The following is a 1153433-nucleotide window of genomic DNA, read 5'->3' on the forward strand; positions in this document are numbered from 1 at the left end:
TTTGTCTGCAGCATGTAATAACAATCAATATGAGCAATCACATAAAAAAAAACAGTGGAATGGCCTAAAACAACCCAAAAAATTACATGCTGCAGAAAATGCTGCGCAATGTGTCAGCGCAGTTTTGTCTGCAGCATGTAATAACAATCAATATGAGCAATCACATAAAAAAAAACAGTGGAATGGCCTCAAACAACCCAAAAAATTACATGCTGCAGAAAATGGTGCGCAATGTGTCAGCGCAGTTTTGTCTGCAGCATGTAATAACAATCAATATGAGCAATCACATAAAAAAAAACAGTGGGATGGCCTCAAACAACCCAAAAAATTACATGCTGCAGAAAATAGTGTGCAATGTGTCAGCGCAGTTTTGTCTGCAGCATGTAATAACAATCAATATGAGCAATCACATAAAAAAAACCCAGTGGAATGGCCTCAAACAACCCAAAAAATTACATGCTGCAGAAAATGCTGCGCAATGTGTCAGCGCAGTATTGTCTGCAGCATGTAATACCATTCAAAATGAGCAATGACATAAAAAAAAACAGTGGAATGGCCTCAAACAATAAAAAAAATTACATGCTGCAGAAAATGGTGCGCAATGTGTCAGCGCAGTATTGTCTGCAGCATGTAATGACATTCAATATGAGCAATGACATAAAAAAAAACCAGTGGAATGGCCTCAAACAACCCAAAAAATTACATGCTGCAGAAAATGGTGCGCAATGTGTCAGCGCAGTTTTGTCTGCAGCATGTAATAACAATCAATATGAGCAATCACATAAAAAAAACCCAGTGGAATGGCCTCAAACAACCCAAAAAATTACATGCTGCAGAAAATGCTGCGCAATGTGTCAGCGCAGTATTGTCTGCAGCATGTAATACCATTCAAAATGAGCAATGACATAAAAAAAACAGTGGAATGGCCTCAAACAACCCAAAAAATTACATGCTGCAGACAATGGTGCGCAATGTGTCAGCGCAGTTTTGTCTGCAGCATGTAATAACAATCAATATGAGCAATCACATAAAAAAAAACCAGTGGAATGGCCTCAAGCAACCCAAAAAATTACATGCTGCAGAAAATGCTGCGTAATGTGTCAGCGCAGTTTTGTCTGCAGCATGTAATAACAATCAATATGAGCAATCACATAAAAAAAAACCAGTGGAATGGCCTCAAACAACCCAAAAAATTACATGCTGCAGAAAATGCTGCGCAATGTGTCAGCGCAGTATTTTCTGCAGCATGTAATAACATTCAATATGAGCAATGACATAAAAAAAAACAGTGGAATGGCCTCAAACAATAAAAAAAATTACATGCTGCAGAAAATGGTGCGCAATGTGTCAGCGCAGTATTGTCTGCAGCATGTAATAACATTCAATATGAGCAATGACATAAAAAAAAAACCAGTGGAATGGCCTCAAACAAAAAAAAATTACATGCTGCAGAAAATGGTGCGCAATGTGTCAGCGCAGTATTGTCTGCAGCATGTAATAACATTCAATATGAGCAATGACATAAAAAAAAAACCAGTGGAATGGCCTCAAACAAAAAAAATTACATGCTGCAGAAAATGGTGCGCAATGTGTCAGCGCAGTTTTGTCTGCAGCATGTAATAACAATCAATATGAGCAATCACATAAAAAAAAAACAGTGGGATGGCCTCAAACAACCCAAAAAATTACATGCTGCAGAAAATAGTGTGCAATGTGTCAGCGCAGTTTTGTCTGCAGCATGTAATAACAATCAATATGAGCAATCACATAAAAAAAACCCAGTGGAATGGCCTCAAACAACCCAAAAAATTACATGCTGCAGAAAATGCTGCGCAATGTGTCAGCGCAGTATTGTCTGCAGCATGTAATACCATTCAAAATGAGCAATGACATAAAAAAAAACAGTGGAATGGCCTCAAACAACCCAAAAAATTACATGCTGCAGAAAATGGTGCGCAATGTGTCAGCGCAGTTTTGTCTGCAGCATGTAATAACAATCAATATGAGCAATCACATAAAAAAACAGTGGAATGGCCTCAAACAACTCAAAAAATTACATGCTGCAGAAAATGGTGCGCAATGTGTCAGCGCAGTTTTGTCTGCAGCATGTAATAACAATCAATATGAGCAATCACATAAAAAAAAACCAGTGGAATGGCCTCAAGCAACCCAAAAAATTACATGCCGCAGAAAATGCTGCGTAATGTGTCAGCGCAGTTTTGTCTGCAGCATGTAATAACAATCAATATGAGCAATCACATAAAAAAAAAACCAGTGGAATGGCCTCAAACAACCCAAAAAATTACATGCTGCAGAAAATGCTGCGCAATGTGTCAGCGTAGTTTTGTCTGCAGCATGTAATAACAATCAATATGAGCAATCACATGAAAAAAAACAGTGGAATGGCCTCAAACAACCCAAAAAATTACATGCTGCAGAAAATGCTGCGTAATGTGTCAGCGCAGTTTTGTCTGCAGCATGTAATAACAATCAATATGAGCAATCACATAAAAAAAAAACCAGTGGAATGGCCTCAAACAACCCAAAAAATTACATGCTGCAGAAAATGCTGCGCAATGTGTCAGCGCAGTATTGTCTGCAGCATGTAATAACATTCAATATGAGCAATGACATAAAAAAAAACAGTGGAATGGCCTCAAACAATAAAAAAAATTACATGCTGCAGAAAATGGTGCGCAATGTGTCAGCGCAGTATTGTCTGCAGCATGTAATAACATTCAATATGAGCAATGACATAAAAAAAAAACCAGTGGAATGGCCTCAAACAAAAAAAAATTACATGCTGCAGAAAATGGTGCGCAATGTGTCAGCGCAGTATTGTCTGCAGCATGTAATAACATTCAATATGAGCAATGACATAAAAAAAAAAACCAGTGGAATGGCCTCAAACAAAAAAAATTACATGCTGCAGAAAATGGTGCGCAATGTGTCAGCGCAGTATTGTCTGCAGCATGTAATAACATTCAATATGAGCAATCACATAAAAAAAAAACTAGTGGAATGGCCTCAAACAAAAAAAATTACATGCTGCAGAAAATGCTGCGCAATGTGTCAGCGCAGTATTGTCTGCAGCATGTAATAACATTCAATATGAGCAATGACATAAAAAAAAGATGCTTACCACAGTGTCACCAGGAGCCGCTCCGCCGGTGTGATGGCAAGCCTCATCCTTGTGTCCTGCCTTTGGATGACATCCCCTAGTTTTCCAACCAAATAATCAAAATGTTCCATCCTCATCCGTACATAATTAAAGAATTTCTGAGGGTTGCACCACAACTCCAGATATTGTGGACTGGACACCCCTGGTCATCCGCAGTTCATTGATCGGATGTATCCAGAATCGTCTCACTCTCCGTTGCATCCTCCGTCTTTCTGCTGTCCCCTCCTTCTCCTGCACTATAATATCCAGGCGATTCGTCTCAAATATAACGTCAGTAACCAAACTCGCAATCCTACCAAGTACACCATCCATCCTTGCCACTAAACTAAAACCCTCAAAGATGGGCTGTAAATACAGTCAGTATATAGATTTCCTTATTTTCCAGTAGCCAATCAAATTTGGGTGCCTCCCATTTTAAAAACGGATCCGTCGTAAAAACGGATGCAACGGATGGTAAAAACGGATGCAACGGATGCAACGCATCCAGCATTTCAACGAAACCGTTTAGCGGATTTGCGACGGATCCGTCGAAATGCTGTATGCGTTGCATACGTTTTCCACTTTTTTGACGCATCCGATTTTTAGGAAAAAAGACGTTTTTGTGACGGTTTGCAGTTAACGCTAGTGTGAAAGTAGCCTTATTCCATCTTTACATCAGAATATAGCATTGTCTAAAATCTCTACAAAGAGAGAGGTGTACTAGCACAAAAAAATCAGTCACATTCCACAGCAATTCACTTTCTACAAGTATGAATTCAGTTCTATCCAAACGTGGGAAGAAGAAGTTGGTCTACGAGAATCATTTTCCAAACGAATGGCTGATGATGTCCATTCCATCTGGGTGTGTGAAAAACGGTCAACTTGCAAGAGACATGTTTGGACCAATGAAGCATCTGGTGAAGTGGTGAAAGGAACCAATCCCCACAACCACATAGCACAAGCAGCAAGACCTGAAGCAATCTGACTTGTCAATGAGGCGGTCACCAGGGCAAAGACAACACAGGAGACACCACAACACATTCTCACAGAAGTCATTTCAGAAGCCCATTCTAATGTTGTAGCACTTCTCCCAAAGAAGGCATCACTGAAGAGAACAATACGATTATCAAGGCAACTTGGCAATATTCCAAGGTTGCCCCAAACCCTTGATCAACTTGATATTCCCCAGGAGTTACAGGGGATCAATATTGATGGCATCCAGCAGAAGTTCCTTCTGCATGACTCTGGTAAGCATTTAACATTTCCATTATGCAGAATTATTGCAAAATGTATGTTGCACAAATGTGAAAAATTATATATTACAAAGTGCTGATATAGAATACTATGTGATTTTTTTTGCCTTAAAGGGAAACTTTGAGGATAGTATAATGTAGGATGAGGCCCACTGATTCCATCTATGCCTTACTTGATTAGTTGCAGTCTAATTGCATTTTTTTTAACATCACACGGGACATAACAGGGTAGCTGAAATATTTGAAGACATTACAGACGCAATAATGACCCAGCGGCCTACCACGCCTCCACCATCTGTTGCGACCATGCACCCTCGCACCCCTGTGAAGTGTGATATAAATTTTATGTTTCAGTATATTGTTAGCTTTGATCTGCAGCACTCTACATGTGTTTTTAAAGATTGCGTTTGTTAACTTTATGTGTAGAGAGACAGCGGCGGCAACAGGTACCTGCCATTGCCAGCAGCACCACAGCATCCACCACCAGCGGGAGCCCACAGTCCATGACGTCACGTAAGTTAACAATCATAGATTACAGTTTTTCAACTGCATACGGGACATAAGAGAGTAGCGGAAATATTTGAATACATTACAGACGCAGTAATGACCCAGCGGCCTACCACGCCACCACCAGACAGCAGACGGCCTCGCACCCCTACACCACCCTCAACACCTCCCTTCCGACACTCCTCTTCCTCCCCCGGGTCGGCGGCATTCTCCCCAGAACATAACATACGTAAGTGACCAAAACAGCGAGCGCTTCCCAATGGCGTGTTCCATAGTTAACCAGATCTGTTATTATTTCCTTTAAGGTGCTGCAGCAGTGGCCAGATCGCTGGGGTGGGAAATTAGCAGCTCTGGTTCTGGCAATGAGGAACCGGCGTCCCTTCTCCGTAAGTATCAAGATAATACGAGTGGTTTTCTGCTGGATGTCACAATAGACAACTAAAACTGTAAAATTTAATAAAATTTACATCGCCCTGTGGTGCCAGACCAAATAGAAATTTACAACACACAAAATTTGGTCCTGCCCCAGAGGTCGAGATGTATTTTCAGCGGAATCAACGTTGGTTCTCCAACCTCTTCTATCCACAGAACCGCCCACCGTAAGAGAGCTCCTGGCGAGACAATTGCGCCTGGAGCGGACAGCAGCGCTCCTGCAGCAGACAGCAGCGCTCCTCCAGACTCAAGTAGAGCAGCAGGGCGTGACGCTGCGACACCTCTTGGGCCGTGGAAGGAGATAATTTGTTTTTTGGGGGTTTATGTTATATTTTGTTGTTTAATAATTTAAAACCAAGAAATTGTTACAAAAAAAACCAAAAATCTTCGCATTCTTTCTTTAATGTTTACCAAGCTATAAGGGTTAACAGCACCATTTTATAGGCATCACATTTAAAGTTATTTAGAGAGGTTTATATGACAGCAAAGCAAAAAAAAATATTTTTTTATACGGCGCGATCCTGCCAGGGTACAGCTCCAGAACCATTAAAGTACTGACAGTATTTTTCGCGACAGTCCCTTGCATCGTCTGCCTGTCTGCCAGATCCAAGTGCTTGAAGAGCTGTAAAATTATCAGGTTGTGTACGCCATTCCCCGGGCACAATATCTCCGGTTCTTGCGTCCACTGCATCAATAAACGAAGGAGGAGAATAGGAGCTCGTATCATGACGTCTCAGGAAATTATGGAGCACACAGCATGCCAAAACCACAAAGTCTATAGACGGCAGCTTCAAGTTGATAGCTGTGTGGAACACTCTAAACCAATTTGCCATAATCCCAAAGGCATTTTCAACCACACGACGGGCCCTCGACAACCGGTAATTAAAGATTCTGCGCTCCGGTGTGAGTGTTCTCTGTGCAAATGGCTTCAGCAAATGTGGATGAAGAGGGAAAGCTTCATCAGCGATGAAGACAAAATTTAGGTTTGCTTTTGTGTCTTCATTTAGTGGCAACAGCAGTTCATTGTTCCTCAAGCTTTCCCCAAATGAAGTGTGTTCAAAAACACCACCGTCGGAGACTCGACCATTCATGCCAACATCCACATCGACAAACTCATAGTTCGCATTGACAAGGGCCATGAGGATCACACTGAAATATCCTTTGTAGTTGAAAAAAAAGGATCCAGAGTTGGCTGGTTGCGTGATGCGCACATGCTTTCCATCTAATGCACCACCGCAGTTTGGAAACTGCCACAGCTCATCAAAATCGGAAGCAATCCTCTTCCAGTCATCCGCCGTCTTGGGAAACTGCAAGATGAGAAGGAAACATGTACAAATTAGGTCAAATATATTATGCACATACACTCTCATGTGGACATCCTACAGTGATTGAGGCGCAGTATGGATTAGTATAACAAAGTCAACAACCCTGAGTATGCAGGCAGCCATTTTTTCAGATGGCTTCGGTGACTCAGAGGGGGTGCTAAACAATATATCTAAATTATATAATCAATAAAATTACGTTGGGAGCAGCAAATAAAAGAAGGGTGGCGCAGGGTTGGAGCAGCACATATCAGAATGGAGACGCAAAATGGTAGCAGCACATGTCAGACTGGAGGCGCAGGATCACAGCAGCACATGTCTGAATGGGGGCGCAGGATGGGAGCAGCACATGATAGGATGTAGAACATATACCAATAGAAATGCTCGCCATCAGGGCGTAGAACGGGTTCAATAGCTAGTATAATATATCGACATAACACAGCAGCCAAAAAAAAATATAGTAGTACCTCCATATAATGCCTTAAGCTCTGCACAATGGCCTCGCATGTCTCCGGAATCACAACGCTCAGGAAAGGTCTGGAAACAGCGGCAGAAAACTTCAAATCCTGAAGAGACCTTCCTGTTGCCAGGAACCGCAGTGTCACCGCCAACCTTTCCTCCACGGGCACGGCTGCACGCATCGGCGTATCACGCCTTTGTATGAGTGGCGTAACAGCAGACAGTATTATTTTGAAGGATTCCTCGGACATCCGAAGGTAGTTTCGGAAATCATGAGGGTTATTGTCACGTAACTCTCTTATGAGACCCATGTGTGACAATGTGGATCTTTTCTGCAGCCAGCTCCGGGTCCACATGCGACGTTTTCGTTTAGGACGTCTCTCCTCTTGGAGACGTGCTGCCTCAAACACCAGGGCAGCAGCAACAACAGAACTCTCATCGGAAGTGAGCATAGTTCCTAAAAAGAAAACAAACGTACAATAAATACACGTGCTTACAAAACAATGTTCTGACCATTGATCTAATAACTATATATGTTACTACTGGTATTAAATGGGGCAGTCAACCATCTCGATCTGTAAAAGGATTAATTAATTGGGCCACGCTACAGCTGTGTACCTGAGGTTCTCAGGCCTACCCTACTCAAAGGAACAATCGACCACACTCCAACGTTTATCCCCGTTGAAGCGCAACATATGCTACGCTGTAACGTTATACATACCTTTTGCGGTAAAAGTCTAGTAGTTAAAAGTCCAGGGAATCCAGCGAATTTAGGAGTTCTGTTTACAGCACGTGCTACAGAGAGAAATGAATAGCGCGCTCGAGAGCTCCGGTTTTATCCGCTGGGAACAATAGTCCTTTGTCGAATGAGCGCACAGTATTGTACCGCCCAATCAACACACGGGAGGTGGAGAATTCAGCGCTCCTACGTAGCCAGCTCCTCCGCCCTTTACATCGTATACAATATCGTGCACACCTTTGTTACACCATGCGATCATGCCGCCACAGCGGGACACTGAACGACGAAAGAAAGTTTCAAACGATGTGCTACGACGTACGATTCACAGCGGGGTCCCTGATCGCAGGAGCGTGTCACACACTGCGATATCGTACCTATATCGCTCGAACGTCACAAATCGTGCCGTCGTAGCGATCAAAATTGCACTGTGTGACGGTACCCTAATTCTCTTCTCAGTTTCAAAGTAGAAGTCCTGCCTTTAAGATACAGTGGTCTGCCATGTTCATAAGCAAAGTGGTAACCTTGTCCACCAACCATGATTTGTAGGTATCCAGCCATTGTCAATCACAGCCAGAGGTTGTCGCATCAAACCCGCATCACTAGATGTCAATTTTAGTGTAGAATTTTCTGCTATAAATTAGCTGCAGAATGCTGCAACTACTTAGTGCATGTGAATAGACCTTAAGGATTCTACTCCTCTTTGGTCAGACCTCATCTGGAATACTGTGTCCAGTTTTGGGCACCACATTTAAAAAAAGACATCAACAAACTGGAGTAAGTTCAGAGAAGAACAACCAGAATGGTGACCGGTCTGCAAACCATGTTCTATCAGGAACGGTTACAGGATTTGGGAATGTTTAGCTTTCAAAAAAGAAGACTGAGAGGAGTCTTAATAGCTGTCAAGGGATGTCACATTGTAGAAGGATCATCTTTATTCTCATTTGCCCAAGGAAAGACTAGAAACTGAATGGATGAGACTCAGATTAGATATTAGAAAAAACTTTTTGACAGTGAAGGTGATCAATGAGTGGAACAGGCTGCCACAAGAGGTGGTGAGTTCTCCTTCAATTGAAATCTTCAAACAAAGGCTGGACAGACACCTGTCTGGGATGATTTAGTGAATCTTGCTTTGAGCAGGGGGTTGGACCAGATGACCCAGGAGGTCCCTTCCAACTCTAACATTCTATGATTCTATGATTCATTAACATGTCTCCTAACCTCTGTGGATTGTCCCCAACTGTCGATCTACAGATAATTCTACACCAAAATCTCTATTTAGCTCTATGGATTTAGGTGCAGGTTTTAGTGCAGGATTTTAGCCCCCTGTGAATGGCTGGAATCTTCTTTGCATAATGGCAGCATACATTCACATGCAGGGACAAAAGTAGCTTGGCCCTGTCCCCATAGCAAAGTTTTGAAGGGGCCTTGGCCCCCATCCTCCGTGATGCCCTGGCCCTTTAGCCACGAACCCTGCCAACAGCCTGAAATGAAGTTCCAATGCTGAAGTAGTGCTGGGAAGAGGGCACTCCATGCTCCGGTAGGTGCCTGTCATTATCACAGCAGTTTAAAACCACGGCGGTAATTGGCTAAAATCACAGGAAAACTGCAGCAGAAAGCTGCACGGTTTTCCATTTTAAAACATGTTCTATCTTCCTGGCGATTACCGCCACGGTTTTAAACTGCCATGGTAATCGCCAGGAAAACAGCACGTCTGAAAGAGGCATCAACGTACTCCCTATGATGTATACAGGGCTGCTGGTTCACAGCACCCTGCAAAGCTCCCCAACTCCCCTTGTGCTCAGTCCTTTACTGGCTTTACACAGAGGGAAGCCCTACTCTTGTCCAGGATGAAGCACATGAGGGGAGGGGGAAGGGGAACTTTCCAGAGGGATGTGATCGAACAGCCCTGAATGTATCACCGGAAGCCTGAATCCGTCCACAATTTCTGCTATCAAGGGGGCCCAACCTCCTTAGTAACCACTGAAATCCGGCAGCACATAGAGCCTGCTGCTGTAACTTTGATGGGACTTTTCACACAAAACTAAATAAAATTTAGAAAATATTATAAAAAGCTGCTGGAAGGGGTTCTCCATTGGAAAAGATCAGTGCCACAGGTACTATAACATATCAACAGTTTTTTTGCTTTTTTTAGAGTTACGCTTTAAATATATTGTTCTGCAATTTTGGTTGGTTTGACCAATTGTTAATATTTTTCTGTCTGTTTATAAAGTTACTTATCTAGAAAACTCAAAGTTTTGGAATAAAAAAAACTGTAACTTGATCACATTTAACACATCTTAGACCCAAAATATGATTAGTGAGCAGTAAACCTGACAAAAGTTCAGTTCGGGCAGTTCCATCCCAAACACACGGGTTGGGATTCAGCACCCCCAAACTATCATCTGCATTGAACTCAATGGGTATGGTGACTCAGAGGAGTGGAGCATCTGTCCACCACATCTTTATCACTGACCAGACAGTAAAAAGAAAATATATATATTGCTACTTACCCCTTTGCTAAGGTACCGGCAAATGCGGAGGGTCCTCTTCAGTCCTCTTCCATGCACTTCCACATTGTGTGAATATGTCATCGTACCTGAGGGAATCCCTTTCAGGATTCCTAGCTAGGGATTCCCTTGGTCAAGAAGACTCTCCACACAGGTCGGGACTATGGTTGAGCGAAACGGATTGGACAATTAAAAAAATCGCCGACTTTTGGCAAAGTCGGGTTTCGTGAAACCCGACCCGATCCCACTGTGGGATCGGCCATGAGGTCGGCCATCTGCGCGCCAAAGTCGCGTTTCGTATGACGCTTTAAGCGCTATTTCTCAGCCAATGAAGGAGCACGCAGAGTGTGGGCATCGTGATAACATAGGTCTCGGTCCCCACCATCTTAGAGAAGGGCATGGCAGTGATTGGCTTGCTTTCTGCGGCGTCACAGGGGCTATAAAGGGGCGTGCACGCCGACCGCCATCTTACTTCTGCCGATCTTAGCATAGGGAGAGGTTGCTGCAGCTTCATGAGAAGAAGGGGTATAGTTAGGGAGGGAAGATTAACCCCGAAACTGCTTGTGCTGTAGCGATTTCCACTGTCCAACACCACCTTTTCTTGTCAAGGACAGTGGAGTTTTTTTTTTGGTGCATCAGCTCTGTAGCTTATTAGGCTGCCCTATTAGGCTCCCTGATAGTTGCATTGCTGTTTGTACGCCGCTGTGCAAACCAACTGCTTTTTTTAAAGCAAAAATCCTGTTGCTCCTTTCTGCACAGTTCTCTTGTTTCTGTGTCCACACTCTTTTGTGCGCAGCAGTCCTTTTGATTGCTGCCATACTTGTCCTTTGATCATTGTAGGGAGATTGAAATTGTACTACAGCCCTTGTATTTTTTTTATATATATCTTCCAGCCACATTCTGCAACTGACATTGTGTAGTGTAATATACAGGGCCTGTTTTTTGCTGCATTCTCCCCCCTTTCCCCCAAAAAGCGAGTTTTAAATTGACAACAAGTTTCTATACGTCAGTTCTGTTGGTCGTATATCTGCCAGCCACGTTCCGACACTTACATTGTGTAGTGTAATGCACAGGGCCTGTTTTTTGCTGCATTCTTCCCCCCAAAAAAGGAGTTTTAAATTGCCAAAATGTTTCTATATGTCATTTCTGTTGGTCGTATATCTGCCAGCCACGTTCTGACACTTACATTGTGTAGTGTAATACACTGGGCCTGTTTTTTTCTGCAGTCTCCTCCCAAAAAAAGGGAGATTTAAAATACCAACAAGTTTCAATACGTCAGTTCTGTTGGTCGTACATCTGGCAGCCACGTTCTGCCACTTACATTGTGTAGTGTAATACACTGGGCTTGTTTTTGCTGCATTCTCCCCCCCCCCCAAAAAAAAGGGAGATTTAAATTGCCCACAAGTTTCTATACGTCAGTTCTGTTTGTTGTATATCTGCCAGCCACGTTCTGCCACTGACATTGTGTAGTGTAATACACTGGGCCTGTTTTTTGCTGCATTCTCCCCCCCCCCACCAAAAAAAAAAGGGAGATTTAAATTGCCAACAAGTTTCTATACGTCTGTTCTGTTTGTCGTATATCTGGCAGCCATGTTCTGCCACTGACATTGTGTAGTGTAATACACTGGGCCTGTTTTTTGCTGCATTCCCTTACCCCCCCCCCCCAAAAAAAAGGGGAGATTTAAATTGCCAACAAGTTTCTATACGTCTGTTCTGTTTGTCGTATATCTGGCAGCCACATTCTGCCACTGACATTGTGTAGTGTAATACACAGGGCCTGTTTTTTGCTACATTCTCCCCCCTAAAAAAGGGAGATTTAAATTGGCAACAAGTTTCTATACTTCAGTTCTGTTTGTGGTATATCTGCCAGCCATGTTCTGCCACTTACATTGTGTAGCGTAATACACTGGGCCTGTTTTTTGCTGCATTCTCCCCCCCAAAAAAGGGAGATTTAAATTGCCAACAAGTTTCTATACGTCAGTTCTGTTGGTCGTATATCTGGCAGCCACTTTCTGCCACTGACATTGTGTAGTGTAATACACAGGGCCTTTTTTTTTGCTGCAGTCTTCCCGCCAAAAAAAGAAGATATAAATTCTCTAAAAGTTAATATACACCTTCTACCTTGTTTAACAGTACCATATAACGGTTGTTATTTTGGTAACATTTCCCCAAAAATGAGGAAGTCTGGTGGAAGAGGCCGTGGGCGGTCGTTGCCAGCTGGTACTGGTGGTGGTAGTGGAGCATCTGGTGGTACTGGGAAAAGCAAGATAGCACCAAAGGCTCGAGGTGTTAAGCCAGCGTCATGGTCTGGCTACACAAGGCCTCTCAGGCTCCCTTCTCTTGGAGTTGGAAAACAGCTTTTAAAGCCGGATCAACAGGAACAAGTTTTTTCTTTCCTTGGTGACTCAGCCTCTAGCTCTTTCGCCTCCTCTTCAGAAGGTTCGAAATCTAAAAGCAGCGAGTCGTCAGTGGCTGCTTCTGGTCCAGAAAAAGTAGCTTCCTTGTATCCTTCACCCAAAACAAAAGTGAAGGATGCAGCAGGCAACACTACACTTTACTCCATGGAGCTCTTTACACATACCGTGCCTGGGTTAGAGAGGGAAATTGTTAAAAGCCCATTACAAGATGAATCGGACATGGAGTGCACAGATGCACAGCCACAGCTAGATTATTATGCTGTTTCATTGACTCAGATCACTACATTGCCCTCGCAGTGTACTGAGTCCGAATCTGACCCTGATGAGACTATGGTGCCCAGTCCCAAACGCTATAGCACCTTACACGGTGACACAGAGGACGGTGCACATGACATTGAAGAGGAGGTGATAGATGACCCAGTTGTTGACCCAGATTGGCAGCCATTGGGGGAAGAGGGTGCTTCTGCCAGTAGCTCAGAAGCGGAGGAGGATGATCTGCAGCAGCCATCTACATCGCATAAGCTGTCATCTGGCAGGCCCGTATCAGGCCAAAAACGTGTGTCAAAAACAACAACAAGTGTAGGACAGCGTGGCCATCCGGTGACATAGTAGGATGAGTGCAGTGTGGCAATTTTTTAACTAAGATCCGAATGATCAGTCCAAAGTTATATGTAAAAAATGATCCAAGACCTTTAGCAGAGGGAAGAATGTTCAAAATTTAAATACAACGTGCATGCGTAGACATTTATGCAGCAGGCACTTGGAAGCATGGACTAACTACCAAACGTCCCGTACTGTTGGTGCACCTGCTCATATTGAAGTTAGCCAGCAACGCAACATTGCTTCCCTCACTGGAAGCCCACCGGTTATGACACCACCAGTAGCAAATGTGGAGGTATTGTCGCAAGGCCAAAGCAGTCAGGGAATCACAAGATTCTTGGATGGAAGCATTGTAGGTAGGCCCACATCAAGAATACCATCACCAAGCCTCTCTCAATCTGCCATGTCCACCACCACCCCCACTAGTTCCACCATATGCAGCTCTCCTGTCCAGCTCAGCCTATGAGAGACTCTCAATAGGAAAAGAAAGTACTCTTCCTCTCATCTGCGTACACAGGGTTTGAAGGGCTATATTGCTCGACTAATCTCGTTAGAGATGATGCCCTACCGGTTGGTTGAAAGCGAAGCTTTCAAAGCCCTAATGGCCTAGGCAGTACCACGCTATGACCTACCCAATCAACACTTCTTTGCGAGAAAAGCCATCCCAGCACTCCACCAACATGTCAAAGAACACATTGTCCATGCACTGAGGCAATCGGTCAGTAGAAAGGCGCACCTCACAACAGATGCATGGACCAGTAGGCATGGCCAGGGATGTTACGTGTCCATCATGGCACACTGGGTTAATGTGGTGGATGCAGGGTCCACAGGGGACAGCCATAGTGGCATAGTTCTGCCTAGCCCACGGTCTAGGAAACAGTTGGCTGTAGGCGATTGCCCCCCCTCCTCCTCCTCCAGAAGCGAAAGCTCGTCCACAGAGCGCAGTCGCACGACCACTCCATCCGCTGCTGCCAGTGTTGCACCCAAGGTGTCCCATTATCAAACAGCTTGTGGTAAGCGTCAGCAGGCTGTGCTGCAAATGAAGTGTTTGGGCGACAACAGACACACCGCGGAAGTACTGGCCGAGTACTTGCAGCAAGAAACTGAGTCATGGCTGGGCAGTGTACATCTTGAGGCAGGCAAGGTAGTCAGTGATAACGGAAGGAATTTTATGGCTGCTATAGCCCTTTCAGAACTGAAACACATACCTTGCCTGGCTCACACCTTGAACCTGGTGGTGCAGTGCTTCCTCAAAAATTACCCTGATTTACCAACCCTGCTCCTGAAGGTGCGCAGACTTTGCTCGCACATACGCCGGTCGCCCGTACACTCCAGCCGTATGCTTAACCATCAGCGATCGCTGAATCTTCCCCAGCACCGCCTAATAATAGACATTGCAACAAGGTGGAACTCTACACTGCACATGTTTCAGAGGCTGTGCGAACAGAGGCGTGCTGTCATGTATTTGTGGGAGGATACACATACACGGGCAGGCAGTTGGATGGCAGACATGGAGTTGTCTGGTGTGCAGTGGTCGAATCTCCAAGACCTCTGTCAAGTCCTTCAGTGTTTTGAGGAATGCACACGGCTGGTCAGTGCGGACGACGCCATCATAAGCATGAGCATCCCACTAATGCGTCTGCTGATGCAAACTTTGACGCACATCAAGGAGCAGGCGTCTGCGGCCGAGGAGGAGGGAAGCCTTGATGACAGTCAGCCATTGTCTGGTCAGAGAAGTCTCTGGGACGAGGTGGCGGATGAAGAGGAGGAGGAGGAGGATGATGATGGGGCTGAATATTTATGGGAGGAGGATGCTTCTCAGGGGGCAATAGAAACTGGTGGCATTGTAAGGTCAGATACATTGTTTTGCGGGCCACAAGTGATGTAGATTTTCAAGAAAGTTCTCCTCAACCCAGCACAAGCAGTGAATTGACACCTGGAACTTTGGCCCACATGGCAGAGTATGCCTTGCGTGTCCTAAAACGGGACCCCCACATTATCAAAATGATGACCGATGACGATTACTGGTTGGCCTGCCTCCTGGATCCACGATACAAAGGCAAATTAAAAAATATCATGCCACATGAGAACCTTGAGCAAATATTGGCTACCAAACAAGCAACTCTTGTAGACCGTTTGGTTCAGCACACAGCGGCGGTGATGGTTCTCACACGAGCTGTAGGGGGCAACATGGCAGAGGTGTTAGAGGTGCACAAAGCTGAAGTGGCATTGGACAGAGGGGATTTATGATCAGGTTGTGGAGTGATTTCGCAATGACCGCAGACACGACAGGTACTGCTGCATCGATTCAAAGTGATAGGAGACAGCATTTGTCCAGTATGGTTACCAACTATTTTTCCCATTATGGATGTTCTCCCTCACAGGTCATTCCCCCTTGATTACTGGGCATCTAAACTAGACACCTGGCCCAAATTGGCAGAATATGCATTACAGGAGCTCGCTTGCGCAGCTGCTAATGTGCTCTCAGAAAGAGTCTTCAGTGCTGCTGGTTCAATACTGACCGAAAAATGGACACGTCTGGCTTCCAGAAATGTTGATGATCTAACCTTCATTAAAATGAACCAATCATGGATTTTGAATTATTTTGCCCCACCTTCTCCTGCTGACACGTAGCTTGCCAGAAAAATTTCTTGTTTTTGGCCTCCTCTTACTGACTGCTCCAATTCCGCCATTTGCAGGTGCCAAATGTCCACCATAGGCCATCTGTATACCTCCCTAAATGGGCTGACTCCCCCCACAGGGCCATGGTCACAACTTGGCGCAAGCACCCGTGCGAGTTCCGTGTGCCTGGACAGGTGTGTGTGCCCACTCTTGGGCGACAGCACTGGCACAGGGTCCCACATAGTACAATGAAGTGTCTCTGATAGTGGTGGTGCACAACCACCGTCAGACACACCGTCGTAATATGAGGGGCCCTGTGCCAGTACCGCCGCCCACGAGAGAGTGTTCCCCCCCAGCTCGAACAGTGCTCTACCACTTGCAATACTTACCTCTCCCTGCTCCACCACTGTGTAGTCTGTGCTGTTAAATCCTTAAATGGCACTGCCATTACAAATTTGTTGCAATGATAGAGGATAGTAAAAATATACAGGGGCCCTGGCCTCCATTTAGACCCCTTAATACATTGTACCAAATACCACTGTCTGCAACTCTGCAGAGGAGCCCACCCCTGTACCTCGCTATGCCATCAGTTTATTTATGAACAATTCCTTGGCAGACATTTAGCCCAATTTAGTATTTTGGCCTACTAACTGCGTCAGCCACTTATAACAGTTGTCCTCCGCTGAACAAAGCTATGCCACCTGTGTACTCCTGTTACCAATTGTGAACTGCATGTAGACTACTTACTTATTTGTGCCTTGTAACTGTGTCAGCCTCTCATAACAGTTGTCCTCCCACGCAGAACCAAGCTAGTCCGCCTGGTTAGTCCTGCTAGCAGCTTTGAACTGCATGAAACCACCTTTTTTATTTTAGACCTCTGTCTGTCTGTATGTCTGTCTGTCTGTGCCACACATTACAACTGTCCCCCCCTGAAACAAGCTATGCCGCCTGGTTAGTCCTGCTAGCAGTTGTGAACTGCATTTTGCCACCTTTTTTTAGGTTTGGCCTCTGTCTGTTTGTCTGTCTGCGCCACACATTACAACTGTCCCCCCCCCCCCCCTGAAACAAGCTAGGCCGCCTGGTTAGTCCTGCTAGCAGTTTTGAACTGCATGAAGCCACCTTTTTTATTTTAGGCCTCCGTCTGTCTGTCTGTCTGTCAGTGCCACACATTACAACTGTCCCCCCCTGAAACAAGCTAGGCCGCCTGGTTAGTCCTGCTAGCAGTTTTGAACTGCATGAAGCAACCTTTTTTTTATTTTAGGCTTCTGTCTGTCTGTCTGTCTGCGCCACACATTACAACTGTCCTCCGCTGAACAAAGCTATGCCGCCTGTGTACTCCTGTTACCAATTTGGAACTGCATTCAGCCAACTGTTTTATTTTAGGACTACTCAGTCTGTCTGAGCCACTTATTACAGTTGTCCTCCTCCGCTGAACCAAGCTATACCGCCTGTGTACTCTTCTTACCAATTTAGAACAGCATTTAGCCTACTTACTTATTTGGGCCTAGTAACTGTGTCAGACTCTCACAACAGTTGTCCTCCACCGCTGAACCCAGCAATGCCGCCTCTGTAGTCCTCTTACCAATTGTGAACTGAATATAGCCTTCTTTTTTATTTTAGGCCTACTCAGTGTGTCAGAGCCACTAATTACACTTGTCCTCCTCCGCTGAACCACGCTATGCCGCCTGTGTACTCCTCTTACCAATTTTGAATTGCAATTAGCCACCTTTTTAAATTGTGGGCCTACTCTGTCTGTCTGTGCCACTTATTAAAGTTGTCCTCCACTGAACAAAGCTATGCCGCCTGTGTACTCCCCATACGAATTTTGAACTGCAATTAGCCACCTTTTTTAATTGTGGGCCTACTCTGTCTGTCTGAGCCACTTATTACAGTTGTCCTCCGCTGAACAAAGCTATGCCGCCTGTGCACTCCACTTACCAATTTTTAACTGCATTTTGCCTACTTACTTATTTAGGCCTACTCACTGTGTCTGCCTCCCTTTACAGTTGTCCTCCACTGAACAAACCTGAGCCTCAATTTTCATCCGGTGTCAGATAGTAAACTGCATTTGGCCTACTTCTTTGGTTGGGCCTATAAATGGTGTGTGCCGTTGCTTGGTGTTCTCCACTGAATAAAGCTGAGCTTACATTTTCAGGCTTTCAGCCTATATCAAATATTAAACTGCATTTGGCCTACTTGTTTGGTTGGGCCTACTAACGGTGTCTGCCGCTGCTTGGTGTTCTCCTCCACTTTACAAAGCTGAGCTTCAATCTTCAGGCTTTGGGCCTATATCAGATATTAAACTGCATTTGGGCTACTGGTTATGTTGGGCATACTAATGGTGTCTGCGGCTGCTTGCTTTTATCAACTGAACAAAGCTGAGCTTCAATCTTCAGGCTTTCGGCCTATATCAGATATTAAACTGCATTTGGGCTACTGGTTTGGTTGGGCCTACTAATGGTGTCTGCGCTGCTTGGTGTTCTCCTCCACTTTACAAAGCTGAGCTTCAATCTTCAGGCTTTCGGTCTATATCAGATATTAAACTGCATTTGGGCTACTGGTTTGGTTGGGCCTACTAACGGTGTCTGCGACTGCTTGGTGTTCTCCTCCACTTTACAAAGCTGAGCTTCAATCTTCAGGCTTTCGGCCTATATCAGATATTAAACTGCATTTGGGCTACTGGTTTGGTTGGGCGTACTAATGGTGTCTGCAGCTGCTTGCTTTTCTCAACTGAACAAAGCTGAGCTTCAATCTTCAGGCTTTCGGCCTATATCAGATATTAAACTGCATTTGGCCTACTGGTTTGGTTGGGCGTACTAACGGTGTCTGCGGCTGCTTGCTTTTCTCCACTTTACAAAGCTGAGCTTCAATCTTCAGGCTTTCGGCCTATATCAGATAATACACTGCATTTGGGCTACTGGTTTGGTTGGGCATACTAAAGGTGTCTGCCGCTGCTTAGTGTTCTCCTCCACTTTACAAAGCTGAGCTTCAATCTTCGGGCTTTCGGCCTATATCAGATATTACACTGCATTTGGGCTACTGGTTTGGTTGGGCGTACTAACGGTGTCTGCCGCTGCTTGGTGTTCTCCTCCACTTTACAAAGCTGAGCTTCAATCTTCATGCTTTCGGCCTATATCAGATATTTAACTGCATTTGGGCTACTGGTTTGGTTGGGCGTACTAGCGGTGTCTGCGGCTGCTTGGTGTCCTCCTCCACTTTACAAAGCAGAGCTTCAATCTTCAGGCTTTCGGCCTATATCAAATATTAAACTGCATTTGGGCTACTGGTTTGGTTGGGTGTACTAATGGTGTCTGCGGCTGCTTGCTTTTCTCAACTGAACAAAGCTGAGCTTCAATCTTCAGGCTTTCGGCCTATATCAGATATTAAACTGCATTTGGCCTATTGGTTTGGTTGGGCGTATTAACGGTGTCTGCGGTTGCTTGCTTTTCTCCACTTTACAAAGCTGAGCTTCAATCTTCAGGCTTTCAGCCTATATCAGATATTAAACTGCATTTGGGCTACTGGTTTGGTTGGGCGTACTAACAGTGTCTGCCGCTGCTTGGTGTTCTCCTCCACTTTACAAAGCTGAGCTTCAATCTTCAGGCTTTCTGCCTATATCAAATATTAAACTGCATTTGGGCTACTGGTTTGGTTGGGTGTACTAATGGTGTCTGCGGCTGCTTGCTTTTCTCAACTGAACAAAGCTGAGCTTCAATCTTCAGGCTTTCGGCCTATATGAGATATTAAACTGCATTTGGCCTACTGGTTTGGTTGGGCGTATTAACGGTGTCTGCGGCTGCTTGGTGTTCTCCTCCACTTTACAAAACTGAGCTTCAATCTTCAGGCTTTCGGCCTATATCAGATATTAAACTGCATTTGGGCTACTGGTTTGGTTGGGCGTACTAACAGTGTCTGCGGCTGCTTGGTGTTCTCCTCCACTTTACAAAGCTGAGCTTCAATCTTCAGGCTTTCGGCCTATATCAAATATTAAATTGCATTTGGGCTACTGGTTTGGTTGGGTGTACTAATGGTGTCTGCGGCTGCTTGCTTTTCTCCTCCACTGAACAAAGCAGTGCCGCCTGTTTACTCCTGTTACCAAGTTTGAACTTCATTTTGCCCACTTTATTACTTGGGCCTGCTAGCTGTGTCTGCCACTCATTACAGTTTTTCTCCACTGAACAAAGCTATGCCACCTGTTTAGTCCTGTTACCAATTTTGAACTGCATTTAGCCTACTTTATTCTTTGGGACTATATCTGTGTTTCCTCCTCATCCTGCCCATTGGCCAGCCACTGCTACATGAGTCTGCTGGTACATTGACCCAGACCACTACATTCCCCTTGCACTCTACACAGCCAGAATCTGACCCTGCTGAAAGTCAGGTTCCCCTTCCCGCATACTATACCACCTTACACGGAGACAAAAAGGAAGGTGCAGATGAAAGTGCAGGTTCCTTCATCAGGTGAGGGGGCATACTCATTGGCGACGTCACTGGAACAGGGCCCCTCATAGTATGCAAAAGTGTCTCTGCCTGTGGGAGGCGCCCCCGCCGTCAAACACACTGCCGTACTTTGAGGGGCCCTGTGCCAGTGCCAATGCGAACAAGTGGGCCCCCCCTGCTTGCTCGGGATCACAGCACTTGCAAAGTTTTAATTTTTACCTCTACCTGCTCCACCGCCGTGACGTAGTCCGCGTTTCCTGGGCCCATGAAAAACTTTAGCCAGCCCCCCCCCCCCCCCACAACTTTAGCCAAATGACCCCCAATTTTCAATGCCTTAACTTATAAGGTAAATTAAGATTCACAAGCTTAAGTGACAAGAATTGATGTTTTTGACATTAAAATGGGCACTGTAGGTGCTTTCCTGTCCTCCACTCACTGCTGACTTTGATTCCCCATTGGCTTACATTGGTTTTCGTGTTTCGGTCGATCCCCGACTTTTTGCGATAATCGGCCGATTTCACCCGAACCGAGTTTTGACAAAGTCGGTTTTCGCGAAACCCGACTCGATCCTAAAAAAGTAAAAGTCTCTCAACCCTACCCAAAACTAATAGGAATGAAAAAATAACTTTTAACCATGCCAAAGGAGTTGAAAAGAAAAGTCTTGAGTGAGGAAAAGAAGGGCATCATAATGCCTCCATCCTGAAAATTTCTAAGATGGCAGTCCATTACAACAAGGTCAAGCAGCAGACATTGGGGACAACAATGCTACTGACCGGCAGAGGGCAAAAACGACTCTCCACTGATCGGAATGACCATCACTCAGCAACCGCAGGATGACATCAAGTGACCTACAAAGGGAATGGCAGGTGAGGTGAAGTGCACGGCAAGAACAGTTCATAACAGGCTCCTAGAGGCAGGACTCAAGTCATGTAAAACTAGAAAAAAGCCTTTCATCAATGAGAAGCAAAGGAGAGCCAGTCTGAAGTTTGCCAAAGACCAGGGCCATATTTAGAGTTTCTGCTGCCCTAGTCACTTTTAGTGCTGCTTCCTCCATTGGTGAGTATGACACCATCGGCAGTGACGTTGGCAAAAATCGCTGATGTGAAAGTAGCCTTTTGCAGCAGATCCGGCAGTTTTTCCGCATTTGTCGCTTAACGGATCACTTACGGCAACACTGCGTTCGGCCTCATTCATACCCTATAGGATTTGCGGACATTTACGGCACTTGCTGTGATCTGGCAAATGCGGTACCATACCTCCCAACTTGTGAAGGGAAAGAGGGATAAAGTTTGCGGGCCGCATAGCGCGCAGCTGCAAATTTTAGGCCATGCCTCTGACCACACCCATTTCACAACTAGTCACACCCATATCCATGCCCCGACCACACCCATTTAGTACTGCTGATCACACTGTTTCATAAATTATAAACAAAAAAAATATGGCCACACAGTGCTCCATACTGTATAACAACCCCACATGGTGCTCAATACTGTATAATGGCCCTACATGATGCTCAATACTGTATAATGGCCACACAGTGCTCCATACTGTATAACGGCCACACATGATGCTGCATACTGTATAATGGCCCCACATGATGGTCAATACGGTAAAATGGCCAGACATAATGCTCCATACTGTATAATGGCCACATATGATGCTCCATAGTGTATAATGGCCACACATGATGCTCCATACTGTATAATGACCCCCTCCCATCTTGAATGCATGGTTCATCTCCCCCTCCCATCTTGTATGCATGGCTTATCTCCCCCCCATCCTGTAGGCATGGCTCATCTCACCCCTCCTGTATGCATGGCTCATCTCCCCCTGTATGCATGGCTCATCTCCCCCCTCCCTGTATGCATGGCTCATCTCCCCTCTCTTGTATGCATGGCTCATCTCCCCCCCTCCCTGTATGCATGGCTCATCTCCCCCCTCCTGTATGCATGGCTCATCTCCCCCCTCCTGTATGCATGGCTCATCTCCCCCCTCCCTGTATGCATGGCTCATCTCCCCCCTCCTGTATGTATGGCTCATCTCCCCCCCTCCTGTATGCATGGCTCACTCCCCCATTCCTGTATGTATGGCTTATCGGCTCCCCGCTCCCATCTTGCATGGCTCGGCTTCCCGTCCTCCTTCATCCTCCCCCCCCGTCCTCCCTGGCTGTCAAACTCACCTTTCCCACACCGCGCCAAACATCCCTCGATCTCTGTCCCGGCGCAACACTTTCTTCCTGCATGAGCGGTCACGTGGTACCGCTCATTAAGGTCATGAATATGCTCACACAGGACTAGCTGCTGGCGCTGAGACCAGGCATTGCTGGAGTAGGGTGAGTATGACATCTTCAAGGAGGTGGGCGGCCGGGTGGGGGGTGATGGGGTGGGCAGTTGGGAGGTGACCCCGGACTTTAATTAAAAAAAAACACAGAAAAAAACTTGCTCAGGTGCCGCCCCCTCATCGTCCTGCCCTAGGCACGTGCCCTCAAGTGCCTAGTGGAAAATACAGCCCTGCCAAAGACCATAAAGAATGGACTATAGAGGACTGGTGTAAGGTATCTTTTCTGATGAGTCTAATTTTCAGCTTTGCCCAACACCTGGTCGTCTAATGATTTGACAGAGACCTGGAGAGGCGTACAAGCCATGTTATTTTTGCATTATTTGAGGTATGCAAGTGCAGCGCCCCAGAGTCCTGGTCGTTGCAGTAATGTCGCTCTGCCACTAATGGGAGTGATGTTATGTCTGATTGCACTAAAGGAGTTCACCTGACAAGGTATCACAGTCACACACTACACTTCACACTCCGGCCACCAGGGGGAGCAGAGGGCTCTATGTATTAGGCCACTCCTCACACTTGGGTAAAACTGGGGGTTGGATAGGAAGTTAGTCAGAAAGCAGCCTGGGAGAGATCCAGGGAGGACCTGTCAGGGGTGGGTTCCTGGCAGGGACCTAGCAGAAAGGACAGATAGTTACGGAGCCCCGCCTGCACTACCTTGCGGCGGTGTCTTAAGGAAGGACACGAAGCAAAGAGTATTGTAAAGAAGTGAGAAATGAGATCACAGCACAAAGGCAATAGAACCAGTAGGAGTCGTGCCCCGAGATCGGCAACATCCTACTGAGGCTCGTAGCCGGTGGCCGGAACGCCGAGGAAGTAACAGACTTCAAGCATTACTTCAAACAGCGGCAGGACAGTTGAATATAGGTTGGCTGTCTAACTTAAATCACCTAAGCAGACATAGGAGGCCTACCTGTCATACGGGTGCGTCCTAGCCATATTATCTGGGGGACGGAGAGAGAAAGAACAGATACGACAGTTGTGAGAACTATCCCGTGGTGCTCAGCAGGGAAGGACACACAGGCGCTAGTAGGTAGGCACTGATTTCCACCTGCAAAGGGAACTCTGGATGTGCCTTCGGACCGGCCGGTCTCAGCCAGCCCTGTTAGCAGTGCCCTGGATTGTGGATCCCGAAGTCTTCAGTAAAAAGGTAAAGAGACTGCAACCCTGTGTCCTCGTTCTAAATCGCACCTCACATCATCACCACCTACACTACTGGGAAGCCCTGGGGACGCACTTCACCTGTGGGAAGGTATACCATCTAGCTGCCATAACATCACCCCGGTGGACACCCAGGCAGCATCGGTCACCCTGACCGAATACCACAGGTGGCGTCACGAACACTTGACAAACTTTCATCACCTTTCATTGGACGCCCCTTAGCAGGGTCACGGACCAGGTCCAGCCACCGTGACAACCCCAGGACCGAGACAGAGAGGACCGGTACCGAGTACCCCGCGGCCCTGCATCTGGGGGCGCTCCACAAGCAATGCATTTTTTAGTTATTTTGACCATTTCTCATTTTCAGAAAATAAATACAAAACTTATTGCTTGGAACTTCAGAGACATGTTGTCAGTAGTTTATAGAATAAAAGAACAATTTACATTTTACTCAAAAATATACCTATAAAGAGAAAAATCAAACAAACTGAACATTTTGCAGTGGTCTCTTAATTTTTGCCAGAGCTGTATTATAATTTTTCCACATTTTTGGATGTTATTGTAGCACCTCTGGCACTAGGCACTTTAGTTGGTAATAGTACTTACCCCATTAGCAATTTTTTACAATATGTACGTTAGAATTATACTTAGCTAATTTTGTTTAAAAATACAAATAATCAAAGTGTGATAGCAGCTTTATTGATATGTTGCTGTAGAAAGTAATTTATGAGGATTTATATCTGCCTCCATTTTCTCAGTACCATTATGTTCCTGTATTTTTAAAGTTTTTTTTGGATGAATTAATAAACTTCAGTATTTTACAACATTTTTCTTGTCACTTCAATTAATTTTTGTTCCTTAAAAGGTGTAACAGGACATACAAAAATAATAGTATATAATGGTAATTTAAGTGAAGAAATTACGTCATTAGTTCCCAGACAATTTTACCCGGGATGCCAATTGTCTGGGGGCAGTTTGATGGGTTAGTTATTTGGCTGTCCCTTAGAAATTAGAAAGGTGGATATGCACCCTGATGCGCTCTTGCACATTTTGTATAATTTTACACCGTATTTGCCTCACTTGGAGGGTATAAATTGACGGAGTAAAAGACGGCCCTTGAAACTTATAATGGACTTGTCAATTGCAACATTTTGCTCAGGGGTATATGAATTTAGAAATGAATCTTGAAGGAGGGAACTTAGGGATCTAAATTTGTTAAGGTGAACATAATTGGGGTCATTTCTTGGAGGGGCTTGGGAACTGTCATTAAAATGAAGGAATCTCATTAGGGTTTCATAGTGGGCTCAGGTTATGACTGCTACAAATGCAGGGGCGCTGTGGACAAAGTTTGTTGTCCAGTAAGAGCATAGAGTGTGTTTTTTTTTACTAAACCCCTGTTGAGGGTAAGGTCCAAAAATGTTTTTATTTCAAGGACATTTGTGAGGATCCATGAACATGAATGAAATACAGTGGGTTTTTTTGGTAAATATATGGTCGGGCATGTAAGTTGGTGGGCAATTAATTCTTGGACTTCTGCGTTTACGAAAATTAGGAAAAATTCAAAGGGGGTAAAAAAGGTGACATCAAGTTTTATTCCAGGGGCAGCTGAAAAAGCGGGAAAGTGAGGGGAAAATACATTGTTGGAAAAGCACAAAGGAGGGGGACTTCAGAACTTGGTCTTGCCTCTGACGATTCAGCAGAGCTGACTGATTCCACAACCATGAGGCTGTGGGATCCCGTAGAGCAGTGTTCCCCAAGTTCGGTCATCAAGAGCCACCAACAGGTCATGTTTTTAGTATTTCCTTGGTATTGCACAGGTGATAATTGCATCACCTGCACAGGCACTAATTCCATCACCTGTGCAATACTAAGGAAATCCTAAAAACATGACGTGTTGGTGGCTCTTGAGGACCAGAGTTGGGAAACACTGCCATAGAGGAAGAGGAGTCATCACTGTCCGAAAACTGTTCTGCTTCAGAAGCAGATTTGGTTTCTCACCCTGAACTACAGCAAAGCAAGGTGTATGCCTGTTCTGCCGTAAACATTTTGTGGGACATTATTTTATTTTATACGAATGCCTAAGAAAAAAAAAACTAACTTAATCTAATACTTGTAAGAATAACCTAATTTAACACTAGTAATATTTATATATATATATATATTTTTTTTTTGTTTACTTTTGAAGAAGCCCTAACACCTTACCCTAACCTTAGCTAAAGATAAAGAAATACAAATTATAAAAAAAAACAGCAACTTTTTTTATCTGACTAGGGTGAGATTGGGGAAGGATTTTTTGAAACTGAGCTAGAAATTTTATCTGACAGGGCAGCACTTTGGGCATAGTGTGTGTCCCTTCTCTCCCAGAAGAATTATAAGGAGAGAAGAAAGAAGCACAGCCCAAGTGCTGTTCTATTTACCAATTACTGGGCTTTTGATCACTGTTATAGGGTCTATCACAGTAATCACAAGTCAGAGAATTAAAAAATCCCTGTGGCTGCCAGGTGCAAGCAGGCAGACCTTGGCGGGGCGCAGTAAGCATGCATTCACCATTTTGGTTTGATAGAAGAAGGAGGGGGGCCAAGGGATGGCGGATCCGGTACCTATGGTGTTGTGGGGGGCCTGGGGACATAATTTCTCTCTCCTCTGACATGTTAGATTATGTCAGATGAGAGAGAAATTATTTTTAAATGGGATTTTAATTTAACATGATCAATGTTTTTCGTTGACTAAAAGCGATATCGTGATCGAGGACCGGAAAAAAACGGCCTTGATCATGTTTCTAGGTTGTCAGCTACCCCTGGTGGTAGCCGAAACCCTGGATATTTTCTGACACTAGAGGTGCTGTTGATTTATTTCTCAGCAACGTTTCGGGTATGTGCACACATTGCGGATTCCATTGTGGCTTTTTCGGTGTGGATTCTGAAGAATCCGCAGGTTAATGACCTGTGGATTCCCTGCGGGTTTTCTGTGGAATTTGTACAGATTTTGTGTGGATTTTGCCTGCATTTTTACACCTGCGGATTCCTATAATGGAATAAATGTAAAACGCTATGGATTCCGCTCAAAGAATTGACATGCCGCGTAAAATAAACCGCTGCATTTCTGCTCAGAATTTTCCACAGCATGGGCACAGCGAATTTGGTTTTCCATAGGTTTTCATGGTACTGTACACCGCATGGAAAACTGGTGCGGATCCGCAGAGCCAAATAGGCTGCGGATCCGCAGCCAAATCCGCAACATGTGCACATACCCTAAAAAGCAGCACTGAAGAATAAGACCCCTTATCTGCCGCCGTTAAAAGACGTATTGGCGGTCGTTAAGGGGTTAAAGTACAACAATAGAAAAGACATGTATAAGAGATATACTGTAGGTTTAAACCTTAAATTAAACATTAGCTTCTTTTGCTGCTGTCCTGCTAATAGGTAAACATAGACTTTACCCTGAGTTATGTCAGCAGTTTTGCAATTCTTTTACCTGTGATCACAGAATACTTGACTTGCTAGTAGTGCAGTTTGCAGCTCAAAGCAAAATCTTTTACTCGATATCATGGAAAATTGTACAAGTCAGAAGACAATTTCTATTGTCGGCGGTGGATTGGTAAGTAAACAATCAAAAAGAAAAATGAATTAGGTCTTCTTTATTGGATTTTGTCTGTAGGAGACTGTGCACACATCTGGATACAAGTGTGACAAATTATGAGTTATAAAAGAGCATTTTACATACACACTGGAGTATGCGCTCTTATACAAAAAAGGACCAAAAATCCCAGAAAGAACATAGGATTAAATGATAAAGGGCTCGCTGACATGAGTGTATGCATTGCACCAGGGCTATCCAATGTTTTATCAGATAGCACTCAGACCAATGTTATTCTATGGGGCAGTGCTGGTCAGTGTTTTTTCTCTTACTGATGTGACAGTCCAATTTCCACAGACTCACAGAATAGAGAAGATGGAGATATTTTGTTCTCCGTCTTCTCCTGAGAGTGTGCTCTGATTCTCTCATCTGAAAGAATCGGTTCTCACAAAGCTGACAGTCTGATCAAACTCAGATCAGAGTTTGATTGGCGTGTCATTAACATAATTGATCCAATTCTCTCTTGTGAGCTAACCCTAAAAGAAAACTATGTATTAATATACTCAGCTCCCCCTTCTCTATAACATGACATCTGCAGATTGGAATGCATTTTCATGGTGAAATGTTCCCTTTAAACAAAATAATATATAAGTATATTAACATACAGCACATTGTATGTATTTAACCAAAATAATTATTAGCTAATATTCCAAATTAGCCTCATCTTTTATGGATTTTAAATTGCTAAATATTCTGACCATAAATATGTTTTATAGTACTTTATTTTTTTATATTAAAATGTATTTTCATGTAATTTAATTATAATTGTATAGCAATTATTTTTATGTTAAAGATCCATTCAAACATATCAGAAAAAAGGCATCGTTTACAGCGATCACTAATGTAACAGAGTTAGCAAGGCCGAAAAAAGATATTTGTCCAGCCTATATCCCGTCAGAATAAATCTCCCGAACTATATCCTTATAAAGAACCTAATATTGTTACGCTCCAGCAAGACATCCAAGCCTCTCTTGAAACCCTCAACTGAGTTCGCCATCACCGCCTCCTCAGGCAAGGAATTCCAGATTCTCACTGCCCTAACAGTAAAGAATCCTCTTCTATGTTGGTGGAAAAACTTTCTCTCCTCCAGACGCAGAGAATGCCCCTTTGTGACTGTCACCTTCCTTGGTATAAACAGATCCTTGGAGAGATATTTGTATTGTCCCCTTATATACTTATACATGGTTATTAGATCGCCCCTCAGTTGTCTTTTTTCTAGACTAAATAATCTTAATTTTGATAATCTCTCTGGGTATTGAAGTTCCCCACCCCCTTTATTAATTTTGATGCCCTCCTTTGTACTCGCTCTAGTTTCACTATATCCTTCCTGAGCACCGGTGCTCAAAATTGAACGCAGTACTCCATGTGCGGTCTAACCAGAGATTTGTGCAGAGGCAGTATAATGCTCTCATCATGTATATCTAGACCTCTTTTAATGCACCCCATGATCCTGTTTTCCTTAGCAGCTGCTGCCTGGCACTGGCTGCTCCAGGTAAGTTTATCTTTAACTAAGATCCCCAAGTCCTTCTCCATATCAGATTTACCCAGTGGTTTCCCGTTCAGTGTGTAATGGTTATATTGATTCCTTCTTCCCATGTGTATAACCTTCCATTTATCATTGTTAAACCACGTCTGCCACCTTTTGGGCCAAGTTTCCAACTTACCCAGATCCATCTGTAGCAGAATACTATCTTCTCTTGTATTGACTAGTGATGAGTGAGCATGCTCGGTAATGCTCAGTGCTCGCCCGAGCATCACAGTGCTCGCGATGCTCGATAACCTGAGAGAATTTCCAGGGTTGTTCGGCAGGAGTTCGGGACACCGCCCTGCATGTTTGGCACTCTTTAGACCGCCAATCAACATTCAGGGATTGTCTGCCACACACTGTAATGCCACAGCCATGTTGGTTGTGGCATTACAGTGATTGGCTGGCCGCACAGCGTCATCATGTCTATATCAGACCTGAGGCTGCCCTGCTCGCCACACAGCTCTGGAATTAGCCAGTGTAGGGACAGTTGCTGCTGAGATAGGGAGAGAATTATAATTGTATTAGTTAGTGTGGGTATACCATTATTGAAATCCAGCTTAACCAACAGTCCTTTTAAGGACTAATTACAGGGTATATAGAAATCAGTGCTAGGTAAGCAAGCAATGTACGTTGCATACTTCATTGCATAAAGCAAGAGGGTACATTACATTACTGTCTGCTGCTGCCTATTTCAGATATTGACGGTATATACAGTGGGGCAAAAAAGTATTTAGTCAGTCAGCAATAGTGCAAGTTCCACCACTTAAAAAGATGAGAGGCGTCTGTAATTTACATCATAGGTAGACCTCAACTATGGGAGACAAACTGAGAAAAAAAAATCCAGAAAATCACATTGTCTGTTTTTTTTAACATTTTATTTGCATATTATGGTGGAAAATAAGTATTTGGTCAGAAACAAAATTTCATCTCAATACTTTGTAATATATCCTTTGTTGGCAATGACAGAGGTCAAACGTTTTCTGTAAGTCTTCACAAGGTTGCCACACACTGTTGTTGGTATGTTGGCCCATTCCTCCATCCAGATCTCCTCTAGAGCAGTGATGTTTTTGGCTTTTCGCTTGGCAACACGGACTTTCAACTCCCTCCAAAGGTTTTCTATAGGGTTGAGATCTGGAGACTGGCTAGGCCACTCCAGGACCTTGAAATGCTTCTTATGAAGCCACACCTTCGTTGCCCTGGCGGTGTGCTTTGGATCATTGTCATGTTGAAAGACCCAGCCACGTTTCATCTTCAATGCCCTTGCTGATGGAAGGAGGTTTGCACTCAAAATCTCACGATACATGGCCCCATTCATTCTTTCATGTACCCGGATCAGTCGTCCTGGCCCCTTTGCAGAGAAACAGCCCCAAAGCATGATGTTTCCACCACCATTCTTTACAGTAGGTATGGTGTTTGATGGATGCAACTCAGTATTCTTTTTCCTCCAAACACGACAAGTTGTGTTTCTACCAAACAGTTCCAGTTTGGTTTCATCAGACCATAGGACATTCTCCCAAAACTCCTCTGGATCATCCAAATGCTCTCTAGCAAACTTCAGACGGGCCCGGACATGTACTGGCTTAAGCAGTGGGACACGTCTGGCACTGCAGGATCTGAGTCCATGGTGGCGTAGTGTGTTACTTATGGTAGGCCTTGTTACATTGGTCCCAGCTCTCTGCAGTTCATTAACTAGGTCCCCCCGCGTGGTTCTGGGATTTTTGCTCACCGTTCTTGTGATCATTCTGACCCCACGGGGTGGGATTTTGCGTGGAGCCCCAGATCGAGGGAGATTATCAGTGGTCTTGTATGTCTTCCATTTTCTAATTATTGCTCCCACTGTTGATTTCTTCACTCCAAGCTGGTTGGTTATTGCAGATTCAGTCTTCCCAGCCTGGTGCAAGGCTACAATTTTTGTTTCTGGTGTCCTTTGACAGCTCTTTGGTCTTCACCATAGTGGAGTTTGGAGTCAGACTGTTTGAGGGTGTGCACAGGTGTCTTTTTGTACTGATAACAAGTTTAAACAGGTGCCATTACTACAGGTAATGAGTGGAGGAAAGAGGAGACTCTTAAAGAAGAAGTTACAGGTCTGTGAGAGCCAGAAATCTTGATTGTTTGTTTCTGACCAAATACTTATTTTCCACCATAATATGCAAAAAAAATGATAAAAAAAACAGACAATGTGATTTTCTGGATTTTTTTTTCTCAGTTTGTCTCCCATAGTTGAGGTCTACCTATGATGAAAATTACAGACGCCTCTCATCTTTTTAAGTGGTGGAACTTGCACTATTGCTGACTAACTAAATACTTTTTTGCCCCACTGTACATAGCCCCAGGTCTAATACCAGGCCAGGAATAATTTTTTTTGCATCTTAATCCTGATTATTTTATTCAAATGCAATCCAGAACACACAGTTTTTTTTCTCCATCTGCTTGTTGGCACTGCAGAATACAGCCAGATCCTTTCTATAGTACAGCCTGAAAATCCAGCTATTTTAAACAGGGGTTTGGCCATCACAGCGATCACATCTGAGTACGCAGAACATTCTGCCCTTTTTGTGGTAGTGTAAAATTTTGTTGGCGAGTTTTATAAAAGTTCTTCACACCAGTTTGCTGCAAAAAATTATTTACCTACAGGATAACACACCACACGGATTGCATATCATTGCGCTCTAAATTGTGCCATTTCAGGCCTCCGTTGAATTTTTTTTGTTGTGTCTTAGCCTATTTACTAACACCATTTTGCTGCCAAAAAAAAGAATACAGGACAGATATTTTAAAGTGGGGTATCTGTGTCACTGGCGTCACATATCATTGCGCTCCAAATAGTGCCATTTGAGCCCACCGTTGAATTTTTTTTTTGCTGTGTCTTAGCCTAGTTGTTCACACCAATTTGCTACCAAAAAAAAATACAGGCCAGATATTTTAAAGTATGGTATCTCTATCACACCCCTCACCTATCAGTAAGGTAAAAATTGTGGCATTTGAGTCATCCATTGAACTGATTTTGCTGTGTCTTAGCCTAGTTATTGACACTATTTTGCGGTTTAAAAAAAAAATACAGGCCAGATATTTAAAAGTGGGGTATCTCCATCACACGCCTCACCTATCAGTGGGCTAAAATTTGTGGCATTGAGGCCTCAATTGAACTGATTTTGCTGTGTCTTAGCCTAGTTGTTCACACTATTTTGCTGTTTAAAAAAAATACAGGCCAGTTATTTTAAAGTATGGTATCTCTGTCACACGCCTCACCTATCAGTGGGCTAAAAATTGTGGCATTTGTGGGCTCCATTGAATTGTTTTTGCTGTGTCTTAGCCTAGTTATTGACACTATTTTGCTGTGAAAAAAAATACAGGCCAGATATTTTAAAGTGGTGTTTATCCATCACACGCCTCACCCATCAGTGGGCAGGATACTGCCATATCCTTTCCATTGTACAGAGTGAAAATCCAGCTATTTTAAACATGGGTTTAGCTGTCAGAGCGATCACATCTGAGTGCACAGAAAATTCTGCCATTTTTGTGGTACTGTAAAATTTTCTTGGAGTGTCATATACAAGTTCTTGACACCCGTTTGCTGCAAAAAAAAAATATTTACCTACTGGGTTTTGTCCGCCACACGGATCGTATATCATTGCGCTCAAAATTGTACCATTTCAGGCCTCCTTTGAATTTTTTTTCTTGTGTCTTAGCCTATTTATTGACACCATTTTGCTGTAAAAAAAAAAAAGAATACTGGCCAGATATTTTAAAGTGGGGTATCTGCGTCACTGGCATCACATATCATTGAGCTCAAAATAGTGCCATTTGAGCCCTCCGTTAAATTATTTGTATCTCCATCAAATGCCTCATCTATCAGTGGGCTAAAAATTGTGGCATTTTAGGCCTCCTTTGAACTGTTTTTGCTGGGTCTTAGTCTAGTTATTGACAACTGTTTGCTGAAAAAAAATTGTTACCTCCAGACCAGATATTTTAAACTGTGGGTTTCCCTCAGACGGATTACATATAAGTTTGCTCCAAATTCAGGCATTTGTAGTTAACGTGGAAAATATTGTAGTCCATTTAAAATGGACAAGGCACGTGGCAAGGAATGGGGAAGAGAACGTGATGAAGATGGTGCATGCCGAGGCCGTGGGCAAGCTGAAATTGTGCCACAACAAACACCCACATCTGCTCACCAGACCTTCCTGTCCCAGTTACTAGGGGACCGCAGCATCACCCCACTATTTAACCCAGAGAAATGTCAAAAGTTTGTTTGTTGGATAGTGGATAATGCTTCCAGTCACTTTGCCACCACCACCACCCTGTGTTCCACAAGGTCAAGTCTGAGTAGCCGTGAGTGTGGACTGCATATTCCTCACCCTGATCCTTCTTACTCCCACAATGCCGAGTGCCCGGAGACAACTGATCCCACACTTGGACACTCCGAAGAGCTGTTCTCTTTTCCATTTATAGATTTGGGACTCTCTCCCAGTCCACTTGAAGCATGGCAAGAGGAGAAAGCATGTAGCGATGCCTAAATATTTGAGCAGCCACGGTCACACGAAGGCGACGGTGGGAATGTGTCACAAGAGATGGACGATAATGAGATGCAATTGTCAGAAAGTGAGGAAGAGGACCAGGGTGCGGAAGTGGAATAGGAGGTGGTGGATGATATAGTAACTGACCCAACCTGACAGGAGGACACGCAGGGCGAGGACAGCAGCACACAGGGGGAGGAAGGGGTAGCACCCCAACAGGCAGGATGAAGCAGTGTGGTGGCCGCAGACAGAAGGCGGCCAACCGTTCCATGCAACACCACCATGACGGTAGTTGCCAGTCAAACTGTAAGGTCTTCCCAAGTCTGGTTGTTTTTCAAAGACTCTGACGATAACCCCAAACAGGGCATTTGCACCACCCACCATGCCCACATCAGCAAGGGTAGCAAAACTACCAGCCTGACCACCACCAGCATGATTAGGCACATGGCAGCAAAGCACCTGACTTTTTGGGCCAAACCCCAGGGTCCAGGAACAGTGTCTGCGGTTGACATCACAGCTTCTCCCCCTGATAGTGCGTGCAAGCCAATCCCCTGTCCATGGTGCATGTGAAGATGCCTCGTGTCCTGCACCTGTCCTTACACACGCAACTAGCACCATCATCAAGCACATACATGTCCTTGTCCCAGCGCAGCGTTCAGTTGTCCATACCCCAGTCCTTAGAACGCAAACGGAAATAAGCTGCCAACGCCCCACAGTCCACACTACTAAATTCACACATTTCTCATATACTTGCACTCAAAAAGTTGCCTTTTAGGCTCGTGGAGATGGAAGCTTTCCACAACCTGATGGCAGCGGTGGTCCCAAGGTACTCTTTCACCAGCCGCCACCATTTCTCCCATTGTGCCATCTCCGCATTACACAAGCACATGTCCCACAACATTAGCCGTGCTCTCAACAATGCTGTTACTGGGAAAATCCACCTAACCACGGACACGTGGACAAGTGCTTGTGGGCAGGGACGGTACATCTCGCTGACGGCACACTGGGTTAACCCAGTGGAGACTGGGACCCAGTTGGAATGGAACACATCCTGCGGGCCCTACATCAATCAGGGTTGCCCCCACGATATACAGCTCCTTCATTTCCTCCTTTTCCTCATCAGCCTCCATCTCTGAAATGAGAACATCCGTCACAAACTGGAAGCACTGCAGCACTGCCTGAGCCAAGTGGTAACAGACTGTGCTGAAACGTATATGCTTAGGTCACAAACCGCACAATCCTGAAGAGTTGTGGACAGCTCTGAAAGAGCAGGCAGATCTGTAGCTGAATGGCCTGAACCTGGTGGCGGCTGTCAGGTGGGGCGAGCTCACACACGTACCATGCCTGGCCCATGTGCTTAACCTTGTTGTTCAATGATTTCTCAAAAGCTACCTGGAGCTGCTGGATCTGCTTGTCAAAGTATGCTGCCTGTGTGCCCATTTTAGAACGTCAGCTACAGCTTCCACCGCCCTTGCCGTGCTTCAGCAGCGTTTGCAGCTTCCGGCTCACCGACTGTTGTGTGATTCCTCATGCAATGGAACTCTACACTGCAGATGTTTGAAAGGATTTGTGAGCAGAAGAGGGCAGTTGTTGACTACCAGCATCAACAAGGCCATCGATATTCAGTTCAGACTCCACACATAATACCTCAGGAGTGGACATGGGTGTCAGACAAAACTTTGAGGACTCCATCAAGATTGTGAGTGGCGATGATGCCATAATTAGCGTCACCATCCCACTTCTCTGTGTTTGAAACGCTCTCTGCTCACAATCAAAGAGGATGCATTGCAGCTGGTGCAAGATAAGACGGAGCAAGGAACCATACAGGGTGATTACACAAAGCCCAGCCTCACCTCATTCCAATATGGATTGGGTGACCATGAGGAAGATGAGGAGGAGGAAGAACAGGAGCTACTTTCATGAGCTATATACGATACTACAAGCACAACTGTCATACCGTCTGTTCAGTGTGGATGGCCTGAGGACATGGAGGAAGAGGAGGAGGAGGAGGAGAACATGGTCAGTCGTCCTCTTGGTGAGGACACAGAAGTCTTGCCTGTTAGCAGTCTGGCACTTATGGCTAAGTTTATGCTACGCTGCCTTTCCCGTGACCCTGGCATTCTCAAAATTTTGGGTGACAGACATTATTGGTTGGTGACACTTCTACACCCACGCTACAAGGAGAACTTTCTATCTCTTATTCCAGAGGCAGACAGGTGTACTAAAATGGTGCAGTACTAGAGGGCCTTGTTGCCGAATTATTTAAAAAACTCCCATCTGAAAATGCTGGTGGCAGAGGTCACAGTTCATTGGACAACCAAGGAGTACAGGTGAGAGAGACACAACTCCAGTCCAGCAGAGGCAGGGGAACACTGGCAAAGTTCTGGGAGACTTTTCTCAGACCCTGTCCCTGAGGCATGGGGTACTCTCACAAGGAGTGCAAAGTTTTGAAAGATGCTGAGGGAGTACCTTGCTGACCGTACCAACGTCCTCCGTGATTCCTCTGTGCCTTCTAATTATTGGATATCGAAGCTGGACAGGTGGCATGAACTGGCTCTCTACACCTTGGAGGTCCTGGCCTGCCCTGTCACTAGCATTTTGTCAGAGCAGGTATTTATTGCCGCTCGTGGAATTATGACTGATAAGCGCATCCGCCTGTCAACTGAAAATGCTAACAGGCTGATTCATAAAAATGAACAAGGGTTGGATTGGGCCAGAATTCTCTGCACCACCGAATGATAGCAGCAACACATAAACTCAAGTCCGGAGTCTTTTTTTTGGGAACTCTATTCCCATGCACCTCTTCACACCCACACATGGGTATACCTTTCCTGATTTGGCTTATTTGCTGTTTTAGTCCTCCTCCTTCTCCTCATCCTCATCATCCACCACCAGTAGATCACCATGGTCACCGTGGTCCCACGTTATTGTTATTGTTATTGTTTTTAAGGGTGTTTATGATGCCCGTAAACCAAATTTTTTGACAGTATGCTGCTGTATACTCCCCGGTGTAAATGTTTTTCAGCCCATACACTTACTGCATGGGCATTACAAGTATAGGAGACCCACTCCTTTGTAATGGGAAGAGATTTTTAGGAGCCCATCTCCACATCTCTTCCTCCACCACTAGATCATTGGGTAAACGTGGTCCATAATGCAACACCCACGTTATTGTTTATAAGGGTGTTTAAGATGCCCATAACCCAAATTTTTGACAGTACATTACTGTATACCCCCCAGGGGGAAATGTTTGTCAGCCCATACACTTACTGCATGGGTATTACAAGTTTAGAAGCCCCGCTCCTTTGTAATGGGAAGAGATTTTTAGTAGGCCCTCCTCCACATCTCTTCCAAGGGGTATTGGGGTGTATCCAAATTTGCTGCAAGGCATTGCATTCACTGCATAGTCAAACAGTATAGGAGACCCACTTCCTAATAATGTCAACTTTGTTGGTTGGTCAGCTTCGACAATGCAATTCTCCACTGCCAGTTCTTCCTCCTCAACACTGCAATTCTCCACTGCAGTTTCGTCCACTGCAGGTTCTTCAGGCTCAACACTGAAATTCTCCACTGCTGATTCTTCAGGCTCAACACTTAAATGCTCCACTGCCCGGGTGTTCAGCCTCAACACTGCAAATCTCCACTGCTGATTCTTTGGCCTCAGCACTGCAATTGTCCACTGCAGGTTCTTCAGGCCCACCACTGCAATTCACCAATACAGGTTCTTCAGCCTCAACACTGCATTTCTCCACTGTAGTTTCTTTTGAGTCAACACTGAAATTCTCCCCTGCAGGTTTTCCAGCCTCAACACTGACATTCTCCACTGCCGGGTCTTCATCCTTAACACTGCAATTCTCCAATGCATGTACTTCATGCTCAACACTGAAAGAAATACTACACTGCTGGGTGTTTAGCCTCAAGACTGCAATGCTCCAATGCCGGTGTATAACAGGCCAAACTAACCCCCCCGCCCAGAATATAAATAATATAATAATAATCTTTATTTTTATATAGCGCTAACATATTCCGCAGCGCTTTACAGTTTGCACACATTATCATCACTGTCCCCGATTGGGCTCACAATCTAGAATTCCTATCAGTATGTCTTTGGCATGTGGGAGGAAACCGGAGTGCCCGGAGGAAACCCACGCAAACACGGAGAGAACATACAAACTCTTTGCAGATGTTGTCCTGGGTGGGATTAGAACCCAGGACCCCAGCGCTGCAAGGCTGTAGTGCTAACCACTGCGCCACCGTGCATATACCCGGGGTTAAAGTGGCCCAGGCCAGATTATACCCGGGTATATTCTGGCCTAGCCCAAACTCTACCACAGGGTATAAATTGGACTAGTCCAGTTTATACACCTCTGGGCCAGAATATACCCCAGCTGCTGTAGATCAGGCAGCGTACAGGGCCCCAGGCAGAGTACAGGGCCCCAGGCAGCACACAGGGGCCCCAGGTAGCGCATAGGGCCCCAGGCAGTGCACGGGGCCCCAGGCAGCGCACAGGGCCCCAGGCAGCACACAGGGGCCCCAGGCAGCGCACAGGGCCCCAGGCAGCCCACAGGGGCCCCAGACAGCGCACAGGGGCCCCAGGAAGCGTACAGGGGCGCCAGGCAGCGCACGGGGCCCCAGGCAGCGCACAGGGCCCCAGGCAGCACACAGGGGCCCCAGGCAGCGCACAGGGCCCCAGGCAGCGCACAGGGGCCCCAGGCAGTGCACAGGGGCCCCAGGCAGTGCACAGGGCCCCAGGCAGTCCACAGGGCCCCAGGCAGCCCACAGGGGCCCCAGGCAGCGCACAGGGTCCCCAGGCAGCACACAGGGCCCCAGGCAGCGCACGGGGCCCCAAGCAGCGCACAGGGTCCTAGGCAGCACACAGGGGCCCCAAGCAGCACACAGGACCCCAGGCAGCACACGGGGCCCAAGTCAGAGCACGGGGCCCAAGCCAGCACAAGGGGCCCCAGGCAGCCCACAGGACCCCAGGCAGTGCACATGGCCCCAGGCAGCGCAGGGGGCCCCAGGCAGCGCACGGGGCCCCAGGCAGAGCACGGGGCCCAAGGCAGCACACGGGGCCCCAGGCAGCACAAAGGGCCTCAGGCAGCCCACAGGGCCCCAGGCAGCGCATATGGCCCCAGGCAGCACACAGGGGCCCCAAGCAGAACACAGGACCCCAGGCAGCACACGGGGCCCAAGGCAGCGCAAATGGCCCCAGGCAGCTTAGGGTGTCCCAGGCAGCTCACGGGGCCCCAGGCAGAGCACGGGGCCCAAGGCAGCACATGGGGCCCCAGGCAGCACAAAGGGCCCTAGGCAGCCCACAGGGCCCCAGGCAGCGCACATGGCCCCAGGCAGTGCACATGGCCCCAGGCAGCGCGGGGGGCTCCAGGCAGCACACGGGGTCCCAGGCAGTGCACCGGGGCCCCAGGTAGAGCATGGGGCCCAAGGCAGCACATGGGGAACCAGGCAGAGCACAGGGGCCCCAGGCAGAGCACGGGGCCCCAGGCAGCGCACGGGGCCCCAGACAGCGCACAGGGGCCCCAGGCAGTGCACGGGGCCCCAGGCAGAGCACGGGGGCCCCAGGCAGAGCACAGGGGCCCAAGGCAGAGCACAGGGACCCCAAGCAGCGCATGGGGCCCAAGGCAGCACACAGGGCCCCAGGCAGCACACGAGGCTCCAGGCAGCGCACAGGGACCCCAGGCAGCACACGGGGCCCCAGGCAGCACACAGGGGGCAGACACAGTGCACAAGGGAGGGGGAAGAGACAGCATGCAAGGGGGAAGAGACAGTGAACGGGGATCCAGGCAGCACACAGGGCCCCAGGCAGCGCACAGGAGGGCAGAGACAGTGCACAAGGGAGGGGGAAGTGACAGTGTGCAAGGGGGAAGAGACAGTGAATGGGGATCCAGGCAGCACACAGGGCCCCAGGCAGCGCACAGGGGGGCAGAGACAGTGCACAAGGCAGGGGGAAGTGACAGTGTGCAAGGGGGGAAGAGACAGCGTGCAGGGCCCCTGTGCGCTGTTTCTGCCTCCAGTGCACTGTCTGGGATCCCATGTGCGCTGTTTGGGACCCCCTGTGTGATGTCTGTGGCCCCGTTCTTGAGTATATTAAAGAATAAAGCATATTAAAGATCTGATTTTTCATGCTTATGAGAACCATTGAGTGATGTACTCAAGAACGGGGCCCCAGACATTGCACAGGGGCCCCAGACATCACACATCGCACAGGGGCCCTAGACATCTTAGGCTAGTTTCACATTTGCACACAACTGTGTACGCTCTCAGTGAAGCCCCGCCCATTGTCACAGCCACCAATTAAGCTCCGCCCAGGTGCGCATGCGGCCGCATGCGGCCTGCACACCCTATCTTTATCATTGGGTACGCAGGCCCTGTGGATGTTTGCGCTTGCGTCCACATGCGTTGTTTTGACGATTCGGTGAACACAAGAAAATCCAGCTCGTTGCCTTCGCCGCGGGTTGCAGCACTGTCAAAAGAACGTCGGCGAAGCTTAACCGGCGGGGCGCAGCAGTGGTCAAGGCTTCACTGAGAGCATACGCATGCGCACGGCTGTACGCAAATGTGAAATAAGGATTGAGTGATATACTCAAGAGCAGGGACCCAGACATCGCACAGGGGGGCCCAGACAGCGCACAGGGGACATGCGCTCTGTCTATTTCCTCCCTTGTGTGCTATCTCTTACCCACATGCTCACTGTCTCTGCCCCCCTGTGCGCATTCTGGGACCCCCGTGGGCTGCCTTGGGTCCTGTGGGCTGCCTGGGGCCCCTGTGGGCTGCCTGGGGCACTGTTTGCTGTTTGGGGCTCCATGCGCTGCCTGGGGTCCCTGTGTACTGCCTGGGACCCCTGTGTGCTGCCCCGGGCCCTTGTGTGCTGCCTGGGACCCCTGTGTGCTGCCCCGGGCCCTTGTGTGCTGCCTGGGGTCCTTGTGTGCTGCCTGGGGCCCCTGTGTGCTGCCTGGGGCCCCTGTGCTCTGCCTGGGTTCCCTGTGTGCTGTCTAGGGCCCTGTGTGCTGCCTGGGGCCCCTGTGGGCTGCCTGGGGCCCTGTGTTCTGCCAGGGGCCCCTGAGGGCTGCCTGGGGTCCTGTGCACTGCCTGGGGCACCGTGCGCTGTTTGGGGCTCCGTGTGCTGCCTGGGGCCCCTGTGCGATGCCTGGGGCCTTGTGAACTGCCTGGGGCTCTGTGAGCTGCCTGGGGCCCCTGTGGGCTGCCTGGGGTCCTGTGCACTGCCTGGAGCACCGTGCACTGTTTGGGGCTCCTTGCGCTGCCTGGGGCCCCTGTGCACTGCATGAGGCCCCTGTGGGCTGCCTGGGGCCCCTGTGGGCTGCCTGGGGTCCTGTGCACTGCCTGGGGCTCCGTGCGCTGCCTGGGGCCCCTGTGTGCTGCCTAAGGCCCCTGTAGGCTGCCTGGGGTCCTGTGCGCTGCCTGGGGCCCCTGTGTGCTGCCTGGGGCCCCTGTGCGCTGCCTGGGGCCCTGTGGGCTGCCTGGGATCCTGTGCACTGCCTGGGGCTCCGTGCACTGCCTGGGGCCCCTGTGCGCTGCCTGGGGCCCTGGGTGCTGCCTGGGGCTCCTGTGCGCTGCCTGGGGCCCCTGTGGGCTGCCTGGGGTCCTGTGGGCTGCCTGGGGTCCTCTGCACTGCCTGGGGCCCCTGTGTGCTGCCTGGAGCCCTGTGGGCTGCCCGGGGAAGCTGTGTGCTGCCTGGGGCCCTGTGCGCTGCCTGGGGCCCCTGTGTGCTGCCTGGGGCCCTGTGTGCTGCCTGGGGCCCCTGTGAGCTGCCCAGGGCCCCTGTGTGCTGCCTAGGGCCCCTGTGTGCTGCCTGGGGCACTGTGCGTTGCCTGGGGCCCCTGTGGGCTGCCTGGGGTCCTGTGCACTGCCTGGGGCACCGTGCGCTGTTTGGGGCTCTGTGCTCTGCCTGGGACCCCTGTGTGCTGCCTGGGGCCCCTGTGGGCTGCCTGGGGCCCCTGTGTGCTGCCTGGGGCCCTGTGCGCTGCCTGGGGCCCCTGTGCGCTGCCTGTTAGGGGCCCTGTGCGCTGCTTGGGGCCCCTGTGGGCTGCCTGGGGCACCGTGCGCTCCCTGGGGCCCCTGTGCACTACTTGGGGCCCTGTGTGCTGCCTGGGGCCCTGTGTGCTGCCTGGGGCTCTGTGAGCTGCCTGGGGCTCCTGTGTGCTGCCTGGGGCCCTGTGCGCTGCCTGATCTACAGCAGCTGGGGTATATTCTGACCTGGAGGGGTATAACCTGGACTAGTCCAATTTATACCCTGGGGTATGGTTTGGGCTAGGCCAGAATATACCCGGGGTATAATCTGGCCCAGAGGGGTATAAACTGGATTTGTCCAATTTATACCCCGGGGTATAGTTTGGGCTAGGCCAGAATATACCCGGGGTATAATCTGGCCTATGCCACTTTAACCCCGGGTATATTCTGGGCGGGAGGTTAAACTGGCCTGTTACACCGGGACAATGTAAAAAGCCCCATAACACCGTTGAACCAGGAGAGTAAAATGCGGGAGTACCAAGACACTGGTGCATTCTATCATCTTCTCCAGTCCAACTGAGAGCAGTGCTGCTAGTGCTTTACAAAGCAGCTCAGTGCGTCGAGGCAGTGGAGGAAGCTCAGCAGAATCAGGGAGCAGAAGCAGTGCCTCAGCACAAGGCAAGACCAGTATGGCCCAACTGTGGAAAAGTTTTGTGTGCCCGCCACAAATGTCTACACCATCACAGACGGCTCCCGTCAGCAGGAGGCAACGTTTCCGTCAGATGGTGACAGACTATATGTCTTGCCCTCTCAGTGTACTCCCAGACGGCTCTTCCCCCTTCAAGTTTTGGGTCTCTAAGCTGGATACGTGGCCAGAGCTTAGCCAGTATGCATTGGAGGTGCTGGCTTGCCCTGCTGCAAGTGCATTATCGGAACGCCTCTTTAGTGCCGCAGGTGGTGTACTAACAGACCGTCGCATGCGACTATCCTTCGATAACGTTGACCGGCTTACTTTTCTGAAAATTAACAAGGCCTGGACCTCGCAGGAATTTGCCACTTCTCTTCCAGATTAACCCCTTTACCCCCAAGGGTGGTTTGCACGTTAATGACCGGGCCAATTTTTACAATTCTGACCACTGTCCCTTTATGAGGTTATAACTCTGGAACGCTTCAACGGATCCCAGTGATTCTGACAATGTTTTCTCGTGACATATTGTACTTCATGATAGTGGTAAAAATTCTTTGATATTACCTGCGTTTATTTGTGAAAAAAATGGAAATGTGGCGAAAATTATGAAAATTTCGCAATTTTCCAACTTTGAATTTTTATGCAATTAAATCACAGAGATATGTCACACAAAATACTTAATAAGTAACACTTCTCAAATGTCTACTTTACATCAGCACAATTTTGGAACCAAATTTTTTTTTTAGGGAGTTATAAGGGTTAAAATTTGACCAGCAATTTCTCATTTTTACAACACCATTTTTTTTTAGAGACCACATCTCATTTGAAGTCATTTTGAAGGGTCTATATGATAGAAAATACCCAAGTATGACACCATTCTAAAAACTGCACCCCACATGGTGCTCAAAACCATATTCAAGAAGTTTATTAACCCTTCTGGTGCTTCACAGGAATTTTTGGAATGTTTAAAGAAAAATGAACATTTAACTTTTTTTCACAAAAAATTTACTTCAGCTCCACTTTGTTTTATTTTACCAAGGATAACAGGAGAAAATGGACCCCAAAAGTTGTTGTACAATTTGTCCTGAGTACACCGATACCCCATATGTGGGGGTAAACCACTGTTTGGGCGCATGGGAGAGCTTGGAAGGGAAGGAGCGCCGTTTGACTTTTCAATGCAAAATTGGCAGGAATTGAGATGGGACGCCATGTTGCGTTTGGAGAGCCACTGATGTGCCTAAACATTGAAACCCCCCACAAGTGACACCATTTTGGAAAGTAGACCCCCTAAGGAACTTATCTAGAGGTGTGGTGAGCACTTTTACCCACCAAGTGCTTCACAGAAGTTTATAATGCAGAACCGTAAAAATAAAAAAATCATATTTTTTCTCAAAAATTATCTTTTTGCCCCAAAATTTTTATTTTCCCAAGGGTAAGAGAAGAAATTGGACCCAAAAAGTTGTTGTACAATTTGTCCTGAGAACGCTGATACCCCATATGTGGGGGTAAACCACTGTTTGGGCGCATGGGAGAGCTCTCGAAGGGAAGGAGCGCCGTTTGACTTTTCAATGCAAAATTGACAGGAATTGAAATGGGACGCCATGTTGCGTTTAGAGAGCCACTGATGTGCCTAAACATTGAACCCCCCCATAAGTGACACCATTTTGGAAAGTAGACCCCCTAAGGAACGTATCTAGATGTGGTTTGAGTGCTTTGAGCCACCAAGGGCTTCACAGAAGTTTATAATGCAGAGCCGTGAAAATAAAACAAAAATTTTTTCCCACAAAAATTATTTTTTTAGCCCCTAGTTTTGTATTTTCCCGAGGGTTTGGGCGCATGGGAGGGCTCGGAAGGGAAGGAGCGCCATTTGGAATGCAGACTTAGATGGAATGGTCTGCAGGTGTCACATTGCATTTGCAGAGCCCCTAATGTACCTAAACAGTAGAAACCCCCCACAATTGACACCATTTTGGAAACTAGACCCCCTACGGAACTTATCTAGATGTGTGGTGAGCGCTTTGACCCACCAAGGGCTTCACAGAAGTTTATAATGCAGAGCCGTAAAAATAAAACAAAAATTTTTTCCCACAAAATTATTTTTTAGCCCCCAGTTTTGTATTGTTCCGAGGGTAACTGGAGAAATTGGACCCCAAAATTTGTTGTCCAATTTGTCCTGAGTGCGCTGATACCCCATAAGTGGGGGGGAACCACTGTTTGGGCGCATGGGAGGGCTCGGAAGGGAAGGAGCTCCATTTGGAATGCAGACTTAGATGGAATGGTCTGAAGGTGTCACATTGCGTTTGCAGAGCCCCTAATGTACCTAAACAGTAGAAACCCCCCACAAGTGACCCCATATTGGAAACTAGACCCAGTTGTGAGAACTTTGAACCCCCAAGTGTTTCACTACAGTTTATAACGCAGAGCCGTGAAAATAAAAAAATCATTTTTTTTCCCACAAAAATTATTTTTAGCCCCCAGTTTTATATTTTCCCAAGGATAACAGGAGAAATTGGACCCCAAAAGTTGTTGTACCATTTGTCCTGAGTACACTGATACCCCATATGTTGGGGTAAACCCCTGTTTGGGCACACGGGAGAGCTCGGAAGGGAAGTAGCACTGTTTTACTTTTTCAACGCAGAATTGGCTGGAATTGAGATCGGACGCTATGTCGTGTTTGGAGAGCCCCTGATGTGCCTAAACAGTGGAAACCCCCCACTTATAACTGAAACCCTAATCCAAACAAACCCCTAACCCTAATTTCAACGGTAACCCTAACCACACCTCTAACCCTGACACAACCCTAACCCTAATCCCAACCCTATTCCCAACTGTAAATGTAATCTAAACCCTAACCCTAACTTTAGCCCCAACCCAAACTGTAGCCCCAACTCTAACCCTAGCCCTAACCCTAGCCCTAACCCTAACCCTAGCCCTAACCCTAACCCTAACCCTAGCCCTAACCCTAACCCTAGCCCTAACCCTAGCCCTAACCCTAGCCCTAATCCTAGCCCTAATGGGAAAATGGAAATAAATACATTTTTTTAATTTTTCCCTAACTAAGGGGGTGATGAAGGGGGGTTTGATTTACTTTTATAGCGAGTTTTTTAGCGGATTTTTATGATTAGCAGCCGTCACACACTGAAAGACGCTTTTTATTGCAAAAAATATTTTTTGCATTACCACATTTTGAGAGCTATAATTTTTCCATATTTTGGTCCACAGAGTCATGTGAGGTCTTGTTTTCTGCGGGACGAGTTGACGTTTTTATTGGTAACATTTTCGGGCACGTGACATTTTTTGATCGCTTTTTATTCCGATTTTTGTGAGGCAGAATGACCAAAAACCAGCTATTCATGAATTTCTTTTGGGGGAGGCGTTTTTACCGTTCCGCGTTTGGTAAAATTGATAAAGCAATTTTATTCTTCGGGTCAGTACGATTACAGCGACACCTCATTTATATCATTATTTTATGTTTTGGCGCTTTTATACGATAAAAACTATTGTACAGAAAAAATAATTATTTTTGCATTGCTTTATTCTCAGGACTATAACTTTTTTATTCTTTTGCTGATGATGCTGTATGGCAGCTCGTTTTTTGCGGGACAAGATGTCGTTTTCAGCGGTATCATTGTTATTTATATCTGTCTTTTTGATCGCGTGTTATTCCACTTTTTGTTCAGCGGTATGATAATAAAGCATTGTTTTTTGCCTCGTTTTTTTTTTTTCTTACGGTGTTTACTGAAGGGGTTAACTAGTGGGCCAGTTTTATAGATCGGGTCGTTACGGACGCGGCGATACTAAATATGTGTACTTTTATTGTTTTTTTTTATTTAGATAAAGAAATGTATTTATGGGAATAATATTTTTTTTTTCATTATTTAGGAATATTTTTTTTTATTTATTTTTTACACATTTGGAAATTTTTTTTTTTATTTTTTATTTTGTCCCAGGGGGGACATCACAGATCGGTGATCTGACAGTTTGCACAGCACTCTGTCAGATCACCGATCTGTCTCAGAGCGCTGCAGGGTTACCAAGTGCCTGCTCTGAGCAGGCACTTGGTAAGCCACCTCCCTCCCTGCAGGACCCGGATCTGAAGCCATCTTGGATCCGGGCCTGGAGCAGGCAGGGAAGTAGGGAGACCCTCGCAGCAACGCGATCACATCGCGTTGCTGCGGGGCGCTCAGGGAAGCCTGCAGGGAGCCCCCTCCCTGCGCGATGCTTTCCTGTACCGCCGGCACATCGCGATCATCTTTGATCGTGGTGTGCCGGGGGTTAATGTGCCGGGGGCGGTCCATGATCGCTCCTGGCACATAGTGCCGGATGTCAGCTGCGATAGGCAGCTGACACCCGGCCGCGATCGGCGGCGCTCCCCCCGTGAGCGCTGCCGATCGCATATGATGTACTATCCCATCGGGGGTCATAGGGGCCCACCCCACCTCGACGGCATAGTACGTCTAATGTCAGAAAGGGGTTAAATACTTGGTTGGCAACAGTATCCAGGTTTCCTGTTGTGTTCATGTTTCTACCACCTGACCTGTAATCCCTGGGCTCCAACACCGCCAGTTGCTGCTCAGAAGTGCCGTCTGCACAGTCAACACATGACCTAGTGTTCTTGGGTTTCAGTAACGTCAGCTGATCCCCTGCTGTGTATCCGGCAATTGCTCCTGCTACCTCCACACTCACAATACTACAGAAATTAAAGGTATCCTGGCCCCCCCCAGGCATTCAAAACTGAAAGATCCACCTTGTGAAGCACAAATGCTGCACCAGGGAAAGGTGGCTGATACCGGCCTGATACCGTGAAACCATCCTGGAGGTGGGACTTTCCTTCGTAATGAGATGCAGCACAGCCGGCATTCATACCCCCTTGGCGCCGGGTGCCACCTCCTCAGCGTTGTTTGAATCTGTCACGGAGCCCGCGCTGTTATGTTAAACCTTGGCCATTGTCAGTTAGCGCTGCCTGTCTTCTGACATCATTTGATGTCAGGCTGACTGCGCCTGTGCGGCTGCTCTGCCCAAGATCCCGCCCTGCATTGTCTACCGATTTATTCACCCTGCGGGGCTGTGATTCATGGGCATGCGCAGTGCATATCTTCGCCTCTCACTCATCTCCCTGTGCCTTCTTCCGACTGTGCGGCGTCAGCTGATCCCTAATCACATGCCATGGCCGTGAGGCCACACAGTCTGAAAAGGCGGATGGAGATGAGTGAGAGGTGAAGATATGCACTGCACATGCCCATGAATCCCTGTCCTGCAGTGGGAATACATCAGAAGACACTGCGAGGCGGGATCTCTGGCAGGGCGGCCCACAGGCGCAGTCAGCCTTACACGAAATGATGTCACAAGCCAGGCAGCGCTAACTGACAATCGCAAATGTTTCACATAACAGCGCGGGCTCCGTGACAGATTCAAACAACGCTGAGGAGGCGGCACTCGGTGCCAAGAGGGTATGAATGCCGGCTGTGCTGCGTCTCATTACGAAGGAAAGTCCCACCTCCGGGACGGTTTCACGGTATCAGGGGACACATATTTTATAAGTGTTTAGTTCAGCATGTGCAAGGAGCATAACTAAAAGAGCCACCTTTTCCTTGTGCAGCATTAGTGCTGCACAAGTTGGCTCTTTAAATTACAAATGCCTGGGGGGATTAAAGGTTCCCTTTCAACTCACTCAAATTGGGCTTCATCCTACACTCTGCTTCTCCTTTATTCCCTGGGCTCCAACAATGCCAGTTGCTGCTCGGAAGTGCCATCTGCACAGCACAGTCAACGCTTGCTGCCGTGTTATTGGGTTTCAGTAACATCAGCTGATCCCCAACTGTGAATCCAGCAATGTGTCCTGCTACCGCCACGCTGACACAACAACAGATATTAAACTGCCTCGAGTCCAGGCTTCGACCTACACTCTGCTCCTCCTGCATTCCCTGGGCTCCAACACCGCCAGTTGCTGCTCGGAAGTGCTGTCTGCACAGTCAACACTTGCTGCCATGTTATTGGGTATCAGTAATGTCAGCTGATCCCGCGCTGTGTATCCGGCAATGTGTCCTGCGACCGCCACGCTGACACAACAACAGATATTAAACTGCCTCGAGTGCAGGCTTCGGCCTACACTCTGCTCCTCCTGCATTCCCTGGGCTCCAACACCGCCAGTTGCTGCTCGGAAGTGCTGTCTACACAGTCAACACTTGCTGCCATCTTATTGGGTTTCAGTAACATCAGCTGATCCCCAGCTGGGTATCCGGCAATGTGTCCTGCGACTGCCATGCTGACACAACAACAGATATTAAACTACCTCGAGTGCAGGCTTCGGCCTACACTCTGCTCCTCCTGCTGTCCCTGGGCTCTAACACCGCCAGTTGCTGCCTGGAAGTGCTGTCCGCACAGTCAACAGTTGCTCCTCTGTTATTGGGGTTCAGCAACGCCAGCTGATCCCATGCTGTGTGTGCGGCAAGAACTTAATTCTGCCCCTCCTGCATTCCCTGGGCTCCAACACCGCCAGTTGCTGCTCGGAAGTGCTGTCTACACAGTCAACACTTGCTGCCATCTTATTGGGTTTCAGTAACGTCAGCTGATCCCCAGCTGGGTATCCGGCCATGTGTCCTGCGACCGCCATGCTGACACAACAACAGATATTAAACTACCTCGAGTGCAGGCTTCGGCCTGCACTCTGCTCCTCCTGCTGTCCCTGGGCTCCAACACCGCCAGATGCTGCCCGGAAGTGCTGTCCGCACAGTCAACAGTTGCTCCTCTGTTATTGGGGTTCAGCAACGCCAGCTGCTCCCCTGCTGTGTGTGCGGCAAGAACTTAATTCTGCCCCTCCTGCATTCCCTGGGCTCCAACACTGCCAGTTGCTGCTCGGAAGTGCCGTCTGCACAGTCAACACTTGCTGCCATGTTATTGGGTTTCAGTAACGTCAGCTGATCCCCAGCTGTGTATCCGGCAATGTGTCCTGTGACCACCACGCTGACGCAACAACAGATATTAAGCTGCCTCGAGAGCAGGCTTCGGCTTACACTCTGCTCCTCCTGCTGTCCCTGGGCACCAACACCGCCAGTTGCTGCACGGAAGTGCTGTCCACACAGAGAGAAACACTCGTTCCTGTGTTAGTGGGGTTCAGTAACGCCAGCTGTTCCCCTGCTGTGTGTGCGGCAATAACTCAAGTCTGCTCCTCCTGCTGTCCCTGGGCTACAACACAGCCAGTTGCTGCCTGGAAGTGCTGTCTGCACAGAGAAAAACACTCGCTCCTGTGTTAGTGGGGTTCAGTAACACCAGCTGCTCCCCTGCTGTGTGTACGGCAACAACTCAAGTGTGCTCCTCTTGCTGTTTCTTGGCTCTAACACCGCCAGTTGCTGCCAGGAAGTGCTGTCCACACAGAGAAAAACACTCGCTCCTGTGTTAGTGGGGTTCAGTAACGCCAGCTGTTCCCCTGCTGTGTGTGCGGCAAGTTCTCCTGCTCCCTCCACACTATGACAACATCAGATATTAAACTAGCTCCAATTAGGTCTCGGCCTACACTCTGCTTTTAGCATTGACCCTGGGCTCCAACACCGCTAGTTGCTGCTTGGAAGTGCTGTTCACACAGAGAAAAACCCTCCTGTGTTAGTGGGGTTCAGTAACGCCAGCTGTTGCCCTGCTGTGTGTGTGGCAATAACTCAAGTGTGCTCCTCCTGCTGTCCCTGGGCTCCAACATCGCCAGTTGTTGCCCGGAAGTGCTGTCCACACAGAGAAAAATACTCGCTCCTGTGTTAGTGGGGTTCAGTAACGCCATCTGTTCCTCTGCTGTGTGTGCGGCAAGTTGTCCTGCTCCCTCCACACTAAGACTACATCAGATATTAAACTTGCTCCAATTAGGCCTCGGCCTACATTATGCTTTGAGCATTTACCCTGGGCTCCAACACCACCAGTTGCTGCTCGGAAGTGCTGTCCGCAAAGAGGAAAACACTAGCTCCTGTGTTAGTGGGGTTCAGTAATGTCAGCTGATCCCCTGCTGTGCATATGGCAATTTGTCCTGCTACCTGCACACTGACACTATTACAGAAATTAAAGGGAACCTGTCGCCCCGAGGCTGAGGCTTTGGCTTAGGTTCCTCCTTCTGGGTATCCGAGTTCCACCAATGTCAGGCGGTCCTTGGTAGTGCTTTCTGGCACGGGTACCTCCTGCTTAGTAACCGGGTTCCAGTACCGTCAGCTGGTCCTCGGTTGTTCCATTGGATCTTGTACCTTCGGCAACGCATTCGGGTTCCAGCACCATCAGCTGGTTCTCGGCAGTGTCTTTGGCATGGGTACTCCCTCCTGCCCAGCCTGGTTCCAGCACGCCAGCTGTTTCCGGGTAGTGTCAAGGTCCCTTTGCCTCCAATGCGTTGTCCTGTCGTGTTGCGGTCGGGTTAGCCGACTCTATGGTGCCTGCAGTTTAGGTGCTTCCTATGTGGGCTGTGAGAAGTGGTAATCAAGGTTGGTTCAGTAGTGCCAATAGGACAAGCTGCCCCTGTAGGACTGTGGGTTTTCGGTAAATACGGCCTAGCTATTTTTTTGGTTTCCTGTGGACCTTCTGCTGCCTATCTGTGTTCTAGCACCATTAGCTGGTTCTTTGGAAGACAATCTTGAATAGGTCCCCCTGGTTCGAGTACCATCAGCTGGTTCCGGGCAGAGCCTTTGGCTTAGGTGCCTCCTTCTGGGTATCCGAGTTCCACCAACATCAGGCGGTCCTTGGTAGTGCTTTCTGGTACGAGTACCTCCTGCTTAGTAACCGGGTTCCAGTACCGTCAGCTGGTCCTCAGTAGTTCCATTGGCTCATGTACCTTCGGGTAGCCATCCAGGTTCCAGTACCGTCAGCTGATTCTCGGCAGTTCCTCAGCCTTCTTGTACCTTCTGCTACATTTCCAAGTTCAAGACCCTAAAGATGTCGACCCTGAAGACCGAGAAGCAGAAGAACAAGAAGCTGCAGAACAAAAAGCAGAAGAACATTAAGCATAAGACTAAAAATCAGAGCAAAAGATATTATCTAAATTATAAGCAGAAGAAGACTAAGCAGTGTATGGGGGTGAGTCCGTTCCTCCTCATGGTGCCCCTGGAAAAAACCTGCTGCTGCAGGCCAAACTGAACGCGGACAAATCCTGTTGTAAAACTTTTATAGATAACAACTACAGGAATGCCTGTCACAAATAAGAATATGATGAAGAAGAAGAATATGAAGAAGATGAAGAAGTAGAATATGAAGGAGAATAATAGTTGAATAAGAAGAATATGAAGAATGTAAAAGAAAAGAATAATAGGAAGAAGGTGAAGAAGAAGATGAATAAGGTGAAGAAGTTGATGAAAAAGATGCTGCTGCTGAGGATGATGAAGAAGAAAGTGTGGGAGAAGTAAAAAAGAAGGTGAAGAGCATGGAAGTAGTGAAACATAAATATATGACAAAATATAACAAATCTTAACATAGTCAATATCTTTGTAACTCCGAACGTCTTAAAAAAAAAATTAATTACTGCTATTCTGTTTGATTGGGGATTGGGCTAAACCTCTATACCTTTAATGTCTCCTCCACCTCCCATATACATCCTACATTATTCTTAGTTGTTTTCCTTCATGTAGAATTAACCTACAAGGAAAGAAAGGGTTTATTTTAATTCCCCGATATTTTTGTCCCATTGACTTGCATTGGTATCGGGTATCGGTATCGCTTGGACAGGACCTTTTCTATTGCCTCAGGACTGCCATAGCTTCTTTCTAGCCTCTTCCATGCAGCGGTGAGACCCGCGATAGGATTACTGATGTGGACGAATTTAAGTCTCTTGTCCCAATCCGTGGATTGTGGCCCAAGCCACCTGAGTAGCAGGTCTAGCTCTTCAGTGGCGGTGATGCCAAGGTCACTGATTGTGGTTTTAAAGGTACACTTCCAACCCCTGTAGTTTATCATCAAACTTTGTAAGACCAGTCTTAGTTAGATCACCCCGAATCATGTACCTTGTAAAGCCAGTCATATCAGCATTCTCCGATTTTGAAAGGACCATTACTGACTTGGTAGCATTGTTCATACAGTCTGTGCTTTGACCTGGGAATTCAGCAACATATGAGGCAATGTATGCGTTCAGTCCATTAACTGGCTTAATGAGCTTAGTTTCTGCCACACATGGGACTGGAATTGTGTGACTGACCGGAGTGTGGTGACTTGCCTGCATATTGGCCTGCACATATGTTTCTGTGTATAAAGTTTTGTGCTGTGCAGGTTTCCGGTACATTTCAGTGCACAGAGGAGGATCAGGATGCAGGGTTGGCAGCGTATTGTACTGACCTTGGGTGCAGGATGCGGGTAAACACTCTGTGTCCTGTTGTCTCATGGGAGCATCTGTGCGGTCAGGAAGGATTGCAGGAGCAGGGGGAGCGCTGTATTGGCTTTGTACATAGTCTCTAGTACGCTTAAGAGGGTCTTCAGTATCAAAATCACTGACACTGTCTCTTTGGCTCCCACTGATGGCTTGTTCCAGGACCCTTAACCTTGCCATGGCTGTGGCGTGTTCACATTCCTTCTCTAGGGCCTCTATTTCTGCCTTTTTTTTTCTTCTCTAGGGTCTCTGTTTCTGCCTTTCTTTTCATCTCTAGGGCCTGTGTTTCGGCTGCCTCTATTTCCATCTCAGTTTTCTTTTGAGCGAATATAAACATAAGGATGAATGACCTCGGGGAGATCAAAACATCCAACACCGCGGAGACACCATCTGCGTTTCTCAACGCAGAAACTGCGTTTCTCAACGCAGTGATCCAGAACACTGCCCCCATCCCTTATGGGAAATATGCAAATGCTTGTAGAAAAACCACAGAGACACCATCACGTGTTTCTCAACGCAAGCAATAAATAGCCAGGCCTTTCACCGGGAAGGAACAACCACGGGAAGGGCAGCATCCAAAAGGAAAACCACCTATGCCAAAACATGGTATCCATCCACAGACAGCTGTTTCGGGGTATTTGCCCCTCATCAGTGTGGAGTAGGAAACTGGCTATTAGGGGTAATATTTGTGGGGCTGATGTCACCTTTGTATTGTAAGGTGACATCAAGCCAGCTTAGTAATGGGGAGGTGTCAATAAGACACCTATCCATTACTAATCCTATAAACACACAGCCAGAAATAAAGTATTTGAATAAAATCAAACACTACACAGTTTTCCCACATTTATTGTTCTGCCAATCCATGCGATGCCCTCGATCTCCTGCAAAAAAAATTTAAATAATAAACCAAAACAAATACCCCCTGGTCCGATGTAGTCCATTTAATAATGAGTGTCCCACGACGATCTCCCCTATAGAGCTGTCATATCAGGAGATGTGACTGCAATATAGGCCTCCAGTGACAAAAAGAATTGACATGCTGTGGAAAATAAAATGCTGCAAATCCACGCGTTTTGTTCCGCAGCATGGGCACAACAATTCTCAATTTCCCATTAACTAACATTGCTTGTTCACTACACTGCGGATTTGATGCAATTCCACACGTCCAAAAAAGCTGCGGAAATGCATCAAAATCCACAACATGTGCACATAGCCTAAGGGACCTTTTTAAATGCTTAGGAAGCCTTTGCAGGTGTTTTTGTTAATTATTCTAAGTTACTGAGATAATGACTTTTGGATAGTGTTGAGCATTCCGATACCGCAAGTATCGGGTATCGGCCGATATTTGCTGTATCGGAATTCCGATACCGAGTTCCGATATTTTTGTGATATCGGGAATCGGTATCGGGATTAAGATTTATGTGTAAAATAAAGAATAAAAATAAAAAATATTGATATACTTACCCTCTGACGCGCCCTGGTTGTCACCGCTGCAACCGCCATGCTTTCCTTCCTGAGAATGAGCACGTTAAGGACCTTCGATGATGTGGCGGCTTGTGATTGGTCGAGTGAGCGGTCACATGACGCTACTGCGACCAATCACAAGCCGCGACGTCATCGAAGGTTATTAACGCGCTCATTTTTAAAAATGAGAGCGTTAAGGACCTTCGATGACGTAGCGGCTTGTGATTGGTCGCGTGAGCGGTCACATGACGCTACCGCGACCAATCACAAGCCACGACGTCATCGAAGGTCATCAACGCGCTCATTCTCAGGAAGGAAAGCATGGCGGTTGCAGCGGTGGCAACCAGGGCGCGTCAGAGGGTAAGTATATCAATATTTTTTATTTTTATTCTTTATTTTACACATGAATATGGATCCCAGGGCCTGAAGGAGAGTTTCCTCTCCTTCAGACCATGAGATCCATTACAGGATACCTTCCGATATTTGTGTCCCATTGACTTGTATTGGTATCGGATATCGGTATCGGCGATATCCAATATTTTTCGGATATTGGCAGATACCATCCGATACCGATACTTTCAAATATCGGACGGTATCGCTCAACACTACTTTTGGATTTTCATTGACTGTAAGCCATAATCATCAACATTAACAGAAATAAACACTTGAAATAGATCACTCTGTTTATAATGACTCTCTATAATATGAGTTTCACTTTTTGTATTGAACAACTGAAATAAATTAACTTTTTGATGATATTCTAATTTTGTGAGATTCACCTGTATACGTATATGATCCATGTAGCGGATCACTTAAACTAAGTGGTTATATTATATTATAGGTAATCATTACTTTTATGTCTACTCCTTATGCATTTTAATGCCCTATTCTATGTGTAATATCTACATTTTCATTCATTTATACTCTATGTATATATTTTTCTGCTGCTATACATTCCCCATATGATATACACTCATGGAGACTTATGTTTCCGATTTGGATCTATACTGGGATAGTATAAATTGTATAAACAATACTTACTGTTCCTATTTGTTGCTATTTTGTATATTTACAAACAATAAAGAAGCACACTGTGATGCGAGTCTCTTCTCACGGTCAAGATCTATGTCAGGGTAGTCAAGTAGTCAAGGAGTCCAAGGTCAGAAGCTAGGAGGTTATGTCATAAACAGAAGAAAGAGACAAAAGCATAGTCAGGTAACGTTCTATGTTCAGAATACCAGGAGGATAGCGGATCAGAGCAGAAGGGGTTAAACTGACGGATGGTCAGAACAACGAAAGATCCAAGGTCAGGCAATGAAAGAACACAACAGGCAACATACAGAACACAAGTCACAGAGAGAACAAACCACATTTGGCTGAATGTACATCTGGCAGAGGTCTGGGAGAAACAGCTCAGTGAAGTAGTGTTAGGGCTGGTGGAACGCACCGAGTAAATATTGAGATAATATAGGTGCGTTTGCAGCCCGGGGTCCGCTGTGCAGGAGTGGAACCTGCTGCTAGTATATGGCGGCACTATATGGCGGTACAACCCCTGAATAGACACAGGTTTCGTCACCCAGTCTGTATAGGAGCAAACTCTGTTGCTTCACAGAGTAGCCGAGATTAGGATAGCGCTGTGCCCTGTTAACTTCAGGATCACAGCTAACTAACAGAGCAGGTAGCATACAATGGTCATACAGTCAGCATCAGCACACAAACAACTCCTCTCCGGAGGTGCCGGAATTCTAGTGGCTATACAGCCGACCTTGAGCACATGCAGACACAGACCTCAAGGTAAATAAACATAAACATAAGTTGATACTAGCGCATGGCCATGCGGCCATGCAAACCTTTTATAGAGAAAGCTCTCCAGGACCTTCTTAGTGGTCCAATAGGAACTGCTTCAGGACCTGAGGATGTGACCCCCGACCTCCAATGAGAGGTCGTCCCTTGGGCATGCTCAGTAGTGGAAAAGCAGGACTTAGTCCCAGGAGCATCTGCTCGCCACAGGACAGTGCTGGTTACAATGGTTGAGCCTGGAAGATCAGCAGTAACCGAGCGCACAGTATCTGCCTGAGCCAGACGCTGGGACCAACGTCTTTGCTGAGCAGGCTCCACTGCAGCTTAAGAAGAATGGGAGACCACAGCGGCTGTGGCTCGAGATTCCCCCTGTGCAGCGGTGGGAATTTGACACTTAACAAGTAGCCTGCCAATCACCTGGGATTATTAACACCTGGTGACAGCCAGAGACATCCAGTCTCAGACCTGTTAACACCATATATAAGGCAAGATATCCCACTTATTAAACCTGACAGGGCACACCTGTGAAGTGAAAACCATTCCCGGTGACTACCTCTTGAAGTTCATCAAGAGAATGCCAAGAGTGTGCAAAGCAGTCATCAAAGCAAAAGGTGGCTACTTTGAAGAACCTAGAACATAAGACATAATTTCAGTTGTTTCATACTTTTCTGTTAGTATATAATTCCACATGTGTTATTTCATAGTTTTGATGCCTTCAGTGTGAATGTACAATTTTTATAGTCATGAAAATACAGAAAAATCTTTAAATGAGACCAAACTTTTGGTCTCTACTGCATGTACGACCTGGACCACTCCCTTGGGCATGTGATTGGTACAACGTGATGGGAATATGTATCATCATCCTTTATTCCCCCCCAAACACATGGGTAATTCATGTTACTAATTTAATTATCAAGATCTGGCTTACTTCACCTAGTTCATATCAAATTTTTCTTCAGTAAAAAGAAGTTTAATTTTCAATTGTGGTCTCCTTTCATAAACTGGTTAACATCTGGTCCTGGCAAACCAGGGTCATCGGTTACATGCGGCCCGTATGGGTGTACCTCCCCTAGGACACAAGTTCACACACTCAGCCAGGACCCCCACATTCATGTAACATGCCGGGATGCAAGAGACTAGTACCTCTCCCGTTACTACCATACCGCGCCCACGTTACACATGTGTTATACTGTCTGAGGGAGCCCTAAAGCTTTGTGCACGTAAGAGGGAGACTTCAAATGATATATATTACTTTTGTGTGTTACAGGTTGGAAGTTTAAATGCTTGCTTTTTTGCTAAGAAAGGATTCCTAGTTGAACTTTATGAAGCAAGAGAAGGTAAGTATTTTTCTTTACAATAAATATAAAGCTACGGTATATTTGCCAAACAATTCACCATGCCTAATGTTATTATGTAATTACTACAATACCATTTAGCAGTGCCTTATTACTTTGGGATCTTGGGGTACATTCACACATTGATTTAGAGAAAAAATTTTTTTACAACTCTCATTCATATCAATAAGGCTTTCAGAAATGGACATTCTTGCTGCAAAAGCAACCCTTATTCAAATGAATAGATGGAATTTTTAATCACAGAAATGTTTTCAACATTACTATCATACTCTTCGAGTACAATATGTGACAGCGATAGAAAAAAAATGATAATGATAAATGTTCTGCTAGTGTATTTCAGCTTAATTTTAGCAGTATTTTCTTCCTATGCACAAACAAAACAGTTTGCTTATTCCTGTTAATAGCATCTTTAGGCCTCATTCAGACTTATTTTTCACGTACATGTTGTATCTGTTTTCCATAGATAGAACATGTCCTCATTATAGTTTATTGGGCTGTTCACATGTCAATGATATGTCCACAAAATCATCACATACTGTAGATTTTACTTTTTGGAGCCATAAAAATTACACAGATTCCATGCATGTGCAATCCGTGTGCTGTCCATTTTTAACATTTTGGTAGATTGGAGAAGTTTAGTAATTTTTTTTAGCATGTAAGAAAATCATTGTCGTTAAAGGGTATTTGTCAGGTCATTTTTGTGTACACTACTAATGGTATGCTCGGGCAGCCCTTTTCGGATATTTTGGATTTATTTTTGCATGTAACCCCCGTTGAGTTCCTGTAAGCCCAAGAAAATGTTTTGTTGAGCACAAGTCAAGCATACAGTGGGTACAGAAAGTATTCATACCCCTTTAAATTTTTCACTATTTGTTTTATTGCAGCCATTTGGTAAATTCAAAAAAATTCTTTTTTTTCTCATTAATGTACACTCTGCACCCAATCTTGATTGAAAAAAACAGAAATGTAATAATTTTTGCAAATTTATTAAAAAAGAAAGACTGAAATATCACATGGTCATAAGTATTCAGACCCTTTGCTCAGTATTGAGTAGAAGCACCCTTTTGAGCTAGTACAACTATGAGTCTTCTTGGGAATGATGCAACAAGTTTTTCACACCTAGATTTGAGGATCCTATGCCATTCTTCCTTGCAGATGCTCTCCATTTCCGTCAGGTTGGATGGTGAACGCTGGTGGACAGCCATTTTCAGGTCTCTCCAGAGATACTCAATTGGGTTTAGTTCAGGGCTCTGGCTGGGCAAGTAAAGAATGGTCACAGAGTTGTTCTGAAGCTACTCCTTTGTTATTTTAGCTCTGTACTTAAGTTCATCGTGTTGTTGGAAGGTGAAACATTGGCCAAGTCTTAGGTCCAGAGCACTCTGGAAGAAATTTTCATCCAGGATATCTCTGTACTTGGCCGCATTCATGTTTCCTTCAAAGACAACCAGTCGTCCTGTCTCTGTATCTGAAAAACACCTCCATAGCATGATGCTGCCACCACCATGTTTCACTGTTGGGATTGTATTTGGGCAGGTGATGAGCAGTGCCTGGTTTTCTCCACACATACCACTTAGAATTAGCACCAAAAATGTCTATCTTCGTCTCATCAGACCAGAGTATCTTATTTCTAATAGTCTGGGAGTCCTTCATGTGTTTTTTTTAGCAAACTCTAGGCGGGCTTCCATGTGTCTTGCACTGAGGAGCGGCTTCTGTCGGGCCACTCTGCCATAAAGGTCCAACTGGTGGAGGGCTGCAGTGATAGTTGACTTTGTGGAACCTTCTCCCATCTCCCTACTGCATCTCTGGAGCTCAGCAACAGTAATCTTGGGGTTCTTCTTTACCTCTCTCACCAAGGCTCTTCTCCAACAATTGCTCAGTTTGGCTGGACGGCCAGGTCTAGGAAGATTTCTGGTGGTCACAAACTTCTTCCATTTAAGGATTATGGAGGCCACTGTGCTCTTTGGAACCTTGTGTACTTGTGCCTTGCCACAATTCTGTCTCTGAGCTCCTTGGCCAGTTCCTATGACCTCATGATTCTCATTTGGTCTGACATGCACTGTGAGCTGTTAGGTCTTATATAGACAGGTATGTGCCTTTCCAACTCAAGTCCTATCAGTTTAATTAAACACAGCTGGACTCCAATGAAGGATTAGAACCATCTCAAGGAGGATCACAAGGAAATCACAGCATGTGATTTAAATATGAGTGTCTGAGCAAAGGGTCTGAATAATTATGACCATGTGATATTTCAGTTTTCCTTTTTTAATAAATTTACAAAAATTACTACATTTCAGTCAAAATGGGGTGCAGAGTGTATATTAAAGAAAAAAAAAATGAACATTTTTGAATTTACCAAATGGCTTCAGTGAAACAAAGAGTGAAAAATTTAAAGGGGTCTGAATACTTTCTGTACCCACTGTATGTAAATGCTTAATGAATATGTACCCCTTCCCTTACCCATAATCCCACCCATCCCTCTGACGGTGTCAGTGATTTAGTCAGACTGTCATATCCCGAGGATCGCATCGCAATCCTCGGATTGGCTGTCTGCTCTCCTGACTTGTACATGACAGCTGCATAGAAATACATGCTGTCACACTCGGGTCAGGAGAGCAGATGACCAGTTCGAGGATTGTGATGCGATCCTCGGGCAAGTAATATGGCATTCTGACGAAATCACTGGTGCAACAGCAGAGGAGTGGGCGGGATTATGGACGGGGTGAATATTCATTTCATATTTACATGCCCGCTGGCTTTTCATGAAAACTTAAGCATGATCATTGTATTATGAAGAGATTTGTGGCTGATACAGAGCACAGATGGGTTTGTGCAGATAAAGACATGATGAGGAAGATTTCATATATATATATACTGTATATTTATATATATATATATATATATATATATATATATATATACACACAATTATATATATATATAATGTACGGCTCTGGCAAAAATTAAGAGACCACCACAAAAGCATGTCATGGCCAGCCCAGCAGTCCATTCCGGGCCCGGATGGGATACACCCCCGAGTACTGCAGGAATTAAGTGCAGTCATTAATAGTCCATTATTTTTAATCTTTAAAGAGTCCATAATAAAAGGGTCTGTACCACAAGACTGGCGAATAGCAAATGTGGTGCCAATATTCAAAAAGGGGACAAAAACTGAACTCAGAAATTATAGGCCAGTAAGCTTAACCTCTACTGTGGGTAAAATCCTGGAGGGCATTCTCAGGGATGCTATGATGGAGTATCTGAAGAGGAATAACCTCATGACCCAATACCAACAGGGGTTTACTAGGGACCGTTCCTGTCAGACTAATTTGATCAATTTCTTTGAAGAGGTAAGTTCCGGACTGGACCAAGGGAACGAAGTGGACGTAATGTATATGGACTTTTCAAAAGCTTTTGATATGGTGCTACACAAAAGATTGATACAGAAAATGAGAGCAATGGGGATAGGGGAAAATATGTGTTAAGTGGGTTAAGAGCTGGCTCAGGGATAGGAAACAAAGGGTGGTTATTAATGGAGCACACTCGGACAGGGTCGCAGTTAGCAGTGGGGTACTACAGGGGTCAGTATTGGGCCCTCTTCTTTTTAACATATTTATTACTGATCTTGTAGGGGGCATACAGAGTGGAATTTCAAAAAATTGCAGATGACACTAAACTCTGCAGGGTAATCAATACAGAGGAGGACAATTTTATAGTACAGGATGATTTATGTAAACTAGAAGCTTGGGCTGATAAATGGCAAATGAGTTTTAATGGGGATAAATGTAAGGTCATGCACTTGGGTAGAAGTAATAAGATGTATAACTATGTGCTTAATTCTAAAACTCTGGGCAAAACCGTCAATGAAAAGACCTGGGAGTATGGGTGGATGACAAACTCATATTCAGTGGCCAGTGTCAGGCAGCTGCTACTAAGGCAAATAAAATAATGGAATGCATTTAAAGAGGCATAGATGCTCATGAGGAGAACATAATTGTACCTCTATACAAGTCACTAGTTCGACCACACTTAGAATACTGTGTACAGTTCTGGTCTCCGGTGTATAAGAAAGACATAGCTGAACTGGAGCGGGTGCAGAGAAGAGTGACCAAGGTTATTAGAGGACTGGGGGGTTTACAATACCAAGATAGGTTATTACACTTGGGGCTATTTAGTTTGGAAAAACAATGGCTAAGGGGTGCTCTTATGTTAATGTATAAATATATGAGGGGACAGTACAAAGACCCTTCTGATGATCTTTTTAATCAGAGACCTGAGACAGGGACAAGGGGGCATCCTCTACGTCTGGAGGAAAGAAGGTTTAAGCATAATAACAGACGTGGGTTCTTTACTGTAAGGGCAGTGAGACTATGGAACTCTCTGCCGTATGATGTTGTAATGAGTGATTCATTACTAAAATTTAAGAGGGGACTGGATGCCTTTCTTGAAAAGTATAATGTTATAGGTAGGGTTGAGCGAAACGGGTCGAACATTTTCAAAAGTCGCCGACTTTTGGCGAAGTCGAGTTTCATGAAACCCGATCCGACCCCTGTGCGTGGTCGGCCATGCGGTACGCGACTTTCGCGCCAAAGTCGCGTTTCAATGACGCGAAAAGCGCCATTTCTCAGCCAATGAAGGTAAACGCAGAGTGTGGGCACCGTGATGACATAGGTCCTGGTCCCCACCATCTTAGAGAAGGGCATTGCAGTGATTGGCTTGCTGTCTGCGGCGTCACAGGGGCTATAAAGGGGAGTTCCCGCCGACCGCCATGTTACTGCTGCTGATCTGAGCTTAGGGAGAGGTTGCTGCCGCTTCGTCAGAAGCAGGGATAGCATTAGGCAGGGTCCATTAACCACAAAACCGCTTGTGCTGTAGCGATTTCCACTGCCCAACACCACCTTCGGTGTGCAGGGACAGTGGAAGCTCCTTTTTTTTTTTTTTTTTCCTCAGCGCTGTAGCTCATTGGGCTGCCCTAGAAGGCTCCCTGATAGCTGCATTGCTGTGTGTACGCCGCTGTGCAAAGCAACTGCTTTTTTCAAAGCACAAATCCTCTTGTTCCTTCCTTTCTGCACAGCTATCTTGTTTGTTTGTCCACACTTTTTATTTAATTTGTGCATCAGTCCACTCCTTATTGCTGCCTGCCATACCTGGCTGAAATTACTGCAGGGAGATAGTAATTGAAGGACAGTTCCTTTTTTTTTTTTTTTTTTTTTTTGTGGGAGATTAAGATTGACATTTCTGCTAGAGTGCCATCTCTGTCTGTGTCATCTCTCACTCAGTGGGCCATAGAAAGCCTATTTATTTTTTTGCTTGATTTGGGTTCCAAAATCTACCAGAAAAAATCACAACATCAATCAGTGGGAGAAAAATATTGGCCTCAGGGCTTGTGTGCCACTCCTTACTCCTGTGTGTGCCATCTCTCACTCAGTGGGCCATAGAAAGCCTATTCATTTTTTTGCTTGATTTGGGTTCTAAATTCTACCTGAAAAAATCAATAAATCAATCAGTGGGAGATTAATATTGGCCTTTGGGCTTGTGTGCCAGTCCTAAGCGTGCCATCTCTCTCTCTCTCAGATAGTGGGCCATAGAAAGCCTATTTTTTTATTATTTTATTGGGTTTATAAATTTTCCCTGGAAAAAAAAAAAAAGTGGGAGATTAATATTGGCCTCTGGGCTTGTGTGCCAGTCCTGAGCGTGCCATCTCTCTCACAAATAGTGGGCCATAGAAAGCCTATTTATTTTTTTGGTTGATTTGGGTTCATAATTCTACCTGAAAAAATCAATCAATCAATCAGTGGGAGATTAATATTGGCCTTTGGGCTTGTGTGCCAGTCCTAAGCGTGCCATCTCTCTCTCTCAGATAGTGGGCCATAGAAAGCCTATTTATTATTATTTTTTTTATTGGGTTTATAAATTTTCCCTGGAAAAAAAAAAAAGTGGGAGATTAATATTGGCCTCTGGGCTTGTGTGCCAGTCCTGAGCGTGCCATCTCTCTCACAAATAGTGGGCCATAGAAAGCCTATTTATTTTTTGGGTTGATTTGGGTTCCTAATTCTACCTGAAAAAATCAATCAATCAATCAGTGGGAGAAAAATATTGGCCTCAGGGCTTGTGTGCCACTCCTTACTCCTGTGTGTGCCATCTCTCACTCAGTGGGCCATAGAAAGCCTATTAATTTTTTTGCTTGATTTGGGTTCCAAAATCTACCTGAAAAAAATCACTAAATCAATCAGTGGGAGATTAATATTGGCCTCTGGGCTTGTGTGCCACTCCTGACTCCTGTGTGCGTCATCTGTCACTCAGTGGGCCCTAGAAAGCCTATTTTTTGTTTTATTTGTTTTCTAAATTCTCCCTGAAACAATCATTTTATTTTCTTTGGTTTCTAAATTATTCCTGAAAAAAATCATTTTTTTTGTATTTTTTTTTCTCTCAAGTCTCCCTGAAAAAAAAAAAAAATCTGTGGGAGATTCATATTGCCCCTTCTGCTTGTGTGCCAGTCTTGACTCCTGGGTGTGCCATCTCTCTCTCTCTCCCCAATTGTGGGCCATAGAAAGCCTATGAATTTTTTTGCTTGATTTGGGTTCCAAAATCTACCGAAAAAAAATCACTAAATCAATCAGTGGGAGATTAATATTGGCCTCTGGGCTTGTGTGCCACTCCTGACTCCTGTGTGCGTCATCTGTCACTCAGTGGGCCCTAGAAAGCCTATTTTTTGTTTTATTTGTTTTCTAAATTCTCCCTGAAACAATCATTTTATTTTCTTTGGTTTCTAAATTATTCCTGAAAAAAATCATTTTTTTGGTATTTTTTTTTCTCTCAAGTCTCCCTGAAAAAAAAAAAAAAAAAATCTGTGGGAGATTCATATTGCCCCTTCTGCTTGTGTGCCAGTCTTGACTCCTGGGTGTGCCATCTCTCTCTCTCTCCCCAATTGTGGGCCACAGAAAGCCTATGAATTTTTTTGCTTGATTTGGGTTCCAAAATCTACCAAAAAAAATCACTAAATCAATCAGTGGGAGATTAATATTGGCCTCTGGGCTTGTGTGCCACTCCTGACTCCTGTGTGCGTCATCTGTCACTCAGTGGGCCCTAGAAAGCCTATTTTTTGTTTTATTTGTTTTCTAAATTCTCCCTGAAACAATCATTTTATTTTCTTTGGTTTCTAAATTATTCCTGAAAAAAATCATTTTTTTTGTATTTTTTTTTCTCTCAAGTCTCCCTGAAAAAAAAAAAAAAAATCTGTGGGAGATTCATATTGCCCCTTCTGCTTGTGTGCCAGTCTTGACTCCTGGGTGTGCCATCTCTCTCTCTCTCCCCAATTGTGGGCCATAGAAAGCCTATTAATTTTTTTGCTTGATTTGGGTTCCAAAATCTACCAAAAAAAATAACTAAATCAATCGGTGGGAGATTAATATTGGCCTCTGGGCTTGTGTGCCACTCCTGACTCCTGTGTGCGTCATCTGTCACTCAGTGGGCCCTAGAAAGCCTATTTTTTGTTTTATTTGTTTTCTAAATTCTCCCTGAAACAATCATTTTATTTTCTTTGGTTTCTAAATTATTCCTGAAAAAAATCATTATTTTGGTTTTTTTTTTTCTCTCAAGTCTCCCTGAAAAAAAAAAAAAAAAAAAATCTGTGGGAGATTCATATTGCCCCTTCTGCTTGTGTGCCAGTCTTGACTCCTGGGTGTGCCATCTCTCTCTCTCTCCCCAATTGTGGGCCATAGAAAGCCTATTAATTTTTTTGCTTGATTTGGGTTCCAAAATCTACCAAAAAAAATAACTAAATCAATCGGTGGGAGATTAATATTGGCCTCTGGGCTTGTGTGCCACTCCTGACTCCTGTGTGCGTCCTCTCTCACTCAGTGGGCCCTACAAAGCCTTTTTTTTTTTTTTTTTCCTAAATTCTCCCTGAAACAATCATTTCATTTTATTTGTTTTATAAATTCTTCTGTAAAAAAAATAATTTTTTTTTAATTTTTTTTTTTTCTGAAGTCTCCCTTTTAAAAAAAACAAACACAAATCAGTGGGAGATAAATATTTACATTTGCACTTCAGTGACAGTCCTGCGTGTGTGCCATCTCATTTGTTGCCAACAACAACAGAGTGTGTAACATTGTGGATGATTTTCGTTGTGGTCTCACCCACCTGTAAAGGGGTAGCTAAATCATACTGAAGTTATAGCTCACCGTGTAAGTTGTGTGACAGCAACAAATACCGTTAGTTTGTTAACGTTTTTAAAACAATGAGGAAGTCTGGTGGAAGAGGTCGTGGCCGGGGGCGTTCATTGTCAGCTGGTAATGAGGGTAGTGGTAGTGGTGGAGCATCAGCTGGTCGTGGGAAAAAAAATATTGCACCTAAGTCTGGAGCTGTGGAGCCAGGTTCGTCGTCTGGCTACACAAGGCCTCGAACGCTCCCTTTTCTGGGAGTAGGAAAACCGCTTTTAAAGCCGGAGCAGCAAGAGCAAGTTTTGGCTTATCTTGCTGACTCAGCCTGTAGCTCTTTTGCCTCCTCTCGTGAAACTGGTAAATGTCAAAGCAGCGCGTCGTTAGTGGATGTTCACGGTCAGGGACAAGTCGCTTCCTTGTCCTCTTCAGCAAAAACAACAACAGAGAAGAATGCAGCAGGCGACACAACGGGTTACTCCATGGAGCTCTTTACACATACCGTCCCTGGCTTAGAAAGTGAAGCAGTTAACAGTCCATGCCCATTACAAGTTGAATCTGACATGGAGTGCACTGATGCACAGCCACAGCCAGACTACTATCCTGGTCCTTTGACTCAGACCACAACATTGCCATCGCAGGGTGCTGATCAAGAATCAGACCCTGATGAGACTATGTTGCCCCATCACGAACGCTATACCACCGACCGCCACGGTGACACAGACGAAGTTGCACACGAGCTACAAGAAGAGGTAATAGATGACCCAGTTCTTGACCCCGATTGGCAGCCATTGGGGGAACAGGGTGCAGGCGGCAGCAGTTCTGAAGCGGAGGAGGAGGGGCCGCAGCAGGCATCAACATCGCAACAGGTTCCATCTGCCGGGCCCGTATCTTGCCCAAAACGCGTGGCAAAGCTAAAACCTGTTGGAGGACAGCGTGGCCATCCGGTTAAAGCTCAGTCTGCAATGCCTGAAAAGGTATCCGATGCTAGAAAGAGTGCAGTCTGGCATTTTTTTAAACAACATCCAATTGATCAGCGCAAAGTCATCTGTCAAAAATGTTCAACTACCTTAAGCAGAGGACAGAAAAGTCTCAATACAAGTTGCATGCATAGACATTTAACCACCATGCATTTGCAAGCCTGGACTAACTACCAAACGTCCCTTCAGGTTGTAGCACCCTCGGCCAATGAAGCTAGTCAGCAACGCAACATCCCTTCCGGAAGTGTAGGGCCACCATTTTCCGCACCACCTGCAGTATCTGTGCAGGTTTCTTTGCCAGGCCAAAGCCGTCAGGGTCAGGGAATCACCAGTTTCGTAGTAGGAAACACTGCATCTAGGGCACCGGTGGCAACAATACCATCTCCCACCGTCTCTCAGTCTGCCATGTCCACCGGCACCCCCGCTAGTTCCACGATCTCCAGCTCTCCAGTCCAGCTCACCCTACATGAGACTATGGTTAGAAAAAGGAAGTACTTAGCCTCGCATCCGCGTACACAGGGTTTGAACGCACACATAGCTAGACTAATCTCGTTAGAGATGATGCCCTACCGGTTAGTTGAAAGCGAAGCTTTCAAAGCCCTGATGGACTACGCTGTACCACGCTACGAGCTACCCAGTCGACACTTTTTTTCCAGAAAAGCCATCCCAGCCCTCCACCAGCATGTTAAAGAGCGCATCGTCCATGCACTCAGGCAATCTGTGAGCACAAAGGTGCACCTGACAACAGATGCATGGACCAGTAGGCATGGCCAGGGACGTTACGTGTCCATCACGGCACACTGGTTAAATGTGGTGGATGCAGGGTCCACAGGGGACAGCAAGTTTGGGACAGTTCTGCCTAGCCCACGGTCTAGGAAACAATTGGCTGTAGCCGTTCGCACCCCCTCCTCCTCCTCTTCGTCCTCCTGCAGAAGCGAGAGCTCGTCCACAGACCGCAGTCGCACAACCACTCCATCCGCAGCTGCCACTGTTGCACACCAGGTCTCCCATTATGGGGCAGCTACTGGCAAACGTCAGCAGGCTGTATTGGCTATGAAGTGTTTGGGCGACAACAGACACACCGCGGAAGTTCTGTCCGAGTTCTTGCAGAAAGAAACGCAGTCGTGGCTGGGCACTGTAGATCTTGAGGCAGGCAAGGTAGTGAGTGATAACGGAAGGAATTTCATGGCTGCCATCTCCCTTTCCCAACTGAAACACATTCCTTGCCTGGCTCACACCTTAAACCTGGTGGTGCAGTGCTTCCTGAAAAGTTATCCGGGGTTATCCGACCTGCTCCTCAAAGTGCGTGGACTTTGCTCACATATCCGCCGTTCGCCCGTACACTCCAGCCGTATGCAGACCTATCAGCGTTCTTTGAACCTTCCCCAGCATCGCCTAATCATAGACATTGCAACAAGGTGGAACTCAACACTGCACATGCTTCAGAGACTGTGTGAACAGAGGCGGGCTGTTATGTTTTTGTGGGAGGATACACATACACGGGCAGGCAGTAGGATGGCAGACATGGAGTTGTCAGGTGTGCAGTGGTCGAAGATTCAAAACATGTGTCAAGTCCTTCAGTGTTTTGAGGAATGCACACGGCTGGTTAGTGCAGACAACGCCATAATAAGCATGAGCATCCCCCTAATGCGTCTGCTGATGCAAAGTTTGACGCACATAAAGGATCAGGCGTCTGCAGCTGAGGAAGAGGAAAGCCTTGATGACAGTCAGCCATTGTCTGGCCAGGGCAGTGTACAGGACGAGGTAGCGGGCGAAGAGGAGGAGGAGGACGAGGAGGATGATGGGGATGATTATATTTTTAATGAGGAAGCTTTTCCGGGGCCACTGGAAATTGGTGGCGCGGCAAGGCCGGGTTCTGGTTTTTTGAGGGACACAAGTGACGTGGATTTGCCTGAAACTGCCCCTCAACCAAGCACAACCGCAGATTTGAGAACTGGAACTTTGGCCCACATGGCGGATTATGCCTTACGTATCCTCAAAAGGGACACACGCATAACTAAAATGATGAATGATGACGATTACTGGTTGGCCTGCCTCCTTGATCCTCGCTATAAAGGCAAATTGCAAAATATAATGCCACATGAGAACTTGGAACTAATATTAGCAACCAAACAATCAACTCTTGTTGACCGTTTGCTTCTGGCATTCCCTGCACACAGCGCCCGTGATCGTTCTCACACGAGCTGCAGGGGCCAGCAGACCAGAGGAGTTAGAGGGGCAGAAATCAGAAGTGGCGTTGGCCAGAGGGGTTTTCTGACCAGGTTGTGGAGTGATTTTGCTATGACCGCAGACAGGACAGGTACTGCAGCATCAATTCAAAGTGACAGGAGACAACATTTGTCCAGTATGGTTACAAACTATTTTTCATCCCTTATCGATGTTCTCCCTCAACCGTCATTCCCATTTGATTACTGGTCATCCAAATTAGACACCTGGCCAGAATTGGCAGAATATGCATTGCAGGAGCTTGCTTGCCCGGCAGCTAGTGTCCTATCAGAAAGAGTATTCAGTGCTGCAGGTTCAATACTAACAGAAAAAAGGACTCGTCTGGCTACCCAAAATGTAGATGATCTAACCTTCATTAAAATGAACCACAACTGGATTTCGAAATCTTTTGCCCCACCTTGCCCGGCTGACACCTAGCTTTCCTATGAAAAGGTCTTGCCTGTGGACTATTCTGAATGCCTTTTCCAATCTCGTAATTTTCAGCACCTGATTGTCCAGCATAGGACATGTTTACACCTCACTAAATGGCCAAACTCCCCACACGGGGCCGTAGTATCGACACTTGGCGACAGCACCCGTGAGAGTGCAGTTTGTCTGAAGAGGTGGGTGAGCCCGCTTTTGGTCGACGGCACTGCCACTGGGTCCCTCCTAGTACAATAAAGTGTCTCTGGCGGTGGTGGTGCGCACCCAACGTCAGACACACCGTTGTAATATGAGGGGCCCTGGGCCTGTACCGCCGGCCACAAGACAGTTTCCCCCCACCCCAGCTCAAACAGTGCTCTACCACTTGCAAAATTATCTCACAGCTCCACCAATGTTTAGTCTATGCGCTGACATCCTTCAATGCCTGCCACTGACAATACCATTGTATTGACATTTTTGTTATGTTAGGCCTTCGATGCCTGTCTGTGGTCACTCCTTCCACTAGGCCTCCACTGACCACACCACTGCTGCCCGTGTACCCCTGGAACCAATTTAAAATTGCCTACAGCCATGTGTTATTATTTTAGGCCTTCGATGCCTGTCTGCGGTCCATTCTTTCAACTACTACTACACTGACCAGGGCACTGCTGCCCGTGTACCCCTGGAACCAATTTAAAATAGCCTACAGCCATGTGTTATTATTTTAGGCCTTCGATGCCTATCTGCGGTCACTCCTTCCACTAGGCCTCCACTGACCACACCACTGCTGCCCGTGTACCCCTGGAACCAATTTAAAATTGCCTACAGCCAGCCCAATTTTTTTATTTTAGGCCTTCGATGCCTGTCTGTGGTCCATTCTTTCAACTACTACTACACTGACCAGGTCACTGCTGCCCGTGTACCCCTGGAACCAATTTAAAATTGCCTACAGCCATGTGTTATTATTTTAGGCCTTCGATGCCTGTCTGCGGTCACTCCTTCCACTAGGCCTCCACTGACCACACCACTGCTGCCCGTGTACCCCTGGAACCAATTTAAAATTGCCTACAGCCATGTGTTATTATTTTAGGCCTTCGATGCCTGTCTGCGGTCACTCCTTCCACTAGGCCTCCACTGACCACACCACTGCTGCCCGTGTACCCCTGGAACCAATTTAAAATTGCCTACAGCCAGCCCAATTTTTTTTATTTTAGGCCTTCGATGCCTGTCTGCGGTCCATTCTTTCAACTACTACTACACTGACCAGGTCACTGCTGCCCGTGTACCCCTGGAACCAATTTAAAATTGCCTACAGCCATGTGTTATTATTTTAGGGCTTCGATGCCTGTCTGCGGTCACTCCTTCCACTAGGCCTCCACTGACCACACCACTGCTGCCAGTGTACCCCTGGAACCAATTTAAAATTGCCTACAGCCAGCCCAATTTTTTTATTTTAGGCCTTCGATGCCTGTCTGCGGTCCATTCTTTCAACTACTACTACACTGACCAGGTCACTGCTGCCCGTGTACCCCTGGAACCAATTTAAAATTGCCTACAGCCATGTGTTATTATTTTAGGCCTTCGATGCCTGTCTGCGGTCACTCCTTCCACTAGGCCTCCACTGACCACACCACTGCTGTCCGTGTACCCCTGGAACCAATTTAAAATTGCCTACAGCCATGAGTTATTATTTTAGGCCTTCGATGCCTGTCTGCGGTCACTCCTTCCACTAGGCCTCCACTGACCACACCACTGCTGCCCGTGTACCCCTGGAACCAATTTAAAATTGCCTACAGCCAGCCCAATTTTTTTATTTTAGGCCTTCGATGCCTGTCTGCGGTCCATTCTTTCAACTACTACTACAGTGACCAGGTCACTGCTGCCCGTGTACCCCTGGAACCAATTTAAAATTGCCTACAGCCATGTGTTATTATTTTAGGCCTTCGATGCCTGTCTGCGGTCACTCCTTCCACTAGGCCTCCACTGACCACACCACTGCTGCCCGTGTACCCCTGGAACCAATTTAAAATTGCCTACAGCCAGCCCAATTTTTTTATTTTAGGCCTTCGATGCCTGTCTGCGGTCCATTCTTTCAACTACTACTACACTGACCAGGGCACTGCTGTCCGTGTACCCCTGGAACCAACATCAGAAAATATAAAAATAAGTATTTTGCTTACAAAAAAGAAAATACTGGAGAGATATCAAATGCAGACATTTTAACATTAAAAACAAACACACAACTAAAATCTGGTATAGTACTAAAAATGGCCACCAGCTACAATTACTTTCTCCTGCAAGTAGTTAACTGAAAGGTTTTTTAAATTGAAAACACACATATGGCATCCACCGAGTGTTGTCCTGTCGCGTCTTCTTTATATTATTGCCGAGAAGATGCAAAACAATGAAAATAATAAAATCATTAATTACCAAAATAATAGAGAAAGTCAACACCACATTGCAAATAAACATTCATTCCAAATAAAGAAGCAGGGCGCGTCCGAGGGTGAGTATATACCTAATAAGAATATAATCACCTTCGGACGCGCAATGCTTATTTCCAACAGCCTTCCTTCCTAAGAATCAGCCCTTCCGTGGTGTAGAGAGACGTTGTGTTACACTCCAAGGTGTTCCCCAGGTTGCCTTTCCTGAGCTTCGATCTTCCGGCTCTCGTTTAGTAGTTGTTGGAAACTACGCTGCATTAGCCCTTCAAATTGGGTATGGGGTGTAGAGAGAGGGTGTGTTACACTCCAAGGTGTTCCCCAGGTTGCCTTTCCTGAGCTTCGATCTTCCGGCTCTCGTTTAGTAGTTCTTGGAAACTACACTGCATTAGGCCTTCAAATTGGGTATGGGGTGTAGAGAGAGGGTGTGTTACACTCCAAGGTGTTCCCCAGGTTGCCTTTCCTGAGCTTCGATATTCCGGCTCTCGTTTAGTAGTTGTTGGAAACTACACTGCATTAGGCCTACAAATTTGGTATGGGGGAAACATTGGCGCATCTGCGGTCCCTCCTTCCTCTAGGCCTCCACTGACCTGTCTACTGCTGCCCGTGTTCCCCTGGAACCAATTTTAAATTGCCTTCAGGCAGCCCAATTTATTATGTTAGGGCTTCGAAGCCTGTCTGCGGTCCCTCCTTCCACTAGGCCTCCACTGACCTGTCTACTGCTGCCCGTGTACCCCTTGAACCAACAGCATAAAATAAAAAAAAAAGTATTTTGCTTATAAAAAAGAAAATACTGGTGAGATATCAAATGCAGACATTTTAACATTAAAAACAAACACACAACTAAAATCTGGTACAGTACTAAAAATGGCCACCAGCTACAATTACTTTCTCCTGCAAGTAGTTAACTGAAAGGTTTTTTAAATTGAAAACACACATATGGCATCCACCGAGTGTTGTCCTGTCGCGTCTTCTTTATATTATTGCCGAGAAGATGCAAAACAATGAAAATAATAAAATCATTAATTACCAAAATAATAGAGAAAGTCAACACCACATTGCAAATAAACATTCATTCCAAATAAAGAAGCAGGGCGCGTCCGAGGGTGAGTATATACCTAATAAGAATATAATCACCCTCGGACGCGCAATGCTTATTTCCAACAGCCTTCCTTCCTAAGAATCAGCCCTTCCGTGGTGTAGAGATCCGTTGTGTTACACTCCAAGGTGTTCCCCAGGTTGCCTTTCCTGAGCTTCGATCTTCCGGCTCTCGTTTAGTAGTTGTTGGAAACTACGCTGCATTAGGCCTTCAAATTGGGTATGGGGTGTAGAGAGATGGTGTGTTCCACTCCAAGGTGTTCCCCAGGTTGCCTTTCCTGAGCTTCGATCTTCCGGCTCTCGTTTAGTAGTTCTTGGAAACTACACTGCATTAGGCCTTCAAATTGGGTATGGGGTGTAGAGAGAGGGTGTGTTACACTCCAAGGTGTTCCCCAGGTTGCCTTTCCTGAGCTTCGATCTTCATGCTCTCGTTTAGTAGTTGTCGGAAACTACGCTGCATTAGGCCTACAAATTGGGTATGGGGTGTAGAGAGAGGGTTTGTTACACTCCAAGGTGTTCCCCAGGTTGCCTTTCCTGAGCTTCGATCTTCCGGCTCTCGTTTAGTAGTTGTTGGAAACTACGCTGCATTAGGCCTTCAAATTGGGTATGGGGTGTAGAGAGAGGGTGTGTTACACTCCAAGGTGTTCCCCAGGTTGCCTTTCCTGAGCTTCGATCTTCCGGCTCTCGTTTAGTAGTTCTTGGAAACTACACTGCATTAGGCCTACAAATTGGGTATGGGGTGGAGAGAGATGGTGTGTTACACTCCAAGGTGTTCCCCAGGTTTCCTTGCCATTGCTTCAGTCTTCCGACTCTCGTTTAGTAGTTGTAGAAAAGTACACTGCATTAGGCCTACAAAATGGGTATGGGGTGGAGAGAGAGGGTGTGTTACACTCCAAGGTGTTCCCCAGGTTGCCTTTCCTGAGCTTCGATCTTCCGGCTCTCGTTTAGTAGTTATTGGAAACTACACTGCATTAGGCCTTCAAATTGGGTATGGGGTGTAGAGAGAGGGTGTGTTACACTCCAAGGTGTTCCCCAGGTTGCCTTTCCTGAGCTTCGATCTTCCGGCTCTCGTTTAGTAGTTCTTGGAAACTACACTGCATTAGGCCTACAAATTGGGTATGGGGTGGAGAGAGATGGTGTGTTACACTCCAAGGTGTTCCCCAGGTTTCCTTGCCATTGCTTTGGTCTTCCGACTCTCGTTTAGTAGTTGTAGAAAAGTACACTGCATTAGGCCTACAAAATGGGTATGGGGTGGAGAGAGATGGTGTGTTACACTCCAAGGTGTTCCCCAGGTTGCCTTTCCTGAGCTTCTATCTTCAGGCTCTCATTAAATTGTGGTTAAATGGAACAACTGCATTTGGCGTACTAGTTGGTTTGGGGCCTACTATCGGTGTCTGCCACTCCTTGCTGTTCTCCTGGTTTCCTGTCCTGAAATTCCATTTTCAGGCTCTCGTTAAGTAGTTGTTAATGTTAGACTGCATTTGGCCTACTAGTTGGGTTGGGGCCTACTATCGGTGTCTGCCACTCCTTGCTGTTCTCCTCCACTGAACAAAGCTGTGCCGCCTGTTTACTACGGTTGCCAATTTTGAACTGCATTTCGACTACTTACTGATTTGGCCCTACTCTCTGTGTCAGCCTCTCATTCCAGTTGTCCTCCACTGCAATGCCCCCTGGTTATTCCTGTGTTACCAATTTTGAACTGCATTTAGCCCACTTTATTCTTTGGGCCTATATCTGTGTTTCCACTTCATCGTGCCCATTGCCCAGCCAGTGATAGATGAGTCTGCTGGTACATTGACCCATAACGCAACATTCCCCATGCATGCTACACAACAACATTGTGACCCTGCTGAAAGTCAGGTTGCTCTTCCCGCATACCATACCACCTTACACGGGGACAAAGAGGAAGGTGCAGATGAAAGTGCAGGTTCCTTCATCAGGTGGGGGGAGGAATACTAGTTGGCGACGTCACTGGCACAGGGCCTCTCATAGTACGCAAAAGTGTTGCTGCCGGTGGGAGGCGCCCCCGCCGTGCAAACACACCGCTGTACTTTGAGGGGCCCTGTGCCAGTGCCAATGCCAACAAGTGGGCCCTCCCTGCTTGCTCAGGATCACAGCACTTGCAAAGTTGAAATACTTACCTCTCCCTGCTCCACTGCCGTGACGTGGTCCAGATTTCCTGGGCCCACTAATTACTTGAACCAGCCCTACCCCACACAACTTTAGCCAAATGACCCCCAATTTCAAATGCCTTCCAATTATTATAAGCTAAATTACGCTTGACAAGCTTCATTAAGAAGAATGGATGGTTTTGACATTAAAATGGGCACTCTAGGTGTTTTCCTGGCCCCCACTCACTGCCGACTATGCTGCCCCATTGACTTGCATTGGGTTTCGTGTTTCGGTCGATCCCGACTTTACGTCATAATCGGCCGATTTCACTCGACCCGACTTTTGAGATAGTCGGGTTTCGCGAAACCCGGCTCGACTCTAAAAAGGTCAAGGTCGCTCAACTCTAGTTATAGGGTATATATTCTAGATTCATTGTTAGGGTGTTGATTCAGATAACTACACAGAATAGTAGTCCAGCCGCACCCTAAACATGTGCTATCTTTATGGATAATATGGTGCACGTCCTTACCAGGGGATCCATCCCGGTATCCAAATCCAAGTCCAAATGTAAAAAAGAGGGACAGCACCACAGCAGTTGTGGTGCTTGACAAAGGTCTTAAGGACCGAAACGTTGCAAGAGGTGGAATAAACAAGTGGTTCTTTTTTCACAACTGCTGTGGTGCTGTCCCTCTTTTTTACATTTTACATTTGGACTTGGATTCAGATAACTAGTCTGATTGCCGTATGTGGAGTCAAGAAGGAATTTTTTCCCCAATGTGGAGCTTACTCTTTGCCACATGGGTTTCTTTTTTGCCTTCCTCTGGATCAACATGTTAGGGCATGTTAGGTTAGGCTATGGGTTGAACTAGATGGACTTAAAGTCTTCCTTTAACCTTAATAACTAGGTTACTATTCTCCAGACCTGAACCCCATTGAAAACCTCTGGAATGTAATCAACAGGATAATGGATAGTCACAAGCCATCCAGCAAAGAAGAACTGCTTAATTTTTTGCGCCATAAGCAGTGTCAAAGACTGGTAGCAAGCATACCAAGAAAGCTGTAATTAAAAATCATGGTTATTCCACAAAATATTGATTTCTGAATTCTTCCTGAGTTAAATCATTAGTATTGCTGTTTCTAAATGATTATTAACTTTTCTTTGCATTATTTGACGTCTGACTTTTTTTATTTTGTCCATTTTTCTTTGTCAGAAAAAAAACAAAATTTATTGCTTGGAAATTGGTGACATGTTGTCAGAAATTTATAGTCTAAAAGGACAATTTACATTTTACTCAATAATATACCTATACAGAGAAAAATCAGACAAACTGAACATTTTGCTGTGGTCTCTTTACCTTTGCCAGAGCTGTATGTATATATATATATATATATATATATAAATATATATATATATATATATATATATATATATATATATATATATATCAAACAAACAGGGAAAAAGAAATCCAAGCTTACAAGGCACTGTGTGAAAAAGTGATTGCCCCTAAACATAATAACTGGTTGAGCCACCCTTAGCAGCAACAACTGTAATCAAGCATTTGGTTTAACTGGAAATGAGTCTTATACAAAGCTCTGGAGGAATTTTGGCCCACTCATATTTGCATAATTGTTGTAATTCAGGCATATTGGAGGGTTTCCACGCATGAAGCACCTTTTTAAGGTCATGCCACAGCATCTCAATTGGATAAAGGTCAGAAATTTGACTAGGCTGCTCCAAAGTCTTACAGCTAATCGGGGGAATTTCACTGCGGTGAATTTGAACTGCGTTATACAGGTTAAGAAAAAGCCATTCAAAAATTTTGGGGAGATTCACAAGGAGTCATTGCTTCAAGGCCCAACATACACAGACGAATCCAGGACATGGGCTACAAGTGTCGCATTCCTTGTGTCAAGCCACTCATGACCAATAGACAGCACCAGAAGCATCTTACCTGGACCAAGGAGAAAAAGAACTGGACTGTTGCTTAGTGGTCAAAGGTATTGTTTTCAGATGAAATAAATTTTGCATTTCATTTGGAAATCAAGGTCCCAGAGTCTGGAGGAAGAGTGAAGAGGTACACAATCCAAGCTGCTTGTGGTCTCGTGTGAAGTTTCCACAATCAGGGATGGTTTGTGGAGCCATGTCATCTGCTGGTGTAGGTCCACTATGTTTTATCAAGACCAAAGTCAGCGCAGCCATCTATCAGGAAATTATAGAAGACTTCATGCTTCCCTCTGCCGACAAACTTTTTGGAGGTGAAAATTTCATTCTTTAGCAGGACTTGGCATATGTCCACACTACCAAAAGTACCAATACCTGGTTTAAAAACAACAGTATCACTGTGCTTGATTAGTCTGCACTCACCTGACCTTAACCCCATAGAGAATCTATGAGGTATTGTCAAGAGGAAGATGAGAGACACCAGAACCAACAATGCAGACAAGCTGAAAGCTTGAAAGCTGCTATCAAAGTAATCTGGGCTTCCATAACACCTCAGCAGTGCCACAAGCTGATCGCCTCTTTGCCATGCCACACTGATGCAGTAATTGATGCAAAAAGAGCCCTGACCAAGTATTGAGTGCATTTACTAACATGCATTTCAGTAGGCCTACATTTTGGACTTTAAAATAATTTTTAAAGCTGGTGTTATAAAGTATTTTAATTTACTGATATAATGACTTTTGGGTTTTCGTTGGCTGTAAGTCATAATCATCAATATTATCAGAAATAAACACTTGAAATAGATCCCTCTGTTTATAATGACTGTATAAAATATATGAGTTTCACATTTTGTATTGAAGCACTGAAATTAATTAAGTTTTTGAAGATATTCTAATTTTGTGAGAATTATCTGTAACTATGTTACAGGTTATGTTATAGGCTGAACTGGATGGACAAATGTCTTTTTTCGGCCTTACTAACTATGTTACTATGTATGTTACTATGTTTGTTATTTTTAAATGTAAAAGTGTGTTTTGTTTTTATTTCAAATAAAAGACTTTATACTTGCTTTGTCTTTATTTACAATATAACTATAGGATTAGTAATAAATAGGTGTCTTATAGATGCCTCTTCATTACTAATCCACAGGCTTGATGTTACCGGACAATACAAAGGTGACATCAAACCCACAAATATGAGCTCCCCTTGCCACCGCTACAGTGCAAGTGGGAAGAGCTGGGCAAAGCACCAGAATTGGCGCATGCGATAAATACGCCTCTTCTGGGCGGCTGCGTGTAGCTATTTTAAGGCTGGGAGGGCCAATATCCATGGCCCTTTACCAGTGTGAGAATACCAAGCTATTTCCTTTAGCGAGGCTGTTTTTTTTTAAATTATTTATTCAATTTAAAAAATCAGAGTGAGGACCCCTCTATTGTTGCTAACCAGCCTTGCTAATGCTGACAGCAGAGGATTACAGCCCCCAGCTGTGAGTTGTGCTTGGCTGGCTATCAAAAATATAGGGGAACCCACACTTTTTTTTAATATTCTTTATTTACAACGCGGAGCCGGCTGATGAATACTCTCCATTAGTCGCTCCTGCTCTCGCTGTTATTAGCGACAGCAGGCATTGGCTGATGGGAGCAGTTTGTCCCATCAACCAACTCCGGTGACCGGTGATCACAGCTGCGGGCTAACGCTGTCATTTGACAGCATGGGAACTGCGGCTGTCTGACCTGTCGTGATGATTTTACCGCCGATCAGAAGCAGTGTTTGCCGCACTGTGATGTGCATGACAGTGCAACAAACACCCGGTGTTCGCAGGACTGAACCCAAACAGTAACTTGAACTTCCTGAAGGAGTCTGTGTCCGTGCCAGAACAGTAGGTGTCAGTTTTTCTTGCTCAACATGGACAAAATGCATGTCACACACATAGATACTGATGACGCATGGATGAGTTTCATGTGTCATCAGCGTGGCACATAGCGGCATCAGGGAAAAAGTAGTACAGTTTGTGCTGAAGCCAGGCGCTGGCTGCTGAAGACGGCTCCCATGATTGCCACCTGGTTGCGCTGAAGTTAGATCGACCAGGAGACAATGATGAGGGTTATATGCAGAACCTGCTGTGTACATCCTATGTAAAATGAAGAAAAAAAGATGGCGTGGGCTCCCATCAATTATTCATAACCAGCAGAGGGAAAGTCGCCCACTGGGGGCTGATACTACTAATCAGGGAAAAGGGCCTTTAGCCAAAATCTCCACGTCGGACAGGTGAAGGACATAGTAAAGATTGTCTGAGAGTCAAATATCCAACATGTCAAGATAATATAGTGTCCAGCTGAGAATATCAGAATGGTCAATAGCAAAAAAAGAAGGAAAAACCAAGGTATCAACCAGGATGTCGAAGACAGCGTGACCAGACACATTCAGTGCTAATATGAACATCCCTAGCCTCCAGTATCCTTTGTGTGTTCTTTCTCCCATACAGAACCCCCATTATTTTATTCTGATGGCTCTATATGTGACACAATACACTAGTTAACTTTATGTACATTTTTGTTTAATATGATCATAATATATATTGGGTCACTTCACTGTTCTTTTGATCCCTATGGACATTTGATATAGTATTGTTTGCACAGTTGGGCCCATAGGTGGCGCTGATATTCGCGTTATTCTGCAGCACCCCACTAGGTGGCACACTACATATAAAGATTGTTGGGCATAAGGTGCGATGCTGGGGACCGCCTGGCCTGCACTATGCCTGCTGTTATGCTTTAGCACTTCCCTATTATGGACAGGAATGTACACGACTACCATTATGTCACTTCAGGTCACATGATTCTCTTAGTGGTGCGCTCCACTGTGAAACACACAATCGCGTCACTTCTGGCTCGATGACCCTTCCTGGTATACATCACTTCCAGCGGTGTGCTCCATTGTGAGTTTTTCATCAGCACCATCTCCTGCGGCAGCATCGCTCCCTCTGGCTCCTCTGGCGCTGTGAGCATTGGTGGTATTGTCTGAGGCTGTGTGGTCATCATCCTCCTGATCAGGGACTCCTTCCAGGTGGCCACCGCTGTCATCTGAGTCCACAGGAATCGTCGGGCCATCTCTGTGCTGAGGAGCTCCAGGATCCAATGTAGTCTTCAGGTCTGGGGTTTCCTGTTGCTGTGGAACGGGGACATCTCCTCTGGTGTCGGCAGGTCTCGGTGGCTCTCCACTGCTGTTTGCCATTGCTTCTCCTGGGTAGCATGTAGCCATGCTTTGGCCATGCTTTCCCGCGTTCTCCTCACTTCGTGGGCGGTGTCTCCCCCACTCTCCTGCTGGCCATCTCCAGGGGCGGTTCCATCCTGGTGACAGACATATTTTGGTGGCATTCAAGTCTCTGTAGGGAGTGGATCCAGCTTTTGCGCCGGTTCTTGAACTCCACCCATGGCCACACATCTCCTCCTTTCTTTATCCGCCTCATGGTGCAATAATGGTGCTAATCAAACAATTTTACACAGTCCATTACAGTCCATGGTGCACAGGACCCATTTCAATTGGTTGGTCCATCCTGTTCGTGATGCTAAAATGAATCGCCCGCCATGGCAGTGGGGATACTCGGTGCTGGGTCCAGTATTTAAAGGGGATTTCACGGTGGCTGCTACCCGGGCCGTGGCCCTAGGCGCCCAAATAAAGGGGAAAAGTCTCCAAACGGATTTATAATAAAGTTTGTGTTCGTGACGCCACCTGTGGTTCTCGGTCAGAGGGGACCGACACTGCTTAAAGGGTCCTCTGGGGTGATGTTATTGTAGCAAGGTGGTGACGCTTCCCACAGGTGAAGCGGGGTCCCCAGGGCTCCCGGTGTGCTGGCAAAGATGGTGTATGCCGGCAAATAAATGGAGGATACAGAGTTGTAACAACCTGGTTTACTGGTGGTAGCAGTCCGTCGGTGGTATGGCCCAGCCGGCCTGGAGGCAAAGGTGGATCCCTCTCCCAGTTGAGGTCCGTAAGCCTTCCTACTTGCACTAGTTTGTGAGGTTCCTGCTGTCTGTAGCTTGCTGGCAAAGTCCTCTCTCTTCTGACCTGGGACAGTTACCCATATGGTGGGCAGCTTGAGCCGTTTTATAGGGTCTCTATCATGACTTGGGCTCTTCAGGTGCTGCTTCACCTGTGGTGCGGGCAAATCACATATAGTTCTATGCCATCCAGTTCTGTCGTGTGTCCTGAAGTACACCACAGCCTCGGACTCCCGGTGACCGGTTCCTGCTCTATGGCTCTGAGTGTGCCCGGTCACAGTTCCCCTCTGAGCCCCTTTCCTTCTCCACTGTGACCTTTCATCAGTAGCTCCACCACTTTCAACCCCTCGGGTTCACTTCCTTTCCTGGAGCTGCAGCTCAGTCTTGGCTGCACGGCTCCGCTGTCTGCTCTCCTCTCCTCTCCCTTCACTGTCTGCTCCAGACTAAACTAACTCTTCCTCTAGACCAGAATACTTAAAGCCGGCGAAACTCCCCCTGAATCCGGGTTCAGAGCTCCCCCTTCTGGCTTGGATTTGGAATGTGTTGTATGTGGGTGCGTTACCTGGTAAAGAGAATCCTCCTTGCCTCCAAGCATGATATCACTCTCCCCTAAAGGAAGGCAACATCACTGTAACAACCGGTTACCTGGGGTGTTACAGGAGCATTAAGGTCTTGTTACTATACAGATCATAGACCGACAGACACCATTAATTTATTGCTGGGTGCAGTACTTATAAGTGCTAACAAGAGATATAGATCAACTTTGATCTGCAGTCAGTTGCTTTTTGTTTGCGGTATTGATAGATTAATGGACTGCTTAGGGATTGAAGAGCCTGCCGCCATGGAGCGGGGGGCACCACATCACAATTTAGGGTGCCAAACTCCGCTGATAGGAAGGCTATCAGATCCAAGGGTCTACTAGGGACAGTAAAGAGCGAGCCGTCCCCACCCCCACAGATGGCGTACGTGCAGGCCGTCATGACAGGGGTTTGGGAGCAGAAGGGCAGAAGAGGTAGGGGTTAATTATGAGAGGAGGGTCGTATGCATGAGGAGGGGGTTTATAGGGTACGTAACTGGTGCTTACCAGTTCCCGCTCTGGAAGCATCAAGAAGACATCGGCACATGTCGGGCATTGACGGCGTGCTGCAGCAGCTGCGGGCGGCAGCGGAGCATCAGCCTCCTGGCTGGCTAGAAGCACAGGTGGCTGGAATCCTGGGGAGCGGCATCGGAGATGTGCAGGCGGCGTCCAGCGGTGAGCGGTGCTCCCGGCGCGTATGGCCTCCAGAGTGGCTGTCCCCTGATTCCCTTCAACCCCAGCGTGGGCGCAGGAGCCCCTCCAGGGACCCTCCAGGGACCCTCCGGACCGAGCGCCCGCCCACAAGCGTCCTAGCAGGGCCCGGTCCGGGAGGAATCCGCCTGCCGCGCTGGGGCCTGTGGCGGTGGAGAGGCCTGCACTTTGGGGAGTGGGGCCTCCACGCGCCGGAGCTTCTTCTGCCAGTGACGTCACGGCGGGTCACCATGGTGCATCTCCTGCCGGGCGACCTGCTCCTGCCACAGCACAGCGACAGCAAGGGAGAGCCACTAATGCAGCGGGCGTCAGCGCCGCCGATTCACCCGGGCTGCCTGGCCCATTCAGCGAGCCGGAATCGTCGCCAGGGTCGTCAGCCGGATCCGGAAGGAGCCGTGGTCAGGGGTCCGAAGAGCCTGCATCCCACGGTAGGCCTGCGCCGGGTGTCCTTTCCCACCGGGCCGCATCGGGATCGTCGGTAGCGGGCCTGGACGGGGCCGGATCTTCACGTCCCTCATCACGCGGTGAGATGCAGCCTCGCGGGGTTCCACGGAGCGGATGACGGCTGGACGAGCGGGACGTCTGCGGCTGGGGGGACCCCGGCTCCCCTGCAGCCTGGTGAGCAAGACTCTATGTCTGTTTTGTTACCGGTGCTATCTTTTTCCCCGGTGGTTTGGGTTAGTCAGGCGAGTGGGGCGGCGGTTTTGGGGGAGCAAGGGGTGATGTGGTCAGCTTCGGGGAACGAAGGGGTGGGCAAGTTGTTGTCTAGTGTCCGTGAGTTGCTCGGACGATTGGGAGGCGTTAGGTCAGTGCTGTCCCCTTTGGCCGCGTGGGTTGGTCCTACGGATTTGGGTTTGGGGGTGTCGGGAGGGGGTGCATTGGCGCCCAGTAGCTCATCTGAGCCCCTGTCGGTGTCTGTGCAGACCGAAAAGGAGAAGGAAGGCGGGATTTGCTTGGATGATAAAGCGCGGGGTGAGGTTTATGTCTGTTTTGAGGGGCCGCTTGGGGCTCATTTGAAAAAGGAAGTGAGGGAGAAGATCTGGAAAAACGAATACGTGGAAATTTTTTCGCTTCTTCCGTTAGAAAAATTTAATTTGGACAAGAGCAAAAAGGAGGACAGTAAGAAAGAAGATGAGGAAAAGCGGAGGTGGCGTCTTATCCCGCAGACTTTTGTGAACTGGTTGCAAGTGTTCGCGATTCTGGCAAGCGTAGTTGGCGAAAAGGCGCTTGAGAATTGTTCAGCACTATTCTGTGACATGGATTCGATAGGCGAGGCGCACAGGGCGTATGGGGGTCAGGCTTGGCTCTGGTACGACGAACAGTTTAGGCAGCGGAAGGCGGTTCGTCCGGCGATCCGGTGGGATCAAAAGGACATTGGCTTGTGGTTGCGGGTAATGGTGCCAATGAAATTTGGTCATTCCTTTCAGGGCGGGGCCAGAAATGCTGGCCAAACCGCGGCACAAGTTCTTCTGGATCAGGAAGTCAGTCTTGGCAATCGGGGGGCCAGAAGCATGGTTTGTGTTGGCAGTTTAACGATGGCCAGTGCAAATTCTGGGCCACTTGTAAGTTTAAGCGCGCGTGCTCGCATTGCAGCGGATCCCCCCCTGGGGCCGCTAAGTGCTTCAAGAAAAAGGGAAAGCCCGATGGTAATTCAAAAGGGGGTGACACCGGTGAGGCTGGACGCAATGGTCCCCTATCTAAATAGGTTCCCGGATAGGCTGAAAGTGGAGTTGTTTTTAGGTTTTTGTGATGGTTTTCGGATACCCGACCCTCCTTTTGGTATTCCTCAAGTTTTGAGGAATTTGAGATCCGCAGTTTTGCATGTGGCGGTTGTGTCTGAAAAGTTGAACAAGGAAGTGGTGTTGGGTAGGATGTCCGGTCCCTTTCCCCGTTCCTCCCCTCGAAGATTTAGTTGTTTCACCGTTGGGTGTAGTCCCGAAGAAGGAGCCTAACAAGTTTAGGCTAATTCAGCATTTGTCATACTCCAGGGTTGTGGTCTGTGAATGACGGGATAGACCCGGAGCTTTGCTCCGTCGTTTATACGTCTTTTGACGAGGCGACACGCTTTGTTCGTAGCTGCGGCAGGGGCGCGTTGTTGGCTAAAACCGATATCGAGGTGGCTTTTCGGTTACTTCCCGTTCATCCGGATAGCGTGAGACTGTTGGGTTGTTATTGGGACCGGGGGTTCTATGTTGATAGATGTTTGCCGATGGGTTGTTCGTTGTCCTGCGCATATTTTGAGGCTTTTAGTTTCTTTCTTGAGTGGGTTGTTCGGGATGTTTCGGGCTTTAACTTGGTGATACATTATTTGGATGACTTTTTGTGCATCGGGCCTGCTCAGTCCAGTTGTTATGATGTAGTATTGCAGACAGTGTTTTGGGTGGCAGAACGGTTCAACGTTCCTTTGGCGCCTGAAAAAACTGAGGGGCTCAGTACGTGTATTTCTTTTTTGGGCATCGTCATTGATTCCGTTGAATGGGAGTTTCGGTTACCTGAAGAAAAAGTGGTCGATTTAAGAAGCGAGGTGGCTCGTGCGCGTTGCTTAAAAAAGTTGCCTTTGCGGGAGGTTCAGTCCCTTCTCGGCAAATTGAATTTTGCGTGAAGAATCATCCCTATGGGGATGGTGCTTTCTCACAGGCTGGCGGGTGCTACGGCGGGGTTTAATTTTGTCCGCTTGTCTAGCAAGCACAAAGCTGATCTGGAAGTGCAGGACAGTTTCTTGGCGCGGTACAATCGCTGCTGATGGAGGAAGTGGTGGCCAACTCGGATTTGGAGCTGTTCACAGACGCCTCGGGTGGTGTTGGTTTTGGTGCCTTTTTTGGTGGTCGGTGGTGTGCCTCCAGGTGGCCAGATGACTGGTTCGGTTCCGGGCTGGTAAAAAACGTGACTTTGTTGGAGATTTTTCCTATCTTGGTTGCCGTTTATTTGTGGAAAGAGGATTTGCGCAATCGCAGGGTTCAGTTCAATTGTGATAACATGGCAGTTGTTTGCGTTATCAACAGCTTAACGGCATCTTCTCTGCCAGTCATCAGGGTTTTGCATCAGTTGGTGTTGTCTTGCATGTCGATCAATGCGTATGTTACGGCATCTCCATTGCTGACTCTTTGTCTCGATTCCAGTGGGAACCTTTCCGTGCTTTGGCCCCAGATGTGGAAGAGGCGGAGTTGGAATGCCCTCAGGAACTCTGGAGCGTGGTATCCGGTCTTTGGCACCCAGCACATGGGCAGCGTACCGGTCGGTATGGGGTGAATGGGAGTCCTGGTTGGTGTCTTGCGGGGCAGCTAACGCGGGTGACGATCAGGTGGGGGCCTTGTTGTTGTGGTTGAGACGTGGTGCCGATGAAGGGTGTTCGGTGTCGAAGGTGGAGAGAGTTAGGTCGGCTTTGGCTTTTGGCTTCCAGCTTAGGGGTTTACGGGATTTGACAAAGTTGTTTCTGGTTAGGCAGGCAGTAAAAGGTTTTAGAAGGAATGCGGGACAGGGGGATCGGAGGCGTCCGATTTCTTTTAGCCTGCTGGAAAGAGTTGGTGCGAAGCTGGACGAGATTTGTATATCTAACTTTGAGGTGGCTCTTTTCCGTTTAGCGTTTTCCCTGGCATTTTTCGGTGCTTTGCGGGTTGGGGAGATCGTGTCTCCTAACACGTACAAGCAAGGGGGGCTTTTGGCGAGTGACGTGGTGCTTACCGACGGCGGTTTACAATTTTGGTTGCGTAGGTCAAAGACAGATCAGGATGGTAGAGGGAAGCGGGTAATTTTGGATGCTGTTGTGGGTTCGCTCATGTGTCCCGTCAGTTGTTGGCAAATTTTTAATAGTTTTTAGCCTTCTAGGGCTGGACCTTTGTGGCAGTTTCAGTTTGTGGCAGTTCTTAGGCGGGCATTGTCGGGGATGGGGCTGGATGCTTCCCGTTTTGCGGCTCACTCTTTCCGTATTGGGGCCGCGACAGAGGCGGCTCTGGGAGGTTTGGCTCCTGGGGTTGTACAGAGGATCGGGAGATGGGAGTCGGGGCGTTACAGGAGCTATGTTAGACCCTGAAAGTCTGGGGGGTCCACGTTGTTTTTGTATTTGTGGTAAATTTTGTGGAATCTAAGTTGTTTGTGTTTTCCAGGTCCCCATCCCCTGTTGGTTTGGGTCGTCGGCCACTCATACGTGTATTGGGGCGCGAGACGTGCGGACATTCGGCGGGACGGATGCCAACTCGGTTTTTCCAAGGATGTGGCCATGGTCAGGTGGTTGGGTTTTCGGGGATTGTGTTGGAACGGGGTTTTGCATGAAGTGCATAATGGCGCTCGTCTGGACAGGCCTCCTGACATTTTGGAGCTGATCTGGGATATTAAACACGACCTTCTCAGGTTATGGGTGTCCTTTCGGTATTTACTTGTGGTGTTGTCGGATATCGTCCCGAGGAGATGTTGGCGGCACGCCAGATCCATGGATAAGGTCAATAGGGCCAGAATTAAGGTTAATCGGGCGGTTTCTAAGCTTGTGGTCAGGAACGGAGGTTTGTTTGTCCGTCACTTTGAACTTGAAAAGGGCGGGGATGATTTTCTCCTTGGTGATGGTTTTCATCTGAATGCGGTGGGCATCGATTTGTGGGCCCTGGGTTTGCAGAACGGTATCAAAAGGGCCATAGCGGTCAAGTGTGGGGGGGGTCACGGGTATTTGAGCTGTGCAAATACCCTCGTTGTGGCGGTGGGAGGGGTCCATGGAGTTGGTGCTAAATTGGCCTGGGGATCCGTTGGGGTACAGATTCTTCAGTTGGTGTAAACTTTGGTTTCAGGTCTGGTGGTCCTGGGGGGGGGGATCTTGGCAACGGTGGGCCGGATTCCCAGGTTTAAGTGGACATGCTTAACCCTTCGGGGTATTTTGGTGCTCCCGAGCCTGGGTGGTAGCAGCTGGGAGTAAATTCATGGTATGTTTTGTCTACTCTCTATTATGGCTGACGACCAGTTTGGAGCTTCAAGGACTCCTCTCTATGTTATTTTACTGTTATTGTATGTTTATAATAAAGGCCACTGTGGCCAATTATTATCCAAGTTCAGAGTCTGTCGTTATTTGGAGTGGGTCATTCGGCGTCAAATGTGTGGGATGTTAAGGTAAAAGAAGGGGATAATTCCTTCTGGGTATCAACCAATAGCAATGTCAAGGCATATCATTGTATTTACCCCTCATGGGCTGCTGTCCAGATTCCTGGGCTGATATTCCCCCTGTTTTGGGATGTTTTTCATAAAGTTTTTGTAATTTTTTCTTTGGTATTATCCATTTTTTGATAAATTCGTAAAGAGTATTGTGATGGGGGTAGTTTCTTTTTACTGGTGTGCATTGGTGACTTTAGTCAGGGCAGTTTCAGTGGATTGGTGCGGTTTGAAGCCAGATTGTAAGCAGTCAAAAAGGGAGCAAGAGGAGAGGTGGGAGGACAGTTTAAAATGGAAGTGTTGTTCCAGTAAATTGGAGGCATTAGGGAGAAATAATATGGGGTGATAGCTAGATGCAGAGGATGGGTAAAAGGTGGACTTTTTGAGGATGGATATGATCGAGGTATGTTTCAGTGACAGGTTGAGGAGGTGGATTAGGCTTGGGATGAAGACTGTGGTAAGATTTGGAATGAGGTGGGATGATAATGTGTCAAATTCACAGGTGGTAAGGCAAAGTCTTCAGCTGAGCTGAGAGGAGAGGAAGCTGGTGGACAGAGGAGAGAATTACTGAATAGCTGTTTAGAGTTGTGAGAAAGGTATGATATGAGGGATGAGAAGTCAGGTTGGTTTGCTGCTGTGAGCAATTGTGCAGAATGTTTACAACTTCTATTACTGGATGGGCTGCTCCACTTCCTTTCATTGGCAGCCATACAGCGGTAAGCTTTGTAGATGAAGGCCAGAAAGAACATGTGCTCCAGTAGATGGAAAGCGCTGCATCAAGTGACCTCTGCTCCTCTTCCTCCACCTTAACATCACACACAGTACAGTCCTCAATGGTAGCTGTCATACTGCTGCAGTGCAGTATATCGCAACCTCCACCAGAAGGAGCTTGGGAGCGAAGTGAGACTGTGTACACAGAGAAGCACCGCAGATCAGCAGCACAGGCACCACCAAGTGGCGAGAGAGTGGTCAGACAAGCCCGATCAAAATACAATCGGAAGCAGAAGTACGTACAAGAAGAGATAAGCAGTAAACATGGTCAGACAAGCCAGGAGGTTCAGCAGCAGTCAGAAGCAGATAAGACAAAGTCAGAAAACAGAAGCGAGTCCGAAATGCGAGCCAAGACAGGTACCAGAGAATCAAACAGACAGACAAACAGAGAAATGCTGGGAAAAGGGCAGACAGAGGGAGGTAACAGACATGGGACAAGTCAGGGTTCACAGCAGGCAAATCAAGAGCTACCAGAGTCCGGTTCACACGCCAAAGGCAGAACTGTAGCTGACACTGCCAGCAAGATTCATGGGAGCTAAATAGCAAATCTGAACCCAGAATGAAGCAGAGCGAAGTTAACCCTTGACATGATCCGCCCGGAAAAAGGCAGACAGGAATAAACCCTGGAATGGATCATGACAGTGGCACCCCAATTAACCTTTTTTTCCTACAAAGTCAAAACTCTCCCCGGGGTGCACTGTGCAGGAGAGAAGCCTGCTGCTAGAGAAATGGCGGCCCTATATGGCGGTAAAATGTCAGATTAGATGTGAGTTCCATCACTCGGTCAGTAGGAACGCTGTTACTTTACAGAGTCGTGAAATAGTCAGTGGGACTAAAACCCTAACTAGGGTTGTGCTTGCTCCGGAACTCTTCTGTGCTAACCGCACACATGAAGGAACCAGATGGTAAGCCAAGCGACTAATTGCCCCCACTGACGCTAGCTGCCTGCCTATGTAATTTCCCATGGCTAACGGACACTCTCTACATGTAGCCTGAGTGAATACAAAACTCCCAGATACATATTGTGAGCGCACGAGGTCTGGCAGTAAATACGCCAAAAGACCCCGACCTCACCAAATCAGCTCAAAACAAACCATGCCAAAAGGAGAGCAATTCAGAGCAATGATTTATAAAACAAACTTTAATTGCCATAAATAATACAAAAACATATATCAAAATATTACATTATCTAATGACTAGAGCACAGGATGAATGTCCCAGGAATGCTGGAAAAGCGCCCATCCCCCCACTCCCCCAGATGTAAATACCCTTGTAATGGTATGCATAAGAAAAAGCACCTACACTATCCAACCAAGGTCACCCCAAAGCAGTGGGATTCTATAGTAATGCCATTAAGTATGGTGGTGGAAAAAGGGTGCTAGCACTTACCACTACACAGAGGTAGGGGGGGGGAGGTCGGGCGATGGTCCCCAACGCACGTTTCGTGGCCACCAGTGCACTTCTCAGTCTGAACAGGTTTCAATGTCTGAGTCCGGCAATAAGAGGATGACTACCAGGCAACACACCAGGAATAAGGGAGCTGGGGGAGCTACAGCCCGGGGTGGTCGCCAGGGTGGACTCCAGGTATTGAACTTATCATCACATGCACTTACTGAGTCTCAGTTGGATGTTCTGAGTAGGGGTCTGACTTTCTCTCCAACGAATTCATTTGACTATTTTACAGCCCTAAAGGACCTGCATCTCTTTTCCCGCAAATTGATTTTGAGAAAACTGCATGGAAGGGATCCTACATCAGAGTCCATGAGTGCAGTTGAAGCACAAGCACTTCGTGATTTGGAGGACTTATTGGAGGAACAGGAGTGTCCTAATGTAAGTAGTTTTCCATCTTCTATCCTGCCCAGATCCACAAGGTTCCCCCCTTGTCCTTAAGCCCGGCAATCGAAGTATTCACTAGATTGGTTAGTGAGGATTTCAAAAAATTGTCTACTAGGCGTACTTATGATAATTTAACCGCTAAACAACGTCAGGCTATCGGGCAGCTTCAATCATTGCGGGATGTTGTATTCAAGCCTGCGGACAAGGAGGGGAACATTGTGGTCTGGCCAAGTGATAAATATGAGCGAGAGGCATTTCGCCAGCTCCGGAACTCTGACACCTACATTAGGTTGTCCTCCAATCCGATGGTGATATACCTGCGGGAGTTAGAGCAGATTCTATTTGGAGCTTTTGAGGGGGGTATTATCCCCAAAAAGGTCTTCGATGGTTTGATGGTCAGATCCCCCAAAACTCCTACCTTTTATTTGTTGCCCAAAGTCCACAAGGATGCCCTCAACCCCCCGGGACGTCCGATTGTGTCTGGGATTGGGGGTTTATGTGACCGTGTGTGTCAATTTATTGATTTCTATCTGAAGCCCCTAGTCCAGACATTACCTTCTTATATTCGTGACACCACGGATGTCCTAGCGCGGGTTGACGGCATCCTTGTGGACAAAGCAACCCTTCTCGTCACTGCTGACGTTGAAGGGTTGTATACTTGTATAGAACACTCTTGTGGGTTGGAGGCGGTTCGCTTCTTCCTCGGGACTTCCGATCTGGGCGGCCCTCTACGTGGATTGGTACTTGAGCTGCTGGACTTTGTTCTCACACATAATTTTTTCGTCTTTAAAGACGTTTTTTATTTACAGAAGCGCGGCACAGCCATGGGCGCGGCCTGTGCGCCTTCGTATACTAATCTCTTCCTTGGTTATTGGGAGAGATTCCTTTTTGGCGACGAGGGCCCACCGGCCGCCTCCCATGTGCTGCGCTGGTATCGCTTCATTGATGATATTCTTTTTTTGTGGGATGGGACTGTCCAGCAGCTCCAGGACTTTATGGGTGCTGTGAATAACAACACTATATTAAACTTACGCATGTTTACAGTGAGGTCGCGGTCGACTTTCTGGACGTCCGTCTTGAGATCGACAACTATCGTCGTATCCAGGCGGATGTCTTCAGGAAGTCGACCTCTGTTAACGCACTGTTGCATGCCTCATCGGCACATGATCCGTCCACGGTTAGGGCTGTCCCGATTGGACAATTCCTGAGGATGCGGCGAATCTGTTCCTCTGAGTCAAAATTTGAGGCACAGGCCTCTGATCTCAGGGACCGATTTTTGGCTCGGGGGTATAGCCGGCGATCCATAAAACATGGTTATGATCGCGCCAGAAAGACCCCACGTGAGACTCTACTGCATCCATGTGACCGGCAGATTGGCAGGGATGGGGCTGGCACCATTCGCTTTATTTCTACGTACAATCATGAGTGGAATGGGATGCGCTCCATCCTTGCCAAGCACTGGTCAGTTCTTGGGGCTGAGCCCTCTCTGGCGGCCTCCCTTGGCCCATACCCTCAGATGACCTCTAGGAAATGCAAAAATTTGAATGACCTGCTGGTGCGTAGCCACTATGTCCCCAGTCCGAGTAACCCATTTGGTTCGAGGGGCCCCACTTTGGGGTGTTTCCCCTGCGGGCACTGTCTTGCCTGCACCAATGTCCTGCGATGCTCCAGTTTCACTTCTACTGATGGAACGAGAGAATTTGACATCAGGGAACGGATCTCATGCGGCACAACCAATATAATCTACTATGCGACATGCCCGTGTCCCATGATTTACATAGGTCTTACCACACGGGAGCTGAGAGTCCGTGTCCGTCAGCATGTCCGGGACATTGGTGCTGCCAAGACAGTAACCGACACGTCAGACCTGAAACCCATTCCACGACATTTTTTGCGGCACCATAAGTGTAATGCAAATCTATTAAAGGTGAGGGGTATTGATGCCTTGCACTTGGGTATTCGGGGTGGGGACAATAAAAAACTTCTAGCACAAAAGGAAACTAGGTGGATAGTTAGACTTGGTACTATGTCACCAGCGGGTCTGAATGAGGCTCTGAGCTTTGCTCCCTACTTATGAGTACTTAACGGCCACACTAAGCAGAATGTGCCTGCCCTCGTCAGAATGCTAAGCAGCTTCAGGCTAGGCAGGGACCAGCATGGGAGACTGGCTGGGAATCCCTGGTACCGTTTGTACTCATTATTTATTCCTTATTTGTGTGTGCCAAGGTGTCATCCTCTGCCTCCTTTTGTATTTAAATATATGACCCTTCCAGCCCTGGGCGTCCTTAACCCCTGTATGGTTCGGGATCTTTTGGTTTTAGCATTTGTTTTTATGTTTGTGTCATCCCCCTGAGGAAGTGGCACTGGTGGCCACGAAACGTGCGTTGGGGACCATCGCCCGACCGCGCCCCCCCTACCTCTGTGTAGTGGTAAGTGCTAGCACCCTTTTTCCACCACCATACTTAATGGCATTACTATAGAATCCCACTGTTTTGGGGTGACCTTGGTTGGATAGTGTAGGTGCTTTTTCTTATGCATACCATTACAAGGGTATTTACATCTGGGGGAGTGGGGGGATGGGCGCTTTTCCAGCATTCCTGGGACATTCATCCTGTGCTCTAGTCATTAGATAATGTAATATTTTGATATATGTTTTTGTATTATTTATGGCTATTAAAGTTTGTTTTATAAATCATTGCTCTGAATTGCTCTCCTTTTGGCATGTAGCCTGGGTGGCAGAATATTACTGACGACAAGCACAAAACTCAAATGATACTAGCGCATGGCTGTGCGGCAATGCAAACCTTTTATAGCTGCAGCAACTTTAGTACCTTTCTAGAGGACCAATGGGAGCTGCTACAGGACCTGAGAGTGTGTCCCCCATCCCCCAATGAGAGGTTCTCCCTTGGGAATGCTCAGAAGGGGAAAAGCAGGATTTATTCCCAGAGACATCTGCTCACCGCTGACCAGTACTGGCTACAATGGCCAAGCCTAGAAGAGCAGCAGTAACCAAGCACAGAGTATCTGCCCTAGCCAGACGCTGAGACCGACGTCTCTCCTGAGCAGACTCGACAGCGGCTGGAGAGGAATGGGGGACCGCAGTGGAGGTGGTTCGAGATTCACCCTGTGCAGCGGCGGGAACTCGACACCTAACATTACCTCCCCTCCTAGGGCCCCCCTCCTTGGACCTCGCTACGCTCAAAGGCAGCAGTGAGCTGCGGAGCTTGAGTGTGCTCAGCAGGCTCCCAGGACCTGTCCTCTGGGCCATAACTAGTGTTGAGCGATACCGTCCGATACTTGAAAGTATCGGTATCAGATAGTATCGGCCGATACCCGAAAAATATCGGATATCGCCGATACCGATATCCGATACCAATACAAGTCAATGGGACATCAAGTATCGGAAGGTATTCTCATGGTTCCCAGGGTCTGAAGGAGAGGAAACTCTCCTTCAGGCCCTGGGATCCATAGGGATGTGTAAAATAAAGAATTAAAATAAAAAATATTGATATATTTACCTCTCCGGCGGCCCCTGAACTCAGCGCGGGTAACCGGCAGGCTTCTTTGTTCAAAATCAGCGCTTTTAGGACCTGAGAATCACGTCCCGGCTTCTGATTGGTCGCGGGCCGCCCATGTGACCGCCACGCGACCAATCACAAGCCGTGACGTCATTCGCAGGTCCTTAACGCGCTCATTTTTAAAAAATGAGCGCGGTAATGACTTTCAAAGACGTAGCGGCTTGTGATTGGTCGCGGCCACGCGACCAATCACAAGCCGCGACGTCACCGCAAGCTATTAACGCGCTCATTTTTAAAAAATGCGACCAATCACAAGCCGCTACGTCTTTGAAAGCCATTAACGTGCTCATTTTTAAAAAATGAGCGCGTTGAGGACCTGCGAATGACGTCGCGGCTTGTGATTGGTCGCGTGGCGGTCACATGGGCGGCCCGCAACCAATCAGAAGCCGGGACATGATTCTCAGGTTCTAAAAGCGCTGATTTTGAACAACGAAGCCTGCCGGTTACCCGCGCTGAGTCCAGGGGCCGCCGGAGAGGTAAATATATCAATATTTTTTATTTTAATTCTTTATTTTACACATCTCTATGTATCCGATACCGATACCCGATACCACAAAAGTATCGGATCTCGGTATCGGAATTCCGATACCGCAAGTATCGGCCGATACCCGATACTTGCGGTATCGGAATGCTCAACACTAGCCATAACCCTTCCAGTCCACCAAATAAAAATTTTTGCCACATACCACCTTGCACCCTAAGATAGCGTTCACCTCGTAATCATCCGTAGACGAACCCAATGTCCCAGTAGATGACTCGGAAAACCGGGACATGTGTACTGGCTGAAAGGTGTCGTGATACCTAGGCGTGGAGGAAGGGCCAGACGGTAGACCACAGGGTTAACCTGTTCGAGGACCTTGAATGGACCCAAGTAGCGAGGTGCAAACTTTGTGGACTCAACTCGCAGCCTGATATTACAGGTGGAGAGCCACACTAAATCGCCAGGAGCAGGGCACCGGTGTGCATCGGCGGAAGACCTCATTCTCTCCTTGAAGGCCCGGATGGCATCCTTAGTGCGGTCCCAAATGTCCCGTGCCTCCACAGCCCAGTCTGCCACCCTGGAGTCGGTGGAAGACATGGGCATAGGCACAGGAACCCGCGGATGCTGACCGTAATTAAGGGGGAAAGGGGTCTGCTCAGTGGAGTCGGCTATGGCGTTGATTAGCGCAAACTCCGCCCATGGAAGCAAAGATGCTAGCGCAAACTCCGCCCATGGTAGCAAAGATGCCCAGTCATCCTGCCTGGCTGAAACAAAATGTCGCAGATATGTGACCAAGGTCTGGTTGGCCCTCTCTACCAACCCATTCGCCTCGGGATGGTATGCTGAAGAGAGATTCAACTCGATACTGAGTAGACGACAAAGCTCTCTCCAGAACCAAGACACAAACTGGGGACCCCGGTCACTGACAATTTTGTCCAGCATATGGTGTAGGCGGAATATGTGTTTTATAAACAATGCTGCCAAGACCCGTGCAGAAGGTAGCCATGGAAGAGGCACCAAGTGCACCATTTTAGAGATATGGTCGGTGATTACCCAAATGATGGTACAGCCACGGAACTTGGGTAAGCCCACGACAAAGTCCATTCTGACCATCTCCCAGGGCCTGTCTGCCACCGGCAGGGAATAAAGTAACCCAGCTGGCGGTTGTCTAGGAGACTTATTCTTGGCGCAGGAGACACATGCCCGAATTTAGTCCCCAATGTAACGGGCCATATGCGGCCACCAGTATGTCCTCGCCAGCAGCTCAGATGTCCTCTTGGTCCCAAAATGTCCACCCACCCTGGAGGAATGAGCCCAAGAGAGAACCTCTGGTCGCAAATGTGATGGTACAAAAGTCTTGCCTGGGGGCACAGACTCTAGCGAGACCGGAGCCATGGTTCTCAGGCTCTCAGAAGGGACAATAAGCCGAGGCTCTTCTTCCTCCTCCTCATTTATCAAAATACACACACACACTCTGCACCTCTGCAAAATACACACACACACAGACCCTTTGCAAAATACACACAAACACTGCCCTTCTGCAAAATACACACACACTGCCCCTTTGCAAAATACACACACACAGCCCCTCTGCAAAATACACACACTCTGCTTCTCTTGCAAAATACACACACACAGCCCCTCTGCAAAATACACACACATACTTCCCCTCTGCAAAATACACAAACACATACTGCCCCTCTGAATAATACACATACGCATATTGCCCCTCTTCAAAAATAAAATTATATACAGTATATACACACACAATGTCCATTTGCACAATATATACACACTGCCCCTCTGCACATTATACAGTATACACACACACACACACACACACTGTCCCCCAGAACAACTTCTCTAAAAGATGCAAATACATTTGAACATTGGAAGGGAGCAGTGTGCTTGCCCACAGAGAGGGCTCATATTTTCTCATGGCGCTCGCATTGACGTCAGAAAGGTGAAGGGAGTTAATTGGCTGTGAATTTGTAGGACCTGTCTTACTGTACTGCGAGCAGGAGAACTTTCTCACACTCGTGGTGCACTCAGACAGCGATTAGGAGTTCACATGGAGACACTCAGCACACAGTGCTGTGTCTCTACTGGATGGCAGGCTATATGGTCACATCACGCAACCATGAAGCCTGCCATCTAGATGTAGCAGAGCTAGACCCGTCAAGGGACAATTGGATTAGCAGCATCTCTGTGGAAAGGTGAGACATATTGTTGTTTTCTATTTTTAACTCTTTTGCAGATGATAAGGGTGTCAGAATGGTCGAGGTCGTAAGTAAGGTTTAATTAATATTTATTAAAAAAGTCTGTGTCATTCTTTCAATTAAAGGACTTTATTCTGTGTGTGTGTTTTTATACAATGTGACTATGGGGTTAATAATGGGGGCGCCTTATTGACGCCTCTCCATTACTAACCTCAGGGCTTGATGTCACCTGACAATGCAAAGGTGACATCAACCCCTTAACTATCAAGCCAATTGCCACCGCTGCAGGGCAAGTGGGAAGAAGAAGGTTAACGGCCAAAATTGTCACATCTTAGTGGTGTGTCTTTTCTGGGGCCTTTGAGAGCTGATGTTTTTGAGCTAATGGAGGGCCAGACTAAAAACAATGACGTAAGGTCAGAGGTAGTGGGAAGGCTCTCTCTTTTTCTCCCTGCCTGGGTGAATATCTCCCCCAGAGGTTGGGTTCTGAAAGTCATCAGAGACAGCTTAAGAATAGATTTCATCCATCCACCTCGACAGAACTTTGTGTTAACACCTCCCAGGAAGTCTCAGGAGGAAAAACTAGCTCTGGAGACAGAGGTCTTTGGACTTGAACAGAAACAGGTTCTATGGGAAGTCCCGAGGCATGAGGAAGGAAGGGGATTTCATTCCCCCCTCTTTTTGATACAAAAGCCTGACGGTTCTTGGAGAACCATTGTCAATCTGAGGAAGCTCAACCAGTGGGTAGATAATTACTCCTTCAAGATGGAGTGAATAAACAAAACTGTAAAGATGTTATTCCAGCACTGCTTCATGGCAGTGATAGACTTAAAAGATGCCTATTACCATGTCCCAATCCATCAGGATAATCAAAAGTACCTGAGGGTAGCTCTGTGTATCCAGCGGCAGATCAAGCACTACCAATATGTCTTACCTTCGTTCTCGGGACATAGTTATCATCTCGTACCTGGACGACTTCTTCATAGTAGTAGGGAGGTCAGAAGGTTACTGTATAGATCAGGTGAAGGAAGTGACTTTAACTCTAATGGAGCTAGGATGGGTGGTGAACACCCTCAAGTCGAAGTTAGTACCAAAAAAGGTACAATCCTTCCTCGGTTAGGTACTGGACTCCGAACACCGACTTTGCCTCCTGCCAGAGAGCAAAATTGTCAAGATAAGGGGTTTGGTTCTGTCAGCAATACAACAGCCCATAATGACACTGAGAAGGGCGATGTCTCTGCTAGGCTCTCTAACATCTTCTATACAGGCAGTAGGACGGGCAGTTTGACCTAAGGCAGTTACAGTGGGAGGTCCTGTCAGTGCAGAGATCATTGAAAGGATATTTGGAAATAAAAATACATCTTTCCTTGATTGTGAGAGATTCCCTAACCTGGTGGACCGTAAGAGTGCATATGGCATCGGCGGTACAGTGGCTAGGACCAGTGGAAGATGTGATAATGACCGATGCAAGTGATACGGGATGGAGAGCACATCTAAGGTCCCACGCAGTGCAGGGAACATGGTCTTCTCTAGAAAGAGATCAGGGTTCAAATACGAAGGAACTGTGGGCTGTGGAAAAGGCCTTGAGACATTTTCTCCCCTTGCTTCGAGGCCGCCATACCCAGTCATGTCGGACAATCGAGCGGTGTGGTGGCTTATATCAGCTGCCAGGGGGTAACAAGATCCCATACTCTTATGGAGGTAGCCAGCATCCTGTTTCAGTTAGCAGAACAACACCTACTATCTCTTAAGGAACTTCACATGAGGAGCATCGAAAGTACAAAGACAGACTTCCTGAGTCGCAGGGAATTGAAACAGGGAGAATGGTCCCTAAATCCACGAGTGTTCCAGCAGATAGTACAGGCCTGGAGCAGGCCAGTGATAGACCTATTTTCCACCATACATGACAGGAAAGTCAGAAATTTCTGCTCACTACATCCGTCAGAAAATCCGTTTGCGGTAGATGCCATGCACATACCCTGGAAATTTACTCTGGCCTACGTGTTTCCCCCGATAGCAATGATTCTGACTGTACTGAGGAAGATCAGAGAGGATCAGGTGAGGGTGATCCTCATTTCCTCATTGCTCCATTTTGGCCGAGGAGACCGCGGTCCTCCCTTCTAAGGGGGATGTCAGTTTCAGATCCATGGATTTTACCAGAGATTCTGGACCTACTTACCCAGGGACCAGTATGCCACTCTCAGGTGAAGGACTTCCATCTGACAGCATGGAATTTGAGAGGGTGTTACTGAGTCGCTGGGGTTTTCCCCAGGGCTAGTCTCCACCCTGTTGAAGAGTAGGAAGCTGATTACATCTAGAATCTATGGTAGAACATGGAGAAAATTTTTAGAGTTCCTGAGTCAACCTTTGGGGGAGGAAGCGCCAGTGGGGCCTATTCTAGAATTTCTACAGACAGGAATACAACTTGGGTTAGCAACTAGTACACTCAAGGTTCAGTTATCGGCCTTGGGGGCTCTGTATAATTGCAACCTGGCATCCAATAGGTGGGTGTCCCATTTCATAAGGTCCTGTAGTAGATCTAGACCGGTTATAGTATCAAAAATTCCTCCCAGGGATCTGAATCTAGTCTTAGAGGCTTTAACCAGAGACCCATTTGAGCCCTTACAGAAGTTCTCACCAAAATTCCTCATGCTTAAAATGGTGTTGCTAGTGCCCTAACATCTGCCCATAGGGTAAACGACTTACAGGTCATATCTATAGGCCATGTATACACTCAGGTTTTCGAGGACAGGGTAGTTCTAAGACCAGATCCAGCATATCTCCCCAAGTTAGTTCTTAAGTTCCAAAGGAGCCAGGAGATCACCTTGCCATCATTTTGTAATAACCATAGGAATCCAGGGGAGGAGAAGTTCCATACTTTAGACGTGAGAAGGTCCATGTTGTGTTACCCGTCTATGACTAGTCAGTGGAGGAAAGATGAATCCCTATTTGTAGCCTTCTAGCGTAGCAGAAAGGGGTACGGTGTATCTAAATGTACCATAGCCAGATGGATCAGGGAGGCCATTAGTTTATCTAATTCTGTAACGCTCCAGTTCCTGAAGGCATCAAAGCTCACTTCACAAGAGCCGTGGCTACCTCCTGGGCAGAGAAGGCAGAGGTATCGATTGATCAGCTATGTAAGGCTGCTACCTGGTCCTCACCATTCACCTTCTTTAGACACTACCAACTAGATCTATCCTCCTTTGCTGTCCTAACTTTTGGTAGAAGGGTGCTGCAAGTGGTGGTCCCTCCCTAAGGTTTTTCATTCTCCAAAAGTCTCTCAGGTGTGCTATCATGGGGGAAGGAAAACACCAAGGTTACTTACTGGTAGCCGGTTTTTCCAGAACCTATGACAGCACCCGTATATTCCACTCCCCTTTTCACTCCTTTGGTGTGCACTATAGTTCGGGATTTTTTTTGTTAATATAATGTGGTGATAGTTTGCCATGTGAACTAACCAGGGGGCCACTCATGCTCTGTCAACCAACTGAAGCGAGGGAGAGGTACCTCCCTTTTATTTTCAGTAGAGTTCCTGTCCTGACTGGGTGGATCCCCTCTCTCAAGTGTGCTGTCTTGGGTTCCGGAAAAAAACGGCTACAGATAAGTAACCTTGGTGTTTTTCACAGGCGTATTCGATAAGCGTGTAAAATCGCAGCATGCTGCGTTTGTAAGCACAAATCGTCAGAGACTCGCCAATGCAAGCCTATGGGTGCGAGAAAAACTCGACACCTCACTGACCATTCATCTAGCTTGCGAGAAATACACCAACATTTTCCTCATTTCAGCCTATTGAGCCATTAAATTCAATGGGGAAAATCGGTGAGAAATGTAAAGCCATACGGATGTCATACATAGGTGAGAGAAAATCGCATCATCATATTGCAAACGCATTACACACGGATGACCATACAGAGAACACTTGTGCGACTCTCGGCAGGGAGACCGATTTTCCATACGTTTAGTGTGACACTAGACTAACACATTCTCCTGCTAGATTACAGCCAGTGAAATTACTATGCTTGCTGCTCAGCTACTTTGCCAGGGAATAGTAGAACTGCTGCATACTTCAGATCTCATGCACTTGAGTAAATACAATGATTCAGTTTATACGTAATACACCATGCACACATTTACATTTCTAGTTTTGCAATTAAATGATATTTAGAGGTTTTTTTTAAATGAGACAGTTTACCTTTCTTTTAAATTGGTTCAGATCTACACATTGTTTTGAGGTAAAAGTGTTTATTACTCATGTATGATTATTTGATTATTTTCTTTGATGCTGTTTTAATTAAAATAATGTTACACAAAAATAACAATACAGTTTTCATTTTATTATAATAGATATAAGAACTGCCAAAAGTGTAAGTGGAAGAAGTATAAATTTGGCTTTGTCATACAGAGGTCGTCAAGCTCTCCAAGCTGTTGGCTTAGAAGACAAGGTAAATACCTTAAAAATCTGTCTTGTTTCAAAACCAAATTCTGTAGAATAATTGTAATTGTTGAGATTCATTTACATTGAGGTAATAACTCTGGAACGCTTCAACCAATCCCACTGATTTTGTTTTCTTGTGACATACTATACTTCATAATAGTGGTAACATTTATGTTTTGACTTGTGTCTATTTTTGAAAAAAATTATTTGGCAAAAATTTTGAAAATTTTCAAACTTTGAATTTTTGTGCCCTCAAATCACAGAGTCATGTCACATAAAACAGTTATTAACATTTACCACATGTCTAGTTTACATCAGCACAATTTTGGAAACATCTTTTTTGTTAGGAAGTTGGAAGGGTTAAAAGTTGACCAGCGATTTCTAATTTTTCCACCTAAATTTACAAAACTATTTATTTTAGGGACCACATCACATTTGAAGTGACTTTCAGGGGCCTATATGACAGAAAATACCCAAACGTGATACCATTCTAAAATCTGAACCCTCAAAGTACTCAAAAAACCACATTCAAGAAGTTTATTAGCCCTTCAGTTGCTTCATGAGAACTGAAGCAATGTGGAAGGAAAAAATGAACAGAACCATTTGACTTTTTGAACATAAAAATGTCCCGACTCTAACCCTAGCCTTGGCTTTAACCCCAGCCTCATTTGTTGAAAAATGGCGATCACATGACAGGTGACTGTAAAAACCAGTCCTGATCATGTTATTATTATTATTATTCATTTATATAGCACCATTAATTCCATGGTGCTGTACAGGAGAAAGGGGTTATGTACAGAGTTTTAGATATCGTTTACAGTAAACAAATTTACAATGACAGACTGGTACAGAGGGGAAAGGACCCTGTCCTTGCGGACTTACATTCTACAGGATAATGGGGAAGAGACAGAAGGTTGGGGGTGCGGCATCTCTGGTGGTGGTGAGGCGGCAGCTCTGGTGGTGGTGAGGCGGCAGCTCGGGTGGTGGTGAGGCGACAGCCCTGGTGGTGCTGTTCTCCAGGGTCTCCGTTAAAAAGTTGCGCTGATGAATAAGTACCCTTAACTGCCGCCGTTAAAAGGTGTATCGGCAGTCGCCAAGGGGTTAAAGACATCACATATGCTGATAAACTTTTTGTTTTGCTATATAGAAAAGTGTTATCAACAATATTCCATTCAAAGTCAACTAGTAAAATGTATACTGTGTGTATTTTTCACATACACACATGCTCAAAATCATTGGTACCCCTCGTTTAATGACTCACAATGGTCACAGAAATAACTTGAATCTAACAAAAGTAATAATAAATTAGAAATCTATGAAAATGAACAAATGAAAGTCAGACATTGCTTTTAAACCACGCTTCCACAGATTAAAAAAAAAAAAAAAATTAAACTCATGAAATAGGCCTGGACAGAAATCATGGTACCCTTAGCTTAATGTTTTGTTGCACAACCTTTTGAGGCAATCACTGCAATCAAAAATTCCTGTAACTGTCAATGAGACTTCTGCACCTTCTGCACCTTTCAACATATATTTTGGCCCACTCCTCAAGAGCAAACTGCTCGAGTTATCTTGTGTTTGAAGGTTGCCTTTTCCAGACTGTATGTTTCAGCTCTTTCCAAAGATGCTTAATAGGATATAGGTCATTGCTCATAGAAGGGCACTTCAGAATAGTCCAATGTTTAGCCATTCCTGGGTGTTTTTAGCTGTATGTTTGGGGTCGTTATCCTGTTGCAAGATCCATGACCTTCGACTGAGACCAAGCTTTCTGACACTGGGCAGCACATTTCTCTCTAGAATCCCTTGATAGTCTTGAGATTTCATTGTACCCTGCACAGTTTCTAGCCACCCTGTGCCAGATGCAGCAAAGCAGCCCCCGGAACATAACAGAGCCTCCTCCATGTTTCACAGTAAGGACAGTGTTTGTTTCCTGTTATACTTCATTTTTCCGTCTGAACATAGAGCTGATGTGCCTTGCCAAAAAGTGCCATTTTTGCCTCATCTGTCCAGAGGACATTCTCCCAGAAGCTTTGTGGCTTGTCAACATGAAGATTGTCAAATTCCCGTCTGGCTTTTTTGTGATTTTTTTTCAACAATGGTGTCCTCCTTGGTCATCTCCCATGAAGTCCACTTTGGCTCAGACAACGACGGATGGTGCGATCTGACACTGTTATTCCTTGAGCTTGAAGTTCACCTTTAATCTGTTCAGAAGTTTTTCTGGGTTCTTTTGTTACCATTCTTATTATCCTTTTCTTTGATTTGTCATAAATTTTCCTCCTGCGGCAACGTCTAGGGAGGTTGGCTACAGTCCCATGGATCTTAAATTTCTGAATAATATGTGCAACTGTAGTCACAGGAACATCAAGCTGCTGGGAGATGGTCTTATACCTTTTACTATTAACATGTTTGTCTATAATGTCTATTCTCCTGAGACAACTCTTTCCTTCGCTTCCTCTGGTCCATGTTGAGTGTGATTCACACTATGTAGCCAAACAGCACAGTGAGTATCTGCAGCCCTATATATAGACCCACTGATTCGATGATTGTAGATATCTGTGATGCTAGTTAGTGGACACACTGTGATTTAACATGTCCCTTTTGTCACATTATTTTCAGGGGTACCATCATTTCCGTCCAGGCCTATTTCATGAGTTTTATTTATTTTTTTAATTCTGTGGAAGCATGGTTGAAAAGCAATGTCTGACTTTCATTTGTTCATTTTCATAGATTTTTAATCTATTATTATTTTGTCATATTCATGTTATTTCTGTGACCATTGTTGGTCTTTCTGTCATTAAATGAGGGGTACCAACAATTTTGACCACGTGTGTACAGTATGAGCCTATAGGTGATATATGCTACTGTTCGTGACATATTTTGCCAGCACCAATGCTGGGAAATCTCTTAAATATATACTTTTTGCTGTACACTGCAAACACCATGTAGATGCACCATGAGAGTCTGCTAATGCTTCTATTATTACATGGGCTATAGCAATTGTAATTTTGAATGTGTAACAAATTAACAAATTTCTTTGATTTATCAACAACTTAGGTGTAGCCTATTGATTTTTTTTTCATAAAGGGCTCAAGCCCCTAGAACATCCACATATACTGTCAGATTACATCTATCACTCTCTGGGAACCTTGGTTTGAGATAAATTGTTCCCATAAGATAATGTATGAGATGTATATTTCTACCGCTGTAGATTTGGGTATTACAGCAGTGGTACCAGGGCCGGACTGAGACTAAAATTCAAACCTAGCATTTGAAGGTACACCGGCCTACTTGTCGCATGGTGTTTGTGTAATATCTTTGTGCACCTGCGTGTTACAAGAAGTGAGGTGAGTGTAGCAAGACTATAAAACATATAGTCACACATGGTCCAGTATAACAGCTCAGTCCTATTTATTGCTCTAAGGCCGGCGTCACATGAAAGTATAACACAGCTGAGTGCTATCCAATATTTTGTAGCACTTGGTCCAGTGTTATTCTCTGGGGCAGCTCAGATATGCAATTTTTTTTCTTAGGCCGGAGTCACACTTGCGAGTGCAAAGAGAGAAACTCTTGCATCAATACCCGGCACTGCCGTCTGCACTCGGTATCGGAGCATTCAGCTGCATAGAAATACATGCAGCGCACACACCACTCCAGTCCCGAGTGCCGGCGGCAGTGCTGGGTATTGATGCGAGAGACTCGCGTGAGTTTCTCGCATTGCACTCGTAAGTGTGACCCCGGTCTTATGCTGATTCGACATGAGAGAAGAATAGCAACATGTGACTGGCAGTGAGACTCAGCTCACACACACCCGAACAAGTTTATGGGTGTGTGTGAAACAATGGACTGCACTCGGACGTCATCCTAGTTCAGTCCAATATACTTCCAGACAGCCAATGGAAGAGATGGAGAAATTACTTTCCCCGACGCCTCAGCAGCTGTGCTGCGATCCTTTCGTGCGAGAGGATCGGAGCACAATACACTGACACACAGCAGAGCTGGAGTCCAATGTCGTTAGGATATCGCATCTGATGCTCTCACATAGGATGTTATATGCTCTTGTAATTCCAGCCTTAGTTGCAATACTAAGAAAAGTTGCTACTTTACATACAGAGTTGGGTCTCGTAAATAATGAAAAGGATGCTGCATTCTCAATTGTGCTGCATCCTCTTTATATAGCTGATGGGTAGAGAGGCAAAGAGGCAGATACTCACTGAACTAATATTGATAACATATCTATTACAATATACATGTACTGCAGTGCATTAGAGCTGTCAGTGTGTCAGTGTTAGGCTACATTCCCACGTGGAGCTTTCGATGAGTCTTTGACATTGCAGTATATCTGCACCTATTAGTTAAATTATGTTGTGGTTATTCATTGCGTTTGTGTGCATTATTAACATGTGTTTTAATTGTGTACTTGACGCTTCATTTTTTGCCTTGTTGGGGTGTCATGCTTTAAAGAAAGCCACTTTGTTTTTGATACTTTTTGGAATTTGGCTCTGATGAAGCATTACTGTCTTACTTAGGTGCAGATTACATTCATTTTTGTTGCGTTTTTAATGCATTTCCACAGTGGAAACGCAAGTGCATTTTTTATCTGTGAATTTTCTGCGTCTAATTCAAGTCTATTGGAAATATATGCACAGAAAACTGAGAACATTCGCAAGAAAAATTTATATGTTGGCGATTTGAAGTACACCAAAGGTCAGTTTACACTGTATAAAAAAGCACACTGGTCAGGAGATTTTTATAAATCCCATCCACATTCCTAGAACTGTAAGACGCTGCCTTTTTGACGCAACAAAAATATGTAGCGTCAAAAACTTACCAAAATCTCACCTTGGACGCACAGCTTAAGGTCAGTCTCAAGTCGAGATAATTCCGGTACCGGAAAAATCGGTACTGGAATTATCTGTGTCCGTGCGTTTATGTGGCACATCAGTGTGGCACACGTGCGGCAGCCGTGTGCCGCCCCTGTGCTGACTGGGTACCACACGCACCGTGCAGGAGACAGTGCTAGAGTTAAGCGCTGTCCCCTGCATCTGGTGCTGAAGCCGCCATTCATTTCTTCTCTCCAGCATGGTTCGCTGGAGAGAAGATATGAAAAATCTTTTTTTTTTGGGGGGGTGTTTTAATAAAAGATCCCTGTCCCCAACCCCCTCCCTCCCTGTGTGCCCGCCCGCTGTTAATAAAATACTTACCTGGCTCCCTCGCTGGCGCTGCTTCCTGTCCTCGCCGCAGCTTCTCCTGTATGAGCGGTCACGTGGTGCCGCCTATTACAGTGATGAATATGCAGCTCCACCTTCCAAAAAAAAAAAAGATTTTTCATATCTTCTCTCCAGCGAACCATGCTGCAGACAAGAAATTAATGGTGCTTCAGCACCACACACGGGGGGGGACAGCGCTTACTGTAGCGCTGTCTCCTGCAAGGCACACGGACTGCACACGAATAGCATCCATGTGCGGTACGTGTTTTACACGGACCCATTGACTTTAATGGGTCCGTGTAATACGTGCGCTCCCACGAACACTGACATGTCTCCGTGTTTTCCAAACAGACACACAGTCCGTGAAAATACGCTGACATGTGCAGAGACACATTGATTTTAATGTGTCTAAGTGAGTCAGTGTCTCCGATATGTGAGGAAACTGTCACCTCACATACCGGAGCCACTGACGTGTGAAACCGGCCTAAGGCTGCAGTCATACTGGTGTATCACATTAGATGCAATATGCTTGTGAGCAGGTTTCGGGATGCAGTAGCGGATAGGAGGCAGAGCAAGGGTTAAACTTAAATTTACTATAACAGGGGTATACTCCACGCTGGGAGGAAAGGAGGTAGAGGCAGGGAGTATTAACACTTTCACTATCCGGACAGAGGGGACCAGGGCAATGGGCATAAACAATGTTCAATAATGGTAAAACTTATCAGTTAGTGGCATGGGAGCTAAGTGGACACAGCTTTTTTTTCTTAAGAGGCAAGTATTAGTCTAATTAACAGATTCTTTCTTCCTAGGTACAACTACGGTGCTTGCTTTCTGTGCTTCTACTCTGTGCACTCATATTAAGGCTATCAGCTGCTTGTAAAGCCTTTCTGACCCTGCCACCATGCTAGACAGAAGGAAATGGGCGATCTGATGTCCTGATTAGAGATGAGTGAACCCAAACAGTAATGTTCGGCGTCCGTACCAAACACACACTGTGCGGGCATGGACACCGAACATGGACTTCACCTGGAAGTTCATGTTACTGTTTGGGTTTGGCCGTTCGAACACCGGGTATTTGTCATGCTGTCATGTGAATGACAGCACAGCAAACACTGCTTCTGTTCGGCGGTGAAATCATCTCTGCTGGTCAGACAGCCACGGATCAGATCCCATGCTGTCAAATGACAGCATGAGCCTGCAGCTGTGATCAGAGGTAAAACGTCTACCTCCTGTCACTGGTGTCAGTTGATGGGACTAATGCCTACAGCCTACGCCTGTTGCCACTAATAACAGCGAGAGCAGGAGTGGCTCATTGAAGTATTCATTAGCCAATGCCTGTGCTCTAAATAAATCATTTAATAAAATGGTGTGGGTTCCCCTATATTTTAGATAACCAGCCAGGCAAAACTCACAGCTGGGAGTGGCAACCCTCAGCTGTCAGTGTTATCAAGGTTGGTTATCAAGAATAGAGGGGTTCCCATGCAGTTTTTTTTAAATTATATAAATGTATTATTTTTTCTGGCTAAAGCAGATAACTAGGGGCTGGTATTTTCAGGCTGGTAAGAGGCCACGGATATTGGCCCCCCAGCCTAAAAATAGCAGCCCACAGCCGGCCAGAAAAGGCGAATCTATTAGATGGGCCAATTCTAGCGCTTTGTCTGGCTCTTCACACTTGCCCTGTAGCTGTGGCAAGAGGAATTCATATTTGTGGGGTTGATGTCACCTTTGCATTGCCCAGCGACGACAAGCCAATGGGTTAGTAATGGCGATACATCTATAAGACATCTATCCATTACTTATCCTATAGTTATATAGTAAATAAACACACAGCTAGAATTTAATTGAAAGAATGACACAGACTCCTTTAATGATCCTAAATTAAACCATACTCGCATCATTGCCACATTCCACTGAAGCACTCATCTCCTGTAATAAAACAAAAATAAAAAACAACCATTTCCATCACCATGTTCTGTCCAGTGCCATAAACCATATTCCATCTGGACTGTGCCAAGATGCGACCGCCCAGGCTGAGAACCACAGATCAGTGAACAGTGGTAATGTAATCAAGGTTACCACAGGTCACTGAGCCTTCATTCCCAGCTAGTAGGCCCCTGAACTGCAGGGACCTCAGTGAGATCACCGATCGCACTGCGAGAGAAAGTCTCACAGTGCAGCGGTGAGTTCGCCAAAGTTCACCAGGAGAAATTTCTCACAGTGAACAGCAGAGAACTCTCTGAGCTCAGCGCTGCACCATGAGAATTTTTCACTGTGCTAGTGGGGATCTCACCTAGATTCCTACAGGTCAGGCACCCTGCTAGAAACGCAGCCTCAGTGACCAGCAGTAACCTTGATAACGTCAATGCTAGTCGCTGATGCTGTGCTCTCTGCAGCTTATTCTCCCAGTGGCACCATTCAGGTTAAAAATTGTTTATTCCCAGACATGGATTATTGTGTGGGACAAAACGATGGACAGGTGAGGAATATGGCTGTTTTTTATTTTTGTTTTATTACGGGAGATGATGGCTTCTAAGTAATTTGCAATGACGTGAGCATGGTTTAAAGGGAAACAGTCACCAGGTTCAGCCGATATGAGATGTGGCCTCCACCTTTCAGGGTGGTGCGTACAGTCTGCTCGGCATCTTGCTCCTGCACAGGCGTACTTATATGACCTGTTGAGGGCAAAGCAAAGTCCTGCAGTGCGCAGGTGCTGGGCCTCTCTGACCTTTCCCAGCGCCTGCGCACTGCAGTACTTTGCTCTGCCCACAACTGTGCTGTAGCGTGATGACAAGAAACTGTGTGGATGATGCAGGGACACGTTGCCCACATGAAGCAAGCAGGAGGACAGCATCACAAGAAGATGGGAGGCACCAGACCAAGAGGAACAACGCCCCTTGGATCGGACCGCCCCGCAGGTGAATATAACAAAAATTATTTTTCTTCTCTTACAGGTCTGATTGGGGCAGATATACAGCATTATAAAATGCTGTATATCAGCCCTGAAAGGAAGTCGCCAGAACTCATATCGGCCGCCACCTGCTCTTGCTGTTATTAGCAGCAGCAGGAATAGGCTGATGGGAGCAGTAGTCGCAACCGATGAAACCAGTGACCGGAGGTAAACTTTTTACCTCTGATCATAGCTGTGAGCTTAAGCTATCATTTGATGGCATGGGAACCATGGCTGTCTAACTGTCAGTAATGATTTTACCGTCGATCAGAAGCAGTGTTTGCCGCATTGTCATTCACATGACAGTGTGGCAAACACTGGATGTTTGAGCCCCCCATTCAAGTGAATGGGGGTCTCAAAGTCTGGGTTCAGGTCCGAGTACTGTTCTGGTACTAGAACCCAATCTTTTTTTTTAACTGTTCGGCTGAACCCGTCGGACTCAAATATCCAATGGGTCCGTCCATCTCTAGTCCTGATAAGGAGCTGCAGTAAGTGTCATTTTTGTAGCAAATTGCTTTGGTTGTATTATTTTTTCTCACTATTCTGTGATTGGTTGTTCAAGCTGCTGGTTTTCATTAGAGATTTAACAGCTTTTGTATCTTTCAATTTAAAAATTTCAATAATTTCTTGTATCTTGTGCAGAATAAATGTTCTGCCCTCGCTACATGTTACCCTGAGGTGTGAGCGTAGTTTGACAAGCAGCTAAACCTATCTAAAGTAATCCAATAAGTAGGATTGTGGAGTTGGTAAGCCAAACCTCTGACCCTGACTCCTCAATTTCCCTGACTCCCGACTCCAACTCCACAGCACTGCCTCATTACTGAGCATGTGCATAAAGTGCTGCACAGATTCATCTCAACTAAAAGTCTAGATCCTTAGATCAGGAACAGAACAGACATTTATAGGACATTTTATAACTGTCCCAAATTTTTATGAAAAAAATGTACAGCACATCCTGCAGTGAACTACTGCACCCAATATTTTATATATTTTAGGAGACCGGGTAGGTTCATTTCATACCGACTCAGACTTCACCAAAATAGACACCGACTCCACGACTTCGCAGCCCTGACAAAGACTGTATCTTGAAGTTTGTGCAGTTTATTGAACAATAGTAAATGCATTCTGTGAAACTAGGAGCAATGAAATAACAAGGTATCGGTACGTGTATACAGGTAAGACTGGAGTCACACTTACCATATAAAAAAATCGGTCCGATTTTTGATGGCTGAGAATTGCACAAATGTTCCCTTAACAGTGATCTGTATGTAATCCTTTTGCAATGTGAGGATACGATTTCCTCGCATCTAGTAACAGTGTGACATCCGTATGGCATCCATATGCAATGCATTTTAACATGTCACTGACACACATATATATACATACTAGATGGTAGCCCGATTCTAACACATCGGGTATTTTAGAATATGTATGTAGTTTATTTATGAAGATTTTAGAATACATTGAATACACAGGATTCGGCCGGCAGAGACCAATTAGCGAAGCGTGGTTCAAATCCTGCGCCAATTCGCGGCCGGACTGTGCCTGTCGCTGATTGTTCGCGGTCGGCCATGTAGTATATAGCACAGCCACGTAGTATATAACAGCCCACATAGTAAATAGCAGAGCCACGTAGTATATTGCACAGCCATGTAGTATATAGCACAGCCATGTAGTATATAGCACAGCCCACGGAGTTTATAGCACAGCCCACGGAGTATATTGCACAGCCCATGCAGTACCACGCACACAGTATATAACACAGGCCACATAGTGTATAACACAGGCCACGTAGTATATAACACAGGCCACGTAGTACATTGCACAGCCCACGTAGTACATTGCACAGCCCACGTAGTATATTGCCCAGCCCACGTAGTATATTGCACAGCCCACGTAATATATTGCAAAGCCCACGCAGTATATAGCAATGTGGGCACCATATCCCTGTTAAAAAAAAAGAATTAAAAAAAAAAATAGAAGCCTGACAAACAAGATGGAAGAACTAGAAGCAGAAATATCTACAAGTAACTTTGACATAGTGGGAATAACAGAGACATGGTTAGATGAAAGCTATGACTGGGCAGTTAACTTACAGGGTTACAGTCTGTTTAGAAAGGATCGTAAAAATCGGAGAGGAGGAGGGGTTTGTCTCTATGTACAGTCTTGTCTAAAGTCCACTTTAAAGGAGGATATTAGCGAAGGGAAAGAGGATGTCGAGTCCATATGGGTCGAAACTCATGGAGGGAAAAATGGTAACAAAATTATCATTGGGGTCTGTTACAAACCCCCAAATATAACAGAAATCATGGAAAGTCTACTTCTAAAGCAGATAGATGAAGCTGCAACCCATAATGAGGTCCTGGTTATAGGGGACTTTAACTACCCGGATATTAACTGGGAAACAGAAACCTGTGAAACCCATAAAGGCAACAGGTTTCTGGTAATAACCAAGAAAAATTATCTTTCACAATTGGTGCAGAATCCAAGCAGAGGAGCAGCACTTTTAGACCTAATACTATCTAATAGACCTGACAGAATAACAAATCTGCAGGTGGTCGGGCATCTAGGAAATAGCGACCACAATATTGTACAGTTTCACCTGTCTTTCACTAGGGGGACTTGTCAGGGAGTCACAAAAACACTGAACTTTAGGAAGGCAAAGTTTGACCAGCTTAGAGATGCCCTTAATCTGGTAGACTGGGACAATATCCTCAGAAATAAGAATACAGATAATAAATGGAAAATGTTTAAGAACATCCTAAATAGGCACTGTAAGCGGTTTATACCTTGTGGGAATAAAAGGACTAGAAATAGGAAAAACCCAATGTGGCTAAACAAAGAAGTAAGACAGGCAATTAACAGTAAAAAGAAAGCATTTGCACTACTAAAGCAGGATGGCACCATTGAATCTCTAAAAAACTATAGGGAGAAAAATACTTTATCTAAAAAACTAATTAAAGCTGCCAAAAAGGAAACAGAGAAGCACATTGCTAAGGAGAGTAAAACTAATCCCAAACTGTTCTTCAACTATATCAATAGTAAAAGAATAAAAACTGAAAATGTAGGCCCCTTAAAAAATAGTGAGGAAAGAATGGTTGTAGATGACGAGGAAAAAGCTAACATATTAAACACCTTCTTCTCCACGGTATTCACGGTGGAAAATGAAATGCTAGGTGAAATCCCAAGAAACAATGAAAACCCTATATTAAGGGTCACCAATCTAACCCAAGGAGAGGTGCGAAACCGGCTAAATAAGATTAAAATAGATAAATCTCCGGGTCCGGATGGCATACACCCACGAGTACTAAGAGAACTAAGTAATGTAATAGATAAACCATTATTTCTTATTTTTAGGGACTCTATAGCGACGGGGTCTGTTCCGCAGGACTGGCGCATAGCAAATGTGGTGCCAATATTCAAAAAGGGCTCTAAAAGTGAACCTGGAAATTATAGGCCAGTAAGTCTAACCTCTATTGTTGGTAAAATATTTGAAGGGTTTCTGAAGGATGTTATTCTGGATTATCTCAATGAGAATAACTGTTTAACTCTATATCAGCATGGGTTTATGAGAAATTGCTCCTGTCAAACCAATCTAATCAGTTTTTATGAAGAGGTAAGCTATAGGCTGGACCACGGTGAGTCATTGGACGTGGTATATCTCGATTTTTCCAAAGCGTTTGATACCGTGCCGCACAAGAGGTTGGTACACAAAATGAGAATGCTTGGTCTGGGGGAAAATGTGTGTAAATGGGTTAGTAACTGGCTTAGTGATAGAAAGCAGAGGGTGGTTATAAATGGTATTGTCTCTAACTGGGTCGCTGTGACCAGTGGGGTACCGCAGGGGTCGGTATTGGGACCTGTTCTCTTCAACATATTCATTAATGATCTGGTAGAAGGTTTACACAGTAAAATATCGATATTTGCAGATGATACAAAACTATGTAAAACAGTTAATACAAGAGAAGATAGTATTCTGCTACAGATGGATCTGGATAAGTTGGAAACTTGGGCTGAAAGGTGGCAGATGAGGTTTAACAATGATAAATGTAAGGTTATACACATGGGAAGAAGGAATCAATATCACCATTTCACACTGAACGGGAAACCACTGGGTAAATCTGACAGGGAGAAGGACTTGGGGATCCTAGTTAATGATAAACTTACCTGGAGCAGCCAGTGCCAGGCAGCAGCTGCCAAGGCAAACAGGATCATGGGGTGCATTAACCCCTTTACCCCCAAGGGTGGTTTGCACGTTAATGACCAGGCCAATTTTTACAATTCTGACCACTGTCCCTTTATGAGGTTATAACTCCGAAACGCTTCAACGGATCCTGGTGATTCTGACATTGTTTTCTCGTGACATATTGTACTTCATGATAGTGGTAAAATTTCTTTGATAGTACCTGCGTTTATTTGTGAAAAAAACGGAAATTTGGCGAAAATTTTGAAAATTTCGCAATTTTCAAACTTTGAATATTTATGCAATTAAATCACAGAGATATGTCACACAAAATACTTAATAAGTAACATTTCCCACATGTCTCCTTTACATCAGCATAATTTTGGAACCAATTTTTTTTTTTGTTAGGGAGTTATAAGGGTTAAAAGTTGACCAGCAATTTCTCATTTTTACAACACCATTTTTTTTTAGGGACCACGTCTCATTTGAAGTCATTTTGAGGGGTCTATATGATAGAAAATGCCCAAGTGTGACACCATTCTAAAAACTGCACCCCTCAAGGTGCTCAAAACCACATTCAAGAAGTTTATTAACCCTTCAGGTGTTTAATAGGAATTTTTGGAATGTTTAAATAAAAATGAACATTTAACTTTTTTACACAAAAAATTTACTTCAGCTCCAATTTGTTTTATTTTACCAAGGGTAACAGGAGAAATTGGACCCAAAAAGTTGTTGTCCAATTTGTCCTGAGTACGCTGATACCCCATATGTGGCAGTAAACCACTGTTTGGGCGCATGGGAGAGCTCGGAAGGGAAGGAGCGCTATTTGACTTTTCAATGCAAAATTGACAGGAATTGAGATGGGACGCCATGTTGCGTTTGGAGAGCCACTGATGTGCCTAAACATTGAAACCCCCCACAAGTGACACCATTTTGGAAAGTAGACCCCCTAAGGAACTTATCTGGATGTGTGGTGAGCACTTTGACCCACCAAGTGCTTCACAGAAGTTTATAATGCAGAACCGTAAAAATAAAAAATCATATTTTTTCACAAAAATTATATTTTTGCCCCCAATTTTTTATTTTTCCAAGGGTAAGAGAAGAAATTGGACCTCAAAAGTTGTTGTCCAATTTGTCCTGAGTACGCTGATACCCCATATGTGGCAGTAAACCACTGTTTGGGCGCATGGGAGAGCTCGGAAGGGAAGGAGCGCAGTTTGACTTTTCAATGCAAAATTGACAGAAATTGAGATGGGACGCCATGTTGCGTTTGGAGAGCCACTGATGTGCCTAAACATTGAAACCCCCCACAAGTGACACCATTTTGGAAAGTAGACCCCCTAAGGAACTTATCTAGAGGTGTGGTGAGCACTTTGACCCACCAAGTGCTTCACAGAAGTTTATAATGCAGAACCGTAAAAATAAAAAATCATATTTTTTCACAAAAATTATATTTTTGCCCCCAATTTTTTATTTTTCCAAGGGTAAGAGAAGAAATTGGACCTCAAAAGTTGTTGTCCAATTTGTCCCGAGTACGCTGATACCCCATATGTGGCAGTAAACCACTGTTTGGGCGCATGGGAGAGCTCGGAAGGGAAGGAGCGCCGTTTGACTTTTCAATGCAAAATTGACAGGAATTGAGATGGGACGCCATGTTGCGTTTGGAGAGCCACTGATGTGCCTAAACATTGAAACCCCCCACAAGTGACACCATTTTGGAAAGTAGACCCCCTAAGGAACTTATCTGGATGTGTGGTGAGCACTTTGACCCACCAAGGGCTTCACAGAAGTTTATAATGCAGAGCCATAAAAATAAAACAAAATTTTTTTCCCACAAAAATTATTTTTTAGCCCCCAGTTTTGTATTTTCCCTAGGGTAACAGGAGAAATTGGACCCCAAAAGTTGTTGTCCAATTTGTCCTGAGTACGCTGATACCCCATATGTGGGGGGGAACCACCGTTTGGGCGCATGGGAGGGTTCGGAAGGGAAGGAGCGCCATTTGGAATGCAGACTTAGATGGAATGGTCTGCAGGCGTCACATTGCGTTTGCAGAGCCCCTAATGTACCTAAACAGTAGAAACCCCCCACAAGTGACACCATTTTGGAAAGTAGACCCCCTAAGGAACTCATCTTGATGTGTTGTGAGAGCTTTGAACCCCCAAGTATTTCACTACAGTTTATAACGCAGAGCCATGCAAATAAAAAATATTTTTTTTTCCACAAAAATTATATTTTAGCCCCCAGTTTTGTATTTTTCCAAGGTTAGCAGGAGAAATTGGACGCTAAATGTTGTTGTCCAATTTGTCCTGAGTACGCTGATACCCGATATGTGGGGGGGAACCACCGTTTGGGCGCATGGGAGGGCTCGGAAGGGAAGGAGCATCATTTGGAATGCAGACTTAGATGGATTGGTCTGCAGGCGTCACATTGCGTTTGCAGAGCCCCTAATGTACCTAAACAGTAGAAACCCCCCACAAGTGACCCCATATTGGAAACTAGACCCCTCAATGAACTTATCTAGATGTGTTGTGAGAACTTTGAACCCCCAAGTGTTTCACTACAGTTTATAACGCAGAGCCGTGAAAATAAAAAATCTTTTTGTTTTCCCACAAAAATTATTTTTTAGCCCCCAGTTTTGTATTTTCCCAAGGGTAACAGGAGAAATTGGTCCACAAAAGTTGTTGTCCAATTTGTCCTGAGTACGCTGATACCCCATATGTTGGGGTAAACCCCTGTTTGGGCACACAGGAGAGCTCGGAAGGGAAGGAGCACTGTTTTACTTTTTCAACGCAGAATTGGCTGGAATTGAGATCAGACGCCATGTCGTGTTTGGAGAGCCCCTGATGTGCCGAAACAGTGGAAACCCCCCAATTATAACTGAAACCCTAATCTAAACACACCCCTAACCCTAATTCCAACGGTAACCCTAACCACACCTCTAACCCTGACACACCCCTAACCCTAATCCCAACCCTATTCCCAACTGTAAATGTAATCTAAACCCTAACCCTAACTTTAGCCCCAACCCTAACTGTAGCCCCAACCCTAACCCTAACCCTAGCCCTAACCCTAGCCCTAACCCTAGCCCTAACCCTAACCCTAGCCCTAACCCTAGCCCTAACCCTAGCCCTAGCCCTAACCCTAGCCCTAACCCTAGCCCTAGCCCTAACCCTAGCCCTAACCCTAGCCCTAACCCTAGTCCTAACCCTAGCCCTAACCCTAGCCCTAATGGGAAAATGGAAATAAATACATTTTTTTTTATTTTTCCCTAACTAAGGGGGTGATGAAGGGGGGTTTGATTTACTTTTATAGCGAGTTTTTTAGCGGATTTTTATGATTGGCAGCCGTCACACACTGAAAGACCCTTTTTATTGCAAAAAATATTTTTTGCAATACCACATTTTGAGAGCTATAATTTTTCCATATTTTGGTCCACAGAGTCATGTGAGGTCTTGTTTTTTGCGGGACGAGTTGACGTTTTTATTGAAAACATTTTTGGGCACGTGACATTTTTTTATCGCTTTTTATTCTGATTTTTGTGAGGAAGAATGACCAAAAGCCAGCTATTCATGAATTTCTATTGGGGGAGGCGTTTATACCGTTCCGAGTTTGGTAAAATTGATAAATCAGTTTTATTCTTCGGGTCAGTACGATTACAGCGATATCTCATTTATATCATTTTTTTATGGTTTGGCGCTTTTATACGATAAAAACTATTTTACAGAAAAAATAATTATTTTTGCATCGCTTTATTCTCAGGACTATAACTTTTTTATTTTTTTGCTGATGATGCTGTATGGCGGCTCTTTTTTTGCGGGACAATATGACGCTTTCAGCGGTACCATGGTTATTTATATCTGTCCTTTTGATCGCGTGTTATTCCACTTTTTGTTCGGCGGTATGATAATAAAGCGTTGTTTTTTGCCTCGTTTTTTTTTTTTTTTTCTTACGGTGTTTACTGAAGGGGTTAACTAGTGTAACAGTTTTATAGGTCGGGTCGTTACGGACGCGGCGATACTAAATATGTGTACTTTTATTGGTTTTTTTTTTTTATTTAGATGAAGAAATGTATTTATGGGAATAATATTTTTTTTTTTTTTTCATTATTTTGGAATATTTTTTTTTATTTTTTTTACACATTTGGAAAATTTTTTTTTTACTTTTTTACTTTGTCCCAGGGGGGGACATCACAGATCAGTGATCTGACAGTTTGCACAGCACTCTGTCAGATCACTGATCTGACATGCAGCGCTGCAGCCTTCACAGTGCCTGCTCTGAGCAGGCTCTGTGAAGCCACCTCCCTCCCTGCAGGACCCGGATCCGCGGCCATCTTGGATCCGGGGCTCGAGCAGGGAGGGAGGTGAGGAGACCCTCGCAGCAACGCGATCACATCGCGTTGCTGCGGGGGGCTCAGGGAAGCCCGCAGGGAGCCCCCTCCCTGCGCGGTGCTTCCCTGCACCGCCGGCACATCGCGATCATCTTTGATCGCGGTGTGCCAGGGGTTAATGTGCCGGGGGCGGTCCGTGACCGCTCCTGGCACATAGTGCCGGATGTCAGCTGCGATAAGCAGCTGACACCCGGCCGCGATCGGCCGCGCTCCCCCCGTGAGCGCGGCCGATCGGCTATGACGTACTATCCCGTCCAGGGTCAGATAAGCCCAGGGCACCTCGACGGGATAGTACGTCTAAGGTCACAGAGGGGTTAAAAGAGGTCTGGATACACATGATGAGAGCATTATACTGCCTCTGTACAAATCCCTAGTTAGACCGCACATGGAGTACTGTGTCCAGTTTTGGGCACCGGTGCTCAGGAAGGATATAATGGAACTAGAGAGAGTACAAAGGAGGGCAACAAAATTAATAAAGGGGATGGGAGAACTACAATACCCAGATAGATTAGCGAAATTAGGATTATTTAGTCTAGAAAAAAGACGACTGAGGGGCGATCTAATAACCATGTATAAGTATATAAGGGGACAATACAAATATCTCGCTGAGGATCTGTTTATACCAAGGAAGGTGACGGGCACAAGAGGGTATTCTTTGCGTCTGGAGGAGAGAAGGTTTTTCCACCAACATAGAAGAGGATTCTTTACTGTTAGGGTGGTAAGAATCTGGAATTGCTTGCCTGAGGAGGTGGTGATGGCGAACTCAGTCGAGGGGTTCAAGAGAGGCCTGGATGTCTTCCTGGAGCAGAACAATATTGTATCATACAATTATTAGGTTCTGTAGAAGGACGTAGATCTGGGGATTTATTATGATGGAACATAGGCTGAACTGGATGGACAAATGTCTTTTTTCGGCCTTACTAACTATGTTACTATGTTACTATGTTACTATATACTCACGATACGTTGGCCCCCGGGTCTAAGCAGTTACCGATGCTCCTCGCACGCTCCGGTCTCAAGAGTGCATTGCAGTCTTGCAAGATGATGATGTAGCGGTCTCGCGAGACCAGTACGTCATCATCTCGCAAGACCACAATGCATGGAGCGGTCAGAGGGGCGTCACGAGGAGCGGGAAAGGCCTGTTCCTGTTCCGGGGGGGCGACGGATGGTGAGTATATAACAATTTTTTATTTTTTTAAATTATTTTTAACATTAGATCTTTTTACTATTGATGCTGCATAGGCAGCATCAATAGTTAAAAAGTTGGTCACACAGGGTTAATAGCAGCGTTAACCGAGTGCGTTACACTGCGGTCCGTTAACGCTGCCATTAACCCTGTGTGAGCGCTGACTGGAGGGGATTATGGAGCAGGCACTGACTGTAGGGAGTAAGGAGCGGGCATTTTGCCTCCGTACTGTGCCCGTCGCTGATTGGTCGTGGCTGTTTTGCCACGACCAATCAGCGACTTGGATTTCCATGACAGACAGAGGCCACGACCAATGAATATCTGTGACAGACAGACAGACAGAAGGAAGTACTCCTTAGACAATTATATAGTAGATCTTTATATTTCATAGAGAGATAGATAGCAGAATAGCCGATAATTCATTTGCCGGCTTCTGTAAAATCACTGCAGAATCCGACAGGATAGGAGACATGGTTTACATACAGTAAATCCATGCAGAATAGTTAGATACATAGTGGCAGTGCCAGGTATTGATGTGTGAGTTTCTCGCATTGCACACACAAGTGTGACCCCAGCCTATGAGGTAATAACTCTGTAATGCTTTAATCAATCCCACTGATTCTCAGATTCAGAATTTTTTTGTGACATACTGTACATCATATTAGTGGTAACTAGGGTTGAGCGACCTTGACCTTTTTAGAGTCGAGTCGTGTTTCGCGAAACCCGACTATCTTAGAAGTCGAGTCGAGTGGAATCGGCCGATTATCACGAAAAGTCGGGTATCGCCCGAAACACGAAACCCAATGCAAGTCAATGGGGGAGCATAGTCGGCAGTGAGTGGAGGCCAGGAAAACACCTACACTGCCCATTTTAATGGCAAAAACATCCATTCTTGTTACAGAAGCTTGTCAATCGTAATTTAGCTTATAATAATTGGAAGGCATTTGAAATTGGGGGTCATTTGGCTAAAGTTGTGGGGGGTAGGGCTGGTTCAAGTAATTAGTGGGCCCAGTAAATCTGGACCACGTCACGGCAGTGGAGCAGGGAGAGGTAAGTATTTCAACTTTGCAAGTGCTGTGATCCTGAGCAAGCAGGGGGGGCCCACTCGTTGGCATTGGCACTGGCACAGGGCCCCTCAAAGTACAGCGGTGTGTTTGCACGGCGGGGGCGCCTCCCACCGGCAGCAACACTTTTGCGTACTATGAGAGGCCCTGTGCCAGTGACGTCGCCAACTAGTATTCCTCCCCCCACCTGATGAAGGAACCTGCACTTTCATCTGCACCTTCCTCTTTGTCCCCTTGTAAGGTGGTATGGTATGCGGGAAGAGGAACCTGATTTTCAGCAGGGTCACAATCTTGCTGTGTAGCGTGCACGGGGAATTTTGCGTTATGGGTCAATGTACCAGCAGACTCATCTATCACTGGCTGGGCAATGGGCAGGATGAGGAGGAAACACAGATATAGGCCCAAAGAATAAAGTTGGCTAAATGCAGTTCAAAATTGGTAACACAGGACTAACCAGGGGGCATTGCAGTGGAGGACAACTGGAATGAGAGGCTGACACAGAGAGTAGGCCCAAATCAGTAAGTAGTCGAAATGCAGTTCAAAATTGGCAACCGTAGTAAACAGGCGGCACAGCTTTGTTCAGTGGAGGAGAACAGCAAGGAGTGGCAGACACCGATAGTAGGCCCCAACCCAACTAGTAGGCCAAATACAGTCTAACATTAACAACTACTTAACGAGAGCCTGAAAATGGAATTTCAGGACAGGAAACCAGGAGAACAGCAAGGAGTGGCAGACACCGATTGTAGGCCCCAAACCAACTAGTACGCCAAATGCAGTTGTTCCATTTAACCACAATTTAATGAGAGCCTGAAGATAGAAGCTCAGGAAAGGCAACCTGGAGAACACCTTGGAGTGTAACACACCATATCTCTACACCCCATACCCAATTTGTAGGCCTAATGCAGTGTAGTTTCCAACAACTACTAAATTAGAGCATTAAGATCGAAGCAATGGCGAGGAAACCTGGGGAACACCTTGGAGTGTAACACACCGTCTCTCTACACCCCATACCCAATTTGTAGGCCTAATGCAGTGTAGTTTCCAACAACTACTAAACGAGAGCATTATGATCGCAGCAATGGCGAGGAAACCTGGGGAACACCTTGGAGTGGAACACACCATCTCTCTACACCCCATACCCAATTTGTAGGCCTAATGCAGTGTAGTTTCCAACAACTACTAAATGAGAGCATTAAGATCGCAGCAATGGCGAGGAAACCTGGGGAACACCTTGGAGTGGAACACACCATCTCTACACCCCAGACCCAACTTGTAGGCCGAATGCAGTGTTGTTTTCAACAACTACTTGAGAAGAGCCTGAAGATCAAAGCTCAGAAAAGGCAACCCGGGGAACACCTTGGAGCGGCAGACACTGGTAGTAGGCTGTAAACCCCAAATTTTGGTCAATGGAGTTTATGAAATGTTCCAGGGGTACACAGGCAGCATTGGTGTGGTAAGCGGAGGACAATTTATATTTGGGACTGCAGACAGACTTTGTAGGCTGTCCCCTGTGGACCATGCATCCACAACATTAACCCAGTGCGCCGTAATGGACATCTAACCTTTCGTGGACATGCCTACTGGTCCATGCATCTGTTGTCAGGTGCACCTTTCTACTATTAGATAGCCAGAGAGCATGGACAATGCGGATTTTTACATGATGCTGGAGTGCTGGGATGGCTTTTCTCGCAAAAGAAGTGACGACTGGGTAGCTCTTACCGTGGTACAGCGTAGTCCATCTGGGCTTTATAATTGTAAAATAGAGAAAAAAAATTGGCTGTATGCACTTTAAAATAGGTTACAGGGGTACACGGGCGGCAGTGGTCTGGTCAGTGTAGTAGTAGTAGAAAGAAGGGACCGCAGACAGGCTTCGAAGGCCTAACATAAAAAATTGGACAGGCTGTAGGCACTTTTACATTGGTTCCAGGGGTACACGGGCAGCAGTAGACAGGTCAGTGGAGGCCTAGTGGAAGGAGGGACCGCAGACAGGCTTCGAAGGCCTAACATAAAAAAATAGGGCTGTTGGCAATTTAAAATTGGTTCCAGGGGTACAAGGGCAGCAGTACAATGGTCAGTGGAGGCCTAGTGGAAGGAGGGACCGCAGACAGGCTTCGAAGGCCTAACTTAAAAAAATTGGGCTGTTGTCAATTTAAAATTGGTTCCAGGGGTACACGGGCAGCAGTACAATGGTCAGTGGAGGCCTAGTGGAAGGAGGGACCGCAGACAGGCTTCGAAGGCCTAACATAACAAAATAGGGCTGTTGGCAATTTAAAATTGGTTCCAGGGGTACAAGGGCAGCAGTACAGTGGTCAGTGGAGGCCTAGTGGAAGGAGGGACCGCAGACAGGCTTCGAAGGCCTAACATAACAAAATAGGGCTGTTGGCAATTTAAAATTGGTTCCAGGGGTACACGGGCAGCAGTACAATGGTCAGTGGAGGCGTAGTGGAAGGAGGGACCGCAGACAGGCTTCGAAGGCCTAACATAAAAAAATAGGGCTGTTGGCAATTTAAAATTGGTTCCAGGGGTACACGGGCAGCCGTACAATGGTCAGTGGAGGCCTAGTGGAAGGAGGGACCGCAGACAGGCTTCGAAGGCCTAACATAAAAAAATAGGGCTGTTGGCAATTTAAAATTGGTTCCAGGGGTACAAGGGCAGCAGTACAATGGTCAGTGGAGGCCTAGTGGAAGGAGGGACCGCAGACAGGCTTCGAAGGCCTAACATAACAAAATAGGGCTGTTGGCAATTTAAAATTGGTTCCAGGGGTACACGGGCAGCAGTACAGTGGTCAGTGGAGGCCTAGTGGAAGGAGGGACCGCAGACAGGCTTCGAAGGCCTAACATAACAAAATAGGGCTGTTGGCAATTTAAAATTGGTTCCAGGGGTACAAGGGCAGCAGTACAATGGTCAGTGGAGGCCTAGTGGAAGGAGGGACCGCAGACAGGCTTCGAAGGCCTAACATAAAAAAATAGGGCTGTTGTCAATTTAAAATTGGTTCCAGGGGTACACGGGCAGCAGTACAATGGTCAGTGGAGGCCTAGTGGAAGGAGGGACCGCAGACAGGCTTTGAAGGCCTAACATAAAAAAATAGGGCTGTTGGCAATTTAAAATTGGTTCCAGGGGTACACGGGCAGCAGTACAATGGTCAGTGGAGGCCTAGTGGAAGGAGGGACCGCAGACAGGCTTCGAAGGCCTAACATAACAAAAATGTCAATACAATGGTATTGTCAGTGCCAGGCATTGAAGGATGTCAGCGCATAGACTAAACATTGGTGGAGCTGTGAGAGATAATTTTGCAAGTGGTAGGGCACTGTTTGAGCTGGGGGGGGGCAAACTGTCTTGTGGCCGGCGGTACAGGCCCAAGGCCCCTCATATTACAACGGTGTGTCTGACGTTGGGTGCGCACCACCACCGCCAGAGACACTTTATTATACTATGAGGGACCCAGTGGTAGTGCCGTCGACCAAAAGCGGGCACACCCACCTCTTCAGACAAACAGCACTCTCACGGGTGCTGGCGCCAAGTGGCGATACCACGGCCCCGTGTGGGGAGTTTGGCCATTTAGGGAGGTGTAAACATGTCGTATGCTGGACAATCAGGTGCAGAAAATTACGAGATTGGAAAAGTCATTCAGAATAGTTTTCGAAATCCAGTTGTGGTTCATTTTAATGAAGGTTATATCATCTACATTTTGGGTAGCCAGACGAGTCCTTTTTTCTGTTAGTATTGAACCTGCAGCACTGAATACTCTTTCTGTTAGGACACTAGCTGCCGGGCAAGCAAGCTCCTGCAATGCATATTCTGCCAATTCTGGCCAGGTGTCTAATTTGGATGCCCAGTAATCAAATGGGAATGACGGTTGAGGGAGAACGTCGATAAGGGATGAAAAATAGTTTGTAACCATACTGGACAAATGTTGTCTCCTGTCACTTTGAATTGATGCTGCAGTACCTGTCCTGTCTGCGTTCATAGCAAAATCACTCCACAACCTGTTTAGAAAACCCCTCTGGCCAACGCCACTTCTGATTTCTGCCCCTCTAACTCCTCTGTTCTGCTGGCCCCTGCAGCTCGTGTGAGAACGATCACGGGCGCTGTGTGCAGGGAATGCCAGAAGCAAACGGTCAACAAGAGTTGATTGTTTGGTTGCTAATATTAGTTCCAAGTTCTCATGTGGCATTATATTTTGCAATTTGCCTTTATAGCGAGGATCAAGGAGGCAGGCCAACCAGTAATCGTCATCGTTCATCATTTTAGTAATGCGTGTGTCCCTTTTGAGGATACGTAAGGCATAATCCGCCATGTGGGCCAAAGTTCCAGTTCTCAAATCTGCGGTTGTGCTTGGTTGAGGGGCAGTTTCAGGCAAATGTTCACTTGTGTCCCTCAAAAAACCAGAACCCGGCCTTGCCGCGTCACCAATTTCCAGTGGCCCCGGAAAAGCTTCCTCATTAAAAATATAATCAACCCCATCATCCTCCTCGTCCTCCTCCTCCTCTTCGCCCGCTACCTCGTCCTGTACACTGCCCTGGCCAGACAATGGCTGACTGTCATCAAGGCTTTCCTCTTCCTCAGCTGCAGACGCCTGATCCTTTATGTGCGTCAAACTTTGCATCAGCAGACGCATTAGGGGGATGCTCATGCTTATTATGGCATTGTCTGCACTAACCAGCCGTGTGCATTCCTCAAAACACTGAAGGACTTGACACGTCTTGAATCTTCGACCACTGCACACCTGACAACTCCATGTCTGCCATCCTACTGCCTGCCCGTGTATGTGTATCCTCCCACAAAAACATAACAGCCCGCCTCTGTTCGCACAGTCTCTGAAGCATGTGCAGTGTTGAGTTCCACCTTGTTGCAACGTCTATGATTAGACGATGCTGGGGAAGGTTCAAAGAACGCTGATAGGTCTGCATACGGCTGGAGTGTACGGGCGAACGGCGGATATGTGAGCAAAGTCCACGCACTTTGAGGAGCAGGTCGGATAACCCCGGATAACTTTTCAGGAAGCACTGCACCACCAGGTTTAAGGTGTGAGCCAGGCAAGGAATGTGTTTCAGTTGGGAAAGGGAGATGGCAGCCATGAAATTCCTTCCGTTATCACTCACTACCTTGCCTGCCTCAAGATCTACAGTGCCCAGCCACGACTGCGTTTCTTTCTGCAAGAACTCGGACAGAACTTCCGCGGTGTGTCTGTTGTCACCCAAACACTTCATAGCCAATACAGCCTGCTGACGTTTGCCAGTAGCTGCCCCATGGGGTAGCCGAGACCCCAAAGAGCATGATCGGGGTCGGTTTTACTGACCCCTGTTTTGCGATCGCCGGTAATTAACTGTTTACCGGCGACCGCAAAAAAAAGTAAAGTGTAATTCTCTGTCCTCTGATGTGATCGCACATCAGAGGACAGAGAAATAGGGGGATTCGGGGACCCTACAATACTCACCTGTGTCCCTGGTTCCTCTTGCTGCTCCTCCTGGCCGCCGGCAGAAGAAAATGGCGGGCGCATGCGCAGTGCGCCTGCCATCTGTCTCCATCTGCCGGCCGGCAGGAGAACAGCAGTTGGGGCTAAAATTAGGGTTAGGGTTAGGGGTAGGGTTAGGGGTAGGGTTAGGGTTAGGGTTAGGGGTAGGGTTAGGGGTAGGGTTAGGGGAAGGGTTAGGCGTAGGGTTATGGTTAGGGGTAGGGTTAGGGGTAGGGTTAGGGGTAGGGGTAGGGTTAGGGGTAGGGTTAGGGTTAGGGCTAGGGTTAGGGCTAGGATTAGGGCTAGGGTTAGGGCTAGGGTTAGGGTTAGGGCTAGGGTTGGGGCTAAATTTAGGGTTAGGGTTGGGGCTAAATTTAGGGTTAGGGTTGGGGCTAAATTTAGGGTTAGGCTTCTTTCACACTTACGTCGGTACGGGGCCGTCGCAATGCGTCGGCCCGACATACCGACGCACGTTGTGAAAATTGTGCACAACGTGGGCAGCAGCTGTAGTTTTTCAACGCATCCGCTGCCCAATCTATGTCCTGGGGAGGAGGGGGCGGAGTTACGGCCACGCATGCGCGGTCAGAAATGGCGGATGCGATGTACAAAAAAATGTTTCATTGAACTTTTTTTGTGCCGACGGTCTGCCAAAACACAACTGATCCAGTGCACGATGGACGCGACGTGTGGCTATCCGTCACGATCCGTCGGCAATACAAGTCTATGGGCAAAAAACGCATCCTGCGGGCACATTTGCAGGATCTGTTTCTTGTCCAAAACGACGGATTGCGACGGAATGCCAAACGACGCAAGTGTGAAAGTAGCCTTAGGGCTAGGGTTAGGGTTGGGGCTAAAGTTAGGGTTAGAGCTGGGGTTAGGGTTTGGATTAGGGTTGGTATTAGGGTTAGGGTTGGCATTAGGGTTACGCTTGGGATTAGGGTTAGGTTTGGGATTAGGGTTAAGGTTAGGGTTGTGATTAGGGGTGTATTGGGATTAGGGTTAGGTTTGAGGTTAGGGTTGAGATTAGGATTAGGGGTGTGTTGGATTTAGGGTTTTGATTAGGGTTATGGTTAGGGTTGACATTAGGGTTGTTTTGGGGTAAGGGTTGTGATTATGGTTAGGGTTAGTGATTAGGATTATGGATCAGGTTGGGATTAGGGTTAGGGGTGAGTTGGGGTTAGGGTTGGGAACTAGAATTGGGGGGTTTCCACTGTTTAGGTACATCAGGGGGTCTCCAAACACGACAGCCAATTTTGCGCTCAAAAAGTCAAATGGTGCTCCCTCCCTTCTGAGCTCTGCCGTGCGCCCAAACAGTGGGTTACCCCCACATATGGGGCATCAGCGTACTCGGGATAAATTGGACAACAACTTCCGGGGTCAAACTTCTCTTGTTACCCTTGTGAAAATAAAAACTTGGGGGCTACAATATCTTTTTTGTGAAAAAAAAATATTTTTTATTTTCACGACTCTGCATTCTAAACTTCTGTGAAGCACTTGGGCATTCAAAGTTCTCACCACACATCTAGATAAGTTCCTTGGGGGGTCTAGTTTCCAAAATGGGGTCACTTGTGGGGGGATACTACAGTTTAGGTACATCAGGGGCTCTGCAATCGCAACATAATGCCCACAGACCATTCTATCAAAGTCTGCATTCCAAAACGGCGCTCCTTCCTTCCGAGCTCTGCCGTGCGCCCAAACAGTGGTTTACCCCCACATATTGGGTATCAGCGTACTCAGGAGAAATCACACAACAACTTTTGTGGTCTAATTTCTCCTGTTACCCTTGTGAAAATAAGAATTTGTGGGCGAAAAGATCATTTTTGTGTAAACAAAAGCGATTTTTTATTTTCACAGCTCTATGTTATAAACTTCTGTGAAGCACATGGGGGTTCAAAGTGCTCACCACACATCTAGATATGTTCCTTAAGGGGTCTAGTTTCCAAAATGGTGTCACTTGTGGGGAGTTTCCACTGTTTAGGCACATCAGGGGCTCTGTAAACGTGACATGGCGTCCGATCTCAATTCCAGCCAATTCTGCATTGAAAAAGTCAAACGGCGCTCCTTCACTTCTAATTTCTGCGGTGCGCCCAAAAAGTGGTTTATCCCCACATATGGGGTATTGGCGTATTCAGGAGAAATTGCATAACAAAATTTATGGTTACATTTCTGTTTTTACACTTGTGAAAATAAAAAAAATGGTTCTGAATTAAGATGTTTGCAAAAAAAAGTTAAATGTTCATTTTTTCCTTCCACATTGTTTCAGTTCCTGTGAAGCACGTAAAGGGTTAATAAACTTCTTGAATGTGGTTTTGAGAACCTTGAGGGGTGTAGTTTTTAGAATGGTGTCACACTTCATTATTTTCTATCATATAGACCCCTCAAAATGACTTCAAATGTGATGTGGTCCCTAAAAAAAAATGGTGTTGTAAAAATGAGAAATTGCTGGTCAACTTTTAACCCTTATAACTCCCTAACAAAAAAAATTTTGTTTCCAAAATTGTGCTGATGTAAAGTAGATATGTGGGAAATGTTATTTATTAACTATTTTTTGTGACATATCTCTCTGATGTAAGGGCATAAAAATACAAAGTTTGAAAATTGCAAAATTTTAAAAATTTTCGCCATATTTCCGTTTTTTTCAGAAATAATCGCAAGTAATATCGAAGAAATGTTACCACTAACATGAATTACAATATGTCACAAAAAAACAATCTCAGAATCAGCGGGATCCGTTGAAGCGTTCCAGAGTTATAACCTCATAAAGTGACAGTGGTCAGAATTGCAAAAATTGGCCTGGTCATTAAGTACCAAATTGGCTCTGTCACTAAGGGGTTTAACATAATTTTTTTTGTTAGGAAGCTGGGGTTAAAATTTGACCAGCAATTTCTCATTTTTCCAACAAAATTAGCAATTTACAATTTTTTTAGCGACCACAACACATTTGAAGTGACTTTGAGGTGCCTATATGACAAAAGTGACAGCATTCTAAAAACTGCACCCTTCAAGGTGCTAAAAAAACATTCTTGAAGTGTATTAACCCTCCAGGTGCTTCACAAGAATTTTTGGAATGTGGAAGGAAAACATGAACATTTAACTTTTGCTAACATTTTTTACGTTAGACACAATTTTTTGTGTACTCCATATGTGGGGGAAAACTAGTGTTTGGGTGCACAGCATGGCTTGGAATGTAAGGAGCGCCATTTGATTTTTTGAATGCAAAATTTGCTGGAATAATTAGCAGATGTCATGTCACATTGGGAGAGACCCTGATGTGCCTAAACAATGAAAAAAACACAAGTGACACTATTTTGGAAATTAGACCCCTCAAGGAATGTATCTAGATGTGTGGTGAGCACCATGAAACCCCAGCTACTTCACAGAACTTTACAATGTAGAGTTGTGAAATTAAAAAAACAAACACATTTTTTCCCACAAAAATGTTATTTTAGCCACATATTTTTTTCTCAAGAATAGCAGGAGAAAATGGACCCCAAAATTTGTTGTGCAATTCCTCCTGAGTACATTAATACCCCATATGTGGTCAAAAACTACTTTTGAGGCACAGTGCAAAGCTCAGAAGGGAAAATGCGCCATATTGGCATTCACATTTTGATGGACTGTTTTGAGCGTGCCATGTCAGATTGGCAGAGGCCCTGAGGTGCCAGAACAGCAGATCCCCCATTAGAGACCACATTTTACAAACTACACTTGTCAGTGAATTCACATAAGGTTGCAGTGATCATACTGACACCACAGGCGGGTCAAAGAATTCTATACCATTGGGCAATGAAGAAAAAAAAATTACATTTTTGCACCAAAGTTTTGTTTTATCCCTAGATTTTACATTTTCACACAGGGAAATATCCCAATTCCCAATATCAACATGGGTTTACTAGGGACCGTTCCTGTCAGACAAATCTGATCAATTTCTATGAAGAGGTAAGTTCCGGACAGGACCAAGGGAACGCAGTGAACGTAGTGTATATGAACTTTTCAAAAGCTTTTGATACAGTGCCACACAAAAGGTTGATATGTAAAATGAGAATAATGGGGATAGGGGAAAATATGTGTAAGTGGGTTGAGAGCTGGCTCAGGGATAGGAAACAAAGGGTGGTTATTAATGGAGCACACTCGGACTGGGTCGCGGTTAGAAGTGGGGTACCACAGGGGTCAGTATTGGGCCCTCTTCTTTTTAACTTATTTATTAATGACCTTGTAGGGGGCATTCAGAGTAGAATTTCAATATTTGCAGATGACACTAAACTCTGCAGGGTAATCAATACAGAGGAGGACAATTTTATATTACAGGATGATTTATGTAAACTAGAAGCTTGGGCTGACAAATGGCAAATGAGATTAATGGGGATAAATGTAAGGTCAAGCACTTGGGTAGAAGTAATAAGATGTATAACTATGTGCTTAATTCTAAAACTCGGGGCAAAACCATCAATGAAAAAGACCTTGGTGTATGGGTGAATGACAAACTGATATTCAGTGGCCAGTGTCAGGCAGCTGGTACAAGGGCAAATAAAATAATGTGATGTATTAAAAGAGGCATAGATGCTCATGAGGAGAACATAATTTTACCTCTATACAAGTCACTAGTTCGACCACACTTAGAACACTGTGTTCAGTTCTGGTCTCCGGTGTATAAGAGAGACATAGCTGAACTAGAGCGGGTGCAGAGAAGAGCGAACAAGGTTATTAGAGGACTGGGGGGTCTGCAATACCAAGATAGGTTATTATACTTGGGGCTATTTAGTTTGGAAAAACGAAGGCTAAGGGGTGATCTCATTTTAATGTATAAATATATGAGGGGACAGTACAAAGAGCTTTCTAATTATCTTTTTAATCATGGACCATGACACAGGGTCAAGGGGGCATCCTCTACATCTGGAGGAAAGAAGGTTTAAGCATAATAACAGACGTGGATTCTTTACTGTAAGAGCAGTGAGACTATGGAACTCTCTTCTGTATGATGCCCCCCTGGGGCAATGTTATAGTGTAAAAAAAAAAATATTCCAATGTGTAAAAAAAAAATTAAAAAAATTCCCAAAAAAAAATCCCCCCCCCAAAAAAATATTGTTCCTATAAATACATTTCTTTATCTAAATAAAAAAAACAATAAAAGTACACATATTTAGTATTGCTGCTTCCATAACGACCCCACCTATAAAACTATATCACTAGTTAACCCCTTCAGTGAACACCGTAAAAAAAAAAAATGAGGCCAAAAACAACGCTTTATTCTCATATCGCCAAACAAAAAATGGAATAACACGCGATCAAAAAGACAGATATAAATAACCATGATACCGCTGAAAACGTCATCTTGTCCCGCAAAAAATGAGCTGCCATACAGCATCATCAGCAAAAGAATAAAAAAGTTATAGTCCTGAGAATAAAGCAATGCAAAAATAATAATTTTTTCTATAAAATAGTTTTTATCGTATAAAAGCGCCAAAACATAAAAAAATGATATAAATGAGGTATCACTGTAATCGTACTGACCGGAGGAATAAAACTGCTTTATCAATTTTACCAAACGCGGAACGGTATAAACGCCTCCCCCAAAAGAATTAATGAATAGCTGGTTTTTGGTCATTCTGCCTCACAAAAATCGGAATAAAAAGCGATCAAAAAATGTCACGTGCCCGAAAATGTTACCAATAAAAACGTCAACTCGTGCCACAAAAAACAAGACCTCACATGACTCTGTGGACTCAAATATGGAAAAATTATAGCTCTCAAAATGTGGTAAAGCTAAAAAATATTTTTTGCAATAAAAAGCGTCTTTCAGTGTGTGATGGCTTCCAATCATAAAAATCCGCTAAATAACCCACTATAAAAGTAAATCAAACCCCCCTTCATCACCCCCTTAGTTAGGGAAAAATAAAAAAATGTATTTATTTCCATTTTCCCATTAGGGTTAGGGCTAGGGCTAGGGTTTGGGCTAGGGTTAGGGTTAGGGCTAGGGTTAGGGTTAGGGCTAGGGTTAGGGCTAGGGTTAGGGCTAGGGTTAGGGCTAGGGTTAAGGCTAGGGTTAGGGCTAGGGCTAGGGTTAAGGCTACAGTTAGGGTTGGGGCTAAAGTTAGGGTTAGGGTTGGGGCTAAAGTTAGGGTTAGGGTTTGGTTTACATTTACGGTTGGGAATAGGGTTGGGATTAGGGTTAGGGGTGTGTCTGGGTTAGAGGTGTGGTTAGGGTTACCATTGGGATTAGGGTTAGGGGTGTGTTTGCATTAGGGTTTCAGTTATAATTGGGGGGTTTCCACTGTTTAGGCATATCAGGGGCTCTCTAAACATGACATGGCGTCCGATCTCAATTCCAGCCAATACTGCGTTCAAAAAGTAAAACAGTGCTCCTTCCCTTCCGAGCTCTCCCGTGTGCCCAAACAGGGGTTTAACCCAACATATGGGGTATCAACGTACTCAGAACAAATTGGACAACAACTTTTGGGGTCCAATTTCTCCTGTTACCCTTGGGAAAATACAAAACTGGGGGCTAAAAAATAATTTTTGTGGGAAAAAAAAGATTTTTTATTTTCACTGCTCTGCGTTATAAACTGTAGTGAAACACTTGGGGGTTCAAAGTTCTCACAACACATCTAGATAAGTTCCTTGAGGGGTCTAGTTTCCAATATGGGGTCACTATTGGGGGGTTTCTACTGTTTAGGTACATTAGGGGCTCTGCAAATACAATGTGACGCCTGCAGACCAATCCATCCAAGTCTGCATTCCAAATGATGCTCCTTCTCTTCCGAGCTCTGCCATGCGCTCAAACAGTGGTTTCCCCACATATTGGGTATCAGCGTACTCAAGACAAATTGGACAACAAAATTTAGGGTCCTATTTCTCCTGTTACCCTTGGAAAAACACAAAACTGGGGGCTAAAAAATAATTTTTGTGGAAAAAAAAATATTTTTTATTTGCACGGCTCTGTGTTATAAACTGTAGTGAAACACTTGGGGGATCAAAGCTCTCACAACACATCTAGATGAGTTCCTTAGGGGGTTTACTTTCCAAAATGGTATCACTTGTGGGGGGTTTCTACTGTTTAGGTACATTAGGGGCTCTGCAAACGCAATGTAATGCCTGCAGACCATTCCATCTAAGTCTGCATTCCAAATGGAGCTCCTTCCCTTCCGAGCCCTCCCATGCGCCCAAACGGTGGTTCCCCCCCACATATGGGGTATCAGCGTACTCAGGACAAATTGGACAACAACTTTTGGGGTCCAATTTCTCCTGTTACCCTCGGGAAAATACAAAACTGGGGTCTAAAATATAATTTTTGTGGGAAAAAATGTTTGTTTTATTTTTGCGACTCTGCATTATAAACTTCTGTGAAGCCCTTGGTGGGTCAAAGTGCTCACCACACATCCAGATATGTTCCTTAGGGGGTCTAGTTTCCAAAAGTTTGTCACTTGTGGGGGGTTTCAATGTTTAGGCACATCAGTGGCACTCCAAACGCAACATGGCGTCCCATCTCAATTCCTGTCAATTTTGCATTGATAAGTCAAACGACGCTCTTTCCCTTCCGAGCTCTCCCATGCGCCCAAACAGTGAATTACCCCCACATATGGGGTATCATCGTACTCCGGACAAATTGTACAACAACTTTTGGGGTCCAATTTCTTCTCTTGCCCTTGGGAAAATAAAAAATTGGGGGCAAAAAGATGATTATTGTGAAAAAATATGATTTTTTATTTTTACGGTTCTGCATTATAAACTTCTGTGAAGCACTTGGTGGGTCAAAGTGCTCACCATACCTCTAGATAAGTTCCGTAGGGGGTCTACTTTCCAAAATGGGGTCACTTGTGGGGGGTTTCAATGTTTAGGCACATCAGTGGCTCTCCAAACGCAACATGGCGTCCCATCTAAATTCCTGTCAATTTTGCATTGAAAAGTCAAATTGCCCTCCTTCACTTCCGAGCTCTGTCATGCGCCCAAACAGTGGTTTACCCCCACATATGGGGTATCGGCGTACTCAAGACAAATTGTACAACAACTTTTGGGGTCCATTTTCTCCTGTTACCCTTGGTAAAATAAAACAAATTGGAGCTGAAGTAAATTTTTTGTTAAAAAGAGTCAAATGTTGATTTTTATTTAAACATTCCAAAAATTCCTGTGAAACACCTGAAGGGTTAATAAACTTCTTGAATGTGGTTTTGAGCACCTTGAGGGGTGCAGTTTTTAAAATGGTGTCACACTTGGGTATTTTCTATCATATGGACCCCTCAAAATGACTTCAAATGAGATGTGGGCCCCTAAAAAAAATGGTGTTGTAAAAATTAGAAATTGCTGGTCAACTTTTAACCCTTATAACTCCCTAACAAAAAAAAATTTGGTTCCAAAATTGTGCTGATGTAAAGTAGACATGTGGGAAATGTTATTTATTAAGTATTTTGTGTGACATATCTCTGTGATTTAATTGCATAAAAATTCAAAGTTGGAAAATTGCAAAATTTTTGAAATTTTCGCCAAATTTCCATTTTTTTCACAAATAAACGCAGGTAATATCAAAGAAATTTTATGACTATCATGAAGTACAATATGTCACGAGAAAACTAGGTCAGAATCACCAGGATCCGTTGAAGCGTTTTGAAGTTATAACCTCATAAAGGGACAGTGGTCAGAATTGTAAAAATTGACCTGGTCATTGACGTGCAAACCACCCTTGGGGGTAAAGGGGTTAATAAAACCACATGGGGACCCCTCTATTCTTGATAACCAACCTTGCAGAAGCTGGCAGTTGAGGGTTGCAGCCCCCAGCTGTGAATTTTGTCTGGCTGGTTCAATAAAATAGGGGGGTTTCATTCATTTATTTCCAAACAATCGCAGCCGGCGGCTGTGGACTACCCCGATCATTCACACCTACTGTCACTGTTATTAGCAGTAGCAGGTGTGGGATGATGGGGGTAACAGTCCCAAAAGCCCCCACTTGCTGTCAAACTTTAATAAAACGCTCATCAATCTCCTCTGCTCGCCGGCAGAGCAGGGAAGAATGATGAGAGCCAGCTTCAGCACCTGCCGCTGGGGAACAGCGCTTACATTAGCTCTTCTTCTCCGGCGGCCGTCTGTGTCACACAGAGGATATCAATGTGTGTTCTCCATGTGCACGTGTGCGGGACATTTTGTCATCCATGCTGACGGCAAAAAACAGACACGTCCACGTGTTTTTCCCACAGACACACAGTCCGTGGAAACACATTGACATGTGCACAGACCCATTCATTTGAATGGGTTTATGTGTGTACGTGTCTCCGGTACGTGTGAAACCAGTCACCATACGTACCGGAGACACGGACATGTGAAAGGGGCCTAACACAGTATGAAACCTCCACAGTGCATTCGTACATAGTAAGTAATTCCCACATGCACAAGATGACCACACAATGACCCCCAAAGTATGATGCCCCAACAGTGCACGTAATACAGTATGATGTATTCACAGCCCTCCATTCAGCATGATCAGCCAACAGTATGATGGACACTAAGCCTCAAAGGATATGATGTCCCCCAGCCACTGTACTGAGTGATAAAATAAAAAATAAAAGATATTCACCTAGCTCCATTTAGTAGGCATGATCTATAGATGTCATCATTCCTGATGTGCTGAGACTCAGACATACAGTCTTAATGGTGAAATCGGGAGCCATCTACTGTTAATATTGTGATGCGGATTGGGAGGGGGTGGTGCCTGGTTTAGCTCCAGGCCAAAACATGGGCTATTGTAGTCATGTGGTCTGCCTCTATAAGTGGTACAACATTGATTATAAGCCTCTTCTCCTTCTGCTTTCTGAACTCATTCAGTAAAAGCTAAAAATTATCTTGTTCAAATCAACACTTCATGTCTTGCAATATGGCTCAGTACTGCTGTCACAGAAGAAAAATAATCACTTATGTCTGTGGGATTATTATTTATGGGAGATATCATTGCAGCTAGTTTACATCCACTTACTAGGACAACAGAAAATTAGAGATATAGTCTGCACAGGGGAACACTACTAAAAATATAGTGTACAAGTCTAATGATGGACAGAAAGTATTATTCCTCATGTGTACATACATTACTGCTTATTCTGAAAAGTTATCAGAAACTACTGGTACACCGTAAATAAGCATTGTCCAATGGCTGTCTCTAGATCTTCAACAAGATGTCATTATATTATTGTTTCTTTCAATTCCTAGGTTGTGAATAAAGGCATTCCCATGTATGCACGGATGATTCACCCAGTTAATGGCGCTAAGTATTCTATACCCTATGGCAAACCTGACCAGGTATTACTTTATTTTCTAATTAGTTTTTTTTGTTTAGATTCATCAATTGTAATCAAAATTATATTATGCCTATGGAATCTATTATGGATTGTGTATTAAACAACAAGCACATGCAGATTTTTGATAAACAAATGTATTCTACATAAGATTATAGAATGCTGGAAAAATGCACTATCCCCTTCCAGATGAGTTATATTACATAATCACAATAGTGATTAGTTTTTGATATATAAAGAAATTTAAATGGGTTTTCCAGGAATGTTTTCTGTAGTGTAAAATAACAAACTCAGATAATAATTACCCTTGCTGGGTTTATGCACTAGTTCTCTGCCACATCTCTGGTCGCAGTATTGTAGCTGTAGCGGTGATGTCACGTCTACAGCTCTATGTTATGTACCAATGCAGCCTGCAGACAATGTATATGACAAGCTTCTGAGCTCAGTAATTTGATGCAGCAGTGATGTGTGGTGTCAATGTGCCATCACTGCTGAAGACAGAACCACTAAGGCTATGTGGGCACGTTGCGGATTTGCTTGTGTAAAATTCTGCTTGGTTTCTGTCGCAACAAATCCGCAAAGTGTGCATATAGCCTAAGGCTGAAGCAGCGGCTGAGAGTCGGCGCTAGACTCAAGTAGGTGAGTACTATCTTGTTATTTTGCATTAAAAATAAATGCTAGAGGTCCACGTTTTTAAAAGTGGAAAATGCTTTAACCCCTTCACAGCATATGATATACATTGTAACACCACTACTGGAGTCCTCACATGGCTCTCCTTCCCCCTCTATGCAGAGCCTCTGGCATACTCACCTCCCTGGCCGTGCCATGTGTCCCTTGGCATTCTCCCTGCTTTCTGTTTCTGGCAGCTCACTTAGTGCATGCTCTGTTGCACTGCCTTGTTATTAAAGAGCCAGATTTCACACCTGCAAGATGGCTTCTAGCCAATAGATAGGAGGAATCTTGTTTTAACCCCTTTAGACAAAGCTTGTTTTCACCTTAATTTAACCAGGCCAATTTTTACAATTATGACCGCTGTCACTTGATGGAATAATTAGCCAATGCCATGTCGAGTTTAAAAAGCCCCTGATGTACCTAAACAGTGGAAACCCGCAGCAAATGACACCATTTTGGAAACTAGACCCCTTATGGAACTTATGTAGATGTGATTTAAGCACCTTAAACCCACATTAAACCCACAGATGATTCACAGAGATTTATAAACTAGAGCTGTGGAAATAGAAAAATCACATTTTTCCCAAATAAATCTTTATTAGCTCCATATTTTGCATTTTCACAAAAGTAACAGGAGAAATTGCTGCATACAATTTCTTGTGCAATTTCTCCTGAGTAGGCCGATGCCCCATATGTGGGGATAACCACTGTTTGGGCGCATGGTAGGGCTTGGAAGGGAAGGAGCGACATTTGACTATTTGAATTTAAAACTTGATGGAATAATTAGCGGACACCATGTCCTGTTTGAAGAGCCCCTGATGTGCCTAAACAGTGGAAACCCCCCACAAGTCACACCATTTTGGAAACTAGACCCCTTAAGGAACTTATCTAGATGTGTACTGAGCACCTTGAACCCACAGGTGCTTCATAGAAGTTTATAATGTTAAGCCATGAAAATTAAAAATATCACATTTTTCCCACAAAAATCTTTTTTAGCTACAAATTTTGTATTTTCACAAGGGCAAAAGGAGAAAATGGACCCCAAAGTTTGTTGTGCAATGTCTCCTAAGTTCATCGATACAACATATGTGGTGAAAAACTACTTTTGAGGCACAGTGCAAAGCTCAGAAAGGAAGTAGCGCCATATTACAGTGCAGATGTACCCCCCATAAGTGACCCATTTTTGGAAATATAACCCTTTGGAAATATATCTACAGATGTAGTGACGATTTTGACTCCATGGGTGTTTTCCAGAAACAGGCAGTATTGGATGTTGCTGAGTGAAAATTGCAAACTGCCATTGTAGTGACCAGTATGCTGTAGTGACGAGTACATTATGCCCAGCTCGTGCTTCTGGATACACGCATCTGTAAATTTGGCGGGCTCTCATCCCTACAGAAATGCCAAACATGTTGGCTCTAAATGTTGCTTAGGCACACTGGGGCTCAGAACAAAGGGGGGCATTTGGATTTGTGAGCGGAGATTTGTCTGAATTTCCTTTGTCGGGTGAGGAGCCATTTCACTTTTCCAGAGTCTTTGTGCTACCAGTGACATGGAAGCCCCCTATATTTTCACTAAAAGATGACAGATCTGAGTGGGGACTTGCTTTTTTTGTGGATTGAGTGTAAGCTTTTATTGGTAACATTTTACATAATGTTTGGAATCACAGTTATCGGGCTCTCTATGCTGACCGCTTACTTACCATCTAAATCTCTGAGTGGCGTGATTCAGATGAAACCCTCGATAGATCCATTCACTATAGTGAGGCAGCAAAGTTACTCTGGACTCCGTCTAGCCTCTGTTCTGCCGTTTCCTTTTTTTCATAAGTGCACCAAACTGTGGCTGATGGCACTTTTATGCAATCCCAAAAAGATGGACACCGCCAGATCACAGGTCCTATGGTGCCCACAGTGCCTCCATCTGCTTCATTATAGGGAATCTTCTGCCAGAGGTTCTGTCTGAATCACTTATTTCAGAGATTTACACAGAAACACCAGTGTAAGCGCTCAGCGCATGAACGCAGGAGAAATGTGCGCCGAACCTTACTGAAATCTTTGGGAGCCAGAAAGAAAAAATCAACAGCTTGTGAAGAATTGGTTTTATTTATTTTTTATGCTGTTCCTCGTGCACTGTAAGTGATTAGGCAACTTTATTCTTTTGGTCAGTGTGATTACAGAGATTCCAGATTTATATTGGGTTTTTATGTTTGGCTGCTGTCACACACTAAAAGACGCTTTTTATTGCGAAAACTAGTTTTTGCATCACTATATTTTGAGAGCTATAACTTTTTCATATTTCAGTCGACAGAGTCATGTGAGGGCTTGATTTTTGCGGGACAAGCTGACGTTTTTATTGATATCACTTTTGGGCACATGACTTTTTTGATTGCTCTCTATTCTCATTTTTGGGAGGTCTTGGTTGATTTGCAGTGGTATGATACTCCTTCCATTTCAATATGATCGCTTGCACAGTGCTTCTTGGGATGTTTAAAGTTTTGGCATCATGGAGACTATCAGTACAATGCGATCGCATTGCGTTGTTTTGAGGGAAGCGTGCAGGGAGCCCCCTCCCTGCGCAATCCTTCTCTATGCCGCTGTCACTACTGACTGCAGCATCAGAGGGGTTAAATGCCCACGATCGCGCATGCTGGTGTCACATACAGCTGCCACCCACATGCGATCGCCATGGCGCTCAGTGTGAGGCCGCAGCAATCGCGGCGCTGTACTAGTACTGCTCTGGGCACAAATGCACCTCCCGTAGAGCAGTACTAGTACGGCGCATGTCACGAAGGGGTTAAAGGCACCCTTCCTAATTAATTGAGAGGTGCTGAAGCAACGTGTTTCAATAGAATGTTAGTGGCACTACAAAGTGAGTTGTTGGGTCCCCTGGTCCTGATTTGGCCAAAGTCCTGAACCCTAACCCCTGGTCCTTGTTTGGCCAGTGTCCTGAACCTGAGTCCCTGGTCCTTGCATGGCCAGTCCTGTACCTATATTCCCTGGTCCTTGTGTGGCCAGTCCTGAATCCAATGTTGCTGGTCCTTGTGCAGCCAGTCCTGAACCCTGAAGTCCCACCGGTAGTACTGTAACCAGTGTCTGAGACCAGTGTGCCTATTAGAATATCCCGTGTATCCAGACTGTCCTATCAGTCTCTGAATCAGCCCTGTCTGAGGTTGTGTCAGTAACCGTTCTACCTGTGGATCCAGAACTTAGTAGTGTAATAAGAGCCCGAGTAGGTGTCAATGACTGCATACCTGACCCCGGGGCTCAGCAGCTGCAGTACCAGGGACTGCCTAGGAGTGGTACCTGGCAGCTATGTAACAAGGTGGCTTGGGTGGTTGTCATGACCGAGTGCATTTAAAGCAACAGTCCACGAACACCCCGGTCTCTTGTACATAATAATAATAATCTTTATTTATATAGCTCCAACATATTCCGCAGTGCTTTACAGTTTAACAGTTTCAAACACAACAGTCAAAGGTAACAACATTAACAATACAATAAAGCAAAATAAGACGACCCTGCTCGTGAGAGCTTACAATCTACAATGAGGAAGGGGGGGGGAGATACAAAGTACAAGTGTGTATTTACAATGATGTATTTACAATGATGGTCCAGCCATCTTCAGGGGGTGGGGGGTAGAAGGAGATAGTGAATGTGCTACACACACTAACATGAAATGACTTTGATTAGTTAACATGGTAGGCCACTTTGAACAAATGTGTTTTGAACGAGCGCCTAAAACTATGCAAGATGTGGATGGTCCTAATATCTTGGGGTAGAGCATTCCAGAGGATTGGCGCAGCGTGGGGGAAGTCTTGGAGTCGGGAGTGGGAGGTACGGATTAGTGCAGAGGTTAACCGAAAGTCATTTGCAGAGTGCAGCAGTCGGCTAGGCCGATAGACCGAAATGAGGGAGGAGATGTATGGGGGTGCCGCACTGTGGAGAGCTTTGTGGGTGAGAACAAGTACTTTGAATTGTATCCTGTAATGAATGGGCAGCCAGTGTAATGATGGAGAGTGGATGCATCTGAGTAACGATTAGCCAGATGGCCAACCCTGGCTGCCGCATTAAGGATGGACTGGAGAGGAGAAAGTCGGGTGAGGGGAGGCCAATTAATAGAGCGTTGCAGTAGTCCAGGTGGGAGTGGATCAGGGCGAGAGTGAGAGTTTTTGTTGTCTCCATGGTGAGAAAAGGGCGGATTCTAGAGATGTTCTTTAGGTGTAAGTGGCACGAGCGGGCAACAGATTGCATGTGGGAGGTGAAGGAGAAATCGGAGTCAAACATAACACCCAGACAGCGTGCCTGCTGCCAGGGTGTTATTATGGTGCCATCCACGGAGAGGGAAATGTCAGATTTAGGGAGGTTAGGAGAAGGCGGGAGCAGAAGAAGTTCAGTTTTGGAGAGGTTGAGTTTCAGATAGAGAGCGGACATGATGTTGGAGACTGCAGACAGACAGTCAGTGGTGTTCTGTAGTACAGCGGGGGTAAGGTCAGGGGATGGTGTGTATAGTTGTGTGTCATCAGCATAAAGATGGTACTGAAAGCCAAATCTGCTGATGGTCTGTCCAATTGGGGCTTTCTAGAGGGAGAAGAGAAGGGGGCCAAGGACTGAGCCCTGAGGTACCCCAACAGTGAGAGGAAGAGGAGATGAAGTGGAGCCAGAGAACAGAACACTGAAGGAGCGGTCAGAAAGGTAGGCATTAAGGACACTGCTCTCTCCTGGTTCTCCTCCTAACGACTGGAGCCTAGAGAGTAGGAGAGGGTGGTCAACAGTGTCGAAAGCTGCAGAAAGGTCGAGGAGAATGAGCAGAGAGTGGTCACCGTTACATTTTGCTGTCAGAAGGTCATTGGTCACCTTGATGAGTGCAGTTTCTGTTGAATGTAGGGGGCAGAAACCGGACCGTGAAGGGTCTAGTAGGGAACGAGAGGAGAGGTAACGGGTAAGGCGGGAGTATATCAGGCGCTCCAAGAGTTTAGAGGTGAAGGGGAGATTGGAGACCGGTTTGTAGTTGTTTGTGCAGGATGGGTCGAGGGTAGGTTTTTTGAGTAATGGAGTAATGATAGAGTGTTTGAAGGAGGAGGGGAAAATGCCAGAGGAGAGGGAGAGATTAAAAATTGTAGTTAGGTGAGTTGTGACGATTGGAGAGAGAGACTGGAGGAGGTTTGAGGGAATGGAGTCGGTGGTGCATAGTTGGATGAGAAGAGGAGAGGAGTTTGGAGACTTCTTCTGTGATGGGATCGAATGTGGAGAGTGAGCCAGGGGAGATGCCGGGAGGGATGGGAGTCATTGCACTTGGTGTCTGGGAGCGGATTTCCTGATGGATATTGTCTATTTTCTCTATAAAGTGGGAAGCCAGGTCATCAGCACAAATGTCTGTGATAGGGTCTTGTACTTTTGGCCTGAGGAGGGAGTGAAAGGTGTTAAAAAGTTTCTTTGGGTTGTTGGATAGTGAGGAGATCAGGGTGGTGTAGTAGGTTTGTTTGGCGAGGTGAAGGGCAGAGTTATAGGTCCTTAACATAAATTTGAAGTGTATGAAGTCTTCTGGTGTGTGAGTTTTCCTCCATAAGCGTTCATCACTCCTAGAGTATCGCAGGAGAAATTGGGTTTGCGATGTATACACTATTTCAGCCTCTTCTAGGATATAATGGAGTACCTACATTGCCTACCCTAAACACAGACTTTCACCTGGTCAGTACATTATGTGTGTATTCTCTGCCTTTTATGTCATTATTAGTGTTGAGCATTCCGATACCGCAAGTATCGGGTATCGGCCGATATTTGCGGTATCGGAATTCCGATACCGAATTCCGATACTTCCCGCGTATCGGATACCGGAATCGGAAGTTCCCAGAATTCAAACTGAACGCAGCAGCCAATGAGGAATGAATGGAAGTGTGGGCACATCCTGTTTAGCATGGTGGGCATGTAAGTACTGGCAAGGCTGTGATTGGCTGCTGAAATGATGTCACTCTGCACTATAAAAAACACTGCCGCCATTTTGCGCTCACTCTGCTGTGATTTCAGTTAGGGACAGGATGCTGTGTTCTAACTGAGGGCCAGTTGAGATAGCTAATTGCTTTATTTTCCTTTCCCAAGGCTAATTTAGCAAAACGCTGTGTGTTCTTCACTGTTCACCTTGCTCTTGCCTTGCAGCGCTGTTTTAACAGCGTTCTGCAAGGTCTCTGTGTGTGTGTGTGTGCAGCTCACTCTGTAGTCTGTGTGCAGCCATATACCCGGTTGTATTCAGCTCAGGGGGGGGTTCACACTGCCTCACACAGTTGTCCTTTTTTGCTCATAGTGCAGCCTGCTGCACATTTTTTCTCAAATTTCCTATTAGTGTCTTTCCACCCGTCTCCAGCTAAATTGTGGAAAAACACTACATAGGATAACCTAGAGGTTTTTTTTTTGGGCCTTGCAGCGCCGTTTACGGCTGTCTGCACGGTCTCTGTGTGAGCGCAGCTCGCCCTGTAGTCTGTGTGCAGCCATAGCCGATTGGATTCAGCTCAGGGTGCGTTACTGCCTCATACCTTGAAAAAAAATTTCCTTTTTTTCAAATAGTGCAGCCTGTTTAAAATTAAAAAAAAAAAAAATTCCTATTAGTGTCTTTCCACCCGTCTCCAGCTAAATAGTGGAAAAACACTACATAGGATAACCTAGAGGAGGGTTTTTGGGCCTTGCAGCGCTGTTTACGGCTGTCTGCACGGTCCCCGTGTGAGTTAAACTTGCTCTGTAGTCCGATCTGCAGAAAAAAAAAAAAGGAAAGTTCACCAAACACAACTTAACACGTGTGTAGGCCACATTTGAAAAATAATAAAGTTTAGTCCACACTTTACAACATTAGTGTTTCTTACACCTGTTAGGAGGAGCATTTCAGGAATAAGCACACTAAGGCCTTAGTACTTTTCTGCTTATCTTTATCTGTCAACCAAGATGAAGAGGGCAGGGAGTAAGGCACGTGGGCGTGGGCGCGGAGCAGGGAGAGGAGCAGGGAGAGGACGTGGTGATTCTGTGCCTGCTGCGGGCACCGGTGACTCGTCGTCACTCAGTTTCAGCAGGGAACAGTCCTTCATGCGCAGCTTTGTCGGAGAGCGCCATGCACCGCTGCTGCGTGAAGACCAAATTGAAGCCGTTGTCGGGTGGATGGCAGCTAACGCCTCGGCATCGACTTCAGTTAGTGCCACATCCTCTCAGGCACAGAGCACTGGAGAGCAGCCATCTGTCTCTTCACCACCTGCCAAATTGGCCAGGCAGTCAGAGAGCCCAGGACAGGAGCCGTCTCTACTTCTGTTCTCTGCATCTCTTGGCTTGGAAACAGGGGGCCAGCCAAGCAGCATTGGAGAAATGGAAGAAGAGGCAGTGTGCAGTGATGCCCAACAGCTTTGTCTCTCTGACTCTGAAGAGGCGGGTGGGCCAGTGCCTCCGGTGACCACAGCGCAGTACGCATCTGATGATGAAACTCAGGTGACGCTTTCTGGTGCGTACTGTGCTGCCGAGACTACCCAGGAGGAGCAGTTGGTGGCAGAGGGTAGTGGAGATGAGGTCGTTGACCCATCGTGGCGTGAGGAACAGGAAGGTGGTGGGAGCAGCTCTGAGGAAGAGATTCCCCTTACGGGCCAAAGAGGGAGAGGGAGGGGGAAGACTGCGGAGCCTGTAGCCTCCACTTTGGCACCCGTTAGGAGCCTGTCTCTTTCCAAAGCCAAAAAGGGCGCTCCCAAGACTTGCAGTGCCTGGTCCTTTTTTGACACAGTTGCAGATGACATTTGTTTTGTCAAATGCAAGCTGTGTCATCAGAAAGTAAAAAGAGGGAAAAATGTCAGCAACCTCAATACCACAAATATGTGGAAACATGTGCGGACCAGGCACGCGGTGGAGTTACAGAAACACACTGAAGATGTAGGCCAACCAACAGCGGCAGCTACCACCTCTTCAGCTCGTGTTGCCTCTTCCTCCAGCTCACGCACAGCTGGTTTGGCTTCCTCCCAGGATCGCCATGGAAGAACCTCTGGCACTGTTGTCCAGAGACCTTGTGTAATTCCACCCACAGCACCACCTTCCCAGTCATCCTCACACTCCCAGTCTACTCTACAGCCATCGGTAGTACAGGCATGGGAGAAAAGGCGGGCATTCTCGGCCAACCACCCCCGAGCACAGGCTCTGAATGCAGGCATTGCCAAACTGTTGTCCCTGGAAATGCTCTCATTCAGGCTGGTGGAGACTGACAGCTTCCGTGACTTGATGGCATTGGCAGTCCCACAGTACAAGGTGCCTAGCCGCTTTTACTTCAGCAGGCAAGCTGTCCCTGCCCTGCACAGGCATGTTGAGGGAAACATAAAACATGCGCTACTGAACGCCGTCAGTAGCAAGGTCCACCTCACCACCGATGCGTGGACCAGTCAGCATGGACAGGGGCGATACGTTTCCCTCACTGCCCATTGGGTTAATGTTGTTGAGCCAGGTACAGATCGTGCGAGTGGCGCAGGACGTGTCCTGCCCACTCCAAGGATTGCAGGAATCCAGTCTGTACGCATTGACTCCTCCTCTTACACAAGTTCCTCAGAATCATCTCTGCAGGATCCGTCACAGTCCACCTCCACATGGACCCGTGAACGTTTACCTATGACCGACATGAGCACAGCCGTGGCCAAACGTCAGCAGGCCGTCTTGAAACTAGTTTCATTGGGGAATCGAAGCCACACAGCGCAGGAGCTCTGGAATGCCATCAAGCAGGAGAGCGATGTGTGGTTACTGCCAGCGAATCTCCAGCCAGGCATGGTAGTGTGTGACAATGGCCGAAATCTGGTGGCAGCTTTGGCCCTTGGCAACCTCACTCACATCCCATGTCTGGCACATGTGCTCAATTTGGTTGTGCAGAGTTTTCTGAGGGACTATCCGGATCTTGATGCCCTGCTGCACAAGGTCCGCCTAGAGTGTGCTCACTTGCGGCGTTCCAGCTTGGCAAGATCCCGCATTGCTGCTCTGCAGCGCCGATTCCGCCTTCCGGAACACCGCATCATATGTGACCTACCTACCCGGTGGAATTCCACGTTAAATATGTTGGAGCGGTTGTGTGAGCAGCAGCAAGCAGTTATGGAGTACCAGCTGCATCAGGCGCAAAGAAGTCGCAGTCAGCGCCGATCAGACTTCACAACCACAGAGTGGGCCACGATGAAGCACGTCTGCCAGGTTTTGCGTCCTTTTGATTATTCCACGCGGATGGCAAGTGCAGATGATGCACTAGTCAGCATGACTGTCCCCCTTATCTGCCTGCTTCAGCAAACTTTGCAAGGGTTAAGGGATGATGTTGTGGAAGAGGTGGAGGATGAGGAGTCACCTTTTCCATCAGCTTCTGGAGAGTCAGCGCCACGTGGTTCCTCACAAAGGGGTACGCAGGGGCCACTTTGTGAGGAGGATGAGGAGGAGTCAATGGAGGAGGAAGAGCTCCGTCCAGAGGAGGGAGCGACACAATTGTCCAGTGGTCAGTGTGTACCGCGAGGGTGGGGTGATGACGAGCGGGCAGAGATCATGTCTCAAGCAGGGGACAGCGTTTCTGGACCAGTTGGCAGTCTGCAGCACATGGTGGATTTCATGCTGCAGTGCCTGAGAAACGACCGCCGCATCGACCACATTCTCAACATGCCTGATTATTGGGTGTTCACCCTCCTCGATCCTCGCTACTGGGACAACGTCCAAAACTTCATCCCAGCGTTGACCCGGGAGCATAAATTGCGGGAGTACCACGACACACTGGTGAATTCCATCATCTTCTCCAGTCCAACTGAGAGGAGTGCTGCTAGTGCTTTACAAAGCAGCTCAGTGCGTCGAGGCAGTGGGGGAGGCTCTGCCCAAAGAGGGAGCAGAAGCAGTGCCTCTGCCCAAGGCAAGCCCAGTATGGCACAACTCTGGCACACTTTTGTGTGCCCGCCCCAAATGTCTACACCATCACCGGCGGCTCCAGTCAGCAGGAGGCAACGGTTCCGTCAGATGGTGACAGACTACATGGCTTGCCCTCTTACTGTACTCCCAGATGGCTCTTCCCCGTTCAAGTTTTGGGTCTCTAAGCTGGATACATGGCCAGAGCTAAGCCAGTATGCATTGGAGGTGCTGGCTTGCCCTGCGGCTAGTGTCTTATCGGAACGTGTCTTTAGTGCCACAGGTGGTGTACTAACAGACCGTCGCATGTGACTATCCTCCGATAACGTTGACCGGCTTACTTTCCTGAAAATGAACCAGGCCTGGATCTCGCAGGAATTTGCCACTCCTCTGCCTGATTAAGTAATTGGGTGTCATCCAGGTCTCCTGATGTGTTCATCTTTCTACCACCTGAACTGCTATTCCTGGGCTCCAACACCGCCAGTTGCGGCTCAGAAGTGCAGGCTGCACAGTAAAAACATACGACCCAGTGTTATTGGGTTTCAGTAACGTCTGCTGATCCCCAGCTGTGTAGCCGGCAATGTGTCCTGCGACCGCCACGCTGGCACAACAACCTAAATGTAAGGGAACCTGTCCCCCCACCCCCCCGGCGTTTGTTACTGAAAGAGCCATCTTGTGCAGCAGTAATGCTGCACAAGGAAAAGGTAGCTCTTTTATTTTAGCTCCTTGCACACGCAGAACTTAACACTTATAAAATGTGTTCACTGATACCGTTATACCGTCCCGGAGCTGGGACTTTCCTTCGTAATGTGAGGCAGCACAGCCGTCATTCCTACCCCCTTGGTGCCATGCGCTGCCTCCTCAACGTTATTTTAAGCTGTCACGGAGCCTGCGCTGTTCTGTTATCCCTTGGCCATGCCCTATTTGCGCTGCCTGTCTTCTGACATAATTTGGTGTCAGGCTGGCTGCGCCTGTGCGGCCGCGCTGCCCGAGATCCCGCCTCGCAGTGTCTTCTGATTGAATCACATTGCGGGCCTTGGATCCATGGGCATGCGCAGTGCATATCTTCCCCTCGGGCTCTCGCTCATCTCCCTCCGCCTTCTTTAGACTGTGCGTCGTCAGCTGATCCCTAATAGCATGCCACGGCCGTGACACCGCACAGTCTGAAGAAGAGGGAAGGAGGGGAGTGAGAGTCGAGGATATGCACTGTGCATGCCCATGGATCCAAGGCCCGCAGTGGGATTACGTTAGACGACACTGCGAGGTGGGATCTGGAGCAGCGTGGACGCACAGGCACTGACAGCCTGACAACAAATTATGTCAGAAGACAGGCAGCGCTAATTGGGCCTGGCCAAGGGATAACAGAACAGCGCAGGCTCCATGACAGCTTAAAACAACGCTGAGGAGGCAGCGCACGGCACCAAGGGGATAGGAATGACAGCTGTGCTGTGTCCCATTATGAAGGAAATTCGCACCTCCGTGATGGTTTTACGGTATAAGGGGACACATTTTTAGTGTTTACTTCTGTGTTTGCAAGGAGCATAATTAAAAGAGCAACTATTCCTTTTGCATCCTTAGTGCTGCACAAGATGGCTCTTTCAGCTACAAACGTCTTGGGGGGGGTTAAAGGTTCCCTTTCAACTTGCTCCAATCAGGCTTCGGCCTACACTCTGTTCCTCCTGCTGTACCTGGGCTCTAACACCGCCAGTTGGTGCCTGGAAGTGCTAGCTGCACAGTCAACAGTCGCTCCTCTGTTATTGGGGTTCAGTAACGTCAGCTGATCCCCAGCTGTGTGTGCGGCAATACCTCCAATCTGCTCCTCCTGCTGTCCCTGGGCTCTAACACCGCCAGTTGGTGCCTGGAAGTGCTGTCTGCACAGTCAACAGTCGCTCCTCTGTTATTGGGGTTCAGTAACGTCAGCTGATACCCAGCTGTGTATCCGGCAACGTGTCATGCGACCGCCACTCTGGCACAACTAAAATGTAAGGGGACCTGTCCCCCCCCCCCTAGGCGTTTGTTACTGAAAGAGCCACCTTGTGCAGCACTAATACTGCACAAGGAAAAGGTCGCTCTTGAAATTATGCTCCTTGCAAACGCTGAACTACACACTCATGTAATGTGTCCCCTCACACCGTCAAACTGTCCCTGAGGTGGGACTTTCCTTTGTAATGTGACGCAGCACAGCCGTCATTGCTACCCCCTTGGCACCGTGCGCTGCCTCCTTAGCGTTGTTTGATTCCGTCCTGGACCCTGCGCTGTTATGTTATCCCTTGGCCATGCACAGTTTGCGCTGCCCGTCCTCTGACATCATTTGTTGTCGTCCTGGCTGCGCCTGTGCGTCCACGCTGCCCGAAATCCCACCTCGCAGTGTCGTCTAATGTGATCCCACAGTGGGCCTGGTATCCATGGCCATGCGCAGTGCATATACTAGCCTCTCACTCCCCTTCTTCACGCTTCTTCAGACTAGGCGGCGTCAGCTGATCCCTAATAGCATGCCACGGCCGTGACGCCGCACAGTCTGAAGAAGCAGGAAGGAGGTGAGTGAGAGGCGATGATATGCACTGCGCATGCCCATGGATCCCTGGCCCGCAGTGGGATTACATTAGATGACACTGCGAGGTTGGATCTCGGGCAGCTTGGACGCACAGGCACTGCCAGCCTGATACCTAAATGATGTCAGAAGACAGGCACCGCTAACTGTGCATGGCCAAGGGATAACATTACAGCGCGGGCTCCGTGACAGAACCAAACAACGTTGAGGAGGTGGCGCACGGCACCAAGGGGGTTGGAATGACGGCTGTGCTGTGTCACATTACAAAGGAAAGTCCCACTTCCGGGACGGTTTGACGGTGTGAGGGGACACATTATATGAGTGTGTACTTCAGTGTTTGCAAGGAGCATAATTTTCGGAGCCACCATTTTCCATGTGCAGTATTACTGCTGTACAAGATGGCTCTTTCAGCAACAAATGCCTGGGGGGGGGGGGGTTAAAGGTTCCCTTTCAACTTGCTCCACTGCAGGCTTCGGCCTACACTCTGCTCCTCTTTGATTCCCTGGGTTTCAACACTGTCAGTTGCCACCTGGAAGTGTTGTCTACACAGAAAAAACACTAGCTGATGTGTCAGTGGGGTTCAGCACCGCCAGCTGTTCCCCTGCTGTGTAGTCGGCAACGTGTCCAGCACAAGCCACGCTGAAACAACAGAACAAAAGCTGCCACCAGTGCAGGCTTCGGCCAACACTCTGCTCCTCTCCTCCTCCTGCTGCCCCTGGGCTCAAACACCGCTAGTTTTTGCCCGGAAGTGCTAGCTGCACAGAGAAAAACACCAGCCAATGTGTTAGTGGGGTTCAGCACCGCCAGCTGTTCCCCTGCTGTGTAGCCGGCAACGTGACCTGCAAACGCCACGCAGGCACATGAACTGAAATTAAAGGGACCCTGCCACCCACCCCAAGGTGTTTCTATGTATAACAGCTACCTTGTACAGCAGTAATGCTGTATTTGTACAAGGTGGCTGACTTTCTCATTGCCAACGTGGAACTCAACACGTACAAAATGTGTCTCATTGAGACCATTCCACTGTCCCTGAGGTGTGACTTTCCTTTCTAATGGTACGCAGCACCACCCTTGGTAGCGCTGCCCGTCTTCTGACATCATTGGTTGGCTGCCTGTGCCTGTGCGTCCGCCCTGCCCGACACAACCCCCCTCGTTGTCTAATATATTTTGGCTGCGAGGGTGTGATTGATGGGCATGTGCAGAGCATATGTTCGCCTGTCTTAACTCATCTCCTTCCGCCTTCTTCAGACTGTGCGGCCTCATGGCCGTGGTAGGCGATAAGGGATCAGCTGAGGCCGCCCAGTCTGAAGCAGGTGTAAGGACATGTGTGAGTGGCAAACATATTTACTGCACAAGGGCACGAATCCCAGCCACGCAGTGTGGTTTTTTGAAAACACACTGCGGGTCTGGGATTCATGGCCATTGCTAACCGCACCGGCCAACATGAAATGAGGTGAGAAGACAGGCAGCGCTCACAGCGCATGGCCAAGGGATCACAATAGCGCAGACTCCTGTACAGCAAATAACAACGCTCAGGAGGCTGCGCCCAGCACCAAGGCGTTATTTATGTGCACCTGTGCTGCGTCTCCTTAAAAAGACAAGTCACGCCTCCAATACAGTTCTACTGTTCAATGGGCTAAATTGTGTACGTCTTTCATTCTGCGTGTGCAATGAGCAAAACTTAAAGAGCAACCTTTAACTTGTGTAGTTTTACTGCTGCACAAGGTGTGGCTCTTCAACATTGTAACACCTGAGGGTGGGTTAAAGGTTACCTTTGAAATTGGTTCAATTAGGCTTCGGCCTACACTCTGCTCCTCCTGCAGACCCTGGGCTCTAACTACGCCTGTTGGGGCCTGGAAGTGCTGGCTGCACAGAGAAAAACACCCACCATTGTGTCAGTGGGGTTCAGCACCGCCAGCTGTTCCCCTGCTGTGTAGCCGGCATCGTGTCCAGCACAAGCCATGCTGGCACAACAGACCAAAAGCTGCCACCAGTGCAGGCTTCGGCCTACACTCTGCTCCTCTCCTCCTCCTGCTGACCCTGGGCTATAACACCGCCAGTTGTAGCCTGGAAGTGCTAGCTGCACAGAGAAAAACACCCGCCAATGTGTTAGTGGGGTTCAGCACCGCCAGCTGTTCCCCTGCTGTGTAGCCGGCATCGTGTCCAGCACAAGCCACGCTGGCACAACCGACCAAAAGCTGCCACCAGTGGAGGCTTCGGCCAACACTCTGCTCCTCTCCTCCTCCTGCTGACCCTGGGCTCAAACAACGCTAGTTTTTGCCCGGAAGTGCTAGCTGCACAGAGAAAAACACCAGCCAATGTGTTAGTGGGGTTCAGCACCGCCAGCTGTTCCCCTGCTGTGTAGCCGGCAACGTGACCTGCAAACGCCACGCAGGCACATGAACTGAAATTGAATGAAGCCTGCCCCCCACCCCCCCAGGTGTTTCTATGTATAACAGCCACCTAGTACAGCAGTACTGCTGCATTTGTACAAGGTGGCTGATTTTTTCTCCTTGCCCACGTTGAATTAAACACGTAAAATATGTGTCTCATTACAGACCATTACAATGTCCCTGAGGTGTGACTTTCCTTTTTAATGACACGCACCACCCCCCTTGGTAGCGCTGCCCGTCTTCTGACATCATTGGTTGGCTGCCTGTGCCTGTGCGTCCGCCCTGCCCGACACAACCCCCCTCGTTGTCTCATATATTTTGGCTGCGAGGGTGTGATTGTTGGGCATGTGCAGTGCATATGTTCGCCTGTCTTCACTCCCCTCCTTCTGCCTTCTTCAGACTGTGCGGCCTCATGGCCGTGGTAGGCGATAAGGGATCAGCTGAGGCCGCCCAGTCTGAAGCAGGTGTAAGGATATGTGTGAGCGGCAAACATATTTACTGCACAAGGCCACGAATCCCAGCCACGCAGTGTGATTTTTTGAAAACACACTGCGGGCCTGGGATTCATATCCATTGCTAACCGCACCGGCCAACATGAAATGAGGTGAAAAGACAGGCAGCGCTCACAGCGCATGGCCAAGGGATCACAATAGCGCAGACTCCTGTACAGCAAATAACAACGCTCAGGAATCTGCGCCCAGCACCTAGTTGTTATTTTGACACCTGTGCTGCGTCTCCTTAAAAAGACAAGTCACGCCTCCACTACTGTTTGACAGTATAATGGGATAAATAGTGTACGTGTTTTATTCAGCGTGTGCAATGAGCAAAATTAAGAGAGCAACCTTTGACTTGTGCAGCATTAATGCTGTTCAAGGTGTGGCTCTTGTACCTTGCAACACCTGAGGGGGGGTTAAAGGTTACCTTTGAAATTGGTTCAACTAGGCTTCGGCCTACACTCTGCTCCTCTCCTCCTCCTGCTGACCCTGGGCTCTAACACCGCTAGTTTTTGCCCGGAAATGCGAGCTGCACAGAGAAAAACACCAGCCAATGTGTTAGTGGGGTTCAGCACCGCCAGCTGTTCCCCTGCTGTGTAGCCGGCATCGTGTCCAGCACAAGCCACGCTGGCACAACCGACCAAAAGCTGCCACCAGTGCAGGCTTCGGCCTACACTCTGCTCCTCTCCTCCTCCTGCTGCCCCTGGGCTCAAACACCGCTAGTTTTTGCCCGGAAGTGCTAGCTGCACAGAGAAAAACAACAGCCAATGTGTTAGTGGGGTTCAGCACCGCCAGCTGTTTCCCTGCTGTGTAGCCGGCATCGTGTCCAGCACAAGCCACGCTGGCACAACAGACCAAAAGCTGCCACCAGTGCAGGCTTCGGCCTACACTTTGCTCCTCTCCTCCTCCTGCTGACCCTGGGCTCTAACACCGCCAGTTTTTGCCCGGACATGCTAGCTGCACAGAGAAAAACACCAGTCAATGTGTCAGTGGGGTTCAGCACCGCCAGCTGTTCCCCTACTGTGTAGCTGGCAACGTGTCCTGCAAACGCCATGCAGGCACCTGAACTGAAATTAAAGGGAACCAGCCCCCACCCCCCAGGTGTTTCTATGTATAGCAGCCACCTTGTGCAGCAGTACTGCAGCATTTATACAAGGTGGCTGACTTTTCCTCCTTGCCCACGTTTAAATAAACACGTACTAAATGTGTCTCATTGAGACCATTCCACTGTCCCTGAGGTGTGACTTTCCTTTCTAATGATACGCAGCACCACCCTTGGTAGCGCTGCCCGTCTTTTGACATCATTGGTTAGCTGGCTGCGCCTGTGCGTCTGCCCTGTTCGAAACAACGCCCCTCGGTGTCTTATTTTTTAGGACAGCGAGGGTGTGATTGATGGGCATGTTCAGTGCATATGTTTGCCTGTGTTCACTCATCTCCTTCCGCCTTCTTCAGACTGGGTGGCCTCATGGCCGCGGCATGCGATAAGGGATCAGATGAGGCCGCCCAGTCTGAAGCAGGTGGAAGGACATGTGTGAGCGGCAAACATATTTACTGCACAAGGCCACGAATCCCAGCCACGCAGTGTGATTTTTTGAAAACACACTGTGGGTCTGGGATTCATGTCCATCGCTAACCGCAACGGCCGACATGAAATGAGGTCAGAAGACAGGAAGCGCTCACAGCGCATGGCCAAGGGATAACAAGAGCGCAGACTCCTGTACAGCAATTAACAACGCTCAGGAAGCTGCGCCCAGCACCTAGGTGTAAATTTTGACACCTGTGCTGCGTCTCCTTAAAAAGACAAGTCACGCCTCCACTACTGTTTTACAGTATAATGGGCTAAATAGTGTACGTGTTTTATTCAGCGTGTGCAAGGAGCAAAAGTAATAGAGCAACCTTTTACTTGTGCAGCATATATGCTGCACAAGGTGTGGCTCTTGTACCTTGCAACACCTGAGGGGGGGTTAAAGGTTACCTTTGAAATTGGTTCAACTAGGCTTCGGCCTACACTCTGCTCCTCTCCTCCTCCTGCTGACCCTGGGCTCAAACACCGCTAGTTTTTGCCCGGAAATGCGCGCTGCACAGAGAAAAACACCCGCCAATGTGTTAGTGGGGTTCAGCACCGCCAGCTGTTCCCCTGCTGTGTAGCCGGCATCGTGTCCAGCACAAGCCACGCTGGCACAACCGACCAAAAGCTGCCACCAGTGCAGGCTTTGGCCTACACTTTGCTCCTCTCCTCCTCCTGCTGACCCTGGGCTCAAACACCGCTAGTTTTTGCCCGGAAGTGCTAGCTGCACAGAGAAAAACACCAGAAAAAGTGTTAGTGGGGTTCAGTACCGCCAGCTGTTCCCCTGCTGTGTAGCCGGCAACGTGTCCTGCAAACGCCACGCAGGCACATGAACTGAAATTGAAGGGAGCCTGCCCCCCACCCCCAGGTGTTTCTATGTATAACAGCCACCTTGTACAGCAGTACTGCTGCATTTGTACAAGGTGGCTGACTTTTTCTCCTTGCCTACATGGAACTCAACACGTACAAAATGTGTCTCATTAGAGACCATTACAATGTCCCTGAGGTGTGACTTTCCTTTTTAATGACATGCAGCCCCCCCATTGTTAGCGCTGCCCGTCTTCTGACACCATTGGTTGGCTGGCTGTGCCTGTGCGTCCGCCCTGCCCGACACAACGCCCCTCGTTGTCTCATATATTTTGACTGCGAGGGTGTGATTGATGGGCATGAGCAGTGCATATGTTCCCCTGTCTTCACTCCCCTCCTTCCGCCTTCTTCAGACTGTGCGGCCTCATGGCCGTGGCAGGCGATAAGGGATCAGCTGAGGCCGCCCAGTCTGAAGCAGGTGTAAGGACATGTGTGAGCGGCGAACATATTTACTGCACAAGGCCACGAATCCCAGCACCGCAGTGTGACTTTATGAAAAGGCACTGTGGGTCTGGGATTTATGGCCATCGTTAACCGCACCGGCCAACATGAAATGAGGTCATAAGACGGCCTGCACTAACAGGGTATTGCCAAGGGATAACACAAGAGCGCAGTCTTCTGTACTGCAAATAACAGCGGTAAGGAATCTGCGCCCAGCACCTAGGTGTAAATTTTGACACCTGTGCTGCGTCTTCTTCAAAAGAAAAGTCACGCCTCCACTACTGTTTGACAGTATAATGGGCTAAATAGTGTACGTGTTTTATTCAGCGTGTGCAAGGAGCAAAATTAAGAGAGCAACCTTTGACTTGTGCAGCATTAATGCTGTTCAAGGTGTGGCTCTTGTACCTTGCAACACCTGAGGGGGGGTTAAAGGTTACCTTTGAAATTGGTTCAACTAGGCTTCGGCCTACACTCTGCTCCTCTCCTCCTCCTGCTGACCCTGGGCTCTAACACCGCTAGTTTTTGCCCTGAAGTGCTAGATGCACAGAGAAAAACACCAGCCAATGTGTTAGTGGGGTTCAACAATGCCAGCTGTTCCCCTGCTGTGTAGCCGGCATCGTGTCCAGCACAAGCCACGCTGGCACAACCGACCAAAAGCTGCCACCAGTGCAGGCTTCGGCCTACACTCTGCTCCTCTCTTCCTGCTGCTGCCCCTGGGCTCAAACACCGCTAGTTTTGGCCCAGAAGTGCTAGCTGCACAGAGAAAAACACCAGCCAATGTGTTAGTGGGGTTCAGCAATGCCAGCTGTTCCCCTGCTGTGTAGCCGGCAACGTGACCTGCAAACGCCACGCAGGCACATGAACTGAAATTGAAGGAAGCCTGCCCCCCACCCCCAGGTGTTTCTATGTATAACAGCCACCTTGTACAGCAGTACTGCAGCATTTGTACAAGGTGGCTGACTTTTTCTCCTTGCCCACGTGGAACTCAACACGTACAAAATGTGTCTCATTGAGACCATTCCACTGTCCCTGAGGTGTGACTTTCCTTTCTAATGATACGTAGCACCACCCTTGCTAGCGCTTCCCGTCTTTTGACATCATTGGTTAGCTGGCTGCGCCTGTGCGTCCGCCCTGCTCCAAACAACGCCCCTCGGTTTCTTATTTATTTTGTCAGCGAGGGTGTGGTTTATGGGCACGAGCAGTGCATATGTTCGCCTGTCGTCACTCATCTCCTTCCGCCTTCTTCAGACTGTGCAGCCTCATGGCCGCGGCATGCGAGAAGGGATCAGCAGAGGCCGCCCAGTCTGAAGCAGGTGTAAGGACGTGTGTGAGCGGCCAAAATATTTACTGCTCAAGGCCACGAATCCCAGCACCGCAGTGTGACTTTATGAAAAGGCACTGTGGGTCTGGGATTTATGGCCATCGTTAACCGCATCGGCCAACATGAAATGAGGTCATAAGACGGGCAGCGCTAACAGGGCAGTGCCAAGGGATAACACAAGAGTGCAGACTCCTGTACAGCAAATAACAACGCTCAGGAAGCTGCGCCAAGCACCAAGGCGTTATTTGGGACACCTGTGCTGCGTCTCCTTAAAAAGCCAAGTTACGCATCCACTACAGTTTGACTGTAGAATGGGCTAAATTGTGTACGTCTTTCATTCAGCGTGTGCAAGTAGACAATTTAATAGAGCAACCTTTCACTTGTGCAGCATTAATACTGCACAAGGTGTGTCTCTTGTACTTTGTAACACCTGAGGGGGGGTTAAAGGTTTCCTTTGAAATTGGTTCAACTAGGCTTCGGCCTACACTCTGCTCCTCTCCTCCTCCTCCTGCTTCACCACGGGCTCTAACATCGCTAGTTTTTGCCTGCAAGTGCTAGCTGCACAGAGAAAAACACCCGCCATTGTGTTAGTGGGGTTCAGCAACGCCAGCTGTTCCCCCACTGTGTAGCCGGCAAAGTGTCCTGCAAACGCAATGCAGACACAAAGCTGCCTCCAGTGCAGGCTTCGGCCTACACTCTGCTCCCCCTGCTTACCCTTTGCTCCAGCACCGCTAGTTGGGGCTCTAGGAAGACAATCTTTAATAGGCAACGCATCTGGGTTCCAGCACCGCCAGCTGGTTCTCGGCAGTGTTTTTGTCACGGGTACTCCCTCGTGCCCAGCCTGGTTCCAGCACCGTCAGCTGTTTCCGGGTTGTGTCAAGTTCACTGAGACGCCTATGCTTGCCCCGTCGTGTTGCGGTCGGGTTAGCCAACTCCAGGGTGCCTCCAGTTTAGGAGCTTCCTATGTGGGCTGCATGAATTGGTAGTCAAGGCTGGTTCTGTAGTGCCAGTAGGCCCAGCTCCCCCTGTAGGACTGTTGGGGTTCGGTAACTGCGGCTGCCTCGCGGCCTAGCTGTTCTCTCCTCTCCTGTGGGCCTTCGGGTCCACCACCTGGTTCCAGCACCGTCAGCTGGTTCCGGGCCGAGCCTTTGGCTTAGGTGCCTCCTCCTGGGTATCCGAGTTCCGCCAACGCCTGGCGGTCCTTGGTAGTGCTTTTAAGCGCGGGCACCTACAGCTTAGTAACCGGGTTCCAGCACCGTCAGCTGGTCCTCGGTCGTGCCATTGGCTCTTGCACACTGGGGCAACGCATCCGGGTTCCAGCACCGCCAGCTGGTTCTCGGCAGTGTTTTTGTCACAGGTACTCCCTCGTGCCAAACCTGGTTTCAGCACCGTCAGCTGTTTCCGGGTTGTGTCAAACTCGCTGAGACGCCTATGCTTGGCCCGTCGTGTTGCGGTCGGGTTAGCCAACTCCAGGGTGCCTCCAGTTTAGGAGCTTCCTATGTGGGCTGCATGAATTGGTAGTCAAGGCTGGTTCTGTAGTGCCAGTAGGCCCAGCTCCCCCTGTAGGACTGTTGGGGTTTGGTAACTGCGGCTGCCTCGCGGCCTAGCTGTTCTCTCCTCTCCTGTGGGCCTTCGGGTCCACCACCTGGTTCCAATGTGCAGATCAGGTTTTTTGAAATGCACCACCTGGTTCCAGCACCGTCAGCTGGTTCTCGGCAGTGTCTTTTGCTCTTGTACCTTCTGCTCCCCATCCTGGTTCCAGTACCGTCAGCTGGTTCCGGGCAGAGCCTTTGGCTTAGGTGCCTCCTGCTGGGTATCCAAGTTCCACCAACGTCAGGTGGTCCTTGGTAGTGCTTTCAGGCACGGGTACCTCCTGCTGAGTAACCGGGTTCCAGTAACGTCAGCTGGTCCTCGGTAGTTCAATTGGCTCTTGGACCTTCGGCTACCCATACGGGTTCCAGTACCGTCAGCTGGTTCTCGGCAGTGTCTTTTGCTCTTGTACCTTCTGCTCCCCATCCTGGTTCCAGTACCGTCAGCTGGTTCCGGGCAGAGCCTTTGGCTTAGGTGCCTCCTTCTGGGTATCCGAGTTCCGCCAACGTCAGGCGGTCCTTGGTAGTGCTTTTTAGCACGGGTACCTCCTGCTTAGTAACCGGGTTCCAGTAACGTCAGCTGGTCCTCGGTAGTTCCATAGGCTCTTGAACCTTCGGGTAGCCATCCGAGTTCCAGTTCCATCAGCTGGTTCTTGGCATTTTCTCAGCCTTCTTGTACCTTCTGCTACATTTCCAAGTTGAAGACCCTAACGTCGACGACCAGAAAGACCACCCCGATGACGACGACGATGGTGGAGACGACGACATGGAAGACCGAGAAGCAGAAGAACAAGAGGCTGCAGAACAAAGAGCAGAAGAACATTAAGCATAACACTTAATATCAGAGCAAAATATATTATCTAAATTATATGCAGAAGAAGACTAAGCAGTGTATGGGGGTGAGTCCGTTCCTCCTCGTGGTGCCCCTGGATAAAGCCTGATGCTGCAGGCCAAACTGAACGCGGACAAATGTAACTTTTGTGACTGGCAGAACGGAAGGTGTAATCTTCCAACTTTTATAGATAACAACTACGGGAATGCCTGTCACAAATGAGAATATGATAAAGAAGTAGAATAGGAAGAATAATAACAGTTGAATAAAATGAATATGTAGAATAGATAGAATAATAATAGTTGAATAAAATGAATATGAAGAATTTAATCAAAAAAAAAAAAGGTAAAGGATGAAGAAGAAGATGAATAAGGTGTAGAAGAAGTTGATGTCAAAGATGCTGATGATGAAGATGAAAGTGTGGGAAAAGTAAAAAAAAAAAGAAGGGGAAGGGCGTGGAATAGTGAAACATCAATATCTGACAAAATAAAATAAAAATTTACATAGTCAATATCTTTGTCACTCCGAACGTCTTTAAAAAAAAAAAAAAAAAACATGCTATTCTATTTGATTGGGCTAAACCTCTATGACTTTAATGTCTCCGCCACCTCCCCAAATACATCCTGCATTATTCATAGTTGTTTTCCTTCAAGTAGAATGAACCTACAAGGAAAGAAAGGGTTTATTTTAATTCCGATATTTTGGTTCCATTGACTTGCATTGGGATCGGGTATCGGTATCGGCGATATCCGATATTTTTTGAATATCGGCCGATCCTATTCGATACCGATACTTTCCGATATCGGAAGGTATCGCTCAACACTAGTCATTATATATGACACAGTGAGCACACATAACTGTTGCTCCTCCTCTTGTGATACAGAGACATCTTACTCCTCTCAACATAAGAGAAGTCGGGTATGCATTTCATTTTTCCTTCCCCTTTTCTCCTTCCCTCGCTTCCTTCACTACGCAACCATGTGGATTAGTAGTGTGTTTTTTTATTCAATTTACTCTTTTGGATTTTTCTTGTAAATATATTTTTCCTTGTAATATTCTTTGTATTTTTCAACGGTCTTGTACTTCGATTATTATATGTATTTTTTTGTATTGATTTGTCTAAATGCAGTTTACTGAAGAAGGTCATATTGAGACCGAAACGTTTAATTTCCTGGACTGCAATAAAATTTCTCTTTCAAAAGCATCTTATATATACTAGTTGAGTGCCAAGTAATTATATTGCTTGTACTCTGGTTTGAGGAACATATTTTGTGCACCAACACAGCTGTGCCACGGTTTACTTCACTAAGTTGTGGTTCAGTCTCCCCCCAAAAAAGGGGAGATTCAAATTCTCACAAAGTGGATATACTTCTGTCCTGTTTGTGTGTCGTATACCAGCCAGCCACTTTCAGACACTTACATTGTGTTGTTTTTTGCACAGGGCCTGATTTTTTGTTCAGTCCCCCCCAAAAAAAGGGGAGATTTAAAATCTCAGCACGTTTATACAGTATACACCTTCTACCTTGTTTTACAGTACCATATAACAGTTGTTATTTTGGTTAGATTTTCCAAAAAATGAGGAAGTCAGGTGGAAGAGGCCGTGGGCAGTGGTTGCCAGCTGGTGCTGATGGTGGTGGTGCATCTGGTGGTAGTGGCAAAAGCACAATAGCACCTAAGGCTGGGTTAACACTGCGTTACACCGTGAAATGGCTTTCTTCTTGCCACTCTTCCATAAAGGCCAGATTTGTGCAGTGTACGAGTGATTGTTATCCTATGGACAAACTGTCCCACCTCACCTGTAGATCTCTGCAGTTCATCCAGAGTGATCATGGGCCTCTTGGCTGCATCTCTGATCAGTCTTCTCCTTGTTTGAGATGAAAGTTTAGAGGGACGGCCGGGTCTTGGTAGATTTGCAGTGGTATGATACTCCTTCCATTTCAATATAATCGCTTGCACAGTGCTCCTTGGGATGTTTAAGGTTTTGGAAATCATTTTATATCTAAATCCGGCTTTAAACTTCTCCACAACAGTATCACAGACCTGCCTGTTGTGTTCCTTGGTCTTCATGATGCTCTCTGTGCTTCAAAAAGAACCCTGAGACTATCAAAGAGCAGGTGCATTTATACAGAGACTTGATTACACACAGGTGGATTATATTTATCATCATTAGGCATTTAGGACAACATTGAATTAGGGTTGAGCGAAACGGATCGTTCATTTTTAAAAGTCGCCGACTTTTGGCAAAGTCGGGTTTCATGAAACCCGAACCCTGTGTGGGGTCGGCCATGCGGTACGCGACTTTCGCGCCAAAGTCGCGTTTCAATGACGCGAAAAGCGCCATTTCTCAGCCAATGAAGGTGAACGCAGAGTGTGGGCAGCGTGATGACATAGGTCCTGGTCCCCACCATCTTAGAGAAGGGCATTGCAGTGATTGGCTTGCTGTCTGCGGCGTCACAGGGGCTATAAGGGGCGTTCCCGCCGACCGCCATCTTACTGCTGCTGATCTGAGCCTAGGGAGAGGTTGCTGCCGCTTCGTCAGAAGCAGGGATAGCGTTAGGCAGGGTCCATTAACCACCAAACCGCTTGTGCTGTAGCGATTTCCACTGTCCAACACCACCTTTTGTTTGCAGGGACAGTGGAAGCTAAATTTTTTTTCCCTCAGCGCTGTAGCTCATTGGGCTGCCCTAGAAGGCTCCCTGATAGCTGCATTGCTGTGTGTACGCCGCTGTGCAAACCAACTGCTTTTTTCAAAGCACAAATCCTGCTGTTCCTTCCTTTCTGCACAGCTATCTTGTTTGTTTGTCCACACTTTTTATTTAATTTGTGCATCAGTCCACTCCTTATTGCTGCCTGCGATACCTGGCTGAGATTACTGCAGGGAGATAGTAATTGTAGGACAGTCCCTGTTTTGTTTTTTTTTGTTTTTTTTAATTCTCCCTAAAAAAATAAGTTGTGGGAGATTAAGATTGGCATTTCTGCTAGAGTGCCATCCCTGTGTGTGCCATCTCTCTCACATAGTGGGCCATAGAAAGCCTTTTCATTTTTCTGTTTTTTTTTTTGTGGGGTTTATAAATTCTCCCTGATAAAAAAAAACAGTGGGAGATTAATATTGGCCTTTGGGCTTCTGTGCTAGTCCTGAGTGTGCCATCTCTCTCTCTCAAATAGTGGGCCATAGAAAGCCTATTAATTTTTTTTTTTATTCGGTTTCTAAATTCTCCCTGAAAAAATTTAAAAAAATCAGTGGGAGATTAATATTGCCCTTTCTGTTAGGAGTCGAGTTTCCTCTGCTGCACAGGGGGAATCTCGATCCGTGTCTGCTGCGGTCTCCCATTCGGTATCGGCCGCAGTGGGCTCAGCGGAGACGTCGCTCCCAGCGTCTCGCTGGGGCTGATTCGGTGTATAGGGTCACTACTGCCTTTTCTGGCTTCCCTATGGTACCCTGCACTGATCTGCGGCGAGCGAGCCTCTCTGGGACTAAGTCCTTGTTTACTCACACTGAGCATGCCCAGGGCAGGGTCTCCCATTGGAGGTCGAGGGCCACATGTTCGGTCACATGCTCAGGTGCTGCAGTACACTCCATTGGTCCTTCTGGAAGGTCCTGAAAGGGCAAAACATGCTCAGGTACTGCAGCACTTTCCATTGGTCCTTCTGGAAGGTCCTGAAAGGGCAAAAACTTCAGTAGCAGCTTCCTGTGTTGCAACTATATAAACTGCGCATGACCGCACGGCCATGCGCTAGTATTGTCTTATATTATGTGCTTTGCGCCAGTGTGGTCACATGTATGTGTGTTCAGGGACCCGGCTGAAATAAGCCCCTAGAATGCTGGCTCCTCCGGCGAGGAGATTGAGTCTGAGTGTATTCAGGGACCCGGCTGAAATAAGCCCCTAGAATGCTGGCTCCTCCGGCGAGGAGTTTTGTGTGTTTGTGTGACCACTGACTGCTCTCTGTTTGGGCAGTTAGCCTGTGCCTCTGTGGAGTCTAACAGGGCATAGTGCTTTCCTTTCACGGCTACTCAGTGAATTAACTGAGTTAGTCTATACCGCCATATAGCTCCGCCGTTTGCTAGCAGCAGGTACTCCTGCACGGTGGACCCCGGGCTGCGAACGCACCAATATCAATAAACATCTCTATTTACTCGGTGCGTTCCGCTAGCCCTAACAGAATACTAGCGCCAGGGTCTGGCTAGTAAATGGCGGACATTCAGCAATGTTTGCGGTATATCCAGCAGCTGGAGGATAGGTTGGCGGCTCTCGAGAGCTCAACCTCAGCTGTGGATGTTACCGCAGTTGCTGTACAGGCTTCTAGCGTGGCTGCAGCAACCTTGTCCACTGCCACCCCTGTTCCGACGTTATCTCGCCTCCCGCTGCCAGAAAATTTTTCTGGAAATAGCAAAACTTGTAGGGGATTCGTGAGTCAGTGCTCTATTCACCTCGAGCTCCTGGCTGCACGTTTTCCTACAGAGCGGGCTAAGGTGGGATTTATTGTGTCTCTTTTGTCGGACATTGCGTTGGAGTGGGCTACGCCGCTGTGGGAGCGTGGTGATCATGTGGTGCAGAGTGCTCCATTGTTCCTGAGCACTCTGAAAAAGGTCTTTTTAGGACCTCAAGTCACCCATGACACAGCGCTCCAACTACTGGCATTAACTCAGGGTGAGTCCTTGGTCAGCCAATTTTCCGTCCGCTTCCGTACTTTAGCTTCCGAGCTGGAGTGGTCGGATAAAGCCCTTATCCCCATATTTTGGAGGGGCCTGGCTGACCACATTAAGGACGCTCTGGCCACTAGGGAGATTCCTGCCACACTGGAGGAGTTAATAACTGTCTCTACTCGTATCGACCTCCGTTTTAACGAGCGGAGGTTGGAGCGAGCCCAGTGTAGGCAGAGGTTTCGGCTGGCTCCCACCTTCGCCAAACCTTTGGAATCTCCAGTCCAGGCATCCGAGTCACATGAGGCCTTAGAGGTGACACGAGCGGGATCCAAGTCTCAGTCTGCCCGTGCACATAAGGTCCGTCATGTTTGCCAGCAGTCAGGACACCTTGCCTCCAAGGGTCCTCAGCGGTCGGGGAAACGTCAGCGTCTAGTGGCAGTTGGAGGAGGTACACTAGACACGGCGACGTTTGCCTCAAAGTTGTCCTTCAATGGGACAATTAACATAGGCCCATCCACTCTTATGGTCGAGCTATGCGTGGATTCTGGGGCAGAGGGTAACTTTATGTCTTCCGCTTTTGCCCAGCGTCACGCAATACCCTTGGTGATGCTCGCCAAGCCGGTAACCGTTCGAGTGGTAAATGGGTCAACACTACCTTCACAGATTACCCACCAAACCATTCCTTTCACGCTATCTGTGTCTCCATCACATCCGGAGATAATCTCCCTATTAGTCATTCCTGAGGGAATTGATGAGGTCCTGTTGGGGATACCATGGCTTCGCTACCATTCTCCTCATATTGAGTGGTCCTCTGGGAGAATTTTGGGATGGAGTAAATCTTGCGAGGGTAGATGTCTGAGGGAGTGCGTTCAGGTTGCTACTACACAGGTACCCACAGATCTTTCCTCTCTCCCCAAGCACTATTGGCCCTATGCAGACGTGTTCTCCAAAAGAGCTGCGGAGACCCTTCCGCCTCACCGCCCCTATGACTGTCCTATTGACCTCTTGCCTGGTGCTGAGCCTCCCCGGGGTCGAGTCTATCTGTTATCTCTCCCGGAGACGGAGGCAATGTCCCAGTACATCCGGGAGAATCTGGCAAGAGGATTCATTAGGAAGTCAGTTTCACCAGCAGGGGCAGGGTTCTTCTTCGTACAGAAGAAGACTGGAGACTTGCGTCCATGCATAGACTACAGGGGTCTTAACGCCGTCACCGTTAAGAACAAGTACCCACTACCCCTGATATCTGAGCTGTTTGATAGGCTACGGGGAGCGAGGGTATTTACAAAGTTAGATCTGCGGGGTGCTTACAACCTGATTCGCATCCGTAAGGGGGATGAATGGAGGACGGCTTTTAACACCAGGGATGGGCACTATGAATATCTGGTGATGCCCTTCGGGCTCTGTAATGCCCCAGCCGTTTTCCAAGACTTTGTGAACGACATCTTCCGGGATATGCTCACCACCTCGGTCGTAGTCTATCTGGATGATATTCTCATCTTCTCTCCAGATATTGACTCCCATCGGAGAGATGTTCGCCTAAGTCTTCGACCTCTTACGGGCAAACTCCCTCTACGCCAAGTTGGAGAAGTGTGTGTTTGAGCAGGAGTCCTTGCCTTTCCTTGGTTATATCATCTCTGCCCAGGGTTTGGCTATGGATCCTGCCAAGCTACAGGCTGTAATGGACAGGCAGGAACCCCATTCTCTTAAAGCGGTACAGCGCTTTATGGGGTTCATTAATTACTATCGCCAGTTCATTCCACACTTCTCAACTTTGGTAGCTCCCTTGGTTGCCCTCACCAAGAAGGGTGCAAATCCCAAGTTGTGGTCAGAGGAGGTCTCCAAAGCCTTTCTCTCGATCAAGTCACACTTCGCTAGCGCTCCCATCCTACATCGCCCCGATGTTGATAAGCCATTTATCTTGGAGGTGGATGCCTCATCCGTTGGTGCTGGAGCAGTCCTTTTCCAAAAGGATGCTCAAGGTCGGAAGCATCCTTGCTTCTTCTTCTCCAAGACCTTCACACCAGCGGAGAGGAATTATTCCATCGGGGACAGGGAGTTGCTGGCCATGAAGTTGGCTTTTTCAGAGTGGAGACATCTCTTGGAGGGAGCTCGCTTTCCCTTCCAAGTCTTCACTGACCACAAGAACTTGGTGTATCTGCAAACGGCCCAGCGGCTGAATTCTCGCCAGGCTAGATGGTCCCTGTTCTTCTCCCGGTTCCATTTTACTTTCCATTTCCTCTCCGGGGAGAAGAACGTTCGTGCTGACGCTCTCTCCCGCTCCGTGGTGTCATCGGAGGAGGAGGAGCCTCGGCTTATTGTCCCTTCTGAGAGCCTGAGAACTGTAGCTCCGGTTTCGCTAGAGTCTGTGCCCCCAGGCAAGACTTTCGTACCAGCTAACTTGCGACCGGAGGTTCTCTCTTGGGCTCACTCCTCCAGAGTGGGTGGGCATTTTGGGACCAAGAGGACATCTGAGCTTCTGGCGAGAACATACTGGTGGCCGCATATGGCCCGAGATGTCAAGGACTATATTCAGGCGTGCGTTTCTTGCGCCCAGAATCGGTCTTCTCGGCAACGGCCTGCTGGATTGCTTTACCCTCTACCGGTGGCAGACAGGCCCTGGGAGATGGTCGGGATGGACTTTGTGGTGGGTCTACCCAAGTCGCGTGGCTGCTCCATTATTTGGGTTGTCACCGACCATTTCTCCAAGATGGTGCATTTGGTGCCGCTTCCTCGGTTACCCTCAGCACGGGCCTTGGCGGTGTTGTTCATTAAACACGTTTTCCGTTTGCATGGTATGCCTGATAAGATTGTCAGCGATCGGGGTCCCCAGTTCGCATCTCGGTTTTGGAGAGAGCTCTGCCGTTTACTCAGCATAGAGTTAAACCTCTCCTCTGCATACCATCCCGAGACGAATGGGTTGGTGGAGAGAACCAACCAGACTCTGGTGACATATTTGCGACATTTCGTCTCTGCTAGGCAGGATGACTGGGCATCTTTGCTACCTTGGGCGGAATTTGCCCTGAACAACGCCGTAGCTGATTCCACTGGTCAAACTCCTTTTCTCCTTAATTACGGCCAGCATCCGCGTGTCCCTGTGCCCATGCCCGTGTCATCCACCGATTCTAGGGTGGCAGACTGGGCGGTGGAGGCACGTGACATCTGGGACCGCACACAGGATGCCATCCGGGCCTCCAAGGAGAGAATGAGGGTTTCGGCTGATACACACCGGCGCCCCGCTCCGGTCTTTGCTCCTGGCGACTTAGTGTGGCTCTTCGCCCGTAACATCAGGCTGCGAGTTGAGTCCACTATGTTTGCTCCTGGCTACATTGGCCCGTTTAAGGCTCTGGAACAGGTCAACCCTGTGGTCTACCGTTTGGCTATTCCTCCACGCCTTGGTATCACCGATACTTTCCACGTTTCCCTCTTAAAGCCCGTTCATTTGTCCCGGTTTTCCGAGTCATCTGCTGGGACATCGGGTTCATCCATGGATGAGTTTGAGGTGAATGCTATTGTGGGGTGCAAGGTGGTAAGTGGCAAGAAATTTTATCTGGTGGACTGGAAGGGTCACGGCCCAGAGGATAGAACCTGGGAGCCTGTGGAGCACATTCGGGCTCCGCTGCTTATCGCAGCTTTTGAGCGTAGTGAGGCTCAAGGAGGGGGGGGCCCTAGGAGGGGGGGTAATGTTAGGAGTCGAGTTTCCTCTGCTGCACAGGGGGAATCTCGATCCGTGTCTGCTGCGGTCTCCCATTCGGTATCGGCCGCAGTGGGCTCTGCTCAGCGGAGACGTCGCTCCCAGCGTCTCGCTGGGGCTGATTCGGTGTATAGGGTCACTACTGCCTTTTCTGGCTTTCCTATGGTACCCTGCACTGATCTGCGGCGAGCGAGCCTCTCTGGGACTAAGTCCTTGTTTACTCACACTGAGCATGCCCAGGGCAGGGTCTCCCATTGGAGGTCGAGGGCCACATGTTCGGTCACATGCTCAGGTGCTGCAGTACACTCCATTGGTCCTTCTGGAAGGTCCTGAAAGGGCAAAACATGCTCAGGTACTGCAGCACTTTCCATTGGTCCTTCTGGAAGGTCCTGAAAGGGCAAAAACTTCAGTAGCAGCTTCCTGTGTTGCAACTATATAAACTGCGCATGACCGCACGGCCATGCGCTAGTATTGTCTTATGTTATGTGCTTTGCGCCAGTGTGGTCACATGTATGTGTGTTCAGGGACCCGGCTGAAATAAGCCCCTAGAATGCTGGCTCCTCCGGCGAGGAGATTGAGTCTGAGTGTATTCAGGGACCCGGCTGAAATAAGCCCCTAGAATGCTGGCTCCTCCGGCGAGGAGTTTTGTGTGTTTGTGTGACCACTGACTGCTCTCTGTTTGGGCAGTTAGCCTGTGCCTCTGTGGAGTCTAACAGGGCACAGTGCTTTCCTTTCACGGCTACTCAGTGAATTAACTGAGTTAGTCTATACCGCCATATAGCTCCGCCGTTTGCTAGCAGCAGGTACTCCTGCACGGTGGACCCCGGGCTGCGAACGCACCAATATCAATAAACATCTCTATTTACTCGGTGCGTTCCGCTAGCCCTAACACTTTCTGCTTGTGTTCCACTCCTGACTCCTGGGTGTGTCATCTCTCTCTCTCAAATAGTGGGCCATAGAAAGCCTATTTTTTTTTATTGGGCTTCTAAATTCTCCCTGAAAAAATCAAAAAGAAATCAGTGGGAGATTAATATTGCCCTTTCTGCTTGTGTGCCACTCCTGACTCCTGGGTGTGCCATCTCTCTCTCTCAAATAGTGGGCCATAGAAAGCCTTTTTTTTATTATTTGGTTTCCAAATTCTCCCTGAAAAAATCATTTTATTTTATTTGGTTTCTAAATTCTTCCTGAAAAAATCATTTTATTTTATTTTGTTTCTAAAGTCTCCCTGAGAAAAAAAAAAAAAAAACAGTGGGAGATTAATATTGCCCTTTCTGCTTGTGTGCCAGTCTTGACTCCTGGGTGTGCCATCTCTCTCTCTCAAATTGTGGGCCATAGAAAGCCTATTTTTTTTTATTTGGTTTCTAAAGTGGGAGATCAATATTGACATTTCTGCTTGAGTGACAGTCCTGCGTGTGTGGCATCTCTCTCATTTGGTGCCACCGAAAACAGAGTGTGTAACATTGTGCCTGATTTTCCTTGTGGTCTCACCCGCCTGTAAAGGGATATCTAAATCATACTGAAGTTATAGCTCACCGTGTAAGTTGTTTGACAGCAACAAATACCGTTACTTTGGTTACGTTTTTAAAACAATGAGGAAGTCTGGTGGAAGAGGTCGTGGCCGTGGGCGTTCATTGTCAGCTGGTAATGATGGTAGTGGTAGTGGAGCACCAGGTGGTCGTGGGAAAAAAAATATTGCACCTAAGTCTGGAGCTGTGGAGCCAGGTTCGTCGTCTGGCTACAGAAGGCCTCGAACACTCCCTTTTCTGGGAGTAGGAAAACCGCTTTTAAAGCCGGAGCAGCAAGAGCAAGTTTTGGCTTACCTTGCTGACTCAGCCTCTAGCTCTTTTGCCTCCTCTTTTGAAACTGGTAAATGTAATAGCAGCGCGTCGTTAGTGGATGTTCACGGTCAGGGACAAGTCGCTTCCTTGTCCTCTTCAGCAAAAACAACAACAGAGAAGGATGCAGCAGGCGACACAACGGGTTACTCCATGGAGCTCTTTACACATACCGTCCCTGGCTTAGAAAGTGAAGCAGTTAACAGGCCATGCCCATTACAAGTTGAATCTGACATGGAGTGCACTGATGCACAGCCACAGCCAGACTACTATGCTGGTCCTTTGACTCAGACCACAACATTGCCCTCGCAGAGTACTGATCCAGAATCAGACCCTGATGAGACTATGTTGCCCCGTCACGAACGCTCTACCACCGACTTACACGGTGACACAGACGAAGTTGCGCACGAGCTAGAAGAGGAGGTTATAGATGACCCAGTTGTTGACCCCGATTGGCAGCCATTGGGGGAACAGGGTGCAGGCGGCAGTAGTTCTGAAGCGGAGGAGGAGGGGCCGCAGCAGGCATCAACATCGCAACAGGTTCCATCTGCCGGGCCCGTAGATGGGACAAAACGCGTGGCAAAGCCAAAAACTGTTGGAGGACAGCGTGTCCATCCGGTTTAAGCTCAGTCTGCAATGCCTGAAAAGGGATCTGAGGCTCGAAAGAGTGCAGTCTGGCATTTTTTTAAACAACATCCAATTGATCCGCACAAAGTCATCTGTCAAAAATGTTCAACTACCTTAAGCAGAGGTCAGAATCTGAAAAGTCTGAATACAAGTTGCATGCATAGACATTTAACCACCATGCATTTGCAAGCCTGGACTAACTACCAAACGTCCCTTAAGGTTGTAGCACCCTCGGCCAATGAAGCTACTCACCAACGCTACATCCCTGCCGTCACTGTAAGGCCACCATTTTCCGCACCACCTGCAGTATCTGTGCAGGTTTCTTTGCCAGGCCAAAGCAGTCAGGGTCAGGGAATCACCAGTTTCGTAGTAGGAAACACTGCATCTAGGGCACCAGCGGAAACAATACCGTCTCCAACCGTCTCTCAGTCTGCCATGTCCACCGGCACACCCGCTAGTTCCACGATCTCCAGCTCTCCAGTCCAGCTCACCCTACATGAGACTCTGGTTAGAAAAAGGAAGTACTTATCCTCGCATCCGCGTACACAGGGTTTTAACGCCCACATAGCTAGACTAATCTCGTTAGAGATGATGCCCTACCGGTTAGTTGAAAGTGAAGCTTTCAAAGCCCTGATGGACTACGCTGTACCACGCTACGAGCTACCCAGTCGACACTTCTTTTCGAGAAAAGCCATCCCAGCCCTCCACCAGCATGTTAAAGAGCGCATCGGACATGCACTCAGGCAATCTGTGAGTACAAAGGTGCACCTGACAACAGATGCATGGACCAGTAGGCATGGCCAGGGACGTTACGTGTCCATCATGGCACACTGGGTGAATGTGGTGGATGCAGGGTCCACACGGGACAGCAATTTCGGGACAGTTCTGCCTAGCCCACGGTCTAGGAAACAGTTGGCTGTAGGCGTTCGCACCCCCTCCTCCTCCTCCTCGTCCTCCTGCAGAAGTGAGAGCTCGTCCACAGATCGCAGTCGCCCAACCACTCCATGCACAGCTGCCACTGTTGCACACCAGTTGTCCCATTATGGGGCAGCTACTGGCAAGCGTCAGCAGGCTGTATTGGCTATGAAGTGTTTGGGCGACAACAGACACACCGCAGAAGTTCTGTCCGAGTTCTTGCAGAAAGAAACGCAGTCGTGGCTGGGCACAGTAGATCTTGAGGCAGGCAAGGTAGTGAGTGATAACGGAAGGAATTTCATGGCTGCCATCTCCCTTTCCCAACTGAAACACATTCCTTGCCTGGCTCACACCTTAAACCTGGTGGTGCAGTGCTTCCTGAAAACTTATCCGGGGTTGTTCGACCTGCTCCTCAAAGTGCGCGGACTTTGCTCACATATCCGCCGTTCGCCCGTACACTCCAGCCGTATGCAGACCTATCAGCAGTCTTTGAACCTTCCCCAGCATCGCCTAATCATAGACGTTGCAACAAGGTGGAACTCAACACTGCACATGCTTCAGAGACTGTGCGAACAGAGGCGGGCTGTTATGTTTTTGTGGGAGGATACGCATACACGGGCAGGCAGTAGGATGGCAGACATGGAGTTGTCAGGTGTGCAGTGGTCGAAGATACAAGACATGTGTCAAGTCCTTCAGTGTTTTGAGGAATGCAGACGGCTGGTTAGTGCAGACAACGCCATAATAAGCATGAGCATCCCCTTAATGCGTCTGCTGATGCAAAGTTTGACGCACATAAAAAATCAGGCGTCTGCAGCAGAGGAAGAGGAAAGCCTTAATGACAGTCAGCCATTGTCTGGTCAGGGCAGTGTACAGGACGAGGTAGCGGGTGAAGAGGAGGAGGACGAGGAGGATGATGGGGATGAGTATATTTTTAATGAGGAAGCTTTTCCGGCGCCACTGGAAATTGGGGGCGTGGCAAGGCCGGGTTCTGGTTTTTTGAGGGACACAAGTGATGTAGATTTGCCTGAAACTGCCCCTCAACCAAGCACAACCGCAGATTTGACAACTGGAAGTTTGGCCCACATGGCGGATTATGCCTTACGTATCCTCAAAAGGGACACACGCATTACTAAAATGATGAACGATGACGATTACTGGTTGGCCTGCCTCCTTGATCCTCGCTATAAAGGCAAATTGCAAAATATAATGCCACATGAGAACTTGGAACTAATATTAGCAACCAAACAATCAACTCTTGTTGACCGTTTGCTTCAGGCATTCCCAGCACACAGCACCCGTGATCGTTCTCACACGAGCAGCAGGGGGCAGCAGAACAGAAGTGTTAGAGGTGCAGAAATCCGAAGTGGCGTTAGACAGAGGGGTTTTCTGACCAGGTTGTGGAGTGATTTTGCTATGACCGCAGACAGGACAGGTACTGCTGCATCAATTCAAAATGACAGGAGACAACATTTGTCCAGTATGGTTACTAACTATTTTTCATCACTTATCGATGTTCTACCTCAACCGTAATTCCCATTTGATTACTGGGCATCCAAATTAGACACCTGGCCAAAATTGGCACAATATGCATTGCAGGAGCTTGCTTGCCCGGCAGCTAGTGTCCTATCAGAAAGAGTATTCAGTGCTGCAGGTTCAATATTAACCGAAAAAAGGACTCGTCTGGCCACCCAAAATGTTGATGATCTAACCTTCATTAAAATTAACCACAACTGGATTTCGAATTCTTTTGCCCCACCTTGCCCGGCCGACACCTAGCTTTCCTATGAAAAGGTATTGCCTGTGGACTACTCTGAATGACTTTACCAATCTCGTAATTTGCAGCAGCTTATTGTCCAGCATACGACATGTTTACACCTCCCTAAATGGCCAAACTCCCCACACGGGGCCGTGGTATCGCCACTTGGCACAAGCACCCGTGAGAGTGCTGTTTGTCTGAAGAGGTGGGTGTGCCCGCTTTTGGTCTACGGCACTGCCACTGGGTCCCTCATAGTACAATAAAGTGTCTCTGGCGGTGGTGGTGCGCACCCAACGTCAGACACACTGTTGTAACATGAGGGGCCCTGGGCATGTACCGCCGGCCACAAGAGAGTTCCCCCACCCCCAGCTCAAACATTGCTCTACCACTTGCACAATTATCTCTCACAGTTCCACCTATGTTTAGTCTATGCGCTGACATCCGTAAATTCCTGCCACTGACAATACCATTGTGTTGACATGTATGATGGTACTTAACATAGTCAGGGGCAGTGTTCTATATTTACCCAAGTAAATACTTTGTGCCAAATTACTAGGTCTGAAACTACGCAGAGGAGCCCACCCCTGTACCTAATGATTGCACCCTTTTGGTTTTCCTTTTTGTTGTAATGCAAGACATTAACATGTATTTATTTTTTGGGACTACTAACTGGCAGACACTCATTACAATCGGCCGCCGCTGACAACACCAATGGTGCCCACTGCCTGTGTACCCCTGCAAGAGAATTAAAAGTGCCTACAGCCCAATTTTATTATGTTAGGCCTTCGAAGCCTGTCTGCGGTCCATCCTTCCACTAGGCCTCCACTGACCTGTCTACTGCTGCCCGTGTTCCCCTGGAATCAATTTTAAAGTGCCTACAGCCAAATTTTATTATGTTAGGCCTTCGAAGCCTGTCTGTGGTCCCTCCTTCCACTAGGCCTCCACTGACCTGTCTACTGTTGCCCGTGTACCCCTGGAACCAATGTTAAAATGCCTACAGCCCTAATTTATTATGTTAGGCTTTCGAAGCCTGTCTGCGGTCCCTCCTTCCACTAGGCCTCCACTGACCTGTCTACTGCTGCCCGTGTTCCCCTGGAACCAATTTTAAAGTGCCTACAGCCCTAATTTATTATGTTAGGCCTTTGAAGCCTGTCTGCGGTCCCTCCTTCCACTAGGCCTCCACTGACCAGTCTACTACTGCCCGTGTATCCCTGGAACCAATGTTAAAGTGCCCACAGCCCTAATTTATTATGTTAGGCCTTTGAAGCCTGTCTGCGGTCCCTCCTTCCACTAGGCCTCCACTGACCAGTCTACTGCTGCCCGTGTACCCCTGGAACCAATGTTAAAATGCCTACAGCCCTAATTTATTATGTTAGGCCTTCGAAGCCTGTCTGCGGTCCCTCCTTCCACTAGGCCTCCACTGACCTGTCTACTGCTGCCCGTGTACCCCTGGAACCAATGTTAAAATGCCTACAGCCCTAATTTATTATGTTAGGCCTTCGAAGCCTGTCTGCGGTCCCTCCTTCCACTAGGCCTCCACTGACCTGTCTACTGCTGCCCGTGTTCCCCTGGAACCAATTTTAAAGTGCCTACAGCCAAATTTTATTATGTTAGGCCTTCGAAGCCTGTCTGCGGTCCCTCCTTCCACTAGGCCTCCACTGACCTGTCTATTGCTGCCCGTGTATCCCTGGAACCAATGTTAAAGTGCCCACAGCCCTAATTTATTATGTTAGGCCTTCTAAGCCTGTCTGCGGTCCCTCCTTCCACTAGGCCTCCACTGACCAGTCTACTGCTGCCCGTGTATCCCTGGAACCAATGTTAAAGTGCCTTCAGCCCTAATTTATTATGTTAGGCCTTCGAAGCCTGTCTGCGGTCCCTCCTTCCAATAGTTCTCCACTGACCAGACCAATGCTGGCCGTGTACCCCTGGAACCCAGCTGAAAGTGCATGGAGCCTCCTTTTTTTCTTTGTTTTATATTTAGAAAGCCCAGATGAACTACGATGTACCACGGTTCAAGCTACCCAGTCGACATTTCTTTTGCGAGAAAAGCCATCCCAGCCCTCCACCGGCATGAAAAAGTCTGCATTGTCATAGCACTCAGGCAATCAAACAGTAGAAAGGTGCACCTGACAAGAGACGCATGGACCAGTAGGCATGTCCACAAAAAGTTACGTGTCCATTACGGCGCACTGGGTTAATGTGTTGGATGCATGGTCCACAGGGGACAGCCTACAAAGTCTGTCTGCAGTCCTTAATTCAAATTGTCCTCTGCTGACCACACCACTGCTGCACGTGTACCCCTGGAACCAATTTTAAAGTGCCTACAACCTAATTTTGTTATGTTAGGCCTACTATGCCTGTCTGCGGTCCCTCCTTCCAATACTCGTCCACTGACCACACCACTGCTGCCCGTGGACCCCTGGAACCTATTTTTAATTGCATAGAGCATCCTTTTTTTAATAGTAGGCGTACAAAGTCTGTCTGCGGTCCACTATTGAAATTGTCCTCCACTGACCAGAGCAATGCTGCCTGTGTACCCCTGTAACCTTTTTTAAACTGCAGTGAGCCACATTTTTGGTTTAAGGCCTACTATCTGTGTCTGTCTGCGCCACTCAATACAGCTGTCCTCCTTTGAAAAAAGCAGAGCGTCAATAGACTTGTTTTCAGCCTCTAGGAATTTTAAAACTGCATTGGGGCTACTACTTTGGTAGGGCCTACTAACGGTGTCTGCCGCCCCAAGGTGTGCCCCAGGTTTCCTCTCCATTGCTTCGATCTTCCGACTCTCGTTTAGTAGTTGTAGAAAACTACACTGCATTAGGCCTACAAATTGGGTATGGGGTGTAGAGAGACGGTGTGTTACACTCCAAGGTGTTCCCCAGGTTTCCTCTCCATTGCTTGGGTCTTCCGACTCTCGTTTAGTAGTTGTTGAAAACTACACTGCATTAGGCCTACAAATTGGGTATGGGGTGTAGAGAGACGGTGTGTTACACTCCAAGGTGTTCCACAGGTTTCGTCCACATTGCTTCAATCTTCCTACTTTCGTTTAGTAGTTGTTGAAAACTACACTGCATTAGGCCTACAAATTGGGTATGGGGTGTAGAGAGACGGTGTGTTACACTCCAAGGTGTTCCCCAGGTTTCGTCCACATTGCTTCGATCTTCCTACTCTCGTTTAGTAGTTGTTGAAAACTACACTGCATTAGGCCTACAAATTGGGTATGGGGTGTAGAGAGACGGTGTGTTACACTCCAAGGTGTTCCCCAGGTTTCGTCCACATTGCTTCGATCTTCCTACTTTCGTTTAGTAGTTGTTGAAAACTACACTGCATTAGGCCTACAACTTGGGTATGGGGTGTAGAGAGAGACGGTGTGTTACACTCCAAGGTGTTCCCCAGGTTTCGTCCACATTGCTTCGATCTTCCTACTCTCGTTTAGTAATTGTTGAAAACTACACTGCATTAGGCCTAAAAATTGGGTATGGGGTGTAGAGAGACGGTCTGTTACACTCCAAGGTGTTCCCCAGGTTTCCTCTCCATTGCTTGGGTCTTCCGACTCTCGTTTAGTAGTTGTTGAAAACTACACTGCATTAGGCCTACAAATTGGGTATGGGGTGTAGAGAGACGGTCTGTTACACTCCAAGGTGTTCCCCAGGTTTCCTCTCCATTGCTTCGATCTTCCGACTCTCGTTTAGTAGTTGTAGAAAACTACACTGCATTAGGCCTACAAATTGGGTATGGGGTGTAGAGAGACGGTGTGTTACACTCCAAGGTGTTCCCCAGGTTTCCTCTCCATTGCTTGGGTCTTCCGACTCTCGTTTAGTAGTTGTTGAAAACTACACTGCATTAGGCCTACAAATTGGGTATGGGGTGTAGAGAGACGGTGTGTTACACTCCAAGGTGTTCCACAGGTTTTGTCCACATTGCTTCGATTTTCCTACTTTCGTTTAGTAGTTGTTGAAAACTACACTGCATTAGGCCTACAAATTGGGTATGGGGTGTAGAGAGACGGTGTGTTACACTCCAAGGTGTTCCCCAGGTTTCGTCCACATTGCTTCGATCTTCCTACTCTCGTTTAGTAGTTGTTGAAAACTACACTGCATTAGGCCTACAAATTGGGTATGGGGTGTAGAGAGACGGTGTGTTACACTCCAAGGTGTTCCCCAGGTTTCGTCCACATTGCTTCGATCTTCCTACTCTTGTTTAGTAGTTGTTGAAAACTACACTGCATTAGGACTACAAATTGGGTATGGGGTGTAGAGAGACGGTGTGTTACACTCCAAGGTGTTCCCCAGGTTTCGTCCACATTGCTTCGATCTTCCTACTCTCGTTTAGTAGTTGTTGAAAACTACACTGCATTAGGCCTACAAATTGGGTATGGGGTGTAGAGAGACGGTGTGTTACACTCCAAGGTGTTCCCCAGGTTTCGTCCACATTGCTTCGATCTTACTACTCTCGTTTAGTAGTTGTTGAAAACTACACTGCATTAGGCCTACAAATTGGGTATGGGGTGTAGAGAGACGGTGTGTTACACTCCAAGGTGTTCCCCAGGTTTCGTCCACATTGCTTCGATCTTCCTACTCTCGTTTAGTAGTTGTTGAAAACTACACTGCATTAGGCCTACAAATTGGGTATGGGGTGTAGAGAGACGGTGTGTTACACTCCAAGGTGTTCCCCAGGTTTCGTCCACATTGCTTCGACCTTCCTACTTTCGTTTATTAGTTGTTGAAAACTACACTGCATTAGGCCTACAAATTGGGTATGGGGTGTAGAGAGACGGTGTGTTACACTCAAAGGTGTTCCCCAGGTTTCGTCCACATTGCTTCGATCTTCCTACTCTCGTTTAGTAGTTGTTGAAAACTACACTGCATTAGGCCTACAAATTGGCTATGGGGTGTAGAGAGACGGTGTGTTACACTCCAAGGTGTTCCCCAGGTTTCGTCCACATTGCTTCGATCTTCCTACTTTCGTTTAGTAGTTGTTGAAAACTACACTGCATTAGGCCTACAAATTGGGTATGGGGTGTAGAGAGACGGTGTGTTACACTCCAAGGTGTTCCCCAGGTTTCGTCCACATTGCTTCAATCTTCCTACTTTCGTTTAGTAGTTGTTGAAAACTACACTGCATTAGGCCTACAAATTGGGTATGGGGTGTAGAGAGACGGTGTGTTACACTCCAAGGTGTTCCCCAGGTTTCGTCCACATTGCTTCGATCTTCCTACTCTCGTTTAGTAGTTGTTGAAAACTACACTGCATTAGGCCTACAAATTGGGTATGGGGTGTAGAGAGACGGTGTGTTACACTCCAAGGTGTTCCCCAGGTTTCGTCCACATTGCTTCGATCTTCCTACTTTCGTTTAGTAGTTGTTGAAAACTACACTGCATTAGGCCTACAACTTGGGTATGGGGTGTAGAGAGAGACGGTGTGTTACACTCCAAGGTGTTCCCCAGCTTTCGTCCACATTGCTTCGATCTTCCTACTCTCGTTTAGTAATTGTTGAAAACTACACTGCATTAGGCCTACAAATTGGGTATGGGGTGTAGAGAGACGGTCTGTTACACTCCAAGGTGTTCCCCAGGTTTCCTCTCCATTGCTTGGGTCTTCCGACTCTCGTTTAGTAGTTGTTGAAAGCTACACTTTATTAGGCCTACAAATTGGGTATGGGGTGTAGAGAGACGGTGTGTTACACTCCAAGGTGTTCCCCAGGTTTCGTCCACATTGCTTCGATCTTCCTACTCTCGTTTAGTAGTTGTTGAAAACTACACTGCATTAGGCCTACAAATTGGGTATGGGGTGTAGAGAGACGGTGTGTTACACTCCAAGGTGGTCCCCAGGTTTCGTCCACATTGCTTCGATCTTCCTACTCTCGTTTAGTAATTGTTGAAAACTACACTGCATTAGGCCTACAAATTGGGTATGGGGTGTAGAGAGACGGTCTGTTACACTCCAAGGTGTTCCCCAGGTTTCCTCTCCATTGCTTCGATCTTCCGACTCTCGTTTAGTAGTTGTAGAAAACTACACTGCATTAGGCCTACAAATTGGGTATGGGGTGTAGAGAGACGGTGTGTTACACTCCAAGGTGTTCCCCAGGTTTCCTCTCCATTGCTTGGGTCTTCCGACTCTCGTTTAGTAGTTGTTGAAAACTACACTGCATTAGGCCTACAAATTGGGTATGGGGTGTAGAGAGACGGTGTGTTACACTCCAAGGTGTTCCCCAGGTTTCGTCCACATTGCTTCGATCTTCCTACTCTCGTTTAGTAGTTGTTGAAAACTACACTGCATTAGGCCTACAAATTGGGTATGGGGTGTAGAGAGACGGTGTGTTACACTCCAAGGTGTTCCCCAGGTTTCGTCCACATTGCTTCGATCTTCCTACTTTCGTTTAGTAGTTGTTGAAAACTACACTGCATTAGGCCTACAACTTGGGTATGGGGTGTAGAGAGAGACGGTGTGTTACACTCCAAGGTGTTCCCCAGGTTTCGTCCACATTGCTTCGATCTTCCTACTCTCGTTTAGTAATTGTTGAAAACTACACTGCATTAGGCCTACAAATTGGGTATGGGGTGTAGAGAGACGGTCTGTTACACTCCAAGGTGTTCCCCAGGTTTCCTCTCCATTGCTTGGGTCTTCCGACTCTCGTTTAGTAGTTGTTGAAAACTACACTGCATTAGGCCTACAAATTGGGTATGGGGTGTAGAGAGACGGTCTGTTACACTCCAAGGTGTTCCCCAGGTTTCCTCTCCATTGCTTCGATCTTCCGACTCTCGTTTAGTAGTTGTAGAAAACTACACTGCATTAGGCCTACAAATTGGGTATGGGGTGTAGAGAGACGGTGTGTTACACTCCAAGGTGTTCCCCAGGTTTCCTCTCCATTGCTTGGGTCTTCCGACTCTCGTTTAGTAGTTGTTGAAAACTACACTGCATTAGGCCTACAAATTGGGTATGGGGTGTAGAGAGACGGTGTGTTACACTCCAAGGTGTTCCCCAGGTTTCGTCCACATTGCTTCGATCTTCCTACTCTCGTTTAGTAGTTGTTGAAAACTACACTGCATTAGGCCTACAAATTGGGTATGGGGTGTAGAGAGACGGTGTGTTACACTCCAAGGTGTTCCCCAGGTTTCGTCCACATTGCTTCGATCTTCCAACTTTCGTTTAGTAGTTGTTGAAAACTACACTGCATTAGGCCTACAACTTGGGTATGGGGTGTAGAGAGACGGTGTGTTACACTCCAAGGTGTTCCCCAGGTTTCGTCCACATTGCTTCGATCTTCCTACTCTCGTTTAGTAGTTGTTGAAAACTACACTGCATTAGGCCTACAAATTGGGTATGGGGTGTAGAGAGACGGTGTGTTACACTCCAAGGTGTTCCCCAGGTTTCGTCCACATTGCTTCGATCTTCCTACTCTCGTTTAGTAGTTGTTGAAAACTACACTGCATTAGGCCTACAAATTGGGTATGGGGTGTAGAGAGACGGTGTGTTACACTCCAAGGTGTTCCCCAGGTTTCGTCCACATTGCTTCGATCTTCCTACTCTCGTTTAGTAGTTGTTGAAAACTACACTGCATTAGGCCTACAAATTGGGTATGGGGTGTAGAGAGACGGTGTGTTACACTCCAAGGTGTTCCCCAGGTTTCGTCCACATTGCTTCGATCTTCCTACTTTCGTTTAGTAGTTGTTAAAAACTACACTGCATTAGGCCTACAACTTAGGTATGGGGTGTAGAGAGACGGTGTGTTACACTCCAAGGTGTTCCCCAGGTTTCGTCCACATTGCTTCGATCTTCCTACTCTCGTTTAGTAATTGTTGAAAACTACACTGCATTAGGCCTACAAATTGGGTATGGGGTGTAGAGAGACGGTCTGTTACACTCCAAGGTGTTCCCCAGGTTTCGTCCACATTGCTTCGATCTTCCTACTCTCGTTTAGTAGTTGTTGAAAACTACACTGCATTAGGCCTACAAATTGGGTATGGGGTGTAGAGAGACGGTATGTTACACTCCAAGGTGTTCCCCAGGTTTCCTCTCCATTGCTTGGGTCTTCCGACTCTCGTTTAGTAGTTGTTGAAAACTACACTGCATTAGGCCTACAAATTGGGTATGGGGGGTAGAGAGACGGTCTGTTACACTCCAAGGTGTTCCCCAGGTTTCCTCTCCATTGCTTCGATCTTCCGACTCTCGTTTAGTAGTTGTAGAAAACTACACTGCATTAGGCCTACAAATTGGGTATGGGGTGTAGAGAGATGGTGGGTTACACTCCAAGGTGTTCCCCAGGTTTCCTCTCCATTGCTTGGGTCTTCCGACTCTCGTTTAGTAGTTGTTGAAAACTACACTGCATTAGGCCTACAAATTGCGTATGGGGTGTAGAGAGACGGTGTGTTACACTCCAAGGTGTTCCCCAGGTTTCGTCCACATTGCTTCGATCTTCCTACTCTCGTTTAGTAGTTGTTGAAAACTACACTGCATTAGGCCTACAAATTGGGTATGGGGTGTAGAGAGACGGTGTGTTACACTCCAAGGTGTTCCCCAGGTTTCGTCCACATTGCTTCGATCTTCCTATTTTCATTTAGTAGTTGTTGAAAACTACACTGCATTAGCCCTACAACTTGGGTATGGGGTGTAGAGAGACGGTGTGTTACACTCCAAGGTGTTCCCCAGGTTTCGTCCACATTGCTTCGATCTTCCTACTCTCGTTTAGTAATTGTAGAAAACTACGCTGCATTAGGCCTACAAATTGGGTATGGGGTGTAGAGAGACGGTCTGTTACACTCCAAGGTGTTCCCCAGGTTTCGTCCACATTGTTTCGATCTTCCTACTCTCGTTTAGTAGTTGTTGAAAACTACACTGCATTAGGCCTACAAATTGGGTATGGGGTGTAGAGAGACGGTGTGTTACACTCCAAGGTGTTCCCCAGGTTTCGTCCACATTGCTTCGATCTTCCTACTCTCGTTTAGTAGTTGTTGAAAACTACACTGCATTAGGCCTTCAAATTGGGTATGGGGTGTAGAGAGACGGTGTGTTACACTCCAAGGTGTTCCCCAGGTTTCGTCCACATTGCTTCGATCTTCCTACTCTCGTTTAGTAGTTGTTGAAAACTACACTGCATTAGGCCTACAAATTGGGTATGGGGTGTAGAGAAACGGTGTGTTACACTCCAAGGTGTTCCCCAGGTTTCGTCCACATTGCTTCGATCTTCCTACTCTCGTTTAGTAGTTGTTGAAAACTACACTGCATTAGGCCTACAAATTGGCTATGGGGTGTAGAGAGACGGTGTGTTACACTCCAAGGTGTTCCCCAGGTTTCGTCCACATTGCTTCGATCTTCCTACTCTCGTTTAGTAGTTGTTGAAAACTACACTGCATTAGGCCTACAAATTGGGTATGGGGTGTAGAGAGACGGTGTGTTACACTCCAAGGTGTTCCCCAGGTTTCGTCCACATTGCTTCGATCTTACTACTCTCGTTTAGTAGTTGTTGAAAACTACACTGCATTAGGCCTACAAATTGGGTATGGGGTGTAGAGAGACGGTGTGTTACACTCCAAGGTGTTCCCCAGGTTTCGTCCACATTGCTTCGATCTTCCTACTCTCGTTTAGTAGTTGTTGAAAACTACACTGCATTAGGCCTACAAATTGGGTATGGGGTATAGAGAGACGGTGTGTTACACTCCAAGGTGTTCCCCAGGTTTCGTCCACATTGCTTCGATCTTCCTACTCTCGTTTAGTAGTTATTGAAAACTACACTGCATTAGGCCTACAAATTGGGTATGGGGTGTAGAGAGACGGTGTGTTACACTCCAAGGTGTTCCCCAGGTTTCGTCCACATTGCTTCGATCTTCCTACTCTCGTTTAGTAGTTGTTGAAAACTACACTGCATTAGGCCTACAAATTGGGTATGGGGTGTAGAGAGACGGTGTGTTACACTCCAAGGTGTTCCCCAGGTTTCGTCCACATTGCTTCGATCTTCCTACTCTCGTTTAGAAGTTGTTGAAAACTACACTGCATTAAGCCTACAAATTGGGTATGGGGTGTAGAGAGACGGTGTGTTACACTCCAAGGTGTTCCCCAGGTTTCCTCTCCATTGCTTGGGTTTTCCGACTCTCGTTTAGTAGTTGTTGAAAACTACACTGCATTAGGCCTACAAATTGGGTATGGGGTGTAGAGAGACGGTGTGTTACACTCCAAGGTGTTCCCCAGGTTTCGTCCACATTGCTTCGATCTTCCTACTTTCGTTTAGTAGTTGTTGAAAACTACACTGCATTAGGCCTACAACTTGGGTATGGGGTGTAGAGAGAGACGGTGTGTTACACTCCAAGGTGTTCCCCAGGTTTCGTCCACATTGCTTCGATCTTCCTACTCTCGTTTAGTAATTGTTGAAAACTACACTGCATTAGGCCTACAAATTGGGTATGGGGTGTAGAGAGACGGTCTGTTACACTCCAAGGTGTTCCCCAGGTTTCCTCTCCATTGCTTGGGTCTTCCGACTCTCGTTTAGTAGTTGTTGAAAACTACACTGCATTAGGCCTACAAATTGGGTATGGGGTGTAGAGAAACGGTGTGTTACACTCCAAGGTGTTCCCCAGGTTTCGTCCACATTGCTTCGATCTTCCTACTCTCGTTTAGTAGTTGTTGAAAACTACACTGCATTAGGCCTACAAATTGGCTATGGGGTGTAGAGAGACGGTGTGTTACACTCCAAGGTGTTCCCCAGGTTTCGTCCACATTGCTTCGATCTTCCTACTCTCGTTTAGTAGTTGTTGAAAACTACACTGCATTAGGCCTACAAATTGGGTATGGGGTGTAGAGAGACGGTGTGTTACACTCCAAGGTGTTCCCCAGGTTTCGTCCACATTGCTTCGATCTTACTACTCTCGTTTAGTAGTTGTTGAAAACTACACTGCATTAGGCCTACAAATTGGGTATGGGGTGTAGAGAGACGGTGTGTTACACTCCAAGGTGTTCCCCAGGTTTCGTCCACATTGCTTCGATCTTCCTACTCTCGTTTAGTAGTTGTTGAAAACTACACTGCATTAGGCCTACAAATTGGGTATGGGGTATAGAGAGACGGTGTGTTACACTCCAAGGTGTTCCCCAGATTTCGTCCACATTGCTTCGATCTTCCTACTCTCGTTTAGTAGTTATTGAAAACTACACTGCATTAGGCCTACAAATTGGGTATGGGGTGTAGAGAGACGGTGTGTTACACTCCAAGGTGTTCCCCAGGTTTCGTCCACATTGCTTCGATCTTCCTACTCTCGTTTAGTAGTTGTTGAAAACTACACTGCATTAGGCCTACAAATTGGGTATGGGGTGTAGAGAGACGGTGTGTTACACTCCAAGGTGTTCCCCAGGTTTCGTCCACATTGCTTCGATCTTCCTACTCTCGTTTAGAAGTTGTTGAAAACTACACTGCATTAAGCCTACAAATTGGGTATGGGGTGTAGAGAGACGGTGTGTTACACTCCAAGGTGTTCCCCAGGTTTCCTCTCCATTGCTTGGGTTTTCCGACTCTCGTTTAGTAGTTGTTGAAAACTACACTGCATTAGGCCTACAAATTGGGTATGGGGTGTAGAGAGACGGTGTGTTACACTCCAAGGTGTTCCCCAGGTTTCGTCCACATTGCTTCGATCTTCCTACTTTCGTTTAGTAGTTGTTGAAAACTACACTGCATTAGGCCTACAATTTGGGTATGGGGTGTAGAGAGAGACGGTGTGTTACACTCCAAGGTGTTCCCCAGGTTTCGTCCACATTGCTTCGATCTTCCTACTCTCGTTTAGTAATTGTTGAAAACTACACTGCATTAGGCCTACAAATTGGGTATGGGGTGTAGAGAGACGGTCTGTTACACTCCAAGGTGTTCCCCAGGTTTCCTCTCCATTGCTTGGGTCTTCCGACTCTCGTTTAGTAGTTGTTGAAAACTACACTGCATTAGGCCTACAAATTGGGTATGGGGTGTAGAGAGACGGTGTGTTACACTCCAAGGTGTTCCCCAGGTTTCGTCCACATTGCTTCGATCTTCCTACTCTCGTTTAGTAGTTGTTGAAAACTACACTGCATTAGGCCTACAAATTGGGTATGGGGTGTAGAGAGACGGTGTGTTACACTCCAAGGTGGTCCCCAGGTTTCGTCCACATTGCTTCGATCTTCCTACTCTCGTTTAGTAATTGTTGAAAACTACACTGCATTAGGCCTACAAATTGGGTATGGGGTGTAGAGAGACGGTCTGTTACACTCCAAGGTGTTCCCCAGGTTTCCTCTCCATTGCTTCGATCTTCCGACTCTCGTTTAGTAGTTGTAGAAAACTACACTGCATTAGGCCTACAAATTGGGTATGGGGTGTAGAGAGACGGTGTGTTACACTCCAAGGTGTTCCCCAGGTTTCCTCTCCATTGCTTGGGTCTTCCGACTCTCGTTTAGTAGTTGTTGAAAACTACACTGCATTAGGCCTACAAATTGGGTATGGGGTGTAGAGAGACGGTGTGTTACACTCCAAGGTGTTCCCCAGGTTTCGTCCACATTGCTTCGATCTTCCTACTCTCGTTTAGTAGTTGTTGAAAACTACACTGCATTAGGCCTACAAATTGGGTATGGGGTGTAGAGAGACGGTGTGTTACACTCCAAGGTGTTCCCCAGGTTTCGTCCACATTGCTTCGATCTTCCTACTTTCGTTTAGTAGTTGTTGAAAACTACACTGCATTAGGCCTACAACTTGGGTATGGGGTGTAGAGAGAGACGGTGTGTTACACTCCAAGGTGTTCCCCAGGTTTCGTCCACATTGCTTCGATCTTCCTACTCTCGTTTAGTAATTGTTGAAAACTACACTGCATTAGGCCTACAAATTGGGTATGGGGTGTAGAGAGACGGTCTGTTACACTCCAAGGTGTTCCCCAGGTTTCCTCTCCATTGCTTGGGTCTTCCGACTCTCGTTTAGTAGTTGTTGAAAACTACACTGCATTAGGCCTACAAATTGGGTATGGGGTGTAGAGAGACGGTCTGTTACACTCCAAGGTGTTCCCCAGGTTTCCTCTCCATTGCTTCGATCTTCCGACTCTCGTTTAGTAGTTGTAGAAAACTACACTGCATTAGGCCTACAAATTGGGTATGGGGTGTAGAGAGACAGTGTGTTACACTCCAAGGTGTTCCCCAGGTTTCCTCTCCATTGCTTGGGTCTTCCGACTCTCGTTTAGTAGTTGTTGAAAACTACACTGCATTAGGCCTACAAATTGGGTATGGGGTGTAGAGAGACGGTGTGTTACACTCCAAGGTGTTCCCCAGGTTTCGTCCACATTGCTTCGATCTTCCTACTCTCGTTTAGTAGTTGTTGAAAACTACACTGCATTAGGCCTACAAATTGGGTATGGGGTGTAGAGAGACGGTGTGTTACACTCCAAGGTGTTCCCCAGGTTTCGTCCACATTGCTTCGATCTTCCTACTCTCGTTTAGTAGTTGTTGAAAACTACACTGCATTAGGCCTACAAATTGGGTATGGGGTGTAGAGAGACGGTGTGTTACACTCCAAGGTGTTCCCCAGGTTTCGTCCACATTGCTTCGATCTTCCTACTCTCGTTTAGTAGTTGTTGAAAACTACACTGCATTAGGCCTACAAATTGGGTATGGGGTGTAGAGAGACGGTGTGTTACACTCCAAGGTGTTCCCCAGGTTTCGTCCACATTGCTTCGATCTTCCTACTCTCGTTTAGTAGTTGTTGAAAACTACACTGCATTAGGCCTACAAATTGGGTATGGGGTGTAGAGAGACGGTGTGTTACACTCCAAGGTGTTCCCCAGGTTTCGTCCACATTGCTTCGATCTTCCTACTTTCGTTTAGTAGTTGTTAAAAACTACACTGCATTAGGCCTACAACTTAGGTATGGGGTGTAGAGAGACGGTGTGTTACACTCCAAGGTGTTCCCCAGGTTTCGTCCACATTGCTTCGATCTTCCTACTCTCGTTTAGTAATTGTTGAAAACTACACTGCATTAGGCCTACAAATTGGGTATGGGGTGTAGAGAGACGGTCTGTTACACTCCAAGGTGTTCCCCAGGTTTCGTCCACATTGCTTCGATCTTCCTACTCTCGTTTAGTAGTTGTTGAAAACTACACTGCATTAGGCCTACAAATTGGGTATGGGGTGTAGAGAGACGGTATGTTACACTCCAAGGTGTTCCCCAGGTTTCCTCTCCATTGCTTGGGTCTTCCGACTCTCGTTTAGTAGTTGTTGAAAACTACACTGCATTAGGCCTACAAATTGGGTATGGGGTGTAGAGAGACGGTCTGTTACACTCCAAGGTGTTCCCCAGGTTTCCTCTCCATTGCTTCGATCTTCCGACTCTCGTTTAGTAGTTGTAGAAAACTACACTGCATTAGGCCTACAAATTGGGTATGGGGTGTAGAGAGATGGTGGGTTACACTCCAAGGTGTTCCCCAGGTTTCCTCTCCATTGCTTGGGTCTTCCGACTCTCGTTTAGTAGTTGTTGAAAACTACACTGCATTAGGCCTACAAATTGCGTATGGGGTGTAGAGAGACGGTGTGTTACACTCCAAGGTGTTCCCCAGGTTTCGTCCACATTGCTTCGATCTTCCTACTCTCGTTTAGTAGTTGTTGAAAACTACACTGCATTAGGCCTACAAATTGGGTATGGGGTGTAGAGAGACGGTGTGTTACACTCCAAGGTGTTCCCCAGGTTTCGTCCACATTGCTTCGATCTTCCTATTTTCATTTAGTAGTTGTTGAAAACTACACTGCATTAGCCCTACAACTTGGGTATGGGGTGTAGAGAGACGGTGTGTTACACTCCAAGGTGTTCCCCAGGTTTCGTCCACATTGCTTCGATCTTCCTACTCTCGTTTAGTAATTGTATAAAACTACGCTGCATTAGGCCTACAAATTGGGTATGGGGTGTAGAGAGACGGTCTGTTGCACTCCAAGGTGTTCCCCAGGTTTCGTCCACATTGTTTCGATCTTCCTACTCTCGTTTAGTAGTTGTTGAAAACTACACTGCATTAGGCCTACAAATTGGGTATGGGGTGTAGAGAGACGGTGTGTTACACTCCAAGGTGTTCCCCAGGTTTCGTCCACATTGCTTCGATCTTCCTACTCTCGTTTAGTAGTTGTTGAAAACTACACTGCATTAGGCCTACAAATTGGGTATGGGGTGTAGAGAGACGGTGTGTTACACTCCAAGGTGTTCCCCAGGTTTCGTCCACATTGCTTCGACCTTCCTACTCTCGTTTAGTAGTTGTTGAAAACTACATTGCATTAGGCCTACAAATTGGGTATGGGGTGTAGAGAAACGGTGTGTTACACTCCAAGGTGTTCCCCAGGTTTCGTCCACATTGCTTCGATCTTCCTACTCTCGTTTAGTAGTTGTTGAAAACTACACTGCATTAGGCCTACAAATTGGCTATGGGGTGTAGAGAGACGGTGTGTTACACTCCAAGGTGTTCCCCAGGTTTCGTCCACATTGCTTCGATCTTCCTACTCTCGTTTAGTAGTTGTTGAAAACTACACTGCATTAGGCCTACAAATTGGGTATGGGGTGTAGAGAGACGGTGTGTTACACTCCAAGGTGTTCCCCAGGTTTCGTCCACATTGCTTCGATCTTACTACTCTCGTTTAGTAGTTGTTGAAAACTACACTGCATTAGGCCTACAAATTGGGTATGGGGTGTAGAGAGACGGTGTGTTACACTCCAAGGTGTTCCCCAGGTTTCGTCCACATTGCTTCGATCTTCCTACTCTCGTTTAGTAGTTGTTGAAAACTACACTGCATTAGGCCTACAAATTGGGTATGGGGTATAGAGAGACGGTGTGTTACACTCCAAGGTGTTCCCCAGGTTTCGTCCACATTGCTTCGATCTTCCTACTCTCGTTTAGTAGTTATTGAAAACTACACTGCATTAGGCCTACAAATTGGGTATGGGGTGTAGAGAGACGGTGTGTTACACTCCAAGGTGTTCCCCAGGTTTCGTCCACATTGCTTCGATCTTCCTACTCTCGTTTAGTAGTTGTTGAAAACTACACTGCATTAGGCCTACAAATTGGGTATGGGGTGTAGAGAGACGGTGTGTTACACTCCAAGGTGTTCCCCAGGTTTCGTCCACATTGCTTCGATCTTCCTACTCTCGTTTAGTAGTTGTTGAAAACTACACTGCATTAGGCCTACAAATTGGGTATGGGGTGTAGAGAGACGGTGTGTTACACTCCAAGGTGTTCCCCAGGTTTCCTCTCCATTGCTTGGGTTTTCCGACTCTCGTTTAGTAGTTGTTGAAAACTACACTGCATTAGGCCTACAAATTGGGTATGGGGTGTAGAGAGACGGTGTGTTACACTCCAAGGTGTTCCCCTGGTTTCGTCCACATTGCTTCGATCTTCCTACTCTCGTTTAGTAGTTGTTGAAAACTACACTGCATTAGGCCTACAAATTGGGTATGGGGTGTAGAGAGACGGTCTGTTACACTCCAGGGTGTTCCCCAGGTTTCCTCTCCATTGCTTGGGTCTTCCGACTCTCGTTTAGTAGTTGTTGAAAACTACACTGCATTAGGCCTACAAATTGGGTATGGGGTGTAGAGAGACGGTGTGTTACACTCCAAGGTGTTCCCCAGGTTTCGTCCACATTGCTTCGATCTTCCTACTCTCGTTTAGTAGTTGTTGAAAACTACACTGCATTAGGCCTACAAATTGGGTATGGGGTGTAGAGAGACGGTGTGTTACACTCCAAGGTGTTCCCCAGGTTTCGTCCACATTGCTTCGATCTTCCTACTCTCGTTTAGTAATTGTTGAAAACTACACTGCATTAGGCCTACAAATTGGGTATGGGGTGTAGAGAGACGGTCTGTTACACTCCAAGGTGTTCCCCAGGTTTCCTCTCCATTGCTTCTATCTTCCGACTCTCGTTTAGTAGTTGTAGAAAACTACACTGCATTAGGCCTACAAATTGGGTATGGGGTGTAGAGAGACGGTGTGTTACACTCCAAGGTGTTCCCCAGGTTTCCTCTCCATTGCTTGGGTCTTCCGACTCTCGTTTAGTAGTTGTTGAAAACTACACTGCATTAGGCCTACAAATTGGGTATGGGGTGTAGAGAGACGGTGTGTTACACTCCAAGGTGTTCCCCAGGTTTCGTCCACATTGCTTCGATCTTCCTACTCTCGTTTAGTAGTTGTTGAAAACTACACTGCATTAGGCCTACAAATTGGGTATGGGGTGTAGAGAGACGGTGTGTTACGCTCCAGGGTGTTCCCCAGGTTTCGTCCACATTGCTTCGATCTTCCTACTTTCGTTTAGTAGTTGTTGAAAACTACACTGCATTAGGCCTACAACTTGGGTATGGGGTGTAGAGAGAGACGGTGTGTTACACTCCAAGGTGTTCCCCAGGTTTCGTCCACATTGCTTCGATCTTCCTACTCTCGTTTAGTAATTGTTGAAAACTACACTGCATTAGGCCTACAAATTGGGTATGGGGTGTAGAGAGACGGTCTGTTACACTCCAAGGTGTTCCCAGGTTTCCTCTCCATTGCTTGGGTCTTCCGACTCTCGTTTAGTAGTTAATAATAAATAATAATTTTATTTATATAGCGCCAACATATTCCGCAGCGCTTTACAAATTATAGAGGGGACTTGTACAGACAATAGACATTACAGCATAACAGAAATACAGTTCAAAACAGATACCAGGAGGAGTGAGGGCCCTGCTCGCAAGCTTACAAACTATGGGGAAAAGGGGAGACACGAGAGGTGGATGGTAACAATTGCTTTAGTTATTCGGACCAGCTATAGTGTAAGGCTCAGGTGTTCATGTAAAGCTGCATGAACCAGTTACCTGCCTAAGTATGTAGCAGTACAGACACAGAGGGCTAATACTGCATAAAGTGTATGAGAACATGATGCGAGGAACCTTTTTTTTTTTTTTTTTTTTTATTATAAATAGGCCACACAGGGATCGTTAAGTTAATGCATTGAGGCGGTAGGCCAGTCTGAACAAATGAGTTTTTAGGGCACGCTTAAAACTGTGGGGATTGGGGATTAATCGTATTAACCTAGGTAGTGCATTCCAAAGAATCGGCGCAGCACGTGTAAAGTCTTGGAGACGGGAGTGGGAGGTTCTGATTATTGAGGATGCTAACCTGAGGTCATTAGCGGAGCGGAGGGCACGGGTAGGGTGGTAGACTGATACCAGGGAGGAGATGTAGGGTGGTGCTGAGCCATGGAGTGCTTTGTGGATGAGGGTAGTAGTTTTGTACTGGATTCTGGAGTGGATGGGTAGCCAGTGTAATGACTGGCACAGGGTAGAGGCATCGGTGTAACAGTTGGTGAGGAATATGATCCTGGCTGCAGCATTCAGGACAGATTGGAGCGGGGAGAGTTTTGCAAGAGGGAGACCGATTAGTAGAGAGTTACAATAGTCCAGACGAGAATGAATAAGTGAAACAGTCAGAGTTTTTGCAGAGTCGAAAGTAAGAAAAGGGCGAATTCTAGAAATGTTTTTGAGATGCAGGTAAGAAGAGCGAGCCAGTGATCGGATGTAGGGGGTGAATGAAAGGTCAGAATCAAGGATGACCCCAGTAGTTGTTGAAAACTACACTGCATTAGGCCTACAAATTGGGTATGGGGTGTAGAGAGACGGTCTGTTACACTCCAAGGTGTTCCCCAGGTTTCCTCTCCATTGCTTCGATCTTCCGACTCTCGTTTAGTAGTTGTAGAAAACTACACTGCATTAGGCCTACAAATTGGGTATGGGGTGTAGAGAGACGGTGTGTTACACTCCAAGGTGTTCCCCAGGTTTCCTCTCCATTGCTTGGGTCTTCCGACTCTCGTTTAGTAGTTGTTGAAAACTACACTGCATTAGGCCTACAAATTGGGTATGGGGTGTAGAGAGACGGTGTGTTACACTCCAAGGTGTTCCCCAGGTTTCGTCCACATTGCTTCGATCTTCCTACTCTCGTTTAGTAGTTGTTGAAAACTACACTGCATTAGGCCTACAAATTGGGTATGGGGTGTAGAGAGACGGTGTGTTACACTCCAAGGTGTTCCCCAGGTTTCGTCCACATTGCTTCGATCTTCCAACTTTCGTTTAGTAGTTGTTGAAAACTACACTGCATTAGGCCTACAACTTGGGTATGGGGTGTAGAGAGACGGTGTGTTACACTCCAAGGTGTTCCCCAGGTTTCGTCCACATTGCTTCGATCTTCCTACTCTCGTTTAGTAGTTGTTGAAAACTACACTGCATTAGGCCTACAAATTGGGTATGGGGTGTAGAGAGACGGTGTGTTACACTCCAAGGTGTTCCCCAGGTTTCGTCCACATTGCTTCGATCTTCCTACTCTCGTTTAGTAGTTGTTGAAAACTACACTGCATTAGGCCTACAAATTGGGTATGGGGTGTAGAGAGACGGTGTGTTACACTCCAAGGTGTTCCCCAGGTTTCGTCCACATTGCTTCGATCTTCCTACTCTCGTTTAGTAGTTGTTGAAAACTACACTGCATTAGGCCTACAAATTGGGTATGGGGTGTAGAGAGACGGTGTGTTACACTCCAAGGTGTTCCCCAGGTTTCGTCCACATTGCTTCGATCTTCCTACTTTCGTTTAGTAGTTGTTAAAAACTACACTGCATTAGGCCTACAACTTAGGTATGGGGTGTAGAGAGACGGTGTGTTACACTCCAAGGTGTTCCCCAGGTTTCGTCCACATTGCTTCGATCTTCCTACTCTCGTTTAGTAATTGTTGAAAACTACACTGCATTAGGCCTACAAATTGGGTATGGGGTGTAGAGAGACGGTCTGTTACACTCCAAGGTGTTCCCCAGGTTTCGTCCACATTGCTTCGATCTTCCTACTCTCGTTTAGTAGTTGTTGAAAACTACACTGCATTAGGCCTACAAATTGGGTATGGGGTGTAGAGAGACGGTGTGTTACACTCCAAGGTGTTCCCCAGGTTTCCTCTCCATTGCTTGGGTCTTCCGACTCTCGTTTAGTAGTTGTTGAAAACTACACTGCATTAGGCCTACAAATTGGGTATGGGGTGTAGAGAGACGGTCTGTTACACTCCAAGGTGTTCCCCAGGTTTCCTCTCCATTGCTTCGATCTTCCGACTCTCGTTTAGTAGTTGTAGAAAACTACACTGCATTAGGCCTACAAATTGGGTATGGGGTGTAGAGAGATGGTGTGTTACACTCCAAGGTGTTCCCCAGGTTTCCTCTCCATTGCTTGGGTCTTCCGACTCTCGTTTAGTAGTTGTTGAAAACTACACTGCATTAGGCCTACAAATTGCGTATGGGGTGTAGAGAGACGGTGTGTTACACTCCAAGGTGTTCCCCAGGTTTCGTCCACATTGCTTCGATCTTCCAACTTTCGTTTAGTAGTTGTTGAAAACTACACTGCATTAGGCCTACAACTTGGGTATGGGGTGTAGAGAGACGGTGTGTTACACTCCAAGGTGTTCCCCAGGTTTCGTCCACATTGCTTCGATCTTCCTACTCTCGTTTAGTAGTTGTTGAAAACTACACTGCATTAGGCCTACAAATTGGGTATGGGGTGTAGAGAGACGGTGTGTTACACTCCAAGGTGTTCCCCAGGTTTCGTCCACATTGCTTCGATCTTCCTACTCTCGTTTAGTAGTTGTTGAAAACTACACTGCATTAGGCCTACAAATTGGGTATGGGGTGTAGAGAGACGGTGTGTTACACTCCAAGGTGTTCCCCAGGTTTCGTCCACATTGCTTCGATCTTCCTACTCTCGTTTAGTAGTTGTTGAAAACTACACTGCATTAGGCCTACAAATTGGGTATGGGGTGTAGAGAGACGGTGTGTTACACTCCAAGGTGTTCCCCAGGTTTCGTCCACATTGCTTCGATCTTCCTACTTTCGTTTAGTAGTTGTTAAAAACTACACTGCATTAGGCCTACAACTTAGGTATGGGGTGTAGAGAGACGGTGTGTTACACTCCAAGGTGTTCCCCAGGTTTCGTCCACATTGCTTCGATCTTCCTACTCTCGTTTAGTAATTGTTGAAAACTACACTGCATTAGGCCTACAAATTGGGTATGGGGTGTAGAGAGACGGTCTGTTACACTCCAAGGTGTTCCCCAGGTTTCGTCCACATTGCTTCGATCTTCCTACTCTCGTTTAGTAGTTGTTGAAAACTACACTGCATTAGGCCTACAAATTGGGTATGGGGTGTAGAGAGACGGTGTGTTACACTCCAAGGTGTTCCCCAGGTTTCCTCTCCATTGCTTGGGTCTTCCGACTCTCGTTTAGTAGTTGTTGAAAACTACACTGCATTAGGCCTACAAATTGGGTATGGGGTGTAGAGAGACGGTCTGTTACACTCCAAGGTGTTCCCCAGGTTTCCTCTCCATTGCTTCGATCTTCCGACTCTCGTTTAGTAGTTGTAGAAAACTACACTGCATTAGGCCTACAAATTGGGTATGGGGTGTAGAGAGATGGTGTGTTACACTCCAAGGTGTTCCCCAGGTTTCCTCTCCATTGCTTGGGTCTTCCGACTCTCGTTTAGTAGTTGTTGAAAACTACACTGCATTAGGCCTACAAATTGCGTATGGGGTGTAGAGAGACGGTGTGTTACACTCCAAGGTGTTCCCCAGGTTTCGTCCACATTGCTTCGATCTTCCTACTCTCGTTTAGTAATTGTAGAAAACTACGCTGCATTAGGCCTACAAATTGAGTATGGGGTGTAGAGAGACGGTCTGTTACACTCCAAGGTGTTCCCCAGGTTTCGTCCACATTGCTTCGATCTTCCTACTCTCGTTTAGTAGTTGTTGAAAACTACACTGCATTAGGCCTACAAATTGGGTATGGGGTGTAGAGAGACGGTGTGTTACACTCCAAGGTGTTCCCCAGGTTTCGTCCACATTGCTTCGATCTTCCTACTCTCGTTTAGTAGTTGTTGAAAACTACACTGCATTAGGCCTACAAATTGGGTATGGGGTGTAGAGAGACGGTGTGTTACACTCCGAGGTGTTCCCCAGGTTTCGTCCACATTGCTTCGACCTTCCTACTCTCGTTTAGTAGTTGTTGAAAACTACACTGCATTAGGCCTACAAATTGGGTATGGGGTGTAGAGAGACGGTGTGTTACACTCCAAGGTGTTCCCCAGGTTTCGTCCACATTGCTTCGATCTTCCTACTCTCGTTTAGTAGTTGTTGAAAACTACACTGCATTAGGCCTACAAATTGGCTATGGGGTGTAGAGAGACGGTGTGTTACACTCCAAGGTGTTCCCCAGGTTTCGTCCACATTGCCTTGATCTTCCTACTCTCGTTTAGTAGTTGTTGAAAACTACACTGCATTAGGCCTACAAATTGGGTATGGGGTGTAGAGAGACGGTGTGTTACACTCCAAGGTGTTCCCCAGGTTTCGTCCACATTGCTTCGATCTTACTACTCTCGTTTAGTAGTTGTTGAAAACTACACTGCATTAGGCCTACAAATTGGGTATGGGGTGTAGAGAGACGGTGTGTTACACTCCAAGGTGTTCCCCAGGTTTCGTCCACATTGCTTCGATCTTCCTACTCTCGTTTAGTAGTTGTTGAAAACTACACTGCATTAGGCCTACAAATTGGGTATGGGGTATAGAGAGACGGTGTGTTACACTCCAAGGTGTTCCCCAGGTTTCGTCCACATTGCTTCGATCTTCCTACTCTCGTTTAGTAGTTATTGAAAACTACACTGCATTAGGCCTACAAATTGGGTATGGGGTGTAGAGAGACGGTGTGTTACACTCCAAGGTGTTCCCCAGGTTTCGTCCACATTGCTTCGATCTTCCTACTCTCGTTTAGTAGTTGTTGAAAACTACACTGCATTAGGCCTACAAATTGGGTATGGGGTGTAGAGAGACGGTGTTTTACACTCCAAGGTGTTCCCCAGGTTTCGTCCACATTGCTTCGATCTTCCTACTCTCGTTTAGTAGTTGTTGAAAACTACACTGCATTAGGCCTACAAATTGGGTATGGGGTGTAGAGAGACGGTGTGTTACACTCCAAGGTGTTCCCCAGGTTTCCTCTCCATTGCTTGGGTTTTCCGACTCTCGTTTAGTAGTTGTTGAAAACTACACTGCATTAGGCCTACAAATTGGGTATGGGGTGTAGAGAGACGGTGTGTTACACTCCAAGGTGTTCCCCAGGTTTCGTCCACATTGCTTCGATCTTCCTACTCTCGTTTAGTAGTTGTTGAAAACTACACTGCATTAGGCCTACAAATTGGGTATGGGGTGTAGAGAGACGGTGTGTTACACTCCAAGGTGTTCCCCAGGTTTCGTCCACATTGCTTCGATCTTCCTACTCTTGTTTAGTAGTTGTTGAAAACTACACTGCATTAGGCCTACAAATTGGGTATGGGGTATAGAGAGACGGTGTGTTACACTCCAAGGTGTTCCCCAGGTTTCGTCCACATTGCTTCGATCTTCCTACTCTCGTTTAGTAGTTATTGAAAACTACACTGCATTAGGCCTACAAATTGGGTATGGGGTGTAGAGAGACGGTGTGTTACACTCCAAGGTGTTCCCCAGGTTTCGTCCACATTGCTTCGATCTTCCTACTCTCGTTTAGTAGTTGTTGAAAACTACACTGCATTAGGCCTACAAATTGGGTATGGGGTGTAGAGAGACGGTGTGTTACACTCCAAGGTGTTCCCCAGGTTTCCTCTCCATTGCTTGGGTTTTCCGACTCTCGTTTAGTAGTTGTTGAAAACTACACTGCATTAGGCCTAAAAATTGGGTATGGGGTGTAGAGAGACGGTGTGTTACACTCCAAGGTGTTCCCCAGGTTTCGTCCACATTGCTTCGATCTTCCTACTCTCGTTTAGTAGTTGTTGAAAACTACACTGCATTGGGCCTACAAATTGGGTATGGGGTGTAGAGAGACGGTGTGTTACACTCCAAGGTGTTCCCCAGGTTTCGTCCACATTGCTTCGATCTTCCTACTCTCGTTTAGTAGTTGTTGAAAACTACACTGCATTAGGCCTACAAATTGGGTATGGGGTGTAGAGAGACGGTGTGTTACACTCCAAGGTGTTCCCCAGGTTTCGTCCACATTGCTTCGATCTTACTACTCTCGTTTAGTAGTTGTTGAAAACTACACTGCATTAGGCCTACAAATTGGGTATAGGGTGTAGAGAGACGGTGTGTTACACTCCAAGGTGTTCCCCAGGTTTCGTCCACATTGCTTCGATCTTCCTACTCTCGTTTAGTAGTTGTTGAAAACTACACTGCATTAGGCCTACAAATTGGGTATGGGGTATAGAGAGACGGTGTGTTACACTCCAAGGTGTTCCCCAGGTTTCGTCCACATTGCTTCGACCTTCCTACTTTCGTTTAGTAGTTGTTGAAAACTACACTGCATTAGGCCTACAAATTTGCTATGGGGTGTAGAGAGACGGTGTGTTACACTCCAAGGTGTTCCCCAGGTTTCGTCCACATTGCTTCGATCTTCCTACTCTCGTTTAGTAGTTGTTGAAAACTACACTGCATTAGGCCTACAAATTGGGTATGGGGTGTAGAGAGACGGTGTGTTACACTCCAAGGTGTTCCCCAGGTTTCGTCCACATTGCTTCAATCTTCCTACTTTCGTTTAGTAGTTGTTGAAAACTACACTGCATTAGGCCTACAAATTGGGTATGGGGTGTAGAGAGACGGTGTGTTACACTCCAAGGTGTTCCCCAGGTTTCGTCCACATTGCTTCGATCTTCCTACTCTCGTTTAGTAGTTGTTGAAAACTACACTGCATTAGGCCTACAAATTGGGTATGGGGTGTAGAGAGACGGTGTGTTACACTCCAAGGTGTTCCCCAGGTTTCGTCCACATTGCTTCGATCTTCCTACTTTCGTTTAGTAGTTGTTGAAAACTACACTGCATTAGGCCTACAACTTGGGTATGGGGTGTAGAGAGAGACGGTGTGTTACACTCCAAGGTGTTCCCCAGGTTTCGTCCACATTGCTTCGATCTTCCTACTCTCGTTTAGTAATTGTTGAAAACTACACTGCATTAGGCCTACAAATTGGGTATGGGGTGTAGAGAGACGGTCTGTTACACTCCAAGGTGTTCCCCAGGTTTCCTCTCCATTGCTTGGGTCTTCCGACTCTCGTTTAGTAGTTGTTGAAAACTACACTGCATTAGGCCTACAAATTGGGTATGGGGTGTAGAGAGACGGTCTGTTACACTCCAAGGTGTTCCCCAGGTTTCCTCTCCATTGCTTCGATCTTCCGACTCTCGTTTAGTAGTTGTAGAAAACTACACTGCATTAGGCCTACAAATTGGGTATGGGGTGTAGAGAGACGGTGTGTTACACTCCAAGGTGTTCCCCAGGTTTCCTCTCCATTGCTTCGGTCTTCCGACTCTCGTTTAGTAGTTGTTGAAAACTACACTGCATTAGGCCTACAAATAGGGTATGGGGTGTAGAGAGACGGTGTGTTACACTCCAAGGTGTTCCCCAGGTTTCGTCCACATTGCTTCGATCTTCCTACTCTCGTTTAGTAGTTGTTGAAAACTACACTGCATTAGGCCTACAAATTGGGTATGGGGTGTAGAGAGACGGTGTGTTACACTCCAAGGTGTTCCCCAGGTTTCGTCCACATTGCTTCGATCTTCCTACTCTCGTTTAGTAATTGTTGAAAACTACACTGCATTAGGCCTACAAATTGGGTATGGGGTGTAGAGAGACGGTCTGTTACACTCCAAGGTGTTCCCCAGGTTTCCTCTCCATTGCTTCGATCTTCCGACTCTCGTTTAGTAGTTGTAGAAAACTACACTGCATTAGGCCTACAAATTGGGTATGGGGTGTAGAGAGACGGTGTGTTACACTCCAAGGTGTTCCCCAGGTTTCCTCTCCATTGCTTGGGTCTTCCGACTCTCGTTTAGTAGTTGTTGAAACTACACTGCATTAGGCCTACAAATTGGGTATGGGGTGTAGAGAGACGGTGTGTTACACTCCAAGGTGTTCCCCAGGTTTCGTCCACATTGCTTCGATCTTCCTACTCTCGTTTAGTAGTTGTTGAAAACTACACTGCATTAGGCCTACAAATTGGGTATAGGGTGTAGAGAGACGGTGTGTTACACTCCAAGGTGTTCCCCAGGTTTCGTCCACATTGCTTCGATCTTCCTACTTTCGTTTAGTAGTTGTTGAAAACTACACTGCATTAGGCCTACAAATTGGGTATGGGGTGTAGAGAGACGGTGTGTTACACTCCAAGGTGTTCCCCAGGTTTCCTCTCCATTGCTTCGGTCTTCCGACTCTCGTTTAGTAGTTGTTGAAAACTACACTGCATTAGGCCTACAAATTGGGTATGGGGTGTAGAGAGACGGTGTGTTACACTCCAAGGTGTTCCCCAGGTTTCGTCCACATTGCTTCGATCTTCCTACTCTCGTTTAGTAGTTGTTGAAAACTACACTGCATTAGGCCTACAAATTGGGTATGGGGTGTAGAGAGACGGTGTGTTACACTCCAAGGTGTTCCCCAGGTTTCGTCCACATTGCTTCGATCTTCCTACTCTCGTTTAGTAATTGTTGAAAACTACACTGCATTAGGCCTACAAATTGGGTATGGGGTGTAGAGAGACGGTCTGTTACACTCCAAGGTGTTCCCCAGGTTTCCTCTCCATTGCTTCGATCTTCCGACTCTCGTTTAGTAGTTGTAGAAAACTACACTGCATTAGGCCTACAAATTGGGTATGGGGTGTAGAGAGACGGTGTGTTACACTCCAAGGTGTTCCCCAGGTTTCCTCTCCATTGCTTGGGTCTTCCGACTCTCGTTTAGTAGTTGTTGAAACTACACTGCATTAGGCCTACAAATTGGGTATGGGGTGTAGAGAGACGGTGTGTTACACTCCAAGGTGTTCCCCAGGTTTCGTCCACATTGCTTCGATCTTCCTACTCTCGTTTAGTAGTTGTTGAAAACTACACTGCATTAGGCCTACAAATTGGGTATAGGGTGTAGAGAGACGGTGTGTTACACTCCAAGGTGTTCCCCAGGTTTCGTCCACATTGCTTCGATCTTCCTACTTTCGTTTAGTAGTTGTTGAAAACTACACTGCATTAGGCCTACAACTTGGGTATGGGGTGTAGAGAGAGACGGTGTGTTACACTCCAAGGTGTTCCCCAGGTTTCGTCCACATTGCTTCGATCTTCCTACTCTCGTTTAGTAATTGTTGAAAACTACACTGCATTAGGCCTACAAATTGGGTATGGGGTGTAGAGAGACGGTCTGTTACACTCCAAGGTGTTCCCCAGGTTTCCTCTCCAGTGCTTGGGTCTTCTGACTCTCGTTTAATAGTTGTTGAAAACTACACTGCATTAGGCCTACAAATTGGGTATGGGGTGTAGAGAGACGGTCTGTTACACTCCAAGGTGTTCCCCAGGTTTCCTCTCCATTGCTTCGATCTTCCGACTCTCGTTTAGTAGTTGTAGAAAACTACACTGCATTAGGCCTACAAATTGGGTATGGGGTGTAGAGAGACGGTGTGTTACACTCCAAGGTGTTCCCCAGGTTTCCTCTCCATTGCTTGGGTCTTCCGACTCTCGTTTAGTAGTTGTTGAAAACTACACTGCATTAGGCCTACAAATTGGGTATGGGGTGTAGAGAGACGGTGTGTTACACTCCAAGGTGTTCCCCAGGTTTCGTCCACATTGCTTCGATCTTCCTACTCTCGTTTAGTAGTTGTTGAAAACTACACTGCATTAGGCCTACAAATTGGGTATGGGGTGTAGAGAGACGGTGTGTTACACTCCAAGGTGTTCCCCAGGTTTCGTCCACATTGCTTCGATATTCCTACTTTCGTTTAGTAGTTGTTGAAAACTACACTGCATTAGGCCTACAACTTGGGTATGGGGTGTAGAGAGAGACGGTGTGTTACACTCCAAGGTGTTCCCCAGGTTTCGTCCACATTGCTTCGATCTTCCTACTCTCGTTTAGTAATTGTTGAAAACTACACTGCATTAGGCCTACAAATTGGGTATGGGGTGTAGAGAGACGGTCTGTTACACTCCAAGGTGTTCCCCAGGTTTCCTCTCCATTGCTTGGGTCTTCCGACTCTCGTGTAGTAGTTGTTGAAAACTACACTGCATTAGGCCTACAAATTGGGTATGGGGTGTAGAGAGACGGTCTGTTACACTCCAAGGTGTTCCCCAGGTTTCCTCTCCATTGCTTCGATCTTCCGACTCTCGTTTAGTAGTTGTAGAAAACTACACTGCATTAGGCCTACAAATTGGGTATGGGGTGTAGAGAGACGGTGTGTTACACTCTAAGGTGTTCCCCAATTTTCCTCTCCATTGCTTGGGTCTTCCGACTCTCGTTTAGTAGTTGTTGAAAACTACACTGCATTAGGCCTACAAATTGGGTATGGGGTGTAGAGAGACGGTGTGTTACACTCCAAGGTGTTCCCCAGGTTTCGTCCACATTGCTTCGATCTTCCAACTTTCGTTTAGTAGTTGTTGAAAACTACACTGCATTAGGCCTACAACTTGGGTATGGGGTGTAGAGAGACGGTGTGTTACACTCCAAGGTGTTCCCCAGGTTTCGTCCACATTGCTTCGATCTTCCTACTCTCGTTTAGTAGTTGTTGAAAACTACACTGCATTAGGCCTACAAATTGGGTATGGGGTGTAGAGAGACGGTGTGTTACACTCCAAGGTGTTCCCCAGGTTTCGTCCACATTGCTTCGATCTTCCTACTCTCGTTTAGTAGTTGTTGAAAACTACACTGCATTAGGCCTACAAATTGGGTATGGGGTGTAGAGAGACGGTGTGTTACACTCCAAGGTGTTCCCCAGGTTTCGTCCACATTGCTTCGATCTTCCTACTCTCGTTTAGTAGTTGTTGAAAACTACACTGCATTAGGCCTACAAATTGGGTATGGGGTGTAGAGAGACGGTGTGTTACACTCCAAGATGTTCCCCAGGTTTCGTCCACATTGCTTCGATCTTCCTACTTTCGTTTAGTAGTTGTTAAAAACTACACTGCATTAGGCCTACAACTTAGGTATGGGGTGTAGAGAGACGGTGTGTTACACTCCAAGGTGTTCCCCAGGTTTCGTCCACATTGCTTCGATCTTCCTACTCTCGTTTAGTAATTGTTGAAAACTACACTGCATTAGGCCTACAAATTGGGTATGGGGTGTAGAGAGACGGTCTGTTACACTCCAAGGTGTTCCCCAGGTTTCCTCTCCATTGCTTGGGTCTTCCGACTCTCGTTTAGTAGTTGTTGAAAACTACACTGCATTAGGCCTACAAATTGGGTATGGGGTGTAGAGAGACGGTCTGTTACACTCCAAGGTGTTCCCCAGGTTTCCTCTCCATTGCTTCGATCTTCCGACACTCGTTTAGTAGTTGTAGAAAACTACACTGCATTAGGCCTACAAATTGGGTATGGGGTGTAGAGAGACGGTGTGTTACACTCCAAGGTGTTCCCCAGGTTTCCTCTCTATTGCTTGGGTCTTCCGACTCTCGTTTAGTAGTCGTTGAAAACTACACTGCATTAGGCCTACAAATTGGGTATGGGGTGTAGAGAGACGGTGTGTTACACTCCAAGGTGTTCCCCAGGTTTCGTCCACATTGCTTCGATCTTCCAACTTTCGTTTAGTAGTTGTTGAAAACTACACTGCATTAGGCCTACAACTTGGGTATGGGGTGTAGAGAGACGGTGTGTTACACTCCAAGGTGTTCCCCAGGTTTCGTCCACATTGCTTCGATCTTCCTACTCTCGTTTAGTAGTTGTTGAAAACTACACTGCATTAGGCCTACAAATTGGGTATGGGGTGTAGAGAGACGGTGTGTTACACTCCAAGGTGTTCCCCAGGTTTCGTCCACATTGCTTCGATCTTCCTACTCTCGTTTAGTAGTTGTTGAAAACTACACTGCATTAGGCCTACAAATTGGGTATGGGGTGTAGAGACGGTGTGTTACACTCCAAGGTGTTCCCCAGGTTTCGTCCACATTGCTTCGATCTTCCTACTCTCGTTTAGTAGTTGTTGAAAACTACACTGCATTAGGCCTACAAATTGGGTATGGGGTGTAGAGAGACGGTGTGTTACACTCCAAGGTGTTCCCCAGGTTTCGTCCACATTGCTTCGATCTTCCTACTTTCGTTTAGTAGTTGTTAAAAACTACACTGCATTAGGCCTACAACTTAGGTATGGGGTGTAGAGAGACGGTGTGTTACACTCCAAGGTGTTCCCCAGGTTTCGTCCACATTGCTTCGATCTTCCTACTCTCGTTTAGTAATTGTTGAAAACTACACTGCATTAGGCCTACAAATTGGGTATGGGGTGTAGAGAGACGGTCTGTTACACTCCAAGGTGTTCCCCAGGTTTCGTCCACATTGCTTCGATCTTCCTACTCTCGTTTAGTAGTTGTTGAAAACTACACTGCATTAGGCCTACAAATTGGGTATGGGGTGTAGAGAGACGGTGTGTTACACTCCAAGGTGTTCCCCAGGTTTCCTCTCCATTGCTTGGGTCTTCCGACTCTCGTTTAGTAGTTGTTGAAAACTACACTGCATTAGGCCTACAAATTGGGTATGGGGTGTAGAGAGACGGTCTGTTACACTCCAAGGTGTTCCCCAGGTTTCCTCTCCATTGCTTCGATCTTCCTACTCTCGTTTAGTAGTTGTAGAAAACTACACTGCATTAGGCCTACAAATTGGGTATGGGGTGTAGAGAGATGGTGTGTTACACTCCAAGGTGTTCCCCAGGTTTCCTCTCCATTGCTTGGGTCTTCCGACTCTCGTTTAGTAGTTGTTGAAAACTACACTGCATTAGGCCTACAAATTGCGTATGGGGTGTAGAGAGACGGTGTGTTACACTCCAAGGTGTTCCCCAGGTTTCGTCCACATTGCTTCGATCTTCCTACTCTCGTTTAGTAGTTGTTGAAAACTACACTGCATTAGGCCTACAAATTGGGTATGGGGTGTAGAGAGACGGTGTGTTACACTCCAAGGTGTTCCCCAGGTTTCGTCCACATTGCTTCGATCTTCCTATTTTCGTTTAGTAGTTGTTGAAAACTACACTGCATTAGCCCTACAACTTGGGTATGGGGTGTAGAGAGACGGTGTGTTACACTCCAAGGTGTTCCCCAGGTTTCGTCCACATTGCTTCGATCTTCCTACTCTCGTTTAGTAATTGTAGAAAACTACGCTGCATTAGGCCTACAAATTGGGTATGGGGTGTAGAGAGACGGTCTGTTACACTCCAAGGTGTTCCCCAGGTTTCGTCCACATTGCTTCGATCTTCCTACTCTCGTTTAGTAGTTGTTGAAAACTACACTGCATTAGGCCTACAAATTGGGTATGGGGTGTAGAGAGACGGTGTGTTACACTCCAAGGTGTTCCCCAGGTTTCGTCCACATTGCTTCGATCTTCCTACTCTCGTTTAGTAGTTGTTGAAAACTACACTGCATTAGGCCTACAAATTGGGTATGGGGTGTAGAGAGACGGTGTGTTACACTCCAAGGTGTTCCCCAGGTTTCGTCCACATTGCTTCGACCTTCCTACTCTCGTTTAGTAGTTGTTGAAAACTACACTGCATTAGGCCTACAAATTGGGTATGGGGTGTAGAGAGACGGTGTGTTACACTCCAAGGTGTTCCCCAGGTTTCGTCCACATTGCTTCGATCTTCCTACTCTCGTTTAGTAGTTGTTGAAAACTACACTGCATTAGGCCTACAAATTGGCTATGGGGTGTAGAGAGACGGTGTGTTACACTCCAAGGTGTTCCCCAGGTTTCGTCCACATTGCTTCGATCTTCCTACTCTCGTTTAGTAGTTGTTGAAAACTACACTGCATTAGGCCTACAAATTGGGTATGGGGTGTAGAGAGACGGTGTGTTACACTCCAAGGTGTTCCCCAGGTTTCGTCCACATTGCTTCGATCTTACTACTCTCGTTTAGTGGTTGTTGAAAACTACACTGCATTAGGCCTACAAATTGGGTATGGGGTGTAGAGAGACGGTGTGTTACACTCCAAGGTGTTCCCCAGGTTTCGTCCACATTGCTTCGATCTTCCTACTCTCGTTTAGTAGTTGTTGAAAACTACACTGCATTAGGCCTACAAATTGGGTATGGGGTATAGAGAGACGGTGTGTTACACTCCAAGGTGTTCCCCAGGTTTCGTCCACATTGCTTCGATCTTCCTACTCTCGTTTAGTAGTTATTGAAAACTACACTGCATTGGGCCTACAAATTGGGTATGGGGTGTAGAGAGACGGTGTGTTACACTCCAAGGTGTTCCCCAGGTTTCGTCCACATTGCTTCGATCTTCCTACTCTTGTTTATTAGTTGTTGAAAACTACACTGCATTAGGCCTACAAATTGGGTATCGGGTGTAGAGAGACGGTGTGTTACACTCCAAGGTGTTCCCCAGGTTTCGTCCACATTGCTTCGATCTTCCTACTCTCGTTTAGTAGTTGTTGAAAACTACACTGCATTAGGCCTACAAATTGGGTATGGGGTGTAGAGAGACGGTGTGTTACACTCCAAGGTGTTCCCCAGGTTTCCTCTCCATTGCTTGGGTTTTCCGACTCTCGTTTAGTAGTTGTTGAAAACTACACTGCATTAGGCCTACAACTTGGGTATGGGGTGTAGAGAGACGGTGTGTTACACTCCAAGGTGTTCCCCAGGTTTCGTCCACATTGCTTCGATCTTCCTACTCTCGTTTAGTAGTTGTTGAAAACTACACTGCATTAGGCCTACAAATTGGGTATGGGGTGTAGAGAGACGGTCTGTTACACTCCAAGGTGTTCCCCAGGTTTCGTCCACATTGCTTCGATCTTCCTACTCTCGTTTAGTAGTTGTTGAAAACTACACTGCATTAGGCCTACAAATTGGGTATGGGGTGTAGAGAGACGGTGTGTTACACTCCAAGGTGTTCCCCAGGTTTCGTCCACATTGCTTCGATCTTACTACTCTCGTTTAGTGGTTGTTGAAAACTACACTGCATTAGGCCTACAAATTGGGTATGGGGTGTAGAGAGACGGTGTGTTACACTCCAAGGTGTTCCCCAGGTTTCGTCCACATTGCTTCGATCTTCCTACTCTCGTTTAGTAGTTGTTGAAAACTACACTGCATTAGGCCTACAAATTGGGTATGGGGTATAGAGAGACGGTGTGTTACACTCCAAGGTGTTCCCCAGGTTTCGTCCACATTGCTTCGATCTTCCTACTCTCGTTTAGTAGTTATTGAAAACTACACTGCATTAGGCCTACAAATTGGGTATGGGGTGTAGAGAGACGGTGTGTTACACTCCAAGGTGTTCCCCAGGTTTCGTCCACATTGCTTCGATCTTCCTACTCTTGTTTAGTAGTTGTTGAAAACTACACTGCATTAGGCCTACAAATTGGGTATGGGGTGTAGAGAGACGGTGTGTTACACTCCAAGGTGTTCCCCAGGTTTCGTCCACATTGCTTCGATCTTCCTACTCTCGTTTAGTAGTTGTTGAAAACTACACTGCATTAGGCCTACAAATTGGGTATGGGGTGTAGAGAGACGGTGTGTTACACTCCAAGGTGTTCCCCAGGTTTCCTCTCCATTGCTTGGGTTTTCCGACTCTCGTTTAGTAGTTGTTGAAAACTACACTGCATTAGGCCTACAAGTTGGGTATGGGGTGTAGAGAGACGGTGTGTTACACTCCAAGGTGTTCCCCAGGTTTCGTCCACATTGCTTCGATCTTCCTACTCTCGTTTAGTAGTTGTTGAAAACTACACTGCATTAGGCCTACAAATTGGGTATGGGGTGTAGAGAGACGGTCTGTTACACTCCAAGGTGTTCCCCAGGTTTCGTCCACATTGCTTCGATCTTCCTACTCTCGTTTAGTAGTTGTTGAAAACTACACTGCATTAGGCCTACAAATTGGGTATGGGGTGTAGAGAGACGGTGTGTTACACTCCAAGGTGTTCCCCAGGTTTCGTCCACATTGCTTCGATCTTCCTACTCTCGTTTAGTAGTTGTTGAAAACTACACTGCATTAGGCCTACAAATTGGGTATGGGGTGTAGAGAGACGGTGTGTTACACTCCAAGGTGTTCCCCAGGTTTCGTCCACATTGCTTCGATCTTCCTACTCTCGTTTAGTAGTTGTTGAAAACTACACTGCATTAGGCCTACAAATTGGGTATGGGGTGTAGAGAGACGGTGTGTTACACTCCAAGGTGTTCCCCAGGTTTCGTCCACATTGCTTCGATCTTACTACTCTCGTTTAGTAGTTGTTGAAAACTACACTGCATTAGGCCTACAAATTGGGTATGGGGTGTAGAGAGACGGTGTGTTACACTCCAAGGTGTTCCCCAGGTTTCGTCCACATTGCTTCGATCTTCCTACTCTCGTTTAGTAGTTGTTGAAAACTACACTGCATTAGGCCTACAAATTGGGTATGGGGTATAGAGAGACGGTGTGTTACACTCCAAGGTGTTCCCCAGGTTTCGTCCACATTGCTTCGATCTTCCTACTCTCGTTTAGTAGTTATTGAAAACTACACTGCATTAGGCCTACAAATTGGGTATGGGGTGTAGAGAGACGGTGTGTTACACTCCAAGGTGTTCCCCAGGTTTCGTCCACATTGCTTCGATCTTCCTACTCTCGTTTAGTAGTTGTTGGAAACTACACTGCATTAGGCCTACAAATTGGGTATGGGGTGTAGAGAGACGGTGTGTTACACTCCAAGGTGTTCCCCAGGTTTCGTCCACATTGCTTCGATCTTCCTACTCTCGTTTAGTAGTTGTTGAAAACTACACTGCATTAGGCCTACAAATTGGGTATGGGGTGTAGAGAGACGGTGTGTTACACTCCAAGGTGTTCCCCAGGTTTCCTCTCCATTGCTTGGGTTTTCCGACTCTCGTTTAGTAGTTGTTGAAAACTACACTGCATTAGGCCTACAAATTGGGTATGGGGTGTAGAGAGACGGTGTGTTACACTCCAAGGTGTTCCCCAGGTTTCGTCCACATTGCTTCGATCTTCCTACTCTCGTTTAGTAGTTGTTGAAAACTACACTGCATTAGGCCTACAAATTGGGTATGGGGTGTAGAGAGACGGTCTGTTACACTCCAAGGTGTTCCCCAGGTTTCGTCCACATTGCTTCGATCTTCCTACTCTCGTTTAGTAGTTGTTGAAAACTACACTGCATTAGGCCTACAAATTGGGTATGGGGTGTAGAGAGACGGTGTGTTACACTCCAAGGTGTTCCCCAGGTTTCGTCCACATTGCTTCGATCTTCCTACTCTCGTTTAGTAGTTGTTGAAAACTACACTGCATTAGGCCTACAAATTGGGTATGGGGTGTAGAGAGACGGTGTGTTACACTCCAAGGTGTTCCCCAGGTTTCGTCCACATTGCTTCAATCTTCCTACTTTCGTTTAGTAGTTGTTGAAAACTACACTGCATTAGGCCTACAACTTGGGTATGGGGTGTAGAGAGAGACGGTGTGTTACACTCCAAGGTGTTCCCCAGGTTTCGTCCACATTGCTTCGATCTTCCTACTCTCGTTTAGTAATTGTTGAAAACTACACTGCATTAGGCCTACAAATTGGGTATGGGGTGTAGAGAGACGGTCTTTTACACTCCAAGGTGTTCCCCAGGTTTCCTCTCCATTGCTTGGGTCTTCCGACTCTCGTTTAGTAGTTGTTGAAAACTACACTGCATTAGGCCTACAAATTGGGTATGGGGTGTAGAGAGACGGTCTGTTACACTCCAAGGTGTTCCCCAGGTTTCCTCTCCATTGCTTCGATCTTCCGACTCTCGTTTAGTAGTTGTAGAAAACTACACTGCATTAGGCCTACAAATTGGGTATGGGGTGTAGAGAGACGGTGTGTTACACTCCAAAGTGTTCCCCAGGTTTCCTCTCCATTGCTTCGATCTTCCGACTCTCGTTTAGTAGTTGTAGAAAACTACACTGCATTAGGCCTACAAATTGGGTATGGGGTGTAGAGAGACGGTGTGTTACACTCCAAGGTGTTCCCCAGGTTTCCTCTCCATTGCTTGGGTCTTCCGACTCTCGTTTAGTAGTTGTTGAAAACTACACTGCATTAGGCCTACAAATTGGGTATGGGGTGTAGAGAGACGGTGTGTTACACTCCAAGGTGTTCCCCAGGTTTCGTCCACATTGCTTCGATCTTCCTACTCACGTTTAGTAGTTGTTGAAAACTACACTGCATTAGGCCTACAAATTGGGTATGGGGTGTAGAGAGACGGTGTGTTACACTCCAAGGTGTTCCCCAGGTTTCGTCCACATTGCTTCGATCTTCCTACTTTCGTTTAGTAGTTGTTGAAAACTACACTGCATTAGGCCTACAACTTGGGTATGGGGTGTAGAGAGAGACGGTGTGTTACACTCCAAGGTGTTCCCCAGGTTTCGTCCACATTGCTTCGATCTTCCTACTCTCGTTTAGTAATTGTTGAAAACTACACTGCATTAGGCCTACAAATTGGGTATGGGGTGTAGAGAGACGGTCTGTTACACTCCAAGGTGTTCCCCAGGTTTCCTCTCCATTGCTTGGGTCTTCCGACTCTCGTTTAGTAGTTGTTGAAAACTACACTGCATTAGGCCTACAAATTGGGTATGGGGTGTAGAGAGACGGTCTGTTACACTCCAAGGTGTTCCCCAGGTTTCCTCTCCATTGCTTCGATCTTCCGACTCTCGTTTAGTAGTTGTAGAAAACTACACTGCATTAGGCCTACAAATTGGGTATGGGGTGTAGAGAGACGGTGTGTTACACTCCAAGGTGTTCCCCAGGTTTCCTCTCCATTGCTTGGGTCTTCCGACTCTCGTTTAGTAGTTGTTGAAAACTACACTGCATTAGGCCTACAAATTGGGTATGGGGTGTAGAGAGACGGTGTGTTACACTCCAAGGTGTTCCCCAGGTTTCGTCCACATTGCTTCGATCTTCCTACTCTCGTTTAGTAGTTGTTGAAAACTACACTGCATTAGGCCTACAAATTGGGTATGGGGTGTAGAGAGACGGTGTGTTACACTCCAAGGTGTTCCCCAGGTTTCGTCCACATTGCTTCGATCTTCCAACTTTCGTTTAGTAGTTGTTGAAAACTACACTGCATTAGGCCTACAACTTGGGTATGGGGTGTAGAGAGACGGTGTGTTACACTCCAAGGTGTTCCCCAGGTTTCGTCCACATTGCTTCGATCTTCCTACTCTCGTTTAGTAGTTGTTGAAAACTACACTGCATTAGGCCTACAAATTGGGTATGGGGTGTAGAGAGACGGTGTGTTACACTCCAAGGTGTTCCCCAGGTTTCGTCCACATTGCTTCGATCTTCCTACTCTCGTTTAGTAGTTGTTGAAAACTACACTGCATTAGGCCTACAAATTGGGTATGGGGTGTAGAGAGACGGTGTGTTACACTCCAAGGTGTTCCCCAGGTTTCGTCCACATTGCTTCGATCTTCCTACTCTCGTTTAGTAGTTGTTGAAAACTACACTGCATTAGGCCTACAAATTGGGTATGGGGTGTAGAGAGACGGTGTGTTACACTCCAAGGTGTTCCCCAGGTTTCGTCCACATTGCTTCGATCTTCCTACTCTCGTTTAGTAGTTGTTGAAAACTACACTGCATTAGGCCTACAAATTGGGTATGGGGTGTAGAGAGACGGTGTGTTACACTCCAAGGTGTTCCCCAGGTTTCGTCCACATTGCTTCGATCTTCCTACTTTCGTTTAGTAGTTGTTAAAAACTACACTGCATTAGGCCTACAAATTGGGTATGGGGTGTAGAGAGACGGTGTGTTACACTCCAAGGTGTTCCCCAGGTTTCCTCTCCATTGCTTGGGTCTTCCGACTCTCGTTTAGTAGTTGTTGAAAACTACACTGCATTAGGCCTACAAATTGGGTATGGGGTGTAGAGAGACGGTCTGTTACACTCCAAGGTGTTCCCCAGGTTTCCTCTCCATTGCTTCGATCTTCCGACTCTCGTTTAGTAGTTGTAGAAAACTACACTGCATTAGGCCTACAAATTGGGTATGGGGTGTAGAGAGATGGTGTGTTAGACTCCAAGGTGTTCCCCAGGTTTCCTCTCCATTGCTTGGGTCTTCCTACTCTCGTTTAGTAGTTGTTGAAAACTACACTGCATTAGGCCTACAAATTGGGTATGGGGTGTAGAGAGACGGTGTGTTACACTCCAAGGTGTTCCCCAGGTTTCGTCCACATTGCTTCGATCTTCCTATTTTCGTTTAGTAGTTGTTGAAAACTACACTGCATTAGCCCTACAACTTGGGTATGGGGTGTAGAGAGACGGTGTGTTACACTCCAAGGTGTTCCCCAGGTTTCGTCCACATTGCTTCGATCTTCCTACTCTCGTTTAGTAATTGTAGAAAACTACGCTGCATTAGGCCTACAAATTGGGTATGGGGTGTAGAGAGACGGTCTGTTACACTCCAAGGTGTTCCCCAGGTTTCGTCCACATTGCTTCGATCTTCCTACTCTCGTTTAGTAGTTGTTGAAAACTACACTGCATTAGGCCTACAAATTGGGTACGGGGTGTAGAGAGACGGTGTGTTACACTCCAAGGTGTTCCCCAGGTTTCGTCCACATTGCTTCGATCTTCCTACTCTCGTTTAGTAGTTGTTGAAAACTACACTGCATTAGGCCTACAAATTGGGTATGGGGTGTAGAGAGACGGTGTGTTACACTCCAAGGTGTTCCCCAGGTTTCGTCCACATTGCTTCGACCTTCCTACTCTCGTTTAGTAGTTGTTGAAAACTACACTGCATTAGGCCTACAAATTGGGTATGGGTTGTAGAGAGACGGTGTGTTACACTCCAAGGTGTTCCCCAGGTTTCGTCCACATTGCCTTGATCTTCCTACTCTCGTTTAGTAGTTGTTGAAAACTACACTGCATTAGGCCTACAAATTGGGTATGGGGTGTAGAGAGACGGTGTGTTACACTCCAAGGTGTTCCCCAGGTTTCGTCCACATTGCTTCGATCTTCCTACTCTCGTTTAGTAGTTGTTGAAAACTACACTGCATTAGGCCTACAAATTGGGTATGGGGTGTAGAGAGACGGTGTGTTACACTCCAAGGTGTTCCCCAGGTTTCGTCCACATTGCTTCGATCTTCCTACTTTCGTTTAGTAGTTGTTAAAAACTACACTGCATTAGGCCTACAACTTAGGTATGGGGTGTAGAGAGACGGTGTGTTACACTCCAAGGTGTTCCCCAGGTTTCGTCCACATTGCTTCGATCTTCCTACTCTCGTTTAGTAATTGTTGAAAACTACACTGCATTAGGCCTACAAATTGGGTATGGGGTGTAGAGAGACGGTCTGTTACACTCCAAGGTGTTCCCCAGGTTTCGTCCACATTGCTTCGATCTTCCTACTCTCGTTTAGTAGTTGTTGAAAACTACACTGCATTAGGCCTACAAATTGGGTATGGGGTGTAGAGAGACGGTGTGTTACACTCCAAGGTGTTCCCCAGGTTTCCTCTCCATTGCTTGGGTCTTCCGACTCTCGTTTAGTAGTTGTTGAAAACTACACTGCATTAGGCCTACAAATTGGGTATGGGGTGTAGAGAGACGGTCTGTTACACTCCAAGGTGTTCCCCAGGTTTCCTCTCCATTGCTTCGATCTTCCGACTCTCGTTTAGTAGTTGTAGAAAACTACACTGCATTAGGCCTACAAATTGGGTATGGGGTGTAGAGAGATGGTGTGTTACACTCCAAGGTGTTCCCCAGGTTTCCTCTCCATTGCTTGGGTCTTCCGACTCTCGTTTAGTAGTTGTTGAAAACTACACTGCATTAGGCCTACAAATTGGGTATGGGGTGTAGAGAGACGGTGTGTTACACTCCAAGGTGTTCCCCAGGTTTCGTCCACATTGCTTCGACCTTCCTACTCTCGTTTAGTAGTTGTTGAAAACTACACTGCATTAGGCCTACAAATTGGGTATGGGGTGTAGAGAGACGGTGTGTTACACTCCAAGGTGTTCCCCAGGTTTCGTCCACATTGCTTCGATCTTCCTACTCTCGTTTAGTAGTTGTTGAAAACTACACTGCATTAGGCCTACAAATTGGCTATGGGGTGTAGAGATACGGTGTGTTACACTCCAAGGTGTTCCCCAGGTTTCGTCCACATTGCTTCGATCTTCCTACTCTCGTTTAGTAGTTGTTGAAAACTACACTGCATTAGGCCTACAAATTGGGTATGGGGTGTAGAGAGACGGTGTGTTACACTCCAAGGTGTTCCCCAGGTTTCGTCCACATTGCTTCGATCTTACTACTCTCGTTTAGTGGTTGTTGAAAACTACACTGCATTAGGCCTACAAATTGGATATGGGGTGTAGAGAGACGGTGTGTTACACTCCAAGGTGTTCCCCAGGTTTCGTCCACATTGCTTCGATCTTCCTACTCTCGTTTAGTAGTTGTTGAAAACTACACTGCATTAGGCCTACAAATTGGGTATGGGGTATAGAGAGACGGTGTGTTACACTCCAAGGTGTTCCCCAGGTTTCGTCCACATTGCTTCGATCTTCCTACTCTCGTTTAGTAGTTATTGAAAACTACACTGCATTAGGCCTACAAATTGGGTATGGGGTGTAGAGAGACGGTGTGTTACACTCCAAGGTGTTCCCCAGGTTTCGTCCACATTGCTTCGATCTTCCTACTCTCGTTTAGTAGTTGTTGAAAACTACACTGCATTAGGCCTACAAATTGGGTATGGGGTGTAGAGAGACGGTGTGTTACACTCCAAGGTGTTCCCCAGGTTTCGTCCACATTGCTTCGATCTTCCTACTCTCGTTTAGTAGTTGTTGAAAACTACACTGCATTAGGCCTACAAATTGGGTATGGGGTGTAGAGAGACGGTGTGTTACACTCCAAGGTGTTCCCCAGGTTTCCTCTCCATTGCTTGGGTTTTCCGACTCTCGTTTAGTAGTTGTTGAAAACTACACTGCATTAGGCCTACAAATTGGGTATGGGGTGTAGAGAGACGGTGTGTTACACTCCAAGGTGTTCCCCAGGTTTCGTCCACATTGCTTCGATCTTCCTACTCTCGTTTAGTAGTTGTTGAAAACTACACTGCATTAGGCCTACAAATTGGGTATGGGGTGTAGAGAGACGGTCTGTTACACTCCAAGGTGTTCCCCAGGTTTCGTCCACATTGCTTCGATCTTCCTACTCTCGTTTAGTAGTTGTTGAAAACTACACTGCATTAGGCCTACAAATTGGGTATGGGGTGTAGAGAGACGGTGTGTTACACTCCAAGGTGTTCCCCAGGTTTCGTCCACATTGCTTCGATCTTACTACTCTCGTTTAGTAGTTGTTGAAAACTACACTGCATTAGGCCTACAAATTGGGTATGGGGTGTAGAGAGACGGTGTGTTACACTCCAAGGTGTTCCCCAGGTTTCGTCCACATTGCTTCGATCTTCCTACTCTCGTTTAGTAGTTGTTGAAAACTACACTGCATTAGGCCTACAAATTGGGTATGGGGTGTAGAGAGACGGTGTGTTACACTCCAAGGTGTTCCCCAGGTTTCGTCCACATTGCTTCGATCTTACTACTCTCGTTTAGTAGTTGTTGAAAACTACACTGCATTAGGCCTACAAATTGGGTATGGGGTGTAGAGAGACGGTGTGTTACACTCCAAGGTGTTCCCCAGGTTTCGTCCACATTGCTTCGATCTTCCTACTCTCTTTTAGTAGTTGTTGAAAACTACACTGCATTAGGCCTACAAATTGGGTATGGGGTATAGAGAGACGGTGTGTTACACTCCAAGGTGTTCCCCAGGTTTCGTCCACATTGCTTCGATCTTCCTACTCTCGTTTAGTAGTTATTGAAAACTACACTGCATTAGGCCTACAAATTGGGTATGGGGTGTAGAGAGACGGTGTGTTACACTCCAAGGTGTTCCCCAGGTTTCGTCCACATTGCTTCGATCTTCCTACTCTCGTTTAGTAGTTGTTGGAAACTACACTGCATTAGGCCTACAAATTGGGTATGGGGTGTAGAGAGACGGTGTGTTACACTCCAAGGTGTTCCCCAGGTTTCGTCCACATTGCTTCGATCTTCCTACTCTCGTTTAGTAGTTGTTGAAAACTACACTGCATTAGGCCTACAAATTGGGTATGGGGTGTAGAGAGACGGTGTGTTACACTCCAAGGTGTTCCCCAGGTTTCCTCTCCATTGCTTGGGTTTTCCGACTCTCGTTTAGTAGTTGTTGAAAACTACACTGCATTAGGCCTACAAATTGGGTATGGGGTGTAGAGAGACGGTGTGTTACACTCCAAGGTGTTCCCCAGGTTTCGTCCACATTGCTTCGATCTTCCTACTCTCGTTTAGTAGTTGTTGAAAACTACACTGCATTAGGCCTACAAATTGGGTATGGGGTGTAGAGAGACGGTCTGTTACACTCCAAGGTGTTCCCCAGGTTTCGTCCACATTGCTTCGATCTTCCTACTCTCGTTTAGTAGTTGTTGAAAACTACACTGCATTAGGCCTACAAATTGGGTATGGGGTGTAGAGAGACGGTGTGTTACACTCCAAGGTGTTCCCCAGGTTTCGTCCACATTGCTTCGATCTTCCTACTTTCGTTTAGTAGTTGTTGAAAACTACACTGCATTAGGCCTACAACTTGGGTATGGGGTGTAGAGAGAGACGGTGTGTTACACTCCAAGGTGTTCCCCAGGTTTCGTCCACATTGCTTCGATCTTCCTACTCTCGTTTAGTAATTGTTGAAAACTACACTGCATTAGGCCTACAAATTGGGTATGGGGTGTAGAGAGACGGTCTTTTACACTCCAAGGTGTTCCCCAGGTTTCCTCTCCATTGCTTGGGTCTTCCGACTCTCGTTTAGTAGTTGTTGAAAACTACACTGCATTAGGCCTACAAATTGGGTATGGGGTGTAGAGAGACGGTCTGTTACACTCCAAGGTGTTCCCCAGGTTTCCTCTCCATTGCTTCGATCTTCCGACTCTCGTTTAGTAGTTGTAGAAAACTACACTGCATTAGGCCTACAAATTGGGTATGGGGTGTAGAGAGACGGTGTGTTACACTCCAAAGTGTTCCCCAGGTTTCCTCTCCATTGCTTGGGTCTTCCGACTCTCGTTTAGTAGTTGTTGAAAACTACACTGCATTAGGCCTACAAATTGGGTATGGGGTGTAGAGAGACGGTGTGTTACACTCCAAGGTGTTCCCCAGGTTTCGTCCACATTGCTTCGATCTTACTACTCTCGTTTAGTAGTTGTTGAAAACTACACTGCATTAGGCCTACAAATTGGGTATGGGGTGTAGAGAGACGGTGTGTTACACTCCAAGGTGTTCCCCAGGTTTCGTCCACATTGCTTCGATCTTCCAACTTTCGTTTAGTAGTTGTTGAAAACTACACTGCATTAGGCCTACAACTTGGGTATGGGGTGTAGAGAGACGGTGTGTTACACTCCAAGGTGTTCCCCAGGTTTCCTCTCCATTGCTTGGGTCTTCCGACTCTCGTTTAGTAGTTGTTGAAAACTACACTGCATTAGGCCTACAAATTGGGTATGGGGTGTAGAGAGACGGTCTGTTACACTCCAAGGTGTTCCCCAGGTTTCCTCTCCATTGCTTCGATCTTCCGACTCTCGTTTAGTAGTTGTAGAAAACTACACTGCATTAGGCCTACAAATTGGGTATGGGGTGTAGAGAGACGGTGTGTTACACTCCAAGGTGTTCCCCAGGTTTCCTCTCCATTGCTTGGGTCTTCCGACTCTCGTTTAGTAGTTGTTGAAAACTACACTGCATTAGGCCTACAAATTGGGTATGGGGTGTAGAGAGACGGTGTGTTACACTCCAAGGTGTTCCCCAGGTTTCGTCCACATTGCTTCGATCTTACTACTCTCGTTTAGTAGTTGTTGAAAACTACACTGCATTAGGCCTACAAATTGGGTATGGGGTGTAGAGAGACGGTGTGTTACACTCCAAGGTGTTCCCCAGGTTTCGTCCACATTGCTTCGATCTTCCAACTTTCGTTTAGTAGTTGTTGAAAACTACACTGCATTAGGCCTACAACTTGGGTATGGGGTGTAGAGAGACGGTGTGTTACACTCCAAGGTGTTCCCCAGGTTTCGTCCACATTGCTTCGATCTTCCTACTCTCGTTTAGTAGTTGTTGAAAACTACACTGCATTAGGCCTACAAATTGGGTATGGGGTGTAGAGAGACGGTGTGTTACACTCCAAGGTGTTCCCCAGGTTTCGTCCACATTGCTTCGATCTTCCTACTCTCGTTTAGTAGTTGTTGAAAACTACACTGCATTAGGCCTACAAATTGGGTATGGGGTGTAGAGAGACTGTGTTACACTCCAAGGTGTTCCCCAGGTTTCGTCCACATTGCTTCGATCTTCCTACTCTCGTTTAGTAGTTGTTGAAAATTACACTGCATTAGGCCTACAAATTGGGTATGGGGTGTAGAGAGACGGTGTGTTACACTCCAAGGTGTTCCCCAGGTTTCGTCCACATTGCTTCGATCTTCCTACTCTCGTTTAGTAGTTGTTGAAAACTACACTGCATTAGGCCTACAAATTGGGTATGGGGTGTAGAGAGACGGTCTGTTACACTCCAAGGTGTTCCCCAGGTTTCCTCTCCATTGCTTCGATCTTCCGACTCTCGTTTAGTAGTTGTAGAAAACTACACTGCATTAGGCCTACAAATTGGGTATGGGGTGTAGAGAGACGGTGTGTTACACTCCAAGGTGTTCCCCAGGTTTCCTCTCCATTGCTTGGGTCTTCCGACTCTCGTTTAGTAGTTGTTGAAAACTACACTGCATTAGGCCTACAAATTGGGTATGGGGTGTAGAGAGACGGTGTGTTACACTCCAAGGTGTTCCCCAGGTTTCGTCCACATTGCTTCGATCTTCCTACTCTCGTTTAGTAGTTGTTGAAAACTACACTGCATTAGGCCTACAAATTGGGTATGGGGTGTAGAGAGACGGTGTGTTACACTCCAAGGTGTTCCCCAGGTTTCGTCCACATTGCTTCGATCTTCCTACTCTCGTTTAGTAATTGTTGAAAACTACACTGCATTAGGCCTACAAATTGGGTATGGGGTGTAGAGAGACGGTCTGTTACACTCCAAGGTGTTCCCCAGGTTTCCTCTCCATTGCTTCGATCTTCCGACTCTCGTTTAGTAGTTGTAGAAAACTACACTGCATTAGGCCTACAAATTTGGTATGGGGTGTAGAGAGACGGTGTGTTACACTCCAAGGTGTTCCCCAGGTTTCCTCTCCATTGCTTGGGTCTTCCGACTCTCGTTTAGTAGTTGTTGAAAACTACACTGCATTAGGCCTACAAATTGGGTATGGGGTGTAGAGAGACGGTGTGTTACACTCCAAGGTGTTCCCCAGGTTTCGTCCACATTGCTTCGATCTTCCTACTCTCGTTTAGTAGTTGTTGAAAACTACACTGCATTAGGCCTACAAATTGTGTATGGGGTGTAGAGAGACGGTGTGTTACACTCCAAGGTGTTCCCCAGGTTTCCTCCACATTGCTTCGATCTTCCTACTTTCGTTTAGTAGTTGTTGAAAACTACACTGCATTAGGCCTACAACTTGGGTATGGGGTGTAGAGAGAGACGGTGTGTTACACTCCAAGGTGTTCCCCAGGTTTCGTCCACATTGCTTCGATCTTCCTACTCTCGTTTAGTAATTGTTGAAAACTACACTGCATTAGGCCTACAAATTGGGTATGGGGTGTAGAGAGACGGTGTGTTACACTCCAAGGTGTTCCCCAGGTTTCCTCTCCATTGCTTGTGTCTTCCGACTCTCGTTTAGTAGTTGTTGAAAACTACACTGCATTAGGCCTACAAATTGGGTATGGGGTGTAGAGAGACGGTCTGTTACACTCCAAGGTGTTCCCCAGGTTTCCTCTCCATTGCTTCGATCTTCCGACTCTCGTTTAGTAGTTGTAGAAAACTACACTGCATTAGGCCTACAAATTGGGTATGGGGTGTAGAGAGACGGTGTGTTACACTCCAAGGTGTTCCCCAGGTTTCCTCTCCATTGCTTGGGTCTTCCGACTCTCGTTTAGTAGTTGTTGAAAACTACACTGCATTAGGCCTACAAATTGGGTATGGGGTGTAGAGAGACGGTGTGTTACACTCCAAGGTGTTCCCCAGGTTTCGTCCACATTGCTTCGATCTTACTACTCTCGTTTAGTAGTTGTTGAAAACTACACTGCATTAGGCCTACAAATTGGGTATGGGGTGTAGAGAGACGGTGTGTTACACTCCAAGGTGTTCCCCAGGTTTCGTCCACATTGCTTCGATCTTCCAACTTTCGTTTAGTAGTTGTTGAAAACTACACTGCATTAGGCCTACAACTTGGGTATGGGGTGTAGAGAGACGGTGTGTTACACTCCAAGGTGTTCCCCAGGTTTCGTCCACATTGCTTCGATCTTCCTACTCTCGTTTAGTAGTTGTTGAAAACTACACTGCATTAGGCCTACAAATTGGGTATGGGGTGTAGAGAGACGGTGTGTTACACTCCAAGGTGTTCCCCAGGTTTCGTCCACATTGCTTCGATCTTCCTACTCTCGTTTAGTAGTTGTTGAAAACTACACTGCATTAGGCCTACAAATTGGGTATGGGGTGTAGAGAGACTGTGTTACACTCCAAGGTGTTCCCCAGGTTTCGTCCACATTGCTTCGATCTTCCTACTCTCGTTTAGCAGTTGTTGAAAACTACACTGCATTAGGCCTACAAATTGGGTATGGGGTGTAGAGAGACGGTGTGTTACACTCCAAGGTGTTCCCCAGGTTTCGTCCACATTGCTTCGATCTTCCTACTCTCGTTTAGTAGTTGTTGAAAACTACACTGCATTAGGCCTACAAATTGGGTATGGGGTGTAGAGAGACGGTGTGTTACACTCCAAGGTGTTCCCCAGGTTTCGTCCACATTGCTTCGATCTTCCTACTCTCGTTTAGTAGTTGTTGAAAACTACACTGCATTAGGCCTACAAATTGGGTATGGGGTGTAGAGAGACGGTGTGTTACACTCCAAGGTGTTCCCCAGGTTTCGTCCACATTGCTTCGATCTTCCTACTTTCGTTTAGTAGTTGTTAAAAACTACACTGCATTAGGCCTACAACTTAGGTATGGGGTGTAGAGAGACGGTGTGTTACACTCCAAGGTGTTCCCCAGGTTTCGTCCACATTGCTTCGATCTTCCTACTCTCGTTTAGTAATTGTTGAAAACTACACTGCATTAGGCCTACAAATTGGGTATGGGGTGTAGAGAGACGGTCTGTTACACTCCAAGGTGTTCCCCAGGTTTCGTCCACATTGCTTCGATCTTCCTACTCTCGTTTAGTAGTTGTTGAAAACTACACTGCATTAGGCCTACAAATTGGGTATGGGGTGTAGAGAGACGGTGTGTTACACTCCAAGGTGTTCCCCAGGTTTCCTCTCCATTGCTTGGGTCTTCCGACTCTCGTTTAGTAGTTGTTGAAAACTACACTGCATTAGGCCTACAAATTGGGTATGGGGTGTAGAGAGACGGTCTGTTACACTCCAAGGTGTTCCCCAGGTTTCCTCTCCATTGCTTCGATCTTCCGACTCTCGTTTAGTAGTTGTAGAAAACTACACTGCATTAGGCCTACAAATTGGGTATGGGGTGTAGAGAGATGGTGTGTTACACTCCAAGGTGTTCCCCAGGTTTCCTCTCCATTGCTTGGGTCTTCCGACTCTCGTTTAGTAGTTGTTGAAAACTACACTGCATTAGGCCTACAAATTGCGTATGGGGTGTAGAGAGACGGTGTGTTACACTCCAAGGTGTTCCCCAGGTTTCGTCCACATTGCTTCGATCTTCCTACTCTTGTTTAGTAGTTGTTGAAAACTACACTGCATTAGGCCTACAAATTGGGTATGGGGTGTAGAGAGACGGTGTGTTACACTCCAAGGTGTTCCCCAGGTTTCGTCCACATTGCTTCGATCTTCCTATTTTCGTTTAGTAGTTGTTGAAAACTACACTGCATTAGCCCTACAACTTGGGTATGGGGTGTAGAGAGACGGTGTGTTACACTCCAAGGTGTTCCCCAGGTTTCGTCCACATTGCTTCGATCTTCCTACTCTCGTTTAGTAATTGTAGAAAACTACGCTGCATTAGGCCTACAAATTGGGTATGGGGTGTAGAGAGACGGTCTGTTACACTCCAAGGTGTTCCCCAGGTTTCGTCCACATTGCTTCGATCTTCCTACTCTCGTTTAGTAGTTGTTGAAAACTACACTGCATTAGGCCTACAAATTGGGTACGGGGTGTAGAGAGACGGTGTTTTACACTCCAAGGTGTTCCCCAGGTTTCGTCCACATTGCTTCGATCTTCCTACTCTCGTTTAGTAGTTGTTGAAAACTACACTGCATTAGGCCTACAAATTGGGTATGGGGTGTAGAGAGACGGTGTGTTACACTCCAAGGTGTTCCCCAGGTTTCGTCCACATTGCTTCGACCTTCCTACTCTCGTTTAGTAGTTGTTGAAAACTACACTGCATTAGGCCTACAAATTGGGTATGGGTTGTAGAGAGACGGTGTGTTACACTCCAAGGTGTTCCCCAGGTTTCGTCCACATTGCTTCGATCTTCCTACTCTCGTTTAGTAGTTGTTGAAAACTACACTGCATTAGGCCTACAAATTGGCTATGGGGTGTAGAGAGACGGTGTGTTACACTCCAAGGTGTTCCCCAGGTTTCGTCCACATTGCCTTGATCTTCCTACTCTCGTTTAGTAGTTGTTGAAAACTACACTGCATTAGGCCTACAAATTGGGTATGGGGTGTAGAGAGACGGTGTGTTACACTCCAAGGTGTTCCCCAGGTTTCGTCCACATTGCTTCGATCTTACTACTCTCGTTTAGTAGTTATTGAAAACTACACTGCATTAGGCCTACAAATTGGGTATGGGGTGTAGAGAGACGGTGTGTTACACTCCAAGGTGTTCCCCAGGTTTCGTCCACATTGCTTCGATCTTCCTACTCTCGTTTAGTAGTTGTTGAAAACTACACTGCATTAGGCCTACAAATTGGGTATGGGGTGTAGAGAGACGGTGTGTTACACTCCAAGGTGTTCCCCAGGTTTCGTCCACATTGCTTCGATCTTCCTACTCTCGTTTAGTAGTTGTTGAAAACTACACTGCATTAGGCCTACAAATTGGGTATGGGGTGTAGAGAGACGGTGTGTTACACTCCAAGGTGTTCCCCAGGTTTCGTCCACATTGCTTCGATCTTCCTACTCTCGTTTAGTAGTTGTTGAAAACTACACTGCATTAGGCCTACAAATTGGGTATGGGGTGTAGAGAGACGGTGTGTTACACTCCAAGGTGTTCCCCAGGTTTCGTCCACATTGCTTCGATCTTCCTACTTTCGTTTAGTAGTTGTTAAAAACTACACTGCATTAGGCCTACAACTTAGGTATGGGGTGTAGAGAGACGGTGTGTTACACTCCAAGGTGTTCCCCAGGTTTCGTCCACATTGCTTCGATCTTCCTACTCTCGTTTAGTAGTTGTTGAAAACTACACTGCATTAGGCCTACAAATTGGGTATGGGGTGTAGAGAGACGGTCTGTTACACTCCAAGGTGTTCCCCAGGTTTCGTCCACATTGCTTCGATCTTCCTACTCTCGTTTAGTAGTTGTTGAAAACTACACTGCATTAGGCCTACAAATTGGGTATGGGGTGTAGAGAGACGGTGTGTTACACTCCAAGGTGTTCCCCAGGTTTCCTCTCCATTGCTTGGGTCTTCCGACTCTCGTTTAGTAGTTGTTGAAAACTACACTGCATTAGGCCTACAAATTGGGTATGGGGTGTAGAGAGACGGTCTGTTACACTCCAAGGTGTTCCCCAGGTTTCCTCTCCATTGCTTCGATCTTCCGACTCTCGTTTAGTAGTTGTAGAAAACTACACTGCATTAGGCCTACAAATTGGGTATGGGGTGTAGAGAGATGGTGTGTTACACTCCAAGGTGTTCCGCAGGTTTCCTCTCCATTGCTTGGGTCTTCCGACTCTCGTTTAGTAGTTGTTGAAAACTACACTGCATTAGGCCTACAAATTGCGTATGGGGTGTAGAGAGACGGTGTGTTACACTCCAAGGTGTTCCCCAGGTTTCGTCCACATTGCTTCGATCTTCCTACTCTCGTTTAGTAGTTGTTGAAAACTACACTGCATTAGGCCTACAAATTGGGTATGGGGTGTAGAGAGACGGTGTGTTACACTCCAAGGTGTTCCCCAGGTTTCGTCCACATTGCTTCGATCTTCCTATTTTCGTTTAGTAGTTGTTGAAAACTACACTGCATTAGCCCTACAACTTGGGTATGGGGTGTAGAGAGACGGTGTGTTACACTCCAAGGTGTTCCCCAGGTTTCGTCCACATTGCTTCGATCTTCCTACTCTCGTTTAGTAATTGTAGAAAACTACGCTGCATTAGGCCTACAAATTGGGTATGGGGTGTAGAGAGACGGTCTGTTACACTCCAAGGTGTTCCCCAGGTTTCGTCCACATTGCTTCGATCTTCCTACTCTCGTTTAGTAGTTGTTGAAAACTACACTGCATTAGGCCTACAAATTGGGTATGGGGTGTAGAGAGACGGGGTGTTACACTCCAAGGTGTTCCCCAGGTTTCGTCCACATTGCTTCGATCTTCCTACTCTCGTTTAGTAGTTGTTGAAAACTACACTGCATTAGGCCTACAAATTGGGTATGGGGTGTAGAGAGACGGTGTGTTACACTCCAAGGTGTTCCCCAGGTTTCGTCCACATTGCTTCGATCTTCCTACTCTCGTTTAGTAGTTGTTGAAAACTACACTGCATTAGGCCTACAAATTGGGTATGGGGTGTAGAGAGACGGTGTGTTACACTCCAAGGTGTTCCCCAGGTTTCGTCCACATTGCTTCGATCTTCCTACTCTCGTTTAGTAGTTGTTGAAAACTACACTGCATTAGGCCTACAAATTGGGTATGGGGTGTAGAGAGACGGTGTGTTACACTCCAAGGTGTTCCCCAGGTTTCGTCCACATTGCTTCGATCTTCCTATTTTCGTTTAGTAGTTGTTGAAAACTACACTGCATTAGCCCTACAACTTGGGTATGGGGTGTAGAGAGACGGTGTGTTACACTCCAAGGTGTTCCCCAGGTTTCGTCCACATTGCTTCGATCTTCCTACTCTCGTTTAGTAATTGTAGAAAACTACGCTGCATTAGGCCTACAAATTGGGTATGGGGTGTAGAGAGACGGTCTGTTACACTCCAAGGTGTTCCCCAGGTTTCGTCCACATTGCTTCGATCTTCCTACTCTCGTTTAGTAGTTGTTGAAAACTACACTGCATTAGGCCTACAAATTGGGTATGGGGTGTAGAGAGACGGGGTGTTACACTCCAAGGTGTTCCCCAGGTTTCGTCCACATTGCTTCGATCTTCCTACTCTCGTTTAGTAGTTGTTGAAAACTACACTGCATTAGGCCTACAAATTGGGTATGGGGTGTAGAGAGACGGTGTGTTACACTCCAAGGTGTTCCCCAGGTTTCGTCCACATTGCTTCGACCTTCCTACTCTCGTTTAGTAGTTGTTGAAAACTACACTGCATTAGGCCTACAAATTGGGTATGGGGTGTAGAGAGACGGTGTGTTACACTCCAAGATGTTCCCCAGGTTTCGTCCACATTGCTTCGATCTTCCTACTCTCGTTTAGTAGTTGTTGAAAACTACACTGCATTAGGCCTACAAATTGGCTATGGGGTGTAGAGAGACGGTGTGTTACACTCCAAGGTGTTCCCCAGGTTTCGTCCACATTGCCTTGATCTTCCTACTCTCGTTTAGTAGTTGTTGAAAACTACACTGCATTAGGCCTACAAATTGGGTATGGGGTGTAGAGAGACGGTGTGTTACACTCCAAGGTGTTCCCCAGGTTTCGTCCACATTGCTTCGATCTTACTACTCTCGTTTAGTAGTTGTTGAAAACTACACTGCATTAGGCCTACAAGTTGGGTATGGGGTGTAGAGAGACGGTGTGTTACACTCCAAGGTGTTCCCCAGGTTTCGTCCACATTGCTTCGATCTTCCTACTCTCGTTTAGTAGTTGTTGAAAACTACACTGCATTAGGCCTACAAATTGGGTATGGGGTATAGAGAGACGGTGTGTTACACTCCAAGGTGTTCCCCAGGTTTCGTCCACATTGCTTCGATCTTCCTACTCTCGTTTAGTAGTTATTGAAAACTACACTGCATTAGGCCTACAAATTGGGTATGGGGTGTAGAGAGACGGTGTGTTACACTCCAAGGTGTTCCCCAGGTTTCGTCCACATTGCTTCGATCTTCCTACTCTCGTTTAGTAGTTGTTGAAAACTACACTGCATTAGGCCTACAAATTGGGTATGGGGTGTAGAGAGACGGTGTGTTACACTCCAAGGTGTTCCCCAGGTTTCCTCTCCATTGCTTCGATCTTCCGACTCTCGTTTAGTAGTTATAGAAAACTACACTGCATTAGGCCTACAAATTGGGTATGGGGTGTAGAGAGATGGTGTGTTACACTCCAAGGTGTTCCCCAGGTTTCCTCTCCATTGCTTGGGTCTTCCGACTCTCGTTTAGTAGTTGTTGAAAACTACACTGCATTAGGCCTACAAATTGCGTATGGGGTGTAGAGAGACGGTGTGTTACACTCCAAGGTGTTCCCCAGGTTTCGTCCACATTGCTTCGATCTTCCTACTCTCGTTTAGTAGTTGTTGAAAACTACACTGCATTAGGCCTACAAATTGGGTATGGGGTGTAGAGAGACGGTGTGTTACACTCCAAGGTGTTCCCCAGGTTTCGTCCACATTGCTTCAATCTTCCTATTTTCGTTTAGTAGTTGTTGAAAACTACACTGCATTAGCCCTACAACTTGGGTATGGGGTGTAGAGAGACGGTGTGTTACACTCCAAGGTGTTCCCCAGGTTTCGTCCACATTGCTTCGATCTTCCTACTCTCGTTTAGTAATTGTAGAAAACTACGCTGCATTAGGCCTACAAATTGGGTATGGGGTGTAGAGAGACGGTCTGTTACACTCCAAGGTGTTCCCCAGGTTTCGTCCACATTGCTTCGATCTTCCTACTCTCGTTTAGTAGTTGTTGAAAACTACACTGCATTAGGCCTACAAATTGGGTATGGGGTGTAGAGAGACGGTGTGTTACACTCCAAGGTGTTCCCCAGGTTTCGTCCACATTGCTTCGATCTTCCTATTTTCGTTTAGTAGTTGTTGAAAACTACACTGCATTAGCCCTACAACTTGGGTATGGGGTGTAGAGAGACGGTGTGTTACACTCCAAGGTGTTCCCCAGGTTTCGTCCACATTGCTTCGATCTTCCTACTCTCGTTTAGTAATTGTAGAAAACTACGCTGCATTAGGCCTACAAATTGGGTATGGGGTGTAGAGAGACGGTGTGTTACACTCCAAGGTGTTCCCCAGGTTTCGTCCACATTGCTTCGATCTTCCTATTTTCGTTTAGTAGTTGTTGAAAACTACACTGCATTAGCCCTACAACTTGGGTATGGGGTGTAGAGAGACGGTGTGTTACACTCCAAGGTGTTCCCCAGGTTTCGTCCACATTGCTTCGATCTTCCTACTCTCGTTTAGTAATTGTAGAAAACTACGCTGCATTAGGCCTACAAATTGGGTATGGGGTGTAGAGAGACGGTCTGTTACACTCCAAGGTGTTCCCCAGGTTTCGTCCACATTGCTTCGATCTTCCTACTCTCGTTTAGTAGTTGTTGAAAACTACACTGCATTAGGCCTACAAATTGGGTACGGGGTGTAGAGAGACGGTGTTTTACACTCCAAGGTGTTCCCCAGGTTTCGTCCACATTGCTTCGATCTTCCTACTCTCGTTTAGTAGTTGTTGAAAACTACACTGCATTAGGCCTACAAATTGGGTATGGGGTGTAGAGAGACGGTGTGTTACACTCCAAGGTGTTCCCCAGGTTTCGTCCACATTGCTTCGACCTTCCTACTCTCGTTTAGTAGTTGTTGAAAACTACACTGCATTAGGCCTACAAATTGGGTATGGGTTGTAGAGAGACGGTGTGTTACACTCCAAGGTGTTCCCCAGGTTTCGTCCACATTGCTTCGATCTTCCTACTCTCGTTTAGTAGTTGTTGAAAACTACACTGCATTAGGCCTACAAATTGGCTATGGGGTGTAGAGAGACGGTGTGTTACACTCCAAGGTGTTCCCCAGGTTTCGTCCACATTGCCTTGATCTTCCTACTCTCGTTTAGTAGTTGTTGAAAACTACACTGCATTAGGCCTACAAATTGGGTATGGGGTGTAGAGAGACGGTGTGTTACACTCCAAGGTGTTCCCCAGGTTTCGTCCACATTGCTTCGATCTTACTACTCTCGTTTAGTAGTTATTGAAAACTACACTGCATTAGGCCTACAAATTGGGTATGGGGTGTAGAGAGACGGTGTGTTACACTCCAAGGTGTTCCCCAGGTTTCGTCCACATTGCTTCGATCTTCCTACTCTCGTTTAGTAGTTGTTGAAAACTACACTGCATTAGGCCTACAAATTGGGTATGGGGTGTAGAGAGACGGTGTGTTACACTCCAAGGTGTTCCCCAGGTTTCGTCCACATTGCTTCGATCTTCCTACTCTCGTTTAGTAGTTGTTGAAAACTACACTGCATTAGGCCTACAAATTGGGTATGGGGTGTAGAGAGACGGTGTGTTACACTCCAAGGTGTTCCCCAGGTTTCGTCCACATTGCTTCGATCTTCCTACTCTCGTTTAGTAGTTGTTGAAAACTACACTGCATTAGGCCTACAAATTGGGTATGGGGTGTAGAGAGACGGTGTGTTACACTCCAAGGTGTTCCCCAGGTTTCGTCCACATTGCTTCGATCTTCCTACTTTCGTTTAGTAGTTGTTAAAAACTACACTGCATTAGGCCTACAACTTAGGTATGGGGTGTAGAGAGACGGTGTGTTACACTCCAAGGTGTTCCCCAGGTTTCGTCCACATTGCTTCGATCTTCCTACTCTCGTTTAGTAGTTGTTGAAAACTACACTGCATTAGGCCTACAAATTGGGTATGGGGTGTAGAGAGACGGTCTGTTACACTCCAAGGTGTTCCCCAGGTTTCGTCCACATTGCTTCGATCTTCCTACTCTCGTTTAGTAGTTGTTGAAAACTACACTGCATTAGGCCTACAAATTGGGTATGGGGTGTAGAGAGACGGTGTGTTACACTCCAAGGTGTTCCCCAGGTTTCCTCTCCATTGCTTGGGTCTTCCGACTCTCGTTTAGTAGTTGTTGAAAACTACACTGCATTAGGCCTACAAATTGGGTATGGGGTGTAGAGAGACGGTCTGTTACACTCCAAGGTGTTCCCCAGGTTTCCTCTCCATTGCTTCGATCTTCCGACTCTCGTTTAGTAGTTGTAGAAAACTACACTGCATTAGGCCTACAAATTGGGTATGGGGTGTAGAGAGATGGTGTGTTACACTCCAAGGTGTTCCGCAGGTTTCCTCTCCATTGCTTGGGTCTTCCGACTCTCGTTTAGTAGTTGTTGAAAACTACACTGCATTAGGCCTACAAATTGCGTATGGGGTGTAGAGAGACGGTGTGTTACACTCCAAGGTGTTCCCCAGGTTTCGTCCACATTGCTTCGATCTTCCTACTCTCGTTTAGTAGTTGTTGAAAACTACACTGCATTAGGCCTACAAATTGGGTATGGGGTGTAGAGAGACGGTGTGTTACACTCCAAGGTGTTCCCCAGGTTTCGTCCACATTGCTTCGATCTTCCTATTTTCGTTTAGTAGTTGTTGAAAACTACACTGCATTAGCCCTACAACTTGGGTATGGGGTGTAGAGAGACGGTGTGTTACACTCCAAGGTGTTCCCCAGGTTTCGTCCACATTGCTTCGATCTTCCTACTCTCGTTTAGTAATTGTAGAAAACTACGCTGCATTAGGCCTACAAATTGGGTATGGGGTGTAGAGAGACGGTCTGTTACACTCCAAGGTGTTCCCCAGGTTTCGTCCACATTGCTTCGATCTTCCTACTCTCGTTTAGTAGTTGTTGAAAACTACACTGCATTAGGCCTACAAATTGGGTATGGGGTGTAGAGAGACGGGGTGTTACACTCCAAGGTGTTCCCCAGGTTTCGTCCACATTGCTTCGATCTTCCTACTCTCGTTTAGTAGTTGTTGAAAACTACACTGCATTAGGCCTACAAATTGGGTATGGGGTGTAGAGAGACGGTGTGTTACACTCCAAGGTGTTCCCCAGGTTTCGTCCACATTGCTTCGATCTTCCTACTCTCGTTTAGTAGTTGTTGAAAACTACACTGCATTAGGCCTACAAATTGGGTATGGGGTGTAGAGAGACGGTGTGTTACACTCCAAGGTGTTCCCCAGGTTTCGTCCACATTGCTTCGATCTTCCTACTCTCGTTTAGTAGTTGTTGAAAACTACACTGCATTAGGCCTACAAATTGGGTATGGGGTGTAGAGAGACGGTGTGTTACACTCCAAGGTGTTCCCCAGGTTTCGTCCACATTGCTTCGATCTTCCTATTTTCGTTTAGTAGTTGTTGAAAACTACACTGCATTAGCCCTACAACTTGGGTATGGGGTGTAGAGAGACGGTGTGTTACACTCCAAGGTGTTCCCCAGGTTTCGTCCACATTGCTTCGATCTTCCTACTCTCGTTTAGTAATTGTAGAAAACTACGCTGCATTAGGCCTACAAATTGGGTATGGGGTGTAGAGAGACGGTCTGTTACACTCCAAGGTGTTCCCCAGGTTTCGTCCACATTGCTTCGATCTTCCTACTCTCGTTTAGTAGTTGTTGAAAACTACACTGCATTAGGCCTACAAATTGGGTATGGGGTGTAGAGAGACGGGGTGTTACACTCCAAGGTGTTCCCCAGGTTTCGTCCACATTGCTTCGATCTTCCTACTCTCGTTTAGTAGTTGTTGAAAACTACACTGCATTAGGCCTACAAATTGGGTATGGGGTGTAGAGAGACGGTGTGTTACACTCCAAGGTGTTCCCCAGGTTTCGTCCACATTGCTTCGACCTTCCTACTCTCGTTTAGTAGTTGTTGAAAACTACACTGCATTAGGCCTACAAATTGGGTATGGGGTGTAGAGAGACGGTGTGTTACACTCCAAGGTGTTCCCCAGGTTTCGTCCACATTGCTTCGATCTTCCTACTCTCGTTTAGTAGTTGTTGAAAACTACACTGCATTAGGCCTACAAATTGGCTATGGGGTGTAGAGAGACGGTGTGTTACACTCCAAGGTGTTCCCCAGGTTTCGTCCACATTGCCTTGATCTTCCTACTCTCGTTTAGTAGTTGTTGAAAACTACACTGCATTAGGCCTACAAATTGGGTATGGGGTGTAGAGAGACGGTGTGTTACACTCCAAGGTGTTCCCCAGGTTTCGTCCACATTGCTTCGATCTTACTACTCTCGTTTAGTAGTTGTTGAAAACTACACTGCATTAGGCCTACAAGTTGGGTATGGGGTGTAGAGAGACGGTGTGTTACACTCCAAGGTGTTCCCCAGGTTTCGTCCACATTGCTTCGATCTTCCTACTCTCGTTTAGTAGTTGTTGAAAACTACACTGCATTAGGCCTACAAATTGGGTATGGGGTATAGAGAGACGGTGTGTTACACTCCAAGGTGTTCCCCAGGTTTCGTCCACATTGCTTCGATCTTCCTACTCTCGTTTAGTAGTTATTGAAAACTACACTGCATTAGGCCTACAAATTGGGTATGGGGTGTAGAGAGACGGTGTGTTACACTCCAAGGTGTTCCCCAGGTTTCGTCCACATTGCTTCGATCTTCCTACTCTCGTTTAGTAGTTGTTGAAAACTACACTGCATTAGGCCTACAAATTGGGTATGGGGTGTAGAGAGACGGTGTGTTACACTCCAAGGTGTTCCCCAGGTTTCCTCTCCATTGCTTCGATCTTCCGACTCTCGTTTAGTAGTTATAGAAAACTACACTGCATTAGGCCTACAAATTGGGTATGGGGTGTAGAGAGATGGTGTGTTACACTCCAAGGTGTTCCCCAGGTTTCCTCTCCATTGCTTGGGTCTTCCGACTCTCGTTTAGTAGTTGTTGAAAACTACACTGCATTAGGCCTACAAATTGCGTATGGGGTGTAGAGAGACGGTGTGTTACACTCCAAGGTGTTCCCCAGGTTTCGTCCACATTGCTTCGATCTTCCTACTCTCGTTTAGTAGTTGTTGAAAACTACACTGCATTAGGCCTACAAATTGGGTATGGGGTGTAGAGAGACGGTGTGTTACACTCCAAGGTGTTCCCCAGGTTTCGTCCACATTGCTTCGATCTTCCTATTTTCGTTTAGTAGTTGTTGAAAACTACACTGCATTAGCCCTACAACTTGGGTATGGGGTGTAGAGAGACGGTGTGTTACACTCCAAGGTGTTCCCCAGGTTTCGTCCACATTGCTTCGATCTTCCTACTCTCGTTTAGTAATTGTAGAAAACTACGCTGCATTAGGCCTACAAATTGGGTATGGGGTGTAGAGAGACGGTCTGTTACACTCCAAGGTGTTCCCCAGGTTTCGTCCACATTGCTTCGATCTTCCTACTCTCGTTTAGTAGTTGTTGAAAACTACACTGCATTAGGCCTACAAATTGGGTATGGGGTGTAGAGAGACGGTGTGTTACACTCCAAGGTGTTCCCCAGGTTTCGTCCACATTGCTTCGATCTTCCTATTTTCGTTTAGTAGTTGTTGAAAACTACACTGCATTAGCCCTACAACTTGGGTATGGGGTGTAGAGAGACGGTGTGTTACACTCCAAGGTGTTCCCCAGGTTTCGTCCACATTGCTTCGATCTTCCTACTCTCGTTTAGTAATTGTAGAAAACTACGCTGCATTAGGCCTACAAATTGGGTATGGGGTGTAGAGAGACGGTGTGTTACACTCCAAGGTGTTCCCCAGGTTTCGTCCACATTGCTTCGATCTTCCTATTTTCGTTTAGTAGTTGTTGAAAACTACACTGCATTAGCCCTACAACTTGGGTATGGGGTGTAGAGAGACGGTGTGTTACACTCCAAGGTGTTCCCCAGGTTTCGTCCACATTGCTTCGATCTTCCTACTCTCGTTTAGTAATTGTAGAAAACTACGCTGCATTAGGCCTACAAATTGGGTATGGGGTGTAGAGAGACGGTCTGTTACACTCCAAGGTGTTCCCCAGGTTTCGTCCACATTGCTTCGATCTTCCTACTCTCGTTTAGTAGTTGTTGAAAACTACACTGCATTAGGCCTACAAATTGGGTATGGGGTGTAGAGAGACGGTGTGTTACACTCCAAGGTGTTCCCCAGGTTTCGTCCACATTGCTTCGATCTTCCTATTTTCGTTTAGTAGTTGTTGAAAACTACACTGCATTAGCCCTACAACTTGGGTATGGGGTGTAGAGAGACGGTGTGTTACACTCCAAGGTGTTCCCCAGGTTTCGTCCACATTGCTTCGATCTTCCTACTCTCGTTTAGTAATTGTAGAAAACTACGCTGCATTAGGCCTACAAATTGGGTATGGGGTGTAGAGAGACGGTCTGTTACACTCCAAGGTGTTCCCCAGGTTTCGTCCACATTGCTTCGATCTTCCTACTCTCGTTTAGTAGTTGTTGAAAACTACACTGCATTAGGCCTACAAATTGGGTATGGGGTGTAGAGAGACGGTGTGTTACACTCCAAGGTGTTCCCCAGGTTTCGTCCACATTGCTTCGACCTTCCTACTCTCGTTTAGTAGTTGTTGAAAACTACACTGCATTAGGCCTACAAATTGGGTATGGGGTGTAGAGAGACGGTGTGTTACACTCCAAGGTGTTCCCCAGGTTTCGTCCACATTGCTTCGATCTTCCTACTCTCGTTTAGTAGTTGTTGAAAACTACACTGCATTAGGCCTACAAATTGGCTATGGGGTGTAGAGAGACGGTGTGTTACACTCCAAGGTGTTCCCCAGGTTTCGTCCACATTGCCTTGATCTTCCTACTCTCGTTTAGTAGTTGTTGAAAACTACACTGCATTAGGCCTACAATTTGGGTATGGGGTGTAGAGAGACGGTGTGTTACACTCCAAGGTGTTCCCCAGGTTTCGTCCACATTGCTTCGATCTTACTACTCTCGTTTAGTAGTTGTTGAAAACTACACTGCATTAGGCCTACAAATTGGGTATGGGGTGTAGAGAGACGGTGTGTTACACTCCAAGGTGTTCCCCAGGTTTCGTCCACATTGCTTCGATCTTCCTACTCTCGTTTAGTAGTTGTTGAAAACTACACTGCATTAGGCCTACAAATTGGGTATGGGGTATAGAGAGACGGTGTGTTACACTCCAAGGTGTTCCCCAGGTTTCGTCCACATTGCTTCGATCTTCCTACTCTCGTTTAGTAGTTATTGAAAACTACACTGCATTAGGCCTACAAATTGGGTATCGGGTGTAGAGAGACGGTGTGTTACACTCCAAGGTGTTCCCCAGGTTTCGTCCACATTGCTTCGATCTTCCTACTCTCGTTTAGTAGTTGTTGAAAACTACACTGCATTAGGCCTACAAATTGGGTATGGGGTGTAGAGAGACGGTGTGTTACACTCCAAGGTGTTCCCCAGGTTTCGTCCACATTGCTTCGATCTTCCTACTCTCGTTTAGTAGTTGTTGAAAACTACACTGCATTAGGCCTACAAATTGGGTATGGGGTGTAGAGAGACGGTGTGTTACACTCCAAGGTGTTCCCCAGGTTTCCTCTCCATTGCTTGGGTTTTCCGACTCTCGTTTAGTAGTTGTTGAAAACTACACTGCATTAGGCCTACAAATTGGGTATGGGGTGTAGAGAGACGGTGTGTTACACTCCAAGGTGTTCCCCAGGTTTCGTCCACATTGCTTCGATCTTCCTACTCTCGTTTAGTAGTTGTTGAAAACTACACTGCATTAGGCCTACAAATTGGGTATGGGGTGTAGAGAGACGGTGTGTTACACTCCAAGGTGTTCCCCAGGTTTCGTCCACATTGCTTCGATCTTCCTACTCTTGTTTAGTAGTTGTTGAAAACTACACTGCATTAGGCCTACAAATTGGGTATGGGGTATAGAGAGACGGTGTGTTACACTCCAAGGTGTTCCTCAGGTTTCGTCCACATTGCTTCGATCTTCCTACTCTCGTTTAGTAGTTATTGAAAACTACACTGCATTAGGCCTACAAATTGGGTATGGGGTGTAGAGAGACGGTGTGTTACACTCCAAGGTGTTCCCCAGGTTTCGTCCACATTGCTTCGATCTTCCTACTCTCGTTTAGTAGTTGTTGAAAACTACACTGCATTAGGCCTACAAATTGGGTATGGGGTGTAGAGAGACGGTGTGTTACACTCCAAGGTGTTCCCCAGGTTTCGTCCACATTGCTTCGATCTTCCTACTCTCGTTTAGTAGTTGTTGAAAACTACACTGCATTAGGCCTACAAATTGGGTATGGGGTGTAGAGAGACGGTGTGTTACACTCCAAGGTGTTCCCCAGGTTTCCTCTCCATTGCTTGGGTTTTCCGACTCTCGTTTAGTAGTTGTTGAAAACTACACTGCATTAGGCCTAAAAATTGGGTATGGGGTGTAGAGAGACGGTGTGTTACACTCCAAGGTGTTCCCCAGGTTTCGTCCACATTGCTTCAATCTTCCTACTCTCGTTTAGTAGTTGTTGAAAACTACACTGCATTAGGCCTACAAATTGGGTATGGGGTGTAGAGAGACGGTGTGTTACACTCCAAGGTGTTCCCCAGGTTTCGTCCACATTGCTTCGATCTTCCTACTCTTGTTTAGTAGTTGTTGAAAACTACACTGCATTAGGCCTACAAATTGGGTATGGGGTGTAGAGAGACGGTGTGTTACACTCCAAGGTGTTCCCCAGGTTTCGTCCACATTGCTTCGATCTTCCTACTCTCGTTTAGTATTTGTTGAAAACTACACTGCATTAGGCCTACAAATTGGGTATGGGGTGTAGAGAGACGGTGTGTTACACTCCAAGGTTTTCCCCAGGTTTCGTCCACATTGCTTCGATCTTCCTACTCTCGTTTAGTAGTTGTTGAAAACTACACTGCATTAGGCCTACAAATTGGGTATGGGGTGTAGAGAGACGGTGTGTTACACTCCAAGGTGTTCCCCAGGTTTCGTCCACATTGCTTCGATCTTCCTACTCTCGTTTAGTAGTTGTTGAAAACTACACTGCATTAGGCCTAAAAATTGGGTATGGGGTGTAGAGAGACGGTGTGTTACACTCCAAGGTGTTCCCCAGGTTTCGTCCACATTGCTTTGATCTTCCTACTCTCGTTTAGTAGTTGTTGAAAACTACACTGCATTAGGCCTACAAATTGGGTATGGGGTGTAGAGAGACGGTGTGTTACACTCCAAGGTGTTCCCCAGGTTTCGTCCACATTGCTTCGATCTTACTACTCTCGTTTAGTAGTTGTTGAAAACTACACTGCATTAGGCCTACAAATTGGGTATGGGGTGTAGAGAGACGGTGTGTTACACCCCAAGGTGTTCCCCAGTTTTCCTCTCCATTGCTTGGGTCTTCCGACTCTCGTTTAGTAGTTGTTGAAAACTACACTGCATTAGGCCTACAAATTGGGTATGGGGTGTAGAGAGACGGTGTGTTACACTCCAAGGTGTTCCCCAGGTTTCGTCCACATTGCTTCGATCTTCCTACTCTCGTTTAGTAGTTGTTGAAAACTACACTGCATTAGGCCTACAAATTGGGTATGGGGTGTAGAGAGACGATGTGTTACACTCCAAGGTGTTCCCCAGGTTTCGTCCACATTGCTTCGATTTTCCTACTCTCGTTTAGTAGTTGTTGAAAACTACACTGCATTAGTCCTACAAATTGGGTATGGGGTGTAGAGAGACGGTGTGTTACACTCCAAGGTGTTCCCCAGGTTTCGTCCACATTGCTTCGATCTTCCTACTCTCGTTTAGTAGTTGTTGAAAACTACACTGCATTAGGCCTACAAATTGGGTATGGGGTGTAGAGAGATGGTGTGTTACACTCCAAGGTGTTCCCCAGGTTTCGACCACATTGCTTCGATCTTCCTACTCTCGTTTAGTAGTTGTTGAAAACTACACTGCATTAGGCCTACAAATTGGGTATGGGGTGTAGAGAGACGGTGTGTTACACTCCAAGGTGTTCCCCAGGTTTCGTCCACATTGCTTCGATCTTCCTACTCTCGTTTAGTAGTTGTTGAAAACTACACTGCATTAGGCCTACAAATTGGGTATGGGGTGTAGAGAGATGGTGTGTTACACTCCAAGGTGTTCCCCAGGTTTCCTCTCCATTGCTTCAATCTTCCGACTCTCGTTTAGTAGTTGTTGAAAACTACACTGCATTAGGCCTACAAATTGGGTATGGGGTGTAGAAAGACGGTGTGTTACACTCCAAGGTGTTCCCCAGGTTTCCTCTCTATTGCTTGGGTCTTCCGACTCTCGTTTAGTAGTTGTTGAAAACTACACTGCATTAGGCCTACAAATTGGGTATGGGGTGTAGAGACGGTGTGTTCCACTCCAAGGTGTTCCCCAGGTTTCCTCTCCATTGCTTCAATCTTCCGACTCTCGTTTAGTAGTTGTTGAAAACTTCATTGCATTAGGCCTACAAATTGGGTATGGGGTGTAGAGACGGTGTCTTCCGCTCCAAGGTGTTCTCCAGGTTTCCTCTCCATTGCTTCAATCTTAAAGCTCTTGTTTATTAGTTGTTGAAAACAACACTACATTAGGCCTACAAGTTGGGTCTGGGTCGTAGAGACGGTGTCTGCCGCTCCAAGGTGTTCTCCAGGTTGCCACATAATCGAAGCTGCATAGAGCCTATTTTGTAATTTTATGCCTACAAAGTCTTTCTGCGGTCCCTCCTTCCAATTGTCCTCCACTGAGCACAACAATGCAGAACGTGTACCCATGTAACCTTTTTAAAACCAGCGTCGAGCCAACTTTGTGGTTTAAGGCCTACTTGTAGTGTCTGGCTGCGCCACTCAATACAGCTGTCCTCTTTACAAAAAATGATCTACAATTATCTGGTTTTCAGCCTATCGGAATTTTAAAACTGCAGTGGGCCTGCTAGTTGGGTTGGGGCCTTCTATCTGTGTCTGCCGCTCCTTGCTGTTCTCCTACAGTGAACAAAGCTGTGCCGCCTGTTTACTACTCTTGCCAATTTTGAACTGCATTTAGACAGATTTGGGCCTACTCTCTGTGTCAGCCTCTCATTCCAGTTGTCCTCCACTGAACAAAACAATGCCCCCTGGTTAGTCCTGTTACCAATTTTGAACTGCATTTAGCCCACTTTATTCTTTGGGCCTATATCTGTGTTTCCTCCTCATCCTGCCCATTGCCCAGCCAGTAATATATAAGTCTGCTGGTACATTGACCCATAACGCAACATTCCCCGTGCACGCTACACTGCAAGATTGTGACCCTGCTGAAAGTCAGGTTCCCCTTCCCGCATACCATACCACCTTACACGGGAACAAAGAGGAAGGTGCAGATTCCTTCATCAGGTGGGGGGAGGAATACTCGTTGGCGACGTCACTGGCACAGGGCCTCTCATAGTACGCAAAAGTGTTGCTGCCGGTGGGAGGCGCCCCCGCAGTGCAAACACACTGCTGTACTTTGAGGGGCCCTGTGCCAGTGCCAATGCCAACGAGTGGGCCCCCCCTGCTTGCTCAGGATCACAGCACTTGCAAAGTTGAAATACTTACCTCTCCCTGCTCCACTGCCGTGACGTGGTCCAGATTTACTGGGCCCACTAATTACTTGAACCAGCCCTACCCCCCACAACTTTAGCCAAATTACCCCCAATTTCAAGTGCCTTCCAATTATTATAAGCTAAATTACGATTGACAAGCTTCTGTAACAAGAATGGATGTTTTTGCCATTAAAATGGGCAGTGTAGGTGTTTTCCTGACCTCCACTCACTGCCGACTATGCTCCCCCATTGACTTGCATTGGGTTTCGTGTTTCGGTCGATACCCGACTTTTCGCGATAATCGGCCGATTCCACTCGACTCGACTTTTAAGATAGTCGGGTTTCGCGAAACACGGCTCCACTCTAAAAAGGTCAAGGTCGCTCAACCCTACATTGGATCATTCAGAGATCCACAATGAACTTCTGGAGTGAGTTTGCTGCACTGAAAGTAAAGGGGCCGAATAATATTGCACACCCCACCTTTCAGTTTTTTTGATTTCCACAAAAATTTTAAATAACCAATGAATTTCATTCAACTTCACAATTGTGTTTCAGTTGTTGTTGATTCTTCATCAAAAATTTACATTTGGTGTCTTTATGTTTGAAGCATGATATGTGGGACAAGGTTGAAAAGTTCCAGGGGGCAAATACTTTCGCCAGGCACTGTATATCAATATATATATATATTTATATATATATATAAAAGAAAAATTGGAGGCAGCACACTGTTTGTAGTGAAAAACAGCTATTTATTCAGCCCAGAAAGCGACGTTTCGGTCCCAACAGGAACCTTTCTCAAGCAGTGAACATGTGAAAGTGCCAGGTATATAAAGAGTATACATAATTATAATCGTTTGCATTAATCATCATTGTAAGAGCATGTATTTACTTTATAATTGACATCTATCTGACAACCAAAAAAAACACTAAACCCTAAAAATTACCTTTAATGAATAATCTTAAAATCTTAATAGATGATTAAATACATAATAACTACCAACATCAAAAACCAAAAAAGCTTAGGTCCGAGCGGGGTAGAAAGAGCAGCCAAAATATCACAGGAACTTTTTTAATAAGAATATTCCCAAGAAAGTCCCTATTGGTTACCCTAATAAAGCTAACACCTTCCTAACAGCGGAGGTTGGCACCCTAAAATTCGATGTGGCGCCCCCGCTCAACGTAGGCTGTCCCTTCTTGCCCTAAAGGGCCCTAACACCTACCCACGCCCAAACCTACACACCATACACACATGGACCTAGGTCACACTAAGAATGTGAATAACTACAAACAAGGCAGCAGGATAATACTGCACCAGCTAATACACCTACAAAAATATAGCATATTAGTATGTACCCTATGAACTCCACTTGTATATCTAGAGACCAAGCTGATCTACACTCAATACACTTTATCAGGAATAAATGATTGCCTCTCCAATCAGCAAAATGCAAAATATAAAGGGGATCTGCCTATAGTTTTAACCTACTGTCTTCACTAAGATACAAGATCAGTTAGCTATGGCCTAGTGATAACCATGGCAGAGAATACAGATTCAAAATAAACAGGGGAAATTCAAAGTTATCAATGACCAAAGGGTACAGAGGAGCACAAGTCTCCTATGCTCAATGATTAGAGATCATCATAATACAGAGACCTCTTGTGTATATAGCAACATACCACTACCTTCATTAGCATATATAGTACATTTGCTATGACCTAGACATAATCAAAGCAGACATGAGTAAATAGAGGGCTTCAGATAGATAGAGAATATTTTTGGTTATTCGTGACCATTATATTGCACATAAATAAATTTCCATCAACATCTATCAGATAGATAATACAGTGTGTCTCATATCTGTAAAAAATATAACCAACATATATAGAAGCCCATAAGGATCAAGCCATATCATTAGTCTCTCATGGTTCTAGTGCTACACATTTAAGTACCTATAATATTGCTGTAGAAAAAGTACTATACACAGTCTGCTATGATCAAAAATAGACTTATCAAGCCATTGCTCCTAGATCCCAAATGATCCCCTGAGGAGCCCCTAGACTGGGAAGGGGCGAAACGCGTAGGGATAGTGATATGGGACTCATTACGTCACATGTATTCAGATAAGTCTAAGTCAGATAGGTCAATGACCTATATTTACCTTCATTTGCGGTGAGGCGCCCTCTGCTGGCTGTTCCTGGAGCGTGGGAACTTTCCTAGAAAGCTCCCAGGCTCGAGTTCATATAAGGACAACCAGCAGAGGGCACCTCACCGCAAATGAAGGTAAATACCTTCATTCTCCGGGGTTTTGCAGCAAGGAGCAGCTGCATTAGCAGAGCTCCTGGCTGCAAATTTTTTTAACCCCTTCAGATGGATTTACATCGTGGGACCTTACAGATCTTCGGAAGGTATGTATATTGTTGGTTTATTATTTTTACTTTGTTACAGAGCGAGGGTCTTCAGAAGGATTGAGCGAAGAATAAATTATTACAACAACCTTTGCTTTTATTTCATTAAAATAATTTTTATTAATGTGCGTGTGTCTTTTTTAACCCTTTACTAGTATTGGATAAATAATGGATAGGTGTCATAATTGACGCCTCTCCATTATTAATCTGGCTTAATGTCACCTCACAATAGCAAGGTGACATTAACCCTTCATTACCCCATATCCCACTGCTACACGGGAATGGGAAGAGAGTGGCCAAGTGCCAGAATAGGTGCATCCTCCAGATGTGCCTTTTCTGGGGTGGCTGGGGGCAGATGTTTTTAGCCCGGGGGGGGGCAATAACTATGGACCCTCTCCAGGCTATTAATATCTGCCCTCAGTCACTGGCTTTACCACTCTGGCGGAGAAAATTGCGAGGGAGCCCACGCCAATTTTTTCCGCCATTTATCCCTTTAATTTAATAGCTAGAACGGCCAAATTTTGCATATACACACTACTAACATTAGTAGTGAGGAATATGCAAAAAAAATGGTGATATGAGATGGTTTACTGTATGTAAAACATGTCTCATATCATGTCGGGTTTAGGAAGGAGATAGCAAAAGCCGGCAATTGAATTACCGGCTTTAAAGCTATCTAGCGCTGGATGAAATAATAATATATATACATATATGTGTCTACTGACATATATATATACCTATTCTATGTGTACACATTTATTCTATCTATTCTATTGTAAGCTGTCAGTGTGATTTTACTGTACACCGCACTGCATTACCGGCTTTTCTCTCTAACACCGCTGCGCATTTCTCGCAAGTCACACTGCTAGTCCGTGTGTAATCCGTATTTTTGGGGCTTCCATAGACTTTCATTGGCGTTTTTTTTGCGCAATACGGTGACAAACGCAGCATGCTGCGATTTTCTACGGCCATAGAAAGCCGTATAATACTGATCAGTAAAATACGGCAGATAGGAGCAGGGGCATAGAGAATAATTGGGACGTTTGTTAGGCGAGTTTTACGGACGTATTTTATGCGCTCATACGTCCGTAATACTCGCTAGTGTGACTCCAGCCTTAGTGTGACCTAGGTCCATGTGTGTATGGTGTGTAGGTTTGGGCGTGGGTAGGTGTTAGGGCCCTTTACATACAGTAAACCATCTCATATCCCTTCTTTTATTACATATTCCTCTTTAGTAATGTAAGAAGTGTCTTGTTGTAAAATTTGGGGTCTCTAGCTATTAAATTAAAGGGTTAAATCGTGGAAAAAATTGGCATGGGCTCCCGCGCAATTTTCTCTGCCAGAGTGGGAAAGCCAGTGACTGAGGGCAGATATTAATAGCCTGGAGAGGGTCCATGGTTATTGCCCCCCTTCCCCTGGCTAAAAACATCTGCCTATTCTGGCACTTAGCCTCTCTCTTCCCACTCCCGTGTAGGGGTGGGATATGGGGTAATGAAGGGTTAATGTCACCTTGCTATTATTATGACACCTATCCACCTATCCTAATTATGACACCTATCCATTATTAATCCAATAGTACGAAATGGTTAATAAAACGCACACACATTATTACAAAGTATTTTAATGAAATAAAGACACAGGTTGTTTTAGTATTTTATTATACTCTTAATCCACCTGAAGCCCCTTGTCACCTGAAACAAAGTTAAACAAAACAAACAACAATATTCCATACCTTCTGTCGGTCAGTCTTGTCCCACGCTGTAAATCCATCTGAATGGGTTAAATCATTTTACACCCAGGAGCTCTGCTAATGCAGCTGTGCTCCTGACTGTAAAACTTGGTGAATGAATGGAAAGTAGGGGAATGTACTGTAGTTACCACGAGTCGCGGTGATGCGCCCTCTGTTGGATGAACTCATTTGAACTCGAGCGTGGGAAAATATTCTGAAAAGTTCCCAGGCTCGAGTTCATATGAATTCATCCAGCAGAGGACGTATCACCGCAACTCGAGGTAACTACAGTACATTCCCCTGCATTCCATTTATTCAACAAGTTTTACAGTCAGGAGCACAGCTGCATTAGCAGAGCTCCTGGGTGTAAAATGATTTAACCCCTTCAGATGGATTTACTGCGTGGGACAAGACTGTAACGACGGAAGGTATGGAATATTGTTGTTTGTTTTGTTTAACTTTGTTTCAGGTGACAAGGGTCTTCAGGTGGATTAAGAGTATAAAAAAATATTAAAACACCATGTGTCTTTATTTCATTAAAATACTTTTTAATAATGTGTGTGTGTTTTATTAACCATTTCGTACTATTGGATTAATAATGGATAGGTGTCATAATTGACGCCTCTCCATTATTAACCTGGCTACATGTCACCTTACAATAGCAAGGTGACATTAACCCTTTATTACCCATATCCCACTGCTATAGGGGAGTGCGAAGAGAGAGGCTAAGTGCCAGAATAGGCGCATCTTCCAGATGTGGCTTTTCTGGGGTGGCTGGGGGCAGATGTTTTGTGCCAGGGGGGCAATATCCATGGTCCCTCACTGGGCTATGTGTCCAGCATTCTGCCCCCAGAGCTCCAGCATTCTGCCCCAGTGTGTCCAGCATTCTGCCCCCAGTGCTCCAGCATTCTGCCCCAGTGTGTCCAGCATTCTGTCCCCAGTGCTCCAGCATTCTGCCCCAGTGTGTCCAGCATTCTGCCCCCAGTGCTCCAGCATTCTGCCCCCAGTGTCTCCAGCATTCTGCCCCCAGTGCTCCAGCATTCTGCCCCCAGTGTGTCCAGCAATCTGCCCCCAGTGTCTCCAGCATTCTGCCCCAGTGTGTCCAGCATTCTGCCCCCAGTGCTCCAGCATTCTGCTCCAGTGTGTCCAGCATTCTGGCTCCAGTGCTCCAGCATTCTGCCCCCAGTGTCTCCAGCATTCTGCCCCCAGTGCTCCAGCATTCTGCCCCAGTGTGTCCAGCATTCTGCTCCCAGTGCTCCAGCATTCTGCCCCAGTGTGTCCAGCATTCTGCCCCCAGTGCTCCAGCATTCTGCCCCAGTGTCTCCAGCATTCTGCCCCCAGTGTCTCCAGCATTCTGCCCCCAGTGTGTCCAGCATTCTGCCCCAGTGCTCCAGCATTCAGCCCCATTATGTTCAGCATTCTGCCCCCAGTGCTCCAGCATTCTGCCCCCAGTGTCTCCAGCATTCTGCCCCCAGTGCTCCAGCGTTCTGCCCCCAGTGTGTCCAGCAATCTGCCCCCAGTGTCTCCAGCATTCTGCCCCCAGTGTCTCCAACATTCTGCCCCCAGTGTGTCCAGCATTCTGCCCCCAGTGTGTCCAGCATTCTGCCCCAGTGTGTCCAGCATTCTGCCCCCAGTGTCTCCAGCATTCTGCCTCCAGTGTGTCCAGCATTCTGCCCCCAGTGTGTCCAGCATTCTGCCCCCAGTGTGTCCAGCATTCTGCCCCCAGTGTGTCCAGCATTCTGCCCCCATGTGTCCAGCATTCTGCCCAAGTGTCTCCAGCATTCTGCCCCCAGTGCTCCAGCATTCTGCCCAAAGTGCTCCAGCATTATGCCCCCAGTGTGTCCAGCATTCTGCCCCCCGCCCCGTGTCTCAAGCATTCTGCCCTGGCCCCCCCGGATCGCCGCTCTCAATAATACAAATAAAAAAGTTCTTCATATCTGCCCACGCTCCTGCGGCGAAGGTAAAGCTCCCTCCACTCAGCTGAAGCGCGCACTTGCCGGCAACTGACACTGACGTCAGACACTGTCAACGTGCGCGCTGCGGCTAATGTCAGCTGCCAGCCTCCGATTGGCTGGCAGCTGTTAACTATTGACGTGCGGGCCCGCACCCGCACGTCAATAGTGTTGCAGCAGCGCCACTAAGGGCCCGATTTAGCCTGCCAGTAGGGGCCCGGTGAGCAGATGAGACGGGGCCCGTTGCGGGCCCCCACTGCCTACCGGGCCCCATACGCCAGTCAGGGTAGTAATGCCCTGATGGCGGCCCTGCATATATATATATAATCTAGAGACATATGTAGAGTGAGGTCTCTCTATATTATATATGTATACTAAAATAAATATGCTATGAAATATAGCAGAAAGAGGAAAAGATAAAAGCTTAATTCCTATGGTTGTGCAATGCTGGTGCTTGTGACACTGATGCCATCTCTGTCTCATCAGTAGTCCGTGCATGTTCTGCATCTCAATAAGATAACGTTCACATTTGCGTTGTTGGGCGCAGCGTCGTCGACGCAACCAACAACGCAATACACAACGCTGCGGTTTTTGACGCATGCGTTGACATAAACTAGCAATATTCCTGAAATTTGGTGCAGGGAAAACGCTACAAGTAGCGTTCTCCGCGCCCTGTCTGGTGCGTCAAACTGACGCATGTGTCGTAAACCGCAATACAACGCATACCGGTGCATGTCCATGCGCCCCCATGTTAAAGATAGGGGCGCATGACGCATGCGTCGGTATGCGTCGACGACGCTGTGCCCAACAACGCAAATGTGAACGTAGCCTTAGATGTAGCAGCTTAAAGCTGGAGGAAGGATAGCAGTGAGGGGTTTGGGTGGGTTTTTGAGTGTGTGTAGGAGGTGCTGGCTTACAGGCCTCTGTAGTAGATGGAACTTGTAGTAATAGAACACAGGAAGCCAGGACAAAGGAAGTTGTCGATTAACCACATCAGAGCTGCAACCAGCCACGAAAACGTGCTGCTAGAACATTATAAAAGGTACTGTAATATTGCTAAATTAACATAATGGATGTAAAGTGAGGCACTTAGTAGCAAGACTTATGAAAAAAATAGTTATGGTACTGGTCAAACTCATTGATTTACATTACAAAAAGGATTAGCTTGCTACAATATATAGTCATTTAGGATTAAAATCAAAACTAGTTTTGGACCACTTATTGAAGTACATACGTGGTCAAAATTGTTGGTACCCCTCGTTTAATGACAGAAAAACCCACAATGGTCACAGAAATAACTTGAATCTGACAAACATAATAATAAATAATAAATCTATGACAATGAACAAATAATAATAATAATCTTAATTTTTATATATAGCGCTAACATATTCCGCAGCGCTTTACAGTTTGCACACATTGTCACCACTGTTCCCGATAGGGCTCACAATCTAAATTCCCTATCAGTATGTCTTTGGAATGTGGGAGGAAACCGGAGTGCCCGGAGGAAACCCACGCAAACACGGGGAGAACATACAAACTCCTTGCAGATGGTGTCCAAGGTGGGATTAGAACCCAGGACTCCAGCGCTGCAAGGCTGCAGTGCTATCCACTGAAATGAAACTCAGACATTGCTTTTCAACCATGCTTCCACAGAATAAAAAAAAAATAAAACTCATGAAATAGGCCTGGACAGAAATGATGGTACCCTTAAAGGGACTCTGTCACCTGAATTTGGCGGGACTGGTTTTGGCTCATATGGGCGGAGTTTTCGGGTGTTTGATTCACCCTTTCCTTACCCGCTGGCTGCATGCTGGCTGCAATATTGGATTGAAGTTCATTCTCTGTCCTCCATAGTACACGCCTGCGCAAAGCAATCTTGCCTTGTGCAGGCGTGTACTATGGAGGACAGAGAATGAACTTCAATCCAATATTGCAGCCAGCATGCAGCCAGCGGGTAAGGAAAGGGTGAATCAAACACCCAAAAACTCCGCCCATATGAGCCAAAACCAGTCCCGCCAAATTCAGGTGACAGAGTCCCTTTAAGGGTACCATCATTTCTGTCCAGGCCTATTTCATGAGTTTTATTTTTTTTAAATTCTGTGGAAGCAGCCTTGCAGCGCTGGAGTCCTGGGAAAACTCCGCCCATATGACCCAAAACCAGTCCCGCCAAATTAAGGTGACAGGTTCCCTTTAACATATTTTGTTGCACAACCTTTTGAGACAATCACTGCAATCAAGCGATTCCTGTAACTGTCAATGAGACTTTTGCACCTCTCGACAGGTATTTTGTCCCACTCATCAAGAGCAAACTGCTCCAGTTGTCTCGTGTTTGAAGGCTGCCTTTTCCAGACGGCATGTTTCAGCTCATTCCAAAGATGCTCAATAGGATTTAGGTCAGGGCTCATAGAAGGGCACTTCAGAATAGTCCAATGTTTTCCTCTTAGCCATTCTTGGATGTTTTTAGCTGTGTGTTTTGGGTAATTATCCTGTTATAAGACCCATGACCTTTGACTGGACCAAGCTTTCTGACACTGGGCAGCACAATTCTCTCTAGAATCCCTTGATAGTCTTGAGATTTCATTGTACCTTACACAGATTCTAGACACCCTGTGTCAGATGCAGTAAAGCAGCCACAAAACATAAGAGCCTCCTCCATCATTTTCTTGATATGCTTCATTTTTCCATCTGTGAACATAGAGCTGATGTGCCTTGCCAAAATGTTTAATTTTTGTCTCATCTGTCTATAGGACATTCTCCCAGAAGCTTTGTGGCTTGTCAACATGTAGTAGTCTGCCTTTTTTTCTGATTTTTCTTTCAACAATGGTGTCCTTCTTGGTCGTCTCCCATGAAGTCCACTTTGGCTCATACAACGACGGATGGTGCCCTCTGACACTGATGTTCCTTGAGCTTGAAGTTCACCTTTAATCTGTTTAGAAGTTTTTCTGGGCTCTTTTATTACCATTTGTATTTTCTGTCTTTTTGATTTGTTATCAATTTTCCTCTTGCCGCTACGTCCAGGGAGTTTGGCTACAGTCACATGGATCCTAAATTTCTGAATAATATGTGCATCTGTAGTCACAATAACATCAAGCTGCTTGGAGATGGTCTTATAAATATTACCTTTAACATGTTTGTCAATAATTTCCTTTCTAATCTCCTGAGACAACTCTTTCCTTCGCTTCCTATGGTCTCTGTTGAGGTAGATACACACCATGTCACCAAACAGCACAATGAGTATCTGTAGCCCTATAAACAGGCCCACTCACTGATTCCAAGATTGTAGACACCTGTGATGCTAATTAGTGGACACACCGTGATTTAACATGTCCCTTTTGTCATTTTATTTTCGGGGTTACCATCATTTCTGTCCAGGCCTATTTCATGAATTTTATTTATTTTTTTTAAATTCTGTGGAAGCATGAATGAAAAGCAATGTCTGACTTTCATTTTTTCATTTTCATAAATCTTTTATTTATTATTACTTTAGTCAGAGTCAAGTTATTTCTGTGACCATTGTGGGTTTTTCTGTCATTAAACAAGGGTACCAACAATTTTTACCACGTGTGTATTAGACAACCAATTTACACCAGAAAGGAAATATGTGGAACTTCAGCTGTAAAATATGTAGTGAATCAAAATCAGTATAACATAGTAATGAAAGCAAAAATATTGTTTGAATATAATTTTTGTTAACTATATAAATGCATTTTAATGTAATCATGAGTTTTAGGCTACAAATTTGTAATGTAAGCAGTTTCACAACATCATAGTTTTAATAAGATCCACAGTTTTGACGGATTTCCTCATTATTATTTCCTTTACAGTGTATCCTGTCAGTCGAGAGAGCAAATCTAAATAAAGAACTGCTAAATGGTATGTATTGTCTTTTTTCAATCATTAAAATAATTTTTATTAATATCATTTCAGTAAAGGGACTCTGTCACCTGAATTTGGAGGGAACAATCTTCAGCCATAGAGGCGGGGTTTTCGGGTGTTTGATTCACCCTTTCCCTACCCGCCGGCTGCATGCTGGCTGCAATATTGGATTGAAGTTCATTCTCTGTCCTCCATAGTACACGCCTGCGCAAGGCAAGATTGCACAGAATCGCACAGTGTAAATGGTCCCTCAAATGAGAGCAAAGAGCTCCTTCAAGCCAACCAGATATTACATTGTGTGCCAAACATACTGGAATATTTTATCTTTCAGAGCGCCTGCAAATGAGCATATGAAAAATCGTCCGAGTTTCATTCAGAAAACGCGGACGATTCTTTTCTAATTTTAATCAGATATTCATTAGTGATGAGTAGTGTTGAGCGATACCTTCCGATATTTGAAAGTATCGGTATCGGATTGTATCGGCCGATATCTGAAAAATATCAGATATCGCCGATACCGATATCCGATACCAATACAAGTCAATGGGACACAAATATCGGAATGTATCCTGTAATGGATCCCAGGGTCTGAAGGAGAGGAAACTCTCCTTCAGGCCCTGGGATCCATATTCATGTGTAAAATAAAGAATAAAAATAAAAAATATTGATATACTCACCCTCGGACGCGCCCTGGTTGTAACTGCTGCAACCGCCATGATTCCCTTCCTAAGAATGAGCGCGTGAAGGACCTTCGGTGACGTCGCGGCTTGTGATTGGTCGCGTGACCGCTCATGTGACCGCTCACGCGACCAATCACAACTGCAACATCATCGCAGGTCCTTCACGCGCTCATTCTTAGGAAGGGAAGCATGGCGGTTGCAGCGGTTACAACCAGGGCACGCCCGAGGGTGAGTATATCAATATTTTTTATTTTAATTCTTTATTTTACACATCAATCTTCATCCCGATACCGATTCCCGATATCGCAAAAATATCGGAACTCGGTATCGGAATTCCGATACCGCAAATATCGGCCGATACCCGATAGTTGCGGTATCGGAATGCTCAACACTAGTGATGAGCGAGCCCTAAAATGCTCGGGTGCTCGTTGCTCAGCTCGAGCAGATTGGAATACTCAGGTACTCGGCCAGAACAACAAGCCCAATATACGTCTATGGGAGACCCGAGTATTTTAACCGCGATTCCCCCGTGGGTCCTTTTAAGGTCTAAAAATGTCTGAAAATGATAGAAACACTGCTCAAATGACACAGGAACATCATGGGGATCGCCCCTGAAAGCATTCCTGACTCCTAGTTCACAGCTTTAAACTATTTTTTCCAAGATTCATGCCATTTTTTCCGGAGCCACCAAAAACACACTAAAACAAAACCAAAACGGATTTTGCTGGGAAATATGTTAAGGTATATCTTTTGCAGGTTACTGAATTGCCAGTAAGGCCAAATTAATAACCCCAGAACGAAAATTTCATCCCCCACTTAGGCTTAGTTCAGACGCAGCATTTTTGAAGCGTTTTTCAACTGTAACATTGTTTTCAACCACTACAAATGCGTTCACTGGGAAATGTCATTGTAACATTTAATTATCCTATCTAGCCATGTGGTGTGTGCCCAATTCACAATTCATGCCCAATTCCCCAATGTGGGTTCCTTTTTTACAAAGTAAAATAGTCCATCACAGTCCCCTTGCCCAAAATGCACCGTGCAGAGCACGTTCACCCTGGAGATCTAGTGGCAGTTAAAGGACACATTCCAGGAGACAGAATTAAGAAATAGACCCAATGTAATGTCATGCCCAATTCCCCAATGTGGGGTCCTTTTTTAACAAATTAAAATAGTGCCATCACAGCCCCCTTGCCCAAAATGCACCGTACAGAGCACACTCACCCTGGTGATCTAGTGGCAGCTAAAGGAGACAGAATGAAGAAGTAGGCCCAGTGTAATGTCATGCCCAATTCCCCAATGTGTCGTCACCAACAGACTTCCGTGTCCTCACCAACAGGACGACTGACCATGCTGTCCTCCTTCTCTTCATCCTCATCCTCCTTCACCCTGTCCTCAGGCCATCCCCACTGAACAGACAGTATGACAGCTGTGTTTGTAGTACCATCTATAGCGCATGAAAGTAGCTCCTGTTCTTCCTCCTCCTCATTGACTACCAATCCACATTGAGAAGACATGAAGCTGGGTTGAGTGTAAACCCCCTGTACCTTGTATGGTTCCTTGCTCCATGTCCTCGTGCTCTGCCTGCAATGCATCCTCTTTAATTGTGAGCGGAGAGGTTTCAGAATGCTGAGAAGAGGGATGGTGACCCTAATTATGGCGTCATCGCCGTTCACCATCTTGGTGCGGTCCTCAAAGTTTTGAAGGATGTTACATATGTCGGACATCCATGTCCACTCCTGAGGTCTTATGTGTGGAGTCTGAACTGAATATCGACAGCCATGTTGGTAGTCAACAACTGCCCTCTTCTGCTCACAAATCCTTTCCAACATATGCAGTGTAGAGTTCCAGTGCGTGAGGATATCACACACCAGCTGGTGAGTTGGAAGCTGTAAACGCTGCTGAAGCACAGCAAGAGTAGCTGAAGCTGTAGCTGACTTTCTAAAATGGGCAGACAGACAGCGTACTTTCACTAGCAGATCCGGCAGCTCTGGGTAGCTTTTCAGAAAACATTGAAACATGAGGTTAAGCACATGGGCCAAGCAAGGTACGTGTGTGAGCTCACCTTGCCTCAGAGCCGCCACCAGGTCACGGCCATTGTCACACATGACCATGCCTGGCTATAGGTTCAGTGGTGTCATCCAAACATCTGACTGCTCTTTCAGCGCTGTCCACAACTCTTCTGCATTGTGCAGTTTGTCACCTATGCAGATTAGCTTCACCACAGCCTGTTGCTGCTTGGCTGAGGCAGTGCTGCAGTGCTTCCAGCTTCTGACTGATGTGTTGATTTCAGAGATGGAGGATGAAGAGGAGGTGGTAAAGGAGCTGTAGACTGTGGGGGCAACCCTGATTGATGTAGGGCCAGCAATCCTTTGCGTGGGGAGGATGTGTTCCATCCCAAGGTCGGACTGGGTCCCGGCTTCCACTATGTTAACCCAGTGTGCCGTCAGTGAGATGTACCGTCCCTGCCCACAAGCACTTGTCCATGTGTCCATGGTTAGGTGGACTTTTACTATAACAGCTTTGTTGAGGGCACGGGTAATATTGTGGGACACATGCTGGTGTAATGCCGGTATGGCACACCGGGAGAAATATTGGCGACAGGGGACCGAGTACCTTGGGAAGGCCATCGCCTTCAGGTTGCAGAAAGCTTTTGTCTCAATGAGCCTGAAAGGCAGCATTTCTAGCTCAAGCAGAAGAGAAATATTAGAATTTAGGACTGTGACCTGTGGGGTGTTGGCTGGGTATTTCCGCTTGCGTTCTAAAGACTGGGTTATAGACAACTGAAAGCTATGCTGGGACAAGGACGTGGACAGGTTTGATGATGGTGCTGCTTGACTGTGGACCACAACAGGTGCAGGACTAGAGCCATCTTCACATGCACGTGTACTGGGGATTGACTTCTACAAAAAACAGTGGAAGAAGCAGTTGGGTGACCTGCAGGCAGTGGTCCTGGAGCCCACAAAGTCAGGTGCTTTGCTGCCATGTGCCTGATTATCCTGGTGGTGGTCAGGCTGGTTGTTTTGCTACCCCTTCTGATGCGGGCATGGCAGGTGTTGCAAATGGCCTGTTTGCGGTTATCGGCAGAGTCTTTAAAAAAATAACCAGACTCTGGAAGATCTAATAGTTGGAATGGCAACTTCCCTCAAGTTGGTGTTACTGGGAATGGATGCACGCCATCTGTCTGTGGCCACCACACTTCTTCTTCCTGCCTGTTGGGGTGATATGCCTCCTTCCTCATGTATGTGTGCTGCTGCCCTCGCTCTGCATGTCCTCCTGCTACGTTGGATCAGTCACATAGTCATCCACCACCTCGTCATCCACATCCGCACCCTGATCCTCCTCCTGACTTTGTGGCAATTGTGTCTCATCATCGTCCACCTCTTCTGACACTTTTCCAACATCACCTTCACGTAACTGGGGCTAGTCAAAGCTTTGGGCATCTCTACATGAGATCTCATCTGTCCCCACTTCAAGTTGATAGTTCTGAATCTTGAAATGAAAAACTGAACAACTCTTCAGAGTGTTCAAGTGTGGGATCAGTTGTCTCAGGGCACTCGGCATGGTGGGAGGAAGGAGGATCAGGGTGAGGAATATCCAGACCACACTCATGGCTACTCAGACTTAACCGTGTGGAAGACATGGTGGTTTTGGTGGTGGCTAAGTGACTGGAAGGATTATCCACTATCCAACCAACAACCATTTCACACTGCTCTGGCTTCAATAGTGGTGTGCTGCGGTCCCCTAGAAACCAGGACAGGAAGGTCTAGCGAGAAGATGTGGGTCTTTGTTGTTGCCCACTTTTACCTTGGCCACGGCCTCGTCCTCTGCATGCACCATCATCGTCACATCCACTTCCCCATCCCTTGCCCCTTGCCTTGCCCATTTTAAATGGACTACTGCACTATTTCAAATGCTCAACACAAATATATTTATTAGTAGCAAAATAATATCTGATCAGTATGCCTGCAAATCTACGATTTTTCAAATTCAAACACCAGGTAGGCCTCAGCCTGACATAACAGACTGTATTCAATTTTTGGGGGCTTTTTTGTGAAGTTAATTTATGCAAAATAGTGCTGTATATAAGTAGAGTAACAGACAGCAAAAAAAGGGGTACACCGGCCTACAATGCCCAAACCTGGAGCACGCAGATATTATGAGGGCTGTCACAGAAATACCACACTGGCAAATATGTGGCCTTTTTAAAAAAAAACAAAAACAAATAGTGCTGTATATAATTAGAGTAACAGACAGCAAAGAAAGTGGCAAAATGGCCTACAATGCCCAAACTTGGAGCACGCAGATATATGAGGGCTCTCACGGAAATACCATACTGGCAAAAAGGTGCCCTTTTTATACTTTTTTATGCTAAATAGTGCTGTATATAATTTCAGTAACAGACAGCAAAAAAGTGGTCCTCCGGCCTACAATGACCAAACTTGGAGCACGCAGACATATGAGGGCTGTCACAGAAATACCACACTGGCAAATATGTGGCCTTTTATTTTTTTATGCTAAATAATGCTGTATATAATTAGAGTAACAGACAGCAAGAAAAGTGGTACTCTGGCCTACAATGACCAAACTTGGAGCACGCAGATATATGAGGGCTGTCACGGAAATACCACACTGACAAATATGTGGCCTGTTTTTCTTAGAAATGCCAAATAGTGCTGAATATAGATAGAGTAACAGACAGTAAAAACAGTGGCAAAACAGCCTACAATGACCAAACTTGGAGCACGCAGATATTTGAGGGCTGACACGAAAATACTACACTGGCAAATATGTGGCCTGTTTTTCTAAAAAAATAAAAAATAGTGATGTATATAATTAGAGTAGGAAAAAACAAAAGATATTCAGCTCATCCGTAAATGTCCAAAGACTGTGGTAGTAGCGTCCAAACAGGGAAAGAGACATCTCCGCTATAACGTGAATGAATCACCAAAAAAAAAAAAAAGACATGGATTCCCAGCTCCAGGACGTGAATATAAAAGTAGTAATTCTTTATTCCATGACTAAAATAGCAAAGGCTGACAAATAACCAGAGAAAGCATTCCACAATAGTCCCAACTTAACGCTTTTCTAACACTAAAGGTACAGTCACATTTAGCGACGCTGCAGTGATATAGACAACGATGCCGATCGCTACAGTGTCGCTGTGTGGTCGCTGGAGAGCTGTCACACAGACAGCTCTCCAGCGACCAACGATGCCGAGGTCCCCGGGTAACCAGGGTAAACATCGGGTTACTAAGCACAGGGCCGCGCTTAGTAACCCGATGTTTACCCTGGTTACCATTGTAAAAGTTAAAAAAAAAACACTACATACTTACATTCTGGTGTCTGTCACGTCCCACGGCGTCAGCTTCCCTGCACTGTGTCAGCGCCGGCCGGCCGTAAAGCAGATCACTACGGTGACGTCACCGCTGTGCTCTGCTTTATGGCCGGCCGGCGCTGACAGTCAGTGCGGGAAGCTGACACCGGGGGACATGACAGACATCGGAATGTGAGTATGTACTGTTTGTTTTTTTAACTTTTACAATGGTAACCAGGGTAAACATCGGGTTACTAAGCGCGGCCCTGCGCTTAGTAACCCGATATTTACCCTGGTTACCAGTGAACACATCGCTGGATCGGCCGGTCCAGCGATGACAGCGGGAGATCAGCGACCAAAATAAAGTCCAGATCATTTCCCAGCGACCAACGATCTCCCAGCAGGGGCCTGATCATTGGTCGCTGTCACGTATAACGATTTAGTTAACGATATCGTTGCTACGTCACAAAAAGCAACGATATCGTTAACAAAATCGTTATGTGTGAAGGTACCTTAAGTTCTTATATCACCTTTTTTTGGTGATACAATTAGAGTAACAGACAGCAAAAACAGTGGCAAAACAACCTACAATGCCCAAACTTGGAGCACGCAGATATATCAGGCTTCTCACGGAAATACCACACTGGCCTTTTTATATTTTTTTATGCTAAATAGTGCTGTATAACACAGCAAAAAAAGTGGTACTCCGGCCTACAATGACCAAACTTGGAGCATACAAATATATGAGGGCTGTCACGAAAATATCACACTGGCAAATATGTGGCCTTTTAATATTTTGTTAGGCTAAATAGTGCTGTATATAATTAGAGTAACATACAGCAAAAACAGTGTCAAAACGGCCTAAAATGCAAAAACTTGGAGCACGCAGATATATGAGGCCTCTTTTGGTGAATTTAAAACACCAAAAAAAAAAAAAGTGGCACAAGGCTAGCTCACACAACTATGCTACGTATGCCTGACAAACTATGATTTTTAAACAGGCCTCAGTCTGACAGTCTGACAGAACACACTGTATATTTTTTCTAGGGGTGATTAATTTTTGGGAAAAAAAAATGCAACTATGTATATAGTAAAGAAGCTACAGCAGCAGTCAGTTATGGAGCTTTGGGAGCAATGCAATGCAGTGGGAGCAATGGACGCAAATACAGTGCCTGCAGGCCTTGCACTGATGTGGATATGGTGTGCCCTGCCTACCTAGCGCTGCAATATCGGGACCCACGAATTAGCCCTAAAAAGGACTGTTGGTTTCTCAGGAGTTGTGGATTTAAGAGTTGCAGACCTACACTAACTCTAAAAACCACGATTCTGACCCTTTCTCGGCAGCCGCTCTCCCTACTCTCACTGAATCCGGAGCAGAATTTGGTGAGCCTGGCAGTGCCAGGTCTCTTATACTCAGGATGATGCTGTGAGGCCAAGCCAATCACTGCACAACCACAACAAAGATGGCTGCGGCGTTTCATGGCCTGGCAGACAATCCCTGCATCGTGATTGGGTCTCTAAAGTCCGCCAAAAATGCTGGGTGGAGACACCAGTTACCGCCGAATAATCCCAGAAATGCTCGGTACTCACCGAGTATAGTGATACTCGGGCGAGTAACGAGTAGTGGCGAGTAGGGTTGAGCGAAACGGGTCGTTCATTTTCAAAAGTCGCCGACTTTTGGCAAAGTCGGGTTTCATGAAACCCGATCCGACCCCTGTGCGGGGTCGGCCATGCGGTACGCGACTTTCGTGCCAAAGTCGCGTTTCAATGACGCGAAAAGCGCCATTTCTCAGCCAATGAAGGTGAACGCAGAGTGTGGGCAGCGTGATGACATAGGTCCTGGTCCCCACCATCTTAGAGAAGGGCATTGCAGTGATTGGCTTGCTGTCTGCGGCGTCACAGGGGCTATAAAGGGGCGTTCCCGCCGACCGCCATCTTACTGCTGCTGATCTGAGCTTAGGGAGAGGTTGCTGCCGCTTCGTCAGAAGCAGGGATAGCGTTAGGCAGGGTCCATTAACCACCAAACCGCTTGTGCTGTAGCGATTTCCACTGTCCAACATTACCTTCGGTGTGCAGGGACAGTGGAAGCTACATTTTTTTTTTTTTTCTCAGCGCTGTAGCTCATTGGGCTGCCCTAGAAGGCTCCCTGATAGCTGCATTGCTATGTGTATGCCGCTGTGCAAACCAACTGCTTTTTTCAAAGCACAAATCCTCTTGTTCCTTCCTTTCTGCACAGCTATCTTTTTTGTTTGTCCACACTTTTTATTTAATTTGTGCATCAGTCCACTCCTTATTGCTGCCTGCCATACCTGGCTGAGATTACTGCAGGGAGATAGTAATTGTAGGACAGTCCCTGTTTTTTTTTATTTTTTTTTTGTGGGAGATTAAGATTGGCATTTCTGCTAGAGTGCCATCCCTGTGTGTGCCATCTCTCACTCAGTGGGCCATAGAAAGGCTATTTATTTTTTTGCTTGATTTGGGTTCTAAAATCTACCTAAAAAAATCACTACATCAATTAGTGGGAGAAAAATATTGGCCTCTGGGCTTGTGTGCCACTCCTGACTCCTGTGTGTGCCATCTCTCACTCAGTGGGCCATAGAAAGCCTATTTATTTTTTTGCTTGATTTGGGTTCTAAAATCTACCTGAAAAAATCACTACATCAATCAGTGGGAGAAAAATATTGGCCTCTGGGCTTGTGTGCCACTCCTGACTCCTGTGTGTGCCATCTCTCACTCAGTGGGCCATAGAAAGCCTATTTATTTTTTTTCTTGATTTGGGTTCTAAAATCTACCTGAAAAAATCACTATATCAATCAGTGGGAGAAAAATATTGGCCTCTGGGCTTGTGTGCCACTCCTGACTCCTGTGTGTGTCATCTCTCACTCAGTGGGTCATAGAAAGCCTATTTATTTTTTTGCTTGATTTGGGTTCTAAAATCTACCTGAAAAAATCACTACATCAATCAGTGGGAGAAAAATATTGGCCTCTGGGCTTGTGTGCCACTCCTGACTCCTGTGTGTGCCATCTCTCACTCAGTGGGCCATAGAAAGCCTATTTATTTTTTTGCTTGATTTGGGTTCTATAATCTACCTGAAAAAATCACTACATCAATCAGTGGGAGAAAAATATTGGCCTCAGGGCTTGTGTGCCACTCCTGACTCCTGTGTGTGCCATCTCTCACTCAGTGAGCCATAGAAAGCCTATTTATTTTTTTGCTTGATTTGGGTTAGAAATCCTACCTGAAAAAATCAATAAATCAATCAGTGGGAGAAAAATATTGGCCTCAGGGCTTGTGTGCCACTTCTGACTCCTGTGTGTGCCATCTCTCACTCAGTGGGCCATAGAAAGCCTATTTATTTTTTTGCTTGATTTGGGTTCTAAAATCTACCTGAAAAAATCAGTACATCAATCAGTGGGAGAAAAATATTGGCCTCAGGGCTTGTGTGCCACTCCTGACTCCTGTGTGTGCCATCTCTCACTCAGTGGGCCATAGAAAGCCTATTTATTTTTTTGCTTGATTTGGGTTCTAAAATCTACCTGAAAAAATCACTACATCAATCAGTGGGAGAAAAATACTGGCCTCTGGGCTTGTGTGCCACTCCTGACTCCTGTGTGTGCCATCTCTCACTCAGTGGGCCATAGAAAGCCTATTTATTTTTTTTCTTGATTTGGGTTCTAAAATCTATCTGAAAAAATCACTATATCAATCAGTGGGAGAAAAATATTGGCCTCTGGGCTTGTGTGCCACTCCTGACTCCTGTGTGTGTCATATCTCACTCAGTGGGTCATAGAAAGCTTATTTATTTTTTTGCTTGATTTTGGTTCTAAAATCTACCTGAAAAAATCACTACATCAATCAGTGGGAGAAAAAAATTGGCCTCTGGGCTTGTGTGCCACTCCTGACTCCTGTGTGTACCATCTCTCACTCAGTGGGCCATAGAAAGCCTATTTATTTTTTTGCTTGATTTGGGTTCTAAAATCTACCTGAAAAAATCACTACATCAATCAGTGGGAGAAAAATATTGGCCTCAGGGCTTGTGTGCCACTCCTGACTCCTGTGTGTGCCACCTCTCACTCAGTGGGCCATAGAAAGCCTATTTATTTTTTTGCTTGATTTGGGTTAGAAATCCTACCTGAAAAAATCAATAAATCAATCAGTGGGAGAAAAATATTGGCCTCAGGGCTTGTGTGCCACTCCTGACTCCTGTGTGTGCCATCTCTCACTCAGTGGGCCATAGAAAGCCTATTTATTTTTTTGCTTGATTTGGGTTCTAAAATCTACCTGAAAAAATCACTACATCAATCAGTGGGAGAAAAATATTGGCCTCAGGGCTTGTGTGCCACTCCTGACTCCTGTGTGTGCCATCTCTCACTCAGTGGGCCATAGAAAGCCTATTTATTTTTTTGCTTGATTTGGGTTCTAAAATCTACCTGAAAAAATCACTACATCAATCAGTGGGAGAAAAATATTGGCCTCTGGGCTTGTGTGCCACTCCTGACTCCTGTGTGTGCCATCTCTCACTCAGTGGGCCATAGAAAGCCTATTTATTTTTTTGCTTGATTTGGGTTCTAAAATCTACCTGAAAAAATCACTACATCAATCAGTGGGAGAAAAATATTGGCCTCAGGGCTTGTGTGCCACTCCTGACTCCTGTGTGTGCCATCTCTCACTCAGTGGGCCATAGAAAGCCTATTTATTTTTTTGCTTGATTTGGGTTAGAAATCCTACCTGAAAAAATCAATAAATCAATCAGTGGGAGAAAAATATTGGCCTCAGGGCTTGTGTGCCACTCCTGACTCCTGTGTGTGCCATCTCTCACTCAGTGGGCCATAGAAAGCCTATTTATTTTTTTGCTTGATTTGGGTTAGAAATCCTACCTGAAAAAATCAATAAATCAATCAGTGGGAGAAAAATATTGGCCTCTGGGCTTGTGTGCCACTCCTGACTCCTGTGTGTGCCATCTCTCACTCAGTGGGCCATAGAAAGCCCATATATTTTTTTGCTTGATTTGGGTTCTAAAATCTACCTGAAAAAATCACTACATCAATCAGCGGGAGAAAAATATTGGCCTCTGGGCTTGTGTGCCACTCCTGACTCCTGTGTGTGCCATCTCTCACTCAGTGGGCCATAGAAAGCCTATTTATTTTTTTGCTTGATTTGGGTTCTAAAATCTACCTGAAAAAATCACTACATCAATCAGTGGGAGAAAAATATTGGCCTCTGGGCTTGTGTGCCACTCCTGACTCCTGTGTGTGCCATCTCTCACTCAGTGGGCCATAGAAAGCCTATTTTTTTTTTTTCTTGATTTGGGTTCTAAAATCTATCTGAAAAAATCACTATATCAATCAGTGGGAGAAAAATATTGGCCTCTGGGCTTGTGTGCCACTCCTGACTCCTGTGTGTGTCATATCTCACTCAGTGGGTCATAGAAAGCTTATTTATTTTTTTGCTTGATTTGGGTTCTAAAATCTACCTGAAAAAATCACTACATCAATCAGTGGGAGAAAAAAATTGGCCTCTGGGCTTGTGTGCCACTCCTGACTCCTGTGTGTACCATCTCTCACTCAGTGGGCCATAGAAAGCCTATTTATTTTTTTTCTTGATTTGGGTTCTAAAATCTACCTGAAAAAATCACTACATCAATCAGTGGGAGAAATATATTGGCCTCAGGGCTTGTGTGCCACTCCTGACTCCTGTGTGTGCCATCTCTCACTCAGTGGGCCATAGAAAGCCTATTTATTTTTTTGCTTGATTTGGGTTAGAAATCCTACCTGAAAAAATCAATAAATCAATCAGTGGGAGAAAAATATTGGCCTCAGGGCTTGTGTGCCACTCCTGACTCCTGTGTGTGCCATCTCTCACTCAGTGGGCCATAGAAAGCCTATTTATTTTTTTGCTTGATTTGGGTTCTAAAATCTACCTGAAAAAATCACTATATCAATCAGTGGGAGAAAAATATTGGCCTCTGGGCTTGTGTGCCACTCCTGACTCCTGTGTGTGTCATATCTCACTCAGTGGGACATAGAAAGCCTATTTATTTTTTTGCTTGATTTGGGTTCTAAAATCTACCTGAAAAAATCACTACATCAATCAGTGGGAGAAAAATATTGGCCTCTGGGCTTGTGTGCCACTCCTGACTCCTGTGTGTACCATCTCTCACTCAGTGGGCCATAGAAAGCCTATTTATTTTTTTGCTTGATTTGGGTTCTAAAATCTACCTGAAAAAATCACTACATCAATCAGTGGGAGAAAAATATTGGCCTCAGGGCTTGTGTGCCACTCCTGACTCCTGTGTGTGCCATCTCTCACTCAGTGGGCCATAGAAAGCCTATTTATTTTTTTGCTTGATTTGGGTTAGAAATCCTACCTGAAAAAATCAATAAATCAATCAGTGGGAGAAAAATATTGGCCTCAGGGCTTGTGTGCCACTCCTGACTCCTGTGTGTGCCATCTCTCACTCAGTGGGCCATAGAAAGCCTATTTATTTTTTTGCTTGATTTGGGTTCTAAAATCTACCTGAAAAAATCACTATATCAATCAGTGGGAGAAAAATATTGGCCTCTGGGCTTGTGTGCCACTCCTGACTCCTGTGTGTGTCATATCTCACTCAGTGGGTCATAGAAAGCCTATTTATTTTTTTGCTTGATTTGGGTTCTAAAATCTACCTGAAAAAATCACTACATCAATCAGTGGGAGAAAAATATTGGCCTCAGGGCTTGTGTGCCACTCCTGACTCCTGTGTGTGCCATCTCTCACTCAGTGGGCCATAGAAAGCCTATTTATTTTTTTGCTTGATTTGGGTTAGAAATCCTACCTGAAAAAATCAATAAATCAATCAGTGGGAGAAAAATATTGGCCTCAGGGCTTGTGTGCCACTCCTGACTCCTGTGTGTGCCATCTCTCACTCAGTGGGCCATAGAAAGCCTATTTATTTTTTTGCTTGATTTGGGTTAGAAATCCTACCTGAAAAAAATCAATAAATCAATCAGTGGGAGAAAAATATTGGCCTCTGGGCTTGTGTGCCACTCCTGACTCCTGTGTGTGCCATCTCTCACTCAGTGGGCCATAGAAAGCCCATATATTTTTTTGCTTGATTTGGGTTCTAAAATCTACCTGAAAAAATCACTACATCAATCAGTGGGAGAAAAATATTGGCCTCTGGGCTTGTGTGCCACTCCTGACTCCTGTGTGTGCCATCTCTCACTCAGTGGGCCATAGAAAGCCTATTTATTTTTTTGCTTGATTTGGGTTCTAAAATCTACCTGAAAAAATCACTACATCAATCAGTGGGAGAAAAATATTGGCCTCTGGGCTTGTGTGCCACTCCTGACTCCTGTGTGTGCCATCTCTCACTCAGTGGGCCATAGAAAGCCTATTTTTTTTTTCTTGATTTGAGTTCTAAAATCTACCTGAAAAAAATCACTATATCAATCAGTGGGAGAAAAATATTGGCCTCAGGGCTTGTGTGCCACTCCTGACTCCTGTGTGTGTCATCTCTCACTCAGTGGGTCATAGAAAGCCTATTTATTTTTTTGCTTGATTTGGGTTCAAAAATCTACCTGAAAAAATCACTACATCAATCAGTGGGAGAAAAAAATTGGCCTCTGGGCTTGTGTGCCACTCCTGACTCCTGTGTGTGCCATCTCTCACTCAGTGGGCCATAGAAAGCCTATTTATTTTTTTTCTTGATTTGGGTTCTAAAATCTACCTGAAAAAAATCACTATATCAATCAGTGGGAGAAAAATATTGGCCTCTGGGCTTGTGTGCCACTCCTGACTCCTGTGTGTGTCATCTCTCACTCAGTGGGTCATAGAAAGCCTATTTATTTTTTTGCTTGATTTGGGTTCTAAAATCTACCTGAAAAAATCACTACATCAATCAGTGGGAGAAAAATATTGGCCTCTGGGCTTGTGTGCCACTCCTGACTCCTGTGTGTGCCATCTCTCACTCAGTGGGCCATAGAAAGCCTATTTATTTTTTTTCTTGATTTGGGTTCTAAATCCTACCTGAAAAAATCAATAAATCAATCAGTGGGAGAAAAATATTGGCCTCAGGGCTTGTGTGCCACTCCTGACTCCTGTGTGTGCCATCTCTCACTCAGTGGGCCATAGAAAGCTTTTTTTTTTTTTTTTTTATTTGGTTTCTAAATTGTCCTTGAAAAAATCATTTTATTTTATTTGGTTTCTAAATTCTTCCTGAAAAAATCATTTTATTTTATTTTGTTTATAAAGTTTCCCTGAAAAAAAAAAAATAGGTGGGAGATTAATATTGCCCTTTCTGCTTGTGTGCCAGTCTTGACTCCTGGGTGTGCCATCTCTCTCTCTCTCTCTCTCTCTCTCTCTCTCTCTCTCAAATTGTGGGCCATAGAAAGCCTATTAATTTTTTTGCTTGATTTGGGTTCCAAAATCTACCTGAAAAAATCACTACATCAATCAGTGGGAGAAAAATATTGGCCTCTGGGCTTGTGTGCCACTCCTGACTCCTGTGTGTGCCATTTCTCACTCAGTGGGCCATAGAAAGCCTTTTTTTATTTTTTTTTATTTGGTTTCTAAGTTGTCATTGAAAAAATCATTTTATTTTATTTGGTTTCTAAATTCTTTCTGAAATAATCATTTTATTTTATTTTGTTTCTATAGTCTCCCTGAAAAAAAATAAATAAAAATAAAACAGTGGGAGATTAATATTGCCCTTTCTGCTTGTGTGCCAGTCTTGACTCCTGGGTGTGCCATCTCTCTCTCTCTCTCTCAAATTGTGGGCCATAGAAAGCCTATTAATTTTTTTGCTTGATTTGGGTTCCAAAATCTATCTGAAAAAATCACTACATCAATCAGTGGGAGAAAAATATTGGCCTCTGGGCTTGTGTGCCACTCCTGACTCCTGTGTGTGCCATCTCTCACTCAGTGGGCCATAGAAAGCCTATTTATTTTTTTGCTTGATTTGGGTTCCAAAATCTATCTGAAAAAATCACTACATCAATCAGTGGGAGAAAAATATTGGCCTCAGGGCTTGTGTGCCACTCCTGACTCCTGTGTGTGCCATCTCTCACTCAGTGGGGCATAGAAAGCCTTTTTCTATTTTTTTTTATTTGGTTTCTAAATTGTCCCTGAAAAAATCTTTTTATTTTATTTGGTTTCTAAATTATTCCTGAAAAAATCATTTTATTTTATTTTGTTTCTAAAGTCTCCCTGAAAAAAAAAAAAAATAGGTGGGAGATTAATATTGATATTTGTGCTTGAGTGACAGTCCTGCGTGTGTGGCATCTCTGTGATTTGGTGCCACAGAAAACAGAGTGTGTAACATTGTGCCTGATTTTCCTTGTGGTCTCACCAACCTGTAAAGGGATATTGAAATCATGCTGAAGTTATAGGTCACCGTGTAAGTTGTTTGACAGCAACAAATACCGTTACTTTGGTTAAGTTTTTAAAACAATGAGGACGTCTGGTGCAAGAGGTCGTGGCCGTGGGCGTTCATTGTCAGCTGGTAATGATGGTAGTGGTAGTGGAGCATCAGGTGGTCGTGGGAAAAAAAATATTCCACCTAAGTCTGGAGCTGTGGAGCCAGGTTCGTCGTCTGGCTACACAAGGCCTCGAACGCTCTCTTTTCTGGGAGTAGGAAAACCGCTTTTAAAGCCAGAGCAGCAACAGCAAGTTTTGGCTTACCTTGCAGACTCAGCCTCTAGCTCTTTTGCCTCCTCTTCTGAAACTGGTAAATATAAAAGCAGCGCGTCGCTTGTGGATGTTCACGGTCAGGGACAAGTCGCTTCCTTGTCCTCTTCAGCAAAAACAACAACAAGAGAGACGGATGCAGCAGGCGACACAACGGGTTACTCCATGGAGCTCTTTACACATACCGTCCCTGGCTTAGAAAGTGAAACACTTAACAGGCCATGCCCATTACAAGTAGATTCTGACATGGAGTGCACTGATGCACAGCCACAGCCAGACTACTATGCTGGTCCTTTGACTCAGACCACAACATTGCCCTCTCAGGGTACTGATCCACAATCAGACCCTGATGAGACTATGTTGCCCCGTCACGAACGCTATACCACCGACCGACACGGTGACACAGACGAAGTTGCACACGAGCTAGAAGAGGAGGTAATAGATGACCCAGTTGTTGACCACGATTGGCAGCCATTGGGGGAACAGGGTGCAGGCGGCAGTAGTTCAGAAGCGGAGGTGGAGGAGGGGCCGCAGCAGGCATCAACATCGCAACAGGTTCCATCTGCCGGGCCCGTATCTGGCCCAAAACACGTGTCAAAGCCAAAACCTGTTGGAGGACAGCGTGGCCATCCGGTTAAAGCTCAGTCTGCAATCCCTGAAAAGGGATCCGATGCTAGGAAGAGTGCAGTCTGGCATTTTTTTAAACATCCAATTGATCAGCGCAAAGTTATCTGTCAAAAATGTTCAACTAGCTTAAGCAGAGGTCAGAATCTGAAAAGTCTCAATACAAGTTGCATGCATAGACATTTAACCACCATGCATTTTCAAGCCTGGACTAACTACCAAACGTCCCTTAAGGTTGTAGCACCCTCGGCCAATGAAGCTAGTCAGCAACGCAACATCCCTTCCGTCACTGTAAGGCCACCATTTTCCGCACCACCGGCAGTATCTGTGCACGTTTCTTTGCCAGCCAAAAGCAGTCAGGGTCAGGGAATCACCAGTTTTGTAGGAGGAAATATTGCATCTAGGGCACCGGCGGAAACAATACCGTCTCCAACCGTCTCTCAGTCTGCCATGTCCACCGGCACACCCGCAAGTTCCACGATCTCCAGCTCTCCAGTCCAGCTCACCCTACATGAGACTCTGGTTAGAAAAAGGAAGTACTTATCCTCGCATCCGCATACACAGGGTTTTAACGCCCACATAGCTAGACTAATCTCGTTAGAGATGATGCCCTACCGGTTAGTTGAAAGCGAAGCTTTCAAAGCCCTGATGGACTACGCTGAACCACGCTACGAGCTACCCAGTCGACACTTTTTTTCCAGAAAAGCCATCCCAGCCCTGCACCAGCATGTTAAACAGCGCATCGTCCATGCACTCACGCAATCTGTGAGTACAAAGGTGCACCTGACTACAGATGCATGGACCAGTAGGCATGGCCAGGGACGTTACGTGTCCATCACGGCACACTGGGTGAATGTGGTGGATGCAGGGTCCACAGGGGACAGCAATTTCGGGACAGTTCTGCCTAGCCCACGGTCTAGGAAACAGTTGGCTGTAGGCGTTCGCACCCCCTCCTCCTCCTGCAGAAGCGACAGCTCTTCCACAGACCGCAGTCGGCCAACCACTCCATCGGCAGCTGACACTGTTGCACACCAGTTGTCCCATTATGGGGCAGCTACTGGCAAGCGTCAGCAGGCTGTATTGGCTATGAAGTGTTTGGGCGACAACAGACACACCACGGAAGTTCTGTCCGAGTTCTTGCAACAAGAAACGCAGTCGTGGCTGGGCACAGTAGATCTTGAGGCAGGCAAGGTAGTGAGTGATAACGGAAGGAATTTCATGGCTGCCATCTCCCTTTCCCAACTGAAACACATTCCTTGCCTGGCTCACACCTTAAACCTGGTGGTGCAGTGCTTATTGAAAACTTATCCTGGGTTCTCCGACCTGCTCCTCAAAGTGCGTGGACTTTGCTCACATATCCGACGTTTGCTTGTACACTCCAGCCGTATGCAGACCTATCAGCGGTCTTTGAACCTTCCCCAGCATCGCCTAATCATAGACGTTGCAACAAGGTGGAACTCAACACTGCACATGCTTCAGAGACTGTGCCAACAGAGGCGGGTTGTTATGTTTTTGTGGGAGGATACACATACACGGGCAGGCAGTAGGATGGCAGATATGGAGTTGTCAGGTGTGCAGTGGTCGAAGATACAAGACAAGATTTTTAATGAGGAAGCTTTCCCGGGGGCACTGGAAATTGGTTGCGTGGCAAGGCCGGGTTCTGGTTTTTTGAGGGACACACGTGACGTAGATTTGCCTGAAACTGCCCCTCAACCAATCACAACCGCAGATTTGACAACTGGAACTTTGGCCCACATGGCGGATTATGCCTTACGTATCCTCAAAAGGGACAGACGCATAACTAAAATGATGAACGATGACGATTACTGGTTGGCCTGCCTCCTAGATCCACGCTATAAAGGCAAATTGCAAAATATTATGCCACATGAGAACTTGGAACTAATATTAGCAACCAAACAATCAACTCTTGTTGACCGTTTGCTTCAGGCATTCCCAGCACACAGCGCACGTGATCGTTCTCACACGAGCTCCAGGGGGCAGCAGACCAGGAGTGTTAGGGGTGCACACATCAGAAGTGGTGTTGGACAGAGGGGTTTTCTGACCAGGTTGTGGAGTGATTTTGCTATGACCGCAGACAGGACAGGTATTGCTGCATCAATTGAAAGTGACAGGAGACAACATTTGTCCAGTATGGTTACTAACTATTTTTCATCCCTTATCGATGTTCTCCCTCAACCGTCATTCCCATTTGATTACTGGGCATCAAAATTAGACACCTGGCCAGAATTGGCAGAATATGCATTGCAGGAGCTTGCTTGCCCGGCAGCTAGTGTCCTATCAGAAAGAGTATTCAGTGCTGCAGGTTCAATATTAACCGAAAAAAGGACTCGTCTGGCTACCCAAAATGTTGATGATCTAACATTCATTAAAATGAACCACAACTGGATTTCGAATTCTTTTGCCCCACCTTGCCCGGCAGACACCTAGCTTTCCTATGAAAAGCTCTTGCCTGTGGACTACTGTGAATTACTTTTCTAATGTCTAATTTGCTGCAGCTGATTGTCCAGCATACGACATGTTTACACCTCCCTAAATGGCCAAACTCCCCACACGGGGCCGTGGTATCGCGACTTGGCGCAAGCACCCGTGAGAGTGCTGTTTGTCTGAAGAAGTGGGTGTGCCCGCTCTTGGTCGACGGCACTGCCACTGGGTCCCTCATAGTACAATAAAGTGTCTCTGGCGGTGGTGGTGCGCACCCAACGTCAGACACACTGTTGTAACATGAGGGGCCCTGGGCCTGTACCGCCGGCCACTAGAGAGTTCACCCACCCCCAGGTCAAACATTGCTCTACCACTTCCACAGTTATCTCTCACACTTCCACCAATGTTTAGTCTATGCGCTGACATCCTTCCATTCCTGCCACTGACAATAACATTGTGTTGACATGTATGATGGTACTTAACATAGTCAGGGGCAGTGTCCTCTATTTACCACAGTAAATACTTTGCGCTAAATTAGTAGGTCTGAAACTACGCAGAGGATCCCATCCCTGAACCTAATGATTGCACCCTTTAGTGTTTTCGTTTTGTTTTAATGCGAGACATTCACATTTATTTATTGTTTTGGACTACTAACTGGCAGACACTCATTACAATCGGCCTCCGCTGACCAGACCACTGCTGCCCGTCTACCCCTGGAACCAATTTTAAATTGCCTACAGCCAGCCCATTTTATTATGTTAGGCCTTCGAAGCCTGTCTGCGGCCCGTTCTTTCTACTACTACTACACTGACCAGTCTACTGCTGCCTGTGTACCCCTGGAACCTATTTAAAAGTGCCTACAACCCAATATTTTTTTATGTTAGGCCTTCGAAGCCTGTCTGCGGCCCGTTTTTTCTACTACAACTACACTGACCAGTCTACTGCTGCCCGTGTACCCCTGGAACCAATGTTACAGTGCCTACAGTCCAATATTTTTTTATGTTAGGCCTTCGAAGCCTGTCTGCGGTCCCTCCTTCCACTAGGCCTCCACTGACCTGTCTACTGCTGCCCGTGTACCCCTGGAACCAATTTTAAATTGCCTACAGCCAGCCCATTTTATTATGTTAGGCCTTCGAAGCCTGTCTGCGGCCCGTTCTTTCAACTACTACTACACTGACCTGTCTCCTGCTGCCCGTGTACTCCTGGAACCAATTATAAAGTGCCTACAGCCTGTCCAATTTTATTATGTTAGGCCTTTGAAGCCTGTCTGTGGTCCCTCATTCCACTAGGCCTCCACTGACCTGTCTACTGCTGCCCGTGTACCCCTGGAACCAATTTTAAATTGCCTACAGCCAGCCCATTTTATTATGTTAGGCCTTCGAAGACTGTGTGCGGTCCCTCCTTCCACTAGGCCTCCACTGACCTGTCTACTGCTGCCCGTGTACCCCTGGAACCAATTATAAAGTGCCGACAGCCTGTCCAATTTTATTATGTTAGGCCTTTGAAGCCTGTCTGCGGTCCCTCCTTCCACTAGGCCTCCACTGACCTGTCTCCTGCTGCCCGTGTACCCCTGGAACCAATTATCAAGTGCCTACAGCCTGTCCACTTTTATTATGTTAGGCCTTCGAAGCCTGTGTGCGGCCCGTTCTTTCAACTACTACTACACTGACCTGTCTCCTGCTGCCCGTGTACTCCTGGAACCAATTATAGAGTGCCTACAGCCTGTCCAATTTTATTATGTTAGGCCTTCGAAGCCTGTCTGTGGTCCCTCCTTCCACTAGGCCTCCACTGACCTGTCTCCCTCCTGCTGCCCGTGTACCCCTGGAACCAATTATAAAGTGCCTACAGCCTGTCAAATTTTATTATGTTAGGCCTTCGAAGCCTGTCTGTGGTCCCTCCTTCCACTAGGCCTCCACTGACCTGTCTCCTGCTGCCCGTGTACCCCTGGAACCAATTATAAAGTGCCTACAGCCTGTCCAATTTTATTATGTTAGGCCTTCGAAGCCTGTGTGCGGTCCCTCCTTCCACTAGGCCTCCACTGACCTGTCTCCTGCTGCCCGTGTACCCCTGGAACCAATTATCAAGTGCCTACAGCCTGTCCACTTTTATTATGTTAGGCCTTCGAAGCCTGTGTGCGGTCCCTCCTTCCACTAGGCCTCCACTGACCTGTCTACTGCTGCCCGTGTACCCCTGGAACCAATTATAAAGTGCCTACAGCCTGTCCAATTTTATTATGTTAGGCCTTCGAAGCCTGTCTGCGGTCCCTCCTTCCATTAGGCCTCCACTGACCTGTCTACTGCTGCCCGTGTACCCCTGGAACCAATTTTAAATTGCCTACAGCCAGCCCATTTTATTATGTTAGGCCTTCGAAGCCTGTCTGCGGCCCGTTCTTTCAACTACTACTACACTGACCTGTCTACTGCTGCCCGTGTACCCCTGGAACCAATTTTAAATTGCCTACAGCCAGCCCATTTTATTATGTTAGGCCTTCGAAGCCTGTCTGCGGCCCGTTCTTTCAACTACTACTACACTGACCTGTCTACTGCTGCCCGTGTACTCCTGGAACCAATTATAAAGTGCCTACAGCCTGTCCAATTTTATTATGTTAGGCCTTCGAAGCCTGTGTGCGATCCCTCCTTCCACTAGGCCTCCACTGACCTGTCTACTGCTGCCCGTGTACCCCTGGAACCAATTATAAAGTGCCTACAGCCTGTCCAATTTTATTATGTTAGGCCTTCGAAGCCTGTCTGCGGTCCATCCTTCCACTAGGCCTCCAATGACCTGTCTACTGCTGCCCGTGTACCCCTGGAACCAATTTTAAATTGCCTACAGCCAGCCCATTTTATTATGTTAGGCCTTCGAAGCCTGTCTGCGGACCGTTCTTTCTACTACTACTACACTGACCAGTCTACTGCTGCCCGTGTACCCCTGGAACCAATGTTAAAGTGCCTACAGTCCAATATTTTTTTATGTTAGGCCTTCGAAGCCTGTCTGCGGCCCGTTCTTTCTACTACTCCTACACTGACCAGACCACTGCTGCCCGTGTACCCGTGGAACCTATTTTTTATTGCATAGAGCATCCTTTTTTTTAATAGTAGGCATACAAAGTCTGTCTGCGGTCCACTATTGAAATTGTCCTCCACTGCCCAGAGCAATGCTGCCTGTGTACCCCTGTAACCTTTTTTAAGCTGCAGTGAGCCACATTTTTGGTTTAAGGCCTACTACCTGTGTCTGTCTGCGCCACTCAATTCAGCTGTGTTCCTTTGAAAAAAGCTGAGCGTCAATAGTCTTGTTTTCAGCCTCTAGGAATTTTAAAACTGCATTGGGGGTACAACTTTGGTAGGGCCTACTAACGGTGTCTGCCGCCCCAAGGTGTGCCCCAGGTTTCGTCCACATTGCTTCGGTCTTCCGACTCTCGTTTAGTAGTTGTAGAAAACTACACTGCATTAGGCCTACAAATTGGGTATGGGGTGTAGAGAGATGGTGTGTTCCACTCCAAGGTGTTCCCCAGGTTTCCTCGCCATTGCTTCGATCTTAATGCTCTCGTTTAGTAGTTGTTGGAAACTACACTGCATTAGGCCTACAAATTGGGTATGGGGTGTAGAGACAGTGTGTTCCACTCCAAGGTGTTCTCCAGGTTGCCTTTCCTGAGCTTCTATCTTCAGGCTCTCGTTTAGTAGTTGTTGGAAACTACGCTGCATTAGGCCTACAAATTGGGTATGGGGTGTAGAGAGATGGTGTGTTGCACTCCAAGGTGTTCCCCAGGTTTCCTCTCCATTGCTTCGATCTTAATGCTCTCGTTTAGTAGTTGTTGGAAACTACACTGCATTAGGCCTACAAAATGGGTATGGGGTGTAGAGACGGTGTGTTCCACTCCAAGGTGTTCTCCAGGTTGCCTTTCCTGAGCTTCTATCTTCAGGCTCTCGTTTAGTAGTTGTTGGAAACTACACTGCATTAGGCCTACAAAATGGGTATGGGGTGTAGAGAGATGGTGTGTTCCACTCCAAGGTGTTCCCCAGGTTTCCTCGCCATTGCTTCGATCTTAATGCTCTCGTTTAGTAGTTGTTGGAAACTACGCTGCATTAGGCCTACAAATTGGGTAATGGGTGTAGAGAGATGGTGTGTTGCACTCCAAGGTGTTCCCCAGGTTTCCACTCCATTGCTTCGATCTTCTGGCTCTCGTTTGATAGTTGTTGGAAACTACACTGCATTAGGCCTACAAATTGGGTATGGGGTGTAGAGAGATGGTGTGTTCCACTCCAAGGTGTTCCCCAGGTTTCCTCGCCATTGCTTCGATCTTAATGCTCTCGTTTAGTAGTTGTTGGAAACTACACTGCATTAGCCCTACAAATTGGGTATGGGGTGTAGAGAGATGGTGTGTTCCACTCCAAGGTGTGCCCCAGGTTTCCTCGCCATTGCTTCAATCTTAATGCTCTCGTATAGTAGTTGTTGGAAACTACACTGCATTAGGCCTACAAATTGGGTATGGGGTGTAGAGACGGTGTGTTCCACTCCAAGGTGTTCTCCAGGTTGCCTTTCCTGAGCTTCTATCTTCAGGCTCTCGTTTAGTAGTTGTTGGAAACTACACTGCATTAGGCCTACAAAATGGGTATGGGGTGTAGAGAGATGGTGTGTTCCACTCCAAGGTGTTCCCCAGGTTTCCTCGCCATTGCTTCGATCTTAATGCTCTCGTTTAGTAGTTGTTGGAAACTACGCTGCATTAGGCCTACAAATTGGGTATGGGGTGTAGAGAGATGGTGTGTTGCACTCCAAGGTGTTTCCCAGGTTTCCTCTCCATTGCTTCGATCTTCTTGCTCTCGTTTAGTAGTTGTTGGAAACGACACTGCATTAGGCCTACAAATTGGGTATGGGCTGTAGAGAGATGGTGTGTTACACTCCAAGGTGTTCCCCAGGTTTCGTCCACATTGCTTCGGTCTTCCGACTCTCGTTTAGTAGTTGTAGAAAACTACACTGCATTAGGCCTACAAATTGGGTATGGGGTGTAGAGATATGGTGTGTTCCACTCCAAGGTGTTCCCCAGGTGTCCTCGCCATTGCTTCGATCTTAATGCTCTCGTTTAGTAGTTGTTGGAAACTACGCTGCATTAGGCCTACAAATTGGGTATGGGGTGTAGAGAGATGGTATGTTGCACTCCAAGGTGTTCCCCAGGTTTCCACTCCATTGCTTCGATCTTCTGGCTCTCGTTTAGTAGTTGTTGGAAACTACACTGCATTAGGCCTACAAATTGGGTATGGGGTGTAGAGAGATGGTGTGTTCCACTCCAAGGTGTTCCCCAGGTTTCCTCGCCATTGCTTCGATCTTAATGCTCTCGTTTAGTAGTTGTTGGAAACTACGCTGCATTAGGCCTACAAATTGGGTATGGGGTGTAGAGAGATGTTGTGTTGCACTCCAAGGTGTTCCCCAGGTTTCCTCTCCATTGCTTCGATCTTCTTGCTCTCGTTTAGTAGTTGTTGGAAACTACACTGCATTAGGCCTACAAATTGGGTATGGGGTGTAGAGAGATGGTGTGTTCCACTCCAAGGTGTTCCCCAGGTTTCCTCGCCATTGCTTCAATCTTAATGCTCTCGTTTAGTAGTTGTTGGAAACTACACTGCATTAGGCCTACACATTGGGTATGGGGTGTAGAGACAGTGTGTTCCACTCCAAGGTGTTCTCCAGGTTGCCTTTCCTGAGCTTCCATCTTCAGGCTCTCGTTTAGTAGTTGTTGGAAACTACACTGCATTAGGCCTACAAAATGGGTATGGGGTGTATAGAGATGGTGTGTTCCACTCCAAGGTGTTCCCCAGGTTTCCTCGCCATTGCTTCGATCTTAATGCTCTCGTTTAGTAGTTGTTGGAAACTACGCTGCATTAGGCCTACAAATTGGGTATGGGGTGTAGAGAGATGCTGTGTTGCACTCCAAGGTGTTCCCCAGGTTTCCTCTCCATTGCTTCGATCTTCTGGCTCTCGTTTAGTAGTTGTTGGAAACTACACTGCATTAGGCCTACAAATTGGGTATGGGGTGTAGAGACAATGTGTTCCACTCCAAGGTGTTCTCCAGGTTGCCTTTCCTGAGCTTCTATCTTCAGGCTCTCGTTTAGTAGTTGTTGGAAACTACACTGCATTAGGCCTACAAAATGGGTATGGGGTGTAGAGACAGTGGGTTCCACTGTTGGTCAGTTAACTCTCGTTTTTCGTCACCGTTGATGATTTGTACACTTACTGTATATCTCAAGTAAACTCTGGTTTCTACCACAAATGTCCGATTGCTATAACTTCTGCTTGAGTCAAACAAATCTGAATCAGGTTATGGACCCAGGCATAGAAGACAGCAGGACTGCAAGGAATTTTTCAGAAAGATTCATCTCTAAAAAAACAAACACGTAAGGTACATAAGAGAAAATGGACGTTAGTTCAGGGTTGCAATTTACAGTGGCCAAACTGAATAACAAGAACTACCAGCTATGGAAATTTAAAATTGAAATGTTACTGTAATGCCTGCTGCAGCGCAGTAGCACATAACCTCCACCAGGGGTTGCGGGTGAAGGAAAACAGGTACACTCACAGTAAAATCACAGAGCAGCAGGTAGGAGCCACTAGGTGGCGAAAGAGTAGTCAGACAAAGCCGGGTCATCAGCGGAGAGGGAATGAAGTACCAGAGGTCACAGCAATACACGTGGTCAAAGCTAGAGACACAAGACAGTCAAACAGGTCAGAGGACAAGCTGAATCAAATACTAAGGGGTCAAAACACGGAGAGCGAGTACTACAACGAGCAAAGTCACAGGGGGACAGAGGAACAAGATCTAGGTAAACGGGCAGAGAATAAATCAGGGTATAATGGGGTCAGCTACTCAAGCCAGAGACAGGAACTATAACTGACACTCCTTGCAGGTAACAGGAGACTGAAATAGCCAGACATATCCCAAAATGAGGCAAGAAAGATTATCCCCCCGCATGAACTTCCCGGGGAGAGAATTATAAGAAACAAACCCCGGACTGGATCATGACATTTAGTATCCAAAGATGACTAGTGGGAGGTGATTACTACAGACAGACCAAAGAGTAAAGATCAAGAATGGGAGAAGAAAAATAGATAGACATGGGCTACTATCAGCTTACTAATGGAGGATGACCAGTTAATTCTCATAAAACATGAAAGCACAGCGAAAGAATGGTGGGAGGTGCTGAAAAGGATGCATTAAAGATCCAGCTTAAGCCACAAGTTATTTCTGCTTAGGACATTGTATAAAATGAGACTTGGCAAAGATACGGACATGCAAGAGCATATAAATGCAATGCTGGAAGTGATTGCAAAGGTGAGGTCAGTCAGTTAAGATCTTAAAGACAGCCATATAACAGATTCATGTACTGCCCTAATGAATGCAATGAAGATAGGACCTGTGGTAGACCTGACACTAGATGAAATGAAAAGAGGTGGCACTTACCAGAATAAAGTCCAAACTTTATTGGCCTAAAAAATGTTAAACCCATAACTTGCCAAATTTAAATTTTTACAAGTACGGATTTTTCAGAAAAAGGCGTCCCAATATTCAATTAAAAATGACAATGACATGATTTTGGAGCGCCCCCAGACGCGGGGCCGCGGGGTACTCGGTCCGGGGTTGTCACGGTGGCTAGACCCGGTCCGTGACCCTGCTAAGGGGCGTCCAATAAAAGGTGACAGTGCGTAGAGCAGAACGCGAGGAATAACAAGGACACAGGGTTGCAGTTTCTTTACCTTTTTACTGAAGGTTTCGGGATCCGCAATCCAGAGCACTGTTAGGGCTGGCTGAGACCGGCCGGTCCGAAGGCACATCCAGAGTTCCCTTTGCAGGTGGAAATCAGTGTCTACCTTCTAGCGCCTGTGTGTTGTAGTCCTTCCCTGCTGAGCACCACGGGATAGTCCTCACAACTGTCGTGTCTATTTCTGATGTTCTTTCTCTTGTCCCCCAGATGATATGGCTAGGACGCACCCGTATGACGGGTAGGCCTGGAGTTCTTCCGGGACCCTAGAGTCGCCCCTCTCCCACAATTGCCTCCTTTGTCTGCTTAGGTGATTTAGGTGAGACAGCCAACCTATAGTTAACTGTTCTGCCGTGTTCAAAGTAATGCGTAGAGTCTCTTACTTTCTCGGTGCTCCGGCCACCTAAGTCTTCAGTAAAGAGGTGAAGAGACTGCAACCTTGTGTCCTCGTTATTCATTGCGCCTTGCACCACACCCCCAACTTTAACTGGACGCCCCTTAGCAGGGTCACGGACCGGGTCTAGCCACCGTGACATCCTTAGAGCAGAAGAAACAGAGGCCCGGTACCGAGTAACCCCCGGCCCTGCATCTGGGGGCGCTCCACATGCATAGTTCATGACTCTCAGTTCAGTAGGTGCAAACTTGAAGTAGCAGGGACCCCGGGTAAACAAAGGGGGCCCTGTGAAGGTTTTGGAGCGATTCACTGTCCATCACACCATTGTCCATTCTTAAACCATAACAAAGATATTTACACAAACATTTTCAACCAAATAGCAACTATCGTTAATATCTCCAAGCTTTATAGCGAAGTGGAGTCTGATTCTTAGTGCTGTGTTGTGAATTCCGCTCTTGGGCTCCCTCTGGTGGTTGTAAGTGGCACTTTTGTGAGTTCTGCTCTTGGGCTCCCTCCGGTGGTTTTAAGTGGAATGGCTGCTCCTTGGATTTAGTAGTCTGCAGCTGTTTCCACTAATTGTCTTTCTGCTCGGCTTTTATTCCTGGCTCTTCCCTTCAGCCAGTGCCACTTGTCAATGTTTCCTGGCTGGATTCACATCTCTGCTTGGATTTCCCTGATTTCATGACCAGTTCAGCAAAGATAAGTCCTGGCTTTGCTCATTTCAGTCCACATGTTGTGGACTTATTGTTCTGTGCATTCTATATTTTGTCCAGCTTGTCAATATGGATTATTTCTGTTAGCTGGAAACTCTGGGAAGCAGATTTACCCTCCACACCTTTAGTCAGGTGTGGAGATTTTTGTAAACTCTGTGTGGATTTTTTTGTAGTTTTTATACTGACCGCACAGTATCCTTTCCTGTCCTATCTATCTAGCTAGTATGGCCTCCTATGCTAAAATCTGATTTCATTTCTGCGTATGTTATTTTCCCCTCCTCTCACCGTCAATATTTGTGGGGGGCTATCTTTCCTTTGGGGATTTTCTCTGAGGCAAGATAGGTTTCCTGTTTCCATCTTTAGGGGAAGTTGGATCTTAGGCTGTGCCGAGGGGTCTAGGGAGTGTCAGGTACCCCCCACGGCTATTTCTAGTTGAGCTGCTAGGTTCAGGGTTTGTGGTCAGTACAGATACCACCTCCTTCAGAGCTTGTCTCATGTTGTTCCTAAACCACCAGATCGTAACAGTACAAGTGGTCAAAAATGAATTAAACGCATCTCAAAAGAAGGAAAAGAAAGTTCTGAACCATTTTTTTTTCTGTGCTCTGTTTTGTCTCTTTTTTCCTCTTGACTTCTGGGTGGTTAAGGATTTATGCTCTGGCATGGATGTTCAGGGTTTGTTTTCTCGTGTGGATCAACTTGCTGCAAGAGTACAGAGTATCCAAGATTATGTTGTCCAGACTCCGGCTTTAGAGCCTAGAATTCCTACTCCTGATTTGTTTTTTGGGGACAGATCCAAGTTTTTGAACTTTAAAAATAACTGCAAATTGTTTTTTGCTTTGAAACCCCGTTCTTCTGGTGATCCCATTCAGCAAGTAAAAATCATCATATCCTTGCTGCGTGGTGACCCTCAAGACTGGGCTTTTTCTCTTGAACCAGGGGATCTGGCATTATTGAATGTAGACGCATTTTTTCAAGCGCTCGGATTATTGTATGACGAACCTAATTCTGTGGATCATGCAGAAAAAACCCTGTTGGCCTTGTGTCAAGGTCAGGAAGCGGCAGAATTATACTGCCAGAAATTTAGAAAATGGTCTGTGCTCACTAAATGGAATGAGGAGGCTCTGGCTGCCATTTTCAGAAAAGGTCTTTCTGAAACCCTTAAAGATGTTATGGTGGGCTTCCCTACGCCTTCCGGTTTGAGCGAATCTATGTCTCTGGCCATTCAGATTGATCGGCGTCTGCGCGAGCGCAAAGCTGTGCACCATATGGCAGTGTCCTCTGAGCAGAGTCCTGAGCCTATGCAATGTGATAGGATTTTGACTAGAACAGAACGGCAGGAATTCAGACGTCAGAATAGGCTGTGTTTTTACTGTGGTGATTCTGCTCATGTTATCTCTGATTGCCCTAAGCGTACTAAGAGAGTCGCTAGGTCTGTTACCATTAGTACTATACAGCCTAAATTTCTCTTATCTGTGACCCTGATTTGCTCATTGTCGTCCTTTTCTGTCATGGCATTTGTGGATTCAGGCGCTGCCCTGAACTTAATGGACTTAGAATTCGCCAGGCGCTGTGGTTTTTCCTTGCAGCCTTTGCAGAGCCCTATTCCTTTGAGGGGTATTGATGCTACACCATTGGCCAAGGATAAACCTCAGTACTGGACGCAGATGACTAAGTACATGGCTCCAGCACATCAGGAAGATTGCCGTTTTCTGGTGTTGCATAACCTGCATGATGTTGTTGTACTGGGTTTTCCATGGTTACAGGAACATAATCCGGTGCTGGATTGGAAAACTATGTCTGTGACTAGTTGGGGTTGTCAAGGGGTACATAGTGACGTTCCTTTGATGTCAATTTTCTCTTCCCCCTCTTCTGGGGTCCCTGAGTTTTTGTCCGATTTCCAGGATGTATTTGATGAGCCCAAGTCCAGTTCCCTTCCACCGCACAGGGACTGTGATTGTGCTATTAACTTGATTCCTGGCTGCAAGTTCCCTAAGGGCCGACTTTTCAATCTGTCTGTGCCAGAGCATGCCGCCATGCGGAGTTATGTTAAGGAGTCTTTGGAGAAGGGGCATATTCGGCCCTCTTTGTCACCATTGGGAGCGGGTTTCTTTTTTGTTGCTAAGAAGGATGCCTCCTTGAGACCCTGTATAGATTATTGTCTTCTTAATAAGATCACGGTCAAATTCCAATACCCCTTGCCTTTGCTTTCTGATTTGTTTGCTCGTTGGGGGCTAGTTGGTTTACTAAGATTGACCTTCGTGGGGCATATAATCTTGTTCGTATTAAACAGGGTGACGAATGGAAAACTGCATTTAATACGCCCGAAGGCCATTTTGAATACCTTGTGATGCCATTCGGGCTCTCTAATGCTCCATCTGTGTTCCAATCTTTCATGCATGATATTTTCCGCAATTATCTTGATAAATTCATGGTTGTAAATTTGGATGATATTTTGATTTTTTCCGAGGATTGGGAGTCTCATGTGAAGCAGGTCAGGATGGTATTCCAGATCCTTCGTGATAATGCTTTATTTGTGAAGGGGTCTAAGTGCCTATTCGGAGTTCAGAAGGTCTCTTTTTTGGGTTTTATTTTTTCTCCCTCGTCTATGGAAATGGATCCTGTGAAGGTCCAAGCCATTCATGACTGGATTCAACCCACATCTGTGAAGAGCCTTCAGAAATTTTTGGGCTTTGCTAATTTCTATCGCCGTTTCATTGCCAACTTTTCCAGTGTGGTTAATCCCCTTACTGATTTGACGAAAAAAGGCGCTGATGTGACGAATTGGTCCTCTGCGGCTGTTGAGGCCTTTCGGGAGCTTAAACACCGATTTACTTGTGCCCCTGTGTTGCGTCAGCCTTATGTTTCAATTCCTTTTCAGGTTGAGGTTGACGCTTCTGAGATTGGGGCAGGGGCCGTTTTGTCTCAGAGGAATTCTGATGGTTCTTTGATGAAACCGTGTGCTTTTTTTTCCAGAAAGTTTTCGCCTGCGAAGCGCAATTATGACTTCGGCAATCGTGAGTTGTTGGCTATGAAGTGGGCATTTGAGGAATGGCGACATTGGCTTGAGGGAGCCAAACACCGCATCGTGGTCTTGACTGATCATAAGAATCTGATTTTCCTCGGGTCGGCCAAGCGGCTGAACCCTAGACAGGCTCGATGGTCCCTGTTTTTTTCCCGTTTTGATTTTGTGGTCTCGTATCTTCCGGGCTCTAAGAATGTAAAGGCTGATGCCCTCTCTAGGAGTTTTTTGCCTGATTCTCCTGGAGTCCTTGATCCGGTTGGCATTCTTAAGGAGGGGGTGATTCTTTCTGCCATCTCCCCTGATTTGCGGCGGGTGCTTCAGGAATTTCAGGCTGATAAACCTGATCGCTGTCCTGTGGGGAAGCTGTTTGTTCCTGATAGATGGACAAGTAGGGTAATTTCTGAGGTTCATTGTTCAGTGTTGGCTGGTCATCCTGGGATTTTTGATACCAGAGATTTGGTTGCTAGGTCCTTTTGGTGGCCTTCCTTGTCGCGGGATGTGCGTGCTTTTGTGCAGTCCTGTGGGACTTTCGCCCGGGCCAAGCCTTGCTGCTCCCGCGCTAGTGGGTTGCTTTTGCCTTTGCCGATCCCTGAGAGGCCCTGGACACATATTTCCATGGATTTTATTTTGTATCTTCCTGTTTCCCAGAAGATGCCTGTTATCTGGGTGGTTTGTGACCGGTTCTCTAAAATGGTCCATTTGGTACCTTTGCCTAAGTTGCCTTCCTCCTCTGATTTGGTTCCATTGTTTTTTCAGCATGTGGTTCGTTTGCATGGCATTCCTGAGAATATTGTGTCTGACAGAGGTTCTCAGTTTGTCTCTAGGTTTTGGCGGGCCTTTTGTGCTAGGATGGGCATTGCTTTGTCTTTTTCTTCGGCGTTTCATCCTCAGACTAATGGCCAAACTGAGCGAACTAATCAGACCTTGGAAACCTATTTGAGATGCTTTGTGTCTGCTGATCAGGATGATTGGGTGGCTTTCTTGCCATTGGCCGAGTTTGCCCTTAATAATAGGGCTAGTTCGGCTACTTTGGTTTCACCTTTCTTTTGTAATTTTGGTTTTCATCCTCGTTTTTCTTCAGGGCAGGTTGAGCCTTCTGATTGTCCTGGTGTGGATTCTGTGGTGGACAGGCTGCAGCAGATTTGGACTCATGTGGTGGACAATTTGACTTTGTCTCAGGAAAAGGCTCAACGTTTTGCTAACCGCTGTCGGTGTGTTGGTCCCCGGCTTCGTGTGGGGGATTTGGTTTGGTTGTCTTCTCGTCATGTTCCTATGAAGGTTTCTTCCCCTAAGTTTAAGCCTCGGTTTATTGGTCCTTATAAGATTTCTGAAATTATCAATCCGGTGTCTTTTCGTTTGGCTCTTCCAGCCTCTTTTGCCATTCATAATGTTTTCCATAGATCTTTGAGATATGTGGTGCCCGTTGTTCCCTCGGTTGATCCTCCTGCCCCGGTGTTGGTTGAGGGAGAGTTGGAATATGAGGTTGAGAAAATTTTGGATTCTCGTTTTTCGAGGCAGAGGCTTCAGTATCTTGTCAAGTGGAAGGGTTATGGCCAGGAGGATAATTCTTGGGTTGTTGCCTCCGATGTCCATGCCGACGATTTGGTTCGTGCTTTTCATTTGGCTCGTCCTGGTCGGCCTGGGGGCTCTGGTGAGGGTTCGGTGACCCCTCCTCAAGGGTGGGGTACTGTTGTGAATTCTGCTCTTGGGCTCCCTCCGGTGGTTGTAAGTGGCACTTTTGTGAGTTCTGCTCTTGGGCTCCCTCCGGTGGTTTTAAGTGGAATGGCTGCTCCTTGGATTTAGTAGTCTGCAGCTGTTTCCACTAATTGTCTTTCTGCTCGGCTTTTATTCCTGGCTCTTCCCTTCAGCCAGTGCCACTTGTCAATGTTTCCTGGCTGGATTCACATCTCTGCTTGGATTTCCCTGATTTCATGACCAGTTCAGCAAAGATAAGTCCTGGCTTTGCTCATTTCAGTCCACATGTTGTGGACTTATTGTTCTGTGCATTCTATATTTTGTCCAGCTTGTCAGTATGGATTATTTCTGTTAGCTGGAAGCTCTGGGAAGCAGATTTACCCTCCACACCTTTAGTCAGGTGTGGAGATTTTTGTAAACTCTGTGTGGATTTTTTTGTAGTTTTTATACTGACCGCACAGTATCCTTTCCTGTCCTATCTATCTAGCTAGTATGGCCTCCTATGCTAAAATCTGATTTCATCTCTGCGTATGTTATTTTCCCCTCCTCTCACCGTCAATATTTGTGGGGGGCTATCTTTCCTTTGGGGATTTTCTCTGAGGCAAGATAGGTTTCCTGTTTCCATCTTTAGGGGAAGTTAGATCTTAGTCTGTGCCGAGGGGTCTAGGGAGTGTCAGGTGCCCCCCACGGCTATTTCTAGTTGAGCTGCTAGGTTCAGGGTTTGCGGTCAGTACAGATACCACCTCCTTCAGAGCTTGTCTCATGTTGTTCCTAAACCACCAGATCATAACAGTGCTGCACGTGGACCTCCGCAGCGCAGGAGTTGCTAATGGCCTAACAGGGCCCGTTACTCTTGCTACAGCTAGTGTAGTGCACTGTCTTCTAGCTACACTTCTAGTGATTCTGGGCAGCACTGGTATGCTGGAGTCCTCAGAGCTGTCACTACTAATAGTGGGCATGGCAGATTCACCGATAGCAGAATGAGGGCTTGCTGGTTCGACTGGTGGCATCGCATCTTCTGGTGTTGTCGGCTGTGCTTGCGGGTCCGGATGCCCTGGCACCATGTCTAGCTCTGGCGGTTTCAGTTGATGAAATGTTAAGACTGGTACCACAATGGCCTGATTTATTTGAGTCCATGACTGGGGAAAATCACCAAGGACAGTATGTATCATCTTCTCCTCTTCCACGGGCGGAGAAGTCTCGGGATCTGTTTCCCCGTCTCTCAGCTTATCAGGGCATATTTTGAGGTGGTCTCTGGATATGGCCGTTGAGGTTTCCCCACCGTCTTTACTGATGAGACATACCTTCATATTGTCGAAATCGGAGGGCAGAATGGTATATGGCGATATATCTTCGGGGGTCAGGACCCCCATGTCCAGATCGACGGGCAACTTGCTAGACCTTCCTCGCATCAGGTACGCTGGGGTGCAGTTGGTGGAATTCACCGGGATGTAATTGTACATGTCTACCAAGTCTGGTAACTTTGTGGGCCACAAGTTCCGCTCCTCCACCGGTAAGGTCTTCAGTACCTTCAGTCGATCACCACTTGATTCATCTTTTCACACATCCCGTTGGTTTGTGGATGGTACGGCGTGGTTCTGATCTTCTTACACCTGTACAAATTGCAGAACTCCTGGAACACCTCCGCTTCAAATGCTGGTCCCTGATCGGTTAGCACCTTCTCCGGGTACCCATGGGGTCTACAGAAGTACTGTTGGAAGGTTTTGGCAGCCGTCCTAGCCGTTAAATCTTTAACCGGTACGACTACCAAGAATCTGGAATAGTGGTCCACAATGGTGAGAGCGTAGAGATAACCTGACCGGCTAGGTGTTAGCTTCACGTGATCCAGCGCAACCAATTCGAGCGGCTGTTTGGTGATGATGGGCCGCAAGGGAGCCCGTTGGATGCCACGATCTTTCCGGCGTAGGCTACAGGGGCCACACTCTCGACACCACTTCTCGATGGCTTTCTTCATGCCAATCCAGTAGAACCTCCCACGGAGTAGCCTCTCCAGTTTTCTCCACCCGAAGTGTCCTGCCCCATCGTGGTACGCTCCCAGGACCATTGACACATCTTGTCTTGGGACTACGATCTGCCATACCAATTCATGAGTACGTGGATCGATGCTCCTCCGGCACAGCTTGCCATCGTAGATAAACAGTTTGCCCCTCTCCCTCCACAACTGTAATGCCTCTGGTGGATCATCCGGGCTGGGATGCAAACCTGCCTGCGTCAGGAGTTCTTTCACTCGACGGACTGCAGGGTCACCATCCTGGTTCTCTGTCCACCCATGATGGGGCAGGGGATCCAACGGGGCGCCTTGTTGATTCCTGCGCCTGTTCTTCACCTGATGGGAACACTGGGTTGCCTTGGGGCGATGGAAAGCGGGCAGCTCTACCTCTTCAAATGCTTCTGGATCCTCCCCCGTTTCAGGCAAGTGAGGCATCCAGGACAACGCATCGGCATTCGCATTCTTGTGCCCCGCCTGGTACTTGATGGTGAAATCGTAATTGGATAACCGGGCCATCCACAGCTGCTCCAAGGCACCGAGTTTTGCTGTGTCCAAGTGCGTTAGTGGATTATTATCCGTGAAGACGGTGAATTTTGCTGAGGCCAGATAGTGCTTGAACCTCTCCGTCATGGCCCAAACGACAGCGAGGAACTCCAGTTTAAAGGAACTGTAGTTGTCGCAGTTTCTTTCAGTGGGGCGAAGTTCCTGCTGGCGTAGGCGATCACTCTTTCCTTGCCCTTCTGGACCTGGGACAGCACAGTTAGGGTAGGCTAGTACCTCTTCTCCTGTCAGCACCGGCTTTAAGCAGGCAAACGATTCTTCCAGTCCGTCGTTCCAATCAAACGGGGTGTTCTTGCCCTTGGGCTTCTTGGGTTGGCCCACCAACAGGTCTTGCAACGGTGCGGCCTTCTTGGTGAAATCTTTGATAAACATCCGGTAGTAACCTACCAACCCAAGGAACTGTCGGACTTCGTGGAGGTTACCGGGCTGCGGCCAGTCCCTTATCACCGTGACCTTGTCGGGGTCTGGGGCCACTCCTTCGGCACTCACCACATGCCCCAGGTACTGCACTTTGGGTTTCAGCAGATGGCATTTGGACGGTTTCACCTTTAAGCCAAAGTTGGACAGGGCTTCAAACACCTCGGCCAGGTGCTTCAATTGGTCTTCATAGGTCTTGGAGAAGACAATGACATCATCCAGATATAGCAACACGGTCTCAAAGTTCTTGTGTCCCAGGCAGCACTCCATCATCCTCTGGAACGTCCCCGATGCGTTACACAATCCGAAGGGCATGTAGTTGAACTCGCAGAGACCCATTGGCGTTGTGAAGGCCATCTTTTCCTTGTCAGTACCCACTGGTGAGATCTAAGGTAGAGAAGTAGTTAGCAGACTTTAAGGCAGCCAAGGACTCCTCTATCCTAGGCAGGGGGTATGCATCCTTATGTGTAATGCGGTTTAGTTGCCTATAATCCACACACATCCTCATGGTGCCATCTTTCTTCCTAACGAGAACTAATGGAGCTGCCCAGGGGCTACAGCTGTCTCTCAATACCCCAGCCTCCTTCATCTCTCGTAACATGTCCTTGGCACACTGATAATGAGCTGGGGGTACATGACGGTATCTCTCCTTTATGGGTGGGTGATCTCCTGTGGGAATATGGTGTTGAATCTCTTTTACCCGCCCGAAATCTAGGGGGTGCTTGCTGAATACCCGCTCATACTCGTGAACCACCCTGTAGGCTCCCTGTATCTGGTGAGGTGGAGTAGAATCAGTGCCCACCTGTAATTCTCGACACCAATCTTTCGATTGCCCTGCAGAGCCGTTGTTCTCCACCGGATTGGACGGAACCAAGGGCCCGGGTGCCTGTATCACGCTGTTATTAACAGTAAATAGCTTGGCAAGCGTGACTTATTTGGTTAGGTGGACTTCTTTCTCCCCACAGTTAAGGACACGTACTGGCACCCTCCCCTTGCGGACTTCAACCACCCCTCTGGCTGTCAGGAGGGTAGGCCTATTATCTGAATACACAGGTTCTACTAGGGCCTGATAGTCTTTGCCCCTGAGACCTATGGCTGCCCGACACCATATTAGCATTTCACTCCTGGGGGGTATTGCAATGGGGTTCGAATCACTCACTGTGACCTGGCCAATTTCACCACCAGTCAGTTCCACCTGCTGTCTCTGCATTAGGGCTCTGATTTCTTTTTGCAAGGCACGTTGTTCACTGTAACCAGCTGTCTCTGCTACCTGCTGCAACAAGACAATAGCTTCTGAAAGACAATTTTCTATGACATTAATACCAATGGTCATCATGGGGTTACATTCACGTCGATCAATATCAACAATGACAATTCCCTGGGCCTTCAATTCTACCCGCCCCACCTTAATGGTGACCTCTTTATACCCCACTTGCGGCAGTGGCTGACCATTGCTAGCTATTATAGTAAAATCATCATCGGGGCCACAGGTAATGACGGCGTCCTCTCAATAACGTCTATAAAGAATGTAGGGCATAGTCGTCACCTGGGAACCGGTGTCCAGCAACGTGTTCATGGGGATACCGTCGATCACGATGGGGAGAACTGGTCGCCCTCCGATGTATTTGGCTCTCCAATTCTGCGGGCCTGACCGTTCTACTCCTGGGGGTTGGCACTCTGCCCCAGGGGTTGCTCGTTTAAATGACAGTACCTTGCAAGATGGCCCACCTGGTGACAACGGCGGCAGATGGGTCGTCCATCCCGATGAAAGCGATCGTCGTCTCTGCCTCTGATCAATGGGAGTCTCCATTGTCACTAACAGGGGACATCTTCCGGTCTGGAAGCCAACTGAATCTTCTCCTTGGGGGCCTCCTGTAGGGATTGGACGGTCCGGGCTAAGACAGCAACGCTCCTGGTCAGCTCCTGTATCTGGAGGCGCAGTCCTGCAGGGGAGTCGTCTTCCAGGGTCTGGGCATCGGCCTCAGCAGAAACGGGTGCGTCCTGCACCACCTCCTGGTCGTACGTGAGGACTTGAAGCCTGGGAAGTGTGGCACGGCTGGGCTGGCGCTCTGGTAGTGCCTGGATGGCTTTATCTTTGAATTGCGCAAAAGTCAGGTCTGGACTCTGCATGGCCAGCAAGTGTAACTGGGCCCTTTGGTTACTGCACAGGAGCCCCTCGATGAACCGCTCCTTCAGGAGTTTATCTTCACCTTGCATGCTGTTTGGGTCACTTTGCTTGATGGCCCTCAGTGCCTCCTGGAGATTAAGGGCATAGATCCGTAAGCTATCCTGCGGCTTCTGCTTGCACCCATAGAACATCAGTTTAATTTCCGTAGCGGTGCGGGTGTCAAAGGTGCTTTTAAGCTTTGCAAATACCTGTTGCGCAGTTTTCTTATCCATCACGGGCCAGGACTTCACTTCCCTCAAAGCTGCTCCAAAGAGTTGACCGATTATCATATGAACTTTCTGGGGCTCTGTCAAGGGATAAAACTTGAGCAGGCTACAAATCCCCTATTTAAAGTCAGTTAACGTATGGGCTTCTCCAGAGTATCGCGGGAGCCAGGCGGTTCCTGGTAGGTACGGCATTGAGAAGGGCATTATGGCTGTCGTAGCTGCGGCAGTGTTTGGCTGGCTGATGGGCGCCGCAAGCCCCGCGGCATCTAGCGGTAATACCGGGTTGGTGGCTGCATCCGCCACGGAATCTGGAAGTGCCCCTGAGTCTGCAGCGGTGGCCGCCACATCCACTCCCCTGGGATCTGACATGGCCGTTCCTCCCTCTTGCTAACCTGCCGGGGTCGGGATTCTTCTTCCAGGATCGGCGCCGGGGTCAGGGTTCTTCTTCCGGGATCAGCACCTCACCACGTCTTCCCGCTCCGCGCTCTTTTCCAGCCGGCTCCACCCACGAAGCTATGGCTCCTCCCCTCACGCTCCACACGGCATGGCAATGGCGGATTTTTGGAGGCAAATAGTGATACACAGTCTTTGCAATAAGTCACAGTTCAATCACAGTTCCAAGGCACACATGACCCGATTCTTCAGGCTTAAGTAGATCCTGTTCGTGAGGCCAAGTTGGAGCACCCCCAGACGCAGGGCCGCGGGGTACTCGGTCCAGGGTTGACACGGTGGCTAGACCCGGTCCGTGACCCTGCTAAGGGGCGTCCAATAAAAGGTGATGGTGCGTAGTGCAGAACGCGAGGAATAACAATGACACAGAGTTTCAGTTTCTTTACCTTTTTACTGAAGGTTTCGGGATCCGCAATCCAGAGCACTGTAAACAGGGCTGGCTGAGACCGGCTGGTCCGAAGGCACATCCCTTTGCAGGTGGAAATCAGTGTCTACCTTCTAGCGCCTGTGTGTTGTAGTCCTTCCCTGCTGAGCACCACGGGATAGTCCTCACAACTTCTGTTCTTGTTCTTTCTAGTTCTTTCTCTCCGTCCCCAAGTGTGTTATGGCTAGGACGCACCCGTATGACAGGTAGGCCTGGAGTTATTCTGGAACCCTAGCGATGCCCCTCTCCCACGATTGCCTCCTATGTCCGATCAGGTGATTTAAGTTAGACAGCCAACCTGTAATTAAACTGTCCTGCCACTGTTTGAAGTAATGCGTAGAGTCTGTTACTTCCTCGGTGCTCAGGCCACCGGCTACGTGCCTTAGTAGGATGTTGCCATTCTCGGGGCACGACTCCTACTGGCTCTATCTCCTTTGTACTCTGATCCCGTTTCTCACTGTCCACAATGTCCTTCTCTTCGTGTCCTTTCTAAGATGCCGCCGCAAGGTAGTGCAGGCGCAGCTCTGTAACAATCAGTCCTTTCTCCTAGGCCCCTGTCAGGAACCCACCTCTGACAGGTCCTCCCTGGAGCTCTCCCAGGCTACTTTCTGACTAACTTCCTATCCATCCCCTAGTTTTACCAGTGTGAGGAGTGGCCTAATAAATAAAACCTTTTTCTCCCCTTAGTGGCCGGAGTGTGAAGGGTAATGTGTGCTTGTGATACCTGGTCAGATGAACTCCTTTAGTGCAATCAGACATAACATCACCCTCCTTAGCGGCAGAGTGACATTATTGCAACGACCAGGACTCTGGGGCACTGCACTTTCCTATTTTGAAAAAATTAATTTTACAAACACAACACAAAAAATTGGACCTAATTATAAAAATTATAAAATCTTAGTTGCTAGAAGCTAAAGATTAGGCGTCCCAAAGAAAGGACATTGGTAGATAATGGGTTAAAACATCTCAGGCAGGTGGGGGGCTAGAGAGTGCAAAGATGACAGCCGTTTTGCGCTGTGTTGCGCTTCTACAGGTCTCTGAAGTAAAGGTAGAGGAGGGAGATTAAATACCCAGGGGAGGGTATAACCCACCCACCGAGCCTCACTTAAAATACAGCAAAATACAAGAAACACTTAGTAGATGAAATCAAAAATAATAAGCACCAGAAAAAAATGACACATATCAATGCGATCATTAAAACCTTTGGGACCTGGCGCTTGGGAGCACATTATCCAATTAGCCTCCCTCTGCAGGAGAAGTCTGTGAAGATCACCCCCTTGTGGGGGTAACACCACCTTTTCCAAACCTGCAAAAGTAATGACAGGCGGAATACCATCATGTGCTTCCCTAACATGTTTTGTCAACCTTGGTACACCTTTGCCCGTGAATATAGAATTACAATGCTCCCTGAATCTTACAAATAATGGGCGTATTGTTTTGCCAATGCAAAAAAAGCTACAGGGGCAAAATAAAGAATATACAACATACCGTATATACTCGAGTATAAGCCGAGATTTTCAGCCCAAATTTTTGGGCTGAAAGTGCCCCTCTCGGCTTATACTCGATTCACGGTAGCGGTGGGGTCGGCGGGTGAGGGGGAGAGGGCGCTGAGGCATACTTACCTAGTCCCAGCGATCCTGACGCTCCCCTGCCGTCCCACGGTCTTCTGTGCTGCAGCTTCTTCCCCTCTTCAGCGGTCACGTGGGACCGTTCATTAGAGAAATGAATAGGCAGCTCCACCTCCCATAGGGGTGGAGCTGCCTATTCATTTCTCTAATCAGCGGTGCCGGTGACCGCTGATAGAGGATGAGGCTGCAGCACAGAAGACCGTGGGATGGCAGGGGAGCGTCAGGATCGCTGGGACTAGTTAAGTATGTCATAGTTACCTGTCCCCGTTCCATCCGCCGGGCGCCGCTCCATCTTCCCGGCGTCTATCTGCGCTCTGACTGTTCAGGTCAGACGGCGCGATGACGCATATAGTGTGCGCGGCGCCCTCAGTCAGTGCGCAGAGATGCCGGGACCGGACGCTGGAACGAGACGCTGGGAGCTGCAATCAAGAGAGGTGAGTATGGCTTTTTTTTTTTTTATTGCAGCAGCGGCACAGATTTATGTGGAGCATCTATGGGGCAATATGAATGGTGCAGAGCACTGTATGGGGCACAGCTATGGGACAAAAATGAACGGTGCAGAGCACTATATGGGGCACAGATATGGGACAAAAATGAACGGTGCAGACCATATATGGGGCACAGATATGGGGCAGTATGAACGGTGCAGAGCACTATATGGGGCACAGATATGGGGCAATATGAACGGTGCAGAGCACTATATGGGGCACAGATATGGGGAAATATGAACAGTGCAGAGCACTATATGGCAGAGCTATGGGGAAATATGAACGGTGCAGAGCGCTATATGGCACAGCTATGGGGAAATAATGATCTATTTTTATTTTTGAAATTGACCGGTAAATGCTGCATTTCCACCCTAGGCTTATACTCGGGTCAATAAGTTTTCCCAGTTTTTTGTGGCAAAATTAGGGGGGTCGGCTTATACTCGGGTCGGCTTATACTCGAGTATATACGGTAATTGGTTTTGCAAGATATAAAATCACGCATATGATGACTAGTGTTGAGTGATACCTTCCGATATTCGAAAGTATATTTATCAGAATGGATCGGCCTATATCGGCAAAATATCGGATCTCGCCGATACCCGGTACCAATGCAAGTCAATGGGACCAAAATATCGGAATTAAAATAAACCCTTTCTTTCCTTGTAGCCTAATTCCACATGAAGGAAAACAACTAAGAATAACGTAGAATGTATCGGAGGAAGTGGAGGGGACATTAAAGGCATAGAGGTTTAGCCCATTCAAATGGAATAGCAGGAACTATAAATTTTTTAAGACGTTCGGAGTCCCAAAGATTTTGACTATGTTTAGGTTTTTTAGATTTTGTCAGATATTTATGTTTCTCTACTTCCATGCTCTGCACCTTTTTTTTTACTTCTACCACACTTTCTTCTTCATCATCCTCACCAGCAGCCTCTTATTCATCAACTTCTTCTTCACCTTATTCATCTTCTTCTTCACCTTCTTCCTATTATCCTTTTTTTAAAATCCTCATATTCTTCTCTTTCTCTTCTTCTTCTTCTTCTTCTTCTTCTTCTTCTTCTTCTTCTTCATATTCAACTTCATTATCTCCTTCATATTCCTCTTCTTCATCAAAATCTTATGTGTGACAATCAGGCATTACTGTAGTTGTTATCTGTCAAAGTTTGAAGATTACACCTTCCGTTCTGCCTGTCACAAAAGATTTAAAACAGGATTTGTCCGTGTTCAGTTTGGCCTGCAGCAGCAGGTTTTTTCCAGGGGCACCACGAGGAGGAACGGACTCACCCCCATACACTGCTTAGTCTTCTTCTGCTTATAATTTAGATAATATATTTTGCTCTAATTTTTAGTCTTATGCTTAATGTTCTTCTGCTTTTTCTTCTGCAGCTACTTGTTCTTTTGCTTCTCGGTCTTCAGGGTCGTCATGCTTAGGCTCTTGAACTTGGAACTGTAGCAGGAGGTACAAGAAGGCCGAGGAACTGCCGAGAGCCAGCTGACGGTACTGGAACCCAGATGGCTACCCAAAGGTAGAAGAGCCAATGGCACGACCGAGGACCAGCTGACGGTGCTGGAACCCGGTTACTTAGCAGGAGGTACCCGTGCCACAAAGTACTACCAAAGACCACCTGATGTTGGTGGAACTTGGATACCCATATGGAGGCACCTAAGCCAAAGGCTCTGCCCGGAACCAACTGACGGTGCTGGAACCAGGATGGAGAGCACAAGGTAAAAGAGCAAAAGACACTGCCGAGAACCAGCTGATGGTACTAGAACCCGGATGGCTACCCGAAGGTAGAAGAGCCAATGGCACAACCGTGGACCAGCTGACGGTGCTGGAACCCGGTTACTAAGCAGGAGGTACTTGTGCCACAAAGCACTACCAAGGACCACCTGATGTTGGTGGAACTCGGATACCCAGAAGGAGGCACCTAAACCAAAGGCTCTGCCCGGAACCAGCTGATGGTGCTGGAACCAGGGGGACCTAGATACGATTGTGTTGCCAGGAACCAGCTAATGGTGCTGGAACTCAGGCGGGAGAAGGTCCAGAGTGAAAGAAAAAATTGGTAGGCCGCGATCCAGCCGCAGTTACCGAAAACCAACAGTCCTACAGGGGGAGCTTGTCCTATTGGCACTACAGAACCAGCCTTGATTGCCACTTCCCGCAGCCCACATAGGAAGCCCCTAAACTGCATGCACCATGGAGTCAGCTAACCTGACCGCAACACGACAGGACAACGTTTTGGAGTCTAAGTGACCTTGACACTACCCGGAACCAGCTGACGGTGCTGGAACCAGGCTGGGCAGGAGGGAGTACCCGTGCCAAAGACACTGCCAAGAACCAGCTGACGGTACTGGAACCCAGATGCATTGCCCAAGGTGCAAGAGCCAATGGCACGACCGAGGACCAGCTGACGGTGCTGGAACCCGGTTACTAAGCAGGAGGAACCTGTGCCACAAAGCACTACCAAGGACCACCTGACGTTGGTGGAACTCGGATACCCAGAAGGAGGCACCTAAGCGAAAGGCTGTGCCTGGAACAAGCTGACAGTGCTGGAACCAGGATGGGGAGCAGAAGGTAAAAGAGCAAAAGACACTGCCGAGAACCAGCTGACGGTACTGGAACCCGGATGGCTAAACGAAGGTAGAAGAGCCAATGGCACGACCGAGGACCAGCTGACGGTGCTGAAACCCGGTTACTAAGCAGGAGGTACCAGTGCCACAAAGCACTACCAAGGACCACCTGAGGGTGGAACTCGGATACCCAGAAGGAGGCACCTAAACCAAAGGCTCTGCCCGGAACCAGCTGACGGTGCTGGAACCAGGGGGACCTAGATACGATTGTGTTGCCAGGAACCAGCTGGAACTCAGGCGGGAGAAGGTCCACAGTAAAAGAAAAAATAGGTAGGCCGCGATCCAGCCGCAGTTACCGAAAACCAACAGTCCTACAGGGGGAACTTGTCCTATTGGCACTACAGAACCAGCCTTGATTGCCACTTCCTGCAGCCCACATAGGAAGCCCCTAAACTGCAGGCACCATGGAGTCAGCTAACCCGACCGCAACACGACAGGACAAAGTTTTGGAGTCTAAGTGACCTTGACACTACCCGGAAACAGCTGGCGTGCTGGAACCAGGCTGGGCAGGTGGGAGTACCAGTGCCAAAGACACTTCTGAGCAGCAACTGGCAGTGTTGGAGCCCAGGGATTACATGACAGAGTGTAGGCTGAGGCCTAATTGGAGCAAGTTGAAAGGGAACCTTTTACCCCCCCAGTCGTTAGCAACTTAAAAAGCCACCTTGTACAGCACTAACACTGCATAAGGAAAAGTTGGCTCTTTTAGTTATGTTCCTTGCACACGCAGAACTAAACACTTATAAAAGGTGTCCCCTTATACCAAGAAACCATCTCGGAGGTGGGACTTTCCTTCGTAAAGAGACGCAACACAGCCGGCATTCAGGCCCCCTTGGCGCCGGGCACCGCCTCGTCAGCGTTGTTTGAATCTGTCAAGGAGCCTGTTATGACCTGGTGGTCAGGACAATAATGGACCTGGTGGTTAAGAGCACATGGAATGACCTGATAGTTACTGATAATAAGGATGAGCTCTGGGACGTGGGAACTCTGCTAACCGCAATCCCTAATCCTATCAAACACACTAGAAATAGCCGTGGATTGCGCCTAACGCTCCCTATGCAACTCGGCACAGCCTAAGGAACTAGCTAGCCCTGAAGATAGAAAAATAAAGCCTACCTTGCCTCAGAGAAATTCCCCAAAGGAAAAGGCAGCCCCCCACATATAATGACTGTGAGTAAAGATGAAAATACAAACACAGAGATTAAATAGATTTAGCAAAGTGAGGCCCGACTAACTGAACAGACCGAGGATAGGAAAGGTTACTTTGCGGTCAGCACAAAAACCTACAAAAAGACCACACAGAGGGCGCAAAAAGACCCTCCGCACCGACTCATGGTGCGGAGGCGCTCCCTCTGCGTCCCAGAGCTTCCAGCAAGCAAGACAACAATAAAAATAGCAAGCTGGACAGAAAAATAGCAAACCAAAGAAATACAAGCTGGAACTTAGCTTCTGCTGGGAAGACAGGTCACAAGAACGATCCAGGAGAGAACTAGACCAATACTGGAACATTGACAGGTGGCATGGAGCAAAGATCTAAGTGGAGTTAAATAGAGCAGCCAGCTAACGAATTAACCTCGTCACCTGTGGAAGGAAACCCAGAAACACCCACCAGAGGAAGTCCATGGACAGAACCAGCCGAAGTACCATTCATGACCACAGGAGGGAGCCCGACAACAGAATTCACAACAGGAGCCCGCGCTGTTATGTTAAACATACTAAAAATAGTACCGCCAAATGGTGCACAGCTTTACGCTCACGCAAGCGTTGATCGATCTGAATGGCCAAGGACATAGACTCATTCAGACCAGCAGGCAAGGGAAATCCCACCATGACATCCTTAAAGGCTTCAGAGAGACCCTTTCTGAAGATTGCTGCCAGGGCCTTTCTGAATCAGCAATCCCTAATCCTATCAAACACACTAGAAATAGCCGTGGATTGCGCCTAACGCTCCCTATGCAACTCGGCACAGCCTAAGGAACTAGCTAGCCCTGAAGATAGAAAAATAAAGCCTACCTTGCCTCAGAGAAATTCCCCAAAGGAAAAGGCAGCCCCCCACATATAATGACTGTGAGTAAAGATGAAAATACAAACACAGAGATTAAATAGATTTAGCAAAGTGAGGCCCGACTAACTGAACAGACCGAGGATAGGAAAGGTTACTTTGCGGTCAGCACAAAAACCTACAAAAAGAACACGCAGAGGGCGCAAAAAGACCCTCCGCACCGACTCATGGTGCGGAGGCGCTCCCTCTGCGTCCCAGAGCTTCCAGCAAGCAAGACAACAATAAAAATAGCAAGCTGGACAGAAAAATAGCAAACCAAAGAAATACAAGCTGGAACTTAGCTTTTGCTGGGAAGACAGGTCACAAGAACGATCCAGGAGAGAACTAGACCAATACTTGAACATTGACAGGTGGCATGGAGCAAAGATCTAAGTGGAGTTAAATAGAGCAGCCAGCTAACGAATTAACCTCGTCACCTGTGGAAGGAAACCCAGAAACACCCACCAGAGGAAGTCCATGGACAGAACCAGCCGAAGTACCATTCATGACCACAGGAGGGAGCCCGACAACAGAATTCACAACAGGAGCCCGCGCTGTTATGTTAAACATACTAAAAATAGTACCGCCAAATGGTGCACAGCTTTACGCTCACGCAAGCGTCAATCGATCTGAATGGCCAAGGACATAGACTCATTCAGACCAGCAGGCAAGGGAAATCCCACCATGACATCCTTAAGGGCTTCAGAGAGACCCTTTCTGAAGATTGCTGCCAGGGCACATTCATTCCACTGAGTGAGCACAGACTACTTTCTAAACTTCTGACAATATATCTCCGCTTCATCCTGACCCTGACACAGAGCCAGCAAGATTTTCTCTGCCTGATCCACTGAATTAGGTTCGTCATAAAGCAATCCAAGCGCCAGGAAAAACGCATCAACATCACGCAATGCCGGATCTCCTGGCGCAACATAACATAACAACATAACAGCGCAGGCTCCGGGACAGATTCAAACAACGCTGAGGATGCGGCGCTCGGTGCCATGGAGGCATGAATGCTGGCCGTGCTGCGTCTCAATGCGAAGGAAAGACCCACCTCCAGGACGGAGCGTCTGCAAGGAACATAACTAAAAGAGCCACCTGTTCCTTGTGCAGCATTAGTGCTGCACAAGATGGCTCTTTCAGTTACAAACGCTTGGGGGGTCCCTTTAATTGCTGTTATTGTGCCAGCATGGCTTTGTTGGACACGTTGCCGACTACACAGCAGGGAAACAGCTGGCGTTGCTGAACCCCACTGACACTTGAGCTACTGTTTTTTTCTGTGCAGCCAGCACTTCCGGGCAACAACTGACAGTGTTGAAACCCAGGGAATCTAGGAGGAGCAGAGTGTAGGCCGAAGCCTGCACTGAAGGCAGGTAAATGTCTGTTATTGTGCCAGCGTGGCTTCTGCTGGACACTTTGCCGGCTACACAGCAGGGGAACAACTGGCATTGCTGAACCCCACTGACACATGAGCTAGTGTTTTTGTGTGCAGCCAGCACTTCTGGGCAACAACTGACATTATTGAAGCCCAGGGACAGCAGGAGGAGCAGAATGTAGGCCGAAGCCTGCACTGGAGGCAGGTAAATGCCTGTTATTGTGCCAGCATGGCTTTTGCTGGACATGTTACCGACTACACAGCAGGGGAACAGCTGGCATTGCTGAACCCCACTGACATGTGAGCGAGTGTTTTTTTCTGTGCAGCCAGCACCTCCAGGCAACAACTGACAGTGCTGAAGCCCAGGGAATCTAGGAGGAGCAGAGTGTAGGCCGAAGCCTGCACTGGAGGCAGGTAAATGTCTGTTATTGTGCCAGCGTGGCTTTTGCTGGACACGTTGCCGACTACACAGCAGGGGAACAGCTGGCGTTGCTGAACCCCACTGACCCGTGAGCGAGTGTTTTTTTCTGTGCAGCCAGCACTTCCGGGAGACTACTGACAGTGTTGAAACCCAGGGAATCCAGGAGGAGCAGAGTGTAGGCCGAAGCCTGCACTGGAGGCAGGTAAATGTCTGTTATTGTGCCAGTGTGGCTTTTGCTGGACACGTTGCCGGCTACACAGCAGGGGAACAGCTGGCGTTGCTGAAACCCACTGACACATGAGCTAGTATTTTTTTCTGTGCAGCCAGCATTTCCGGGCGACAAACTGACAGTGTTGGAGCCCAGGGACAGCAAGAGGAGCAGAGAGTAGGCCGAAGCCTGCACTGGAGGCAGGTAAATGTCTGTTATTGTGCCCGCAGGCTTTTGCTGAACACATTGCTGACTACACAGCAGGGGAACAGCTGGCATTGCTGAACCCCACTGACACGTGAGCAAGCGTTTTTTTCCATGCAGCCAGCACTTTCAGGCAACAACTGACAGTGTTGAAGCCCAGGGACAGCAGGAGGAGCAGATATGAGGTATTGCCACACACACAGCTGAGGAACAGCTGACATTACTGAACCACAATAACAGAGGAGCGACTGTTGACAGTGCGGACAGCACTTCCAGGCACCAACTGGCGGTGTTAGAGCCCAGGGACAGCAGGAGGAGCAGATATGAGGTTTTGCCAGATACACAGCTGGGAATCAGCTGACGTTACTGAAACCCAATAACACGGCAGCAAGTGTTTACTGTGCAGCCAGCACTTCCAGGCACCATCTGGCGGTGTTAGAGCCCAGGGACAGCAGGAGGAGCAGAGTGTAGGCCGAGGCCTAATTGGATCAAGTTGAAAGTGAACCTTTAACCCCCCCCCATGCGTTAGCAACTGCAAGAGCCAACTTGTGCAGCACTAATGGTGCACAAGGACAAGGTGGTTCTTTTAATTATGCTCCTTGCACACGGTGAACAACACTTATGAAATGTGTCCCCTGATACCGTGATACCGTCCCACAGGTGGTACTTTCCATCATGATGAGACCAAGCACAGCCAGCATTCATACCCCCATGCCGCCGGGTGCCGCCTCATCAGCGTTGCTTGAATCTGTCACGGAGCCCGCGCTGTTATGTTAAACCTTGGCCATGCGCAGTTAGCGCTGCCCATCTTCTAACATCATTTGGTGTCATGCTAACTGTGCCTGTGCAGCCGCACCGCCCGAGAAACCGCCTCGCAGTGTCTTCTGATTTAGTCACATTCCGGGGCTGGGATTCCTGGGCATGCGCAGTGCATATCTTTGCCTCTCACTACTCTCCATCCGCCTTCAGAGTGTGTGGTGTCATGGCCATGGCATGTGAATTGGGATCTGCTGACGCCACACTGTATGTAGAAGGCGGAGGGAGAAGAGTGAGAGGCAAAGATATACACTGTGCATGCCCAGGAATCCCAGCCCCACAGTGTGACTAAATCAGAAGACACTGCGTGGCATGATCTCTGGCAGCGCGGCCGCACAGGCACAGCCAGCATGACATCAAATTATGTCAGAAGATGGGCAGCGCTAAATGTGCATGCCCAACGTTAAACATAACAGCGCAGGCTCCGGGACAGATGCAAACAACGCTGAGGAGGCGGCGCTCGACACCATGGGGGTATGAATGCCGGCTGTGCTACGTCTCATTGCAAAGGGAAGTCCCACCTACGGGATGGTTTCACGGTATGAGGGGACACATATTTTATAAGTGTTAAGTGCAGCGTGTGCAAGAAGCAGAACTAAAAGAGCTACCTGTTCCTTGTGCAGCATTAGTGCTACACAAGGGGGCTCTTTCAGTTACAAATGCCTGGGGGGACAGGTTCCCTTTAATTGCTGTTGTAGTGCCAGCGTGGCGGTTGCTGGACACGTTGCCGGATACACAGCAGGGGATCAGCGGACGTTACTGAAACCCAATAACACTGGGTCATGTATTGTCTGTGCAGCCGGCACTTCTGGGCAACTGGCGGTGTTTGAGCCCAGGGATTAAAGTTCAGGTGGTTGAAACATGAATACAGCTGGAGACCTGGATACTGTTGGCAACCAATTATTTAATCGGTAAGAGGAGTGGCAAATTCCTGTGAGATCCAGGCCTTGTTCATTTTCAAGAAAGTAAGCCAGTCAACGTTATCAGAGGATAGTCACATGCGACGGTCTGTTAGTACACCTCCTGCAGCACTAAAGACACGTTCCGATAATACACTGGCAGTAGGGCAAGCCAGCACCTCCAATGCATACTGGCTAAGCTCTGGCCATGTATCCAGCTTAGAGACCCAAAACTTGAAGGGGGAAGAGCAGTCTGGGAGTACGCTGAGAGTGCAAGACATGTAGTCTGTCACCATCTGACGGAAACGTGGCCTCCTGCTGACTGGATCCGTCAGTGATGGTGTAGACATTTGTGGCGGGCACACAAAACTTTGCCACTGTTGGAACAGACTGGTCTTGACTTGTGCTGAGCCACTGCTTCTGCTCCCTCTTTGTGCAGAGATTGCTCCACTGCCTCCATGCACAGAGCTGCTTTGTAAAGCACTAGCAGTAGCAGGCGCAGCACTTCTCTCGATTGGACTGGAGAAGATGATGGAATGCACCAGTGTGTCTTAACATAGTAACATAGTTAGTAAGGCCGAAAAAAGACATTTGTAGATCCAGTTCAGCCTATATTCCATCATAATAAATCCCCAGATCTACGTCCTTCTACAGAACCTAATAATTGTGTGATACAATATTGTTCTGCTCCAGGAAGACATCCAGGCCTCTCTTGAACCCCTCGACTGAGTTCGCCATCACCACCTCCTCAGGCAAGCAATTCCAGATTCTCACTGCCCTAACAGTAAAGAATCCTCTTCTATGTTGGTGGAAAAACCTTCTCTCCTCCAGACGCAAAGAATGCCCTCTTGTGCCCGTCACCTTCCTTGGTATAAACAGATCCTCAGCGAGATATTTGTATTGTCCCCTTATATACTTATACATGGTTATTAGATCGCCCCTCAGTCGTCTTTTTTCTAGACTAAATAATCCTAATTTCGCTAATCTATCTGGGTACTGTAGTTCTCCCATCCCCTTTATTAATTTTGTTGCCCTCCTTTGTACTCTCTCTAGTTCCATTATATCCTTCCTGAGCACCGGTGCCCAAAACTGGACACAGTACTCCATGTGCGGTCTAACTAGGGATTTGTACAGAGGCAGTATAATGCTCTCATCATGTGTATCCAGACCTCTCTTAATGCACCCCATGATCCTGTTTGCCTTGGCAGCTGCTGCCTGGCACTGGCTGCTCCAGGTAAGTTTATCATTAACTAGGATCCCCAAGTCCTTCTCCCTGTCAGATTTATCCAGTGGTTTCCCATTCAGTGTGTAATGGTGATATTGATTCCTTCTTCCCATGTGTATAACCTTACATTTATCATTGTTAAACCTCATCTGCCACCTTTCAGCCCAAGTTTCCAACTTATCCAGATCCATCTGTAGCAGAATACTATCTTCTCTTGTATTAACTGCTTTACATAGTTTTGTATCATCTGCAAATATCGATGTTTCACTGTGTAAACCTTCTACCAGATCATTAATGAATATGTTGAAGAGAACAGGTCCCAATACCGACCCCTGCGGTACCCCACTGGTCACAGCGACCCAGTTAGAGACTATACCATTTATAACCACCCTCTGCTTTCTATCACTAAGCCAGTTACTAACCCATTTACACACATTTTCCCCCAGACCAAGCATTCTCATTTTGTGTACCAACCTCTTGTGCGGCACGGTATCAAACGCTTTGGAAAAATCGAGATATACCACGTCCAATGACTCACCGTGGTCCAGCCTATAGCTTACCTCTTCATAAAAACTGATTAGATTGGTTTGACAGGAGCGATTTCTCATAAACACATGCTGATATGGAGTTAAACAGTTATTCTCATTGAGATAATCCAGAATAACATCCTTCAGAAACCCTTCAAATATTTTACCAACAATAGAGGTTAGACTTACTGGCCTATAATTTCCAGGTTCACTTTTAGAGCCCTTTTTGAATATTGGCACCACATTTGCTATGCGCCAGTCCTGAGGAACAGACCCCGTCGCTATAGAGTCCCTAAAAATAAGAAATAATGGTTTATCTATTACATTACTTATTTCTCTTAGTACTCGTGGGTGTATGCCATCCGGACACGGAGATTTATCTATTTTAATCTTATTTAGCTGGTTTCGCACCTCTTCTTGGGTTAGATTTGTGACCCTTAATACAGGGTTTTCATTGTTTCTTGGGATTTCACCTAGCATTTCATTTTCCACCGTGAATACCGTGGAGAAGAAGGTGTTTAATATGTTAGCTTTTTCCTCGTCATCTACAACCATTCTTTCCTCACTATTTTTTAAGGGGCCTACATTTTCAGTTTTTATTCTTTTACTATTGATATAGTTGAAGAACAGTTTGGGATTAGTTTTACTCTCCTTAGCAATGTGCTTCTCTGTTTCCTTTTTGGCAGCTTTAATTAGTTTTTTAGATAAAGTATTTTTCTCCCTATAGTTTTTTAGAGCTTCAATGGTGCCATCCTGCTTTAGTAGTGCAAATGCTTTCTTTTTACTGTTAATTGCCTGTCTTACTTCTTTGTTTAGCCACATTGGGTTTTTCCTATTTCTAGTCCTTTTATTCCCACAAGGTATAAACCGCTTACAGTGCCTATTTAGGATGTTCTTAAACATTTCCCATTTATTATCTGTATTCTTATTTCTGAGGATATTGTCCCAGTCTACCAGATTAATGGCATCTCTAAGCTGGTCAAACTTTGCCTTCCTAAAGTTCAGTGTTTTTGTGACTCCCTGACAAGTCCCCCTAGTGAAAGACAGGTGAAACTGTACAATATTGTGGTCGCTATTTCCTAGATGCCCGACCACCTGCAGATTTGTTATTCTGTCAGGTCTATTAGATAGTACTAGGTCTAAAAGTGCTACTCCTCTGGTTGGATTCTGCACCAATTGTGAAAGATAATTTTTCTTGGTTATTAGCAGAAACCTGTTGCCTTTATGGGTTTCACAGGTTTCTGTTTCCCAGTTAATATCCGGGTAGTTAAAGTCCCCTATAACCAGGACCTCATTATGGGTTGCAGCTTCATCTATCTGCTTTAGAAGTAGACTTTCCATGGTTTCTGTTATATTTGGGGGTTTGTAACAGACCCCAATGAGAAGTTTGTTACCATTTTTCCCTCCATGAATTTCGACCCATATGGACTCGACATCCTCATTCCCTTCGCTAATATCCTCCCTTAAAGTGGACTTTAGACAAGACTTTACATAGAGACAAACCCCTCCTCCTCTCCGATTTTTACGATCCTTTCTAAACAGACTGTAATCCTGTAAGTTAACTGCCCAGTCATAGCTTTCATCTAACCATGTCTCGGTTATTCCCACTATGTCAAAGTTACCTGTAGATATTTCTGCTTCTAGTTCTTCCATCTTGTTTGTCAGGCTTCTGGCGTTTGCGAGCATGCAGTTTAGAGGATTTTGTTTTGTTCCAATCTCCTTGCTGTGGATTGTTTTAGAAATGTTCTTACCTCCCTTCTGAGTATGTTTTCCTGGTTCTTTGTTCGAGTCTAATGTTTTTCTTCCCGTCCCCTCCCGTCTTGGTACAGCCGCATTTGACGCTCCCGCTGCAACGGTGGTATGAGGGTTTGCAAATTGTCCCTGTAGTGCGGATCGAGCAGAGAGTGCACCCAATAATCAGCCGTGGTAAGAATGTGAGCGATGCGGCGGTCGTTTCTCAGGCACTGCAGCATGAAATCAATCATGTGCTGCAGACTGCCAACTGGCCAAGAAACGCTGCCCCCTGTTTGAGGCGTGATGCTTGCCTGCTTTGCATCACCTCACCCTCGCTCTACATACTGACTACTGGAGATTTGTGTAACTCCCTCCTCTGGAAAGATGTCTTCCTCCTCCATTGACTCCTCCTCATCCTTCTCACAAAAGGTCCCCTGCCTAGTCCTTTGTGAGGAACCACGTCGCGCAGACGATGGCATTTCTGACTCCTCATCCTCAACCTCTTCCACCACCTCATCCCTTAGCGCTTGCAGGGTTCTTTCAAGCAGGCAGATAAGGGGGACAGTCATGCTGACTTGTGCATCATCTGCACTCGCCATCCTCGTGGATTCATTGAAGGCCTGCAAAACCTGGCAGATGTCCTTCATAGTGGCCCACTCAGTGGTTGTGAAGTCTGAACGGCGCGCACTGCGACTTTTTTTGTGCCTGATGCAGCTGGTACTCCATTACTGCTGGCTGCTGCTCACACAACCGCTCCAACATATGTAACGTGGAATTCCACCTGGTGGGGAGGTCACATATGATGCGATGTTCCGAAAGATGGAATCGGCGCTGCAGAGTTGCAATGCACGATCTGGCCATGCTGGAACGCCGCAAGTGAGCACACTCAAGGCAGACCTTGTGCAGCAGTGCATCAAGATCCGGATAGTCCCTCAGAAAACTCTGCACAACCAAATTGAGCACATGTGCCAGACATGGGATGTGAGTGAGGTTGCCAAGGCCCAGAGCTGCCACCAGATTTCGGCCATTGTCACACACTTCCATGCCTGGCTGGAGATTCGCTGGCGCAAACCACACGTCGCTCTCAGAATTGATGGCATTCCAGAGCTCCTGCGCTGTGTGGCTTCGATTCCCCAAATAAATTGATTTAAGTACGGCCTGTTGACGTTTGGCCACAGCTGTGCTCATATCGTTTGTAACAGGTAAGCGTTCACGGGTCAAGGTGGCGGTAGACCATAATGGCTCCTGCAGCGATGATTCTGAGGAACTGGAGTATGAGGAGGAGTCAATGTGCACAGACTGGATTCCTGCAATCCTTGGCGTTGGTAGTACACGTACAGCGCCACTCGCCATGTCTGTACCCGGCTCCACAACATTGACCCAATGGGCAGTGATGGAAAGGTATCGTCCCTGTCCATGGTGACTGGTCCACGCATCGGTGGTGAGGTGGACCTTGCTACTAACGGCGTTTAGTAGCGCATATTTGATGTTTCCCTCCACATGCTTTTGCAGGGCAGGGACGGCTTGCCTGCTGAAATAAAAGCAGCTGGGCACATTGTATTGTGGAACTGCCAATGCCATCAAGTTACAGAAGTTGTCAGTCTCCACCAGTCTGAATGAGAGCATTTCAAGTGACAGAAGTTTTGCAATGCCTGCATTCAGAGCCTGTGCTCGTGGGTTATTTGCCAAGAATGGCCGCCTTTTCTCCCATACCTGTGCTACTGATGGCTGAAGACTGGGCAGGGAGTGTGAGGATGACTGGGAACATGGTGCTGTGGGTGGAATTACACTGGGTCTCTGGACAACAGTGCCAGAGGTTCTTCCATGGCGATCCTGTGAGGAAGCCGAACCAGCAGTGTGTGAGCTGGAGGAAGAGGCAACAACACGAGCTGAAGAGGTGGTAGGTGCCACTGTAGGTTGGCCTAGGTCTTCAGTGTGTTTTTGTAACTCCACCGCATGCTTGGTCCGCACATGTTTCCACATGTTTGAGGTATTGAGGTTGCTGACATTTCTACCTCGTTTGATTTTCTGACGACACAGCTTGCATTTGACAAAGCAAATGTCATCTGCAACTGTGTCAAAAAAGGACCAGGCACTGCAAGTCTTGGGAGCGCCCACTTTGGCTTTTGGAAGAGGCATGCTCCTAATGGGTGTCGAAGTGGAGGCTACAGGCACCGCAGTCTTTCCCCTCTCTCTCCCAGCCGTTCGGGGAATCTCTTCCTCAGAGCTGCTCCCACCACCTTCCTGTTCCTCACGCCATGATGGGTCGAGGACCTCATCATCTACGCTACCCTCTTCCACCAACTGCTTCTCCTGGGTAGTCTCGGCAGCACAGTACGCACCAGAAACTGGCACCTGAGTCTCATCATCTGATGCGTACTGAGAAGTTTTAACCGGAGGCACTGTCCCACCCGCCTCTTCTGATTCAGAGAGACAAAGCTGTTGGGCATCACTGCATACAGCCTCTTCTTCTGATTCTCTAATGCTGCTTGGCTGGCCCCCTCTTTCCAAGCAAAGAGATTCAGAGAACAGAAGAAGAGATGACTCCTGTCCTGGGCTATCTGACTGACTGGACAATTTGGCAGGTGGTGAAGAAGCAGATGGTTGCTCTTCAGTGCTCTGTGCCTGAGAGGATGTGGCACTAATTGAAGTCGATGCATTAGCTGCCATCCATCTGACAACGGCTTCAATTTGTTCGTCCCGCAGCAGCGGGGTATGGCGAGCTCCGACAAAGCTGCGCATGAAGGTCTGCTCCCTGCTGAAACTGGGGGATGATGAGTCACCGGTGCCCGCAGCTGGCGCAGAATCCCCATGTCCTCTCCCTGCTCCATGCCCACGCCCATGTGCCTTACTCCCCACCTTCTTCATCGTGATATACTGATAAAGATAGGCAGAAAAGTACTAACGGCTTAGTGTGCTTATTCCTGAACAGCTGCCAACAGGTATAAGAAACACTTATTTTATGGAGTGTGGACTAGACTTTATTATGAGCTTATGTGGCCTACACAACAGTAAAGTGGAGTGTTTGGTGAACTTTGGTTTTGTTTCGCAGAACAGACACTACAGAGTGAGCGCAGTACTCACACAAGAAAAGCTCCTCTATCTAATCCTATATAATGTTTTTCCACAATCTAGCGGGATACGGATGGAAAGACACTAATAGGATATTTTTGGAAAAATGTGCAGCTGGCTACAGCACTAAGTGCTATTTAGAACAATGGATTCAGCTGTATGAGGCAGTGACGCACCCTGATGTTGTGAATTCAGCTTTTGGGCTCCCTCCGGTGGTTGTAGAGGGTAATGCAGTTGTGCCTGGACTGCAGGATTGGACAGGTGTATCAGTACCTTGTCAAATAGAAGGGTTATGGCCAGGAGGATAATTCTTGGGTTTCTGCCTCTGATGTCCATGCCGCTGATTTGGTTCGTACCTTTCATCGGGCTCATCCTGATCGGCCTGGGGGCTCTGGTGAGGGTTCAGTGACCCCTCCTCAAGGGGGGGTGCTGTTGTGAATTCAGCTTTTGGGCTCCCTCCGGTGGTTGTAGAGGGTAATGCAGTTGTGCCTGGACTGCAGGATTGGACAGGTGTATCTACTAATTGCAAAACTGACTGGGGTATATAGCCTTGCAGGACTCTTTAGTCCCTGCCAGTTGTCCATTGTTTTTGGAGGATTCACTTCCCTGCTAGTCTCTCCAGTTTGCTGTGCTTTTCTACAAAGATAAGTCCTGGCTTTGTTTTTGCTGTCCACCTGCTGTGGACCTTATAGTTCTGTGCATATTCATGTTTTTGTCTTGTCCAGCTTGTCTGTGAAGGATTTTTTGCAGCCAAGCTGTGTCTCTGGAGATGCAGATGTACCCCCCATGTGTTTAGTCAGATGTGGGAATTCGTATTTTCTGTGGTGGATATTTTCTAGTGTTTTCATACTGACCGCATAGTACTCTGTTCTATTCTTTCTTTTTAGCTAGTATGGCCTCCTATGCTAAAATCTGATTTCATATCTGCGTATGTTATTTCCCTCTCCTCTCACAGTCATTATTTGTGGGGGGCTATCTATCCTTTGGGGATTTTCTCTGAGGCAAGATAGGTTTCCTGTTTCTGTCTTTAGGGGAAGTTAGATCTTAGGCTGTGCCGAGGGGTCTAGGGAGAGTTAGGTACCCCCCACGGCTACTTTTAGTTGAGCTGCTAGGTTCAGGGTTTGCGGTCAGTACAGGGAGCACCTTCTCCAGAGTCCGTCTCATGCTGCTCCTAGGCCACCAGATCATAACACCCTGAGCTGACCACAACCAGCTGTGGCTACGGACAGACTACAAAGCGAGCTGCACTCACACACAGACCGTGCAGACAGCCGCGAACGGCGCTGCAAGGCCAAGAAAAGCTCCTCTATCTAATCCTATATAGTGTTTTTCCACAATCTAGCGGGATACGGATGGAAAGACACTAATAGGATATTATTGAAAAAATGTGCAGCTGGCTGCACTAATTGCAATTTAAATATCTGTCACAGTACACCCACAATTATTCAAAGATCCACTATATCATAAACCAATATAAAAACAATAGTAAAAAATAGACCACCAGGGTGCGCTGTGCAAACCAGCAGTGAAGATCACTGCAGAGGAAAGACTAAACCAAAGCAATACACCACACAGACTAAACCAGGAACCATATAAGCATGGGAATAATTTAAAATATGCCTTTATTCATGGAAGTGGCAATGATTACATAATATTAAAATTAAAATGTATTACTACATAAATTGCGCAAATGCAGGAAAAATGTATAATATATAATTCCCAGCAGAACCCCCACCAATACAAAATACCAGGATTTTTTGTTTATGCTGTGCATATCAATATGTGCATAACATTATAAAAAATTGTGCAAAATTATAATGGCAAAAAAATGACTAAGTGCAATACACCTATACACAATATAGTGTAGGTGTATAAGAATAATTAAATAGGAGCTAAATGCCATAAAGTGCCAGAGTGCAAAAAAAAACCTATCAGCAGGTTCAAACAGTGTGTGAGTACATGTTGAAAATATATGTATATAGAGTGTAAGACAGCACAGCAATATGCATTTCATATACCTGGGGGGTAAGCTGAATCCCGTGCCTGCGCACACCCGACGCGCGTTTCGGAAGCAATTGTCCTTCATCAGGGGGGTGGCAATTATGGGTTCTGGGGGGTTTATATAGTGTGCTACTTCTGAACGCTGCAGCCCGGGTGTAACCGGCGCATGCGCAGTCAGCAGGTCCGGAAGTTCCGATCTCCGCGTCACATGATCGGCCGCATAGGAACGGAGTACTCAGAGTTACCTAGATTTTCTCCTTTGGGGATTCCTGCAGGGTCTGCACGGTTTTAGCTAGTGCAGCTACTTCAGTTTCTGGACCTGGAGGCGTAATTCTGTGGAGGGATCATCATCCAGGATCTGTGCATCGGCGCAATTCTGTAGAGGGATCATCATCCAGGATCTGTGCGTCGGCCTCAACGGGGACCTAATGACAGGGTGCCTCCTCCTGGTGGCAAGTAATAGCTGGATGCCTAAGGGTCACTGTGCGGCTGGGCGATGGTTCATACAGCACTCGGATGACCCTGTCTTTAAATTGTGCAAAGTCCAGGTCAGGGTTTTGCAAGGCCAGGATGCGCAGCTGCGTCCTGTGGGTGCTGGACAGGAGTCCCTCAATGAACTGCTCCTTTAACTTGTCCCCATTCTGTACGCTGTTAGGGTCAACCTGTTTAATGGCCCATAGTGCCTCCTGAAGATTAAGGGCATTGTCCCGTATGCTATCCTGTGCTCTTTGTTTGCACCCGAAAAACCTCATTTTGATTTCTGCAGTGGTGCTAGTGTCAAAAGTGCTTAACGGTTCTTTTTTCAATATCCGGCCAGGATTTCACTTCTCTTTGTGCTGCGCCAATTAACTCACCAGTTAGAATGTTGACCTTTTGATGTTCTGTCAAGGGATATACTTCAAATAGGCTGCAGAGCCTTTCCTTAAAGTCACTCAACGTATGGGACTCCCCTGAATATTGTGGCAGCCAGGCTGCTTCTGGTATAGGGCATGGATAGCGGCATTATCGGAGCTGTTACTGCGGCGGGGTCCGGACGGTTTGCAGGAGTTGTGGGCACTGCGGGGCATCATGGGACCTGCGGCTGCATCCACCGCGGGGCCTGGGGGCATCATGGGGTCTGCGGCTGCGTCCACCGCAGGGCCTGGGGCATCATGGGGCCTTCAATTGCGACTACTGTGGGGTCTGGGGGCATCATGGGGCCTGCAGCTGCGACCTCCACCAGTTCTCCTCCCGGGTCGGACATGTCCCTTGCAGAGGCCTGGCATCTCTACTCCGGAGTCTGCAGTGGTTCTTCCTGTGCACGGTCAGGTGCTTCTCCCGGTCCTCCTTCCAGGGCTCACGGCATCCTCACTTGCGGCTCTCCTGCACGGCGTCCTCACTTGCGGTTCTCCCACACAGCGTCCTCACTTGTGGCTCTCCTGCAAAGCGTCCTCACTTGCGGCTCTCCTGTCAGGACAGCCCCTGTTTCCTTTTCGAGCTCTTTTGCAAGCTCCGCCCACAAAGGTACAACCCTTTCTTCTCGTGCTCCACGTGGTACGGCAATGGCGGCTTACCGGCAAATTGTCAGTTTCTGGCACACAGTACCTTGCGATGCCAAGGCACGAAATCCTGTTCGTGACACCAGTCGCCCATCAGGGCTTAGGGTACTCGGTACTGGGTCTGGTCACAATTAAAAGGTTGGTCACGGTGGCAGCAACTGGACCGTGGCCCTGGACACTCAAGTAAAATGAGAAAGGTCTTTAAAGGGTATAATAAAGTTTGTATTCGTGACGCCACCTGTGGTTCTCGGCTCAGTGTGGACCGACGCTGCTTAAAGGGTTCCTCTGGGGCGATTATACTGCAGCAAAGATGGTGACGCTTCGGACAGGTGAAGCGGGTTTCCCAGGGCTCCCAGCGTGCTTGGCAGGGTTGGTGAATGCTGGCAAATAAATGGAGGACACAGGGTTGCAGTCTTTACCTGGTTTACTGAAGTTGTAGTCAGCTTCAGTCCAGGGTACCGACAACAGGAGTCAATGGAGCACAGGCAGCCCGAAAACAAGTGGAAATCCCAATGACAGGTCAGTTTAGGAGCCTTCCACTATGCGCTGGATTCTGGTCCCTTGCTTCCTGTGGTTGTCTGACAAGGTACCCTTTCTTGCCTGTCCTGGGACAGTAACTGCATGGTAGACAACTTGAGCCGTTCCCTTGGTGTCTCTGTATACGGTGACTCCGGGCTCTAACTGCTGCTGTACTTCAGGTGTTGTGTGAGCAAGTCACTGTTAGCTTCTTGCCCTCCAGTTCTGCCGTGGAACCTGTAATTCCCCACGACCTCGAGCTCCCGGTGCCCGGTTTCTACACTCTGGCTTAGAAGAGGCCCAATCGCAGCCCTCCTCTAGCTCCTGATCACTCCTCTTCTTCTTCCCTGTCTCTTGTCTGCACCAGACTGTCTAACTCCTCCTCCAGATCAGGATGTATCTAGGGAAGTTTCCCTTAAACCGGGTTTAGAGATCCCCCTTCTGGCCTGGAGTCAGAATGTGTTGAATGTAATGCCAAAGAGATCCCTCCTGTCTGCAGGCATGGCATTACCCTCCCCGAGAGGAAGGCAACACCATTGTGGTACCCGAACTCCTGGGGTGCCACACATGTCAAGACACATGAAAGCTGTGATTAAAAATCATGGTTATTCCACAAAATATTGATTTCTGAACTCTTTCTGAGTTAAAAGATTAGTATTGTTGCTTCTAAATGATTAGGAACTTGTTTCCTTTGCATTATTTAAGGTCTGAAACCACTGTTTTTTTTTTTAAATTTTGACCATTTCTCATTTTCAGAAAAAAAATACAAAATTTATTGCTTGGAAATTCGGAGACATGTCAGAAGTTTATAGACTAATTAAACAATTTACATTTTACTCAAAAATATACCTATAAAGAGAAAAATCAGACAAACTGAACACTTGCAATGGTCTCTTCATTTTTGCCAGAGCTCTCTGCTTCTGTCTCTGGTGCACTGACTCTCCACAGTGATGAAATTACATCATCGCGTCAGCTTTCTCACATGCTGATTGGTGGAACAGGGTATATATATATTCACCACTGTCTGCTTCCTCACAGAAAGTGGCGAAAGTGCGAGGTGGATGCACAGTGGGCAGGGGAGGGTGGCAGCATGGTGCAGTCTGTCTGCCACGCTTTCACCCCTTCGACAGTCTCAGTCCACAGGCCGGACAGGAACAGCCAGAGGGCAGATGTTGCCCACAGGCCACACTTTGAACAAGGTCTGATCTATGGCATTTTTAGCCTATAATATGACGTTACCCAGGTTAAGTGTATAGAAATCTTACTAGTAGTGTCAGCAGATATAGAAAGGAAAAGGGAATTTCCAGCACGTCCATCCAGTGTAAGTAAAATATCCAAAATTTATTAGAACATTTTAAAAAACAATATTAAAAAAGAGAGAGAAAGACCCTCTCTGCCTGACGCGTTTCTGGCGCACCACGGCGCCCTTAGTCATAGGAACTAATACCATATAGATGAACAGGTTTATATATAGCAAGGAACCAATCACAGACATAGCAATCAATCACATTGAAAAAAGCTGCAGCTAAACACACATAACAAAACTTTTTTTTCCTATTTCAAATACATTGAAATTGCATAAATATATACTTTAAATTGCCGCAAAATCTATCTGTCAGTTAAATATATGTAAAAAAGATCATTCCTGTAATTCATACCGTGTGGATGTTTAGTGTCTAAAGCTAGAATCCAAAAGGCTTCCCACAGTGCTAATTGTTTCTTCCAATCTCCACCTCTAGGTGACTGACTAACCCTTTCTATGCCAAAAAATGAAAAATCTGATAGGTCTCCTTTATGTACAGAAATAAAATGTTTCATAGCCCCAGAATAACCTAAATTATTGTTATTTATATTCGCTATGTGTTCTGAAATTCTTTTTTTTTTTTCCTTGTTGTGTAACCTATATAGCAAATGTTGCAAGCCTTACATTTTATGCAGTATATAACGTGGTCAGAATCACAATTAATAAATGATTTTATATTATAAGTAACATTGTGATTCGAGGAAAAGGTAGTTCTTTTGATGTCTGCAAATTGGCAGACATTACATCTGTTACCAGAACATTTGAAAAAACCTTTTATTGATAGCCAAGATGTGGGAGTTTCTGAAGAATTGCGCATAAAGATTTGTCCTAATTGACTACAGGGAGATACTTAAGAATGATCTGTTTGATTTTATTGTACTGACTGCTATATGATCTTTTTTACATATATTGAACTGACAGATAGATTTTGCGGCAATTTAAAGTATATATTTATGCAATTTCAATGTATTTGAAATAGGAAAAAAAAGTTTTGTTATGTGTTTAGCTGCAGCTTTTTTCAATGTGATTGCTATGTCTGTGATTGGTTCCTTGCTATATATAAACCTGTTCATCTATATGGTATTAGTTCCTATGACTAAGGGCGCCGTGGTGCGCCAGAAATGAGTCAGGAAGAGAGGGTCTTTCTCTCTCTTTTTTAAAGGGAACCTGTCACCCCGAAAATCGCGGGTGAGGTAAGCCCACCGGCATCAGGGGCTTATCTACAGCATTCTGTAATGCTGTAGATAAGCCCCCGATGTTACCTGAAAGAGGAGAAAGAGAGGTTAGATTATACTCACCCAGGGGCGGTCCCGCTGCTGGTCAGGTCAAACGGGCGTCTCTGGTCCGCTGCGGCGCCTCCCATCTTCATTCCAAGACGTCCTCTTCTGATCTTCAGCCACGGCTCCGGCGCAGGCGTACTTTGCTCTGCCCTGTTGAGGGCAGACAAAGTACTGCAGTGCGCAGGCGCCGGGCCTCTGACCTTTCCGGCGCCTGCGCACTGCAGTACTATCCTCTGCCACTGAAGCTGTGTACTGTTATACATTGGGCCTGATTTTCCCTGCAGTCTCACCCACCTATAAATGGATATATAAATCCAACAGAAGTTAGAGTTCACCTTGTAACTGGTTTTACAGTAAGCAATACCGTTAGTTTGGTTACGTTTTTCAAACAATGAGGAAGTATGGTGGAAGAGGTCGTGGCCGTGGGCGGTCATTACCAGCTGTTAATGATGGTAGTGGTGGTGGAGCATCAGGTGGTCATGGGAAAAGCAATATAGCACCTAAGTCTCGAGTTGTTGAGCCAGCTTTGTCGTCTGGCTACACAAGGCCTCGAACGCTCCCTTTTCTGGGAGTAGGAAAACCGCTTTTAAAGCCGGAGCAGCAAGAACAGGTTTTGGCTTTCCTTGCTGACTCTGCCTCTAGCTCTTTGGCCTCCTCTTCTGAAACTGCTAAATGTAAAAGCAGCACGTCATTAGTGGATGTTTACGGTCAGGGACAAGTCGCTTCCTTGTCTTCTTCACCAAGAGCAACAGAGAAGGATGCGTCAGGCGACACAACGGGTTACTCCATGGAGCTCTTTACACATACCGTTCCTGGGTTAGAAAGTGAAATAGTTAACAGGCCATGCCCATTACAAGTTGAATCGGACATGGAGTGCACAGATGCACAGCCACAACCAGATTACTATGCTGTTCCTTTGACTCAGACCAGAAAATTGCCCTCGCAGTGTACTGATCCAGAATCTGACCCTGATGAGACTATGGTGCCCCGTCACGAACGCTATACCACCGGCTTACACGGTGACACTGACGAAGTTGCACATGAGATAGAATAGGAGGTCATAGATGACCCAGTTGTTGACCCCAATTGGCAGCCATTGGGGGAACAGGGTGCAGGCGGCAGTAGCTCTGAAGCTGAGGAGGAGGAGCCACAGCAGGCATCAACATCGCAACAGGTTCCATCTGCCAGGCCCGTATCTGGCCAAAAAAGCGTGGCAAAGCCAAAACCAGTTGTAGGACAGCGTGGCCATCCGGTTAAAGAAGCTCAGTCTGCAATGCCTGAAAAGGTATCCAATAGTAGAAAGAGTGCAGTCTGGCATTTTTTTAAACAACATCCAAATGATCAGCGCAAAGTCATCTGTCAAAAATGTTCAACTACCTTAAGGAGAGGTCAGAATCTTAAAAGTCTAAATATAAGTTGCATGCGTAGACATTTAAGCAACATGCATTTGCAAGCCTGGACTAACTACCAAACGTCCCTTAAGGTTGTAGCACCCTCGGCCAATGAAGCTAGTCAGCAACGCTACATCCCTTCCCTCACTGTAAGCCCACCATTTCCCGCACCACCTGCAGTATATGTGCAGGTTTCGTCGCCAGGCCAAAGCAGTCAGGGAATCACCAGGTTCGTGGTAGGAAACACTGCATGTAAGGCACCAGCAAGAATACCATCTCCAACCCTCTCTCAGTCTGCCATGTCCACCGGCACCCCCGCTAGTTCCACGATCTGCAGCTCTCCAATCCAGCTCACCCTACATGAGACTCTCGTTAGGAAAAGGAAGTACTCATCCTCGCATCCGTGTACACAGGGTTTGAACGCCCACATTGCTATATTAATCTCGTTAGAGATGATGCCCTACCAGTTAGTTGAAAGCGAAGCTTTCAAAGCCCTGATGGACTACGCTGTACCACACTACGAGCTACGCAGTCGACACTTCTTTTTGAGAAAAGCCATCCCAGCCCTCCACCAGCCCTCCACCAGCATGCACTCAGGCAAGCTGTGAGTAGAAAGGTGCATCTGACAACAGATGCATGGACCAGTTGGCATGGCCAGGGATGTTACGTGTCCATCACGGCACACTGGGTTAATGTGGTGGATGCAGGGTCCACAGGAGACAGCAATATTGGGACAGTTCTGCCTAGCCCACGGTCTAGGAAACAGTTGGCTGTAGGCGTTCACCCCCCCTCCTCCTCCTCCTCGTCCTCCTGCAGAAGCGAGAGCTCGTCCACAGACCGCAGTCGCACGAGCACTCCATCCGCAGCTGCCATTGTTGCACACGAGGTGTCCCATTATGGGACAGCTAGTGGCAAGCGTCAGAAGGCTATATTGGCAATGAAGTGTTTGGGCGACAACAGACACACCACGGAAGTTCTGTCCGAGTTCTTGCAGAAAGAAACTCAATCATGGCTGGGCACTGTACATCTTGAGGCAGGCAAGGTAGTGAGTGATAACGGAAGGAATTTTATGGCTGCCATAGCCCTTTCACAACTGAAACACATTCCTTGCCTGGCTCACACCTTAAACCTGGTGGTGCAGTGCTTCCTGAAAAGTTATCCGGGGTTACCCGACCTGCTCCTCAAAGTGCGCAGACTTTGCTCGCATATCCGCCGTTCGCCCGTGCACTCCAGCCGTATGCAAAACCATCTGCGGTCTTTGAACCTTCCACAGCATCGCCTTATCATCGACGTTGCAACAAGGTGGAACTCCACACTGCACATGCTTCAGAGACTGTGCGAACAGAGGCGTGCTGTTATGTATTTGTGGGAGGATAAACGGGCAGGCAGTTGGATGGCAGACATGGAGTTGTCAGGTGTGCAGTGGTCGAAGGTACAAGACCTGTGTCAAGTCCTTCAGTGTTTTGAGGAATGCACACGGCTGGTTAGTGCAGACAACACCATAATAAGCATGAGCATCCCCCTCATGCGTCTGCTGATGCAAAGTTTGGCACACATAAAGGAGCAGGCGTCTGCAGCTGAGGAAGAGGGAAGCCTTGATGACAGTCAGCCATTGTCTGGTCAAGGCAGTCTACAGGATGAGGTAGCAGGCGAAGAGGAGGAGGATGATGGGGATGAGTATTTTTTGAATGAGGAAGCTTCTCCGGGGCCAATAGAAACTGGTGGCATTGCAAGGCCGGGTTCAGGCTTTTTGGGGAGACAAGTGACGTAGATTTGCCAGAAACTGCCCCTCAACCCAGCATATGCATACAATTGACAACTGGAACTTTGGCCCACATGGCGGATTATGCCTTACGGATCCTCAAAAGGGACCCACGCATTATTAAAATGATGACCGATGATGATTACTGGTTGGCCTGCCTCCTGGATCCTCGCTATAAAGGCAAATTGCAAAATATCATGCCACATGAGAACCTCGAACAAATATTAGCAACCAAACAAGCAACTCTTGTAGACCGTTTGATTCAGGCATTCCCAGCACTCAGCGCCGGTGATGGTTCTCACACGAGCTGCAGGGGGCAACAGGGCAGAGGTGTTAGAGGTGCATAAATAAGAAGTGGCGTTGGACAGAGGGGTTTTCTGACCAGGTTGTGGAGTGATTTCGCAATGACCGCAGACAGGACAGGTAATGCAGCATCAATTCAAAGTGACAGGAGACAACATTTGTCCAGTATGGTTACTAACTATTTTTCATCGATGTTCTCCCTCAACTGTCATTCCCATTTGATTACTGGGCATCCAAAATAGACACCTGGCCTGAATTGGCAGAATATACTTTGCAGGAGCTTGCTTGCCCAGCAGCTAGTGTGCTATCAGAAAGAGTATTCAGTGCTGTGGGTTCAATATTGACCGAAAAAAGGACTCGTCTGGCTACCCAAAATGTTGATGATATAACCTTCATTAAAATGAACCACTCATGGATTTTGAATTATTTTGCCCCACCTTTCCCGGCTGACACCTAGCTTTCCTATAAAAAGGTCTTGCTTGTGGACTGGTCTTACTGACTGTTCCAATCTCTTAATTTGCAGCAGCTGTTTGTCCAGCATACAACATGTTTACACCTCCCTAAATGGGCTAACTCCCCCCACGGGGCCGTGATCTCGCCACTTGGCGCAAGCACCCGTGAGAGTGCCGTTTGTCTGAAGAGGTGGGTGTGCCCGCTTTTGGTCAACGGCACTGCAACTGGGTCCCTCATAGTACAATAAAGTGTCTCTGGCGGTGGTGGTGCGCACCCAACGTCAGACACACCTTTGTAACATGAGGGGCCCTGGGCCTCTATCGCCGGCCACAAGAGAGTCCCCGACCCAAGCTCAAACAGTGCTCTACCACTTGCAAAATTATCTCTCACAGCTCCACCAATGTTTAGTCTATGCGCTGACATCCTTCAATGCCTGGCACTGACAATACCAATTTGTTGACACGTATGATGCTACTTAAAATAGTCAGGTTCAGTGTCCTATATTGACACCAGTAAATACTTAGCGCCAAATTACTATGTCTGAAACTCAGCAGAGGAGCCCACCCCTGAACCTAAGTATGCCACCTTTTTTTTGTGTTTTGTTGTTTTGCGAGACATTAACATATATTTCTTTTTTGGGAGTACTAACTGTGTCAGACACTCCTTCCAATCGTCCTCCGCTGACCACACCAATGCTGCCTGTGTACCCCTGCCACATAATCGAAGGTGCTTTGAGCCTATTTTTTTAATTTTAGGCCTACTAAGTCTGTCTGCGGTCCATCCTTCCAATTGTCCTCCGCTGACCACACCAATGCTGCCTGTGTACCCCCTGAACTTTTTTAAAAGTGCATAGAGCCACCCTTTTTATGTTAGGCCTACTAAGTCTGTCTGCGGTCCCTCCTTCAAATTGCCCTCCGCTGACCACACCAATGCTGCCTGTGTACCCCTGGAACCTATTTAAAAGTGCATAGAGCCACCTTTTTTATGTTAGGCCTACTAAGTCTGTCTCTGGTCCCTCCTTCAAATTGCCCTCCGCTGACCACACCAATGCTGCCTGTGTACCCCTGGAACCTATTTAAAAGTGCATAGAGCCACCTTTTTATAATGTTAGGCCTACTAAGTCTGTCTGCGGTCCCTCCTTCAAATTGGCCTCCGCTGACCACACCAATGCTGCCTGTGTACCCCTGGAACCTATTTAAAAGTGCATAGAGCCACCTTTTTTTATGTTAGGCCTACTAAGTCTGTCTGCGGTCCCTCCTTCAAATTGCCCTCCGCTGACCACACCAATGCTGCCTGTGTACCCCTGGAACCTATTTAAAAGTGCAAAGAGCCACCTTTTTTATGTTAGGCCTACTAAGTCTGTCTGCGGTCCCTCCTTCAAATTGCCCTCCGCTGACCACACCAATGCTGCCTGTGTACCCCTGGAACCTTTTTTAAACCTGCGTCGATCCAACTTTGTGTTGTAAGGCCTACTAGCAGTGTCTGTCTACGCCACTCAATACAGCTGTCCTCCTTATCTTTAAAAAAAAAATGAGCTGCAATTGTCTGGTTTTCAGCCTGTCGGAATTTTAAAACTGCATTGGGGCCACAAGTTTCGTTGGGGTCTACAATCTGTGTCTGCCGCTCCAAGGTGTTCTCCAGGTTGCCTCTCCCAAGCTTCTATCTTCAAGCTCTCATTAAGTAGTTGTTGAAACAACACTGCATTAAGCCTACAGGTTGGGTCTGGGTTGTAGAGACGGTGTCTCCCGCTCCAAGGTGTTCTCCAGGCTGCCTCTCCATAGCTTCTATCTTCCTGCTCTTGTTAAGTAGTTGTTGAAACAACACTGCATTAGGCCTACAAGTTGGGTCTGGGTTGAAGAGACGGTGTCTGCCGCTCCAAGGTGTTCTCCAGGTTGCCTCTCCATAGCTTCTATCTTCAAGCTCTCGTTAAGTAGTTGTTGAAACAACACTGCATTAGGCCTACAAGTTGGGTCTGGGTTTTAGATACGGTGTCTGCCGCTCCAAGGTGTTCTCCAGGTTGCCTCTCCATAGCTTCTATCTTCATGCTCTTGTTAAGCAGTTGTTGCAACAACACTGCATTATGCCTACAAGTTGGGTCTGGGTTGTAGAGACGGTGTCTGCCACTCCAAGGTGTTTTCCAGGTTGCCTCTCCATAGCTTCTATCTTCATGCTCTTGTTAAGTAGTTGTTGCAACAACACTGCATTAGGCCTACAAGTTGGGTCTGGGTTGTAGAGATGGTGTCTGCGCTCCAAGGTGTTCTCCAGGTTGCCTCTCCATAGCTTCTATCTTCATGCTCTTGTTAAGTAGTTGTTGAAACAACACTGCATTAGGCCTTCAAGTTGGGTCTGGGTTGTAGAGACGGTGTCTGCCACTCCAAGGTGTTCTCCAGGTTGCCTCTCCCTAGCTTCTATCTTCATGCTCTTGTTAAGTAGTTGTTGAAACAACACTGCATTAGGCCTACAAGTTGGGTCTGGGTTGTAGAGACGGTGTCTGCCGCTCCAAGGTGTTCTCCAGGTTGCCTCTCCATAGCTTCTATCTTCATGCTCTTGTTAAGTAGTTGTTGAAACAACACTGCATTAGGCCTACAAGTTGGGTCTGGGTTGCAGAGACGGTGTCTGCCGCTCCAAGGTATTCTCCAGGTTGCCACATAATCGAAGCTGCATAGAGCCTATTTTGTTATTTTAGGCCTACTAAGTCTTTCTGTGGTCCCTCCATCCAATTGTCCTCCACTGAGCACACCAATGCAGACCGTGTACCCATGTAACCTTTTTTAAACCTGCGTTGATCCAACTTTGTGGTGTAAGGCCTACTACTAGTGTCTGGCTGCGCCACTCAATACAGCTGTCCTCTTTAAAAAAATGACCTGCAATTATCAGGTTTTCAGCCTATCGGAATTTTACAACTGCAGTGGGGCTACTAGTTTGTTTGGGGCCTACTAACAGTGTCTGCCGCTCCAAGGTGTTCTCCTGGTTTCCTGTCCTGAACTTACATTTTCAGGCTCTCGTTAAGTAGTTGTTAATGTTACACTGCATTTGGCCTACTAGTTGGGTTGGGGCCTACTAACAGTGTCTGCCGCTCCTTGCTGTTCTCCTGGTTTCCTGTCCTGAACTTCCATTTTCAGGCTCTCGTTAAGTAGTTGTTAATGTTACACTGCATTTGGCCTACTAGTTGGGTTGGGGCCTACTAACAGTGTCTGCCGCTCTTTGCTGTTCTCCTGGTTTCCCGTCCTGAACTTCCATTTTCAGGTTCTCATTAAGTAGTTGTTAATATTACACTGCATTTGGCCTACTAGTTGGGTTGGGGTCTACTAACGGTGTCTGCCACTCCTTGCTGTTCTCCTCCACTGAACAAAGCTATGCCGCCTGTTTACTACTGTTGCCAATTTTGAACTGCATTTAGACTACTTACTGATTTGGGCCTACTCTCTGTGTCAGCCTCTCATTACAGTTGTCCTCCACTGAAAAAAGCAATGCTGCCTGTTTAGTCCTGTTACCAATTTTGAACTGCTTTTAGCCTACTTTTGTATTTGGGACTATATCTGTGTTTCATCCTCATCCTGCCCATTGCCCAGCCAGTGCTAGATGACACTGCTGGTACATTGACCCAGACCGCTACATTCCCCTTGCACGCTACACAGCCAAATTCTGACCCTGCTGAAAGTGAGGTTCCCCTTCCCGCATACTATACCACCTTACACGGGGACAAAGAGGAAGGTGCAGATGAAAGTGCAGGTTCCTTCATCAGGTGGGGGGGGGGCACTCGTTCGCATTGCCACTGGCACAGGGCCCCTCATAGTACGCAAAAGTGTCGCTGCCGGTGGGAGGCGCCCCCGCCGTGCAAACACACCGCCGTACTTTGAGGGGCCCTGTGCCAGTGGCAATGCGAACGAGTGGCCCCCCTCCCCCATGCTTGCTCTGGATCACAGCACTTGCAAAGTTGAAATACTTACCTCTCCCTGCTCCACTGCCGTGACGTGGTCCACGTTTCCTGGGCCCACTAAATACTTGACCCAGCCATACCCCCCACAAATTTTGCTAAATTACCCCCAATGTCCAATGCCTAACTATTATTATAAGGTAAATTAAGATTGACAAGCTTCAGTACCCACAAAGGATGTTTTTGCCATTAAAATGGGCACTGTAGGTGGTTTCCTGGCCTCCACTCACTGCCGACTATGCTTCTCTATTGACTTGCATTGGGTTTCGTGTTTCGGTCGATCCCGACCCCGACTTTACGCGATAATTGGCCGATTTCACTCGACTCGACTTTTGAGATAGTTGGGTTTCGCGAAATCCGACTCGACCCTAAAAAACTAAAAGTCGCTCAACCCTAATAATTATTATTCAACACCAACTAGAGCCCGAATGTCTCAGTGACACAGTTGCCAATGTAATTTACTATTTTTTCCAGACAACTCATCCTATCATGGACAGACAGTTTTTACAGACACACTGGAAAATAAATTAAGATTTTCAGCTTTTATGTCTGCAGCCTACATACAGCCTGTACCAGTAGCGTAGCTACTGGGGGGGGGGGCAGAGGGGGCTACCACCTGATACGTACCACCTGGGTCTTTTATGAGTATTAGTATAAGGAGCCCGCATACAGTAACCAAGAGCCCGCATACAGTAACCAAGAGCTGCATTACAGCACCACTCCAGCATTATTTTTTATTTCACTGCTGGAGCGGTGCTGAAAATCCACGTCCCCTGCCCCCAGTCTGATGCTCACCTTCTGGCGTTTTCATCTGTTTTTGTCTCTGATCGGCTCCGTCGCCTGCAGTTTGTGACCTGTCCGCGGCTCCAATGTTTTATGGAGCAGTGCAGAGGTCACTAATCAATGTGAGTCTATGGGAGCCTCGTTCTGGCCTTTTTCTCACTCTCAGGCAATGTGCACACGTTGTAGATTAGCCGCTGCGGATTCACAGCACTTTTCCATCTGGTTTACAGTACCATGTAATCCTATGGAAAACCAAATCCGCAGTGCACACGGTGCGGAAAATATCGCGCGGAAATGCTGTGTTGTATTTTCTGCAGCATGTCAATTCTTTTTGCGGATTCTGCAGCGTTTTACACCTGCTCCTGTATAGGAATCCGCAGGTGTAAAAATGCATGTGAAATCTGCACAAAAAACACAGGAAATCCACAGTAATTCTGCACACGATTCCGCAACAAGTGCACATAGCCTCATAGTCTTACACTGAGCGCTTGTGACATAACTTATAACTTCTGGCCTGTCAGAAGCTGCGCTCATAAGTTTGAGCAGCGGCACTGCAGCAGTGCCACAAAATAGTGAATACGCCAGAGGATGAGTAAATGACCGGGGCATCCAAATCATGACGGCAAGCTGTGAATCCATCATACTGTGTATATGGGAGCTGTGGGCCCATCATACTGTGTATAAGGAAGCTGCGAGTCCATCACACTGTGTATAAGGGAGCTGTGAGTCCATCATACTGTATATATGGAAGCTGTGGGCCCATCATACTGTGTATAAGGGAGCTGTGCGCTCATCATACTCTGTATAAGGGAGCTGTGGGCCCATCATACTGTGTATAAGGGAGCTGTGGGCCCATCATACTGTGTATAAGGGAGCTGTGGGCCCATCATACTGTGTATAAGGGAGCTGTGAGTCCATCATCCTGTGTATAAGGGAGCTGTGAGTCCATCATCCTGTGTATAAGGGAGCTGTGCACACATCATACTGTGTATAAGGGAGCTGCGGGCCCATCATACTGTGTATAAGGGACCTGCGGGCCCATCATACTGTGCATAAGGGAGCTGTGGGCCCATCATACTGTGTATGAGGGAGCTGCGGGCCCATCATACTGTGTATAAGGGAGCTGCGGGCCCATCATACTGTGTATAAGGGAGCTACGGGCCCATCATACTGTGTATAAGGAAGCTGCGGGTCCATCACACTGTGTAAAAGTGAGCTGTGAGTACATTATACTGTGTATAAGGGAGCTCTGAGTACATCATACTGTGTATAAGGGAGCTGTGAGTCCATCATACTGTGTATAAGGGAGCTGTGCACACATCATACTGTGTATAAGGGAGCTGTGAGTCCATTATACTGTGTATAAGGGAGCTGTGGGCCCATCATACTGTGTATAAGGGAGCTGTGGGCCCATCATACTGTGTATTTGGGAGCTGCGGGCCCATCATAATATGTATAGGGAACTGTGAAGGCATATTGTGCATATGGGAGCTGTTGGCCCATTACACTGTATATAGGGGAGCTCTGGGGGACATTATACTTTCTATAGTGGAGTTCTGTCAGCATTATACTGTGTATAGATTTATATACATATACATATACTGTGTATATAGATTTATTTTCAATAACAGCGCGGTCATATTCTGAGGTTCTACTATAGTCATAATTAGAGTGCGCAACCGTAACTGTAATCAGGGTTAGCTGGTTAGGGGCCCACTCAGATGTTTCGCCCCCCCCAAATTGAAACCCTAGCTACGCCTCTGGCCTGTACATATTAACAGCATGTACCGTGAACTGTAAAATGATGAAAATTGCAGTCATCATATGCTGTACCATTTTTCACAGCTTTTATTAAAAATATGATGTGGCTATAATTTCTTTTTTTGGGGGGGGGGCAGGGTGAAAAAGTGCCTTTTTTATGTACTGTCCACTAATTTTTTGCACAATTGGCAACCCTGCTCAATGGGGTTGGACTAGCTATGTAACAAGGATGTAGCAAGTTGATTTGTATATTTTTTTAAAATCCCAATCTAATGATTGTTATATTGACCACTCTCTTGATTTTTCAACAGCTGCAGAAAAGTATTCGAATGTGAAGTTACATTTCGAGCTCAAATTGACTGACTGCAATGTCGACTCTGGTACATTGGTTTTTCAGGGGTAAGCAGTACAAGGTTTCTTATTATTAACATTTCTACTAGGATAATTCAGAGCACCTGTCACCTTTCTGTTTTTTCTTTTTTTTTAAATTAAGAAATGTCATGCTTTTAAAATAGTATTCTAGATCACTGCCTTTTAAACTGGGACACGTTTATTTCTAGGGTTCTAATATCTGAAGACCAATTTGCCTGCAGTGGTTTGTATGTGTATCCCTAGGAACCAGTCTGTCTATGGTAGACTATGAAAAGAAAAACTGACATCATCAGCCTTCCACACAGGCCAGTCAGTTAAAGGGGCCATATGTGATCCAATGAGTAAATATTAAAGGGAATCTGTCAGCACTTATTTTCTATGCAATTTGATAGCAGAATAACGTAGAGACAGAGAGTTCAATTCGAACAATGTATCACTTCATAACTGCTTGATTTGTAGTTTTGATAGAATCACTGTTTTGCCTGAGGTAGATGTAACAGTGCTAAGATTTCTGAGCTGTATATAAACCCAACCACACTACAGCCTGGCACCTTCCTGTGTACATTGTCAATTGCCAGAAAGCTGCTAATCAGTGGACGAGGTGGAGCAACAGATATATCTGACTAAAGGTACCATCACACTGGACGATATCGCTAGCGATCCGTGACGTTGCAGCGTCCTGGCTAGCGATATCGTCCAGTGTGACACGCAGCAGCGATCAGGCCCCTGCTGTGATATCGTTGGTCGGGGCAGAAAGGCCAGAGCTTTATTTCGTCGCTAGACGTCCCACTGACATCGCTGAATCGGCGTGTGTGATGCCGATTCAGCGATGTCTTCGCTGGTAACCAGGGTAAACATCGGGTTACTAAGCGCAGGGCCGCGCTTAGTAACCCGATGTTTACCCTGGTTACCATCGTTAAAGTAAAAAAAAAAACACTTCATACTTACCTACCGCTGTCTGTCCCCGGCACTGTGCTACTCTGCTCTGGCTGTGAGCGCCGGCCAGCTGGAAAGCAGATCGGTGACGTCACCGCTCTGCTTTCCGGCCGCTGTGCTCACAGCCAGAGCAGAGAAGCCCAGCGCCGGGGATAGACAGCGGTAGGTAAGTATGTAGTGCTTGTTTTTTTTACTTTAACGATGGTAACCAGGGTAAACATCGGGTTACTAAGCGCGGCCCTGCGCTTAGTAACCCGATGTTTACCCTGGTTACCGGCATAGTTGGTCGCTGGAGAGCTGTCTGTGTGACAGCTCTCCAGCGACCAAACAGTGACGCTGCAGCGATCCGGATCGTTGTCGGTATCGCTGCAGCGTCGCTTAGTGTGACGGTACCTTTAAGGTACCGTCACACTAAAACGACGCTGCAGCGATACGTCCCCTGGTAACCAGGGTAAACATCGGGTTACTAAGCGCAGGGCCGTGCTTAGTAACCCGATGTTTACCCTGGTTACCAGTGAAGACATTGCTGAATCGGCGTCACACACGCCGATTCAGCGATGTCAGCGGGAGATCCAGCGACGAAATAAAGTTTCAAACGATCTGCTACGACTAGTGTTGAGCGATACCGTCCGATACTTGAAAGTATCGGTATCGGATAGTATCGGCCGATACCCGAAAAATATCGGATATCGCCGATACCGATATCCGATACCAATACAAGTCAATGGGACATCAAGTATCGGAAGGTATTCTCATGGTTCCCAGGGTCTGAAGGAGAGGAAACTCTCCTTCAGGCCCTGGGATCCATAGGGATGTGTAAAATAAAGAATTAAAATAAAAAATATTGATATATTTACCTCTCCGGCGGCTCCTGAACTCAGCGCGGGTAACCGGCAGGCTTCTTTGTTCAAAATCAGCGCTTTTAGGACCTGAGAATCACGTCCCGGCTTCTGATTGGTCGCGGGCCGCCCATGTGACCGCCACGCGACCAATCACAAGCCGTGACGTCATTCGCAGGTCCTTAACGCGCTCATTTTTTAAAAATGAGCGCGGTAATGACTTTCAAAGACGTAGCGGCTTGTGATTGGTCGCGGCCACGCGACCAATCACAAGCCGCGACGTCACCGCAAGCTATTAACGCGCTCATTTTTAAAAATGAGCGCGTTAATGACTTTCAAAGACGTAGCGGCTTGTGCGTGGCCGCGACCAATCACAAGCCGCTACGTCTTTGAAAGCCATTAACGCGCTCATTTTTAAAAATGAGCGCGTTAATAGCTTGCGGTGACGTCGCGGCTTGTGATTGGTCGCGTGGCCGCGACCAATCACAAGCCGCTACGTCTTTGAAAGTCATTAACGCGCTCATTTTTAAAAATGAGCGTGTTAATAGCTTGCGGTGACGTCGCGGCTTGTGATTGGTCGCGGCCACGCGACCAATCACAAGCCGCTACGTCTTTGAAAGCCATTAACGTGCTCATTTTTAAAAAATGAGCGCGTTAAGGACCTGCGAATGACGTCGCGGCTTGTGATTGGTCGCGTGGCGGTCACATGGGCGGCCCGCGACCAATCAGAAGCCGGGACGTGATTCTCAGGTCCTAAAAGCGCTGATTTTGAACAACGAAGCCTGCCGGTTACCCGCGCTGAGTCCAGGGGCCGCCGGAGAGGTAAATATATCAATATTTTTTATTTTAATTCTTTATTTTACACATCTCTATGTATCCGATACCGATACCCGATACCACAAAAGTATCGGATCTCGGTATCGGAATTCCGATACCGCAAGTATTGGCCGATACCCGATACTTGCGGTATCGGAATGCTCAACACTAGCTACGACGTACAATTCTCAGCGGGGTCCCTGATCGCAGTAGCGTGTCAGACACAGCGAGATCGTAATTATATCGCTGGAACGTCACGGATCGTGCCGTCCTAGCGACCAAAGTGCCACTGCGTGACGGTACCCTTACCTGCATGTGAGACCTAGTCCTCCAGTGAAAATCTCCTCCTGATAAAATACTGATTATATAGAAAATAAGACACACAGCCTAGTAAGTGACATATCTCTGTAATCAGGCTCCCAGCTTATACATTGTTCTTTTTTAGCACTAACAGCACTTTATTCATATATCTATTGTTTATGGTGACCACAAAATTGCCCACACGGAAAATTGCCCACACGGAACATTGCCCACACAGAAAATTGCCAATTGCAGCATCACAAAGTTTCAAATCCATGATACTGTATTTGAGGTGCAAGGTGAAGAATGCCCACAGAAAATTGCCTACAGGCTGAATTATGGCTGTGTGCACACGATGCAGATTTAGTGCACATCTGCAGCGTTTTTTTTCACGCAGAAACACTGCAGATCCGCACTGTGATTTACAGTACAATGTAAATCAATGTGAAAAAAAAAAGCTGTGCACATGGTGCAGAAAAATCCGCGCAGAAATGCTGCGGATTTCAAAGAAGTGCATGTCACTTCTTTTGTGCAGTTCTGCAGTGTTTCTGCACCCCTCCATGAAAAAAATCCGCAGTGGAAAAAACCACAAAAACTGCACAAAATCCGCAATAAAAACTGCAGAAAATCTGCACCTGCGGATTCTGCCAGGAGATGCAGATTTAGTGCAGAAAATTCTGCACCACATTTCCTACGTGTGCATAAATATAGGTTAAATGCTCTGTAGGACAGGGGGATAGTATATGCATGTATACATAAGATGCTCTGCAGGGCAGAAGAATAATATATAATTATAGGTGAGATGCTCTGAAGGACAGAGAATAGCAAATATCAATAGGTTAAATTCTCTGTAGGACAGGGGGATAGTATATGCATGTATACATAAGATGCTCTGCAGGGCAGAAGAATAATATAGAATTATAGGTGAGAAGCTCTGCAGGACAGAGAATAGCAAAGAGATATAGGTTAAATGCTCTGCAGGACAGGGGGATAGTATGCAGTTATACATTAGATGCTCTGCAGGGCAGAAGAATAATATAGAATTATAGGTGAGATGCTCTGCAGGGCAGAAGAATAAAATAGAATTATAGGTGAGAAGCTCTGCAGGACTGAGAATAGCGAAGAGATATAGGTTAAATGCTCTGCAGGACAGGGGGATATTATGCAGGTATATGTGAGATGCTCTGCAGGGCAGAAGAATAATATAGAATTATAGGTGAGATGCTCTGCAGGACAGAGAATAGCAAAGACCTATAGGTTAAATGCTCTGCAGGACAGGGGGATATTATGCAGGTATACGTGAGATGCTCTGCAGGGCATAAGAATAATATAGAATTACTAGCTGTTTCCAGCCAGCTAATGCTCGGCACTCTCATTGCTATCTAAATAACGCTGCTGGTGATTAAACTAAAGTAAATAATGACAACATTCAATAGCGCTTACGCAGATGGTAAATTAACTTAAAATAAAATTTTTTGCCTCGTTCGTATCTTCAGTTAACCATGCCTAAAACTGCTGAGGATATTCATTTACTTCACGTAAGTGTATAGTACCACTTCTGCAGCACGACGCAAACTTTGCACTGTGTAATTTTTCTTTCCAAAAGTGAGATGCACCGCAATCACTACACGCAAAGTCTTGCTTTTCCACGTGGTATTCACTGGGTAAATTCTCTGGATTTCTTGCTGCATACCTCGAAGGTGGTGGCAGTTTACGTCTATGGGCATTGTTGTTTTCAACTTCCGCAGGTGTCAAATTCCTTCTTCATTGACGCTGGTTATATATATCAGCTTCCCTTCTTTCTGTCACTCGGTTGATATAAACCTTGTGATATCTCTCTCTGTCCTTATCAATCTGCCCAGGTGTTCATTGTTGATAACCATTCCTACGATTTTGTCGATATTGTTGTTGTCGATCAGCTACTGCATCGTTGTCCGGATTTTCCTGCGGCCTGTGAGATGGACCGGGCGACTCTTCTTGGCTCATTTTGTTTGGGAGAATGTGGATGCAATTAAATGTACGTTTACCTTGGCTGAAGTGGTTGAATTACATAGAAAGGAAGTGCTGCGTGTGGTAATTTGTGGGGACGGAGCCTCGAGTGGTAATGTGTGGGGACGGAGTCTCGTGTGGTAATGTGTGGGGACAGAGCCTCATGTGGTAATGTGTGGGGACGGAGCCTCGTGTGGTAATGTGTGGGGACGGAGCCTCGTGTGGTAATGTGGTGGGGGGTGGGATTATGTGTGGTGATGAGGTGGGGGCGGGAGTATGTGTGGTGATATGGTGGGTGGGCAAGATTATGTGAGGTGATGTGGTGGGGCAGGATTATGTGTGGTGATGAGGTGGATGCGGGATTATGTGTGGTGATGTGGTGGGTGGGCAAGATTATGTGAGGTGATGTGGGGGGGTGAGATTATATGTGGTGGGGGAGCGGGATTATGTGTGGTGGTGGGGGGCGGGATTATGTGTGGTGATGTGGTTGGGGATGGGATTATGTGTGGTGATGTGATGGGGCAGGATTATGTGTGGTGGTGTGGGGGCAGGATTATATGTGGTGGGGGAGCGGGATTATGTGTGGTGGTGGGGGGCGGGATTATGTGTGGTGATGTGGGTGGGTGAGATTATATGTGGTGGGGGAGCGGGATTACGTGTGGTGGTGGGGGGCGGAATTATGTGAGGTGATGTGGGGGGGTGAGATTATATGTGGTGGGGGAGCGGGATTATGTGTGGTGGGGGGGCGGGATTATGTGTGGTGATGCGGTTGGGGGGCGGGATTATATGTGGTGATGAGGTGGGGGCGGGATTATGTGTGGTGATGTGATGGGGGCGGGATTATGTGTGGTGATGTGATGGGGGCAGGATTATGTGAGGTGATGTGGGGGGGCTGGATTATGTGTGGTGATGTGGTGGGGGGGCAGGATTATGTGTGATGATGTTGTGGGTGGGCGAGATTATGTGTGGTGATGTGGGGGGGCGGGATTATGTGTGGTGGTGGGGGGCGGGATTATGTGTGGTAATGTGGTGGGGGGCGGGATTATGTGTGGTGATGAGGTGGGGGCGGGATTATGTGTGGTGGTGGGTGGGCAAGATTATGTGAGGTGATGTGGGGTGGCTGGATTATGTGTGGTGATGTGGTGGGGGGGCAGGATTATGTGTGGTTATGTGGGGGGGCCGGATTGTGTGGTGATGTGGTGGGGGCGGGATTATGTGTGGTAATGTGGTGGGGGGCGGGATTATGTGTGGTGATGAGGTGGGGTGGGATTATGTGTGTGGTGGGTGGGCAAGATTATGTGAGGTAATGTGGCGGGGGTGGGATTATGTGTGGTGATGGGTGGGATTATGTGTGAGGGGGCGGGATTATGTGTGGTGGGGGGGGCGGGGTTATGTGTGGTGATGTGTTGGGGGGGCGGGATTATGTGTGGGGATGTGGTGGGGGGCAGGATTATGAGTGGTAATGTGGTGGGGGGCGGGATTGTGTGTGGTAATGTGATGGGGGGCGGGATTGTATGTGGTAATGTGGTGGGGGGCGGGATTGTGTGTGGTAATGTGGTGGAGGGGGCGAGATTATGTGTGGTGATTTGTTGGGGCAGGATTATGTGTGTTAATGGGGTGTTGGGGTGGGATTATGTGTGGTGATGTGCTGGGGGCGGGATTATGTGTGGTGATTTCAATATGTGTGGTAATGTGGTGGGGGGCGGGATTGTGTGTGGTAATGGGGTGGGGGTGGGATTGTGTGTGGTAATGGGGTTGGGGGGCGGGATTATGTGTGGTGATGTGGTGGGGCAGAGCTACTGTGCAGGGGGCGGGATTAGCGAGTAATCACGATGCCTCTTATATATAGTTAGGTGAGTTGCTCTGCAGGATGGACAATAGCAAAGATCTCTAGGTTAAATGCTCTGCAGGACAGGGGGATAGTATGCAGGTATACGTTAGATGCTCTGCAGAACAGAGAATAGTATAGAATTATAGGTGAGATGCTCTGAAGCACAGAAGAATGTTGGCAAAAATTGCCCACATAAAAAACTACCGACAAGTTTATTAAGAACAGTTTATTAAGGAGTTCTAATAACAACAATAACTTACGTTTATTAAACAATCTTTGCACATCTGCAAATAATTAGCTGGCGGGTGACTGTCCTTGACTTCCATGGGCTCCATTGAAATACAACAGGCAGCAAAGAAAATGCAGAATGGATTTCAACAAAGGACTCTGGGCCCAGTTTACTTCTCCAGGTTCTACAGGTTCGGTTCATCATCCCTGATCCCAGAGTACGGATTCTGTTCTTAGGAGTTGTCATTCCACTGTGCTAACAATAATTCTACTCTCATTGTGGTGCGTGTGGGCCTAGAGACCCTTATTCCACTCTTATTGTGGTGTGTCTCTGCCTAGAGACCCTTATTCCACTCTCATTGTGGTGTGTCTGGGCCTAGAGACCGTTATTCCACTGTCATTGTGGTGTGTCTGGGCCTAGAGACCCTTATTCTACTCTCATTGTGGTGTGTTTGGGCCTAGAGACCCTTATTCCACTCTCATTGTCGTGTGTCTGGGCCTAGAGACCCTTATTCTACTCTCATTGTGGTATCTGGGCCTAGAGACCCTTATTCCACTCTCATTGTGGTGTGTCTGGTCCTAGAGACCCTTATTCCACTCTCATTGTGGTGTGTGTGTGGGCCTAGAGACCCTTATTCTACTCTCATTGTGGTGTGTCTGGGCCTAGAGACCATTATTCCACTCTCATTGTGGTGTGTGTGGGCCTAGAGACCCTTATTCCACTCTCATTGTGGTGTGTGTGGGCCTAGAGACCCTCATTCCATGCTCATTGTGGTGTGTCTGGGCCTAGAGACCCTTAGGCTATGTTCACACTTTGCGGATTTTGCTGCGGATCCGCAGCGGATTTGACCGCTGCGGATCTGCAGCAGTTTCCCATGAGTTTACAGTACACTGTAAACCTATGGGAAACAAAAAACGCTGTGCACATGCTGCGGAAAAAAACACTGTGGAAACGCAGTGGATTACATTCCGCAGCATGTCACTTCTTTTCTGCAAATTTTCACCTGCTCCAATAGGAAACTGCAGATGAAAATCCGCAGAAGAAGTCGCAGTAAAAACCGCGATAAATCCGCAGTAAAAACCGCGACGGGTTTTCACTGCGGATTTTGGAATTCTGCTGCGGAAAAATCCGCAGTGGAATCTGCAAATTGTAAACTTAGCCTTATCTCACTCTCAGTGTGGTGGGTGTGGGCCTAGAGACCCTTATTCCACTCTCCTAGTGGTGTGTCTGGGCCTAGAGACACTTAGGCCGGCGTCACACTTGCGAGTTTTACGGACGTAAGAGCGCAGAATCTACGTCCGTAAAACTCGCAAAAAATACGGCACAATTATTCTCTATGCCTCTGCTCCTATTTGCCGTATTTTACTGATCAGTATTATACGGCTTTCTACGGCCGTACAAAATCGCAGCATGCTGCGTTTGTCACCGTACTGCACAAGAAATACGCCAATGAAAGTCTATGGAAGCGTGAAAAATACGGATTACACACGGACAAGCAGTGTGACTTGCGAGAAATACGCAGCGCTGTTAGAGAGAAAAGCCGGTAATTCAGTGCGGTGTACAGTAAAATCACACTGACAGCTTACAGTCCAATAGGTAGAATAAATGTGTACACATAGAATAGGTATATATATATATATATATGTCAGTGAGACACATATATGTATATATATTAATATTTATTCCAGCGCTATACAGCTTGAAAGCCGGTAATTCCAATACCGGCTTTTTCTTTCTCCTTCCTAAAACCCGACATGATTTGAGACATGGTTTACATACAGTAAACCATGTCTTCTCTCCATTTTTTTTGCAGATTCCACACTACTAATGTCAGTAGTGTGTATCTGCAAAATTTGGCCGTTCTAGCTCTTAAAATAAAGGGTTAAATGGCGGAAAAAATTGGCGTGGGCTCCCGCGCAATTTTCTCCGCCAGAGTAGTAAAGCCAGTGACTGAGGGCAGATATTAATAGCCTGGAGAGGGTCCACGGTTATTGGCCCCCCCTGGCTAAAAATACCTAGCCAGGGAGCTTTCTAGGTAATTTCCCACGATCTATGAACAGCCAGCAGAGGGCGCCTCACCGCAAATAAAGCTAAATATAGATCATTGATCTATTTTTAGCCTCATTCCCTGGCGTTTTGCAGCGAGGAGCAGCCTGCATTAGCACAGCTCCTTGCTGCAAAATGTTTTAACCCCTTCAGAAGGATTTACATCGTTGGACGTTACAGATCTGCGGAGGGTAAGTATATTGTTGGTTTATTATGTTTTTTTACTCACAGAACGAGGGTCTTCAGTGACTGGATTGGGCGTTGAATAAAATACTGCAACAACCATTGTTTTTATTTCATTAAAATAATTTTAAATAATGTGTTTGTGTTTTATTTAACCCTTCACTACAATTGGATTAATAATGGATAGGTGTCATAATTGACGCCTCTCCATTATTAATTAGGCTTAATGTCACCTTACAATAGCAAGGTGGCATTAACCCTTCATTACCCCATATCCCACCGCTACACGGGAATGGGAAGAGAGTGGCCAAGTGCCAGAATAGGCGCATCTTCCAGATGTGCCTTTTCTGGGGTGGCTGGGGGCAGATATTTTTAGCCAGGGGGGGGGCCAATAACCGTGGACCCTCTCCAGGCTATTAATATCTGCCCTCAGTCACTGGCTTTACTACTCTGGCGGAGAAAATTGCGCGGGAGCCCACGCCAATTTTTTCCGCCATTTAACCCTTTATTTTAAGAGCTAGAACGGCCAAATTTTGCAGATACACACTACTGACATTAGTAGTGTGGAATCTGCAAAAAAAATGGAGAGAAGACATGGTTTACTGTATGTAAACCATGTCTCAAATCATGTCGGGTTTTAGGAAGGAGAAAGAAAAAGCCGGTAATTGAATTACCGGCTTTCAAGCTGTATAGCGCTGGAATAAATATTAATATATATACATATATGTGTCTCACTGACATATATATATATATATACCTATTCTACGTGTACACATTTATTCTACCTATTCTACTGTAAGCTGTCAGTGTGATTTTACTGTACACCGCACTGAATTACCGGCTTTTCTCTCTAATATATGTGTCTACTGACATATATATATATATATATATATATATATATATAGACAGTATATATATATTTTCTTTTCTTTTTGGGACACATGGATCACTTCTATAGCGGTATGTTGGTTTTGCTAGCCTGCGAGAAAACCACGCAGTACGGATGCCATACGGATTACATACGGAGGATGCCATGCGCAAAAAACGCTGACACACCCTGCCTACGGAGGAGCTACGGACCACTTTTTTCGGGACTTTTCAGCGTATTACGGCCGTAACATACGGACCGTATTGTTTTACGCTGTGTGTGACGCCGGCCTTATTCAAATCCACTTTGCATTTCCTTCCATCCTGTGCCTGCTTGCACCTGCAGTATATGTGTATGATACATAACTAGGTAGGGTCTGTTCACTCTTACTCTTGGTAGTCGTAAGTGGACAGGGAAGGAAGTGCAGGCCCCAGATTCACTGCCACTGAAGTCAATGGGAGAGCGGAGCTGCTATGGCACTTCCGCTCCTCTGACAGAATCTCACCTTTCTGCGGTACCTTCTGGGCTTCCAGGACCATCTATCTCAGCCAGCAGCACCCTGCTTTTGGTGGGCATCCACTGAGATGATAATGTATTAGATCTGACCTGCAGTCCCATGTAACTCCACAGATAATGCAGTGATTCTTTTGTGGGTACTGATAGCAGTGCTGGCTCCTCTGGATCATACTGCTGCTGTTTCTGCATGTGCTGCTGTTCTGGGCTGGTGGGTGGGGTTATGCAGAATCAGTGAGAGATGAGAGCAGACTATATCTATTGCTGATAATGACAGACTGCTACAAACCACAGATCTTCAGCATGTTTGCAGTTTTGCACTAGGTTAGCTGTAAATCACAAGTTGATCACACATCATGTGAACATCCTCACCTTTCACCTCAAATATCATAGATCTGAAACTTTGTGATGCTGCAACTGGCAATTTTCCACATGGGCAATTTTCCATGTGGGCAATTTTGCGTGTGGGCAATTTTCCTGTGGGCAATTTTCCTTTGAGCAATTTTCCTGTGGGCATTTTTCAGGGAACCCACTTTTTTGCTGTCTGTTACTCTACTTATATACAGCACTATTTTGCATTCAGAAAATACAGGCCACATATTTCGGTGTGGTATTTCTGTGACAGCCCTCATATATATGCGTACTCCAAGTTTGGGCATTGTAGGCCGGTGTACCACTTTTTTTGCTGTCTGTTACTCTAATTATATACAGCACTGGTGTTCAGCATAAAAAATATAAAAAGGCCACATATTTGCCAGTGTGGTATTTTCGTGACAGTCCTTATATACCTGTGTAGTCGAAGTTTGGGCACTGTAGACCGGTTTTCCACTGTTTTTGCTGTCTGTTACTCTAATTATATACAGCACTATTTTGCATAAAAAAATATTAAAATGCCACATATTTGCCAGTGTGGTATTTCCGTGACAGCCCTCATATATCTGCGTGCTCCAAGTTTGGGCATTGTAGGCCCATGAACCCCTTTTATTGCTGTCTGTTACTCTACTTATATACAGCACTACTTTGCATAAAATAACTTCACAAAAAAGCCCCCAAAAATTGAATGCAGTCTGTTATGTCAGGCTGAGGCCTGCCTGGTGTTAGGGTTTGAAAAATCGTAGATTTGCAGGCATACTGATCAGGTATTATTTCACTACTAATAAATATATTTGTGCTGAGCATTTGAAATAGTGGAGTAGTCCATTTAAAATGGGCAAAGCAATGGGCAAGGGAAGTGGACGTGATGATGGTGCATGCAGAGGACATGGCCGAGGGCAAGGTTAAAGTGGGCAACAACAAAGATCCACATCTTCTATCTTGACCTTCCTGTTCCAGTTTCTAGGGGACCGCAGCACACCACTATTGAAGCAAGAGTAGTGTGAAACGGTTGTTAGTTGGATAGCGGATAATGCTTCCAGTCACTTAGCCACCACCACCACCATGTCTTCCACACGGTCAAGTCTGAGTAGCCATGAGTGTGGCCTGGATATTCCTCATCCTGATCCTCCTTCCTTCCACCATGCCGAGTGCCCTGAGACAACTGATCCCACACCTGGACACTTTGAAGAGCTGTTCAGTTTTCTATTTCAAGATTCAGAACTTTTGGACGGTCAACTTCAAGTGGGGATAGATGACATCGCATGTAGAGATGCCCAAAGCTTTGACCATCCCCGGTCACGCGAAGGCGATGGTGGGAAAGTGTCAGAAGAGGTGGACAATGATGAGACACAATTGCCAGAAAGTCAGGAGGAGGAGTAGGGTGCAGATGTGGAAGAAGAGGTGGTGGATGACTATGTGACTGACGCAACTTGGCAGGAGAACATGCAGAGCGAATGCAGCAGCACACATGGGGAAGGAGGCATATCACCCCAACAGGCAGGAAGAAGCAGTGTGGTGGCCACAGACAGAAGGCGTGCACCCCTTCCCAGTAACACCAACATGAGGGAAGTTGCCATTGCAACTGTTAGATCATCCCGAGTCTGGTTATTTTTTAAAGACTCTGTCGATAACCCCAAACAGGCCATTTGCAGCACCTGCCATGCTCACATCAGCAGGAGGTAGCAAAAGAACCAGCCTGACCACCACCAGCATGATCAAGCACATGGCAGCAAAGCGCCCGACTTTGTGGGATGAACCCTCGGCTCCAGGACCACTGCCTGCAGGTCACACCACTGCTTCTTCCACTGTTTTGCGTAGAAGCCAATCCCCAGTACACTGTGCATGTGAAGATGCCTCTAGCCCTGCACCTGTTGTGGCATAGTCAAGCAGCACCATCATCATGCCCGTCCATGTCCTTGTCCCAGCACAGCCTTCAGTTGTCTATAGCCCAGTCTTTGGAATGCAAGAGGAAATACTCAGCCAACGTCCCACAGGCCACAGTCCTAAATTCTAATATTTCTCTTCTGTTTGCGCTACAAATGCTGCCTTTTAGGCTCGTTGAGACGAAAGCTTTCTGCAACCTGGTGGCGGCAGCCGTCCCAAAGTACTCGGTCCCCGGTCGCGACTATTTCTCCCGGTATGCCGTACCGGCATTACACCAGCATGTGTCTCACAACATTACCCATGCCCTCAACAACGCTGTTACAGGGAAAGTCCACCTGACCATGGATACATGGACAATTGCTTGTGGGCAGGGACGGTACATCTCACTGACAGCACACTGGGTTATCATAGTGGAAGCAAAGACCCAGTCGGACCTTGGGATGGAACACATCCTCCCCACACCGAGGATTGCAAGCCCTACATTAATCAGGGTTGCCCCCACAGTCTACAGCTCCTGCACCTCCTCCTCCTCTTCATCCTCCATGTCTTAAATCAACACATCAGTCAGAAGCTGAAAGCACTGCCTCAGCCAAGCGACAACAGGCTGTGCTGAAGCTAATCTGCATAGGTGACAAACCACACAATGCAGAAGAGTTGTGGACAGCACTGAAAGAGCAGTCAGATGTTTGGATAACACCGCTGAACCTACAGCCAGACATGGTCGTGTGTGACAATGGCCGTAAGCTGGTGGAGGCTCTGAAGCAAGGTGAGCTCACACACGTACCTTCCTTGGCCCATGTGCTTAACCTCATGGTTCAATGTTTTCTGAAAAGCTACCCGGAGCTGCCAGATCTGCTAGTGAAAGTATGCCGCCTGTCTACACATTTTAGAAAGTCAGCAACAACTTCAGCCGCCCTTGCCGTGCTTCAGCAGGGCTTGCAGCTTCCAGCTCACCGACTGGTGTGTGATGTTCCCACGCACTACCAACATCAACAAGGCCATCGATATTCAGTTCAGACTCCACACATAAGACCTCAGGAGTGAACATGAATGTCCGACATATGTACAATCCTCCAAAACTCCAAGATGGTGAGCGGTGATGACGCCATTATTAGGGTCACCATCCCTCTTCTCAGCATTCTGAAACCTCTCTGCTCACAATTAAAGGGGATGCATTGCAGCAGAGCACGAGGACATGGAGCAAGGAACCATACAGGGGGTTTACACTCAACCCAGCCTCATGTCTTCTCAATGTGGATTGGTAGTCAATGAGGAGGAGGAGGAAGAACAGGAGCTACTTTCATGCGCTATAGATGGTACTACAAACACAGCTGTCATACTGTCTGTTCAGCGGGGATGGCCTGAGGACAGGGTGAAGGAGGATGAGGATGAAGAGAAGGAGGACAGCATGGTCAGTCGTCCTGTTGGTGAGGACACGGAAGTCTGTTGGTCAGGACACATTGGGGAATTGGGCATGACATTACACTGGGCCTACTTCTTCATTCTGTCTCCTTTAGCTGCCACTAGATCACCAGGGTGAGCGTGCTCTGTACGGTGCATTTTGGGCAAGGGGGCTATGATTGCACTATTTTAATTTGTTAAAAAAGGACCCCACATTGGGGAATTGGGCATGACATTACATTGGGTCTACTTCTTAATTCTGTCTCCTGGAATGTGTCCTTTAACTGCCACTAGATCACCAGGGTGAACGTGCTCTGCACGGTGCATTTTGTGCAAGAGTACTGTGATGGACTATTTTACTTTGTAATAAAAGGAACCCACATTGGGGAATTGTGCATGAATGGGGAATTGGGCACACACCACATGACCAGCTAAGGTTGTTAAATGTTACAATGACATTTCCTAGTGAACGCATTTGTAGTGGTTGAAAGCAATGTTAAAGGGACATTGTCACCTGAATTTGGAGGGAACAATCTTCAGCCATGGAGGCGGGGTTTGGGGGTTTTTGATTCACCCTTTCCTTACCCGCTGGCTGCATGCTGGCTGCAATATTGGATTGAAGTTCATTCTCTGTCCTCCATAGTACACGCCTGCGCAAGGCAAGATTACCTTGTGCAGGCATGTACTACGGAGGACAGAGAATGAACTTCAATCCAATGTTGCAGCCAGCATGCAGCCAGCGGGTAAGGAAAGGGTGAATCAAAAACCCCAAAACCCGGCCTCCATGGGTGAAGATTGTTCCCTCCAAATTCAGGTGACAGTGTCCCTTTAAAGTTGAAAAAAGCTTCAAAAACGCTGCAACTGAACTAAGCCCAGGTGGGGGAGGAAATTTTCGTCCTGGGGTTAAATATTTGGCTTTACAGGCAAGTCATTAACCTGCAAAGGATGTACTTTAACATAAGTCCCAGCAAAATCTGTTTTGGTTTCGTTTTAGTGTGTTTTTGGTGGCACTGGGAAAAATGGCATGAATCTCGGAAAATTTTTTTTTACAGCTGTGAACTAGAAGTCAGGAATGCTTCCAGGGGTGATCCCTATGATGCCTCTGTGTCGTTTGAGCAGTGTTTCCATCATTTTTAGACTTTTTTTAGACCTCAAAAGGACCCCTGGGGGGATCGTGGTAAAATACTCGGGTCTCCCATAGACTTACATTGGGCTCGTTGTTCTGGCCAAGTACCCGAGCATTCCAATCTGCTCGACCCGAACAACGAGCACCCGAGCATTTTATTGCTCGCTCATCACTAGTAATCACTATATGTATTTAATCCTTATATGTAGGGTTGAGCGAAACGGGTCGAACATTTTCAAAAGTCGCCGACTTTTGGCTAAGTCGGGGTTTCATGAAACCCGATCCGACCCCTGTGCGGGGTCGGCCATGCGGTACGCGACTTTCGCGCCAAAGTCGCGTTTCAATGACGCGAAAAGCGCCATTTCTCAGCCAATGAAGGTAAACGCAGAGTGTGGGCAGCGTGATGACATAGGTCCTGGTCCCCACCATCTTAGAGAAGGGCATTGCAGTGATTGGCTTGCTGTCTGCGACGTCACAGGGGCTATAAAGAGGCGTTCCCGCCGACCGCCATCTTACTGCTGCTGATCTGAGCTTAGGGAGAGGTTGCTGCCGCTTTGTCAGAAGCAGGGATAGCGTTAGGCAGGGTCCATTAACCACAAAACCGCTTGTGCTGCAGCGATTTGCACTGTCCAACACCACCCTCGGTGTGCAGGGACAGTGGAAGTTTTTTTTTTTTTTTTTTTCCCCTCAGCGCTGTAGCTCATTGGGCTGCCCTAGAAGGCTCCCTGATAGCTGCATTGCTGTGTGTACGCCGCTGTGCAAACCAACTGCTTTTTTCAAAGCACAAATCCTCTTGTTCCTTCCTTTCTGCACAGCTATCTTTTTTGTTTGTCCACACTTTTTATTTCATTTGTGCATCAGTCCACTCCTTATTGCTGCCTGCCATACCTGGCTGAGATTACTGCAGGCAGGGAGATAGTAGCTGCCTGCCATACCTGGCTGAGATTACTGCAGGCAGGGAGATAGTAATTGTAGGACATTCCCTGTTTTTTTTTTTTTTTTTTTTTTGGTGGGAGATTAAGATTGGCAATTTGGCATTTCTGCTAGAGTGCCATCCCTGTGTGTGCCATCTCTCTCACATAGTGGGCCATAGAAAGCCTTTTCATTTTTCTGTATTTTTTTTTGTGGGGTGTATAAATTCTCCCTGATAAAAATACAGTGGGAGATTAATATTGGCCTTTGGGCTTGTGTGCCAGTCCTGAGTGTGCCATCTCTCTCACAAATAGTGGGCCATAGAAAGCCTATTTTATTTTTTTTGGGGTTTTATAAATTCTCCCTGAAAAAAAGGGAGATTAATATTGGCCTCTGGGCTTGTGTGCCAGTCCTGAGCGTGCCATCTGTGCCAGCCCTGAGCGTGCCATCTCTCTCACAAATAGTGGGCCATAGAAAGCCTATTTATTTTTTTTTTTGGTTTTATAAATTCTCCCTGAAAAAAAGGGAGATTAATATTGGCCTCTGGGCTTGTGTGCCAGTCCTGAGCGTGCCATCTGTGCCAGCCCTGAGCGTGCCATCTCTCTCACAAATAGTGGGCCATAGAAAGCCTATTTAATTTTTTTTTTTGTTTTATAAATTTTCCCTGAAAAAAGGGAGATTAATATTGGCCTCTGGGCTTGTGTGCCAGTTGTGAGCGTGCCATCTGTGCCAGTCCTGAGCGTGCCATCTCTCTCACAAATAGTGGGCCATAGAAAGCCTATTTAAATTTTTTTTTGGTTTTATAAATTCTCCCAGAAAAAAAGGGAGATTAATATTGGCCTCTGGGCTTCTGTGCCAGTCCTGAGCGTGCCATCTGTGCCAGTCCTGAGCGTCCCATCTCTCTCACAAATAGTGGGCCATAGAAAGCCTATTTTATTTTTTTGGGGGGTTTTATAAATTCTCCCTGAAAAAAAGGGAGATTAATATTGGCCTCTGGGCTTGTGTGCCAGTCCTGAGCGTGCCATCTGTGCCAGCCCTGAGCGTGCCATCTCTCTCACAAATAGTGGGCCATAGAAAGCCTATTTATTTATTTTTTTTGTTTTATAAATTTTCCCTGAAAAAAGGGAGATTAATATTGGCCTCTGGGCTTGTGTGCCAGTTGTGAGCGTGCCATCTGTGCCAGTCCTGAGCGTGCCATCTCTCTCACAAATAGTGGGCCATAGAAAGCCTATTTAAATTTTTTTTTGGTTTTATAAATTCTCCCAGAAAAAAAGGGAGATTAATATTGGCCTCTGGGCTTCTGTGCCAGTCCTGAGCGTGCCATCTGTGCCAGTCCTGAGCGTCCCATCTCTCTCACAAATAGTGGGCCATAGAAAGCCTATTTTTTTTTTTTTTGGGTTTTAGAAATTCTCCCTGGAAAAAAAAAGGGAGATTAATATTGCCCTTTGGGCTTGTGTGCCAGTACTAAGCGTTCCATCTCTCTCTCTCTCTCTCTCAGTCAGTGGGCCATAGAACGCCTATTTTTGGTTTTATTTGTTTTCTAAATTCTCCCTGAAAAAATCATTTTATTTTATTTGGTTTCTAAATTCTTCCTGATAAAATCACATTTTTTTTATTATTTTTTTTTCTAAAGTCTCCCTGAAAAAAAAAAAAAAAAACAGTGGGAGATTAATATTGGCCTTTCTGCTTGTGTGCCAGTCTTGACTCCTGGGTGCGTCATCTCTCAGTCAGTGGGCCATAGAACGCCTATTTTTGGTTTTATTTGTTTTATAAATTCTCCCAGAAAAAATCATTTTATTTTATTTGGTTTCTAAATTCTTCCTGATAAAATCACATTTTTTTTATTATTTTTTTTTCTAAAGTCTCCCTGAAAAAAAAAAAAAAAAAACAGTGGGAGATTAATATTGGCCTTTCTGCTTGTGTGCCAGTCTTGACTCCTGGGTGCGTCATCTCTCAGTCAGTGGGCCATAGAACGCCTATTTTTGGTTTTATTTGTTTTATAAATTCTCCCAGAAAAAATCATTTTATTTTATTTGGTTTCTAAATTCTTCCTGATAAAATCATATTTTTTTTATTATTTTTTTTTCTAAAGTCTCCCTGAAAAAAAAAAAAAAAAAACAACCAAAAAAAACAGTGGGAGATTAATATTGGCCTTTCTGCTTGTGTGCCAGTCTTGACTCCTGGGTGTGCCATCTCTCTCTCTCTCTCTCTCTCTCTCTCTCTCTCTCTCTCTCTCCAATTGTGGTCCATAGAAAGCCTATATTTTTTTTCCTTGATTTGGGTTCTAAAATCTACCAGAGAAAATAACTACATCAATCATTGGTAGAAAAATATTGGCCTCTGGGTTTGTGTGCCACTCCTGACTCCTGTGTGCGTCATCTCTCAGTCAGTGGGCCATAGAACGCCTATTTTTGTTTTTATTTGTTTTATAAATTCTCCCTGAAAAAATCATTTTATTTTATTTGGTTTCTAAATTCTTCCTGATAAAATCATATTTTTTTTATTATTTTTTTTTCTAAAGTCTCCCTGAAAAAAAAAAAAAAAAAAAAAACAGTGGGAGATTAATATTGGCCTTTCTGCTTGTGTGCCAGTCTTGACTCCTGGGTGTGCCATCTCTCTCTCTCTCTCTCTCTCTCTCTCCAATTGTGGTCCATAGAAAGCCTACATTTTTTTTCCTTGATTTGGGTTCCAAAATCTACCAGAGAAAATAACTCCATCAATCATTGGTAGAAAAATATTGGCCTCTGGGCTTGTGTGCCACTCCTGATTCCTGTGTGCGTCATCTCTCACTCAGTGGCCCATAGAAAGCATATAGTTTGTTACATTTGTTTTCTAAATTCTCCCTGCAAAAATCTTTTTTTTTTTTTTTGGGGGGTTTCTAAAGTGTTCCTGAAAAAAATAAAAATAAAAAAAAAATAATAGTGTGACATTAATATTAACATTTGTGCTTCAGTGACAGTCCTGCGTGTGGGGCATCTCTCTAATTTGCAGCCACCAAAAAAAGAGTGTGTAACATTGGGCCTGATTTTCGCTGTGGTCTCACCAACCTGTAAAGGGGTAGCTAAATCATACTGAAGTTATAGCTCACCGTGTAAGTTGTGTGACTGCAACAAATAACGTTAGTTTGGTTACGTTTTTAAAACAATGAGGAAGTCTAGTGGAAGAGGTCGTGGCCGGGGGCGTTCATTGTCAGCTGGTAATGAGGGTAGTGGTAGTGGTGGAGCATCAGGTGGTCGTGGGGGAAAAAATATTGCACCTAAGTCTGGAGCTGTGGAGCCAGGTTCGTCGTCCGGCTACACAAGGCCTCGAACGCTCCCTTTTCTGGGATTAGGAAAACCGCTTTTAAAGCCGGAGCAGCAAGAGCAAGTTTTGGCTTATCTTGCTGACTCAGCCTCTAGCTCTTTTGCCTCATCTCGTGAAACTGGTAAAAGTAAAAGCAGCGCGTCGTTAGTGGATGTTCACGGTCAGGGACAAGTCACTTCCTTGTCCTCTTCAGCAAAAACAACAACAGAGAAGAATGCAGCAGGCGACACAATGGGTTACTCCATGGAGCTCTTTACACATACCGTCCCTGGCTTAGAAAGTGAAGCAGTTAACAGTCCATGCCCATTACAAATTGAATCTGACATGGAGTGCACTGACGCACAGCCACAGCCAGACTACTATGCTGGTCCTTTGACTCAGACCACAACATTGCCCTCGCAGGGTGCTGATCAAGAATCAGACCCTGATGAGACTATGTTGCCCCATCACGAACGCTATACCACCGAACGACACGGTGACACAGACGAAGTTGCGCAGGAGGTACAAGAAGAGTTATTAGATGACCCAGTTCTTGACCCCGATTGGCAGCCATTGGGGGAACAGGGTGCAGGCGGCAGCAGTTCTGAAGCAGAGGAGGAGGAGGGGCCGCAGCAGGCATCAACATCGCCACAGGTTCCATCTGCCGGGCCCGTATCTTGCCCAAAACGCGTGGCAAAGCCAAAACCTGGTGGAGGACAGCGTGGCCATCCGGTTAAAGCTCAGTCTGCAATGCCTGAAAAGGTATCCGATGCTAGAAAGAGTGCAGTCTGGCATTTTTTTAAACAACATCCAATTGATCAGCGCAAAGTCATCTGTCAAAAATGTTCTACTTCCTTAAGCAGAGGTCAGAATCTGAAAAGTCTCAATACTAGTTGCATGCATAGACATTTAACCACCATGCATTTGAAAGCTTGGACTAACTACCAAACGTCCCTTAAGGTTGTTGCACCCTCGGCCAATGAAGCTAGTCATCAACGCAACATCCCTTCCGGCAGTGTAGGACCACCATTTAGCGCACCACCTGCTGTATCTGTGCAGGTATCTTTGCCAGGCCAAAGCAGTCAGGGTCAGGGAATCACCAGTTTCGTAGTAGGAAACACTGCATCTAGGGCACCGGCGGCAACAATACCATCTCCCACCGTCTCTCAGTCTGCCATGTCCACCGGCACCCCCGCTAGTTCCACGATCTCCAGCTCTCCAGTCCAGCTCACCCTACATGAGACTATAGGTACCGTCACACTTAGCGACGCTGCAGCGATACCGACAACGATCCGGATCGCTGCAGCGTCGCTGTTTGGTCGCTGGAGAGCTGTCACACAGACAGCTCTCCAGCGACCAACGATCCCGAGGTCCCCGGTAACCAGGGTAAACATCGGGTAACTAAGCGCAGGGCCGCGCTTAGTAACCCGATGTTTACCCTGGTTACCAGCGTAAAAAAACAAACAGTACATACTTACATTCAGCTTTCTGTCCCTTGCCGTCTGGTTCCTGCAGTGACTGCTGGCCGTAAAGTGAAAGTGAAAGCACAGCACAGCGGTGAGTCACACAGCGGTGACTCACCGCTGTGGCTGTGCTCTGCTTTCACTTTACGGCCAGCAGTCACTGCAGGAACCAGACGGCAAGGGACAGACAGCTGAATGTAAGTATGTACTGTTTGTTTTTTTACGCTGGTAACCAGGGTAAACATCGGGTTACTAAGCGCGGCCCTGCGCTTAGTTACCCGATGTTTACCCTGGTTACCAGTGAAGACATCGCTGAATCGGTGTCACACACGCCGATTCAGCGATGTCTGCGGGGAGTCCAGCGACGAAATAAAGTTCTGGACTTTCTTCCCCGACCAGCGATCTCCCAGCAGGGGCCTGATCGCTGCTGCCTGTCACACTGGACGATATCGCTAGCGAGGACGCTGCAACGTCACGGATCGCTAGCGATATCGTCTAGTGTGACAGTACCTTATGGTTAGAAAAAGGAAATACTTAGCCTCGCATCCGCGTACACAGGGTTTGAACGCCCACATAGCTAGACTAATCTCGTTAGAGATGATGCCCTACCGGTTAGTTGAAAGCGAAGCTTTCAAAGACCTGATGGACTACGCTGTACCACGCTACGAGCTACCCAGTCGACACTTTTTTTCCAGAAAAGCCATCCCAGCCCTCCACCAGCATGTTAAAGAGCGCATCGTCCATGCACTCAGGCAATCTGTGAGCACAAAGGTGCACCTGACAACAGATGCATGGACCAGTAGGCATGGCCAGGGACGTTACGTGTCCATCACGGCACACTGGGTAAATGTGGTGGATTCAGGGTCCACAGGGGACAGCAAGTTTGGGACAGTTCTGCCTAGCCCACGGTCTAGTAAACAGTTGTCTGTAGCCGTTCGCACCCCCTCCTCCTCCTCCTCCTCGTCCTCCTGCAGAAGCAAGAGCTCGTCCACAGACCGCAGTCGCACAAACACTCCATCCGCACCTGCCACTGTTGCACACCAGGTCTCCCATTATGGGGCAGCTACTGGCATACGTCAGCAGGCTGTATTGGCTATGAAGTGTTTGGGCGACAATAGACACACCGCGGAAGTTCTGTCCGAGTTCTTGCAGCAAGAAACGCAGTCGTGGCTGGGCACTGTAGATCTTGAGGCAGGCAAGGTAGTGAGTGATAACGGAAGGAATTTCATGGCTGCCATCTCCCTTTCCCAACTGAAACACATTCCTTGCCTGGCTCACACCTTAAACCTGGTGGTGCAGTGCTTCCTGAAAAGTTATCCGGGGTTATCCGACCTGCTCCTCAAAGTGCGTGGACTTTGCGCACATATCCGCCGTTCGCCTGTACACTCCAGCCGTATGCAGACCTATCAGCGTTCTTTGAACCTTCCCCAGCATCGCCTAATCATAGACGTTGCAACAAGGTGGAACTCAACACTGCACATGCTTCAGAGACTGTGCGAACAGAGGCGGGCTGTTATGTTTTTGTGGGAGGATACACATACACGGGCAGGCAGTAGGATGGCAGACATGGAGTTGTCAGGTGTGCAGTGGTCGAAGATTCAAGACATGTGTCAAGTCCTTCAGTGTTTTGAGGAATGCACACGGCTGGTTAGTGCAGACAACGCCATAATAAGCATGAGCATCCCCCTAATGCGTCTGCTGATGCAAAGTTTGACGCACATAAAGGATCAGGCGTCTGCACCAGAGGAAGAGGAAAGCCTTGATGACAGTCAGCGATTGTCTGGTCAGGGCAGTGTACATGACGAGGTACCGGGCGAAGAGGAGGTGGAGGATGAGGAGGATGATGGGGATGAGTATATTTTTAATGAGGAAGCTTTCCCGGGGGCACGGGAAATTGGTGGCGTGGCAAGGCCGGGTTCTGGTTTTTTGAGGGACACAAGTGACGTAGATTTGCCTGCAACTGCCCCTCAACCAAGCACAACCGCAGATTTGACAACGGGAACTTTGGCCCACATGGCGGATTATGCCTTGCGTATCCTCAAAAGGGACACACGCATTACAAAAATGATGAACGATGACGATTACTGGTTGGCCTGCCTCCTTGATCCTCGCTATAAAGGCAAATTGCAAAATATTATGCCACATGAGAACTTGGAACTAATATTAGCAACAAAACAATCAACTCTTGTTGACCGTTTGCTTCTGGCATTCCCTGCACACAGCGCCCGTGATCGTTCTCACATGAGCTCCAGGGGCCAGCAGACCAGAGGTGTTAGAGGGGCAGAAATCAGAAGTGGCGTTGGCCAGAGGGGTTTTCTGACCAGGTTGTGGAGTGATTTTTCTATGACCGCAGACAGGACAGGTACTGCAGCATCAATTCAAAGTGACAGGAGACAACATTTGTCCAGTATGGTTACAAACTATTTTTCATCCCTTATCGACGTTCTCCCTCAACCGTCATTCCCATTTGATTACTGGGCATCCAAATTAGACACCTGGCCAGAATTGGCAGAATATGCATTGCAGGAGCTTGCTTGCCCGGCAGCTAGTGTCCTATCAGAAAGAGTATTCAGTGCTGCAGGTTCAATACTAACAGAAAAAAGGACTCGTCTGGCTACCCAAAATGTAGATGATCTAACCTTCATTAAAATGAACCACAACTGGATTTCAAAATCTTTTGCCCCACCCTGCCCGGCTGACACCTAGCTTTCCTATGAAAAGGTCTTGCCTGTGGACTATTCTGAATGACTTTTCCAATCTCGTAATTTTCTTCACCTGATTGTCCAGCATACGACATGTTTCCACCTCACGAAATGGCCAAACTCCCCACACGGGGCCGTGCTATCGCCACTTTGCGCTTGGACCCTTGAGAGTGCTGTTTGTCTGAAGAGGTGGGTGTGGCCGCTTTTGGTCGACGGCACTGCCACTGGGTCCCTCATAGTACAATAAAGTGTCTCTGGCGGTGGTGGTGCGCACCCAACGTCAGACACACCGTTGTAATATGAGGGGCCCTGTGCCTGTAACGCCGGCCACAAGACAGTTCCCCCCCCCAGCTCAAACAGTGCTCTACCACTAGCAAAATTATCTCTCACAGCTTCACCAATGTGTAGTCTAGGCGCTGACATCCTTCAATGCCTGGCACTGACAATACCATTGTTTTGACATTTTTGTTATGTTAGGCCTTCGAAGCCTGTCTGCGGTCCCTTCTTTCTACAACTACTACACTGACCAGGCCACTGCTGGCCGTGTTACCCTGGAACCAATTTAAAAGTGCCTACAGTCAGCCCAATTTTGTTATGTTAGGCCTTCGAAGACTGTCTGCCGTCACTCCTTCCACTAGACTTCCACTGACCATACACTGCTGCCCATGTACCCCTGGAACCAATTTAAAGTGCCTACAGCCAGCCCAATTTTGTTATGTTAGGCCTTGGAAGCCTGTCTGCGGTCACTCCTTCCACTAGACTTCCACTGACCAGACCACTGCTGCCCGTGTACCCCTGGAACCAATTTAAAAGTGCCTACAGCCAGCCCAATTTTTTTATTTTAGGCCTTCGATGCCTGTCTGCGGTCCATTCTTTCAACTACTACTACACTGACCAGGTCACTGCTGCCCGTGTACCCCTGGAACCAATTTAAAATTGCCTACAGCCATGTGTTATTATTTTAGGCCTTCGATGCCTGTCTGCGGTCACTCCTTCCACTAGGCCTCCACTGACCACACCACTGCTGCCCGTGTACCCCTGGAACCAATTTAAAATTGCCTACAGCCAGCCCAATTTTTTTATTTTAGGCCTTCGATGCCTGTCTGCGGTCCATTCTTTCAACTACTACTACACTGACCAGGTCACTGCTGCCCGTGTACCCCTGGAACCAATTTAAAATTGCCTACAGCCATGTGTTATTATTTTAGGCCTTCGATGCCTGTCTGCGGTCACTCCTTCCACTAGGCCTCCACTGACCACACCACTGCTGTCCGTGTACCCCTGGAACCAATTTAAAATTGCCTACAGCCATGTGTTTTTATTTTAGGCCTTCGATGCCTGTCTGCGGTCCATTCTTTCAACTACTACTACACTGACCAGGGCACTGCTGGCCGTGTACCCCTGGAACCAACATCAGAAAATATAAAAATAAGTATTTTGCTTATAAAAAAGAAAATACTGGTGAGATATCAAATGCAGACATTTTAACATTAAAAACAAACACACAACTAAAATCTGGTACAGTACTAAAAATGGCCACCAGCTACAATTACTTTCTCCTGCAAGTAGTTAACTGAAAGTTTTTTTAAATTGAAAACACACATATGGCATCCACCGAGTGTTGTCCTGTCGCGTCTTCTTTATATTATTGCCGAGAAGATGCAAAATAATGAAAATAATAAAATCATTAATTACCAAAATAATAGAGAAAGTCAACACCACATTGCAAATAAACATTCATTCCAAATAAAGAAGCAGGGCGCGTCCGAGGGTGAGTATATACCTAATAAGAATCTAATCACCCTCGGACGCGCAATGCTTATTTCCAACAGCCTTCCTTCCTAAGAATCAGCCCTTCCGTCGTGTAGAGAGACGTTGTGTTACACTCCAAGGTGTTCCCCAGGTTGCCTTTCCTGAGCTTCGATCTTCCGGCTCTCGTTTAGTAGTTCTTGGAAACTACACTGCATTAGGCCTTCAAATTGGGTATGGGGTGTAGAGAGAGGGTGTGTTACACTCCAAGGTGTTCCCCAGGTTGCCTTTCCTGAGCTTCGATATTCCGGCTCTTGTTTAGTAGTTGTTGGAAACTACACTGCATTAGGCCTTCAAATTGGGTATGGGGTGTAGAGAGAGGGTGTGTTACACTCCAAGGTGTTCCCCAGGTTGCCTTTCCTGAGCTTCGAAATTCCGGCTCTCGTTTAGTAGTTGTTGGAAACTACACTGCATTAGGCCTACAAATTTGGTATGGGGGAAACATTGGCGCATCTGCGGTCCCTCCTTCCTCTAGGCCTCCACTGACCTGTCTACTGCTGCCCGTGTTCCCCTGGAACCAATTTTAAATTGCCTACAGGCAGCCCAATTTATTATGTTAGGGCTTCGAAGCCTGTCTGCGGTCCCTCCTTCCACTAGGCCTCCACTGACCTGTCTACTGCTGCCCGTGTACCCCTTGAACCAACATCATAAAATAAAAAAAAAAGGATTTTGCTTATAAAAAAGAAAATACTGGTGAGATATCAAATGCAGACATTTTGACATTAAAAACAAACAAACAGCTAAAATCTGGTACAGTACTAAAAATGGCCACCAGCTACAATTACTTTCTCCTGCAAGTAGTTAACTGAAAGGTTTTTTAAATTGAAAACACACATATGGCATCCACCGAGTGTTGTCCTGTCGCGTCTTCTTTATATTATTGCCGAGAAGATGCAAAATAATGAAAATAATAAAATCATTAATTACCAAAATAATAGAGAAAGTCAACACCACATTGCAAATAAACATTCATTCCAAATAAAGAAGCAGGGCGCGTCCGAGGGTGAGTATATACCTAATAAGAATCTAATCACCCTCGGACGCGCAATGCTTATTTCCAACAGCCTTCCTTCCTAAGAATCATCCCTTCCGTGGTGTAGAGAGACGTTGTGTTACACTCCAAGGTGTTCCCCAGGTTGCCTTTCCTGAGCTTCGATCTACCGGCTCTCGTTTAGTAGTTGTTGGAAACTACGCTGCATTAGGCCTTCAAATTGGGTATGGGGTGTAGAGAGATGGTGTGTTCCACTCCAAGGTGTTCCCCAGGTTGCCTTTCCTGAGCTTCGATCTTCCGGCTCTCGTTTAGTAGTTCTTGGAAACTACACTGCATTAGGCCTTCAAATTGGGTATGGGGTGTAGAGAGAGGGTGTGTTACACTCCAAGGTGTTCCCCAGGTTGCCTTTCCTGAGCTTCGATATTCCGGCTCTCGTTTAGTAGTTGTCGGAAACTACGCTGCATTAGGCCTACAAATTGGGTATGGGGTGTAGAGAGAGGGTGTGTTACACTCCAAGGTGTTCCCCAGGTTGCCTTTCCTGAGCTTCGATATTCCGGCTCTCGTTTAGTAGTTGTCGGAAACTACGCTGCATTAGGCCTACAAATTGGGTATGGGGTGTAGAGAGAGGGTTTGTTACACTCCAAGGTGTTCCCCAGGTTGCCTTTCCTGAGCTTCGATCTTCCGGCTCTCGTTTAGTAGTTGTTGGAAACTACGCTGCATTAGGCCTTCAAATTGGGTATGGGGTGTAGCGAGAGGGTGTGTTACACTCCAAGGTGTTCCCCAGGTTGCCTTTCCTGAGCTTCGATCTTCCGGCTCTCGTTTAGTAGTTCTTGGAAACTACACTGCATTAGACCTTCAAATTGGGTATGGGGTGTAGAGAGAGGGTGTGTTACACTCTAAGGTGTTCCCCAGGTTTCCTTGCCATTGCTTCGGTCTTCCGACTCTCGTTTAGTAGTTGTAGAAAAGTACACTGCATTAGGCCATACAAAATGGGTATGGGGTGGAGAGAGATGGTGTGTTACACTCCAAGGTGTTCCCCAGGTTGCCTTTCCTGAGCTTCTATCTTCAGGCTCTCATTAAATTGTGGTTAAATGGAACAACTGCATTTGGCGTACTAGTTGGTTTGGGGCCTACTATCGGTGTCTGCCACTCCTTGCTGTTCTCCTCCACTGAACAAAGCTGTGCCGCCTGTTTACTACGGTTGCCAATTTTGAACTGCATTTCGACTACTTACTGATTTGGCCCTACTCTCTGTGTCAGCCTCTCATTCCAGTTGTCCTCCACTGCAATGCCCCCTGGTTATTCCTGTGTTACCAATTTTGAACTGCATTTAGCCCACTTTCTTCTTTGGGCCTATATCTGTGTTTCCACTTCATCGTGCCCATTGCCCAGCCAGTGATAGATGAGTCTGCTGGTACATTGACCCATAACGCAACATTCCCCGTGCACGCTACACAACAACATTGTGACCCTGCTGAAAGTCAGGTTGCTCTTCCCGCATACCATACCACCTTACACGGGGACAAAGAGGAAGGTGCAGATGAAAGTGCAGGTTCCTTCATCAGGTGGGGGGAGGAATACTAGTTGGCGACGTCACTGGCACAGGGCCTCTCATAGTACGCAAAAGTGTTGCTGCCGGTGGGAGGCGCCCCCGCCGTGCAAACACACCGCTGTACTTTGAGGGGCCCTGTGCCAGTGCCAATGCCAACGAGTGGGCCCCCCCTGCTTGCTCAGGTTCACAGCACTTGCAAAGTTGAAATACTTACCTCTCCCTGCTCCACTGCCGTGACGTGGTCCAGATTTCCTGGGCCCACTAATTACTTGAACCAGCCCTACCCCCCACAACTTTAGCCAAATGACCCCCAATTTCAAATGCCTTCCAATTATTATAAGGTAAATTACGCTTGACAAGCTTCATTAAGAAGAATGGATGGTTTTGACATTAAAATGGGCACTCTAGGTGTTTTCCTGGCCCCCACTCACTGCCGACTATGCTGCCCCATTGACTTGCATTGGGTTTCGTGTTTCGGTCGATCCCGACTTTACGTCATAATCGGCCGATTTCACTCGACCCGACTTTGGACATAGTCGGGTTTCGCAAAACCCGGCTCGACTCTAAAAAGGTCAAGGTCGCTCAACTCTACTTATATGTACTTATTAACCTTTGTATGTTAACATATACACAATTGTACGCACTCACACTATTCAATCATACTATTCCTGGAATTTTGTTATTTGCAATACAATTGCGATGTATTGCAAGTATTAGCCTTATTTAACCCCTTAATGACAGCCAATACGTCTTTTAACTGACCTGACATATAAGAGAATAGCCTCCCCATACAGGTAACAATCCCGTAGCTGTCGGCTGTCCACTATAGCTGACAACTTGCTGCATCAACCACGATCAGTGTTTGCACCATCCAACTCTGTTTAACCCCTTAGATGCTGCTGTCAATAGTGACTACATCATTATAAATGGTTAACAGAGTGTGGGGGCTTCCTATTTAACCAAATTGGTGCCCTCAGATCTTGCTTTTGTGGTCCTGATGTTTGCCATGGCAATTCATGACCAAATAGTGGCCTTAAAGTCTGATAGCTGTAGTAATCTGTTCAGAAGTTAGAGACATTTAGGTGGTAAAAATGCACATTTTCACTTCTGTCATACCACTTTGCATTAATTCCTGTAAACCACCTGAAGGGTTAATAAACTACCTGACAGCAGTTTTCAATATGTCAGGGGGTGCTGTTTTTAAAATGATATCACTATTGGGGGTTTCCCAATATATGAGACCCTTAAAGTCACTTCAAACCTGGATAGGTCCCTAAAAAAATAAATTTTGTAAATTTTCTTGAAAAAATGAAAAATTGCTGCTACATTTTTAATCCTCCTAAAATGCTAACAAAATAAAATAACATTTTACAAATGGTGCTGATGTAAAGCCAACATGTGGGAAATGTTATTTATTAATGGTTTGCTGTGGTATGGCCATCTAGACTAAAAGGATAATCATTCAAAGTTTGAAAATTGCTAATTTTTTAACATTTTTCTCAAATTTTTTATATTTTTTATAAATAAACACAAAACATATTGACCTAAATTTACCATTATCATAAAGTATAATGAGTCACGAAAAAACAGTCTCAAAATCACTGGGATTTGTTGAAACGTTGCAGAGTTATTACCACATAAAGTGACACTGGTCAGATTTAAAAAATTTGGCTCCGTCACTAAGCTGTATCTGAAACTTAGTGTTAAAAACATGGCAAATAAAATTGCCAAATTCTCCTGTAAATGATTCGGCAAAGAAGGAACCATTATACCATTAAAAAATGCGAGTGGATTTTCATGGGCCCATCCAATATGTGGGTTCCAAGGCGTAATGGGGTGCATATGACTATGCAGCAGGGCTGGCCTTGCTGCCAATGTGTAAAACAAAGGAGTACATAGTACAAAATGCATATTGTGAAGTGGATTTTCAAGGGCCCATCCAGTATGTTGGTTCCAAGGCCTAATGGGGTGCATATGACTGATTATGCAGCAGGGCAGGCCTTTCTGCCAATGTGTAAAACAAAGGAGTACTGAGTACAAAATGCGTATTTTGAAGTGGATTTTCAGGGGCTCATCCAGTAGGTGGGTTTAAAGGCTTATTGGGGGTGCATATGAATTGATAGCAGGGCAGGCCTTAAATTCAATGCAACACTTTTTCAGGAGTCCCCACTGAACGGACATCTTATGAAAGGGATATTGTGGTGCGTCATAATTCTTGGCAGCCCATCCACTCACAGCATAGGCTACAACCGTTTAGTAGACTGACTGTTTAATAATGGCCTTTTAAGAAGATTACTGCCGCCTGATGCACCAGTAAAAATAGACTCTGTGACTTTGAGTCACTCCTTCGTAAATAAAACAAGATGGGTCTGCTTATGTGTCACACACCACATGGCCAGCTAGGGTTGTTACATGTTACAATGACATTTCCCAGTGAATGCATTTGTAGTGTTTGAAAGCAATTTTAGAGTTGAAAAACGCTTCAAAAATGCTGCTTCTGAACTAAGCCTAAGTGGGGAGGAAATTTTCAGTCTGGGGTTAATTATTTGGGGGGATCGCGGTAAAAATACTTCGGTCTTCCATAGACTTACAGTGGGCTCATTATTCTGGCCGAATACCCGAGTATTCCAATATGCTCGACCCGAGCAACGAGCACCCGAGACAGAACTGGAATGGACTCTCTTGCGATATCCACTGCAGTCTGCCACATACACTTCCTGCCTGCCTAGCACTGATATCTATGCAGCTAGATTAGTCCTCAGAAGTTAGTTGAGATGGATATGTGTATAATATATTGTGGTATACCCACACTAACTAACAAACAAGCAAATCTCCCCCTAGCTCAGCAGCATCTCTCCCTACACAGCCTAATTCCAGAGTAGACTGTGGTGAGCATGGCAGTGATTGGTTTGATATAGACCTGATGACGCTGTGCGGCCAGCCAATCACTGTAATACCACAATCAGCAGGCTGCGGGATTACAGTGTATGGCAGACAATCCCTGCATGTTCATTAGCTCTTTAAAGAACGCCAAACATGCAGGGAGGGGACCCGCCGAGCTCCTGCCAAGCAACCCCAGAAATACTCAGCGAGCTCCGAGTATCTGGAGTAGTGACATGCTCGGGTGAGTACCGAGTAGTGGCGAGCATGCTCGCTAATCACTACATATAGAACATACATAATAGAAGAAAAAAAATGAAAACAAGCCTCACCGTGTAATTATAGAGTTTTTGCTCCTGACTGACGTAGCCGAGATCCAAGTCCGGTCACCACCAGAAAAAATTCCGAAAAAAAAGAAGGCAAAAGCAAATTTACATTAGAATGATTTATTCCTTTTAACCTGTCTGGACAATTTGTTCTCCTTTCAATTATGTGCAATAAAAAAACTATTCATTTTTCTTTTACCAGAATCTAGTTCATGGATCCCCTTTTTCCCCTTTTTTTCTGAACACATATACATTAAATTTATATAATTCTTTATTATACTTTAATTTTTTTATTATCATTAATTTTTATTTCTTTAATTTTTTATTTTAATTTTTGTATCGTTTCTATCAATCTTTGCACTTATTCTTTATTTCTAATTCAACAGTTGTAGCATTTTTTATTTAAAATACACATGTGCACTTGTACAGATACATGAGTAGCCCTTTGCGCATATACAGGTCCTTCTCACAAAATTAGAATATCATCAAAAAGTTAATTTATTTCAGTTCTTCAATACAAAAAGTTCAACTCATATGTTATATAGAGTCATTACAAACAGAGTGATCTCTTACAAGTGTTTATTTCTGTTAATGTTGATGATTATGGCTTACAGCCAATGAAAACCCAAAAGTCATTATCTCAGTAAATTAGGATATTTAACAAAAAAACACCTGCAAAAGGTTTCTAAGCATTTAAATAGTCCCTCAGTCTATTTCAGTAGGCTCTGAAATCATGGGGAAGACTGCTAACTTGACAGATGTCCAAAAGGCAGTCACTAACATACTCCACAAGTAGGGTAAGTCACAAAAGGTCATTGCTAAAGGAAGCTGGCTGTTCACATAATGCTGTATCCAAGCATAATAATTTAAAAGTTGCGTGGAAAGAAAGAAGTGTGGTAGAAAAAGGTGCACAAGCAACCGGGTTAACCGCAGCCTTGGAAGAATTGTTAAGAAGAGGCCATTCAAAAATTTGGGGGAGATTCACAAGGAGTGGACTGCTGCTGGAGTCATTGCTTCAAGAGCCACCACACAGAGACCTATCCAGGACATGGGCTACAAGTGTCGCATTCCTTGTGTCAAGTCACTCATGACCAATAGACTACGCCAGCGTCTTACCTGGCCAAGGAGAAAAAGAACTGGACTGTTGCACAGTGTTCCGAGGTGTTGTTTTCAGATGAAAGTAAATTTTGAATTTCATTTGGAAATCAAGGTCCCAGAGTCTGGAGGAAGAGTGGAGAGGTACACAAACAAAGATGCTTGAGGTCTAGTGTGACGTTTCCACAATCCGTGATGGTTTGGGGAGCCATGTCATCTGCTGGTGTAGGTCCAATGTGTTTTATCAAGACCAAAGTAAGCGCAGCCATCTGCCAGGAAATTTTAGAGCACTTCATGCTTCCCTCTGCCGACAAGTTTTTTGGAGATGGAAATTTCATTCTCCAGCAGGCCTTGGCACCTGTCCACCCTGCCAAAAATACCAATACCAATACCTAGTTTAAAAACAACAGTATCACTGTGCTTGATTGGCCAGCAAACTCGCCTGACCTTAGCCTCATAGAGAATCTATGGGGTATTGTCAACAGGAAGATGAGACACCAGACCCAACATTGCAGATAAGATGAAGGCTGCTATCAAAGCAACCTGGGCTTCCATAACACCTCAGCAGTGACACAGACTGATCGCCTCCATGCCATACCGTATTGATGCAGTCATTGATGCAAAAGGAGCCTCGACCAAATATTGAGTGCATTTACTGAACATACATTTCAGTACGCCAACATTTTGGATTTTAAAATCATTTTTCAAGCTGGTGTTATAAAGGATTCTAATTTACTGAGATAACCAGAAGTTTTTATTCACTATATAAAAAGACACATGTGCATGTTTTTCCTAATATCTGACCTGAAATCAGACCTGTTTTAGGTCAATTAGGATTACCATAATTATCAATATCTGCCAAATGCCAGAATAAAAAGAGAGATAATGTTTTAAGGCATTTATATTACTTACTGCAAAGTCAAAAATTTACAGACATTAAGATGACTATGCCTTTAAACCCTTATCGACATAGTTGTTAATAATATATCCACGTGTCCTGTATTTATTGATGGGGATGGATTACTACATCCAGATGATCATGTGCTAACACGGGCAGTGTGCACAAGATTGCCGCTGGGTGCCAGCTGATTATGACAGCTTACACTCACACTAAGTGCCAGGAGCAGTCCCACATAGCTCCCAGCATTTTAACCCCCTAAATGCTGCGATCAAACTCGATCGCAGCATTCTGGGAGTCAACAGAGGGTTGACAGCCCCTCTGCCCTTGGATCGTTGACATAGTGACCCGATATCATCATGACAACTACCAGGTCACCACAGTGTAAGGCCAGTTTCACACGTCAGTGGCTCCGGTACGTGAGGTGACAGTTTCCTCACGTACCGGAGCTACTGACACATGTAGACACATAAAAATCAATGCATCTTTTCAGATGTCATTGATTTTTTGCGGATCGTGTCTATATGTCAGTGAGACACATATATGTATACTGTATAATTATATACATATGTATATTATATACATATGTATTATTATTATTATGTATATTATTTCATACAGCACTAGATAGCTTTAAAGCCAGTAATTCAATTGCCGGCTTTTGCTATCTTCTTCCTAAACCCGACATGATTTGAGACATGGTTTACATACAGTAAACCATCTCATATCACCATTTTTTTTGCATATTCCACACTACTAATGTTAGTAGTGTGTATATGCAAAATTTGGCCGTTCTAGCTATTAAATTAAAGGGTTAAATGGCGGAAAAAATTGGCGTGGGCTCCCGCACAATTTTCTCCGCCAGAGTAGTAAAGCCAGTGACTGAGGGCAGATATTAATAGCCTGGCGAGGGTCCATGGTTATTGGTTATCTAGCAATTAGGGGCTCTGTATATGGAGTCCACAAAGTGTTGTAGGAAAATCTGCACTCCAGGAGGCAAATAGGGCTCTCTCTCTCCCGAGCCTGGCTGTATGGCTAAGCAGTACTGTACAGCCACATATGGGGTATTGCCACTTTCAGTAGAAATTGTGCGACAAATTTTGGTGCCATTTTTACCCACTTATTGTGTGAAATGTAAAATCTAGGGCTAAAACAAAATTTTGGTGGTAAAAATGTAGCTGTTTTTTCTTCACTGCCCAGTGGTATAAAATTCTGTGATACACCTGTAGTGTCAATATGCTCACTACACCCCTATATGAATTCATTGAGAGGTGTGGTTTGTAAAATGGGGTCACATATGGGGGATCTCCACTGTTTAGGCACATCAGGAGCTCTCCAATTGGGATATGACATCCGCTAATGATTCTAGGAAATTTTACATTAAAAAATTATGCTCCTTCTCTTCCAAGCCCTGTCGTGCACCCAAGCAGCAGTTTTCTCCCTCATTTGGGGCATCAGCATACTCAGGAGAAATTGCAATATAAATTGTATTGTGCAATTTCTCCTGTTACCCTCATGAAAATGCAAAATTTGTGGCTAAAATAATATTTTTGTGGGGAAAATGTGACTACTATTTTCACGCCTCAACGTTATAAACTTCTACCTGAGGGTTCATTGTGCTAACTACACATGCAGATCAGTTCCCTGAGAGGTCTAGTCTCCAAAGTGGTGTCACTTGTGGGGCATTATCACTGTTTAGACACATCAGAAGCTCTCCAAACATGACATGGCGTCCGCTAATTGTTCCAGCAAATTTTGCATTAAAAAAATGAAATGGCGGCCCTTCCCATCCGTGCTCTGTCATGCACCCAACAGTGGTTTCTTCCCTCATATGGGGTATCAGCATGCTCAGAAGAAATTGAACAACTAATTTTGGGGTCAATTTTATCCTGTTACCCTTGTCAAAATTACAATTTTGGGATCTGAAATAATTTTTTTGTGAAACAAAGTTAAATGTTCATTTTTTTTTTCCACATTCCAAAAATTCCTGTGAAGCACTTGAAGGGTTAATAGACTTATTGAATGTGATTTTCAAAACCTTAAGAATTTTTAGAATGATGTCACTTTTTGGTATTTTCTATCATATAGACCTCTCAAAGTGACTTCAAAGGTGATGTGGTCCCTAAAAAAAAAATTGTTATGTAAATTTTGTTGGTTTCCTTAACTTCCTAACAAAAAAAAATTTTGGTTCCAAAAGTGTGCTGATGTAAAGTAGAGTAGACATGTGGCAAATGGTATTTATTATCTATTTTGTATGACATATCTCTGTGATGTAAGGGCTTGAAAATTCAAAGTTTGAAAATTGCAAATGCAAGTTATTATGAAGAAATTTTACCACAATCATGAAATACAATATGTCACAAGAAAACAATCTGAGAATCACCAGGATCCGTTGATGCGTTCGAGAGTTATTACCTCAAAACTAACAGTTTAAACTGACTAAACTGATGCCTGAACTTGCCTCGTTCATCTGTGCAAACAATTATAAGCAGGTACGAACAAGATGGGAATGTCCAGCCATCATAGCGCTCACGAAGGAGATGGGTTCTGTGTTCCAGAAATTAATGTGCTTTGGTCCGATATGTGCATATTAACCCAAGGACAAAAGCAAAAAACCTTGTGAAGATGATGGTGGATGTTGGTAAGGTAGTGTCAATATCCACAGTGAAACAAGTACTGTATCAATATGGGCTGAAAGGCCACTCTGCCAGGAAAAAGCCATTACTCCAAAAGAAACATAAAAAAGCCAGACTAATGCATGCACACAGGAACAAAGACCTTAATTTTTGGAGGCATATCCTGTGGTCTGACAAAACTAAAACTTAACTTTTTTGCGCATAAGGACCATCATTACGGTTGGAGGAAAAAGGGAGAAGCTTTGAAAACCTAAGAACACCATCCCAACTGTGAAACACGGGGTGTCCGCATTATGTTGTGGGATTGTTTTGCTGCAGAAGGGACTGGTGCACTTCCCAAAATAGATGGCATCATGAGAAAAGAAGATTATGCGGCAATACTGAATCAAATCTCAAGACATCAGCCAGGAAGTTAAAGCTTCGGCTGAAATGGGTCTACCAAATGGACAATGACCCAAAGTATACTGCCAAAACGGTAACAAAGTGGCTTAAAGGGAACTTGTCACCCCCCTGGCCTTTTTAAGTAAAAGAGCCACCTTGTGCAGCACTAAGGCTGCATTCTGTCAAGTTGGCTCTTTTGTGCTCCCATCTAATGCTGCAATATTAATTTTTATAATTTTCGCTCCATACCTTTAGTCTCCCAGCCATCAGTCAGCCCCTCTGTGTGCAGGGCGCCGCCTCCTCTGTCTTCACACTGTGGGGCGGCATCTTGGGCCTCGGCTACACGCAGGCGCGAGATGAATACATCAGGTGATGTGAGTTGAAGGGCAGCGCAAACAGCGAATGCCCGAGAAAGGAAAGCACAGCGCAGGCAACGGGTATGTGAATGAAGACAGAGGAGGTGGCGCCCAGCACACGGAAGGGCTGACTGATGGCTGAGGGGCGGTTGTGTCAAGGGGAAAAGACGTGTCCCCCGGACAGACTAAATGTATGGCCCAAAAATTATAAACATTAATACTTAAAAACGCCAGGGGGGGTGACAGGTTCCATTTAAGTATAACAAAGTCAATGTGTCATGTTCCATGTTTGGATCTGTGGCAGATCTGGTTTCCCTCTGATTTAAACCTTATTTCCTTTCTGGTCATTGGGGGTTAATGCAGTTTCCCCCCTCGGTGGCCGCTTGTGTTATTGCATTGCATTGCTGCTGGGTCAGCTGATGGTGGTGGCCACTTCCACCATCCTTCATAGGGTCACCTGATGCATCAGCTGACTGTTGGTTATACAGGTCCTTTTGGATACCAACCTTGCTGGAAGAGGAGCTTGCTGGGTGCAGTTGTTCTTTAGCTGAATTCTCATAACTGAGGCATTACTCTGCTGTACGGTGCATTGCAGCAGAGAAAGCTAAGTGTGGTGTTATTGTTTCTTTGTCCCATTGTTGTGTAACTTTCCCTGTGTAGTATTAGTGCAGCCGTGGGACAAGTGCTCTCACCTGCCAATTCCCTGCCCAGGGATAGGTGCAGGGCGAGTGAGGGCTAAGGTGTCCAGCTCGGCGACAGGTTGAAAGACCCTGTATAGGGACGTCGGGAAGGTTAGGGCACATCCTTAGGAGAGTGCAGGAGGTGTCCATTTTCCTGTTCCCTTTCGCAGGGCCCACCATTGTTAAAGTGTCCCCGGTGTACCCTTGTGTGTGTTCTGCTGTTCTGTGACCGACTACTCGTCGGGTCGTGTCACGCTAGGACAGTCACTTCGTGACACAATACCAAAACCCAAAAAGTGAAACCCTAGATCTCTATGGTAACAATGTCTAACCATGATATCGCACCATATCTAATCAGTGTATATTCTAGGGACCTCAAAAACGAAAAGGGGATTTGCTAGTGAAAAAATACAAATTTATTATACATATAAAGCACATATAATGGACAAAAATACAAATATGGCATATAATAGTCAGAAGCAGCTAAAAAACTACTGGCATCATGAAGAGTAGTGAAATTTGATACCAGGGGTGAGAAATTTAAAGCATATCTCAATGGGCATCACAACACATTATGTATATGGGATAATGGATAATAATAATTAGATCCGATTGCCACCCAGCTGTGATGAGTACTTTGATTCACGTGTGAAAAGAGCCTCTATATGTAATTATAATTCATGCTGCCCGGCTCCCAATCTTTCCCTATCGTGACTCAATCATAGCTCAACTAGGTCTATCCAAAGTTCCAGGGTAAACAGACATTAAAATGTATAGTACTTTACCTTGGGATATAGTGCTCTCTGTGTGTTGTAGTGCCCGTGAAATGTGCTAAGCCTCGACGCACATTTCACCGCCCACGGCTTCATCAGGAGGCATGACTAAAAGATATGGGTCAGGAGTATTTATATGTAAGAGTGAGGGTCAGTCAACGAATCGGCGTGCAATCGCGTGTGATGTCCCGCCCCACGGAGAGGGAGCCCAGCGCGCGACATAAACGATGGGAGGGAGGACATGCGCCATCACCTCGCATCGCCATGGCAACGCGTCCGGGCTCACCCCGCCGCGGGAGGAGTACAGCGCACACGTGAAGCACTTCTGCGCATTGATCCATGCTACCATGTCAGGGTAAATTGGTAAGTGCTTTAGTATATACAACAAGTAGTGCATCTCTCAAGGTGTCATCATGATAAGCTAATTACTAGGGTTGAGCGAAACGGATCGGTCATTTTCATAAGTCGCCGACTTTTGGCAATGTCGGGTTTCATGAAACCTGATCCGATCCCTGTGTGGGGTCGGCCATGCGGTACGCTACCTTCGCGCCAAAGTCACGTTTCATATGACGCGTTCAGCGCCATTTCTCAGCCAATGAAGGAGGACGCAGAGTGTGGGCAGCTGATCTGAACATAGGGAGAGGTTGCTGCCGCTTGGTCAGAAGCAGGGATAGCGTTAGGCAGGGAATATAAACCCCCAAACTGCTTGTGCTGTAGCGATTTCCACTGTCCAAAACCACCTTTTCTCGGTCTCCCATGACAGCACTACGGAGAGAGGGGATCCGCCCTTCAGGGACAGGAAACCTACAGATAAAAGGGCGGTACCTCTCCCTCGCATCAGTTGGTTTCCTGTCCCTGAACAGGGAACCTCTTTAGGTGGTACCTGTGAGGAAGACCGATGGACCGGGCAGTCAGGTTCCGGCAGCGAGGAGGCTCCTGCCGCGGCTTGTCCGGCTCGCGAAGCCGCCACCCCTGGAACCGAGGGGTTCTTCAGGGTGAGCGGAGGGAGAACGCTGCCATTTCTGATACGAATAAGGGGCGCTGGATCACCCGGAGCTCTTGTGCTGATAAGCGCACTCTCCGGGTGTACAAAGATGGCCGCCGCTCCGGAAATGCGACAGGACTTCCGGGTCATCGCCGCGCACATGCGCGGTAGCTCTTTTCTCCCTGGAGGATGTGATGTAGGAACCGGAAGTGCGGTGAACGCCGGGGGTGGCGCCAAATACAAATAGGGAGATAGTGAGACAACTATGTGTGTACCATCTCCCTGTAACAATGGAGGACAGCGATCCACAGCAGGAGCTGCAGCCAAGGCAGCAGCACCACAGGAAGACAGACCCAAAGAATACCAGGAGTGGGTCTAGCAGCCGTTCCACACAGCGCAGCAGATCTGCTGCAAAGACTAATACGCCTCCCCAGGAACCTTCTCTACCAGACCCAGGCCCCCCTCCAGAACCGGTACCTGCCATCCACATCCGAATGGTGAGTGATCTCCGTGAATGTACATATTTTATAATGGGGCTCCCTCTTCTCCCTTAATAGGGAAAGAAGAGGTTGGAGAAAAAGAAAAATAAATCCTGCCCCATCTGTGACTAAGCTTTACCGGTAACCTGGGGCAAAAAGCTTTGCAAATCATGCATCCAGCATTTGTTATGTGAGGAGACTCCCGACTTCGCATCTGAACTTAAAAACATAATCAGGTCCAAGGTTCAAAATGCCGTTTTATCTTCCAAAAAAGGGAAAGATAAAATAAAGGAGACAGTACATTCCCACTCTGTCCGATCCTCATCTGAAGACACAGATTTGGACGATTCTAATTCCTCCCTATCCTCCTCCGAGGAAGATTCGGGCCAGCATTGCTTCCCACTTGAAGAAGTGGATACTTTAGTGAGAGCCGTTAGGGCTACTATGGGGGTTGAGGCAGAGGCGTAGATAGAGCTTTTGCCACCCGGGGCTGTTCCCGAGCTTGGCGCCCCTCCCCCCCCCAGCAGGAATAAGACCTCAGATGTAGAACTTTAATTGTTTCGCCGGTGAATGTTACCATCACATGATCGGGCCTGCAAAAAAAAAAAACAAGTTCTGCTTACCTGACCGCGCTCCTGCTCTCTCCACGCAGCTGAAACGTGCACTCGCCGGCGACTGACAATGATGTCAGACGCCGGCGACATGCACACTGAGACTGACGTCAGCTGCCAGCCTCAGATTGGCTGGCGGCTGTTAACTATTGATGTGCGGGCGCGGGCCCGCACGTCAATAGCGTTAAACAGCTGCAGCGCCGGCCGCGGCCCGGTGACCCACCCCCAGGGCTGGCTCCAGGTTTTTGAGGGCCCCGGGCAAAAGAGTCTCAGTGGCCCCCCCTTTAACACATACCACGATTCATGATGCCCAGATACGGCAGAGAAATCTAGGTATAGTACAATGCCAGATTTCACTTCTAACATGAGTGACAGCTATTGCAAATTCTACAGTGTATATATACAGGATAGGAGGAGAGTACTGTGCAGTGTATATATACAGGATAGGAGGAGTGGTACTGTGCAGTGTATATATACAGGATAGGAGGAGTGGTACTGTGCAGTGTATATATACAGGACAGGAGGAGTGGTACTGTGCAGTGTATATATACAGGACAGGAGGAGTGGTACTGTGCAGTGTATATATACAGGGGAGTGATGGTAGTATGCTGTGTATATATACAGGATAGGAGAGGTACTGTGCAGTGTATATATACAGGGGAGTGATGGTAGTGTGCAGTGTATATATACAGGATAGGAGAGGTACTGTGCAGTGTATATATACAGGATAGGAGGAGAGGTACTGTGCAGTGTATATATACAGGGGAGTGATGGTAGTGTGCAGTGTATATATACAGGGCAGTGGTACTGTGCAGTGTGTATATACAGGGGAGAGGTACTGTGCAGTGTATATATACAGGGGAGTGATGGTACTGTGCAGTGTATATATACAGGGCAGTGGTACAGTGCAGTGTATATATACAGGGCAGTGGTACTGTGCAGTGTGTATATACAGGGCAGTGGTACTGTGCAGTGTATATATACAGGATAGGAGAGGTACTGTGCAGTGTATATATACAGGGGAGAGGTACTGTGCAGTGTATATATACAGGGGAGTGATGGTACTGTGCAGTGTATATATACAGGGCAGTGGTACAGTGCAGTGGATATATACAGGGCAGTGGTCCTGTGCAGTGTATATATACAGGGCAGTGGTACTGTGCAGTGTATATATACAGGGGAGTGATGGTACTGTGCAGTGTATATATTTCAGCAGCCGCCCAGGCCCCCAGCACCTGTCCTGTATATATATTATATATACTGTCATGCAGGCTGTATAGATACAGTATATATACAGGACAGGTGCTGGGGGCCTGGGCGGCTGCTGAAGTACAAAATATACAGTATACTCCATGTGAGCTGACAGTACATGGCCACATATAGAGGCGCTCTCCATGTGATCTGATAGTACACGGCCACATATAGGGGCTCTCTCCATGTGATCTGACAGTACACGGCCACATATAGGGGCGCTCTCCATGTGATCTGATAGTACACGGCCACATATAGGGGCTCTCTCCATGTGAGCTGACAGTACACGGCCACATATAGGGGCGCTCTCCATGTGATCTGACAGTACACGGCCACATATAGGGGCGCTCTCCATGTGATCTGACAGTACACGGCCACATATAGGGGTGCTCTCCATGTGATCTGACAGTACACCGCCACATATAGGGGCGCTCTCCATGTGATCTGACAGTCCCGGCCACATATAGGGGCGCTCTCCATGTGATCTGACAGTACACGGCCACATATAGGGGCGCTCTCCATGTGATCTGACAGTCCCGGCCACATATAGGGGCGCTCTCCATGTGATCTGACAGTACACGGCCACATATAGGGGCGCTCTCCATGTGATCTTACAGTACACGGCCACATATAGGGGCGCTCTCCATGTGATCTGACAGTACACGGCCACATATAGGGGCGCTCTCCATGTGATCTGACAGTACACGGCCACATATAGGGGCGCTCTCCATGTGAGCTGACAGTACACGGCCACATATAGGGGCGCTCTCCATGTGAGCTGACAGTACACGGCCACATATAGGGGCGCTCTCCATGTGATCTGATAGTACACGGCCACATATAGGGGCGCTCTCCATGTGATCTGATAGTACACGGCCACATATAGGGGCTCTCTCCATGTGAGCTGACAGTACACAGCCACATATAGGGGTGCTCTCCATGTGATCTGACAGTACACAGCCACATATAGGGGCGCTCTCCATGTGATCTGACAGTCCCGGCCACATATAGGGGCGCTCTCCATGTGATCTGACAGTACACGGCCACATATAGGGGCGCTCTCCATGTGATCTGACAGTCCTGGCCACATATAGGGGCTCTCTCCATGTGATCTGACAGTCCCGGCCACATATAGGGGCGCTCTCCATGTGATCTGACAGTACACGGCCACATATAGGGGCGCTCTCCATGTGATCTGACAGTACACGGCCACATATAGGGGCGCTCTCCATGTGATCTGACAGTACACGGCCACATATAGGGGCGCTCTCCATGTGATCTGACAGTACACGGCCACATATAGGGGCGCTCTCCATGTGATCTGACAGTACACGGCCACATATAGGGGCGCTCTCCATTTGATCTGACAGTCCCGGCCACATATAGGGGCGCTCTCCATGTGATCTGACAGTACACGGCCACATATAGGGGCGCTCTCCATGTGATCTGACAGTCCTGGCCACATATAGGGGCTCTCTCCATGTGATCTGACAGTCCCGGCCACATATAGGGGCGCTCTCCATGTGATCTGACAGTACACGGCCACATATAGGGGCGCTCTCCATGTGATCTGACAGTACACGGCCACATATAGGGGCGCTCACCATGTGATCTGACAGTTCACGGCCACATATAGGGGCGCTCTCCATGTGATCTGACAGTACACGGCCACATATAGGGGCGCTCTCCATGTGATCTGACAGTACACAGCCACATATAGGGGCGCTCTCCATGTGATCTGACAGTCCCGGCCACATATAGGGGCGCTCTCCATGTGATCTGACAGTCCCGGCCACATATAGGGGCGCTCTCCATGTGATCTGACAGTACACGGCCACATATAGGGGCTCTCTCCATGTGATCTGACAGTCCCGGCCACATATAGGGGCGCTCTCCATGTGATCTGACAGTACACGGCCACATATAGGGGCGCTCTCCATGTGATCTGACAGTACACGGCCACATATAGGGCCGCTCTCCATGTGATCTGACAGTCCCGGCCACATATACGGGCTCTCTCCATGTGATCTGACAGTCCCGGCCATATATAGGGGCGCTCTCCATGTGATCTGACAGTACATGGCCACATATAGGGGCGCTCTCCATGTGATCTGACAGTCCCGGCCACATATAGGGGCTCTCTCCATGTGATCTGACAGTCCCGGCCACATATAGGGGCGCTCTCCATGTGATCTGACAGTACACGGCCACATATAGGGGTGCTCTCCATGTGATCTGACAGTACACGGCCACATATAGGGGCGCTCTCCATGTGATCTGACAGTCCCGGCCACATATAGGGGCGCTCTCCATGTGATCTGACAGTACACGGCCACATATAGGGGCGCTCTCCATGTAATCTGACAGTCCCGGCCACATATAGGGGTGCTCTCCATGTGATCTGACAGTACACGGCCACATATAGGGGCGCTCTCCATGTGATCTGACAGTCCCGGCCACATATAGGGGCGCTCTCCATGTGATCTGACAGTACACGGCCACATATAGGGGTGCTCTCCATGTAATCTGACAGTCCCGGCCACATATAGGGGCGCTCTCCATGTGATCTGACAGTACACGGCCACATATAGGGGCGCTCTCCATGTAATCTGACAGTCCCGGCCACATATAGGGGTGCTCTCCATGTGATCTGACAGTACACGACCACATATAGGGGCTCTCTCCATGTGATCTGACAGTCCCGGACACATATAGGGGCGCTCTCCATCAGCTGTGGCCGCCCCAGGTCACCCAGACTGTCAGAATACAAAGATACATCGTACTCACTCTCAGGGCGGCAAGGCTTGCCAAGGAGCTCCTCCAGAATCTGCATCTGTCTTGATAAGTTCAGCAGCCAGCGAGGGGCGGGCGGGAGAGCAGAGCAGGAGAACTCTCCGCCCACAAACAATGTCATGCTTGCTGCGTTCTTAACCCCGATGTGCCTGCACTGCCTGGCCCTGCACTCACTGAAAAGATGCTTGTGCCAGCAGGGCTAGATGCCCGCCCCCCGCATTGTGCCGCCCGGGGCGGCCCGCCCCCCCCCCGCACCCTCCTTCCTACGCCACTGGGTTGAGGAACCTAGACCCGACAAAACGGCCCAAGATGTAATGTTCGGAGGTCTGGGACAAAAAAAGCGGAGAACATTTCCTCTAAATCCCAATGTCCAAACACTAATCAAAAAAGAGTGGGAGAAACCAGATAGGAGAAACTCCTCGGTGCCCTCGCTTAAAAGAAAGTATCCCTTCGAAGATGAGGCATCTACTTCCTGGGATAAGGCACCAAAACTGGATGTAGCAGCGGCAAATGCCACGAAAAAATTTGCGCTCCCGTTCGAGGATATGGGTACCCTCAGAGACCCTTTAGATAAGAAAGCGGATACATTTCTTAAAGGGGCATGGGAATCGGCTGGGGGTAGCTTAAGACCTGTTGTTTCAGCGACCTGCACCTCCAGATCTCTAATGGTGTGGATGGACCAATTAGAAAGTCAAATTAGAGACGGGCTACCCAGAAATAAGTTGCTGGATTCAATCCCTGTAATTAGAGCAGCAGCAGCATTCCTGGCGGACTCCTCAGCAGACTCCGTGCGCTTAACTTCTAAGGCCGCTGCTCTCTCTAACACAGCCAGAAGAACCTTATGGCTCAAGAGCTGGCCTGGAGACCTCCAGACAAAGTTAAAGCTATGTTCTATCCCATGTGAAGGGAATTTTTTGTTTGGAGAGACCCTGGATGACATCCTCCAGAAAGCGGGAGACAAAAAGAAGGGGTTTCCAAATCTAGGTCCAGCCCCATTCAGGCAGTCCTTTCGGAACCGGAGATTTTTCCGCCGCAGACCCACCAGAGAGCAGAATAAATGGGAAGAAGGCAGGAGAAGGGATAGAGGTTACCTCTTTGGCAATACCTCTCGTGACAAAAAGCCCTCCAAATGACATTTTTCCTACGGTGGGGGGAAGACTCACATCATTCCTTCCCGCCTGGAAGAAAATATCCAACAACATCTGGATTTTAAAAACATCATACAGTCCGGTCTAAAAATAGATTTTGTTTCTTCCCCCCCTCCGGAATTACATAGACACAAAAACAAGGTCCTCGGCAGCAGAACAAGCAGCTTTAGAGAAAGAAATTATTTCCCTACTTCAAAAATCTGTAATTCAGGGGAAATCTCCCCTCAGGAAATAGGGGAAGGTTTTTTCTCCCCTCTATTTTTAGTACCAAAACCCGACGGGTCCTTTCGGATCATTATAAATCTAAAGAACTTAAACAGATACGTAAAAAATCACAAGTTCAAAATGGAAACAATAAAGTCTACCATAAAAATCCTTTTTCCGAATTGCTACATGGTCGTGATAGACCTAACCGACGCATATTACCATGTGCTCATCCACGATCAATCTCAAAAATTTCTCAGGATGGCAGTTCCCATAGAAGGGCAATTAAGGTATTTCCAGTACAGGGCTCTCCCGTTCGGAATCTCTATAGCTCCTCGAATATTCACGAAGATAGTAGTGGAAATGATGGCCCACATAAGGGAACAAAATATATTAATAGTCCCTTACCTGGACAACTTTCTCATTGCAAGCAACTCGGCTCAAAGTTGCAGAGAACAGAGAGACCGAGTAATGACTATTTTGACGGACTTGGGGTGGCTCATAAACATAAAAAAATCAAAGTTGGAACCCTGTCAAGTACAGGAGTTCCTAGGACTGACGTTAGACTCCCGGGTCCAAGAATGTCGACTTCCAGATCCCAAAAAAGACAACATATTAGCCATGATAGCACGAGCATTACACCATCCTTCCATGACTCTAAGGAGAGCAATGTCGCTACTAGGCTCTCTATCCTCATGCCTACCAGCGATACCCTTCGCACAATTCCACACAAGGGAGCTTCAGTGGCACATACTAGAATGGCAGTTATTACTAAAAAACAAATTGGAAAGTCGGATTACCCTAAATTCCTCAGTTATTCATTCCCTTCTTTGGTGGGGAAAAAGCGAAAACCTGTCAAAGGGAGTTCCTTTGGTGCCAAAAATATCTCGGGTAATAACAACCGATGCGAGTCCCAGAGGATGGGGGGCTCACATGGGGGACAGAGTGGCTCAGGGAATCTGGTCAGTTCAGGAACTATCAGCATCCTCAAACCAGAAAGAATTTTGGGCAGTGCTTCAGGCTCTTCTTTCTTTTCTGACCTACATTCAGGGACATCATGTCCGAATTTTTTCGGACAACAAAGTGACTGTAGCATATATAAACCACCAGGGAGGAACAAGGTCTCGGGCACTGATGAGTTCCTCCGCCAAAATTATCAAGCTTGCGGAAGAAAATCTTCTATCCCTCTCTGCATTACATATTCAGGGTTCAAACAACGAGAGAACAGATTACTTGAGTCGAACTCAGTTAAAACAAGGCGAGTGGTCCCTAAACCAATCTATCTACAACTAGATCACAGAAATGTGGGGAACACCAACAATAGACATATTCGCCAATTTCAAAAACAAGAAGGTGAACAAATTATGCTCACTGAACCCGGAAGGGAATCCACAGGCTCTAGATGCCTTTCTGATTCCATGGACTCAAAAATTGACTTATGCCTTTCCTCCAACCATTCTGATCCCGACAGTCATTCGGAAAGTCAGAGAGGACAAAACAAAAATGATCCTTATAGCCCCGTTCTGGCCACTGGCACCCCCGCTAGTACCACTATATGCAGCTCTCCAGTCCAGCTCACCCTACAAGAGACTCTCGTTAGGAAAAGGAAGTACTCATCCTCTCATCCGCGTACACAGGGTTTGAACGCCCACATTGCTAGACTAATCTCGTTAGAAATGATGCCCTACCGGTTAGTTGAAAGCGAAGCTTTCAAAGCCCTGATGGACTACGCTGTACCACGCTACGAGCTACCCAGTCAACACTTCTTTTTCAGAAAAGCCATACCAGCCCTCCACCAGCATGTAAAAGACCGCATTGTCCATGCATTCAGGCAATCTGAGTAGAAAGGTGCACCTGACAACAGATGCATGGACCAGTAGGCATGGCCAGGGGCGTTACGTGTCCATCACGGCACACTGGGTTAATGTGGTGGATGCAGGGTCCACAGGGGACAGCAATATTGGGACAGTTCTGCCTAGCCCACGGTCTAGGAAAGAGTTGGCTGTAGGCGTTCACCACCCCTCCTCCTCCTCCTCCTCGTCCTCCAGCAGAAGCGACAGCTCGTCCACAGACCGCAGTCGCACGACCACTCCATCCGCAGCTGCCACTGTTGCACACGAGGTGTCCCATTATGGAACAGCTAGTGGCAAGCATCAGCAGGCTGTATTGGCAATGAAGTGTTTGGGCGACAACAGACACACCGCGGAAGTTCTGTCCGAGTTCTTGCAGCAAGAAACTCAGTCATGGCTGGGCAGTGTACATCTTGAGGCAGGCAAGGTAGTGAGTGATAACGGAAGGAATTTTATGGCTGCCATAGCCCTTTCACAACTGAAACACATTCCTTGCCTGGCTCACACCTTAAACCTGGTGGTGCAGTGCTTCCTGAAAAGTTATCCGGGGTTACCCGACCTGCTCCTGAAGGTGCGCAGACTTTGCTCGCACATCCGCCATTCACCCGTACACTCCAGCCGTATGCAGAACCATCAGCGTTATTTGAACCTTCCCCAGCATCGCCTAATCATCGACGTTGCAACAAGGTGGAACTCCACACTGCACATGCTTCAGAGACTGTGCGAACAGAGGAGTGCTGTTATGTATTTGTGGGAAGATACACATACACGGGCAGGCAGTTGGATGGCAGACATGGAGTTGTCAGGTGTGCAGTGGTCGAAGCTACAAGACCTCTGTCAAGTCCTTCAGTGTTTTGAGGAATGCACACGGCTGGTTAGTGCAGACAACGCCATAATAAGCATGAGCATCACCCTAATGCATCTGCTGATGCAAAGTTTGACGCACATAAAGGAGCAGGCGTCTGCAGCCGAGGACGAGGGAAGCCATGATGACAGTCAGCCATTGTCTGGTCAGGGAAGTCTACTGGACGAGGTGGCGGGTGAAGAGGAGGAGGAAGATGATGGGGATGAGTATTTTTTGGATGAGGAAGCTTCTCAGGGGGCAATAGAAACTGGTGGCGTTGCAAGGCCAGGTACAGGGTTTTTGAGGGAGGCAAGTGACGTTGATTAAGTGCTCCTCAACCCAGCACAAGCAGTGAATTGACAACTGGAACATTGGCCCACATGGCGGATTATGCCTTGCGTATCCTAAAAAGGGACCCCCGCATTATAAAAATGATGACCGATGACGATTACTGGTTGGCCTGCCTCCTGGATCCACGCTATAAGGGGAAACTGCAAAACATCATGCCACATGAGAACCGTGAACAAATATTGGCAACCAAACAAGCAACTCTTGATGACCATTTGATTCAGGCATTCCCAGCAAACAGCGCCGGTGATGGTTTTCACACGAGCTGCAGGGGGCAACAGGGCAGAGTTGTTAGAGGTGCACAAATCAGAAGTGGCGTTGGACAGAGGGGTTTTCTGACCAGGTTGTGGAGTGATTTTGCAATTACTGCAGACAGGACAGGTACTGCAGCATCAATTCAAAGTGACAGGAGACAACATTTGTCCAGTATGGTTACTAACTATTTTTCCTCCCCTATCGATGTTCTCCCTCACCCGTCATTCCCATTTGATTACTGGGCATCCAAAATAGACACCTGGCCTGAATTGTCCGAATATGCATTGCAGGAGCTCGCTTGCCCAACAGCTAGTGTGCTATCAGAAAGAGTATTCAGTGCTGGTTCAATACTGACCAAAAAAAGGACTCGTCTGGCTACCCAAAATGTTGATGATCTAACCTTCATTAAAATGAACTACTCATTGATTTCTATTTATTTTGCCCCACCTTTCCCGGCTGACACCTAGCTTTCCTTTAAAAAGGTTTTGCTTTTGGACTGGTCTTACTGAGTGTTCCAATTTATCCATTTGCAGCTGCTGTATGTCCAGCATACGACATGTTTACACCTCCCTAAATGGGCTGACTCCCCCCATGTGGCCGTGGTCTCGCCACTTGGTGCAAGCACCCGTAAGAGTGCCGTTTGTCTGAGGAGGTGGGTGTGCCCACTTTTGGTCAACGGCACTGGCACCGGGTCCCTCATAGTACAATGAAGTGTCTCTGGCGGTGGTGGCGCGCACCCAACGTCAGACACACCGTTGTAATATCAGGGGCCTTGGGCCAGTACCTCCGGGCACGAGAGAGTGCCCCCCACCCCCCCAGCTCAAACTGTGCTCTAGCACTTGCAAAATTATCTGTCACTGCTCCACCGCTGTTTAGTCTATGCGGTGAAATCCTTCAATGCCTGGCACTGACAATACCAATTTGTTGACATGTATGATGCTACTTAAAATATTCAGTGGCCCTGTCCTACATTTACACCAGTAAATACTTTGCGCCGAAGAAAAATGTCTGAAAGTCAGCAAAGGAGCCCACCCCTGTACCTAAGTATGCCACCCTTTTTTTGTTTGTTTTTGTTTTTTTGCGAGACATTAACATCTATGTATTATTTTGTATTACTAACTGTGTCACACTCCTTCCAATTGTCCTCCGCTGACCACACCAATGCTGCCTGTGTACCCCTGGATCCTATTTAAAAGTGCATAGAGCCACCTTTTTTTAATGTTAGGCCTACTAAGTCTGTCTGTGGTCCCTCCTGCCAATAGTCCTCCACTGACCACACCAATGCTGCCTGTGTACCCATGTAACCTTTTTTAAACCTGCATCGAGCCAACTTTGTGGTGTAAGGCCTACTAGCAGTGTCTGTCTGTGCCACTCAATACAGCTGTCCTCTTAAAAAAAATGACCTGCAATTGTCAGGTTTTCAGCCTATCAGAATTTTAAAACTGCAGTGGGGCTACTAGTTTGGTTGGGGCCTACTAACAGTGTCTGCCGCTCCAAGGTGTTCTCCTGGTTGCCTTTCCTGAGCTTCTATCTTCAGGCTCTTGTTAAATAGTTGTTAAATGGAACAAATGCAGTGGGGCTACAAGTTTGGTTGGGGCCTACTAACGGTGTCTGCCGCTCCTTGCTGTTCTCCTCAACTGAACAAAGCAGTGCCGCCTGTTTACTACTGTTACCAATTTTGAACTGCATTTAGACTACTTACTGATTTGGGCCTACTCACTGTGTCAGCCTCTCATTACAGTTGTCCTCCACTGAATAAAGCAATGCCGCCTGTTTAGTCCTGTTACCAATTTTGATCTGCTTTTAGCCTACTTTTGTATTTGGGACTATATCTGTGTTTCCTCCTCATCCTGCCCATTGCCCAGCCAGTGCTAGATGACTCTGATGGTACATTGACCCAGACCGCTACATTCCCCTTGCACCCTACACATGGGGACAAAGAGGAAGGTGCAGATGAAAGTGCAGGTTCCTTCTTCAGGTGGGGGGGATACTCATTGGCGACGTCACTGGCACAGGGCCCCTCATAGTACGCAAAAGTGTCGCTGCCGGTGGGAGGCGCCCCTTCCCGCATACTGTACCACCTTACACGGGGACAAAGAGGAATGTGCAGATGAAAGTGCAGGTTCCTTCATCAGGTGGGAGGGGGCACTCGTTCGCATTGCCACTGGCACAGGGCCACTCATAGTACACAAAAGTGTCGCTGCCGGTGGGAGGCGCCCCCGCCGTGCAAACACACCGCCGTACTTTGAGGGGCCCTGTGCCAGTGGCAATGCGAACGAGTGCCCCCCCCATGCTTGCTCTGGATCACAGCACTTGCAAAGTTGAAATACTTACCTCTCCCTGCTCCACTGCCGTGACGTGGTCCACGTTTCCTGGGCCCACTAAATACTTGACCCAGCCATACCCCCCACAACTTTAGCCAAATGACCCCCAATGTCCAATGCCTAACTACTATTTTAAGGTAAATTAAGATTGACAAGCTTCAGTACCCAGAATGATGTTTTTGCCATTAAAATGGGCACTGTAGGTGTTTTCCTGGCCTCCACTCACTGCCGACTATGCTCCCCCATTGACTTGCATTGGGTTTCGTGTTTCGGTCGATCCCCGACTTTTCCCGATAATCGGCCGATTTCACTCGACTTTTGAGATAGTCGGGTTTCGCAAAACCCGACTTGACCCTAAAAAAGTAAGTCGTTCAACCCTACTAATTACCAATATGTCAATGCGGATTAGATAATTCTATGGGAAGGTGTTTGGGGTTGTTTATAATAAAAGGCTATATCTCAGAATGCAGATACCTAGAATTTCACTTTGACAATCGGTATATGAGTAGGAATAAATCGCTAGTTTCTAATGATAAACAACCAGGCAGTACATAAAGACTGTCGCAAAAAGGTTTCAGATGGCTATAAATGTGATCATACCGCAGCGAAGTAAATTAAAGGACATAAAATAAAATCTATAATATTGCTATGACAAATCAAAATATCTAATATTGTCCTACAGTACTAATGTCCTAGTGCTGTCCTCCCCCCATCGTTCATGTCGCGCACTGGGCTCCCTCTCTGTGGGGTGGGACATCACACGCGATAGCACGCCAATTCGCTGACTGACCCTCACTCTTACATATAAATACTCCTGACTAATATCTTTTAGTCACGCCTCCTGATGAAGCCGTGGGCGGTGAAACGCGCGTTGAGGCTTAGCGCGTCTCACGGGCACTACAACACACAGAGCACTATATTCCAAGGTAACATAGTAACATAGTTAGTAAGGCCGAAAAAAGACATTTGTCCATCCAGTTCAGCCTATATTCCATCATAATAAATCCCCAGATCTACGTCCTTCTACAGAACCTAATAATTGTATGATACAATATTGTTCTGCTCCAGGAAGACATCCAGGCCTCTCTTGAACCCCTCGACTGAGTTCGCCATCACCACCTCCTCAGGCAAGCAATTCCAGATTCTCACTGCCCTAACAGTAAAGAATCCTCTTCTATGTTGGTGGAAAAACCTTCTCTCCTCCAGACGCAAAGAATGCCCCCTTGTGCCCGTCACCTTCCTTGGTATAAACAGATCCTCAGCGAGATATTTGTATTGTCCCCTTATATACTTATACATGGTTATTAGATCGCCCCTCAGTCGTCTTTTTTCTAGACTAAATAATCCTAATTTCGCTAATCTATCTGGGTATTGTAGTTCTCCCATCCCCTTTATTAATTTTGTTGCCCTCCTTTGTACTCTCTCTAGTTCCATTATATCCTTCATGAGCACCGGTGCCCAAAACTGGACACAGTACTCCATGTGCGGTCTAACTAGGGATTTGTACAGAGGCAGTATAATGCTCTCATCATGTGTATCCAGACCTCTTTTAATGCACCCCATGATCCTGTTTGCCTTGGCAGCTGCTGCCTGGCACTGGCTGCTCCAGGTAAGTTTATCATTAACTAGGATCCCCAAGATCCTAGTTAAAGTACTATACATTTTAATGTCTGTTTACCCTGGAACTTTGGATAGACCTAGTTGAGCTATGATTGAGTCTCGATAGGGAAAGACTGGGAGCCGGGCAGCATGAATTATAATTACATACAGACGATCCAAGAGTAAAGCAAAGCTGCACAGCCGCTGTATGCACCAGCTACGATAACCTCGTGGTGGAATAGGAGAGCCTGATCCTCACAGCAGCGGTGCTCGCATGAAGACAAGTAAAAGTCCATACCATATAGAAGAGAGAATGCGGCAGCACTCACCGAAGATGCGTGGTCCAAATCCTTTATTGAGAACACTTACAGTGCAGATAGCATGCTGATGGCACGGGGGAGCAGGAAAGACGAGGAGGTGAGCAGGGAAAGACAACGGCCGTTTCGCGCCGACTGTAGCGCTTCAACGGGTCTCAGGTGTCGGGGAATGACGTGGGCAAGATAATGGGTGAGTAAACACACCCTCTCCTCACGCCTCCAATCACAGACAACTGACAAATACAATAGCTGCAATAGTGACGAGTGCAACACATATAAACACAAGACACACAAGGCGATAAGCCAATTAAATGTTAAAACCGAATTTTTGCTGAGGAATCTATGCAAATATAATCAAAGAGGTACATGGTCATTACTTAAATACAGGAAGGAGATATACCGCAACATGATAATAATAATAATACAACAATATTTACTAGCAATATATCATGTACTGACTATGATAGGTAAGGCGGCCGAAGGACCTCTAATCTCTAATAGGCGTAGTACACGCATTAGGGATGTTTTGGTACGGAATTACATGCCAAGTCCACAGATTAGATGGCTGGAACAATCTGCCCCGAGGGGTAATTTTCGATGTGGCCACTGTAACTTTTGTGCACATCATATTACAGGGCGGAACATACAGGTGGGTCCCGTTAAATGTAAGAGGGTGAACTGTAGTCCCACTGAGAGGGCACTAGGACCCTGTGGTTTTTGCCTGTTGCAGCAGAGGACAGACCTCCCAGAGACAATGTGTGCTGCGGGGTGGGGTCTAGTGTCTCGAGTGTAAAGTGAAAGTGAGAAGTGAGAGCTGAGAGAGAAAAGGCGGGAAGAAAAGGAGAAGCTGCTGTGAGATCTTAAAAAGAGACTGTGTGGATTTACTGCAAGTGTTTTTGGAGGAAAAGAAGCTTTTGAGAGACTTTTTGTTGCTAACGTTCCCCTGGAGAAGAGCTAACCTTTTGTTTAACTCTGTGAGAGACTTGTGTTGCTAACGTTTCCTGGAGAGGAGTTAACCCTTTATTTAACAAAAGACGGAGACTTTACTAAGAACCCAGTACGAATTTGGAAGTCTGTGGATTCCCTGTGCATTGAGTGGAGGAACAAGTCTGGACAGACTGCTGATACAGAGACGGACGGATTGTCGTGGAAGCATTCCTAGGAGCTACAGAAGCAGAGACTACATCGTGAGACCACTAACTAAGTCCCCGGCGTTTGGGCTCGGCATCGGCCGACAAGACAAGAGGAGCTTGCTGTAACTTATTGGCGCTGAAGATAAGGATTGGCTGCAGCCTCTGCGGATTCCTGCCTGAGAGGAAATCCATCTCAGGATACGGTACCATAGTTATAGATACCCGGGTATCTCTGCTCAGAGTGTTAAGTTGTTACTTTAGAGGTGTATCTTATATTAGAGTTGTGTAAGTTATACTCAATGTGCCATTCCAGGGGCTCCCTTAATAACACTACATTCAATTTACACTTGTTCCTGTTTTTAGTTGCCTGTTAGGTAAATTTCTTACTAGTCTGTTGTAGTACACAGTTCTCAGGAGACCTTGGAGTGGCACAGTGATTTCAGCCGCTGCTGAATTAGTGTATCTTTGGGGTGCATCTGCCTTAATATTCTCCATATTACCTTGATTAATTTGCCTTTGAGTAAATACCGTTGGAGATTTCTGCCTTGGTCTTGGTTTGTGACTCACTGGATCTTATTCGGACCTCTGGTCATTACATTTTTGGCGTAGCCGGCAGGATCCAGTGTTTGTCATGGACGGAGGCGAGGGTGGAAATGACCCCGCTGTATCCGCATCCTCCTCGGGGGTTGGGGTTCCCCTGGCAGCCGCTGCGACTTCGGGAGGGTATGTGCCTGTAGGAGCTTTACTTCAGCACATGCCGAAATACGATGGGCGCAATATGGCGTTGCAAGATTGGGCTGAGAGAATCCGGAGTATTCTGCGCATGTGTAATTTGACCCCCGCGTTACGCGCTGAGCTGGCATTAAATGCACTGGAGGGTGATATTAGGCGTATGGTGATGGTGCGCCCAGAATCAGAGAGGGATACATTAGAAAAGATTTTGGAACTGTTAGAGGGGAGTTTGGGGGGCCGAGCGCGTGTGGCCCAGCTTCGGTCCCTATTCTTTAATCGTCCCCAGAGAGAGTGTGAGTCCCTGATGCAGTACTCTAATATTTTACAAGAGATGTTGAATGAGATGCAGCGACTAGACCCGGGGGCCATGGGGGCGTTCCGGGAGGTAGACCGCTTGCTCCGGGACCAATTCATCACCGGTTTAGCCCATAGACTTCTCCGGGACAAGCTGTTGGAAATGGCCCGGGTTGCACCAGAGTTATCTTTCTGGCAGATTTACCGAGCTGCAGTGGAAAGGGAAGAGAAATCAGCCTATGTTCCCGAGGGGTCAGTGAACAGTGCCCAGCTGGAGGAAGGTGTGTCATCAGGGTCGGGGGGAGAGGGGCTGGTAAGCGTGGTACAAGCTTTGCGTGCTGAGGTGAAGGAGTTGAAGCTGAAATTGTCTCAACTGACAGTTGATCCCGCCTCTACCCCCTCACGGGAACCTCCTGCCCCACCCCCTGGAACGGTGACCCCGCAAATGGCCAGGTCGTCCTATCAGAATGAGTCAAGCCCTCGCCCACGAGGAACAATCACCTGCTGGAAGTGTGGCCGCCAGGGACACATCTCGCGTTACTGCCGGGTGCTTACAGCCCCAGAAACCCCGTCGCCGGCTTTAAACTTCCGGCCGCTGCCATGAGAGGGCAAGCAGCAGCGGCCCCACCCACACAAAGCCCTCGACGGAATGAACAAGATTTGTTTGCATGTAGTCCAGTGATAGAAGCAGAGTTTGAAGGGCGGAAGATGAGGTGCTTAGTTGACACGGGATCCGAATGTACTATAATGCCTCTAGAAGTATATGAGAGATACTTCAGTCGACTAGTGATTCCAGAGGATGGCCGAGTGATACGACTGACCGCCGCAAATAATGGTCAATTGTCAGTCAAAGGGATCGTGTGGATGCAACTAAAAATGTTTGGTCAAGAGCTGGGGCAGAAAGGGGTAGTACTGGTGGATCACCCCCCTAGAAGAGGGATGGAAGTGACGCTCGGAATGAACGTGCTGCGAGATTTGAATCACCAGATGTATGCCAGTGAAGGACCCCGATACTGGGCCCGTGCGACAAGACACCGACCCACACAGAGAATTCTACACCGTCTAGTGCTGAGTTGCGACTTGCTGAAAAGTGCGGTCCCAGGTGGCCGGGTGGGCCGGGTCCGAGTGACTTCGAGGGCCCCGATCCTGCTGGGACCCAGACAAGAGGAACTCTTAATGCTGCCTGTGGGAGCTGCACAGAGATTGAATGGGCTTGAAGTGCTACTTGAGCCCGCCCGAGAGGGTTCCTCATTTGCCAAGGTACATGTGGCCCGGTCTTTGGCGATTGTGAAGAATGGACGAGTGCCGGTCCGATGCATCAATGTTTTAGATGAAGCTGTTGCAATTCCCGCTGGGACCATACTGGCTGAACTGTTCGTGCCGGCAGAGAAGGTGCCGGAAAATGCAGGGTTCGAATTGCGACCAGACCAACAGTCATCCTGGACATTCGCGGTCGAGGTAGGCCGGACTGAACCTCCTACGGAGGAATGGAATGTTCATGTGATCATGGAGCAGATGGGAGTGGATCGGGAGAAGCTGACCCCCGTGCAGTTGGAGCGGTTGGAGAGAGTTTTGTGGGAACATCAAGAGACATTTTCCCGACATGGAGAGGACTTTGGGTGTACCCAGACGATTGAGCATGAGATTCCAACGGGGGATACTCCACCCATTAGAGAAAGATATCGTCAAATTCCTCCGGCGCTCTATCAAGAGGTGAAGAGCATGGTGGCCAGTATGCTGGACAACCAAGTGATCCGAGAGAGCCGGAGTCCCTGGGCGGCCCCTGTAGTCTTGGTCCGCAAGAAGGATGGGACACTCCGATTTTGTGTGGACTATCGGAAATTGAATGCCCACACCGTACGGGACGCATATCCTTTACCCCGTATTGAAGAATCCCTGTCGGCCCTGGGTCGGGCCAAGTATTTCTCAACGTTGGATTTGGCAAGCGGGTACTGGCAGGTCCCAATGGCTGAAAAAGATCGGGCCAAGACGGCGTTTGTCTTGCCAATGGGGCTCTTTGAGTTCAATCGGATGCCCTTTGGCCTCGCTACCGCCCCAGGAACCTTCCAACGCCTGATGGAACATTGCTTGGGCGATCTAAATTTTGAATCAGTCCTGATATATCTAGACGACATTGTGGTGTTCGGAACCTCATTTGAAGATCATCTGGAGAAGCTGCGTCAAGTTCTCCGGCGGCTCAAGAGCTACGGCCTGAAAATAAAGCCAAAAAAATGTCAACTGTTACGAAACCAGATTGAATATTTGGGGCATCTGGTGACCCCGGACGGGGTACTACCTTTAGCCAGTAAGATTAAGGCAGTACAAGAGTGGCCACCTCCTTGTGACCTGCGAGAAGTGCGGGCCTTCCTGGGCCTAGCAGGATACTATCGGCGGTTTGTGCCTAAATTCTCACAAGTGGTGAGTCCCTTGAATGAACTTTTGAGAGGGACAGCGCTGGGTCCTCGAAATCGCCCCATTCCATGGGGGCCCCTACAGAAAAAGGCATTTGATGGAGTGAAAACCGCCCTAACGAGTGCCCCATTGCTGGCCTACGCCCGGTTTGACACCCCTTTTTTGTTGTATACCGATGGTAGTCTTCATGGGTTGGGGGCAGTACTAGCACAGGTGCAGGACGGCCGAGAACGAGTGATTTCTTATGGCAGCAGATCTTTAAGAGACTCCGAGCGAAATCCGGCTAACTACAGCTCATTCCGGCTGGAATTGCTGGCCCTGGTGTGGGCAATGACAGAACGCTTCGCCGAGTATCTAACAGGAGCTGAGGTGCTAGTCATGACAGATAACAACCCGCTAGCTCACTTAGAGAATGCAAAACTGGGGGCGTTGGAGCAGCGGTGGGTCGCCAGACTGGCCAAGTTCAATTACCGCATTAAATTTCGCTCTGGTCGAGAGAACGGCAATGCAGATGCATTGTCAAGGGTGCCCCTTGGGTCATCCGGGGAAGATGTTGACGAACAACTTGAGGACACTGAAACTCCAGCTTTGGGGCAGATACCTATCTTCCAAAGTGTGGTACACTCAAGTGGGGTGGCCACCGGGATGCCCTGTGTACTGGGTAAAACACCCTCAGATTGGACAAGAGTCCAGGATGAGTGTCCGGACATTGCACTTGTGCGCCGTTGGGTACAAAACAAGGCCTGGCCCAGTGCAGAGGACAAGGCTCAGTTGTCCATGGAAGGAATGAAACTCCTTCGACAATGGGATAAATTGTGTGTGGAGCAAGGTCTTTTGTATCGTAAGGTGTACCTGCCATCGGAGCTGCAGCATCGGTACCAACTGATAATTCCTGTGGGGATGGGGCCGGTGGTCGCTCGTGAGGCGCATGAGAAGGGGGCCCATTTTGGAAGTGAAAAGACACTTCAGTGGTTGCAGCGAGTCCTCTACTGCCCTGAGTTGGGAGGGATGGTGGCCGACGCATGTCGGCAGTGCCGAATTTGTGGGCTCAACAAAAGCCCTGAGCAGCGGGCTCCCACACAGTCTATTAAGACTTCAGCTCCACTGGAGCTACTCATGATTGACTACGTGTTGATAGGGTACTCTACGTCAGGGTACTCCTATTGCCTGGTGATGACAGATCACTTTACCAAGTATGCTGTAGCGGTGCCGACAAGAGATCAGGCGGCTGAGGCAGTGTGCCGACATTTCTTCCAAGTGTTCGGGTGTCCGCAGAGAATACATTCAGATCAAGGGGCCTGCTTTCAGGGGACGCTGATGAAAGAGTTGCACCAGCTCTATGGTATCGAGCAGTCGAGAACAACGCCTTACCACCCTCAGGGTAACGGGGCGTGTGAGCGTTTTAATCGGACCCTGTTGCAAATGTTGAGGTCCTTAGAGAGTCAGCAACAGACATGCTGGCCTGAGTATCTCCCCGAATTGATGTGGGCTTACAATAACAGGGTGCACAGTACTACTGGTTACTCACCACACATGTTGATGTTTGGTAGACCTGGCCGAGACATTGAGGATTTGAACATGCCAGATCCCTCCTCCGCCCCCCTTCGGACTGCATCCGAGTGGGTACGAGAGCATCGGCGGCGGTTGAGGGTGGTGCATCAGGTGGTGGGCGACCGCCTTCGACAGGTGGTCCATAAGGACACGCGACCTGTACAAACAGAGCTGTTCTCTCCGGGGGACAGAGTGTTGGTGAGGACAAAACGACGGTCAGGAAAGCTGAGTGACCGATGGGAGGCGATACCGTATCTGATAAAAAAACAGGTGAACCCTGAGATTCCAGTGTACGAGGTCAAACCGGTGGAGACAGGGGGGCCAACCCGTAATTTGCATCGTAACATGTTACAACGGTGCTGGTTTGAAGATTCGGCGCCTACTCCCCTAGAGCCAGAGGCCATGTTCCAAGGGGCGGAAGCTCTGAATGATCTTGAGTTTGATGGTGTGTTTACTCCTGCGCCTGCTTATTTGCCCCCTGTGACCGATCTGGCCTCGGGTGATGAGAATGTTGGGGATATGGAGGATGTTGTTGAGGAGAGTGCATCAGGTCAACTGCTTGGTCCTGACGCTGTATCACAGGACATCGAGCCGCAGGAGGAGACAACTCCACTTACGCCCACTAACACGACCACGGAAGAGACTCTAGCTCCCTCTAAGGTCGCACCTGTTGATGTAGGACTCAGGAGAACTACACGATCTACGGCAGGAATACCGCCTCAGCGATATGCTCAAGATGAATTTGAGTGGGAAGGTATGTCGAGGACGCCAACCTCTAGTGGGGTGGCATGTAAGAGGGTGAACTGTAGTCCCACTGAGAGGGCACTAGGACCCTGTGGTTTTTGCCTGTTGCAGCAGAGGACAGACCTCCCAGAGACAATGTGTGCTGCGGGGTGGGGTCTAGTGTCTCGAGTGTAAAGTGAAAGTGAGAAGTGAGAGCTGAGAGAGAAAAGGCGGGAAGAAAAGGAGAAGCTGCTGTGAGATCTTAAAAAGAGACTGTGTGGATTTACTGCAAGTGTTTTTGGAGGAAAAGAAGCTTTTGAGAGACTTTTTGTTGCTAACGTTCCCCTGGAGAAGAGCTAACCTTTTGTTTAACTCTGTGAGAGACTTGTGTTGCTAACGTTTCCTGGAGAGGAGTTAACCCTTTATTTAACAAAAGACGGAGACTTTACTAAGAACCCAGTACGAATTTGGAAGTCTGTGGATTCCCTGTGCATTGAGTGGAGGAACAAGTCTGGACAGACTGCTGATACAGAGACGGACGGATTGTCGTGGAAGCATTCCTAGGAGCTACAGAAGCAGAGACTACATCGTGAGACCACTAACTAAGTCCCCGGCGTTTGGGCTCGGCATCGGCCGACAAGACAAGAGGAGCTTGCTGTAACTTATTGGCGCTGAAGATAAGGATTGGCTGCAGCCTCTGCGGATTCCTGCCTGAGAGGAAATCCATCTCAGGATACGGTACCATAGTTATAGATACCCGGGTATCTCTGCTCAGAGTGTTAAGTTGTTACTTTAGAGGTGTATCTTATATTAGAGTTGTGTAAGTTATACTCAATGTGCCATTCCAGGGGCTCCCTTAATAACACTACATTCAATTTACACTTGTTCCTGTTTTTAGTTGCCTGTTAGGTAAATTTCTTACTAGTCTGTTGTAGTACACAGTTCTCAGGAGACCTTGGAGTGGCACAGTGATTTCAGCCGCTGCTGAATTAGTGTATCTTTGGGGTGCATCTGCCTTAATATTCTCCATATTACCTTGATTAATTTGCCTTTGAGTAAATACCGTTGGAGATTTCTGCCTTGGTCTTGGTTTGTGACTCACTGGATCTTATTCGGACCTCTGGTCATTACATAAACACACTATCCAGCATTTTATAACTTGCAAAACAGATCATGTGGTCTACGTAGTTTTCTGTCCCTGCAAACGATTTTATGTGGGGAAGACCATTCGTCAATTGTTTGTACGTTTTAGGGAACATGTCAGGTCGGTTCGAACAGGTAAGGGGGTGCCTAGACTAATTAATCATATAAGAGAGGTACATGCGGGAAATCCATTAGTCCTCTACTTTGCTGGTTTCGAAAGGGTTAATTTACCTGCGAGAGGGGGAGATCTACATAGACTACTGTTGAGACAGGAAGCTAGGTGGATCATACGCACCCAGGCAACAGGATCTGCAGGGTTAAATGACAGGGTCGATATGGCCGTGTTTTTGTGATCTCTGCACTATTTCACTGTTATATGCCGATGTATTTGGTGCTTTCCCTTTGGTCCCCTTTACCGTGTGACGATACCTTAATTCGCCTTTGGATTGAAGAATCGTAGTAAAAATAGATTATATGAATATATAAATTCGCTTCAAAAAAATCGCGTCATAGTCAGTACATGATATATTGCTAGTAAATATTGTTGTATTATTATTATCATGTTGCGGTATATCTCCTTCCTGTATTTAAGTAATGACCGTGTACCTCTTTGATTATATTTGCATAGATTCCTCAGCAAAAATTCGGTTTTAACATTTAATTGGCTTATCGCCTTGTGTGTATTGTGTTTATATGTGTTGCACTGGTCACTATTGCAGCTATTGCATTTGTCAGTTGTCTGTGATTGGAGGCATGAGGAGAGGGTGTGTTTACTCACCCATTATCTTGCCCATGACATTCCCCGACACCTAAGACCCGTTGAAGCGCTACAGTCGGTGCGAAACGGCCGTCGTCTTTCCCTGCTCACCTCCTCGTCTTTCCTGCTCCCCCGTGCCGTCAGCATGCTATCTGCACTGTAAGTGTTCTCAATAAAGGATAATTACATATAGAGGCTCTTTTCACACGTGAATCAAAGTACTCATCACAGCTGGCAATCGGATCTAATTATTATTATCCGTTATCCCATATACATAATGTGTTGTGATGCCCATTGAGATACACTTTAAATTTCTCACCCCTGGTATCAAATTTCACTACTCTTCATGATGCCAGTAGTTTTTTAGCTGCTTCTGACTAGTATATGCCATATTTGTATTTTTGTCCGTTATATGTGCTTTATATGTATAATAAATTTGTATTTTTTCACTAGCAAATCCCCTTTTCTTATTTTTTGAGGTCTCTAGAATATACACTGATTAGATAGGGTCTGATATTGTTGTTAGACATTGTTACCATAGAGATCTAGGGTTTCCCTTTTTGGGTTTTGGTATTATGTATTTGGTCTAAGGGGTTGTATTCCGTTTTGGCCACAGAATTTTCTTTGTAGGTTGTATACTTCGTGACACAATGTTTTGGAGTGGCCTTCACAAAACCCTGATTTCAGTTATATTGAAAATTTATGGACAAAACTGAAAAGGCAGATGCGAGCAAGGTGACCTACAAACCCGGATCAGTTACACGAGTTTTGTCAGGAGGAATGGGCTCAAATTCCAACTAACTATTGTGAGAAGCTTGTGGAAGGATATCCCAAATGTTTGACCCAAATCATTCAGTTTAAGGGCAATGGTACCAAATATTTATGAAATGTATGTAAATTTTGGACTTTGTAGTTACTAAAAATGCCTTAAAACATCCTTTCTCTCTCACTATTCAGGCATTTGGCAAATATTAATAAATATGGTAATCCTAATTGACCTAAAACGGGAAAGGGTTATAATGATTTCATTTCAGATATGGAGGAAAACATATAAAGTGTGTTTTTTTATGTAGTGTATATAAATTTCTGGTTTCAACTGTATGTGTCTTATTTTTGCACAAATAAAAAAGATCTTTTTTCACTAGTTACACTATTTTATATTTGTTTTTGTTTATTCTTGTTTCCCCCATTATTCTACCAGTGTAGTGGTCTTTTCCTGCTCTCAAGTCCTTTTTTGGATGATATTTCTAAAAACTGACATGGAATATAGGCTCCCCTACGGTGTTTTCCTGTATCTTATGTCTGACTCAGAAGCTGTCCTATTGCTTTTAGCACTTATGCTATTTCAACTAAACATACACTGGCAGCTGTGCGCTTTTGGCAGGAGGTTAACATCGCGGTCTCTTTGGCAACATGTCACCATGGTTTCTTGCGGTCTCCATCCCTCCATAATGCAATCCCGGGCATGTTTGTTCCACCTCATTGTATGTGGGGGATGTCGCACGCTGCCTAGACGCCTCACTCGGAGGACACGTGACGCCTTCCCACAAGAGCACAACCACTCAGCTGATCAATAGTAGGAGCACAGCTGATAGGTGTATCAGCATATAATAATACTGCATTCATCTACTCACCACACACCCTTTTTGAAGAAGTATTAAGCAAAATGTGCATCAGGGGGTTCACTCTAGTAAACTGTGAAGTGCTTTTTTGTCTGTTAAATGCCTTTTTACATCTCTCATGTTATCTGTCGATCCTTGGATGGCTGCATGTCGTGACTTATCATCTTCATGTTGTAGGACAGCTTGATATGTAAAAGTGGTGCGCCCCCATGGGGCCGTGGGGTACTCAGTACCGGGTCCTGCGGTTCACAGGGGGATGTCACGGTGGTTGACCCGGTCCGTGGCTCTGGGACGCCCGTGTAAAAGGTGAAAGGTCTTTAAAGGGATAAAGTTTGTTCATGACGCCACCTGTGGTATTCGGTCAGGGTGACCGACGCTGCTTTAAGGGGTCCGCTGGGGTGATGTTATGGCAGCTAGATAGTATACCTTCCCACAGGTGAAGTGTATTCCCAGGGCTTCCCGGTGTGTAGATGGTGGTATGGTGAGAGGCGCAGAGAAGAACGACACAAGGTTGCAGTCTCTTTACCTTTACTGAAGACTTCAGCATCCACAGTCCAGGGCACCAGATCATGGGGCAGGTAGAGTCCGGCCGGTTTGGAGGCAAGTCCAGAGTCCCCTTGTCCACGTGGAAATCAGTAGCCTTCCCTTGCACTGCAGTGTTGTAGTTCCTTACTGCCTAAGGCTTCACATAAGGTCCTCACAGATGTAATATCTCTCTCTCTCTCTCTGTCTCCCACATAGGATAGGACAAACCCGTATGACTGGTGGCTAGAGGGTGTTTATATGGACTCTAGCATTCCCCGGCCTCCAAAGGTTGCCACTGTGCCTCCTGGGTGTAGGGAAGACAGGTAACTTGCAAATAGCTGTCCTGCCGGTCTCTGGACCAAAGCATAAAGGTCCTTACTCCCTCGGTACTCCAGCTAACGGGCTTCTGTGCCTCAGAAGGAGGCAGCCGGTGTAGGGCTGGTCCCCTTCTGGTATCTCACAGTCTACAGTATAAATGCTTAGGGTAGCTTAGACTCGACTCACAGAAAAATCCCCAAAAAGCAATTTTCAAAATAACCATAAAATGTAACCTTTATTTAATATATTAAAAACATATGTGTGCACTTGACAAAAACCATCACCAATCAATACAAGCGTACTATAGGAAAGACCGGAACAGTGCCAAGCTCTACGTTCTCTAAATGCCCCCTACCTGCCTGCGGAGGTTGGCACCCTATTTACCTACGCCGTGGCGCCCCCGCTCCTTGCCGGCTATCCCTGCTATCGCTACAACGCCCTAATAGGACAGGGAAAGAAATATATCACACATACAATGTGTAAATGTGGATAACTTGAAAGGACATGAATATGTCAGTATAACTATCTAGCTAGATCTAGGGTTCTCAACTGACTTGGTGATCTGTGTCCCTTTACTCCCTTCATATATCATTTCTAGCCAGAGTAAACAATACAACGGCAGATAGGAACTGAAACATAGGACTAAACACATATGTAATTCTGGTCTGCTTCCACATGTAATAGGGTTGTCATACAGATAGGGAAGGTTATCTGTTGTAGTGTCAAACATACCCCATGCCACCTTCTGATATTTCATTACCACGCTGCAGCATTAGATTTACAATAAATGCCTAAACAGCCATAATTTACCCCATTCATTAGTGAGATCGTTATTTTTTGCAAATCCAGTAGAGACCAAAAATTCTAAACCTCATAATATCTTTATGCAGAAATTATATCCCTTTAAACTCAACGCGTTTCTCCCCTTCTAATTTAAAGAGGTTCATCAGGAGTATATTCAAATAATAAAGGGTTACTTAGCTCATGTACAAATTCAGCATGTCAACAATGTAGATAGCTGCACCACCGGGCCGATCCCCTATCCTTGTAGCGCTTACAGACAAGTGCTAAATCCTGTACATTATATGGGCTCTAAATCATCACTGCGCTCATCTCACCTGGACACTTAGGACGCCATATTCACTTCCGGCGCTTCTGAATACATGTCCCTGTGATGTCACATGTTAAGGACGCCCTGGCGTCATCTTGATGTGCTGCCGCCCACACGGGCCGGTAATACTGCACAAGCGCCGACTTCTTCTCAGCCGCGCATGCGCCCAATGGTTCGGTGGTACTGCGCAGGTGCCGATTACTTCTCGACCGCGCTTGCGCTTAATGACGTAAATGCACCAATGTGCATCAGATGTTAAAGACGCATTAACGTTCTCATAATGTGCTGCCGCCCACTGGGGACACTGCGCAGGCGCCGAATCTTTCTCATCAGCGAGCGTGCGCAATGATACAAAGGCATCGGTGTTAACCAGTACCCTGATGTCCGGACTATTTGCGCAATGTACGTAGGCGCCAAGGCCGCATACTATATGGGGACACCGATGCTCCAATATAATGCGCACACGTGTCAGACAGACCACAGTTACGCCTGTGCCACAGTGTCCAGGCTGTCAAATATAGCCAAATGGTATATATGTCTATATAGTTGCAGCAGAAAGTAGTGATGCATAGACTCACAGTCTGGCCATCGAATGTGGCCGACACAGGCAGAGCTACAAGCCCAGAGAGGAAAGACTGTGCCAACACTGTGACCAGGAGGCCATAGAGGATGAAACCCACTTCCTGCTACACTGCTCCAAATACTCAGCAGTGAGGGAGACGCACTACAGGAGACTCTCACATCTCTTCCCAGACTTCATCACCATGAAAGAGGAAGAGAAAACATATATCTTGCTGGGAGAAGAAGAGAGAGCAGTGGAGATAGCAGCGCGGTATGTGAGCGAATGTCATAGACTGCGAGAAAGAGAACTATGATGCCATGGACTATAGCCCCCACAATGGATCTGCCCCCATCCACCTCCCCTATGCCATGGACTATAGCCCCCACAATGGATCTGCCCCCATCCTCCTCCCCTATGCCATGGACTATAGCCCCCACAATGGATCTGCCCCATCCACCTCCCCTATGCCATGGACTATAACCCCCACAATGGATCTGCCCCCATCCACCTTCCCTATGCCATGGACTATAGCCCCCACAATGGATATGCCCCCATCCACCTTCCCTACAGCTCCTACCCAACATCCCCACAGTCCCTATCCCTATTGCCGTTATACACTTGCTTTGGCAAAACTGATGTGTATTTGGTCCTGCCAATAAAGCTTCTTTGAATCTTGAATCTTGACTCAGATCCTATAATCGGTATGCGTGTAATTACGGAATTTTAATGCCCTGTAATTATAAAGGCAACACATCTCTAAACAAATTTTAAAATAGAGTTAGCTAATAGATATAGCCTTTAAAAATATTATATATATATATAAATAAAAATATTAGATATTATTTATTATTTATTAAACCAAGCATAGATGTGCTATATACACAAACCTGCAGCCCATTGGCATATTCTAGTGAATGGACTAATCCACTCCCCTTCACCCGATATTTGTCTGAGGCCCATTGGAACATACAACTTTGCTCATAATGCACTAATTACAAAAAATAGAATAACAACCATCATAATATGATAGGTATCAACAAAATTATTTGTCCATGGTATGGACCAATAGTTTTTACATCTGACCCATTAGGGTCGATACGACAGGTTTTCCCTCACCACTTATCTCTCAACCTATATGTATAAAGAGTCATAGGTAGCAGCCAAAATTCATTTGTTTGTTTAATCCCGCTGGAGATACCGTGTCCAATCTATGGATCCATTTAAGTTCTTTTTGTAGAATTCTACGATCCCAGTCACCTCCTCGAATAGAGGGAGTTACCACCTCCACGGCACAGAATGAAAAGGATTTTAAATCACCCTGATGTACAGACCGTATATGTCGAGAAATTGGGGTATCCCTCGCATGTTTGATGTCACCCAAATGGTCACCTATTCTCCTGCGGAGCTCCCTTCTCGTTTTCCCAACGTAATTTACTGGGCAAGTGCAGCTAAACAGATAAATCACTCCGCTAGTTTTGCAATTTGCAAAGTGTCTGCTTTCGAAAATCTGTCCTGTGCTAGCACTTGAGAAGTAGTTACCAGTAGCCAAATAGCCACAGAAAGAGCACCCGCCACAGCGGAATGTACCTAGTTGTCTCCTTTCAAGCCATGTACCTTTATTCAGGGGGGGAGTAAAAGTGCTATGCACTAGTTTGTCCTTTAGGGATCTCCCTCTCCTATATGTGATCATAGGTGTCTCAGATAGGTACTCCCTAATATCAGTGTCTGCACGTAATACACCCCAGTGTCTACTGATGATATTTCTAACCTCCTGAGAGCAGTCATCAAAACTCCCAATGAGCCTAACGAGGGCCTCTGAATCGTCTTTGTTCCTTGATCGGAGCAGACTAGATCTAGGAATCGCCTCTACCTCTTTGAATGTACTCTGAAGAATGTTCTTTGGGTATCCTTTATTCAGGAATCTATCCCTTAGTTCACGTGATTAGGCATAAAAGGACGCGTCCGAGGAGCAATTTCTCCTCACCCTCATATATTGTCCTTTTGGGATCCCTTTTTTAAGCCCATAGGGGTGATGACTGCTCCAGTTCAATAGATTATTAGTGGTGTTGAGCGATACCTTCCGATATCGGAAAGTATCGGTATCGGATAGGATCGGCCGATATTCAAAAAATATCGGATATCGCCGATACCGATACCCGATCCCAATGCAAGTCAATGGGACCAAAATGTCGGAATTAAAATAAACCCTTTCTTGCCTTGTAGGTTCATTCTACATGAAGGAAAACAACTAAGAATAATGCCGGATGTATTTGGGGAGGTGGCGGAGACATTAAAGTCATAGAGGTTTATCCCAATCAAATAGAATAGCATGTTTTTTGTTTTTTTTTAAGACGTTCGGAGTGACAAAGATATTGACTATGATGCACAACATGAGATACTCTCAAATCAAAAAGAGAAGTCTCAGACCTAGATACTAAGATAAAACAAAAAGCTTTATTGATACAATAGAAACACAATACAAAAAAAGATGCTGGAATATACCACAAAAGAGGGACCCAAAGTCATAGGAATCCACAAACTAATCCCGATTGTACCATAACCCTATGCCAGAATATTAACAACAATACAGGGAGACAATGTCCCAATCAGCTGTACTGCTGGGTTCAATAAACCAGTGTGCTGGATGTCTGCTGCTATACGCAATACATACATACTAGTGTGCACATAAAATTACCCGATAAGTGTAACATAGAAGTAAACTGGCAGGTACATACCACTATGTGGATCAGCGTGGAGTCCCGGACGTCCCTCTGCCCCTACGCGCGTTTCGCACTGCTTCAACAGGAGGCGTGTCAGGGCAGGGGAGAGACCGGTTTATATATCATGCTAAGGAGCCCCAATAGGTGAAGGATTAATAACAACAGGTGATTCCCTGGAGTGCCGGAATTCAATTAGTATATCGCCTCCCTAAAGGATGACGTAACCGCGCCTGCGCATTAAAGATGATCCCTTTTAACACAAGGAATGGACCACGCATGCGCATACAATAAAAAGCGCAGCTACGTCCCCAAAGAGGATGACGTAACTGCGCCTGCGCACTTGGGATGATCCCTTTAGACAAAAGCAATGGACCACGCATGCGTATACCAAAAGGAGCGCAGCCACGTCCCCCAAAGGCAAGCTAATAGCAGAAATCAGGTGGCATAACTCATACAATAACCAAGATAGCGGACATGCACACATAATCATATGTACTAAAGTGCAGGTATAAACCCACATCGATGACCATGTATTGGTAAAAAATGGAGCTGAATAATGACGCATGCCCATAGCGGCCGAGCCCAAGAATAAAAATTGAGGGATCGCAAGCGGTCATGCGCGCCAGTCGATCAGAGCAATTATGTCCCAATCGACCAGCACCACAAACGACCATTCTTAATCCCTCATTGGGCTCGCAGCTCAAGCATGCGTACACAACTCCATATAATCACCAATATTATACTCCAAAGCTTATTCTATCATAGGGTATAGATGGAAAATCCACCCATCCAATAAAATATCCAACATGATTACATTATAATACAAAAAACTAATAACAAAAAAGTGAAATAGTGCCTACGAAAATACAACATATAAATATATATAATATATTATAAATAAATGTCTAAAAGGCTCACATAATAACATATATAAGCATAAAATACCCTCCGAAATGTCTAATTAACAGTTTTATATACGATCAATATTGAATATTATAAGTGTCTATAAAGCCAGTAATACAGCCCCAGATATATACAAAATGAAACATCCTAATAAATAACCTACACAAAACACCCCACGAATATATGGAACAGTTTGTATACAATGTCCAATATAAATACACCAAAATACATTATATAAAATGTGGGAAAACATGTCCTCCATATAGGCTCCGCTCCAGATAATCCATTTCTGCTGTGTATCATCCCCCTTCACATATTGGAACTTCGCATATCCTAATGTCCAATTCTGAATAGAAGCCCCATATAGGAATCAAGTAGATTAGTATGCTAAAATATAAAAACACATGCATTAGTACACAACCAAAAATAAAACTAATACATAACAATAAAACCAACCTCCCCTCCCACCCCAATAAAACTACTACTGCATATTAACAACCTAATCTATTAGAGAAATGCATTAAACCCAAAACTTTCATTGAGGCCCTGCGGAGAGAGTGAACCCAATCTGAAAATCCATTGACTTTCCTTTTTTGCCAACCTTTTACTCACATCACCTCCCCTGGGTCCCAGATCCACAATATCAATGCCCTTGACCCTGAGCAACCGTGAGTTACACTGGTGATGACTTCTAAAATGCCTAGGAAGTGTTTTAAGGGTAGTGATGTCTGAAACTTTTTGAGCTTTGTCGATGTCTAGACAATGTTCTCGCACCCTCACCTTTAACTCACGGCTGGTCATACCGACATATATTTTTCTACAGGGACATTCTGCTAAATATATAACTCCCTTAGTAGAGCAAGTGATATGGGGCCGAATATCAAACTTTCTAGTATCATCAAAGTTTGAAAAATCATGAGCCTTTTTCATATTACCACATCCCTTGCACATCCCACAGGGAAAAAAGCCTTTAGTTCTCACGTTTTTCCTCTCTTTGGACACCCTTTTAGGATCATATGAGCTGTGGGTTAACATATCGCGTAAATTGGGTGCTCTCCTAGCTACAAATGATGGATTAGGAGGTAAAATTTTTTGAAGGATAGGATCGGTAAATAAAATACGCCAGTGCCTTTTAATGATGTTTTTGAGGCTAAACCATTTATTGCTATAGCTTGAAATGAATCTTACCTGATTATCCTCTTCACTATCCGCCAATACTGGTACATTTTTATGAAGCAAACGTTCTCTTGGAGTATCTCTGGCTCTTATATAGCCCTTTGGACTATTCTGTGATTATATCCACGATCCAGAAATCGTTGTTTTAATATCTCAGATTGCTCTTCAAATTGATGGTCCTCGGAGCAAATTCTTCTGATGCGCAAGAATTGGCCAATGGGTATCCCCTGTATAGTAGTTTTAAGATGGGCCGATGATGCATGCAGTAATGCATTAGTTGAAGTGGGCTTCCGGTAAACCATTGTATAAATACAGCCGTTTTTAAGGGCTGAAATGGACAAATCCAGAAATTCAATCTTATGGCCAAATTTGAAAGACAGCTTAATGTTTTGTGTGTTCCTATTAAGCTCCTCCATGAAAGATAACAACTCCTCCTCTGAACCTTCCCATATAAACATAATATCGTCAATAAATCGGATCCAATTATGGACTTTATCCACATTTTGGACTCCTTCCTCTTGAAATACCGACCACTCCCAAGCACCCATGAAGAGGTTAGCATAAGATGGGGCGCAGGCTGCCCCCATCGCTGTACCTCGCAATTGTAAAAACACTTTCCCATCAAAGGTAAAGGCATTGTGGGTTAAAACGAATTCAAGCAATGTCATAATGAATTCTGCCATATCATTTCCTATACCACTATGTCTCAAATATCTTCCCACAGCTTTCAGGCCATCAACATGTTTAATGGATGAATACAGGGCCTCTACATCCGCTGTTACAAGAAACATGTTTTCTGTGAGATGCATATTTTCCAAGTGCCCTAATGCCGCCATGGTGTCTTTGATGTAAGATGGTAATTGTGTGACAATCGGTTTCAAAAAATAATCTATGATGTTACAGATGATCTCACAAAGGCCCTCATTTGCTGCCACAATGGGTCTACCTGGGGGATCAAGCTCATTTTTATGTATCTTAGGAATGAGGTAGAAGGTTGCCAACCTAGGACTCATTTTAAGATGCAAATCCAACAATTTCTTAGGGATGATGTTGTTCTCAAGAGCGGCGGTCAGGATGTCTATTAATTCCATTTTGAAAGTATTCATAGGATTAAACGTAAGCGTTCTATACTCCTGAGAATTATTGAGCAATTTATATGCTTGATTTTCGTACATCTCATTGGGCCAGATGACGATGTTACCACCCTTATCAGCCATCTTGAAAACAACATCATCCCATTCCCTCAACTCTCCTAAGGGTACCGTCACACAGTGCAATTTTCATCGCTACAACGGTACGATCCGTGACGCTCCAGCATCGTAACAATATCGCTCCAGCGTCGTAGACTGCTGTCACACTTTGCAATCTACGACGCTGGAGCGATAATTTCATGACGTATGTGCGATGTAGAAGCCGTTGGTTACTACGCGCACATCGTATACGATATATGTTACACCATGCGATCATGCCGCCACAGCGGGACACTAGACGACGAAAGAAAGTTTCAAACGATCTGCTACGACGTACGATTCTCAGCGGGGTCCCTGATCGCAGGAGCGTGTCAGACACAGCGATATCGTAACTATATCGCTCGAACGTCACGAATCGTGCCGTCGTAGCGATCAAAATTGCACTGTGTGACGGTACCCTAATGCTCTCCTCTCTGATGGTGTAAGATTATGGTGATTAAATTGTTTCATGTCCCTCAGTCTCTCAACGTCAAGAGCCACCATTTTGGTAAATGTATCCACAGCAGGCACCGTGGTGAGAGGAGGGAATCTAGTAGACTTATTAATTAACCGCATGGGGAATCTACTTACACCAGACATGCTCTCTTCCGCCAAGGATTCAAGAATTTCCAAAGTGTCCTGTTCATTACTACCAGCCAAATATTCCCCCATGTCTCCTTTATGGTGTAGTTTTTTTAAAACCAATTTCCTGGAGAAAAGATGTAGATCCTTTATAGTGGTAAACGTGTCTAGATAGGATGTAGGAGAAAAAGTAAGTCCTTTTTGTAAAACGCTTTTTTGCTCATTGGTTAAAACATGAGTAGATAGGTTAGTTACCTTCATGGAATCCCCTTTTTTATAATTCTTATATGGTGGGCCTTTCTTAGAGCTTTGCCTTGTAATGGGACCAAATCTATTTTCATACGATGGACCTCCTACATCACTAGCCGATGAGCCAGATGTTATGGATGAACTCCTGGATTGATCTCTCCGAGTTGCCGTCTTTCTAATTTGCCATCTGAAAATTTTGTTGGATGCAAAGTCTGCCAAATCACGTTCGTATTTTTTCTGCTTATTCAAACTGATAGTACCTTCCCATTTCTCCACATTTTTATCCATCTCCATGATCATTCCCTGAAAAGCTTCAGAGCTCAAATCTTGTTGGAGAGATTTTTGTAGTCCATCAATTTCTGCTTCAATGGTTTTTAATGACAACACATTTTTCTCTATGATAATATTAATAAACTCCAACGCACATGTGTTCGCTGCTGCAATCCATCTCTTGAGCAGATTTTCATCCTCTAACTCAAATGTGGGGAATATATTAATCCGTAATCCCCTAGGGATGATTTTTTGCATCACATAATGTTCAAGCGTAACTTTTGTCCACCAAATTTTAATTTTTTTATGTAATGCATTCCTATATTTCCTAATATTATCTTGCTGATTGGCAGTAGTAGGATTAGGTACAGTCCCAGCACCCTTAAAAATGTTAGTAGCTTTCGCTTGCCAAGAACTCTCTTTGGCTCTGAAATCCATAATGTTGGGCTCTGTTAAACAACAGCAAATAATAATGAAATCACAAAAAATAGCCCCAGAAATAACGAAGTCCATCAATATATGGACAAAGTATCTGCAAATATATGATGCACAACATGAGATACTCTCAAATCAAAAAGAGAAGTCTCAGACCTAGATACTAAGATAAAACAAAAAGCTTTATTGATACAAAAAAACACAATACAAAAAAAGATGCTGGAATATACCACAAAAGAGGGACCCAAAGTCATAGGAATCCACAAACTAATCCCGATTGTACCATAACCCTATGCCAGAATATTAACAACAATACAGGGAGACAATGTCCCAATCAGCTGTACTGCTGGGTTCAATAAACCAGTGTGCTGGATGTCTGCTGCTATACGCAATACATACATACTAGTGTGCACATAAAATTACCCGATAAGTGTAACATAGAAGTTAACTGGCAGGTACATACCACTATGTGGATCAGCGTGGAGTCCCGGACGTCCCTCTGCCCCTACGCGCGTTTCGCACTGCTTCAACGGGAGGCGTGTCAGGGCAGGGGAGAGACCGGTTTATATATCATGCTAAGGAGCCCCAATAGGTGAAGGATTAATAACAACAGGTGATTCCCTGGAGTGCCGGAATTCAATTAGTATATCGCCTCCCTAAAGGATGACGTAACCGCGCCTGCGCATTAAAGATGATCCCTTTTAACACAAGGAATGGACCACGCATGCGCATACAATAAAAAGCGCAGCTACGTCCCCAAAGAGGATGACGTAACTGCGCCTGCGCACTTGGGATGATCCCTTTAGACAAAAGCAATGGACCACGCATGCGTGTACCAAAAGGAGCGCAGCCACGTCCCCAAAGGCAAGCTAATAGCAGAAATCAGGTGGCATAACTCATACAATAACCAAGATAGCGGACATGCACACATAATCATATGTACTAAAGTGCAGGTATAAACCCACATCGATGACCATGTATTGGTAAAAAATGGAGCTGAATAATGACGCATGCCCATAGCGGCCGAGCCCAAGAATAAAAATTGAGGGATCGCAAGCGGTCATGCGCGCCAGTCGATCAGGGCAATTATGTCCCAATCGACCAGCACCACAAACGACCATTCTTAATCCCTCATTGGGCTCGCAGCTCAAGCATGCGTACACAACTCCAAATAATCACCAATATTATACTCCAAAGCGTGGTCCATTCCTTGTGTTAAAAGGGATCATCTTTAATGCGCAGGCGCGGTTACGTCATCCTTTAGGGAGGCGATATACTAATTGAATTCCGGCACTCCAGGGAATCACCTGTTGTTATTAATCCTTCACCTATTGGGGCTCCTTAGCATGATATATAAACCGGTCTCTCCCCTGCCCTGACACGCCTCCCGTTGAAGCAGTGCGAAACGCGCGTAGGGGCAGAGGGACGTCCGGGACTCCACGCTGATCCACATAGTGGTATGTACCTGCCAGTTTACTTCTATGTTACACTTATCGGGTAATTTTATGTGCACACTAGTATGTATGTATTGCGTATAGCAGCAGACATCCAGCACACTGGTTTATTGAACCCAGCAGTACAGCTGATTGGGACATTGTCTCCCTGTATTGTTGTTAATATTCTGGCATAGGGTTATGGTACAATCGGGATTAGTTTGTGGATTCCTATGACTTTGGGTCCCTCTTTTGTGGTATATTCCAGCATCTTTTTTTGTATTGTGTTTTTATTGTATCAATAAAGCTTTTTGTTTTATCTTAGTATCTAGGTCTGAGACTTCTCTTTTTGATTTGAGAGTATCTCATGTTGTGCATCATATATTTGCAGATACTTTGTCCATATATTGATGGACTTCGTTATTTCTGGGGCTATTTTTTGTGATTTCATTATTATTTGCTGTTGTTTAACAGAGCCCAACATTATGGATTTCAGAGCCAAAGAGAGTTCTTGGCAAGCGAAAGCTACTAACATTTTTAAGGGTGCTGGGACTGTACCTAATCCTACTACTGCCAATCAGCAAGATAATATTAGGAAATATAGGAATGCATTACATAAAAAAATTAAAATTTGGTGGACAAACGTTACGCTTGAACATTATGTGACGCAAAAAATCATCCCTAGGGGATTACGGATTAATATATTCCCCACATTTGAGTTAGAGGATGAAAATCTGCTCAAGAGATGGATTGCAGCAGCGAACACATGTGCGTTGGAGTTTATTAATATTATCATAGAGAAAAATGTGTTGTCATTAAAAACCATTGAAGCAGAAATTGATGGACTACAAAAATCTCTCCAACAAGATTTGAGCTCTGAAGCTTTTCAGGGAATGATCATGGAGATGGATAAAAATGTGGAGAAATGGGAAGGTACTATCAGTTTGAATAAGCAGAAAAAATACGAACGTGATTTGTCAGACTTTGCATCCAACAAAATTTTCAGATGGCAAATTAGAAAGACGGCAACTCGGAGAGATCAATCCAGGAGTTCATCCATAACATCTGGCTCATCGGCTAGTGATGTAGGAGGTCCATCGTATGAAAATAGATTTGGTCCCATTACAAGGCAAAGCTCTAAGAAAGGCCCACCATATAAGAATTATAAAAAAGGGGATTCCATGAAGGTAACTAACCTATCTACTCATGTTTTAACCAATGAGCAAAAAAGCGTTTTACAAAAAGGACTTACTTTTTCTCCTACATCCTATCTAGACACGTTTACCACTATAAAGGATCTACATCTTTTCTCCAGGAAATTGGTTTTAAAAAAACTACACCATAAAGGAGACATGGGGGAATATTTGGCTGGTAGTAATGAACAGGACACTTTGGAAATTCTTGAATCCTTGGCGGAAGAGAGCATGTCTGGTGTAAGTAGATTCCCCATGCGGTTAATTAATAAGTCTACTAGATTCCCTCCTCTCACCACGGTGCCTGCTGTGGATACATTTACCAAAATGGTGGCTCTTGACGTTGAGAGACTGAGGGACATGAAACAATTTAATCACCATAATCTTACACCATCAGAGAGGAGAGCATTAGGAGAGTTGAGGGAATGGTATGATGTTGTTTTCAAGATGGCTGATAAGGGTGGTAACATCGTCATCTGGCCCAATGAGATGTACGAAAATCAAGCATATAAATTGCTCAATAATTCTCAGGAGTATAGAACGCTTACGTTTAATCCTATGAATACTTTCAAAATGGAATTAATAGACATCCTGACCGCCGCTCTTGAGAACAACATCATCCCTAAGAAATTGTTGGATTTGCATCTTAAAATGAGTCCTAGGTTGGCAACCTTCTACCTCATTCCTAAGATACATAAAAATGAGCTTGATCCCCCAGGTAGACCCATTGTGGCAGCAAATGAGGGCCTTTGTGAGATCATCTGTAACATCATAGATTATTTTTTGAAACCGATTGTCACACAATTACCATCTTACATCAAAGACACCATGGCGGCATTAGGGCACTTGGAAAATATGCATCTCACAGAAAACATGTTTCTTGTAACAGCGGATGTAGAGGCCCTGTATTCATCCATTAAACATGTTGATGGCCTGAAAGCTGTGGGAAGATATTTGAGACATAGTGGTATAGGAAATGATATGGCAGAATTCATTATGACATTGCTTGAATTCGTTTTAACCCACAATGCCTTTACCTTTGATGGGAAAGTGTTTTTACAATTGCGAGGTACAGCGATGGGGGCAGCCTGCGCCCCATCTTATGCTAACCTCTTCATGGGTGCTTGGGAGTGGTCGGTATTTCAAGAGGAAGGAGTCCAAAATGTGGATAAAGTCCATAATTGGATCCGATTTATTGACGATATTATGTTTATATGGGAAGGTTCAGAGGAGGAGTTGTTATCTTTCATGGAGGAGCTTAATAGGAACACACAAAACATTATGCTGTCTTTCAAATTTGGCCATAAGATTGAATTTCTGGATTTGTCCATTTCAGCCCTTCCAAACGGCTGTATTTCTACAACGGTTTACCGGAAGCCCACTTCAACTAATGCATTACTGCATGCATCATCGGCCCATCTTAAAACTACTATACAGGGGATACCCATTGGCCAATTCTTGCGCATCAGAAGAATTTGCTCCGAGGACCATCAATTTGACGAGCAATCTGAGATATTAAAACAACGATTTCTGGATCGTGGATATAATCACAGAATAGTCCATAAGGGCTATATAAGAGCCAGAGATACTCCAAGAGAACGTTTGCTTCATAAAAATTTACCAGTATTGGCGGGTAGTGAAGAGGATAATCAGGTAAGATTCATTTCAAGCTATAGCAATAAATGGTTTAGCCTCAAAAACATCATTAAAAGGCACTGGCGTATTTTATTTACCGATCCTATCCTTCAAAAAATTTTACCTCCTAATCCATCATTTGTAGCTAGGAGAGCACCCAATTTACGCGATATGTTAACCCACAGCTCATATGATCCTAAAAGGGTGTCCAAAGAGAGGAAAAACGTGAGAACTAAAGGCTTTTTTCCCTGTGGGATGTGCAAGGGATGTGGTAATATGAAAAAGGCTCATGATTTTTCAAACTTTGATGATACTAGAAAGTTTGATATTCGGCCCCATATCACTTGCTCTACTAGGGAGCTATATATTTAGCAGAATGTCCCTGTAGAAAAATATATGTCGGTATGACCAGCCGTGAGTTAAAGGTGAGGGTGCGAGAACATTGTCTAGACATCGACAAAGCTCAAAAAGTTTCAGACATCACTACCCTTAAAACACTTCCTAGGCATTTTAGAAGTCATCACCAGTGTAACTCACGGTTGCTCAGGGTCAAGGGCATTGATATTGTGGATCTGGGACCCAGGGGAGGTGATGTGAGTAAAAGGTTGGCAAAAAAGGAAAGTCAATGGATTTTCAGATTGGGTTCACTCTCTCCGCAGGGCCTCAATGAAAGTTTTGGGTTTAATGCATTTCTCTAATAGATTAGGTTGTTAATATGCAGTAGTAGTTTTATTGGGGTGGGAGGGGAGGTTGGTTTTATTGTTATGTATTAGTTTTATTTTTGGTTGTGTACTAATGCATGTGTTTTTATATTTTAGCATACTAATCTACTTGATTCCTATATGGGGCTTCTATTCAGAATTGGACATTAGGATATGCGAAGTTCCAATATGTGAAGGGGGATGATACACAGCAGAAATGGATTATCTGGAGCCTATATGGAGGACATGTTTTCCCACATTTTATATAATGTATTTTGGTGTATTTATATTGGACATTGTATACAAACTGTTCCATATATTCGTGGGGTGTTTTGTGTAGGTTATTTATTAGGATGTTTCATTTTGTATATATCTGGGGCTGTATTACTGGCTTTATAGACACTTATAATATTCAATATTGATCGTATATAAAACTGTTAATTAGACATTTCGGAGGGTATTTTATGCTTATATATGTTATTATGTGAGCCTTTTAGACATTTATTTATAATATATTATATATATTTATATGTTGTATTTTCGTAGGCACTATTTCACTTTTTTGTTATTAGTTTTTTGTATTATAATGTAATCATGTTGGATATTTTATTGGATGGGTGGATTTTCCATCTATACCCTATGATAGAATAAGCTTTGGAGTATAATATTGGTGATTATATGGAGTTGTGTACGCATGCTTGAGCTGCGAGCCCAATGAGGGATTAAGAATGGTCGTTTGTGGTGCTGGTCGATTGGGACATAATTGCCCTGATCGACTGGCGCGCATGACCGCTTGCGATCCCTCAATTTTTATTCTTGGGCTCGGCCGCTATGGGCATGCGTCATTATTCAGCTCCATTTTTTACCAATACATGGTCATCGATGTGGGTTTATACCTGCACTTTAGTACATATGATTATGTGTGCATGTCCGCTATCTTGGTTATTGTATGAGTTATGCCACCTGATTTCTGCTATTAGCTTGCCTTTGGGGGACGTGGCTGCGCTCCTTTTGGTATACGCATGCGTGGTCCATTGCTTTTGTCTAAAGGGATCATCCCAAGTGCGCAGGCGCAGTTACGTCATCCTCTTTGGGGACGTAGCTGCGCTTTTTATTGTATGCGCATGCGTGGTCCATTCCTTGTGTTAAAAGGGATCATCTTTAATGCGCAGGCGCGGTTACGTCATCCTTTAGGGAGGCGATATACTAATTGAATTCCGGCACTCCAGGGAATCACCTGTTGTTATTAATCCTTCACCTATTGGGGCTCCTTAGCATGATATATAAACCGGTCTCTCCCCTGCCCTGACACGCCTCCCGTTGAAGCAGTGCGAAACGCGCGTAGGGGCAGAGGGACGTCCGGGACTCCACGCTGATCCACATAGTGGTATGTACCTGCCAGTTAACTTCTATGTTACACTTATCGGGTAATTTTATGTGCACACTAGTATGTATGTATTGCGTATAGCAGTAGACATCCAGCACACTGGTTTATTGAACCCAGCAGTACAGCTGATTGGGACATTGTCTCCCTGTATTGTTGTTAATATTCTGGCATAGGGTTATGGTACAATCGGGATTAGTTTGTGGATTCCTATGACTTTGGGTCCCTCTTTTGTGGTATATTCCAGCATCTTTTTTTGTATTGTGTTTTTATTGTATCAATAAAGCTTTTTGTTTTATCTTAGTATCTAGGTCTGAGACTTCTCTTTTTGATTTGAGAGTATCTCATGTTGTGCATCATATATTTGCAGATACTTTGTCCATATATTGATGGACTTCGTTATTTCTGGGGCTATTTTTTGTGATTTAAAGATATTGACTATGTAGATTTTTTTTTTTATTTTGTCAGATATTGATGTTTCACTATTCCACGCCCTTCCCCTTCTTTTTTTTCTTTTTTTTTTTCTTTTCCCACACTTTCATCTTCATCATCATCAGCATCTTTGACATCAACTTCTTCTTCACCTTATTCATCTTCTTCTTCATCCTTTACCTTTTTTTTTTTTTTTATTACATTCTTCATATTCATTTTATTCAACTATTATTATTCTTCCTATTCTACATATTCTTTTTATTCCACTGTTATTATTCTTCCTATTCTACTTCTTCATCATATTCTCATTTGTGACAGGCATTCCCGTAGTTGTTATCTATAAAAGTTGGAAGATTACACCTTCCGTTCTGCCAGTCACAAAAGTTACATTTGTCCGCGTTCAGTTTGGCCTGCAGCATCAGGCTTTATCCAGGGGCACCACGAGGAGGAACGGACTCACCCCCATACACTGCTTAGTCTTCTTCTGCATATAATTTAGATAATATCTTTTGCTCTGATATTAAGTCTTATGCTTAATGTTCTTCTGCTCTTTGTTCTGCAGCCTCTTGTTCTTCTGCTTCTCGGTCTTCCATGTCGTCGTCTCCAGGGTCGTCGTCTCCAGTGTCGTCATCTCCGCCGTCGTCGTCTCAGCCGTCGTCGTCTCCGCTGTCGTCGTCGTCGTCATCGGGGTGGTCTTCCGGGTCGTCGTTGTCGTCATCGGGGTGGTCTTCCGGGTCGTCGACTTTAGGGTCTTCAACTTGGAAATGTAGCAGAAGGTACAAGAAGGCTGAGAAAATGCCAAGAACCAGCTGATGGAACTGGAACTCGGATGGCTACCCGAAGGTTCAAGAGCCTATGGAACTACCGAGGACCAGCTGACGCTACTGGAACCCGGTTACTAAGCAGGAGGTACCCGTGCTAAAAAGCACTACCAAGGACCGCCTGACGTTGGCGGAACTCGGATACCCAGAAGGAGGCACCTAAGCCAAAGGCTCTGCCCGGAACCAGCTGACGGTACTGGAACCAGGATGGGGAGCAGAAGGTACAAGAGCAAAAGACACTGCCGAGAACCAGCTGACGGTACTGGAACCCGGATGGGTAGCCGAAGGTCCAAGAGCCAATGGAACTACCGAGGACCAGCTGACGTTACTGGAACCCGGTTACTAAGCAGGAGGTACCCGTGCCCGAAAGCACTACCAAGGACCACCTGACGTTGGTGGAACTTGGATACCCAGAAGGAGGCACCTAAGCCAAAGGCTCTGCCCGGAACCAGCTGACGGTACTGGAACCAGGATGGGGAGCAGAAGGTACAAGAGCAAAAGACACTGCCGAGAACCAGCTGACGGTGCTGGAACCAGGTGGTGGACCTGAAGGTCCACAGGAGAGGAGAGAACAGCTAGGCCGCGAGGCAGCCGCAGTTACCGAACCCCAACAGTCCTACAGGGGGAGCTGGGCCTACTGGCACTACAGAACCAGCCTTGACTACCAGTTCACGCAGCCCACATAGGAAGCTCCTAAACTGGAGGCACCCTGGAGTTGGCTAACCCGACCGCACCACGACGGGGCAAGCATAGGCGTCTCAGTGAGCTTGACACAACGCGGAAACAGCTGACGGTGCTGAAACCAGGCTTGGCACGAGGGAGTACCTGTGTCAAGAACACTGCCGAGAACCAGCTGGCGGTGCTGGAACCCAGATGCGTTGCCCCAGTGTGCAAGAGCCAATGGCACGACCGAGGACCAGCTGGCGGTGCTGGAACCCGGTTACTAAGCTGTAGGTGCCCACGCTTAAAAGCACTACCAAGGACCGCCTGACGTTGGCGGAACTCGGATACCCAGGAGGAGGCACCTAAGCCAAAGGCTCGGCCTGGAACCAGCTGACGGTGCTGGAACCAGGTGCTGGACCCCAAGGCCCACAGGAGAGGAGAGAACAGCTAGGCCGCGAGGCAGCCGCAGTTACCGAACCCCAACAGTCCTACAGGGGGAGCTGGGCCTACTGGCACTACAGAACCAGCCTTGACTACCAGTTCACGCAGCCCACATAGGAAGCTCCTAAACTGGAGGCATCCTGGAGTTGGCTAACCCGACCGCACCACGACGGGGCAAGCATAGGCGTCTCAGTGAGCTTGACACAACCCGGAAACAGCTGACGGTGCTGAAACCAGGCTTGGCACGAGGGAGTACCTGTGTCAAGAACACTGCCGAGAACCAGCTGGCGGTGCTGGAACCCAGATGCGTTGCCCCAGTGTGCAAAAGCCAATGGCACGACCGAGGACCAGCTGGCGGTGCTGGAACCCGGTTACTAAGCTGTAGGTGCCCGCGCTTAAAAGCACTACCAAGGACCGCCTGACGTTGGCGGAACTCGGATACCCAGGAGGAGGCACCTAAGCCAAAGGCTCGGCCTGGAACCAGCTGACGGTGCTGGAACCAGGTGGTGGACCCCAAGGCCCACAGGAGAGGAGAGAACAGCTAGGCCGCGAGGCAGCCGCAGTTACCGAACCCCAACAGTCCTACAGGGGGAGCTGGGCCTACTGGCACTACAGAACCAGCCTTGACTACCAGTTCACGCAGCCCACATAGGAAGCTCCTAAACTGGAGGCACCCTGGAGTTGGCTAACCCGACCGCACCACGACGGGGCAAGCATAGGCGTCTCAGTGAGCTTGACACAACCCGGAAACAGCTGACGGTGCTGAAACCAGGCTTGGCACGAGGGAGTACCTGTGTCAAGAACACTGCCGAGAACCAGCTGGCGGTGCTGGAACCCAGATGCGTTGCCCCAGTGTGCAAGAGCCAATGGCACGACCGAGGACCAGCTGGCGTTGCTGGAACCCGGTTACTAAGCTGTAGGTGCCCGCGCTTAAAAGCACTACCAAGGACCGCCTGACGTTGGCGGAACTCGGATACCCAGGAGGAGGCACCTAAGCCAAAGGCTCGGCCTGGAACCAGCTGACGGTGCTGGAACCAGGTGCTGGACCCCAAGGCCCACAGGAGAGGAGAGAACAGCTAGGCCGCGAGGCAGCCGCAGTTACCGAACCCCAACAGTCCTACAGGGGGAGCTGGGCCTACTGGCACTACAGAACCAGCCTTGACTACCAGTTCACGCAGCCCACATAGGAAGCTCCTAAACTGGAGGCATCCTGGAGTTGGCTAACCCGACCGCACCACGACGGGGCAAGCATAGGCGTCTCAGTGAGCTTGACACAACCCGGAAACAGCTGACGGTGCTGAAACCAGGCTTGGCACGAGGGAGTACCTGTGTCAAGAACACTGCCGAGAACCAGCTGGCGGTGCTGGAACCCAGATGCGTTGCCCCAGTGTGCAAGAGCCAATGGCACGACCGAGGACCAGCTGGCGGTGCTGGAACCCGGTTACTAAGCTGTAGGTGCCCGCGCTTAAAAGCACTACCAAGGACCGCCTGACGTTGGCGGAACTCGGATACCCAGGAGGAGGCACCTAAGCCAAAGGCTCGGCCTGGAACCAGCTGACGGTGCTGGAACCAGGTGGTGGACCCCAAGGCCCACAGGAGAGGAGAGAACAGCTAGGCCGCGAGGCAGCCGCAGTTACCGAACCCCAACAGTCCTACAGGGGGAGCTGGGCCTACTGGCACTACAGAACCAGCCTTGACTACCAGTTCACGCAGCCCACATAGGAAGCTCCTAAACTGGAGGCACCCTGGAGTTGGCTAACCCGACCGCACCACGACGGGGCAAGCATAGGCGTCTCAGTGAGCTTGACACAACCCGGAAACAGCTGACGGTGCTGAAACCAGGCTTGGCACGAGGGAGTACCTGTGTCAAGAACACTGCCGAGAACCAGCTGGCGGTGCTGGAACCCAGATGCGTTGCCCCAGTGTGCAAGAGCCAATGGCACGACCGAGGACCAGCTGGCGGTGCTGGAACCCGGTTACTAAGCTGTAGGTGCCCGCACTTAAAAGCACTACCAAGGACCGCCTGACGTTGGCGGAACTCGGATACCCAGGAGGAGGCACCTAAGCCAAAGGCTCGGCCCGGAACCAGCTGACGGTGCTGGAACCAGGTGGTGGACCCGAAGGCCCACAGGAGAGGAGAGAACAGCTAGGCCGCGAGGCAGCCGCAGTTACCGAACGCCAACAGTCCTACAGGGGGAGCTGGGCCTACTGGCACTACAGAACCAGCCTTGACTACCAATTCATGCAGCCCACATAGGAAGCTCCTAAACTGGAGGCACCCTGGAGTTGGCTAACCCGACCGCAACACGACGGGGCAAGCATAGGCGTCTCAGCGAGTTTGACACTACCCGGAAACAGCTGACGGTGCTGAAACCAGGTTTGGCACGAGGGAGTACCTGTGACAAAAACACTGCCGAGAACCAGCTGGCGGTGCTGGAACCCAGATGCGTTGCCCCAGTGTGCAAGAGCCAATGGCACGACCGAGGACCAGCTGACGGTGCTGGAACCCGGTTACTAAGCTGTAGGTGCCCGCGCTTAAAAGCACTACCAAGGACCGCCTGACGTTGGTGGAACTCGGATACCCAGGAGGAGGCACCTAAGCCAAAGGCTCGGCCCGGAACCAGCTGACGGTGCTGGAACCAGGTGGTGGACCCGAAGGCCCACAGGAGAGGAGAGAACAGCTAGGCCGCGAGGCAGCCGCAGTTACCGAACCCCAACAGTCCTACAGGGGGAGCTGGGCCTACTGGCACTACAGAACCAGCCTTGACTACCAGTTCACGCAGCCCACATAGGAAGCTCCTAAACTGGAGGCACCCTGGAGTTGGCTAACCCGACCGCACCACGACGGGGCAAGCATAGGCGTCTCAGTGAGCTTGACACTACCCGGAAACAGCTGACGGTGCTGAAACCAGGTTTGGCATGAGGGAGTACCAGTGACAAAAACACTGCCGAGAACCAGCTGGCGGTGCTGGAACCCAGATGCGTTGCCTATTAAAGATTGTCTTCCTAGAGCCCCAACTAGCGGTGCTGGAGCAAAGGGTAAGCAGGGGGAGCAGAGTGTAGGCCGAAGCCTGCACTGGAGGCAGCTTTGTGTCAGCGTTGCGTTTGCAGGACACTTTGCCGGCTACACAGTGTGGGAACAGCTGGCGTTGCTGAACCCCACTAACACAATGGCGGGTGTTTTTCTCTGTGCAGCTAGCACTTGCGGGCAAAAACTAGCGATGTTAGAGCCCGTGGTGAAGCAGGAGGAGGAGGAGAGGAGCAGAGTGTAGGCCGAAGCCTAGTTGAACCAATTTCAAAGGAAACCTTTAACCCCCCCTCAGGTGTTACAAAGTACAAGAGACACACCTTGTGCAGTATTAATGCTGCACAAGTGAAAGGTTGCTCTATTAATTTGTCTACTTGCACACGCTGAATGAAAGACGTACACAATTTAGCCCATTCTAGAGTCAAACTGTAGTGGATGCGTGACTTGGCTTTTTAAGGAGACGCAGCACAGGTGTCCCAAATAACGCCTTGGTGCTTGGCGCAGCTTCCTGAGCGTTGTTATTTGCTGTACAGGAGTCTGCACTCTTGTGTTATCCCTTGGCAATGCCCTGTTAGAGCTGCCCGTCTTATGACCTCATTTCATGTTGGCCGGTGCGGTTAACGATGGCCATAAATCCCAGACCCACAGTGCCTTTTCATAAAGTCACACTGCGGTGCTGGGATTCGTGGCCTTGAGCAGTAAATATTTTGGCCGCTCACACACGTCCTTACACCTGCTTCAGACTGGGCGGCCTCTGCTGATCCCTTCTCGCATGCCGCGGCCATGAGGCTGCACAGTCTGAAGAAGGCGGAAGGAGATGAGTTAAGACAGGCGAAGATATGCACTGCTCGTGCCCATCAATCACACCCTCGCAGTCAAAATAAGTAAGACAACGAGGAGCATTGTTTCAGGCAGGGCGGACGCACAGGCGCAACAAGCCAACCAATGATGTCAGAAGACAGGAAGCGCTACCAATGGGGGTGCTGCGTATCATTAGAAAGGAAAGTCACACCTCAGGGACAGTGGAATGGTCTCTAATGAGACACATTTTGTACGTGTTGAGTTCCACGTGGGCAAGGAGAAAAAGTCAGCCACCTTGTACAAATGCAGCAGTACTGCTGTACAAGGTGGCTGTTATACATAGAAACACCTGGGGGTGTGGGGCAGGCTCCCTTCAATTTCAGTTCATGTGCCTGCGTGGCGTTTGCAGGACACGTTGCCGGCTACACAGCAGGGGAACAGCTGGCGGTGCTGAACCCCACTAACACATTGGCTGGTGTTTTTCTCTGTGCAGCTAGCACTTCCGGGCAGAAACTGGAGGTGTTTGAGCCCAGGGTCAGCAGGAGGAGGAGAGGAGCAGAGTGTAGGCCGAAGCCTGCACTGGTGGCAGCTTTTGGTCAGTTGTGCCAGCGTGGCTTGTGCTGGACACGATGCCGACTACACAGCAGGGGAACAGCTGGCGGTGCTGAACCCCACTAACACATTGACTGGTGTTTTTCTCTGTGCAGCTAGCAGTTCCGGGCAAAAACTAGCGCTGTTTGAGCCCAGGGTCAGCAGGAGGAGGAGAGGAGCAGAGTGTAGGCCGAAGCCTGCACTGGTGGCAGCTTTTGGTCGGTTGTGCCAGCGTGGCTTGTGCTGGACACGATGCCGGCTACACAGCAGGGGAACAGCTGGCGGTGCTGAACCCCACTAACACATTGGCTAGTGTTTTTCTCTGTGCAGCTAGCACTTCCAGGCTACAACTGGCGGTGTTATAGCCCAGGGTCAGCAGGAGGAGGAGAGGAGCAGAGTGTAGGCCGAAGCCTAGTTGAACCAATTTCACAGGTAACCTTTAACCCCCCCTCAGGTGTTGCAAGGTACAAGAGCCACACCTTGAACAGCATTAATGATGCACAAGTCAAAGGTTGCTCTCTTAATTTTGCTCCTTGCACACGCTGAATAAAACACGTACACTATTTAGCCCATTATACTGTCAAACAGTAGTGGAGGCGTGACTTGTCTTTTTAAGGAGACGCAGCACAGGTGTACAAATTTACACCTAGGTGCTGGGCGCAGATTCCTTACCGTTGTTATTTGCAGTACAGGAAACTGCGCTCTTGTGTTATCCCTTGGCAATACCCTGTTAGTGCAGGCCGTCTCATGACCTCATTTCATGTTGGCCGCTGCGGTTAACGATGGCCATAAATCCCAGACCCACAGTGCCTTTTCCTAAAGTCACACTGCGGTGCTGGGATTCGTGGCCTTGTGCAGTAAATATGTTCGCCGCTCACACATGTCCTTACACCTGCTTCAGACTGGGCGGCCTCAGCTGATCCCTTATCGCATGCCGCGGCCATGAGGCCGCACAGTCAGAAGAAGGCGGAAGGAGGGGAGTGAAGACAGGGGAACATATGCACTGCTCGTGCCCATCAATCACACCCTCGCAGTCAAAATATATGAGACAACGAGGGGCGGTGTGTCGGGCAGGGCGGACGCACAGGCACAGCCAGCCAACCAATGATGTCAGAAGACGGGCAGCGCTAACAATGGGGGTGCTGCGTGTCATTAGAAAGGAAAGTCACACCTCAGGGACAGTGGAATGGTCTCTAATGAGACATTTTGTACGTGTTGAGTTCCACGTGGGCAAGGAGAAAAAGTCAGCCACCTTGTACAAATGCAGCAGTACTGCTGTACAAGGTGGCTGTTATACATAGAAACACCTGGGGGTGGGGGGCAGGCTCCCTTCAATTTCAGTTCATGTGCCTGCGTGGCGTTTGCAGGACACGTTGCCGGCTACACAGCAGGGGAACAGCTGGCGGTGCTGAACCCCACTAACACATTGGCTGGTGTTTTTCTCTGTGCAGCTAGCACTTCCGGGCAGAAACTGGAGGTGTTTGAGCCCAGGGTCAGCAGGAGGAGGAGAGGAGCAGAGTGTAGGCCGAAGCCTGCACTGGTGGCAGCTTTTGGTCAGTTGTGCCAGCGTGGCTTGTGCTGGACACGATGCCGGCTACACAGCGGGGGAACAGCTGGCGGTGCTGAACCGCACTGACACAATGGTGGGTGTTTTTCTCTGTGCAGCTAGCATGTCCGGGCAGAAACTGGCGGTGTTTGAGCCCAGGGTCAGCAGGAGGAGGAGAGGAGCAGAGTGTAGGCCGAAGCCTGCACTGGTGGCAGCTTTTGGTCAGTTGTGCCAGCGTGGCCTGTGCTTGACACGATGCCGACTACACAGCAGGGGAACAGCTGGCGGTGCTGAACCCCACTAACACATTGACTGGTGTTTTTCTCTGTGCAGCTAGCAGTTCCGGGCAAAAACTAGCGGTGTTTGAGCCCAGGGTCAGCAGGTGAGGAGCAGAGTGTAGGCCGAAGCCTAGCTGAACCAATTTCAAAGGTTACCTTTAACCCCCCCTCAGGTGTTGCAAGGTACAAGAGCCACACCTTGTGCAGCATTAATGCTGCACAAGTAAAAGGTTGCTCTATTTAATTTGCTCCTTGCACACGCTGAATAAAACACGTACACTATTTAGCCCACTATACTGTCAAACAGTAGTGGAGGCGTGACTTGTCTTTTTAAGGAGATGCAGCACAGGTGTCAAAATTTACACCTTGCTGCTGGGCGCAGATTCCTGAGCGTTGTTATTTGCTGTACAGGAGTCTGCGCTATTGTGATCCCTTGGTCATGCGCTGTGAGCGCTTCCTGTCTTCTGACCTCATTTCATGTCGGCCGTTGCGGTTAGCGATGGACATGAATCCCAGACCCACAGTGTGTTTTCAAAAAATCACACTGCGTGGCTGGGATTCATGGCCTTGTGCAGTAAATATGTTTGACACTCACACATGTCCTTACACCTGCTTCAGACTGGGCGGCCTCATCTGATCCCTTATCGCCTGCCGCGGCCATGAGGACACCCAGTCTGAAGAAGGCGGAAGGAGATGAGTGAACACAGGCAAACATATGCACTGCACATGCCCATCAATCACACCCTCGCTGTCCAAAAAAATAAGACACCGAGGGGCGTTGTTTCTAGCAGGGCGGATGCACAGGCGCAGCCAGCTAACCATGATGACAAAAGACGGGAAACGCTACCAAGGGGGGTGCTGCGTATCATTAGAAAGGAAAGTCACACCTCAGGGACAGTGGAATGGTCTCAATGAGACACATTTTGTACGTGTTGAGTTCCACGTGGGCAAGGAGAAAAAGTCAGCCACCTTGTACAAATGCAGCAGTACTGCTGTACTAGGTGGCTGTTATACATAGAAACACCTGGGGGGGTGGGGCCAGGTTCCCTTTAATTTCAGTTCATGTGCCTGCGTGGCGTTTGCAGGTCACGTTGCCGGCTACACAGCAGGGGAACAGCTGGCGTTGCTGAACCCCACTAACACATTGGCTGGTGTTTTTCTCTGTGCAGCTAGCACTTCCGGGCAGAAACTGGAGGTGTTTGAGCCCAGGGTCAGCAGGAGGAGGAGAGGAGCAGAGTGTAGGCCGAAGCCTGCACTGGTGGCAGCTTTTGTTCTGTTGTGCCAGCGTGGCTTGTGCTGGACACGTTGCCGACTACACAGCAGGGGAACAGCTGGCGGTGCTGAACCCCACTGACACATCACCTAGTGTTTTTTCTGTGTAGACAACACTTCCAGGTGGCAACTGACAGTGTTGAAACCCAGGGAATCAAAGAGGAGCAGAGTGTAGGCCGAAGCCTGCAGTGGAGCAAGTTGAAAGGGAACCTTTAACCCCCCCCCCCCCAGGCATTTGTTGCTGAAAGAGCCATCTTGTACAGCAGTAATACTGCACATGGAAAATGGTGGCTCCGAAAATTATGCTCCTTGCAAACGCTGAAGTACACACTCATATAATGTGTCCCCTCACACCGTCAAACCATCCCGGAAGTGGGACTTTCCTTTGTAATGTGACACAGCTCAGCCGTCATTCCAACCTCCTTGGTGCCGGGCGCCACCTCCTCAACGTTGTTTGGTTCTGTCACGGAGCCCGCGCTGTAATGTTATCCCTTGGCCATGCACAGTTAGCGGTGCCCATCTTCTGACATCATGTAGGTGTCAGGCTGGCAGTGCCTGTGCGTCCAAGCTGCCCGAGATCCAACCTTGCAGTGTCATCTAATGTAGTCCCACTGCGGGCCAGGGATCCATGGGCATGCGCAGTGCATATCATCGCCTCTCACTCACCTCCTTCCTGCTTCTTCAGACTGTGCGGCGTCACGGCCGTGGCATGCTATTAGGGATCAGCTGACGCCGCCTAGTCTGAAGAAGCGTGAAGAAGGGGAGTGAGAGGCTAGTATATGCACTGCGCATGGCCATGGATACCAGGCCCACTGTGGGATCACATTAGACGACACTGCGAGGTGTGATTTCGGGCAGCGTGGACGCACAGGCGCAGCCAGGACGACAACAAATGATGTCAGAGGACGGGCAGCGCAAACTGTGCATGGCCAAGGGATAACATAACAGCGCAGGGTCCATGACGGAATCAAACAACGCTAAGGAGGCAGCGCACGGTGCCAAGGGGGTAGCAATGACGGCTGTGCTGCGTCACATTACAAAGGAAAGTCCCACCTCCGGGACGGTTGGACGGTGTGAGGGGACACATTACACGAGTGTGTAGTTCAGCGTTTGCAAGGAGCATAATTTCAAGAGCGACCTTTCCCTTGTGCAGTATTAGTGCTGCACATGGTGGCTCTTTCAGTAACAAACGCCTAGGGGGGGGGGGGACAGGTCCCCTTACATTTTAGTTGTGCCAGCGTGGCGGTCGCATGACAGGTTGCCGGATACACAGCTGGGGATCAGCTGACGTTACTGAACCCCAATAACAGAGGAGCGACTGTTGACTGTGCACACAGCACTTCCAGGCACCAACTGGCGGTGTTAGAGCCCAGGGACAGCAGGAGGAGCAGATTGGAGGTATTGCCGCACACACAGCTGGGGATCAGCTGACGTTACTGAACCCCAATAACAGAGGAGCGACTGTTGACTGTGCACACAGCACTTCCAGGCACCAACTGGCGGTGTTAGAGCCCAGGGACAGCAGGAGGAGCAGATTGGAGGTATTGCCGCACACACAGCTGGGGATCAGCTGACGTTACTGAACCCCAATAACAGAGGAGCGACTGTTGACTGTGCACACAGCACTTCCAGGCACCAACTGGCGGTGTTAGAGCCCAGGGACAGCAGGAGGAGCAGATTGGAGGTATTGCCGCACACACAGCTGGGGATCAGCTGACGTTACTGAACCCCAATAACAGAGGAGCGACTGTTGACTGTGCACACAGCACTTCCAGGCACCAACTGGCGGTGTTAGAGCCCAGGGACAGCAGGAGGAGCAGAGAAACAGAGTGTAGGCCGAAGCCTGATTGGAGCAAGTTGAAAGGGAACCTTTAACCCCCCCCAAGACGTTTGTAGCTGAAAGAGCCATCTTGTGCAGCACTAACGATGCAAAAGGAACAGGTGGTTCTTTTAATTATGCTCCTTGCAAACACCGAAGTAAACACTAAAAATGTGTCCCCTTATACCGTTAAACCGTCCCGGAGGTGCGAATTTCCTTCGTAAAGGGACACAGCACAGCTGTCATTCCTATCCCCTTGGTGCCGTGCGCTGCCTCCTCAGCGTTGTTTTAAGCTGTCACGGAGCCTGTGCTGTTCTGTTAGCCCTTGGCCATGCCCAATTAGCGCTGCCTGTCTTCTGACATAATTTGGTGTCAGGCTGTCACTGCCTGTGCGTCCACGCTGCTCCAGATCCCACCTCGCAGTCTCGTCCAACGTAATCCCACTGCGGGCCTTGGAAACATGGACATGCACAGTGCATATCCTCGACTCTCACTCCCCTCCTTCCCTCTTCTTCAGACTGTGCGGTGTCACGGCCGTGGCATGCTATTAGGGATCAGCTGACGGCGCACAGTCTAAAGAAGGCGGAGGGAAATGAGCGAGAGCCCGAGGGGAAGATATGTACTGCGCATGCCCATGGATCCCAGGCCCGCAGTGTGACTCAATCAGAAGACACAGCGAGGCGGGATCTCGGGCAGCGCGGCCGCACAGGCGCAGCCAGCCTGACACCAAATTATGTCAGAAGACAGGCAGCGCAAATAGGGCATGCCCAAGGGATAACAGAACAGCGCAGGCTCCGTGACAGCTTAAAACAACGCTGAGGAGGCAGCGCATGGCACCAAGGGGGTAGGAATGACGGCTGTGCTGCGTCACATTGCGAAGGAAAGTCCCAGCTCCGGGACAGTATAACGGTATCAGTGAACACATTTTATAAGTGTTAAGTTCTGCGTGTGCAAGGAGCTAAAAAAAAAGAGCTACCTTTTCCTTGTGCAGCATTACTGCTGCACAAGATGGCTCTTTCAGTAACAAACGACGGGGGGGGGGGACAGGTTCCCTTACATTTAGGTTGTTGTGCCAGCGTGGCGGTCGCAGGACACATTGCCGGCTACACAGCTGGGGATCAGCTGACGTTACTGAAACCCAATAACACTGGGTCGTATTATAGGCTGAACTGGATGGACAAATGTCTTTTTTCGGCCTTACTAACTATGTTACTATGTTACTATGTATGTTTTTACTGTGCAGCCTGCACTTCTGAGCCGCAACTGGCGGTGTTGGAGCCCAGGAATAGCAGTTCAGGTGGTAGAAAGATGAACACAGCAGGAGACCTGGATGACACCCAATTACTTAATCAGGCAGAGGAGTGGCAAATTCCTGCGAGATCCAGGCCTGGTTCATTTTCAGGAAAGTAAGCCGGTCAACGTTATCGGAGGATAGTCGCATGCGACGGTCTGTTAGTACACCACCTGCGGCACTAAAGACACGTTCCGATAAGACACTAGCCGCAGGGCAAGCCAGCACCTCCAATGCATACTGGCTTAGCTCTGGCCATGTATCCAGCTTAGAGACCCAAAACTTGAACGGGGAAGAGCCGTCTGGGAGTACAGTAAGAGGGCAAGCCATGTAGTCTGTCACCATCTGATGGAACCGTTGCCTCCTGCTGACTGGAGCCGCCGGTGATGGTGTAGACATTTGGGGCGGGCACACAAAAGTGTGCCAGAGTTGTGCCATACTGGGCTTGCCTTGGGCAGAGGCACTGCTTCTGCTCCCTCTTTGGGCAGAACCTCCCCCACTGCCTCGACGCACTGAGCTGCTTTGTAAAGCATTAGCAGCACTCCTCTCAGTTGGACAGGAGAAGATGATGGAATTCACCAGTGTGTCGTGGTACTCCCGCAATTTACGCTCCCGGGTCAACGCAGGGATGAGGTTTTGGACGTTGTCCCGGTAGCGAGGATCGAGGAGGGTGAACACCCAATAATCAGGCATGTTGAGAATGTGGTCGATGCGGCGGTCGTTTCTCAGGCACTGCAGCATGAAATCCACCATGTGCTGCAGAGTGCCAACTGGCCCAGAAACGCTGTCCCCTGCTTGAGACATGATCTCTGCCCGCTCGTCATCACCCCACCCTTGCTGTACACACTGACCACTGGACAATTGTGTCGCTCCCTCCTCTGGATGGAGCTCTTCCTCCTCCATTGACTCCTCCTCATCCTCCTCACAAATTGGCCCCTGCGTACCCCTTTGTGAGGAACCACGTGGCGCTGACTCTCCAGAAGCTGATGGAAAAGGTGACTCCTCATCCTCCACCTCTTCCACAACATCATCCCTTAACCCTTGCAAAGTTTGCTGAAGCAGGCAGATAAGGGGGACAGTCATGCTGACTAGTGCATCATCTGCACTTGCCATCCGCGTGGAATAATCAAAAGGACGCAAAACCTGGCAGACGTCCTTCATAGTGGCCCACTCTGTGGTTGTGAAGTCTGATCGGCGCTGACTGCGACTTCTTTGCGCCTGATGCAGCTGGTACTCCATAACTGCTTGCTGCTGCTCACACAACCGCTCCAACATATGTAACGTGGAATTCCACCGGGTAGGTAGGTCACATATGATGCGGTGTTCCGGAAGGCGGAATCGGCGCTGCAGAGCAGCAATGCGGGATCTGGCCAAGCTGGAACGCCGCAAGTGAGCACACTCTAGGCGGACCTTGTGCAGCAGGGCATCAAGATCCGGATAGTCCCTCAGAAAACTCTGCACAACCAAATTGAGCACATGTGCCAGACATGGGATGTGAGTGAGGTTGCCAAGGGCCAAAGCTGCCACCAGATTTCGGCCATTGTCACACACTACCATGCCTGGCTGGAGATTCGCTGGCAGTAACCACACATCGCTCTCCTGCTTGATGGCATTCCAGAGCTCCTGCGCTGTGTGGCTTCGATGCCCCAATGAAACTAGTTTCAAGACGGCCTGCTGACGTTTGGCCACGGCTGTGCTCATGTCGGTCATAGGTAAACGTTCACGGGTCCATGTGGAGGTGGACTGTGACGGATCCTGCAGAGAGGAATCTGAGGAACTGGTGTAAGAGGAGGAGTCGATGCGTACAGACTGGATTCCTGCAATCCTTGGAGTCGGCAGGACACGTCCTGCGCCACTCGCACGATCTGTACCTGGCTCAACAACATTAACCCAATGGGCAGTGAGGGAAACATATCGCCCCTGTCCATGCTGACTGGTCCACGCATCGGTGGTGAGGTGGACCTTGCTACTGACGGCGTTCAGTAGCGCATGTTTTATGTTTGCCTCAACATGCCTGTGCAGGGCAGGGACAGCCTGCCTGCTGAAGTAAAAGCGGCTGGGCACCTTGTACTGTGGGACTGCCAATGCCATCAAGTCACGGAAGCTGTCAGTCTCCACCAGCCTGAACGAGAGCATTTCCAGGGACAACAGTTTGGCAATGCCTGCATTCAGAGCCTGTGCTCGGGGGTGGTTGGCCGAGAATGCCCGCCTTTTCTCCCATGCCTGTACTACCGATGGCTGTAGAGTAGACTGGGAGTGTGAGGATGACTGGGAAGGTGGTGCTGTGGGTGGAATTACACTAGGTCTCTGGACAACAGTGGAGGAAGAGGCAACACGAGATGAAGAGGTGGTAGCTGCCGCTGTTGGTTGGCCTACGTCTTCACTGTGTTTCTGTAACTCCACCGCGTGCCTGGTCCGCACATGTTTCCACATATTTGTGGTATTGAGGTTGCTGACACTTTTACCTCTTTTTACTTTCTGATGACACAGCTTGCATTTGACAAAACAAATGTCATCTGCAACTGTGTCAAAAAAGGACCAGGCACTGCAAGTCTTGGGAGCGCCCTTTTTGGCTTTGGAAAGAGACAGGCTCCTAACGGGTGCCAAAGTGGAGGCTACAGGCTCCGCAGTCTTCCCCCTCCCTCTCCCTCTTTGGCCCGTAAGGGGAAGCTCTTCCTCAGAGCTGCTCCCACCACCTTCCTGTTCCTCACGCCACGATGGGTCAAGGATCTCATCATCTCCACTACCCTCTGCCACCAACTGCTCCTCCTGGGTAGTCTCGGCAGCACAGTACGCATCAGAAAGCGGCACCTGAGTTTCATCATCAGATGCGTACTGCGCTGTGGTCACCGGAGGCACTGGCCCACCTGCCTCTTCAGAGTCAGAGAGAAAAAGCTGTTGGGCATCACTGCACACTGCCTCTTCTTCCATTTCTCCAATGCTGCTTGGCTGGCCCCCTGTTTCCAAGCCAAGAGATTCAGAGAACAGAAGTAGAGACGGCTCCTGTCCTGGGCTCTCTGACTGCCTGGCCAATTTGGCAGGTGGTGAAGAGACAGATGGCTGCTCTCCAGTGCTCTGTGCCTGAGAGGATGTGGCACTAACTGAAGTCGATGCCGAGGCGTTAGCTGCCATCCACCCGACAACGGCTTCAATTTGGTCTTCACGCAGCAGCGGTGCACGGCGCTCTCCGACAAAGCTGCGCATGAAGGACTGTTCCCTGCTGAAACTGAGTGACGACGAGTCACCGGCGCCCGCAGCAGGCACAGAATCACCACGTCCTCTCCCTGCTCCTCTCCCTGCTCCGCGCCCACGCCCACGTGCCTTACTCCCTGCCCTCTTCATCTTGGTTGACAGATAAAGATAAGCAGAAAAGTACTAAGGCCTTAGCGTGCTTATTCTTGAAATGCTCCTCCTAACAGGTGTAAGAAACACTAATGTTGTAAAGTGTGGACTAAACTTTATTATTTTTCAAATGTGGCCTACACACGTGTTAAGTTGTGTTTGGTGAACTTTCCTTTTTTTTTGTGCAGATCGGGCTACAGAGCTAGTTTAAATCACACGGAGACCGTGCAGACAGCCGTAAACGGCGCTGCAAGGCCAAAAAACCCTCCTCTAGGTTATCCTATGTAGTGTTTTTTTTTCCACTATTTAGCTGGAGACGGGTGGAAAGACACTAATAGGAATTTTTTTTTTTAAATTTTAAACAGGCTGCACTATTTGAAAAAAAGGAAATTGTTTTTCAAGGTATGAGGCAGTAACGCACCCTGAGCTGATTCCAACCGGCTATAGCTGCACACAGACTACAGGGCGAGCTGCGCTCACACAGAGACCGTGCAGACAGCCGTAACCGGCGCTGCAAGGCCAAAAAACCCTCCTCTAGGTTATCCTATGTAGTGTTTTTCCACTATTTAGCTGGAGACGGGTGGAAAGACACTAATAGGAATTTTTTTTTTTAAATTTTAAACAGGCTGCACTATTTGAAAAAAAGGAAATTGTTTTTCAAGGTATGAGGCAGTAACGCACCCTGAGCTGAATCCAACCGGCTATAGCTGCACACAGACTACAGGGCGAGCTGCGCTCACACAGAGACCGTGCAGACAGCCGTAAACGGCGCTGCAAGGCCCAATAAACCCCCTCTAGGTTATCCTATGTAGTGTGTTTCCACTATTTAGCTGGAGACGGGTGGAAAAACACTAATAGGGAATTTTTTTTTAAATTTTTAAACAGGCTGCACTATTTGAAAAAAAGGAAAATTTTTCTCAAGGTATGAGCCAGTAACGAACCCTGAGCTGAATCCAACCGGCTATGGCTGCACACAGACTACAGGGCGAGCTGGGCTCACACGGAGACCGTGCAGACAGCCGTAAACGGCGCTGCAAGGCCCAAAAACCCCCCTCTAGGTTATCCTATGTAGTGTTTTTCCACAATTTAGCTGGAGACGGGTGTAAAAACACTAATAGGGAATTTTTTTTAAATTTTTAAACAGGCTGCACTATTTGAAAGAAAGGAAAATTTTTCTCAAGGTATGAGCCAGTAACGAACCCTGAGCTGAATCCAACCGGCTATGGCTGCACACAGACTACAGGGCGAGCTGGGCTCACACGGAGACCGTGCAGACAGCCGTAAACGGTGCTGCAAGGCCCAAAAACCCCCCTCTAGGTTATCCTATGTAGTGTTTTTCCACAATTTAGCTGGAGACGAGTGGAAAAACACTAATAGGAAATTTGAGAAAAAATGTGCAGCAGGCTGCACTATGAGCAAAAAAGGACAACTGTGTGAGGCAGTGTGAACCCCCCCTGAGCTGAATACAACCGGGTATATGGCTGCACACAGACTACAGAGTGAGCTGCACACACACACACACACAGAGACCTTGCAGAACGCTGTTAAAACAGCGCTGCAAGGCAAGAGCAAGGTGAACAGTGAAGAACACACAGCGTTTTGCTAAATTAGCCTTTGGAAAGGAAAATAAAGCAATTAGCTAGCTCAACTGGCCCTCAGTTATAACACAGCGTCCTGTCCCTAACTGAAATCACAGCAGAGTGAGCGCAAAATGGCGGCAGTGTTTTTTATAGTGCAGAGTGACATCATTTCAGCAGCCAATCACAGCCTTGCCAGTACTTACATGCCCACCATGCTAAACAGGATGTGCCCACACTTCCAATCATTCCTCATTGGCTGCTGCGTTCTGTTTGAATTCTGGGAACTTCCGATTCCGGTATCCGATATGCGGGAAGTATCGGAATTCGGTATCGGAATTCCAATACCGCAAATATCGGCCGATACCCGATACTTGCGGTATCGGAATGCTCAACACTAATTATTAGTCAAAGTTGGCTTCCTATACACCGTAGTTGCAAGATGGCCACCATTATCCTTGCTAATTGTGATATCTAAAAAGTTGATTTTATCTTTATCAATTTCAGATGTAAATACAAGGCCTATGTCATTTATATTGAGATCCTGGACAAAAGCATGGAAAGAGGCAACATCACCCGTCCACAAAATTAGGACATCGTCTATGAAGCGCCCCCAGAATAATATCTGGGAGCCCCATAGTGCCAGCTTTTCTTCCCTGAACACAACCGTATCCTCCCACCAGCCCAGGAGCAAATTTGCATATGTGGGGGCACATGGACTCCCCATAGCAGTGCCCCTGAGCTGGTGGTAGAACCTCCCCTCAAATAAAAAATAATTATGAGTCAAGATGAAAAATAGGAGGCGGTTGATGAATCGATTGTGTTCGTTAAATTGGATCCCCCTAGACCTCAGAAAAAAATCAACAGCTTTTAGACCAGCTTCATGTGGGATACTGCTGTACAACGCTTCGACATCTATTGATGCCAGCAAAGTATCCTCTCCTATGGAAATCCCCTCGATTTTTTGCAATAGGTCAGATGTGTCTCGTATGTAGGCCGGTAGGGCTGTCACGAATTCTCTTAGAACCTTGTCAATGTATGTCCCACAATTCTGTGTGATAAAATCATTACCAGAGACTATTGGCCGGCCCTTCAGCGGTACCAGGCCCTTATGCACCTTCGGAAGGGAGTAAAACACCGGTATCGTAGGTGTCTTTTGTATCATGAATCTCCTCTCACCATCAGAGATTAGCCCGGCTTCATATGCCTCATCCAAAATACACCCCAGTTCTAAATTAAAGGCCACAGTGGGGTCTTTTCGCAGCAGCCCATAGGTAGTTCCATCCCTCAAAATCCTGAGACATCTCCCTATACCTATCACAATCAAGTATCACAAGATTCCCACCCTTATCAGATGGTTTGAACACCAGCTCTGCCTTTCCTGATAATAAGTACAAGGCCCTTCTCTCACCAGGAGTTAGATAAGATGGACTCTTTCTTTTCTTCATGCTCAATTGTTTAAGATCAGTTAATACTAATTGCATGAATATATCAATGCTGGTGTTCGTGGACACAGGGGGCATTCTAATGCTGTTTGGCCTCAATTCTGTAAATGGTCCAGCTCCCATCGGTCTAGAGCTCTCTTCCAACATGTTAGTGAGAATCCTTACATCTGGGAGCTCAGATAGATCGATACCCAAAGTGAGACATTCGGCCTGATCATGATTTTTAAAAAACTTTTTCCATTTCAATTTATGGGCAAAAAGGTCTTTAACCCATTCAAACTCATTAAATCTATTGGTTGGTACAAACCCAAGACCTCTTTCAAGAACTGCTACTTCAACATCAGAGAGATGGTAGGATGAAAGATTTATTATCCTATTCTCCTTATTTCTATTTACCGAGGAGCCCCCAGTCGCTCCCTCAGATAGTATGGCATCGTTCCTCTCTCTAAAAAAGAAGAGGAGGAGGAGGAGGAGGAGGAAGACGGAGATGGGCCTGTTGGATTTCCTGATGTAACATTGTGGCCAGAGAAAGTGTGATAGTTGTTTCCACCTCTTGCATGTGTATATCTCTTCTTTACTGGTCTCCCCCATCTTTCCCTACGTGACTTGAACGCTGGGTTAATGAAGTTGCTTCCTGCACTTCTATTATGATCCCCTCTTTCACTATCCGATGTTTCGGCCTCAGATGAAGAACAGCTTGGGGCGTCCCCTGTCCGGGCTAGCTGTTCCTCAGATAAAAATCCAAATGCTCTATTTTCTTTGAAGTCCCAGCTATTGCGACTAAACTGTTTATGCTTTCTATCTTTAATATCAGCTTGAAATTTCTCAATATTAGTCTGGAGTGTTGATTCTCTCCTACTGAAGTCTGGATCACTTTTGTACTTAATGATGTTGTCCATTAGTTCAGTGAGTCTCTTACTAGTCCTGTCAAATGTATTCTTCTCCTCTTGTAATAGAATTTGCATAAACCTTATTGAACTCTCCACCAACTCGTTTTTCCACTTCTGCAGTAGTTCAGGTGTTCTGGCCCTACGTGCTGGTACAATACTCAGTCTCAACCCTTAGGGTACAATTTTAGTTCTAATGTAATTTTCCAATGATTGGACCTCCCACCATGACTTTATGTTGTCCCTGTAACAGTTGGTCAACTCGTGAAACAAGTCTTTAAGATCTGGTGTCTTAGCTGGATCACTCGTACCTCTGGGGTCACAAAAAATGTCCCTGGCGTCAAATGCCCATGCCTCTCTGTTGATTGGCCCCGTAAGAAAACCTGCCATAGTAACAAACTAATCTCTCACAGTCTACAGTATAAATGCTTAGGGTAGCTTAGACTCGACTCACAGAAAAATCCCCAAAAAGCAATTTTCAAAATAACCATAAAATGTAACCTTTATTTAATATAATAAAAACATATGTGTGCACTTGACAAAAACCATCACCAATCAATACAAGCGCACTATAGGAAAGGCCGGAACAGTGCCAAGCCCTACGTTCTCTAAATGCCCCCTACCTGCCTGCGGAGGTTGGCACCCTATTTACCTACGCCGTGGTGCCACCGCTCCTCGCCGGCTATCCCTGCTATCCCTACAACGCCCTAATAGGACAGGAAAAGAAATATCCACATTTACACATTGTATGTGTGATATAACTTGAAAGGACATGAATATGTCAGTATAACTATCTAGCTAGATCTAGGGTTCTCAACTGACTTGGTGATCTGTGTCCCTTTACTTCCTTCATATATCATTTCTAGCCAGAGTAAACAATACAACGGCAGATAGGAACTGAAACATAGGACTAAACACATATGTAATTCTGGTCTGTTTCCACATGTAATAGGGTTGTCATACAGATAGGGAAGTGTATCTGTTGTAGTGTCAAACATACCCCATGCCACCTTCTGATATTTCATTACCACGCTGCAGCATTAGATTTACAATAAATGCCTAAACAGCCATAATTTACCCCATTCATTAGTGACATCATTATTATTTTTTGCAAATCCAGTACAGACCAAAAATTCTAAGCCTCATAATGTCTTTATGCAGAAATTATATCCCTTTAAACTCAACGCGTTTCTCCCCTTCTTATTTAAAGAGGTTCATCAGGAGTACATTCAAATAATAAAGGGTTACTTAGCTCATGTACAAATTCAGCATCTCCTTTGCTACGACTTCCTTCACACTCGCTGCAATACAGTTCTGCCTTCTGTGTGTCTCTTTCTGGGAGCTGCAGCTCTGAGGGCATGCACAGCTTCGTGTCCTTTCTCCTTCATTCTCTGACAGGATCCCACCCCTGTCAGGGACCAACTAACTGAGTTGAGCTCAGCCAGCAACTAACTTTCCCTACAGTTGACCAGTTTCACCTATGTGGGGAGTGACCTAATAAATAGGAGCAGAAGCTCCCCCTTGTGGCCTGGAGTGTGAAATGTGTTGCATGTTTGTGATACCTGGATGCAGTTATCCTTCTTTGCCTCCAATCGTAGCATCACTCTCACCAAGAGGAAAGCAGTACCACTGCGACGACCAGGTCCCTGGGGCACCGCAAAAGCACTAGTACTTTACCCATATATTGAAGCAGAGGCATATCATGACACACTTCTAATCTATTTGTGGTCATGTATTTGTCTATGATTGAGGCCACGAGTTTTCATTTGAATATTGATATGCTTTACTCCATATGGGTTCTTAATATCATGGTTTCAAATTATTTCATATGTATGAATTGTTATTTCAGATGGCATAAACTACCAAAGACGCACATAATTAACCCCTTCCCAACATTTGCAGAATTTATACGTCATGGTACTTCCGATGCAGTGTATGTATACAACATGGCGACCTCCCGTGCACAGGAGTATGTGTTGTGAATTCTGTGGCAGAGCTCCCTCCTGTGGTCACAAGTGGTACTTCGGCTGGTTCTCTCTGTGAGCTTCCGTTGGTGGAGGAAAGTGGTACTGCGGCTTCTGAGTTTCCTTCCTCAGGTGATGTGGTGAAGTCGTTAGGTGCTGCTCTATTTAACTCCACCTAGTGCTTTGATCCTGGCCTCCAGTCAATGTTCTAGTATTGGACCTGTTTCCTCCTGGATCGTTCCTGTGGCCTGCTGCTTTGCATAGCTAAGTTTCTCTTTGCTATTTGTTTGCTGTTTTTTTCTGTCCAGCTTGTCAATTTGTTTTTTACTGCTTGCTGGAAGCTCTGGAACGCAGAGGGTGTACCTCCGTGCCGTTAGTTCGGTACGGAGGGTCTTTTTGCCCCCTTTGCGTGGTTTTTGTAGGGTTTTGTGTTGACCGCAAAGTTACCTTTCCTATCCTCGCTCTGTTCAGAAAGTTGGGCCTCACTTTGCTAAATCTATTTCATCTCTACATTTGTCTTTTCATCTTAACTCACAGTCATTATATGTGGGGGCTGCCTTTTCCTTTGGGGTATTTCTCTGAGGCAAGGTAGGCTTATTTTCTATCTTCAGGCTAGCTAGTTTCTCAGGCCGTGCTGAGTTGCATAGGGAGCGTTAGGCGCAATCCACGGCTGCCTTTAGTGTGGTTGGAGAGGATTAGGGATTGCGGTCAACAGAGTTCCCACGTCTCAGAGCTCGTTCTTGTTTTTTGGGTTATTGCCAGGTCACTGTATGTGCTCTGACCTCTATGTCCATTGTGGTACTGAATTACCTTTCATAACAGTACTGGAGGCCCAAAGTACTAATGATTCCCAATAGAGGGAAAAAAGAAGTTCTGAGACCATTTTTTTTCTTTGCACTGTGTTTTGCCTTTTTTTCCCCCTAGACATTTGGGTGGTTCAGGACACAGGTGTAGCAATGGACATTAAAGGTCTGTCTTCATGTGTGGATCAGCTCACGGCAAGAGTACAAAGTATTCAAGACTTTGTGGTTCAGAATTCTATGTTAGAACCGAGAATTCCTATTCCTGATTTGTTTTTTGGAGATAGAAATAAATTTCTGAGTTTCAAAAATAATTGTAAACTATTTCTGGCTTTGAAACCTCGCTCCTCTGGTGATCCAGTTCAACAAGTTAGGATCGTTATTTCTTTTTTGCGTGGCGACCCTCAGGACTGGGCATTTTCTCTTGCGTCAGGAGATCCTGCATTAAGTAATATCAATGCATTTTTCCTGGCGCTCGGATTGCTGTACGATGAGCCTAATTCTGTGGATCAGGCAGAGAAGAATTTGCTGGCTCTGTGTCAGGGTCAGGATGAAATAGAGGTATATTGTCAGAAATTTAGAAAGTGGTCCGTACTCACTCAGTGGAATGAAGGTGCGCTCGCAGCTATTTTCAGAAAAGGTCTCTCTGAAGCCCTTAAGGATGTCATGGTGGGATTTCCTATGCCTGCTGGTCTGAATGAGTCTATGTCTTTGGCCATTCAGATCGGTCGACGCTTGCGCGAGCGTAAATCTGTGCAACATTTGGCGGTATTACCTGAGCTTAAACCTGAGCCTATGCAGTGCGATAGGACTTTGACCAGAGTTGAACGGCAAGAACACAGACGTCTGAATGGGCTGTGTTTCTACTGTGGTGATTCCACTCATGCTATCTCTGATTGTCCTAAGCGCACTAAGCGGTTCGCTAGGTCTGCCACTATTGGTACGGTACAGTCAAAATTTCTTCTGTCTGTTACCTTGATCTGCTCTTTGTCATCGTATTCTGTCATGGCATTTGTGGACTCAGGCGCTGCTCTGAATTTGATGGACTTGGAGTATGCTAGGCGTTGTGGGTTTTTCTTGGAGCCCTTGCAGTGTCCTATTCCATTGAGAGGAATTGATGCTACGCCTTTGGCCAAGAATAAGCCTCAGTACTGGACCCAGCTGACCATGTGCATGGTTCCTGCACATCAGGAGGTTATTCGCTTTCTGGTGTTGCATAATCTGCATGATGTGGTCGTGTTGGGGTTGCCATGGCTACAAGTCCATAATCCAGTATTAGATTGGAAATCCATGTCTGTGTCCAGCTGGGGTTGTCAGGGGGTACATGGTGATGTTCCATTTCTGACTATTTCGTCATCCACCCCTTCTGAGGTTCCTGAGTTCTTATCTGATTACCGGGATTTATTTGATGAGCCCAAGTCCGATACCCTACCTGCGCATAGGGATTGTGATTGTGCTATCGATTTGATTCCTGGTAGTAAATTCACAAAAGGTCGACTGTTTAATTTATCTGTGCCTGAGCACGCCGCTATGCGGAGTTATGTGAAGGAGTCTTTGGAGAAGGGGCATATTCGCCCGTCATCGTCGCCATTAGGAGCAGGGTTCTTTTTTGTAGCCAAGAAGGATGGTTCACTGAGACCTTGTATAGATTACCGCCTTCTAAATAAGATCACGGTTAAATTTCAGTACCCCTTGCCATTGTTATCTGATTTGTTTGCTCGGATTAAGGGGGCTAGTTGGTTCACCAAGATAGATCTTCGTAGTGCGTATAATCTTGTGCGTATTAAGCGAGGCGATGAGTGGAAAACTGCATTTAATACGCCCGAAGGCCATTTTGAGTATCTAGTAATGCCATTCGGACTTGCCAATGCTCCATCAGTGTTTCAGTCCTTTATGCATGACATCTTCCGAGAGTACCTGGATAAATTCCTGATTGTGTACTTAGATGACATTTTGATCTTGGATGATTGGGAGTCTCATGTGAAGCAGGTCAGAACGGTGTTTCAGGTCCTGCGTGCTAATTCTTTGTTTGTGAAGGGATCAAAGTGTCTCTTTGGTGTTCAGAAGGTTTCATTTTTGGGGTTCATCTTTTCCCCTTCTACTATCGAGATGGACCCTGTTAAGGTCCAAGCCATCCATAATTGGACTCAGCCGACATCTCTGAAAAGTCTGCAAAAGTTCCTGGGCTTTGCTAATTTTTATCGTCGCTTCATCTGCAATTTTTCTAGTATTGTTAAACCATTGACTAATTTGACCAAGAAAGGTGCTGATTTGGTCAATTGGTCTTCTGCTGCGGTGGAAGCTTTTCAAGAGTTGAAGCGTCGTTTTTCTTCTGCCCCTGTGTTGTGTCAACCAGATGTTTCGCTTCCGTTCCAGGTCGAGGTTGATGCTTCTGAGATTGGAGCAGGGGCTGTTTTGTCGCAGAGAAGTTTTGATTGCTCGGTGATGAAACCATGCGCCTTCTTTTCCAGGAAGTTTTCGCCTGCTGAGCGAAGTTATGATGTGGGCAATCGAGAGTTGCTGGCCATGAAGTGGGCATTCGAGGAGTGGCGTCATTGGCTTGAAGGAGCTAAGCATCGCGTGGTGGTCTTGACTGATCATAAGAACTTGACTCATCTCGAGTCCGCTAAGCGGTTGAATCCTAGACAAGCTCGTTGGTCATTGTTTTTTGCCCGTTTTGACTTTGTGATTTCATACCTTCCGGGCTCTAAAAATGTGAAGGCGGATGCTCTGTCTAGGAGTTTTGTGCCCGACTCTCCGGGTGTATCTGAGCCGGCGGGTATCCTCAAAGAGGGAGTAATTGTGTCTGCCATTTCCCCTGATTTGCGGCGGGTGCTGCAAAAATTTCAGGCTAATAAACCTGATCGTTGCCCAGCGGAGAAACTGTTTGTCCCTGATAGGTGGACGAATAAAGTTATCTCTGAGGTTCATTGTTCGGTGTTGGCTGGTCATCCTGGAATCTTTGGTACCAGACAGTTAGTGGCTAGATCCTTTTGGTGGCCATCTCTGTCGTGGGATGTGCGTACTTTTGTGCAGTCCTGTGGGATTTGTGCTCGGGCTAAGCCCTGCTGTTCTCGTGCCAGTGGGTTGCTTTTGCCCTTGCCGGTCCCGAAGAGGTCTTGGACACATATCTGTATGGATTTTATTTCAGATCTTCCCGTCTCTCAAAAGATGTCAGTCATTTGGGTGGTCTGTGATCGCTTCTCTAAGATGGTCCATTTGGTACCCTTGTCTAAATTGCCTTCCTCCTCTGATTTGGTGCCATTGTTTTTCCAGCATGTGGTTCGTTTACATGGCATTCCAGAGAATATCGTTTCTGACAGAGGTTCCCAGTTTGTTTCGAGGTTTTGGCGAGCCTTTTGTGGTAGGATGGGCATTGACTTGTCTTTTTCCTCGGCTTTCCATCCTCAGACTAATGGCCAGACCGAACGAACCAATCAGACCTTGGAAACATATCTGAGATGCTTTGTTTCTGCTGATCAGGATGACTGGGTGTCCTTTTTGCCTTTGGCTGAGTTCGCCCTTAATAATCGGGCCAGCTTGGCTACCTTGGTTTCACCGTTTTTCTGCAACTCTGGGTTCCATCCTCGTTTCTCTTCAGGGCAGGTTGAGTCTTCGGACTGTCCTGGTGTGGATTCTGTGGTGGACAGGTTGCAGCAGATTTGGACTCATGTAGTGGACAATTTGACTTTGTCCCAGGAGAAGGCTCAACGTTTCGCTAATCGCAGACGCTGTGTGGGTCCCCGACTTCGGGTTGGGGACTTGGTTTGGTTATCTTCTCGTCATATTCCTATGAAGGTTTCCTCTCCTAGGTTTAAACCTCGTTTTATTGGTCCGTATAGGATTTCTGAGGTTCTTAATCCTGTGTCTTTTCATCTGACCCTTCCAGATTCTTTTTCCATACATAACGTATTCCATAGGTCATTGTTGCAGAGATACGTGGCACCTATGGTTCCATCTGTTGATCCTCCTGCCCCGGTTTTGGTGGAGGGGGAGTTGGAGTATATTGTGGAGAAGATTTTGGATTCTCGTGTTTCAAGGCGGAAACTCCAGTATCTGGTTAAGTGGAAGGGTTATGCTCAGGAAGATAATTCCTGGGTCTTTGCCTCTGATGTCCATGCTCCCGATCTTGTTCGTGCCTTTCATATGGCTCATCCTGGTCGTCCTGGGAGCTCTGGTGAGGGTTCGGTGACCCCTCCTCAAGGGGGGGGTACTGTTGTGAATTCTGTGGCAGAGCTCCCTCCTGTGGTCACAAGTGGTACTTCGGCTGGTTCTCTCTGTGAGCTTCCGTTGGTGGAGGAAAAGTGGTACTGCGGCTTCTGAGTTTCCTTCCTCAGGTGATGTGGTGAAGTCGTTAGGTGCTGCTCTATTTAACTCCACCTAGTGCTTTGATCCTGGCCTCCAGTCAATGTTCTAGTATTGGACCTGTTTCCTCCTGGATCGTTCCTGTGGCCTGCTGCTTTGCATAGCTAAGTTCCTCTTTGCTATTTGTTTGCTGTTTTTTCTGTCCAGCTTGTCAATTTGTTTTTTACTGCTTGCTGGAAGCTCTGGAACGCAGAGGGTGTACCTCCGTGCCGTTAGTTCGGTACGGAGGGTCTTTTTGCCCCCTTTGCGTTGCTTTTGTAGGGTTTTGTGTTGACCGCAAAGTTACCTTTCCTATCCTCGCTCTGTTCAGAAAGTTGGGCCTCACTTTGCTAAATCTATTTCATCTCTACGTTTGTCTTTTCATCTTAACTCACAGTCATTATATGTGGGGGCTGCCTTTTCCTTTGGGGTATTTCTCTGAGGCAAGGTAGGCTTATTTTCTATCTTCAGGCTAGCTAGTTTCTCAGGCCGTGCTGAGTTGCATAGGGAGCGTTAGGCGCAATCCACGGCTGCCTTTAGTGTGGTTGGAGAGGATTAGGGATTGCGGTCAACAGAGTTCCCACGTCTCAGAGCTCGTTCTTGTTTTTTGGGTTATTGCCAGGTCACTGTATGTGCGCTGACCTCTATGTCCATTGTGGTACTGAATTACCTTTCATAACAGTACTGGAGGCCCAAAGTACTAATGATTCCCAATAGAGGGAAAAAAGAAGTTCTGAGACCATTTTTTTTTCTTTGCACTGTGTTTTGCCTTTTTTTTCCCCTAAACATTTGGGTGGTTCAGGACACAGGTGTAGCAATGGACATTAAAGGTCTGTCTTCATGTGTGGATCAGCTCACGGCAAGAGTACAAAGTATTCAAGACTTTGTGGTTCAGAATTCTATGTTAGAACCGAGAATTCCTATTCCTGATTTGTTTTTTGGAGATAGAACTAAATTTCTGAGTTTCAAAAATAATTGTAAACTATTTCTGGCTTTGAAACCCCGCTCCTCTGGTGACCCAGTTCAACAAGTTAGGATCGTTATTTCTTTTTTGCGTGGCGACCCTCAGGACTGGGCATTTTCTCTTGCGTCAGGAGATCTTGCATTAAGTAATATCGATGCATTTTTCCTGGCGCTCGGATTGCTGTACAATGAGCCTAATTCTGTGGATCAGGCAGAGAAGAATTTGCTGGCTCTGTGTCAGGGTCAGGATGAAATAGAGGTATATTGTCAGAAACTTAGAAAGTGGTCCGTACTCACTCAGTGGAATGAAGGTGCGCTCGCAGCTATTTTCAGAAAAGGTCTCTCTGAAGCCCTTAAGGATGTCATGGTGGGATTTCCTATGCCTGCTGGTCTGAATGAGTCTATGTCTTTGGCCATTCAGATCGGTCGAAGCTTGCGCGAGCGTAAATCTGTGCAACATTTGGCGGTATTAACTGAGCTTAAACCTGAGCCTATGCAGTGCGATAGGACTTTGACCAGAGTTGAACGGCAAGAACACAGACGTCTGAATGGGCTGTGTTTCTACTGTGGTGATTCCACTCATGCTATCTCTGATTGTCCTAAGCGCACTAAGCGGTTCGCTAGGTCTGCCACTATTGGTACGGTACAGTCAAAATTTCTTCTGTCTGTTACCTTGATCTGCTCTTTGTCATCGTATTCTGTCATGGCATTTGTGGACTCAGGCGCTGCTCTGAATTTGATGGACTTGGAGTATGCTAGGCGTTGTGGGTTTTTCTTGGAGCCCTTGCAGTGTCCTATTCCATTGAGAGGAATTGATGCTACGCCTTTGGCCAAGAATAAGCCTCAGTACTGGACCCAGCTGACCATGTGCATGGCTCCTGCACATCAGGAGGTTATTCGCTTTCTGGTGTTGCATAATCTGCATGATGTGGTCGTGTTGGGGTTGCCATGGCTACAAGTCCATAATCCAGTATTAGATTGGAAATCCATGTCTGTGTCCAGCTGGGGTTGTCAGGGGGTACATGGTGATGTCCCATTTCTGACTATTTCGTCATCCACCCCTTCTGAGGTTCCTGAGTTCTTGTCTGATTATCGGGATTTATTTGATGAGCCCAAGTCCGATACCCTACCTCCGCATAGGGATTGTGATTGTGCTATCGATTTGATTCCTGGTAGTAAATTCACAAAAGGTCGACTGTTTAATTTATCTGTGCCTGAGCACGCCGCTATGCGGAGTTATGTGAAGGAGTCTTTGGAGAAGGGGCATATTCGCCCGTCATCGTCGCCATTAGGAGCAGGGTTCTTTTTTGTAGCCAAGAAGGATGGTTCACTGAGACCTTGTATAGATTACCGCCTTCTAAATGAGATCACGGTTAAATTTCAGTACCCCTTGCCATTGTTATCTGATTTGTTTGCTCGGATTAAGGGGGCTAGTTGGTTCACCAAGATAGATCTTCGTAGTGCGTATAATCTTGTGCGTATTAAGCGAGGCGATGAGTGGAAAACTGCATTTAATACGCCCGAGGGCCATTTTGAGTATCTAGTAATGCCATTCGGACTTTCCAATGCTCCATCAGTGTTTCAGTCCTTTAGGCATGACATCTTCCGAGAGTACCTGGATAAATTCCTGATTGTGTACTTAGATGACATTTTGATCTTCTCGGATGATTGGGAGTCTCATGTGAAGCAGGTCAGAACGGTGTTTCAGGTCCTGCGTGCTAATTCTTTGTTTGTGAAGGGATCAAAGTGTCTCTTTGGTGTTCAGAAGGTTTCATTTTTGGGGTTCATCTTTTCCCCTTCTACTATCGAGATGGACCCTGTTAAGTTCCAAGCCATCCATAATTGGACTCAGCCGACATCTCTGAAAAGTCTGCAAAAGTTCCTGGGCTTTGCTAATTTTTATCGTCGCTTCATCTGCAATTTTTCTAATATTGCTAAACCATTGACCGATTTGACCAAGAAAGGTGCTAATTTGGTCAATTGGTCTTCTGCTGCGGTGGAAGCTTTTCAAGAGTTGAAGCGTCGTTTTTCTTCTGCCCCTGTGTTGTGTCAACCAGATGTTTCGCTTCCGTTCCAGGTCGAGGTTGATGCTTCTGAGATTGGAGCAGGGGCTGTTTTGTCGCAGAGAAGTTTTGATTGCTCGGTGATGAAACCATGCGCCTTCTTTTCCAGGAAGTTTTCGCCTGCTGAGCGAAGTTATGATGTGGGCAATCGAGAGTTGCTGGCCATGAAGTGGGCATTCGAGGAGTGGCGTCATTGGCTTGAAGGAGCTAAGCATCGCGTGGTGGTCTTGACTGATCATAAGAACTTGACTCATCTCGAGTCCGCTAAGCGGTTGAATCCTAGACAAGCTCGTTGGTCATTGTTTTTTGCCCGTTTTGACTTTGTGATTTCATACCTTCCGGGCTCTAAAAATGTGAAGGCGGATGCTCTGTCTAGGAGTTTTGTGCCCGACTCTCCTTGTGTATCTGAGCCGGTGGGTATCCTCAAAGAGGGAGTAATTGTGTCTGCCATTTCCCCTGATTTGCGGCGGGTGCTGCAAAAATTTCAGGCTAATAAACCTGATCGTTGCCCAGCGGAGAAACTGTTTGTCCCTGATAGGTGGACGAATAAAGTTATCTCTGAGGTTCATTGTTCGGTGTTGGCTGGTCATCCTGGAATCTTTGGTACCAGACAGTTAGTGGCTAGATCCTTTTGGTGGCCATCTCTGTCGCGGGATGTGCGTACTTTTGTGCAGTCCTGTGGGATTTGTGCTCGGGCTAAGCCCTGCTGTTCTCGTGCCAGTGGGTTGCTTTTGCCCTTGCCGGTCCCGAAGAGGCCTTGGACACATATCCCTATGGATTTTATTTCAGATCTTCCCGTCTCTCAAAAGATGTCAGTCATTTGGGTGGTCTGTGATCGCTTCTCTAAGATGGTCCATTTGGTACCCTTGTCTAAATTGCCTTCCTCCTCTGATTTGGTGCCATTGTTTTTCCAGCATGTGGTTCGTTTACATGGCATTCCAGAGAATATCGTTTCTGACAGAGGTTCCCAGTTTGTTTCGAGGTTTTGGCGAGCCTTTTGTGGTAGGATGGGCATTGACTTGTCTTTTTCCTCGGCTTTCCATCCTCAGACTAATGGCCAGACCGAACGAACCAATCAGACCTTGGAAACATATCTGAGATGCTTTGTTTCTGCTGATCAGGATGACTGGGTGTCCTTTTTGCCTTTGGCTGAGTTCGCCCTTAATAATCGGGCCAGCTTGGCTACCTTGGTTTCACCGTTTTTCTGCAACTCTGGGTTCCATCCTCGTTTCTCTTCAGGGCAGGTTGAGTCTTCGGACTCTCCTGGTGTGGATACTGTGGTGGACAGGTTGCAGCAGATTTGGACTCATGTAGTGGACAATTTGACTTTGTCCCAGGAGAAGGCTCAACGTTTCGCTAATCGCAGACGCTGTGTGGGTCCCCGACTTCGGGTTGGGGACTTGGTTTGGTTATCTTCTCGTCATATTCCTATGAAGGTTTCCTCTCCTAGGTTTAAACCTCGTTTTATTGGTCCGTATAGGATTTCTGAGGTTCTTAATCCTGTGTCTTTTCGTCTGACCCTTCCAGATTCTTTTTCCATACATAACGTATTCCATAGGTCATTGTTGCAGAGATACGTGGCACCTATGGTTCCATCTGTTGATCCTCCTGCCCCGGTTTTGGTGGAGGGGGAGTTGGAGTATATTGTGGAGAAGATTTTGGATTCTCGTGTTTCAAGGCGGAAACTCCAGTATCTGGTTAAGTGGAAGGGTTATGCTCAGGAAGATAATTCCTGGGTCTTTGCCTCTGATGTCCATGCTCCCGATCTTGTTCGTGCCTTTCATATGGCTCATTCTGGTCGTCCTGGGAGCTCTGGTGAGGGTTTGGTGACCCCTCCTCAATGGGGGGGTACTGTTGTGAATTCTGTGGCAGAGCTCCCTCCTGTGGTCACAAGTGGTACTTCGGCTGGTTCTCTCTGTGAGCTTCCGTTGGTGGAGGAAAGTGGTACTGCGGCTTCTGAGTTTCCTTCCTCAGGTGATGTGGTGAAGTCGTTAGGTGCTGCTCTGTTTAACTCCACCTAGTGCTTTGATCCTGGCCTCCAGTCAATGTTCTAGTATTGGACCTGTTTCCTCCTGGATCGTTCCTGTGGCCTGCTGCTTTGCATAGCTAAGTTCCTCTTTGCTATTTGTTTGCTGTTTTTTTCTGTCCAGCTTGTCAATTTGTTTTTTACTGCTTGCTGGAAGCTCTGGAACGCAGAGGGTGTACCTCCGTGCCGTTAGTTCGGTACGGAGGGTCTTTTTGTCCCCTTTGCGTGGTTTTTGTAGGGTTTTGTGTTGACCGCAAAGTTACCTTTCCTATCCTCGCTCTGTTCAGAAAGTTGGGCCTCACTTTGCTAAATCTATTTCATCTCTACGTTTGTCTTTTCATCTTAACTCACAGTCATTATATGTGGGGGCTGCCTTTTCCTTTGGGGTATTTCTCTGAGGCAAAGTAGGCTTATTTTCTATCTTCAGGCTAGCTAGTTTCTCAGGCCGTGCCGAGTTGCATAGGGAGCGTTAGGCGCAATCCACGGCTGCCTTTAGTGTGGTTGGAGAGGATTAGGGAATGCGGTCAACAGAGTTCCCACGTCTCAGAGCTCGTTCTTGTTTATTGGGTTATTGCCAGGTCACTGTATGTGCGTTGACCTCTATGTCCATTGTGGTACTGAATTACCTTTCATAACAAGTATGTGTGTGGGCAAACGCCACTGGGTGTCTGCTGATTTAGACACCTGACACCCGGCACTCGGTGCCAGAACTGTTGCCCGCACTGCTCTCGGCACTTTAACCAGCTAAATGCTACGTTCAATATCAATCGCAGCATTGAGCAGTCAGGTAAAGGGAAGGAGTCCCCTCCACTCTCCATTCGGTGCCCATGTGACGTCATTGGGAGGGGCTGATCGCTTCCATGGTGACCCAATGTCGTCATGATGACATCCGCATCACCAGAGCTAGCAAAGTTGCTAGATCATGTTCAGAGAATGAGCTAGCAAGCTTGTCTGTCAGTGCAGCTCTGACAGTTTGTTAAGCATAGAAAAGCTCCTGCTTTGATATGCTTTACAAGCGATAAAACTGCAAAAAGTGTAAGTCCTCCATCTTGTCCTGCAAAAAACAAGCTGCCATACAGCTGTATCAGCAAAAAAATTAAGAAAAGTTATAGCTCTCAGAATGAAGCAATGCAAAAATAATTATTTTTTCTGTAAAACTTTTTATTTTAGAAAAGCACCAAAACCTAAAGATATTAATGTGGTATCACTGTAATCGTACTGACCCGAACAATAAAGCGGTTTAAATAATTTCCTGACTTGCTGGTTTTTATTCATTCTGCCTCCAAAAAGATAGGAATAGAAACCAATGAAAAAATGTCATGTGACCGAAAATGGTACCAATAAATCTCGTCTTGCAAAAATCAAGACCTTGCATGAGTCAGTTGGTCAAAATAAAAAAAAATTAGAGCTCTCAAGATATAGCAATGCAAATAGTCATTTTTTTGTTAAAAAAAGCGGCATTTAATCTGTGACAGCAGCCAAGTATAAAAACCTGTTATAAATCTGGTATCGCTGTAATTGCATTCATCTGAAGAATAAAGTCATCTGATGACTTTTACTGCACATGGAATGGCGTAAAAAATAAAACCAATTCTTTATCTGCTGTTGATTTGTTCTTTCTACCTTCCAAAGATCTCAGTTAGGCTCGGGTTTAATTTATCCTGGGCTCTGCAATGAGCACTTACACCAAATCTCTGAAGTAGGTGATTCATACGGAACCCCTGATGGAACATTCCTTATAATGAGGTAGATGGAGGCACTGTGAGCATTGCCTGGAATATGTCCATCTTTTTAGGCATGAGGAGAAGTGCCGTTGGCCACAGTTTTGTGCACTCTCAAATCCAAATACCCCCCTCCTTCCTGAGCTGGGCACTAAACCACATTTTGCGATCACATGTTTGGCATTTCTGTAGCGATGACAGAGCTTACCTAATTTACAGATGCATGAGCTGAGCACAACTCACTGGTCACTATAATGGTAGTTTCCAATTTTCACTCGGCAACATCCACTGCTACTAGTTTCTGGAAAACACTTATGGAGTCAAAATCCCCACTACATCCGTATATAAATTCCCAAAGGGGTATAATTTCTAAAATAGGGTCACCTGAAGAGGAATTCTGCTATTTTAGCATTTAGGGGCTCTGTATATGGAGTCCGCAAACTATTCTACAAAAATCTGCTTTCTAGGAGGCAAATAGCACTCCGTCCCTCCCGAACCGTGACGTATGACTAAGCAGTACAGTCACATATGGGATATTTCTACATTCAGCAGAAATTGTGGGACACATTTTGGTGCCATTTTTACCCATTTCCCAGTGTGAAAATGTACAAACATTTCTGTGATCTTAAAAGCTTATAAAAATTTTCGTAGGCCTCCATTTTTCAGATATAGTGTTAAGTGGGCTGTGAATATTTCTGTGATCTCTAAAAGTGAACAATAGCTTGTATATGCAAATTGCCTCTTCACAGAGAAAGGACTTGGAAAAGCTTTCAAAAATGTTGTAGGCTTACATTTCTCAGACATACAGTGTTATAAACTCTTTGAACATTTCTGTGATCTCTAATACTGAGTCAAAGCATTGAAACCTATTTCTGAATTGAATTTGATTGTCCTCCATACAATGTGTTTCTTTAGTTACATTATGGTGGAGTAAACTCACAAAAACAGCTTTAATTGCTGCAGGTGACCAACTTTTTTATTTTATTAAAAATATACTTGGTTTCAAGAGACCTAGCAATTACAAAATATTTACGGAGTGCATTAAGGGACAGGGAAGTGGAAGTGCCAATGATGGTGCACCCAGATGTCGAGGATGTGGGGCAGGTGTGACTATGCCTGTTGCTGGTGTAGAAGAAACACGTCCATCCACAATACATAGGTTTCTGTCCCACATTCCAGGGAGGCATGGTACACCATTTCTGAAGCCGGAGGAGTGCTAAGAGGTGGCCGGTTGGCTAGCAGATAATGCTTCCAGCAGGCTTGGCAGCACCACTCAGTGTTCCACACGATCCAGTCTTACCAGCATAAAATCTGGATCTCTTAAACCTCACCTGGATCCTCATTCCTCTAACCATGTTGAGTCCCAGGAGACTAGAGATCCCACAGTAGGACACTCCGAGGAGCTCTTTACCACAATATTTCTTGTTTGTGGCCTGTAAATCTGCATGCTCCAAGAGGGGCAGGAAGACATGCTGTCTACTGAAACACAAAACTTAGAGCAGGCACGGTCACAAAAACATGATGGTGGTGAATGGCAAATTTTATATAAGAAGAAGTATGATAATGTGACATAGTTTTCACTAAGGGTACCGTCACATAGTGCAATTTTCATCGCTACAACGGTACGATCCGTGACGCTCAAGCATCGTAACAATATCGCTCCAGCGTCGTAGACTGCTGTCACACTTTGCAATCTACGACGCTGGAGCAATAATTTCATGACGTATGTGCGATGTAGAAGCCGTTGGTTACTATGCGCACATCGTATACGATATATGTTACACCATGCGATCATGCCGCCACAGCGGGACACTAGACGACAAAAGAAAGTTTCAAACGATCTGCTACGACGTACGATTCTCAGTGGGGTCCCTGATCGCAGGAGCGTGTCAGACACTGCGATATCGTAACTATATCGCTCGAACGTCACGAATCGTGCCGTCGTAGCGATGAAAATTGCACTGTGTGACGGTACCCTTAGTCTTGTTGTTAAGTTACTAAGTCAGGAGGTCCATAGTGCATTGGAAGATGAGGTGGTGGATGGCAAAGTCACTGACTCAAGCTGGGAAGCTGGCATGCAGAACGAGGTGAAAATAAACAATCCTTTTTTGTTCCTCAAAAATTATTTTTTAGCTCGCAATTTTTTATTTTCTCAGCTTAACATGAGAAATTAGACCACAAAATGTATTGGGCAATTTGTCTTGAGTACGCCAATACCCCATATGTGGGGGTAAACCACAGTTGGGCGCATGGCAGAGCTCGGAAGAGAAGGAGCGCCGTTTTGGAATGCAGACTTTGATAGAATGGTCTGTGGAAGTTATGTTGCGTTTGCAGAGCCCCTGATGTACCTAAACAGTAGAAACCCCACCCCAGTTGACCCCATTTTGGAAACTAGACCCCAAGGAACTTATCTAGATGTGTGGTGAGCACTTTGAATGCCCAAGTGCTTCACAGAAGTTTATAATGCAGAGTCATGAAAGTAAAAAATCATTTTGTTTTCCACAAAAATGATTTTTTTAGCCCCCAACTTTTTTATTTTTGCAAGGGTAACAGGAGAATCTGGACACCAAATTTGTTGTCCAACTAGAGTACTTCATACGCTGATGCCCCATATGTGGGGGTAATCTACTGTTTGGGCGCACGTCAGGGCTCAGAAGGGAGAGAGCACCATTTGACTTTTTGAGCGCAAAATTGGCTGTCTCGTTTAGAGACCCCTGATGTACCTAGAATTGGGGGGTTTCAACTGTTTAACTCCAACCCTAACCCCAACACACCCCTAACCCTAATCCCAACCCTAACCATAACCCTAATCAAAACCCTAAACCCAACACACCCCTAATCCTAATCTCAACCCTAACCTCAAACCTAACCCTAATCCCAATGCACCCCTAATCCCAACCCTAACCATAACCCTAATCCCAAACCTAACCCTAATCCCAAACGTAACCCTAATGCCAACCCTAACCGTAATCCCAACCCTAATCCCAACTCTAACCCTAACTTTATCCCCAACCCTAGCCCTAACTTTAGCCCCAAACCTAACTTTAGCCTTAACCCTAGCCCTAACCCTAGCCCCAACCCTAACCTAAACTTTAGCCCCAACCCTAACCCTAGCCCTAACCCTAATTTTAGCCCCAACCCTAACCTTGTCCTAACCCTAGCCCTAGCCCTAATTGGAAAATGGAAATACATACTTTTTTTTTTATTTTATTTTTTCCTAAATAAGGGGGTGATAAAAGGGGGGTATAATTAATTATTTTTATTTTGATCACTGTGATAGGATCTCACAGTGACCTAAATAAAACAAGAGGAAGAATCTTCCTCTGCCAGCCATCAGATCACGGCGGGCAGCCAGGAGAACAAGCAGGAGGATCCAGGGACACGGGTAAGTATAACAGGGTCCCCGATCCCCTTATTTCTCTGTCCTCTGATGTGCGATCACATCAGAGGACAGAGAATAACACACCGCTTTTTTTTTGCGGTCGCCTGTAAACGGTTATTTACCAGCGATCACAAAACGGGTCCGTTCTCGGGCAGCCGAGACTCCAAAGATCTTCCGGGTGCCGGCCGGAACCACGAGGAGCACCGGGGGAGAAGAGTGAGTATTGGGGGGAGATCCGGGACCTCATTTCTGTCCTCTGATGTGCGATCACATCGGAGGACAGCGAAATTAAATGGCAAATCGCTTTTTTTTTTGTGACTGCCTGTAAACGGTTAATTACCGGCGATCGCAACTCGGGGGTGGGTAAAAACCGACCCGAATCAAGTTCTCTGGGGTCTCGGCTACCCCCGACAACCGAGACCCCAGAGAAATTCCAACTCTGGGGGGCGCAATACACTTTTTCCACAGCGCCATTAATTAACGGTGCTGTGGTTTAAGTACCCTTAACTGCCGCCGTTAAAAGGCGTATCAGCGGTCGTTAAGGGGTTAATCTTTATTTTCAGTTTTGTGTTAATGATATGCTCGTGCCTTAAGGTGGGCCTGTTGGGATGGTCTGTATGTGGTGGTCTGATTAGGTATTCATAATGTAGATTGCTGACAGGTCTCTGATCCCTTACTGACCTGCCCCTTAGTTTGCATAATGGATACCAGCACATACTGAATAAAAATGTTAAAAAACCCTTCTGCAGGCAGGTGTCAGCCGTGGCACTTGCACTGCAGCATAATTGCATGTTTAGTTTGCACTTAATCCCTTTTGCTTATTTAATTGAGCGAGGGAAAAAAAAGTCAATTTGAAAATGGTGCCTGCCACGCCTGCGCAGTAGCAGCTATTGGTATGTATAGAGATACTGTATGATAGCTGCTATTGCGCAGGTGCCGGTGGCGACATCTTGCTGGAGAAGAAAAAAAAAAATTCCTCCGCCAAGATGCGCCTCTAGCGCCTGCGCAGTAGCAGCTCTCGGAGAGGGATCTGTAACCTGTCAGCAGTCTGCATTATGAATACCTAATCAGAGCACCATATGCAGACCCCCCCTCCAAGGCCACCTTAGGGCATGAGCATATCATTACCACAAAGCTGAAAAAACAGATTGAGAAACAACCACAAGAAAGAGTTCATCAACCAAGGTATCATTTTATTCACTGTGTGTAGGCTACTGTTTACAATCCTGCTGATAGGTTCCCTTTAACAACAGCATGCATCCTAATGTATAGTTTTTCACTGATTGTCATTGTTTGTGTTTCTTAGGAATCAGGGATCTGTAAAGCAGACACATGCCGATTTGATAGTGGGATGTGATGGAGCCTTCTCATCTGTAAGAAAACAATTCCTGAAGAAAACACGTTTCAATTACAGCCATGTATATATTCCACATGGATACAAGGAATTGACAATTCCTCCCAAAAACGGAGAGGTATGTTTTAAAATACTAAAGAGTTAATAGATTTTAAACTAATCTTAAAGGTTTATTCTCAACTTGGCATGTTATCACCTCTCCACAAAATAAGTGAAAACTTGCTGATTGTTGGAATCCCACACAGATCTGTAGAATGAGGCTCTGAAATGCCTGTAGGAATGAAAGGTGTGCCACTGCTCCATTCATTGTCTAATAGTGGGTGACCCTGTGGCAGGTGCTTAATAATTCGTGAAAGTAGGAGGAGAACGTTACAATATGAAGTCTTAATAAATAATAATAATAATATCTTTATTTATATAGCGCCAATGTAACACCCCAGGTAACCGGTTGTTACAGTGATGTTGCCTTCCTTTCGAGAAGGGCGATATCATGCTTGGAGGCAAGTAGGATTCTCTTTACCAGGAAAGCACCTACGCACAACACATTCTGAATCCAGGCCAGAAGGGGGAGCTCAGGACCCGTATTCAGGGTAGCTTCCCTCAGCTTTAAGTATTCTGGTCTGGAGGAGAAGTTAGTTCAGTTGAAGAGAGACACTGGGGAGAAAGGAAGACTGGAGCAGAGGGCAGACTACGGGGCCATGCAGCCAGGACTGAACTGCAGCTCCAGGGAAGGACAAGAACCCGAGGTGGTGTTGAATGTAGGGGAGCTACTGAGGAAAGAAGCAAAGTGGAGAAAGCAAGGGGCTCAGAGGGGAACTGTGACCAGGCACCCTCAGAGTCGATTGTTGTATTCTAGGATACATAGCAGAACCGTAGGGCATTGAACTGTATGTAATTTGCCCACACCACACCTGAAGATGAAGCAGCACCTGAAGAGATTGGGTCGTGATAGAGACCCTGTAAAACGGCTCAAGCTGCCCGTCATACAGGTACCTTTCCCAGGACAGGGGAAGGAAGGGGAACTTTGCCAGGAAGCTTCAAGCAGCAGGGACATCGCACATCAGCACAAGTAGGAAAGGCTTACGGACCCCACCTGGGAGAGGGATCTACCATTGCCTCCAGGCCGGCCGGGCCATACCATCACCTGTACCTGGTACTCTGGACTGCGGACTGCTACTGCCAGTAAACCAGGTAAAGACTTTACCATTCTGTGTCCTCCACTTATTTGCTGGCATACAGCATCGTTGACATACACCTTGGCCATGGGGACCCCGCTACACCTGTGGGAAGCATCACCATCTTGCTGCAACAACATCACCCCTTTAAGCAGCGTCTGTCCCTATTGACGGAACACCACAGGTGGCATAACGAACAAACTCTTTATTACCAAATTCCCTATAAAAGACTTTTCCCCTTTTATTGAGTGCCCAGGGCCACGGACTGGGTCGCAGCCACCGTGACATCCCTTTAAGAGCGTGAAAGCTCCCCTACAGAGACTCTAATGCTAACCAAAGATGTCCATCACCAGGATGGATCTGCCCCCAGAGATGGCTGGTGGGAAAGTGGGGAAGATGCCATCCACGACGAGAGATGGAGAAGGAGGAAGACACGGGAAAGCGTGGCAGCAGCATGGCTGGACGCAACCCGGTAAAGACATTAGCGGACAGCAGTGGAGAGCCGTCAGGACCTGCTGACACCAGAGGAGATGTCCCCGGTACAGAGCAACAAGAAACACCGAACCTGGAGACTACCTTGATTCCGGAACTCCTCGCAACAGAGATGGAGGAATTGGCCCGATGACTCCTGCGGACCCAGATGACAGCGGTGACCTCCTGGAAGGAGTCCCTGAATTGGAGGATGATGACCGTGTAGCCTTGAACCACGCTGTCAATGCTCGCCGGCCCCAGCGGAGTCAGATGGAGCAACGCAGAGGCACGAGATGGCGCTTACACGAGATCCGGAGCCTGTGCCTTTGTCACCCGGCCTGAGCCAGAAAGTAAGGCACTGCCGAAAAAGATGATGACACTGACGGAGAACCCAGAGCCCATACCTGCGATCACAGCGGAGCCAGAAAGTGAGACTATGACAACGCTGCAGCACCAGGCCCTGCAACCAGCAATCCTGACTCCAGCAGATATGGAAAAAGACATCGGCACCGGCGAGACAGGTATGAAAACTGCCCCGGTAGCTGAAGACACCCTAGTGGGACCCCTAGCAACCCCACTGACTTTACCACCTTGCCAGTCAGTCACAGTTACTGTAACCTGGGATAACATGACAGACTTAAGACACGATTTAACAGACCCAATGACACCTGAATCATCGCCCCTGAAGGCATGCAGGCCAAAAGAGACTATATTGGAAGCACCCTAAAACAGATTTAAATGGATTCCCAATAGATGCCCAATCCGCAAATAATAGTGTCCACATAGCAGAAACAAAAAAATACTGCAGGCAATAGATATTGAAACTGGCCGCAGAGGAGAAACAATGGAGAGCTAGATGGGAAGCTATGGAGGAATGTAACATACTAGCTAAAGCCAGATCTAGTGACTGTGACTTGACTGATAGAGGATCAATATGATCTGGAACTGTAGTAACCTTCAACTTGGAGGATGGGGCTTTATCAGAGAACAAGGAGGACATAAGGAACTTTTTGTCAACCACAGAGACATTGAGTCACATGTCTTAAGGGGACACCCTGACCGTGATCTGTACTCCGGTGACAAAGTGACTTTTACCCAGCACCGTGGAGAATGGGGATTCTATGCCCGGCAAGTAGAAAGGTGCCAGGACAGCATATTCATACCCGTGTAGCCACTGAAGGTGTAACACAAACCCAGGCCACACAAACCCCTGATGATTGACAATTTTCAGCAGAGTCATCAGTTGTGACATACATCAAAGGACTTCCCCAGTCAGGAAGCTGTGCATACCAGGACCTACCCTGGAAGAATAATTAAAGAGACATTCACCTGCGTGAAAATAATATTGTGAATATATGTTGATGTTTTCTTTGCAGTTTAAATTCACAGTGTTACCCGAGAACTGTATTGTAAATAGTTTGGCACCAGTTCAGGTGCCCCTCATTGATATTGCGATGCTCTGGCAGCCTGAGTAAGACTGGGTGTTCACCTGTTTTGCTTTTCAGTCATAGAGCAGAACTGCATGGTGTAGCGGAGATCAGGACTGGTCAATGCGCCTTGCTTTCCAAATGTTTTCACTTTTACCTGTGTGCACTTGTAATAAATAGTTTTGTTATGCAACGTTCAAGAAACCATACCTCCCATAAAGGGATGCTTTAGTCTTACCAGTTAACCTGTTGACATGCATGTCCAAAAATATTTATTGTCTGTAACCTGTACTGTATGTTTTTTTTTTTTTCTTTTCCCAGTCCGGGAGTACTGGAGTTAACCGGGGGGCGGGTGTGTAACACCCCAGGTAACCGGTTCTTATAGTGATGTTGCCTTCCTTTCGGGGAGAGTGATATCATGCTTGGAGGCAAGGAGGATTCTCTTTACCAGGTAAGCACCTACGCACAACACATTCTGAATCCAGTCCAGAGGGGGAGCTCAGGACCTGGATTCAGGGGAGCTTCCCTCTGGCCTGGAGAAGGATTTAGTTCAGTTGAAGAGAGACATTGAGGAGAAAGGAAGACTGGAGCAGAGAGCAGACTACGGGGTCGTGCAGCCAGGACTGAGCTGCAGCTCCAGGGAAGGACGAGAACCTGAGGGGTTATTGAATGTAGTGGAGCTACTGAGCAAAGGAGCACAGTGGAGAAAGCAAGGGGCTCAGAGGGGAACTGTGACCGGGCACGCTTAGAGCCGAAGCGCAGGAGCCGGGCACCAGGAGCCCGAGGCTTTGTTGTACTCTAGGACACATAGCAGAACCGGAGGGCATTGAACTGTATGCAATTTGCCCACACCACACCTGAAGACGAAGCAGCACCTGAAGAGCCCGGGTCGTGAAAGAGACCCTGTAAAACGGCTCAAGCTGCCCGTCATACAGGTACCTGTCCCAGGACAGGGGAAGCAAGGGGAACTTTGCCAGCAAGCTTCAGGCAGCAGGGACCTCACACATCAGCGCAAGTAGGAAAGGCTTAAGGACCTCACCTGGGAGAATAATCTACCATTGCCTCCAGGCCGGCCGGGCCATACCATTACCTGTACCTGGTACTCTGGACTGTGGACTGCTACTGCCAGTAAACCTTGTAAAGACTTTGTGTACTCCAATTATTTGCCAGCATACACCATCCTTGCCATACACCTTGGGATCCCTGGGGACCCCGCTTCACCAGTGGGAAGCGTTACCATCTTGCTGCAACAACATCACCCCAGAGGACCCCTTTAACCCCTTCCCAACCTGTGACACAGCGTATGCGTCATGAAAGTCGGTGCCAGTCTGACCTGTGACGCATATGCTGTGTCACAGAATGATCGCGTCCCTACAGTGAAAGGGTTGACTCCAATTCACCCGACCTACAGGGACAGGGGAAGTGGCTACGATCGCTCTGATTGGCAGTTTCACTTTCAACAGCCAATCAGAGCGATTTGTAATATTTCACCTAAAAAACTGGTGAAATATTACAATCCAGCCAAGGCCGATGATGCAATAGCATCGGCCATGGCTGGAGACCCCGATCTGGCCCCCCCACCGACTGACGGCGGCGATCTGCAGCCGCCGTCAGTGTTCCCTACCCCTCCGTCCTGTCCTAAGCGCCTTCCTCTCCCCTCTGACCCGCCCCCGTCCTCCCCTCTGCCCCCCCCCCGCTGTCCGATCGCACCCCCCCATACTTACCTAGTCCTGGTGTCCCTCCCGGTGTCCTCGGTCTTCTCGCATGGGTGCCGCCATCTTGGAAAATGGTGGGCGCATGCGCACTGCGCCCGCCGAATCTGCCGGCCGGCAGATTCGTTCCCTGTACATTTTGATCGCTGTGATAGGTTCTATTACAGTGATCAAAATAAAAAAAAGTAAATAATCCCCCCCCCCCTTTATCCCCACATAGGTAGGGAAAATAATAAAATACAGAAAATATATTTATTTTTGCTTTTCCGTTAGGGTTAGGGGTAGGGTTAGGGTTGCACTTAGGGTTAGGGTTGAACTTAGGGTTGCACTTGGGGTTAGGGTTGCACCTAGGGTTGCACTTAGGAATTGGGTTGCACTTAGGGATTGGGTTGCACTTAGGGATTGCGTTGCACTTAGGGATTGGGATGCACTTAGGGATTGGGTTGCACTTAGGGATTGGGTTGCACTTAGAGATAGGGTTGCACTTAGGGCTAGGATTGCACTTAGGGTTGCACTTAGGGTTGCACTTAGGGTTGCACTTAGGGTTAGGGTTGCACTTAGAGATAGGGTTGCACTTAGGGTTGCACTTAGGGTTAGGGTTGCACTTAGGCATTGGGTTGCACTTAGGGTTAGGGTTGCACTTAGAGATAGGGTTGCACTTAGGGCTAGGGTTGTACTTAGGGCTAGGGTTGCACTTAGGGCTAGGGTTGCACTTAGGGTTGCACTTAGGGTTAGGGTTGCACTTAGGGATTAGGTTGCACTTAGGGTTAGGGTTGCACTTAGAGATAGGGTTGCACTTAGGGCTAGGATTGCACTTAGGGCTAAGATTGCACTTAGGGTTGCACTTAGGGTTGCACTTAGGGTTAGGGTTGCACTTAGAGATAGGGTTGCACTTAGGGTTGCACTTAGGGTTAGGGTTGCACTTAGGGATTGGGTTGCACTTAGGGTTAGGGTCGCACTTAGAGATAGGGTTGCACTTAGGGCTAGGGTTGCACTTAGAGATAGGGTTGCACTTAGGGCTAGGATTGCACTTAGGGCTAAGATTGCACTTAGGGTTGCACTTAGGGTTGCACTTAGGGTTAGGGTTGCACTTAGAGATAGGGTTGCACTTAGGGTTGCACTTAGGGTTACGGTTGCACTTAGGGATTGGGTTGCACTTAGGGTTAGGGTTGCACTTAGAGATAGGGTTGCACTTAGGGCTAGGGTTGCACTTAGAGATAGGGTTGCACTTAGGGCTAGGATTGCACTTAGGGCTAAGATTGCACTTAAGATTGCACTTAGGGTTGCACTTAGGGTTAGGGTTGCACTTAGAGATAGGGTTGCATTTAGGGTTGCACTTAGGGTTAGGGTTGCACTTAGGGATTGGGTTGCACTTAGGGTTAGGGTTGCACTTAGAGATAGGGTTGCACTTAGGGCTAGGGTTGCACTTAGGGCTAGGGTTGCACTTAGGGCTAGGGTTGCACTTAGGGTTGCACTTAGGGCTAGGGTTGCACTTAGGGATTGGGTTGCACTTAGGGTTAGGGTTGCACTTAGAGATAGGGTTGCACTTAGGGCTAGGATTGCACTTAGGGCTAAGATTGCACTTAGGGTTGCACTTAGGGTTGCACTTAGGGTTAGGGTTGCACTTAGAGATAAGGTTGCACTTAGGGTTAGGGTTGCACTTAGGGATTGGGTTGCACTTAGGGTTAGGGTTGCACTTAGAGATAGGGTTGCACTTAGGGCTAGGGTTGCACTTAGGGCTAGGGTTGCACTTAGGGTTGCACTTAGGGTTGCACTTAGGGTTAGGGTTGCACTTAGAGATAGGGTTTCACTTAGAGTTAGGGTTGCACTTAGGGTTAGGGTTGCACTTAGGGATTGGGTTGCACATAGGGTTAGGGTTGCACTTAGGGTTGCACTTAGGGCTAGGGTTGCACTTAGGGCTAGGGTTGCACTTAGGGCTAGGGTTGCACTTAAGGTTGCACTTAGGGTTAGGGTTGCACTTAGGGTTAGGGTTGCACTTAGGGTTAGGGTTGCAGTTAGGGTTAGGGTTGCACTTAGGGATTGGTCGCTGCGGATTCGTAGCAGTTTTCCATTACGTTTACAGTACCACATAAACCTATAGAAAACCAAATCCGCTGTGCCCATGGTGCGGAAAGTACAACGCGGAAACGCTGCATTGTATTTTCCGCAGCATGTCAATTCTTTGTGCGGTTTCCGCAGCGTTTTACACCTGCTCCATAATAGGAATCCGCAGGTGTAATCCACACAAAAAACACTGGAAATCCACGGTAAATCCGCAGGTAAAAAGCAGTGCGTTTTACCTGCAGATTTTTCAAAAATGGTGCAGAAAAATCCCCACACAAATCCGCAACGTGGGCACATAGCCTAAGGGTTGGAATTAGGCCGGCTTCACACTCAGCGTATGAAAATACGGTCCGTATATTACAGCCGTAATACGCTGAAAAGTCCCAAAAATAGTGGTCCGTAGCTCCTCCGTAGGCAGGGTGTGTCAGCGTTTTTTAAACATGGCATCCTCCGTATGTAATCCGTATGGCAGCCGTACTGCGTGGTTTTCTCGCAGGCTTGCAAAACCAACATACCGCTATAGAAGTGATCCATGTGTCCCAAAAAGAAAAAAAAATATATATATACTGTCTATATATATATATATATATATATATATATATATATATATGTCAGTAGACACATATATGTATATATATTAATATTTTTTCCAGCGCTATACAGCTTGAAAGCCGGTAATTCAATTACCGGCTTTTTCTTTCTCCTTCCTAAAACCCGACATGATTTGAGACATGGTTTACATACAGTAAACCATGTCTTCTCTCCATTTTTTTTGCAGATTCCACACTACTAATGTCAGTAGTGTGTATCTGCAAATTTTGGCCGTTCTAGCTCTTAAAATAAAGGGTTAAATGGCGGAAAAAATTGGCGTGGGCTCCCGCGCAATTTTCTCCGCCAGAGTAGTAAAGCCAGTGACTGAGGGCAGATATTAATAGCCTGGAGAGGGTCCATGGTTGTTGGCCCCCCCCCCTGGCTAAAAACATCTGCCCCCAGCCACCCCAGAAAAGGCACATCTGGAAGATGCGCCTATTCTGGCACTTGGCCACTCTCTTCCCATTCCCGTGTAGCGGTGGGATATGGGGTAATGAAGGGTTAATGCCACCTTGCTATTGTAAGGTGACATTAAGCCTAATTAATAATGGAGAGGCGTCAATTATGACACCTATCCATTATTAATCCAATTGTAGTAAAGGGTTAAATAAAACACAAACACATTATTTAAAATTATTTTAATGAAATAAAAACAATGGTTGTTGGAGTATTTTATTCTACGCCCAATCCAGTCACTGAAGACCCTCGTTCTGTAAGTAAAAAAACATAATAAACCAACAATATACTTACCCTCTGCAGATCTGTAACGTCCAACGATGTAAATCCTTCTGAAGGGGTTAAAACATTTTGCAGCAAGGAGTTCCGCTAATGCAGGCTGCTCCTTGCTGCAAAACCCCGGGGAATGAGCTAAATATAGGTCAATGATCTATATTTAGCTTCATTTGCGGTGAGGCGCCCTCTGCTGGCTGTTCATAGATCGTGGGAACTTTCCTAGAAAGCCTGGGAGCTTTCTAGGTAAGTTCCCACGATCTATGAACAGCCAGCAGAGGGCGCCTCACCGCAAATGAAGCTAAATATAGATCATTGACCTATATTTAGCTCATTCCCCGGGGTTTTGCAGCAAGGAGCAGCCTGCATTAGCGGAACTCCTTGCTGCAAAATGTTTTAACCCCTTCAGAAGGATTTACATCGTTGGACGTTACAGATCTGCGGAGGGTAAGTATATTGTTGGTTTATTATGTTTTTTTACTTACAGAACGAGGGTCTTCAGTGACTGGATTGGGCGTAGAATAAAATACTCCAACAACCATTGTTTTTATTTCATTAAAATAATTTTAAATAATGTGTTTGTGTTTTATTTAACCCTTTACTACAACTGGATTAATAATGGATAGGTGTCATAATTGACGCCTCTCCATTATTAATTAGGCTTAATGTCACCTTACAATAGCAAGGTGGCATTAACCCTTCATTACCCCATATCCCACCGCTACACGGGAATGGGAAGAGAGTGGCCAAGTGCCAGAATAGGCGCATCTTCCAGATGTGCCTTTTCTGGGGTGGCTGGGGGCAGATGTTTTTAGCCAGGGGGGGGCCAATAACCATGGACCCTCTCCAGGCTATTAATATCTGCCCTCAGTCACTGGCTTTACTACTCTGGCGGAGAAAATTGCGCGGGAGCCCACGCCAATTTTTTCCGCCATTTAACCCTTTATTTTAAGAGCTAGAATGGCCAAATTTTGCAGATACACACTACTGACATTAGTAGTGTGGAATCTGCAAAAATAATGGAGAGAAGACATGGTTTACTGTATGTAAACCATGTCTCAAATCATGTCGGATTTAGGAAGGAGAAAGAAAAAGCCGGTAATTGAATTACCGGCTTTCAAGCTGTATAGCGCTGGAATAAATATTAATATATATACATATATGTGTCTCACTGACATATATATATATATACCTATTCTATGTGTACACATTTATTCTACCTATTGGACTGTAAGCTGTCAGTGTGATTTTACTGTACGCCGCACTGAATTACCGGCTTTTCTCTCTAACAGCGCTGCGTATTTCTCGCAAGTCACACTGCTTGTCCGTGTGTAATCCGTATTTTTCACGTTTCCATAGACTTTCATTGGCGTATTTCTTGCGCAGTACGGTGACAAACGCAGCATGCTGCGATTTTGTACGGCCGTAGAAAGCCGTATAATACTGATCAGTAAAATACGGCAGATAGGAGCAGGGGCATAGAGAATAATTGTGCCGTATTTTTTGCGAGTTTTACGGACGTAGTTTCTGCGCTCTTACGTCTGTAAAACTCGCAAGTGTGAAGCCGGCCTTAGAGTTAGGGTTGGAATTAGGGTTAAGACTAGGGTTAGGGGTGTGTTGGGGTTAGCGTTATGGTTAGAGTTGGGATAAGGGTTAGGGGTGTGTTGGGGTTAGTGTTGGAGTTAGAATTGAGGGGTTTCCACTGTTTAGGCACATCAGGGGGTCTCCAAATGCGACATGGCGCCACCATTGATTCCAGCCAATCTTGCGTTGAAAAAGTCAAATGGTGCTCTCTCCCTTCCGAGCCCTGACATGTGCCCAAACAGTGGTTTATCCCCACATATGGGGTACTAGCGTACTCAGGAGAAACTGGACAACAACTTTTGGGGTCCAATTTCTCCTGTAACCCTTGGGAAAATAAAAAAAATTGCGGGCTAAAATTATTTTTGAGGAAAGAAAAATGATTTTTTATTTTCACGGCTTTACGTTATACACTTCTGTGAAGCACTTTGGGGTTCAAAGTGCTCACCACACATCTAGATAAGTTCCTTTGGGGGTCTTTTTTCCAAAATGGGGTCACTTGTGGGGAAGCTCCAATGTTTAGGCACACAGGGGCTCTCCAAACGCGACATGGTGTCCGCTAATGATTGGAGCTAATTTTCCATTTAAAAAGCCAAATTGCGTGCCTTCCCTTCCGAGCCGTGCCGTGCGCCCAAACAGCGGTTTACCCCCACATATGGGGTATCAGCGTGCTCAGGACAAACGGGACAACAACATTTGTGGTCCAATTTCTCCTGTTACCCTTGGGAAAATAGGAAATTCCGGGCTAAAAAATCATTTTTGAGGAAAGAAAATTTTTATTTTTATTTTCATGGCTATGCGTTATAAATTTCTGTGAAGCACCTGGGGTTTTAAAATGCTCAATATGCATCTAGATAAGTTCCTTGGGGAGTCTAGTTTCCAAAATGGGGTCACTTGTGGGGGAGCTCCAATGTTTAGGCACACAGGGGCTCTCCAAACGCGACATGGTGTCCGCTAACGATTGGAGCTAATTTTCCATTCAAAAAGTCAAATGGCGCTCCTTCCCTTCCAAGCCTTGCCGTGTGCCCAAACAGTGGTTTTCCCCCACATATGAGGTATCAGCGTACTCAGGACAAATTGGACAACAACTTTCGTGGTTCAGTTTCTCCTTTTACCATTGGGAAAATAAAAAAATTGTTGCTAAAAGATCATTTCTGTGACTAAAAAGTTAAATGTTCATTTTTTCCTTCCATGTTGCTTCTGCTGCTGTGAAGCGCCTGAAGGGTTAATAAAGTTCTTGAATGTGGTTTTGAATACCTTGAGGGGTGCAGTTTTTAGAATAGTGTCACTTTTGGGTATTTTCAGCAATATAGACCCCTCAAACTGACTTCAAATGTAAGGTTGGTCCCTAAAAAAATGGTTTTGTAAATTTCTTTGTAAAAATGAGAAATCGCTGGTCAAATGTTAACCCTTATAACTTCCTAGCAAAAAAAAATTTTGTTTCCAAAATTGTGCTGATGTACAGTTGACATGTGGGTAATGTTATTTATTAACTATTTTGTGTCACATAACTCTCTGGTTTAACAGAATAAAAATTCAAAATGTGAAAATTGCGAAATTTTCAAAATTTTCTCCAAATTTCCATTTTTATCACAAATAAACGCAGAATTTATTGACCTAAATTTACCACTAACATGAAGCCCAATATGTCACGAAAAAACAATCTCAGAACCGCTAGGATCCGTTGAAGCGTTCCTGAATTATTACCTCATAAAGGGACACTGGTCAGATTTGCAAAAAACGGCCAGGTCATTAAGGTCAAAATAGGCTGGGTCATGAAGGGGTTAAAAGCAGCGTCGGTCCCTATTGACCGAACACCACAGGTGGCGTCACGAACAAACTCTTTATTACCAAATTCCCTTTAAGGCCATGTTCACACGATCCTTTTTTTCTTGCGGAATTGCCGCGATTTTCCCGCTGCGGGTCCGCAGCTGTTTTCCATGCAGGGTACATTACATTGTACCCTATGGAAAACAGGAACTGCTGTGCCCACAATGCGGAAAATAAAAAAAAAAACCGCGCTGAATAGCTGCGGGAAAAAAGAAGTACCATGTCACTTCTTTTTTCGGAGCCGCAGCCGTTCTGCACCCATTGACCTCCATTGTGAGGTCAAACCCGCAGTAAAACCCGCAGATGAAAAAAATATCTGCGGGTTTTACTGCGGTTTGTGGTGCCGAACCGCTGCAGCAGGAAGTGCGGGGAAGCGGGCGGAAGTGCGTGGGCGGAGTGTGGCTGCCCCCCCGTGCTCCGATCCCGCCCCCCCGTGCTCCAATCCCACCGCCCCGTGCTCCGATGCCCCCCCAGTGCTCCGATGCCCCCCCCGTGCCCTAATCTCCCCCCTTATACTTACCCGGCGTCCCGGTGTCCGTCCGGCCGTCTTCTCCCTGGGTGCCGCCATCTTGCAAAATGGCGGGCGCATGCGCAGTGCGCCCGCCGAATCTGCCGGCCGGCAGATTCGTTCCAAAGTGCATTTTGATCACTGAGATATAACCTATCCCAGTAATCAAAATAAAAAAAAATAGTAAATGACACCCCCCCCCCCTTTGTCACCCCCATAGGTAGGGACAATAAAAAAAAATTAAGAATTTTTTTTTTCTCCACTAAGGTTAGAATAGGGTTAGGGGTAGGGTTAGGGGTAGGGTTAGGGGTAGGGTTAGGGGTACGGTTAGGGTATTTTCAGCCATTTTAACTGCATAGAAAACTGCATAAAAAAAAGGATAAAAAAAAGGATAAAAAAAAGGATCAAAAAAAGGATCAAAAAAACGCATCAAAAAAGGACAAAAAAAGGACCAAAAAAAGGACCTGCGTTTTCTGCCAAGAGCTGCAGTTTTTTAAAAAACAGTCCTGAAAAAAAATGGATGGAAATCAGGAACGTGTGAACATACCCTAAAAGACTTTTCCCCTTTTGTTGAGTGCCCAGGGCCACAGACCGGGTCGCAGCCACCGTGACATCCCCTTTAAGAGCGACCGGACCCAGTACCGAGTATCCCCATTGCCCTGGTGGGTGACTCGCCAATATATTCCGCAGTGCTTTACAGTTTGCACACGTTATCATCGCTATCCCAGATAGGGCTCACAATCTAATTTCCCTATCAGTATGTCTTTGAAATGTGGGACGAGAGTGGAGTGCCCGGAGGAAACCCATGCAAACACGGAGAGAACATACAAACTCCTTGCAGATGTTTTGTTTTCCTTGATGGGATTTGAACCCAGGACTCCAGCGCTTCAAGGATGCTGTGCTAACCACTGAGCCACCATGCCATTATTCAACTACTGCTGCTAAAGCAACAGTAGCAATTAGATGTAATAACAATATAATAATTGCAAAAGTGGAACTACTTTGCCAATCTGATGGCCAAGCTTGCAACTGCATCTCTCCTTTCCCAATATCAGATCAGAGTAACCAACTACTTCCATACCATATCATCCAACTAAACTTTTTTACCTTTAACAACAAATGAAAAACTTTGGTTTGTGTGGCTAGTAGTATTGAGCGATACCGTCCGATACTTGAAAGTATCGGTATCGGATAGTATCGGCCGATACCCGAAAAATATCGGATATCGCCGATACCGATATCCGATACCAATACAAGTCAATGGGACACCAAGTATCGGAAGGTATCCTGATGGTTCCCAGGGTCTGAAGGAGAGGAAACTCTCCTTCAGGCCCTGGGATCCATATTAATGTGTAAAATAAAGAATTAAAATAAAAAATATTGATATATTCACCTCTCCGGCGGCCTATGGACATCACGCTGGTAACCGGCAGGCTTCTTTGTTTAAAATGAGCGCCTTTAGGACCTGCGAATGACGTCGCGGCTTCTGATTGGTCGCGTGCTGCTCATGTGACCGCCACGCGACCAATCAGAAGCCGCGACGTCATTCGCAGGTCCTTAATTCCTAGAATTAGGAGTTTAGTGAATGAGAATGACGTCGCGGCTTCTGATTGGTCGCGTGGCGGTCACATGAGCGGCACGCGACCAATCAGAAGCCGCGACGTCATTCGCAGGTCCTAAAGGCGCTCATTTTAAACAAAGAAGCCTGCCGGTTACCAGCGTGATGTCCAGGGGCCGCCGGAGAGGTGAATATATCAATATTTTTTATTTTAATTCTTTATTTTACACATCCCTATGGATCCAATACCGATACCCGATACCACAAAAGTATCGGATCTCGGTATCGGAATTCCGATACCGCAAGTATCGGCCGATACCCGATACTTGCGGTATCGGAATGCTCAACACTAGTGGCTAGGTAACAGCTTGTCCTGTGGGGTAAGCTGTAGTTTTTATTACCATTTCTGTGTGGAAATTACTTTTTTTATTGCCTTTTATTCTTTCTTTCAATTGCCTTTTTATTGAAATTTTTTAAGAACAAAACAGCTTTAGATGAATATGAACAAAACAAGTTACATAGATTCAAATGCAAGATTTGCATAGTAGACGCTAATTATCTACTTTAACCCCTTTCTGACCTCGGACGGGATGGTACGTCCGAGGTCAGAAGCCCCGCTTTGATGCAGGCTCTAGCAGTGAGCCCGCATCAAAGCCGGAACATGTCAGCTGTTTTGAACAGCTGACATGTGCCCGTAATAGGGGCGGGCAGAATCGCAATCTGCCTGCGCCTATTAACTAGTTAAATGCCGCTGTCAAACGCAGATAGCGGCATTTAACTACAGCATCCGGCCGGAAATGACGGCATCGCCGACCCCCATCACATGATCGGAGGTCGGCAATGCTTCAGTATTGTATCCATAGAGGTCCTTGAGACCTCTATGGTTACTGATCCACGGCAGCTGTGAGCGCCACCCTGTGGTCGGCGCTCACAGCACACCTGATTTTCTGCTACATGGCAGCGAACAGCAGATCGCTGCTATGTAGCAGAGCTGATCGTGCTGTGCCTGCTTCTAGCCTCCCATGGAGGCTATTGAAGCATGGCAAAAGTTAAAAAAAAAAAGTTAAAAAAAATGTGAAAAAAATAAAAAAAATATAAAAGTTTAAATCACCTCCCTTTCGCCCCATTCAAAATAAATCAATAAAAAAAAAATCAAATCTACACATATTTGGTATCGCCGCGTTCAGAATTGCCCGATCTATCAATTAAAAAAAAAGCATTAACCTGATCGCTAAACAGCGTAGCGAGAAAAAAATTGAAACGCCAGAATTACGTTTTTTGGGTCGCCGTGACATTGCATTAAAATGCAATAACGGGCGATCAAAAGAACGTATCTGCACCAAAATGCTATCATTAAAAACGTCATCTCGGCATGCAAAAAATAAACCCTCAACTGACCCCAGATCATGAAAAATGGAGACGCTACGAGTATCGGAATATGGCGCAATTTTTGTTTTTTTTTAGCAAAGTTTGGAATTTTTTTTCCCCACTTAGGTAAAAAATAACCTAGTCATGTTAGGTGTCTATGAACTCGTACTGACCTGGAGAATCATACTGTCTGGTCAGTTTTAACATTTAGTGAACCTAGCAAACAAAAAACAAGTGTGGGACTGCACTTTTTTTTCAATTTCACCTTGGAATTTTTTTCCCGTTTTCTAGTACACAACATGCTAAAACCAATGATGTGGTTCAAAAGTACAACTCGTCCCGCAAAAAATAAGCCCTCACATGGCCAAATTGACAGAAAAATAAAAAAGTTATGGCTCTGGGAAGGAGGGGAGTGAAAAACGAACACGGAAAAACGAAAAATCCCAAGGTCATGAAGGGGTTAAAAGACAATATTTTAGCATTATTATTACATGCAATTTTGGATTCTCTTAACTGAACAAGGTAACTTTTATCATTAAATAAAGGAGATAAAAAGAGGAAAAGGAATTTAAGAGAGGGGGGGATAAGAGGAGAGGGGAAGTGAGGAAGAAAGGAGAAGGGGGGGGGGATCGGTGACCCCCTGGGACAGGTGTTTATTTATGGCGATTATTGTAGAGTAGAATGTTGATTGTGTTCTGAATTGGGTCCAAGATCTCCAAATATTATGAAAATTACCAGTGGTATGATTGATTCTCGTGGCCAATTCCTCTATGTGGTATAACTGTTCGATCTTGGAATATATTTGAGGTGCAGTGGGTACTCTTTTAGTTCCAAAATGCCAGTAACAAGGATTTGCCCGCCGCCAAAATAAATTGGGCTAGTTTAGAAGCATTTCCTTCTCTTGGCCAGAGTGGCAGATTTAGAAGGACAAATTCCGGTTTCAAGACAATACATCTACCCACTATTTTGTGTATAATAGACGTTAACTCATTCCAGAAACTGGAGAGTGATGGGCAGGACCACCATATATGTTTCTAACTACCTTCCTCTGTTCCACATCTCCAACAGTTGGTGGCTGAAGTGCGGCCCCATCTCTGCATTCGTTTGGGTGTCACATACCATCTGGTGATAATTTTAAAAGAGTTTTCGTGAATGCGTACGCATTTAGAGGGACCATGTGAATGTCTGTATATATGATTTATTTGTGATTCAGAAAAGGAGGTACCTATGTCTTTTTCCCATCGGGCTATATAAGCTCGTTTCAGTGGTGTGTCTATTTTAAGTATAGATTGGTATATTATTGAAAGAATTCGGGTTGGTGGTTGCGTTCTGGCACATAGAGATTCATAGGGGCTCAGAGATCTATTGAAATCGAACAAGTGATATCTCTGGCGGGAGAGAGGTGAGAGTTTGCCGTATTGCAAAAATGTTAGGCCTGAAAGTTCGGGGATTTTGCGTATTTCTTGTAGGGGTAGAAGGGCTCCATCTTCAAATAGCTGCTCTAATGGAGTATGTGCAGCTCGGGTAGGAAGTGAGTCCTAAATATCTGTGACTTTAGTTAATGGGGAGAGGGAGGGGATCAGGGTATGGTGAAGTTTTCCCCATATCTTTAATGTAGCTAGTGTATGAAGGTTTGTTGATTTAATTAAAGTCGGATTATTGTTTTGCCCCAGTAAAATGGAGCGCAGTGGTAAAGGGGACATTGCTTTTTCTATTTTGAGCCACTGTTTATCTTCTGTGTTTCTGATCCAGTGGATCGTTCTAGATATATGTGCTGCTTGGTAGTATTTTGCAATATCTGATGCACCCATTCCTCCCATGTCTTTTGGCAGTGTAAGAGTTTTAGAATTAATACGCGGTTTACTTTTTTGCCAAATATATCTAAAAAACAGGGAGTGTATTTTAGCTAAGAAGGAATAGGGGATTTGGATAGGGAGCATATTAAACACAGAGAAATTTTGGTAGAATTTAAGCTTTTTAGAATGTTTTTCCTTCCTATCCAAGACAAAAAATTGTCTTTCCAGGACCGGAGGCATGAAGTCGTGTTTCCCAATAGACGATTATAATTAAGCGTAAAAAGGTCTTTATCGGAAGCACATATCTGAATGCCTAAGTATTTTAAGCTTTTCTGTTGCCAGGGAAAGGGATATGCAGATTTGATGCAATCCACCTCCTTGGTTGGTAAGCCTATGTTTAGTAATTCAGATTTTGTTTTATTCATTTTAAAATTCGATAGTTTGCTGTAACGCTCTAGGATGTCCATTATGGCTGGCATGCTTTTTAAGGGTTTTGAAAATACTAATAAAAGGTCGTCTGCAAACGCTGTTGTTTTGTAATGGTGGTCACGGATCTGCAAGCCTTCTATGTCTCCGCATTGTTGAATGGCCTGTATAAAAGGTTCTAGTGACAGGACAAAAAGTAACGGGGACAAAGGGCAGCCCTGTCTTCTACCATTTAGGATCTGAAATGAATCCGTGAGAAATCCACTTAATCTGATTTTAGCCGTGGGCTTTAAGTACATGCCCATAATCGCAGTTATTGTTGAAAGAGGAAAGCCAAATTTTAGTACAGTTTCCTGTAGGAAAGTCCAGTCAACCCTGTAGGAAAGTCCAGTCAACCCTGTCGAAAGCTTTTTCAGCATCTATACTAATTAGTGCAATCGGAATCTTTTTTAGCTTAGCATATTGTATCAAGAATAAAATTTTATATGTATTATCTTTCCCCTTTCTACCTTTCACAAATCCAGATTGGTTTAAGGAGATTAATTGAGGCAACACACCTGCCACTCTATCCGCTATCATTCTCGCATAAAGTTTTAGATCCAAATTCAACAATGATATAGGTCTATAACTACCACATTGTTTTGGGTCTTTCCCTTCTTTATAAATCAGTGAGATTCTAGCTTCTAGAAGCTGGCGTGGCGCCTGCTCACCTCCCTGTAGAGAATTACACATTTTGAGAAGGTAAGGGAGTAAGATTCCAGCATTGGATTTGTAATAATGAGCCGTGAAGCCATCAGGGCCCGGGGCTTTCCCTTTGGGGCACTTTGACAGGGCTGACTGGAGTTCCTCAAGAGTAAATGGTTTGACTAATAGATCTTGTTGAGTAGCAGAAGGGGTTGGGATATTTAGGTTTTTTAAGAATGTTTGGAGATCATGTTTCCTCTGGTTTTCTCTTTTTCTTCTTCGTTAAGGCGTAATTGGTATAGAGATTTATAATAGTTTAAAAATTTTGCATCTCGGCTTTGGGAAAATGGCCGCCGCGATCTCTTCTGCGCACGCGCGGCATCCCGCGGCCATTTTCCTGAAGCCCCGTGCAGCAGAGCACTCCATCTGCGTACGCGTGGCCCCAGGAAGATGGCCGCCCCCACCGATGACAGGGGGTAATAGCGCAGATCGCGCGCTGCTCCTTCACGTGTGCGCAGTGGATTTGTCACTGCGACATGCGCACACCACTACGCCACCAATGGAAATCTGGGGAAGAAAAGAGCGATGTCACCACGCCCACCTGACCAGACCAGCCTGATTGACAGGCGAAAACGGCGACTTTGGTAATGTATTGCGCAGCATAGGTGGGGAATCAGGGTACACTACATACACTATTGTAATGCACAGCGCAGGCCCTATTTAACAGTATTTATATCTCAATCTGAAAAAACGGGGTGACAGGTTCCCTTTAAAATAGAATTAATAAATGTGCGCGCTTGCCTTTTCTTGATTAATGACATGGTTAATGGCATGGTCCCATCGGACGATGCCTGCTACACTGACAGTGATTGACACATTAGCTAATGATGGGACAGTAGTAGTCCCATCATCCCGCTAATGTGTTGAATGAAAAAAAAAATACTCCATACGTACTCCATACGTACTCCATACAGTACATTAATACATTACATACAATACATACATATAGACATACAGTACATTAAACATAGAGTTCATACTCACCATTACTTGTCATTTTGATCCCCGAAGCCAGTGTCAACCTGTAAAAAATATGGAAAAAAAAACAAACAACCAATATACTCACTGTCCGCAGAAATCCACGAGTGTCCCACGACGATCTCCCATGGAGAGCAGCAGCATCAGAAGATGCGACCGCTCTCCAGGGGCCCCAGAAACACAATGACGGGAGGAAGGTATTCCTCCGCCGCTGTAAAAAAATAGTCCCTAGATTGACTTATGGCATTGCTGGGTGAGAAATTTTCCCACACAGCAATTGCCATAAAGTATGACTTCGAGCTATAGTAACCTCAGTGAAGCACTTCAGGAGCCATTGTCTCCTGTTAGTGTGTCACTGAGGGTCCTATAGAGCAGTGACATCACCCGATGTCACTGTTCTATAGGGGAGATCGCCGTGGGACACTTGTTATTATTTGGACTACTGCGGACAGGTAGTATACGGTTTATTATTTTACATTTTTTGCAGGCGCTGAAGTATGGTAAGTATGGTTAAATGAAGAATATTAAAATATTTTTTTCCTAATGTGTGCGTGTTTTATTAACTGTTTCTTAGTATTGGATTAATAATGGATAGGCGTCTTATTGACGCCTCTCCGTTATTAACCCGGCTTAATGTCACCTTACAATAGCAAGGTGACATTAACCCCTTATTACCCCATATCCCACCGCTACACGGGAGTGGGAAGAGAAGGGCTAAGTGCCGCATTTGGCGCATCTTACAGATGCGCCATTTCTGGGGCGGCTACGGACTGGTATTTGTAGCCGTGGGGGGGGGCAATATCCATGGCCCCTCTCTAGGCTATGAATATCAGCCCGCAGCTGTCTGCACAGCCTTTCTGGCTTTAACCCATCTGTCATTTGACATACTATTCCGTCCATGTGGGGTGGGTCTTAATTCCCATGGTCGGAATAGTACGTCCAGCGCGATCGGCTGCGCTCTCGGGGGGAGCGCGGCCGGGTGTCAGCTGCCTATCGTAGCTGACATCCGGCACTATGTGCCAGGGGTGGTCAAGGACCGCCCCCGGCACACCGCGATCAAACATGATCGCAGTGTGCTGGCGGTGCAGAGAAGCATCGCGCAGGGAGGGGGCTCCCTGCGTGCTTCCCTTAGACCCCCGCAGCAACGCGATCACATCGCGTTGCTGCGAGAGTCTCCTTACCTCCCTCCCTGCAGCAGGCCCAGATCCAAGATGGCCATGGCATCTGGGTCCTGCAGGGAGGGAGGTGGCTTACCAAGTGCCTGCTCAGAGAGTGCTGTGCAATCTGTCAGATCAACTATCTGTGATGTCCCCCCTGGGACAAAAAAAAAAAAGAAAAAAAAAATTTCCACATGTGTAAAAAAAAAAAAATTATATATATATATACATATATATATATATAATTATTCCCATAAATACATTTCTTTATCTAAATAAAAAAACAATAAAAGTACACATTTAGTATCGCTGCATCCGTAACGACCCAACCTATAAAACTGTTCCACTAGTTAACCCCTTCAGTAAACACCGTAAGAAAAAAAAAACGAGGCACAAAACAACGCTTTATTATCATACTGCCGAACAAAAAGTGGAATAACACGTGATCAAAAAGACAGATATAAACAACCATGGTACCGCTGAAAAATGTCATCTTGTCCCGCAAAAAACGAGCTGCCATCCAGCATGATCAGAAAAAAAATAAAAAAGTTATAGTCCTGAGAATAAAGCGATGCCAAAATAATTTTTTTTTCTATAACATAGTTTTTATCGGATAAAAGCGCCAAAACATAAAAAAATGATATAAATGAGGTATCGCTGTAATCGTACTGACCCGAAGAATAAAACTGCTTTATCAATTTTACCAAACGCGGAACGGTATAAACTCCTCCCCCAAAAGAATTCATGAATAGCTGGTTTTTGGTCATTCTGCCTCTCAAAAATCAGAATAAAAAGCGATCAAAAAATGTCATGTGTTGTGAATTCTGTGGCTGAATTCACTCCTGTGGTCACAAGTGGTACTGCAGCCTCTGAGCTTCCTCCCTCAGGTGTTCTGTGTTATGGCTGGCAATCAGGCAACACAGCGTGCAGTAATCAGCGCACATACAGAGATCTGGCAATAACCAAAAACAATAGGACGAGCTCTGAGACGTGGAATCTCTGTAGACTGCAGTACCTGATCTATCCTCACACAACTATAAGCAGCAGTGGATTGCGCCTATCACTACCTATGCAACTCGGCACTGCCTGAGGAGCTGACTAGCCTGAAGATAGAAATACAAGCCTGACTTACCTCAGAGAAATACCCCAAAGGAATAGGCAGCCCCCCACATATAATGACTGTTAGCAAGATGAAAAGACAAACGTAGGAATGAAATAGATTCAGCAAAGTGAGGCCCGATATTCTAGACAGAGCGAGGATAGCAAAGAGAACTATGCAGTCTACAAAAAACCCTAAAACGAAAACCACGCAAAGGGGCAAAAAGACCCACCGTGCCGAACTAACGGCACGGCGGTGCACCCCTTTGCTTCTCAGAGCTTCCAGCAAAAGTTAATAGCAAGCTGGACAGAAAAAACAGAAAACAAACTAGAAGCACTTATCTAGCAGAGCAGCAGGCCCAAGGAAAGATGCAGTAGCTCAGATCCAACACTGGAACATTGACAAGGAGCAAGGAAGACAGACTCAGGTGGAGCTAAATAGCAAGGCAGCCAACGAGCTCACCAAAACACCTGAGGGAGGAAGCCCAGAGACTGCAATGCCACTTGTGACCACAGAAGTGAATTCAGCCACAGAATTCACAACAGTACCCCCCCCTTGAGGAGGGGTCACCGAACCCTCACCAGAACCCCCAGGCCGACCAGGATGAGCCACATGAAAGGCACGAACAAGATCTGGGGCATGGACATCAGAGGCAAAAACCCAGGAATTATCTTCCTGAGCATAACCCTTCCATTTGACCAGATACTGGAGTTTCCGTCTAGAGACACGAGAATCCAAAATCTTCTCCACAATATACTCCAATTCCCCCTCCACCAAAACAGGGGCAGGAGGCTCCACAGATGGAACCATAGGTGCCACGTATCTCCTCAACAACGACCTATGGAATACATTATGTATGGAAAAGGAGTCTGGGAGGATCAGACGAAAAGACACCGGATTGAGAATCTCAGAAATCCTATACGGACCAATAAAACGAGGTTTAAATTTAGGAGAGGAAACCTTCATAGGAATATGATGAGAAGATAACCAAACCAGATCCCCAACACGAAGTCGGGGTCCCACACGGCGTCTGCGATTAGCGAAAAGCTGAGCCTTCTCCTGGGACAAGGTCAAATTGTCCACTACCTGAGTCCAGATCTGCTGCAACCTGTCCACCACAGAATCCACACCAGGACAGTCCGAAGACTCAACCTGTCCTGAAGAGAAACGAGGATGGAACCCAGAATTGCAGAAAAATGGAGAGACCAAGGTAGCCGAGCTGGCCCGATTATTAAGGGCGAACTCAGCCAACGGCAAAAATGACACCCAATCATCCTGGTCAGCGGAAACAAAACATCTCAGATATGTTTCCAAGGTCTGATTGGTTCGTTCGGTCTGGCCATTAGTCTGAGGATGGAAGGCCGAGGAGAAAGATAGGTCAATGCCCATCCTACCACAAAAGGCTCGCCAGAACCTCGAGACAAACTGGGAACCTCTGTCAGAAACAATATTCTCAGGAATGCCATGTAAACGAACCACATGCTGGAAGAACAAAGGCACCAAATCAGAGGAGGAAGGCAATTTAACCAAAGGCACCAGATGGACCATTTTAGAAAAGCGATCACAGACCACCCAAATGACCGACATTTTTTGAGAAACGGGAAGGTCAGAAATGAAATCCATCGAAATATGTGTCCAAGGCCTCTTCGGGACCGGCAAGGGCAAAAGCAACCCACTGGCACGTGAACAGCAGGGCTTAGCCCTAGCACAAATTCCACAGGACTGCACAAAAGCACGCACATCCCGCGACAGAGATGGCCACCAGAAGGATCTAGCAACCAACTCCCTGGTACCAAAGATTCCTGGATGACCGGCCAGCACCGAACAATGAAGTTCAGAGATAACTTTACTAGTCCACCTATCAGGGACGAACAGTTTCTCGGCCGGACAACGATCAGGTTTATTAGCCTGAAATTTCTGCAACACTCTCCGCAAATCAGGGGAGATGGCAGACACAATGACTCCTTCCTTGAGGATACTCGCCGGCTCAGATAACCCCGGAGAGTCGGGCACAAAACTCCTAGACAGAGCATCCGCCTTCACATTTTTAGAGCCCGGAAGGTATGAAATCACAAAATCAAAACGAGCAAAAAATAATGACCAACGGGCCTGTCTAGGATTCAAGCGCTTGGCAGACTCAAGATAAGTAAGGTTCTTATGATCAGTCAAAACCACCACGCGATGCTTAGCACCCTCAAGCCAATGACGCCACTCCTCGAATGCCCACTTCATGGCCAGCAACTCTCGGTTGCCCACATCATAATTACGCTCAGCAGCAGAAAATTTCCTGGAAAAGAAAGCACATGGTTTGAACACTGAGCAACCAGAACCTCTCTGTGACAAAACCGCCCCTGCACCAATCTCAGAAGCATCAACCTCGACCTGGAACGGAAGAGAAACATCTGGTTGACACAACACAGGGGCACAGCAAAAACGACGCTTCAACTCCTGAAAAGCTTCCACGGCAGCAGAAGACCAATTAACCAAATCAGCACCCTTCTTGGTCAAATCGGTCAATGGTCTGGCAATGCTAGAAAAATTACAGATGAAGCGACGATAAAAATTAGCAAAGCCCAGGAATTTCTGCAGACTTTTTAGAGATGTCGGCTGAGTCCAATCCTGGATGGCCTGAACCTTAACCGGATCCATCTCGATAGTAGAAGGGGAAAAGATGAACCCCAAAAATGAAACTTTCTGCACACCGAAGAGACACTTTGATCCCTTCACGAACAAGGAATTAGCACGCAGTACCTGGAAAACCATTCTGACTTGCTTCACATGAGACTCCCAATCATCTGAGAAGATCAAAATGTCATCCAAGTAAACAATCAAGAATTTATCCAGATACTCACGGAAAATGTCATGCATAAAAGACTGAAAAACAGATGGAGCATTGGCAAGTCCGAACGGCATCACCAGATACTCAAAATGACCCTGGGGCGTATTAAATGCCGTTTTCCATTCATCTCCCTGCCTGATTCTCACCAGATTATACGCACCACGAAGATCAATCTTAGTAAACCAACTAGCCCCCTTAATCCGAGCAAACAAGTCAGAAATCAATGGCAAGGGATACTGAAACTTAACAGTGATCTTATTAAGAAGGCGGTAATCAATACACGGTCTTAGCGAACCATCCTTCTTGGCTACAAAAAAGAACCCTGCTCCCAATGGTGACGACGATGGGCGAATATGTCCCTTCTCCAGGGACTCCTTCACATAACTGCGCATAGCGGTGTGTTCAGGTACGGACAAATTAAATAAACGACCCTTAGGGAATTTACTACCAGGAATCAAATCGATAGCACAATCACAATTCCTATGCGGAGGTAGGGCATCAGACTTGGACTCTTCAAATACATCCTGAAAGTCCGACAAGAACTCTGGGATGTCTGAAGGAATGGATGACGAAATAGACAAAAATGGAACATCACCATGTACTCCCTGACAACTCCAGCTGGTTACCGACATAGAGTTCCAATCCAATACTGGATTATGGGTTTGTAGCCATGGCATTCCCAACACGACCACATCATGCAAATTATGCAGTACCAGAAAGCGAATAACTTCCTGATGTGCAGGAGCCATGCACATGGTCAGCTGGGCCCAGTACTGAGGCTTATTCTTGGCCAAAGGTGTAGCATCAATTCCTCTCAACGGAATAGGACACCGCAAAGGCTCCAAGAAAAATCCACAACGTTTAGCATAATCCAAATCCATCAGATTCAGGGCAGCGCCTGAATCCACAAACGCCATGACAGAATACGATGACAAAGAGCACATTAAGGTAATGGACAAAAGGAATTTGGACTGTACAGTACCAATAACGGCAGAGCTATCTAACCGCCTAGTGCGTTTAGGACAATTAGAAATAGCATGAGTAGAATCACCACAATAGAAACACAGTCTGTTCAGACGTCTGTGTTCTTGCCGTTCTACTTTAGTCATAGTCCTGTCGCACTGCATAGGCTCAGGTTTACTCTCAGACAATACCGCCAGATGGTGCACAGATTTACGCTCGCGCAAGCGACGACCGATCTGAATGGCCAAGGACATAGACTCATTCAAACCAGCAGGCATAGGAAATCCCACCATTACATCCTTAAGAGCTTCAGAGAGACCCTTTCTGAACAAAGCCGCTAGTGCAGATTCATTCCACAGAGTGAGTACGGACCACTTCCTAAATTTCTGACAATATACTTCTACATCATCCTGACCCTGGCATAAAGCCAGCAGATTTTTCTCAGCCTGATCCACTGAATTAGGCTCATCGTAAAGCAATCCCAGCGCCTGGAAAAATGCATCAACATTACTCAATGCAGAATCTCCTGGTGCAAGAGAAAACGCCCAGTCCTGTGGGTCGCCGCGCAAAAAAGAAATAATAATCAAAACCTGTTGAATAGGATTACCAGAAGAATGAGGTTTCAAGGCCAAAAATAGCTTACAATTATTTCTGAAGCTCAGGAATTTAGTTCTGTCACCAAAAAACAAATCAGGAATCGGAATTCTTGGTTCTAGCATCGATTTCTGATCAATAGTATCTTGAATCTTTTGTACATTTACAACGAGATTATCCATTGAGGAGCACAGAGCCTGAATATCCATGTCCACAGCTGTGTCCTGAAGCACTCTAATGTCTAGGGGAAAAAAAAGACTGAAGACAGAGCTAAGAAAAAAAAATGCTGTCAGGATTTCTTTTTTCCCTCTATTGGGAATCATTGGTGTGTGGCTCCTTGTACTGTTATGACTGGCAATCAGGCAACACAGCGTGCAGTAATCAGCGCACATACAGAGATCTGGCAATAACCAAAAACAATAGGACGAGCTCTGAGACGTGGAATCTCTGTAGACTGCAGTACCTGATCTATCCTCACACAACTATAAGCAGCAGTGGATTGCGCCTATCACTACCTAGGCAACTCGGCACTGCCTGAGGAGCTGACTAGCCTGAAGATAGAAATACAAGCCTGACTTACCTCAGAGAAATACCCCAAAGGAATAGGCAGCCCCCCACATATAATGACTGTTAGCAAGATGAAAAGACAAACGTAGGAATGAAATAGATTCAGCAAAGTGAGGCCCGATATTCTAGACAGAGCGAGGATAGCAAAGAGAACTATGCAGTCTACAAAAAACCCTAAAACGAAAACCACGCAAAGGGGCAAAAAGACCCACCGTGCCGAACTAACGGCACGGCGGTGCACCCCTTTGCTTCTCAGAGCTTCCAGCAAAAGTTAATAGCAAGCTGGACAGAAAAAACAGAAAACAAACTAGAAGCACTTATCTAGCAGAGCAGCAGGCCCAAGGAAAGATGCAGTAGCTCAGATCCAACACTGGAACATTGACAAGGAGCAAGGAAGACAGACTCAGGTGGAGCTAAATAGCAAGGCAGCCAACGAGCTCACCAAAACACCTGAGGGAGGAAGCCCAGAGACTGCAATACCACTTGTGACCACAGAAGTGAATTCAGCCACAGAATTCACAACAGTTCTGGTGAGCTCGTTAACTGCTTCATTACTTAACTCCGCCTGATGCTGCTATCCTTGCTCCTTGTCAATGTTTCAGTGTTGGATCTGAGCTTCTCCTGATTGTTCCTGTGACCTGCTGCTCTGTATAGCTAAGTGCTTTTTGCTTTTTTGTTTCTTTTTTTCTGTCCAGCTTGTCTTTTGTTTTGCTGGAAGCTCTGAGACGCAAAGGGTGTACCGCCGTGCCGTTAGTTCGGCACGGTGGGTTTTTTTTGCCCCCTTTGCGTGGTTTTGCTTTAGGGTTTTTTGTAGACTGCAAAGTTCGCTTTACTGTCCTCGCTCTGTCCTAGAATATCAGGCCACACTTTGCTGAATCTATTTCATCCCTACGTTTTGTCTTTTCATCTTACTCACAGTCATTATATGTGGGGGGCTGCCTTTTCCTTTGGGGAATTTCTCTGGGGCAAGTCAGGCCTATTTTTCTATCTTCAGGCTAGCTAGTTTCTTAGGCTGTGCCGAGTTGCCTAGGTAGTTGTTAGGCGCAATCCACAGCCGCTTTTAGTTGTGTTTAGGATAGGATCAGGTGTGCAGTCTACAGAGTTTCCACGTCTCAGAGCTCGTTCTTGTATTTTTGGGTATTTGTCAGATCACTGTGTGCGCTCTGATCGCTAAGCACACTGTGTTTCTGGATTGCCTTCATAACACCTGTCATTAGCAAACATAACAGTACAAGGAGCCAACTAATGATTCTCAATAGAGGGAAAGAAAAAGTTCTGACATCATTTTTTTTTTCTGCTCTGTGTTCATTTTTTTTTTTTCCCCCTAGACATTTGGGTGATTCTGGACACAGGTGTGGACATGGATATTCAGGGTCTGTGCTCTTCAATGGATAATCTCGTTATAAATGTACAAAAAATTCAAGATACTATTGATCAGAAATCTATGTTAGAACCAAGAATTCCTATTCCTGATTTGTTTTTTGGAGATAGAACTAAGTTTCTAAGTTTCAAAAATAATTGTAAGCTATTTCTGGCCTTGAAACCTCATTCTTCTGGTAATCCTATTCAACAGGTTTTGATTATTATTTCTTTTTTGCGCGGCGACCCTCAAGACTGGGCATTTTCTCTTGCGCCAGGAGACCCTGCATTGAGTAGTGTCGATGCGTTTTTCCTGGCGCTCGGATTGCTGTACGATGAGCCTAATTCAGTGGATCAGGCTGAGAAAAATTTGCTGGCTTTGTGCCAGGGTCAGGATGATATAGAAGTATATTGTCAGAAATTTAGGAAATGGTCAGTACTCACTCAGTGGAATGAATCTGCGCTGGCAGCTTTGTTCAGAAAGGGTCTCTGAGGCTCTTAAGGATGTCATGGTGGGATTTCCTATGCCTGCTGGTTTGAATGAGTCTTTGTCTTTGGCCATTCAGATCGGTCGACGCTTGCGCGAGCGTAAATCTGTGCACCATTTGGCGGTACTGCCTGAGGTTAAACCTGAGCCTATGCAGTGCGATAGGACTATGACTAGAGTTGAACGGCAGGAATACAGACGTCTGAATGGTCTGTGTTTCTACTGTGGTGATTCCACTCATGCTATTTCTGATTGTCCTAAGCGCACTAAGCTGTCCGCTAGGTCTGCCGTCATTGGTACTGTACAGTCCAAATTCCTTCTGTCCATTACCTTGATATGCTCTTTGTCGTCGTTTTCTGTCATGGCGTTTGTGGATTCAGGCGCTGCCCTGAATCTGATGGATTTGGATTATGCTAAACATTGTGGGTTTTTCTTGGAGCCTTTGCGGTGTCCTATTCCATTGAGAGGAATTGATGCTACACCTTTGGCCAAGAATAAACCTCAATACTGGGCCCAGCTGACCATGTGCATGGCTCCTGCACATCAGGAAGTTATTCGCTTTCTGGTGTTGCATAATCTGCATGATGTGGTCGTGTTGGGGTTGCCATGGCTACAAACCCATAATCCAGTATTGGATTGGAATTCCATGTCGATATCCAGCTGGGGTTGTCAGGGGGTACATGGTGATGTTCCATTTTTGTCAATTTCGTCATCCACCCCTTCTGAGGTCCCAGAGTTCTTGTCTGATTATCAGGATGTATTTGAAGAGCCCAAGTCCGATGCTCTACCTCCGCATAGGGATTGTGATTGTGCTATCAATTTGATTCCTGGTAGTAAATTCCCTAAAGGTCGATTATTTAATTTATCCGTGCCCGAACACGCCGCTATGCGCAGTTATGTGAGGGAATCCCTGGAGAAGGGACATATTCGCCCATCGTCATCACCACTGGGAGCAGGGTTCTTCTTTGTAGCCAAGAAGGATGGTTCGCTGAGACCGTGTATTGATTACCGCCTTCTTAATAAGATCACTGTTAAATTTCAGTATCCCTTGCCATTGTTATCTGACTTGTTTGCTCGGATTAAGGGGGCTAGTTGGTTCACTAAGATAGATCTTCGTGGTGCGTATAATCTGGTGAGAATCAGGCAAGGAGATGAATGGAAAACTGCATTCAATACGCCCGAGGGTCATTTTGAGTATCTAGTGATGCCGTTCGGACTTGCCAATGCTCCATCTGTGTTTCAGTCTTTTATGCATGACATCTTCCGTGAGTATCTGGATAAATTCCTGATTGTTTACTTGGATGACATTTTGATCTTCTCAGATGATTGGGAGTCTCATGTGAAGCAGGTCAGAATGGTTTTTCAGGTCCTGCGTGATAACTCTTTGTTTGTGAAGGGATCAAAGTGTCTCTTCGGTGTGCAGAAAGTTTCATTTTTGGGGTTCATCTTTACCCCTTCTACTATCGAGATGGATCCAGTTAAGGTCCAAGCCATCCAGGATTGGATTCAGCCGACATCTCTGAAAAGTCTGCAAAAGTTCCTGGGCTTTGCTAATTTTTATCGTCGCTTCATCTGTAATTTTTCTAGCATTGCCAAACCATTGACCGATTTGACCAAGAAGGGTGCTGATTTGGTTAATTGGTCTTCTGCTGCTGTGGAAGCTTTTCAGGAGTTGAAGCGTCGTTTTTGTTCTGCCCCTGTGTTGTGTCAGCCAGATGTTTCTCTTCCGTTCCAGGTCGAGGTTGATGCTTCTGAGATTGGAGCAGGGGCGGTTTTGTCACAGAGATGTTCTGATTGCTCAGTGATGAAACCATGTGCTTTCTTTTCCAGGAAGTTTTCGCCCGCTGAGCGTAATTATGATGTGGGCAATCGAGAGTTGCTGGCCATGAAGTGGGCATTCGAGGAGTGGCGTCATTGGCTTGAAGGAGCTAAGCATCGCGTGGTGGTATTGACTGATCATAAGAACTTGACTTATCTCGAGTCTGCCAAGCGCTTGAATCCTAGACAGGCCCGTTGGTCGTTATTTTTTGCCCGCTTCGACTTTGTGATTTCGTACCTTCCGGGCTCTAAAAATGTGAAGGCGGATGCTCTGTCTAGGAGTTTTGTGCCCGACTCTCCGGGTTTATCTGAGCCAGCGGGTATCCTCAAGGAAGGAGTCATTGTGTCTGCCATCTCCCCTGATTTGCGGCGGGTGCTGCAAAAATTTCAGGCGAATAAACCTGATCGTTGTCCAGCAGAGAAACTGTTTGTCCCTGATAGGTGGACTAATAAACTTATCTCTGAACTTCATTGTTCGGTGTTGGCTGGTCATCCTGGAATCTTTGGTACCAGAGAGTTAGTGGCTAGATCCTTCTGGTGGCCATCTCTGTCACGGGATGTACGTACTTTTGTGCAGTCCTGTGGGATTTGTGCTAGGGCTAAGCCCTGCTGTTCTCGTGCCAGTGGGTTGCTTTTGCCCTTGCCGGTCCCAAAGAGGCCTTGGACACATATTTCGATGGATTTCATTTCTGACCTTCCCGTTTCTCAAAAGATGTCAGTCATTTGGGTGGTCTGTGATCGCTTTTCTAAAATGGTCCATCTGGTGCCCTTGGCTAAATTGCCTTCCTCCTCTGATTTGGTACCTTTGTTCTTTCAGCATGTGGTTCGGTTGCATAGCATTCCTGAGAATATTGTTTCTGACAGAGGTTCCCAGTTTGTTTCAAGGTTTTGGCGAGCCTTTTGTGGTAGGATGGGCATTGACCTATCCTTTTCCTCGGCTTTCCATCCTCAGACTAATGGCCAGACCGAACGAACCAATCAGACCTTGGAAACATATCTGAGATGTTTTGTTTCTGCAGACCAGGATGATTGGGTGTCCTTTTTGCCGTTGGCTGAGTTCGCCCTTAATAATCGGGCCAGCTCGGCTACCTTGGTTTCTCCATTTTTTTGCAATTCTGGGTTCCATCCTCGTTTCTCTTCAGGACAGGTTGAGTCTTCGGACTGTCCTGGTGTGGATTCTGTGGTGGATAGGTTGCAGCAGATCTGGACTCAGGTAGTGAACAATTTGATCTTGTCCCAGGAGAAAGCTCAACTTTTCGCTAATCGCAGACGCCGTGTGGGTCCCCGACTTCGTGTTGGGGATCTGGTTTGGTTATCTTCTCGTCATATTCCTATGAAGGTTTCCTCTCCTAAATTTAAACCTCGTTTTATTGGTCCGTATAGGATTTCTGAGGTTCTCAATCCTGTGTCTTTTCGTTTGACCCTCCCAGACTCCTTTTCCATACATAATGTATTCCATAGGTCGTTGTTGCGGAGATACGTGGCACCTATGGTTCCATCTGTTGAGCCTCCTGCCCCGGTTTTGGTGGAGGGGGAATTGGAGTATATTGTGGAGAAGATTTTGGATTCTCGTGTTTCTAGACGGAAACTCCAGTATCTGGTTAAATGGAAGGGTTATGCTCAGGAAGATAATTCCTGGGTTTTTGCCTCTGATGTTCATGCTTCCGATCTTGTTCGTGCCTTTCATGCTGCTCATCCTGGTCGGCCTGGGGGCTCTGGTGAGGGTTCGGTGACCCCTCCTCAAGGGGGGGGTACTGTTGTGAATTCTGTGGCTGAATTCACTCCTGTGGTCACAAGTGGTACTGCAGCCTCTGAGCTTCCTCCCTCAGGTGTTCTGGTGAGCTCGTTAACTGCTTCATTACTTAACTCCGCCTGATACTGCTATCCTTGCTCCTTGTCAATGTTTCAGTGTTGGATCTGAGCTTCTCCTGATTGTTCCTGTGACCTGCTGCTCTGTATAGCTAAGTGCTTTTTGCTTTTTTGTTTCTTTTTTTCTGTCCAGCTTGTCTTTTGTTTTGCTGGAAGCTCTGAGACGCAAAGGGTGTACCGCCGTGCCGTTAGTTCGGCACGGTGGGTTTTTTTTGCCCCCTTTGCGTGGTTTTGCTTTAGGGTTTTTTGTAGACTGCAAAGTTCGCTTTACTGTCCTCGCTCTGTCCTAGAATATCGGGCCCCACTTTGCTGAATCTATTTCATCCCTACGTTTTGTCTTTTCATCTTACTCACAGTCATTATATGTGGGGGGCTGCCTTTTCCTTTGGGGAATTTCTCTGGGGCAAGTCAGGCCTATTTTTCTATCTTCAGGCTAGCTAGTTTCTTAGGCTGTGCCGAGTTGCCTAGGTAGTTGTTAGGCGCAATCCACAGCCGCTTTTAGTTGTGTTTAGGATAGGATCAGGTGTGCAGTCTACAGAGTTTCCACGTCTCAGAGCTCGTTCTTGTATTTTTGGGTATTTGTCAGATCACTGTGTGCGCTCTGATCGCTAAGCACACTGTGTTTCTGGATTGCCTTCATAACACCTGTCATTAGCAAACATAACAGTCATGTGCCCAAAAATGTTACCAATAAAAACGTCAACCCATCCCGCAAAAAAACAAGACCTCACATGACTCTGTGGATTCAAATATGGAAAAATTATAGCTCTCAAAATGTGGTAACGCAAAAAATATTTTTTGCAATAAAAAGCGTCTTTCAGTGTGTGACGGCTGCCAATCATAAAATTCAGCTAAAAAACCCGCTATAAAAGTAAATCAAACCCCCCTTCATCACCCCCTTAGTTAGGGAAAAATTAAAAAATTTAAAAAATGTACTTATTTCCATTTTCCCATTAGGGTTAGGGTTAGGGCTAGGTTTAGGGCTAGGGTTAGGGTTAGGGTTGGGGCTAGGGTTAAGGCTACAGTTAGGGTTGGGGCTAAAGTTATGGTTTGGATTACATTTACGGTTGGGAATAGGGTTGGGATTGGGGTTAGGGGTGTGTCTCGGTTAGAGGTGTGGTTAGGGTTACCGTTGGGATTAGGGTTAGGGGTGTGTTTGGATTAGGGTTTCAGTTATAATTGGGGGGTTTCCACTGTTTAGGCACATCAGGGGCTCTCCAAACGCGACATGGCATCCGATCTCAATTCCAGCCAATTCTGCGTTGAAAAAGTAAAACAGTGCTCCTTCCCTTCCGAGCTCTCCTGTGTGCCCAAACAGGGTTTTACCCCAACATATGGGGTACCAGCGTACTCAGGACAAATTGGACAACAATTTTTGGGGTCACTTGGGGGTTTCCAATATGGGGTCACTTGTGGGGGGTTTCTACTGTTTAGGTACATTAGGGGCTCTGCAAACGCAATGTGACGCCTGCAGACCATTCCATCTAAGTCTGCATTCCAAATGGCGCTCCTTCCCTTCCGAGCCCTCCCATGTGCCCACATATGGGGTATCAGCGCACTCAGGAAAAATTGGACAACAAGTTTTGGGGTCCAATTTCTCCTGTTACCCTCGGGAAAATACAAAACTGGGGGCTAAAAAATAATTTTTGTGGGAAAAAATGTTTGTTTTATTTTTACGGCTCTGCATTATAAAGTGTGAAGCACTTGGTGTGTCAAAGCGCTCACCACACATCTAGATAAGTTCCTTAGGGGGTCTACTTTCCAAAATGGTGTCACTTGTGGGGGGTTTCAATATTTAGGCACATCAGTGGCTCTCCAAACGCAACATGGCGTCCCATCTCAATTCCTGTCAATTTTTTGCATTGAAAAGTCCGCTCCTTCGCTTCCGAGCTCTGTCATGCGCCCAAACAGTGGTTTACCCCCACATATGGGGTATCGGCGTACTCAGGACAAATTGTGCAACAACTTTTCGGGTCCACTTTCTCCTGTTATCCTTTATAAAATAAAACAAATTGGAGCTGAAGTAAATTGTTTGTGAAAAAAAGTTAAATGTTCATTTTTATTTAAACATTCCAAAAATTCATGTGAAGCACCATAAGGGTTAATAAACTTCTTGAATGTGGTTTTGAGCACCTTGAGGGGTGTAGTTTTTAGAATGGTGTCACACTTGGGTATTTTCTATCATATAGACACCTCAAAATGACTTCAAATGATATGTGGTCCCTAAATAAAATGGTGTTGTAAAAATGAGAAATTGCTGGTCAATTTTAACCCTTATAACTCCCTAACAAAAAAAATTTTGGTTCCAAAATTGTGCTGATGTAAAGTAGACATGTGGGAAATGTTACTTATTAAGTATTTTGTGTGGCATATCTCTGATTTAATTGCATAAAAATTCAAAGTTGGAAAATTGTGAAATTTTCAAAATTTTTGCCAAATTTCCATTTTTTTGCACAAATAAACGCAGGTAATATCATAGAAATTTTACCAATTTCATGAAGTACGATATGTCACGAGAAAACATTGTCAGAATCACTGGGATCCGTTGATGCGTTCCAGAGTTATAACCTCATAAAGTGACAGTGTTCAGAATTGTAAAAATTGGCCTGGTCATTAACGTGCAAACCACCCTTGGGGGTAAAGGGGTTAAAATATATGGGGACCCCACGTCATTTTTTCAGGGGGTCCCCCTATTTTAATAGCCAGTAAAGGCTACGCAGACAGCTGCGGGCTGATATTCATAGCAGGCTACAAATATTGGCCCCCGGCCGTCGGCTTTCCCCCTCTGGCGCCATTTTTTTCCTTTTTTAAAAAAATTCAACGCTCATTAAGGTCTCTTTCACACTTGCATCGGTACGGGTCCGTTGCTATGGGTCGGGCCGACGTACTGACGCACGTTGTGAAATTTGTGCACGACGTGGGCAGCGGATTCAGTTTTTTAATACATCCGCTGCCCATTCTGAAGTCCAGGGAGGAGGGGGCGGAGTTTCTGCCGCACATGCGTGGTAGAAAATGGCGGACGCGACGGAGAAAAAAATGTTCACTTGAACGTTTTTTTTCATGCCGACAGTCGTCCAAAACACAACATGTAGTTTTTGGTGCAGGTTTTGATGCTGGTTTTTGATGCTGTTTTTAATGCAGTTTTTGGTGCAGGTTTTGATGCTTGTTTTTGGTGCGGTTTATGATGCACTTTTTGGTGCAGTTTTTTGTGTAGTTTTTGATGTGCATGATCTGAATGGAAACATGCATGAAAAAACGGATTCTGAGGCTGGATTAATCATTTCACATCTCAGTTTCATCCGTTTTTTGCTGGATCTGTCGCTGTGCGTTGTTACGCCGAACAGAAAAACCGTTCCTCTGTATGTGTTTTCGTCCGGCGGAAACAGCTTTTTTGACGGATCCTGTAAAAAACGGATGAAACGTGTGGCGATCAGGCGCAATACGGCGCTAATACAACTCTATGAGAAAAAAAGATCTGGCGAAAAAAAACGGATCCGGCAGAAAAAACAGATCCGGCGGAAAAAAACGGATCTGGAGGAAAAAAACGGATCTGGCGGAAAAAAAAAAACAGATCCAGTGTGTTAGGAGTCGAGTTTCCTCTGCTGCACAGGGGGAATCTCGATCCGTGTCTGCTGTGGTCTCCCATTCTGCATTGGCCGCAGTGCAGCCTGCTCAGCGGAGACGTCGCTCCCAGCGTCTCACTGGGACTGATACTGTGCAGAGGGTTACTACTGCCTCTCCAGGGTCTGCTATTGTACCCTGCACTGATCTGCAGCAAGCAGACTTTTCTGAGACTAAGTCCTGCTTTGCACACACTGAGCATGCCCAGGGCAAGATCTCTCAGTGGAGATCTAGGGTCACATGCTCAGGTACTGCAGCAACTTCCATTGGTCCTTCTTGGAAGGTCCTTGTAGGTGCTAGGACTAAGTCCTGCTTTGCACTCTGAGCATGCCCAGGGCAAGATCTCTCAGTGGAGATTTAGGGTCACATGCTCAGGTACTGCAGCAACTCCATCGGTCCTTCTTTGAAGGCCCTGTACGTGCTGCAACTACTTAAGGCTCGCATGGCCGCACGGCCATGTGCTAGTATCAAATGTGTTTTGGCTTATGCCAGTGGATACTATACCACTCAGTTCTTATGTGGTGTGAAGCTGTTAACATTGGGACTGTACACTCAGGCAGGCAGCTAGTGTCAGTGGGGGCAATTAGCCTAGTTAGGGTATTAGTTCTGTGTACAGCGCGACTCTGTGAGGCAACAGAGTTCGCTACCAGTTCAGAGTCCATCCGCCGTTACTTAGCAGCAGATGTCTCTGCACGGTGGATCCCGGGCTGTGAACGCACCTTGTAGCTACCTACCTATTACTCGGTGCGTTCCGCTAGCCCTAACACGGTGGAAAAAACGGATCCTGCAAATTGCTTGCAAGATTCGTTTTTTAACCATAAACTTGTATTAGTGACGGATCGCGACATGTCGCATCTGTTGTGCAACATTCGTGTTTTGGCAGACCGTCGGCACGAAAAAACATTCAAGTGAACCTTTTTGTCCGACGTGTCCGCCATTTTCTACCGCGCATGCGCTGCAGAAACTCCGCCCCCTCCTCCCCGGACTTCAGAATGGGCACCGGATGCGTTGGAAAAACTGCATCCGCTGCCCATATCGTGCACAAATTTCACAACATGCGTCGGTACGTCGGCCCGACGCATAGCGAAGGACCTGTACCGACACAAGAGTGAAAGAGGCCTTAATGAGCGTTTAATTTATAAAAAAAATGGAAAAAAACGGCATCCCCTTCTGGTGTTTTCTGCGCCAGAGGGGGACAGCCGATGGCCGGGGGGCCAATATTTGTAGCCTGCTATGAATATTTGCCCGCAGCTCTCTGCGTAGCCTTTACTGGCTATTAAAATAGGGGAAGCCCCCAAAAAATGACGTGGGGTCCCCATATATTTTATAGCCAGAAAGGCTACGCAGACAGCTGCGGGCTGATATTCATAGCCTAGAGAGGGGCCATGGATATTGCCCCCCCGGCTACAAATACCAGTCTGCAGCCGCCCCAGAAATGACGCATCTGTAAGGTGCGCCAATTTCGGCACTTGGCCCCTCTCTTCCCACTCCCGTGTAGTGGTGGGATATAGGGTAATAAGGGGTTAATGTCACCTTGCTATTGTAAGGTGACATTAAGCCGGGTTAATAACGGAGAGGCATCAATAAGATGCCTATCCATTATTAATCCAATACTAAGAAAGGGTTAATAAAACACGCACACATTAGGAAATTTTTTTTTTAATATTCTTCATTTAAGCATACTTACCATACTTCAGCGCCTGCAAAAAGCGTAAAATAATAAACTGTATACTACCTGTCTGCCGTAGTCCAATTAATAACGAGTGTCCCACGACGATCTCCCCTATAGAACAGTGACATCAGGTGATGTCACTGCTCTATAGGACCCTCAGTGACACACTGACAGGAGACAATGGCTCCTGCAGTGCATCACTGAGGTTACTATAGTTCAAAGTCTTACTTTATGGCAATTGCTGCGTGAGAAAATTTCTCACTATTTTTTTACAGCGTCGGAGGAATACCTTCCTCCTGTCATTGTGTTTCTGGGGCCTCTGGAGAGCGGTCGTATCTTCTGATGCTGCTGCTGTCCACGGGAGATCGTCGTGGGACACTCGTGGATTTCTGCAGGCAGGGAGTATATTGGTTGTTTGTTTTTTTCATGTTTTTTACAGGTTGACACTGGCTTCAGGGATCAAAATGACAAGTAATAGTGAGTATGTAATCTATGTTTAATGTACTGTATGTCTATATGTATGTAATGTATGAATGTACTGTATGTAGTATGTAGTATGTATGGAGTATGTATGTATGGAGTATGTATGTATGGAGTATGTATGTATGTATGGAGTATGTATGTATGTCGTATGTATGTATGGAATATGTATGTATGGAGTATGTATGTATGTATGTATGGAGTATGTATGTATGTATGGAGTATGTATGTATGTATGTATGTATGGAGTATGTATGTATGTATGTATGGAGTATGTATGTATGTATGTATGGAGTATGTATGTATGTATGTATGGAGTACGTATGTATGTATGGAGTATGTATGTATGTAGTATGTATGGAGTATGTATGTATTGAGTATGTATGGAGTATGTATGGAGTATTTTTTTTTTCATTCAACACATTAGCCGGATGATGGGACTACTACTATCCCATCATTGGCTAATGTGTCAATCACTGTCAGTGTAGCAGGCATCGTCCGATGCCTGCACACACGCAGAGAGCCCTGGCACGCCCGCACAGAGCCACGGCAGCCCGCAGAGCCATGGCAGCCCGCACAGAGCCCCGCAGCCTGCACAGAGCCCTGCAGCGCGCACAGAGCCACAGCACACCCACAGAGCCCCGGCACACACGCACAGAGCCCCGGCATACAAGCACAGAGCCTCTGCACACACGCACAGAGCCCCACGGTCACGCACAGACACCGCCCGCACACACACACACGCAGTCTCCACCCACACACCGCCCATGTACCACCCACACTCCCTTATAGTGCATCATTGCACTATGGGAACTTCCGATTCTGATATCCGATACTGCAAAAATATCAGAACTCGGTATCGGAATTCCGATACTGCAAATATCGAGTATTGGCCGATATTCGCTGTATCGGAATGCTCAACACTACTTGCAATCCATTCATGCACCTGCTGTTTTTGTGCCTCATCTGGAATTTTTAGCGATGCTCGTAAGAAAGGGATCATATCAGATTGTCCACGAAAAGAAGTAGACATCTTACTTTGGCTGGAAGATAATAATATAATAATAATAATTTTTATTTATATAGCGCCAACATATTCCGCAGCGCTTTACAAATTATAGAGGGGACTTGTACATACAATAGACATTACAGCATAACAGAAATACAGTTCAAAACAGATACCAAGAGGAGTGAGGGCCCTGCTCGTAAGCTTACAAACTATGAGGAAAAGGGGAGACACGAGAGGTGGATGGTAACAATTGCTATAGTTATTCGGACCGGCCATAGTGTAAGGCTTGGGTGTTCATGTAAAGCTGCATGAACCAGTTAATTATTATTTTTTTTTTTTTTAATATAGGCCACACAGGGATCGTTAGGTTAATGCATTGAGGCGGTAGGCCAGTCTGAACAAATGAGTTTTTAGGGCACGCTTAAAACTGTGGGGATTGGGGATTAATCGTATTATCCTAGGTAGTGCATTCCAAAGAATCGGCGCAGCACGTGTAAAGTCTTGGAGACGGGAGTGGGAGGTTCTGATTATTGAGGATGCTAACCTGAGGTCATCAGCGGAGCGGAGGGCACGGGTAGGGTGGTAGACTGAGACCAGAGAGGAGATGTAGGGTGGTGCTGAGCCATGGAGTGCTTTGTGGATGAGGGTAGTAGTTTTGTACTGGATTCTTGAGTGGATGGGTAACCAGTGTAATGACTGGCACAAGGTAGAGGCATCGGTGTAACGGTTGGTGAGGAATATGATCCTGGCAGCAGCATTCAGGACAGATTGGAGCGGGGAGAGTTTGGTAAGAGGGAGGCCGATTAGTAGAGAGTTACAATAGTCCAGACGAGAATGAATAAGTGAAACAGTAAGAGTTTTTGCAGAGTCGAAAGTAAGAAAAGGGCGAATTCTAGAAATGTTTTTGAGATGCAGGTAAGAAGAGCGAGCCAGTGATCGGATGTGGGGGGTGAATGAAAGGTCAGAATCAAGGATGACCCCAAGGCAGCGGGCATGTTGCTTTGGAGTAATGGTGGAACCGCAAACGGAGATGGCAATGTCAGGCAAAGGTAGGTTAGTAGAGGGAGAAAACACGAGGAGTTCAGTTTTTGACAGGTTTAGTTTCAGATAGAGGGAGGACATGATGCTAGAGACAGCGGTAAGACAATCACTGGTGTTTTCTAATAAGGCAGGCGTGAGATCAGGAGAAGAAGTGTATAGTTGGGTGTCGTCAGCATAGAGATGGTACTGGAAGCCAAATCTACTGATTGTTTGTCCAATGAAGATGGTCTTTCTTCTGCAGATGGTACTGTTTCTTTACCACCTACCCACGGATACAACCTTTTTTTCCCTTTCCAACACGCCTATTCCCCTTTCCACCAGCAGCAGACATTTTGCCATTTTGGTGCTTAACTAATTGGCAACTCTGTGAATCACAAAGAAAATGCGACAGCACTCACCGATCCTGGAGTTAGATAGTCCTTTATTCAAGCATGTGAGAAGACATCTTCACGGCTCGGGGGTGTGCAATAATAACGGGAGTGTGCAGGGATCGACGACGGCCGTTTCGCGCTGTGAGTAGCGCTTCTATGGGTCCATGTCTAAGGGAAGTGACGCTGGGAGAAATAGGTAAGTGAGTACAGACTCCTCCTGCGCCACGCACCAATCAGACAAAGAGAAGTGCAACATGCATGACATTAAAAACAATTAAAAACAAACCAGCAACACCAGCCGGATAAAGCATAGGATCCTTATTTTACTCATATAGTCCTAATATCAGAATTCATTTATACTGCCAAATATATGTAGAAAAAGAAGTGAACGGTAAATTATAAATCAATAAATGCATTCGCCGCATAATGGGCCCGATAGCATGGCACATAGGAAACCACCTGACATGTAGGGTGTAAATGATAATAATAATAAAGGTGAAAGGTGCTGGCTGGGTTATGGGGTTCATAGAAAAATAGACATGTCAATTCTGTCATTGAGACCTGTGGCTTGTGTCCGCATAATCCACCTGGCCTCCTGCTTTAATAATAGTTTATGTAAATCCCCTCCCTGTGCCGGTAATACCACCTTCTCAATACCCGCAAATGACAGGACCTCTGGGTTTCCCTCATATGCCTCTCTGACATAGCTAATCAACCTAGGTGCTCCTTTACCTGAAAGGACAGACGTGAAATGTTCCCTGAACCGTATGTATACTTTGCGTATAGTTTTTCTGATATAAAATCTTTTACACGGACAAAAAAACACATATACCACGTATTCAGTTTTACAAGAGATGAATTGCTGTACGGTATGTGTTACTGGACCGATACTCAACGTTCGCCCGGGGACATGATATTGGCAGTACTGACAATATCCGCAACGATAATTACCCTTAAGTGCTGCTTGCTCTAACCAGGTAGTTTTTTGCTTTGTGATGCGGTTGCGAACTAAGACGTCCCTAATACGTGTGCTGTGTCTATTAGAAATAAGCGGTCCCACGGCTATCCTACCTGCTAAATCCTTATCTCTTTCTAGCACATGCCAATGTTTCCTAATGGTGGATCTTATCTCCTGATCCATCGGACCATACTGGAAACAGAATGTAAACCGCTGTTCTGACGTGTTATTTACCTTCCCCCTGCGATCCTGGGAATAATTATTTACACGCTCCAAGGTGGTTTGTAGCAAAGCATCAGAGTAGCCCCTACTGTGGAGCCTAGGACATAGTTCTTTCAACTGTTGTTCGAAGCCTTTTTGTGTATTATTAACCCTTCGTGTCCTTAACAGTTGACTATAAGGTAACGACCTCTTGGTGTGACCCGGGTGGAAGCTATTAAAATGTAATACCGAATTAATGGCGGTAGGTTTTCGGTGGATAGACGTGCAAACCTCCCCCTCCTGAATCTCTACCAACACATCCAAGAATTCTAAACTGGAACCCCTAAAATTGGAAGTAAAAGACATACCCATAGTATTGGTGTTGTTAAGGTGCGAACTCTTAATCTGTGCTGTCCCACACCAGAAATTTGTCATCCACGTATCTCAGGTAGAGTTTAATGTGATTCAAAAAGATGTTACTGGCTGAATAAATGTAGTCTTCTTCGAACACTGCCAAGAATAGATTGGCAAACATACTGTACATGCAGCCGGGGTCCCCATAGCAGTCCCGGTGGTCTGCATGTACCAAGTGTCCATGAACGTAAAGGCATTGTGTGTTAGTATAAAACCGAGACCCTCACAGATCAAATCTATGAAATCCCGTTTTTTATGCGTGGTTTCCAAAATACGTCTGATAGCATGTACCCCCAACAGCTGTGGAATATTGGTGTATAAACTGACCACGTCAATGGATGCCAAGGAGAACCCCGGCTGCCACGTGAATTCCTGGACATGACCTAGAAAAGATTTAGCATCCTTGATGTAAGACGGGATATCCTTTAATAGCGGACGCAGAAGCCAATCAATGTACTGGGATAGGGGTTCTATCCCAGACACGATGGGTCTGCCAGGGGTGTGTGTGACCGATTTGTGGATTTTTGGAACATAATACCAATATGGTTTCGTCGGAAACCCTGGGAGGAGCTTCTCTGCCTTTCTCTGTGTGATCACTTTAATTTCCAATGCCTTTCTGCATTGGATCTGTAATTGGCAACTCTGTATCTGTAGTTGTTGGCACAAAAAGCGATGGATGAAAACAGAGCAGAACTGAGTTGCCAAACTGTGGTACTAGGCCCAAAAGGATTTACTGGGTTAGATGCAGTAAAAATTTAGATACACAGGCAGTGTAGCTAGCTTCACAGGCGGGCTACTCTGCTGACGTGCAGACAATGCTACTAAGCCCAAAAAGATTTACTGGGTTAGATGCAGTAAAAATTTAGATACAGGTGGTGTAGTTAGCTTCACAGGCGGGTTACTCTGCTGACGTGCAGACACTGCTCCTAGGCCCAAAACTATTTACTGGGTTAGATGCAGTAAAAATTTAGATACACAGGCGGTGTAGCTAGCTTCACAGGTGGGCTACTCCGCTGACGTGCAGACACTGCTACTAAGCCCAAAAAGATTTACTGGGTTAGATGCAGTAAAAATTTAGATACACAGGTGGTATAGTTAGCTTCACAGGTGGGCTACTCTGCTGGCGTGCAGACACTGCTCTTAAGCCCAAAAAGATTTACTGGGTTAGATGCAGTAAAAATTTAGATACAGAGGCGGTGTAGCTGGCTTCACAGGCGGGCTAATCTGCTGACATGCAGACACTGCTCCTAAGCCCAAAACGATTTCCTGGGTTAGATGCAGTAAAAATTTAGATACACAGGCGGTGTAGCTAGCTTCCCAGGCAGGCTACTTAGATGACTACCAGACAATGCTACTAGCCCAAAAGGATTGGCTGAGCTAGATTACACCAAATGCTGTGACAAACACTTGCACAGCACTGGCACAGACCTGCCTGGCAAAAAGTGCTATGAACTGCTGTAACCTACCCTGAAAAGGGCTGATATTACAACTAGTCCCGACTCCCGACTCCCTAAACCTATCTCTCAGAAAATTTGCTTGCAAAAAAAGACTCTTTGACTGTACAGCACCCACAGCAGCAGCGGTGCCATCTAACACTAAGCTGCAGCAGTGAGGAAATGGTGGCGACGGGGAAAATGGCTGGTTCTTATAGGGCCTGGACATGTGACATACACAGCCAATGATACATGCCCTTGCTTGTGTGCATCACATGCACATTGCTGTGTGTGTGCACTGCTGATAGGCTGAGAGACTGCACTGCCCCACTGTAGATGCGGGAAAGAAAAAAAAATGGAGATCGGCAATATTTCAGCACAGATCTATCCCCCGCCACCCCCCCTGCCCACTGTACACTGAAACAGTCTATTAACAATGATAAACAGTTTTAATGTGCAAATCAAGTTAGGCTTTTGGTGAACAAACAGTTATCGAACAGAAACTCGAACAGCCGAATTTTAAGCAAATTGTTCGAGTTCGACGAACGACTCGAACACCGCCCAAAACAGCTCGAATTTGAAACTGGCTGAATAAATGTAGTCTTCATCGAACACTGCCAAGAATAGATTGGCAAACATACTGTACATGCAGCCGGGGTCCCCATAGCAGTCCCGGTGGTCTGCATGTACCAAGTGTCCATGAACGTAAAGGCATTGTGTGTTAGTATAAAACCGAGACCCTCACAGATCAAATCTATGAAATCCCGTTTTTTATGCGTGGTTTCCAAAATACGTCTGATAGCATGTACCCCCAACAGCTGTGGAATATTGGTGTATAAACTGACCACGTCAATGGATGCCAAGGAGAACCCCGGCTGCCACGTGAATTCCTGGACATGACCTAGAAAAGATTTAGCATCCTTGATGTAAGACGGGATATCCTTTAATAGCGGACGCAGAAGCCAATCAATGTACTGGGATAGGGGTTCTATCCCAGACACGATGGGTCTGCCAGGGGTGTGTGTGACCGATTTGTGGATTTTTGGAACATAATACCAATATGGTTTCGTCGGAAACCCTGGGAGGAGCTTCTCTGCCTTTCTCTGTGTGATCACTTTAATTTCCAATGCCTTTCTGCATTGGATCTGTAATTGGCAACTCTGTATCTGTAGTTGTTGGCACAAAAAGCGATGGATGAAAACAGAGCAGAACTGAGTTGCCAAACTGTGGTACTAGGCCCAAAAGGATTTACTGGGTTAGATGCAGTAAAAATTTAGATACACAGGCGGTGTAGCTAGCTTCACAGGCGGGCTACCGCTCGAACACCGCTCATCTCTAATCCTCAGACCCATTGTGATACCATATACAGGTGCAGTGGGCCCTGGGTTCGTTCCAATGCATGACAATGCCAGGCCTCATGTGGCTGAAGTCTGTCAGCAGTTTCTGCATGATGAAGGCACTGATGTTATGGACTGACTTGCCCATTCCCCAACCTGAATCCAATCAAGCACATCTAGGACATCATGTCTTGTCCACCAATGCCATGTTGCACCACAGACTGTTCAGGAGTTGACTGATGCTTTAATCTAGGTCTGAGAGGAGATCCCTCAGGAGAACATCCGCCACCTCATCAGTAGCATGCGCATGTGATGTAAGGAGGTCATACAGGCACGTGGAGGTCAAACACACTACTGAGCACCATTTTATTGTCTTGATCCATTTCCACTAAAGTTGGATCAGCCAATAATTTGATTTTCCACTTACATTTTGAGTATCATTCCAAATCCAGACCTCCATAGGATATTGATTTTGATTTACATTGATCATTTTTATGTTTTATTGTTCTCAACACATTCCACTATGTAATGAATAAAGATTTGCAACTGAAATATTTAATTCAGTGATATCTAGGATGTGTTCCTCTTATTTTTTTGAGCCATGTATAACCCTTTTTGAGGATCCAGTAATACCTTGGAAGGGGACTCATTTGATTGTGGAATCTGAATTTCTTCAGCTAAGTCCTTATTCTGCGCAAGATGCTACGTTATTTCTGAAGTTTATCTTTCGGCGTGTGACCAGTTCCATTTGCGCTTTTTGCTTCAACTTGTGAGAGTTGTGACTTTTCTTGTTTTTTAGACAGATCTATATGTTCAGTTTTCTACTTTAGTTGTTTTCATTACTTGAACTATATAAATACTGTATGCCTTATTAAGAAATACCAAATAATTATAAGCAAATATAACAGCAGAGATGAAGACTCAAGTACAGCAAAAAATGAAACTGGGTCTGCACACATTAAGTAAGGGAAGAGTCAGTAAGGATGGGCATAGTAAATTGCATATCCTTCTTACCCATTGTTCCCTCTATTTGCACCACGTAACTTAGTCTTCATCTCTGATTTTATATTTCCCTTATGACTATATTGAATTTATTAATAAAGTATATTTTTAAATACCATTGGTGGATTTTTGACTTCATGCCTCTTTTGTAGGATTTAGTGTATTTAAGGAGTTATCCCCCTCTATATCAGTAGGCAATTTCTCTGTCCATGGCCCTACTATTCTCAAATCAGTTCATTCCTTTAGTTCATATGGTACTGGTTCTATTCCAATATTACAAGTAGGCATAGGTCTTGCAAGGATAAGGATATTAATGTGGGATATTAATACCTTACTTTGTGCGCTGTAGCACGGCAGGTGGTGGCAACAAGAAATTATGTTTTGGCACAGAACTGGCTCACGCCTATTTTCTCATAAGTAAAGCATAAACATTTTGTTATAATATTGTTAATATGTTGCTGCTCTCCGTCTTGTGTTTGTAAATTGAACAACTATCTGCTGTGGCCATTAGATTCAAGGTCACAGACTGTCTTAATTCAATGGGATTTTTTTTTCCAACTTTATTATTTTGGATTTTTTTCATTACTTTCTCTGTATTTTTGCTTTCTAGTTTGCCATGGAACCAAACTATTTGCATATATGGCCAAGAAATACATTCATGATGATTGCATTACCTAATTTGGTAAGAAATTAATATTCCTTTATATTGCTTAGATTAATGTTCATCACATCTCTTTAAAGAGTTTAACTGGACTTCAATATTGTCGACCTATCTTTACAATAGATGATCAATGTCAGATCAGTAGAAGTGTTATTGAAATAACATGGGGAATGTATACCAGCCCCAGGTAAATTATATTTTCTTTATTCTACGTAAATGTTAAAAATTATATCCAAGGCAAATGAATGAAATGCAACACTTTTAGAATGTAGTCTAATGATCTTTGTCAAAGTTTATTCTGGTGAATAGTTAACAACCTTAAATACCCAGGTGAGCAAATCAAAAACAAAACACATTAATCTGAAAAACAAATGGTAACAGAAAGGGAAAAAACAGGATAGGTACAAGTGCTTCTCACTAAATTAGAATCTCATCAAAAAGTGAATTTATTTCAGTTCTTCAATACAAAAAGTGAAGCTCATATACCTATACCTATATTATATACCTATATTATATAACACCCTTGCACCTCTCCAGTCCATCCTTAACTCTGCTGCCCGACTAATTCATCTCTCTCCTTGCTACTCCTCCGCTTATCCCCTCTGCAGATCTCTTCAATGGCTCCCATTCCCTCAGCGTATCCAGTTCAAATTACTAATACTGACCTACAAAGCCATCCATAACCTGTCTCCTCCATACATCTCTGAACTAATCTCCCAATATGTTCCCTCACGTAATCTCCAGTCCTCCCAAGACCTCCTTCTCTCTTCCACACTTATTCGCTCCTCACCCAACCGCCTCCAAGACTTCTCCCGAATATCCCCCGTCCTCTGGAATTCTGTGCCCCAACACGTCCGACTATCAACCACATTCGGATCCTTCAGATGGAACCTGAAAACCCATCTCTTCAGGAAAGCCTACAGCCTACACTGACCCCGCTGCCTCCTCACCACTACCGGAGCTACCGCCTCACCAACACCTGAGCTGCTGCAACCCTCAACCTATTGTGTCCTTCCCCACCATCCTGTAGAATGTAAGCCCGCAAGGGCAGGGTCCTCTACCCTCTGTATCAGTCTGTAATTGTTAGTTTACTTGTATGTAACCCCTTCTCATGTACAGCACCATGGAATCAATGGTGCTATATAAATAAATAATAATGATATAGAGACATTACAAATAGGGTGATCTATTTCAAGTGTTTATTTCTGTTAATGTTGAGTATTATGGCTTACAGCCAATGAAAACCAAAATTCATTATCTCAGTAAATTAGAATAATTAACAAAATCCACATGCAAATGCCTCATAAGCATTTAAAAAGGTCCCTTAGTCTGTTTCAGTAGACTCCACAATGATGGGGAAGACTGCTGACTTGACAGAAGGCAGCCATTAACACACTCCACAAGTAGGGTAAGACACAAAAGGTAATTGCTAAAGAAGCTGGCTGTGCACAGACTGCTGTATCCAAGCATAATAATGGAAAGATGAATGGAATGAAAAAGTGTGGTAGAAAAAGGTTCACAAGCAATCGGGATAATTGCAGCTTTCAGGATTGTTAAGAAATGGCTATTCAAAAATTTGGAAGAGATTCACAAGGAGTGGACTGCTGCTGGAGTCATTGCTTCAAGAGCCACCATACACAGACGTATCCAGAACATGGGCTACAAGTTTCATATTCCTTGTGTCAAGACACTCATGACCAATAGACAACGCCAGAAGCGTCTTACCTGAGATAAGGAGAAAAAGACCTGGACTGTTGCTCAGTGGTCCAAAGTGTTGTTTTCAGATGAAAGTAAATTTTGCATTTCATATGGAAATCAAGGTCCTAGGGTCTAGAGGAAGAGTGGAGAGGCCACAATCCAAGCCGCTTGAGGTCTAGTGTGAAGTTTCCACAATCAGTGATGGTTTGGGAAGCCATGTCATCTGCTGGTGTAGATCCACTGTGTTTTATCAAGACCAAAGTCATCGCAGCTGTCTACCAGGAAATTTTAGAGCACTTCATGCTCCCCTCTGCCGACAAACTTTTTGGAGATGGAAATTTCATTCTCCAGGAGCACTTGGCACCTGTCCACACTGCCAAAATTACCAATACCTGGACTAAAAATAACAGCATCAATGTGCTTGGTTGGCCAACAAACCAATTCTATGGGGTATTGTCTAGAGGAAGATGAGAGACACCAGACCCAACAATGCAGACGAGCTGAAGGCTACTATTAAAGCAACCTGAGCTTCCATAACACCTCAGCAGAGCCACAAGCTGACCGCCTTCATGCCACGCCACATTGAGGCAGTAATTGATGCAAAAGGAGCCCCGACCAAGTATTGAGTGCATTTACTAAACATTCACCTGGTCAGCGCTCATAGCAAGTGAGCAATTCTGCTACATACAGGTGATATGATCATCAACTGTATGTAGCAGAGCCGACTGGACAATGGCAGCTTCTAATCTCCCATGGAGACTATTGAAGCATGCCAAAAATAAAAAAAAGCTTTTAAAAGTATAAATCAACTAGTTGGCCAGTGTGAAATTTTCGCATATTGGTTGTCGGGGGCGCAGGCAATTTCAGGAAAATTAAGCTGGTCAAATGTAAATGTATTTAATGAGATGATGAACACAGAGGGGTATGTGTCTCACTGAGATATATATATACTAGATTGTGGCCCGATTCTAACGCATCGGGTATTCTTGAATATGCATGTCCCTGTAGTATATGGACAATGATGATTCCAGAATTCGCGGCAGACTGTGCCCGTCGCTGACTGGTCGAGGCAACCTTTATGACATCATCGTCGCCATGGCAACCATTATGACATCATCATCGCTGTGCCCGTTGCTGATTGGTCGAGGCCTGGCGGCCTCGACCAATCAGAGACGCGGGATTTCTACGTCGATGCTGTGCCGGTCTCTGATTGGTCAGAGATGCGGGATTTCCAGGACAGACAGACAGACAGACAGAAAGACAGACAGACGGAAAAACCCTTAGACAATTATATATATAGATATATATATATTAGCTGAAGGGCCCGACATTGCCGGGGCATAGTAACTAACTGTGGTTATAACAAATTATACACAGCCTCATACTGCAGCAGCACCTCACTTCTCTCATTTTCCCATCACGCCGCTCATTTTCCCTCTCACATCTCTCATTTTCCCCCTCACACTTCTCATTTTGACCTCACACCTGTCATTTTCGGACCACTCGACTATTTTCCCCTCACCCCTCTCATTTTCCACTCACACTTCTTCACTTTCAGCTCACGCCTCTCATTTTCCCCTCACTCCTCTCCTCCCCTCACACCTGCACAGCAACTTCCTGTTATGAGCACATCGGTGTAGCGGTTTAGGGAAACCCTTCATCCAATTTTAATGTGGATACCCTCAAATGAAAGCTGAAAGTCTCAACTTCAACTGCTTCTGAATTGTTTTGTTTAAAATTCACTGTGCTAATGTCTATAACCCAAATTAGAAAAATGTTGTCTCTGTCCAAATATATATATGGACGTAACTGTACATACATACACACACATTCAGCTTTATATATTAGATATATCCCATGGAACCATAATATGTCCATTTTGCAAGCTGGCGAGAAAATCTCACTATGCAGATGTCACATGGATACTTACTGTTAGGTGTCGAGTTCCCGCTTCTGCACAAGGGGAATCTCGAGCCATCTCCGCTGTGGTCTCCCATTCTTCTCCAGCCGCAGTGGAGTCTGCTCAGCAGAGACATCGGTCCCAGCGTCTTGCTCAGTCTCACTCTGTACAAAGAGTTACTGCTGCTTTTCCTGCTTCTGCCATTGAAGTCAGTGTTGGGCAGCGGCGAGCTATAATGGAAGCATGCAGAAACACTGCAGATCCGCACAAAAGAAGTGACATGCTCCTACTTTTGATCCTCTGTGTTTTCCATGCGGAATTTTCCGCACCATTAGCACATCATCTTTTTTTTCCCATTGATTTACATTGTAATGTAAATCACTTTGCGGATCTGCAGCGTCAACTTTGTCAAGTTTTCAATCTTGAAAAGGTTAATAGACTAGCTCGTAGCGGAGACAAGAGGAGATGCCTACTGACCAGTGAGGTTTTCTGGATATTTAATTTTTGCCTTCACTTTCCTCAAGGTCTGAACCTTCAAAGTGAAATCATGTATCACTATTAGGCCAGGGTCACACTTGGCGTATGAAAATACGGTCCGTTTTTTTACAGGCGTAATATGCAGAAATGATCCCAAAATAGTGATCCGTATGTAATCCGTAGTCAAGGTGTGGCTGCGTATTTTGCGCTTGTAAACCTCTGTACGTAATCCGTATGGCATCCGTAATGCGTTTTTTTCACGCCGCCTTACAAAATGGACATTTAACGGTTTTGAGGCCTGAAATTAATGTAAATCATCAGCAAAATCCTATTTAAAGGCCTCTCCAACAGGTGGAACCCTCCCATATGGCCATTTTGTTGCTGTGCTTGTGTAGGTGTTTTGGTGGTACTTGGGCAACATGTGTGACCTCCTGCATTTCACACCAACTAAGCGGGTGTTATTTAATTGGGTCTTGTCATGCCGCTTTGGCCACCCATACCCCGTGATAGTTGATCCCCGAAGGAGGAGAAGAAGAATGTGGGTGCATCCATTTTAGCTTGGCCAAACTATAAAAAATAAAACAAACCACATTGCTATCAGAGCAGATTAAATAATTTTGCCAGATAACACAAAATTATCAACAAGAAAATTATTTTTACAGATTCTGATACGTTGGTGGAGGTAATGGCGGCTGTTTGGGTTGCTGCTCTTGTGGCCTTTGTTGGGCCAATTGTCCTTCACCCTGTTGGTGACTTCTCTGTTGGTCCTGCTCCAAAATCTGCCCATGCTCAGATTGCCCAGATGAGTACTGGCCATAAGGGTGGATACTATGGGCATCATGACTATAGTACACCTCACGGGAATCATAACCCTCACCAATATGTCCATGTCGTCCAAACTCAGGTTGGGACCAGCCTCCAATACTGGGTCTAGACAAGAGGCCATATTGGTAAGGTTGCTGGAAGGGTGCCATTTGGTACGGTGTAGGCATTGGTGGGTTATGTTGGGTAAAGGGTTGAAGGGTTGAGGTGCAAGCATTGGTGGGTTATGTTGGGTAAAGGGTTGAGGTGTAGGCATACGTGGAGGAGGTGCTTCAAATCTCTCTTGAGCATGCACTGGATGATTTGTTGGCATACGCAGGATATTACATGTTGACAGCTGCCACCTCTCAATGTACTGAAACAAATCATAAGGGCTATTTGGGGGGTGCATGCATCAAGAAGGATTTGAAAGCATCCTCTCACACGTAGCCTCACCTCACGGGGTATGGTACGGAGATGCTGGGCCAGGCTTCGAGAAAATGCCTCCTCACCATCATCCTGAGCAGCCCTGGCCAAACAATTTAAGACACCAGTGTCCACATTCCTTCCGGTTTCCATTAGCTCTCTCCTTCTGTGGCCACGGCGTGAGGTCACAGCAGGCTGTGGGGAGGCCTTCAGCGGAACAGTGGGGCTGCTGCTGTGGCCAGGATCTTCAGCCATCCCTGAAGCTGGTGCATCTGTGGGTGTGGCTGCATCATCTGTCCCAGGTGGCTGTTGAACATGAGGGGCAGCCGAAGATGGATCCGGAGAGATGAAAATGGTAGCAGCTGTAGATAAGCCAGCCACCTCTTCTCCTTCCCCTACAGGATCAATAAATGGCTCCGATTCGGACCCTGTTGTCTCCCTTTCAGTGAGGTTGGATTGTGTTCTGTTATGAAAATTGTTAAATTTAATTTGATAAATCATCTATGAGCATTCTAAACTTATGTATAATGTGGTGTGAGGTTTGTACTTACGGTCTGAGATCCATACTGGGATCCAGAAAGGACAGCCGGTCAAAATAAATGTATTTGCGTTTTGGCGGAGCAGATGACCCACTTCTGGACCGCTCCTGCCTTTCTCTCCGGTACTGGTCCCGAATGCTGCGCCAATGTCTCATAACATCTTCCACTGTAATGACAAAGAAGAAAATAATGTTTATACATTGTGCAAAGTGGTACCACAAGGTGTCAGTGATTTCCCAGATTGTAATATTCCCTAGTAAGCTATAATATTCCCTAGTAAGCTGCATTTCTTTATAAATATCTTCACTAATCCCATTTAACACACAAATACCACAGTACCATACAAGGGTAACACCATAGAATGTAAGTAAGAATGAGTCCAGTATAGAATCACTGCACACAATTGAAGGAGAATGCTTCAAATGGGTATTTTATTAACGGTGATAGGTGTAGTGATGGCTAGACGTTTCGGCCGGACAACGGCCTTTATCATATAGTCGCCTTTGAATGAGGAATCACCAGGTAAGTAGTGTCACTTGTTACGTAATATTTCATAGAGCGCAATGGGTCCAGTATGGCAGGCAGTCCAGTGTGAGTCTGAGGTTGCCAGAGAACGTTATCCTGACACTTTTGCCCAAGGATCATTGGTGGCGCAGTGTATCACGCAGGCACAGCCGTGCTGGAGCAGTGTGTATATATGTATAGAATGTAAGTACACAAGGACAGGGTCCTCTCCCCTCTATACCAGTCTGTCATTGTAAATTTGCTTACTGTAAGCGACATCTATAAACGCTGTACATAACCCCTTTGTCATGTCCAGCACCATTAAATAAATGGTGCAATATACATTTAAAAAATGCACAATAATATAAATAAGAATAGTGTAAAAATATTGTTCTTACTGCAGTTTACAATATTATTTGAGAAACATGAGTGTACTTATTTATTTGCCTCTGTCCCTCACGTGGCCGCTGCTCATAATCTGGGAAAAGGATCCCACAGATGCTCCTCCAAGCATCCTCCTTCCTTGCACGGTTAGCATAGTTAGAATTACGTTGGTCCCAAATTTCAGGCCTTTCTTGGACCAGGACCAGGAGCATATCAACATTGATTATGTTGGCCATGCTGCTTGCAACTCTGTGGAGGCGTGCACCAGACTTCCGGGATGTCTGTCTGGCTTTTTCAGCTAAGTAGCATGTCTAAGCTTTCTGATTAAGGGCTTGGTACATTTCCTGTCACCTGGAGATGTCTGGCGTATTTTTCGCAAGTCACACTGCTGGCCCATGTGTAATTCGTATTTTTTGCACACCCACAGACTTGCATTGGCAGATTTTTTGCGCAGTACGCTGACAAACGAAGCATGCTGTGATTTTCTATGGCTGTAAAATACGGCTGCGAAATATACGCCAGATTGAAGCTGCCCCATAGAGAATCATTGGTCCGTGTGCAATGCGTAGTTTTTGTGCCTATCATACGTCCGTATAACGCTCTAGTGTGATGCCGGCCTTTGTTATCTGCTTTTTTACTTTTTTATAGTTTAATAAAAATATGTACATATTTGATTCTTGATATGTTTAGGCAGCGCCCCAGAGTCCTGGTCGTTGCAGCAATGTCGCTCTGCCACTAAGGGAAGTGATGTTATGTCTGATTGCACTAAAGGAGTTCACCTGACCAGGTATCACAAGCACACATAACACTTCACACTCCGGCCACTAGGGGGAGCAAAAGGCACTATGTATTAGGCCACGCCTCACACTGGTAAAACTAGGGGTCGAATAGGAAGTTAGAACAGAAAGTAACCTGGGAGAGCTCCAGGGAGGACCTGTCAGAGGTGGGTTCCTGACAGGGGCCTAGCAGAAAGGACCGATTGTTACAGAGCCGCGCCTGCACTACCTTGCGGTGACATCTTAAGAAAGGACACGAAGCAAAGTATATTGTGGAGCAGTGAGAAACGGGATCAGAGTACGAAGGAGATAGAACCAGAAGGAGTCATGCCCCTAAGACCGCGGCAACATCCTACTGAGGCGCATAGCCGGTGACCGGAGCACCGAGGAAGTAACAGACTCTACGCATTACTTCAACAGCGGCAGGACAGTTAATTACAGGTTTGCTGTCTACCTTAGATCACCTAAGAAGACATAGGAGGCAATCGTGGGAGAGGAGCATCTCTAGGGTCCCAGAATAACTCCAGGCCTACCTGTCATACGGGTGCGTCCTAGCCATATCATACTGGGGGACGGAGAGAAGAGAAAGAACGGATACGACAGTTGTGAGGACTAGGGTTGAGCAAAACGGATCGTTCATTTTGGCACTTTTGTGCCAACTTTTGGCACAGTTGGGTTTCATGAAACCCGACCCGATCCCTGTGTGGGGTCGGCCATGCGGTACGCGACTTTCACGCCAAAGTCGCGTTTCAATGACGCTAAAAGCGCCATTTCTCAGCCAATGAAGGTGGACGCAGAGTGTGGGCAGCGTGATGACATAGGTCCTGGTCCCCACCATCTTACAGAAGGGCATTGCAGTGATTGGCTTGCTGTCTGCGGCGTCACAGGGGCTATAAAGGGGCGTTCCCGCCGACCGCCATCTTACTGCTGCTGATCTGAGCATAGGGAGAGGTTGCCGCCGCTTCGTCAGAAGCAGGGATAGCATTAGGCAGGGTCCATTAACCCCCAAACCGCTTGTGCTGTAGCGATTTCCACTGTCCAACACCACTTTTTGTTAGCAGGGACAGTGGAAGCTACATTTTTTTTCTCAGCGCTGTAGCTCATTGGGCTGCCCTAGAAGGCTCCCTGATAGCTGCATTGCTGTGTGTACACCGCTGTGCAAACCAACTGCTTTTTTCAAAGCACAAATCCTGTTGTTCCTTCCTTTCTGCACAGCTATCTTGTTTGTTTGTCCACACTTTTGATGTAATTTGTGCAGCAGTCCACTCCTTGTTATTGCTGCCTGCTATACCTGGCTGAGATTACTGCAGGGAGATAGTAATTGTAGGACAGTCCCTGTTTTTTTTTTTTAAATTCTCCCTGAAAAAAAATAAATAGTGGGAGATTAATCTTGGCATTTGTGCTTGAGTGCCAGTCGTGTGTGCCATCTCTCTCCAATTGTGGGGCACAGAAAGCCTAGTGTCTATAATCCTTTTTTTTTTTTTTTAAATTCTCCCTAAAAAAAATAGTGGGAGATTAAGATTGGCATTTCTGCTAGCGTGCCAGTCCTGTGTGTGCCATCTCTCTCCAATTTTGGGGCACAGAAAGCCTAGTGTGTAATACTGGCCCTGATTTCTTGGCAATTCTCCCTAACCCAAAAAAGTAGTGGGAGATTAAGATTGGCATTTCTGCTAGAGTGCCAGTCCTGTGTGTGCCATCTCTCTCCAATTTTGGGGCACAGAAAGCCTAGTGTGTAATACTGGCCCTGATTTCTTGGCAATTCTCCCTAACCCAAAAAAGTAGTGGGAGATTAAGATTGGCATTTCTGCTAGAGTGCCAGTCCTGTGTGTGCCATCTCTCTCCAATTTTGGGGCACAGAAAGCCTAGTGTGTAATACTGGCCCTGATTTCTTGGCAATTCTCCCTAACCCAAAAAAGTAGTGGGAGAATAAGATTGGCATATCTGCTAGAGTGCCAGTCCTGTGTGTGTCATCTCTCTCCAATTTTGGGGCACAGAAAGCCTATTTTTTTTTTTTTAGTTATTTTGGTTTTTAAATTCTCCCTGAAAAAAAAATAAATAGTGGGAGATTAATATTGGCCTTTGTGCTTCTGTGCCAGTCCTGTGTGTGCCATCTCTCTCAAATAGTGGGCCACAGAAAGCCTAGTGTCTGTTTTTGGTTATTTTGGTTTTTAAATTCTCCCTTAAAAAAAAATAAATAGTGGGAGATTAATATTGGCCTTTGTGCTTCTGTGCCAGTCGTGTGTGCCATCTCTCTCAAATTGTGGGCCACAGAAAGCCTATTTTTTTTTTTATTTATTTTGGTTTTTAAATTCTCCCTGAAAAAAAAAATAGTGGGAGATTAATATTGGCCTTTGTGCTTCTGTGCCAGTCCTGTGTGTGCCATCTCTCTCAAATTGTGGGCCACAGAAAGCCTAGTGTCTGTTTTTGGTTATTTTGGTTTATAAATTCTCCCTTAAAAAAATAAATAGTGGGAGATTAATATTGGCCTTTGTGCTTCTGTGCCAGTCGTGTGTGCCATCTCTCTCAAATTGTGGGCCACAGAAAGCCTATTTTTTTTTTTAAATTTTGGTTTTTAAATTCTCCCTTAAAAAAAAATAAATAGTGGGAGATTAATATTGGCCTTTGTGCTTCTGTGCCAGTCCTGTGTGTGCCATCTCTCTCAAATAGTGGGCCACAGAAAGCCTATTTTTTTTTATTTATCTTGGTTTTTAAATTCTCCCTGAAAAAAATAAATAGTGGGAGATTAATATTGGCCTTTGTGCTTCTGTGCCAGTCCTGTGTGTGCCATCTCTCTCAAATTGTGGGCCACAGAAAGCTTTTTTTTTTGTTTGTTTGTTTTTAAATTCTCCCTTAAAAAAAAAAAATAATGGGAGATTAATATTGGCCTTTGTGCTTCTGTGCCAGTCCTGTGTGTGCCATCTCTCTCAAATAGTGGGCCACAGAAAGCCTAGTGTCTGTTTATGGTTATTTTGGTTTTTAAATTCTCCCTTAAAAAAAAAAAATAGTGGGAGATTAATATTGGCCTTTGTGCTTCTGTGCCAGTCCTGTGTATGCCATCTCTCTCAAATAGTGGGCCACAGAAAGCTTAGTGTCTATTTTTTGGTTTTTAAATTCTCCCTTAAAAAAAATAAATAGTGTGAGATTAATATTGGCCTTTGTGCTTCTGTGCCAGTCCTGTGTGTGCCATCTCTCTCAAATAGTGGGCCACAGAAAGCTTAGTGTCTATTTTTTGGTTTTTAAATTCTCCCTTAAAAAAATAAATAGTGGGAGATTAATATTGGCCTTTGTGCTTCTGTGCCAGTCCTGTGTGTGCCATCTCTCTCAAATAGTGGGCCACAGAAAGCCTAGTGTCTGTTTTTGGTTATTTTGGTTTTTAAATTCTCCCTTAAAAAAAATAAATAGTGGGAGATTAATATTGGCCTTTGTGCTTATGTGCCAGTCGTGTGTGCCGTCTCTCTCAAATTGTGGGCCACAGAAAGCCTATTTTTTTTTAATTTATTTTGGTTTTTAAATTCTCCCTGAAAAAAATAAAAAGTGGGAGATTAATATTGGCCTTTGTGCTTCTGTGCCAGTCGTGTGTGCCATCTCTCTCAAATTGTGGGCCACAGAAAGCCTATTGTCTGTTTTTGGTTTTTAAATTCTCCATTAAAAAAAATAAATAGTGGGAGATTAATATTGGCCTTTGTGCTTTTGTGCCAGTCCTGTGTGTGCCATCTGTTAGGGTTGGCGGAACGCACCAAATATATAGTTTATTAGATGGAATTGGTGCGTTCGCAACCCGGGATCCACCGTGCAGGAAAGTACCTGCTGCTAAGTAAGACGGACTATATGGCGGTACTATAAGTATACATACAAAGGGTTAACTTCACCCTGCGTGAAGGAAGCGATCCTGTTGCGTCACAGGACCGCGGTACCGCACATAGAGCGCGAGCAATAAGTCAGCGAACACAACCCCAACTAGGATTGAAGTCCGATTAGACCACTGCTGGCACAACACCGCAACTGGGTGTGTAAGGAAACTATCGAAATAGTAAATAAAGGCACGAGAGTGCGTGTGGTGCCGCACAAACGGACGCCGCTAACCACCCAGGCTTGGGTGTAACAACCCTGCCGGCATCACTGCATGGCCTTCCATTCCCCACCTGCCTGTTACATCTACTCACTCACCCAGTGCCATGCTGTGAGATCTGTCTGCTGCTGGTTCCTTGCCATGAGGATGCCTGAGCAAACTATTCCCCTTAGTTAGCATTTGCTACTGAGCTGCCAGGTCATGTGTTTCCTGTCTCTGAGGGCTGCACTATTGCAGGCCTTCATCTGTGTTCTGTTTGTGTACTCGTGTCCGTTCCTGTCTGTACTCTGGTCTATGTCCATCCCTGCTCCTTTGTCCATCCCTGCTCCTTTGTCATTAGTCATTTCCCACTCAGCTGTGTGTACCTCTGCCTTATCTTTCTGCTCTGTTCGCCACTGTCTGTGGCTCTGCTTCTCTCTGCTCAGTTCTACCACAACCTGTGGCTCTGTGTCTCTCAGCTTTTCTCTCAGCTCTGCTCTCTGACCTTGCTCCGCTCTCTGTGGCTTTGCTCTACGGCTCCGCTGCTTGCGGTTCCACCTGGCACCGCTCCTTGCGGTTCTACGTCTTTAGCTATTGGCTCCGCCTCCAGCATCTTTGCTCTTGGCTCCGCCTCCAGCGTCTTCGCTCTTGGCTCCGCCTCCAGCGTCTTCGCTCTTGGCTCCGCCTCCAGCGTCTCCGCTCTTGGCTCCGCCTCCAGCGTCCCAGCTCTTGGCTTCGCCTCCAGCGTCCCCGCTCTTGGCTGCGTCTCCACTTTTGGCTCCGCCTCCAGCATCTCCGCTCTTGGCTCCGCCTCCAGCGTCTCCGCTCTTGGCTCCGCCTCCAGCGTCTCCGCTCTTGGCTCCGCCTCCAGCGTCTCTGCTCTTGGCTCCGCCTCCAGCATCTCCGCTCTTGGCTCCGCCTCCAGCGTCTCTGCTCTTGGCTCCGCCTCCAGCGTCTCCGCTCTTGGCTCCGCCTCCAGCATCTCTGCTCTTGGCTCCGCCTCCAGCGTCTCCGCTCTTGGCTCTGCCTTCCCCTTCTCTGCTCATAGCTCCGCCTGTTGTGAGTTCTGTGGTCGAGCTCCCTCCTGTGGTCACAAGTGGTACTTCGGCTGATTCTGTCTATGGGCTTCCGTTGGTGGATGTGAGTGGTACTGCGGCTTCTGAGTTTCCTTCCTCAGGCCTCCAGTCAATGTTCTAGTATTGGTCTTGCTTCCTCCTGGATCGTTCCTGTGGCCTGTCTGCCCAGCTTAAGCTAAGTTCTGCTGGTGTTACTTTTGTTTGCTATATTTTCTGTCCAGCTTGCTATTTTGTTTTTTCTTGCTTGCTGGAAGCTCTGAGACGCAGAGGGAGCACCTCCGTACCGTTAGTCGGTGCGGAGGGTCTTTTTGCCCCTCTGCGTGGTTGTTTGTAGGTTTTTGTGTTGACCGCAAAGTTATCTTTCCTATCCTCGGTCTATTCAGTAAGTAGGGCCTCACTTTGCTAAATCTGTTTCATCTCTGTGTTTGTATTTTCATCTTTACTCACAGTCATTATATGTGGGGGGCTGCCTTTTCCTTTGGGGAATTTCTCTGAGGCAAGGTAGGCTTATTTTCCTATCTTCAGGGCTAGCTAGTTTCTCAGGCTGTGCCGAGTTGCATAGGGAGCGTTAGGCGCAATCCACGGCTACCTCTAGTGTGGTGTGATAGGATTAGGGATTGCGGTCAGCAGAGTTTCCACGTCTCAGAGCTCGTCCTATGTTTTTTGGTTATTGTCAGGTCACCTTGTGTGCTCTGAACTTCAAGGTCTATTGTGGTTCTGAATTACCTATTCATAACAGTACTGGAGGCCCAAAGTACTATGCTTCTCAATAGAGGGAAAAAAGAAGTTCTGAGACCATTTTTTTTTCTTTGCACTGTGTTTTGCCTTTTTTTTCCCCTAGACATTTGGGTGGTTCAGGACACAGGTGTAGTGATGGACATTAAAGGTCTGTCTTCATGTGTGGATCATCTCACTGCAAGAGTACAAAATATTCAAGACTTTGTGGCTCAGAATTCTATGTTAGAACCAAGAATTCCTATTCCTGATTTGTTTTCTGGAGATAGAGCTAAATTTCTGAGTTTCAAAAATAATTGCAAACTGTTTCTGGCGTTGAAACCTCGCTCCTCTGGTGACCCAGTTCAACAAGTTAAGATCATTATTTCTTTATTACGTAGCGACCCTCAAGACTGGGCATTTTCCCTTGCGCCAGGAGATCATGCATTATGTAATATTGATGCGTTTTTTCTGGCGCTCAGATTACTGTACGATGAACCTAATTCAGTGGATCAGGCAGAGAAAAATTTGCTGGCTCTGTGTCAGGGTCAGGATGAGATAGAGATTTATTGTCAAAAGTTTAGAAAGTGGTCCGTGCTCACTCAATGGAATGAATGTGCGCTGGCAGCTATTTTCAGAAAGGGTCTCTCTGAAGCCCTTAAGGATGTCATGGTGGGATTTCCTATGCCTGCTGGTCTGAATGAGTCTATGTCTTTGGCCATTCAGATCGGTCGACGCTTGCGTGAGCGTAAATCTGTGCACCATTTGGCGGTATTATCTGAGCATAAACCTGAGCCTATGCAGTGCGATAGGACTTTGACCAGAGCTGAAAGGCAAGAACACAGACGTCAGAATGGGCTGTGTTTCTACTGTGGTGATTCCACTCATGCTATCTCCGATTGTCCTAAGCGCACTAAGCGGTTCGCTAGGTCTGCCACCATTGGTACGGTACAGTCGAAATTTCTTTTGTCTGTTACTTTGATCTGCTCTTTGTCTTCCTATTCTGTCATGGCATTTGTGGATTCAGGCGCTGCCCTGAATTTGATGGACTTAGAGTTTGCTAGGCGCTGTGGGTTTGTCTTGGAGCCCTTGCAGTGTCTTATTCCATTGAGAGGAATTGATGCTACGCCTTTGGCCAAGAATAAGCCTCAGTATTGGACCCAGCTGACCATGTGCATGGCTCCTGCGCACCAGGAGGATATTCGCTTTCTGGTGTTGCATAATCTGCATGATGTGGTCGTGTTGGGGTTGCCATGGCTACAAGTCCATAACCCAGTATTAGATTGGAAATCAATGTCTGTGTCCAGCTGGGGTTGTCAGGGGGTACATGGTGATGTTCCATTTCTGTCTATCTCATCATCCACCCCTTCTGAGGTCCCAGAGTTCTTGTCTGATTACCGGGATGTATTCGATGAGCCCAAGTCCAATGCCCTACCTCCGCATAGGGATTGTGATTGTGCTATCGAGTTGATTCCTGGTAGTAAGTTTCCTAAGGGTCGACTGTTTAATTTATCTGTACCTGAGCACGCCGCTATGCGGAGTTACGTAAAAGAATCCTTGGAGAAGGGTCATATTCGCCCGTCGTCATCGCCACTGGGAGCAGGGTTCTTTTTTGTGGCCAATAAGGATGGTTCGCTGAGACCTTGTATTGATTACCGCCTTCTAAATAAAATAACGGTCAAATTTCAGTAACCTTTGCCGCTGCTATCTGATTTGTTTGCTCGGATTAAGGGGGCTAGTTGGTTCACCAAGATAGATCTTCGTGGTGCATATAATCTTGTGCGTATTAAACGGGGCGATGAATGGAAAACTGCATTTAATACGCCCGAGGGCCATTTTGAGTACCTAGTTATGCCATTCGGACTTGCCAATGCTCCATCAATATTTCAGTCCTTTATGCATGACATCTTCCGAGAGTACCTGGATAAATTCCTGATTGTATACTTGGATGATATTTTGGTCTTCTCGGATGATTGGGAGTCTCATGTGAAGCAGGTCAGAATGGTGTTCCAGGTCCTGCGTGCTAATTCTTTGTTTGTGAAGGGATCAAAGTGTCTCTTTGGTGTTCAGAAGGTTTCATTTTTGGGGTTCATTTTTTCCCCTTCTACTATCGAGATGGACCCTGTTAAGGTCCAGGCGATTTATGATTGGACTCAGCCGACATCTCTGAAGAGTCTGCAAAAGTTCCTTGGCTTTGCTAATTTTTATCGTCGCTTCATCTGTAAGTTTTCTAGTATTGCTAAACCATTGACCGATTTGACCAAGAAGGGTGCTGATGTGGTCAATTGGTCTTCTGCTGCTGTGGAAGCTTTTCAAGAGTTAAAGCGTCGTTTTTCTTCTGCCCCTGTGTTGTGTCAACCAGATGTTTCGCTTCCGTTCCAGGTCGAGGTTGATGCTTTTGAAATTGGAGCGGGGGCTGTTTTGTCGCAAAGAGGTTCTGATTGCTCGGTGATGAAGCCATGCGCCTTCTTTTCCAGGAAGTTTTCGCCTGCTGAGCGAAATTATGATGTTGGCAATCGAGAGTTGCTGGCCATGAAGTGGGCATTCGAGGAGTGGCGTCATTGGCTTGAAGGAGCTAAGCATCGCGTGGTGGTCTTTACTGATCACAAGAACTTGACTTATCTCGAGTCTGCCAAACGGTTGAATCCTAGACAGGCTCGTTGGTCGCTGTTTTTCTCCCGTTTTGACTTTGTGGTTTCGTACCTTCCGGGCTCTAAAAATGTGAAGGTGGATGCCCTGTCTAGGAGTTTTGTGCCCGATTCTCCGGGCTTGCCTGAGCCGGCGGGTATTTTCAAAGAGGGAGTAATTGTGTCTACCATCTCCCCTGATTTGCAGCGGGTGCTGCAAAAATTTCAGGCTAATAAACCTGATCGTTGCCCAGCGGAGAAACTGTTTGTCCCTGATAGGTGGACGAATAAAGTTATCTCTGAGGTTCATTGTTCGGTGTTGGCTGGTCATCCTGGAATCTTTGGTACCAGAGATTTAGTGGCTAGATCCTTTTGGTGGCCGTCTCTGTCACGGGATGTGCGTTCTTTTGTGCAGTCCTGTGGGATTTGTGCTCGGGCTAAGCCCTGCTGTTCTCGTGCCAGTGGGTTGCTTTTGCCCTTGCCGGTCCCGAAGAGGCCTTGGACACATATCTCTATGGATTTTATTTCGGATCTCCCCATCTCTCAAAAAATGTCGGTCATTTGGGTAGTTTGTGATCGCTTCTCTAAGATGATCCATTTGGTACCCTTGTCTAAATTACCTTCCTCCTCTGATTTGGTGCCATTGTTCTTCCAGCATGTGGTTCGTTTACATGGCATTCCAGAGAACATCGTTTCTGACAGAGGTTCCCAGTTTGTTTCGAGGTTTTGGCGAGCCTTTTGTGCTAGGATGGGCATTGATTTGTCTTTTTCCTCGGCTTTCCATCCTCAGACAAATGGCCAGACTGAACGAACCAATCAGACTTTGGAAACATATCTGAGATGTTTTGTTTCTGCTGATCAGGATGATTGGGTGTCCTTTTTGCCGTTGGCTGAGTTCGCCCTTAATAATCGGGCCAGCTCGGCTACCTTGGTTTCGCCGTTTTTCTGCAATTCTGGGTTCCATCCTCGTTTCTCTTCAGGGCAGGTTGAGTCTTCGGACTGTCCTGGTGTGGATATTGTGGTGGACAGGTTGCAGCAGATTTGGACTCATGTAGTGGACAATTTGACCTTGTCCCAGGAGAAGGCTCAACGTTTCGCTAATCGCAGACGCTGTGTGGGTCCCCGACTTTGTGTTGGGGATTTGGTTTGTTTGTCATCTCGTTATATTCCTATGAAGGTTTCCTCTCCTAAGTTTAAGCCTCGTTTCATTTATCCGTATAGGATTTCTGAGGTTCTTAATCCTGTGTCTTTTCGTTTGACCCTTCCAGATTCTTTTTCCATCCATAATGTATTCCATAGGTCATTGTTGCGGAGATACGTGGCACCTATGGTTCCATCTGTTGATCCTCCTGCCCCGGTTTTGGTGGAGGGGGAGTTGGAGTATATAGTGGAGAATATTTTGGATTCTCGTGTTTCGAGACGGAAACTCCAGTATCTGGTTAAGTGGAAGGGTTATGGTCAGGAAGATAAAGCCTCTGATGTCCATGCTGCCGATCTTGTTCGTGCCTTTCATATGGCTCATCCTGGTCGGCCTGGGGGCTCTGGTGAGGGTTCGGTGACCCCTCCTCAAGGGGGGGTACTGTTGTGAATTCTGTGGTCAAGCAGCAGCCCAAATCCAGCCGCAAGAAGGGAACGCGGTATCGCTGCGGTTGCAAGGAACATCCAGACGGTCTCTGCCCTGTAGATCTAAAACTCCAAAACCCTGGGCCAGCAGGAGAGGCTGCCCTAGGTGAGAGTACCTCCTCTCCATTAAAATCAAAGACTGTGTCTCTGTTTTCCGGGAGCTTTGGTGTGGTAAAGTCGCCAACCATTTGGAGTCGGTGTGTGGTCTCTGTCATACAGCTCCAGAACCCGGTAAGGGCGTTGTCTGAAGTTGGTCAAGCCCTACTCAAGAGCAGTCTAGTCCTGCAAGGACAACTACAGATCCAAGTTGGAGCCTTATACACAAAGAAGTTTATCTACCGTATGCTGTCTGTTATGCCCATGGGTCATTCTGAGCCTGGAACTCTACCACCCGCTCTGGTCAAGAGTTCCTGCAAAATACTTCGTTTGAATTTACCCAGTCATGAGAGGTGTCTGGTTCCCATGCATCAAGGACAGTCAACTGGGTTGTCTTTTTCTTCAGCTGGTCTGCTAGTTGTCGAGTCAAGGTGTGTTGATGTCACCCAAGATGAGGAAGCGGTGACTATTTCTCCACACGTCTCTTGTGACTATACCAGTAACCTGTTAGTCATCGAGTCAAGGTGTGTTGATGTCACCCAAGATGGGGAAGCGGTGATTATCTCTCCACACGTCTCCAGTGACTATACCAGGAACCCGTTAGTCATCGAGTCAAGGAGTGCTGATGTTACCAAAGATGGGAAAGCGGTGACAATCTCTCCTCACTACTCTAATGACTATACCTGTAACCTGTTCGTGGAAATACCTCCGCCTCTTGGACGTTTTTTTCTGGATAATCGGCAGAAAATGGTTCCTATGTGGGTGCCTTCATCGTCCATATGGCCGGCTGGTGAAGATTTCAAGACATCTCTGCTACCTGAAAATTTGTCTCTGGATATCGGGCAGAAGATGTATCCTGTGAGTGTTCCTTCGGCTTCTAAGTGGCCCGCTGGTGAGGATATCAAACCAGTAGCATCCAAGTCCCTGCTTCTTGTCTACCCAGAGGAAATGGTCCAGTCCATTGTGGAGGCTAACCCTATTGGGTACAAAGAGACTTAGCTATCCGAGATTTCTGATGAAGCTAACCCTGTTGGGCACAAAGAGACTTTGTCTTCTGAGATTCCTGGTGACCTGTTTGCCTTATCCTACTCTAAAGTTGTTATGACTTGGACTGTGAGTGGTTTCTTTCTTCTTCTATGGATCATTTTAGTGGGTTTGAAGAAGAGGGGGCGTAAAGGAGGGGGTACTGTAACAACCCTGCCGGTATCACTGCATGGCCTTCCATTCCCCACCTGCCTGTTACATCTACTCACTCACCCAGTGCCATGCTGTGAGATCTGTCTGCTGCTGGTTCCATGCCATGTGCTTCATGGCGGCCTGCTCTGTGTACACTTCCTGGCTGTGTGCATAGGGGGCGGCGCCAGCCACTCCGGATTCTTATTGAGACTGTGTGCACCTCCCTAAGGTGCTTCTGGCCAATAGCCTTGAGGCCTCTGATACTTAAGGCATCCTCACCCATTGGAGGATGCCTGAGCAAACTATTCCCCTCAGTTAGCATTTGCTACTGAGCTGCCAGGTCGTGTGTTTCCTGTCTCTGAGGGCTGCACTATTGCAGGCCTTCATCTGTGTTCTGTTTGTTTATCCGTGTCCGTTCCTGTCTGTACTCTGGTCTATGTCCATCCCTGCTCCTTTGTCATTAGTCATTTCCCACTCAGCTGTGTGTACCTCTGCCTTATCTTTCTGCTCTGTTCGCCACTGTCTGTGGCTCTGCTTCTCTCTGCTCAGTTCTACCACAACCTGTGGCTCTGTGTCTCTCAGCTTTTCTCTCAGCTCTGCTCTCTGACCTTGCTCCTCTCTCTGTGGCTTTGCTCTACGGCTCCGCTCCTTGCGGTTCCACCTGGCACCGCTCCTTGCGGTTCTACGTCTTTAGCTCTTGGCTCTGCCTCCAGCGTCTTCGCTCTTGGCTCCGCCTCCAGCGTCTTCCCTCTTGGCTCCGCCTCCAGCATCTTCGCTCTTGGCTCTGCCTCCAGCGTCTTCGCTCTTGGCTCCGCCTCCAGCGTCCCCGCTCTTGGCTCCGCCTCCAGCATCCCCGCTCTTGGCTGCGTCTCCGCTCTTGGCTCAGCCTCCAGCGTCTCCGCTCTTGGCTCCGCCTCCAGCGTCTCCGCTCTTGGCTCCGCCTCCAGCGTCTCCGCTCTTGGCTCCGCCTCCAGCGTCTCCGCTCTTGGCTCCGCCTCCAACGTCTCCGCTCTTGGCTCTGCCTTCCCCTTCTCTGCTCATAGCTCCGCCTTCTCCTTCTCTGCTCATAGCTCCACCTTCTACTCGTACTCCGCCTCCTGCGATTCAGCTTTTCTTCTACTCTTGCTCTATCTTAATTCTGCAACTTTCCCTACAGGTCTCTACCTGTTCTTTTATATTCTTCAGTCTGAACAGGTTCTTACCTGTTTCCACACATCCATCTGAATACCAGTTCCTACCAGAGTATCAGTCCTGTCTGCCAGTGCCAGCTGTGCCCGCCTGTCTGCCTGAGTGCCAGCTGCGCCCGTCTGCCTGCCTGTTTCTCCGTCATGCCAGTCCGCCCGTCAGGGCCTCTGCCATACCCGTCTGTCAGCCAATGTCACAGCCATGCCTGCCTGCCCGTGTCTTGTCCCCGGTGGGATCAGCATCCACAGTCCGACTCCACCCTGGAGTGGTACCTGGTAGCTTCCTATTGCACAAGTCTGACCTCACCATCAGAGGCTCCAGCGAACACCTAAGAAGCTACTTAGTTACGCCCCTTCCAGGGAAGTTCGGTCTGTGGTCCAGTGGGGCCACACCCCCAGGTGCCCGCGCCAACCAGTCTCGGCGCAAGCGTTACATTAGGTAAGGAAAGCGCACGGCGCCCTACAGGCGGTCACAGCAACTAGACGCTGTTATGTGTGTTTTGTGCTGATGGCTAGTCGGGCGCTAGATAGCTACCATCATCCGCAAACAGTCAACAACACTAGGGAGGGATATTTAGGAGCTTTCATCCTTCGACATACATCCATCTACACACACACATATTTTCAAGACAATACTAGCGTTTTCAAAACAATACTAGTTTATATAGTTGCAGCACAGGAAGCTGCTACTGAAGTTTTTGCCCTTTCAGGACCTTCCAGAAGGACCAATGGAAAGTGCTGCAGTACCTGAGCATGTTTTGCCCTTTCAGGACCCTCCAGGAGGACCAATGGAATGTACTGCAGCACCTGAGCATGTGAGCGATCATGTGGCCCTCGACCTCCAATGGGAGACCCTGCCCTGGGCATGCTCAGTGTGAGTAAACAAGGATTTAGTCCCAGAGAGGCTCGTTCGCCGCAGATCAGTGCAGGGTACCATAGGAAAGCCAGAAAAGGCAGTAGTGACCCTATGCACCGAATCAGCCTCAGCGAGACGCTGGGAGCGACATCTCCGCTGAGCAGAGCCCACTGCGGCCGATACCGAATGGGAGACCGCAGCAGACACGGATCGAGATTCCCCCTGTGCAGCAGAGGAAACTCGACTCCTAACATTACCCCCCCCTCCTAGGGCCCCCCCCTCCTTGAGCCTCACTACGCTCAAAAGCTGCGATAAGCAGCGGAGCCCGAATGTGCTCCACAGGCTCCCAGGTTCTATCCTCTGGGCCGTGACCCTTCCAGTCCACCAGATAAAATTTCTTGCCACGTACCACCTTGCACCCCACAATAGCATTCACCTCAAACTCATCCGTGGATGAACCCGATGTCCCAGCAGATGACTCAGAAAACCGGGACAAATGAACGGGCTTTAAGAGGGAAACGTGGAAAGTATCGGTGATACCAAGGCGTGGAGGAATAGCCAAACGGTAGACCACAGGGTTGACCTGTTCCAGAACCTTAAACGGGCCAATGTAGCGAGGAGCAAACTTAGTGGACTCAACTCGCAGCCTGATGTTACGGGCGGAGAGCCACACTAAGTCGCCAGGAGCAAAGACCGGAGCGGGGCGCCGGTGTGTATCAGCCGAAACCCTCATTCTCTCCTTGGAGGCCCGGATGGCATCCTGTGTGCGGTCCCAGATGTCACGTGCCTCCACCGCCCAGTCTGCCACCCTAGAATCGGTGGATGACACGGGCATGGGCACAGGGACACGCGGATGCTGGCCGTAATTAAGGAGAAAAGGAGTTTGACCAGTGGAATCGGCTACGGCATTGTTCAAGGCAAATTCCGCCCAAGGTAGCAAAGATGCCCAGTCATCCTGCCTAGCAGAGACGAAATGTCGCAAATATGTCACCAGAGTCTGGTTGGTTCTCTCCACCAACCCATTCGTCTCGGGATGGTATGCAGAGGAGAGGTTTAACTCTATGCTGAGTAAACGGCAGAGCTCTCTCCAAAACCGAGATGCGAACTGGGGACCCCGATCGCTGACAATCTTATCAGGCATACCATGCAATCGGAAAACGTGTTTAATGAACAACACCGCCAAGGCCCGTGCTGAGGATAACCGAGGAAGCGGCACCAAATGCACCATCTTGGAGAAATGGTCGGTGACAACCCAAATAATGGAGCAGCCACGCGACTTGGGTAGACCCACCACTAAGTCCATCCCGACCATCTCCCAGGGCCTGTCTGCCACCGGTAGAGGATAAAGCAACCCAGCAGGCCGTTGCCGAGGAGACCGATTCTGGGCGCAAGAAACGCACGCCTGAATATAGTACTTGACATCTCGGGCCATATGCGGCCACCAGTATGTTCTGTGTTGTGAATTCTGTGGCTGAGTTCACTTCTGTGGTCACAAGTGGTATTGCAGTCTCTGGGCTTCCTCCCTCAGGTGTTTTGGTGAGCTCGTTGGCTGCCTTGCTATTTAGCTCCACCTGAGTCTGTCTTCCTTGCTCCTTGTCAATGTTCCAGTGTTGGATCTGAGCTACTGCATCTTTCCTTGGGCCTGCTGCTCTGCTAGATAAGTGCTTCTAGTTTGTTTTCTGTTTTTTCTGTCCAGCTTGCTATTGTCTTTTGCTGGAAGCTCTGAGAAGCAGAGGGGTGCACCGCCGTGCTGTTAGTTCGGCACGGTGGGTCTTTTTGCCCCTTTGCGTGGTTTTCGTTTTAGGGTTTTTTGTAGACTGCATAGTTCTCTTTGCTATCCTCGCTCTGTCTAGAATATCGGGCCTCACTTTGCTGAATCTGTTTCATTCCTACGTTTGTCTTTTCATCTTGCTAACAGTCATTATATGTGGGGGGCTGCCTATTCCTTTGGGGTATTTCTCTGAGGTAAGTCAGGCTTGTATTTCTATCTTCAGGCTAGTCAGCTCCTCAGGCAGTGCCGAGTTGCATAGGTAGTTATAGGCGCAATCCACTGCTGCTTATAGTTGTGTGAGGATAGATTAGGTACTGCAGTCTACAGAGATTCCACGTCTCAGAGCTCGTCCTATTGTTTTTGGTTATTGCCAGATCTCTGTATGTGCGCTGATTACTGCACGCTGTGTTGCCTGATTGCCAGCCATAACAGTACAAGGAGCCATTTTGATCTTCTCAGATGATTGGGAGTCTCATGTGAAGCAAGTCAGAATGGTTTTCCAGGTACTGCGTGCTAATTCCTTGTTCGTGAAGGGATCAAAGTGTCTCTTCGGTGTGCAGAAAGTTTCATTTTTGGGGTTCATCTTTTCCCCTTCTACTATCGAGATGGATCCGGTTAAGGTTCAGGCCATCCAGGATTGGACTCAGCCGACATCTCTAAAAAGTCTGCAGAAATTCCTGGGCTTTGCTAATTTTTATCGTCGCTTCATCTGTAATTTTTCTAGCATTGCCAGACCATTGACCGATTTGACCAAGAAGGGTGCTGATTTGGTTAATTGGTCTTCTGCTGCCGTGGAAGCTTTTCAGGAGTTGAAGCGTCGTTTTTGCTGTGCCCCTGTGTTGTGTCAACCTGATGTTTCTCTTCCGTTCCAGGTCGAGGTTGATGCTTCTGAGATTGGTGCAGGGGCGGTTTTGTCACAGAGAGGTTCTGGTTGCTCAGTGTTCAAACCATGTGCTTTCTTTTCCAGGAAATTTTCTGCTGCTGAGCGTAATTATGATGTGGGCAACCGAGAGTTGCTGGCCATGAAGTGGGCATTCGAGGAGTGGCGTCATTGGCTTGAGGGTGCTAAGCATCGCGTGGTGGTATTGACTGATCATAAGAACTTGACTTATCTCGAGTCTGCCAAGCGCTTGAATCCTAGACAGGCCCGTTGGTCGTTATTTTTTGCTCGTTTTGATTTTGTGATTTCATACCTTCCGGGCTCTAAAAATGTGAAGGCGGATGCTCTGTCTAGGAGTTTTGTGCCCGACTCTCCGGGGTTATCTGAGCCGGCGAGTATCCTCAAGGAAGGAGTCTTTGTGTCTGCCATCTCCCCTGATTTGCGGAGAGTGTTGCAGAAATTTCAGGCTAATAAACCTGATCGTTGTCCGGCCGAGAAACTGTTCGTCCCTGATAGGTGGACTAGTAAAGTTATCTCTGAACTTCATTGTTCGGTGCTGGCCGGTCATCCAGGAATCTTTGGTACCAGGGAGTTGGTTGCTAGATCCTTCTGGTGGCCATCTCTGTCACGGGATGTGCGTGCTTTTGTGCAGTCCTGTGGAATTTGTGCTAGGGCTAAGCCCTGCTGTTCACGTGCCAGTGGGTTGCTTTTGCCCTTGCCGGTCCCGAAGAGGCCTTGGACACATATTTCGATGGATTTCATTTCTGACCTTCCCGTTTCTCAAAAAATGTCGGTCATTTGGGTGGTCTGTGATCGCTTTTCTAAAATGGTCCATCTGGTGCCCTTGGTTAAATTGCCTTCCTCCTCTGATTTGGTGCCTTTGTTCTTCCAGCATGTGGTTCGTTTACATGGCATTCCTGAGAATATTGTTTCTGACAGAGGTTCCCAGTTTGTCTCGAGGTTCTGGCGAGCCTTTTGTGGTAGGATGGGCATTGACCTATCTTTCTCCTCGGCCTTCCATCCTCAGACTAATGGCCAGACCGAACGAACCAATCAGACCTTGGAAACATATCTGAGATGTTTTGTTTCCGCTGACCAGGATGATTGGGTGTCATTTTTGCCGTTGGCTGAGTTCGCCCTTAATAATCGGGCCAGCTCGGCTACCTTGGTCTCTCCATTTTTCTGCAATTCTGGGTTCCATCCTCGTTTCTCTTCAGGACAGGTTGAGTCTTCGGACTGTCCTGGTGTGGATTCTGTGGTGGACAGGTTGCAGCAGATCTGGACTCAGGTAGTGGACAATTTGACCTTGTCCCAGGAGAAGGCTCAGCTTTTCGCTAATCGCAGACGCCGTGTGGGACCCCGACTTCGTGTTGGGGATTTGGTTTGGTTATCTTCTCGTCATATTCCTATGAAGGTTTCCTCTCCTAAATTTAAACCTCGTTTTATTGGTCCGTATAGGATTTCTGAGATTCTCAATCCGGTGTCTTTTCGTCTGACCCTCCCAGACTCCTTTTCCATACATAATGTATTCCATAGGTCGTTGTTGAGGAGATACGTGGCACCTATGGTTCCATCTGTGGAGCCTCCTGCCCCTGTTTTGGTGGAGGGGGAATTGGAGTATATTGTGGAGAAGATTTTGGATTCTCGTGTCTCTAGACGGAAACTCCAGTATCTGGTCAAATGGAAGGGTTATGCTCAGGAAGATAATTCCTGGGTTTTTGCCTCTGATGTCCATGCCCCAGATCTTGTTCGTGCCTTTCATGTGGCTCATCCTGGTCGGCCTGGGGGTTCTGGTGAGGGTTCGGTGACCCCTCCTCAAGGGGGGGGTACTGTTGTGAATTCTGTGGCTGAGTTCACTTCTGTGGTCACAAGTGGTATTGCAGTCTCTGGGCTTCCTCCCTCAGGTGTTTTGGTGAGCTCGTTGGCTGCCTTGCTATTTAGCTCCACCTGAGTCTGTCTTCCTTGCTCCTTGTCAATGTTCCAGTGTTGGATCTGAGCTACTGCATCTTTCCTTGGGCCTGCTGCTCTGCTAAATAAGTGCTTCTAGTTTGTTTTCTGTTTTTTCTGTCCAGCTTGCTATTGTCTTTTGCTGGAAGCTCTGAGAAGCAGAGGGGTGCACCGCCGTGCTGTTAGTTCGGCACGGTGGGTCTTTTTGCCCCTTTGCGTGGTTTTCGTTTTAGGGTTTTTTGTAGACTGCATAGTTCTCTTTGCTATCCTCGCTCTGTCTAGAATATCGGGCCTCACTTTGCTGAATCTATTTCATTCCTACGTTTGTCTTTTCATCTTGCTAACAGTCATTATATGTGGGGGGCTGCCTATTCCTTTGGGGTATTTCTCTGAGGTAAGTCAGGCTTGTATTTCTATCTTCAGGCTAGTCAGCTCCTCAGGCAGTGCCGAGTTGCATAGGTAGTTATAGGCGCAATCCACTGCTGCTTATAGTTGTGTGAGGATAGATTAGGTACTGCAGTCTACAGAGATTCCACGTCTCAGAGCTCGTCCTATTGTTTTTGGTTATTGCCAGATCTCTGTATGTGCGCTGATTACTGCACGCTGTGTTGCCTGATTGCCAGCCATAACAGTTCTCGCCAGAAGCTCAGATGTCCTCTTGGTCCCAAAATGCCCACCCACTCTGGAGGAGTGAGCCCAAGAGAGAACCTCCGGTCGCAAGTTAGCTGGTACGAAAGTCTTGCCCGGGGGCACAGACTCTAGCGAAACCGGAGCTACAGTTCTCAGGCTCTCAGAAGGGACAATAAGCCGAGGCTCCTCCTCCTCCGATGACACCACGGAGCGGGAGAGAGCGTCAGCACGAACGTTCTTCTCCCCGGAGAGGAAATGGAGAGTAAAATGGAACCGGGAGAAGAACAGGGACCATCTAGCCTGGCGAGAATTCAGGCGCTGGGCCGTTTGCAGATACACCAAGTTCTTGTGGTCAGTGAAGACTTGGAAGGGAAAGCGAGCTCCCTCCAAGAGATGTCTCCACTCCGAAAAAGCCAACTTCATGGCCAGCAACTCCCTGTCCCCGATGGAATAATTCCTCTCCTCTGGTGTGAAGGTCTTGGAGAAGAAGAAGCAAGGATGCTTCCGACCTTGAGCATCCTTTTGGAAAAGGACTGCTCCAGCACCAACGGATGAGGCATCCACCTCCAAGATAAATGGCTTATCAACATCGGGGCGATGTAGGATGGGAGCGCTAGCGAAGTGTGACTTGATCGAGAGAAAGGCTTTGGAGACCTCCTCTGACCACAACTTGGGATTTGCTCCCTTCTTGGTGAGGGCAACCAAGGGAGCTACCAAAGTTGAGAAGTGTGGAATGAACTGGCGATAATAATTAATGAACCCCATAAAGCGCTGCACCGCTTTAAGAGAATGGGGTTCCTGCCAGTCCATTACAGCCTGTAGCTTGGCAGGATCCATAGCCAAACCCTGAGCAGAGATGATATAACCAAGGAAAGGCAAGGACTCCTGCTCAAACACACACTTCTCCAACTTGGCGTAGAGGGAGTTTGCCCGTAAGAGGTCGAAGACTTTGCGAACATCTCTCCAATGGGAGTCAATATCTGGAGAGAAGATGAGAATATCATCCAGATAGACTACGACCGAGGTGGTGAGCATATCCTGGAAGATGTCGTTCACAAAGTCTTGGAAAACGGCTGGGGCATTACAGAGCCCAAAGGGCATCACCAGATATTCATAGTGCCCATCCCTGGTGTTAAAAGCCGTCTTCCATTCATCCCCCTCACGGATGCGAATCAGGTTGTAGGCACCCCGCAGATCTAACTTCATAAATACCTCGCTCCCCGTAGCCTATCAAACAGCTCAGATATCAGGGGTAATGGGTACTTGTTCTTAACGGTGATGGCATTAAGACCCCTGTAGTCTATGCATGGACGTAAGTCTCCAGTCTTCTTCTGTACGAAGAAGAAGCCAGCCCCTGCCGGTGACACTGACTTCCTAATGAATCCTCTTGCCAGATTCTCTTGGATGTACTGAGACATTGCCTCCGTCTCCGGGAGAGATAACGGATAGACTCGACCCCGGGGAGGCTCAGCACCAGGCAAGAGGTCAATAGGACAGTCATAGGGGCGGTGAGGTGGAAGGGTCTCCGCAGCTCTTTTGGAGAACACGTCTGCATAGGGCCAATAGTGCTTGGGGAGAGAGGAAAGATCTGCAGGTACCTGTGTAGTAGCAACCTGAACGCACTCCCTCTGACATCTACCCTCGCAGGATTTACTCCATCCCAAAATTCTCCCAGAGGACCACTCAATATGAGGAGAATGGTAGCGAAGCCAAGGTTATCCCCAACAGGACCTCATCAATTCCCTCAGGAATGACTAATAGGGAGATTATCTCCTGATGTGATGGAGACACAGAAAGCGTGAAAGGAATGGTTTGGTGGGTAATCTGTGAGGGTAGTGTTGACCCATTTACCACTCGAACGGTCACAGGCTTGGCGAGCATCACCAAGGGTATTGTGTGACGCTGGGCAAAAGAGGAAGACATAAAATTACCCTCTGCCCCAGAATCCACGCATAGCTCGACCATAAGAGTGGATGGGCCTATGGTAATTGTCCCCTTGAAGGACAACTTTGAGGCAAACGTCGGCGTGTCTAGTGTACCTCCTCCAACTGCCACTAAACGCTGACGTTTCCCCGACCACTGAGGACCCTTGGAGGCAAGATGTCCTGACTGCCGGTAAACATGACGGACCTTATGTGCACGGGCGGACTGAGACTTGGATCCCGCTCGTGTCACCTCTAAGGCCTCATGTGACTCGGACGCCTGGACTGGAGATTCCAAAGGTTTGGCAAAGGTGGGAGCCAGCCGAAACCTCTGCCTACACTGGGCTCGCTCCAACCTTCGCTCGTGAAAACGAAGGTCTATGCGAGTAGATATGGCTATGAGCTCCTCCAGTGTGGCGGGAATCTCCCTAGTGGCCAAAGCGTCTTTCACCTGGTCAGCCAGCCCCCTCCAAAATACGGGAATGAGGGTTTTATCTGACCATTCCAACTCAGACGCTAATGTTCGGAACAGAACAGCAAAATAGCTGACCATGGTTGAACCCTGAGTCAAAGCCAGCAGCTGGAGCGCTGTATCATGGGTGACTTGAGGTCCTAAAAAGACCTGTTTCAGAGAGTCCAGAAACCGAGGAACACTCCGCACCACATGATCGTTGCGCTCCCACAGCGGCGTAGCCCACTCCATCGCTCTGTCCGACAAGAGGGAGATTATGAATCCCACCTTTGCCCGCTCAGTAGGGAAATGTGCAGCCAGGAGCTCGAGGTGTATACCACATTGGCTCACGAAACCCCTACAGGACTTACTGTCCCCAGAGTATCTCTCAGGCAAAGGAAGGTGAGATAGGGTCGGAACAGAGGTGGCAGTGGGTAAAGCTGCTGCAGCCACGCTAGCAGCCTGAACAGCTATTGCGGTAACATCCACCGCCGAGGTTGCACGCTCAAGAGACGCCAACCGGCCCTCCAGCAGCTGGATGTACCCCTGCAATCGCTGTTCATCCGCCATTACTTAGCCAGATCCTGGCGCTAGTATTCTGTTAGGGTTGGCGGAACGCACCAAATATATAGTTTATTAGATGGAATTGGTGCGTTCGCAACCCGGGATCCACCGTGCAGGAAAGTACCTGCTGCTAAGTAAGACGGACTATATGGCGGTACTATAAGTATACATACAAGGGTTAACTTCACCGTGCGTGAAGGAAGCGATCCTGTTGCGTCACAGGACCGCGGTACCGCACATAGAGCGCGAGCAATAAGTCAGCGAACACAACCCCAACTAGGATTGAAGTCCGATTAGACCACTGCTGGCACAACACCGCAACTGGGTGTGTAAGGAAACTATCAAAATAGTAAATAAAGGCACGAGAGTGCGTGCGGTGCGCACAAACGGATGCCGCTAACCACCCAGGCTTGGGTAAGGAAAGCGCACGGTGCCGTACAGGCGGTCACAGCAACTAGATGCTGTTATGTGTGTTTTGTGCTGATGGCTAGTCGGGCGCTAGATAGCTACCATCATCCGCAAACAGTCAACAACACTAGGGAGGGATATTTAGGATCTTTCATCCTTCGACATACATCCATCTACACACACACATATTTTCAAGACAGTACTAGCGCATGGCCGTGCGGTCATGCGCAGTTTATATAGTTGCAGCACAGGAAGCTGCTACTGAAGATTTTGCCCTTTCAGGACCTTCCAGAAGGACCAATGGAAAGTGCTGCAGTACCTGAGCATGTTTTGCCCTTTCAGGACCTTCCAGGAGGACCAATGGAATGTACTGCAGCACCTGAGCATGTGAGCGAACATGTGGCCCTCGACCTCCAATGGGAGACCCTGCCCTGGGCATGCTCAGTGTGAGTAAACAAGGACTTAGTCCCAGAGAGGCTCGCTCGCCGTAGATCAGTGCAGGGTACCATAGGAAAGCCAGAAATGGCAGTAGTGACCCTATTCACCGAATCAGCCTCAGCGAGACGCTGGGAGCGACATCTCCGCTGAGCAGAGCCCACTGCGGCCGATACCGAATGGGAGACCGCAGCAGACATGGATCGAGATTCCCCCTGTGCAGCAGAGGAAACTCGACTCCTAACACCATCTCTCTCAAATAGTGGGCCACAGAAAGCCTAGTGTCTGTTTTTGGTTATTTTGGTTTTTAAATTCTCCCTTAAAAAAAAAAAAATAGTGGGAGATTAATATTGGCCTTTGTGCTTCTGTGCCAGTCCTGTGTGTGCCATCTCTCTCAAATTGTGGGCCACAGAATGCCTATTTTTTTTTAATTTATTTTGGTTTTTAAATTCTCCCTGAAAAAAAAAATAGTGGGAGATTAATATTGGCCTTTGTGCTTCTGTGCCAGTCGTGTGTGCCATCTCTCTCAAATTGTGGGCCACAGAAAGCCTAGTGTCTGTTTTTGTTTTTAAATTCTCCCTTAAAAAAAAATAAATAGTGGGAGATTAATATTGGCCTTTGTGCTTCTGTGCCAGTCCTGTGTGTGCCATCTCTCTCAAATAGTGGGCCACAGAAAGCCTAGTGTCTGCTTTTGGTTATTTTGGTTTTTAAATTCTCCCTTAAAAAAAAAATAAATAGTGGGAGATTAATATTGGCCCTTGTGCTTCTGTGCCAGTCCTGTGTGTGCCATCTCTCTCAAATTGTGGGCCACAGAAAGCCTATTTTTTTTTTTATTTTGATTTTTAAATTCTCCCTGAAAAAAAAATAGTGGTAGATTCATATTGGCCTTTGTGCTTCTGTGCCAGTCGTGTTTGCCATCTCTCTCAAGTTGTGGGCCACAGAAAGCCTATTTTTTTTTTTTTTTTTGGGGGGGGGTTAAATTCTCCCTTAAAAAAAAATAGTGGGAGATTAATATTGGCCTTGGTGCTTCTGTGCCAGTCCTGTGTGTGCCATCTCTCTCAAATAGTGGGCCACAGAAAGCCTAGTGTCTGTTTTTGGTTTTTAAATTCTCCCTTAAAAAAAATAAATAGTGGGAGATTAATATTGGCCTTTGTGCTTCTGTGCCAGTACTGTGTGTGCCATCTCTCTCAAATTGTGGGCCACAGAAAGCCTAGTGTCTGTTTTTTTTTATTTTGGTTTTTAAATTTTCCCTGAAAAAAAAATAAATAGTGGGAGATTAATATTGGCCTTTGTGCTTCTGTGCCAGTCCTGTGTGTGCCATCTCTCTCAAATTGTGGGCCACAGAAAGCCTAGTGTCTGTTTTTGGTTATTTTGGTTTTTAAATTCTCCCTTAAAAAAAATAAATAGTGGGAGATTAATATTGGCCTTTGTGCTTCTATGCCAGTCGTGTGTGCCATCTCTCTCAAACTGTGGGCCACAGAAAGCCTATTTTTTTTTTTTTTAATTTTGGTTTTTAAATTCTCCCTTAAAAAAAATAAATAGTGGGAGATTAATATTGGCCTTTGTGCTTGAGTGACAGTCCTGCGTGTGTGGCATCTCTCTCATTTGGTGCCACAGAAAACCGAGTGTGTAACATTGTGCCTGAATTTCCTTGCAGTCTCACCCACCTATAAAGGGATATCTAAATCCTACAGAAGTTTGAGTTCACCTTGTAAGTTGTTTTACAGTAACAAATACTGTTACTTTGGTTACGTTTTTAAAACAATGAGGAAGTCTGGTGGAAGAGGTCGTGGCCGTGGGCGTTCATTGCCAGCTCGTAATGATGGTTGTGGTGGTGGAACATCAGGTGGTAGCGCAAAGCACCTAAGTCTCGAGCTGTGGAGCCAGGTTCGTCGTCTCGCTACACAAGGCCTCGAACGCTCCCTTTTCTGGGAGTAGGAAAACCGTTTTTAAAGCCGGAGCAGCAAGAGCAAGTTTTGGCTTACCTTGCTGACTCAGCCTCTAGCTCTTTTGCCTCCTCTTCTGAAACTGGTAAATATAAAAGCAGCGCGTCGTTAGTGGATATTCACGGTCAGGGACAAGTCGCTTCCTTGTCCTCTTCAGCAAAAACAACAACAGAGAAGGATGCGTCAGGCGACACAACGGGTTACTCCATGGAGCTCTTTACACATACCGTTCCTGGGTTAGAAAGTGAAACAGTTAACAGGCCATGCCCATTACAAGTTGAATCGGACATGGAGTGCACTGATGCACAGCCACAACCAGATTACTATGCTGTTCCTTTGACTCAGACCAGAACATTGCCCTCGCAGTGTACTGATCCAGAATCAGACCCTGATGAGACTATGGTGCCCCGTCACGAACGCTATACCACCAGCTTACACGGTGACACAGACGAAGTTGCACACGAGATAGAAGAGGAGGTCATAGATGACCCAGTTGTTGACCCCGATTGGCAGCCATTGGGGGAACAGGGTGCAGGCGGCAGTAGTTCTGAAGCGGAGGAGGAGGGGCCGCAGCAGGCATCAACATCGCAACAGGTTCCATCTGCCGGGCCCGTATCCGGCCCAAAACGCGTGGCAAAGCCAAAACCTGTTGGAGGACAGCGTGGCCATCCGGTTAAAGCTCAGTCTGCAATGCCTGAAAAGGTATCCGATGCTAGAAAGAGTGCAGTCTGGCATTTTTTTAAACAACATCCAATTGATCAGCGCAAAGTCATCTGTCAAAAATGTTCAACTACCTTAAGCAGAGGTCAGAATCTGAAAAGTCTAAATACAAGTTGCATGCATAGACATTTAACCACCATGCATTTGCAAGCCTGGACTAACTACCAAAAGTCCCTTAAGGTTGTAGCACCCTCGGCCAATGAAGCTAGTCAGCAACGCTACATCCCTTCCGTCACTGTAAGGCCACCATTTTCCGCACCACCTGCAGTATCTGTGCAGGTTTCGTTGCCAGGCCAAAGCAGTCAGGGTCAGGGAATCACCAGTTTCGTAGTAGGAAACACTGCATCTAGGGCACCGGCAAGAATACCGTCTCCAACCGTCTCTCAGTCTGCCATGTCCACCGGCACCCCCGCTAGTTCCACGATCTCCAGCTCTCCAGTTCAGCTCACCCTACATGAGACTCTTGTTAGAAAAAGGAAGTACTTAGCCTCGCATCCGCGTACACAGGGTTTGAACGCCCACATAGCTAGACTAATCTCGTTAGAGATGATGCCCTACCGGTTAGTTGAAAGCGAAGCTTTCAAAGCCCTGATGGACTACGCTGTACCACGCTACGAGCTACCCAGTCGACACTTCTTTTTGAGAAAAGCCATCCCAGCCCTCCACCAGCATGTTAAAGAGCGCATCGTCCATGCACTCAGGCAATCTGTGAGTACAAAGGTGCACCTGACAACAGATGCATGGACCAGTAGGCATGGCCAGGGACGTTACATGTCCATCACGGCACACTGGGTGAATGTGGTGGATGCAGGGTCCACAGGGGACAGCAATTTTGGGACAGTTCTGCCTAGCCCATGGTCTAGGAAACAGTTGGCTGTAGCCGTTCGCACCCCCTCCTCCTCGTCCTCCTGCAGAAGCGAGAGCTCGTCCACAGACCGCAGTCGCACAACCACTCCATCCGCAGCTGCCACTGTTGCACACCAGCTACTGCTGGGGGCAGCTACTGGCAAGCGTCAGCAGGCTGTATTGGCTATGAAGTGTTTGGGCGACAACAGACACACCGCGGAAGTTCTGTCCGAGTTCTTGCAGAAAGAAACGCAGTCGTGGCTGGGCACTGTAGATCTTGAGGCAGGCAAGGTAGTAAGTGATAACGGAAGGAATTTCATGGCTGCCATCTCCCTTTCCCAACTGAAACACATTCCTTGCCTGGCTCACACCTTAAACCTGGTGGTGCAGTGCTTCCTGAAAAGTTATCCGGGGTTATTCGACCTGCTCCTCAAAGTGCGCGGACTTTGCTCACATATCCGCCGTTCACCCGTACACTCCAGCCGTATGCAGACCTATCAGCGGTCTTTGAACCTTCCCCAGCATCGCCTAATCATCGACGTTGCAACAAGGTGGAACTCAACACCGCACATGCTTCAGAGACTGTGCAAACAGAGGCGTGCTGTTATGTATTTGTGGGAGGATACACATACACGGGCAGGTAGTAGGATGGCAGACATGGAGTTGTCAGGTGTGCAGTGGTCGAAGATACAAGACATGTGTCAAGTCCTTCAGTGTTTTGAGGAATGCACACGGCTGGTTAGTGCAGACAACGCCATAATAAGCATGAGCATCCCCCTAATGCGTCTGCTGATGCAAAGTTTGACGCACATAAAGGAGCAGGCATCTGCAGCAGAGGAAGAGGAAAGCCTTGATGACAGTCAGCCATTGTCTGGTCAGGGCAGTGTACAGGACGAGGTAGCAGGCGAACAGGAGGAGGAGGAGGACGAGGAGGATGATGGGGATGATTATTTTTTTAATGAGGAAGCTTCTCTGGGGCCAATAGCAACTGGTGGCGTTGCAAGGCCGGGGTCAAGTTTTCTTAGGGAGACAAGTGACGTAGATTTGCCTGAAACAGCCAATCAACCCAGCACAACCGCAGATTTGACAACTGGAACTTTGGCCCACATGGCGGATTATGCCTTACGTATCCTCAAAAGGGACACACGCATTTGTAAAATGATGGCCGATGACGATTACTGGTTGGCCTGCATCCTTGATCCTCGCTATAAAGGCAAATTGCAAAATATTATGCCACATGAGAACCTGGAACAAATATTAGCAACCAAACAATCAACTCTTGTTGACCGTTTGATTCAGGCATTCCCAGCACAGAGCACTGGTGATCGTTATCACACGAGCTGCAGAGGGCAGCAGGCCAGAGGTGTTAGAGGTGCACAAATCAGAAGTGGCGTTGGACAGAGGGGTTTTCTGACCAGGTTGTGGAGTGATTTTGCTATGACCGCAGACAGGACAGGTACTGCAGCATCAATTCAAAGTGACAGGAGACAACATTTGTCCAGTATGGTTACTAACTATTTTTCATCCCTTATCGACGTTCTCCCTCAACCGTCATTCCCATTTGATTACTGGGCATCCAAATTAGACACCTGGCCAGAATTGGCAGAATATGCATTGCAGGAGCTTGCTTGCCCAGCAGCTAGTGTGCTATCAGAAAGAGTATTCAGTGCTGCCGGTTCAATATTAACCGAAAAAAGGACTCGTCTGGCTACCCAAAATGTTGATGATCTAACCTTCATTAAAATGAACCACAACTGGATTTCGAATTCTTTTGCCCCACCTTTCCCGGCTAACACCTAGCTTTCCTATGAAAAGGTCTTGCTTGTGGACTGCTCTGACTGACTTTTCCAATCTCGTAATTTGCAGCAGCTGTTTGTCCAGCATACGACATGTTTACACCTCCCTAAATGGCCAAACTCCCCCCACGGGGCCGTGGTCTCGCCACTTGGCGCAAGCACCCGTGAGAGTGCCGTTTGTCTGAAGAGGTGGGTGTGCACGCTTTTGGTCGATGGCACTGCCACTGGGTCCCTCATAGTACAATAAAGTGTCTCTGATGGTGGTGGTGCGCACCCAACGTCAGACACACCGTTGTAACATGAGGGGCCCTGGGCCTGTACCGCCGGCCACAAGAGAGTTCCCCCCCCAGCTCAAACAGTGCTCTACCACTTGCAAAATTATCTCTCACAGCTCCACCAATGTTTAGTCTATGCGCTGACATCCTTCAATGCCTGGCACTGACAATACCAATGTGTTGACATGTATGATGCTACGTAAAATAGTCAGGGGCAGTGTCCTATATTTACACCAGTAAATACTTAGCGCCAAATTACTAGGTCTGAAACTCAGCAGAGGAGCCCACCCCTCTAACTAAGTATGCCACCCTTTTGTGTTTTGGTTTTGTTGTATTGCGAGTAGTGTTGAGCATTCCGATACCGCAAGTATCGGGTATCGGCCGATACTTGCGGTATCGGAATTCCGATACCGAGATCCGATATTTTTGTGATATCGGGTATCGGTATCGGAAGTGTAAAATAAAGAATTAAAATAAAAAATATTGTTATATTCACCTCTCCGGCGGCCCCTGGACATCAGCGGGAGGATCCGGCGTCCGGCACGGCTTCTTTCTTCAAAATGCGCGCCTTCAGGACCTGTGGAATGACGTCCCGGCTTCTGATTGGTCGCGTGCCGCCCATGTGACCGCCACGCGACCAATCAGAAGCCGCGACGTCATTCCTCAGCTAAAGTCCTAGAATGAGCGCCTTCTAGGACCTGAGGAATGACGTCGCGGCTTCTGATTGGTCGCGTGGCGGTCACATGGGCGGCACGCGACCAATCAGAAGCCGGGACGTCATTCCACAGGTCCTGAAGGCGCGCATTTTGAAGAAAGAAGCCGTGCCGGACGCCGGATCCTCCCGCTGATGTCCAGGGGCCGCCGGAGAGGTGAATATAACAATATTTTTTATTTTAATTCTTTATTTTACACTTTAATATGGATCCCAGGGCCTGAAGGAGAGTTTCCTCTCCTTCAGACCCTGGGATCCATGAGGATACCTTCCGATACTTGATGTCCCATTGACTTGTATTGGTATCGGATATCGGTATCGGCGATATCCGATATTTTTCGGGTATCGGCCGATACTATCCGATACCGATACTTTCAAGTATCGGACGGTATCGCTCAACACTAATTGCGAGACATTAACATCTATTTATTTTTTGTGAGTACTAACTGTCAGACACTCATTACAATCGGCCTCCGCTGACAACACCAATGCTGCCTGTGTACCCCTGCAAGATAATTCCAAGTGTTTACAGCCTACTTTTGTTATGTTAGGCCTACTAAGCCTGTCTGCGGTCCATTATAGAAATTGTCCTTCACTGACCCACACCACTTGCTGCCCGTGTACCCCTGGAACCTATTTTTAAGTGCCTACAGCCCACTTTTGTTATGTTAGGCCTACTAAGCCTGTCTGCGGTCCCTCCTTCCACTAGTCCTCCACTGACCAGAGCACTGCTGCCCGTGTACCACTGGAACCTATTTTTAAGTACCTACAGCCCACTTTTGTTATGTTAGGCCAACTAAGCCTGTCTGCGGTCTCTCCTTCCACTAGTCCTCCACTGACCAGACCACTGCTGCCCGTGTACCCCTGGAACCTATTTTTAAGTGCCTAGACCACTTTTGTTATGTTAGGCCTACTAAGCCTGTCTGCGGTCCCTCCTTCCACTAGTCCTCCACTGACCAGACCACTGCTGCCCGTGTACCCCTGGAACCTATTTTTAAGTGCCTACAGCCCACTTTTGTTATGTTAGGCCTACTAAGCCTGTCTGCGGTCCCTCCTTCCACTAGTCCTCCACTGACCAGACGACTGCTGCCCATGTACCCCTGGAACCTATTTTTAAGTGCCTACAGCCCACTTTTGTTATGTTAGGCCTACTAAGCCTGTCTGTGGTCCCTCCTTCCACTACTTCTCCACTGACCAGACCACTGCTGCCCGTGTACCCCTGGAACCTATTTTTAAGTGCCTACAGCCCACTTTTGTTATGTTAGGCCTACTAAGCCTGTCTGTGGTCCCTCCTTCCACTACTCCTCCACTGACCAGACCACTGCTGCCCGTGTACCCCTGGAACCTATTTTTAAGTGCCTACAGCCCACTTTTGTTATGCTAGGCCTACTAAGCCTGTCTGTGGTCCCTCCTTCCACTACTCCTCCACTGACCAGACCACTGCTGCCCGTGTACCCCTGGAACCTATTTTTAAGTGCCTACAGCCCACTTTTGTTATGTTAGGCCTACTAAGCCTGACTGCGGTCCCTCCTTCCACTACTCCTCCACTGACCAGACCAATGCTGCCCGTGTACCCGTGGAACCTATTTTTAAGTGCCTACAGCCCACTTTTGTTATGTTAGGCCTACTAAGCCTGTCTGTGGTCCCTCCTTCCACTACTCCTCCACTGACCAGACCACTGCTGCCCGTGTACCCCTTGAACCTATTTTAAAGTGCCTACAGCCCACTTTTGTTATGTTAGGCCTACTAAGCCTGTCTGCGGTCCCTCCTTCCACTAGTCCTCCACTGACCAGACCACTGCTGCCCGTGTACCCCTTGAACCTATTTTTAAGTGCCTACAGCCCACTTTTGTTATGTTAGGCCTACTAAGCCTGTCTGCGGTCCCTCCTTCCACTACTCCTCCACTGACCAGACCAATGCTGCCCGTGTACCCCTGGAACCTATTTTTAAGTGCCTACAGCCCACTTTTGTTATGTTAGGCCTACTAAGCCTGTCTGCGGTCCCTCCTTCCACTAGTCCTCCACTGACCAGACCACTGCTGCCCGTATACCCCTGGAACCTATTTTTAAGTGCCTACAGCCCACTTTTGTTATGTTAGGCCTACTAAGCCTGTCTGTGGTCCCTCCTTCCACTACTCTTCCACTGACCAGACCAATGCTGCCCGTGTACCCCTGGAACCTATTTTTAAATGCATACAGCCCACTTTTGTTATGTTAGGCCTACTAAGCCTGTCTGCGGTCCCTCCTTCCACTACTCCTCCACTGACCACACCACTGCTGCCCGTGTACCCCTGGAACCTATTTTTAAGTGCCTACAGCCCACTTTTGTTATGTTAGGCCTACTAAGCCTGTCTGCGGTCCCTCCTTCCACTAGTCCTCCACTGACCAGACCACTGCTGCCTATGTACCCCTTGAACCTATTTTTAAGTGCCTACAGCCCACTTTTGTTATGTTAGGCCTACTAAGCCTGTCTGCGGTCCCTCCTTCCACTACTCCTCCACTGACCAGACCACTGCTGCCCGTGTACCCCTGGAACCTATTTTTAAGTGCCTACAGCCCACTTTTGTTATGTTAGGCCTACTAAGCCTGTCTGCGGTCCCTCCTTCCACTACTCCTCCACTGACCAGACCACTGCTGCCCGTGTACCCCTTGAACCTATATTAAAGTGCCTACAGCCTACTTTTGTTATGTTAGGCCTACTAAGCCTGTCTGCGGTCCCTTCTTCCAATAGTCCTCCACTGACCAGACCACTGCTGCCCGTGTACCCCTGGAACCTATTTTAAAGTGCCTACTGCCCACTTATTTATGTTAGGCCTACTAAGCCTGTCTGCGGTCCCTCCTTCCACTACTTCTCCACTGATGACACCACTGCTGCCCGTGTACCCCTGGAACCTATTTTAAAGTGCCTACAGCCCACTTTTGTTATGTTAGGCCTACTAAGCCTGTCTGCGGTCCCTCCTTCCAATAATCCTCCACTGACCAGACCAATGCTGTCCGTGTACCCCTGGAACCTATTTTAAATTGCATAGAGCAACCTTTTTTTATTGTAGGCATACTAAGTCTGTCTGCGGTCCATAATTGAAATTGTCCTCCACTGACCAGACCAATGCTGCCTGTGTACCCCTGTAACCTTTTTTAAACTGCATTGAGCCAAATTTTGTGTTTAAGGCCTACTACCTGTGTCCGTCTGCGCCACTCAATACAGCTGTCCTCCTCTGAAAAAAGCTGAGCGTCAATAGTCTGGTTTTCAGCCTATAGGAATTTGAAAACTGCATTGGGGCTACTACTTCGGTAGGGCCTACTAACGGTGTCTGCCGCTTCAAGGTGTTCTCCAGGTTGCCTCTCCATAGCTTCAATCTTCATGCTCGTGTTAAGTAGTTGTTGAAACAACACTACATTAGGCCTACAAGTTGGGTCTGGGTTGTAGAGACGGTGTCTGCCGCTTCAAGGTGTTCTCCAGGTTGCCTCTCCATTGCTTCTATCTTCTAGCTCTCATTCAGTAGTTGTTGAAACAACACTGCATTAGGCCTACAAGTTGGGTCTGGGTTGTAGAGACGGTGTCTGTCGCTCCAAGGTGTTCTCCAGGTTGCCTCTCCATTGCTTCAATCTTCATGCTCGTCTTAAGTAGTTGTTGAAACAACACTGCATTAGGCCTACAAGTTGGGTCTGGGTTGTAGAGACGGTGTCTGCCGCTCCAAGGTATTCTCCAGGTTGCCTCTCCATTGCTTCGATCTTCTAGCTCTCGTTCAGTAGTTGTTGAAACAACACTGCATTAGGCCTACAAGTTGGGTCTGGGTTGTAGAGACGGTGTCTGCCGCTCCAAGGTGTTCTCCAGGTTGCCTCTCCATTGCTTCGATCTTCTAGCTCTCGTTCAGTAGATGTTGAAACAACACTGCATTAGGCCTACAAGTTGGGTCTGGGTTGTAGAGACAGTGTCTGTCGCTCCAAGGTGTTCTCCAGGTTACCTCTCCATTGCTTCAATCTTCTAGCTCTCGTTCAGTAGTTGTTGAAACAACACTGCATTAGGCCTACAAGTTTGGTCTGGGTTGTAGAGACAGTGTCTGTCGCTCCAAGGTGTTCTCCAGGTTGCCTCTCCATTGCTTCAATCTTCATGCTCATCTTAAGTAGTTGTTGAAACAACACTGCATTAGGCCTACAAGTTGGGTCTGGGTTGTAGAGACGGTGTCTGTCGCTCCAAGGTGTTCTCCAGGTTGCCTCTCCATTGCTTCGATCTTCTAGCTCTCGTTCAGTAGTTGTTGAAGCAACACTGCATTAGGCCTACAAGTTGGGTCTGGGTTGTAGAGACGGTGTCTGCCGCTCCAAGGTGTTCTCCAGGTTGCCTCTCCATTGCTTCGATCTTCTAGCTCTCGTTCAGTAGTTGTTGAAACAACACTACATTAGGCCTACAAGTTGGGTCTGGGTCGTAGAGACGGTGTCTGCCGCTCCAGGGTGTTCTCCAGGTTGCCACATAATCGAAGCTGCATACAGCCTATTTTGTTATTTTACGCCTACTAAGTCTTTCTGCGGTCCCTCCTTCCAATTGTCCTCCACTGAGCACACCAATGCAGACCGTGTACCCATGTAACCTTTTTTAAACCTGCGTCGAGCCAACTTTGTGGTGTAAGGCCTACTTGTAGTGTCTGGCTGCGCCACTCAATACAGCTGTCCTCTTTACAAATAATGACCTACAATTATCTGGTTTTCAGCCTATCAGAATTTTAAAACGGCAGTGGGCCGACTAGTTGGGTTGGGGCCTTCTATCAGTGTCTGCCGCTCCTTGCTGTTCTCCTCCAGTGAAGAAAGCTGTGCCGCCTGTTTACTACTGTTGCCAATTTTGAACTGCATTTAGACTACTTACTGATTTGGGCCTACTCTCTGTGTCAGCCTCTCATTCCAGTTGTCCTCCACTGAACAAAGCAATGCCCCCTGATTAGTCCTGTTACCAATTTTGAACTGCATTTAGCCCACTTTATTCTTTGGGCCCATATCTGTTTCCTCCTCATCCTGCCCATTGCCCAGCCAGTGATAGATGAGTCTGCTGGTACATTGACCCATAACGCAACATTCCCCATGCACGCTACACTGCAAGATTGTGACCCTGCTGAAAGTCAGGTTCCCCTTCCCGCATACCATACCACCTTACACGGGGACAAAGAGGAAGGTGCAGATGAAGGTGCAGGTTCCTTCATCAGGTGGGGGGAGGAATACTCGTTGGCGACGTCACTGGCACAGGGCCCCTCATAGTATGCAAAAGTGTCGCTGCCGGTGGGAGGCGCCCCCGCCGTGCAAACACACCGCCGTACTTTGAGGGGCCCTGTGCCAGAGCCAATGCCAACGAGTGGGCCCCCCCTGCTTGCTCAGGATCACAGCACTTGCAAAGTTGAAATACTTACCTCTCCCTGCTCCACTGCCGTGACGTGGTCCAGATTTCCTGGGCCCACTAAATACTTGAACCAGCCCTCCCCCCCACAACTTTAGCCAAATGACCCCCAATTTCCAATACCTTACTATTATTATAAGGTAAGTTTAGATTGACAAGCTTCAGTAACAAGATTGTATGTTTTTTGCCATTAAAATGGGCACTGTAGGTGTTTTCCTGGCCTCCACTCACTGCCGACTATGCTCCCCCATTGACTTGCATTGGGTTTCGTGTTTCGGTCGATCCCCGACTTTTCGCGATAATCGGCCGATTCCACTCGACTCGACTTTTGAGATAGTTGGGTTTCGCGAAACCCGACTCGACCCTAAAAAAGTCAAGGTCGCTCAACCCTAGTGAGGACTATCCTGTGGTGCTCAGCAGGGAAGGACTACAACACACAGGCGCTAGAAGGTAGACACTGATTTCCACCTGCAAAGGGAACTCTGGATGTGCCTTCGGACCGGCCGGTCTCAGCCAGCCCTGTTAGCAGTGCTCTGGATTGCGGACCCCGAAGCCTTCCGTAAAAGGTAAAAAGACTGCAACCCTGTGTCCTCGTTATTCCTCGTGTCTTGCACCACGCACCAGCACCTTACATTGGATGCCCCTTAGCAGGGTCACAGACCGGGTCTAGCCAACGTGACAACCCCAGAACTGAAACAGAGAGGACCGGTACCGAGTAACCCGCAGCCTTTCGTCTGGGGGTGCTCCAACTATGTATTTTTATTTTAATTTACCTATCTTGTTTTTTATGTTTTCCTATTCTATTACGATTTGTTTTTTCAATCACATGTTTTGTTTTTAACTTGTTCACCTGGGTATTTAGGGTTGGTAGCTATTCACCAGAATAAGCTTTCACGATGAATGTTTAAGTACGTTCAAAACGTGTTGCATTTCAATCATTTAGCTTAAATATAATTTTTAACATTTGTATAGAATATAGAAAATATTTTTTACCAGAATCGGGAATACATCCCCCTTGTTTTTTTTCTAGTGATAAACTGTGTCTTAGCGTTTCCCTCAGCATGATTTTCACAAATACTGTATATATTTTCCTTTTCCAAGCCTGCTGAGTTATGAAGCTCCTTCTGATGTGTCAGCATTTTGAGACAATTATGTTTGCCCACATCCTTATAAAGGTTTGCATTTTTTTTTGTGCTGATTGAGTTTTGGAAAATCGTTGGGAACAAATGCAATGTTAACTTTTTCATGACCTTGTGATTTTCCATGTTTGTGCTTTTGTTTTTTCCTTCCCTTATTGCCAGAGCTATAAACTTTTTATTTTTCCATCAATGTAGCTGTATGAGGACTGTTTTCTTGCAGGACAAGTTGTACTTTTCAATTACACTATTGATTTTACCATACAGTGTAGTGGAAAACAGGGAAAAAAATTGTTGAAATTGCAAGAAAAGTGTAATTCCACAATTGTTTTTTTTAATTTATAATGCTAAAAGTAATCTGGGAATATGATTTTCCAGGTCAGTACGAGTACGTAGATACCAAACATGTATGGATTTATTTTTTTTTCACTGAAGTGGTGAAAAAAAATTTAAAAGAAAAAAATACAGTTAAAGGGAACCTGTCACCTGAATTTGGCGGGACTGGTTTTGGGTCATATGGGCGGAGTTTTTGGGTGTTTGATTCACCCTTTCCTTACCCGCTGGCTGCATGCTGGCCGCGATATTGGATTGAAGTTCATGCTGTGTCCTCCGTAGTACATGCCTGCGCAAGGCAAGATTGCCTTGTGCAGGCATGTACTATGGAAAGACACAGCATGAACTTCAACCCAATATTGTGGCCAGCATGCAGCCAGCGGGTAAGGAAAGGGTGAATCAAACACCCAAAAACCACGCCCATATGACCACAAACCTGTCCCGCCAAATTCAGGTGACAGGTTCCCTTTAAGTCCCCATTTTCCAAAACCCGAGCATTTTCATTTTTCAGGATTTGATACTGGGCGAGGGCTTATTTTTTCCGACCTGAGCTTATGTTTTTATTTACATCATTTTGGGGTAGATAGAATGTTTTGGTTGCCTGTTATTGCATTATGTTGCAATGTTGTGGTAGAGTTTTGATTTTTTTTTTCTTGTTACATAGTTTACCGGTCAGATTAATTGTTCTTATATTTTGATAGATCGCACATTTCTAAACTCGGAAACACCAAACATGTTTTTTTAATTGGTTAAAAAATCCAAGAGCTGAATAGGTACTAATCCAAGTAATAAAGGAGGATAAATAAGTAGTTTGCTCACCTTAAAGCAGGGGTCTCAAACTCGGCTGGGTATATGGGCCGCACACGGAAAAACATTTAGTTTCGGGGGCCGTATTATTTGGATAACAAAATGACATTTTTAGTGATACCATATTTTTCTCAATACACCTTTTGAACTGGTCCCTATCTTGTAGTAATGTGCCCCATGCTAGACACTATCTTGTAGTAATGTGCCCCATGTTGGTCACTATCTTGTAGTAATGCCCCATGCTATTCCCCATCTTGTAGTAATGCCCCAGGCTGGTCCCTATCTTGTAGTAATGCCCCATGCTATTCCCTACCTTGTAGTAATGCCCCAGGCTGGTCCCTATCTTGTAGTAATGTGCCTCATCCAGGTCTCCGTCTTGTAGATATGGCCCCATACTGGTCCTCATCTGGTAGTAACGTCCCCATCCTGGTCTCATTCTTATGTCCCCCATCCACGTACCCATATTGCAGGCATGTGCCCCATCCAGGTCCCCCATATATTGCGGACAGGTCCCCCATCCAGGTCCCCCCCATTTTCACATAGACATAACAGAGAAGAAGAAAAAAGATTCTTCTCACCTGTCCTCTGTTCCCTCGGCGTGCTTTCTGCTCCTATAGCCCGCAGGCACATAGACCCCTTGATGATCGCTGCCCGGTCCAGGAGCCGCCGACATCCACTCTATAGTGCAGTGTATTGCCGCGCAGAGACCGGCTCTCCGCACAGCAACACTAGTGTCAGCCACCGGCCTATCAGAGGCCAGCAGCTGACATCTGCATCCCGTCGCATTGGCGTATGACGTCACTGCCATGCGCAGATGTCAGCTGTAGGCCCCGATAGGCCAGCGACTGACACTATTGCTGTGCCGAGAGCCGATCTCTGCGCGGCAATACACTGCACTACAGCGCGGATGTCGGCTGCTGCTGGAGTGAGTGCGATCTTTACGGGGTGTATGTGCCTGCGGGCTCAATGAAGTAGCCGGAGGGGCCACATGCGGCCCGCGGGCCGCGTGTTTGAGACCCCTGTCTTAAAGAGTTATGTAAGACACAACCAATAGAATAGCATATATTGCAATTGCTGCAGCTTCCAATAAATTATATATAACTTTGCAAAGTGTGATGGAAGTAACCTGCGCTGATGGATAAGTGACAAGCCAAGAAGAAATGTTGGCTGAAGATTTAACTCCTTCTCCCCAAAACCTTTTTTCCCCTCCCGAGCAGGCCTAATTTTACAGTTCTGACCAGTGTCTATTTATGAGGTGATAACTCTAAAACGCTTGAACGAATCCCACCAATTCTGAGAATCTTTTCTTGTGACATATTGTACTTCATGATAGTGGTTAACTGTGTTCGATATGACTTGCATTTATTTGTGAAAATATCGGAAATTTGTTGAAAATTTGGAAAATTTTGCAATTTTCAAAGTTTTAAATTTTATGCCCATAAATTAGAGATTTATGTCACATAAAATAGTAAATAAGTAACATTTCCCACATGTCAACTTTACATCAGATCAATTTTTGAAATATATATATTTTTTGTCAGGAAGTTATAAGGGTTAAAAGTTGACCAGCAATTTCAATGTTTTTCCATCAAAATTTAGAAAACCATTTTTTTTAGGGACCACATCATATTTGAAGTGACATTGAGGGGTCTATGTGACAGAAAATAGCCCAAATTGATACCATTCTAAAAACTGCACACTCAAGGTGTTCAAAACCACATTCAAAAAGTTTATTAACCCTTTAGGTGCGGCCCAGGAATTAATGGAATGTGGAAAGAATAAAATAATATTTAACTATTTTCACAAAAAAATTATTTTAGGCTCAAATGGTATATTTTCACAAAGGTAACAGGGAAAACTGGACCCCAATATTTGTTGCACAATTTGTCTTGAGCATGCCAATACCCAATATGTGGGAGAAAACCACTGTTTGTGTTCATGGCAGAGCTCGGAAGGGAAGGAGCACCATTTGACTTTTTGAATGTAAAATTTGGCAGAATAATTAGTGACCACCATATCACGTTTGGAGAGCCCCTGATGTGACTAAACAGTGGAATCCGCTCCCAATTTATATCATTTTGGAAACTAGACCCTCAGTGTGCACCTTGAACACCCAAGTACTTCACAGAAGTTTACAACATTGAGCCATGAAAATTAAAAAATTGCATTTTTCCACAAAAAATCTTTAGCCCCAAATTTTCCATTTTCACAAGGGTAAAAGGAGAGATTGCACTATACAATTTGTTGGGCACTTTCTCCTGAGAAGGCCAGTACACAATATGAGCATTAACATTACTGTTTGGGTGCACAGCAGGGCTTGAAAGGGTAGGAGTACAATTTGACTTTTTGAATAAAAAGATTGCTGGATTAATAGCGAACACCATGTCATGTTTGCAGAGCCCCTGATGTGCCTAAACAGTGCAAACTCTCCACAAGTGACACCAATTTGGAAAATAGACCCCTAAGGGAACTTATCTAGATGTGTGTTGACCATATTCAACTCACAGGAGCTTCACAGAATTTTAGACTGTTGATCTGTGAAAATTAAAAAATATATATTTTTACCACAAATGTCTGCCCCAATTTTTTTATTTTCACAAGAATAGAAGAAAAATTGTTGTGCAATTTCTCCTGAGTACAACGATACCCCATATGTGGTCAAAAACTACTTTTGAGGCACAGTGCAAGGCTCAGAAGGGAAGAAGCACGATATTGGAGTTCAGATTTTGCTGGACAAGTTTGAGGGTGCCATATCACATTGGCAGAGCCTCTGAAATGCCAGAACAGATTCCCCCATAAAAGAACCCATTTTGAAAACTACACCTCTCAATGAATTCATCTTGAATTCATCTAGGGGTGCAGTGATCATGTTGACACCACAGGTGGGTCACAAAATGTTATACTGTTGGGCAGTGAAGACACAAATTATTACATGTTTCCACCCAAATTTTGTTTTAGCCCCAGATTTTACATTTTCACAGTGGGAAATGGGTAAAAATGGAACCAAAATTTGTCCTACAATTTCTGCTGAATGTAGGAATACCCCATATGTGGCGGTACAGTACTGCTTAACCACATGACGAGGGAGAGACAGAGCGCTATTTGCCTCTTGGAGTGCAAATTTTCCTAGAATAGCTTGCGGACTTAATATGTAGAACCCCTAATTGCTAGAAGAGCAAACCCAGCATCACCTCTCAAGTGACCTCATTTTGGAAATTATACTCCTTTGGGATTTATCTACTGGTGTAGTGACGATTTTGACTCTATGATTATTTTCCAGAAACAAGCAGCAGTGAATGTTGCTGAGTGAAAATTGCAAGCTGCCACTGTAGTGGCCAGTATGTTGCAGTGACCAGTACGTTCTAGTGCCTGTACATTGTGCCCGGTTCATGCACATGTAAAGTAAGAGGGGTCTCATCACTACAGAAATGCCAAATACGTGGACGCTGACTGTGGTTTAGGCACACTGTGATGCTCAAAAGGGATGGGGGGGAATTTGGATTTTGGAGCGCACAATTTGCTGAACTTGTTTTTGTGGGGCAAAAAGATATTTAGCTTTTCCAGAACATTTATTATACAAGTATCGTGAAAGGCCTCTATATTTCTGTTAACAGATGACGGACCTGAGTGGGGACTTGCTTTTTTGGGGATTGAGTTGAAGCTTTTATTGGGAACATTTTACATAACATTTTAGGGCATGTTAGGTTAGGCTATGGGTTGAACTAGATGGACTTATAGTCTTCCTTCAACCTTAATAACTATGTATTTTGGATCACATTTTTCCTGCGCTCTATGCTGAGCACTAAAATCGGGGTTTCCATCAAAATCTCAAAGTGGCGGGAGATCGCCATTGTTAAGGACTGGCGGAACGCACCAAGTATAGATGATAAGAAACTAGGTGCGTTCGCAGTCCGAGGTCCACCGTGCAGGTAAAAGACCCTGCTGTTAGTAAGACGGACTATATGGCGGTACTAAGTATACACACATGGGTTAACTCCACCCTGCGTGAAGGAAGCGATCCTGTTGCGTCACAGGACCGCAGTACCGCACATAGAGCACGAGCAAGAAGTCAGCGAACTCAACCCCTACACAGGATTGAAGTCCGATTAGACACTTGCTGGCACAACACCGCAACTGGGTGTGTAAGGAAACTTATTAAATAGAATCTATAGGCACGAGAGTGCGTGCGGTGCCACTCTGATGGACACGGATCGAGATTCCCCCTGTGCAGCAGAGGAAACTCGACTCCTAACATTACCCCCCTCCTAGGGCCCCCCCCTCCTTGAGCCTCACTACGCTCAAAAGCCGCAATAAGCAGCGGAGCCCGAATGTGCTCCACAGGCTCCCAGGTTCTATCCTCTGGGCCGTGACCCTTCCAGTCCACCAGATAAAATTTCTTGCCACGTACCACCTTGCACCCCACAATAGCATTCACCTCAAACTCATCCGTGGATGAACCCGATGTCCCAGCAGATAACTCAGAAAACCGGGACAAATGAACGGGCTTTAAGAGGGAAACGTGAAAAGTATCGGTGATACCAAGGCGTGGAGGAATAGCCAAACGGTAGACCACAGGGTTGACCTGTTCCAGAACCTTAAACGGGCCAATGTAGCGAGGAGCAAACTTAGTGGACTCAACTCGCAGCCTGATGTTACGGGCGGAGAGCCACACTAAGTCGCCAGGAGCAAAGACCGGAGCGGGGCGCCGGTGTGTATCAGCCGAAACCCTCATTCTCTCCTTGGAGGCCCGGATGGCATCCTGTGTGCGGTCCCAGATGTCATGTGCCTCCACCGCCCAGTATGCCACCCTAGAATCGGTGGATGACACGGGCATGGGCACAGGGACACGCGAATGCTGGCCGTAATTAAGGAGAAAAGGAGTTTGACCAGTGGAATCGGCTACGGCATTGTTCAAGGCAAATTCCGCCCAAGGTAGCAAAGATGCCCAGTCATCCTGCCTAGCAGAGACGAAATGTCGCAAATATGTCACCAGAGTCTGGTTGGTTCTCTCCACCAACCCATTCGTCTCGGGATGGTATGCAGAGGAGAGGTTTAACTCTATGCTGAGTAAACGGCAGAGCTCTCTCCAAAACCGAGACGCGAACTGGGGACCCCGATCGCTGACAACCTTATCAGGCATACCATGCAATCGGAAAACGTGCTTAATGAACAACACCAGCAAGGCCCGTGCTGAGGGTAACCGAGGAAGCGGCACCAAATGCACCATCTTAGAGAAATGGTCGGTGACAACCCAAATAATGGAGCAGCCACGCGACTTGGGTAAGCCCACCACAAAGTCCATCCCGACCATCTCCCAGGGCCTGTCTGCCACCGGTAGAGGATAAAGCAACCCAGCAGGCCGTTTCCGAGGAGACCGATTCTGGGCGCAAGAAACGCACGCCTGAATATAGTCCCTGACATCTCGGGCCATATGCGGCCACCAGTATGTTCTCGCCAAAAGCTCAAATGTCCTCTTGGTCCCAAAATGCCCACCCACTCTGGAGGAGTGAGCCCAAGAGAGAACCTCCGGTCGTAAGTTAGCTGGTACGAAAGTCTTGCCCGGGGGCACAGACTCTAGCGAAACCGGTGCTACAGTTCTCAGGCTCTCAGAAGGGACAATAAGCCGAGGCTCCTCCTCCTCCTCCTCCGATGACACCACGGAGCGGGAGAGAGCATCAGCATGAACGTTCTTCTCCCCGGAGAGGAAATGGAGAGTAAAATGGAACCGGGAGAAGAACAGGGACCATCTAGCCTGGCGAGAATTCAGCCGCTGGGCCGTTTGTAGATATACCAAGTTCTTGTGGTCAGTGAAGACTTGGAAGGGAAAGCGAGCTCCCTCCAAGAGATGTCTCCACTCTGAAAAAGCCAACTTCATGGCTAGCAACTCCCTGTCCCCGATGGAATAATTCCTCTCCGCTGGTGTGAAGGTCTTGGAGAAGAAGAAGCAAGGATGCTTCCGACCTTGAGCATCCTTTTGGAAAAGGAGTGCTCCAGCACCAACGGATGAGGCATCCACCTCCAAGATGAATGGTTTATCAACATTGGGGCGATGTAGGATGGGAGCGCCAGCGAAGTGTGACTTGATCGAGAGAAAGGTTTTGGAGACCTCCTCTGACCACAACTTGGGATTTGCTCCCGTCTTGGTGAGGGCAACCAAGGGAGCTACCAAAGTTGAGAAGTGTGGAATGAACTGGCGATAGTAATTAATGAACCCCATAAAGCGTTGCACCGCTTTAAGAGAATGGGGTTCCTGCCAGTCCATTACAGCCTGTAGCTTGGCAGGATCCATAGCCAAACCCTGGGCAGAGATGATATAACCAAGGAAAGGCAAGGACTCCTGCTCAAACACACACTTCTCCAACTTGGCGTAGAGGGAGTTTGCCCGTAAGAGGTCGAAGACTTTGCGAACATCTCTCCGATGGGAGTCAATATCTGGAGAGAAGATGAGAATATCATCCAGATAGACTACGACCGAGGTGGTGAGCATATCCCGGAAGATGTCGTTCACAAAGTCTTGGAAAACGGCTGGGGCATTACAGAGCCCAAAGGGCATCACCAGATATTCATAGTGCCCATCCCTGGTGTTAAAAGCCGTCTTCCATTCATCCCCTTCACGGATGCGAATCAGGTTGTAAGCACCCCGCAGATCTAACTTAGTAAATATCCTCGCTCCCCGTAGCCTATCAAACAGCTCAGATATCAGGGGTAATGGGTACTTGTTCTTAACGGTGATGGCGTTAAGACCCCTGTAGTCTATGCATGGATGTAAATCTCCAGTCTTCTTCTGTACGAAGAAGAACCCAGCCCCTGCCGGTGACACTGACTTCCTAATGAATCTTCTTGCCAGATTCTCTTGGATGTACTGAGACATTGCCTCCGTCTCCGGGAGAGATAACGGATAGACTCGACCCCGGGGAGGCTCAGCACCAGGCAAGAGGTCAATAGGACAGTCATAGGGGCGGTGAGGCGGAAGGGTCTCCACAGCTCTTTTGGAGAACACATCTGCATAGGGCCAATAGTGCTTGGGGAGAGAGGAAAGATCTGCAGGTACCTGTGTAGTAGCAACCTGAACGCACTCCCTTTGACATCTACCCTCGCAGGATTTACTCCATCCCAAAATTCTCCCAGAGGACCACTCAATATGAGGAGAATGCTAGCGAAGCCATGGTATCCCCAACAGGACCTCATCAATTCCCTCAGGAATGACTAATAGGGAGATTATCTCCTGATGTGATGGAGACACAGAAAGCGTGAAAGGAATGGTTTGGTGGGTAATCTGTGAGGGTAGTGTTGACCCATTTACCATTCGAACGGTTACAGGCTTGGCGAGCATCACCAAGGGTATTGCGCGACGCTGGGCAAAAGAGGAAGACATAAAATTACCCTCTGCCCCAGAATCCACGCATAGCTCAACCATAAGAGTGGATGGGCCTATGGTAATTGTCCCCTTGAAGGACAACTTTGAGGCAAACGTCGCCGTGTCTAGTGTACCTCCTCCAACTGCCACTAGACGCTGACGTTTCCCCGACCGCTGAGGACCCTTGGAGGCAAGATGTCCTGACTGCTGGCAAACATGACGGACCCTATGTGCACGGGCGGACTGAGATTTTGATCCCGCTCGTGTCACCTCTAAGGCCTCATGTGACTCAGATGCCTGGATTGGAGATTCCAAAGGTTTGGCGAAGGTGGGAGCCAGCCGAAACCTCTGCCTACACTGGGCTCGCTCTAACCTCCGCTCGTTAAAACGGAGGTCAATACGAGTAGAGACAGTTATTAACTCCTCCAGTGTGGCAGGAATCTCCCTAGTGGCCAGAGCGTCCTTAACGTGATCAGCCAAGCCCCTCCAAAATATGGGGATAAGGGCTTTATCCGACCACTCCAGCTCAGAAGCTAAAGTACGGAAGCGGACAGAAAAATGGCTGACCAAGGACTCACCCTGAGTTAATGCCAGTAGTTGGAGCGCTGTGTCATGGCTGACTTGAGGTCCTAAAAAGACCTTTTTCAGAGTGCTCAGAAACAACGGAGCACTCTGCACCACATGATCACCACGCTCTCACAGCGGCGTAGCCCACTCCAACCCCTGTCTGACAAGAGAGAGACAATAAATCCCACCTTAGCCCGCTCTGTAGGAAAACGTGCAGCCAGGAGCTCAAGGTGGATAGAGCACTGACTCACGAATCCCCTACAAGTTTTGCAATCTCCAGAAAATTTTTCTGGCAACGGGAGGCGAGATAATGTCGGAACTGGGGTGGCAGTGGACAAGGTTGCTGCAGCCATGCTAGCAGCCTGTACAGCAACTGCGGTAACATCCACAGCTGAGGTTGAGCTCTCGAGAGCCGCCAACCTACCCTCCAGCTGCTGGATATACCGCAAAGATTGCTTAATGTCCGCCATTTACTAGCCAGACCTTGGCGCTAGTATTATGTTAAGGACTGGCGGAACGCACCAAGTATAGATGATAAGAAACTAGGTGCGTTCGCAGTCCGAGGTCCACCGTGCAGTAAAGACCCTGCTGCTAGTAAGACGGACTATATGGCGGTACTAAGTATACACACATGGGTTAACTCCACCCTGCGTGAAGGAAGCGATCCTGTTGCGTCACAGGACCGCAGTACCGCACATAGAGCGCGAGCAAGAAGTCAGCGAACTCAACCCCTACACAGGATTGAAGTCCGATTAGACACTTGCTGGCACAACACCGCAACTGGGTGTGTAAGGAAACTTATTAAATAGAATCTATAGGCACGAGAGTGCGTGCGGTGCCGCACTGACGGACGCCACTAACCACCCAGGCTTGGGTAAGGAAAGCGCAGAGGAAGCGCACGGCGCCGTACTGGCGGACACAGCCACAGGACGCTGTGATGTGTGTTACGTGCAGATGGCTTGTCGGGCGCTAGATAGCTACCATCATCCGCGAACAGTCAACAACACTAGGGAGGGATACTTAGGAGCTTTCATCCATCGACATACATCCATCTACACACACACATTATATCAAGACAATACTAGCGCATGGCCGTGCGGTCATGCGCAGTTTATATAGTTGCAGCACAGGAAGTAGCTACAGAAGTTTTGCCCTTTCAGGACCTGCCAAGAGGACCAATGGGATGTGCTGCAGTGCCTGAGCATGTGACCCTCGATCTCCAACGGGAGATCTTGCCCTGGGCATGCTCAGTGTGTGCAAATAAGGACTTAGTCCCAGAGAAGCCCGCTCGCCGCAGATCAGTGCAGGGTACAACAGGAGAGCCAGAAAAGGCAGCAGTAACCCCCTGCACAGAATCAGTCCCAGCAAGACGCTGGGAGCGACGCCTCCGCTGAGCAGAGCTCACTGCGGCCGAAGCAGAATGGGAGACCGCAGCAGACACGGATCGAGATTCCCCCTGTGCAGCAGAGGAAACTCGACTCCTAACAGCCATGACCTATATGTACTGCCTTGGTACTTCCTGACCATGACATTGTAGAAGGTCAGCTCCCTTAGCTTCTCCCCAGGGTAGACACAAGAACATGTTTGGTTAAAGTCTCTGGGTGGTTTATTAATCATCATTAAACCTCTATTTTAATTTCTAAATGAGGTCACTTTAGGGGAGATTCTGCTTTTCTACCACTTAGTGGCTCTGTGTATGGAGTCCGCATACAATTCTAAGAAAATCTGTGCTTCAGGAGGCAAATAGCGCTCTGTCCCTCCCGAGTCTCACCGTATGGTTAAGCAGTACTGTGCAGCCACATATGGGGTATTTCTACATTCAGTAGAAATTGTGGGATAAGTTATGGTGCCATTTTTATCCACTTCCCAGTGTGGAAATGTAAATCTAGGGCTAAAATAAATTTTGGTGGTACAAATGTAATTATTTTTTTCTTCATTAACCAATGATATAAAATTCAGTTTTTGTTTGAGAAAAGGTTTGTTACGCACCCAAAATGCTTAAATAAATACCACCAGGTCCCCAACTACAAGCGTGGAAATACTTTACCTGTATAGCAGCTTGTTCAGCTAACCCTCTATCTCCTAACCTATCTCCAAACTACATGCAGAAGTCTCCTCTATCTGCAGACATGGCTGCAACAGTTTATCACACTGTGGGTAGTTATCGGTGTTGTGACATTCACAACCCAATCAGATGAGCCCACTCGCTCCTCATTTTACCTGCATCCGAAAATACTACCCTATGTGCGCTCGTCCCCCTCTTCCATTTCATAAGGAAGCAATCTTTAGCATGTGAAGATGCAAGATTTATGATTATTTCACAGCCCAAATTTTCTAAAACTGTGTTTTACATTTAAAATGTGAATTAAATATGAATCTTTATTTAATTTTTATATTCCAGGATAAATCTTTTACGTGTACTCTATTCATGCCATTTGAAGATTTCGATAAGCTTTGCGAAGGAGAAGAAGTTCTTGAATTCTTTAAGACACACTTTCCAGACTCTATATCTATACTGGGACCGTAAGACTTATTTTGTTTCGTTTTATATAAAACTTTCTGTTTGTATATTTCTAATTCTATTTCCGAAATAAAGATAAAGTTTTAAATGTTTTAAGAGGTTTCACACTATAAAGAGTGTAGTGGCTAAATTGAGCAGGGAAATACAAAGTTCAAGAATAACAAACTCCCTGACTGATTTATTTACATAGATATGAACCTAGGGGAAATGTACAGACCATCAACCACTTTCCCCCAGTCCAATTACATAGCTTAAAAAGAATATGTCATCAGGTTTTTGTTATGTAATCTGACAGCAACATGGTGTAGAAACACAGACCCTGCTTCCAGCAACGTGTCATTTACTGGGTGCAGCAGTTTTCTCTGCTGCATATCTATCAGAGCTCTGATGTTGAGCCATGTGTAGTTCAAGCAGTATGTTTTCACAAGGACACTGCTGGAAATACCATTTTGCATACAAGATCCAGATATCTGCTAATTTTTGTGGAATTCAGTATATTGCACAGCCCATGGAGTATATATAGCACAGCCTATTGCACAGCCCGCGTAGTAAATTGCACAGCCCACGCAGTATATTGCACTGCCCGCGCAGTATATTGCACAGCCTATTGCACAGCCCACGCAGTATATTGCACAGCCCACGTAGTATATTGCACAGCCCACGCAGTATATTGCACAGCCCACGCAGTATATAGCACAGCCCACGCAGTATATAGCAATGTGGGCATCATATCCCTGTTAAAAAAAAAGAATTAAAATAAAAAAATAGTTATATACTCACCTTCCGTTGGCCCCCGGATCATGGCGAAGCGGTTACCGACGCTCCTCGCGTGCTCCGGTCTCAAAAGTGCATTGCGGTCTCGCGAGATGATGATATAGCGGTCTCACGAGACCGCTACGTCATCATCTCGCGAGATTGCAATGCATGGAGTGGTCACCAAAACGTCGAGAGCAGCGGGAAAGGCCTGTTGTGGATCCGAGGGGCCGACGGACAGTGAGTATATAACTATTTTTTTTTTTTAATTTAAATCCTGCTTCGCTGATTGGTCGCGCCCAATCAACGACATTGGGGCAGGATTTAAATCCCACGCCAATGTCGCTGATTGGGCGCTACCAATCTGCAAAGCGGGATTTAAATCCCGGGCGGCAATGTCGCTGATTGGTCGCGCGGTGCCTTGCGGTCTCGCAAGAGATGACGTAGTGGTCTCACGAGACCGACACGTCATCATCTCGCAAGATAGCAATGCATGGAGCGGTCACCGGAACATCGCGAGCAGCGGGAAAGGCTTGTTGTGGATCCGAGGGGCCGACGGACGGTGAGTATATAATTTATTTTTTTTAATTATTTTTAACATTAGATCTTTTCACTATTGATGCTGCATAGGCAGCATCAATAGTAAAAAGTCGGCACACAGGGTTAATAGCAGCGTTAATGGAGTGCTTTACACCGTGGCATAACGCGGTGTAACGCAGCCATTAACCCTGTGTGAGTGCTGACTGGAGGGCAGTATGGAGCGAGCACTGACTGCGGGGAGTAAGGAGCGGCCACTTTTCCGCCGGACTGTGCAGGTCGCTGATTGGTCGTGGTTGTTTTGCCGTGACCAATCAGCGACTTGGATTTCCATGACAGACAGAGGCCGCAACCAATTAATATCTGTGACAGACAGAAAGACAGACAGACAAAGACAGACAGACAGACGGAAGTGATCCTTAGACAATTATATAGTAGACTAGATTGTGGCCCGATTCTAACGCATCGGGTATTCTAAAATATGCATGTCCCCGTAGTATATGGACAATGATGATTCCAGAATTCGTGTCAGACTGTTCCCGTCCCTGATTGGTCGAAGCAACCTTTATGACATCATCGTCGCCATGGCAACCATTATGACATCTACGTCGATACTGTGCCCGTCGCTGAATCAGAAACGTGGGATTTCTACGTCCTTTATGGCATCATCGTTGCTGTGCCCGTCGCTGATTGGTCGAGGAGGACTGATCAATATAGAAGTGTCAGGAGGACTGATCAATATAGAATGTCAGGAGGACTGATCAATATAGAAGTGTCAGGAGGACTGATCAATATAGAGGTATCAGGAGGACTGATCAATATAGAAGTGTCAGGAGGACTGATCAATATAGAAGTGTCAGGAAGACTGATCAATATAGAAGTGTCAGGAGGACTGATCAATATAGAGGTGTCAGGAGGACTGATCAATATAGAAGTGTCAGGAGGACTGATCAATATAGAAGTGTCAGGAGGACTGATCAATATAGAAGTGTCAGGAAGACTGATCAATATAGAAGTGTCAGGAGGACTGATCAATATAGAGGAGTCAGGAGGACTGATCAATATAGAAGTGTCAGGAGGACTGATCAATATAGAGGTGTCAGGAGGACTGATCAATATAGAAGTGTCAGGAGGACTGATCAATATAGAGGTATCAGAAGGACTGATCAATTTAGAAGTGTCAGGAGGAATGATCAATACAGAAGTGTCAGGAGGAATGATCAATACAGAAGTGTCAGGAGGAATGATCAATATAGAAGTGTCAGGAGGACTGATCAATATAGAAGTGTCAGGAGGATTTATCAATATAGAGGTGTCAGGAGGACTGATCAATATAGAATGTCAGGAAGACTGATCAATATAGAGGTATCAGGAGGACTAATCAATATAGAAGTATCAGGAGGACTGATCAATATAGAAGTGTCAGGAGGACTGATCAATACAGAAGTGTCAGGAGGACTGATCAATATAGAAGTGTCAATTAGAGACGCAGGATTTCTACGTCGATGCTGTGCCCGTCGCTGATTGGTCGAGGCCTGGCGGCCTCGACTAATCAGAGACGTGGGATTTCCAAGACAGACAGACAGAAAGACAGACAGATGGAAAAACCCTTAGTCAATATAGAAGTGTCAGGAGGACTGATCAATATAGAAGTGTCAGGAGGACTGATCAATATAGAGGTATCAGGAGGACTGATCAATATAGAACTGTCAGGAGGACTGATCAATATAGATGTGTCAGGAGGACTGATCAATATAGAAGTGTCAGGAGGAATGATCAATATAGAAGTGTCAGGAGGACTGATCAATATTGAAGTGTCAGGAGGACTGATCAATATAGAAGTGTCAGGAGGACTGATCAATATAGAAGTGTCAGGAGGACTGATCAATATTGAAGTGTCAGGAGGACTGATCAATATAGAAGTGTCAGGAGGACTGATCAATATAGAAGTGTCAGGAGGACTGATCAATATAGAAGTGTCAGGAGGACTGATCAATATAGAAGTGTCAGGAGGACTGTCAGGAGGACTGATCAATATAGAGGTATCAGGAGGACTAATCAATATAGAAGTGTCAGGAGGACTGATCAATATAGAGGTATCAGGAGGACTGATCAATATAGAAGTGTCAGGAGGACTGATCAATATAGAAGTGTCAGGAGGACTGATCAATATAGAAGTGTCAGGAGGACTGATCAAAATAGAAGTGTCAGGAGGACTGATCAATATAGAGGTATCAGGAGGACTGATCAATATAGAATGTCAGGAGGACTGATCAATATAGAAGTGTCAGGAGGACTGATCAATATAGAGGTATCAGGAGGACTGATCAATATAGAAGTGTCAGGAGGACTGATCAATATAGAGGTGTCAGGAGGACTGATCAATATAGAAGTGTCAGGAGGACTAATCAATATAGAAGTGTCAGGAGGACTGATCAATATTGAAGTGTCAGGAGGACAGATCAATATAGAGGTATCAGGAGGACTGATCAATATAGAAGTGTCAGGAGGACTGATCAATATTGAAGTGTCAGGAGAACTGATCAATATAGAAGTGTCAGGAGAACTGATCAATATAGAGGTGTCAGGAGGACTGATCAATATAGAAGTGTCAGGAGGACTGATCAATATAGAGGTATCAGGAGGACTGTTAAATATAGAAGTGTCAGGAGGACTGATCAATATAGAAGTGTCAGGAGGACTGATCAATATTGAAGTGTCAGGAGGACAGATCAATATAGAAGTGTCAGGAGGACTGATCAATATAGAAGTGTCAGGAGGATATATCAATATAGAGGTGTCAGGAGGACTGATCAATATAGAAGTGTCAGGAGGACTGATCAATATAGTAGTGTCAGGAGGACTGATCAATATAGAAGTGTCAGGAGGACTGTCAGGAGGACTGATCAATATAGAGGTATCAGGAGGACTGATCAATATAGAAGTGTCAGGAGGACTGATCAATATAGAAGTGTCAGGAAGACTGATCAATATAGAAGTGTCAGGAGGACTAATCAATATAGAAGTGTCAGGAGGACTGATCAATATAGAAGTGTCAGGAAAACTGTCAGGAGGACTGATCAATATAGAGGTATCAGGAGGACTGATCAATATAGAAGTGTCAGGAGGACTGATCAATATAGAAGTGTCAGGAGGACTGATCAATATAGAGGTATCAGGAGGACTGATCAATATAGAAGTGTCAGGAGGACTGATCAATATAGAAGTGTCAGGAGGACTGATCAATATAGAGGTATCAGGAGGACTGATCAATATAGAAGTGTCAGGAGGACTGATCAATATAGAATGTCAGGAGGACTGATCAATATAGAGGTATCAGGAGGACTGATCAATATAGAAGTGTCAGGAGGACTGATCAATATAGAGGTATCAGGAGGACTGATCAATATAGAAGTGTCAGGAGGACTGATCAATATAGAAGTGTCAGGAGGACTGATCAATATAGAAGTGTCAGGAGGACTGATCAATATAGAAGTGTCAGGAGGACTGATCAATATAGAAGTGTCAGGAGGACTGATCAATATTGAAGTGTCAGGAGGACTGATCAATATTGAAGTGTCAGGAGGACTGTCAGGAGGACTGATCAATATAGAGGCATCAGGAGGACTGATCAATATAGAAGTGTCAGGTGGACTGATCAATATAGAAGTGTCAGGAGGACTGATCAATATAGAAGTGTCAGGAGGACTGATCAATATAGAGGTATCAGGAGGACTGATCAATATAGAAGTGTCAGGAGGACTGATCAATATAGAAGTGTCAGGAGGACTGATCAATATAGAGGTATCAGGAGGACTGATCAATATAGAAGTGTCAGGAGGACTGATCAATATAGAATGTCAGGAGGACTGATCAATATAGAGGTATCAGGAGGACTGATCAATATAGAAGTGTCAGGAGGACTGATCAATATAGAAGTATCAGGAGGACTGATCAATATAGAAGTGTCAGGAGGACTGATCAATATAGAAGTGTCAGGAGGACTGATCAATATAGAAGTGTCAGGAGGACTGATCAATATAGAAGTGTCAGGAGGACTGATCAATATAGAAGTGTCAGGAGGACTGATCAATATAGAGGTATCAGGAGGACTGTTCAATATAGAATGTCCGGAGGACTGATCAATATAGAGGTATCAGGAGGACTGTTCAATATAGAAGTGTCAGGAGGACTGATCAATATAGAGGTATCAGGAGGACTGATCAATATAGAAGTGTCAGGAGGAATGATCAATACAGAAGTGTCAGGAGGAATGATCAATACAGAAGTGTCAGGAGGAATGATCAATATAGAAGTGTCAGGAGGACTGATCAATATAGAAGTGTCAGGAGGACTGATCAATATAGAAGTGTCAGGAGGACTGATCAATATAGAAGTGTCAGGAGGACTGATCAATATAGAAGTGTCAGGAGGACTGTCAGGAGGACTGATCAATATAGAGGTATCAGGAGGACTGATCAATATAGAAGTGTCAGGAGGACTGATCAATATAGAGGTATCAGGAGGACTGATCAATATAGAAGTGTCAGGAGGACTGATCAATATAGAAGTGTCAGGAGGACTGATCAATATAGAGGTATCAGGAGGACTGATCAATATAGAAGTGTCAGGAGGACTGATCAATATAGAAGTGTCAGGAGGACTGATCAATATAGAAGTGTCAGGAGGACTGATCAATATAGAGGTATCAGGAGGACTGATCAATATAGAAGTGTCAGGAGGACTGATCAATATAGAAGTGTCAGGAGGACTGATCAATATAGAAGTGTCAGGAGGACTGATCAATACAGAAGTGTCAGGAGGACTGATCAATACAGAAGTGGCGGCCTCGACCAATCAGAGTCGCGGGATTTCTACGTCGATGCTGTGCCGGTCTCTGATTGGTCGAGGCCTGGCGGCCTCGACCAATCAGAGAGCCGGGATTTCCAGGACAGACAGACAGACAGACAGACAGACGGAAAAACCCTTAGCCAATTATATATATATAGACTATATGGTGGCCCAATTCTAACGCATCAGGTATTCTAGAATATGCATGTCCACGTAGTATATTGCACAGCCCACGTAGTATATTGCCCAGCCACGTAGTATATTGCCCAGCCACGTAGTATATTGCCCAGTTACATAGTATATTGCCCAGACACGTAGTATATTGCCCAGTGACGTAGAATATTGCCCAGCTACGTAGTATATTGCCCAGTCACGTAGTATATTGCCCAACCACATAGTATATTGCCCAGTCACGTAGTGTATTGCCCAGCCACATAGTATATTGCCCAGTAACGTGGTATATTGCCTAGTGACGTAGTGTATTGCCCAGCCACGTATTATATTGCCCAGTTACGTAGTATATTGCCTAGTGACGTAGTATATTGTGCAGCCACGTAGTATATTGCCCAGTGACGTAGTATACTGCCCAGTGACCTAGTATACAGCCCAGAGCCACGTAGTATATTGCCCAGTTACGTAGTATATTGCCCAGTGACGTAGTATACAGCCCAGAGCCACGTAGTATATTGCCCAGTTACGTAGTATATTGCCCAGTGACGTAGTTTATCGCCCAGTGACGAGGTATATAGCACAGCCACATAAAATATTGCCCAGCCACGTAGTATATTGCATAGCAACGTAGTTTACAGCACAGAGCCATGTAGTATATTGACCAGTCACGTAGTATATTGCCCAGCTACGTAGTATATTGCCCAGCCAGGTTTGTCACAGGTTAAAAAATAAAAAATAAACATATACTCACCTTTCCGAGGGCCCCTTGTAGTCCATGGCAGCTTCCGGTCCCAGGCTTGGTATGAGCCCCTGTGATGACGTCGCGGTCATATGACCGTGACGTCATGGCAGGTCCTTCTCGCGCAGGGCCTGTGATGACATCGCGGTCACATGACCGTGTCGTCATGGCAGGTCCTTCTCGCGCAGGCGCGTAGGGCCTGTGATGACGTCGCGGTCACATGACCGTGACGTCATGGCAGGTCTTTCTGCCATACCATCTTTGCCACCGGAACCTGCAACGGAAGATGGCAGCCGGCGCGAGTGACTACGGAGGATGAGTATAGCAGGTTGTTTTATTATTATTATTTTAACATTACATTTTTTACTATTGATGCCACATAGGCAGCGTCAATAGTAAAAAGTTGGGGACACACAGGGTTAATAGCAGCGGTAACGGAGTGCAGCACCCGCGGCATAACGCAGTCCGTTACCACCGGCATTAACCCTGTGTTAGCGGTGACTGGAGGGGAGTATGCGGGCGACAGGCACTGACTGCGGGGAGTAAGGAGTGGCCATTTTCTTCCCGACTGTGCCCGTCGCTGATTGGTCAATGCAACCATGACAGGCAGCTGGCGAGACCAATCAGCGAATGAATAACCGTGACAGAAGGACAGACAGAAAGACGGAAGTGACCCTTAGACAATTATATAGTAGATAGAGCTGTATAGAATTTGAGTATCAGACAACAAAAAAAGGGGTACACTGGTCAACAATGACCAAACTTGGAGCACGCAGATATGACGGCTGTAACGGAAATACCACACTGGCAGATATGTGGCCTTTTTTTGGTTTGATATGTAAAATAGTGCTGTGTATAGAATTTGAGTATCAGACAGCCAAAAAATAAGTACACTGGCCTACAATGACCAAACTAGGAGCACACTGATATACGGCGGCTGTCACGGAAATACCACACTGGCAAATATGTGACCTTTTTTTTGGTTTGATATGCAAAATAGTACTGTATAGTGTCTTACTTATGATTTTGCAGCCCGTTCCAGCTTTGTGCAGGTCTATGGTCTTGTCCCTGACATCCTTATAGAGCTCTTTGGTCTTGCCCATCTTGTAGAGGTTAGAGTCTGACTGATTAATTGAGTCTGTGGACAGGAGTCTTTTATAAAGGTGACGATGTAAGACAGCTGTCTTTAATGCAGGTAATGAGTTGATTAGGAGCGTCTAACTCAAATATTTATTTCCCCCACTGTATATAGTGTATTATTGGAATTACCTTCTTCACCCTAAATTTTTGGTTATATATTGTATCAATCATCATTATTTGTGTCTGCATTCAAAGTGTAGAGAGGCAATTCTCTTTCTTTCTTTCTATCTTTGTACACATGTTATCCACTTCTGCACTGGTGTGGTGGTGGGATTTGTTTATATTTGGGATTAGAGTAGTTACTAGTGTTGAGCATTCCGATACTGCAAGTATCGGGTATCGGACGATATTTGCTGTATCGGAATTCCGATACCGAGTTCCGATATTTTTGTGATATCGGAAATCGGAATCGGAAATGTTCCCAGTCATCTTCGGCGTGTGCGGTGCGTATGGTTCCCAGTGTCTGGAGGAGAGGAAACTCTCCTTCAGGCCCTGGGATCCATATTCATGTAAAAAATAAAGAATAAAAATAAAAAATATGGATATACTCACCCCTCCGGCGAACCCTGGCTGTCACCGCTGCAAGCGTCCGCCTCCGTTCCTGAGAATGCTGAGAGTGAAGGACCTTCGATGACGTCGCGGTCACGTGAGCGGTCAGGTGACCGGTCACCTGACCGCGACGTCATCGAAGGTTCTTCACTCTGCAATTCTCAGGAACGGAGGCAGACGCTTGCAGTGGTGACAGCCAGGGTCCTTCGGAGGGGTGAGTATATCCATGTTTTTTATTTTTATTCTTTGTTTTTTACATGAATATGGATCCCAGGGCCTGAAGGAGAGTTTCCTCTCCTTCAGACCCTGGGAACCATCCAGGATACATTCCGATATTTGTGTCCCATTGACTTGCATTGGTATCGGGTATCGGTATCGGCGATATCCAATATTTTTGGGATATCGGCCGATACCATCCGATACCGATACTTTCAAATATCGGAAGGTATCGCTCAAGACTAGTAGTTACACATTACGGTGACCCAAGGACTTCAAATCAAAAAGAGAAAAAGAGCGCAAAAAGTCTTCATAAAATAATAATTTCATAATTTATTCAAAGTTCACAGTGAGTAAAACAAAATAACCATAGAAAGTAAACACAGACAAAAGTGGAATAAATGATCTCACACGTGTAACACGGAAAGGCAACAATGGACACTTGAACAGCAGTGCAATTTAATAAAAAATTTCTTCTGCTGGCAAATAGAATCATACTGCTCATAAATATAAATCCATTGCAGCCATAAATGAATATAGGATGCAATCCAAGTTTAAAGAAAATGTAAAAAAAAAACGAAATGAAAAAAAGAAGTATAGAAGAGAGCAGTATAACAATCTAGCCAGGTAAAATCAAGCAGGTATAAATATTAGGTGTGTATCACTTTAAAAAAAAGCACTAACACTGCTGACGGAGCCAAATAGAGCTCTTACCCATAGTCTCCACTGTGGCAACCTCGATGTGCAGCCCCAACTTCAATAGTAAGCGGGGAAAGCACATTGTTCCTTTAGGGTGCCAACTTCTTTGGCAATGCAGGGATCAACCAAGTTAAGGATAGGGTTCATTCTTCTTTTCCCCTCTCTACCCTTGCTAATATATAAATAGAATACTTATTGTCCATTGGTGTGCATATACAGTATTTTTTTCAGATTATAAGACGCACCCCAAATTTTGAGGAGAAAAATAGAGAAAAAATTTTTTTTAATAAAATGGGTGCTTCTTATAATCTATGCGTCTTAGTGCTTACCGGGGGTGGTGGCTGCGGTGAAGCGGGTTCCAAGGGTCGCTAGTGGAGGAGGCAAGTGTGGAGCATTACTGTAGATCGCAGACCGGGATAAGGGGGTGTTGGGATATCCGGTGCTGCTGGTGTTTGCAGATGGAGATCTCAGCACCAAGATCTTGGGAGATGAGATCTCAGTGCCGAGATCTCTATCTGCTCATGCACCTCCCCAGGCAGTGATTTTCCCGTGGTCCACCACATAGTATACCATGTAAGTGCGGGGGCTCTGGGTTTTCACAAAATTCCGACAGAGCCCCCGTATCGCTGAACACCGGCAGTGGCACACATCCGAACACCACCTCATCCCATACTGCGGCCTACAGCAATGCTCCACTCTTGCCTCCTCCAGCAGCGACCCTGGGACCATGCTCCACCGAGGCTGGTAAAGTAAATCCGTATTATAAGATGCACCCCCATTTTCCACCCCAAATTTGGGGGGGAAAAGGTGCATCTTATAATCTGAAAAATACGATAATTTTGTCACATGGTTTTTATTGATTTATAGTGCCCTTTCTTTTTAATTTACTGAATAAAGATGTTTTTTGTTTCTGGTTGATATATTGTCAAGGACCCCTTTATGTAATTTTTGTTCGATGTTAAATTCCCCCATGATGAGTGTAGGAATATTACAGGATAGGAAATATTCAAGCCAAATGGCAATTGAATCCAGGAATTGTGTTATGAGAGGCAATTCAGAATCACAATGGACATGGAGGTCAGAGCACATACAGTGATCTGACAATAACCCAAAATAATAGAACGAGCTCTGAGACGTGGGAACTCTGCAGACCGCAATCCCTACTCCTATCAAACCACACTAAAGGTAGCCGTGGAGCGCTCCTGACCAGAACCTAGGCGCCTCGTCACAGCCTGAGAAACTAGCTAGTCCTGAAGATAGAAAAATAAGCCTACCTTGCCTCAGAGAAATTCCCCAAAGGAAAAGGCAGCCCCCCACATATAATGACTGTGAGTAAGATGAAAACACAAACATAGAGATGAAACAGATTTAGCAAAGTGAGGCCCGACTAGCTGAACAGAACGAGGATAGGGAAGATAACTTTGCGGTCAGCACAAAAACCTATAAATAATCACGCAGAGGGGACAAAAAGACCCTCCGCACCGACTAACGGTACGGAGGTGGTCCCTCTGCGTCTCAGAGCTTCCAGCAGGCGAGAAAAACCAATAAAGCAAGCTGGACTGAAAAATAGCAACAAAATAACATAAGCAAAACTTAGCTTTGCAGAGCAGCAGGCCACAGGAATGATCCAGGGAAAAAGCAAGTCCTACACTGGAACATTGACAGGAAGCATGGATCAAAGCATCAGGTGGAGTTAAGTAGAGAAGAAGCTAACGAGCTCACCAGATCACCTGAGGGAGGAAACTCAGAAGCTGCAGTACCACTTTCCTCCACAAACGGAAGATCCCAGAGAGAATCAGCCGAAGTACCACTTGTGACCACAGGAGTGAACTCTGCCACAGAATTCACAACAGTACCCCCCCCCTTGAGGAGGGGTCACCGAACCCTCACCAGAGCCCCCAGGCCGACCAGGATGAGCCACATGAAAGGCACGAACAAGATCGGGAGCATGGACATCAGAGGCAAAAACCCAGGAATTATCTTCCTGAGCATAACCCTTCCATTTAACCAGATACTGGAGTTTCCGTCTTGAAACACGAGAATCCAAAATCTTCTCCACAATATACTCCAATTCCCCCTCCACCAAAACCGGGGCAGGAGGCTCAACAGATGGAACCATAGGTGACACGTATCTCCGCAACAATGACCAACGAGCTTGTCTAGGATTCAAGCGCTTGGCAGACTCGAGATAAGTCAAGTTCTTATGATCAGTCAATACCACCACGCGATGCTTAGCTCCTTCAAGCCAATGACGCCACTCCTCGAATGCCCACTTCATGGCCAGCAACTCTCGGTTGCCCACATCATAATTTCGCTCAGCAGGCGAAAACTTCCTGGAAAAGAAAGCGCATGGTTTCATCACTGAGCAACCAGAACCTCTCTGTGACAAAACAGCCCCTGCTCCAATCTCAGAAGCATCAACCTCGACCTGGAACGGAAGAGAAACATCTGGTTGACACAACACAGGGGCAGAAGAAAAACGACGCTTCAACTCTTGAAAAGCTTCCACAGCAGCAGAAGACCAATTGACCACATCAGCACCCTTCTTGGTCAAATCGGTCAATGGTTTAGCAATATTAGAAAAATTGCAGATGAAGCGACGATAAAAATTAGCAAAGCCCAGGAACTTTTGCAGACTTTTCAGAGATGTCGGCTGAGTCCAATCATGGATGGCTTGGACCTTAACAGGATCCATCTCGATAGTAGAAGGGGAAAAGATGAACCCCAAAAATGAAACCTTCTGCACACCAAAGAGACACTTTGATCCCTTCACAAACAAAGAATTAGCACGCAGGACCTGAAAAACCGTTCTGACCTGCTTCACATGAGACTCCCAATCATCCGAGAAGATCAAAATGTCATCCAAGTACACAATCAGGAATTTATCCAGGTACTCTCGGAAGATGTCATGCATAAAGGACTGAAACACTGATGGAGCATTGGCAAGTCCGAACGGCATCACGAGATACTCAAAATGACCCTCGGGCGTATTAAATGCAGTTTTCCATTCATCGCCTTGCTTAATTCGCACCAGATTATACGCACCACGAAGATCTATCTTTGTGAACCAACTAGCCCCCTTAATCCGAGCAAACAGATCAGATAACAATGGCAAGGGGTACTGAAATTTAACCGTGATCTTATTAAGAAGGCGGTAATCTATACAAGGTCTCAGCGAACCATCCTTCTTGGCTACAAAAAAGAACCCTGCTCCTAATGGCGCCGACGACGGGCGAATATGCCCCTTCTCCAGGGATTCCTTCACATAACTGCTCATAGCGGTGTGCTCAGGCACGGACAAATTAAACAATCGACCTTTTGGGAATTTACTACCAGGAATCAAATTGATAGCACAATCACAATCCCTATGCGGAGGTAGGGTATTGGACTTGGGCTCATCAAATACATCCCGGTAATCAGACAAGAACTCTGGGACCTCAGAAGGGGTGGATGACGAAATTGACAGGAATGGAACATCACCATGTACCCCCTGACAACCCCAGCTGGACACCGACATGGATTTCCAATCTAATACTGGATTATGGGCTTGTAGCCATGGCAACCCCAACACGACCACATCATGCAGATTATGCAACACCAGAAAGCGAATAACCTCCTGATGTGCAGGAGCCATGCACATGGTCAGCTGGGTCCAGTATTGAGGCTTATTCTTGGCCAAAGGCGTAGCATCAGTTCTTCTCAATGGAATAGGACACTGCAAGGGCTCCAAGAAAAACCCACAACGCTTAGCATATTCCAAGTCCATCAAATTCAGGGCAGCGCCTGAATCCACAAATGCCATGACAGAATACGATGACAAAGAGCAGATCAAGGTAACGGACAGAAGACATTTTGACTGTACAGTACCAATGGTGGCAGACCTAGCGAACCGCTTAGTGCGCTTAGGACAATCAGAGATAGCATGAGTGGAATCACCACAGTAGAAACACAGACCATTGAGACGTCTATGTTCTTGCCGTTCAACTCTGGTCAAGGTCCTATCACACTGCATAGGCTCAGGTTTAAGCTCAGGTAATACCGCCAAATGGTGCACAGATTTACGCTCACGCAAGCGTCGACCGATCTGAATGGCCAAAGACATAGACTCATTCAAACCAGCAGGCATAGGAAATCCCACCATGACATCCTTAAGGGCTTCAGAGAGACCCTTTCTGAATATTACTGCCAGCGCAGATTCATTCCATTGAGTGAGCACTGACCACTTTCTAAATTTCTGACAATATACCTCTATCTCATCCTGAGCCTGACAAAGAACCAGCAAATTTTTCTCTGCCTGATCCACTGAATTAGGCTCATCGTACAGCAACCCAAGCGCCAGGAAAAACGCATCGATATTACTCAATGCAGGATCTCCTGGCGCAAGAGAAAACGCCCAGTCCTGAGGGTCGCCGCGCAAAAAAGAAATGACGATCCTAACCTGTTGAATTGGGTCACCAGAAGAGCGAGGTTTCAGAGCCAGAAATAGTTTACAATTATTTTTGAAACTCAGAAATTTAGTTCTATCTCCAAAAAACAAATCTGGAATAGGAATTCTCGGTTCTAGCAAAGAATTCTGAACCACAAAATCTTGAATATTTTGAACTCTTGCCGTGAGCTGATCCACACATGAAGACAGACCTTTAATGTCCATTGCTACACCTGTGCCCTGAACCACCCAAATGTCTAGGGGAAAAAAAGACAAAACACAGTGCAAAGAAAAAAAATGGTCTCAGAACTTCTTTTTTCCCTCTATTGAGAATCATAAGCACTTTTGGCTTCCTGTACTGTTATGAGAGGCAATTCAGAATCACAATGGACATGGAGGTCAGAGCACATACAGTGATCTGACAATAACCCAAAATAATAGAACGAGCTCTGAGACGTGGGAACTCTGCAGACCGCAATCCCTACTCCTATCAAACCACACTAAAGGTAGCCGTGGAGCGCTCCTGACCAGAACCTAGGCGCCTCGTCACAGCCTGAGAAACTAGCTAGTCCTGAAGATAGAAAAATAAGCCTACCTTGCCTCAGAGAAATTCCCCAAAGGAAAAGGCAGCCCCCCACATATAATGACTGTGAGTAAGATGAAAACACAAACATAGAGATGAAACAGATTTAGCAAAGTGAGGCCCGACTAGCTGAACAGAACGAGGATAGGGAAGATAACTTTGCGGTCAGCACAAACACCTATAAATAACCACGCAGAGGGGACAAAAAGACCCTCCGCACCGACTAACGGTACGGAGGTGGTCCCTCTGCGTCTCAGAGCTTCCAGCAGGTGAGAAAAACCAATAAAGCAAGCTAGACTGAAAAATAGCAACAAAATAACATAAGCAAAACTTAGCTTTGCAGAGCAGCAGGCCACAGGAATGATCCAGGGAAAAAGCAAGTCCTACACTGGAACATTGACAGGAAGCATGGATCAAAGCATCAGGTGGAGTTAAGTAGAGAAGAAGCTAACGAGCTCACCAGATCACCTGAGGGAGGAAACTCAGAAGCTGCAGTACCACTTTCCTCCACAAACGGAAGATCCCAGAGAGAATCAGCCGAAGTACCACTTGTGACCACAGGAGTGAACTCTGCCACAGAATTCACAACAGAATTGGTTGGTTTTGCCTGAGCGGCAATACACAACTGCTACTCGCAGGAAAAAGGGATTGAAATGTCTAATGGTATGGAAGAAGTCATTGATGTAGGGGAGTTGGTTGCACTCTGACCCTGACTTCTACAGAGCACTATTGACATAGACAGGAGAAGACATGCACTGAATGTTGAAAAGATTACCAAAGTTTCTATGGGCATGAGGAAGAGAGTTACTGTACAGTACAGACAAAAAGTTTGACACACCTTCTTATTTAAAGATTTTTCTGTATTTTCATGACCATGAAAATTGTACATTCACACTGAAGGCATCAGAACCATGAATTAACACATGTGGAGTTATATACTTAACAAAAAATTGTGAAACAACTGAAATTATTTCTTATATTCTAGGTTCTTCAAAGTAGCCACGTTTTGCTTTGATGACTGCTTTGCACACTCTGGGCATTCTCTTGATGTGCTTCAAGAGGTAGTCACCGGGAATGGTTTTCACTTCACAGGTGTGCCCTGTCAAGTGGGATTTCTTGCCTTTATAAATGGTGTTGAGACCATCAATTGTGTTGTGCCGAAGTCTGGTGGATACACAGGTGATAGTCCTACTGAATAGACTGTTAGAATTTGTATTATGGCAACAAAAAAGCAGCTAAGTAAAGAAAAACGAGGTGCCAGGGTCAGTCAGCCTGAAAAATTGGGAAAACTTTGAAAGTGTCCCCAAGCGCAGTGGCAAAAACCATCAAGTGCTACAAAGAAACTGGCTCACATGAGGACTGCCCCAGGAAAGGAAGACAAAGAGTCACCTCTGCTTCTGAGGATAAGTTTATCAGAGTCACCAGCCTCAGAAATCGCAGGTTAACAGCAGCTCAGATAAGAGACCAGGTCAATGCCACACAGAGTTCTAGGAGCAGACACATCTCTACAACAACTGTTAAGAGGAGATTTTGTGCCGCAGGCCTTCATGGTAAAATAGCTGCAAGGAAACCACTGCTAAGGACAGGCAACAAGCAGAAGTAACTTGTTTGGGCTAAAGAACACAAGGAATGGACATTAGACCAGTGGAAATCTGTGATTTGGTCTGATGAGTCCAAATTTGAGATCCTTGGTTCCAACCACCGTGTCTTTGTGCGACGCAGAAAAGGTGAACGGATGGACTCTACATGCCTGGTTCCCACCGTGAAGCATGGAGGAGGAGGTGTGATGGAGGAGGGGGTGCTTTGCTGGTGACACTGTGGGGGATTTATTCAAAATTGAAGGCATACTGAACCAGCATGTCTACCACAGCATCTTGCAGCCGCATGCTATTTCATCCAGTTTGCGTTTAGTTGGACCATCATTTATTTTTCAACAGGATAATGACCCCAAACACACCTCCAGGCTGTGTAAGGGCTATTTGACCAAGAAGGAGAGTGATGGGGTACTACGCCAGATGACCTGGCCTCCACAGTCACCAGACCTGAACCCAATCGAGATTGTTTGTGGTGAGCTGCACCGCAGAGTGAATGTAAAAGGGCCAACAAGTGCTAAGCATCTCTGGGAACTCCTTCAAGATTGTTGAAAGACCATTCCCGGTGACTACCTCTTGAAGCTCATCAAGAGAATGCCAAGAGTGTGCAAAGCAGTCATCAAAGCAAAAGGTGGCTGCTTTGAAGAACCTAGAATATAAGACATAATTTCAGCTGTTTCACACTTTTTTGTTAAGTATATAACAATATGTGTTAATTCATAGTTTAGTTACATAGTTATTAAGGTTGAAGGAAGACTATAAGTCCATCTAGTTCAACCCATAGCCTAACCTAACATGCCCTAACATGTTGAACCAGAGGAAGGCAAAAAAAAACCCATGTGGCAAATAATAAGCTCCAATTTGGGGAAAAAAATTCCTTCCCGACTACACATACGGCAATCAGACTAGTTCCCTGGATCAACGCCCTATCAATGAATCTAGTATATATATACCCTGCAACATTATACTTTCAAGAAAGGTATCCAATCCCCTCTTAAGTTTAAGTAATGAATCACTCATTGCAACATCATACGGCAGAGAGTTCCATAGTCTCACTGCTCTTACAGTAAAGAACCCGTGTCTGTTATTATGCCTAAACCTTCTTTCCTCCAGACGTAGAGGATGCCCCCTTGTCCCTGTCTCAGGTCTATGATTAAAAAGATCATCAGAAAGGTCTTTGTACTGTCCCCTCATATATTTATACATTAAAATAAGATCACCCTTTAGTCTTCGTTTTTCCAATTTAAATAGCCCCAAGTGTAATAACCTATCTTGGTATTGCAGACCCCCTAATAACCTTGGTCGCTCTTCTCTGCACCCTCTCTAGTTCAGCTATGTCTTTCTTATACACTGGAGACCAGAACTGTGCACAGTATTCTAAGTGTGGTCGAGCTAGTGACTTGTATAGAGGTTAAATTATGTTCTCCACATGTGCATCTATGCCTCTTTTAATGCATCCCATTATTTTATTTGCCTTTGTAGCAGCTGCCTGACACTGGCCACTGAACATGAGTTTGTCATCCACCCATACACCCAGGTCTTTTTCATTGACGGTTTTGCCCAGAGTTTTAGAATTAAGCGCATACTTACTTCTACCCAAGGGCATGACCTTACATTTATCCCCATTAAAGCTCATTTGCCATTTATCAGCCCAAGCTTCTAGTTTACATAAATCATCCTGTAATATAAAATTGTCCTCCTCTGTATTGATTACCCTGCAGAGTTTAGTGTCATCTGCAAATATTGAAATTCTGTTCTAAATGCCCCCTACAAGGTCATTAATAAATATGTTAGAAAGAGGGCCCAATACTGACCCCTGTGGCACCCCAGTGCTAACCGCGACCCAGTCCGAGTGTGCTCCATTAATAACCACCCTTTGTTTCCTATCCCTGAGCCAGCTCTTAACCCACTTACACATATTTTCCCCTATCCCCATTATTTTCATTTTATGTATCAACCTTTTGTGTGGCACCGTATCAAAAGCTTTTGATGCCTTCAGTGTGAATGTACAATTTTCATAGTCATGAAAATACTGAAAAATCTTTAAATGAGAAGGTGTGTCCAAACTTTTGGTCTGTACTATATATGTACTCTTGGATAGAGGCCCAAGGTTAAAGAAGATGTCACTTGCGACTAGGAGATAAGGAATAAAGAGAGAGAGCAGTAGGTTCTGTGAATGTTTTGTGTGCTGTATGGTGGTAGTGAATGGTTTGGAGTTTTTCAGAAAATGAGTAGAGTATGAGCGCTGTACATGGGAGAAGGGAGGAGAGAGAGATTGATGAGGAGAGAGGACACAAAATGTGCAAAAGGGCGGTAGTTGTAAAAGAGATAGGACATAGATGAAGCAAAGAGATATACACAGGTGCACTCAGTATACTAATTATGTGACTACTGGAGGCAATTGGTCACTCAAGATTTTATTTTGGGGTATCAGACTATAGGCAGCTGAATGCAAATGCACGTCACAATTTTCAGATTCATATTTTTTAAATGCTTGAAAACCCCATTTATCTTTTACTTTATACAGTGGGAAAAATAAATATTTGATACAGTACAGAAGACAAGCAGCTAGGTGAGAATATAACAACTGTTGGCACAATTATTAGAAAATGGAAGAAACAAAAGATGACTCAATTTCCATGCAATATCACACCTTATGGGGCATGGAAGATTCTGAGAAAGGTCAGGAATTAGCCCAGAAAATTATCCTAAGAGAGCTGGGACCACAGTCTAAAACATTATCGTTAGTAACATACTACGCCATCATGCATTAAAATCTAGCATGGCACATAAGCTCACCCCAGCACATGTCCAGGCCTGTTTAAAATTCACCAATGACCATCTGCATGATCCAGAGGAGGCATGGGAGAAGGTCATGTGGTCAGATGAGATCAAAATAGAATTTTTTGGTATCCACTCCACTTGTCGTGTTTGGAGGAAGAAGGACGAGTACAATCCCAAAAACACTGTCCCAACCATGAAGCGTGGTGGACGAAACCTCATATTTTGTGGGTGCTTTTCTGCAAAGGGGACAGGACAACTGCACTATATTGAAGGGACAATGGATAGGCCATGTATCATGAGATTTTGGCCACCAACCTATTTCTCTCAGAAGCATTTCAAGGTCCTAGAGTGGCTTAGCCAGTCTCCAGACCTGAACCAAATAGAAAATGTTTGTAGGGAGCTGAAACTCAATGTTGACCAGTGACAGCCATGAAACCTGAAAGATCTGGAGAAGATCTGTATGGAAGAGTGGGCCAAAATCCCTGCTGCAGTGTGTGCAAACTTGCTCAAGAACTACAGGAAATGTCTGACCTCTGTCATTGCAATCAAAGGTTTCTGTACCAAATATTCAGTTCTCTTTTTCTATTGTATCAAATATTATATCATAATATCAAGGAAGGTGACGGGCACAAGGGGGCATTCTTTGCGTCTGGAGGAGAGAAGGTTTTTCCACCAACATAGAAGAGGATTCTTTACTGTTAGGGCAGTGAGAATCTGGAATTGCTTGCCTGAGGAGGTGGTGATGGCGAACTCAGTCGAGGGGTTCAAGAGAGGCCTGGATGTCTTCCTGGAGCAGAACAATATTGTAACAAACAATTATTAGGTTCTGTAGAAGGACGTAGATCTGGGGATTTATTATGATGGAATATAAGCTGAACTGGATGGACAAATGTCTTTTTTCGGCCTTACTAACTATGTTACTATGCAATAAAACGCAAATTAATTATGGAAAAATCATAGAATGTGATTTTCTGGATTTTTTAAGATTCTGTCTTTTACAATTGAAGTGTATTTCACAATTACTTGCTACTTTATATTGGTATAACACATAAAATCCCCCAAAAATAAATTTAAGTTTGTGGGTGTATCTTGAAAAAAGTGTGGAAATGTTCACATGGTATGAATAATTTTCCAAGGCTAATATACAGGGGCTTCTCACAAAATTAGAATATCATCAAAAAGTTAATTTGTTTCAGTTTTTCAATGCAAAAAGTGAAATTTGTATATTATATAGTCATTACAAACAGAGTGATCTATTTCAAGTGTTTAATTCTGTAAATGTTGATGATTATGGCTTACTGCCAAAGAAAACCCGAAAGTCATTATCCCAGTAAATTAGAATAATAAAAAAGGCAAAGTCTTCCTAAGTGTTTAACCCCTTAGCGACCGCCGATACGCCTTTTAACGGCGGCCGCTAAGGGTACTTAAACCACAGCGCCGTTAATTAACGGCGCTGTGGAAAAAGTCAATAGCGCCCCCCACAGGCCGATTTTCTCCGGGGTCTCGGCTGCCGAGGGTAGCCGAGACCCCAGAGAACATGATTCGGGGGTTTTATAACCCACCCCGCATTTGCGATCGCCGGTAATTACCTGTTTACCGGCGATCGCAAAAAAAAAAAAAAAACGATCTCTTTTTAATTTCTCTGTCCTCCCATGTGATCGCACATCGGAGGACAGAGAAAAGGGGTCCCAGGTGGCCCCCCAATACTCACCTAGCTCCCCCAATGCTCCTCGTGTCTCCCGGTTGGCGCCGCCATCTTCAAAATGGCGGGCGCATGCGCAGTGCGCCCGCCGGCCGGCACCGGGAGAATCTTTGGGGTCTCGGCTGCCGGGGGTAGCCGAGACCCCAAAGACCATGATCGGGGTCGGTATTACCGACCCCTGTTTTGCGATCGCCGGTAATTAACTGTAGGGTTGAGCGAAACGGGTCGAACATTTTCAAAAGTCGCCGACTTTTGACAAAGTCGGGTTTCATGAAACCCGATCCGACCCCTGTGCGGGGTCGGCCATGCGGTACGCGACTTTCGCGCCAAAGTCGCGTTTCAATGACGCGAAAAGCGTCATTTCTCAGCCAATGAAGGTAAACGCAGAGTGTGGGCAGCGTGATGACATAGGTCCTGGTCCCCACCATCTTAGAGAAGGGCATTGCAGTGATTGGCTTGCTGTCCGCGGCGTCACAGGGGCTATAAAGGGGCGTTCCCGCCGACCGCCATGTTACTGCTGCTGATCTGAGCTTAGGGAGAGGTTGCTGCCGCTTCGTCAGAAGCAGGGATAGCGTTAGGCAGGGTCCATTAACCACCAAACCGCTTGTGCTGTAGCAATTTGCACTGTCCAACACCACCTTCGGTGTGCAGGGATAGTGGAAGCTACATTTTTTTTTTTTTTCTCAGCGCTGTAGCTCATTGGGCTGCCCTAGAAGGCTCCCTGATAGCTGCATTGCTGTGTGTATGCCGCTGTGCAAACCAACTGCTTTTTTCAAAGCACAAATCCTCTTGTTCCTTCCTTTCTGCACAGCTATCTTGTTTGTTTGTCCACACTTTTTATTTAATTTGTGCAACAGTCCACTCCTTATTGCTGCCTGCCATACCTGGCTGAGATTACTGCAGGGAGATAGTAATTGAAGGACAGTTCCTTTTTTTTTTTTTTTTGTGGGAGATTAAGATTGGCATTTCTGCTAGAGTGCCATCCCTGTCTGTGTCATCTCTCACTCAGTGGGCCATAGAAAGCCTATTTATTTTTTTGCTTGATTTGGGTTCTAAAATCTACCTGAAAAAATCACTACATCAATCAGTGGGAGAAAAATATTGGCCTCAGGGCTTGTGTGCCACTCCTTACTCCTGTGTGTGCCATCTCTCACTCAGTGGGCCATAGAAAGCCTATTTATTTTTTTGCTTGATTTGGGTTCCAAAATCTACCTGAAAAAATCACAACATCAATCAGTGGGAGAAAAATATTGGCCTCAGGGCTTGTGTGCCACTCCTGACTCCTGTGTGTGCCATCTCTCACTCAGTTGGCCATAGAAAGCCTATTAATTTTTTTGCTTGATTTGGGTTCTAAATTCTACCTGAAAAAATCAATAAATCAATCAGTGGGAGATTAATATTGGCCTTTGGGCTTGTGTGCCAGTCCTAAGCGTGCCATCTCTCTCTCTCAGATAGTGGGCCATAGAAAGCCTATTTATTATTTTTTTTATTGGGTTTATAAATTTTCCCTGGAAAAAAAAAAAAAAGTGGGAGATTAATATTGGCCTCTGGGCTTGTGTGCCAGTCCTGAGCGTGCCATCTCTCTCACAAATAGTGGGCCATAGAAAGCCTATTTATTTTTTTGGTTGATTTGGGTTCTAAATTCTACCTGAAAAAATCAATAAATCAATCAGTGGGAGATTAATATTGGCCTTTGGGCTTGTGTGCCAGTCCTAAGCGTGCCATCTCTCTCTCTCAGATAGTGGGCCATAGAAAGCCTATTTATTATTTTTTTTATTGGGTTTATAAATTTTCCCTGGAAAAAAAAAAAAAGTGGGAGATTAATATTAGCCTCTGGGCTTGTGTGCCAGTCCTGAGCGTGCCATCTCTCTCACAAATAGTGGGCCATAGAAAGCCTATTTATTTTTTTGGTTGATTTGGGTTCTAAATTCTACCTGAAAAAATCAATAAATCAATCAGTGGGAGATAAATATTGGCCTCTGGGCTTGTGTGCCACTCCTGACTCCTGTGTGCGTCCTCTCTCACTCAGTGGGCCCTAGAAAGCCTATTTTTTGTTTTATTTGTTTTCTAAATTCTCCCTGAAAAAATCATTTTATTTTATTTGGTTTCTAAATTATTCCTGAAAAAATCATTTTTTTTTTATTTTTTTTTTCTAAAGTCTCCCTGAAAAAAAAGAAAAATCAAATCAGTGGGAGATTAATATTGCCCTTTCTGCTTGTGTGCCAGTCTTGACTCCTGGGTGTGCCATCTCTCTCTCTCCAATTGTGGGCCATAGAAAGCCTATTAATTTTTTTGCTTGATTTGGGTTCCAAAATCTACCTGAAAAAATCACTAAATCAATCAGTGGGAGAAAAATATTGGCCTCTGGGCTTGTGTGCCACTCCTGACTCCTGTGTGCGTCCTCTCTCACTCAGTGGGCCCTACAAAGCCTATTTTTTTTATTTGTTTTCTAAATTCTCCCTGAAACAATCATTTTATTTTATTTGGTTTCTAAATTCTTCCTGAAAAATTCATTTTTTTGTATTTTTTTTTTCTAAAGTCTCCCTGAAAAAAAAAAAAATCAAATCAGTGGGAGATTAATATTGCCCTTTCTGCTTGTGTGCCAGTCTTGACTCCTGGGTGTGCCATCTCTCTCTCTCCAATTGTGGGCCATAGAAAGCCTATTCATTTTTTTGCTTGATTTGGGTTCCAAAATCTACCTGAAAAAATCACTAAATCAATCAGTGGGAGAAAAATATTGGCCTCTGGGCTTGTGTGCCACTCTTGACTCCTGTGTGCGTCCTCTCTCACTCAGTGGGCCCTACAAAGCCTATTTTTTTTTTATTTGTTTTCTAAATTCTCCCTGAAACAATCATTTTATTTTATTTGGTTTCTAAATTCTTCCTGAAAAATTCATTTTTTTGTATTTTTTTTTTCTAAAGTCTCCCTGAAAAAAAAAAAAAATCAAATCAGTGGGAGATTAATATTGCTCTTTCTGCTTGTGTGCCAGTCTTGACTCCTGGGTGTGCCATCTCTCTCCAATTGTGGGCCATAGAAAGCCTATTAATTTTTTTGCTTGATTTGGGTTCCAAAATCTACCTGAAAAAATCACTAAATCAATCAGTGGGAGAAAAATATTGGCCTCTGGGCTTGTGTGCCACTCCTGACTCCTGTGTGCGTCCTCTCTCACTCAGTGGGCCATAGAAAGCCTATTTTTTTTAATTTGTTTTCTAAATTCTCCCTGAAACAATCATTTCATTTTATTTGGTTTATAAATTCTTCCTTAAAAAATCATTTTTTTTTATTATTTTTTTTTTTCTAAAGTCTCCCTTTTAAAAAAAAAAAACCCAAATCAGTGGGAGATTAATATTTACATTTGCGCTTCAGTAACAGTCCTGCGTGTGTGGCATCTCTCTCATTTGTTGCCACCAACAACAGAGTGTGTAACATTGTGCCTGATTTTCGTTGTGGTCTCACCCACCTGTAAAGGGGTAGCTAAATCATACTGAAGTTATAGCTCACCGTGTAAGTTGTGTGACAGCAACAAATACCGTTAGTTTGGTAACGTTTTTAAAACAATGAGGAAGTCTGGTGGAAGAGGTCGTGGCCGGGGGCGTTCATTGTCAGCTGGTAATGAGGGTAGTGCTAGTGGTGGAGCATCAGGTGGTCATGGGAAAAAAAATATTGCACCTAAGTCTGGAGCTGTGGAGCCAGGTTTGTCGTCTGGCTACACAAGGCCTCGAACGCTCCCTTTTCTGGGAGTAGGAAAACCTCTTTTAAAGCCGGAGCAGCAAGAGCAAGTTTTGGCTTATCTTGCTGACTCAGCCTCTAGCTCTTTTGCCTCCTCTCGTGAAACTGGTAAAAGTAAAAGCAGCGCGTCGTTAGTGGATGTTCACGGTCAGGGACAAGTCGCTTCCTTGTCCTCTTCAGCAAAAACAACAACAGAGAAGAATGCAGCAGGCGACACAACGGGTTACTCCATGGAGCTCTTTACACATACCGTCCCTGGCTTAGAAAGTGAAGCAGTTAACAGTCCATGCCCATTACAAGTTGAATCTGACATGGAGTGCACTGATGCACAGCCACAGCCAGACTACTATGCTGGTCCTTTGACTCAGACCACAACATTGCCCTCGCAGGGTGCTGATCAAGAATCAGACCCTGATGAGACTATGTTGCCCCATCACGAACGCTATACCACCGACCGACACGGTGACACAGACGAAGTTGCACACGAGCTACAAGAAGAGGTAATAGATGACCCAGTTCTTGACCCCGATTGGCAGCCATTGGGGGAACAGGGTGCAGGCGGCAGCAGTTCTGAAGCGGAGGAGGAGGGGCCGCAGCAGGCATCAACATCGAAACAGGTTCCATCTGCCGGGCCCGTATCTTGCCCAAAACGCGTGGCAAAGTCAAAACCTGTTGGAGGACAGCGTGGCCATCCGGTTAAAGCTCAGTCTGCAATGCCTGAAAAGGTATCCGATGCTAGAAAGAGTGCAGTCTGGCATTTTTTTAAACAACATCCAATTGATCAGCGCAAAGTCATCTGTCAAAAATGTTCAACTACCTTAAGCAGAGGGCAGAATCTGAAAAGTCTCAATACAAGTTGCATGCATAGACATTTAACCACCATGCATTTGCAAGCTTGGACTAACTACCAAACGTCCCTTAAGGTTGTAGCACCCTCGGCCAATGAAGCTAGTCATCAACGCAACATCCCTTCCGGCAGTGTAGGGCCACCTTTTTCTGCACCACCTGCAGTATCTGTGCAGGTTTCTTTGCCAGGCCAAAGCAGTCAGGGTCAGGGAATCACCAGTTTCGTAGTAGGAAATACTGCATCTAGGGCACCGGCGGCAACAATACCATCTCCCACTGTCTCTCAGTCTGCCATGTCCACCGGCACCCCCGCTAGTTCCACGATCTCCAGCTCTCCAGTCCAGCTCACCCTACATGAGACTATGGTTAGAAAAAGGAAGTACTTAGCCTCGCATCCGCGTACACAGGGTTTGAACGCCCACATAGCTAGACTAATCTCGTTAGAGATGATGCCCTACCGGTTAGTTGAAAGCGAAGCTTTCAAAACCCTGATGGACTACGCTGTACCACGCTACGAGCTACCCAGTCGACACTTTTTTTCCAGAAAAGCCATCCCAGCCCTCCACCAGCATGTTAAAGAGCGCATCGTCCATGCACTCAGGCAATCTGTGAGCACAAAGGTGCACCTGACAACAGATGCATGGACCAGTAGGCATGGCCAGGGACGTTACGTGTCCATCACGGCACACTGGGTAAATGTGGTGGATGCAGGGTCCACAGGGGACAGCAAGTTTGGGACAGTTCTGCCTAGCCCACGGTCTAGGAAACAGTTGGCTGTAGCCGTTCGCACCCCCTCCTCCTCCTCCTCGTCCTCCTGCAGAAGCGAGACCTCGTCCACAGACCGCAGTCGCACAACCACTCGATCCGCAGCTGCCACTGTTGCACACCAGGTCTCCCATTATGGGGCAGCTACTGGCAAACGTCAGCAGGCTGTATTGGCTATGAAGTGTTTGGGCGACAACAGACACACCGCTGAAGTTCTGTCCGAGTTCTTGCAGAAAGAAACGCAGTCGTGGCTGGGCACTGTAGATCTTGAGGCAGGCAAGGTAGTAAGTGATAACGGAAGGAATTTCATGGCTGCCATCTCCCTTTCCCAACTGAAACACATTCCTTGCCTGGCTCACACCTTAAACCTGGTGGTGCAGTGCTTCCTGAAAAGTTATCCGGGGTTATCCGACCTGCTCCTCAAAGTGCGTGGACTTTGCTCACATATCCGCCGTTCGCCCGTACACTCCAGCCGTATGCAGACCTATCAGCGTTATTTGAACCTTCCCCAGCATCGCCTAATCATAGACGTTGCAACAAGGTGGAACTCAACATTGCACATGCTTCAGAGACTGTGTGAACAGAGGCGGGCTGTTATGTTTTTGTGGGAGGATACACATACACGGGCAGGCAGTAGGATGGCAGACATGGAGTTGTCAGGTGTGCAGTGGTCGAAGATTCAAGACATGTGTCAAGTCCTTCAGTGTTTTGAGGAATGCACACGGCTGGTTAGTGCAGACAACGCCATAATAAGCATGAGCATCCCCCTAATGCGTCTGCTGATGCAAAGTTTGACGCACATAAAGGATCAGGCGTCTGCAGCTGAGGAAGAGGAAAGCCTTGATGACAGTCAGCCATTGTCTGGCCAGGGCAGTGTACAGGACGAGGTAGCGGGCGAACAGGAGGAGGAGGACGAGGAGGATGATGGGGATGATTATATTTTTAATGAGGAAGCTTTTCTGGGGCCAGTGGAAATTGTTGGCGCGGCAAGGCCGGGTTCTGGTTTTTGGAGGGACACAAGTGACGTGGATTTGCCTGAAACTGCCCCTCAACCAAGCACAACCACAGATTTGAGAACTGGAACTTTGGGCCACATGGCGGATTATGCCTTACGTATCCTCAAAAGGGACACACGCATAACAAAAATGATGAACGATGACGATTACTGGTTGGCCTGCATCCTTGATCCTCGCTATAAAGGCAAATTGCAAAATATAATGCCACATGAGAACTTGGAACTAATATTAGCAACCAAACAATCAACTCTTGTTGACCGTTTGCTTCTGGCATTCCCTGCACACAGCGCCCGTGATCGTTCTAACACGAGCTGCAGGGGCCAGCAGACCAGAGGTGTTAGAGGGGCAGAAATCAGAAGTGGCGTTGGCCAGAGGGGTTTTCTGACCAGGTTGTGGAGTGATTTTGCTATGACCGCAGACAGGACAGGTACTGCAGCATCAATTCAAAGTGACAGGAGACAACATTTGTCCAGTATGGTTACTAACTATTTTTCATCCCTTATCGACGTTCTCCCTCAACCGTCATTCCCATTTGATTACTGGGCATCAAAATTAGACACCTGGCCAGAATTGGCAGAATATGCATTGCAGGAGCTTGCTTGCCCGGCAGCTAGTGTCCTATCAGAAAGAGTATTCAGTGCTGCAGGTTCAATACTAACAGAAAAAAGGACTCGTCTGGCTACCCAAAATGTAGATGATCTAACCTTCATTAAAATGAACCACAACTGGATTTCGAAATCTTTTGCCCCACCTTGCCCGGCTGACACCTAGCTTTCCTATGTAAAGGTCTTGCCTGTGGACTATTCTGAACGACTTTTCCAATCTCGTAATTTGCAGCACCTGATTGTCCAGCATCCGACATGTTAACACCTCCCTAAATGGCCAAAGTCCCCACACGGGGCCGTGGTATCGCCACTTGGCGCCAGCACCCGTGAGAGTACTGTTTGTCTGAAGAGGTGGGTGTGCCCGCTTTTGGTCGACGGCACTACCACTAGGTCCCTCATAGTACAATAAAGTGTCTGGCGGTGGTGGTGCGCACCCAACATCAGACACACCGTTGTAATATGAGGGGCCCTGGGCCTGTACCGCCGGGCCACAAGACAGTCCCCCCCCCCAGGTCAAACAGTGCTCTACCACTTGCAAAATTTTCTCTCACAGCTCCACCAATGTTTAGTCTATGCGCTGACATCCTTCAATGCCTGGCACTGTCAATACCATTGTATTGACATTTTTCTTATGTTAGGCCTTCGAAGCCTGTCTGCGGTCACTCCTTCCACTAGGCCTCCACTGACCTGTCTACTGCTGCCCGTGTTCCCCTGGAACCAATTTTAAATTGCCTACAGCCAGCCCAATTTATTATGTTAGGGCTTCGAAGCCTGTCTGCGGTCCCTCCTTCCACTAGGCCTCCACTGACCTGTCTACTGCCGCCCGTGTTCCCCTGGAACCAATTTTAAATTGCCTACAGCCCAGTTTTTGTTATGTTAGGCCTTCGAAGCCTGTCTGCGGCCCGTTCTTTCCACTACTACTACACTGACCTGTCTACTGCCGCCCGTGTTCCCCTGGAACCAATTTTAAATTGCCTACAGCCAGCCCAATTTATTATGTTAGGGCTTCGAAGCCTGTCTGCGGTCCCTCCTTCCACTAGGCCTCCACTGACCTGTCTACTGCTGCCCGTGTTCCCCTGGAACCAATTTTAAATTGCCTACAGCCAGCCCAATTTATTATGTTAGGGCTTCGAAGCCTGTCTGCGGTCCCTCCTTCCACTAGGCCTCCACTGACCTGTCTACTGCTGCCCGTGTTCCCCTGGAACCAATTTTAAATTGCCTACAGCCAGCCCAATTTATTATGTTAGGGCTTCGAAGCCTGTCTGCGGTCCCTCCTTCCACTAGGCCTCCACTGACCTGTCTACTGCTGCCCGTGTTCCCCTGGAACCAACATCAGAAAATATAAAAATAAGTATTTTGCTTATAAAAAAGAAAATACTGGAGAGATATCAAATGCAGACATTTTAACATTAAAAACAAACACATACAACAAAAATCTGGTACAGTACTAAAAATGGCCACCAGCTACAATAACTTTCTCCTGCAAGTAGTTAACTGAAAGTTTTTTTCAATTTAAAACACAGATATGGCATCCACCGAGTGTTGTCCTGTCGCGTCTTCTTTATATTATTGCCAAGAAGATGCAAAACAATGAAAATAATAAAATCATTATTTACCAAAAAAATAGAGTAAGTCAAAACCACATTGCAAATAAACATTCATTACAAATAAAGAACCAGGGCGCGTCCGAGGGTGAGTATATACCTAATAAGAATATATTCACCCTCGGACGCGCCCTGCTTCTTTCCGACAGCCTTCCTTCCTAAGAATCAGCCCTTCCGTGGTGTAGAGAGAGGGTGTGTTACACTCCAAGGTGTTCCCCAGGTTGCCTTTCCTGAGCTTCGATCTTCATGCTCTCGTTTAGTAGTTGTCGGAAAGTAGGCTGCATTAGGCCTACAAATTGGGTATGGGGTGGAGAGAGATGGTGTGTTACACTCCAAGGTGTTCCCCAGGTTTCCTTGCCATTGCTTCGGTCTTCCGACTCTCGTTTAGTAGTTGTAGAAAACTACACTGCATTAGGCCTACAAAATGGGTATAGGGTGGAGAGAGATGGTGTGTTCCACTCCAAGGTGTTCTCCAGGTTGCCTTTCCAGAGCTTTGATCTTAATGCTCTCGTTTAGTAGTTGTTGGAAACTACACTGCATTAGGCCTCCAAATTGGCTATGGGGTGGAGAGAGATGGTGTGTTACACTCCAAGGTGTTCTCCAGGTTTCCTCGCCATTGCTTCGATCTTCAGACTCTCGTTTAGTAGTTGTAGAAAACTACACTGCATTAGGCCTACAAAATGGGTATCGGGTGGAGAGAGATGGTGTGTTACACTCCAAGGTGTTCCCCAGGTTTCCTTGCCATTGCTTCGGTCTTCCGACTCTCGTTTAGTAGTTGTAGAAAACTACACTGCATTAGGCCTACAAAATGGGTATAGGGTGGAGAGAGATGGTGTGTTCCACTCCAAGGTGTTCTCCAGGTTGCCTTTCCAGAGCTTCGATCTTAATGCTCTCGTTTAGTAGTTGTTGGAAACTACACTGCATTAGGCCTCCAAATTGGCTATGGGGTGGAGAGAGATGGTGTGTTACACTCCAAGGTGTTCTCCAGGTTTCCTCGCCATTGCTTCGATCTTCAGACTCTCGTTTAGTAGTTGTAGAAAACTACACTGCATTAGGCCTACAAAATGGGTATCGGGTGGAGAGAGATGGTGTGTTACACTCCAAGGTGTTCCCCAGGTTTCCTTGCCATTGCTTCGGTCTTCCGACTCTCATTTAGTAGTTGTAGAAAACTACACTGCATTAGGCCTACAAAATGGGTATGGGGTGGAGAGAGATGGTGTGTTCCACTCCAAGGTGTTCTCCAGGTTGCCTTTCCTGAGCTTCTATCTTCAGGCTCTCGTTAAATTGTGGTTAAATGGAACAACTGCATTTGGCGTACTAGTTGGTTTGGGGCCTACTAACAGTGTCTGCCGCTCCTTGCTGTTCTCCTGGTTTCCTGTCCTGAAATTCCGTTTTCAGGCGCTCGTTAAGTAGTTGTTAATGTTAGACTGCATTTGGCCTACTAGTTGGGTTGGGGCCTACTATCGGTGTCTGCCACTCCTTGCTGTTCTCCTCCACTGAACAAAGCTGTGCCGCCTGTTTACTACGGTTGCCAATTTTGAACTGCATTTCGACTACTTACTGATTTGGGCCTACTCTCTGTGTCAGCCTCTCATTCCAGTTGTCCTCCACTGCAATGCCCCCTGGTTATTCCTGTGTTACCAATTTTGAACTGCATTTAGCCAACTTTATTCTTTGGGCCTATATCTGTGTTTCCTCCTCATCCTGCCCATTGCCCAGCCAGTGATAGATGAGTCTGCTGGTACATTGACCCATAACGCAACATTCCCCGTGCACGCTACACAACAACATTGTGACCCTGCTGAAAGTCAGGTTGCTCTTCCCGCATACCATACCACCTTACACGGGGACAAAGAGGAAGGTGCAGATGAAAGTGCAGGTTCCTTCATCAGGTGGGGGGAGGAATACTAGTTGGCGACGTCACTGGCACAGGGCCTCTCATAGTACGCAAAAGTGTTGCTGCCGGTGGGAGGCGCCCCCGCCGTGCAAACACACCGCTGTACTTTGAGGGGCCCTGTGCCAGTGCCAATGCCAACGAGTGGGCCCCCCCCTGCTTGCTCAGGTTCACAGCACTTGCAAAGTTGAAATACTTACCTCTCCCTGCTCCACTGCTGTGACGTGGTCCAGATTTCCTGGGCCCACTAATTACTTGAACCAGCCCTACCCACCACAACTTTAGCCAAATGACCCCCAATTTCAAATGCCTTCCAATTATTATAAGGTAAATTACGCTTGACAAGCTTCATTAAGAAGAATGGATGGTTTTGACATTAAAATGGGCACTCTAGGTGTTTTTCTGGCCCCCACTCACTGCCGACTATGCTGCCCCATTGACTTGCATTGGGTTTCGTGTTTCGGTCGATCCCGACTTTACGTCATAATCGGCCGATTTCACTCGACCCGACTTTTGAGGTAGTCGGGTTTCGCGAAATCCGGCTCGACTCTAAAAAGGTCAAGGTCGCTCAACTCTAATTAACTGTTTACTGGCGACCGCAAAAAAAAAAAAAAAAAAGTAAAGTGTAATTCTCTGTCCTCTGATGTGATCGCACATCAGAGGACAGAGAAATAGGGGGATTCGGGGACCCTAGCATACTCACCTAGGTCCCTGGATCCTCTTGCTGCTCCTCCTGGCCGCCGGCAGAAGAACATGGCGGACGCATGCCCAGTGCGCCCGCCTTCTGTCTCCATCTGCCGGCCGGCAGGAGAACAGCAGTTGGGGCTAAAATTAGGGTTAGGGGTAGGGTTAGGGGTAGGGTTAGGGGTAGGGTTAGGGTTAGGGGTAGGGTTAGGGGTAGGGTTAGGGGTAGGGTTAGGGTTAGGGGTAGGGTTAGGGTTAGGTTTAGGGGTAGGGTTAGGGGTAGGGTTAGGGCTAGGGTTAGGGGTAGGGTTAGGGGTAGGGTTAGGGCTAGGGTTAGGGCTAGGGTTAGGGCTAGGGTTGGGGCTAAATTTAGGGTTAGGGTTGGGGCTAAATTTAGGGTTAGGGATGGGGCTAAATTTAGGGTTAGGCTTCTTTCACACTTACGTCGGTACGGGGCCGTCGCAATGCGTCGGCCCGACATACCGACGCACGTTGTGAAAATTGTGCACAACGTGGGCAGCAGCTGTAGTTTTTCAACGCATCCGCTGCCCAATCTATGTCCTGGGGAGGGGGGGCGGACTTACGGCCACGCATGCGCGGTCAGAAATGGCGGATGCGACGTACAAAAAAACGTTTCATTGAACTTTTTTTGTGCCGACGCTCCGCCAAAACACAACTGATCCAGTGCACGACGGACGCGACGTGTGGCCATCCGTCACGATCCGTCGGCAATACAAGTCTATGGGCAAAAAACGCATTCTGCGGGCACATTTGCAGGATCCGTTTCTTGTCCAAAACGACGGATTGCAACGGAATGCCAAACGACGCAAGTGTGAAAGTAGCCTTAGGGCTAGGGTTAGGGTTGGGGCTAAAGTTAGGGCTAGGGTTGGGGCTAAAGTTAGGGTTAGGGTGGTTTCACACTTGCGTTTTTGTCTGCAGCGTTTTTTACCAAAAAAACGCATGCGTTTTTTTCCCCTATATTTAACATTGAAAACGCATGCGTTTTTTGGTGTACGCGTTTGCACGCGTTTGTGAACGCATGCATTTTTTAATGCATGCGTTCATTTTATAAAATGCAACTTGTAGTATTTTGAGGGGCGTTTTTTTTCCCCAAAAAAACGCATGCGTTTACATGCGGGTTTTTTTTGACAAAAAATGCATTGGAGTCAATGGGGACGCATGCGTTTTTTTGGACATGCGTTTGCATGCGTTTTTTTGACGCATGCGTTTTTTTTGGCACCATTGAATTAACTGTAGATAAGGATGTCTAGACACTGATAAGCCTCCCCCATAGCAGCAGGGTTATAAAAGGAAGGTTGGGGGAAGTTTCTGGTCACTTCTCATCAGACTCCAAAGAAGACAGCACCCTGCCCGGACGCATTGTTGGACAAGACACAGAGCAATGTGAGTATATCCTAGCCAATGCATTCATTTTCAATTTTTTGGATCTACATGTCCTAATTTCTTCTATTTTTTTCTTTCAACACGCATCAGAATGTCTTCTCCGGTTTCCTCGTCTGATGAGGAGTTCCAGCCACGTCAATCAGAAGTGGATCACGTGAGCGAGGTAAGTTTTTTGTCCGTCAGCTTGGTAAGTATTGACTGTCACATCGACACATGAGGCAATTTTTTTTTTTAAATTTTATAGAGCACTTCAACTGAGGGACAGAGAGGTACTGAGCAGCGGAGTCAAGGTCCAGGTGGAAGACGGCAGCGGGTATGTATACCAGGCAGACTGTCCTTATTGTAATATTCTTTTAACTTCCTTTCTGTACCCTTGTTTTTCTTTACATTTTTCTTGTATCATCCTTTTCTGAAAGTTGTCTTTCATATTCCTGCCCTTTCTCATCTTCGTGTCTTATTTTTTCCAAATGTGGTTGAGCAAACTTAAATGATTTTCATTTAATTTTAGGTTTCACAACGGGACGACGACCGGATTGATAATGACCTGCTGATCAGTCTGGTCCAGGAGCGAGTCCCGTTGTGGGACAGCCGGGATCAACAGCACGCCGTCAATAGTGTTCTCCGTCGTTTGTGGAGTGAGGTGGCCCAAGCGTTGTGGGATGGCTGGGAGAATTCCCCGCCACGGGTCCGTAATGCATTTGGTAAGTATTGCACGGTAGTGTGAAGCAACAGACCTTGGCCATGCTCTCTTGACTGTGTGTGATGAAAGAAACTTTTCGTAGTTTCTGTCATCACACACAGTCACGAGAGCACGGCCAAAAGTCCTTATTCTGACCATTATATTTTATTGTTATTTCACAGTGGACAAAGTAAGGACACGTTGGCGTTCCATGAAGGACCGCTTCAACAAGGACCTGCGTGCAGAGAAGAGTGCAGCTAGTGGTTCCGGAGCAAGGCACCGGCTCTACAAATACCACCGTGTGTTGGCCTTCCTGAGACCGGTCCTTCTCATGAGAACGTAAGTATTTCTCACATGCCTCCGGTTGTATTGCATTGACATAATCTGTCATTTTTAATTCCACAGGATGTACCGTCTTGTTATAGTTTGGTATTAATTTTCTGTTTTCTTTTTTCACAGCACACACTGCACGACTGTCGCCACAGGTTCTGGTGCGGTCCTTCAGCCGGCAGCCACGGACCCGTCCCAGCCATCCAGCAGCACAGCACCAGGTGGGTCTTCCACACTCACTGGAGACCAGGGGGCTGGCCCATCAGGTCTTCCCCTTTCGCAGTCCTCTTTCGCTGCATCCATTTTTGCGGGCTCATCCCGGCAGCGACAGAGGGCTTCGGATAGGTCCGTCATGCCCGAGTTTTTGCACTTGAGCTCGGTTTTACACGAAGCTATCAAGGCTTTAGGTGACAGAATGGATGTGTCCCATAACCTGTTAGAGTGCCGCATCCAGGATGTCGCCAAAAGCGTTGATCAAGTGAAAGCCGACCTCCAGAAGCCAGCTCATCATTTTTTTAATCAAATCGAACAGGGCATGTCGGAACACCTTAGCCCTGATCTCCAGCTGAGTGTGATGCAGGCCTGCAATGTTGCTTTTGTGCAGGCTATGCAGCAGAGTCAGAGTCGTAATGTGGCGGCATATCCAACTGTGCCGTCACTGTCACAAGTAAACACTATTCCTACCTCTGCTGCATACCACTGCACGGCCACCTCTATTCCCTCTACAGGTGTACTCCACTACAGCGCCAACACGATGACGAGTGCTGTTGGACATCCCACCGCTGCCACCGTGACGACCGCTGCTCCGGCTTGGACCTCCTCCGCTGACACCACGATGACGCAGGACCCTGGCGTGGCTTATCGGCCCGGCACCCTCCCGATGCAGCAGGACCCATCCATGCAATATCGGAGCGGCCCACCCCCGATGCAGCAGGACCGAGGCCTGGCATATCGGACCGGACCCACCCCGATGCAGCAGGACCGAGGCGTTGCTTTCCGGGCAGGACACCCCCCGATGCAGCAGGACCCATCCATGGCGTATCGCACCGGGCCCCCCATGATGCAGCACGACCAAGCCATACCTTTCTGGACAGGACCCACCCTGATGCAGCAGGACCCATCCATGGCTTTATGTTCCCCCCCCCCCCAACGATGCACCAGGAACCTGGGAGGGTGTTATGTTCCCCCCCAACGAGGCACCAGGATCCTGGGAGGATTTTTGTTTCCCCCCCCCCCAAGGAGGCACCAGGATCCTGGGAGGGTTTTTGTTTCCCCCCCCCCCAACGAGGCACCAGGACCCAGGCGGGACTTTATCTTTCCCCCCATTGGACTCAGACATTGCCGAGCGCTCCACAATGGAGACTGACTGTGTAATTGTGGAGCCGGGTCCTGATGTGTCTCCCGCCCACACTTTACAACCTAGCCCAAGAAGACTTCCCCCAACCCGGAAAACCCAACGTAAAACTGGCAAAACGCATAAAAAACAAAAAACTTTGATTATTCCTCCCCCATCACCTACCGATGTGTCTCAACCTTCCAGTGTGTCTCAAGCCCCTCATGTTTTAAGCCCCATCCCCGAACTTCCAGACCCTTCAAGTTTTCTTGCCCATTCTCCTGCCACCTCTGCCTCCTCCACGGTGAGCCAGGCTTCAGTTCTGAATACCCCCCAGTTACGTCACTCAACCCCAAGCCGGCGTGGTTCAACCCGGCGCGGTACCAAAAAATAAATTTGTTTTGTTTTTCCTCAATAAAAAAAAAGATTATTTGCAACAATTATGTTTGGTTTATTGTGTCTTTCACCGCTCTCAATACACACCAATAAAGTTCGTCACACACTTATTCTTTTGGCCTACACATATCTCCAGTAGTATAAAATACCAGACAACATCTATATGTGTTTCTTTAGTATACAGATATGAGTTGGCCAAAAATATAGTAGTTATTTCCATACTCTTATTTTTAATTTTTAACTAGTGTAGTGTCACTGTACAAAGAGAAAATGGTGGCAATCAAGTTCAGAACTCAACTGAACCGGTCAGATGTCAAAATAGACACCTGACCTGTTTAGTTGATTACTGACTTGTATATTCACCATATTCAGTATATAGCACATTATGTGACAATTTTTGTCAAACTGATGGGACAATGGTTGGCACACGCTAACTATCTATCCTCACCTGGGCAGGTGTAAGAAATTTTGAATTCATGATCATGTATATGTTCATCATGAATTCATTATTTCTTACACTTGACTTGACGGGTATAGAGAGCGTGCCAGTCTTGACGCAATGACGTCAAGAAGATTACCAATAAATAAATTTAAATCTGGTTACATTATTATAAGTATGCGTGTTTATATCATTCTTTGTAAACCAAAATAGGGAGTGCAACAGAGGTCAATTATGATTAAAAAAATCTAATTATTACCTCATCAACTATCACCCACTCCTGGTTTTGGATTACAAATTATGATATACATATCTACTGCCCATCTTTGTTCAACCTTTTTTTAGAGAGGAAAAAGACAGGAGACCTGGTGAACACAAAAAAGTTTATTAATTAGAAAAATTTGTATCAGTATTTAATAATTGGTAAACATTAACATACAACAGGACATTTAAACAACATTGTCCTGCCATGAAACCCGTCCAATATCGGACACAAAATAGGCCGCAAATTGGTCCCGCATAAGACCAACGGCTGCAGTTGACCGCATCGGGTGATGCTGAAAATCTGGCAATGGGTGTGAAACTGGTTCATCAAGTTCAATGTGGGGTCGCTCCTTAGCCATTATATAATTGTGTAGAACCACACAGGCTTTGACCACCTCGTCCACAGTTTCCACTTTTAGATTGATGGCTGTTGCAAGAATGCGCCATTTAGCAACCAGAATGCCAAAGCTGCACTCTACGGTTCTTCTGGCCCTGGTCAGTCTGTAGTTGTATATTCTGCGTGTGTGGTCCAAGTCCCTACTAGAATAGGGCTTCAGGAGATTTTCACACATCTGGAAGGCCTCATCCCCAACCATAACAAATGGCAGCGGTGGGCCTTGAGTGTTGGGGAGAGGCTGTGGAGGGGGAAAATTAAAATTGTTGCCATATACCCGACGGCCCATATCCGAGCTCTTGAATGTCTGGGAATCATTGCCACGGCCAAAAGCTCCAATGTCCACGGTGATGAAGCGACACTCCGCATCCGCTATTGCCATGAGCACTACCGAAAAATATTTTTTATAATTAAAAAACTCAGATCCGGTTCTGGCAGGTTTAACAATGCGGATGTGCTTCCCGTCCACCGCCCCTAAACAGTTTGGAAAATCACACACGTTCAAAAATGTTTTTGATATTTCCCGCCACATGTCCACGGTGGGTACGGGTATAAACTCCTCACGGAGTACATTCCATAACGCACGACAGGTGTCCACAACAATTCCGGACAGGGTTGAGATTCCAAGGCGGTATTGGAAGTGCAGGGAAGATAAACTCTCTCCTGTGGCCAGAAATCTAGAAGAAAAGGAAACAAAAAAAACATTTAAAATCTGCTCTTAATGGTGTTTTTAAATAAGAAAAAGGTAAAAAAAAACAACCAAAAATGCATGTCATAACCAAAAATTTGGACTGTCATTGGTTTAGTTTTGGAACGTACCATAATGTCACTAACAGACGTTCCTCGGGTGGAATTGCTCTACGGAGCCGTGTGTCCTGTCGCCGTATGGAACCTTCTACACGAGACAGTAAATCCCGGAAAGAATCTTGAGACATTCTGGTGTAATCCTGGAATTTCTCCGGGTTGGCATTCAGCTCCGCATAAAGCGTGTGATATGCTCCACGGGTCTCACGCACTTCAATGATGGGGTGCCTCCAAAAACGCCGACGCTGTCTCCTTCTCCATCTTTGGCGGTTTCGGTCTTGCTCCCAAGCAAAAACACAGGCAAGGAAAATCTTGAAGCTGAACTCCAGTTTGAAATAAAAGTTCGCCATTGAAAGATCCATCATGACACCGGAAACAGTAGCAAGCTCTGAAAATTTCTGTTCCCCTAGGGTCTATATATTGATTGCCAATCATGTACGCCCTCTCTATTCCCATTGGTTGTGTCTGGTAACCTTTTTTTTCAATATTTTTTTTTTTTTTGAAAATCCCCAAAAAAACGCAAACGCATGCAAAAACGCATGTAAACGCGTGTAAACGCTGCGTTTTTTTAACGCACGCGTTAAACGCGTGCGTCAAAAAAACGCAGCGTTTACAAGCGTTTACATGCGTTTTTGTACCATGCGTTTTTTTTTAAAACGCATGCGTTCAAAAACGCAAGTGTGAAACCAGCCTTAGAGCTGGGATTAGGGTTAGGGTTTGGATTAGGGTTGGTATTAGGGTTAGGGTTGGCATTAGGGTTACGCTTGGGATTAGGGTTAGGTTTGGGATTAGGGTTAAGGTTAGGGTTGTGATTAGGGGTGTATTGGGATTAGGGTTAGGTTTGAGGTTAGGGTTGAGATTAGGATTAGGGGTGTGTTGGATTTAGGGTTTTGATTAGGGTTATGGTTAGGGTTGACATTAGGGTTGTTTTGGGGTAAGGGTTGTGATTATGGTTAGGGTTAGTGATTAGGATTATGGATCAGGTTGGGATTAGGGTTAGGGGTGTGTTGGGGTTAGGGTTGGAGCTAGAATTGGGGGGTTTCCACTGTTTAGGTACATCAGGGGGTCTCCAAACACGACAGCCAATTTTGCGCTCAAAAAGTCAAATGATGCTCCCTCCCTTCTTAGCTCTGCCGTGCGCCCAAACAGTGGGTTACCCCCACATATGGGGCATCAGCGTACTCGGGATAAATTGGACAACAACTTCTGGGGTCCAATTTCTCTTGTTACCCTTGTGAAAATAAAAACTTGGGGGCTACAAAATCTTTTTTGTGAAAAAAAAAATATTTTTTATTTTCACGACTCTGCATTCTAAACTTCTGTGAAGCACTTGGGCATTCAAAGTTCTCACCACACATCTGGATAAGTTCCTTGGGGGGTCTAGTTTCCAAAATGGGGTCACTTGTCGGGGGTTACTACAGTTTAGGTATATCAGGGGCTCTGCAATCGCAACATAATGCCCACAGACCATTCTATCAAAGTCTGCATTCCAAAAAAGGCGCTCCTTCCCTTCCGAGCTCTGCCGTGCGCCCAAACAGTGGTTTACCCCCACATATGGCACATCAGCGTACTCGGGATAAATTGGACAACAACTATTGCAGTCCAATTTCTCCTGTTACCCTTGTGAAAATAAAAACTTGGGGGCTACAATATCTTTTTTGTGGAAAAAAAAAATATTTTTTATTTTCACGACTCTGCATTCTAAACTTCTGTGAAGCACTTGGGCATTCAAAGATCTCACCACACATCTATATAAGTTCCTTGGGGGGTCTAGTTTCCAAAATGGGGTCACTTGTGGGGGGTTACTACAGTTTAGGTATATCAGGGGCTCTGCAATCGCAACATAATGCCCACAGACCATTCTATCAAAGTCTGCATTCCAAAAAGGCGCTCCTTCCCTTCCGAGCTCTGCCATGCGCCCAAACAGTGGTTTACCCCCACATATGGGGCATCAGCGTACTCGGGATAAATTGGACAACAACTATTGCAGTCCAATTTCTCCTGTTACCCTTGTGAAAATAAAAACTTGGGGGCTACAATATCTTTTTTGTGGAAAAAAAAAAAAATTTATTTTCACGACTCTGCATTCTAAACTTCTGTGAAGCACTTGGGCATTCAAAGTTCTCACCACACGTCTATATAAGTTCCTTGGGGGGTCTAGTTTCCAAAATGGGGTCACTTGTCGGGGGTTACTACAGTTTAGGTATATCAGGGGCTCTGCAATCGCAACATAATGCCCACAGACCATTCTATCAAAGTCTGCATTCCAAAAAGGCGCTCCTTCCCTTCCGAGCTCTGCCGTGCGCCCAAACAGTGGTTTACCCCCACATATGGCGCATCAGCATACTCGGGATAAATTGGACAACAACAGTTGCAGTCCAATTTCTCCTGTTACCCTTGTGAAAATAAAAACTTGGGGGCTACAATATCTTTTTTTTGGAAAAAAAATATATTTTTTATTTTCACGACTCTGCATTCTAAACTTCTGTGAAGCACTTGGGCATTCAAAGTTCTCACCACACATCTATATAAGTTCCTTGGGGGGTCTAGTTTCCAAAATGGGGTCACTTGTGGGGGATTACTACAGTTTAGGTATATCAGGGGCTCTGCAATCGCAACATAATGCCCACAGACCATTCTATCAAAGTCTGCATTCCAAAAAGGCGCTCCTTCCCTTCCGAGCTCTGCCGTGCGCCCAAACAGTGGTTTACCCCCACATATGGCGCATCAGCGTACTCGGGATAAATTGGACAACAACTATTGCAGTCCAATTTCTCCTGTTACCCTTGTGAAAATAAAAACTTGGGGGCTACAATATCTTTTTTGTGGAAAAAAAAATATTTTTTATTTTCACGACTCTGCATTCTAAACTTCTGTGAAGCACTTGGGCATTGAAAGTTCTCACCACACATCTAGATAAGTTCCTTGGGGGGGTCTAGTTTCCAAAATGGGGTCACTTGTGGAGGGTTTCTACTGGTTAGGTACATCAGGGGCTCTGCAAACGCAACATAATACCAGCAGACCATTCTATCAAAGTCTGCATTCCAAAACGGCGCTCCTTCCTTCCGAGCTCTGCCGTGCGCCCAAACAGTGGTTTACCCCCACATATGGGGTACCAGCATACTCAGGACAAATTGGACAACAACTTTTGGGGTCCAATTTCTCTTGTTACCCTTGTGAAAATAAAAACTTGGGGGCTAAAAAATCTTTTTTGTGGAAAAAAAAAATATTTTTTATTTTCACGGCTCTGCATTATAAACTTCTGTGAAGCACTTGGGCATTCAAGGTTCTCACCACACATCTAGATAAGTTCCATGGGGGGTCTAGTTTCCAAAATGGGGTCACTTGTGGGGGATTTCTACTGTTTAGGCACATCAGGGGCTCTCCAAACGCGACATGGCGTCCGATCTCAATTCCAGCCAATTCTACATTGAAAAAGTAAAACGGCACTCTTTCTCTTCCAAGCTCTGCGGTGCGCCCAAACAGTGGTTTACCCCCACATATTGGGTATCGACGTACTCAGGAGAAATTGCACAACAACTTTAGTGGTCTAATTTCTCCTGTTACCCTTGTGAAAATAAAAATTTGTGGGCAAAAAGATCATTTTTGTAGAAAAAATGCAATTTTTTTTTTCACGGCTCTACGTTATAAACTTCTGTGAAGCACATGGGGGTTCAAAGTGCTCGCCACACATCTAGATAAGTTCCTTAAGGGGTCTAGTTTCAAAAATGGTGTCACTTGTGGGGGTTTTCCACTGTTTAGGCACATCAGGGGCTCTCCAAACGCGACATGGCGTCCAATCTCAGTTCCAGCCAATTCTACATTGAAAAAGTAAAACGGCGCTCCTTCACTTCCAAGCTCTGCGGTGCGCCCAAACAGTGGTTTACCCTCACATATGGGGTATCGACGTATTCAGGAGAAATCGCACAACAACTTTTGTGGTCTAATTTCTCCTGTTACCCTTGTGAAAATAAGAATATGTGGGCGAAAAAATCATTTTTGTGTAAACAAAAGCGATTTTTTATTTTCACGACTCTACGTTATAAACTTCTGTGAAGCACTTGGGGGTTCAAAGTGCTCACCACACATCTAGATAAGTTCCTTAAGGGGTCTAGTTTCCAAAATGGTGTCACTTGTGGGGAGTTTCCACTGTTTAGGCACATCAGGGGCTCTCTAAACGTGACATGGCGTCCAATCTCAATTCCAGCCAATTCTGCATTGAAAAAGTCAAACGGCGCTCCTTCACTTCTAAGTTCTGCGGTGCGCCCTAACAGTGGTTTACCCCCACATATGGGGTATTGGCGTATTCAGGAGAAATTGCATAACAAAATTTATGGTTACATTTCTGTTTTTACACTTGTGAAAATAAAAAAAATGGTTCTGAATTAAGATGTTTGCAAAAAAAAGTTAAATGTTCATTTTTTCCTTCCACATTGTTTCAGTTCCTGTGAAGCACGTAAAGGGTTAATAAACTTCTTGAATGTGGTTTTGAGAACCTTGAGGGGTGTAGTTTTTAGAATGGTGTCACACTTCATTATTTTCTATCATATAGACCCCTCAAAATGACTTCAAATGTGTTGTGGTCCCTAAAAAAAAATGGTGTTGTAAAAATGAGAAATTGCTGGTCAACTTTTAACCCTTATAACTCCCTAACAAAAAAAAATTTTGTTTGTTTCCAAAATTGTGCTGATGTAAAGTAGACATGTGGGAAATGTCATTTATTAACTATTTTTCGTGACATATCTCTCTGATTTAAGGGCATAAAAATACAAAGTTTGAAAATTGCAAAATTTTAAAAATTTTCGCCATATTTCCGTTTTTTTCATAAATAATCGCAAGTAATATCGAAGAAATGTTACCACTAACATGAAGTACAATATGTCACGAAAAAACAATCTCAGAATCAGCGGGATCCGTTGAAGCGTTCCAGAGTTATAACCTCATAAAGTGACAGTGGTCAGAATTGCAAAAATTGGCCTGGTCATTAAGTACCAAATTGGCTCTGTCACTAAGGGGTTAAAAAGGTCCCTTAGTCTGTTTTGGTAAGCTCCACAATCATGGGGAAGACTGCTGACTTGACAGATGTCCAGAAGGCAGTCACTGACACACTCCACAAGGAGGGTAAGCCACAAAAGGTCATTGTTGAACAAACTGGCTGTTCACAAAGTGCTATATCTAAGCATATTAATGGAAAGTTGAGTGGAAGAAAAAAGTGTGGCAGAAAAAGGTTCACAAGCAACCAGTATAGCCTTAAAAGGATTATTAAGAAAAGGCCATTCAAAAATTTGTGGGAGATTCACAAGGAGTGGACTGCTGCTGGAGTTATTGCTTCAAGAGCCACCACACAAAGACAGGACATGGGCTACAAGTGTCGTATTCCTTATGTCAAGCCACTCATGATCAATAAACAATGCCAGAAGTGTCTTACCTGGGCCAAGGAGAAAAAGAACTGGAATGTTGCTCAATGGTCCAAGGTGCTGTTTTCAGTTGAAAGTACATTTTGCATTTCATTTGGAAATCAAAGTTCCAAAGTCTGAAGGAAGTGTGGAGAGGCACGCAATCTAAGCTGTTTGAGGTCTAGTGTGATGTTTCCACAATCAGTAATGGTTTGGGGAGCCATGTCAACTGCTGGTGTAGGGCCACGGTGCTTTATCAAGACCAAAGTCAGCGCCGCCGTCTCTCAGGAAATTTTAGAGCACTTCATGCTTCCCTCTCTTTGCAGGTGTTTTTTGTTATTTATTCTAATTTTCAGGGATAATGACTTTTGAGTTTTCATTGGCTGTAAGCCATAAGCATCAACATTAACAGAATTAATTATGCAAATTGTCTCTTCAGAGAGGACGAGAACTAGAATTCTAGTGCCACCTATTGGAAGGTAGCAATCCTGCAAGTCAATGTCGACCCTTTAATGAGCCTTGTCACATGACTTAGGATATTAGTGAAACTAGAATCTCAATTGGCAGGAACTGTGTTTCGGGGTACTGCCCCTCGTCAGTGCAAAGCAGAGGTGTGATTTGGCTGTGTGAGAGGTGTCCAACCAATATCCAAGAAGTATCGTTTCTCCTTGCAGAGATTGACATGCTAAGCACGTCAAGATGAGGAGACTTAAAGCCGCAATGCTCCTCTGGGAAATATGCTAATTATGCAAATTGTCTCTTCAGAGAGGAAGAGAACTAGAACTCTAGTGCCACCTATTGGAAGGTAGCAATCCTACAAGTCAATGGCGACCCTTTAACGAACCTTATCACATTACTTAGGATACTAGCCAAGCCAGAATCTCAATTTGCAGACACTGTGTTTCGTACTCGTCAGTGCAAAGCGGAGATCTGGTTTGGCTGTGTGAGTTGCGTCCAACCGATATGCAAGAAGTATCGTTTCCCCTTGAGGAGAATTATCAGAATTAAACACTTGAAATAGATCACTGCTTGTAATGACTCTATATAATGTATGAGTTTCACTTTTTGTATTGAAGAGCTAAAATAAATTAACTTTTTGATGATATTCTAATTTTGTGAGCATCACCTGTAAACGTTTGGGCACCCCTGGTTAGAATTACCAGGGGTGCAAGTTTAAGATGAAATGATCTCTGAAGGGACTAAAGTTAAAGATTACACATTTCCTGTATTTTGGGGGGGAAAAAATGTCTTTTCCTTAATTTTAAATTAAAAAATTACAAAAAGGAAAATGGGCCAATAGAAAAGTTTGGGCATTTGACCAATGTTTCACACCATAATTGGCCTGTTATGGTTATGGCTTTTTCACTATCATCATTAGGAAAGGCCAGATTTACATATTTATAATTTCACATTTTTTTAAAAACCCAGCCTTCTCAAACCTTGTGCAAAAGACCGCAGCCATTGGCTCTTCTAAGCAGCTACATAGCACTCTGAAAATGAAAATGGTGGAGGTCCATAAAGCAGGAGAAAGCTATAAGGAATATAGCAAAGCGTTTTTAAGTTGCCCTTTCCTCAGCTTGAAATGAAATTAAGAAATGACAATTGACAGGAATAGATATATGTCTGGAAGACCAAGCTAAATTTCAGTTATATCTGCTTGTAGGATTGCTAGACAGGCAAATCAGAACTCCTGCTTTACTGCAAAAGACCTTCAGAAAGATTTAGCAGACTCTGGAGTTGTGGTACATTGTTCTACTGTTTAGAGACATCCACAAATATGGTCTTCATGGAAGAATCATAAAAAAAAACCTCTCCTGTGTCCTAACCATAAAATTCAGCTTCAGATGTATGCAAAAGAAGATCTAAACAAGCCTGGTGCATTTTGGAAAAGTCCTGTGGACCGCTGATCTGATCATCATCGAAAATCTGTGGCTAGACCTCAATAGCAGTGCATGCAAGACAACCCAGGAATGTCACATTCAAGGAAGAATGGATAAAAATCCCTCAAACAAGCTTTGAAAGAAATTTGCTTGGCTACAAAAAGTGTTTACAAGCTGTGATACTTTCAAAGGTACTAATAGGTACTAACCATGCAGGGAGCCCAAAATTTAGCTCATGCCCATTTTTCTTCTTGTAATTTTTAAAAAGTAAAATATCAAAAATAAATATTTTTTTTGCCTAAAATACAAAGGAAATGTGTAATCTTTATCTTTAGCCCCTTTAGAGATCATTTCATCTTCAACTTGCTTAATTGTTCACAATAACAGCATTTTCTACCATATGTGCCGAAACATTTACATGCTACTGTACATATATTTATTAACCCCTTAACGACAGCCAATATGCCTTTTAACTGTGGTAATTAAGGGTACTTTCTCCAGGGGTGGCCGAGATCCCAGAGAACATGATTCAGGTTGGTTTTTACGGACCCCCAGGTTACGATCGCCGTTATTAAACGTATAACGGCGACTGCAAAAAAAAATTTTTTCATGGCTCTGTTATAAATTTCACTGAAGCACTTGGGAGTTCAAAGTGCTCACCACACATCTAAGTAAGCTCCTTGGGGGGGATCTAGTTTCAAAAATAGGGTCACTTGTGGGGGGTTTCTACTGTTTAGGCACATCAAGGGCTCTGCAAACGCAACATGACGCCTGCAGACCATTCCATCAAAGTCTGCATTCCAAAGCGTCGCTACTTCCCTTTCAACCCCCGACGTGTGCCCAAACAGTAATGTTCTCCCACGTATGGGGCATCAGCGTACTCAGGACAAATTGCACAACAACTTAGGGGGTCGATTTTATCTTGTTCCCCTTGAGAAAATAAAAAAATGTGGGCTAAAAAAAATAATTTTTGTGGAAAAAAAAGATTTTTTTATTTTCACAGCTCTGCGTTATAAACTTTAGTGAAACACTTGGGGGTTCAAAGTTCACACAACACATCTATATAAGTTTCTTGGGGTCACTTGTGGGGGGTTCTTCTGTTTAGGCACATCCGGAGCTCTGCAAACACAACATTCTATCAAAGTCTGCATTCCAAAACGGCGCTGCTTCTTTTCCACGCTCTTCCATATGCCCAAACAGAGGTCCCCCCCACATATAGGGTATCAGAGTACTCAGGACAAATTGCACAGCATTTTTGGAGGTCCAATTTCTCCTGTTACCCTTGTGAAAGAAAAAATTGGGGGCTGAAATGATCATTTTTGTGGAAAAATATGATTTTTTTAATTGTCTCGGCTCTACGCAAAATTATTAGGCAAGTTGTTTTATGGATCACATTATACTTTTTATACATGTTGTCCTACTCCAAGCTGATCAGGCTTGAGAGCCAACCACCAATTAAGTAAATCAGGTGATGTGCATCTCTGTAATGAGGAGGGGTGTTGTCTAATGACATCAAAACCCTATATAAGGTGTGCTTAATTATTAGGCAACATTCTTTCCTTTGGCAAAATGGGTCAGAAGAGAGATTTGATGGGCTCTGAAAAGTCCAAAATTGTGAGATATCTTGCAGAGGGATGCAGCAGTGTTGAAATTGCAAAACTTTTGAAGCGTGATCACCGAACAATCAAGCGATTCATAGCAAATAGCCAACAGGGTCACAAGAAGTGTATTAGGCAAAAATGGCGCAAAATAACTGCCCATGAATTGAGGAAAATCAAACGTGAAGCTGCCAAGATGCCATTTGCCACCAGTTTTGCCATATTTCAGAGCTGCAATGTTACTGGAGTATCAAAAAGCACAAGGTGCGCGATACTCAGGGGCATGGCCAAGGTAAGGAAGGCTGAAAAACTACCACCTTTGAACAAGAAACATAAGATAAAACGTCAAGACTGGGCCAAGAAATATCTTAAGACTGACTTTTCAAAGGTTTTATGAACTGATGAAATGAGAGTGACTCTTGATGGGCCAGAGGCTGGATCAGTAAAGGGCAGAGAGCTCCACTCCGACTCAGACGCCAGCAAGGTGGAGGTGGGGGCCTGGTATGGGCTGGTATCAAAGATGAACTTGTGGGTCCTTTTCGGGTTGAGGATGGAGTGAGGCTCAACTCCCACCTACTGCCAGTTTCTGGAAGACAACTTCCTCAAGCAGTAGTAGAGTAAGAAGTCGGTATCGTTCAAGAAAAACATGATTTTCATGCAGGACAATGCTCCATCACATGCCTCCAACTACTCCACAGTGTGGCTGGCCAGTAAAGGCCTCCAAGAAGAAAAAATAATGACATGGCCCCCTTGTTCACCTGATCTGAACCCCATAGAGAACCTGTGGTCCCTCATAAAATGTGAGATCTACAGAGAGGGAAAACAGTCCACCTCTCGGAACAGTGTCTGGGAGGCTGTGGTGGCTGCTGCACGCAATGTTGATCGTAAACAGATCAAGCAACTGACAGAATCTATAGATAGAAGGCTGTTGAGTGTTATCATAAATAAAGGTGGCTAGACTGGCCACTAATTTTTTGGGGTTTTGTTTTGTCACATCAGGGGTGCTCCAGATGCGACATAGCGTCAGATCTCAATTCCAACCAATTCTGCATTGAAAAAGTCAAACGGCGCTCCTTCCCTTCCGATCTCTGCCATGCCCCCAAACAGTAAGAGAAAAAAAAATTTTGTGGAAAAAATATGATTTTTTATTTTCACGGCTCTACGTTATAAACTTCTGTGAAGCACTTGGGGGATCAATGTGCTCACCACACATCTAAATAAGTTCCTTAAGGGGTCTAGTTTCCAAAATGGTGTACTTTGTCTGGGGTTTCCACTGTTTAGGCACATCAGGGGCTCTCCAGACGTGACATGGCATCTGATCTCAATTCCAGCCAATTCTGAATTGAAAAAGTCAAATGGCACTCCTTCTCTTCCAAGCTCTGTGGTGCGCCCAAACAATGGTTTACCCCTACATATGGGGTATCAGCATATTCAGGAGAAATAGCACAAGAGATTTTGTGGTTCACTTTTCTCTTTTTACACTTGTGAAAATAAAAAAAAGTTGGTTGTGAAGTAAAATGTTTGTAAAAAATAAGGTAAATGTAATTTTTTTTCCTTCCACGTTGCTTCAGTTCCTGTGAACTGCTGGTTGTCCTCATATGAACTCGAGCCAGGGAGCTTTCTAGGAAAGTTCCCACGATCTAGGAACAGCCAGCAGAGGGCGCTTCACCGCAAATGAAGCTAAATATAGGTCATTGACCTATATTTAGCTTCATTCGCCGGGGTTTTGCAGAAATGAGCATCCTGCATTAGCGGAGCTCGTGTCTGCAAAATATTTTAACCCTTTCAGATGGATCTACATCGTTGGACGTGCCAGATCCTCGGAAGGTATGTATATTGTTGGTTTATTTTATTTTTTTTGTTACAGATCGAGGGTCTTCAGTGAGTGGATTGAGAGTAGAATAAATTAATACAACAACCTTTGTGATTTTTTCAATAAATTAATTTTTAATAATGTGTGTGTGTTTTTTTTTAACCCTTTACTAGTATTGGATTACTAATGGATAGGTGTCATAATTGACGCCTCTCCATTATTAATTAGGCTTAATGTCACCTTACAATAGCAAGGTGGCATTAACCCTTCATTACCCCATATCCCACCGCTAAACGGGAATGGGAAGAGAGTGGCCAAGTGCCAGAATAGGCGCATCTTCCAGATGTGCCTGTTCTGGGGTGGCTGGGGGCAGATGTTTTTAGCCAGGGGGGGGCCAATAACCATGGACCCTCTCCAGGCTATTAATATCTGCCCTCAGTCACTGGCTTTACTACTCTGGCGGAGAAAATTGTGCGGGAGCCCACGCCATTTTTTTCCATAATTTAACCCCTTATTTTACTAGCTAGAACGGCCAAATTTTGCATATATACACTACTAACATTAGTAGTGTGGAATATGCAAAAAAAATGGTGATATGAGATGGTTTACTGTATGTAAACCAGGTCTCATATCATGTCGGGTTTGTGAAGGAGATAGCTTTAAAGCTGGTAATTCAATTACCGGCTTTTCCTATCTCGCACTGGAAGAAATATAAATATATATATATAGGTGTCTCCCTGACATATATATATGTATATATACCTATTCTATGTGTATATATCTACTCTAATCTAACCTGTCAGTGTGATTTTACTGTACTCTGCGCTGAATTGCCGGCTTTTCTAAGGAGACCCGTGCGTAAAAATCGGACAGCAATACGGATGTCATACGGATGTTGCGATAAAAAAATTGCATCACACTCGCATGACACTCGCATGGCACTCGCAGATGTTACATCAGTTTTTTCGGTCCGTAAATCGGACCATTTTTTTCTCACACAAGTGGAAAGGGGCCCTAAATGTGAGGTGGTCCCTAAAACAAATGGTTTTGTAAATTTTGTTGTAAAAATGAGAAACCGCTGGTCAAATTTTAACCCTTATAACTTCCTAACAAAAAAAATTTGTTTCCAAAATTGTGCTAATGTAAAATAGACATGTGAAAAATTTTATTTATTAACTATTTTGTGTGACATATCTCTCTGATTTAGGCAGGGGTCACGCTCAGCTTAGGGAAATACGGTCCGTATTTTACATGCGTAATACGCAGAAATGATCCCAAAATAGTGATCCGTATGTCATCCGTTGGCAGGGTGTGGCAGCGTATTTTGTGCATGTAAACCTCCGTATGGCATCCGTACAGCGAGATATATACAGTTAGGTCCATATATATTTGGACAGAGACATTTTTCTAATTTTAGTTATAGACATTCCCACAATGAATTTTAAACAAAACAATTCAGGTGCAGTTGAAGTTCAGACTTTCAGCTTTCATTTGAGGGTATCCACATTAATATTGGATGAAGGGTTTAGGAGTTTCAGCTCCTTAACTTGTGCCACCCTGTTTTTAAAGGGACCAAAAGTAATTGGATTGATTCAATAATTTTAAATAAAATGTTCATTTTTAGTACTTGGTTGAAAACCATTTGTTGGCAATGACAGCCTGAAGTCTTGAACTCATTGACATCAACAGACGCTGTGTTTTGCTCCTTTTTGATGCTCTGCCAGGCCTTCACTGCGGTGGTTTTCAGTTGCTGTTTGTTGTGGGCCTTTATGTCTGAAGTTTAGTCTTTAACAAGTGAAATGCATGCTCAATTGGGTTAAGATCAAGTGACTGACTTGGCCATTCAAGAATATTCCACTTCTTTGCTTTAATAAACTCCTGGGTTGCTTTGGCTTTATGTTTTGGGTCATTGGTCGTCGCTTCATACTACAGATGGACAATCAGTTTTTCTGCATTTGGCTGGATCTGAGCACACATTATGTCTCTGAATACCTCAGAATTCATTCTGCTTCTGTCCTGTCACATCATCAATAAACACCAGCGACCCAGTGCCAATGGCAGCCATGCATGCCTAAGCCATCACACTGCCTCCGCCGTGTTTTACAGATGATGTGGTATGCTTTGGATTATAAACTGTTCAACGCCTTCGCCATACTTTTCTCTTTCCATCATTCTGGTAGAGGTTGATCCCGGTTTCATCGGTCCAAAGAATGTTCTTCCAGAACTGTGCTGGCTTTTTTAGATGTTTTTTCGCAAAGCCCATTCTAGCCTTTTTATTCTTGATGCTTATGAGTGGCTTGAACCGTGCAGTGAACCCTCTGAATTTACCTTCATGCAGTCTTCTCTTTATGGTAGATTTGGATATTGATACGCCTACCTCCTGGAGAGTGTCGTTCACTTGGTTGGCTGTTGTGAAGGGGTTTCTCTTCGCCATGGAGATTATTCTGCGATCATCCACCACTGTTGTCTTCCATTGGCGTCCAAGTCTTTTTGCATTGATGAGTTCACCAGTGCTTTCTTTCTTTCTCAGCATGTACCAAACTGTAGATTTTGCCACTCCTAATATTGTAGCAATTTCTCAGATGGGTTTTTTTCTGTTTTCGCAGCTTAAGGATTGCTTGCTTCACCTGCATGGAGAGCTCCTTGACCGCATGTTTACTTCACAGCAAAACCTTCCAAATGCAAGCACCACACCTCAAATCAACTCCAGGCCTTTTATCTGCTTAATTGAGAATGACATAATGAAGGGATTGCCCACACCTGTCCATGAAACAGCCTTGGAGTCAATTGTCCAATTACTTTTGGTCCCTTTAAAAATAGGGTGGCACACCTATTTTAAAGGGACACTGTCACCTGGATTTGGAGGGAACAATCTTCAGCCACGGAGGCGGGGTTTTGGGGTTTTTGATTCACCCTTTCCTTACCCGCTGGCTGCATGCTGGCTGCAATATTGGATTGAAGTTCATTCTCTGTCCTCCACAGTACACACCTGCGCTGTGCAAGGTTGCCTTGTGCAGGCGTGTACTACGGAGGACAGAGAATGAACTTCAATCCAATATTGCAGCCAGCATGCAGCCAGCGGGTAAGGAAAGGGTGAATCAAACACCCAAAAACCCCGCCTCTATGGCTGAAGATTGTTCCCTCCAAATTCAGGTGACAGTGTCCCTTTAATGTGGATACCCTCAAATGAAAGCTGAAAGTCTGAACTTCAACTGCATCTGAATTGTTTTGTTTAAAATTCATTGTGGTAATTAGGGTTGAGCGACCTTTACTTTTATAGGATCGGGTCGGGTTTCACGAAACCCGACTTTTTCAAAAGTCGGGTCGAGTGAAATCGGCCGATCCTATAAAAAAGTCGGGGTCGGCCGAAACTCGAAACCCAATGCAGTGCATTGGGTTTCCAATGGTTCCCAGGGTCTGAAGGAGCGGAAACTCTCCTTCAGGCCTTGGGATCCATATTTAAGTATAAAATAAAGAATTAAAATAAAAAATATCGCCATACTTACCCTCTGACGCGCCCTGGTACTAACCGGGAACCTTCCTTCCTTAGAATCAGCCTTCCAGGACCTTGCGGTGACGTCGCGGTGACGTCGCGGTGACGTCGCGGCTTGTGATTGGTCACGCGGCCGCCCATGTGACCGCTCGCGTGACCAATCACAAGCCGCGACGTCACCGTGACGTCACCGAAGGTCCTGGAAGGGCTGATTCTTAGGAAGGAAGGCTGCCGGAAAGAAGCAGGGCACGTCCGAAGGTGAGTATATTCCTATTAGGTATATACTCACCCTCGGACGCACCCTGCTTCTTTCCGGCAGCCTTCCTTCCTAAGAATCAGCCCTTCCAGGACCTTCGGTGACGTCGCGGCTTGTGATTGGTCGCGCGAGCGGTCACATGGGCGGCCGCGCGACCAATCACAAGCCGCGACGTCACCGCGACATCACCGCAAGGTCCTGGAAGGCTGATTCTAAGGAAGGAAGGTTCCCGGTTAGTACCAGGGCGCGTCAGAGGGTAAGTATGGCGATATTTTTTATTTTATTTCTTTATTTTACACTTAAATCTGAATTCCGATACCAATTCCCGATATCTTAAACATATTGGGAATCGGTATCGGAATTCCGATTCCAGATTCAGAAGATCGCCGACTTCATGGCCGACCCCACACAGGGGTCGGGTCGGGTTTCATGAAACCCGACTTTGCCAAAAGTCGGCGACTTCTGAAAATTGCCGACCCGTTTCGCTCAACCCTAGTGGTAATGTCTATAACCAAAGTTAGAAAAATGTTGTCTCTATCCAAATATATATGGAACTAACTGTAGATATATATTTATATTTAATACAGTGCTAGATAGCTTAAAAGCCAGTAATTCAATTGCCGGATTTTGCTATCTCCTTCCCAAACCCGACAAGATATGAGACATGGTTTACATACAGTAAACCATTTCATATCCCTTATTTTTTTACGTATTCCTCACGAATAATGTGCCAAGTGTCTGTGTGCAAAATTTGGGGGCTCTAGCTGTTAAAATAAAGGGTTAAATCACGGAAAAAATTGGTGTGGGCTCCCGCGCAATTTTCTCCGCCAGAGTGGGAAAGCCAGTGACTGAGGGCAGATATTAACCCCTTTACCCCCAAGGTTGGTTTGCACGTTAATGACGGGCCAATTTTTACAATTCTGACCACTGTCCCTTTATGAGGTTATAACTCTGGACTGCTTCAACGGATCCCGGTGATTCTGACACTGTTTTCTCATGACATATTGTTCTTCATGATCGCAGGTAATTTCTAATAAATTTTACCACTTTTATTTGTGAAAAAAATGGAAATTTGGCGAAAATTTTGAAAATTTCGCAATTTTCCAACTTTGAATTTTTATGCAATTAAATCACAGATATGTAACACAAAATACTTAATAATTAACATTTCCCACATGTCTACTTTAAAACAGCACAATTTTGGAACCAACATTTTTTTTTTAGTGAGTTATAAGGGTTATAATTTGACCAGCAATTTCTCATTTTTACAACACCATTTTTTTTAGGGACCACATCTCATTTGAAATCATTTTGAGGGGTCTATATGATAGAAAATAACCAAGTGTGACAACATTCTAAAAACTGCACCCCTCAAGATGCTCACCCCTCAAGAAGTTTATTAACCCTTCAGGTGTTTCACATGAATATTTGGAATGTTTAAAGAAAAATGAACATTTAACTTTTTTCACAAAAAATTTACTTCAGCTCCAATTTGCTTTATTTTACCAAGGGTAACAGGAGAAAATGAACTCCAAAAGTTGTTGAACAATTTATCCTGAGTACGCCGATACCCCATATGTGGGGGTAAACCACTGTTTGGGCGCCTGGCAGAGATCGGAAGCAAAGGAGCGCCATTTGACTTTTCAATGCAAAATTGACTGGTAGGGTTGAGCGACCTTGACTTTTTTAGAGTCGAGTCGGGTTTTGCGAAACTTTTATCTCAAAAGTCGAGTCGAGTGGAATCGGCCGATTATCGCGAAAAGTCGGGGGTCGACCGAAACACGAAACCCAATGCAAGTCAATGGGGGAGCATAGTCGGCAGTGAGTGGAGGCCAGGAAAACATGTACAGAGCCCATTTTAATGGCAAAAACATCCATTCTTGTTACTGAAGCTTGTCAATCTTAATTTAGCTTATAATAATAGTAAGGCATTTGTAATTGGGGGTCATTTGGCTAAAGTTGTGGGGGGTAGGGCTGGTTCAAGTAATTACTGGGCCCAGTAAATCTGGACCACGTCACGGCAGTGGAGCAGGGAGAGGTAAGTATTTCAACTTTGCAAGTGCTGTGATCCTGAGCAAGCAGGGGGGGCCCACTGTTGGCATTGTCACTGGCACAGGGCCCCTCAAAGTACAGCGGTGTGTTTACACGGCGGGGGCGCCTCCCACCGGCAGCAACACTTTTGCGTACTATGAGGGGCCCTGTGCCAGTGACGTCGCCAACGAGTATTCCTCCCCCCACCTGATGAAGGAACCTGCACCTTCATCTGCACCTTCCTCTTTGTCCCCGTGTAAGGTGGTATGGTATGCGGGAAGGGGGACCTGACTTTCAGCAGGGTCACAATCTTGCAGTGTAGCGTGCACGGGGAATGTTGCGTTATGGGTCAATGTACCAGCAGACTCATCTATCACTGGCTGGGCAATGGGCAGGATGAGGGGGAAACAGAAATGGGCCCAAAGAATAAAGTGGGCTAAATGCAGTTCAAAATTGGTAACAGGACTAACCAGGGGGCATTGTTTTGTTCAGTGGAGGACAACTGGAATGAGAGGCTGACACAGAGAGTAGGCCCAAATCAGTAAGTAGTCTAAATGCAGTTCAAAATTGGCAACAGTAGTAAACAGGCGGCACAGCTTTGTTCACTGTAGGAGAACAGCAAGGAGCGGCAGACACAGATAGAAGGCCCCAACCCAACTAGTAGGCCCACTGCAGTTTTAAAATTCCGATAGGCTGAAAACCAGATAATTGTAGGTCATTTTTTGTAAAGAGGACAGCTGTATTGAGTGGCGCAGCCAGACCCTACAAGTAGGCCTTAAACCACAAAGTTGGCTCGACGCTGGTTTAAAAAAGGTTACATGGGTACACGTTCTGCATTGCTGTGCTCAGTGGAGGACAATTGGAAGGAGGGACCGCAAAAAGACTTTGTAGGCGTAAAATTACAAAATAGGCTCTATGCAGCTTCGATTATGTGGCAACCTGGAGAACACCGTGGAGCAGCAGACACCGTCTCTACGACCCAGACCCAACTTGTAGGCCTAATGTAGTGTTGTTTCAACAACTACTTAAGACGAGCATGAAGATTGAAGCAATGGAGAGGAAACCTGGAGAACACCTTGGAGTGGAAGACACCGTCTCTACAACCCCAGACCCAACTTGTAGGCCTAATGCAGTGTTGTTTTCAACAACTACCTAAGGTGAGCATGAAGATTGAAGCAATGGAGAGGAAACCTGGAGAACACCTTGGAGAGGAAGACACCGTCTCTACACCCCAGACCCAACTTGTAGGCCTAATGCAGTGTTGTTTTCAACAACTACTAAACGAGAGCCAGAAGATCGAAGCAATGGAGAGGAAACCTGGGGAACACTTTGGAGTAGAACACACCGTCTCTACACCCCAGACCCAACTTGTAGGCCTAATGCAGTGTTGTTTTCAACAACTACTAACAGAGAGCCAGAAGATCGAAGCAATGGAGAGGAAACCTGGGGAACACCTTGGAGTGGAAGACACCTTCTCTACACCCCAGACCCAACTTGTAGGCCTAATGCAGTGTTGTTTTCAACAACTACTAAACGAGAGCCAGAAGATCGAAGCAATGGAGAGGAAACCTGGAGAACACCTTGGAGTGGAAGACACCGTCTCTACAACCCAGACCCAATTTGTAGGCCTAATGCAGTGTTGTTTTCAACAACTACTAAATGAGAGCCAGAAGATCGAAGCAATGGAGAGGAAACCTGGGGAACACCTTGGAGTGGAAGACACCTTCTCTACACCCCAGACCCAACTTGTAGGCCTAATGCAGTGTTGTTTTCAACAACTACTAAACGAGAGCTAGAAGATCGAAGCAATGGAGAAGAAACCTGGAGAACACCTTGGAGTGGAAGACACCGTCTCTACACCCCAGACCCAACTTGTAGGCCTAATGCAGTGTTGTTTTCAACAACTACTAAATGAGAGCCAGAAGATCGAAGCAATGGAGAGGAAACCTGGGGAACACCTTGGAGTGGAAGACACCGTCTCTACACCCCAGACCCAACTTGTAGGCCTAATGCAGTGTTGTTTTCAACAACTACTTAAGAAGAGCTAGAAGATCGAAGCAATGGAGAGGAAACCTGGAGAACACCTTGGAGTGGAAGACACCGTCTCTACAACCCAGACCCAACTTGTAGGCCTAATGCAGTGTTGTTTTCAACAACTACTTAAGAAGAGCTAGAAGATCGAAGCAATGGAGAGGAAACCTGGAGAACACCTTGGAGAGGAAGACACCGTCTCTACAACCCAGACCCAACTTGTAGGCCTAATGCAGTGTTGCTTTCAACAACTACTTAAGAAGAGCTAGAAGATCGAAGCAATGGAGAGGAAACCTGGAGAACACCTTGGAGCGGAAGACACCGTCTCTACAACCCAGACCCAACTTGTAGGCCTAATGCAGTGTTGTTTTCAACAACTACTTAAGAAGAGCTAGAAGATCGAAGCAATGGAGAGGAAACCAGGAGAACACCTTGGAGTGGGAGACACCGTCTCTACAACCCAGACCCAATTTGTAGGCCGAATGCAGTGTTGTTTTCAACAACTACTAAACGAGAGCCAGAAGATCGAAGCAATGGAGAGGCAACCTGGGGAACACCTTGGAGTGGAAGACACCGTCTCTACAACCCAGACCCAACTTGTAGGCCTAATGCAGTGTTGTTTTCAACAACTACTTAAGAAGAGCTAGAAGATCGAAGCAATGGAGAGGAAACCTGGAGAATACCTTGGAGTGGAAGACACCGTCTCTACAACCCAGACCCAACTTGTAGGCCTAATGCAGTGTTGTTTTCAACAACTACTTAAGAAGAGCTAGAAGATCGAAGCAATGGAGAGGAAACCTGGAGAACACCTTGGAGCGGAAGACACCGTCTCTACAACCCAGACCCAACTTGTAGGCCTAATGCAGTGTTGTTTTCAACAACTACTTAAGAAGAGCTAGAAGATCGAAGCAATGGAGAGGAAACCTGGAGAACACCTTGGAGCGGAAGACACCGTCTCTACAACCCAGACCCAACTTGTAGGCCTAATGCAGTGTTGTTTTCAACAACTACTTAAGAAGAGCTAGAAGATCGAAGCAATGGAGAGGAAACCTGGAGAACACCTTGGAGCGGAAGACACCGTCTCTACAACCCAGACCCAACTTGTAGGCCTAATGCAGTGTTGTTTTCAACAACTACTAAACGAGAGCCAGAAGATCGAAGCAATGGAGAGGCAACCTGGGGAACACCTTGGAGTGGAAAACACACTCTCTACACCCCAGACCCAACTTGTAGGCCGAATGCAGTGTTGTTTTCAACAACTACTAAACAAGAGCTTTAAGATTGAAGCAATGGAGAGGCAACCTGGGGAACACCTTGGAGTGGAACACACCGTCTCTACACCCCAGACCCAACTTGTAGGCCGAATGCAGTGTTGTTTTCAACAACTACTTAAGAAGAGATAGAAGATCGAAGCAATGGAGAGGAAACCTGGAGAACACCTTGGACTGGAAGACACCGTCTCTACAACCCAGACCCAACTTGTAGGCCTAATGCAGTGTTGTTTTCAACAACTACTTAAGAAGAGCTAGAAGATCGAAGCAATGGAGAGGAAACCTGGAGAACACCTTGGAGTGGAAGACACCGTCTCTACACCCCAGACCCAACTTGTAGGCCTAATGCAGTGTTGTTTTCAACAACTACTAAACGAGAGCCAGAAGATCGAAGCAATGGAGAGGCAACCTGGGGAACACCTTGGAGTGGAACACACCGTCTCTACACCCCAGACCCAACTTGTAGGCCGAATGCAGTGTTGTTTTCAACAACTACTAAACGAGAGCCAGAAGATCGAAGCAATGGAGAGGAAACCTGGGGAACACCTTGGAGCGGAAGACACCGTTAGTAGGCCCTAGGGAAGTAGTAGCCCCAATGCAGCTTTCAAATTCCAATAGGCTGAAAACCAGACTATTGACTCTCAGCTTTTTTAAAAGGAGGACAGCTGTATTGAGTGGCGCAGACAGACACAGATAGTAGGCCTTAAACAAAAAATTTGGCTCAATGCAGCTTAAAAAAGGTTACAGGGGTACACGGGCAGCAGTGGTCTGGTCAGTGGAGGACTAGTGGAAGGAGGGACTGCAGACAGGCTTAGTAGGCCTAACATAACAAAAATCGGATGTAGGCACTTTAAAATTGGTTCCAGGGGTACACGGGCAGCAGTGGTCTGGTCAGTGGAGGAGTATTGGAAGGAGGGACCGCAGACTGGCGTAGTAGGCCTAACATAACAAAATTAGGCAGTAGGCACTTTAAAATTGGTTCCAGGGGTACATGGGCAGCAGTGGTCTGGTCAGTGGAGGACTAGTGGAAGGAGGGACCGCAGACAGGCGTAGTAGGCCTAACATAGCAAAAAACGGATGTAGGCACTTTAAAATTGGTTCCAGGGGTACACAGGCAGCAGTGGTGTGGTCAGTGGAGGACTATTGGAAGGAGGGACCGCAGACAGGCGTAGTAGGCCTAACATAACAAAATTAGGCTGTAGGCACTTTAAAATTGGTTCCAAGGGTACACAGGCAGCAGTGGTGTGGTCAGTGGAGGACTAGTGGAAGGAGGGACCGCAGACAGGCTTAGTAGGCCTAACATAACAAAAGTTGGCTGTAGGCACTTTAAAATAGCTACCAGGGGTACACGGGCAGCAGTGTTGTGGTCAGTGGAGGACTATTGGAAGGAGTGATCGCAGACAGGCTTAGTAGGCCTAACATAACAAAATTAGGCTGTAGGCACTTTAAAATAGCTTCCAGGGGTACACGGGCAGCAGTGGTGTGGTCAGTGGAGGACTATTGGAAGGAGGGACCAAAGACAGGCTTAGTAGGCCTAACATAACAAAATTAGGCTGTAGGCACTTTAAAATTGGTTCCAGGGGTACACGGGCAGCAGTGGTCTGGTCAGTGGAGGACTAGTGGAAGGAGGGACCGCAGACAGGCTTAGTAGGCCTAACATAACAAAAGTTGGCTGTAGGCAATTTAAAATAGCTTCCAGGGGTTCACGGGCAGCAGTGGTGTGGTCAGTGGAGGACTATTGGAAGGAGTGACCGCAGACAGGCTTAGTAGGCCTAACATAATAAAAGTTGGCTGTAGGCACTTTAAAATAGCTTCCAGGGGTACACGGGCAGCAGTGGTGTGGTCAGTGGAGGACTATTGGAAGGAGTGACCGCAGACAGGATTAGTAGGCCTGACATAACAAAATTAGGCTGTAGGCACATTAAAATTGGTTCCAGGGGTACACGGGCAGCAGTGGTGTGGTCAGTGGAGGACCAGTGGAAGGAGGGACCGCAGACAGGCTTAGTAGGCCTAACATAACAAAAGTTGGCTGTAGGCACTTTAAAATTGGTTCCAGGGGTACACGGGCAGCAGTGGTGTGGTCAGTGGAGGACTAGTGGAAGGAGGGACCGCAGACAGGCGTAGTAGGCCTAACATAACAAAAGTTGGCTGTAGGCACTTTAAAATAGCTTCCAGGGGTACACGGGCAGCAGTGGTGTGGTCAGTGGAGGACTAGTGGAAGGACGGACCGCAGACAGGCATAGTAGGCCTAACATAACAAAAGTTGGCTGTAGGCACTTTAAAATAGCTTCCAGGGGTACACGGGCAGCAGTGGTGTGGTCAGTGGAGGACTAGTGGAAGGAGGGACCGCAGACAGGCATAGTAGGCCTAACATAACAAAATTAGGCTGTAGGCACTTTAAAATTGGTTCCGAGGGTACACGAGCAGCAGTGGTCTGGTCAGTGGAGGACTAGTGGAAGGAGGGACCGCAGACTGGCGTAGTAGGCCTAACATAACAAAATTAGGCTGTAGGCACTTTAAAATTGGTTCCAGGGGTACACGGGCAGCAGTGGTGTGGTCAGGGGAGGACTAGTGGAAGGAGTGACCGCAGACAGGCTAAGTAGGCCTAACATAACAAAAGTTGGCTGTAGGCACTTTAAAATAGCTTCCAGAGGTACACAGGCAGCAGTGGTGTGGTCAGTGGAGGACTAGTGGAAGGAGGGACCGCAGACAGGCTTAGTAGGCCTAACATAACAAAATTAGGCTGTAGGCACTTTAAAATTGGTTCCAGGGGTACACAGGCAGCAGTGGTGTGGTCAGTGGAGGACTATTGGAAGGAGTGACCGCAGACAGGCTTAGTAGGCCTAACATAACAAAAGTGGGCTGGAGACACTTGGAATTCTCTTGCAGGGGTACACAGGCAGCATTGGTGTTGTCAGCGGAGGCCGATTTCAATGAGTGTCTGCCATTTAGTACTCCCAAAAAATAAATAGATGTTAATATCTCGCATTACACCAAAACCAAAACACAAAAGGGTGGAATACTTAGGTACAGGGGTGGGCTCCTCTGCTGAGTTTCAGACCTAGTAATTTAGCGCAAAGTATGTACTGGTGTAAATATAGGACACTGCCCCTGACTATGTTAAGTGCCATCATACATGTCAACACAATGGTATTGTCAGTGCCAGGCATTGAAGGATGTCAGCGCATAGACTAAACATTGGTGGAACTGTGAGAGATAATTTTGCAAGTGGTAGAGCAATGTTTGAGCTGGGGGGGGAACTCTCTTGTGGCGGGCGGTACAGGCCCAGGGCCCCTCATGTTACAACAGTGTGTCTGACGTTGGGTGCGCACCACCACCGCCAGAGACACTTTATTGTACTATGAGGGACCCAGTGGCAGTGCCATCGACCAAAAGCGGGCACACCCACCTCTTCAGACAAACGGCACTCTCACGGGTGCTTGCGCCAAGTGGCGAGACCACGGCCCCGTGGGGGGAGTTTGGCCATTTAGGGTGGTGTAAACATGTCGTATGCTGGACAAACAGCTGCTGCAAATTACGAGATTGGAAAAGTCAGTCAGAGTACTCCACAAGCAAGACCTTTTCATAGGAAAGCTAGGTGTCAGCTGGGCAAGGTGGGGCAAAAGAATTTGAAATCCAGTTGTGGTTCATTTTAATGAAGGTTAGATCATCAACATTTTGGGTAGCCAGACGAGTCCTTTTTTCGGTTAATATTGAACCTGCAGCACTGAATACTCTTTCTGATAGGACACTAGCTGCCGGGCAAGCAAGCTCCTGCAATGCATATTCTGCCAATTCTGGCCAGGTGTCTAATTTGGATGCCCAGTAATCAAATGGGAATGACGGTTGAGGGAGAACATCGATAAGGGATGAAAAATAGTTTGTAACCATACTGGACAAATGTTGTCTCCTGTCACTTTGAATTGATGCTGCAGTACCTGTCCTGTCTGCGGTCATAGCAAAATCACTCCACAACCTGGTCAGAAAACCCCTCTGTCCAACGCCACTTCTGATTTGTGCACCTCTAACACCTCTGGCCTGCTGACCCCTGCAGCTCGTGTGATAACGATCATCGGTGCTGTGTGCTGGGAATGCCTGAATCAAACGGTCAACAAGAGTTGATTGTTTGGTGTGGCATAATATTTTGCAATTTGCCTTTATAACGAGGATCCAGGAGGCAGGCCAACCAGTTTTCGTCATCGGCCATCATTTTACAAATGCGTGTGTCCCTTTTGAGGATGCGTAAGGCATAATCCGCCATGTGGGCCAAAGTTCCAGTTGTCAAATCTGCGGTTGTGCTGGGTTGAGGTGCAGTTTCAGGGACTTCTAAGTCACTTGTCTCCCTAAAAAAACCTGACCCCAGCCTTGCAACGCCACCAGTTGCTATTGGATCCGTAGAAGCTTCCTCATTACAAAAATAATCATCCCCATCATCCTCCTCGTCCTCCTCCTCCTCCTGTTCACCCGCTACCTAGTCCTGTACACTGCCCTGACCAGACAATGGCTGACTGTCATCAAGGCTTTCCTCTTCCTCTGCTGCAGACGCCTGCTCCTTTATGTGCGTCAAACTTTGCATCAGCAGACGCATTAGGGGGATGCTCATGCTTATTATGGTGTTGTCTGCACTAACCAGCCATGTGCATTCCTCAAAACACTGAAGGACTTGACACATGTCTTGTATCTTCGACCACTGCACACCTGACAACTCCATGTCTGCCATCCTAATGCCTGCCCGTGTATGTGTATCCTCCCACAAATACATAACAGCACGCCTCTGTTCGCACAGTCTCTGAAGCATGTGCAGTGTTGAGTTCCACCTTGTTGCAACGTCGATGATTAGGGGTAGGGTAGGTTCAAAGACCGCTGATAGGTCTGCATACGGCTGGAGTGTACAGGCGAACGGCAGATATGCGAGCAAAGTCCGTGCACTTTGAGGAGCAGGTCGGATAACCCCGGAAAACTTTTCAGCAAGCACTGCACCACCAGGTTTAAGGTGTGAGCCAGGCAAGGAATGTGTTTCAGTTGGGAAAGGGAGATAGGACACTGCACTCATCAGGTTTAGTTCTGCTTAAGTGAATATTTTTATTTGAAGATGTGGAGTCAGAGATGAAACAGTAAGGCAGCAAGTTAACGTTTCGGCCACACAGTGGCCTTGATCACAAACGGTGCTGTAACAAAAAAGTAAAAAAAAACAGTGTATGAACATAATATATATACAATCTTCTTGCAGATATGCGGTACTGCTATGGGGTCCAATGTGGCCCCGGCTTATGTGAACCTGTACATGGATCACTTTGAACGGACATATGTATACCCCAACTCCACTTTCCAACAGACTGCCTTAACATGGTACAGGTATATTGACGACATCTTCTGCATATGGAAAGGTGACCAGACTAGTTTACAAGAATTTTTTAACACCATTAATGTATCTAGACCAGGGTTGTCATTTACACTGGTACAACACCACGAAGAAATTGCATTTCTTGATACCAAAATTTTGAAAGATACATCCGGAAATTTGAGTACAGATCTTTACATAAAACCGACTGATTGCAATAGTCTGCTACTGTACAACAGTTGCCAGCCTAGACCTACCCGTGATAGCCTTCCTAGATCTCAGTTCAAGAGGGTAGCAAGAATCGTTTCCAATTCTGCTACTAGGAATACCAGAGTCCAAGAAATGGCCGACAAATTCAAAGCCCGTAATTATCCGACCAGACTCGTTAACTTGTTGCCTTACTGTTTCATCATCCAGTGTGCCGTGATGGACACGTAACGTCCCTGGCCATGCCGACTGGTCCATGCATCTGTTGTCAGATGCACCTTTGTACTCACAGATTGCCTGAGTGCATGGACGATGCGCTCTTTAACATGCTGGTGGAGGGCTGGAATGGCTTTTCTCGAAAAGAAGTGTCGACTGGGTAGCTCTTAGCGTGGTACAGCGTAGTCCATGAGGGCTTTGAAAGCTTCGCTTTCAACTAACCGGTAGGGCATCATCTCTAACGAGATTAGTCTAGCTATGTGGGCGTTCAAACCCTGTGTACTCAGATGCAAGGCTAAGTACTTCCTTTTTCTAATGAGAGTCTCATGTAGGGTGAGCTGGACTGGAGAGCTGGAGATCGTGGAACTAGCGGGGGTGCCGGTGGACATGGCAGACTGAGAGACGGTTGGTGACGGTATGTTAGGGGTCGAGTTCCTGCCTCTGCACAGGGGGAATCTCGGGCCATCTCCGCTGCGGTCTCCCATTCTTCTCCTGCCGCAGTGGAGCTTGCTCAGCGGAGACGTCGATCCCAGCGTTTCGCTCAGTCTGACTCTGTGCTTAGAGTTGCTTCTGCGTTTCCTGCTTCTCCCATTGAAGTCAGTGCTGGGCAGCAGCGAGTGGACGTTTCTGGGGCTAAGTCCTGCTTTTCACATTCTGAGCATGCCCAGAGTAAGATCTCTCAGTGGAGATCGAGGGTCACATGATCAGATACTGCAGCTAAGGTCCTTGTAGCTGCTAGGAATAAATCCTGCTTTGCACTCTGAGCATGCCCAGGGCGAGATCTCTCAGTGGAGATCCAGGGTCACATGCTCAGGTGCTGCAGCACTGCATTGGTCCTTCTTTGGAAGGTCCTAAACATGCTGCAGCTATTTAGACCTCGCATGGCCGCACGGCCATGCACTAGTATTGTCTTGTAAATATGTGTGTGTGTTGTGAGTGAAAGTCGCTCTTTAAATAACCCTCCCTATTGAATGTCTGTTCGCGGAAGGTGTATGTTTGCTATCTAGCGCCCGACTTATCCAACAGCACGAAACACACATTACAGCTACCAGTTGCTGTGTCCGCCAGTACGGCGCCGTGCGCTTGCTCTGCGCTTTCCTGACCCAAGCCTGGGTGGTTAGTGGCGTCCGTCAGTGCGGCACCGCACGCACTCTTGTGCCTTTATAATATTATTTATGTTCCTCTGACACACCCAGTTGCGGTGTTGTGCCAGCAAGTGTCTAATCGGACTTCAATCCTGTGTAGGGGTTGAGTCCGCTGACTTCTTGCTCGCGCTTTATGTGTGGTACTGCGGTCCAGTGACGCAACAGGATCGCTTCCTTCACGCAGGGTGAAGTTAACCCATGTGTGTATACTTAGTACTGCCATATAGTCCGTCTTACTAGCAGCAGGGTCTTTTACCTGCACGGTGGACCTCGGACTGCGAACGCACCTAGTTTCTTATTATCTATACTTGGTGCGTTCTGCCAGTCCTTAACATAATACTAGCGCCAAGGTCTGGCTAGTAATAACGGACGATCAGCGTTCACAGCGGTACATCCAGCAGCTGGAGGGAAGGTTGGCGGCTCTTGAGCGTTCAACCTCAGCTGTGGATGTTACTGCTGTCGCTGTTCAGGCTTCAAGTGTGGCTGCAGCTACCTTGTCCACTGCCGCCCCTGTACCGACGCTATCTCGCCTCCCGCTACCAGAGAAATTTTCTGGTGACAGTAAGTCCTGTAGGGGTTTCGTGAGTCAGTGCTCAATACATCTCGAGCTTCTGGCCTCTCGTTTCCCTACAGAGCGGGCTAAGGTGGGCTTTATCGTATCTTTATTGTCGGACAGGGCGTTGCAGTGGGCTACGCCGCTGTGGGAGCGTGGCGATCATGTGGTGCAGAGTGCTCCGTTATTCCTGAGCACTCTGAAACAGGTCTTTTTAGGACCTCGTGTCACCCATGATATGGCGCTCCAACTGTTGGCATTGACTCAGGGCTCGTCCTTGGTCAGCCAGTTTGCCGTCCACTTCCGCACCCTAGCATCTGAGCTGGAGTGGTCGGATAAGGCCCTTATTCCTATATTTTGGAGGGGGCTGGCTGACCACGTTAAGGACGCCCTGGCCACTAGGGAGATTCCCGCCACACTGGAGGAATTAATAACAGTATCCACTCGTATTGACCTCCGTTTTCACGAGCGGAGGTTAGAGCGAGCCCAGTGTAGGCAGAGGTTTCGGCTGGCTCCCACCTTCGCCAAACCTTTGGAATCTCCAGTCCAGGCTCCTGAGTCCCATGAGCCTATGGTAGTGTCACGAGCGGGATCTAAGTCCCGGACCGCTCGTGCACTCCAGGTTTGTCATGTTTGCCAACAGTCAGGACATCTTGCCACCAGATGTCTCCAGCGGTCGAGGAAACGTCAGCGTCTAGTGGTAGTAGGTGGAAGTGCACTAGACACGGCGACGTTTGCCTCCAAATTGTCCTTTAAGGGGACAATAACATTAGGCTCATCCTCCCACTCGGTAGACCTCTGCGTGGATTCTGGGGCGGAGGGCAATTTTATGTCTTCTGCCTTCGCCCAACGTCACGCAATGCCCCTGGTTATGCTACCTCAACCAGTAACGGTACGAGTGGTGAATGGGTCGACACTGCCCGCACAGATAACACATCAGACCATTCCTTTTACTCTGTCCATGTCACCATCCCATCAGGAGATTATATCTCTGCTCATCATTCCTGAGGGGATTGATGAGGTCCTGTTGGGGATACCTTGGTTATGGTACCACTCTCCTCACATCGAGTGGTCCTCAGGCAGAATTCTGGGATGAGGTGAATCATGTGGGGGTAGGTGTCACCGAGAGTGCATTCAGGTTGCTACTACAGAGGTACCCGCAGATCTATCCTCTCTCCCCAAGCAATATTGGTTGTATGCAGACGTGTTCTCCAAAAAGGCGGCAGAGACCCTTCCGCCCCATCGCCCCTATGACCGTCCTATTGATCTCTTGCCTGGTGCTGAGCCTCCCCAGGGTCGAGTCTATCCATTATCTCTCCCGGAGACGGAGGCAATGTCTCAGTACATTCAAGAGAATCTGGCAAGAGGGTTCATCAGGAAGTCAGTGTCACCTGCTGGGGCAGGGTTCTTTTTCGTGCAGAAGAAGAATGGGGAACTACGTCCATGCATAGACTACAGGGGTCTTAACGCTATCACTGTTAAGAACAAGTATCCTTTGCCCTTGATATCTGAGCTTTTCGATAGGCTTCGGGGAGCAAGGGTGTTTACCAAACTAGATCTGCGGGGTGCTTACAACCTGATTCGCATCCGTGAGGGGGACGAATGGAAAACGGCGTTTAACACCAGAGATGGGCACTATGAGTATCTGGTGATGCCCTTCGGGCTCTGTAATGCCCCAGCCGTTTTCCAAGACTTTGTCAACGACATCTTCCGGGATATGCTTTCCACCTCGGTTGTAGTCTATCTGGATGATATTCTCATCTTTTCTCCAGATATTGACTCCCACCGGAGAGATGTTGGCAGAGTCGTCGACCTCCTACGGGCAAACTCTCTTTATGCAAAGTTGGAGAAGTGTATGTTTGAGCAGGAGTCTTTACCGTTCCTGGGCTATATCATCTCCGCCCAGGGATTGGCTATGGATCCTGCCAAACTACAGGCTGTGATGGACTGGCAAGAGCCCCATTCTCTTAAGGCGGTGCAGTGCTTTATGGGGTTCATTAATTATTACCGCCAGTTCATTCCCCACTTCTCAACTCTGGTAGCTCCCTTGGTAGCCCTCACCAAGAAGGGAGCAAATCCCAAAGTGTGGTCTGAAGAGGTCTCCAGGGCCTTTTTTTCTACTAAGTCTCATTTTGCTAGCGCTCCCATCCTACATCGTCCCGATGTCGATAAGCCGTTTATAATGGAGGTGGATGCCTCTTCCGTTGGTGCTGGAGCAGTCCTCTTCCAAAAGGATGCTCAAGGTCGGAAGCATCCGTGCTTCTTCTTCTCCAAGACCTTCACACCAGCGGAGAGGAATTATTCCATCGGGGACAGGGAGTTGCTAGCGATGAAATTGGCTTTCTTAGAGTGGAGACATCTCTTGGAGGGGGCTCGTTTTCCCTTTCAAGTTTTCACAGACCACAAAAATTTGCTATATTTGCAAACAGCCCAGCGGCTAAGTTCTCGCCATGCCAGATGGTCCTTATTCTTCTCCCGATTCCACTTCACCCTCCATTATCTCGCTGGGGAGAAGAACATTCGAGCTGATGCCCTTTCTCGCTCTGTTGTGTCATCTGAGGAGGAGGAAGGAGAGCCTCGGCTTATTGTTCCTTCTGAGAGCTTGAGATCCGTGGCTCCGATGTCGCTTGAGTCTGTGCCTCCGGGCAAGACTTTTGTGCCCATAAATTTGCGACCGGAGGTTCTCTCTTGGGCTCATTCCTCCAGGGTGGGTGGACACTTTGGGACAAAAAGGACATCTGAGCTGCTGGCGAGGACGTACTGGTGGCCGCATATGCTCCGAGATGTCAGAGATTACGTTCTGGCGTGTGTCTCATGCGCCAAAAATAAGTCTCCTCGACAACGGCCGTCTGGGCTACTCTATCCCTTGCCGGTGGCAGACAGGCCCTGGGAGATGGTCGGGATGGACTTTGTAGTGGGTTTGCCCAAGTCTCGCAGCTGTACCGTCATTTGGGTTATTACCGATCATTTCTCGAAAATGGTGCATTTGGTGCCGCTACCACGGTTACCTTCTGCACGGGCCTTGGCAGCGTTGTTCATAAGACACATCTTCCGCCTACACGGCATGCCAGACAAAATTGTCAGTGACCGGGGTCCCCAGTTTGCGTCTCGGTTCTGGAGAGAGCTTTGTCGTCTTCTCAGCATTGAGTTAAATCTCTCTTCCGCATATCATCCCGAGACAGATGGGTTGGTAGAGAGGGCCAATCAGACTCTGGTCACATATCTACGACATTTTGTTTCTGCCAGGCAGGATGACTGGGCATCTTTATTACCATGGGCAGAGTTCGCCCTTAATAACGCTGTAGCCGACTCCACTGGTCAGACACCTTTCCTCCTTAATTACGGCCAGCATCCGAGGGTTCCTGTGCCTATGCCCGTGTCCTCTGCTGACTCCAGGGTGGCAGACTGGGCAGTGGAGGCACGGGACATTTGGGACCGCACTCAGGATGCCATTCGGGCCTCAAAGGAGAGAATGAGGTCCTCCGCCGATGCACATCGGCGCCCTGCCCCAACCTTTGCTCCTGGCGATTTAGTGTGGCTCTCCGCCCGTAACATCAGGCTGCGTTTAGAGTCCACTAAGTTTGCACCTCGCTACTTGGGTCCCTTCAAGGTCCTCGAACAGGTTAATCCTGTGGTCTACCGTCTGGCCCTTCCTCCACGCCTTGGTATCACCGACACCTTTCATGTGTCCCTCCTTAAGCCCGTATACATGTCCCGGTTTTCTGAGTCATCTGCCGGGACATCGGGTTCGTCTACGGATGATTACGAGGTGAACGCTATTTTGGGGTACAAGGTGGTACGTGGTAAAAAATTCTATTTGGTGGATTGGAAGGGTTATGGCCCTGGGAGCCTGCTGAGCACATTCGGGCTCCGCAGCTCATTGCTGCCTTCGAACGTAGCGAGGCCCAAGGAGGGGGGGGCCCTAGAGTGGGGTAATATTAGGGGTCGAGTTCCTGCCTCTGCACAGGGGGAATCTCGGGCCATCTCCGCTGCGGTCTCCCATTCTTCTCCTGCCGCAGTGGAGCTTGCTCAGCGGAGACGTCGATCCCAGCGTCTCGCTCAGTCTGACTCTGTGCTTAGAGTTGCTGCTGCGTTTCCTGCTTCTCCCATTGAAGTCAGTGCTGGGCAGCGGCGAGTGGACGTTTCTGGGGCTAAGTCCTGCTTTTCACATTCTGAGCATGCCCAGAGTAAGATCTCTCAGTGGAGATCGAGGGTCACATGATCAGATACTGCAGCTAAGGTCCTTGTAGCTGCTAGGACTAAATCCTGCTTTGCACTCTGAGCATGCCCAGGGCGAGATCTCTCAGTGGAGATCCAGGGTCACATGCTCAGGTGCTGCAGCACTCCAATGGTCCTTCTTTGGAAGGTCCTAAACATGCTGCAGCTATTTAGGCCTCGCATGGCCGCACGGCCATGCGCTAGTATTGTCTTGTAAATATGTGTGTGTGTTGTGAGTGAAAGTCGCTCTTTAAATAACCCTCCCTATTGAATGTCTGTTCGCGGAAGGTGTATGTTTGCTATCTAGCGCCCGACTTATCCAACAGCATGAAACACACATTACAGCTACCAGTTGCTGTGTCCGCCAGTACGGCGCCATGCGCTTGCTCTGCGCTTTCCTGACCCAAGCCTGGGTGGTTAGTGGCGTCCGTCAGTGCGGCACCGCACGCACTCTTGTGCCTTTATAATATTATTTATGTTCCTCTGACACACCCAGTTGTGGTGTTGTGCCAGCAAGTGTCTAATCGGACTTCAATCCTGTGTAGGGGTTGAGTCCACTGACTTCTTGCTCGCGCTTTATGTGCGGTACTGCAGTCCTGTGACGCAACAGGATCGCTTCCTTCACGCAGGGTGAAGTTAACCCATGTGTGTATACTTAGTACCGCCATATAGTCCGTCTTACTAGCAGCAGGGTCTTTTACCTGCACGGTGGACCTCGGACTGCGGACCTAGTTTCTTATTATCTATACTTGGTGCGTTCCGCCGGTCCTTAACACGGTATTGTTGCCGCCGGTGCCCTAGATGCAGTGTTTCCTACTACGAAACTGGTGATTCCCTGACCTTGAGTGCTTTGGCCTGGCAACGAAGCCTGCACAGATACTGCAGGTGGTGCGTAAAATGGTGGCCTTACAGTGACGGAAGGGATGTAGCGTTGCTGACTAGCTTCATTGGCCGAGGGTGTTACAACCTTAAGGGACGTTTGGTAGTTAGTCCAGGCTTGCAAATGCATGGTGGTTAAATGTCTATGCATGCAACTTGTATTTAGACTTTTCAGATTCTGACCTCTGCTTAAGGTAGTTGAACATTTTGACAGATGACTTTGTGCTGATCAATTGGATGTTGTTTAAAAAAATGCCAGACTGCACTCTTTCTAGCATCGGATCCCTTTTCAGGCATTGCAGACTGAGTTTTAACCGGATGGCCACGCTGTCCTCCAACAGGTTTTGGCTTTGCCACGCGTTTTGGACCAGATACGGGCCCGGCAGATGGAACCTGTTGCGATGTTGATGCCTGCTGCGGCCCCTCCTCCTCCGCTTCAGAACTACTGCCGCCTGCACCCTGTTCCCCCAATGGCTGCCAATCGGGGTCAACAACTGGGTCATTTATAACCTCCTCTTCTATCTCGTGTGCAACTTCGTCTGTGTCACCGTGTAAGTCGGTGGTATAGTGTTCGTGACGGGGCACCATAGTCTCATCAGGGTCTGATTCTGGATCAGTACCCTGCGAGGGCAATGTTGTGGTCTGAGTCAAAGGAACAGCATAGTAATCTGGCTGTGGCTGTGCATCTGTGCACTCCATGTCTGATTCAACTTGTAATGGGCATGGCCTGTTAACTGTTTCACTTTCTAAGCCAGGGACGGTATGTGTAAAGAGCTCCATGGAGTAACCCGTTGTGTCGCCTGCCGCATCCTTCTCTGTTGTTGTTTTTGCTGAAGAGGACAAGGAAGCGACTTGTCCCTGACCGTGAACATCCACGCGCTGCTTTTACATTTACCAGTTTCAGAAGAGGAGGCAAAAGAGCTAGAGGCTGAGTCAGCAAGGTAAGCCAAAACTTGCTCTTGCTGCTCAGGCTTTAAAAGCGGTTTTCCTACTCCCAGAAAAGGGAGCGTTCGAGGCCTTGTGTAGCCAGACGACGAACCTGGCTCCACAGCTCGAGACTTAGGTGCTATATTGTTTTTCCCACGACCACCTGATGCTCCACCACCACTACCATCATTACCAGCTGGCAATGAACGCCCACGGCCACGACCTCTTCCACCAGACTTCCTCATTGTTTTAAAAACGTAACCAAAGTAACGGTATTTGTTACTGTAAAAAAACTTACAAGGTGAACTCAAACTTCTGTAGGATTTAGATATCCCTTTATAGGTGGGTGAGACTGCAAGGAAAATCAGGCACAATGTTACACACTTGGTTTTCTGTGGCACCAAATGAGAGAGATGCCACACACGCAGGACTGTCACTCAAGCACAAATGCCAATATTAATCTCCCCCTGTTTTTTTTTTTTTTCAGGGAGAATTTTAAAACCCAAAACAGACACTAGGCTTTCTCTGGCCCACTATTTGAGAGAGATGGCACACAGGACTGGCACACAAGCACAAAGGCCAATATTAATCTCCCACTGGTTTTTTTTTTTCAGGGAGAATTTTAAAACCCAAAACAGACACTAGGCTTTCTGTGGCCCACTATTTGAGAGAGATGGCACACAGGACTGGCACACAAGCACAAAGGCCAATATTAATCTCCCACTGTTTATTTTTTTTTTTCAGGGAGAACTTAAAAACCAAACCAAAAAAAAACAAAAACAGACACTAGGCTTTCTATGGCCCACTATTTGAGAGAGATGGCACACAGGACTGGCACACAAGCACAAAGGCCAATATTAATCTCCCACTGTTTTTTTTTTTTCAGGGAGAATTTAAAAACCAAAACAAAAAAAAACAGACACTAGGCTTTCTATGGCCCACTATTTGAGAGAGATGGCACACAGGACTGGCACACAAGCACAAAGGCCAATATTAATCTGCCACTGTTTATTTTTTTTTTTTTCAGGGAGAATTTTAAAACCCAAAACAGACACTAGGCTTTCTATGGCCCACTATTTGAGAGAGATGGCACACAGGACTGGCACACAAGCACAAAGGCCAATATTAATCTGCCACTGTTTTTTTTTTCAGGGAGAATTTAAAAACAAAAACAAACAAAAAACAGACACTAGGCTTTCTATGGCCCACTATTTGAGAGAGATGGCACACAGGACTGGCACACAAGCACAAAGGCCAATATTAATCTCCCACTGTTTATTTCTTTTTTTCAGGGAGAATTTAAAAACCAAAACGAACAAAAAAAAAAACCAGACACTAGGCTTTCTATGGCCCACTATTTGAGAGAGATGGCACACAGGACTGGCACACAAGCACAAAGGCCAATATTAATCTCCCACTGTTTATTTTTTTTTTCAGGGAGAACTTAAAAACAAAAACAAAAAAACAAAAAAACAGACACTAGGCTTTCTATGGCCCACTATTTGAGAGAGATGGCACACAGGACTGGCACACAAGCACAAAGGCCAATATTAATCTGCCAATGTTTATTTTATTTTTTCAGGGAGAATTTTAAAACCCAAAACAGACACTAGGCTTTCTATGGCCCACTATTTGAGAGAGATGGCACACAGGAATGGCACACAAGCACAAAGGCCAATATTAATCTCCCACTGTTTATTTTTTTTTTTCAGGGAGAATTTTAAAACCCAAAACAGACACTAGGCTTTCTATGGCCCACTATTTGAGAGAGATGGCACACAGGAATGGCACACAAGCACAAAGGCCAATATTAATCTCCCACTGTTTATTTTTTTTTTCAGGGAGAATTTTAAAACCCAAAACAGACACTAGGCTTTCTATGGCCCACTATTTGAGAGAGATGGCACACAGGACTGGCACACAAGCACAAAGGCCAATATTAATCTGCCACTGTTTATTTTTTTTTTTCAGGGAGAATTTTAAAACCCAAAACAGACACTAGGCTTTCTATGGCCCACTATTTGAGAGAGATGGCACACAGGACTGGCACACAAGCACAAAGGCCAATATTAATCTCCCACTGTTTATTTTTTTTTTTCAGGGAGAACTTAAAAACCAAACCAAAAAAAAAACAAAAACAGACACTAGGCTTTCTATGGCCCACTATTTGAGAGAGATGGCACACAGGACTGGCACACAAGCACAAAGGCCAATATTAATCTCCCACTGTTTTTTTTTTTCAGGGAGAATTTAAAAACCAAAACAAAAAAAAACAGACACTAGGCTTTCTATGGCCCACTATTTGAGAGAGATGGCACACAAGACTGGCACACAAGCACAAAGGCCAATATTAATCTGCCACTGTTTATTTTTTTTTTTTTCAGGGAGAATTTTAAAACCCAAAACAGACACTAGGCTTTCTATGGCCCACTATTTGAGAGAGATGGCACACAGGACTGGCACACAAGCACAAAGGCCAATATTAATCTGCCACTGTTTTTTTTTTCAGGGAGAATTTAAAAACAAAAACAAACAAAAAACAGACACTAGGCTTTCTATGGCCCACTATTTGAGAGAGATGGCACACAGGACTGGCACACAAGCACAAAGGCCAATATTAATCTCCCACTGTTTATTTCTTTTTTTCAGGGAGAATTTAAAAACCAAAACGAACAAAAAAAAAAACCAGACACTAGGCTTTCTATGGCCCACTATTTGAGAGAGATGGCACACAGGACTGGCACACAAGCACAAAGGCCAATATTAATCTCCCACTGTTTATTTTTTTTTTCAGGGAGAACTTAAAAACAAAAACAAAAAAACAAAAAAACAGACACTAGGCTTTCTATGGCCCACTATTTGAGAGAGATGGCACACAGGACTGGCACACAAGCACAAAGGCCAATATTAATCTGCCAATGTTTATTTTATTTTTTCAGGGAGAATTTTAAAACCCAAAACAGACACTAGGCTTTCTATGGCCCACTATTTGAGAGAGATGGCACACAGGAATGGCACACAAGCACAAAGGCCAATATTAATCTCCCACTGTTTATTTTTTTTTTTCAGGGAGAATTTTAAAACCCAAAACAGACACTAGGCTTTCTATGGCCCACTATTTGAGAGAGATGGCACACAGGAATGGCACACAAGCACAAAGGCCAATATTAATCTCCCACTGTTTATTTTTTTTTTCAGGGAGAATTTTAAAACCCAAAACAGACACTAGGCTTTCTATGGCCCACTATTTGAGAGAGATGGCACACAGGACTGGCACACAAGCACAAAGGCCAATATTAATCTGCCACTGTTTATTTTTTTTTTTCAGGGAGAATTTTAAAACCCAAAACAGACACTAGGCTTTCTGTGGCCCACATCTCTATTTGAGAGAGATGGCACACAGGACTGGCACACAAGCACAAAGGCCAATATTAATCTCCCACTGTTTTTTTTTTTCAGGGAGAACTTAAAAACCAAACCAAAAAAAAACAGACACTATGCTTTCTATGGCCCACTATTTGAGAAAGATGGCACACAGGACTGGCACACAAGCACAAAGGCCAATATTAATCTCCCACTGTTTTTTTTTTTTTCAGGGATAATTTAAAAACAAAAACAAAAAAACAAAAAAACAGACACTAGGCTTTCTATGGCCCACTATTTGAGAGAGATGGCACACAGGAATGGCACACAAGCACAAAGGCCAATATTAATCTGCCACTGTTTATTTTTTTTTTCAGAGAGAATTTTAAAACCCAAAACAGACACTAGGCTTTCTATGGCCCACTATTTGAGAGAGATGGCACACAGGAATGGCACACAAGCACAAAGGCCAATATTAATCTCCCACTGTTTATTTTTTTTTCAGGGAGAATTTTAAAACCCAAAACAGACACTAGGCTTTCTATGGCCCACTATTTGAGAGAGATGGCACACAGGACTGGCACACAAGCACAAAGGACAATATTAATCTGCCACTGTTTTTTTTTTTTTTCCAGAGGGAATTTTAAAACCCAAAACAGACACTACGCTTTCTATGGCCCACTATTTGAGAGAGATGGCACACAGGAATGGCACACAAGCACAAAGGCCAATATTAATCTCCCACTGTTTATTTTTTTTTTCAGGGAGAATTTTAAAACCCAAAACAGACACTAGGCTTTCTATGGCCCACTATTTGAGAGAGATGGCACACAGGACTGGCACACAAGCACAAAGGCCAATATTAATCTGCCACTGTTTTTTTTTTCAGGGAGAATTTAAAAACAAAAACAAACAAAAAACAGACACTAGGCTTTCTATGGCCCACTATTTGAGAGAGATGGCACACAGGACTGGCACACAAGCACAAAGGCCAATATTAATCTGCCACTGTTTATTTTTTTTTTTTCAGGGAGAATTTTAAAACCCAAAACAGACACTAGGCTTTCTATGGCCCACTATTTGAGAGAGATGGCACACAGGACTGGCACACAAGCACAAAGGCCAATATTAATCTGCCACTGTTTTTTTTTTCAGGGAGAATTTAAAAACAAAAACAAACAAAAAACAGACACTAGGCTTTCTATGGCCCACTATTTGAGAGAGATGGCACACAGGACTGGCACACAAGCACAAAGGCCAATATTAATCTCCCACTGTTTATTTCTTTTTTTCAGGGAGAATTTAAAAACCAAAACGAACAAAAAAAAAAACCAGACACTAGGCTTTCTATGGCCCACTATTTGAGAGAGATGGCACACAGGACTGGCACACAAGCACAAAGGCCAATATTAATCTCCCACTGTTTATTTTTTTTTTCAGGGAGAACTTAAAAACAAAAACAAAAAAACAAAAAAACAGACACTAGGCTTTCTATGGCCCACTATTTGAGAGAGATGGCACACAGGACTGGCACACAAGCACAAAGGCCAATATTAATCTGCCAATGTTTATTTTATTTTTTCAGGGAGAATTTTAAAACCCAAAACAGACACTAGGCTTTCTATGGCCCACTATTTGAGAGAGATGGCACACAGGAATGGCACACAAGCACAAAGGCCAATATTAATCTCCCACTGTTTATTTTTTTTTTTCAGGGAGAATTTTAAAACCCAAAACAGACACTAGGCTTTCTATGGCCCACTATTTGAGAGAGATGGCACACAGGAATGGCACACAAGCACAAAGGCCAATATTAATCTCCCACTGTTTATTTTTTTTTTCAGGGAGAATTTTAAAACCCAAAACAGACACTAGGCTTTCTATGGCCCACTATTTGAGAGAGATGGCACACAGGACTGGCACACAAGCACAAAGGCCAATATTAATCTGCCACTGTTTATTTTTTTTTTTCAGGGAGAATTTTAAAACCCAAAACAGACACTAGGCTTTCTGTGGCCCACATCTCTATTTGAGAGAGATGGCACACAGGACTGGCACACAAGCACAAAGGCCAATATTAATCTCCCACTGTTTTTTTTTTTCAGGGAGAACTTAAAAACCAAACCAAAAAAAAACAGACACTATGCTTTCTATGGCCCACTATTTGAGAAAGATGGCACACAGGACTGGCACACAAGCACAAAGGCCAATATTAATCTCCCACTGTTTTTTTTTTTTCAGGGATAATTTAAAAACAAAAACAAAAAAACAAAAAAACAGACACTAGGCTTTCTATGGCCCACTATTTGAGAGAGATGGCACACAGGAATGGCACACAAGCACAAAGGCCAATATTAATCTGCCACTGTTTATTTTTTTTTCAGAGAGAATTTTAAAACCCAAAACAGACACTAGGCTTTCTATGGCCCACTATTTGAGAGAGATGGCACACAGGAATGGCACACAAGCACAAAGGCCAATATTAATCTCCCACTGTTTATTTTTTTTTCAGGGAGAATTTTAAAACCCAAAACAGACACTAGGCTTTCTATGGCCCACTATTTGAGAGAGATGGCACACAGGACTGGCACACAAGCACAAAGGACAATATTAATCTGCCACTGTTTTTTTTTTTTTCCAGAGGGAATTTTAAAACCCAAAACAGACACTACGCTTTCTATGGCCCACTATTTGAGAGAGATGGCACACAGGAATGGCACACAAGCACAAAGGCCAATATTAATCTCCCACTGTTTATTTTTTTTTTCAGGGAGAATTTTAAAACCCAAAACAGACACTAGGCTTTCTATGGCCCACTATTTGAGAGAGAGGGCACACAGGACTGGCACACAAGCACAAAGGCCAATATTATTCTTTAACTGTTTACTTCTTTTTTTCAGGGAGAATTTAAAAACCAAAAAAAAAAAAAAACAGACACTAGGCTTTCTATGGCCCACTATTTGAGAGAGATGGCACACAGGACTGGCACACAAGCACAAAGGCCAATATAAATCTCCCACTGTTTATTTTTTTTTTCAGGGAGAATTTTAAAACCCAAAACAGACACTAGGCTTTCTATGGCCCACTATTTGAGAGAGATGGCACACAGGACTGGCACACAAGCACAAAGGCCAATATTAATCTGCCACTGTTTATTTTATTTTTTCAGGGAGAATTTTAAAACCCAAAACAGACACTAGGCTTTCTATGGCCCTTTATTTGAGAGAGATGGCACACAGGACTGGCACACAAGCACAAAGGCCAATATTAATCTCCCACTGTTTATTTTTTTTTCCAGGGAGAATTTAAAAACCAAAACAAAAAAACAAAAAAAACAGACACTAGGCTTTCTATGGCCCACTATTTGAGAGAGATGGCACACAGGACTGGCACACAAGCACAAAGGCCAATATTAATCTGCCACTGTTTATTTTTTTTTTTTCAGGGAGAATTTTAAAACCCAAAACAGACACTAGGCTTTTTATGGCCCACTATTTGAGAGAGATGGCACACAGGAATTGCACACAAGCACAAAGGCCAATATTAATCTGCCACTGTTTATTTTTTTTTTTCAGGGAGAATTTTAAAACCCAAAACAGACACTAGGCTTTCTATGGCCCACTATTTGAGAGAGATGGCACACAGGAATGGCACACAAGCACAAAGGCCAATATTAATCTCCCACTGTTTATTTCTTTTTTTCAGGGAGAATTTAAAAACCAAAACGAACAAAAAAAAAAACCAGACACTAGGCTTTCTATGGCCCACTATTTGAGAGAGATGGCACACAGGACTGGCACACAAGCACAAAGGCCAATATTAATCTCCCACTGTTTATTTTTTTTTTTTTCAGGGAGAATTTTAAAACCCAAAACAGACAATAGGCTTTCTATGGCCCACTATTTGAGAGAGATGGCACACAGGACTGGCACACAAGCACAAAGGCCAATATTATAATGTGTGCAAAATGTAAAGCGCTGCGGAATATGTTAGCGCTATATAAAAATAAAGATTACTATTATTATTATTCTCCCACTGTTTACTTTTTTTTTCATGGAGAATTTAAAAACCAAAAAAAAAAAAAACAGACACTAGGCTTTCTATGGCCCACTATTTGGCACACAGGACTGGCACACAAGCACAAAGGCCAATATTAATCTTCCACTGTTTATTTCTTTTTTTCAGGGAGAATTTAAAAACCAAAACGAACAAAAAAAAAAACAACAGACACTAGGCTTTCTATGCCCCACTATTTGAGAGAGATGGCACACAGGACTGGCACACAAGCACAAAGGCCAATATTAATCTTCCACTGTTTTTTTTTTTCAGGGATAATTTAAAAACGAAAACATAAAACAAAAAAAAACAGACACTAAGCTTTCTATGGCCCACTATTTGAGAGAGATGGCACACAGGACTGGCACACAAGCACAAAGGCCAATATTAATCTGCCACTGTTTATTTTTATTTTTTCAGGGAGAATTTTAAAACCCAAAACAGACACTAGGCTTTCTGTGGTCAACTATTTGAGAGAGATGGCACACAGGACTGGCACACAAGCACAAAGGCCAATATTATTTTCTCCCACTGTTTTTTTTTTTCAGGCAGGATTTTAAAACCCAAAACAGACACTAGGCTTGCTATGGCCCACTATTTGAGAGAGATGGCACACAGGACTGGCACACAAGCACAAAGGCCAATATTATTTTCTCCCACTGTTTTTTTTTTCAGGGAGAATTTTAAAACCCAAAACAGACACTAGGCTTTCTCTGGCCCACTATTTGAGAGAGATGGCACACAGGACTGGCACACAAGCACACAGGCCAATATTAATCTCCCACTGTTTATTTTTTTTTCAGGGAGAATTTGAAAACCAAAACAAAAAAAAACGACACTAGGCTTTTAATGGCCCACTATTTGAGAGAGATGGCACACAGGACTGGCACACAAGCACAAAGGCCAATATTAATCTCCCACTGTTTTTTTTTTTCAGGGAGAATTTTAAAACCCAAAACAGACACTAGGCTTGCTATGGCCCACTATTTGAGAGAGATGGCACACAGGACTGGCACACAAGCACAAATGCCAATATTAATCTCCCACTGTTTATTTTTTTTTTTCAGGGAGAATATTAAAACCCAAAACAGACACTAGGCTTTCTCTGGCCCACTATTTGAGAGAGATGGCACACAGGACTGGCACACAAGCACAAAGGCCAATATTAATCTCCCACTGTTTATTTTTTCAGGGAGAATTTTTAAACCCAAAACAGACACTAGGCTTTTTGTGGCTCACTATTTGAGAGAGATGGCACACAGGACTGGCACACAAGCACAAAGACCAATATTAATCTCCCACTGTTTATTTTTTTTTTCAGGGAGAATTTTAAAACCCAAAACAGACACTAGGCTTTCTGTGGCCCACTATTTGAGAGAGATGGCACACAGGACTGGCACACAAGCACAAAGGCCAATATTAATCTCCCACTGTTAATTTTTTTTTTCAGGGAGAATTTTAAAACTCAAAACAGACACTAGGCTTTCTATGGCCCACTATTTGAGAGAGATGGCACACAGGACTGGCACACAAGCACAAAGGCCAATATTAATCTCCCACTGTTTATTTATTTTTTTCAGGGAGAATTTTAAAACCCAAAACAGACACTAGGCTTTCTATGGCCCACTATTTGAGAGAGATGGCACACAGGACTGGCACACAAGCACAAAGGCCAATATTAATCTGCCACTGTTTTTTTTTTTCAGGGAGAATTTTAAAACCCAAAACAGACACTAGGCTTTCTATGGCCCACTATTTGAGAGAGATGGCACACAGGAATGGCACACAAGCACAGAGGCCAATATTAATCTGCCACTGTTTATTTCTTTTTTTCAGGGAGAATTTAAAAACCAAAATGTACAGCAACAAAAAAACAGACACTAGGCTTTCTATGGCCCACTATTTGAGAGACATGGCACACAGGAATGGCACACAAGCACAAAAGCAAATATTAATCTCCCACTGTTTATTTCTTTTTTTTCAGGGAGAATTTAAAAACCAAAACGTACAACAAAAAGAAAAACAGACACTAGGCTTTCTATGGCCCACTATTTGAAAGAGATGGCACACAGGACTGGTACACAAGCACAAAGGCCAATATTAATCTCCCACTGTTTATTTTTTTTTCAGGGAGAATTTGAAAACCAAAACAAAAAAAAACCGACACTAGGCTTTCAATGGCCCATTATTTGAGAGAGATGGCACACAGGACTGGCACACAAGCACAAAGGCCAATATTAATCTCCCACTGTTTATTTTTTTCAGGGAGAATTTTAAAACCCAAAACAGACACTAGGCTTTCTGTGGCCCACTATTTGAGAGAGATGGCACACAGGACTGGCACACAAGCACAAAGGCCAATATTAATCTCCCACTGTTTATTTTTTTCAGGGAGAATTTTAAAACCCAAAACAGACACTAGGCTTTCTGTGGCCCACTATTTGGGAGAGATGGCACACATGACTGGCACACAAGCACAAAGGCCAATATTAATCTCCCACTGTTTATGTTTTTTTTCAGGGAGAATTTTAAAACCCAAAACAGACAATAGGCTTTCTGTGGCCCACTATTTGAGAGAGATGGCACACAGGACTGGCACACAAGCACAAAGGCCAATATTAATCTCCCACTGTTTATTTTTTTTTCAGGGAGAATTTAAAAACCAAAAAAAGACACTAGGCTTTCTGTGGCCCACTATTTGAGAGAGATGGCACACAGGACTGGCACTCTAGCAGAAATGCCAATATTAATCTCCCACTGTTTATTTTTTTTTTCATGGAGAATTTAAAAACCAAAAAAAGACACTAGGCTTTCTGTGGCCCACTATTTGAGAGAGATGGCACACAGGACTGGCACTCTAGCAGAAATGCCAATCTTAATCTCCCACTACTTTTTTTTTAGGGAGAATTAAAAAAAAAAAAAAAAAAAAACAGGGACTGTCCTACAATTACTATCTCCTTGCAGTAATCTCTGCCAGGTATGGCAGGCAGCAATAACAAGGAGTGGACTGCTGCACAAATTAAATCAAAAGTGTGGACAAACAAAACAGATAGCTGTGCAGAAAGGAAGGAACAACATGATTTGTGCTTTGAAAAAAGCAGTTGGTTTGCACAGCGGCATACACACAGCAATGCAGCTATCAGGGAGCCTTCTAGGGCAGCTGTTATGTTTGCTAATGACAGGTGTTATGAAGGCAATCCAGAAACACAGTGTGCTTAGCGATCAGAGCGCACACAGTGATCTGACAAATACCCAAAAATACAAGAACGAGCTCTGAGACGTGGAAACTCTGTAGACTGCACACCTGATCCTATCCTAAACACAACTAAAAGCGGCTGTGGATTGCGCCTAACAACTACCTAGGCAACTCGGCACAGCCTAAGAAACTAGCTAGCCTGAAGATAGAAAAATAGGCCTGACTTGCCCCAGAGAAATTCCCCAAAGGAAAAGGCAGCCCCCCACATATAATGACTGTGAGTAAGATGAAAAGACAAAACGTAGGAATGAAATAGATTCAGCAAAGTGGGGCCCGATATTCTAGGACAGAGCGAGGACAGTAAAGCGAACTTTGCAGTCTACAAAAAACCCTAAAGCAAAACCACGCAAAGGGGGCAAAAAAAACCCACCGTGCCGAACTAACGGCACGGCGGTACACCCTTTGCGTCTCAGAGCTTCCAGCAAAACAAAAGACAAGCTGGACAGAAAAAAAGCAACAAAAAAGCAAAAGGCACTTAGCTATACAGAGCAGCAGGTCACAGGAACAATCAGGAGAAGCTCAGATCCAACACTGAAACATTGACAAATAGCAAGGATAGCAGCATCAGGCGGAGTTAAGTAATGAAGCAGTTAACGAGCTCACCAGAACACCTGAGGGAGGAAGCTCAGAAGCTGCAGTACCACTTGTGACCACAGGAGTGAATTCAGCCACAGAATTCACAACAGGCAGCCCAATGAGCTACAGCGCTGAGAAAAAAAAATGTAGCTTCCTCTGTCCCTGCAAACAAAAGGGGGTGTTGGACAGTGGAAATCGTTACAGCACAGGCGGTTTGGGGGTTAATGGACCCTGCCTAACGCTATCCCTGCTTCTGACGAAGCGGCAGCAACCTCTCCCTATGCTCAGATCAGCAGCAGTAAGATGGTGGTCGGCGGGAACGCCTCTTTATAGCCCCTGTGACGCCGCAGACAGCAAGCCAATCACTGCAATGCCCTTCTCTAAGATGGTGGGGACCAGGACCTATGTCATCACGCTGCCCACACTCTGCGTCCACCTTCATTGGCTGAGAAACGGCGCTTTTCGCGTCATTGAAACGCGACTTTGGCGTGAAAGTCGCGTACCTCATGGCCGACCCCACACAGGGATCGGGTCGGGATTCATGAAACCCGACTGTGGCAAAAGTCGGCGACTTTTGAAAATGAACGATCCGTTTCGCTCAACCCTATTGACTGGAATTGAGATGGGACGCCATGTTGCGTTTGGAGAGCACCGATGTGCCTAAACATTGAAACCCCCACAAGTGACACCATTTTGGAAAGTAGACCCCCTAAGGAACTCATCTAGATGTGTTGTGAGAGCTTTGACTTACCAAGTGCTTCACAGAAGTTTATAATGCAAGCCGTAAAAATAAAAAATCACATTTTTTCGCAAAAATGATTTTTCGCCCCCAATTTTTTATTTTCCCAAGGGTGAGATAAGAAATTGGACCCCAAAATTTGTTGTACAATTTGTCCTGAGTATGCTGGTACCCCATATGTGGGGGTAAACCACTCTTTGGGCACTTGGCAGAGCTCGGAAGGGAAGGAGCGCCATTTGACTTTTCAATGCAAAATTGACTGGAATTGAGATGGGATGCCATGTTGCATTTGGAGAGCCACTGATGTGCCTAAACATTGAAACCCCCCACAAGTGACACCATTTTAGAAAGTAAGAAAGTAGACCCCTAAGGAACTCATAAAGTTGTTGTCCAATTTGTCCCGAGTACGCTGATACCCCATATGTGGGGGGTCACCACCGTTTGTTCGCATGGGAGAGCTTGGAAGGGAAGGAGCACCATTTGGAATGCAGACTTAGATGGAATGGTCTGCAGGCGTCACATTGCGTTTGCAGAGCCCCTAATGTACCTAAACAGTAGAAACCCCCACAAGTGATCCCATATTGGAAAATAGACCCCCCAAGGAACTTATCTAGATGTGTTGTGAGAACTTTGAACATTGAAGTGTTTCACTACAGTTTATAACGCAGAGCCATAAAAATAAAAAATCCTTTTTTTCCATAAAAATTACATTTTAGCCCCCAGTTTTGTATTTTTCCAAGGGTAACAGTTGAAATTGAACCCCAAAAGTTGTTATCCAATTTGTCCTGAGTATGATGATATCCAATATGTGGGGGGTATACACCATTTCGGCCCATGGTAGAGCTCGGAAGGGAAGGAGCGCCATTTGGAATGCAGACTTTGATAGAATAGTCTGAGGGCATTATGTTGCATTTGCAGAGCCCCTGATGTACCTAAACAGTAAAAAAAAACACAAGTGACCCCATTTTGGAAACTAGACCCCCATGGAACTTATCTAGATGTGTGGTGAGAACTTTGAATGCCCAAGTGCTTTACAGAAGTTTATAATGCAGAGTCGTGAAAATAAAAAAATATTTTTTTTCCACCAAAAAGATTTTTTAACCCCAAGTTTTTATTTTCATAATGGTAACAAGAGAAATTGGACCCCAAAAGTTGTTGCCCAATTTGTCCTGAGTATGCTGGTATCCCATGTGCGGGGGTAAACCACTGTTTGGGCGCACAGCAGAACTCGGAAGGAAGGAGCGCCGTTTTGGAATGCAGACTTTGATAGAATGGTCTGCGGGTATTATGTTGCGTTTGCAGAGCCCCTGATGTACCTAACCAGTAGAAACCGTCCACAAGTGACCCCATTTTGGAAACTAGACCCCCATGGAACTTATCTAGATGTGTGGTGAGAACTTTGAATGCCCAAGTGCTTTACAGAAGTTTATAATGCAGAGTCGTGAAAATAAAAAAATATTTTTTTTCCACCAAAAAGATTTTTTAGCCCCAAGTTTTTATTTTCATAATGGTAACAAGAGAAATTGGACCCCAAAAGTTGTTGCCCAATTTGTCCTGAGTATGCTGGTATCCCATGTGCGGGGGGACCACTGTTTGGGCGCACGGGACAGCTTGGAAGGGAAGGAGCACCGTTTTGGAATGTAGACTTTGATAGAATGGTCCGCGAACGTTATGTTGGGTTTGCAGAGCCCCTGATGTACCTAAACAGTAGAAACCCCCCACAAGTGACCCCATTTTGAAAACTAGACCCACTAAGGAACTTATCTAGAGGTGTCGTGAGAACTTTGCATTATAAACTTCTGTGAAGCGCTTGGGCATTCAAAGTTCTCACCACACCTCTAGATAAGTTCCTTAGTGGGTCTAGTTTTCAAAATGGGGTCACTTGTGGAGGGTTTCTACTGTTTAGGTACATCAGGGGCTCTGCAAACCCAAAATAACGCTCGCAGACCATTCTATCAAAGTCTGCATTCCAAAACGGCACTCCTTCCCTTCCGAGCTCTCCCATGCGCCCAAACAGTGGTCCCCCCCACACATGGGGTACCAGCATATTCAGGACAAATTGGGCAACAACTTTTGGGGTTCAATTTCTCTTGTTACCCTTATGAAAATAAAAACTTGGGGGCTAAAAATCTCTTTTGTGGAAAAAAAAATATTTTTTATTTTCATGACTCTGCATTATAAACTTCTGTGAAGCGCTTGGGCATTCAGAGTCATGGAAATAAAAAATATTTTTTTTTCCACAAAAGAGATTTTTAGCCCCCAAGTTTTTATTTTCATAAGGGTAACAGGAGAAATTGAACCCCAAAAGTTGTTGTCCAATGTGTTCTGAGTACGCTGATACCCCATATGTTGAAGTAAACGCCTGTTTGGGCGCACGGGAGAGCTCGGAAGCGAAGGAGCACTGTTTTGCTTTTTCAACGCAGAATTGGCTGGAATTGAGATCGGACACCATATCGCGTTTGCAGAGCCCCTGATGTGCCTAAACAGTGGAAACCCCCCCAATTATAACTGAAACCCTAATCCAAACACACCCCTAACCCTAATCTCAATGGTAACCCTAACCACACCCCTAACCCTGACACACCCTGTTAGGGTTGGCGGAACGCACCGAGTAAATATAGAGATGTTATTTGGTGCGTTCGCAGCCCGGGGTCCACCGTGCAGGAAAACAACCTGCTGCTGGCAAACGGCGGCAAAATATGGCGGTAGAAGCGAACTCTGTTGCTTCACAGAGTCGCTATAAAGAAAGGACTGTGTCTTGTTAAACTCCACAGGAATACACAGTAACTGCTGAGCAGATAGCAGCTTGTGGTCAAGCAGTCCACGAGGCAAACATACAATCTCCTCACCGAAGGTGCCGGTATTCTAGTGGCTTATTTCAGCCGGGTCCCTGAATACACACAAGCTTGACCACACTGGCGCAAAACTCATGTCATGCATTGATACTAGCGCATGGCCGTGCGGCCATGCGAACCTTATATAGCTACAGCACGTACAGGACCTTCCTAGAAGGACCAATGAGAGGCTGCCACAGAGCCTGAGGAACTACAGGACCTTCCTGGAGAACCAATGGGTCTTGCTGCAGTATCTAAGCATGTGACCCTCGATCTCCAATGAGAGATCTTACCCTGGGCATACTCAGAAGGGGAAAAGCAGGACTTAGTCCCAAAAGCATCTGCTCGACGCTGCCCAACACTGGCTTCAATGGCAGAAGCTGGAAAAGCAGCAGTAACCCTTTGCGTAAAGTCAGACTGAGCGAGACGCTGGGACCGAAGTCTCCGCTGAGCAGGCTCCACTGTGGCAGGAGAAGAATGGGAGACCGCAGCGGAGATGGCCCGAGATTCCCCCTGTGCAGAGGGGGGTACTTGACACCTAACCCTAATCCCAACCCTATTCCCAACTGTAAATGTAATCCTAGCCCTAGCCCTAGCCCTAACCTTAATGGGAAAATGGAAATAAACACATTTTTTTAATTTTTTAATTTTCCCCTAACTAAGGGATGAAGAGGGGTTTGGTTTGATTTACTATTTATAGCCGCTTTTCTAGTGGATTTTTATGATTGGCAGCCATCACACACGAAAAGACGCTTTTTATTGCAAAAAATAAAGCACATTTAGTTGCGAAACGGCCGTCGTCCAGCCTCCATCACCGCACCCTCCGTTCCACCTGATGTCCTAAATGGATGTATGCACATTCTTGTTCCAATAAAGAGCACGTTAATACAGCTTCTACTGGGTGAGTGCCGCATATTTTTCTGCTTTCCTGGACTATATATCTTATTGCTTTTTATGCAGAGCACCAATATACCCATAGCTTACGTGACGCCTAGTTGTCAGAAGTTGTGAAGTCCATAGTCTGTGCAGCGTTATACTCTTGTGCCATCCAAGTGCTTTTCTTATCCGTTTTTTAAAAATTATTTAACCCCTTCAGATGGATTTACAGCGTGGGACATGATTGTAACAGCAGAAAGGTATGGGATATTGTTGTTTTTTTATTTTTCATTTTTTACAGAACGAGGGTCATCATTTGGATTGAGAGTTTAATAAACTATTACAACACCCTGTGTCTTTATTTCAATAAAATACTTTTTTCCTAATGTTCGTGTGTTTTATTAACCATTTACTACTATTGGCCCATACTTATGCACCTGTCAAATTTTGTTTGCAGATTGCACATTTTCTGTTAGTACAATAAACCTCATTTCAAGGCAGAAACATTACTGTGTCCAACAGTTATTAGATATATGAAACTGAAATAGCTGTTGCAAAAAAAAACAATTTTTATAAAACATTAAGCTTAAGATTAATAGGGGTGCCCAAACTTTTTCATATAACTGTATATATGTGTCTCACTGACATATATAGATAGATAGATAGATACCTCTATCTAGTATGTGTAGACATTTATTCTATCTATTCTAATAAAACCTGTCAGTGTGATTTTACTGTACACCGCACAGAATTACCGCCTTTTCTATAGAACACCGATGCATATTTCTCGCAAGTCACACTGTTGGTCCATGTGTAATCCGTATTTTTCTCACCCCCATTGACTTTCATTGGCGGATTTTTTGCATAATACGCTGACAAACGCAGCATGCTGCGATTTTATACGCCCGTAAATTACGGCAGAGAAATATACGGCAGATAGGAGCTGCCCCATGGGGAATCATTGGTCCGTGTGCAATGCGTAGTTTTTGCGCCTCTCATACGTCTGTAAAACTCGCTAGTGTGACGCCGGCCTTAAGGACATAAAAATTCAAAGTTTGAAAATTGCTAAATTTTAAATTTTTTTGCCATATTTAAATTTTTTTAAATAAATAAACGCAAGTAATATTAAAGAAATGGTACCATGAGTACAATATGTCTCAAAAAAAATATCTCAGAATCTGTTAAAGCGTTCCAGCGTTATAACGTCATAAAGTGACAGTGGTCAGAATTGTAAAAATTGGCCTGGTCATTAAGCTGCAAATTGGCTCCGTCACTAAGGGGTTAATTATAGATATATTTATTTATTACTCTGCAAATGTTTTGGCAGGTGAAGAAAAAAGCTGTTTCATTTTTGAACTACATAATGCAAAGTGAGTGAACAAAAGAGAAATCTTAAATTAATATTTGGTCTGACCATCCTTTTCCTTTAACCTCTTAGTGACAGAGCCAATTTGGTACTTAATGACCAGGCCAATTTTTGCAATTCTGACCACTGTCACTTTATGAGGTTATAACTCTGGAACGCTTAAACGGATCCCGCTGATTCTGAGATTGTTTTTTCGAGACATATTGTACTTCATGTTAGTGGTAACATTTCTTCGATATTACTTGCGATTATTTATGGAAAAAACGGAAATATGGCGAAAATTTTTAAAATTTTGCAATTTTCAAACTTTGTATTTTTATGCCCTTAAATCAGAGAGATATGTCATGAAAAATAGTTAATAAATAACATTTCCCACATGTCTACTTTACATCAGCACAATTTAGGAAACAAAATTTTTTTTTGTTAGGGAGTTATAAGGGTTAAAAGTTGACCAGCAATTTCTCATTTTTACAACACCATTTTTTTTTAGGGACCACATCACATTTGAAGTCATTTTGAGGGGTCTATATGAGAGAAAATAATGAAGTGTGACACCATTCTAAAAACTACACCCCTCAAGGTTCTCAAAACCACATTCAAGAAGTTTATTAACCCTTTACGTGCTTCACAGGAACTGAAACAATGTGGAAGGAAAAAATGAACATTTAACTTTTTTTTGCAAACATCTTAATTCAGAACCATTTTTTTTTATTTTCACAAGTGTAAAAACAGAAATGTAACCATAAATTTTGTTATGCAATTTCTCCTGAATACGCCAATACCCTATATGTGGGGGTAAACCACTTTTTGGGCGCACCGCAGAACTTAGAAGTGAAGGAGCGCCGTTTGACTTTTTCAATGCAGAATTGGCTGGAATTGAGATCGGACGCCATGTCACGTTTAGAGAGCCCCTGATGTGCCTAAACAGTGGAAATTCCCCACAAGTGACACCATTTTGGAAACTAGACCCCTTAAGGAACTTATCTAGATGTGTGGTGAGCACTTTGAACCCCCAAGTGCTTCATAGAAGTTTATAACGTAGAGCCGTGAAAATAAAAAATCGCTTTTGTTTACACAAAAATGATCTTTTCGCCCACAAATTCTTATTTTCACAAGGGTAACAGGAGAAATTAGACCACAAAAGTTGTTGTGCGATTTCTCCTGAATACGTCGATACCCCATATGTGAGTGTAAACCACTGTTTGGGCGCACAGCAGAGCTTGGAAGTGAAGGAGCGCCGTTTTACTTTTTCAATGTAGAATTGGCTGGAATTGAGATTGGACGCCATGTCGCGTTTGGAGAGCCCCTGATGTGCCTAAACAGTGGAAACCCCCCACAAGTGACACCATTTTGGAAACTAGACCCCTTAAGGAACTTATCTAGATGTGTGGTGAGCACTTTGAACCCCCATGTGCTTCACCGAAGTTTATAACGTAGAGCCGTGAAAAAAAAAAATTGCATTTTTTCTACAAAAATGATCTTTTTGCCCACTAATTTTTATTTTCACAAGGGTAACAGGAGAAATTAGACCACTAAAGTTGTTGTGCAATTTCTCCTGAGTACGTCGATACCCAATATGTGGGGGTAAACTACTGTTTGGGCGCACGGCAGAGCTTGGAAGAGAAAGAGTGCCGTTTTACTTTTTCAATGTAGAATTGGCTGGAATTGAGATCGGACGCCATGTCGCGTTTGGAGAGCCCCTGATGTGCCTAAACAGTAGAAATCCCCCACAAGTGACCCCATTTTGGAAACTAGACCCCCCATGGAACTTATCTAGATGTGTGGTGAGAACCTTGAATGCCCAAGTGCTTCACAGAAGTTTATAATGCAGAGTCGTGAAAATAAAAAATATTTTTTTTTTCCACAAAAAAGATTTTTTAGCCCCCAAGTTTTTATTTTCACAAGGGTAACAAGAGAAATTGGACCCCAAAAGTTGTTGTACAATTTGTCCTGAGTATGCTGGTACCCCATATGTGGGGGTAAACCACTGTTTGGGCGCACAGCAGAACTCGGAAGGAAGGAGCGCCGTTTTGGAATGCAGACTTTGATAGAATGGTCTGCGGGTATTATGTTGCGTTTGCAGAGCCCCTGATGTACCTAACCAGTAGAAACCGTCCACAAGTGACCCCATTTTGGAAACTAGACCCCCCAAGGAACTTATCTAGATGTGTGGTGAGAACTTTGAATGCCCAAGTGCTTCACAGAAGTTTAGAATGCAGAGTCGTGAAAATAAAAAATATTTTTTTTTCCACAAAAAAGATATTGTAGCCCCCAAGTTTTTATTTTCACAAGGGTAACAGGAGAAATTGGACTGCAATAGTTGTTGTCCAATTTATGCCGAGTACGCTGATGCCCCATATGTGGGGGTAACCCACTGTTTGGGTGCACGGCAGAGCTCAGAAGGGAGGGAGCACCATTTGACTTTTTGAGCGCAAAATTGGCTGTCGTGTTTGGAGACCCCCTGATGTACCTAAACAGTGGAAACCCCCCAATTCTAGCTCCAACCCTAACCCCAACACACCCCTAACCCTAATCCCAACCTGATCCATAATCCTAATCACTAACCCTAACCATAATCACAACCCTTACCCCAAAACAACCCTAATGTCAACCCAAACCATAACCCTAATCAAAACCCTAAATCCAACACACCCCTAATCCTAATCACAACCATAACCTTAACCCTAATCCCAAACCTAACCCTAATCCCAAGCGTAACCCTAATGCCAACCCTAATCCAAACCCTAACCCTAATCCCAGCTCTAACCCTAACTTTAGCCTCAACCCTAGCCCTAACTTTAGCCCCAACCCTAACCCTAGCCCTAAGGCTACTTTCACACTTGCGTCGTTTGGCATTCCGTCGCAATCCGTCGTTTTGGACAAGAAACGGATCCTGCAAATGTGCCGCAGGATGCGTTTTTTGCCCATAGACTTGTATTGCCGACGGATCGTGACGGATGGCCACACGTCGCGTCCATCGTGCACTGGATCAGTTGTGTTTTGGCGGACCGTCGACACAAAAAAACGTTCAATGAAACGTTTTTTTGTACGTCGCATCCGCCATTTCTGACCGCGCATGCGTGGCCGTAACTCCGCCCCCTCCTCCCCAGGATATAGATTGGGCAGCGGATGCGTTGAAAAACTACAGCTGCTGCCCACGTTGTGCACAATTTTCACAACGTGCGTCGGTATGTCGGGCCGACGCATTGCGACGGCCCCGTACCGACGTAAGTGTGAAAGAAGCCTAACCCTAAATTTAGCCCCAACCCTAACCCTAAATTTAGCCCCAACCCTAACCCTAAATTTAGCCCCAACCGTAGCCCTAACCCTAACCCTAGCCCTAACCCTAGCCCTAACCCTAGCCCTAACCCTACCCCTAACCCTACCCCTACCCCTACCCCCAACCTAACCCTACCCCTAACCCTAACCCTACCCCTAACCCTACCCCTACCCCTAACCCTACCCCTAACCCTACCCCTAACCTTAACCCTAACCCTACCCCTAACTGCTGTTCTCCTGCCGGCCGGCAGATGGAGACAGATGACGGGCGCACTGCGCATGCGCCCGCCATTTTCTTCTGCCGGCGGCCAGGAGGAGCAGCAAGAGGATCCAGGGACACAGGTGAGTATTGTAGGGTCCCCGTATCCCCCTATTTCTCTGTCCTCTGATGTGCGATCACATCAGAGGACAGAGAATTACACTTTACTTTTTTTTTTTTTTTTGCGGTCGCCGGTAAACAGTTAATTACCGGCGATCGCTAAACAGGGGTCGGTAAAACCGACCCCGATCATGCTCTTTGGGGTCTCGGCTACCCCCGGCAGCTGAGACCCCAAAGATTCTCCCGGTGCCCGCCGGCGGGCGCACTGCGCATGCGCCCGCCATTTTGAAGATGGCGGCGCCCACCGGGAGACACGAGGAGCATCGGGGGAGATAGGTGAGTATTGGGGGGCTACCTGGGACCCCTTTTCTCTGTCCTCCGATGTGCGATCACATCGGAGGACAGAGAAATTAAAAAGAGATAGCATTTTTTTTTTTTTTTTTTACGATCGCCGGTAAACGGTTAATTACCGGCGATCGCAAATGCGGGGTGGGTTAAAACCCCCCCGAATCATGTTCTCTGGGGTCTCGGCTACCCCCGGCAGCTGAGACCCCGGAGAAAATCGGCCTCTGGGGGGTGCTATTCACTTTTTCCACAGCGCCGTTAATTAACGGCGCTGTGGTTTAAGTACCCTTAGCGGCCGCCGTTAAAAGGCGTATCGGCGGTCGCTAAGGGGTTAACCCTTTAAGGAAAGGGGGGATTTCCATTTTTGGGTTTTAATTTTTTGCTCTCCTTCTTCCCAGAGTCATGTCTTTGTTATTTTTCTGTCAATATGGCCACATGAGAGCTTGTTGTTGTGTGATGAGTTGTACTTTTGAACAGCACCATTAATTTTACTATATCATGTACTGGAAAGCGGCAAAAAATTCTAGGTCCGGTGAAATTGCGAAAAAAAGTGCAATTCCACAATTTTTTTTTTTTACCTTTTTCACTAAATGCTAAAATTGACCAACCATTATGATTCTGCAGGTTATTGTAAGATCGTAGATACCAAACATTTATATGTTCTTTTTTATTTAAGTGGTGAAAAAAATCCAAAGTTTGTAAAAAAAAAAAAAAAAAAAGCGCCATTTTCCAATACCCATAGCATCTCCATTTTACGGGATCTGGAGCTGGGTATGGTAAGGGCATTTTTATTAATGCCATTTTGGTCTAGATGCGATTTTTTGATCTCCCATTAGGCTACTTTCACACTAGCGTTTTTCTGCAGACGTCGAAATGCGTCGTTTTGTGAAAAAACGCATCCTGCAAAATCTCCCGCAGGATGCGTTTTTTCCCCATAGACTTGTATTGGTGACGCATTGCAACGGATTGCCATACGTCGTGTACGTCGTGCGACGGATGCGTCGAAATTTGGCGACACGTCGTCTGGTAAAAACGTAGATTGTAACGTTTTTTGTCTCCGCCTAAAAAGCGTGTCACGACGCATCCTACGGCATGCGTCGTTGGCTACAATGGAAGCCTATGGACGCAGGATACAATACGTTTTTGTACACTGAGCATGCTCAGATTCAGGATTTTGTAGCAAATTCACCAGACAACCCCAAATCTATATAAACCTGGCCTGGGCCTTCAACCCCACATATGCCAGCAAGACCCAGAGAAGAGAAGAAGCCTCCAGAGAAGAAGAAGCCTCCAGACAGACTCCAGCCTGCCAGCAAGACCCAGCCTTCAAGACCCAGCCTGTCAGCGAGACCCCGGCCTGTCAGCGAGACCCCGGCCTGTCAGCGAGACTCCGGCCTGTCAGCGAGACTCCGGCCTGCCAGCGAGACTCCTGCCACCATAGAGCCAGTGTGAGTATTGCCCTTTTTGTGTGCGTCTGTGTGCATGTGTCTGCATGTCCATTTGTGTCTGTATGACGTACTGACTACAGCAAGAGCTAAAAACCTGAATATAGCCAGAGGCCTGCCATCGTCCTGCAACAGCCAGCGTCCAGATCCACCCTGAGGCCTGCCACTGAAGAGATCCATTTCCAGCCGGAGGCCTGCCAGCATCCCAAACAGTGTGATTCGTGCCTTTTTTATGTGTGTATGTGTGTGTGTCTGTATGTGTCTTGTGTTTGGGTCTGCCTGTGTGCCTGTGTGTTTGCAAAATGTGCGTTTGTGTGTGTGCATGCACCTGTGTGCTGTCAGGCATGTGTGTGCGTGCGTATTGTTGATTGCATGTGCATGCGTCCGTGCAGCATGTGGTTTCAATGTGTGAGCGTGTGTGTTGTGTGTTTTTTTTTTTTTCAGTTTAAAATTGTTGTTTTTTTTATTGTTAATCTGATGTATTTTAGTGGTCTGTGCTGCATGTGGTTTCCATGTGTGAGCGTGTGTGTTGTGTGGTTTTTTTTTCAGTTTAAAATTGTTGTTTTTTTTATTGTTAATCTGATGTATTTTAGTGGTCTATGCAGCATGTGGTTTCAATGTGTGAACGTGTGTCTTGTGTGTGTATTTTTTGTTTCTCTTTAAAATTGTTGTTCTTTTTTTACTGTTGAAACCATTCACTGTTGATGTACTTGTATTTAAAATAAAGGGCAGTTTAGCTCCTAATTGTGATGTAAAAAAAAAAGAAATTAAAGAAGAAATTAATATAATGTGTTAAAAAAATGCCCGTTGTATTGCAGCGCCCCAGAGACCTGGTCGTTGCAGTAGTGTCGCTCTGCCACTAAGGAGAGTGATGGTACGTCTGATGGCACTAAAGGAGTTCACCTGACCAGGTATCACCAGCACACATTACACTTCACACTCCGGCCACTAGGGAGAGCAAAAGGTTTTATTTATTAGGCCACTCCTCACACTGGTAAAACTAGGGGTTGGATAGGAAGTTAGGACAGAAGCTGACTGGGTTTTGCCCAAGCAACATCCCGTGGCAGGGGGTGTTGCGGGGAGGATTCAGGGGAATCTCTGTCAGGCGTGGGAACCTGGCAGAGACTTAGTGACAAGAACAGAACGTAACGGAACCACGCCTGCACTACCTTGCGGTGGTATCCTTAGAAAGGACACAAAGCGAAGGATATTGTGGACAGTGAGAAACGAGATCAAGCACACAGGAGAACCAGTAGGAGTTGTGCCCCGAGAACGGCAACATCCTACTGAGGCGCGTAGCCGGTGGCCAGAACACCGAGGAAGTAACTGACTCTATGCCTTACTTCAAACTCCGCAGGACAGTTAATTATAGGTTGGCTCTCTACCTTACATCACCTAAGCAGACATAGGGGGCAACCGTGGAGAGGGGCGTCTCTAGGGTCCCGGAAGAGCTCCGAGCCTACCCGTCAAACGGGTGCATCCTAGCCATAACCAACTTGGGGGACGGAGAATAGAAAGAACGAGAAAGAACTAGAAAGAATGAGAACAGAAGTCGTGAGGACTATCCCGAATGCTCAGCAGGGAAGCACTACAACACACAGGCACTAGTGGTAGGCAACAATTTCCACCTGCAAAGGGAACTCTGGATGTGCCTTCGGACCGGCCGGTCTCAGACAGCCCTGTTAATTGTGCTCTGGATTGAGGATCCTGAAGTCACCAGTAAAGAGGTAAAGAGACTGCAACCTTGTGTCCTCGTTATTGACTGCACCTCACACCATCGCCACCTACACCACTGGGAAGCCCTGGGGACATACTTCACCTGTGGGAAGGTATACCATCTAGCTGCCATCACATCACCCCAGTGGACCCCAAGCAGCATCAGTCACCCTGACCGAATACCACAGGTTGCGTCACGAAACTTTGACAGACTTGTATCACCTTTTATTGGACGCCCCATAGCAGGGTCACGGACCGGGTCCAGCCACCGTGACAACCCCAGAACTGAGACAGAGAGGACCGGTACCGAGTAACCCGTCTGGGGGCGCTCCAGTATCATTTCAGGTAAAGGTAAATTTAAAACTGGTGTAGATACAAATGGCCACACATGCAATACAGAGTTGGTTGAGGTTTTTTTTTTTTATAAAGGTAATTTTGAAAAGGTTTTTTCTGGGTGGGGGGAATTTTTCAAGAGGTATTTGAAAATCATATATGTGGTAAATACATTTGAAATGGTGGGTTGACATTTCAATTCCTTTTTTTTTTTTTTTTTTTTAGGGGGTGGGTGGAAATGGTTAAGTGGATCTGGTGTATTTGTTTTTGGCTTTGGGTGTTCGCCTGCATGAACATTGCTCACAAAATTTGAGCAGGGTGATTATCGTAACATTACCTAGTTCGGGTGGTGGATCTAACTATAAATTCTTTATACCTACAAATCCACCAGGTACCCAAGCCAGCCCACAGAGACCACCCAGACGTGCACACATCTGGAATTTTTACTTAAGTAAGTTTTGAAGACCCTAAATCTGCCAAATCAATGTATATAGCAGTTTACAAGTGTCTCTTTACTTACAGAGCCAACAGGACCACAGCCACCTCTGCCATCCCACAGGACCAGGGACCAGACACCTCTGCCATCCCACAGGGACCACCCAGACGTCCAAACATCTTCAACTTTTTCCTTATGTAAGTATTAAACACCCTAAATCTGCCAAATCAATGTGTATAGAAGATTACAGGTGTCTATTTACTTACAGAGCCAACAGTACCACAGCTACCTCTGCCATCACACAGGACCAGGGACCACAGCCACCTCGGCCATCCCACAGGGACCACCCAGACATCCAAACATCTTCATCTTTTTCCTTAAGTAAGTATTAAAGACCCTAAATCTGCCAAATCAATGTGTATAGCAGATTACAAGTGTCTTTTTACTTACAGAGCCAATAGGGACCACAGCCACAATGTCCTCTTCTGACAGCTCTCCACCAGAGCAACAGCATGTATCGGTAAGTTACCAAAAATTTTAAAATGGTTTTGTTTTTACACTTTACATTTATGTTAATCACTACATGCATTATGTTTAAACAGGAAACTGAAGCGGCCGAGGGCCTGTCAGAAGGGGACGAGACGGGTGGAGAGATGCAGATAGCGGAGGAACAGAGTGTAAGTTGTGGTGAAAAAGTTGCTTCACACATCAAAGTGCACCCAACACAAAAATGATCTTCATACATCACTGTACACATAAAACATGTGCCTACATTAAAGATTATTTTCCTTTTTTTCAGTCTGCTGCTGCTGCCGAACCCGAACACCATGAAGGTCCTCCCAGCCGCTCCCAGAGTCGGCGTCATCGCCGCCGCGGTCGGCCAGCGGTGAGTTTATTTTTTTCTTCTATTGGCAGTTTTTTATTTCCGTGTACTAATTATTCTTTTCTTTATTTTCACAGTCTTCACAGCGTGCTCCCGAAACAGATGAGAAGGAGGGCATTAATGTGGACAGCCTCATTGAGGAGGTCTGCGAGCGGGAGCCGCTGTGGAACATGGCTGACCGTAGGCATGCTGATACCCATGTCACCCGTCGGCTCTGGGAGGAAGTGTGCCAAAACCTGTTTCCGAGGTGGGAAGACCTTCATCCAAGGCAGCGGAGTAAAGAACGTAAGTATTCACTTTTCAGTGATGTTTTGAGCTGAATGTAATGTATTGTAATTAACAATTTTTTTTAAATTCATTCTTGTCTTCACAGGTGATAGGGTTAGGAAGCGGTGGCGGTCACTCAGGGATTGCTTCAAGAGGGAGTTTAACAAGGAGATGCAGGCCCCGAGTGGCTCAGCAGGAAGGAAACGTAGATATAAATACGCCCCTGCCCTGACCTTCCTCAGGCAAACCATGCTGAGTCAAGTGTAAGTATTCAACAGCCCATTAAATAACCATGTTAACCTGTCCAACCTTGTTTGGTTTCAGTCAGGGCTTTTTCCTATCAATATATTAATTGTTTTTGTTTTTTCTTTCACAGCACCTTCAGCAGCCATCGGGCGCCTGCATCGACCTCGGCGCCCTCTGGAGCGATCTCTCAGGAGTCCGCCACCGAGGGCCACGTTGGTAGGCTCCACACCTCTGACCCCTCTGTCCCATCCACTTCCACCGCCCCATCCCCTTCCACCGCCCCAAGCACTGGTGCTTCATTGCAGCCTTCCTTACTTGCATCTGATGCTCAACAGTTAGCGTTCCCTTTACCACACCCCTCTGATCCTGCCACCTCTAGACCACTATTAGGTTTGTGGCGGCAGCGACAGAGTGGTCAGTAAAGGAGCTATGCTCCTGAATTCTTACATCTGAATGCATCCTTCCAAGGATCTTTCAAAATTTTGGGAGAACAAGTGACTGCTGGTTTCAACATGGTGCAAGCACGCATCAGTGAAATCAGCAGGGAAACCAGCAGTCGCTTGGATAGGCTGCATTCAGATGTAAGTCAATCTCCAGCCAACCTTTTATCAATCCATGCTCAAGAGCATGGAAAAGCTTTTTTTTGAGCAGCAGATGCGGGTAATGAAGAGCTGCCATGATGCTCTTCTTAAGGCCCTGTCCGAACCCCAAACTACCCCCACACCTCCCCACACAGCCACTACTACATTGCCACCCCAGGCCCCATTTCCACACCACGCCCCATCCCAGGCCCGATTTCCACCCCAGTCCCCCCATTACCAAACCCAATCCCAATTTCCACCCCAGTCCCAATATCCACCCCAGTCCCAATATCCACCCCAGTCCCAATACCCATCCCGGCCCACAAACCAAATGCCTTCCCCACTGTTTTCTTCCTTGCCCAGCTTTTCTTCCCCATTAAGTAAACCACCTACCCCAACACCACCCCCATATGGTCAGGTTCCTGCTCCCCCCCCCCCCCCTTCCACTGCACCCCAAACCAGCACGCTTTCCCCCCTACCGACGTGGTCCAACCTTCCAGCCCCTTCGCTACTATCTCCACCCCCCACTTTCAAGACCTGTAATGTTTTTTTGTTTGTTTGATGCCATGTAAATATCTTTCTAAAAAAAAAAGTTAAATATATTTTTCTGAAAAAAGTTATCATAAATAAAAAAGTTTATTTCTGAAATAGAGAAAATGTTTTCACTAAAAAAAAAAAAAATTATTGTTTTTTTATTTAAACTCTACTTTGTGTCTGTGCTTTCATTTAGGTAAGCTGGTATGGTAACTAATCAAAGGTAAAAAAAAATTCAACACCACACGTTAAAAGGTATAACATATTGGGTTTATTACCAAGAAAACCACACTTTTTGAAACTGATTTTTTTTGGGGGAGTAAACACAATTTGTACAGAAACAAATCCATGAAACATTACATAAAGATGTCACACAATTGTGTCTTGCCATGGAACCTGACCGACAGGTGACACAAAATACTCCGCAAACTGGTCCCTCATTCTTGTAACAGAACCAGCGGAGCGAACGGAGCTGCTGCGGTAATCCCACAAGGTTGTCTCCAATTCTTCATCATCAACCGAAACTGGCTCCTTTGAAAGAACAAATTATGGAGCACCACACAGGCCTTCACCACCTCGTCAACAGTTTGGGTGTGCAGTTTGATGGCAGTGAGCAGAACTCTCCACTTTGCAGTTAATAATCCAAATGCACACTCGACCACGTGTCTGGCTCGAGTAAGGCGGTAATTAAATACCCTTTTTGTTCTTGTTAAGTCTCTGCTACCATATGGTTTAAGGCCGGTTTCACACGTCAGTGGCTCCGGTACGTGACGTGACAGTTTCCTCACGTATCGGAGACACTGACTCACGTAGACACATTGAAATCAATGTGTCTCTGCACATGTCAGCGTGTTTTCACGGACCGTGTGTCCGTGTGCAAAACACAGAGACATGTCAGTGTTCGTGGGAGCGCACAGATTACACGGACCCATTAAAGTCAATGGGTCCATGTAAAACACGTACCGCACACGGACGCTGTCCGTGTGCAGTCCGTGTGCTGTGCAAGAGACAGTGCTACAGTAAGCACATGGTGCTGAAGCCGCCATTCATATCTTCTCTACAGCTGCGTTCGCTGCAGAGAAGATATGAATAATCCTTTTTTTTTTTCTCGTGTTTAAAAGAAAGATCCCTGTCCCCACCCCCCTCCCACCCCCTGAGCGTCCGCCCGCTGTTATTAAAATACTCACCTGGCTCCCTCACAGTGTCCTGTCCTCGCCGCACCTTCTCCTGTATGAGCGGTCACGTGGGGCCGCCGATTAAAGTCATGAATATGCAGCTCCACCTCCCATAGGGGTGGAGCCGCATATTCATTACTGTAATGGGCGGCCCCACATGACCGCTCATACAGGAGAAGGTGCGGCGAGGACAGGACACTGCGAGGGAGCCGGGTGAGTATTTTAATAACAGCGGGCGGGCGCACAGGGGGTGGGGACAGGGATCTTTATTTTAAAGTGCTCTGGATGAAGCTGCTCCTCCTATACATAAAACAACTCGGCACAGACGGCAACAACCGTGGCACACGCTGCAAACACGTTTCCTGCAGCGGTGCTCCAGGTGCGCAGAACGTCTGTGGAGAAAATCTAATCTACCCGAAGATTTCATCCATTATAAGTTCATGCTAAAGACATACAATTCTGCCCTTCACCTCTCCAAACAAACCTACTTCAACACCCTCATCACCTCCCTGTCCAATAACCCTAAACGTCTCTTTGACACGTTCCAGTCCCTACTCAACCCAAGAGAGCAGGCCCCAACCACGGATCTCCGTGCTGACGATCTGGCCAATTACTTCAAAGAAAAAATTGACCACATTCGACAGGAAATCATCTCCCAATCTCTTCATACCATGCACTGTCCTCCCTCCCCCACTGCATCTAGTTCACTCTCTGACTTTGAAGCAGTTACAGAAGAAGAAGTAAGCAGGCTCCTTGCATCTTCGCGCCCGACCACTTGCACCAGTGACCCCATTCCGTCACATCTCCTCCAGTCCCTTTCCCCGGCTATCACCTCTCACCTAACAAAAATATTCAACCTTTCCCTCACTTCCGGTATTTTTCCCTCCTCATTTAAGCATGCCATCATACATCCATTACTTAAAAAACCATCCCTCGATCAAAACTGTGCCGCTAATTATAGACCTGTCTCTAATCTTCCCTTCATCTCTAAACTCCTCGAACGCCTGGTCCACTCCCGTCTTACCCGCTATCTCTCAGATAACTCTCTTCTCGACCCTCTTCAATCTGGCTTCCGCTCTTTACACTCTACTGAAACTGCCCTCATTAAAGTCTCTAATGACCTACTAACAGCTAAATCTAATGGTCACTACTCCATGCTAATTCTCTTGGATCTCTCTGCAGCATTTGACACTGTGGATCATCAGCTCCTCCTCACTATGCTCCGCTCCATCGGCCTCAAGGACACCGTTCTCTCCTGGTTCTCCTCCTATCTCTCTGACCGATCCTTCACTGTATGTTTTGCTGGTTCCTCCTCCTCTCACCTTCCCCTTACTGTTGAGGTTCCTCAAGGATCAGTCCTAGGCCCCCTACTCTTCTCGTTGTATACTGCCCCTATTGGACAAACAATCAGTAGATTTGGTTTCCAGTACCATCTCTATGCTGACGACACCCAATTATACACTTCTGCTCCCGATATCACACCGACCTTTTTAGAAAACACCAGTGATTGTCTTACCGCTGTCTCTAACATCATGTCCTCCCTCTATCTGAAACTAAACCTGTCAAAAACTGAACTCCTCGTGTTCTCTCCCTCTACTAACCTACCTTTGCCTGACATTGCCATCTCCGTGTGCGGTTCCACCATTACTCCAAAGCAACATGCACGCTGCCTTGGGGTCATCCTTGATTCTGACCTTTCATTCACCCCCTACATCCGATCACTGGCTCGCTCTTCTTACCTGCATCTCAAAAACATTTCTAGAATTCGCCCTTTTCTTAATTTCGACTCTGCAAAAACTCTGACTGTTTCACTTATTCATTCTCGTCTGGACTATTGTAACTCTCTACTAATCGGTCTCCCTCTTGCAAAACTCTCCCCGCTCCAATCTGTCCTGAATGCTGCAGCCAGGATCATATTCCTCACCAACCGTTACACCGATGCCTCTACCCTGTGCCAGTCATTACACTGGCTACCCATCCACTCCAGAATCCAGTACAAAACTACTACCCTCATCCACAAAGCACTCCATGGCTCAGCACCACCCTACATCTCCTCCCTGGTATCAGTCTACCACCCTACCCGTGCCCTCCGCTCCGCTAATGACCTCAGGTTAGCATCCTCAATAATCAGAACCTCCCACTCCCGTCTCCAAGACTTTACACGTGCTGCGCCGATTCTGTGGAATGCACTACCTAGGTTAATACGATTAATCCCCAATCCCCACAGTTTTAAGCGTGCCCTAAAAACTCATTTGTTCAGACTGGCCTACCGCCTCAATGCATTAACCTAACGATCCCTGTGTGGCCTATTTATAATAAAAAAAAAAAAAAAAAAAAAAGGTTCCTCGCATCATGTTCTCATACACTTTATGCAGTATTAGCCCTCTGTGTCTGTACTGCTACATACTTAGGCAGGTAACTGGTTCATGCAGCTTTACATGAACACCTGAGCCTTACACTATGGCCGGTCCGAATAACTAAAGCAATTGTTACCATCCACCTTTCGTGTCTCCCCTTTTCCTCATAGTTTGTAAGCTTGCGAGCAGGGCCCTCACTCCTCCTGGTATCTGTTTTGAACTGTATTTCTGTTATGCTGTAATGTTTATTGTCTGTACAAGTCCCCTCTATAATTTGTAAAGCGCTGCGGAATATGTTGGCGCTATATAAATAAAATTATTATTATTATTATTATATAAACACGAGAAACAAAAAAAAAAGGATTTTTCATATCTTCTCTACAGCAAACGCTGCTGCGGAGAAGATATGAATGGCGGATTCAGCACCAGATGCAGGGGACAGTGCTTATCTCTAGCGCTGTCTCCTGCACGCTCCGTGTGGTACCCAGTGGGCACACGGGCGGCACACGTGTGCCGCACGTGTGCCACACTGATGTGCCACAGAAACGCATGGGCACACGGACACGGATAATTCCGGTACCGATTTTTCCGGTACCAGAATTATCTGGACGTGTGAGACTGCCCTAAGTAGGTGTGGCGATAACTGGAAAGCCTCATCACCAACACATAGGTATGGCATGGGTGGTTCAGTTGTTCCCGGGAGTGGTCTGGCTGGCGGGAAATCGTATGCATCTCCATACAAGCAACAGCCTATCGGAGAGTTTTTGAACACTTGGGAATCGTTGGACCGGCCATAGACTCCTATGTCCACAGCCAGGAATCTGCAGTTGGCATCTGCTATAGCCATTAGTACGATAGAGAAGTACTTCTTATAATTGTAGTACTCCGATCCAGATCCTGCCGGTTTTGCAATGCATATGTGTTTCCCATCGACGGCACCAACATAATTTGGGAAATTGCGAAAATTTGCCAACAGGTCTGCGCTTGTCAGCCAGATGTTCATTGTTGGTTGGGGGATATACTCCTGCTGCAAAGTGTCCCAGATCGCTCAACAGGTCTCTTTCACTATTCCGGAAATAGTAAAAATCCCAAGCCGGAATTGATAATGGAGTGACGTCAAGGATTCACCCGTAACAAGGAAGCTGTGAAAAAAAAATAAAAATGTTAAAATTAAATTGCACAGACCAACACCTTTTTTTTTTTTTTTATGGTAAAGTTTCAATAAATGGCACTGTGGAAAGTTTTGTTCTGACAGGACGCACAATAAAAACTGCATTGAACAGAAAACAGTTGTATGGCCAGAAACAATAAAAAAAATTACATGCTGCAGAAAATGCAGCGCAATATTTCAGCGCAATATTTTCTGCTGCATGTTACATGACATTAAATCTGAGCAATGAAATAAAAAAGAGGCAGTGTAATTGCCAGAAACAATAAAAAAAAATTACATGCTGCAGAAAATGCAACGCAATGTTTCAGCACAGTATTTTCAGCAGCATTACATGACATTAAGGCCGACGTCACACTAGTGAGTTTTACGGATGTATGAGCGCATAAAATACGTCCGTAAAACACGCCTAACAAACGTCCCAATTATTCTCTATGCCCCTGCTCCTATCTGCCGTATTTTACTGATCAGTATTATACGGCTTTCTACGGCCGTAGAAAATCGCAGCATGCTGCGTTTGTCACCGTATTGCGCAAAAAAACGCCAATGAAAGTCTATGGAAGCCCCAAAAATACGGATTACACATGGACCAGCAGTGTGACTTGCGAGAAATACGCAGCGCTGTTAGAGAGAAAAGCCGGCAATTCAGTGTGGTGTACAGTAAAATCACACTGACAGCTTACAGTAGAATAGGTAGAATAAATGTGTACACATAGAATAGGTATATATATATATATATATACTAGATGGCAGCCCGATTCTAAAGAATCGGGAGTCTAGAATCCATATATACTTTATTTATTCAAATGTAAGAATAATACAATTAATAAATAATAGTAAGAAAGAACAAAAATAATAGGCAGTATATGGAGAAAACACCAAACAAAAGTTCAAAATTGGTGTGAAAATGTCACTGAACCACTTCACAACTAAATATATATAGTTTTGGTAAATGGTATTATCATTTTTTTGACGAAATTCGGCAGGAGCTTGAAGAGCAACGTCATTGGGCCCGCCTCCACGCAGTAGAAACTTGCTGTGAGGTAAAAATTCAAAAATCACACCAAAATGGCGGGCAGAGTGTGTCACAGTACGGCACGTTTCTGATTGGTCGCTCGCAGCAGGCGGCAACCAATCAGACACTGGACACTGTTGACGTCACTTATCTCCAGACATTAGCTCCGGACATTAGCTCCGGACATTAGCTCCGGACATTATCTCCGCACATTAGCTCCGGACATTAGCTCCGGACATTAGCTCCGGACAAAGCCACGGAAGTTGGCACAAATTGCAGGAAGTAGTATTCTAGGCAATTAATCTCCGGACATTAGCTCCGGACATTAGCTCCGGACATTAGCTCCGGACATTAGCTCCGGACAAAGCCACGGAAGTTGGCACAAATTGCAGGAAGTAGTATTCTAGGCAATTATATATTAGATATATATATATATATATATATATATATGTCAGTGAGACACATATATGTATATATATTATTATTTCATACAGCGCTAGATAGCTTTAAAGCCGGTAATTCAATTACCGGCTTTTGCTATCTCCTTCCTAAAACCCGACATGATATGAGACATGGTTTACTTACAGTAAACCATCTCTTATCCCCATTTTTTTTGCATATTTCACACTACTGATGTTAGTAGTGTCTATATGCAAAATTTGGCCGTTCTAGCTATTAAAATAAAGGGTTAAATGGCGGAAAAATTGGCGTGGGCTCCCGCGCAATTTTCTCCGCCAAAGTAGTAAAGCCAGTGACTGAGGGCAGATATTAATAGCCTGGAGAGGGTCCATGGTTATTGGCCCCCCTGGCTAAAAACATCTGCCCCCAGCCACCCCAGAAAAGGCACATCTGGCACTATTCTGTCACTTGGCCACTCTCTTCCCATTCCCGTGTAGCGGTGGGATATGGGGTAATGAAGGGTTAATGCCACCTTGCTATGGTAAGGTGACATTAAGCCAAATTAATAATGGAGAGGCGTCAATTATGACACCTATCCATTATTAATCCAATAGTAGTAAAGGGTTAAAAAAAAACACAAACACATTATTTAAAAGTATTTTAATGAAATAAAAACAAAGGTTGTTGTAATATTTTATTCAACGCTCAATCCTTCTGAAGACCCTCGCTCTGTAACAAAGAAAAAATATGAGGGCGCCCTCATATGAACTCGAGCCTGGGAGCTTTCTGGGAAAGTTCCCACGCTCGAGGAACAACCAGCAGAGGGCGCCTCACCGCAAATGAAGGTAAATATAGGTCATTGACCTACTTTACCTTCATTCCCCGGGGTTTTGCTGCCAGGAGCACCGCTGCATTAACAGAGCTCCTGGCTGCAAAATATTTTAACCCCTTCAGATGGATTTACATCGTGGGACATTACAGATCTTCGGAAGGTATGTATATTGTTGGTTTATTATTTTTTCTTTGTTACAGAGCGAGGGTCTTCAGAAGGATTGAGCGTAGAATAAATTATTACAACAACCTTTGTTTTTATTTCATTAAATTACTTTTAAATAATGTTTGTGTTTTTTTAACCCTTTACTAGTATTGGATTAATAATGGATAGGTGTCATAATTGACGCCTCTCCATTATTAATTTGGCTTAATGTCACCTTACAATAGCAAGGTGGCATTAACCCTTCATTACCCCATATCCCACCGCTACACGGGAATGGGAAGAGAGTGGCCAAGTGCCAGAATAGGCGCATCTTCCAGATGTGACTTTTCTGGGGTGGCTAGGGGCAGATGTTTTTAGCCGGGGGGGGCAATAACCATGGACCCTCTCCAGGCTATTAATATCTGCCCTCAGTCACTGGCTTTACTACTCTGGCGGAGAAAATTGCGCGGGAGCCCACGCCAATTTTTTTCGCCATTTAACCCTTTATTTTAATAGCTAGATCGGCCAAATTTTGCATATACACACTACTAACATCAGTAGTGTGGAATATGCAAAAAAAATGGGGATATGAGATGGTTTACTGTATATAATCATGTCTCATATCATGTCGGGTTTAGGAAGGAGATAGCAAAAGCCGGTAATTGAATTACCGGCTTTAAAGCTATCTCGCGCTGTATGAAATATTAATATATATACATATATGTGTCTACTGACACATATATATATAGACAGTATATATGTTTTTTTTTTTTTTTTTTACACATGGATCCCTTGTATAGCCGTATGTCGGTTTTGCAAGCCTGCGAGAAAAACACGCAGTACGGATGCCATACGGATTACATACGGAGGATGCCATGCGCAAAAAACGCTGAAACACCCTGCCTACGGAGGAGCTACGGACCACTATTTTGGGGACTTTTCAGAGTATTACGGCCGTAATATACGGACCGTATTGTCTTACGCTGAGTGTGATGCCGGCCTTAATCTGAGCAATGAAATAAAAAAAAAAGAGGCTTACCGCAGTGTCACCATCAGCAAGCCTAATCCGTGTGTCCTGCTTCTGGATGACATCCCCAAGTATTTCCAGCAAATAATCAAAATACTCCTGCCTCATCCGAACATAATTGTAAAATTTGTCTGGGTTCTGCTGGGATAAAGATTACCCAAGGCAAAAGGGTGGCCAGGAACAGTCCAGGGGAGGGCGATACGCGTGGGGCTGCTTTGTCCCTAGTCCTGCTGGCGTGCCGGTTTACCCCTGGACTGTTCCTGGCCACCCTTTTGCCTTGGGTAATCTTTATCCCAGCATTTGCTGGGGACGCTATTTGGCGGTCCTTTCTCTGCTGTTAGCATGTTATTTTGGGACTATTTTCATAGCCCAGTGAGTCTGAGTAAGACACCTATAAGTGTCCCATGAGCCGCATAGGTTACTGTTTATATTCAGGCACCTTTTTGGGTCAGGTACCCATCGCTACGTATAGGGTGGTGCAGGGTGTACATTCTCTAGCCAGCTTGGTATTTTCAGCTGACCATATACTGCATAGTCCTTACTTTATCTGGGGTATAGGCAGGGTTACAGCATTGCAGGTTTGTACATTTATTGTGCTTTATACATAATATTGTACCTTGCATTTATTGTTATGGACAGGGCTTTGTGCTTGTTGTTTTTAATTATGTTTTATGTGGTGTTTCAATAAAATCTTGTGTTTTTCAATATCTTGTTTCTTATTTGTATATGTGGTGTGCATCATTGGAGTGATACCTGTTTCTTTGTTTGCATGTTAAATGCCACTGTCTCAGTTTGGCAGTGGCATTTAACATGTTAACAGCTGGGGGTGCATCACGATTCCACCCTCAGTTGTTAGGGGTACATGACAGCTGATCAGATCAGTTGTCATGTACTGGAAAGGGTGCAGGTTCATCGCCAAAGCCCGTAACAAAGAGGGATGACGGATATATCTATCATTAGACGTTAAGGGGTTAAAACAGCATGAAAATCTAAATTTTCTTAGGTTAACCCAGTATTTGCAAGGGATATTGTTTCAAACATCTTGGAGAACTAACACAGATCTTCTGTGTATGTAGGCCCAAATCCTTATGTCTCTTTACGTAGAGTAATTCCACACAGACTCAATATTGAGATCAAGGCTGTGTGTGGGCTGTATCATCACTACCAGTTCCTTCCTCTTAATAAGAACAAGTGTACCTCAGAAATTATGGTTTGATTTGGTTTTGAAGGCACAGGGTAGTCACACCAAATATTGATTCTATTTTAATTCTCTTTTTTTCATTAATTTGGCATTTTGTTGATTAATAAAAATAAACTATTAAGACATCTATGTTTGAAAGCATTCATACTTTGCTGCATGTTTTACACACAGGAGTAATAACTTTGCCCAGTACTGTGTGTGTTATTGTTTTTCTTTTTTTGTTTTCAAAAGACAGGTTTTTTACATGACTTAGTACTCCCACATAGTATATAGTCATGATTTCCATTATTAATTTATTATTATTGAGCTAATTTTATATTTTTTTCCACTATTTTCATAAGGGACAACTTGAAAACAGATTTTTTCCTGCTTCCACCACAAGCATTGATTGCCATTAAATGTTCAACGTTTTCCTTGGAAAGTAAATGTGTTCTAATGGGTGATGCAGCCCATGCTGTTGTGCCTTTCTATGGACAAGGAATGAATGCTGTAAGTAACAATCCTGTAGCAAAATAATACATTGAGCAGAACTTGCTATTTTCGCTCACCACACCTTCAATGAATTCACCCTGAGCAGTCGGCAGCCAGAGAAAGCGATGAAGAAATCTGTCAGGAATCTGTTTTACTTGAAATCATATATTGTTTATGTAATCCATGTGCTCAACCCGTTAGTGACAGAGCCAATTTGGTACTTAATGACCGAGCCAATTTTTACAATTCTGACCACTGTCACTTTATGAGGTTATAACTCTGGAACGCTTCAACGGATCCCGCTGATTCTGATATTGTTTTTTCGTCACATATTGTACTTCATGATAGTGGTAACATTTCTTCGATATTACTTGAGATTATTTATGAAACAAACCGAAATATGGTGAAAATTTTTAAAATTTTGCAATTTTCAAACTTTGTATTTTTATGCCCTTAAATCAGAGAGATATGTCACGAAAAATAGTTAATAAATAACATTTCCCATATGTCTACTTTACATCAGCACAGTTTTGGAAACAAAATTTTTTTTTGTTAGGGAGTTTTAAGGGTTAAAAGTTGACCAGCAATTTCTCATTTTTACAACACCATTTTTTTTTAGGGACCACATCACATTTGAAATCATTTTGAGGGGTCTATATGATAGAAAATAACGAAGTGTGACACCATTCTAAAAACTACACCCCTCAAGGTTCTCAAAACCACATTCAAGAAGTTTATTAACCCTTTACGTGCTTCACAGGAACTGAAAAAATGTGGAAGGAAAAAATGAACATTTAACTTTTTTTTGCAAACATTTTAATTCAGAACCATTTTTTTTATTTTCACAAGTGTAAAAACCGAAATGTAACCATAAATTTTGTTATGCAATTTCTCCTGAATACGCCAATACCCCATATGTGGGGGTAAACCACTGTTTGGGGGCTCCGCAGAACTTGGAAGTGAAGGAGCGCCGTTTGACTTTTTCAATGCAGAATTGGCTGGAATTGAGATCGGACGCCATGTCACGTTTAGAGAGCCCCTGATGTGCCTAAACAGTGGAAACCCCCCACAAGTGACACCATTTTGTAAACTAGACCCCTTAAGGACCTCATCTAGATGTGTGGTGAGCACTTTGAACCGCCAAGAGCTTCACAGAAGTTTATAACGTTGAGCCGTGAAAATAAAAAATCGCATTTGTTTACACAAAAATGATCTTTTCACCCACAAATTCTTATTTTCACAAGGGTAACAGGAGAAATTAGACCACAAAAGTTGTTGTGCGATTTCTCCTGAATACGCCAATACCCCATATGTGGGGGTAAACCACTGTTTGGGTGCACGGCAGGGCTTGCAAGAGAAGGAGCGCCGTTTGACTTTTTCAATGTAGAGTTGGCAGGAATTGAGATTGGACGCCATGTCGCGTTTGGAGAGCCCCTGATGTGCCTATACAGTGGAAACCCCCCACAAGTGACCCCATTTTGGAAACTAGACCCCCCATGGAACTTATCTAGATGTGTGGTGAGAACTTTGAATGCCCAAGTGCTTCACAGAAGTTTAGAATGCAGAGTCGTGAAAATAAAAAATTTTTTTTTTTCCACAAAAAAGATATTGTAGCCCCCAAGTTTTTATTTTCACAAGGGTAACAGGAGAATTTGGACCACAATAGTTGTTGTCCATTTTATCCCGAGTACACTGATGTGCCATATGTGGGAGTAAACCACTGTTTGGGCGCACGGCAGAGTTCAGAAGGGAAGGAGTGCCGTTTTGGAATGCAGACTTTGATAGAATGGTATGTGGGCGTTATGTTGCGATTGCAGAGCCCCTGATGTACCTAAACAGTAGTAACCCCCCACAAGTGACCCCATTTTGGAAACTAGACCCCCCAAGGAACTTATCTAGATGTGTGGTGAGAACTTTGAATGCCCAAGTGCTTCAAAGAAGTTTAGAATGCAGAGTCGTGAAAATAAAAAAATATTTTTTTTCCACAAAAAAGATTTTGTAGCCCCCAAGTCTTTATTTTCACAAGGGTAACAGGAGAAATTGGACCACTAATGTTGTTGTCCAATTTATCCCGAGTACGCTGATGCCCCATATGTGGGGGTAACCCACTATTTGGGCGCACGGCAGAGCTCAGAAGGGAGGGAGCACCATTTGACTTTTTGAGCGCAAAATTGGCTGTCGTGTTTGGAGACCCCCTGATGTACCTAAACAGTGGAAACCCCCCAATTCTAGCTCCAACCCTAACCCCAACACACCCCTAACCCTAATCCCAACCTGATCCATAATCCTAATCACTAACCCTAACGATAATCACAACCCTTAACCCAAATCAACCCTAATGTCAACCCTAACCCTAATCAAAACCCTAAATCCAACACACCCCTAATCCTAATCTCAGCCCAAACCTCAAACTTAACCCTAATCCCAATACACCCCTAATCACAAGCCTAACCTTAACCATAATCCCAAACCTAACCCTAATCCCAAGCGTAACCCTAATGCCAACCCTAACCCTAATACCAACCCTAATCCAAACCCTAACCCTAATCCCAACTCTAACCCTAACTGTAGCCCCAACCCTAGCCCTAACTTTAGCCCCAACCCTAACCCTAGCCCTAAGGCTACTTTCACACTTGCGTCGTTTGGCATCCGTCGCAATCCGTCGTTTTGGACAAAAAATGGATCCTGCAAATGTGCCCACAGGATGCGTTTTTTGCCCATAGACTTGTATTGCCGATGGATCGTGACGGATGGCCACATGTCGCGTCCGTCGTGCACTGGATCAGTTGTGTTTTGGCGGACCGTCGGCACAAAAAACGTTCAATGTAACGTTTTTTTGTACGTCGCGTCCGCCATACGTGGCCGTAACTCCGCCCCCTCCTCCCCAGGACATAGATTGGGCAGCGGATGCGTTGAAAAACTACATCCGCTGCCCACGTTGTGTACAATTTTCCCAGCGTGCGTCGGTATGTCGGGCCGACGCATTGCGACGGCCCCGTACCGACGTAAGTGTGAAAGAAGCCTAACCCTAAATTTAGCTCCAACCCTAACCCTAAATTTAGCCCCAACCCTAACCCTAAATTTAGTCCTAAGCCTTTTCCTGCGTATTTCAGCCATAATTAACGGACCGTATTTTAATACGCTGAGTGTGACGCCGGCCTTCATCTGATTCTGACCCACACACACAGGGTCAGTGTTGGCTCGCTCTCATCCCTGGCTCATGTCTACAGCCACTGCACCCTAAACTTCAGTATCAATTGAGAAAGTGGTTGCCACAGGCAGAATCCAGGAAAGGGAGCACGCCTGCGCTCACACTGTAACGCAACATGTTCGGTATCATTGCACTGCTGATTGAGTTCAAGCAGGACTTAGATCAAGCAAGCACTGGACCCTTAGCTATACTGTGGGTGCACCAAAGCACCCTCCTTTGCATATGAAATAAAAGTTGTTTTCTATGCTGCTAAAAGACTGACATGTAAACTGCTGGTATGATTTTATAAGGGGACAAATACAACTGTTTAAGCTGTTTAATATGTGTTTTCAGGATGACAGACTACCTTTTTACTACCTGCATTACATTCTATTGGGGGGGCTCTATTACATTCTATGGGGGCTGTATTAAATTCTATGGGGGCTGTGCTGAATTACATTCTATGGGGAAGGGCTGTATTACATTCTATGGGGGCTGTGCTGATCTGTATTACATTCTATGGGGGCTGTGCTGTATTACATTCTATGGGGCTGGGTTGCATTACATTCTATGGGGGCTGGCTCCATTACATTCTATGGGGACTGGCTGCATTACATTCTATGGGAGCTGTGCTGCATTACATTCTATTGGGGGGGCTTTATTACATTCTATGGGGGCTGTGCCTTATTGCATTATATAGGGGCTGGGCTGTATTACATTCTATGGGGGCTGGGCTGTATTACATTCCATGGGGGCTATATTACATTCTATGGGGGGCTGTATTACATTCTATGGAGGCTACATTATATTCCACGGGGGTTGTATTATATTCTTTGGGGAGGTGGGCTGTATTACATTCTATGGGGTGCTGTATTATATTCTATGGGAGGCTGTATTATATTCTATGGGGGGTTGTATTACTTTCTATGGGAGGCTGTATTACATTCTCGGAGGCTACCGTATATTCTATGGGGGGCTGCATTATATTGCATTATATTCTGAGGGGTAATTGCATCATACTCTATGAGGGGGCTATATTATATTCTATGGGGAGCTGCATTATACTATATGAGGAGGGCTGCATTGTATTCTATGGAGGGGCTACATTATATTCTATGGGGGGCTGCATTATGCTCTATGAGGGGGCTACCATATATATGCAGGGGCTGCATTATATTATATGGGGGGGCTGCATTATATTCTCTGGGGGGTTACATTATACTCAGGGGCTACAATATATTCTGTGGGGTGGCTGCATTATACTCTGGAGTGGCATCATTATACTATGTGTGGGCTGCATTATACTGTACCGAGGACTATGGGGAACACATTATACTACATGAAGAACTATGGGGTGCATTATACACTGTGTTCCAAATTATTATGCAAATTGTATTTAAGTGTCATAAAGATTTATTTGTTTTGTTTTTCAAATAAACTCGTGGATTGTATTGTGTCTCAGGGCTCAATGGATCACTGAAATCAATCTTAAACACTTGTGATAATTAGTTTTCCAGGGGATTCTAATTAAAGGAAAACTACTTAAAAATAATGTTTCCCATTATTAAGCAGGCTACAGATTTCAAGCAATATGGGAAATAAAAAGGATCTCTCTGCTGCTGAAAAGCATTAAATAATGCAATGCCTTGGACAAGGTATGGAAAAATTAGATATTTCACAAAAACTTAAGAGTGATTATCATACTGTGAAGAGATTTGTGACTGAAACAAAGCTCAAACAAACAGAGGTCATGCAGATAAAGGCATAATGTAGAAGGTTTCTGCCAGACAAATTCATTGGATTAAGAGAGCAGCTGCCAAAATCCCATTACAAAGCAGCAAACAGTTAGTTGAAGCTGCTGGTGCCTCTGGAGTCCCTCGAACCTCATGGTGTAAGATCCTTCAAAGGCTTGCTGTTGTGCATAAACCTACTATTCGGCCACCCCTAAACAGTGATCACAAGCAGAAACGGTTGTAGTGGGCGTAGACATACATAAAGACTAATTTTCAAACAGTCTTGTTTACTGATGAGTGTCAAGCCACCCTGGATGGTGCAGATGGATGGAGTAGTGGATGGTTGGTGGATGGTCACCATGTCCCAACAAAGCTGCGACATCAGCAAGGAGGTGGAGGAGTCATGTTTTGGGCTGGAATCATGGGGAAACAGCTGGTAGGGCCCTTTAAGGTTCCTGAATGTGTGAAAATGACCTCTGCAAAGTAAATAGAGTTTCTGACTGACAACTTTCTTCCATGGTCTAAAAAGCAGAAACGTGCCTTCAGGAGCAAAATCATCTTTATGCATGACAATGCTCCATCTAATGCTGCAAAGAATACCTCTGTCATTGGCTGCTATGGGCATAAAAGGAGATAAACTCACAGTGTGGCCACCATCTTCCCCTGACCTCAACCCTATAGAGAACCTTTGGAGTGTCATCAAGCAAAAGATATATGAGGTTGGGAGGCAGTTCACATCAAAACATCAGCTCTCGGAGGCTATTCTGACTTCATGCAAAGAAATACAAGCAGAAACTCTCCAAGAAATCACAAGTTCAATGGATGCAGGAATTGTGAAGGTGATATCACAGAAGGTGTCCTATGTTAACATGTAACTTGGCCTGTTAGGATGTTTTGGAGTTAAATAGCTTTTTTGTTCAGTGAATGTGACGTCCTAATGCTGCAAATTCCACAAATGAGCATCTTCACTTCTTTAAAACATATCAAATGTTTAGAAATTCTACTGTGCCTAATAATTTGGAACAGTGCATTTTGAGTTTTTATTCATTTTGGAGATTATACTGTTATCATTGGGAGATATCTTCAATAAAATTTGATGTGTACTCTAACGGGTGATGACTTTTGATAGACTGCTTGTCATTTGCATCAGCCATTTAAGAAAATCCAAGAAAAATATCATTTGCATAATAATTTGGAACATGGTGTACTATGGGAAGTGAATTGTACTACATGGATGACAATGGCGGTGCATTATACTATATGGAGCACTATGAGGAGTGTATTATACTATATGGAGGACTGAGGAGTATATTATACTATATTGAGGACTGAGCAGTGTATTTTAATATATGGAGGACTATGAGGAGTGTATTACACCATATGGAGGACTGAGGAGTGTATTATACTATATGGAGGACTGAGGAGTGTATTATACTATTTGGAGGACTGAAGAGTGTATTATTCTATATGGAGAACTGAGGAGTGTATTATACTATATGGAGGACTGAGGTGCACATTATAATATATGGAGGACTATGGGGTGTATTATACTAAACAAGCAAAATGCTGCCTATTCATTGAGTGATTGGATTGTTTATGTGGGTACAGAAATCCTTGTTCTCAGCAGCACATCGCCAGTGTAAACTGTAGATGTGCTGCTGATAACATGATACTGTATGGGGACAGATTGATCTAATTGTGATTGTTCTGTACCCATCATTCTTTCTCAGTTGGTGTAAAGAGGTCGGGAAACAAGTGAACAACTGCAGTATTGTTGATCACACTCGTTTAGTGGCCTGAGATCAGTGCATGTAAATACAGCAGAAATGCTTCGCAGGGAGATGAGGCAAGGATGATGACAGTTGTAGTTAGCACCCAGCGCCTGGGAATAGCGCTAACTCTACTGCTTTCCCTAGCCACCAAAGCATTTCATTCTGGTATGTGTAGTGATTATTAGGGTTGATGTCAGCTGCGTAATGTCAGTTGCTATCAATACCTGGTGTAAGTAATGGAGAGGTGTCTATCAGACACCCCCACTACTAGCCCAGACCTGGCGAGACCCAACAACTCTGAAGAGCGGTGACTGTAGTAACAATACCGCATTTCACAGTCTCCAAGTTCAGCGCAAGACTCAGAATATCTGAAGAGCGGTGACGTTACTGATGTCACCGCTTTTCAGAGTCAACGGGTCTCATGCTGCGCAGCGGAACCAAAAGTGGCTGTAGGCAAACTTTTGGAGCATCAGAATGAAGTTATCTACGAGATCCAGTTATGTAGGTAAAGTAGCGGCTTTTCTTGGTACTGCAACTAAAAGCAATAAATAGGACTGAGCTGTAATGCTGGATACAGCTGTAATTATATGTTATATAGTTGTGTTACACTCCCTTCACTTCTTGTAATCTACAAGTGTACAAAGATATTATACAGTCACTATGTGACAAGTGGGCCTGTGTAACTTCAAATGCCAGGGCTGAATTTAAGTCCCAGTCCGGCCCTGCAGGCAGGCGACTCAACTTTGGCGTCACGAACAGGATGGACCGACCCATGAAAGTGGGTCATGTGCGCCTTAGAGGCTGTGCTTAACTGTGTGACTATTGAACCATAAATTGCGCCAAAACTGCCGCTAATATAGCACCATGTGGCATCCAGGAGGAAAAGGGCACGTTGTCGTGGACGGCACTTGGAGGAAAGGCGCAAAAACTATGGACGCCCCTCATCAGTATTACTATGTCCGAAAAATATGCCCATCAACTAGAGAGGTCCGCCTCCTGATCTGGGATGGAGGGGAAAAAAGAAGGAACCACCCACAAAGACGTGCGTGGTGCAGAGAAACCGCAGAAAACAACACCGAGGAGGCAGTGCCAGAAAGCAACATGGCGGAGGGAGGTGAGCGAACACTGGAGCAAGGGATGAAGCAAGAGGACTCTCCCAGCCGGAACCTGCAAGAACCGTACCAAAGTTGGATCCGGACCTCATGTGTAGAGGGGTAGAAGAACTTACCCAACGACTTCTGCGGACCCAGATGACAGTGATGGCCGCATGGAAGGAGTCCCTGATCGAAAGGATGATGACCGCACAGCAACGGAACTTACCACCAGCACTCACAATCCTGGCGGAGCCAGAAAGAGCGGCACTGCTGAAAAAGATGGCGGGGCCGACAAAAGACCTGGAGCCCCCACCTTTGACCCCAGCAGAGCTGGAAAGCGAGATGCTGCAATCCGAGATGACAACACCGCAGCACCAGTGCACTGCTGATCCCAGCAGAGATGGAAAAGGGCACCAGTGTAATAGCATGCAGGTACTGAGTATATCACCACTAGTGTTGAGCGATACCTTCCGATATCGGAAAGTATCGGTATCGGATTGGATCGGCCGAGATTCAAAAAATATCGGATATCGCCGATACCGATACCCGATCCCAATGCAAGTCAATGGGACCAAAATATCAGAATTAAAATAAACCCTTTCTTTCCTTGTAGGTTCATTCTACATGAAGGAAAACAACTAAGAATAATGCAGGATGTATTTGGGGAGGTGGCGGAGACATTAAAGGCATAGAGGTTTAGCCCAATCAAATAGAATAGCAGGAATTTTAATTTTTTTTAAAGACGTTCGAAATTACAAAGATATTGACTATGTTAAGATTTTTTTTATTTTGTCAGATATTGATGTTTCACTATTCCACGCCCTTCCCCTTTATTTTTTTTTACTTTTCCCACACTTTCATCTTCATCATCAGCATCTTTGACATCAACTTCTTCTTCACCTTATTCATCTTCTTCTTCATCTTCTACATATTTTTTTTATGACATTCTTCATATTTATTTTCAACTATTATTATTCTTCCTATTCTACTTCTTCATCATATTCTCATTTGTGACAGGCATTCCAGTAGTTGTTATCTATAAAAGTTTGAAGAATACACCTTCCGTTCTGCCTGTCACAAAAGTTACATTTGTCCGCGTTCAGTTTGGCCTGCAGCATCAGGCTTTATCCAGGGGCACCACGAGGAGGAACGGACTCACCCCCATACACTACTTAGTCTTCTTCTGCATATAATTTAGATAATATCTTTTGCTCTGATATTAAGTGTTATGCTTAATGTTCTTCTGCTGTTTGTTCTGCAGTCTCTTGTTCTTCTGCTTCTCGGTCTTCCATGTTGTCGTCTCCAGGGTCGTCGTCTCCAGGGTTGTCGTCTCCGCCGTCGTCGTCTCCGCCGTCGTCGTCGTCGTCGTCGTCATCGGGGTGGTCTTCAGGGTCGTCATCTCCAGGGTCGTCGTCATCTCAGTGGTTGTCGTCTCTGGTGTCGTTGTCATCTTAGGGGTGGTCTTCCGGGTCGTCGTCTTTAGGGTCTTGAACTTGGAAATGTAGCAGAAGGTACAAGAAGGCTGAGAAAATGGCGAGAACCAGCTGATGGAACTGGAACTTAGAAGGCTACCCGAAGGTCCAAGAGCCAATGGAACTACCGAAGACCAGCTGACGTTACTGGAACCCAGTTACTAAGCAGGAGGTACCCGTGCCTGAAAGCACTACCAAGGACCACCTGACGTTGGTGGAACTCGGATACCCAGAAGGAGGCACCTAAGCCAAAGGCTCTGCCCGGAACCAGCTGACGGTACTGGAACCAGGATGGGGAGCAGAAGGTACAAGAGCAAAAGACACTGCCGAGAACCAGCTGACGGTACTGGAACCCGGATGCGTTGGCCAACTGTGCAAGAGCCAATGGCACGACCGAGGACCAGCTGACGGTGCTGGAACACGGTTACAAAACTGTAGGTACCTGCGCTTAAAAGCACTACCAAGGACCGCCTGGCATTGGCGGAACTCGGATACCCAGGAGGAGGCACCAAAGCCAAAGGCTCTTCCCGGAACCAGCTGACGGTGCTGGAACCAGGATGTGGACCAGAAGGTCCACAGGAGAGGAGAGAACAGCTAGGCCGCGAGGCAGCCGCAGTTACCGAACACCAACAGTCCTACAGGGGGAGCTTGGCCTACTGGCACTACAGAACCAGCATTGACTACCAATTCACGCAGCCCACATAGGAAGCTCCTAAACTGGAGGTACCATGGAGTTGGCTAACCCGACCGCAACACGACGGGACAACGTATAGGCGTCTAAGTGACCCTGACACTACCTGGAACCAGCTGACGGTGCTGGAACCAGGCTGGGCAGGAGGGAGTACCCGTGACAAAGACACTGCCAAGAACCAGCAGACGGTGCTGGAACCCGGATGCGTTGCCTATTCAAGATTGTCTTCCTAGAGCCCCAACTAGCGGTGTTGGAGCAAAGGGTAAGCAGGGGGAGCAGAGTGTAGGCCGAAGCCTGCACTGGAGGCAGCTTTGTGTCTGTGTTGCGTTTGCAGGACACGTTGCCGGCTACACAGCGGGGGAACAGCTGGCGTTGCTGAACCCCACTGACACAATGGCGGGTGTTTTTCTCTGTGCAGCCTGCACTTCCAGGCACCAACTGGCAGTGTTAGAGCCCAGGGTCTGCAGGAGGAGCAGAGTGTAGGCCGAAGCCTAATTGAACCAATTTCAAAGGTAACCTTTAACCCACCCTCAGGTGTTACAATGTAGAAGAGCCACACCTTGTGCAGCAGTAATGCTCCACAAGTGAAAGGTTGTTCTTTAAATTTTGCTCTTTGCACACGCTGAATGAAACACGTACACAATTTTGCCCATTATACAGTAAAACGGTATTGGAGGCGTGACTTGTCTTTGTAAGGAGACGCAGCACAGGTGTCCAAAATAACGCCTTGGTGCTGGGCGCATCCTCCTGAGCGTTGTTATTTGCTGTACAGGAGTCTGCGCTCTTGTGTTATCCCTTGGCCATGGCCTGTTAGCGCTGCCCGTCTTATGACCTCATTTCATGTTGGCCAGTGTGGTTAACGATGGGCATGAATCCCAGACCCACAGTGTCTTTTCATAAAGTCACAGTGCGGGACTGGGATTCGTGGCCTTGTTGCAGTAAATATGTTCGCCGCTCACACATGTCCTTACACCTGCTTCAGACTGGGCAGCCTCAGCCGATCCCTTATCGCATGCCGCGGCCATGAGGCCGCACAGTCTGAAGAAGGTGGAAGGAGATGAGTGAAGACAGGTGAAGATATGCACTGCTCGTGCCCATCAATCACACCCTCGCAGTCAATATAAGTAAGACAACAAGGGGCGGTGTGTCGGGCAGGGCGGACGCACAGGCACAGGCAGCCAACCAACGATGTCAGAAGACGGCCAGCGTTATCAATGGGGGTGCTGCGTATCATTAGAAAGGAAAGTCACACCTCAGGGACACTGTAATGGTCTCTAATGAGACACATTTTGAACGTGTTAAGTTCCACGTGGGCAAGGAGAAAAAGGCAGCCACCTTGTACAAATGCAGCATTACTGCTGTACAAGGTGGCTGTTATACATAGAAACACCTGTGGGGGGGGCAGGGTCCCTTTAATTTCAGTTCAGGTGCCTGCGTGGCGTTTGCAGGACACGTTGCCGGCTACACAGCAGGGGAACAGCTGGCGGTGCTGAACCCCACTGACACATTGGCTGGGGTTTCTCTCTGTGCAGCTAGCACTTCCTGGCAAAAACTGGCAGTGTTAGAGCCCAGGGGCAGCAGGAGGAGGAGGAGAGGAGCAGAGTTTAGGCCGAAGCCTAGTAGATCCAAATTCAAAGGTAACCTTTAACCCCCCCTCAGGTGTTACAAAGTACAAGAGCCACACCTTGTGCAGCATTAATGCTGCACAAGTCAAAGGTTGCTCTATGAATTTTGCTCCTTGCACACGCTGAATGAAACACGTACACTATTTAGCCCATTATACAGTCAAACTGTAGTGGAGGCATGACTTGTCTTTTTAAGGAGACGCAGCACAGGTGTCAAAATTTACAACTAGGTGCTGGGCGCATCCTCCTGAGCGTTGTTATTTGCTGTACAGGAGTCTGCGCTCTTGTGTTATCCCTTGGCAATGGCCTGCAAGCGCTGCACGTCTTCTGACCTCATTTCATGCTGGCCGGTGCGGTTAGCGATGAACATGAATCCCAGACCCGCAGTGTCTTTTCATAAAGTCCCACTGCGGTGCTGAGATTCGTGGCCTTGTTGCAGTAAATATGTTCGCCGCTCACACATGTCCTTACACCTGCTTCAGACTGGGTGGCCTCATCTGATCCCTTATCGCATGCTGCGGCCATGAGGCTGCACAGTCTGAAGAAGGCGGAAGGAGATGAGTGAAGACAGGCGAAGATATGCACTGCTCGTGCCCATCAATCACACCCTCGCAGTCAAAATAAGTAAGACAACGAGGGAGTTGTGTCGGGCAGGGCGGATGCACAGGCGCAGCCAGCCAACCAATGATGTCAGAAGACGGGCAGCGCTACCAAGGGGGGTGCTGCGTATCATTAGAAAGGAAAGTCACACCTCAGGGACAGTGTAATGGTCTCTAATGAGACACATTTTGTACGTGTTGAGTTCCACGTGGGCAAGGAGAAGAAGGCAGCCACCTTGTACAAATGCAGCATTACTGCTGTACAAGGTGGCTGTTATACATAGAAACACCTGGGGGTGGGGGGCAGGGTCGCTTTAATTTCAGTTCAGGTGCCTGCGTGGCATTTGCAGGTCACGTTGCCGACTACACAGCAGGGGAACAGCTGGCGTTGCTGAACCCCACTGACACATTGGCGGGTGTTTTTCTCTGTGCAGCTAGCACTTCCGGGCTAAAACTGGCGGTGTTAGAGCCCAGGGTCAGCAGGAGGAGGAGAGGAGCAGAGTGTAGGCCGAAGCCTGCACTGGTGGCAGCTTTAGGTCTGTTGTGCCAGCGTGGCTTGTGCTGGACACGTTGCCGGCTACACAGCAGAGGAACAGCTGGCGGTGCTGAACTCCACTGACACATTGGCTGGTGTTTTTCTCTGTGCAGCTAGCACTTCTGGGCAAAAACTGGCGGTGTTAGAGCCCAGGGTCAGCAGGAGGAGGAGAGTGTAGGCCGAAGCCTGCACTGGAGCAAGTTGAAAGGGAACCTTTAACCCCCCCCAGGCATTTGTTGCTGAAAGAGCCATCTTGTACAGCAGTAATACTGCAAAATGAAAAAGGTGGCTCTTTAAATAATGCTCCTTGCAAATGCTGAACTACACACTCATATAATGTGTCCCCTCACACCGTTAAACCGTCCCGGAGGTGGGACTTTCCTTTGTAATGTGACACAGCACAGCCGTCATTCCAACCCCCTTGGTGCCGTGCGCCGCCTCCTCAGCGTTGTTTGATTCTGTCACGGAGCCTGCGCTGTAATGTTATCCCTTGGCCATGCACACTTAGCGGTGCCCGTCTTCTGACATCATTTAGGTTTCAGGCTGGCAGTGCCTGTGCGTCCAAGCTGCCCGAGATCCAACCTCGCAGTGTCATCTAATGTAATCCCACTGCGGGCCTGGGATCCATGGGCATGCGCAGTGCATATCATCGCCTCTCACTCCCCTCCTTCCTGCTTCTTCAGACTGTGCGGCGTCACGGCCGTGGCATGCTATTAGGGATCAGCTGACGACGCCTAGTCTGAAGAAGCGGGAAGAAGGCGAGTGAGAGGCGAGTATATGCACTGCGCATGGCCATGGATCCCAAGCCCACTGTGGGATCACATTAGATGACACTGCGAGGTGGGATTTCAGGCAGCGTGGACGCACAGGCGCAGCCAGGCCGACAACAAATGATGTCAGAGGACGGGCAGCGCAAACTGTGCATGGCCAAGGGAGAACATAACAGCGCAGGGTCCGTGACAGAATCAAACAATGCTAAGGAGGCGGCGCACGGAGCCAAGGAGGTAGGAATGACGGCTGTGCTGCGTCACATTACAAAGGAAAGTCCCACCTCCGGGACGGTTTGACGGTGTGAGGGGACACATTACATGAGTGTGTAGTTCAGCGTTTCCAAGGAGCATAATTTAAAGAGCCACCTTTTCCTTGTGCAGTATTAGTGCTGCACAAGGTGGCTCTTTCAGTAACAAACGCCTAGGGGGGGGGGACAGGTTCCCTTACATTTTAATTGTGCCAGCGTTGCGGTCGCATGACACGTTGCCGGATACACAGGAAGGGAGCAGCAGGCGTGACTGAACCCCACTAACACATTGGCGAGGTGTTTGGTTCTGTGCAAACATCACTTCCGGGCATCAACCAGCAGTGTTGGAGCCCAGGGACAGCAGGAGGAGCAGAGTGTAGGCCGAAGCCTGCACTGTAGGCATATAAATGTCTGTTAGTGTGCCAGCGTGGCGGTCGCATGACACGTTGCCGGATACACAGCTGGGGATCAGCTGACGTTACTGAACCCCAATCACAGAGGAGCGACTGTTGACTGTGCAGACAAAACTTCCAGGCACCAACTGGCAGTGTTAAAGCCCAGGGACAGCAGGAGGAGCAGATTGGAGGTATTGCCGCACACACAGCTGGGGATCAGCTGACATTACTGAACCCCAATAACAGAGGAGCGACTGTTGACTGTGCGGACAGCACTTCCAGGCACCAACTGGCGGTGTTAGAGCCCAGGGACAGCACAAGTAGCAGAGGAACAGAGTGTAGGCCGAAGCCTGATTGTAGCAAGTTGAAAGGTAACCTTTAACCCCCCCAAGGCGTTTGTAGCTGAAAGAGCCATCTTGTGCAGCACTAAGGATGCAAAAGGAAAAGGTGGCTCTTTTACTTCTGTGTTTGCAAGGAGCATAATTAAACACTTATAAAATGTGTCCCCTGATACTGTAAAACCGTCCCGGAGGTGTTAATTTCCTTCGTAATGGGACGCAGCACAGCTGTCATTCATATCCCCTTGGTGCCGTGCGCCGCCTCATCAGCGTTGTTTTAAGCTGTCACGGAGCCTGCGCTGTTCTGTTATCCCTTGGCCATGCACTTAGCGGTGCCCGTCTTCTGACATCATTTAGGTGTCAGGCTGGCAGTTCCTGTGCGTCCACGCTGCCTGAGATCCAACCTCGTAGTGTCGTCTAATGTAATCCCACTGCGGGCCTGGGATCCATGGGCATGCGCTGTGCATATCCTCACCTATCACTCCCCTCCTTCCCTCTTCTTCAGACTGTGTGGCGTCACGGCCGTGGCATGCTATTAGGGATCAGCTGATGGCGCACAGTCTGAAGAAGGCGGAGGGAGAGGAGCGAGAGCCTGAGGGGAAGATATGCACTGCGCATGCCCATGGATCCCGGACCCGCAGTGTGATTAAATCAGAAGACACTGCGAGGCGGGATCTCGGGCAGCGCGGCCGCACAGGCGCAGGCAGCCTGACACCAAATTATGTCAGGAGACAGGCAGCGCAAATTGGGCATGGCCAAGGGATAACAGAACAGCGCAGGCTGCGTGACAGCTTAAAACAACGCTGAGGAGGCAGCGCACGGCACCAAGGGGGTAGGAATGACGGCTGTGCTGCGTCACATTACGAAGGAAAGTCACACCTCCGGGACGGTATAACGGTATCAGTTTTATAAGTGTTTAGCTCCTTGCACACGCAGAACTTAACTAAAAGAGCTACCTTTTCCTTGTGCAGCATTACTGCTGCACAAGGTGGCTCTTTCAGTAACAAACGCCTGGAGGGGGGGGCAGGTTCCCTTACATTTAGGTTGTTGTGCCAGCGTGGCGGTCGCAGGACACATTGCCGGCTACACAGCTGGGGATCAGCTGACGTTACTGAAACCCAATAACACTGGGTCATATGTTTTGACTGTGCAGTGCGCACTTCTGAGCCGCAACTGGCGGTGTTGGAGCCCAGGAATTACAGTTCAGGTGGTAGAAATATGAACACATCCGGAGACCTGGATGACACCCAATTACTTAATCAGGCAGAGGAGTGGCAAACTCCTGCGAGATCCAGGCCTGGTTCATTTTCAGAAAAGTAAGCCGGTCAACGTTATCGGAGGATAGTCGCATGCGACGGTCTGTTAGTACACCACCTGCGGCACTAAAGACACGTTCCGATAAGACACTAGCCGCAGGGCAAGCCAGCACCTCCAATGCATACTGGCTTAGCTCTGGCCATGTATCCAGCTTAGAGACCCAAAACTTGAAAGGGGAAGAGCCGTCTGGGAGTACAGTAAGAGGGCAAGACATGTAGTCTGTCACCATCTGACGGAACCGTTGCCTCCTGCTGACTGGAGCCGCCGGTGATGGTGTAGACATTTGGGGCGGGCACACAAAAGTTTGCCACAGTTGGGCCATACTGGTCTTGCCTTGGACAGAGGCACTGCTTCTGCTCCCTCTTTGTGCAGAGCCTCCTCCACTGCCTCGACGCACTGAGCTGCTTTGTAAAGCACTAGCAGCACTCCTCTCAGTTGGACTGGAGAAGATGATGGAATTCACCAGTGTGTCGTGGTACTCCCGCATTTTACGCTCCCGGGTCAACGCTGGGATGAGGTTTTGGACGTTGTCCCGGTAGCGAGGATCGAGGAGGGTGTACACCCAATAATCAGGCATGTTGAGAATGTGGTCGATGCGGCGGTCGTCTCTCTGCAGCACATGGTTGATTTCATGTTGCAGTGCCTGACTGCCAACTGGCCCAGAAACGCTGTCCCCTGCTTGAGACATGATCTCTGCCCGCTCTTCATCACCCCACCCTCGCTGTACACACTAACCACTGGACAATTGTGTAACTCCCTCCTCTGGACAGAGCTCTTCCTTCTCCATTGACTCCTCCTCATCCTCCTCACAAAGTGTCCCCTGCTGACCCCTTTGTGAGGAACCACGTGGCGCTGACTGTCCAGAAGCTGATGGAAAAGGTGACTCCTCATCCTCCACCTCTTCCGCAACATCATCCCTTATCCCTTGCAGGGTTTGTTGAAGCAGGCAGATAAGGGGGACAGTCATGCTGACTAGTGCATCATCTGCACTTGCCATCCGCGTTGAATAATCGAAAGGACGCAAAACCTGGCAGACGTCCTTCATAGTGGCCCACTCTGTGGTTGTGAAGTCTGATCGGCGCTGACTGCGACTTCTTTGCGCCTGATGCAGCTGGTACTCCATAACTGCTTGCTGCTGCTCACACAACCGCTCCAACATATGTAACGTGGAATTCCACCTGGTAGGTAGGTCACATATGATGCGATGTTCCGGAAGGCGAAATCGGCGCTGCAGAGCAGCAATGCGGGATCTTGCCAAGCTGGAACGCCGCAAGTGAGCACACTCTAGGCGGGCCTTGTGCAGAAGTGCATCAAGATCCGGATAGTCCCTCAGAAAACTCTGCACAACCAAATTGAGCACATGTGCTAGACATGGGATGTGAGTGAGGTTGCCAAGGGCCAAAGCTGCCACCAGATTTCGGCCATTGTCACATACTACCATGCCTGGCTGGAGATTCGCTGGCACAAACCACACATCGCTCTCCTGCTTTATGGCATTCCAGAGCTCCTGCGCTGTGTGGCTTCGATTCACCAAAGAAACTAATTTCAAGACGGCCTGTTGACGTTTGGCCACGGCTGTGCTCATGTCAATCGTAACAGGTAAACGTTCACGGGTCCATGTGGAGGTGGACTGTGACGGCTCCTACAGCGATGATTCTGAGGAACTTGTGTATGAGGAGGAGTCAATGCGTACAGACTGGATTCCTGCAATCCTTGGAGTGGGCAGGACACGTCCTGCGCCACTAACACGGTCTGTACCCGGCTCAACAACATTAACCCAATGGGCAGTGATGGAAAGGTATCGCCCCTGTCCATGTTGACTGGTCCACGCATCGGTGGTGAGGTGAACCTTGCTACTGACGGCGTTCAGTAGCGCGTGTTTTATGTGTCCCTCCACATGCTTGTGCAGGGCAGGGACGGCTTGCCTGCTGAAGTAAAAGCGGCTGGGCACCTTGTACTGTGGGACTGCCAATGCCATCAAGTCACGGAAGCTGTCAGTCTCCACCAGCCTGAATGATAGCATTTCCAGCGACAGAAGTTTGGCAATGCCTGCATTCAGAGCCTGTGCTCGGGGGTGGTTTGCCGAGAATGCCCGCCTTTTCTCCCATGCCTGTACTACCGATGGCTGTAGACTAGAGTGGGAGTGTGAGGATAACTGGGAACCTGGTGCTGTGGGTGGAATTACACTAGGTCTCTGGACAACAGTGCCAGAGGTTCTTCCATGGCGATACTGGGAGGAAGCCGAACTAGCTGTGCGTGAGCTGGAGGAAGAGGCAACACGAGCTGAAGAGGTGGTAGCTGCCGCTGTTGGTTGGCCTAGGTCTTCAGTGTGTTTATGTAACTCCACCGCGTGCCTGGTCCGCACATGTTTCCACATATTTGTGGTATTGAGGTTGCTGACACTTTTCCCTCTTTTGACTTTCTGATGACACAGCTTGCATTTGACAAAACAAATGTCATCTGCAACTGTGTCAAAAAAGGACCAGGCACTGCAAGTCATGGGAGCGCCCTTTTTGGCTTTTGGAAGAGAAAGGCTCCTAACGGTTACCAAAGTGGAGGCTACAGGCTCTGCAGCCTTCCCCCTCCCTCTCCCTCTTTGGCCCGTTTGGGGAATCTCTTCCTCAGAGCTGCTCCCACCACCTTCCTGTTCCTCACGCCACGATGGGTCAAGGACCTCATCATCTCCACTACCCTCTGCCACCAACTGCTCCTCCTGGGTAGTCTTGGCAGCACAGTACGCACCAGAAAGCGGCACCTGAGTTTCATCATCAGATGCGTACTGTGCTGTGGTCACTGGAGGCACTGGCCCAACCGCCTCTTCAGAGTCAGAGAGACAAAGCTGTTGGGCATCACTGCACACTGCCTCTTCTTCCATTTCTCCAATGCTGCTTGGCTGGCCCCCTGTTTCCAAGCCAAGAGATTCAGAGAACAGAAGTAGAGACGGCTCCTGTCCTGGGCTCTCTGACTGCCTGGCCAATTTGGCAGGTGGTGAAGAGACAGATGGCTGCTCTCCAGTGGTCTGTGCCTGAGAGGATGTGGCACTAATTGAAGTCGATGCTGATGCATTAGCTGCCATCCATCCGACAATGGCTTCAATTTGATCTTCACGCAGCAGCGATGCGCGGCGCTCTCCGACAAAGCTGCGCATGAAGGACTGTTCCCTGCTGAAACTGGGTGATGATGAGTCACCGGTGCCCGCAGCAGGCACAAAATCACCACGTCTTCTCCCTGCTCCTCTCCCTGCTCCGCGCCCACGCCCACGCGCCTTGCTTCCTGCCCTCTTCATCTTGGTTGACAGATAAAGATAAGCAGAAAAGTACTAAGGCCTTAGTGTGCTTATTCCTGAAATGCTCCTCTCTACAGGTGTAAGAAACACTAATGTTGTAAAGTGTGGACTAGACTTTATTATTGATAAAATGTGGCCTACACAAGTGTTAAGTGGTGTTTGGTGAACTTTACTTTTTTTTGTGCAGATCGGGCTACAGAGCGAGTTTAACTCACACGGGGACCATGCAGACAGCCGTAAACGGCGCTGCAAGGCCCAAAAACCCTCCTCTAGGTTATCCTATGTAGTGTTTTTCCACAATTTAGCTGGAGACGGGTGGAAAGACACTAATAGGAAATTTTAAAAAAAAATTTCAACAGGCTGCACTATTTGAAAAAAAGGACAAGTTATTTCACGGTATGAGGCAGTGACGCACCCTGAGCTGAATACAACCGGCTGTGGCTGCACACAGACTACAGGGCGAGCTGCACTCACACGGAGACCGTGCAGACAGCCGTAAACGGCGCTGCAAGGCCCAAAAACCCTCCTCTAGGTTATCCTATGTAGTGTTTTTCCACTATTTAGCTGGAGACGGGTGGAAAGACACTAATAGGAAATTTTAGAAAAAATGTGCAGCAGGCTGCACTATGAGCAAAAAAGGACAATGGATAGAACTGTATGAGGCAGTGTGAACCCCCCCTGAGCTGAATACAACCGGGTATATGGCTGCACACAGACTACAGAGTGAGCTGCACACACACACACACAGAGACCTTGCAGAACGCTGTTAAAACACCGCTGCAAGGCAAGAGCAAGGTGAACACACAGCAGGGGTGGATTAAGGGTAGCCAGGGCCCCGGGCTGTTCAGACACTGTGGGCCCCCCCCCGGTCATGTGACGGGGGTCATGTGACGGGGGTCATGTGACGGGGGTCATGTGACGGGGGTCATGATATACCCGAACCAGATTATTCCAGAAAAATGGCCAGGCCCTACTCTACTGTAACCTATTAAATATTTGTTAAAATCTGCAATACAATTTAGGTATATTTTGACCAATAATATCACATACAAGGAACAAATACCACCGCACCATGACCAAACCACAAATTACAACCACAGTGATCGAATAATATCACATACAAGGAACAAATACCACCGCACCATGTCAAGACCACATATTACCACCACTTGGTGACCAAATATCACATACAAGGGACAAATACCACAACACCATGTCCAGACCACATATTACCACCACATAGTGACTGAATACTACAATACTGATCAGTAATAAACAACAACACAATACTATCACCATAAGTGCCAGTATTCACAGGAGATCTGTACTTAGTATGCAGTGTCTGTGTAGAGGTAATACAGAGATCACTGGTGGTATTATACACAGGACCTCCATATAGTATACAGTGTATAGTGTCAGTGTATAGGTAACACTGACTCACCAGTGACGTCTCTAGGTGAAATCCTTCATCTTTCATCCAGCACAGACCGCCATCATTTCTTCCAGCCAGGACTCGTTTCTGCAGGAAATAACACAGTTATCTCGAGCTCCGCTTGCAGAACACATTACTTAATTTTTCACAACTTCTACATTACACCACATGAAGAAAAAAAGGCGATATAGTGTCACTCTGCACAGTAACAGGACCGACCCCCATTTAAAACAGTATACTCAAAAATAAAATAAATACATCACTGCAGTAATAATATCCCTTAATTAGCCCCTATGGTAATAATATTCCCCACCCTGGCCCCGTGTGTCTCATTCCTGGCTCCAGCCATATGTTCTCGCATCCTGCCCTCATGAGTATCCATTCTACCCCATATGATCTCCACATCCTGCCCCATCTGTCTCCATCGTATCCATCCTGCCCCATGATCCAATCCTGCCCCATGTCTTTCATTCTGCCCCGTGTCTCCAATCATGCCCCGTGTCTACATTCTGCCCATGCCTCCAGTCCTGCCCCCAGTGTGTCCAGCAATCTGCCTCAGTATGTCCAGCATATTGCCCCAGTGTCCAGCAATCTGCCCCAGTGTCTCCAGCATATTGCCCCCAGTGTGTCCAGCATTGCCCCCAGACAGTGTGTCCAGCAATCTGCCCCAGTGTGTCCAGCAATCTGCCCCAGTATGTCCAGCATATTGCCCCAGTGTGTCCAGCAATCTGCCCCAGTGCGTCCAGCAATCCGCCCCAGTGCGTCCAGCATTGCCCCCAGTGTGTCCAGAATATTACCACCAGTGTGTCCAGCAATCTGCCCCAGTATGTCCAGCATTTCCCCCAGTGTCTCCAGCAATCTGCCCCAGTGTCCTCCAGCAATCTGCCCCAGTGTCCTCCAGCAATCTGCCCCAGCGTCCTCCAGCAATCTGCCCCAGCCCCTCCAATTGGCTGGCGGCTGTTGTTAACTATTGATGTGCGGGCGAGCGCCCGCACGTCAATAGGAAACCGCCGCAGCGCCGGAAGGGGCCCGGTGAGCAGATGAGACGGGGCCCGATGCGGGCCCCCTCTCTCTGCCCACCGGGTACGGCGGGGGCACATAAATGGCGGCGGCGGCCGCCGCTGGCATTCACAGATGATTATCAGAGGGTCAATCTGTGCGGTAGCCCAGGGCCCCCCCAGACCACTGGGCCCTGGGCTACCGCCCATATTGACCCTCTGATAATCCGCCCCTGACACACAGCGTTTGCTAAATTAGCCTTGGAAAAGCAAAATGAAGCAATTAGCTATCTCAACTGGCCCTCAGTTAGAACACAGCGTCCTGTCCCTAACTGAAATCACAGCAGAGTGAGCGCAAAATGGCGGCAGCGTTTTTTATAGTGCATGGTGACATCATTTCAGCAGCCAATCACAGCCTTGCCAGTAGTTACATGCCCACCATGCTAAACAGGATGTGCCCACACTTCCATTCATTCCTCATTGGCTGCTGCGTGCAGTTTGAATTCTGGGAACTTCCGATTCTGGTATCCGATACGCGGTGAGTATCGGAAATCGGTATCGGAATTCCGATACCGCAAATATCGGCCGATACCTGATACTTGCGGTATCGGAATGCTCAACACTAGTCACCACGGAACAGACAGACCAACTTTTGAAGGGGATTTATTAACAGGGGTAAAATTCTCCTCGCAGGGAGTAAACAGGGGGTTAATAGAGTCAAGTAAAACAGTAAACAGTTAAGCGGAATCAAAAGGGTTAACGAGTGTTCTGATAACTTATCAGCCCAGGGAGATCCTGACTGGAGAGTCCTTTTTCCAACGTGGATACAGTCACCAGCAGGGCTTGAGATCTTGGTCTCTTCTCTGTCTCCTGGACACTCCGGGGTTAAGTCACTGCAGCCTGTTCTTCTCAAAGTGAAACTGGAACCAGGAAGCAGCACAGTCCCGTTCTCACTGCTGCAGGAGTCTCTGTAAGCCTGGCAGCTTCTCTGTAGTAATGATGTCACACACACACACACTGGGCAGTTACTTATCACACTCCGGGATCTTTGCTTGTCACTGCGGTCACCAGGGCTGCGGTCACCAGGGCTGCACTCGAGTCACAGTCTCTACACTGTCAGGAGAACAGTCTTCTCAGATTATGGAGGCTTCCAAGTCCCCACTCTTACTCCAGCCTTAGTGCTCTCACGGGGAGCACTCTGTCATGGGGAGCACACTGTCATGGGGAGCGCGACGCTGCAGCCTGCCCTCTCTCTGTGCAGCTGTCCCCTCTCTCTGGCGCGCTCTGCTCTCCCGTACTTTTCTGACCACACCTCCGTCCCTTCCTCCCTGCCCCAGCTGTCACATGGTCCCTAGTGTCCAGAGCAGAAAGTCTTCCCCCCCGACAACCCAGCTGTCTGACTAAGTGGTTCCAGGTAAGGAGCAGGGACAGCAACCTCCTTACACCAGCACCGGAGAAACAGGTACGCTAACTGTCCCGGTAGCTGAAGACACCCTAGTGGGACTCCTAGCAACCTCACAGACTATATCACCTCGCAAATCAGTAACAGTTACAGTAACAGGGGACCACATGATAGACATAAGACATGATTTAACTGACCCAATGACACCAGACTCATTGCCCATGAAGGCGTACAGACCAAAAGAAGCCATACGTTGGAGGCACCCAAAAACTGACCTTATGGGATTCCCAGTAGAGGCCCATACAACAGCTAACCGTATGGAAATACTAGAAAAATCCAGGCCCCGCAAAGCTAAACCGGCAGAAAGAGGACCATTAAGATCAGGATATTATGCCCTACCTGTAAAAAGGTGCTCAGCACATCAAATCCATATCCGTGTAGCCACTGAAAGTGGAGTGCATACCCAGGCTACACAAACTCCTATTGATGGACTGTTTCCTATTGAGTCATTAGTTGTGACATCTGCAAAGGACTTCCCCAGTCAGGAAGCTGTGCATACCAGTGAGTCGCCCACCTGTGCCATGGGGTACCCAGTTCCGGGTCCGGTGTTCACAGGGGGATGTCACGGTGGCATCCTGGTCCGTGGCCCTGGGCGCCCATGTAAAAGGGGAATTGAATAAAGTTTATGTTCGTGACGCCACCTGTTGTATTCAGTCGGTGATGGCCGACGCTGCTTTAAGGGGTCCTCTGGGGAGATGTTATGGCAGCTAGATGGTATAACTTCCCATAGGTGAAGTATATCCCCAGGGCTCCAAGTGTGTAGATGGAATATGGTAAATGGTGCAGTAAAGAACTAGGACACAGGTTTGCAGTCTCTACCTGGTTTACTGTCGACTTCAGGCAACCGCAGTCCAGGGCAAAAGATCACAGGGCAGGCAGAGTCCGGCTGGCTTGGAAGCAAATCTAGAGTCCCCTTTACCAGGTGGAGCTAAAAAGCCTTCTTCTAGCGTGGTGGTGTTGTATAAATAAATAATCTTTATTTTTACATAGTGCTAACATATTCCGCAGCGCTTTACAGTTTGCACACATTATCATCACTGTCCCCAATGGGGCTCACAATCTAGAAGCCATATCAGTATGTCTTTGGAATGTGGGAGGAAACCGGAGTGCCCGGAGGAAACCCACGCAAACACGGAGAGAACATACAAACTCTTTGCAGATGTTGTCCTGGGTGGGATTAGAACCCAGGACCCCAGCGCTGCGAGGCTGCAGTGCTAACCACTGCGCCAACCTGCTGCCCTTACTGCCTATGGTTTCAGATAAGGTCCTCACTGTTCTTCTCTGTCCCCCATATAGGATAGGACAATACCTGTATGACAGATAACTCAAGCCTTTTTAGAGGGACTCTATCATGCCCCGGGCTCTATGTGTTACTGTGTCTTCAGGTGTGTGTGGCGGACAGGTAACTTGCAGTTCAGCTGTCCTGCCGGTCTCTGCTATAAGTTGTAGAGTCCCTTACAACCTTGGTGATGCTGCTACCGGTTATCTGCGCTTCAGAGAGAGGCAGCTCATTCGCAGCTGGTCTCCCGTGATATCACTCTCCTGTGCTACGCTTTCCTGCACACTTTCCACAAGCTGTCCTTTCCTTCTTAATTCTCTTTCTTTAGGAGCAGTAGCGACTCTGGCCACACAGCTCCTTCAGTCCTTCCGACGCTCTATGTCTGACTGCTTCCTCCTCTGTCCTCTGATAGAATCTGAATCTCTCTAACTTCCCTCCAAACCACAATATATATGCATATGCAGGGGAGCCACCTAGAAATAAGATCAAAAGCTCCACCTTGTGGCCTAGAGTGTGAACATGTTGTGTGTATGGTGATTACCTGATAAGAGATATCTTCCATCGCTAACATCAGTCTCCCTGTGAGGAAAGCAATGTTACTGTGATGACCAGGACCCTGGGGCGCCACACCCGGACCTGCCCTGGAACAATAATTAAAGAGACATTCACCTGCGTGAAAGTAATGTAAATAATGTTTAATTGATGTTTCTTTTACAGTTAAAGATACAATAGGGTAATTATTATTATTATTATTTATTTATATAGCACCATTGATTCCATGGTGCTGTACATGAGAAGGGGTTACATACAAGTTACAAATATCACATACAGTAAACAAACTAACAATGACGGACTGATACAGAGGGGCGAGGACCCTGCCCTTGCGGGCTTACATTCTACAGGATTATGGGGAAGGAGACAGTAGGTTGAGGGTTGCAGGAGCTCCGGTGTTGGTGAGGCGGTAGCTCCGGTGTTGGTGAGGCGGTAGCTTCGATAGTGATGAGGCAGCAGCGGTGTCAGTGCAGGCTGTAGGCTTTCCTGAAGAGATGAGTTTTCAGGTTCCGTCTGAAGCATCCGACTGTGGTTGATAGTCGGACGTGTTGGGGCAGAGAGTTCCAGAGGATGGGGGATATTCGGGAGAAGTCTTGGAGGCGATTGGATGAGGAGCGAATAAGTGTGGAGGAGAGAAGGAGGTCTTGGGAGGACCGGAGATCACGTGAGGGAAGATATCGAGAGATTAGATGACTACCTGAGAACTGTTTCTGTAAATAGTTGGCACCTGTTAAGGTGCACCCTGGTTCTACCCACTTTGCCGACGTGGGTAGGGCTTTGTTTCTTTACGGCAGAACTGTACGGCGTAGCGGATACCAGGACTGGTCAATACGCCTTATTGTTATCAAATGTTTGCACTTGTTCCTGTGTGCACTTATGTTAATGTTTGCAACGTTCAAGAACTGTACCTCCCAAAAATAGAAGTCAAAGTTAATATTAATTTGTTATACCTGTTCTTAAGCATTCCAAAAATGTTTTTATGTCTTAATGTAACCTGTTGTTTATGTTTTCTTTTCCCAGTCTGGGAGTACTGGCGTTAACGAGGGGGGGGTGGGGGTGTAACACCCTAGGTAACCAGTTGTTACAATGATGTTACCTTCCTTTCAGGGAGGGTGATATCACCCTTGGAGGCAAGGAGGATTCTCCTCTTTATCAGGTAAGGCACTCACATTCAACACTATCTGAATACAGGCCAGAAGGGGGAGCTCAGGACCCGGATTCAGGGGAGCTTCCCTCAGCTATGGGCTTCCTGGTCTGGAGGAGAGGTAGAGAGTCTAGATGAGAGAGTGTAAGGAGAAGGATGTCTGGAACAGACAGAGGGGCCGAACAGCTACGTGGAAGCTGCAGCCCCTGGAAAGAGTGAGAATTTGAAGGAGTTGAATAGTGGAGGAGCTTAGAGGAAATGAGCACAGAGGAGGAGGAGACTCAGCAAGGGAACAGCGGAAGGACACCCTAAGAGCCAGAGCGCAGAAACCGGTTACTGGGAGCCCGAGGTCGTGTTGTTCTCCAGGACGCGCGACAGAACCGGAGGGCATAGGACTGTATGTCATTTTCCCGCATCAAGTCTGAGATGAAGCAGTAACCTGAGAATGCGGGTCATGATAGAGACCCTATAAACCGGCTCGCACTGCTTATCGTACAGACATCTGTCTTAGGACAGGAGAGAGGGGACTTTGCAACCAAGCTACAAGCTTCATCACCCCAGAGGACTCCTTTAAGCAGCATCGGTCCCCCACTGACCGAACACCATAGGTGATGTCACGAACAATAAACTTTATTCATAAAACCCCCACGGACCGGGTCTCAGCCATCGTGACATCCCCTTTAAGTACCGGACCCGGTACCGAGTACCCCACAGCCCAGGCGGGCAACTCAATATCGCATCCGATGCTCTTGCATCGGATGCAATACGCTAGTGTGACTCCAGCCTAACAGAGGAAATTCTCTTTATCTGACTGCCATAACTGTATTGTTACTTGTATTTTTGGTTCTTTTTCTCTTTTCTTACATTCTTTTCAGTTTGGTATTGGTTAGAGATTTGCTTAAATGTAGATGAAAATGCCTCCAAGATTTTACATGGAATGACCCTGACTTTAGGGGGTTCATACAATATGGTACAAATATGAGCAATATGCTACACAATAATAATATAGTGGCCTGAAATGTAAGAGGTATGCAAAACTCAGTAAAAAGATGTGATCGCTTTCCATTTATTTAGCAAATACCGGCAGCAAGTGTATGTCTACAAGAGACCCATCAAATTAGTACACAGGCTTTGTTCAGCGGAGGAGGACAACTGTTATGAGAGGCTCACACAGACATAGTAGGCCTAAAATAAAAAAGTAGGCTAAATGCATTTCAAAATTGGTAAGAGGAGTACACAGGCGGCATAGCTTTGTTCAGCGGAGGAGGACAACTGTAATGAGAGGCTCACACAGTTACTAGGCCCAAGTAAGTAAGTAGGATAAATGCAGTTCAAAATTGGTAAGGGGAGTACACAGGCAGCATTGCTTTGTTCAGTGGAGGACAACTGTAATGGGAGGCTGACAGTTACTAGGCCCAAATAAGTAAGTAGGCTAAATGCAGTTCAAAATTGGTAACAGGAGTACACAGGCGGCATTGCTTTGTTCAGTGGAGGAGGACAACTAATGAGTGGCACAGACAGACTTAGTAGGCCTAAAATAAAAAAGTAGGCTAAATGCAGTTCAAAATTGGTAACAGGAGTACACAGGCGGCATTGCTTTGTTCAGTGGAGGAGGACAACTGTTATGAGAGGCTCACACAGACTTAGTAGGCCTAAAATAAAAAAGTAGGCTAAATGCAGTTCAAAATTGGTAAGAGGAGTACACAGGCGGCATTGCTTTGTTCAGCGGAGGACAACTGTATAAAAAATGTTCATAAGTAAACTGGTGGCATAGCTAGGAACAGGGGTGGGCTCCTCTGCTGAGTAGTAGACAGTGATAGTTGGTGCAAAGTATTAACCGGTCTAAATGGAGACCAGGACCCCTGTATATTTTTACTATCTACTACTATCTATCTATCATTTCAACAAATTTGTATTGGCAGTGCCATTGATGGATTTAACAGCACATACTACACAGTGGTGGAGCAGGGAGAGGTAAGTTATGCAAGTGGTAGAGCCCTGTTCGAGTTGGGGGGAACACTCTCTCGTGGGCGGCGGTACTGGCACAGGGCCCCTCATATTATGACGGTGTGTCTGACATCAGAGACACTTCATTTTACTATGAGATACCCTGTGCCAGTGCCGTCGCTCAAGAGTGGGCACACCCACCTGTCCACGCAAACGGCACTCGCACGGGTCAGCAGAGGAAGGTGGGGCAAAATAATTTGAAATCCATGATTGGTTCATTTTAATGAAGGTTAGATCATGAACATTTTGGGTAGCCAGACGTGTCCCTTTTTCGGTCAGTATTGAACCAGCAGCACTGAAGACTCTTTCTGATAGCACACTAGCAGCTGGGCAAGCGAGCTTCTGAAATGCATACGGAGTGCCCCCAGACGCAGGGCCGCGGGTTACTCGGTATCGGTCCTCTCTGTCTCGGTTCTGGGGTTGTCACGGTGGCTGGACCCGGTCCGTGACCCTGCTAAGGGGCGTCCAATAAAAGGGGTGATGAAAGTCGGCCAAGGTTTCGTGACGCCACCTGTGGTATTCGGTCAGGGTGACCGACGCTGCTTGGGGCCCACTGGGGTGGTGTTATAGCAGCTAGATGGTATTCCTTCCCACAGGTGAAGTATATCCCCAGGGCTTCCCAGTAGTGTAGGTGACGATGATGTGAGGCGCAGGTAATAACGAGGACACAGGGTTGCAGTCTCTTTACCTTTTACTGAAGACTTCGGGATCCGCAATCCAGAGCACTGCTAACAGGGCTGGCTGAGTCCAGCCGGTCCAAAGGCACATCGAGAGTTCCCTTTACAGGTGGAAATCAGTGCCTACCACTAGCGCCTGTGTGTTGTAGTTCTTCCCTTCTGAGCATTCGGGATAGTCCTCACAACTTCTGTTCTAGTTCTTTCTCTCTCTCTCTCCGTCCCCCAAGTTTATCTGGATAGGACGCACCCTGTTATGATCAGGTGGCCTTGGAGCAGCATGAAATGACCTTCGCTGGAGCAGTGGTAACTTTACTGACCGCAAACCCTGATCCTATCACCGCAACTAGAAGTAGTCGTGGGGTGTGCCTAACCAGACCTAGACACCTCAACACAGCCTAAGGACTAAATATTCCTAAAGATGGAAATAGGAAAACTCTCTTGCCTCAGACTAGATCCCCAAAGGATAGGTAGCCCCCCACAAATAATAACTGTGAGTAGGAGAGGAAAAGACACAAGCAGACAGAAAACAGGGATAAGCAAAGGAGGCCACTTCTACCTAGATAGGAACGGAAAGTACAGGATACTATGCGGTCAGCATAAAACACTACAAAATATCCACAGCAGAAAAATACAAAAAACTCCACCACCTAAGTAAAGATGTGGAGAGTATATCTGCGACTCCAGCGAGTCCAACTAGACTGACAAAAACAACAGGCACAGTCTAGCAGGAACAAAATAGAAACAAGATCAGCACAAAAATAAACACACAGCCGTGTGTCTAAAAAAATGAAGCAAACACTTATCTTTGCTGAGTTGGCAGCAAGCAGGAGAGGCCAGGCAGGGGACCAACACTTCCAAAGGAACATTGACTACTGGCAAGGACTAATGAGTCCTGCACAGCTAAATACCCCAGTCAGAATTGCAATTAGCTGAAACACCTGTCCAAAACTGTTGCTCAGGAATAACTTCATTACCATCAACAACCACCGGAGGGAGCCCAAGAGGAGAATCCACAACAGTACCCCCCTTGAGGAGGGGTCACCGAAACCTCACCAGAGCCGGTCAGGACGAGCAAGATGAAAGGCACGAACCAAATCAGCAGCATGGACATCAGAGGCCGAAACCCAAGAATTATCCTCCTGGTCATAACCCTTCCATTTGACAAGGTACTGAAGCTTCCGCATCGAAAAACGAGAATCCAAAATCTTCTCAACCACATATTCCAACTCCCCATCGACCAACACAGGGGCCGGAGGATCAACAGAGGGGACAACGGGCTCTACATATTTCCGCAACAAAGATCTATGGAAGACATTATGGATAGCAAAAGAGGCCGGAAGCGCCAGACGAAAAGACACCGGATTAATAATCTCAGAAATCTTATAAGGACCAATAAACCGAGGCTTAAACTTAGGAGAAGAAACCTTCATAGGAACATGATGGGAAGATAACCAAACCAGATCCCCAACCTGAAGCCGGGAACCAACACAGCGACGTCGGTTAGCAAAACATTGAGCCTCCTGAGACAACACCAAATTGTCCACCAACTGAGCCCAAATCTGCTGCAACCTGTCAACCACAGAATCCACACCAGGAAAGTCAGAAGACTCAACCTGCCCAGAAGAAAAACGAGGATGAAAACCAAAATTACAAAAAAAAAGGCGAAATCAAAGTAGCCGAACTAGCCCGATTATTAAGGGCAAACTCGGCCAATGGCAAAAAAGCCACCCAATCATCCTGATCAGCAGACACAAAGCATCTCAAATAAGTCTCCAAAGTCTGATTAGTACGCTCGGTCAGGCCATTTGTCTGAGGATGAAATGCAGAAGAAAAAGACAAATTAATGCCCAGCTTAGCACAAAAGGCCCGCCAAAACCTAGAAACAAACTGGGAACCTCTGTCGGACACAATATTCTCAGGAATACCATGCAAACGGACCACATGCTGAAAAAACAACATAACCAAATCAGAAGAAGAAGACAATTTAGGCAAAGGCACCAAATGAACCATCTTAGAGAATCGGTCACAAACAACCCAGATAACAGAGATCCTCTGGGAAACAGGAAGATCGGAAATAAAATCCATAGAATTATGCGTCCAGGGCCTCTCAGGGACCGGCAATGGCAAGAGCAACCCACTAGCACGGGAGCAACAAGGCTTGGCCCGCGCACAAGTCCCACAGGACTGCACAAAAGACCGCACATCATGCGATAAGGAAGGCCACCAAAATGACCTACCAACCAAGTCTCTGGTACCAAAAATGCCAGGACGACCAGCCAACACAGAGCAGTGAACCTCAGAAATCACTCTACTAGTCCATCTGTCAGGAACAAACAGCTTCCCCACAGGACAACGATCAGGTTTGTCAGCCTGAAATTTCTGAAGAACCCGTCGTAAATCAGGAGAAACGGCAGAAAGGACCACCCCTTCCTTCAAAATACCGACTGGTTCCAAGTCCTCAGGAGAATCACGCCTAAAACTCCAAGAGAGGGCATCAGCCTTAATATTCTTAGAACCCGGAAGGTACGAGAACCACGAAATCAAAACGAGAAAAAAACAAGGACCATCGAGCCTGTCTAGGATTCAACCGTTTGGCAGACTCGAGGTAAATCAGATTCTTATGATCGGTCAAGACCACAATTTAGGTGCTTAGCTCCCTCAAGCCAATGTCGCCACTCCTCAAACGCCCACTTCATAGCCAACAACTCCCGATTGTCGACATCATAATTGCGTTCAGCCGGCGAAAACTTACGGGAAAAGAAGGCACATGGTTTCATTAAGGAACCAACAGGATCCCTCTGAGACAAATCAGCCCCTGCCCCAATCTCAGAAGCGTCAACCTCAACCTGAAACGGAAGAGAAACATCCGGTTGACGCAACACAGGAGCAGAAGTAAAACGATGCTTAAGTTCCTGAAAGGCAGAGACAGCCGCAGGGGACCAATTCGCCACATCAGCGCCCTTCTTCGTCAAATCAGTCAAGGGTTTAACCACGCTGGAAAAATTAGCAATGAAACGGCGATAAAAATTAGCAAAACCCAAAAATTTCTGAAGGCTCTTCACGGATGTGGGCTGAATCCAATCATGAATGGCCTGAACCTTAACCGGATCCATCTCTATAGACGAGGGAGAAAAAATAAAGCCCAAAAAAGAAACCTTCTGCACCCCAAAAAGACACTTAATGCCTTGTTTGTGAAAGGCTCTGTCATGAAGGATCTGAAATACCATCCTGACCTACTGCACATGAGACTCCCAATCATCGGAAAAAATCAAAATGTCATCCAAATATACAATCAGGAATTTGTCAAGATAATCCCGGAAGACATCCTGCGTGAAGGACTGAAAAACAGATGGAGCATTAGAGAGTCCGAATGGCATCACAAGGTATTCAAAATGGCCCTCAGGCGTGTTAAACGCAGTTTTCCATTCATCACCCTGCTTAATACGAACAAGATTATATGCCCCTCGAAGGTCAATCTTCGTAAACCAACTAGCTCCCTTAATCCTAGCAAACAAATCAGAAAGCAAAGGTAAAGGATATTGAAACTTGACCGTGATCTTATTCAAGAGGCGATAATCAATACAGGGTCTTAAGGAACCATCTTTTTTAGCAACAAAAAAGAACCCCGCTCCCAACGGTGAAGAAGATGGCCGAATATGCCCTTTCTCCAAAGACTCCTTAATATAGCTCCGCATGGCGGTATGTTCAGGTACAGACAGGTTGAAAAGTCGGCCCTTAGAAAACTTACAGCCTGGAATCAAGTCAATCGCACAATCACAGTCCCTGTGCGGTGGAAGGAAACTGGACTTGGGCTCATCGAATACATCCTGAAAATCAGACAAAAACTCCGGAATTTCAGAAGAGGGAGAAGGGGCGATAGACATCAGAGGAACATCATTATGAACCCCCTGACAACCCTAACTAGTCACAGACATGGACTTCCAATCCAAAACAGGATTATGCACTTGCAACCATAGAAAACCCAGCACGATAGCATCATGCAAATTATGCAACACCAGAAATCGACAATCTTCCTTATGGGCTGGCGCCATACGCATGGTCACCTGTGTCCAAAGATGGGGCTTATTTTTAGCCAAGGGTGTAGCATCAATGCCCCTCAAAGGAATAGGGTTCTGCAAAGGCTGCAAGGGAAAACCACAACGCCTGGCAAACTCAAAGTCCATTAAGTTCAAGGCGGCGCCTGAATCCACAAACGCCATGACAGAAAATGATGACAATGAACAGATCAAGGACACAGATAACAGAAATTTAGGTTGTACAGTACTGATGGTAAATGAACTGGCGATCCTCTTGGTCCGCTTAGGGCAGACAGAAATGACATGGGAAGCGTTGCCACAATATTAACACAACCTATTCTGACGTCTGAAACCTTGTCGTTCCGTTCTAGACAGAATCCTATCACATTGCATAGGCTCAGGAATTTGCGCTGAGGATAACGCCAGTTCTGCGCTCCCGCAAGCGCCGATCAACCTGAATGGCCAGAGACATAGAATCACTCAGATTGGAGTGTGTGGGAAACCCCACCATAACATCTTTAATGGATTCAGAAAGACCCTTTCTGAAAATTGCCGCCAAAGCATCAGTATTCCATTTAGTCAATACAGACCATTTTCTGAATTTCTGACAATACAATTCTGCCGCCTCTTGACCCTGAGACAGGGCCAACAAGGTCTTCTCAGCTTGATCCACTGAATTAGGTTCATCATACAGTAATCCTTACGCCTGAAAGAAAGAGTCTACATTAAGCAAAGCAGGATCCCCAGATTCCAGGGAAAATGCCCAGTCCTGTGGATCACCACGCAGCAGGGAAATAATGATTTTAACCTGTTGAATGGAATCACCGTAGGATCGAGGTTTCAATGCAAAAAAACAGTTTACAGTTGTTTTTAAAACTCAAAAATTTGGACCTGTCACCAAAAAACAAATCAGGAGTAGGTATCTTCGGTTCTAAAGCAGGAGTCTGAACAATGTAATCAGAAATACCCTGTACTCTAGCAGCAAGTTGGTCTACACGAGAAACTAATTCCTGAACATTCATGCTAACACAAGGCTCTTCAGCCACCCAGAGATAAAGAAGGAGGAAAAGACAAAACAAACTGAAGAAAAAAACGGCTCAAGATATTTCCTCCCTTCTTCTGAGAAGCAATTAACTCATTGTTGGCCAGTAGTACTGTTATGATCAGGTGGCCTTGGAGCAGCATGAAATGACCTTCGCTGGAGCAGTGGTAACTTTACTGACCGCAAACCCTGATCCTATCACCGCACTAGAAGTAGCCGTGGGATGTGCCTAACCAGACCTAGACACCTCGACACAGCCTAAGGACTAAATATTCCTCAAGATGGAAATAGGAAAACTCTCTTGCCTCAGACTAGATCCCCAAAGGATAGGTAGCCCCCCACAAATAATGACTGTGAGTAGGAGAGGAAAAGATACACGCAGACAGAAAACAGGGATAAGCAAAGGATGCCACATCTACCTAGATAGGAACGGAAAGTACAGGATACTATGCGGTCAGCATAAAACACTACAAAATATCCACAGCAGAAAAATACAAAAAACTCCACCACCTAACTAAAGATGTGGAGAGTATATCTGCGACTCCAGCGAGTCCAACTAGACTGAGAAAAACAACAGGCACAGTCTAGCAGGAACAAAATAGAAACAAGATCAGCACAAAAATAAACACACAGCCGTGTGTCTAAAAAAATGAAGCAAACACTTATCTTTGCTGAGTTGGCAGCAAGCAGGAGAGGCCAGGCAGAGGACCAACACTTTCAAAGGAACATTGACTACTGGCAAGGACTAATGAGTCCTGCACAGCTAAATACCCCAGTCAGAATTGCAATTAGCCGAAACACCTGTCCAAGACTGCTGCTCAGGAAAACTGTGTTACCATCAACAACCACCGGAGGGAGCCCAAGAGCAGAATTCACAACAGCACCCGTTTGACTGGAAGGCTCGGAGCTATTCTGGGACCCTGAAGGCGCCCCTCTCCACGCTTGCCCCCTATGTCTGCTTAGGTGATGTATGGTAGACAGCCAACCTATAATCACCTGTCCTGCAGTATTTGAAGTAATGCATGGAGTCAGTTACTTCCTCGGTGTTCCGGTCACCGGCTACACGCCTCAGTAGGATGTTGCCGTTCTCGGGGCACGACTCCTACTGGCTCTCCTTTGTGCTTTGATCTCGTTTCTCACTTTTACACAATATCCTTCTCTTCGTGTCCTTTCTTAGGATACCGCCGCAAGGTAGTGCAGGCGCAGTTCCGTCGCTTTCTATTCTTTCTGCTAGGCCCTTGTCATGAACCCACCCCTGACAGGTCCTCCCTGGACTCTCCCAGGCTGTGTTCTGTACTAACTTCCTATCCGACCCCTAGTTTTACCAGTGTGAGGAGTGGCCTAATACATAGTGCCTTTTGCTCCCCCTACTGGCCAGAGTGTGAAGTGTAATGTGTGCTTGTGATACCTGGTCAGGTGAACTCCTTTAGTGCAATCAGACATAACATCACTCCCCTTAGTGGCAGAGCGACATTACTGCAACGACCAGAACTCTGGGGCGCTGCACATATTCTGCCAATTCAGGCCAGGTGTCTATTTTACATGCTCAGTAATGAAAGGGGAATGACCTGTGAAGGAGAACATCGATAAGGGAGGAAAAATAGTTGGTAACCATACTGGACAAATGCTCTCTCCTGTCACTTTGAATTGATGCAGCATTACATGTCATGTCTGCGGTCCTTGCGAAATCACTCCACAACCTGGTCATAAAACCCCTCTGTCCAACACCACTGCAGATTTGTGCACCTCTAACACCTCTGCCATGTTGCCCACTACAGCTCTTGTGAGAACCATCACCGCCGCTGTGTGCTGGGAATGCCTGAACCAAACAGTCTATAAGAGTTGCTTGTTTGGTAGCCAATATTTTCTCAAGGTTCTCATGTGGCATGATATTTTGTTATTTTCCTTTGTATCGTGGATCCAGGAGGCAGGCCAACCAGTAATCATCATCGGTCATCATTTTGATAATGCGGGGGTGTTTTTTTAGGATTCGCAAGGCATACTCTGCCATGTGGGCCAATGTCAAATCACTGCTTGTGCTGGGTTGAGGAGCACTTTCTTGCAAATCAACATCACTTGTGGCCCGCAAAAACCCTGTACCTGACCTTGCAATGCCACCAGTTTCTATTGCCCCCTGAGAAGCATCCTCCTCCCATAAATATTCATCCCCATCATCCTCCTCATCCTCCTCTTCGTCCGCCACCTTGTCCAGGAGAGTTCCCTGACCAGACAATGGCTGACTGTCATCAAGGCTTCCCTCCTCCTCGGCTGCAGACGCCTGCTCCTTGATGTGCGTCAAACTTTGCATCAGCAGATGCATTAGTGGGATGCTCATGCTTATGATGGCGTCGTCTGCACTTACCAGCCATGTGCATTCCTCAAAACACTGAAGGACTTTACAGAGGTCTTGGAGCTTTGACCACTGCACACCAGACAACTCCATGTCTGCCATCCAACTGCCTGCCCATGTATGTGTATCCTCCCAGAAATAAATGACAGCACGCCTCTGTTCGCACAGCCTCTGAAGCATGTGCAGTGTGGAGTTCCACCTTGTTGCAACGTCGATTATTAGGCGGTGCTGGGGAAGATTCAGCGATCGCTGATGGTTCTGCATACGGCTGGAGTGTATGGGCGACCGGCGGATGTGCGAGCAAAGTCTTCGCACCTTCAGGAGCAGGGCTGGTAACTCCGGATAATTTTTCAGGAGGCACTGCACCACCAGGTTCAAGGTGTGAGCCAGGCAAGGAATGTGTTTCAGTTCTGAAAGGGCTATGGCAGCCATAAAATTCCTTCCGTTATCACTGACTACCTTGCCTGCCTCAAGATGTACACTGCCCAGCCATGACTGAGTTTCTTGCAGCAAGTACTCGGCCAGTACTTCCGCGGTGTGTCTGTTGTCGCCCAAACACTTCATTTGTAGCACAGCCTGCTGACACTTACCACTAGCTGTTCCATAATGGGACACCTCAAGTGCAATACTGGCAGCTGTGGATGGAGTGGTCGCGCGACTGCACTCTGTGGACGAGCTTTCACTTCTGGAGAAGGAGGAGGAGGGGTGGCGAACGCCTACAGCAAACTGTTTCCTAGACCATGGGCTAGGCAGAACTGTCCCATTATGGCTGTCCCCTGTGGACCCTGCATCCACCACATTAACCCAGTGCGCCGTGATGGACACGTAACGTCCCTGGCCATGCCTACTGGTCCATGCATATGTTGTGAGGTGCACCTTTCTACTGACTGATTGCCTCAGTGCATGGACAATGCGGTCTTTGACATGCTGGTGGAGGGCTGGGTTGGCTTTTCTCGCAAAGAAGTGTCGACTGGGTAGGTCATAGCGTGGTACTGCATAGGCTATCAGGGCTTTGAAAGCTTCGCTTTCAACCAATCGGTAGGGCATCATCTCTAACGAGATTTGTCTAGCAATGTGGGCGTTCAAACCCTGTGTACGCTGATGACTTCCGTGTTCCTCTTAGTGCCAATTTAAATCTCCCTTTTATTTCGGGGAGACTGCAACAAAACTCAGGCCCATTGTATTACACTACACAATGTAAGTGGTAGAACGTGGCTGGAAGATGTACGACAAACTAACAGAACTGTGACGTAGATCCACTTAGTGCCAATTTAAATCTCCCTTTTATTTGGGGGAGACTGCAATAAAACTCAGGCCCAGTGTATTACACTACACAATGTAAGTGGCAGAACGTGGCTGGAAGATGTACGACAAACTAACAGAACTGTGACGTAGATCTACTTAGTGCCAATTTCAATCTCCCTTTTTTGGGGGGGAGACTGCAACAAAACTCAGGCCCATTGTATTACACTACACAATGTAAGTGGCACAACGTGGCTTGAAGATATATGAAAAAATACAAGGGCTGAAGTACAATTTCAATCTCCCTACAATGATCTCAGGACAAGTATGGCAGCAATAAAAAGGACTGCTGCACACAAAAGTGTGGACAAAGAAACAAGAGAACTGTGCAGAAAGGAGCAACAGGATTTTTGCTCTTAAAAAAGCAGTTGGTTTGCACAGCGGCGTACAAACAGCAATGCAGCTATCAGGGAGCCTTATAGGGCAGCCTAATAAGCTACAGAGCTGATGCACAAAAAATAAACTCCACTGTCCCTGCAAAGAAAAGGTGGTGTTGGACAGTGGAAATCGCTACAGCACAAGCAGTTTCGGGGTTAATCTTCCCTCCCTAACTATATCCCTTCTTCTGATGCAGCTCCAGCAACCTCTCCCTATGCTAAGATCGGCAGAAGTAAGATGGCGGTCGGCGTGCACGCCCCTTTATAGCCCCTGTGACACCGCAGAAAGCAAGCCAATCACTGTAATGCCCTTCTCTAAGATGGTGGGGACCGAGACCTATGTCAACACGCTGCCTGTTATGAACTGGTGATTAAGAACCACAATGGACCTGGTGGTTAAGAGCACACAAAATGACCTGAAAGTTACTAATAACATAGGACGAGCTCTGAGACGTGTGAACTCTGCTGACCGCAATCCCTAATCCTATCACACAACAATAGAAGTAGCCGTGGAGCGCTCCCGACCAGACCTAGGCGCCTCGGCACAGCCTGAGAAACTAGATAGCCCTGAAGATAGAAAAATAAGCCTAACATGCCTCAGAGAAATTCCCCAAAGGAAAAGGCAGCCCCCCACATATAATGACTGTGAGTAAAGATGAAAATACAAACACAGAGATGAAATAGATTTTAGCAAAGTGAGGCCCGACTTACTGAATAGACCGAGGATAGGAAAGATAGCTTTGCGGTCAGCACAAAAACCTACAAACAACCACGCAGAGGGCGCAAAAAGACCCTCCGCACCGACTAACGGTACGGAGGTGCTCCCTCTGCGTCCCAGAGCTTCCAGCAAGCAAGACAAACCAATATAGCAAGCTGGACAGAAAAAATAGCAAACAAAAGTAACACAAGCAGAACTTAGCTTATGCCGGGAAGACAGGTCACAAGAATGATCCATGAGAGAGCAAGACCAATACTGGAACATTGACTGGAGGCAAGGAGCAAAGAACTAGGTGGAGTTAAATAGAGCAGCACCTAACGACTTAACCTCGTCACCTGAGGAAGGAAACCCAGAAGCCGCAGCCCCACTCACATCCACCAGAGGAAGCCCATGGACAGAACCAGCCGAAGTACCACTCATGACCACAGGAGGGAGCTTGACCACAGAATTCACAACAGCTGCCCACACTCTGCGTCCTCCTTCATTGGATGAGAAATGGTGCTGAAAGCGTCATACGGAACGCGACTTTGGCGCGCTGATCGCCGACCTCATGGCCGATCCCACACTAGGATCAGTTTAGTTTCACGAAACCCGACTTTGCAGAAAGTCGGCGACTTTTGAATTTGTCCGATCCGTTTCGCTCAACCCTAATGATAATTCTAAGCGGTATGTGTGGAGAAAACCAGGCACTGCTCATCACCTTCCCAATACAATCCCAACAGTGAAACATGGTGGTGGCAGCATCATGCTATGTGGGTGTTTTTCAGCTGCAGGGACAGGATGGCTGGTTGTCGTTGAGGAAAACTGTTACGACTGTGATCACAGATGCGGCCCAGCCGACGCATCCACGTCGCCAGACCATGACGTCGTGGAGCGAGCGTCCCAAGTGGGAACGGAATGTGGACCCACTGGAGCACATAGAGTAACCTGGACCTACCCAGACTAGGGAAGGGCAGCGAGCAGGGTCGGTGGCAGCTGAGCATGTGGTCAAGATGGCAATATGCAGGACTAGATAACACCGCACAACTTCAGGTATGAAGAAACAAAGTTTACTTAAATGAAAATACAGTACGTAACAAAACATAATGATGCCAGGATCCCGGTTCTGTACATCAAGGAAGGGTACACGTCTCGGGATAAAAGAGGAAGGCAGGAAGACATCACGGGTTCATGCAGTCCAGGGTTATCTGTCACGGGCATACTAGGACAACCTCTATCTCAGGCCTCAGGCATAGCGCGGGTTCAGCAGGAGAACATCAGACACCGACCTTGGACAAACGTCAGGGGTCATCACGGGTTGATGCAGTCCAGGGTCATCTGGCACGGGCATACTAGAATGACCTCTCTCTCAGTCCTCAGCAGGAGAACATCAGATACCGACCCGGGATAGACGTCATCACAGGGTGGACCACAGGGAACCGATGGAACATCAGGTCATAGGCAGGACATCAGGACATAGGCTAGACATCAGGAGACCAACTAGACATCAGGACATTGGACACAGGCTTTACATCAGAAAACAGGCTGGACCTCAGGACATGGGACTCAGATTGGACATCAGGTCATCGGACACAGGCTGGAAATCTGGACCTCAGGACTTCAGACTCAGGTTGGACATCAGGTCATCGGACACAGGCTGGACATCTGGACACAGGCTAGACCTCAGGATACAGGCAGGACATCAGGATACAGGATAGACATCTGGGACACTGGCGTGGCAGCCCAGGTTATTGTCTACATCAGAACATCAGGGATACTGGGTAGACATCTGGGACACTGGCGTGGCAGCCCAGTCATCGGCGACATCAGGACACAGGCTGGACCTCAGGATATCAGACACAGGAAGGACATCAGGACACAGGCTGGACCTCAGGACATGAGACACAGGAAGGACATCAGGACACAGGCTGGACCTCAGGACATCGGACACAGGATGGGCATCAGGACACAGGCTGGACATCGGGACACAGGCTGAACCTCAGGACATCGGACACAGGCTGGACATCAGGACATCAGGACACGGGCTCAGGACGTTGGACTCAGATTGGACATCAGGTCAACGGACACAGGCTGGACATCTGGACACAGGCTGGACCTCAGGACATTGGAACATCAGGGACAACAGATAGACATATGGGACACTGGTGTGGCAGTCCAGGTCATCAGCTGGGACATGGATGGCACAGGACCAGGCAGCAGTAGTCATTAGGTTCTTAGCTACGCCCGTCAGGCTTCGGGCATCAGACCTAGGAGGAAACTCAAGTGTGATGGTGCAAGCACTGCCAGACTGGGCCGGACGGAGTTAGCACCGCATAGCAGGCTGAGCACAGCGTAGTAAACACTCTGCAAGAACACCGGACTCCATCTTCAAAAGATGAGCCCAGAAAGTTCACAGTCACTGGGTATGGGGTGTCGGACACAAAGGGACTTCAGGAACATAACACATAGGACAAAGTTAAGACAGGGTCAGGTACTGGATATGCAGCCTCCAGGATAGGCAGATCTGGGTACTCTGCCCTCAGAACAGGCAGAAAGAACAAGACACAAACGGATCTGGGTATTCTGCCCCCAGAGTAGGCGGGACTTGGGTACTCTGCCCCCAGAATAGGCGGAAAAACGATACACAAACGGATCTGGGTAGTCTACCTCCAGAGCAGGTGGGATCTGGGTACTCTGCCTCCAGAACAGGTGGAAGACAGGTATCAGCTCTCCCAGAACAGACTGCAGACAGAACAGGAGCTGGATACCTCACGCACAAGACACAGAAACACAATGCAATGCTCTGGCAATGCCCAACAGGAAAGAGAGAGTTAATATAGGAGCTGCCCCTCAGTGATAGGCTGAGGAAAGCAACACAGGTGCACACACAAACCCTAATAAAAGCATGGAAGGTGTGGCCGCGTGCACTCTAAGCACAAACAGAAACCATTTACGCACTGACAGCACAGGAACGGTGGCTTAGGGCACCTGGGAGCGACTGCTAGCCTGAACGCACGTGGAAAGTCATGCACCAGCTGCAGAGGACCTTGCAAACCGTGGATAGCTTCCACAGCGGCAGCCAGGAACTGCACTTGAGGGTGGTCATGTAGCAGAGCAAATACATCACAAGTTAGAGGGAGAGGAGCAAAGAGTTAAAGCAGAGACCTGCAGAGTAACGCCGAAGAAACGAGGTATAAACCCACCAACGTTACAGAAACATGAATGCAGCCAAGTACAGAGATATCCTGGATGAAAACCTCTTCCAGAGTGCTCTTGACCTCAGACTTGGCTGAAGGTTTACCTTCCAACAAAACAAATGACCCTAAGCACACAGCTAAAATAACAAAGTGGCTTCAGAACAACTCTGTGACCATTCTTGACTGGCTCAGCCAGAGCCCTGACCTAAACCGAATTTATCACCTCTGGAGAGACCTGAAAATGGTTGTCCACCAAAGTTCACCATCCAACCTGATGGAACTGGAAAGGATCTGCAAGGAAGAATGGCAGAGGATCCCCAAATACAGGTGTGGAAAACTTGTTGCATCATTCCCAAGACGACTTATGGCTGTACTAGCTCAAAAGGGTGCTTCTTCTCAATACAGAGCAAAGGTCTGAATACTTATGATCATGTAGAATCATGTAGAATGTAAGTCCGCAAGGACAGGGTCCTCTCCCCTCTGTACCAGTCTGTCATTGTAAATTTGTTTACTGTAAACGATATCTATAACTCTGTATGTAAGGCTGGTTTCACATTTGCGTTTTTTTGGGTGCGTTTTTGCGGTAAAAAATGCAAAAAAAGTATGGTGAAAAAACGCATGTAAACGCGTGCAAACGCTGCGTTTTTTTTGACACATGCGTTTTTGCATGTGGTGAAAAAAACGCAGCGTTTTGACGCGTTTACATGCGTTTTTTCATGCGTTTGCGTTTTTTAAACGCATGCTGAGAAATGTGTGACAGCTGCCAATCATCAAAATAAAGTAAAAAACCCACTATAAACAGAAATAGTTAGGGTTAGGGGTAGGGTTAGGGGTAGGGATCATAACCCTAACCCTAAAGGAATCCTAACCCTACCGCTAACCCTAACCCTAAGGGATCCTAACCCTAACCCTACCCCTAACCCTAAAGGGATTAGGGTTAGGGGTAGGGTTAGGGGTAGGGTTAGGGTTAGTATCCCTTAGGGTTAGGGGTAGGGTTAGGGGTAGGGTTAGGGGTAAGGTTATGGTTAGGATCCCTTAGGGTTAGGGGTAGGGTTAGGGTTAGGGTTAGGATCCCTTAGGGTTTAGGGTTAGGGGCAGGGTTAGGGGTAGGGTTAGGGTTAGGATCCCTTAGGGGTTAGGGGTAAGGTTAGGGTTAGGGGTAGGGTTATGGTTAGGATACCTTAGGGTTAGGGGTAGGGTTAGGGTTAGGATCCCTTAGGGTTAGGGGTAAGGTTAGGGTTAGGGGTAGGGTTAGGGGTAGGGTTAGGGTTAGGGGTAGGGTTATGGTTAGGATCCCTTAGGGTTAGGGGTAGGGTTAGGGGTAGGGTTAGGATCCCTTAGGGTTTAGGGTTAGGGGTAAGGTTAGGGTTAGGGGTAGGGTTAGGGTTAGGATCCCTTTGTCACCTTCATGTTGGGGGGTGGCATATCAGTGTGTTTTCTGGTTTTTTAATAAAAAAACGCATGCGTTTTTAACGCAAAAAAACGCATGCACAAAAAAACGCATGCATCCCCATTGACTCCAATGTATTTTTGACCCAAAAAAAACGCATGAAAACGCATGCATTTTTTTGGTCCAAAAAACGCCTCTCAAAAATACTACAAGTTGCATTTCTGAAAATGAACGCATGCAGTTAAAAAACGCATGCGTTTCAAAACGCGACCAAACGCGTACAAACAAAAACGCATGCGTTTTCAATGTTAAATATAGGAAAAAAACGCATGCGTTTTTTTGAGAAAAAAAAAACGCTGCAGACAAAAACGCAAGTGTGAAACCACCCTAACCCTTCTCATGTACAGCACCATGGAATTAAATATTGCTATATTAATAATAATAATAATAATAATAATATGATATTTCAGTTTTTCTTTTTTCATAAATTTGCAAAAATTACTACATTACTACATTTCTGTTTTTTTAGTCAAGATGGGGTGCAGAGTGTATGTTACTGAGAAAAAAATGATCATTTTTGAATTTAAAAATGGCTGCAATGAAACAAGAGTGAAAAATTTAAAGGGGTCCAAATACTTTCCGTACCCACTGTATACACAGGGTGGGCCATTTATATGGATACACCTAAATAAAATGGGAATGGTTAGTGATATCAATTTCCTGTTTGTGGCACACTAGTATATCTCTGTGGCACCCTTTTTTTTTTTGCTAAACTATGAGTATAAATATGTTCACCTTCTACTGTCTATATATGGTTTGTTGTGTCCTGAGGAAGAAGTCTGGAATGACTTTGAAATGCTTTGACTGAAAAACCTGAAATAATAAATCCTTTATTATACTTTCATTTGGATCTTCATTGCCTACCAGCAGCGTGGATAAACCACATTTGGCTCCTTTTTTTCCCCCTTTCCTGATTGGAAGAGCTGTGGATCTGCAGAAGCTGTTTTCATGCGTATTCATGGTTGTGTGTGCCACAACCTTATCAGGTTGGCATCATTTTATTTGACATAATTGTTATTCTCAGATAAGACCCTACAAGCAATTTTTTTTTGCTTCTACTTTTTTCACTTTTGAGCTTTGCACGGTGCCTGAAAAGTAGTTCCTAATTACATATAGGTTATTCTCGCACTCAGGGGAAATTGCAGAATAGACTGTGAGGTCTATTTTGTCCTATTAACCCATAGAAAAATTTTAAACTTGGGGCTAAAGCAACATTTTAGTGATAAAAACTTAATTATTCTTTTTTCATCATCGCCAAATGGTATACATATTATAAAATTCTATGAGACACGTGATATCTATATGATCACTGTACTGCTAGATGAATTCATTGGGAGGTGTAGTTTGTAATATGGGGTCACTTATGTAGGGTTTCTGAAGTTCTGGCACGTCAGAGGCTCTGCCTATGTGACATGGCACCATTAATCCATTCCAGCAAAATCTGAACTCCAATATTTCGCCTCTTCCCTTCTGTGCTTTGCACTGTGCCTCAAAAGTAGTTGTCGACCACATGTGGATATTAAATTGATTAACAAACTGTTCTGTTACATAGGTTGAAAAGAGACTTAGGTCTATCAAGTTCAACCTTTCTCCATCAATTATAAATTTTTTGCCACTAATTATCTATAACCCACAATGTTTTGTATACTGAAGAAATCATCCAGCCCTTTTTTAAAAGCTTAAAATATATACTTATATATTTGCGCTGGAAATTGACTGTCCTGCGGGAGTTGGTGGTTATCCAATATTCAATGGAACAATATAAAAGTTATTGATAAGTATATTAAGTGAAAATTCACTTTGGGTAGAAGCAGAAGGAATAGGTCTCCCTGTATGGGGTATGTAAATTATTAATCACTTAGACCAATCTTGTGAGTCAACCTATATTTAAACCAATTGTCACTGTTTCAATATAGGATAAATACAGTTAGGGCCAGAAATATTTGGACAGTGACACAATTTTCGCGAGTTGGGCTCTGCATGCCACCACATTGGATTTGAAATGAAACCTCTACAACAGAATTCAAGTGCAGATTGTAACGTTTAATTTGAAGGGTTGAACAAAAATATCTGATAGAAAATGTAGGAATTGTACACATTTCTTTACAAACACTCCACATTTTAGGAGGTCAAAAGTAATTGGACAAATAAACATAACCCAAACAAAATATTTTTATTTTCAATATTTTGCTGCAAATCCTTTGGAGGCAATCACTGCCTTAAGTCTGGAACCCATGGACATCACCAAACGCTGGGTTTCCTCCTTCTTAATGCTTTGCCAGGCCTTTACAGCCGCAGCCTTCAGGTCTTGCTTGTTTGTGGGTCTTTCCGTCTTAAGTCTGGATTTGAGCAAGTGAAATGCATGCTCAATTGGGTTTAGATCTGGAGATTGACTTGGCCATTGCAGAATGTTCCACTTTTTGGCACTCATGAACTCCTGGGTAGCTTTGGATGTATGCTTGGGGTCATTGTCCATCTGTACTATGAAGCGCCGTCCAATCAACTTTGCAGCATTTGGCTGAATCTGGGCTGAAAGTATATCCCGGTACACTTCAGAATTCATCCGGCTACTCTTGTCTGCTCTTATGTCATCAATAAACACAAGTGACCCAGTGCCATTGAAAGCCATGCATGCCCATGCCATCACGTTGCCTCCACCATGTTTTACAGAGGATGTGGTGTGCCTTGGATCATGTGCCATTCCCTTTCTTCTCCAAACTTTTTTCTTCCCATCATTCTGGTACAGGTTGATCTTTGTCTCATCTGTCCATAGAATACTTTTCCAGAACTGAGCTGGCTTCTTGAGGTGTTTTTCTGCAAATTTAACTCTGGCCTGTCTATTTTTGGTATTGATGAATGGTTTGCATCTAGATGTGAACCCTTTGCATTTACTATCATGGAGTCTTCTCTTTACTGTTGACTTAGAGACAGATACACCTACTTCACTGAGAGTGTTCTGGACTTCAGTTGATGTTGTGAACGGGTTCTTCTTCACCAAATTAAGTATGCGGCGATCATCCACCACTGTTGTCATCCGTGGACGCCCAGGCCTTTTTGAGTTCCCAAGCTCACCAGTCAATTCCTTTTTTCTCAGAATGTACCCAACTGTTGATTTTGCTACTCCAAGCATGTCTGCTATCTCTCTGATGGATTTTTTCTTTTTTTTCAGCCTCAGGATGTTCTGCTTCACCTCAATTGAGAGTTCCTTTGACCGCATGTTGTCTGCTCACAGCAACAGCTTCCAAATGCAAAACCACACACCTGGAATCCACCCCTGACCTTTTAACTACTTCATTGATTACAGGTTAACGAGGGAGACGCCTTCAGAGTTAATTGCAGCCCTTAGAGTCCATTGTCCAATTACTTTTGGTCCCTTGAAAAAGAGGACGCTATGCATTACAGAGCTATGATTCCTAAACCCTTTCTCCGATTTGGATGTGGAAACTATCATATTGCAGCTGGGAGTGTGCACTTTCAGCCCATATTATATATATAATTGCATTTCTGAACATGTTTTTGTAAACAGCTAAAATAACAAAACTTGTGTCACTGTCCAAATATTTCTGGCCCTAACTGTATACTGCAGATTGCAGGCACATAGAATTACTTTGCTTCAGGATGAACCGAGCGTGGAGGAAATTCCGCAAATTGCAGTAGTTGGTGGAGCAGGATGATGCCAAGTGGTACCGGGTTCCTGTGTGCATGCCAAGTTCCCATGCCTGTATCCTGTTTCCCCCTCGGGGGAGTGATAAATAGGGATCGCTGTGTGAAGAGAGCGCTGTCCTGGCCGGTGACAGCCACTCTGGTGATCTTCCGTCCTGCCGTGCAATCAATGCTCTATCGCTGGGTCTGGGGGCTTGCAGCATGTGTTGCTACCAAAAAGGACTTGAGTGACATCACGAGTCGCGTGGGGATCATGTGATAGAGGTTGGTATGGAATAGCAAACGGATCATAAACATCCAGCTCGTTTTGGAAACACCGGTTTCCTTCTTCAGGAAGAAGCGCAAAAATATAAGTATATATTTTGATATTCTCTGTTTGGCAATCTTGTGGTATTGTTTTATTTGCAGTGAAGAGTGTCATAGTATTTTAGCGCCACTATTCTCAAACTGAAAGACAATTATCTTTTTTAAAAGTTGTTAAAGTGTCTGTCATTACGGCCTCTTGTGGTAGGGCATTCCCTACCTGTAAAAAACCCTTTCCTATGTATCTGGAATCACCTTTCTTTCACTCATAATGAGTGCCCCTTAGTCCTCAGTACGGTCTTTGGAAGGAATAAGTCATGTGCTAGTGTTTTGTACTGACCATACATATATACATGTAAATGAGAAACCCTCTGAGGGTTTTTTTTCTAAGCTAAACAAGCCCAACTTTTCCAACCTCTCATAATATGAGAGGCCTTTAAAGGCAGTTGCCTTTGAACTGTCTTTTACTTCTGAATGTCCTTTTTCAAATGTGGAGTCCAAAACTGGATTCCATATTCTAGATGTGGCCTTACAAGTGATTTATAGAGGGGTAGGAGCATAGGATTTTATCTCTCATTTTATACACCCTAAAATAATGTTTGCTTTTGCAGCTGCTGCTTAACATTGAGTACTACTTCTCAGCTTACTTTTAACTTGATACTTCACTCTCAATCCATTCTTAATGGTACTAATAAAAAGATTAAAAAGAATCGGTCCTAGCACTGATCCTTGCGGTAGCCCACTGCTGACTGTATCCCAATTAGAGAATGTACCATTCACAATGACTCTTTGCTTCCTGTCTTTTAGAAAATTCCTTACCCATGTGCATATACCATATTTTGCAGAATATAAGATGCACTGGACCATAAGATGCACCCCAAATAGAAAAAAAAAATGTTATAAAATGGTGGTGCGTCTTATAGTCCCCTTTTACGGTAGCTTACCGGGGAGGGGGGCCACTGCGGTAGAGCGGCATCCCAGGATGTAGGGTTGCTGCAGGTAGCTGGCGGAGGCAGGAGTGTGGCGATGCTGCTGGCCCCGGGCTAAGAGCTGAGCGTGTTCAGAGGTGCAAGGCTACTGCAGGACCTGAGATCTTAATCTGAGGATATGTCATCTCGGCCATTTAACCCAAGTCCACCGCAGTGAAAAGGATGGGAAGTTCGGGGACTCCCAACATTTTGTAAAAGCTTGGGTCCCACCACAGCTTTGTACCACCGACCACCCACTTCTCACAGCCCGGGGCTTGCAACATCGTCCCACTCCTGCTGCCGCCAGATTCCTACAGCATAATTCTTGAAACAGTCATGAATGATGAATAGAGACAAGTTCCTGATTAGTATCTCAGCCTTTTCTTTGTCCTCTATAATTATCTTGTTATTATCATCTTTTAAGGGGCCGTGTTATGAAAGGTAATTCAGTACCACAATGGACATAGAGGTCAGCGAACATACAGTGACCTGGCAATAACCCAAAAAACAAGAACGAGCTCTGAGACGTGGGAACTCTGTTGACCGCAATCCCTAATCCTCTCCAACAACACTAAAGGCAGCCGTGGATTGCGCCTAACGCTCCCTATGCAACTCGGCACGGCCTGAGAAACTAGCTAGCCTGAAGATAGAAAATAAGCCTACCTTGCCTCAGAGAAATACCCCAAAGGAAAAGGCAGCCCCCACATATAATGACTGTGAGTTAAGATGAAAAGACAAACGTAGAGATGAAATAGATTTAGCAAAGTGAGGCCCAACTTTCTGAACAGAGCGAGGATAGGAAAGGTAACTTTGCGGTCAACACAAAACCCTACAAAAACCACGCAAAGGGGACAAAAAAGACCCTCCGTACCGAACTAACGGCACGGAGGTACACCCTCTGCGTCCCAGAGCTTCCAGCAAGCAGGAAAAAACAATTAAACAAGCTGGACAGAAAAAACAGCAAACAAAATAGCAAAAATAGAACTTAGCTATGCAGAACAGCAGGCCACAGGAACGATCCAGGAGGAAACAGGTCCAATACTAGAACATTGACTGGAGGCCAGGATCAAAGCACTAGGTGGAGTTAAATAGAGCAGCACCTAACGACTTCCCCACATCACCTGAGGAAGGAAACTCAGAAGCTGCAGTACCACTTTCGTCCACCAACGGAAGCTCACAGAGAGAATCAGCCGAAGTACCACCTGTGACCACAGGAGGGAGCTCTGCCACAGAATTCACAACATTCCCCCCCCCCTTGAGGAGGGGTCACCGAACCCTCACCAGAGCTCCCAGGACGACCAGGATGAGCCATATGAAAGGCACGAACAAGATCGGGAGTGTTGTGAATTCTGTGGCAGAGTTCACTCCTGTGGTCACAAGTGGTACTTCGGCTGATTCTCTCTGGGATCTTCCGTTTGTGGAGGAAAGTGGTACTGCAGCTTCTGAGTTTCCTCCCTCAGGTGATCTGGTGAGCTCGTTAGCTTCTTCTCTACTTAACTCCACCTGATGCTTTGATCTATGCTTCCTGTCAATGTTTCAGTGTGGGACTTGTTTTTTCCCTGGATCATTCCTGTGGCCTGCTGCTCTGCAAAGCTAAGTTTTGCTTATGTTATTTTGTTGCTATTTTTCTGTCCAGCTTGCTTTATTGGTTTTTCTCGCCTGCTGGAAGCTCTGAGACGCAGAGGGACCACCTCCGTACCGTTAGTCGGTGCGGAGGGTCTTTTTGTCCCCTCTGCGTGGTTTTTTATAGGTTTTTGTGCTGACCGCAAAGTTATCTTCCCTATCCTCGTTCTGTTCAGCTAGTCGGGCCTCACTTTGCTAAATCTGTTTCATCTCTATGTTTGTGTTTTCATCTTGCTCACAGTCATTATATGTGGGGGGCTGCCTTTTCCTTTGGGGAATTTCTCTGAGGCAAGGTAGGCTTATTTTTCTATCTTCAGGATTAGCTAGTTTCTCAGGCTGTGACGAGGCGCCTAGGTTCTGGTCAGAACCTTTAGTGTGGTTTGATAGGCTTAGGGATTGCGGTCTGCAGAGTTCCCACGTCTCAGAGCTCGTTCTATTATTTTGGGTTATTGTCAGTTCACTGAATGTGCTCAGACCTCCATGTCCATTGTGATTCTGAATTGCCTTTCATAACAGTACAGGAAGCCAAAAGTGCTAATGATTCTCAATAGAGGGAAAAAAGAAGTTCTGAGACCATTTTTTTTTCTTTGCACTGTGTTTTGTCTTTTTTTTCCCCTAGACATTTGGGTGGTTCAGGACACAGGTGTAGCAATGGACATTAAAGGTCTGTCTTCATGTGTGGATCAGCTCACGGCAAGAGTTCAAAATATTCAAGATTTTGTGGTCCAGAATTCTTTGCTTGAACCGAGAATTCCTATTCCAGATTTGTTTTTTGGAGATAGAACTAAATTTCTGAGTTTCAAAAATAATTGTAAACTATATCTGGCTTTGAAACCTCGCTCTTCTGGTGACCCAATTCAACAGGTTAGGATCGTCATTTCTTTTTTGCGCGGCGACCCTCAGGACTGGGCGTTTTCTCTTGCGTCAGGAGATCCTGCATTGAGTAATATCGATGCGTTTTTCCTGGCGCTTGGGTTGCTGTACGATGAGCCTAATTCAGTGGATCAGGCAGAAAAAAATTTGCTGGCTCTTTGTCAGGCTCAGGATGAGATAGAGGTATATTGTCAGAAATTTAGAAAGTGGTCAGTGCTCACTCAATGGAATGAATCTGCGCTGGCAGCAATATTCAGAAAGGGTCTCTCTGAAGCCCTTAAGGATGTCATGGTGGGATTTCCTATGCCTGCTGGTTTGAATGAGTCTATGTCTTTGGCCATTCAGATCGGTCGACGCTTGCGTGAGCGTAAACCTGTGCACCATTTGGCGGTATTACCTGAGCTTAAACCTGAGCCTATGCAGTGTGATAGGACCTTGACCAGAGTTGAACGGCAAGAACATAGACGTCTGAATGGTCTGTGTTTCTACTGTGGTGATTCCACTCATGCTATCTCTGATTGTCCTAAGCGCACTAAGCGGTTCGCTAGGTCTGCCACCATTGGAACTGTACAGTCAAAATTTCTTCTGTCCGTTACCTTGATCTGCTCTTTGTCATCATATTCTGTCATGGCATTTGTGGATTCAGGCGCTGCCCTGAATTTGATGGACTTGGAATATGCTAAGCGTTGTGGGTTTTTCTTGGAGCCCTTGCAGTGTCCTATTCCATTGAGAGGAATTGATGCTATGCCTTTGGCCAAGAATAAGCCTCAATACTGGACCCAGCTGACCATGTGCATGGCTCCTGCACATCAGGAGGTTATTCGCTTTCTGGTGTTGCATAATCTGCATGATGTGGTCGTGTTGGGGTTGCAATGGCTACAAGCCCATAATCCAGTATTAGATTGGAAATCCATGTCGGTGTCCAGCTGGGGTTGTCAGGGGGTACATGGTGATGTTCCATTTCTGTCAATTTCGTCATCCACTCCTTCTGAGGTCCCAGAGTTCTTGTCTGATTACCGGGATGTATTTGATGAGCCCAAGTCCAATACCCTACCTCCGCATAGGGATTGTGATTGTGCTATCAATTTGATTCCTGGTAGTACATTCCCAAAAGGTCGATTGTTTAATTTGTCCATGCCTGAGCACACCGCTATGCGCAGTTATGTGAAGGAATCCCTGGAGAAGGGGCATATTCGCCCGTCGTCGTCGCCATTAGGAGCAGGGTTCTTTTTTGTAGCCAAGAAGGATGGTTCACTGAGACCTTGTATAGATTACCGACTTCTTAATAAGATCACGGTTAAATTTCAGTACCCCTTGCCATTGTTATCTGATCTGTTTGCTCGGATTAAGGGGGCTAGTTGGTTCACAAAGATAGATCTTCGTGGTGCGTATAATCTGGTGCGAATTAAGCAAGGTGATGAATGGAAAACTGCATTTAATACGCCCGAGGGTCATTTTGAGTATCTCGTGATGCCGTTCGGACTTGCCAATGCTCCATCAGTGTTTCAGTCCTTTATGCATGACATCTTCCGAGAGTACCTGGATAAATTCCTGATTGTGTACTTGGATGACATTTTGATCTTCTCTGATGATTGGGAGTCTCATGTGAAGCAGGTCAGAACGGTTTTTCAGGTCCTGCGTGCTAATTCTTTGTTTGTGAAGGGATCAAAGTGTCTCTTTGGTGTTCAGAAGGTTTCATTTTTGGGGTTCATCTTTTCCCCTTCTACTATCGAGATGGATCCTGTTAAGGTCCAAGCCATCCATGATTGGACTCAGCCGACATCTCTGAAAAGTCTGCAAAAGTTCCTGGGCTTTGCTAATTTTTATCGTTGCTTCATCTGCAATTTTTCTAGTATTGCTAAACCATTGACCAATTTGACCAAGCCCTTCTTGCTGATGTGGTTAATTGGTCTTCTGCTGCTGTGGAAGCTTTTCAAGAGTTGAAGCGTCGTTTTTCTTCTGCCCCTGTGTTGTGTCAACCAGATGTTTCTCTTCCGTTCCAGGTCGAGGTTGATGCTTCTGAGATTGGAGCAGGGGCTGTTTTGTCGCAGAGAGGTTCTGGTTGCTCAGTCATGAAACCACGCGCTTTCTTTTCCAGGAAGTTTTCGCCTGCTGAGCGTAATTATGATGTGGGCAACCGAGAGTTGCTGGCCATGAAGTGGGCATTCGAGGAGTGGCGTCATTGGCTTGAAGGAGCTAAGCATCACGTGGTGGTATTGACTGATCATAAGAACTTGACTTATCTCGAGTCTGCCAAGCGCTTGAATCCTAGACAAGCTCGTTGGTCGTTGTTTTTTGCCCGTTTTGACTTTGTGATTTCGTACCTTCCGGGCTCTAAAAATGTGAAGGCGGATGCTCTGTCTAGGAGTTTTGTACCCGACTCTCCGGGTTTATCTGAGCCGGCGGGTATCCTCAAGGAAGGAGTAATTGTGTCTGCCATCTCCCCTGATTTGCGGCGGGTGCTGCAAAAATTTCAGGCTAATAAACCTGATCGTTGCCCAGCGGAGAAACTGTTTGTCCCTGATAGGTGGACGAATAGAGTTATCGCTGAACTTCATTGTTCGGTGTTGGCTGGTCATCCTGGAATCTTTGGTACCAGAGAGTTAGTGGCTAGATCCTTTTGGTGGCCCTCTCTGTCGCGGGATGTGCGTGCTTTTGTGCAGTCCTGTGGGATTTGTGCTCGGGCTAAGCCCTGCTGTTCTCGTGCCAGTGGGTTGCTTTTGCCCTTGCCGGTCCCGAAGAGGCCTTGGACACATATCTCTATGGATTTTATTTCTGACCTTCCCGTTTCTCAAAAGATGTCAGTCATTTGGGTGGTCTGTGATCGCTTCTCTAAGATGGTCCATTTGGTACCCTTGTCTAAATTGCCTTCCTCCTCTGATTTGGTGCCCTTGTTCTTCCAGCATGTGGTTCGTTTGCATGGCATTCCAGAGAATATTGTTTCTGACAGAGGTTCCCAGTTTGTTTCGAGGTTTTGGCGAGCCTTTTGTGGTAGGATGGGCATTGACTTGTCTTTTTCCTCGGCTTTCCATCCTCAGACTAATGGCCAGACCGAGCGAACCAATCAGACCTTGGAAACATATCTGAGGTGCTTTGTTTCTGCTGATCAGGATGACTGGGTGTCCTTTTTGCCTTTGGCTGAGTTCGCCCTTAATAATCGGGCCAGCTCGGCTACCTTGGTTTCACCGTTTTTCTGCAATTCTGGGTTCCATCCTCGTTTCTCTTCTGGACAGGTTGAGTCTTCGGACTGTCCTGGTGTGGATACTGTGGTAGACAGGTTGCAGCAGATTTGGACTCAGGTAGTGGACAATTTGACCTTGTCCCAGGAGAAGGCTCAACTTTTCGCTAATCGCAGACGCCGTGTGGGTCCCCGACTTCGTGTTGGGGATCTGGTTTGGTTATCTTCTCGTCATATTCCTATGAAGGTTTCCTCTCCTAAGTTTAAACCTCGTTTTATTGGTCCATATAGGATTTCTGAGGTTCTTAATCCTGTGTCTTTTCGTCTGACCCTTCCAGATTCTTTTTCCATACATAACGTATTCTATAGGTCATTGTTGCGGAGATACGTGGCACCTATGGTTCCATCTGTTGAGCCTCCTGCCCCGGTTTTGGTGGAGGGGGAATTGGAGTATATTGTGGAGAAGATTTTGGATTCTCGTGTTTCAAGACGGAAACTCCAGTATCTGGTTAAATGGAAGGGTTATGCTCAGGAGGATAATTCCTGGGTTTTTGCCTCTGATGTCCATGCTCCCGATCTTGTTCGTGCCTTTCATGTGGCTCATCCTGGTCGGCCTGGGGGCTCTGGTGAGGGTTCGGTGACCCCTCCTCAAGGGGGGGTACTGTTGTGAATTCTGTGGCAGAGTTCACTCCTGTGGTCACAAGTGGTACTTCGGCTGATTCTCTCTGGGATCTTCCGTTTGTGGAGGAAAGTGGTACTGCAGCTTCTGAGTTTCCTCCCTCAGGTGATCTGGTGAGCTCGTTAGCTTCTTCTCTACTTAACTCCACCTGATGCTTTGATCTATGCTTCCTGTCAATGTTTCAGTGTGGGACTTGTTTTTTCCCTGGATCATTCCTGTGGCCTGCTGCTCTGCAAAGCTAAGTTTTGCTTATGTTATTTTGTTGCTATTTTTCTGTCCAGCTTGCTTTATTGGTTTTTCTCGCCTGCTGGAAGTTCTGAGACGCAGAGGGACCACCTCCGTACCGTTAGTCGGTGCGGAGGGTCTTTTTGTCCCCTCTGCGTGGTTTTTTATAGGTTTTTGTGCTGACCGCAAAGTTATCTTCCCTATCCTCGTTCTGTTCAGCTAGTCGGGCCTCACTTTGCTAAATCTGTTTCATCTCTATGTTTGTGTTTTCATCTTGCTCACAGTCATTATATGTGGGGGGCTGCCTTTTCCTTTGGGGAATTTCTCTGAGGCAAGGTAGGCTTATTTTTCTATCTTCAGGATTAGCTAGTTTCTCAGGCTGTGACGAGGCGCCTAGGTTCTGGTCAGGAGCGCTCCACGGCTACCTTTAGTGTGGTTTGATAGGCTTAGGGATTGCGGTCTGCAGAGTTCCCACGTCTCAGAGCTCGTTCTATTATTTTGGGTTATTGTCAGTTCACTGAATGTGCTCTGACCTCCATGTCCATTGTGATTCTGAATTGCCTTTCATAACACGGGAGCATGGACATCAGAGGCAAAGACCCAGGAATTATCTTCCTGAGCATAACCCTTCCACTTAACCAGATACTGGAGTTTCCGCCTTGAAACACGAGAATCCAAAATCTTCTCCACAATATACTCCAACTCCCCCTCCACCAAAACCGGGGCAGGAGGATCAACAGATGGAACCATAGGTGCCACGTATCTCCGCAACAATGACCTATGGAATACGTTATGTATGGAAAAAGAATCTGGAAGGGTCAGACGAAAAGACACAGGATTAAGAACCTCAGAAATCCTATACGGACCAATAAAACGAGGTTTAAACTTAGGAGAGGAAACCTTCATAGGAATATGACGAGAAGATAACCAAACCAGATCCCCAACCCGAAGTCGGGGACCCACACAGCGTCTGCGATTAGCGAAACGTTGAGCCTTCTCCTGGGACAAAGTCAAATTGTCCACTACATGAGTCCAAATCTGCTGCAACCTGTCCACCACAGTATCCACACCAGGACAGTCAGAAGACTCAACCTGCCCTGAAGAGAAACGAGGATGGAACCCAGAGTTGCAGAAAAACGGTGAAACCAAGGTAGCCGAGCTGGCCCGATTATTAAGGGCGAACTCAGCCAAAGGCAAAAAGGACACCCAGTCATCCTGATCAGCAGAAACAAAGCATCTCAGATATGTTTCCAAGGTCTGATTGGTTCGTTCGGTCTGGCCATTAGTCTGAGGATGGAAAGCCGAGGAAAAAGACAAGTCAATGCCCATCCTACACAAAAGGCTCGCCAAAACCTCGAAATAAACTGGGAACCTCTGTCAGAAACGATATTCTCTGGAATGCCATGTAAATGAACCACATGCTGGAAAAACAATGGCACCAAATCAGAGGAGGAAGGCAATTTAGACAAGGGTACCAAATGGACCATCTTAGAGAAGCGATCACAGACCACCCAAATGACTGACATCTTTTGAGACGGGAAGATCTGAAATAAAATCCATAGAGATATGTGTCCAAGGCCTCTTCGGGACCGGCAAGGGCAAAAGCAACCCACTGGCACGAGAACAGCAGGGCTTAGCCCGAGCACAAATCCCACAGGACTGCACAAAAGCACGCACAACCTCGACCTGAAACGGAAGCGAAACATCTGGTTGACACAACACAGGGGCAGAAGAAAAACGACGCTTCAACTCTTGAAAAGCTTCCACAGCAGCAGAAGACCAATTGACCACATCAACACCTTTCTTGGTCAAATCGGTCAATGGTTTAGCAATACTAGAAAAATTGCAGATGAAGCGACGATAAAAATTAGCAAAGCCCAGGAACTTTTGCAGACTTTTCAGAGATGTCGGCTGAGTCCAATTATGGATGGCTTGGACCTTAACAGGGTCCATCTCGATAGTAGAAGGGGAAAAGATGAACCCCAAAAATGAAACCTTCTGAACACCAAAGAGACACTTTGATCCCTTCACAAACAAAGAATTAGCACGCAGGACCTGAAACACCGTTCTGACCTGCTTCACATGAGACTCCCAATCATCCGAGAAGATCAAAATGTCATCTAAGTACACAATCAGGAATTTATCCAGGTACTCTCGGAAGATGTCATGCATAAAGGACTGAAACACTGATGGAGCATTGGAAAGTCCGAATGGCATTACTAGATACTCAAAATGGCCCTCGGGCGTATTAAATGCAGTTTTCCACTCATCGCCTCGCTTAATACGCACAAGATTATACGCACCACGAAGATCTATCTTGGTGAACCAACTAGCCCCCTTAATCCGAGCAAACAAATCAGATAACAATGGCAAGGGGTACTGAAATTTAACCGTGATCTTATTTAGAAGGCGGTAATCTATACAGGGTCTCAGTGAACCATCCTTCTTGGCTACAAAAAAGAACCCTGCTCCCAATGGCGACGATGACGGGCGAATATGCCCCTTCTCCAAAGACTCCTTCACATAACTCCGCATAGCGGCGTGCTCAGGCACAGATAAATTAAACAGTCGACCTTTTGGGAATTTACTACCAGGAATCAAATCGATAGCACAATCACAATCCCTATGCGGAGGTAGGGTATCGGACTTGGGCTCATCAAATAAATCCCGGTAATCAGACAAGAACTCAGGAACCTCAGAAGGGGTGGATGACGAAATAGTCAGAAATGGGACATCACCATGTACCCCCTGACAACCCCAGCTGGACACAGACATGGATCTCCAATCTAATACTGGATTATGGACTTGTAGCCATGGCAACCCCAACACGACCACATCATGCAGATTATGCAACACCAGAAAGCGAATAACCTCCTGATGTGCAGGAGCCATGCACATGGTCAGCTGGGTCCAGTACTGAGGCTTATTCTTGGCCAAAGGCGTAGCATCAATTCCTCTCAATGGAATAGGACACTGCAAGGGCTCCAAGAAAATCCCACAACGCCTAGCATACTCCAAGTCCATCAAATTCAGAGCAGCGCCTGAGTCCACAAATGCCATGACAGAATACAATGACAAAGAGCAGATCAAGGTAACGGACAGAAGAAATTTTGACTGTACCGTACCAATGGTGGCAGACCTAGCGAACCGCTTAGTGCGCTTAGGACAATCAGAGATAGCATGAGTGGAATTACCACAGTAGAATCACAGCCCATTCAGACGTCTGTGTTCTTACCGTTCAACTCTGGTCAAAGTCCTATTGCACTGCATAGGCTCAGGTAATACCGCCAAATGGTGCACAGATTTACGCTCGCGCAAGCGTCGACCGATCTGAATGGCCAAAGACATAGACTCATTCAGACCAGCAGGCATAGGAAATCCCACATGACATCCTTAAGGGCTTCAGAGAGACCTTTTCTGAAAATAGCTGCGAGCGCACCTTCATTCCACTGAGTGAGTACGGACCACTTTCTAAATTTCTGACAATATACCTCTATTTCATCCTGACCCTGACACAGAGAAAGCAAATTCTTCTCTGCCTGATCCACAGAATTAGGCTCATCGTACAGCAATCCAAGCGCCAGGAAAAACGCATCGATATTACTTAATGCAGGATCTCCTGACGCAAGAGAAAATGCCCAGTCGTGAGGGTCGCCACGCAAAAAAGAAATAACGATCCTAACTTGTTGAACTGGATCACCAGAGGAGCGAGGTTTCAAAGCCAGAAATAGTTTACAATTATTTTTGAAACTCAGAAATTTAGTTCTATCTCCAAAAAACAAATCAGGAATAGGAATTCTCGGTTCTAACATAGAATTCTGAACCACAAAGTCTTGAATACTTTGTACTCTTGCCGTGAGCTGATCCACACATGAAGACAGACCTTTAATGTCCATTGCTACACCTGTGTCCTGAACCACCCAAATGTCTAGGGGAAAAAAAAGGCAAAACACAGTGCAGAGAAAAAAAAATGGTCTCAGAACTTCTTTTTTCCCTCTATTGAGAATCATTTGTACTTTGGGCCTCCAGTACTGTTCTGAAAGGTAATTCAGTACCACAATGGACATAGAGGTCAGCGCACATACAGTGACCTGTCAATAATCCAAAAAACAAGAACGAGCTCTGAGACGTGGGAACTCTGTTGACCGCAATCCCTAATCCTCTCCAACAACACTAAAGGCAGCCGTGGATTGCGCCTAACGCTCCCTATGCAACTCGGCACGGCCTGAGAAACTAGCTAGCCTGAAGATAGAAAATAAGCCTACCTTGCCTCAGAGAAATACCCCAAAGGAAAAAGCAGCCCCCATATATAATGACTGTGAGTTAAGATGAAAAGACAAACGTAGAGATGAAATAGATTTAGCAAAGTGAGGCCCAACTTTCTGAACAGAGCGAGGATAGGAAAGGTAACTTTGCGGTCAACACAAAACCCTACAAAAACCACGCAAAGGGGGCAAAAAAGACCCTCCGTACCGAACTAACGGCACGGAGGTACACCCTCTGCGTCCCAGAGCTTCCAGAAAGCAGGAAAAAACAATTAGACAAGCTGGACAGAAAAAACAGCAAAAATAGAACTTAGCTATGCAGAGCAGCAGGCCACAGGAACGATCCAGGAGGAAACAGGTCCAATACTAAGAACATTGACTGGAGGCCAGGATCAAAGCACTAGGTGGAGTTAAATAGAGCAGCACCTAACGACTTCCCCACATCACCTGAGGAAGGAAACTCAGAAGCTGCAGTACCACTTTCCTCCACCAACGGAAGCTCACAGAGAGAATCAGCCGAAGTACCACCTGTGACCACAGGAGGGAGCTCTGCCATAGAATTCACAACAGGGCCGGTACCATCCATTATTTTCTTTTTGGAATTGATGTGTTTATACATTTTTGGGGTATTATTTTCGGCCTTACTAACTATGTTACTATATACAATTATTAGGTTCTGTAGAAGGACGTAGATCTGGGGATTTATTATGATGGAATATAGGCTGAACTGGATGGACAAATGTCTTTTTTCGGCCTTACTAACTATGTTACTATGTTACTATTTTAATGTCATTGTCTATTTGTGTTTCAGTAGCTAACTTTGCTAGCTTGATTTTTTAAAATTTCTTATTGAGATCTTTATGCTCATGAAATGCTATTTCTGTATTCTTGGCCTTTAAGATTTTGAATGTCTTTTGTTTTTGTCTTTTAAACTTTGTACTGTCTTATTCATCCATAATAGTTTCTTTTTATTGCTTGACATTTTATTACCAGAGGGTATAAGTTTTCTGCAGGATTCTAGTAGTATATCCTTAAACATGCCTCAATTAAGTTTGGTATCCCCAGTTACCATGACATGGTCCCAGTCTACACGATCAAGCTCTTCCCTTAATTTATTGAAATCAGCATTCCCACAGTACCAGGTTTTTGCATTTCCCCTTTGAAATGTTTTATTGAATTTCACTTTTAAACTTACCATATTATGGTTGCTACATCCCAAATGCTCCCAGACCTGTAGATCTGAAATTGTATCTGGTCTGTTTGACAGGACCAGATCCAGCAAATTATCTCCCTTAATTTATCTACCAACTGAGAGAGGCATTGTCTTAAACTATGGATAAGAAGGGGTTGTTGCAGAAATTCATCACCAGAACCAACATCAGTTAGTTAACACATTACTGGAACCAAATTTTAAGTATTTGAGAAGGATTGGAAGTTTCTGGTCAGTTTCTGCTCCAAAAAAATCAGTGTGAACAAACAAGTTTTTTGGAGAATAAACTCGACAAATCCTCTTCATAATCTCAAATTTCTAAGTTTTGGCAATTTTTAAGTTTTAACATAGCCATGAAATATGTTATGGATCTCTACATGTCTATAAGATCAGAACCACTGTCAGCACATGAATACAGCACCAGAACCACCATCAGCACATGATTGCAGAATCAGAACCACCATCATTACACAAATGTAGCACCAACACTACCATCAGTACATGAATGCATCACCAGGAACACAGTCAGTGCACGAGTGCAGCACCACAAACACCATCAATAAATGAATACAGCGAAAGGGCCTCCATTAGAACATGAAAGCGGCACCAAGTTTATTACTACCTGCACAAAATATCCCCCCCACACATACAATATCCCTCTTTGAAATATCCCCTCCATGCTACCCCTATCCAAAATAACCCACCGACACTGCTCTTATCTATAATTCCCCCACACACACTGCCCCTCTCCAAAATACTCACCTACACTTCCCCTCTTGTTATGATCCGGTGACCTTGGAGCCGCATGAATAACTTTCACTGGAGTAGGTGGTAACTGTACTGACCACAAATCTTGATCTTACACTGCGACTAGAAGTAGCCGTGGGGTGTGCCTAACACACCCTAGACACCTTGTCACAGCCGGAGGACTAAATACCCCTATAGATGGAAATAGGAATATTATCTTGCCTCAGAGCAGAACCCCAAAGGATAGGCAGCCCCCCACGAATATTGACTGAGAAAGAGAGGAAAGACACACACAGGCAGAAAAGAGGATTTAGCAAAAGATGCCACTCTAGCTAAAATAGGAAAGGATAGGACAGAATACTGTGCGGTCAGTATTAAAACCCTTCCAAAAATATCCACAGCAGATTATACAAAAAATTCCTCCATCTAACTAAAGGCGTGGAACGTATATATCTGCAACTCCAGAGAATCCTACACACAGAGCAGAAATATAATCAAAATCCAGCACACAGCATGTGTGCCATAGAAAAAAAACAGACACTTATCTTTGCTGAAATGGCAGCTAAGCAGGAGAAACCAGACAGAGGTCCAACACCTCCCAATAACCATTGACAACTGGCAAGGACTAATGAATCCTACAAACATAAATACCCCAGTCAGAATTACAATCAGCAGATACACCTGACCAAGACTGCAGCCCAGGGACAACTGCATTACCACCTACAACCACCGGAGGGAGCCCAAAAGCAGAATTCACAACAGTACCCCCCCCTTGAGGAGGGGTCACCGAACCCTCACCAGAGCCCCCAGGCCGATCAGGACAAGCCAGATGAAAGGCACGAACCAAATCAGCGGCATGGACATCAGAGGCAAAAACCCAAGAATTATCCTCCTGGCCATAACCCTTCCATTTGACAAGGTACTGAAGCCTCCGCCTCGAAAAACGGGAATCCAAAATCTTCTCAACAACATATTCCAACTCCCCATCAACCAACACAGGGGCCGGAGGATCAACAGAGGGAACAACGGGCTCCACATATTTCCGCAATAAAGATCTATGGAAGACATTATGGATTGCAAAAGAGGCCGGAAGCGCCAGTTGAAAAGACACCAGATTAATAATCTCAGAAATCCTGTAAGGACCAATAAACCGAGGCTTAAACTTAGGAGAAGAAACCTTCATAGGAACATGACGGGAAGACAACCAGACCAGATCCCCAACCCGAAGCCTGGAACCAACACACTGACGACAGTTAGCAAAACGTTGAGCCTCCTCCTGAGACAAGTCAAAGTCTGATTAGTTCGCTCGGTCTGACCATTTGTCTGAGGATGAAACGCAGAAGAAAAAGACAAATCAATGCCCAACCTAGCACAAAAGGCCCGCCAAAACCTAGAAACAAACTGGGAACCTCTGTCGGACACAATATTCTCTGGAATACCATGCAAACGAACCACTTGCTGAAAAAACAACGGAACCAAATCCGAAGAGGAAGGCAATTTAGGCAAAGGCACCAAATGAACCATCTTAGGGAACCGGTCACAAACAACCCAGATAACCGACATCCTCTGGGAAACCGGAAGATCAGAACTAAAATCCATAGAAATATGCGTCCAGGGCCTCTCAGGGACCGGCAATGGCAAAAGCAACCCACTAGCACGGGAACAACAAGGCTTGGCCCGCGCACAAGTCCCACAGGACTGCACAAAAGAACGCACATCATGCGACAAAGAAGGCCACCAAAAGGACCTACCAACCAAGTCTCTGGTACCAAAAATGCCAGGATGACCAGCCAACACGGAACAGTGAACCTCAGAAATCACTCTACTAGTCCATCTGTCAGGAACAAACAGTTTCCCCACAGGACAGCGGTCAGGTCTGTCAGCCTGAAATTCCTGAAGAACCCATCGTAAATCAGGGGAAATGGCAGAAAGGACCACCTCTTCTTTCAGAATACCGACCGGTTCCAAGACCTCAGGAGAATCAGGCAAAAAACTCCTAGAGAGGAGACTTAATGTTCTTAGAACCCGGAAGGTACGAGACCATCAAATCAAAACGGGAAAAAAACTAGGATTCAGCCGTTTGGCAGACTCGAGGTAAATCAAATTCTTATGATCGGTCAAGACCACAATACGATGCTTAGCTCCCTCAAGCCAATGTCGCCACTCCTCAAACGCCCACTTCATAGCAAACAACTCCCGATTGCCGACATCATAATTGTGTTCAGCAGGCGAAAACTTATGGGAAAAGAAGGCACACAGTTTCATTAAGGAACCAACAGGATCCCTCTGAGACAAAACAGCCCCTGCCCCAATCTCAGAAGCGTCAACCTCAACCTGAAACGGAAGAGAAACATCCGTTTGGCGCAACACTGGAGCAGAAGTAAATCGACGTTTAAGCTCCTGAAAGGCAGAGACAGCCGCAGAGGACCAATTCGCCACATCAGCGCCTTTCTTCGTCAAATCGGTCAAGGGTTTAACCACGCTGGAAAAATTAGCAATGAAACGGCGATAAAAATTTGCAAAACCCAAAAATTTCTGAAGGCTCTACACGGATGTGGGCTGAATCCAATCATAAATGGCCTTAACCTTAACCGGATCCATCTCTATAGACGAGGGAGAAAAAATGAAGCCCAAAAAAGAAACCTTCTGCACCCCAAAGAGACACTTAGACCCTTTCACAAACAGGGCATTGTCACGAAGGATCTGAAATACCATCCTGACCTGTTCCACATGAGACTCCCAATCATTGGAAAAAATCAAAATTTCGTCCAAATATACAATCAAGAACTTAACAATATAAGTCCGGAAGATATCATGCATGAAGGACTGAAAAACAGATGGAGCATTAGTGAGCCCGAATGGCATCACAAGGTATTCAAAATGGCCTTCGGGCGTTTTAAATGCAGTTTTCCATTCATCACCCTGCTTAATACAAACAAGATTATATGCCCCCCGAAGGTCAATCTTCGTAAACCAACTAGCTCCCTTAATCCTAGCAAATAAATCGGTAAGCAAAGGTAAAGGGTATTGAAACTTGACCGTGATCTTATTCAAGAGGCGATAATCAATACAGGGTCTCAAGGAGCCATCTTTTTTAGCAACAAAAAAGAATCCCGCTCCCAACGGTGAAGAAGATGGCCGAATATGCCCTTTCTCCAAAGACTCCTTAATATAGCTCCGCATGGCGGTATGTTCAGGCACAGACAGGTTGAAAAGTCGACCCTTAGGAAACTTACAGCCTGGAATTAAGTCAATCGCACAATCGCAGTCCCTGTGCGGTGGAAGGAAGCTGGACTTGGGCTCATCGAATACATCCTGAAAATTAGACAAAAACTCTGGAATTTCAGAAGAGGAAGAAGAGGAGATTGACATCAAAGGAACATCATTATGAACCCCCTGACAACCCCAACTAGTCACAGACATGGACTTCCAATCCAACACAGGATTATGTACCTGCAACCACGGAAAACCCAGCACGATAGCATCATGCAAATTATGCAACACCAGAAATCGACAATCTTCCTGATGGGCTGGCGCCATGCGCATGGTCACCTGTGTCCAAAACTGGGGCTTATTTTTAGCCAAGGGTGTAGCATCAATGGCCCTTAAAGGAATAGGGTTCTGCAAAGCCTGCAAGGGAAAACCACAACGCCTGGCAAACTCAAAGTCCATTAAGTTCAAGGCGGCGCCTGAATCCACAAACGCCATGACAGAAAATGATGACAATGAGCAGATCAAGGACACAGATAACAGAAATTTAGGTTGTACAGTGCTGATGGTAAATGAACTAGCGATCCTCTTGGTCCGCTTAGGGCAGACTGAAATGACATGAGAAGCGTCGCCACAATAATAACACAACCTATTCTGACGTCTGAATATTAGTTCCATTCTAGACAGAATCCTATCAGACTGCATTGGCTCAGGAATCTGCTCTGAGGACAACGCCACAGCACGCACAGTTCTGCGCTCTCGCAAGCGCCGGTCAATCTGAATGGCCAGAGATATAGAATCACTCAGACCGGAAGGCGTGGGAAACCCCACCATAACATCTTTAATGGATTCAGAAAGACCCTTTCTGAAAATTGCCGCCAAAGCATCATTATTCCATTTAGTCAACACAGACCATTTTCTGAATTTCTGACAATACAATTCTGCCGCCTCTTGACCCTGAGACAGGGCCAACAAGGTCTTCTCAGCTTGATCCACAGAATTAGGTTCATCATATAATAATCCTAAAGCCTGAAAAAAGGAGTGTACATTAAGCAAAGCCGGATTCCCAGATTCCAGGGAAAACGCCCAATCCTGCGGATCGCCACGCAGCAGGGAGATGACAATTTTAACCTGCTGAATGGAATCACCGGAGGATTGAGGTCTCAGAGCAAAAAACAGTTTACAGTTGTTTTTAAAACTAAAAAATTTGGACCTGTCACCAAAAAACAAATCAGGAGTAGGAATCTTCGGTTCTAAAACAGGAGTCTGAACAATATAATCAGAAATACCCTGTACCCTGGTAGCAAGCTGGTCTACACGAGAAGCTAATTCCTGAACATCCATGCTAGCACAAGTCTCCTCAGCCACCCAGAGATAAAGAGGGAAGAGAAGACAAAGCAGACTACAGAAAAAAATGGCTCAACACCTTTCTTCCCTTCTTCTGAGATGCATTTAACTCATTATGGGCCAGTTGTACTGTTTTGATCCGGTGACCTTGGAGCCGCATGAATAACTTTCACTGGAGTAGGTGGTAACTGTACTGACCGCAAATCCTGATCTTACACCGCAACTAGAAGTAGCTGTGGGGTGAGCCTAACAAACCCTAGACACCTTGTCACAGCCGGAGGACTAAATACCCCTATAGATGGAAATAGGAATACTATCTTGCCTCAGAGCAGAACCCCAAAGGATAGGCAGCCCCCCACGAATATTGACTGTGAGTAGGAGAGGAAAGACACACACAGGCACAAAACAGGATTTAGCAAAAGAGGCCACTCTAGCTAAAATAGAAAAGGATAGGACAGAATACTGTGCGGTCAGTATTAAAACCCTTCCAAAAATATCCACAGCAGATTATACAAAAAATTCCTCCATCTAACTAAAGACGTGGAACGTATATCTGCAACTCCAGAGAATCCTACACACAGAGCAGAAATATAATCAAAAATCCAGCACACAGCATGTGTGCCATAGAAAAAAAACCAGACACTTATCTTTGCTGAAATGGCAGCTAAGCAGGAGAAACCAGACAGAGGTCCAACAGCTCCCAATAACCATTGACAACTGGCAAGGACTAATGAATCCTGCAAACCTAAATACCCCAGTCAGAATTGCAATCAGCAGATACACCTGACCAAGACTGCAGCCCAGGGACAACTGCATTACCACCTACAACCACCGGAGGGAGCCCAAAAGCAGAATTCACAACACCCACTATACAATACCCCCACATGTACTGCCCTTATCCAAAATATCCCCCACTCTGCCCATCAATATAATATTCCCCCACAGTGCCCCTCTGCAAAATATCTCCCCACACTGTCCCTCTGTATAATATTCCCCTCTACATCTCTCCCAAATAATATCCTACACACAACCCTTCCCCATAATGTCACTCCACATGCTGCCCATTTTTCATATCTTCCACTACTTCCCCCTTTCCAATTCCATCCTACTCCACTTCCCCCTCGCTATACTGTGCTCTCTTTCACAATCTCCCCCAATAGCCCCATAATGTCCCAAATTGTTCCATAATGTCCCAAATTGCCCCATAATGTCTCAAATTGCCCTATAATGTCCTCCTTAATGCCCCAAATTTTCCCATAGTTTCCGAAATTGCCACATTATGTGCCCTCTTAGTAACATAACCCTTCCCACCTCCGCCCGGTCCCTCATCTAAAATACAGTGCCTTGCAATAGTATTCAGCTCCCTGAAACTTTTTAACCTTTTCCCACATATCATGCTTCACACATAAAGATACCAAATGTAAAGGGGCCGAATTATATTGCACGCCCCACTTTTCAGTTTTTGAATTTCCACAAAAATTTAAAATAAGCAATAAATTTCGTTCAAATTCACAATTGTGTTCCACTTGTTGATCCTTCACCAAAAACTTACATTTGGTATCTTTATGTTTGAAGCATGTTACGTGGGAAAAGGTTGAAAAGTTCCAGGGAGCCGAATACTTTCGCAAGTCACTGTAACATGACATTTAATCTTCAGCTCCTCCATCGAGCGCTTACCAGTATTCAACGTCTCTTCTTCCTGTGCAGCCCCAGTATCAGTTTTATGATGTCAGCTGCACATCAGGGTAGGAGCTGACTCACACTCCTCTGCCCCTGTCACGACGCCACAGTGTTGAAATGTATTCAAGTCTAAAGGATGCAAATACATTTGAATATGGGAAGAAGGAGCTTGCGCATCTCTGGCAGCTCCGCGGGCCACCCAACAACCTTAGGAGAGCTGTCGCGGGTAATATGTTTTACTGGCCTGCTCTACCTTTTCGGCTATATTAGGCGGATTATAGCAAAACCCAATTACCAGCTTTCCATTATTGCCATCCCCATGCACATTTACCCATACTGACTCTACATTGTCGCAGCTCCCCCCAATGTTGTCATTGCGCACAGATCTTAAGTTGGATTTAACAAAAATATACACCCTCCACCTTTTTTTGTCTTTTCTATCCTTTCTAAATGTAGTGTAACCTTCTACGTTTGTCACCCACTCATGGCTTTCTTCCAGCCAGGTTTCAGTAATGCCCATCACATCGTAATCTGTGGCCGATATGAGTCTCCAATTCATTCATTCATTTTGTTTGCAAGGCATCTTGCATTTGCCAGGAGACATGTAATACTATTTATTACTCCTACTCACCTCCCTACATTCCTTGCATGTCCCTGACCCCCATAAATAATAATAATAATAATAATTTTTATTTATATAGCGCCAACATATTCCGCAGCGCTTTACAAATTATAGAGGGGACTTATACAGACAATAGACATTACAGCATAACAGAAATACAGTTCAAAACAGATACCAGGAGGAATGAGGGCCCTGCTCGCAAGCTTACAAACTATGAGGAAAAGGGGAGACACGAGAGGTGGATAAATCCTCATTGATTCCTACTGTCTCACTCTCTCTGTCAACTCTATCTATCCAAATTCAAATTCAAATTCAAATGAGCTTTATTGGCAGGACTAAGTACATGTTAGCATTGCCAAAGCATATGGTAAAAATACGGGGGTGGGGGAGGGGGGGCATATAGAGGTCCAGGGAATATCAAATTCCTTTTAGAGGATAGGGGATGTTTCCAGGGTGGGGTATAGGAGTCCATGACATATTGGGCTCTTTAGTCGGGGGATAGGGATATGTCCAGTGTTGGGGTAAGGGAGTCCATGACATATCAGGCTCCTCTTAGTCTGTGGCAGGCACTGACATATTCCGCTGCTACGGCCACTGCACTTTCCTCTTCCCCCAGTATTATCGGCAGTTTCTCTTCCTCCCCCTTGGAGGTGAAGTCTTGGAGGAGATCAGACAGCCTCTTGAAGTGAGTGTCCCTCATTGCGGAGTATTTGGGGCACCTCAGCAGGAAGTGGGCCTCATCCTCCACGGCCTCCTGGGGGCACTGCTGGCAGAGTCTGTTCTCTCGAGGCTTGTAGTTCTGTCGGTGCCGCCCGGATTCGATGAGTAGGCTCTGGGCGCTCAGTCTGTACCGGCTCAGGATCTGTCGATCTTTGGGGTTTTCTAGTTTCTCTAGATATGGGGCCAGTTTGTACTCCCTCTGTAGATTCCGGTATATTGTCAGTTTCTGGGATTTGTTTATGTCGTTCCTCCAGATGCTGAGATATTCCTCTTTGACTTTGTGTACCATTTTCTGGATTTCACCTTTTGTCAGGCCATGGAGGTTGATGGCTTGGTCAGACTGGCTTTGGCTACTTTTTCTTGGGAGGCTTCCTGAGGCTTCCTGGTGTAGGAAGGCTTTGTGATGGTAGGAGCTGGGACTGCTACTTTGTAGATGAGCCTTGAATGACAGCGCCTTCTTCTTTATCGCGATGTGTAGTGGGAATCTGCCCAGCTCTGCTCGGCAGGCGCTATTTGATGTGCTCCGATGGACTTGGAGAAGATGCTTGCAGAACTCTAGGTGGAATATTTCTGTCGGTCCAGCGTCCCACTTTGACCAGTTTGGGTATGAGACTGGGCCCCAGACCTCACTACCGTATAGAAGAATTGGGGCAATGATGGAGTCAAAAATTTTTAGCCATACGGTTACTGGTGCCTTGAGGTGGTATCCCTTATTTTGCACAACTACCCTTCATCACTTTTATTTTCTCCTGTTATTATCATCCGTTTTGAAAATTAAAAACTAAGGGCTAAATCAACATTTTAGTCGAAACAATGGAAATTTTCCATTTACTCACGCACAATTTTATGCAAATTTATAAATCGCCTGAAGGCAATCTTGCCTTGCGCAGGCGTGTACTATGGAGGACAGAGAATGAACTTCAATCCAATATTGCAGCCAGCATGCAGCCAGTGGGTAAGGAAAGGGTGAATCAAAAACCCAAAAACCCCACCTCCATGGCTGAAGATTGTTCCCTCCAAATCCAGGTGACAGTGTCCCTTTAAATGAATTCCTTTAGGGGTGTAGTTTCCAAAATGTGGTCACTTGTGGAGGTTTCTACTGTTTAGGCACATCAGGGGCCCTCCAAACGCAACATGACATCCGCTATCTATTCCAGTGACTTTTGCGCTCTAAAAGTCAAAAGGTGCTCCTTGTCTTCCAAGACCGGCAATGCACTCAACCAGTAATTTTCCATCACATTCCATTTAGAGTATTGTGTACTCAGCAGAAATTGTACAACAAATTGTTGAGTCCAATATCCCGTGTTACTTTAGTAAGAATGAAAAAAATGGGAATAAAGCAACATTTTTATGGGAAAAATTAAAATTTTTATTTTTTTCCTTCCATATTACTTTAATTCATGTAAAGCACCTAAATGGTTAATAATCCTCATGAATGTGGGTTTGAGCATTTTGAGGGGTATAGTTTTTGAAATTGAGCAACCTATGTGACAGAAAATAAACAAAAGTAACTCTAAGTCACTTCACATTTGACATGGTTCCTAAAAAAAATTGGTTTAGTAAATTTTAGTGAGGCTAAGTGCACACGTTGCAGAATTGCAGCGGAAATTTCCGTGGCAATTCTGCGCCTCCTGCCGCAGGTATATCGCATGCGGAATTGGCATGCATATTCCCGCAGAAAGCTAGCGTTTTGCAAACGTAATTAGCTTGCAGAATGCTAGCGTTTTCCAATCGATCTGTAGCATCGCTTGGAAAACTGATTGACAGGTTGGTCACACTTGTCAAACAGTGTTTGACAAGTGTGACCAACTTTTTACTATTGATGAAGCCTATGCCGCATCAATAGTAAAAGATAGAATGTTAAAAATAATTTTAAAAAAATAAAAAATGGTTACACTCACCGCAAACAGCCAATCTCCTCAGCGGCTTCCGTTCCTATAGATGGTGTGTGTGCAGGACCTTCGATGACGTCGCGGTCACGTGACCGCGACATCATCGCAGGTCCTTCACACACCATCTACAGGAACAGAAGCGGCCGCATGCAGCGCTGAGGGGCAGAAAGACTCCGGGGGCCGTCGAAGGTGAGTATATCACGATTTTTTTTATTTTAACTCTATTTTTTAACAATTATATGGTGCCCAGTCCGTGGAGGAGAGTCTCCTCTCTTCCACCCTGGGTGCCAACCGCACATGATCTGCTTACTTCCCGCATGGTGGGCATAGCCCCACGCGGGAAGTAAGCAGATCAATGCATTCCTAGGTGTGCGGAATCACCACGATTCCGCAAATTTAATGAACAAGCTGCGTTTTTTTCTGGAATGCGAATCTGCTCAGGAAAAAAATGCAGCATGTGCACAAAAAATGCGGATTGAATTCTATTAAATAGAATTAATGTGAGCTTTTTTTCATGGTTTTATAGCGTTTTAATAGCGAAAAACCACGAAAAAAATGCAAAAAATCTGCTACGTGTGCACACAGCCTGATGGAGACATTAAAAATAGTAGTGTATCATAGAAATGATTCGTCAAACTCAATTTGACAGGTGGACCCGCCCCTATCAGTGTGTATCAAAGTGTGTAACCCCACCCAGCCCCCTGTCAGCCAGCTGTCCCTGTGTCTGGCTGATTTCCCATTTTGATATAGTTTGATATTGTTAATTTGATACAGTGATTATTATACCAGTATTTCTTTTTTATATTAGATTTTCATTTTATATGTAGTTGTTTGTGAGATTGCTTCTGTAATCAGAGCAACGTATTTTATTCCCAATGATCACATATAGTGAATAGGGCTTTCTGCAGACTGTTATGTGAAAAGTGAAAAATGTTTCTACTAATCCCCCTGCACAGCATGTGGTCATCTCATTTACTAGTTGTCTATTCCCATCGACGAAGCAAAAACAGGATTCTCATTTTACACAAACAGAAAAAGACAGTTTTAACTAATTGCTACCAGACCGCAACTACAGGATAAACACATTTTAAGATAGCTTTAACTAATTTAAAATATTTATTGTCACATTCCACACAGAAAGGGCAATACACAAATACACGAGTGTGACCGAAGCAACAAAAAACAGATGTATTATGTAAACACAGCATTGCTTAAAATATTTATTGTCACATTCCACACAGAAAAGGCAATACACAAATACACGAGTGTGACCAAAGCAACAAAAAACAGATGTATTATGTAAACACAGCATTGCTTAAAATATTTATTGTCACATTCCTCACCTACAGGAAAGCCACATTATAAGACAGCCTTAACTAATTGCTAGCATATGTTAGCTATCGATGTGAACTGACAGACAAGTACATTTTTGTTGAATCTGATAACGACGGTCTGAACAAAGGGTTAAGCCTGAAAATTTTGATGCCACAAAACCTGATACGATTCTATCATTATTCTGCAAGTCAGAAGTGAAGCACTGTAAAAGCTTCTTGAATGGTAACCCTCATGCTAAATGATGTAATACATATATGCAATAATGGCCGCATACACGACTATACAAATCCTGGATTTGCGTGTTCTGATAACAATACAAGTCACAATTCTTGTTCAGGAATGTCACAAAATTGCGTGGAAAGAAAATATTGTCCGCACAAAGCCCGTAACTATCAAAAAATATGCCGGTCTTATCATCGCAGAGTACGATTATTACCCAGTGGTGTCCAGCTTGATTCGCCGGGTCTGTATTCACGATATACAGTGCCTACAAGTAGTATTCAACCCCCTGCAGATTTAGCAGGTTTACACATTTGGAATTAACTTGGCATTGTGACATTTGGACTGTAGATCAGCCTGGAAGTGTGAAATGCACTGCAGCAAAAAAGAATGTTATTGTTTTTTTTTTAAATTGTGAAAAGTCTTTTCAGAGGGTGTTAAACTAGAAGAAGAGGGGATGGGAAGAAAAACATTAGACTTGAACAAAGAAGACCCAGGAAAACATACTCAGATGGGAGGTAAGAACATTTCTAAAACAATCCACAGCGAGGAGATTGGAACAAAACAAAATCCTCTAAACTGCATGCTCGCAAACGCCAGAAGCCTGACAAACAAGATGGAAGAACTAGAAGCAGAAATATCTACAGGTAACTTTGACATAGTGGGAATAACCGAGACATGGTTAGATGAAAGCTATAACTGGGCAGTTAACTTACAGGGTTACAGTCTGTTTAGAAAGGATCGTAAAAATTGGAGAGGAGGAGGGGTTTGTCTCTATGTAAAGTCTTGTCTAAAGTCCACTTTAAGGGAGGATATTAGCGAAGGAAATGAGGACGTCGAGTCCATATGGGTCGAAATTCATGGAGGGAAAAATGGTAACAAAATTCTCATTGGGGTCTGTTACAAACCCCCAAATATAACAGAAACCATGGAAAGTCTACTTCTAAAGCAGATAGATGAAGCTGCAACCCATAATGAGGTCCTGGTTATGGGGGACTTTAACTACCCGGATATTAACTGGGAAACAGAAACCTGTGAAATTCATAAAGGCAACAGGTTTCTGCTAATAACCAAGAAAAATTATCTTTCACAATTGGTGCAGAATCCAACCAGAGGAGCAGCACTTTTAGACTTAATACTATCTAATAGACCTGACAGAATAACAAATCTGCAGGTGGTTGGGCATCTAGGAAATAGCGACCACAATATTGTGCAGTTTCACCTGTCTTTCACTAGGGGGACTTGTCAGGGAGTCACAAAAACACTGAACTTTAGGAAGGCAAAGTTTGACCAGCTTAGAGATGCCCTTAATCTGGTAGACTGGGACAATATCCTCAGAAATAAGAATACAGATAATAAATGGGAAATGTTTAAGAACATCCTAAATAGGCAGTTTAAGCGGTTTATACCTTTTGGGAATAAAAGGACTAGAAATAGGAAAAACCCAATGTGGCTAAACAAAGAAGTAAGACAGGCAATTAACAGTAAAAAGAAAGCATTTGCACTACTAAAGCAGGATGGCACCATTGAAGCTCTAAAAAACTATAGGGAGAAAAATACTTTATCTAAAAAACTAATTAAAGCTGCCAAAAAGGAAACAGAGAAGCACATTGCTAAGGAGAGTAAAACTAATCCCAAACTGTTCTTCAACTATATCAATAGTAAAAGAATAAAAACTGAAAATGTAGGCCCCTTAAAAAATAGTGAGGAAAGAATGGTTGTAGATGACGAGGAAAAAGCTAACATATTAAACATCTACTTCTCCACGGTATTCACGGTGGAAAATGAAATGCTAGGTGAAATCCCAAGAAACAATGAAAACCCTATATTAAGGGTCACCAATCTAACCCAAGAAGAGGTGCGAAACCAGCTAAATAAGATTAAAATAGATAAATCTCCGGGTCCGGATGGCATACACCCACGAGTACTAAGAGAACTAAGTAATGTAATAGATAAACCATTATTTCTTATTTTTAGGGACTCTATAGCAACAGGGTCTGTTCCGCAGGACTGGCGCATAGCAAATGTGGTGCCAATATTCAAAAAGGGCTCTAAAAGTGAACCTGGAAATTATAGGCCAGTAAGTCTAACCTCTATTGTTGGTAAAATATTTGAAGGGTCTCTGAGGGATGTTATTCTGGATTATCTCAATGAGAATAACTGTTTAACTCCATATCAGCATGGGTTTATGAGAAATCGCTCCTGTCAAACCAATCTAATCAGTTTTTATGAAGAGGTAAGCTATAGGCTGGACCACGGTGAGTCATTGGACGTGGTATATCTCGATTTTTCCAAAGCGTTTGATACCGTGCCGCACAAGAGGTTGGTACACAAAATGAGAATGCTTGGTCTGGGGGAAAATGTGTGTAAATGGGTTAGTAACTGGCTTAGTGATAGAAAGCAGAGGGTGGTTATAAATGGTATAGTCTCTAACTGGGTCGCTGTGACCAGTAGGGTACCGTAGGGGTCAGTATTGGGACCTGTTCTCTTCAACGTATTCATTAATTATCTGGTAGAAGGTTTACACAGTAAAATATCGATATTTGCAGATGATACAAAACTATGTAAAGCAGTTAATACAAGAGAAGATAGTATTCTGCTACAGATGGATCTGGATAAGTTGGAAACTTGGGCTGAAAGGTGGCAGATGAGGTTTAACAATGATAAATGTAAGGTTATACACATGGGAAGAAGGAATCAATATCACCATTACACACTGAATGGGAAACCACTGGGTAAATCTGACAGGGAGAAGGACTTGGGGATCCTAGTTAATGATAAACTTACCTGGAGCAGCCAGTGCCAGGCAGCAGCTGCCAAGGCAAACAGGATCATGGGGTGCATTAAAAGAGGTCTGGATACACATGATGAGAGCATTATACTGCCTCTGTACAAATCCCTAGTTAGACCGCACATGGAGTACTGTGTCCAGTTTTGGGCACCGGTGCTCAGGAAGGATATAATAGAACTAGAGAGAGTAAAAAGGAGGGCAACAAAATTAATAAAGGGGATGGGAGAACTACAATACCCAGATAGATTAGCGAAATTAGGATTATTTAGTCTAGAAAAAAGACGACTGAGGGGCGATCTAATAACCATGTATAAGTATATAAGGGGACAATACAAATATCTCGCTGAGGATCTGTTTATACCAAGGAAGGTGATGGCGAACTCAGTCGAGGGGTTCAAGAGAGGTCTGGATGTCTTCCTGGAGCAGAACAATATTGTATCATACAATTATTAGGTTCTGTAGAAGGACGTAGATCTGGGGATTTATTATGATGGAATATAGGCTGAACTGGATGGACAAATGTCTTTTTTCGGCCTTACTAACTATGTTACTATGTTACTATTTATTATTCAACCCCTCAACCTACCAGAATTCTGTTTGGTTCCCCTAAAGTATTAAGAAGTAGTTCAGGCACAAAGAACAACGAGCTTCACATGTTTGGATTAATTATCTCTTTTTCCAGCCTTTTCTGACTATTTAAGACCCTCCCCAAACTTGTGAACAGCACTCATACATGGTCAACATGGGAAAGACAAAGGAGCATTCCAAGGCCATCAGAGACAAGATCGTGGAGGGTCACAAGGCTGGCAAGGGGTACAAAACCCTTTCCAAGGAGTTGGGCCTACCTGTCTCCACTGTTGGGAGCATCATCCGGAAGTGGAAGGCTTATGGAACTACTGTTAGCCTTCCACGGCCTGGACAGCCTTTGAAAGTTTCCTCCCGTGCCAAGGCCAGGCTTGTCCGAAGAGTCAAGGCTAACCCAAGGACAACAAGGAAGGAGCTCCGGGAAGATCTCATGGCAGTGGGGACATTGGTTTCAGTCAATACCATAAGTAACGTACTCCACCGCAATGGTCTCCGTTCCAGACGAGCCCGTAAGGTACCTTTACTTTCAAAGCGTCATGTCAAGGCTCGTCTACAGTTTGCTCATGATCACTTGGAGGACTCTGAGACTGACTGGTTCAAGGTTCTCTGGTCTGATGAGACCAAGATTGAGATCTTTGGTGCCAACCACACACGTGACGTTTGGAGACTGGATGGCACTGCATACGACCCCAAGAATACCATCCCTACAGTCAAGCATGGTGGTGGCAGCATCATGCTGTGGGGCTGTTTCTCAGCCAAGGGGCCTGGCTATCTGGTCCGCATCCATGGGAAGATGGATAGCACGGACTACCTGGAGATTTTGGCCAAGAACCTCCGCTCCTCCATCAAGGATCTTAAGATGGGTCGTCATTTCATCTTCCAACAAGACAACGACCCAAAGCACACATCCAAGAAAATCAAGGCCTGGTTCAAGAGGCAAAAAATCAAGGTGTTGCAGTGGCCTAGTCAGTCTCCTGACCTTAACCCAATTGAAAACTTGTGGAAGGAAGTCAAGATTAAAGTCCACATGAGACACCCAAAGAACCTAGATAAGATCTGCATGGAGGAGTGGGCCAAGATAACTCCAGAGACCTGTGCCGGCCTGATCAGGTCTTATAAAAGATGATTATTAGCTGTAATTGCAAACAAAGGTTATTCCACAAAATATTAAACCTAGGGGTTGAATAATAATTGACCCACACTTTTATGTTTAAAATTTATAAAAATTTAACTGAGCAACAAAACTTTTTGGTTTGTAAGATTTATGCATCTGTTAATAAATCCTGCTCTTGTTTGAAGTTTGAAGGCTCCAACTTATTTGCATCTTATTAAACCTGCTAAATCTGCAGGGGGTTGAATACTACTTGTAGGCACTGTATGCCGCGGGTCTCTGAGTCACTCTTTCTTCCGGAAGCAAATCACATGGAAACACACCGGCGAATATGCGCTCTGTATAATTATCGGCCCTCAATACCGCTGTAAGCTGCAGACTGTCCATCGTTACTTAATTAAAATTGTACAAGATCTCTCGCCTATTATTAATTTCCAGAATGGTGTGGTTGACTGCAAAAACAATCATATTTATCGTGTGGGGTGTCGCTAGCGCAAAGCGGACTTCAGCACGCAGGTTACCTGTTTTAATGAGCGAGAAATGGCCTCCAGGCTCTTGATCAGGCGATAAATCAAAAGCAAATAGCGTGAATCCAGCCATAAATTCTTCACGATCTATCGCCATGGCTCAATTAGCCTTTTGCTTGCCAGATATATGGGCAAGCGCCATATACTCTCTGATTGCTAAAGCATCATTAAAATTAGGATTATAAGGTCTCGCGGGTATCTGCTGGCCATCCAGATATAATGCCGCGTGGTTGACGTTGTAGTGGTGAAAGTCCAGTGGGTTTTTTGTGTAAGAACTAGTATTGAGCGATACCGTCCGATATTTGAAAGTATCGGTATCGGATGGTATCGGCCGATATCTGAAAAATATCGGATATCGCCGATACCGATATCCGATACCAATACAAGTCAATGGGACACAAATATCGGAAGGTATCCTGTAATGGTACCCAGGGTCTGAAGGAGAGTAAACTCTCCTTCAGGCCCTGGGATCCATATTCATGTGTAAAATAAAGAATAAAAATAAAAAATATTGATATACTTACCCTCTGACGCGCCCTGGTTGTCACCGCTGCAACCGCCATGCTTTCCTTCCTGAGAATGAGCGCGTTAATGACCTTCGATGACGTCGCGGCTTGTGATAGGTCGCGGTAGCGTCATGTGATCGCTCACGCGACTAATCACAAGCCGCGACGTCATCGAAGGTCCTTAACGCGCTCATTCTTAGGAATGAGCGCATTAATAACCTTCGATGAACGACACCACAAATCCAGCAGAAGTCAGACCAGACTAACCGAAGAGCTATTCTAAATGTAAGTATATGCAGAGTGGCGCATTATTCTATTTTGTCTTATTCGCAAATGTTTAATTATATTTAACTATGCATCTCTAAAACCATATTTAAAGTTGTTATCTGTTTTAATAATTTAACCGTATATTTATTATGACATAATTTGTGTAATACAATAGTTAATAGCTGTTAATAGATCATAACTAGTGTATTCAGCGCTTGAGGTATTTAACTGTGTATAAAGACTTATTACACATGTTTTGCATGACATAGACACATTTATACAGTAGGTACAAATTTAGTTGCGCTGTATAATATAGTTTAACTGTATAACCGTATTTACGGTGTAAAATTAATATAGAAAGACTTATCCGTATTACCTATGTTTTGGTTAGTATAAACATTTATGCAGCAGTCTCAAATGTATTTGTTACGGTATATAAAATGTGTTTGTCTGCGGTGTAAAATTAATATAGATAGCACAAAAAAATGTACACAGATAATTTATTTTAGATGGAATCCCAAAATTTTTCGGCTTTTTCCGACCTAGTTGAGGATTCGCTATTAGGTATGTTTCAAGCTTTATATAAATACAACTCTTTACAGATGTCGACCTGTTTCCAGAACCAATTACCTCGGAACACAATCAGATGTCCGCTGAAGACCTGTTGTGCCAGACCCCCACACAGAGAAATAGCCCTGTTTCTAGAGCCCCTAAAAAAACGCGAGGGCCTGCGAGCAAGACAGGAAAAGGTAGCAATCGTATGAAAACGTGTTTTTGCACAGCCGCTCTGAGAAAATCCCCAATCGCCTCTACTAAGTCCTATATCTTTATTTATAGCTTGTAAAGTGAAGCCTGTACACATGACTTTGTACAGTTCTTTACAAGCGGTAAATTTTCAGATCATACATTTATTGCCCACAATGGTGGAAGATATGACTCATACTTTATTGTTAAGGAACTGATTTCTGAAAAACTACAAGTACAGTTGATAACCCAAGGTGGCCGTCTCTTGTGTGTGACGCTACCTGATTTGTCTATAAGGTTCATAGACTCTCTAAATTTTATCCCCATGAAACTCAGTAAATTACAACAGGCAGCAAAGGACATTTTCCACACTTTTTCAATACCAGAGAAAACCAAAATTATGTAGGTCCCATACCTGATGTAAAATATTATGGGGCGGAGTACATGTCACCTGGTGAGAAGGTAGAGTTCCTGGAGTGGTATGAGACACAGGTAAATACAACTTTTGACTTCAAGGCCGAGCTAAAATCTTATTGCAAACAAGATGTTGAAATTTTGAGACACGCCTGCGAGATCTAAAGAGAGCGTATTATGCAGATGACACAGAAAAATGTTAAAAAATACTGTAAGCGTCAAAAGCAAAGGATTGTAGTGAGCAGATGGCCTCGGTGTGTATGACAATGTACCGGTTTAAATTTCTTCCAAAAAAGACAATCGCCATTTTACCTGGTGATAATTATCACAAGGCAAAAAAACGCTACTCGACACCCGCTATACAGTGGCTCATGTATGTAGCCCACTCCGAGAACATCGACATACAGCACGCTTTGAGGGGCGGTGAAAAACAGGTCGGGAAATATTTTCTACATGGTTGTGCCTATGTTAGTGGCCAACACATAGCCTTTGAATTTCAGGGCTGTTTTTACCACGGGTGTCCCGTGTGCTATAATGAAAATGACACGAATAAGGTCACAAGCACGTCCTACGGCCAGTTATATTATACCTTTTTAGCTAAAAAGCGTTACTTACAGTGCTGCGGGTACACAGTAAGAGTGATGTGGGAGCATGCGTGGAATGAAATGGTTGAAAATGATTCTAACCTTCAAGCATTTCTCCACCAGATGGAGTTTCCCATTCGTTTAGACCCCCGTGATGCGCTTTATGGCGGCCGAACTAACGCCATTAAGCTCTATCACCATCTGGAAGAAGGGGAGACTTTACATTACTATGATTTCACCAGTCTGTACCCCTTTGTAAACAAAACTAAAACATACCCTGTAGGCCATCCAGACATCATCTATGACAATTTTGGATTTATTAAAAAATACTTTGGCATTGCTAAAGTCAAGGTCTACCCGCCGAGAGATTTATTTTTTCCAGTTCTACCGGTAAAACTCAGCAAAAAATTAATGTTTCCCCTTTGCTATACATGCGCTGCAAATTCCCATGGTGATATTTGTGCTCATAGTGATGAAGAACGTGCACTGACAGGCACCTGGTGCTCTATAGAGCTTGAGATGGCGATAGAAAAAGGGTATCGGATCGCGCACATCTATGAAATATGGCATTTTCCTAAAACCACTGATGATCTGTTTGCTCCCTACATTAAATTACATCTTAGGGATAAGCAGGAAGCCTCTGGTTATCCTAGCTGGTGTACTGATGACGACAAGAAACGGCAGTACATTGACTCTTTTCTTGAAAAAGAAGGTGTCCAATTACGGCCTGAAAATATAGCTGTCAATCCTGCTAAGAGACAGATCTCCAAGCTTTTCTTAACTTCTTTATGGGGAAAGTTTGCTCAGAGATCTAATCTATCATGTACCAACATTGTTAGGGATCCAGATGAGCTTTTTAAGTATTTGTTCCTGCCTTACTATGACATTTCGATGTTGCATTTCCTTGATGATGACACTGCAACCATTAACTGGAAATATGCAAAAGGCCACCACACACTCAACAAAAACACAAACATTTTTATAGCTTGTTTTACAACAGCGCATGCTCGGTTAGAGCTGCTGGACCGGCTGCAGGAGAGGTGCCTTTATCACGACACAGATTCAGTTATTTTTGTACAGAGAGATTGTGAGTGGCAGCCGCCTTTAGGCGATTACCTGGGGGAGCTGAACAGTGAAATACCCGATGGTACACACATCACAGAATTTGTATCCACGGGCCCCAAAACTTACGGATACAAACTCAACACCGGTAATACTGTCTTAAAAGTTAAGGGGATAACACTAAATGTTGGTAACTCTCAATCTATTAATTTCAACAGTCTGAAAGATCTAGTTCTGGACTACCCGCGCAATTCTGCCACAGAAACTCAGAAACGTGTTGTCGTACAGCAGCCGGCCATTGTGCGAAATAAAAAGTACTAGGATATTGAAACAAGGCCATTACGCAAAACACAAAAGTGCGTTTATACAAAGCGGCGACTATTAGATGATTTCCCAACATTACCTTTTGGGTATTAGCCACGTATTGTGATAGATACACATCTGCAGCACCCATTCTCATGCATTCTAGCAGGCCAATCTAATTCTGGAAAGAGCTATTTTGTAAAACAGCTGCTATATAATATTGAAGCTAATTTTTCTCAGAAGCCTGATAATATTGTTTGGTTTTAATCATGTTGGCAAAAACTACATGATGAAATCTCTCTCTCTTTTTCCCACGCCAGATTTGTGGAGGGTCTGCCGAATACATTCGTAGATGATGAATTATTCCCACCGGAGAAGGTGAATTTGGCTATTGTTGATGATATCATGGAGAGTGCTAGTGAAAATTGTGAGATAGAAAAAGCCTTTACCAAGTATGTGCACCACAGAAATCTCAGCATTTTCTACCTGGTACAAAACATATTTTGTCAGGGTAAGAAAAGCTGTACAATAAATTTAAACACAAAGTACGTGGTGCTTTTTAATAACCCCCGAGATAAATTACAAATTTTAACTCTAGCTCGTCAGATGTATCCCGGAAAAACACGTTTTTTCCTAGAAGCTTTTGAGGATGCCACGCAGGACCCTTACAGGTATTTGCTTGTAGATTTGAGAGCTAATATCCCTGAGGATCTGCGCTTAAGGACTGGGTTGTTTCCACCAGCGTTGCCCGCTGTCTATGTTCAAAAGAAAAACACTTCTAAAAAGTGAATTTTACCCGGTATCAGACATTCTACGCTGTGTGCGTTGTGATGTAAAGATGTCTGAGAGGCTCCGGCGTAACTGGGCGCTCTTAAAAACCCTGGTGAAAGCAACCCCCGCTGTCAGAAAGTCTATTTTGCGCAATGCAAGCTGTGATTTAATTACAGCCATAGGCGAGATCGCTTTAAACATCTTAAAAGGCAGGATTTCGCTGAAAGAGCGCCAAAAAGGTATATTAAAGAAGTAACGTAAAGCTATAAGAACCCTGAGCGACAGATCTCAGCCCATAAAGAAAAAGAAGCGCCTAATAAAGCAGGCCGGCGTTTTTATCGGCCATCTTTTAGCTTTTGCAATTCCAATAATAACAAGCCTGCTCGCCGGAAGATAATGGAACATACAGAGAAAATGTATCTAGTGCCCAAACAGGAGATAGACAAACTAAGACCAGGTACTACAGATAACATACGCGACAGTGTTATTCGCCACCTTGGTGGTGAAATTGGCGGCATTTTACAACGTCGTGACATTCCCGATGATGTGAAAATTAAAATGTATAGCTCTGTGCTACAACGCTACTTGGTACATACGAGGCACAGCTCAAAAGAAGTAACGGCTTTAAATATCGTTAGCACTCCTGATCCTGGTCAGCAACAATTGCCAAATACCCACTCTGATAAAAATCAAGAGATCGCTGAAATTGTCAGCCATATAAACCAAAGATATAAAAAGAATGCTGAATTTTTACTAAACAGGTTGCTGCAGAATAAAAATGTTACAGCCTGGAATAATAAAGCTGACTTTATTTTCAAAGGATCCGTAATACCAGGGTCTAACTTACTGGATTTGGTACGTAGTACAACGCAGAGTCATGCCCTGTCCCGCAGAAATTTACCACCGGGTTGGGATTCATTTATGCAGGCTATGGCCGTGCTAAAGATACCGTCTACAGTTGTGGGTAACCCCACTACTAGGCAGCTTTTAGATGAATTAAAAATTTCCAGCAGTGAGACACGCTCTGTATCTACACCGCAGAAGCTAGCTCCGTTGTCCCGTACAATTCAATCTTTACATTCACCGTCATTAGGTACCATACGCAAAACTCTGCTCCCTAAAAAAAGGTCTCTACCGATGCTACAAACCATGTGGCTCATGTAAAGAATGTACTGGATAAATGCTGTATGCGCCTTGTAACGCTATATTAATTATTTTGTAAGAAGTGTAATGATGTATGTTCATTGTACTATTTAATGTTTTTACTTTTTATATTCTGTAAGAATTTTTATATTATTGAAATGTATTTGAAATGTATTTATTTTGCAACAATAAAATCTTTTTAAACTTTTACAATATCGTGTCTTTGCTTTTATAAACGTATAAAATACACCGCTTCATACTTGCGGGTGTTGTAACATGGGTCAGAGAATGGTGTTCTAAACCACGTGTAAAAATGAGAATCACAGTGTCAAATAAATACACGACTAGGATATAAAATATATAAAAATGGCATGGTGTGTTATAAAACATGAATAAAACACACTGCCCTGATACTCATAGCAGCTACAGCAACTTACATATAATATGAAAATCTAATAGGATATAAAATAAACAAATTAAGAAAATCTAATATAAAAAGAAATACTGGGTTAATAATCACAGGATCAAATTAACAATATCAAACTATATCAAAGGGGGAAATCAGCCAGACACAGGGACAGCTGGCTGACAGGGGGCTGGGCGGGGTTACACACTTTGATACACTCTGATAGGGGCGAGTCCACCTGTAAAATTGAGTTTGACGAATCATTTCTATGATACACTACTAAAAATTACTGATTAACTTTAAACTCTCCTAAGTTCCCAACAAAGAAATATGTTTCAGCAATAATGCAGATGTAAAGTAAACATGAGGTAAATGTTATTTATTAATTATTTTGTGTAGTAGAAATATCTTATTTAAGGGCATATTAATTCAAAGTTAAAAAATTGTGACATTTTCAAAGATTTTGTCAAATTTTCAATATTTTCATGAATAAACACACATTATATTGATCAAAATTTACCAGAAACATATAGTACAATATGTCATGAGAAAACAGTCTCAGAAACGATAGGATAAGTTGAAGCGTTCTAGAGTTACTACCTCATAAAGAGTCGCTGGTCATAATTTTAAAATTTGGCCAATTGAGGAAGGTCAGGGTGAATGCTGTACTGTGCCAGTTAGGCTGGTGTCACACTTGCGAGTTCAATGTGAGAAACTCACACGAGTCTCTCGCATCAATACCCGACACTGCCACCGGCATTGCAGACTGGAGCGTCCAGCTCCATAGAAATACATGCAGCCGCACTCTTCAGTCCCGAGTGCCAGCGGCAGTGCCGGGACTTGATGCGAGAGACTCGTGTGAGTTTCTTGCATTGAACTTGCAGGTGTGACCCCGGCCTTATAGTCACACACAGCTCTGCAGTGAGATCAGCAGAGCAAATTGTCAGTCATTACATGTCTCATTCTGGAGCAGATGTATAATATCTCTTCATATATGCAATCTGAATGAACATGCCACATAACTTGCAGTAAAACATGGCTATAGGTCTCAGCATGAATTTTGAAAATGTATTAATTGATCATTTTTGTTATGCTATTTTGTAAAACCAGACTATGACCTGAAGAAAAATAACACTGCATGTTCACTGCCTAACATACTGTATGTATCTCATTTTGTTATGATTTCTGTAACAAAATTGTAACAGGTCTTTTATTTTTTTGTATAGGGATTTGAAGATTGCCTTGTATTTTCTGACTTAATGGAGCAATGCAGTAATGATTTTGGTGAGTGATTCAAAACAAGATCTAACAATATCCAGTTTATTTACCTTATCATATAAAATTAAATGGTTAAATTCTTTTTGCAGACATCTGTGTCCCTGAATTTTCCCGGCTTAGGGTACCTGATACTCATGCAATTTCAGACCTGGCAATGTACAATTACAGAGAGGTAAATTTTGTAATTTATTTGCATCAACCCCTTTTTGGCATTGGATGTACTTGTCCTAATTCTTGATGAAACCATTCACTATAACAAGCCAGGCAAAGTCTCCTTGGACTGCACATGACTTCTTTTCTGTCTCTGTCTATTTAGCCATGCATAAAAGCGTGGTTAACTTATGCTCTTTTTAGCATCTAGTAAGACAAACACCACTGGAACACAGGACATATGGAGTCTAAAGTGATTCCATCTGCCTCATTGTCAGGTAATGGTTTCATTGGGGGTTCTGAATCACACTTTTTCTAATTTAGATAGAAACTGACGTAAGTGTTCAGCTTAAAAATTAGCTTTAAAGTATACACCCACAATCTGGAGTTGCTGCGGGTTTGACCGTGCGTTTTTATGCAGTATCAATCCTGCAGCAGCCAGTTGTTACTGCACAGTGGATGGGATTTCAAGAAATCCCATGTTTACTATTCGCCAACAAATGCCCGGGGTCACCCGCGGACACTGACATGCAGTGCGTATTTATAGACTGCAGCATGTTAATTTCTCTTGCGAAGACACTAGTCTCTGCATGAGAAATCACAGCAATATAATTGAATGCGGTGGATCCACATGGTTCAGTGAACACATGCAGATTTACCTGAGTTCAATGGAAGGCAAGCGCTTTGGACACAGAGAACATATGCTGCGTCCAAAGCGATGCTTGTTCAAGATCGTGGCCACCCAGCCTTAAAAGTTATCAAGGATGTTATTTACCACAGAATGATACCAATTACAGCTTTATCTCTTTTGTCAATTTAACAATAGTCAATCTTCATAGACTAACAGCACAAAGGCTCTCGAAAATAGTCATAGCTCCCACAATAAAATTAATAAATATGTGAGATGACAAAGCCAAATGTGTTCCCCTTTCCCTTCTGAGCTCTTGCAAACTGAATTTGTACAGTTAGGCTGGGTTCCCATTGCGTTATGGGACCGCGTTAAACGGACAGCGTTGGACGGCGAAATTAACGTCGTGCAACGCGGCCGTTAACGCGCCCATTCACGCTAATGGGAACGCGCTTCACTAGTGCGTGCCATGTTCGGCACGCGCTAGCGACGCGCCGGTGATTCCTGGCGCGCCGCGGACGCTGCTTGCAGCGTCCGAGGCACGCCCGCGGTCCGTTCCCCGCTCTCGCAGATCGGGGATCTGCAAGAGCGGGGACGTTACCGCGACCCCGACCACAGCCCCATACAAAACATTGCGTTAGCGCAATCCACTAGCGCTAGCGCTAAACGGATTGCACTAACGCAATGTGACCCTAGCCTTAATGACCAAATGTATACCACTGCATAGCATAAACAACTCCCCTAACAAATTATGGGCATGTGTCTCTAGAACACTTTCTGACCACATATAGGGCATTGGTGTACTCAGGAGAAATAGTGTTATGTTTCTTTTCTCCTGTTATAGCTCCTAGGTTAAAAGCAATAATGTAAAAATCATAATTTTTAATTCTCATGAGCCAATATTAACGTTTTTGTGATGCACCCATGGGTTTAAAATGCTCACTACACTCCTAAATGAATTCCTGGAGGATATGGTTTACAAAATTGTTTCACTTTTGGACTGATTCTATTGTTTGGCACCACAGTGGCTCTGCTGTAATGGAACTGCAAGGCAGTTGCACGCAACCTCCAAAAGGGGACACAGGTAAGGGAAAAAGATAGCTCTCACCGTGTAGCACCACGGTGCAAAGCGAGGAGTGCCACCAGGAGGCGGCAGAGTAGTCAGACAGGCCGGTCAGCAACAAACACTAAGATGAACTACCAGAGGTTACAGCTTTTAATGAGGTCAGAGACAAGCCAGAAATCGGAAGCAGACGGGAGCGTAGGATCCAAAACGTGAGACACAAGACGTAGTCGGGGTACAAGCCAGAGAGTCAAAGCCAGACGGGAAACATAGTAACAGAGACGGAAAGCAGGAGGCAGGGTTCAGAATACAAGACGAGTCATACTCTGTTGGAAACCACCAAACACACACTAAGTCAGGGATGGGGAACGGGTCAGGCACAAACCCGGGCAGAAGGATCACTAGGGTATATGGGTCAACTGCTCAAGCCAGGGACTGGAACTATCACTGACATAGGTCTGCAGGCACAGCAGACTGAAATAGCCACACTGAAGCCAAAACAAGGCAGAGAAGGTTAACCCCAGCATGACCAGACCAGGAAGAGAATAACATAAAACAAACCCCTGCCTGGATCATGACATCTGCAAATGTGACATGGTGTCTGCAATCTGTTCCAGTCAAAATTGTGCTCCAAAAGTCAAACAGTGCTCATTCCTTCCAAGCCCAAACAGTAGTATCTAACCACATGTAAAGTATTGCCACATTCAGGAGAAATTGCCAACAAATTGTGGGATCCCTTTTCTCTTATTACCTCTTGTGAAAATGAAAAATTTAGGGCTAAAGCAACATTTTGAAGAAAAAAATAAATTTTTGTTGAAAAATTGCATAAACTTTTAAGCCTTATAAAATCCTAACAGTGAAATGACAATTCAAAAATGATGCATATAATTTGATAAGTAACATTTCTAAATACTGCAATCCTTTAGTTACTAAATAGCAAATACTATCACAATACAGCTTCTAAATAAAGTCAACTATATCAAGAGCAGTATTACCAACTAGCTATTGAACACGTTCTACACAGAGGTAGCGAGCATTTTTATTGGTACATTTTGTACACTGACTCTGGCACCATTTTATTGAAATAATGTACTACAACATCAACATAGTAGTAGAACATTACTTCAATAAAATGGCACTGGAGTCAGCGCCAGCCATCGGGTGTCAGTGTCACAGGGTTACCCCAACAATGTGGAGCCAGAATACTGCAGCATCTGATTGCTCCTACTCCGGCACGGAGAAGAAGCACTTCTTGATCATATTAAATTTGTTTATTTCTTCTGGCAGAACAGGGGTTAATCAGCCATGTTAGATATCCCTGTGTTCACAGGTGTGCTCTGTTAGCCACTCCGTTTCCCTTTATAATCTGGGCTCTGTTATTAATCCTCGCTAGAGCTAGCTTTTTTGCTGCATTTCCATTTTGGAAAGTAGACCCCCTAAGGAACTTATCTAGAGGTGTGGTGAGCACTTTGACCCACCAAGTGCTTCACAGAAGTTTATAATGCAGAACTGTAAAAATAAAAAATCATATTTTTTCACAAAAATTATCTTTTCGCCCCCAATTTTTTATTTTCCCGAGGGTAAGAGAAGAAATTGGACCGCAAAAGTTGTTGTACAATTTGTTCTGAGTACGCTGATACCCCATATCTGGGGGTAAACCACTGTTTGGGCGAATGGGAGAGCTCAGAAGGGAAGGAGCGCCGTTTGACTTTTCAATGCAAAATTGACAGGAATTGAGATGGGACACCATGTTGCGTTTGGAGAGCCACTGATGTGCCTAAACATTGAAATCCCCCACAAATGACACCATTTTGGAAAGTAGACCCCCTAAGGAACTTATCTAGAGGTGTGGTGAGCACTTTGACCCACCAAGTGCTTCACAGAAGTTTATAATGCAGAGCCGTAAAAATAAAACAAAAAATTTTTCCCACAAAAATTATTTTTTAGCTACCAGTTTTGTATTTTCCCGAGGGTAACAGGAGAAATTGGACCCCAAAATTTGTTGTACAATTTGTCCTGAGTGCGCTGATACCCCATATGTGGGGGGGAACCACTGTTTGGCCGCATGGGAGGGCTCGGAAGGGAAGGAGCGCCATTTGGAATGCAGACTTAGATGAAATGGTCTGCAGGTGTCACATTGCATTTGCAGAGCCCCTAATGTACCTAAACAGTAGAAACCCCCCACAAGTGACCCCATATTGGAAACTAGACCCCCTAGGGAACTTATCTAGATGTGTTGTGAGAACTTTGAACCCCAAAGTGTTTCACTACAGTTTATAACGCAGAGCCGTGAAAATAAAAAATCTTTTTTTTCCCACAAATATTATTTTTTAGCCCCCAGATTTGTATTTTACCAAGGGTAACAGGAGAAATTGGACCCCAAAAGTTGTTGTCCTATTTGTCCTGAGTACGCTGATACCCCATATGTTGGGGTAAACCCCTATTTGGGCACACGGGAGAGCTCGGAAGGGAAGGAGCACGGTTTTACTTTTTTAACGCAGAATTGGCTGGAATTGAGATCGGACACCATGTCGCGTTTGGAGAGCCCCTGATGTGCTTAAACAGTGGAAACCCCTCAATTATAACTGAAACCCTAATCCAACACACCCCTAACCCTAATCCCAACTGTAAATGTAATCTAAACCCTAACCGTAACTTTAGCCCCAACCCTAACCCTAACTTTAGCCCCAACCCTAACTGTAGCCCCAACCCTAACCCCAGCCCTAACCCTAGCCCTAACCGTAGCCCTAACCCTAACTTTAACCCTAGCCCTAATGGGAAAATGGAAATAAATATATTTTTTAAATTTTTCCCTAACTAAGGGGATGATGAAGGGGGGTTTGATTTACTTTTATAGCGGGTTTTTTAGTGGATTTTTATGATTGGAAGCCGTCACACACTGAAAGACGCCTTTTATTGCAAAAAATATTTTTTGCGTTACCACATTTTGAGAGCTATCATTTTTCCATATTTTGGTCCACAGAGTCATGTGAGGTCTTGTTTTTTGCGGGACGAGTTGACGTTTTTATTGGTAACATGTTCGGGCATGTGACATATTTTGATCGCTTTTTATTACGATTTTTGTGAGGCAGAATGACCAAAAACCAGCTATTCATGAATTTCTTTTGAGGGAGGCGTTTATACCGTTCTGCGTTTGGTAAAATTGATAAAGCAGTTTAATTCTTCAGGTCAGTACGATTACAACGATACCTCATTTATATCATTTTTTTATGTTTTGTCGCTTTTATACGATAAAAACAATTTTATAGAAAAAATAATTATTTTTGCATCGCTTTATTCTCAGGACTATAACTTTTTTAATTTTTTCCTGATGATGCTGTGTGGCAGCTCGTTTTTTGCGGGACAAGATGACGTTTTCAGCGGTACCATGGATATTTATATCTGTCTTTTTGATCGCGTGTTATTCCAGTTTGTGTTCGGCGGTAGGATAATAAAGCGTTGTTTTTTGCCTCTTTTTTTTTTCTTACGGTGTTTACTAAAGGGGTTAACTAGTGGGCCAGTTTTATAGGTGGGGTCATTACGGACGAGGCGATACTAAATATGTGTACTTTTATTGTTTTTTTTTATTGTTTAGATAAAGAAATGTATTTATGGGAATAATATTTTTTTTTCTTTATTTAGGAATATTTTTTTATTATTTTTTTACACATTTGGAAAAATTTTTTTTAACTTTTTTACTTTGTCCCGGGGGAAAATCACAGATCGATGATCTGACAGTTTGCACAGCACTCTGTCAGATCACCGATCTGACTTAGAGCAGTGCAGGCTTCACAGTGCCTGCTCTGAGCAGGCTCTGTGAAGCCACCTCCCTCCCTGCAGGACCCGGATGCCGCGGCCATCTTGGATCTGGGCCTGGAGCAGGGAGGGAGGTAGGAAGGGAAGCCCACAGGAAGCCCCCTCCTTGCGCGATGCTTCCCTATACCGCCGGCACATCGCGATCATGTTTGATCGCGGTGTGCCGGGGGTTAATGTGCCGGGGGCGGTCCGTGACTGCTCCTGGCACATAGTGCCGGATGTCAGCTGCGATAGGCAGCTGACACCCGGCAGCGATCGGCCGCGCTCCCCCCGTGAGCGCTGCCGATCGCATATGACGTACTATCCCGTCGGTGGTCATAGGGGCCCACCCCACCTCGATGGGATAGTACGTCTAATGTCAGAAAGGGGTTAAACATTTATTTTTGATATTTTTGAATGGCTGATGTTTGCCTCATATATCAGCTCCTACAGTTTATTGTCTTCTATCTGCAAGACAGTGATGCAGGGTTATAGAACAAAGGATATTTGCACTTTATTGACCAAGCCAATTGTTACAATTCTGACCACTGTCACTTTATGTGATTATAACTCTGGAATGCTTCAACGGATCCTGGTGATTCTGAGATGTTTTTATCATGACGAATTGTACTTCATGAGAGTGGTAACATTTCTTTGATATGCCTTGCATTTATTTGTGAAAAAAAACAGAAATTTGGTGACATTTTTGAAAATGTTGCAATTTTTAGACTTTGAATTTTCATGCTTTCAAATCACAGAGATATGTCACACAGAATAGTTAATAAATAACATTTTCCACATGTCTACTTTACATCAGCACAATTTTGGAAGCAAAATTTCTTAAGTTATAAAGGTTAAAATTTGACCAGAGATTTTTAATTTTTCCTACAAAATTTACAAAACCATTTTTTTAGGGACCACATCACATTTGAAGTCACTTTGAGGGGTCTATATGACAGAAAATAACAAAAGTGACACTATTCTAAAAACTGTACCCCTCAAGGTGCTCAAAACCACATTCAAGAAGTTTATTAACCCTTCATGTGCTTCACAGGAATTTTTGGAATGTGGAAAAATACCGAACATTTAACCTTTTATCACAAAAACTTTTCTTCAGATCCAAGTATTTTATTTTGACAAGGGTAACAGGAAAAAAGTGACCCTAAATATTGTTATATATAATTTATTTTGAGCATGCTGATACCCAGTATAAAGGAGAATGCCACTGTTTGGACACATGGCAGAGCTAGGAAGGGAAGGAGCTCCATTTGCCTTTTTGAATGTAACATTTCTTGGAATCATTAGCAGATGTCATACCCGTTTGGAGGCCCTCTGATGTGCTTAAACAGTAGAAACCGCCCACAAGTGGCACCATAGTGGAAACCAGACCGCTCAAGGAATGTATTTAGATGTGTGGTAAGCACCTTGAACCCCCAGGTGCTTCACAGAAGTTTATAATGTTGACCAGTGAAAATAATAGAATCACATTTTCCCCACAGAAATTTTATTTTAGCCTCAAATTTAGCATTTTCATAAGAGTAACAGGAGAAATTGCACCATATAATCTGTTGTGCAATTTCTTGTGAGTACGCAAATACCCCATGTCTGGGGGAATACTACTTTTGAGGCACAGTGCAAAGCTCAGAAGGGAAGAGGTGCTATATTGGTGTTTAGATTTTGCTGCGATGGTTTGATGGTGCCATGCAGGGCCGCCATAAGGGCATTACTGCCCTGACTGGCATATGGGGGCCGATCAGCAAAGCGGGCCCACATCGGGCCTTGTCTCTTCTGCTGATCGGGCCCCAGTGTCAGGACTCTGCCGGTGCAGTAACTGAACCTGCGTCCGAGGCGCAGGTTCAGTTGCTCTATTGCCATGCAGGCCTGCACAGCAATAGTTAAAGCCTCCAGGCAATCGGAGGCTGGCAGCTGACGTCAGCGTGTACGTCACCAGCGTATGACGTCATTGTCATTCGCTGGCGAGTGCGCGCTTGATACGCCTGGAGGGATCATCATCGCTGCAGGATCATGGCTAGGTAAGGAGAAAAGGTTTTTTTTATTGAAAGCGGCAAGATACAATATGCTTCACCGGCAGGATGGAGACACATGGACCATGTGTCTCCTTCTTGCCCAAGGCAGGATGGAGTCACGGGGCAGGATGGGATACATGGGGGCAGGATGGGAGGCACAGGGCAGAATGGAGACAAGGGGCAGAATGGAGACAAGGGGCAGAATGGAGACAAGGGGCAGAATGGAGACATGGGGCAGAATGAAGACAAGGGGACAGAATGGAGACGGAGACAAAGGGCAGAATATAGACAAGGGTCAGAATGGAGACAAGGGGGCAGAATGGAGACAAGGGGGCAGAATGGAGATACGGGGGCAGGATGGGAGACACAGGGGCAGGATGGGAGACAGGGGGACAGAATGAGAGACACGAGGACAGAATGGAGATACGGGGGCAGGATGGGAGACACAGGGGCAGGATGGGAGACATGGGAGCAGGATGGGAGACATGAGGGCAGGATGGAGACAAGGGGTCAGAATGGAGACAAGGGGCAGAATGGAGACATGGGCAGGATGGGAGACATGGAGGCAGGATGGGAGACATGGAGGCAGGATGGGAGACTCGGGGGCAGGATGGGAGACAGGGGCAGAATGTAGACAGGGGGCAGAATGGAGACACGAGAGCAGAATGGAGACACGAGGGCAGGATGGGAGACATGAGGGCAGGATGGAGACAATGAGCGGAATGGAGACAACAGGCATAATGGAGGCAAGGAGCAGAATGGAGACACGAAGGCAGGATGGAGACATAGGGCAGAATGGAGCCATGGGGGCAGAATGGAGACAAGGGTCAGGATGGAGACATGGGGCAGAATGGAGACAAGGGGTCGGAATGGAGACAAGGGGGCAGAATGCAGACAATGGGCAGAATGGAGACAATGGGCAGAATGGAGACGGGCAGGATGGGAGACACGGGGGCAGGATGTGAGAAACGGAAGCAGGATGTGAGATACAGGAGGCAGTATTGGAGACATAAGGCAGGATGGAGACACAGGGGGCAGGATGGAGACATATGGTGCAGGATCATGGGGCATGATGGAGACAGATGGGGCAGGATGGAGACAGATGGTGCAGAATCATGGGGCAGGATGGATATGATGGAGACAGATGGAGCAGGATCATGGGACAGATGGGGCAGGATGGGGAGATCATATGGGGCAGGATGGGATATCACGTGGAGGCAGAATGGGAGAACATATGATTGGAGTCAGGAATGAGACACACGGGGGCCAGGATGGGGATATTATTACTGCAGTGATGTATTTATTTTATTTTTTGAGGATACTGTTTTAAATGGGGAGGCGGTCCTGTTACTGTGCAAATCCACACTGTCGCTTTTTTTCTTCATCTGGTGTAGTTTAGAATTTGGGAAAAAAAATAAGTAATGTGTTCTGCAAGTGGTGCTCATTATTTCCTGCAGAGACGAGCCCTGGCTAGAAGAAGTGTCGGCAGTCTGTGCTGGATGAAGATGAAAAGCAAAGATGAAGGACTTCACCTAGAGAGGTCACTGGTGAGTCAGTGTGTTACCTGTACACTGACACTGTACACTGTATATTATATACAGAGCTCCTGTGTATAATGTCACCAATGATCACTGTATTACCTGTACACAGACACTGCATACTAAGTACAGATCTCCTGTGTATAATATCACTTATGGTGATATTAGTGTGTTTTTTTATTACTGATCAGTATTTGAGTATTCAGTCACTATGCCTCCAAGTAAAATTTGGTCTGGTCATGGTGTGGTGGTATTTGTTCTTTGTATGTGGCATTATTGGTCATCATGTTGTGGTAATATGTGGTCTGGACATGGTGCGGTTGTATTTTTCCTTTGTACTGTATGTGATATCATTCGGTCACTGCGGTGGTAATATGTGGTCTGGACATGGTGTGGCGGTATTTCTTCCTTGTATGTGGTATTATAGGTCACTATGTGGTGGTAATATGGTGCTTGGTCATGGTGCGGTGGTATTTGTCCCCTGTATGTGATATTATTGGTCATTTTAAAAATTGAAAAATAAATAAAAATTATACCTAAATTGTATTGGATATTTTAACAAATGATTTGATTAATAGGATAGAGTAGAGTAGGGCCCGGCCAAAAGAGTCTACCTTGTCATGGTGGTGACTTAAAAAATCTTTAGACTGTGGACAGTTCGAGGGGTGGAGCCTGGGTGGAGAAAGTATGGGGCCCCAAAATTCCTAGTGGCAGCCCTGGTGCCATGTCACATTGGCAGAGCCCCTAAGGTGCCAGAACAACAGAATCACCCTATATGTGAATTAATTTTACAAACTACACTCCCACTGAATTCATCTAGGGGTGCAGTGATTCTACTAGCACCATATGTGTCTCACAAAATTTTATACCATTGAGCAGTGAAGAAAGAATAATTACATTTCTTCCACTAAAAAGTTGTTTTAGCCCCAAGTTTCTAATTTTTCTAAGGGCTATTAAGATTTTTTTTTTACAAGAAAATGAGGTCCATTTTTTCCTGAGTGCGCCAATACCCTACATGTAATCAGGGCACCAGATTTTACTGTTATGTTTGTAGGTGCCATGACCTACTGGGAGAGTCCATGAGGTGCCAGAACAGCAGAACCCCCCATAAATGACCCCATTTAACTACACCTCTCAATGAATTCTTCTAGGAGTGCAGTGATCATATTGACACCATGTGTTAGGTGTCGAGTTCCCGCCGTTGCACAGGGGAATCTCGAACCATGTCCACTGCGGTCTCCCATTCTTCTCCAGCTGCAGTGGAGCCTGCTCAGTGGAGACGACGTTCCCAGCGTCTGGCTCAAACTGATACTGTGCGACTGGTTACTGCTGCCTTTCCAGGCTCTGACTTTGTAGCCAGTACTGATCAGCAGTGAGCAGGTATTTCTGGGACTAAGGTCGGGGGTCACATGTTCGGGTCCTGTTGCAGCTCCTATTGGACCATCTGGAAGGTCCCGGTGTCCTACGGCTATAAAAGCTCGGCCATGCGCTAGTGTAAACTTGCTAACATGTGTGTAGATGAATGTTTGTCGATGGATGAAAGCTCCTTAATCATTCCCATCCCTTGTGTTGATGACTGCTCATGAATGGTGGAAGCTACCTAGCGCCCGACACTGCTACCTAGACACTCAGCACACGTTACAGATTCTCTTCGCAGTGCCTGCCAGTGCGGCGCCGTGCGCAATCAGTGCGCTTTCCTGACAACAGGTCAGTGTAGGGTGGGAATTCCCGCTTGGACTCAGCATCTGACTCAGGCGCGGGCTCAAAAGCCACCGAGGGTCAGAGCTGTGTTGTGAATTCTGTGGCAGAGCTCCCTCCTGTGGTCACAAGTGGTACTTCGGCTGATTCTCTCTGGGAGCTTCCGTTTGTGGAGGAAACTGGTACTGCTGCTTCTGAGCTTCCTTCCTCAGGTGATCTGGTGAGGTCGTTAGGTGCTTCTCTACTTAACCCCACCTAATGCTTTGATTCATGCTTCCTGTCAATGTTCCAGTGTTGGACTTGTGTTTCTCTGGATCATTCCTGTGGCCTGCTGCTCTGCATAGCTAAGTGCTTCTTTGCTATTTGTTGCTATTTTTTCTGTCCAGCTTGTCTATTTGTTTTGCTGGAAGCTCTGGGACGCAAAGGGTGTACCTCCGTGCCGTTAGTTCGGTACGGAGGGTCTTTTTGCCCCTTTGCGTGGTTTTCTTTAGGGTTTTGTGTAGACCGCAAAGTTATCTTTCCTATCCTCGTTCTGTCTAGAATATCGGGCCTCACTTTGCTGAATCTATTTCATCCCTACGTTTGTCTTTTCATCTTACTCACAGTCATTATATGTGGGGGGCTGCCTTTTCCTTTGGGGTATTTCTCTGAGGCAAGGTAGGCTTATTTTTTCTATCTTCAGGCTAGTTAGTTTCTCAGGCTGTGCCGAGTTGCATAGGGAGCTTTAGGCGCAATCCACGGCTGCCTCTAGTTGTGTTTGGAGAGGATCAGGGATTGCGGTCTGCAGAGTTCCCACGTCTCAGAGCTCGTTCTATTATTTTGGGTTATTGTCAGATCACTGTATGTGCTCTGACCTCCATGTCCATTGTGATACTGAATTGTCTTTCATAACAGAGCTGTGTCCTTGCTCTTCCTGGTTTCCAGGATAATGTGCTGCTGAGGGTGGTGGTGCTGCATCTTGTAGACTTGTTGCTGTATTTTGTGATGCAGAAGCCGATGGTCCAGGAAGGATGGAGGTAGAAGATGCCAAAAATGGGCCTGCCACCTCTTCTTCTCCACCAACAGGATCTATCACAACCTCCGAGTCCGACCTGGTCTCCCTCTCAGTGAGGTTGGACTGTGTTCTGTTAGGAAGAAAACAAAATTAATAGCCATAATTAATATTTGATTAAATTGCTAACATAAGTTTATTATACATCTGTGTCCTCGTCTCCCGGTAATTACCTACACGCAATCAATGATCCTCACAAGATCTCCTTCTCTACTCCCCTCTTATCTCCTCTTACCACAATCGTATCCAAGATTTATCTCGTGTATCACCCCTACTCTGGAACCCTCTAACACAACACATCAGACTCTCGCCTACCATCAAAACCTTCAAAAAGATCCGAACACCCACCTCTTCCAACAAGCATATAACAAGCATATAACCAATGATCAAAAAAACCAATGCATGACCAGCTCTACCCTCGCCTACTGTATTCTCACCCATCCCTTGAAAATTGTGAGCCTTTGTGGGCAGAGTCCTCTCTCCTCCTGTACCAGTTATGACTTGTATTGTTTAAGATTATTGTACTTGTTTTTATTATGTATACCCCTCCTTACATGTAAAGCGCCATTGAATAAATTGCACTATAACAATCCAAAATAATAATAACAAAAAAAAAAATTGTGTTGTGATGTTTTTACTTACGGTCTTAGATCCATACTGGGATCCAAAAAGGAAAGTCTATCGTAGTATATGTACTTTTGCTTTTTGGGTGGAGCTGCTGACCCACTTCTTGCCCGCTGCTGCCTTTCCCGGCGATATTGGTCCCTAATGCTGCACCATCGTCTCATAACATCATCCATTGCAATGACATGTTAAAAAATATTCTATAAGCTCATTCTGAACATTGATTAAAACATTTGGCATTGATTGATCATATTTTAACAATGCTAATAAAATGCCTTATTACATGAATTACCTAACGTTTAAGTTGCTTAAAAAAAATAATTCTTGGACCAGGATGAGGAGCATATCCGCATTGATTATGTTGGCCATGCTGCTTGCAATTCCGTGGAGGCGAGCACCAGACTTCCGGGATGTCTGTCTGGCTTTTTGAGCTAATTAGCAAGTCCGAGCTTCCTGATTAAGGGCTTGTCACATTTCCTGGCACCTGGAGATGTCTGGCGTATTTCTCGCAAGTCATACTGTTGGTCCGTGTGTAATCCGTATTTTTCTCGCCCCCATAGACTTTCAATGGCGATTTTTTTGCGCAATATGCTGACAAACCATATAGCAAAACACTGAAGATAGAGGGCACCATCAACAATAAGACTTTACGTGCTCAACCTGCAGCATGTCAAATATTGAGACAGTACAAAAAAGCAAAGAAGACATGCACATACGCAGGGATCACCAAGAAAGATTAACAAATTTTATTAATTCCAAAGTAATTTAAACCACATACCGAACACAAAATTTTAAAAACATTTAAAACCAGAAATCACAGAATATACCAAAAAAAAAAGGGGGTCGGGGGAACACAGAGTAGGGATCATGGGTCCAGTCCATCATCAAGTTACATCACAGGCAATATTGTATGCAGTATATTGTCGGTTACATTCAGTTTATACTGTACAAGAAAAAATAGCAATCCTATTATAACAGATTGGTACCCAATATAGATATAGGAAGTGCAAAATGCAGTCTCTCTAGCAGCCTATGAAGACAAAAATAAATGCCCTAAATGCACATGGAATAATTAATGCTCAAAAATAGAAAACATCTTAGCAATAGTAATTTCCAAATGGTAGATGAGCCAGATATTTTTCAAAAGGATAGAATTTATACAATATACACCTAATGGTCATGCTCACATCGTGCATTTGGCTGAAGAGAAATAAGATGAAGGATCAGGAATCAGCTCCCAGATCACCCACCCAACGCGTATCGTTACATTAGTGACTTCATCAGGGGCAGAGTAGTGTGGTTAGCAGACAGAAACAATGAAGTATATATACTGGGAATCAATACAGCAGTAGCGTGAGTCACGCCGGAGCAGAGAGCACTAACACATTTAACCCCAATGTGTCCTGAAAGTGGTCAGTGCACATGACAGAGGGTTACTATAGAAACTAAAGCAGCATCGACTCTGCTGCACAGGTGCAATAGCATTGGTATAGAGTGTATAGGTGAAAACCGCCAAAAAAATTAGGACAAAAATTGACTCGGCGTTTGCTCTAATGCACAAATACAACGAGAACATGGACCAGGTCCAAGAAACGCTACTAAATGGACGCAATATACAGAACAGTTATGTGAACATAAACAAACAGCACTCCTCAAGGTGCTGGATTTTTTTCAACGTCCAAATACCCTTTATCAAAGTTTCGATCTTAAGAGACAATTACGCACAAAGAGAAATAAAAAAAAAAAAAAACATTAGAGGTTTGTGGTGCAAACCCCTCTATCTTGGGTACCAATCAGAACAGGAATATCAAGATACCAACCATTATAGTTGGGGGTTAATATATTCTTTGCTTAATCTTGTATCCAACTATATTGGTAGAACACTCCATGAAATACCCTGTGTTTTAATTTTCCTATGTATATAGTACATCAAAGAGGGATCGATTTGAAGAAGAAAAAAAAAAAGAGTCTAGGAATAACTCCCTATATTGGGTACCAATCAAAAATGGGAATTACAGTTGCTTGTAATAACCAGTGAATAAAAGTTCTTCATTTAAACCAACATGTGTGAGGCTCCTTAGCTTGTATATCCATTTGGATTCACATCTTAGGGGTGGAAATGTAACTAATCAACTACTAATAGTCACATTTACGCCCTCTAGTCCCATAATCCTTAGGCCTCTGATGCTGCTTCTGTACATGTCCAAGAAGTGTGCCGCCACTGAGGTTATTTGTTTTCCCTTTTTCCCGATCCTGTTTTGCTGTTGTAATATTTGATTGAGATATGCTGTTGGCTTCTCCACCTCTGCTCCTGAGTTGTTTGGCCCATGTATAATTTCGGGCAATCGCACAGAATCACATACACAATATTTTTTGACCTACAATTGAAAAAAGATTCAGATTTAATTGGAAAAGGTAAGCTGTCAATGGAGATTGTTTCTTGTGCCACCATAAACTGGCACACATTACACCTCCTAAAAGGATAAGTACCAAGGGTCTTTTTACCCCCTCCAAGTTTTCTTTTAGGCTGTTGGTAATGGCTATGACAGAGTTGGTCCTTCAAATTGGAGGCTCTCCTTGCCACAATTTTAGGGGTTGGCGTAATGTGCAATGATAGTCTCGGTTCACATAGTAAAATATTTCAATTCTTGGTCAGAATTTTATAAATATCCGACCATTGATTGTTGTACGTGGTAATCAGGGAAAGCGGGCGGCATTGTTCACGCACCTGTTTCTGAAGAAGACTTGATCTATCCCTCTGTCTCACTTCTTGAAAGGCCTTTGACACAATTCTGCGTGGATATTGTCTGTCAATAAATCAAGTAGTTAAACCTCTTGACAGCGTCCGAAAGTCATCCGATGAGCTACAGTTCCTACGGAGCCTCAAAAACTGACCTTTTGGTATTCCATTTTTCAGGTGTGCCGGATGGAAACTGGAATAGTGTAGTAAATTATTTGTTGCTGTAGATTTATGGAAAAGACACAAAAAGACACGGTTCTCCTTTATCGATAATTTAATGTCCAAAAAATCAACTGTAGTTTCCGAGATAGTTGAGGTAAGCCTGATGTTCAGTGGATTGCAATTCAGATCTTCGATGAAACTCCTACATTCGTCTAGGGAACCTGTCCACAAAAAGAGGACATCATCTATATAACGTCACCAGGTAATAATTTTTGTGGAAAACATCTCATGCTTGTAAATCACAGTCTCCTCCCACCACCCTAAAAACAAATTTGCATACGAGGGCGCACACCTCGCCCCCATAGCGGTCCCGGAGATCTGCCTATAATATTTCCTGTCAAAAACAAAATAGTTTTTGTCAAGAACAAGATGAAATAATTCCAGCAAAAACAAATTATGCTCACCATTATCCTGATGTCTATCCAAGAAGAAGGAAACCGCTTGGATTCCTTGGTCATGAGCAATGCTGGTATATAACGATTCCACGTCAAGACTATTCAAGATGGTACCCTCCGGGACATATAGCTCCTCAAGATGTGTCATCAGTAGTGTTGAGCATTCCGATACCGCAAGTATCGGGTATCGGCCGATACTTGCGGTATCGGAATTCCGATACCGAGATCCGATACTTTTGTGGTATCGGGTATCGGTATCGGATATATAGAGATGTGTAAAATAAAGAATTAAAATAAAAAATATTGATATATTTACCTCTCCGGCGGCCCCTGGACTCAGCGCGGGTAACCGGCAGGCTTCGTTGTTCAAAATCAGCGCTTTTAGGACCTAAGAATCACGTCCCGGCTTCTGATTGGTCGCGGGCCGCCCATGTGACCGCCACGCGACCAATCACAAGCCGCGACGTCATTCGCAGGTCCTTAACGCGCTCATTTTTTAAAAATGTTTAAGTAAATAGGGCAGCACACTGCAGCGCCAAAACATGCAAACTTGAAAACACAAAATTTGAACTGCATTACTGCACTGAAAATATGAAAAATGAGAGCTTTTAGCGCATAAAAATGGCCAATTTTATGTGTACCTCGTAGCCACGATAAGGCATCTCTCTTATACGAGGCCCTACGCTTGACCTACCTCTCTGAGAATAAACGTCTCCATCCGAATGGGTACATGTGAAACCTCTCCTTGGACTCAAATTCTCTCTCACTGTGGAGGGGTATTGGACCTATTATAATTAAAACACCTGAAGCTAGGAGGCGGGGAGTGCACGATCAGAAGGCTAGAGAATACATTTCAAAAAACCTGATCTGCACATCCAAACATAGACACAGTGTGAACAGGTGCTGAACCCAGAGTCGCCAACTCGTATATATTTAAGTAAATAGGGCAGCACACTGCAGCGCCAAAACATGCAAACTTGAAAACACAAAATTTGAACTGCATTACTGCACTGAAAATATGAAAAATGAGAGCTTTTAGCGCATAAAAATGGCCAATTTTATGTGTACCTCGTAGCCACGATAAGGCATCTCTCTTATACGAGGCCCTACGCTTGACCTACCTCTCTGAGAATAAACGTCTCCATCCGAATGGGTACATGTGAAACCTCTCCTTGGACTCAAATTCTCTCTCACTGTGGAGGGTATTGGACCTATTATAATTATTATTATTATTATTATTATTATTTATTATTATAGCGCCATTTATTCCATGGCGCTTTACATGTGAGGAGGGGTATACATAATAAAACAAGTACAATAATCTTGAAAAATACAAGTCACAACTGGTACAGGAGGAGAGAGGACCCTGCCCGCGAGGGCTCACAATCTACAAGGGATGGGTGAGGATACAGTAGGTGAGGGTAGAGCTGGCCGTGCAGCGGTTTGGTCAATCGGTGGTTACTGCAGGTTGTAGGCTTGTCGGAAGAGGTGGGTCTTCAGGTTCTTTTTGAAGGTTTCGATGGTAGGCGAGAGTCTGATATGTTGTGGTAGAGCATTCCAGAGTAGGGGGGATGCACGAGAGAAATCTTGTATGCGATTGTGGGAAGAGGAGATAATAGGGGAGTAGAGAAGGAGATCTTGTGAGGATCGGAGGTTGCGTGCAGGAAAGTACCGGGAGACGAGGTCACAGATGTATGGAGGAGACAGGTTGTGGATGGCTTTATATGTCATGGTTAGGCTTTTGTACTGGAGTCTCTGGGTGATGGGGAGCCAGTGCAGGGATTGACAGAGGGGAGAGGCCGGGGAATAGCGGGGGGACAGGTGGATTAGTCGGGCAGCAGAGTTTAGAATAGATTGGAGGGGTGCAAGAGTGTTAGAGGGGAGGCCACAGAGCAGGAGGTTACAGTAGTCAAGGCGGGAGATGATGAGGGCATGGACTAGGGTTTTTGCAGATTCTTGGTTTAGGAATGTGCGGATCCGTGAAATATTTTTGAGTTGGAGGCGGCAGGAAGTGGAAAGGGTTTGGATATGTGGTTTAAAGGAGAGATCAGTGTCAAGGATTACCCCAAGACAGCGGGCTTGTGGGACTGGGGAGAGTGGGCAGCCGTTTACTGTAATGGATAGGTTCGTTGGGGAGATCGCGTGAGATGGGGGAAAGATGATGAATTCTGTTTTGTCCATGTTAAGTTTTAGAAATCTAGTGGAGAAGAAGGATGAAATAGCAGACAGACATTGAGGGATTCTGGTTAGTAGGGAGGTGATATCTGGTCCAGAGATGTAGATCTGTGTGTCGTCAGCATAGAGATGATACTGAAAGCCGTGAGATTCTATGAGCTGTCCCAGGCCAAAGGTGTAGATGGAGAAGAGCAGGGGTCCTAGAACTGAGCCTTGCGGGACTCCGACAGATAGGGGGCGAGGTGAGGAGGTGGTGTGTGAGTGGGAGACGCTGAATGTACGGTCAGTTAGGTATGATGAGATCCAGGATAGGGCCAATTCTGTGATGCCAAGGGATGAGAGGGTCTGCAGCAGCAGGGAATGGTCCACTGTGTCAAAGGCAGAGGACAGGTCCAGGAGGAGGAGGACAGAGTAGTGTCGCTTGCTCTTGGCGGTTAATAGGTCATTGGTGACCTTAGTTAGGGCAGTTTCAGTGGAGTGGTGTGACCGGAAGCCTGATTGAAAGCGGTCGAAGAAGGAGCAGGAAGATAGATGGGAGGACAGTTCAATATGGACATGTTGTTCCAGTAGTTTTGAGGCAAAGGGGAGAAGTGATATAGGGCGATAGCTAGATACAGGGGATGGGTCAAGAGAGGGCTTTTTGAGGATAGGTGTGATTGTGGCATGTTTAAAGCTTGAGGGGAAAATGCCAGTTGTTAGTGATAGGTTAAAGAGATGGGTTAGGGTTGGGATGAAGACTGTGGTGAGGTTTGGGATGAAGTGGGATGGGAGTGGGTCAAGTGCACAGGTGGTGAGATGCGATCTTGAGAGTAGAGTGGAGAGTCCGTCTTCTGTAATGGTGGAGAAGTTGGTTTTGGAGGTGGAGGGCTGGGTAGTTGGGAGGAAGGGTTCTGGGGGTTGTTTACTAAAATTGTCTCTGATGTTCTCAATTTTCTGCTTGAAAAATGAGGCGAAGTCTTCAGCTGAGATGAGTGGGGAGGGAGGAGGTGCTGGGGGACGGAGGAGAGAGTTGAAGGTGTTGAATAACTGTTTGGGGTTGTGAGACAGGGAGGATATGAGAGATGAGAAGTAGGTTTGTTTTGCTGTGGCGAGCATGGTTTTGAAAGCAGTGAGGGACTGTTTGAATGCGATGAAGTGCTCGATGGTGCTCGATGGTGGTCGAAGTGCTCAATTAAAACACCTGAAGCTAGGAGGCGGGGAGTGCACGATCAGAAGGCTAGAGAATACATTTCAAAAAACCTGATCTGCACATCCAAACATAGACACAGTGTGAACAGGTGCTGAACCCAGAGTCGCCAACTCGTATATATTTAAGTAAATAGGGCAGCACACTGCAGCGCCAAAACATGCAAACTTGAAAACACAAAATTTGAACTGCATTTTTTAAAAATGAGCACGTTAATGGCTTTCAAAGACGTAGCGGCTTGTGATTGGTCGCGGCCACGCAACCAATCACAAGCCGCGACGTCACCGCAAGCTATTAACGCGCTCATTTTTAAAAATGAGCGCGTTAATGACTTTCAAAGACGTAGCGGCTTGTGATTGGTCGCGGCCACGCGACCAATCACAAGCCGCGACGTCACCGCAAGCTATTAACGCGCTCATTTTTAAAAATGAGCGCGTTAATGACTTTCAAAGACGTAGCGGCTTGTGATTGGTCGCGTGGCCGCGACAAATCACAAGCCGCGACGTCACCGCAAGCTATTAACGTGCTCATTTTTAAAAATGAGCGCGTTAATGACTTTCAAAGACGTAGCGGCTTGTGATTGGTCGCGGCCACGCGACCAATCACAAGCCGCGACGTCACCGCAAGCTATTAACGCGCTCATTTTTAAAAATGAGCGCGTTAATGACTTTCAAAGACGTGGCCGCGACCAATCACAAGCCGCTACGTCTTTGAAAGTCATTACCGCGCTCATTTTTAAAAAATGAGCGCGTTAAGGACCTGCGAATGACGTCACGGCTTGTGATTGGTCGCGTGGCGGTCACATGGGCGGCCCGCGACCAATCAGAAGCCGGGACGTGATTCTCAGGTCCTAAAAGCGCTGATTTTGAACAAAGAAGCCTGCCGGTTACCCGCGCTGAGTTCAGGGGCCGCCGGAGAGGTAAATATATCAATATTTTTTATTTTAATTCTTTATTTTACACATCCCTATGGATCCCAGGGCCTGAAGGAGAGTTTCCTCTCCTTCAGACCCTGGGAACCATGAGAATACCTTCCGATACTTGATGTCCCATTGACTTGTATTGGTATCGGATATCGGTATCGGCGATATCCGATATTTTTCAGGTATCGGCCGATACTATCCGATACCGATACTTTCAAGTATCGGACGGTATCGCTCAACACTAGTCATCAGATGTACTGAGTCTCTTATATAGGAGTCAAGAGAAAGGGTTAGTGGTTGAAGAAAGTGATGCAAGTAGAGGCATGGCCGTTCCATAATTCCACCAATGCCGGATAATATCAGCCTTCCTGGAGGTTGAATAAGCGACTTATGAACTTTCAGCAAAAAATAGAAAGTAGGGACTACAGGATGATGAGTAACGAGGAAATCAGCTTCTTTGTTATTCAGGGTGCCCTCAAATGTTGCATTTTTTATCAAGCGGTCCAGTTTGTCCTTGAATACCCATGTGGGGTCTGAGGGAAGAACATGATAATCGTTAGTGTTATTAAGTTGGCGTAATGCCTCCATAACATACAAAGCGCCCTCTGCTGGATGAACTCATATGAACTCAAGTGTGGGAAAATATTCTGAAGAGTTCCCATGCTCGAGTTCATATGAGTTCATCCAGCAGAGGGCGCATCACCGCAACTCGAGGTAACTACAGTACATTCCCCTGCATTCCATTCATTCACCAAGTTTTACAGTCAGGAGCACAGCTGCATTAGCAGAGCTCCTGGGTGTAAAATGATTTAACTCCTTCAGATGGATTTACAACGTGGGACAAGACTGAACGATGGAAGGTATGGAATATTGTTGTTTGTTTTTTTTAACTTTGTTTCAGGTGACAAGGGTCTTCATATGGATTAAGAGTATAATAAAATGTTAAAACACCCTGTGTCTTTATTTCATTAAAATACTTTTTAATAATGTGTGTGTTTTATTAACCATTTCGTACTATTGGATTAATAATGGATAGGTGTCATAATTGACACCTCTCCATTATTAACCTGGCTTAATGTCACCTTACAATAGCAAGGTGACATTAACCCTTCATTACCCCATATCCCACCGCTACACGGGAGTGGGAAGAGAGGCTAAGTGCCAGAATAGGTGCATCTTCCAGATGCGCCTTTTCTGGGGTGGCTGGGGCAGATGTTTTTAGCCAGGGGGGGTCCTATAACTATGATCCCTCTCTAGGCTATTAATATCTGCCCTCAGTCACTGGCTTTCCCACTCTGGCAGAGAAAATTGCGCGGGAGCCCACGCCAATTTTTTTCCGGGATTTAATCCTTTAATTTAATAGTTAGAGCCCCCAAATTTGACACAAAGACACTTCTTACATTACTAAAGAGTAGGGTTGAGCGAAATGGATCGGTCATTTTCATAAGTCACCGACTTTTGGCAAAGTCGGGTTTCATGAAACCTGACCCGATCCCTGTGTGGGGTCGGCCACGCGGTCGGCGACCTTCACGCCAAAGTCATGTTTCATGTGACGCGTTCAGCGCCATTTCTCAGCCAATGAAGGTGGACGCAGAGTGTGGGCAGTGTGATGACATAGTTCTCGGTCCCCACCATCTTAGAGAAGGGCATGGCAGTGATTGGCTTGCTTTCTGCGGTGTCACAGGGGCTATAAAGGGGCGTGCACGCCGACCGCCATCTTACTGCTGCTGATCTGAGCATAGGGAGAGGTTGTTGCCGCTTCGTCAGAAACAGGGATAGCCTTAGGCAGGGAATATAAATTCCCAAACCACTTGTGCTGTAGCGATTTCCACTGTCCAACACCACCTTTTCTTTGCATGGACAGTGGAGTTTTTTTTTTGGTGCATCATCTCTGTAGCTTAGGCTGCCTTATAAGGCTCCCTGATAGCTGCATTGCTGTTTGTATGCCGCTGTGCACAAATCCTGTTGTTCCTTCCTTTCTGCACAGCTATCTTGTTTGTTTGTCCACACTTTTGTGTGCAGCAGTCCTTTTTATTGCTGCCTGCTATACTTTTCTGAGATTACTGTAGGGAGATAGTAGTTGTAGTACAGTCCATTTTTTATTTTTTATATTTATATTCAAGCCACTTTCTGCCCCTGAAACTGTGTAATGTGAAACAGTGGGCCTATATTTTTTCTGCACTGTCCCACACCTAAAAAGGGAGATTTATATTGCCAATCAGTGCATCTGTGCCAGTCCAGTCTGTTGTATCTGTCAGTCATTTTCTGCCACATAAATAATACTGTAAAACAGTGGGCCAGATTTATTCACTAGTCTTCCATATAAAAACAAAAAGGGGAGATTAATATTGGCAAATCTGTGCATCTGTGCCAGTCCAGTCTGTGGTATCGGTCTGTCATTTTGTGCCACTGAAACACTACTGTAAAACTGTGGGCCAGATTTATTCACTAGTCTCCCATAACAAAAAAATGAAGGGGAGATTAATATTGGCAAATCTGTGCATCTGTGCCAGTCCAGTCTGTGGTATCGGTCTGTCATTTTGTGCCACTGAAACACTACTGTAAAACTGTGGGCCAGATTTATTCACTAGTCTCCCATCACAAAAAAAAAGAAGGGGAGATTAATATTGGCAAATCTGTGCATCTGTGCCAGTCCAGTCTGTGGTATCGGTCTGTCATTTTGTGCCACTGAAACACTACTGTAAAACTGTGGGCCAGATTGATTCACTAGTCTCCCATCAAAAAAAAAGGAAGGAGAGATTTTTATTTCCAGTGTGTGCATCTCCGTCAGTCCTGTTAGTGGCATATCTGTAAGCCACCGTCTGCCACTGAAACTGTGTAGTGTAATACAGTGGGCCTGATTTTCCCTGCACTCTCACACACCTATAAAGGGAGATTTAAATTCACAACAATTTTGCGTCCACCTTGTAACTGGTTTTACAGTACCAAATACTGTTTGTTAGTTTGGTTACATATTTCCAAGAATGAGGAAGTCTGGTGGAAGAGGTCGTGGCCGTGGGCGGTCATTGCCAGCTGGTAATGATGGTAGTGGTGGTGGAGCATCAGGTGGTCGTGGGAAAAGCAATATAGCACCTAAGTCTCGAGTTGTTTAGCCACCGTCATCGTCGGGCTACACAAGGCCTCGAATGCTCCCTTTTCTGGGAGTAGGAAAACCGCTTTTAAAGCCGGAGCAGCAGGAACAAGTTTTGGCTTTCCTTGCTGACTCTGCCTCTAGCTCTTTTGCCTCCTCTTCGGAAAGTGCAAAATGTAAAAGCAGCGCATCGTCAGTGGATGTTCCCGGTCAGGGACAAGTCGCTTCAGAGAAGGATGCGTCAGGCGACACAACGGGTTACTCCATGGAGCTCTTTACACATACCGTTCCTGGGTTAGAAAGGGAAATTGTTAACAGGCCATGCCCATTACAAGATGAATCGGACATGGAGTGCACAGATGCACAGCCATATTATTATGCTGTTCCTTTGACTCAGATCACAACATTGCCCTCGCAGTGTACTGATCCAGTATCTGACCCAGATGAGACTATGGAGCCCTGTCACAAACGCTATAGGAGCGGCTTACACGGTGACATAGAGGAAGGTGCACAGAACATAGAAGAGCAGGTCATAGATGACCCAGTTGTTGACCCCGATTGGCAGCCATTGGGGGAACAGGGTGCAGCCGGCAGTAGCTCTGAAGCGGGGGTGGAGGAGCCGCAGCAGGCATCAACATCGCAACAGGTTCCTTCTGGCAGGCCCGTATCTGGCCAAAAATGTGTGGCAAAACCAAAACCAGTTGTAGGACAGCGTGGCCATCTGGTTAAAGTAGCTCAGTGTGCAATGCCTGAAAAGGTATCCGATAGTAGGAAGAGTGCAGTCTGGCATTTTTTTAACCAAGATCCAAATGATCAGTGCAAAGTCATCTGTAAGAAATGCTCAAGGAGCTTCAGCAGAGGTCAGAATGTTAAAAATCTAAATAAAAGTTGCATCCTCTCATCCGCGTACACAGGGTTTGAACGCCCACATTGCTAGACTAATCTCGTTAGAGATGTTGCCCTACCAATTAGTTGAAAGCAAAGCTTTCAAAGCCCTGATGGACTACGCTGTACCACGCTACGAGCTACCCAGTTGACACTTCTTTTCGAGAAAAGCCATACCAGCCCTCCACCAGCATGTAAAAGACCACATTGTCCATGCACTCAGGAAATCTGTGAGTAGAAAGGTGCACCTGACAACAGATGCATGGACCAGTAGGCATGTCCAGGGGCGTTACATGTCCATCACGGCACACTGGGTTGATGTGGCGGATGCAGGGTCCACAGGGGACAGCAATATTGGGACAGTTCTGCCTAGCCCACAGTCTAGGAAACAGTTGGCTGTAGGCGTTCGCCCCCCTCCTCCTCCTCGTCCACAGACCGCAGTCGCACGACCACTCCATCCGCAGCTGCTACTGTTGCACACGAGGTGTCCCATTATGGAACAGCTAGTGGCAAGCGTCAGCAGGCTGTATTGGCAATTAAGTGTTTGGGCGATAACAGACACACCACGGAAGTTCTGTCTGAGTTTCTTGATGGAAGAACTCAGTCATGGCTGGGCAGTGTACATCTTGAGGCAGGCAAGGTAGTGAGTGATAACGGAAGGAATTTTATGACTGCCATAGCCCTTTCACAACTGAAACACATTCCTTGCCTGGCTCACACCTTAAACTTGGTGGTGCAGTGCTTCCTGAAAAGTTATCCGGGGTTACCTGACCTTCTCCTGAAGGTGCGCACTTTGCTCGCACATCCGCCGTTCGCCTGTACACTCCAGCCGTATGCAGAACCATCAGCGATCTTTGAATCTTCCCCAGCATCGCCTAATCATCGACGTTGCAACAAGGTGGAACTACACACTGCAGAGACTGTGCGAACAGAGGCGTGCTGTTATGTATTTGTGGGAGGATACACATACACGGGCAGGCAGTTGGATGGCAGACATGGAGTTGTCAGGTGTGCAGTGGTCGAAGCTACAAGACCTCTGTCAAGTCCTTCAGTGTTTTGAGGAATGCACACGGCTGGTTAGTGCAGACAACGCCATAATAAGCATGAGCATCCCCCAAATGCGTCTGCTGATGCAAAGTTTGACGCACATAAAGGAGCAGGCATCTGCAGCCGAGGACAAGGGAAGCCATGATGACAGTCAGCCATTGTCTGGTCAGGGAAGTCTACTGGACGAGGTGGCAGGCGAAGAGGAGGAGAACGAGGAGGATGATGAAGATGAGTATTTTTTGGATGAGGAAGCTTCTCAGGGGGCAATAGAAACTGGTGGCGTTGCACGGCCAGGTTCAGGGTTTTAGAGGGAGACAAGTTGCGTTGATTTGCCCGAAAGTGCTCCTCAACCCAGCACAAGCAGTGAATTGACAACTGGAACATTGGCCCACATGGCGGATTATGCCTTGCGTATCCTAAAAAGGGACCCCCGCATTCTAAAAATGATGAACGATGACGATTACTGGTTGGCCTGCCTCATGGATCCACGCTATAAGGGGAAACTGCAAAACATCATGCCACATGAGAACCTTGAACAAATATTGGCAACCAAACAAGCAACTCTTGTTGAACGTTTGATTCAGGCATTCCCAGCACACAGCGCCTGTGATGGTTCTCACACGAGCTGCAGGGGGCAACAGGGCAGAGGTGTTAGAGGTGCACAAATCAGAAGTGGCGTTGGACAGAGGGGTTTTATGACCAGGTTGTGGAGTGATTTCGCAATGACCACAGACAGGACAGGCACTGCAACATCAATTCAAAGTGACAGGAGACAACATTTGTCCAGTATGGTTACTAACTATTTTCCCTCCCCTATCGATGTTCTCCCTCACCCGTCATTCCCATTTGATTACTGGGCATCCAAAATAGGCACCTGGCCTGAATTGTCCGAATATGCATTGCAGGAGCTTGCTTGCCCAACAGCTAGTGTGCTATCAGAAAGAGTATTCAGTGCTGCTGGTTCAATACTGACCGAAAAAAGGACTCGTCTGGCTACCCAAAATGTTGATGATCTAACCTTCATTAAAATGAACCACTCATGGTTTTCTAATTATTTTGCCCCACCTTTCCCGGCTGACACCTAGCTTTCCTTTAAAAAGGTCTTGCTTTTGGACTGGTCTTACTGAGTGTTCCAATTTCTCCATTAGCAGCTGCTGTATGTCCAGCATACGACATGTTTACACCTCCCTAAATGGGCTGACTCCCCCCACGGGGCCGTGGTCTCGCCACTTGGTGAAAGCACCCGTGAGAGTGCCGTTTGTCTGAAGAGGTGGGTGTGCCCACTTTTGGTCGACGGGACTGGCACCAGGTCCCTCATAGTACAATTTAGTGTCTATGGCGGTGGTGGTGCGCACCCAACGTCAAACACACCGTTGTAACATGAGGGGCCTTGGGCCAGTACCGTCGTGCACGAGAGAGTGCCCACACCCCCCAGCTCAAACTGTGCTCTACCACTTGCAAAATTATCTGTCACTGCTCCACCGCTGTTTAGTCTCTGCGTTGAAATCCTTGAATGCCTGGCACTGACAATACCAATTTGTTGACATGTATGATGATACTTAAAATATTCAGTGGCCCTGTCCTACATTTACACCAGTAAATAGTTTGCACCAAATAACAATGTCTGAAAGTCAGCAGAGGAGCCCACCACTGTACCTAAGTATGCCACCCTTTTTTTTTCTTGTTTTGTTTTTTTGCGAGACATTAACATCTATGTATTATTTTGGAGTACTAACTGTGTCAGACACTCCTTCCAATTGTCCTCCGCTGACCACACCAATGCTGCCTGTGCACCCCTGGAACCTAATTTAAAGTGCATAGAGCCTACTTTTTTATTTTAGGCCTACTAAGTCTGTCTGCGGTCCCTCCTTTCAATAGTCCTCCACTGACCACACCAATGCTGCCTGTGTACCCCTGCAAGACAATTGAAACTGCATTGAGCCTACTTTTTTTTATATTAGGCCTACTAAGTCTGTCTGCGGTCCCTCCTTCCAATAGTCCTCCGCTGACTACACCAATGCTGCCTGTGTAGCCCTGCAAGAAAATTGAAACTGCATTGAGCCTACTTTTTTATGTTAGGCCTACTAAGTCTGTCTGCGGTCCCTCCTTCCAAATAGTTATCCACTGACCACACCAATGCTGCCTGTGTACCCCTGGAACTTATAAAAAAAGGTGGCTCTATGCACTTTTAAATGTTAGGCCTACTAAGTCTGTCTGCGGTCCCTCCTTCCAATAGTCCTCCACTGACCACACCAATGCTGCCTGTGTACCCCTGGAACCTATTTAAAAGTGCATAGAGCCACCTTTTTTTATTTTAGGCCTACTAAGTCTGTCTGCGGTCCCTCCTTCCATCCACTGACCACACCAATGCTGCCTGTGTACCCCTGCAAGATAATTGAAACTGCATTGAGCCTACTTTTTTATGTTAGGCCTACTAAGTCTGTCTGCAGTCCCTCCTTCAAATAGTCCTCCGCTGACCACACCAATGCTGCCTGTGTACCTCTGCAAGATAATTGAAACTGCATTGAGCCTACTTTTTTATGTTAGGCCTACTAAGTCTGTCTGCGGTCCCTCCTTCAAATAGTCCTCCGCTGACCACACCAATGCTGCCTGTGTACCCCTGCAAGATAATTGAAACTGCATTGAGCCTACTTTTTTATGTTAGGCCTACTAAGTCTGTCTGCGGTCCCTCCTTCAAATAGTCCTCCGCTGACCACACCAATGCTGCCTGTGTACCTCTGCAAGATAATTGAAACTGCATTGAGCCTATTTTTTTTTTAGGCCTACTAAGTCTGTCTGCGATCCCTCCTTCCAATTGTCCTCCACTGACCACACCAATGCTGACCGTGTACCCATGTAACCGTTTTTAAACCTGCATCGAGCCAAGTTTGTGGTGTAAGGCCTACTAGCAGTGTCTGGCTGTGCCACTCAATTGCAGGTCATTTTTTTAAGAGGACAGCTGTATTATCAGGTTATCAGCCTATCGGAATTTTAAAACTGCAGTGGGGCTACTAGTTTGGTTGGGAACACAGTCACTTTGTCCCATAAAATATCAACCTTTATTAAATATATATAAAAAACATAACAAAAGAACAAGTACATAAGGTAAAAATGGGTCTGGTAAGACCAACTGTATCACAACACCATAATACACATAGGGCTACATGGTACCCCCCACTGCATCAGCACATAAGAATATGGAAGACTATAGCACATAATGTGAACGGGAATATGGGTCTAGAGTATTAGTATATAGTAATAGCGACTTACAAAGGCCAGCAATGGACTTATACAGAGAGTATACTGCCAATGCAAAGAAACATTATCGCTCAATTGTCCATAGCTGGTCATGTATCCACAGACACATATAGAAATAGCCACATATATCACCCGGATATTTACCTGATGTGCGTCAGCAGTGGGGGATCCAGAGCCCACCCAGACGCGCGTTCGGAGCGCAGCCACGGCTCCTTCCTCAGGGGAGGTGATGGATAGGTGTCCACAGCGGTTTTATATACCATAGCGCCAGATCAAATCAACAGCGCATGGCGCACCACCTGCGGACGCCGCCAACCAAGACGCCACTGCCATCCGGAGCCGGAAACACGCGGGCCCACATGATCCGGCACCACATGACAACAGACGTCAGGGAGGACAGCCCGCAGAGAGGCGCCCGCGCAGAGACAGATCAAAAACGCCATACATAGTAAGGGCATAAAAGAGGGCACTGGACGCATATATACTAACATAGCACAACTAATCGCTAGGACAATGTCGGACTTAGTGCATTAAATATTGTAGCCGCCACTATAGCCACTACACAAATACCGCACATACAAGGGCCCATAACCCATTACTGGTACAATGTGGTATACTGTGTATACACTTTATAGCCGCCACAGAAGCCACTGAATACAAATGCCGCACATACAGGGGCCCATTAGCCATACAGGGGCACACAATCAAACAATTCATTAATAAAAAACAGAAGCTACATAGCCAAAAAAACAGATGGGCATAAGAAATATACATATACAGAAAAGGGAAAAAATATACATAATGTAAATCAAATATAATGCCAACAGAAGAACCCACCCATCCCAAAACAAACATAATATGCAAAACAACTTATAACAAAAACTCATATAAATCAATATATCTAAAGTAATATAGACAATATTAACGATCATCCTATATGGAGAAGGGCATTGATAGTAGAGTCAACAAAAGTAGATATTCAGCGAAACTAAAGGATATATCCATATAGCGTTCCAGACATCCCCAGTGTTCAAAGATCAACAGGGCATAAAGAACACCTACCTAAAGCAGAAAAAAGGAATAAAACATAAGTTAAAAATAAGGCATATATAATCAGTCGGCTCATTTAAGGTGGAGGGTGCACTAGATCACAGAAAAGGAGCAAATGAAATATGTTCATTTAATCCTTGTGGGTGGATTGTACCTAATGTCCAAATCCACTTGGACTCAAGCTGCGCGAGGCGTTTTGAGAGATTTCCTCCTCTTATGTTGATTTGAAGCAGATCAATGCCTCTTACTCTTAATAACTTCTCATTACAGTTATGGACATCCCGGAAATGCCGCGGTATGGTTTTGAGGGTGGATGCGTCCGCACAAGAGGCTGCCGCGATAATACCCAATACGTGTTCCCGGATACGGACTTTGAGTTGCCGTGTGGTCAACCCAACATAAATCAGGCCACACGGACAGGTGGCATAGTAAATCACGTACCGGGAAACACAAGTAATTCGATGTCTGATAGTAAAATGTTTAGTGCCATCCGAGTTAGAAAAGGAGACACATTTTTCAACATTGGGGCACGCGACACACCTACCGCACGGAACGCATCCACCCCCCAACCTCGCCGCATCCAGGGATGTAGGCACCACCTGCCCAATATAGTGGCTCCTTGTCAATTTATCCCGGAGATTTCTTGCTCGTCTAAAGGTAATTGCTGGGTTATCAGGGAGAAATTTAACCAAAATGGGATCGGCCTTCAAAATAGGCCAAGCATTTTTAACCGCCATACGCAATCTCTCATGTTGGAGGTTGTACGTGGTAATAAGTCCCTCTACCACAACACATCAGACTCTCGCCTACCATCGAAACCTTCAAAAAGAACCTGAAGACCCACCTCTTCAGACAAGCCTACAACCTGCAGTTACCACCGATCGACCAAACCGCTGCATGACCATCTCTACCCTCACCTACTGTATTCTCACCCATCCTTTGTAGATTGTGAGCCTTCGCGGGCAGGGTCCTCATTTCTCCTGTACCAGTTATGACTTGTATTGTTTAAGATTATTGTACTTGTTTTCATTATGTATACCCCTCCTCACATGTAAAGCGCCATGGAACAAATGGCGCTATAACAATAAATAATAATAATAATAATAATAATAAGTCTTACCCCATTATTGGTATTAGATTTATTAGGAGCTCTACCATAGAGTAAATTATTGCGATTAGCATACTTGGCACGGTGGTATGCCTTCTTGATACTGCGACCACTATAACCTCTGGACAGGAAACGTTGTTTCAACTCCTCCGCCTGAACCTCAAAATCAGAGTCACTGGAACAAATCCAGCGAAGGTGGAGGAATTGACCAATTGGTATTGCCTGAACCATATGGCGTGGATGGCAGGATGACGCATGTAGTAAGGAGTAGTGTGGGCCCGCGTGTTTCCGGTTCCAGATGGCAGCGGCGTCTTGGTTGGTGGCATCCGCAGGTGGTGCGCCATGCGCTATTGATTTGATCTGGTGCTATGGTATATAAAACCGCTATGGACACCTATCAATCACACCCCCTGAGGAAGGAGCCGTGGTTGCGCTCCGAAACGCGCGTCGGGGTGGGCTCTGGATCCCCCACTGCTGACACACATCAGGTAAATATCCGGGTGATATATGTGGCTATTTCTATATGTGTCTGTGGATACATGACCAGCTATGGACGATTGAGCGATAATGTTTCTTTGCATTGGCAGTATACTCTCTGTATAAGTCCATTGCTGGCCTTTGTACGTCGCTATTACTATATACTAATACTCTAGGCCCATATTCCCGTTCACATTATGTGCTATAGACTTCCATATTCTTATATGCTGATGCAGTGGGGGGTACCATGTAGCCCTATGTGTATTATGGTGTTGTGATACAGTTGGTCTTACCAGCCCCATTTTTACCTTATGTACTTGTTATTTTGTTATGTTTTTTATATATATTTAATAAAGGTTGATATTTTATGGGACAAAGTGACTGTGTTTTCTCTGTGGTACATTAGGATTCCTGTTTTACAGTTGTCCCTGCTATTTTGGTCCTAATATACGCACATGCCACACTATGTGCCATTGGCAGCATTAATTATCTGCATTAGTTTGTGTGCTCTATGTGTGTACTATGTGTGCTACAATTTCATTATCTATAGTTTGGTTGGGGCCTACTAACAGTGTCTGCCGCTCCAAGGTGTTCTCCTTGTTGCCTTTCCTGAGCTTCTATCTTCAGGCTCTTGTTAAATAGTTGTTAAATGGAACAAATGCAGGGGGGCTACTACTTTTTTTGGGGCCTACTAACAGTGTCTGCCGCTCCAAGGTGTTCTCCTGGTTGCCTTTCCTGAGCTTCTGTCTTCAAGCTCTTGTTAATAGTTGTTAAATGGAACAAATGCAGGGGGGCTACTGCTTTGTTTGGGGCCTACTAACAGTGTCTGCCGCTCCAAGGTGCTCTCCTTGTTGCCTTTCCTGAGCTTCTATCTTCAGGCTCTTGTTAAATAGTTGTTAAATGGAACAACTGCAGTGGGGCTACTACTTTGCTTGGGGCCTACTAACGGTGTCTGCCGCTCCTTGATGTTCTCCTGGCTTCCTGTCCTGAACTTCCATTTTCAGGCTCTCGTTAAGTAGTTGTTAATATTACGCTGCATTTGGCCTGCTAGTTGGGTTGGGGCCTACTAACGGTGTCTGCCGCTCCTTGCTGTTCTCCTGGCTTCCTGTCCTGAACTTCCATTTTCTGGCTCTCGTTAAGTAGTTGTTAATATTACGCTGCATTTGGCCTGCTAGTTGGGTTGGGGCCTACTAACGGTGTCTGCCGCTCCTTGCTGTTCTCCTGGTTTCCTGTCCTGAACTTCGATCTTCAGGCTCTCGTTAAGTAGTTGTTAATATTACACTGCATTTGGCCTGCTAGTTGGGTTGGGGCCTACTAACGGTGTCTGCCGCTCCTTGCTGTTCTCCTGGTTGCCTTTCCTGAGTTTCCATTTTCAGGCTCTCATTCAGTAGTTGTTAATATAACACTGCATTTGGCCTACTAGTTGGGTTGGGGCCTACTAACGGTGTCTGCCGCTCCTTGCTGTTCTCCTGGTTTCCTGTCCTGAACTTCCATTTTCAGGCTCTCGTTAAGTAGTTGATAATATTACACTGCATTTGGCCTACTAGTTGGGTTGGGGCCTACTAACGGTGTCTTCCGCTCCTTGCTGTTCTCCTCCACTGAACAAAGCACTGCCGCCTGTTTACTACTGTTACCAATTTTGAACTGCATTTAGACTACTTACTGATCTGGGCCTACTCACTGTGTCAGCCTCTCATTACAGTTGTCCTCCACTGAACAAAGCAATGCCGCCTGTTTAGTCCTGTTAACAATTTTGAACTGCTTTTAGCCTACTTTTGTATTTGGGACTATATCTGTGTTCCCTCCTCATCCTGCCCATTGCCCATCCAGTGCTAGATGACTCTGCTGGTACATTGACCCAGACCGCTACATTCCCCTTGCACGCTACACAGACAGATTCTGACCCTGCTGAAAGTGAGGTTCCCCTTCCCGCATACTATACCACCTTACACGGGGACAAATAGGAAGGTGCAGATGAAAGTGCAGGTTCCTTAATCAGGTGGGGGGGCCACTCGTTCGCATTGCCACTGGCACAGGGCCCCTCATAGTACGCAAAAGTGTCGCTGCCGGTGGGAGGCGCCCGCGCCGTGCAAACACACCGCCGTACTTTGAGGGGCCCTGTGCCAGAGCCAATGCGAACGAGTGGGCCCCCCTGCTTGCTCAGGATCACAGCACTTGCAAAGTTGAAATACTTACCTCTCCCTGCTCCACTGCCGTGACGTGGTCCACGTTTCCTGGGCCCACTAAATACTTGACCCAGCCATACCCCCCACAACTTTAGCCAAATGACCCCCAATGTCCAATGCCTAACTATTATTATAAGGTAAATTAAGATTGACAAGCTTCAGTACCAAGAATGGATGTTATTGCCATTAAAATGAGCACTGTAGGTGTTTTCCTGGCCTCCACTCACTGCCGACTATGCTTCCCCATTGACTTGTATTGGGTTTCGTGTTTCGGTCGGTCCACGACTTTTCGCGTTAATCGGCCGATTTCACTCGACTCGACTTTTGAGATAGTCGGGTTTCGCGAAACAAAACTCGACCCTAAAAAAGTAAAAGTCGCTCAACCCTACTAAAGAGGAATTTGTAATAAAAGAAGGGATATGAGATGGTTTACTGTATGTAAACCATGTCTCATATCCTATCGGGTTTGGGAAGGAGATAGCAAAAGCCGGCAATTGAATTACCGGCTTTTCTGCTATCCAGCGCTGTATGAAATATAAATATATATATATATATATATATGTATATATATATATATATCTCACTGACATATATATATATATATATATATATATATATATATATATATATATATATATATATATATATATGCTAGCATAAGAGAAAACAGCCGGACAGCACTGCAGCCGAAAAGAGTCAAGTGGGAGCCGCTCACCTGTGTGTGGTACGCCAAGGTGTCTGATCTTGGGTGCGATGCTCCACTGGAAAAAATCCATGTGTAAATCACAAAAGAAAGAAACTGGAGCGCACTCGCTGATCATCCGGTGCAGGAAACTTTTTGTACAGCACCCCCGGTCGTGAAGATGTATTGCACAGCGTTTGAATAAAGTTTCCTGCACTGGATGATCAGCGAGTGCGCTCCAGTTTCTTTCTTTTGTGATATATATATATATATATATATATATGTATATATTTATATATATATATATACTAGATGGTGGCCCGATTCTAACGCATCGGGTATTCTAGAATATGCATGTCCAAGTAGTATATTGCACAGCCCACGTAGTATATTGCCCAGCCACGTAGTATATTGCCCAACCACGTAGTATATTGCCCAGCCACGTAGTATATTGCCCAGTCACGTAGTATATTGCCCAGCCACGTAGTATATTGCCCAGTCACGTAGTATATTGCCCAGCGACTTAATATATTGCCCAGCCACGTAGTATATTGCCCAGTGATGTAGTATATTGCACAGCGACGTAGTATACAGCACAGAGCCACGTAGTATATTGCCCAGCCAAGTAGTATATTGGCCAGTCACGTAGTATATTGCACAGCCCTGTATGTCACAGGTTAAAAATAAACATATACTCGCCTTCCGAGGGAGCCCTTGTAGTCATGTCGCCTGTGTGCGGTGCACTCGGCAGCTTCCGGTCCCAGGGTTGGTAGCGCAGGAGGTCGCAGTCACATGACTGTGATGTCATGGCAGGTCCTTGTCGCATACCATCCTTGCCACCGGAAATTGCCGCTTGCATGGAGCGGTTACCGGAGCGTCGCGAGGAGCGGGAAATGCGGCGGACGGTGAGTATATAATGATTTTTTATTGTTTTTATTATTTATAACATTAGATCCTTTTACTATTGACGCTGCATAGGCAGCATCAATAGTAAAAACTTGGTCATACAGGGTTAATAGTGGCGGTAACGGAGTGCGTTACCCGTGGCATAACGCGGTCCGTTACTGCTGGCATTAACCCTGTGTGAGTGGTGACTGCGGGAAGTATCGAGCGGGCGCCGGGCACTGACTGCAGGGGAGTAGGGAGGGACTAATCGGACTGTGGCCATTGCTGATTGGTCACGGCAGCCATGACAGGCAGCTGGCGAGACCAATCAGCGACTTGGATTCCATGACAGACAGACAGAAAGTCGGAAGTGACCCTTAGACATATATATAGTAGATACAGTCATGGCCAAAAGTATCGACACCACTGCATTTCTGTCAGATAATACTCAGTTTCTTCCTGAAAATGATTGCAATCACAAATTATTTGGTATTATTATCTTCATTTAATTTGTCTTAAATGAAAAAACACAGAAGAGAATGAAGCAAAACATTGATCATTTCACACAAAACTCCAAAAATGGGCCAGACAAAAGTATTGGCACCCTCAGCCTAATACTTGGTTGCTCAACCTTTAGCCAAACTAACTGCGACCAACCGCTTCCGGTAACCATCAATGAGTTTCTTACAATGCTCTGTTGGAATTTTAGACCATTCTTCTTTGGCAAACTGCTCCAGGTCCCTGATATTTGAAGGGTGCCTTCTCCAAACTGCCAATTTTAGATCTCTCCACAGGTGATCTATGGGATTCAGGTCTGGGCTCATTGCTGGCCACCTTAGAAGTCTCCAGTGCTTTCTCTCAAACCATTTTCTAGTGCTTTTTCAAGTGTGTTTTGGGTCATTGTCCTGCTGGAAGTCCCATGACCTCTGAGGGAGACCCAGCTTTCTCACACTGGGCCCTACATTATGCTGCAAAATTTGTTGGTAGTCTTCACACTTCATAATGCCATGCACACGGTCAAGCAGTCCAGTGCCAGAGGCAGCAAAGCAACCCCAAAACATCAGGGAACCTCCGCAATGTTTGACTGTAGGGAAAGTGTTCTTTTCTTTGAATGCCTCTTTTTTTCTCCTGTAAACTCTATGTTGATGTCTTTGCCCAAAAAGCTCTACTTTTGTCTCATCTCACCAGAGAACATTCTTCTAAAATGTTTTAGGCTTTTTCAGGTAAGTTTTGGCAAACTCCAGCCTGGCTTTTTTGTCTCGGGGTAAGAAGTGGGGTCTTCCTGGGTCTCCTACCATAGAGTCCCTTTTCATTCAGACGCCGACGGATAGTACGGGTTGACACTGTTGTACCCTCGGACTGCAGGGCAGCTTGAACTTGTTTGGATGTTAGTCAAGGTTCTTTATCCAACATCTGCACAATCTTGCATTGAAATCTCTTGTCAATTTTTCTTTTCCGTCCACATCTAGGGAGGTTAGCCACATTGCCATGGGCTTTAAACTTCTTGATGACACTGCGCACGGTAGACATCGGGTCCACCATGGCAACAATCGGAACTCCATGTCATACCACGGGGTCTCCGATCCAAGGGCAGAGGGGCTGCCATCTTTATTATAGCTCCTGGAAAGTTGCAGTCGCATTCGATCTCAGCATTTCAGATGTTAAAGCGCTGGGAACGGTGCGTGACCCATGTGCGCGCAAAATCCTGGAACGTAATAATCCGTCCCTGGTCAATAAGGTGCAGGGTCATATTATTTTGCCCGATGTCAGAAAGGGGTTAATATGTTCATTGACCATTGTGTGGGTCATGTGATCTGTTGACTTGCAAAACAGATGAGTAAAAACTATGCAAATTGATTAAATACTTAAACAATGTTAAGCAAAGTTAAACCCATCACACCTTTCTCTTAAAATTTGGATATTGGCTTGAAACACAACAGTTCTGATCTATATAAGGAGGGATATACCTCTGTAACAAGAGATCCAGAGATCTAAAGAACCATAGACTCTTTACAAAACCAAATCCAGAAAGACTCTACAAGCCAGCAGTCAGGACATCATGGCTCCATCAAGAGGGACACAGATTTGACATTCTACAAGATGTCATCTTAGGGGACCACTGCCCTGGTTGAAAGAATACAGATCTTCTCCATTGACATCACTGAACCCATGGATACATTCGGGGAAGTCGGGATTTGGACCCACCGGTCAGGAGCCCCATGGATACATTTAGGAAAGCCAGGTTGGGACTATCCGGTCACCTGGCCTCCATGCAAATGTTCGGAGAAGCCAGATTTTGATGGTCCGGTCACCTGGAACCTATGGATGCTTTTGGATAAACCAGGTTGGGACTATCCAGTCACCTGGCACCATGGATACGTATGGGGAAACCAGGCTGGGACCATCCAGTCAAATGGCCACATGCTTCAATAGACTTGCCGCTAGATTCATGATGACACCTATTCACAGCGAACTCAGCTAAAGGTAAATAAGAGACCCGATCCTCCTAATTTTCGGAAACAAAACACCTTAGGCACGGCCGGTTTTAGACAAAGTGGGGCCCTGGGCAAAACTTCTAAGTGGGGCCCCAAATGCTAATACATTGTACCATCACACAGAAACATTTTGGTTCTATTTGCATGCGCTGAGTTGAGGCCGTTAAACAAGCATGATCGACAATATTGAAGTTGTTTGACGCTTGTTTCTAATCCTCTCTACTCTGGCTGAGGAAGAATGATGGGTGCAGAATGTTAGGGGTCGAGTTCCCGCCTCTGCACAGTGGGAATCTCAGGCCATCTCCGCTGCGGTCTCCCATTGTTCTCCTACCCCAGTGGAGCCTGCTCAGCGGAGATGTCAGTCCCAGCGTCTCGCTCAGTCTGACTCTGTGCAAAGGGTTACTGCTGCTTTTCCTGCTTCTGCCATTGAGGCCAGTGTTGGACAGCGGCGAGCAGACGCTTTTGGGACTAAGTCCTGCTTTTTCCCTTCTGAACATGCCCAGGGTAAGATCTCTCATTGGAGATCGAGGGTCACATGCTTAGATACTGCAGCAAGACCCATTGGTTCTCCAGGAAGGTCCTGAAGTTCCTCAGGCTTTGTGGCAGCCTCTCATTGGTCCTTCTTGGAGGGTCCTGTACTTGCTGCAGCTATAAAAGGTTTGCATGGCCACACGGCCATGCGCTAGTATCAAATCTAAGTTATGTGCTTTGCGCCAGTGTGGTTATGTGTGTATGTGTTCAGGGACCCAGCTGAAATAAGCCCCTAGAATACCGGCTCCTCCGGTGAGGAGATTGTATGTTTGCGTAACCACCAACTGCTATCTGCTCGGCAGTCGCTGTGTACTCCTTTCTTTAGGCGACTCTGTGAAGTAACAGAGTTTGCTTCTACCGCCATATAGGGCCTCCATTTGCCAGCAGCAGGTTCTCTCCTGCACGGTGGACCCCGGGCTGCGAATGCAGCAAATAGCATCTCTCTATTTACTCGGTGCGTTCTGCCAGCCCTAACACAGAATGATCACCAGTATATCAATCTGTCCCCATACATATCATATTATCAGCAGGACATCTGCCATTTACACAGGGAGATGTACTGCTGAGAACAATGATTTTTTTTCTGGCATAAACAATCTAATCACTCGATTAATAGGCAGCATTTTGTTTTTTTTAGTACAATGCCCTCCACATAGTATAATGCACCCTATAGTCCTCCATGTAGTATAAAATACTCCCATAGTATAGTGTACCCCATAGTCCTTCATATGTTATAATGCATTCCCCATAAGCCTCCATACAGTATAATGCATTCCCCATAGTCCGCAATACGGTATAATGTATTCCCCATAGAGAATAATGCAGTCCCATAAAGTATAATGCAGTCCCATTAATTATAATGCAGCCCCACAGAGTATAATGCAGCCCCATAGAGTATAACGCAGTACATATAGTATAATGCAGCCTCATATAGTATTATTCAGTCCCATATAGTATAAAGCAGCCTGATGCGGTATAATTCATCACCATATAGTATAATGCAGTCCCATAAAGTATAATGCAGCTCCATAGAGAATAATGTAGCCCCACAGAATATAATGCAGTCCCAAAGAGTATAATACATTCCCATATAATACAATGCAGTGTCATATAGTATAACGCAACACCATAGAGTGTATTGCAGCCCCCATAGAGTATAATGCAGCCTCATAGAGTATAATGCAGCCCCATAGAGTATAATGCTGCCTCATAGAGTATAATACAGTCCCATAGAGTATAATGCAGCCTCATATAGAATAATGCTGCCTTATATAGTATAATGCTGCCCCACATAGTATAATGCAGCCCCATAGAGATTAGTGCAGCCCCAATAGACTATAATACAGCCCCAATAGAGTATAATGCAGCCCCAATAGAGTACAATGCAGCCACTATAGAGTATGATGCAGCATCCCCAAGGAGTTTAATGCAACACCATATAGTATAATGCAGCCCCATAGTCCTGCAGTATTATGGCCACCACAATGTTTTTATCGATTTAAAAATAAAACAAGTACAATATTCATCTCTCCCCATTCCCCCTGCTCCAGTCTCTGAAGCATGTCTCATCAGCAGCGTGGTGCATGATTAAGCGCCATTGCAACCGCTGCATCAGATACAGAGGAGGAATGATGGGAGCGGGAGCTGTTATGGCCTGGTGATTTAGGAGTGACATGTAACTAGCTCTGAGCAGGTGGTATCTATACTGACCGCAGTCCCTAAGCTCAACACAACACTAGAAATAGCCGTGGAATGCTCCTAACTCTGCCTAGGCATCTCGTCTGTTATGAAAGGTAATTCAGTACCACAATGGACATAGAGGTCAGCGCACATACAGTGACCTGGCAATAACCCAAAAAACAAGAACGAGCTCTGAGACGTGGGAACTCTGTTGACCGCAATCCCTAATCCTCTCCAACAACACTAAAGGCAGCCGTGGATTGCACCTAACGCTCCCTATGCAACTCGGCACGGCCTGAGAAACTAGCTAGCCTGAAGATAGAAAATAAGCCTACCCTGCCTCAGAGAAATACCCCAAAGGAAAAGGCAGCCCCCACATATAATGACTGTGAGTTAAGATGAAAAGACAAACGTAGAGATGAAATAGATTTAGCAAAGTGAGGCCCAACTTTCTGAACAGAGCGAGGATAGGAAAGGTAACTTTGCGGTCAACACAAAACCCTACAAAAACCACGCAAAGGGGGCAAAAAGACCCTCCGTACCGATCTAACGGCACGGAGGTACACCCTCTGCGTCCCAGAGCTTCCAGCAAGCAGAAAAACACAAAATGACAAGCTGGACAGAAAAAAACAGCAAGCAAATAGCAAAGAGGAACTTAGCTATGCAGAGCAGCAGGCCACAGGAACGATCCAGGAGGAAACAGGTCCAATACTAGAACATTGACTGGAGGCCAGGATCAAAGCACTAGGTGGAGTTAAATAGAGCAGCACCTAACGACTTCACCACATCACCTGAGGAAGGAAACTCAGAAGCCGCAGTACCACTTTCCTCCACCAACGGAAGCTCACAGAGAGAATCAGCCGAAGTACCACTTGTGACCACAGGAGGGAGCTCTACCACAGAATTCACAACACTCGTCACAGCCTAAGAGCTAACTACCCCTAAAGATAGAAGCAGGAAGACTATCTTGCCTCAGAGAAAATCCCCAAAGGATAGATAGCCCCCCACATGTAATGACTGTGAGAGGAGAAGGAAATGACATACGTAGTAAGAAACAAGATTTAGCACAGGAGGCCACTTCTAGCTAGAAAGGAAAGTACAGGAAAGAGCACTGTGCGGTCAGTAATAAAACCTAGAAAAAGTCCACCGCAGAGAAATGCAAAAAACTCCACACCTAACTAAAGGTGTGGAGGGCAAACTCTGCTGCCCAGAGCTTCCAGCAAGCTGAATAGAAAAATACTGATAAACTGGACAAGAGCAAAAACAAAGACAGTAATGAACAACAAAGTCCACAATAAGTGAACTGCAAAGGACTAGCAAGGACTTAGCTTTGCAGAACTGGTCAGAGTGTCAGGAAAATCCAAAGAGCAATGACTCCAGGCTGGAACAATTAACAACTGGCATAGATGAGGGCTAAGGCCAGACTAATATAGCCGAGCCCATAAGACGATCAGTGAAAACAGCTGCAGAAGCTAAATCCAAAAAGCAGCCATACCACTCAAAACCACAGGAGGGAGCCCAAGAGCAGAACTCACAAAAATACTACTTACAACCACCGGAGGGAGCCCAAGAGCGGAATTCACAACAGGGAGCATCAGCTAATGCTCTCTCCTGTATCATTGCTTTCAACTGTATCGGCATCTATGATGTCAATACAGTTGAATGCGCGATGCAGGGGGTGTGGTTAGCACCTGGCTCCCCTGACTCACGAGCCCCATAGTGGCTACCATAGACTACCACAAATCTACCTGCCAGATGTTGGAAAATGTAATTTGCAAAATGCTGAAAAATGGTGGGACATTGGTCAACCCAAATGGCATGATGGGGTTTTCATAATGATCCTATGGGGTTTTGATGGTCATCTTCCACTCATCACGCTCCATAATATGGGTAAGATTATAGGCCCCCCTAATATCTTGTTTTGAAAACCATTTAGCCCCAATGATCTGATTAAAAAGATCCAGGATGGGAGGGAGAGGATATCACTATTCAACCATCTGGAGCGACTGAGAACCAGATGGAAGAGAAAATGCCCAGGCTCATCCCCTTGGAGAAGAGAAATTACTATCCCCACCCGCTGCTCCTTGGTACCCAAGGAATGCAGTCACAGCCTAAAATACAGTTTGCAGGCATCCCTAAAGACCACAATCGTGTCCCAACCTCCACAGAACCTGTGAAATGCCATGCCAATCTAGGGTCAAACGGGCGTTGCCCAGGAGCAGCACCCGCTAAACCTGGTTCAGAGATGGGCGCTGCAATGTCACAGAATGCAGGTCTGCCACCAGCAGACATAGATTTTGCAAATGTTCTGCCAGAGCAGCCACAGGGTCATTTGTAGTCCCAAAAAAGGTGAGGCCAGTGAAAATGTCATGCTCCACCTGGGAGCCAGACAGCTAATAGCGAGATGGATGGGAAGGGAAGCACTGCAACTAGGGAGAAATAGGGAAACTCCTGAAACTTGCGTTGCACAGCCCTGAGCTCCCTGACATCCCTAGACAGGTTCTTTCACCCCATGCAGCACATAAATTCCTATCGCTGTCTTTCCCTAAGCACAGCTTTGGCTAATGCGTCGTGCAACAAGAACACTAGTGCTGCTCTCAGATAAAGACACTAAAGGGAAACAGACAAGGGTAAAATAAACAACAATCAGTCAACGTGTACCCAGACTACATAAATGTATAAAGGTAGAGTGAGGCAAACCAAATAGGAGATAAGCTATAGGAAGACACTCAAACAAACTCCCAAACAGATATCTCGATGACCCTTAGACTACCTCTCTTCAAACTGCTCATACCTTCAACTCTAAACCAGGTTATAGCAAACTATCACTGGCAACTACTCAAGCTAAAAGGGAAATCTGCACAGCTAGCTGGAAGGCAAAGGAGACCCACCCAGTGCGGGTGCACATGTAGCCAGATGCTGTGATCTTTTGACCCCTCTCTGTCATGGTATCCCCATGACACATTGGCTGTTTGTTTCTTGTGTGCAGGTGCCGGAGAGTCACTGCTACTTCCACTCCAGTGATCTCCGACGCTCACAGAAAAGGTGGATGAAAGGCATTGTTGGGTACACCCAACTTTTCTGTGAGCACCTGAGATCATTGGAGCGGAAGCAGCAATGACTCTCCAGCACCTGCGCAGAAGAAACACAAAGCCAATGCCCAAAACTGGGCAGAAAACTAAACTGCAAAATTAGCAATTGAAGGACACAGGCATGGAATTTCAGGACAAGCAGTAGACATCACAGGGACACTGTGACGCTGATAGGAGGCAACAGTTATGATAATGAAGACTGGAGGCAGAGTTATCTTTCAGGCAGCGTTCGCCCCATAGCCTTGAAGAGCTCATTCTCATAAACAGATAAAACAAGACCTCTGATATGAGACATACAGTTATTGACTATTTTATGCATTCCATAACCTGCGTACCCATATTAATAGATTAGATATATCCAATAAGGTAACAGATTCCCTTTACGTGCAAACTTAACATTTAAAATTGTTCTCTGGGTGCTCCTAAAAAAGTGATAATGCTCTCTGTTACCCATTAACATACATATTAGTCCATCAAATAACCTTAAACACTAAGGTCACACTCTGCACTACAATTAAATCAACATACCCTCTCAAAAGACGAAAAAGAAAAGGAATCTATATTGCAAGTTCATTTTATTAAACATATGAATGCAAGTTAAAAGGATGACTCGTGCCAAACAAAGACAGGGCAAAACAGCGGCTACCACTGATCACAAAAGATTTAGAAATGTATAAGTCCTAAACACTTCCATGCATAAATTATTCATACAAAAGCACGAAAGAACACATGCCTAAATATATTCCATACAGATAAATAAATGGCAATTGATGTATGCAAATGGACTTATTACGCCTATATATACATACAGTTAGGGCCAGAAATATTTGGACAGTGACACAAGTTTTGTTATTTTAGCTGTTTACAAAAACATGTTCAGAAATACAATTATATATATAATATGGGCTGAAAGTGCACACTCCCAGCTGCAATATGATAGTTTCCACATCCAAATCGGAGAAAGGGTTTAGGAATCATAGCTCTGTAATGCATAGCGTCCTCTTTTTCAAGGGACCAAAAGTAATTGGACAATGGACTCTAAGGGCTGCAATTAACTCAATTGCAATTGATGTATGCAAATGGACTTATTACGCCTATATATACATACAGTTAGGGCCAGAAATATTTGGACAGTGACACAAGTTTTGTTATTTTAGCTGTTTACAAAAACATGTTCAGAAATACAATTATATATATAATATGGGCTGAAAGTGCACACTCCCAGCTGCAATATGATAGTTTCCACATCCAAATCGGAGAAAGGGTTTAGGAATCATAGCTCTGTAATGCATAGCGTCCTCTTTTTCAAGGGACCAAAAGTAATTGGACAATGGACTCTAAGGGCTGCAATTAACTCTGAAGGCGTCTCCCTCGTTAACCTGTAATCAATGAAGTAGTTAAAAGGTCAGGGGTGGATTCCAGGTGTGTGGTTTTGCATTTGGAAGCTGTTGCTGTGAGCAGACAACATGCGGTCAAAGGAACTCTCAATTGAGGTGAAGCAGAACATCCTGAGGCTGAAAAAAAAGAAAAAATCCATCAGAGAAATAGCAGACATGCTTGGAGTAGCAAAATCAACAGTTGGGTACATTCTGAGAAAAAAGGAATTGACTGGTGAGCTTGGGAACTCAAAAAGGCCTGGGCGTCCACGGATGACAACAGTGGTGGATGTTCGCCGCATACTTAATTTGGTGAAGAAGAACCCGTTCACAACATCAACTGACGTCCAGAACACTCTCAGTGAAGTAGGTGTATCTGTCTCTAAGTCAACAGTAAAGAGAAGACTCCATGACAGTAAATACAAAGGGTTCACATCTAGATGCAAACCATTCATCAATACCAAAAATAGACAGGCCAGAGTTAAATTTGCAGAAAAACACCTCAAGAAGCCAGCTCAGTTCTGGAAAAGTATTCTATGGACAGATGAGACAAAGATCAACCTGTACCAGAATGATGGGAAGAAAAAAGTTTGGAGAAGAAAGGGAACGGCACATGATCCAAGGCACACCACATCCTCTGTAAAACATGGTGGAGGCAACGTGATGGCATGGGCATGCATGGCTTTCAATGGCACTGGGTCACTTGTGTTTATTGATGACATAAGAGCAGACAAGAGTAGCCGGATGAATTCTGAAGTGTACCGGGATATACTTTCAGCCCAGATTCAGCCAAATGCTGCAAAGTTGATTGGACGGCGCTTCATAGTACAGATGGACAATGACCCCAAGCATACATCCAAAGCTACCCAGGAGTTCATGAGTGCCAAAAAGTGGAACATTCTGCAATGGCCAAGTCAATCTCCAGATCTAAACCCAATTGAGCATGCATTTCACTTGCTCAAATCCAGACTTAAGACTGAAAGACCCACAAACAAGCAAGACCTGAAGGCTGCGGCTGTAAAGGCCTGGCAAAGCATTAAGAAGGAGGAAACCCAGCGTTTGGTGATGTCCATGGGTTCCAGACTTAAGGCAGTGATTGCCTCCAAAGGATTTGCAACAAAATATTGAAAATAAAAATATTTTGTTTGGGTTATGTTTATTTGTCCAATTACTTTTGACCTCCTAAAATGTGGAGTGTTTGTAAAGAAATGTGTACAATTCCTACATTTTCTATCAGATATTTTTGTTAAACCCTTCAAATTAAACGTTACAATCTGCACTTGAATTCTGTTGTAGAGGTTTCATTTCAAATCCAATGTGGTGGCATGCAGAGCCCAACTCGCGAAAATTGTGTCACTGTCCAAATATTTCTGGCCCTAACTGTATTAGGCAGAAAAAATACACTAGGGCAGAAAAAGAATATAAGTAAAATCTGTACAAGTGGCACAACCATAATCAATCATAAAGTGCCTCCGTGCATGTAAACAGAATGATATCCTGAGCTAACAGGAAGGGAACGGACCAAAAAGCAAAGTGCATAGTAGTAGTTTTTACCTCAGTGGTAAGCCAGAGGTTAGCCGTGTCTCCGACCCCAAGGCACGTTTCACCAATTCTTCTTCCGGGTGCAAAATGGAAGAAGAATTGGCAAAATGCGCGTTTAGGTGGGTATACACTGCTAAAAAAAAAACACTAAAATACCACATCCTAGATATCACTGAATGAAATATTCCAGTTGTAAATCTTTATTCATTACATAGTAGAATTTGTTGAGACAAGGAAATTATGTTCAGTAGTGTGTGTGGCCTCCACGTGCCTGTATGACCTCCCTACAATGCCTGGGCATGTTCTCGATGAGGCGGCGGATGGTCTCCTGAGGGATCTCCTCCCAGACCTGGACTTAAGCATCCACCAACTCCTGGACAGTCTGTGGTGCAACGTGATGTTGGTGGATGGTGCGAGACATGATGTTCCAGATGTGTTCAATCAGATTCAGGTCAGGAGAATGGGTGGGCCAGTCCATAGATTCAATGTCTTTATCTTGCAGGAACTGCTGACACAGTCCAGCCACATGAGGTCTGGCATTGTCGTGCATTAGGAGGAACCCAGGGCCAACGGCACCAGCATATGCTCTCACAATGGGTCTGAGGTTCTTATCCTGGTACCTACTGGCAGTCAGGGTACCTCAGGCTACCACATGGAGGGCTGTGCCGCTCTCCAAAGAAAGGCCTCCCCACACCACTCCTGACTCACTGCCAAACCGGTCATGCTGAAGGATGTTGCAGGCAGCAGATCACTCTCCACGGCGTCTCCAGACTCTGTCACATCTGTCACATGTGCTCAGTGTGACCCTGCTTTCATCTGTGAAGAGCACAGGGCACCTGTGGCGAATTTGCCAATTCTGGTGTTCTGTGGCAAATGCCAAGCGCCCTGCATGGTGTAGGGCTGTGAGCACAACCCCCATCTGTGGACATTGGACACTCAGACCAACCTCATGGAGTCGGTTTCTAACCGTTTGTGCAGACACATGCACATTTGCGGCCTGCTGGAGGTCATTTTGCAGGGCTTTGGCAGTGCTCCTCCTATTCTTCCTTGCACAAAGGCTGAGGTAGCGGTCCTGCTGCTGGATTGTTGCCCTCCTACGGCCCCCTCCATGTCTCCTGGTGTACTGGCCTGTCTCTTGGTAGCGCCTACAGCCTCTGGACACTACGCTGACAGACACAGCAAACCTTCTTGCCACAGTTCACATTGATGTGCCATCCTGGATAAGCTGCACTACCTGAGCCACTTGTGTGTGTTGTAGAGTCCTTCTTATGCTACCACGAGTGTGAAAGCACAACCAACATTCAAAAGTGTCCAAAACATCAGCCAGAAAGCATTGGTATTGAGATGTGGTCTCTGGTCCCCACCTGCAGAACCACTCCTTTATTGAGTGTGTCTTGATAATTGCCAACAATTTATATCTGTTGTCTATTCCATTTGCACAAGAGCATGTGAAATTGATTGCCAAACAGTGTTGCTTCCTAAGTGGACAGTGAGATTTCACAGAAGTTTGTTTATTTTGGAGTTATATTCTGTAGTTTAAGTGCTCCCTTATAATTTATAATTACAGGTGCTTATCACAAAATTAGAATATCAGCAAAAAATTAATTTATTTAAGGTCTTCAATACAAAAAGTATTCTTAGACAGGTCAAAGAAGAGACCACAGATGGGAGAAGTTAGCACATTGGGAAAGAGAGAGTGGATAGGTGGGTGAGCACATGCCTGCCCCCATCGTGACATCACCGCCCTCCTGATGCAATAGCATCGGGCCTCCATCTAGTATTATATAGAGTAATTACAAACAGAGTGATCTATTTCAAGTGTTTACTTCTGTTAATGTTGATGATTATGGCTTATAGCCAATGAAAACCCAAATGTCATTATCTCAGTAAATCTGAACCTAGCAGCGTACATGTAACATTGATGGCCAGTACGGGGAATTCTGAGTGGGAATTAGCATGTAGAGGGAAAAGAGGCAAAATGACTATTATACTGAAGAATGCCCTGGATGAAGCGGCACCTTCTACATGCAGAAAGACCCGACACAGACAACGGCAGCCCTGGCACACTATGCAAACACGCTTTCTTCAGCGTTGCTCAAGGTATGCAGAGCGGCAGTGGAGAAAATCTCTCTTAGCAGAAGACTTCATCCACTACAAGTTCAGGCTCAAAACCTATAACTCTGCCCTTTCTCTGGCCAAACAATCCTACTTCACCACCCTCATCACCTCACTATCCAACAACCCAAAATGACTTTTTGAAACCTTAAACTCCCTCCTGAAACCTAAAGTACAGGCCCCCATCTCCAATCTCAGTGGTGAGGATCTGGCCACTTATTTCCTAGAAAAAAATCAACCACATCCATCAGGATATCTCAACCCAATCTCCTCAGTGCCTGGATCCCCTTACCTGCCGCACCTCAAGCTCATTAGACATCTTTGAGCCTGTTTCAGAAGAAGAAATTTCCAAGCTCCTCACTTCTGCTCGGCCTACAACCTGCAATAGTGACCCCATTCCTTCACTTCTCCTGCAGTCTCTCTCCCCAGTGGTCACCACTCACTGACTAAAATATTTAACCACTCTCTTTCTTCAGGTATCTTTCCCTCCTCATTTAAACATGTCATCATTACCCCTTTATTTAAAATGGAACGCTTGGTCCACTCCCGTCTAATCCACTATCTCTTGGATAACTCTCTTCTTGACCCCTTACAATCTGGTTTCCGCTCTTTACACTCCACTGAAACTAACCTCACTAAAGTCTCTAATGATCTAATAACAGCTAAATCCAAAGGTCATTGCTCTCTGCTGATTCTCCTGGATCTATCTCCCGCATTTCATACTGTGGATCACCAGCTCCTTCTCACTATGCTCCGCTCCATAGGCCTCAAGGTCATAGCCCTCTCCTGGTTCTCCTCCTACCTCTCTGACCGCTCCTTCAGTGTATCTTTTGCCGGCTCCTCTTCCTCTCCTCGTCCCCTTACTATCGGAGTTCCTAGGCCCCCTCCTCTTCTCTCTTTACACGGCCCCTATTGGACAAACAATCAGCAGATTTGGGTTCCAGTATCATCTCTATGCTGATGACACCCAATTATACACTTCTTCCCCCAACATCACCCCTACCTTAATTCAAAATACCAAGGATTGTCTGTCTGCTGTCTCTAATATCATGTCCTCCCTCTATCTGAAACTAAATCTCTCCAAAACTGAACTACTTGTGTTTCTCCCTTCTACTAACCTCACTCTACCCAACATCGAAATTACCCTGGAGGGTTCAACCATTACTCCCAAGCAGTAATATTCAACACCAAACTTTCCTTTACTCCCTATATCCGATCACACACTTGCTCCTGTCACCTGCATCTTAAAAACATCTCCAGAATCCAACCTTTTCTCACCTTTGAAACTGCTAAGACTTTTACTGTTGCTCTTATTCATTCTCGTCTGAACTACTGCAACTCTCTTCTGATCGGTCTCCCTCTTTCCAAACTTTCTCCTCTCCAATCCATCTTGAATGCGGCAGCCAGGGTCATATTTCTGTCCAGTTGTTTCACCGATGCCTCTATCTTATGCCAGTCATTACACTGGCTACCCATTCGCTACAGGGTCCAGTATAAACTCATCTCTCTCACCCACAAAGCTCTCCACAGTTCTGCACCACCTTATATCTAGTCACAGGTGTTTTAATTACAGCAGGTCCAATACCCCTCCATAAAGAAAGAGAATTTTAATCCAAGAAGAGGTTTCACAGGCACCCATTCAGATGGGGACGTTTATTCTCAGCGAGGAAAGGCAAGTCTAGGACCTGGTATAAGAGAGATGCCGTAAAGTGGCTACCAGGTACACATAAAATTGGCCATTTTTTATGCGCTAACCGCTCTCATTTTTCATATTTCTAGTGCAGTAATGCAGTTCAATTTTCGTGTTTCATGTTTGCATATTTTAGTGCTGCAGTGTGCTACCTTATTTACTTGACTATATACGAGTTGGCAACTCTAGGTTCAGCACCTGTTCACACTTAGTGTTACGCCCACAGGGTGTGACAAGGTAAAGTGGACTCACTAGACAACTGATGGTGCAGTGGCGGCTGTATATCCGATACTCAAGAGACAGGAGAGTAGATCTCATAAACCAAAAGATATTTATTAACAAAAAGGAAACAGGTGTCAGAGGGAGAGAACCTCTGGATCACAGCACTGTACCACGTAGTGGAGCACCGGGCAAGGTGTACCCCTATACAGGGATTCCCCCGTCACAACACCAGGTGGCCTGAATGCTACGAATCCAGGACCAGAGGACGACCCATACTGACAAACTAGCAACACAGTAGAATACTTGAGCCAGCTGGTGGGGACAATCCCAGAAGCTCCATGAAATCCAGCAAGGTAGTTTCCACTGGTAGCAGGGTCTGGAGGATTCCGTGAGGAGAGGCAAGACAACCTGGAGTGAGAACCGGAGAGACCAGAGAAGTCCAGAATGGGATTCACCAGAAGAGGACTCTGTGAAAATAGAGATATAAGTAAAGTGCAGAGCACAGCAGAGCGTGGCCTGAAGCTGCAGCAACAATCCAAAGAATGAACACATAGCCCAGGCACCTCCCTAAAGGGGAGGGTGCTTTTTATGCACAGAGCAACATAACACAGACCGCCCTAATAGCGAACAGGTGTCCTGCTGTTTCAAGTATGTGCAGGAAGCGGGGCGCGGCTCCTAAGAGCATTTCCAGGAGACCTGCCAAGAGAATGCAGGTTCTTAGCAGAGAAAGAAGCCGCAGATCGTCTAGAGCCACGGACAGGGTGAGTAAGGCTGTGTGATAGGTGCCGGTCTCCCTGCACAGCGGAGACCGAACCTGCGGCTGAGGGCATGACACTTAGTCTATGTTTGGATGTGACGGTCAGTCTTTTGAAATGTATTCTTTAGCTTTCTGATTGAGCACTCCCGCCTCCTAGTCACAGGTGTTTTAATTACAGCAGGTGCAATACCCCTCCATAGAGAAAGAGAATTTTAGTCTAAGAAGAGGTTTCACAGGCACCCATTCAGTTGGAGACGTTTATTCTCAGCGAGGAAAGGCAAGTCTAGGACCTGGTATAAGAGAGATGCCGTAAAGTGGCTACCAGGTACACATAAAATTGGCAATTTTTATGCGCTAAACGTTCTCATTTTTCATATTTCTAGTGCAGTAATGCAGTTCAATTTTCGTGTTTCATGTTTGCATGTTTTAGCGCTGCAGTGTGCTGCCTTATTTACTTGACTATATACGAGTTGGCAACTCTAGGTTCATACTTAGTCTATGTTTGGATGTGACGGTTAGTCTTTTGAAAAGCTCTCTGGAATGCACCTCCCCAGACGATCAGACTGATACCTAGCCCCGACCTATTCAAGTGCGCTTTAAAAACTCTTCTCTTCAAACAAGCCTACCACATCAACTACTCAGTAAACTAACTTTGTCCTGTTCCCTCCTTCCAAATATTATCTGCATGTGAATCTGCACCCTGCTATTCATTTATCTTCACACCCTCCATGCACACGATAACTGCACTTGATACTTGACTATTGCACTTAAACACATGGGCTGATGACCGGATCATGCAGTTTTATATGAAAATCCCTATGTATTATAATTGCCAGACCTGTAATAACAAGCACTTTTAACCTATTGTGTCCCCCCATTTCCTTGTAGATTGTAAGCTTGCGAGCAGGGACCTCACCCCTAATGTCACTGTTTAAATTGTCTTAACTTGTACTGAATTTATTGTCTGTACATGTCCCAGCTTAATTGTAAAGTGCTGCGGAATATGTTGGCGCTATGTGAATAAAAAATATTATTATAATTATTATTTTGTAAAGAGTCTTGATCTGTGCTGAACTGTGCTATTAAAGGAGACTGTTAGTCAATGTGCCTCTAAGCAGCTGCACTGTTTATGAAGCCTGAGACTTGAATTGTACTGAATGTGGTGTGACATTAAACTACACTGTTCATCCGTTCATGAGGACTCTATCAATTGTATCTGTGTGAGCAAGTGGATCCATCTTGTGCCTGAGGAAGCTGCAGTACATGGTTGGCCTGAGTAACGGTTCCCCCAGAGTTCCAAAGAATTCATGAGAACTGTTCCGCCAATATCTGAGAATAGCAGCGTGCATGTAACAAAATGCAAAATTTATTAAACCCTCCGTCACATACAATATTCGGACTAACGAGTTCACATACAATGTGCCTGTCAGGCGCCTGCTGGAAAAATACCTATAATATCTAATGTTTGCAATTTCAGTGCTCTAAAAGTGATCAGTGACCTTCATAGGGTTGTAATAAAAGAGACTACACATAATCAGTTGCAAAAAAAAAACATTTACTTAACATAAAACTAATAACTATGAAATACAAACTTTTCAAAACTGCTGGCAAATAGTCCCCAGTTCGACTCTCTCAAAAAAATGTACAAAGAAAATTTTTGAACACAAACTTAATTTTAAGGTACCTTAAGTACTATTAAAACATATTCAATCAGAAGTAGATGCTGAGGTTTCCCCAGAAAAGTCACACTTGCAGAGCAAATAGCAAGAATTACACACCATTTTTGCATGTGTCAGGCAAATTGCTTTATGACATTTGAGACATTCATAATTTGAAAGCCTTCTGGTTCCGCTTTCCGTTTGGCAGGTGGTGCATCTCCTTCTTTTGTGAGGTGGTGCAGATGGTGACTTTTCACCATCATCTTCTGGGCGGAACCTTTTGAGCTGAACTTGAAGGCGAGAGGGGATACCGATTGTTTTCACGCTTCTCCTGCGTAGCTCTCCAAGTACTAGTTCATGGGCCAATTTTTTCAGATACAATCGTCTACGGAGTGGTTCAAGCTTGTTTTCAAGATAAATTACTTGTGAATTTATACCACCCAAATTCAACATAGCAAAAAATATGACCATTGGCCAGCGTTTGATGTTTCTGCTGACGTTGAAAGTGGAGCACATCTGATCTGCTGTATCCACACCCCCTTTGGTGGCATTGTAAAATGTAATTATCTCCGTTTTTTTTTCTGCCCCAGTCCCAGGATCGATGGCAGCATCATCATGAAGTGTTGATAGAAGAAGTACGATTTTTTTGGCATGTGGTACATAGGAAACTAAAGCCTTTCCATTATGGAATGCAAACATACTGCTGTACTGTTGTCTCTCTTTCACACTTACAAACTGTGGCGGCAATTCCCTTTTGTTTTTTCTTACAGTTCCCACATATGACAGCTTCTGAATTTTCAGATAATCAATCAGATCACAACTTGTAAACCAATTGTCAGCTGTAATATTGCGACCCGATCCAAATAAGGGTTCAGCCAGTCTTTTTACAACATCAATGGGTTTGTTGCTCACACAGTAAGGACCTTCTGGTTGTTTTCCTGCATAAACTTCCAGGTTGTAAGTGTAGGTCTTACTGGCATCAACAAGGGCATACATTTTTATTCCATATTTGTTTGGCTTTGATGGAATATATTGACGAAAGGCACATCTACCAGGAAAACCAGGGAGCATTTCGTCAATATTGAGATTCTCTCCAGGGTAATAACTTTGTTTACAGTTTACAACAAATCTTTGAAATATATCACGAATTGGAGCAAGTCGGTCATGTGTTTTGCGTTCGGTTCGGGTAGTTCTGTCGTCAAACCGAAGGCAACGAATTAGAATCTTGAATCTGTTTATGGACATAACAAGGCTACATTTTTCAACTCCATCCCCATCTTTACCCCAAAGTTCCTCCAAACTTTGTCTATTTGCCCTATAAGCTCCTGCAAGGTACAGTAATCCAAAAAAAGCACGCAGTTCTATTTCATCTGTGGGCTTGATGGTTCTGTTGCAGATGTACTTGTCCTTTATAATGTCTATATATTGGTTGGTATATGTGACAATAGAGTCCAGAATGTCATCTGTAAATATACTGTTCCAGCATTCAACTGCAGTTTTTGCATTACGTGCAGTTCCTATTACTGCAGGAAGGTGAGTAATAATGTTTAAAGGTTCCCTACGTTTTTTCTGGAATGGCTTCTTGTTCCATTTAGTATTTTTATCTTTTCCAATATAATATGATCCAACTTCTTCATCCTCACCACTGTCACCATCTTGCTCTGTTTCAGAATCCAGGACACATTCTTCCACCTCATCATGAGAATCAATCTCACTTTCCTCTCCTAAATCCTCATTCAGTGTGAGGTCTCTATCATCTAACAGCATGTTTGTTACTTCCTCAACATCAAGTTGTTTGGATAAATTGTACATTTTCCTCTCCATTTCAGCAGATAATCTGAAGCAAGAGAAGGAATATGTTAGGGAACTACTGTATATGCCTGAGCAGCACACTTTCTTTTATAAAATCTCCCTTATTTCTATGAAATATCCTCACATTTTGTGCTATACATTCATAAAACAAGCTAAATAAACTATTGTGATGAATAAAAACATAAAATACCAACCTTACTGAATGTGACGTATTCACATACAATGAGCCTGTCAGATCTGTGCAGCTATATCCTCTCCCCTGAAGCTCTGAAATCCAACTGTGATATCAGGTTTCACAGACCTTCAAGAGACAGGAGACTACCTGGAGGGAGGGGGTTTCCTCACAATCTGGTGAGGAAGGAGAAATGAAAGTAAAAGAGAAGCGCCTGTCAGATCAGTTGTATGTGACGGAGGGTTAATATGAAAACAGCACTTTGGAACACTGAGCAAGAGTCCAGTTCATTTTCTCCTTGGCCCAGGTAAGAGGCTTCTGGTGTTGACTGTTAGTCATGAGTGGCTTAACATAAGGAATGTGAAAAATGTAGCCCATGTCCTGGATAGATCTGTGTGTGGTGGCTCTTGAAGCAATTACTCTAGCAGCAGTCCACTACTTGTGAATCTCCCCCAAATTTTTGAATGGCCTTTTCTTAACAAGCCTTCAACGCTACAGTTATCCCAGTTGCTTGGGCGCCTTTTGTACCACACTTTCTCCTTCCACTGAACTTTCTATTAATATGCTTGGATGCAGCAATCTGTGAGCAGCCAGCTTCTTTAGCAATGACCTTTGGGTTTTTGGGTTTTTGATTCACCCTTTCCTTACCCGCTGGCTGCATGCTGGCTGCAATATTGGATTGAAGTTCATTCTCTGTCCTCCGTAGTACATGCCTGCACAAGGTAATCTTGCCTTGCGCAGGCGTGTACTATGGAGGACAGAGAATGAATTTCAATCCAATATTGCAGCCAGCGGGTAAGGAAAGGGTTAATCAAAAACCCCAAAACCCCGCCTCCATGGCTGAAGATTGTTCCCTCCAAATTCAGGTGACAGTGTCCCTTTAAATGCTTAGTTAGGAAGCCCTTGCAAGTATTTTTAGCTAATTATTCTAATTTACTGAGAAAATTACTTTTGTTTTTTAATTGGCCGTAAGCCACAATCATGAACATTAACAGAAATAAACACTTGAAATGGATCACTCAGTTTGTAATGAATCTATATAATACTAGATGGAGGCCCGATCGGGAGGGCTGTAAAGTCACGATGGGGGCAGGCTTTGCAACATTGAGAATCTCTCCCCCCATGTGCTCACCCACCTATCCACTCTCTCTTTCCCCATGTGCTGAGTTCTCCCGTCTGTGCTCTCTTCTTTGACCTGTCTACTCTCTACTTCCTGTGCTGTGTTCTCCCCTCATGTGCTGTCCCGTTTGAGCGAAAGTTCATTTTACAAATTGTCTGTGTCTGACCTTGTACAAAACATATCACAGCTCCTGGGTAGGAGAGGAAGCAAAAGACAATACTGACATTACAGCAGGACATCGCAGAGGATACATTCTGTGAGGTAAAATATTGTTTAAAAACAGTCATTGAAATATTTTACCTGACAAAAGAAATCCTCTGTGATCCCCTGCTGTAATGACAGTATTGCCTTTTGCTTCCTCCCCTGCCCTGGAGATGTGGTATGCTCCGCACACTGTCAGACAAAGACAATTTTTTAAATGAAATTTCGTTCGTGGGAAAACCCCTTTAATGTGACCGGCTTCCTCTGCCTGTAGACATGTCATGCATTTGATGCCGGGATCAGCTGAATGATTCACTGCACCTGCATGGAATTTGTGCATGCACAATAAATCAGACCGCTACCATCTTTGAGCAGACAGATAACAGCGGTCAGTCACATTAACCCCTTCCCGACCTGTGACACAGCGTATGCGTCATGAAAGTCGGTGCCAATCCGACCTGTGACGCATATGCTGTGTCACAGAAAGATCGCGTCCCTGCAGATCCGGTGAAAGGGTTAACTCCCATTTCACCCGATCTGCAGGGACAGGGGGAGTGGTAGTTTAGCCCAGGGGGGGTGGCTTCACCCCCTCGTGGCTACGATCGCTCTGATTGGCTGTTGAAAGTGAAACTGCCAATCAGAGCGATTTGTAATATTTCACCTAAAAAAATGGTGAAATATTACAATCCAGCCATGGCCGATGCTGCAATATCATCGGCCATGGCTGGAAATACTAATGTGCCCCCACCCCACCCCTCCGATCGCCCCCCCAGCCCCCCGATCTGTGGCCCGCTCCCCTCCGTCCTGTGCTCCGCTCCCCCGTCCTCCTGTCCGCTCCCCCCGTGCTCCAATCACACCCCCCGTGCTCCAATCAAACCCCCCCGCACTCCGATCCCCCCCGTGCTCCGATCCACCCCCCCTGCACACCGATCCACCCCCCCTGCACACCGATCCACCCGCCCGCACACCGATCACTCTCCCCCATGCTCCGATCCCTCCCCCCCCGTGCTCCGACGCCCCCCCGTGCCCTGATCTCCCCCCCCTGTGCCCTGATCTCCCCCCCTTATACTTACCGATCCTGGCGGGGTCCGTCCGTCTTCTTCCCCGAGCGCCGCAATGTTCCAAAATGGCGGGCGCATGCGCAGTGCGCCCGCCGAATCTGCCGGCCGGCAGATTCGTTCCAATGTGAATTTTGATCACTGTGATATAATCTATCACAGTGGTCAAAATAAAAAAACAGTAAATGACCCCCCCCATTTGTCCCCCATAGATAGGGACAATAATAAAATAAAGAATTTTTTTTTTTTTCCACTAAGGTTGGAGTTAGAACTAGGGTTAGGGGTAGGGTTAGGGGTAGGGTTAGGGGTAGGGGTAGGGTTAGGGGTAGGGTTAGGGGTAGGGGTAGGGGTAGGGGTAGGGTTAGGGTTTCGATATGTGCACACGTATTCTGGTCCTCTGCGGATTTTTCCGCAGCGGATTTGATAAATCCGCAGTGCTAAACCGCTGCGGATTTATGGCAGATTTACCGCGGTTTTTCTGCGCATTTCACTGCGGTTTTACAACTGCGATTTTCTATTGGAGCAGTTGTAAAACCGCTGTGGAATCCGCAGAAAGAAGTGACATGCTGCGGAATGTAAACCGCTGCGTTTCCGTGCAGTTTTTCCGCAGCATGTGTACAGCGATTTTTGTTTCCCATAGGTTTACATTGAAATGTAAACTCATGGGAAACTGCTGCGGATCCGCAGCGTTTTCCGCAGCGTGTGCACATACCTTTAGAATTAGGCTATGTGCACACGGTGCGGATTTGGCTGCGGATCCGCAGCGGATTGGCCGCTGCGGATCCGCAGCAGTGTTCCATCAGGTTTACAGTACCATGTAAACCTATGGAAAACCAAATCCGCTGTGCCCATGGTGCGGAAAATACCGCACGAAAACGCTGCGTTGTATTTTCCGCAGCATGTCAATTCTTTGTGCGGATTCCGCAGCGTTTTACACCTATTCCTCAATAGGAATCCGCAGGTGAAATCCGCAGTAAATCCGCAGGTAAAACGCAGTGCCTTTTACCCGCGGATTTTTCAAAAATGGTGCGGAAAAATCTCACACGAATCCGCAACGTGGGTACATAGCCTTAGGGTTAGGGTTGGGTTGGAATTAGGGTTGTGGTTAGGGTTAGGGGTGTGTTGGGGTTAGGGTTGTGGTTAGGGTTACGGCTACAGTTGGGATAAGGGTTAGGGGTGTGTTGGCGTTAGAATTGAGGGGTTTCCACTGTTTAGGCACATCAGGGGGTCTCCAAACGCAACATGGCGCCACCATTGATTCCAGCCAATCTTTTATTCAAAAAGTCAAATGGTGCTCCTTCCCTTCCGAGCCCCGACGTGTGCCCAAACAGTGGTTTACCCCCACATATGGGGTATCAGTGTACTCAGGACAAACTGGGCAACAATTACTGGGGTCCAATTTCTCCTGTTACCCTTGAGAAAATAAAAAATTGCTTGCTAAAACATCATTTTTGAGGAAAGAAAAATGATTTTTTATTTTCACGGCTCTGCGTTGTAAACGTCTGTGAAGCACTTGGGGGTTCAAAGTGCTCACCACATATCTAGATAAGTTCCTTGGGGGGTCTAGTTTCCAAAATGGGGTCACTTGTGGGGGGTTTCTACTGTTTAGGCACACCAGGGGCTCTGCAAACGCAACGTGACGCCCGCAGACCATTCCATCAAAGTCTGCATTTCAAAACGTCACTACTTGACTTCCGAGCCCCGACATGTGCCCAAACAGTGGTTTACCCCCACATATGGGGTATCAGCGTACTCAGGACAAACTGGGCAACAATTACTGGGGTCCAATTTCTCCTGTTACCCTTGAGAAAATAAAAAATTGCTTGCTAAAACATCATTTTTGAGGAAAGAAAAATGATTTTTTATTTTCACGGCTCTGCGTTGTAAACGTCTGTGAAGCACTTGGGGGTTCAAAGTGCTCACCACATATCTAGATAAGTTCCTTGGGGGGGTCTAGTTTCCAAAATGGGGTCACTTGTGGGGGGTTTCTACTGTTTAGGCACACCAGGGGCTCTGCAAACGCAACGTGACGCCCGCAGACCATTCCATCAAAGTCTGCATTTCAAAAGTCACTACTTCCCTTCTGAGCCCCGACGTGTGCCCAAACAGTGGTTTACCCCCACATATGGGGTATCAGCGTACTCAGGAGAAACTGGACAACAACTTTTGGGGTCCAATTTCTCCTGTAACCCTTGGGAAAATAAAAAATTCTGGGCTAAAAAATTATTTTTGAGGAAAGAAAACGTATTTATTATTTTCACTGCTCTGTGTTATAAACTTCTGTGAAGCACTTGGGGGTTCAAAGTGCTCACCTCACATCTAGATAAGTTCCTTTCGGGGTCTAGTTTCCAAAATGGGGTCACTTGTGGGGGGTTTCTACTGTTTAGGCACACCAGGGGCTCTGCAAACGCAACGTGACGCCCGCAGACCATTCCATCAAAGTCTGCATTTCAAAAGTCACTACTTCCCTTCTGAGCCCCGACATGTGCCCAAACTGTGGTTTACCCCCACATATGGGGTATCAGCGTACTCAGGAGAAACTGTACAACAACTTTTGGGGTCAAATTTCTCCTGTTACCCTTGGGAAAATAATAAATTGCAGGCTAAAAAATCATTTTAGAGAAAATAAAATTTTTATTTTATTTTCATGGCTCTGCGTTATAAACTTCTGTGAAGCACTTGGAAGTTCAAAGTCCTCACCACACATCTAGATTAGTTCCTTTGGGGGTCTAATTTCCAAAATGGGGTCATATGTGGGGGATCTCCAATGTTTAGGCACACAGGGGCTCTCCAAACGTGACATGGTGTCCGCTAATGATTGGAGCTAATTTTCCATTTAAAAAGCCAATTGGCGTGCCTTCCCTTCCGAGCCCTGCCGTGCGCCCAAATAGTGGTTTACCCCCACATATGGGGTATCAGCGTACTCAGGACAAACTGGACAACAACATTTGCGGTCCAATTTCTCCTATTACCCTTGGCAAAATAGGAAATTCCAGGCTAAAAATCATTTTTGAGGAAAGAAAAATTATTTTTTATTTTCATGGCTCTGCATTATAAACTTCTGTGAAGCACCTGGGGGTTTAAAGTGCTCAATATGCATCTAGATAAGTTCCTTGGGGGGTCTAGTTTCCAAAATGGGGTCACTTGTGGGGGAGCTCCAATGCATAGACACACAGGGGCTCTCCAAACGCGACATGGTGTCCGCTAACAATTGGAGCTAATTTTCCATTCAAAAAGTCAAATGGCGCGCCTTCCCTTCCGAGCCCTGCCGTGTGCCCAAACAGTGGTTTACCCCCACATATGAGGTATCGGCGTACTCGGGAGAAATTGCCCAACAAATTTTAGGATTCATTTTATCCTATTGCCCATGTGAAAATGAAAAACTGAGGCGAAAATAATTTTTTTGTGAAAAAAAAAAGTACTTTTTCATTTTTACAGATCAATTTGTGAAGCACCTGAGGGTTTAAAGTGCTCAATATGCATCTAGATAAGTTCCTTGGGGGGTCTAGTTTCCAAAATGGGGTCATTTGTGGGGGAGCTCCAATGTTTAGGCACACGGGGGCTCTCCAAACACGACATGGTGTCCGCTAACGATGGAGATAATTTTTCATTCAAAAAGTCAAATGGCGCTCCTTCCCTTCCGAACCTTACCATGTGCCCAAACAGTGGTTTACCCCCACATGTGAGGTATCGGTGTACTCATGAGAAATTGCCCAACAAATTTTAGGATCCATTTTATCCTGTTGCCCATGTGAAAATGAAAAAAATTGAGGCTAAAAGAATTTTTTTGTGAAAAAAAAGTACTTTTTCATTTTTACGGATCAATTTGTGAAGCCCCCGGGGGTTCAAAGTTCTCACTATGCATCTAGATAAGTTCCTTGGGGCGTCTAGTTTCCAAAATGGGGTCACGTGTGGGGGAGCTCCAATTTTTAGGCACACGGGGGCTCTCCAAACGTGACATGGTGTCCGCTAAAGAGTGGAGCCAATTTTTCATTCAAAAAGTCAAATGGCGCTCCTTCCCTTCCAAGCCCTGCCGTGCGCCCAAACAGTGGTTTACCCCCACATATGAGGTATCAGCGTACTCAGGACAAATTGGACAACAACTTTCGTGGTTCAGTTTCTCCTTGTACCATTGGGAAAATAAAAAAAATGTTGCTAAAAGATAATTTTTGTGACTAAAAAGTTAAATGTTCATTTTTTCCTTCCATGTTGCTTCTGCTGCTGTGAAGCACCTGAAGGGTTAAAAAACTTCTTGAATGTGGTTTTGAGCACCTTGAGGGGTGCATTTTTTAGAATGGTGTCACTTTTGGGTATTTTCAGCCATATAGACCCCTCAAACTGACTTCAAATGTGAGGTGGTCCCTAAAAAAAATGGTTTTGTAAATTTCGTTGTAAAAATGAAAAATCGCTGGTCAAATTTTAACTCTTATAACTTCCTAGCAAAAAAAAATTTTGTTTCCAAAATTGTGCTGGTGTAAAGTAGACATGTGGGAAATGTTATTTATTAACTATTTTGTGTCACATAACTCTCTGGTTTAACAGAATAAAAATTCAAAATGTGAAAATTGCGAAATTTTCAAAATTTTCGCCAAATTTCCGTTTTTATCACAAATAAACGCAGAATTTATTGACCTAAATTTACCACTAACATGAAGCCCAATATGTCACGAAAAAACAATCTCAGAACCGCTAGGATCCGTTGAAGCGTTCCTGAGTTATTACCTCATAAAGGGACACTGGTCAGAATTGCAAAAAACGGCCAGGTCATTAAGGTCAAAATAGGCTGGGTCATGAAGGGGTTAAAACTGCGCATGCGCTCCAACTGTACAAAGAGGGCGGCGGTCAGTGAATCATTCGGCTGATCCCGGCGGCAGGTTGTTCGCGACAGTGTTCCGCTGGTGGTACCGCACAAGAGGCTGCGTACAGTGTGTGTGTTGCGTACGGTGTTTGCAGTGTGTGTGTGTGTGGTGCGTACGGCATATATAGTGCGTGTGTGTGGTGCGTATGGCATATACAGTGTGTGGTGTGACGATGTTCCGCTGGTGGTACTGAAATAAACACCTGTATGTATGTATATACATTGCCTTGTGAAAGTATTCGGCAACCTTTCAACTTCACAATTGTGTTCCACTTGTTGTTGATTCTTCACCAAAAATTTACATTTGGTATCTTTATGTTTGAAGCATGATATGTGGGAAAAGGCTGAAATGTTCCAGGGAGCCGAATACTTTTGCAAGACACTGTATATATATATATATATATATACAGTGGGGCAAAAAAGTATTTAGTCAGTCAGCAATAGTGCAAGTTCCACCACCTAAAAAGATGAGAGGCGTCTGTAATTTACATCATAGGTAGACCTCAACTATGGGAGACAAACTGAGAAAAAAAAATTCAGAAAATCACATTGTCTGTTTTTTTAACAATTTATTTGCATATTATGGTGGAAAATAAGTATTTGGTCAGAAACAAACAATCAAGATTTCTGGCTCTCACAGACCTGTAACTTCTTCTTTAAGAGTCTCCTCTTTCCTCCACTCATTACCTGTAGTAATGGCACCTGTTTAAACTTGTTATCAGTATAAAAAGACACCTGTGCACACCCTCAAACAGTCTGACTCCAAACTCCACTATGGTGAAGACCAAAGAGCTGTCAAAGGACACCAGAAACAAAATTGTAGCCCTGCACCAGGCTGGGAAGACTGAATCTGCAATAGCCAACCAGCTTGGAGTGAAGAAATCAACAGTGGGAGCAATAATTAGAAAATGGAAGACATACAAGACCACTGATAATCTCCCTCGATCTGGGGCTCCACGCAAAATCCCACCCCGTGGGGTCAGAATGATCACAAGAACGGTGAGCAAAAATCCCAGAACCACGCGGGGGGACCTAGTGAATGAACTGCAGAGAGCTGGGACCAATGTAACAAGGCCTACCATAAGTAACACACTACGCCACCATGGACTCAGATCCTGCAGTGCCAGACGTGTCCCACTGCTTAAGCCAGTACATGTCCGGGCCCATCTGAAGTTTGCTAGAGAGCATTTGGATGATCCAGAGGAGTTTTGGGAGAATGTCCTATGGTCTGATGAAACCAAACTGGAACTGTTTGGTAGAAACACAACTTGTCGTGTTTGGAGGAAAAAGAATACTGAGTTGCATCCATCAAACACCATACCTACTGTAAAGCATGGTGGTGGAAACATCATGCTTTGAGGCTGTTTCTCTGCAAAGGGGCCAGGACGACTGATCCGGGTACATGAAAGAATGAATGGGGCCATGTATCGTGAGATTTTGAGTGCAAACCTCCTTCCATCAGCAAGGGCATTGAAGATGAAACGTGGCTGGGTCTTTCAACATGACAATGATCCAAAGCACACCGCCAGGGCAACGAAGGAGTGGCTTTGTAAGAAGCATTTCAAGGTACTGGAGTGGCCTAGCCAGTCTCCAGATCTCAACCCTATAGAAAACCTTTGGAGGGAGTTGAAAGTATGTGTTGCCAAGCGAAAAGCCAAGAACATCACTGCTCTAGAGGAGATCTGCATGGAGGAATGGGCCAACATACCAACAACAGTGTATGGCAACCTTGTGAAGACTTACAGAAAACGTTTGACCTCTGTCATTGCCAACAAAGGATATATTACAAAGTATTGAGATGAAATTTTGTTTCTGACTAAATACTTATTTTCCACCATAATATGCAAATAAAATGTTAAAAAAACAGACAATGTGATTTTCTGGATTTTTTTTTCTCAGTTTGTCTCCCATAGTTGAGGTCTACCTATGATGTAAATTACAGACGCCTCTCATCTTTTTAAGTGGTGGAACTTGCACTATTGCTGACTGACTAAATACTTTTTTGCCCCACTGTATATATATATACATATATATATATATATATATATATAGTCCCCTTAATCCTTTCATGTATAGTAATAATGCTCTCTAAGCTCCTTCACTAAAAAGGCCCTGTGAGCGCATCAGTATAATCAGTATCCGGGGCTGGTGAGGTGACTTGATGATGTAATTGCATCATCTTCACTGCATCTGTGCCCTCTGTGGCCTGCTGAACAGAAAGTGGTACAGGAGAGAGACCATTGCTCTTTGCTTCAGCACAGGGTTTAAAGTACTGCAGTGCGCAGGTGCCGGGAAAGGTCAGAGAGGCCCGGCGCTTGCGCACTGCAGTACTTTGCTCTGCCCTCAACAGGGCAGATAAAGTACGCCTGCGCAGCAGCTGCGGTAGGAAGAAAAGAAGAGGACGTCATCGCATGAAGATGGGAGGCGCCGGACCCAGACCGCTACACCCATCGGACCCGAACCGAACCGGGACCGCCCCTGGGTGAGTATAATTTAACTCATTTTTCTTGTCTTTCAGGATACATCGGGGGCTAACTGTATAAGCAAGCTATGCATGCTGATCCAGTTAAAAGGAAGTCTGTCACCCCAAAATTCGAGAATGAGCTGCGGCCACCGGCATCAGGGGCTTATCTACAGCATTCTGTAATGCTGTAGATAAGCCCCTGATGCCGGTGGCCGCAGCTCATTCTCGAATTTTGGGGTGACAGACTTCCTTTTAACTGGATCAGCATGCATAGCTTGCTTATACAGTTAGAGTTGCAGCTACTCCTGGTGAACATGCTACGATCGGGTCCTGCAACAAAATTAGTTAATTACTCTAGAAATATTCAAATATTATTATTTCAACAAATATATTTATGCAATGAATTTAGGATTGTTTTATTTCCAGAATCCATTGTATGACTTTATAAAAGAACAGTGAATAAAATATTTATTCTCTAATATTATTGTTATTTTTCCACAGATGAGGTCCCATGTCAATTCTAAGTGGTTTCTTTTTCGAAAATACATAGACAACATTCTACACCTGTTAATGCCAAACACTTTCATTCCTCTTTACTCAATGGTAAGAATGTAAGAATGATGTTAATATTAATAGTTTTTCCAGTATGTTCTCTCTCTTGGGCATTACTGAATAATATATAGATGAAACCAAGTTCAACTTGACAAATAGCACACCATAATTTGATTATTTTCTGTGACAAGTTTTGTCATATAAAATTATTAAGATGACATTGTACAAGTCTTGGACTGAGGTCAAATTAGGTGTAGAATTCTACCTTTTTGTTCTATAATATCCCAGTGCTGTATGTTATCTGTGATACGGTGCAAGCTGTATTGGGTTTAATAGGCGAAGAGTAAAGTCCCATACAGTGAAAATAACATAATGATTAATACAATTAAATCAATTATATTGAGATTGAAAAATTACATAGAATATAAAATACCTTGTACATAGTGACCCATGTTGTACTTCTCCTAATCTGTGCCGTGTCAGTATTTTAGTGCAAAGTTCGCTTTCTGGTTATCTGTAAAAGATAGATCTCATTGGCTATATACTGTAAATATATGTGAAGGATGAATCTGTAGCTACATAAATATCCTGTGATGCTGAGTCGCTACTCATGAATTAGTCGTGATAGGGTAGCCAGGAGGTCCAAAGTCAGATACCAGGAGAACACATAGTACAGAAAGGCAATACAAAGGAGTGGTCAAGTAACAGTCTAGGGTCAAATGCCAGGAGGGTAAGTCAAAATGTGGGGATAACGGAGTCTGACGGAGATAATAGACTGTTCAATATGTGACCTGGAGTTTTTTTAATTTTTTTTCCCCCAAAATACTGTATAGACCTAGGGTAGCGGACAGCCAAAAAAGTGCAATGTAGGCCTGAAAAGCAACTATTTGTAGAGCACAGATAGACCAGGTATCTGATGGAGATAACAGACTGTTCAATATGTGGCCTGGAGTTTTAAAAAATTTTTTTTACCCCAAAACACTGTAAAGCCCTAGGGTAGTGGACAGCCAAAAAAGTGGAATGTAATGCCTGAAAAGCAACTATTAGTAGAGCACAGATAGACCAGGCGTCTGACGGAGATAACAGAATGTTCAATATGTGGCCTGGAGTTTTTAAAAATTTTTTTACCCCAAAACACTGTATAGCCCTAGGGTAGTGGACAGCCAAAAAAGTGGAATTTAGGCCTGAAAAGCAACTATTTGTAGAGCACAGATAGACCAGGCATCGAAAGGAGATAACAGAATGTTCAGTATGTGACCTGGAGTTTTTTACATTTTTTTTGCCTCAAAATACTGTATACACCTAGGGTAACAGACAGCAAAATCAGTGAAATATAGGCCGGAAATGCCACAATTTGTAGATCACAGATAGATCTGGCGTCTGACGGAGATAGAACACTGTTAATTATGTGGCCTGGATTTTTTTGGCCCACCAAAATTGTGTGAGTAAGTAGGCTATGACACTAAAAAATAATGTTGGAGTACTAAAATTGTAAAATATTTAGCACAATGATATGTGATGAGTGTGGCATTCAAAACACAGTGATAAACATAAGAACTGTAGCTAAATATTTTTTAGCCAGCTAAAGATTTTTTGGTCAGCAAAATGATGTCCAAAAATGTTGTAAGACACTGAAACTCCAAAAAATACTACAGTACCAAAAAGAAGCCAGAATTTTCTGCGCAATCACATTTGACGCCTGGGACAAAAAAGCCGTTTTAAATTGCTAGATTTTCACGCTGTTGTATTAAAATGACCTGGCTGTATTCTGCAGTGTGACCAAGCAAATAAATGTAGAAAAAAAAGAGGGCTCTGGATTGCTTTGTAATAAAATTAGCAGGATTCAGGTGCCCAAAAAAATTAATCCTAGCCACAGATACCTGTGAGTCGCCTGCCAGGGCCGTGGGGTACTCGGTCGCAATTAAAGGGGTGGTCACAGGGACAGCAACCTGGTCCGTGGCCCTGGGCGCCCAAGTAAAAGGGACGATCTTTAAAGGGGTTGTGGAAGTTATGAAAGTTTGTGACGCCACCTGTGGTTCTCGGTTAGAGGTGACCGGCGCTGCTTAAAGGGGTCCTCTGAGGGCGATGGTGCTGCAGCAAAGATGGTGTCGCTTCCCAAAGGTCAAGCGGTGTCCCCAGGGCTCCTGGCGTGCTTGGCAGGGATGGTGAATGCAAATAAATGGAGGACACTGGGTTGCAGTCTTTACCTGGTTTACTGGTGTTAAGCAGCCTCAGTCCATGGTACCAGCAACAGGTAAAGATGGAGTCCAGGCAGTCCGAAAACAGGTGGAAATCCCCTTTACAGGTCAATTTGGGAGCCTTCCACTATGCGCTGGTCTGTGGTCCCTTGCTGCCTGTAGCTCTCTAACAAGGCCCTCTTTCTTCCCTGTCCAGGGACAGTACCTGCACGGTAGGCAACTTGAGCCGTCTCTTTGGGGTCTCTATCCACTGTGACTCCAGACTCTGATTGCTGCTGTACCTCAGGTATTATGTGGGCAAGTCCCTTTTAGTTTCCTGCCCTCCGGTTCTGCCGTGGGACATGTAGCTCCTCACGACCTCGGGCTCCCAGTGCCCAATTTCTGTGCTCAGCTTAGAGAGGCCCAGTAGCAGTCCTCCTCTAGCTCCTAAGTCCTTTTGTGCTCCTTCACTGTCTGCTACCAACTGTCTGCTTGTCTGCACCAGACTAACTGACTCTTCCTCCAGACCAGGATGTTTATAGGGAAGTTCCCCTTAAACTGGGTTTAGAGTTCCCCCTTCTGGCTTGGAGTCAGAATGTGTTGCATGTAAGGTTACCTGCCAAAGGGATCCCTCCTGTCTCCGGGCATGGCATTACCCTCCCTGAGAGGAAGGCAATACCACTGTGGTAAATTAACTCCTGGGGTGCCACACCTGCAGCTAGATATATATAAAATAGGCAGCAGCAGACCGTAATAGACCCTTTTGATATATGCAGTGAGATCTATATACTCACGTACAATGCCTGCATGCCTTGCACTCGTGGATATGCGCACATAGACTCCCCTGCCTACTTAACACTGCAATCAATATACCCCCTAATTAGCCCTAAAATGGACTGTTGGTTTATCTGGATTTGTGGATTGAACAATGCTAGACCCACACTAACTAATAAAAGAACGAATCTGACCCTATCTCAGCAGCATCTCTCCCTACAAGCGCTAAGTCCGGAGCAGAAAGCGGCGAGCAGGGCGGCGCCAGGTCTCTTATAGACCTGATGACACTGTGCGGCCAGCCAATCACTGTAATATCACAACAAAGAAGGCTGCGGCATTACAGTGCATGACAGAGAATCCCTGCATGTTCATTGGTGCTCTAAAAACTGCAAAAAAATTTAAAGGCAGAGACCCGATCTCCCGCCGAATAATCCCGGAAATGTTCGGTGCTCGCCAAGTACACCGAGTACAGTGATACTCGGGTGAGTACCGAGTAGTCGTTCTACTTCCATCGTTTTTTGTCACCCTGTGTGAGGAGGAAAATACACAGAATGACTTTAAGAATTTGTTTCTGTTAAGTTCATTGCACAAGGTGTTCTTCGCTTATGTTTTTAAAGAAGAAATACGAAGTTCATCATGCCAGAATTCACTACAAAATTGGAAGCTAGGCTTAGATAACGCAGAGGTTAATGGGTAGAAATCTTTTGTCTTTACCTATAAACGTTCTGTCATGCTCAACACAAGAAAAAAAATACAACATTTTTACTCAGGCAAACATATAGCAATAGGCTAAAATACCCTGGAACAATCCATGGAAATATCTATCCAGTATCTATCAAACGGACCAAAAAACACAAGTTCTGCTCATATAAGAATATGAGATCATATAGAAAAAAGGTGCTCACACAAAACTAAATAAAAATATATTTTATTGAAAACATCAACATTAACCCCTTTCTGACATATGATCTACTATCCCGTCGAGGTGGGGTGGGCCCTTATGACCACCGACGGGATAATACGTCATACGCGATCGGCCGCACTCACGGGGAGAGTGCGACCGATCGTGGCCGGGTCTCAACTGCGTATCGTGGCTGACATCTGGCACTATGTGCCAGGAGCGGTCACTGACCGCCCCCGGCACATTAACCCCCGGCACACCGTGATCAAACATGATCGCGGTGTGTCGGTGGTATAAGGAAGCATCGCGCAGGGAGGGGGCTCCCTGCGGGCTTCCCTGAGACCCCCGCAGCAATGTGATGTGATCGCGTTGCTGCGAGGGTCTCTTACCTCTCCTCCCTGCAGCAGGCCTGGATCCAAAATGGCTGCGGCATCTGGGTCCTGCAGGGAGGGAGGTGGCTTACCAAGTGCCTGCTCAGAGCAGGCGCTTGGTAAGCCTGCAGTGCTGTAAGTCAGATCGCTAATCTGACAGAGTGCTGTGCAAACTGTCAGATCAGCGATCTGTGATGTCCCTTCCTGGGACAAAGTAAAAAAGTTTAAAAAAAATTTCCACATGTGTAAAAAAACAAAATTCCTAAATAAAGAAAAAAAAATATTATTCCCATAAATACATTTCTTTATCTAAATAAAAAAACAAACAATAAAAGTACACATATTTAGTATCGCCGTGTCCGTAACGAACCAACCGATAAAACTGTCCCCCCACTAGTTAACCCCTTCAGTAAACACCGTAAGAAAAAAAAAACGAGGCAAAAAACAACGCTTTATTATCATACCGCCAAACAAAAATTGGAATAACACGCGATCAAAAAGACAGATATTAATAACCATAGTACTGCTGAAAACGTCATCTTGTCCCGCAAAAAAGGAGCCACCATACAGCATCATCAGCAAAAAATAAAAAAGTTATAGTCCTCAGAATAAAGCGATGCAAAAATAATTATTTTTTCTATAAAATAGTTTTTATCGTATAAAAGTGCCAAAACATAAAAAAAGATATAAATGAGGTATAGCTGTAATCGTACTGACCCGAAGAATAAAACTGCTTTATCAATTTTACCAAACACGGAACGGTATAAACGCCTCCCCCAAAAGAAATTCATGAATAGCTGGTTTTTGGTCATTCTGCCTAACAAAAATCAGAATAAAAAGCGATCAAAAAATGTCACGTGCCTCAAAATGTTACCAATAAAAATGTCAACTCGTCCCGCAAAAAACAAGACTCTATAGCTCTCAAAAAAATATTGTTTGCAATAAAAAGCGTCTTTCAGTGTGTGACGGCTGCCAATCATAAAAATCCGCTATAAAAGTAAATCAAACCCCCCTTCATCATCCCCTTAGTTAGGGAAAAATTTTAAAAATGTATTTATTTCCATTTTCCCATTAGGGTTAGGGCTAGGGTTAAGGTTAGGGTTAGGGCTAGGGTTAGGGTTGGGGCTAGGGTTAGGGCTACAGTTAGGGTTGGGGCTAAAGTTACGGTTAGGGTTTAGATTACATTTACGGTTGAGAATAGGGTTGGGATTAGGGCTAGGGGTGTGTCAGGGTGTAGAGGTGTAGTTAGGGTTACCATTGGGATTAGGGTTAGGGGTGTGTTTGGATTAGGGTTTCAATTATAATTGGGGGGTTTCCACTGTTTAGGCACATCAGGGGCTCTCCAAACACGACATGGCGTCCGATCTCAATTCCAGCCAATTCTGCGTTGAAAAAGTAAAACAGTGCTCCTTCCCTTCCGAGCTCTCCCGGGTGCCCAAACAGGTTTTTACCCCAACATATCGGGTATCAGCGTACTCAGGACAAATTGGACAACAACTTTGGGGTCCAATTTCTCCTGTTAACCTTGGGAAAATACAAATTTGGGGACTAAAATATAATTTTTGTGGGGAAAAAAAGATTTTTTATTTTCACGGCTCTGCGTTATAAACTGTAGTGAAACACTTGGGGGCTCAAAGTTCTCACAACACATCTAGATAAGTTCCTTGGGGGTCTAGTTTCCAATATGGGGTCACTTGTGGGGGGTTTCTACTGTTTAGGTACATTAGGGGCTCTGCAAACGCAATGTGACGCCTGCAGACCATTCCATCTAAGTCTGCATTCCAAATGGCGCTCCTTCCCTTCCGAGCCCTCCCATGCGCCCAAACGGTGGTTCCCCCCACATATGGTGTATCATCGCACTCAGGACAAATTGGACAACAACTTTTGGGGTCCAATTTCTCCTGTTACCCTTGGGAAAATACAATGGTTAGAGAGAGAAAAAAATTTCCTTTCTTGGCGCTTCCGGAAGACAAGTATAGTTTGAAGGTTGGGATAATTTGTTCTTATTAAAGTGTCCTAATAAATTTGGTACTGAGCAGAACAACACGTTTCAGCCCACAACGGCCTTCATCAGGTATTATATGTGCTTTTAAAAATGTTTTTAAAAGCACATATAATACCTGATAAAGGCCGTTGTGGGCTGAAACGCGTTGTTTTGTTCTTATTAAAGTGTCCTAATAAATTTGGTACTGAGCAAATTATCTCAACCTTCAAACTATACTTTTCTTCCGTAAGCGCCAAGAAAGGAATTTTTTTTTCTATCTAACCATTGTATTCACATGTAATCCTTGGATCAAGGCTGGCATAGTTCCTGCAATAGTGCTGCATACCGGAATATTATAAGGCGTGGATCCATCATACGGATCAATTGAATGTACATACAAGACATCCAAAGGGTGAGTGCAAAAATATATATCTCTTGCTGTGAATATACATCAACACTTAGACTCTGCGCCCCTTTTCTCCCCTTTTATATCTCCTTCCGATATCCTCGGGAAAATACAAAACTGGGGGCTAAAAAATAATTTTTGTGGGAAAAAAATTTTTTTTTATTTTTACGGCTCTGCATTATAATCTTCTGTGAAGCCCTTGGTGGGTCAAAGTGCTCACCACACATCTAGATAAGTTACTTAGGGGGTCTACTTTCCAAAATGGTGTCACTTGTGGGGGGTTTCAATGTTTAGGCACATTAGTGGCTCTCCAAATGCAACATGGCTTCCCATCTCAATTCCTGTCAATTTTGCATTGAAAAGTCAGACGGCGCTCCTTCCCTTCCGAGCTCTCCCATGCGCCCAAACAGTGGTTTTCCCCCACATACGGGGTATCAGCGTACTCAGGACAAATTGTACAACAACTTTTGGGGTCCAATTTCTTCTCTTACCCTTGGGAAAATAAAAAATTGGGGGAGAAAAGATAATTTTTGTGAAAAAATATGATTTTTTATTTTTACGGTTCTGCATTTTAAACTTCTGTGAAGCACTTGGTGGGTCAAAGTGCTCACCACACCTCTAGATAAGTTCCTTAGGGGGTCTACTTTCCAAAATGATGTCACTTGTGGGGGGTTTCAATGTTTAGGCACAGCAGTGGCTCTCCAAATGCAACATGGCTTCCCATCTCAATTCCTGTCAATTTTGCATTGAAAAGTCAAACGGCGCTCCTTCCCTTCCGAGCTCTCCCATGCGCCCAAACAGTGGTTTACCCCCACATATAGGGTATCAGCATACTTAGGACAAATTGTACAACAATGTTTGGGGTCCAATTTCTTCTCTTACCCTTGGGAAAATAAAAAATTTGGGGCGAAAATATAATTTTTGTGAAAAAATATGATTTATTTTTACAGTTCTGCATTATAAACTTCTGTGAAGCACTTAGTGGGTCAAAGTGCTCACCACACCTCTAGATAAGTTCCTTAGGGGTCTACTTTCCAAAATGGTGTCACTTGTGGGGGTTTCAATGTTTAGGCACATCAGTGGCTCTCCAAACGCAACATGGCGCCCCATCTCAATTCCAGTCAATTTTGCAGTGAAAAGTCAAATGGCGCTCCTTCGCTTCCAAGCTCTGTCATGCACCCAAACAGTGGTTTACCCTCACATTTGGGGTATCAGCGTACTCAGGACAAATTGTACAAGAACTTTTGGGGTCCAATTTTTCCTGTTACTCTTGGTAAAATACAACAAATTGGAGCTGAAGTAAATTTTTCGTGAAAAAAAGTTAAAGGTTCATTTTTATTTAAAAAATTCCAAAAATTCCTGTGAAACACCTGAAGGGTTAATAATCTTCTTGAATGTGGTTTTGAGCACCTTAAGGGGTGCAGTTTTTAGAATGGTGTCACACTTGGGTATTTTCTATCATATAGACCCCTCAAAATGAATTCAAATGAGATGTGGTCCCTAAAAAAAAATGGTGTTGTAAAAATGAGAAATTGCTGGCCAACTTTTAACCCTTATAACTCGAAAAATACCACTGGAGCTTGCCACTGTACGACAGGGAGAAAGCTACAGTTCAGAAGCAGCTGGAGATTAAACAGGTTCTGTGTATGTACCTGTAGGAAAAACGGGTATGCTGGAAATAAGTGAGGTGTAATCGCCGCGCTAACTGCACTATAAAACTCCTAGTGCACTACATGAGCTCACAGCTACGCATTTGATATAACCATAGTATTTTCCAGCACACTATATATATAAACCTTTTCTTTCCAATTATTAGAGTTCCCCCAACAGCTGCAATAGTCAGCAATCAACCTAAGGCCTGTCCCACACTGTCCAGATAATTCCGGTACCGGAAAAATCGGTACCGGAATTATCCGTGTCCGTGTGCTCACATGGCACATCAGTGTGGAACACGTGCGGCATCCGTGTGCCGACTGGGTACCACACGCACCGTGCAGGAGACAGCGCTACAGTTAAGCGCTGTCCCCTGCATCTGGTGCTGAAGCCGCCATTCATTTCTTCTCTCCAGCAGCGTTCGCTGGAAAGAAGATATGAAAAATATTTTTTTTTTTTTTTGGTGTTTAAAAAAAAGATCCCTGTCCCCAACCCCCTGCCACCCCCTGTGCGCCCCCCCCCTGCTGTTAATAAAATACTTACCCGGCTCCCTCGCTGCTTCCTCTCCTCGCCGCAGCTTCTCCTGTATGAGCAGTCACGTGGTACCGCTCATTACAGTGATGAATATGCGGCTCCACCCCTATGGTTCCAAAATTGTGCTGATGTAAAGTAGACATGTGGGAAATGTTACTTATGAAGCATTTTGTGTGACATATCTCTGTGATTTAATTGCATAAAAATTCAAAGTTAGAAAATTGCGAAATTTTCAAAATTTTCACCAAATTTCCATTTTTTTCACAAATAAACGCAGGTAATATCAAATAAATTTTACCACTATCATGAAGTACAATATGTCACGAGAAAACAATGTCAGAATCACTGGGATCCGTTGAAGCGTTCCAGAGTTATAACCTCATAAAGGGACAGTGGTCAGAATTGTAAAAATTGGCATGGTCATTAACGTGCAAACCACCCTTGGGGGTAAAGGGGTTAAAAACACTAGTAAATAACAATTCTAAAAAAGGTGTGCAGGTAACTGGTGGTAATAAGCCAAAAGGTGGCACCACAATGCGTCCAAGTATACCTAAAATCTGTATAGCACCCAATGAATTACGGTAATTATAGAGACTAAAGTACGACAAAAATACTATCATCTTCTTGTGAGCACCATTCATATGTGGTTCGCCATACAATGACATAATGCAAAGAGCAGTAGCGATTAAGCATAATCTTCAGTCCAAACATGCATACACATGTGATTTGTCAAAAAGTGACTTGTTGAAATGCAAGAAGCTGTGCAAGGCACCTAATGTCTAGTCCAGACACACAAATTAAATAAAGATTGCATGAAATAACGATTAAATTAACACAGTCTGAAAAAGAAAGGCAAAAACGTCTATTCATGAAATCCACAAACACAACCTCAATGTAAGTATAGAAGGCTGGTATACAGCTCATAATGTTATATGCAGTACATTGCCGTATTTAGGCCATGTGCACACGCTGCGGATTCCGTTGCGGAATTTTCCACAGCGGATTTGATTAAATCCGCAGTGCAAAAAGTACTGCGGATTTATCGCGGTTTTTTGTGTGGTTTCCACTGCGGTTTTAGACACCTGCGGATTTTTATCATGGAGCAGGTGCCAAACCGCTGTGGATTCCGCACAAAGAATTGACATGCTGCGGAAAATAAATCGCAGCGTTTCCGCGCGGATTTTTCCGCAGCATGTGCACAGTGGTTTTTGTTTTCCATAGGTTAACATTGTACTGTACCCCGCATGGAAAACCGCTGCGGATCCGCAGCGTCTAAACCGCTGCGGATCCGCAGCAAAAACCGCAACGTGTGCACATACCCTTAGAGTTTATGCTGCCCTAGGCACTTTTCGTGCTGCCTTCCCCATTGGTGAGTATGACTAAGGCCGGAGTCACACATGCGAGAAACACGTCCGTGTCTCGCATGTGAAAAGCAAGGTCTGGCGCCGGCACTTGGGAGCAAAGCTTGCGGCTCCATGTGTTGCTATGCGGCCGCACGCTCCGCTCCGAAGTGTCAGCGCCACAGCTTGCTTTTCACATGCGAGACACGGACATGTTTCTCGCATGTGTGATCCCGGCCTAATGCAGACACTCTCGGCAGTGACTTAGGCTACTTTCACTTCAGCGATATTTGGCATTTGCGGAAGATCCGGCAGTTTTTCCGCATCTGCAGCGCAACGGATCGCTTACAGCAACAGTGCGTTCGGCCTCATTCATTCCCTTCTGCTATAACAACATGTGCATCATTTGCAGTTTTGCCGTGATCCAGCAAATGTGGTAATTGCAGCAACGGGGAAAAAAAAAGCTGCTAGCGGTGTTTTTTTGTCTCATTTTAAGTGCAAAACCGCAAGTGCTGCACATGTCCGCAAGTCCCATAGGGAATGAATGAGGCCAAATCTATATATATGCCCATGTAGCTCTTTCAAAGACAATTCTAGCAATATTTTTACATGTTCAGTCCATTCATCTGAAATCAATTTGCATACATATGCAAATGAGGGAGTAGATCTGTTACTCCAGCTCTATACCTGCTCAGTGCCACCTCTTCCTGATCGACTTACAGGTTTTTTCCAGAAAAAAACACAGCATAGAGGCTGTCAGTGAAGCAAAAGGATGTGGCACTCTGCGGGAAATAGAGCCGGAGTGATAGAGGGTCAATTGAAATGCTGATTTCTGAATAAGGGAGAAAGGGACTGACCATATAAAAGTATTTATGGAGTTTGTCTTTGAAAGAGCTACATGCACATATAAAAGGTTTGGAGGGGTGAAATCCTGCAGACAGACTGCCTTTAAATAAATATACTGTCACTGTCCCTGTGTTTTTATGGCTAAGTAATGAAGAGAAAATGAGTGGCAGCCATAGATCTCACTTCCAGTCAATGTCCCATGAACCCGAGAGTCGACACTGGTGGAACAGAGCCAACACAAGTGGTCAGCCTTCACAGAACTGTGGTGACAGTGCGGTCAAGGCTTTCGCTGGGAATTTTGGGGCCCCATACTGGCAAAATTTCTTGGCCCCCTGGAGACTCCGACCAGATTCCACCCCAGTTCCGCCTGCACATCCTCAAGCCTTCCACAGTCCCAACGCCCGCTCTTGGAAAAACTCATCTTCTGCACCATGTCCTCACCAATCTGATATTAACAGTTCTCAGCAGACAGCAGATCACATACATACAGTAGCTAGCAGCTTTTGTTTTGGCCAAAAGAATTTTTAAGCCGCCACCACAACAAGATTGACTCTTTTGGTCGGGCCCTACTCTACTCCAACCTATTAAACATTTCGTAAAATATCCAATACTCTTTTTAGGTATATTTTTATTTATTTTTAAGGGATTGAGTCACATATATTTTTTCCACATACAAGAGAGGAATACCATCACACCGTGACCAGACGACATATTACCACCTACCGTGACCAGATCACATATAACCATCACGCAATGACCAAATAATACCACATACAGGGAGAAATACCGCCACACCATAACCAGATCACATACTACCACCACAAAGAGACCGAATACTACAATACTGATGATTAATAAGAAAAACACAACACTAATGCCATTATATACAGGAGCTCTGTATATAATGTCAGTGTAGAGGTAATAGTGATCACCGTGACATTATACAGAAGAGCTCTGTATATAGTGTTAGTGAACAGGTAATAAAGTGTATAGTGTCAGTGTACAGGTAGCACACTGACTCACCAATGACATCACTAGCTGAAGTCCTTCATCTTTGCTGTTCTTTTTCATGCAGCACAGATCGCCATAATTATTTCCAGCCAGGACTTGTCTCTGCATAAAATAACACATGAGCACATTCCCCACTTTTATCCTTTCTTCTACTACACATCTGAATACAGACGTGCACCCACCATTAATATATAATTAGTTATTATAAATCCACCAATATGCCTCCACCAACTATAAATAGCCATTTTCCCCACTTAATAAACATATACATTAATTAGCCCCTGCACTCTTTCCCACAATTCATTACCAGTCACTGCATCCTCAACGCCCCCCCACTATGTACCTCCAGCTTCCCCGATTCATTATATTTACATGCCCCTTCCGACCCAATTCATTGTCATGTCTTCTCTCCCACCCCCACCCTCTATTCATTATCAACTGCTCTCCCCCCACATTCAATACATCATTTACTCCCACCACCCTCAAAATTCATCATTATTTGCTCTCCCATCCCCCACCTTCAATTCAATTGCTGTCCGCCATCCCTCACATCATCATTTTCTGTCGTCCTCCCCCTCACTTCATTTGCAATTCCCCTCATTTCATCATTCGCAGTCCCCCATTTTTCCTTCACTTCATAATGTTCAGTTCCCTTCCATTCATGTGCAGTCCCCCGTTCCCTCCCTCATATCGTTTGCAGTCCCCTCCATAATTTGCAGCCCCCCTCCATCATTTGCAGCCATCCCCCTCTCCATCATGCCCAGATCCCCCCTCCATCCTTCATGTGCAGACCCCCCTCCATTCATCATGTGCAGATCCCCCCTCCATCATGTGCAGATCCCCCTCCATCTTTCATGTGCAGATCCCCCCACCATCCATCATGTGCAGACCCCCCTCCATTCATCATGTGCAGATCCTCCCTCCATCCATCATGTGCAGATCACCTCTCCATCATGTGCAGATCTCCCTCCATCCATCATATGCAGATCCCTCCTCCATCCATCGTGTGCAGATCCCCCTCCATCATGTGCAGATCTCCCTCCATCCATCATGTGCAGACCCCCTCCATCCATCATGTGCAGATCCCCCTCCATTCCTCATGTGCAGATCTCCCTCCATCCACCATGTGCAGACTCCCCTCCATTTATCATGTGCAGATCCCCATAATGTCCAAACCAGACCAGAGGCAGATATATATTACACCCCCCACCCCACTCACTATCTGGGACTGGGTGCAAACAATGGCAGTGCTGCTTCTGCTGTCTGTGCTCCAGCTTCCAGACAGAAATGAGCCTGAGGAGTCTGAGGGAAGTGGTGAGTCACTGACAGAGCCGTGCAGCAAGCAGCGTGGGAGCAGGAGGGAGATCATGTTTACGCACTGCATACTGCTCTGCCGCTGTGAGTCCCAGGCCAGCAATGTGTGTCCCAGCCAGGTCGGGAGACAGGGTGCCGCCATTCCACCTCAGCCCCACCCCCGGTAAGTGGACTGTGTGTTAGCAGGAATTAGGAAGAGTCGGCACCAGCATCACCTGTACTGACTGCCGCTCTCCGCCCCCTGTCTTCAGGGATGCACCGACATCCTCTCCTCATTCACTCCTCAGCAGTCACTCGCCGGAGAACCTATCCCCCCACAGCAGCCGGGAGACTGATGTGGGTGGGCGGGCCATGGGCGGGGCGACACCGACCTTTAAAAAAAAATTTTTTTTTGCAAAACTTGCTCAGGTGCCACCCCCCTCAAATTGTCCCGCCCTAGGCACATGCCCTCAAGTGCCTAGTGGCAAATACGGCCCTGATGCAGTACAATACCTATAAGGTGCTGGATGAGAAAAAGTCCCTGCTGCCTCACGCTCTCACCCCGACAGCGCTGTTTCGCATTATGCTTCTTCTATGGGGGCCTTCTTTTTGCACTTGCCACTTTTCATTTGAGATTATAATAATAATCTTTATATAGCACTAACATATTCCGCAGCGCTTTACGGGTTGCACACATTATCATCGCTGTCCCCATTGAGGCTCACAATCTAAATTCCTTATCAGTATGTCTTTGGAATGTGGGAGGAAACCGGAGTACCAGGAGGAAACCCATGCAAACACGGAGAGAACATACAAACTCTTTGCAGATGTTGTCCTTGGTGGGGTTTGAACCCAGGACCCCAGCGCTACAAGGCTGCTGTGCTAACCACTACGCCACCCTGCTGCCCAGGCTAAGCCCATGCATAGTCCATTATAAATGTTAACATTTGCACCAGACACTATGCACTTTATATGATATTTATGAATTGGAACTGTTTTCCATGTTTCAAAAAATCTTTTTATATGGGAAGTCTTTTTTTTCCATTCCAAATAGTGCAATATCCTATGTGCAGCTATTCATTTTGTGTTCCGATGCTCCCGCACTCTTCGTATGTTCCAGAAGTTTGATTTTACTTCATTCTATTATATCATACAAATTTTTGTTTGATGTCAATAAAAATTCAATTTTTTAATCTTTAATACTATTTGCAATTTATCGTCGTACCTCTATACTTACATTGAGGTTGTGTTTATGAAAAAAAGATTGCATAAATTAATAAGAAATGGTCTAACAAAACATTACCTGGCTGCAACAAAGGTTCTGCTTCCCCTATGCGCGTTTCAGCAGGCGTGTCTTCTTCTGGGGGAGTGGCATCCTATTGTGACTGACCCTTTTAAAAATTATGGTAACACCAATCATACTGCATCAATAATGGGAACATGTGAGTGGAGCCACTGCCACAAGACCCATCCCCAGCCAGTAGACACCGGCATCAGCGCAAAGCAGCAGAGAGTCTGCGCCCATGAGCTGCAGCAGCCACTGACCAGTAGATTAGAGATAGAGGAGAAAAGAGCCCACAATAGCAAAGTATGTGGTGATATATGGTAAATGGACACTAATTCCAACACTGGAGGAGGGAGGGGGACTATAAAAGAAAATTAGTTGCAACAATCCCTAAGATAAGGTTCCAATAGTTAAGAACCTATAACAAAGTGAAACATTTGATTGGATATGCCTATGCAAATATACTCAGATACACATATATAGTGATGTAGAAAATGATGTGTAAGGATAGTATAAGCAACTAATCTACATATGTAAACAATGACAGAAAAAATGCAGTGCAAAACACAATATAATTAGAGGAGTACCATTGTGTCCCCATTCTGAAGAAGAAAACATGAATACAGAATGAAAGAGTAAAATATATCAACTTTCAAATAAAAGTGATGTCAATATGCTCAAAAATACATAAAAAATGTATGAAACTGACATATATATGTGCATGATAGAATACTATAATAAGGTGACTAAAATGTGTAACAACAAGCAAAACAAGAGAAAGAAAAAATATAAAATTAAAATAAAATGTATAAAAAGGCGATAATGTATAAATCTAATAAAATTATCTTCTCATATTAAATATGTGAAAATGCAATGAAGATATTATGGTACACCAAATATTTTGGATATTTGGTGCCTGGTATACACCTACTTACTATTTACTTAGTACATCTTATACATATTATATTAGTTAGCATAACCTGCTGACACATTCCCTTTAACAGGAAATGTGGATAGAGGGGGCTATCCGCAACTAGAATTGTTTTTTTTTTTTTAGTTTAGCTCTTCATTTAAAATGCATTATCATGTCTGCCTTCTTATCACCCAATCCGCTGACATGCTGCGGAAAATAAATCGCAGCGTTTCCGCGCGGATTTTTCCGCAGCATGTGCACAGTGGTTTTTGTTTTCCATAGGTTAACATTGTACTGTACCCCGCATGGAAAACCGCTGCGGATCCGCAGCGTCTAAACCGCTGCGGATCCGCAGCAAAAACCGCAACGTGTGCACATACCCTTAGAGTTTATGCTGCCCTAGGCACTTTTCGTGCTGCCTTCCCCATTGGTGAGTATGACTAAGGCCGGAGTCACACATGCGAGAAACACGTCCGTGTCTCGCATGTGAAAAGCAAGGTCTGGCGCCGGCACTTGGGAGCAAAGCTTGCGGCTCCATGTGTTGCTATGCGGCCGCACGCTCCGCTCCGAAGTGTCAGCGCCACAGCTTGCTTTTCACATGCGAGACACGGACATGTTTCTCGCATGTGTGATCCCGGCCTAATGCAGACACTCTCGGCAGTGACTTAGGCTACTTTCACTTCAGCGATATTTGGCATTTGCGGAAGATCCGGCAGTTTTTCCGCATCTGCAGCGCAACGGATCGCTTACAGCAACAGTGCGTTCGGCCTCATTCATTCCCTTCTGCTATAACAACATGTGCATCATTTGCAGTTTTGCCGTGATCCAGCAAATGTGGTAATTGCAGCAACGGGGAAAAAAAAAGCTGCTAGCGGTGTTTTTTTGTCTCATTTTAAGTGCAAAACCGCAAGTGCTGCACATGTCCGCAAGTCCCATAGGGAATGAATGAGGCCAAATCTATATATATGCCCATGTAGCTCTTTCAAAGACAATTCTAGCAATATTTTTACATGTTCAGTCCATTCATCTGAAATCAATTTGCATACATATGCAAATGAGGGAGTAGATCTGTTACTCCAGCTCTATACCTGCTCAGTGCCACCTCTTCCTGATCGACTTACAGGTTTTTTCCAGAAAAAAACACAGCATAGAGGCTGTCAGTGAAGCAAAAGGATGTGGCACTCTGCGGGAAATAGAGCCGGAGTGATAGAGGGTCAATTGAAATGCTGATTTCTGAATAAGGGAGAAAGGGACTGACCATATAAAAGTATTTATGGAGTTTGTCTTTGAAAGAGCTACATGCACATATAAAAGGTTTGGAGGGGTGAAATCCTGCAGACAGACTGCCTTTAAATAAATATACTGTCACTGTCCCTGTGTTTTTATGGCTAAGTAATGAAGAGAAAATGAGTGGCAGCCATAGATCTCACTTCCAGTCAATGTCCCATGAACCCGAGAGTCGACACTGGTGGAACAGAGCCAACACAAGTGGTCAGCCTTCACAGAACTGTGGTGACAGTGCGGTCAAGGCTTTCGCTGGGAATTTTGGGGCCCCATACTGGCAAAATTTCTTGGCCCCCTGGAGACTCCGACCAGATTCCACCCCAGTTCCGCCTGCACATCCTCAAGCCTTCCACAGTCCCAACGCCCGCTCTTGGAAAAACTCATCTTCTGCACCATGTCCTCACCAATCTGATATTAACAGTTCTCAGCAGACAGCAGATCACATACATACAGTAGCTAGCAGCTTTTGTTTTGGCCAAAAGAATTTTTAAGCCGCCACCACAACAAGATTGACTCTTTTGGTCGGGCCCTACTCTACTCCAACCTATTAAACATTTCGTAAAATATCCAATACTCTTTTTAGGTATATTTTTATTTATTTTTAAGGGATTGAGTCACATATATTTTTTCCACATACAAGAGAGGAATACCATCACACCGTGACCAGACGACATATTACCACCTACCGTGACCAGATCACATATAACCATCACGCAATGACCAAATAATACCACATACAGGGAGAAATACCGCCACACCATAACCAGATCACATACTACCACCACAAAGAGACCGAATACTACAATACTGATGATTAATAAGAAAAACACAACACTAATGCCATTATATACAGGAGCTCTGTATATAATGTCAGTGTAGAGGTAATAGTGATCACCGTGACATTATACAGAAGAGCTCTGTATATAGTGTTAGTGAACAGGTAATAAAGTGTATAGTGTCAGTGTACAGGTAGCACACTGACTCACCAATGACATCACTAGCTGAAGTCCTTCATCTTTGCTGTTCTTTTTCATGCAGCACAGATCGCCATAATTATTTCCAGCCAGGACTTGTCTCTGCATAAAATAACACATGAGCACATTCCCCACTTTTATCCTTTCTTCTACTACACATCTGAATACAGACGTGCACCCACCATTAATATATAATTAGTTATTATAAATCCACCAATATGCCTCCACCAACTATAAATAGCCATTTTCCCCACTTAATAAACATATACATTAATTAGCCCCTGCACTCTTTCCCACAATTCATTACCAGTCACTGCATCCTCAACGCCCCCCCCACTATGTACCTCCAGCTTCCCCGATTCATTATATTTACATGCCCCTTCCGACCCAATTCATTGTCATGTCTTCTCTCCCACCCCCACCCTCTATTCATTATCAACTGCTCTCCCCCCACATTCAATACATCATTTACTCCCACCACCCTCAAAATTCATCATTATTTGCTCTCCCATCCCCCACCTTCAATTCAATTGCTGTCCGCCATCCCTCACATCATCATTTTCTGTCGTCCTCCCCCTCACTTCATTTGCAATTCCCCTCATTTCATCATTCGCAGTCCCCCATTTTTCCTTCACTTCATAATGTTCAGTTCCCTTCCATTCATGTGCAGTCCCCCGTTGCCTCCCTCATATCGTTTGCAGTCCCCTCCATAATTTGCAGCCCCCCTCCATCATTTGCAGCCATCCCCCTCTCCATCATGCCCAGATCCCCCCTCCATCCTTCATGTGCAGACCCCCCTCCATTCATCATGTGCAGATCCCCCCTCCATCATGTGCAGATCCCCCTCCATCTTTCATGTGCAGATCCCCCCACCATCCATCATGTGCAGACCCCCCTCCATTCATCATGTGCAGATCCTCCCTCCATCCATCATGTGCAGATCACCTCTCCATCATGTGCAGATCTCCCTCCATCCATCATATGCAGATCCCTCCTCCATCCATCGTGTGCAGATCCCCCTCCATCATGTGCAGATCTCCCTCCATCCATCATGTGCAGACCCCCTCCATCCATCATGTGCAGATCCCCCTCCATTCCTCATGTGCAGATCTCCCTCCATCCACCATGTGCAGACTCCCCTCCATTTATCATGTGCAGATCCCCATAATGTCCAAACCAGACCAGAGGCAGATATATATTACACCCCCCACCCCACTCACTATCTGGGACTGGGTGCAAACAATGGCAGTGCTGCTTCTGCTGTCTGTGCTCCAGCTTCCAGACAGAAATGAGCCTGAGGAGTCTGAGGGAAGTGGTGAGTCACTGACAGAGCCGTGCAGCAAGCAGCGTGGGAGCAGGAGGGAGATCATGTTTACGCACTGCATACTGCTCTGCCGCTGTGAGTCCCAGGCCAGCAATGTGTGTCCCAGCCAGGTCGGGAGACAGGGTGCCGCCATTCCACCTCAGCCCCACCCCCGGTAAGTGGACTGTGTGTTAGCAGGAATTAGGAAGAGTCGGCACCAGCATCACCTGTACTGACTGCCGCTCTCCGCCCCCTGTCTTCAGGGATGCACCGACATCCTCTCCTCATTCACTCCTCAGCAGTCACTCGCCGGAGAACCTATCCCCCCACAGCAGCCGGGAGACTGATGTGGGTGGGCGGGCCATGGGCGGGGCGACACCGACCTTTAAAAAAAAATTTTTTTTTGCAAAACTTGCTCAGGTGCCACCCCCCTCAAATTGTCCCGCCCTAGGCACATGCCCTCAAGTGCCTAGTGGCAAATACGGCCCTGATGCAGTACAATACCTATAAGGTGCTGGATGAGAAAAAGTCCCTGCTGCCTCACGCTCTCACCCCGACAGCGCTGTTTCGCATTATGCTTCTTCTATGGGGGCCTTCTTTTTGCACTTGCCACTTTTCATTTGAGATTATAATAATAATCTTTATATAGCACTAACATATTCCGCAGCGCTTTACGGGTTGCACACATTATCATCGCTGTCCCCATTGAGGCTCACAATCTAAATTCCTTATCAGTATGTCTTTGGAATGTGGGAGGAAACCGGAGTACCAGGAGGAAACCCATGCAAACACGGAGAGAACATACAAACTCTTTGCAGATGTTGTCCTTGGTGGGGTTTGAACCCAGGACCCCAGCGCTACAAGGCTGCTGTGCTAACCACTACGCCACCCTGCTGCCCAGGCTAAGCCCATGCATAGTCCATTATAAATGTTAACATTTGCACCAGACACTATGCACTTTATATGATATTTATGAATTGGAACTGTTTTCCATGTTTCAAAAAATCTTTTTATATGGGAAGTCTTTTTTTTCCATTCCAAATAGTGCAATATCCTATGTGCAGCTATTCATTTTGTGTTCCGATGCTCCCGCACTCTTCGTATGTTCCAGAAGTTTGATTTTACTTCATTCTATTATATCATACAAATTTTTGTTTGATGTCAATAAAAATTCAATTTTTTAATCTTTAATACTATTTGCAATTTATCGTCGTACCTCTATACTTACATTGAGGTTGTGTTTATGAAAAAAAGATTGCATAAATTAATAAGAAATGGTCTAACAAAACATTACCTGGCTGCAACAAAGGTTCTGCTTCCCCTATGCGCGTTTCAGCAGGCGTGTCTTCTTCTGGGGGAGTGGCATCCTATTGTGACTGACCCTTTTAAAAATTATGGTAACACCAATCATACTGCATCAATAATGGGAACATGTGAGTGGAGCCACTGCCACAAGACCCATCCCCAGCCAGTAGACACCGGCATCAGCGCAAAGCAGCAGAGAGTCTGCGCCCATGAGCTGCAGCAGCCACTGACCAGTAGATTAGAGATAGAGGAGAAAAGAGCCCACAATAGCAAAGTATGTGGTGATATATGGTAAATGGACACTAATTCCAACACTGGAGGAGGGAGGGGGACTATAAAAGAAAATTAGTTGCAACAATCCCTAAGATAAGGTTCCAATAGTTAAGAACCTATAACAAAGTGAAACATTTGATTGGATATGCCTATGCAAATATACTCAGATACACATATATAGTGATGTAGAAAATGATGTGTAAGGATAGTATAAGCAACTAATCTACATATGTAAACAATGACAGAAAAAATGCAGTGCAAAACACAATATAATTAGAGGAGTACCATTGTGTCCCCATTCTGAAGAAGAAAACATGAATACAGAATGAAAGAGTAAAATATATCAACTTTCAAATAAAAGTGATGTCAATATGCTCAAAAATACATAAAAAATGTATGAAACTGACATATATATGTGCATGATAGAATACTATAATAAGGTGACTAAAATGTGTAACAACAAGCAAAACAAGAGAAAGAAAAAATATAAAATTAAAATAAAATGTATAAAAAGGCGATAATGTATAAATCTAATAAAATTATCTTCTCATATTAAATATGTGAAAATGCAATGAAGATATTATGGTACACCAAATATTTTGGATATTTGGTGCCTGGTATACACCTACTTACTATTTACTTAGTACATCTTATACATATTATATTAGTTAGCATAACCTGCTGACACATTCCCTTTAACAGGAAATGTGGATAGAGGGGGCTATCCGCAACTAGAATTGTTTTTTTTTTTTTAGTTTAGCTCTTCATTTAAAATGCATTATCATGTCTGCCTTCTTATCACCCAATCCGCTGACATGCTGCGGAAAATAAATCGCAGCGTTTCCGCGCGGATTTTTCCGCAGCATGTGCACAGTGGTTTTTGTTTTCCATAGGTTAACATTGTACTGTACCCCGCATGGAAAACCGCTGCGGATCCGCAGCGTCTAAACCGCTGCGGATCCGCAGCAAAAACCGCAACGTGTGCACATACCCTTAGAGTTTATGCTGCCCTAGGCACTTTTCGTGCTGCCTTCCCCATTGGTGAGTATGACTAAGGCCGGAGTCACACATGCGAGAAACACGTCCGTGTCTCGCATGTGAAAAGCAAGGTCTGGCGCCGGCACTTGGGAGCAAAGCTTGCGGCTCCATGTGTTGCTATGCGGCCGCACGCTCCGCTCCGAAGTGTCAGCGCCACAGCTTGCTTTTCACATGCGAGACACGGACATGTTTCTCGCATGTGTGATCCCGGCCTAATGCAGACACTCTCGGCAGTGACTTAGGCTACTTTCACTTCAGCGATATTTGGCATTTGCGGAAGATCCGGCAGTTTTTCCGCATCTGCAGCGCAACGGATCGCTTACAGCAACAGTGCGTTCGGCCTCATTCATTCCCTTCTGCTATAACAACATGTGCATCATTTGCAGTTTTGCCGTGATCCAGCAAATGTGGTAATTGCAGCAACGGGGAAAAAAAAAGCTGCTAGCGGTGTTTTTTTGTCTCATTTTAAGTGCAAAACCGCAAGTGCTGCACATGTCCGCAAGTCCCATAGGGAATGAATGAGGCCAAATCTATATATATGCCCATGTAGCTCTTTCAAAGACAATTCTAGCAATATTTTTACATGTTCAGTCCATTCATCTGAAATCAATTTGCATACATATGCAAATGAGGGAGTAGATCTGTTACTCCAGCTCTATACCTGCTCAGTGCCACCTCTTCCTGATCGACTTACAGGTTTTTTCCAGAAAAAAACACAGCATAGAGGCTGTCAGTGAAGCAAAAGGATGTGGCACTCTGCGGGAAATAGAGCCGGAGTGATAGAGGGTCAATTGAAATGCTGATTTCTGAATAAGGGAGAAAGGGACTGACCATATAAAAGTATTTATGGAGTTTGTCTTTGAAAGAGCTACATGCACATATAAAAGGTTTGGAGGGGTGAAATCCTGCAGACAGACTGCCTTTAAATAAATATACTGTCACTGTCCCTGTGTTTTTATGGCTAAGTAATGAAGAGAAAATGAGTGGCAGCCATAGATCTCACTTCCAGTCAATGTCCCATGAACCCGAGAGTCGACACTGGTGGAACAGAGCCAACACAAGTGGTCAGCCTTCACAGAACTGTGGTGACAGTGCGGTCAAGGCTTTCGCTGGGAATTTTGGGGCCCCATACTGGCAAAATTTCTTGGCCCCCTGGAGACTCCGACCAGATTCCACCCCAGTTCCGCCTGCACATCCTCAAGCCTTCCACAGTCCCAACGCCCGCTCTTGGAAAAACTCATCTTCTGCACCATGTCCTCACCAATCTGATATTAACAGTTCTCAGCAGACCACATACATACAGTAGCTAGCAGCTTTTGTTTTGGCCAAAAGAATTTTTAAGCCGCCACCACAACAAGATTGACTCTTTTGGTCGGGCCCTACTCTACTCCAACCTATTAAACATTTCGTAAAATATCCAATACTCTTTTTAGGTATATTTTTATTTATTTTTAAGGGATTGAGTCACATATATTTTTTCCACATACAAGAGAGGAATACCATCACACCGTGACCAGACGACATATTACCACCTACCGTGACCAGATCACATATAACCATCACGCAATGACCAAATAATACCACATACAGGGAGAAATACCGCCACACCATAACCAGATCACATACTACCACCACAAAGAGACCGAATACTACAATACTGATGATTAATAAGAAAAACACAACACTAATGCCATTATATACAGGAGCTCTGTATATAATGTCAGTGTAGAGGTAATAGTGATCACCGTGACATTATACAGAAGAGCTCTGTATATAGTGTTAGTGAACAGGTAATAAAGTGTATAGTGTCAGTGTACAGGTAGCACACTGACTCACCAATGACATCACTAGCTGAAGTCCTTCATCTTTGCTGTTCTTTTTCATGCAGCACAGATCGCCATAATTATTTCCAGCCAGGACTTGTCTCTGCATAAAATAACACATGAGCACATTCCCCACTTTTATCCTTTCTTCTACTACACATCTGAATACAGACGTGCACCCACCATTAATATATAATTAGTTATTATAAATCCACCAATATGCCTCCACCAACTATAAATAGCCATTTTCCCCACTTAATAAACATATACATTAATTAGCCCCTGCACTCTTTCCCACAATTCATTACCAGTCACTGCATCCTCAACGCCCCCCCCACTATGTACCTCCAGCTTCCCCGATTCATTATATTTACATGCCCCTTCCGACCCAATTCATTGTCATGTCTTCTCTCCCACCCCCACCCTCTATTCATTATCAACTGCTCTCCCCCCACATTCAATACATCATTTACTCCCACCACCCTCAAAATTCATCATTATTTGCTCTCCCATCCCCCACCTTCAATTCAATTGCTGTCCGCCATCCCTCACATCATCATTTTCTGTCGTCCTCCCCCTCACTTCATTTGCAATTCCCCTCATTTCATCATTCGCAGTCCCCCATTTTTCCTTCACTTCATAATGTTCAGTTCCCTTCCATTCATGTGCAGTCCCCCGTTGCCTCCCTCATATCGTTTGCAGTCCCCTCCATAATTTGCAGCCCCCCTCCATCATTTGCAGCCATCCCCCTCTCCATCATGCCCAGATCCCCCCTCCATCCTTCATGTGCAGACCCCCCTCCATTCATCATGTGCAGATCCCCCCTCCATCATGTGCAGATCCCCCTCCATCTTTCATGTGCAGATCCCCCCACCATCCATCATGTGCAGACCCCCCTCCATTCATCATGTGCAGATCCTCCCTCCATCCATCATGTGCAGATCACCTCTCCATCATGTGCAGATCTCCCTCCATCCATCATATGCAGATCCCTCCTCCATCCATCGTGTGCAGATCCCCCTCCATCATGTGCAGATCTCCCTCCATCCATCATGTGCAGACCCCCTCCATCCATCATGTGCAGATCCCCCTCCATTCCTCATGTGCAGATCTCCCTCCATCCACCATGTGCAGACTCCCCTCCATTTATCATGTGCAGATCCCCATAATGTCCAAACCAGACCAGAGGCAGATATATATTACACCCCCCACCCCACTCACTATCTGGGACTGGGTGCAAACAATGGCAGTGCTGCTTCTGCTGTCTGTGCTCCAGCTTCCAGACAGAAATGAGCCTGAGGAGTCTGAGGGAAGTGGTGAGTCACTGACAGAGCCGTGCAGCAAGCAGCGTGGGAGCAGGAGGGAGATCATGTTTACGCACTGCATACTGCTCTGCCGCTGTGAGTCCCAGGCCAGCAATGTGTGTCCCAGCCAGGTCGGGAGACAGGGTGCCGCCATTCCACCTCAGCCCCACCCCCGGTAAGTGGACTGTGTGTTAGCAGGAATTAGGAAGAGTCGGCACCAGCATCACCTGTACTGACTGCCGCTCTCCGCCCCCTGTCTTCAGGGATGCACCGACATCCTCTCCTCATTCACTCCTCAGCAGTCACTCGCCGGAGAACCTATCCCCCCACAGCAGCCGGGAGACTGATGTGGGTGGGCGGGCCATGGGCGGGGCGACACCGACCTTTAAAAAAAAATTTTTTTTTGCAAAACTTGCTCAGGTGCCACCCCCCTCAAATTGTCCCGCCCTAGGCACATGCCCTCAAGTGCCTAGTGGCAAATACGGCCCTGATGCAGTACAATACCTATAAGGTGCTGGATGAGAAAAAGTCCCTGCTGCCTCACGCTCTCACCCCGACAGCGCTGTTTCGCATTATGCTTCTTCTATGGGGGCCTTCTTTTTGCACTTGCCACTTTTCATTTGAGATTATAATAATAATCTTTATATAGCACTAACATATTCCGCAGCGCTTTACGGGTTGCACACATTATCATCGCTGTCCCCATTGAGGCTCACAATCTAAATTCCTTATCAGTATGTCTTTGGAATGTGGGAGGAAACCGGAGTACCAGGAGGAAACCCATGCAAACACGGAGAGAACATACAAACTCTTTGCAGATGTTGTCCTTGGTGGGGTTTGAACCCAGGACCCCAGCGCTACAAGGCTGCTGTGCTAACCACTACGCCACCCTGCTGCCCAGGCTAAGCCCATGCATAGTCCATTATAAATGTTAACATTTGCACCAGACACTATGCACTTTATATGATATTTATGAATTGGAACTGTTTTCCATGTTTCAAAAAATCTTTTTATATGGGAAGTCTTTTTTTTCCATTCCAAATAGTGCAATATCCTATGTGCAGCTATTCATTTTGTGTTCCGATGCTCCCGCACTCTTCGTATGTTCCAGAAGTTTGATTTTACTTCATTCTATTATATCATACAAATTTTTGTTTGATGTCAATAAAAATTCAATTTTTTAATCTTTAATACTATTTGCAATTTATCGTCGTACCTCTATACTGTGTTTATGAAATAAAGATTGCATAAATTAATAAGAAATGGTCTAACAAAACATTACCTGGCTGCAACAAAGGTTCTGCTTCCCCTATGCGCGTTTCAGCAGGCGTGTCTTCTTCTGGGGGAGTGGCATCCTATTGTGACTGACCCTTTTAAAAATTATGGTAACACCAATCATACTGCATCAATAATGGGAACATGTGAGTGGAGCCACTGCCACAAGACCCATCCCCAGCCAGTAGACACCGGCATCAGCGCAAAGCAGCAGAGAGTCTGCGCCCATGAGCTGCAGCAGCCACTGACCAGTAGATTAGAGATAGAGGAGAAAAGAGCCCACAATAGCAAAGTATGTGGTGATATATGGTAAATGGACACTAATTCCAACACTGGAGGAGGGAGGGGGACTATAAAAGAAAATTAGTTGCAACAATCCCTAAGATAAGGTTCCAATAGTTAAGAACCTATAACAAAGTGAAACATTTGATTGGATATGCCTATGCAAATATACTCAGATACACATATATAGTGATGTAGAAAATGATGTGTAAGGATAGTATAAGCAACTAATCTACATATGTAAACAATGACAGAAAAAATGCAGTGCAAAACACAATATAATTAGAGGAGTACCATTGTGTCCCCATTCTGAAGAAGAAAACATGAATACAGAATGAAAGAGTAAAATATATCAACTTTCAAATAAAAGTGATGTCAATATGCTCAAAAATACATAAAAAATGTATGAAACTGACATATATATGTGCATGATAGAATACTATAATAAGGTGACTAAAATGTGTAACAACAAGCAAAACAAGAGAAAGAAAAAATATAAAATTAAAATAAAATGTATAAAAAGGCGATAATGTATAAATCTAATAAAATTATCTTCTCATATTAAATATGTGAAAATGCAATGAAGATATTATGGTACACCAAATATTTTGGATATTTGGTGCCTGGTATACACCTACTTACTATTTACTTAGTACATCTTATACATCTTATATTAGTTAGCATAACCTGCTGACACATTCCCTTTAACAGGAAATGTGGATAGAGGGGGCTATCCGCAACTAGAATTGTTTTTTTTTTTTTAGTTTAGCTCTTCATTTAAAATGCATTATCATGTCTGCCTTCTTATCACCCAATCCGCTATGAACTTTTTATAAAACCAGGCTATATTTGTATTTACGTAATACATTTACTTATATTTTTGTTATTTGTATTTATTTAAATGTGTTCTTTATTAGAAGAGAAAAGAGTGGCACTCACCTTGGGAGTAACATACAAGTGTACTATGCCTCTACAGTGATGAATAGGGTGTTCACACAGGCAGCATTAAAAAATACAACTGTAACTCGCACTTCATCTGGCTCAATTCCAATTCGGGCCTGTTAAAGAGCTGGTCGGTCACTCATAATGCAAAATGGATGCTGCCTTTTTTAATGCTGTCTGTGTGCACAACCTATTCACTGCTGCACAGAAATAAAGAACTTATTATTTTTACTCCGAGAGTGAATGCCACCCTTTTTTGTCTTCTAATTAAGATCATGTACAATATGCGGACTATATATTTTTTGTGTTTCACACCTCCTTTATGGCAGGGTTGCCAACTTGACTTTTTTTTCTGGACAGCTTATCAAAAATTCATAAACAGACAATATTTTTTACAACACATTGGAAAATCATTATTACAAGTGTTACATGTCTACAGCCCACAATTCTGATATGAAGACATACATCAGCTGCATTCTGTATGAACTGTAAAATAATGATAGTCATGGCTGAAAGTGTTTACATCCCTTAATTTGTTCCAAAAAATGAATTATTTCTCCCAGAAAATTATTGCAATTACATATGTTTGGTTATACACATGTATATTTGTGTGTATTGAAACAACACAAAAAAAGAGAAAAAAGGCAAATTGGATGTAATTTCTCACAAAAGCCCAAACATGGGCCAAACAAAATTGTTGGCACCTTTACAAAATTGTGAGTAAACAACTTTGAAGGAGTATCACATGCTTGAAACAAACTCACATTTGGCAAGTAACAGGTGCAGGCAATATGAAGATCACACCTTTAGATAAAGCACCTCATTACGCTGTTTACCGAAAACGAAATGATGCCTACAAAAAAAAGAACAGTACCTACAGTCAAATATGGTAGAAGTTCAAAGATATTTTGTGGTTGTTTTGCTGCCTCTGGCACTGGGTTCCTTGACTGTGTGCAAGGCATCATGAAATCAAGGCATCATGAAGATTACCAAACGATTTTAAGGAACAATGTAAGGCCGGGGCCAAACTTGCGAGTTCAATGCGAGAGACACGCATCAAGTCCCAGCACTGCCGCCGGCGCTCATATTTCTATGCAGCTGCATGCTCTGGTCCCGAGTGCCAGCGGCAGTGCCGGGATTTGATGCGAGAGACTTGTGCGAGTTTCTCGCATTGAAATTGCAAGTGTGACCCCGGCCTAATGTTCAGTGTCAGAAAGCTGGGTTTGCATCCTAGGTCATGGGTCTCCAAGCAGGACAATGGCCCCAAACATACTTCAAGAAGCACCCAGAAAGGGATGGAAACAAAGAGATGGAGAGATCTGAAATGACCAGCAATGGTTCCAGATCAAAATTCCATTGACCACCTGTGGAGAGATATTAATATTGCTGTTCTGAGCAGGCATTTTTCAAATATGAGACCTGGATTGGTCCAAAATCCCAGTTGAACACCATGAACAGCTTACATTTTTTGCAAACAGGGCAAAAAATTTATGTATTTTTACAAACTATTAAAAAGCAGAAAAGAAAAGGAAAAAAAAGTAGAGGAGCTGTCATGATGAAGATAAAGATGAAAGATGGTGAGGGTGAAGAACAACAATAAAAATGTATTTTCACGCTTGCTGTCTTTTAATAAATATTCATTGTTGTAAAGAGCTGCGGAATATATTGGCGTTATAGAAACAAAAAAATATTATTATTTATTCGCACTGGTGTTCTCTGTCTTCTCCAACCCGGTGATGCCATTCTCTCATGTGAATCGTATCACACTAAGGTGATTAGCATAATTGGCCCAATTCTCTCTCATGAGAGAATACATGGCAGTGTGAGCGTACCTTTTTGTTGTTGTACACCTTCTCTATTTATCATCCATGTCTTCATCACAACTGGCCCACCACATTGTTTTTAATGAGCTGTCCTGATGACTTCTATGGGTGGAGGAGCAGTCTATATGAAGAATTCCACTTTACTTCTACTACTCTCATCAGTTGACCCGTACATTTCCACCACTCTTCTCTGTTTCTTGTTATCAGGACTTCACCATGGAGCACTCCTATTTTGTCTTCCATTTTTATGAACTGTCCTGGAATTTCAGAACGGTTGGCAACCCTGCCTTATGGTCTTATGTCCTGAAAACCCATTATATTTCACATGTCTGTCCTCCCAGCACAACTCTTCGATTCCTAGTGCGAGCGGCAGCTAGCTTTCTTCTTTCCTTTTCTATTTTGTGTTACTTAAATTTGTACTTACTATTCTCTCTGTTTTTCCCTTAGGTAACATTCACTAGGATACGATACCACAAGGTTGTCCTTCGTTGGAAGTGGCAAAATAAGGTCACTATAATTTATATATTTATATATATATATATATAATTTAATTATAAAAGTCAGCTGATTTTCTTACGCTAAAGAGTTCATTTGAATTCATGCCTCCAGGGGGCACAGCTTCGGTGACGGCACCGCTAGTCACCGAAGAACCCGCTCCCTGCATTTCATTCATTCCCCAGTCATTTACAGCTGGGAGCGGCTGCATTAGCAGCACTCCCAATTGTAAAATGTAAATGCCCCTAAATATGGATTACTGCGTGGGACTTGACTGTAAGGTGGACAGGTATGGGATATTGTTGCGTTTTTATTTTGGAATTTTTTACAGGAGAATGAGGGCTTCGTTTGGATTGAGAGCGCAATAAAGATGTTAAACCTGTGTGTTTCATTATTTCATTAAAATACTTTATTCTTAATGTGTATGTGTACTTTTAACCCTTTCATACTATTGGATTAATAATGGATAGGTGTCTTATTGACATCTCTCCATTATTAACCAAGCTTAATGTCACCTTACAATAGCAAGGTGACATAAACCCCTTATTACCCCTTATGTCAATGCTGCAGGGCAGTGGGAAGAGAGAGGCTAAGTGCCAGAATAGGGGCATCTTATAGATACGCCTTTTCTGGGGTTGCTGGGGGCAGATGTTTTTAGCCAGGGGGGCCAATAACCATGGTCCCTCTCTAGGCTATTGAAATCTGCTCTCAGTCACTAGCTTTCCCTCTCTGGCGGAGACAATTGCGCGGGAGCCCACGCCAGTTTTTTCCCGTGAATTAATCCTTTAATTTAACACCTACAGCTTCCAAATTTTACACACACACTACTAACATTATTAGTGAGGGACATATAAAAATCGAACTGTTCTCCAATGGTGTACTGTAAGTAAACCGTGTCTCATATCCTGTCGGGTTTTGCAATGATTTTACAGAATCGGACAATTGAATTATCGGCTATTCTGCTATCTAGCTCTGTATGAAATATAAAGATATATAATATGTATATATTTATATGTGTGTCAATGATATATATATATATATATATATATATATTTATACCCATACTATGTGTATATTTCTTTTCTATCTATTCTATTCTAACCTGTCAGTGTGATTTTACTGTACACCGCACTGAATTTCCAGCTTTTCTAAAGGACACTGGTGCGTATTTCTCACAAGTCACACTGATGGTCCGTGTGGTGTGCAAGTTTTTCTTGCACCCATTGACTTTCATTGGTGATTCTCGGACGATATACGGTGCAAATCGCAGCATGCTGCGATTTCACTCGCATGTATAATACGGCTGAGAAAACAACGGATGATAGGAGCTTCCCCATAGACTAACATTGGTCCGATTGCGATGCGATTTTTTATCGCATAGCACTCGTCCGTATTACGGTCTAGTGTGACTCCGGCCTTACTTAGCAACTTGCATGTTCATTACCCTAACCATGTATGTTATGAATTAACTGAATAGTTTATGAAGGATTGTCAAAGTAATTACATGTGCAAAACAAAGACAAACAAAATAATATTTATGAAATACATATTCATGGTGTATCTCCAGGTGCGCCGAATGTCTGTGGAAAAAATCTAATCTACCCGAAGATTTCATCCATTATAAGTTCATGCTAAAAACATACAACTCTGCCCTTCACCTCTACAAACAAACCTATTTCAACACCTTCATCACCTCGCTGTCCAATAACCCTAAACGTCTCTTTGACACTTTCCAGTCCCTACTCAACCCAAGAGTGCAGGCCCCAACCACGGATCTCCGCGCTGACGATCTGGCCAATTACTTCAAAGAAAAAATTGACCACATTCGACAGGAAATCATCTACCAATCTCTTCATACCATGCACTGTCCTCCCTCCCCCACTGCATCTAGCTCACTCTCTGACTTCTTTCACCTAACAAAAATATTCAACCTTTCTCTCACTTCCGGTATTTTTCCCTCCTCATTTAAGCATGCCATCCTACATCCATTACTTAAAAAACCATCCCTCAATCAAAACTGTGCCGCTAATTATAGACCTGTCTGTAATCTTCCCTTCATGTCCTTGAACGCCTGGTCCACTCCCGTCTTACCCGCTATCTCTCAGATAACTCTCTTCTCGACCCTCTTCAATCTGGTTTCCGCTCTTTACACTCTACTGAAACTGCCCTCACTAAAGTCTCTAATGACCTACTAACAGCAGCATTTGACACTGTGGATCATCAGCTCCTCCTCACTATGCTCCACTCCATCAGCCTCAAGGACACCGTTCTCTCCTGGTTCTCCTCCTATCTTTCTGACCACTCCTTCACTGCATATTTTGCTGGTTCCTCCTCCTCTCACCTTCCCTTTACTTTTGGGGTTCCTCAAAGATCAGTTCTAGGCCCCCTCCTCTTCTCTTTGTATACTGCTGGAGCGCCCCCAGATGCAGGGCCGCAGGTTACTCGGTACCGGTCTTCTGTCTCTGTTCTGGGGTTGTCACGGTGGCTGGACCCAGTCTGTGACCCTGCTAAGGGGCGTCCAATAAAAGGTGATACAAGTCTGTCAAGGTTTCATGACGCCACCTGTGGTATTCGATCAGGGTGACCGACGCTGCTTGGGGTCCACTGGGGTGATGTGATGGCAGCTAGATGGTATACCTTCCCACAGGTGAAGTATGTCCCCAGGGCTTCCCAGTGATGTAGGTGGCAATGGCGTGAGGTGCAGACAATAATGAGGACACAGGGTTGCAGTCTCTTTACTGGTGACTTCAGGATCCTCAATCCAGAGCACAGTTAACAGGGCTGTCTGAGACCGGCCGGTCCAAAGGCACATCCAGAGTTCCCTTTGCAGGTGGAAATTGTTGCCTACCACTAGCGCCTGTGTGTTGTAGTGCTTCCCTGCTGAGCATTCGGGATAGTCCTCACAACTTCTATTCTCGTTCGTCCCAGTTCTTTCTAGTTCTCTGTCCCCCCAAGTTGGTCTGGATAGGACGCACCTGTTTGACGGATAGGCTCGGAGTTCTTCCGGGACCCTAGAGACGCCCCTCTCCACGGTTGCCCCCTATGTCTGCTTAGGTGATGTAAGGTAGACAGCCAACCTATAATTAACTGTCCTGCGGAGTTTGAAGTAAGGCCTAGAGTCAGTTACTTCCTCGGTGTTCCGGCCACCGGCTACGCGCCTCAGTAGGATGTTGCCGTTCTCGGGGCACGACTCCTACTGGTTCTCCTGTGTGCTTGATCTCGTTTCTCACTGTCCACAATATCCTTTGCTTCGTGTCCTTTCTTAGGATACCGCCGCAAGGTAGTGCAGGCGCGGTTCCATAACGTTCTGTTCTTGTCGCTAGGTACCTGCCAGGTTCCCACGCCTAACAGGGACCCCCCTGAATCTTCCCCGCAACACCCCCTGCCACGGGATGTTGCCTGGACAAAACCCAGTCAGCTTCTCACTAACTTCCTATCCAACCCCTAGTTTTACCAGTGTGAGGATTAGCCTAGTAAATAAAACCTTTTGCTCCCCCTAGTGGCCGGAGTGTGAAGTGTAATGTGTGCTGGTGACACCTGGTCAGGTGAACTCCTTTAGTGCCATCAGACGTACCATCACTCCCCTTAGTGGCAGAGCGACATTTCTGCAACGACCAGGTCTCTGGGGCGCTGCACTACCCCTATTGGACAAACAATCAGTAGGTTTGGTTTCCAGTACCATCTCTATGCTGACACCCAATTATACACTTCTTCTCCTGTTATCACGCCGACCTTTTTAGAAAACACCAGTGATTGTCTTACCGCTGTCTCTAACCTCATGTCCTCCCTCTATCTAAAACTGAACCTGTCAAAAACTGAACTCCTAGTGTTTTCTCCCTCTATTAACTTACATTTGCCTGACATTGCCATCTCCATGTGCAGTTCCACCACTACTCCAAAGCAACATGCCCGCTGCCTTCGGGTCATACTTCATTCCGAGCTTTCATTGACCCCCACATCCGATCACTGGCTCGCTCTTCTTATCTGCATCTCAAACACATTTCTAGAATTCGCCCTTTTCTTACTTTCGACTCTGCAAAAACTCATAGGGTATGTGTCCACGTTCAGGATTGCATCAGGATTTGGTCAGGATTTTTCATCAGTATTTGTAAGCCAAAACCAGGAGTGGAACAATTAGAGGAAAAGTATAATAGAAACATATGCTCCACTTTTGCATTTATCACCCACTCCTGGTTTTGGCTTACAAATACTGATGAAAAATCCTGACCAAATCCTGATGCAATCCTGAACGTGGACACATACCCTTACTATTTCACTTATTCATTCTCGTCTGGACTATTGTAGCTCTCTACTAATCGGCCTCCCTCTTACCAAACTCTCCCCACTCCAATCTGTCCTGAATGCTGCAGCCAGGATCATATTCCTCACCAACCATTACACCGATGCCTTTACCTTGTGCCAGTCATTACACTGGCTACCCATCCACTCCAGAATCCAGTACAAAACTACTACTCTCATCCACAAACCACTCCATGGCTCAGCACCACCCTACATCTCCTCTCTGGTCTTAACCTAACTATCCCTGTGTGGCCCATTAAAAACAAAACAAAACCCATAATCAAGTTCCTCGCATCATGTTCTCATATACTTTTATGCTGTTAACAGCCCTTGGTGTCTCTACTGCTACATACTTAGGCAGTTAACTGGTTCATGCAGCTTTACATGAACACCCGAGCCTTACACTATGGCTGGTCCGAATAACTAAAGCAATTGTTACCATCCACCTCTCATGTCTCCCCTTTTCCTCATAGTTTGTAAGCTTGCGAGCAGGGCCCTCATTCCTCTTGGTATCTATTTTGAACTGTGATTTCTGTTATGCTGTAATGTCTATTGTCTGTACAAGTCCCCTCTATAATTTGTAAAGCGCTGCGGAATATGTTGGCGCTATATAAATAAAATTATTATTATTTAAAATTATATAAGTACAATAAAAACATTCTGAAAAAATAGTGGAATTGATATATGACAATACATTTCTTTTTTATATAGGTTATAAATGCAGGACTTGTGACATTTGGTTGTTCAATGGCATGTGGTGGCACTTACCTTCTAATAAAATATCTGCCTGAAATCATGAAGAAGGAAACTATTTCATTTAACTTGCCAACTGCTCGGTTTTTATCCCTGCCAAATTTTGCCTTTACAAAACGTTCTTGATTGCAGTAAGCAGCCTTTTTCTTGAAAGATACTTCTAAATAGCTAAGTAAAAGAATGGCTATATGACATATGCTGGGCTTTATTCTATGAAGAACTAGCTGTTTTGCTTAAAAACAGATATTTCCAAAATCCAAATAAAATATGTTGAAACTGCTATGAAATTTCTCTTTATTTAGTGTTGCTGCATGGCGTCTTCTGATTTCTCAGATTAAAATATAAAGGTACAAACAACAGTGTTGTGCAGGAGTAAAAAATGTATTATGAAAATTAATCTTTTGACTCAGCATGTTTTCACAATCCTGTGGGCATGATAACATGATTAGCAAAAGGGGCGTCAACGCCAGCTGTCTGCAAATCTTGTTAATCTGCTGAGCAAACCTGAACTGTAAAGTTCGGGGTTCTTACCAAACACCTAGTATCCGATGCCGAAGTATTGGCATGCCTCCTGTTGGCGCAACATGACCCAGCCTGTATTAATGTCGAATCATGGGTGTCACTGCCATTCTATTCTGAGAATGGCACCCTATCAGAGCCTTGTGCAGAGTGCCGTAATAGAGCCTGGTGCAGATTGACCCAATACTTCCTGGTGCAGTCTAGTACACAGTGACCTAATGCAGTCTGGTCCACAGTGACATAATACAGCCCGGTTCACAGTGACCTAATACAGCCTGGTGCACAGAGACCTAATGCAGTCTGGTGCAGGGTCCTAATGCAGTCTGGTGCACAGTGACCTAATGCAGTCTGGTGCACGGTGACCTAATGCAGTCTGGTGCACGGTGACCTAATGCAGTCTGGTGCACGGGGACCTAATGCAGTCTGGTGCACGGTGACCTAATGCAGTCTGGTGCACAGTGACCTAATGCAGTGTGGTCCAGTGACCTAATGCAGTCTAGTGCACAGTGACCTAATACAGCCCGGTTCACAATGACCTAATACAGCCTGATGCACAGTGACCTAATGCAGTCTGGTGCACAGTGACCTAATACAGCCCGGTGCACAGTGACCTAATACAGCCCGGTGTACAGTGACCTAATGCAGTTTGGTCCACAGTGACCTCATACAGCCTGGTTCACAGTGACCTAACAACGCCTGGTGCACAGTGACCTAATACAGCCCAGTGCACAGTGACCTAATACAGCCCAGTGCACAGTGACCTAATGCAGTCCGGTGCACAGTGACCTAATACAGCCCGGTTCACAGTGCATTAAAAAAAGCCCAGTGCACAGTGACCTAATACAGCCCAGTGCACAGTGACTTAATACAGCCTGTTGCACAGTGACCTAATACAGCCTGGTGCACAGTGACCTAATGCAGTCTGGTGCACAGTGACCTAATACAGCCTGGTGCACAGTGACCTAATGCAGTCTGGTGCACAGTGACCTAATGCCGCCTGGTCCACAGTGACCTAATCCAGTCTGGTGCATGGCAACCTAATACAGCCTGGTGCATGGTGACCTAATACAGCCTGGTGCACGGCGACATAATACAGCCTGATGCACGGCTACCTACTACAGCCTGGTGCACGGTGACCTAATACAGCCTGGTGCACGGTGACCAAATAATAATCTTTATTTTATATAGTGCTAACATATTCCGCAGCGCTTTATAGTTTGCACACATTATCGCCACTGTCCCCAGAGGCGTAGCTAGGGTTTTGGCTCGGGGGGGTGAAGCTTCTGAATGGGCCCCTAACCAGGTAACCTTGATTACAATTCGGTGACGCGCCCTAGCTGTAGAGGAGAATCTCAGCAGATGACCGCATTGTTACTGAAGATAATCTCTATGTAAAGACCAACATGGATATTACCGCCATATGGTCAGTGGTAGATACCAGTCCTACAGAACATATAAGAGATCACTGCACAGTCACAGATAATGTCTTACCGCTGACGTTCTTTATGATGTAGTCGCCACTTTTCCCATCTTTTCCATCTGGCCCAGATCGACATGACAACTTCTTCCAGCTACAACTCGTCTGCAGAGAATACAACAAAGACACATTTCACTTCTCATATTCCAGCCCCATCACCATCTATTCCCAACCTGCACAAACTCCTCATCCTGCGGATACCCCAAATACTGAGCCGCTGCTGTCGTATGTGTCCCTATTACTGCCCGATACCCCAATACTGAGCCACTGCTGCCATATGTGTCCCTATTAGGGTTGAGCGAAACGGGTCGTTCATTTTCAAAAGTCGCCGACTTTTGGCAAAGTCGGGTTTCATGAAACCCGATCCGACCCCTGTGCGGGGTCGGCCATGCGGTACGCGACTTTTGCGCCAAAGTCGCGTTTCAATGACGCGAAAAGCGCCATTTCTCAGCCAATGAAGGTAAACGCAGAGTGTGGGCAGCGTGATGACATAGGTCCTGGTCCCCACCATCTTAGAGAAGGGCATTGCAGTGATTGGCTTGCTGTCTGCGGCGTCACAGGGGCTATAAAGGGGCGTTCCCGCCGACCGCCATGTTACTGCTGCTGATCTGAGCTTAGGGAGAGGTTGCTGCCGCTTCGTCAGAAGCAGGGATAGCGTTAGGCAGGGTCCATTAACCACCAAACCGCTTGTGCTGTAGCGATTTCCACTGCCCAACACCACCTTCGGTGTGCAGGGACAGTGGAAGCTACATTTTTTTTTTTTCCCCTCAGCGCTGTAGCTCATTGGGCTGCCCTAGAAGGCTCCCTGATAGCTGCATTGCTGTGTGTACGCTGCTGTGCAAACCAACTGCTTTTTTCAGAGCACAAATCCTCTTGTTCCTTCCTTTCTGCACAGCTATCTTTTTTGTTTGTCCACACTTTTTATTTAATTTGTGCATCAGTCCACTCCTTATTGCTGCCTGCCATATCTGGCTGAGATTACTGCAGGGAGATAGTAATTGTTGGACACTCCCTGTTTTGTTTTTTTTTGTGGGAGATTTAGATTGACATTTCTGCTAGAGTGCCATCCCTGTGTGTGCCATCTCTCACTCAGTGGGCCATAGAAAGCCTATTTATTTTTTTGCTTGTTTTGGGTTATAAAATCTACCTGAAAAAATCACTACATCAATCAGTGGGAGAAAAATATTGGCCTCAGGGCTTGTGTGCCACTCTTGACTCCTGTGTGTGCCATCTCTCAGTCAGTGGGCCATAGAAAGCCTATTTATTTTTTTGCTTGATTTGGGTTCTAAAATCTACCTGAAAAAATCACTACATCAATCAGTGGGAGAAAAATATTGGCCTCAGGGCTTGTGTGCCACTCCTGACTCCTGTGTGCATCATCACTCACTCAGTGGGCCATAGAAAGCCCTTTTTTTTTTTTTTTTTGCTTTATTTGGGTTCTAAATTCTACCTGAAAAAATCAATAAATCAATCAGTGGGAGATTAATATTGGCCTTTGGGCTTGTGTGCCAGTCCTAAGCGTGCCATCTCTCTCTCTCAGATAGTGGGCCATAGAAAGCCTATTTATTTATTTTTATTGGGTTTATAAATTTTCCCTGAAAAAAAATAAAAAGTGGGAGATTAATATTGGCCTCTGGGCTTGTGTGCCATCTCTCTCACAAATAGTGGGCCATAGAAAGCCTATTTATGTTTTTGGTTGATTTGGGTTCTAAATTCTACCTGAAAAAATCAATAAATCAATCAGTGGGAGATAAATATTGGCCTCTGGGCTTGTGTGCCACTCCTGACTCCTGTGTGCGTCATCTCTCACTCAGTGGGCCATAGAAAGCCTTTTTTTGTTTTATTTGGTTTCCAAATTCTTCCTGAAAAAATCATTTTATTCTATTATTTTTTTTTCCTAAAGTCTCCCTGAAAAAAAACAAAAAAACAAATCAGTGGGAGATTAATATTGCCCTTTCTGCTTGTGTGCCAGTCTTGACTCCTGGGTGTGCCATCTCTCTCTCTCTCTCCAATTGTGGGCCATAGAAAGCCTATTATTTTTTTAGCTTGATTTGGGTTCCAAAATCTACCTGAAAAAATCACTACATCAATCAGTGGGAGATAAATATTGGCCTCTGGGCTTGTGTGCCACTCCTGACTCCTGTGTGCGTCATCTCTCACTCAGTGGGCCATAGAAAGCCTTTTTTTGTTTTATTTGTTTTCTAAATTCTCCCTGAAAAAATCATTTTATTTTATTTGGTTTCTAAATTCTTCCTGAAAAAATCATTTTATTCTATTATTTTTTTTTCCTAAAGTCTCCCTGAAAAAAAAAACAAAAACAAATCAGTGGGAGATTAATATTGCCCTTTCTGCTTGTGTGCCAGTCTTGACTCCTGGGTGTGCCATCTCTCTCTCTCTCTCCAATTGTGGGCCATAGAAAGCCTATTATTTTTTTAGCTTGATTTGGGTTCCAAAATCTACCTGAAAAAATCACTACATCAATCAGTGGGAGATAAATATTGGCCTCTTGGCTTGTGTGCCACTCCTGACTCCTGTGTGCGTCATCTCTCACTCAGTGGGCCATAGAAAGCCTTTTTTTGTTTTATTTGTTTTCTAAATTCTCCCTGAAAAAATCATTTTATTTTATTTGGTTTCTAAATTCTTCCTGAAAAAATCATTTTATTCTATTATTTTTTTTTCCTAAAGTCTCCCTGAAAAAAAAAAAAAATTAAATCAGTGGGAGATTAATATTTACATTTGTGCTTCAGTGACAGTCCTGCGTGTGTGGCATCTCTCTCATTTGTTGCCACCAACAACAGAGTGTGTAACATTGTGCCTGATTTTCGTTGTGGTCTCACTCACCTGTAAAGGGGTAGCTAAATCATACTGAAGTTATAGCTCACCGTGTAAGTTGTGTGACAGCAACAAATACCGTTAGTTTGTTTACGTTTTTAAAACAATGAGGAAGTCTGGTGGAAGAGGTCGTGGCCGGGGGCGTTCATTGTCAGCTGGTAATGAGGGTAGTGGCAGTGGTAGAGCATCAGCTGGTCGTGGGGAAAAAAATATTGCACCTAAGTCTGGAGCTGTGGAGCCAGGTTCGTCGTAAGGCCTCGAACGCTCCCTTTTCTGGGAGTAGGAAAACCGCTTTTAAAGCCGGAGCAGCAAGAGCAAGTTTTGGCTTATCTTGCTGACTCAGCCTCTAGCTCTTTTGCCTCCTCTCGTGAAACTGGTAAATGTCAAAGCAGCGCGTCGTTAGTGGATGTTCACGGTCAGGGACAAGTCGCTTCCTTGTCCTCTTCAGCAAAAACAACAACAGAGAAGAATGCAGCAGGCGACACAACGGGTTACTCCATGGAGCTCTTTACACATACCGTCCCTGGCTTAGAAAGTGAAGCAGTTAACAGTCCATGCCCATTACAAGTTGAATCTGACATGGAGTGCACTGATGCACAGCCACAGCCAGACTACTATGCTGGTCCTTTGACTCAGACCACAACATTGCCCTCGCAGGGTAATGATCAAGAATCAGACCCTGATGAGACTATGTTGCCCCATCACGAACGCTATACCACCGACCGACACGGTGACACAGACGAAGTTGCACACAAGCTACAAGAAGAGGTAATAGATGACCCAGTTCTTGACCCCGATTGGCAGCCATTGGGGGAACAGGGTGCAGGCGGCAGCAGTTCTGAAGCGGAGGAGGAGGGGCCGCAGCAGGCATCAACATCGCAACAGGTTCCATCTGCCGGGCCCGTATCTTGCCCAAAACGCGTGGCAAAGCCAAAACCTGTTGGAGGACAGCGTGGCCATCCGGTTAAAGCTCAGTCTGCAATGCCTGAAAAGGTATCCGATGCTAGAAAGAGTGCAGTCTGGCATTTTTTTAAACAACATCCAATTGATCAGCGCAAAGTCATCTGTCAAAAATGTTCAACTACCTTAAGCAGAGGTCAGAATCTGAAAAGTCTCAATACAAGTTGCATGCATAGACATTTAACCACCATGCATTTGCAAGCCTGGACTAACTACCAAACGTCCCTTAAGGTTGTAGCACCCTCGGCCAATGAAGCTAGTCAGCAACGCAACATCCCTTCCGGCAGTGTAGGGCCACCATTTTCCGCACCACCTGCAGTATCTGTGCAGGTTTCTTTGCCAGGCCAAAGCAGTCAGGGTCAGGGAATCACCAGTTTCGTAGTAGGAAACACTGCATCTAGGGCACCGGCGGCAACAATACCATCTCCCACCGTCTCTCAGTCTGCCATGTCCACCGGCACCCCCGCTAGTTCCATGATCTCCAGCTCTCCAGTCCAGCTCACCCTACATGAGACTATGGTTAGAAAAAGGAAGTACTTAGCCTCGCATCCGCGTACACAGGGTTTGAACGCCCACATAGCTAGACTAATCTCGTTAGAGATGATGCCCTACCGGTTAGTTGAAAGCGAAGCTTTCAAAGCCCTGATGGACTACGCTGTACCACGCTACGAGCTACCCAGTCGACACTTTTTTTCCAGAAAAGCCATCCCAGCCCTCCACCAGCATGTTAAAGAGCGCATCGTCCATGCACTCAGGCAATCTGTGAGCACAAAGGTGCACCTGACAACAGATGCATGGACCAGTAGGCATGGCCAGGGACGTTACGTGTCCATCACGGCACACTGGGTGAATGTTGTGGATGCAGGGTCCACAGGAGACAGCAAGTTTGGGACAGTTCTGCCTAGCCCACGGTCTAGGAAACAGTTGGCTGTAGCCGTTCGCACCCCCTCCTCCTCCTCTTCGTCCTCCTGCAGAAGCGAGAGCTCGTCCACAGACCGCAGTCGCACAACCACTCCATCCGCACCTGCCACTGTTGCACACCAGGTCTCCCATTATGGGGCAGCTACTGGCAAACGTCAGCAGGCTGTATTGGCTATGAAGTGTTTGGGCGACAACAGACACACCGCGGAAGTTCTGTCCGAGTTCTTGCAGAAAGAAACGCAGTCGTGGCTGGGCACTGTACATCTTGAGGCAGGCAAGGTAGTGAGTGATAACGGAAGGAATTTCATGGCTGCCATCTCCCTTTCCCAACTGAAACACATTCCTTGCCTGGCTCACACCTTAAACCTGGTGGTGCAGTGCTTCCTGAAAAGTTATCCGGGGTTATCCGACCTGCTCCTCAAAGTGCGTGGACTTTGCTCACATATCCGCCGTTCGCCCGTACACTCCAGCCGTATGCAGACCTATCAGCGTTCTTTGAACCTTCCCCAGCATCGCCTAATCATAGACGTTGCAACAAGGTGGAACTCAACACTGCACATGCTTCAGAGACTGTGCGAACAGGCGGGCTGTTATGTTTTTGTGGGAGGATACACATACACGGGCAGGCAGTAGGATGGCAGACATGGAGTTGTCAGGTGTGCAGTGGTCGAAGATTCAAGACATGTGTCAAGTCCTTCAGTGTTTTGAGGAATGCACACGGCTGGTTAGTGCAGACAACGCCATAATAAGCATGAGCATCCCCCTAATGCGTCTGCTGATGCAAAGTTTGACGCACATAAAGGATCAGGCGTCTGCAGCTGAGGAAGAGGAAAGCCTTGATGACAGTCAGCCATTGTCTTGCCAGGGCAGTGTACAGGACGAGTTAGCAGGCGAAGAGGAGGAGGAGGACGAGGAGGATGATGGGGATGATTATATTTTTAATGAGGAAGCTTTTCCGGGGCCACTGGAAATTGGTGGCGCGGCAAGGCCGGGTTCTGGTTTTTGGAGGGACACAAGTGACGTGGATTTGCCTGAAACTGCCCCTCAACCAAGCACAACCGCAGATTTGAGAACTGGAACTTTGGCCCACATGGTGGATTATGCCTTACGTATCCTCAAAAGGGACACACGCATAACTAAAATGATGAACGATGACGATTACTGGTTGGCCTGCCTCCTTGATCCTCGCTAAAAAGGCAAATTGCAAAATATAATGCCACATGAGAACTTGGAACTAATATTAGCAACCAAACAATCAACTCTTGTTGACCGTTTGCTTCTGGCATTCCCTGCACACAGCGCCCGTGATCGTTCTCACACGAGCTGCAGGGGCCAGCAGACCAGAGGAGTTAGAGGGGCAGAAATCAGAAGTGGCGTTGGCCAGAGGGGTTTTCTGACCAGGTTGTGGAGTGATTTTGCTATGACCGCAGACAGGACAGGTACTGCAGCATCAATTCAAAGTGACAGGAGACAACATTTGTCCAGTATGGTTACAAACTATTTTTCATCCCTTATCGATGTTCTCCCTCAACCGTCATTCCCATTTGATTACTGGGCATCAAAATTAGACACCTGGCCAGAATTGGCAGAATATGCATTGCAGGAGCTTGCTTGCCCGGCAGCTAGTGTCCTATCAGAAAGAGTATTCAGTGCTGCAGGTTCAATACTAACAGAAAAAAGGACTCATCTGGCTACCCAAAATGTAGATGATCTAACCTTCATTAAAATGAACCACAACTGGATTTCGAAATCTTTTGCCCCACCTTGCCCGGCTGACACCTAGCTTTCCTATGAAAAGGTCTTGCCTGTGGACTATTCTGAATGCCTTTTCCAATCTCGTAATTTTCTGCACCTGATTGTCCAGCATACGACATGTTTACACCTCACTAAATGGCCAAACTCCCCACACGGGGCCGTGGTATCGACACTTGGCGACAGCACCCGTGAGAGTGCTGTTTGTCTGAAGAGGTGGGTGTGCCCGCTTTTGGTCGACGGCACTGCCACTGGGTCCCTCCTAGTACAATAAAGTGTCTCTGGCGGTGGTGGTGCGCACCCAACGTCAGACACACCGTTGTAATATGAGGGGCCCTGGGCCTGTACCGCCGGCCACAAGACAGTTCCCCCCCCCCCCAGCTCAAACAGTGCTCTACCACTTGCAAAATTATCTCACAGCTCCACCAATGTTTAGTCTATGCGCTGACATCCTTCAATGCCTGCCACTGACAATACCATTGTATTGACATTTTTGTTATGTTAGGCCTTCGAAGCCTGTCTGCGGTCACTCCTTACAATATGCCTCCACTGACCACACCACTGCTGCCCGTGTACCCCTGGAACCAATTTAAAATTGCCTACAGCCAGCCCAATTTTTTTACTTTAGGCCTTCGATGCCTGTCTGCGGTCACTCCTTCCACTAGGCCTCCACTGACCACACCACTGCTGCCCGTGTACCCCTGGAACCAATTTAAAATTGCCTACAGCCATGTGTTATTATTTTAGGCCTTCGATGCCTGTCTGCGGTCACTCCTTACAATATGCCTCCACTGACCACACCACTGCTGCCCGTGTACCCCTGGAACCAATTTAAAATTGCCTACAGCCAGCCCAATTTTTTTACTTTAGGCCTTCGATGCCTGTCTGCGGTCACTCCTTCCACTAGGCCTCCACTGACCACACCACTGCTGCCCGTGTACCCCTGGAACCAATTTAAAATTGCCTACAGCCATGTGTTATTATTTTAGGCCTTCGATGCCTGTCTGCGGTCACTCCTTACAATATGCCTCCACTGACCACACCACTGCTGCCCGTGTACCCCTGGAACCAATTTAAAATTGCCTACAGCCAGCCCAATTTTTTTACTTTAGGCCTTCGATGCCTGTCTGCGGTCACTCCTTCCACTAGGCTTCCACTGACCACACCACTGCTGCCCGTGTACCCCTGGAACCAATTTAAAATTGCCTACAGCCAGCCCAATTTTTTTACTTTAGGCCTTCGATGCCTGTCTGCGGTCACTCCTTCCACTAGGCCTCCACTGACCACACCACTGCTGCCCGTGTACCCCTGGAACCAATTTAAAATTGCCTAAAGCCATGTGTTATTATTTTAGGCCTTCGATGCCTGTCTGCGGTCACTCCTTACAATATGCCTCCACTGACCACACCACTGCTGCCCGTGTACCCCTGGAACCAATTTAAAATTGCCTACAGCCAGCCCAATTTTTTTACTTTAGGCCTTCGATGCCTGTCTGCGGTCACTCCTTACAATATGCCTCCACTGACCACACCACTGCTGCCCGTGTACCCCTGGAACCAATTTAAAATTGCCTACAGCCATGTGTTATTATTTTAGGCCTTCGATGCCTGTCTGCGGTCACTCCTTACAATATGCCTCCACTGACCACACCACTGCTGCCCGTGTACCCCTGGAACCAATTTAAAATTGCCTACAGCCAGCCCAATTTTTTTACTTTAGGCCTTCGATGCCTGTCTGCGGTCACTCCTTCCACTAGGCCTCCACTGACCACACCACTGCTGCCCGTGTACCCCTGGAACCAATTTAAAATCGCCTACAGCCATGTGTTATTATTTTAGGCCTTCGATGCCTGTCTGCGGTCACTCCTTACAATATGCCTCCACTGACCACACCACTGCTGCCCGTGTACCCCTGGAACCAATTTAAAATTGCCTACAGCCAGCCCAATTTTTTTACTTTAGGCCTTCGATGCCTGTCTGCGGTCACTCCTTCCACTAGGCCTCCACTGACCACACCACTGCTGCCCGTGTACCCCTGGAACCAATTTAAAATTGCCTACAGCCATGTGTTATTATTTTAGGCCTTCGATGCCTGTCTGCGGTCACTCCTTACAATATGCCTCCACTGACCACACCACTGCTGCCCGTGTACCCCTGGAACCAATTTAAAATTGCCTACAGCCAGCCCAATTTTTTTACTTTAGGCCTTCGATGCCTGTCTGCGGTCACTCCTTCCACTAGGCCTCCACTGACCACACCACTGCTGCCCGTGTACCCCTGGAACCAATTTAAAATTGCCTACAGCCATGTGTTATTATTTTAGGCCTTCGATGTCTGTCTGCGGTCACTCCTTCCACTAGGCCTCCACTGACCACACCACTGCTGCCCGTGTACCCCTGGAACCAATTTAAAATTGCCTACAGCCAGCCCAATTTTTTTATTTTAGGCCTTCGATGCCTGTCTGCGGTCCGTTCTTTCTACTACTACTACACTGACCAGGCCACTGCTGCCCGTGTTCCCCTGGAACCAATTTAAAATTGCCAACAGCAATGTGTTATTATGTTAGGCCTTCGATGCCTGTCTGCGGTCACTCCTTACAATATGCCTCCGCTGACCACACCACTGCTGCCCGTGTACCCCTGGAACCAATTTAAAATTGCCTACAGCCAGCCCAATTTTTTTACTTTAGGCCTTCGATGCCTGTCTGCGGTCACTCCTTCCACTAGGCCTCCACTGACCACACCACTGCTGCCCGTGTACCCCTGGAACCAATTTAAAATCGCCTACAGCCATGTGTTATTATTTTAGGCCTTCGATGCCTGTCTGCGGTCACTCCTTACAATATGCCTCCACTGACCACACCACTGCTGCCCGTGTACCCCTGGAACCAATTTAAAATTGCCTACAGCCAGCCCAATTTTTTTACTTTAGGCCTTCGATGCCTGTCTGCGGTCACTCCTTCCACTAGGCCTCCACTGACCACACCACTGCTGCCCGTGTACCCCTGGAACCAATTTAAAATTGCCTACAGCCATGTGTTATTATTTTAGGCCTTCGATGCCTGTCTGCGGTCACTCCTTACAATATGCCTCCACTGACCACACCACTGCTGCCCGTGTACCCCTGGAACCAATTTAAAATTGCCTACAGCCAGCCCAATTTTTTTACTTTAGGCCTTCGATGCCTGTCTGCGGTCACTCCTTCCACTAGGCCTCCACTGACCACACCACTGCTGCCCGTGTACCCCTGGAACCAATTTAAAATTGCCTACAGCCATGTGTTATTATTTTAGGCCTTCGATGCCTGTCTGCGTTCACTCCTTACAATATGCCTCCACTGACCACACCACTGCTGCCCGTGTACCCCTGGAACCAATTTAAAATTGCCTACAGCCAGCCCAATTTTTTTATTTTAGGCCTTCGATGCCTGTCTGCGGTCCGTTCTTTCTACTACTACTACACTGACCAGGCCACTGCTGCCCGTGTTCCCCTGGAACCAATTTAAAATTGCCAACAGCAATGTGTTATTATGTTAGGCCTTTGATGCCTGTTTGCGGTCACTCCTTCCAATAGTTCTCCACTGACCAGACCAATGCTGGCCGTGTACCCCTGGAACCCAGCTGAAAGTGCATGTAGCCTCCTTTTTTTCTTTGTTTTATATTTAGAAAGCCCAGATGAACTACGCTGTGCAACGGTTCAAGCTACCCAGTCGACATTTCTTTTGCGAGAAAAGCCATCCCAGCCCTCCACTGGCATGAAAAAGTCTGCATTGTCATAGCACTCAGGCAATCAAACAGTAGAAAGGTGCACCTGACAAGAGACGCATGGACCAGTAGGCATGTCCACAAAAAGTTACGTGTCCATTACTGCGCACTGGGTTAATGTGTTGGATGCATGGTCCACAGGGGACAGCCTACAAATTCTGTCTGCAGTCCCTAATTCCAATTTTCCTCCGCTGACCACACCACTGCTGCCCGTGTACCCCTGGAACCAATTTTACAGTGTCTACAGCCTAATTTTGTTATGTTAGGCCTACTACGCCTGTCTGCGGTCCCTCTTTCCAATACTCGTCCACTGACCACACCACTGCTGCCCGTGGACCCCTGGAACCTATTTTTAATTGCATAGAGCATCCTTTTTTTAATAGTAGGCGTACAAAGTCTGTCTGCGGTCCACTATTGAAATTGTCCTCCACTGCCCAGAGCACTGCTGCTTGTGTACCCCTGTAACTTTTTTAAGCTGCAGTGAGCCACATTTTTGGGTTAAGTCCTACTACCTGTGTCTGTCTGCGCCACTCAATTCAGCTGTGTTCCTTTGAAAAAAGCTGAGCGTCAATAGTCTTGTTTTCAGCCTCTAGGAATTTTAAAACTGCATTGGGGGTACAACTTTGGTAGGGCCTACTAACGGTGTCTGCCTCCCCAAGGTGTGCCCCAGGTTTCCTCGCCATTGCTTCGATCTTAATGCTCTCGTTTAGTAGTTGTTGGAAACTACACTGCATTAGGCCTACAAATTGGGTATGGGGTGTAGAGAGATGGTGTGTTCCACTCCAAGATGTTCTCCAGGTTACCTTTCCTGAGCTCCGATCTTCCGGCTCTCGTTTAGTAGTTCTTGGAAACTACACTGCATTAGGCCTACAAATTGGGTATGGGGTGTAGAGAGATGTTGTGTTCCACTCCAAGGTGTTCTCCAGGTTGCCTTTCCTGAGCTTCGATCTTCCGGCTCTCGTTTAGTAGTTCTTGGAAACTACACTGCATTAGGCCTACAAATTGGGTATGGGGTGTAGAGAGATGGTGTGTTCCACTCCAAGGTGTTCTCCAGGGTGCCTTTCCTGAGCTTCGATCTTCCGGCTCTCGTTTAGTAGTTCTTGGAAACTTCACTGCATTAGGCCTACAAATAGGGTATGGGGTGTAGAGAGATGGTGTGTTCCACTCCAAGGTGTTCTCCAGGTTGCCTTTCCTGAGCTTCGATCTTCATGCTCTCGTTTAGTAGTTCTTGGAAACTACACTGCATTAGGCCTACAAATTGGGTATGGGGTGTAGAGAGATGGTGTGTTCCACTCCAAGGTGTTCTCCAGGTTGCCTTTCCTGAGCTTCGATCTTCCGGCTCTCGTTTAGTAGTTCTTGGAAACTACACTGCATTAGGCCTACAAATTGGGTATGGGGTGTAGAGAGATGGTGTGTTCCACTCCAAGGTGTTCTCCAGGTTGCCTTTCCTGAGCTTCGATCTTCCGGCTCTCGTTTAGTAGTTGTTGGAAACTACGCTGCAGTAGGCCTACAAATTGGGTATGGGGTGTAGAGAGATGGTGTGTTACACTCCAAGGTGTTCTCCAGGTTACCTTTCCTGAGCTCCGATCTTCCGGCTCTCGTTTAGTAGTTCTTGGAAACTACACTGCATTAGGCCTACAAATTGGGTATGGGGTGTAGAGAGATGGTGTGTTCCACTCCAAGGTGTTCTCCAGGTTGCCTTTCCTGAGCTTCGATCTTCCGGCTCTCGTTTAGTAGTTCTTGGAAACTACACTGCATTAGGCCTACAAATTGGGTATGGGGTGTAGAGAGATGATGTGTTCCACTCCAAGGTGTTCTCCAGGTTGCCTTTCCTGAGCTTCGATCTTCCGGCTCTCGTTTAGTAGTTCTTGGAAACTACACTGCATTAGGCCTACAAATTGGGTATGGGGTGTAGAGAGATGGTGTGTTCCACTCCAAGGTGTTCTCCAGGTTGCCTTTCCTGAGCTTCGATCTTCCGGCTCTCGTTTAGTAGTTGTTGGAAACTACGCTGCATTAGGCCTACAAATTGGGTATGGGGTGTAGAGAGATGGTGTGTTCCACTCCAAGGTGTTCCCCAGGTTTCCTCTCCATTGCTTCAATCTTCATGCTCTCGTTTAGTAGTTGTTGGAAACTACGCTGCATTAGGCCTACAAATTGGGTATGGGGTGTAGAGAGATGGTGTGTTACACTCCAAGGTGTTCTCCAGGTTGCCTTTCCTGAACTTCTATCTTCAGGCTCTCATTAAATTGTGGTTAAACGGAACAACTGCATTTGGCGTACTAGTTGGTTTGGGGCCTACTATCGGTGTCTGCCACTCCTTGCTGTTCTCCTGGTTTCCTGTCCTGAAATTCCATTTTCAGGCTCTCGTTAAGTAGTTGTTAATGTTAGACTGCATTTGGCCTACTAGTTGGGTTGGGGCCTACTATCGGTGTCTGCCACTCCTTGCTGTTCTCCTCCACTGAACAAAGCTGTGCCGCCTGTTTACTACGGTTGCCAATTTTGAACTGCATTTCGACTACTTACTGATTTGGGCCTACTCTCTGTGTCAGCCTCTCATTCCAGTTGTCCTCCACTGCAATGCCCCCTGGTTAGTCCTGTGTTACCAATTTTGAACTGCATTTAGCCAACTTTATTCTTTGGGCCTATATCTGTGTTTCCTCCTCATCCTGCCCATTGCCCAGCCAGTGATAGATGAGTCTGCTGGTACATTGACCCATAACGCAAAATTCCCCGTGCACGCTACACAGCAAGATTGTGACCCTGCTGAAAGTCAGGTTCCTCTTCCCGCATACCATACCACCTTACACGGGGACAAAGAGGAAGGTGCAGATGAAAGTGCAGGTTCCTTCATCAGGTGGGGGGAGGAATACTAGTTGGCGACGTCACTGGCACAGGGCCTCTCATAGTACGCAAAAGTGTTGCTGCCGGTGGGAGGCGCCCCCGCCATGCAAACACACCGCTGTACTTTGAGGGGCCCTGTGCCAGTGCCAATGCCAACGAGTGGGCCCCCCCTGCTTGCTCAGGATCACAGCACTTGCAAAGTTGAAATACTTACCTCTCCCTGCTCCACTGCCGTGACGTGGTCCAGATTTACAGGGCCCACTAATTACTTGAACCAGCCCTACCCCCCACAACTTTAGCCAAATGACCCCCAATTTCAAATGCCTTCCAATTATTATAAGGTAAATTACGATTGACAAGCTTCAGTAACAAGAATGGATGTTTTTGCCATTAAAATGGGCAGTGTAGGTGTTTTCCTGGCCTCCACTCACTGCCGACTATGCTCCCCCATTGACTTGCATTGGGTTTCGTGTTTCGGGCGATACCCGACTTTTCGCGATAATCGGCCGATTCCACTCGACTCGACTTCTAAGATAGTCGGGTTTCGCGAAACACGGCTCGACTCTAAAAAGGTCAAGGTTGCTCAACCCTAGTCCCTATTACTGCACGTGATACCCCAATACTGAGCCACTGCTGCCCTATGTGACCCTATTACTGCCCCTGATACCCCAATACTGAGCCGCTGCTGCCGTATTGTCCCTATTACACCTTATACCCCAATACTGAGTCGCTGCTGCCGTATGTGTCCCAATTACTGCCCTTGATACCCCAATACTGAGCTGCTGCTGCCGCATGTGTCCCTATTACTGCCCCTGATACCCCAATACTGAGCTCCTGCTGCCGTATGTGTCCCTATTACTGCACCTGATACCCCAATGCTGAGCCACTGCTGCCCTATGTGACCCTATTACTGCCCCTGATACCCCAATACTGAGCCGCTGCTGCCGTATGTGTCCCTATTACTGCACCTGATACCCCAATACTGAGCCGCTGCTGCCATATGTGTCCATATTACTGCACCTGATACTTCAATACTGAGCCGCTGCTGCCGAATGTCTCCCTATTACTGCCCCTAATACCCCAATACTGAGCCGCTGCTGCCGAATGTGTCCCTATTACTGCACCTGATACCTCAATACTGAGCCGCTGCTGTTGTGTGTGTCCCTATTACTGCACCTGATACCCCAATACTGAGCCGCTGCTGCCGTATGTGTCCCTATTACTGCCCCTGCTGTGTGGTTCTCTGTGCCCTCTAAATTCTAAGGCACCCCTCTATAATATAACAACGCCAGGTGCAAGTGCCCTAGAAAATAGTGCCCATATTTTGCCCCCTAGAAAGTAATATTGTCGTGTGCCCCTTTGATAGTCACAGTAACCTGAGTTTCCCTATAACAATAAGTGCCCACTTTACATTTAATAATGTCCCATGTCTGCCTCCTGTACAGCTCCCCTATACACAGCATGATGCTCTCTTATACACAGTATATTGACCCCTTAGTAGCCTCCAAACTGATGGCTCCAACACTGTAATGCCAACACTGTATGATGCCCCTCTAGATAGCCGCCATATAGTATAATGCACCAGATCGTGTCCTAAATATAATGTAATGCACCAGATTGTCCTCAATATAGTATAATGTACCAGATAGTCATCAATATAGTATAATGCACTCCCCATAGGCCTACTCTATATTGTATAATGCACCCTCCATAGGCAGACTCTATAGCACAAGGCAGCACCCATAGGCAGACTCTGTAGTATAAGACAGCACCCCATAGGCAGACCCTGTAGTATAAGGTAGCACCCGCAGGCAGACCCTGTAGTATAAAGCAGCCCCCCTATAGGCAGACCCTGTAGTATAAGACAACCCCCCTATAGGCTGACCCTGTACTATAAGGCAGCACCCCTATAGACAGACCCTGTAGTATAAGGCAGCACCCCTATAGGCAGACCCTGTAGTATAAGGCAGCACCTCCATAGGCAGACCCTGTAGTATAAGGCAGCACCCCATAGGCAGACCCTGTAGTATAATGCAGACCCCCCCAAAGGCAGACCCTGTAGTATAAGGCAGACCCCCCCATAGGCAGACCCTGTAGCATTAGGCAGACCCCCCATAGGCAGACCCTGTAGTATAAGGCAGACCCCCATAGGCAGACTCTGTAGTATAAGGCAGACCCCCATAGGCAGACCCTGTAGCATTAGGCAGACCCCCCCATAGGCAGACCCTGTAGTATTAGGCAGACCCCCATTGGCAGACCCTGTAGTATAAGGCAGAGCCCCCCATAGGCAGACCCTGTAGTATTAGGCAGACCCTCCACTGGCAGACCCTGTAGTATTAGGCAGACCCCCCATAGGCAGACCCTGTAGTATTAGGCAGACCCCCCTAGGCAGACCCCCTCTCATAGGCAGACCCTGTAGTATAATGCAGACCCCCCCAAAGGCAGGCCCTGTAGTATAAGGCAGACCCCCAATTGGCAGACCCTGTAGTATTAGGCAGACCCCCCATAGGCAGACCCCCTCCCATAGGCAGATCTTGTAGTCTAATGCAGACCCCCGAAAGGCAGACCCCCATAGGCAGACCCTGTAGCATTAGGCAGACCCCCCTATAGGCAGACCCTGTAGTTTTAGGCAGAACCCCCCCCATAGGCAGATTCTGTAATATAAGGCAGCACCCCTTAAAAAAATAAATACTCACCTCTCTTCTTCCTGGTTCCTGCAGTGCTCTGAGCTCCCGCTTGTCTCGGCGCTGGGCAGTGACTCATCGAGCCCCCTGTCAGCGTCACCGACATCAAACGCTGACAGGGGGGATGATGGGGGAAGGAGCGCAGCGCTCCTTCCCTCATTATTGCGGTTAGCTGTATTGGCTAAATGCCGGTACAGCTGATGCTGTGATGACAGGCGGGGGGCCCACTGCTGGCACCGATTGATTCTCTCTGCTCTGCCGCAGAATGTAACTGTGTGTGTTCCTTCTATAACTCACCATCTCCTTGGTTTTCTTCACATTTAGTTCTAGACAGTTAGTCTGGCACCAATCCACGAAGTCAGAAACCACCCTTCTATATTCCTCCTCTCCCCCCCCCCCCCCCCCGATCGCCCACAATGCTCCCTACAATCATTGAGTCATCTGAGAATTTTTGGAGGTGACACAGATCTGATTTATACAGAAAGTCAGCTGTTTATAATGTGAAGAGGAATGACAACACTGTCCCTGAGGGGCTCCAACACTGCTCCATACACTGCCAGATACCACCTCCCCATCCTTACAAACTGCGGCCTGTCTGTCAGGTAGTCATTTATCCAGTTCGCCATCCCCTCATCTACTGCGATGTCAGTCAACTTAGTCAACTTATTTCGTAGTAAGGGTGGCTGTAAGGTATTGAAAGCACTTGAGAAGTCAAAGAACATAGCGCGCACTGCAGTTCCATCATTGTCTAAGATAAATGTACTGAATGTAGCAGAGACACTACCGCATCATCCACCCCCAATCTCTGCTGGTATGCAAACTGTAGGGGGTCAGTGCAGGCCCTCATCCTCGGGCACAAGTAGGCAAGTACTATTCTCTCCAGCGACTTCATAGCATGCAATGTTAAGGCCACTGGATGATAGTCGTGTAGGGAAGTCGGATAAGTGATCTTGGGAACCAGCACCAGGCAGGTGGTCTTCCACAGCATTGGTACTCTCTGTAATTGTAGGTTCCAGATAAACAGGAGCAGGAAGACAGTACACAGGACTGAGGCCATCAGGCCCAGCTGCTTTGCCAATGACTAGTTTACTAAACAGCTTCCTCACATCGTTTGGGGAGGCAGTGAGAGCAGAGTTTATCCCCCAATGTCAATGCTGCCGATCGTTCCCCTGCTCCATCCCTTTCCTGCTGACGCTACGCATGTGTTGGTGAATCTGTTGAAAAACTTGTTCATTTCATTAGCCATGGGCAGATCCACTTCCCCACGCTCCGGCCTTGCCTTAAACCCAGTTAGCTGCTTCATGCCTGACCACACCTCCATGGAATTGTTGTGTGACTAACTATTTATTTTCTAATTTAATTCGAAACGCCTCACGGGCATTCTTAATTTTCCCCTTTAAGACCCTTTGTATCAGTTTCTTTGTATCCTTCATTTTAAATCCCATTTTTTTCTTGTTTAGTAAGTATTTCAATTCTTTTGTAATCAAAGGCTTGTTATTTGCATAACATTGAATCTTTTTAACTGAAACTACAGTATCAGTACAAAAATTTATATAATCAGTTACTCTCCCAACAATATCATTTACATCATCATGCTCTCCTCTGTCGCATATCACCGCCAAGTCTGTGAGGTCAAAGCAATCTTGCAGGGCCTCCTCAGCTGCAGGAGACCACCTCATGATTAGTTTTATAGTCACTGGTTGTTTGCTGGCAACTGGTTGATAAGATGAAGACAATAGTATGAGGTTGTGGTCAGATTTCCCCAGGGGGGTAGTGCAGACGATGAATAGGCATCTTTAACATTTGCATAGAAGATATCCAACATACTGTTTTCCCTTGTTATACATTTAACATATTGATAGAAATTTGGAAGAGCCTTTGAGATCATGACTCTGTTTAAATCCCCAAAGATGACGATTAAAGAGTTTGGGTGCTTTGTCTGAAGGTGAGCCAACACCCCTGACAACACTTCCCCAGCTGCCTCTTGGCTGGTGGATGGAGGTATATACATGACTACTGCAATGCAAATGGAGAATTCTCTAAGGCCAACTACTAAGAGTTCAATGTTTTGACTGAAGTTACTTTTCTTAACTGTGATATTCCGCTGATTACACCATCTGTTATTAATGTATAATATCACCCCACCACCCTTCTTCTTACAACACATAACTTTGTCTCTATCAGCCCGGACCATGTGAAACCCTGGAATCAAGACACTTGAATTAGGGACCTCCCTATGTAACCAGGTTTCTGTAAAGCACATGAGACTGCATTCCTTAAACTCCGTCTGAGTTTTACACTGAGCTAGCAGTTCATCCGTCTTATTTCCCAGCGAACGTACATTACCCATTATAATTGATGGTACTGCTGGTTTAAACCTCCTTCTCCTGGACTTTAATTTTTTACCTGAACTGCAGCCTCTGAAAGGTCTCAATACTACACAAGGAATATGTGGTATGACCACAGCTGGAGAAGACTTCAACTTGCTCAGCTCCAGAAGTCGATCCCTTGAATACACAACACGTTTAGTGATGGGTAGTGTTGAGCGATACCTTCCGATATTCGGAAGTATTGGTATTGGATTGGATCGTCCGATATCGACAAAATATCGGATATCGCCGATACCGATACCAATGCAAGTCAATGGGACAAAAATATCAGAATTAAAATAAACCCTTTCTTTCCTTGTGGTTAATTCCACATGAAGGAAAACAACAAAGAATAACGTAAAATGTATCGGGGGAGTTGGAGGAGACATTAAAGGCATAGAGGTTTAGCCCAAATCAAATGGAAGAGCAGGAATTAATTTTTTTAAGACGTTCAGAGTTACAAAGATATTGACTATGTTTAGATTTTTTATATTTTGTCAGATATTTATGTTTCACTACTTCCATGCTCTGCACCTTTTTTTTACTTCTCCCACACTTTCCTCTTCATCATCCTCAGCAGCAGCATCATTTTTCATCAACATCTTCTTCACTTATTCATCTTTTTCTTCACCTTCTTCCTATTATTCTTTTTGTAAAAATTCTCCATATTCTTCTTATTCAACTCTTATTCTTCTTCATATTCTACTTCTTCATCTTCTTCATATTCTTCTTCATAATATTCTTATTTGTGACAGGCTATCCTGTAGTTGTTATCTATAAAAGTTTGAAGATTACACCTTCAGTTCTGCCTGTCACAAAAGATTTACAACAGTATTTGTCCGCGTTCAGTTTTGCCTGCAGCAGCACGTATTTTCCAGGGGCACCACGAGGAGGAACGGCCTCACCCCCATACACTGCTTAGTATTCTTCTGTTTATAATTTAGATATATTTTGCTCTGATTTTTAGTCTTATGCTTAATGTTCTTCTGCTTTTTGTTCTGCAGCTTCTTGTTCTTCTGCTTCTCGGTTTTCAGGGTCGTCATCTTTAGGGTCTTGAACTTGGAAAGGTATCAGAAAGTACAAGAGCAAAAGACCCTGCCGAGAACCAGCTGATGGTACTGGAACCCAGATGGCTAGCCGAAGGTACAAGAGCCAATGAAACAACCGAGGACCAGCTGACATTACTGGAACCCGATTACTAAGCAGGAGGTACCCGTGCCTGAAAGCACTACCAAGGACCACCTGACGTTGGTGGAACTCGGATACCCAGAAGGAGGCACCTAAGCCAAAGGCTCTGCCTGGAACCAGCTGACGGTGTTGGAACCAGGGGGACCTAGTCAAGATTGTCTTCCCAAGAACCAGCTAATGGTGCTGGAACTTAGATAGGCAGCAGAAGGTCCACAGGAAAAGAAACAATAGCTAGGCCGCGAGCCGGCCGCAGTTACCGAAAAACCATAGTCCTACAGGGGGAGCTTGTCCTATTGGCACTACAGAACCAGCCTTGATTGCCACTTCCCACAGCCCACATAGGAAGCACCTAAACTGCAGGCACCACAGAGTCGGATAACTTGACAGCAACACGACAGGACAACGTTTTGGAGTCTAAGTGACCTTGACACTACCCTGAAACAGCAGGCGTGCTGTAACCAGGCTGGGCAGGAGGGAGTACTCGTGCCAAAGACACTGCCGAGAACCAGCTCACGGTACTGGAACCCGGATGCGTTTACCCAAGGTGCAAGAGCCAAAGGCACGACCGAGGACCAAATGACGGTACTGGAACCCGGTTACTAAGCAGAAGGTAACCATGCCTAAATGCACTACCAAGGACCACCTGACGTTGGTGGAACTTGGATACAAAAGAAGGAGGCACCTATGCCAAAGGCTCTGCCCGGAACCAGCTGACGGTGCTGGAACCAGGAAGGGGAGCAGAAAGCAGAAGAGCAAAAGACACTGCCGAGAACCAGCTGATGGTACTGGAACCTGGATGGTGACCCGAAGGTAGAAGAGCCAATGGCACACCCGAGGACCAGCTGACGGTACTGGAACCCGGTTACTAAGCAGGAGGTACCGGTGCCTGAAAGCACTACCAAGGACCACCTGACGTTGGCGGAACTCGGATACCCAGAAGGAGGCATCTAAGCCAAAGGCTCTGCCTGGAACCAGCTGACGGTGCTGAAACCAGGGGGACCTAGTCAAGATTTTCTTCCCAAGAACCAGCTAATGGTGCTGGAACTCAGATAGGCAGAAGGTCCACAGGAAAAGAAACAATAGCTAGGCCGCGAGCCAGCCGCAGTTACCAAAAAACTACAGTCCTACAGGGGGAGCTTGTCCTATTGGCACTACAGAACCAGCCTTGATTGCCACTTCCCGCAGTCCACATAGGAAGCATCTAAACTGCAAGCACCATGGAGTCGGCTAACCCAACAGCAACACGACAGGACGTTTTGGAGTCTAAGTGACCTTGACACTACCCTGAAACAGCAGGCGTGCTGTAACCAGGCTGGGCAGGAGGGAGTACTCGTGCCAAAGACACTGCCGAGAACCAGCTCACGGTACTGGAACCCGGATGCGTTTACCCAAGGTGCAAGAGCCAAAGGCACGACCGAGGACCAAATGACGGTACTGGAACCCGGTTACTAAGCAGAAGGTAACCATGCCTAAATGCACTACCAAGGACCACCTGACGTTGGTGGAACTTGGATACAAAAGAAGGAGGCACCTATGCCAAAGGCTCTGCCCGGAACCAGCTGACGGTGCTGGAACCAGGAAGGGGAGCAGAAAGCAGAAGAGCAAAAGACACTGCCGAGAACCAGCTGATGGTACTGGAACCTGGATGGTGACCCGAAGGTAGAAGAGCCAATGGCACACCCGAGGACCAGCTGACGGTACTGGAACCCGGTTACTAAGCAGGAGGTACCGGTGCCTGAAAGCACTACCAAGGACCACCTGACGTTGGCGGAACTCGGATACCCAGAAGGAGGCATCTAAGCCAAAGGCTCTGCCTGGAACCAGCTGACGGTGCTGAAACCAGGGGGACCTAGTCAAGATTTTCTTCCCAAGAACCAGCTAATGGTGCTGGAACTCAGATAGGCAGAAGGTCCACAGGAAAAGAAACAATAGCTAGGCCGCGAGCCAGCCGCAGTTACCAAAAAACTACAGTCCTACAGGGGGAGCTTGTCCTATTGGCACTACAGAACCAGCCTTGATTGCCACTTCCCGCAGTCCACATAGGAAGCATCTAAACTGCAAGCACCATGGAGTCGGCTAACCCAACAGCAACACGACAGGACGTTTTGGAGTCTCAGTGACCTTGACACTACCCGGAAACAACTTGTGTGCTGGAACCAGGCTGGGCTCGAGGGAGTAACCGTGCCAAAGACACTTCTGAGCAACAACTGGCAGTGTTGAAACCCAGGGAAAGCAGGAGAAGCAGACTTTAGTTTTTGCCGCACACACAGCAGGGGAACAGCTGGCGTTATTGAACCCCAATAACATGGCAGCAAGTGTTGACTGTGCAGACAGCACTTACGGGCAATAACTGGCGGTGTTGAAGCCCAGGGAAAGCAGGAGGAGCAGACTTTAGTTTTTGCTGCACACACAGCAGGGGAACAGCTGGTGTTACTGAGCCCCAATAACAGAGGAGCAACTGTTGACTATGCAGACAGCACTTCCAGGCAAAAACTGGCGGTGTTGAAACCCAGGGAAAGCAGGAGAAGCAGACCTTAGTTTTTGCCGCACACACAGCAGGGGAACAGCTGGCGTTACTGATCCCCAATAACAGAGGAGCAACTGTTGACTGCAGACAGCACTTCCAGGCAACAACTGGCGGCGTTAAAACCCAGAGAAAGCAGGAGGAGCAGACCTTAGTTTTTGCCGCACACACAGCAGGGGAACAGCTGGCGTTACTGAACCCCAATAACAGAGGAGTAACTGTTGACTGTGCAGACAGCACTTCCGGGCAACAACTGGTGGTGTTGAAACCCAGGGAAAGCAGGAGGAGCAGACTTTTGTTTTTGCCCCACACACAGCAGGGGAACAGCTGGCATTACTGAACCCCAATAACAGAGGAGCAACTGTTGACTGTGAAGACAGCACTTCCGGGCAACAACTGGCGGTGTTGAAACCCAGGGAAAGCAGGAGGAGCAGACTTTAGTTTTTCCGCACACACAACAGGGGAACAGCTGGCGTTACTGAACCCCAATAACACGGCAGCAAGTGTTGACTGTGCAGACCGCACTTCCCGGCATCAACTGGCTGTATTGGAGCCCAGGGAATCTAGGAGGAGCAGAGTGTAGGCCGAAGCCTGCACTGGAGGAAGTTTAATATCTGATGCTGTGACAGCGTGGCGGTCGCATGACACATTGCTGCACACACAGCTGGGGATCATCTGACGTTACTGAACCCCAATAACAGAGGAGCAGCTGTTAACTGTGCAGACAGCACTTCCGAGCATGAATTGGCGGTGTAAGTGCCCAAGGTCCGCAGGAGGAGCAGAGTGTAGGCCGAAGCCTGCACTGGAGGCAGTTTAATATCTGATGTTGTGCCAGCGTGGCGGTCGCATGACACATTGCTGGCTACACAGCAGGGGAACAGCTGACATTACCGAATCCCACTGACACATGAGCGAGTGTTTGTCTCTGTGCAGCCAGCACTTCCGGGCAACTGACAGTGTTGAAGCCCAGGGAATCCAGGGCTGGCGTTACTGAACCCCACTGAGACATGAGCGAGTGTTTGCTCCTAAATTCCCTGGGCTTCAACACTGTCAGTTGGTGCCCGGAAATGCTGGCTGCACAGAGACAAACACTCGCTCATGTCTCAGTGGGGTTCAGTAACGCCAGATGTTCCACTGCTGTGTATTCGGCAACGTGTCCAGCGACCGCCACGCTGACACAATAACAGACATTAACCTGCCTCCAGTGCAGCCTTCAGCCTACACTCTGCTCCTGGTTCCCTGGGCTTCAACACTGTCAGTTGGTGCCCGGAAGTGTTGGCTGCACAGAGACAGAGTGTAGGCTGAAGCCTGCACTGGAGGCAGGTTAATGTCTGTTATTGTGCCAGCCTGAGAGTAAAAATTTTTCCAGCATGGGAGGCGGATAAGGACTTCAAAGATGTTTGGGAAGCTGGACTTTTAAAATGTTCCTCCATTCTAATTAATCTGTTGATTGACCATGACCGTAAGCTCATGGGGAAATTGAAGGAGAGCATTAAAGAAAAGGAATTACAGCTTGGTGCCTTAGATGCAAACAGTGTGGTTCTGCCTTTCCAGCTTAAATTAAAAGAGACTATTGAAACCCTAGAGAAGGATATTATGCAAAAGAAAAAGAGGAAGTTCCTTCATGATAAAAGTGATTTTGATAGCCAGCAAATTTTTAGATGGACACACCAGGGTAATGGTCGTTTCCGAAGATTTGACGGCCAGGAACATCACAAAAAGATTCCTTCCTCCACGGTCGCTGGTGACTCCTCCATTAGCGATTTTTTATCTTCAGGCGCAAGCGATCAAGAAAGCGCAATAGAAGAGTTCGCCGGAAATCAACCAAACCCAAAGAAAAAGGGACGGAGGTACCAAGCTTGGTCCCCGACCTACAAGAGATCACTGAGGCACAACAGGAGGATATAGCCTTAGAGACGGATGCTAATGATGCAGGTAATTTACAAATTATAAATCTGTCGGAATATGCTTTGACAGATGATGAAAGGCGTGTACTGTCTTTGGGTTTATCTTTTTCCCCCATGAATAGGCTTGATAAATTCACCCTTATCAAGGATATGTATTTATTTTGCAGAAAACTGGTATTCAAACTCATGTATCATCAGCCCTCAGTCTTTAGTGACCTTTTACAATTACTGGAAGAAAATGAATTCTCAGGTGCCCGGGATGATCAGAAGTCCTGGCATTTACCTTCTCAGATCACGCCATCTTTTGCAATATCTCCAGCGATACAAATCTTTTATGATATGGTAAGTCAGGATGTGGCCAGGCTTCAGCTTAAGAAATATCAGGGAGAGAACCTGGGCATCAGAGATAGGCGGATTTTGACTAGGCTTAAAGAAAATACGTCCTTTATCATAAAGGAGGCCGATAAGGGCGGAAATATTGTCCTTTGGCCTATTGATATGTATTTAAGAGAAGCCCGGCGTCAACTGAGTGGTACAAAATGCTACCAGGTCTTACCCTCTGATCCCACAGGTATTTTTAAGAAGAAACTGGATCGCCTCCTCATCTCTGCTAAGCATAACAACATCTTGGACAACAAAGAACTCAAATACCTGACCACGGTGTCCCCGGTTGTTCCTACCCTATATCTTCTTCCGAAGGTACACAAATCAATCCAGGAACCACCTGGCAGGCCCATTGTGTCAGGCATTGGTGGCTTTTATGAGAGGCCTTGTATCTATTTGGATCATTTTTTGCAACCGTTTGTCATCCGTTTAGGCCCTTACATTCAGGACACTTCTCACCTGATCTGACAACTGCAAGATCTGACGGTTCCTGAGAACACCATCCTTGTCACGATGGATGTTACATCATTATACACGTGTATTGGACACACGTTGGGCATTGAGGCTGTCTCATTTTTCCTGAACCAACAAGTCACAGGTGACCGTAGACACCAATCTTTCATCCTGGATCTTTTATTGTTTGTTTTATCCAACAGTTACTTTGTATTTGACAGAGTGTTTTACAAACAAATGGTTGGCACAGCCATGGGAGCTCGCTGTGCGCCCTCCTATGCCAACCTTTTTATGGGTTGGTGGGAGGAAACACAGGTGCGCCCTCTACAGGATTACAAAACCAATGTGCTTCGTTGGTTTCGATACATCGACGACCTGCTGTTTTTTTGGACGGGTTCCAAAATTGATTGCAGGAATTTTATCGCCACATTGAACAGTAATCAGCTGAATATCTCTTTAACAGCTTCCTTGTCTATGACATCAGTTGATTTCTTGGACCTGAAGGTCATGAAGGTTGGGAACCAGATTCGAACTAAGATTTTTCGAAAGACATCAGCGACAAACAACGTCCTTCATTATTCAAGCTTCCATCCTCAGCATGTACGTAATAATCTCCCGAAGGGTCAATTCTTGAGAATTAGACGCAATTGTAGCTCAGATCTGGATTTTCGGGAGGGGGCCTCTGATCTCAGTAATCATCTGTCTAAAAGAGGGTACCCGCGTAAGACTATAGCACGTGCCTTTGAGCACTCACGAAGTAGTGATAGATTGAGTCTATTGGAGAAAAAAGCCCCTAAAGATATGCCCACTATTAATGTTATCACGACATATAATAATCAGTGGCAGTATGTTTACAATATTTTGGGCAAGCATTGGGAAATATTGTTCAATGAGAAGAATTTAAGGCCTTTCCTGTCAGATAAACCAAGGGTCATTGCTAGGAGGGCTAGAAATTTCAAAGATGTCCTCACTACCAGCCATTTCAAAAGACCCACAGTGAGATTGGGTTCAGGAAGTAGGTTAGAGGGGACTTACCCATGTGGAAACTGCAATGTGTGTCCGTATATGGTTGCTACCAAATCTCTAACCTTACCGATTTTTCCAGGAGAATTAAAAGCGAGGGGCTATGCCAATTGCAGATCGAGGAATCTGGTCTATATTTTGATCTGCTCATGTCCGAAGCTGTATATTGGACAGACCACACAAGAAGTGAGACGGAGAGTCCAACAGCACATGTCAAACATTATAAATGCTAAATCGGATATTGCAAAAGCCAAGACCATCTCCTCTGTTGCAGCCCACTATATGGAGTTCCACAATAGCAGGCATCAAGGTATGCGGATTATGGTTGTGGACCAGGTCTTGGACAACATCCGTGGAGGAGACTTAACTAAGGAACTCCTACGACGTGAAGCACGTTGGATCTATGATCTGAAGTCTACATCTCCAAATGGACTTAATGAAGAACTTTTGTTCAATGGCTTCTATGCTTGAGATTTGAATCTGGGGTGGCATCCTTTAGAGGGGTTTTGGGTGTTTGGTTTTTGGTACGTTGTGACACACTGCATTGCTTGTCGTACATTAAGCTTGGTTTGTCTTTCGTCTATCATGCTTCAGTTTATATCACAGTACCATATGGCATGGGGTGTCTCCAATTTCTGACCTTTTTATTTTCACATGTGCCCTTATTTTCTGGGCCGTTTTTGGGTATTTTTGGCAGTGTATCTATCAACGGTCTATTACCTATAAGTTATTTCCAGGGTTGCTGATTCATATGACTCTGAGACATCATAGGAATATAGATACTGTACATTATACAAGTTGGACACGGCTTTCCTAGGGTTGATGATCCATGCATCCTTGGGATATCGTAAACCTAAAAATAAAAACTTTGCATTTATGCTTGATGGATATCACAGTGCCTTATAGTATTTATTGCATATTTCCCTCTCCTCCAAATCCTTATGTATATATGTGTAGTAGTGTTGCACCCTGTACCCTTGGCATAGATGGCTTTGTATAGTTTTTGGTGTGCCCATATTACCGTTGCCGATTTTCATATTATCCAGTCTGTGTGATACCTGTGGGGTTTGTCTACTTCCTTGTCCCACGAGTATGTTGTTGAAGGATGTATCTGAATTCAGATAAGTGTGGTGGTTTGTGGTTATGGTGTGTATGTGCCATGTTCATTGTTCCCTTGCACCCTCTCATATATTTCTAGATCTATCTATAATTTCGTTATTTTCAAGTTGGTGGATGCCCAGCATGTTTTTTCCACTGCGGGTTTACTGCGGTAGGTATGGCATCTGTTTGGGAGTATCTCCTTAATAGGTGGGCGTTTCTGTTGCAGCGTTCCCCATTCATATTGTGTACATAGGAACCGGGTCGCTAGGGACTCACTATAGACGCGTGAGTGCACAGGTTTATCGCGCACAGTGCGCATGCGCCGGCGTCATTTCCTCGCGCAACTTTATTAGTCAGACGCCATGGTCCTGGACTCACAAGATGGCCGCGGCTTCCTCGCTCCATGTGTGCCTCTCGCTAGTGTTACATTTTGTTACAGGTGAATACCTTTTATGTCATTATGATTTAGTTTAAATTCGTGTGTTTCGTCCTACACAGTATGCTATTCTTTTCCCTGAGGAAGCCGCCATAGTTGCGGCGATACGCGTGGGTTGCACCCCACAGCCCTTTCTCCCTCTCTCCCATACCTCTCCCTCTTTAATCTGCACATGATTTGGTCGTCCACACGCATATGGACTTTTTTCAGGCGTGGGTATTCTAATCTTATTCTTGCCATACTTTGATATATGTGTGACTACCATGTCCGGCATGCTTATTACCCTTGTGGAATGAGTTCCCTCTTATCACAGCTGCCTAGACCTGGTTGTTACGTACCGGTTAGCACATTATTATTGTCCTTTTAGGGCTGTATGGTACTGTGATATTAGTAGTCCTCTGCGTGTGTATACTTTGTACCGCTCTATTTGAGGTTGAGAGTTCTGCTATATATTTATATTTTCTCATATAGTGTATGTTAATATATTATCTTGTTTGGGATTATTGCATTTGTTTATGCTTATACATCTCTGTTTGTTTGGGAGGGGATAGGGTTGTGGGTTGTCATTTTCCCTATACTAGGATATGACTGCTGTGTTTTTTGGTGTTGTATTTTTAAATGTTTTTAATCCTGTTTTTTTGTGTGTGGTATATAGTTATGCTGATCCATAAAGAACTATGTATTTTTTGATTTTTGTCTGAGGTGCTCCCATTTTTATGGACATGATCTTTTCCTTTTCTTGGTTTCGTTGTAGTTTGTCAAGTCCATGGTGAGCCCCAGTATATTATTACCTGGTTATACGCATTTAGTGGTGCCCTCCACCTGTCTCTATTTCTATCTACAGCATGGCAGTCGCTGGACACATTGCCGGATACACAGCAGGGGAACAGCTGGCGTTACTGAACCCCACTGACACATGAGCGAGTGTTTGTCACTGTGCAGCCACCACTTCCGGGCACCAACTGGCGGTATTGGAGCCCGGGGAATCATGGAGCAGAATGGAGGCAGGTTAATGTCTGTTGTTGTGCCAGCGTGGCGGTCGCTAAACACGTTGCCATATACAAAGCAGGGGAACAGCTGGCGTTACTGAACCCCACTGACACATGAGCGAGTGTTTGCTTCTGTGCAGCCAGCACTTCCAGGCAACAACTAGCGGTGTTGAAACCCAGGGAAAGCAGGAGGAGCAGACTTTTGTTTTTGCTGCACACGCAGCAGGGGAACAGCTGGCATTACTGAACCCCAATAACATGGCAGCAAGTGTCGACTGTGCAGACAGCACTTCCGGGCAACAACTGGCGGTGTTGAAACCCAGGGAAAGCAGGAGGAGCAGACTTTAGTTTTTGCCGCACACACAGCAGGGGAACAGCTGGCGTTACTGAACCCCAATAACAGAGGAGCAAGTGTTGACTGTGCAGACAGCACTTCCCGGCAACAACTGGCAGTATTGGAGCCCAGGGAATCTAGGAGGAGCAGAGTGTAGGCCGAAGCCTGCACTGGAGGAAGTTTAATATCTGATGCTGTGCCAGCATGGCGGTCGCATGACACATTGCTGGCTACACAGCAGGGGAACAGCTGGCGTTGCCGAACCCCACTGACACATGAGCGAGTGTTTGTCTCTGTGCAGCCAGCACTTCCGGGCAACAACTGACAGTGTTGAAGCCCAGGGAATCCAGGAGGAGCAGAGTGTAGGCCGACGCCTTCACTGGAGGTAGGTTAATGACTGTTATTGTGCCAGCGTGGCGGTCGCTGGACACGTTGCCAGATACACAGCAGGGGAACAGCTGGCATTACTGAACCCCACTGACCAATTAGCGAGTGTTTGTCTCTGAGCAGCCATCACTTCCGGGCACCAACTGGTGGTATTGGAGCCCGGGGAATCATGGAGGAGCAGAATGGAGGCAGGTTAATGTCTGTTGTTGTGCCAGCGTGGTGGTCACTGGACACGTTGCCGGATACACAGCAGGGAAACAGCTGGCGTTACTGAACCCCACTGACACATGAGTAAGTGTTTGTCTCTGTGCAGCCAGCACTTCCGGGCAACAACTGACAGTGGTGAAGCCCAGGGAATCCAGGTGCAGCAGAGTGTAAGTCGAAGCCTCCACTGGAGGCAGGGTAATGTCTGTTATTGTGCCAGCGTGGTGGTCGCTGTACACGTTGCCAGATACACAGCAGGGGAACAGCTGGCGTTACTGAACCCCACTGACACATAAGCGAGTATTTGTCTCTGTTCAGCCAGCACTTTCGGGCAACAACTGGCGGTATTGGAGCCCGGGGAATCATGGAGGAGCAGAATGGAGTCAGGTTAATGTCTGCTGTTGTGCCAGCGTGGCGGTCGCTGGACATGTTGCCGTATACACAGCAGGGAAACAGCTGGCGTTACTGAACCCCACTGACACATGAGCGAATGTTTTTCTGTGTAGCCAGCACTTCCGGGCACCAACTGGTGGTATTGGAGCTCGGGGAATCATGGAGGAGCAGAATGGAGGCAGGTTAATGTCTGTTGCTGTGCCAGCATGGCGGTCGCTAGACACGTTGCCGGATACACAGCAGAGGAGCAGCTGGCGTTACTGAACCCCAATAACACTGGGTCATGTGTTGACTGTGCGGCCGGCACTTCTGAGCAGCAACTGATGGTGTTGGAGCCCAGGGGTTAAAGTTCTGGTGGTAGAAACATGAACACAACAGGAGACCTGGATACTGTTGCCAACCAAGTATTTAATCTGGAGGAGGAGTGGCAATTTCTGCGAGAGCAAGACCTTGTTAATTTTCAGAAAAGTAAGCCGGTCGACATTATCAGAGGATAGTCGCATGCGACAGTCTGTTAGTACACCACCTGCGGCACTAAAGACACATTCCGATAATACACTAGCAGCAGGGCAAGCCAGCACCTCCAATGCATACTGGCTAAGCTTTGGCCATGTATCAAGCTTAGAGACCCAAAAGGGGGAAGAGCCATCTGAGAGTACGCTGAGAGGGCAAGACATGTAGTCTGTCACCATCTGACAGAAACGTGGCCTCCTGCTGAGTGGACACGTCTGTGATGGTGTAGACATTTGTGGAGGGCACACAAAACTTTGCCACTGTTGGGCCAGACTGGTCTTGCCTTGTGCTGAGGCACTGCTTCTGCTCCCTCTTTGTGCAGAGCTTCCTCCACTGCCTCAACGCACTGAGCTGCTTTGTAAAGCAGTAGCAGCACTTCTCTCGATTGGACTGGCGAAGATGATGGACTGCACCTGTTTGTCTTGGTACTCCCGCAGTTTACGCTCCCGCTGCAATGGTGTTATGAGGGTTTGTAAGTTGTCACGGTAGCACGGATCTAGGAGGGTGTACACCCAATAATCAGCCGTGGTAAGAATGTGGGCGATGCGGCGGTCGTTTCTCAGGCACTGCAGCATGAAATCAACCATGTGCTGCAGACTGCCAACTGGCCAAGAAACGCTGTCCCCTGCTTGAGGCGTGATCTCTGCTTGCTCTGCATCACCCCACCCTCGCTCTACATACTGACTACTGGAGATTTGTGTAACTCCCTCCTCTGGACTGATCTCTTCCTCCTCCATTGACTCCTCCTCACAAAGTGTCCCCTACCTAGGCCTTTGTGAGGAACCACATGGCGCAGACTGTCAAGAAGCAGATGGCATTACTACCTCCTCATCCTCCACCTCTTCCACCACCTCATCCCTTAGCGTTTACAGTGTTCTTTCAAACAGGCAGATAAGGGGGACAGTCATGCTGACTAGTGCAGGATGTCTTCCTGGAGCAGAACAATATTGTATCATACAATTATTAGGTTCTGTAGAAGGACGTAGATCTGGGTATTTATTATGATGGAATATAGGCTGAACTGGATGGACAAATGTCTTTTTTCGGCCTTACTAACTATGTTACTATGTTACTATGTTATCATCTGCACTCACCATCCGCGTGGAATTATCGAAGGCATGCAAAACCTGGCAGACGTCCTTCAGAGTGGCCCACTCAGTGGTAGTGAAGTCTGAACGGTGCGCACTGCGACTTCTTTGCGCCTGATGCAGCTGGTACTCCATTACTGCTGGCTGCTGCTAACACAACCACTCCAACATATGTAACGTTGAATTTCACCTGGTGGGTAGGTCACATATGATGCGATGTTCCAGAAGGCGGAATCAGCGCTGCAGAGTTGCAATGCGCGATCTTGCCATGCTGGAACGCCGCAAGTGAGCACACTCTAGGCGGACCTTGTGCAGCAGCGCATCAAGATCCGGATAGTCCCTCAAAAAACTCTGAATTACTAAGTTGAGCACATATGCCAGACATGGGATGTGAGTGAGGTTGCCTAGGCCCAGAGCTGCCACCAGATTTCGGCCATTGTCACACACTACCATGCCTGGCTGGAGATTCGCTGGCACAAACCACACGTCGCTCTCCTGCTTGATGGCATTCCAGAGCTCCTGCGCTGTGTGGCTTTGATTTCCCAAAGAAATTAATTTCAATACGGCCTGTTGACGTTTGGCCACGGCTGTGCTCATATCGGTCAGATCAGGTAAGCGTTGACGGGTCCATGTGGAGGTGGACCGTGACGGCTCCTGCAGCGATGATTCTGAGGAACTGGAGTATGAGGAGGAGTCAATGTGCACAGACTGGATTCCTGCAATCCTTGGAGATGGCAGAACACGTAGAGCGACACTCTCACGATCTGTACCCGGCTCCACAACATTAACCCAATGGGCAGTGAGGGAAAGGTATCGTTCCTGTCCATGGTGACTGGTCCACGCATCGGTGGTGAGGTGGACCTTGCTACTGACGGCATTTAGTAGCGCATGTTTAATGTTTCCCTCCACATGGTTTTGCAGGGCAGGGACGGCTTGACTGCTGAAATAAAAGCGGCTGGGCACACTGTATTGTGGGACTGCCAATGCCATTAAGTTACGGAAACTGTCAGTCTCCACCAGCCTGAATGACAGCATTTCAAGGGACAGTAGTTTTGCAATGCCAGCATTTAGAGCCTGTGCTCGTGGGTGGTTTGCCGAGAATGGCCGCCTTTTCTCCCATGCCTGTAGACTGGGCTGGGAGTGTGAGGATGACTGGGAATGTAGTGCTGTGGGTGGAATTACAGTGGGTCTCTGGACAACGGTGCCAGAGGTTCTTCCATGGCGATCCTGTGCGGAAACCGAACCAGCAGTGTGGAAGCTGGAGGAAGAGGCTCCAACGCAAGCTGAAGAGGTGGTAGGTGCCGCTGTAGGTTGGCCTAGGTCTTCAGTGTTTTTGTAACCCCACCGCGTGCTTGGTCCGCACATGTTTCCACATATTTGTGGTATTGAGGTTGCTGACATTTTTCCCTATTTTGATTTTCTGATGACACAGCTTACATTTGACAAAGCAAATGTCATCTGCAACTGTGTCAAAAAAAGACCAGGCACTGCAAGTCTTGGGAGCGCCCGCTTTGGCTTTTGGAAGAGGCATGCTCCTAATGGGTGCCGAAGTGGAGGCTACAGGCACCGCAGTCTTCCCCCTCCCAGCCGTTCGGGGAATCTCTTCCTCAGAGCTGCTCCCACCACCTTCCTGTACCTCACGCCATGATCGGTCAAGGACCTCATCATCTACACTATCCTCTTCCACCAACTGCTTCTCCTGGGTTGTCTCGGCAGCACAGTACGCACCAGAAAGTGGCACCTGAGTCTCATCATCAGATGCGTACTGAGGTGTGCTGACCGGAGGCACTGTCCCACCCGCCTTTTCAGATTCAGAGAGAACAAGCTGTTGGGCATCACTGCATACTGCCTCTTATTCTGATTCTTGAATGCTGCTTGGCTGGCCACCTCTTTCCAAGCCAAGAGATTCAGAGAATAGAAGTAGAGATGGCTCCTGTCCTGGGCTCTCTGACTGTCTGGGCAATTTGGCAGGTGGTGAAGAGACAGATGGTTGCTCTTCAGTGCTCTGTGCCTGAGAGGATGTGGCACTAATTGAAGTCGATGCGTTAGCTGCCATCCATCCGACAATGGCTTCAATTTGTTCGTCCCGCAGCAGCGGGGTACGGCGAGCTCCTACAAAGCTGCGCATGAAGGTCTGTTCCCTGCTAAAACTGGGGGATGATGAGTCACCAGTGCCCACAGCAGGCACAGAATCCCCACGTCCTCTCCCTGCTCCATGCCCACGACCACGTGACTTACTCCCTGCCTTCTTCATCTTGGTAGACTGATAAATATAGGCAGAAAAGTACTAAGGCCTTAGTGTGCTTATTCCTGAACAGCTGCTAACAGGTATAAGAAACACTAATTTTATAAAGTGTGGACTACACTTTAATATAAGCTAATGTGGCCTACACAACTGTAAAGTGGTGTGTTTGGTGAACTTTATTTATTTTTTTGCAGAACAGACACTACAGAACGGCGCTGCAAGACCAAAATGAGCTCCTCTATGTAATCCTATATAGTGTTTTTCCACAATCTAGCTGGATACGGAGGGAAAGCCACTAATAGAATAAATTTGAAAAAATGTGCAGCAGGCTGCACTAATTGACAAACGGACAATCGAACGGTATGAGGCAGTGACGCACCCTGAGCCGACTACAACCGGCTGTGGCGGTAGAACAGACTACAGAGCGAGCTGCACTCACAGACAGACCGTGCAGACAGCTGTGAACAACGCTGCAAGGCCAAAACAAGCTCCTCTATGTAATCTTATATAGTGTTTTTCGACAATCTAGCTGGATACGGAGGGAAAGCCTCTAATAGGATAAATTTGAAAAAATGTGCAGCAGGCTGCACTAATTGACAAACAGACAATGGAACGGTATGAGGCAGTGACGCATCCTGAGCTGACTACAACCAGCTGTGGCGGTAGAACAGACTACAGAGCGAGCTGCACTCACAGACTGTGCAGACAGCCATGAACGGCGCTGCAAGGCCAAAACAAGCTCCTCTATGTAATCCTATACAGTGTTTTTCCACAATCTAGCAGGATATGGAGAGAAAGCCACTAATAGGATAAATTTGAAAAAATGTGCAGCAGGCTGCACTAATTGCAAAAAAGGACAATGGATTGAGCAGTATGAGGCAGTGACGCACCCTGAGCTGACCACGACCGGCTGTGGCCAGACTACAGAATGAACAGCACTCACACACACACAGAGACCTTGCAGACAGCTGTGAACAGCGCTGCAAGGCAAAAGCAAGGTTCTCACACAGCGGTTGGTAAATTAGCCTGGGTAAAGCACAATGAAGCAAATCGCTATCTCTAAACTTGCCCTCAGTCAGAACACAGTGTCCTGTCCCTAACTGAATTCACAGCAGAGTGAACCCAAAATGGCGGCGGCGGCGACTTTTATAGGGCATCGTGACATCATTTCAGCAGCCAATCACAGCCATGCCAGTAGTTACATGGCCACCATGCAGAACAAGATGTGCCCACACTTGTAATCATTCCTCATTGGCTGAATTAAATAAAACTGGGACTTCCATTTCCGGTATCCGATATACTGAAAGTATCGGGACTCTGTATCGGAATTCCGATACAGCGAATATTGGCCGATACCGTGAATATCGGCCGATACCCGATACTTGCGGTATCTGTTATGAACTGGTGATTCAGAAACACAATGGACTTGGTGGTTAAGAGCACACAAAGTGACCTGATAGTTACTAATAACATAGGACGAGCTCTGAGACGTGGGAACTCTGCTGACCGCAATCCCTAATCCTATCACACCACACTAGAGGTAGCCGTGGAGCGCTCCTGACCAGACCTAGGCGCCTCGGGCACAGCCTGAGAAACTAGCTAGCCCTGAAGATAGAAAAATAAGCCTACCTTGCCTCAGAGAAATTCCCCAAAGGAAAAGGCAGCCCCCCACATATAATGACTGTGAGTAAAGATGAAAATACAAACACAGAGATGAAATAGATTTTAGCAAAGTGAGGCCCGACTTACTGAATAGACCGTGGATAGGAAAGATAGCTTTGCGGTCAGCACAAAAACCTACAAACAACCACGCAGAGGGCGCAAAAAGACCCTCCGCACCGACTAACGGTACGGAGGTGCTCCCTCTGCGTCCCAGAGCTTCCAGCAAGCAAGAAAAACCAATATAGCAAGCTGGACAGAAAAAATAGCAAACAAAAGTAACACAAGCAGAACTTAGCTTATGCAGGGCAGACAGGCCACAAGAACGATCCAGGAGAGAGCAAGACCAATACTGGAACATTGACTGGAGGCCAGGAACAAAGAACTAGGTGGAGTTAAATAGAACAGCACCTAACGACTTAACCTCGTCACCTGAGGAAGGAAACTCAGAAGCCGCAGCCCCATTCACATCCACCAAAGGAAGCCCATGGACAGGACCAGCCGAAGTACCACTCATGACCACAGGAGGGAGCCCGACCACAGAATTCACAACAGTACCCCCCCTTGAGGAGGGGTCACCGAACCCTCACCAGAGCCCCCAGGCGGACCATAACCCTTCCACTTAACTAGGTACTGGAGTTTCCGTCTCGAAATACGAGAATCCAAAATCTTCTCCACTATATACTCCAACTCCCCCTCAACCAAAACCGGGGCAGGAGGATCAACGGATGGAACCACAGGTGCCACGTATCTCCGCAGCAATGACCTATGGAATACATCATGGATGGAAAAAGAAGCTGGGAGGGTCAAATGAAAAGACATAGGATTAAGAACCTCAGAAATCCTATATGGACCAATGAAACGAGGCTTAAACTTAGGAGAGGAAACTTTCATAGGAATATAACGAGACGACAACCAAACCAAATCCCCAACACGAAGTCGGGGACCCACACAGCGCCTGTGGTTAGCGAAACGTTGAGCCTTCTCCTGGGACAATGTCAAATTGTCCACTACATGAGTCCAAATCTGCTGCAACCTATCCACCACAGTATCCACACCAGGACAGTCCGAAGACTCAACCTGCCCTGAAGAGAAACGAGGATGGAAACCAGAATTGCAGAAAAACGGCGAAACCAAAGTAGCCGAGCTGGTCCGATTATTAAGGGCGAACTCAGCCAACGGCAAAAAGGACACCCAATCATCCTGATCAGCAGAAACACAACATCTCAAATATGTTTCCAAGGTTTGATTGGTTCGTTCAGTTTGGCCATTTGTCTGAGGATGGAAAGCCGAGGAAAAAGACAAATCAATGCCCATCCTAGCACAAAAGGCTCGCCAAAACCTCGAAACAAACTGGGAACCTCTGTCCGAAACGATGTTCTCCGGAGTGCCATGTAAACGAACCACATGCTGGAAAAACAATGGCACCAAATCAGAGGAGGAAGGCAATTTAGACAAGGGTACCAAATGGACCATCTTAGAGAAGCGATCACAAACCACCCAGATGACCGACATCTTTTGAGAGACGAGGAGATCCGAAATAAAATCCATAGAGATATGTGTCCAGGGCCTCTTCGGGACCGGCAAGGGCAAAAGCAACCCACTGGCACGAAAACAGCAGGGCTTAGCCCGAGCACAAATCCCACAGGACTGCACAAATGAACGCACATCCCGCGACAGAGACGGCCACCAAAAGGATCTAGCCACCAAATCTCTGGTACCAAAGACTCCAGGATGACCAGCCAACACCGAACAATGAACCTCAGAGATAACTCTACTCATCCATTTATCAGGGACAAACAGTTTCTCCGCTGGGCAACGGTCAGGTCTATTAGCCTGAAATTTTTGCAGCACCCGCTGCAAATCAGGGGAGATGGCAGACAAAATTACCCCCTCTTTGAGAATACCCGCCGGCTCAGGCAAACCCGGAGAGTCGGGCACAAAACTCCTAGACAGGGCATCCGCCTTCACATTCTTAGAGCCCGGAAGGTACGAAACCACAAAGTCAAAATGGGAGAAAAACAGCGACCAACGAGCCTGTCTAGGATTCAACCGTTTGGCAGACTCGAGATAAGTCAAGTTCTTGTGATCAGTCAAGACCACCACGCGATGCTTAGCTTCTTCAAGCCAATGACGCCACTCCTCGAATGCCCACTTCATGGCCAGCAACTCTCGATTGCCAACATCATAATTACGCTCAGCAGGCGAAAACTTCCTGGAAAAGAAGGCACATGGTTTCATCACCGAGCCATCAGAACTTCTTTGCGACAAAACAGCCCCTGCTCCAATCTCAGAAGCATCAACCTCGACCTGAAACGGGAGCGAAACATCTGGCTGGCACAACACAGGGGCAGAAGAAAAACGACGCTTCAACTCCTGAAAAGCTTCCACAGCAGCAGAAGACCAATTGACCACATCAGCACCCTTCTTGGTTAAATCAGTCAACGGTTTAGCAATACTAGAAAAATTATTGATGAAGCGACGATAAAAATTAGCAAAGCCCAGGAACTTTTGCAGACTCTTCAGAGATGACGGCTGAGTCCAATCATAAATGGCCTGAACTTTAATAGGGTCCATCTCGATAGTAGAAGTGGAAAAAATGAAACCCAAAAATGATACCTTCTGAACACCAAAGAGACACTTTGACCCCTTCACAAACAAAGAATTCGCACGCAGGACCTGGAACACCATTCTAACCTGCTTCACGTGAGATTCCCAATCATCCGAGAAGACCAAAATATCATCCAAGTATACAATCAGGAATTTATCCAGGTACTCTCGGAAGAGGTCATGCATAAAGGACTGAAATACTGATGGAGCATTGGAAAGCCCGAATGGCATAACCAGGTACTCAAAATGGCCCTCGGGCGCATTAAATGCTGTTTTCCATTCATCGCCCTGTTTAATACGCACAAGATTATACGCACCACGAAGATCTATCTTGGTGAACCAACTAGCCCCCTTAATCCGAGCAAACAAATCAGACAGCAGCGGCAAGGGGTACTGAAATTTGACTGTGATTTTATTTAGAAGGCGGTAATCAATACAAGGTCTCAACGAACCATCCTTCTTGGCCACAAAAAAGAACCCTGCTCCCAATGGCGACGACGACGGGCGAATATGACCCTTCTCCAAGGATTCCTTTACGTAACTCCGCATAGCGGCGTGCTCAGACACAGCCAAATTAAACAGTCGACCTTTAGGAAATTTACTACCAGGAATCAAATCGATAGCACAATCGCAATCCCTATGCGGAGGTAGGGCATTGGACTTGGGCTCATCAAATCCATCCCGGTAATCTGACAAGAACTCTGGGACCTCAGAAGGGGTGGATGATGAAATAGACAGAAATGGAACATCACCATGTACCCCCTGACAACCCCAGCTGGACACAGACATAGATTTCCAATCCAATACTGGGTTATGGACTTGTAGCCATGGCAACCCCAACATGACCACATCATGCAGATTATGCAACACCAAAAAGCGAATATCCTCCTGATGCGCAGGAGCCATGCACATGGTCAGTTGGGTCCATGGAATGGAAGCGAAACATCTGGTTGACACAACACAGGGGCAGAAGAAAAACGACGCTTCAACTCTTGAAAAGCTTCCACAGCAGCAGAAGACCAATTGACCACATCGGCACCCTTCTTGGTCAAATCGGTCAATGGTTTAGCAATACTAGAAAAATTGCAGATGAAGCGACGATAAAAATTAGCAAAGCCCAGGAACTTTTGCAGACTTTTCAGAGATGTCGGCTGAGTCCAATCATGGATGGCTTGGACCTTAACAGGGTCCATCTCGATAGTAGAAGGGGAAAAAATGAACCCCAAAAATGAAACCTTCTGAACACCAAAGAGACACTTTGATCCCTTCACAAACAAAGAATTAGCACGCAGGACCTGAAACACCGTTCTGACCTGCTTCACATGAGACTCCCAATCATCTGAGAAGATCAAAATATCATCCAAGTATACAATCAGGAATTTATCCAGGTACTCTCGGAAGATGTCATGCATAAAGGACTGAAACACTGATGGAGCATTGGCAAGTCCGAATGGCATTACAAGATACTCAAAATGGCCCTCGGGCATATTAAATGCAGTTTTCCATTCATCGCCTCGCTTAATACGCACAAGATTATACACACCACGAAGATCTATCTTGGTGAACCAACTAGCCCCCTTAATCCAAGCAAACAAATCAGATAACAATGGCAAGGGGTACTGAAATTTAACCGCGATCTTATTTAGAAGGCGGTAATCTATACAAGGTCTCAGCGAACCATCCTTCTTGGCCACAAAAAAGAACCCTGCTCCTAATGGCGACGATGACGGGCGAATATGCCCCTTCTCCAAGGACTCCTTCACGTAACTCCGCATAGCGGCATGCTCAGGCACAGATAAATTAAACAGTCGACCTTTTGGGAATTTACTACCAGGAATCAAATCGATAGCACAATCACAATCCCTATGCGGAGGTAGGGCTTTCGGACTTGGGCTCATCAAATACATCCCGGTAATCAGACAAGAACTCTGGAACCTCAGAAGGGGTGGATGACGAAATAGACAGAAATGGGACATCACCATGTACCCCCTGACAACCCCAGCTGAACACAGACATGGATTTCCAATCTAATACTGGATTATGGACTTGTAGCCATGGCAACCCCAACACGACCACATCATGTAGATTATGCAACACCAGAAAGCGAATAACCTCCTGATGTGCAGGAGCCATGCACATGGTCAGCTGGGTCCAGTACTGAGGCTTATTCTTGGCCAAAGGTGTAGCATCAATTCCTCTCAATGGAATAGGACACTGCAAGGCCTCCAAGAAAAACCCACAACGCCTAGCATACTCCAAGTCCATCAAATTCAGGGCAGCGCCTGAATCCACAAATGCCATGACAGAATAAGATGACAAAGAGCAGATCAAGGTAACGGACAAAAGAAATTTAGACTGTACCGTACCAATGGTGGCAGACCTAGCGAACCGCTTAGTGCGCTTAGGACAATCAGAGATAGCATGAGTGGAATCACCACAGTAGAAACACAGCCCATTCTGACGTCTGTGTTCTTGCCGTTCAACTCTGGTCAAAGTTCTATCGCACTGCATAGGCTCAGGTTTATGCTCAGATAATACCGCCAAATGGTGCACAGATTTACGCTCACGCAAGCGTCGACCGATCTGAATGGCCAAAGACATAGACTCATTCAGATCAGCAGGCATAGGAAATCCCACCATGACATCCTTAAGGGCTTCAGAGAGACCCTTTCTGAAAATAGCTGCGAGCGCACCTTCATTCCATTGAGTGAGTACGGACCACTTTCTAAATTTCTGACAATATACCTCTATCTCATCCTGAGCCTGACACAGAGCCAGCAAATTTTTCTCTGCCTGATCCACTGAATTAGGTTCATCGTACAGCAATCCGAGCGCCAGGAAAAACGCATCGATATTACTTAATGCAGGATCTCCTGGCGCAAGAGAAAATGCCCAGTCCTGAGGGTCGCCACGTAAAAAAGAAATAACGATCCTAACTTGTTGAACTGGGTCACCAGAGGAGCGAGGTTTCAAAGCCAGAAATAGTTTACAATTATTTTTGAAACTCAGAAATTTAGTTCGATCTCCAAAAAACAAATCAGGAATAGGGATTCTTGGCTCTAACATAGAATTCTGAACCACAAAGTCTTGAGTATTTTGTACTCTTGCCGTGAGCTGATCCACACATGAAGACAGACCTTTAATGTCGAATCGCTACACCTGTGTCCTGAACCACCCAAATGTCTAGGGGAAAAAAAAGGCAAAACAGTGCAGAAAAAAATGGTCTCAGAACTTCTTTTTTCCCTCTATTGGGAATCATTAGTACTTTCGGCCTCCAGTACTGTTATGATTTGGTAATTCAGTACCACAATGGACATAGAAGTCAGAGCACATACAGTGACCTGACTATAACCCAAAAAACATAGAACGAGCTCTGAGACGTGGGAACTCTGCTGACCGCAATCCCTAATCCTCTCCAACACACTAGAGGCAGCCGTGGATTGCGCCTAACGCTCCCTATGCAACTCGGCACAGCCTGAGAAACTAGCTAGCCTGAAGATAGAAAATAAGCCTACCTTGCCTCAGAGAAATACCCCAAAGGAAAAGGCAGCCCCCACATATAATGACTCTGAGTAAGATGATAAGACAAACGTAGAGATGAAATAGATTTAGCAAAGTGAGGCCCGACTTTCTGAACAGAGCGAGGATAGGAAAGGTAACTTTGCGGTCAACACAAAACCCTACAAACAACCATGCAAAGGGGGCAAAAAGACCCTCCGTACCAAACTAACGGCACGGAGGTACACCCTCTGCGTCCCAGAGCTTCCAGCAAGCAAGAAAAAACAAATAAGCAAGCTGGACAGAAAAAAACAGCAAACAAAATAACAAAAGCGGAACTTAGCTATGCAGAGCAGCAGGCCACAGGAACGATCCAGGAGGAAACAGGTCCAATACTAGAACATTGACTGGAGGCCCGGATCAAAGCACTAGGTGGAGTTAAATAGAGCAGCACCTAACGACTTCACCACATTACCTGAGGAAGGAAACTCAGAAGCCGCAGTACCACTCTCCTCCACCAACGGAAGCTCATAGAGAGAATCAGCCGAAGTACCACTTGTGACCACAGGAGGGAGCTCTGCCACAGAATTCACAACACAGTAGCAAACAAAATAGAATCTGGTGAGTGGTTTCCACCTTTTCCACAATGGTTCGTCATGCAGGAAAAGTGTGATCCACAGGGTATAAAACATCCATCAATCCAAGATTAAAATTAGGGGTCCGTCAAAGTTCAGACGGTCAAAAAGAAAGTCCTAAAGAACAGGCAACAGGAAAAAAACAAAAAAAAACGAGTAGCTGCTGCTGCAATGGGTTTCCAGTAGCATGGCACCGGTATTATCTCCTCTATCTTCTGATGTACAGTGATGCATAGCCTGGTGCACAGTGACCTAATATAGCCTGGTGCACGGTGACCTAATACTGCCTGGTGAACGGTGACCTAATACAGCCTGGTGCACAGCGACCTAATACAGCCTGGTGCACAGCGACCTAATACAGCCTGGTGCACAGTGATCTAATACAGCCTGGTGCACGGCGACCTAATGCAGCCTGGTGCACGGTGACCTAATACTGCCTGGTGCACGGTGACTTAATACTGCCTGGTGCACGGTGACCTAATACAACCTGGTGCACAGTGACCTAATACAGCCTGGTGCACAGTGACCTAATACAGCCTGGTGCACAGTGACCTAATACAGCCTGGTGCAAGGCGACCTAATAAAGCTTGCTGCACGGTGACCTAATGCAGCCCGGTGCTCAGTGACCCCAGTACAAGCACAAGAAGTAGCTGGAGAGAAGACTGAAGATCCTCTGATGAAGATGTGGAGCCCAACAATCATGCAAGCTATTTAACCCCTTAACAACGGGAGCTTTTTTCGGTTTTTCTTTTTCTTTTTTCGCTCCCCTCCTTTCCAGAGCCATAACTTTTTTATTTTTCTGTCAATATGGATATGTAAGGGCTTATTTTTTGCGGGACGAGATGTCATTTTGAACAACTCCATTTGTTTTAACCATGTCGTGTACTAGAAAACGGGGAAAAATTCTAAGTGCGCTGAAATTGCAAAAAAAAGTGCAATCCCACACTTGTGGTGGGTTTCCACTGTTTAGGCACATCAGGGGCTCTCCAAATGCGACATGGCATCCAATCTCCAGTTCCAATTTTGGTTTGAAAAAGTCAATCGGCACTCCTTCCCTTCCGAGCCCTGCCGTGCACCCAAACAGTGGTTTTCTCCAACATATGGGGCATCCGCACACTCAGTAGAAATTGCACGACAACTTTATCTGTCAATTTTCTCCTTTTACCCTTGTGAAAATAAAATAAATTGTTGCTAAATTATCATTTTTGTGACTAAAAAGTTAAATATTTTTTTCCTTCCACGTTGCTTCTGCAACTGTGAAATACCTGAAGGGTAAATAAACTTCTTGAATGTGGTTTGGATCAGCTTGAGGTGAGCAGTTTTTAGGATGGTGTCACTTTTGGGTATTTTCTGCGATATAGATCACTCAAATGTGAGGTGGTCCCTAAAATAATGGTTTAGCAAATTTTGTTTTAAAAATGAGAAATCGATGGTCAACTTTTAACCCTTATAACTTCCTAACTAAAAAGACTTGTTTCCAAAATTGTGCTGATGTAAAGTAGACATGTGGGAAATGTTATTTATTAACTATTTTGTGTGACATACAGTACAGCCCAAAAGTTTGGACACACCTTCTCATTTAAAGATTTTTCTGTATTTTCATGACTATGAAAATTGTACATTCACACTGAAGGCATCAAAACTATGAATTAACACATGTGGAATTATATACTTAACAAACAAGTGTGAAACAACTGAAATTATGTCTTATATTCTAGGTTCTTCAAAGTAGCCACCTTTTGCTTTGATAACTGCTTTGCACACTCTTGGCATTCTCTTGATGAGCTTCAAGAGGTAGTCACCGGGAATGGTTTTGCCTTCCCAGGTGTGCCCTGTCAGGTTTAATAAGTGGGATTTCTTGCCTTATCAATGGGGTTGAGACCATCAGTTGTGTTGTGCAGAAGTCTGGTGGATACACAGCTGATAGTCCTACTTAGGGATGAGCGAAACGGGTCGGCCATTTTCAGAAGTCGCCGACTTTTGGCAAAGACGGGTTATTATGAAACCCGACCCGACACCTGTGTGGGGTCGGCCATGAGGTCAGCGATCTTCTGAATCTGGTATCGGAATTCCGATACCGAGTTCCGATATGTTTGCAATATCGGAAATCAGTATCGGAATCCATATTTAAGTGTAAAATAAAGAATTAAAATATTGCTATACTCACCCTCTGACGCGCCCTGGTACTAACCGGCAGCCTTGCTTCCTTAGAATCAGCACGTGAAAGACCTTAGATGTCGTCGCGGCTTGTGATTGGTCGCGCCCTCACCTCACCCTCGGACGCGCCCTGCTTCTTTCCGGCAGCCTTCCTTCCTAAGAATCAGCGCTTGAAGGACCTTCGGTGACGTCGCGGCTTGTGATTGGTCGCGTGAGCGGTCACATGGGTGGTCCCGCGACCAATCACAAGCCGCGACATCATTTAAGGTCTTTCACGAGCTGATTCTAAGGAAGCAAGGCTGCCGGTTAGTACCAGGGCGCGTCTGAGGGTGAGTATAGCAATATTTTTTATTTTAATTATTCATTTTACACTTAAATATGGATCCCAGGGCCTGAAGGAAAGTTTCCTTTCCTTCAGACCCTGAGAACAATTAGAAACCCAATGTACTGCATTGGGTTTCGTGTTTCGGCCGACCCCGACTTTTCTATAGGATCGGCCGATTTCACTCGACCCGACTTTTGAGAAAGTCGGGTTTCGTGAAACCCGACCCGATCTTATAAAAGTAAAAGTCGCTCAACCCTAGTCCTACTGAATAGACTGTAAATTCTGTGGCAAGAAAAAAGCAGCTAAGTAAAGAAAAACTGGCTATCATTACTTTAAGAAATGAAGGTCAGTCAGTCTGAAAAAGTGGCAAAACTTTGAAAGGGTCCCCAAGTGCAGTGGCAAAAACCATGAAGAGCTACAAAGAAACTGGCTCACACGAGGACCGCTCCTGGAAAGGAAGACCAAGAGTCACCTCTGCTTCTGAGGATAAGTTTATCCGAGCCACCAGCCTCAGAAATCGCAGGTTAACAGCAGTTCAGATTAGAGACCAGGTCAATGCCACCCAGAATGCTAGCAGCAGACACATCTCTACAACAACTGTTAAGAGGAGACTTTGTGCAGCAGGCCTTCATGGTAAAATAGCTGCTAGGAAACCACTGCTAAGGACAGGCAACAAGCAGAAGAGACTTGTTTGGGCTAAAGAACTCAAGGAATGGACACTAGACCAGTGGAATCTGTGCTTTGGTCTGATGAATCCACATTTGAGATGTTTGGTTCCAACCACCGTGTCTTTGTGCGATGCAGAAAAGGTGACGATTGGACTCTACATGCCTGGTTCCCCCCGTGAAGCATGGAGGAGATGTGATGGTGGGGGTGCTTTGCTGGTGACACTGTTGGGGATTTATTCAAAATTGAAGGCATACTGAACCAGCATGGCCACCACAGCATCTTGCAGCGGCATGCTATTCCATCCAATTTGCGTTTAGTTGGACCATCATTTATTTTTTAACAGGACAATGACCCCAAACACACCTCCAGGCTGTGTAAGGGTTATTTGACCAAGAAGGAGAGTGATGGGGTGCTACGCCAGATTACCTGGCCTCCACAGTCACCAGACCTGAACCCTGACCGCAGAGTGAAGGCAAAAGGACCAACTAGTGCTAAGCATCTCTGGGAACTCCTTCAAGATTGTTGGAAGACCATTCCCTGTGACTACCTCTTGAAGCCCATCAAGAGAATGCCAAGAGTGTGCAAAGCAGTCATCAAAGCAAAATATGGCTACTTTGAAAAACCTAGAATATAAGACATAATTTCAGTTGCTTCACACTTTTTTGTTAAGCATATAATTTCACATGTGTTAATTCATAGTTTTGATGCCTTCAGTGTGAATGTACAAATACATAGTCATGAAAATACAGAAAAATCTTTAAATGAGAATGTGTGTCCAAACTTTTGGTCTGTACTGTATCTCTGCTTTATGCATAAAAAATTCAAAATTTGAAAATTGCTAAATTTTAGCCAAATTTCTGTTTTTTTCAGAAATAAACGCAAGTTATATCAAACAAATTTTACCACTAACGTGAAGTACAATATGTCACGAAAAAACGTTCTCAGAGTCGCCAACATCTGTTGAAGCATTCCAGAGTTATTACCTCATAAAGGGACTGTGGTCAGAATTGTAAAAATTGGCCCTGTCTTTAACGTGCAAATCACCCTCGGGGGTAAAGGAGTTAAACCCCTGGATGCGCTGATCAGCTGTCAGTGTCATAGAGCATTGAAAACTCCCGATTTACCTTTTATATTGTGGTGATGTTTGTTAGTGTGATAATTGCCTGGATTAGGCCGGGTGGATTTGACATTCAGTGATTCTGATGTTTATTTATCATTAAAGTTGGTTATATGCTTTTAATAAATCTTGCTAGTGACTCTTAATAAAACATAACGGTCTGTTTTATCCAACATTGGTTCCAGTTTATTCTTTCATTAATGATTGTTTGGTTTTATGAGTGAGTTGGTCTTGTGTTACCATGAAACAGATGATGATCACTTTAAGACTTATTTAACGGAATGCTCTCATTCCTCAATCTCCTATTTTAAAAAAGAATCAGCTAAAACAGAGAAAGAATTGGCAACTAAATGTTCTGAATTATAAAAAACTTACGTGGCGCACCTAACTGATACAAACAGGAACGAGTGGCTACAGTCCAGTAGGAGATATCTATTATACGTAAATGCTTTTTCATGAATCAAAAATATTTTGAACAAGGAAATCATCAATCTAGCGCCCTCAAAATAATTATTCTCTGCAATTCTCAAAATTCACTCAACTCAAAACAATATAGAGACATCTAATGCTTCTATTGTGGAAACATTCTGAGAATATTATCAAGAATTGTATTAATCAAAACTATCATACTCAGAAGATATCCACACTTATCCTAATAAAATCTATTCCTCAAATTAAGCATGGAACAATTATCTATGTTGGAGGCAAATATTACTATGGAGGAGTTGTAGGAGGCCTTGTATAGTCTTGGTAAGGGTAAGGCATCAGGCTCTAATGGCGTCACATGGAGATTTATATACAGCGTCGGACTGGAGCACCTTGGGCCCACCAGAGAAAATCATTCTTGGGGCCCACTATGTAGCTACATAGAAATAAATACAAGACCACCAATTGTGTGGTAAAACACGCTAATATCATATATAAGGTAGCACACGTCTTAATTATGTAGCAGGGGTTGGGGTAGCCCCCTTCATAAAATATAATGTAGCCCCCTCATAGAATATAATGTAGCCCCCTTCATAAAATATAATCTAGCCTCCCTCACAGAATATAATGCAGCCCCCTCATAAAATAATGTAGCCCCCCTTAAAAAATATAATGCAGCCTCCTCTAATAGAATATAATGCAGCCCACCTCATAGAGTATAATGCAGCATCCCACAAAATATAATGCAACCCCCTCATAAGGTATAATGCAGTCCCCACCATAGAATATAATGTAGTACCCTCATAGAGTATAATGCAGCCCCCCTCATATAGTATAATGCAGTCCCCCCATAGATTATAATGTAGCCCCCTCATAGGACCATAGGGCATAATGCTGCCCCCCTCATATAGTATGATGTAGCCCCCAGAATATAATGTAGTCCCCTGAGAGAATAATGCAGTCCCACCACAGAATATACTGTTGCCCACCAGAGTATACTGTAGCCCCCTTATATAGTATGATGTAGCCCCCAGAATATAATGTAGTCCCCTGAGAGAATAATTCAGTCCCCCCACAGAATATAATGTAGCCCCCTCATAAAGTATAATGCAGTCACCTGAGAGAATAATGCAGCCCCTCTCTATCTCCATCATTGTTCTCCCCCTCCACCCCCATCATTGCCGTCTTCCCCACCACCCCTATCATTGCCCTTTCCACCACCTCCATCATTGCCTTCTCCTCCACAATCATTGTCTTTTCCACCACTACCATCATTGTCCTTTACACCACCTCCATCACTGCCTTCTCCCCCTCAACCCCATCATTGCCCATTCCACCACCATTGTCTTTTCCACGACCACCATCATTGTCCTTTACACCACAACCATCATTGCTTTCTCCCCCACCACCCCATCATTGCCCATTTCAATGCCCCCATCATTACCCATTTCAACACCTCCATCATTTTCTCACCACCAGCATCATTGTTCTTTCCACCACAACCATCATTACCTTCTTCCCCACCACCCCATCATTGAACATTCCACCACTACCATCATTGTCTTTTACACCACAACCATCATTGCTTTCTCCCCCACAACCCCATCATTGCCCATTTCAACACCCCCATCATTGCCCATTTCACCACCTCCATCATTGCCTCCTTCCCCACCACCCCATCATTGCCCATTTCACCACCTCCATCATTGCCTCCTTCCCCACCACCCCCATCGTCCTTCCCCACCACCCCATCATTGCCAATCTTCAATACACCCACAACACTGCACAACTCTCTCACATACAAAGCACCACACCACACACACAGCACGGCACCACTCTCTCACACTCACACACAAAGCACCGCATCGCACCACATAGACACACGCACACACATGTGGCACCCCAGGAGTCTGGTTGCCACAGTGTCATTGCCTCCCTCACAGGAGGTGATGCCATGCCTGGAAGCAAGAAGGGATTCCCTTAGCATGTACGCTGGCATACAACTTTCCTGACTCCAGACCAAAAGGGGGAGCTCTAAACCCAGTTTCAGGGTAGCTTCACTATAAGTTCTGGCCTGGAGGCGGGGTTAGTGAGTTCAGTGTGAGACAGTGAAGGGAGAGGAAGCATGTGAGGACAGCCTGGGAGTGGAGCTGCGACTGAGCTCACCCCAGGATTGAGCGCAACAGAGCGGACACAGAGTCTGTGGTTCTGTGGGAACTATAGGCCCTGCAATCAAGTCCGGAGGACAGGAGATTGCAGATCACCTGGCCACAACTGACACCCAAAGGCACAGCCACATACCGCTGGCATACAACACCTTTCCTGACTCCAGACCAGAAAGGGGAGCTTTAAACCCAGTTTCAGGGTAGCTTCCCTATAGGTTCTGGCCTGGAGGTGGGGTTAGTGAGTTCAGTGTGAGACAGTGAAGGTAGAGGAAGCATGTGAGGAGAGCCTGGGAGTGGAGCTGTGACTGAGCTCACCCCAGAGAGGACACCGGAGTCCGTGGTTGTGTGGGAACTACAGGCTCCAAAGCCAAATCCAGGACAGAAGATTGCAGGTCTCCTGGCCACAACTGACACCCAAAGGCACAGCCGCATACCAGACCCCAGAGTCACCACAAGGGAGTGACGCCTGGAAAAGGCTCAAGCTGCCTGCCAAGCGGGTAGCATTTCACTAAGTAGACAGACAGAGAGGGACTTAAGGAGAACTACAAGCATCAGGAACCCAGAGAGCAGCGCTGTAGGGAGGCTTCCAACCCCACCTGGCTAGAGGAATTCTGAACTGGTTCCAGGCTGCCCAGATCTCTAATACCACCTGTGCTCCGGACTGCACCTACAATTAAAGGTAAAGAAACTACAGTCCCTGTGTCCTCCAATTATTCTTGCACCCCAATGTCCACAACCCCGCATAGATTGTTCTGGTAGCCCTGGGGCCCTGCTCAACCTGTGGGGACTCAAACCATCTCAGCTGCAACACCACCACCCCCAGCAGTCCACTTAAGCAGTGTCGGCTATCTCTAGCCGAACACCACAGGTGGCGTCTTGAATAATCCCCTACAAATATTTCCCTCATCTCTTTTATAGCATGCCCAGGGCCATGGACTAGGTCAGTTGCTGCCATGACCACCCCTTTAAAAGCCATCCAACGCAGTTCTGAGTACCCCACGGCCCTCACGGGTGTTGCATTTCTGGTGTCACGAACAGGATGGACTGTATTAAACTGTTTGATCGCTGCCATTGTCACGCCACGTGGCATGAGAGGATCGGAGGTCTGTCTTCATGGGAGGCCAAAGAAAAGAGCACAAAGAGGAGCCGCGCTCCGTGCTCTACCATCAGTGGGCGAAAAAGCAGGAGGCCCTGGACTTCAAAACCGGAAGAACACCATCCAGACCGCTGGTGCAGCAGCCGACTCCAGTAACGAAATGCAGGGGCCTGGTTGAGGTTAACTAAGGGGGAGGAGAAAATGTCCAATTCGGGTGGAGAGTCCACGGCGGCCGCAGCCGCAGCCCCGATGATGCATGCAGATCCAGTGGCAGCAGCCACAGCTTCCATAATGCCGTTATCAATGCCGTACATTCTGGGAGCAGCCTGGTTACCGCAGTACTCCAGGGAGTCACACACCCTGAGTGATTTTAAGAAGAGATTCTGCAGTTTGTTTGAAGTGTAACCCTTGTTTGAGAATCAAAAAGTCAGCATCCTCACTGGCCAGTTAAATGGTGCAGCTCAGAGGGAAGTAAGGTCCCGCACTGCAGCAGAGAAAAAAATGAGATTCTTTGGGTGTAAACATCGGGTGCAGGACAGTATAAGGGACTATGCCCTTAATCTCCAGGAGGCGCTGCGGGCCATTAAGCAAGTTAACCCTGACAGCGTACAAGATGGGAGATTGTTAAAGGAGCAGCTTATTGAGGGACTCCTGTCCAGCACTCACAGGACACAGCTGCGCATATTGGCCCTTCAAAACTCTGACCTGGACTTTGCACAGTTAAAGAAAAAGGGCCATCCGGGTGCTGCATAAACCAAATTTCAGCTGTACAGTGCCCCCCTAGGTGCCCTGCAATTACATACCACCAGGAAGCAGCATCCTTTCCTCAGGCCCCCATTGAGGCCGATGTGCAGACCCTGGCTAATGACCCTGCTGCAGGACTGCATTTCCAGGTCCAAGAGCTGACCAAAAGTGTGGCTGCACTAACCAAGACCATGTAGTCCATACATGTGTCCCCAAAGGAGAAGATCCAGCTGGCTTCCAGTCCAGATGACGTCCCGTGGCGATGGCAGAAGAGGATCCCACCGACCAGAGGGAGAGACGATTGCTATGACCAGGACGGACGACCCATTTGTTGCCGCTGCAGCAAGGCGGGACACATCGCAAAATTCTGCAATTTAAACGAGCAACCCCTGGGGCAGAGGGCCAACCTCCAGGAGTAAGATGACTAGGCCCTCAAAGCTGGCGAGACAAGTACGTCAGAGGATGAAATGGTCCTTCCAGTTGTGATTGATGGCATCCCAATGAACACTTTACTGGACACCAGCTCTCAGGTGACGACTATGCCATATATTCTTTATAAACGGTACTGGGCTGACTCTGATATGACCCACGGCCCAAACAATGGTCTGACCATAGTCGCCAGCAATGGTCAGCTTTTGCCACAAGTAGGATATAAAGAGGTGACCATTAAGATTGGCCAAGTAGAATTGCAGTTGCAAGGTTTGATTATAGTCGATATTGACAAATTAGAATGACATCCTTTGATCACTTTAGGTACCAATGTAATAGAACATTGTCTTGCAGAAATTATTGTTTTGTTGTAACAGGTAGCCGAGACCCAAGGCTATGTTACGGGAGATGAAGGAGGCTGTGGTAATCAGAGATAGTTGTAGCCCCTGGGCAGCTCTGTTAGTCCTCGTTAAAAAGAAAGATTGTACCATGAGAATGTGTGTTGACTACTGGTGAATCATTACACACAAGGATGCCTACCCATTACCTAGAATTGAGGAATCACTAGCTGCACTGAGATCCACTAACTATGTCTCCACCTTAGATCTCACCAGTGGGTACTAGCAGGTTCCCGTGGCAGAGGCGGATAGAGAGAAGACAGCGTTTACGACACCAATGGGCAACTACATGCCATTCGGGCATTGCAACGCATCGGGGACGTTCCAGAGGATGATGGAGTGTTGCCTCGGGCACAAGAACTTTGAAACCGTTCTGTTGTACCTGGATGATGTCATCATCTTTTCCAAGATCTATGAAGACCACTTGAAGCACCTAGCCAAGGTGTTCGAAGCCCTGTCCAACTTTGGCCTGAAAGTGAAGATGTCCAAATGCCACCTGCTGAAGCCCAAGGTGCAGTACCTAGGTGACGTGGTAAGCACTGAAGGTGTGGCACTAGTGTTATGATCCAGTGACTTTGGAGCTGCATGAGAACTTTCACTGGAGATGGTGGCCACTGTACTGACCGCAATCCTGAACTTAACACTGCAACTAGAAGTAGCCGTGGAGTGTACCTAACACACCTAGACACCTCGTCACAGCCAGAGGACTAATTACCCCTAAAGATGGAAAGAGGAATACTATCTTGCCTCAGAGAAAATTCCCAAAGGATAGACAGCCCCCCACAAATATTGGCTGTGAGTCGGAGAGGAAAAAACATACACAGGCAGAAAACAGAATTTAGCACAGGAGGCCACACTAGCTAAATAGGACAGAATAGGACAGAGTTCTGTGCGGTCAGTAAAAAACCCTTCAAAAAACATCCACTGCAGAAATAACAAAAACTTCCTACATCTAACTAATAAATGTAGGAGCGTAAATCTGCAACTCCAGTGAATCCTACAATCAGAGCAGGAATAAAACTGAAACCAGCACACAGCAGTGTGCCACAGAAACTAGAACCAAACACTTATCTTTGCTGAATTTGGCAGCAGGCAGGAGAAGCCAGAAAGTGAACCATCACTTCACAAGAAACATTGACAACTGGCAAGGGCTAAAGGATCCAGCACATCTAAATAACCCAGTCCGAATTGTAATCATCAGATACACCTGGCCAGGACTGTGACAGAGACAACTGCATTCCCACCTACAACCACCGGAGGGAACCCAAGAGCAGAATTCACAACACACTAGGCCCTGACAAAGCCACTGTTATCAGGGATTGGCCAAAACCCAACAATATTCATGAAGTACGGCAGTTCCTCGGGTTGGTAGACTATTACCGGAGATTCACCAGGGGCTTTACCAAGATAGTGGCACCTCTGCAAGACTTGTTAGTGGGCCAGTCCAAGAAGTCTAAGAACAGGAGTCTTCCGTTCGAGTGGAACAACAGGTTAGAAGAATCCTTCACTTGGATGAAGCTGGCTCTCATGGGAGATGAAGTCCTGGCCTACCCTGACTATGACCAACCATTTGTACTTTACACAGATGCCAGCAACATGGGATTAGGAGCAGTGCTGTCACAAAAGCAGAAAAGGCGTAGAGAGTGATTGCCTATGCCAGCAGGGAGCTTAGTCCCACTGAAAGGAACCGCGATAACTACAGTTCCTTTAAACTGGAGTTCCTCGCCATAGTCTGGGCAGTAACGGAGCGCTGCAAGCACTACCTGGCATTAGCAAAGTTTGCTATCTATAATGACAATAATCCACTAACCCACCTTGAAATGGCAAAGCTGGGTGCACTGGAGCAGCGATGGATGGCCCGGCTGTCCAACTACAAGTTTGCCATCAAGTTCTGAGTGGCACTTAAGACAGCTAATGCTGATGCGCTGTCCAGAAGGCTTAATTTACCAGACGAGGCAGAAGATCTGGAAGCATACAAATAAATTGAGTTACCAGCCTTCCACCGCCCAGTTGCGGCCCAATGCACCCAGGGGGTGAGGAACAAGCACTGCATCATGCAGGAGGCCACGTTAAACCATTGCCCCACCATGAGTGGGCAGAGATGCAGGATAGTAGAGGAGCTACTGACACAAGCTGATTTGCACCCTAGTCCATATGCTCCACCACAAGAGACCCAACAGTTGTGGAAAGTGAAGGGCAAGCTGTTCATCTATCAGGGTAAGCTGTGTCAGAGAAACATCAACTCATGCACTCATGAACTGATCTGGCAGGTGGTAGTCCCGAAGCAGGATGCGCCAATGATCTTGGAAGCATACCACAATGGAGCAGGACATTTCTGGTGGAAGAAGTTGGAGGTCCTACTTCGTGAAAGACTCCATTGGGTTGGCATGAGAAGAGCCACAGAGAAGTGGTGCCGAGAATGTGGCCCATGCAACTTGCGCAGGAAAGGCCGCAACAGCCAAAGGGCTCCCCTACAGCCCATAGTCACAAAGCAGCCACTTGAACTGGTAGCCTTGGACCACATGAAGCTGGCCCCAAGCCGGTCAGGCTATGTCTACGCCCTCACCATAGTGGACCATGGTTCCTGGTAGTCGTGCCTGTTAATGACCAAACAGCAAAGAAAGCAGCCAAAGCGTTCCAAGAACACTTTTGTCGACCGCACAGTTACCCTGAACAAGTGCTCACCGACCAAGGCCCAGCCTTTGAGGCAGAAGTGTTCCAGGAGTTCTCTAACCTGTACGGATTCAAGAAAATCAGGACAACGCAGTAGACAAATGGCAAATGGCATGTGTGAGAAAATGAACCAGGTGGTAATTGACCTGTTGAAGACTTTGCCCCTGGAAGACAGAAACCGATGGCCAGAGAAGTTGCCGGACTTGGTAGACCTATACAACCATATCCTAGTAAACTCAACCAACTGCCCTCCAGCCTGATGAGAGCGAGACCAGGCAAGTTACCCATTGACTAGGATATGGGAGTCTTAACACCAACAACATCACCAGATGCAGATTGGGACTCAGAGAGGCAGCAGCAATACCGCAAAGTTGAATGAAGTTTGTCCCAAGCCAAACAAACACAGGAAAAGAGTTACGACCAACAGGCTCCGGCCACTCCTTTAGTACCTGGAGAGCAGGTCCTCAAAAAGAAAAGGAGGATGCACAAACTAGATGATCAGTAGGAGGATGAACCATACACCACCATGTCTTCAATCTTCGATAAAAACAAGGTATGCCTCATCAGTAAAGATTAAGGAGAAACCTCAGCAGCAGTGTCGAGAGATCATCTGAAGATATGCCCTTACCAATTCAGAAACAAAGAGGAAGACCAAGATGCCCCTCAACCTATAGAAGAGGAGGAAGTGAAAATCCATACCATTCTTGGAGACTTTCCCCAGTCATGGACACAGGTAAATCAAGCCATCATAGTACCCAACCTGACCTTTCCCCAACTAGAAGTGCCAGAAAAAGATGCTACCCAAGACCAACCTGAAGACCAGCGGGCTCAAGCAGCAGATGCCACACCAGCAGCGGAGCAAGAGAATCCACCCCCTGCCAACGGTGAATCGGTCATGCCCACAATGAGCAGGAGTAGTTGTAGAAAATCAGGTATACCTGTGCTACTTAGAGTCACCCGTAGCGTAGCCAATAGAGAGTGCACTACATCAGTGGTAGAAAGCATAGTGAATCCGGTCAGGACGCTATCAATACCAGTACTGCGTAGATCTACCCTTAATACCAGAGGTCAGATCCCAGCCCAGTATAGGGACTAAAGTATAAAAGTATCAATAACTCAAATAAGTTAATAATATGTGTAACTGCAATCGGTAAGTGTATGAGCCTACAGAGACTCTGTAAGAACTTTTAAAAATATTCATTATAAACTGTTGAAGGACAATTGGGCCACAGGACTATGTGTGGTCAGGACCTTCATTGCATATAGTTCCCAAACCTGATGTAAATATAAACCGTCGGCATGGCCGAAGATAAAGATAAAGTCAGGTCTAGAGTCCCATAGCAACGCCTGGGAACAAAACAAAGTTGGGTTGGGGCAGTTCCCACAAAGGAAACTCAAAAGTCCGGAGGGTAATGCAAATGGACCAGTGTTGCCCTCAGGAACTTAATTGGCAATTTCTTATCGTTCTTTTTAGTTTTTATAATTTTTATATTTTTGAAATCCTGTAAACTTTTACAATTGTTCACCTGTTCATCCTGTTTATGTTTCCCCAATCCGGGAGTACTGGATTTCACTAGGAGGGAATGTGGCACCCAAGGAGTCCAGTTGCCACAGTGGCATTGCCTCCCTCACAGGAGGTGATGCCATGCCTGGAAGCAAGAAGGGATTCCCTTAGCAGGTACGCTGGCATACAACACCTTTCCTGACTTCAGACCAAAAGGGGAGCTCTAAACCCAGTTTCAGGGTAGCTTCCCTATAAGTTCGGGCCTGGAGGGGGGTTAGTGAGTTCAGTGTGAGACAGTGAAGGGAGAGGAAGCATGTGAGGACAGCCTGGGAGTGGAGCTGCAACTGAGCTCACCCCAGGATTGAGCGCAACAGAGCGGACACCGAGTCCATGGTTGTGTGGAAACTACCGGTCCCGCAATCAAGTCCGGAGGACAGGAGATTGCAGGTCACCTTGCTACAACTGAAACCCGAAGGCACAGCCACATACCAGAGCCCGGAGTCACCACGAGGGAGTGATGCCTGGAAAAGGCTCAACTGCCTGCCAAGTGGACAGACTGAAAGAGGGACATGAGAAAAATTACAAGCATCAGGAACCCAGAGAGCAGCGCAGTAAGGCTACGTTCACATCTGCGTTGTGCGATGTAGCGTCGGAGACGCAACGCACAACGCAAACAAAAACGCAACAAAACGCACGCTAAAACGCTGCATTTTGCGACGCATGTGTCCATTTTTGCCGAAATTTGGATGCAAAAAAAATGCAACTTGCTGCGTCCTCTGCGCCCCACGCTTGCGGCAAAAAAAACGCATGCGTCGCAAAACGCAGCACAACGCATGTCCATGCGCCCCCATGTTAAATTTAGGGGCGCATGACGCATGCGTTGCCGCTGCTGCGCCCGACGCAACCATGCAAAACGCTAATGTGAACGTAGCCTAATGAGGCTTCCAACCCCACTTGGCTAGGGAAATTCTGAACTGCTTACAGGCTGCCCGGATCTCTAATACCACCTGTTACCTGTGCTCCGGACTGCACCTACAATTAAAAGGTAATTAAACTACAGTCCATGTGTCCTTATTCTTGCATCCCAATGTCCACAACCCCGCACAGACTGTTCTGGTAGCTCTGGGGCCCCGCTACACTTGTGGGGAGTCAAACCATCTCAGCTGCAACACCACCGGCCCCAGCGGTCCCCTTAAGTAATGTCGGCCATCTCTAGTCGAACACCACAAGTGGTGTCACACCCCTACAAACATATCCCTCATCCCTTTTATTGCATGCCCAGGGCCACGGACCAGGTCAGTTGCTGCCATGACCATCCCTTTAAGAGCCATCCGACCCAGTTCTGAGTAACCCACAGCCCTAGCAGGTATTGCACACACACACCTCTCACAGCACATCCCGGCAGCCTGTTCCTCACCGGCAGCTTTCTGTCTGAAACAGCCACACGCTGAATGATGACATCCTCCAGCTGCGCTATCTCAGACAGGAAGCGCTGGGCAGGAAGCTGGGATGTGCTGCGAGAAAGTGAGTGGTGCTGTGTGTCTGCGTGGTTGAGTGTATCTGGTGCGGTGCTTTGTGTGTGTGAGTGTGAGAGAGTGGTGCGGTGGTGGTAGTAGTGCTTTATATGCGGGTAGTGTTAGCTGCAGCCAGCGGCTAATGCTGCCCACTATTAAAGTGAAATGGTATTCACTCCTCTCCAAGCCAATGGGGACGTGAAGAAGCGTGAACATTAATTTCTCTTTAACAGCGGGGACAGGTGTGGCTTCCTGTCATCAGCTGCTGCTCCACTGGCACAGGGTGGGCCCCTTTCACTCAGAGGCCCCATAGCCACTGGCTGGGGGCCCCTAGAGCAGTGAGGGCCTTAGGCAGCTGCTGACCAGTATGCCAGCAGGTGTCAGTGCCTGGGCCCACCGGAGAATCCTCTGGTTCTCCGGTGGGCCAGTACGACCATGTTTATGTACAACTAGCTGAAGAGCCCGGCGTTGCCTGGGCATAGTAAATATCTGTGGTTAGTTATAGCCCCTCACTTCTCTTATTTTCCCATCACGCCTCTCATTTTCCCAATCACATCTTTCATTTTTCCCCTCACATCTCTCATTTTCTCCCTCACACCTCTCATTTTCTCCCTCACTCCTCTCATTCCCCCCAACACTTGTCATTTCGACCTCACATCTGTCATTTTTTTGATCACTCTACTATTTTCCCTCACTCCTCTCATTTTGCACTCACACCTTTTCATTTTCACCTCAGTATATACATGTTTGTCATCTCCCTTATATATAGTATACACCTGTATGTCATCTCCTGTATATAGTATATACCTGTATGTCATCTCCCCTGTATATAGTATATACCTGCTGTGTGTCATCTCCCCTGTATATAGTATATACCTGTATGTCATCTCCTCCTATATATAGTATATACCTGTATGTCATCTCCTTCTATATATAGTTTATACCTGTATGTCATCTCCTCCTGTATATAGTATATACCTGTAGGTCATCTCCTCCTGTATATAGTATGTACCTGTATGTCATCTCCTCCTCTATATAGTATATACCTGTGCCATCTCTCCTGTATATAGTATATATATGTGTGTCATCTCCCCTGTATATAGTATATACCTGTGTGTCATCTCCTCCTGTATTAGACCTCGTTCACACGTTATTTGCTCAGTATTTTTACCTCAGTATTTGTAAGCTAAATTGGCAGCCTGATAAATCCCCAGCCAACAGGAAGCCCTCACCCTGGCAGTATATATTAGTCACACGACCTGTCTATTATGTGTATGTGTGAGCTGACAGCTGCCGTATTTCCTATATGGTACATTTGTTGCTCTTGTAGTTTGTCAGATTAATCAGATTTTTATTTTTGAAGGATAATACCAGACTTGTGTGTGTTTTAGGGCGAGTTTCGTTTGTCAAGTTGTGGGTGTTGAGTTGCGTGTGGCGACATGCATGTAGCGACTTTTGTGAGATGAGTTTTGCGTGGCAACATGCGTGTAGCATCTTTTTGTGTGTCGAGTTGCATGTGACAGGTTAGTGTAGCAAGTTGTGTGCAGCAAGTTTTGCGCATGGCGAGTTTTGCCCGTGGTGAGTTTTATGTGTGGTGCCTTTTGAGTATGTGCAAGTTTTGTGTGAGGCAACTTTTGCATGTATTGCAACTTTTGTGCATGTGGCAATTTTTCTGCGTGTACAAGTTTTGCGTGTATATTGAAACACCTGTTTCAATATAATGGGCCCTACAGAAAGCCAGCAATTTAATAGATGGGGGCCCTGTTATGGCTGGCAATCAGGCAACACAGCGTGCAGTAATCAGCGCACATACAGAGATCTGGCAATAACCAAAAACAATAGGACGAGCTCTGAGAGGTGGAATCTCTGTAGACTGCAGTACCTGATCTATCCTCACACAACTATAAGCAGCAGTGGATTGCGCCTATCACTACCTATGCAACTCGGCACTGCCTGAGGAGCTGACTAGCCTGAAGATAGAAATACAAGCCTGACTTACCTCAGAGAAATACCCCAAAGGAATAGGCAGCCCCCCACATATAATGACTGTTAGCAAGATGAAAAGACAAACGTAGGAATGAAATAGATTCAGCAAAGTGAGGCCCGATATTCTAGACAGAGCGAGGATAGCAAAGAGAACTATGCAGTCTACAAAAAACCCTAAAACGAAAACCACGCAAAGGGGCAAAAAGACCCACCGTGCCGAACTAACAGCACGGCGGTGCACCCCTTTGCTTCTCAGAGCTTCCAGCAAAAGTTAATAGCAAGCTGGACAGAAAAAACAGAAAACAAACTAGAAGCACTTATCTAGCAGAGCAGCAGGCCCAAGGAAAGATGCAGAGCTCAGATCCAACACTGGAACATTGACAAGGAGCAAGGAAGACAGACTCAGGTGGAGCTAAATAGCAAGGCAGCCAACGAGCTCACCAAAACACCTGAGGGAGGAAGCCCAGAGACTGCAATACCACTTGTGACCACAGGAGTGAACTCAGCCACAGAATTCACAACAGGGCCCCACATAGTCCTCCACTTAATATATATGGGCCACATATAGCCCTCCAATTAATATATGGGGGCCCACCATATAGCCCTCCATTAAGTATATGGGGGCCCTACGTAGCAATTCATTTAATTTAATGGGCCCCACTGAGCCCTCTATTTAATAGAACTGACCGCACAAAGCCCTCCATTCAATATAATGGACCCCACATAGCCTTCCATTTCAATATCATGGGACCCACATAGCCTTCCAATTAATATATGGGGGTCTACCAAACAGCACTCCATTAAGTATATGGGGGCCCCATACAGCCCTCCATTTAATATGGGTGGCCCAAAAATAGCTCTTCATCTATATGGAGACCCCAGAAAGCCCTATTTCAATATAATGGGCCACATAGCCTTCCCTTACTAGTGCCACCGCAGCACACCCTTTTCCCATTGGCAGGCCACTAGAACACACCCTTTTTCCACTGGTGTGCCACCGAAACAAACCCTTTTCCCATTGGCATGCCACCGAAACACACCCTTTTCCCGTTGGCATGCCGCCGGAGCACATCATTTTTCCGTTGGCGTGGCACCGGAGCACACTCTTTTTGCGTTGGCGCACCACCGAAGCACACCTTTTTCCCATTGGAGTACCACCGGAGCACACCCTTTTCCCATTGGCGTGCCACCGAAGCACAGCCTTTTCCCATTGGCGTGTCACCAGAGCACACCCTTTCCCGATGGCGTGCCACCGGAGCACACCCTTTCACGTTGGCCTGCCACCGGAGCACGGACTGCCCCCCGCCACATTAACCCCCGGCACACCGCGATCAAACATGATCGCGGTGTGCCGGCGGTATAGGGAAGCATCGCGCAGGGAGGGGGCTCCCTGCGGGCTTCCCTGGTAAGCCTGCACTGCTGTAAGTCAGATTGGTGATCTGACAGAGTGCTATGTAAACTGTCAGATCATCGATCTGTGATGTCCCCCCTCCCCTGGGACAAAGTAAAAAAGTATAATAAAAAAAAAAATTCCAAATGTGTAAAAAAAAAAAAAAAAAATCCTAAATAATGAAAAAAAAATTATTCCCATAACTACATTTCTTTATCTAAATTTTAAAAAAACAAACTATAAAAGTACATATATTTAGTATCGCCGCGTCCGAGGCAAAAAACAATGCTTTATTATAATACCGCAGAACAAAAAGTGGAATAACACGTGATCAAAAAGTCGGATATAAATAACCATGGTACCACTGAAAATGTCATCTTGTCCAGCAAAAAATGAGCTGCCAAAAAGCATCATCAGCAAAAAAATAAAAAAGTTATAGTACTGAGAATAAAGCGATGCAAAAATAATTATTTTTTCTATAAGATAGTTTTTATCGTATAAAAGCTCCAAAACATAAAAAAATGATATAAATGAGGTATCGCTGTAATCGTACTGACCTGAAGAATAAAACTGCTTTATCAATTTTACCAAACGCAGAACCGTATAAACGCCTCCCTTCAAAAGAAATTCATGAATAGCTGGTTTTGGTCATTCTGCCTCACAAAAATCGGAATAAAAAGCGATCAAAAAATGTCACGTGCACAAAAATGTTACCAATAAAAACGACAATTAGTCCCACAAAAAACAAGTCCTCACATGACTCTGTGGACCAAAATATGGAAACATTATAGCTCTCAAAATGTGGTAACGCAAAAAATATTTTTTGCAATAAAAAGCGTCTTTCAGTGTGTGACGGCTGCCAATCATAAAAATCCACTAAAAAACCCGCTATAAAAGTAAATCAAACCCCCCTTCATCACCCCCTTAGTTAGGGAAAAATTAAAAAAATGTATTTATTTCCATTTTCCCCTTGGGGCTAGGGTTAGGGTTAGGGTTAGGGCTTGGGTTAGGGCTAGGGTTAGGGCTAGGGCTAGGGTTGGGGCCAGGGTTAAGGCTACAGTTAGGGTTGGGGCTAAAGTTAGGGTTAGGGTTGGGGCTAAAGTTACGGTAAGGGTTTAGATTACATTTACGGTTGGGAATAGGGTTGGATTAGGGTTAGGGGTGTGTCAGGGTTAGAGGTGTGGTTAGGGTTACTGTTGGGATTAGGGTTAGGGGTGTGTTTGGATTAGGGTTTCAGTTATAATTGGGGGGTTTCCACTGTTTAGGCACATCAGGGGCTCTCCAAACGCGACATGGCGTCCGATCTCAATTCCAGCCAATTCTGCGTTGATATAGTAAAACAGTGTTCCTTCCCTTCCGAGCTCTCCCGTGTGCACAAACAGGGGTTTACCCCAACATATGGGGTATCAGCGTACTCAGGACAAATAGGACAACTTTTGGGGTCCAATTTCTCCTGTTACCCTTGGGAAAATACAAAACTGGGGGCTAAAAATAATTTTTGTGGGGAAAAAAAGATATTTTATTTTCACAGCTCTGCGTTATAAACTGTAGTGAAACACTTTGGGGCTCAAAGTTCTCACAACACATCTAGATAAGTTCCTTGGGGGGTCTAGTTTCCAATATTGGGTCACTTGTGGGGGGTTTCTACTGTTTAGGTACATTAGGGGCTCTGCAAACGCAATGTGACGCCTGCAAACCATTACATCTAAGTCTGCATTCCAAATGGCGCTCCTTCCATTCTGAGCCCTCCCATGCATCCAAACGGTAGTTCTCCCCCACATATGGGGTATCAGAGCACTCAGGACAAATTGCACCACAACTTTTGGGGTCCAATTTCTCCTCATACCCTCGGGAAAATAAAAAACTGGGGGTTAAAAAATAATTTATGTGGGAAAAAATTTTTGTTTTATTTTTACGGCTCTGCATTATAAACTTCTGTGAAGCCCTTGGTGGGTCAAAGCGTTCACCACACATCTAGATAAGTTCCTTAGGGGGTCTACTTTCCAAAATGGTGTCAATTGTGGGGGGTTTCAATGTTTAGGCACATCAGTGGCTCTCCAAACGCAACATGGCGTCCCATCTCAATTCCTGTCAATTTTGCATTGAAAAGTCAAACGGCGCTCCTTCCCTTCCGAGCTCACCAATGCGCCCAAACAGTAGTTTACCCCCACATATGGGGTATCGGTGTACTCAGGACAAATTGTACAACAACTTTTGGGGTCCATTTTCTCCTGTTACCCTTGGTAAAATAAAATAAATTGGATCTGAAGTAAATTTTTTGTGAAAAAAAGTTAAATGTTCATTTTTATTTAAACATTCCAAAAATTCCTGTGAAGCACCAGAAGGGTTAATAAACTTCTTGAATATGGTTTTGAGCACCTCGAGGGGTGCAGTTTTTAGATTGGTGTCACACTTGGATATTTTCTATCATATAGACCCCTCAAAATGACTTCAAATGAAATGTGGTCCCTAAAAAAAATGGTGTTGTAAAAATGAGAAATTGCTGGTCAACTTTTAACCCTTATATTTTATAAGGGTTAAAAGTTGACCAGCAATTTCTCATTTTTACAACACCATTTTTTTTAGGGACCACATTTCATTTGAAGTCATTTTGAGGGGTCTATATGACAGAAAATATCCAAGTTGATTCCAAAATTGTGCTGATGTAAAGTAGACATGTGGGAAATGTTACTTATTAAGTATTTTGTGTGACATATCTCTGTGATTTAATTGCAATAAAAATTCAAAGTTGGAAAATTGCAAAATTTTCAAAATTTTCGCCAAATTTCCATTTTTTTCACAAATAAACGCAGGTAATATCAAAGAAATTTTACCACTATCATGAAGTACAATATGTCACGAGAAAACAATGTCAGAATCACTGGGATCCGTTGAAGCGTTCCAGAGTTATAACCTCATAAAGGGACAGTGGTCAGAATTGTAAAAATTGGCCCGGCCGTTAACATGCAAACCACCCTTGGGGGTGAAGGGGTTAATATATGGGGGCCCAGCACATAGCCCTCCATTAAGTATATGGGGGCCCTATGTAGCAATTCATTTAATTTAATGGGCCCCACAGAGCCCTCTATTTAATAGAACTGACCCCACAAAGCCCTCCATTCAATATAATGGACCCCACATAGCCTTCCATTTCAATATCATGGGACCCACAGCCTTCCAATTAATATATGGGGGTCTACCAAACAGCATTCCATTAAGTATATGGGGGCCCCACATAGCCCTCCATTTAATATGAGTAGCCCAATAATAGCTCTTTATTCATATGGGGACCCCAGAATGCCCTCTTTCAATATAATGGGCCACACATCGCCTTCCCTTACTAGTGCCATCGCAGCACACCCTTTCCCCATTGGCGTACCACTAGAACACACCCTTTTTCCATTGGCGTGCCACCGGAACACACCCTTTTCCCATTGGCGTGCCACCGGAACACACCCTGTTCCCGTTGGCGTGCCACAGGAGCACACCCTTTTCCCGTTGGCGTGCCACTAGAACACACCCTTTTTCACTGGTGTGCCACCGGAACACACCCTTTTCCCATTGGCATACCTCCGGAACACACCCTTTTCCCGTTGGCGTGCCAGCGGAACACACCCTGTTCCCGTTGGCGTGCCACCAGAGCACATCGTTTTTCCGTTGGTGTGCCACCGGAGCACACCCTTTTTGCGTTGGCGCACCACCGGAGCACACCCTTTTCCCAATGGTGTGCTACCGGAGCACAGCCTTTTCCCTTTGGCGTGTCACCAGAGCACACCATTTTAACGCTGGCGTGCCATCGGAACACACCCTTTTTCCATTGAGGTGCCACCGGAGCACACCCATTTCCCGTTGGCGTGCCACCGGAGCAAACCCTTTTCCCATTGGCGTGCCACTAGAGCACACCCTTTTCCCGTTGGCGTGCCACCGGAGCACACCCTTTCCCCGTTGGCGTGCCACCGGAGCACACCCTTTTGCCGTTGGCGTGTTACCGGAGCACATCTTTTCCCGTTGGCGTGCCACCGGAGCACACCTTTTCCCGTTGGCGTGCCACCGGAGCACACCCTTTTCCCGTTGGCGTGCCACCGGAGCACACCTTTTCCCGTTGGCCTGCCACCGCAGCACACCCTTTTCCCGTTGGCGTGCCACCGGAGCACACCCTTTTCCCGTTGGCGTGCCACCGGAGCACACCCTTTCCCGTTGGCCTGCCACCGGAGCACACCCTTTACCGTTGGCCTGCCACCGGAGCACACGCTTTTCACGTTGGCGTGCCACCGGAGCACACCCATTCCTGTTAGCGTGCCACCTAAGCACACCTTTTTCTCGTTGGAGTACCACCGGAACATACCTTTTCCCGTTGGCGTGTCACCAGAGCACACCATTTTAATGCTGGCGTGCCATCGGAGCCACCCTTTTTCCGTTGGCGTGCCACCGAAGCACACCCATTTCCGGTTGGCGAGCCACAGGCGCACACCCGTTTCCCATTGGCGTGCCACCGGAGCAAACCCTTTTCCCATTGGCGTGCCACCAGAGCACACCCTTTTCCCGTTGGCATGCCACCGGAGCACACCCTTTCCCCGTTGGCGTGCCACCGCACACCATTGTCCCATTGGCATGCCACAGGAGCACACCTTTTTCCCGTTGGTGTGCCACCGGAGCACATCCTTTTCCCGTTGGCGTGCCATCGGAGCACACCCTTTTATCGTTTGCGTGCCATCGGAGCACACCATTTCCCGATAGTGTGCCAAAATAGCCCTCCCTTTAATATGGAGACCCCAGAAAGCCCTATTTCAATATAATGGGCCGCACAGAAAACCCTATTTTAATATATTGGGCCCCACAAAGCCCTCCATTAAATATATGGGGGTCGCCCACAGCCCTCCATTTAATATACAGGGGCCCCACATAGCCCTCCATTTAATATATGGGGGCCCCACATAGCCCTCCATTTAATATAATGGGCACAACAGAGCCCTCCATGTAATTTAACTGACCCCACAGACTCCTAAATTCAATATTGGTCCCCACATAGCCTTCCATTTAATATAATGGGCCCCATAAAATGCTCCACTTAATATAATGGGCCCTACATAGTGCTCCATATAATGGGCGCCACTTAGCCCTCCATTTTATATAATAGATCCCACATTGCCTTCCATTTAATATAGTGGGGCCTCACATAGTCCTTCATTTAATATAAGTGCGCCCAACACAAACCTCCATTTAACCCCTTTCCTTCCAAGGGTGGTTTGCAGGTTAATGACCAGGCCAATTTTTACAATTTTGACCACTGTCCATTTATGAGGTTATAACTCTGGAACGCTTCAACGGATCCCAGTGATTCTGACATTGTTTTCTTGTGACATATTGTACTTCATGATAGTGGTAAAATTTCTTTGATATTACCTGCGCTTATTTGTGAAAAAAAAACGGAAATTTGGCGAAAATTTTGAAAATTTCGCAATTTTCCAACTTTGAATTTTTATGCAATTAAATCACAGAGATATGTCACACAAAATACTTAATAAGTAACATTTCCCACATGTCTACTTTACATCAACACAATTTTGGAACCAACATGTTTTTGTTGTTAGGGAGTTATAAGGGTTAAAAGTTGACCAGCAATTTCTCATTTTTACAACACCATTTTTTTTAGGGACCACATTTCATTTGAAGTCATTTTGAGGGGTCTATATGATAGAAAATATCCATGTGTGACACCAATCTAAAAACTGCACCCCTCGAGGTGCTCAAAACCATATTCAAGAAGTTTATTAACCCTTCTGGTGGTTCACAGGAATTTTTGGAATGTTTAAATAAAAATGAACATTTAACTTTTTTTCACAAAAAATTTAATTCAGCTCCAATTTATTTTATTTTACCAAGGCTAACAGGAGAAAATGGACCCCAAAAGTTGTTGTACAATTTGTCCTGAGTACACCGATACCCCATATGTGGGGGTAAACCACTGTTTGGGCGCATGACAGAGCTCGGAAGCGAAGGAGCGCCATATGACTTTTCAATGCAATATTGACTGGAATCGAGATGGGACACCATGTTGCGTTTGGAGAGCCCCTGATGTGCCTAAACATTGAAATCCCCCCACAAGTGACACCATTTTGGAAAGAAGACCCCCTAAGGAACTTATCTAGAGGTGTGGTGAGCACTTTGACCCACCAAGTGCTTCACAAAAGTTTATAATGCAGAACCGTAAAAATAAAAAATCATTTTTTGTCACAAAAATTATCTTTTCGCCCCCAATTTTTTATTTTCCCAAGGGTAAGAGAAGAAATTGGACCCCAAAAGTTATTGTACAGTTTGTCCTGAGTACGCTGATACTGATACCCCATGTGTGGGCGGTAAACCACTGTTTGGGCGCATGGGAGAGCTCGGAAGGGAAGGAGCGCCGTTTGACTTTTCAATGCAAAATTGACAGGAATTTAGATGGGACGCCATGTTGCGTTTGGAGAGCCACTGATGTGCCTAAACATTGAAACCATAACCCATATGTGGGGGTAAACCACTGGTTGGGCGCATGGGATGGCTCAGAAGGGACGGAGCGCCATTTGGAATGCAGACTTAGATGGAATGGTCTGCAGGCGTCACATTGTGTTTGCAGAGCCCCTAATGTACCTAAACAGTAGAAACCCCCCACAATTGACCCCATATTGGAAACTAGACCCCCCAAGGAACTTATTTAGATGTGATGTGAGAACTTTGAGCCCCCAAGTGTTTCACTACAGTTTATAACGCAGAGCCTTGAAAATAAAAAAATCCTTTTTTTTCCCACAAAAATTATTTTTTAGCCCCCAGTTTTGTATTTTCTCAAGGATAACAGGAGAAATTGGACCACAAAAGTTGCTGTCCTATTTGTCCTGAGTACGCTGATACCCCATATGTTGGGGTAAACCCCTGTTTGGGCACACGGGAGAGCTCGGAAGGGAAGAAGCACTGTTTTACTTTTTCAATGCAGAATTGGCTGGAATTGAGATCGGACACCATGTCGCGTTTGGAGAGCCCCTGATGTGCCTAAACAGTGGAAACCCCCCAATTATAACTGAAACCCTAATCCAAACACACACCTAACCCTAATTCCAACAGTAACTCTAACCACACCTCTAACCCTGACACACTCCTAACCCTAATCCCAACCCTATTCCCAACTGTAAATGTAATCTAAACCCTAACCGTAACTTTAGCCCCAACCCTAACTGTAGCCTTAACCCTAGCCCCAAACCTAGCCCTAACCCTAGCCCTAACCCCTACCCTAGCCCTAACCCTAACCCTTACTCTAACCCTAACGGGAAAATGGAAATAAATACATTTTTTTAATTTTTCCCTAACTAAGGGGGTGATGAAGGGGGGTTTGATTTACTTTTATAGCGGGTTTTTTAGTGGATTTTTATGATTGGCAGCCGTCACACACTGAAAGACGCTTTTTATTGCAAAAAATATTTTTTTGCGTTACCACATTTTGAGAGCTATAATGTTTCCATATTTTGGTCCACAGAGTCATGTGAGGTCTTGTTTTTTGCGGGACGAGTTTCCATTTTTATTGGTAACATTTTCAGGCACATGACATTTTTTGATCGCTTTTTATTCCGATTTTTGTGAGGCAGAATGACCAAAAACCAGCTATTCATGAATTTCTTTTGGGGGAGGCATTTATACCATTCCGCGTTTGGTAAAATTGATGAAGCAGTTTTATTCTTCGGGTCAGTACGATTACAGCGATACCTCATTTATATCATTTTTTTGTGTTTTGGCGCTTTTATACGATAAAAACTATTTTATAGAAAAAAAGAATTATTTTTGCATCGCTTTATTCTGAGCACTATAACTTTTATTTTTTTGCTGATGATGCTTTATGGCGGCTTGTTTTTTGTGGGACAAGATGACGTTTTCATCGGTACCATTGTTATTTATATCTGTCTTTTTGATCGCGTGTTATTCCACTTTTTGGTTCGGCGGTTTGATAATAAAGCGTTGTTTTTTGCCTTTTTTTTTTTCTTACGGTGTTTACTGAAGTGGTTAACTAGTGAGCCAGTTTTATAGGTCGGGTCGTTACGGACGCGGCGATACTAAATAAGTGTACTTTTATTGTTTTTTTTTATTTAGATAGAGAAATGTATTTATGGGAATATTTTTTTTTTTTAACACATTTGTAAAAAAAAATGTATTTACTTTTTTACGTTGTCCCAGGGGGGACATCACAGATCGGTGATCTGACAGCTTGCACAGCACTCTGTCAGATCACCGATCTGTCTCAGAGCACTGCAGCCTTACCAAGCACCTGCTCTTGGACCTGCAGGACCCGGATGCCGTGACCAAATTGAATCCGGGCCTGCTGCAGGGAGGGAGGTAAGAGACCCTCGCAGAAACACGTTCACATCGCGTTGCTGCGGGGGTCTCAGGGAAGCTTGCAGGGAGCCCCCTCCCTGTGCGATGCTTCCTTGCACCGCCGACACACCGCGATTATGTTTGATCGCGGTGTGCCGGGGGTTAATGTGCCGGGGGGCGGTCCGTGACCACTCATGGCACATGGTGACAGATGTCAGCTGCGATAGGCAGCTGACACCCGGCCGTGATCGGCCACGCTCCCCGTGAGCGCGGCCGATCACGTATGACGTACTATCCCGTAGGTGGTTATACGGGCCCACCCCACCTCAACGGGATAGTACGTCATATGGCAGAAAGGGGTTAATATGAGGGGCCAAAATAGCCCTCCATGTAATATGGGGACCCCAAAAAGACCTGTATCAATATAATGGGCCCTACAGAAAGCCCTCCATTTAATAGATGGGGGCCCCACATAGCCCTCCACTTAATATATGTGGGCCACATATAGCCCTCCAATATATGGGGGCCCACCACATAGCCCTCCATTAAGTATATGGGGGCCCTACGTAGCAATTCATTTAATGGGCCCCACAGAGCCCTCTATTTAATAGAACTAACCGCACAAAGCCCTCCATTCAATATAATGGACTCCACATAGCCTTCCATTTCAATATCATGGGACCCACATAGCCTTCCAATTAATATATGGGGGTCTACCAAACAGCACTTTATTAAGTATATGGGGGCCCCATATAGCCCTCCATTTAATATGGGTGGCCCAAAAATAGCTCTTCATTTATATGGAGACCCCAGAAAGCCCTATTTCAATATAATGAGTCACATAGCCTTCTCTTACTAGTGCCACCACAGCACACCCTTTTCCCATTGGCGTGCCACTAGAACACACCCTTTTTCCACTGGTGTGCCACCGAAACAAACCCTTTTCCCATTGGCGTGCCACCGAAACACACCCTTTTCCCGTTGGTGTGCCGCCGGAGCACATCATTTTTCCGTTGGCGTGACACTGGAGCACACCCTTTTTGCGTTGGTGCACCACCGAAACACACCTTTTTCCCATTGGAGTACCACCAGAGCACACCCTTTTCCCGTTGGCGTGCCACCGAAGCACAGCCTTTTCCCGTTGACGTGTCACCAGAGCACACCATTTTAACGCTGGCGTGCCATCGGAGCACACCCTGTTTCCGTTGGCGTGCCACCGGAGCACACCCATATCCCGTTGGCGTGCCACCGGAGCACACCCATTTCCCGTTGGCGTGCCACCGGAGCATACCCTTTTCCCGTTGGCGTGCCACCGGAGCACACCCTTTTCCCGTTGGCGTGCCACCAGAGCACACCCTTTTCCCGTTGGCGTGCCACCGGAGCACACCCTTTCCCGATGGCGTGCCACCGGAGCACACCCTTTCCCGTTGGCCTGCCACCGGAGCACACCCTTTTCCCGTTGGTGTGCCACCGGAGCACACCATTTCCTGTTATCGTGCCACCGGAGCACACTCCTTCCCGTTGGCGTGCCACGGGAGCACACCCATTTCCCATTGGCGTGCCGCCAGAGCACATCATTTTTCCATTGGCGTGCCACCGGAGCACACCCTTTTTGCGTTGGTGCACCACCGAAGCACACCTTTTTCTCGTTGGAGTACCACCGGAGCACACCCTTTCCCATTAGCGTGCCACCGGAGCACACCCTTTCTCGTTGGCGTGCCACCGGAGCACACCATTTCCCGATAGTGTGCCAAAATAGCCCTCCCTTTAATATGGAGACCCCAGAAAGTCCTATTTCAATATAATGGGCCCCACAGAAATCCCTATTTTAATATAATGGGTCCCACAAAGCCCTCCTTTAAATATATGGGGGCCCCACAAAGCCCTCCATTTAATATATGGGGGCCCCACATAGCCCCCCATTTAATATATGGGGGCCCCACTGTTAGGGGTCGAGTTCCTGCCTCTGCACAGGGGGAATCTCGGGCCATCTCAGCTGCGGTCTCCCATTCTTCTCCTGCCGCAGTGGAGCCTGCTCAGCTGAGATGTCGATCCCAGCGTCTTGCTCAGTCTGACTCTGTGCTAAGAGTTACTGCTGCATTTCCTGCTTCTGCCATTGAAGTCAGTGCTGGGCAGCGGCGAGCGGACGCTTCTGGGGCTAAGTCCTGCTTTTCACGTTCTGAGCATGCCCAGAGTAAGATCTCTCAGTGGAGATCGAGGGTCACATGATCAGATGCTGCAGCTAAAGTCCTTGTAGGTGTTAGGACTAAATCCTGCTTTGCACTCTGAGCATGCCCAGGGCAAGATCTCTCAGTGGAGATCTGGGGTCACATGCTCAGGTGCTGCAGCTCTCCATTGGTCCTTCTTTGAAAGGTCCTAAACGTGCTGCAGCTATTTAAGGCTCGCATGGCCGCACGGCCATGCGCTAGTATCAAGTCATATATGTGCTTTGTGCCAGTGTGGTTATGTATGAGTGTGTTCAGGGACCCGGCTGAAATAAGCCCCTAGAATACCGGCACCTCCGGTGAGGAGATTGTATGAGTGTGTTCAGGGTCCCGGCTGAAATAAGCCCCTAGAATACCGGCTTCTCCGGTGAGGAGATTGCATGTTACATAACCACTGACTGCTATCGGTTTGGCAGTAAGCTTGTGCTCCTGTGAGGCTAACAGGGCGCAGTGCTTCCCTTTCACGGCTACTCTGTGGAGTAACAGAGCTAGCCTATACCACCTAACAGTGCCGCCATTCGCTAGCAGCAGGTTCCTCCTGCACGGTGGACCCCGGGCTGCGAACGCACCTTTCATAATAAACATCTCTATTTTCTCGGTGCGTTCCGCTAGCCCTAACAGTATACTAGCGCCAGGGTCTGGCTAGTAAATGGCGGACGGTCAGCGTTTACAGCAGTACATCCAGCAGCTGGAGGGTAGGTTGGCGGCTCTCGAGCGCACAACCTCAGCTGTGGATGTTACCGCAGTCGCTGATCAGGCTGCAAGTGTAGCTGCAGCCAGTTTGTCCTCTGCCACCCCTGCTCCGACTTTATCCCGTCTCCCGCTTCCAGACAAGTTTGCTGGTGACAGTAAGCAATGTCGGGGATTCGTGAGTCAGTGCTCCATACATCTTGAGCTTTTGGCTGCACATTTTCCTACGGAACGGGCGAAAGTGGGATTTATTTTATCCCTTTTGCCGGGCAGGGCGTTGGAGTGGGCAACGCCGCTATGGGAGCGCAATGATCGTGTGGTGCAGAGTGCTCCTCCTGGACGCTCTGAAACAGGTCTTTTTGGGACCTCGTGTCACCCACGATACCGCGCTCCAATTGTTGGCTACAACCCAGGGTTCGTCCATGGTCAGCCAGTTCGCCGTCCAATTCCGGACTCTGGTCTCGGAGCTGGAGTGGCCGGATAAAGTCCTTATTCAGGTGTTCTGGAGAGGACTGGCAGACCATGTGAAGGACGCCTTGGCCACCAGGGAGAATCCCGCCACACTGGAGGAGCTTATTTCTATATCTACCCGCATCGACCTCCGTTTTAACGAGCGGAGGTTGGAGCAGGCCCAGTGTAGGCAGAGGTTTCGGCTGGCTCCCACCTTTGCCAGACCTCTAGAATCTTCCGTTCAGGCGTCCGACTCCCATGAGGCCATGGAGGTGTCTCGAGCGGGACCTAAGTCTCGGACCGCTCGAGTACCCGTGGTTTGCAGAAATTGACAACAAGAGGGACATTATGCCAATAAATGTCCACGGCGGTTGGGTAAACGATCGCGTCTAGTAACCGTTGGAGGAGGTTCTCTAGACACAGCGGCATTTTCCTCCAAGCTGTCCTTCAAGGGGACAATCATATTAGGCTGTTACTCTCTAACAGTCGAGCTTTGTGTGGACTCCGGACTCCGAAGCTGAGGGGAATTTCATGTCCTCGGCTTTTGCTCTGCGCCATGCAATACCTCTGGTGATGCTCACCAAACTGGTGACTGTTAGAGTAGTGAACGGGTCAACACTTCCATCTCAGATCACACACCAGACTGTCCCTTTCACGTTAGCTATGTCCCCATCCCACCAGGAGATAGTTTCCCTTCTTGTCCTTCACGAGGGAATGGATGAGATTCTGCTGGGAATACCCTGGCTCCGTTTCCACTCCCCACATATTGAGTGGTCCTCTGGGAGGATATTGGGTTGGAGTGAATCCTGTAAGGGCAGATGTGTGAAAGAGTGCGTTCAGGTTTCCACCACTGAGATACCTGCAGATCTCTCTTCTCTCCCCAAATACTATTGGTCCTATGCAGACGTCTTCTCTAAAAAGGCCGCGGAGACACTTCCGCCTCACCGCCCCTATGACTGTCCTATAGATCTCTTGCCTGGAGCAGAACCTCCTCGGGGACGTGTCTATCCCCTCTCTCTTCCGGAAACGGAGGCCATGTCCCAATACATCCAGGAGAATTTGGCAAGAGGGTTCATTAGGAAGTCAGTGTCACCAGCAGGGGCAGGGTTCTTCTTCGTGCAGAAGAAGAACGGAGAATTACGTCCTTGCATAGATTACAGGGGTCTTAACGCCATCACCGTTAAGAATAAGTATCCGCTGCCCCTGATTTCTAAGCTTTTTGATAGGCTAAGGGGAGCTAAGGTATTTACCAAATTGGATCTGCGGGGTGCTTATAACCTGATTCGCATCCGTGAGGGGGACAAATGGAAAACGGCGTTTAACACCAGAGATGGGCACTATGAGTATCTGGTGATGCCCTTCGGGCTCTGTAATGCCCCAGCTGTTTTCCAAGACTTTGTCAACGACATCTTCCGGGATACGCTTTCCACCTCGGTCATAGTCTATCTGATGATATTCTCATCTTTTCTCCAGATATTGACTCCCACCGGAGAGATGCTGGCAGAGTCTTTGACCTCTTACGGGCAAATTCTCTCTACGCAAAGTTGGAGAAGTGTATGTTTGAGCAGGAGTCTTTACCTTTCCTGGGCTATATCATCTCCGCCCAGGGATTGGCTATGGATCCTGCCAAACTACAGGCTGTGATGGACTGGCAAGAACCCCATTCTCTTAAAGCGGTGCAGCGCTTTATGGGGTTCATTAATTATTACCGCCAGTTCATTCCCCACTTCTCAACTTTGGTAGCTCCCTTGGTAGCACTCACCAAGAAGGGAGCAAATCCCAAATTGTGGTCTGAAGAGGTCTCCAGGGCCTTTTCTTTTATTAAGTCCCGTTTTGCTAGCGCTCCCATCCTACATCGTCCCGATGTTGATAAGCCGTTCATAATGGAGGTGGCTGCCTCTTCCATTGGTGCAGGAGCAGTCCTCTTCCAAAAGGATGCTCAAGGTCGGAAGCATCCGTGCTTCTTCTTCTCCAAGACCTTCACACCTGCGGAGAGGAATTATTCCATTGGGGACATGTGTGTGTTCAGGGACCCGGCTGAAATAAGCCCCTAGAATACCGGCTTCTCCGGTGAGGAGATTGCAGGTTACATAACCACTGACTGCTATCGGTTTGTCAGTAAGCTTGTGCTCCTGTGAGGCTAACAGGGAGCAGTGCTTCCCTTTCACGGCTACTCTGTGGAGTAACAGAGCTAGCCTATACCACCTAACAGTGCCGCCATTCGCTAGCAGCAGGATCCTCCTGCACGGTGGACCCCGGGCTCCGAACGCACCTTTCATAATAAACATCTCTATTTTCTCGGTGCGTTCCGCTAGCCCTAACGCCCACATAGCCCTCCATTTAATATAATGGGCACAACAGAGCCCTCCATTTAATTTAACTGACCCCACAGACCACTACATTCAATATTGGTCCCCACATAGCCTTCCATTTAATATAATGGGCCCCAAAAAGTGCTCCATTTAAAATAATGGGCCCTACATAGTGCTCCATTTAATATAATGGGTGCCACTTAGCCCTCCATTTAATATAATGGTTCCCACATAGCCTTACATTTAATAAATGGGGGCCCCAACATAGCCCTCCAATTAATATTTGGGGGCCTCACATAGCCCTAAATATATGGGGCCCCCACTTAGCCCTCCATTTCATATAATGGATCCCACATTGCCTTCCATTTAATATAGTGGGGCCTCACATAGTCCTCCATTCAATATAAGTGCGCCCAACACAAACCTCCATTTAACCCCTTCATGACCCAGCCTATTTTGACCTTAAAGACCTTGCCGTTTTTTGCAATTCTGACCAGTGTCCCTATATGAGGTAATAACTCAGGAACGCTTCAATGGATCCTAGCGGTTCTGAGATTGTTTTTTCGTGACATCTTGGGCTTCATGTTAGTGGTAAATTTAGGTCAATAAATTCTGCGTTTATTTGTGATAAAAACGGAAATTTGGCGAAAATTTTGAAAATTTCGCAATTTTCACATTTTGAATTTTTATTCTGTTAAACCAGAGAGTTATGTGACACAAAATAGTTAATAAATAACATTTCCCACACGTCTACTTTACATCAGCACAATTTTGGAAACAAAATTTTTTTTTGCTAGGAAGTTATAAGGGTTAAAATTTGACCAGAAATTTCTCATTTTTACAACGAAATTTACAAAACCATTTTTTTTAGGGACCACCTCACATTTGAAGTCAGTTTGAGGGGTCTATATGGCTGAAAATGCCCAAAAGTGACACCATTCTAAAAACTGCACCCCTCAAGGTGCACAAAACCAGATTCAAGAAGTTTATTAACCCTTCGGGTGCTTCACAGCAGCAGAAGCAACATGGAAGGAAAAAATGAACATTTAACTTTTTAGTCACAAAAATGATCTTTCAGCAACAATTTCTTTATTTTCCCAATGGTAAAAGGAGAAACTGAACCACGAAAGTTGTTGTCCAATTTGTCCTGAGTACGCTGATACCTCATATGTGGGGGTAAACCACTGTTTGGGCCCACAGCAGGGCTTGGAAAGGAAGGAGCGCCATTTGACTTTTTGAATGAAAAATTGGCTGCACTCTTTAGCGGACACCATGTCACATTTGGAGAGCCCCCGTATGCCTAAAAATTGGAGCTCCCCCACAAGTGACCACATTTTGGAAACTAGACGCCCCAAGGAACTTATCTAGATGCATAGTGAGCACTTTAAACCCCCAGGTGCTTCACAAATTGATCCGTAAAAATGAAAAAGTACTTTTTTTTCACAAAAAAATTCTTTTAGCCTCAATTTTTTCATTTTCACATGGGCAACAGGATAAAATGGATCCTAAAATTTGTTGGCCAATTTCTCCTGAGCACACCGATACCTCACATGTGGGGGTAAACCACTGTTTGGGCACATGGTAAGGCTCGGAAGGGAAGGAGCGCCATTTGACTTTTTGAATGAAAAATTATCTCCATCGTTAGCGGACACCATGTCGCGTTTGGAGAGACCCTGTGTGCCTAAACATTGGAGCTCCCCTACAAGTGACCCCATTTTGGAAACTAGACCCCCCAAGGAGCTTATCTAGATGCATAGTGAGCACTTTGAACCCCCCGGTGCTTCACAAATTGATCCGTAATTATGAAAAAGTACTTTTTTTCCACAAAAATTTTATTTTAGCTTCAATTTTTTTAATTTCTACATGGGCAGCAAGATAAAATGGATCCTAAAATTTGTTGGGCAATTTCTCCTGAGTATAGCAATACCTCACATGTGGGGGTGAACCACTGTTTGGGCACATGGTAAGGCTCGGAAGGGAAGGAGCGCCATTTGACTTTTTGAATGAAAAATTATCTCCATCGTTAGCGGACACCATGTCGCGTTTGGAGAGACCCTGTGTGCCTAAACATTGGAGCTCCCCTACAAGTGACCCCATTTTGGAAACTAGACCCGCCAAGGAGCTTATCTAGATGCATAGTGAGCACTTTGATCCCCCAGGTGCTTCACAAATTGATCCGTAAAAATGAAAAAGTACTTTTTTTCCACAAAAAAATTATTTTGGCTTCAATTTTTTTTAATTTTTACATGGGCAGAAAGATAAAATGGATCCTAAAATTTGTTGGGCAATTTCTCCTGAGTATAGCGATACCTCACATGTGGGGGTGAACCACTGTTTGGGCGCACGGCATGGCTCGGAAGGGAAGCAGCGCCATTTGACTTTTTGAGTGAAAAATTAGCTCCAAATGTTAGCGGACACCATGCCACGCTTAGAGAGCTCCTGTGGGCCTAAACATTGGAGCTCCCCCACAAGTGACCCCATTTTGGAAACTAGACTCCCTAAGGAACTTATCTAGATGCATAGTGAGCATTTTGAACCCCCCGGTGCTTCACAAATTGATCCGTAATTATGAAAAAGTACTTTTTTTCCACAAAAAATTTATTTTGGCTTCAATTTTTTTAATTTTTACATGGGCAGCAAGATAAAATGGATCCTAAAATTTGTTGGGCAATTTCTCCTGAGTATAGCGATACCTCACATGTGGGGGTGAACCACTGTTTGGGCGCACGGCATGGCTCGGAAGGGAAGCAGCGCCATTTGACTTTTTGAGTGAAAAATTAGCTCCAATTGTTAGCGGACACCATGCCACGCTTAGAGAGCCCCTGTGGGCCTAAACATTGGAGCTCCCCCACAAGTGACCCCATTTTGGAAACTAGACCCCCTAAGGAACTTATCTAGATGCATAGTGAGCACTTTGAACCCCCCGGTGCTTCACAAATTGATCCGTAATTATGAAAAAGTACTTTTTTTCCACAAAAAATTTATTTTAGCCTCAATTTTTTTAATTTGTACAAGGGTAACAGGATAAAATAGATCCTAAAATTTGTTGGGCAATTTCTCCTGAGTACACCGATACCTCACATGTGGGGGTGAACCACTGTTTGGGCGCACGGCAAGGCTCGGAAGGGAAGGAGCGCCATTTGACTTTTTGAATGGAAAATTAGCTCCAATCATTAGCGGACACGTTGCGTAATGAAAGTATGTAGTATATGTCAGGTTGGTATGTGGTTTAGTGTACGTCAGGATGGTGTGTGTTGTGTAGTATACACCACACACACACACCAACCTGACATACACTATACCACACCACACACCAACCTGACACTACGTCAGGTTGGTGTGTGTGGTGTGGTGTAGTGTACATCAGGTTGGTGTATTTGGTGTAGTATACACCACACTCACCAACCAGACGTACACTATACCACACACCAACCTGATGTACACAGCGCCACACAGACCAACCTGACACGCTACGTCAGGTTGGTGTGTGTGGTGTACTGTACATCAGGTTTGTGTGTGGTATAGTGTATGTGAGGTTGGTGTGGTGTAGTGTACGTCAGGTTGGTGTTTGTGGTGTAGTATACACACACACACACCAACCTGACGTACACAACGCCACACACACCAACCTGACACACTACGTCAGGTTGGTGTGTGTGGTGTAGTGTACGTCAGGTTGGTGTGTGGTATAGTGTACGTTAGGTTGGTGTAGTGTACGTCAGGTTGGTGTGTGTGTAGTACACACACACACACCAACCTGACATACACTATACACACCAACCTGACGTACACAACGCCACACACACCAACCTGACACGCTACGTCAGGTTGGTGTGTGTGTGGTGTAGTGTACGTCAGGTTGTTGTGTGGTGTAGTGTACGTCATGTGTGGTGTAGTATACACCCCACACACCATCCTGACGTACACAACGCCACACACACCAACCTGACACGCTATGTCAGGCTGGTGTGTGTGGTGTAGTGTACGTCAGGTTTGTGTGTGGTATAGTGTACGTGAGGTTGGTGTGGTGTAGTGTACGTCAGGTTGGTGTTTGTGGTGTAGTATACACACACACACCAACCTGACGTACACAACGCCACACACACCAACCTGACACACTACTTTAGGTTGGTGTGTGTGGTGTAGTGTACGTCAGGTTGGTGTGTGGTATAGTGTACGTTAGGTTGGTGTAGTGTACGTCAGGTTGGTGTGTGTGTAGTACACACACACACCAACCTGACATACACTATACACACCAACCTGACGTACACAACGCCACACACACCAACCTGACACGCTACGTCAGGTTGGTGTGTGTGTGGTGTAGTGTACGTCAGGTTGTTGTGTGGTGTAGTGTACGTCATGTGTGGTGTAGTATACACCCCACACACCATCCTGACGTACACAACGCCACACACACCAACCTGACACGCTATGTCAGGCTGGTGTGTGTGGTGTAGTGTACGTCAGGTTGGTGTGTGTGGTGTAGTGTACGTCAGGTTGGTGTGTGTGTGGTGTATACTACACCACACACACCAACCTGACATACACTACACCAAACATCAACCTGAAATACACTACACCACACACACCAACCTGACGTAGTGTGTCAGGTTGGTGTGTGTGGCGTAGTGTACGTCACGTTGGTGTGTGGTGTGGTATAGTGTACGTCAGGTTGGTGTGCGGGTGTTGTGTATGTCAGCCTGGTGTGGGTGAGTCCATGTCAGGATGTGTTTAGTCAATGGACGTGTGATGAATTTTGAAGCATTCATTCAAACACAGTCCAGGTTTGTCAGGACACGTTTCACATTGGAAACGAGTTGTTTTTCTTGTCCCCCTTTTATAGCACACTCGGCACCTTTTTCTTATCCCCTCTCTGGGAAAATGTTGCCCCGGTACCATACGGGAAACTTGAGTTCCAGAGGTGCTGGGGCCCGCTCCTTCCTCACCTCCAAACATCAGGGCCTTTATCACCGCCTCCTGGAACTGAAGGAAGGTGTTGTTGGTCTGGCCTGCACATCGTGATAGCACGTATGCGTTATACAGTGCCATTTGTACGATGTGCACAGCCAGTTTTTTATACCACACCTTCGTTTTCCACATGGCACTATAGGGCTGGAGGACTTGATCAGAAAGATCAACTCCCCCCATGTGTTTGTTGTACCCCAGGGCACAGTCCGTTTTTTGGACCTGTACTGGGGTACCTCGAACGGTGGTGGCCGTGGTGCCGGGACCATGGATTGTTGTCAAGAAAAAGACGTCCCTTTTGTCTTTGAACTTGACCACAAGCATGTTGCCACTACATTGGGCCCGGCTCTCACCCTTTGGGAGAGCCTGCTCAATTAGTGACAAAGGGAGACCCCTCTGGTTTCTGCGCACGGTACCGCAAGCGACGGTAGCTCTGGCAGAGAGGGATTGAAAGAGTGGGATGCTTGTATAAAAGTTATCAACGTACAGATGGTAACCTTTATCAAGCAGTGGGTGGACCAAATCCCACACTATTTTCCCACTCACTCCCAGACCAGGTGGACATCTGGGGGCTGGATCCTTGTGTCCTTTCCTTGATAAACTCTAAAGCTGAAAGTGTACCCTGAGGTACTCTCACAGATCTTGTAGAGTTTTATCCCGTACCTCGCCCTTTTGCTTGGCAGGTACTGACGGAACCGAAGCCTCCCTTTGAAGTGGATGAGGGATTCATCCACACAAATTTCCCTTTGGGGAATGTACACTTCAGCAAACTTGTTGCTGAAGTGTTCGATAACTGGCCGAATTTTGAACAGCCTATCATCGCGAGGAAGGATGTCCGTATTGTCCCTAAAGTGGAGAAATTTATGAATCGCCTCAAAACGTTTGCGATTCATAACCATGCCATATATTGGAGTTTGATATAAAATATCAGTACTCCAGTATTGGCGAATTTCTGGTTTCTTCACAATCCCCATGTGAAGGACCAGTCCCCAATATTTCAACATTTCTGCAGAGTCAACGGGACTCCAAGGAGAAAATGATGAAACTGGGTTTTGGGAAAAAAATTGCAGGGCGTACAAATTTGTTTGCTCCACCATGAGACTGACGATTGACTCCGAGAAAAAGACTTTGAAAAAGTCTATTTCCCGGAGGTTGGCAGTCTCAAATTGGATTCCTGATTGGGGAATGAAATCAGGAATCCGTGGAGCAAAATTTTCAGGGACGGGGGTCCAGACGGGGGCACCAGTGCTAGGTTGGGCGTGACTAGCACTAGGTTGGGGGTTACTTACTCTTGGCTGTGTGTCTTCTCCCCTGGGCTCGGGCTCTCCTCCCCTGGACTGCGGACGATTTCTCGTCCTGCGACATCTTGGGGGTGGCGAGTCCGTGTCACTAGAGGAGGAAGAGTGGGAGGAGTACAGAAAAGTGGGGTCCTCTCCCTCACTATCAGCTTCGGAGGCAAGAAAGGAAAATGCCTCCTCAGCTGAGTACAGCCTTGATGACTGGGATGAACGGGACATTGTGTGTGGGGTGTGTGCGTGTGTAAAAAAAAAACAACTAAACTTTATTATGGTGTTGCGTGTGCGTGTGTATGTGCGAGTGTTTGGTGAAACTATTCTGCAGGAGGAGGCTGTCAGGCGCGGGGGGGCTGTCAGGCGCGGGGGGGCTGTCAGGCGCGGGGGGCTGTCAGGCGCGGGGGGCTGTCAGGCGCGGGGGAGCTGTCAGGCGCGGGGGGCTGTCAGGCGCGGGGGGGGCAGGAAGGGGCTGAGGAGATGCAGCGTCAGATGGAGCTGGCAGCAGCAAGTGATAAAGGGGGTGATCAGGTGGGCAGGGGGTGATCAGGGAAGCAGGGGGTGATCAGCGGGGCAGGGGGTGATTAGTGGTGATCACTGAAGAGAGTGATCACCAGGGGAGGATGGGCTGACAGGCGCAGGGGGCGGTAGGAGAGCAGAAAAAAGCACAGAAGCTGCAGGTGATAAAGGGGGGCAGGGGGTGATCAGTGGGGGGCAAGGGGTGATCAGGGGGGTGGGGGGGGCGCGGGGGGGTTGGGGTTGATCAGGGGGTGATCACTAAAGAGGGTGATCACTAGGGGAGGAGGGGCTGACAGGCGTGGGGGGTAGGAGAGGAGAAAACGGAGCAGGCAGCAGCAGGTGATAAAGGGGGGCAGGGGGGTGATCAGGTGGACAGGGGGGGTGGCAGGGGGTGATTAGGTGGGGCAGGGGGTGATCAGGGGGGGCAGGGGGTGATTAGCGGTGATCACTGAAGAGAGTGATCACCAGGGGAGAAGGGGCTGACAGGCGCAGGGGGCAGTAGGAGAGCAGAAAAAAGCACAGAAGCTGCAGGTGATAAAGGGGGGCAGGGGGTGATCAGTGGGGGGCATGGGGTGATCAGGGGGGTGGGGGGGTTGGGAGTGATCAGGGGGTGATCACTAAAGAGGGTGATCACTAGGGGAGGAGGGGCTGACAGGCGTGGGGGGTAGGAGAGGAGAAAACAGAGCAGGCAGCAGCAGGTGATAAAGGGGTGCAGGGGAGTGATCAGGTGTTCAGGGGGGGGCAGGGGGTGATTAGGTGGGGCAGGGGGTGATCAGGGGGGGGCGGGGGGTGATTAGTGGTGATCACTGCAGAGAGTGATCACCAGGGGAGGAGGGGCAGACCGGCACAGGGGGCGGTAGGAGAGCAGAAAATCACTGCAGCTGCAGGTGACAAAGGGGGTCAGGGGGGTGATCACCGGAGCAGGGGGGCGATCAAGTGTGCAGGGGGGGAGGGAGCCGAGGTTGGGGGGAGTGGAGGACAGGAGAGGGGAGTTACCTGTCCGCAGCAGCAGCTGTGGTACTGGCAGTGGCAGTGGGGGAGGCGGTGGCAGCGGCGGCGCCGACACTGTGAAGAGGTGTGCGGCGGCTGCGGCGGCGATCGCGGTGTCTGGGGGCACAGGTGGGCAGTCAGGCACTTCGCTCCTCAGCTTCCACGGATGGGATGAAGCTGAGGAGCGAGGCAGACATTGTTTTTCTCCGCCCCTCCACATCTAATTGGAGGGCTAGCGTCACATGGACGCTAGCTCCAATCAGATCAGAGGGGGGTGAAAAAAAGGTCAGCAGCAGTGATCGTAGACCCGGGGGGGCAAAGCCACCCCCCCTGGGGTCAAGTATAGGTCCCCCTGCACCTGCGGGTCGGGTGAACTTTCATTAACCCCGGTCACCCGGCCCGCAGGAACGCAATCCTTCTGTGACACAGCATATGCGTCACAGGTCGGATTGGCACCGACTTTCATGACGCCTACGCTGTGTCACAGGTCGGGAAGGGGTTAATATGAGGGGCCAAAATAGACCTCAATTTAATATGGGGACCCAGAAAGACCTGTTTCAATATAATGGGACCTACAGAAAGCCCTCCATTTAATAGATGGGGGCCCCACATAGCCTTCCGCTTAATATATGTGGGCCACATATGCCCTCCAATTAACCCCTTTCTGACATTAGATGTACTATCCCGTCGAGGTGGGGTGGGCCCGTATGATCACCAATGGGATAGTACGTCATATGCGATCGGCAGTGCTCACGGGGGGAGCGCGGCCGAGTGTCAGCTGCCTATCGCTGCTGACATCCGGCACTATGTGCCAGGAGCGGTCACGGACCGCCCCGGCACATTAACCGCCGACACACTGCGATCAAACATGATCGCAGTGTGCCGGCGGTATAGGGAAGCATCGCGCAGGGAGGGGGCTCCCTGCGGGCTTCCCTGAGACCCCTGCAGCAACGCGATGTGATCGCGTTGCTGCGAGGGTCTCCTTACCTCCATCCCTGTAGCAGGCCCGGATCCAAAATGGCCGAGGCATCCGAGTCCTGCAGGGAGGGAGGTGGCTTACCAAGTGCCTGCTCAGAGCCTGCACTGCTGTAAGTCAGATTGGTGATCTGACAGAGTGCTATGCAAACTGTCAGATCATCGATCTGTGGTATCTCCCCGCCCCCCCCCCCCCCCCCCCCCCCCGGGACAAAGTAAAAAAGTTAAAAAAAATTTTTCCAAATGTGTAAAAAAAATAAAAAAAATTCCTAAATAATGAAAAAATATATATATATTATTCCCACAAATACATTTCTTTATCTAAATTAAAAAAACAAACAATAAAAGTACATATGTTCAGTATCGCCGCGTCCGTAACGACCCGACTTACAAAACTGGCCCACTAGTTAAACCCTTCAGTAAACACCGTAAGAAAAAAAAAAAAGAGGCAAAAAACAACGCTTTATTATCATACCGCCGAACAAAAAGTGGAATAACACGCGATCAAAAAGACGGATATAAATAACCATGGTACCACTGAAAACGTCATCTTGTCCCGCAAAAAACGAGCTGCCATACAGCATCATCAGCAAAAAAAATAAAAAAGTTATAGTACTGTTAGGAGTCGAGTTTCCTCTGCTGCACAGGGGGAATCTCGATCCCTGTCTGCTGCGGTCTCCCATTCTGTACCGGCCGCAGTGGGGCCTGCTCAGCGGAGGCGTCGCTCCCAGCGTCTTACTGGGACTGATTCTGTGCAAAGGGTTACTGTTGCCTTTTCTGGCTCTCCTGTTGTACCCTGCACTGATCTGCGGCGAGTGGGCTTCTCTGGGACTAAGTCCTTATTTGCACACACTGAGCATGCCCAGGGCAAGATCTCCCGTTGGAGATCGAGGGTCATATGCTCAGGTACTGCAGCACATTCCATTGGTCCTCCAGGAAGGTCCTGAAAGGGCAAAACTTCAGTAGCAGCTTCCTGTGCTGCAACTATATAAACTGCGCATGACCGCACGGCCATGCGCTAGTATTGTCTTGATAATATGTGTGTGTGTTGTGATTGAAAGTCGCTCTTTAAAATACCCTCCCTATTGGATGACTGTGCGCGGAAGGTGTATGTTTGCTATCCAGCGCCCGACTTATCCTACAGCACGTTACACACATAACAGCGTCTAGTTGCTGTGACCGCCTGTACGGCGCCGTGCGCTTCCTCTGCGCTTTCCTTACCCAAGCCTGGGTGGTTAGTGGCGTCCGTCAGTGCGGCACTGCATGCACTCTTGTGCCTTTATATACTTTTTTAATAGTTTCCTTACACACCCAGTTGTGGTGTTGTGCCAGCAAGTGGTCTAATCGGACTTCAATCCTGTGTTGGGGTTGTGTTCGCTGACTTCTTGCTCGCGCTCTATGTGCGGTACCGCGGTCCTGTGACACAACAGGATCGCTTCCTTCACGCAGGGTGAAGTTAACCCGTGCGTGTATACTTATAGTACCGCCATATAGTCTGTCTTACTAGCAGCAGGGTTTTTACCTGCACGGTGGACCTCGGACTGCGAACGCACCTAGTTTCATATCATCTATACTTGGTGCGTTCCGCTAGTCCTTAACAAGTACTGAGAATAAAGCAATGCAAAAATAATTATTTTTTCTATAAAAAAGTTTTTATCGTATAAAAGCGCCAAAGCATAAAAAATGATATAAATGAGGTATCGCTGTAATCGTACTGACCTGAAGAATAAAACTGCTTTATCAATTTTACCAATCGCAGAACGGTATAAACGCCTCCCCCAAAAGAAATTCATGAATAGCTGGTTTTTGGTCATTCTGCTTCACAAAAATCGGAATAAAAAGCGATCAAAAAATGTCACGTGCCCGAAAATGTTACCAATAAAAACGGAAACTCGTCCTGCAAAAAACAGAACCTCACATGACTCTGTGGACGAAAATATGGAAACATTATAGCTCTCAAAATATGGTAACGCAAAAAAATATTTTTTGCAATAAAAAGCGTCTTTCAGTGTGTGACGGCTGCCAATCATAAAAATTTGCTAAAAAACCCGCTATAAAAGAAAATCAAACCCCCCTTCATCACCCCCTTAGTTAGGGAAAAATTAAAACAATTTATTTATTTCCATTTTCCCCTTAGGGCTAGGGTTAGGGCTAGGGTTAGGGCTAGGGTTAGGGTTAAGGCTGAAGTTAGGGTTGGGGCTAAAGTTAGGATTAGGGTTGAGTCTAATGTTACGGTTAGGGTTTAGATTACATTTACGGTTGGGAATAGGGTTGGGATTAGGGTTAGGGGTGTGTCAGGGTTAGAGGTGTGGTTAGGGTTACTGTTGGGATTAGGGTTAGGGGTGTGTTTGGATTAGGGTTTCAGTTATAATTGGGGGGTTTCCACTGTTTAGGCACATCAGGGGCTCTCCAAACGCGGCATGGCGTCCGATCTCAATTCCAGCCAATTCTGCGTTGATAAAGTAAAACAGTGCTCCTTCCCTTCCGAGCTGTCCCGTGTGCACAAACAGGGGTTTACCCCAACATATGGGGTATCAGCGTACTCAGGACAAATTGTACAACAACTTTTGGGGTCCATTTTCTCCTGTTACCCTTGCTAAAATAAAACAAATTGGAGCTGAAGTAAATTTTTTGTGAAAAAAGTTAAATGTTCATTTTTATTTAAACATTCCAAAAATTCCTGTGAAGCACCAGAAGGGTTAATAAACTTCTTGAATATGGTTTTGAGCACCTTGAGGGGTGCAGTTTTTAGAATGGTGTCACACTTGGGTATTTTCTATCATATAGACCCCTCAAAATTACTTCAAATGAGATGTGTTCCCTAAAAAAAATGGTGTTGTAAAAATGAGAAATTGCTGGTCAAATTTAACCCTTATAACTCCCTAACAAAAAAAAATGTGGGTTCCAAAATTGTGCTGATGTAAAGTAGACATGTGGGAAATGTTACTTATTAAGTATTTTGAGTGACATATCTCTGTGATTTAATTGCATAAAAATTCAAAGTTGGAAAATTGCAAAATTTTCAAAATTTTTGCCAAATCAAAGAAATTTTACCACTATCATGAAGTACAATATGTCACGAGAAAACAGTGTCAGAATCACTGGGATCCGTTGAAGCGTTCCAGAGTTATAACCTCATAAAGGGACAGTGGTCAGAATTGTAAAAATTGGCCCGGTCATTAACGTGCAAACCACGGGGGTAAAGGGGTTAATATATGGGGGCCCACCACATAGCCCTCCATTAAGTATATGGGGGCCCTACGTAGCAATTCATTTAATTTAATGGGCCCCACAGAGCCCTCTATTTAATAGAACTGACCCCACAAAGCCCTCCATTCAATATAATGGACCCCACATAGCCTTCCATTTCAATATCATGCGACCCACAGCCTTCCAATTAATATATGGGGGTCTACCAAACAGCACTCCATTAAGTATATGGGGGCCCAACCTAGCCCTCCATTTAATATGAGTGGCCCAAAAATAGCTCTTTATTTATATGGGGACCCCGAAAAGCCCTATTTCAATATAATGGGCCACACATTGCCTTCCCTTACTAGTGCCACCGCAGCACACCCTGTTCCCGTTGGCGTACCACTAGAACACACCCTTTTTCCATTGGCGTGCCACCGGAACACACCCTTTTCCCATTGACGTGCCACCGGAACACACCCTTTTCCCGTTGGCATGCATCCAGAACACACCCTGTTCCCGTTGGCATACCGCCGGAACACACCCTTTTCCCATTGGCATTCCACCGGAACACACCCTTTTCCCGTTGGCGTGCCACCGAAACACACCCTGTTCCCGGTGGCGTGCCACCGAAACACACCCTATTCCCGTTGGCGTGCCGCCAGAGAACATCATTTTTCCGTTGGCGTGCCACCGGAGCACACCCTTTTGGCGTTGGTGCACCACCGAAGCACACCCTTTTCCCGTTGGTGTGCCACCGGAGCACAGCCTTTTCCTGTTGGCGTGCCACTGGAGCAAACCCTTTTCCTGTTGGCGTGCCACCGGAGCACAGCCTTTTCCCGTTGGCGTGTCACCAGAGCACACCATTTTAACGCTGGCGTGCCATCAGAGCACACCCTTTTTCCGTTGGCGTGCCACCGGAGCACACCCATTTCCCGTTGGTGTGCCACTGGAGCAAACCCTTTTCCCGTTGGCGTGCCACCGGAGTACACCCTTTTCCCATTGGCATGCCACAGGAGCACACCTTTTTCCCATTGGTGTGCCACCGGAGCACATCCTTTTCCCGTTGGCGTGGCATCGGAGCACACCCTGTTATCGTTTGCGTTCCATCGGAGCACACCATTTCCCGATAGTGTGCCAAAATAGCCCTCCCTTTAATATGGAGACCCCAGAAAGCCCTATTTCAATATAATGGGCCGCACAGAAATCCCTATTTTAATATAATGGGCCCCACACAGCCCTCCATTTAATATACAGGGGCACCACATAATCCTCCATTTAATATATGGGGGCCCCACATAGCCCTCCATTTAATATAATGGGCACAACAGAGCCCTCCATTTAATTTAACTGACCCCACAGACCCCTAAATTCAATATTGGTCCCCACATAGCCATCCATTTAATATAATGGGCCCCATAAAATGCTCCACTTAATATAATGGGCCCTACATAGTGCTCCATTTAATATAATGGGCGCCACTTAGCCCTCCATTTGACATAATGGTTCCCACATATCCTTACATTTAATAAATGGGGGCCCCAACATAGCCCTAAATATATGGGGTCCCCACTTAGCCCTACATTTCATATAATGGATCCCACATTGCCTTCCATTTAATATAGTGGGGCCTCACATAGTCCTTCATTTAATAAGTGCGCCCAACACAAACCTCCATTTAACCCCTTTACCCCCAAGGGTGGTTTGCACGTTAATGACCAGGCCAATTTTTACAATTCTGACCACTGTCCCTTCATGAGGTTATAACTCTGGAACGCTTCAACGGATCCCAGTGATTCTGACATTGTTTTCTCATGACATATTGTACTTCATGATTGTTAAGGACCGGCGGAACGCACCAAGTATAGATAATATGAAACTAGGTCCGTTCGCAGTCCGAGGTCCACCGTGCAGGTAAAAGACCCTGCTGCTAGTAAGACGGACTATATGGCGGTACTAAGTATACACACATGGGTTAACTTCACCCTGCGTGAAGGAAGCGATCCTGTTGCGTCACAGGACCGCAGTACTGCACATAGAGCGCGAGCAAGAAGTCAGCGAACTCAACCCCTACACAGGATTGAAGTCCGATTAGACACTTGCTGGCACAACACCGCAACTGGGTGTGTAAGGAACTTATAAAATAGAATCTATAGGCACGAGAGTGCGTGCGGTGCCGCACTGACGGACGCCACTAACCACCCAGGCTTGGGTAAGGAAAGCGCAGAGGAAGCGCACGGCGCCGTACTGGCGGGCACAGCAACAGGACGCTGTGATGTGTGTTACATGCAGATGGCTAGTCGGGCGCTAGATAGCTACCATCATCCGCGAGAAGTCAACAACTCTAGGGAGGGAAACTTAGGAGCTTTCATCCATCGACATACATCCATCTACACACACACATAATATCAAGACAATACTAGCGCATGGCCGTGCGGTCATGCGCAGTTTATATAGCTGCAGCACAGGAAACAGCTACAGAAGTTTTGCCCTTTCAGGACCTGCCAAAAGGACCAATGGGATGTGCTGCAGTACCTGAGCATGTGACCCTCGATCTCCAACGGGAGATCTTGCCCTGGGCATGCTCAGTGTGTACAAATAAGGACTTAGTCCCAGAGATGCCCGCTCGCCGCAGATCAGTGCAGGGTACAACAGGAGAGCCAGAAAAGGCAGCAGTAACCCTTTGCACAGAATCAGTCCCAGCAAGACGCTGGGAGCGACGCCTCCGCTGAGCAGAGCCCACTGCGGTCGAAGCAGAATGGGAGACCGCAGCAGACACGGATCGAGATTCCCCCTGTGCAGCAGAGGAAACTCGACTCCTAACAATGATAGTGTTAAAATTTCTTTGATATTACCTGCGCTTATTTGTGGAAAAAAACGGACATTTGGCGAAAATTTCGCAATTTTCCAACTTTGAATTTTTATGCAAATAAATCACAGAGATATGTCACACAAAATACTTAATAAGTAACATTTCCCACAAGTCTACTTTACATCAGCACAATTTTGGAATCAAAATTTCTTTGTTGTTAGGGAGTTATAAGGGTTAAAAGTCGACCAGCAATTTCTCATTTTTACAACATCATTTTTTTTAGGGACCACATCTCATTTGAAGTCATTTTAAGAGGTCTATATGATAGAAAATACCCAAGTGTGACACCATTCTAAAAACTGCACCCCTCGAGGTGCTCAAAACCATATTCAAGAAGTTTATTAACCCTTCTGGTGCTTCACAGGAATTTTTGGAATGCTTAAATAAAAATGAACATTTAACTTTTTTTCACAAAAAATTTACTTCAGCTCCAATTTGTTTTATTTTACCAAGGATAACAGGAGAAAATGGACCCCAAAAGTTGTACAATTTGTCCTGAGTACACCGATACCCCATATGTGGGGGTAAACCACTGTTTGGGCGCATGACAGAGCTCGGAAGCGAAGGAGCGCCATTTGACTTTTCAATGCAATATTGACTGGAATCGAGATGGGACACCATGTTGCGTTTGGAGAGCCCCTGATGTGCCTAAATATTGAACCCCCCCCCCACAAGTGACACCATTTTGGAAAGTAGACATCCTAAGGAACTTATCTAGAGGTGTGGTGAGCACTTTGACCCACCAAGTGCTTCACAGAAGTTTATAATGCAGAACTGTAAAAATAAAAAATCATTTTTTGTCACAAAAATTATCTTTTCGACCCCAATTTTTTACTTTTCCAAGGGTAAGAGAAGAAATTGGACCCCAAATGTTGTTGTACACTTTGTCCTGAGTACGCTGATACTGATACCCCATATGTGGGGGTAAACCACTGTTTGGGCGTATGGGAGGGCTCGGAAGGGAAGGAGCGCCATTTGGAATGCAGACTTAGATGGAATGGTCTGCAGGCGTCACATTGCGTTTGCAGAGCCCCTAATGTACCTAAACAGTAGAAACCCCCCACAAGTGACCCCATATTGGAAACTAGACCCCCCAAGGAACTTATCTAGATGTGTTGTGAGAACTTTGAGCCCCTAAGTGTTTCACTACAGTTTATAAAGCATAGCCATGAAAATAAAAAAAATCCTTTTTTTTTCCCACAAAAATTATTTTTTAGCCCCCAGTTTTGTATTTTCTCAAGGGTAACAGGAGAAATTGGACCCCAAAAGTTGTCCTATTTGTCCTGAGTACGCTGATACCCCATATGTTGGGGTAAACCCCTGTTTGGGCATACGGGAGAGCTCGGAAGGGAAGGAGCACTGTTTTACTTTTTCAACGCAGACTTGGCTGGAATTGAGATCGGACACCATGTCGCGTTTGGAGAGCCCCTGATGTGCCTAAACAGTGGAAACCCCCCAATTATAACTGAAACCCTAATCCAAACACACCCCTAACCCTAATCCCAACAGTAACTCTAACCACACCTCTAACCCTGGCACACCCCTAACCCTAATCCCAACCCTATTCCCTAAACCCTAACCATAACTTTAGCTCCAACCCTAACCCTAACTTTTAGCCCCAACCCTAACTGTAGCCTTAACCCTAGCCCCAAACCTAGCCCTAACTCTAGCCCTAACCCTAGCCCTAACCCCTACCCTAGCCCTAACCGTAAAATGGAAATAAATACATTTTTTTAATTTTTCCCTAACTAAGGGGGTGATGAAGGGGGGTTTGATTTTCTTTTATAGCGGGATTTTTAGCACATTTTTATGATTGGCAGCCGTCACACACTAAAAGACGCTTTTTATTGCAAAAAATATTTTTTTGCGTTACCATATTTTGAGAGCTATAATGTTTCCATATTTTGGTCCACAGAGTCATGTGAGGTTCTACAGAAAGCCCTCCATTTAATAGATGGGGGCCCCACATAGCCCTCCACTTAATATATGTGGGCCACATATAGCACTCCAATATATGGGGGCCCACCACATAGCCCTCCATTAAGTATATGGGGGCCCTACGTAGCAATTCATTTAATTTAATGGGCCCAACAGAGCCCTCTATTTAATAGAACTGACCGCACAAAGCCCTCCATTCAATATAATGGACCCCACATAGCCTTCCATTTCAATATCATGGGACCCACATAGCCTTCCAATTAATATATGGGGGTCTACCAAACAGCACTCCATTAAGTATATGTGGGCCCCATACAGCCCTCCATTTAATATGGGTGGCCCAAAAATAGCTCTTCATTTATATGGAGACCCCAGAAAGCCCTATTTCAATATAATGGGCCACATAGCCTTCCCTTAATAGTGCCACTGCAGCACACCCTTTTTCCACTGGCGTGCCACTAGAACACACCCTTTTTCCACTGGTGTGCCACCGAAACAAACCTTTTTCCCATTGGTGTGCCACCGAAACACACCCTTTTCCCGTTGGCGTGCCGCCGGAGCACATCATTTTTCTGTTGGCGTGGCACCGAAGCACAGCCTTTTCCCGTTGGCGTGCCACCGAAGCACAGCCTTTTCCCGATGGCATGCCACCGAAGCGCAGCCTTTTCCCGTTTGCGTGTCACCAGAGCACACCATTTTTACGCTGGCGTGCCATCGGAGCACACCATTTCCTGTTAGCGTGCCACGGGAGCACACCGATTTCCCATTGGCGTGCCGCCGGAGCACATCATTTTTCTGTTGGCATGCCACCGGAGCACACCCTTTTTGCATTGGCGCACCACCGGAGCACACCCTTTTTCCCGTTGGCGTGCCACCAGAGCACACCCTTTTCCCGTTGGCGTGCCACCGGAGCACACCCTTTCCCGATGGAGTGCCATCGGACCACACCCTTTCCCGTTGGCCTGCCACCGGAGCACTCTTTTCCCGTTGGCGTGCCACCGGAGCACACCATTTCATGTTAGCGTGCCACGGGAGCACACCTATTTCCCATTGGCGTGCCGCCGGAGCACATCATTTTTCTGTTGGCATGCCACCAGAGCACACCCTTTTTGCATTGGCGCACCACCAAAGCACACCTTTTTCTCGTTGGAGTATCACCGGACCATACCCTTTACCGTTGGAGTGCCACCGGAGCACACCCTTTCCCATTAGCGTGCCACCGAAGCACACCCTTTCTCGTTGGCGTGCCACGGAGCACACCCATTTCCCATTGGCGTGCCACCGGAGCACACCATTTCCCGATAGTGTGCCAAAATAGCCCTCCCTTTAATATGGAGACCCCAGACAGCCCTATTTCAATATAATGGGCCCCACAGAAATCCCTATTTTAATATAATGGGCCCCACAAAGCCCTCCAATAAATATACGGGGGCACCACATAGCCCTCCATTTAATATACGGGGGCCCCACATAGCCCTCCATTTAATATATGGGGGCCCCACATAGCCCTCCATTTAATATAATGGGCACAACAGAGCCCTCCATTTAATTTAACTGACCCCACAGACCCCTAAATTCAATATTGGTCCCCACATAGCCTTCCATTTAATATAATGGGCCCCATAAAGTGCTCCATTTAAAATAATGGGCCCTACATAGTGCTCCATTTAATATAATGGGCGTCACTTAGCCCTCCATTTAATATAATGGTTCCCACATAGCCTTACAATTAATAAATGGGGGCCCCAAAATAGCCCTCCAATTAATATTTGGGGGCCTCACATAGCCCTAAATATATGGGGTCCCCACTTAGCCCTCCATTTCATATAATGGATCCCACATTGCCTTCCATTTAATATAGTGGGGCCTCACATAGTCCTCCATTTAATATAAGTGCGCCCAACACAAACCTCCATTTAATATGAGGGGCCAAAATAGCCCTCCATTTAATAAGGGGACCCCAGAAAGACCTGTTTCAATATAATGGGCCCTACAGAAAGCCCTCCATTTAATAGATGGGGGCCAACATATCCCTCCACTTAATATATGTGGGCCACATATAGCCCTCCAATTAACCCTTTTCTGACATTAGACGTACTATCCCGTCGAGGTGGGGTGGGCCCGTATGATCACCGATGGGATAGTAAGTCATATGCGATCGGCAGCGCTCACGGGGGGAGCGCGGCCGATCGCGGCTGGGTGTCAGCTGCCTATCGCAGCTGACATCTGGCACTATGTGCCAGGAGTGGTCACGGACCGCCCCGGCACATTAACCCCCGGCACACCGCGATCAAACATGATCGCGGTGTGCCGGCGGTATAGGGAAGCATCGCGCAGGGAGGGGGCTCCATGCGGGCTTCCTTGAGACCCCCGCAGCAACGCGATGTGATCGCGTTGCTGCGAGGGTCTCCTTACCTCCCTCCCTGTAGCAGGCCCGGATCCAAAATGGCTGCGGAATCCGGGTCCTGCAGGGAGGGAGGTGGTTTACCAAGTGCCTGCTCAGGCGCTTGGTAAGCCTGCACTGCTGTAAGTCAGATCAATGATCTGACAGAGTGCTATGCAAACTCATCTATCTGTGATGTCCCCTTCACCCCTCCCCCCCCCCCCCCACCCCCGGGACAAAGTAATAAAGTAAAAAAAAAAATTTCCAAATGTGTACAAAAGAAAAAATTTCCTAAATAATGAAAAAAAATTATTATTCCCATAAGTACATTTCTTTGTCTAAATTAAAAAAACAAACAATAAAAGTACATATATTTAGAATCGCTGCATCCGTAACGGCCTGACTTATAAAACTGGCCCACTAGTTAACCCCTTCAGTAAACACAGTAAGAAAAAAAAAAAGAAGCAAAAAACGACGCTTTATTATAATACCGCCGAACAAAAAGTGGAATAACACACAATCAAAAATACGGATATAAATAACCATGGCACCACTGAAAACGTCATCTTGTCCCGCAAAAAACGAGCTGCCATACAGCATCATCAGCAAAAAAATAAAAAAGTTATAGTACTGAGAATAAAGCGATGCAAAAATAATAATTTTTTCTATAAAATAGTTTTTATCGTATAAAAGCGCCAAAACATAAAATGTCACGTGCCCAAAAATGTTACCAATAAAAACGTCAACTCGTCCCGCAAAAAACAAGACCTCACATGACTCTGTGCACCAAAATATGGAAACATTACAGCTCTCAAAATGTGGTAACGCAAAAAATATTTTTTGCAATAAAAAGCGTCTTTCAGTGTGTGACTGCTGCCAATCATAAAAATCCGCTAAAAAACCCACTATAAAAGTAAATCAAACCCCCCTTCATCACCCCCTTAGTTAGGGAAAAATTAAAAAAAATGTTTTTATTTCCATTTTCCCGTTAGGGTTAGGGCTAGGGTTAGGGCTAGGTTAGCGGTTAGGGCTAGGGTTAGGGCTAGGTTTGGGGCTAGGGTTAAGGCTACAGTTAGGGTTGGGGCTAAAGTTAGGGTTAGGGTTGGGGCTAAAGTTACAGTAAGGGTTTAGATTACATTTACGGTTGGGAATAGGGTTGGGATTAGGGTTAGGGGTGTGTCAGGGTTAGAGGTGTGGTTAGGGTTACTGTTGGGATTAGGGTTAGGGGTGTGTTTGGATTAGGGTTTCAGTTATAATTGGGGGGTTTCCACTGTTTAGGCACAGGGGCTCTCCAAACATGACATGGTGTCCGATCTCAATTCCAGCCAAATCTGCGTTGATAAAGTAAAACAGTGCTCTTTCCCTTCCGAGCTCTTCCGTGTGCACAAACAGGGGTTTACCCCAACATATGTGTTATGAGCGTACTCAGTACAAATAGTACAACAACTTTTGGGGTCCAATTTCTCCTGTTACCCTTGGGAAAATACAAAACTGGGGGCTAAAAATAATTTTTGTGGGGGAAAAAAGATTTTTTATTTTCACGGCTCTGCGTTATAAACTGTAGTGAAACACTTGGGGGCTCAAAGGTCTCACAACACATCTAGATAAGTTCCTTGGGGGGTCTAGTTTCCAATATGGGGTCACTTGTGTGGGGTTTCTACTGTTTAGGTACATTAGGAGCTCTGCAAACGCAATGTGACGCCTGCAAACCATTCCATCTAAGTCTGCATTCCAAATGGCGCTCCTTCCCTTCTGAGCCCTCCCATGCGTCCAAACGGTGGTTCTCCCCCACATATGGGGTATCAGCGCACTCAGGACAAATTGGACCACAACTTTTGGGGTCCAATTTCTCCTGTTACCCTTGGGAAAATAAAAAACTGGGGGCTAAAAAATAATTTATGTGGGAAAAAATTTTTGTTTTATTTTTACGGCTTTGCATTATAAACTTCTGTGAAGCCCTTGGTGGGTCAACTCGCTCACCACACATCTAGATAAGTTCCTTAGGGGGTCTACTTTCCAAAATGGTGTCAGTTGTGGGGGGTTTCAATGTTTAGGCACATCAGTGGCTCTCCAAACGCAACATGGCGTCCCATCTCAATTACTGTCAATTTTGCATTGAAAAGTCAAACGGCGCTCCTTCCCTTCCGAGCTCTCCCATGCGCCCAAACAGCAGTCTACCCCCACATATGGGGTATCGGCATACTCAGGACAAAGTGTACAACAACTTTTGGGGTCCATTTTCTCCTGTTACCCTTGCTAAAATAAAACAAATTGGAGCTGAAATAAATTTTTTGTGAAAAAAAGTTAAATGTTCATTTTTATTTAAACATTCCAAAAATTCCTGTGAAGCACCAGAAGGGTTAACAAACTTCTTGAATATGGTTTTGAGCACCTTGAGGTGTTCAGTTTCTAGAATGGTGTCACACTTGGGTATTTTCTATCATATAGACCCCTCAAAATCACTTCAAATGAGATGTGGTCCCTAAAAAAAAATGGTGTTGTAAAAATGAGAAATTGCTGGTCAAATTTAACTCTTACAACTCCCTAACAAAAAAAAATGTTGGTTCCAAAATTGTGCTGATGTAAAGTAGACATGTGGGAAATGTTACTTATTAAGTATTTTGTGTGACATATCTGTGTGATTTAATTGCATAAAAATTCAAAGTTGGAAAATTGCGAAATTTTCAACATTTTCGCCAAATTTCCGTTTTTTCCACAAATAAACGCAGGTAATATCAAAGAAATTTTACCACTATCATGAAGTACAATATGTCATGAGAAAACAGTGTCAGAATCCCTGGGATCCGTTGAAGCGTTCCAGAGTTATAACCTCATAAAGGGACAGTGGTCAGAATTGAAAAATTTGGCACGGTCAATAACGTGCAAACCACCCTTGGGGGTAAAGGGGTTAATATATGGGGCCCCACCACATAGCCCTCCATTAAGTATATAGGGGCCCTACGTAGCAATTCATTTAATTTAATGGGCCCCACAGAGCCCTCTATTTAATAGATCTGACCCCACAAAGCCCTCCATTCAATATAATGGACCCCACATAGCCTTCCATTTTTAATATCATGGGACCCACAGCCTTCCAATTAATATATGGGGGTCTACCAAACAGCACTCCATTAAGTATATGGGGGCCCCACATAGCCCTCCATTTAATATGAGTGGCCCAAAAATAGCTCTTTATTTATATGGGGATCCCAGAAAGCCCTATTTCAATATAATGGGCCACACATTGCCTTCCCTTACTAGTGCCACCGCAGCACACCCTTTTCCCGTTGGCGTCCTACTAGAACACACCCTTTTTCCATTGTCGTGCCGCCGGAACACACCATTTTCCCATTGGCTTGCTACCGGAACACACCCTTTTCCCGTTGGCTTGCATCCGGAACACACCCTGTTCCCGTTGGCGTGCCACCGGAACACACCCTTTTCCCGTTGGCATGCCACTAGAACACACCCTTTTCCCATTGGCATACCACCATAACAAACCCTTTTCTCATTGGCATACCACCTGAACACACCCTTTTCCCGTTCGCGTGCCACCGGATCACACCCTGTTCCCGTTGGCGTGCCCACGAAACACACCCTATTCCCGTTGGCGTGCCGCCAGAGCACATCATTTTCCCGTTGGCGTGCCACCGGAGCACACCCTTTTTACGTTGGCGCACCACTGGAGCACACCCTTGTCCCGTTGGCGTGCCACTGGAGCACAGCGTTTTCCCATTGGCGTGTCACCAGAGCACACCATTTTAACGCTGGCGTGCCATCGGAGCACACCCTTTTTCCGTTGGCGTGCCACCGGAGCACACCCATTCCCGTTGGCGTGCCACCGGAGCAAACCCTTTTCCCATTGGCGTGCCACTAGAGCACACCCTTTTCCCGTTGGCGTGCCACCGGAGCACACCCTTTCCCCATTGGCGTGCCACCTGAGCACACCCTTTTCACGTTGGCGTGCCACCGGAGTACACCCTTTTCCCGTTGGCGTGCTACCGGAGCACACCTTTTCGCGTTGGCGTACCACCGGAGCACACCTTTTCCCGTTCGCCTGCCACCGGAGCACACCCTTTTCCTGTTGGCGTGCCACCGGAGCACACCCTTTTCCCGTTGGCATGCCACCGGAGCACATCTTTTTCCGTTGGCCTGGCACCGAAGCACACCCTTTTCCCGTTGGCGTGCCACCGGAGCACACCCTTTACCCGTTGGCATGCCAACAGAGCACACCCTTTTCCCATTGGCGTGCCACAGGTACACACCCTTTTCCCGTTGGTGTGCCACCGGAGCACACCTTTTCCCGTTGGCCTGCCACCGAAGCACACCCTTTTCCTGTTGGCATGCCACCAGAGCACACCCTTTTCCCGTTGGCGTGTCACCGGAGCACACCCTTTTCCCATTGGCATGCCACAGGAGCACAGCTTTTTCCGTTGGCGTGCCACCGGAGAACACCCCTTTCCCGTTGGCGTGCCACCGGAGCACACCTTTTCCCGTTGGTGTGCCACCGGAGCACACCTTTTCCCGTTGGCCTGCCACCGAAGCACACCCTTTTCCCGTTGGCGTGCCACCGGAGCACACCCTTTTCCCTTTGGCGTGCCACCGGAGCACACCCTTTCCCGTTGGCCTGCCACTGGAGCACACCCTTTCCCGTTGGCCTGCCACCGGAGCACAACCTTTTCCCGTTGGCGTGCCACCGGAGCACACCCTTTCCCGTTAGCGTGCCACCGAAGTACACCTTTTTCCCATTGGCATGCCACAGGAGCAAACCTTTTTCCCGTTTGGTGTGCCACCAGAGCACAATTATTCGCAATTTTCCAACTTTGAATTTTTATGCAATTAAATCACAGAGATATGTCACACAAAATACTTAATAAGTAACATTTCCCACATGTCTACTTTACATCAGCACAATTTTGGAATCAAAATTTTTTTGTTGTTAGGGAGTTATAAGGGTTAAAAGTTGACCAGCAATTTCTCATTTTTATAACACCATTTTTTTTATGGACCACATCTCATTTGAAGTCATTTTGAGGGGTCTATATGATAGAAAATACCCAAGTGTGACACCATTCTAAAAACTGCACCCCTCAAGGTGGTCAAAACCATATTCAAGAAGTTTATTAACCCTTCTGGTGGTTCACAGGAATTTTTGGAATGTTTAAATAAAAATGAACATTTAACTTTTTTTCACAAAAAATTTACTTCAGCTCCAATTTGTTTTATTTAACCAAGGGTAACAGGAGAAATTGGACCCCAAAAGTTGTTGTACAATTTGTCCTGAGTACATCGATACCCCATATGTGGGGGTAAACCACTGTTTGGGCGCATGACAGAGCTCAGAAGCGAAGGAGCGCCATTTGACTTTTCAATGCAATATTGACTGGAATCGAGATGGGACACCATGTTGCGTTTGGAGAGCCCCTGATGTGCCTAAACATTGAAACCCCCCACAAGTGACACCATTTTGGAAAGTAGACCCCCAAGGAAGTTATTTAGAGGCACTGGTGAGCACTTTGAATCACAGGGGGGGACATCACAGATCGGTGATCTGACAGTTTGCACAGCACTCTGCCAGATGACCGATCTGTCTCAGAGCACTGCAGCCTTACCAAGCGCCTGCTCTTGGAACTGCAGGACCCGGATGCCGCGACCATATTGGATCCGGGCCTGCTGCAGGGAGGGAGGTAAGAGACCCTTGCAGCAACACGATCACATCGCGTTGCTGCGGGGGTCTCAGGGAAGCCCGCAGGGAGCCCTGTTATGACCTGGTGGTAAGGACAATAATGGACCTGGTGATTAAGAGCACACATGGAATGACCTGATAGTTAGTAATAATATAGGACGAGCTCTGAGACGTGGGAACTCTGCTGACCGCAATCCCTAATCCTATCACACACACTAGAAATAGCCGTGGATTGCTCCTAACGCTCCCTATGCAACTCGACACAGCCTAAGAAACTAGCTAGCCCTAGAGATAGAAAAATAAAGCCTACCTTGCCTCAGAGAAATTCCCCAAAGGAAAAGGCAGCCCCCCACATATAATGACTGTGAGTAAAGATGAAAATTACAAACACAGAGATGAAATAGATTTAGCAAAGTGAGGCCCGACTTACTGGACAGACAGAGGATAGGAAAGGTGACTTTGCGGTCAGCACAAAAAACTACAAAAAGACCACGCAGAGGGCGCAAAAAGACCCTCCGCACCGACTCACGGTGCGGAGGCGCTCCCTCTGCGTCCCAGAGCTTCCAGCAAGCAAGACAAAAAATCAAAATAGCAAGCTGGACAGAAAAATAGCAAACCAGAGAAAAACAAGCAGGAACTTAGCTTCTGATGGGAAGACAGGTCACAAGAACGATCCAGGAGAGAACTAGACCAATACTGGAACATTGACAGGTGGCATGGAGCAATGATCTAAGTGGAGTTAAATAGAGCAGCCAGCTAACGAATTAACCTCATCACCTGTGGAAGGAAACTCAGAAGCCGCAGCTCCACTCACAACCACCAGAGGAAGCCCATGGACAGAACCAGCCGAAATACCATTCATGACCACAGGAGGGAGCTTGCCAACAGAATTCACAACATGCGCGATGCTTCCTTGCACCTCCGGCACACCGCGATTATGTATATACTGAGGTGAAAATGAGAGGTGTGAGGTGAAATTTGAAAAGGTGTGAGTGCAAAATGAGAGGCGTGAGGGAAAATAGTGGAGTGATCGGAAAATTACAGATGTGAGGTCGAAATGACAAGTGTTAGGGGGGAATGAGAGGAGTGAGGGAGAAAATGAGAGGTGTGAGGGAGAAAATGAGAGATGTAAGGGGGAAAATGAAAGATGTGATTGGGAAAATGAGAGGCGTGATGGGAAAATAAGAGAAGTGAGGTGCTATAACTAACCACAGATATTTACTATGCCCAGACAACGCCGGGCTCCTCAGCTAGTCTAATATATAAAGCTGAATGTGTGTATGTATGTCCGGGATTGGCATCTGCACCGTCGCAGCTACAGCCACGAAATTTTGCACAGTCACACGTCTGAACCCTGAGAGCATCATAGGCTATGTTGTGAGGTGAAATTTTAACCCCGCGCTTTCCAATTCACCAAACAATTTTGCCCCTATCTACATAATGGGGAAAAAGTGAAAGGAAAAGTGTTGGAGGCGTCACAGCTACATCCACAAAATTTTGCACAGTCACGCGTCTGGACCCCGAGAGCGTCATAGGCTATATTGTGAGGTGAAATTTTAACCCCGTGCTTTCCAATTCACAAAACAATTTTTCCCCTATCTATATAATGGGGAAAAGTGAAAGGAAAAGTGTTGGAGGCAAATTGACAGCAGCCAGATGTGAACAAGGGGGACTTGAAGAATGAGAGCGATGGCGCCAAAGAGTATATACCGTACAGTTGCTATGAACACACACACAAAATGCGCCACACACTACCACGTGCTTGAACACATATTACCCTCAGCACACATTTCACCACACATACACCAACCTCGCCACTAGTGTTGAGCATTCCGATACCGCAAGTATCGGGTATCGGCCGATATTTGCCCTTATCGGAATTCCGATACTGAAATCCGATATTTTTGTGATATCGGAAATCGGTATCGGAGTGTGCGGTGCGTATGGTTCCAAGGGTCTGGAGGAGAAGAAACTCCTTCAGGCCCTGGGATCCATATTAATGTAAAAAATAAAGAATAAAAAAAAAAAAAAATATACTCAACCCCCCGGCGAACCCTGGCTGTCACCGCTGCAAGCGTCCGCCTCCGTCCTTAAAAATGCTGTGAGTGAAGGACCTTCGATGACGTCGCGGTCAGGTGAGTGGTCACCTGACCGCGACGTCATCGAAGGTCCTTCACTTCAAAAAGTTCATCACTTCATAAAGTGATGTTTTAAGGGACAGATTCCCAGAGAAGCCTCTGACCGGGGTTCAAAAGGAGGTTTGAATAGGGATATAATATCCAAGTTTAAATTTCAAGGAGGAGTAGACCGAGAGGGGATGGGTCTAGACCTGGCCAACGCTTTGATGAACCTGGATATCCCCGATACCCAGCCGGGTCGTAATTGTACAGGGCCCTTAAAGCCAAGACCTGAACTTTTAAAGTATTTGTGGCTAGCCCCTGTTCCAATTCCTTGCAGAAAATCTAAGACAGCTGTTATTGGAAACTCCCTCTTCTAACTTGGAACCTGAAAGGAAGTTCCTCCAGGTTTCCCCCTCCCCCAGCAGTTTGGTGGTTCCTATATGGTCCTCTCTACTCCTGGAAACATTCACAATCAATATTATGGCTAATATTCTGAGGAGTTGCACCAGAGAAGTCTGGGTGACCAGCCTTTTGACCATTGCCACATATTAGGGCTCTGAGTACCGGCCCCAGACCACCTGCTCTATATTTCCACGAGGAGGGGACTTTGAGAAGCAACATGTGCCTGTTCAGACTGGATTACCCAGTCATGCACCGCGGCATCTGCTTGCGTCATAAGGGCGCGCTCTCACACCGCGCGTGTGCACTAGCCTAGCGGGAAGAATAAACCAATAACAGGTAGTACATGGATAATGGCAGAGCATTAGGATGTACACACATTACTCATCCAGGAGATCACGTCTATTCCGAATCCTTAGGTGTCTAAACCCCAAACAAGGGTTGGATATTATTGCAACTAAGGAATACACAATCCGGCAGGTAATATTTCCCAACATTACCAGAGTTGGCCTGCTCATTAGAAATGCTGAAAGGGAAACGTGGATCATCACTCCTATTTTACTGATATTACACACATATACATATCCTAAGGGGCAAGCTTGTCAGTGTTATTTATCCACCCAGACAGCCATGGAGGGAGTAGCCATACTCTATAGCTAGAAAAAAGCAGGATTGATCTCACCAGAGAGGTGCTGATTCGCCACAAGGTGCCAAAGGCAGACGCCTGGTAACCATAATACAATAGACTTATGGGACGATAATCTGTCTACTGGATGTTAATCAAGGAAACCAGCCTGATTGTCACATGTGGAATTGGGAAGGATTTTTTCCTTCCACCTCTTGGCATTTTCTGCTCCCAGGACAGTAGTATGTCCCTTTATAGGTTGAAAAAAACTTGTTCCATACAGAAGAACTGCTAATTTACTCAGACAATTCAAGCAAAGCTGCTTGCTCAGCTAAGCCCTCAGCTTAGAATGAATCAACAGAAGTTAGAACTGGGTACAAAACCACTAGGACTCTATAAGCCAGGGTTGGGGCCCAAGACAAAAATGTGAAATGGTAGACCAACGATATGCCTTGTGCGTGGCTGCATAACCTAAATCGGAAGGTCTAACCCAGAGCCAACCGAAGTACTAGAAAGCACAGAGGCACTATGATACTAATGATACCCCCTGAGCACAGGGGCACTGAAGCAATATGATGCAATAAGATGACCGTAAGCACACATTTTGATGCATGGAGGCGCTACTGATGCAATGTGAAGCAAAAAAGCACAATGAAGCACCACGATGCAATATGATGCAATACAATGCATAAAGGTAATATGAAGCACTATGATGCGACATGATGCAATATGATGCAACATGATGCACAGAGGCACTGTGAACTATGATGCACAGAGGCAATATGAAACACTATAATACAACATGATGCACAGAGACACTATGATGCAATATGATACACAGAGGCACTCGATATGATGTATAGAGGCACTAAGATGCCACATGATGCATAGAGGCACTCAATATGATGCAAAAAAGCACAATGATGCAATATGAAGCAGAGGTACTCAATATGATGCATAAAGGCACTATGAGGCTATGTGCACACGTTCAGGATTTCTTGCAGAAAATTCCTGAGAATTCCAGACACTTTCTGGAAGAAATCCGCAAGAAAACCGCATGCGTTTTTGCCGCGATTTTGCCGCGGTTTTGACGCGTTTTTGCCGCGGTTTTGACGCGTTTTTGCCGCGTTTTTTTCCGGACACTTCCCAATGCATTTTGGAGTGGGAAATCCACAAAAAAAACGGAAAATTAATGAACATGCTGCGTTTTTTGCCGCGATGCATTTTTTTCGCGGAAAAAACGCATCATGTGCACAAAACATGCGGAATTCATTCTAAATGATGGGATGCTTATTGTATGCGGTTCTTTTGCGGTTTTATAGCATTTTTATCGGGAAACACCGCAAAAAAACCGCGAAAAAAACGCAACGTGTGCACACAGCCTAATGCAACATGATGCACAGCGGCACTCAATATGATGCATAGAGGCACTGATGCAATATGAAGCACAGAGGCACTCAGTATGAAGCATAGATGCACTATGATACAATATGACACCCAGAGGCACTCAGTACGAGCATGGAGGCACCATGATGCAATACAACGCGCAGAGGCATTCAATACGATGCCTAGAGATACTATGATGCAACACGATCCATAGAGGCATGCAATATATTGCATAAAAGCACTACTATGCAATATGATACACAGAGACATGCCATATAATGCATAGAGGCACCAAGATGCAATATGACACCTAATATGATGCATAGAGGCACTATGATGCCATATGACGCGCAGAGGCACTCAGTAAGATGCATAGAGGCACCGTGCTGCAACATGATGCAGAAGCACGCAACGTAAGGCATAGAGGCACCATGATGCAATATGATACGTAGAGGCATGTAATATAATGCATAGCAGCACTATGATGTGACATGATACAGACACGCGCTATAACGCATAGAAGCAATATGATACACAGACACGCAATATAATGCATAGAGGCACCGTGACACACAGGGGCACTCGGTAAGATGCATAGAGTCTCTAAGATGCAATGTGACACACAGAGGCACTCAATACGATGCATAGAGGAATCATGATGCAACGTGTTGCAGTCAATATAATGCATAAAAGTATCATGATGCCATATGATGTCCAGCCACACACAATATAAAGCATAGAGCTACAGTCATGCTTGAAGATGTCAAACCAGCCCATAGTTAAAAGCAAAAGTACAATCTCTCAGAGATACGGATAAGCCTCCACTTTGAATAGTATACCTCATTTGTCAGACTGACCCCACCCGAACGAGCTAACTAATGAGCCTCAGCTGAAGGGCAGTCTTCATGGAGACAAAGTGCTCCATTAACACTATATGTCCTCCCAAGGCATAGAGTAGTTAAGTTGCAAAGAAAAGTGAAGACTCCTGTTTATCAGAACCCCCCCAGAAAATGAAAACTATGCTTCCAAAGGTCACTTTGAAGTCCAATCATAAGGCTCTGCACGGACAAGACATGCAACTAAGGCTACGTTCACACTAGCGTTCGGCTAGTGTGCGTCGCTCTAGCGTCGGGCGACGCAGCGGCGACGCACGCGTCATGCGCCCCTATGTTTAACATGGGGGACGCATGCGTTTTTGCTTGTTGCGTTTTCCGACACGTGCGTCTTTTTTGACGCTAGCGTCGGACCAAGAAAACTGCTGCATCTTACCTAGGGAGGTGACCGCGATCTCCATGTCACCTCCCCCGCACACCCTAGAGGCCCACTAGCCCCAGCGATGGCGCTTCGGGTCACCACACCAGCCGAGGCAGAGGGACCCCAGCTTCCTGAGTTAGACTGATTGGCCCCGGAATCCCACGACAATCTTCTTTCTGGTAAGTCTGTAGGTCTCCCATCAAGGACAGGAAACCAACTGATGCGGGAGAGTGGTACCGCCCTTTTTATCTGTAGGCTTCCTGTCCTTGGTGGGCGGATCCCCTCTCTCCGTGGTGCCGTCATGGGCGAACGAGAAAAAAAAAAAATATTATTCCCATAAATACATTTCTTTATCTAAATTTAAAAAACAAACAATAAAAGTACATATATTTAGTCTCACCGCGTCCGTAACGACCCGACTTATAAAACTGGCCCACTAGTTAACCCCTTCAGTAAACACCGTAAGAAAAAAAAAACGAGGCAAAAAACAACGCTTTATTATCATACCGCCGAACAAAAAGTGGAATAACACGCGATCAAAAAGACGGATATAAATAAACATGGTACCACTGAAAACGTCATCTTGTCCCGCAAAAAATGAGCTGCCAAACAGCATCATCAGCAAAAAAATAAAAAAGTTATAGTACTGAGAATAAAGCGATGCAAAAATAATTATTTTTTCTATAAAATAGTTTTTATCGTATAAAAGCGCCAAAACATAAAAAAATGATATAAATGAGGTATCGCTGTAATAGTACTGACCTGAAGAATAAAACTGCTTTATTAATTTTACCAAACGCAGAACGGTATAAACGCCTCCCCCAAAAGAAATTCATGAATAGCTGGTTTTTGGTCATTCTGCCTCACAAAAATCGGAATAAAAAGCGATCAAAAAATGTCACGTGCCCAAAAATGTTACCAATAAAAAACATCAACTCGTTCCGCAAAAAACAAGTCCTCACTAGTGTTGTTGAGCATTCCGATACCGCAAGTATCGGGTATCGGCCGATATTTGCGGTATCGGAATTCCGATACCGAGTTCCGATATTTTTGTGATATCGGGAATCGGTATCGGGAGTAAGATTTATGTGTAAAATAAAGAATAAAAATAAAAAATATTGAAATACTTACCCTCTGACGCGCCCTGGTTGTCACCGCTGCAACCGCCATGCTTTCCTTGGTAGAATGAGCGCTTGAAGGACCTTTCGATGACGTCGCGGCTTGTGATTGGTCGCGGTAGCGTCATGTGACCGCTCACGCGACCAATCACAAGCCGCGACATCATCGAAAGTCATTAATGCACTCATTCCTAAGAATGAGCGCGTTAAGGACCTTCGATGACGTCGCGGCTTGTGATTGGTCGCGTGAGCGTTCACATGACGCTACCGCGACCAATCACAAGCCGCAACGTCATCGAAAGGTCCTTCAAGCGCTGATTCTTAGGAAGGAAGGCTCCCGGTTACAACCAGGGCGCGTCCGAGGGTGAGTATAGCAATATTTTTTATTTTTATTCTTTATTTTACACATGAATATGGATCCCAGGGCCTGAAGGAGAGTTTCCTCTCCTTCAGGCCCTGGGATCCATTACAGGATACCTTCCGATATTTGTGTTCCATTGACTTGTATTGGTATCGGATATCGGTATCGGCGATATCCGATATTTTTCGGATATCGGCCGATACCATCCGATACCGATACTTTCAAATATCGGACAGTATCGCTCAACACTAGTCCTCACATGACTCTGTGGACCAAAATATTGAAACATTATAGCTCTCAAAATGTGGTAACGCAAAAAATATTTTTTGCAATAAAAAGCGTCTTTCAGTGTGTAAACCTGCTATAAAAGTAAATCAAACCCCCCTTCATCACCCCCTTAGTTAGGGAAAAATTAAAAAAATGTATTTATTTCCATTTTCCCCTTAGGGCTAGGGTTAGGGTTACGGCTAGGGTTAGGGCTAGGGTTAGGGTTGGGGCTAGGGTTAAGGCTACAGTTAGGGTTGGGGCTAAAGTTAGGGTTAGGGTTGGGGCTAAAGTTACGGTAATGGTTTAGATTACATTTACGGTTGGGAACAGCGTTGGGATTAGGGTTAGGGGTGTGTCAGGGTTAGAGGTGTGGTTAGGGTTACTGTTGGAATTAGGGTTAGGGGTGTGTTTGGATTAGGGTTTCAGTTATAATTGGGGGGTTTCCACTGTTTAGGCACATCAGGGGCTCTCCAAACGCGACATGGCGTCCGATCTCAATTCCAGCCAATTCTGCGCTGATAAAGTAAAACAGTGCTCCTTCTCTTCCGAGCTCTCCCGTGTGCACAAACAGGGGTTTACCACAACATATTGGGTATCAGTGTACTCAGGACAAATAGGACAACAACTTTTGGGGTCCAATTTCTTCTGTTAGCCTTGGGAAAATACAAAACTGGGGGCTAAAAATAATTTTTGTGGGGAAAAAAAAAGATTTTTTATTTTCACGGCTCTGCGTTATAAACTGTAGTGAAACACTTGGGGGCTCAAAGTTCTCAACACATCTAGATAAGTTCCTTGGGGGGTCTAGTTTGCAAAATGGGGTCACTTGTGGGGGGTTTCTACTGTTTAGGTACATTAGGGGCTCTGCAAAGGCAATGTGACGCCTGCAAACCATTCCATCTAAGTCTGCATTCCAAATGGCGTTCCTTCCCTTCTGAGCCCTCCCATGTGTCGAAACGGTGGTTCTCCCCCACATGTGGGGTATCAGCGCACTCAGGACAAATTGGACCACAACTTTTGGGGTCCAATTTCTCCTGTTACCCCCGGTAAAATAAAAAACTGGGGGCTAAAAAATAATTTATGTGGGAAAAAATGTTTGTTTTATTTTTACGGCTCTACATTATAAACTTCTGTGAAGCCCTTGGTGGGTCAAAGCGCTCACCACACATCTAGATAAGTTCCTTAGGGGGTCTGCTTTCCAAAATGGTGTCACTTGTGGGGGGTTTCAATGTTTAGGCACGTCAGTGGCTCTCCAAACGCAACATGGCGTCCCATCTCAATTCCTGTCAATTTTGCATTGAAAAGTCAAACGGCGCTCCTTCCCTTCTGAGCTCTCCCATGCGCCCAAACAGTAGTTTACCCCCACATATGGGGAATCAGCGTACTCAGGACAAATTGTACAACAACTTTTGGGGTCCATTTTCTGAATCTGAATTCTTGTTCCCGGATGATGCCCAAATCCTTGGTCCTGTCCAGGAGCCTCCTGTATTTCACAGAAAATAGTCCTGTGGGATCTGACGGGAGTTTCCTATAGAATTTTTTACAGGTGCCGCATGTCCCTCTCCCATTCTGGGCCTTGTTTTACGTGATTATCTGGTTCCTATATGGTTTGGATGTGGGATTGCCTCTAGTATCCCTGGGATATACTTGGAAACTAACTACTGACTTCTCGGATATACTACATACCTAGTCTTTTGAGTCTTGGATTCCGTCTTTCCTGGATCTTCATGGGGGCCTACATTTACCTATATTCGCATTTTCCTACGGATTGGATTTTCTGTGGCTCTCTTTGAATATGGCCCATTTCTCCTGCTTTTGGCAAATGTTTGCATTTATAATGTATTTTCTTTATTCTTTATTTTGTTTTTTATTTATTTTTTCCATCATATCTTAGTTTAGTGCGTGTCCAATATGGTCTTGGGGTCGATATAGGTTATGATGACGTGTCTTGACTTTTTGACATTCTTATAGTCTGACACATGTATTTAATTCCTTATTATATATTAACATACTGCATATTGTTCTATAGGCCCCCTTCTCATCGACTGTGGAGTCGGTGGTCTTATTCCCAATTTTTTCAATCTAAATAATTAAATTCAATTTCTTTTTATTATTTTATCGTCATTTGTAGTTTATATGGTTCTCCTGTGTTACTATTATGTCTATCTGTTGTCTCATGTGGGTATGTGTGTATATGCATTTACATGTTCACGTATATTTTTGTCGTCCTTTTTGTTACAGCACTTTGTCTTGTACTTTTTATGTTGTTTATTCGTTGGTCTATTCATGTGTATATACAGGTCCTTCTCAAAAAATTAGCATATAGTGTTAAATTTGATTATTTACCATAATGTAATGATTACAATTAAACTTTCATATATTATAGATTCATTATCCACCAACTGAAATTTGTCAGGTCTTTTATTGTTTTAATACTGATGATTTTGGCATACAACTCCTGATAACCCAAAAAACCTGTCTCAATAAATTAGCATATCAAGAAAAGGTTCTCTAAACGACCTATTACCCTAATCTTCTGAATCAACTAATTAACTCTAAACACATGCAAAAGATACCTGAGGCTTTTATAAACTCCCTGCCTGGTTCATTACTCAAAACCCCCATCATGGGTAAGACTAGCGACCTGACAGATGTCAAGAAGGCCATCATTGACACCCTCAAGCAAGAGGGTAAGACCCAGAAAGAAATTTCTCAACAAATAGGCTGTTCCCAGAGTGCTGTATCAAGGCACCTCAATGGTAAGTCTGTTGGAAGGAAACAATGTGGCAGAAAACGCTGTACAACGAGAAGAGGAGACCGGACCCTGAGGAAGATTGTGGAGAAGGACCGATTCCAGACCTTGGGGAACCTGAGGAAGCAGTGGACTGAGTCTGGTGTGGAAACATCCAGAGCCACCGTGCACAGGCGTGTGCAGGAAATGGGCTACAGGTGCCGCATTCCCCAGGTAAAGCCACTTTTGAGCTACAGAGAAGCAGCACTGGACTGTTGCTAAGTGGTCCCAAGTACTTTTTTCTGATGAAAGCAAATTTTGCATGTCATTCGGAAATCAAGGTGCCAGAGTCTGGAGGAAGACTGGGGAGAAGGAAATGCCAAAATGCCTGAAGTCCAGTGTCAAGTACCCACAGTCAGTGATGGTGTGGGGTGCCATGTCAGCTGCTGGTGTTGGTCCACTGTGTTTCATCAAGGGCAGGGTCAATGCAGCTAGCTATCAGGAGATTTTGGAGCACTTCATGCTTCCATCGGCTGAAATGCTTTATGGAGATGAAGATTTCATTTTTCAGCACGACCTGGCACCTGCTCACAGTGCCAAAACCACTGGTAAATGGTTTACTGACCATGGTATTACTGTGCTCAATTGGCCTGCCAACTCTCCTGACCTGAACCCCATAGAGAATCTGTGGGATATTGTGAAGAGAAAGTTGAGAGACGCAAGACCCAACACTCTGGATGAGCTTAAGGCCGCTATTGAAGCATCCTGGGCCTCCATAACATCTCAGCAGTGTCACAGGCTGATTGCCTCCATGCCACGCCGCATTGAAGCAGTCATTTCTGCCAAAGGATTCCCGACCAAGTATTGAGTGCATAACTGAACATTATTATTTGTTGGGTTTTTTTGTTTGTTATTAAAAAACACTTTTATTTGATTGGATGGGTGAAATATGCTAATTTATTGAGACAGGTTTTTTGGGTTATCAGGAGTTGTATGCCAAAATCATCAGTATTAAAACAATAAAAGACCTGACAAATTTCAGTTGGTGGATAATGAATCTATAATATATGAAAGTTTAATTGTAATCATTACATTATGGTAAATAATAAAATTTAACACTATATGCTAATTTTTTGAGAAGGACCTGTATATGTGTGGTGCGGTGTATATATAACTGTTTATATACTTTTTCTTTTTTCCCTCTTTTTTGAGGGTCTTTTGTCTTATTTTTGTTGCATGTTTGGATTTAGTTAGTTAGGTTTCTCCCACACATGCATACTGCGCTCGCTCCTTTTTTGTAATGGGCCCGTTGTTCTGTCCTGTATCTTGGCCGTTCTGGCCGTGCTTATGCTTACCGACTCATGGATGCTCTCACTGTAGGTGCCCGCTGCGCTGCAGCTTTATTAGTCGGGCGCTGCCTTTTGCTGTGCGTGCTGACTGTCTGCGCCTTTTCTTTACGTAGGCGCTGTGTTTTTATGATCCTGCGCTTATACACGGGCCAGCGCTACTGTTCCATGTACGCCGAGGCTTTTCATGCCTGTGATCTTTGCACGCAGGCGCTGTGTCGCTATGTTCCTGCGCTCATGCGCGGACTGGCGCCACTATGTCGTGTGCACCTGGGCCTGTCCTGCCCCTCATCTCCCCACGCTGGCGCTGTTGTGCCATGTTTTCTTGCTCATGCGCAGCTTAACGCTGTGATTTACATCTTATTTCCGGCTCCTGCATTCATGCCTCTCTCATGCACCTGTGGTCCACACCGGCGCCTGGTACATCAATCAGCCAGCAGGTATTTATGTGCCTGGCGTCCACTTGTACACATCTTCCCCTGACAAAGCCGTACGGGTTACGGCGATACGCGTTGGGTCGCACCCCGCTCCCACTTTCATCTAGGGCCTGCTTCTGGTTGGTATCTCCCTCCTATTTTGTCCGGGTCTTGATTTATATCATGGCTTGCAGCTTCAGATCTGTGCGACTCCATTTGCACACATGACAGGGCCTTTATTGCACTTGCTTATTTGTGCGGGCCTTACTATTTGTCTTGTATGGGCTATGGTGGGTTTACTATAGCATTTGTGATTGTGGCCATTATTTTGACTGGGATATAGGTATATACTCGCCCAAACAGGATTTATGCTGGCCACTTTACTAGCTGCGCTTTGCTTCTTTTTTTATACATTCATGATTGCCATAGGAGGTCTTTGCCATTTGCTATTCTTGGGGCATTAATATATATGTTTATGGTGACTACTGTATATTTATATTTTTGTAATTATGTATTTATTGTCATCATTCTATTAACCATTTGGTTTATGTATGTAGTGCTCTAACAGTATAGGGGGTCCAGGAGTGGGGTGCTATTGCTCTGTTTTTACTTATGTTTTATGTATTTTTTCTGCTGTTTTGGTGTACTTAATAAAATTTCATACATTATTACTATTTGGTGTAGTGTGCGGCCTTTACGGTAGTGTCTTTTTTCTTCTTCTTTGCTCATGTAGTTTATTACTACCGGCCCCTTGGCACCTCCCTGTTACTTTGACTATAGTTGTGCGCCTTGTTTCTCCTTATTACACATTTCATTTGAAGTCATTTTGAGGGGTCTACATGATAGAAAATACCCAAGTGTGACACCAATCTAAAAACTGCACCGCTCGAGGTGCTCAAAACCATATTCAAGAAGTTTATTAACCCTTCTGGTGCTTCACAGGAATTTTTGGAATGTTTAAATAAAAATGAACATTTAACTTTTTTCACAAAAAATTTACTTCAGCTCTAATTTTTTTTTAGTTTACCAAGGGTAACAGGAGAAAATTGACCCCAAAAGTTGTTGTACAATTTGTCCTGAGTACGCTGATACTGATACCCCATATGTGGGGGTAAACCACTGTTTGGGCGCATGGGAGAGCTCGGAAGGGAAGGAGCGCCGTTTGACTTTTCAATGCAAAATTGACAGGAATTGAGATGGGATGCCATGTTGCGTTTGGAGAGCCACTGATGTGCCTAAACATTGAAACCATAACCCATATGTGGGGGTAAACCACTGTTTGGGAGCATGTGAGGGCTCGGAAGGGAAGGAGCGCCATTTGGAATGCAGACTTAGATGGAATGGTCTGCAGGCGTCACATTGCGTTTGCAGAGCCCCTAATGTACCTAAACAGTAGAAACCCCCCACAAGTGACCCCATATTGGAAACTAGACCCCCCCAACAAACTTATCTAGATGTGTTGTGAGAACTTTGAGCCCCCAAGTGTTTCACTACAGTTTATAATGCAGAGCCATGAAAATAAAAAAATCCTTTTTTTTTTCCCACAAAAATTATTTTTTAGCCCCCAGTTTTGTATTTTCTAAAGGGTAACAGGAGAAATTGGACCCCAAAAGTTGTTGCCCTATTTGTCCTGAGTACGCTGATATCCCATATGTTGGGGTAAACCCCTGTTTGGGCATACGGAAGAGCTCGGAAGGGAAGGAGCACTGTTTTACTTTTTCAACGCAGAATTGGCTGGAATTGAGATCGGACACCATGTCGCGTTTGGAGAGCCCCTGATGTGCCTAAACAGTGGAAACCCCCAATTATAACTGAAACCCTAATCCAAACACACCCCTAACCCTAATCCCAACAGTAACTCTAACCACACCTCTAACCCTGACACACCCCTAACCCTAATCTCAACCCTATTCCCAACCGTAAATGTAATCTAAACCCTAACCGTAACTTTAGCCCCAACCCTAATCCTAACTTTAGCCCCAACCATAACTGTAGCCTTAACCCTAGCCCCAAACCTAGCCCTAACCCTAACCCTAGCCCTAACCCCTACCCTAACCCTATCCCTAACCATTGCCCTAACTCTAACCCTAACGGGAAAATGGAAATAAATACATTTTTTAATTGTTCCCTAACTAAAGGGGTGATGAATGGGTGTTTGATTTACTTTTATAGCGGGTTTTTTAGCGGATTTTTATGATTGGCAGCCGTCACACACTGAAAGACGCTTTTTATTGCAAAAAATATTTTTTGCGTTACCACATTTTGAGAGCTATAATGTTTCCATATTTTGGTCCACAGAGTCATGTGAGGTCTTGTTTTTTGCGGGACGAGATTCCGTTTTTATTGGTAACATTTTCGGGTCTTGATCGCTTTTTATTCCGATTTTTGTGAGGCAGAATGACCAAAAACCAGCTATTCATGAATTTCTTTTGGGGGAGGCGTTTATACCTCTCCGCTTTTGGTAAAATTGATGAAGCAGTTTTATTCTTTGGGTCAGTACGATTACAGCGAAACCTCATTTATATCATTTTTTTGTGTTCTGGCGCTTTTATACGATAAAAACAATTTTATAGAAAAAAATAATTATTTTTTCATCGCTTTATTCTGAGGACTATAACTTTTTAATTTTATGCTGATGATGCTGTATGGCGGCTCGTTTTTTGTGGGACAAGATGACGTTTTCAGCGGTACCATTGTTATTTATATCTGTCTTTTTGATCGCGTGTTACTTTTTGTTCGGCGGTATGATAATAAAGCATTGTTTTTTGCCTCGTTTTTTTTTCTTACGGTGTTTACTGAAGGGGTTAACTAGTGAGCCAGTTTTATAGGTCGGGTCGTTACGGACGCGGCGATACTAAATAAGTGTACTTTTACTGTTTTTTTTTTATTTAGATAAAGAAATGTATTTATGGAAAAAAATTTTTTTTTTTTACACATTTGTAAAAAAAAATTATTTACTTTTTTACTTTGTCCCAGGGAGGGGAATCACAGATCGGTGATCTGACAGTTTGCACAGCACTCTGTCAGATCACCGATCTGTCTCAGAGCACTGCAGCCTTACCAAGCCCCTGCTCTTGGAACTGCAGGACAGGGATGCCGTGGCCATATTGGATCCGGACCTGCTGCAGGGAGGGAGGTAAGAGACCCTCGCAGCAACACGATCATGATCACGAGCCCCCTCCCTGCGCGATGCTTCCTTGCACCGCCGGCACAGCGCGATCATGTTTGATCGCGGTGTGCCGGGGGTTAATGTGCCGGGGGCGGTCCGTGACCACTCTTGGCACATAGCTGCCTATCGCAGCTGACATCCGGCACTGACACCCGGCCGCGATTGGCCACGCTCCCCCGTGAGCGCAGCCGATCACGTATGACGTACTATCTCGTCGGTGGTCATACGGGCCCACCCCACCTCGACGGGATAGTACGTCATATGGCAGAAAGGGGTTAATATGAGGGGCCAAAATAGCCCTCCATTTAATATGTGGACCCCAAAAAGACCTGTTTCAATATAATGGGCCCTACAGAAAGCCCTCCATTTAATAGACGGGGGCCCCACATAGCCCTCCACTTAATATATATGGGCCACATCTAGCCCCCCAATTAATATATGGGGGCCCATCACATAGCCCTCCATTAAGTATATGGGGGCCCTACGTAGCAATTCATTTAATTTAATGGGCCCCACAGAGCCCTCTATTTAATAGAACTGACTGCACAAAGCCCTCCATTCAATATAATGGACCCCACAGAGCCTTCCATTTCAATATCATGGGACCCACATAGCCTTCCAATTAATATATGGGGGTCCACCAAACAGCACTCCATTAAGTATATGGGGGCCCCATACAGCACTCCATTTAACCCCTTTACCCCCAAGGGTGGTTTGCACGTTAATGACCGGGCCAATTTTTACAATTCTGACCACTGTCCCTTTATGAGGTTATAACTCTGGAACGCTTCAACGGATTCCAGTGATTCTGACATTGTTTTCTTGTGACATATTGTACTTCGTGGTAGTGGTAAAAATTCTTTGATAGTACCTGCATTTATTTGTGAAAAAAACGGAAATTTGGCAAAAATTATGAAAATTTCGCAATTTTCCAACTTTGAATTTTTATGCAATTAAATCACAGAGATATGTCACACAAAATACTTAATAAGTAACATTTCCCACATGTCTACTTTACATCAGCACAATTTTGGAATCAAAATTTTTTTTGTTAGGGAGTTATAAGGGTTAAAAGTTGACCAGCAATATCTCATTTTTACAACACCATTTTTTTTAGGGACCACATCTCATTTGAAGTCATTTTGAGGGGTCTATATGATAGAAAATACCCAAGTGTGACACCATTCTAAAAACTGCACCCCGCATGGTGCTCAAAACCATATTCAAGAAGTTTATTAACCCTTCTGGTGCTTCACAGGATTTTTTGGAATGTTTAAATAAAAAAGAACATTTAACTTTTTTCACACAAAATTTATTTCAGCTCCAATTTGTTTTATTTTACCAAGGGTAACAGGAGAAAATGGACCCCAAAAGTTGTTGTACAATTTGTCCTGAGTACACTGATACCCCATATGTGGGGGTAAACCACTGTTTGGGCGCATGACAGAGCTCGGAAGCGAAGGAGCGCCGTTTGACTTTTCAATGCAAAATTGACTGGAATCGAGATGGGACACCATGTTGCGTTTGGAGAGCCCCTGATGTGCTTAAACATTGAAACCCCCCACAAGTGACACCATTTTGGAAAGTAGACCCCCTAAGGAACTTATCTAGAGGTGTGGTGAACACTTTGACCCACCAAGTGCATCACAGAAGTTTTTAATGCAGAACCGTAAAAATAAAAAATCATATTTTTTTTACAAAAATTATCTTTTCGCCCCCAATTTTTTATTTTTCCAAGGGTAAGAGAAGACATTGGACCCCAAAAGTTGTTGTACAATTTGTCCTGAATACGCTGATACCCCATATGTGGAGGTAAACCACTGTTTGGGCGCATGGGAGAGCTCGGAAGGGAAGGAGCGCCGTTTGACTTTTCAATGCAAAATTGACAGGAATTGAGATGGGACGCCATGTTGCGTTTGGAGAGCCACTGATGTGCCTAAACATTGAAACCCCCCACAAGTGACACCATTTCGGAAAGTAGACCCCATAAGGAACTTATCTAGATGTGTGGTGAGCGCTTTGACCCACCAAGGGCTTCACAGAAGTTTATAATGCAGAGCCGTAAAAATAAAACAAAAATTTTTTCCCACAAAAATTATTTTTTAGCCCCCAGTTTTGTATTTTCCCGAGGGTAAGAGGAGAAATTTGACCCCAAAAGTTGTTGTCCAATTTGTCCTGAGTACACTGATACCCCATATGTGGGGGGAACCACCGTTTCGGCGCATGGGAGGGCTCGGAAGGGAAGGAGTGCAATTTGGAATGCAGACTTAGATGGAATGGTCTGCAGGCGTCACATTGCGCTTGCAGAGCGCCTAATGTACCTAAACAGTAGAAACCCCCCACAAATGACCCCATATTGGAAACTAGACGCCCCAGGGAACTCATCTAGATGTGTTGTGAGAACTTTGAACCCCCAAGTGTTTTACTACAGTTTATAACGCAGAGCCATGAAAATAAAAAATCTTTTTTTCCCACAAAAATTATTTTTTAGCCCCCAGTTTTGTATTTTCCCAAAGGTAACAGGAGAAATTGGACCCCAAAAGTTGTTGTCCTATTTGTTCTGAGTACGCTGATACCCCATATGTTGGGGTAAACCCCTGTTTGGGCACACGGGAGAGCTCGGAAGGGAAGGAGCACTGTTTTACTTTTTCAACGCAGAATTGGCTGGAATTGAGATCGGATGCCATGTCGTGTTTGGAGAGCCCTGATGTGCCTAAACAGTGGAAACCCCCCAATTATAACTGAAACCCTAATCCAAACACACCCCTAACCCTAATTCCAACAGTAACCCTAACCACACCTCTAACCCTGACACACCCCTAACCCTAATCCCAACTCTATTCCCAACTGTAAATGTAATCTAAACCCTAACCCTAACTTTAGCCCCAACCCTAACTGTAGCCCCAACCCTAACCCTAGCCCTAACCCTAGCCCTAACCCTAACCCTAGCCCTAACCCTAGCCCTAACCCTAGCCCTAGCCCTAACCCTAGCCCTAACCCTAGCCCTAATGGGAAAATGGAAATAAATACATTTTTTTAATTTTTCCCTAACTAAGGGGGTGATGAAGGGGGGTTTGATTTACTTTTATAGCGTTTTTTAGCGGATTTTTATGATTGGCCGCTGTCACACACTGAAAGACGCTTTTTATTGCAAAAAATATTTTTTGCGTTACCACATTTTGAGAGCTATAATTTTTCCATATTTTGGTCCATAGAGTCATGTGAGGTCTTGATTTTTGCGGGACGAGTTGACGTTTTTATTGGTAACATTTTTGGGCACGTGACATTTTTTGATCGCTTTTTATTCCAATTTTTGTGAGGAAGAATGACCAAAAACCAGCTATTCATGAATTTCTTTTGGGGGAGGCATTTATACCGTTCCGCGATTGGTAAAATTGATAAAGCAGTTTTATTCTTCGGGTCAGTACGATTACAGCGATACCTCGTTTATATCACTTTTTTTATGTTTTGGTGCTTTTATATGATAAAAACTATTTTATAGAAAAAATAATTACCAATAAAAACGTCAACTTGTCCCACAAAAAACAAGTCCTCACATGACTCTGTGGACCAAAATATGGAAACATTATAGCTCTCAAAATGTGGTAACGCAAAAAATATTTTTTGCAATAAAAAGCGTCTTTCAGTGTGTGACGGCTGCCAATCATAAAAATCCGCTAAAAAACCCGCTATAAAAGTAAATCAAGCTCCCCTTCATCACCCCCTTAGTTAGGGAAAAATTAAAAAATAGAATTATTCTTACCATTAATTCGGTTTCTAGGAACCTTCCACGACGGCATACGGAGGTTGTCTCTTTGCCCTAATGGGGAACAGGAAACACAGAGAGGTTAAAAGGACCTCCCACCTGCCAGTGACTTACAACTGAAACCATAGCACCGGTTTACCTTCTGAATCCCAGAATTAATCCAGGAAATATAGAGGGTGGGAAATTAGCGCCGTCGTGGAAGGTTCCTAGAAACCGAATTAAAGGTAAGAATAATTTTATTTTCTCTAGTCACCTTCCACGACGGCATATGGAGGAATACCAACTAATTTGGCACTAGGGAGGGACAACGGCCTGAAGAACTTTGCGGCCGAAGACTAAATCCTTATTGGATAGTACATCCAATCTATAATGTTTGGCGAAGGTATGGAGTAAGGACCACGTAGCTGCCCTGCAGATCTGCTCCGGAGATGCGCCTGCTCTCTCTGCCCAGGAAACCGACGTAGATCTGGTTGAGAGGGTCTTGATTCCTACCGGAGGTAGTTTATTCTGAGCAAGGTAAGATTCTGTTATGGCTCTTTTAATCCATGTAGCAATGGTACTCTTGGCTACCTTCTTCCCCTTATTTTGTCCTGAGGAATGGACGAAAAGATTATGATCAATTCTAAGATCACGGGTTTGATCCTAGTAATGTAGCAGAATACGCAGAACATCAAGAGTGTTAAATCTCCTTTCTTCCGAGTTTGCAGGTTTATTGCAAAAGGTTGGTAAGACGATTTCTTGAGAACGATGAAAATCAGAGACTACTTTTGGAAGGAAAGAAGGATCAAGTCGGAGTACTACTGAGTCTTCTCTAACCAGTAGATAAGGTTCTCTTATTGACAAGGCCTGTAACTCACCCACTCTTCTTGCTGAAGTTATAGCAATCAAAAAAACAGTTTTGTAAGCAAGATTTTGTGGGGAACAGGAAGACAGAGGTTCAAAGGGTGGACCTGTAAGACCTTGGAGTACGACATTAAGATCCCATGGAGGAACAATGACTTGTTTCCTAGGGTTTATTCTAACTGCTGAGGTCATGAATCTTTTGATCCAACGATGGCCTGCTAAATCTTGATCAAAGATAGAACTGAGCGCAGAAACCTGGACCTTCAGAGTACTGGGTTTCAGACCAATCTCCAAGCCCTTTTGTAAAAAATCTAATATCTTAGGTATATCTGGTCTGAGAGGGTCTGGAGGGTTAGGCAGACAAAAAGATGAAAACTTTTTCCAGATTTTATTGTAAATGGTGTTTGTTACAGGTTTTCTGGATTTTTGTAGCGTAGCTATGACAGAGCTTGATAACCCCTTTGCTTTCAACACCTGAGCCTTAGAAACCACGCCGCCAAATTCCACTTCTGAGGGTCTGAGTGGAGAACTGGCCCCTGAGAGAGGAGATTGTGCTTCATCTGTAACATTACCAGTCCGTCCACCTGTAGTTGTATGATCAGGTTAAACCAACTTCTCTTGGGCCAAAATGGAGCAACCAAAATAGTTGGGGTCCCTTCCATCCGTATTTTCCGCAGCACTTTTGCAAGGATCGGGATTGGCGGAAATGCGTAGGCCAGATGAAAGTGCCAATCTTGAACTAAGGCATCTATGGCTCTGGGATTTCCTCTTGGATCCAAGGAGAAATATGTGTCGACTTTTGCATTTTGGTGAGAGGCAAAGAGGTCGACCTCCGGGAGACCCCACTTGTTTACCAGAAAGTTGAATGTTTGATGATCCAGGCTCCATTCGCCCGGGTGAATATCCTGGTGGCTCAGATAATCTGCCTGAGTATTGGCAGTACCTTTCAGGTGAGTTGACATCAGGGACAGTAAATGTTTTTCGGCCCAGGCAAAAATTCGAGCAGATACCCGTTTTAGGCTGGCGAATTTTGTACTGCCCTGATGTTTGATATGGGCCACCGTGGTCATGTTGTCCGAGTATATCAGGACATGTTGTCCAGAAATCTGATGATTTGCTGCTAAGAGAGCTTCTTCCACAGCTTTGAGTTCTCAAAAATTTGACGATCTCTCTCTGACTGACTGGTCCCAAAGACCCTGATAAGGAACCTGATTTATCATGGCTCCCCAGCCTCTCTTGCTGGCATCTGTTTTGATCGTGATTATTGGGAACTGAATCCAACTCACACCCCTGAGAAGGTTCTTGGATTTCATCCACCATGTTAAGGATGCTTTCACCCGACCTGGTGTGTGAATCCTTCTGGTTAGAGAGCCGGGACGACCATCCCAATTGTCCAGAATGTGGGTTTGAAGAATTCTTGAGTGTGCTTGAGCCCAAGCCACCGACTAAATGCAGGCTGTCATGGAGCCTAGGAGCGACATCCCCTCCCGGAGTGTAGGAGATCTCATCTCTTTGTATTTCCTGATCTTTACTACTAATGGTAGACTGTGATCGTCTGGAAGAAAGGACATTTGCTTTGCCGAGTCCAGAACCACTCCTAAAAACGTCCTGGTTTTTGAGGGTTGAAGCTGAGATTTCTTTATATTCGGAATCCAACCCAGAGACTTCAATATCTCTAATGTAGTTGACACATGGGATATCATGGTTATCTCGGTGGGAGCTACTATCAGCAGATCGTCCAGATAAGGCACTATACAGACCCCTTGTCTCCGGATAAATGACACCGCCTCTGCCATTACTTTGGAGAACACCCTCGGAGCCGATGAAATGCCGAAGGGAAGGACTCCAAACTGATAGTGTTCCACTTGATGACTCCCCTGTATCGCAAACCAGAGATATTTTCTGTGTCTCGGGTGAATAGGAATGTGAAAATATGCGTCCTTTAGGTCGATGGTTGCCATAAAGGAGTGTTGACCTATTAAAGGAATGGCTGATTTTACAGACTCCATCTTGAACCTTCGATATTTCACATGCTGATTCAGACCCTTTAAATTTATAATTATACGGACTTCCCCAGATGGTATGGGTACCAGGAATAGACGGGAATAATGTCCCAGACCCCATTCCGATTGAGGAACTGGGGAGATCACGTTTGATGTTAGAAGATCTCTGAGACCCAATGCTAATAAATTGTGATCTCTTGCTGAAAGGGTAGTAATCTTTAAACCCTGAGGGGGGGGGAAATTAACTCGATCAATAGGCCCTCTTTGATAACATTGAGGACCCAGTGGGAACTGGTGATGTTTTCCCACTGATCCACATATTTTGAGAGTCTTCCCCCCACCGGGTCGGAGTTATTGTTTATCCTGTTGGAATGGCTGCTGCTGCTGCTGTTGTTGAGAGACAAAAATATTTTTCCCTCTACCTTTTGCATAGCTCCACCTGCCGGTTTTGCCTTTACCTCTCGGTTGAGAGGGTTGAGACAGTGGGCCACGAAAAAAAACGTTTTTTCGGTTGTTTTTGCTCCGGGAGTGCTTTTTTCTTGTCCGTGGCTTTGTCGAGAATGTCGTCTAAAGCTGGACCAAAGACATAGTCTCCTTTAAAGGGAATGGCACATAATTTAGCCTTAGAGGTGATATCACCACTCAATAATTTAAGCCAGAGGGCTCTCCTGGCGGAGTTGGAAAGCACTAAAGATCTGGCGGCAATCCTGACTGATTCCAGAGAAGCATCAGCCAGAAACCCAGTAGCTTTATGCAGTATAGGAAGTGAATCCAACATCTCACCTCTAGATGTACCTTGCGAAATGTGAGATTCTAATTTCTCTAGCCAGCAGGAGAGGGCCCTAGCCACAAAGGTAGATGCGATATTAGCCTTGAGGACAGACGTAGAAGTTTCCCAAGACTTCTTTAGGAAACTCTCAATCTTCCTGTCCATAGGATCTTTTAATTGTGAAGAATCCTCGACAGGGAGTGCCGTTCTTTTGGCAACCCTGGCCACCTGCACATCAACCTTGGGAATATCAAGTTTGACAAAATCACCTTCTAGAGGAAATCTATGTTTCATCTCTGAAGACATATTAAGGCGTTTTTCAGGGAGTTCCCATTCCTGCTCAATCATATTAACAACATTGGCATGAACGGGAAACCCTGCCCTTTTCTCCGATCTGAGCCCACCAAACATATGATCCTGTATGGACTGTGGTACAGGTTCCTCTTCAAGCCCCATAGTGTTACGAACAGCAGACACCAGGTCCTCAATATAATCCGAGAAAAGGAGGTATTTCCTGACCTCAGCCTTAGGGGATGCTGGATCTTCCCAGCCAGCAGATGAAGTATGCGAGTGGTCTGAATCAGAATCAGATTCTACGACCTGAATCTTCCTCTTCTTAGCTGGGGAATGTGGTGGCGGAGGTGGGGGTGGAGGTGTAAAAGCTGCTAAGGAAGATTGTACCTACTGTTTAACAAGAGAGCGAATCTCATCTAGAAGGGATGGTTGCTCAGCTTTAATTATCCTGTCAGTACATGGCTGGCAGAGTTTTTTTTATCCCAGATAGGAGGGAGTTTTGTAGAACAGACTGGACATTTCTTCCTAATAGTAGCTCTAGGGGCAGACTTTTCTCCCTGAAACATAAAGGGAGAGAAGAATGAGGAGATAACCCCTAAGGAAACTACCTCCCGGATCCAGTCCCTGCGTACTCACAGTAGCAGGGGCAGCGCTGGGCTCTGCAGATGCAGGGCATAAAGAACCGTCCATACTGAAGAGATTTAGTCTTACCTTCAGTGGTGGTTCAGCAGGCTTTTATGGAGCAGCGCTCCTAGCACCTGCCTCCAGCGACATGATTCCTCCTCCCCCTCCAGGATCCACATGTGGGACGCCATTGCTCCTACAACGCCGGCCAGCGAAACCCGGAAGTACCAGCTTCAGGGAGATACGAAGACCGGAAGTGACGCGCGCGCGACCGCTGACGTCACTTCCGGAACGCCGACCGAGCAGCATGGAGGGGAGCAGGCCGGGAAGCTCAGAGAGGATCCCGGCTGGAGATCGCGGCCTGCTTTACCCTCGTGGGGGCGCAGGAAGGCCGGGAAGAGTCCCGAGGTACCTGACAAGCAGGACGACGGGAGCAGCATAAGGAGAGGCACAAGGCGACCACCAGCTGCCCGGCTAAACAGGTAAAACCTGTAATAATAACTAGTCACCGGCCACTACAGCATATGGAAACCTCTCCCTGTCCCATGGGGAACAGGAAAGACACTGGCGAGTGGGAGGTGGGAGGTCCTTTTAACCTCTCTGTGTTTCCTGTTCCCCATTAGGGCAAAGAGACAACCTCCATATGCCGTCGTGGAAGGTGACTAGAGAAAAATGTATTTATTTCCATTTTCCCCTTAGGGCTAGGGTTAGGGCTAGGGTTAGGGCTAGGGTTAGTGTTGGGGCTAGGGTTAAGGCTACAGTTAGGGTTGGGGCTAAAGTTAGGGTTAGGGTTGGGGCTAAAGTTACGGTAAGGGTTTAGATAACATTTACGGTTGGGAATAGGGTTGGGATTAGGGTTAGGGGTGTGTCAGGGTTAGAGGTGTGGTTAGGGTTACTGTTGGGATTAGGGTTAGGGGTGTGTTTGGATTAGGGTTTCAGTTATAATTGGGGGGTTTCCACTGTTTAGGCACATCAGGGGCTCTCCAAACGCGACATGGCATCCGATCTCAATTCCAGCCAATTCTGCGTTGATAAAGTAAAACTGCTCCTTCCCTTCCGAGCTCTCCCGTGGGCACAAACAGGGGTTTACCCCAACATATGGGGTATCAGCGTACTCAGGACAAATAGGAAAACAACTTTTGGGGTCCAATTTCTCCTGTTACCCTTGGGAAAATACAAAACTGGGGGCTAAAAATAATTTTTGTGGGTAAAAAAAAGATTTTTTATTTTCACGGCTCTGCGTTATAAACTGTAGTGAAACACTTGGGGGCTCAAAGTTCTCACAACACATTTAGATAAGTTCCTTGGGGGGTCTAGTTTCCAATATGGGGTCACTTGTGGGGGGTTTCTACTGTTTAGGTACATTAGGGGCTCTGCAAACGCAATGTGACGCCTGCAAACCATTCCATCTAAGTCTGCATTCCAAATAGCACTCCTTCCCTTCTGAGCCTTCCCATATGTCCAAACGGTGGATCTCCCCCGCATGTGGGGTATCAGCGCACTCAGGACAAATTGGACAACAACTTTTGGGGTCCAATTTCTCCTGTTACCCTCGGGAAAATAAAAAACTGGGGGCTAAAATATAATTTATGTGGGAAAAAAATTTTGTTTTATTTTTACGGCTCTGCATTATAAACTTCTGTGAAGCACTTGGTGGGTCAAAGCCCTCACCACACATCTAGATAAGTTCCTTATGGGGTCTACTTTCCAAAATGGTGTCACTTGTGGGGGGTTTCAATGTTTAGGCACATCAGTGGCTCTCCAAACGCAACATGGCGTCCCATCTCAATTCCTGTCAATTTTGCATTGAAAAGTCAAACGGCGCTCCTTCCCTTCCGAACTCTCCCATGCGCCCAAATAGTAGTTTACCCCCACATATGGGGTATCAGCGTACTCAGGACAAATTGTACATCAACTTTTGGTGTCCATTTTCTCCTGTTACCCTTGCTAAAATAAAACAAATTGGAGCTGAAGTAAATTTTTTGTGAAAAAAAGTTAAATGTTCATTTTTATTTAGACATTCCAAAAATTCCTGTGAAGCACCAGAAGGGTCAATAAACTTCTTGAATATGGTTTTGAGCACCTTGAGGGGTGCAGTTTTTAGAATAGTGTCACACTTGGGTATTTTCTATCATATAGACCCCTCAAAATGACTTCAAATGAGATGTGGTCCCTAAAAAAAAATGGTGTTGTAAAAATGAGAAATTGCTGGTCAACTTTTAACCCTTATAACTCCCTAACAAAAAAAAATGTTGGTTCCAAAATTGTGCTGATGTAAAGTAGACATGTGGGAAATGTTACTTATTAAGTATTTTATGTGACATATCTGTGTGATTTAATTGCATAAAAATTCAAATTTGGAAAATTGCGACATTTTCAAAATTTTCGCCAAATTTCCGTTTTTTTTCACAAATAAACGCAGGTAATATCAAAGAAATTTTACCACTATCATGAAGTACAATATGTCACAAGAAAACAATGTCAGAATCACTGGGATCTGTTGAAGCATTCCAGAGTTATAACCTCATAAAGGGACAGTGGTCAGAATTGTAAAAATTGGCCCGGTCATTAACATGCAAACCACCCTTGGGGGTAAAGGGGTTAATATATGGGGGCCCACCACATAGCCCTCCATTAAGTATATGGGGGCCCTACGTAGCAATTCATTTAATTTAATGGGCCCCACAGAGCCCTCTATTTAATAGAACTGACCCCACAAAGCCCTCCATTCAATATAATGGACCCCACATAGCCTTCCATTTCAATATCATGGGACCCACAGCCTTCCAATTAATATATGGGGGTCTACCAAATAGCACTCCATTAAGTATATGGGGCCCCACATAGCCATCCATTTAATATGAGTGGCCGAAAAATAGCTCTTTATTTATATGGGGACCCCAGAAAGCCCTATTTCAATATAATGAGCCACACATTGACTTCCCTTACTAGTGCCACCGAAGCACACCCTTTTCCCATTGGCGTACCACTAGAACACACCCTTTTTCCATTGGCATGCCACCGGAACACACCCTTTTCCCATTGGCGTGCCACCGGAACACACCCTTTTCCCGTTGGCATGCATCCGGAACACACCCTGTTCCCGTTGGTGTGCCACCGGAACACACCCTTTTCCCGTTGGCGTGCCACTAGAACACACCCTTTTCCACTGGTGTGCCACCGGAACACACCCTTTTCCCATTGGCATACCGCCAGAACACACCGTTTTCCCATTGGCATACCACCGGAACACACCCTTTTCCCGTTGGCGTGCCACCGGAACACACCCTGTTCCCGTTGGCATGCCACCGAAACACACCCTATTCCCGTTGGTGTGCCGCCAGAGCACACCCTTTTTGCGTTGGTGCACCACCGGAGCACACCCTTTTCCTGTTGGCGTGCCACCGGAGCACAGCCTTTTCCTGTTGGCGTGTCACTAGAGCACACCATTTTAACGCTGGTGTGCCATCGGAGCACACCGTTTTTCCGTTGGCATGCCACCGGAGCACACCCATTTCCCGTTGGCGTGCCACCGGAGCACACCCATTTCCCGTTGGCGTGCCACTGGAGCAAACCCTTTTCCCGTTGGTGTGCCACTAGAGCACACCCTTTTCCCGTTGGCGTGCCACCAAAGCACACCCTTTCCCTGTTGGCGTGCCACCTGAGCACACCCTTTTCCCGTTGGCATGCCACCGGAGCACACTCATTTCCCATTGGCGTGCCACCGGAGCAAACACTTTTCCCATTGGCGAGCCACTAGAGCACACCCTTTTCCCGTTGGCGTGCCACCGGAGCACACCCTTTCCCCGTTGGCGTGCCACCTGAGCACACCCTTTTCCCGTTGGCGTGCCACCGGAGCACACCCTTTTCCCGTTGGCGTGTTACCAGAGCAGACTTTTTCCCGTTGGCGTGCCACCGGAGCACACCTTTTCCCGTTGGCCTGCCACAGGAGCACACCCTTTTCCCGCTGGCGTGCCACCGGAGCACACCCTTTTCCCGTTGGTGTGCCACCGGAGCACACCTTTTCCCGTTGGTCTGCCATCGAAGCACACCATTTTCCCGTTGGCGTGCCACCGGTGCACACCCTTTTCCCGTTGGCGTGCCACCAGAGCACACCCTTTCCCGTTGGCATGCCACCGGAGCACACCCTTTCCCGTTGGCCTGCCACCAGAGCACACCCTTTCCCGTTGGCCTGCCACCGGAGCACACCCCTTTCCCGTTGGCGTGCCACTGGAGCACACCCTTTCCCATTGGAGTACCACCGGAGCATACATTTTCCCGTTGGTGTGCCACCGGAGCACATCCTTTTCCCATTGGCGTGCCACCGGAGCACACCCTTTTCCCATTGGCATGCCACAGGAGCACACCTATTTCCCGTTGGTGTGCCACCGGAGCACATCCTTTTCCCGTTGGCGTGCCACCGGAGCACACCATTTCCCGATAGTGTGCCAAAATAGCCCTCCCTTTAATATGGAGACCCCAGAAAGCCCTATTTCAATATAATGGGCCCCACAGAAATCCCTAATTTAATATAATGGGCCCCGCAAAGGCCTCCATTAAATATATGGGGGCCACACACAGCCCTCCATTTAATATACGGGGGCCCCACATAGCCCTCCATTTAATATAATGGGCACAACAGAGCCCTCCATTTAATTTAACTGACCCCACAGACCCCTAAATTAAATATTGGTCCCCACATAGCCTTCCATTTAATATAATGGGCCCCATAAAATGCTCCACTTAATATAATGGGCCCTACATAGTGCTCCATTTAATATAATGGGCACCACTTAGCCCTCCATTTAATATAATGGTTCCCACATAGCCTTACATTTAATAAATGGGGGCCCCAACATAGCCCTAAATATATTGGGTCCCCACTGAGCCCTCCATTTCATATAATGGATCCCACATTGCCTTCCATTTAATATAGTGGGGCATCACATAGTCCTTCATTTAATATAAGTGCGCCCAACACAAACCTCCATTTAACCCCTTTACCCCCAAGGGTGGTTTGCACGTTAATGACCAGGCCAATTTTTACAATTCTGACCACTGTCCCTTTATGAGGTTATAACTCTGGAACGCTTCAACGGATCCCAGTGATTCTCACACTGTTTTCTCGTGACATATTGTAATTCATGATAGTAGTAAAATTTCTTTGATATTACCTGCGCTTATTTGTGAAAAAAAAAACGGAAATTTGGCAAAAATTTTGAAAATTTCGCAATTTTCCAACTTTGAATTTTTATGCAATTAAATCACAGAGATATGTCACACAAAATACTTGTAAAGTAGACATGTGGGAAATGTTACTTATTATCAGCACAATTTTGGAATCAAATTTTTTTTTGTTGTTAGGGAGTTATAAGGGTTAAAAGTTGACCAGCAATTTCTCATTTTTACATCATTTTTTTTAGGGACCACATCTCATTTGAAGTCATTTTGAGGGGTCTATATGATAGAAAATACCCAAGTGTGACACCATTCTAAAAACTGCACCCCTCGAGGTGCTCAAAACCATATTCAAGAAGTTTATTAACCCTTCTGGTGCTTCACAGGAATTTTTGGAATGTTTAAATACAAAATGAACATTTAACTTTTTTTCACAAAAAATGTACTTCAGCTCCAATTTGTTTTATTTTACCAAGGGTAACAGGAGAAAATGGACCCCAAAAGTTGTTGTACAATTTGTCCTGAGTACACCAATACCCCATATGTGGGGGTAAACCACTGTTTGGGCGCATGACAGAGCTCGGAAGCGAAGGAGCGCCATTTGACTTTTCAATGCAATATTGACTGGAATCGAGATGGGACACCATGTTGCGTTTGGAGAGCCCCTGATGTGCCTAAACATTGAAATCCCCCCACAAGTGACACCATTTTGGAAAGTAGACCCCCTAAGGAACTTATCTAGAGGTGTGGTGAGCACTTTGACCCACCAAGTGCTTCACAGAAGTTTATAATGCAGAACCGTAAAAATAAAAAAATCATTTTTTGTCACAAAAATAATCTTTTCGCCCCCAATTTTTTATTTTCCCAAGGGTAAGAGAAGAAATTGGACCCCAAAAGTTGTACAATTTGTCCTGAGTACGCTGATACTGATACCCCATATGTGGGAGTAAACCACTGTTTGGGCGCATGGGAGAGCTCGGAAGGGAAGGAGCGCCGTTTGACTTTTCAATGCAAAATCGACAGGAATTGAGATGGGACGCCATGTTGCGTTTGGAGAGCCACTGATGTGCCTAAACATTGAAAACATAACCCATATGTGGGGGTAAACCACAGTTTGGGTGCATGGGAGGGCTCGGAAGGGAAGGAGCGCCATTTGGAATGCAGACTTAGATGGAATGGCCTGCAGGCGTCACATTACGTTTGCAGAGCCCCTAATGTACCTAAACAGTAGAAACCCCTCACAAGTGACCCCATATTGGAAACTAGACCCCCCAGGGAACTTATCTAGATGTGTTGTGAGAACTTTGAGCCCCCAAGTGTTTCACTACAGTTTATAACGCAGAGCCGTGAAAATAAGAAAAATCTTTTTTTTTTCCCACAAAAATTATTTTTTTAGCCCCCCGTTTTGTATTTTCCCAAGGGTAACAGGAGAAATTCGACCCCAAAAGTTGTTGTCCAATTTGTCTTGAGTACGCTGATACCCCAAATGAGGGGAGGAACCACCATTTGGGCGCATGGGAGGGCTCGGAAGGGAAGGAGCACCATTTGGAATGCAGACTTAGATGGAATGGCCTGCAGGCGTCACATTGCGTTTGCAGAGCCCCTAATGTACCTAAACAGTAGAAACCCCCCACAAGTGACCCCCATATTGGAAACTAGACCCCCCAAGGAGCTTGTCTAGATGTGTTGTGAGAACTTTGAGCACCCAAGTGTTTCACTACAGTTTATAACGCATAGCCATGAAAATAAAAAAAATCCTTTTTTTCCCCACAAAAAATATTTTTTAGCCCTCAGTTTTGTATTTTCTCAAGGGTAACAGGAGAAATTGGACCCCAAAAGTTGTTGTCCTATTTGTCCTGAGTACGCTGCTATGCATACGGGAGAGCTCGGAAGGGAAGGAGCACTGTTTTACTTTTTCAACGCAGAATTGGCTGGAATTGAGATCGGACACCATGTCGCATTTGGAGAGCCCCTGATGTGCCTAAACAGTGGAAACCCCCCAATTATAACTGAAACCCTAATCCAAACACACCCCTAACCCTAATCCCAACAGTAACTCTAACCACACCTCTAACCCTGACACACCCCTAACCCTAATCCCAACCCTATTCCCAACCGTAAATGTAATCTAAACCCTAACCCTAACTTTAGCCCCAACCCTAACTGTAGCCTTAACCCTAGCCCCAAACCTAGCCCTAACCCTAGCCCTAACCCTAGCCCTAACCCTTGCCCTAACCATTGCCGTAACCATTGCCCTAACTCTAACCCTAACGAGAAAATGGAAATAAATACATTTTTTTAAAATTTTTCCCTAAGGGGGGGATGAAAGGGGGTTTGATTTACTTTTATAGCAGGTTTTTTAGCGGATTTTTATGATTGGCAGCCGTCACACACTGAAAGACGCTTTTTATTGCAAAAAATATTTTTTGCATTACCACATTTTGAGAGCTTTAATGTTTCCATATTTTGGTCCACAGAGTCATGTGAGGTCTTGTTTTTTGCGGGACGAGTTGACGTTTTTATTGGTAACATTTTTGGGCACGTGACATTTTTTGATCGCTTTTTATTGCGATTTTTGTGAGGCAGAATGACCAAAAACCAGCTATTCATGAATTTCTTTTGGGGGAGGCGTTTAATGTGCCGGGGGGCGGTCCGTGACCACTCTTGGCACATAGCGCCGGATGTCAGCTGTGATAGGCCCTGTGAGCGCGGCCGATCGCATATGACGTACTATCCCGTCGGTGGTCATACGGGCCCACCCCACCTCGACGGGATAGTACGTCATATGGCAGAAAGGGGTTAATATGAGGGGCCAAAATAGCCCTCCATTTAATATGAGGACCCCAAAAAGACCTGTTTCAATATAATAGGCCCTACAGAAAGCCCTCCATTTAATAGATGGGGGCCCCACATAGCCCTTCCCTTAATATATGTGGGACACATATAGCCCTCCAATTAATATATGGGGGCCCACCACATAGCCCTCCATTAACCCCTTTACCCCCAAGGGTGGTTTGGACGTTAATGACCGGGCCAATTTTTACATTTCTGACTACTGTCACTTTATGAAGTTATAACTCAGAATCGCTAAGATCCGTTGAAGCGTTTCGGAGACTGTTTTCTTGTAACATATTAAACTTCATAATAGTGGTAAAATTTATTCGATATAACTTGTGTTTATTTGTGAAAAAAACGGAAATTTGGCGAAAATTTTGAAAATTTCGCAATTTTCCAACTTTGAATTTTTATTCTGTTAAAACAGAGAGTTAAGTGACACAATATACTTAATAAATAAAATTTACCACATGTCTACTTTACATCAGCACAATTTTGGAAACAAAATTTTTTTTTTCTAGGAAGTTACAAGGGTTAAAATTTGACCAGCAATTTCTCATTTTTACAACAAAATTTACAAAACCATTTTTTTTAGGGACCACCTCACATTTGAAGTCATTTTGAGGGGTCTATATGGCAGAAAATACCCAAAAGTGACACTATTCTAAAAACTGCACCCCTCATACTGCTTAAAACCACATTCAAGAAGTTTATTAACCCTTCAGGTGTTTCACAGCAGCAGAAGCAACATGGAAGGAAAAAATTAACATTTTACTTTTTAGTCACAAAAATCTCCTTTCAGCAATAATTTTTTAAATTTCCCAAGCGCAAAAAGAAAATGGACCTCAAGAGTTGTTGTCCAATTTGTCCTGAGTATGCTGATACCCCACATGTGAGGGGGAACCACTTTTTGAGCGCATGGCAGGGCTTAGAAGGAAAGGAGCGCCGTTTGACATTTTCAAGCTAAAATTGGCTGGAATTGAGATCGGACGCCATGTCGCGTTTCGAGAGCCCCTGATGTGCCTAAACAGTGGAAATCCCCCACAAGTGACCCCATTTTGGAAACTAGACCCCCTAAGGAACTTATCTAGGTGTGTGGTGAGCACTTTTATCCCCCAAGTGCTTCACGAAAGTTTATAACGCCCGGGCGTGAAAATAAAAAATCCTATTTTCTTCACAAACATGATCGTTTAGTCCCCAATTTTTTATTTTCTCAAAGGTAAAAGGAGAAATTGGACCCCAAAAGTTGTTGTCCAATTTGTCCTGAGTACGCTGATACCCCGTATGTGGGGGGGGGAACCACTGTTTGGGCGCATGGCAGGGCTCAGAAGGAAAGGAGCGCCGTTTGACATTTTCAAGCTAAAATTGGCTGGAATTGAGATCGGACGCTATGTCACATAGTTAAAAAGGTTGAAGGAAGACTAAGTCCATCTAGTTCAACCCATAGCCTAACCTAACATGCCCTAACATGTTGATCCAGAGGAAGGCAAAAAAAAACCATGTGGCAAAGAGTAAGCTCCACATTGGGGAAAAAAATTCCTTCCCGACTCCACATACGGCAATCAGACTAGTTCCCTGGATCAATGCCCTATCAAGGAATCTAGTGTATATACCCTGTAACATTATACTTTTCCAGAAAGGTATCCAGTCGCCTCTTAAATTTAAGTAATGAATCACTCATTACAACATCATACGGCAGAGAGTTCCATAGTCTCACTGCTCTTACAGTAAAGAATCCGCGTGTTATTATGCTTAAACCTTTTTTCCTCCAAACGCAGAGGATGACCCCTTGTCCCTGTTTCAGGTCTATGATTAAAAAGATCATCAGAAAGGTCTTTGTACTGTCCCCTCATATATTTATACATTAAAATAAGATCACCCCTTAGTCTTCGTTTTTCCAAACTAAATAGCCCCAAGTGTAATAACCTATCTTGGTATTGCAGACCCCCGAGTCCTCTAATAACCTTGGTCGCTCTTCTCTGCACCCGCTCCAGTTCAGCTATGTCTTTCTTATACACCAGAGACCAGAACTGTGCACAGTATTCTAAGTGTGGTCGAACTAGTGACTTGTATAGAGGTAAAATTATGTTCTTCTCATGAGCATCTATGCCTCTTTTAATGCATCCCATTATTTTATTTGCCTTTGTAGCAGCTGCCTGACACTGGCCACTGAATACGAGTTTGTCATCCACCCATACACCCAGGTCTTTTTCATTGACGGTTTTGCCCAGAGTTTTAGAATTAAGCACATAATTATACATCTTATTACTTCTACACAAGTGCATGACCTTACATTTATCCCCATTAAAGCTCATTTGCCATTTATCAGCCCAAGCTTCTAGTTTACATAAATCATCCTGTAATATAAAATTGTCCTCCTCTGTACTGATTACCCTGCAGAGTTTAGTGTCATCTGCAAATATTGAAATTCTACTCTGAATGCCCCCTACAAGGTCATTAATAAATAAGTTAAAAAGAAGAGGGCCCAATACTGACCCCTGTGGTACCCCACTGCTAACCGCTACCCAGTCCGAGTGTGCTCCATTAACCCCTTACCGGCATCGGACGTACTATACCGTCCGATGCCGGCTCCCCTGCTTTGATGCAGGGTTCCGCGGTGAGCCCGCATCAAAGTCGGGACATGTCAGCTGTTTTGAACAGCTGACATGTGCCCGTAATAGGTGCGGGCAGAATCGCGATCTGCCCGCACCTATTAACTAGTTAAATGCCGCTGTCAAACGCAGACAGCGGCATTTAACTACCGCTTCCGGCCGGGCGGCCGGAAATGACGTCATCGCCGACCCCCGTCACATGATCGGGGGTCGGCGATGCTTGTATATTGTAACCATAGAGGTCCCAGAGACCTCTATGGTTACTGATGACCGTTGGCTGTGAGCGCCACCCTGTGGTCGGCGCTCACAGCACACCTGCATTTCTGCTACATAGCAGCGATCAGTAGATCGCTGCTATGTAGCAGAGCCGATCGCGTTGTGCCTGCTTCTAGCCTCCCACGGAGGCTATTGAAACATGGCAAAAGTTAAAAAAAAAAAGTTTAAAAAAATGTGAAAAAAATAAAAAAAAACATAAAAGTTTAAATCACCCCCCTTTCGCCCCAATCAAAATAAATCAATTAAAAAAAATCAAATCTACGCATATTTGGTATCGCCGCGCTCAGAATCGCCCGATCTATCAAATAAAAAAAAGTATTAACCTGATCGCTAAACAGCGTAGCGGGAAAAAAATTCGAAACGCCAGAATTACGTTTTTTTGGTCGCCGCGACATTGCATTAAAATGCAATAACGGGCGATCAAAAGAACATATCTGCACCGAAATGCTATCATTAAAAACGTCATCTCGGCACACAAAAAATAAGCCCTCAACCGACCCCAGATCATGAGTAGGGTTGAGCGACCTTGACCTTTTTAGAGTCGAGCCGTGTTTCGCGAAACCCGACTATCTTAGAAGTCGAGTCGAGTGGAATCGGCCGATTATCGCGAAAAGTCGGGTATCGCCCGAAACACGAAACCCAATGCAAGTCAATGGGGGAGCATAGTCGGCAGTGAGTGGAGGCCAGGAAAACACCTACACTGCCCATTTTAATGGCAAAAACATCCATTCTTGTTAAAGAAGCTTGTCAATCGTAATTTACCTTATAATAATTGGAAGGCATTTGAAATTGGGGGTCATTTGGCTAAAGTTGTGGGGGGTAGGGCTGGTTCAAGTAATTAGTGGGCCCAGTAAATCTGGACCACGTCACGGCAGTGGAGCAGGGAGAGGTAAGTATTTAAACTTTGCAAGTGCTGTGATCCTGAGCAAGCAGGGGGGGGCCCACTCGTTGGCATTGGCACTGGCACAGGGCCCCTCAAAGTACAGCGGTGTGTTTGCACGGCGGGGGCACCTCCCACCGGCAGCAACACTTTTGCATACTATGAGAGGCCCTGTGCCAGTGACGTCGCCAACTAGTATTCCTCCCCCCACCTGATGAAGGAACCTGCACTTTCATCTGCACCTTCCTCTTTGTCCCCGTGTAAGGTGGTATGGTATGCGGGAAGAGGAACCTGACTTTCAGCAGGGTCACAATCTTGCTGTGTAGCGTGCACGGGGAATATTGCGTTATGGGTCAATGTACCAGCAGACTCATCTATCACTGGCTGGGCAATGGGCAGGATGGGGAGGAAACACAGATATAGGCCCAAAGAATAAAGTGGGCTAAATGCAGTTCAAAATTGGTAACACAGGACTAACCAGGGGGCATTGCAGTGGAGGACAACTGGAATGAGAGGCTGACACAGAGAGTAGGCCCAAATCAGTAAGTAGTCGACATGCAGTTCAAAATTGGCAACCGTAGTAAACAGGCGGCCCAGCTTTGTTCAGTTGAGGAGAACAGCAAGGAGTGGCAGACACCGATAGTAGGCCCCAACCCAACTAGTAGGCCAAATGCAGTCTAACATTAACAACTACTTAACAAGAGCCTGAAAATGGAATTTCAGGACAGGAAACCAGGAGAACAGCAAGGAGTGGCAGACACCGATAGTAGGCCCCAAACCAACTAGTACGCCAAATGCAGTCGTTCCATTTAACTACAATTTAATGAGAGCCTGAAGAAAGAAGTTCAGGAAAGGCAACCTGGAGAACACCTTGGAGTGGAACACACCATCTCTCTACACCCCATACCCAATTTGTAGGCCTAATGCAGTGTAGTTTTCAACAACTACTAAACGAGAGTCGGAAGATCGAAGAAATGTGGACGAAACCTGGGGAACACCTTGGAGTGTAACACACCGTCTCTCTACACCCCATACCCAATTTGTAGGCCTAATGCAGTGTAGTTTTCTACAACTACTAAACGAGAGTCGGAAGACCGAAGCAATGTGGACGAAACCTGGGGAACACCTTGGAGTGGAACACACCATCTCTCTACACCCCATACCCAATTTGTAGGCCTAATGCAGCGTAGTTTCCAACAACTACTAAACGAGAGCATGAAGATCGAAGCTCAGGAAAGGCAACCTGGAGAACACCTTGGAGTGGAACACACCATCTCTCTACACCCCATACCCAATTTGTAGGCCTAATGCAGCGTAGTTTCCAACAACTACTAAACGAGAGCATGAAGATCGAAGCAATGGAGAGGAAACCTGGGGAACACCTTGGAGTGGAACACACCATCTCTCAACACCCCATACCCAATTTGTAGGCCTAATGCAGCGTAGTTTCCAACAACTACTAAACGAGAGCATGAAGATCGAACCAATGGCGATGAAACCTGGGGAACACCTTGGAGTGGAACACACCATCTCTCTACACCCCATACCCAATTTGTAGGCCTAATGCAGCGTAGTTTCCAACAACTACTAAACGAGAGCATGAAGATTGAAGCTCAGGAAAGGCAACCTGGAGAACACCTTGGAGTGGAACACACCATCTCTCTACACCCCATACCCAATTTGTAGGCCTAATGCAGCGTAGTTTCCAACAACTACTAAACGAGAGCATGAAGATCGAAGCAATGGAGAGGAAACCTGGGGAACACCTTGGAGTGGAACACACCATCTCTCTACACCCCATACCCAATTTGTAGGCCTAATGCAGCGTAGTTTCCAACAACTACTAAACGAGAGCATGAAGATCGAACCAATGGCGATGAAACCTGGGGAACACCTTGGAGTGGAACACACCATCTCTCTACACCCCATACCCAATTTGTAGGCCTAATGCAGCGTAGTTTCCAACAACTACTAAACGAGAGCATGAAGATTGAAGCTCAGGAAAGGCAACCTGGAGAACACCTTGGAGTGGAACACACCATCTCTCTACACCCCATACCCAATTTGTAGGCCTAATACAGCGTAGTTTCCAACAACTACTAAATGAGAGCATGAAGATTGAAGCTCAGGAAAGGCAACCTGGAGAACACCTTGGAGTGGAACACACCATCTCTCTACACCCCATACCCAATTTGTAGGCCTAATACAGCGTAGTTTCCAACAACTACTAAACGAGAGCATGAAGATTGAAGCTCAGGAAAGGCAACCTGGAGAACACCTTGGAGTGGAACACACCATCTCTCTACACCCCATACCCAATTTGTAGGCCTAATGCAGCGTAGTTTCCAACAACTACTAAACGAGAGCATGAAGATTGAAGCTCAGGAAAGGCAACCTGGAGAACACCTTGGAGTGGAACACACCATCTCTCTACACCCCATACCCAATTTGTAGGCCTAATGCAGCGTAGTTTCCAACAACTACTAAACGAGAGCATGAAGATTGAAGCTCAGGAAAGGCAACCTGGAGAACACCTTGGAGTGGAACACACCATCTCTCTACACCCCATACCCAATTTGTAGGCCTAGTGCAGCGTAGTTTCCAACAACTACTAAACGAGAGCATGAAGATTGAAGCAATGGAGAGGAAACCTGGGGAACACCTTGGGGAGGCAGACACCGTTAGTAGGCCCTACCAAAGTTGTACACCCAATGCAGTTTTAAAATTCCTAGAGGCTGAAAACAAGACTATTGACGCTCAGCTTTTTTCAAAGGAACACAGCTGAATTAAGTGGCGCAGACAGACACAGGTAGTAGGACTCAAACCAAAAATGTGGCTCACTGCAGCAGAAAAAAGTTACAGGGGTACACAAGCTGCAGTGCTCTGGGCAGTGGAGGACAATTTCAATAGTGAACCGCAGACAGACTTTGTACGCCTACTATTAAAAAAAGGATGCTCTATGCAATTATAAATAGGTTCTAGGGGTACACGGGCAGCAGTGGTGTGGTCAGTGGAGGCCTAGTGGAAGGAGTGACCGCAGACAGGCATCGAAGGCCTAAAATAATAACCCATGGCTGTAGGCAATTTTAAATTGGTTCCAGGGGTACACGGGCAGCAGTGGCCTGGTCAGTGTAGTAGTAGTAGAAAGAACGGACCACAGACAGGCATCGAAGGCCTAAAATAAAAACATTGGGCTGGCTGTAGGCAATTTTAAATTGGTTCCAGGGGTACACGGGCAGCAGTGGTGTGGTCAGTGGAGGCATAGTGGAAGGAGTGACCGCAGACAGGCTTCGAAGGCCTAACATAACAAAAATGTCAATACAATGGTATTGTCAGTGGCAGGCATTGAAGGATGTCAGCGCATAGACTAAACATTGGTGGAGCTGTGAGATAATTTTGCAAGTGGTAGAGCACTGTTTGAGCTGGGGGGGGAACTGTCTTGTGGCCGGCGGTACAGGCCCAGGGCCCCTCATATTACAACGGTGTGTCTGACGTTGGGTGCGCACCACCACCGCCAGAGACACTTTATTGTACTAGGAGGGACCCAGTGGCAGTGCCATCGACCAAAAGCGGGCACACCCACCTCTTCAGACAAACAGCACTCTCACGGGTGCTGTCGCCAAGTGTCGATACCACGGCCCCGTGTGGGGAGTTTGGCCATTTAGTGAGGTGTAAACATGTCGTATGCTGGACAATCAGGTGCAGAAAATTACGAGATTGGAAAAGGCATTCAGAATAGTCCACAGGCAAGACCTTTTCATAGGAAAGCTAGGTGTCAGCCGGGCAAGGTGGGGCAAAAGATTTCGAAATCCAGTTGTGGTTCATTTTAATGAAGGTTAGATCATCTACATTTTGGGTAGCCAGACGAGTCCTTTTTTCTGTTAGTATTGAACCTGCAGCACTGAATACTCTTTCTGATAGGACACTAGCTGCCGGGCAAGCAAGCTCCTGCAATGCATATTCTGCCAATTCTGGCCAGGTGTCTAATTTTGATGCCCAGTAATCAAATGGGAATGACGGTTGAGGGAGAACATCGATAAGGGATGAAAAATAGTTTGTAACCATACTGGACAAATGTTGTCTCCTGTCACTTTGAATTGATGCTGCAGTACCTGTCCTGTCTGCGGTCATAGCAAAATCACTCCACAACCTGGTCAGAAAACCCCTCTGGCCAACGCCACTTCTGATTTCTGCCCCTCTAACTCCTCTGGTCTGCTGGCCCCTGCAGCTCGTGTGAGAACGATCACGGGCGCTGTGAATGCCAGAAGCAAACGGTCAACAAGAGTTGATTGTTTGGTTGCTAATATTAGTTCCAAGTTCTCATGTGGCATTATATTTTGCAATTTGCCTTTATAGCGAGGATCAAGGAGGCAGGCCAACCAGTAATCGTCATCGTTCATCATTTTAGTTATGCGTGTGTCCCTTTTGAGAATACGTAAGGCATAATCCGCCATGTGGGCCAAAGTTCCAGTTCTCAAATCTGCGGTTGTGCTTGGTTGAGGGGCAGTTTCAGGCAAATCCACGTCACTTGTGTCCCTCCAAAAACCAGAACCCGGCCTTGCCGCGCCACCAATTTCCAGTGAAAAGCTTCCTCATTAAAAATATAATCATCCCCATCATCCTCCTCGTCCTCCTCCTCCTCTTCGCCCGCTAACTCGTCCTGTACACTGCCCTGGGCAGACAATGGCTGACTGTCATCAAGGCTTTCCTCTTCCTCAGCTGCAGACGCCTGATCCTTTATGTGCGTCAAACTTTGCATCAGCAGACGCATTAGGGGGATGCTCATGCTTATTATGGCGTTGTCTGCACTAACCAGCCGTGTGCATTCCTCAAAACACTGAAGGACTTGACACATGTCTTGAATCTTCGACCACTGCACACCTGACAACTCCATGTCTGCCATCCTACTGCCTGCCCGTGTATGTGTATCCTCCCACAAAAACATAACAGCCCGCCTCTGTTCGCACAGTCTCTGAAGCATGTGCAGTGTTGAGTTCCACCTTGTTGCAACGTCTATGATTAGGCAATGCTGGGGAAGGTTCAAAGAACGCTGATAGGTCTGCATACGGCTGGAGTGTACGGGCGAACGGCGGATATGTGAGCAAAGTCCACGCACTTTGAGGAGCAGGTCGGATAACCCCGGATAACTTTTCAGGAAGCACTGCACCACCAGGTTTAAGGTGTGAGCCAGGCAAGGAATGTGTTTCAGTTGGGAAAGGGAGATGGCAGCCATGAAATTCCTTCCGTTATCACTCACTACCTTGCCTGCCTCAAGATCTACAGTGCCCAGCCACGACTGCGTTTCTTTCTGCAAGAACTCGGACAGAACTTCCGCGGTGTGTCTGTTGTCGCCCAAACACTTCATAGCCAATACAGCCTGCTGACGTTTGCCAGTAGCTGCCCCATAATGGGAGACCTGGTGTGCAACAGTGGCAGCTGCGGATGGAGTGGTTGTGCGACTGCGGTCTGTGGACGAGCTCTCGCTTCTGCAGGAGGACGAAGAGGAGGAGGGGGTGCGAACGGCTACAGCCAACTGTTTCCTAGACCGTGGGCTAGGCAGAACTGTCCCAAACTTGCTGTCCCCTGTGGACCCTGCATCCACAACATTCACCCAGTGTGCCGTGATGGACACGTAACGTCCCTGGCCATGCCTACTGGTCCATGCATCTGTTGTGAGGTGCACCTTTGTGCTCACAGATTGCCTGAGTGCATGGACGATGCGCTCTTTAACATGCTGGTGGAGGGCTGGGATGGCTTTTCTGGAAAAAAGTGTCGACTGGGTAGCTCGTAGCGTGGTACAGCGTAGTCCATCAGGGCTTTGAAAGCTTCGCTTTCAACTAACCGGTAGGGCATCATCTCTAACGAGATTAGTCTAGCTATGTGGGCGTTCAAACCCTGTGTACACGGATGCGAGGCTAAGTACTTCCTTTTTCTAACCATAGTCTCATGTAGGGTGAGCTGGACTGGAGAGCTGGAGATCGTGGAACTAGCGGGGGTGCCGGTGGACATGGCAGACTGAGAGACGGTGGGAGATGGTATTGTTGCCGCCGGTGCCCTAGATGCAGTGTTTCCTACTATGAAACTGGTGATTCCCTGACCCTGACTGCTTTGGCCTGGCAAAGAAACCTGCACAGATACTGCAGGTGGTGCGGAAAATGGTGGCCCTACACTGCCGGAAGGGATGTTGCGTTGCTGACTAGCTTCATTGGCCGAGGGTGCTACAACCTTAAGGGACGTTTGGTAGTTAGTCCAGGCTTGCAAATGCATGGTGGTTAAATGTCTATGCATGCAACTTGTATTGAGACTTTTCAGATTCTGTCCTCTGCTTAAGGTAGTTGAACATTTTTGACAGATGACTTTGCGCTGATCAATTGGATGTTGTTTAAAAAAATGCCAGACTGCACTCTTTCTAGCATCGGATACCTTTTCAGGCATTGCAGACTGAGCTTTAACCGGATGGCCACGCTGTCCTCCAACAGGTTTTGGCTTTGCCACGCGTTTTGGGCAAGATACGGGCCCGGCAGATGGAACCTGTTGCGATGTTGATGCCTGCTGCGGCCCCTCCTCCTCCGCTTCAGAACTGCTGCCGCCTGCACCCTGTTCCCCCAATAGCTGCCAATCGGGGTCAAGAACTGGGTCATCTATTACCTCTTCTTGTAGCTCGTGTGCAACTTCGTCTGTGTCACCGTGTCGGTCGGTGGTATAGCGTTCGTGATGGGGCAACATAGTCTCATCAGGGTCTGATTCTTGATCATTACCCTGCGAGGGCAATGTTGTGGTCTGAGTCAAAGGACCAGCATAGTAGTCTGGCTGTGGCTGTGCATCAGTGCACTCCATGTCAGATTCAACTTGTAATGGGCATGGACTGTTAACTGCTTCACTTTCTAAGCCAGGGACGGTATGTGTAAAGAGCTCCATGGAGTAACCCGTTGTGTCGCCTGCTGCATTCTTCTCTGTTGTTGTTTTTGCTGAAGAGGACAAGGAAGCGACTTGTCCCTGACCGTGAACATCCACTAACGACGCGCTGCTTTGACATTTACCAGTTTCACGAGAGGAGGCAAAAGAGCTAGAGGCTGAGTCAGCAAGATAAGCCAAAACTTGCTCTTGCTGCTCCGGCTTTAAAAGCGGTTTTCCTACTCCCAGAAAAGGGAGCGTTCGAGGCCTTGTGTATCCAGACGACGAACCTGGCTCCACAGCTCCAGACTTAGGTGCAATATTTTTTTTCCCACGACCAGCTGATGTTCCACCACTACCACTACCCTCATTACCAGCTGACAATGAACGCCCCCGGCCACGACCTCTTCCACCAGACTTCCTCATTGTTTTAAAAACGTAACCAAACTAACGGTATTTGTTGCTGTCACACAACTTACATGGTGAGCTATAACTTCAGTATGATTTAGCTACCCCTTTACAGGTGAGTGAGACCACAACGAAAATCAGGCACAATGTTACACACTCTGTTGTTGGTGGCAACAAATGAGAGAGATGCCACACACGCAGGACTGTCACTGAAGCACAAATGTAAATATTAATCTCCCACTTATTTGATTTTTTTTTTTTTCAGGGAGACTTTAGGAAAAAAAAATAATAGAATAAAATGATTTTTTCAGGAAGAATTTAGAAACCAAATAAAATAAAATGATTTTTTCTGGGAGAATTTAGAAAACAAATAAAACAAAAAAAGGCTTTCTATGGCCCACTGAGTGAGAGATGACGCACACAGGAGTCAGGAGTGGCACACAAGCCCAGAGGCCAATATTTATCTCCCACTGATTGATGTAGTGATTTTTTCAGGTAGATTTTGGAACCCAAATCAAGCTAAAAAAATAATAGGCTTTCTATGGCCCACAATTGGAGAGAGAGAGAGAGAGATGGCACACCCAGGAGTCAAGACTGGCACACAAGCAGAAAGGGCAATATTAATCTCCCACTGATTTGATTTTTTTTTTTTTTTTTTGGGAGACTTTAGGAAAAAAAAATAATAGAATAAAATGATTTTTTCAGGAAGAATTTAGAAACCAAATAAAATAAAATGATTTTTTCAGGGAGAATTTAGAAAACAAATAAAACAAAAAAAGGCTTTCTATGGCCCACTGAGTGAGAGATGACGCACACAGGAGTCAGGAGTGGCACACAAGCCCAGAGGCCAATATTTATCTCCCACTGATTGATGTAGTGATTTTTTCAGGTAGATTTTGGAACCCAAATCAAGCTAAAAAAATAATAGGCTTTCTATGGCCCACAATTGGAGAGAGAGAGAGAGATGGCACACCCAGGAGTCAAGACTGGCACACAAGCAGAAAGGGCAATATTAATCTCCCACTGATTTGATTTTTTTTTTTTTTTCCAGGGAGACTTTAGAAAAAAAAAATAATTAAAAAAAAAATGATTTTTTTAAGAAGAATTTAGAAACCAAATAAAATAAAAATGATTTTTTCAGGGAGAATTTATAAAACAAATAAAACAAAAAATAGGCTTTCTATGGCCCACTATTTGTGAGAGAGATGGCACGCTCAGGACTGGCACACAAGCCCAAAGGCCAATATTAATCTCCCTTTTTTTTTCAGGGAGAATTTATAAAACCAAAAAAAAAAAAATAAATAGGCTTTCTATGGCCCACTATTTGTGAGAGAGATGGCACGCTCAGGACTGGCACACAAGCCCAGAGGCCAATATTAATCTCCCACTTTTTTTTTTTTGTTCCAGGGAAAATTTATAAACCCAATAAAAAAAATAATAAATAGGCTTTCTATGGCCCACTATCTGAGAGAGAGAGATGGCACGCTTAGGACTGGCACACAAGCCCAAAGGCCAATATTAATCTCCCTTTTTTTTTTCAGGGAGAATTTATAAAACCAAAAAAAAATAAATAAATAGGCTTTCTATGGCCCACTATTTGTGAGAGAGATGGCACGCTCAGGACTGGCACACAAGCCCAGAGGCCAATATTAATCTCCCACTTTTTTTTTTTTTGTTCCAGGGAAAATTTATAAACCCAATAAAAAAAATAATAAATAGGCTTTCTATGGCCCACTATCTGAGAGAGATGGCACGCTTAGGACTGGCACACAAGCCCAAAGGCCAATATTAATCTCCCTTTTTTTTTCAGGAAGAATTTATAAAACCAAAAAAATAAAAAATAAATAGGCTTTCTATGGCCCACTATTTGTGAGAGAGATGGCACGCTCAGGAATGGCACACAAGCCCAGAGGCCAATATTAATCTCCCACTTTTTTTTTTTTGTTCCAGGGAAAATTTATAAACCCAATAAAAAAAATAATAAATAGGCTTTCTATGGCCCACTATCTGAGAGAGAGAGATGGCACGCTTAGGACTGGCACACAAGCCCAAAGGCCAATATTAATCTCCCACTGATTGATTTATTGATTTTTTCAGGTAGAATTTAGAACCCAAATAAAGCAAAAAAAAAAAAATAGGCTTTCTATGGCCCACTGAGTGAGTGATGATGCACACAGGAGTCAGGAGTGGCACACAAGCCCTGAGGCCAATATTTTTCTCCCACTGATTGATGTAGTGATTTTTTCAGGTAGATTTTAGAACCCAAATCAAGCAAAAAAATAAATAGGCTTTCTATGGCCCACTGAGTGAGAGATGGCACACACAGGGATGGCACTCTAGCAGAAATGTCAATCTTAATCTCCCACAAAAAAAAAAAAAAAACAGGGAGTGTCCAACAATTACTATCTCCCTGCAGTAATCTCAGCCAGGTATGGCAGGCAGCAATAAGGGGTGGACTGTTGCACAAATTAAATAAAAAGTGTGGGCAAACAAAAAAGATAGCTGTGCAGAAAGGAAGGAACAAGAGGATTTGTGCTTTGAAAAAAGCAGTTGGTTTGCACAGCGGCGTATACACAGCAATGCAGCTATCAGGGAGCCTTCTAGGGCAGCCCAATGAGCTACAGCGCTGAGGGGAAAAAAAAAAATGTAGCTTCCACTGTCCCTGCACACCGAAGGTGGTGTTGGGCAGTGGAAATCGCTACAGCACAAGCGGTTTGGTGGTTAATGGACCCTGCCTAACGCTATCCCTGCTTCTGACGAAGCGGCAGCAACCTCTCCCTAAGCTCAGATCAGCAGCAGTAACATGGCGGTCGGCGGGAACGCCCCTTGATAGCCCCTGTGACGCCGCAGACAGCAAGCCAATCACTGCAATGCCCTTCTCTAAGATGGTGGGGACCAGGACCTATGTCATCACGCTGCCCACACTCTGCGTTTACCTTCATTGGCTGAGAAATGGCGCTTTTCGCGTCATTGAAACGCGACTTTGGCGCGAAAGTCGCGTACCGCATGGCCGACCCCGCACAGGGGTCAGATCGGGTTTCATGAAACCCGACTTTGCCAAAAGTCGGCGACTTTTGAAAATGAACGACCCGTTTCGCTCAACCCTAGCTACGAGTATCGGAAAATGGCACAATTTTTTTTTTTTTAGCAAAGTTTGGAATTTTTTTTCACCACTTAGATAAAAAATAACCTAGTCATGTTAGGTGTCTATGAACTCGTACTGACCTGGAGAATCATAATGGCAGGTCATTTTAGCATTTAGTGAACCTAGCAAAAAAGCCAAACAAAAAAACAATGTGGGATTGCACTTTTTTTGCAATTTCACCGCACTTGGAATTTTTTTCCCATTTTCTAGTACACGACATGCTAAAACCAATGATGTCGTTCAAAAGTACAACTCGTCCCGCAAAAAATAAGCCCTCACATGGCCAAATTGACGGAAAAATAAAAAAGTTATGGCTCTGGGAAGGAGGGGAGCGAAAAACGAACACGGAAAAACGAAAAATCCCCCGATCATGAAGGGGTTAATAACCACCCTTTGTTTCCTATCCCTGAGCCAGCTCTCAACTCACTTGCACATATTTTCCCCTATCCCCATTATTCTCATTTTATGTATCAACCTTTTGTGTGGCACCGTATCAAAAGCTTTTGAAAAGTCCATATACACTACATCCACTGGGTTCCCTTGGTCCAATCCGGAACTTACTTCTTCATAGAAACTGATCAAATTAGTCTGACATGAACGGTCCCTAGTAAACCCGTGCTGATAGTGGGTCATGAGGTTATTCCTCTTCAGATACTCCAGTATAGCATCCCTTAGAATTCCCTCCAGGATTTTACCCACAGTAGAGGTTAAGCTTACTGGCCGATAATTTCCGAGTTCAGTTTTTGTCCCCTTTTTGAATATTGGCACCACATTTGCTATACGCCAGTCCTGTGGTACAGACCCTGTTATTATGGAGTCTTTAAAGATTAAAAATAATGGTCTATCAATGACTGTACTTAATTCCTATAATAAACAAAACACGGCACTCTGCTAGTTGGTGAGAGATGGTGCTCAAGTAGGGTCTCCAACCCGTCAGTCAATGTATACAATAAACTTGGCACTCAAAACGGTAGTAAGGTGAAGTTAATCAGCTTTATTGCAAGTCCCAGATACAGTTTCGACAGTTAAACGTTTTCGGTCCCACCGGACCTTCTTCAGAACAATTTCCAATTTATCTGATGCAAAATACCAACAAAGGCATATAGAACAATATTTTAGTTTCTGTCTGGTTACACAATATCACATATTAAGTGCAAAAATTAACAAAAGATATGTCTACAAAAGAAAGCAACAAAAAAAATATAATAAAACAAGGGCAGAAAAATATCAAACAAATTTCAAAACCAAGTATATACAAAATATACGATAATTAAGCGGATGCTACCGCAGCCTACGATTAACTCCAAGGACTAAACATTTAATGGAGATCTGACTCAGAAAAATTGGATATAGTATACTATGCTATAAAGAGCCCCTATGAGAAAAGGATATATGTTCATAGGTGAGGGGTGGAGCTCCCACGTGGATCAGAAATGAAGTGACGATATTTATTCATCTTTATAGCCTGATAAACTTAGTGCATGGTATAACGTGCCTAGGGAGATAAAGCATATAGGGTGTTGAAATCTAAACACAGACTTAACCTATATATGGAAAATAGAACAAGAGTACCTGGTAGTGGTGCTAAATGGTATGAGGTAAGATTGAAGCTGTGGATTAAAGTGTGTAGTGAGGATGAAGAGCCATGATGAATGGTAAAAAATGAATAAAAATAAATAAAAAATGAAGTGTAAAATGAAAAATGAATCACCTGGTTAAGCTGGTTACAACGTGTGGAAGGAAAAATCACCTTCTTACGCGAAACTGTGGAGTAATGCTGTAAAAAGTAAAAAATTACCAGAGGGAGAATGTGAGTGGTGGTGAAAATAATGCAGCATGTGGGATAAATGTCCTTAAGAGAGGGTTGACAGGGGGCTTACCAATAAATGAGAAAACGAAAGGGCTCTAGGCGAACTAAGTCGCTAATGGAGTCTGTGGCCCATAATCTGCGTGATAAGGAAGCACACAATAAGATAAATGCCTGACCACCGTGTCTAATCAGACCGCTATCTAAGGACGCTGCATGTGGGGACCAGCCCGACTTACCAGGGTGAGGAGCTCAGATATGCGTGGCACCGGATCGCCAGAGAGGGACGCACTGAATGCCTGGGTATTACTTCCGGGTTTAAGTGCAGTCTGACGGGTCACATGGTGCCACACGTCATCACAGAAAAAACGGGACGCTCTAGCGTTGTAATTTGCTCTAAAATGTGACGTTAGATAGTGCTATAAAGCGAAACGCTGGAGCGTTGTAATATGCTCTAAAAATGAGACGCAGGAGAGTTATATAAGTGTCTGCTGTCTGTGTAGCGCGCTGGAGCGCAATATAAAGAAAGAAGGAGCTATATGAGCGTGCTATGAAGCTGTGAGCAGGAGGTTGAGGGTAGAAACCTTCAGTAATAGTGTACTGAGTGGCATCCTATACACTATATACTATACCGTGAAGAGTGCAGGGTGCCACGAGGGAAGCATAAAGAGGGAAGAGGTTTTAGCGATTCTAAAAAGATAAAGAAAACAGGATTAATACTGACATATCTTATTGAGCAAATGTCAACCACATGTTCAAGCATAATACAAGGGTACAGCTTAGAGGAAACTAGATGTATCAAAATCTCTATTAAGGCCTTTCGGTTCTAAAGTCTGTAAAGTGAAAATCCAATAGGCCTCACGTTTCTTGAGCAGCCTTGTCCTGCTCTGTCCCCTTCTCCCTTGGTCGACATATTCCAATACCTGATAGCGTAGTTGGGCAACGCTATGGCCCGTAGTACGGAAATGGTGTGGGAGGGGAAGATGGTCCCTGTTACACCGTATGTTCGACTTATGTTGTGATACACGATCACGTATGGCTTGAGTAGTTTCTCCAACGTATGCCAGGCCACAGGGGCACTTAATGATGTAGATTACATACGAGGAATCACAAGTGAAGAAGCCACGTATAGGAATGCCTTTTCCAGTTTGCGGGTGGAAGACCTTGTCTCCCTTCTGGAGTGTAATAATGTCCAGAAGGGAGACAAGGTCTTCCACCCGCACACCATTTCCGTACTACGGGCCTATTGGATTTTCACTTTACAGACTTTAGAACCGAAAGGCCTTAATAGAGATTTTGATACATCTAGTTTCCTCTAAGCTGTACCCTTGTATTATGCTTGAACATGTGGTTGACATTTGCTCAATAAGATATGTCAGTATTAATCCTGTTTTCTTTATCTTTTTAGAATCGCTAAAACCTCTTCCCTCTTTATGCTTCCCTCGTGGCACCCTGCACTCTTCACGGTATAGTATATAGTGTATAGGATGCCACTCAGTACACTATTACTGAAGGTTTCTACCCTCAACCTCCTGCTCACAGCTTCATAGCACGCTCATATAGCTCCTTCTTTCTTTATATTGCGCTCCAGCGCGCTACACAGACAGCAGACACTTATATAACTCTCCTGCGTCTCATTTTTAGAGCATATTACAACGCTCCAGCGTTTCGCTTTATAGCACTATCTAACGTCACATTTTAGAGCAAATTACAACGCTAGAGCGTCCCGTTTTTTCTGTGATGACGTGTGGCACCATGTGACCCGTCAGACTGCACTTAAACTGCACTTATCCTTAGATAGCGGTCTGATTAGACATGGTGGTCAGGCATTTATCTTATTGTGTGCTTCCTTATCACGCAGATTATGGGCCACAGACTCCATTAGCGACTTAGTTCGCCTAGAGCCCTTTCGTTTTCTCATTTATTGGTAAGCCCCCTGTCAACCCTCTCTTAAGGACATTTATCCCACATGCTGCATTATTTTCACCACCACTCACATTCTCCCTCTGGTAATTTTTTACTTTTTACAGCATTACTCCACAGTTTCGCGTAAGAAGGTGATTTTTCCTTCCACACGTTGTAACCAGCTTAACCAGGTGATTCAATTTTCATTTTACACTTCATTTTTTATTTATTTTTATTCATTTTTTACCATTCATCATGGCTCTTCATCCTCACTACACACTTTAATCCACAGCTTCAATCTTACCTCATACCATTTAGCACCACTACCAGGTACTCTTGTTCTATTTTCCATATATAGGTTAAGTCTGTGTTTAGATTTCAACACCCTATATGCTTTATCTCCCTAGGCACGTTATACCATGCACTAAGTTTATCAGGCTATAAAGATGAATAAATATCGTCACTTCATTTCTGATCCACGTGGGAGCTCCACCCCTCACCTATGAACATATATCCTTTTCTCATAGGGGCTCTTTATAGCATAGTATACTATATCCAATTTTTCTGAGTCAGATCTCCATTAAATGTTTAGTCCTTGGAGTTAATCGTAGGCTGCGGTAGCATCCGCTTAATTATCGTATATTTTGTATATACTTGGTTTTGAAATTTGTTTGATATTTTTCTGCCCTTGTTTTATTATTTTTTTGTTGCTTTCTTTTGTAGACATATCTTTTGTTAATTTTTGCACTTAATATGTGATATTGTGTAACCAGACAGAAACTAAAATATTGTTCTATATGCCTTTGTTGGTATTTTGCATCAGATAAATTGGAAATTGTTCTGAAGAAGGTCCGGTGGGACCGAAAACGTTTAACTGTCGAAACTGTATCTGGGACTTGCAATAAAGCTGATTAACTTCACCTTACTACCGTTTTGAGTGCCAAGTTTATTGTATACATGTACTTAATTCCTGCAGTACTCGAGGGTGTATCCCATCTGGGCCCGGAGATTTGTCAATTTTAGTGATTTTTAGACGCCGCCGCACTTCCTGCTGGGTTAAGCAGGTGACATTTAATTGGGAATTTTTATCACTAGTCATTTTGTCTGCCATGGGATTTTCTTGTGTAAATACTGATGAAAAAAAGTCATTTAGCATATTGGCTTTTTCCTCATCCTCGTCCACCATTTCACCCAGACTATTTTTAAGGGGGCCAACACTATCATTTTTTAGTTTCTTACTATTTATGTAGTTAAAGAATATTTTAGGATTATTTTTACTCTCTCTGGCAATGAGTCTCTCTATCTCAATCTTTGCTGTGTTGATTTGCTTTTTACAGAATTTAATTTTTTGTTTTTATTTAATGCCTCCTCACTACCTACTTCCTTTAATTCTCTAAATGCTTTCTTTTTGTCACTTATTGCTCTCCTTACAGCTCTATTTAGCCATATTGGTTTCCTCCTATTTCTAGTATGTTTATTCCCATACGGTATATACTGTGCACAGGTCCTATCCAGGATGCTAATAAATGTCTCCCATTTTCTTTGTGTAATCTTTGTGTCTCAGGATATCGTCCCAGTTAATTGCACCAAGATTCTCTCTCATCCATTGGAAATGTGCCCTCCTGAAGTTTAGTGTCCTTGTAACCCCTCTATTACACATCTTTTTAAAGGATACATGAAAACTTATTATTTTGTGATCGCTATTTCCCAAGTGACCCCCAACCCTTATATTTGATACAGTTAGGGCCAGAAATATTTGGACAGTGACACAATTTTCGCGAGTTGGGCTCTGCATGCCACCACATTGGATTTGAAATGAAACCTCTACAACAGAATTCAAGTGCAGATTGTAACGTTTAATTTGAAGGGTTGAACAAAAATATCTGATAGAAAATGTAGGAATTGAACACATTTCTTTACAAACACTCCACATTTTAGGAGGTCAAAAGTAATTGGACAAATAAACATAACCCAAACAAAATATTTTTATTTTCAATATTTTGTTGCAAATCCTTTGGAGGCAATCACTGCCTTAAGTCTGGAACCCATGGACATCACCAAACGCTGGGTTTCCTCCTTCTTAATGCTTTGCCAGGCCTTTACAGCCGCAGCCTTCAGGTCTTGCTTGTTTGTGGGTCTTTCCGTCTTAAGTCTGGATTTGAGCAAGTGAAATGCATGCTCAATTGGGTTTAGATCTGGAGATTGACTTGGCCATTGCAGAATGTTCCACTTTTTGGCACTAATGAACTCCTGGGTAGCTTTGGCTGTATGCTTGGGGTCATTGTCCATCTGTACTATGAAGCGCCGTCCAATCAACTTTGCAGCATTTGGCTGAATCTGGGCTGAAAGTATATCCCGGTACACTTCAGAATTCATCCGGTTACTCTTGTCTGCTCTTATGTCATCAATAAACACAAGTGACCCAGTGCCATTGAAAGCCATGCATGCCCATGCCATCACGTTGCCTCCACCATGTTTTACAGAGGATGTGGTGTGCCTTGGATCATGTGCAGTTCCCTTTCTTCTCCAAACTTTTTTCTTCCCATCATTCTGGTACAGGTTGATCTTTGTCTCATCTGTCCATAGAATACTTTTCCAGAACTGAGCTGGCTTCTTGAGGTGTTTTTCTGCAAATTTAACTCTGGCCTGTCTATTTTTGGTATTGATGAATGGTTTGCATCTAGATGTGAACCCTTTGTATTTACTGTCATGGAGTCTTCTCTTTACTGTTGACTTAGAGACAGATACACCTACTTCACTGAGAGTGTTCTGGACTTCAGTTGATGTTGTGAACGGGTTCTTCTTCACCAAATTAAGTATGCGGCGATCATCCACCACTGTTGTCATCCGTGGACGCCCAGGCCTTTTTGAGTTCCCAAGCTCACCAGTCAATTCCTTTTTTCTCAGAATGTACCCAACTGTTGATTTTGCTACTCCAAGCATGTCTGCTATCTCTCTGATGGATTTTTTCTTTTTTTTCAGCCTCAGGATGTTCTGCTTCACCTCAATTGAGAGTTCCTTTGACCGCATGTTGTCTGCTCACAGCAACAGCTTCCAAATGCAAAACCACACACCTGGAATCCACCCCTGACCTTTTAACTACTTCATTGATTACAGGTTAACGAGGGAGACGCCTTCAGAGTTAATTGCAGCCCTTAGAGTCCATTGTCCAATTACTTTTGGTCCCTTGAAAAAGAGGACGCTATGCATTACAGAGCTATGATTCCTAAACCCCTTCTCCGATTTGGATGTGGAAACTATCATATTGCAGCTGGGAGTGTGCACTTTCAGCCCATATTATATATATAATTGTATTTCTGAACATGTTTTTGTAAACAGCTAAAATAACAAAACTTGTGTCACTGTCTAAATATTTCTGGCCCTAACTGTATGCGGTGTTAGGGGTCGAGTTCCTGCCTCTGCAAAGGGGGAATCTCGGCCCATCTCCGCTGCGGTCTCCCATTCTTCTTCGGCCGCAGTGGAACCTGCTCAGTGGGGACGTCGATCCCACCGTCTCGCTCAGTCTGACTCTGTGCTAAGAGTTACTGCTGCATTTCCTGCTTCTGCCATTGAAGCCATTGCTGGGCAGCAGCGAGCAGGCGCTTCTAGATCTAAGTCCTACTTTTCTCTTTCTGAGCATGCCCAGGGCAAGATCTCCCGTTGGAGATCGAGGGTCACATGCTCAGGTACTGCAGCACATCCCATTAGTCCTCCAGGAAGGTCCTGAAAGGGCAACACTTCGGTAGCAGCTTCCCATTGGTCCTTTATTGGAAGGTCCTGAATGTGCTGCAACTATATAAGCTGCGCATGACCGCACGGCCATGCGCTAGTATTGTCTTGATATAATGTGTATGTGTAGATGGATGTATGTCGATGGATGAAAGCTCCTAATCATTCCCATTCCTAGTGTTGTTGACTGTTCGCGAATGATGGTAGCTATCTAGCGCCCGACTAAGTCATCAGCACGAAACACATTACAGCATCTAGTTGCTGTGACCGCCAGTACGGCGCCGTGCGCTTTCTCTGCGCTTTTCTGACCCAAGCCTGGGTGGTTAGTGGCGTCAGCCAGTGCGGCACCGCACGCACTTTCGTGCCTCTAAAATAATATTATTTCTGCCTCTCTGACACCCCAGTAGCGGTGTCGAGCGCATGAGGTCTTTATGAACTCAAATCCTGAGTCTTGGGATTGAGTTCTGAGACTCCTTGCTTGCGCTCTTTGTGCGGTACCACGGCCCTGTGACGCAACAGGGTTCGCTTCCTTCACACAGGGTGAAGTTAACCCATGTGTGTATTCATATTGTACCGCCATATCATCCGTCTCTACTAGCAGCAGGGTTTTCACCTGCACGGTGGACCTCGGACTGCGAACGCACCTAATACCATTACATCTTATACTTGGTGCGTTCCGCCAGTCCTAACATGCGGTCTGGCCTGTTGGTTAATATTAGGTCTAGCAGTGCCCCCCTTTCTTGTTGGGTCCTGAACCAGTTGTGAAAGGTAATTGTCTCTCATAGTTGTCAAAAACCGATTACCTTTGCTGGAACTGCAGGTTTCTGTTCCCCAATCTATTTCAGGGTAGTTGAAGTCCCCCATAATAATGACTTCTCCTTGAGTCGCAGCTTCATTTATTTGCTTTACGAGGATATTCTCCATTGCTTCCATTATTTTTGGAGATTTATAACAAACCCCTATCAGTAATTTATTATTCTTTCCCCCTCACCTTATCTCCACCCACAAGGATTCTACATTTTCATTAAATTCACCTATATTATCACGCAGGATGGGTTTTAAGGCCGATTTTACATACAGACACACCCCTCCCCCTCGCTTATCTGTACGGTCATTTCTGAACAGGCTATAGCCCTGCAAGTTAACAGCCCAGTCATGGCTCTCATCCAGCCACGTTTCAGATATCCCCACCATGTCATAATTATGCTCCAACAACATTAGTTCTAATTCATCCATTTTGTTGGCAAGGCTTCTGGCATTAGTATACATGCACTTGATGTTCCTCTCTGTACCTCTATTCTTTCTTAAATTATTAACTGTTCTAACCCCACCCCCCATGCCACCGCTACCCCCAACTTCCTTATTTGTGCCCAGGTCTCTGTCTGCACTATCTTTCCCTCCTATAAATTGAATACCCTCCCCCCCAATTCCTAGTTTAAACACTCCTCCAACCTTCTAGAAATTTTCTCCCCCAGCACAGCTGCACCCTCCCCATTGAGGTGCAGCCCGTCCCTAGTGTAGAGCCTGTAGCCAACTGAGAAGTCAGCCCAGTTCTGCAGGAACCCAAACCCCTCCTTCCTACACCAATTCTTGAGCCACTTATTAACCTCCCTAATCTCCCGTTGCCTCTCTGGCGTGGTACATGGTACAGGCAGTATTTCGGAAAATACCACGTTGGAGGTCCTTGCTTTCAGCTTGCGGCCTAATTCCCTGAAATCATCTTTAAAGGACCTTCCACCTACCTCTAACTTTGTCATTTGTGCCAATGTGCACCATGACCGCTGGGTCCTCACCAGCCCCTCCCAGTAATCTTTCCACCCGATCAGCGATGTGTCGGACTCGAGCGCCAGGTAGGCAGCACACCGTTCGACGATCCCTGTCTTTGTGACAGATTGCCCTATCTGTTCCCCTAATAATTGAGTCTCCCACTACCAGCACCTGTCTGGCCTGCCCTGCTCTCCTATTTCCCTCCTTACTGGAGCAGTCACTCCTCCGGCTTTCAGAGGACATGCCTGGCTGCAGCAGTGCTACCCCTGTACTGGCACCCCCCTCATCTGCCAGCTTAGCAAACTTATTGGGGTGTTCCAGATCAAGACTAGACTCCCTAGCACTCTTCCCTCTACCCCGCTTCCTATGTCATGTTTGGAGAGCCCCTGAAATGCCTAAACAGTGGAAACCCCCCACAAGTGACCACATTTTGGAAACTAGACCCCCCAAGGAACTGATCTAGGTGTGTAGTGAGCACTTTTATCCCCCAAGTGCTTCACGAAAGTTTATAACACCCGGGCGTGAAAATAAAAAATCCTATTTTTTCCACAAACATGATCGTTTAGTCCCCAATTTTTTATTTTCTCAAAGGTAAAAGGAGGAATTGGACCCCAAAAGTTGTTGTCCAATTTGTCCTGAGTTCGGTGATACCCCATATGTGGGGGGGAACCACTGTTTGGGCGCATGGCAGGGCTCAGAAGGAAAGGAGCGCCGTTTGACATTTTCAAGCTAAAATTGGCTGGAATTGAGATCGGACGCCATGTTGCGTTTGGAGAGCCCCTGATGTGCCTAAACAGTGGAAATCCCCCACAAGTGACCCCATTTTTGGAAACTAGACCCCCTAAGGAACTTATCTAGGTGTGTGGTGAGCACTTTTATCCCCCAAGTGCTTCACGAAAGTTTATAACGCCCGGGCGTGAAAATAAAAAATCCTATTTTTTCCACAAACAAGATCGTTTAGTCCCCAATTTTTTATTTTCTCAAAGGTAAAAGGAGAAATTGGACCCCAAAAGTTGTCCAATTTGTTCTGAGTACGGTGATACCCCATATGTGGGGGAGAACCACTGTTTGGACGCATGGCAGGGCTCAGAAGGAAAGGAGCGCCGTTTGACATTTTCAAGCTAAAATTGGCTGGAATTGAGATCGGACGCCATGTCGCATTTGGAGAGCCCCTGATGTGCCTTAACCCCTTCCCGACCTTTGACGCATACGCTGCGTCATGAAAGTCGGTGCCATTCCGACCCATGACGCAGCATATGCATCATGGAAAGATCGCGTCCCTGCAGATCGGGTGAAAGGGTTAACTCCCATTTCACCCGATCTGCAGGGACAGGGGGAGTGGTAGTTTAGCCCAGGGGGGGTGGCTTCACCCCCTCGTGGCTACGATTGCTCTGATTGGCTGTTGAAAGTGAAACTGCCAATCAGAGCCATTTGTAATATTTCACCTAAAAAAATGGTGAAATATTACAATCCAGCCATGGCCGATGCTGCAATATCATCGGCCATGGCTGGACACACTAATGTGCACCCACCCCACTCCTCCAATCGCCCCCCCAGCCCCCCGATCTGTGGTCCGCTCCCCTCGGTCCTGTGCTCCGCTCCCCCGTCCTCCTGCCCGCTCCCCCCGTGCTCCAATCACACCCCCCGTGCTCCAATCAAACCCCCCCGCACTCCGATCCCCCCCCGCACAGCGATCCCCCCCCCGCACAGCGATTCCCCCCCGTGCTCCGATCCACCCGCCCGCACAGCGATCCCCCACTCCGTGCTCCAATCCACCCCCCCATGTTCCGATCCACCCCCCCGTGCTCCGACGCCACCCCCCCGTGCCCTGATCTCCCCCTCCTTATACTTACCTGGCCTCCCGGGGACCGTCCGTCTTCTTTCCTGGGCGCCGCCATCTTCCAAAATGGCGGGCGCATGTGCAGTGCGCCCGCCGAATCTGCCGGCCGGCAGATTCGTTCCAGAGTGAATTTTGATCACTGAGATATAACCTATCTCAGTGATCAAAATAAAAAAAAAAAGTAAATGACCCCCCCCCCCCCTTTGTCACCCCCATAGGTAGGGACAATAAAAAAAATATTATTTTTTTTTCCACTAAGGTTGGGGTAAGAACTAGGGTTAGGGTTAGGGGTAGGGTTAGGGGTAGGGGTAGGGTTAGGGGTAGGGTTAGGGGTAGGGTTAGGGTTTCGGTATGTGCACACGTATTCTGGTCCTCTGCGGATTTTTCCGCTGCGGATTTGATAAATCCGCAGTGCTAAACCGCTGCGGATTTATGGCGGATTTACCATGTTTTTTCTGCGCATTTCAATGCGGTTTTACAACAGCGATTTTCTATTTGAGCAGTTGTAAAACCGCTGCGGAATCCGCAGAAAGAAGTGACATGCTGCGGAATGTAAACCGCTGCGTTTCCGTGCAGTTTTTCTGCAGCATGTGTACAGCGATTTTTGTTTTCCATAGGTTTGCATTGAACTGTAAACTCATGGGAAACTGCTGCGGATCCGCAGCGTTTTCCGCAGCGTGTGCACATACCTTTAGAATTAGGCTATGTGCACACGGTGCGGATTGGCCGCTGCGGATCCGCAGCAGAGTTCCATCAGGTTTACAGTACCATGTAAACATATGGAAAGCCAAATCCGCTGTGCCCATGGTGCGGAAAATACCGCGCGGGAACGCTGCGTTGTATTTTCCGCAGCATGTCAATTTTTTGTGCGGATTCCGCAGCGTTTTACACCTGTTCCTCAATAGGAATCCGCAGGTGAAATCCAGACAAAAAACACTGGAAATCCGCGGTAAATCCGCAGGTAAAACACAGTGCCTTTTACCCGCGGATTTTTAAAAAATGGTGCTGAAAAATCTCATACGAATCGGCAACGTTGGCACATAGCCTTAGGGCTAGGGTTGGGTTGGAATTAGGGTTGTGGTTAGGGTTAGGGGTGTGTTGGGGTTAGGGGTGTGTTGGGGTTACGGGTGTGTTGGGGTTAGGGTTGTGATTAGGGTTACGGCTACAGTTGGGATAAGGGTTAGGGGTGTGTTGGAGTTAGAATTGAGGGGTTTCCACTGTTTAGGCACATCAGGGGGTCTCCAAACGCAACATGGCGCCACCATTGATTCCAGCCAATCTTGTATTCAAAAAGTCAAATGGTGCTCACTCACTTCCGAGCCCCGACGTGTGCCCAAACAGTGGTTTACCCCCACATATGGGGTACCAGCATACTCAGGACAAACTGCGCAACAATTACTGGGGTCCAATTTCTCCTGATACCCTTGTGAAAATAAAGAAATGCTTGCTAAAACATCATTTTTGAGGAAAGAAAAATGATTTTTTATTTTCACGGCTCTGCGTTGTAAACGTCTGTGAAGCACTTGGGGGTTCAAAGTGCTCACCACATATCTAGATAAGTTCCGTGGTGGGTCTAGTTTCTAAAATGGGGTCACTTGTGGGGGGGTTTCTACTGTTTAGGCACACCAGGGGCTCTGCAAACGCAATGTGACGCCCGCAGACCATTCCATCAAAGTCTGCATTTCAAAAGTCACTACTTCCCTTTTGAGCCCCGACGTGTGCCCAAACAGTGGTTTACCCCCACACATGGGGTATCAGCGTACTCAGGAGAAACTGGACAACAACGTTTGGGGTCCAATTTCTCCTGTAACCCTTGGGAAAATAAAAAATTCTGGGCTAAATAATTATTTTTGAGGAAAGAAAACGTATTTATTATTTTCACGGCTCTGCATTATAAACTTCTATGAAGCACTTGGGGGTTCAAAGTGCTCACCACACATCTAGATAAGTTCCTTTCGGGGTCTAGTTTCCAAAATGGGGTCACTTCTGGGGGGTTTCTACTGTTTAGGCACATCAGGGGCTCTGCAAACGCAACGTGACGCCCGCAGAGCATTCCATCAAAGTCTGCATTTCAAAACGTCACTACTTCAATTCCGAGCCCCGGCATGTGCCCAAACAGTAGTTTACCCCCACATATGGGGTATCACCGTACTCAGGAGAAACTGGACAACAAATATTGGGGTCAAATTTCTCCTGTTACCCTTGGGAAAATTAAAAAATTCTGGGCTAAATAATTATTTTTGAGGAAAGAAAACGTATTTATTATTTTTACGGCTCTGCATTATAAACTTCTGTGAAGCACTGGGGGGTTCAAAGTGCTCACCACACATCTAGATAAGTTCCTTTCGGGGTCTAGTTTCCAAAATGGGGTCACTTGTGGGGGGTTTCTACTGTTAAGCCACATCAGGGGCTCTGCAAACGCAACGTGACGCCCACAGAGCATTCCATCAAAGTCTGCATTTCAAAACGTCACTACTTCACTTCCGAGCCTCGGCATGTGCCCAAACAGTGGTTTACCCCCACATATGGGGTATCAGCGTACTCAGGAGAAACTGGACAACAACTTTTGGGATCCAATTTCTCCTGTTACCCTTGGGAAAATAAAAAATTCTGGGCTAAATAATTATTTTTGAGGAAAGAAAACGTATTTATTATTTTCACGGCTCTGCATTATAAACTTCTGTGAAGCACTGGGGGGTTCAAAGTGCTCACCACACATCTAGATAAGTTCCTTTCAGGGTCTAGTTTCCAAAATGGGGTCACTTGTGGGGGGTTTCTACTGTTAAGCCACATCAGGGGCTCTGCAAACGCAACGTGACGCCCACAGAGCATTCCATCAAAGTCTGCATTTCAAAACGTCACTACTTCACTTCCGAGCCCCGGCATGTGCCCAAACAGTGGTTTACCCCCACATATGGGGTATCAGCGTACTCAGGAGAAACTGGACAACAATAAAAAATTGCAGGCTAAAAGATCATTTTTGAGAAAATAATTTTTTTTTTTTATTTTCATGGCTCTGCGTTATAAACTTCTGTGAAGCACTTGGGGGTTCAAAGTCCTCACCACACATCTAGATTAGTTCCTTTGGGGGTCTAGTTTCCAAAATGGGGTCATTTCTGGGGGATCTCCAATGTTTAGGCACACAGGGGCTCTCCAAACGTGACATGGTGTCCGCTAATTATTGGAGCTAATTTTCCATTTAAAAAGCCAAATGGAGTGCCATCCCTTCCGAGCACTGCCGTGCGCCCAAACAGTGGTTTACCCCCACATATGGGGTATCAGCGTACTCAGGACAAACTGGACAACAAGATTTGGGGTCCAATTTCTCCTATTATCCTTGGCAAAATAGGAAATTCCAGGCTAAAAAATCATTTTTGAGGAAAGAAAAATTATTTTTTATTTTCATGGCTCTGCGTTATAAACTTCTGTGAAGCACCTGGGGGTTTAAAGTGCTCAATATGCATCTAGATAAGTTCCTTGGGGGGTTTAGTTTCCAAAATGGGGTCACTTGTGGGTGAGCTCCAATGCATAGGCACACAGGGGCTCTCCAAACGCGACATGGTGTCCGCTAACAATTGGAGCTAATTTTCCATTCAAAAAGTCAAATGGCGCGCCTTCCCTTCCGAGCCCTGCCGTGTGCCCAAACAGTGGTTTACCCCCACATATGAGGTATCGGCGTACTCGGGAGAAATTGCCCAACAAATTTTATGATCCATTTTATCCTACTGCCCATGTGAAAATGAAAAAATTGAGGCTAAAAGAATTTTTTTGTGAAAAAAAAGTACTTTTTCATTTTTACGGATCAATTTGTGAAGCACCTGGGGGTTCAAAGTGCTCACTATGCATCTAGATAAGTTCCTTGGGGCATCTAGTTTCCAAAATGGGGTCACTTGTGGGGGAGCTCCAATTTTTAGGCACACGGGGGCTCTCCAAACGTGACATGGTGTCCGCTAAAGAGTGGAGCCAATTTTTGATTCAAAAAGTCAAATGGCGCTCCTTCCCTTCCAAGCCCTGCCGTGCGCCCAAACAGTGGTTTACCCCCACATATGAGGTATCAGCGTACTCAGGACAAATTGGACAACAACTTTCGTGGTTCAGTTTCTCCTTTTACCATTGGGAAAATAAAAAAATTGTTGCTAAAAGATAATTTTTGTGACTAAAAAGTTAAATGTTCATTTTTTCCTTCCATGTTGCTTCTGCTGCTGTGAAGCACCTGAAGGGTTAATAAACTTCTTGAATGTGGTTTTGTGCACCTTGAGGGGTGCAGTTTTTAGAATGGTGTCACTTTTGGGTATTTTCAGCCATATAGACCCCTCAAACTGACTTCAAATGTGAGGTGGTCCCTAAAAAAAATGGTTTTGTAAATTTCGTTGTAAAAATGACAAATCGCTGGTCAAATTTTAACCCTTATAACTTCCTAACAAAAAAAAATTTTGTTTCCAAAATTGTGCTGATGTAAAGTAAACATGTGGGAAATGTTATTTATTAACTATTTTGTGTCACATATCTCTCTGGTTTAACAGAATAAAAATTCAAAATGTGAAAATTGCGAAATTTTCAACATTTTTGCCAAATTTCCGTTTTTATCACAAATAAACGCAGAATTTATTGACCTAAATTTACCACTAACATGAAGCCCAATATGTCACGAAAAAACAATCTCAGAACCGCTAGGATCCGTTGAAGCGTTCCTGAGTTATTACCTCATAAAGGGACACTGGTCAGAATTGCAAAAAACGGCAAGATCTTTGAGGTCAAAATAGGCTGGGTCATGAAGGGGTTAACAGTGGAAATCCCCCACAAGTGACCCCATTTTGGAAACTAGACCCCCTAAGGAACTTATCTAGATGTGTCGTGAGCACGTTTATCCCCAAAGTGCTTCACTAAAGTCTATGATGCCCAGCGTGAAAATAAAAAATTCTATTTTTTTCCCACAAAAATGATCTTTCAGCCCCCATTTTTTTATTTTCCCAAGGGTAGCAGGAGAAATTGGACCCCAAAAGTTGTTGTACAATTTGTCCTGAGTATGCGGTTACCCCATATGTGGGAGAAAACTACTGTTTGGGCACACTTCGGGGCTCGAAAGGGAAGTAGTGACGTTTTGGAATGCAGACTTTGATGGAATTGTCTGCGGCATCATGTGCCATTTGGTGAGCCCTAAACAGTAGAAACTCCCCACAAGTGACCCTATTTTGGAAACTTGACCCCCTAAGGAACTTATCTAGGTGTGTCGTGAGAATTTTGAACCTCCAAGTGCTTCACTAAAGTCTATGATGCCCGGCGTGAAAATAAAAAATTCTATTTTTTTCCCCACAAAAATGATCTTTCAGCCCCCAATTTTTTATTTTCCCAAGGGTAACAGGAGAAATTGGACTCCAAAATTTGCTGTCCAATTTGTTCTGAGTACGCTGGTACCCCATATGTGGGAAAAAACTGGGCACTTCGGGACTCAGAAGGGAAGCAGTGACGATTTGGAATGCAGACTTTGATGGACTAGTTCTGAGGGCGTCATGTTCCGTTTGCAGAGCACCTGATGTGCCTAAACAGTAAAAAAAAAAACACAAGTGACATCATTTTGGAACCTAGACCCCCAAGGAACTTACTTAGATGTGCCCCCTCTTTGGAACTAATCTACTGGTTCCTGTTAAGTAAATTAGTAGTGCATGGAGGTGTGGTACAATTTGAAGCAGTCCTTCATACACAGGCCAGGTTTGTCGGGGCAGGTGTCGCATTGATAGATGGTGTCCTTGCGTACTCCTCTTTTGTAGCACACTCGGCACCTTTTTTGCGGCTTACTTTTTCTATTAGTTGGCGGGACAACCCCCGGAAAGTGCTGACCTGGTACGATACGAGCACCCTCAGTTCCTGAAGTACTGGGGCCCGCTCCTTCCCTCGTGCCAAATATCAGGGCCTTAACCACTACCTCCTGGAACTGAAGGTACGACGTATCAGTGTGTCGTGCACATCGTGACAGCAGGAAAGCGTTGAGCATTGCCATTTGTACAATGTACACGGACAGCTTTCTGTACCAAACCTTGGCCTTTCTCAAACCACTGTACGGTTGGAGGAGTTGATCGGAGAGATCAACGCCCCCCATGTTTTTGTTGTACCCCAGTACACAGTCCAGTTTGCAGACCTGTGTTGAGGTACCCCGTACACTGCCGAGGGCACTGCCATCACCGTGTATGATGGTCAAGAGAAGGAAATCCCTCGTCCTTGTACTTGACCACCAACAGATGGTCGCTACATTGGGCTTTGCTCTCACCTTTTTAGAGCATCTGCCCAAGTAGCGTCTTCGGGAGGCCTCTCTGATTTTTGCGGACAGTACCGCAGGCTGCAGTAATTCGCGCAGAGAGGGATTTGTAGAGTGGGATGCTGGAATAAAAGTTATCGGTGTAGAGGTGATAACCTTTATCCAGCAGTGGGTGCACCAAATCCCACACAATTTTCCCACTCACTCCCAGGATGGAAGGACACTCAGGCGGTTCAATCCTGCTGTCCTTCCCTTCGTACACTCTAAAGCTGTAGGTGTACCCTGAGGTACTCTCACACAGCTTGTAGAGTTTGATTCCGTACCTGGCCCTTTTGCTGGGCAGGTATTGACGGAATCTGAGCCGCCCCTTAAAATGGACCAAGGACTCATCCACACAGATGTCCCTTTTGGGCACGTACACTTCAGCAAACTTTTTGCTGAAGTGTTCGATGACCGGCAGAGCTTTGAACATACGGTCAAAATTGGGGTCATCTCGTGCGGGACACCGTGCATTATCGTTGTAATGCAGGAACTTATGGATGGCCTCAAAACGCGTCCGAACCATGACCATTCGGAACACTGGAGTGTTATATAAAATATCTACACTCCAATATTGCCGAATTTCTGGCTTCTTCACGATCCCCATATGGAGGACCAGGCCCCAAAACTGCGTCATTTCAACTGCGTCTACAGGAGACCAGATAGAAAATGATGAACGGGGGTTTTGCTCCAAAAATTGCCGAGCATACAAATTAGTTTGCTCCACCATGAAATTAATGAAAGCCTCAGAGAAAAAGACTTTGAAAAAGTCTATTTCTGTGAGGCCGGTGGTGTCAAACTTGATTCCTGATTCTGCCACAAAATCAGGAATCAGTGGCTCGTAATTTTCGGGGGGCGAGGTCCATATGGGGTCCGAAGAGGGTCGCGCTGGTTCATCTTCAGGAGTGGGCGCTGCCTGATCTTCTCTCCTGGGGCGTCTGCGTGGCGGTTCCGCAGGACCCGAGGAGGAAGATGAGGAGGAGGAGGAGGAAGAGGATGAAGAATCTGAAGAGTAAAGGAATGTGGGATCCTCTCCCTCACTATCAGTGTTGGAGGCAAGGAAAGCATATGCGTCCTCCAATGAACAGCGCTGCTTGGACGAACAGGACATTTTTTTTGTGAGTATGGTGCTTGGGTGTAATATTTATTGGTAACTGTGTACGTGTGGGGGGGATAGTGTTTGGTGCAAACTATTCTGAAAGGAAAAAGCTAAAGGAAAAAAAAGCAAATAGGGAAAAAAAATACCTGTGAAAGGAAAAGTCTAAAACAGCAGGCCCTAGCTCTGATAAGTGAACTGCGTCACTTATCAAAGTTCGGCGGCTGCTGGGTGTGTGAACGGGGATGTGTAAAAAAAAAAAAAGAAATGAAAGGCACGGGTTCAGACGCAGCGGCTGGGTGCGCGAACGGGGATGTGTAAAAAAAAAAAAAAATTAAAGGCACGGGTTCAGACGCAACGGCTGGGTGCGCGGACGGGGATGTGTAAAAAAAAAAAAGAAATGAAAGGCACGGGATCAGACGCAGCAGCTGGGTGCGCAGACAGGAATGTTAGGGGTCGAGTTCCTGCCTCTGCACAGGGGGAATCTCGGGCCATCTCCGCTGCGGTTTCCCATTCTTCTCCTGCCGCAGTGGAGCCTGCTCAGCAGAGACGTCGATCCCAGCGTCTCGCTCAGTCTGACTCTGTGCTAAGAGTTACTGCTGCGTTTCCTGCTTCTCCCATTGAAGTCAGTGCTGGGCAGCAGCGAGCGGACGCTTCTGGGGCTAAGTCCTGCTTTTCACATTCTGAGCATGCCCTGAGTAAGATCTCTCAGTGGAGATCGAGGGTCACATGATCAGATACTGCAGCTAAGGTCCTTGTAGCTGCTAGGACTAAATTCTGCTTTGCACTCTGAGCATGCCCAGGGCGAGATCTCTCAGTGGAGATCCAGGGTCACATGCTCAGGTGCTGCAGCACTCCATTGGTCCTTCTTTGTAAGGTCCTAAACATGCTGCAACTATTTAAGGCTCGCATGGCCGCACGGCCATGCGCTAGTATCAAGTCATATGTGCTTTGCGCCAGTGTGGTTATGCATAAGTGTGTTCAGGGACCCGGCTGAAATAAGCCCCTAGAATACCGGCACCTCCGGTGAGGAGATTGTATGAGAGTGTTCAGGGACCCGGCTGAAATAAGCCCCTAGAATACCGGCTTCTCTGGTGAGGAGATTGCATGTTGTATAACCACAGACTGCTATCAGCTTGGCAGTAAGCTTGTGCTCCTGTGAGGCTAACAGGGCGCAGTGCTTTCCTCTCGCGGCTGCTCTGTGAGGTAACAGAGCTAGTCTATACCGCCAAACAGTGCCACCATTCACTGGCAGCAGGTTCTCCCTGCACGGTGGACCACGGGCTGCGAACGCACCATTTATAATAAATATCTATTTCTACTCGGTGCGTTCCGCTAGCCCTAACAGTATACTAACGCCAGGGTCTGGCTAGTAAATGGCGGACGGTCAGCGTTTACAGCGGTACATCCAGCAGCTGGAGTGTAGGTTGGCGGCTCTCGAGCGCACAACCTCAGCTGTGGATGTTACCGCAGTCGCTGTTCAGGCTGCAAGTGTAGCTGCAGCCAGTTTGTCCTCTGCCACCCATGCTCCGACTTTATCCCGTCTCCCGCTTCCAGACAAGTTTGCTGGTGACAGTAAACAATGTCGGGGATTTGTGAGTCAGTGCTCCATACATCTTGAGCTTCTGGCTGCACGTTTTCCTACGGAACGGGCGAAAGTGGGATTTATTTTATCCCTTTTATCGGGCAGGGCGTTGGGAGTGGGCAACGCCGCTATGGGAGCGCAATGATCGTGTGGTACAGAGTGCTCCTCTCTTCTTGGACGCTCTGAAACAGGTCTTTTTGGGACCTCGTGTCACCCACGATACCGCGCTCCAATTGTTGGCTACAACCCAGGGTTCGTCCATGGTCAGCCAGTTCGCCGTTCAATTCCGGACTCTGGTCTCGGAGCTGGAGTGGCAGGATAAAGTCCTTATTCCGGTGTTCTGGAGAGGACTGGCAGACCATGTGAAGGACGCCTTGGCCACCAGGGAGATTCCCGCCACACTGGAGGAGCTTATTTCTCTATCTACCCGCATCGACCTCCGTTTTAACGAACGGAGGTTGGAGCGGGCCCAGTGTAGGCAGAGGTTTCGGCTGGCTCCCACCTTTGCCAGACCTCTAGAATCTTCCGTTCAGGCGTCCGACTCCCATGAGGCCATGGAGGTCTCTCGAGCGGGACCTAAGTCTCGGACCGCTCGAGTACCCATGGTTTGCAGAAATTGCCAACAAGAGGGACATTATGCCAATAAATGTCCACGGCGGTTGGGTAAACGACCGTGTTTAGTGACCCTTGGAGGAGGTTCTCTAGACACAGCGGCTTTTTCCTCCAAGCTGTCCTTCAAGGGGAAAATCATATTAGGCTCTCACTCTCTGACAGTCGAGCTTTGTGTGGACTCCGGAGCTGAGGGGAATTTCATGTCCTCGGCTTTTGCTCTGCGCCATGCAATACCTCTGGTGATGCTCGCCAAACCGGTGACTGTCAGAGTAGTGAACGGGTCAACACTTCCATCTCAGATCACACACCAGACTGTCCCTTTCACGTTAGCTATGTCCCCATCCCACCAGGAGATAGTTTCCCTGCTTGTCCTTCCCGAGGGAATGGATGAGATTCTGCTGGGAATACTCTGGCTCTGTTTCCACTCCCCACATATTGAGTGGTCCTCTGGGAGGATATTGGGTTGGAGTGAATCCTGTAAGGGCAGATGTGTGAAAGAGTGCGTTCAGGTTTCCACCACTGAGATACCCACAGATCTCTCTTCTCTCCCCAAATACTATTGGTCCTATGCAGACGTCTTCTCTAAAAAGGCTGCGGAGACCCTTCCACCTCACCGCCCCTATGACTGTCCTATAGATCTCTTGCCTGGAGCAGAACCTCCTCGGGGACGTGTCTATCCCCTCTCTCTTCCGGAAACGGAGGCCATGTCCCAATACATCCAGGAGAATTTGGCAAGAGGGTTCATTAGGAAGTCAGTGTCACCAGCAGGGGCAGGGTTCTTCTTCGTGCAGAAGAAGAATGGAGAATTACGTCCTTGCATAGATTACAGGGGTCTTAACGCCATCACCGTTAAAAATAAGTATCCGCTGCCCCTGATTTCTGAGCTTTTTGATAGGCTAAGGGGAGCTAAGGTATTTACCAAATTGGATCTGCGGGGTGCTTACAACCTGATTCGCATCCGTGAGGGGGACGAATGGAAGACAGCGTTTAACACCAGAGATGGGCACTATGAGTATCTGGTGATGCCCTTCGGGCTCTGTAATGCCCCAGCCGTTTTCCAAGACTTTGTCAACGACATCTTCCGGGATATGCTTTCCATCTCGGTCGTAGTCTATCTGGATGATATTCTCATCTTTTCTCCAGATATTGACTCCCACCGGAGAGATGTTGGCAGAGTCTTCGACCTCTTACGGGCAAATTCTCTCTACGCAAAGTTGGAGAAGTGTATGTTTGAGCAGGAGTCTTTACCTTTCCTGGGCTATATCATCTCCGCCCAGGGATTGGCTATGGATCCTGCCAAACTACAGGCTGTAATGGACTGGCAAGAACCCCATTCTCTTAAAGCGGTGCAGCGCTTTATGGGGTTCATTAATTATTACCGCCAGTTCATTCCCCACTTTTCAACTTTGGTAGCTCCCTTGGTAGCCCTCACCAAGAAGGGAGCGAATCCCAAATTGTGGTCTGAAGAGGTCTCCAGGGCCTTTTCTTCTATTAAATCCCGTTTTGCTAGCTCTCCCATCTTGCATCGTCCCGATGTTGATAAGCCGTTCATAATGGAGGTGGATGCCTCTTCCGTTGGTGCAGGAGCAGTCCTCTTCCAAAAGGATGCTCAAGGTCGGAAGCATCCGTACTTCTTCTTCTCCAAGACCTTCACACTTGCGGAGAGGAATTATTCCATTGGGGACAGGGAGTTGCTAGCGATGAAGCTGGCTTTCTCGGAGTGGAGACATCTCTTGGAGGGGGCTCGTTTTCCCAGTCAGGTCTTCACGGACCACAAAAATTTGTTATACCTGCAAACAGCCCAGCGGCTAAATTCTCGCCAGGCCAGATGGTCCTTGTTCTTCTCCCGGTTCCACTTCACCCTTCATTATCTCGCTGGGGAGAAGAACATTCGTGCAGACGCTCTCTCTCGCTCTGTTGTGTCATCTGAGGAGGAGGAGGGGGAGCCTCGGCTTATTGTCCCTTCAGAGAGCCTGAGAACCGTAGCGCCGGTTTCACTTGAGTCTGTGCCTCCTGGCAAGACTTTTGTGCCCATTAATTTGCGACCAGAGGTTCTCTCTTGGGCTCATTCTTCCAGGGTGGGTGGACACTTTGGGACACAGAGGACATCTGAGCTACTGGCGAGGACGTACTGGTGGCCACATATGGTCCGGGATGTCAGAGATTATATTCAAGCGTGTGTCTCCTGCGCCAAAAATAAATCTCCTCGTCAAAGGCCAGCTGGGTTACTCTATCCCTTGCCAGTGGCAGATAGGCCCTGGGAGATGGTCGGGATGGACTTTGTTGTGGGTTTACCCAAGTCTCGCAGCTGTACCATCATTTGGGTCATCAGTGATGACTCATCACCGATCATTTCTCAAAAATGGTGCATTTGGTGCCGCTACCACGGTTACCTTCTGCACGGGCCTTGGCAGCGTTGTTCATAAAACACATCTTCCGCCTACATGGTATGCCAGACAAAATTGTCAGTGACCTGGGTCCCCAGTTTGCGTCTCGGTTCTGGAGAGAGCTTTGTCGTCTTCTCACCATTGAGTTGAATCTCTCTTCCGCATATCATCCTGAGACAAATGGGTTGGTAGAGAGGGCCAACCAGACCTTGGTCACATACCTGCGACATTTTGTTTCAGCCAGGCAGGATGACTGGGCATCCTTGCTATCGTGGGCAGAGTTTGCACTGAACAATGCCGTAGCTGACTCCACTGGACAAACGCCATTCCTCCTCAACTATGGTCAGCATCCGCGGGTACCTGTGCCTATGCCCGTGTCTTCCGCCGACTTCAGGGTGGCAGACTGGGCTGTGGAGGCACGGGATATTTGGGACCGCTCTCAGGATGCCATTCGGGCCTCCAAGGAGAGAATGAGGTCCTCCACCAATGCACATCGGCGCCCCGCTCCGACCTTTGCTCCTGGCGACTTGGTGTGGCTCTCCGCCCGTAACATCAGGCTGCGAGTTGAGTCCACTAAGTTTGCTCCTCGCTACTTGGGTCCATTCAAGGTCCTTGAACAGGTTAATCCTGTGGTCTATCGTTTGGCCCTTCCGCCACGCCTGGGTATCACTGACACCTTTCATGTGTCCCTCTTGAAACCCGTGTATATGTCCCGGTTTCCGAGTCATCTGCTGGGACATCGGGTTCGTCTACGGACGATTACGAGGTAAATGCTATTTTGGGGTGCAAGGTGGTACGTGGCAAAAAAAATTTTTGGGTGGACTGGAAGGGTTACGGCCCTGAGGATAGGTCCTGGGAGCCTGCTGAGCACATGCGGGCTCCGCAGCTCATTGCTGCCTTCGAACGTAGCGAGGCCCAAGGGGGGGGGGCCCTAGGAGGGGGGGTAATGTTAGGGGTCGAGTTCCTGCCTCTGCACAGGGGGAATCTCGGGCCATTTCCGCTGCGGTCTCCCATTCTTCTCCTGCCGCAGTGGAGCCTGCTCAGCGGAGACGTCGATCCCAGCGTCTCGCTCAGTCTGACTCTGTGCTAAGAGTTACTGCTGCGTTTCCTGCTTCTCCCATTGAAGTCAGTGCTGGGCAGCAGCGAGCGGACGCTTCTGGGGCTAAGTCCTGCTTTTCACATTCTGAGCATGCCCTGAGTAAGATCTCTCAGTGGAGATCGAGGGTCACATGATCAGATACTGCAGTTAAGGTCCTTGTAGCTGCTAGGACTAAATCCTGCTTTGCACTCTGAGCATGCCCAGGGCGAGATCTCTCAGTGGAGATCCAGGGTCACATGCTCAGGTGCTGCAGCACTCCATTGGTCCTTCTTTGTAAGGTCCTAAACATGCTGCAACTATTTAAGGCTCGCATGGCCGCACGGCCATGCGCTAGTATCAAGTCATATGTGCTTTGCGCCAGTGTGGTTATGCATAAGTGTGTTCAGGGACCCGGCTGAAATAAGCCCCTAGAATACCTGTTTCCCTGGTGAGGAGATTGCATGTTGTATAACCACAGACTGCTATCAGCTTGGCAGTAAGCTTGTGCTCCTGTTAGGCTAACAGGGCGCAGCGCTTTCCTCTCGCGGCTACTCTGTGAGGTAACAGAGCTAGTCTATACAGTGCCACCATTCACTAGCAGCAGGTTCTCCCTGCACGGTGGACCCCGGGCTGTGAACGCACCATTTATAATAAATATCTATTTCTACTCGGTGCGTTCCGCTAGCCCTAACAGGGGATGTGTAAAAAAAAAAAAAATGAAAGGCACGGGTTCAGACGCATCGGCTGGGTGCACGGACGGGGATGTGTAAAAAAAAAAAAAGAAATGCAAGGCACGGGTTCAGACGCAGCGGCTGGGTGCGCGGACGGGGATGTGTAAAAAAAAAAAAGAAATGAAAGGCACGGGTTCAGACGCAGCCGCTGGGTGCGCGGACGGGGATGTGTAAAAAAAATAGAAATGAAAGGCACAGGTTCAGACGCAGCGGCTGGGTGCGCGGATGGCGATGTGTAAAAAAAAAAAAAAGAAATGAAAGGCACGGGTTCAGACGCAGTGGCTGGGTGCGCGGACGGGGATGTGTAAAAAAAAAAAAAAAAATGAAAGGCACGGGTTCAGACGCAGCGGCTGGGTGCACGGACGGGGATGTGTAAAAAAAAAAAAAAAAAATGAAAGGCACGGGTTCAGACGCAGCGGCTGGGTGCGCGGACGGGGATGTGTAAAAAAAAAAAAAAAGAAATGAAAGGCACGGGTTCAGACGCAGCGGCTGGGTGCGCGGACGGGGATGTGTAAAAAAAAAAAAATGAAAGGCATGGGTTCAGACGCAGCAGCTGGGTGCGCGGACGAGGATGTGTAAAAAAAAAAAAAAGAAATGAAAGGCACGGGTTTGGACGCAGCGGTTGGGTGCGCGGACGGGGATGTGTAAAAAAAAAAAAAGAAATGAAAGGCACGGGTTTGGACGCAACGGTTGGGTGCACGCAAGGAGATGTGGGAAAGAAAAGCGACCACGAGTCTTGATCGGTGAACTGCGTCACCAATCAACGCTCGGAGGCTGCTAAATTTGAGCACGGACGGACGCGGCGCAAAGTGGGGGTAGAGGGGGAAGGGGGGGAGGGGGTAAGGGTAAAGGGGGGTGAAGTAAGATCGGGCCGGGATCGGGGATGAACACTTACGGTTGTAGTCTCTCTTCTTACTTCTGTCTTCTTTCTTTTTTCTTTAGCAAGAATTGTGGTGTCACAGGCTACTGTGGCACCACAAGTCTCAGCACAGGAGGGGATCTGTCAGCGTGACCGCTCTTCAGGAATCCTCACCAAGTGTGAGGATTCCTGAAGAGCAGTCAGACAGGTCAGGGACAGGTGAGACAGGTCACAGAGCGGTCCCACCGCTGCTGTGACCTGTCATTGGTGGGATCGAATGATCACATCGATCCTACCAATCAGAGGAGGCCCTGGTGACGCCGGTGTTGCTAGGCACCAGCCTATGATCGGATCTCACAGCTCCGATCATAGGCAGGTCACCGGCAGGTCACCAGCAGGTGACCAGCAGGTCACCGGCAGGTCACCATAAGGGCACAGCGCGGGCACACCGCTGCTGTGCCCTGATTGGCAGAGCCGCAGGAGGTGGCAGGAGAGGTGGCAGGAAGATGAGGCAGGGCCTGGCACAATGATTTCCAAGCAGGGCACAGTGCGGTAACACCGCCGCTGTGCCCTGCGATCGGCGCGATCGATGTGATCGTCGATCGCGCCAATCCGGCGGGTCTGTTCCTGATTGGCGCGATCACAGCTGCAGGATCCGGAGCCGTAGGGCAGATGAAGCAGGCTCCGTATCAGGTACTTTCAGGCAGGGCACAGCGCAGTAACACTGCCGCTGTGCCCTGCGATTGGCGCGATCGATGTGATCGTCGATCGCGCCAATCCGGGGGGGTCTTGGCCGGTGCCTGGGTTGCCAGGCACCGGCCCCAGGATCGAGTACATCGGTACTCGATCCTAGCCTGGAACCTCACTGTTTCAGCCAAGCTGATTGGCTGAAACAATGAGAAAGGCTGTGATTGGCTGTTTAGAATTGAACAGCCAATCACAGCGATCGGGAGGCGGGGGAGGGGACGCCATACCCCAGGATGCCGAGGCCATCTTCCCCAAGGTAAGATGGCGTCGGAATTTTAATGCGATCACCGCGACTTAAGTCGCAGTGTCGCATTAAAGGGCATGACGTGCTATCCCGTCGCTGGTCATAGAGGCCCACCCCACCTCGACGGGATAGTACATCTGATGTCAGAAAGGGGTTAAGTATATGGGGGCCCTACGTAGCAATTCATTTAATTTAATGGGCCCCACAGAGCCCTCTATTTAATAGAACTGACGGCACAAAGCCCTCCATTCAATATAATGGACCCCAGATAGCCTTCCATTTCAATATCATGGGACCCACATAGCCTTCCAATTAATATATGGGGGTCTACCAAACAGCACTCCATTAAGTATATGGGGGCCCCATACAGCCCTCCATTTAATATGTGTGGCCTAAAAATAGCTCTTCATTTATATGGAGACCCCAGAAAGCCTTATTTCAATATAAAGGGCCACATAGCCTTCCCTTACTAGTGCCACCGCAGCACACCCTTTTCCCATTGGCGGGCCACTGGAACACACCGTTTTTCTACTGGTGTGTCACCGAAAAAAACCTTTTTCCCATTGGCGTGCCACCGAAACACACCCTTTTCCCGTTGGCGTGCTGCCGGAGAACACCCTTTTTGCGTTGGCGCACCACCGAAGAACACCTTTTTCCCATTGGAGTACCACCGGAGCACACCCTTTTCCCGTTGGCGTGCCACCGAAGCATAGCCTTTTCCCGTTGGCGTGTCACCAGAGCACACCATTTTAACTCTGGCGTGCCATCGGAGCACACCCTTTTTCCGTTGGCGTGCCATCGGAGCATACCCTTTTTCCGTTGGCGTGCCACCGGAGCACACCCATTTCCCGTTGGCGTGCCACCGGAGCACACCCATTTCATGTTGGCGTGCCACCGGAGCATACCCTTTTCCCATTGGCGTGCCACCGGAGCACACCCTTTTCCTGTTGGCGTGCCACCAGAGCACACCCTTTTCCCATTGGTGTGCCTCCGGAGCACACCCTTTCCCGATGGCGTGCCACCGGAGCACACCCTTTCCCGTTGGCCTGCCACTGGAGCACGGACTGCCCCCGGCACATTAACCCCCGGCACACCGCGATCAAACATGATAGCGGTGTGCCGGCGTTATAGGGAAGCATCGCGCAGGGAGGGAGCTCCCTGCGGGCTTCCCTGGTAAGCCTGCACTGCTGTAAGTCAAATCGGTGATCTGACAGAGTGCTATGCAAACTGTCAGATCATCGATCTGTGATGTCCCCCCACCCCCACCCGCCCCGGGACAAAGTAAAAAAGTATAATAAAAAAATTTTTCCAAATGTGTAAAAAAAAAAAAAAAAAAATCCTAAATAATGAAAAAAAAAAATATTATTCCCAAAAATACATTTCTTTATCTAAATTAAAAAAACAAGCAATAAAAGTACATATATTTAGTATCGCCGCGTCCGTAACGACCCGACTTATAAAACTGGCCCACTAGTTAACCCCTTCAGTAAACACCGTAAGAAAAAAAAAAATGAGGCAAAAAACAATGCTTTATTATAATAGCACCGAACAAAAAGTGGAATAACACGCGATCAAAAAGACGGATATAAATAACCATGGTACCACTGAAAACGTCATCTTGTCCCGCAAAAAACGAGCTGCCACACAGCATCATCAGCAAAAAAATAAAAAAGTTATAGTACTGAGAATAAAGCGATGCAAAAATAATTATTTTTTCTATAAAATAGTTTTTATCGTATAAAAGCGCCAAAACATAAAAAAATGATATAAATGAGGTATCGCTGTAATCGTACTGACCCGAAGAATGAAACTGCTTTATCAATTTTACCAAACGCAGAACAGAATAAACGCCTCCCCCAAAAGAAATTCATGAATAGCTGGTTTCTGGTCATTCTGCCTCACAAAAATCGGAATAAAAAGCGATCAAAAAATGTCACGTGCCCAAAAATGTTACCAATAAAAACGTCAACTCGTCCCGCAAAAAACAAGACCTCACATGACTCTGTGGACCAAAATATGGAAACATTATAGCTCTCAAAATGTGGTAACGCAAAAAATATTTTTTGCAATAAAAAGCGTCTTTCAGTGTGTGACGGCTGCCAATCATAAAAATCCTTTTTCCGTACCACCGGAACACACCCTTTTCCCATTGGCGTGCCACCGGAACACACCCTGTTTCCGTTGGCATGCCACCGGAACACACCCTATTCCCGTTGGCGTGCCGCCAGAGCACATCATTTTTCCGTTGGCGTGCCACCGGAGCACACCTTTTTGCGTTGGCGCACCACCGAAGCCACACCCTTTTCCCGTTGGCGTGCCATCAGAGCACACCCTTTTTCCGTTGGCGTGCCACCGGAGCACACCCATTTCCGTTGGCGTGCCACCGGAGCACACCCATTTCCCGTTGGCGTGCCACCAGAGCACACCCTTTTCCCGTTGGCGTGCAACCGGAGCACACCCTTTCTCCGTTGGCGTGCCACCGGAGCACACCCTTTTCCCATTGGCATGCCACAGGAGCACACCTTTTTCCCGTTGGTGTGCCACCGGAGCACATCCTTTTCCCGTTGGCGTGCCACCGGAGCACACCATTTCCCGATAGTGTGCCAAAATAGCCCTGCCTTTAATATGGAGACCCCAGAAAGCCCTATTTCAATATAATGGGCCCTACAAAGCCCTCCATTAAATATATGGGGGCCGCACACAGCCCTCCATTTAATATACAGGGGCCCCACATAGCCCTCCATTTAAAATATGGGGGCCCCACATAGCCCTCCATTTAATATAATGGGCACAACAGAGCCCTCCATTTAATTTAACTGACACCACAGACTCCGAAATTCAATATTGGTCCCCACATAGCCTTCCATTTAACCCCTTCATGACCCAGCCTATTTTGACCTTAATGACTTGGCCGATTTTTGCAATTCTGACCAGTGTCCCTTTATGAGGTAATAACTCCGGAACGCGTCAACGGATCCTAGCGGTTCTGAGATTGTTTTTTCATGACATATTGGGCTTCATGATAGTGGTAAATTTAGGTCAATAAATTATGCGTTTATTTGTGATAAAAACGGAAATTTGGCGAAAATTTTGAAAATTTTGCAATATTCACAATTTGAATTTTTATTCTGTTAAACCAGAGAGTTATGTGACACAAAATAGTTAATAAATAACATTTCCCACATGTATACTTTACATCAGCACAATTTTGGAAACAAAATTTTTTTTTTGCTAGGAAGTTATAGGGGTTAAAAATTGACCAGCGATTTCTCATTTTTACAACGAAATTTCACAAAACCATTTTTTTTAGGGACCACCTCACATTTGAAGTCATTTTACGGGATCTATATGGCTGAAAATACCCAAAAGTGACACCATTCTAAAAACTGCACCCCTCAAGGTGCACAAAACCACATTCAAGAAGTTTATTAACCCTTCAGGTGCTTCACAGCAGCAGAAGCAACATGGAAGGAAAAAATGAACATTTAACTTTTTAGTCACAAAAATTATCTTTTAGCAACAATTTTTTTTTTATTTCACAATGGTAAAAGGAGAAACTGAACCACGAAGGTTGTTGTCCAATTTGTCGTGAGTACGCTGATACCTCATATGTAGGGATAAACCACTGTTTGGGCGCACGGCAGGGCTTGGAAGGGAAGGAGCGCCATTTGACTTTTTGAATGAAAAATTGGCTCCACTCTTTAGCGGACACCATGTCACGTTTGGAGAGCCACCGTGTGCCTAAAAATTGGAGCTTCCCCACAAGTGACCCCATTTTGGAAACAAAACGCCCCAAGGAACTTATCTAGATGCCTAGTGAGCACTTTAAACCCTCAGGTGCTTCACAAATTGATCCGTAAAAATGAAAAAGTACTTTTTTTTCACAAAAAAAATTCTTTTAGCCTCATTTTTTTCATTTTCACATGGGCAACAGGATAAAATGGATCGTAAAATTTGTTGGGCAATTTCTCCTGAGTACACCGATACCTCACATGTGGGGGTAAACCACTGTTTGGGCACATGGTAAGGCTCGGAAGGGAAGGAGCGCCATTTGACTTTTTGAATGAAAACTTATCTCCATCGTTAGCGGACACCATGTCGCGTTTGGAGAGCCCCTGTGTGCCTAAACAGTAGAAACCCCCCACAAGTGACCCCATTTTAGAAACTAGACCCCCCAAGGAACTTATCTAGATATGTGGTGAGCACTTTGAACCCCCAAGTGCTTCACAGACGTTTACAACGCAGAGCCGTGAAAATAAAAAATCATTTTTCTTCCCTCAAAAATGATGTTTTAGCAAGCATTTTTTTATTTTCACATGGGTAACAGGAAAATTGGACCCCAGTAATTGTTGCGCAGTTTGTCCTGACTATGCTGGTACCCCATATGTGGGGTTAAACCACTGTTTGGGCACACATCGGGGCTCGGAAGTGAGGGAGCACCATTTGACTTTTTGAATACAAGATTGGCTGGAATCAATGGTGGCGCCATGTTGCGTTTGGAGACCCCTGATGTGCCTAAACAGTGGAAACCCCTCAATTCTACCTCCAACACTAACCCCAACACACCCCTAACCCTAATCCCAACTGTAGCCATAACCCTAATCACAACCCTAACTGCAACACACCCCTAACCACAACCCTAACCCCAACACACCCCTAACCCTAACCACAACCCTAATTCCAACCCTAACCCTTAGGCTATGTGCCAACGTTGCGGATTCGTGTGAGATTTTTCAGCATCATTTTTTAAAAATCCGCGGGTAAAAGGCACTGCGTTTTACCTGCGGATTTACCGTGGATTTCCAGTGGTTTTTGTGCGGATTTCACCTGCGGATTCCTATTGAGGAACAGGTGTAAAACGCCGCGGAATCCGCACAAAGAATTAACATGCTGCAGAAAATACAACGCAGCGTTTCCACACAGTATTTTCCGCACCATGGGCACAGCGAATTTGGTTTTCCATAGGTTTACATGGTACTGTAAACCTGATGGAACACTGCAGCGAATCCGCAGCCAAATCCGCACCGTGTGCACATGGCCTAATTCTAAAGGTATGTGCACACGCTGCGGAAAATGCTGCGGATCCGCAGCAGTTTCCCATGAGTTTACAGTTCAATGTAAACCTATGGAAAACAAAAATCACTGTACACATGCTGCAGAAAAACTGCACGGAAACGCAGCTGTTTACATTCCGCAGCATGTCGCCTCTTTCTGCGGATTCCACAGCGGTTTTACAACTGCTCCAATAGAAAACCGCAGTTGTAAAACTGCAGTGAAATGCGCAGAAAAACCGCGGTAAATCTGCCATAAATCCGCAGCGGTTTAGCACTGCGGATTTATCAAATCCGCAGAGGACCAGAATACGTGTGCACATACCGATACCCTAACCCTAACCCTAGCCCTAGCCCTAACCCTAGCCCTAACCCTAGTCCTAACCCCAACCTTAGTGGAAGAAAAAAAAATTCTTTATTTTATTATTGTCCCTACCTATGGGGGTGACAAAGGGGGGGTCATTCAGTATTTTTTTTATTTGATCACTGTGATAGGTTTTATCGCAGTGATCAAAATGCACTTGAAACGAATCTGCCGGCCGGCAGATTCGGCGGGCGCACTGCGCATTCGCCCGCCATTTTGGAAGATGGCGGCGCCCAGGAAAGAAGACGGACGGACCACGGGAGGCTCGGTAAGTATGATGGGGTGGGGGAGGAGCACGGGGGTGGATCGGAGCATGGGGGGGTAAATCGGAGCACGGGGTGGATCGGACTGCAGGGGGGGTGGATCGGACTGCAGGGGGGTGGATCGGACTGCAGGGGGGGTGGTTGGAGCACGGGGGTGGGATTGGAGCACGGGGGTGAGCGGACAAGAGCACGGGGGGGAGCGGACAGGAGGACGGAGGGGAGCGGAGCTGTGTAAAAGACAGATCGGAGGGCTGGGGGGGCGATCAGTGGGGTGGGATGGGGGCACATCAGTGTTTCCAGCCATGGCCGATGATATTGCAGCATCGGTCATGGCTGGATTGTAATATTTCACCAGTTATAATAGGTGAAATATTACAAATCGCTCTGATTGGCAGTTTCACTTTTAACAGCCAATCAGAGCGATCGTAGCCACGGGGGGGTGAAGCCACCCCCCCTGGGCTAAACTACCACTCCCCCTGTCCCTGCAGATCGGGTGAAATGGGAGTTAACCCTTTCACCGGATCTGCAGGGACGCGATCATTCTGTGACACAGCATATGCGTCACAGGTCGGATTGGCACCGACTTTCATGACGCATACGCTGGTTCACAGGTCGGGAAGGGGTTAATATAATGGGCCCCATAAAATGCTCCACTTAATATAATGGGCCCTACATAGTACTCCATTTAATATAATGGGCGCCACTTAGCCCTCCATTTAATATAATGGTTCCCACATAGCCTTACATTTAATAAATGGGAGCCCCAACATAGCCCTAAATATATGGGGTCCCCACTTAGCCCTCCATTTTATATAATGGATCCCACATTGCCTTCCATTTAATATAGTGGGGCCTCACATAGTCCTTCATTTAATATAAGTGCGCCCAACACAAACGCTTCAACGTTCATCCCAGTGATTCTGACATTGTTTTCTCGTGACATATTGTACTTCATGATAGTGGTAAAATGTCTTTGATATTACCTGCGCTTATTTGTGAAAGAAAAACGGAAATTTGGCGAAAATTTTGAAAATTTCGCAATTTTACAAATTTGAATTTTTATGCAATTAAATCACAGAGATATGTCACACAAAATACTTAATAAGTAACATTTCCCACATGTCTACTTTACATCAGCACAATTTTGGAACCAAAATTTTTGTTGTTGTTAGGGAGATATAAGGGTTAAAAGTTGACCAGCAATTTCTCATTTTTACAACACCATTTTTTTTTAGGGACCACATTTCATTTGAAGTCATTTTGAGGGGTCTATATGATGGAAAATACCCAAGTGTGACAGCAATCTAAAAACTGCACCACTCGAGGTGCTCAAAACCATATTCAAGAAGTTTATTAACACTTCTGGTGCTTCACAGGAATTTTTGGAATGTTTAAATAAAAATGAACATTTAACTTTTTTTCACAAAAAATTTAGTTCAGCTCAAATTTGTTTTATTTTACCAAGGGTAACAGGAGAAAATGGACCCCAAAAGTTCTTGTACAATTTGTCCTGAGTACACCAATACCCCATATGTGGGGGTAAACCACTGTTTGGGCACATGACAGAGCTCGGAAGCAAAAGAGCGCCATTTGACTTTTCAATGCAATATTGACAGCAATCGAGATGGGACACCATGTTGCGTTTGGAGAGCCCCTTATGTGCCTAAACATTGAAACTCCCCCACAAGTGACACCATTTTGGAAAGAAGACCCCCTAAGGAACTTATCTAGAGGTGTGGTGAGCACTTTGACCCACCAAGTGCTTCACAGAAGTTTATAATGCAGAACCGTAAAAATAAAAAATCATTTTTTGTCACAAAAATTATCTTTTCGCCCCCAATTTTTTATTTTCCCAAGGGTAAGAATTGGACCCCAAAAGTTGTTGTACAATTTGTCCTGAGTACGCTGATACTGATACCCCATATGTGGGGGTAAACCACTGTTTGGGCGCATGGGAGAGCTCGGAAAGGGAAGGAGCGCCGTTTGACTTCTCAATGCAAAATTGACAGGAATTGAGATGGAACGCCATGTTGCGTTTGGAGAGCCACTGATGTGCCTAAACATTGAAACCATAACCCATATGTGGGGGTAAACCACTGTTTGGGCGCATGGGAGGGCTCGGAAGGGAAGGAGCGCCATTTGGAATGCAGACTTGGATGGAATGGTCTGCAGGCGTCACTTTGCGTTTGCAGAGCCCCTAATGTACCTAAACAGTAGAAGCCCCCCACAAGTGACCCCCATATTGGAAACTAGACCCCCCAAGGAACTTATCTAGATGTGTTTTGAGAACTTTGAGCACCCAAGTGTTTCACTACAGTTTACAACACCAAGCCATGAAAATAATAAAAAATCCTTTTTTTTCCCCACATAAATTATTTTTTAGCCCCCAGTTTTGTATTTTCTCAAGGGTAACAGGAGAAATTGGACCCCAAAAGTTGTTGTCCTATTTGTCCTGAGCACGCTGATACCCCATATGTTAGGGTAAACCCCTGTTTGGGCATACGAGAGAGCTTGGAAGGGAAGGAGCACTGTTTTACTTTATCAACGCAGAATTGGCTGGAATTGAGATCGGATGCCATGTCGCGTTTGGAGAGCCCCTGATGTGCTTAAACAGTGGAAATCCCCCAATTATAACTGAAACCCTAATCCAAACACACCCCTAACCCTAATCCCAACAGTAACTCTAACCCCACCTCTAACCCTGACACACCCCTAACCCTAATCCCAACCCTATTCCCAACCGTAAATGTAATGTAAACCATAACCGTAACTTTAGCCCCAACCCTAACTTTAGCCCCAACCCTAACTGTAGCCTTAACCCTAGCCCCAAACCTAGCCCTAACCCTAGCCCTAACCCCTACCCTAGCCCTAACCCTAACGGGAAAATGGAAATAAATACATTTTTTTTAAGTTTTTCCCTTACTAAGGGGGTGATGAAGGGGGTTTGATTTACTTTTATAGCGGGTTTTTTAGCAGATTTTTATGATTGGCAGCCGTCACACACTGAAAGATGCTTTTTATTGCAAAAAATATTTTTTGCGCTACCACATTTTGAGAGCTATAATGTTTCCATATTTTGGTCCACAGAGTCATGTGAGGTCTTGTTTTTTGCGGGACGAGTTTCCGTTTTTATTGGTAACATTTTCGGGCACGTGACTTTTTTTATCGCTTTTTATTCCGATTTTTGTGAGGCAGAATGACCAAAAACCAGCTATTCATGAATTTCTTTTGGGGGAGGCGTTTATACCGTTCTGCGTTTGGTAAAATTAATAAAGCAGTTTTATTCTTCGGGTCAGTACGATTACAGCGATACCTCATTTATATCATTTTTTTGTGTTTTGACGCTTTTATACGATAAAAACTATATTAACCCCTTAGTGACAGAGCCAATTTGGTACTTAATGACCAGGCCAATTTTTACAATTCTGACCACTGTCACTTTATGAGGTTATAACTCTGGAACGCTTCAACGGATCCCGCTGATTCTGAGATTGTTTTTTCGTGACATATTGTACTTCATGTTAGTGGTAACATTTCTTCGATATTACTTGCGATTATTTATGAAAAAAACGGAAATATGGCGAAAATTTTTAAAATTTTGCAATTTTCAAACTTTGTATTTTTATGCCCTTAAATCAGAGAGATATGTCACGAAAAATAGTTAATAAATAACATTTCCCACATGTCTACTTTACATCAGCACAATTTAGGAAACAAAATTTTTTTTTTGTTAGGGAGTTATAAGGGTTAAAAGTTGACCAGCAATTTCTCATTTTTACAACACCATTTTTTTTTAGGGACCACATCACATTTGAAGTCATTTTGAGGGGTCTATATGATAGAAAATAATGAAGTGTGACACCATTCTAAAAACTACACCCCTCAAGGTTCTCAAAACCACATTCAAGAAGTTTATTAACCCTTTACGTGCTTCACAGGAACTGAAACAATGTGGAAGGAAAAAATGAACATATAACTTTTTTTTGCAAACATCTTAATTCAGAACCATTTTTTTTATTTTCAGAAGTGTAAAAACAGAAATGTAACCATAAATTTTGTTATGCAATTTCTCCTGAATACGCCAATACCCCATATGTGGGGGTAAACCACTTTTTGGGCGCACCGCAGAACTTAGAAGTGAAGGAGCGCCGTTTGACTTTTTCAATGCAGAATTGGCTGGAATTGAGATCGGACGCCATGTCACGTTTAGAGAGCCCCTGATGTGCCTAAACAGTGGAAACTCCCCACAAGTGACACCATTTTGGAAACTAGACCCCTTAAGGAACTTATCTAGATGTGTGGCGAGCACTTTGAACCCCCATGTGCTTCACAGAAGTTTATAACGTAGAGCCGTGAAAAAAAAAATTGCATTTTTTCTACAAAAATGATCTTTTTGCCCACAAATTTTTATTTTCACAAGGGTAACAGGAGAAATTAGACCACTAAAGTTGTTGTGCAATTTCTCCTGAGTACATCGATACCCAATATGTGGGGATAAACCACTGTTTGGGCGCACCGCAGAGCTTGGAAGAGAAAGAGTGTCGTTTTACTTTTTCAATGTAGAATTGGCTGGAATTGAGATCGGACGCCATGTCGCGTTTGGAGAGCCCCTGATGTGCCTAAACAGTAGAAATCCCCCACAAGTGACCCCATTTTGGAAACTAGACCCCCCATGGAACTTATCTAGATGTGTGGTGAGAACCTTGAATGCCCAAGTGCTTCACAGAAGTTTATAATGCAGAGCAGTGAAAATAAAAAATATTTTTTTTTTCCAAAAAAAAGATTTTTTAGCCCCCAAGTTTTTATTTTCACTAGGGTAACAAGAGAAATTGGACCCCAAAAGTTGTTGTCCAATTTGTACTGAGTATGCTGGTACCCCATATGTGGGGGTAAACCACTGTTTGGGCGCACGGCAGAGCTCGGAAGGAAGGAGCGCCGTTTTGGAATGCAGACTTTGATAGAATGGTCTGCGGGTATTATGTTGCATTTCCAGAGCCCCTGATGTACCTAACCAGTAGAAACCCTCCACAAGTGACCCCATTTTGGAAACTAGACCCCCCAAGGAACTTATCTAGATGTGTGGTGAGAACTTTGAATGCCCAAGTGCTTCACAGAAATTTAGAATGCAGAGTCGTGAAAATAAAAAATATTTTTTTTTTCACAAAAAAGATATTGTAGCCCCCAAGTTTTTATTTTCACAAGGGTAACAAGAGAAATTGGACCCCAGAAGTTGTTGTCCAATTTATCCCGAGTACGCTGATGCCCCATATGTGGGGGTAAACCACTGTTTGGGCGCACGGCAGAGCTCGGAAGGAAGGAGCGCCTTTTTGGAATGCAGACTTTGATAGAATGGTCTGTGGGCATTATGTTGCGATTGCAGAGCCCCTGATGTACCTAAACTGTAGTAACCCCCCACAAGTGACCCCATTTTGGAAACTAGACCCCCCAAGGAACTTATCTAGATGTGTGGTGAGAACTTTGCATTCTAAACTTCTGTGAAGCAATTGGGCATTCAGAGTCGTGAAAATAAAAAATATTTTTTTTTTCACAAAAAAGATTTTGTAGCCTCCAAGTTTTTATTTTCACAAGGGTAACAAGAGAAATTGGACCCCAGAAGTTGTTGTCCAATTTATCCCGAGTACGCTGATGCCCCATATGTGGGGGTAACCCACTGTTTGGGCTCACGGCAGAGCTCAGAAGGTTGGGAGCACCATTTGACTTTTTGAGCGCAAAATTGGCTGTCGTGTTTGGAGACCCCCTGATGTACCTAAACAGTGGAAACCCCCCAATTCTAGCTCCAACCCTAACCCCAACACACCCCTAACCCTAATCCCAACCTGATCCATAATCCTAATCACTAACCCTAACCATAATCACAACCCTTACCCCAAAACAACCCTAATGTCAACCCTAACCATAACCCTAATCAAAACCCTAAATCCAACACACCCCTAATCCTAATCTCAACCCTAACCTCAAACCTAACCCTAATCCCAATACACCCCCAATCACAACCCTAACCCTAATCCCAAACCTAACCCTAATCCCAAGCGTAACCCTAATGCCAACCCTAACCCTAATACCAACCCTAATCCAAACCCTAACCCTAATCCCAGCTCTAACCCTAACTTTAGCCCCAACCCTAGCCCTAACTTTAGCCCCAACCCTAACCCTAGCCCTAAGGCTACTTTGACACTTGCGTCGTTTGGCATCCGTCGCAATCCGTCGTTTTGGACAAGAAACGGATCCTGCAAATGTGCCCGCAGGATGCGTTTTTTGCCCATAGACTTGTATTGCCGACGGATCGTGACGGATGGCCACACGTCGCGTCCGTCGTGCACTGGATCAGTTGTGTTTTGGCGGAGCGTCGGCACAAAAAAACGTTCAATGAAACGTTTTTTTGTACGTCGCATCCGCCATTTCTGACCGCGCATGCGTGGCCGTAACTCCGCCCCCTCCTCCCCAGGACATAGATTGGGCAGCGGATGCGTTGAAAAACTACAGCTGCTGCCCACGTTGTGCACAATTTCACAACGTGCGTCGGTATGTCGTGCTGACGCATTGCGACGGCCCCGTACCGACGTAAGTGTGAAAGAAGCCTAACCCTAAATTTAGCCCCAACCCTAACCCTAAATTTAGCCCCAACCCTAACCCTAAATTTAGCCCCAAACCTAACCCTAAATTTAGCCCCAACCCTAACCCTAAATTTAGCCCCAACCCTAGCCCTAACCCTAGCCCTAACCATAGCCCCAACCCTAACCCTAAATTTAGCCCCAACCCTAGCCCTAACCCTAGCCCTAACCCTACCCCTACCCCTAGCCCTAACCCTAGCCCTACCCCTAACCCTACCCCTAACCCTAACCCTACCCCTAACCCTACCCCTAACCCTAATTTTAGCCCCAACTGCTGTTCTCCTGCCGGCCGGCAGATGGAGACAGATGGCGGGCGCACTGGGCATGCGTCCGCCATGTTCTTCTGCCGGCGGCCAGGAGGAGCAGCAAGAGGATCCAGGGACCTAGGTGAGTATGCTAGGGTCCCCGAATCCCCCTATTTCTCTGTCCTCTGATGTGCAATCACATCAGAGGACAGAGAATTACACTTTACTTTTTTTTTTTTTTTTTTTGCGGCCGCCGGTAAACAGTTAATTACCGGCGATCGCAAAACAGGGGTCGGTAATACCGACCCCGATCATGCTCTTTGGGGTCTCAGCTACCCCCGGCAGCCGAGACCCCAAAGATTCTCCCGGTGCCGGCCGGCGGGCGCACTGGGCATGCGCCCGCCATTTTGAAGATGGCGGCGCCCACCGGGAGACACGAGGAGCATCGGGGGAGCTAGGTGAGTATTGGGGGGCCACCTGGGACCCCTTTTCTCTGTCCTCCGATGTGCGATCACATCGGAGGACAGAGAAATTAAAAAGAGATCGCTTTTTTTTTTTTTTTTTTTTGTTTTTGTTTTTTGCGATCGCCGGTAAACGGTTAATTACCGGCGATCGCAAATGCGGGGAGGGTTAAAAACCCCCCGAATCATGTTCTCTGGGGTCTCGGCTACCCTCGGCAGCCGAGACCCCGGAGAAAATCGGCCTCTGGGGGGCGCTATGGACTTTTTCCACAGCGCCGTTAATTAATGGTTTAAGTACCCTTAGCGGCCGCCGTTAAAAGGCGTATCGGCGGTCGCTAAGGGGTTAAGAAAAAAAGAATTATTTTTGCATCGCTTTATTCTGAGGACTATAACTTTTATTTTTTTGCTGATGATGCTATATGGCGGCTCGTTTTTTGTGGGACAAGATGACGTTTTCAGCGGTACCATTGTTATTTATATCTGTCTTTTTGATCGCGTGTTATTCCACTTTTTGTTCGGTGGCTTCATAATAAAGCGTTGTTTTTTGCCTCTTTTTTTTCTTTTTTCTTACGGTGTTTACTGAAGGGGTTAACTAGTGAGCCAGTTTTATAGGTCGGGTCGTTACGGACGCGGCGATACTAAATAAGTGTACTTTTATTGTTTTTATTTTATTTAGATAAAGAAATGTATTTATGGGAATATATTTTTTTTTTTTTTACACATTTGTAAAAAAAAAATTATTTACTTTTTTACTTTGTCCCGGGGGGGGGGGACATCACAGATCGGTGATCTGACAGTTTGCACAGCACTGTCAGATCACCGATCTGTCTCAGAGCACTGCAGCCTTACCAAGCGCCTGCTCTTGGACCTGCAGGACCAGGATGCCGCGACCATATTGGATCTGGGCCTGCTGCAGGGAGGGAGGTAAGAGACCATCGCAGCAACACGATCACATCGCGTTGCTGCGGGGGTCTCAAGGAAGCCCACAGGGAGCCCCTCCCTGCGCGATGCTTCCTTGCACCGCCGGCACACCACGATCATGTTTGATCGCGGTGTGCCGGGGGGTAATGTGCCGGGGGCGGTCCGTGACCACTCTTGGCACATAGTGCCGGATGTCAGCTGTGATAGGCAGCTGACACCCGGCCGCGATCGGCCACGCTCGCCCGTGAGTGCGGCCGATCGCGTATGACGTACTATCCCATCGGTGGTCATACGGGCCCACCCCACCTCGACGGGATAGTACGTCATATGGCAGAAAGGGGTTAATATGAGGGGCCAAAATAGCCCTCCATTTAATATGGGGACCCCAAAAAGACCTGTTTCAATATAACGGGTCCTACAGAAAGCCCTCCATTTAATAGATGGGGGCCCCACATAGCCCTCCACTTAATATATGTGGGCCACATATAGCCCTCCAATTAACCCCTTTCTGACATTAGACGTACTATCCCGTCGTCGAGGTGGGGTGGGCCTGTATGATCACCGATGGGATAGTACGTCATATGCGATCGGCAGCCCATCGCAGCTGACATCCGGCACTATGTGCCAGGATCGGTCACGGACCCCCCCCCCCCGGCACATTAACCCCCGGCACACCGCGATCAAACATGATCGCGGTATGCCGGCGGTATAGGGAGGCATCGCGCAGGGAGGGGGCTCCCTGTGGGCTTCCCTGAGACACCCGCAGCAACGCGATATGATCGCGTTGCTGCGAGGGTCTCCTTACCTCCCTCCCTGTAGCAGGCCCGGATCCAAAATGGCCTTGGCATCCGGGTATTGCAGGGAGGGAGGTGGCTTACCAAGTGCCTGCTCAGAGCAGGCGCTTGGTAAGCCTGCACTGCTGTAAGTCAGATCGGTGATCTGACAGAGTGCTATTTTTGCCAAATTTCCATTTTTTTCACAAATAAACGCAGATAATATCAAAGAAATTTTACCACTATCATGAAGTACAATATGTCATGAGAAAACAGTGTCAGAATCACTGGGATCCGTTGAAGCGTTCCAGAGTTATAACCTCATAAAGGGACAGTGGTCAGAATTGTAAAAATTGGCCCAGTCATTAACGTGCAAACCACCCTTGGGGGTAAAGGGGTTAATATATGGGGGCCCACCACATAGCCCTCCATTAAGTATATGGGGGCCCTACGTAGCAATTCATTTAATTCAATGGGCCCCGCAGAGCCCTCTATTTAATAGAACTGACCCCACAAAGACCTCCATTCAATATAATGGACCCCACATAGCCTTCCATTTCAATATCATGGGACCCACAGCCTTCCAATTAATATATGGGGGTCTACCAAACAGCACTCCATTAAGTATTTGGGGGCCCCACATAGCCCTCCATTTAATATGAGTAGCCCAAAAATAGCACTTTATTTATATGGGGACCCCAGAATGCCCTATTTCAATATAATGGGCCACACATTGCCTTCTCTTACTAGTGCCACCGCATCACACCCTTTTCCCGTTGGCGTACCACTAGAAAACACCCTTTTTCCATTGGCGTGCCACCGGAACACACCCTTTTCCCGTTGGCATGCATCCGGAACACACCCTGTTCCCGTTGGCGTGCCACCGGAGCACACCCTTTTCCCGTTGGCGTGCCACTAGAACACACCCTTTTTCACTGGTGTGCCACCGGAACACACCCTTTTCCCATTGGCATACCACCGGAACACACTCTTTTCCCCTTGGCGTGCCACCGGAACACACCCTGTTCCCGTTGGCGTGCCACCGAAACACACCCTATTCCCGTTGGCGTGCCGCCAGAGCACATCATTTTTCTGTTGGCGTGCCACCGGAGCACACCCTTTTTGATTTTGGCGCACCACCGGAGCACACCCTTTTCCCATTGGCGTGCCACCAGGGCACAGCCTTTTCCCGTTGGCGTGTCACCAGAGCACACCATTTTAACGCTGGCGTGCCATCGGAGCACACCCTTTTTCCATTGGCGTGCCACCGGAGCACACCTATTTCCCGTTGGCGTGCCACCGGAGCAAACCCATTTCCCGTTGGCGTGCCACCGGAGCAAACCCTTTTCCCGTTGGCGTGCCACCGGAGCACACCCTTTCCCCGTTGGCATGCCACCGGAGCAGACAGTTTTCCCGTTGGTGTGTTACCGGAGCACACCTTTTCCCGTTGGCCTGCCACCGGAGCACACCCTTTTCCCATTGGCGTGCCACCGGAGCACACCCTTTTCCCGTTGGCGTGCCACCGGAGCACACCCTTTTCCCGATGGCCTGCCACCGGAGCACACCTTTTCCCGTTGGCCTGCCACCGAAGCACACCCTTATCCCGTTGGCGTGCCACCGGAACACACCCTTTTCCCGTTGGCGTGCCACCGGAGCACACCCTTTCCCGTTGGCCTGCCACCGGAGCACACCCTTTTCCCGTTGGCGTGCCAACGGAGCACACCCTTTCCCGTTAGCGTGCCACCGAAGCACACCTTTTTCCCGTTGGAGTACCACCAGAGCATACCTTTTCCCGTTGGTGTGCCACCGGAGCACATCCTTTTCCCATTGGCGTGCCACCGGAGCAAACCCTTTTCCCATTGGCATGCCAAAGGAGCACACTTTTTTCCCATTGGTGTGCCACCAGAGCACATCCTTTTACCGTTGGCGTGCCACCGGAGCACACCCTTTTATCGTTTGTGTGCCATCGGAGCACACCATTTCCCGATAGTGTGCCAAAATAGCCCTCCCTTTAATATGGAGACCCCAGAAAGCCCTATTTCAATATAATGGGCCCCACAGAAATCCCTATTTTAATATAATGGGCCCCACAAAGGCCTCCATTAAATATATGGGGGCCACACACAGCCCTCCATTTAATATACAGGGGCCCCACATAGCCCTCCATTTAATATATGGGGGCCCCACATAGCCCTCCATTTAATTTAATGGGCACAACAGAGCCCTCCATTTAATTTACCTGACCCCACAGACCCCTAAATTCAATATTGGTCCCCACATAGCCTTCCATTTAATATATTGGGCTCCATAAAATGCTCCACTTAATATAAAGGGCCCTACATAGTGCTCCATTTAATATAATGGGCGCCACTTAGCCCTCCATTTAACATAATGGTTCCCACATAGCCTTACATTTAATAAATGGGGGCCCCAACATAGCCCTCCAATTAATATTTGGGGGCCTCTCATAGCCCTAAATATATGGGGTCCCCACTTAGCCCTCCATTTCATATAATGGATCCCACATTGCCTTCCATTTAATATAGTGGGGCCTCACATAGTCCTTCATTTAATATAAGTGCGCCCAACACATACCTCCATTTAACCCCTTTACCCCCAAGGGTGGTTTGCACGTTAATGACCAGGCCAATTTTTACAATTCTGACCACTGTCCCTTTATGAGGTTATAACTCTGGAACGCTTCAACAGATCCCAGTGATTCTGACATTGTTTTCTCGCGACATAATGTTCTTCATGATAGTGGTAAAATTTCTTTGATATTACCTGCGCTTATTTGTGAAAAAAAAAACGGAAATTTGGCGAAAATTTAGAAAATTTCGCAATTTTCCAACTTTGAATTTTTATGCAATTAAATCACACAGATATGTCACACAAAATACTTAATAAGTAACATTTCCCACATGTCTACTTTTCATCAGCACAATTTTGGAATCAAAATTTTTTTGTTAGGGAGTTATAAGGGTTAAAAGCAATTTCTCATTTTTACAACACCATTTTTTTTAGGGACCACATCTCATTTGAAGTCATTTTGAGGGGTCTATATGATAGAAAATACCCAAGTGTGACACCATTCTAATAACTGCACCCCCCAAGGTGCTCAAAACCATATTCAAGAAGTTTATTAACCCTTCTGGTGCTTCACAGGAATTTTTGGAATGTTTAAATAAAAATGAACATTTAACTTTTTTCACAAAAAATTTATTTCAACTCCAATTTGTTTTATTTTACCAAGGCTAACAGGAGAAAATGGACCCCAAAATTTGTTGTACAATTTGTCCTGAGTACACCGATACCCCATATGTGAGGGTAAACCACTGTTTGGGCACATGACAGAGCTCGGAAGCGAAGGAGCGCCATTTGACTTTTCAATGCAATATTGACTGGAATCGAGATGGGACACCATGTTGCGTTTGGAGAGCCCCTGATGTGCCTACACATTGAAATCCCCCCACAAGTGACACCATTTTGGAAAGTGGACCCCCTAAGGAACTTATCTAGGTGTGTGGTGAGCACTTTTATACCCCAAGTGCTTCACGAAAGTTTATAACGCCCGGGCGTGAAAATAAAAAATCCTATTTTCTCCACAAACATGATCGTTTAGTCCCCAATTTTTTAATTTCTCAAAGGTAAAAGGAGAAATTGGACCCCAAAAGTTGTTCCATATGTGGGGGGGAAACACTGTTTGGGCGCATGGCAGGACTCAGAATTAAAGGTGCGCCGTTTGACATTTTCAAGCTAAAATTGGCGGGAATTGAGATCAGACGCCATGTCGCGTTTGGAAAGCCCCTGATGTGCCTAAACAGTGGAAATCCCCCACAAGTGACCCCATTTTGGAAACTAGACCCCCTAAGGAACTTATCTAGGTGTGTCGTGAGAATTTTGAACCTCCAAGTGCTTCACTAAAGTCTATGATGCCCGGCGTGAAAATAAAAAATTCTATTTTTTCCCCACAAAAATGATATTTCAGCCCCCAATTTTTTATTTTCCCAAGGGTAACAGGAGAAATTAGACCCCAACAGTTGTTGTCCAATTTGTCCTGAGTACGCTCGTACCCCATATGTGGGAAAAAACTGTTTGGGCACTTCGGGACTCAGAAGGGAAGCAGTGACGATTTGGAATGCAGACTTTGATGGACTAGTTCTGAGGGCGTCATGTTCCGTTTGCAGAGCCCCTGATGTGCCTAAACAGTAAAAAAAAAACACAAGTGACATCATTTTGGAACCTAGACCCCCAAGGAACTTACTTAGATGTGCCCCCTCTTTGGAACTAATCTACTGGTTCCTGTTAAGTAAATTAGTAGTGCATGGAGGTGTGGTACAATTTGAAGCAGTCCTTCATACACAGGCAAGGTTTGTCGGGGCAGGTGTCGCATTGATAGATGGTGTCCTTGCGTACTCCTCTTTTGTAGCACACTCGGCACCTTTTTTGCGGCTTACTTTTTCTATCAGTTGGCGGGACCACCTCCGGAAAATGCTGACCTGGTACGATACGAGCACCCTCAGTTCCGGAAGTACTGGGGCCCGCTCCTTCCCTCGTGCCAAATATCAGGGCCTTAACCACTACCTCCTGGAACTGAAGATACGACGTATCAGTGTGTCGTGCACATCGTGACAGCAGGAAAGCGTTGAGCATTGCCATTTGTACAATGTACACGGACAGCTTTTTGTACCACACCTTTGCCTTCCTCAAAGCACTGTACGGTTGGAGGAGTTGATCGGAGAGATCAACGCCCCCCATGTTTTTGTTGTACCCCAGTACACAGTCAGGTTTGCAGACATGTGTTGAGGTACCCCGTACACTGCCGAGGGCACTGCCATCACCGTGTATGGTGGTCAAGAGAAGGACATCCCTCTTGTCCTTGTACTTGACCACCAACAGGTGGTCGCTACATTGGGCTTTGCTCTCACCTTTTCTGAGCATCTGCCCAAGTAGCGTCTTCGGGAGGCCTCTCTGATTTTTGCGGACAGTACCGCAGGCTGCGGTACCTCGCGCAGAGAGGGATTTGTAGAGTGGGATGCTGGAATAAAAGTTATCGGTGTAGAGGTGATAACCTTTATCCAGCAGTGGGTGCACCAAATCCCACACAATTTTCCCACTCACTCCCAGGATGGAAGGACACTCAGGCGGTTCAATCCTGCTGTCCTTCCCTTCGTACACTGTAAAGCTGTAGGTGTACCCTGAGGTACTCTCACACAGCTTCTAGAGTTTGATTCCGTACCTGGCCCTTTTGCTGGGCAGGTATTGACGGAATCTGAGCCGCCCCTTAAAATGAACTAAGGACTCATCCACACAGATGTCCCTTTTGGGCATGTACACTTCAGCAAACTTTTTGCTGAAGTGTTCGATGACCGGCCGAACTTTGAACAAACGGTCAAAATTGGGCTCATCTCGTGCGGGACACCGTGCATTATCGTTGTAATGCAGGAACTTATGGATGGCCTCAAAACACTTCCAAACCATGACCCTTCGGAACACTGGAGTGTTATATAAAATATCTACACTCCAATATTGCCGAATTTCTGGCTTCTTCACGATCCCCATATGGAGGACCAGGCCCCAAAACTGCGTCATTTCAACTGCGTCTACAGGAGACCAGTTAGAAAATGATGAACGGGGGTTTTGCTCCAAAAATTGCCGAGCATACAAATTAGTTTGCTCCACCATGAGGTTAACGAAAGCCTCAGAGAAAAAGACTTTGAAAAAGTTTATTTCTGTGAGGCCGGTGGTGTCAAACTTGATTCCTGATTCTGCCACAAAATCAGGAATCAGTGGCTCGTAATTTTCGGGGGGCGAGGTCCATATGGGGTCCGAAGAGGGTCGCGCTGGTTCATCTTCAGGAGTGGGTGCTGCCTGATCTTCTCTCCTGGGACGTCTGCGTGGCGGTTCCGCAGGACCCGAGGAGGAAGATGAGGAGGAGGAGGAAGAGGATGAAGAATCTGAAGAGGAAAGGAATGTGGTATCCTCTCCCTCGCCATCAGTGTCGGAGGCAAGGAAAGCATATGCGTCCTCCAATGAATAGCGCTGCTTGGACGAACAGGACATTTTTTTTGTGAGTATGGTGCTTGGGTGTAATATTTATTGGTAACTGTGTATGTGTGGGGGGATAGTGTTTGGTGCAAACTATTCTGAAAGGAAAAAGCTAAAGGAAAAAAAAGCAAATAGGAAAAAAAAAATACCTGTGAAAGGAAAAGTCTAACCCCTTCCCGACCTTTGACGCATACGCTGCGTCATGAAAGTCGGTGCCATTCCGACCCATGACGCAGCATATGCGTCATGGAAAGATCGCGTCCCTGCAGATCCGGTGAAAGGGTTAACTGCAATTTCACCCGGCCTGCAGGGACAGGAAGAGTTGTACTTTAGCCCAGGGGGGTGGTTTCCCCCCCCCACCCCACCCCCCACCCCCGTGGCTACGATCGCTCTGATTGGCTGTTGAAAGTGAAACTGCCAATCAGAGCGATTTGTAATATTTCACCTAAAATACTGGTGAAATATTACAATCCAGCCATGGCCGATGCTGCAATATCATCGGCCATGGCTGGAAACACTAATGTGCCCCCACCCCACCGATCGCCCCTCCAGCCCCCCGATCTGTGGTCCGCTCCCCTCCGTCCTGTGCTCCGCTCCCCCGTCCTCCTGTCCGCTCCCCCCGTGCTCCAATCCCACCCCCGTGCTCCAATCCCACCCCCGTGCTCCAATCCCACCCCCCCGAACTGCGATCCACCCCCCCGTTCTCCGATCCACCCCCCGTGTTACGATCCCCCCCATGCTCCGAACCACCCCCCCCCGTGCTTCGACGCCCTCCCCCCGTGCCCTGATCTCCCCCCCTTATACTTACCTAGCCTCCCGGGGTCCGTCCGTCTTCTTTCCTGGGCGCCGTCATCTTCCAAAATGGCGGGTGCATGCGCAGTGCGCCCGCCGAATATGCCGGCCGGCAGATTTGTTCCAGAGTGAATTTTGATCTCTGTGATAAAACCTCACAGTGATCAAAATAAAAAAAAAAAACAGTAAATGACACCCCCCCCCTTTGTCACCCCCATAGGTAGGGACAATAATAAAATAAAGAATTTTTTTTTTCCACACTAAGGTTGGAGTTAGAACTAGGGTTAGGGTTAGGGGTAGGGTTAGGGGTAGGGTTAGGGTTAGGGGTAGGGTTAGGGGTAGGGTTAGGGGTAGGAATGTGCACACGTATTCTGGTCCTCTGCGGATTTTTCCGCAGCGGATTTCATAAATCCGCAGTGCTAAACCGCTGTGGATTTATCGCGGATTTACCGCGGTTTTTCTGCGCATTTCACTACGGTTTTATAACTGCTATTTTCTATTGGAGCAGTTGTAAAACCGCAGTATGTGCACAGTGATTTTTGTTTCCCATAGGTTTACATTGAACTGTAAACTCATGGGAAACTGCTGCGGATCCGCAGAATTTTCCGCAGCGTGTGCACATACCTTTAGAATTAGGCTATGTGCACACGGTGCGGATTTGGCTGCGGATCCGCAGTGGATTGGCCGCTGCGGATTCGCAGCAGTGTTCCATCAGGTTTACAGTACCATGTAAACATATGGAAAACCAAATCCGCTGTGCCCATGGTGCGGAAAATACCATGTGGAAACGCTGCATTGTATTTTCCGCAGCATGTCAATTCTTTGTGCGGATTCCGCAGCGTTTTACACATGTTCCTCAATAGGAATCCGCAGGTGAAATCCGCACAAAAAACACTGGAAATCCATGGTAAATCCGCAGGTAAAACGCAGTGCCTTTTACCCGCGGATTTTTCAAAAATGATGCTGAAAAATCTCACACGAATCCGCAACGTGGGCACATAGCCTTAGGGTTAGGGTTGGAATTAGGGTTGTGGTTAGGGTTAGGGGTGTGTTGGGGTTAGGGTTGTGGTTAGGGGTGTCTTGGGGTTAGGGTTGTGATTAGGGTTACAGCTACAGTTGGGATAAGGGTTAGGGGTGTGTTGGAGTTAGAATTGAGGGGTTTCCACTGTTTAGGCACATCAGGGGTCTCCAAACGCAACATGGCGCCACCATTGATTCCAGCCAATCTTTTATTCAAAAAGTCAAATGGTGCTCCCTCAATTCCGAGCCCCGACGTGTGCCCAAACAGTGGTTTACCCCCACATATGGGGTACCAGCATAGTCAGGACAAACTGCGCAACAATTACTGGGGTCCAATTTCTCCTGTTACCCTGGAGAAAATAAAAAATTGCTTGCTAAAACATCATTTTTGAGGAAAGAAAAATTATTTTTTATTTTCACGGCTCTGCGTTGTAAACGTCTGTGAAGCACTTGGGGGTTCAAAGTGCTCACCACATATCTAGATAAGTTCCTTGGGGGGTCTAGTTTACAAAATGGGGTCACTTGTGGGGGGTTTCTACTGTTTAGGCACACCAGGGGCTCTGCAAACGCAACGTGATGTCCGCAGACCATTCAATCAAAGTCTGCATTTCAAAAGTCACTACTTCCCTTCTGAGCCCCGATGTGTGCCCAAACAGTGGTTTACCCCCACACATGGGGTATCAGCGTACTCAGGAGAAACTGGACAACAACTTTTGGTGTCCAATTTCACCTGTAACCCTTGGGAAAATAAAAAATTCTGGGCTAAAAAATTATTTTTGAGGAAAGAAAACGTATTTATTATTTTCACTGCTCTGTGTTATAAACTTCTGTGAAGCACTTAGGGGTTCAAAGTGCTCACCTCACATCTAGATAAGTGCCTTTCGGGGTCTAGTTTCCAAAATGGGGTCACTTGTGGGGGGTTTCTACTGTTCAGCCACATCAGGGGCTCTGCAAAGTCAACGTGACGCCCGCAGAGCATTCCATCAAAGTCTGCATTTCAAAACGTCACTACTTCACTTCTGAGCCCCAGCATGTGCCCAAACAGTGGTTTACACCCACATATGGGGTATCAGCGTACTCAGGAGAAACTGGACAACAACTTTTGGGGTCAAATTTCTCCTGTTAACCATTGGGAAAATAAAAAATTGCGGGCTAAAAAATCATTTTTGAGAAAAGAAATTTTTTTTTTAATTTTCATGGCTCTGTGTTATAAACTTCTGTGAAGCACTTGAGGGTTCAAAGTGCTCACCACACATCTAGATTAGTTCCTTTGGGGGTCTAGTTTCCAAAATGGGGTCATTTGTGGGGGATCTCCAATGTTTAGGCACACAGGGGCTCTCCAAACGCGAAATGGTGTCCGCTAATGATTGGAACTAATTTTCCATTTAAAAAGCCAAATGGCGTGCCTTCCCTTCTGAGCCCTGCCGAGCGCCCAAACAGTGGTTTACCCCCACATATGGGGTATCTGCGTACTCAGGACAAACTGGACAACAAAATTTGTGGTCCAATTTCTCCTATTACTGTTGGCAAAATAGGAAATTCCAGGCTAAAAAATCATTTTTGAGGAAAGAAAAATTATTTTTTATTTTCATGGCTCTGCGTTATAAACTTCTGTGAAGCACCTGGGGGTTTAAAGTGCTCAATATGCATCTAGATAAGTTCCTTGGGGCGTCTAGTTTCCAAAATGGGGTCACTTGTGGGGGAGCTCCAATTTTTAAGCACACGGGGGCTCTCCAATGTGTCATGGTGTCCGCTAAAGAGTGCAGCCAATTTTTCATTCAAAAAGTCAAATGGCGCTCCTTCCCTTCCAAGCCCTGTCGTGCGCCCAAACAGTGGTTTACCCCCACATATGAGGTATCAGCGTACTCAGGACAAATTGGACAACAACTTTTGTGGTTCAGTTTCTCTTTTACCATTGGGAAAATAAAAAAATTGTTGCAGAAAGATCATTTTTGTGACTAAAAAGTTAAATGTTCATTTTTTCCTTCCATGTTGCTTCTGCTGCTGTGAAGCACCTGAAGGGTTAATAAACTTCTTCAATGTGGTTTTGTGCACCTTGAGGGGTGCAGTTTTTAGAATGGTGTCACTTTTGGGTATTTTCAGCCATATAGACCCCTCAAACTGACTTCAAATGTAAGGTGGTCCCTAAAAAAAATGGTTTTGTAAATTTCGTTGTAAAAATGAGAAATCGCAGGTCAAATTTTAACCCTTATAACTTCCTAGCAAAAAAAAAATTTGTTTCCAAAATTGTGCTGATGTAAAGTAGACGTGTGGGAAATGTTATTTATTTACTATTTTGTGTCACATACCTCTCTGGTTTAACAGAATAAAAATTCAAAATGTGAAAATTGCAAAATTTTCGCCAAATTTCTGTTTTTATCACAAATAAACACAGAATTTATTGGCCTAAATTTACCACTAACATGAAGCCCAATACGTCACGAGAAAACAATCTCAGAATCGCTAGGATCCGTTGAAGCGTTCCCGAGTTATTACCTCATAAAGGGACACTGGTCAGAATTGCAAAAAATGGCAAGGTCTTTAAGGTCAAAATAGGCTGGGTCATGAAGGGGCTAAAACAGCAGGCCCTAGCTCTGATAAGTGAACTGCATCACTTATCAAAGTTCGGCGGCTGCTGGGTGTGTGAACATGGATGTGTAAAAAAAAAAAAAAAGAAATGAAAGGCACGGGTTCAGACGCAGCGGCTAGGTGCGCGGACGGGGATGTGTAAAAAAAAAAAAGACATGAAAGGCACGGGTTCAGACGCAGCAGCTGGGTGCGCGGACGGGGATGTGTAAAAAAAAAAAAAAAGAAATGAAAGGCACGGGTTCGGACGCAGCGGCTGGGTGCACGGACGGGGATGTGTAAAAAAAAAAGAAATGAAAGGCTCAGGTTCAGACGCAGCGGCTGGGTGCGCGGATGGGGATGTGTAAAAAAAAAAAAGAAATGAAAGGCACGGGTTCAGACGCAGCGGCTGGGTGCGCGGACGGGGATGTGTAAAAGAAAAAGAAATGAAAGGCTCGGGTTCAGACGCAGCGGCTGGGTGCGCGGACGGGGATGTGTAAAAAAAAAAGAAATGAAAGGCACGGGTTCAGACGCAGCGGCTGGGTGCGCGGACGGGGATGTGTAAAAAAAAAAAAAAAAGAAATGAAAGGCACGGGTTCAGACGCAGCGGCTGGGTGCGCGGACGGGGATGTGTAAAAAAAAAAAAAAAGAAATGAAAGGCACGGGTTCAGACTCAGCAGCTGGGTGCGCGGACGGGGATGTGTAAAAAAAAAAAGAAATGAAAGGCACGGGTTCAGACGCAGCGGCTGGGTGCGCGGACGGGGATGTGTAAAAAAAAAAAAAAAGAAATGAAAGGCACGGGTTCAGACGCAGCGGCTGGGTGCGCGGACGGGGATGTGTAAAAAAAAAAAAAAAGAAATGAAAGGCACGGGTTCAGACTCAGCAGCTGGGTGCGCGGACGGGGATGTGTAAAAAAAAAAAGAAATGAAAGGCACGGGTTCAGACGCAGCGGCTGGGTGCGCGGACGGGGATGTGTAAAAAAAAAAAGAAATGAAAGGCACGGGTTCAGACGCAGCGGCTGGGTGCACGGACGGGGATGTGTAAAAAAAAAAGAAATGAAAGGCACGGGTTCAGACGCAGCGGCTGGGTGCGCGGACGGGGATGTGTAAAAAAAAGAAAGAAATGAAAGGCATGGGTTCAGACGCAGCAGCTGGGTGCGTGGACGGGGATGTGTAAAAAAAAAAAAAAAGAAATGAAAGGCACGGGTTCAGACGCAGCAGCTGGGTGAGCGGACGGGGATGTGTAAAAAAAAAAAGAAATGAAAGGCTCGGGTTCAGACGCAGCGGCTGGGTGCGCAGATGGGGATGTGTAAAAAAAAAGAAATGAAAGGCACGGGTTCAGACGCAGCGGCTGGGTGCGCGGACGGGGATGTGTAAAAAAAAAAGAAATGAAAGGCTCGGGTTCAGACGCAGCGGCTGGGTGCGCGGACGGGGATGTGTAAAAAAAAAAGAAATGAAAGGCACAGGTTCAGACGCAGCGGCTGGGTGCGCGGACGGGGATGTGTAAAAAAAAAAAAAGAAATGAAAGGCTCGGGTTCAGACGCAGCGGCTGGGTGCGCGGACGGGGATGTGTAAAAAAAAAAGAAATGAAAGGCACGGGTTCAGACTCAGCGGCTGGGTGCGCGGACGGGGATGTGTAAAAAAAAAAAAAAGAAATGAAAGGCACGGGTTCCGAAGCAGCGGCTGGGTGCGCGGACTGTCATGTGTAAAAAAAAAAAAAAAAAAAAAAAGAAATGAAAGGCACGGGTTTGGACGCAGCGGTTGGGTGCACGCAAGGGGATGTGGGACAGAAAAGGAAGCACGAGTGTTGATCGGTGAACTGCGTCACCAATCAACGCTCGGCGGGTGATAAATTTGGGCACGGACGGACGCGGCGCAAAGTGGGGGTGGAGGGGGAAGGGGGGGAGGGGGAAAGGGTAAGGGGGTGAAGTAAGATCGGGCCGGGATCGGGGATGAACACTTACGGTTGTAGTCTCTCTTCTTACTTCTGTCTTCTTTCTTTGGTCTTCTTTCTTTTTTCTTTAGCAAGAATTGTGGTGTCACAGGCTACTGTGGCACCACAAGTCTCAGCACAGGAGGGGATCTGTCAGCGTGAACGATCTTCAGGAATCCTCACCAAGTGTGAGGATTCCTGAAGAGCAGTCAGACAGGTCAGGGACAGGTGAGACAGGTCACAGAGCGGTCACACCGCTGCTGTGACCTGTCATTGGTGGGATCGAATGATCACATCGATCCCACCAATCAGAGGAGGCCCTGGTGACGCCGGTGTTGCTAGGCACCAGCCTATGATCGGAGCTCACAGCTCCGATCATAGGCAGGTCACCAGCAGGTCACCAGCAGGTGACCAGCAGGTCACCGGCAGGTCACCATCAGGGCACAGCGCGGGCACACCGCTGCTGTGCCCTGATTGGCAGGGCTGCAGGAGGTGGCGGGGGAGGTGGCAGGAAGATGAGGCAGGGTCCGGCACAATGATTTCCAAGCAGGGCACAGCGCGGTAACACCGCCGCTGTGCCATGCGATCGGCGCGATCGATGTGATCGTCGATCGCGCCAATCCGGCGGGTCTGTTCCTGATTGGCGCGATCGACGATTACATCGATCGCGCCAATCACCGCTGCAGGATCCGGAGCCGCAGGGCAGATGAAGCAGGCTCCGGATCAGGTACTTTCAGGCAGGGCACAGCGCGGTAACACCGCCGCTGTGCCCTGCGATCGATGTGATCGTCGATCGCGCCAATCCGGGGGGGTTTTGGCCGGTGCCTGGATTGCCAGGCACCGGCCCCAGGATCAAGTACATTGGTACTCGATCCTAGCCTGAAACCTCACTGTTTCAGCCAAGCTGATTGGCTGAAACAATGAGAAAGGCTGTGATTGGCTGTTTAGAATTGAACAGCCAATCACAGCGATCGGGAGGCGGGAGAGGGGACGCCATACCCCAGGATGCTGAGGCCATCTTCCCCAAGGTAAGATGGCATCAAAATTTTAATGCGATCACCGCGACTTAAGTCGCAGTGTCGCATTAAAGGGCATGACGTGCTATCCCGTCGCTGGTCATAGGGGCCCACCCCACCTCGACGGGATAGTACGTCTGATGTCAGAAAGGGGTTAAGTATATGGGGGCCCTACGTAGCAATTCATTTAATTTAATGGGCACCACAGAGCCCTCTATTTAATAGGACTGACTGCACAAAGCCCTCCATTCAATATAATGGACCCCACATAGCCTTCCATTTCAATATCATGGGACCCACATAGCCTTCCAATTAATATATGGGGGTCTACCAAACAGCACTCTATTAAGTATATGGTGGCCCCATACAGCCCTCCATTTAATATGGGTGGCCCAAAAATAGCTCTTCATTTATATGGAGACCCCATAAAGCCCTATTTCAATATAATGGGCCACATAGCCTTCCCTTACTAGTGCCACCACAGCACACCCTTTTCCCATTGACGTGCCACTAGAACACACCCTTTTTCCACTGGTGTGCCACCGAAACAAACCCTTTTCCCATTGGCGTGCCGCCGGAGCACATCATTTTTCCGTTGGCGTGGCACCGGAGCACACCCTTTTTGCATTGGCGCACCACCGAAGCACACCTTTTTCCAATTGGAGTACCACCGGAGCACACCCTTTTCCCGTTGGCGTGCCACCGAAGCACAGCCTTTTCCCGTTGGCGTGTCACCAGAGCACACTATTTTAACGCTGGCGTGCCATCGGAGCACAAACTTTTTTCATTGGCGTGCCATCGGTGCATACCCTTTTTCATACCCCCCCCCCCCCCCCGGGACAAAGTAAAAAAGTATAAAAAAAAATTTTCCCAAATGTGTAAAAGAAAAAAAAAAATTTCCTAAATAATGAAAAAAATATATATTATCCCCATAAATACATTTCTTTATCTAAATTAAAAAAACAAACAATAAAAGTACAAAAACAATAAAAAACAAGACTTCACATGACTCTGTGGACCAAAATATGGAAACATTATAGCTCTCAAAATGTGGTAACGCAAAAAATATTTTTTGCAATAAAAAGCGTCTTTCAGTGTGTGACAGCTGCCAATCATAAAAATCCGCTAAAAAACCCGCTATAAAAGTAAATCAAACCCCCCCTTCATCACCCCCTTAGTTAGGGAAAAATAAAAAAAATGTATTTATTTCCATTTTCCCCTTGGCGCTAGGGTTAGTGTTAGGGCTAGGGCTAGGGTTAGGGCTAGGTGTTGTGAATTCTGTTGTCGAACCCCCTCCTGTGGTCGTGAATGGTACTTCGGCGAGTTTTGTCCATGGGCTCCCTCTGGTGGCTGTGAGTGAAGCTGCTGCTTCTGAGGTTCCTTACACAGGTGACGTGGTTTATCCTTTGGTTGACTGCTCTATTTAACTCCTCTCAGATCGTTACTCCATGCCAGCTGTCAATGTTTTTGCATTGGTTCAGTTCGCTCCTGGATCTCTCTGGTGACCTGCCTTCTCCTGCAGAAGCTAAGTTCCTGATAGTCATTTTGTGTTCATTGTTTTCTTGTCCAACTGGTTTTCTTGATATTGTCTTGCTAGCTGGAAGCTCTGGGATGCAGAGTGGCCCCTCCGCACCGTGAGTCGGTGCGGAGGTCTTTTTTGCACACTCTGCGTGGTCTTTTGTAGGTTTTTGTGCTGATCGCAAAGTTACCTTTCCTATCCTCTGTCTATTTAGTAAGTCTGGCCTCCCTTTGCTGAAACCTGTTTTATTTCTGCGTTTGTGACTTCATCTTTACTCACAGTCAATATATGTGGGGGGCTTCCTTTACCTTTGGGGAATTTCTCTGAGGCAAGGTAGGCTTTATTTTCTATCTCTATGGCTAGATAGTTCTTAGGCTGTGACGAGGCGCCTAGGTCTGGTCAGGAGCGCTCCACGGCTATTATCTATTGTGTGTGATAGGATTAGGGCTTGCGGTCAGCAGAGCTCCCACATCCCAGAGCTCGTCCTGTATGAGGTTTAACTATCAGGTCATTTCGGGTGCTCCTAACCACCAGGTCATAACAGTACAGCTGGCCCAAAGTATTAATGCATCTCAATAGAGGGATAAGAGAACTTCCGAGACCATTTTTTTTTCTTTGCACTGTGTTTTGTCTTTCTTTTCCCCTAGACCTTTGGGTGGTTCAGGACACAGGTGTAGATATGGACATTCAAGGTCTGTCCTCTTGTATGGATCATCTCTCTGCAAGGGTACAAAACATTCAAGATTTTGTGGTTCAGAATCCTATGTTAGAGCCTAAAATTCCTATTCCTGACTTATTTTCTGGGGATAGATCTAGGTTCTTGAATTTCAAAAATAATTGTAAATTGTTTCTAGCTTTGAAACCCCGCTCCTCTGGTGACCCCGTTCAACAGGTAAAAATCATTATTTCTTTGTTGCGTGGTGACCCTCAAGACTGGGTATTTTCCCTTGCGCCAGGAGATCTGGCATTGCGTGATGTTGATGCGTTTTTTCTGGCGCTTGGATTGCTTTATGATTAACCAAATTCAGTGGATCAGGCAGAGAAAATCTTGCTGGCTTTGTGTCAGCGTCAGGATGAAGCGGAGGTGTACTGTCAGAAGTTTAGAAAGTGGTCTGTGCTTACTCAGTGGAATGAATGTGCCCTGGCAGCAATTTTCAGAAAGGGTCTTTCTGAAGCCCTTAAGGATGCCATGGTGGGATTTCCCACGCCTGCTGGTCTGAATGAGTCTATGTCTTTGGCCATTCAGATCGATCGGCGCATGCGTGAGCGCAAAGCTGTGCACCATCTGGCGGTATTCTCTGAGCATAGGCCTGAGCCTATGCAGTGTGATAGGACTTTGACCAGAGCTGAACGGCAAGAACACAGACGTCGGAATGGGCTGTGTTTTTACTGTGGTGAATCCACTCATGCTATCTCTCATTGTCCTAAGCGCACTAAGCGGTTCGCTAGGTCTGCCATCATTGGCACGGTAGAGTCTAAATTTCTTTTGTCCGTTACTCTGATTTGCTCTCTGTCGTCCTACTCTGTAATGGCATTTGTGGATTCAGGCGCTGCCCTGAATTTGATGGACTTGGAGTTTGCCAGGCGCTGTGGTTTTTTCTTGGAGCCCTTGCAGTATCCTATTCCATTGAGAGGAATTGATGCTACGCCTTTGGCCAAGAATAAGCCTCAGTACTGGACTCAATTGACCATGTGCATGGCTCCTGCACATCAGGAGGATATTCGCTTTTTGGTGTTGCATAATCTGCATGATGTGGTCATTTTGGGGTTGCCATGGCTACAGGTCAATAATCCAGTGTTGGATTGGAAATCTATGTCTGTGTCCAGCTGGGGTTGTCATGGTGAAGTTCCATTGCTCTCAATTTCACCTTCCACTCCTTCTGAAGTCCCTGAGTTTTTATCAGATTACCGGGATGTATTTGAAGAGCCCAAATCTGGTGCCCTACCTCCTCATAGGGATTGCGACTGTGCTATTGATTTGATTCCTGATAGTAAGTTTCCTAAGGGCCGTCTGTTTAATTTATCTGTGCCAGAGCACACAGCTATGCAGAGTTATATAAAGGAATCCTTGGAGAAGGGTCATATTCGTCCGTCGTCGTCACCATTGGGAGCAGGGTTCTTTTTGTGGCCAAGAAGGATGGTTCTTTGAGACCTTGTATTGATTACCGCCTTCTTAATAAGATCAGTCAAATTTCAGTATCCTTTGCCGCTGCTGTCTGATTTATTTGCTCGCATTAAGGGGGCTAGTTGGTTCACCAAGATAGATCTTCGTGGTGCGTATAATCTTGTGCGAATTAAACAGGGTGATGAATGGAAAACGGCATTTAATACGCCCGAGGGCCATTTTGAGTACCTGGTTATGCCATTCGGGCTTTCTAATGCTCCATCTGTGTTTCAGTCCTTTATGCATGACATCTTCCGAGAGTACCTGGATAGATTCATGATTGTATATTTGGATGACATTTTGGTCTTTTCGGATGATTGGGAATCTCATGTGATGCAGGTCAAAATGGTGTTCCAGGTCCTTCGTGCGAATTCCTTGTTTGTGAAGGGATCAAAGTGTCTCTTTGGAGTTCAGAAGGTTTCATTTTTGGGTTTCATTTTTTCCCCTTCTACTATCGAGATGGACCCTGTTAAAGTTCAGGCCATTTACGATTGGACTCAGCCGACATCTGTGAAGAGCTTGCAGAAGTTCCTGGGCTTTGCTAATTTTTATCGTCGCTTCATCGCTAACTTTTCCAGTGTTGCTAAGCCGTTGACTGATTTGACCAAGAAAGGTGCTGATGTGGTCAATTGGTCCTCTGCGGCTGTAGAGGCTTTTCAGGAGTTGAAGCGTCATTTTGCTTCTGCCCCCGTGTTGTGCCAGCCAGATGTTTCGCTCCCTTTTCAGGTGGAGGTTGATGCTTCTGAAATTGGAGCAGGGGCTGTTTTGTCACAAAGAAGTTCTGATGGCTCGGTGATGAAACCCTGTGCCTTCTTTTCTAGAAAATTCTCACCTGCTGAGCGCAATTATGATGTGGGCAATTGGGAGTTGTTGGCCATGAAGTGGGCATTTCGAGGAGTGGCGACATTGGCTTGAAGGAGCTAAACATCGCGTGGTGGTCTTGACGGATCACAAGAATTTAACTTATCTCGAGTCTGCCAAACGGTTGAATCCTAGACAGGCTCGATGGTCACTCTTTTTCTCCCGTTTTGATTTTGTGGTTTCATACCTTCCGGGATCTAAGAATGTGAAAGCTGACGCCCTGTCAAGGAGTTTTGTGCCTGACTCTCCGGGTGTTCTGGAGCCGGCGGGTATTCTTAAAGAAGGGGTAATTTTGTCTGCCATTTCCGCTGATTTGCGGCGTGTGCTGCAAAAGTTTCAGGCTGATAGACCTGACCGTTGTCCTACGGAGAAACTGTTTGTCCCTGATAGATGGACTAGTAGAGTTATCTCGGAGATTCATTGTTCAGTATTGGCTTGTCATCCTGGAATCTTTGGTACCAGAGATTTGGTGGCTAGATCCTTTTGGTGGCCTTCTTTGTCACGGGATGTGCGTTCTTTTGTGCAGTCCTGTGGGATTTGTGCTCGGGCTAAGCCCTGCTGTTCTCGTGCCAGTGGGTTGCTTTTTCCCTTGCCGATCCCGAAGAGGCCCTGGACGCATATTTCCATGGATTTTATTTCTGATCTCTCTGTCTCTCAAAAGATGTCGGTCATTTGGGTGGTTTGTGATCGCTTCTCTAAGATGGTCCATTTGGAACCCTTATCTAAACTGCCTTCCTCCTCTGATTTGGTGCCATTGTTTTTCCAGCATGTGGTTCGTTTGCATGGCATTCCAGAGAACATCGTCTCGGACAGAGGTTCCCAGTTTGTTTCGAGGTTTTGGCGGTCCTTTTGCGCTAAGATGGGCATTGATTTGTCTTTTTCTTCGGCCTTCCATCCTCAGACTAATGGCCAAACCGAACGATCTAATCAGACTTTGGAAACATATCTGAGATGCTTTGTTTCTGCTGATCAGGGTGATTGGGTGTCTTTCTTGCCTTTGGCTGAGTTCTCCCTTAATAAGCGGGCCAGCTCGGCTACTTTAGTTTCTCCTTTTTTCTGTAATTGGTTTGGTTGTCATCTCGTCACGTTCCTATGAAGGTTTCCTCTCCTAAGTTTAAGCCTCGTTTCATTGGACCATATAAGATTTCTGAAGTTCTTAATCCTGTGTCATTTCGTTTGGATCTTCCAGCTTCTTTTGCCATTCATAATGTGTTCCATAGGTCGTTGTTGCGGAGATACGTGGCGCCTATGGTTCCCTCTGTTGATCCTCCTGCCCCGGTGTTGGTCGAGGGGGAGTTGGAGTATGTGGTGGAGAAGATTTGGGATTCTCGTGTTTCGAGACGGAAACTTCAGTACCTGGTCAAGTGGAAGGGTTATGGTCAGGAAGATAATTCCTGGGTTTTTGCCTCTGATGTTCATGCTGCCGATCTTGTTCGTGCCTTTCATTTGGCTCATCCTGATCGGCCTGGGGGCTTTGGTGAGGGTTCGGTGACCCCTCCTCAAGGGGGGGGTACTGTTGTGAATTCTGTTGTCGAACTCCCTCCTGTGGTCGTGAATGGTACTTTGGCGAGTTCTGTCTATGGGCTCCCTCTGGTGGCTGTGAGTGAAGCTGCTGCTCCTGAGGTTCCTTACACAGGTGACGTGGTTTATCCTTTGGTTGACTGCTCTATTTAACTCCTCTCAGATCGTTACTCCATGCCAGCTGTCAATGTTTTTGCATTGGTTCAGTTCGCTCCGGGATCTCTCTGGTGACCTGCCTTCTCCTGCAGAAGCTAAGTTCCTGATAGTCATTATTTGTTCATTGTTTTCTTGTCCAGCTGGTTTTCTTGATATTGTCTTGCTAGCTGGAAGCTCTGGGATGCAGAGTGGCCCCTCCGCACCGTGAGTCGGTGTGGAGGTCTTTTTTGCACACTCTGCGTGGTCTTTTGTAGGTTTTTGTGCTGATCGCAAAGTTACGTTTCCTATCCTCTGTCTATTTAGTAAGTCTGGCCTCCCTTTGCTGAAACCTGTTTCATTTCTGCGTTTGTGACTTTCATCTTTACTCACAGTCAATATATGTGGGTGGCTTCCTTTACCTTTGGGGAATTTCTCTGAGGCAAGGTAGGCTTTATTATCTATCTCTAGGGCTAGATAGTTCTTAGGCTGTGACGAGGCGCCTAGGTCTGGTCAGGAGCGCTCCACGGCTATTTTCTAGTGTGTGTGATAGGATTAGGGCTTGCGGTCAGCAGAGCTCCCACATCCCAGAGCTCGTCCTGTATGAGGTTTAACTATCAGGTCATTCCGGGTGCTCCTAACCAACAGGTCATAACAGCTAGGGTTATGGCTAGGGTTAGGGTTAAGGCTACAGTTAGGGTTGGGGTAAAGTTAGGGTTAGATTACATTTACGGTTGGGAATATGGTTGGGATTAGGGTTAGCGGTGTGTCAGGGTTAGAGGTGTGGTTAGGGTTACTGTTGGGATTAGGGTTAGAGGTGTGTTTGGATTAGGGTTTCAGTTATAATTGGGGGGTTTCCACTGTTTAGGCACATCAGGGGCTCTCCAAATGCGACATGGCGTCCGATCTCAATTCCAGCCAATTCTGTGTTGATAAAGTAAAACAGTGCTCCATCCCTTCCGAGCTCTCCCGTGTGCACAAACAGGGGTTTACCCCAACATATGGGGTATCAGCATACTCAGGACAAATAGGACAACTTTTGGGGTCCAATTTCTCCTGTTACCCTTGGGAAAATACAAAACTGGGGGCTAAAAATAATTTTTGTGGGGAAAAAAAGATTTTTTATTTTCACGGCTCTGCATTATAAACTGTAGTGAAACACTTGGGGGCTCAAAGTTCTCACAACACATCTAGATAAGTTCCTTGGGGGGTCTAGTTTCCAATATGGGGTCACTTGTGTGGGGTTTCTACTGTTTAGGTACATTAGGGGCTCTGCAAACGCAATGTGACGCCTGCAAGCCATTACATCTAAGTCTGCATTCCAAATGGCGCTCCTTCCCTTCTAAGCCCTCCCATGCATCCAAACGGTGGTTATCCCCCACATATGGGGTATCAGCGCACTCAGGACAAATTGCACCACAACTTTTGGGGTCCAATTTCTCCTGATACCCTTGGGAAAATAAAAAACTGGGGGCTAAAAAATAATTTATGTGGGAAAAAAAGTTTTGTTTTATTATTACGGCTCTGCATTATAAACTTCTGTGAAGCCCTTGGTGGGTCAAAGCGCTCACCACACATCTAGATAAGTTCCTTAGGGGGTCTACTTTCCAAAATGGTGTCACTTGTGGGGGGTTTAAATGTTTAGGCACATCAGTGGCTCTCCAAATGCAACATGGCGTCCCATCTCAATTCCTGTCAATTTTGCATTGAAAAGTCAAACGGCGCTCCTTCCCTTCCGAGCTCTGCCATGTGCCCAAACAGTAGTTTACCCCCACATATGGGGTATCAGCGTACTCAGGACAAATTGTACAACAACGTTTGGGGTCCATTTTCTCCTGTTACCCTTGCTAAAATAAAACAAATTGGAGCTGAAGTAAATTTTTTGTGAAAAAAAGTTAAATGTTCATTTTTATTTAAACATTCCAAAAATTCCTGTGAAGCACCAGAAGGGTTAATAAACTTCTTGAATATGGTTTTGAGCACCTTGAGGGGTGCAGTTTTTAGAATGGTGTCAGACTTGGGTATTTTCTATCATATAGACCCCTCAAAATGACTTCAAATGAGATGTGGTCCCTAAAAAAAAATGGTGTTGTAAAAATGAGAAATTGCTGGTCAACTTTTAACCCTTATAACTCCCTAACAAATAAAAATGTTGGTTCCAAAATTGTGCTGATGTAAAGTAGACATGTGGGAAATGTTACTTATTAAGTATTTTGTGTGACATATCTGTGTGATTTAATTGCATAAAAATTCAAAGTTGGAAAATTGCGAAATTTTCAAAATTTTCGCCAAATTTCCGTTTTTTTCACAAATAAACGCAGGTAATATCAAATAAATTTTACCACTATCATGAAGTACAATATGTCATGAGAAAACAGTGTCAGAATCACTGGGATCCGTTGAAGCATTCCAGAGTTATAACCTCATAAAGGGACAGTGGTCAGAATTGTAAAAATTGGCCCGGTCATTAACGTGCAAACCACCCTTGGGGGTAAAGGGGTTAATATATGGGGGCCCACCACATAGCCCTCCATTAAGTATATGGGGGCCCTACGTAGCAATTCATTTAAGACAAAAATTTCCAGATTCATTATGATGACAAATATTAGTCCCTGCCCCCGAATCACCAAACACCAACCTCTCCCAGTAACCCAGGAAGAGGTTGGCGTACGCGGGGGCACAGGCCGCACCCATGGCTGCGCCACGCTTTTGTTGGTAAAACTGATTTTTAAAAGTAAAAAAATTATGCGTGAGGACAAAGTGCAGCAATTCCAGGATGAGTTCGCACCGTGGGCCGTCCAGGTTGGAGGCCCCCAGGTAGAAACGGACTGCTTGAATACCATCTTCGTGGCTGATGCAAGTATATAGCGTCTCAACGTCCGCTGTTACTAAAATGGTTTCTGTATCAACAAGGAGGCCGTCAACCCTCGCAAGGACGTCCGTCGTATCTTTCACATAAGAAGGTAATGTCTCTACAATAGGTTTTAGATAAAAATCAATAAATTTACAGATACGGTCACATAGACCATCTATCCCTGATACGATCGGACGTGCTGGCGGGTTGACGGCATCCTTGTGTACTTTCGGGAGTAAGTACAGTGTAGGTGTCTTGGGGAACTGCACGGTTAGTCCATCAAGAACTTTTTTATTTATTATCCCCAAATCAAAGGCCCTACCTAGAATTTTTTGGAGCTGTGCCGAGAAGGAAACCACAGGACAATATCCCAGTTTAATATAAACCTGATCATCTCGTAATTGCCGGAAAGCTTCACGTTCATATTTGGCAACTGGCCAAACCACGATGTTCCCCCCCTTGTCAGCTGCTTTAAACACCACATCCTCCATTGATTGTAATTGGCGGATAGCTTCCCTCTGTTTGTGGGTTAGATTATCATAACGGCAGTATGAAGGCAGAGTTTTTAATTCATTTGATACTAATTTAGTGAAAACTTCAACCACCGGGCAGAGTGACAAGGGAGGGAACCTCGTGGATTTGGGAAGAATGGACTGGGGAAACCCACCTTCATTGCTTGGGGTCTATCCCTACATGTGATTGATAGGGTTCTTTTGGGCACAGTGTCAGAATATACTTGTCTATACCTACATTTACCATGTAATTAGGTGCACATAATGTTTATTTAGTGGCAAACCCTCTTTTTTGTCTGGTGTCTTTTTTGTATTATAGCGTCTTTTGCACAGTCACTTTTGTATACAGTGGGGCAAAAAAGTATTTAGTCAGTCAGCAATAGTGCAAGTTCCACCACTTAAAAAGATGAGAGGCGTCTGTAATTTACATCATAGGTAGATCTCAACTATGGGAGACAAACTGAGAAAAAAAAATCCAGAAAATCACATTGTCTGTTTTTTTAACAATTTATTTGCATATTATGGTGGAAAATAAGTATTTGGTCAGAAACAAACAATCAAGATTTCTGGCTCTCACAGAACTGTAACTTCTTCTTTAAGAGTCTCCTCTTTCCTCCACTCATTACCTGTAGTAATGGCACCTGTTTAAACTTGTTATCAGTATAAAAAGACACCTGTGCACACCCTCAAACAGTCTGACTCCAAACTCCACTATGGTGAAGACCAAAGAGCTGTCAAAGGACACCAGAAACAAAATTGTAGCCCTGCACCAGGCTGGGAAGACTGAATCTGCAATAGCCAGCCAGCTTGGAGTGAAGAAATCAACAGTGGGAGCAATAATTAGAAAATGGAAGACATACAAGACCACTGATAATCTCCCTCGATCTGGGGCTCCACTCAAAATCCCACCCCGTGGGGTCAGCATGATCACAAGAACGGTGAGCAAAAATCCCAGAACCACGCGGGGGGACCTAGTGAATGAACTGCAGAGAGCTGGGACCAATGTAACAAGGCCTACCATAAGTAACACACTACGCCACCATGGACTCAGATCCTGCAGTGCCAGACGTGTCCCACTGCTTAAGCCAGTACATGTCCGGGCCCGTCTGAAGTTTGCTAGAGAGCATTTGGATGATCCAGAGGAGTTTTGGGAGAATGTCCTATGGTCTGATGAAACCAAACTGGAACTGTTTAGTAGAAACACAACATGTCGTGTTTGGAGGAAAAAGAATACTGAGTTGCATCCATCAAACACCGTACCTACTGTAAAGCATGGTGGTGGAAACATCATGCTTTGGGGCTGTTTCTCTGCAAAGGGGCCAGGACGACTGATCCGGGTACATGAAAGAATGAATGGGGCCATGTATCGTGAGATTTTGAGTGCAAACCTCCTTCCATCAGCAAGGGAAATGAAGATGAAACGTGGCTGGGTCTTTCAACATGACAATGATCCAAAGCACACCGCCAGGGCAACGAAGGAGTGGCTTCGTAAGAAGCATTTCAAGGTCCTGGAGTGGCCTAGCCAGTCTCCAGATCTCAACCCCATAGAAAACCTTTGGAGGGAGTTGAAAGTCCGTGTTGCCAAGCGAAAAGCCAAAAACATCACTGCTCTAGAGGAGATCTGCATGGAGGAGTGGGCCAACATACCACCAACAGTGTGTGGCAACCTTGTGAAGACTTACAGAAAACGTTTGACCTCTGTCATTGCCAACAAAGGATATATTACAAAGTATTGAGATGAAATTTTGTTTCTGACCAAATACTTATTTTCCACCATAATATGCAAATAAAATGTTAAAAAAAAAAACAATGTGATTTTCTGGATTTTTTTTTCTCAGTTTGTCTCCCATAGTTGAGGTCTACCTATGATGTAAATTACAGACGCCTCTCATCTTTTTAAGTGGTGGAACTTGCACTATTGCTGACTGACTAAATACTTTTTTGCCCCACTGTATGTGCCTGTTTTTTAACTTTGGTATATGTATTGTCTCTAATAAAAATTGTTAATTTTTATACAAACTTCCATTTGTTCTCCGGATTAATATGTTCATCCCATGGGAGTATATGTGATGGTTGGGTGACTAATATTTGTCACCATAATGAATCTGGAAATTTTTGTCTTGATATTGCTTTCTGTGTTTTTCACAGTAGATTCCAGTGCTAATATAATGGACTTCAGAGCTCGCGACGGAGCATGGCTCTCACAATTGAATGACGTGTTCAAAGACACCAGCTCTACAGGTGTAGGGGGGATTGATAAGGGGTTAGGAGAGACTATTGGTAAATTTAAGGATCTTACCAGAAAGAGGACCAAAATATGGTGGAACCATGCATTTTTAGATAGATATCTACAAAAGGGATTGATTCCAAGAGGATTAAGAGTGCAAGTATTCCCCTCATTTCCAGTGGAAAATTTGGAGATACGAGAAAGATGGGAGAATCATGCTAATGTGTGTTCATTCGGCTTTATGACAATCCTAAAGGAAATGAATGCGGAATCTCTTCATGAGATTGAAAAAGAAATGGAAGAATTACAAACTATTATTAAAAATGACATGCCAGCGGAGGCTCTAAAGAAATTTAACACTGAGGTACAAGATGAGACACAGAAATGGGCTGAGGAAATACAGCAAATGAAATCAAAAAAATTCCAGCGTGATATTAATGATAAACAACAGAATAGGATGTATAAGTGGAGGAATTCAGGGGATAGATCACGCCCATTCTACAGAAATGAGTCTCAGTCACGATCAGCATCGGTGAGATCAGTGCGAGGTGAGGGACAGCAAGTGAAGAAAAAGAATGACTTGACCGCACAGAATGATGGCCCTACAACTAGTGAGAGTCACAGAAAAATGAATACCAGACAAAACGCCAAAAAAGGATCGGATGGAAAACAATCGGAGAATGGGTCTCAGGGTGGGCTGCAGGTAATAAATTTATCCCATCATGAGTTGACTGGTGCACAGTTGGAAGTGCTGAGGAAGGGCTTGTCCTTGTCCCCAACTAACGGCTTTAATTATTTTACAGCGTTAAAAGACCTGCACCTCTTCTCACGAAAGCTCATCCTTAAGAAGTTACACAGTAGAGGTGCTTATGATCTGGAGGGTTGGAGTCCTGCCGAGAGGGATACCATACGGATCTTAGAGGAACTTCTTGATGAGCAAACCCCAAGCAATGAAGGTGGGTTTCCCCAGTCCATTCTTCCCAAATCCACGAGGTTCCCTCCCTTGTCACTCTGCCCGGCGGTTGAAGTTTTCACTAAATTAGTATCAAATGAATTAAAAACTCTGCCTTCATACCGCTGTTATGATAATCTAACCCACAAACAGAGGGAAGCTATCCGCCAATTACAATCAATGGAGGATGTGGTGTTTAAAGCAGCTGACAAGGGGGGGAACATCGTGGTTTGGCCAGTTGCCAAATATGAACGTGAAGCTTTCCGGCAATTACGAGATGATCAGGTTTATATTAAACTGGGATATTGTCCTGTGGTTTCCTTCTCGGCACAGCTCCAAAAAATTCTAGGTAGGGCCTTTGATTTGGGGATAATAAATAAAAAAGTTCTTGATGGACTAACCGTGCAGTTCCCCAAGACACCTACACTGTACTTACTCCCGAAAGTACACAAGGATGCCGTCAACCCGCCAGGACGTCCGATCGTATCAGGGATAGATGGTCTATGTGACCCTATCTGTAAATTTATTGATTTTTATCTAAAACCTATTGTAGAGACATTACCTTCTTATGTGAAAGATACGACGGACGTCCTTGCGAGGGTTGACGGCCTCCTTGTTGATACAGAAACCATTTTAGTAACAGCGGACGTTGAGACGCTATATACTTGCATCAGCCACGAAGATGGTATTCAAGCAGTCCGTTTCTACCTGGGGGCCTCCAACCTGGACGGCCCACTGTGCGAACTCATCCTGGAATTGCTGCACTTTGTCCTCACGCATTTTTTTACTTTTAAAAATCAGTTTTACCAACAAAAGCGTGGCGCAGCCATGGGTGCGGCCTGTGCCCCCGCGTACGCCAACCTCTTCCTGGGTTACTGGGAGAGGTTGGTGTTTGGTGATTCGGGGGCAGGGGCCGCCGACCATGTGCTGTGCTGGTTACGCTACATTGATGACATTTTGTTTTTGTGGCAGGGGACAGTGCGGCAATTGGATGAGTTCATGGCTATGTTAAATTATAATAACTATAACATCAAGTTGACATACAGACACGATGCAATTAAAATGGATTTTTTAGACATCAGTCTGGAGGTGGATGCATCTTCCACTGTCCAGACTGATGTCTTCCGTAAAGAAACACCAGTTAATGCATTAATACATGCTACAACTGCACATAGCCATTCTACAGTTAGGGCCGTCCCGGTTGGACAGTTCCTCAGGGTGAGGCGGATCTGCTCAACAGACCAAAGGTTTGAATTACAAGCCACTGATCTGAAAAAAAGGTTCGAACAACGTGGCTACAGTAAAAGATGCATTAAAAATGGGTATCACAGGGCCAAATTGGTGTCTCGGGACTCACTGCTGTACCACAAGAAGAGGAAGGACAAAAAAGATGATAATATACGTTTCATTTCGGTATTTAATCATGAGTGGGACAGTATGTGTCATATTTTGACTAAATACTGGCCTGTTCTCAACACTGAGCCCTCCCTGAGACCTTTTCTTACCGACAGACCACTAATGACCCCTCGCCGCTCTAAAAACTTGAGTGACTTACTAGTTAAGAGCCATTATGTAGCGCCTAGCCTCAATCCTTTTGGGAGTACTCAATCTAGAAAGGGATTTTTCAAATGTGGCCACTGTCTGGCATGCGCCAATACTTCTCAAACATCCACATTCAACTCAGTAGATCAAAAAACTTTTGAGATCCGAGAATACATCTCTTGTAGCACGAAGAATGTGGTCTATTATGCCACATGTGGTTGTCCCCTTATATACGTGGGACTTACATCACGCGAATTGAGAATACGCGTGAGAGAGCATGTGAGGGATATCTGCGCGGCCAGATCAGTGGAGGATATATCAACCCTCAAAACCATTCCGAGGCACTTCCGTATGGTACATGATTGCAATCCCAAAGAATTCAAAGTGAGGGGTATAGATGTGATACATCCTGGGATTAGGGGTGGCAATACTAAAAAACTATTGGCACAGCGAGAACTTAGGTGGATTGTGACACTCGGGACCATGAAGCCCGCTGGATTGAATGAATCCCTTAATTTTGGTTCATATCTGTAATATATCCTTATTTATGTACATATTCTTATTATATATTCCTTTCTCTCTCTTTCCCCTTGTCCTTCCCTTTTTCCCTGCGCTTCCTGTATTTTAATTTCACTTTTGTTTGTTTTTAATGCGTTTATGTTTATGTCATTTAGGCCTGATTGGTATGAGTCTATTTGGGGTCTACATCCTGTTTTTTTCCCCCTCCCCCGTCCTTTACCATGGAAATAAACACTACAAGCTGCAAGAGATTGGAAGTGGAATGAAAGACCTTGTCATCTGGAGCAAATATGGAACTTATTACATAGTGTCCTTACCATGTACATTAATGCATTTCACCCACAGCTTGTATGTAGTTAGATTGGGGGCTATACACTGACTCCGGGCTCTGCTGCGGTGGTGCGCGTGCGCGTGCCTGCCGTCTGGCTCCGCCCCCTCAGTCCGGCATTGTCCTGCGGTGATTACGGACGGGACCAATTGGTGCCCGCTCGTTCTCCCTGTTGGGGCGGGTCCGGGCTGGGTGGGTGGACCCGCACGGCGGCGTGGGCCCGCGCCGCGATTGCGCAGTAGGGCACTGGGTTCAATCAGGTGACGGTCAGGTGGTTCGTTGCCATGACTATTTTAAAGTCCTGCAGACATGTGAAGACGCACTTCCCCTTGATAAAGCAACGCTATTAGCAGCAAAACACGCATCGGGGTGCGTGCTAAGGGTCTGGCCACATTAGGTAAGACATGTTGTCTCTGATTACCCTCTGCTTATGGACACAATATGGGGCAAAGTAACTTTACATATGCCCGACACATATTATGTGTACCAGAGGCTGGGAATCGCTATCACTAGGGGTTTACAATTTGCCATAGGGTCTATCCCTACATGTGATTGATAGGGTTCTTTTGGGCACAGTGTCAGAATATACTTGTCTATACCTACATTTACCATGTAATTAGGTGCACATAATGTTTATTTAGTGGCAAACCCTCTTTTTTGTCTGGTGTCTCTTTTGTATTATAGCGTCTTTTGCACAGTCACTTTTGTATATGTGCCTGTTTTTTAACTTTGGTATATGTATTGTCTCTAATAAAAATTGTTAGTAGCAATTCATTTAATTTAATGAGCCCCACAGAGCCCTCTATTTAATAGAACTGACCCCACAAAGCCCTCCATTCAATATAATGGACCCCACATAGCCTTCCATTTCAATATCATGGGACCCACAGCCTTCCAATTAATATATGGGGGTCTACCAAACAGCACTCCATTAAGCATATGGGGGCCCACATAGCCCTCCATTTAATATGAGTAGCCCAATAATAGCTCTTTATTTATATGGGGACCCCAGAATGCCCTATTTCAATATAATGGGCCACACATTAGCCTACTAGTGCCACCGCAACACACCCTTTTTCCATTGGCGTGCCACCGGAACATACCCTTTTCCCATTACCGTGCCACCGGAGCACACCCTTTTCCCGTTGGCGTGCCACTAGAACACACCCTTTTTCACTGGTGTGCCACCGGAACACACCCTTTTCCCATTGGCATACCTCCGGAACACACCCTTTTCCCGTTGGCGTGCCACCGGAACAAAGCCTTTCCCGTTGGCGTGCCACCGGAGCACACCCTTTTCCCGTTGGCGTGCCACTAGAGCACACCCGTTTCCCGTTGGTGTGCCACTAGAGCACACCCATTTCCCGTTGGCGTGCCACCGGAGCACACCCTTTCCCCGTTGGCGTGCCACCGGAGCACACCCTTTTCCCGTTGGCGTGTTACCGGAGCACACCTTTTCCCGTTGGCGTGCCACCGGAGCACACCTTTTCCCATTGGCCTGCCACCGGAGCACACCCTTTTCCCGTTGGCGTGCCACCGGAAAAAAGCCTTTTCTCGTTGGCGTGTCACCAGAGCACACCATTTTATAGCTGGCGTGCCATCGAACACACCCTTTTTCCGTTGACGTGCTGCCGGAGCACACCCTTTTCCCGTTGGCGTGCCACCGGAGCACACCCTTTTCCCGTTGGCGTGCCACTAGAGCACACCCTTTTCCCGTTGGTGTGCCACTAGAGCACAACCTTTTCCCGTTGGCGTGCCACCGGAGCACACCCTTTCCCCGTTTGCGTGCCACCGGAGCACACCCTTTTCCCGTTGGCGTGTTATCGGAGCACACCTTTTCCCGTTGGCGTGCCACCGGAGCACACCTTTTCCCATTGGCCTGCCACCGGAGCACACACTTTTCCCACTGGCCTGCCACTGAAGCACACCCTTTTCCCGTTGGCGTGCCACCGGAGCACATCCTTTTCCCATTGGCATGCCACAGGAGCACACTTTTTTCCCATTGGTGTGCCACCGGAGCACATCCTTTTCCCGTTGGCGTGCCACCGGAGCACACCCTTTTATCGTTTGCGTGCCATCGGAGCACACCATTTCCCGATAGTGTGCCAAAATAGCCCTCCCTTTAATATGGAGACCCCAGAAAGCCCTATTTCAATATAATGGGCCCCAGAGAAATCCCTATTTTAATATAATGGGCCCCACAAAGCCCTCCATTAAATATATGGGGGCCACACACAGCCCTCCATTTAATATACAGGGGCCCCACATAGCCCTCCATTTAATATATGGGGGCCCCACATAGCCCTCCATTTAATATAATGGGCACAACAGAGCCCTCCATTTAATTTAACTGACCCCACAGACCCCTAAATTCAATATTAATCACCACATAGCCTTCCATTTAGTATATTGGGCCCCATAAAATGCTCCACTTAATATAATGGGCCCTACATAGTGCTCCATTTAATATAATGGGCGCCACTTAGCCCTCCATTTAATATAATGGTTCCCACATAGCCTTACATTTAATAAATGGGGGCCCCAACATAGCCCTCCAATTAATATTTGGGGGCCTCACATAGCCCTAAATATATGGGGTCCCCACTTAGCCCTCCATTTCATATAATGGATACCACATTGCCTTCCATTTAATATAGTGGGGCCTCACATAGTCCTTCATTTAATATAAGTGCGCCCAACACAAACCTCCATTTAACCCCTTTACCCCCATATTGGAAACTAGACCCCCCAAAGAAACATATCTAGATGTGTTGTGAGAACTGTGAGCCCCCAAGTGTTTCACTACAGTTTATAACGCAGAGCCGTGAAAGTAAAAATAAAAAATTTTCCCACAAAAATTATTTTTTAGCCCCCAGTTTTGTATTTTCTCAAGGGTAACAGGAGAAATTGGACCCCAAAAGTTGTTGTCCTATTTGTCCTGAGTACGCTGATACACATACGGGAGAGCTCGGAAAGGAAGGAGCACTGTTTTACTTTTTCAACGCAGAATTGGCTGGAATTGAGATCGGACGCCATGTCGCGTTTGGAGAGCCCCTGATGTGCCTAAACAGTGGAAACCCCCCAATTATAACTGAAACCCTAATCCAAACACACCCCTAACCCTAATCCCAACAGTAACTCTAACCACACCTCTAACCCTGACACACCCCTAACCCTAATCCCAACCCCATTCCCAACCGTAAATGTAATCTAAACCTTAACCGTAACTTTAGCCCCAACCCTAACCCTAACTTTAGCCCCAACCCTAACTGTAGCCTTAACCCTAGCCCCAAATCTAGCCCTAACCCTAGCCCTAACCCCTACCCTAGCCCTAACTCTAACCCTAACCCTAACAGGAAAATGGAAATAAATATATATTTTTTTAATTTTTCCTAACTAAGGGGGTGATGAAGGGGGGGTTTGATTTACTTTTATAGCGGGTTTTTTAGCGGATTTTTATGATTGGCAGCCGTCACACACTGAAAGAAGCTTTTTGTTGCAAAAAATATTTTTTGTGTTACCACATTTTGAGAGCTATGTTTCCATATTTTGGTCCACAGAGTCATTTGAGGTCTTGTTTTTTGCGGGACGAGTTTCCATTTTTGTTGGTAACATTTTTGGGTACGCAACATTTTTTGATCGCTTTTTATTCCGATTTTTGTAAGGTAGAATTACCAAAAACCAGCTATTCATGAATTTCTTTTGGGGGAGGCGTTTAATGTGCCGGGGGGCGGTCCGCGACCACTCTTGGCACATAGCGCCGGATGTCAGCTGCGATAGGCCCCGTGAGCGCGGCCGATCGCGTATGATGTACTATTCCGTCGGTGGTCATATGGGCCCACCCCACCTCGACGGGATAGTACGTTATATGGCAGAAAGGGGTTAATATGAGGGGCCAAAATAGCCCTCCATTTAATATGGGGACCCCAAAAAGACCTGTTTCAATATAATGGGCCCTACAGAAAGCCCTCCATTTAATAGATGGGGCCCCACATAGCCCTTCAATATATGGGGGCCCACCACATAGCCCTCCATTAAGTTTATGGGGGCCCTACCTAGCAATTCATTTAATTTACTGGGCCCCACAGAGCCCTCTATTTAATAGAACTGACCGCACAAAGCCCTCCATTCAATATAATGGACCCCACATAGCCTTCCATTTCAATATCATGGGACCCACATAGCCTTCCTTCTGGAGACCCCAGAAAGCCCTATTTCAATATAATGGGCCACATAGCCTTCCCTTACTAGTGCCACTGCAGCACACCATTTTCCCATTGGCGGGCCACTAGAACACACCCTATTTCCACTGGTGTGCCACCGAAACAAACCCTTTTCCCATTGGCGTGCCACCGAAACCCACCCTTTTCCCGTTGGCGTGCCGCCGGAGCACATCATTTTTCCGTTGGCATGGCACCGGAGCACACCCTCTTTACGTTGGCGCACCACCGAAGCACACCTTTTTCCCGTTGGAGTACCACCGGAGCACACCCTTTTCCCGTTGGCGTGCCACTGAAGCACAGCCTTTTCCCGTTGGCGTGTCACCAGAGCACACCATTTTAACGCTGGCGTGCCATCGGAGCACACCCTTTTTCCGTTGGCGTGCCATCGGAGCATACCCTTTTTCCATTGGCGTGCCACCGGAGCACACACATTTCCCGTTGGCGTGCCACCGGAGGACACCCATTTCCCGTTGGCGTGCCACCGGAGCATACCCTTTTCCCGTTGGCATGCCACCGGAGCACACCCTTTTCCCGTTGGCGTGCCACCAGAGCACACCCATTTCCCGTTGGCATGCCACCGGAGCACACCCTTTCCCGATGGCGTGCCACCGGAGCACACCCTTTCCCGTTGGCCTGCCACCGAAGCACAGCCTTTTCCCGTTGGCGTGTCACCAGAACACACCATTTTAACGCTGGCGTGCCATCGGAGCACACCCTTTTTCCGTTGGCGTGCCATCGGAGCATACCCTTTTTCCATTGGCGTGCCACCGGAGCACACCCATTTCCCGTTGGCGTGCCACCGGAGCATACCCTTTTCCCGTTGGCGTGCCACCGGACCACACCCTTTTCCTGTTGGCGTGCCACCAGAGCACACCCATTTCCCGTTCGCATGCCACCGGAGCACACCCTTTCCCGATGGCATGCCACCGGAGCACACCCTTTCCCGTTGGCCTGCCGCCGGAGCACATAATTTTTCCGTTGGCGTGCCACCGGAGCACACCCTTTTTGCGTTGGCGCACCACCGAAGCACACCTTTTTCTCGTTGGAGTACCACCGGAGCACACCCTTTCCCGTTGGAGTGCCACCGGACCACACCCTTTCCCATTAGCGTGCCACCGGAGCACACCCTTTCTCATTGGCGTGCCACCGGAGCACACCCATTTCCCATTGGCGTGCCACTGGAGCACACCATTTCCCGATAGTGTGCCAAAATAGCCCTCCCTTTATTATGGAGACCCCAGAAAGCCCTATTTCAATATAATGGGCCCCACAAAGCCCTCCATTAAATATACGGGGGCCCCACATAGCCCTCCATTTAATATAATGGGCCCCATAAAGTGCTCCATTTAAAATAATGGGCCCTACATAGTGCTCCATTTAATATAATGAGCGCCACTTAGCCCACCATTTAATATCATGGTTCCCACATAGCCTTACCTTTAATAAATGGGGGCCCCAACATAGCCCTCCAATTAATATTTGGGGGCCTCACATAGCCCTAAATATATGGGGTCCCCACTTAGCCCTCTATTTCATATAATGGATCCCACATTGCCTTCCATTTAATATAGTGGGGCCTCACATAGTCCTCCATTTAATATAAGTGCGCCCAACACAAACCTCCATTTAATATGAGGGGCCAAAATAGCCTTCCATTTAATATGGGGACCCCAGAAAGACCTGTTTCAATATAATGGGCCTCCAGACCTACAGAAAGCCCTCCATTTAATAGATGGGGGCCCCACATAGCCCTCCACTTAATATATGTGGGCCACATATAGCCCTCCAATTAACCCCTTTCTGACATTAGACGTACTATCCCGTCGAGGTGGGGTGGGCCTGTATGATCACCGATGGGATAGTACGTCATATGCGATCGGCAGCGCTCACGGGGGGGGGCGCGGCCGATCCCGGCCGGGTGTCAGCTGCCTATCGCAGCTGACATCCGGCACTATGTGCCAGGAGCAGTCACGGACCGCCCCCGGCACATTAACCCCCGGCACACCGCGATCAAACATGATCGCGGTGTGCCGGCGGTACAGGGAAGCATTGCGCAGGGAGGGGGCTCCCTGCGGGCTTCCCTGAGACCCCCGCAGCAACGCGATGTGATCGCGTTGCAGCGAGAGTCTCCTTACCTCCCTCCCTGTAGCAGGCCAGGATCCAAAATGGCTGCGGCATCCGGGTCCTGCAGGGATGGAGGTGGCTTACCAAGTGCCTGCTCAGAGCAGGCGCTTGGTAAGCCTGCACTGCTGTAAGTCAGATCGGTGATCTGACAGAGGGCTATGCAAACTGTCAGATCATCGATCTGTGATGTCCCTACACCCCCCCGGGACAAAGTAAAAAAGTAAAAAAAAATATTTCCTGAATAATGAAAAAAAAAACATTCCCATAAATACATTTCTTTATCTTAATTAAAAAAACAAACAATAAAAGTACATATATTTAGTATCGCCGCGTCCGTAACGACCCGACTTATAAAACTGGCCCACTAGTTAACCCCCTTCAGTAAACACCGTAAGAAAAAAAAAAAAATACGAGGCAAAAAACAACGCTTTATTATAATACCGCCAAACAAAAAGTGGAATAACACGCGATCAAAAAGACGGATATAAATAAACATGGTACCACTGAAAACGCCATCTTGTCCCGCAAGAAACGAGCTGCCATACAGCATCATCAGCAAAAAAATTAAAAAAGTTATAGTACTGAGAATAAAGCGATGCAAAAATAATGATTTTTTCTATAAAATAGTTTTTATCGTATAAGGGTGGTTTCACACTTGCGTTTGTCTGCATGCATTTTTTTCCCTATATTTAACATTGAAAACGCATGCGTTTTTGTTTGTACGCGTTTGGTCGCGTTTTGCAACGCATGCGTTTTTTTACTGCATGAGTTCATTTTCAGAAATGCAACTTGTAGTATTTTTGAGAGGCGATTTTTGGACCAAAAAAAACGCATGCGTTTTCATGCGTTTTTTGGGGTCAAAAAATACATTGGAGTCAATAGGGACGCATGCGTTTTTTTGTGCATGCGTTTTTTTGCGTTAAAAACGCATGCGTTTTTATATTAAAAAACCAGAAAACACACTGATATGCCACCTCCCAACATAAAGGTGATAAAGGGATCCTAACCCTAACCCTATCCCTAACCCTACCCCTAACCCTAAGGGATCCTAACCATAACCCTACCCCTAACCCTACCCCTAACCCTAAGGGATCCTAACCCTACCCCTACCCCTAATCCCTTTAGGGTTAGAGGTAGGGTTAGGGGTAGGGTTAGGGTTAGGATCCCTTAGGGTTAGAGGTAGGGTTAGGGTTAGGGGTAGGGTTAGGATCCCTTTAGGGTTAGGGTTATGATCCCTACCCCTAACCCTACCACTAACCCTAACTATTTCTGTTTATAGTGGGTTTTTTACTTTATTTTGATGATTGGCAGCTGTCACACATTTCTCAGCATGCGTTTAAAAAACGCAAACGCATGAAAAAACGCATGTAAACGTGTCAAAACGCCGCGTTTTTTTCACATGCAAAAACGCATGCGTCAAAAAAATGCAGCGTTTGCACGCATTTACATGCGTTTTTTCACCATGCGTTTTTTACCGCAAAAACGCACCCAAAAAAACCGCAAATGTGAAACCAGCCTAAAAGCGCCAAAACATAAAAAAATGATATAAATGAGGTATCGCTGTAATCGTACTGACCTGAAGAATAAAACTGCTTTATCAATTTTACCAAACGCAGAACGGTATAAACGCCTCCCTCAAAAGAAATTCATGAATAGCTGGTTTTTGGTCATTCTGCCTCACAAAAATCGGAATAAAAAGAGATCAAAAAATGTCACGTGCCCAAAAATGTTACCAATAAAAACGACAACTCGTCCCGCAAAAAACAAGACCTCACATGACTCTGTGGACCAAAATATGGAAACATTATAGCTCTCAAAATGTGGTAACTCAAAAAATATTTTTTTCAATAAAAAGCGTCTTTCAGTGTGTGACGGCTGCCAATCATAAAAATCTGCTAAAAACCCCGCTATAAAAGTAAATCGAACCCCCCTTCATCACCCCCTTAGTTAGGGAAAAATAAAAAAAATGTATTCATTTCCATTTTTCCCTTAGGGCTAGGGTTAGGGTTAGGGCTAGGGTTAGGGTTGGGGCTGGGGTTAAGGCTGAAGTTAGGGTTGGGGCAAAAGTTAGGATTAGGGTTGGGTCTAATGTTACGGTTAGGGTTTAGATTACATTTACGGTTGGGAATAGGGTTGGGATTAGGGTTAGGGGTGTGTCAGGGTTAGAGTTGTGGTTAGGGTTATTGTTGGGATTAGGGTTAGGGGTGTGTTTGGATTAGGGTTTCAGTTATAATTGGGGGGTTTCCACTGTTTAGGCACATCAGGGGCTCTCCAAACGCGACATGGCGTCCGATCTCAATTCCAGCCAATTCTGCGTTGATAAAGTAAAACAGTGCTGCTTCCCTTCCGAGCTCTCCTGAGTGCACAAACAGGGGTTTACCCCAACATATGGGGTATCAGCTTACTCAGGACAAATAGGACAACAACTTTTGGGGTCCAATTTCTCCTGTTACCCTTGGGAAAATACAAAACTGGGGGCTAAAAATAATTTTTGTGGAGAAAATTTTTTTTTTTATTTTCATGTCTCTGCGTTATAAACAATACTGAAACACTTGGGGGCTCAAAGTTCTCACAACACATCTAGATAAGTTCCTTGGGGGGTCTAGTTTCCAATATGGGGTCACTTGTGGGGGGTTTCTACTGTTTAGGTACATTAGGGGCTCTGCAAACGCAATGTGATGCCTGCAAACCATTACATCTAAGTCTGCATTCCAAATGGCGCTCCTTCCCTTCTGAGCCCTCCCATGCGTCCAAACGGTGGTTCTCCCCCACATATGGGGTATCAGCGCACTCAGGACAAATTGAACCACAACTTTTGAGGTCCAATTTCTCCTGTTACTCTCGGGAAAATACAAAACTGGGGGCTAAAAATAATTTTTTGGGGAAAGTTTTTTTTTTTTTTTCACGGCTATGCGTTATAAACTGTAGTGAAACACTTGGGGGTTCAAAGCTCTCACAACACATCTAGATGAGTTCCTTAGGGGGTCTAATTTCCAAAATGGTGTCACTTGTGGGGGGTTTCTACTGTTTAGGTCCATGAGGGGCTCTGCAAACGCAATGTGATGCATGCAAACCATTCCATCTAAGTCTGCATTCCAAATGGCGCTCCTTCCCTTCTGAGCCCTCCCATGCGTCCAAACGGTGGCTCTCCCCCACATATGGGGTATCAGCGCAATCAGGACAAATTGGACCACTACTTTTGGGGTCCAATTTCTCCTGTTACCCTCGGGAAAATAAAAAACTGGGGGCTAAAAAATAATTTATGTGGGAAAAAATTTTTGTTTTATTTTTACGGCTCTGCATTATAAACTTCTTTGAAGCCCTTGGTGGGTCAAAGCACTCACCACACATCTAGATAAGTTCCTTAGGGGGTCTACTTTCCAAAATGGTGTCACTTGTGGGGGGTTTCAATGTTTAGGCACATCAGTGGCTCTCCAAACGCAACATGGCATCCCATCTCAATTCCTGTCAATTTTGCATTGAAATGTCAGGCGCTCCATCCCTTCCGAGCTCTCCCATGCGCCCAAACAATAGTTTACCCCCACATATGGGGTATCAGCGTACTCAGGACAAATTGTACAACAACTTTTGGGGTCCATTTTCTCCTGTAAAATAAAACAAATTTGAGCTGAAGTAAATTTTTTGTGAAAAAAGTTAAATGTTTATTTTTATTTAAATATTCCAAAAATTCCTGTGAAGCACCAGAAGGGTTAATAAACTTCTTGAATATGGTTTTGAGCACCTTGAGGGGTGCAGTTTTTAGAATGGTGTCACACTTGGGTATTTTCTATCATATAGACCCCTCAAAATGACTTCAAATGAGATGTGGTCCCTAAAAAAAATGGTGTTGTAAAAATGAGAAATTGCTTGTCAACTTTTAACCCTTATAACTCCCTAACAAATAAAAATGTTGGTTCCAAAATTGTGCTGATGTAAAGTAGACATGTGGGAAATGTTACTTCTTAAGTATTTTGTGTGACATATCTGTGTGATTTAATTGCATAAAAATTCAAAGTTGGAAAATTGCGAAATTTTCTAAATTTTCGCCAAATTTCTGTTTTTTTTTCACAAATAAACGCAGGTAATATCAAAGAAATTTTACCACTACCATGAAGTACAATATGTCACGAGAAAACAATGTCAGAATCACTGGGATCCGTTGAAGCGTTCCAGAGTTATAACCTCAAAAAGGGACAGTGGTCAGAATTGTAAAAATTGGCCCGGTCATTAACGTGCAAACCACCCTTGGGGGTAAAGAGGTTAATATATGGGGGCCCACCACATAGCCCTCCATTAAGTATATGGGGGCCCTACGTAGCAAATCATTTAAATTAATTTGTGCCCCACAGAACCCTCTATTTAATAGAACTGACCCCACACAAAGCCCTCCATTCAATATAATGGACCCCACATAGCCTTCCATTTCAATATCATGGGACCCACAGCCTTCCAAATAATATATGGGGGTCTACCAAACAGCACTCCATTAAGTATATGGGCCCCCACAAAGCCCTCCATTTAATATGAGTGGCCCAAAAATAGCTCTTTATTTATATGGGGACCGCAGAAAGCCCTATTTCAATATAATGGGCCACACATTGCCTTCCCTTACTAGTGCCACCGCAGCACACCCTTTTCCCGTTGGCATACCACTAGAACACACCCTATGTCCATTGGTGTGCCACCGGAACACACCCTGTTCCCATTGGCGTGCCACCGGAACACACCCTTTTCCCATTGGCATGCATCCAGAACACACCCTGTTCCCGTTGGCGTGCCACCGGAACACAACCTTTTCCCATTGGCATACCGCCGTCACACACTTTTCCCATTGGCATACCACCGGAACACACCCTTTTCCCGTTGGCGTGCCACCGGAACACACCCTGTTCCCGCTGGCGTGCCACCGAAACACACACTATTCCCGTTGGCGTGCCGCCAGAGCACATCATTTTTCCGTTGGCGTGCCACCGGAGCACACCCTTTTTGCGTTGGCGCACCACCGAAGCACACCCTTTTCCCGTTGGCGTGCCACCGGAGCACAGCCTTTTCCCGTTGGCGTGTCACCAGAGCACACCATTTTAATGCTGGCGTGCCACCGGAGCACACCCATTTCCCGTTGGCGTGCCACCGGAGCACACCCATTTCCCGTTGGCGTGCCACCGGAGCAAACCCTTTTCCCGTTGGCGTGCGACCAGAGCACACCCTTTTCCCGTTGGTGTGCCACCGAAGCACACCCTTTCCCCATTGGCGTGCCACAGGAGCACACCTTTTTCCCATTGGCATGCCACAGGAGCACACCTTTTTCCCGTTGGTGTGCCACCGGAGCACATCCTTTTCCCGTTGGCGTGCCACCGGAGCATACCCTTTTATCGTTTGCGTGCCATCGGATCACACCATTTCCCGATAGTGTGCCAAAATAACTCTCCCTTTAATATGGAGACCACAGAAAGCCCTATTTCAATATAATGGGCCGCACAGAAATCCCTATTTTAATATAATAGGCCCCACAAAGCCCTCCATTAAATATATGGGGGCCGCACACAGCCCTCCATATAATATACAGGGGCCCCACATAGCCCTCTATTTAATATATGGGGGCCCCACATAGCCCACCATTTAATATAATGGGCACAACAGAGCCCTCCATTTAATTTAACTGACCCCACAGACTCCTAAATTCAATATTGGTCCCCACATAGCCTTCCATTTAATATAATGGGCCCCATAAAATGCTCCACTTAATATAATGGGCCCTACATAGTGCTCCATTTAATATAATGGGCGCCACTTAGCCATTCATTTAATATAATGGATCCCACATAGCCTTACATTTAATAAATGGGGGCCCCAACATAGCCCTAAATATATGGGGTCCCCACTTAGCCCTCCATTTTATATAATGGATCCCACATTGCCTTCCATTTAATATAGTGAGGCCTCACATAGTCCTTCATTTAATATAAGTGCGCCCAACACAAACCTCCATTTTACCCCTTTACCCCCAAGGGTGGTTTGCACGTTAATGACCAGGCCAATTTTTACAATTCTGACCACTGTCCCTTTATGAGGTTGTAACTCTGGAACGCTTCAACGGATCCCAGTGATTCTGACATTGTTTTCTCGTGACATATTGTACTTCATGATAGTGGTAAAATTTCTTTGATATTACCTGCGCTTATTTGTGGAAAAAAAAACGGAAATTTGGCGAAAATTGTGAAAATTTCGCAATTTTCCAACTTTGAATTTTTATGCAATTAAATCACAGAGATATGTCACACAAAATACTTAATAAGTAACATTTCCCACATGTCTACTTTACATCAGCACAATTTTGGAACCAAAATTTTGTTGTTGTTAGGGAGTTATAAGGGTTAAAAGTTGCCAGCAATTTCTCATTTTTACAACACCATTTTTTTTAAGGACCACATTTCATTTTAAGTCATTTTGAGGGGTCTATATGATAGAAAATACCCAAGTGTGACACCAATCTAAAAACTGCACCCCTCGAGGTGCTCAAAACCATATTCAAGAAGTTTATTAACCGTTCTGGTGCTTCACTGGAATTTTTGGAATGGTTAAATAAAAATAAACATTTAACTTTTTTCACAAAAAATTTACTTCAGCTCCAATTTGTTTTATTTTACCAAGGGTAACAGGAGAAAATGGACCCCAAAAGTTGTTGTACAATTTGTCCTGAGTACGCTGATACTGATACCCCATATGTGGGGGTAAACCACTGTTTGGGCGCATGGGAGGGCTCGGAAGGGAAGGAGCGCCATTTGGAATGCAGACATAGATGGAATGGTCTGCAGGCGTCACTTTGCATTTCCAGAGCCCCTAATGTACCTAAACAGTAGAAACCACCCACAAGTGACCCCCATATTGGAAACTAGACCCCACAAGGAACTTATCTAGATGTGTTGTGAGAACTTTGAGCACCCAAGTGTTTCACTACAGTTTATAACGCAAAGCCATGAAAATAAAAAAAATCCTTTTTTTCCCACATAAATTATATTTTAGCCCCCAGTTTTGTATTTTCCCAAGGGTAACAGGAGAAATTGGACCCCAAAAGTTGTTGTTCTATTTGTCCTGAGTACGCTGATAGCCCATATGTTAGGGTAAACCCCTGTTTGGGCATACGGGAGAGCTCAGAAGGGAAGGAGCATTGTTTTACATTTTCAACGCGGAATTGGCTGGAATTGAGATCGGACGCTATGTCGCGTTTGGAGAGCCCCTGATGTACCTAAACAGTGGAAACCCCAAAATTATAACTGAAACCCTAATCCAAACACACCCCTAACCCTAATCCCAACAGTAACTCTAACCCCACCTCTAACCCTGACACACCCCTAACCCTAATCCCTACCCTATTCCCAACCGTAAATGTAATCTATACCCTAACCGTAACTTTAGCCCCAACCCTAACCCTAACTTTAGCCCCAACCCTAACCCTAACTTTAGCCCCAACCCTAACTGTAGCCTTAACCCTAGCCCCAAACCTAGCCCTAACCCTAGCCCTAACCCCTACCCTAGCCCTAACCCTAACGGGAAAATGGAAATAAATACATTTTTTAAAATTTTTCCCTTACTAAGGGGGTGATGAAGGGGGTTTGATTTACTTTCATAGCGGGTTTTTTAGCGGATTTTTATGATTGGCAGCCATCACACACTGAAAGACACTTTTTATTGCAAAAGATATTTTTTGCGTTACCACATTTTGAGAGCTATAATGTTTCCATATTTTGGTCCACAGAGTCATGTGAGGTCTTGTTACCAATAAAAACGGAAACTCGTGCTGCAAAAAACATTTTCGGGCACGTGACATTTTTTGATCGCTTTTTATTCCGATTTTTGTGAGGCAGAATGACCAAAAACCAGCTATTCATGAATTTCTTTTGGGGGAGGCGTTTATACCTTTCCGCATTTGGTAAAATTGATGAAGCAGTTTTATTCTTCGGGTCAGTACGATTACAGCGATACCTCATTTATATCATTTTTTTTGTGTTTTGGCGCTTTTATACGATAAAAACTATTTTATAGAAAAAAAGAATTATTTTTGCATCGCTATATTCTGAGGACTATAACTATTTTATTTTTTTGCTGATGATGCTGTATGGCGGCTCGTTCTTTGTGGGACAAGATGACGTTTTCAGCGGTACCATTGATATTTATATCTGTCTTTTTGATCGCGTGTTATTCCACTTTTTGTTCGGCGGTATGATAATAAAGCGTTTTTTGCCTCGTTTTTTTTTTTTTTTCTTATGGTGTTTACTGAAGGGGTTAACTAGTCAGCCAGTTTTATAGGTCGGGTCGTTACGGACTCGGCGATACTAAATAAGTGTACTTTTATTGTTTTTTTTTATTTAGATAAAGAAATGTATTTATGGGAATATTTTTTTTTTTTACACACTTGTAAAAAAAATGTATTTACTTTTTTACTTTGTCCCAGGGGGGGACATCACAGATCGGTGATCTGACAGTTTGCACAGCACTTTGTCAGATCACCGATCTGTCTCAGAGCACTGCAGCCTTACCAAGCGCCTGCTCTTGGACCTGCAGGACCCGGATGCCGTGACCATATTGGATCCGGGCCTGCTGCAGGGAGGGAGGTAAGAGACCCTCGCAGCAACACGATCACATCGCGTTGCTGCGGGGGTCTCAGGGAAGCCCGCAGGGAGCCCCCTCCCTGCGCGATGCTTCCTTGCACCACCGGCACACCGCGATCATGTTTGATCGCGGTGTGCTGGGGGTTAATGTGCCGGGGGTGGTCCGTGACCACTCTTGGCACATAGTGCCGGATGTCAGCTGCGATAGGCAGCTGACACCCGGCCGCACTCAACCCGTGAGAGCAGCCGATCGCGTATGACGTACTATCCCGTCGGTGGTCATACGGGCCCACCCCACCTTGACGGGATAGTACGTCATATGGCAGAAAGGGGTTAATATGAGGGGCCAAAATAGGTCTTTTTGGAGTCCCCATATTAAATGGAGGGCTATTTTGGCCCCTCATATTAACCCCTTTCTGCCATATGACGTACTATCCCGTCGAGGTGGGGTGGGCCCGTACGACCTCCGACGGCATAGTACGTCATATGGCAGAAATATGACCTCCATTTAATATGGGGACCCCAGAAAGACCTGTTTCAAAATAATGGGCCCTACAGAAAGCCCTCCATTTAATAGATGGGGGCCCCACATAGCCCTCCAATTAATATATGTGGGCCACATATAGTCCTCCAATTAATATATGGGGGCCCACCACATAGCCCTCCATTAAGTATATGGGGGCCCTACGTAGCAATTCATTTAATTTAATGGGCCTCACAGAGCCTTCTATTTAACAGAACTGACCGCACAAAGCCCTCCATTCAATATAATGAACCCCACATCGCCTTCCATTTCAATATCATGGGACCCACATAGCCTTCCAAATAATATATGGGGGTCTACCAAACAGCACTCCATTAAGTATATATGGGCCCCATACAGCCCTCCATTTAATATGGGTGGCCCAAAAATAGCTCTTCATTTATATGGAGACCCCAGAAAGCCCTATTTCAATATAATGGGCCACTTAGCCTTCCCTTACTAGTGTCACCGCAGCACACCCTTTTCCCATTGGCGTGCCACTAGAACACACCCTTTTTCCACTGGTGTGCCACCGAAACAAACCCTTTTCCCATTGGCGTGCCGCCGGAGCACATCATTTTTCCGTTGGCGTGGCACCGGAGCACACCCTTTTTGCGTTGGCGCACCACCGAAGCACACCTTTTTCTGTTGGAGTACCACTAGAGCACACCCTTTTCCCGTTGGCGTGCCACCGAAGCACAGCCTTTTCCCGTTGGCATGTCACCAGAGCACACCATTTCCCGAGTGTGCCAAAATAGTTCTCCCTTTAATATGGAGACCCCAGAAAGCCCTGTTTCAATATAATGGGCCCCACAAAGCCCTCCATTAAATATACGGGGGCTCCACATAGCCCTCCATTTAATATACGGGGGCCCCACATAGCCCTCCATTTAATATATGGGGGCCCCACATAGCCCTCCATTTAATATAATGGGCACAACAGAGCCCTCCATTTAATTTAACTTACCCCACAGACCCCTAAATTCAATATTGGTCCCCACATAGCCTTCCATTTAATATATTGGGCCCCATAAAGTGCTCCATTTAAAATAATGGGCCCTACATAGTGCTCCTTTTAATATAATGGGCGCCACTTAGCCCTCCATTTAATATAATGGTTCCCACATAGCCTTACATTTAATAAGCCGGATTACGTACCGGTAATGCTCTTTAAATGAGTCCATGACAGCACCTCACATGAGAGAGAGGGATCCGCCCATAGGAACAGGAAACCTACAGAATAAAAGGAGGCGGTCCCCTCTCCTCCTCAGTTTAGTTTACAGAGTATAAAAAGGGAACCGCAAAAGTGTTAGTATTCATTCTTATTCAGTCACATAAATTTCTTAACTCTATACAACCATTACTTGTGAACTTAAAGGAAAGAACTGTGCAGAATTTAGGGAGGGTAATACATGGGTGCTGTCGTGGACTCATTAAAAGAGCATTACCGGTACGTAATCCGGCTTTTTACCCTTCGTCACGACAGCACCCCACATGAGAGATTTTCAGAGAGTCATTATTTGGGTGGGATTACTGTACTAAGGACAGCTCTACCAAAAGTCAGATCAGAGGAAGTAGAAAGGTCAAGTCTGTAATGGTTGTAGAAGGTAGATGGTGTGGACCAGGTTGCGGCCTTACATATTAAGTGGATCGGTACATCGGCTTGTTCCGCCCAAGAGGAAGCCATGGCTCGTGTCGAATGCGCCTTTATCCCCACTGGAGGGATTTCACCCTTCGATGTGTAGGCCAGACAGATAGCTTCTCTGATCCATCGAGAAATGGTAGCTTTTGTGACTCCATGTCCTTTCTTGTGGCCCTGAAAGGAGATAAGCAGAGCCCTACTCTGCCTCCATGTCTGAGACCTCTCTATATAACTAAAACTAAATTTAAATCCCACGGAGGTAGACGGGGAATATGGACCGGATTACTACGTTCACAAGACTTAATAAACCTGGAGACCCACTTGTTAGCTGCTATTTTGTCTCCATATAGGGCTCCTAATGCTGAGACTTGAACCCTCAGGGTGTTTACCGATAGACCTAATTCTCTACCTTTTTGTAGGAACTCTAGAATAGGAATTACCGGGATTTGTTTAGTGAACGGTCTTGTATGAAAATTTAAGAATTTTTTCCATACCCTACTGTATAATAGGGTGGTAGATCTTTTTCTACTTAACAACAGGGTGTTAACCAGTTGTTCTGAGAACCCCCTTGACTTTAATAACTGCCGCTCAAATTCCACGCCGTCAAGTGAAGACCTTTCACTTGCGGGTGGAAAAATGGGCCCTGAGACAGCAGTTCCTTGTGTAATGGAAGGATCCATGGATCGCATAGAGAAATGCTCTGGAGAAAAGAGAACCATGGTCTTTTTGGCCAAAAGGGCGCAATCAGGATTATTCTGGCTTGTTCCCTCCTGATCTTCCTGATCACTAGAGGTATCAGAGACATCGGAGGAAAGGCGTATGCTAGTTTGAAGTTCCAAGGATGGTGAAGGGAGTCCAACATGTCTGGGTGATCCATGAGGTTCAGGGAAGCAAACCTTTTTACCTGTCTGTTGCCCCTTGTGGCGAACAGATCTATTTGGGGTATGCCCCATGATTTTGTTATCATCCTGAATATGTCGCTGTTTAAAGTCCATTCTCCTTGGCGTAGCTTGTTTCGACTGAGGTAGTCTGCTTTGGTGTTTTCTGCCCCTTTGATGTGTAGGGCTGTTAAGGATGGAAGATGAGACTCTGCCAACTGGAAGATGTTTGCTGCTACGTTCATCAGGGTTCCTGATCGCGTACCTCCCTGATGGTTTATGTATGCCACTGTGGTGGAATTGTCCGATAGAACTCTCACATGCGTTCCCTGAACCTGTGGAAGAAAATGACTTAGGGCATATTCTACCACTTTTAATTCTTTCCAATTTGAAGAACGTTAACTCTGCCTGATTCCAGGTGTCTTGGACCAGACTATCCTCCATATGTGCACCCCAACCATAGGGCTGGCGTCAGTGTTTTAAAAACGTCAGTCGTTTTAAAGGGATTTATCATCCATGGTACACCCTCTGAAAGGTGATCCATGTCTAACCACCAGATTAGGGATTCAACAACATATCTGGAAAGAGTTAATTTACTCTCCAGATGTCGTCCTTTCCCCTGGATTGACAATACTTCATACTGTAATTGGCGGATATGAAATTGAGCCCATGGTACAGCTGGTATACATGAGGATAACGATCCTAGCAAGGACATAGCCTTCCTCAGGGTCATGTAGGGTTTTGACATTGCATCTGACACCTTTGATTGTATAATTACTTTTTTTGAATGCGGGAGGAAGCTTTTCTGACTTACTGAATCTAGCTGGATTCCTAGAAATATTTGAATGGTGTCTGGATTCAGCCTGGATTTTTCGTAATTCACGATCCAACCTAATTCCAGCAGGGATGAGATCGCATTAGATAACCGCATTTTACATTGAGTTATGGAATTTCCTATAACAAAAAAATCATCCAGGTAGGGTATTATCAGAGTGTCCTGCTGGCGTAAATGAGCCATCACTTCTAGGATTACCTTTGTAAAGACGAGGGGAGCCATACAAAGCCCAAAGGGCATTGCTACATACTGAAAGTGACGAACCTGTCCTGCCAGGATGACTGCTACCCTTAGGTACTGCTTGTGTTCGGCATGTATGGGAAGATGATAGTAGGCATCTTTTACATCTATTCCGGCCATGACACACCTAGGGAACAAAAGCTTGATGGCAGAACTAATAGATTCCATTTTAAAAGTATGGTTACGCAAAAAGGAATTTAATTTTTTGAGATTTATTATGGTTCTGAATGAACCATCTGGTTTCTTGATCAAAAACAAAGGGGAGTAGAATCCCCTTCCTTTTTGATCCTGGGAAACCTCCACCAACACTTTTTTAGATAGAAGAGATAGGATCTCAGACTCTAGAGCCTCTTGTTGTTCTTGTCCCTTTGGTGATGTTACTAAAAAAGAATCCCAAGGGATTCTAATAAATTCTAATTTCAATCCATCTCTAACAATGTCCAGAATCCAACGGCTGGATGTTATGTGTTCCCATTTAGAAAGAAAAAATTTTAGTCTGCCGCCCACTTCAAGGTTAGCGGTACTTGCCACGTTTTGAATTGTAGGATCCGCTAAACAGAGCACCTTTTTGTTTAGGGTCTTTTGTCTCCCAGCGATCCCTTTGCTCAAACGGTTTTCTGGTAAAGGGTCGTCTCCTGAATGCTCTCCTGTAAGACGGAAGATATTGGTTAGGGAAACCCTTCTTCCGTTCTCCCGCTTTATTTAAAAGCTCATCCAGTGTTTTTCCAAAAATGAACTCACCCTGGCAGGGGAGCGCACAAAGTTTTGCCTTTGCTTGTGCGTCCCCTTTCCAGTTCTTCAACCAGAGTGCTTGCCGGGCTGTATTCACTAGGCCGGCTGACCTGGCTGCTAGGCGTAGCGAATCCACAGAGGCGTCCGCCAGGAACGCTACAGCCTCCTTCATTAGAGGGATCTTTGGTAGAATTGATTCTCTCGAAGTTCTACCTCTAATCTGCTCCTCCAGTTGTTCCATCCATACTAGCAGCGATCTCGCCGTATAGGTAGCAGAGATGGCTGGCCTGAATGCCCCTGTATTGGCCTCCCATGATTTTTTCAGCAAAGCCTCTGCTTTTCGGTCCAATGGGTCAGTTAGCATCCCCGAATCCTCAACTGGCAAGACCGATTGCCTGGAGGTTGAGGCTACTGCTGCATCAACTTTTGGCACCTTTGACCAAGAATTCAGCTCCTCATCACGGAAAGGATAGCGTCTTTTAGAGGATGATGGTAGGAATCCTCTTGTGCTCTGCCTATCCCACTCCTTTTTAATTAAATCTTTAACGGTGGTAACCACGGGGAAGGATCTACGTTTCCTTTGTCCTAACCCCGCGAACATGATGTCCTGAGCTGATTTTCTTCCTTTCTCGTCTGGGCACCACATCGTGCTTCTGACCGCTTTCACTAAGTTGTCCACGCTGCTGATAGGCAGACACAGCCCCCCTTCATCTCAGATGAACTCGGCCGAGACTCTGATTCGTCTGAGGACTTATGTATCCCCTCTGACTCTGGGCTTTCTGGAGATGGGGACTTGCTAGGTTGGTGGGAACTGGTGCTTCTAGCATGCGCCAACCCCTGCATCTCTTCCCGAATCATGGCTCTGACGTCAGATGGAGTCATTATATTTTCCTGACGTAAGGTTAGCATGATGCAATCTGAGCATAACCTTTTCATATAAGAATCCGGTAGGGACTGCATACATAAAGCACACTCCTTGTGCTTGGATTTGTGTGTCTTTTTCCTAGTCTAAAGGAAAGGGACACAGGAGGAACATATATCAGCATATAGGTAGAGGATTCTTTAAACTCACCCAGAGAAGCTGACAGGTACCGGATCTGGAGGCAGATTCTTTGAGGGATCTTTTTGTTTGGTGGAAGATCGCACCTGTCGACCACCATCTTTAGTGCTGCTCCTGGCGCGTTTCTCCTTACTAGGAGAGCGCTCTGTCAAAGCAAGGTGCGTTCCGTCGGCCGGTGAAGCCATACTCACATACACACCGGCCGATGCTAGCTCTGCAGTTTTAAATATGGCGCCGAATCTCCTGCCTCCCCGGTCCCAACCCGGAAGTGCTCCAGCGACTTCCGGGTTAGACGCGCCGCTCCTCCTTCAATGCGGCGGCTGTGTTCATTTAGCCGGCTGCTGAGCGCGCGCGCCCTCATGGAGCCGGGCGGGCCAGCGGTGATCGGACCCGGACCATGGCTACTGACCAGACGAGGGGGGAGGCTGAACACAGTGGCTCCCCCGCCACTGCTTCTGGAACCGCAGCCCCTGCCGTTCCCACAGAGACCGACGCAGGCAAGTGCATGGCCCAGGGATCCTCTTCTGTAGGTAAGCTGGGATTCCTATAGGAACAGGAAACCTAAACTGAGGAGGAGAGAGGACCGCCTCCTTTTATTCTGTAGGTTTCCTGTTCCTATGGGCGGATCCCTCTCTCTCATGTGGGGTGCTGTCGTGGCGAAGGGTAAAAAATGGGGGCCCCAACATAGCCCTCCAATTAATAATTGGGGGCCTCACATAGCCCTAAATATATGGGGTCCCCACTTAGTCCTCCATTTCATATAATGGATCCCACATTGCCTTCCATTTAATATAGTGGGGCCTCACATAGTCCTCCATTTAATATAAGTGCGCCCAACACAAACCTCCATTTAATATGAGGGGCCAAAATAGCCCTCCATTTAATATGGGGACCCCAGAAAGACCTGTTTCAATATAATGGGCCCTACAGAAAGTCCTCCATTTAATAAATGGGGACCCCACATAGCCCTCCACTTAATATATGTGGGCCACATATAGCCCTCCAATTAACCCCTTTCTGACATTAGACGTACTATCCCGTCGAGGTGGGGTGGGCCCGTATGATCACCGATGGGATAGTACGTCATATGCAATCGGCAGCGCTCACGGGGGGAGCGCGGACGATCGCGGCCGGGTGTCAGCTGCCTATCGCAGCTGACATCCAGCACTATATGCCAGGAGTGGTCACGGACCGCCCCCGGCACATTAACCCCCGGCACACCGCAATCAAACATGATCGCGGTGTGCCGGCGGTATAGGGAAGCATCGCGCAGGGAGGGGGCTCCCTGCGGGCTTCCCTGAGACCCCCGCAGCAACGCAATGTGATCGCGTTGCTGCGAGGGTCTCCTTACCTCCCTCCCTGTAGCAGGCCCGGATCCAAAATGGCCGCGGCATCTGGGTCCTGCAGGGAGGGAGGTGGCTTACCAAGTGCCTGCTCAGAGCAGGCGCTTAGTAAGCCTGCACTGCTGTAAGTCAGATCAGTGATCTGACAGAGTGCTATGCAAACTGTCAGATCATCGATCTGTGATGTCCCCCTTCCCCCCCGGGACAAAGTAAAAAGTAAAAAAAAAATTTCCAAATGTGTAAAAAAAAAAAAAATTCCTAAATAATGAAAAAAAATATAGTTCTTACCGATAACGGTATTTCTCTGAGCCCATGACGGCACCACGGAGAGAGGGGATCCGCCCACCAAGGACAGGAAACCTACAGATAAAAAGAGCGGTACCACTCTCCCGCATCAGTTGTTTACTAGAGAACAATGGGAGACTATGGAACAGTTTATTAGTTTCAATATTACTTAACTTAATTGAGATACCGCGTGACCTGTCATAAATAAACTATGGCACTATATTAATGTGCACACCCATGAGTGAAGGGAGGGAATGTAGGGGTGCCGTCATGGGCTCAGAGAAATACTGTTATCGGTAAGAACTATACTTTACTCTGTCGCCCATGACGGCACCACGGAGAGATTTCATAGATTTGTACATTCAGGGAGGGACCACCGCTTCCAGAACCCTTTACCGAAAGTAAGGTCCGAAGAGGAGATAAGGTCCAATCTATAGTGCCTATAGAATGTGGAAAGTGATGACCAAGTAGCAGCTCCACATATCTGGTCAATCGAAGCTCCAGCCTTCTCCGCCCAAGAAGCTGCCACTGCTCTCGTTGAGTGAGCCTTGACCTCCCCTGGAACAGACATACCACTTGATGAGTATGATAGGCTTATAGCATCTGTGATCCATCTCGCCAGAGTAGCTTTGGAGGCTTTTTTCCCCTTCCAGGGATCCTGAAAGCACACAAAAAGAGAGGCATCCTCCCTACTCTCTCTGGTGGCTTCTAGGTACTGCATAAATCATCTCTTGACATCTAGTGTATGCAATGATTCCTCCTCCCTATTTTTAGGGTTAAGACAAAAGGAGGGGAGAGATATCTCTTGAGTTCTGTGGAACCGGGATGCCACCCTCAGGTATGCTGGATCTACTTTGAGAGTAACACTATCCTCTAAAAACCGTGTATAAGGAGGGTTAGCAGATAGTGCCTGTATGTTGCTTATTCTACGAGCAGATGAGAGGGCGATTAGCAGGGATGTTTTGAGGGATAGGCGTTTTAATGGGATATCCTCTAAGGGCTCGAAGGCGGTTTAGACAGGGTTTTAAGGACCGAAAATAAATCCCGTTGAAGGGAACTTTACTGGAAGTGGCCTCGAACTACCTGCTGCCCTGATGAACCTGGAAACCCACCGATTCATAAAGTGATGTTTTAAGGGACAGATTCCCAGAGAAGCCTCTGACCGGGGTTCAAAAGGAGGTTTGAATAGGGATATAATATCCAAGTTTAGATTCATAGGAGGAGTAGACCGAGAGGGGATGGGTCTAGACCTGGCCAACGCTTTGATGAACCTGGATATCCCCGATACCCAGCCGGGTCGTAATTGTACAGGGCCCTTAAAGCCAAGACCTGAACTTTTAAAGTATTTGTGGCTAGCCCCTGTTCCAATTCCTTGCAGAAACTCTAAGACAGCTGTTAGAAGAGGGAGTTTCCAATAACTTGGAACCTGAAAGGAAGTTCCTCCAGGTTTCCCCCTCCCCCAGCAGTTTGGTGGTTCCTATATGGTCTTCTCTACTCCTGGAAACATTCACAATCAATATTATGGCTAATATTCTGAGGAGTTGCACCAGAGAAGTCTGGGTGACCAGCCTTTTGACCATTGCCACATATTAGGGCTCTGAGTACCGCCCCCCGACCACCTGCTCTATATTGCCACGAGGAGGGGACTTTGAGAAGCCTGTGCCTGTTCAGACTGGATTACCCAGTCATGCACCGCGGCGCCTGCTTGCGTCATAAGGGCGCGCTCTCACCCCGCGCGTGAGCACTAGCCTCCGGTCCTGGACTGCGGGAAGAATAAACCAATAACAGTTAGTACATGGATAATGGCAGAGCATTAGGATGTACACACATTACTCATCCAGGAGATCACGTCTATTCCGAATCCTTAGGTGTCTAAACCCCAAACAAGGGTTGACTATTATTGCAACTAAGGAATACACAATCCGGCAGGTAATATTTCCCAACATTACCAGAGTTGGCCTTCTCATTAGAAACGCTGAAAGGGAAACGTGGATCATCACTCCTATTTTACTGATATTACACGCATATACATATCCTAAGGGGCAAGCTTGTCAGTGTTATTTATCCACCCAGACAGCCATGGAGGGAGTAGCCATACTCTATGGCTAGAGAAAAGCAGGATTCATCTCACCAGAGAGGTGCTGATTCGCCACAAGGTGCCAAAGGCAGACGCCCGGTAACCATAATACAATAGACTTATGGGACGATAATCTGTCTACTGGATGTTAATCAAGGAAACCAGCCTGATTGTCATGTGGAATTGGGAAGGATTTTTTCCTTCCACCTCTTGGTATTTTCTGCTCCCAGGACAGTAGTATGTCCCTTTATAGGTTGAAAAAAAACTTGTTCCATACGGAAGAACTGCTAATTTACTCAGACAATTCAAGCAAAGCTGCTTGCTCAGCTAAGCCCTGTTGTAAAGAATGAATCAACAGAAGTTAGAACTGGGTACAAAACCACTAGGACTCTATAAGCCAGGGTTGGGGCCCAAGACAAAAATGTGAAATGGTAGACCAACGATATGCCTTGTGCGTGGCTGCATAACCTAAAAAGGAAGGTCTAACCCAGAGCCAACCGAAGTACTAGAAAGCACAGAGGCACTATACTAATGATACCCCCTGAGCACAGGGGCACTGAAGCAATATGATGCAATAAGATGACCGTAAGCACACATTTTGATGCATGGAGGCGCTATTGATGCAATGTGAAGCAAAAAAGCACAATGAAGCACCACGATGCAATATGATGCAATACAATGCATAAAGGTAATATGAAGCACTATGATGCGACATGATGCAATATGATGCAACATGATGCACAGAGGCACTGAACTATGATGCACAGAGGCAATATGAAACACTATAATACAACATGATGCACAGAGACACTATGATGCAATATGATACACAGAGACATGCCATATAATGCATAGAGGCACCAAGATGCAATATGGCACCTAATATGATGCATAGAGGCACTATGATGCCATATGATGCGCAGAGGCACTCAGTAAGATGCATAGAGGCACTGTGCTGCAACATGATGCAGAAGCACGCAACGTAAGGCATAGAGGCACCATGATGCAATATGATACGTAGAGGCATGTAATATAATGCATAGAAGCACTATGATGTGACATGATACAGACATGCGATATAACGCATAGAAGCAATATGATACACAGACACGCAATATAATGTATAGAGGCACCGTGACACACAGGGGCACTCGGTAAGATGCATAGAGGCTCTAAGATGCAATGTGACACACAGAGGCACTCAATACGATGCATAGAGGAATCATGATGCAACGTGTTGCAGTCAATATAATGCATAAAAGTTAAAAGCAAAAGAACAATCTCTCAGGGATACGGATAAGCCTCCACTTTGAATAGTATACCTCATTTGTCAGACTGACCCCACCCGAAGGAGCTAACTAATGAGCCTCAGCTGAAGGGCAGTCTTCATGGAGACAAAGTGCTCCATTAACACTATATGTCATCCCAAGGCATAGAGTAGTTAAGTTGCAAAGAAAAGTGAAGACTCCTGTTTATCAGAACCCCCCCAAAAAATGAAAGCCATGCTTCCAAAGGTCACTTTGAAGTCCAATCATAAGGCTCTGCACGGACAAGACATGCAACTAATTTAAGCCAAATCATGAGATGTAGCCTGGACATATGGCCTTATCATAGCCTAGAGGTCCAAGGTCTGGCTGTGTATATGTGAAAACATACCTCGCATATGAAGCTCTAGCACAGCTTGCACAAAGGTATGAGCTATCACCGGAACATTCCACCATGCACTTACCTGTGCTGGCTCCATACCTGCTAAAAAACAGGGGGAGCTGGTAACGCCGAGAGCCCATCATTAGGGGAAGCGGCGTCCCATCAGTAATGCTGTATTGCTGTCAATGATTTTCTCTCCCCCATGAGGTCCAGGCCTGGCAACCGAAGTAGCGGTGGCTTGCCAGTCGGCGTTGGCACAGAGTGCCTCCACTGCGGGCGGAAGCGCTTCACCCAGGAGTCTCTTCACTGGTCTCTGTGGCTGAGGGACTTCCCCCAGGAGGGTTTCAGCCCCGGGCTCAGCTCTGGTGTTTCTGTGGGGAAGATTCTGGGAGAGGCAGCATGCGTATTTTTTTTTTTTTTTGCTGCACACCTGGGGCCCCGGCATTTGCAGATTGCAGGCTTATGCTGCAGGAGGGAGAGCGCCACTCTCCCCGTAACCACAGAGGGACCCCCCTGTATGTTTATCGTTCCTGCGGCATTTTTAAAAAAAATATTTTTGTGGCTAGTTCTGCAGTTTGCGCTGCGGCCTGTGCTGCGCTTTCAGGAAAAACTAGCAAAAGTCCATTTGTAATTTCTAATGTTGGGCTTTGAGCCCTGGACTGCCATGCTGCAAAACACCAGTGATTTCCACTAGGCCACCGTGCTGCTCCTGCAGTTCCTTTACCAACGGATTACTGAAACAGCCAGTGTTATCCAGCTCGCGCAGTTTGCTCAAGATGGTGCCGCTCATGACCAGCTGCCCAACGGAGCTCCCGGTCTCTTTGCAGCCTGCAGCCTGCCCTAACGCGCGGTTCCCTGCACGCCAGTCGGCTATGCAGTGTGCAGGCTGACGCTTCCAAAGGGGGAGCCACGCCGCTGCTCCCGCAACCACAGAGGAAACCCCCTGGATGTTGCCGCTGCTGCATCTTACCTAGGGAGGTGACCGCGATCTCCATGTTACCTCCCCCGCACACCCTAGAGGCCCACTAGCCCCAGCGATGGCGCTTCGGGTCACCACACCAGCCGAGGCAGAGGGACCCCAGCTTCCTGAGTCAGACTGATTGGCCCCGGAATCCCACGACGATCTTCCTTCTGGTAAGTCTGTAGGTCTCCCATCAAGGACAGGAAACCAACTGATGCGGGAGAGTGGTACCGCCCTTTTTATCTGTAGGCTTCCTGTCCTTGGTGGGCGGATCCCCTCTCTCCGTGGTGCCGTCATGGGCGACAGAGAAAAAAAAACATTATTCCCATAAATACATTTCTTTATCTAAATTAAAAAAACAAACAATAAAAGTACATATATTTAGTATCGCCACGTCCGTAACGAACCGACTTTTAAAACTGGCCCACTAGTTAACCCCTTCAGTAAACACCGTAAGGAAAAAAAAAAAAACGAGGCAAAAAACAACGCTTTATTATCATACCGCCGAACAAAAAGTGGAATAACACGCGATCAAAAAGACAGATATAAATAACCATGGTACCACTGAAAACGTCATCTTGTCCCGCAAAAAACAAGCTGCCATACAGCATCATCAGCAAAAAAATAAAAAAGTTATAGTACTGAGAATAAAGCAATGCAAAAATAATTATTTTTTCTATAAAATAGTTTTTATCGTATAAATGCGCCAAAACATAAAAAAATGATATAAATGAGGTATCGCTGTAATCGTACTGACCTGAAGAATAAAACTGCTTTATCAATTTTACCAAACGCAGAACGGTATAAACGCCTCCCCCAAAAGAAATTCATGAATAGCTGGTTTTTGGTCATTCTGCCTCACAAAAATCGGAATAAAAAGCGATCAAAAAATGTCACGTGCCCAAAAATGTTACCAATAAAAACGTCAACTCGTCCCACAAAAAACAAGACCTCACATGACTCTGGGGACCAAAATATGGAAACATTATAGCTCTCAAAATGTGGTAACTCAAAAAATATTTTTTGCAATAAAAAGCGTCTTTCAATGTGTGACGGCTGCCAATCATAAAAATCCGCTAAAAAACCCGCTATAAAAGTAAATCAAACCCTCTTCATCACCCCCTTAGTTAGGGAAAAATTAAAAAAATGTATTTATTTCCATTTTCCCCTTAGGGCTAGGGTTAAGGTTAGGGTTGGGGATGGGGTTAAGGCTGAACTTAGGGTTGGGACTAAAGTTAGGATTAGGGTTGGGTCTAATGTTACGGTTAGGGTTTAGATTACATTTACGGTTGGGAATAGGGTTGGGATTAGGGTTAGGGGTGTGTCAGGGTTAGAAGTGTGGTTAGGGTTACTGTTGGGATTAGGGTTAGGGGTGTGTTTGGATTAGGGTTTCAGTTATAATTGGGGGGTTTCCACTGTTTAGGCACATCAGGGGCTCTCCAAACGCGACATGGCGTCCGATCTCAATTCCAGCCAATTCTGCGTTGATAAAGTAAAACAGTGCTCCTTCCCTTCCGAGCTCTCCCATGTGCACAAACAGGGGTTTACCCCAACATATGGGGTATCAGCGTACTCGGGACAAATTATACAACAACTTTTGGGGTCCATTTTATCCTGTTACCCTTGCTAAAATAAAACAAATTGGAGCTGAAGTAAATTTTTTGTGAAAAAAGTTAAATGTTCATTTTTATTTAAACATTCCAAAATTCCTGTGAAGCACCAGAAGGGTTAATAAACTTCTTGAATATGGTTTTGAGCACCTTGAAGGGTGTAGTTTTTAGAACGATGTCACACTTGGGTATTTTCTATCATATAGACCCCTCAAAATGACTTCAAATGAGATGTGGTCCCTAAAAAAAATGGTGTTGCAAAAATGAGAAATTGCTGGTCAACTTTTAACCCTTATAACTCCCTAACAAATAAAAATGTTGGTTCCAAAATTGGGCTGATGTAAAGTAGACATGTGAAAAATGTTACTTATTAAGTATTTTGTGTGACATATCTGTGTGATTTAATTGCATAAAAATTCAAAGTTGGGAAATTGCGAAATTTTCAAAATTTTCACCAAATTTCCGTTTTTTTCACAAATAAACGCAGGTAATATCAAATAAATTTTACCACTATCATGAAGTACTCTATGTCACGAGAAAACATTGTCAGAATCACTGGGATCCGTTGAAGCGTTCCAGAGTTATAACCTCATAAAGGGACAGTGGTCAGAATTGTAAAAATTGGCCCGGTCATTAACGTGCAAACCACCCTTGGGGGTAAAGGGGTTAATATATGGGGGCCCACCACATAGCCCTCCATTAAGTATATGGGGGCCCTACGTAGCAATTCATTTAATTTATTGGACCCCACAGAGCCCTCTATTTAATAGAACTGACCCCACAAAGCCCTCCATTCAATATAATGGACCCCACATAGCCTTCCATTTCAATATCATGGGACCCACAGCCTTCCAATTAATATATGGGGGTCTACCAAACAGCACTCCATTAAGTGTATGGGGGCCCCACATAGCCCTCCATTTAATGAGTGGCCCAAAAATAGCTCTTTATTTATATGGGGACCCCAGAAAGCCCTATTTCAATATAATGGGCCACACATTGCCTTCCCTTACTAGTGCCACCGCAGCACACCCTTTTCCCGTTGGCGTGCCACCGGAACACACCCTTTTCCCATTGGCGTGCCACCGGAACACACCCTTTTCCCATTGGCATGCATCCAGAACACACCCTGTTCCCGTTGGTGTGCCACCGGAACACACCCTTTTCCCGTTGGCATGCCACTAGAACACACCCTTTTCCCATTGGCATACCACCGGAACACACACTTTTCCCGTTGGCGTGCCACCGGAACACACCCTGTTCCCGTTGGCGTGCCACCGAAACACACCCTATTCCCGTTGGCGTGCCGCCAGAGCACATCATTTTTCCGTTGGCGCGCCACCGGAGCACACCCTTTTTGCGTTGGCGCACCACCGAAGCACACCCTTTTCCCGTTGGCGTGCCACCGGAGCACAGCCTTTTCCCGTTGGCGTGTCACCAGAGCACACAATTTTAACGCTGGCGTGCCATCGGAGCACACTCTTTTTCCGTTGGCGTGCCACCGGAGAACACCCAGTTCCCGTTGGCGTGCCACCGGAGCACACCCATTTCCCGTTGGCGTGCCACCGGAGCAAACCCTTTTCCCTTTGGTGTGCCACCAGAGCACACCCTTTTCCCGTTGGCGTGCCACCAGAGCACACCCTTTCCCCGTTGGCGTCCCACCGGAGCACACCCTTTTCCCATTGTCATGCCACAGGAGCACACCTTTTTCCCGCTGGTGTGACACCGGAGCACATCCTTTTCGTGTTGGCGTGCCACCGGAGCACACCCTTTTATCGTTTGCGCGCCATCGGATCACACCATTTCCCGATAGTGTGCCAAAATAGCCCTCCCTTTAATATGGAGACCACAGAATACCCTATTTCAATATAATGGGCCGCACAGAAATCCCTATTTTAATATAATGGGCCCCACAAAGCCCTCCATTAAATATGTGGGGGCCGCACACAGCCCTCCATTTAATATACAGGGGCCCCACATAGCCCTCCATTTAATATATGGGGGCCCCACATAGCCTTTCATTTAATATAATGGGCACAACAGAGCCCTCCATTTAACCCCACAGACCCCTAAATTCAATATTGGTCCCCACATAGCCTTCCATTTAATATAATGGGCCCCATAAAATGCTCCACTTAATATAATGGGCCCTACATAGTGCTCCATTTAATATAATGGGCGCCACTTAGCCCTCCATTTAATATAATGGTTCCCACATAGCATTACATTTAATAAATGGGGGCCCCCAACATAGCCCTAAATATATGGGGTCCCCACTTAGCCCTCAATTTTATATAATGGATCCCACATTGCCTTCCATTTAATATAGTGGGGCCTCACATAATCCTTCATTTAATATAAGTGTGCCCAACACAAACCTCCATTTAACCCCTTTACCCCCAAGGGTGGTTTGCACGTTAATGACCAGGCCAATTTTTACAATTCTGACCACTGTCCCTTTATGAGGTTATAACTCTGGAACGCTTCAACGGATCCCAGTGATTCTGACATTGTTTTCTTGTGACATATTGTACTTCATGATAGTGGTAAAATTTCTTTGATATTACCTGCGCTTATTTGTAGAAAAAAACCGAAATTTGGCGAAAATTTTGAAAATTTCGCAATTTTCCAACTTTGAATTTTGATGCAATTAAATCACAGAAATATGTCACACAAAATACTTAATAAGTAACATTTCCCACATGTCTACTTTACATCAGCACAATTTTGGAACCAAAATTTTTTGTTGTTAGGGAGTTATAAGGGTTAAAAGTTGACCAGCAATTTCTCATTTTTACAACACCATTTTTTTTAGGGACCACGTTTCATTTGAAATAATTTTGAGGGGTCTATATGATATAAAATACCCAAGTGTGACACCAATCTAAAAACTGCACCACTCGAGGTGCTCAAAACCATATTCAAGAAGTTTATTAACCCTTCTGGTGCTTCACAGGAATTTTTGGAATGTTTAAATAAAAATGAACATTTAACTTTTTTTCACTAAAATTCTACTTCAGCTCCAATTTGTTTTATTTTACCAAGGGTAACAGGAGAAAATGGACCCCAAAAGTTGTTGTACAATTGGTCCTGAGTGCGCTGATACTGATACCCCATATGTGGGGGTAAACCACTGTTTGGGCGCATGGGAGAGCTCGGAAGGGAAGGAGCGCCGTTTGACTTTTCAATGCAATATTGACTGGAATCGAGATGGGACACCATGTTGCGTTTGGAGAGCCGCTGATGCGCCTAAACATTGAAACCCCCCCACAAGTGACACCATTTTGGAAAGTAGACCCCTAAGGAACTTATCTAGAGGTGTGGTGAGCACTTTGACCCACAAAGTGCTTCACAGAAGATTATAATGCAGAACCGTAAAAATAAAAAATCATTTTTTGTCACAAAAATTCTTTTCGCCCCCAATTTTTTATTTTCCCAAGGGTAAAAGAAGAAATTGGACCCCAAAAGTTGTTGTACAATTTGTCCTGAGTACACTGATACTGATACCCCATATGTGGGGGTAAACCACTGTTTGGGCGCATGGGAGGGCTCGGAAGGGAAGGAGTGTCATTTGGAATGCAGACTTAGATGGAATAGTCTGCAGGCGTCACATTGCGTTTGCAGAGCCCCTAATGTACCTAAACAGTAGAAAACCCCACAAGTGACACCATTTTGGAAACTAGACCCCCTAAGGAACTTATCTAGGTGTGTGGTGAGCATTTTTATCCCCTAAGTGCTTCACGAAAGTCTGTAACGCCCGGGCATGAAAATAAAAAATCCTATTTTTTCCACAAACATGATCGTTTAGTCCCCAATTTTTTATTTTCTCAAAGGTAAAAGGAGAAATTGGACCCCAAAAGTTGTTGTCCAATTTGTTCTGAGTACGGTGATACCCCATATGTGGGGGGGAACCACTGTTTGGGCGCCTGGCACTGGCAGGGCTCAGAAGGAAAGGAGCGCTGTTTGACATTTTCAAGCTAAAATTGGCTGGAATTGAGATCGGACGCCATGTCGCGTTTGGAGAGCCCCTGATGTGCCTAAACAGTGGAAATCCCCCACAAGTGACCCCATTTTGGAAACTAGACCCCCTAAGGAACTTATCTAGATGTGTCGTGAGCACTTTTATCCCCAAAGTGCTTCACTAAAGTCTATGATGCCCGGCGTGAAAATAAAAAATTCTATTTTTCCCCCACAAAATTGATCTTTCAGCCCCCAATTTTTTATTTTCCCAAGGGTAACAGGAGAAATTGGACCCCAAAAGTTGCTGTCCAATTTGTTCTGAGTACGCTGGTACCCCATATGTGGGAAAAAACTGTTTGGGCACTTTGGGACTCAGAAGGGAAGCAGTGACGATTTGGAATGCAGACTTTGATGGACTAGTTCTGAGGGCGTCATGTTCCGTTTGCAGAGCCCCTGATGTGCCTAAACAGTAAAAAAAAAACCACAAGTGACATCATTTTGGAACCTAGACCCCCAAGGAACTTACTTAGATGTGCCCCCTCTTTGGAACTAATCTACTGGTTCCTGTTAAGTAAATTACTAGTGCATGCAGGTGTGGTACAATTTGAAGCAGTCCTTCATACACAGGCCAGGTTTGTTGGGGCAGGTGTTGCATTGATAGATGGTGTCCTTGCGTACTCCTCTTTTGTAGCACACTTGGCACCTTTTTTGCGGCTTACTTTTTCTATCAGTTGGCGGGACCACCCCCGGAAAATGCTGACCTGGTACGATACGAGCACCCTCAGTTCCGGAAGTACTGGGGCCCGCTCCTTCCCTCGTGCCAAATATCAGGGCCTTAACCACTACCTCCTAGAACTGAAGGTATGACGTATCAGTGTGTCGTGCACATCGTGACAGCAGGAAAGCGTTGAGCATTGCCATTTGTACGATGTACACGGACAGCTTTTTGTACCACACCTGGGCCTTCCTCAAAGCACTGTACGGTTGGAGGAGTTGATAGGAGAGATCAATGCCCCCCATGTTTTTGTTGTACCCCAGTACACAGTCCGGTTTGCAGACCTGTGTTGAGGTACCCCGTACACTGCCGAGGGCACTGCCATCACCGTGTATGATGGTCAAGAGAAGGAAATCCCTCGTCCTTGTACTTGACCACCAACAGGTGGTCGCTACATTGGGCTTTGCTCTCACTTTTTCTGAGCATCTGCCCAAGTAGCGTCTTCGGGAGGCCTCTCTGATTTTTGCGGACAGTACCGCAGGCTGCGGTACCTCGCGCAGAGAGGGATTTGTAGAGTGGGATGCTGGAATAAAAGTTATCGGTGTAGAGGTGATAACCTTTATCCAGCAGTGGGTGCACCAAATCCCACACAATTTTCCCACTCACTCCCCGGATGGAAGGACACTCAGGCGGTTCAATCCTGCTGTCCTTCCCTTCATACACTCTAAAGCTGTAGGTGTACCCTGAGGTACTCTCACACAGCTTGTAGAGTTTGATTCCGTACCTGGCCCTTTTGCTGGGCAGGTATTGACGGAATCTGAGCCGCCCCTTAAAATGGACCAAGGACTCATCCACACAGATGTCCCCTTTGGGCACGTACACTTCAGCAAACTTTTTGCTGAAGTGTTCGATGACCGGCCGAACTTTGAACAGACGGTCAAAATTGGGGTCATCTCGTGCGGGACACCGTGCATTATCGTTGTAATGCAGGAACTTATGGATGGCCTCAAAACGCGTCCGAACCATGACCATTCGGAACACTGGAGTGTTATATAAAATATCTACACTCCAATATTGCTGAATTTCTGGCTTCTTCACGATCCCCATATGGAGGACCAGGCCCCAAAACTGCGTCATTTCAACTGCGTCTACAGGAGACCAGTTAGAAAATGATGAACGGGGGTTTTGCTCCAAAAATTGCCGAGCATACAAGTTAGTTTGCTCTACCATGAGGTTAACGAAAGACTCAGAGAAAAAGACTTTGAAAAAGTCTATTTCTGTGAGGCCAGTGGTGTCAAACTTGATTCCTGATTCTGACACAAAATCAGGAATCAGTGGCTCGTAATTTTCGGGGGGCGAGGTCCATATGGGGTCCGAAGAGGGTCGCGCTGGTTCATCCTCAGGAGTGGGCGCTGCCTGATCTTCTCTCCTGGGGCGTCTGCTTGGTGGTTCCGCAGGACCCAAGGAGGAAGATGAGGAGGAAGAGGATGAAGAATCTGAAGAGTAAAGGAATGTGGGATCCTCTCCCTCGCTATCAGTGTCGGAGGCAAGGAAAGCATATGCGTCCTCCAATGAATAGCGCTGCTGGGACGAACGGGACATTTTATTGTGAGTATGGTGATTGGGTGTAATATTTATTGGTAACTGTGTACGTGTGGGGGGGGGATAGTGTTTGGTGCAAACTATTCTGAAAGGAAAAAGCTAAAGGAAAAAAAAGCAAATAGGGAAAAAAAAATACCTGTGAAAGGAAAAGTCTAAAACAGCAGGCCCTAGCTCTGATAAGTGAACTGCATCACTTATCAAAGTTCGGCGGCTGCTGGGTGTGTGAACGGGGATGTGTAAAAAAAAAAAAGAAATGAAAGGCACGGGTTCAGACGCAGCGGCTGGGTGAGCGAACGGGGATGTGTAAAAAAAAAAAAAAAGAAATGAAAGCCACGGGTTCAGACGCAGCAGCTGGGTGCGCGGACGGGGATGTGTAAAAAATAAAATGAAATGAAAGGCACGGGTTCAGACGCAGCGGCTGGGTGCACGGACGGGGATGTGTAAAAAAAAAAATAAATGAAAGGCACAGGTTTGGACACAGCGGTTGGGTGCGCGCAAGGGGTTGTGGGAAAGAAAAGCGAGCACGAGTGTTGATCGGTGAACTGCATCACCAATCAACGCTCGGCGGCTGCTAAATTTGGGCACGGACAGACGCGGCGCAAAGTGGGGGTGGAGGGGGAAGGGGACGTTGGGGGGAGGGGGTAAGGGTAAGGGTGGGTGAAGTAAGATCGGGCCGGGATCGGGGATGAACACTTACGGTTGTAGTCTCTCTTCTTTCTTCTGTCTTCTATCTTCTGTCTTCTTTCTTTGTTCTTTAGCAAGAATTGTGGTTTCACAGGCTACTGTGGCACCACAAGTCTCAGCACAGGAGGGGATCTGTCAGCGTGACCGCTCTTCAGGAATCCTCACCAAGTGTGAGGATTCCTGAAGAGCAGTCAGACAGGTCAGGGACAGGTGAGACAGGTCACAGAGCGGTCACACCGCTGCTGTGACCTGTCATTGGTGGGATCGAATGATCACATCGATCCCACCAATCAGAGGAGGCCCTGGTGACGCCAGTGTTGCTGGGCACCAGCCTATGATCGGAGCTCATAGCTCCGATCATAGGCAGGTCACCGGCAGGTCACCATCAGGGCACAGCGCGGGCACACCGCTGCTGTGCCCTGATTGGCAGAGCTGCAGGAGGTGGCGGGGGAGGTGGCAGGAAGATGAGGCAGGGCCCGGCACAATGATTTCCAAGCAGGGCACAGCGCGGTAACACATCGGTCGCGCCAATCCGGGGGGGTTTTGGCCGGTGCCTGGGTTGCCAGGCACCGGCCCCAGGATCGAGTACATCGGTACTCGATCCTAGCCTGGAACCTCACTGTTTCAGCCAAGCTGATTGGCTGAAACAATGAGAAAGGCTCTGATTGGCTGTTCAGAATTGAACAGCCAATCACAGCGATTGGGAGGCGGGGGAGGGGACGCCATACCCCAGGATGCCGAGGCCATCTTCCCCAAGGTAAGATGGCGTCGGAATTTTAATGCGATCACCGCGACTATCCCGTCGCTGGTCATAGGGGCCCACCCCACCTCGACGGGATAGTATGTCTGATGTCAGAAAGGGGTTAAGTATATGGGGGCCCTACGTAGCAATTCATTTAATTTAATGGGCCCCACAGAGCCCTCTATTTAATAGAACTGACCGCACAAAGCCCTCCATTCAATATAATGGACCCCACATAGCCTTCCATTTCAATATCATGGGACCCACATAGCCTTCCAATTAATATATGGGGGTCTACCAAACAGCACTCCATTAAGTATATGGGGGCCCCATACAGCTCTCCATTTAATATGGGTGGCCCAAAAATAGCTCTTCATTTATATGGAGACCCCAGAAAACCCTATTTCAATATAATGGTCCACATAGCCTTCCCTTACTAGTGCCACGGCAGCACACTCTTTTCCCATTGGCGGGCCACTAGAACACACCCTTTTTCCACTGGTGTGCCACCGTTTTTTCCACTGTTTAGGCACATCAGGGGCTCTCCAAACGCGACATAGCGTCCGATCTCAATTCCAGCCAATTCTGCGTTGATAAAGTAAAACAGTGCTCCTTCCCTTCCGAGCTCTCCCGTGTGCACAAACAGGGGTTTACCCCAACATATGGGGTATCAGCGTACTCAGGACAAATAGGACAACAACTTTTGGGGTCCAATTTCTCCTGTTACCCTTGGGAAAATACAAAACTGGGGGCTAAAAATAATTTTTGTGGGGAAAAAAAGATTTTTTATTTTCACGGCTCTGCGTTATAAACTGTAGTGAAACACTTGGGGGTTCAAAGTTCTCACAACACATCTAGATAAGTTCCTTGGGGGGTCTAGTTTCCAATATGGGGTCACTTGTGGGGGATTTCTACTGTTTAGGTACATTAGGAGCTCTGCAAACGCAATGTGACGCCTGCAAACCATTACATCTAAGTCTGCATTCCAAATGGTGCTCCTTCCCTTCTGAGCCCTCCCATGCATCCAAACGGTGGTTCTCCCCCACATATGGGGTATCAGCGCACTCAGGAGAAATTGCACCACAACTTTTGGGGTCCAATTTCTCCTAATACCCTCGGGAAAATAAAAAACTGGGGGCTAAAAAATAATTTATGTGGGAAAAAATTTTTGTTTTATTTTTACGGCTCTGCATTATAAACTTCTTTGAAGCCCTTGGTGGGTCAATGCGCTCACCACACATCTAGATAAGTTCCTTAGGGGGTCTACTTTCCAAAATGGTGTCACTTGTGGGGGGTTTCAATGTTTAGGCACATCAGTGGCTCTCCAAACGCAACATGGCGTCCCATCTCAATTCCTGTCAATTTTGCATTGAAAAGTCAAACGGCGCTCCTTCCCGTCCGAGCTCTATCATGCGCCCAAACAGTAGTTTATCCCCACATATGGGGTATCAGCATACTCAGGACAAATTGTACAACTTTTGGGGTCCATTTTCTCCTGTTACCCTTGCTAAAATAAAACAAATTGGAGCTGAAGTAAATTTTTTGTGAAAAAAAGTTAAATGTTCATTTTTATTTAAACATTCCAAAAATTCCTGTGAAGCACCAGAAGGGCTAATAAACTTCTTGAATATGGTTTTGAGCACCTTGAGGAGTGCAGTTTTTAGAATGGTGTCACACTTGGGTATTTTCTATCATATAGACCCCTCAAAATGACTTCAAATGAGATGTGGTCTCTAAAAAAAATGTTGTAAAAATGAGAAATTGCTGGTCAACTTTTAACCCTTATAACTCCCTAACAAAAAAAAATGTTGGTTCCAAAATTGTGCTGATGTAAAGTAGACATGTGGGAAATGTTACTTATTAAGTATTTTGTGTGACATATCTGTGTGATTTAATTTCATAAAAATTCAAGGTTGGAAAATTGCGAAATTTTCAAAATTTTTGCCAAATTTTTATTTTTTTCACAAATAAACGCAGGTAATATCAAAGAAATTTTACCACTATCATGAAGTACAATATGTCACGAGAAAACAATGTCAGAATCACTGGGATCCGTTGAAGCGTTCCAGAGTTATAACCTCATAAAGGGACAGTGGTCAGAATTGTAAAAATTGGCCTGGTCATTAACGTGCAAACCACCCTTGGGGGTAAAGGGGTTAATATATGGGGGCCCACCACATAGACCTCCATTAAGTATATGGGGGCCCTACGTAGCAATTCATTTAATTTAATGGGCCCCACAGAGCCCTCTATTTAATAGAACTGACCCCACAAAGCCCTCCATTCAATATAATGGACCCCACATAGCCTTCCATTTCAATATCATGGGACCCACAGCCTTCCTATTAATATATGGGGGTCTACCAAACAGCACTCCATTAAGTATATGGGGGCCCCACATAGCCCTCCATTTAATATGAGTAGCCCAATAATAGCTCTTTATTTATATGGGGACCCCAGAATGCCCTATTTCAATATAATGGGCCACACATTGCCTTCCCTTACTAGTGCCACCGCAGCACACCCTTTTCCCGTTGGCGTACCACTAGAACACACCCTTTTTCCATTGGCGTGCCACCGGAACACACCCTTTTCCCATTGGCGTGCCACCGGAACACACCCTTTTCCCGTTGGCATGCATCCGGAACACACCCTGTTCCAATTGGCGTGCCACCGGAGCACACCCTTTTTCCGTTGGCGCGCCACTAGAACACACCCTTTTTCACTGGTGTGCCACCGGAACACACCCTTTTCCCATTGGCATACCTCCTGAACACACCCTTTTCCCGTTGGCGTGTCACCAGAGCACACCATTTTAACGCTGGCGTGCCACTAGAGCACACCCTTTTCCCGTTGGCGTGCCGCCGGAGCACACCCATTTCCCGTTGGCGTGCCACCGGAGCACACCCATTTCCCATTGGCGTGCCACCGGAGCAAACCCTTTTCCCGTTGGCGTGCCACTAAAGCACACCCTTTTCCCGTTGGCGGGCCACCGGAGCACACCCTTTCCCCGTTGGCATGCCACCGGAGCACACCCTTTCCCCGTTGGCGTGTTCCCGGAGCACACCTTTTCCCATTGGCCTGCCACCGGAGCACACCCTTTTCCCGTTGGCGTGCCACCGGAGTACACCCTTTCCCATTGGCCTGCCACCGGAGCACACCCTTTCCCGTTGGCGTGCCACCGGAGCACACCTTTTCCCGTTAGCATGCCACCGAAGCACACCTTTTTCCAGTTGGAGTACCACCGGAGCATACTTTTCCCGTTGGTGTGCCACCGGAGCACATCCTTTTCCCATTGGCATGCCACAGGAGCACACTTTTTTCCCATTGGTGTGCCACCGGAGCACATCCTTTTCCCGTTGGCGTGCCACCGGAGCACACCCTTTTATCGTTTGCGTGCCATCGGAGCACACCATTTCCCGATAGTGTGCCAAAATAGCCCTCCCTTTAATATGGAGACCCCAGAAAGCCCTATTTCAATATAATGGGCCCCAAAGAAATCACTATTTTAATATAATGAGCCCCACAAAGGCCTCCATTAAATATATGGGGGCCGCACCCAGCCCTCCATTTAATATACAGGGGCCCCACATAGCCCTCCATTTAATATATGGGGGCCCCACATAGCCCTCCATTTAATATAATGGGCACAACAGAGCCCTCCATTTAATTTAACTGACCCCACAGACCCCTAAATTCAATATTGGTCCCCACATAGCCTTCCATTTAATATATTGGGCCCCATAAAATGCTCCACTTAATATAATGGGCCCTACATAGTGCTCCATTTAACATAATGGGCGCCACTTAGCCCTCCATTTAATATAATGGTTCCCACATAGCCTTACATTTAATAAATGGGGGCCCCAACATAGCCCTCCAATTAATATTTGGGGGCCTCACATAGCCCTAAATATATGGGGTCCCCACTTAGCCCTCCATTTCATATAATGGATCCCACATTGCCTTCCATTTAATATAGTGGGGCCTCACATAGTCCTTCATTTAATATAAGTGCGCCCAACACAAACCTCCAGTTAACCCCTTTACCCCCAAGGGTGGTTTGCACGTTAATGACCAGGCCAATTTTTACAATTCTGACCACTGTCCCTTTATCTATATATATAATTGTCTAAGGGTTTGCTGTCTGTCTGTCCTGGAAATCCCGAGTCTCTGATTGGTCGAGGCCGCCAGGCGACGGGCACAGCATGGTGACAATGATGTCATAAAGGTTGCCTCGACCAATCAGCGACGGGCACAGTCTGCCGCGAATTCGCCTCGACCAATCAGACCAATCAGCGACGGGCACAGTATCGACGTAGATGTCATAATGGTTGCCATGGCGACGATGATGTCATAAAGGTTGCCTCGACCAATCAGCGACGGGCACAGTCTGCCGCGAATTCTGGAATCATCATTGTCCATATACTACCGGGACATGCATATTCTAGATTCTTATTAGGCGACTTGCTGTCATCTACTATATAATTGTCTAAGGGTCACTTCCGTCTGTCTGTCTGTCACAGATATTCATATTGGCCGCGGCCTCTGTCTGTCAGGGAAATCCAAGTCGCTGATTGGTCGCGGCAAAACAGCCACGACCAATCAGAGACCGGCACAGTCCGGCGGCAATATGGCCGCTGTTTCCTCCACGCAGTCTGTGCCCCCTCCATACTCCCCTCCAGTCATCCAGTTAGCCCTCACACAGGATTAATGCCAGCGTTACCGGAGCGCGGTATAACGCACTCCGGTTACGCAGCTATTAACCCTGTGTGACCAAGTTTTTACTATTGATGCTGCGTATGCAGCATCAATAGTAAAACTATCTAATGTTACAAATAATAAAAAAAAACCGTTATTCTCACCCTCCGACGTCGCGTCCTGTCCGCCGGCAGGTTCTGGTGCTACGGATGCTATGGGAGAAGGACCTGCCATGACGTCACGGTCATTGATCGCGATGTCATTACAGGTCCTGCGCTTATAGTCATACCAACCCTGGGACCGGAAGCTGCCGCGTGCACCGTACACAGGAGCCAGGACTAAGGTAAGTATATGTTTATTTTTTATTTTATATCACTGGCCAATATACTACATTACTGGGCAATATACTACGTGGCTGACCAATACACTACGTGGCTGGGCAATATACTACGTTGCTGGGCAATATACTACGTTGCTGGGCAATATACTACGTTGCTGGGCAATATACTACGTGGCTGGGCAATATACTACGTGGCTGGGCACTATACTAAGTGGCTGGGCAATATACTACGTAGCTGGTCAATATACTACGTTGCTGGGCAATATACTACGTTGCTGGGCAATATACTACATGGCTGGGCACAATACTATGTGGCTGGCCAATATACTATGTGACTGGAGAATATACTACGTGGCTGGACACAATACTATGTGGCTGGCCAATATACTACGTGTCATGTGACCGCGACGTCATCACAGGTCCTGCGTTTATAGTCATACCAACCCTGGGACCGGAAACTGCCACGTGCACAGTACACAGGAGCCAGGACTAAGGTGAGTATATGTTTATTTTTTATTTTATATCACTGGCCAATATACTACATTACTGGGCAATATACTACATGGCTGACCAATATACTACGTGGCTGGGCAATATACTACGTTGCTGGGCAATATACTACGTTGCTGGGCAATATACTACGTTGCTGGGCAATATACTACGTGGATGGGCAATATACCACGTGGGTGTGCAATATACCACGTGGCTGGCCAATATACTACGTGGCTGGGCAATATACTACTTAGCTGGGCAATATACTATGTGGGCTGTGCAATATACTACATGGCTGGGCAATATACTATGCTGCTGGGCAATATACTACGTGGCTGGGCAATATACTACGTAGCTGGTCAATATACTATGTGGCTGGGCAATATACTACGTTGCTGGGTAATATACTACGTGGCTGGGCAATATACTATGTTGCTGGGCAATATATTACGTGGCTGGGCAATATACTACGTTGCTGGGCAATATACTACATGGCTGGGCACAATACTATGTGGCTGGCCAATATACTACGTGACTGGGCAATATACTACGTGGCTGGGCAATATACTATGTGGCTGGGCAATATACTACGTTGCTGTGCAGTATACTACGTGACTGGGCAATATACTATGTGGCTGGGCACTATACTACGTGGCTGGGCAATATACTATGTAGCTGGTCAATATACTACGTGGGCTGTGCAATATACTACATGGCTGGGCAATATACTATGCTGCTGGGCAATATACTATGCTGCTGGGCAATATACTATGTTGCTGGGCAATATACTACGTTGCTGGGCAATATACTACGTAGCTGGGCAATATACTACATGGCTGGGCACAATACTATGTGGCTGGCCAATATACTACGTGACTGGGCAATATACTACGTGGCTGGGCAATATACTATGTGGCTGGGCAATATACTACGTTGCTGTGCAGTATACTACGTGACTGGGCAATATACTATGTAGCTGGTCAATATACTATGTGGCTGGGCAATATACTACGTTGCTGTGCAGTATACTACGTGACTGGGCAATATACTATGTAGCTGGTCAATATACTATGTGGCTGGGCAATATACTACGTTGCTGGGCAATATACTACGTGGCTGGGCAATATACTATGTAGCTGGTCAATATACTACGTGGGCTGTGCAATATACTACATGGCTGGGCAATATACTATGCTGCTGGGCAATATACTACGTTGCTGGGCAATATACTACGTTGCTGGGCAATATACTATGTAGCTGGGCAATATACTACATGGCTGGGCACAATACTATGTGGCTGGCCAATATACTACGTGACTGGAGAATATACTACGTGGCTGGACACAATACTATGTGGCTGGCCAATATACTACGTGTCATGTGACCGCGACGTCATCACAGGTCCTGCGCTTATAGTCATACCAACCCTGGGACCGGAAGCTGCCGCGTGCACAGTACACAGGAGCCAGGACTAAGGTGAGTATATGTTTATTTTTTATTGTATATCACTGGCCAATATACTACATTAGTGGGCAATATACTACATGGCTGACCAATATACTACGTGGTTGGGCAATATACCACGTGGGTGGGCAATATACCACGTGGGTGGGCAATATACTACGTGACTGGGCAATATACTACTTAGCTGGGCAATATACTATGTGGGCTGTGCAATATACTACATGGCTGGGCACTATACTACGTGGCTGGGCAATATACTACGTAGCTGGTCAATATAATACGTGGCTGGGCAATATACTACGTTGCTGGGTAATATACTACGTGGCTGGGCAATATACTTTGTTGCTGGGCAATATATTACGTAGCTGGGCAATATACTACGTTGCTGGGCAATATACTACATGGCTGGGCACAATACTATGTGGCTGGCCAATATACTACGTGACTGGGCAATATACTACGTGGCTGGGCACAATACTATGTGGCTGGCCAATATACTACGTGACTGGGCAATATACTACGTGACTGGCCAATATACTACGTAACTGGGCAATATACTACGTAGCTGGGCAATATGCTACGTGGCTGGGCAATATACTACGTGACTGGGCAATATACAAGTGGGGCAAAAAAGTATTTAGTCAGTCAGCAATAGTGCAAGTTCCACCACTTAAAAAGATGAGAGGCGTCTGTAATTTACATCATAGGTAGACCTCAACTATGGGAGACAAACTGAGAAAAAAAAATCCAGAAAATCACATTGTCTGTTTTTTTATCATTTTTTTTGCATATTATGGTGGAAAATAAGTATTTGGTCAGAAACAAAATTTCATCTCAATACTTTGTAATATATCCTTTGTTGGCAATGACAGAGGTCAAACGTTTTCTGTAAGTCTTCACAAGGTTGCCACACACTGTTGTTGGTATGTTGGCCCATTCCTCCATGGAACTTGCACTATTGCTGACTGACTAAATACTTTTTTGCCCCACTGTACTACGTGGACATGCATATTCTAGAATACCCGATGCGTTAGAATCGGGCCACCATCTAGTGAGGTTATAACTCTGGAACGCTTCAACGGATCCCAGTGATTCTGACATTGTTTTCTCGTGACATATTGTAATTCATGATATTGGTAAAATTTCTTTGATATTACCTGTTCTTATTTGTGGGAAAAAAAACGGGAATTTGGCGAAAATTTTGAAAATTTCGCAATCTTCCAACTTTGAATTTTTATGCAATTAAATCACAGAGATATGTCACACAAAATTTTTTTTGTCTATATGATAGAAAATACCCAAGTGTGACACCATTCTAAAAACTGCACCCCTAAAGGTGCTCAAAACCATATTCAAGAAGTTTATTAACCCTTCTGGTGCTTCACAGGAATTTTTGGAATGTTTAAATACAAAATGAACATTTAACTTTTTTTCACAAAAAATTTACTTCAACTCCAATTTGTTTTATTTTACCAAGGGTAACAGGAGAAAATGGACCCCAAAAGTTGTTGTACAATTTGTCCTGAGTACACCAATACCCCATATGTGGGGGTAAACCACTGTTTGGGCGCATGACAGAGCTCGGAAGCGAAGGAGCGCCATTTGACTCTTCAATGCAATATTGACTGGAATCGAGATGGGACACCATGTTGCGTTTGGAGAGCCCCTGATGTGCCTAAACATTGAAATCCCCCCACAAGTGACACCAAGGAACTTGACAAGGAACTTATCTAGAGGTGTGGTGAGCACTTTGACCCACCAAGAGCTTCACAGAAGTTTATAATGCAGAACCGTAAAAATAAAAAATCATTTTTTGTCACAAAAATTCTCTTTTCGCCCCCAATTTTTTATTTTCCCAAGGGTAAGAGAAGAAATTGGACCCCAAAAGTTGTTATACAATTTGTCCTGAGTACGCTGATACTGATACCCCTTATGTGGGGGTAAACCACTGTTTGGGCGCATGGGAAAGCTCGGAAGGGAAGGAGCGCCGTTTGACTTTTCAATGCAAAATTGACAGGAATTGAGATGGGACGCCATTTTGCGTTTGGAGAGCCACTGATGTGCCTAAACATTGAAACCATAACCCATATGTGGGGGTAAACCACTGTTTGGGCGCATGGGAGGGCTCGGAAGGGAAGGAGCGCCATTTGGAATGCAGACTTAGATGGAATCGTCTGCAGGTGTCACATTGCGTTTGCAGAGCCCCTAATGTACCTAAACAGCAGAAACACCCCACAACTGACCCCATATTGGAAACTAGACCCCCCAAGGAACTTATCTAGATGTGTTGTGAGAACTTTGATCCCCCAAGTGTTTCACTACAGTTTATAACACAGAGCCGTGAAAATAAAAAATCTTTTTTTCCCACAAAAATTTTTTAGCCCCCAGTTTTGTATTTTCTCGAGGGTAACAGGAGAAATTCGACCCCAAAAGTTGTTGTCCAATTTGTCCTGAGTACGCGGATACCCCAAATGTGGGGGGGAACCACCATTTGGGCGCATGGGAGGTCTCGGAAGGGAAGGAGCGCCATTTGGAATGCAGACTTAGATGGAATGGTCTGCAGGCGTCACATTGCGTTTGCAGAGCTCCTAATGTACCTAAACAGTAGAAATCCCCCCACAAGTGACCCCCATATTGGAAACTAGACCCCCCAAGGAACTTATCTAGATGTGTTGTGAGAACTTTGAGCCCTCAAGTGTTTCACTACAGTTTATAACGCAGAGCCGTGAAAATTAAAAAAAAAAAATTTTCCCACAAAAATTATTTTTTAGCCCCCAGTTTTGTATTTTCTCAAGGGTGACAGGAGAAATTGGACCCCAAAAGTTGTTGTCCTATTTGTCCTGAGTACGCTGATATGCATACGGGAGAGCTCGGAAGGGAAGGAGCACTGTTTTACTTTTTCAACGCAGAATTGGCTGGAATTGAGATCGGACGCCATGTCACGTTTGGAGAGCCCCTGATGTGAATAAACAGTGGAAACTGTTATGAAAGGCAATTCAGAATCACAATGGACATGGAGGTCAGAGCACATACAGTGAACTGACAATAACCCAAAATAATAGAACGAGCTCTGAGACGTGGGAACTCTGCAGACCGCAATCCCTAAGCCTATCAAACCACACTAGAGGTAGCCGTGGAGCGCTCCTGACCAGAACCTAGGCGCCTCGTCACAGCCTGAGAAACTAGCTAATCCTGAAGATAGAAAAATAAGCCTACCTTGCCTCAGAGAAATTCCCCAAAGGAAAAGGCAGCCCCCCACATATAATGACTGTGAGTAAGATGAAAACAGCTGAACAGAACGAGGATAGGGAAGATAACTTTGCGGTCAGCACAAAAACCTATAAAAAACCACGCAGAGGGGACAAAAAGACCCTCCGCACCGACTAACGGTACGGAGGTGGTCCCTCTGCGTCTCAGAGCTTCCAGCAGGTGAGAAAAACCAATAAAGCAAGCTGGACAGAAAAATAGCAACAAAATAGCATAAGCAAAACTTAGCTTTGCAGAGCAGCAGGCCACAGTAATGATCCAGGGAAAAAACCAAGTCCCACACTGAAACATTGACAGGAAGCATAGATCAAAGCATCAGGTGGAGTTAAGTAGAGAAGAAGCTAACGAGCTCACCAGATCACCTGAGGGAGGAAACTCAGAAGCTGCAGTACCACTTTTGACCACAGGAGTGAACTCTGCCACAGAATTCACAACAGTACCCCCCTTGAGGAGGGGTCACCGAACCCTCACCAGAGCCCCCAGGCCGACCAGGATGAGCCACATGAAAGGCACGAACAAGATCGGGAGCATGGACATCAGAGGCAAAAACCCAGGAATTATCCTCCTGAGCATAACCCTTCCATTTAACCAGATACTGGAGTTTCCGTCTTGAAACACGAGAATCCAAAATCTTCTCCACAATATACTCCAATTCCCCCTCCACCAAAACCGGGGCAGGAGGCTCAACAGATGGAACAATAGGTGCCACGTATCTCCGCAACAATGACCTATGGAATACATTATGTATGGAAAAAGAATCTGGAAGGGTCAGACGAAAAGACACAGGATTAAGAACCTCAGAAATCCTATACGGACCAATAAAACGAGGTTTAAATTTAGGAGAGGAAACCTTCATAGGAATATGACGAGAAGATAACCAAACCAGATCCCCAACACGAAGTCGGGGACCCACACGGCGTCTGCGATTAGCGAAAAGTTGAGCCTTCTCCTGGGACAAGGTCAAATTGTCCACTACCTGAGTCCAAATCTGCTGCAACCTGTCCACCACAGTATCAACACCAGGACAGTCCGAAGACTCAACCTGTCCAGAAGAGAAACGAGGATGGAACCCAGAATTGCAGAAAAACGGTGAAACCAAGGTAGCCGAGCTGGCCCGATTATTAAGGGCGAACTCAGCCAAAGGCAAAAAGGACACCCAGTCATCCTGATCAGCAGAAACAAAGCACCTCAGATATGTTTCCAAGGTCTGATTGGTTCGCTCGGTCTGGCCATTAGTCTGAGGATGGAAAGCCGAGGAAAAAGACAAGTCAATGCCCATCCTACCACAAAAGGCTCGCCAAAACCTCGAAACAAACTGGGAACCTCTGTCAGAAACAATATTCTCTGGAATGCCATGCAAACGAACCACATGCTGGAAGAACAAAGGCACCAAATCAGAGGAGGAAGGCAATTTAGACAAGGGTACCAGATGGACCATTTTAGAAAAGCGATCACAGACCACCCAAATGACTGACATCTTTTGAGAAACGGGAAGGTCAGAAATAAAATCCATAGAGATATGTGTCCAAGGCCTCTTCGGGACCGGCAAGGGCAAAAGCAACCCACTGGCACGAGAACAGCAGGGCTTAGCCCGAGCACAAATCCCACAGGACTGCACAAAAGCACGCACATCCCGCGACAGAGAGGGCCACCAAAAGGATCTAGCCACTAACTCTCTGGTACCAAAGATTCCAGGATGACCAGCCAACACCGAACAATGAAGTTCAGAGATAACTCTATTCGTCCACCTATCAGGGACAAACAGTTTCTCCGCAGGGCAACGGTCAGGTTTATTAGCCTGAAATTTTTGCAGCACCCGCTGCAAATCAGGGGAGATGGCAGACACAATTACTCCTTCCTTGAGGATACCCGCCGGCTCAGATAAACCCGGAGAGTCGGGTACAAAACTCCTAGACAGAGCATCCGCCTTCACATTTTTAGAGCCCGGAAGGTACGAAATCACAAAGTCAAAACGGACAAAAAACAACGACCAACGAGCTTGTCTAGGATTCAAGCGCTTGGCAGACTCGAGATAAGTCAAGTTCTTATGATCAGTCAATACCACCACGCGATGCTTAGCTCCTTCAAGCCAATGACGCCACTCCTCGAATGCCCACTTCATGGCCAGCAACTCTCGGTTGCCCACATCATAATTACGCTCAGCAGGCGAAAACTTCCTGGAAAAGAAAGCGCATGGTTTCATCACTGAGCAACCAGAACCTCTCTGCGACAAAACAGCCCCTGCTCCAATCTCAGAAGCATCAACCTCGACCTGGAACGGAAGAGAAACATCTGGTTGACACAACACAGGGGCAGAAGAAAAACGACGCTTCAACTCTTGAAAAGCTTCCACAGCAGCAGAAGACCAATTGACCACATCAGCACCCTTCTTGGTCAAATCGGTCAATGGTTTAGCAATACTAGAAAAATTGCAGATGAAGCGACGATAAAAATTAGCAAAGCCCAGGAACTTTTGCAGACTTTTCAGAGATGTCGGCTGAGTCCAATCATGGATGGCTTGGACCTTAACAGGATCCATCTCGATAGTAGAAGGGGAAAAGATGAACCCCAAAAATGAAACCTTCTGCACACCAAAGAGACACTTTGATCCCTTCACAAACAAAGAATTAGCACGCAAGACTTGAAAAACCGTTCTGACCTGCTTCACATGAGACTCCCAATCATCCGAGAAGATCAAAATGTCATCCAAGTACACAATCAGGAATTTATCCAGGTACTCTCGGAAGATGTCATGCATAAAGGACTGAAACACTGATGGAGCATTGGCAAGTCCGAACGGCATCACGAGATACTCAAAATGACACTCGGGCGTATTAAATGCAGTTTTCCATTCATCACCTCGCTTAATTCGCACCAGATTATACGCACCACGAAGATCTATCTTTGTGAACCAACTAGCCCCCTTAATCCGAGCAAACAGATCAGATAACAATGGCAAGGGGTACTGAAATTTAACCGTGATCTTATTAAGAAGGCGGTAATCTATACAAGGTCTCAGCGAACCATCCTTCTTGGCTACAAAAAAGAACCCTGCTCCTAATGGCGACGATGATGGGCGAATATGCCCCTTCTCCAGGGATTCCTTCACATAACTGCGCATAGCGGTGTGCTCAGGCACGGACAAATTAAACAATCGACCTTTTGGGAATTTACTACCAGGAATCAAATTGATAGCACAATCACAATCCCTATGCGGAGGTAGGGTATTGGACTTGGGCTCATCAAATACATCCCGGTAATCAGACAAGAACTCTGGGACCTCAGAAGGAGTGGATGACGAAATTGACAGAAATGGAACATCACCATGTACCCCCTGACAACCCCAGCTGGACACCGACATGGATTTCCAATCTAATACTGGATTATGGGCTTGTAGCCATGGCAACCCCAACACGACCACATCATGCAGATTATGCAACACCAGAAAGCGAATAACCTCCTGATGTGCAGGAGCCATGCACATGGTCAGCTGGGTCCAGTATTGAGGCTTATTCTTGGCCAAAGGCGTAGCATCAATTCCTCTCAATGGAATAGGACACTGCAAGGGCTCCAAGAAAAACCCACAACGCTTAGCATATTCCAAGTCCATCAAATTCAGGGCAGCGCCTGAATCCACAAATGCCATGACAGAATATGATGACAAAGAGCAGATCAAGGTAACGGACAGAAGAAATTTTGACTGTACAGTACCAATGGTGGCAGACCTAGCGAACCGCTTAGTGCGCTTAGGACAAACAGAGATAGCATGAGTGGAATCACCACAGTAGAAACACAGACCATTCAGACGTCTATGTTCTTGCCGTTCAACTCTGGTCAAGGTCCTATCACACTGCATAGGCTCAGGTTTAAGCTCAGGTAATACCGCCAAATGGTGCACAGGTTTACGCTCACGCAAGCGTCGACCGATCTGAATGGCCAAAGACATAGACTCATTCAAACCAGCAGGCATAGGAAATCCCACCATGACATCCTTAAGGGCTTCAGAGAGACCCTTTCTGAATATTGCTGCCAGCGCAGATTCATTCCATTGAGTGAGCACTGACCACTTTCTAAATTTCTGACAATATACCTCTATCTCATCCTGAGCCTGACAAAGAGCCAGCAAATTTTTTTCTGCCTGATCCACTGAATTAGGCTCATCGTACAGCAACCCAAGTGCCAGGAAAAACGCATCGATATTACTCAATGCAGGATCTCCTGACGCAAGAGAAAACACCAAGCCCTGAGGGTCGCCGCGCAAAAAAGAAATGACGATCCTAACCTGTTGAATTGGGTCACCAGAAGAGCGAGGTTTCAAAGCCAGAAATAGTTTACAATTATTTTTGAAACTCAGAAATTTAGTTCTATCTCCAAAAAAACAAATCTGGAATAGGAATTCTCGGTTCAAGCAAAGAATTCTGGACCACAAAATCTTGAATATTTTTAACTCTTGCCGTGAGCTGATCCACACATGAAGACAGACCTTTAATGTCCATTGCTACACCTGTGTCCTGAACCACCCAAATGTCTAGGGGAAAAAAAAGACAAAACACAGTGCAAAGAAAAAAAAATGGTCTCAGAACTTCTTTTTTCCCTCTATTGAGAATCATTAGCACTTTTGGCTTCCTGTACTGTTATGAAAGGCAATTCAGAATCACAATGGACATGGAGGTCAGAGCACATACAGTGAACTGACAATAACCCAAAATAATAGAACGAGCTCTGAGACGTGGGAACTCTGCAGACCGCAATCCCTAAGCCTATCAAACCACACTAGAGGTAGCCGTGGAGCGCTCCTGACCAGAACCTAGGCGCCTCGTCACAGCCTGAGAAACTAGCTAATCCTGAAGATAGAAAAATAAGCCTACCTTGCCTCAGAGAAATTCCCCAAAGGAAAAGGCAGCCCCCCACATATAATGACTGTGAGTAAGATGAAAACACAAACATAGAAATGAAACAGATTTAGCAAAGTGAGGCCCGACTAGCTGAACAGAACGAGGATAGGGAAGATAACTTTGCGGTCAGCACAAAAACCTATAAAAAACCACGCAGAGGGGACAAAAAGACCCTCCGCACCGACTAACGGTACGGAGGTGGTCCCTCTGCGTCTCAGAGCTTCCAGCAGGCGAGAAAAACCAATAAAGCAAGCTGGACAGAAAAATAGCAACAAAATAACATAAGCAAAACTTAGCTTTGCAGAGCAGCAGGCCACAGGAATGATCCAGGGAAAAAACAAGTCCCACACTGAAACATTGACAGGAAGCATAGATCAAAGCATCAGGTGGAGTTAAGTAGAGAAGAAGCTAACGAGCTCACCAGATCACCTGAGGGAGGAAACTCAGAAGCTGCAGTACCACTTTCCTCCACAAACGGAAGATCCCAGAGAGAATCAGCCGAAGTACCACTTGTGACCACAGGAGTGAACTCTGCCACAGAATTCACAACAGGAAACCCACCAATTATAACTGAAACCCTAATCCAAACACACCCCTAACCCTAATCCCAACAGTAACTCTAACCACACCTCTAACCCTGACACACCCCTAACCCTAATCCCAACCCTACTCCCAACCGTAAATGTAATCTAAACCTTAACCGTAACTTTAGCCCCAACACTAACCCTAACTTTAGCCCCAACCCTAACTGTAGCCTTAACCCTAGCCCCATTACAAAAAACCTGATCTGCACATCCAAACATAGACACAGTGTGAACAGGTGCTGAACCCAGAGTCGCCAACTCGTATATATTTAAGTAAATAGGGCAGCACACTGCAGCGCCAAAACATGCAAACTTGAAGACACAAAAATTTGAACTGCATTACTGCACTGAAAATATGAAAAATGAGAGCTTTTAGCGCATAAAAATGGCCAATTTTATGTGTACCTCGTAGCCACGATAAGGCATCTCTCTTATACGAGGCCCTACGCTTGACCTACCTCTCTGAGAATAAACGTCTCCATCTGAATGGGTACATGTGAAACCTCTCCTTGGACTCAAATTCTCTCTCACTGTGGAGGGGTATTGGACCTATTATAATTAAAACACCTGAAGCTAGGAGGCGGGGAGTGCACGATCAGAAGGCTGGAGAATACATTACAAAAAACCTGATCTGCACATCCAAACATAGACACAGTGTGAACAGGTGCTGAACCCAGAGTCGCCAACTCGTATATATTTAAGTAAATAGGGCAGCACACTGCAGCGCCAAAACATGCAAACTTGAAAACACAAAAATTTGAACTGCATTACTGCACTGAAAATATGAAAAATGAGAGCTTTTAGCGCATAAAAATGGCCAATTTTATGTGTACCTCGTAGCCACGATAAGGCATCTCTCTTATACGAGGCCCTACGCTTGACCTACCTCTCTGAGAATAAACGTCTCCATCTGAATGGGTACATGTGAAACCTCTCCTTGGACTCAAATTCTCACTGTGGAGGGGTATTGGACCTATTATAATTAAAACACCTGAAGCTAGGAGGCGGGGAGTGCACGATCAGAAGGCTGGAGAATACATTACAAAAAACCTGATCTGCACATCCAAACATAGACACAGTGTGAACAGGTGCTGAACCCAGAGTCGCCAACTCGTATATATTTAAGTAAATAGGGCAGCACACTGCAGCGCCAAAACATGCAAACTTGAAAACACAAAAATTTGAACTGCATTACTGCACTGAAAATATGAAAAATGAGAGCTTTTAGCGCATAAAAATGGCCAATTTTATGTGTACCTCGTAGCCACGATAAGGCATCTCTCTTATACGAGGCCCTACGCTTGACCTACCTCTCTGAGAATAAACGTCTCCATCTGAATGGGTACATGTGAAACCTCTCCTTGGACTCAAATTCTCTCTCACTGTGGAGGGGTATTGGACCTATTATAATTAAAACACCTGAAGCTAGGAGGCGGGGAGTGCACGATCAGAAGGCTGGAGAATACATTACAAAAAACCTGATCTGCACATCCAAACATAGACACAGTGTGAACAGGTGCTGAACCCAGAGTCGCCAACTCGTATATATTTAAGTAAATAGGGCAGCACACTGCAGCGCCAAAACATGCAAACTTGAAAACACAAAAATTTGAACTGCATTACTGCACTGAAAATATGAAAAATGAGAGCTTTTAGCGCATAAAAATGGCCAATTTTATGTGTACCTCGTAGCCACGATAAGGCATCTCTCTTATACGAGGCCCTACGCTTGACCTACCTCTCTGAGAATAAACGTCTCCATCTGAATGGGTACATGTGAAACCTCTCCTTGGACTCAAATTCTCTCTCACTGTGGAGGGGTATTGGACCTATTATAATTAAAACACCTGAAGCTAGGAGGCGGGGAGTGCACGATCAGAAGGCTGGAGAATACATTACAAAAAACCTGATCTGCACATCCAAACATAGACACAGTGTGAACAGGTGCTGAACCCAGAGTCGCCAACTCGTATATATTTAAGTAAATAGGGCAGCACACTGCAGCGCCAAAACATGCAAACTTGAAAACACAAAAATTTGAACTGCATTACTGCACTGAAAATATGAAAAATGAGAGCTTTTAGCGCATAAAAATGGCCAATTTTATGTGTACCTCGTAGCCACGATAAGGCATCTCTCTTATACGAGGCCCTACGCTTGACCTACCTCTCTGAGAATAAACGTCTCCATCTGAATGGGTACATGTGAAACCTCTCCTTGGACTCAAATTCTCTCTCACTGTGGAGGGGTATTGGACCTATTATAATTAAAACACCTGAAGCTAGGAGGCGGGGAGTGCACGATCAGAAGGCTGGAGAATACATTACAAAAAACCTGATCTGCACATCCAAACATAGACACAGTGTGAACAGGTGCTGAACCCAGAGTCGCCAACTCGTATATATTTAAGTAAATAGGGCAGCACACTGCAGCGCCAAAACATGCAAACTTGAAAACACAAAAATTTGAACTGCATTACTGCACTGAAAATATGAAAAATGAGAGCTTTTAGCGCATAAAAATGGCCAATTTTATGTGTACCTCGTAGCCACGATAAGGCATCTCTCTTATACGAGGCCCTACGCTTGACCTACCTCTCTGAGAATAAACGTCTCCATCTGAATGGGTACATGTGAAACCTCTCCTTGGACTCAAATTCTCTCTCACTGTGGAGGGGTATTGGACCTATTATAATTAAAACACCTGAAGCTAGGAGGCGGGGAGTGCACGATCAGAAGGCTGGAGAATACATTACAAAAAACCTGATCTGCACATCCAAACATAGACACAGTGTGAACAGGTGCTGAACCCAGAGTCGCCAACTCGTATATATTTAAGTAAATAGGGCAGCACACTGCAGCGCCAAAACATGCAAACTTGAAAACACAAAAATTTGAACTGCATTACTGCACTGAAAATATGAAAAATGAGAGCTTTTAGCGCATAAAAATGGCCAATTTTATGTGTACCTCGTAGCCACGATAAGGCATCTCTCTTATACGAGGCCCTACGCTTGACCTACCTCTCTGAGAATAAACGTCTCCATCTGAATGGGTACATGTGAAACCTCTCCTTGGACTCAAATTCTCTCTCACTGTGGAGGGGTATTGGACCTATTATAATTAAAACACCTGAAGCTAGGAGGCGGGGAGTGCACGATCAGAAGGCTGGAGAATACATTACAAAAAACCTGATCTGCACATCCAAACATAGACACAGTGTGAACAGGTGCTGAACCCAGAGTCGCCAACTCGTATATATTTAAGTAAATAGGGCAGCACACTGCAGCGCCAAAACATGCAAACTTGAAAACACAAAAATTTGAACTGCATTACTGCACTGAAAATATGAAAAATGAGAGCTTTTAGCGCATAAAAATGGCCAATTTTATGTGTACCTCGTAGCCACGATAAGGCATCTCTCTTATACGAGGCCCTACGCTTGACCTACCTCTCTGAGAATAAACGTCTCCATCTGAATGGGTACATGTGAAACCTCTCCTTGGACTCAAATTCTCTCTCACTGTGGAGGGGTATTGGACCTATTATAATTAAAACACCTGAAGCTAGGAGGCGGGGAGTGCACGATCAGAAGGCTGGAGAATACATTACAAAAAACCTGATCTGCACATCCAAACATAGACACAGTGTGAACAGGTGCTGAACCCAGAGTCGCCAACTCGTATATATTTAAGTAAATAGGGCAGCACACTGCAGCGCCAAAACATGCAAACTTGAAAACACAAAAATTTGAACTGCATTACTGCACTGAAAATATGAAAAATGAGAGCTTTTAGCGCATAAAAATGGCCAATTTTATGTGTACCTCGTAGCCACGATAAGGCATCTCTCTTATACGAGGCCCTACGCTTGACCTACCTCTCTGAGAATAAACGTCTCCATCTGAATGGGTACATGTGAAACCTCTCCTTGGACTCAAATTCTCTCTCACTGTGGAGGGGTATTGGACCTATTATAATTAAAACACCTGAAGCTAGGAGGCGGGGAGTGCACGATCAGAAGGCTGGAGAATACATTACAAAAAACCTGATCTGCACATCCAAACATAGACACAGTGTGAACAGGTGCTGAACCCAGAGTCGCCAACTCGTATATATTTAAGTAAATAGGGCAGCACACTGCAGCGCCAAAACATGCAAACTTGAAAACACAAAAATTTGAACTGCATTACTGCACTGAAAATATGAAAAATGAGAGCTTTTAGCGCATAAAAATGGCCAATTTTATGTGTACCTCGTAGCCACGATAAGGCATCTCTCTTATACGAGGCCCTACGCTTGACCTACCTCTCTGAGAATAAACGTCTCCATCTGAATGGGTACATGTGAAACCTCTCCTTGGACTCAAATTCTCTCTCACTGTGGAGGGGTATTGGACCTATTATAATTAAAACACCTGAAGCTAGGAGGCGGGGAGTGCACGATCAGAAGGCTGGAGAATACATTACAAAAAACCTGATCTGCACATCCAAACATAGACACAGTGTGAACAGGTGCTGAACCCAGAGTCGCCAACTCGTATATATTTAAGTAAATAGGGCAGCACACTGCAGCGCCAAAACATGCAAACTTGAAAACACAAAAATTTGAACTGCATTACTGCACTGAAAATATGAAAAATGAGAGCTTTTAGCGCATAAAAATGGCCAATTTTATGTGTACCTCGTAGCCACGATAAGGCATCTCTCTTATACGAGGCCCTACGCTTGACCTACCTCTCTGAGAATAAACGTCTCCATCTGAATGGGTACATGTGAAACCTCTCCTTGGACTCAAATTCTCTCTCACTGTGGAGAGGTATTGGACCTATTATAATTAAAACACCTGAAGCTAGGAGGCGGGGAGTGCACGATCAGAAGGCTGGAGAATACATTACAAAAAACCTGATCTGCACATCCAAACATAGACACAGTGTGAACAGGTGCTGAACCCAGAGTCGCCAACTCGTATATATTTAAGTAAATAGGGCAGCACACTGCAGCGCCAAAACATGCAAACTTGAAAACACAAAAATTTGAACTGCATTACTGCACTGAAAATATGAAAAATGAGAGCTTTTAGCGCATAAAAATGGCCAATTTTATGTGTACCTCGTAGCCACGATAAGGCATCTCTCTTATACGAGGCCCTACGCTTGACCTACCTCTCTGAGAATAAACGTCTCCATCTGAATGGGTACATGTGAAACCTCTCCTTGGACTCAAATTCTCTCTCACTGTGGAGGGGTATTGGACCTATTATAATTAAAACACCTGAAGCTAGGAGGCGGGGAGTGCACGATCAGAAGGCTGGAGAATACATTACAAAAAACCTGATCTGCACATCCAAACATAGACACAGTGTGAACAGGTGCTGAACCCAGAGTCGCCAACTCGTATATATTTAAGTAAATAGGGCAGCACACTGCAGCGCCAAAACATGCAAACTTGAAAAGACAAAAATTTGAACTGCATTACTGCACTGAAAATATGAAAAATGAGAGCTTTTAGCGCATAAAAATGGCCAATTTTATGTGTACCTCGTAGCCACGATAAGGCATCTCTCTTATACGAGGCCCTACGCTTGACCTACCTCTCTGAGAATAAACGTCTCCATCTGAATGGGTACATGTGAAACCTCTCCTTGGACATCACATGTACCCATTCAGATGGAGACGTTTATTCTCAGAGAGGTAGGTCAAGCGTAGGGCCTCGTATAAGAGAGATGCCTTATCGTGGCTACGAGGTGGCTACGAGGTACACATAAAATTGGCCATTTTTATGCGCTAAAAGCTCTCATTTTTCATATTTTCAGTGCAGTAATGCAGTTCAAATTTTTGTGTTTTCAAGTTTGCATGTTTTGGCGCTGCAGTGTGCTGCCCTATTTACTTAAATATATACGAGTTGGCGACTCTGGGTTCAGCACCTGTTCACACTGTGTCTATGTTTGGATGTGCAGATCAGGTTTTTTGTAATGTATTCTCCAGCCTTCTGATCGTGCACTCCCCGCCTCCTAGCTTCAGGTGTTTTAATTATAATAGGTCCAATACCCCTCCACAGTGAGAGAGAATTTGAGTCCAAGGAGAGGTTTCACATGTACCCATTCAGATGGAGACGTTTATTCTCAGAGAGGTAGGTCAAGCGTAGGGCCTCGTATAAGAGAGATGCCTTATCGTGGCTACGAGGTACACATAAAATTGGCCATTTTTATGCGCTAAAAGCTCTCATTTTTCATATTTTCAGTGCAGTAATGCAGTTCAAATTTTTGTGTTTTCAAGTTTGCATGTTTTGGCGCTGCAGTGTGCTGCCCTATTTACTTAACCCTAGCCCCAAACCTAGCCCTAACCCTAGCCCTAACCCTAACAGGAAAATGGAAATAAATATATTTTTTAAAATTTTTTCCTAACTAAGGGAGTGATGAAGGGGGGGTTTGATTTACTTTTATAGCGGGTTTTTTAGCGGATTTTTATGATTGGCAGCCGTCACACACTGAAAGACGCATTTTATTGCAAAAAATAATTTTTTGTGTTACCACATTTTGAGAGATATGTTTCCATATTTTGGTCCACAGAGTCATGTGAGGTCTTGTTTTTTGCGGGACGAGTTTCCGTTTTTGTTGGTAACATTTTCGGGCACGCAACATTTTTTGATCGCTTTTTATTCCGATTTTTGTGAGGCAGAATGACCAAAAACCAGCTACTCATGAAATTCTTTTGGGGAAGGCGTTTAATGTGCCGGGGGCGTTCCGTGACCACTCTTGGCACATAGCGCCGGATGTCAGCTGCGATATGCCCCATGAGCGCGGCCGATCGCGTATGATGTACTATCCCGTCGGTGGTCATACGGGCCCACCCCACCTCGACGGGATAGTACGTCATATGGCAGAAAGGGGTTAATATGAGGGGCCAAAATAGCCCTCCATTTAATATGGGGACCCCAGAAAGACCTGTTTCAATATAATGGGCCCTACAGAAAGCCCTCCATTTAATAGATGGGGGCCCAACATAGCCCTCCACTTAATATATGTGGGCCACATATGGCCCTCCAATATATGGGGGCCCACCACATAGCCCTCCATTAAGTATATGGGGGCCCTACGTAGCAATTCATTTAATTTAATGGGCCCCACAGAGCTTTCTATTTAATAGAACTGACCGCACAAAGCCATCCATTCAATATAATGGACCCCACATAGCTTTCCATTTCAATAACATGGGACCCACATAGCCTTCCTTCCGGAGACCCCAGAAAGCCCTATTTCAATATAATGGGCCACATAGCCTTCCCTTACTAGTGCCACCGCAGCACACCGTTTTCCCATTGGCGGGCCACTAGAACACACCCTTTTTCCACTGGTGTGCCACCGAAACAAACCCTTTTCCCATTGGCGCGCCACCGAAACCCACCCTTTTCCCGTTGGCGTGCCGCGGCAGCACATCATTTTTCCGTTGGCGTGGCACCGGAGCACACCCTTTTTGCGTTGGCGCTCCACCGAAGCACACCTTTTTCCCATTGAAGTACCACCGGAGCACACCCTTTTCCCATTGGCGTGCCACCGAAGCACAGCCTTTTCCCGTTGGCGTGTCACCAGAGCACACCATTTTAACGCTGGCGTGCCATCGGAGCACACCCTTTTTCCGATGGCGTGCCATCGGAGCACACCCATTTCCCGTTGGCGTGCCACCGGAGCATACCATTTTCCCGTTGGCGTGCCACCGGAGCACACCCTTTTCCCGTTGGCGTGCCACCAGAGCACACTCATTTCCCGTTGACGTGCCACCGGAGCACACCCTTTCCCGATGGCGTGCCACCGGAGCACACCCTTTCCCGTTGGCCTGCCACCGGAGCACACCCTTTTCCCGTTGGCGTGCCACCGGAGCACACTATTTCCCATTGGCTTGCCGCCGGAGCACATCATTTTTCCGTTGGCGTGCCACCGAGCACACCCTTTTTGCGTTGGCGCACCACCGAAGCACACCTTTTTCTCGTTGAAGTACCACTGGAGCACACCCTTTCCCATTGGAGTGCCACCGGAGCACACCCTTTCCCATTAGCGTGCCACCGGAGCACACCCTTTCTCATTGGCGTGCCACCGGAGCACACCCATTTCCCATTGGCGTGCCACAGGAGCACACCATTTCCCGATAGTGTGCCAAAATAGCCCTCCCTTTAATATACGGGGGCCCCACATAGCCCTCCATTTAATATATGGGGGCCCCACATAGCCCTCCATTTAATATAATGGGAACAACAGAGCCCTCCATTTAATTTAACTGACCCCACAGACCCCTAAATTCAATATTGGTCCCCACATAGCCTTCCATTTAATATAATGGGCCCCATAAAGTGCTCCATTTAAAATAATGGGCCCTACATAGTGCTCCATTTAATATAATGGACGCCACTTAGCCCTCCATTTAATATAATGGTTCCCACATAGCCTTACATTTAATAAATGGGCGCCCCAACATAGCCCTCCAATTAATATTTGGGGGCCTCACATAGCCCTAAATATATGGGGTCCCCACTTAGCCCTCCATTTCATATAATGGATCCCACATTGCCTTCCATTTAATATAGTGGGGCCTCCTGGCGCGTTTCTCCTTACTAGGAGAGCGCTCTGTCAAAGCAAGGTGCGTTCCGTCGGCCGGTGAAGCCATACTCACATACACACCGGCCGATGCTAGCGCTGCAGTTTTAAATATGGCGCCAAATCTCCTGCCTCCCCGGTCCCAACCCGGAAGTGCTCCAGCGACTTCCGGGTTAGACGCGCCGCTCCTCCTTCCATGCGGCGGCTGTGTTCATTTAGCCGGCTGCTGAGCGCGTGCGCCCTCATGGAGCCGGGCGGACCAGCGGTGATCGGACCCGGACCATGGCTACTGACCAGACGAGGGAGGAGGCTGAACACAGTGGCTCCCCTGCCGCTGCTTCTGGAACCGCAGCCCCTGCCGTTCCCACAGAGACCGACGCAGGCGGGTGCATGGCCCAGGGATCCTCTTCTATAGGTAAGCTGGGATTCCTATAGGAACAGGAAACCTAAACTGAGGAGGAGAGGGGACCGCCTCCTTTTATTCTGTAGGTTTCCTGTTCCTATGGGCGGATCCCTCTCTCTCATGTGGGGTGCTGTCGTGGCGAAGGGTAAAAAATGGGGGCCCCAACATAGCCCTCCAATTAATATTTGGGGTCCCCACTTAGCCCTCCATTTCATATAATGGATCCCACATTGCCTTCCATTTAATATAGTGGGGCCTCACATAGTCCTCCATTTAATATAAGTGCGCCCAACACAAACCTCCATTTAATATGAGGGGCCAAAATAGCCCTCCATTTAATATGGGGACCCCAGAAAGACCTGTTTCAATATAATGGGCCTCCAGACCTACAGAAAGCCCTCCATTTAATTGATGGGGGCCCCACATAGCCCTCCACTTAATATATGTGGGCCACATATAGCCCTCCAATTAACCCCTTTCTGACATTAGACGTACTATCCCGTCGAGGTGGGGTGGGCCTGTATGATCAACGATGGGATAGTACGTCATATGCGATCAGCAGCGCTCACGGGGGGAGCGCGGCCGAGTGTCAGCTGTTTATCGCAGCTGACATCCGGCACTATGTGCCAGGAGTGGTCACGGACCGCCCCCGGCACATTAACCCCCGGCACACCGCGATCAAACATGATCGCGGTGTGCCGGCGGTATAGGGAAGCATCGCGCAGGGAGGGGGCTCCCTGCGGGCTTCCCTGAGACCCCCGCAGCAACGCGATGTGCTGCGAGGGTCTCCTTACCTCCCTCCCTGTAGCAGGCCCGGATCCAAAATGGCTGCGGTATCCGGATCCTGCAGGGATGGAGGTGGCTTACCAAGTACCTGCTCAGAGCAGGCGCTTGGTAAGCCTGCACTGCTGTAAGTCAGATCGGTGATCTGACAGAGGGCTATGCAAACTGTCAGATCATCGATCTGTGATGTTCCCCCCCCCCCCCCCCCCCCCCCCGGGACAAAGTAAAAAAAAAAAAAATTCCTATATAATGAAAAAAATATATATTATTCCCATAAATATATTTCTTTAAATTAAAAAACCAAACAATAAAAGTACATATATTTAGTATCGCCGCGTCCGTAACGACCCGACTTATAAAACTGGCCCACTAGTTAACCCCTTCAGTAAACACCGTAAGAAAAAAAAAAACGAGGCAAAAAACAACGCTTTATTATAATACCGCCGAACAAAAAGTGGAATAACACGCGATCAAAAAGACGGATATAAATAACCATGGTACCACTGAAAACGCCATCTTGTCCCGCAAAAAACGAGCTGCCATACAGCATCATCAGCAAAAAAATAAAAAAGTTATAGTACTGAGAATAAAGCGATGCAAAAATAATTATTTTTTCTATAAAATAGTTTTTATCGTATAAAAGCGCCAAAACATAAAAAAAATGATATAAATGAGGTATCGCTGTAATCGTACTGACCTGAAGAATAAAACTGCTTTATCAATTTTACCAAACGCAGAACGGTATAAACGCCTCCCTCAAAAGAAATTCATGTATAGCTGGTTTTTGGTCATTCTGCCTCACAAAAATCGGAATAAAAAGCGATCAAAAAATGTCACGTGCCCAAAAATGTTACCAATAAAAACGTCAACTCGTCCCGCAAAAAACAAGACCTTACATGACTCTGTGGACCAAAATATGGAAACATTATAGCTGTCAAAATGTGGTAACGCAAAAAATATTTTTTGCAATAAAAAGCGTCTTTCAGTGTGTGACGGCTGCCAATCATAAAAATCCGCTAAAAAACCCGCTATAAAAGTAAATCAAACCCCCCTTCATCACCCCCTTAGTTAGGGAAAAATAAAAAAAAATGTATTTATTTCCATTTTCCCCTTAGGGCTAGGGTTAGGGTTAGGGCTAGGGTTGGGGCTGGGGTTAAGGCTGAAGTTAGGGTTAAGGCTAAAGTTAGGATTAGGGTTGGGTCTAATGTTACGGTTAGGGTTTAGATTACATTTACGGTTGGGAATAGGGTTGGGATTACGGTTAGGGGTGTGTTAGGGTTAGAGGTGTGGTTAGGGTTACTGTTGGGATTAGGGTTAGGGGTGTGTTTGGATTAGGGTTTCAGTTATAATTGGGGGGATTCCACTGTTTAGGCACATCAGGAGCTCTCCAAACGCGACATGGCGTCCGATCTCAATTCCAGCCAATTCTGCGTTGATAAAGTAAAACAGTGCTCCTTCCCTTCCGAGCTCTCCTGTGTGCACAAACAGGGGTTTACCCCAACATATGGGGTATCAGCTTACTTAGGACAAATAGGAGAACAACTTTTGGGTCCAATTTCTCCTGTTACCCTTGGGAAAATACAAAACTGAGGGCTAAAAATAATTTTTGTGGGGGCTCAAAGTTCTCACAACACATCTAGATAAGTTCCTTGGGGGGTCTAGTTTCCAATATGGGGTCACTTGTGGGGGGTTTCTACTGTTTAGGCACATCAGTGGCTCTCCAAACGTAACATGGCATCCCATCTCAATTACTGTCAATTTTGCATTGAAAAGTCTGGCGCTCCTTCCCTTCCGAGCTCTCCCATGCGCCAAAACAATAGTTTACCCCCATATATGGGGTATCAGCGTACTCAGGACAAATTGTACAACAACTTTTGGGGTCCATTTTCTCCTGTTACCCTTGCTAAAATAAAACAAATTGGAGCTGAAGTAAATTTTTTGTGAAAAAAGTTAAATGTTCATTTTTATTTAAACATTCCAAAAATTCTTGTGAAGGACCAGAAGGGTTAATAAACATCTTGAATATGGTTTTGAGCACCTTGAGGGGTGCAGTTTTTAGAATGGTGTCACACTTGGGAGTTTTCTATCATATAGACCCCTCAAAATGACTTCAAATGAGATGTGGTCCCTGAAAAAAATGGTGTTGTAAAAATGAGAAATTGCTGGTCAACTTTTAACCCTTATAACTCCCTAACAAAAAAAATGTTGGTTCCAAAATTGTGCTGATGTAAAGTAGACATGTGGGAAATGTTACTTATTAAGTATTTTGTGCGACATATCAGTGTGATTTAATTGCATAAAAATTAAAAGTTGGAAAATTGCGAAATTTTCAAAATTTTCGCCAAATTTCCGTTTATTTCACAAATAAACGCAGGTAATATCAAAGAAATTTTACCACTATCATGAAGTACAATATGTCACGAGAAAACTTTGTCGGAATCACTGGGATCCGTTGAAGCGTTCCAGAGTTATAACCTCATAAAGGGACAGTGGTCAGAATTGTAAAAATTGGCCCGGTCATTAACGTGCAAACCACCCTTGGGGGTAAAGGGGTTAATATATGGGGGCCCACCACATAGCCCTCCATTAAGTATATGGGGGCCCTACGTAACAATTCATTTAATTTAATGGGCCCCACAGAGCCCTCTATTTAATAGAACTGACCCCACAAAGCCCTCCATTCAATATAATGGACCCCACATAGCCTTCCATTTCAATATCATGGGACCCACAGCCTTCCAATTAATATATGGGGGTCTACCAAACAGCACTCCATTAAGTATATGGGGGCCCCACATAGCCCTCCATTTAATATGAGTGGCCCAAAAATAGCTCTTTAATTATATGGGGACCCCAGAAAGCCCTATTTCAATATAATGGGCCACATATTACCTTCCCTTACTAGTGCCACCGCAGCACACCCTTTTCCCGCTGGCGTACCACTAGAACACACCCTTTTTCCATTGGCATGCCACCGGAACATACCCTTTTCCCATTGGCGTGCCACCGGAACACACCCTTTTCCCGTTGGCATGCATCCAGAACACACCCTGTTCCCGTTGGCGTGCCACCGGTACACACCCTTTTCCCATTGGCATACCACCGGAACACACCCTTTTCCTGTTGGCGTGCCGCCGGAACACACCCTGTTCCCGTTGGCGTGCCACCAAAACACACACTATTCCCGTTGGCGTGCCGCCAGAGCACATCATTTTTCCGTTGGCGTGCTACCGGCGCACCACCAAAGCACACCCTTTTCCCGATGGCGTGCCAACGGAGCACAGCCTTTTCCCGTTGGCGAGTCACCAGAGCACACCATTTTAATGCTGGCGTGCCATCGGAGCACACCCTTTTTCCGTTGGCGTGCCACCGGAGCACACCCATTTCCCGTTGGCGTGCCACCGGAGCACACCCATTTCCCGTTGGCGTGCCATCGGAGCAAACCCTTTTCCCGTTGGCGTGCCACCGGAGCACACCCTTTCCCCGTTGGCGTGCCACAGGAGCACACCTTTTTCCCATTGGCATGCCACAGGAGCACACCTTTTTCCCGTTGGTGTGCCACCGGAGCACATCCTTTTCCTGTTGGCGTGCCACCGGAGCACACCCTTTTATCGTTTGCGTGCCATCGGAGCACACCATTTCCCGATAGTGTGCCAAAATAGCCCTCCCTTTAATATGGAGACCCCAGAAAGCCCTATTTCAATATAATGGTCCGCACAGAAATCCCTATTTTAATATAATGGGCCCCACAAAGCCCTCCATTAAATATATGGGGGCCGCACACAGCCCTCCATTTAATATACAGGGGCCCCACATAGCCCTCCATTTAATATAATGGGCACAACAGAGCCCTCCATTTAATTTAACTGAATGGGCAGCACGGTGGCGCAGTGGTTAGCACTACAGCCTTGCAGCGCTGGGGTCCTGGGTTCTAATCCCACCCAGGACAACATCTGCAAAGAGTTTGTATGTTCTCTCCGTGTTTGCGTGGGTTTCCTCCGGGTACTCTGGTTTCCTCCCACATTCCAAAGACATACTGATAGGAATTCTAGATTGTGAGCCCAATCGGGGACAGTGATGATAATGTGTGTAAAGCGCTGCGGAATATGTTAGCGCTATATAAAAATAAAGATTATTATTATTATAACTGACACCACAGACTCCTAAATTCAATATTGGTCCCCACATAGCCTTCCATTTAATATAATGGGCCCCATAAAATGCTCCACTTAATATAATGGGCCCTACATAGTGCTCCATTTAATATAATGGGCGTCACTTAGCCCTCCATTTAATATAATGGTTCCCACATAGCCTTACATTTAATAAATGGGGGCCCCAACATAGCCCTAAATATATGGGGTCCCCACTTAGCCCTCCATTTTATATAATGGATCCCACATTGCCTTCATTTAATATAGTGGAGCCTCACAAAGTCCTTCATTTAATAAGTGCGCCCAACACAAACCTCCATTTAACCCCTTTACCCCCAAGGGTGGTTTGCACGTTAATGACCAGGCCAATTTTTACAATTCTGACCACTGTCCCTTTATGAGGTTATAACTCTGGAACGCTTCAACGGATCCCAGTGATTCTGACATTGTTTTCTCGTGACATACTGTACTTCATGATAGTGGTAAAATTTCTTTGATATTACCTGCGCTTATTTGCGGAAAAAAAAACGGAAATTTGGCGAAAATTTTGAAAATTTCGCAATTTTCCAACTTTGAATTTTTATGCAATTAAATCACAGAGATATGTCACACAAAATACTTAATAAGTAACATTTCCCACATGTCTACTTTACATCAGCACAACTTTGGAACCAAAATTTTTTTGTTGTTAGGGAGTTATAAGGGTTAAAAGTTGCCAGCAATTTCTCATTTTTACAACACCATTTTTTTTAGGGACCACATTTCATTTGAAGTCATTTTAAGGGGTCTATATGATAGAAAATACCCAAGTGTGACACCAATCTAAAAACTACACACCTCGAGGTGCTCAAAACCATATTCAAGAAGTTTATTAACCCTTCTGGTGCTTCACAGGAATTTTTGAAAAGTTTAAATAAAAATGAACATTTAACTTTTTTCACAAAAAATTTACTTCAGCTCCAATTTGTTTTATTTTACCAAGGGTAACAGGAGAAAATGGACCCCAAAAGTTGTTGTACAATTTGTCCTGAGTATGCTGATACTGATACCCCATATGTGGGGGTAAACCACTGTTTGGGCACATGGGAGGGCTCGGAAGGGAAGGAGCGCCATTTGGAATGCAGACTTAGATGGAATGGTCTGCAGGTGTCACTTTGCGTTTCCAGAGCCCCTAATGTACCTAAACAGTAGAAAACCCCCACAAGTGACCCCCATATTGGAAACTAGACCCCCCCCCAAGGAACTTATCTAGATGTGTTGTGAGAACTTTGAGCACCCAAGTGTTTCACTACGGTTCATAACGCAAAGCCATGAAAATAAAAAAAAATCCTTTTTTTCCCACGAAAATTATTTTTTAGCCCCCAGTTTTGTATTTTCCCAAGGGTAACAGGATAAATTGGACCCCAAAAGTTGTTGTCCTATTTGTCCTGAGTACGCTGATAGCCCATATGTTAGGGTAAACCCCTGTTTGGGCATACGGGAGAGCTTGGAAGGGAAGGAGCACTGTTTTACTTTTTCAACGCAGAATTGGCTGGAATTGAGATCGGACGCCATGTCGCGTTTGGAGAGCCCCTGATGTGCCTAAACAGTGGAAACCCCCCAATTATAACTGAAACCCTAATCCAAACACACCCCTAACCCTAACACCAACAGTAACTCTAACCACACCTCTAACCCTGACACACCCCTAACCCTAATCCCAACCCTATTCCCAACCATAAATGTAATCTAAACCCTAACCGTAACTTTAGCCCCACCCCTAACCCTAACTTTAGCCCCAACCCTAACTGTAGCCTTAACCCTAGCCCCAAACCTAGCCCTAACCCTAGCCCTAACCCCTACCCTACTGGGAAAATGGAAATAAATACATTTTTTAAAATTTTTCCCTTACTAAGGGGGTGATGAAGGGGGTTTGATTTACTTTTATAGCGGGTTTTTTTGCGGATTTTTATGATTGGCAGCCGTCACACACTGAAAGACACTTTTTATTGCAAAAAATATTTTTTGCGTTACCACATTTTGAGAGCTATAATGTTTCCATATTTTGGTCCACAGAGTCATGTGAGGTCTTGTTTTTTGCGGGACGAGTTTCCATTTTTACTGGTAACATTTTCAGGCACGTGACATTTTTTGATCGCTTTTTATTCCGATTTTTGTGAGGCAGAATGACCAAAAACCAGCTATTCATGAATTTCTTTTGGGGGAGGCGTTTATACCTTTCCGCGTTTGGTAAAATTGATGAAGCAGTTTTATTCTTCGGGTCAGTACGATTACAGCGATACCTCATTTATATCATTTTTTGTGTGTTTTGGCGCTTTTATACGATAAAAACTATTTTATAGAAAAAAAGAATTATTTTTGCATCGCTTTATTCTGAGGACTATAACTTTTTTATTTTTTTGCTGATGATGCTCTATCGCGGCTCGTTTTTTGTGGGACAAGATGACGTTTTCAGCGGTACCATTTTTATTTATATCTGTCTTTTTGATCGCGTGTTATTCCACTTTTTGTTCGGCGGTATGATAAAGTGTTGTTTTTTGCCTCGTTTTTTTTTTTTCTTATGGTGTTTACTGAAGGGGTTAACTAGTGAGCCAGTTTTATAGGTCGGGTCGTTACGGACTCGGCGATACTAAATAAGTGTACTTTTATTGTTTTTTTTTATTTAAAGAAATGTATTCATGGGAATATATATATATTTTTTTTTTTTACACACTTGTAAAAAAAATTTATTTACTTTTTTACTTTGTCCCAGGGGGGGACATCACAGATCGGTGATCTGACAGTTTGCACAGCACTCTGTCAGATCACGGATCTGTCTCAGAGCACTGCAGCCTTACCAAGCGCCTGCTCTTGGACCTGCAGGACCCGGATGCCGCGACCATATTGGATCCGGGCCTGCTGCAGGGAGGGAGGTAAGAGACCCTCGCAGCAACACGATCACATTGCGTTGCTGCGGGGGTCTCAGGGAAGCCCGCAGGGAGCCCCCTCCCTGCGCGATGCTTCCTTGCACCACCGGCACACCGCGATCATGTTTGATCACGGTGTGCCGGGGGTTAATGTGCCGGGGGCGGTCCGTGACCACTCTTGGCACATACTGCCGGATGTCAGCTGCGATAGGCAGCTGACACCCGGCCGCGATCGGTCGCGCTCAACCCGTGAGCGCGGCCGATCGCGTATGATGTACTATCCCGTCGGTGGTCATATGGGCCCACCCCACCTCGACGGGATAGTACGTCATATGGCAGAAAGGGGTTAATATGAGGGGCCAAAATAGGTCTTTTTGGAGTCCCCATATTAAATGGAGGGCTATTTTGGCCCCTCATATTAACCCCTTTCTGCCATATGACGTACTATCCCGTCGAGGTGGGGTGGGCCCGTATGACCACCGACGGGATAGTACGTCATATGGCAGAAATATGACCTCCATTTAATATGGGGACCCCAGAAAGACCTGTTTCAATATAATGGGCCCTACAGAAAGCCCTCCATTTAATAGACGGGGGCCCCACATAGCCCTCCAATTAATATATGTGGGCCACATATAGCCCTCCAATTAATATATGGGGGCCCACCACATAGCCCTCCATTAAGTATATAAGGGCCCTACGTAGCAATTCATTTAATTTAATGGGCCCCACAGAGCCCTCTATTTAATAGAACTGACCGCACAAAGCCCTCCATTCAATATAATGAACCCCACATAGCCTTCCATTTCAATATCATGGGACCCACATAGCCTTCCAAATAATATATGGGGGGTCTACCAAACAGCACTCCATTAAGTATATGGGGGCCCCATACAGCCCTCCATTTAATATGGGTGGCCCAAAAATAGCTCTTCATTTATATTGAGACCCCAGAAAGCCCTATTTCAATATAATGGGCCACATAGCCTTCCCTTACTAGATTCACCGCAGCACACCCTTTTCCCATTGGCGTGCCACTAGAACACACCCTTTTTCCATTGGTGTGCCACCGAAACAAACCCTTTTCCCATTGGCGTGCCACCGAAACACACCCTTTTCCCGTTGGCGTGCCGCCGGAGCTCATCATTTTTCCATTGGCGTGGCACCGGAGCACACCCTTTTTGCGTTGGCGCACCACCGAAGCACACCTTTTTCCGTTGGAGTACCACTGGAGCACACCCTTTTCCCGTTGGCGTGCCACAGAAGCACAGCCTTTTCCCGTTGGCGTGTCACCAGAGCACACCATTTCCCGATAGTGTGCCAAAATAGCCCTCCCTTTAATATGGAGACCCCAGAAAGCCCTATTTCAATATAATGGGCCCCACAAAGCCCTCCATTAAATATACAGGGGCCCCACATAGCCCTCCATTTAATATATGGGGGCCCCACATAGCCCTCCATTTAATATAATGGGCACAACAAAGCCCTCCATTTAATATAATGGTTCCCACATAGCCTTACATTTAATAAGCCGGATTACGTACCGGTAATGCTCTTTTAATGAGTCCACGACAGCACCCCACATGAGAGAGAGGGATCCGCCCATAGGAATAGGAAACCTACAGAATAAAAGGAGGCGGTCCCCTCTCCTCCTCAGTTTAGTTTACAGAGTATAAAAAGGGAACCGCAAAAGTGTTAGTATTCATTCTTATTCAGTCACATAAATTTCATAACTCTATACAACCATTACTTGTGAATAGTGTTGAGCATTCCGATACTGCAAGTATCGGGTATTGGCCGATACTTGCTGTATCGGAATTCCGATACCGAGTTCCGATATTTTTGTGATATCAAAAAACTGTAAAGCGCTGCGGAATATGTTAGCGCGATATAAAAATAAAATTATTATTATATCGGAAATCGGTATCGGAGTGTGCGGTGCGTGTGGTTCCAAGGGTCTGAAGGAGAGGAAACTCTCCTTCAGGCCCTGGGATCAATATTAATGTAAAAAATAACGAATAAAAATAAGAAATATGGCTATACTCACCCCTCCGAAGGACCCTGGCTGTCACCGCTGCAAGCGTCTGCCTCCTTTCCTGAGACTATAGTGAGTGAAGGACCTTCGATGACGTCACGGTCAGGTGAGCGGTCACGTGAGCGGTCAGGTGACCGGTCACCTGACCGCGACGTCATCGAAGGTCCTTCACTCTCTGCAATTCTCAGGAACAGAGGCGGACGATTGCAGCGGTAACAGCTAGGGTTCTTCGGAGGGGTGAATATAGCCATATTATTTTTTACATTAATATGGATCCCAGGGCCTGAAGGAGAGTTCCATACAAAGCCCAAAGGGCATTGCTACATACTGAAAGTGACAAACCTGTCCTGCCAGGATGACTGCTACCCTTAGGTACTGCTGGTGTTCGGCATGTATGGGAAGATGATAGTAGGCATCTTTTAGGTCTATTCCGGCCATGACACACCTAGGGAACAAAAGCTTGATGGCAGAACTAATAGATTTCATTTTAAAAGTATGGTTACGCAAAAAGGAATTTAATTTTTTGAGATTTATGATGGTTCTGAATGAACCATCTGGTTTCTTGATCAAAAACAAAGGGGAGTAGAATCCCCTTCCTTTTTGATCCTGGGAAACCTCCACCAACACTTTTTTAGATAGAAGAGATAGGATCTCAGACTCTAGAGCCTCTTGTTCTTGTAGGATCCGCTAAACAGAGCACCTTTTTGTTTAGGGTCTTTTGTCTCCCAGCGATCCCTTTGCTCAAACGGTTTTCTGGTAAAAGGTCGTCTCCTGAATGCTCTCCTGTAAGACGGAAGATATTGGTTAGGGAAACCCTTCTTCTGTTCTCCCGCTTTATTTAAAAGCTCATCCAGTGTTTTTCCAAAAAGTTACTCACCCTGGCAGGGGAGCGCACAAAGTTTTGCCTTTGGTTGAAGAACTGGAAAGGGGACGCACAAGCAGAGTGCTTGCCGGGCTGTATTCACTAGGCCGTCTGACCTGGCTGCTAGGCGTAGCGAATCCACAGAGGCGTCCGCCAGGAACGCTACAGCCTCCTTCATTAGAGGGATCTTTGGTAGAATTGATTCTCTCGAAGTTCTACCTCTAATCTGCTTCTCCAGTTGTTCCATCCATACAGGTAGGAGAGATGGCTGGCCTGAATGCCCCTGTATTGGCCTCCCATGATTTTTTAAGCAAGGCCTGTGCTTTTCAGTCCAATGGGTCAGTTAGCATCCCCGAATCCTCAACTGGCAAGACCGATTGCCTGGAGGTTGAGGCTACTGCTGCATCAACTTTTGGCACCTTTGACCAAGAATTCAGCTCCTCATCACTGAAGGGATAGCGTCTTTTAGAGGATGATGGTAGGAATCCTCTTGTGCTCTGCCTATCCCACTCCTTTTTAATTAAATCTTTAACGGTGGTAACCACAGGGAAGGATCTACGTTTCCTTTGTCCTAACCCCGCGAACATGATGTCCTGCGCTGATTTTCTTCCTTTCTCGTCTGGGCACCCCATCGTGCTTCTGACCGCTTTCACTAAGTTGTCCACGCTGCTGATAGGCAGACACAGCCCCCCTTCATCTTCGGATGAACTCGGCCGAGACTCTGATTCGTCTGAGGACTTATGTATCCCCTCTGACTCTGGGCTTTCTGGAGATGGGGACTTGCTAGGTTGGCGGGAACTGGTGCTTCTAGCATGCGCCAACCCCTGCATCTCTTCCCGAATCATGGCTCTGACGTCAGATGGAGTCATTATATTTTCCTGACGTAAGGTTAGCATGATGCAATCTGAGCATAACCTTTTCATATAAGAATCCGGTAGGGGCTGCATACATAAAGCACACTCGTTGTGCTTGGATTTGTGTGTCTTTTTCCTAGTCTAAAGGAAGGGGACACAGGAGGAACATATATCAGCATCTAGGTAGAGGATTCTTTAAACTCACCCAGAGAAGCTGACAGGTACCGGATCTGGACGCGGATTCTTTGAGGGATCTTTTTGTTTGGTGGAAGATCGCACCTGTCGACCACCATCTTTAGTGCTGCTCCTGGCGCTTTTCTCCTTACTAGGAGAGCGCTCTGTCACAGCAAGGTGCGTTCCGTCGGCCGGTGAAGCCATACTCACATACACACCGGCCGACGCTAGCGCTGCAGTTTTAAATATGGCGCCGAATCTCCTGCCTCCCCGGTCCCAACCCGGAAGTGCTCCAGCGATTTCCGGGTTAGACTCGCCGCTCCTCCTTCCATACGGCGGCTGTGTTCATTTAGCCGGCCGCTGAGCGCACGCGCCCTCATGGAGCCGGGCGGGCCAGCGGTGATCGGACCCGTACCATGGCTACTGACTAGATGAGGGGGGAGGCTGAACACAGTGGCTCCCCCGCCGCTGCTTCTGGAACTGCAGCCCCTGCCGTTCCCACAGAGACTGACGCAGGCAGGTGCATGGCCCAGGGATCCTCTTCTGTAGGTAAGCTGGGATTCCTACAGGAACAGGAAACCTAAACTGAGGAGGAGAGGGGACTGTCTCCTTTTATTCTGTAGGTTTCCTGTTCCTATGGGCAGATCCCTCTCTCTCATGTGGGGTGCTGTCGTGGCGAAGGGTAAAAAATGGGGGCCCCAACATAGCCCTTCAATTAATATTTGGGGGCCTCACATAGCCCTAAATATATGGGGTCCCCACTTAGCCCTCCATTTCATATAATGGATCCCACATTGCCTTCCATTTAATATAGTGGGGCCTCACATAGTCCTCCATTTAACATAAGTGCGCCCAACACAAACCTCCATTTAATATGAGGGGCCAAAATAGCCCTCCATTTAATATGGGGACCCCAGAAAGACCTGTTGCAATATAATGGGCCCTACAGAAAGTCCTCCATTTAATAGATGGGGACCCCACATAGCCCTCCACTTAATATATGTGGGCCACATATAGCCCTTCAATTAACCCCTTTCTGACATTAGACGTACTACCCCGTCGAGGTGGGGTGGGCCCGTATGATCACCGATGGGATAGTACGTCATATGCGATCGGCAGCGCTCACGGGGGGAGCGCGGCCGATCGCGGCCGGGTGTCAGCTGCCTATCGCAGCTGACATCCGGCACTATGTGCCAGGAGTGGTCACGGACCGCCCCCGGCACATTAACCCCCGGCACACCGCGATCAAACATGATCGCGGTGTGCCGGCGGTATAGGGAAGCATTGCGCAGGGAGGGGGCTCCCTGCGGGCTTCCCTGAGACCCCCGCAGCAACGCGATGTGATCGCGTTGCTGCGAGGGTCTCCTTACCTCCCTCCCTGTAGCAGGCCCAGATCCAAAATGGCCGCGACATCCGGGTCCTGCAGGGAGGGAGGTGGCTTACCAAGTGCCTGCTCAGAGCAGGTGCTTGGTAAGCCTGCACTGCTGTAAGTCAGATCGGTGAGAGTGCTATGCAGAAAGAAGGATATAATGGAACTAGAGAGAGTACAAAGGAGGGCAACAAAATTAATAAAGGGGATGGGAGAACTACAATACCCAGATAGATTAGCGAAATTAGGATTATTTAGTCTAGAAAAAAGACGTCTGAGGGGCGATCTAATAACCATGTATAAGTATATAAGGGGACAATACAAATATCTCGCTGAGGATCTGTTTATACCAAGGAAGGTGACGGGCACAAGGGGGCATTCTTTGCGTCTGGAGGAGAGAAGGTTTTTCCACCAACATAGAAGAGGATTCTTTACTGTTAGGGCAGTGAGAATCTGGAATTGCTTGCCTGAGGAGGTGGTGATGGCGAACTCAGTCGAGGGGTTCAAGAGAGGCCTGGATGTCTTCCTGGAGCAGAACAATATTGTATCATACAATTATTAGGTTGTGTAGAAGGACGTAGATCTGGGGATTTATTATGATGGAATATAGGCTGAACTGGATGGACAAATGTCTTTTTTCGGCCTTACTATGTTACTATGTTACTATCATCGATCTGTGATGTTTCCCCTTCCCCCCCGGGACAAAGTAAAAAAAAAAATTTCCAAATGTGTAAAAAAAAATAATTCCTAAATAATGAAAAAAAATATAGTTCTTACCGATAACGGTATTTCTCTGAGCCCATGATGGCACCACGGAGAGCGGGGATCCGCCCACCAAGGACAGGAAACCTACAGATAAAAAGAGCGGTACCACTCTCCCGCATCAGTTGTTTACTAGAGAACAATGGGAGACTATGGAACAGCTTATTAGTTTCAATATTACTTAACTTAATTGAGATACCGCGTGACCTGTCATAAATAAACTGTGGCACTATATTAATGTGCACACCCATGAGTGAAGGGAGGGAATGTAGGGGTGCCGTCATGGGCTCAGAGAAATACTGTTATCGGTAAGAACTATATTTTTCTCTGTCGCCCATGACAGCACCACGGAGAGATTTCATAGATTTGTACATTCAGGGAGGGACCACCGCTTCCAGAACCCTTTACCGAAAGTAAGGTCCGAAGAGGAGATAAGGTCCAATCTATAGTGCCTATAGAATTTGGAAAGTGATGACCAAGTAGCAGCTATACATATCTGGTCAATCGAAGCTCCAGCCTTCTCCGCCCAAGAAGCTGCCACTGCTCTCGTTGAGTGAGCCTTGACCTCCCCTGGAACAGACATTCCACTTGATGAGTATGATAGGCTGATAGCATCTGTGATCCATCTCGCCAGAGTAGCTTTGGAGGCTTTTTTCCCCTTCCAGGGATCCTGAAAGCACACAAAAAGAGAGGCATCCTCCCTACTCTCTCTGGTGGCTTCTAGGTACTGCATAAATCATCTCTTGACATCTAGTGTATGCAATGATTCCTCCTCCCTATTTTTAGGGTTAAGACAAAAGGAGGGGAGAGATATCTCTTGAGTTCTGTGGAACCGGGATGCCACCCTCAGGTATGCTGGATCTACTTTGAGAGTAACACTATCCTCTAAAAACCGTGTATAAGGAGGGTTAGCAGATAGTGCCTGTATGTTGCTTATTCTACGAGCAGATGAGAGGGCGATTAGCAGGGATGTTTTGAGGGATAGGCGTTTTAATGGGATATCCTCTAAGGGCTCGAAGGCGGTTTAGACAGGGTTTTAAGGACCGAAAATAAATCCCGTTGAAGGGAACTTTACTGGAAGTGGCCTCGAACTACCTGCTGCCCTGATGAACCTGAAAACCCACCGATTCATAAAGTGATGTTTTAAGGGACAGATTCCCAGAGAAGCCTCTGACCGGGGTTCAAAAGGAGGTTTGAATAGGGATATAATATCCAAGTTTAAATTCCAAGGAGGAGTAGACCGAGAGGGGATGGGTCTAGACCTGGCCAACGCTTTGATGAACCTGGATATCCCCGATACCCAGCCGGGTCGTAATTGTACAGGGCCCTTAAAGCCAAGACCTGAACTTTTAAAGTATTTGTGGCGAGCCCCTGTTCCAATTCCTTGCAGAAACTCTAAGACAGCTGTTATTGGAAACTCCCTCTTCTAACTTGGAACCTGAAAGGAAGTTCCTCCAGGTTTCCCCCTCCCCCAGCAGTTTGGTGGTTCCTATATGGTCTTCTCTACTCCTGGAAACATTCACGATCAATATTATGGCTAATATTCTGAGGAGTTGCACCAGAGAAGTCTGGGTGACCAGCCTTTTGACCATTGCCACATATTAGGGCTCTGAGTACCGGCCCCCGACCACCTGCTCTATACTTCCACGAGGAGAGGACTTTGAGAAGCCTGTGCCTGTTCAGACTGGATTACCCAGTCATGCACCACGGCGTCTGCTTGCGTCATAAGGGCGCGCTCTCACCCCGCGCGTGTGCACTAGCCTCCGATCCTCGACTGCGGGAAGAATAAACAAATAACAGTTAGTACATGGATAATGGCAGAGCATTAGAATGTACACACATTACTCATCCAGGAGATCACGTCGATTCCGAATCCTTAGTTGCAATAATATCCAACCCTTGTTTGGGGTTTAGACACCTAAGGAATACACAATCCGGCAGGTAATATTTCCCAACATTACCAGAGTTGGCCTTCTCATTAGAAACGCTGAAAGGGAATTGTGGATCATCACTCCTATTTTACTGATATTACACGCATATACATATCCTAAGGGGCAAGCTTGTCAGTGTTATTTATCCACCCAGACAGCCATGGAGGGAGTAGCCATACTCTATGGCTAGAGAAAAGCAAGATTCATCTCACCAGAGAGGTGCTGATTCGCCACAAGGTGCCAAAGGCAGACGCCCGGTAACCATAATACAATAGACTTATGGGACGATAATCTGTCTACTGGATGTTAATCAAGGAAACCAGCCTGATTGTCATGTGGAATTGGGAAGGATTTTTTCCTTCCACCTCTTGGTATTTTCTGCTCCCAGGACAGTAGTATGTCCCTTTATAGGTTGAAAAAAAACTTGTTCCATACGGAAGAACTGCTAATTTACTCAGACAATTCAAGCAAAGCTGGTTGCTAGCTAAGCCCTGTTGTAAAGAATGAATCAACAGAAGTTAGAAATGGGTACAAGGGGGCGTGGCCTATGCCTTGTACCATGAGGACATAGGAATCGGGTGCTCTTGTGAAACCCACACAATCCGACTTAATCAGCGACGGTTTTGAACCATCAAAGCTCAGATTCCACTACATTAGCATCTTAAGAAGCTACCGGATCGTTCAAAATCAATTTGGATTAACTTTGGCCCTCTTTGAGGCCTCTGCGGCCTACACCTCCTTACAAGCCTGAAGCCAGGGGCTAAATTTCTACATGCGGCCTGGCCCCTCCCCCTCCTAGGAGACCTGCGATAACTGGAGACCTGCGACAATTGGAGTCCCCTCCATACTCTTCAGTACTTTACAGGTGTCCAGCCTGAATAGAGAGGTGACACTGAAGTTCCCCCCTGAGCAACGGACACAGCTGGACCCCACATCGTCACAAGGACAAGCAGAGGACAAAGATCCGGACCTCTAGGAGCGGCACTTTAGCTGTGGTAAGCCCTTCAGTATCTCCGTCACACTGCTACTGGCCTCCCCTGGCCCTAGCCTCCACCGTGGGAGACAGCCCTGTGCACCTCCGCATCATTAGCTGGGAGCTTTTGGAGCCACACAGCTGACAGACCGAACTGTGATCCCTCCCCCGCCTCATCAGCTGAAGCTGCGAGGGACCCTGCCAGGCGCCACAACCGAAATCCCCGTCACCAGGGCACTGCCGTGCCAGCCTGAGCATGCCAGCAGCAGCTACGGAGGTGAGTCTCCAGCAGTGACACGGGAATCCCCCTAGACTAGACGAGCACAGCAGATAGCAGAGCGGCTGCTCTGGAGGAAAAAGCAGGCAGCGCTGACATAAAACAATGCTCACTACGAGTCAGGGAGCAGTGCTGTGGAACTAATTACGTATAAGTCAGGGAGAGGTCCTCCCTAAACAAACAGCAGGGAGCAAACGACGTAGATCAACAATAAACAATAAACTTTATTAGCAGGGAGCCGCTGTGGTTGTACATACTGAGGCCATCATTAGACCCCACATTCCTCTAGCCCCAAGGAGTACAAAATCCGGAGGAGGGGATAGTCACACTGCCTGAGCAGGAATCCCTGGTGTGGAACCCTACAAGCAAGGGTTAATTTCACTCACTTCACTATTAATGGGACAGGGAGCTAAACTGCGGTACTAACAAGTTCAAGGCTTACATTATCTATAAGAGAGACTGTTCTGGGGAACACTTTCAGCACCACCTGGTGGCATATATTTTTAAAGGAGAAGCTCATTTTCCCATACTCTCTGAGACCTTATACCTTCTAAATTTGTCACCTCATATTTCATATCAGTCATCATTATTCAAGCGAAAAGGGGGAAAAATAAAAATAAATAAGGGGGGTGAGCCGGACACCGCTTTATACATCTATAAAATCTCACCTTATCTCCAGAATGAGCACTACCAGAAATAAAGGGTCTTCACCTGTTTCAAAAATCCCTAACCCACCAAAAAGCAGTAAAACCTACTCACAACGTCAAACTAACAGAGATAGAGTTGGCACCACAAATAGAGAGAGATCTCGTTCGCCACGCAGACTCAATTCTCCTATAAAACAAACTTCTTATTACCAAAGCCCGCCTGACAATTCGGGTAAAAATAACCAGGGCAACGCCGAGATGGACACATCCCAGAGCCTCAAAAGAAGCGCCCCAGGAGCACGGGGAAATATTTGCACCTCCTCACATGAACAATCCGATTCTGACGTAGAGTCGGAGGATTTTTCCCCAAATTCCTCCCCCGCAAAATCCAAAGCTAAGAAAAACCCCTCAAACCACAACTATGAAAAAGACTTTCCACCTCTTGCGGGTTCCAAGGCAAGTCTAGAATCGTTACAGGGAGACGTATTATCCTGCTTGGCTAATTTATCTGAAAATATGGAAAAAATGAGAAGAGATATGGATAAAAATTTTAGATATCAAAGACAACAGTTCGACCGCAAATTGGACAATATGTTCGAAAAGTTTTCTGAAAAAATTATTAACCACGAGGAGAGGCTACAAAAACTCGAACGTAAATCAGCCGACTCATCTTTTGACTTACAGGAACTTTCTGCAGAGGTTCACAAACTCAAACTCAAACTCTCAGACATGGAGGACAGAAGTCGCCGTAACAATTTAAAGATACGCGGCATCCCGGAAAGCATTCCCCCAGAACAACTCTCCAATCATATAAAGGATATCTTTAAAACAGCTATCCCAAATCTCTCTTCTTCTGATCTCGAGATACAGGGCTCACAGACTTCCACGGCCTCCAAAACTAGCAGCTGACATTCCCAGAGACACAATCCTGAGGGTACACTTCTTCCAGACGAAGGAAAAAATCCTAAAATACCTAAAGGATCAAAAAGTGTTCCCTGACCCGTACAATGACCTGAAGGTCTTTCCAGATCTGTCAAAATCTACATTGGACGCTAGACGCTCCTTTTCCAGCGTCACCTCTGCCCTCAGAGATAGAGAAATCCAGTACAACTGGGGTTTCCCACTCAAGCTCCTAATCCGCTACCAGGGCAAAGTTATCCCCGTCTTCACCCCAGAGGAAGGCGCCAATTTTCTAAGGTCTATTTCAAGACCAAGACTAAATAATGGAAAATGATTAATAACTTCACTGACTACTGGGTTCTTTTCATGTTACATAGGTTTTCACTATTACCCGTCCACGAATAATACCCCGAGTGTTTAGTAGCAGTTCATTATTTAGTGATCTGCCTATGTTTATTGTTCACAATCCGTTTTTCTCTTCACAGGTTGTTTCTTTGCTGATACATACCGACCGTATTCAAGTATTTGATTATTTTTTATATTAACAACTGTCTGTTCCAAGTTCTAGGTTACATAGCTTCCTACTAACCATCCTCGCACCTTTCTAAGCGAACTACTATGAGTTTCAAACTCACCTCTTACAATGTGAAAGGCTTAAACAGCCCACGGAAGAGGTTCTCCCTCTGGAGGGAATTAGAAAGGTCACACACTGATATCGCATGCATTCAGGAGTCCAAATTTATGATTAATAACTACCCACACTTCAAACACAAAGTTCCCCCACATTTTATCTTGTGGCCCCCAGAAAAAAGCAGGTGTAATCACTATGGCAAGCTCCTCAACTCCCTTTGAAATTATAGATAAATATAAAGACACTAATGGTAGGTACCTCATCTTGATCTGTAAAATTAATGAACAACTTTGTACCCTAGTAAACCTATATGCTCCCAACCGTCACCAGCTTCGATTTCTAAACAAGCTCCTAAAAACCATTTCCATGGTCAAAAAAGGAGAACTAATTCTTGCTGGAGATTTTAACATGACACCGGATAGCACTGTAGACTCTTCCTCACACACCCGCAGCCCCTCGGAAAACTTAAATCAGTGGATTTTTAAAAACGAACTTTTCGATGCTTTCCGGTGCCTTAACACGTCGTCAAGAGAGTACACTTTCTTTTCGGACGTACACCAGTCGGCATCTCGGATTGATTTAATCCTTACGGACGTGTTCACTCTCCCCAGACTGCTGGATGTTTCTATAGGCCAAAAGTCTTTATCTGATCATTCGCCAGTACACAGCCTAATCCAACTAGGTCACCCTCTTAAGAAAGCCAACTTGTGGAGATGTAACTCCAATATTTTCCACGATACCCTTCACAAGCAAAATATAGAAAAGGCCATCTCCCTATTTTTTCTAGACAATAAATCCTCTTCAACCAACCCTTTTAACAATTGGTGCACCCACAAAGCCGTACTCAGAGGTACTCTCATCGATATTTCATCAAAAATTAAAAAAGAGAATAGAAGGAAAATCTTAGAAATCCAAAACCATATCCATAATAAAGAATCTGAACAATTAGCTCACCATCCCCAATCTTCCTCTCTCCAATCTGAACTCTTAAATCTGAGACAAAAACTCAAATCACTCATCAGCATTCCTTATGATGCTGAAGTTAAATCCTCAAAATATAAATATTATTCTGCACTAAATAAACCGACTTCTTGTATGTCAAATAGGGTAAAGAACAAAAGAATTCACAACAGAATCAACAGAATAGTAGCTACTTCCAAAAATGATATTTTAACACACCCCCAAGACATAGTTAACGAATTTGCTCAATTTTACCAAAAACTATATAACCTCAAACCAACCTCCTCCCTTCCACAACCCAATCTGCCAGCTATTAATGGATACCTCAATTCAATCAACCTCCCCTCTCTATCAACCGACGATCTAGCTTATATGTCTGCCCCTTTCTCCCCTATGGAAATAGAAGATACCATTAACAAGCTACCCCTTCACAAATCCCCAGGCCCAGACGGATTTAATAACTCATATTATAAAACCTTCAGTAAACTTTTATCTCCTCATCTTGCAGAAGTATTTAACTTCGCCGCAGACCGGGGACTATTTCCAAAGGAAATGCTCGAGGCCTCGATTGTCCTGATTCCGAAACCTAAAGGTAACCCTGAATTTATGACTAATTATCGCCCCATCTCCCTCATTAACACAGACATAAAACTGTTCTCCAAAATAATAGCCAATAGATTGAGTAACTTTCTCCCGTACTTATTGGTCAACGATCAAACGGGATTCACCCGTGGGAGACAACCCTCAGACACCACAAGGAGATTAATAAACGCTATTAGGTACGCTAACTCAACAAAAACTCCAACAGCTCTAATTTCACTAGATGCCGAGAAGGCCTTTGATCGTATAGACTGGGACTTCCTTAGACACACTCTTTTCAAATTCGGTTTCAACCAAAAACTTGTGACCACTATTATGGCACTTTATTCAAACCCAAGCGCGAAAATAATTTCTAACAATCATACCTCGAATCCCTTTTCTATCACAAACGGCACCAGGAAGGGGTGCCCTCTGTCACCCTTACTTTTCAACCTAGCGCTCGAACCCCTAGCCGAACACATCCGCAATAACTACCTTATCAAAGGTATCCACACCCAACACAAAAAACATAAAATCAGCTTATTTGCAGATGACATAATATTGACTTTAACTGACCCTCAAAAATCTACACTTGAGGTCTTCAACGAACTGGACAAATTCTCAGATTTATCTAACTACAAAATCAACCAGCAAAAATCGAACATCCTCCCCCTTAATCTTGATACTAAACAAATAAATGCAATAAAGGAAAAAACATCTCTTAACTGGTGTGACAGAGAGATTCCATACCTAGGCATTACTCTCTGTGATAACCTCCATCATATGGTGACGATAAATCTGAGAAACTTGACAGATTCAATAAGTAAGGATTGCTTAATCTTTAAAGAGAAAAATCTTTCATGGTGGGGAAAAAATTATATTCTTAAAACACATATCCTTCCAAAAATTTTATATGTTCTCCGATGCCTGCCCCTGCCCATTCCGGTCATACTTCCGACAAATATCCAAATCTTGTTTAACACCTTCTTGTGGGGAGGAAAAAAAGCTAGGACTTATTCCTCATCAATATACAGGAAAAAAGGGAATGGGGGGATGGACCTTCCCAACATTATTGCCCACTACCAAACTCTGCTGATTAAACAAAGTGCTCACTGGATTTCTCAATGTGAACCTCCGGCCTGGTTCGACTTAGAATTATTTTTAAATAATGGTAAACAGCTAAGTAACATTATTACTAAAGCAATCTCAAATCATCTCCCTAACCTTTATGCCCACCCTTTATTCCTTGCCATTGCCCAAGCCTGGCGTAAATTCTCCAAACCAAGTAGACGGGTACACATATTGTCTATTCTAAAAAACATACCCCTTACTCTTATTTTTAGCCTCACTAACGCAACTCTCCCTGCTATTTGGCCAGATTTAAAAATCACAAAACTGGGAGATATCTACAACGGCTGCAATTTTTTGGACTTTGCATCGCTGAGGAAAAACTTTAACGTCCGCCACTCCTTATTTACAGAGTTTATTCTCTTAAAAGACAATGTTCTCGCATTTCTCAATTCAAAAATGAATTTCACCCACGCCTCCATAAAAGTCTTATTCAACCCGCACCATAAAATCTTCTGGAGTCATGGCTTTCTTTACGACTCCTTCAACAATGACGATAGTTTGTCAAAAAGCCCTTATATGGTTACCTGGGAAAAAACCCTGAAATCCACCTTTTCTTCAGAACAATGGGAAGAGGCTCTGTCCAAAACGTACAACTCCACAATCTCATTTTCACTCCAAGAGACATACTTTAAAACTATCAGCAGATGGTATTTTACTCCGGCAAAATTAGCACATTTCGGTTCATCAAACTCAACTTCAAACCTTTGCTGGAGAGACTGCGGCTTTAAGCGAGACCTATTGCATATGTTTTGGGAATGCCCCAGAGTCAAAACAGTCTGGTCTTGGGTTTCTACCACTTTCAATAAAATCTCCAACAAAACCTTAACCCTCACTCCTCAAATGGCCCTTCTATCCCTTAACCTGGACGAATTAGACTTGGCACTCCAACCTATATTTATTCACCTATGTCTTGTAGCAAAAAATATCATCACTTTCCACTGGAAAAATAAAACACTCCCAAATCCAGACCTTATCTTCCATCTATCCCAGCAACATAGATCACATGAACTTTATTGTGCTCTGTTTAATAATCAGTTTGGAAAATTCTACAAAAAATGGAACAAATGGGACAAGGCCTTTCCGTCCCCCATAACTTAATTTCTTCCACCATTAACTTCTAGGTGCAATACCATTTAAATTATATACTTTGACTACTATTTAACTGTTTAATCCTTGTTAAATCCTTGTCCACATATGATTGGCCTTAATTGGCTTGCAATCTTTTGTTTGTTTGTTTGTTTATACCTCACATATCCCCAGAGAACTGGGCACTATGTATTGTTACTTACTCCATAATGTGAATTACCACTCTTGTTACATTGTTACATTGATATATTTCCCTATGATCCCCACTTTCCCTACCCTCCCCTTATCCTCCCCTCCCCCCCCTTTCTCTCCCGCCCTCATTCCCTATTCCCTATGTATCTCAAAATAAAATATTTGGAAAAAGAACTGGGTACAAAACCACTAGGACTCTATAAGCCAGGGTTGGGGCCCAAGACAAAAATGTGAAATGGTAGACCAACGATATGCCTTGTGCGTGGCTGCATAACCTAAATCGGAAGGTCTAACCCAGAGCCAATCGAAGTACTAGAAAGCACAGAGGCACTATGATACTAATGATACCCCCTGAGCACAGGAGCACTGAAGCAATATGATGCAATAAGATGACCGTAAGCACACATTTTGATGCATGGAGACGCTATTGATGCAATGTGAAGCAAAAAGCACAATGAAGCACCACGATGCAATATGATGCAATACAATGCATAAAGGTAATATGAAGCACTATGATGCGACATGATGCAATATGATGCAACATGATGCACAGATGCACTGTGAACTATGATGCACAGAGACAATATGAAACACGATAATACAACATGATGCACAGAGACACTATGATGCAATATGATACACAGAGACATGCCATATAATGCATAGAGGCACCAAGATGCAATATGACACCTAATATGATGCATAGAGGCACTATGATGCCATATGACGCGCAGAGGCACTCAGTAAGATGCATAGAGGCACCGTGCTGCAGCATGACGCAGAAGCACGCAACGTAAGGCATAGAGGCACCATGATGCAATATGATACGTAGAGGCATGTATTATAATGCATAGAAGCACTATGATGTGACATGATACAGACATGCGATATAACGCATAGAAGCAATATGATACACAGACACGCAATATAATGCATAGAGGCACCGTGACACACAGGGGCACTCGGTAAGATGCATAGAGGCTCTAAGATGCAATGTAACACACAGAGGCACTCAATACGATGCATAGAGGAATCATGATGCAACGTGTTGCAGTCAATATAATGCATAAAAGTATCATGATGCCATATGATGTCCAGCCACACACAATATAAAGCATAGAGCTACAGTCATGCTTGAAGATGTCAAACCAGCCCATAGTTAAAAGCAAAAGAACAATCTCTCAGAGATACGGATAAGCCTCCACTTTGAATAGTATACCTCATTTGTCAGACTGACCCCACCCGAAGGAGCTAACTAATGAGCCTCAGCTGAAGGGCAGTCTTCATGGAGACAAAGTGCTCCATTAACACTATATGTCCTCCCAAGGCATAGAGTAGTTAAGTTGCAAAGAAAAGTGAAGACTCCTGTTTATCAGAACCCCCCCAAAAAATGAAAACCATGCATCCAAAGGACACTTTGAAGTCCAATCATAAGGCTCTGCACGGACAAGACATGCAACTAACTTAAGCCAAATCATGAGATGTAGCCTGGACATATGGCCTTATCATAGCCGTGTATATGTGAAAACATACCTCGCATATGAAGCTCTAGCACAGCTTGCACAAAGGTATGAGCTATCACCGGAACATTCCACCATGCACTTACCTGTGCTGGCTCCATACCTGCTAAAAAACACGGGGAGCTGGTAACGCCGAGAGCCCATCATTAGGGGAAGCGGCGTCCCATCAGTAATGCTGTATTGCTGTCAATGATTTTCTCTCTCCCATGAGGTCCAGGCCTGGCAACCGAAGTAGCGGTGGCTTGCCAGTCGGCGTTGGCGCAGAGTGCCTCCACTGCGAGCGGAAGCGCTTCACCCAGGAGTCTTCACTGGTCTCTGTGGCTGAGGGACTCCCCCCAGGAGGGTTTCAGCCCCGGGCTCAGCTCTGGTGTTTCTGTGGGGAAGATTCTGGGAGAGGCAGCATGCGTATTTTTTTTTTTTTTTTGCAGCACACCTGGGGCCCCGGCTTTTGCAGATTGCAGGCTTATGCTGCAGGAGGGAGAGCGCCACTCTCCCCGTAACCACAGAGGGACCCCCCTGTATGTTTATGGCTGCAGCATTTTTTTAATTTTTTTTTTTTTGTGGCAAGTTCTGCGGTTTGCGCTGCGGCCTGTGCTGTGCTTTCAGGAAAAACTAGCAAAAGTCCATTTGTAATTTCTAATGTTGGGCTTTGAACCCTGGACTGCCATGCTGCAAAACACCAGTGATTTCCACTAGGCCACCGTGCTGCTCCTGCACTTCCTTTACCAACGGATTACTGAAGCAGCCAGTGTTATCCAGCTCGCGCAGTTTGCTCAAGATGGTGCCGCTCATGACCCGCTGCCCACCGGAGCTCCCGGTCTCTATGCAGCCTGCAGCCTGCCCTAACGCGCGGTTCCCTGCACGCCAGTCGGCTATGCAGTGTGCAGGCTGACGATTCCAAAAGGGGAGCCACGCCGCTCCTCCCGCAACCACAGAGGGAACCCCCTGGATGTTGCCGCTGCTGCATCTTACCTAGGGAGGTGACCGCAATCTCCATGTCACCTCCCCCGCACACCCTAGAGGCCCACTAGCCCCAGCGATGGCACTTCGGGTCACCACACCAGCCGAGGCAGAGGGACCCCAGCTTCCTGAGTCAGACTGATTGGCCCCGGAATCCCACGACGATCTTCCTTCTGGTAAGTCTGTAGGTCTCCCATCAAGGACAGGAAACCAACTGATGCGGGAGAGTGGTACCGCCCTTTTTATCTGTAGGCTTCCTGTCCTTGGTGGGCGGATCCCCTCTCTCCGTGGTGCCGTCATGAGCGACAGAGAAAAAAAAAATATTCCCATAAATACATTTCTTTATCTAAATTAAAAAAAACAAACAATAAAAGTACATATATTTATTATCGCCGCATCCGTAACGACCCGACTTATAAAACTGGCCCACTAGTTAACCCCTTCAGTAAACACCGTAAGAAAAAAAAAAACGAGGCAAAAAAACGCTTTATTATCATACCGCCGAACGAAAAGTGGAATAACACGCGATCAAAAAGACGGATATAAATAACCATGGTAACAATGAAAACGTCATCTTGTCCCGAAAAAAACGAGCTGCCATACAGCATCATCAGCAAAAAAAATAAAAAAGTTATAGTACTGAGAATAAAGCGATGCAAAAATAATTATTTTTTCTATAAAATAGTTTTTATCGTATAAAAGCACCAAAACATAAAAAAATGATATAAATGAGGTATCGCTGTAATCGTACTGACCTGAAGAATAAAACTGCTTTATCAATTTTACCAAACGCAGAACGGTATAAACGCCTCCCCCAAAAGAAATTCATAAATAGCTGGTTTTTGGTCATTCTACCTCACAAAAATCGGAATAAAAAGCGATCAAAAAATGTCACGTGTCCAAAAATGTTACCAATAAAAAACGTCAACTCGTCCCGCAAAAAACAAGTCCTCACATGACTCTGTGGACCAAAATATGGAAACATTATAGCTCTCAAAATGTGGTAACGCAAAAAATATTTTTTGCAATAAAAAGCGTCTTTCAGTGTGTGACGGCTGCCAATCATAAAAATCCGCTAAAAAACCCGCTATAAAAGTAAATCAAACCCCCCTTCATCACCCCCTTAGTTAGGGAAAAACTAAAAAAAATGTATTTATTTCCATTTTCCCCTTAGGGCTAGGGTTAGGGTTGAGGCTAGGGTTAAGGCTACAGTTATGGTTGGGGCTAAAGTTAGGGTTAGGGTTGGGGCTAAAGTTACGGTAATGGTTTAGATTACATTTACGGTTGGGAATAGGGTTGGGATTAGGGTTAGGGGTGTGTCAGGGTTAGGGGTGTGGTTAGGGTTACTATTGGGATTAGGGTTAGGGGTGTGTTTGGATTAGGGTTTCAGTTATAATTGGGGGGTTTCCACTGTTTAGGCACATCAGGGGCTCTCCAAACGCGACATGGCGTCCGATCTCAAATCCAGCCAATTCTGCGTTGATAAAGTAAAACTGTGCTCCTTCCCTTCCGAGCTCTCCCGTGTGCACAAACAGGGGTTTACCCCAACATATGGGGAATCAGCGTACTCAGGACAAATAGGACAACAACTTTTGGGGTCCAATTTCTCATGTTACCCTTGGGAAAATACAAAACTGGGGGCTAAAAATATTTTTTGTGGGGAAAAAAAAAGATTTTTTATTTTCACGGCTCTGCGTTATAAACTGTAGTGAAACACTTGGGGGCTCAAAGTTCTCACAACACATCTAGATAAGTTCCTTAGGGGGGTCTAGTTTCCAATATGGGGTCACTTGTGGGGGGTTTCTACTGTTTAGGCACATTAGGGGCTCTGCAAATGTAATGTGACGCCTGCAAACCATTCCATCTAAGTCTGCATTCCAAATGGCGCTCCTTCCCTTCTGAGCCTTCCCATGCATCCAAACGGTGGTTCTCCCCCACATATGGGGTATCAGCGCACTCAGGACAAATTGGACCACAACTTTTGGGGTCCAATTTCTCCTGTTACCCTCGGGAAAATAAAAAACTGGGGGTTAACAAATAATTTATGTAGGAAAAAATGTTTGTTTTATTTTTAAGGCTCTACATTATAAACTTCTGTGAAGCCCTTGGTGGGTCAAAGCACTCACCAAACATCTAGATAAGTTCCTTAGGGGGTCTACTTTCCAAAATGGTGTCATTTGTGGGGGGTTTCAATGTTTAGTGGCTCTCCAAACGCAACATGGCGTCCCATCTCAATTCCTGTCAATTTTGCATTGAAAAGAAAAACAGTGCTCCTTCCCTTCTGAGCTCTCCCATGCGCCCAAACAGTAGTTTACCCCCACATATGGGGTATCAGCGTACTCAGGACAAATTGTACAATAACTTTTGGGGTCCATTTTCTCCTGTTACCCTTGCTAAAATAAAACAAATAAGAGCTGAAGTAAATTTTTTGTGAAAAAAGTTAAATATTCATTTTTATTTAAACATTCCAAAAATTCCTGTGAAGCACCAGGTTAATAAACTTCTTGAATATCGTTTTGAGCACCTTGAGGGGTGCAGTTTTTAGAATGGTGTCACACTTGGGTATTTTCTATCATATAGACCCCTCAAAATGACTTCAAATGAGATGTGGTCCCTAAAAAAAAATGGTGTTATAAAAATGAGAAATTGCTGGTCAAATTTAACCCTTATAACTCCCTAACAAAAAAAAATGTTGGTTCCAAAATTGAGCTGATGTAAAGTAGACATGTGGGAAATGTTACTTATTAAGTATTTTTTGTGACATATTTCTGTGATTTAATTGCATAAAAATTCAAAGTTGGAAAATTGCGAAATTTTCAAAATTTTTGCCAAATTTCCGTTTTTTTCACAAATAAACGCAGGTAATATCAAAGACATTTTACCACTATCATGAAGTACAATATGTCACGAGAAAACAATGTCAGAATCACTGGGATCCATTGAAGCGTTCCAGAGTTATAACCTCATAAAGGGACAGTGGTCAGAATTGTAAAAATTGGCCCGGTCATTAACGTGCAAACCACCCTTGGGGGTAAAGGGGTTAATATATGGGGGCCCACCACATAGCCCTCCATTAAGTATATGGGGGCCCTACGTAGCAATTCATTTAATTTAATGGGCCCCACAGAGCCCTCTATTTAATAGATCTGACCCAACAAAGCCCTCCATTCAATATAATGGACCCCACATAGCCTTCCATTTCAATATCATGGGACCCACAGCCTTCCAATTAACCCCTTTACCCCCAAGGGTGGTTTGCACGTTATGGACCGGGCCAATTTTTACAATTCTGACCACTGTCCCTTTATGAGGTTATAACTCTGGAACACTTCAACGAATCCCGGTGATTCTGACATTGTTTTCTCGTGACATATTGTACTTCATGATAGTGGTAAAAATTCTTTGATAGTACCTGCGTTTATTTGTGAAAAAAAACGGAAATTTGGTGAAAATTATGAAAATTTCGCAATTTTCCAACTTTGAATTTTTATGCAATTAACTCACAGAAATATGTCACACACAATACTTAATAAGTAACATTTCCCACATGTCTACTTTACATCAGCACAATTTTGGAACCAACATTTTTTTTTTGTTAAAATAGACAAAGAAGAAAAAAGACGTGGCAACACTCACCGTTCCTGTGAAACAGATAATGTCCTTTATTCAAGCAATGGTGAAGCCGTCTTCACGGCACGGGGGAGAGAGAAAAACAAGAGGTGAGCGGGGAGAGGACAACAGCCGTTTCACGCCAACCCCGCTTCTACGGGTCCATGCTGGAAAGGGACAACGCCAGGTGAGATAAGTGCAAAAGCACCGCCCCCTCTGACGTGTATCCCGTCCAGCGCAGGCAGAGAACAGGTGCACATCAGGGAAGTAAGTGACAGCACATACAGATTAAAAACAATAGAAAAACATGAGCATTATGATATTAAATATGCACACCTAGAGTAACGAAATTTACATAGAAGATGAACATTAACTATATATAATCATATCGTACAGAGAATAAGATAGACAAAATGTTGCGTTTTCATAACATAGCAAAGATGTCGTGTCAAACTGGTATTCCATCTAGTTCTCATATGATTACTAATCTAATATTATACAAAAAATTAAGAAATTTCAAGAGGAAATACTAAGAGAATGGATCACAGTGTACACTGACACTAATCTGATACTCTGTAAAATATGGAAATCACAGAAACACAGACATGTCAATTTTTTCATTAACCCCTTCATGACCCAGCCTATTTTGACCTTAAAGACCTTGCCGTTTTTTGCAATTCTGACCAGTGTCCCTTTATGAGGTAATAACTCAGGAACGCTTCAACGGATCCTAGCGGTTCTGAGATTGTTTTTTCGTGACATATTGGGCTTCATGTTAGTGGTAAATTTAGGTCAATAAATTCTGCGTTTATTTGTGATAAAAACGGAAATTTGGCGAAAATTTTGAAAATTTCGCAATTTTCACATTTTGAATTTTTATTCTGTTAAACCAGAGAGATATGTGACACAAAATAGTTAATAAATAACATTTCCCACATGTTTACTTTACATCAGCACAATTTTGGAAACAAAATTTTTTTTTGTTAGGAAGTTATAAGGGTTAAAATTTGACCAGCGATTTGTCATTTTTACAACGAAATTTACAAAACCATTTTTTTTAGGGACCACCTCACATTTGAAGTCAGTTTGAGGGGTCTATATGGCTGAAAATACCCAAAAGTGACACCATTCTAAAAACTGCACCCCTCAAGGTACTCAAAACCACATTCAAGAAGTTTATTAACCCTTCAGGTGCTTCACAGCAGCAGAAGCAACATGGAAGGAAAAAATGAACATTTAACTTTTTAGTCACAAAAATTATCTTTTAGCAACAATTTTTTTATTTTCCCAATGGTAAAAGGAGAAACTGAACCACGAAAGTTGTTGTCCAATTTGTCCTGAGTACGCTGATACCTCATATGTGGGGGTAAACCACTGTTTGGGCGCACGGCAGGGCTTGGAAGGGAAGGAGCGCCATTTGACTTTTTGAATGAAAAATTGGCTGCACTCTTTAGCGGACACCATGTCACGTTTGGAGAGCCCCCGTGTGCCTAAAAATTGGAGCTCCCCCACAAGTGACCCCATTTTGGAAACTAGACGCCCCAAGGAACTTATCTAGATGCATAGTGAGCACTTTGAACCCCCAGGTGCTTCACAAATTAATCCGTAAAAATGAAAAAGTACTTTTTTTTCACAAAAAAATTCTTTTAGCCTCAATTTTTTCATTTTCACATGGGCAACAGGATAAAATGGATCCTAAAATGTGTTGGGCAATTTCTCCTGAGTACACCAATACCTCACATGTGGGGGTAAACCACTGTTTGGGCACATGGTAAGGCTCGGAAGGGAAGGAGCGCCATTTGACTTTTTTAATGAAAAATTATTTCCATCGTTAGCGGACACCATGTCGCGTTTGGAGAGCTCCTGTGTGCCTAAACATTGGCGCTCCCCCACAAGTGACCCCATTTTGGAAACTAGACCCCCCAAGGAACTTATTTAGATGCCTAGTGAGCACTTTAAACCCTCAGGTGCTTCACAAATTGATCTGTAAAAATGAAAAAGTACTTTTTTTTCACAAAAAAATTCTTTTCGCCTCAATTTTTTCATTTTCACATGGGCAGTAGGGAAAATGGATCATAAAATTTGTTGGGCAATTTCTCCCGAGTACGTCGATACCTCATATGTGGGGGTAAACCACTGTTTGGGCACTCGGCAGGGCTCGGAAGGGAAGGCGCGCCATTTGACTTTTTGAATGGAAAATTAGCTCCAATTGTTAGCGGACACCATGTCGCGTTTGGAGAGCCCCTGTGTGCCTAAACATTGGAGCTCCCCCACAAGTGACCCCATTTTGGAAACTAGACCCCCCAAGAAACTTATCTAGATGCATATTGAGCACTTTAAACCCCCAGGTGCTTCACAGAAGTTTATAACGCAGAGCCATGAAAATAAAAAATAATTTTTCTTTCCTCAAAAATGATTTTTTAGCCTGGAATTTCCTATTTTGCCAAGGATAATAGGAGAAATTGGACCCCAAATATTGTTGTCCTGTTTGTCCTGAGTACGCAGATACCCAATATGTGGGGGAAAACCACTGTTTGGGCGCACGGCAGGGCTCGGAAGGGATGGCACGCCATTTGGCTTTTTAAATGGAAAATTAGCTCCAATCATTAGCGGACACCATGTCACGTTTGGAGAGCCCCTGTGTGCCTAAACATTGGAGATCCCCCAGAAATGACACCATTTTGGAAACTAGACCCCCAAAGGAACTAATCTAGATGTGTGGTGAGGACTTTGAACCCCCAAGTGCTTCACAGAAGTTTATAACGCAGAGCCATGAAAAAAAAAAAAAAATTATTTTCTCAAAAATGATCTTTTAGCCTGCAATTTTTTATTTTCCCAAGGGTAACAGGAGAAATTTGACCCCAAAAGTTGTTGTCCAGTTTCTCCTGAGTACGATGATACCCCATATGTGGGGGTAAATCACTGTTTGGGCACATGCCGGGGCTCGGAAGTGAAGTAGTGACGTTTTGAAATGCAGACTTTGATGGAATGCTCTGCGGGCGTCACGTTGCGTTTGCAGAGCCCCTGATGTGCCTAAACAGTAGAAACCCCCCACAAGTGACCCCATTTTGGAAACTAGACCCCGAAAGGAACTTATCTAGATGTGTGGTGAGCACTTTGAACCCCCAAGTGCTTCATAGAAGTTTATAATGCAGAGCCGTGAAAATAATAAATACGTTTTCTTTCCTCAAAAATAATTATTTAGCCCAGAATTTTTTATTTTCCCAAGGGTTACAGGAGAAATTGGACCCCAAAAGTTGTTGTCCAGTTTCTCCTGAGTACGCTGATACCCCATGAGTGGGGGTAAACCACTGTTTGGGCACACGTCGGGGCTCAGAAGGGAAGTAGTGACTTTTGAAATGCAGACTTTGATGGAATGGTCTGCGGGTGTCACGTTGCGTTTGCAGAGCCCCTGGTGTGCCTAAACAGTAGAAACCCCCACAAGTGACCCCATTTTAGAAATTAGACCCCCCAAGGAACTTATCTAGATATGTGGTGAGCACTTTGAACCCCCAAGTGCTTCACAGACGTTTACAACGCAGAGCCGTGAAAATAAAAAATCATTTTTCTTTCCTCAAAAATTATGTTTTAGCAAGCATTTTTTTTGATTCACAAGGGTAACAGGAGAAATTGGACCCCAGTAATTGTTGCGCAGTTTGTCCTGAGTATGCTGGTACCCCATATGTGGGGGTAAACCACTGTTTGGGCACATGTCAGGGCTCGGAAGTGAGGGAGCACCATTTGACTTTTTGAATACGAGATTGGCTGGAATCAATGGTGGCGCCATGTTGCGTTTGGAGACCCCTGATGTGCCTAAACAGTGGTAACCCCTCAATTCTACCTCCAACACTAACCCCTCCACACCCCTAACCCTAATCCCAACTGTAGCCATAACCCTAAACACAACCCTAACCGCAACACACCCCTAACCACAACCCTAATTCCAACCCTAACCCTAAGGCTATGTGCCCACGTTGCGGATTCGTGTGAGATATTTTCGCACCATTTTTGAAAAATCCGCGGGTAAAAGGCACTGCGTTTTACCTGCGGATTTTCCGCGGATTTCCAGTGTTTTTTGTGCGGATTTCACCTGCAGATTCCTATTGAGGAACAGGTGTAAAACGCTGCGGAATCCGCACAAAGAATTGACATGCTGCGGAAAATACAACGCAGCGTTTCCGCGCGGTATTTTCCGCACCATGGGCACAGCGGATTTGGTTTTTCATATGTTTACATGGTACTGTAAACCTGATGGAACTCTGCTGCGGATCCGCAGCCAAATCCGCACCGTGTGCACATAGCCTAATTCTAAAGGTATGTGCACACGCTGCGGAAAACGCTGCGGATCCGCAGCAGTTTCCCATGAGTTTACAGTTCAATGTAAACCTACGGGAAACAAAAATCGCTGTGCCCATGCTGCGGAAAAACTGCACGGAAACGCAGCGGTTTACATTCCGCAGCATGTCACTTCTTTGTGCGGATTCCGCAGCGGTTTTACAACTGCTCAAATAGAAAATCGCAGTTGTAAAACCGCAGTGAAATGCGCAGAAAAACCGCGGTAAATCCGCCATAAATCCGCAGCGGTTTAGCACTGCGGATTTATCAAATCCGCAGCGGAAAAATCCGCAGAGGACCAGAATACGTGTGCACATACCGAAACCCTAACCCTAGCCCTAACCCTAACCCTAGCCCTAACCCTAACCCTACCCCTAACCCTACCCCTAACCCTACCCCTAACCCTACCCCTAACCCTACCCCTATTCTAACATTAGTGGAAAAAAAAAATTCTTTATTTTTTTATTGTCCCTACCTATGGGGGTGACAAAGGGGGGGGGGGTCATTTATTATTTTTTTTATTTTGATCACTGAGATATAATCTATCTCAGTGATCAAAATGCACTTTGGAACGAATCTGCCGGCCGGCAGATTCGGCGGGCGCACTGCGCATGCGCCCGCCATTTTGGAAGATGGCGGCGCCTAGGGAGAAGACGGACGGGACCCCGGCTGGATCGGTAAGTATGATGGGGTGGGGGGGGGACCACGGGGGGGGATCGGAGCACGGGGGGGGAATCGGAGTGCTGGAGGGGTGGAACGGAGCACGGGGGGCGTGGAACGGAGCACGAGGGGGCTGGAATGGAGCACGGGGGGTGGAACGGAGCACCGGGGGGGTGGATCGGAGTGCAGGGGGGGTGATTGGAGCACGGGGGAGCGGACAAGAGCACGGGGGGGAGCGGAGCACTGGACGGAGGGGAGCCGGAGCAGTGTACCGGCCAGATCGGAGGGCTGGGGGGGCGATCGGAGGGGTGGGGTGGGGGCACACTAGTATTTCCAGCCATGGCCGATGATATTTCAGCATCGGCCATGGCTGGATTGTAATATTTCACCCGTTATAATAGGTGAAATATTACAAATCGCTCTGATTGGCAGTTTCACTTTCAACAGCCAATCAGAGCGATCGTAGCCACGAGGGGGTGAAGCCACCCCCCCTGGGCTAAACTACCACTCCCCCTGTCCCTGCAGATCGGGTGAAATGGGAGTTAACCCTTTCACCGGATCTGCAGGGACGCGATCTTTCCATGACGCCGCATAGGCGTCATGGGTCGGAATGGCACCGACTTTCATGACGCCTACGTGGCGTCATGGGTCGGGAAGGGGTTAAGACCAGCCGGTCCTGTTGCCTTCGTTCTCATACAAAATACTTAATAAGTAACATTTCCCACATGTCTACTTTACATCAGCAGAATTTTGGAACCAACATTTTTTTTTGTTAGGGAGTTATAAGGGTTAAAATTTGACCAGCAATTTCTCATTTTTACAACACCATTTTTTTTTAGGGACGGCATCTCATTTGAAGTCATTTTGAGGGGTCTATATGATAGAAAATACCGAAGTGTGACACCATTCTAAAAACTGCACCCCTCATGGTGCTCAAAACCATATTCAAGAAGTTTATTAATCCCTTCCCGACCTTTGACGCCACGTAGGCGTCATGAAAGTCGGTGCCAATCCGACCCATGACGCCTATGTGGTGTCATGGAAAGATCGCGTCCCTGCAGATCGGGTGAAAGGGTTAACTCCCATTTCACCCGATCTGCAGGGACAGGGGGAGTGGTACTTTAGCCCAGGGGGGGTGGCTTCACCCCCCTGTGGCTACGATCGCTCTGATTGGCTGTTGAAAGTGAAACTGCCAATCAGAGCGATTTGTAATATTTCACCTATGAAAAGTGGTGAAATATTACAATCCAGCCATGGCCGATGCTGCAATATCATCGGCCATGGCTGGAAACACTAATGTGCCCCCACCCCACCCATCGCCCCCCCAGCCCTCCGATCTGTCCGGTACACTGCTCCGGCTCCCCTCCGTCCTGTGCTCCGCTCCCCCCGTGCTCCAATCACCCCCCCTGTGCTCCAATCACCCCCCTGCACTCCGATCCACCCCCCCCCCCGTGCTCCGTTCCACCCCTCCGTGCTCCGTTCAACCCCCCCGTGCTCCGTTCAACCCCCCCCCGTGCTCCGTTCCACCCCCCCATGCTCCGTTCCACAACCCCCGCGCTCCGATTCCCCCCCCCCCCCCCGTGTTCCCCTACCCTCCCCATCATACTTACCGATCCTGCCGGGGTCCGTCCGTCTTCTCCCTGGGCGCCGCCATCTTCCAAAATGGCGGGCGCATGCGCAGTGCGCCCGCCGAATCTGCCGGCCGGCAGATTTGTTCCAAAGTGCATTTTGATCACTGAGATATAATCTATCACAGTGATCAAAATAAAAAAATTAATAAATGACCCCCCCCCCCCCCCCTTTGTCACCCCTGTCATGATCCCAATGGCAGGGGATCACAAAAATGACAAGCACAGATACAACAAGCTCTAGGGCGATGAAACCTGAGCTGACCGCGACCCTGAACCTAACACACAAATAAAAGTAGCCGGGGAACGTGCCTACGATGATCCTAGACGTCTCGCTCCAGCCGAAGATCTAACTTCCCCTATCAAAAGAAACACAGACCTCTCTTGCCTCCAGAGAAATACCCCACAGCAAATAGCAGCCCCCCGCATATAATGACGGTGAAATGAGAGGAAAGCACATACGTAGTATGAAAACAGTTTCAGCAAAATGAGGCCCGCTAAAGCTAGATAGCAGAGGATACAAAAGTGAACTGCGCGGTCAGCGAAAAACCCTTCAAAAAACCATCCCGAAATTACTTGAACTCATGTGCCAACTCATGGTACATGAAAAGCAATTTCAGCCCACTAGAGCAACCAGCAGCAGAGAATCACATATCTGCAGGCTGGACTAAAAACCAAATTAAGCAAAACACAAAACAGGAAAATCCAAACTTAGCTTGTCCAGAAGGTTCTAGGAGCAGGGAGCAGAGGTAACAAGACACACTGGATACATTGATAACCGGCGAGGAAATGCCAGCAAAGCCAGGTTAAATAGGAAACTCCCATATGCTGATGGAACAGGTGGAACCCAGAAACCCAGGAAAGACAAGTCACCCAGTACCATCAGTAACCACCAGAGGGAGCCCAAAAACAGAACTCACAACAGTACCCCCCCCTTGAGGAGGGGTCACCGAACCCTCACGAGAACCACCAGGGCGACCAGGATGAGCCCTATGAAAAGCGCGAACCAAATCATCAGCATGAACATCCGAGGCAACCACCCAAGAATTATCCTCCTGACCATAACCCTTCCACTTGACCAAATACTGGAGTTTCCGTCTGGAAACACGAGAATCCAAGATCTTCTCCACAACATACTCCAATTCTCCCTCCACCAGCACTGGAGCAGGAGGCTCAAGCGAAGGAACAACAGGTACCTCATACTTCCGCAACAACGACCGATGGAACACATTATGAATAGCAAACGATGCCGGGAGATCCAAACGAAACGACACAGGGTTAAGAATTTCCAAGATCCTATAGGGACCGATGAACCGAGGCTTGAACTTAGGAGAAGAGACCTTCATAGGAACAAAACGAGAAGACAACCACACCAAGTCACCAACAAGAAGTCGAGGACCCACGCGGCGACGGCGATTAGTCGTCTGAGGATGGAATGCAGACGAAAAGGACAAATCAATGCCCATCTTAGCACAGAACGTCCGCCAAAATCTAGACACAAACTGGGATCCCCTGTCAGAAACGATGTTCTCAGGAATCCCATGCAAACGAACCACATTCTGAAAAAACAGAGGGACCAACTCAGAGGAGGAAGACAACTTAGGCAAGGGTACCAGATGAACCATTTTAGAAAAGTGATCACACACAACCCAGATGACGGACATTTTTTGAGAGACAGGGAGATCCGAAATAAAGTCCATGGAAATGTGCGTCCAAGGCCTCTTCGGGATAGGCAAAGGTGACAACAATCCACTGGCCCGAGAACAGCAAGGCTTAGCCCGAGCGCAAACCTCACAAGACTGCACAAAAGAACGCACATCCCTCGACAAGGAAGGCCACCAAAAAGACCTGGCCACCAAGTCTCTAGTACCAAATATTCCAGGATGACCTGCCAACGCAGAAGAATGGACCTCGGAGATGACTCTACTGGTCCAATTATCCGGAACAAACAGTCTCTCAGGCGGACAACGATCAGGTTTACCCGCCTGAAACTCCTGCAAAGCACGTCGCAAGTCTGGGGAGACAGCAGACAAAATCACCCCATCCCTAAGGATACCAGAGGGCTCAGAATTTCCAAGGGAGTCAGGCACAAAACTCCTAGAAAGAGCATCCGCCTTCACATTCTTTGAACCTGGCAGGTATGAAACCACAAAATTGAAACGAGAGAACAACAGTGACCAACGAGCCTGTCTAGGATTCAGACGCCTGGCAGACTCAAGGTAAATCAAATTTTTGTGATCAGTCAAGACCACCACACGATGTCTAGCACCCTCTAGCCAATGACGCCACTCCTCAAATGCCCACTTCATGGCCAAAAGTTCCCGATTACCAACATCATAATTCCGCTCAGCCGGCGAAAACTTTCTAGAAAAAAAACGCGCATGGCTTCATCACTGAGCCATCGGAGCTTCTCTGTGACAAAACCGCCCCCGCTCCAATCTCGGAAGCATCAACCTCAACCTGAAAAGGGAGCGAAACATCTGGCTGACGCAACACAGGAGCAGAAGAAAACCGGCGCTTAAGTTCCTGAAAGGCCTCCACAGCCGCAGGAGACCAATTAGCAACATCAGCACCCTTCTTAGTCAAATCCGTCAAAGGCTTAACAACACTAGAAAAATTAGTTATAAAACGACGATAGAAATTAGCAAAGCCCAAGAACTTCTGTAGACTCTTAAGAGATGTAGGCTGCGTCCAGTCACAAATAGCCTGAACCTTGACGGGATCCATCTCAATAGTAGAAGGGGAAAAAATATACCCCAAGAAAGAAATCTTCTGGACTCCAAAGAGACACTTTGAGCCTTTTACAAACAAGGAATTGGCCCGCAGGACCTGAAACACCTTCCTGACCTGCTGAACATGAGACTCCCAGTCATCAGAAAAAACCAAAATATCATGCAAATACACAATCATAAATTTATCCAGATATTCACGGAAAATATCGTGCATAAAGGACTGGAAGACTGAAGGAGCATTAGAAAGTCCAAAAGGCATTACCAAATACTCAAAATGGCCCTCAGGCGTATTAAATGCGGTTTTCCACTCATCACCTTGCTTTATTCGTATAAGATTATACGCACCCCGAAGATCAATCTTAGTGAACCATTTAGCCCCCTTAATGCGAGCAAACAAATCAGTCAACAATGGCAAAGGATACTGATATTTTACGGTAATCTTATTCAAAAGACGATAATCTATACAAGGCCTCAAGGAACCATCTTTTTTGGCCACGAAAAAAAAACCTGCTCCCAAAGGGGACAAAGATGGACGGATATGTCCCTTTTCCAAGGACTCCTTAACATAATTCCGCATAGCAGTATGCTCTGGCACTGACAGATTGAACAAACGACCTTTAGGAAATTTACTGCCTGGAATTAAATTTATAGCACAATCGCAATCCCTGTGAGGAGGAAGCGAACTGAGCTTAGGCTCCTCAAAAACATCCCGATAATCAGACAAAAACACAGGAATCTCAGAAGGAGTAGATGAAGCGATAGAAATCGGAGGTGCATCATCATGAACCCCCTGACAACCCCAGCTTAACACAGACATTGTTTTCCAGTCAAGGACTGGATTATGAGTTTGTAACCATGGCAGACCAAGTACTAGAACATCATGCAAATTATACAGTACCAGGAAGCGAATCACCTCCTGATGAACGGGAGTCATACGCATGGTCACTTGTGTCCAGTACTGAGGTTTATTCATAGCCAAAGGTGTAGAGTCAATTCCCTTCAAAGGAATAGGGACTTCCAGAGGCTCCAGACTAAACCCACAGCGATTGGCAAATGACCAATCCATAAGACTCAGGGCAGCGCCTGAATCCACATAGGCATCGACGGAAATGGATGATAATGAACAAATCAGAGTCACAGACAGAATGAACTTAGACTGTAAAGTACTAATGGCAACAGACTTATCAACCTTTTTTGTGCGTTTAGAGCATGCTGATATAACATGAGCTGAATCACCACAATAAAAGCACAACCCTTTTTTCCGCCTATACTTTTGCCGTTCACTTCTGGACTGAATTCTATCACATTGCATTATCTCAGGTGACGGTTCAGACGACACCGCCAAATGATGCACAGGTTTGTGCTCCCGTAAACGCCGATCAATCTGAACAGCCATAGTCATAGACTCATTCAGACCAGCAGGCGCAGGGAACCCCACCATAACATCTTTAATGGCCTCAGAAAGGCCATCTCTAAACTTTGCAGCCAGAGCGCACTCATTCCACTGAGTAAGCACCGACGACTTCCGAAATTTTTGACAATAAATTTCTGCTTCATCTTGCCCCTGAGAGAGGGCCAACAAAGCTTTTTCAGCCTGAATCTCTTGGTTAGGTTCCTCATAGAGCAAACCCAATGCCAGAAAAAACGCATCCGCATTAAGCAACGCAGGGTCCCCTGGTGCCAATGCAAATGCCCAATCCTGAGGGTCACCCCGCAGGAAAGATATAATTATCTTGACTTGCTGAGCAGGGTCTCCAGAGGAGCGAGATTTCAAAGAAAGAAACAACTTGCAATTGTTCCTAAAATTCAGAAAACGAGATCTATCTCCAGAAAAAAACTCTGGGACAGGAACTCTAGGTTCAGACATAGGAGCATGTACAACAAAATCCTGTATATTTTGAACCTTAGCGGCAAGATTATTCAGGCTGGAAGCCAAACTCTGGACGTCCATGATAAACAGCTGAGATCAGAGCCATTCAAAGATTAAGAGGAGGAGGAAGTAGCCAAGCTGCAATAAGGCTAGGCAGCAAACTCTGAGGGAAAGGGGAAAAAAAAATAAAAAACTTCCTCAGACTACTTATCCTCCTACTTCAGCCAATACAATTAACACTTTGTGGCCGGTTATACTGTCATGATCCCAATGGCAGGGGATCACAAAAATGACAAGCACAGATACAACAAGCTCTAGGGCGATGGAACCTGAGCTGACCGCGACCCTGAACCTAACACACAAATAAAAGTAGCCGGGGAACGTGCCTACGATGATCCTAGACGTCTCGCTCCAGCCGAAGATCTAACTTCCCCTATCAAAAGAAACACAGACCTCTCTTGCCTCCAGAGAAATACCCCACAGCAAATAGCAGCCCCCCACATATAATGACGGTGAAATGAGAGGAAAGCACATACGTAGTATGAAAACAGTTTCAGCAAAATGAGGCCCGCTAAAGCTAGATAGCAGAGGATACAAAAGTGAACTGCGCGGTCAGCGAAAAACCCTTCAAAAAACCATCCCGAAATTACTTGAACTCATGTGCCAACTCATGGTACATGAAAAGCAATTTCAGCCCACTAGAGCAACCAGCAGCAGAGAATCACATATCTGCAGGCTGGACTAAAAACCAAATTAAGCAAAACACAAAACAGGAAAATCCAAACTTAGCTTGTCCAGAAGGTTCTAGGAGCAGGGAGCAGAGGTAACAAGACACACTGGATACATTGATAACCGGCGAGGAAATGCCAGCAAAGCCAGGTTAAATAGGAAACTCCCATATGCTGATGGAACAGGTGGAACCCAGAAACCCAGGAAAGACAAGTCACCCAGTACCATCAGTAACCACCAGAGGGAGCCCAAAAACAGAACTCACAACACACCCCCATAGGTAGGGACAATAAAAAAAATAAAGAATTTTTTTTTTCCACTAATGTTAGAATAGGGTTAGGGTTAGGGCTAGGGTTGTTAAGGACCGGCGGAACGCACCAAGTATAGATGATATGAAACTAGGTGCGTTCGCAGTCCGAGGTCCACCGTGCAGGTAAAGACCCTGCTGCTAGTAAGACGGACTATATGGCGGTACTAAGTATACACACATGGGTTAACTTCACCCTGCGTGAAGGAAGCGATCCTGTTGCGTCACAGGACCGCAGTACCGCACATAGAGTGCAAGCAAGAAGTCAGCGAACTCAACCCCTACTCAGGATTGAAGTCCGATTAGACACTTGCTGGCACAACACCGCAACTGGGTGTGTAAGGAAACTAATAAATAGAATATAAAGGCACGAGAGTGCGTGCGGTGCCGCACTGACGGACGCCACTAACCACCCAGGCTTGGGTAAGGAAAGCGCAGAGGAAGCGCACGGCGCCGTACTGGCGGACACAGCAACTGGACGCTGTGATGTGTGTTACGTGCAGATGGCTAGTCGGGCGCTAGATAGCTACCATCATCCGCGAGCAGTCAACAACACTAGGGAGGGATACTTAGGAGCTTTCATCCATCGACATACATCCATCTACACACACACATTATCAAGACAATACTAGCGCATGGCCGTGCGGTCATGCGCAGTTTATATAGTTGCAGCACAGGAAGCAGCTACAGAAGTTTTGCCCTTTCAGGACCTGCCAAGAGGACCAATGGGATGTGCTGCAGTGCCTGAGCATGTGACCCTCGATCTCCAACGGGAGATCTTGCCCTGGGCATGCTCAGTGTGTGCAAATAAGGACTTAGTCCCAGAGAAGCCCGCTTGCCGCAGATCAGTGCAGGGTACAACAGGAGAGCCAGAAAAGGCAGCAGTAACCCCCTGCACAGAATCAGTCCCAGCAAGACGCTGGGAGCGGCGCCTCCGCTGAGCAGAGCCCACTGCGGCCGAAGCAGAATGGGAGACCGCAGCAGACACGGATCGAGATTCCCCCTGTGCAGCAGAGGAAACTCAACTCCTAACAAGGGTTAGGGCTAGGGTTAGGGCTAGGGTTAGGGCTAGGGTTTCGGTATGTGCACACGTATTCTGGTCCTCTGCGGATTTTTCCGCTGCGGATTTGATAAATCCGCAGTGCTAAACCGCTGCAGATTTACCGCGTTTTTCTGTGCATTTCACTGCGGTTTTACAACTGCAATTTTCTATTGGAGCAGTTGTAAAACCACTGCGGAATCCGCAGAAAGAAGTGACATGCTGCGGAATGGAAACCGCTGCATTTCTGTGCAGTTTTTCTGCAGCATGTGTACAGCGATTTTTGTTTCCCATAGGTTTACATTGAACTGTAAACTCATGGGAAACTGCTGCGGATCCGCAGCGTTTTCCGCAGCGTGTGCACATACCTTTAGAATTAGGCTATGTGCACACGGTGCGGATTTGGCTGCGGATCCGCAGCGGATTGGCCGCTGCGGATTCGCAGCAGTGTTCCATCAGGTTTACAGTTCCATGTAAACCTATGGAAAACCAAATCCGCTGTGCCCATGGTGCGGAAAATACCGCGCAGAAACGCTGCGTTGTATTTTCCGCAGCATGTCAATTCTTTGTGCGGATTCCACAGCGTTTTACACCTGTTCCTCAATAGGAATCCGCAGGTGAAATCCACACAAAAAACACTGGAAATCCGCGGAAAATCCGCAGGTAAAACGCAGTGCCTTTTACCCGCGGATTTTTCAAAAATGATGCTGAAAAATCTCACACAAATCCGCAACTTGAACACATAGCCTTAGGGTTAGGGTTGGAATTAGGGTTGTGGCTACAGTTGGGATTAGGGTTAGGGGTGTGTTGGGGTTAGTGTTGGAGGTAGAATTGAGGGGTTTCCACTGTTTAGGCACATCAGGGGTCTCCAAAGGCAACATGGCGCCACCATTGATTCCAGCCAATCTTGTATTCAAAAAGTCAAATGGTGCTCCCTCAATTCCGAGCCCCGACGTGTGCCCAAACAGTGGTTTACCCCCACATATGGGGTACCAGCATACTCAGGATAAACTGCGCAACAATTACTGGGGTCCAAATTCTCCTGTTACCCTTGTCAAAATAAAAAAATGCTTGCTAAAACATCATTTTTGAGGAAAGAAAAATGATTTTTTATTTTCACGGCTCTGCGTTGTAAACGTCTGTGAAGCACTTGGGGGTTCAAAGTGCTCACCACACATCTAGATAAGTTCCTTTCGGGGTCTAGTTTCCAAAATAGGGTCACTTGTGGGGGGTTTCTACTGTTTAGCCACATCAGGGGCTCTGCAAACGCAACGTGACGCCCACAGAGCATTCCATCAAAGTCTGCATTTCAAAACGTCACTACTTCACTTCCGAGCCCCAGCATGTGCCCAAACAGTGGTTAACCCCACATATGGGGTATCAGCGTACTCAGGAGAAACTGGACAACAACTTTTGGGGTCAAATTTCTCCTGTTACCCTTGGGAAAATAAAAAATTGCAGGCTAAAAGATCATTTTTGAGAAAATAATTTTTTATTTTTATTTTCATGGCTCTGCGTTATAAACTTCTGTGAAGCACTTGGGGGTTTAAAGTCCTCACCACACATCTAGATTAGTTCCTTTGGGGGTCTAGTTTCCAAAATGGGGTCATTTGTGGGGAATCTCCAATGTTTAGGCACACAGGGGCTCTCCAAATGTGACATGGTGTCCGCTAATGATTGGAGCTAATTTTCCATTTAAAAAGCCAAATGGCGTGCCTTCCCTTCCGAGCCCTGCCGTGCGCCCAAACAGTGGTTTACCCCCACATATGGGGTATCATCGTACTCAGGACAAACTGGACAACAACATTTGGGGTCCAATTTCTCCTATTACCCTTGGCAAAATAGGAAATTCCAGGCTAAAAAATCATTTTTGAGGAAAGAAAAATTATTTTTTATTTTCATGGCTCTGCGTTATAAACTTCTGTGAAGCACCTGGGGGTTTAAAGTGCTCAATATGCATCTAGATAAGTTCCTTGGGGGGTCTAGTTTCCAAAATGGGGTCACTTGTGGGGGAGCTCCAATGTTTAGGCACACAGGGGCTCTCCAAACGCGACATGGTGTCCGCTAACAATTGGAGCTAATTTTCCATTCAAAAAGTCAAATGGCGTTCCTTCCCTTCTGAGTTTTACCATGTGCCCAAACAGTGGTTTACCCCCACATGTGAGGTATTGTTGTATTCAGGAGAAATTGCCCAACAAATTTTAGGATCCATTTATCCTGTTGCCCATGTGAAAATGAAAAAATTGAGGCTAAAAGAATTTTTTTGTGAAAAAAAAGTACTTTTTCATTTTTACGGATCAATTTGTGAAGCACCTGAGGGTTCAAAGTGCTCACTATGCATCTAGATAAGTTCCTTGGGGCGTCTAGTTTCCAAAATGGGGTCACTTGTGGGGGAGCTCCAATTTTTAGGCACGCGGGGGCTCTCTAAACGTGACATGGTGTCCGCTAAAGAGTGGAGCCAATTTTTCATTCAAAAAGTCAAATGGCGCTCCTTCCCTTCCAAGCCCTGCCGTGCGCCCAAACAGTGGTTTACCCCTACATATGAGGTATCAGCGTACTCAGGACAAATTGGACAACAACTTTCGTGGTTCAGATTCTCCTTTTACCATTGGGAAAATAAAAAAATTGTTGCTAAAAGATAATTTTTGTGACTAAAAAGTTAAATGTTCATTTTTTCCTTCCATGTTGCTTCTGCTGCTGTGAAGTACCTGAAGGGTTAATAAACTTCTTGAATGTGGTCTTGAGTACCTTGAGGGGTGCATTTTTTAGAATGGTGTCACTTTTGGGTATTTTCAGCCATATAGACCCCTCAAACTGACTTCAAATGTGAGGTGGTCCCTAAAAAAAATTGTTTTGTAAATTTCGTTGTAAAAATGAGAAATCGCTGGTCAAATTTTAACCCTTATAACTTCCTAGCAAAAAAAATGTTTCCAAAATTGTGCTGATGTAAAGTATACATGTGGGAAATGTTATTTATTAACTATTTTGTGTCACATAACTCTCTGGTTTAACAGAATAAAAATTCAAAATGTGAAAATTGTGAAATTTTAAAAATTTTCGCCAAATTTCCGTTTTTATCACAAATAAACGCAGAATTTATTGACCTAAATTTACCACTAACATGAAGCCCAATATATCACGAAAAAACAATCTCAGAACCGCTAGGATCCGTTGAAGCGTTCCTGAGTTATTACCTCATAAAGGGACACTGGTCAGAATTGCAAAAAACGGCAAGGTCTTTAAGGTCAAAATAGGCTGGGTCATGAAGGGGTTAACCCTTCTGGTACTTCATGGGAATTTTTGGAATGTTTAAATAAAAATGAACATTTAACTTTTTTTCACAAAAAATTTACTTCAGCTCCAATTT

At 46.1% G+C, this 1153433-nt stretch overlaps 2 protein-coding genes and 1 long non-coding RNA gene across 4 annotated transcripts; 1 reads left to right on the forward strand and 2 right to left on the reverse strand.

The window, feature by feature from the left end:
- Positions 1–5728: 5728 nt before the first annotated feature.
- LOC138680609 (uncharacterized) lies at positions 5729–7208 on the reverse strand. Its single transcript, XM_069767940.1, has 2 exons — positions 7142–7208; positions 5729–6659 (listed from the first exon to the last, which is right to left on the reverse strand). Exons 1-2 carry the CDS (start codon positions 7145–7147, stop codon positions 5859–5861), a joined length of 807 nt encoding a protein of 268 aa, XP_069624041.1. The 5' UTR covers positions 7148–7208; the 3' UTR covers positions 5729–5858.
- Positions 7209–27417: 20209 nt separating this feature from the next.
- KMO (kynurenine 3-monooxygenase) lies at positions 27418–877657 on the forward strand. Of its 2 annotated transcripts, none has more exons than XM_069767942.1 (15): positions 27418–27550; positions 57155–57224; positions 100269–100366; positions 134978–135067; positions 245635–245683; positions 318848–318935; positions 437585–437750; positions 483492–483563; positions 537731–537852; positions 646143–646290; positions 730540–730597; positions 730681–730763; positions 794819–794920; positions 824431–824490; positions 877240–877657. In XM_069767942.1, the coding sequence occupies exons 1-15, from the start codon at positions 27500–27502 to the stop codon at positions 877243–877245; spliced, it is 1263 nt and encodes a 420-aa protein (XP_069624043.1). In that variant the 5' UTR covers positions 27418–27499; the 3' UTR covers positions 877246–877657. The 2 variants fall into 2 exon arrangements, with proteins under 2 accessions (XP_069624043.1, XP_069624042.1); XM_069767941.1 differs by lacking the exon at positions 877240–877657 and adding an exon at positions 829489–829810.
- Positions 877658–977327: 99670 nt separating this feature from the next.
- Positions 977328–978496, reverse strand: LOC138680611 (uncharacterized). The gene is made up of 2 exons (XR_011321686.1): positions 978065–978496; positions 977328–977429 (listed from the first exon to the last, which is right to left on the reverse strand). It is a non-coding gene; the product is annotated as an uncharacterized lncRNA (long non-coding RNA).
- Between the last annotated feature and the right edge of the window lie 174937 nt (positions 978497–1153433).

This window comes from Ranitomeya imitator, chromosome 5 (genome assembly GCF_032444005.1).
Source record: "Ranitomeya imitator isolate aRanImi1 chromosome 5, aRanImi1.pri, whole genome shotgun sequence".
NCBI classification, from domain to species: domain Eukaryota; kingdom Metazoa; phylum Chordata; class Amphibia; order Anura; family Dendrobatidae; genus Ranitomeya; species Ranitomeya imitator.

Bases quoted from the DNA above. Each gene is read 5' to 3' on its own strand.
- KMO (XM_069767941.1), top strand. From the start codon at position 27,500: ATGGAAAATTGTACAAGTCAGAAGACAATTTCTATTGTCGGCGGTGGA. The intron at 730,598-730,680 runs GTGAGTGATTCA...TTCTTTTTGCAG, and splicing joins GCAATGCAGTAATGATTTTG to ACATCTGTGTCCCTGAATTT. The intron at 824,491-829,488 runs GTCACTATAATT...TTTTTTATATAG, and splicing joins GTTGGAAGTGGCAAAATAAG to GTTATAAATGCAGGACTTGT.